Below are 981,774 nucleotides of genomic sequence, written 5' to 3'. Positions count from 1 at the left end.
TAAAATTAACGAAAAGTAAATGTTCTGGTTATACTTCAAGATTATTAAGTTAAAAGTACTCATCAATGAGAACGAAATTTCACCTTAAACAGTATACTGAAACAAAGATAATAGTTAGGAATACTATTTTGCAGAAAACACTTATTTTCAGTATAACTACGCTTAATACCGTTAAATCTACCATGATTTCAGTATAGTTGACTATAAATATAATCAAATTTACTACCATTCTGTCAAAACTACTATGCTGACTCAAACGGTATAGTAGTTTTGAAAGAAAAAATAGTCAAATTAAACGAATTTCGTTTCTGCACAAATCTATTGGTGGGAGTATTTAATTTAAACCATCAATATAGTATTTTTGCCAATGGATTTTGTTTCTGTGTACACTCAAAAATATTACAAAACGAATATAGATTAAATTTTATGCATTTTATGGTTTTTCAAAATTTATACATTGGTTCGATTAAAATTTTCGTCAAAATTATACTAAGTCCGAATAACGGAGTGGAATTCGATCAGTGTTTACCAAAATGACAGGAAAAATAACATTTGGATTCTCTTCGCAGCTTCACGCTTGTGAAGAGCTTTGTTCCGGCGGATTTCAACTGCGCCTGTGATCTGCTGGGCAGCTAGACTGCGTGAGCTCGTGAGCACGAGTTCATCTTAATGAACATCGAAATTGTAAGTATTTTTTAAATAATATTCATAAAAAAAATAAAATAATTAAAAAACCTTCCTGAGACACTTTTTATTTCTATTTGAAAACAATAATATTTACCATAAATAAAATAAAGAAGCGAAAAAGACATTCTCTCGATTAAACCGTATCTATACATTGTAAGTATATTTCGATTTTATACTATGGCACGCATAAACCATTTTTATACTAAGTTTGCATTCTCTCCATTTATACCGACCTTTGCGTCGGTACGGAGAGTTGCGATTTAGCGTAACTTTTATACTATTTAGATTTCAATATTTTTTTAGTGTAGTGTTGGCAGAGCACTTATTTTTAAATACTTTCTATCTCGATTTTGTGTTCTTTTGTCTTTCCGTGTACTACAAACCCTACCCGTTCGGTAATTTGTCTCCCTATTTCTCCACCCACATCTTAGAGAGTGCAATCCAACACTCTCCTGGTTCGGACTCTCGTGAGAGAACACCGGCATATGGAAAACACGTTTTTACTCCGTTTGTTTTGATTCGCTCATTCCTTTACACGGTCGTTCAGATCAAGTCAGAATTGAGTGGAGTCGTTTAAGTTTCGGAATATTTGAGAAGTTTTTCGTGGAAACGTACGGAAAATTCAACTCACTTTTGAGCAAATCCACTTTTGTTGAAATTTAGTCGACTCGAGTCAATTTTGAGTTTATCTGAGTGACAGTGTATTCGTCGTGGTAAGTTTAAACTCCCCAGCAACCAGATGGTGCTGCAGTATAACACGTGCACGGTCATTCAGGCCAGCTCAAAATAGTCTCAATTTCGGCAAAAGTTGATTTATTCAAAAGTGAGTTAAACTTTTCGGGCTTGTCGAATATGAGAAAACTCAATGGAGGTTTCACTTAGTCTATTCGTAAACTCCTAGACTGAGTAAAATTTTTCCTGGTTTTCCACGGTTTTTACCTGGAAAATTCAACTTACTTTTGAGTAAATCCACTTTTGCCAACATTGAAGAGGCTCGAGTCAATTGTTAGTTGATCTGAATGACCGTGTTTTGTTTGTTGCTACCCACCGATAGGGGGGAAGATTTTGTGCACGGTCGTTCAGATCAACTCTTGAGTCGACTCAATTTTGGCAAAAGTGGATTTAATCAAAGTTGCAAAAGCCGTGGGAAATCAGGATATATTCCTCGAATATGAGGCAAATCCATGAACATTTGACTCAGTCAAGGAGTATACTAACTGAGTGAAAAGTCTGTCGAATTTCTTCATACTCGAGAAGTTTTTCCTGGAAAAGCCCTGAAAATTCAACTCACGCTTGAGCATATCCTATTTTGCCGAAATAAAGTCGATCCGTAGTGTTTGTGATCAACAAGCCTTGTCCATCCCAGATTACCACGGCCGAAGATGAATATGATTATATAATCAAATATTACAACCTGCATCAAATCAGCCCGATCAACGGAAGTGATAATGGCGATAAGAGAGTGCATGCCTCGTAGAAGTTTTTCTATGTTCCGCAATCAATGTGTTTCATTGTAATTAGTTCCTAGTCCACGAGTGTTAAATTATTCGGAGTATCTAAGAAGAATTCCGAGGGACTTTTATGTCCCAGAGCCCACGAGCTTCCCCTATGGAGATTCCTAGACCGGTAATTGGTGGCCTGTTGGAACCTCGTTTTCCTTTAACCCATTGGTCGATGTCGGACCTGATTGCCTCCACTACATCTACTGTCGAAGCTTACAGAAGGTGAGACGGCCAGGTTCATACACGTAGCGAATACTAAATAAAAAAATGCTTTGCATTTTGAAAATTCTCTCCCATACCTGCCATATGATTTTTTAAAACCATCATCCCCAACCAACCAGAAGTTGCATGATAATGCACACGAAGAATCGCAAAGCACTACAGATTAAGTCAACATCGTATATAATGATGAAATTTATCGGATTATGATCAAATTTCATCGTATATAATACAAATTTTAAGACTTATTTTTATCTCAGAGAACAGACGTTCAACTTTCGTCAGAAACTTGAGTGAAAATAAGTGGGAACATCGTCGTTACGTGGCTCTAGCATTTCTTTTATGAATTTTCCACTTTCGACCAATTTGGCGCTAGTGACGTTAAATTTTATGTTGAAAATTGCCACTCGGCGATACCGGTGTAAGCTGTGCTATGCTAGCGCCATCATGTTGCTATAGAGGGTTTTTAAGAGGGGAAGTCGGCGTTGGTGGCGCTAAAGTCGAGCCTTAACGTCTGTTCTCTATGTTTATATACTTACAATGATTAATTTTTGTATCGCACAACATTACAAATTAAATCGGATTAAACCGTGAGGTTTGTCTTGATGTCGCTGTATGAAGGGCCAAATACGGGTTGCTTGGATCTGCGGGATAGTAATCCATGGGCTTCCAGCAATATGATCGCACAATTGGTCACAAAGACGAGCCCCCAAACAGGAAGATGCCCCCATGAGTGGGGAGAAGAGCCCGTCATTCATCCACGAAATGTTATACACAGGGAGTTGACATTCCCACTCTCCCCGTCCAAATCGCTTCAATCAGGTGCCCTGATGGCCCCTCTCAATCCCAGCATTGTTTGTTATTTGGTTCATACTGATATGAATGTTGTATGATAAATGAACAATACAATAAAGGAGTTATGCCTCATTCAAAAATTGAGAATATGATGTTGGGTCGCCATATCATGCTACAAAAAAAATTAAAAAAATGATCTTTTCCCATATATCCGGAGATCTTTGAGATTTGGGCGAAATTGCTTTTGTAAACAAACACGTCAATCGCTGATTTCTAACGGCGCCGGTGGTGTAGTGGTAAGCGTGATTACCTCTCACCCCAGTAGGCCTGGGTTCAATCCCAGTCGGCGCCGCCGGGATGTTCTGAGGCATAACATCTCTGATCACGCCTTCCTTCGGATGGGAAGTAAAGCCGTTGGTCCCCGGTTCATGAGTTGATGGGTCAATAGGTAGGGTCCAGGTGTGGTAGCTGCCTTCCTGGCACGTCGGTAGCATTGGTGCTCAGCACGGAAAACAAGATCGACGGAAAAAACAAACCAAAGGAAAAAAAAAAATCGCTGATTTCTCGCGATTAAAAGCACAATCTCGCAAACAAACTATACCAAATGATAGAGTAATCATTTCTCTACCTGTTTGTGTTGTTAGTTTTTTTGATTGAGCTTTAACTCGCGAGAAATCGGCCAATGACGTGTTTGTTTACAAAAGCAATTACGCCCTAATCTTGAAGTTCTCCGGATATGAATAGTTTAATCTTTGAATACTGCTGCCAAAGGCTAACATACGTCAATTACTTAAGGGAGATTCAGAAGACACTACGACCTGACCTCCTATTAGTGTTAGAACAATTTGTGGTAGTAAGGTTTTTAGGGTAATGGATACACACTCACGGTGTTGTATGTATGTATGTATGTAAGGTAGCCACCATCCCTTCAAGACTTGTCTTGTATGCAGCTCCACTCAATAGCAAGATCAATTTGAGCTACCGATCTGAATTCACTATATCGCTGTATGAAGGGCCAAAAACGGAAGGGCGGACCCGTAAGCAGAGACACTTACGCGAAATCCGCGGGAATTTAAGAATCTCCTTCCAACGATACGCTCCAACAAATCGAATAACACAATTCGCAATACTTATTAAGCTTCCTACTGGATGGTTTGTTAAGAAGGGCGCGTCAATCGCCCTGAAAATGTTGAAGTAGAATTCACACCACCACAATCGAATCGGTAGGATAAAGAAAATGATAGTGTTTATTCCCTCCTAGACTCCGGCTGTCAATCATACCATCGTCCAGTTTCAGTTTGAATGATACCCTGATGCTCCCTCCCAACCCAGTATTTATTTATATAATGAAAATATATGCAATGGATAAATTAAATATATCAGAACATTAAAATATGCCATAATGAAATACATTTATATGGATAATATAGTTGCTACTGCAATCAAGAAGTATTTTACACATAATAAGATGCAGCTCTATACCACTTCAGCTCACAATGGCAGGTGGATGCAACACTGAAATGTATAGGATATATTAAGCAATTAAATATATTTTGCTCGAATGATACTAACAATAATGCTAAAAATTGTGATGAATAGCTAACATGACGACTAACATAACCTGATTAATAATTATAAACATATAATATTATTTAATGCTGTTATTTCCTTTGCTTCATCAGCTTCATATTAATTTCGATGACTTGCTTGGGTAAACTGAAATATTAATCTAATAGTAATAGTATATCATGCAATGTACAATTTATATAATATATGTAGTGAAATGCAAAATACAAAAAAAATAAACAAGTTTTGTTATTTATAAATAATTGGTCGTTGGTAGCATCTAGTCTTAAAAGGGTACCTGTATAATAATTATATGCATATAATGTTTAATATTGTTATTGCTTCTTCTGCTTCATCTGCTTAATTTTAATTTCTATGAGTAATACAATACAATAAAAATACAATAAAGTGAACAATAAAATGGTGCCTTCCTTCTCTCATCCTGTAAATGCATTGTTATCAAGCAACATTTAGATAAATCAACGCCTAGCGCGCTCCAATAACATTACCGGTTGTAAAACAATATAACGAACTATGTAGTAATATTCAGAATCCACATATAAGGCGACTCATAAATCTGTATGTTCATATACAATTTTATTATCAACGGAATGGGATACGATATGGAAACATTCAATATGATTTTATATTATTCAGGAACATTTGTAACATCAATTTAAAGAATAATATTAACTAGTTTTGGATCCCTAATTGTAGATAAAACACACTGTAAAAGTGTTGCTAAAATAGGACCTATACTGCAGAAGCATTAAGTGAAATGCTTGGCCCCATGAAGCATAGTGTCGTCAATAAAATAATTTAATATTTATGCATGAAAATTTACTGCTGTTGTTTGCTTATCTGTTCTAGCTGGTTTTCAATTACCTGTAAACCATAAAACTTAAAACAAAGCGACCAACAAGCGATAATAAGATGCAGCTCTATGTTTCTTCTGCTCACAATATCAAGTGGTTGTAACACTGAAATTTCAAGGTTATATTAATCAAATATATATTTTTATCTCTAATTATACTCCTTACAATAATGGTAGGATATAAATTTCAAGTGTGATGTATAACTACCAAGACTAATAATAAAATGGGAATCTCATCTAAATGATGCCATGCACAACAAGAAATAACCTGTATAAAAATAAATGCATATAATGTTATGTATTGTTGTTGCTTCCACTGCTTCATCCGCTTAATTTTAATTTTTTAATTGTTCCAGCAAATATTGGACATTAGGTAGATCTTGTAGTTGTCTGCAGAAGGTTAATTACTTTAATGTTTGTCTTTTTATGATTTATCAACGAAGAGCTGAAATAAACATGAATAATTTATATCGATGAGTCCCGTATTTCAGATATGTTTTGAATTTCTTTTGAATGGATAAATTATGCTTGTATTATTTGAAATTCAACATTGTTTGGTCCATGAAGAAGTATGCTGTTGAAATGAACAATGAAATGAAAATAATTAAATTCAATACACGCCTCCCTTACATCAACAGGTAAAGGCATAGTTATCAAGCAATGACAAGCAATGACTAGCAAAAACGCAAATGTCACGAAAAGTGAAGGAGGATAAATTTACCTCATTTAAATTAAAATACTGTATAGTTTGAAATGCATGAATATAATTTAATGATATAACATGATAAACAATGATAACAATCTAAAAAGATGCAGGAATTCAATTTAATAAATGAAATATATAATAATGAATATTAAACACAGTCAACTCTCCCAAGCTCGATATTGAAGCGATCATCGCGTTAGGGAGATATATATTAAAGGAGGGTTGATTGTAACCGAAGAAAGTTTAATATAATAATATGGAGTCAAGATCCTACTTCATGCATTAATTTTGTCCCATTAACAGGAATTCCTGAAACCAAAAATGAACAATTTTGCGTACTATAATTAATAAAATAATATTATAATATATAATATTATAATATTATATCGGACGTAGGCTGAAAAAAAGTTAATTATTTTAACATCCACTGGTTTACGTATCATCAACGAAGAGCTTGAAAACAAATCAATGATTGATGAAAATATTCTGAGAATTCCTTTGCTGATGATGATATGGAACTATCACTCATTGTAACAGGACACCAGAGTTGATCAATCTTAATAACCTCTAATTGTACTCAACCTGCTATTCATGCCTCTTGTAGTTCCTCAATGACAAATCTTACCTTACCAACTACGGATGTTACCTGTAAGGTACATGAAACACTACACACACACGCACGCGGCCGTGCGCAACTGACAGTGCAACATTACTGACAGCCTTCCGCAAACCGTCCCATCATTGTTGCATCATCACCGCCGCACTAATGACACATTCTGCTAACCACTTTGTCATTGCATGGTGAACTCCTCCAACGAGTCAGCATTGCATAGCAACCATAGCAACAACTGTATCCACCAATATAAAAACCCGAACATGCATGCATTTCTATATGTTTTTGTACTACTACGCACGTGTGTACAACAAACACCTATCATCCGCACATTTTCTACCACAGATTTTTCGTTTTCTTGTGATAGTGATACCACGATTTAGAATTTTATCACCACAACCTTAGCATGCACAATCTAACACATTTGGAGTTCGCTCGCTCTGCCATAGTGACTTTTGCTTTTCAGCTTTTCACATTTCTCACTTTTGTGCGACGCGGACGAGGTATAAAAAGAGGGGGAAATCATCGCATTCTTCGGGACCCTTCTCTTCTTCACTTTTATGTATGCGTGAGCGTATGGGAAGACGAAAGCCACCTGCCCACCATTTTCGTCGCACATTTTTTCGATTGCACTTTTCATCAATTTTTAACTTTAAATGAACGCTCATCTCCTCTAGCTGAGGAACCACCAGTGACAGCAAACATTCAAAACGTTACACTTTCATTTACGATACTTTTTTCGAAAAATATATCAAGAACACTTAACTAAACAGAAAAAGAAAATGGACCGATACCGAAACACATGTGCACCCGACGAAGGCAACCGCGGAACTGATGGATACACACTCACGGTGTTGCCGATAAAAATAAAGTTTTGGCACCGACAAACCAACATGAGTGATCATACAAATTACAAAGAAATTTCTGATCAAAGCGAAAAACTGACATCTGCGCCGTGTTCGCGGAAAATATTTATCCTAGCCACGAACACGCGTACAAAACTTATGAGTTGGTTCATGTCTAATCTATGCAAGCTGTGAATCGGCCGTTATGGATTCTCGATCAAAAGAGTTAAGTTTTAGTTTCATGTCAGTTTGTCGGTGGTTTTGGTGCTCTGCTGGTTGTTTTGTTTGCTGAAATAAAACAATGTATGATGGTCGTGACTAGAAATACTGGAAGGAGGGATGAGCGGAGAGAATGTTTTGAGCCAAATGAACTGTCAAAATCTGAGCCAAACGAACATTCCCATTAGCTTTTTCCGAGGATTTCTCATTCTTACTAGATTAAATTTGAGAGTATTGCAATCGAACAGAAATTCAATCACCTTTATGTTTCGTGTGCTTCTCAAATTCAACTAGTTTTTGGAATCAAAAGCAATATTCTAGGTCTATTGATTAATTGATCTTAGTTGGTTAATTAATGGCACCAAAAAATGAGCAAAATATTGCGATGCAAACAATTATTAATTTACACGTAAATCGAATCAAAAGTAAAAGTCATATGAAATGCTAAGTTTTAGTAAGGGTTGCAGAATAATTTAGATACAAATCCATGCTGCCGAATTATATTTTGTTTTCTCCGCCCATCTCTCCCTCTGAGTATTTCTAGTCGTGACCTCTGAGAAATCTTTTAACACTAAGTTGTCATCATGTACAGTTATATGAAGGGTCGATTGGATGCAAAAGTGGAACGCCTCAATAAATGAAAATAAGATACCACCCTTTATGATTAGTAAAGACATGTATATATATATATGTATAGTAAAATATAAAATAATTATTTAAGACGTTCATCCTCAGGATGTTATGCTTCTGAAACGTAAAATTGGTTATATTTAGATCAAATTATCATTTGATTTAAGGTTATATTTGAATAGTAAAGATATAGGCAGGAAATCTGAATAAATTATTGCATTCTGCATCAGTCTTTTTACTATCAACCAAGTTTACATAACAGTAAGTAGCTAAGTTTAACGGTTTTAAAAACCAGTTTGGTTAGGTTCGATAAACTTTGTTATGATACTTTAAGTCATGGTAAACCAATTGTTGATTATGTATTTGATATTTCATAAACATCTTCTTTCCTTTATTTAACGTCGGTCTCTGTTCCGCAATCTAGTGCCAATCACCGACGGACATCGATTATCATCCATTGACGGCAATCGAATGTGCAGGAAGGCAGCTTCCACACCTGCATAGGATATCGCACCCATTCATCAAACACACATGGGCCGGGACCAACGGCTTTACTTCCCTTCCGAAGGAAGACGTGACCACAGATTTTTATGCCTCAGAAAAATCCCACCGACCTCGACTGGGATTGAACCCAGACCCATCGGGGTGTTAGAAAGCAGTCATGCTTACCACTACACCACCGGCGCCGGCGTTTCATAAACATGTTGCTACTCTTCTTCTTTGTGACATTTTAATATCAAAATACGATACTTTAAAATTACTTGTAAATATATATAATTTAAAACGTAAGAAAACTCTTTCCCAAGATAAATTGGATCCTGAAATAACTATTTGGTTTAATCCACATTATCTTGATTATAACCGTTCGGAGAGACTGGTTGGAATTCGATTTTGAAATCTGTCTTAGGGAAAGCGCTTTTTGCAGGCAATCGGTTATAATTTTGATCACCACTACTACAGTTGGAATTTGGTGTAATTTTCATTAGTGACCTATTTAAAATTGATAAAGCGTTAGTTTGAGCAGAATTGTAGAAAAATTTCCAATCGATTGGTTTGCTTAGAATTAAAATCCATCTGCTATTTACTGAGTTATAAGTGGTCAAAACCAGACCACTTTTCGTAACGCGGTCTATTTTGTATTTTTTAAATTGCACCAATATGTTGCCGAAAGATGTATCCCTCCATGAAGAATGGTGGCCCTTCATTAGCATCATATATACAATTCGTCTATTGTAATCCCATCTCCAACATGATGTTGATTAGAGTCCTAGTGGGTATGAGATAGTTGGTTTTACAGCCATCGACCGAGTGGCTGTAAAACCAACTATCTCATACCCACTAGAACTCTAATCAACATCAATCGCAAACATACTTGTGCCTAATCGAATTGCTATACGTCCGTGAATAAAAAGAAAAGTTGCGCTTGCAGATAATTTCACTGTTTATAATGTGCTGTGATTCAAAGAGTTTTATGGAGATTTTATGCTGGTTGGTTTTGTATTAGGAAAAGTGCGATGTTCACTGATTTGATTTTATGTGGTTGTCAAGGGGTGGTCACTAGAGTGATGCAAAATTTGAAATTTTCGCTCCACAATACTTAAACTATTCCAAATCGGATCCTGACTAACCTCTCAAAATTTGAACCCATTTGGTGCGAAACTGAGATGGCACAAACCATTTGAAGTTTGTATGGGAATTACTATGGTAAAACCAAGATTTTTGTTCATGTCTATCTAATAATTCACCATATCGGTCTGCTTCAAAAACTTTTAACTGTACTTGTAGGAATTTTTCCCAGCTACAACTTTACTCAAGACCACTTTTTGATTAAATGCAAGGATCGAAAGTTATCAATGGTTCAATGCGCTGATGTCTTATGATCATGCTCAATCAACTGCTCAGCAGGCAACATTGGTGTTTCTGGGGCGTTGAATTGGACTCAACAATCATGGCTACTATGTCACACTGCAAAATACAGTGTTGCCTACAGAGCAGCTGCTTGATCATGTCATAAGTTTACCAATCTCTTAAATAATTAATAACTTTTTCCTGTCTTGTTTTACATAGAAACGATATTCAGCAAAGTTGTAGCATAGTAATTTTCTATAAGAATGGCTGTTGAGCTATTTCGCAGTTCAATATGGAAAAACACTAGAAGGCAATGAACAAAAAGTTGAGATTTCCCATAGTAATTTACATGTAAACTCCAAATGGCTTGTGCGAAGTCTGTTTCAAACCAAATGAGTTGTAACTTTGGGAGGCTAATCAGGACACGATTTGAAACCATTTAAGCACTGTAGAGCGAAAAAGTCAAATTTTGCATCAGTCTAGTGGTCACTCTACACACTTATTTTGCGTTAACATTTTTCTCAGTGTGCCATAGTGTGCCGCAGCTACCGGCAGTGCCAAGAAATAATTGAACTGACTTTGTTTGCTCGTGAATAATGCCTTGTTTGGCAACCCGGTATTTTAACAGCTCTTGTTTTTGTTTTGTTTTTCAATGTTTTCAAAAATGACTCGGGCTCCAGTTGGAACTATACACATTGGATGCATCCGTCTCCAAGGATGCCTAAAACGGACGAGCTCCGTTGCTACACGATCCTTCCATCTTCGGCGGAAAGCCGACCCCGCACAACGAACGTCAATCATTAGTCAACCAGCCCTTCTGGGAGCCAGCAGAGGAAACGGATTTGTACCGAATTTTTCACCGTCCGAGTATCATCCGTCGGAAAACTGGAAACCAACACCGGCCGGAACACACGTTGGACTGATGAAGGACGCACCGCTGGCTCGAAACGGACCAGCCAACTTCATTCAACCGGCACAGCAACAGGGCGCAGTGATGATGGTCTACGGACTCGATAACAACACAGTCAACACTGTTCTGCCTGTATGGAAATGTTGTCGGGATAAAGTTCCTGAAGACCAAAGAGGGTACCGCCATGGTCCAGATGGGAGACGCCATCGCAGTCGAACCAGTTTAACTCAGCATCCAGCACTTGAACAACATTGCATTTTCCAAGCAGAACTACTTGTCAGAGTCCAGCAATCCCTATATCCTGCCGGACAATTCGATCAGCTTTAAGGTCTATAGCGCCTCCAAGAACAATCACTTCGTTTCGTTGATCTAGGCCAGCAAAAATTGCATTCTCCACTTCTTCAATACCTCACCCGTATGCCGTCCGAGGATTTGCTGCTGACTGCATTCACCACCAAGGACTGCCACCCGACGCAAGTGCGAATGTTCCTGCTGAAATCGGAAAGTTCCTCCGCCGGATTGGTCGAGTTCCCGAGCGTAGCCCTGGCGGTGAACGCCATCATGAAGTGCAACCACAGCGCGATCGATCACAAATGCACAAAACTCCCGTTCATTATGAAGCTGTGCTTCTCCTCCTCCAAGAAGATGAACGGTACGTGGAGCAACGAGAACATCGAAAACACGTTAGCTTTGAAAGACCGGAAGCTTCTTTTTCTGAGAAAAGAAAGGATTTTCCATTTTCTGTGTAGTTAATGTTATGATTCGTTATTATAATTGCTTATTGTGTTAGTTGGAAGTGCAAAAAGGCAGGAGAGTAAAAATAATTTGTTGAACTATTTGAGATTTTACCAAGACAGTTCTGCAACATTATATGTTGGACGATGGAATGGTTGGTGTAGCAGCCACCGCCATGGATATATTCGAGCAGTTCGAATGGTCGGATGGTATAGTTTTTGTTTGGTTGTTGACTTTCCGATTAAAACTAAAGCATCGCTTGTCGTGACCGGACCGAGATTTCCAGCGTCGGCCACGGCTACACGAATTAGCGTTGCAGTTCCCACGGCTGCGGCTGCTTCCAATGCTGCTGCTGCTTTAGTTCCTTCTGCTGGTCCGTCTCCTCTAAAATTCGTAAAAAAGACGGACCAGCATCAGCATTGGAAAATCGGTCAGGTCAAGATACCACTGTCAGCTGTTTTTAGTCTTGGAGGAAATGTGGATGCGACTGCCGTCATGGGTGTAACGATTTTGAGAATCCATGGCGAGCCTTAGAGGAGATTCACGATTGTTTTGAAAATAATTTGATAATAATTGTGGCAACATCAAAACAAATTTTGACACATGCACACTGCGCATGCACAGAAAAAAATCTGTGTTGCCGGTAACTTTAAAGATCAGAAAAACTGTAACCATGGGTGCCAAGACTGTGCCCAGGTGTGCTCAAGCTTGTTTTTGGCACACTGCGGAGTGGCCATCCCCTTGGTGGTTGCGTAGATTTTTTACTTTTCTTTCTATTCGAAATTTTGCTAAAATTTTCGAAATTTGTTTAAGGTTGTGTTGGTGCGGCCATGGTGATTGAATTTGGTGCGCTTGTTACAGTTAAAAACAATCGTTTGTTTCCTGCCGGGATAACTTTGATCGCGCGTGATCTATTTTGCGGTTTAAATTAGAACATAAGAAAAGCGTTACTGTCGGTAAGGTGTGCACCCGAATGCAAGAAATAGTTGAGTATTGAGGGAGAAAAGACATTACGATTTATCACAGACTACTAGGGTAAACGATCCTATAGTTGTGGTACGTTAGAAGCGTTAGGCTCCTATAGTTGTTTATTGAATCTTCATGCACAACTATAGGAACCTAACGCTTCTAACGTACCGCAACTATAGGAGCGTTTCCCCTATTTCAGAAACTCGTAACTGATAGATCTTGGGTAGAATGCTTCGGAATGTTTAGAAAAATAAGGCGCATGCTTGATCCAGTTTGGGATACATTATTGACTGCTTTCGAGAACGTAATTTCATTTGAATAGCTTGTTTAACCAGGGCTTCAACAAGCGTCGCGTCTGTAAAAGCTTGATACGATAGTCTGAATAATGCGTAAAGAGCAAATCGAAACATTGAAACTCGCGTGAAAGTGGAACTAAATGAAGGTCTAAGCACTTTTCCGAAGCTTTTAGTTTTCGGATTTGAAAGATCGTCGCTTGAATTGGCTTGCGTACTGAGCAGAATAACTTGGTCCCAGGAATATTAATATTAAAGAGGTTTATGTTTTTATCCTTGATTTGTTTTCCATCGATCTTACATAGTTGAAGATGCTAATTTCAAATAACAGACTAGAGTAGTAATTTTTATACCATAGATGAGGAGATGAAAGTATAGAATTGATAGTTCCGTTAGAGTACGGCAGTGTGAAAATTGCATATAGAGAGTAGAAACCGAGCAAGGACAACCTTAGGAAGGTACAAATCGGTTTGAGAGACCTCTTTACCAAATGTCCCCCGATCTTGTTTTCCGTGCTGAGCACCAATGCTACGGACGCCAGGAAGGCTGTTCCCACACCTGGACCCTACATACCGACCCATCAACTCATTAACCGGGGACCAACGGATTTACTTCCCTTCCGAAGGAAGGCGAGATCAGAGAGGTTATGCCTGCTGGTGTGAGAGACAATCACGCAGGTTTATGATCCAATCGTTTGTTTATCGTGTATTTTGCGAAACTTGTCGTCGTCATCAGTGCCGGGTTTGAATAGTTACAACAACTCGAATAGCAGTATGATGTGATATGAAGGGCTCGGCGGCCTTAGAGCGACCGTTTTTGCTTACTGAGCAGAACATCGTGCTACTAATCTCAGACCCATCTACATTAAATATTTGTTAATCATTTTATTTGTTAATATGACTACATGGTAATAACAGATGATTAAAAGAACGATGATTAAAACGGAGCTCGTTTGCCTAGTGGCAAACGTTTTTGCTTACTGAGTTCGCGTTATATGATCGTAAGGACATCAATTCAGCTTATCGTTTACCAAAACGAATGCTGCTGCAAGCCCAACCCTCTTACCCAACATCCCAGATTCCTCGTGGAAGTGCAGAGGACTATTGGTTCTCTATGTCATTACAGCTGATCTGGCAATAACAGACCGTGGGCGGTCAACCATGCTCAGTCTCATGCTCAAATCAGAGATGTCCCATTTTTAAATTAGTTGATTAATAATGAATATATTATTTTGTGTTCTCTGTGCTGTGATTTTTCGGTTCGTTAATCGATTAATCGAATATTCTACTAAAAATCAGATACCACTAGATGAATGTGATACGTCATTGTGACATCCACGGCCAATATCAAATATAAGGGCCGATCATAAATAATGAGACAATTTTCAAGGGATCTGAGCTAATCCCTCCCCTTGGCTAGTTTTTTAATCTGGACGTTGGTGGGTGGGCCTAATCTTATGCTTCATAGTGGAGCGTTGGAGACGGTTGGTTTAGGTCCGGCATCGTTGGCTCATGCCGTGACAGAATAGCGTCGAGAGCATGCGATGAGGATTACTAAGCTTCCCCTCTCTGATGAACCATTGAATAAGAGAACCAAAGTTCTAGCCTGAAGTGATAGCAACCGGTGAACACTCGTGTTTATTTCAGTTACCGTGTGGACGTAATTTGTGATGAGCCCCGGTCCCTTTCAAATTGTATCATTATTTATGTACGGTCCATATATTTGAAATGACGTTTCACATTCATCATTCACATGATGGTCGATTTTCATTCGAATTATCGATTAATCGATTAACGAACCGAAAAGTAAAATATTTGCAATCGGTTATATCATGCCGATATAAGCATTAACTTCTCCAGAGGATCATCAACGATCGTTTCAAACATGTGCTGCACTCTCATTGGTGGAAAAATGGCAGCACAGCGAACAAAAAAAAAATCGATTAGTTGTTAATCGAGTAATTAAAAAATGGGACACCTCTGATTTTGGTGTGTTTGTTTTGATAAAAATGAGCGCAAAATTTCATCTCTACCGAGGGGGCAGCAAAACCACAAAATTACCTTGAATACGAGGGGTATTCAATGGATGAAAGGGACCGTGAAAGAGGACACTAAAATAGAAAGTTTTTCTTCCGACAGTTTCATCTTAGTATTCATCTTTGGTGATAGTATCACACTTGTTACTCCTTTATTTGAAAGCCGCGTTGTAGTACGCTTACGTATAGGCACTAGGGTGTCCCAAAATTGCAGGGTGTCTGGAAATCTGGGGGCTCAACCTCCAAATGATAGCTAAGGGTGTTACAAACAAACTTTTGTATGGCGGCAACTCTGGGAAATGTTGTTTAAAGGTCGCCCCGGCGAGATTTTTGAAAAAAGTCCATTTTTCATAGCTATTATCCAATAAATATTTTTAGTTCTTTAAATTTCAGTTAAATCTCACCCTTTTATTTTTTCGCAGATTCTCAAGAGCCAAAACTATAAGAGAAAAAACTACAAGGGACAGCCTTATGGGGTTGTACGCAATGGTGACGTAGAACTACGTGGTCTTAAATAATAAATCTTTTTTGTAAACTGCAGCAGAAGCTTGTGTTTTGTGTAGAAATAGGAATTTGAGCGGGGCTCTCTCTGTTTATACTCTTTAATATGACTCGCTTGACATAGATGCCCCACAGCGGCTCACGAAGAGCTACTGATTCCGATCAATAGCGGTACGGCTTTGTACTGGAGAACACCACCACTCACCACGCGGTGATTGAATATAAACCGTTTGGTAAGACCGGATGGAATTCAGCTTTGACATCTGTGTTAAGGAAATCGCTTTTCGCAGGCAATTGGCGATAGTTTTAATTATCATAGCAACAGTTGCACATTCGTGCAATTTTCAATTGTGATTTTTTTGAAAAATGATAAAGACTTAATTTTAACAGATTCGTATAAAAAAATCCTATTGATTGGCGAATTAAGAATTAAAATCCATCATCTCTGGATCCAAATCAGACCACTTTCATGCCGCGAACGACTTTGGTTTTTGAAATTGCACCCCCAATGTTGCCTTAATGGACATGGTATGTTAGATTTAAACATATCTAGATAGAGCTGGAATTGGGCGTAGCAGATTTTGTAAACAATGCCTTGACTTTCAAGACATCATCGAAAGAAGTCATTGTTTACAAAAGCTGTTACGCTATAATTCCAGCTCTATCTTGATATGGGAACTGACATCTGATTGATGACCTTGACAAATGTTTATGGTGGCGGTCCTGAAAAGGACCGTTTTGTCGTGATGGTTGAGTAATGCTGAGCTATTAGGGTGTTAATCACAGATGAGGCTGGTGAGTTGTATGTTGTTTGGAATGAGGGTGACGTGCTTGGTATAGATGGCCCACAGCGACTCACGAAGAGCTATTGATTCCGGTCAATAGCGGTGCGGTTTCTTCCTCGTTCTATGGATGCTCATGTGGGCTGCAGCTCACTGCTTGTAGGAAGCCTTGCGTTGTGTACTGGAGAACACCACCACTCACCACATGGTGATTGAATAAACACCGTTTGGTGAGACCGGATGGAATTCAACTTTGAAATCTGTGTTAGGGAAATCGCTTTTCACAGGTAATTGGTGATATTTTTAACTATCAAAGCAACAGTGGCATATTCGTGCAATTTTCAATAGTGGCATTTTGAAAAATTAAAAAACCTTAAATTTAACAGATACGTAGAAATATATCTTATCGATTGGTGATAAAATTATTGAAATTGATCCAGGGGTAGCTGGGTTATTAACGTTCAAAATCTTTCATAATTTTGTTACATGTTCCATTTTTGGTTTTCACAATGTGTACCCCCATATAGAAATCACAGACGTAGTTCTACGTCAAAATTGCTACGGCATGTTCTGTGTCCAATTTGTTAGTTACATTTTTTCAAACTCGCTAAAATGATGTTTTTGTTGTACATCATTGCATTCAATCATCAAAAGTGGGTATCAAACATAGCGCTATTATCAATTAAATGCAACAGAAAAATTTTTATAAGCAAAAACTTTGCCGAAGACACTTTAACCTCATTTTTAACCGTTAAAAAGTTATTTGTGATTTACTGTGGGAAGAAAAGTTCAGAATTTCAATACTTGCAGTATGTCCCCACCAGCAAATCAAACTATCATTGAAATCGATAAATACAAATCACCTACTTTGTTGCAAATCACTTGATAATATTTGTTTCGAAGTTTCTAGAATTCTATAGAAGAATATATGAGCGGAGAGGGATCACACAATTTATTAGTTTCCATTTGATTCCCGTAGCAAGCAGAACCAAAAAAGAAAATCATGTCACACTGCTTGAGAAGCTTTTCGGAATCTCAACGGAACTTTGTTTGTCACCTGCTGGCTCCAGAATTCTGCACGGACAGTATCGTTTCGTAGCTCTTCATCGATGTGGTTCACGCTTATGTTGAAGAAGTGACTCAACCGCATCCTACACATCTTCAAAGCTGGCAATAGCTCTGATTTTTCTTCTTGAAGGCCTGGCTTGGCTTGGCAACCCTCCTAAAAACGTTTCGCTTGAGCTGGTGCGAAAGTCCGGCTTGATTCCAAATCTCCACAGCTTCGGTAGCCACAACTTGATTGCTTTTTCCGATTGAAAGTTGTTGGCTTTCATGCTTGAATCGAAAGTACCTGATGACGGCCAACTGCGACGGCAAACGGTTTCTGGGCAAATGCTTCCTCGCAATACCGGTGATGAGATCCGACTTGAGCTTGGTTTTTGGTGACATGATTTTCTTTTTTGGTTCTGCTTGCTACGGAAATTAAATGGAAACTAATAAATTGTGTGATCCCTCTCCGCTCATATATTCTTCTATTGAATTCTAGAAACTTCGAAACAAATATTATCAAGTGATTTGCAACAAAGTAGGTGATTTGTATTTATCGATTTCAATGATAGTTTGATTTGCTGGTGGGGACATACTGCAAGTATTGAAATTCTGAACTTTTCTTTCCACAGTAAATCACGAATAACTTTTTAACGGTTAAAAATGAGGTTTAAATGTCTTCGGCAAAGTTTTTGCTTATAAAATTTCCCATATTTCTGCTGCGCTATGTTTGATACCCACTTTTGATGATTGAATGCAATGATGTACAACAAAAAACATCATTTTAGAGAATTTGAAAAATTGTAACTAACAAATTGGACACAGAACATGCCGTAGCAATTTTTTCTCTTATAGTTTTGACCCTTGGGAATCTGCGAAAAATATAAAAGGGTGAGATTTAACTGAAATTTAAAGAACTAAAAATATTTATTGGATAATAGCTATGAAAAATTGACTTTTTCAAAAATCTCGTCGGGGCGACCTCTAAACAACATTTCCCAGAGTTGCCGCCATACAAAAGTTTGTTTGTAACACCCTTAGCTATCATTTGGAGGTTGAGCTCCCAGATTTCCAGACATAGTATAATTTTGGGACACCCTAATAAGCACTGACGTTGGGTGCGATACTGGCGGATTTTGCCGCAAATCACTCTTATTTTATTTATTTTTACGCATATCGATTTATTTGGGATTGCAAGGGAATTATACTATTGAAATATTTCAGAAAGTGCCCAACAGTGCTCCTTCTAGTTGCGTGACAAGCTTTCGTTGTTGTTTTCATTGAGGTATTACTCAGGGAACAATGTTAAACACCATTTTTGTACATGGTATTGCAACTAATCTTATATGTGCTTCATTTTGATTTGGGATAAGTGTTTGAACTATGGCTCGGGATTTCCACTGTGGCGTGCTTCTATTGTGACATAACCATACGTATTTTTGTGGTGCGACATAGTGGAAACGTGTGAGCGTAGTTGAAGCATATACCCTATGCAATTTAAAAATCAGCTAGGAAACTAACTTCAAAGTGAAGCATTTAGTCACTTGAATGTGTCACCTGGGACGAACTAATATATATTAAATATAGTTCAAAGTCAAAAACAACTTGAAACACGTTAAATTTTAGATTACATACACAAGTGCAGGTACTTAATAAAGCATGGTAGGTAGATTAGAGATTTAAATTATTTATTAAATTAGATATCTCTATCAAAATCATCAAACTAACTTAAATAAGAAAATTTAGACAGCCTAGTAGCATTAAGTGGATTAACAGAAGAGTTAGGATGCGGAGGGTCCGCTTAGGGAGGCAACTAGCCTTTAAAGTAACTGGCAACTAGCCTTTTCATGTATTGTCTGTTTATTTTGATTATTGCTTTAAAATATCAATTTGGTATAGGGGAATTTACGTATTCTCGGCAACCTAAGCAGCGACCTTCTTTCTATAGCCTTTTTCTCTAAGGAACGCACACATATGCAGTATTGGTTTGTTTACAATCTTTTGCTACCAGCTGCTCTAACAATTTAAGTCGAAAGAATTGTCAAAAACTGTTTTGAAACGCTTTTACAAAGCTCCAATCTTCTCTAGTGAGAGCGAGTATTGTCGGCAACCAGTTTTTCTTCGGCAACCGTTCCATTTGAGCTGCATGCAAATCTGCTGTTCTATTATCGGCAACTCGAAATCAGCTACAATTTGTAGTGCGTGTGTTTCATTTCAAGAAAACCTTGCTAGATTGCTTTTTCTCAGTGGTAAAAATATAGTCATATTGAAGCTGAAAGCATAAAGAATCGTTTGCATGCATTCAGCGAAGTGTTTTCGTAAGAAAATCCAGTGAAAATAGTGTTTCAATTTGGGTTGCCGAAAATAGTCTGGCATGCCGAAGCCGTCATTTCCCCTATATGTGAAAGAATGAATCAGTGGAAGATGGATTTTCGGTTTCTTTACATTTAGCATCACTATGTGTCATTTCCTCAAAACCCCCCAATAACCAGCCTCTTCAATCCCTTCCTTTTCCCATGACGTTCAAGTGGTCCGCATAGACTATTCAGCCATTACCCGTCCTTTATCCTCGGCTTTGGATTGACTTGCGCTTCCATTGCCCCACCAAACGCTGCAAAATGAAATTTTAAAGGGATCTGAGCTAATCACAAATGACGTCCCCTCGGTAACTGAAAAAATATTAGCACTCGTTTTGGGGCCGAGAAAGGTTCTTATGTTTGTTCGAAACCCCTCCCATACAAATGAAACTGAAATTTCTGCATACCTAACTATTCTATTAAATTTTCGTTCATTTAGTTGCAAGCCTAGCAACGCTCGCACGGATTTCAGCTAGGCACGTTCTCTGTGAGTTCAAAAGGAGCTCCAGGGGGTGCAGAGCACATTATGTACCCCCATTTCCTACGCCAATTTCCTTCCTATTTTCCAAATAAATAAAACAATTATTGACAACATGTACAGTTTGTTTCATTATATTCAAGATCGTATGTTTTTTTTTTTAATAATTTCAGCGACGGAGGCAACTGACCTACCAAAGCAGTCCGTGGCGGCAACCTCAGCCACCTTGGGGCCGCAACGAAACCTCAATCCAAGTCAGACGAATAAATGACGCATGATGGGGCATCATGAACGAAGCGAGACAAAAAGTCTAGCAGGGAAAATATGAACCAACGGATTTCTATGCTGTGCATTCTACTTCTAAATCCGATTTGAGAAGCAGGAAGCCACGGTAGACCAGACACAACACATCTTACATAACTTTTTCGATGAGCTGCAACGTCGTTGGTCGGGTTGACGGACAAGCATTGCAAGACGGCCCGCAGATGACAAATACAAATGGTACAAACAGGCGAATGGCAAATCTTGATCTTGATCGGGACGCAACCGAGGGGTTTCCCGAGCTGAGTGCTATATCAAACTCTGTCTTGTATTTGAAGCAAACTGTCTGTTGATTTAGAACCCGGGATAACCGACAGCTCGGGGCAAGAGAAAATGCTGCACTGCTGTAAAGACGGCACTTCTGGTTGGTGGTGAGGTATAAATTCTGAACAGATGTTCCCGCCTGCATTCCCATTTGCTGCTCTATATTTCTCTATCGAAGCATCAATCGGCAGCGAGAGACGAGGACGACGATGATGACAACGAACGGTTGAGTAAATTTTCTTCTTCATCCTATTATCTACATGATAATTAAGTCATTATGAAACAAGTTACTTGTTCTGTCGGGCGAAGAACGGAAGAGATTGCATTTAGTTGATAGTTTGCTAATTGCGGTTACTCTAATCGGTTTGGCTATAAATGATTGAAGGCGAGCAATTTAATTAATTGTCTTGTTTTGTCGCTTCGCATTATGTTATCTTGCAAATTTTAGGAATCCTCAGTCCGTTTAGCTGATTCAGTGACTCGAACAAATCTTAGCAAAATGTTGCTTCCTCGGACAGGTGATCTATTCTTAGCGATCATCGCTTCAATCTTGCTGACTGCCACATTTTCAACGGTAAATACTTTCGGTTTGTTTTTGTTTTCATCGTCACGCTGCACAAATTATCACTCACAGAAGCGATTTGCGGTGTTGGAATTCGGCAAACGAATTTTTGAAATCCCCAGCTATAACGAAGTGCGAACATGCACGAATCGACTTAATCTGCTTTTCTTGGAAATTTGTGCACAACTTTGTGTTCCGCACGCGTTCACTTGTGAAAATCAAATGTAGGGGAATTGGATGTAATGTCGGCATATATGCCCCTAATTTGGGCCCATAAATAAATTCAACAATCGACTTGAAAATTTAGTCGACCAAAAATATCCATTAGTACCGTCCCAATGATGCGTTCATCTAGTTAAAATTGATAAATAGCAGATTTTTAGCGATGGGCCCAATCTTAGATCCATAGGCCAATATTAGAGCCATTTCCCCTATATGACCCACTTGAGTACTGGCGCCATTTTTTTAGGATTTTGTGGGAATTTACGTATTCTCGTTAATCTAATGTCGTTTTCGTTTTTGCGGTGTAGCACTGGTGTAGTGTAAGCAGGAATAAGCGCGAGTCTTTGACAGCTCAACATCATTTGTTTGTAAACAAAGGTGCATCCTATATCTACACCCTAAAATATTTCGGTGTACGGCAGTGTAGCACCGGTGTAGCTACACCGCAAAAACGAAAATGACATAAGCCACCTCTGCGCTTCTATTAGCATTTTCTCAGTGACGTATTTGTTTGTTTACATGCTGCTTGCTTCTCTACACCGCACCATTCGAAACATTCATGTTAATTTCTGCGAGATATAGCGCTCATAAAATTAACGCTAGATTTGGCATAAATTTACACGCTTTAAAAGCTGTCAAAACGCTTTCAAACAGTTTTGGACAATTATGCCAATTGGAATGGATACATAGAAAAAAATTCTGAATTTAACTACCACGTAACATCTCCCTTCGTTTAATTTTGAGCTATACTTGGCTTAAACAGCGAAATCGTTTACAAGCTTGATTACAATATTGCTAATTTATGCGATATTGCGCTTAAATTTACACGAAATATTGCATACATTTATGCCAAATCAAGCGTTAATTTTATGTGCGCTATATCTCGCAGAAATTTACATGAATTTTTCGAACGGTGTGAGTGCTCCGTTTGTATAGCTCTAGTAAAAGACAGTGTCAAATGTCTTTTGTTGCATGCACACGAATGACACATAAAAGGCAGGTAGTTAATGCTAGTATTTTGAAGGTTGGCCAAATACACTAACTGTCTACGAAACACTATTTATAGAAAATACAAGTAGATTGCAGATTTCTGCTGCAGCTGTTCATTTTAAATTAGATGCTACTAAAATTGAATTGCTGAATACGTAGTTGAAATTTTCAGTCGATTACAATCTATAGTACTATCATAGAGGTAACTCTACGACTAGTAGGTCCCGAAGAAACGTTCTCAACTTTTTGGCTCAGCTCTGGTACTATCTTCGGTCCCAAGCTAATCGATTCACCCCTCGCAACATAGGAAAAACCAATAAACCCTCATTTTATCTGTCAAACTTTCATAGCGAATCAAAACAAACATTGCGTAGTAGTAGAATTTTGACTAGAATGGGATACGTTAATCGTTTGCTTGGGACCAATAGGCTAGTCAAGTAGTGAGCCAATTTAAAATCGTTAGTTTCGTATTGATTGTTGATATTATTGCTCATCCAATTTTGAGCTATTTCTAAAGTTTGTGGATTGAAAATCTTTCTTTTTTATAGCTTTCAACCTTTGGTGTTAAATCACGCCATCTGACGTACAACTGAAAAAAAAAATAAAAATACAGGGGTTGTACTCAATGGTGACGTAGGACTACGTGGACTGCAGAAGAAGCTTACCCAAGTAACATTTTAAGTTTTATGAAATACTACAAAGCAACTATAAAACAACATTCATAAAACTCTGGTCAAGGCTATTTTGTCGTTAATGCATTCACCAAAAACTCATTAAGACTAGTATATGTCTAGTTGGCCCACCCTGGAGAAGGTTCTGAAGGGTGTATTCTCGAAGCTCTTCAAGATTAATTTACTGCAAAAGGTTGTATGACGAACGCATTGAGAACCATTTGAAAGCTACAATAAAAGCTATTTAGCAACAATAAAAACCCTTTCCGAATTATTTCCCCTAGCTGCATGCTAAATCCACTAGGAAATCATCAATCAAGATAGAAAAGGATTTTTGAATCCAATCTTATCAAAATATTTAAAATAGAAACTGATGGTATAAGAATCTTGTTGAATATCCAAATTTATTACAATAGTTCTCATTAAGTGGCCTAGTTTTAAGTGCCTTATTAAATTTTATGTGAAATGTACGTGAAAACATCGAAAAAAATAAGTCCACCCTCGTAAAACGTCGATTTGACTTATTATTTAAAATTGAAAAAAAAAATTATTCTTCAGGTCGAGCTTGGCCGCTAAATTAACTAAAACATAGTTATATCTAAGGAAAAATAGATTGAAAATCGCGAGGGGGGCGACACATCTAAATCTTAATTCTAGGTGCTCAAAAAATCGCACACTAGCGAATATACAGTATGCAAAAAAAGTTTATCCACCCCCCTATCAATTTACAATTTTTTTTGTTTTTCTGGTGAAAACCAGTTTAATTTTATGAGTGTTCCTCCATGATTTATCAATTTATGTTTATTTATCACATTGCCATTGAAAATACGGCGTTTATATCTTTTCTTGAGATTTCATGTGATAAATGATGAAAAATGGTAAAAAATTACGCAAAAAAAGTTTATCCACCCCCAAACGGATACTATGATTTATGTGTGTTTTACAGAGTTTTAGTGTGTATTCTGCAACTTTATCGAATTTAAACATTGTGTCTATCTGTTTTTTAGTGCTCTTGAAGTTTTCGTGCTCAAAATTTCAGTTTTGTGTTCAAAATTGGAAGTTATTTGTTTCAAAATGCCCAAAAAAGACCAAATTTCGATCAGTATCCAAAATTTGATTATTGAACATCACAAAGCTGGCAAAAGCTACCGTGATATTGCCGATATTGTCCAGCTTCACAAAGATACGGTCGCTAGAATTGTGCAAATGTACAAAAAGCGTGGTCCTATCTCACCTGCTAAGCGATTGGGGCGTCCTTCAAAGACAACTGACCTAATTGACAGAGCTATCGTGAAGAAGGCGGAGCTGGACCGGGGACTATCAGCTCCAAAAATTGCGAAACAGATTGAAAGCGAGTTTTCCATTCTAATGACATCACAATCCGTACGAAATCGTCTTCATAATAAATGAAATTTTGAGCACGAAAACTTCAAGAGCACTAAATGACAGATAGACACAATGTTTACATTCGATAAAGTTGCAGAATACACACTAAAACTCTGTAAAACACACATAAATCATAGTATCCGTTTGGGTGTGGATAAACTTTTTTTGCGTAATTTTTTACCATTTTTCATCATTTATCACATGAAATCTCAAGAAAAGATATAAACGCCGTATTTTCAATGGCAATGTGATAAATAAACATAAATTGATAAATCATGGAGGAACACTCATCAAATTAAACTGATTTTCACCAGAAAAACAAAAAAAAAAATGTTAATTGGTAGGGGGGTGGATAAACTTTTTTTGCATACTGTATCTTCGAAAAATCTTCTTTCATTTCTCGCATCTACTGCATCTTTTTGCAGGAAATTTTCAGAATCTTCATCAATCTTCTTTCTATCTACTCAACATGCGCACAGCTTACTTGATACTTGATGGGCTACGAATCGCCAGGTTGATTCAACGCCGAACGAAGTACTCTTCTCCATTGGACTCGGTCCTGAGCCAATCGCTTCCAGTCGCCATGAACGTTTAGCGACCTGATGTCCTCCTCAACTGCAAATAGCCAACGTGTCCGAGGTCTACCCCGGAGTCGACGACCTCTACCGGGTTCTCTGCTGAATATAATATTTGCTTGTCGTTCTTCCGGCATCCGCACTACATGCCCAGCCCACCGTAGTCTGCCGTGTTTTATAAGCTTCACTATATCCGTACCGTTATACACTTGGTACAACTCGTGATTCATGCGACGCCGCCAGATGCCATTCTCCTGTTTACCGCCGAGTATTGTTCGCAGCACCTTACGCTCGAAGACACCAAATGCTCTCCGGTCAGACTCTTTTAACGTCCACGATTCGTGGCCGTAGAGGGCTACCGGAAGTATCAGCGTCTTATACAGAGCGAATTTCGGTTTTCGTTTGCAGGCTACGGGACTTCAGCTGGCTACGTAATCCGTAAAAGGCCCTGTTTGCAGCTGCAATACGTCTCTTCACCTCGCGGGTAACATCATTATCGCATGTCACTAGTGTTCCAAGATACACAAATTCTTCCACTACCTCAAATTGTTCACCATCTAACAACACTACACTACCAACACCACTATTGCTCCCACGCTGTCTACCGGCTACCATGTACTTCGTTTTGGTAGAACTTATCGTGAGCCCAATCCTCGCCGTCTCCCTCTTAAAAGGCACAAACGCCTCTTCCACTGCTCTACGGTCAATTCCGATGATATCGATGTCGTCCGCAAAGGCAAGGAGCATGTACGATCGTGTGATGATGGTACTGTTCCTCTGCACACCAGCTCTCCTAATCGCTCCTTCAAGAGCAATGTTGAACAGTAAGTTTGAAAGTGCATCACCCTGCTTCAATCCATCTAAGGTCACGAACGAGGTCGAAATCTCATCTGCAACCCTTACACTTGATTTCGATCCATCTAGCGTTGCGCGAATCAGTCTAATTAGTTTCGTCGGAAAACCATGTTCTAGCATAATCTGCCAAAGCTCATTTCTCTTCACTGAATCGTATGCTGCTTTGAAATCAATAAACAGATGGTGAGTCTGCAAGTTGTACTCCCGGAATTTATCAAGGATTTGACGCAGGGTAAACATTTGATCCGTCGTTGATCGGCCCTCACGAAAACCAGCCTGGTATTCACCGACGAAGGACTCCTCAAGCGGTCTCAATCTGTTAAACAGAACGCGTGACAGTATTTTGTACGCCGAATTCAGAAGAGTTATTCCTCGATAATTGGCGCACTCGAGTCTGTGCCCTTTTTTGAATAATGGGCAAATGAGGCCATCCAACCAGCTAGCAGGCAGTTCTTCGTCCTCCCATATCTTCGATAGAATACGGTGGATTGCTTGATGCAGCTGCTCACTTCCATGTTTGAAAAGTTCGGCCGGGAGCTCGTCCTTCCCAGCAGCCTTATTGTTTTTCAGCTCACGTATTGCCTTTTTAACCTCGTCTAGCGTTGGAGGCTCCACAGCTTGATCGTCGTCTGCGATGTTTACTCTGTTCCTCGATACTCCCTCACTCTCTCCATTCAACAATGTCTCAAAATTTTCTTTCCACCTGGCAGCCACCATTGTTTTATCTGTCAGCAAATTCCCCTCAAGGTCATTGCACATGGCGGGAGATGGCGCTGTTTTACTCCGCACACCATTGACAGTCGCGTAGAACCTTCGCATATCGTTCTGTTCCATACTTTCTTGCGCCTCAGCAATCACGCGTTCTTCGTATTGCCTTTTCTTTCTGCGGTGGGTTCGTTTCTCAGCTGCCCTTGCTACCTTGTACCGCTCTCTGTTCAGCCGGGTACCAGACACTAACATCCGGCTTCTGGCAACGTTCTTCTCATCCGTCAACCTCTGGCACTCCTCATCAAACCAGCCATTACGTGGTCGTCTTTGAGCTGTACCTATCACTTCTTGTGCTGTTGTGTTCACCGCTCCGTGGATTGTGTTCCACAGATTGTTGAGGTCCTCGTTCACGTTGATTTCGCTAATCCGCTCATCAAGCTTCTGGCGGTACTCTGCAGCAACACCTTCTACTGACAAGCGATGGATATTGAAACGCATCGATCTCCGGTTCGTTGAATTCGTAACGGTCGATAGACGCGCCCGAATTTTGCAGACAACAAGATAATGATCTGAGTCAATGTTAGGCCCCCTAAAAGTCCTTACATCAATGACATCTGAGAAGTGCCGGCCATCCACCAACATGTGATCGATCTGGGTGCAAGTTTCGCCATTTGGGTGTCTCCAGGTGTGCTTTCGGATATTCTTGCGTGCAAAGTAGGTGCTACTGATGGCCATACCTCTAGCAGCGGCGAAGTTTATCAGTTTCAGGCCGTTATCATTGGTTACTGTATGTAGGCTCTCTGTACCAATGATTGGACGAAAGAAATCTTCCCTCCCGACCTGCGCATTTGCATCTCCGATTACAATCTTCACGTCGTGTTTTGGGCACTCATCATAAGTTTTATCGAGACTGTCATAAAACGCGTCCTTCACGTCATCGGATTTATCGTTGGTTGGCGCATAGATGTTGATCAGGCTGTAGTTGAAGAATTTGCCCCGAATCCTTAATACACAGATGCGGTCGCTTACCGGTCTCCACCGCATAACACGCTTCATCTGCTTCCCGATCACTATGAACCCTACTCCATGTTCTGCCCAATCGCCACCGCTGTGATAGATATGGTACTTGAAGGAAGTGTTGGCGATGGGATCCACCGCCCGGAATTCACGTTCTCCGGATCTAGGCCACCGTACTTCCTGAATAGCAGCTACGCTCACATTCACTTTTTGCAGTTCACGAGCCAAAAGGCCCGCTCGTCCAGGTTCATTTAAGGTTCTGACATTCCAAGTACCGAGTTTCCATTCATTGTCCATTGTCGGGTCGGTTGCCGAAAATTCCGTTCGTTGTTTTCTCTTTCTTCGTTTTTCTGAGTAATGTTGGGGGTTTCAGTATGCTACCTTACCGGGGTCGCGATACCTACATCATGTTGGTGGGGCTGCCACCTTAGGTGTAGCTGACGTGATGCAGCATTTCTTATTCAGCCGCTCGCTCCGAGACAGACGCTGTTTGAGCCGCACCTCCATGGTGAACAGACGCTCGAGGGTCGCACCTCCTCACTTTGCTATCACCACGATCCGGATCCATGTTTTTATCGTGGTGACATTGCCCAGGCTACGCTACCAGCATCTTTTGCTGGCGGTCTTTGTCATCGGCTGACCCGTGGAAGCGTGAGGTAGGAACTTGTGAGGACCAGAGCTGCTGGGACAACACTCCTTCCAGTTTGTCGACTCACCATTTGCGCACAGCTAGCCACAGCAAAACACAATTTTTCCTGCATCATAGATAGAGTCGTCCCCCTCGGAAAATCGAAGATTGTAAAAAACAAGCAAACTAATTGTAACATGGCGGTGGCATACAAGTTGATTTTCATGGGTCATATGTGAAAAAGTTGTTTTGCTTTCAAGAATTCCTTAACAAATTCATAAGGTTTAAAAATGGCTTTTATGAAGAAAACTTGCAGGCTGAATTGTTTTTATCTAAAGCCATTTTGCTTGATCCGAACCCGTTCAGATTTATGGCAGCATTTATGGAGGCAAAGTTGCCTGCAAAAAGTTAAACGTCAAAGTTTGTTTATCTTTCGATAGTTGCGCTGTGGGATCCAGGGTACTTCCAGGTGGTTTTCTCCCGATAGATTGGGAGCAGTTACTCAGATAGTTTGCGATACTGTTGCACAACATTTCGCATTTCGAACAGCTGGAAGCGCAATTCTTCCGGATGGTTACAGAAGTGCACCATCCAACGATGCAGGGATGTAAGCTTGAATGAATTTTTCGAAGAGTTGATTCTTTCGCCGAATAAAATCGCTGCTTTGGATCGGAAACCAGTTAATCTCTGCTAACTAAAGGGCCATCCACATTAGATCCGTTTGCGTTGCGTTTGCGTTGCGTTGACGTAAATTTGACAGTTAGACAATAGATTTAGCTGTCACTTTGCCGCAACGCGTCCGATCCGGATCTAATTTGCGTGAGCCTTAACAGTTCCAGTGGTTTGCTGTCGGTTGTCATCAAGATCTGGAGAAGATTGGTATGTTTTTTTAAACTTTCGACAATTTTTTTATGAATACGAGGGGCCCGCTCAGTTTGCTCTTCTCCGCCAGATGGTCAATCGTTGATGGTGTGCTGGTTCTTCTAAAGAAGTGAATTTTGTTGAAATCGACATGAATTTTTCATCCTACTTCGTCTATCCTTCGAGATTTCCTTGTCATAAATTTGGCTTTTATTAACTATGAGGAACCATCTTTTAAGCTCAATTTGTAAACAGAGTAATTGGGGAGTTTATGATGCACTTTAAAAAGCCTAAAAAGCAACAATAAATTCTTTTTACTCTAATGCAAAACCTAATGGTTTTAGGGTTGCTTTTTTAATGATAGAACACGTTTATAAAGTATTTTATCATGACATTAATAAACAATTGCTAATGACATATATGCTTGAATAACAGAACAGTTTAAGGAGGGATTGAGAATTTATTTAAATTTATTTTTAAAACAAGACAGTTTTTGACCCTCTTGCCAGCCTATAAAAGGTTTTTAAAACAGCAAAAAGCTGAATTACTAAGTAGGAGTGGTTTACACTTTGAAATGTTGTATTTAAACTAAATGGATTGTTCGTTGCCGTTATAAAACCATCATAAATCAGAGTGGATGCCAAATGGTTACTGAATTGTTACTTGGGTGTGTTTTGTGTAGGAATAAGAATTTGAGAGGGGTTCTCTCTGTTTAAACTCTTTAGTATGACTATGATTGACCTGAAAAGAACCTTTTGATATGAATTTTAGTTGGGAAATGTTCAGAAATTTAACTGTTTTGGAAAATCCTGGTGGCCCTGGTAGTACAGGCTTAAAGCCTTTGGAAGATGATGATGACGTGTAGGCAGCTGGATCAGCAAATCGGACCGGACAATACCATATTTTTCGGTTCAATGATTGGGCACTCGCAAGAGTCTTGGCCGGTTGGCTGCTGGATAGGGGTTGAACTGGTCTGCGACAGGTTGAAAGGCTGAAGAATATCAGTGTCTATCGAGCCAAAGCTCCTCCTAGTTTTTCTCGTTAAACTCCTTCTCTCAACAAGTTGGTAAATCTTAGGCTTTAGCAGAAAGACGTTTAACACTTTTTTCGGCGAATTTAGGATCCTGTTTCACATCATGGTTCTTCTCTATGCCTGTTCAGATAAATTAGTACTTTTATTTATTTTCTCTACTGCCCTATATCGAACGAGTACAAATAAGGAGGGATGTCGTTTACGCACTCGAATAATTGAAAATTCAATAAATATTTAATCGAATAGCAGGAAAAATCTTTACGATTAATCGTTAATCGAATAATTGGACTTTTAGGCATCCCTAGAAAATAGTATAGTTTCATGTTTTTTGGGGGTCCTTCGAAAACTTCGAACAACCGAATTGCAACCAGCAAGTGTAGCCCAAGAACCAAAAGCGTTGCGATGCTAGTTTTCATTGCTATGACGACGACTGAATTAAGGGGCTTAGAAGCAGAGGGGTGAAAGTCAATTCTCTTCGTTGATTTCCTCTTTTGATGACCATGGCTTCACTAACCACCGCACTATTTCTGCTATGCTCTTCTATCATCCTGAACAACAAACGTATCAATGAATGTGTGTGCGTCGAGTTATTAACGAAACTGAAAGTCGATGAAGAAAATCGATCAAAATCACTTGCACCCCTGCTTCCAAGTTTGGTTACAATAGTACAACTCTGGAGAGCATTTTGTGTGGTCGTTGGGGGCGTGTGATTCTGAATATGGTGATGAGTGTGCAAAATGTTACGCAATTGCATCCTCCCTATTGGCACATGCCCGCAAATCGGAGGAGAATGCTTCTTTGACTTGTTTCGTCTACTAACGACTCTCTGATGACAGTGTTGGGGAAGCAGCATATGCATGTACGTAATTGGTGGATTTGCTAGTTATTTCGACGCTTTTGGACAATGCTAGATATTTACCACTTTTTCATTAGTTTGAAAATCAACAGTCGGAAGCATTGCTATCGAAGCGTGGAAATATTTATGATCGATTGGTGATAACATTATTGAAATTGGTCCAGGTGCAGCTGAGCAATTAACGTTCAAAATCTTTCATAATTTCGTTACATGTCCCTTTTTTGGTTTTCACAAAGTGTATCCCCATATAGAAATAAAAGACGTAGTCTTACGTCACAAAAAAAATCAAACTTTTCTTAAAACAAATGCATATTTTATACCCTGAAGCTAATTGTACATTCATTGCAGTTCAGCATTTACTACTGGGAGTCCCATTTATTCCGGCGTTCGTGTTAATCCAAAACAAAAAACAACCTTCTAAGAAATGGCAAAACTCTTGGCTTGGATGTTCTGCATACAATGTAGAATCTAATTGCTCTTCATCGTTTCCATCCACCAGACTCGATATTGACACAATTGATCGCAACCGGCGATGCATAGAAATGCACTATTTTGCATTATTAGTAGGGGGAAAAACGCAACTCAGCATACCAACATCGGCCGCAGTCAGTTAGTTTCTAGCCCATCCTATCAAACACGGACCACCATCATCTAGATCATTACAACTTCAACGCGGAGGCATTTCGGTTAAGTTCCAAGTCACGTCACAGAGAGTGCTGTTAAGAGTGCAATTTGAATATGCACGAAATCCGATTTCAACACACGCGCATCAATTTATCTACCCTTTTGGATCGGAATTGACGGCTGCGGTGCCGGCGGGGGATGGGTGGATGATGATTGTTCAATTGTCTCCTCGAAGATAATTAGCTTTTTATGTTGACAAAGTGCGGCTTCACGAGCGGCACATGCTCGATTGTGTCGCTCATCGCTAATTTAGCTCACACTCATGCAATATATGTGAGTTGTCGGGGCTAAGCGCTGATGCACATGATTAAAGAATTTGCATTTTTCGTTGGTTCGATCCCTTTAATCGATGTTCACTGCATCAGGCGCTCACGTTCTTGAGGCAATTGAATTGGCACATTCCGAGCAGATTGCGTGCATTTTTTTTTGTATTCCGATTCAATGGGTTGCTCTCTTCTAGCCTCGGGTGAGACGTACTATTATTCACTAGGCAATATCAAATTCCTTAGATAGACATCACACTTCGTAGACATGACACGACACGGTTTCGCAGTCACTCTCTATGCCACCACGTGCCGACCAACCGTCTAGGGTGCATAAGAAATCTAAGACAATGACATGTTTCGAATAATTTTATTGCTGTTAATGCGATGAACTGTGAATCATGGCAAACGATGATGGAGGTGCAAATCTCAGGAAGACTAAACATTATGATTCAAATGGCTTTTAGTGCAATTAAAGTCACATATTATGGTTAGCATGACCTTGCATTGTATTGAAATTTGGAATAATTATGCAACCTGTTCACTCGCTCTCAGCAGCCAGAATAACTTTTTTTTCTTGAATCTAAAAAATAACTAATTAAACAATGGCGCAACTCGGTAAGTGCGAACCATCCTCTTTCTTGAAAGGATGCTACTGGTGCTCCCTGAGAGGGCAGTTGAAATTCCCCTGAGAGGGTAGACGAAAATCCTCCAAGAAGGTAGATGAAATTTCTCCGAGAAGGTAGAAGAAATTCCTCCGAGAGGGTAGAAGAAATTCTTCCGAGAAGGTAGAAGAAATTCCTCCGAGAGGGTTGATAAATTGGCCTCGATCGTCTTTTACTTCTTTTAGCGTTAGCGTTGTTATGATATACTTCGTAGATTGGATACTAGCGACACTAACGTCTCTTCTGAAATTCTCAGTTAGACTACTTTCAGGAATAATGCTGGGGAGTAGACATTGGTTCCAATCTTAACAAGAGTAACAGAAGCATGACTGTCGCTATTCCCAGCCACGCCCATCTTTACCATAACTAGGGATAGAGAAGGAAATGTTGATGTAGTACTTACTTAACGAGAGGCCACCGACTTAGCGACACCCTCATAAGTGCTACGGAGTTGGAGGGTTGGGTAGGGTATTCGGTTAGGATTCACCTCAAGTTGGCGAAGCAACCAAAAGTATGTATTGTTTATTTGTTGTTTATTTATTTAATCTCTCGATAGCCGGCTATCGAAAGAACACATTCATTTTGATTAGTGATCATGAATTTTAAGAGTAATGACGGAGAGCTTGGGATTAAACCCATGATTTTCTGCTCAGTAAGCAAAAAAGATCCCTCCAGGGTCATCGAGCATCTCAGAACCATAACGCTTCGCGACAATACAGGACTACGTTTTCGCTTGATATGCAAATAGTTTCCGAGGTTAATGTTCAATATCAAATATACAAATGATGGTGGCGATTTATTGTGCTGTGGAAGAGCTTGGGGCTAAATCCATGATTTTCTGCTCAGTAAGCAAAATCGATCCCTCCAGGGTCATCGAGCATCTCATAATCCACAGCACTTCGCGTCAAAGTACGAATATATGGATGAAGTATCTTTTATTGAATAACTATTATTTACGATAATTACATGAAAGAAATAAAATATAAACTACAAATAAAACGTGACAACTAAAATCTCAAAAAGATATTCTCACTAATATATTTCACGCAACTAGGAATCTCAAAACAATTAGACGCTATAATGATACTCTGCACATGTTAGACACAAGAAGATCCAGATCCACTTGCAGTCACAATCACCGATTCTACTAATCGCGAGCGCTCACGAATCATAAAACCGCTGAATGCGACACTCTGAAAGCGAAATTGACAGACTCTATGCGTCAAACACCCACCACCCAATCTCCTCCCGCATCCAACAACACTAATCTCCATTACGACATCTAACGAATTCAAAAATCCGAAAATCATTCATCTATAGCAAGTGAGTGGAAGCAACCTTGCATGCAACCATTCTTCATGATACACTTTTTCTGCCTATCTTTCTATAAGGCCTGTGGACATGCGTTAGCTTCGAAACTTGTAACCAAACTGGAAAAATTTTCAGATCACAAAAAAAAAACTTGCAAAGGTAATTACAAGTAAAATAAATATTGATTATTTTACGCAAAAACGAGCAAGTAATATTAAATCTCTTGTATCGTATGCTAATGCTAATTGACTGTAACAAAAATAATATGCTTAGATAAAATAAAATATTGATAAAATTATATGCAAAATTTACTAGAAGATCATTACTTTATTGGTGAGAAGTTTCTAATAAGCCCTCCCAGTTCCTCTGTATACAGAACAAATCTGATACTATAATCAGAATTGCTCAGTCTGCATGAAGCAGCCGATTTCATCAAGGAAGTTCTATTAACAACCAAGAATTAATCGTTTAAGGCAAGCGTCACTATATGAAATAATCATCTTTGCAAATATAAAGAAATTAAACATAACCCTTTGCTTCAGTACCGTAAACCTCCATGTCCATGGGGAGGGCTCGATCGCCTTTTATGCAAATAATAGCTCTCAAATTTAGAGCGTTTTCCCTTAACACCTATGAGTTTAAATGGCTAAAATCTTCAGTTTTGATTTTTGTCCTGCATTCCCATACATTCAACGCACTGTGAGACGTGTTGATCGGAAATCTATAACAAATCTGTCAAATCAAGAGTAGTTGTTATTGTAATAACAGCAAGTTGATCAGGAGCTTGGTCGTAATTGTGTGGTGAAAAAAGGAGCTCGGTGGCCTTGTGGCGACCGATTTTGCTTACTGAGCAGAAAATCATAGGTTTAATCCCATGCTCCTTCACATTATAGAGTTATACTATAAACCGGCTTTCTTCCATAATATGATGCAAAGTGAAGTAACGAAATTGGCTTGTTAGCGGAATGCTTAAATAAACAGCAAAAAAGGTTATCTTCCATTTAATTCCAGTTAATTAATTTTGGTATCTATGACAGATCTGTATTTTGTCTACAATGTGAGGTCTTTATCAGTGTCATTCCCACTAAAGACTTCAAAAAACTAAACCCCTTAAGTACTCATCTCTTAGGTAAAAATGTCAAGAGCAGAGGGGTAATGACATTCGGTTGGAGGATCGGGTACGTAAAAAAAGTAATATTGAGTTTTAGGAAAGACGTGTTGATCGAAATCCATATCAAATCCTTCTCAAGAGCTGTTGCTGGGGTCGTCGCGTCGGTGAGGTTGCCACCGTGATCGAAGCCTAGTATCAACAAGTTGAACGGAAACTTGACCGTAATTTTTTTGTGATATAAGGAGCTCGGTGACCTAGTGGAGATCGATTTTACTCACAGAGCCGAATACCGTGGGTTCAATATCACGCTCCTTCGCGCTATTTATTGTTAGGACATCAATTTAGCATGTCGTCGAATCCAGCTGCAATCCCAAACCTTTTATCCAACATCCCAGTTATTTCTCGTGGAAGTGCAGAGGTGTTCTCGGCTTTCATTAAAGCGAGTATAAAGTCAACATATTCCTACCCATTCCTTTCTTGACCAGCATTCGGACGTAGCCGGCGCTGGTATTGCCTAGTATTAGATCACCAGTATTTACCAAGCAAAATCTATTGGTTCTCTGTCTAATTACAGCTGATCTGGCAATAACGGAGTTGCATCCACGGTCGGTCAGTCATGCTCATGCTATATGTTCAATGAAGTTTGGATAATCTGTTGAAAATAAAGACTGGAACGCGCAAAAATTGGTCAACAAAAAAATCGTTTCTCACAGTCAAAATTCATATCATAAAAATCATCTTATTTTTCTTTTGGTAGTTCAATTCAGATATTTAAAGGAAAACGAATTTCGTTTATTCTTTTGGTTTGCCAGATCCGAACTGCTGTGCCTCCCACCTAGCCCGTTCCATTAAATTTTGCACAGTGGTCTCATCGACCTTATTTGCCGCCGAACGCCAGTTAGATTTAAACTGCTGCTCGTTATCCATGGATTTATTCGTTTTTTTTAGATTCCGTTTGACCAAGGCCCAAAACCGTTCGATAGGGCGAAGTTTTGGTCTGTTGGGAGGGTTGTGGTCGCTTTTCCAGGCACTCCTGGACGTAGATCTCTTGATTGATGGTTCCAGCAGTAATGCAAATGCCGCTTTTTAGACCACATATCCATATGGCATGCCAGACGAGATTTTTTTTCAGGAACTTCGATGGTTTTTGAAAATTTCAGCCACCTTAACTTTTTCTGATGCGGTATAAAACTCCTGTCCCGGAAGCTACTTGAAATCCACCTTCACATAAGTTTCGTCGTGAGAAAGTAGGATTCTCTAGCTGCGCGATCAAACTTTTAACACGCTGTTTCTCTTGCTTGGACGTCATTTTGAAAACTGGAGAGCAAACTTCACTTCCAAATGCAGCATTTCAGGTTTTTTTTTATGCATTTTTAACAGAAATACACCAATTTGAAGTTGACCAATTTTTGCGCGTTCCAGACTTTAGTTAGATATTGTATGCGCTTGTAACTTCAAACCGGTTCGTTGAATCTTCAAGGTGAACAACGACAAATCGATGGAAATTCAATGCACTTGCTCAAAAACCAAAAGCATTGTTGGTTCAAAACGACAAACATATCAAACAGGCTTGTAGGCAGGAAAAAAACATATTTTTCGAATTGATTTTCCAAATATCTCGAAAATGGCTGCGTTTAGAGAGATGATCACTATGAGCATTTTTGTTCAAAATAACTTCAGAAAAAGTTATAGGTGGTTGACATTTACACTTTAGATATGAAAACATAGACTTTCAAAAATCCTTGAAATGTTGGTCTTCTACGAAATCTATCTTCTATCTTCTATATATATAAAAATGAATTTCCGTCTGTCTGTCTGTCGTCTAACCCTTATAGACTCGGAAACTACTGAACCGATTGGCGTGAAAATTTGTATGCAGGGGTTTTCGGGGCCGTGGAAGGTTCTTATGATGGTTCGAGACCCCTCCCCTTTCTGTATCCCATACAAATGAAACAGAAATTTCTGCATAACTCGAGAACTAATCAAGCAAATGGAACCAAATTAGGCATGTGGGGGCGAGTGTGGGGGTATAAGGAGATAATCATAGGGGGTAGCCCCTTATATAATAGGGGGGGGGGGGAGGCTACGTACAATATAGCATGCTTTTTTTTAAATCGACGCATAAACTCAAGCTAATATCATAGAGGTAACTCTAAGACAAGTAGGTCCCGAAGAAACGTGCTCAACTTTTTGGCTCAGCTCTGGTGCTATCTTCGGTCCCAAGCTAGTCGAATCACCCCTCGAAACATAGGAAAATCCAATAACCCCTCATTTTATCTGTCAAACTTTCATAGCGAATCAAAACAAACATTGTGTAGTACTAGAATTTTGACTAGAATGGGGTACGTTAATCGATTTGCTTGGGACCAATAGGCTAGTCAAGTAGTGAGCCAATTTAAAATCGTTAGTTTCGTATTGATTGTTGCTAATATTGAATCCCGAGCAAGACCGGGAACACTCAGCTAGTATTTTAATAAATTTCCCACCAACTTATTATGAAATTGACTTGTATGCTAGAAAAAAAAGCATTTTCTTTTTCAGCAATTTGGACTGAAGTTTTTTTTAATCAAATAAAAAAATGGTTCATTAGTGTATATTTTTGGACGTAGGACCAGGCATGGAAAATCATTTGCATTCATTTCGTGCATTCATTTGCATTCATTTCGTGCGTTCATTTACATTCATTTGCCTCTATTTTTTTTCTTCAACAGCATTCCGCAAAATTATGTGCTGAGCTTTTGTAGGTTTTGTTATTCGCTACAACTTTTGTTCACAAGTCAAATCTGTTTCTCTTATGCATGACGAACCAGAGCGAACAGAGGCCACCACTGTTTTTCAGTGAATGTAAAAGACATTCACTGAAAAACAGTAACAAGTTCTGCTCGCTCTAGTTCGTGATGCATAAGAGATATAGATTTGAGTTTTGAGCAAAAATTGTAGCGAATAACAAAACCTACAAAAGCTGTATATATCATTTTGCGGAATGCTGTTGAAGAAAAAAGTTAGAGACAAATGAATGTAAATGAATGTATGAAATGAATGCAAATGATTTTCGATGCCTGCGTAGGACTACGTCTTTGATTTCTATATGGGGGTACATTTTGTGAAAACTGAAAATAGAACATGTAACAAAATTATGAACGTCAATAGCTCAGCTGCCCCTGGACCAATTTCAATAATTTTATCACCAATCGATCAGATATGTTGTTATGATAGTTAAAATTATCACCGATTGCCTGCGAAAAGCGATTTCCCTAACGCAGATTTCAAAGTTGAATTCCATCCGATCTCACCAAATGGTGTTTATTCAATCACCGTGTGGTGAGTGGTGGTGTTGTCCAGTACACCATGAAAGGCTCCCCGCAAGCAGCTAGCTACCAAGGCTGGCATCAACCGCTGATCGGATTCAGTTTCAATCACCGTGTGTGGTGGTGTCCGGTTATTGGCATCAGCAGCAGCAGCAGCAGCAATACTTGCGGCGCGTGGCTTTGAACATTTTTCTCCAGTACACAACGAAAGGCTGCCTGCAAGCAGAGAGCTACAGCCCACATGATCATCCATAGAAGGAGGAAGAAGTCGCACCGCTATTGATCGGGATCAGTGAGTCGCTCTGGGCCATCTATGTCAAGCGCATCGTACTTAAAAGTATAAACAGAGAGAGCCCCACTCAAATTCCTATGTTTACACAAAACACAAGCTCCTGTTGCTGTTAACACATAAGATTTATTATATAAGACCACGTAGACCTACGTCACCATTGCGTACAACCTAATAGGGCTGTCCCTTCAGTCCGCATCGTGCTCTCTTGCTGTGCGGATCTATTTGCTTTTTGCTTAAGGAAGTGTCACTGCTACCTAAAGCTACAACAAATTTAAACAGCACTTTTCAGTGCTCAACCTGTAAAATTTTTCTACCTTGTTCAGTTCTTATTCCTCTTCGATCCTTGTTTGGACCCTACCCGAGGTAATCCTTCTTGGATATCGATTTGGAAAATTCCTCTTCGATCCTTCAGATTCTTATAGTAATCTGCTTGGAAGTCGATTTGGATAAAAATTTGCTGCCGCCATGGCGCCTAAACGCAAAAGAATGGGGCAAACTCTTGACCCCCCTTCTGATGAAATTAATTTGAGCAATCAATTTGATTTTCTCACGGATGATGAGAATGATCCATTCTAGTAAACTTTCCCGACTTAATGCCAAGAAGGAAAAGATTCCCCATATTGTGATAACCACTTCCGATTTCCATGCTCTTCGCGCGGAACTTTTGCACTTCGTGAAATTTAAGTTTTCACTACAAATTGGTCGTCGGGGTGAATGCCGTGTATTGGCTGAAACCTTGGACGGATTTAAATGTCTTCTCAAGTATCTTACTGAGAAGCATCACAATTTTTTTACTTACGACACCAAAACTGAACGTGTGTTCAAGGTTGTCATGAGAGGACTGCCCATTGCTGAATCCCTGGATCAAATCAAAGATGAACTGGCAAAATTACTTGGAGTTGTGCCACTCCAAGTAATCAAAATGAAAATGAAATCCCGTCCTGGCGATTCGCGCAACGGGATTTCTAATGATTTTTATTTAGTTCACTTCAAGTCTAGTGAACTGAACAACCTTAAGGCCTTAGAAAAAGCTAGCCTTATGCTCCATGTCCGAGTGAAGTGGGAACACTTAAGGAAGACTGGAGGAAATTTCCAAAACCTCACCCAGTGCCGTAAGTGCCAGGGATGGGGTCACGGAACTAAAAATTGCTACATGCCAGCTAAATGCATGAATTGTGGTGATTCCTCTCACGCAAAGGACGACTGTCCTGTGAAGGAAGATCCTTAGAAATTTAAATGTTCAAATTGTGGTGAAAACCACAAATCCAATTTTTGGGAATGTAAGATTCGCAAAGCGATCCTACAATCTCGTTCTAACCGTCAGGTAGGAAACGCTCCACGTTTCCGACCAGGTACAAATTACTCTGCTGTTAACAACGGTCAGCGAGGAACAAATTCTACATTCGTACCCGTAGGTACAAATATCTCCCCTGCTTCAAATGTTTCATCTGTACCTACTCCCCTCGCTGCTAACAATGTTCAGCGAGTTAATGGAGCTACCTATGCTGCTATTGCAGCGGGTAGAAATCAAAATACTAACCAACGTTCTAACGGAAATTTTGACAATTTTGACTAAGAAAGCATTACTGCCCCTAAAATGGAATTTTTACAGAATTCATTAATTGACATGATTTCTGATATGCTTGAATCTAACTCCATGTTGTCATGACTTTAAAATTCTGTAATGGATTTTAAAGCATTAAATATTGTAAATTGGAATGCTCGATCTCTTAAAGATAATGAAGACGAGCTATTTAACTTTTTGAGAGTTCATAACGTGCATATTGCCGTTATAACTGAAACGTTCCTTATACCTGACCATAAGGTTAAGAAGGACGCAAATTACTTGATTTATAGAAATGATCGTCTTGATGGACCCTGTGGTGGCGTTGCCATCATTATTCATAGACGAATCAAACATAAAATTCTTTCTTCATTTGAAACCAAAGTTTTTGAAACTTTGGGAGTTTCTGTTGAAACAAAATTTGGACAACTTACGTTTATAGCTGCCTATTTGCCATTCCAATGCGTAGGCCAGCAAAAGAATTTTCTCAAGGGAGACCTTCAGAAACTTACCCGTCATAGGTCTAAATTCTTCATTATTGGTGATTTTAATGCAAAACACCGCTCATGGAATAATGCTCAAAGCAATTCCAATGGTAATATTCTGTTTGATGATTGTTCTGCAGGTTATTACACTATTCAATATCCAAACAGCCCAACATGCTTTTCTTCTGCAAGAAATCCCTCCACTATTGATTTGGTCTTAACTGATTCATGTCAACTTTGTAGCCAACTGGTTACCCATGCTGACTTCGGTTCTGATCACCTTCCAATAACTTTTGAAATATCCCAAGAAATAATTTGTAATCCCAACAGCTCTACTTTCAATTACCATAGAGCTGATTGGGAGCAGTATCGAACATTTATGGAATATAACTTCGATCCAAACATTCCTTTGCAAACCAAAGATGAAATTAATTATGCTCTTGAATCTCTGACTACTTCTATAGTTGAAGCAAGAGCTGCCTCAGTACCAAAATGCGAGGTTAAATTCGATTCAATTATAATAGACGATGATCTTCAGCTCTTGATCCGTCTTAAAAATGTCCGTAGGAGACAATATCAAAGAACACGCGATCCTGCCATGAAAGTTATCTGGCGGGATTTGCAAAAACAAATTAAAAAGCGATTCTCTGCCCTGAGGAACAAAACTTTTGAAAATAATATTTCTAAATTAGACCCGAGTTCCAAACCCTTTAGGAAACTCACAAAAATTTTGAGAAAACCTCAAAAGCCTATTCCAGCGCTTAAAGAAGGTGGTAAAATTTTGATCACAAATTTGGAAAAAGCTCAGAAACTTGCTAAGCAATTCGAGAGTTCCCATAATTTCAGTTTGGGTCTTACTAGTCCTATTGAGAGTTGCTCGGGATTATCTGAATATTTTCTCTCGGGAAAATATTTTTGATGATTCCTGGGGGACTGATTTGGACGAAGTAAGGTCTATAACTAAAAAGTTTCAAAATATGAAAGCTCCAGGTGATGATGGAATTTTCTATATCCTCATCAAAAAACTCCCAGAGAGTACCTTGTCTTTCTTGGTAAAATTATTTAACAGATGTTTCCATTTGGCATACTTTCCTGATAAATGGAAAAATGCAAAAGTTGTTCCAATTTTGAAGCCGGATAAAAATCCAGCTGAAGCTTCTAGCTACCGCCGATAAGTTTGCTTTCTTCAATAAGTAAACTTTTTGAAAAGATAATTTTGAATAGAATGATGCTTCACATCAATACGAACTCAATTTTTGCAGATGAGCAGTTTGGATTTCGCCATGGGCATTCAACTACACATCAACTCTTAAGAGTTAACAATTTAATTCGTTTAAACAAATCTGAAGGCCACTCAACTGGAGTTGCTCTTCTAGACATAGAAAAAGCATTCGACAGTGTTTGGCATGAAGGTTTGATTGCTAAATTGAAAAAGTTTAATTTTCCACTTTACATTATGAAATTAGTTCAGAATTATTTAACTGACAGAACTCTGCAGGTAAATTACCAAAATTCCAAATCCAATCGACTACCTGTTAGTGCAGGAGTTCCTCAGGGTAGCATTCTTGGGCCTATATTATATAACATTTTCACTACGGACCTCCCTGATTTGCCTCAGGATTGCCACAAAGATTCGCTGATGACACAGGCATTTCCGCTAAAGGAAGAAGTCTTCGTGTTATTTGCAGCAGACTGCAGAAAAGTTTAGATATTCTTATTCTTATATTCTTATTTACAAAAATGGAAGATTTCTCCCAACGCTTCCAAAACTCAACTTATAATATTTCCACATAAGCCTAGAGCTTCGTTTTTGAAACCTAGTAGTAGTCACATAGTCACTATGAACGGAGTTCCAATTTCCTGGTCAAACCAAGTGAAATATCTTGGATTAATACTTGACCAAAAATTAACTTTTAAAGATCACATTGAGGGCATTCAAGCCAAATGTAACAAATATATAAAATGTTTGTATCCTCTTATAAACAGGAAATCCAAACTTTGCCTGACGAATAAACTTCTAATATTTAAACAAGTTTTTAGACCAGCCATGCTTTACGCTGTGCCAATATGGTCTTGTTGTTGCACTACCAGGAAAAAAGCACTTCAAAGGATTCAGAACAAAGTTCTTAAAATGATTTTGAAGTTGCCTCCCTGGTACAGTACTACCGAAGTACATAGAATTTCGAATGTTGAGACTTTAGAACAAATGTCCAACAAAATAATTAATAATTTCAGGCAAAAATCGTTGCAATCCTCAATTGCAACTTTATGGTATTCGACTAATAAAGTCTAGCCTATCAAATCCCCCGAGCGCACCAAATCTAATTTGCAAGCGATCTGCGCCTGTGTACAGAATGGGATTTTTTTTTATCTTGTTTAACAATGTATCATCATCATTCAAGGAATCCATTTGTTTAGACTCAACCCCTGTCAATTCTACTAAAAAAAAATAAAATTCCAAAATTAATTTCAGCATTAGAACATTTGCAGCCCATAAATTAGCTTTTATAATTTACTTAGAAGCGGATCATCAAATCTGAATCATATTACCTTGGAGCAAACGCATTTCATGAATGTTTATTTCCACAATCAACAAGCGAAAGATGCGGTACAGACGTTCAACCACACTGCCACTCTGCTGTTTGAGGAATCTTCCGAATTTGCTTGTTTGAATTCACCGTCGTCGTCCAAATGGTTCCATCGTCCAAAACCGCGCACACCGATGATATAATTATCCTTCACGTCTGTCTAAAACCGGGTGGATTGGGACCTTTTTCCGAAAATTTTGCAATGATCGTGCAAATTTATTCGAACGCATCTGCCCTCGGTTACAACAACGTCACCCAGGCCAGCCTCTGAATGCGGAACGGAACGACGAAGACCTAGTCTTTAGTTTGATTTTAGACCGGAAAATTCACCACCCACGGGACCCGGGAATCCGGGCCAAACGCATGTGTAAATGTTTGGATTTCTGATGGACATTATCAATTACACGTTTTTATTTTAATTTTCGGTATCCTGACGGTGTGCTGCAATTTGGACATACATTGTCTTTCTCGATCTTTGCCATCTTCCTGGGCGATCCAGTCTAAGAATATGACTTAAGTGAGTTTCTAACACCACGCTTCCACAGTTGAACATTCGTAGCTCAAGCTAGAATCGAACCCAGCACTCTGATGGTGGTGTAACCTACGCACACCAACCGAACATTCGGGCATTGAAATGCGAAAAATATGTGTGAAATTGAAATTCGTACCGCGCTCACAGCGCGAATGATTCGGTAAACACTGTTGTATCTCGACGATTAAAGACAACCTGAAATTTAGCACGGCTGTCAGATTAGTTTGGGTGGCATAAACAACGCAAAATTCGCACGCATTCCAAATGCTGTGCACCGTCCTGCTCTTGGAAGGTAAATGAAGTTGAGATTTCTATCGGATCCTAATCCGAATAATTGCTGGAGCAAACTTGGAACCGGCAGCCACTTTCGATACATGCCATATTCAGAACTTTGATTCAAATGGATTTAGTCGGAGATTGTATCTAATTGAAATTGTATGTAACGGAATAGCATGCCCCATTGCGAGTGGGTGCAGTCGATATAGGTACACCAACAGCCGGACCGCAGGGCATGGGCAATTGCAATTTACTAATTGGGCTTTGTTTTCCACCTGCTTAGCGCCAGTCGTTCCATGGTGAAACAGCCGCCAGAGCAGTGAGTTATGCAAATTTTAATTATAATTCCTTTTAGGGATGACTTGCTTTGAGTTCGATTCGAGGCGGTTCGGATCATGTGTCAGATTCCTGGCTTATCTGTCACAACATGCGACCTGACACGACAGAACGAAGAATTCGAGGCTATCTGTCACGTAAATGCTTCGATCGTTGCTTTATGTCGGGTTGGATCGTTATTGTAAGTAAATTATAGATATCCGCTTGATATTTACAGATGAACATGTCAATTAAGATGATTTCAATCTGCGGTAGACAAGCGGTTTTCAGGTAGTTAAAGTTTTATCGTTCCTACGCGTGGAGTTTCGTTACTCAGAAGACAACATACATGCCGCGGATACACTTGTATGACAAAATATGAACATGAGCATTCTTTGAATAATAATCATGAGCACTATACAAAAACTAAACAGCAACTATTCAAGTGTGACCTTGGATGAGCATGAGTTTTAGAATTCAAATAAGGCTCTTGCTCATAGTTGGTCATACAAGTGTATCCGCGGCAATACGATGATAATATTTAGTGACATGGTTTTGCTTGACTTCAATACTAAACATTTTAATTGTCCCACAATTATGTAAGAAAACACTGAGTCCACAAATGGGAAAATAATGACTGAATTGTACTACCACTGTTTTTCTAACGAATATGTCTCGAAGACTTAAGATCTCGATTTAGATTCACAGGGCTTAAGATTTTCTTCAAAAAGTTTCACCAGTCTAATGGTAACCAATTACCAATATTTAAAAAAAAAAACTTCTGACTTTATACCCCCGAAGATCGTGTGGTAGGCAACAACCAGTGCTGAGATTTGTCATTGTCATTGACAGACATTTGCGCGATATTGACAAAATTGTTTTTCACATAGTCAATGATAGACTTGATCCTCAACAAAATCTTTGTCAAAATCTCATTCATTTTTTCGTCAATGACAAAGATTCACCTGGTAACAGAAAGGGTAATTTCTTACATTCTGAGTCATATTATTGTTATCCAAGCTGTTCAGGCCGTAGATGCTTGTTCACTTTAATGGCTCCATGTAATTGTTTTCCTCAAGCCATTTAATTTCATTTTAAATTTAGCTAACAAACAAATCATCACATGTTCGTCACTGACAAAAATGCCACTGACAATTGACATGGTTTGCCTTGACGATGAATGTTAGCTCAAACGAGTGACCAAAGCAGAATTTTGAGTATCACCGTGTATTGTCGAAATTATGCAGCACTGGCAACAACCCGCAATAAACGCGAACTATAACTTGAGCATACCAGAAACGGTTACAAACTGTTTATAATTCATGCTAATCTATATTTGAAATGGTTATAGAACTTTACATCAACGTTTGTATGATAAAGTTTTAACCTTGTATATTACAAATATTGGGTTATTATGAACCATCAAAAATTCTTGTTTTCTTCTTACATTTTCGGAAACTGAACTATATAAGAACCATTTTATATATGGTTTGAAAATTTTAGTGGCAATGGTTAATGATGCTAGTAAAGTCAATATGTGGGTTTTCAACATCGGTTAACTTTATGTCGAATATATTGCGAATTGGTAGCCTTTAAGTTGATATACCTTGCCTTACCAATCACAGGGCAAGCAAGTCACTAAAAGGTCTCCTTTTTAAGGCCATGTTACTGAAGTAACTTTTATTTGTCTGCCACTATTTTAAACTTTTTTTAACGTGAATTTATTTCAAAATTGATCATTCTTCTTGCAGTGTGTAGGATAGAGCTACATTTTGTTCTAATTTTTGAACAATTCGAAGTTGACGACCTTGAATAGTTCCTACTTCACGCCTCCTCGAGTCATATGATAACAAAAGACTACCAGCTGAAACATGGACACAGCTGGGTGGCGTAGCCTGGGTAATGTTGCCAGTCCGGCAATAGCAAAGTGAAGAGGTGCGACGCGAACACTGGCGCGGTAACCATAGTACGGTGATAGAGGAAATCTCGATGAACATTTCAAATCGTCCTCATCCCACTGCGACCTAGCAAGAAGTACAGTCGACTTGTTTCGCGCTCCGGTATTTCGGAAGTTTTCTCGGTATTCGGTTGGTTTAAATTATCAGTTTTTTCTCGCTTAGTGATTACTGGCATAGTTACCGGCTAAACAATTATCTGAAAGTGAGTTTTTCTGAGAAGAAAGTGGTTTTCGGCGTCATCGGAAAGAAAATTGTTCCCTTGCAATCGGATATTGGCAAACCAATTTGCGCTTCATCGGTGCGTGATCACGCATACCTGCACACAGATCATCGTCATCGAGTGTCAGCATCTGCCTCCGCATTTATACCGGTCATCCATCATCGTGTGTCCAGCTGAGTGCCGAGCCTCATACAAGCACACCACTACAAAGATCGCCCGCACACGCGCATCGAAGGTCACCCACGCTGCGCGTCGCTCCGCTGCTGCTGTGTAATCACTCGGTGGTAGTAGTATCACAGATAAGTTTTTTTTTCCTGTTTCTTTCTCTCGCCCATCAGTTAAATTTAATTTTGTGTTTCTGTGTTTGTAGTTTTTTTCTGTTTATTGTGTCTGTGTGGTTTTAAGCATCGTTTCGGTGGTAGAGCGTTTACCGCTCCCACTAGTACGGCAAAATGGACGTCTCGTCAGAAGACGATATGGACATTTTGTCGGAAGATGACACCAGTTTGCCACTCGATGGCAAGAAAAGACGAAAACGTCCTGTCATTCATGGTTCGTCTCAGAAAAGCCCCCGATCGCGAGCCTATCCAGATGACTCGACTGGGCCATGGGTTGTCTACTTTCAGCCCAAAAACAAACCTTTGAACTTGATGCAAATTTCCACTGATCTGACGAAGCGATACTCGGCCGTGACCGAGATCACGAAGGTTAGGCATAATAAACTTCGTGTTGTCGTTTCTAACCTGAAGCAGGCTAACGAGATTGCTGCCTCCCAGCTCTTTACGATTGAGTACAGGGTTTACATACCAGCTCGTGATGTGGAGATCGAAGGTGTGGTCACCGAAGCGAGTCTGACCCCCGAGATCTTGGAGAAGCAGGCGGTTGGCCGTTTCAAGAACCCCTTGCTCCCCCCGGTGAAGATACTGGATGTCCAAAAACTGGGCTCAGTATCTGTCAGCGAGGGTAAAAAGAGTTTTACCCCCACAGACTCGTTTCGCGTGACCTTTTCTGGTTCAGCCCTTCCTCAGTACATCGAGTTGGGAAAACTTCGGCTACCTGTGCGCTTGTTTGTTCCTCGGGTCATGATCTGCCAAAACTGCAAACAGTTGGGACATACGGCCTCTCACTGTGGCAGCAAGGCACGCTGTTCCAAATGCGGGGAGAAGCACGAGGATGGCGCCTGCACAGTCACGGCACCAAAATGCGTGTACTGCAAAGAATCTCCTCCTCATGGTCTCTCGTCGTGTCCGGTGTATAAACAACGCGGGGAAAAACTAGAGCGCTCTCTTAAAGAACGTTCCAGGCGGTCTTTTGCAGAAATGCTTAAGACAGCCAAGCCATCGACCAACGAAACAAATCCCTTTGCTCTTTTGTCAGATGACGAGTCTGGCTCTGACTTGGCTGAGGAGGGAGTTTCTTTCAGTTTTCCGGAAGGTTCGGCCCGGAAACGAAAACGCATCCGTTCGCGGAAAGTTGCAGATCAAGAACCCCAAATCAGCTTGCCCAAATCAAGGAGTGGTGGAAAAAAGGAGACTTCTACTCCTCCTGGATTCCGCAGAACTGATTATACCCAGGATTTTCCACCTCTCCCGGGGACATCCAAAACCCCCGATGCCCCAATTTTCAGAACACAAGCCCCTTCTTCATCTGGGTTGTTCTCATTTGATAACATTGTGGACAGTATCCTCAATTACCTCGATATTTCTGATCCTCTGAAAAGCATTGTTCTGGCAATGCTTCCTACTGTGAAAACCCTCTTGAAGCAGTTGACATTAAAGTGGCCCCTCCTTGCAGCAATCATCTCCTTCGATGGATAATTTTCCAAACGAGGTCGGGGATTTGATCACTGTTCTACAGTGGAATTGTCGAAGTCTTATTCCTAAGATAGAATCGTTTAAGTTTTTGGTTCACAATAACGATTGTGATGCATTTGCTCTGTGTGAAACTTGGCTCTCTTCAGATATCGATCTTCCTTTTCATGATTTTAACATTATTCGACTGGATCGTGAGGATTCGCGTGGAGGAGGAGTACTTTTGGGGATCAAAAAGTGCCATTCCTTCTATAGAGTGAATCTTCCACAATTTCCAGGTATTGAAGTTGTCGCATGTCAGGCTTTTGTTAAAGGCAAGAGCCTTTGTATTGCTTCTGTGTATATACCTCCCCGAGTTTCGATTAGTCAAAAACAACTTTCAGATATCTGTTCAGTTCTTCCTACTCCACGGTTGATTATGGGAGATTTTAATTCCCACGGTACAGGCTGGGGGGAACTGTATGATGACAACCGTTCTACTTTGATATATGACCTCTGTGATAACTTCAATATGACAATTCTTAACAATGGAGAAGTAACACGTTTGGCTGGTCCATCCTCAAATGGAAGTAGATTAGACCTCACACTTTGCTCTAATTCATTATCGTTGGATTGCACGTGGAATGTGATCCAGGATCCCCACGGTAGTGATCACTTGCCGATCGGCATTTCGATTGCCAGTGGGTTCAATTCGTCGGAATCCGTTAACGTCGCGTACGACCTCACCCGTAATATCGATTGGACAACGTTCAAGACCGCGATAGATGAAGCCGTGTCGTCGGCAGAAGAGCTTCCACCGTTGGAGGAATATAACTTCCTCTCCAATCTGATCTTGGACAGCGCGCTTCGAGCTCAAACTCGGCCGGTTCCAGGAACGTCTTTTCGTAGGAAACCTCCTACCCCTTGGTGGGACCAGCAATGCACTGAGGTTTATCGTAAAAAATCCGACGCGTTTAAGCTTTTCCGGAAACGCGGAACACCCGAGTATTTCGAAGCGTACTCAACTCTTGAACGCGAACTCAAGAGCCTCATCAAAGCCAAGAAACGCGGATACTGGCGGCAATTCGTGGACGGTTTATCGCGCGAAACGTCGATGAATACGCTTTGGAACACGGCGCGAAGGATGCGTAACCGGTCTTCAAACAACGAGAGCGAGGAGTACTCGGATCGGTGGATTCTCAAGTTCGCGCGAAAAGTATGTCCTGATTCCGTGCCGGCACAGATGATTCCTCGCGAAACGACGAATTCGGTAGACGAGATCAGCCAGCCTTTTTCAATGCTGGAGCTCTCACTCGCGCTCCTTTCGTGTCGCAATTCGGCTCCGGGGGCTGATAGGATCAAGTTCGACTTGTTGAAGAACCTCCCAGACGTCGCTAAGAGGCGCATGTTGAACTTGTTTTGTCAGTTCCTGGAGTTCAATATTGTTCCAGATGATTGGAGGCGAGTGAGAGTTATAGCCATTAAAAAGCCTGGAAAACCCGCGTCAGATCATAACTCGTATCGTCCCATCGCGATGTTATCGTGCATTCGAAAATTGTTGGAGAAAATGATCCTTTTTCGCCTCGACAAATGGGTTGAGACGAACCACCTACTCTCAGATACTCAATTTGGTTTCCGTAGGGGTAAGGGAACGACTGTCTCGCGTTGCTTTCCACAGAAATCCAGTTGGCTTTTGCTAAAAAAGAGCAAATGGCTTCTGTGTTCTTGGATATTAAGGGGGCTTTTGATTCAGTATCGGTTGAAGTCCTTTCAGACAAACTCCACGCTTGTGGCCTTTCCCCATTAATTAATAACTTTTTGTACAATTTGCTGTCAGAGAAACATATGAGCTTTTCTCATGGAAACTCTACAGCTTCTCGATTTAGTTACATGGGTCTCCCCCAGGGCTCATGTTTAAGCCCCCTTTTGTACAATTTCTATGTCAGAGAAATTGACAATTGTCTAAGTGACAACTGCACGTTGAGACAACTTGCAGATGATGGCGTAGTGTCTATGACAGGGCCCAAAGGGGTCAACCTGCAAGGACCCTTACAGGATACCTTAGACAATTTGTCTACTTGGGCTATCCAGCTAGGTATCGAATTCTCCACGGAGAAAACTGAGTTGGTCGTTTTTTCTAGGAAGCATAGCCCAGCACAACCGAAGCTTCAACTTTTGGGTAAGCCGATCACTCATTCCATGTCTTTCAAATATCTTGGGGTCTGGTTCGATTCCAAATGCACCTGGAGATCTCACATTGAGTATCTGAGACGAAAATGCCAACAAAGGATCAATTTTCTCCGAACAATTACCGGAACGTGGTGGGGAGCTCATCCGGAAGATCTTCTAACGTTGTACCGGACAACGATTTTATCGGTTTTAGAGTACGGTAGTTTTTGCTTCCAGTCGGCGGCTAAAACTCACATCATCAAACTGGAACGTATCCAGTATCGTTGTCTTCGTATCGCGTTAGGATGCATGCACTCGACTCATACGATGAGTCTCGAAGTGTTGGCGGGCATGTTGCCACTATCGGATCGGTTTTCGGAATTGTCCCTCAGGCTCCTCACCCGTTGTGAAGTTATGAACCCACTGGTAATCGAAAACTTTGAGAAGCTTCTTGAGCTAAACCCTCAAACTCGTTGTATGTCATTGTACTACGTGTACATAACTCAGGATGTCAGCCCTTCACAGCATAATCCCCATCGTGTATGCTTCTCCGACTTCGGCAATTCAGTTAGTTTTGATTTATCTATGACGCGGGAGATTCGTGGAATCCCAGAACATTATCGTTCCATGATTGTTCCGTCAATTTACGCTGCAAAGTTTGGCCAAGTTGATTCCGCAAGATCGTTCTTCACAGATGGATCATTAATAGAGGCGTCCGCTGGTTTTGGTATTTATAACGAATTTCATAGCGCCTCTCGAATGCTTCAAGCTCCTTGTTCCGTATATGTTGCTGAGCTGGCGGCAATACATTATACGCTAGAAACGATCGCCTCACTTGCACCAGATCATTATTTTATTTTTACGGATAGTCTCAGTTCTGTCGAGGCTTTTCGATCCATGAGGCCGGTAAAGCACTCCTCGTATTTTCTCATGAAAATACGAGAGCTTCTAAGTGCTTTATCTTTAAGATCTTTTGTCATCACCTTTGCATGGGTCCCATCTCATTGCTCGATTCCGGGCAATGAGAAGGCGGACTCACTTGCTAAGGTGGGCGCTATGCAAGGCGATATTTACGATCGACAAATCGCCTACAATGAATTTTTCTTCATTTATCGTCAACAGTCGCTCACCAGCTGGCAAAATAAATGGAGTGAAGGAAGTTTGGGACGATGGCTATTCTCGATCATCCCTAAGGTGTCGAAGAGTCCTTGGTTCAAGGGGTTGGATGTGGGTCGAGACTTCATTCGTCTGATGTCTCGCCTCATGTCCAATCACTATTCGTTAAACGCTCACTTGTTTCGTGTTGGGCTGGGAGACAGCAATCTCTGTGAATGTGGACAAGGTTACCAAGACGCCGATCACATCCTTTGGTCTTGTGCTGAGCATCGTGGAGTCAGATCTGAGCTGTGCGATTCCCTTCGGGCTCGAGGTAGACAACCTAATGTTCCAGTTCGGGATATTTTGGCTAGACGTGATCTGGAGTTTATGAAACTCATATATGTTTACTTTAAGAATACTAACCTTAGATTGTAAGTTTGATTAACCTTGTGTTTAGTTTGTGTATTGTGCGTGTAGGTTTTTTTTTTATTGTTTGTCCTCAAGATGAATAGAAATAAGTTCATGTTTTAGGATTAATTAAATATTTGTATAATAAATCATATTTCAAACCTCCTTCTCCCTTTCCCCGTCCAAAAAATTGTAAATCTCCACTAACCTCGAGACGACCGCGAGTAATCGGTTCAATTCCTTTAACTCTAGATTTAAGACATTAATTATGTATAATGAAAATGATAACTCGGCTCTGTAAAGTTTATTCGATTGAGCCTGTACAAATAAATTAATATAAAAAAAAAAAAAAAAATTTCAAATCGTCCTATCTGCTTTGATCGATTCTCTTCATCGACTTTCTCTTTTGATAACCACGCCTACGCAAATGAATTTCGTGCTATTTTTGCCACACAGTTTGATAGCAGAAATTACTATCTTGTGCTTAGAACGTTGAACACAGCAGGGAATGTTGTTGAAGTTGAGTTATTAACGGAAGAGAAAGTCGATGAAGAGAATCGATCAATGCAGATAGGACCTTTTGAAATGTTTATCTAGAAATGCTTCACCAAACCTGACCGTCTGTTCATCATGGAGGTGCGGCTCAAAACGGCGTCTGTTCTCCATGTTAGGAGCGGCTGATCACCGTCCTAGTGCCAGCGTGGGACTCTAAACAGAGCTGTGCACGATGGTCCCCCGGCGAGACAGGGGGTTGGGGCAGGCCCAACAAGCCGCCCAGGAAAAAAAAATAAAGTTGCAAATACCGAAGAAAGAAATACGGATCGGAACAATCGGCACAGACCTACGCGACAAAATAAGGACTACGATTGGAAACTCGGAACATAGAACTGCAAATCGCTCGGCTTCCCGGGTTGCGATAGGCAAATCTATGACGAACTTCAACCACGCAACTTCGAAGTCGTAACACTGCAGGAACTCTGCTGGACGGGACAAAAGGTATGGAAAAGCGGGCATCGAGCGGCTACTTTCTACCAGAGCTGTGGCACCACCAACGAGCTGGGAACCGGCTTTGTAGTGCTGGGTAAGATGCGCCAACGCGTGATTGGTTGGCAGCCGATCAACGCGAGGATGTGCAAGTTGAGGATTAAGGGCCGTTTCTTTAACTACAGTATCATCAACGTGCACTGCCCACACGAAGGGAGACCCGACGACGAGAAAGAAGCGTTCTATGCGCAGCTGGATCAGGTGTACGACGGCTGTTCGCAACGGGACGTCAAAATCGTCATCGGCGACATGAACGCTCAGGTAAGACGGGAGGCAATATATAGACCGGCAATCGGGCCAAACAGCTTGCATGCCGTATCGAACGACAACGGCCAACGATGCGTGAACTTTGCAGCCTCCCGGGGTATGGTAGTTCGAAGTACCTTTTTCCCCGCAAGGATATCCACAAAGCCACCTGGAGATCACCTGACCAACACACAGAAAACCAAATCGATCACGTTCTAATCGACGGGAAATTCTTCTCCGACATTATCAACGTCCGCACGTACCGCAGTGCGAACATAGATTCGGACCACTACCTAGTTGCAGTATGCATGCGCTCAAAACTCACAACGGTGCATAACACACGTCGAAGTCAAACGCCACGACCCAACATTGAGCAACTACGGGACGCCGGAGTTGCCCAGAAAATACGCGCAGCAGCTGAAAGTTGCACTACCCACGGAAGAGCAGCTTGGCGCAGCTTGGTGCAGCTTCTCTTGAAGATGGCTGGAGGGACATCCGTTCAGCCATAGGTAGTACTGCTGCAGCGGCACTAGGTACTGCAATCCCGGACCGAAGAAATGACTGGTTTGATGGCGAATGCAAACTGTTAGTAGAGGAGAAGAATGCAGCACGGGCGAGAATGCTGCAACACCGCACGAGATTGAATGTGGAGCGATATAGACAAGCGTGGAACAGACAAAACTCGGTTTTCCGAAGGAAGAAGCGTCAGCTAGAAGACCGAGATCGTGAGACGATGGAAAATCTGTACCGCGTAAACGACACACGGAAGTTCTATGAGAAGCTAAATAGTTCGCGCAAAGGCTACGTGCCGCAAGCCGATATGTGCAAGGACTTGGACGGTAACCTTCTCACGAACGAGTGTGAGGTGATTGAGAGGTGGAAGCAGTACTATGATGAGCACCTCAACGGTGAAGCAGCAGAAAACGAAGGTGGCACGGCAACAGACCTTGGAGCACGCGCAGAAGACGACAGGCTACCGGCCCCTGATCTTCAAGAAGTTGAGAAGGAGATCGGTCGGCTGAAGAACAACAAAGCAACTGGTGTAGATCAACTACCAAGTGAGCTATTAAAATAAAGGGTGTCCACGATGAAATTGCCACACTATGAAATTGCTCTAACTTTTTAACCGTTGGGTAGAATTTAATGAAAATTTGGGTGGATTTAGTTCATAGTGCATTATTTACATCCTGCAAGTTTTAAAGTCCTGTGATCAAAACTCGCGGAAATGGAGTCGAAATAACAGCTCGTGCGTGATAAAATCTTGCGCATTCATCACGAGAACAAGGATCTCTCGCATCGTTCCATCGCTAAAACGTTTTGAATCGCGAATTCCACGGTGTCGCGAGTGATTAAGCGGTTCGAGGAACGGTTGACCACCGATCGGAAGCCCAGAAGTGAAGGAAAAAGTATTCCGTACAACACCAAAAATCACAACCGCGTAGTTGGGGCCTTCAACCGAAATCCGAACGCCTCCGTTAGGGATGTGGCTAAGATGCTGCATCTAAGCCGAAGTTTTGTCCAGAAGGCCAAAACTAAGGCTGGGCTTCGAACGTTCAAGGTACAAAAGGCCCCTAATCGCGACGAGAAGCAGAACAAGTCCGCCAAAACCCGTGCCAGGAAGTTGTACCTCAACGTGCTGACGAAAGTTGAATGCTGCATCATGGACGACGAAACATATGTGAAGGCCGACTTCAAACAGATCCCCGACAACCTGTTTTTCACGGCCAAGGATAAGTTCAGCGTTCCGGAGCATGTCCGCACTCAGAAGATGTCCAAATTTGCGAAGAAATTCCTGGTTTGGCAAGCCATCTGCACGTGCGGGAAGCGGAGTGCACCTTTCGTGACCCAGGACACGATGAACGGACAGGTGTACATAAAAGAGTGCCTCCAGAAGCGGCTGCTTCCTCTCCTGAAGGCCCACAACGTCCCAACAATCTTCTGGCCGGATTTGGCCTCATGCCACTACTCCAAGGACGTGCTGAAGTGGTATGCGGACAATAAGGTCAATTTCGTGCCGAAAATGTTCAACCCTCCCAACACTCCGGAGCTCCGCCCCATCGAGAAGTACTGGGCGATTATGAAGCAGCACCTTCTTAAACGACCTAAGGTAGTGAGACAGTCGAGGAACTGAAGAAAGTATGGGTTTACATGCACAAAACGGTTGATTCACAGGTTGTGCAGAATCTTATGGCCGGGGTTAAGGCCAAGGTGCGGGCATTTGCGTATGGACTGTAAATAAAATACGAGTAAAATGGTAAAATGAAGTTTAATAGTTATTTCTCAATCCCTGAAAATTTGATGGCAATCGGATGAAAACTCGAATTTTGCGAATCAATTTTGTGTGTGGCAATTTCATCGTGGACACCCTTTAGGGTGTGGAAGCACTGGCTAGAGCGCTGCACTGGGTAATTGCCAAGATTTGGGAGGAGGAGATATTACCGGAGGAGTGGATGGAAGGCGTCGTATGCCCAATCTACAAAAAGGGCGACAAGTTGGATTGCTGCAACTACCGCGCGATCACACTGCTGAGCACCGCCTACAAGGTACTCTCCCAAATTCTATGCCGCCGTCTGTCACCATTTGCAAGAGAGTTCGTGGGGCAATACCAGGCGGGATTCATGGGTGCCCGCGCTATCACGGACCAAATTTTCGCGATTTGGCAGGTTCTGCAGAAATGCCGCGAATACAACGTGCCCACACATCATTTGTTCATCGATTTCAAATCTGCATACGACACAATCGATCGAGATCAGCTATGGCAGATTATGCACGAGTACGGACTTCCGGATAAACTGACGCGATTGGTCAAGGCGACGATGGATCGAGTAATGTGCGTTGTTCGAGTATCGGGGACACTCTCGAGTCCCTTTGAATCTCGAAGGGGGCTACGGCAAGCTGATGGACTTTCGTGTCTGCTATTCAACATCGCGTTGGAAGGTGGGATCAGAAGAGCTGGGATAGACACGAGTGGCACGATATTCAGGAAGTCCATCCAGCTCCTTGGCTTCGCCGATGACATTGACATTATGGCACGGAACTTTGACATGATGGCGGAAACGTACATCAGACTGAAGGCTGAAGCTAGACGGATTGGACTTGCCATCAACGCATCAAAGACAAAATACATGAAAAAAACGTTCTAGGGAAGACAATGTTAGCCTCGAACCCCGAGTTCAGATTGACGGTGACGAAATCGAGGTGGTCGAAGAGTTCGTTTATTTGGGCTCACTGGTGACCGCCGAAAATGATGCCAGCAGAGAAATTCAAAGACGCAAGGTGGATCGACCAAGTAGAAGGTGACCTGCGGACCGTTCGCAGACTACGAGGCTGGCGAACTGTGGCCATGGATCGAGTAGAGTGGAGACGACTTCTTCGGACAGCAGAGGACAACAAGGCCTTAACCTGATTGGTAAGGTAAGGTAAGACCTTGAATAGAGTTTTTTTTACGTTTAATCGTCTTTTTCTATCTACAGGGTGTCACTCATTTGGCTCAATTAAGCTACCTTAGTTTTCCAGGTTTTTCCATAACTTTGGCGAATAATTTCCAGGTTTATAATAAGAAAGCTATTTATGAAATGCGTTAAAAATATGATTTTTTTTGTCAGTTTTAAAGAAACAGCTTTACTTCATTTTAGTAAGTCTAAGATCACAACATTTTTAATGACTTGACGTTTCGTATTAGCAAAATTGTGGAAACTTTAAAAAAGTTCTATTTATCTCTGAAAAAACTAGATCTAGGGATCTTTGTGGAATTCCAGAGATCTTAAGTGGCAGTCCCCGAAATTTTAGCCCAGACTATTGGATTGGTTTAAAAATCTATAAGTGTGAGCTTTGACAAATTCAGGATAATTCCATGATGTGCTGAAATAAAATTGAGAACCCTTAAGATGTTTTGAGAGATTCAGTACAGAAACCTTCAAAATATTTAGGAAAACTTCAGAAATATTTCAGGAACATCACAGAAATCCATACAATTCCAGGGAAGTTTAAAGGTGTTCACGAGAATTTCATTTATTTTAAAGCAGAACCGAGATCGTCATTAGAATTGAGAGCCTAAGGGAAGCTCCGAGAACATCAAGACATATCATAGAATTAAAGGGCAGTTAAAAAAAAATCAAGGAAATTGCAGAGTCCTTAAAAAAGTTTCAAGAAAATTTCCCGAAACTTCAGTTTGCTCAGAGAAAATTTCTGGAACGCAATAAAAGTTATATGAACATCCGTAAAATGTGAGAGTACTTCAAGGGTGCTATATCATGGTAATTTCAAGATGAAATTTTTTCGAAAATTTAACAATGTTGATTAGAGAACATCAAGTTCCATTAATTAAAAAAAAATGTTAGAACTTTTAGCAAGCACCGATATTTTCAAAAAAATTAGATATTTTTAGGTTGTTTCGTTATATTCAGAGAAGTTCCGAGTACTTCGAGGATGGTCAGATAACATCACAAAAAATCCATGAACTTACTAGGAGTTCCTTGGAATTATGGGATATTCCGAGAATTCTATGATAGATCTGAAAACTTAGGAAGATTCAGGGAATTATAAATATATATCAGAAAATTCACCGGAACATTTGATCAATTTTGAGAAATTAAAGTAAGAATAGAAAACTTCAGGGCTGGACTTTCCAGGGAAAATTTGTGATTAAAGGTAAAGTTATGTGAGCGTTTATAAACTTTATAAAACTTAAGGAAAATTGTATAACTTAAATTCCAGTAAAATTCTGGGTTCTTAAAAAAATACTAGAGAATTTGGAAAGGAAATTGAGAAATATTTTGGGCAATTTTAAAAACATCAGGAAACTCTAGACTTTTGAAGAAGCTATGAATTAGTTTCGAAAATCGACAAAGCTTGAGAACTTCAGTGAAAATCATAGAACTATATTAATTATTTCGTTGCGGGAGCTAAAGAAGTTCCTGAAATTTCAGAACAACTTCGAAAACTTCACAGAAATACAGAGATCTTCAGAAACATTTCAAGAACTTCATAAAAGTCTATGGAACTTAAGGGAAGATCCGAGAACTTCAGGAACTTATATGGACATTTCGGGAGCATTTCAAATAAGTTCAGTAAAGCTAAAAAAAACAAGGGGAATTTCAGGGGAGGTCAGTTCCATTGTTTTCACTGAATAAGTGAAAAATTTCAAAAAGGTCCCAGAGAACCTTAGATATGTTAAGAAAATTATTGAGGTTTTAACATAAGTCCAGAACTTCACGGAAGCTTAAACATTTTTAGAACAGTTCAATTAAATTCAGGGTAGTACAACAAGCTTCAAGAGAACTGCAAACACTTTAGAGAAGTTACGAGAACTTCAAGAAAGATATTGAGCTCAACAAAAAAACTTCAAGAAAGAACAGATATCCTCAGAGCAGAAATATTCCAAACCACCGAAATTACATAAATTTAATAAAAGTTTCAGTTATTTCTTAAAACTTTAGAGAAGATTCATGATCGTTAGGAAAATTGTGGAAACTTTAAGAAGTCCGAAAAAGTTTAGAGAAGTTAAAAACAATGATGAGAAATATTGCGAGCATCAGGCTAGTTTCTCAAGCTACAAAATAACTGCAAGACAGTTTCATTGACTTCTGGAATATTTTGGGAACTTTCAAGTTGTTCTGAAGACCTCAGAATAGTCCATTACATTCTTTTAAATTTGTCGAACCTCTTAGCGGCATCCCTTTATGAAGAGCTTTGAGTGTGTTGGTTTATTTCCTTTAAATTCCGTTATAATTGTTTTCCTTTTGACAGATACGCGTATTTCGTCTACTACTTGCAGACTTTATCAGTGCCAAGTACTCAACACCACTACATATTCAACGGAGATGTCTCGTGGAAATTCTCTTGAAGTTCTCCTCATCATTCGCTCGTATTCTACCAAAACTCTCATGGAATTATTTCAGAAATTCACTTGGAACGCTTCTCTGAATTCTCTAAAACATATCACAAGAATCCAATTTTCTTTTAATTTTCCTATGAATTGCCTTGAAATTCTTCACAGTAGGAAATCCTATGGAATGATTTTAAGAATTTTCATGGAATTCATTTCAGATTTCTTTTTGAATCTCACTCTTTCCCTTGGAATCGATATAATATATGGATCTTAGGTTCAACATAGAATATTTCGTGATCCTGGCGATATAGAAAGTTACTGTCTTGAGCAAAGTTGTTCAAGTGACCAAGTCCTTTTGGATGGTGGCCATATTAGTTCAGAACTCTCTCACTACGCAGCGCTAGTGTGCATGTGAACTACCTATATAAACTGTATCTCGAGAACCTGGCCATATAGAACGTTGCTGTCTTCAGCTAAGTTGTTCAGGTGACCTAGTCCTTTCGGATGGTGGTCATATTATTTAAGAACTCTCTCACTACGCGGCGCTAGTGTGCATGTTATTTCTGGAAAGCTTGTCCATATAAGATGTTGCTGTGCAATGTGAGAGCACGAAACGGAATAGGGATGACGTGTAAAGAGGCTGTAAATCGATTCAAGAAAAACTGTCAAATACCCAACAATATGGGTATTTTCGGAAAGGGAACGACGTGCAGAGTCCGGAAATCGATGCCAGACGTCATTTTGGAATCCAAGATGGCGGCCATCGGTTCAAGAAAAACTGTCAAATACCCTACAATATGGGTATTTCCGAAAAGGGTATGATGTGTAGAGTCCGGAAATCGATGCCAGCCGTCATTTTGGAATCCAAGATGGCAGCAAACAGACATAACACATTGTATATTTTTCGTTATAAAACATCGTCGCTAAAACACTACCGCCATCTGTTGAGTATACTGTGATGGGTAGTACGCTTAACAGATGGTGGTAGTGTGTAAACGACAAACGCAAGGGTTATTGACTATGCGCGCCACAGATGGCGGTACTACCAACTACAAAAATTTAAATTGACCGTTAAATTCGTGTTCGATGAACAAATTTCCAGTGTTATGTCTGTTTCTCTGTGATATGGATATTTCCGGAGAGGGGACGACGTGTAAAAGCTGGAAATCGATGCCAGATGTCATTTTGGAATCCAAGATGGCAGCCATCGGTTCAAGAAAAACTGTCAAATACCCTACAATATAGGTATTTTCGGAAAGGGCATGACGTGTAGGGGCTGGAAATTGATGCCAGACGTAATTTTGGAATCCAAGATGGTGGCCAACGGATCAAGAAAAACTGTCAAATTCCACAATATGAGTATTTTGATCAGATATCGATGCCACTCGCAATTTAAAATTGAAGATGGCGGATTTTGCTTTAACGTAAACTATTAATGGGGATGACGTGTATAGGCCCAAAATCGATGTCTGCCACCATTTTAGGATCCAAAATGGTGGCAATTGGCTTTCAAAGGGACATTTAATGGCTATGAACAGCCTCGTATCAGTTCAGCACAATTTACGTGGACCGTTTACGGGGTAGGTTTGGCGATAATCCATTAAGAAGATGAATTTGATCTAATTAATGTATTTTGGAGCTCAAAATCTTGCCTCGCATTAATTTTTCTGAATAATGCTTACCAAGAATATTGCGAATAATTAGTATAATGTGTATAACGTATCATTGAGCAAGATGGCAACGTTTCGACATCCTTTAGCAAATCTTGCATTTTTGCACTCTGTTCGATATTACTGTCCAATGTGCAGAAGTTTTCGAGCTCGGAGAGTTGATTTATTTTAAACTCGATTTCTGCCGTCGTGGGATGAAAATATAATCCATATTCATTGTAAATGGGTCCAGTTCGCTAACAATTTCATCTGCTGTAGCCGGTGCATCTCTTATGATTTCGTTGATTTCACTGTGTTTCTTATCCCCGACGCACCAAAGTTTTCGTGAATTTGTTGAATTTCGGACATGATCTGCAAATCCTCGTTGTCGTCTTCATTGCATTGTGAATTCGCGAAGAATTTTCTTCAGTTTACCAACGTGCTTTGTTTTATGTCCTTTAGAACCAAATCCAAGCAGTTGAAACAATTCTTGATGCTGAACTACTTTCGTGTATGCGCTAGTGAAAACCCTTCATTCACGGCTGTTTCCAGAATAAAACTGTAGCTTCTCTTGACATACTTCTGCTTGAAATTTGTGATGATCAAGGGGTTAAATCAAATAATTGATCTTTGGAAGCATTCTGGTGGGATTGCTTATGGTGGGCGGATGCAACGGAGCGTTATCAAGGAGCAGCAAAGCCTTGAAGCTAATGTTCTTGGCTGCGCAAAACTCCTCCGTCGTCCCCTACACGTCATTTCCTTTCCGAAAATACCCATATTTTAGAGTATTTGACAGTTTTTCTCGAACCGATTGTTGCCATCTTGGATTACAAAATGGCATCTGGCATTGATTTACAGTCTCTACACGTCATCCCGTATCCAGAAATACCCATATTGTAGAGTATTTGACAGTTTTTTTTTTGAACTGGTAGTTGACATCTTGGATTCCAAAATGCCGTCTGGCATTGATTTCTGGTCTCTACACGTCATCCCGTTTCCGAAAATACCCATATTGTAAGGTATTTGACAGTTTTTCTTGAACTGATGGCTGCCATCTTGGATTCCAAAATGACATCTAGCAACGATTTCCAGCCGCTAAGCGTCATCCCCTTTCCGAAAATACCGATATTGTAGCGTATTTGACAGTTCTTCTTGAACCGGTGGCCGCCATCTTGGATTCCAAAATGACGTCTGGCATCGATTTTCGGCTTCTAAAAGTCGTATTCATTCCGGAAATATCCATATTGTAGAGTATTTGACAGTTTTTCTTGAACTGATGGCCGCCATCTTGGATTTCATAATAACGACTTCCAGCCTCTACACGTCGTTCCCTTTCCGAAAATACCCATATTGTAGGGTATTTGACAGTTTTTCTTGAATCGATGACCGCCATCTTGGATTTTAAAATGGTGTCCGAAATCGATTTACAGTCTCTCTACACGTCATCCCTATTCCGTTTCGTGTCCTCGCATTGCACAGCAACATCTTATATGGTCAAGCTTTCCAGAAATAACATATTAAGGAAGTCGATGTGCATACTAGCGCCGCGTAGTGAGAGAGTTCTTAGATAATTTGACCACCTTCCGAAAGGACTTGGTCACCTGAACAACTTGGCTGAAGACAGCAACGGACAGCAACGTTCTATATGGCCAGGTTCTCGAGATACAGTTTATATAGGAAGTTCACAATCACACTAGCGCTGCGTAGTGAGAGAGTTCTGAACTATTAGGCACATCATTCGAAAGCACTTGGTCACCTGAACAACTTTACTCAAGACAGTAACTTTCTATATGGCCAGGATCACGAAATATTCTATGTTGGACCTAAGATCCATATTTTATAACGCCCGTCATAACTTGACTCATAAGTAACATAAAAGTGAAGCGCCTCTAGCGGCGTAGTTCCCAGTTAAACCTGAATACAATGACACAGGCTTGTTGGTCTATCTCATTACAACAACTTTGTCCAAGACAGTATAGCTCTATATATTGTAACAAATGAGATAATCCACCACAGTCCCCATTAGTGAAAATCCGATAAGCTGTGGGTATCCTTATTCGCGGTTCCTCATTCACGCCCCCGTTACCCCGGCAATAAGGATTCCTGACTGTATTACAAAAACTACAGCTGGGTTCGTCTTGCTCATCTAAATTTTTCAATTATCGGGGACGATTTTGATGGGGAGAGTGGGATTGTCAATTGTTGCTAGCATTTCTCTTCTCCCCGCCTGTTGGGATATTCTTCTACAAGGTGGCTTGATTTTGGTCCTGGATGTATGAACTTACTTCTCGAAGGAGATTCTCTATCCCTCCTATGGATTTCGCGTAAATGTCTCTACTTACGGGTCCACCCACCGTTTTGGGCCCATCACACTGGAGTATGATGAATCCGACCAGAAGAGAAATATTGATCAAGGCATGAGACAAGAATAGTCCACTACTATGCGAAGGCGCCTTGCTATAATAGGTAGTATTTCATCATCAATATTAGGGACAGTTAGGCCGGCGCCGGTGGTGTAGTGGGAAGCGTGACTGCTTTCTCACCCCAATAGGTCTGGGTTCAATCCCAGCCGAGTTCGGTGGGATTTTTCTGAGGCATAAAAATCTCTGGTCACGTCTTCCTTCGGAAGGGAAGTAAAGCCGTTGGTCCCGGCCCATGTGTGTTTGATGAATGGGTGCGATATCCTATGCAGGTGTAGAAGCTGCCTTCCTGCACATTCGATTGCCGTCAATGGATGATAATCGATGTCCGTCGGTGATTGGCACTAGATTGCGGAACAGAGACATTAACCCTACTATAGACTTCTCATTGCTATTCTTGTATTATTATTATTATTATTATTATTATTATTATTATTATTATTACTTTGATATCTTCATCCGACAATTTGTTGTCTTAATGAATAATTCTTAGCATCAACATCAATTCATTCTTCTTAGCCTTGAGCGAAATTGAACAGAGTTTTCATTGAAGTCGAACAAATTATAAACATCGTTGAAATTGCGCATGACTGCACGTACTGGCTCGTTACCGTCGTAGTCCTGTCGCCAGCGTGGTAAGCGGAGAAATTCGGTATTCCTGAGTGCATAGCCGGGAATGTTAATGTCGATGAGAGCAAGAAGATTCGGTGCATCAAGTTCGGCGTTCAGTAGTTTCGCTACAAATACAGCTTTCGCGTTCTTCCTCCTTTGTTCCAGCGTTTCCAATCCCAGTAGTTGGCATCTATTCTCGTAGGGTGGCAGATTAACCGGGTCATCACGGTAAGTTGCGAAGAGTGTATCGCACAAATTTTACGCTGAACGGCCTCTATGCGATCGATCACGGTGATATGAAACGGATCCCATATAATTCAGCCTGTCTCGAGATTTGGACGAACAAGACTAACATACAGCGATTTCAATGTGTAAGGATCTTGAAACTCCTTTGTCACCTTTCCAATGAAACCAAGTTGCCGTCGTGCCTTCGCAATAACATCTTCGTGGTGGTTCCTGAACGTGAGACTTGAGTCCAATGTAATTCCAAGATCACGCACTGTCTGCACGCGTGATAGGGTGGTTCCGTCGATGACATATTCATATTGAAGGAAATTTTTCTTGCGGTGGAAGCTAATGACGTGGCATTTAGGTACGCTGAGGGTCATATTGTTGGCACGACACCACAATGCAAACTTGTCCAGTGCCTCCTGCAGTCGCAGACAGTCGTCTTCGTTTTCAACGATCACGTAGATTTTTGTGTCATCAGCATAAATAAAGTAGCATTAATTTTCCAGAAGCACAGTTGCGTCATTGATGTACAGCGAAAATAGCAACGGTCCCAAGTTACTTCCTTGAGGTACACCGGAGGTATTGCAGAACCAGTCAGAAGTTGAAGATCCAATCTTTACTGCAAGAGTCCTGTTGCAGAGATATGATTCGAGCCATTGAACGAAATTGGCAGATGAGCCCATCTTGCGTAGTTTAGCCAGAAGAATGGAGTGGTTGACCCGGTCAAATGCAGCTTTCAAGTCAGTGTATATTGTATCTACTTGCTTTCCCTGCCCAATATTTCGAAGACAGATCGAAGTGAACTCAGTGACGTTTGTGGTTACACTTCTTCCGAGGAAAAACCCATGCTGATTCGTAGATATGTGACTTTTTGTTCTGTTGAACATATAGTTGGAGACGATAATTTCGAGCAATTTTGAGCAAGCACAGAGGGACGTTATTGCACGGTAACAGCTGACATCAGTTTTGCTACCCTTCTTATGAACAGGAAACATAAAGGACGACTTCCAGTCTGTTGGAAACTTGGCCACGCTCATGGACAGGTTGAAGATGCACAGCAGTGGTTCCAGTAGTTGAACGGAGCATTTTTTTTATGACACATGCAGGAATTCCATCAGGGCCAGGATTGTTCGACGACTTCAGTTTTTTGACAGCCTTGATGAAATCTTCTGCTGAAATCTCAAAGGTATCCAGCTCAATCACGTCAGTTGGAGTGAAGTCAAGGGGATCAGCAGCATCCTCATTCACAGGCGAGCCTTCAAAAACGGAACGGAAAAACTCAGCAAATGTGCCCATATATCTTTAAATGCAATATTTTCTTTAAACAATGCTTATCGTTGTATTATCAAAAGTTGAAGGGTCTTCATTAGGGAGGGTCAAATTTACAAACCCCTGTTTCCCTGTTTATCATTTGTTCATTTTTAAAGTGTTTTTTTTTGTAGAAAATAGGATAAACATTCATTTCAGCAGATTTGTAATGTAATATCCTATCGATTGAAGTACTTGGATTTTAATTTCATCTATAAATGACAAAGTTACAAGCGTCCAAAACCTAACACTATTTCACCATACATTTTTTTTTATTTGCACCCCAGTAAAGTCGACAAAGACGTAGCTCTACGCCAAAATAGGCATAGCACCACTGGTGGAAGATATAGAATCGTCGAGGAAAATATGCAATAATTTTTCTATTAAACCTTCCTTTCAGTGAATCAAACGTCATAACTTATTTACTTTATGACCATTTGAAACTAATTTTAAAATTTACGATTCTTCCAAGCGTTAGAATGTCTGAACTCGCCATTGCAATCCACACCATAACCTTTTATTTAACCGTATCAATATTTCACGGTAACATTCCACCCATCCAAGCCGCTTCGATCCACCGGGAGATAAAGCTTTTCCAGAGCAATTATCATTTTTATTTATCGCTTCTTGGTTACGGGCATGAGATAAGGCTACAGAGAGCTACTTACTGCACTGAGCTGGGCCGACTGCATCAGCTGCACAAAAAGTTGACGAGCCTGATGCGATCTTAAGTACGGTATTGTTCTAAACAATGGACCAGCTCAGCTGGCCCATTTGCTCCAGGTGAACCGATCGTCAGCTGCTGCGCAACAACGGAAAGGTTGATTTATGAGGCCGGGATGACCGTGAAATGAGCCGTACTAAAAACATTGCAACTCTTTTGGAAAGTCGGCATTCCCGCCCCGAAGGGATCTTCATTGCCACCGTTTGGGTGCTGGAGCGCTTGTTCCGTGGATTCGTTCCATATCGTTGTTGGGTGGAGAATTCGAGGTCGCGTATCGTATCTGACCGATCGCGTTCAGATTCTGGAATTGTTTGGCGGCAACAATTGATTTATGATCGGTAATATTCGTTGCGGATTTATATCTTAACGGTACCCTGGCAAGGATTACTGCCCAGCTGAACATCAATTTCCACCTCTGGATGTCAGGTTCAGAGAGTAGTTAACCGGCTAAAGTTGTCAAATATTGCCACCACCGTGTGTCAAACATATTTAAAGCAAACTGCAACAAGTGTCTGTTTAGACTCAAAGTGTGAGAGCAGAAATGAATACACTGCGGAGATGTGTCAACCAAAGTAGAGCAATAAGAACTGGGTAGGTATTTTCAGAGTTGTAGAAAACATTAAAATTGTCATCGTAAATGAAAACCACCAGCGCCTAGCGAAGCGCAGCGGTTTTGTGTTTACGGTCGACGAAATGAGATCGGGACGAACTGGGTGGGTGATTTAATTGCCACTCACCAATACCGACAGGTTTACAGATTTGACGATTTGCAGATTCTATCGCGTGGCAAACGAATACACCATAACATAATTGTTAATGGGGCCATGATGAAAATGTAGTGCCTAATATAAATTATCAAAACATGGACAGTAAAAATGCAGAATAAACAGTACCAAGCGTCTCCTTCAGTGTAATAACAAAATACTTGCTTATCGGAAATGGTGAACTTTGTTGCATACCGTTGTGGAAATGCACGAAAACAAGCACATAAACCAACGACGCTGGGAAGTGACTCAAATAAATAGCAACACATGTCCCTGAATTTTCCGAATTTTCCCTAAACTCTTCACCATCGAACGTTTTTCGATGAGGTAATCGAATCGTGCAAAGCAAACACAGTCATACACCATGGGCAATCCCGTCTCGTGTCGTTTGACTGAGTCGATCACCCGCGCATGTTCGTTCCACACTGGCTGGCTGGCTGGCTGGCTGGCAGGAATGGTTGATTTATTTAAACAATGTTTATTTTCATTGACTCGATTTTACAGTGTTCGGATGTTGGTTCACGTACAGCGTGTATAGTTTGTGCGAAAACCCGAATTTTCAGAAAACATGATCCACTGTTGTTGGAAGCTGGGACCGGGTTGCAAGGCAAATGACCTTTAGGCGGAAAGGAAATGTATCAGTTGCCGGCATGGCGCTTAGTTATAATCTCACGTTGTAATAATTGCAATTATAGTATCCGTTCGATTTTGGAAACACGACTTAATTCAGGTTTCCCCAGTGAGTCATTCCTTAAGATGCCCATTTCTATGTTAGGGTCGTAACTTTTGAACCACTGGGCCGATTTCAAAGATCAAAATATCAAATAAAAGGTAATTAAAAATACTTTTTTTTTTGAAAAATATAATGGTACAAAAAATTTGAATTTTAGCGGCGCCGGTGGTGTAGTGGTAAGCGTGATTGCCTCTCACCTTAGCAGGCCTGGGTTCAATCCCCTCCCTAGCGTCGGTAGCATTGGTGCTCAGCACGGAAAACAAGATCGACGGAAAACAAATCAAGGAAACAAAAATGGAATTTTGTTTAAAAAATCATTGATTGTATTTATTTTTTATGGTTTTCATGGTTTGTAAACAGAGGTCGCTATATGTTTTTATATTTTTCCTTGAAAATTTAGGCTTGTCTACACAACATATTAAAAAATCACAAATGTTTTTTTTTGTCGTTTTTGAGTTATATTTGTATGAAGTTATCAAGTTTTGGGTTTTCGCTCAATACTCCATGCAACAAAGTTCGCCATTTCCGATTAGCAAGTATTTTGTTATTAAACTGAAGGAGACGCATGGTACTGTTTATTCTGCATTTTTACTGTCCATCCCAAGTAACAAATCTAGAGCTGCTTGGTTATATTCAAAATTTATAAAGGTTTTATTGCAGCTGCAACCATTACCTTCAGCTTTATGATGGTCATATACAATGCAAGTCATGAAACATTCTTATAGCTATCTAAAAAACCCCTATAAAGCTAATGAAAAAACCAACTGATGCTTATGCTATTTTCACTTATGAAAGGTTTTATGATTGCTTTGAAGTATAAAAAAAGTAATATGAATTACCCTTATAAAACCCAAAAATAAATCCTTTTGTTGCTTTATAAGTAAGCGCAATAAAACTAGTTGGCATGAAACAGTTATTTTAAAACAATTATAAGCATTCAGTTGCAACTTGTCAGAAATGTAAAAAGGCGGTTTATTTTTACAACATAGAAAAGAATCAAAACTTTCCGGTACTTCCAAGCAGAGCGCAAAGAAAATCACCAAAATACACCTCTCTCAAATTTTGATATTTTGTTTATCGAGTATTGCTTAATTTTTGCTGAAAATGTCAGGTTGCGATGTTTTGTGCTTTGAAAGATATTAAAGTTCAGAAATTGTGTTTTTTTTCGTTTTTTCAACAATATCTTTGAAATTTGAAGCTTAATCCAGTATGTTTCTTCACAAAAGCTATTTATTTAATGTATTTGCATAAGTGAAAAATATAACATTATATAGTTGTAAGCAAAAACACCGAAACAGAAAGAAAAAACCATATTTTCGACATTTTTTTTCTTTAACTCCATATAACTTGGAATCAGTAGACTGTGAAAATTTAACGTCTTTGAAAGAGCTGTTCATTTTATCAAGATAAACAACTTTGCCCAAGACATCAAGTTTCCAAAACGTCAGAGAAAGAAGTTAGATTGTAGCACCATCTTTGCGGAAGAGTTTTGAACTATTTGTTTATGTCAATAGATGGTCCTTATTATGATGAGAAATTTTGCCGAAAACACCAAGTCGCGGAAATGCTTCGTTTCGGAGTTATTAATTCTGCTCCGCTAGGTTGCATTCCTGACCCAGTGTGCAATGTAAGCATTAGACATTTTAAGAAATTGCGCTTGGTGTTTTTCTTGCCTGCTGTCCTCTGGTCATTATGAAAATGCCATTAGCATTGGAATAAAATCCAAGAAATTTCAATAAAATAATGGCTAAATTAGATATTCGAAATGATTTCCAGTGTGCATTGGTATGAATTTATTTATTGAGATCTATTTTCTGTAAAATTAAGATGATTCCATCAAATTAATTTGATTTCTGAAACAATATATTTTGTTAACTTGAATTATTTTGGAGGCGCATTTATTTAACGCTCATATTATCCCAATATACACGATAAAATTTCAAGCGCATATGATTTGGAACTTTTAAAAAGTCACATATTTTCATTGAGATTTTCACTAATGTCGCCATAAAACAAAATTGATTGCATGGTGATCTTGACACCAACACTCAAACCTATGTTTACCGCTAAAGATTTCCATATGGAGAAAAAAAGTTTCAGTAGAACAGAACAACAACAAGCTAATTTATGGCGGTTGCTTTGAAGCCAATAAAAATTAAATTGGCTTTATAACTGATTTTCACCAAAGCATAATAAAACTGCTTGGATACAATATTACTCTTATAGAGGCAATGAGAACCTTTTGTAGAGTATGGGGCTTTCTGATAAAAGGTTTTAAGACAGCTTTATTGTGATTCTCGAACATGCTTTATAAACCTTATCATGAGTGGTCCACTAAGCTGTAAGATGATCTTATAGCGGTTATCAAAAGGTTGTGCTGGAGCTATTAACTTTATTGACACTTTTATAAAATTGATCTCAAAAACCACTAATAGAGTGCAATAAAACAAGAAATGCTACTGGGGATGCGACTACCATGCGTCGTGATCATGTTACAGTCGCATCAAATGCGGTTTGGGGCCTCAGATAGCCTAGTCGGTAAAGGCACGGTATTACCAAGCCGGAGGCGGCGGGTTCGATTCCCGGTCCGGTCGAGGGAATCTTTCGGGTTGGAAATTTTCTCGACTTCCCTGGGCATAGTGTATCATTGTACTTGTCACACAATATACAAATTCATGCATTGGTACTGACATCGGAAGCTCTCAATTAATAACTGTGGAAGTGCATCTAGAACACTAAGTTGAGAGCACGCAATAAGCTAATATGCGAAAAGCAATAAGCTTGAAATGCGAAGAAGAAGAAGAAGAAGAAATGCGGTTTTTTGGACCACCCTTACATGGAAATGTTCACCCTTATGACAAAATAATAAATACGGGTCTAATATTTTGCGATAAGGAACACATTAATTTTTACGAAATTCTTAGAATTATTATATCATTTTGCTATGGAATGGATGTATGCTTATTTCAAAACAACGCTTGGGGGGGGGGGGGGGGTCATAAAAGCATACTGATTTTGAACAAGCAATGATCGTTTGTTCAAGCTTTTTGTAATGAAATTACATATTGTTCGGATCTCATAAGGATTTAAGGATGTCAAGCTTTTGGAAAATCTCATGTTAGGTGTTTCTCAGAGCTAGATAATTTCATGAACTTTGTAATTAGATTTTAATTTAGATCTTCTATATTTAGTCATCAATTGAATCTCAGACATAGGGATCAAAATTAAATTCTAGTAAAAGTTATAATTTTCAAAATTTGCATCTTAGAAATATTTGAGAGGAGGAGATATTACCGGAGGAAGTTGTCGTATGGCCAATCTACAAAAAGGGCGACAAGTTGGATAGCTGCAACTACCGCGCGATCACACTACTGAGCGCCGCCTACATGGTACTCTCCCAAATTCTATGCCGCCGTCTGTTACCATTTGCAAGAGAGTTCGTGGGGCAATACCATCCATGAAAATATAAATTTAATGCTTCATTGTCTTAGAAAATATTCATTCGAAAAAGATTTCAACTATTATTTTGAAGAAATATTATGCAGCTCATCATCCAGAACTAAACATTGTTATCTCCGCGAATGCGAACGTTGTCCAGGTCTCTCAGATTTTGAAAGAAGTTTTTCAGAAAAAATCGAGGAACAGGGTATGTCTGAAATATGTTTTGAACAATGGGTTTCAACTGATCGATGTAGTTTAGAGAAACTTGTAAAACCAGTAGATGGATTTGTTCCTTATTTTTGCGAAAAGTTGGAAAAACTGGTATCCCATGATTATATTAAAACTCAGCAGTCTAGTTTCTTGATAAATACAAAAAATACTCTTGAAAATGGAGATGTTGTCATAATTTTTGATTTTTCCGAAAATTATTCATTTGTTCTTCAAGATGCTGCCCAAAGTACTTACTGGAATAATCAACAAGCTACTATTCATCCTTTTTGCATTTATTATTCAGAATCAGTTATAATTAAAAATTTAAGTTTGATCGTAATCTCTGAAGTTTTAAAACACGATACAATTGCGGTGCAAGTATTTATTTCAAAATTACTGACCTTTTTGCAAACAAAAATACAAGTAAAAAAAGCGATGTTTATGTCTGATGGAGCTGCATCCCAATATAAAAATTGCAAAAATTTTGCAAGTCTTTGTAAATTTAAAACGAAGTACATTATTGATATTGAATGGCACTTTTTTGAAACTTCGCATGGCAAGGGACCATGTGTCACGATTGGTGGCACATTAAAATGAATGGCAAGGAACGCAATTGTGGCTGTAGAACACGAACATTCAATCACAAGTGCAGCAGATTTATATGCATGGGCTAACCAGAAGAGTAATGATTTTAACAAAAATGTCATTTTGTTTTGTGTCACAAAAGGAATACGAACAGGGGGCTGCAGAATGGAAAAGCATTTTTAAAAAGGCCAAAACGATCCCCGGTACAAGAAAATATCACTGTATTGTTCCGATATCCAAAAATAAAATATCAGTGAAACTATGTTCGAATGACGAAGAACGCACCATTCATAACATATAAAACCCGAATTTATCCACCTATGGTGTGATCAGACCCTTCTTACTTATTCAAGTTTATTTATTTTATTGTCATTATCAGTAACCAAGCCCCCCACCCCCGTGTCATCCAGTGACGCTACGCCACTGCCTGTGGGTATCCGGAATATATCCGGGTGTAGTCTATTTGGTGAGGCTACCAATCACCTTATCATCGTATTTTAATGTGATTTAATGGGTTTTAATTCAATTCATATTCAAGCAACTTCCCCGGGGTACCCGGAACATGTCCAAGTGTGTCCAATGTGGTCTGGAACACTTAACACGACTTGCATTGATCTTATTTTTGAATTCTGTAGTAATTTGATGTGTCGTATGATGGTTTTGATACGTTTTCCATTAAATCCAGCGTGAAGGCCCATATTCACCGGATCTTATTCCGGCCATATCTCCGGAACCGGTTCACCAATTCCAAAACCGTTCGATAGCGTTCAATGGGACCCCAAGACCTATCATTTGGCGCCGAGTTTGTCCAAATCGGTTGAGCGGTTGCTGAGAAACGTGAGCGCATTCATTTCGTTACATACACACACACATACACACATACACACATACACACATACACACGTACACACATACACACATACACACATACACACGTACACACATACACACGTACACACACACACAGACATGTTCCGATCTCGTCGAGCTGAGTCGAATGGTATATGATGGTTTTGATACGTTTTCCGTTAAATCCAGCGTGAAGGCCCATATTCACCGGATCTTATTTCGGCCATATCTCCGGAACCGGTTCACCGATTCCAAAACCGTTCAATAGCGTTCAATGGGACCCCAAGACCTATCATTTGGCGCCAAGTTTGTCCAAATCGGTTGAGCGGTTGCTGAGAAACGTGAGCGCATTCATTTCGTTACATACACACACACATACACACATACACACACACACACACACACACACACACACACAGACATGTTCCGATCTCGTCAAGCTGAGTCGAATGGTATATGACACTCGGCCCTCCGGGCCTCGGATCGATAGTCGGTTTTTCAAGTGACATCTATACCCTTCTTTGTAAGAAGGGTAAAACATGCCAATCAAAAGTTCATCAAGTAAAAATATATCCAACGAAAAGGTTTATGTACAAATTATTATTATTAAAGACGATCGAAAGTAATAAATGTAAGATGCAAATAAAAACGCATGGGTATTTCATTTATTTATCTTATTTATCTTATAAGTTTAAAACCAATCTTCCAATAGTCTATTGGTGCAAGGGTAAGTTGAAGGTAAGTACATGCATATCTTGCAAAACTTATCATATTTGATGGACAATCACGTATAACTTACGAAAAGGGCATATTTTCTACAAAAAATTGATTATGATGAAAGTAAATTTGAAATATCTTGAAAACGGTTACATTTAGGAAGTTTATCGATATGGGCACTATCGTTTGAAATGATTTTTATAATCATGTACCAACATCAAACTGAACATTTTGCCGTAAATAATGAAATTTTCAAAAATGCCTCAAAAGTTGTTCTTAGAAAAACTTTTTTATTGAAAGTTTGTCCATCCTAGAGTTGTTTTCAAAACTTCTGCTTTCTATTCAAATTTTTATTAAAGAAATATAAAAAAAAAATCAAATTTACGTTTTTTTTTTTGTTATTTGAATTTGAGGTTTATTTTTAATTTTTTTTTTGTAAAAAAACGAAAAAAAAATCCGTGTATATTTTTTTTATAAAGCCTTATTAGTTTCCTACAACTCCTTTTTTGTAAATTTTTTTCTACAACCAACTGTTTTCGAACTACATTTTTTTTAAGTATGTGTGCAAAAACACATAGGCCCTTTTCAAAAATTACCCTTGAGTCAAAAGGGTCTCCTCTCCTGCGGAAAATACTTGGTCTATCATACTGAAAATATGGGCAAAGTATCATCCAAATCGAAGATGGTCGAGCACGATATCAGGTTTTTCAGCTCATTCTGGATGGAACCCCTTGTAAGTGCTAGTGTCTTTTTTTTTTTTTTTTTTTTTTTCCTTTATTTACAAGGCTTTCAGCCATTGGCTGGTTCGCCTTGGGAACTCCAGAAGGGAGTTCCAAAAGGTTTGTAAGAGCTGCTACAGTGTTTGTATAACCATTAACACCATTAACATAAAACACAAATCAGTATAAACATAAAGGACATATTAAAATAAGAACTGGCGTGGTACATCTGCGTTAATTCAGTTGGACTTCCAATTGGATTGCGGTAAGTTGTCATCAGGGTTCAGGGTTGAAACGTATCGTGTATGCCGGTAGTTGGAGCTAGTCATTGAGGGTTGCGTGGGTCGAGTAGTTTAGATCATATTGAAGAGTCCGGTTTCCTTCAGGAAGATAAACAGCGTAGCAGTCCGAACGGGATCATCGGAGAGGACATCCCGGATGCTGCCGGAAATGTCGTAGCTTCTCCTGGTTCCATCGTATTTCGGGCATATGCAGATGAAGTGCTCGACGGTCTGTGGGATGCGGCAGTGGTCGCATATCCTCCGGAAGGGTCCGTCCCCCTTATAGTTGTGGGAGACGTTTGTGTGGCCGGACCGGAGTCGCGATAAAACAACCTGCTCACGGTGGAGGGGTGGATCCTCCCATCTGCTGGTGTCCCCTTTTATCTTCCGTATAAACAGTATACTTCCGGCGAGCCAGTCCCGGCTCCAGGATTGGTCTACGGTCTTGGTGACCCACTTCTTCAGATCCTGCCCGGGGACCTTCCGGGTATATTTGGTCATACGACGGCCTGTTCCGGCGAGATGATCAGCTTCCTCATTCCCTTTTACACCGCAATGTCCAGGCAACCAAATGAATACCGTGTTGGGTGGTGCGTACTCTTGGATGGCCTGTATCCAGGGGTGCCTGCTGGTTGCGGATTCAAGTGCAGTGACTACACTAGCAGAGTCTGTGAAAAGTGCGATTGGCCGTGTATCCGGGGTAGTAACTGCGATAAAGGCTGCGGCTGCCTCGGCGGAATGCTAGTGTCTTTGTTTCAAGTATTTTTTAGATTATCGTGGTTTTTTGTTTAGTTCCGTTAAAGTGTAAAAAAAATAATGGCAGGTAATGTTCGTGAGTGTTGTGCAGTTTTCTCCGTTGTCAAACTCCCTAGTAGGCAGAGGTAGGACAACTTACTGTAGAACGCAACAATCCACCCCATCGAGAATTGCAAAAACCCGCCACCAGATGGACAAACAACTGCCGGTTGGGAGGCCATGGGGGGTGGCGATAGAGATGGCCATTTTGAATGGAGGATAACGGGCACGACAAACTGGCGATGAACGACGAATGGCCGACAGCCTGGAGCAGTGACCCAATGACTCACTCAACTCTGAAATTAATAAGCACTGATCGTAAGACCACCAGCGAAAACGGTTTATCAAGAAAGCAAGCCAGCTAAATTGACGCAAGTAAGAGTGGAAAGAGTGAAAAAGTGTGAGGAGAGAGTCAAGGACAGCAGGACCCCGCTGTATTTAGTACAAATCACCTGTACGCAATGAAGTTCCGGTAGACGTACCGGAAGGTTACACTGTCATTGCCTGCCGGCCGAGTTCGTCACCAACTCATAGGCCCAGGAAGAGTAACCTGGTACTCGTCATCGCCACCCCGTACAGCAAGCGCGCGAACGAGATACACGACGAGAAAGTGGAGAGGAAGCGGACGTCGACCGAGGACAAGCGGTCGACAATCGAAGACACATAGTGGAGGTGTTGCGAGGGGCCCCGACGAAGAAACCAGGTCAGATAGATTGTAAGAAAGTGGGAGAATAAGGTAGTAAAGAGGAAGAATAAAAGTTCAGGAAAGTGAAATAAATGTCTATTCTTGAGTAGTGAAGTGCTTGTGGAGTTTTTTCTGTGTGTCACGTGCGATCATTCCCTGCCCGCGTAATTGCAATCGGTAAGCGTGCCGACCCTGCGGCCATTGGAGTCAGGGAGTCTCGAAAGTGCTCCTGACTGAGGTGGCTGACACTTACACCCTCATAAATGTTCTCGACGCGCCAGCCCCGCGAAGGTTGGCCACGCATCTAAACGCATTTGTCGCTCGTGAGTTTTAAGGGTGCTCCGTGAAAATACAAATCCGAGACCTTATCAGTTTTTTTCTAGCCAGTAATTCCAACTTCTTGGGAATACTTGACGATGGAAAAGCTTCTAGGTCTGAACTTATATTTTTTCTTGCGTTAATCCGAAGTCTTTGGAAGAATGTCCAAGGCCTAGTACCCGATTAATTGGGGGCACTACAATCCGTTGGAGTGAACCTTCTTATAACTTTGAGGAAAAACGCTCAAAACCAAGAGCTACTAACTACTAACTACGAAATCAGTCTATATAATTATATAGCAACAGTGGACAATGAAAATGATCAAATAATGTTACGACATTGATCAACATATCCTAACTCACATGGAAAATGTCTTGACTCTGGCTACTTCACATGGGACATAAGTTTTAATCAACGATGTGAAGACACTGAATTCGAAGTAATCTTCGAAGGAAAGGCGAATAAGAAAGTAAATTTGGATTTAGACAATAATAAGCAGCTAGCGGTATACACTTCAATATCAGACTCACATCTGTTTTCAATACGGACTAAGGGTCCTACCAAGATATGTGGATACACCCGATACCATACGGACCATCCTAGGATATTCATTCTAGAATCGGCAGAAATTAGATCACCCTTTACAAGAAGGCCATGAAATGTTAAGAATCATGCTATATTTACGTACTTCAACTGAAAGATAACACTCGTCGAAAACTGTGTTGGACAGAAACTGGATGAAGTGTACAACACGGTGATGACTGAAATGTGTCAACTTGATTATGCTCTACTGGAAACTAAGCTTACACTAGCAAGAATTAATCCAACGGAATTCGTGAGGAAAAAATTTACAAACCATTTCAAAATTTGGCCAAACCAATTCTGAGAAAATCAGTCATGGATATTCAGTGTAAATTTTGGAAAATTGTTGTGAATTTTGAAGAAGTTTTAGTATACAAAATTGTAAAATATATTAAACCACTTACCTAAGAACTAAATTTAAGTCAACACCAAATGACCAGTAGAGATATAAAATTAGTCGTAAAATGGCAGAGATATGAGCAAAAAAAACATTTACATGTTTTTTTTTAAAGTGGCGCTGGTGGTGTAGTGGTAAGCGTGATTGCCTCTCACCCCAAAGGGCCTGGGTTCAATCCTAAAGCCGTTAGTCCCCGGTCTATGAGTTGATGGGTCGATAGGTAGGGTCCAGGTGTGGAAGTTGCCTCCCTGGCGTCGGTAGCGTTGGTACTGAGTACGGAAAACAAGATCGACGGAAAATAAATCAAAAACGTTTATTAAAGGGTGTGCATAATAAGATCTGCTAATTACCAACTGTGTATGTTTTGAGAGAAACCCAAGTTGATAGCGAAAAGAAGAATACATTTTATTGTTATTCGTCGTTCAGGCGTTAGCTCCCAGCATTTATAGTATCAATCTATCAATTCTGCCAACACGGAGAGGGGTGACCCATTCTGGAGCAATTTTTATCCGATGACTTCACTGACCAAGGTTAGTTACAGTTGAAGCAGCAGCAGTGGGGGTGCTGGCAGTGTCAGTGTCACTGGTTATAGCAATATAGCACACGCGTGTGGTGCGATGTTGTTTTATTTGATGATGAATTCAGAACATGGTACATTCATGATGGCGCAAAGCAGGACCCTTCCTCAACGCACAGCATCATTACGGCATCGCTGTATCTCCCTAGCAACGTAGGTACGTTTTGCAGTTGTTACACGAACATGGCCAGTGAATGATAAACATAAACTATGCCTACACTGCTGCTGCTATTGCTGCTGACGTAATGAACTTTGCCTATACAAACTGCTACTTTTCGGAACTTGAATGATATGCGTCGCGTCAGAGCCAGGGTAAGCTCGATATTTGTTGGGTAAATATTCAAATTTTTCAGAATTATTCAGCAGTGAATGGACGAATGTACGTGAACAGGGCACATGCATGGGTGCAGCAGACTTATGAATGTAAATTGTGAGTTTCGGAGTGGTGATCCACTGAGATGAATCAGCCCGGGGATCAGTTACGTGTAAAATTGGTGATTAATGTACACACTCGGTTGATTATTCATTAAGTTATAATTTTTATAAATTTCAGGTTAAGTGATTTCAATAAAGTATGAACCATTGTGATGCTGATGGCAGAGGGAGCTTTGCGGTGGAGCATGACCCCATTCGCTAGTTACATAGATTGTAAAAACAAATGGTTATGTGATCCACCTTTCAGGACAAGGCTCGGGGATAATTGCAACATTTGAATACACGTGTAAATGCCAAACAACTGGCTACTGAGTGGATACTTGAAAGCTGAAGGCAACTCAATTCGAAAACGATGACGAGATACCCTCTGGCCAATGAAATCACCCTTTAAATTGATCGATTACGCTACAGCACAACTCCGCCAGATCATTGATTCTACATGCTATCCAGATGCCAAAGGTGTAGGCGTGGCGCCTCGTGTTCAGCATTTCGGTATGCTTGCCTTCAGGGTGGCAATTTGATGCTTAATATTTCAACAACAAACTATGAACGAGATCTGCACTCTATCAAACGGCTGTACATATCTCAGTCCTAATCTTCCTGTATGGGTGGCTAGGCACAATTTCCACTTTCCGTACGCGTGCCTAATTCAATAACAGCAAAATTACACTCTTTATTAGCATTTCCCGAACGCAATTACAACCGATTAAATCATTAGCAGAGCTCAAAACAGAATTAAATGTAAATAATCATGAGTCCTTAATTCACCAGACAGACTGCCCCAGCTAATTGCATACTGCATCACAACGCCGCCGCCCTAACCGAGGGTCCAAAAGAGGAAAAACCAATAACTGTTGCATATAATTTTGCACCACTTTGCGCTCGGAATGGTGAGAAACGCGTTACACTCACTCCGGCGTGAGGTGTTCTGGTCGAGAGCTGATATTATAGCGGCACGTTCCTGTAATAAAACCAAATTTAACTTACTATGTAGTGTTGCGCTGTGCTGATTAAGGGCGGAAATGTGAATGAGTGTTTTTTACTATCGTTCATGTTTTAAAAGTTTAAGACTTGAATGTTTACAATCAATGCCATCGGTCAACCGTTCAGTCCCAATGCAGTCATGGTTAGTCTGTGGTATTGCATTGTCTCGATTATAGAAACTTTAAAACTCTTGGGTCATTCGTGACATGTCCGGGGATGAGATTTGAACTTCTGACTTTGGCGTGAGAGGTATGGATGCTAACCACTACGCCAGAGCAGTCCCCTGTAGCGATTAATTGCATCATACGGGGTTATCAAATTGTTTTCATTATTTGATCGAAAGTATAGTATAATAACGGAAACACATCTTGTTATTGATACTATTCAGAATTTGAAACATGTTGAAAATGTATACCATTTTATATGATTTAATTCTGTTTCCGGTATTTTAGAATGATGAATCTCTGAATTCATCGTTCAAGCACGACTGTTAATAAATGTATTGTTTGCATTTTGCAATTTCAAATGGGACGACCAAGGTTTCAGTGATGACGAATCGTGTACCATTGCCAATCTACCCGCCATTCGTCCATCGTCAGTCTCCTCTGCCGCGTGAATCTAAATCTGATCTACCCGGTGCCCTTTCTGTTACTAAAATTACTTATTGATTGGTTCGCGCCACGTCCTATCTCTGATGTAATTGAATATTGTTTGTTTATTTTCAGCATCGGTCCCGCCGTACACATGTACGAACGACAAACATCGGATTCATTCAAGCCGGCAAATATAAACTCCATTTCCATCGCACGCCACCAGACCTCGGACAGTCCGGAGAGTGCCATAAAAAGTGTAGAACAAATATTTTCTTCATCGGCAACGGCACAGAGACGTATATTTTTACATCGGACTAACCGGAACTGACCACAGCGTGAAAACAATTTCTTATGAAATGCTTAGAAACGAAGACTGCTGGATTTCAATATTGATGATGCGTCATAATTTTACCACAAATGACAATTAATTCGCACAGCTTGATTATGATTTATAGCGAACACATACGCACTACTCAAGATCTATGCAAATTTATATTTGCCAAAATTTCACATTTCCAAACAATTGATCATAAAAGTAGAACGTCAAAATTTATTGATCATAAATCGAAATCGCTGTTGGTAGGAGCGGGCATGCAATTCGTCACTCAGTAGCACCACCAACGGTGCCAAAATAGACACACAACCTCTATGCAATCACGAAACGAATACCATAATTGATCAATGAGCAAAATTGACGATTCGCAGAGTGACTGAATCTGCTTCCATCAGACGTTGCTAAATATGTATCTCTATCTCTCTCTCTCTTTCTGGAGGAGCAAAAACTATGGCAAAGACCGTTATGGATGTGACCTGCTGTGAATTTAATCAAGAGTTTGGTATGAAATTTAGCCTAGAGTTCGATCGTTCCAATTGACTCCCTTTGGTTCGATTTGTCACAGAGCTTGTTGAGGCATTGTTGGTGGTCAAATTTTGAGATCTTTGTTCATCAGAATGGGACTCAATTGAAGAACTGTTGCAATGCCTGATAATGACCGGTATATAAGTTCTCCGAGTAGAAGAGAATATCAAACCAATAGCAAGTTTTACTATTAATAATAGAATAACAGAACATCTCAATTTGTAATTTGTTTGATCGAAATAAGAGTTAAATTATCAAAAATAATAATGGAAAGCTATGGGACTATAACTGAATAATAGCAAAATAAGGTGTTGTAATATAAAATCAACAACAAAGATCTTTGAGCTGCTGAAGATCATTCCAATAGCAAAATAAGCTATTATAGAAAAATTAAGATTAAAAAAGCATCAAACGTGGTTTGAACCTGAACCTGCGCACTCACTCAAGGTGCTTGTCATTCATTCAGAAGCAGCAAATGCAGTTACTGTTCTTATCTACCGTCAACCATTGTAATCTCATAAAAATTATCTATACTTTTTCATAACACATTCTTAATTTTAAGCTCAAAGATAAAAGATAAAAACCAACAATACCAAAACAATACCACACAGGTATTCTTTTGGTATTCAAACATCAAGTTTTGGTATTTACAAAGTATTTTGCATGTAATTTTTTGGTATTATTCTTTGGTATTTTACCTCTTATGTCATGCTGGTCAATACCAAATTTAGGTATCAGATCAGAATTAGGTATTCATTAATTATTTTCTCCTGCTCGGGGAGGGTTCAATAATAACTAGTTTTGCAATGGATAAGATATATATGATTAAATATGGGATTTTAATTATTCGTGTATGTTCAGGCTGGTGTACTTTACTAATTGTACAGGGTGTTAAATAAGTTCGAATACACTTTGAAAATGTGTTAAAAAAATTAAAATACAAGATATTCTTTTCTGAGTCAATTTTTATTGAAGCAATGTTTATTAAGAAGTTCTTAATAAGAACCTTTACGACATATTCGCTAGAAGCACCCCCCTCCCCCCCTTTGTGCTGTATGACAAGTTTGAGACGTTTCGCAAAAGAATTGCACGCGGCACGCACCTAGTCCATCGGCATCTCGTCCCAGATCTTGGAAATGAGCTTCTTAAATTGGTCCATAGTGCTCACTCGATGTTCGCTCTGCTTGACCAGCATATATGACCATACATAAAAGTCCAGGTGATTAAGGCCCTGGGAGCTGAAAGGCCACACGGTCTTATCGAGAAAATCAGTCAAATTGTCCCGACACCACGCTTGGACGATATTTGCCGTGCGCCGTCCTGTTGAAAGACGTAATGATCCTTCCCGTAGAGGTCCCGAAGTACCGGGGACACAACCTTCTCCAGAACCTCGGTCTTATAGTACGCGGCGTTGGTTTTCACGTTTTTTCGATAAACACCAGTGGGAGCCTCCCACGCCTGGATACCCCCCCCCCCTCTCTAAATCATCACCGACGCGGTGCTCTCAAATCGCGGTTTGTTTATTTGCAACGGAGGGATGCTGGCCAAAGTCGGCGCCCACAGCCGATCATTTTGGACATTGTGCGGCTGTTGCAAGACAAAGAGTTTCTCATCAGAAAACACGAACTCATTCCACTGCGTCCTAGCAAGAAGTACGGTCGACTTAGTTCGCGCTCCGCTATTTTGGAAGTTTTCTCGCTATTCGCTTGATTTAAATTGTCAGTTTTTTTCTCGCTTAGAGTTCCCAGCTAAATAATTAACTAAAAGTGAGTTTTTTTTTCTGAGAAGAAAGTGTGTTTTCGGCATCATCGGAAGGAAAATTGTTTTTACGATTGCCAATTCGCCAACCATTTTGCGCACCATCGGTGCGTGGTAACGCATACCTGCACACGGATCATCGTCATCGAGTGTCAGCATCTGCCTTCGCATTTACACCGCTCATCTATCATCGTGTGTTCAGCTGAGTGCCGACCCTCACATAAGCACACACCAACGAAGACCGCCCGCACACGCTGATCGAAGATCATCCACGCTGCGCGTCGCTCCGCTGCTGCCGTTTAAACGCTCGGTGGTAGTAGTATAGGATTATCAGATAAGTTTTGTTCTTGTTTCTCTCTTTCGCCCACAGTTAAATTTTAAGTTTGTGTTCTGTGTTTGTAGTTTTTTTTTTGTGTATTGTGTCCGAGTGATTATCGTTTCAGTGGTAGAGCGTTTTTCGCTCCCACTAGTACGGCAAAATGGACATTTTGTCGCAAGACGAAATGGACGTTTTGTCGGAAGATGACACCACTTTGCCACGCGATGGCAAGAAGGGTCGAAAACGTACGTCATCTCTCCCTGGTTCATCGTCTCAGTCTGGCAAAGGACAGGCTCAGATAAACCCCCGATCACGAGCCTATCCAGATGACTCAACTGGCCCATGGGTTGTCTACTTTCAGCCCAGAAACAAACCTTTGAATGTAATGCAAATTACTAATGATCTGACGAAGCGATACTCGGCCGTGACTGAAATCACGAAGGTTAGGCACAATAAACTTCGTGTCTCCGTCTCTAACCTGAAGCAGGCTAACGAGATTGCTGCCTCCCAGCTCTTCACGCTCGAGTACAGAGTTTACATCCCAGCTCGTGATGTGGAGATCGAAGGTGTGGTCACCGAAGCGAGTCTGACCCCCGAGATCTTGGAGAAGCAGGCGGTTGGCCGTTTCAAGAACCGTTTGCTTCCTCCGGTGAAGATACTGGATGTCCAAAAACTGGGCTCAGTATCTGTCAGCGAGGGTAAAAAGAGTTTTACCCCCACAGACTCGTTCCGTGTGACCTTTTCTGGTTCAGCCCTTCCTCACTACATCGAGCTGGGAAAACTTCGACTACCTGTGCGTTTGTTCGTTCACCGGGTCATGAACTGCCAAAACTTTAAGCAGTTGGGACATACGGCCTCCCACTGTGGCAGCAAGGCACGCTGTTCCAAATGCGGAGAGAAGCATGGGGATGACACCTGTGCAGCTACCGCACCAAAATGCGTGTACTGTAAGGGAACTCCTCATGGTATCTCGTCATGCCCGGTGTACAAACAACGCGGGGAGAAATTACAACGCTCACTTAAGGAACGTTCCCGGCAGTCTTTTGCAGAAATGCTTAAGACGGCCACGCCATCGACCAACGACAAAAATCCCTTTTCTCTTTTGTCAGATGACGAGACTGACTCTGACTTGGCTGAGGAGGGAACTTCTTTCTGTTTTTCAGCACGGAAACGAAAACGCATCCGTTCGCGGAAAGTTGAGAATGAAGAACCCCAAATCAGCTTGCCCAAATCAAGGAGTTGTGGAAAAAAAGAGACTTCTACTCCTCCTGGATTCGGGAAGAACTGACTATACCCAGGATTTTCCACCTCTCCCGGGGACATCCAAAACCCCTGATGTCCCATTTTTAAGAACAGAAGCCCCTTCTTCATCTGGGTTGTTCTCATTTGATAAAATTGTGGACGATATTCTCAAGTACCTGAATATTTCTGATCCTCTCAAAAGCATTGTTCTGGCAATGCTTCCTTCTGTGAAGACCCTCTTGAAGCAATTGACATTGAAGTGGCCCCTCATTGCAGCAATCATTTCCTTCGATGGATAATTTTGCAAACGAGGTCGGGGATTTGATCACTATTCTACAGTGGAATTGTCGAAGTCTTATTCCTAAATTAGACTCTTTTAAGTTTTTAGTTCACAATAATGATTGTGATGCATTTGCTCTTTGTGAAACTTGGCTCTCTTCAGATATAGATCTTCCTTTTTATGATTTTAACATTATTCGACTGGATCGTGATGATTCGCGTGGAGGAGGGGTACTTTTGGGGATCAAAAAGTGTCATTCTTTCTATAGAGTGAATCTTCCACAATTTACAGGTATTGAAGTTGTCGCATGTCAGACTATTATTAAAGGTAAGAGCCTTTGTATTGCTTCTGTTTATATTCCTCCTAGAGCCGTTGTTAGTCGAAAACATTTTTCAGATATATGTTCAGTACTTCCTGCTCCACGGTTGATTATGGGAGATTTGAATTCCCACGGTACAGGCTGTGGGGAACTGTATGATGACAACCGTTCTACTTTTATATATGACCTCTGTGATAACTTCAATATGACAATTCTTAACAATGGAGAAGTAACACGTTTGGCTGGACCATCTTCGAATGGAAGTAAATTAGACCTCACACTTTGCTCTAACTCATTATCGTTGGATTGCACGTGGAATGTGATCCAGGATCCCCACGGTAGTGATCACTTGCCGATCAAAATTTCGATTGCCAGTGGGCTCAATCCGTCGGAATCCGTTAACGTCGCGTACGACCTCACCCGTAATATCGACTGGACAACGTTCAAGACCGCGATAGAGGAAGCCGTGTCGTCGGTAGAAGGGCTTCCACCGTTGGAGGAATATAACTTCCTCTCCAATCTGATCTTGGACAGTGCGCTTCGAGCTCAAACTCGGCCGGTTCCTGGAACGTCTTTGCGTAGAAAACCTCCTTCCCCTTGGTGGGACCACCAATGCACTGAGGGTTATCGTAAAAAGTCCGACGCGTTTAAGCTTTTCCGGAAACGTGGAACACCCGTGAATTTCGAAGCGTACTCGGCTCTTGAACGCGAACTCAAGAGCCTCATCAAAGCCAAGAAACGCGGATACTGGCGGCAATTCGTGGACGGATTATCGCGCGAAACGTCGATGAATACGCTTTGGAACGCGGCGCGAAGGATGCGTAACCGGTCTTCGAACAACGAGAGCGAGGAGTACTCCGATAGTTGGATTCTCAAGTTCGCGCGAAAAGTATGTCCTGATTCCGTGCCGGCACAGATGATTCCTCGCGAAACGACGAATTCTGTAGACGAGATCAGCCAGCCTTTTTCAATGCTGGAACTCTCACTCGCGCTCCTTTCGTGTGGCAATTCGGCTCCGGGAGCTGATAGAATCAAGTTCAACTTGTTGAAGAACCTCCCAGACGTCGCTAAGAGGCGCATGTTGAACTTGTTTTGTCAGTTCCTGGAGCTCAATATTGTTCCGGATGATTGGAGGCAAGTGAGAGTTATAGCCATTAAAAAGCCTGGAAAACCCGCTTCAGATCATAACTCGTATCGTCCCATCGCGATGTTATCGTGCATTCGAAAATTGTTGGAGAAAATGATCCTTTTTCGCTTGGACAAATGGGTTGAGACGAACCACCTACTCTCAGATACTCAATTTGGATTCCGTAGGGGCAAGGGAACGAACGACTGTCTCGCGTTGCTTTCCACAGAAATTCAGTTGGCTTTTGCCAAAAAAGAGCAAATGGCTTCTGTATTCTTGGATATCAAGGGGGCTTTTGATTCAGTATCCGTTGATGTCCTTTCAGACAAACTCCACGCTTGTGGCCTTTCTCCATTAATAAATAACTTTTTGTACAATTTGCTGTCAGAGAAACATATGAGCTTTTCTCATGGAAACTCTACAGCTTCTCGATTTAGTTACATGGGTCTCCCCCAGGGCTCATGTTTAAGCCCCCTTTTGTATAATTTCTACGTCAGAGAAATTGACAATTGTCTAAGTGACAACTGCACGTTGAGACAACTTGCAGATGACGGCGTAGTGTCTATGACAGGGCCCAAAGGGGTCGACCTGCAAGGACCCTTACAGGATACCTTAGACAATTTGTCTACTTGGGCTATTCAGCTAGGTATCGAATTCTCCACGGAGAAAACTGAGTTGGTCGTTTTTTCTAGGAAGCATAGCCCAGCACAACCAAAGCTTCAACTTTTGGGTAAACCGATCACTCATTCTATGTCCTTCAAATATCTTGGGGTCTGGTTCGATTCAAAATGCACCTGGAGATCCCACATTGAGTATCTGAGACGAAAATGCCAACAAAGGATCAATTTTCTCCGAACAATTACCGGAACGTGGTGGGGAGCCCATCCGCAAGATCTTCTAACGTTGTACCGGACAACGATTTTATCGGTTTTAGAATACGGTAGTTTTTGTTTCCAGTCGGCGGCTAGAACTCACATCATCAAACTGGAACGTATCCAGTATCGTTGTCTTCGTATCGCGTTAGGATGCATGCACTCGACTCATACGATGAGTCTAGAAGTGTTGGCGGGCATGTTGCCACTATCGGATCGGTTCTCGGAATTGTCCCTCAGGCTCCTCACCCGTTGCGAAGTTATGAACCCACTGGTAATCGAAAACTTTGAAAAGCTTCTTGAGCGGAACCCTCAAACTCGTTTTATGTCATTGTACTACGTGTACATAACACAGGATGTCAGCCCTTCACAGCATAATCCTCATCGTGTATGCTTCTCCGACTTCGGCAGTTCAGTTAGTTTTGATTTATCTATGACGCGGGAGATTCGTGGGATCCCAGAACATCATCGTTCCATGATTGTTCCGTCAATTTACGCTGCAAAGTTTGGCCAAGTTGATTCCGCAAGATCGTTCTTCACAGATGGATCACTAATAGAGTCGTCCGCTGGTTTTGGTATTTTTAACGAATTTCATAGCGCCTCTCGAATGCTTCAAGCTCCTTGTTCCGTATATGTTGCTGAGCTGGCGGCAATACATTATACGCTAGAAACGATCGCCTCACTTGCACCAGATCATTATTTTATTTTTACGGATAGTCTCAGTTCTGTCGAGGCTATTCGCTCTATGAGGCCGGTAAAGCACTCCTCGTATTTTCTCATGAAAATACGAGAGCTTTTAAGTGCTTTATCTTTAAGATCTTTTGTCATCACCTTTGCATGGGTCCCATCTCATTGCTCGATTCCGGGCAATGAGATGGCTGACTCACTTGCTAAGGTGGGCGCTATGGAAGGCGATATTTACGATCGACAAATCGCCTACGATGAATTTTTCTTCATTTATCGTCAACAGTCACTCGTCAGCTGGCAGAATAAATGGAGTGAAGGAAGTTTGGGACGATGGCTATATTCGATCATCCCTAAGGTGTCGAAGAGTCCTTGGTTCAAGGGGTTGGATGTGGGTCGAGACTTCATTCGTATGATGTCTCGCCTCATGTCCAATCACTACTCGTTAAACGCTCACTTGTTCCGTGTTGGGCTGGGGGACAGCAATCTCTGTGAATGTGGACAAGGTTACCAGGACGCAGATCACATTATTTGGTCATGTGCTGAGCATCGCGGAGTCAGATCTGAACTGTACAATTCCCTTCGGGCTCGAGGTAGACAACCTAATGTTCCAGTTCGGGATATTTTGGCTAGACGCGATCTGGAGTTTATGAAACTCATATATGTTTACTTTAAGAATATTAACATTAGATTGTAAGTTTTATTAACCTTGTGTTTAGTTTGTATTTTGTACGTGTGGGTTTTTTTATGTTTGTTTTCAAGATGAATAGAAATTAGTTCATGTTTTAGGATAAATTAAATATTTGTATCGTAAACCACTTTTCAAACCTCCCTCTCCCTTTTCCCATCCAAAAAAATTGTAAATCCCCACTAACCTCGAGACAACCGCGAGTATCCGGTCCAGCTCCTTTAACTTTAAATATAAGAAATCAATAATGTATAACAAAAATGATAACTCGGCTCTGTAAAGTTTATTCGATTGAGCCTGTACAAATAAAGTAATAAATAAAAAAAAAAAAAAAAAAAAAAAAAACACGAACTCCTGACCTCTGTCTAGCCTCTTCTTCGTTGTAGCCTCCCGTTACCCGGGAACCTTTCGTTTATTGTACGGCCATTATCCCAGGTCCTTCGTCATGATGGTGTGGGCAGTCCCGATCGACACATCCAGGTCAGCAGCGATTTTCCGGATCGAGCGGTTCATTTTTCGACGAACCCGCTCCCTCACCACCCTGACGGCTGCTAGCGTCCTCGCCGAACGCGGCCGCCCGGATCTCGCACGGTCCTTGGACGAGCCTTCACCCCGTGGGATTTCAACCGTCGGAATATATCGCCGGGTCGCTCACCTCTCGCAAACAACTTTACTACGACGTCGCGGTACTCCTTCATCGTGCACGGTAAACAAACAACAAATGACAGCAAGTCAACACCGTGCGCGTCAGTTAGCCTATATATGAGGCTAAAGCTGACACTAATACCAATACACAAACTGCACATGGTGCGCATCTAAACAACGATGAAAAGTTGTATTCGAACTTATTGAACACCCTGTATTGGGTAATGGGCAGTGTGCAGAACAGTTAGGTTCAATGAGTGGAATAGGAACTGCCATCCGTCTCATCATTCACTGCATCGTGAGATTCTGAATGATTGGGAAGTAAACGAGTCACTGACAGCCGAGCACTCAGTCAGCCCAGTCAGCACGTTTATTATTCCGTGATGGTACCCAATCCTTGTGTTGAATAGCCGAGCCTACATTTTCTATGGAAAAATGCCTCAACTACATGCTTTTCGTGAGTTACTGAATGTTTTTGTTGGCTCTTGCATTGCCTCGTCCTTCACCGTTTAGTACAAACGGTCTGGACAGAGCAATGAATTGAACAGTGCAGTGCTTTCACACTCAACCTAAGCAGTCAATAATTTTACGCTCTGGTAGTGGGATGTAGTTTCAGTCTACACCTCGGGGAAAAGACGACATCGGCACTTCTTTACCTAATATCCGCGGTAGGTAAAAAAGCCCTCTTTTTGTTACATGTACATGCATCGTGTTCCAAAACATCGTCTTGAATAAAACTTTCTAAGATTTAATTTTTCTTCCTGACGAAGCCATAGTTCTTTAGCGGCGCCGGTGGTGTAGTGGTAAGCGTGATTACCTCTCACCCCAGCAGACCTGGGTTTAATCCCAGTTGGCGCCGCCGGGATGTTCTGAGGCATAAAATCTCTGATCACACCTTCCTTCGGAAGTGAAGTAAAGCCGTCGGTCCCCGGTTCATGAGTTGTGGATCGATAGGTAGGGTTCAGGTGTGGGAGCTGCCTCCCTGGCGTCGGTAGCATTGGTGCTCAGCACGGAAAACAAGATCGACGGAAAACAAATTAAGGAAAAAAAAAGGTTGTTAGATCGAACTCAACAGATATCCCAGCTACGGTTCATGTTGTTAGTTTTCAATGTTAGGCACTCAAATCCAATCGAATTGATTATGAGCCACACAAGATGCACGTGGACCAAACTTTGGGACGCACAGTTTAAAGTTGTTCATAGCAGTTGGAGTCGGTATTTTTCTTCGACTCCGACTCCGAAATTTGCGTCCGACTCCAACTCAGACTCCACGACTATAGCAGCAAATTTGTTTATAACAATTACTTGCTAAAAAACATTGCCCCTACTTTCTACAGGCACTACTGTGCTGTGGTACTGCCAACTGAAGTGACAAAATCAATCATTCCAACTCTGTAATTAAAGTGCATAAACACGTTTTTCTTTTTGTGAGTTTGTAAAACGTTTTCTTGTGATTTCTCTTCTGCGGTCTTTCCATAACTCTGTTAGAACTTTGGCTCAAGTCAGAAACTTACCACTTCTTCGGGAATACCTGGATCATGTCCGGATGTGTCCAATGTGGTTCTGGGCAGTGGTGGCACAAGTAAATACTGGCGTTTGAAAAATTTCCCTTAACATTTGATACATTTCACTCCGGTACGAATGAAAAACGATTTCCAAAAGTATGTCATTTAGCGGACAAACTCAACTAGAAATATATTCAAAATTAACAAACTAATCACATTAAACAAACTTACAATCTAGTTTTTCGACACCTACTGCACAACATTTTCAAAATACGCCCACCTCTTCCGTATTACGCTCGCCGACAGCAACTTATGTACCTGTGGAAACGGTTATCACGACATCGAGCATGTTGTTTGGTCCTGCTCCTTGCATCATGAGGCGAGATCCGTTATGTGTGATTCCCTTAGGGTCCGAGGAAAACAACCCTTTAAGCCAATTAGAGACGTCTTGGCTTGCCGTGATATCGACTTTATGAAGCTTATTTACGACTTTCTTAAAGCTGTTGATGTATGTGTTTAATGTTTTGTGTTTTAGTCATCCTTTACGTTTAAGTTTTAAATTAGTTCAAAATGCTTTCCCTTGTCCTCCCTCCAAATGATCAATAAATGTAATCCCTAATCTCGAGTAAACCGCGAGTAATCGGCCCCCGTTCTACTAGCATTAGTTGTAAGAAAATGATATTCACACACAATCATGTAAAACATATTCGGCTCCACAAAGCTAACGCATTTGAGCCTTGACAAATAAATGGATTATAAAACTCTGCTCGACTTGTGTCGGTGATGATAGATCGACCCAGATCAAACTCGGATTCACCCGATGGTGATCAATCATGCAGGAAGTTGAGGACGGAAAGTAGCGAGTAAGGACATATCTTCGACTAAAGGTTGCATTAGTAGGGCAGTAGCAAAGGATGAAGATGATGGCAATGAAAATAACCTATCAGATCAGGAGCAGAAAAGTTCAGACTGAGAGAACTTCGAGACTTGGAAGAAAGAAACCGATTGGATGAACTTGAGGAGGAAAACCCAGCCAAAAATCCTCGAACTTCAACGAAAGCGGATTGCTAGACGGAAGAAGGCGCTAACACAAATTATCAACGGCTCTGACGGCGATTCAGATTCAGTGGCCAAAGTCGAATCGATGAACAAAATTCTGGGAACCGCAGGAATAGAATACGAACCGTTAGAGAAAAAGTCTAAGGGATTCCAAAAGAATTAATCAACGACGGCGGAAAAGCAGAATTAAATATCAAAATTAAACTAAATACATGCCAGGTTTGAAAAAAATATTTTCGAACCTGGAAGTGTGAATATATAACCAATATCCATGTGATAACGGTTATGCATACATGCGGGGCTTATTGTGAGAGAAAGTAACCTCGGAATGGGCGTGACTCTCCAGACATTCTGAAATGGGTTGCTGGATCTGCAATAGAGCTATCACCTTCTAACTCCCGGACTAAAGCTGTCTACAATGACCATAAATGCGACATTGTAGAGAGAGTTCTTCCATAATAACACTGCCGGCCAGTGGGGGTTAGATTGAACACACACACACACACTTCTCTAAGATGGGAATGTCCACAAGAAAGAGGTCAATGTTTTCATTCTGCGCACCCGGGACTGCCTCACCCGTCTTTCGAGAAGGATGATGAAGCACTAGAGTTGATCCTCGACGGTGGGGACTGCGAAGGTGATAAAGTTGTTGTGTAGGGACCAACACTGCTCCAGATAGCGTCTCGACAGGTGTTTTCCGAGGAGTCTGCCGAAGTTTTATGGAGCAGCAGAAGAGTGGCCGATCTTTATCAGTGCCTACGAGCCGGCAAAACACCCAAGTAACCAACAAGTCCGCTAATTCGCCTGTTTGAAATATAAGGCTGATACACGGCTAACATAGGGCATGCTAAGCTTTATATTAGCCGCATATTAGCCTTGTATTGCAAAAAGGCGAATTAGCGGGCTTGTTGGTTACTTGGGTAGTCCTGTGGATTCACCAGCGCAGAGAATTTGGTCCGCCTACATGATGCTCTGAAGGGGAACGCATTGGAAACGGTTCGAAATCGCTTGCTTTTGCCGGAGAACGTGCTGATAATCATCGAGAAGCTGAGGAAGAGGTTCGGGAACCCGGAGATCCTGTCAACCAGATAGGCTACAAAGACACGACAGCTAGAGGGGCCAAGCTCGGATAGTTTGGAGTCGGTGGTGAAGTTCGGAAGTGCCGTCCAAGAGTTCACCCAGCATCTCAAAGCGGCCGGGTTAGTGGACCACTTGAAAAACCCAATTTTGATACAGAGCCTAGTTCAAAAGCTGCCGTTGTATGGAGTGAGTGGTGACGTGTGGTGACAAATCCAAAAATTCGGTGAATTCATGGAAGGTCTCGTATAGAAGGTGTTGGAAGCAACCTTCGAGAAGGCAGATGCTAAGGAGAAGGGTAGGAATCGAGATGAATCACAAACGAAGGCTTTCTATCACGCCACGGACGGAGATAGCAGCCGGTCTGACCTCAGTGCCGAGAGTTCACGTGTTCCGTGTGCCAGCAGTGTGGGCATTACGGAAGAAACTGTCAGGAATTGCTCAAGCAGAGTGTTGCAGAGCGGTGGAAAACGGTGACTCGGTTGAACACTCAGCCTGTACTACCATGGACAACGATCATGTCATGTAAGAACTCGTTGCTAGGTAGATGACTGTCCGGAGAACCAAGAGATGAACTAGCCCCAGGCTAAAAATCTCTATAATAAAGACTAAAAAAAAAAAAAAAAATGTCCGGAGAACCACAATGCCCTTCTTCATGATGGACCAGCCGGATACTCGCGAATTCAGATGCAGTGCAATGGTCATCGCCAGTCGAAATATGCAGTTCTGTTTAGGATGGTTCCAGTGACGCTGTATAACGGCAAGAGAAGGGTCGACACTCTACACACTTATAAATTCTTAATATTACACGTGACGGAATCTATCTTTGACATAAAGGATGAGACGTAAACAAACATGTCATGTAAAATTGAGTGCTCTCAGACTGAAACGTTCGAAATTACGTTTGATTGAGCTGAATTTCGCGTCTATTATGACTCAATTTTATGTCAAAATTTACGAGCGTCTTCGGTTACCATGGTGGGCAGTGAATTGGTGGGAACGTTGGGTGCCAATGGACCAGTGGAACCAATGAGGTACAGAGAGAGGTGGCGCAGATCGTGAAATAGGGTTGTATTAGTAAACCTTAAAATCAACGTAAACGCAAGTAGTGACGTCACTACTTGCGTGTACTTGCGTGTATCGTACAGTGGTTGTGTGAGTGATTGCTTCACCTCGGTAATCCAGCTCATTGCAGTGGAACCACTGCAGATGAATTGGACAAACGGCGTAAAGCGCACGGAGTATCAGTCGAAGAAAGTGGTATCAGCCAGAGACTCGTCGAGTAGATGCGATCTGCTTGAAGCTCATACGGTGCGTATCATTCAGCGAAGTTGATCCAGACATCGACATTCTCAGTTAGGAGAAAGTTGCACCGAAGGTGTTGCTGGGGATCGATAATCTTCACTTGACTCCCAAATCGGAGAATTCGGTGAGCCAGTTGCCAAGCTGTGCAAGCTCGGTTGGATTATTATTATGAGAATTCATATCTGCATGAACACGTACTACCTGCAGTCACGAATGCTTATTCATGGATAGAGATTTTACAGCTATTCATTTGTTCGGATACCGTGACGCTTGAGCTCCAAGAATAAGGATGCTGACCGCATATCGTATCCACATTACCAAAGCCCAAGTATCAAGGGATCCGTAAAAAGCAAAACCAATGAAAAATCCTTGCGTAAATAGGAATTCCCCTCTAAATATTGGAATTAAGGCTAGCGATCAAAGCAACCATTGGTATCCATCAACAAAGAAAACTACAAATCGTTACTTTGAAATCCGTAAGGAAACGCAATGTATTTCAATATATCTTCGCTAAAATTAATAGCAAATTGGTTTATTATTCAGTTTCAACCTGGATCGGGTATCAAGATTGGATCTGCTTATTTTTTGACAAACGTCAGTTTGCTTTTAAAACTCAGCTCAGATTGATGTTTACACTGACAAAAAGTTCGGTTTCGCACTGATTTGTCGAAGTTCCACCTGTTGGTTGCATGATGGTCCTTGCAATTTTTCGGAGCAATTAAAAAATTTAAGATTTTTCGCTTCACTTTTCGCACGAAATGTAATACCGTTGAAAAGATATTTGTTTTGACAGTAAAATTTTCGTGAGCTTGTGAATTGTGAGTTGTGCCAGTTTTGAGATTTATAAAGCATCGTAAACAATGACGCGTACGTAAATGAGAATTGATATTACCGATGGATCATAAAAAATAGTGAAAGTGGTTTTAATTTGCATTTTAAGAAATAGAATTTTTGAAGATAAACTGATATTTTTTGACATTGGAACGTAGTAGCACCCACAAATTTATTTGTTACAAGGAAAATGAAAATCCAACGTTTTCTTCAAAATGTTTCGTATGTTCTGAACTCAACAACTTTTAGCAAGAACAGGAAAATGGGTTAGCATTATTCTCACTTCCCACTTCATTGAATTGAAAAAAGCCACTTATGCATATTGGTGCATAAACACGTTCCGAAGTAATCAACATTTAATAAATCGATTACATAATTCTTCTTAATTTTCCATTCTCAAACCTTCAGACGACAGAAAAACCAGGAAGTAACCAATGCCACAAAGTGTATCAAAAATGTCCATCGATTCCATGATAAGGTGCTAAGCTAGACACACTGATTCAGTTTAATACATACATTTCCAAATCGCCAACTTGCTTAGCAGACGGAAACGTAAACCAGAATCGCGGCAAACATTTCACTATCAACTTCTTTAACACTAAGCAAACATGTTGTCTTAGCATCAGTGTTGAATACTTTTGATTGTTTGTCCGATTTGTTTGCGCAACGCTCAACTGGCCTCTACTTTGTCGCTGAAATGTATCCCGAACCACTCCAGTGCCAGTGATGGCCAATTGATTAGCTAGCAGACTGTTTTGATGCTAAACATTGACTAGTCCGAGACCGGCACTGTCAAGTGGACAAGTCAGCCATTTGGCCATATTCCATCCACTTCTGAGTCTGAGGGTGGACAGACTCTCACATAAAGGCCAATGACAGAAGAATACCACGAGCAGGAGCGCCAAATGGGTTTCACTGAAATGAGATCACCCTTCCAAATCCCTAAAAAAAGCAAATCGGTTTTCTATTGCTGGCAGTCGGCTCATGTGACAGTTTCGTTCCGACCAACTAGCACTAGTGTGTCAATGCTTGCATCGCACATTTTATGACTCTGCCCGTCGTCGTCGTCCGGAGCTATCAAGCGCGCCAAATCTAAACAAATGTACCTACTGATGGTGGCAAGATACTCCCCGGGTTAGAGAGACAGTGGGATTCGGTAAACAACATTCACAGAAGTGGCGATAGTGTGTAGATTAGTTCGAACAACAAACGAGCTGAGGCAACTGAGTAGTTAGGTGCAACAATGAATGCTCCATCAACTATAAAAAAAAAGATCTATATAGGGTGCGGAACCATTTCGGCATACGTCACTTCACTTCGGCACCCCCCTCTTAAATCAGTCTTCATAGCTGTAATATTTTTTCTACAGTACGTATTAGTAATTTGACTAATTTGAAATGGGTCCCATATGCCGAAGTAGTGCTTCACCCTAAAAAGTTGCAGAATTTTCGGCATAGCTGAATATCTTTGAAATTGGATAGTTGAGAGGTCGCAAATAAAAAAAAAAAGTAGTCACTCTGCCCAAGTGTTAGCATTTGGCACTGCAGAAATATGATGTCATTTTGTAGGTTTCATGTAAACAAACTAATTTTGAGGATATTGGTTTTGAGCAGAAAAATGACATATGTAAGCAAACTTGCAGCTGTTTCGACAGTGGAGCGCACTTAGTTAAGTTTTCCCGGACATTTTTAGCCTCGTGCAAGATACTTGGCTTCTACGGACGGTGCCGGTGATTGAGTGGTAAGCACGACTGTCTCTCACCACAGCGTGTCTGGGCTCAATCTTAGCCCTGCTTGAGGCGAGAAATCTGCGGTTAAACTTTTTGTGTTGCTGGATCTGATGTGCAGAGTCCATGTAAGTAGGTGCATCCCGGGCGTCGGTGATTGAAATATAATGAAATACATATATTAAAGCGTCCACGGTAAATATTTGTCGCATTATTTTCTGTAACCCAAATGAGCGGAAATTCTAATTCAATTTATCGAGCTTACATCATCAGCTAAATCTGATGTGATAACTCTGAAGGTTAAGTCTTGTGTGGAGTAAATCCTTTAAAACTTGTGGACTTTGCCCCGAAATTTTGCTTTACACAATGTTCCTCGAAAACAAAGTATCTCGCAAACTGGCCTCATACGTGTCTTTCTCCTTAATTGCCTACGGGGGCCCATGCGTTTTCGTGCTGCATTCCACAATGTAGAGCAAGACAAGCGAACTTTGACAATGATCGCTATCAAATTACCGCCTCCTATGCATATTTCCCTCCGAGACTCGGTCAAACGTGAAAGCCGTATACGATTGCACAGTGGCCCAGAATGGCAATTTAGCCAGACAAAAGTCATAGAGCGTTTGTTCTAACTTTTAGAGGTTTATTTTTGTCAGAGATTTTTTTTTTGCTTAAACAGTTCCTTCTTTTGACCGTTTTTAAAATTGGAGTGGCCCTCAATTTAATTGATATTGAAAAACTAACTTTATAGACATCCCAAATAACATTTTAAGTTTTATGAAATACTACAAGGCTACTATAAAACAACATTCATAAAATCCTGGTCAAGACAGCTTTGCCTTTATTACATCCACCAAAACCTCATTAAGACTAGAATCTGTCTAGTTGACCCACCCCGAAGAAGGTTTTGAACGGCGTATTTTCGAGGCATTTCAAGATTGATTTGCTGCAAAAAGGTTATACGACGAAAGCATTGAAAACCATTTGAAATCTTTAATAAAACTACAATAAAAGTCATCTGACATCAAAACTTGTGCCATGTGCCTTTGACACTTGCTAACCGCACTGAAAATAAAGCATCAATAAAGATAAAAAGGGATACATAAATATCACCAGATCTCAAAAATGAATCTTTCAAAAATCTAATATGAAATGTGCATCATCAAGTTGCGTGGCATCCTCGATATCATCATCCATTGGAAGCAGTTAATCATGCATAACTTGGAACAGATGGAACCTTAATCGTTCCCAAAAAGTTTCCCTTCTCCCGGATGTGCTCTTGCTTGGATTTTTTGGAACAGTTGACCCTTTCGCCGAATGATTGATGATTGATTTCTTTATTATAGAGACTTTCAGCCCTTTCGCCGAATGAAACCAATGCTATGGTTCAGAAAGCAGTCAGTTTCCAGCTGACTGACAGTTTCTGAAGTTACCTGTCGGCAGTTTTCCGTAGTCCCAGTTTGGCACTGATGCATGTTATTCGAATCATCATCGAAACGCGATTCAGATCGTGACACAAACGCCATTGACAATATTTTGGGTAATCCCATCAATTTTAAGCGTCTAATTTGACGGCTTGCAGTGCATTCACTCACTCTTCTCAGTCGGCTGTTCTGTCATTTTTGACCTGTTCAGTCAGAGCTGCTTCCAGGAAGTTCTGGAATTGGATTCCTTTTCCTTTCTGTCGACAGCATCGCTAGAATTATTCCTAGTTTTATTATTCGACTATCCTTTGGCATTTCCTTGTGATTCTTCGTTTAACAGTTCCAATCGATTTATTTGTTCTCTGTCTCTAGACGGATCCATATTCTTAGTTTAATTTGTAAACAGTAGGGAGTTTTGTGATACACTTTATTGCGTTGTTATGATATATTTCGTAGATTGGATACTAGCAACACTCAAGTCTCTTCTGAAATTCTCAGTTAGTCTACTTTCAGGAATAATGCTGAGGAGTAAACATTGGTTCCAATTTAAACAAGAGTAACAGAAGCATGACTGTCGCTACCCGTGGCCACGCCCATCTTTACCATAACTAGGGATAAGAAAGGAAATGTTGATGTAATACTTACTTAACGAGAGGCCACCGACTTAGCGACACCCTCATAAGTGCTACGGAGTTGGAGGGTTGGGTTGGGTATTTGGTTAGGATTCACCTCAAGTTGGCGATGCAACCAAAAGTATGTATTGTTTATTTGTTGTTTATTTAATCTCTCGATAGCCGGCTATCGAAAGAACATATTCATTTTGTTTAGTGATGATGAATTTTAAGGGTCATGACGAAGAGCTTGGGATTAAACCCATGATTTTCTGCTCAGTAAGCAAAAACGATCCCTCCAGGGTCATCGAGCATCTCAGAACCATATCGCTTCGCGACAATACAGGACTACGTTTTCGCTTGTTATGCAAACAGTTTCCGAGGTTAATGTTCAATATCAAATATACAAATGATGGTGGCGATTTATTGTGCTGTGGAAGGGCTTGGGGTTAAATCCATGATTTTCTGCTCAGTAAGCAAAATCGATCCCTCCAGGGTCATCGAGCATCTCATAATCCACAGCGCTTCGCGTCAAAGTACGAATATAAGGATGCACTATCTATTATTGTATAACTATTATTTACGATAATTACATGAAAGAAATAAAATATAAACTACAAACAAAACGTGACAACTAAAATCTCAAAAAGATATTCTCACAAATATATTTCGCGCAACCAGGAATCTCAAAACCATTAGACGCTATAATGATACTCTGCACATTAGGCTGATGCAAAATTTGAAATTTTCGCTGCACAGTGCTCAAAACGTTCCAAATTGGGCATCCTCCCTGATAATCCTACCAAAATTTGAACTCATTTCGTTAGAAATTGACTTGGCACAAACCATTTGAAGTTTATATGGAAATTACTATGGGAAAATAAAACTTTTTGTTCATTATCTTCTAGCCTTTTTACATGTTGTACTGTTAACAAATTCTATTGCTATTCTTAATGGAATTGTTATCAGCTAACACTTAGCAGTAATTCATGTTTCAGTCAAACGTCAAATTAAATAGTTATTAATTGTTGAATAGATTGATAATCTTATGGCAAGATTAAGCAACTGTATTGTGGGCAACACTGTATTCTGCAGTGCGACATAGTAGCCATGATATTTGTGCTCTATTCTTCTCACCAGAAACACCAATGTTGCCTGCTGAACAGTTGACAGTTGAAAGTTTCAAATTTTGCATCAGTCTACTGCACATGTTAGACACAAGAAGAGGCCAAAAAGTAAGCGTCCGACACACAAAACCCGCCAAATCCACTTGCAGTCACAATCAACGATTCTACGAATCGCGAGCGCTCACGAATCATGATCTGACTGCGACACTCTGAAAGCGAAATTGACAGGCTCTATGCGTCAAACACCCGCCCTCCAATCTCCTCCCGCATCCAACAACACAAATCTCCACTACAAGATCTAACGAATTCAAAACTCCGAAAATCACTCATCTATAGCAAGTGAGTGGAAGCAACCCTGCATGCAACCATTCTTCATGATACACTTTTTCTGCCTATCTATCATGTGGACATGCGTTAGCTTCGAAACTTCTAACCAAACTAGGAAAATTTTCAGATCACAAAAAAAACTTTCAAAGGTAATTACAGGTAAAATAAATATTGATTATTTTACGCAAAAACGAGCAAGTAATATTATATCTCTTGTATCTCATGCTAATGTTAATTGACTGTTACAAAAATTATATGCTTGAATAAAATAACATATTAATAAAATTATATGCAAAATTTACTAGAAGATCATAACTTTATTGGTGAGAAGTTTTTAATAAGCCCTCCCAGTTCCTCTGTATACAGAACAAATCTGATACTATAATCAGAATTGCTCAGTCTGCATGAAGCAGCCGATTTCATCAAGGAAGTTCTAATAACAACCAAGAATTAATCGTTTGAGGCATACTGAAGCATTAAGAAGGTGATATGTGTCACTATATGAAATCATCATCTTTGCAAATATAAAGAAATTAAACATAACCCTTTGCTTCAGTACCGTCAACCTCCATGTCCATGGGGAGGGAGCAGTGCTGAGATTTGTCATTGTCACTGACAGACTTTCGCGCGATATTGACTAAATTGTTCGTCACATAGTCACTGACAGACTTGATCCTCAAAAAAACCTTCGTCAAAATCTCATTCATTTTTTCGTCAATGACAAAGATTCACCTGGTAACAAAAAGTGTAATTTAGTACATTCTGTGTCACATTATTGTTATCCAAGTAGCTCAGGACGTAGATACTTATTCACTAAAATGGATCCATGTAATTGTTTTGCTCAAGTCATTTAATTTCGTTGCATATTTAGCTAATAAATAAATCTGCACATGTTCGTCACTGACAGCATTGTTTGCCTTGACTATGACTGCTGGCTCCAATGAGTGACCAAAGCAGAATTGTCAATATCACCGTGTACTGTCGAGATTTTGCAGCACTGGGAGGGAGTTTTGTGATACACTTTATTGACACCAAAAAGCAGCAATATATGCTATTCGTTCCCGTTTGAAACCGAACGGTTATAAAGTTGCTTTTATAATGATAAAACACCTTTATGGAGCATTTTGTAGTGGCATCAATAAAACATACCGAGCAGATTTATGATTGACTTACTGAACAGTTTTATACATGGATAAAGTGCTGCAGCGAATTTAGTTTTAAAACCTGAGCTATCCTAGAATACATCATATGGGCAGCTAAATAAGCAGTAAAAGCTTGAATAATAAATACCTATCAGCACTCCCAACCTTAGCTCTAGCTAATTCCAGGAAATCAACTGCAGCTCGCTGCTTGCAGACAGCCTTTCGTTGTGTACTGGAGAACAATGATCAATGCCACGCACCGAAAGCACTGCTGCTGCTGATGCTGACGACCGGACATCACCACACACGATAATTGGAACTGAATCCGACCAGCGGTTGTGGGCAGCCTTTATAGCTAACTGCTTGTGGGGAGCCTTTTGTTGTGTTCTGGAGAACACCATCACTCACCACACGCTGTGATTGAATAAACACCGTTTGGTGAAACCGGATGGAATTTGACTTTGAAATCTTTGTTAGAAAAGTCGCTTTTCGCTGGCAATCGGTGATAATTTTAATTATGATAGCAACAGTTGCACATTCGTGCAATTTTCAGCAGCATTTCTAATATAAAGGTGATAAAATTATTGAAATTGGTCCAGGGGCAGCTGAGTTATTAACGATATAAATCTTTCATAATGTTGTTACATGTTCCATTTTCAGTTTTCACAAAGTGTATCCCCATATAGAAATCAAAGACGTAGTCCTACGTCAAAAATATTCATTGCAAAAATGCTCTAGACTTCAAAATGAAAACTTCTTCGTAATAACCTTTTACCTGAACAGATTTTTCTGAAATTTTGACCAGAATTTACTCGTAAGTTTCAGCTGTTAATGTTGGGATACAATTGTTAATTGAAAAAAATAAATAAATAAAGGATTTTGTTCTAGATACGAACGCAGTATGACGTAGAACCACACAACATTGATGTTTTTCATGCATTTTAGACTATTATACTTTATCTTAAAATGTTCAAGTATTTCAATGTTTCGGTTATAGTTTACTCAAAACAATTTACACATTTTTCTTGATATCCATGTGAAATTGCACACGATTTTCATTTGACCACACATAAACAGAATCCACTCAGAAGTACACATGAAATTTACACGCAAATGAATAGTATGTGTGGTCACGCATGGTTTTTATATGTACACATATTAAGTATGTGACCGACACATAGATATCATTTGTTGATCACGTTGCAACAATTCATATGAGGGACACATAAAAACCATATTGTATCGCGAATTGATTTTGCGCAAGCACCTGCACAATTCGAAAACGTAGTGTAAATGTCTGTTCAGTATTATGCACATAAATGGAGCGTCACAGATCATATACGTTTACATTATATATCATGTAAAGTGCTACATCTCTTGCAATGTAGCAAATATTGTATGCAAAAGCCTATCTTTGTAAACAACATTGTTTTCAAGTTGTTCGGTTGCGTGAAATGAAGGTTTACGTCACAATTAAAATTCAGAATTTTCTTCTGTGTGGAATATCCTCAACTCTCTCATCAGGACATCGGAAAACAACTCGGAATCGTGCAGTCAACGGTGAGTCGTGTGATTAAACATTACTACGAAACTCTGAGCATCGAACGGAAGGAGAAATACGGGCAGAATGGATGTTCTATTAGTGATCAGGATCACAAGCGTGTCGTGAAAGCGTTTAAGTGGAATCCCAATGCTTCGGTCAGGGATGTGGCCAAAAAGTTAAATCTTTCCAAGTCTTTCGTTCAGAGAGCCAAGGACCGGGAGGACTGCATACGTATAAAGTTCAAAAGACTCCAATACGTGACCAACGGCAAAATACGGTGGGAAAGTCACGGGCCCAGAAACTGTACACCCAAATGCTGACGAAGCCTCATTGTCTCATCATGGATGATGAGACTTACGTCAAGGGGGACTTCCGGCAGCTTCCGGAGCTACTGTTCTTCACCGCGCGGAACAAGTTTTATGTTCCGGAGGAAGTAAGGAAGCAGAAACTTTCAAAGTTTGCCAAGAAATACATGATTTGGCAAGCGATCTGCTCATGTGGCAAACGTAGTGTGCCGTTCGTGACTACCGGGACTGTAAACGGGGAGATCTACCTCAAGGAGTGTCTACTGAAGCGTCTGCAACACGAAGGCCCTACGATCTTCTGGTCGGATCTAGCTTCGTGCCACTATTCAAATGTTGTCCTGGAGTGGTACGAAGCTAACGGAGTCAATTTCGTACCCAAATACATAAACTCCCCCCACCAACGCTCCGGAACTACCCATAATACTGGGCTATTATGAAGCAGGCACTACGGAAACATCTCAAGGAGGTCAAATCTGAGGTAGACGTGATGAAAAAGTGAGTGGAGTTAAGCGTAAGGTGCAAGCGTACGGTTATGGTATTGAATTTGTATGAAATAAACATGCCAAAAGCTTATTAATGGATTATATTTTATTGCCTGAAAGTTTGAAAAAGATCGGTCAACTAGGTAATTTTCTACAGCGTTTTTTTCCGTGATGCAATTTGATGTGGGACACCCTTTAGACATAGGGCAATTATGCGTATAACGGCAGTATATGTGAACCATAGCTACTAGCTCAGTGCCACCAAAGAAAAATAAAATAAAAACAGTTTTACATGGTTGTAAGCCCTACTGAATTGTTTATATAGTCGAGCAGTTTTGTGCGTTCGTCTATTTACCACTGATTTTAAGAAAATGAGGCAATCCTGTTTTAGGCTATCATAAATAAATCCTAAGTCTAAGTTAATAAATACTGGAGGAATTCCGTCAGGTCCAGGACCTTTTGAGGCGTCTAAATTTTTTAAAGCCTGCAAAATATCCTGCACTTGAAGTTGATTGAGGCCAATGTCCCTTGAAATTTCTGGAAAAAATGCAAAATAATCGCGGTCGCGATCTTCTTCAGAAAATGTCGGAATCATCAACTACAGGTATGCGTATGTGATTATTTCAAGAATTGTAGGATGTATAGAAAATCAGTTATACTAAAAAACATGATTTAAAGGGGCCATAAGTAAGTTAGTTGATTTTTTCTGTCGATTTTGTTTTCCGTGCTAGGCACCAATGCTACCGACGCCAGAGAGGCAGCTCCCTCACCTGAACACTACATATCGACCCATCAATTCATGAACTGGGGACCAACGGCTTTACTTCCCTTCCGAAGGTATGCGTGATCAGTGATGTTATGCCTCAGGACATCCCGGCGGCGCCGACTGGGATTGAACCCAGGCCTGCTGGGGTGAGAGGTAATCACGCTTACCACTACACCACCGGCGCCGCTTAAAAGTAAGTTAGTTGTACCCAATAGTTTACACTTATGCTACACCAGCCAGCTCAACCATCTAGCAAGAATTTGAGTTGCTCCTGAAAGCTCATGCTGGTAGATGCTGGTTTACATTATGCTGGCTACTTTTTAGTACAGTTCTAGTACACTAACGTTAGCAAACCAGCACAGATGTAAAAAGCTATAAACTGCTTGAAAAATTTATCCAGCATAAAATTGTTTTGCACTTCCTCAGTTGATTCTCGCTGAAAGCTCTAAGCCAGGAGTACTCAAGCTCCCACAACTCTAATAAAGTGTGTTTACACACTGGTACTGCCAAAGTATTTTAAATTTGCAATTTAAAATGCTGATGAGTCATCAAAACTGTGTTAGCATTTACGCTTTCACCACTAGACCAGTTGGTTTCTGGCTTTGGAGCTTACAATTAATAATGTGTAACATTTTTATTGTTCGTTTCTATAAATGCCAATACTTAACGATAGATAAGAAGAGTAACTGCATATGTGTCTTCTGCATGATTGGCTCCCATTTGTCAGGTCACACTGACTTCTAAATGAAAAGCATATTGAGTGAGTCCGCAATACGCAGGAAAACACCACATAAACCGCTAAAACTTAACACAAACGCACTAGGACTTTTGTCTTGCTAAATTCTCATCCTGGACCACTGTGGATTGGTACCTATAGCTGCCACCTATCGGACCGCCAAGTACCAATCCAATGCACGTTTCATTCATGGGTTGAAGGCGTCGCTGGTCGTCGGAATCGGACAAATTTTTGCTCCACTCATCAAATAACTCGACTGCCAGCGCGCCGCCTGGCCTGAGTGTACACTTATCAAGAGCGGCAGCCAGCCAGTAGGTAGGGTAGGATGGTGCAAAACGCACCGTTTAAGCACAATAGTTAATTGGTTGCGTATGGCAGCTAAAATCAAGGAGAAAATAATTGAGTATGATTCAGGGTGCAATATGCACCACAATATTGGGGTAAAATGCACCACTTGATAGAAAAAAACCATAACCTCTGCAAGTAGAGCATACAAAGTCATGGGGTATTTCAAATGGTTATTCCTTTATTTTACATCAGAAATTAGGTCTCAATAGAGTGTTCAACTGTTATTCATAAAGTAAAACAATTCGTTCCATTCTTTTGCGATATACCTATGCTGCTAAAATCTTAAATCTTTTAACGACTGTGTCATGTTTTGCACAAAATTCAATTGTTTTCAAGAATCAGTATGTATGATTTCATGATCATGAATTATTTGTGAAACCCTCGGATGAAAACAAGCACAATCCGCTACCCGGCAAAAGCATCTGAGGAAAGTTACCAATGTTTTTCTACAAATGGGCATTTTACCCCAGGGGTGCATTATGGGCTGTTCTCCCCTAGTAGTAACCTTCGTTCGCCCGGGAGGGGTATGGGCGGCTCTCCATTCAACAACGGGAACAACGTGAATGTGAAATGATGTACTGTTTTATGACATCGTGTATTTTTATGCATCATTTTTCATCTTTTCCCGACCAACAACCGGCCGATGGGCTGACTGCTGAAAATACATTCACTTTTGTTGTTGGGGTTCCAACAATGTTGAACGAATGGATCTGAATGGACTTCTGAGATGACGGGTGGTTGCCATTTTTGAATTCGCCTCAAGTGCCTAGACCTGGCTCCATTTGCAGTGCGCATACTGCACTGACTTGTGGCGATTTCGTTATGAATGAATAATAAACGTATATCTTGTTTTAATTAATCAATTGATCACAATGAGATCAGCATATCAAGTCGGTGCAGTTACGGAGTGCGCGTGTTATCGTGAACAGGGAGGAGTACGTTTGATGATCTCAGAGAATGCTTTTGCTATTAGGTTTTGAATAGAGATCGGAATGTTGGATAGTCATCCTATCGATAGAATATCCCATAGGGTTAATGTTCCTAATGTTAGCTCAAGTCCCTAATATTAGGTTCATACATACATTTCGAAGGAAAGCAATTTTTACCATTTTTTCACTAGCAACCAAAAATATCCATTTGAATTGTCCAGATGACGCATTTTACTAAGAATATTTGAAGAGCAGGAGATTTATATCGATGGGCCCCATCTTCCCCAATATTTAATTTAAATTAATTTAGGCTTAATTTAAAATAGCGATCACTGGCTTGCTATTCCTGGTGCTGATGAGTAACATTTTTCTACATTTTTTTTAAAATTGTTTCAAACTACTCGACAGTTCTAAAATTTAAAAATAGTGTATCTCGGCAATTTTTTCAATAATATCTACCGATATAAATGCCGAGCTGTTCGGTAGTGCCCATCTCAGCAGAAAAAAAATCTAAGTGTGTAGAATCAAATCCTTCCTGTTCCGTGGTATGAAGTGCCGTTAAATAATTAACGCATTGTATCAGCTGAGTTTATTTGCCATCCGTGTGATTATTTCTGTTTATGCTTCATAAATTGCCACCATAATTTTATTACTAAAAACGTGCCAGTATCCAAGGATTATTTTCAGTGAATACACTTCAGATATCTATTGGATATGTGACTATGTTCATGCGGAATTTATTTTATAAGAAGATGACCTCATAATGTACGTATAAAGGGTGTCCACGATGAAATTGCCACACTATGAAATTGCTCTAACTTTTTAACCGTTGGGTAGAATTTAATGAAAATTTGGGTGGATTTAGTTCATAGTGCATTATTTACATCCTGCAAGTTTTAAAGTCCTGTGATCAAAACTCGCGGAAATGGAGTCGAAAGAACAGCTCGTGCGTGATAAAATCTTGCGCATTCATCACGAGAACAAGGATCTCTCGCATCGTTCCATCGCTAAAACGTTGGGAATCGCGAATTCCACGGTGTCGCGAGTGATTAAGCGGTTCGAGGAACGGTTGACCACCGATCGGAAGCCCAGAAGTGAAGGAAAAAGTATTCCGTACAACACCAAAAATCACAACCGCGTAGTTGGGGCCTTCAACCGAAATCCGAACGCCTCCGTTAGGGATGTGGCTAAGAAGCTGCACCTAAGCCGAAGTTTTGTCCAGAAGGCCAAAACTAAGGCTGGGCTTCGAACGTTCAAGGTACAAAAGGCCTCTAATCGCGACGAGAAGCAGAACAAGTCCGCCAAAACCCGTGCCAGGAAGTTGTACCTCAACATGCTGACGAAAGTTGAATGCTGCATCATGGACGACGAAACATATGTGAAGGCCGACTTCAAACACATCCCCGGCAACCTGTTTTTCACGGCCAAGGATAAGTTCAGCGTTCCGGAGCATGTCCGCACTCAGAAGATGTCCAAATTTGCGAAGAAATTCCTGGTTTGGCAAGCCATCTGCACGTGCGGGAAGCGGAGTGCACCTTTCGTGACCCAGGACACGATGAACGGACAGGTGTACATAAAAGAGTGCCTCCAGAAGCGGCTGCTTCCTCTTCTGAAGGCCCACAACGTTCCAACAATCTTCTGGCCGGATTTGGCCTCATGCCACTACTCCAAGGACGTGCTGAAGTGGTATGCGGACAATAAGGTCAATTTCGTGCCGAAAATGTTCAACCCTCCCAACACTCCGGAGCTCCGCCCCATCGAGAAGTACTGGGCGATTATGAAGCAGCACCTTCTTAAACGACCTAAGGTAGTGAAGACAGTCGAGGAACTGAAGAAAGTATGGGTTTACATGCAAAAAACGGTTGATTCACAGGTTGTGCAGAATCTTATGGCCGGGGTTAAGGCCAAGGTGCGGGCATTTGCGTATGGACTGTAAATAAAATACGAGTAAAATGGTAAAATGAAGTTTAATAGTTATTTCTCAATCCCTGAAAATTTGATGGCAATCGGATGAAAACTCGAATTTTGCGAATCAATTTTGTGTGTGGCAATTTCATCGTGGACACCCTTTATGAACAGCCATTCTTTAAATGGGTCATTGGATTTACAGAAGAGCTATCACCTTTCATATCCAGGGTTATCTCCATCTCTATAGGTAAAAAAACAGTTTTATCAACAAATAGGTACAGGCTTCTTCCTTAAAAGCACTGCTGGTCAGTGGAAGATGAATTGTAGGGTAATTGATTCTTGTTGGACCTATCCAAAAACTGATGATGGTTGGACCTATTTTTTCAATCGCTAGTTTAGTCAATCTTCGCTAATTTTTTATTTTCAAAGATCACTTTACTATCATAAAAAACTCTTTTTATTCAATTTGCATTTGCATTTGCAAAACAATTGAGTTTCAATGTGTTTTCAAAACAGTTTCCACGCATTAACTCGTCATCATGCCTTAGGGCCTGTTCATAAACTACGTAGACAGTGTTTTGGGATTATTGACCCCCCCCTCCCTCTGCCGTAGACAATTGTCCATACAAAAAAATTAAAATTTGTATGGGTCGTGGATAATTGTCACCCCCCCCCCCCCCCCCTGTCTACGTAGTTTATGCAAAGACGAATACTAAGATGAAACAGTCGGAAGAAAAACTTTCTATTTTAGTGTCCTCTTTCACGGTCCCTTTCATCCAATGAATACCCCCCGTATGCAAGGTAATTTTGTGGTTTTGCTGCCCCCTCGGTAGAGATAAAATTTTGCGCTCTTTTTTATCAAAACAATCACACCAAAATCAGAGATCTCCCATTTTTTAAATTATTCGATTAACATCTAATCGATTATTTTTTGTTCGCTGTGCTGTCATTTTTCCATTTTTCCACCAATGAGAGTTCAGCATATGTTTGAAACGATGGGTGATTATCCTCTGGAGAAGTTAATGCTTATATCAGCATGATTATAACCGATTACAAAATATTTTACTTTTCGGCTCGTTAATCGATTAATCGATTATTCGAATGAAAATCGGCCATCACTAGATGAATGTGAAACGTCATTTGAAATTTAAGGCCGTACATAAATAATGATACAATTTGAAAGGGACCGGGGCAAATCACAAATTACGTCCCCATGGTAACTGAAATAAACACGAGTGCTCACCGGTTGGTTTATGGACAGCCCCTTACTTTCAAACATACAAAAAAGGAATATTTTTTACATTTATTTTTATTTTCATGCAGTAAAATACTGCTTTAAGGTGTAAACAACACGTTAGTAAGCCATTTATCCATTGGTTTCACTAAAATGTTTGAATAATTGACGAAATTCGAATAGATAATTATGATCATGGTTGGACCTACGCATGATGATGGTTGGACCTATGTGTTTCCTAAGACGGCCGCTAGGTGCGCTTCGGTTTGTTTACATCCTTCATGCGCAGCTGATTTGAAATTCGATTTCGTTTTGGCCGAGTGATTCAACTGAAAAAATGGCTAAAGAAAAGAGTTATACGGTCGAAAATCTTCAAGAGGCTGAGAAATAAATCACTTACCGCGTATCAGACACAGAAAAGTTACAATATTCCGAAAACGACACTTCATGCAAAAATTAAGGAAAGCCACGGCAAGAAATATGGAAGGGAAATAGTGTTGAGTGTTGATTTGGACAACCAGCTAGTGGATTGGGTTTGTATGTGCGCTGCTTCTGGCAGTACCAAGACGAACAAAACGATCTTGGAAGCTGCTAAAGACCTTGCGTCACTAGTTGGGCGTAAATTTAAAGGAGGAATTCCATCGTCAGGTTGACTGAAAGGGTAACCACCGATTTCCAAACTACCACGAAAGCGCCGCAAGAATCTGTTATATGAATTTACACTAAGCACTTCTCATACACCTTCTGTGTGTGAATTAACTTGAAATAAAATGTTAAAAAACTAAAAATTGCTAACTGAAACTGAATGTGAAGTGTCGCATGATAGGTTTTATTCCTTCCATGTCAAAATTAGGTCCATGTTCCATATACCCTGGAACTTGTTCCGGCCATATCTCCAGAACCAGTTGACCGATTCCAAAAATATTCGATAGCTTTCAATTAGACCACAATACCTATAGTTTGACGTTAAAAATTATCCAAATCGGGTCTATGATTTCCGAGAAAATGAGCCATGATGAATAGCTAATGCGTGGAAAGTGAACTTTTCCAAAAACGAAGTTAAACTCAAATTTATTGATTTTTTTAAAAAGCAAATTCATAAAAACTGTATGAAAAGGGTTTTTTTCATGATACCAATTAGCTCTAAACAAAGTTTTTGAACAAATATGGGCTAAACTAGCATTTGCAAAAATAGGTCCAACCATCATCATTTTTTAGGTCCAACCAAGATCAGTATAGGTCCAACCAATATTATAATTCTTTGCTGAATAAAAACGTTTTATAAAATCATTTGTTCATAATATTTAACTTTTTATGTTATTATTAGAAACAAGAAAGGTAGATCTTTCCCCTAATTACGCATTTTTTATAATTATATGTTGAGTTCATAAAAAAATACGACATGAATGTTAACGTCGTGAGAAACCAGCCTAAATAGGTCCAACCATCATCAGTTACCCTAGCTAAAGGGTGATACGGTCAAAATTTGGTCAAGGGAAAACGCGTGTAAATCGGTGAAATCGTTTATTTAAAAAATCAAATTAAATTTCTTTTTCAAGTTCAATTAGTATAAAATTCAGGAAAAATATTCAGTTAGGCTTCCGCTTTTCCAAATCCGAATTTCCGGGCCTTACGCTTGACCCCTGCCATCAGATTTTGTACAGCCACCTTGTCCACCTTCTTTGCCGCTTGACATCACCACGTCGAGCCAGACGACGGATGGTAGCCTTGGTAATACCCTGGATGTTCACACGCAGAACCTTCCGATGACGCTTGGCGCCTTCTTTTCCAAGAGCTTTGTCTCCCTTGCCACGACCAGTCATTGTTGCTTGATGTTAGTCGTTGAACGGGTGAATCGAAACTAAGCCAACAGCGTGTGTGTGTGTGTGTGTGTGTGTGTGTGTGTGTGTGTGTGTGTGTGTGTGTGTGTGTGTGTGTGTGTGTGTGTGTGTGTGTGTGTGTGTGTGTGTGTGTGTGTGTGTGTGTGTGTGTGTGTGTGTGTGTGTGTGTGTGTGTGTGTGTGTGTGTGTGTGTGTGTGTGTGTGTGTGTGTGTGTGTGTGTGTGTGTGTGTGTGTGTGTCCTTGTTTTAACGGGACTTTAACCGTAAACGGTCATTCGTCCCTGTTTGCTTCAATTAAATTTGGTCATACAATCCGGTTGCTTTCAAGAACTCCAGCAGCTTCTGTTCAGTGGGTGGTGATAAAACTTCCTCTATGGTTGTATCTAGATTATAAGTCAAATGTTCGGTACTGTAGGCTCTACAATCTAACAAAAGGTGGGGGATGGACAGTGGGACACCGCATGTGATGCAGTTTAGAGGTTCCTCTTTGGTAATTCGGTAGCTATGGGTAAGACGGGTAGCACCAATTCTAAGTCTGGAAAGAATACGGCGGTCTTTGGGGTTTTTATTATCTGGCCAACAAGATGTAGACTGTTTGATTCTTCTTAGGGCGGAACCTCGGCTATTGAACCATTCAAGATCCCAGCTTTCCCTGATTTGGTCCTTTACCCATCTGACAACGTCCATAGAAGGAACATCAACTGTTTCGGGATTCATTTCTCGACCAGCACCAGCCAATCGGTCCGCCTCCTCATTGCCTCGGATACCAGAGTGACCTGGGACCCAACAGAAGGAGACGTGATTAGCTATGGAGAATGTTTCTGCTGACATGAGCCAAGGATGTTTCATGGAACTGGAGTCCATTTCGCGGAGACAGCTTGCTGAATCGCTAAAGATGACAGTTGGATTCTCAGACTGTGGAGGGTTCAAGTTGTAAGCTTTCATGAGGGCATAAGCTTCGGCACTGAAGATGGAACAAGATGTAGGGAGGGAGGAACTAATACTGGTTAATGCGCTAGTGATACCATAGCCAACCTTTCCATTAGAAACGGAACCGTCGGTGTAGATGTGGAAGTAATTATTGTATTTTTCTGAACGGAGATTGTTAACGGGGGATCACCTGCTTTTACTTTTCGGAGAAGAGAGAGATCTATCTTAGGAGGTGGTTGGTTCCAAGGTCTGTTTTTGGTTTTGGGTAGCACTGCAACTGGAGGGAGATTTAGTTTGGTAAGGGAGTTGAACAGATCGTTTGCTCTTGTTACTAAGGGGGCTTCTTGACTACCTTTCAGACTTAACCATCGAATAGCCTTAGTCACCACGCAGACTGTTATATAATGTTCGAAGGGGAGCTGACCACACTCGGCCATTATAGCGGATATGAGACTAGTGATGAAAACTCCGGAAGCTGATCGGAAAGCCTTGTTGTACAACGGTAAGCCAACAGCGTAGTTAGCAACCTGTTATATAGACAACCAGCTCTGCCGGTACCATATTTTCTCGCTTTCTCGCATACAGTCATGATGATGCAGCTTTGGAATCGTCCATTAATTATGTCACACTTTCAGGGGGAAAGGGGGGGGGGGGGGGGATTTGGAAACTGTGACGAGCCATACAAAAAAAATTAAGATCCATACAAAAAATGTGACAAAGGGGGTCGATATTGGGAAATTCTGCGTGATAACATCCAGGGCCTGCCATCCGTCGTCTGGCTCGACGTTGTGGTGACAAGCGTATCTCCAGTCTGATCTACGTTGAAACCCGAGGTGTGCTGAAGGTGTTCCTAGAAATTATGATCCGTGATGCCGTCACCTGTACTGAATACGCCAAGCGCAAAACCTTCAACGCCATGGATGTCGTCTACGCTCTGAAGCGACAGGGACGCACTCTGTATGGTTTCGGAGGTTAAAACTTATCACCAACGGAACATTGGTGGCCCTGAAAAGTTAGAAGTCATTTCAGACAAGAGTTAGAATAGAATTTATATAGAGTATCCCCTGCTCCCAAGTTTACTTAAAGGATTACAACTATGGAGAGCAGCGGTACCGGTGGTGTAGTGGTAAGCGTAATTACCTCTCACTCAGGTAAGCGTAATTACCTGGGTTCAATCCCAGTCGGCGCCACTGGGATGTTCTGAGGCATAACATCTCTGATCACGCCTTACTTCGGAAGGGAAGTAAAGCCGTTGGTCCTCGGTTCATGAGTTGATGGCTCGATAGGTAGGGTCCAGGTGTGGGTAGCATTGGTGCTCAGCACGGAAATCAAATCCAAGGAAAAAAAGTAGAAGGGTCTGTGCCTAGGGGCACGAACGGAAGCTTGACGTAGGACCGCTAGTGGACGGAACAAATGTGAACATTTAGTTCTTTTAATTGATTGTCAATTTGAGTATTTTCGATTCATCTACCCGGCTTTAAAAGGTGTATTTGAATTTTTTTGTTATTTATGAATTTTTAAGTTTTGTGCATTTTGGTATTAAAGTGTATTCAATTCACCCCTCACAGGATTTCCTTCCGAATTATATGAATGGGGCGGGGCGGAAAGTGTCGTTTGTGCCGAATATGTAAAAAAGGAGGGACTTCGAGAGATTGAACTCGTGAGTGCTAATTTTCTAACAAATTTGATTTTATTAGCTTTCTGGGGACTGAATGTACACCCAAAGCGAATTATTCCCACTTCTCTCAAATTCTATATGGATTTTTAACACTTCCTACCAGCGTGTTCTGGAAAATGGTCGGACGATGATTAATCTCACCAATACAGTCGGGTCTACAATTCCACACCTTCTATAGAGACCAGGTTGAGCCTTGATAGCTAGCTGCTTCCGGGAACTGATGACCTTGACAAATGTCCAAATAATACTCTTAACAGATTTATAGTGGTCCTGAAAAGGACCGTTTTGTAGTGATGGTTGAGTAATGCTGAGCTGAGCACGACGAGCTACTAATTCCGATCCTAGCCTAGCGGTGGGACTTCTTCCTCCTTCTCTATGGTTGCTCATATGAGCTCTGCAGCTCACTGCTTGCAGGGAGCCTTTCGTTCTTGTTGTTGTTGTTGAAAGTACTCCTGCTGCTGCTACTACTGCTGCTGCTGGACTGGACACCACCACTTACGATGAATGAATGAGCACCATTCAGTGGGACCGCATCGAATTCGATTTTTAAGTCTGTGTTAGGGAATGCGCTGTTTTCAGACATTCGGTGATAATTTTGATCACCATTGCAACAGTTGGAAATTTGGTATTTTTCAATAGTGACCTATTGCAAATTAACTAAGTGTTCATTTTAGCAGATTGGCAGATAAATTTCCAATCATTTGGCTTGTTTAGAATTAAAATCTATCTGCTATTGGTTGAAACCTGACCTCTTTTTGTAATGCTGTGCATTTTGGTTTTTTGAAATTGTGTGGATTCTATAGATCCTGTGGAGATCTATCTAGCCCTGATGTATGTGTTGGTAGAGGGGAAAATGTAAACTTTGCGGGAGACGATGTGTTAACACTCGAAAGCAATTTTGTGAAATATGAAGTAAGACAAATCCTAGCTTGTTCTGCATGATGATTTTGTTTGATTTTATTTATTTGTTAAGTCGCCGGGAAATACCAGCTGGAGATTTGTTTTTTTATGATAACTCCTTACTTGAAAACAGACAAAAACTCACAAACAGGTTGGTTTTCATGGTATACAGTGTGATAATTCAATAATGAATAAATTATCTCAACATTTAGTGGCAAACCATTCATAAATTTGGTAACATACAAAAAATTCTATAATCCATATTAAATTTCATATGTAAGCGCCGATTGAAACAATCTTTTCGACGTCACTACAAGGTTGATTGATCAAACGAAAGAAACGAATCGTGCGGAATGAAAGCCGAGGAAAAACTAATTGCACGAATATATTCAGGGCTACAATTCCACACCTTCTATAGACAGGTTGCGCCTTGATAGCTAGCTGCTTGCGGGAACTGATGACCTTGACCAATGTCCAAATAATACTCTTTGACAAATTTTTGGTGGCCCTGAAAAGGACCGTTTTGTAGTGATGGTTGAGTAATTCTGAGCTGGGTGTTGTTGGAGGCGAACCAGCCTAAGGCTGAAAGCCTCCTTAATAAAGCTAAATAATAATAATAATGAGCTGGGTGTTCAACACGGATGAGGCTGTCGAGCTGTATGTCGTTTGGAGCGAGAGTGACACACTTGGCATAGATGACCGACCCGCAGCGACTCACGAAGAGCTACTGATTCCGATCCATAGCATAGCGGTGCAGCTTCTTCCTCCTTTGATGGTTGCTTATGTGAGCTCTGCAGCTCGCTGCTTGCAGGCAGCCTTTCGTTGGTACTGGAGAACAATTTTCAACGGCAAACGCCGAAAGCACAGCTACTGCTGCTACTGCTGCTACTAATTTCGACGACCGAACACCACCACACAGTTGTGTGGTCGTTGGGAGCGTGTGGTTCTGAGTATGGCGATGAGTGTACAAAATATTACGCAATTCCATCCTCCCTATTCGCACGCACCCGAGGATCGGAGGCGAATGCCACTTTTGACAGTTAAATGATCTTTATTTCTTGTGTTTGTGTGGTTTACATGTATGAATTTTTCAAGTGACACAGATGCGTCTTTTCAACTTTAGTACAGTGAGATTTTAATTATTAATTACAGTTCCTAGTCCTATCAGGCCTGTTTTAGAGAATGACCACCTTGGTGGGATTGGTATGATTTGAATTGGAAAAAGGAGTCTACTTATAACTACTATTTACAACTACAACTAACCTACAACTACTATATACACCTAACCTACTATATACAAATTGCTTATCAAAGCATGTTCTGATAAATTACATTTTTGTGCAAATTTAGTCTTAATTTCGTTAATTTTGGAATCTATTTTGGCAATGCCTGCCTCTTCATGTAAATTTGTTATTCTAGTGTCGAAAGGACGATCAAGAACCATCCTCAGCACTCTATTCTGAGCGACCTGAATTTTGTTCCTGTGAGTCTGTGCACATGATTCCCACACCGGAGCTGCGTAGAGGATCGCAGGTGCTACGATTTGTTTGTAGACGGCCAGTTTGTTCACCCTTGAGAGGCGGGATCTGCGGCAAATCAGCGGATACAGACACCTAACCAAGGTAGAACACTTGACTACAGTTTTCTCTACATGCGAACGGAAGAGGAGCTTTTCATCGATCAACATCCCGAGATAGGTTACTTCGGCGGACCACTCAACCCTTGTGCCATCCATGATTACAGTACAAGATGGAGCCGGTTTCAGTTTGGGCGATTGCCGATGTAGGAACATGATCGCTTGTGTTTTGGAGGGATTGATTTTAATTTTCCACGTGGTGGCATAATCAGCAAAGGCGTTAAGGCATCGTTGAAGTTTGTTCGTTATTTCGCGAGGCATCCTTCCTTTGACGGCTATTGCGGTATCATCTGCGAACAGGAAGAACACGCAACCGTCTCCAAGGGGAGGAATGTCGGAAGTATAAATGCTGTAAAGCAACGGGCCCAGTAGACTGCCTTGCGGCACTCCTGCTGGGATGGAAAACGTGTCGGAAAGACAACCATTCAACGATACCTTAAACGACCTTTGCTGAAGGTAGTTACGGGTGATTTTAACCAGATGTAATGGGAAGTTGAAGTTACAAAGCTTGTACACAAGTCCGTCATGCCAAACATTGTCAAACGCCTTTTCAACGTCTAACAAGGCCATGGCTGTGGACTTGGATACAGCTTTGTTACTTCGGATGTTATTCATCACCCGTACTAGCTGATGATTGGTGGAGTGCCCCTTTCTGAACCCAAACTGTTCCGGAAGGAGAATGTTATTTTCCTCGACAAACTTGAGCAAACGATTGAGAATGAGTTTCTCGAACAATTTGCTCAGCGCTGAAAGGAGGCTGATTGGTCTGTAGCTTGAAGGCAATGTTGGATCCTTACCGGGTTTGCGGATTGGTATGATTTTTGCTACTTTCCAGATACTTGGAAAGTAGTGCAGTTCCAAACATCTGTTGAAGATAGCGGTTAGAAGAGACTGCACTTTCATGCTGAGTCTCTTCAAGATCAAGTTGAATATACCGTCAAACCCGGGAGCCTTCATGTTCTTGGTGCATTTCAGCGCTGAGCAAATTTGTTGTACTGTAATCATATCCGCCGGAGGCACGACACAAGGGGAGGCATCTAGGTTTTGAACGCATTGCGCAACCTGATCTTCGAGCGGACTTTGGATATTCGAGCCAAGCAAATGCGATGAAGCGACATGCTCGCCGATCGCATTTGCTTTCTCCTGTGGGGTGATTAAAAGCCGATCGTCATCATTTTCTACTCTGAGAGGTGGAATGGGTTTGGGATGAGTTTTCAGGACCTTGGCTACCTTCCAGAATGGTCTGGAGCGGTCGTCCAGATTCTGGACAACACGCCCGAAACTTTCATTTCGGAGTGAGTCCATTCTGGAAGCAATCTGTCTGTTCAGATCAGCCGTTTCACGTTTTTTGCCCAGATCTCCAGTCCTCTGAAACTGGCGTCTACGAACATTTCTCAGGCGAATCAAAAGTTGGGTGTGGGAATCAATGGCAATAAACTTACCCCTCACAGGAACTCGTCGGACGCACGCCTCGTCAGCCACGGTTATGGCTTGATGGAGTCCCTCCAACACTCGATCGATGTCCTCCACGGTGTCAAGCGGCGGGTTGTCGATGATGTGCCTGTCTACCACGCGTCCAAACTGGGCCCAGTTAACGCGATGGTAGTCCTTGCGCAGACTTGAAGCAGGAGCCACGTTGCAGTCCAGTTCAGCCACCACCGGTTGGTGGTCGGAGCTGAGTTCGTTCAAGGCTACCGGCTTGGACAAGCCGATATTTGTCATGAACAGGTCTAGCGTCGATGGGTTGCCCGCCGGTGAGATGAATGTTGGTTCATCCGAAAACCAAACGGAGTACAGCCCATGCTGTGAGTGGTCGAACAGGAGACGACCGTTCTGGTTCTGCTGGTAGTTCCGCCAGGCCTCATGGCGAGCATTCAGATCTCCTCCAACGACGAAGCGGGAACCGTTACGGGTGATGGTGGACAGGTCCTTCTTGAATTTAGCCGCTAGTCCACTGCTGGCGGCACACTGTCGAGGGCAGTAGACGGCGATGAACTGGACGTATCCAGTCGACGACTCCACCTCCACACCAAGGGCCTCGATGATAGAGGTGCGGATATGGGACAGAGTGTGGTATTTTATTCCTTTCTTGACGACGACCGCAACACCACCCCCCCTGGAGCTGGTGCGATCAAGCCGGATAATGTTGTGGTCAGGCAACCAGAAGCTGTCGCCGGACTTTAGATGGGTCTCGGTTAAAAGGCCCACGTCGATGCTGTGCTTGCGGAGGAAGTCGGCAAGCTCAATCTTTTTTGCTCTTACAGAGCAAGCATTCCAGGTGACGATAGTTAGCGGTTTAGACGCCATACTGGATGATGAACTTACCGAGCACTTGGATCTGTTCGGGCTTATTGCGGCACTTACGAAGAGCACCGGACATGTTGACGAAAATTTTCATCAGTTCATCCGCTGAGAACAGATCGGGGTTGTTGTTTTGTCCTGTTGGTTGTCTCCAGAATCCAGGGGGGGTGGAGAGCTTTGGCCAGCAGAATCACCGGAAGCTTCTTGAGGAGGGGCGGGTTGCACCCGCGAATTCGCTTGCCTTTGCTGGGGAGCACGAAGAGGCGGAAAATCCTCCGTCCTGAATGATGGGGTTTTGTCCTTCTTGCGTCCTGGTTGATTGTTGCTTGACGCCAGCTTTCGGATGCGTTTGAAGTCCTCGCGTTTGGAGCACTGTCTGTCAGAGCCTTGATGTGCACCACCACAGTTAGCGCATTTTATCGCCACGGCTCCATCCGCAGGGCAGTTGGGAGTGGCGTGTTCTTGAGCGCAGTTGCTGCAGCGTGGCTTGATGTTGCAGTTGCGGGTACCGTGTCCAAAATTGAGGCACCTCTGACACTGCGTTACGTCACGATGACCGCCACGGTACGGCTCCCACCGTACGATGATGGAGTAGATCGATCGGATGGCTTGTAGCGCATTGAGCGTCACCGTCCCTTTCTGGAAGTGCACCAGGAAAAGACAATCCGGGTACGTCTTCACGTTTTCATCTCTCCTTGTCATTCGAAAGACAGCGATTGGGGCTAGCTTGTACCGGTTGATTTCGGCTTCGACCATCTTGGGGTCGAAGTTTGGTAGACCCCTGATGACTACCTTGAAGGGCTTCTCACCGGGGATGTCGTGCGTGAAGAATTCCGCCTTGGTATCCTTCAGATATTTCACGGCCACTTCGTACTCCGCTTTGGTTCGGAGCATCACCTTGGTGCCGATCCTGCCGAGCTTAAACTCAGCTGCAACGCCCAGCGATGAAAGATCGCCAATCAGCGTGTTGAGTGGGACTTGCTTCACCACCAGTGGAGGAAGCTTCATTTTTGCTGCACTCGGGCTGGCAGCAGTTTCGTTGTCGACGGCGTCGCCGAAATCACCAATGACGCTGACGTTCGTCGCGGTGGCATCGTCCCGTCCACTCGCACCATCGGACTGGCCTTGATTTTTCTTCCTCTTCTTAGACCGCTTCACCGTGGCTGAGGTGGGATTCCCTACATCGGTGGGAAGAGTAGCGTACCTATTCGAAATAGGTACACTCAAGCTACCCTCACCGCTGTTCTTCTTCTCCGTTTTCTCTCGGAGCCTGCTCCGGGAGCGCTGTCTCCCCATCACACGAAGCGACCGACACTACTGACGACGCGATTAAACTGCGAATGTTTGGAACAAACTAGAAACTTTTGAACAACTCGACAGAGCGAGCAAATACCGGACTGTACTGCTTGACGAACAAGCAGAGAATGTGATGGCGAATGCCACTTCGACTTGTTTCGTCTACTTACTACTCTCTGACGACTGTGCTGGGGAAGCAGCATATGCATGTAGGTAATTGGTGGATTTGTTAGTTAATTCGACGCTTTTGGAAATTGGACCAGGAGCAGCTGAGTTATTATCGTTCAAAATCTTTCTTAATTTGTTACATGTTCCATTTTCGGTTTTCACAAAGTGTACCTCCATATAGAAATCAAAGACGTAGTCCTACGTCAAAAACTGATAATTTATATCAAGCGAATACCGAGAAAACTTCCAAAACAACGGAGCGCGAAACAAGTCGACCGTACTTCTTGCTAGGACGCAGTGAGAGCTGATTTCAATGACATAATTAACGACATTTTATCAGAGGATGTACTGTCACTATCATCAGATATTCGGGTTTGTGCAAAGTTTATCAATTAAAAAAAAAAAAACAATTACAACCCATTATTAAATCTATTGCTCAGCCTTGTGGTGCAAACCCTAATCTTTTCAGCCTTTCCTCATTCCCACCGCAATTTCCGATACCAATTTTTTCTATCCTGCTCAAAATGCAATTTCATCAAACATGGTTGTTTCGAGACAGAGACCAGTAGTATCAAAACGTACCTTCTAAATGAAAAGAATGCAAAGTGATTTACGAAACACACTAATACCCTCCCGCAGTCTCACCATCTCAATCATCTCTCTTCGTAACTCCATGACTGGAACTAACATGATCCAAATTGGAGCTCCGAGCAATCCATTCAGAGTGATATGCACTCCAAGTCGACCCAAGTAAAATGCTTCTACATCGTCCTCTCGTGTTCCTTCCGTCCATAGTGTTTCATTCAGCAAATTGCAACCCTACCCCAAACCGGCTTCCTAACCGCCCGAATGTGCAATACACTTATGACCCAAAAGAGTGTAAAGTGAAATGAATGAATAAAAACGAATGTCTTTTTCTCACATGTAGGTATAGCTGTCGTTGTGTTTGTATGTGCGTACGTGCTCTCGTATGCTTGGGTGGTTTAATGTGGCCCCATTCTTGGGTCTCCATGGCCTGTATATCTTCTGAGTATAGTTGCAATTTACAAAATCAGCACAAAAAATCCAGCCTAGTCCAGAGTGTATTTACTGTGTAGTTTATTGCTGTTTGGAGTGGGCTGTGATCTTCAGAGGTGATTGAAATAGATTTTCGGATACGAGAGATTTCCTTTGGGGAAAATGCAAATTTTAATCGGTTTGAAGTACAATGTTGGAGTCTTGTGTGGAGATGATTAATCTTGATGGATTTCAACATGATTAAAACAAAGCTCATGTTTGCACAAACCGCCTGATTGTGATCAAATTATTTATAAATCTACGTACGCTCCACTCCTGGCTTAAGTGCTTTCTATTTAAACAACCGCAACACTAAACAAACTTCTGCGATACCTTCAAGTAGCAAACATAAACAAATGGCGTCACATGCCTTCCATTATCACCCAACAAACTCCCACCCGAAGACAACTCTATTTGACAAGTTCAAGTTCCAGCTTGTGACATCCTCCCAGAGGCTATAAATTTTCCGACCCGGCGACATGATCTTACCACCCTTTACCACATGTTTTCCTCCCATTACCATCGCATTGAGCAATACGTATGCGTTACGCGCAAACTAAACAAGCAACACGTGCTCGGAATGGCATCATCATCGTCGTCATCCCGCCACCAGCCGCTACAAAAGTATGACGGCATAGACGATTTAAGCGCAGAACTTGTACCAGTACCTACGTTTTAGATCTTGCTCTCGCTCAATTGAAGCCAACCTCGCGAGGTGCCCAACTGAATCCCAATCGTAATGACTAATAACGACACTTGCTCACACCCCACTCCCCACCCAGCTCATCGCAGTCGATGCTGGTGGTGCGGATGCATCCTAATCTAAAAATAGTACATAGGTAGGTAAATCGAATGCACTGCGAATTCAGAGCACACGGATGGACCGAGAACACACTCGCTGTGAACCTTTGGAAAACCAATAGGTAGGTTTGGGCAGAACGCACTTTTCATTATTCTTGGCATTTTACAACCAATTCTAGGATTTCTCATGAAGGATTTCCAGTTCAGATGCTGGACTAGAAGTGCTGCTTGATAGGACTCCAACATAGACAGGAAAACGCAATGAAAACGTAAATGAAGTAGGCTGCTGCGGTCGACTCTGCTGGTGCGTTCTCCCCTATTCTTCCTATTAGTGCGAAAAACGCATTTCGCACTGCTCGCTCAGCATATTCTCTTTTCTCGGTCGGTCGGTGGATGATTTGGGAGATACCGAAAGAGATATCCACTGAGAGATATTCGATTTTCAATGTCAAGTGAGCATGAAAGAGAGTGCATTATCACTGGTCGGTCCACGTGCGAGAGAACGGTTAGGCTCTCTTCTCTTGCCGTTATTTGTGCCCAGAATGAACACAGTGCAGGGCTGCCGATTGCAAGGATTACGGACGATGATTAAATATTATGCCAACAAAGTTGAGCAGCAAAATATTTAATTCCAAAAGGGCTTATCTGCAATGATCGATTCTATTAACTGACATAATGCCAAGTCATCGAAACTTCCTAAAGTACCAAGGCTGCAAAATACGTGAGATTCATAGTTGACATAGCTGGTTCTCAGCAATGCGATGACCCATGGTTATGATTCAGCCACCAATCGAAAGATATGGCTATCTAATTTTATTTTGAATAGATAGAAACCCAATTGGACCTGTAGTTGACCAGCCGGAACGGAAAAATGTTGACATTGACATGACTGGCTCTCGGCAATTTGGCTACCACATCTTAAGATTGAGCCACTACTTGAAAGGTATGACTATCTACTTTCAAACGAAATAGACAAGGAACCGATTGGAGCTGTGGGTGGCCAATCGAAACGATAAAACCTGTGTAAGGTGGCTCTGTGGAAATTCGGATTCACCGAGAAAATGGTCGATTTTTGAAAGTAGACCTAGAGATGCGCGATTTTTTCCTAAATTGCATACAATCATGAGCAAAGAGGAAATATACCAAAACCATATCGATTTTGCAACCAAGTGGCAAGAAAACAGTCTTCTGGGTATCCAAAATCACCGGGTAATTAGTCAATTCCAGAAAGTAGACCTAGAGATCTGCGATTTTTTCTAACTTGCGTATAATCATTAGCATAGACGAAATACGACATCAACATATCAATTCTGCTTCCGACTGGCCAGTATACGGTCCACTGAATATCCGGAATCACCGGAAAAATAGTTAATTCTTAAAAGTAGACCTGGAGATCCGTGCTGTTTTTAGAAAATGTGATATCTCAGAGACATATTGATTTGGTCCCCCAGTGGCCATTAAATGCCTTTCTGGATATCCAGATTCACCGAGAAAATGATCAATTTTTAAAAGTAGTCCTAGAGCTACGCGATTTTTTCTAATTTGCATCATGAGCATACAGGAAATACACTATCACCATATCGATTTTATAACCAAGGGGCCAGAAAACGGTCCTCTGGATATGTGGAATCACCGGCAAATTAGTCAAATCCTGAAAGCAGACCTAGAGATCCGAGATTTTTTCTAACTTACATAGGGGAAAAGTTGGCTTCGGCAATACCTTAACCTATTATCGTCAGGGGGTAAACAAAGTCCTAGAGCACTCAAATTTGGCCAATAGTTGCTCTGAAACACAATGTATCCACATGCCAAAATTGAGCTCTCAAGGACGTTGTTTACCCCCTGACGATAATAGGTTAAGGTATTGCCGAAGCCAACTTTTCCCCTATAATCATTAGCAAAGAGGAAATATGACATCCACAGGAATCTTGTTAAGGAGGGGCAATTTTTTTACTATGATGCATTTAATCTGGAGATAGGGAGTACTCCAAAGTGCGTGGGAGATGGTGTTGTCCACCCACCACTGTTTCCCTACTGTTTAATTTAGCTCATTTATTTTTTGCTCCGGTGGTGATTCATCTTCTTTAATGCAAACTGCGGAAATTGGCAATTTAATCGCATCGAAGATGATGAATCATCCCAAAGTACCGTCAGTCGGGGTGACAGAAAATGATGCCGAACATTCAACATGTTTTAAAGATGATATAAAAGACAAACCCGAATTTATTGCAACGCACAAAAACAGCTGTAACTTTTTAACCACGGTAACAAATTACGTAAAATTTTCAGAGAAGATTCTTAGGCAAATTTTTAGTAAGTCAACAATAGACCAAGCCCAAGTAACCAAAAGTTCTAATAAAAGGCTATTTATGGCTTAACCACCTTGGTTGAAGGTGGTCTATAGAATTCTAAGCAGCCTCATTTTTAAGTCGTTATAAGAACTTGAAAGTTCCGGTTGAAGAGCATTCTAAGCAGCCTCTGGCGGAACTTGAACGGAACTTTAAGAAAATAAATTAAAAAAGGTTTTTGTGCTTTACACCAATTCTATATTTAGTTCACACTTTTATGAAAGTTATTTCTAAAGGCAAATATTAATGTGCATTGATTTATCAGCATTAGCATTAGTAATGGAGCTGTTTTAAGAATTAAACCCAATCCTTCTGCGTGAGAGTCTCAGCACGAACCACTACGTCATCTGAAATATATTAAAGTGAGCTGTTGTCCGGCCTTTTGTTAGAGTTTTCTGAGCCAGCTGACTGACTTGAGTACGAAACACAACACCTTGATGAATTTAAATTGGTGTTTGCCCACATGGTATTCCATCACACTTGTGGCCTAGTGGTTAGCAATCGTAGATTACATGCTGAATACACGGGTTCGAATCCAGGAAATTACTTTTAATTCATTTTTTTATTTTTGGATACAATGTTGCATAAATATAAGAATTATGATTTATTTGGGCCACTGATTATTTCATATTTACGTACATTAAATTTTGTTACAAAAAAAGATTTGTGCAGATTGCTTCATGTGGCTTGAAAGTTCTGTCGGAACTTTATTTAAACTTTATGGAACTTGAAAGTTCTGTCGGAACTTTATTTGAACTTTATGGAACTTGAAAGTTCTGTCGGAACTTTATTTGAACTTTATGGAACTTGAAAGTTCTGTCGGAACTTTATTTGAACTTTATGGAACTTGAAAGTTCTGTCGGAACTTTATTTGAACTTTATGGAACTTGAAAGTTCTGTCGGAACTTCATTTGAACTTTATGGAACTTGAAAGTTCTGTCGGAACTTTATTTGAACTTTATGGAACTTGAAAGTTCTGTCGGAACTTTATTTGAACTTTGTGGAACTTGAAAGTTCTGTCGGAACTTCATTTGAACTTTATGGAACTTGGAAGTGTTGAATGCGGAACTTTTGGTTTCTTGGGAGGTTCAATGGCAAACAAATACCCACTTTTCAATTAGGGAATCCAAAAGCTGTCTTTAAACTTAGTACAGTTGCGAAAAAGTCCATCCTCAGAATTCCTTGAGGTTTTTTTTTTCAAAATTTTTAGAACTCTATGAGCTCTTTTGAAATTGTTCTCAGAAGTCCTCTGGAATTATTTTTAAAACTCTTCTTGACTTTTACTCAGAACACCTTGGAACTGAAATTCCCTTAGAATTTCAGAAGAATTTCCTCAAAAAAAAAATGTTCCAGGAATGAGCTAGAAATTATTGGTACTCCCTTGAAATTTTCCTCAAAATCCCTTTGGAATTTCACTCAAAATGAAATTTTCTCGGTATTCTTTTCGGAATTATCTAGGAACTATCTGCAGGATTTACTAGAAATTACACGCAGAATTTTCTTGAGAAATCCGTTGAAACTGTCCTCAGAATTAAATATCCTTGCGGTTCTTCTCGGATTTTTTTTTTTGAACTCTCCTAAGAGCTCTTTTGAAATTCTTCTCAGAAGTCCACTGGAATTATATTTAGAACTCCTCATGATTTTTTCTCAGAACAAATTGGAATTGAATGAGCTAGAAATTATCCTCGGAATGGGCTTGAAATTTTGCTTAAAATCCCTTAGAAATTACACTCAAAATTGGATTTTCTCGGTATTCTTTTTTTAAATTGTATTGGAACTATCTGCAAAATGCACTAAAATTTATCTGCAGAATTTTCTTTGAATTCTCCCCAGAAATATTTTGGAACTGTCATATGAATTCAATATCCTTGAGATTTTTCTCGGAATATTTTAGAACTTTTTTCTCAGAATACCTTGGAACTGAAATTCCCCTAAAGGTTGAGAAGAATTTCTTCTGCATTCTACAGAAAATCTTCCCAGAATGAGCTTGAAATTATCCTCGGAACTCCATTGAAATTTTTCACAACATCCCTTTGGAATTTTTTTCAAAATTTGATTCTCTCGGTATTCTTTTCGAAATTATCTTGGAACTGTCTGCAGGATTCATTAGAAATTATTCGCAGGATTTTTAATGAAATCATCTCCAGAAATCTTTTCTTTTAGAACTGACCTCAGAATTCAATACCCTTGAGGTTCTTCTCGGAAATTAAGTTTAAGTTGTTCGCCCATTCACCAAATCGTTGTAGTTTTTCTACCATAAATGTTCAACAAAGCTTGCCCCTCCATTCACCAGAACTGTGAAATTTTTATACAGGCCTCTCCATGCAGCAGATTGTTGCAAATTTTACACCAGAAATTTTCAATACAAACTTGCCACCAGTAAATTTCAATTGATCAGAACGATGCAAATTTACCACCGTTAATGTTCGATAAAAATTGCTTCTCCAATCTTCTGATTGCCCCTTTATTTGTTTTCCGTCGATCTTGTTTTCCGTGCTGAGCACCAATGCTACCGACGCCAGGGAGGCAGCTCCCACACCTGGGCCCTACCTATCGACTCATCAACTCATGAACCGGGGACCAACGGAAGGAAGGCGTGATCAGAGATTTTATGCCTCAAAACATCCCGGCGGCGCCAACTGGGATTGAACCCAGGTCTGCTGGGGTGAGAGGTAATCACGCTTACCACTACACCACCGGTGCCGCTGGTCTTCTGATTGGTGCAGATTTCCTTTTTCCATTTCCACCAGACATTTTCAATATAGCTTGCTTCTCCTATCATCAGAATGTAGCAGGTTTTCCACCAAATAAAGCTTACCTCTATTTTTAGATTTTTCATCGAAAATTTTCAGTAAAGCAGCTTCCCTCCAATCATCAGAATGGTGCAAATTTTACACCAGAAATTATTATTGAAGTTTGTTTCTCTATTCAGCACAAGGATGCAAAATTAAGACCAAAATTGACCAAAAAGACCAATTTACCAGAACGGTGCAGATTTTCTACCAGAATTTTTCAAAATAGCTTAATTTTAAATAAAGCTTGTGCCTTCATTTACCAAACCAGTGCAAGTTTTTCACCAGAAATTTTCCGTTCATTTCATTTATCAGAGCGATGCAAATTTTGCAGCAGAAATTTTCAATAAAGCATGCTCCAAAAATTGTCAGTAAAGTTTGTTTCACAATGCACCTTTGTGGTGCAATTTTCAGGCTTTGCCTTTTCATGCTCTGGTGCATGCTGGTGGTATGCTGCAAATTTTCCATCATAAATTTTCAGTGAAGCTTACATTCATCAGGACGATGCAAATTATGCACCAGAAAAATGAATAAACCTTGCTTCTAAATTCACCACAGTGTAGCGAATTTTCCACCAGACATTTTCAATTTTTCCAATTTTCATTTTGATTAGTCCCTCCATGCAACACCTTGATGACGTTTTTACACCAGAAATATTCAATATAAAGCTTTTTCTTCGATCTACCATCTCGAAGGTGAATTTTTTCATCCTTAAATTTACCCTCTTCTTTAAACCCTACATGAACCACCTTGAGAAAAGAAATTTCACGAGAAATTTTTTGTATGCACCACTGTGGTGCAAAAATGCACTGTGTTGCAACTAAAAAACTTCATTGAAGTTTTTCCCTTCATGCACGTTTGTGGTGCAAATTTCAGGGACCATCTCAAAAGAATTGACGCATTGAAAGGTTTTCAGTGCTCTTATTTTATGAAATGAAGTTATTTTACCTTCAAATCAAGTTATCAAAAAATTAAGTTATTTTATATCATAATTTTGTAAATGTGGAAATAAAAATCTTATTAATAAAAGGAGGGGCAATTGCCCCCCCCCCCCCCACCATGCCCCACCCTGTGCACGCCAGTGATGACATCAACATATCGATTCTGCTACCGGGTGGCCATCATACGGTCCTCACCTTGAAATTAGTCAATTCTTAAAAGTATACCTAGAGATCCGTGATATTTTCTTAGAAAAGGTGAAGAACCCTTAGTTCAGAAGATATGTGTCAGTATCGCATTGATTTGGTCCCGCAGGGGTTATTGAATGCCCTTCTGGATATTCGGATTCACCAGGAAAATGGTCAATTCCGGAAAGTAGACCTAGAGACCGCGATTTTTTTTTTATAAATTTCATACAATTATGAGCATAAAGGACATAAACCTTCACCATATCGATTATGCAACCAAGTGGCCAGAAAACGGTCCTGTGGATATCTGGAGTCACCGGGAAAATCGTTAATTCTTCAAAGTAGGCGTAGAGATCCGTGTTTCAGTAGGGATGACCATTCCCGGTGAATCCGAATTTCCACAGAGCCACCATTCACGGGTTTTATCGTTCCGATTGACCACCCACAACTCCAATCGGTTCCTTGTCTGTTGCGTTTGAAAGTAGATAGTCATACCTAACAAGTAGTGGCTCAATTTTAAGATGTGGTAGCCAAATTGCCGAGAACCAGTCATGTCAACATGAATCGACACGCATTTTGCTCGTGACTTTTCAGGGTTTTTCCGTTCCGGCTGGCCAACTTCAGGTCCAATTGGGTTTCTATCTATTGAAAATAAAATTAGATAGCCATATCTTTCGATTGGTGGCTGAATCATAACGATTGGTCATCGCATTGCTGAGAAGCAGTCATGCATCGACACGCATTTTGCAGCCTTGGGGTTATGTCAGTTAATAGCGAGAAATGGTTCTAAAACAGCTTTGTTAATTTACTAGTCCAATCACGTCTATCCCACATTTCACAGCACAATTAATCCATTAATCCTTTTCTGACACCACTGTCTCACCCGTTAGTAGCTACCGCAACAGATTTCCCCTTGTTGCTGGTCGCCACCAAATGAACACCCCATCGCATCACACCGTTACGCGACATCGCACCCACCGCATCGACCGGCTGCAACACAACACGGCCCACCGTATCACAACATGTGATCGACCGCCGGCCGACGGCATATGCAGCATCACTAACTTGAAGACTGAAACTGAAACTCTCAAGCCCAAGCTGATCAGCACCGGCCGTTTTCAGTTTTTTTCCCTTGCCGCTTGAGAATGAACCTTTGTACTAAGCAGTGAGAGGCGTTTGGATGGGAGTTCATTCATGTTCCCGGTCTGCTTTTTTCCACTGCCATCGTCGTCAAACTCTTCGAAAAGGTTTTGCCAAACCGCACGGCGCTCGAGAATCAGTTGCTTTTCGGCGTTCGGCACTTGAACAGCTCTTTGGCTTTACTAAACCAGCTTTCGGGGTAACTTGGAAGTGATCGTTGAACACTTTGGCTTTCAATTTGTTAGGGCAGCTGGTCGGTTCGCAATTTTCGTGTATTTTTCCGAGTGTTTGGAGTTTTTGTGATACGACCAATTCTACAAAACACCAAGCGACTCCAGTGGCAGTAGTGCTACAATTTCTGTGTTTTGTCGCAAAGAATCCTTCCGACTCAGTCGGTTGGAAGGAGAAGAGAGTGTTGAGGAAGGCCTCCGGAAGCCTCGGCGATTGTTGTTTTGTGTGGAGGAGAAGTGGAAATTTTTGTATCTTGAAATCCGGGGAAGTCGGTGATACAAGAAACGAAGTTTTTGAATTTGTGTAGATTGATTTATTGGAAAAATTTTAAGTGCTTGTGAAGAAAACTGCAAAGTGGTGAGGTGAAACAGCTTGGGAATTTAAAGGTGTGTGAAAAATTGGCAGCTCTTCGTGGAAGAGAATTCAGAAAAGGTGAATATTGCGTGTGATCAAAATTTGTGTATCACTCGTTGCCCAGTGTATCATGGTGTCAATAATTGTTTAGGCAAATCCACGATTTAGCTAGTTGCATTTGGCACGAAATGGCTGGTGATAATTAATGGAAATCAATTCTACGGTTGGTGAATCAGAGCTTCGTATGTGAGCAAACAATTTTAAAATTGGAAGATGAACGATTGAATAATGGAGAAAGATCTAATCATACACAATACGAAATGTTAATGCGTATGACGTTACTCTGAGAGTGACACTGAACAGTGACATATTTGATGCATTTCTGGCCCTTACTGTTTTTCAGGGACCGAATTTATGAAACTTGATACTGGACAGAAAATACGGTGAAAAGTTGGTTTCATTTTACTGTTAACAATATTCATTTAGAGGACCCACCCACAACTTCAGGGATGTTTAACGAGTTCAAAGCAGCGTTTCTGAATCTATAGGTCGCAACCCATTCGTGAGTCACGGACAACTCTTTAGTGGCTCGTGGAAATACAGACAACTTTGGCAGAAGCAAGTTAATTTTCTTAGACTAATTTAAATATCTTAACGGAATTGTAATCCTTCAAATATTCAGGCGTTTTCAAATCATTTAAGGGGAAATTCACTTTGGTACACTTTCAAAAACTTCAATCCCAGTTTTTCTCGACGTATCATTTCAAATCGAAAAAAGTTATCGTCATCTTAAAATGATAAGAGGAATCTAATGACGACTGCTTTTGCAATCTGAAATGATACGATGCTGAAATTTTGGAGAGCACCAAAGTGAATTCCACCTTGAGTAAAGCAAAGCCATTTCGACGATTAATGGGTTTATTGTTTTTTTATTTTTTTTTTTTTTGTTGGAAAATTCTGGACTATTTTTTCATTTAATTCCATGGATATTTTGGCATTTTCAGGCCATTTTGAACCATTAGAAAATTGCGAAAACGTTAGAGGAGGTCTGACAACTTACTGAAAACTTCGAGACCTTCAGGAAAACCTTAAGAACGTAAGGAATATCTCGTAATATTCTCCAAAATCTTAAATCCGTTGTATTTAAAAGTACAAATCAGATAGCCTAGTCTGTTGAGGTACGGCATGACCAAGGCACAGGTGGCGGATTCGATTCCCAATTCAGTCTTGGAAATCTGGGTTGAATATTTTCTCGACATCTCTGGGCATAGAACATCATTTTACTTGTCACACAATAAACATATTCATGTATTGGTTGGCATATAAAGCTCTCAATTAATAACTGTGGAAGTGCTTCAAGAACACTAAGTCAGGCCTGTCATGGTGGTTACTCATGATTACTCCATGAGTCTATTATCAAAACTGGGCACAGAAATATCGATCTACATGCACTACTTCTTTTAAAAGCTGTGTATCAAACAGCATAAGCAAATTTCCATTGCTGCATACTCATATGAGCCAAATTGAACTGCAACCATGCAAAATGAGATACATTCATCAGATTCAGATCAGCGCCCTTAAATGGGCAATTAAATTATAGCAACAAAGGTTTGAAAATTATACTAGACCTACAAATATTTTATTAAAAATGTTCTTCACTCATCAGATATAAAATGTGTTGCCCCCATGCTTGGCATATACAGTTTTGGTCACGAATTATTCATTTACAAATAACTGTGCACACAGTTGACGAAACATTGTTCTTTTTGAAGCAGTAGATAGTATAGAATTTAAGCTTGTTATAGATAAGTAAAAAAAAATAGATTTTAATTGTATTTGTTTTTGCGTTGTAAAAATGAAGTGAGAAATGCTCACTGCACATCTCGGACTTTAAGTGTAAAAAATCATTGGTGTTGATTCAAATGTTAAGATTTACCTACTCTTTGCATATCCATAGTAAACTATGATCCTAATCTATCAATTACTTTAAAGAAAAACGAATTTCAACAACTGAGTGAAAAGTTATTAACAAGTGAGCAGTTGGTGTGTACTAATGTGCATACCAAGCATGCCCATCAGATAAAAACAGATTAACTTTATTTGGGTTGCCTTTCAAATGCGCATTTGCTCCCACATATCTAAATAAATTAAGGCATAATAAGATGTCAATTGTAACTAGACGCTCGCGAAGTGAAAAAAAAAATTGCTCCACCCCTAGTGATAATCCGGCGAATCTAAAAAAATGCGTAGGGGAAATGGCTCTAATGTTGGCCTATGGATCTAAGATTGGACCCATCGCTAAAAATATGCTATTTATCAATTTTATCTAGATGAACGCGTCATTGGGACGGTACTAATGGATATTTTTGGTTGCTATTGAAAATTTAGCCGATTGCTGAATTTATGTATGGGCTCAAATTACGGACACTTAGGCCGACATTACATACATTTCCCCTATATTGACTCAAACTCTTTTAGAAATTTGAGAAGTTCACGGAAGCACAGACACAAATTTGGGAAGCTCAAAGTTCATTGGAGCAATTTTGAAAACTTTGGGATTCACAAGGCAGTTCAATTAATGTTACAAAAGTTATCCAAACTTCAGTTGAGTTTAAGATCTTAAGTGAAGTTATAGTTTAGTAATAGCACAGTTCCATGAGTATCGAAAAAATTGCGGGAACTTCAAGTAAGTTTCGAGAAGTTTTGGGCAATTTCATAAAATTAAGTTACATAACTGATCCTTCAAGAAGATCCAAAACATCAAAGATAGTCCAGAGAACATCCGTTTAGAGAACTTAAGAAAAAAATCGGAAACTTCATAGCAGTTGTCGTGAAATTTAGATGGACAGTTACAATCTTTTTAGGGCGATTCCAGTTCAGGGATGTTTCAAGAACTCCTGGAAAGATGAGCAAACTTAAAAGATTACGGAAACTCCAACAAAAATTATGGTAGTAGTTTCGAGGATTATAGGAAATACCCAGGATTTTGTGGAAGTTTTATGAACAGGCAAATTACGAAGATTTCGAACACTTCAGGGATGCTTCGAAAACTTCAAGGTGGTTCCATCAGTTTCAGTGAAAGTGCAGAAACTTTTAAAAAGCTCTATGTACTTCAGGGATATTCCGAGAGCTTCATGGAAACCTTCAGAGAGTTTAGAGACACTTAATGAAATTTCAAGACCTTCAGAGATGTTTGGTCTTAAGATCTCCAGAGAAGCTCAGAAATCGAAAGGGCAATTATAATAACTTAAAGAAAGTCCAGACTTTTAGGGAGGTTGAAATATCTGTAAAGATTACTTTCGATCAATTCAAAAACCTGATGAAAAGTTAAGGAAACTTTAATAAGTTCCAGAAATTTAAGGGAAGTCCAGATAATTCATGACTTCTTCTTCACATTTCAAGCTTGTTGCTTATCGCATTTAAGCTTATTGCGTGCTATCAACTTAGTGCTCTAGATGCACTTCCACAGTTATTATTTGCGAGCTTTCGATGCCTGTACCATTTTTGCATTAGAATAATTGTGCGGCAAGTACAACAATACTCTATGCCCAGGGAATTCGAGACATTTTCCAACCGAAAAAATCATAGACCTGACCTTTAATCGAACCCAGCCACCTCCAGCATGGTCTGAGCTAAGGAAGACCCCAAGAATTCATTAGCTGTTTAGAAAACTTTAGACACATATCGAAAACTTTACACAGGTTCAAAGATTTTCAGGGAAGGGAAGTACCATGAACTTGAGGAGACTTCAGGGTAGGTTTAGAAAAATCACGGACGATCAGTTCAATTAACTTCAGGGAAGTTGCAGGAACTTTAAAAAAAATCCCTAAAACTCAGGGATTTCTGAAATTTTTAGCAAAGTTCCGAGTTCCTTAGGGATGACCAGAGAACGCTGGAGAAGTTTAGAGATTTTTGGGCAGTTTAATAATTTCCAGAAAGTACATAAAAAAAGATCTGAGAACTTCATAGCAGTTCCATTTATTAACTGCAGGAACTATCAAGAAATTGGTGGTTACTCAAAAGAATGTTTCAAAAATTTCAGAAAAATAACGGGGTCTTCAGGGAAGCATTGATGGAATGTTAGAGAAGTTCCGAGATTTTCTTGGAACATTGGGGAGCTTCGTGAAGGAAAGGAAAGTCCAGAGAAGTTCATAGAAGTTTTAACATTTTAAGGGAACTTCCATGAGCTTCAAGGAAGTTTCAAAAACTTCAGAAAACTTACAGAAACTTTCAAAAAGTTCTGAGAAAATCATCGAAATCTAGAGAACTTTGTTGTAGTTCTGAGGTCATAAGGTAATTCAAATAACTTCAGGGAAGTCTTCCATTTAATCCCACTTCAATAATTTTGGTATTCATGACAGATACGTATTTCGACTACAATGTGCAGTCTTCATCAGTGTCATTCCCACTAAAGACTTATCACTTCTTTAGTGATAATCCACTTAAGTGGAATTAAATGGAAGATAACGCCTTTTTTGCTGTTTTATTTAAGCATTCCGCTTACAACCCAATTTCATTACTCAGGGAAGTAGCGAGTACTTTATAAAAGTCTGGACTATCCGGGGAAGCTTAAAGATCTTGAAGAATTAGCTATTTTGTGGCGGCTTTTCAATCTTCAAGGAAAAATGCTGATCATCTTTATCCCTTGAAGAAGGCCAAGTCCAAAGGCCGATACGTCGAACATAAAACTGTTAGTAGTAGTAGGCGTTCAGACCGAACTAACAATCAAAGCAAACGTGTAACCAACTATTATTTAAAATTTTCACTTCTATATCAACCACAGTAAAGAGCAGTTTCTTTTTCTGCCTTTTCTATGCCCAATTTTAAAGAATTTAAAATATCTACCGGAGCTGGTGATAATCAAGCGATCTCGCAGCAGCAGAATTTGTCCAGTCTACCATCGAAACAAACTACGATATCCCTAAAGACTCCGTTAATTTCCTGAATTTTTTGGAACATTATTTAAGTACTTAGATCTCCCATTAAGAACTTTCTCAAAATAATGAAATTGGCAAAAAATCTCTAAACATCTTCGGCGTTCTTTGGCCATGGATCTTGGAACTTTGCTGAAAATTTCAGAAATCTCTGAGTTTTACGGACCTTGTTGAAGGTTCCTGCAATTTCCCTGAAGTTAATTGAACTGCGCTGAGATTCTACGATCATCCGTGATTCTTCTGAACCAACCCTGAAGATCTCACAATTCTCCTCGAGTTCATGCTACTAAATGGTTACCCAATAAACATGATTATTTAAGTCTGATCGGAGGTCGTAGCACTACACACAAGGCCAGACATCGCGGTGAGTGCCTCGATTTTGGCACAGAAGTCCAGTTGCCCAAATACTCTAGATTGGACTGACCACAGGATTGGGAATGTTTGTTGATGCGGACTGGACCGGAGGAAGTCGAACTCTGGCATCATAGTTATGTTCTTGCGTTACATTGAGTTCCACTGAAGCGGAGTTTGTAGCGCTCGCTGTAGGGTACCAGGAGCTTGTATAGACCAAACGATTAATGGAGGAAATCGGCAAAGATACGTTCAGACCAAATTAATAATCAAAGCAAACGAGTAACCAACTAGCAAATACAATTTTCACTTCTATTTTAACCACAGTAAAGCTAATATCAAACTGTTTGCCCACACGTCAAATATTTGACTCGATAAGTTTTTTTCAAATAATGCTATTTGTAATATTTGTTTGCATAAGCCAATACACTTGTCTGATATTTGGGAAATATTTGACCAACAAATATTTGACCAAATACTACGTTTGTCAAGATATTTAATAATTGAAACTACAATTTAAAAAAATTACGTGTTGAGATAACTGATATTTCACCTCGAATGTAAATGAAGTTGGTTCATAGGAATTACGGATCGACATTAGAATGGAAAAAGGATCCATGCTGCATGGTTCTGTTTTGGTGAAGGCCTGTTCTCCAGATAAATAATGAAAACTACAATTTAAACAAAAAAACTCGGGATGAGATCATAGATATTTCACCTTAAATATGTCTGAACATTAGGAAAATTATTTTCGGATCTCAGGAATAGGTACCATTCTACATGATTCAGGGCTGGTGAAAGTCAGTTCTTTATATAGTAAAGTGAATTTTAAAATTTCCTTGGCTTGAAATAATAAATATCCGGAGAACTTCGAGATTTGGGCGTAATTGCTATTGTAAACAAATATGTCAATCGCTAATTTCTTGCGAATAAAAGCTCAATCTCTCAAACAAACTATTCCAAATGCCAGAGGAATCATTCCTCTACATGAGTGTGTTGATAGTTTTCTAGGCTGAGTTTTTATTGGCGAGAAATCGGTGATTGAAGTGTTTGTTTACAAAAGTAATTACGCCCAAACCTCAAATCACTCCGAATATCTCACCTCAAATATAGGTCCATTTCCGGAAACTCGTTAAAATATTTCCGGATCTCAGGAATGTTCATAGGAAACACATGCATGGTTCTGTGTTGGGGTGTTGGGAAAGGTCAATTCTCCAAATAAATTGTAAAAAAAAAACAAATTTATAAATTCCACGGGCTGACATCACAGATATTTCATCTCACATATCATTGAAGTAGGTCCATTGGTAATTTTGGAAACTCGCATAAATATTTCCGGATCTGAGAAAAGGTCAAAGTAACCATTTAACAAGGCTCAACGTAGGAAAAGTTACCCAAAATTAAAGTTGAAAAAGCCGAAAACGTACAACTTTATCTAAGGTTCATAAATTGAGAAAAACATGAAGAGGAGGGTACCCGGAGTCCTCTAACCTCCTTGGCACCTAGGGACGCATGTATAAGGATATTTTATGAGTTCATTGAACGGGGATTCTCTTGACACAAAGTACATTTATAGCGAGGATGTGGGAGTTCTGATGGCTTGCCACCGAGGCATACATGAGCCATGCATAGAGAGCAGCGAGCTTTACCTATCATGCGCATGCTGCTTTCATAGGGAGGTATATGTCGAGCATTCTGAAAATGCTTAACTAGAAGGTCCTGCAGTTCAAAGTGGGGGAGGTTATTATTGAGGAAATCTCTCCGTTAATCAAGGGTAGCTTCGGGTCCTATGGACTCTTTTGAGAGGCCCAACAAATATCCCAGTAAAAACAAAGAAACTATCCGAGAAGGACAGTGTGTCCATCAAATAAATCCTTAATAAAGAAACATATTTCAGGGGAACTTGTCCAGCATTCAAGAGGGACCTCAAATGTTACAGTTCGATTTCTCATATAAAATTAGTGTGAAATAATATGCCGCATCGCATCAATTTTTTCCTCTATTAGACTTGATCCAGAATCGATTCTGAAGGAACTTGTCCGGGAGAAAACAAAAGTCCATATGTACTCTCAAAGGATCTACGATGGACATCGTTCGTTTTTCAGTCAAAAATGCATTTGAATGTCACATCACATAAATCGTCTATTCTAGTGGTCAAGTACGATCACAGCAAGCGACGATTATTTGATGTTGTTTGCTACTCAGGAATTTCTACACTCATAAAATAAATCACATAACCAGTGGAAAATATCCATGTGAATTTCACATAACTTTTATGTGATCCCATAATTGGAAATTGCACCACTGAATCACATGCACATTATGTGTTCAATGAAATCTATATGATTTCTCATATAAAATTTCTTATGCTATGTGATATTCAGATAACAATCATTATTTTTTTATTGGAAAAATATTATGTGCGTTCCTAATAGAAACTAAGTGAAAACTTTTTTCAGTGTAGAGTGTCAAATAAATTATTTGGCTGATTAAAAAAAACATGTTTGGCAATAAATAAAAAGGCCATCACACAATTTGACAAATACAAACCAAATATTTACCATTGCAATATTTCGTTAAATACATTTGTCAAAATTAGCTAAATATTTGACGTTTGGTCAAACAGTGTGATAACAGCTTAAATAGTAGTTCATTTTACTGCCTATTCTAATAACAAAATTTTAATGTTTTGATCTACCGTTAACCTGATAAATCAATATACGACAAAAGTAGTAGGTATTTTGAAGATTTGGGCCGAGCTTATTCATTCTTGCCTTCATTGCAAGGATTCGATTCTACTTGAAAGGTCCCGCTATTTATACCCTTCGATGAGTGAGAGTACTCTCCAAAGGCGCACTCCTTTGTCGGTCAAAATTGGTTTTCTTAGCAATAAAATAAAGCAATGACACCGATAATGACCATGCATGAGAGGCCTAGTCTCAACCACTTTAAACTAGAGAACAACGAATAGAAGATAAGGAGTCACATAGATGAAGACTAACAATTTTTTCCTTGTTTCAAAATCATCCTCGGTCCAGGCAACCCTAGGACTCATCACTGTTAACAAGGCATACAAAGTAACAAGGACTAAGATTTGTTCCTTTGATTACTGATTACTGTCCCCCTTGTTTGAAGTAGTCAGGACTAGGAATCGGTGGTAGATCTTACATCCCGCAACGTACCACAAAAAGGTGATCTACCCACTTTAGGGGGCTACTCCCCATAATTTTCTATGCAATGTGCTTAGAATATTCCCCGGTAATCTTTTGCTATGCCCTATTTAGATTTACTTGGATGTCGCCTCAGAATTCCATGAGAATTATCCTCAGAATTTCCCTGAAATTCTTCCAAAATGCTCTCGAGAAATCTCTCGGAATTTTCAAGGAATTCTTAGAAACTCTGCTTAGAATTTCCTTGGAAAATTTATCAGAATTTCTTGAGACATTCCCGAATACTCCTTGAAATCCCTTCAAAACTCTTAAGAATTCACTTGCGATTATCTTTAAACTACCTTAAAATTCTGCTAATAATTGTTTGAGCTATAAGAGCACCCGCACCAATGCGTTGCTGAAGCTATTTTAGCAACCTCCACCATAACGCAGTAACCGCATTGGAGGTTGCTATTCAAGTGCGGGAAATAACAATCTGCCTCTCGGTGAATAGCGGGTTGACAAATATAGCAGCGCGATAGCAACCGGCCCAAGCTATGATTTTGTTTTTGTTTTTCGTTTGAACATTGTGATGTATGAATAAATTTGGATCTGGGACAAAAATGTGGACCCATGGGACAGCAAAGTATTCCTCTGGAAACCCGGAAAAACAGTAAAAAAGTATCTAGATTTTTTTAATCAACTTGTTGTTATGCTGCATGAATGAATTTGGATTTGAAACCAGTATGTGCACTCTGGTGGCCATGAAACGGTCTTTGGAAAGATCCGGTACTTCCGTAAAGGGCAAGTGAGATGACTCTATCTACGATGCAGAACAGATTGTGTTTTGCTGTGGCTAGCTGCACGCACGCTGAGCAGATAGGAGGAAGATTTATGTCGATTTTGAAGATTTCCTGCAAAAAAATGAAGCACGATGCAAGTAGATGCGAGAAATGAAAGATGATTTTTCGAAGATTGATTCGCTAGTGTGAGATTTTTTGAGTATCTAGAATTGAGATTTAGATGTGTAGCCCCCTCGGTAAAGGGGACCAATTCATAGAAAGATCCTAGGCTCCGTATTTGTTTAAAATCACTTATTTTGATGCTACATTAATAAATTTGGATCTGGGACCAGCATGCGACATCAGCTGACCACAACCCGGTCTTTTGAGAGGTCAGGACCATGCGTAAAAGTGATCAATTCATAAAAAAAAGATTCAAGAGCTTCATGATTAACTTATTCTGAAGCTACGTGTATAAATTAGGATCTAGGACTAGCATATGCAATCAGGTAGCGGTGTGGTTCTCTGGAAGATTTTGAACATCCACGAAAGTAGACAAATCGCGTAAAATCTTAGTTTTATTTGGACTTCCGTGACGTTTTGAATATTTCCTGAAGTTTATTAATTTTTCTATTGTTCCGGAAATTTTAATCATATTTATAAAATTTCCTGAAGATCTCGCATTGTTTCTGAAGCATCGCAAAATTCATGAAATTCTTGATATATCCCATAATTCTTTTCAATTCCTTGTAATATCCTGCAATTTTCCATAACTAAATTAAACTAATACGAAGTTCCGAGAACTTTCCAAAATATAATGAAACTACCAAAAAATCTATATACTTCTCTGAAAGTCTCCAGACGTTCTTCAAGATTTCTGAAAATTTTAAAAGATCTCGCGATTTTCTTGAACTTAATCTGATCGTTGATGAAGTTCCTGCATTTTTTTGCAGTTTTTTAAACTGCATTGAAAACCATGGAACTCCCTTAAAATGATTTCACATTTTCCTGATGCTCATGTAACTTCTCTTATGTTTCTGAAATTTAAAAAAAGGTCTTGGTACTCTGATGAAGTTTCGGAAATTCCCTGAGTTTCTTGGAACTTCTAAAACATTTTTCAATTTCCTTGAAATTAGTTGAACTGTTCTTAGTTTCTCTGATTAGTCCTTCTGCTCTCGAAGCATTCCTGAAGTGCTCTCAATTCTATTGAAGTTCTTGATATTACCCTGAAATAAATAGAACTGTCAAAAAATTCTCGAAGCTTTTCTGAAGCTTATGAAATTGACCGGAATTTATCGGACTTTACTTATAAAAGTCTTCGAACTTCCCTGAAAGTCTGGAATTTATTGAATTTCACGAAGTTATGAAGTTATTGGAAGTGCCGTTAACAGATCTGAAATTCCCTAAAACTCTCTAGTCTAACTTCTTTGAGGTACTTGGAAGTCCTTTAAAATGTCAATTTTTCTCAAGTTATCATCTCTGAAATTATTTTGACTTCTCTACAGTTCTCTGCATATTCCTGAATTTTTTAAATTTTCTTAAAAGTTCCTGCAGTTTCCTGAAGTTTTTGGAACCACTTTGAAGTTTGCCTGAAGTACACCAAAATTTCCAGAAGTTTTCGGAACTTATCTTTTGTTCCTACAGTTTTCGTATAAAACTTTCTGAAATTCTCAGTACCTCTTTTCATTTCTCAGACTCTCCTGAAGATCTATATTGTTTCCTGAAGGTTATGAAACTTCCCTTATGTTCTCCTGATGGTGTTCCTGGAATTGTTAAGAAATTAATGCTACAGCCCAGTAGAGGTTTTAAACTTCCTTTTTAACGTGGATCTTCTATGTAGCTTTCTTAATGTTTTAAGTTCATTCTCTGAAGTTTTTTAACTATCTATAAATTTTCGGAACTTCTTGATGGTTTCTTCTATTTTACTGAAATAAATGGAACTGCCATAAAGTTCTTGAAACGAACCTAAAGTTTTAGGAACGTCCCTCAAGTTCTTACAGTTGTCCTGATATTCATGAAACTGCCCTAACATTTTTAGAACTTACCCGAAGTTCACGTAACTTACTCATAGGTCATTAAGCTTAAATTTTCCCGAATTTAATGGAACTGCCCTAAAGCTCTTGATCTTCGCTAAAGTAAATTTTCCTGAAATCTATTAGATTGCCCTGGAGCTGTCGAAACTTACTCTTAAAGATCAATCAGAACTTCTTAAAAGTTTCAACATTTTTTGATACATTCACAAGCTAAAATATGTAATCCAGATGGGCATCCGAAAATGCCTTTATGCCTTTTGGTGCGAAACTTTGATTAGATGAGCATATGCAGATAAATATATTGATCATTTTTACGAATTGACCACTTTTATAGATATTCCGCATCTCCCAGAGGGCAGCTTCGTGACCACCAGTGTGCGCATGCTGGTCCCAGATTCAAATTCATTCATGTAGCATCACAACAAGTGATTTAAAAAAATCGCTGGGCTATTCGGATCTTCCGGAGGACCGTTTCTTAAGTACTTGGGTCTGTAGATGGATCAATCTTCAGTTTTCGTGGTTAGATATATCAATATTGTCGAAAAAACAATCACGAAACTCTGTGATCACTTTCAGTTCGAAGTTCGACGATAAGTTTAGCAAAACGTAAATTCACAATCGTGATAGCAACGACCGGTGCGTTAACAAGTTGCTAACTAAAATAGCAATGGCTAAAGTTGTCAAACTAGCAGCCCGAATAACAACGCATTGGTGCGGGTGCTCTAATCAGCATAAGATTTCCTTGAAACAATTATCCATTAATTGGTTGATCAACATGTAAGAGATTTTCATCTGAAGGTGACCATTAGGCATATTTTCAGGCTTATAGTCTGTTATAGCACATCACGAATTATTTATCAGTGTCAACATAAGTAATGTTTGTAATGCACAACGTTTTGAATTCGCACTGAATAATCTCGGTGTTAGATCTTACATCTCATAACGTACAACGAAAAGGTGATCTACCCAAGCTACGTTACCCTAGTTATAATTACACACAACTATAGGTGCTCCTTAAAGGGAGCGTGAGGATTTGAGGTGGCTGAGGGTGGTCATATTTAAAATCAGTGAGTAACTAGTATAATTTTTACATAAGATCTTTATAGTCTTTTGACGCTGCTCACCTCTGTCACTTATCATGGATTTCAACAAATTCTACACCAACTACATAGCTGAAACCTTATTTTTTGTCAGTCACACATACACAGATATTGCCTTAGCCTTAATAGCCTTAATTTTCCTCCCTAGATTCATAGGGAACGACGGGGTAAGACGGTCATTCTAAGCTTGACGAAATTTTTTACCAAAGGCGTATAAAATTTCCGCGTTAAATTTAGTGAATATTGATCTTTATAGATTTTTAGCAAATTTTCATTTCATTTGATGATGTTTTATCGCGATGCAAAAAAGGTTAAATAAATAAAGAAAAAAATCATGCGGGGTAAGGTTGACCACGCGCGTGATTACCTCTCACCCCAGCAGGCCTGGGTTCAATCCCAGTCGGTGCCACCGGGATGTTCTGAGGCATAACGTCTCTGATCACTTCTTCCTTCGGAAGGGAAGTAAAGCTGTTGGTCCCCGGTTCATGAGTTGATGGGTCGATAGGTAGGGTCCAGGTGTGGGAGCTGCCTCCCTGGAGTCGGTAGCATTGGTGCTCAGCACGGAAAACAAGATCGACGGAAAACAAATCAAAGAAAAAAAGATTGTCCACCCCTATTGGTAAGACGACCACAGTAATATGACAGGATCCTGTCCTATATAAAAGGTTACTGTCTTTGTTAAAATTTCGCGTATTGGTTAGAGAACAGTAGTACAAAATCGTCTAACTATCCAGCGCTAATGTGCAAGTCAATATCCTGTATAAAATATATCTTGAGATCTTTACTATACATAATTATTCCGTCTTCGGGAAAGTTGTTCAAATGTCCAATGTCTTCTAATTCGAGAGCTGGTTAATTCAGAATTCTCTCATTACGCGACACTTGTATGCTTGTGCTTCCAAAAAAACAGCTAACTAAAGATAGATAAAGAAGATCTATCTAAGACTAAAATTATACTTAAATCTCGATTCACTTAAAATTTGGACGCACCGCTTATTTTTTTACAGGGGTCCTAGTGGTCGATTCTCGAATGTTTTGACAGCAGATTATTTGGAAAGCTCTTCTTTTTCAGTGGTAAAAGTTTTGTTACGATTCATTCAGATTTTAAAAAGGTTGTGACAGATGGAAGCCGATAGAAGGAAATTAATTTTGGACACCCACGTTGTGAAAACTTTTCGTAGTTGGACTACATCAGCCACTCGACTCTAATTTATTTTTATTAGGTTTGAACAACAATCGTAAAAAGAAACATCAAATTAACTTACAAATTGGTTTTCAACCAGCTACCGGGATCGCACTAACGGATCGTGTTTTTAGCTTCTACTTATGGATATTTTTGGTCGCAATTGAAAATTTAGTCGATTGCTGAATTTATGTATGGGCCCAAATTAGGGGCATTTAGGCCGACATTACATCCATTTCCCCTATATAGATAGGTATGATATATTGCTCTAAAACAATAAATGCCGTAATTTCATTACTAGGGAAGCTTTCAGTCTAGGGCTGTTTCGCCACCGAGTATTTTACAAAATCAACTATACTATAGCAAAGAACTCTGCATCATTAATCTTTTTCAAGACTTAATTATGAAGAGCTTTGAGTGTGTTGGATTATTTCCTTTTAAATCCATAATAATTTGCTTATCTTTTGACAGATACGCGTATTTCGTCTACTACTTGCAGACTTCATCAGTGCCAAGTAGTCAACACCTCAACACTGGTGTTGAGTACTTGGCACTGATGAAGTCCAACACACTCAAAGCTCTTCATAAAGGGATTCCGGTAAGAGGTTCGACAAATTTAAAAGATTGAAGACTTAATTGTTTCAATACTCTAAAGGCTGGTCGTCTTACCCCGTCGTTCCCTACTGTACCCGAAGAAAGCCAAAAAGCCCGAAAGGAAGCAATAATCATAGGTATCACTGTGCAGCAGCCACTTGCCACATAGACTCCACCGATAATGTACTGCTACACTGGATCCTTTATCCTCCGAGGCTCTGGGCATCCCGTTTCTACGAAGGCTCACGCTCCGCTCTGCCTGTGTGCAATGAACGCCGTTATACATCCCTCCCTATCTACCAGAATTGGCCGGAGAGTTGAAAAGTGAGGAACGAAATTGAAAATGACGTAAAAGTCAAGTACCACTGCTGCGGCTGCTCCTCCGATAGATAAAAGTAGCATGAAACTGAGCTCATGATGATGCTGCCGGTCGGTGGAGGAAGTACTGGAATAGAGCTATGTGCAGGGAGGGAATGTGAATCTAATGAATAATTTAAGATAAAGTTCAAATAGCGGAGAAGTGGATCACTTGAGAAAAGGTGAAGGGATACAGGATGGGAGTGTTGCGGCAATTAAGCAAGGTCGCACATTTTTCAATGTTGGAGAAGGTTTAGTAAATCTTGGGCTCAATTTACAGTTCCTAGTTGGATGGAAGTTATTAAATTTACAGACTAGGCATTGTCAACTTGAGCTATAATTAAATTTAATTATTTTCAGCATCTATGAATTGATATTGAATTTCCATTACGCTCTAGAAGAGCGTAATTCCGCCGCTCCATAAGACAGAATTTCGTGAATCAGTCTTAAGACAAATCACAATGGGGCTTCCGTCAATGAACCCTACGACATTTACCGTACACTGATACCCTCGAAGAGTATAATTAATTTCCATCAATTCCAAGACATTCTCCAAAATTAGCACTCCACTATGCGGTCTATATTTAAACTCATCCAATGATGTCTTTCCCTATTCCTTTCTTCGTGCGTATTTTCGCTTGCAGATTCCAACCGGGTTCTCGCCGCAGACGTAGACGAAGGTAGCAGACGGAGAATTCCACAAATCGAATCGGTAGATTGTGCGATTCCCAAAGCTCAGCGACGACGGTGAACATTTCACTTCCCGCGTCGAAGAAAGCAAAACAAAAAGTGTACCCAACCTACAGAAAATTTCGCACAGCGTGAAACCGCAGTCTCTCTAGTAAAACAAAACGAAGAATACGTCAATTCTTCGGAATACCCAATTGCTCTCGACGACCGCGTGCTCGTAGGCCCACCACTCAGCTGGTGTTGTTATCTTTGGAAATTCATCTCAACCCAACGCGCACCCTATCGCCATATCTAGTACATATATGCATTAGATAGGCGAGCAAATACCGCGAAAGGTAGCGCCACTGCCAGCCGGCCGTCTCCGGTTGTATTCTTTTCCCTTTCCTTTTTTCCATTTCGGGAGTGTTGCTTGAACAGCCCGCGCACGGGACCGCTCGGTTTCAGAACTTTAGCGAAGTGTACTGTAGCTGAGTGTTGGTTGGGTTAAGTTAAAAAAAATAGTCCAGTAGCGGTGAATCAACGGCATCTACCTTAACTGGTGACCGTGTACAGACGAACGGAGAACACCGAAGTGATAACCGACGTGGATGTCGAGCAAGGTTAGTTTCATTAGATCATTTAGGTTTATGGGGTGATATTATTCGAACACGTACATATGTAATTCATGGCATGGGACTGAAACTTTGAAGCGAAAGTAATGCATCATGCACAAACGAATATATAAAACAATTTTTTTTCTGTGCACGGCAAAAACTAAAAACCATTATTTTCACGCCGAGGGCAATGTACATCGAGCACGTTGAAAATATGGTGCGAAATAAATAACATGTAAACAGCAGCTTACAAGAGATTAACCATGCTCAATGGTTGTAGGTAGAGCTTTCATCTCGGGATTGTAACATTTCCCGGGATTCTCGAATGCAGTGATGCAAACCGTGGACATCCCGATAAAATTCAATTATCCGTATATTTTCTGGTACATAAATGAAAATCTGACAGTAACGAGATGGTCTTATACATCGAAAAACCATTTTAATACATTGTTAACTATCTGAATTCTCATTAGAATTATCTTTACATCTTCTTTAAAATTCACCTGCTATCCATTCTTCTTACGATTCGAGGGGCCATTAATGCGACAGTATTAAGTCAAACGCACATCTTTTGCCTAACCCGTATGATGTACGTGAAGTATGTCTTCAAGTCTACAGGCAAAAGATGTGCGTCCTCCTTCTGCTCATTACTGACTGCGGCTGTGGAATAGTTCTAGCGACGTTTCATCACTACCTAAAACCCCACGTTGCGAAAGCATTTCCAGTCGATGGTGTGTTATAATGCAATTCTTCTTTACCCAATTATTGTGTTGCTCATCAATAATGTCAATAAATGTGAATCACCTAGGTATTCAATTCAGATCTTTTGCTGGACTGATTTCTTAAAAAGTCCCGTTAGAACTCGTAGGTTGTTGGGAACAGCTTGAGCAGATACTAGTTTTTGAACTTGATTTGAACCTAAAATACATGTTTTACATGTGCTTAGGTATTTGTAATTTAAAAAATGTACATGCTCATGTAAAAAATATTTTAAAATCAAATTTAAATTTTGAATTCTTTAAGAATATTCTTAATCCGTTATTTCGAATATTCACTTTTCCTTAGTTCGTGATATGTACCAAGTTAGATCTAAAAAATAGCAATATCCTAGAGTTTTGATAAGTTTTCAAACCCAAGGTGGTGATAATGATTTCAAATGATTATAGTGAGAATCTTAAGTAGTTTTTTGCCTTGAACACAATTCTTTACCAACTTTTGCAAGCTCCAAATGTTGTTCTATGTCAGAATCTTCTGTAACGGTTCTCAGAGTTTTCAGGAAATAATAATCTAAATTCATTGTGAAATCTCCTCTTTGAAACTCTTATGGAAATCTCTTTAAATGTTTACAAAATCCTAATGAATTCTCGTAGATATTTCCTTAAAACTATATTCAATTTTCAAATCCGCAACATATTTTTCTCCAGTTATTTTTATTCAGCATTAGATTCTCTAGGAATTACTTTCCATATCCCCTCGGAATTCTCCTTAGAATTTGATTTAAATCATTGAATGATTGATTAACATTTAAGAGGTTTTCTAAAGGGTGTCCCACATCAAATTGCATCACGGAAAAACGCTGTAGAAAATTACCTAGTTGACCGATCCTTTTCAAACTATCAGACAATAAAATATAACCCATTAGTAAGCTTTTGGCATATTTATTTTATTCAACTTCAATACCATAACCGTAAGCTCGCACCTTACGCTTAACTCCACTCATTACGTTCTTTACAACATCTGGCTGCAGCTTCTTCTGTAAGGAAACCCACTTTTTCTTCATGTCTTCCCCAGATTTAACCTTCTTGGGATGTTTCCGAAGTGCCTGCTTCATAATAGCCCAGTATTTTTCGATGGGCCTTAGTTCCGGTGCGTTGGTGGGGGGGGGAGGTCATGTCCTTGTGTACAAAAGTGACCTCGTTAGCTTCGTACCACTCCAGGACAACATTTAAGTAGTGGCACAAAGCTAGATTCGGCTAGAAGATCGTAGGGCCCTCGTGTTGCTTCAACAGAGGAAGCAAACGCTTCTGTAGACACTCCTTGAGGTAGATCTCCTCGTTTACAGTCCCGGTAGTCACAAACGGCACACTACGTTTGCCACATGAGCAGATCGCTTGCCAAATCATGTATTTCTTGGCAAACTTTGAAAGTTTCTGCTTCCTTACTTCCTCCGGAACATGCTGGGCGGTGAAGAACAGTAGCCCCGGAAGTCCGCCTTGACGCCTACCGTATTTTGCCGTTCGTCACGATTTGGAGCCTTCTGCACTTTGTACGTATGCAGCCCTTCTCGATCCTTGGATCTCTGAACGAAAGACTTGGACAGATTCAACTTTGTGGCCACATCCCTGACCGAAGCATTGGGATTCCGCATAAACGCTTTCACGACACGCTTGTGATCCTGATCACTGATAGAACATCCATTTTGACCGCATTTCTCCTTCCGTTCGATGCTTAGAATTTTGTAGTAACGTTTAATCACACCGACTCACCGATGACTGCACGATTCCGAGTTGTTTTCCGATGTCCCGATGAGAGAGTTGAGGATTTTCCAGGTGCTTGCGCAAAATCAATTCGCGGCGTTGCTTTTCGGAAGACGCCACATTCGAAAAACTGACAGCGATAAAAATACAGTGTAAACAATACACACTAAACTACTTCTACCCAAATTTTCAAGAGAAAATACCCAATTGGTAGTTTTCTACAGCGTTTTTTCCATGATGCAATTTGATGTGGGACACCCTGTGGGCCCCAAGCTATCATAAGAAGTAGTGTTAAAATTGTTTTCATTTCATAATTAAGTTTGTAGAAGGATTAATTCACGTTGCATTCTCTTCCCGAATTCCTTTATACTGCTACCTGAAAATCTTTCAAAGTTGCTTCAGAATTCTCTGGACTTCATAATCTTTTAAAAAAATCTCTTCTGAACTACCTTGGGATTTGCCCATAGGTTTTTCCTAAAGTCTTCTTGAAATGCTTCTCAGAATTACCTGTAATTTATTTTCACATTTCTTAGGGATTGTCCTCTGAATTTCCTTTAGAATTATTCCTAAAGACTCTCTGGTAGAGAGAGAGAATTGTAGAGGAATAACATCCTCCCCAAAATTCATTTGGCATTCTGATCAAAATTCTCTAGACAATTCTTCAAATGTTGAGTGTCAAGTGTGTTAATTTGAATCGAAGAGTCAGTTTTTTTTTTTTATTTGAGAATTTTTGAAGCCTAAAATTTTGAAAATTTTAGAAATGTGAAAAACTGGCCTAGCCTTATCATCTTGAACATTGTCTCTTGAGATTTTCAAAAAAAAATATTTATCCGGGATCTCAAAAGTGTTAGGGGAAAAGTTGGCTTCGGCAATACCTTAACCTATTATCGTCAGGGGGTAAACAACGTCCTTGGGAGCTCAATTTTGGCATGTGGATACAATGTGTTTCAGAGCAACTATTGGCCAAATTGGAGTGCTCTAGGACTTTGTTTACCCCCGAAGCCAACATTTCCCCTATATGGAATAGGATTTCAGAAGAGTTCTTTTTTTTTTTTCAAATTATAAGAATTTCTGAGTTTTTTCTATCACTGTATAAAATTTGGTCCAAATACCCACTCCCCTGGTAGTGTTCAACATTCGAAATTCTGTAACGATATAAACATTTAAAATTTCGGACTTCAAAAATGTATCTAAATTATGTTATATAATTTGATAATCTAATGCAATCTTGGAGAAACCATTTTCCGCATTCTATTTTTTCTTCAATCCAGTTGTTTTCCGGTTTGCTGCCTTTAAAAATTTAACATTACATTGCTGCCTTTAAAAATTTAACAGAAATCTAAAGCTGAACTCAACCATGCTTTATCAAATTTTGCTGTGTCCCGGGAAAAATCGATTCCATTTCAATAGCTTCATGTTGCCAGGCTTTAGTGATCGTTAGTCGTAATGGTTTGTAGCTCGGTGGCTTAGCAGTGACCGATTTTGCTTACTGAGCATAATATTGTGGATTCAATCCATTTTTTGGATCATTCCTATATTTTTTAGAGCACAAACTTGATTTTCTACGGATTAATTTCAATAATTTATGGTTCATTGATGAATGGATGGATTATTTGCAATATGTGTATGGGTAATTCGTACAATTCCAATGCTCTTTCTTTAGAAACCCAGCGGTACATTTTTACAATTTTGTTGCAAAATTTAACATAAAATATGGATAATAGTTAAATTTTTTTATGGATCATCCAAAATTGTTGAGGAATTTTCACCGGAGTTTGATGGATAAGTTTAGTGTTTTTTAAGGAGCGTTTTCAATTGTTTATGGATCATTTGTAAGTTTATATATGCAAAAGTATGTTTGCCATTGAAAGCATTAAGCGGTGGATCACAAAAAAGCAATAGCACAAAACTCAGCCAATATGGATTCACCGACAGGAATTGGAATAAGCTAATTGAATATCGTTCAATTCTCAGTACGAATGGACCGCTTGGATTGTTACGAAAGGTTCTGCTTCTTCTTCGCATTCCAAGCCTATTGTTTATCGCAGATTATTGCGTGCTCTCAACTTAGTGTTCAAGATACACTTCCACAGTTGTATAATTGTGTGGCAAGTACGATCATACTCTCTATGCCCAGGGATGTCGAGAAATTTTCCAACCCGAAAAATTCCTAGACCGGACCGTGAGTCGAACCCATGGTCTTGCTTTATAGCTGCGCCTTTACCGACTGAGCTGAGGGCAAAGGCAAAAGGTACCAATACTGTATTATATAACATAGAGATGAACAAATTAACGTTTATGTTTTTCAGACCCTTGAACGGGTTCAAAAGGTATATGAGTCGTGCTTCAATGATATGCTAGATTCAGAATACGAGCAGCACATCGTACGTTTGGCTGAAACATGGAGATAAGTATAACTTCCTAATGCATTCTACTTTGCAAAAATTCAGTGAACAAGATACCGAGGCTGTTAATTTTGACTTTTCTACGGTAAGGTGCCGGAATCATCTGACAATTATGATAAAGCATATTAATAAACTCTGCTTCTAATAGTACCCACATTTGAATAGGGAACTTTCAACTAGTAATAAGAAAACATTTGTAAATTAAATCGTCAAATTATGCTTCCTTTACCGAATATCTCTTGAATTATAAGTCTTCAATTCATAAAAGAGGCTTAAGTCGGTAAATTGGTCCCTCTGGCTGTTTTTTTTTTTCAAGCAAAACTCTCATTTGCACGGTCTTGAGAAAGTGGTAAAGTTTGTGGTTTATCAATATTTATCCTAACGTTATGGTTTTCTATGCAAAAGAAAAAGTTGTTCGGGATCCCTCGGTGGATGATTGCAAAACAGGGGTCAAATGAGAGGTTTTTTTGACTTAAGATGACGTTTTTTGGCAAAATATTGGGAGTGCAATTTCAAAAAAACCAAAATCGACCGCATCACGGAAAGGGGTCAGCTTTTGACTACTTATAACTCTGTCAATAGTGGATGGATTTTAATTCTAAACAAGTCAATCTATTGAAAAAATTTCTACGAATCTGCTAAAATGAAAACTGTTTCAATTTTAAATAGGTCACTATTGAAAATTACACAAATTCCAACTGTTGCAATAGTGATCAAAATTATCACCGATTGTCTGCAAAAAGCGCTTTATCTATTTAATAAATCAAAAATTCCAAGTGTTTTGTGCACGAAAATGCGTAATTTTGTTATCAGAAAACGAAGCGTTTCCGTGGTGGGAAAAAGTGGTTTCCCTAACATATTCGTCAAATATTGATACCGAGCACGTAATCCTACGTCAAACCTACGGTCGTGCCTTGGATACAACCTCTTACTTTTTTGTTATTATATTGTTCTACCAAACACACCGAGTTCGATTCGAATCCAAAAAACCATTGACATCACAAAGATTTTTAAATAGGGTTAACTACCCTATTTCCGGCCTATTAAGCACAACCCGCACTTAGTCTTTCTTAATCTAGCGCAGTATAGCACCAAACGGAATGTTATTATGACTGATGGCTTCCAAATTTATTTACCTTTCCGTACATACCGTAAGATTTGATAAAGAAAAACCAATCGTTGAGATATTGTCAAAAGTCTAACACTGCTTCTTGACGCCAAACTCGGCCTAACGCATTGAAACGCCACTTCGGCCTTTCGGATGAAGATTCTTTTGTTTTTGGGAATAATGGGTGCAAACCTTCATATCACGCGTTCTTATTGACTTCGTTCCGTAGCTTATCAACTAAAGTATCGTACCAAACGCATAATTGACTTGTTAACTCTGAAATCATGGATTTATTTGAAGTTTTCTGCTCGATAGGCCCGAAATGGGCGATTAGGCTGAAGTAGTCCTCTACCCTATAGAAATTTTCTTTCGAACTGTTACTTTTTGCAACGAGTTGAATTTAGCCCTGCAATTGGGACACTGCTAACATCTTATTCAACTGCACCAATTTGTACAATTAGATACCAAGAAGAGCGCCATACGACTAAAACGGACAAAATCTTTCTTTTAAGAGGACATTAAAGGACAGCTACACACATTAATTCATTGATTATGAATTTTAGTCGATAATTTCTTGCGTTAGAACCAGATCGCACTCTCTGTGATGCAGGAAAATCACAAATCTGCCAAGGATCAATTGTATTCTTTACTGATGGACCAACACAAATTTATTAACACATTTGACACATAAAACCTGTCAGTTTCACTTTCAATGATTGTGAATCAGCGTTTTTATGATTGTCGAATTCTCGTTTCAAGTAATCACTAATGATCGTTTATATAGGGCTTCAAAAATTGCATCAGCCGTATATTAGCATTTTATTTCAAAAGGAGCGATTAGTGGGCTTGATTGATTGGGCGTAATATATTTTGATTGTGATTGTGATTGTTTATTATAGAAGGGGGTCAAGGGCCAGGTCTCCGATGCTTTTAGGAACCATACATGCTATACCAGTAGACACGGGGTGGCATCACAGCATCTGTACCAGCAGGTTAAATAAGTTCTGTGTTATACACGAATATGAAGCAGGGCGAGCCACAATGACATCACCGGTAGGGTAACGTATCGGTAAGACCCCATCTCAACATTAGTGAATTAGCTGCAATAACGGAAGAGACAAGGGAGGCTTTGTGTCGATTCATAGATAGCTGGAACTTTACCGTGATGTTGTTGTTGGCGTCCTTGAGGACACCGCCCCCTATAGGTCTGACGATGAGTCCAAAGAAAATCCCATCATGGCGTTTATCTCCTCATCAGGGAATGTCGATGGATGCAACGCGAATCTTAACATAGCGTTCTCACCTCCGCATCCGTGAATCCTTAGAACTCTCAACACAATATTGATGAAATACTTTACGTTTAGGGTTCCTGATGAAATGTTGAAATTTTCAGACGTCTTGTTTTTATCTTCATTTCCGGTCATGTTTTCTTCTTTCCTTTATTTAACGTCGGTCTCTGTTCCGCAATCAAGTGCCAATCACCGACGGACATATGCAGGAAGGCAGCTTCCACACCTGCGTAGGATAGCACACCCATTCACAACACACATGGGCCGGGACCAACGGCTTTACTCCCCTTTTATGCCTCAGAAAAATCTCACCGACCTCGGCTGGGATTGAACCCAGACACATTGGGGTGAAAAAGGAGTCACGCTTAACACTACACCAGCGGCGTCGGCTATTGCCGGTCATTAAATAATTATTCATCGTTAAACACGCGCAGCCCAAGCAACACAAATTCAATTATGTTGAGTAAACTCCTATACATCCAAATTCAGCAATATAAAGGTTATGATGATGATGATGGTCCCACCTCTTACCCCTACAAAGGTTTGAGCTGGACGATTTATCTTTAACATAATTAAATATGACATTTTAACCAGGTTAGCAAACAAAATCGAACTGGTTTCAGTTACAGATATAAATTCCCTCTAGAGTTTACAGTTGCTTCACAGCGATATAAATGTGGAAAAGCTCAGGCGTCCACCTCTTAGTTCACCTTTTTGTCCACCTAAAATATTCATAAGTATTACAAGCAATCAAGAGTTGATGAACAATCAACAAAGCATCCTATTACACTAGTAACCCCGCAATCTGATGCTATCATAATTTTCAGCAATGTCAGGAATGCTCACGAACCCCTAACATTTGCCAGAAAACTTACTACTAACTCAAGGTACCTTCCAAATAAGCTTCAAAATTGCATTTTATTTTATCAAATGTTAAATTCAGTCCTCTATATCCGTAATACGCGCGCGAGGCTCAAACCTTTGTAGACTATTTAGTTTTTGCAGTGCTACAATAATTATTGAAAAAAGTCGTTATGACAGTTATCCATATAAAATAATCCGTTAGAGATAACTTCGTCAAAATACATAATTTGTCAATTCATAAAAAAAATCACTGGATAACCGTTCAAAAGACAGTTTTAACGTGTGAAATGCAATGTCTCTTAAATTCTGCTAATGTTGTCGCACGTTTAATGTGTCTAGGCATCGAATTGAAAACATTTATTCCTTTAAAATATAATGAATCCTGTGAAGCACAAGTCAAGAAATGTGGTGTTCTTATTTCAGCCGCGTTTCTAGTATTATATCTATGATAATAACTTCCTCTTTCAATTCGATCACACAAATATCGAGGCAGCAAGCCGTTAACTGCTTTAAAAATGAACACCATAGTCAAATATACAATTCTTTGCTTCACCGACAACCATTGTAAGGCGTCTAGCATCAAAGTTGAGGAAGTGAATCTATTACATCTCAAAATCATTATTCTGCAAGCGCTGTAATCTCGATATTTGTGTTGCATTGGCCAGAAATAAAATGGAAGGGCAAAAGTCAAGATGAGGAGAGATGATTGATTTGTATAGCTGTATTTTACTGGCAATAGTTAAATCGTTTTTCAGTCGACATAAAGTTCCATACTTCTTGGCAATTTTCTTGATGACATTGTCAATGTGAGAGTTGAACTTAAGTGTGTCATCAATAATCACGCCAAGATATTTAATCTCCCGAACGCGATCAATAGTCTCATTATCAATTACAACAGAGACGTTCTCATTTACTCGATTCCACGAAATTACCATAAATTTAGTTTTACTTGTATTCAATTTCAACTGCTTATACTTCAACCATCTACTTAGAGAACGCAAATGTTCTTTCAAGTGTAAAACGGCATCATCTAAATCCTTAGCTGCAATGAATAACACAGTATCATCTGCAAAAAGATTAATGTCACATAATCGTAAAACACGTCGCAAGTCATTAATATACATAATAAATAACAGGGGCCCTAATACACTTCCCTGGGGCACTCCATGGTTATTCCACACGGGACTGGAAACAGAATCATTAAAAACAGTCCGTTGAGTTCTGTCAGACAAATAGCTTTCAAACCATTTATATGCAGTACTCGTAATTCTAAAGCGCTTGATTGATCTCAACAATAAGGACCTAGAAATTGTTTCAAAAGCGCGTTTAAGATCCAAAAAAAAACAGCAACAATCGTATCTTTACACTCCAAGTTATTTTTCCACTTCGCTAATACCAAATTCAACACGGTTTCACAAGAATGACCTTCCCGATATCCCGATTGTTCTGGTATCAACATACTATACTATTTAAATACTCCAACAGCTGGCCTTTAACAACAAGATCTAAAATTTTCTCTCTTCGGCTTTAATCGTTCCAGCAACTTTTTGAATAGGAACCACTCAGAATTTCTTCCAAATTTGTGGCACATGTCCAGTTTGTAATGATTCATTAATAAGGTCCAGCAAGATGTGGCCAATGACATGAAAGCAATCTTGAATAACTCTAGCATTAACATTATCTACTCCAGCCGATTTCCCTAATAATAAATAACTCTAAGTTCATCTAATGTAATTTGATGAAAAACTTCAAATCTACAACCACTAATAACTGGCTGTTTTATTTCGTCAGGTTCATCGACCAATTCAATGGATTGATTAATCAATGAAACACTTTCTACAAAATAATCATTAAACTTAGCTGCAATTACTTGTTCTGACTGTTCTAATGTGCCATTAAAAGTTATGGACCGCGGTTTGCAATTACTAGGTTTTAATAAAGATTTCAAAATTTTCCATAACTCTTTGCTGTTGTTTTGATGCTGATCAATCTTCCTTTGAACATATTCACAACGAGTTTTCTTTATCGATTGTGAATACTTATTACGCGCGATTGTGTACCTAGTCCAATGATTGTCATTATTAGATCTACAAAACTTTTTGTACAATTTGTCCCTTTTCCGTTTAAGACGCAAAAGATCAAAATTGTACCAGCTGTTCGGGTTTTTCAAAAAAACAAACTGTTGCTCAACTATTTGAGTGGTACACGTTTTCAAAGCGTTATTAAGAACAGCTGTAGATTCATCTAAGTTACCGGCCGCGAATGGAAAATCAAAGCTTCTCTCAACAAGATTCGAAACAGCTTGCTTCGAATATTTCCTCCAGCACTTCAATTTTACAAAATTATCGTTATCGTTAACATGGTCTAAGACATTAATCACTAAAGTCTCATGATCGGTTATTTCCAAATCAGTATCCGTAACTGAACAAATGAAATCAAAATTGGAATAAACGTGGTCAATTAAAGTTGTACTGTGCCTGGAAATACGCGTATATTCAATTACCGTTTGCTTTATATTAAAAAAAAACTCAGCTTAACGCTTCAAATGATTCGAATTATGGTTATCACGCCAATTAATATTAAAATCACCAGCCAATATATTTAATTTACTAGAATCAAGGAATGTCTCAAGCCAGTTCTCTAAAACTTCAACAAAACGCTGGTCACTAGAACTGGGAGAATGATACAAAACACCAGAATTACCCATCTTCATGCCACGTACAACTGTAATGCCCAAGAACCAGTTGCCATCAATAACTTCGTTGGTACGAAGGTTGAATTGAACTGATTCATTGACATAATTAGCAACACCGCCAGTGTGTCTGGCGGTATGTATGTGTGTATGTATGTATGTATGTATGTATGTATGTATGTATGTATGTATGTATGTATGTATGTATGTATGTATGTATGTATGTATGTATGTATGTATGTATGTATGGTTATATAAACTGTTATGGAACATGTGTGTTGCTTGGTATGGGTTAATGTGTTTCATGTTTCTTCAAAACTAACTCTAAAATTAAATAATCAAATATCGCTTGTCGTCCAAAAACTTCAAAACAAATGCAGAATCTCTGTGATTATATTTTCTAGACATGTGTGGACCCAGAACAATATATGAAATTAAAATAAGTGAAAATGGTCTTACAAGGTTTGTTTACAAAATGGAGTTGAGGACTTTTCAATTGTTGGTCTTGATTTATTATCAATTCACATAAAAAAAAACAAATATGTATGGTAGTGAATTACTTGTTAATATTCTGTTACAAGCGGGTTCAAATGCACTTTTGATATACATCATCACTGATCTGGGAACATTATTGTTCATCTTTCCTATGAGGTAACGATCCAGATCAGCCCTGGGACCTGGTAGCCTAATCAAAATACCACAAAGTTTTGACAATGCCCAAAAGGGTGATTGAGTGGGCGTTAATTTTAGAAACAAATTTAAAGAAACGGAGCACACAAAATCGGGTCATTACTGTAATTCGATAACCTTATCATAACGACCTGATGGGTGGGAATTTGGTCAAGAGTTTCAAGCGTAGATTTTCAGAAGAATCCCAGATGAAAGAACGGTTCACTCTCGGGGCCAACATTAATCGAAACACGACAAATGACGTAATGACGATCGATCATCGCCTGCGAACGGATGATGTCTTCAGCTGCAAGTGCTTGTTGCTCACTCATGAACGATAAACATCATCACAGACGTAATAAAACAGCCTCTCTCGAAAGCAATAACAATAACATTTTCGCACTTGCATTAGCATGAGGTTCCGAAGTTCGGAGTTTGTATTGCTGAGCTACTGAGAATAGTTCCATTATTTGCACTACAAGTTTATAATTTGTGTTCCCCCGCAATAAACACGTGCCATAAAGTTCACACAAACGCTCGTTCGCTATGCTTCAAGCCTTGATGGCAAGCAGTCGACATCGGAATCCGTCTCGATCGTGTCGTTTCACATCAAACTCATCAATCATCGATTTGCCGCTCGGTGGTTTCGAAAATTCTTTGGTTGTTTCAAAATTTGCATAATAGCATGCTCGAGGACATTTTTTATTCCTTCCAGCAACCAGCCAGCGAATATGAACGTTTGCCGAATGCTGTAACTGTTGCAATTGTTATCTCCACCTCACGCCAGCCAGTGTGGATGACGCGGTGACATTCTGAGCGGTTTGCGGCAATAAAAGATGCTATTTGCATTTCGATGCAGCAGTGTGATCTCATCCAAAGTGTCGACTGTCTCCCACATATTTGTTTCTAGGAATTTTTGTTTTGTATTTAGATTAGGGTGTGTCAAGTTTGTATGGTGGATCACAATTCCCTGTTCTCCACTGCTCTTTCGATGCGCATTGCGGTTCCCAACAACGGTGTCAAATTTGAACGAAGTTGATTATGATCTGAATTTGCAAGATAATTTTATATTGTGTATGGGATACAAAACGAACGTATTCATTTTCTTGCCAAAAATTCGAATATTGCTCTGATTTCCCCTAATAACCAAATTGGAAATACTATGCAGAACAACTTTGTTGAAGACTGTAAACCGATTAGACTTATAGGGAAAAAGTTATTATTAAATTAATTTAGACCTATTGCTCCACGCACACCTACAGGCGTATATATGATCAGGTAGATACGTGTGGATCACTTGGTCTAAAGTGAAAGATTAGTAACTGTTGGCCATACTCGCCTTGCCGTACTCGACGGTCTTTCTTCACTAGCCTAGTGAACTAGCACCGAAAAATGCACCTTTTAGAAGTTATCCAAATGTTGACCATCGGCTATCGTCGTTATAATACAGATTCTCTCCCTCTCTGTGCTCACAAATTCAATTAAAACTACAATCCATGTCATTTGAAACTGTTGCTATATACAAATTCAAAATTCTAATGTATTAACTTTAACAGTAACTTTTTGTACAAAGATGAAATCGTCGACAAAGTTGTTTTGTAAAGTGTTGTCATTCTAAATCCGAGATTTGGTGAAATTTGAGCAATATTTGGATTTATGGTAAGCAAATGAATAGCGAGATTATAACCAAATTCGTTCAAATTATGCACAGTTTTTGGAGACCTCAATACGCATTGAAAGAGCAGTTTAAAACAGGGGGTTGTAAAGTTGACCCACCCTAATGCAGATACCTAATGGGTTGCAACACGCCTTAGCGTGTGAGTACTTGGCGCCCCAAAATTTGATGATGGGTGATAAATTTACTGTCGGTTATAGTGTGGTAGATTTTTCGTGGTGACAAAGTTTGTATTATTTTGACATTTGTAGAAATACCAGCACGTCATTTTATATGGTTTTTGAATACATAATCGATAATGAATTTGGAATACCTGTATTCGAAATAGGCAGTGTGCTCAGCAATTACAATCACATTTGAAGTCATAACAATTATCGTTGTTGGATGGTTTGTGCATTTTTCACGTGTCACAATTTTCGAAGATGGGACCCAATACAGGAATCCAACTTTTGCCTACCAAATCTTCCTCAATCCCAGCTTTGCCACACTACTTCAATCTCCGTACTCATTGCATCGACAATGACCCAGAGTCCATTGAAACAGCCTCCGTCACCGAACGTCGCTCGGTGTCGGAATCCGAAAAGTGCATGATGCATGTGACAATGACATGTTCATACAGATGACAAACACGTTTTCAATCCGTTCGTTTGTCCGTCCATCCATCCATCCATCTGATTGTCCGAGTATAGCTGCGTACACAGGAGCCGTAAGGGTACGAGAGAATCTACACTGAATGCCAAGAATCCGAGCGATGACAAACTAGACCTAGAAGAGACTGCATTCCAATGGACTGTCATAGAGTCCCTCCCAATCCGACGGCGAAGTGATAGGGAAAGTAAAAAAGGTATCCCTCTTCCGATTCAATCTATATTTATGAATGGAGATTTCAGCTTGTGCTCCTTCGGTAAACCGGACGGAGGTGTGGTGACATGGCTGCCTATATGCTGATTTCGATATGCTAAGAGCTTTTGCACGAAGGCATCGTTCTCAAAGTCTTCATCATCATTGACGAGAATATTTTCGGAGATGGATGTTTTCAGAGATGAAGGTGGGTTTTTCTAATCCCGATATGCATTTGGTAATGGGGCTATGTAATATGTATTCGTATAAATATACAACACTGGAAGAAGTTCAAGCGAAGATTTACATTTTAAAGCAAGTGTTGCCAAAAAGCAGGGTCAAAACCACTTTATCTGATTTATCTGGGGTTACGGGATGCACAGGGTGATTCAGAATGACTGTCACCGATTTCACAAATATGCAATTTGCATTGGGTAAAATCGGTATATGTTCAAGTATTTTTGTTTTAAAGTCTGTACAAATATCAGCTTGCGGGATTTGAAATTTCATTCGTTTTAGATTTCAAGCAGCCATGGACGTGAAAATGGAGCATGTGATAAATATGTATAAATTCGTGGGTTATCTTTTAGAAACTGAAATCTCTTCGAAAGCATGAAACAAATTTTGGCGGAGGCGAACCAGCCTCAGGCTAAAAGACTCCCTAATAAAAAAAACTTAACTAAAACATTTATTTTTCGCATCAGTATGGAGGTAAAAAGAAACCGTCCTTCTGTTCTGGAAATCAATTCAGTTCAGAGACTCCAAAAGTTCTAGAACTAACATGTGCGTACCAGCTTTGGTTCATTTTTGTGACAAATGTGGCTGGTAATTTAAGGTGAATGGAGGGAGATTTGAATTGAAGTATGCTAAGTTGAAGGTTATATATATGATTTTTCTGGATTATACTGATATCAAAAAATCATACAAGCATTTAATCGTTATGACTATTTTAATAAGTGACAGTTATTTCGAATTACCCTATAATGTCAGTCTAGCGCCTCACTTCGGCCTATCAAGAAAATCACTCATTTATTCAGCAATAATACACTATTGTAATGACAAACTAATACCACATCTGCCTATTTTTGGGAGGAATTTCGAACATTTACTGCTCTTTTTTAAAGAAAAAGTTTATTTAAATTTTCATATTTTTCGTTTTCTAGGCGCCATTATTTCACTAACGAAAACACTGCGGTGTTCATCAAAACACCTGATAATTTCATGAATTGAAAGGACTTCCATAATAAAAAAATACCATAAAAGAACGATGACCCAAATGATTGAACTATTCCACAAATGGTTGGGACGATACCCCGAACACGTCGTTAAGCAAAATAACCATACATTTTTATTTGGGTTACCTCTTTGAAACATGCTGGCCTAATTCAAAATATCACGCTCTTCACTCTTATTATAAATTTAGAAGATTTAACGCTATTTGTAATTATTAACTAAGGGCCGAACATTACGGACGTAATTTTGAGACGTGTTCTTAATAATGGCCTATGAACTTTATTTGATAACTTTAATTTGACATTGGTGAAACCATCCGCGTTGACGACGACTCTGGAACTGTTCACTCCTATAGGAAAACTCCGTAAGCAAATGTCGAATTTCGTGAAACATAGCGGATCGTTTCTTATCCTTTCACTCCATTGAAAAATCCCGTAGGCAAAATGTCAATCTTTTCGTGAAAGGACGGGCCGAAACGGTACACACGTTATATCTGAACAACCCAAATTTGTGTGGGATCTACTCATCTCCGTCAAAAGTAGGGTACCCCAAAATTGAGTAAACAAAATAGGGACTGACAAGATGACGAATGAAAAACATTGACCTGAATCCGAACGATGTTGTTCATTTGTCATCTTGCCAGATCCAACTTTATTTACTCAATTTTGGGTAGCCCTACTTTTGACGGATATGAGTCGATCCTACTCAGATTTGGGTTGTTTTGAAATAGTGTGCTGTCAATCCTGTTGTCAAAACAAGCTGTAACTGTCTATACATGGCCTTTGGGATACAAAGAGAAACCATACGAAGAGAATCTGTCAATGTTACAATGCATTATTCGACTTGCTATCACTTGACTTGACAGTTCGTTGTATGTGTGGTCGTGAGATCATCTATATGGCTTTGCTTTTGATTCTAGAAGCATCGCGATTTATGTTATCTAGATCAACCAGAAAGAAAACACTGTATCTTTTTTTTCTCGTCAGTTCTTATGTGAAAGTGATGTCAACCATGTAGTTACGTATCAATTATAAGGAGTGATAAAGAAGCACGATTTCACTTGCCATACATTTGTAGATCGAGGTTCATCTTCGATAGGCCGACGTTGCAACCATTTATAAACCTTATTTGAGTACAGTAGACCAACATTATATCCACGTACCTGGAAAGTTTTGTAGGCTATACTGAGGCGCAATTAAAAAAAAAAAGTGTGACGAAATAGTGTTGGGTCTTGTACGCTTTTAACTTTGTTATTTATAGATAAAAATAAAATCCAAATACACCAATCGATAGGAAATAGTTCTATAAGTCATCAGAAATAAATACTTTTCTAATTTTCCATAAGAAAACTTTTGAAAAATTTACAAATGATAATTTTATCACTGTTTTCATGAAATAAACGATTTTTCCAAACCCAGTCGTAGTAATCTAGTTGGTTGCACATCGTTCTGCTTGAACTTGAAAAGCTATAAAATAGCGCTGCTGTCGTGCCTCTGCTCATTTTCGCATCGGACGGCGTGGTATCAGCAGTAAGGCAGCGGTAAAAGGTGGTTCCTTCTACCGTCGTGCATTTGGCATTTATGGAGAGTCGACCGGATGATATCGGGTAGGTGTGGGCAGTGATGCCACATACAAAGATTTATCTGTAATGATACAGATTTTTTGACGTAGGACTACGTCTGTGATTTCTATATGGGGGAACACTTTGTGAAAACCGAAAAAGGAACATGTAACAAAATTATGAAAGATTTTAAACGTTAATAACTTTGCTGCCCCAGGACAAATTTCAATAATTTTATCACCAATCGATCAGAAATATTTCTACGCATCAATTTAAGACCTTATCACAGACAAACAGACATAACACTCACAAGTTGTTCATCGATCAAGCATTTAACAGTAAATTTAAAAGTATCTCAGTTGGTAGTACTGCCACCTGTGGCGCGCATAGTCAATTTCCTTGCGTTTGACGTTTACACATTACCGCCATCTGTTCAGCGTACTACCCACCACAGTGTACTCAACAGATGGCGGTAATGTTTTAGCGACGATGTTTTACAATGAGAAATATTCAATGTGTTATGTCTGTTTGTCTGTGACCTTATCATTCTTCAAAATGTCACTATTGAAAATTGCACGAATGTGCAACTGTTGCTATGATAACTAAGCCACTGTTACTGCGAAAAGCGATTTTTCTAACACATATTTCAAAGTTGAATTCCGTCCGGTCTCACCAAACGATGTTTATTAAATCACCGCGTAGTGAGTGGTGGTGTTCTCCAGTACACAACGAGAGGCTCCCTGCAAGCAGCTAGCTATCAAGGCTGCCCTCAACCGCTGATCGGATTCAGTTCCAATCACCGTGTGTGGTAGTGTCCGGTCGTCGGCATCAGCAGCAGCAGAGCTTTTGGCGCTTTAATTTTGAACATTGTTCTCCAGTACACAACGCAAGGCTGCCTGCAAGCAGTGAGCTGGAGCGCACATGTGCATACATAGAAGGAGGAAGAAGCCACACCGCTATTCATCGGAATCAGTAGCTTTTCGTGAGTCGCTGTGGGTCATCTATGCCAACCGCGTGACCCTCATTCCAAACAACATACAGCTCACCAGCCTCATCTGTGTTTAATACCCTAATAGCTCAGCATTACTCAACCATCAAGCTGTGACGCCTAATAATTGTTTAAATATAACATACCATGTCCTTGAAGGCATCATTGGGGGTGCAATTTCGAAAATCAAAGTCGGTCGTGGAATGAAAGTGGTCTGATTCTGATCCAGAGATGATGAATTTTAATTTTTAATACTCCAATCGATAGGATTTGCTCTATGAATCCGTAAAAATTAAGACTTTATCATTTTTCAAAATGTCACCATTGAAAGTTGCACGATTATGCAACTGTTGCTATGATACTTAAAATTATCACCGACTGCCTGCGAAAAGCGATTTCCCTAACACAGATTTCAAAGTTGAATTCCATTCGGTCTCACTAAACGGTGTTTATAAAATCACCGCGTAGTGAGTTGTGGTGTTCTCCAGTTCACAACGAAAGGTTCCCTGCAAGCAGCGAGCTGGAGCTCACATGAGCATCCATAGAAGGAGGAAGAAGTCGCACTGCTATTGATCGGAATCAGTAGCTCTTCGTGAGTCACTGTGGACCATCTATGTCAAGCGCGTCATACTAAAGAGAATAAACAGAGAGAGCCCCGCTCAAATTCATATTCCTACACAAAACATAAGTTCCTGCTGCAGTTAACAAATAAGATTTATTATATAAGAGAACGTAGTCCTACGTCACCATTCCGTACAACCCCATAAGGCTGTCCCTTGTAGTTTATTATTATTAATTTGATACAATTAATGAACTGTTCATTTTGGAGTTAAATTTCTAAACCATTTTGATATAAAGTAAAAATATATTAATATTTTTGAATGGAGTAGCAAAAATACTCCCGTAGTCTTACGTCAACAGTGCGGTCGTGCTTAGGACGCAACCCTTAACTTTTTTCTGGAGGTTCTCTGGAAGTTCTTTTGAATTTCTCAGGAAAGATTCAATTTTAGCATGCACTGGGAATTTTTCTTGAATATTGATGGATCTACACAGATAGAATATCCCGACAACGGTTTCCTGGTGCGTGTACTCTATTTTCAGTGATAGTGTGTATTTCACATGTCTTTTTAGCTGTTTCACAGGAAATTAAACTAGCTCCCCTAGAAATTCACGGGAATTGTTTGTCTGGATGTCACTGATAATGAACACCAAACATAGCAGTACAATCTAAACTTTTCAGTACAGGGTATATCAGCAATTACAAACAAAACTTTGTAACCCCTTTCTTCGTAAATCGTAGACCACCTACACACACTAACAGCATCGTCGGGTAGGGGAAACACAGTCTGCCATTGTTTTGCGTGGATGGCCTTCGGTTTGCGAGGAAAGGGCTTTGAAAGTTTTGGCTCTTTTCAATTGTCGCTCATAATTTTGACAAAACGCCCTAGGATCGGAATATCAACGGTAGAAATATGACCACAATACCTCCAGATCAAATCCAGTTAACTTCCAGAACTTTAAGAGTGAGTCTATCATCCCTTCAAAGTCAGTGTACCTACCAAAGCTCATGTTGAAAGCGTAGAACTCGTTGGATATTTTGTAGAAACCCCCTGATTTTGTTGTCTTCAAGAATCACCTCCGATGTTCTTCCAACCTACCCAAGTAACATTGCAAGTTTGATTAAGGTTTTAACCCTTTGAACCCAAACTTTTCCGCTGTTTTACAGCCATTTCTATATTGGGGTCATATATGACCCCACCAGGCTCAAAGGGTTGAAGAAGTCTAAATCGGAGCCTTAATCGTGACCATCATAAAACTGGTAAAGCAAAAAAGGTTATTTGGGTTCTCTTAGAAACATTGTCAGTCTTATAAACGCTCACTAAAAGAAGAGTAAACTCCCATAGTAACCTACCAGTAAAAATTAAGATGTGAATATTTGTATTGATACAAAAATATTACATTCAAAGTGTTTTTTATGTTACTTCATACGTGAAGTTAACGATTTTCAGAGTTGGTTGAAAATGCTAACATGAAGCTTTAGTGTGATGATTTATTAGCTAGAGAATGATCTTTAGAAGAGGGTAGGTGGATAGTTCCGTTAGAGTACGGCAGTATGAAAATTGAATAGAAGTTGAAAATGAGCGAAGGGCCATTAATGCGTCAGTTTTTCAAGATAGACGCACATTTTTGCCTAACCCGTACGATGTACGCGGGGGCTTGAAGTATGTCTCCAAGTCCACAGGCAAAAATGTGCGTCCCTCTTTTTGCTCATAAACTGACTGCGGCTGTGGAATAGTTCTAGCGACGTTTTCATCACTACCTAAAGCCCCACGTTGCGAGAGCATTTCCAGTCGATGGTGTGTTATAATGCAGTTCTTCTTTACCCAACTATTGTGTTGTTCCTCTCGTCATGACCAACGTGATCATCTCAGAGAGAAAGCAGTAGGGTGATTGTTGCGTGCTGTACCATCATCAGCATTGTTAACGGCTACTCCCGCCTTGAGTTAATAAAAAATATTAGTCCCTCGGCTCCGTTTAGCTCCAAGAGACAATGAGCCTTTCAAATAAATAAGATGACAAAAAAGCAACACTGCAAAATTTCATATAAAAGGGAGGGGGGGCGGCAATCCTGAAATATATATAACTTCTATTTGTCCTGGAACTGCTCTAGGTTTGCAGGATTCAGCTCATCATAACGCTTTAAGGCCATATTGATGGAACGTCAGTTCAAGATATTTCTCACAGTGGTTCGAAACCAACGAAGGATTGAGAACCTCTTGTCTCCTGTGTATTGCTTAGCTTGGTTTTGCCTCACTTAAACGATTAACGGTAGACTGCTTTTTCTTGAAAAGGGCCAAATATCAACCAACCGAAACAGTCCGTTTAAATTCTCAACAAGACTGTCGGTAAGCGTGTCTTCCGTTGTCCCTGTAGAAACCAAAAGGATCAAAAAGTGTCATCCTCCTCTGAACTTAACAAGAATTGACTGTAATCGGCAATCTTCCTGCCTGCAGAACATCCCAATCGTATCACATCTCATTGGTTTGTAATGCCACTCACCGTTGTTTCGATTGATGTCCCACTTCCCTGCCGGCATCAATTTAGAAAACAAACATTCACCCATCCATTCATATTAATCTATTCAAACAAACAAATCCACACCGGCGACGATTGCTACCGGTGTTGGACGATTCTGATGGAGTGTGTTTATTGATTTGGTTGTAAATACCCTTGGTTCCCTTCCCGGTGGTGGTTGCCAACTGATGATGCGTACGGTGTTTGTATGTCCCCGGACGGAAGGCGGAAGAACACTCAAGCAATCCACTTATGATCGATTACAACCAATTACCGTATCGATTGCCGCCCGCGACGATGCGTATCCCGTAGTATGAAGTGCTAAAAGCTTCTTGTCGTGTCAGTTTGCGAGGACGCTGATTTGGCTAAACTTTTCGCCAATTAACTGATTTACGTTGGAGTAAAATTATTCGGTCGCCGCATCGCCATCGTCCGAAGAGGATCGCTGCACTAATTGTCAGGTCCTAAACGGTGATGTGCAGTAGTGTGCTAATTAAGAAGTGAAAACTACAGCGAGAGAGCGATGCGGGGAATTTGATTATAAATCAAGAAGGAAAATCGCATCGGTGTTAATTAAAGGTGGAAATTCTCGGGAAATTGATTAACGATCGGAGGGAAGTGCGAAAGGGTGAAGGTTTAAAGCGGTCGAGGAGTGGTTACAGCAGTAGTACATTTCGAGAAGTGCACTTTGCATCTGGTATGCATTGATGTGAATCGTATGGGTGTTATTTTTAGACGAATGAATAACATCGCCACTAGAGTGGTTCAAAATATCGATTTAGTTCCACCAAGCTTAATCGATTTCAAATCAGGTCCTGGTAATTCTCCCAAAATTTGAGCTCATTTGGATGCGAACTCATACTGAAGTTAATATGGGAATTACTATGGGAAAAGTGAACTTTATGTTATCATCGTCCTTGGACTTTGGCATAATAATTTATGGAAAAGGCTTGCTATCTACTCATATGTGAAATTTTATCAGTTGCAACTTTGCTCAAGACAACGTTTGAATTAGATTTCAAGGTAGTTAGTTATTAATTGATTTCGAAAACTAGACCATGCCGAAGAAACTGGAACCAAATATCAGAAGGCGTCCAGCTTACTGGTGGAACGAGGCAATTAGCACCCTCCGCGCTAGTTGTCTCAGAGCCAAAAGACGTGTTCAGAGAGCAAGAACGGAAGTAGACAGAGAGGAACGTAGAGGAATGTTCCGAGCGATCAGAGATAAAGCAGAGCAAGTCAAACTGTTTCAATGAGCTGTGCCGAGAGGCTGCTGCCAACTTCTTGGACGACTCATATTGTGTGGTGATGGCGTCGAAACAGAAGCCGAGAGGAGATCGATATTACCCCGTGATAACGATCGACGTCAAGAATGCGTTCAACAACACCAGCTGGGAGGTCATCAACGAAACGCTGCATAGAATGAAGGTCCCTGACTACCTGTGCAGCATTCTATGGAGCTACTTCCAGAACCGTGTTCTGATTTACGAGACAGACATGGGACGAGATCGATAAGTATCACGGTAGAAATTCCACAAGCATCCATACTTGGTCCAACGCTCTGGAACGGAATGTACAAAGGCGTGCTAACGCTGAAGCTGCCCAAACGAGTTGAGATCGTTGACTTTGCGGACGACAAGACGCTGGAAGAGACGGAAATGTTGGGGACCGACCGAAATGATTGGAAATAAAGCGGTGCAGCTGACAGAAATCACCGTTGGTGAGCACGCCATAGCATCGAAGCGCGTGTTGAAATACCTGGGAGTGATGACCAACGACCGCATTCCACGTCGAATACTCCTGTGAGAAGGCGGTGACGGCCATCAACGCGGTAGTGGCTAGTGTATCTACGTTGATACTGAGATAGAAAGGTCCAGTTTGGGTTGCAGCGCTGGAAGCCATGCAGAATTTAAGGAAACTGAACAGTACGTTCCGGCTCATCAAACCATACGAGAAAAGTTTTGCCTTTTCAAGACGTTTGGAGTACCCTTTGTTGTAAGATTTGTACACATTTACCAGTTAGTCCATTGATAGTGGATTAATAATGGTTAATCTTGATTTTGAAATAATCATTGAAATCCTGTTTTTCTCAGCCTAAAATTTCAGATGGGGCTGACCAAATCGGGAAAGTACTGTGCCGTATGCGAGCTAATGTTTGAACCATTGAGCAATAGTTGCAGATGCTAATTTCAAATAACAGACTGTAGTGGTAATTTTTATACGATAGATAGAGTAGATGAAAGCATAGAGTTGATAGTTCCGTTAGAGTACGGCAGTGTGAAGATTGTATTGCATTGAGCAATGCCAAATTAAAAAAATATCAAAAATTTCCTTTTCGAGTTTTTTTATTTATTCAAATGGGGATGTTTCTCAGAGTCCTAAACTATGTTAATCATCGATCGAGTTTACACTTGCTGCAATTACGGCCTCCACACGCTTCCGGAATGCACGGCAGGTTCAAATAATGTAGTCTGGATCCATTTCTCTACAGGTGAAGCGCCCATACTCCGTTGCGCATCCATGTTTCACTCCCGTGTTGAAGTGCCCAACGTAAAGCAACAACTCGCGTGGTCTTTCTTTCTCCGTAAAATGAAAGACAGTGCAATTCCATTTCTACTGTATGGAAAAAGCTCTTTGATGAATCAGTTATCCTGAGGTTGGAACTGTGCTCGTCCGCACCTAGCAAACCTCGGATAATAAACTCATCAGAACAACTGCCCCGATTCTTTATTATTCGAAACCTTTTATACATGAATTTGTTACTTAAACTCTACACAATAGTTTTTCTCCAGTATGTACATATAAAGCGAGACAGATAGTTTTTCTCTTGGAAAGTCAGTGTCTGTTTTTTTTAACAAGAATTAATGCTCCTCGCGGTAGGAACGGCTATGTAGGATGCTTACTCACCAATGTTTACTTTGACCTTTCTCGAAGCACCTAGTTAAGCCAGCGCGCATCGCTGACGACGCGGTAGCAACTGTTTATAAACAACTGACCCTGGAAGTGTGCGACATTGTCACTGCTGCTGTTAAGTTGTGTATTTGCTCCAACCGTATGGGGGTCTATTACTGGTTAATTTCTTACTCAGATTGATATTGGAATTTGAGGCCTTTGCATCCCCTCTTACTTAACCAGCTTGAGGATAATATCGAAGAGATTCTTCTCAAGGATATGCGCTGGTATCTATTCTATATTTGCTAATTTTTTTACTGGATCTTCTTACTATGGTTCTTACTCCTACTGTGCCTTTTTGACCCTACTTTGTACTATTGATAAACATATTCAGTCGTTCATACTTTAACTTAATTTTGTCATTTGGCTAAATCATATGTGTTAACAAGTTTTATCACGCGTTTTGCTGATATGAAAATTTGCCTAACTGACTTACGTTAATTATGCGTTTAGTTGAGTTATACCATTCTTGTTGCAATTGATATTTAATGTTAACATTCTATAGAATCATTACGAATAATTCACTATAAGGATTGATGTTTGAATTTGGGGTTGTTGCATCCCCCTTACTTACTGAGCTTGAGAATCTTTTTGCAAAAAATAATATCAATAAGCTTGAGTTGGTAATCTTCGATTTTAAAAATTTCGTGCTTTTTTGTTGCCATTTTTCTCCTGGAAAGTCAGTGTCTGTTTTTTTTTTAACAAGAATTAATGCTCCTCGCGGTAGGAACGGCTATGTAGGATGCTTACTCACCAATGTTTACTTTGACCTTTCTCGAAGCACCTAGTTAAGCCAGCGCGCATCGCTGACGACGCGGTAGCAACTGTTTATAAACAACTGACCCTGGAAGTGTGCGACATTGTCACTGCTGCTGTTAAGTTGTGTATTTGCTCCAACCGTATGGGGGTCTATTACTGGTTAATTTCTTACTCAGATTGATATTGGAATTTGAGGCCTTTGCACAGGTACGGGTCAATGTTTGTTTGAGGCTTGCTGTACTCGGGTGGCGTTTAAACAGGCCTTCCCAAGCAACAATTTTTGTTTTATTTAAGTTTTATAGCAGTTGATATAACCAAATTATAAAACCTTCACTGACGACCACATTGCTTTAACAATCTCCTGAGAACCGCAATACAGCCATGTCATGGCCAATTGGCCCAGTTTTAATGCAGTCATTAAAACTTGATATGCGAACTACTTTAGGAGCATAGGATTTATGTCAGTTTTATCACACTCTAGACGTGATTGTTAAAAATGAAAACATAAAACCTCCTCCAGGTCAGAAAGTTGTAACAGCCTTCTAATGACTACCATAAAACTATATTACAACCGCATAAATCGCTCCTGAAGAAGTTGATAAAACATGATACGCAAAACATTTTGACAACTTTGAAGGTTTTAAGTTGGGGTTTTTGGATGATAGTTAATATTGAGAAATATTTTATTGTGGTTTTATTCTTTCGATGTTTGATGTGAAATCATGATCCTTGTCAGTTGGTAATAATGGCTGATATTATTGTACATTGAAAATAAGACGACTTTATTATAATTTTAAACCAATCTGTATATGCTTCACAGCATGCCGTGCAATATTTATGGTGATTATTATACCAAATAGGAGCATACATTTAGTGCGCCATATGAATACTAAAATATACGGATATTTTTAATTTGTCTGCATTAGCACCATGCATTAAAGAGTCATTCAAAGATTATCTATTTAGTACAAAACTGTTACTACTGTTGAGCAATAACCAGTCACATATTATTTAATTATACATAGATGTATGAAAGTGTTTTATTGCCTATCAATTAAAGCGTAATTATTCATACTGTGTGAAATTTTTTCATACGGCGACATTTTTTTCTCGTTATAACTTGCTACTCCTTAAAAATACCTCAATATAACATATTCTCCTAGATTGGAATTCTATAGCATAACATAAACCTAATGGTTGTATCTTAGCATTTCGTAGTCCAAATTGAGAGCGTTAAGTTATATTTAAGCTATATAACTAGCTTGCTGGTTTTATTCGGTACAGCGAATCAAAACAAAACAAAAACCATGACCACCTGTCAAAAAGTCAACATTCCAAGCGATCCTCCTATTTTCGCTTGTAATCAAGATGTAAGAAATGATTAAAGCTTTTTCAATACAAGGTTTAAAGCCATGATGCCAATACTGGCCATCTCCAAACGGATTTAGTGAAACTGTCGGCGTTGCATTATGAAGGGTTCGTGGATCTTTCGGAAGTGTATCGGAAAGCCGCTTGTTCAATATTTTTAAGAGCTCCTTCACCGCACTGTGCCTTATGTAGGGATCGTATAACTGTAGTTCCTCCAGGAGTTTCATATTGTCGATCGTCTCATCTTCATCGTGTTCAGAAGCACTGAAGGGGTTTTCATTTCATATATCTGAATAGATTTGTTTTTTATAATGACAAAAAATTTCAGAGTATTTTTTGTTGTAGCAGTATATTTCTTATCTGTGAATCTTAGGCCTCTGATAAAGATGATAGTTGTAATGAAGCTTTAATGAAGGTCTAAGACTGCTTCAAGTTTTATATCGGTCATAAAAAGTGTACCATAAAATATAATTGTATGTTTTGTTTTGGTTTTATTCTTCAGTTATAAGTAGTGATGCAGAACCACCTTACAGCTACCGTTAAAACTATGAAGTCTGAGTTTTAATTTAGTAGTCATAAAACAGTTTTATAGACGACTTGACGGCCTGATTTTATGACAAGCACACAAAACCGTAATACAACCACAGGCTGGAAGGGATGCTATGATAAAACAATGATAAAATAAGAATAAATCTTCCAAGCATTTAGATTGTTACTTGGGTTGGCCTTCATACGCCATATTGAGTAATCCAGCGGATTGAGATCGGGGCTGGATGGCGGCCACATATCCTTCGCCCAGAACGGAAGATGTTCCTGCAACCACTTCTGAGTGCGGTTCGAGGTGTGGCACGGAGCCCCATTTTGTTGAAATACAATATTTGGCTTCGGACCGTACTGTTCTTTGATCCACGGAAGAACATACTTACTTAAAATCCCGATGTAGACCTCCGTGTTGACCTTGTCGCCTTCTGGAATGAACACCGGGTCCATTTTTTGCCATCGGAAGCCACCAATCCAAACACCATAACGCTAGCAGGATGCTTGGTCAGATACACGTTCTTGTGCTCGTCGGCCACGTCTTTCACCGGAAGAGAACTAATATACCGATCGGTTCTGGAATTTGATACGGGATCGACGGTAAACATGCTCTCGTCGGTGAACAGGATTACCGGATTTTTTCGCTTAAGGAAGTTCAAGATTTTCTTGCATCGTTCGACTCGTAGCTCCCGGATGCGGTTGGTAATCATGTGAGTTTTTTTTTTCGTGCCCTCATCTTCGCCCCGCAATCTTCCTTTACGATCTTCCGTGCCGTAAAGTCACTGATCCCGTGTTCCTTTGCCATTCCTTATTGAACGCACTGGATTCACCCGAATCTTCCTTTTGATAGCAGCGATAACCCTCGGAACCCGATATGACCTCGGACGACCTGTGGCCACCTTCGCGGATAGTTGTCCTTTCTTTTCTCGGTCTAAAACCCTTTTGACGGTCCACCGGGACACTCCCACGGCGATTGAAATGTCTTTTTGCGACATTTGCGCGTGGAACAAATCACGAATACGATGTCACTTCGTCATGGTGCAACTGTCAAGCTAAGTAAATCATTTCCTTTTATACACAGCCTACTACGGTATGAGCTATAGATTACGTACATGCAAAGAAAACCAAGGCATTTTAAGTACAGGTGAAACGGGAACCTTAAAATTTTGTACGATGGTGCAAACATTATCAAGCATACAGTATACATAATTGAACCGTGCACCAATGGCGGTGGCTGAGGTCGAAGTAGAGTTTTGGGTTGTGTATACATGAATTGAAAACAATAGCATAATAAACTGAACAAGTGACAATGACACAGATACAAATGACATGACATCTATTGATGAATGTAGAAACTAGTTGAGTACTGAGGTAAAGACGGTAAATGTCGCTTGCACGAACAGCATATGTTTCCTGCATTGATCCTTATTCTTTGAACACCGCCCACGTTGGTATTCGAAATCATGAATGACGCATTCCTCGACAATCTCCTGTCACCATCTTTGGTTGGCCTGATGATGGTGCGAGAAAAAAATTGCCCAAATGTTGACGAGAATGATGCAAAACCACGGGTAAAAAATAAATTCAACCTCAATCTGATGGGCTTACGCTCGTTTGACAAGGATGATTCGTCGTCGCTGTTTGCGACCGTCAGTTGAAGTGCTCACGTTCCCGCGATTTGATTGATAACCGGATTCGTTTGAAACGAGTTTCCCTAACCTCTACAAAAGAAGCTGTCAAAAGAGGGAGGATGTCAGAAGCGCTGCGGTGGTGGCGTTATCGTCGTAGAGATTTATCCATGTTACATCTTGATAACGAGAGCCAGAAGGCATAAATTCTTAATATTCTAACGATGTTTTCCGGCTGTTAATACTTTCGGCACTTAGTCTCACGCTGAGGGCTGTCGGTTTAAACTTACTAACGACGAGTTGCTAATCAGATTCCTGTGGATAAGTTTTCGTCGTTATACTAGTAGACATGGCAAATGGGTACATTTTGTGGAAAGAGGATGGAAGCAATCCATTTGCATATTGCAGCAGTAAAAGCGAAACATTGAGAAAGTTTTCAGCACAATTAGGTTATGTCGAGAATTAAATTCATGATGCACTTATGAAAAACAACGGCTTTTTTGCATTGGGCACTACAATCCGTAGTATTGAAATATGCACGCAAAATCATGCCTTCCTTGTTAAGTAATGGTTTTGAACAGCTAGAATTAGTCAATTTATTGAAAGGAGCTAAAAAAATTGTAAAAATCAACAATTTTCGATTGAGGATTCATTTCATTATAAGAAATAAAATATATTAATATTGATTATTTCATTACGTGTGCGGGTTACTTTCGGTTTAATTCAGCTGTTCAAGCGAATATAGCAAAAAAAATCATTTATGTATTCAATCTTCAGAATATTCTATTACACAGATTATTTAATTTCAAAACATGCGAAGCAAATTCAACGCATCAATTCTCACACGAGAATTAATACTAGTCACGAAATTTCCAAATACAGATACGTACAATGTGCTGTCATGGTAAATTTAGAGTTGATTATTCATTGATTTTGCATATTTGTACCCCGCTCCCCTCAAATCCATGCATCCATAATCGTAAATAATGGAAGTACACGCAAAATTAGATTACGGGTAAAATGTATCAATTTATGCTGAGCAACGGATTAGGTTCACTAGCGTGCACAGGAATCTTGTTAAGGAGGGTCAATTTTTTTCTATGGTGCATTTAATCTGGGGATGGGGACCACTCCAAAGTGCGTGGGAGATGTTGCTGTCCACCCACCACTGTTTCCCTACTGTTTAATTTAGCTAATTTTATTTATTTTTAGCTCCGGTGGTGGTTCATCATCTTCAATGCAAACTGCTTTCAGACAGCCAATGGAATTCGGCAATTTAATCCCATCCGTCGTGAACCGTCCCAAAGTACCACCAGTCGGGGTGACAGAAAATGATTCCGAGCATGCAACATGTTTTAAAGATGATATAAAGGACAAACCCGAAGCTGTTACTTTTTAACTACGGTAAAAAATGACTTGAAATTTTCAGAGAAGATTCTTGACGATTTTTTTTTTTGTAAGGCCAAGTTTCAAAGGCAAACTAATACCCACTTTTCAAGGGTATTTCAAGGGAATACAAAAGCTGTCTTTAAACTTTGTACAGTTGCGAAAAAGTCCATCCTCAGAATTCCTTGAGGTTCTTTTCGAAATTTTTAGAACTCTGTGAGCTCTTTTGAAATTCTTCGCAGAAGTCCTCTGGAATTATTTTTAGATCTCTTCTTGACTTTTACTCTGAACACCTTGCAACTGAAATTCCCTTGGAGTTTCAGAAGAATTTCCTAAAAAAAAAAACTATTCCCGATTAGAGCTAGAAATTATCAGTACTCCCTTGAAATTTTACTAAAAATCCCTTTGGAATTTCACTCAAAATTTTATTTTCTATGTATTCTGCAGGATTCACTAGAAATTATACGCAGAATTTTCTTGGAATACACCCCAGGAATCCTTTGGAACTGTCCTGAGGTTCTGAGGTCTTGAGGTTCTTCTCGGATTTTTTCAAAAATCTCATAAGATCTCTTTTGAAATTCTTCTCAGAAGTTCACTGGAATTATATTTAGAAATCTTCATGATTTTTTCTCAGAACACAATGGAACTGAATGAGCTAAAAATTATTCTCGGCATTTGCTTGAAATTTTGCTTAAAATCCCTTTGGAATTTCACTCAAAATATGATTTTCACGGTATTCTTTTTGAAATAATCTTGGAACTATCTGCAAGATGCACTAAAAATTATCCGCAGAGTTTTCTTTGAATTCTCCCAAGAAATATTTTGGAACTGTCATAAGAATTCAATATCGTTGAGGTTCTTCTCGGAATATTTTTGAACTTTTTTTTCAGAACAGCAGGGTGGCCAGTGAATTTTTATTTTGAAATTCCCGGTTTTTCCCGGGCTTAAATAAAATAATTCCCGGTTGTTAATATTAAACAAAAAAAACCAAATTAAACACATTTTTAAAAACGTTCTGAAAGGACAAAAACTGTGATTTAAGAAGATTCCCAAGATTCTGGGGCTTTAAAATTTGAGTAGTGTCTGAAACTGGAACTTTTTTTTTTTTAAATTGTGATTGATAACAATCTTTGTGATGCAAGATTTGGAGTAAAAATAATTAAAATGTGAGATTTTGAAAAATTTTCAATATTTTAGATATGAAAAATTAAATAAATATCATACTTATGAGTCGTGGAGTCATAATTGTCACGCTCTGAGACTTGGAAGCATTTTAAGGGTTATAACAAATTACATAACAATCTATAGCATCTAGCGGACAAACCCTGGAATTTTTAGTAAATTTTAAAAGAATTCACAGTGTTGATTTCAAACAAATATTGAGAAAGATTCTCACACAGTTTTCGAAAGAAAAGTTTTGAGCAGATTTCCAGAATTATTCTGACATGAAAACCCTAGTAATTGTTGGATGAATTTGGAAGGATTTCTGTGGAGAAGAATGCAAATTCTAAATTAAATTGTTAGGTAATTTTAGAAGATTTAAAAAGGAGTTGTCAAAAACAACACATTGCGGAAAGTTCCTGATGAGATTTGTATGGATATCGTGAAGAAAATTAGAGATGAATTTTAAGAAGAATTCCAAGAGAATTATGATCAGAGTTCAACAAGAAACAGAGTTCTTAGATTGTGCTGGTAATAATTTAAACCCTAGTGCGAAAGATTCATCAAAGAACTCCAACAAAATTTATTGCAAAAAAATTGCTGAGAATTAGAAAGAAATTCTTCAAAATACTTAAAGGGGTTTCTAAATAAAATTTCGAAATATTTCAGCTGTTTTGAATAGAGTTAAAAGAAATTATTGAAAATATTTTCAAAGGAATCAAAGTCTCCGGATAGGCTTAAGGGAATTCTAAGAAGCATTTCAATTAAATTCTTAGAAGAGGTTGCAAGGAAATTCCAAAAAGAATTCAACGGCAACTATTACGCGGAGTGTTTTATGGTTTATTTAAGGAACAATTTCAAGATAATTCAGAGCAAAATTCCAAGGTAATTCTGGAACTCATGTCATGAGAATTTTGAACAACGAAAAATTAACCCGCGGAAAAGAATAATTCAGTTTCGGTTTTTACAAATATGTGTTTCCAAAGTCCAGCATCTTCAATATTTTCTTTTGAGGACCATGCACTTTACATCTGAAATTGAGACGACAAAAATAAATTTACAATATTGCTGAGTGATTAAATTCTAAAAACAATAACACGGGAACCTGAAGAAAATTATACAGCAAATAGAGCAAGACATTCATTTGGTAAAGGATCACTCTGTTTTAATGATTTATTCTGAAATTCTGATGTAAAAATTTGTTCCTATGGTATGGTTAATTAATTTTCCCGGTTCTCTCACCGGATTCCCGGGTTTTTCCCGGTTTTCCCGGTTACTTTTCAAACTCCCGGATATTTCCCGGTTTTCCCGGTTTGCTGGCCACCTAGAAAACACCTTGGAACTGAAATTCCCCTAAAGTTTCAGAAAAATTTCCTCTGTATTCTCCAGAAGTTCTTCTCAAAATGCGCTTGAAGTTATCCTCGGAACTCCCTTGAAATTTTTCTCAACATCCCTTTGGAATTTCATTCGAAATTTGACTCTCTCGGTATTCTTATCTTGGAACTATCTGCAGGATTCACTAGAAATTATTCGCAGATTTCTTATGGACTCATCCCCAGATATCTTTTCTTTTAGAACTGTCGTCATAATTCAATACCCTTGAGGATCTTCTCGGAAGTCAAACTTAAGTTGTCCGTCCATTCACCAAAACTGTGCAGGAATTTATAATTCAGCTGGCCTCCCATGCAGCAGATTGTTGCAAATCTTACACCTGAAATTTTCAAAAACAAACTTGCCCCCATAAAATTGTACACCAGAAAATTTCAATTGATCAGAACGATGCAAATGTTTCACCGTTAATGTTAGCTTCTCCAATCTTCTGATTGGTGCAGATTTCCTTATAGCTTGCTTCTCCTATCATTAGAATGTTGCAGGTTTTCCTCCAAATAAAGTTTGTCCCTATTTTAGAATTTTCATCATAAATTGCCAGTAGAACAGCTTCCCTCCAATCATCAGAATTGTGCAAATTTTACACCAGCAATTATTATTAAAGTTTGTTTCTATATTCAGCGGTGCAGATTTTCCACCCGAAATTTTCAATATTGCTTAATTTTAAATAAAGCTTGTGCCATCATTTATCAGACCAGTGCAAGTTTCCACCAGAAATATTCCGTTCATTTCATTTATCAGAGCAATGCAAATTTTGCACCAAAATTTTTTAATAAAGCATGCTCGTCCATTCATCAGAACGGTGCACCAAAAATTGTCAGTAAAGTTTGTTTCACCATGCACCTTTGTGGTTCAATTTTCAAGCTTTGTCTCGTCATGAACCAGAATGGTGCAAATTTTCCACCATAAATTTTCAATGAAGATTGCATTCATCAGAACGATGCAAATTATGCACCAGAAAAATTAATAAACCTTGCTTCTACATTCACCACAATGTTGCGAACTTTCCACCAGAAATTTTCAGTAAAATGTGCTCCTCCAAATTTATAGCGTGATTCTATTTTTACACCAAAGTTATTCATTTTGATTAGTCCCTCCATGCCACTCCTCGATGATATTTTTGCACCGAAAATATTCAATAAAAAGCTTTTTCTTCGATTTACCATCACGAAGGCGAATTTTTTCAACCTTAAATTTAACCTCTTTTTTTAACCCTCCATGAACCACCCTGAAACAAAAAAATCACAACAGATTTTTTTTTGTATGCACCTCTGGGGTGCAAGATTTTGACCTAATTAAAGTTTGTTATGTCATGCACCTTTTGGTGCAAATTTCAGGCACCATCTCAAAGAAATTGACGCAATAAAAGGATTTCAGTGGTCTTATTTTATAAAATGTATACATTTTACCTTCAATCCAAGATATCAAGAAATCAAGTTATTTTATATTATAATTTTGTAAATGTGAAAATTAAAATCTTATTTATAAAAGGAGGGGCAATTGCCCCACCTTGCCCCACCCTGTGCACGCCAGTGATTAGGTTCTAATCATACGCGGATCCAGGTGTCATAGAAAGGAGGACGACTATTCCAATGGAAGCGATCCATTTGATTATAATATATGTTTTGAATCTTAGTTCTCAAAAAATTTAATTTTTCGACATATTTTTCGACAAGCATAACATATTTTTATGTGTCTGATATTTGATTTTTATTATATTAGCAATGTCAAATCGTACAGAATTTAAAATATGTCAGTAAGTTTTAAATTTAGAAACTAGATTTTTTTCGCAAATTTTCTCACACACACGTCTCTTATCGATGATATGTGCTTACCTCTATGTATGTTCAAACTTTCTTATAAACAATTGAATTGACTGCAAAGTGCTAAGCCGTAAATCAAATTTACAGGTAACTTTTGAAATGCACTCTACAATTATTTTCAAATTTCTAACCAATATTGTAATTAACATAGAAATTCTCGCCAAAATTCTCCACTGAATTCTCATATAATTCTCGTTTGACATTCTGCTAGGAATTGCATAGGAATACTGGACGAAATTTGTTTTGAACTATCCTACGAACTATCATCAGAATTACTACTATCAATACTCCTCAGAATCGCGCTGAAATTTTACTTTGAACTTTCTTAAAATTCACATTAGACTTCACTGAAGCTCGTCCTTCAATTACAATGAATAAATAATTAAAACTACAGTACGGGTAAAATTTGCCTGTAATCAGTGCACTGCTTAAAAAATACTATTTTTTGGATTTTCAGTTTAATGGTGGATGAAAACGCTCTTCTTCATGGAATATAAAGTTGTACCATCTTCCGTTCAGTGCAAAAAGTTTTACGATCTACTAAAACTAGTCCTGATGAAGATCCCAACCCCTGGATTGAAACCCAAACATAATAAATAATTCTTCAAGATCGGTCGAAGTTCGATTGGTACTATCGTAAAGAGCTTTAAATTCCAACATATTTCTCAAGACTTCTCCAAATTTCTCATAATATTTTAAACGTTCCTGAAATTTTCCTAAAGTTTATTGATGTATCCAGAAGTTCCTAAATTTTCCTAAACTTTTCGAAACTTGAAGTCATGGAACATCCCTTAAACTCTCTAAACTTCCCTGAATTTCTCTGGACTTACCTTAAATTTGCGTTCTACCATGACTGTGTTCCCTAAATCATCAGAAAACTCTCCGAAGTTTCTTAACGTTCCAACGATTTTCCTGATATTGATGGAATTTTATGAAACATTCATGATAGATTTGGAATTATCTACACACAAAAAAAAATCTGGATTTTACTGGTGATGTAAATATCCATGCATGCAAACATTAACGCATGTAAACTTCCTTTTCACGTTAACTAGCAGCTTGCAAGAAATGTTGCTTACAAATATGAACAGTTGCATACAATATTGGAATATTTCATGACATGTCTCATAAATTTACACGATCTATAATGTAAACTTGAATGATATATGACGCTCGATTTATGTGCATCATAGTAACGGAAATTTACACTACTTTTTTAACTGTGTATAATGACCAGAAATTTTTTGAAAAATCCAACAATTAATTAAAGAAACTGCTTTGCTCTGATCATTAAAAATCATTCCAAAAACTAATAAAAGTACCTAAAAATCTAAAAACTCATCTAAAGTTCTCAGGACCTCTCTGAAGATCTGAGAACATTGCTGAAGTTTTAGGAAATACTCTGAGTTTCTAGTTACGTTACTTGAACTGCACTGAGGTTCTCTGACCTTCTCCGATGTTTTTTAAGCCTCTACCAAGAAACACACTTCCATCATAATAAGTTGTTGCAACTTGATTGTTACTAAAATAAGTTACGTACAATTAACCACAACTACACAGTTCGAAAAAGTAGCGTAAATTGCTCTTCAGTATGATGCACCACATAAATGGAGCGTCACATATCATATAAGTTTACATTATATATCATGTAAAGTTCTGAAATATTTCATGCAATGTAGTAAATATTGTATACAAAAGCCCATTTTTGAAAATAACATTGTTTACAAGTTGCTCGGTTGCGTGAAATGAAATACAAGTTTACGTTAATGAATGTTTACATCACTATTAAAATTCAGAATTTTTATCTGTGTACTTAGTGACAAGTGTGCTGCTAGGGCTTCGAAATTCGTGCAGTTCTTATAAAGTTCTAAACCTGAAGATTTTCCCTGGACTCCTCTTATGTTTCCAAAATATGTACGAAGCTTTCTAAATTTCTCAGAAGTTGTCTGGACTTGAGTTTCTTGAAAATTTCTTGGGGCTATCATGAGTTTATAGAAATTATCATTTACACATCTTTTATTACTCAAAAAATCTGGACTTTCTTTATTTGTTGAGTCTGCCCTTAAGATCTATGAGCTTGTCTGAAGATTGAAGGTTCTTGGAATTTCTATAAAGTATCCACATGCTCTTTGGACTTCTGTGAAGCTTTCTAGACTTCCCTGACAATCTTAGAACTTCTTAAAGGACCCTGTAGTTTCCATGAAGCTGATGGAACCACCTTGATGTTCTCAAAGCTTCTCTGAAGTGCCCAAAATGTTAAAGAATTTCTCCGATTTTACCTTATTATCCCACAGTCTATTTCAAGAAATTTTCCCGTGGTCCCAAGTATTTTCTTTCATTTCTCGGATCTTCTTTCAAGTTTTTAAAACATATGTGGACCACTCTGAAGTTCTCTAATCTATCCTTTTTTATCCTTGATTTGTTTTCCGTCGATCTTGTTTTCCGTACTGATGACCAATGCTGAGTACGCCAGGGATGCAGCTCCCACAACTGGACCCTACTTATCCACCCATCAACTCATAGACAGGGGACGGAAGGAAGACGTGATCAGAGATTGTATGCCTCAGAAAATCACAACGGCACCGACTGGGTTTGAACCCAATGCCCCTGATGTTTTCTGAATATTTTAATTTTTTGAACTTCTTGAAATTTATCGCTATTTTTAGAATACTGACTGCCTTAAAATACTCAAAATACATTTGATGCTCTCAGAACTTTCCTGTTATTCAAGCAACTATTTTGAAGTTCTCAGAACAACCACAGAGTTCATGTAACTTTCCTTAAAATCTTTATACTCCACTGAAGCCATTAAAAATCTTTAAACATTTGATAAGTTCCTGCAACTTTCCTGAATTTAATGGAACAGTTCTTGAAATTTTCCTGAAATTTATGGAAAACGTCTGAGACCATTGGAGCCAAATATTGAAGATCTTAAAACTTTCCTGTAGTTCTGGACGTTTTTGAAGTGCTCAGAATTATCATGAAATTCTCAAAACTATAATTCCTGAATGTATGATGTTGAGCAGATGCATAAAAGCCCGATAAAAAAAACTGCGTTCTGATTTTTCTAAAAATATTGGAAATAGGGGAAATGGTTCTCATGTTGGCCTATGGATCTAAGATTGGGCACATCGCTAAAAATCTGCTATTTATCAATTTTATCTAGATGAATGCGTCATTGGGACGGTACTAATGGATATTTTTAGTCGTTATTGAAAATTTATTCGATTGCTTAATTTATGTATGGGCCAAATTAAGGGCATTTAGGCCGAAATTACATCCATTTCCCCAATATAAAAAAAACTTAAACAAACCAGTATTTTTTTACTTTTCTAAAGAAAATGTACTTATAAAATTTTTATTTCTAAGTCATCATGGCACCCAGTTGTACACAAAAACGGCAAAAATCAACCGATCTATTTTGTTTGTAGTCCAGCATTTTTCATGATAAGATAGAAAAAATATATTTAGGGGAATTTACGTACTCTCGGCAACCTAAGCAGCGACCATCTTTCTGTAGCTTTTTTCTCTACGGAACGCACAGATATACAGTATTGGTTTGTTTTCAATCTTTTGCTGCCAGCTGCTTTAACAATTTCAGTCGAAATAATTGTCAAAAACTGTTTTGAAACGCTTTTACAAAGCTCCAATATTCTCTAGTGCGAGCGACTATTTTGGGCAACCACTTTTTATTCGGCAGCCTTTCTACTTTAGCTGCATGTTAAATAGCTGTGCTTTCATCGGCAACGCAAAATCAGCAGCGTTTTGTAGTGCGTGTGTTTCATTTCAAGAAAGCCCTGCTAGATTGCTTTTTCTCAGTGGTAAAAATATAATCAAATTGAAGCTGATAGCCTTAAGAATAGTTTGAATGCATTCAGCGAAGTGTTTTCTTAAGAAAATCCAGTGAAATTAGCGTTTCAGTTTGGGTTGCCGACAATAGTATGTCATGCCGAAGCCGTCATTTCCCCTACATGATTTTTTTTTATGAATCCAATACAGAAAATTCAGAAAAATAAGTTTTTCCTGAGATTCCTGAGAAAAGTTACATGAACAACAATGTTTCAATCTAATCATGAAAAAAAGATGGACGATATTTTTGCGCCCAGCTAGTTTTGATTCAACCGAAAACAAATATCTCAAAAAGTATATCTTAATTTTTTTTTATTTAAAAAAAATCTCTTAAAAATTCAAACTTTTAGAATGTAAGGTGTCCCACATAAAATTGCATCACGGAAAAAACGCTGTAGAAAACTACCCATTGGGTATTATCTCTTGAAAGGTTGGGTAGAAGAAGTTAAGAGTGTATTATTTTCACTGTATTTTTATCGCTGTCAGTTTTTCGAAAGTTGGAAAAAATTGCGTCTCCCGAAAAGCAACGTCGTGTATTGATTTTGCGCAAGCACCTGGAAAATCCTCAACTCTCTCATCGGGACATCGGTAAACAACTCGGAATCGTGAAGTCAACAGTGAGTCGTGTGATTAAACGTTAATACGAAACTCTGAGCATCGAACAGAAGGAGAAATGCGATCAAAATGTGTGATCCTATTAGTGAATAGGATTACAAGCGTGTCGTGAAAACGTTTAAGCGGAATCCCAATGTGGCCAAAATGTTTAATCTGTCCAAGTCTTTCGTTCAGAGAGCTTAGGACCGGGAGGGACGTACAAAGTGCAGAAGGCTCCAAATCGAGACGAACGGCAAAATACGGTGGGAAAGTAACAGGCCCGGAAACTGTACACCCAGATGCTGACGAAGCCTCATTGTATCATCATGGATTATGCGACTTACGTTAAGACGGACTTCCGGCAGCTTCCGGGGCTACTTTTCTTCACCGCCCAGCACAAATTTGATGTTTCGAAGGAAGTAAGGAAGCAGAAACTTTCAAAGTTTACCAAGAAATACATGATTTGGCAAGCGATCTGCTCATGTGGCAAACGGAGTGCGCCGTTCGTGACCACCGGGACTGTAAACGGGGAGATCTACCTCGAAAAGTGTCTACAGAAGTGTCTGCTTCCTCTGTTGAAGCAACACGAGGGCCCTACGATCTTCTGGCCGGATCTAGCTTCGTGCCACTATTCAAATGTTGTCCTGGAGAGGTACGAAGCCAACGGGGTCACTTTCGTACCCAAGGACATAGACCCCCCAACTCACCGGAACTACCCAACAAACAATTTACAGTCACAAATAAGCATACACATTGAATAAATGCTGTATAACAGTGTACAATGCTGAATAAAACAAGATGTCGAATTATGTGCTGAAAAAAGCTCATTGAGATCGATAGATTCGCCTTTATTACGCCGTTTGCTCTGATATGATTAATTTACTTATTAAAAGCTTTATAAACGTTGACTGTCTTCCTGATTCAGAACCAGAAGTTTGATCTAATAACAAACTGAATAAGTGTAATTTGCACATGCATTGTCGCTTTAATTCGACTGTTTTCAATTGCTTTAATAAAATGCTTTATTAGACGTCTTATAAATATTTTCTAGCTCCATTATTAGATTTCATCGCATTGCTTTACAATATTGCTGTATAAAGGTGAATACAGTCAGCATAATAGCTATCATACTGAATAAGTGTAATTTGCACATACATTGACGCTTTAATCCGACTGTTTCAATTGATTTAATAACATACTTTATTGTACGTCTAATAATTGTTTTCTAGCTCCATTGCTAGATTCCATTGCATTGCTTAACAATATTGCTGAATAAAGGTGAATACAGTCAGCATAATAGCTCTTATACCACTATGCGTTCATGTTTTAATTGCATGCTTTATAAATGCTTTACAAACGGCGTATTCATTCATTATTCCACAACAGTGCTTCAGGCTAACAACAAAAAGAAATTGGTAACATAGTGGTTACCGTTTCCGCTTTCCAAGTAGAAGGTCGCGAGTTCAATCCCAGCCTCAACCCTTTTTTTATTTATTTTCTACGCCTAATTAAATTAAATCCTAATCATAGATCGTATCACTCACAACAACCAATTCATAGATCTATCGAAAAGAATAGCATACTTTCCATCGAAATTAGAGAGATGGAGAGGTAACGTTGGTCTAATGTTAAAAATTCATAATCATTCTCACATCTCATTGAATTAGCTAGAGTTACGGCTGGAATTGCTGATAGGTTTTCAGATTCAAGCTTTTATTGCTTATTTAGCTGCTCATATGATGTATCTAGGATAACTCAGATGACAAGGCAAGCGGCTGGTGATCGGAAGGCTATGGTTCGAATCCCATATAAATGACATGTGTGTGTATGTATATAATGTAATAAATTCGACAGAAATAATGACACAACAATCACTAACAAGAACAACACCCTGCTCTGTGCCGTTCTTATTTTCGGATTAATTATCCCGTAGTTGAATAATCGTTTAATAAATGTATAATAGTGTCTAATTAAACATTATTTCACATTGGATTCAAGCGTCTATATACACCTTTATACCATCGCTGTTTAAGGAAGTAAAGATGTCTAATAAACGCTGAATAATCCTAAATTTGATCGAATAAAGCTCTGTTACAACTGTTGAAAGTCGAATAAAAGCTTCTCGACATACCTTATTCAACACCAAATATTTCGATACTGTGGTTGAATAAATTCTCCAGATTTGTGTGAACAAAGCCTGAACAGAAGTTATTTTTAAAAATAGTACAAGCACAGACAAACAGACGTAACTCTTTGAAAAACTTGTTCTTGAAAATATAGTATCTCAAAACATATAACCTCAGTAACGACATCTACCTGACTTCTCGCGGAAAACAAGCTTGCTCGCTAACTCGTAAACAATATTGCATAAAATTTCTATAGAATATATAGAAACGTCAAAGTGATCCGATGCCAGCGCTGCGGCGAGTAGTTCGCGGAACTGATAATATTCAAATCAACCGTTAAATACATGAACGAAGATACACAATGAAGAGTTACGTCTGTTTGTCTGTGGTACAAGTATTATTAAGCATGAAGTGGAATAAAATCGTCAAGAAGTCGTTTCTTCAATAGGCAATTGTTTGTTGGGTAAGTCCCATCGAAAAATACTGGGGTATTATGAAGCAGGCACTACGGAAACATCCCAAGAAGGTTAAATCTGAGGAAGACATGAAGAAAAAGTGGGTATCCGTACAGAAGAAGCTGCAGCCAAATGTTGTTCAGAACCTAATGAGTGAAGTTAAGCGTAAGGTGCGCGTGTACGGTTATGGTATTGAGCTTAATACTGAAGACATACTTTTTGAGATATTTCAGTTTTGAAGCCTTTTTTGAGTTTTTACTCAAAAGTCAAGATCCAAAATGACCGAGTTTTTGTAAAAATATGCATGATTGCCCATAACAGACAATTGTGCAAAGTTTTTGTTTTTGTACGGAATATTCCCAATCGGACATTATTTATTATTCTGCAACTGGAAATGGGTACCCCATTCCTTACTCGATTAATCACATTTTTTTTCAGTACTATCCATTAACAAATTCTTTTGCTATATTTGACATTGGCACACGTCAGAAAAGAACGCCATCATGAGTGCCTTCATCACTTGTGTTCGATGTCTCTATTCATTCGAGTATCTTCCAATCTTTCGTTGCTCTCGTTCACACAATTCCAGTATCACCCAATCGGTCTCGCTTTTAATTCAAGGAAAACAAAAAGAGACGTAAAAGGAAAAGAAGGTCTGCTCTCAGAACACCGCTCCAGCTTTAGCTAACACCTATACATCGTCCCATATCTATAATCCACATACCCTCATACCTAGCTAGGTATCTTTCATACCTCCATGAACAGCGAAAAGAGCGCTCGTTGCTCGGCTTTTTTATGCGGGTGGGTTCAAAAATTTGATTACGCCAAAAAGATAAATATTGATCTTGCGGGAAGATATGGTCGTTAGCGACCGACGGCGGACGGACGAAGAAGCAAGGCTCGACGACTATGGGCTTCTGAATGGGAATGAATGACGACAGTTTTGGTAGGTAGGTACTTATTGGTACCTCGTGGTAGGGAAGTTGAAGCATGACTGGCTGGCTACCGTCTGGAATTGAACGTCACTCTCACCTCTGCCTGTTTCAATGAAATGTACCGTGAAGCACATGAATATAATACGAGCGAGCGAGCGATGACGACGACGACGACGACGACGAGAGGACTCCTACATCTAGTGGAAGCTTAGAGAGCGTTATTAAAACATCCATCTATACACATACATGGTGCCGTAGATGGCATAACAGAGGGTTGAGACGGTAGCTGAATGTTAGCGAGCCAGCATATGTCAACGCGACGCGGTGAATATGAAATAATAATAAAGTTCGGAATGAGTAGAGCATAAGGTGCTCGACCTACTTCTGATAGGGGGGCAAACAGAAGGTAACTGCATGAAAGAGTGCTCGGTTTGTTTAGCAAAGCTGATTTTTCAAGGAGGTAATCTGCACTAGACCAGTGATCCATTGGGGAGAAATTATTTGTAAGGCATTTGAATATTCAGCCTGCACGCTAGGTACTGCATCGATGCTAATATTCACCATTGATAATGTATTGACGCAAATTTAGTGAGTTTCAAAATGATCATCTGAATTTAGATGGATATAGGGGTTTCGATCTACACTGCAAATAAAATTTCGTTTAAGCAACGAAATCGTTCGTTTGATCTACGAATGCATTCGATGTTTTCTGCAACGAAATAGATTTGTTATAAATGCCACACTCGCTAATGATTTTATTTCGTATTGGGATGACAAATTAAAAAGGATTTTGCCGTGATTATAGGAAAATTACGAAATGTTTGTAAACTCAAAAGGTAAAATGCGTGCCTCATAGCCTAGTCAATAAAGACATGGTATTAACAAGCCCGAGGCAGCGGGTTCGATTCCCGGTCTGGTCGAGGGAATCTATCGGGTTAGAAATTTTCTCGAATTCCCTGCGCATAGAGTATCATTGTGATTGCCACACTATATACAAATTCATGCATTGGTATTGGCATCGAATTAATAACTGTGGAAGTGCATTTAGAACACTAAGTTGAGAGCACCTAATAAGCTAATATGCGCTAAGCAATAAGCTTGAAATGCGAATAAGAAGAAGAAGAAGAAGAAGTACATTGTACGAACATAATACAAAAGGCAACGATCTTCTTTAAAAAGATTGTATTTCCGGTAATCGCTGCATGTATGAAGGCATTGCGTACGAATATGATTTTACTTTTGTTGTGCCACAAATGAACTAAATTCATTAACGACGATGATACAATCATACTAATACCAATGTGTCCGAGTAATTACTTTACCTAAAATGCAGTCAGCCTGCAATCCCTTCCAAGAAGAATTATTTCACTCCAATAGCTCCAGATATACTATCCGTCCTCTGTAATCCCATCTCCAACATCAACTCAGCGATTCCACCTTCCCAGATGACAGAAAAAAAACAACTATCTCATACCTTCTAGCAGTCTCATCAGCATCACTCGCAGTAGCAAAAAATATAAGCAGACTCTTGGGAGAACAACAGCAGCAACAGAAACCATTCCAACACGCAAAACTCAACACCTCGCAACCATCAGCAACAGGAGCCCCAAAAATGTGAATGAGCACCATTGGCGTAGCTAACGGGGGTGCCAAGTGGACCAGGTCCCTCCAGAATCATATAGACCCTCCCAGGAATTTTGGGTGTTTTTTATACACCGGTAGGTTAGGGGCATCTTTTTATTTTTATTAATTTTTATGAATGTCTACTTTTCTACTTTCTTAGACTAGAAGACACAATGTAAAGAATTTATAGTATATCGACCTTTAATCGATAGCATAATAATACGTCTTCAGACTCTAAAAATTGGCCAAGAGTTCAGGGATTTTTCTGTTACCGTAACACTTTAAGGACTTCTAAGAAGTTCAGAGAAAATCGTAGAAATTAACAAAATTTAGCATAAATTCTGAGAAATCCATAGAGCTTCAGAAAAATTCTTAGAAACTCAAGAAGTTTTGGAAAAGTTCATAAAACGTCGAAGACTCTATTTGTGTTTTGGGATCTTCGTAAAAGTTAAATATTATTCTATTTCAGAGAACCTCATTACTGTTCGGGGATCATCATATGATTTCAGGATACTTTTTTGAAGCCTTATGAGCTTGGAATAATTCAGGGAATTACGTACAAGTTCAACAAATTCCAAACGTGGAACTTTGCGGAAAATCAACGAGAAACGTAGAAGTGCAGCAAACTTGCGCAAAGTGCAGAGAATTTTGTAGAAGATCTAAAAATAGTTCAGCAAAATTCTAAAATCTTCAGGGATCAACGCTTTAGTTTAGGGAACTTCGTTGCAGTTTGTCAGAGATTTTACTTAAAAAAAAGGTCTATGAACGTCTTGGGAGTTTTGAGAACTTCGTCAAATTTTAAGGGACTTTCCAGATGTTTAAGAATATTTGTAGATGATGGGGTCTTTGCAGAAGTAATCGTAGAATTAAGAGAGATGGGAAAAATATAGAAATGGAATAAATTTCGGGAACTTCGAAGAAGTTGAGGACATTTTGCAAAACTTAAGGGAGATTTTTAGATGTTGAGGGAACGTTGCATAGGCTATGTTACAGGATATTCTTTCAAACATCCTTCCGAAACAGCACTGCCCTCATGGCAAGTCCGTCCCATAGCACAAATCAGCAAGCCGAGAAAAACGCGTTTAAAGTTTCCTTCTCACCATTGCTTCTTATGTAACGGGGCAACCCGTTTGGCTATTTTTCCAAACTTTTCAGATCAAAGTTGTTGAGCACATCTAGTATCATGAAAATATGGGTGATTAGCTTCCATATCCATTGAAAAAAAAAATAGTGACAAAAACGCAAATGGGACCGACTTGCGATGAGCGGCAGAGCAGGTAATACAGTGCTTTCCCGATTTTGTCAGCCCCTTCTCATATTTTAGGCGGACGAAAACGGGGAACTGACAAAATCAGGAAAAAAAATTCCCATTATTTTTTTGATCAAAATTATTACAGAATAATGAAATTCTTAAAGGGTATGGGGTGCTATGGGATAATATGACCATCAGCGCTTATTTATTGTTGGAGTTTCACCCATAATCACTAGAAGAGCTGCAGAACAGTCATCTGGGAAATTATTTATATCAATTAGTCTTTTAATAGTACGAGAAAAAACGCTGTTGGTCATATAACACCGGAGTTTTAGCCCACCTTGTCTATTTGTAAAAACTCTCCTAAACCATCAACTAATTAGAATTATTGAATCAATTTCCCTTTGACGATAGTGAAATATGTATCAATTTTCAAAGCAGAGAAAATGGGGGGGCGGGCGAGTAGCACACTTCCACTACAATAAGTTGCAGCAACTTGTTTATGACTGAAATAAGTCGTATAGAAGTTTCCACAACTGATTAGAGACAAGCGTGCCAAACCTGTATTGAAGTTGGCACGGAGTGGTATCCACTAGTTGCCTAGTGCAGCTCCACTAAAACCCATTCCTCACTCTTTCCTCTGCCTGAATCCCCCTGGGACCACGCTGAAGCGACTACTTCAAGGGGGCTGTGCTCATGCACTTCTCATACTCTCAGTCAGTACTAGCTGACGTTGCTAGATCGCTGCTCCTCTCTCCATTCCAAGTGCCTTCCTCTGGACACATTTCGTCGACGACATTCTCCACGTTAACGGCGCCGGTGGTGTAGTGGTAAGCGTGATTACCTCTCACCCCAGCAGGCCTGGGTTCAATCCCAGTCGGCGCCGCCGGGATGTTCTGAGGCATAACATCTCTGATCACGCCTTCCTTCGGATGGGAAGTAAAGCCGTTGGTACCCGGTTCATGAGTTGATGGGTCGATAGGTAGGGTCCAGGTGTGGGAGCTGCCTTCCTGGCACGTCGGTAGCATTGGTGCTCAGCACGGAAAACAAGATCGACGGAAAAAAACAAATCAAAGGAAAAAAAAAATTCTCCACGTTAAGGACAGACATCTTCCTTCGAACTGTCTCCGGACAGAGGGGTGACGTTGCGTGTCCGAACCGATGCAGTATTTCCTGAGGCAGCCGTGGCCAAACAGGAACTGCGTCAGGGGGTGGTTGACTTCTCCGTGCTATCTGTTCACCTTGGTCGAAATAATCGGTAATAACCTATGAGTGCATCTACCGTTATCCATCGTGTTTCACTCTCTTATTGCCACTTTGCCAAAGATTTCGCTTTCTCCACAAACTTAGAAATGACTAATTTTACCTGGGACGGAATTCATCTATGACATAAAGGATGAGACGTTAACAAACGTGTCATGTAAAATTAAGTGCATCGAGACTGAAAATATTGTTACTTGACGAAAATATCGATCTCCTTTGGACGCCTTCTCGACTCTCTCGACCATTGTCGGAATTGCATCCACCGTTGATCTCCCTTTCCGGAATCCCAACTGCCTCTCCGGCAATCCAAAACAAAAGCTTATAGGGCTGATTAGGTTGTCCTTTTCATTTGACGATGCTATTTATTTCCGTTGAATTCGAAAATTTCAATCAAAACTTTTATGAACAATTCAATGACATATGTAATGCTCTTTTTTTTTTCTAAGAATAAATGCTGCTGACAATGAAGCAACTTTTTGGTGTTGAGTACTTGGCACTGATGAAGTCTGCAAGTAGAAGACGAAATTCACGTATCTGTCAAAAGATAAGCAATTATAACGGAATTTAAAGGAAATAAACCAACATACTCAAAGCTCTTCATAAAGGGATTCCGTTAAGAGGTTTGACAAAATCGCAAAAAAAAAAGAAACAGGTATTCCGTGGTAGAAATGATTTTTCCAGCAAACAGCAATTCAAAACTAATAACTTCTAGTAGGAGTATATTATATTAATGTAAATGAATTAAAATGTAAAAGGACCTGTGCGTTGAGTTGATTGATATTTGAATGAAAAAGCATTTAAAATCGTCAGTTGTTAATTTTACCCCGTATGCACGTTTTATCCCCTCTTCCCATAACATTCGCATTACAGCGAAGTGTAAAGGCCGGCGCACAATTGATACGTTTTCGGGTTTTTTGACAGATAATGCATGGGCTAACTGTCAAAAAACCTGAAAACGTATCTATTGTGCGCCGGCCTTAAGAATAACAATTATTCATAGCGTAGAGTTTGAGAATTCATATTTAAAAACTCAAAAATTTAGTGAAATCTGCAGGCTTACAAAATCGGGCACAAAAGCTGACAAAATCGGGGGTAGAGAAAATCGGGAGCTGACAAAATCAATAAAGCATTATATTCGAAAGATCTCCAGACGATGATATTAGTAAATTTTTTTGGAAATTGGTTAAAGGCTTCTGGTTTATCTGAAGATCTCCAACTGTTAGAAAACACAAATGAAGTCTCTCATATATTCTTTCAAGGCTGCAGGTTGATCAGAAAGTATTCTAAAGTACTCCAGCTAATAGAAACTGATGGAATCTTGGATGATGAATCTAGATTTATGTACATTTGTGGATTTATGGACATGTTTGTACATTTTCTATAGGGAAGATTGTTGATTTAGCTATTTTGTTAAGAATCAACACTCCAGGATGGTGTGGATGGTTTAGAACATTAAATAAAATTTCGTGCTATTATGTGAGTTTTTTGATAAAATTAAAAAATACCGAAAAATCTCTTTATTACCGCACTCTTCTTTGCAACGCATACCCTTTTTTGCATGCCTACTTCGATTTAACACCAAGAGTATGTGACGTATGAAGGAGTTGCTTTATGGATAAATGCAAGAAAACGATTATCAGTACACGGTTTACTATAGTTTGGTAATAAGCAGATCGACAGAGAATACTATAGAAGACTAATGATTTGGATGCATTGGGCAGCATTTTAAGTATATTTTCAAATGTATTTAGCCTGGTTTGTCCAATTTTGCCCAAGTTCGAACTGTTGGCGTTGGAAATAGTGCTAATTTTGGGTAAAAACTTTGATTATCTTAAGAAATACTTGCTTCCCAACAAACATTTGTGTAGAAAATATTAACGTAAAAAATTGCTTCCTGAAAAGTTATTTGCAAAACATTTATTTACTGAAGGCTCATACCAAAAAAATTGCATATCTCTGTAATCGTAAGACATAGCGGGTTAACGCCTTCAGCAAAAATTTTTGATTGTTGCTAAAGACACAATTTTGCTATCTCGACTAACAAATAAGTGAATTTTTCATCTCCCTGCTAGGTGGATTAATCATGAAATGGCTAAACCCAAAAGAAGGGGCTTTTTAAATACACAACTTTCTCTGAAGACACTATATGGCATAAATGGACCGTTTTTGTATAAACTAAAAAAATGCACGTTTTGGCACTTTTAGACCACTTTGCATTGCAGAAGTATTCTTCTATTGCGCTATCTGAAATGGTATTTCAAAGTAAATATCAAAACTTTTTCAAAAAGGGATCGCAGGAGGCCTTGCTTGAAAGCTGACGTGTTTTTTTGCTGCGTATTTTTCGTCAGCGAATTAAACATTTTTTGCTTTAAGGTGGTACTCTAAGGAAGCCTTAGAGTGAAACTTGAAAGGCACAAATGTCAGCTTCCACAAAACATACAAATTTGAAATTGCTACTCTCTGTTTGTAGTTGCACAGCAAACAAAGAGTAGCAATTTCAAATTTGTATGTTTTGTGGAAGCTGACATTTGTGCCTTTTAAGTTTCACGCTAAAGCTTCCTTAGAATATCACCTTAAATTTGCTAATTTGTGTGATGAAATTTAGCTTCAACTGTTCATAAAGTTATCATTTAGTGGTATATCGTTTTTTGCCTGTATTTGCCTTGAGTGACTCGGTTGACCTCATATCTAACCTCCAAAATATACGACGCACCTTCAGTTCATTTGTCCGGTATCGGTTTTCATTGCCTCCTGGGAGCCTGGTTCTCCGAGTTCGGATGCTACACTTTCGGCGTGTAGTTCTATTGAGAGATTGGTTGGTGAAATAGCCTGGGAACGTGTTGATAATGTGTCCGTCGCGAGTTTTCGTGGTGATTCGGTGGCCGACGTTGCCATGAATCAGCAAGTTTTCCGCTTGCAAAAGTGCTCGGCTGCTGGTCTCTCGCCGGTCTTTGAAAATAATATTTTCTAACCTGGAAACGTGTATGTAATACCGATATCCATTTGACAACGGTGATGCATACATGTGGGGCTTATTGTAAGTGAAAGTAATCTCGGAATGGGAGTGACTCTCCAGGCATTCTGAAATGGGTTGCTAGATCTGCAATAGAGCTATAACTTTCGAACTCCCGGACTAAAGCTGTCTACAATGACCATTAATGCGACATTGTAGAGAGAGTTCTTCCACAATAACACTACCCGCCAGTGGGGGTTAGAGGGAACACTGTTCGATAAAAAAAAAAGCATTATTTAACTAGGTTCACATTTCGGACACTTGTCTTTGAGGAGATTAAAATTTAGGACAGAAATGATTAAAATTTCGGACACCCAATTTTGTATATGTTTTTTTATAGCTACGTACGATAGCAAACACTGTATAATCTTATGTTATTCGTTTATTACAACTACGTTGTATTTGATTTGAATGCATGTTTAATGTCGTTTAATCTTATGAAATTAATAAAGAAATTAATAAAACTATCTTGTCCGAGATATGAATCACATTTTTACAGTATAAAAATGTGATTCATATTTCGAACGCATCATTTTTGATGGATGTTGTAAACGCGTTAGTATTTTTATCAGCCATGTTGTCATTCAGGGGTGATACCAATACAAAATGGATTTACAATCGAGGGCTGACTAAGGAACAAGCGTGATGTATGTATGATATGTGTATAGGTATTTCAAGATATGATTAGAATGTGTCCGAAATATGAATCAGAATAGTATGTTTTTTTTTCCTCAATTTGTTTTCCGTCGATCTTGTTTTCCCTACTTAGTATTAATGCTACTTGCGCCAGGATGGCAGCTCTCACACCTGGACCCTAACTATCGACCCATACAACTCATAGAGCGGGGGACCATCGGCTTTACTTCCCCTTCCCCCCGAAGGAAGGCGTGATCAGAGATGTTATGCCTTAGAAAATCTCGGCGGTGCCGGCTGGGATTGAACATAGGTCCTTTTGGGTGAGAGGCAATCACACTTACCACTACACAACCGTCACCGCTGTGCTATATGTATTTAAATTAAGCATGAAAACGAATACGATTGAGCCGAAAAAATCAATAGGTTAAATGGGACATTACTAAAGCTTTAGAAGCATTTTTCTTGGATCTTGAATTTGGTTTTGCGTTCATCAAATTTCTCTAACTGCAATGAAAATTCTCTCAAAACTCTGTACAGGATTTTATTGGATTGTTCTCAAACATTTCCTTTACCATCAGTCCCCTTCAGAAAGTTCTTTTCAGGATTCTTTTCAAATAAGTGTGAGATTCCCTCTGGAAACTCCATGAAAATTCCTCATGCTAATCCAGAAATACAAATTCTCTCTAATAATTTACTTAAACAACTTTTATTTATTTTTATTCGTCTGAATTCTCCGTTAAATTTCAATTAACCTCAGAATTACATTAAAAGTTTTTCTCAGAATAACATGGTAGGTCTCTTTTAAATTCTTCTGAAAATTAACTTGGAATTTTCCTTAAAATTCTCAAAATACTCTTTTCGTTACGTGCTTGGAATTATTTTCGTAATTCCTTTTAAAACATTTTACAGATTTCTTTTGGAATTAACCCTCAAAATTCTATTCGGTAGTATTTTTCACAAATCCTGGAATCCTCTTCACAATTATCATGAAATTATCCTGTTTGGGTAAAGATCCAGATAAGCCATGAGACCTGGTAATTTTCAAACTACCTCAAGGTTTTGCCAATGCCCATGGGAAAAGGCAAGAATGAATCATATTGTTGATATGATATAATATAGCGAAATCATCAATACAAGATGAAGGTCAATTATCAGGTAATACATTAAAAATTTAAAATAGCAGCACAGTTTATTCTGGAGAATTTGGAATTTGGAGTTTATTCTGGAGAATTTTTATAATACTATTGATGTTTTCTGCTCGATAGAACGGAAATGGGCGATTATAATGAAGTAGCGCTCTACCCTACCTATAGACAATAAAGTAAAGAAAACTTAGCTTTGCAACCTTGACCTAAAAAAATGGCACCACATGCAGCCAAAAGGGAGGGGTTTGATAGCTGTCAATTATTGCTCACAACTTTAGTACTTCCAATTCACACTTTTTAAAGACCAAATTTTAGATTTTTTTTTTAAAGTTTTTAACAAGAAAACGTCCCAGCAAAACAAAAACACGTCATTTTTGCAGCGCGGCCTACTTCGATCACCATATTCAGCTTGCACGATAGAGCTCCTGAAAATGAAATGATCTGTTCTGACCAAAATCTTCCAATTGCCCATTCAAGGAGCCCTTTACCTGAGATCAACCCACATGCTAACGCTTCTTTCGCGGTGAATTATTCAGCCCTCTAGGCGCATTCCAGTATTCCACATACCAATTTGTTCGTAAATCATATAAAATTCATAAATGATAACCATATCCCCCGTAAAATTATAGTACGGAGAACAAGATCGTCCATTTCCTCTGCTACCCCTGACGCACCACCACAATACCCAAGCGACCCCGTCTCATCGTAAGCATTCCCTTCCATAGAACACTGAACATGCCACGCAGGCTCGCAGCAATAAATACACTAAAATAATATCACCGGATAGAACAATATCCTAATGGCGTCGTGGCATGCCATAAACCGAACGACCGACACATCTATTTATAGCTGCTCTCCGAACATCAGTTTTCTCCGGCCAAGTCTCGGCACAGCAATTTGTACCTCTGACAGCAAGCCAGCGCACGGCACACGGTCACAGATGACGATGACGAGTTTCTCCCGCCCGTCCGTCCGTCCTGGCGAGCAAAAGGACAATGTGTCGGAATTACGGCATCTAACCAAAGCCGGTGTGCCGTTGCTCTGTCGTTGTCCGTTTTTAATGGACGATAATCCTGAAACGGTCCCATCTCACCAACGCAGGCTGGCCACCCGAGGGGATATGTAAAGAAGCGGGACAAGGCGTCGCAAAATCGGATTAACCAATATGAACTGAACCCTCTGTGTCTGCCGGGGGTCTGTTGCGGTTGGCGCTCTTGCGGTCGTCCCGGATTGGCATGCCGGTGCGGTTTGGGATGAGGTGTTTTGTCATTTTTCTGCTTGCCCGTCGCCGGTGCGGAGGTATTTGCGGGTGTTTTGTCTGCAATTAAGGCCAAAAGTGGCGTGCTTGAAGCTTTTCAAATTAATTGTTTGTGAGACTGGGATAAAAGTTTCCAATTTGAACTGATAAGACCTGGCAATCATTGCTGTTTTACTGGTTCGTTGATACCGACGCGATATGAGTACAAACCTGTCCGCTTGCGTGTGAACACATGTGTATTATAAAACTTTTAATTAGACATCATATAAATCATATCGCTTCATATTATAAGCAGAACCTTAGGGTAGCCACCCCAAACCAGTCAGTGTAGAAAATAGCGCACACCCATGTAAGAAGCTTGGGTGATGCCGCCGGTAATCGATATGAGATGTGACACATAAACTCACTTCCTCACCTCCCCTTGGGTTAGGTGGTGGGCTTTGAAGTTGTGGTTCGAAGCCATGGGTGGTGAAATGGCGATACAAAGTGCTCATATTGCCGTACACATTGTGGTAACAGGTGGCGAGACTGATTTTCTCCATTAAGCGGTATGACTACTGCGTACGTGGTGCAGCCAGGTGTAAAATGAGGGTCTAATAAACTGAAAGCGAACAGAGATGTTGGCCGCAGCTGAGTGGTCGTATAAGTGAATGATTATCTTCCATTAGAACGGGCACTTATGCGATGAGCTTTCGTTTGTAAAACTAATCAGGCATGGAGGATGATTTAAAAAAAATGTCAGATGATATGCATATTCAGCTAACTATTCATGCCATGATATAGTGAGAATTTTATGTTCGGTAAAACGTTCTCTAGCAAGAAGGTGGTCAAAAAGGGCCGAAGGTGGTGGGTTTGATTCACAGTCCAGGTACGAAAACCGTTCAGATTGGTCATTATATCGTCTTTCCTGGGCCATAGAGGATCGTTCTTGCATTTCCATGTATGGCTTGAGAGTGGTTAGTTTTGTGGTAGCTTTATCACCTGCTTGCTGGTTTTATTAGGTTTTACTTAATCAAAACAAAACAAAAACAAAAACTGTGGGACAACAGAGAGTGAATCAACGAGAAACCGAACAAACCACCGTACAGCACAGAATCATCAGAGAACCACACGGGAATACGGATTGCGTTTAAGGATCGAAGGGTATTAAACACGACATGGGAGGGACCGTAGATTTTTTCACGTCTTTATTTCACACTTTTTTTACATGGACTGAAAGTTCGTATCACTTTTTTTCTTCACCCTTGTCGGTATTGCGGTACAGTGACAGCGTTGCTAGGAACATCGTCCATACCTTATCATAGCTTACACTCCTCCTCGATGTTCTCTCATTATGCAACCAATGTAGAAGGATCATCGCTAACAACCAAACCCATCACCCATCATATAGCACCCAACAGTTTCGTTAAGATATCTGTAGGTATTTCCTTCGTAGCACAATATTGAAGAGAAACCACACCTTTATCGACAAGATCCTTGGTGTTGCCGACGTTCCGACAGGACCATATACTCAGCCTCAATGCTGGACAGAGAACACAAAGCAGTTCAGTTCGGTGTTAGCTCGCTCTCTTGAAAAGTTCGTGGTGAAAAGTTCGTGGCGATAGTGTTCACGCTCTCTCTTTCGCGGTTTGTCGTGCGTGTGTGTGTGCCCCGTAATGGGGAAGCATCGGTCGCGAAGCCCGGCGAAGGTTCAGAATCCCGGTGAAGGAAGCTCCGGTGTGCCTATCTCGAACAGGTTTGCTGTTCTCCCCATGGATGGGAATATTCAGCCAGCTGTGTTGGAAAAACGCAGCAAGAAGAGGAAGAAGAATCGAGGCCAGTCCGATGGCACGATTGGACGATGCCTCTGCGACGAACGGAGATTTCGGTGACGCTGCCGATAAAGAAAATTCTGCCGACATGAGCGCGGCAAGAGGATTCCGTATCGAGCGCTGAGCCAGTTAACAGCGTCCTGGTCTCTTCATACGACACTCGTTTTTTTACCGCGTTTCCATCGCTCTCGTGTTAAAAAAAGTGTTCAGGTGAATCGCGCACGGTTTTCGGAAGCAGCTATCGTAAGCTGAGTCTTACGTATAGACTGTCCATCTTTAACCCAGTGATTGATCATCATAAAATCATCACCATCATCATCGCACCATCTCCGTCAATAGCAGCAATAGTAGCAGCAGCAAACGGAATACCTAGCTGCACCGGCTGATAGGTTGTTTACACAACCGGCACAAGTATAGTACAATACATTTTGCAAGTCCATTGCCTCCCTATTGTAGTTTTGTTTTGCCTCGTGGCGCGTGGCTCTGTCTCTCACCCCTGGTAAGGGAGTATGGTTCATAGTGAGACAACTTGTTGCAACTAGATATAAGTTTTTTTTTTTTTCTCTCGATTTTTTTTTCTCTTAAATTTGCTTGTACGCCGTGCAAAACATTTAATTAATAGTAATTGAAATTAATCAATTGGAGAAGGTTTTTATTTTTTTTTCCTTCTTAAGCGGTTGCGCACCGCTTTTGCGCAACACTTATGGCATCTTCCGATGCCAACGTTGCGCGAACCAGGTATTACCAACCACTTTCGAAAGGACCATGGGTTGTCTTTTTTCGGCCTAAAAATAAACCCTTGAAAACTCTCGATATTTCGAGAGACTTGCTGCGTAAGTATCCGGGAATCTTGGTACATAAGGAGAGATTCAACAAACTGCGTGTAGAAGCACCGAATTATGATGTAGCAAATAAAATTGCTGATCACGAGTTGTTTAGTGTTGAGTACAACATCTACATCCCTTCTCGAGATGTGGAGATAGAAGGCGTGGTATCCGACGCGAGTCTGTCTGTCGAGGACTTGAAACGTGCCTCGGGTTGTTTTAAAAACAGAAAAGTCACAAGCGAGCTTGTAAAGATACTGGATGTTAGGCAACTGCATTCAGTGTCTTTACAAGATGGCAAGAAAGTTTATCAGCATTCAGACTCGTTTCGGGTGACTTTCGCTGGTTCAGTTCTCCCAAACTTTGTCAAAGTTGATGGTGCTTTTTTTCCGGTGCGGTTGTTTGTACAGAGGGTTTATAATTGTACCAACTGCAAAAGGCTGGGACACTCGGCCAGCCATTGCGGCAACAAAACTCGTTGTGGCAAATGTGGTGAAAACCACAAAGAGGATTCTTGCCACAAAGAATCAGTAAAATGCGCTTACTGTGGCGAGAATCCTCACCCCTTGCAGGAGTGCCCCATGTACAAGCAGCCGATAAAGTGCAGCGTTCAATCTCTGGACGCTCCAAGCAGACTTATGCGCAAATGGTGAAGGCTGCATCAGCCGTCCAAGATGCAAACCAATTTTCGATTTTGTCAGCTGAAGAATCGGACTCTGACTCATCGGATGAAGGTGATTCTACGGTGGTACACGCACCTTCAAAAATGGACGGATCCTCAAAAAGAAAATGCCCCTCCCCGAAAGTGCGCCGTAAGAAAACTAAAATCACCTCCAGAAGATTGCCAAATTCCCAGGGTAATGGAGATGAAAAAACAAAACCGAAGGCTCCTGCTGATCCAATCCCTGGATGCAGCAAGAATTTTCCGCCATTGCCCAACAAAGATAAAAGAAATAAAAAAGCTGCTCCTCAAACTTCTCAAAAGAAATCCAAGTCCGAACGAGGTTTGCTAGCTTTTTCGGACATTGTGGAATTCATATTAAACATGTTCAACATACAAGACCCTCTAAGAAGCTTAGTTTCTGCCTTGCTTCCAACGTTAGAATCATATCTTAAGCAATTGACTGTTTCATGGCCCCTCCTTGCATCAATCATATCTTTCGATGGATAATTCGTCGAACGAGGTTGAAGATATGATCACTGTGCTACAGTGGAACTGCCGTAGTCTAGTGCCTAAACTAGACTCGTTCAAATTTTTACTTCACAATTCTGATTGTGATATATTTGCTCTCTGTGAAACATGGCTTTCTTCCGATAAAGAACTCAACTTCCACGATTTTAACATTATTCGCCTGGATAGAGACGATTCTTATGGAGGAGTACTTTTAGGGATCAAAAAGTGCTACCCTTTCTACAAAATTTCCCTTCCTGCTCTATCAGGCGTCGAAATCGTCGCTTGCCAAATAAATGTGAATAACAAAGACCTTTGCATAGCTTCAGTTTATGTTCCACCAAGAACCTCCATTAGCCGTAGTCAACTCTGGAATCTAGTTTCGATTCTTCCATCCCCAGTATTAATTCTAGGTGATATGAATTCCCATGGTACTGGGTGGGGCGATCTATATGACGACAATAGAGCGGCTATTTTTTACGATTTATGTGACGATTTCAATTTGACTATTTTGAACACTGGTGAAGCGACACGTATAGCAAAACCTCCGGCTCGAGAAAGCCGACTCGACCTATCTTTGTGTTCAAGATCGCTATCATTGGATTGTATGTGGAAGGTTATCAATGATCCCCATGGTAGCGATCATTTGCCAATCATCATTTCAATTAAGTGTGCCCCTCACTCTGCAGAACCATCTCGTGTTCCATTTGATCTTACAAGGAACATAGATTGGCAGAAATATGCAACGGCGGTGACAATCGGTGCCGAATCAATAGATACACTTCCACCATTGGAAGAATATCGATTCCTCGCCGATTTGATATACAAAAGCTCACTGGAAGCACAAAAAAGAAAAGTTCCAAGTGCGCCCTTCAAAAGGAGACCAGCCACACCTGGATGGGACGAAGAATGCACAAAATTGTATTTAGAAAAATCTGATGCTTTCAAAGCTTTTCGTAGACACAAAACCTCCACATACTTCGAGGAATATTCAAAGCTTGAAACAAAGCTGAAACAAATAATCAAAGCAAAAAAACGCGGTTATTGGCGCAATTTCGTCGAGGGACTCTCACGAGAAACCTCAATGAACACCTTGTGGAGGGTGGCTCGCAACATGCGTAACCGCTCATCTTCTAATGAGAGTGAAGAATACTCCAACCGATGGATATTCGATTTCGCTAAAAAGGTCTGTCCGGACTCAGTTCCAGCACAACACATTCTTCGAGAAGCGTCTCCGAGCGGCAGCTCTCTGGATAGACCATTCACAATGCTGGAATTCTCTATGGCTCTTCTTTCATCAAACAACTCCTCATCGGGAAGCGATATGATTAAATTCAATCTTCTGAAAAATCTCCCAGACATCGCTAAAAGACGCTTGCTAGACTTATTCAATTCCTTACTAGAAAATAACATTGTACCGCCTGAATGGAGACAGGTCAAAGTAATAGCCATTCGAAAACCTGGCAAACCAGCGTCTGACCATAACTCATACCGTCCGATTGCAATGCTTTCGTGCATTAGGAAATTGTTGGAGAAAATGATCCTTCGGAGACTCGATCAGTGGGTCGAAGCAAATAACTTGCTATCAAATACACAGTTTGGGTTCCGCAAGAGCAAAGGAACAAACGATTGTCTAGCGCTGCTTTCCACAGATATTCAACTGGCCTTTGCGCACAAGGAGCAATTGGCTTCAGTATTCTTGGACATTAAGGGGGCTTTTGATTCAGTTTCCATTGAAATTCTGTCAGACAATCTGCACAGATGTGGATTTTCTGGAATTTTAAATAATTTCTTGTACAATTTGTTGTCAGAAAAGCAAATGAACTTTTCCCTTGGACAACTGACAACTTCCAGAATTAGCTACATGGGCCTGCCCCAAGGCTCATGTCTCAGCCCTCTTCTTTATAACTTTTATGTCAAAGATATCGACAACTGTTTGGCAGAACAATGCACGCTTAGACAACTTGCAGATGACGGTGTGGTTTCCGTAAGAGGTCCACATGCCGTGGACTTGCAAGGACCATTGCAAAGTTCCTTAGATAACTTGTCGTCTTGGGCTAGGAATCTAGGGATCGATTTCTCGCCGCAGAAAACTGAACTGGTAGTGTTTACTCGAAAGCGGTACCCAGCCCAAATGCAGCTTAATCTTTTGGGCAGAAACATTACCCAATCATTGTCTTTCAAGTACCTTGGGGTCTGGTTTGATTCAAAGTGCACTTGGAATGCCCATATTACGTATTTGAAGCAAAAATGTCAGCAGAGGATCAACTTTCTCCGTTCAATTTGCGGCACATGGTGGGGTTCTCATCCGGGAGACCTCATAACGCTTTATAAAACAACTATTCTCTCTGTTCTAGAGTACGGCTCTTTCTGCTTTCTCTCGGCAAGAAAATGTCACCTAATAAAATTGGAACGAATTCAATATCGTTGTCTGCGTATTGCTCTAGGCTGTATGCACTCAACGCATAACATGAGTCTCGAGGTTCTGGCAGGAGTAACACCCCTCCAGAACCGTTTCTGGGAGCTCTCTCTCAGAATACTAATCAAATGCGGAGTGACGAACACACTTATAATTGCTAATTTTGAAGAAATTCTTGGGCTGAACACACAATCTCGATTTATGAGAATCTACCACCACTACATATCATCAGATATGTGTCTTCCTTGTTATACTCCAGACCGTGTTCACTTCACCAATCGCAGTTCCTCAATTGAATATGATCTGACCATGAAACAAGCAACTCATGGGATTCCCGATCAACTTCGACCTATTATTATTCCGCGTATTTTTACTGAAAAGTACCAACAAGTCAATTGCATGAAAAGATATTTTACAGACGGGTCCCGTCTCAATGGATCCACTGGCTTCGGTGTCTTCAATGAAAACTCTAGCGCCTTCCGCAAACTTCAGGAACCTTGTTCCGTTTTTGTTGCTGAGCTGGCAGCAATCAACTTCGCATTGGGGATGATTTCCAACATGCCCGCAGACCATTACTTCATCTTCACGGATAGTCTCAGTTCGATTGAGGCTATTCGGTCGATGAAACAAGGTAGGCACTCATCTTATTTCCTTTCAAAGGTAAGGGAGCAGATGTGTGTGCTGGTCGAAAGATCATATATGATTACCTTTGTATGGGTCCCCTCACATTGCTCAATCCCAGGCAATGAGAAGGCGGACTCTCTCGCAAAGGTGGGCGCGCAGGAAGGCGAATTTTATGACAGGCAAATTTCACACGATGAATTTTACTATTTAGTGCGTCAGAGTACCCTTTCGAGTTGGCAAACCGATTGGGACAATGGAAATCTTGGACGGTGGTTACATTCAATTATTCCTAATGTTTCTTCGAGAGCGTGGTTTAAAGGCTTGGACTTAAGTCGTGACTTCATTCGCGTGATGAGTAGACTTATGTCCAACCACTACTCGCTAGATGCTCATCTCAATAGAATAAACCTCGTGGACAGCAACATCTGTCGGTGTGGAAACGGTTACGATGACATCGATCATGCAGTTTGGCAATGTACGGATAATTACGCCGCCAGAGAGCGACTTTTGAATACCCTTGAGGCCCAAGGAAGACAACCCTATGTTCCTATCAGAGACGTGTTGGGAACTCGCGATATCTGCTATATGCAGTCGGTTTATGTATTTCTTCAAATGTCTAGTATAAGAATTTAATTCCTTTGTCTTTTGTCTCTCTTTATTAGTTTTTGTTTGTCTTGTCCCCCCGTCTCGATGAGTCTCATCGTCGCCCACTGGTCACCCACCATAGCCGGTCGAACTCCAGACGAAACTAGAACCGCACTACCATTCATACTGGCGACAACGCTCTGATGAGACAACGAAACCTTACCCCCAAGCTCCTCCCCTGATCCTATCCTTCGACAATGTACCTCTCTAACCTCGAGTAAGCCGCGAGTATTCGGCCCAACTCCTACTAGACATAGAATTAAGTGAATTTTGTTACAAACAAAGAACAATGAACTATCGGCTCCGTAAAGCTAACGCGATTGAGCCTTCCAAATAAACATACTGGTTAAAAAAAAAAAGCGCGGCAAGAGTGAAGCTACCTCCGCTGGTAGTGAAAAATGCCTATCTCAACGAGCTCATCGCGGATCTGGCGTCGCTGGGCGTCAAAGCCGAATTCAAATTGGGCAGAGTCGGCACCAAGGTGGTGCTCCGTACCAAAGCGGAGTATGACTTGGTCATCACCCACCTGAGGACTTCCAAGGTGGAATTCTTCACCCACGATATCCCCGGTGAAAAACCGTTCAAGGTCGTCATCAGGGGCCTACCAAATTTCGATCCGAAGTTTATCGAACATGAAATCAGGGACCGGTACAAGCTGGCCCCAAGTGCCGTGTATTGAATGACAAGAAGAGACGAGAATGTGAAGGCGTATCTGGATGGCTTTTTCCTGGTACACTTCCAGAAGGGAACGGTGACGGTCAACGCACTGAAAGCCATCCAGTCCATCAATTCCATCATCGTTCGCTGGGAGCCATACCGTGGCGGCCATCGCGATGTGACTCAGTGCCAGCGGTGTCTGAACTTCGGACACGGTACCCGCAACTGCAACATTAAGCCACGCTGCGGAAATTGCGCTCAAGACCATGCCACCTCCGAATGTGCTGCGGATGAAGCTGTGGCGTCCAAATGCGCCAACTGTGGTGGTGCTCACCAAGGATCCAACAAGCAGTGCCCTAAACGCGAGGATTTCAAACGCATCCGTCCACCAACAATCAACCAGCACGAAGGAAGGATAAGGCCCCGGCTTTCAGGACGGAGGACTTTCCGCCTCTTCATGGACAAGCGAATCCCAGGGTGCGATCCGCGCCCCTCAAGAAACGTCTGGATCTTCTGCTGGACAAAGCTCTCCATCCCCCCTGGATTCTGGAGGCAACCAACAGCTCAAACAAACAATCCCGATCTGTTCTCAGCAGATGAACTGATGGAGATTTGTATCAACATGACCGGTGCTCTACGTAAGTGCCGCAATAAGCCCGAACAGATCCAAGTGCTCGGTAAGTTCATCATCCAATATGGTGTCTAAACCGCTAACCATCGCTACCTGGAACGCTTGCTCTGTAAAAGCAAAACAGATTGAGCTTGCCGACTTCCTCCGCAAGCATAGCATCGACGTGGGTCTTCTAACCGAAACCCACCATAAGTCCGGTGACAGCTTCTGGTTGCCTGACCACAACATTATCCGGCTTGATCGCACCAGCTCCAGGGGGGGGGGGGGGTGGTGTAGCGGTCATCGTCAGAAAGGGAATCAAGTTTTGCACTCTGCCCCACATCCGCACTTCTATCATCGAGGCCATTAGTGTGGAGGTGGAATCACCAACTGGAAACGTCCGGTTTATCGCAGTCACGTCAGTGTACCACAAGCAACGGCCTAAGCATCCAATTCAAGAACGACCTGACCGCCATCACTCGTACTAGCTCCCGATTCATCGTTGGGGGCGACCTGAACGCCCGCCATGAAGCTTGGCGGAACTACCAGCGGAACCGGAACGGATGTCTATTGTTCGACCACGCACAACATGGACTGTACACTGTGCAATTTCCTCAGCTCCGACCACCAACCGGTGGTGACTGAAGTCGGTGTCAACGTTGTTCCTGCTAGAAGCTGCCTGCGTAAAGACTACCACCATGTCAACTGGGTGCAGTACGGTGGAATGGTGGACAGCAACATCGATGAAAATCCACTGCTCGACACCGTAGATGACATCGACCGGGCGTTGGAAGGACTCCAACAGGCCATATCCGAGGCTGACGAGGCGTGTGTTCGACAAGTTCCTGTGAGGGGTAAGTTTGTTGCTATTGATTCCCACACCCAATTATTGATTCGATTGAGAAATGTGCGTAGACGCCAGTTTCAGAGGACTGGAGACCTGGGCATAAAACGTGAATTGGCCGATCTGAACAGGCAGATTGCTTCCAGAATGGACTCACTCCGATATGAAGGTTTCGGGCGTGTTGTCCAGAATCTGGACGACCGCTCCAGACCATTCTGGAAGGTAGCCAAGGTCCTGAAAACTCATCCCAAACCCGTTCCACCTCTCAGAGTCGAAAATGATGACGATCGGCTTTTAATCACCCCACAGGAAAAAGCAAATGCGATCGGCGAGCATGTCGCTTCATCGCATTTGCTTGGCTCGACTATCAAAAGTCCGCTCGAAGATCAGGTTGCGCAATGCGTTCAAAACCTAGATGCCTCCCCTTGTGTCGTGCCTCCGGCGGATATGATTACAGTACAACAAATTTGCTCAGCGCTGAAATGCACCAAGAACATGAAGGCTCCCGGGTTTGACGGTATATTCAACTTGATCTTGAAGAGACTCAGCATGAAAGTGCAGTCTTTTCTAACCGCTATCTTCAACAGATGTTTGGAACTGCACTACTTTCCAAGCATCTGGAAAGTAGCAAAAATCATACCAATCCGCAAACCCGGTAAGGATCCAACATTACCTTCAAGCAACAGACCAATCAGCCTCCTTTCAGCGCTGAGCAAATTGTTCGAGAAACTCATTCTCAATCGTTTGCTCAAGTTTGTCGAGGAAAATAATATTCTCCTTCCGGAACAGTTTGGTTTCAGAAAGGGGCACTCCACCAATCACCAGCTAGTGCGGGTGATGAATAACATCCGAAGTAACAAATCTGTATCCAAGTCCACAGCCATGGCCTTGTTAGACGTTGAGAAAGTGTTTGATAATGTCTGGCACAATGGGCTTGTATTCAAGCTTTGTAACTTAAACTTTCCATTACATCTGGTTGAAATCACCCGTAACTACCTCTAGCAAAGGTCGTTTAAGGTATCGTTGAATGGTTGTCTTTCCGACACGTTTTCCATCCCAGCAGGAGTCCCTCAAGGCAGTCTGCTGGGCCCCTTGCTTTACAGCATTTACACTTCCGACATTCCTCCCCTCGGAGACGGTTGCGTGTTTTTCCTGTTCGCAGATGATACCGCAATAGCCGTCAAAGGACGGATGCCTCGCGAAATAACGAATAAACTTCAACGATGCCTTAACGCCTTTGCTGATTATGCCACCACGTGGAAAATCAAAATCAATGCCTCCAAAACACAAGCGATCATGTTCCTCCATCGGCAATCGCCGAAACTGAAACCGGCTCCATCTTGTACTGTAATCATGGATGGCACAAGGGTTGAGTGGTCTGCCGTAGTAACCTATCTCTGGATGTTGGTCGATGAAAAGCTTCTCTTCCGTTCGCATGTAGAGAAAACAGTAGTCAAGTGTTCTGTCTTGGTTAGGTGTCTGTATCCGCTGATTTGCCGCAGATCCCGCCTCTCAAGGGCAGTGCTGATAAAAATCCTTTCTTCTACACTCAATTTAGCTGAAAATGAAGAAAACCTTAACAGATAGACCAACTACCTGCATGAATTTGAATTTTGATATAAACAAATTCCCTTGATCTAGGCAACCTCTGAGTATCAAAAATAACATTTGTTTTGCTTCATTCGTGGCTGGATTCTCATTATCGCCTCTGTTGTTGTATATATTGATATTCGTCTTCATCTTGGTCGGGATGATATTGAGGATCAAATGCAAAATGATTATTTTCATTTTAAACAAATATAGCGCTGAAGAACGTGGTTTTTAGACATAAGTCGACGGCAAATTATTGCCTCAAGCTGAACTGATGATAATATCGATGATTTCAAGAGCAAATTTTCATTACGTCGAATGTAACAAAGGTAAACAAAGTCGAGCTATCAGTGTCAATCGATTCTCCTGCTATTACACTATATACTGTCCGAATATAGGATCAAATCCTATTTTTAAATTTATTTGCCAGTCAAATTGCTTTTTGACGTAATCACCTTCCGATCAAAATAGTTTTCGATGTTACTTAAGTCACCCAATTTCTATGGAGATGCCGTTTGACTTAAGTAACAGCGCTGAGAAACCCGTGAAAAGTGTACGTTCGTCGTTTCGCTTTCTCATTATTAAAGTGAATAAATCGAACTGTTTGTTGCTAAGATGATTTCGGTAGTCCTAAAATGATAAATGGGCTGCACGTAAGGAGATGTAATTGATAATTCTCCCGAATATCCTGGTAAATACACTTTGACTTAAGTAACAATAGGGGCCACCAAACGACGTATAATAACTTTTGACTCAAAAACCAGTATTTTTGAGCATGAAAGCTAGCGATTTGCATTTGTATGATTAAAACCCTGCTAAATATGTTAAACATTGCTATCACTATGAGATTATATGTGTTTACTTGGAAATAGGAATAACTTTTCGGTCATCAAAACAAAACTTTATTTTTCTCGGATTGGTGCGAATGTTACTTACGACATAATGAAAATTTGCTCTTGATTTAGGCAGTGTGGTCGACAATATTCAAAATAATCATTTTGCCCAAAATGTCGTTGATTATTTTGCTTTTGAGGATCACTTCTGATTTTGACAATTTTGGGTTTGATAATCGAGCACTGGTGAATATCAACAAACGCGTATTCGTTGATGTATAATAAACTCATTTGTTCATTTCGCTCGTTTCGTAACTACGAAGATGTTCAAAACAAACGCAATTCATCGACACTGGGTTGAAGCGATACTCCTTGCATGTGATGGTAAATGATAAAAACAGACACTGCTCAAGGGTGAACAAACTGGCTGTCTAAATACAAACAAATCATAGCACCTGCGATCCTCTACGCAGCTCCGGTGTGGGAATCATGTGCACAAACCCACAGGAACAAAATTCAGGTCGCTCAGAATAGAGTGCTGAGGATGGTTCTGGATCGTCCTTTCGACACTAGAATAACAAATTTACACGAAGAGGCAGGCATTGCCAAAATAGATTCCAAAATTAACGAAATTGGCACTAAATTTACACAAAAATGTATTTTATCAGAACATGCTTTGATAAGCAATTTGTATATAGTAGATTAGGTGTATATAGTAGTTGTAGGTTAGTTGTAGTTGTAAATAGTAGTTATAAGTAGTCTCATTTTTCAAATTTAAAACAAACCAATCCCACCAAGGTGGTCATTTTTAAAACAGGCCTGATAGGACTAGGAACTGTAATTAATAATAATTGAAATTTCAAATGAACTAAAGTTCGATCTAAAGAAGATCATATAAAGTGCAAAGTACGAAGTAGAGACACTCTCGACGTCATCGACGTATTTTCATGGAAAGCCTTCGGCTTATCCCATGCCTCTGTTGCTGAAGCAGAATCACGTACTCTTCGATAAAAACATCACCTGCATCTGCCTGGTTGCAGGGCTGCCAACAGCGGAACAATATATATTTTGGGCTGAAAATTTTCGAAATTAAAGCTGAAATGTTGCTTAATAATATACTGAAAACCAGAAGTGATTGCGTTTATTCAAATGTTCTTAAATCAATTAACAAAAAATACCCTTTTTAGAAATTTCAACAACCCTTAATCAATATTTACCATTGTATGCATAGACTCATATTTTGGAGTTATAAATCAAACTGAAGCGTGGCCTCAAAATAAAGCACCCTAAACACTAGAGCAATACTATGAAAACACTTTAGAAACAAACTTTTCTTATGATAGTTTTTGCTCAGAAAAATATCTGCCAATTTAGCAATCTAGCAATTCCTCTCCCGAACGAAGACGTGCTATTTTTTATTCAAATCCCGAACGAAACGAGAGATATTTAATTCAGCCTGCAGAAAACTTGGCATGTTCAACTGTGACTAGAAAGTGCAACTTTTAAATCAATAATAAATGCCCCTTTTCCCATCTCGTTTGCCTCGAGTGCCAATGATATGGATACACAGAAATAAATTCTCATCACATTTCCAGCGTATTTCCCGGAAATTACCCTGGGGAGAGAAACAAAAACAGATCCATTATAGACTCCACAGTACTATTATGTATTGCTCCATCTGACACACACACACACTCACACGTGGAAACGTGATGATAAACTGAATTTTCACAATGAATAATTTAGCTCAGCTCCCGTATGTGAATGTCCTACCTGTTCGTTATGTCCAACTCCGTTTGACTTTTACTCATTTGTGATTTTCCTTCTATCATTTCATTCCGCAGGTAAGTGAAACCAACAGCGGAACAAACAAGTTCGTTCTCCCGGTTCGAAACAGCAGGACTAATACATTGGTATGCCGCACGGAGCAAAGATCACCGGAAAAGTAACAACCTCGGATGCGCTACTTCACGTGTCGAGCAGATCATAAAATTTGCCAACCTACTCCAGAAGATCCGGTCCTGCACCTTGGGTGGATGGTAAATTCAGAACAGAACGTGACTAACGTGAGGCCCTTCGGTGGGAAATGCGACAGGGTGAGTACGTGAGAGTTTTTGCTGCTTGGGATACATCTCTCAACTGAACGTCATTATCCACTCGGTTTAATTGGAATGAGAAATGTAACTCCGGTCTACCTCGAGATCGTGCAGATGTCAATGTGATGTTCTTGCCATTTGCCGAAATCGATTCGCCAAACTAACGAATCCAATTTTCTGTAAAAGCATTTGAATTCGCACAATGAGACTGGCTTATGCTCCAGAATGTGATTCATTCTGCATCCTAGATAAGAACCGCTAAACTGTGCATCAAAATGTATCAAATTGTACTCCCCTGGCAGCCACACAAATTTGCTTACTATCTGCCATGGAAAAGCAAATATGTCTTCTTGGCTCCCCGTCCTTTAAAATTCAAATTGTGTAAAACTACGTTACGACCAGAGAATAAATATTTAACCTATTTACATACGACGATAAAGTTTACACCATGTTCGCCATCTGAGAAGGAAAAGCAAATCGCTGCCCTCGCCCTTCCGTACACGTTTCGGGCCAGCTTTAAAAAGCTATTACACACCCAGACCTTGAGACAAAAACGAGCTTTTACTAAGCCGCTCGTCTGTTAGCTGGGTGGCAGTCAGTGATGCCACATATACAGATTTATCTGTAATCATACAGATTTGTTTTCAATATTTTGATACAGATATCTGTAAATACGAATTACAGATTTTTGAAAAATATACAGATTTTTGAGAATATACAGATTTTTGAAAAATATACAGATTTTTCAGATTTTTCAAATAAAGGCAATGTATTTTATATAACGTTTAAAATCACTGTGCAACAAGACTTTCTAGGACTAAGAAAATTCACTTTATTTGACTTTTTCGTGGTCCCCTGAGTAAAAGTCTCGAACAAACTTATGCCCTAACACGTTCTAATTTTTTGGTATCGCCCTCTTTATGAATTTTGGTATGTTGTCCCGATGTCGGTCGTATACTGCCTAACTAAAGCATGTTACGACATTGCCGTCCAAGAATTTTTTGTAGAAAATGACTTGAGGAATATTTTTTTAGAACATTTAAAAACGATATCTCGTTGTCTTACCCCTCGTTTGGGTGATTTTTGAAATTGGGTACCCCCCTAAAAATCTATAATTCATATAAATTCGCTGTAAAAAAAAACCATAATATATGCTGGTAAGTTGAGATTTCTATAAAGTAATTATTTCAATGACCCAAAAGAATGAAAACACTAAATACGATGATTTGAATCATATTTTATTGTTATTTTATTCAATTTAAAAATATTATTGGTCTTGCCTGATTATAAGAATAACACAACTTTCTAGGACTGAGAAAATTGACCATATTTAACTTTCTTGTAGTCCCCTGAATAAAAGTCCTGAGCATACTTATATCCTAACACGTCCTAATTTTTTGGTATCGCCCTCTTAATGAATTTTGGTATGTTGTTCCGATGATAGTCGTATACTGCCTAACTAGAGTATGTTATGACATTGTCGTCTGAAAGTGTTTTGTAGGAAGTGACTAGAGAAACACTTTCCTAGAATATTTGAAAACGATATCTCGCCGTCTTACCCCTCGTTCGGGTGATTTTTCAAATTGGATACCCCCGTAAAAAAGAAAAATATGTGTTTCTTGTGCTTGTGGGACACACGCTATAAGCAGAACCAGTCATTGAAAACTCATTGGAAAATGCGTGGACAACACCAGCTTAGGAAATCTAATGTAATCTATCTACCACTCTTTCCCAGAGACTCAATCTTGCTTCCTCCCCTTCATATCAAGCTAGGTATAGCTACAAACTTTATTAAGTCATTGAACAAGGAAATGCCAGCGTTTCTATGTTTGCGTGACGTGTTCCCGAAATTAAGTCCAGCTAAACTTAAAGAAGGTAACAAGTAAACTTAAAGAAGGTAAACAAGTAAATAACTATATGATAGAATAATCTTAGTTTTATTCGTTCGGCAGGAATACTTAATGGCCCGGATATCAGGAAACTAGAGAAGAGTACAGTCTTCGAAAACAATATTTTGTCAAAGGAACAAGTTGCCTAGAGATGCGTTAAAGATGTGATTCATAATTGTCTTGGAACAAATCGGTCTCCAAGATTCCAATCAATTATTGAGAGTATGATAATCGCGTTCAACGATATAAATGTGCACATGTCCCTAAAAATTCATTTCCTGCATTGTCATATCGATCAACTTGAAAAACAATTGAGCACCGAAACCGATGAACATGGCGAAATATTCCATCAGATTGCTGCACCATTTGAAGCTTGGTTGTCGGTTCAATTTACTTTGATACATTTTCGAAAAATTCAAATGCAGTTTTTTTCCGACGCATCATTTTAGATTTCAAAAATCTCGCGTCATTTTGTGTAGAATAGCCAAAAGAATAGAATGAAGTGAGCGTCGAAAAAAAACTGCATGTGAATTTTTCGAAAATGCATCAATGTTAATTGATGATGATGATGATGGTCCCACCTCTTACCCCTACAAAGGTTTGAGCTGGACGATTTATCTTTAAGATAATTGAATATGACATTTTAACCAGGTTGGCAACAAAATCGAAATGGTTTCAGTTACAGATATAAATCCTCTCTAGAGTTTACAGTTGCTTCACAGCGATATAAATGTGGAAAAGCTCAGGCGTCCACCTCTTAGTTCGCCTTTTTGTCCTCCTAAAATATTCATAAGTATTACAAGCAATCAAGAGTTAATGAACAATCAACAAAGCATCCTATTACACTAGTAACCCCGCAATCTGATGCTATCATAATTTTCAGCAATGTCAGGAATGCTCACGAACCCCCAACATTTGCCAGAAAACTTACTACTAACTCAAGGTATCTTCCAAATAAGCTTCAAAATTGCATTTTTTTTTTTATCAAATGTTAAATTCAGTCCTCTGTATCCGTAATACGCGCGCGAGGCTCAAACCTTTGTAGACTACTATTTTTTTTTACTACTGCTACTATTAAATCAAATATCAAAAATCCATCATCACCATCGTGGCGAACAAAATAGTTTTTGCAGTGCTACAATAATCATTAAAAAGTCGTTATAACAGCTATAAAAATAACTTCGTCAAGATACATAATTTGTCAATTCATAAAAAAAATCACTGGATAACTGTTCAAAAGACAGTTTTAACGTGTGAAATGCAGTGTCTTTTAAATTCTGTAAGTGTTGCTAAACGTTTGATATGTCTAGGCATCGAATTGAAAACATTTATTCCTTTATAATATAATTAATTTTGTGAAGCACAAGTCAAGAAATGTGGTGTTCTTATTTCAACCGCGTTTCTAGTATCATATCTATGAAAGTCACTTCCTTTTTCAATTCGATCACACAAATATCTAGGCAGCAAACCGTTAACTACTTTAAAAATGAACACCATAGTCAAATATACAATTCTTTGCTTCACCGACAACCATTGTAAGGCGTCTAACATCAAAGTTGAGGAAGTGAATCTATTACATCTCAAAATCAAACGCATTATTTTATTCTGCAAGCGCTGTAATCTCGATATTTGTGTTGCATTGGCCAGAAATAAAATGGAAGGGCAAAAATCAAGATGAGGAGAGATCACTGATTTGTATAGCTGTATTTTACTGGCAATAGTTAAATCGTTTTTCAGTCGACATAGAATTCCATACTTCTTGGCAATTTTCGTGATGACATTGTCAATGTGAGAGTTGAACTTAAGTGTTTCATCAATAATCACGCCAAGATATTTAATCTCCCGAACGCGATCAATAGTCTCATCATCAATTACAACAGAGACGTTCTCATTTACTCGATTCCGCGAAATTACCATAAATTTTTGTTTTACTTGTATTCAATTTTAACTGCTTATACTTCAACCATCTACTTAGAGAACGCAAATCTTCATTCAAGTGTAAAACGGCATCATCTAAATCCTTAGCTGCAATGAATAACACAGTATCATCTGCAAAAAGATTAATGTCGCAAAATCGTTAAACACGTCGCAAGTCATTAATATACATAATAAATAACAGGGGCCCTAATACACTTCCCTGGGACACTCCAAGGGTATTCCCCACGGGACTGGAAACAGAATCATTAAAAACAGTCCGTTGAGTTCTGTCAGACAAATAGCTTTCAAACCATTTATATGCAGTACTCGTAATTCCAAAGCGCTTGATTGATGTTAACAATAAGGGTCTAGAAATTGTTTCAAAAGCGCGTTTAAGATCCAAAAAAACAGCAACAATCGTATCTTTACACTCCAAGTTATTTTTCCACTTCGCTAATACCAAATTCAACGCGGTTTCACAAGAATGACCTTCCCGATATCCCGATTGTTCTGGTATCAACAAACTATTTCTATTTAAATACTCCAACAGCTGGCCTTTAACAACAAGTTCTAAAATTTTCTCTAATGTGTGAAACATGTTGATGGGACGAAACTCTTCGGCTTTAATCGTTCCAGCAACTTTTTGAATAGGGACCACTAAGGATTCCTTCCAAATTTGTGGCACATGCCCAGTTTGTAATGATTCATTAATAAGGTCCAGCAAGATGTGGCCAATGACATGAAAGCAATCTTGAATAACTCTAGCATTAACATTATCTACTCCAGCCGATTTCCCTAATAATAAATAACTCTAAGTTCATCTAATGTAATTTGGTGAAAAACTTCAAATCTACAACCACTAATAACTGGCGGTTTTATTTCGTCAGGTTCATCGACCAATTCAATGGATTGATTAATCAATGAAACACTTTCTACAAAATAATCATTAAACTTAGCTGCAATTACTTGTTCTGACTGTTCTAATGTGCCATTAAAAGTTATGGACCGCGGTTTGCAATTACTAGGTTTTAATAGAGATTTCAAAATTTTCCATAACTCTTTGCTGTTGTTTTGATGCTGATCAATCTTCCTTTGAACATATTCACAACGAGTTTTCTTTATCGATTGTGAATACTTATTACGCGCGATTGTGTACCTAGTCCAATGATTGTCATTATTTGATCTACAAAACTTTTTGTACCATTTGTCCCTTTTCCGTTTAAGACGCAAAAGATCCAAATTGTACCAGCTGTTCGAGTTCTTCAAAGAAACAAACTTTTGCTAAACTAGTTGATTAGTACACGTTTTCAAAGCGTTATTAAGAACAGCTGTAGATTCATCTAAGTTACCGGCCGCGAATGGAAAATCCAGGCTTCTCTCAACAAGATTCGAAACAACTTGCTTCGAATATTTCCTCCAGCACTTCCATTTTACAAAATTATCGTTATCGTTAACATGGTCTAAGACATTAATCACTAAAGTCTCATGATCGGTTATTTTCAAATCAGTATCCGTAACTGAACAAATGGAATCAAAATTGGAATAAACGTGGTCAATTAAAGTTCTACTGTGCCTGGAAATACGCGTATACTCATTTACCGTTTGCTTTAAATTAAAAAAACTCAGCTAAACGCTTCAAATGATTCGAATTATGGTTATCACGCCAATTAATGTTAAAATCATCAGCCAATATATTTAATTTACTAGAATCAAGGAATGTCTCAAACCAGTTCTCTAAAACTTCAACAAAACGCTGGTCACTAGAACTGGGAGAATGATACAAAACACCATAATTACCCATCTTCATGCCACGTACAACTGTAATGCCCAAGAACCAGTTGCCATCAATAACTTCGTTGGTACGAAGGTTTAATTGAACTGATTCTTTGACATAAATAGCAACACCGCCAGTGTGTCTAGAATGTGATAAACAAGCAGCAACAATATATCCCGGAATACTATACTGATCAAAAGCTTCAGTTTCTACAATATGAGTTTCAGATAATAAAACTAAAAGAGGACGTTTTTCCTCAACAATCTGACGTAATGCTACGAAGTTTGTTGACAACCCCGCAATATTCAAGTATAAAAAATCGAATTGATTCACATTCCTGGAACTTGGCTGCTATTTATTGAAACGCAAGCTGCTTTTCTTCTGATCAAAAAGTCTTTTATAGAGCAAACATTCCGAGCTAAATGCGGCATGGTTGACGTCCAAGTTCATTTTTCGTTCTTTATTCGTTTTCAAACAATTAATACATTTCAATACAGTTGACGTACACTCTGACGTTTTGTGTTGTTGGCTGCACCTAGAGCATCTATCACAATTTTTGCAATCCATGCTCTTATGTCCAAATTCTCCACATCTCAACACATTAATCGCGGGAACTATCGAGCACCGATCAAACCCTACATTTACTTTTTTCGCACATAACAAACATTTATAAGTATCGACATCATTCCTCGTCGAACGTTCGACAGAGCAAGTTTGCTTACGCTACTCTCCCGCCGCCGCAAAAGTGTTTTTCGGAAAAAAGTGGATTTTTTTTTTCTCTCCCCGATCGGAGTTTTTTTTTACACCTTCAGGTGTGCAGTGCCACAGGCGGACATAAACGTTCCCCGGAGGAAGCAACCATCTCAGCCGAGTCTGAAGATTGGATTGTCCAACGGTAAAACTATCAACCACCACCTAGACATCGCATCATACGGCATCAAAAGGTCATCACCCGTATACACCGTACAACGAAGCAGCAGAACTGCAGATACGGTCTATACAGACCAGACGGTGCCCTTTGTGCTAAGCCACGTGCTGCAACAATAGAGCGATCATCTCTGCTTCATCGCACAGTGGAGTTTGTAAACGCGCCATCCCGGCATATAGAGATAAGTTAATTTTTTTTTTCTCAGCCTAATTCTTTTTTTTTTTTTTGTAAATAATTTTTTTTTGTTTGGTTTTTGATTTGCTAATATTAAGTAATCCCCCTGCAGCGTTGAATTTCCTTTCTTACAAATTATTATTTTTATTATTATTCATTATCTTATTTAGTTTTTTTTTTGCACATATTTTATTTTATTTTTATTTTTTTTAACACTGAGCAATTCACTCACAGTGTTGACTTTCTTTTCTTGTTGTTTCCTTTCCAATTTCAATCCATATATTTGAAATTTGTGGAAAATATAAACATTTAATAACTAAGATTGCAACCAATTCCGTTGCGGTGGTATCTTAAGTCACCGCAATGGATGATACAAATAAAGGCGGGGGTCTGTCGCTTGACATCTCTGATGATGAGTCAATAAAGTCTCCCTCATTTGAAAAGCTTGATAGCTCTGAGGAAATGGATACCCTCGAAGAGCACCTTGACCAAACCACCAGCAAGAACACTGGAGCCTATCCAAAAGTGAAATCTCTACCACAGCCCCCTTCTCCTCCATCGCCGCCTTGTCCACCATCGCCGCCTTGTCCTTATGTGCCCCCTACTCCACTCCTTCCCCCGAAAATATCAGCGACCCCCCGCCACAAGGCTTACCCTGATGACTCGAAAGGTCCGTGGGTTGTTTTCTTCCGGCCCAAACAAAAACCTTTGAATATTTCTCGGATTTCGAAGGATCTGACAAAACATTTTTCGGCCGTAACCGATATCTTTAAGGTGACGCCAAACAAACTGCGCGTTACCGTTGATAACCTGAAACAGGCAAACCGAATTGTTGCCTGTGAGCTTTTTTCGATCGAATATCGAGTCTACGTCCCCAGTTGTGACGTAGAAATTGAAGGAGTGGTCACCGATTCGAGTCTGACTTGTGAGGATTTCCTGCAAGTCGAATCTTTCGGCATTTTCAAAAACCGTGCCCTTCCGAAAGTCAAGATACTGGACTGCATTCAACTGCAGTCAGTGTCGCACATAGGCACAAACAAAAAGTATACCCTCTCAGATTCGTTTCGTGTGACCTTTTCAGGATCGGCATTACCTGACTACGTCACAATTGGGAAGGTTCGACTACCTGTACGCTTGTTTGTACCGAGGGTAATGAATTGCTTGAAATGCAAACAACTAGGTCACACCGCGGACTTTTGTTCCAACAAACCGCGGTGCGATCAATGTGGGGAGGAGCATACGGAGGGTCCTTGTCATGCTACACCAATATGCGTTTACTGTAAGGATGCTCCGCATGCTCTGAGTGATTGCCCGAAGTACAAACAGCAGGGAGAAAAACTAAAGCGGTCCTTGCAAGCTCGCTCTAAGCGCTCGTTAGCAGAAATTTTGAAAACGACCGCTTCATCTTCCCAAACCACCCCAAAAAGCAACAACACATTCCACCTCCTGCCAGATGATGATCAGGGCTCTGACTCAGAGGTTGGTGAGAGTAGTCCTTTTGTCTTTAACGGCAACACGAGGAAGCGGTCCAAAACAAACGTCACCCAAAAACCTCGTAAGGCCTCTCGTACGGACTCTCAACCTACCTTGACAAATTTAAGAGGTAGCGGAAATGTAGCAAAACCCCCACCACCGGGATTTCAAGTTTGTAATTTTAACAAAGACTTTCCGCCACTTCCGGGATCATCTAAAACCCCAGATATCCCAGTTTTTCAGCCAGAAAAACAGCTGAATAATCAGCAAGAGCATGATGCCATGTTCACGTTTTCTGGAATTGTGGAGAGCATCTTCAATATATTCAACGTCTCTGACTCAACTAGGAACATTATTAATTTAGTGCTTCCACTTGTGAAAACTCTTTTGAAGCAACTAGCTTCTAGGTGGTCCTTCCTTGCATCGATCATATCTTTTGATGGATAATTTTCCGAATGAGGTCGGAGATATGATCTCTCTTCTTCAGTGGAACTGCAGAAGTCTTATACCGAAACTTGACGCATTCAAATTTTTAGTTCACAACTCACTTTGTGACGCATTTGCTCTTTGTGAAACATGGCTTTCTTCAGACACCGATCTCCCTTTCCACGATTTTAACATTATTCGCCTTGATCGAGCAGATTCGTATGGAGGGGTGCTTCTAGGGATTAATAAGCTCCATTCCTTTTATAGAATCGATCTGCCTTCCGTGACAGGCATTGAAGTTGTCGCGTGTCAGGTTAATATTCGAGGTAAAAGCCTCAGTATTGCCTCAGTATATTTTCCTCCGAGAACTGCGATTTCTCGCCAAGGTCTCTCAGATATCTGCTCAGTTTTATCTGAGCCTCGGTTGATCTTAGGAGATTTTAACTCTCACGGTACAGGCTGGGGGGAACTGTACGACGACAACCGCTCAACCTTGATATACGACATGTGCGACATCTTCAAAATGACAATTCTGAACACCGGGGAAGCAACACGAGTAGCCAAACCTCCAGCAAGAGTAAGCAGATTAGACCTCTCACTTTGTTCGAGTTCACTAGCGTTGGATTGCTCGTGGAAAGTAATCCAAGATCCCTACGGTAGTGATCATTTGCCAATCAAAATTTCTATTACCAATGGTTCATCTTCCACTCGCTCGGTTGACATCGCGTACGACCTCACGAAAAACATCGACTGGAAAAAATTTGCGGCCACGGTTCTCGGTGGTATTGAATCGGTTGAGATACTCCCTCCGCTGGATGAGTACTCCTTTTTATCGCGACTTATCGTTGACTGCGCTCTTCAAGCACAGACGAAACGCGTTCCGGGTGTTTCCATTCGCAGACGACCTCTCACTCCGTGGTGGGATAAGGATTGCACCAACGCGAACAGCGAGAAGTCCGCCGCGTTTAAACGCTTCCGCAAACACGGTAAGGTCGGGGATTTCGAGCGGTACACCGACCTCGAGAAAACTTTCAAGGGCTTGATTAAAGCCAAGAAACGCGGTTACTGGCGTCGGTTCGTCGATGGTTTGTCGCGAGAGACTTCCATGAGAACACTCTGGAATGTCGGCAGGAGAATGCGAAACGCGTCATCACCGGTCAACGAAGACAAGGAGTACTCAGACAGTTGGATATTCAGCTTCGCGCGGAAAGTTTGCCCGGATTCGGTGCCGGTTCAAACCAACGTTCGTGATCGTCCGTCGGGTAATAACGAAATAGATTCTCCGTTTTCGATGGTGGAATTCTCACTTGCTCTCCTCTCATGTAACAACTCAGCTCCAGGAATGGATAGAATCAAGTTTAACTTGCTCAAAAATCTCCCAGACGTCGCGAAGAGACGCTTGTTGAACTTATTCAATCAATTTCTGGAGCACAACATTGTTCCGGATGATTGGAGGCAAGTAAGAGTTATCGCCATTCGAAAACCCGGTAAACCCGCGTCGGATTATAACTCGTACCGTCCCATCGCGATGCTGTCCTGTATACGGAAATTGTTGGAGAAAATGATTCTTTTTCGTCTAGACAAATGGGTCGAGTCGAATGGTTTACTTTCAGATACGCAATTTGGATTTCGGAGAGGCAAAGGAACGAGCGACTGTCTTGCGTTGCTTTCAACTGAAATTCAACTGGCCTATGCGCAAAAACAGCAAATGGGTTCAGTTTTCTTGGACATTAAGGGGGCTTTTGATTCTGTTTGTATCGATGTCCTTTCGGATAAACTCCACGATAGTGGGCTTTCACCAATTATGAACAACTATTTGAGCCACTTGTTGTCTGAGAAATATATGAGCTTTTCTCATGGAAACTCGACAACTTCACGAATTAGTTACATGGGTCTCCCCCAGGGCTCATGTTTAAGCCCCCTTCTTTATAATTTTTATGTCAAAGACATTGATGGTTGTCTTGATGAAAATTGCTCGCTAAGGCAGCTTGCAGATGACGGCGTTGTGTCTGTTATAGGGCCAAGTGCACCGGACCTGCAAGGACCATTGCAAGATACCTTAGACAACTTGTCTACTTGGGCTTTGAAGCTGGGTATCGAATTCTCTCCGGAGAAAACTGAGTTGGTTGTTTTTTCTAGGAAGCACCATCCTGCACAGTTACAGCTTCAGCTAATGGGTAAAACAATCACTCAAAGTATTTCTTTTAAGTATTTAGGTGTCTGGTTCGATTCCAAATGCACATGGGGAAAACATATTGCGTATCTGAAACTAAAATGCCAGCAAAGAATTAATTTTCTTCGTACAATTACTGGAACTTGGTGGGGAGCACACCCGGAAGATCTGATCAGGTTGTATCGAACAACCATCTTGTCGGTTCTAGAGTACGGTAGCTTCTGCTTTCAATCCGCGGCAAAAACACATATCTTGAAGCTGCAACGGGTTCAATACCGTTGCCTCCGAATCGCGCTTGGCTGTATGCACTCGACGCATACGATGAGCCTCGAAGTACTCGCGGGTGTTCTCCCACTGACAGATCGTTTCGCGGAACTGTCCTTCCGGTTTCTTATCCGTTGTGAAGTAATGAACCCATTGGTAATAGAAAATTTTGAGAAGCTACTCGACAGAAATCCTCAAACAAGATTCATGAGTTTGTACTATGAGTACATGACGCTGGAGGTTGGTCCTTCTTCATTAATCTCCAATCGTGATTGCTTTCAAGCCTTCTATAGTTCCTCTGTAAATTTTGATCTGACCATGATGCAAGAAATCCATGGAATACCAGATCACCATCGGTCGATGGTTGTTCCCTCAATTTTCGCAATCAAGTACCACCATGTAAGTAACGATAAAAGATTTTTCACAGATGGGTCAACCATAAATGCTTCCACTGGATTTGGTGTATTTAATCAATTTCATAGCGCCTCTTATAAACTGCAGAAACCATGCTCAGTATACGTTGCGGAACTCGCAGCTATATTTTACGCAGTAGAGCGAATCGCCTCACTACCGTCTGACCATTATTTTATTTTTACGGATAGTCTTAGCTCATTGGAGGCTATTCGTTCAATGAGGCCGATGAAGCACTCCTCGTATTTCCTGCCTGAAATACGATCTAAACTGAGTGCTTTATCTAACTGCTCCTATACTATCACCTTAGCTTGGGTCCCATCTCATTGCTCAATTCCGGGCAATGAGAAAGCGGACTCATTGGCTAAGGTGGGCGCTATGGAAGGCGATATTTTTGAGCGACAAATCGCCTTCAACGAATTTTTCTCCATTGCTCGTCAGCAAGTCCTCATCAGTTGGCAACAAAAATGGAATGATGGTGAATTGGGAAGATGGTTACATTCTATTCTCCCTCAGGTGTCGAACAAGCCATGGTTCAAAGGGTTGGACATGAGCCGCGACTTTATACGCGTTATATCAAGGCTTATGTCCAATCACTGCTCGTTAGACTCGCATTTCTATCGAATTGGGCTCTCAGGCAGCAATTTATGTGCGTGTGGCAGTGGTTATCACGATACCGAGCACGTTGTTTGGTCATGTACCTTACACCGTGTTGCCAGATCTGAGTTATCCATATCCCTCAGGGCCCGAGGAAAACAACCCGCGATACCCGTTAGAGATGTCTTGGCGAGCCGAGACCTCGACTATTTGAATTTAATTTATGTGTTTTTAAAACGGATAGATTTGAGGATTTAGTAGTTAGTGTCATCTTGTGTTCTCCCAAGTTGTTAGTTGCCCATCGGTGTACCCCCATGTTTGTCTTTTTCATCAGAGTGTCGCCTAGTTCGAGATCAAGAGCACATTGCTCTCCAAACCTTGTGTTCACAATCCCTACCCTGCCATCCATTTGTTACAATTTGTTACCCCTAACCTCGAGATAGCCGCGAGTAATCGGCCTCCGCTTTACTAACGTTAGTTTTAAGTAATTTTGTTATTTAAACAATGAATATCGGCTCCGCAAAGCTACAGCAAATGAGCCTGGAAAAATAAACGAATTATAAAAAAAAAAAAAAGTATCGACATCGACTTCAATTACAACACTAAACTTGTTATAAGTGAAGCGTGGATTTTCAAACATGTTCACTACTTTAACATCATTTATAGCGATGTCTTCATTTTGACTTTTTAAGTAGTCAATGAAGACATCGGAGGAAAACTGATCGCTCATGCCCACTATTTTCAATCTTGGCACCGAAGTGGGAACAACAGCACTATATTTTTCACCCAGATTGCTTTCAATACCAGTTTTTACATCATTTATTAGCTCCTGTTGCACACTCAACAATAATAGAGCCATCTTTACCATTCCTAAAATTACTGATTTTGTGTGTTTTTGGATCCAACTGAGTTTTCAAAAACTTACGAGTATCTTCGCAAGCTTGTTTGGACTCTTTTGGTTTGATCACAATGACCGGACGAGTCTTACGATTACTCTGTTTGTTACTGTTACTGTTAATGTTACTGTTACTGTTACTAAAATGTTTACTTTTACTTGCATCACTAGATCTTTTTACAACATGAAAAACATCATCAGTCGAATCGTTTTCACTATTTTGAAATTTACGTTTTTTGCGTCTGGGATTTCGGTCCGATTCAGAATGAACCGTCCTAGATGCGCCATTCGTTGCAGTTAAATGTTTTTCTGTACTAATTTCAAAACATGAACTAGTCATCGTATTCCATTTCTCACTAATTAATTTTTCAAAGCAACTTAATGAATCGTTCAAATTTTGTTGCATTTTTTCCATGCCAATTCTCAACGCGTTGTCTATCTGAGCAGCAACGTTGTTTCGTATACCAGTGATAGAGTCAGCAACAGAAGACAATTGCTTCATTGCTTCCCCCAGCATTTTGGTATCCGAAACCGATACATTCTGCTCGTCACAACTCTGATCTGACAGACAATTACTACACTTGAATAGAACATACACGAACACACTTACCCACACAGATAACCGGCAAATCACTTACCAAAATCCCCAAATTACATATTGCACACTCAGCCATATATATCCCCTATACACATAAACTTTACATGCAACACTACAGAGTCACAAGTAAAAACGAACGAAAGCAAAAATTTACAATGCCGTAGCTTACTAAAAGGGTACCAAATAGCTTGCCGGGCGAAGGGAAAACACAAAAATTGAACGAGAACCAGCGGCAACAGTAACCGTTCTCCTACTTATCCAATAAATTATCACTACGGGGCACGCGTAGGATCAATTCTACCGCGGCACAAGCACAATTTTACACTTAATTAATTGAATATTTATCACAGCACTGCGAAATAAACTCTAACGTTCGCCATTACCAATACTATGAACCTTAAAATCATTGCATTTAGAGTGTTTTCATTCTTTTTAGTTTTTAAAATAATTCCTTTATGGGAATCTCAACATACCAACACATAGGGGAAATGACGGCTTCGGCATGACAGACTATTTTCGGCAACCCAAATTGAAACACTATTTTCACTGGATTTTCTTACGAAAACACTTCGCTGAATGCATGCAAACGATTCTTTATGCTTTCAGCTTCAATTTGACTATATTTTTACCACTTAGAAAAAGCAATCTAGCAAGGTTTTCTTGAAATGCAACACACGCACTACAAAGTGTAGCTGATTTCGAGTTGCCGATAATAGAACAGCAGATTTACATGCAGTTCAAATGGAACGGTTGCCGAAGAAAAATTGGTTGCCGACAATACTCGCTCTCACTAGAGAAGATTGGAGCTTTGTAAAAGCGTTTCAAAACAGTTTTTGACAATTCTTTCGACTGAAATTGCTAGATCAGCTGGCAGCAAAAGATTGTAAACAATCCAATACTGCATATGTGTGCGTTCCTTAGAGAAAAAGGCTATAGAAAGAAGGTCGCTGCTTAGGTTGCCGAGAATACGTAAATTCCCCTATTATGGTTTTTTACAGTGAATTTGCATGAATTATAGATTTTTAAGGGGGTACCCAATTTCAAAAATCACCCAAACAAGGGGTAAGACAACAAGATATTGTTTTCAAATGTTCTAAAAAAGTGTTCCTCAAGTCATTTTCTACAAAAAAAAAACTCTTGGACGGCAATGTCGTAACATCCCAAGTAGCAATTTGGGTTTTATTAGGGTTCAGAAGACCATGATTTAGACTTGTAGAACACTTTAAAACGACGATAAAACTTGTAATGTTACTTGGGATGCCTAAGTTAGGCAGTATACGACCGACATCGGGACAACATACCAAAATTCATAAAGAGGGCGGTACCAAAAAATTAGGACTTGTTAGGATATAAGTATGTTCAGGACTTTTATTCAGGGGACCACAAGAAAGTCAAATATGATCAATTTTCTCAGGCCTAGAGAAAAAAGTTCCGATTTGTTGCACAGTGTATTTATTAATAACGATAAATAATCCTTATTTTTTCGTAAGGTGATACTCTAAGGAAGCCTTAGCGTGAAACTTCAAAGGCATAAATGTCAGCTTCCACAAAAAATACAAATTTGAAAATGTTACTCTCTGTTTGTAGTAGCACAGCAAACAAGGAGTAGCAATTTCAAATTTGTATGTTTTGTGGAAGCTGACATTTGTGCCTTTAAAGTTTCACGCTAAGGCTTCCTAAGAGTATCACCTTAAGCAACTTGAATTCAATCTGTGCATCAAACCAAAATCGTATTTTTCACTAAAAAAATATTATTAATTTAGCTTCCAATTTACTTGGCATCTTTCGAATGGACTTCTGAAGTTCAGATGTTCTGATTTATATTTGTTCAATTAACCATGTCACATGGTTGCAGATACGAAGGTTAATTAGATATATTTTTTGTCAAATCGATAAATAAATCCAAAACCAACAAGGTGGTTGATTACAGTTTGTGAGTCAACTGGATATTTTTATATTTGAAAAGTGTAATTACAGAAATAAAGATCATTGCATGCCATTCCACTAAACTTCCAGCTAAAGTTCTGTGTTATGTCCAATGTCCAGGTATAGGTTTTCGTAATCTCAGACATAAAAAATCTAGAAAATTGTAATAGTGGAATTTACGTATTCTCGGCAACCTAAGCAGCGACCTTCTTTCTATAGCCTTTTTCTCTATGGAACGCACACATATGCAGTATTGGGTTGTTTACAATCTTTTGCTGCCAGCTGCTCTAACAATTTCAGTCGAAATAATAGTCAAAAACTGTTTTGAAACGCTTTTACAAAGCTCCAATCTTCTCTAGTGAGAGCGAGTATTGTCGGCAACCAGTTTTTCTTCGGCAACCGTTCCATTTGAATTGCATGTAAATCTGCTGTTCTATTATCGGCAACTCGAAATCAGCTACAATTTGTAGTGCGTGTGTTTCATTTCAAGAAAACCCTGCTATATTGCTTTTTCTCAGTGGTAAAAATATAGCCAAATTGAAGCTGAAAGCATAAAGAATAGTTTGCATGCATTCAGCGAAGTGTTTTCGTAAGAAAATCCAGTGAAAATAGTGTTTCAATTTGGGTTGCCGAAAATAGTCTGTCATGCCGAAGCCGACATTTCCCCTAGTTACTTCATTAAAAAAATTTCAGCCGCAAACAGATTTGTCTCTCACAACTGATACTTAATGTTTTGTATTTTCAGACTGTAGAAGAGATACAAAACACATGAAGATTGTAGGATTTCAAGATTTTTAAAATAAACAAATTCTTTAGAAAGCAAACTTTAGTCATTTTTCATGATTCTAAACATAGAACAAACTCCTTCTGAACTATGAATTTGCTCAATGGAGATTTTTTGTAAATCACTGGGATCATAATACAAAAATTATACAGATATTTTTACAGACTCCTGTCAGCCAGAAACAGATTAAAAAGATTTTTTTTGCGATGGAAATACAGATCTAAATTCGAAAATAAAATGTGGCATCACTGGTTCCGGTGCGGTTGCCGAGGAAAACTTTTCTGACTTTGCTTCAACCCGGCAACCAACCAACAACTTATGGATGAAGACAGTGGTGATAACGACGACGACGACGTCGGAAAAGATACAAGAATCCCCTAAGACATTTCCAAAAATCCCTAAACGACAATGTCGTCGTCGGTGAAGAGGGAAATGTTAGCATGCCTGTACATACACCTAGGTACAACATACATTGTAACCTGTACAACTGGGGGCACCAAAATGTAGAGGAATGAGTAAATATGTTCATCTACATATGGGGCATCGACAACGGTGGCCACAACGACCACAAGCTTTGCCTTAGCGAAGTCTTTTGGCGATAAATAGGTCGGCATACTGTCTTATAGAAGTGAGCGCCAGGAGATTGCGAACAATATGAAAGATGCCGCTCTGGATACGCCCAAAACTGTACGGGTGGCAGTTGGTGGCCGCGAACTGTTCCTGGGGAAAGCACTAGACGCAAACCTCCTCCCAGATGACCATGGCAATGCAAGAAAAGTTGTGTTCGTTAAAGGAAATATTACGACAAAGATGCATCACGAAATGAAATGCAATGCTTAGAGAAAATCAAAAATTACGGAACCCATGGATTGGAGGATCAAATTAACATGGTGAGACCACTCCAAATACATTTTACAATTTAAAAACATAAACTAAATACGTGCCAGGTTTGAAAAGAATATTTTCGAACCTGGAAGCGTGTATGTAATACCAATATCCATTTGATAACGGTGATGCATACATGCGGGGCTTATTGTAAGTGAAAGTAACCTCGGAATGGGCGTGACTCTCCAGACATTCTGAAATGGGTTGCGGGATCTGCAATAGAGCTATCACTTTCTAACTCCCGGACTAAAGCTGTCTGCAATGACCATAAATGCGACATTGTAGAGAGAGTTCTTCCATAATAACACTGCCGGCCAGAGGGGGTTAGAGGGAATACACACACACACACATACATAAATTCAGCAATCGACTAAATTTTCAATGGCGACCAAAAATATCCATTAGTACCGTCCCAATGACGCGTTCATGTATATACAATTGATAAATAGCTGATTTTTAGCGATGGGCCCAATCTTAGATCCATAGGCCAACATTAGAGCCATCTCCTCTACATATACACCTCTATTCCCGTTTTCGTACGAACAGGATTCGTTCGAAACGAAAGCAATTTCCCATTCCCGTTTTCGTTCGAAGCAATTCTAACTTTCGAACATCGTTCGTTCGAACGATGTTGCTATTCCCATTTTCGTACGAATGCGTTTTTTTGTCCGCTTTCCAAACGTCACTCCAAACTCGCGAATCGCGAGAGAGCCAGGGGATAAAAACTTTGAAATTTTTTGTAATCCCTAATAAAAATGTTAATTTGCTTAACGACGTGTTCGGGGTTGATTGATTGATTTATCTTTAATAAGGAGGCTTTCAGCCTGAGGCTGGTTCGCCTCCGACGTGTTCGGGGTATCATCCAAACTATTTTTAGAATATTTCAATCATTTGGGTTATCGTTCGTGTATGGTATTTTTTTATAAGGGATGGCCTGAGTGTACAAAAAAATCTACAACCAAATTTTTGGCGTTTGATTGTAATAATTTTACTTAAACTTACGTGAAGTTAAAGATCTCATATGGAAATTGATTGAAAAATAATGCAATTAGATTAAAAAAGGATCGAAATAACTAAAAAAAATTTGGACAAAAGCATTTATGTAACAGCTTACATAACAAATATTTATGCATTTAATTATGACTCAAAAACATTGCCATAGCCATATAAAGTCAAGATTCCTATAGTGTGGATTCGTTCTTGCCGGATTCCTATAGTACGGTCGATCCGGCATTAACGAATACACGTAGCATATGGGATTAGAGCTAATTGGGACCAAACACTGATTGTACGGCAATTTGAAGAGATAATTTTCTGATGTCTTTTGAGAAGTTATTAAGCAGAATGTTGGCTACCTTTTGGCACGATTCAGTTTCCGGTAGGACACAAGTCTGATCCTGTGGAAGATCCGGAATATCCGTAAAAGTGGCCGATTCATGAAACTGATCATAGAGCTCCGCGGCTTTTTCGAAACCACTCATAAACGTCTTATCAGAATGAATTTGGAGTTGTGACCAGAATATTGGTCCTGGTGACCACGGGATAGTTCACCGGAAGATCCGGAACATCCGTAAATGTGGTCAATTCACGAAACTGATCCTAGAGCTCCGCGGATTTTTCGAAACCACTCATACACGTCTTATCAGAATGAGTTCGGAGTTATGACCGAAAAATTGACCCTGGGGACTACGGATCCATTATGATATCCGGAACATCCGTAAAAGTGGTCAATTCATGAAACTGATCCTAGAGCTCCACGGATTTTTTGAAACCACTCATAGACGTCTTATCACAATAAATTCGGAGTTGTGTTTGGAAAATGTACTCTGGGGACCATGGAATGGTTCACCGGTAGATCCGGAACATCCTGAAAAGTGGTTAATTCATGAAACTGATCCTAGAGCTCCGTGTTTTTTTTTCGAAACCGCTCATAGACGTCTTATCACAATTAATTCGGAGTTTTGACTGGAATATGGACTCTGGGGACTACAAGATGGTCCACGGGAAGATCCGGAACATCCATAAAAGTGGTAAAGTCATGAAACTGATCCTAGAACTCCGTGAACTTTCCGAAAACAGTCATACACGTCTTATCAAAATGAATTCAGAGTTGTGACCTGAATATTGATTGTTGGTACCACAGGATGGTTCAAAAGAAGATCCGGAACATCCGTAAAAGTGGTCAATTCATGAAACTGATCCTAGAGCTCCATGTTTTTGTTTAAACCTTTCATAAACGTGTTATTACAATTAATTCGAAGTTTTGACTAGAATTTGGACTGAACATCCGCAAAAGTTGTCAATTCATGAGACTGATCCTAGAGCTCCATGAGTTTGCGAAACCACTCATAAACGTTTTATCAGAATGAATTTGGAGTTGTGACCGGAATACGAACGCTTAGACGGAAAATGGACCTTTGGGACCACGAGATGGTTCACCAGGAAGATCCTGAACATCCATAAAAGCCGTATTTATGAAGACAAAAATATTAGCACCAAAACCATCACTTTTAGGTACATGGTGTCTTGGGGAAAACTTATTCGTATTTTTTAGCCGATTTGAAATTAGGGTGGTCCTTAAAATTGGTGAATTGAAAATTCAACCTTTTTTATTACTTGAGATAGACTAATGCAGTTTTTTTTTAAAGTTGTAGAACAATCAATTTGAACCAACTTTGCTCATGGCATCAAACTTTTATCTCTTATGATTCATGACTTATGGTTATTTTAAACAAGTAGGTTGGAGTGGCCATTAGAAAATCTTTCTTTAAATATTTTTATTGGTGATCAACGTATAGACAATATTTAAAGAAAACCGATTTTCTAGGGGCCACCCTAACCTCTCGTAAAAAAATTATTCTAAATACTTTTAGAATTTTTTATGAAGCATATTTTTGTAGAAGTCACTAATTTGAATCTCCTTTATTTAAAAGTTATGGCTAGTTTTTGTTAAAAAAAAAGATTTTTTTTTATTAAATTAAATACTTTAAACAAGAAACGCTCGCACAGTTTTTCCACAAATACTGAAAAAAAACACGATCTTTTAAATGAAATCGAAAGTTTGAAAATCGGTTTGCTCCATTTAGAGACATTGTCATTTTAATAGAACCATTTTTTTCGAAGAAAATCTCCATTAATTTTCTAATAATAAAAAAAGATAGCAGCCTGGTTGCTTCAGCAAAAATATGCGTCATCATAAGTTCTAAATGTAACCAAAACAAGGTTTTTACGAGAAATGAACTTATGAAAAGATATTCGAAGAAATCTGTTTTTTATGGGCCATTCTAACCTGCTTGTTTAAAAAATCATAACTCATGAACCTTAAGAGATAAAAATTTGGTGTCTTGAGCAAAATTGCTTCGAATTGATTGTTCTACATAATCTAAATACCATTGTGCAGTGGATGGTCCTCCGAAAGATCCGAAACATCCGTAAAAAGGCTCAATCCATGGAATTGATCCAAGAACTCCGTTTTTTTTTTCGTAAACTCTTATAGACGTCTTATAATTATGAATTCGGAGTTATGATCGGAAAACAGACCCTGAAGACCATGAACGCTCCTCGGGAAAATAATAGACAACTCATCAGAATGAACTCGGAGTTGTGACTGGAAAATGGACCCCAGGGTCCATTGGATGGTCCTTCGGAATATCCGGAACATCCATTAAAGTGGATAGGTCAAGAAAACTGATCTTAGCACTCTATGGTTTTTTAGAACTGCTCATAGACACATTTTTTTTTTATTTATTATCATGGATGATTTTTAGGTGGTATTTAAGTAATTAATAACTTCTAGACACTTTTAACGGAATTTTTGAATATTATTCCTTGGATTTCATGGACTTATTTCCTTTGACTTCTTGGAGATGTTTCATTGGAGTTACAAGTTAACGAGGGACTAGCTTCAATGTTTATATTTTTAATTCGTCACATCAAAATTTAATCAATAAGCAATTTGAAAACATCGTCTTATTGAGTTATTATTAATATTAATTTATGAGTGGTTTTGAAAAAAAAAAACCGTGGAGCTCTAGGATCAGTTTCATGAATTAAACACTTGCAATGATCTTCCGGATCTTTTAATGGACCATCCCGTGGTCCCCAGTATAAACTGTCTGGTCAAAACTCCAATTTTATTGTGATAAGATGTCTATGAGTGCTTTCTAAAAAGTCGTGGAGCTCAAGGATCAATTTCATGAATTGAGCACTTTTAGGGATGTTCCGGATCTTCCGGTGGACCATCCTGTAGTCTCCATATTCTTTATTCTGAACACAACTCCGAATACATTCCGACAAGACGTTTATGAGTGAATCCGAAAAATCCGTAGAGCTCTAGGATCAGTTTAATGAATTGACCACTTTTATGGATGTTCCGGATCTTCCGGTGGACCATCATGTAGTCCCCAGAGTCTAAATTAAGGTCACAACTCCAAATACATTCTGATAAGACGTCTATAAGTGGTTTGAAAAATCCGCGGAGCTCTAGGATCAGTTTCATGAATTGACAACTTTTCTGATGTTCCAGATCTTCCGGTGAACCATCTTGTGGTCCACAGGGTCCATATTCCAGTCACAACTCCGAATTCATTCTAATAAGACGTTTATGAGTGGTTTTGAAAAAAACCGCGGAGCTCTAGGATCATTTTCATGAATTGACCACTTTTACGGATGTTTGGTTCTTTTAGTGGGACATCCTGTAGTCCCCAGTGTCCATATTTTGGTCACAACTCCGAATTCATTCTGATAAGACATTTATGAGTGGTTTCCAAAAAACGCGGAGTTCTAGGATTAGTTTCATGAATTGACGGATATTCCGGATCATCCCCAGGATCAGACTTGTGTCCTACCGGAAACGTCCCAAAAGGTGGCCAACTTTCTGCTTAACAACTTCTCAGAAGACGTCAGGCAGTTATCTCTTCAAATTGCCCGACAATCAGCCACCAAGAGCATTTTTAATGTAAAATTTTCTGATCTTTCCGGAAAAAAATATTGTCAGAACTATAGCACCGTGAAATACATTTAAAAATGGCCAAAAACTACCAACATATAATATCTACTTTTAAACCGCTGCATCTCGAAAACGGTGTGACTTAGATTTTTTTGGTGCTTTTTTATTGTAAATTTGGTGTACTTTCATTATATAAAGTCAAAACAGTAATTGGACCAAGTTTTGGATATTTTTCCAAAAACTTGAGTTTTTTTTAAATCAGAACTTTTTTGCCCATTATTTCTCCACCTTGACCTATTGTGCAGAAGATGACATTTTTTGTCCCCTAAAACATATCAACAAAAATGTGAAAAAATGAGAAAAAATGTGTTTAAGATTTTATTTGAAATTTAAATAATAAAGTTGGGTATTTTTTAGAGTGCATTTTTTTTCAAATAGCCTCATCCATTATCTGCAATATTGCCCAGTAATTCGAGTAATTTTTTTTCTGAATATAAGCTTGATATGTTCCTATAGCCCCTTTTCAAAAATAAGGCTGGATTAAAATTGGTGATCTGAAGATGCAAAATGGCATAATCGGTCATAAGGAACGTTTCCGCAAATTTTCAACCAAAAAATTTCAACAATGTTATTGTTTTGTTAACATTGTTTGACAGTCCACTTGACCGAAAAATGTCAATTTCGTGCGCGATCTATGCTTTGAATTGTTAAGAAATGTCAAAGATCATCTGGTACCACTAACACTGTTTATTTTCGAAAAAGCTTGCGTTCGAACGGGTTCGTACGAAAACCAGAATGCCGTTTTCGAACTCGTTCGATTCGAGTCATTCGTACGAACGAACGACTCGCACGAAAACGGGAATTGAGGTGAATATCTCCATAATACTAACTTGAATCGTGATGCTGTCTTCAACAAAGTTGTTTCCTATAGCTGCGTGTGCTGAAATTCTGAGCTTGATCAAGTTTGGTGTACCAGTTCTATGCACGAAAGAGTGAAGGAATATTATTTCTTCATAACATATCCCATATAAATTTTATATCAAAAGCGCCAGCTCGTGTTACATCGGAATGATCTGAAATGGTTTTTCACCTAATGACACAAATCTAGGGGTTGGCCCGTTGAAAAAAATAATAAAAATTGTGCCCCATATAAATGTGGACCAGTCTAACTCGCAGCCATCGTTGATAAGTTTCCCAGACAATTTAGGGCGGGTTTTTCAGCTCACAGTTGATATTTTATAATACCAATTTAATGTTTTTTGTACATGCAACTGGAATGCCTTACATGTTTTATGAGTCCTAAAATTAATAAAATACAAGACTTTTGATTTGCTCGGATAATGTGTTCTTAAAATTCGTCTATCCGTAGATTAGCACCCTGTAGCAAAACGTCATTTCATGTCAATATTTCATTGGGTCGTCACCGTGTGCATATCTAATGAGTTGAAAAAAAATGTAGGTGGTAAATAGCAAGTATCGCACATTCTATTTACCTGAAATAAAAAAAAAACCCCCCAACGACCACACCTAGCATACATATGCGTCGCACTAAAACAATGTGCTTTTTGCTTCGGACGACGACAACGCCGCAGCAACGATATGCTAGCGAAGGCACGTTACACATTAATCTAGCTCTGGCATGTGCTTGGTCCCTACCACAGACAGAGTAGCAGTCTCAACGATGAATATTGAACTTTTTGTAGGCTTTCCGAAGCGAGGCGACAGGTTCAAGTTTCCAAAAGGCAATTTTTCACACGATTAAATAATTAATTTTATCGGTTGTGATAAAAATTAAAAATTTACCCGCTTTTAGCTCGTTGATTGCCGTCGTTCGATATCCTTGTGCCAAACCGGATTAAGTGAGTGTATGCATTTCGGAGTAAGTGTGGTTTTCATTGCTCGGTGAATTAATAACATTCATGCGCTGAAATAGGTATATGGACCACTTTAAAGCCGTCATTGATGAATTTTTGAAAGCTTTTCGGTTGAATGATGTGAGAAGGAATTTTTACCGTTCACGCTCGCTTTTGGAGCTCGATTTCCTGAAAATGAAACGGTGCAGAATCAATGAAGAGATTTTCCGAAAATAGCAATTAAAGGCAGGCGGATACATAAAGCATAAACGTTTCTAGTCGATCCGTCTCGTTTGTGTCGATATTGTAAGAGTAGAATCGTAATTCTCCGAATTATCAAAACCATTTTCATTGGAGACATCGACGGATGAATGTTCTGGGTAATTTGAATTTCCTGACCTGTCCAATTCTTGCACAGTGTCAGATTCTCCTTGGAAATACAGAAACGGGAAACTTCTGTGAACGGGTTGACAATTCTGCTGAATGGAACCTACTACGAAAGTGCAAAGGTAAAGGATTCTCAGTCAAACTTAATAAGCTGATGAATGTCTTCAGCAATAGGGAGAACCTATTCCAGACTGGGACTGCGCATCTTCTGCAACAGAATAGGTACATTACGTCTCAAGTTCATTTTTCAGCTGACTTCCCGGTTACCACCACTACCATACTTTTCTTAATGCTTATGCACTCATATATGGGCGGTCGAATCTAGATTTAAACAGGATATTTGCAAACCCTCAGACGACCGAGAAGTAGTGTTCATAGTGATAACATTTCAAAAATACCGATGGACCACATTCAAAAATGAATGAGTGTACAGAGTTAGGAACCGCGCAAAGTATGGTGCTGAAACGGTAATTATCTTAAATTGATTTAGTTGCCTTCAACACCCATCTTGTAGCAAGCAAGCAAGGCGTAAATAATTTTCTACTGCAATTCAAACAAATCAAGTGATGCTGACTCGATCTCAAACGCAAACATAATCAATGCTAAAATCATTAAGGCCGATCACCGACATCGTCATCGATATCGTCAAACAGACGCTCAGTTATCACCGCCTTCGTCGTCAATTGAATTTCAAGCACCGTTAGAGCGCCGTTAAACTGCAGACGTTGCACCACACCCACATTTCGATCTGCAACAACAACACAACGACGCCCATGAACGAATATTGCTGTCGTTACGACAGTTGGAACACTAAAGAACTTCTTGTTCTTCTTCTTGGCTATTACGCCCCAACTGGAACTTTACACTGGTCCTCAACTTTTTAGCACATCCACAGTAGTTTGTTGAGAGTCGTCAAAGCCTGAACCATTTTGCATTCGGCATGATTGTCCACGGCTACTGAGAGGACCCATAAAATGTCTATTAAGCGAAAACTGCGGCACAAGTCGTCAACGACGACACACATCTGTCTCTAGTGCTGGTGCATAACCAAACCAACTATAGATGATGCACTGAATGTCAAGAACGTAGACTAATTATTGTTGCACAATTGGAGATAAAATGTACATTCTTAAAAACGTTGCACAATGCATCCGGACTAGATACGATGCGGCAAATCTGATAGATAAAAAAATAGTAGCTTTAGCTTCCACTTTGCCACTACGTATCAAATCCAGATGCGTTGAGCGGTGCATTTTACTCTGCAAACACTGTTTATGATATGGGCAACAGAAGGAAATATACCCTTTTTTTTTTTGTTTATTAATTTATTTGATAAGGCCCAACCGAATTTACTTAACAGAGCCGAGGATTCTTGGTCACTATACAATACATCTTAAAGCTATAGTCAAAAGGTATAACACAATAAACACTTTATCTTCCGCTATCCAAAAAGCCTCCTCCATCAGAACTGGAGCCGCTTTCAGTAGTTTCATTGTATGGCAAATTGTTGTACACCAACGAGGGTCAGAGCGCGTCCATTGCAGCAATGGACGCAAAACGTGGTCAGCACTCACATACTCATCACGAAACGGTTGCTTTCCAAAGTCGACGACGCATCGACCGAAAGAACTGCTGATGAAGAACAATGAGGAGGACCACACAATGGTTGCTGCCGAGTAAACAGACGATCGCGTAGCACACATCGAGAGTGGCCTGCTTTTGTCGACAGCCGAGTGAACACTAGAAATATACCCTTGGAAGCGCGATATTAGTGTCCGTTGCCAGCATTGTTTTCTAACGTAGGACTACGTCTTTGTGGACTATACTGGGGAGCAAATCAAAAAATTGTGTAAGGTTTTAAACGCTTATAACTTGGCCATTTATTGATGGATTTAAATTCTTTTCACATCCTTTGATTCAAAATTGATGTAATATTTGTTTGGTATAAAGAACATTGTATTTCATTATTAGTAAACTATTGAAAATTGATCAAAATTTTAGACCATAATCAACCAATTACGTGCTCGCTTGCTATGACTATCAAGAGAACAGAGAGACGACTGGGTGCGAGCTTACCAGTACGTTTTTCTTCAGGTCGGATGTCACATCGATGAGACTAACTCTAATTGAGTAAGAATTCTCTCAAAATAGTAGAAAGCGAGTAAAGTTTTCTTTAAAAATATGCTTGAAAAAGTGTGGCCAACGAGATTCACCCAAAATTGAGTCGAATTTATTTCAAAATTTGCAAAAAAATTTCTCGATTTTCTAGGAATACCGTAGAACCCCGTTCAATATCTATTCGATATTCGTCTGGAGTTCAACCGGTTATGGTGATCAGTGGGCGACGATGAGACTCATCGAGACGGGGGACAAGACAAACAAAATCTATTAAAGAATTCCTTTTTATACTTTTCAGCTTTTTGAACTAAAATATGTCCCGTTTCCTGGGAATTCCCGGGAGGAGCCATCAGCTGTCCCTGGAAACGGAAACACTAGACTTGACCGAATCAAGTGCAACTGGATCCACTTATTTGCATATAACTATCATAGAGCTCTATTTAATGTTATCCCGTCCAGACATTTGGTTCCGGAGATATGAGAAAATAAGTTAAATTTCGCAATCAAACTGGAATACTCACATACTTTTCCCGGAGATGGCTGAACCAATATGAGTGAAACTGTTTGAATCTGGCTTCCATTGTAACCCTATTGACCAATCGCGTAGCTGATCTCGATCGATTGAGTCGTATGTTGATTTGAAATCGATAAAAAAATGTTCTTTGACTATATGTTTTGTATTACTTCTGCGTGAAGTCAATGATTTACATAGTTGAAGATGCTAATTTCAAATAACTGACTAAAGTGGTAATTTTTATACGATAGATGAGGAGATGAAAGTATAGAGTTGATAGTTTCGGTTTGATCATCTCTCTTTACCAAACTCCCCGTTGGAGAGGGATGGTGAGGGGTATTAATCCCCCCATATGGGTCGATAGGTAGGATCCAGGTGTAGGAGCTGCCTCCCTGGTGTCGGTAGCATTGGTGCTCAGCACGGAAAACAAGATCAACGAAAAACAAATCAAGGAAAAAAAACAACTTTGCTCAAAGATGTATGGTGCTAGAATGTCTCTTAATAAAGTTATAACTGTTCAAATATTTATGGTTTTAATTAAATGCCAAAACTGATTTTTTTTTTAGTATACTTTCAAAATGAATACGTTAAATCGAGCCAGTTGATTTTTGGTTGTTTCAGGTAACGCAAATTTGTGTCTGTAGATTAACATTTTCAACGAATACATTATTTAAGCCATTCATCTTGCCTTGTTTTCCATCTTTTCACCCAAAAATATAATCGCTAGCTATAAAACTTCTCGGTAATCGTCACGGTGGTGTCGCTCAATGATTCTCAAAAAAATCTAATAATATCAACCTTTCCGTTTCTGTAATCGCTGTTTTAAAAAAAAATCAGTATCCATACCTGAGTGGTAAAAACTCCTTGCCAAAATGTGCTTAAAACCTCGACGTTAGGAGACTGTTACCTTACCTTCCCAATCAGGCTAAGGCCTTGTGGTCCTCTGCTGTCCGAATAAGTCGTCTCCACTCTACTCGATCCATGGCCACAGTTCGCCAGCCTCGTAGTCTGCGAAGGGTCCGCAGGTCACCTTATACTTGGTCGATCCACCTTGCCCGCTGCGCGCCTCTTCTTCTTGTTCCTGTTGGGTCGCTTTCTAGAACCATTTTCACTGGGTCGTCGTGCGGCATTCTTACGACGTGCCCAGCCCACCGTAGTCGCCCAATTTTTGCAATGTGGACGATGGATGGTTCTCCCAGCAGCTGGTGCAATTCGTGGTTCATTCGCCTCCTCCACGTTCCGTCATCCATCTGCACTCCACCGTAGATGGTACGTAACACCTTCCGTTCGAAGACACCAAGGGCGCGTTGGTCCTCCACGAACAGGTCTCGTAGTCGTAGAGGACCACCGTGTCGTGACTGGACCGAGGTTTCCAGCCTCGGTCACGGCTACACCAATCTCGGCTGATCTGCTTCCTTCCACTGCTGCTGCTGCTGCTGTTTCTGATGCTGCTGCTGTATATCCGTTGCTTTCAACAATCGTCACAAAAATGCTTCAACGAGCTCAGCTAGCCATATTTATACCCTACTTAATTTCCCCTTCTTTACCCAGTGCTACTAGCTGTGTCGGGATTTCTCCTCATGAAGTAATGGGATTTTGTTCTCATGCTCTCTTTTCTACTATCACCTCTGCCATGTTCCACGCTAAATAGATTCTGCTCATATTGAATGTTTAATTACTTGATTTAATTCTCAAATTGTTGTGCCTTCAAATAAAGTTATCATTTATCATTATTATTCCACATCAACTCTATCTACCACACACCGCTCTAATCAGCGTCTTTTAGACAGTCAACTTCGTGCGGCGGCGAATTTTATTCGACCGGAGCGTCCTCCGGAGTCGAAAGTAGGCACGGTTCCCTGCCATAATGCGTCTTTGAATTTTTCTGCTGGTATCATTTTCGGCGGTCACCAGTGAACCCAAATATACGAACTCATTGACCACCTCGATTTCGTCACCATCAATCTGAACTCGGGGTAGGAGGCTAGCATTGTCTTCCCTAGAACCTCTTCCTTTCATGTATTTTGTCTTTGTTGCGTTGATGGCAAGTCCAATCCGCCTAGCTTCAGCTTTCAGCCTAATGTACGTTTCCGCCATAGTCTCAAAGTTCCGTGCCACGATGTCGATATCATCGGCGAAGCCAAGCAGCTGGATGCAATTCCTGAAGATCGTGCCACTCGTGTCTATCCCTGCTTTTCTGATCATACCTACTAACGCGATAAGTTCGTCATAGATTAACCTATCGCAGCCCGAGAAGCCGAGAGATTTGCAGTTCCATGTTCCGAGTTTTCAATCGTAGTCCTTATTTCTTTCTTCAGTATTTGCAGCTTTATGTTTTTCCAGGGTGGCTTGTTGGGCCTGCCCCAACCCCCTGTCTTGCCGGGGGACCATGGTACACAGTTCTGTTTAGAGTCTCACGCTGGCCACAGAACAGACGCTCGGGTTTGGTGAAGCATTTCCTCTATCACCGTACTATGGTTACCGCGCCAGTGTTCGCGTCGCACCTCTCCACTTTGCTATTGCCGGACTGGCAACATTGCCCAGGCTACGCCACCAAGCTGTGTTTATGTTTCAGCTGGTAGTCTTTTGTTATCAATATGACTCGGGGAGGTGTGAAGTAGGAATTTGTGAGTACCAGAGCTAGGTATTCCGCTCCTTCCAGGTTGTCAACTCACTCATTTTGTAGGATACTGTGACGTTTCAGTTTTTTTTTTAATTTTGAATTGTCAGCCCCACAAAAAAATGACCCATAAAACATAAAATGACCCATAAAAAAATTGAAACATATTCTCTAAAAACACCGAAATGATCTTTTAAAACCCCGGTGAAAATCCCTAAAAGAGTGAAAATGATCCATAAAAAATGTCACTATGATCCATATTTAATGTAAAATTTAGCAACACGGTTGAAAAAATGTACCGCTCAATTTCTAAAGAAAGAGCTTTGAAATTGTACGAATTACCCATAATCATATTGCAAATGATCTATACAAGGTTCAGTTATAAACCAGAAACTAACGAATTTGATCCATAGAAATCCCTGCCCGTGTTATTGTTTATTCAGAGGAACGGAGAGATTGGCAAGAGTCTAGAACAAGCTTCTGAAACTTCTAGAATAAGCTTTTAAGAGAAGCTTCTAATGATTCTAAAAAAAGCATCCAGAAGAAGTTTCTGGAGAAGTTTATTATAGAAGTTTCTATATGAAAAATAATGTTTGCCGTAATTCCTTTGCAACTTTTTGACAATAAGATTCTTTTGAAATTCTGTTCAAAATTTTCTTTAACTCAGCACCCTCCTTAGAAATCCTCAAAATTCTCTTTTGATTTGTGTTTTCTTTTCTTTTCCTCAAGTTTGCTTTTACTATAACCAGAATACGATTTTTTCCTTGATTTGTTTTCCGTCGATCATGTTTTCCATGCTCCCACACCTGGACCCTACCTATCGACCCATCAACTCATGAACCGGGGACCAACGACTTTACTTCCCTTCCGAAGGAAGATGTAATCAGAGATATTATGCCTTAGAACATTCCGGTGGCGCCGACTGGGATTGAATCCAGGTCTGCTGGGGTGAAAGGCAATCACGCTTACCACTACACCACCGGCGCCGCTTTGGCCAGAATACGATTACTTTGATATTTTTTATCGGAACACCCTTTGAAGTTGTTTTTTAACCTTTCTCAGTATTCATTTCAAATTAACCGCAGAAAACATCCTTTAAATTCTGCTGATAGGGGAATTTACGCATTCTCATGCATTTCTCAGCATTTTCCCAGCCTCACGCATACATATGACATATTTGTTTGTTTACATTTCGACAGTGAGCATGCATAACGCGATGGTCGATTCTCTTCATCGATTTTCTCTTTGCATTGCTGCAGCTAAGTGAAACAATTTTCTTAAATTTGTTCAATGCAGAGTTGTAACAGGTTGTATTGGCTATCAAAGGCAACAGCAAACGCACCGAGAAACGTTAAATCTAAAGAGTTATTAACGAAAGAGAAAATCGACGAAGAGAATCGATCATGCCAACATGCTCACTGTCGATTTATCTGCTGCTTACTTCTCTATCTATTCAAATCGACAAAATTTATCAAAAACTGTTTGAAAAAGAAGTTCCAACACTTCAAACTTTTCAGGTGAGTATGACTATTGAAGCATTTACTTCATGATAAGAAAATTCTGGCATAACAAGATTGCTCAGTCGTAAACAATTAATCAGATTGAAGCTCAAAGGCTAAGGAATCGGTAGATTGCATTCTGCGAAGTGTTATGATAAAAAAAATTCAGTGATAATAACGTTTAAATTTTGGTTGCCTAAAACAGTAAATGCGTGCCACCCAAGCCGTTAGTTACCCTAATTCTATTTGGATTCTATTTGAATTCTATTTGAATCCTCCTCAGCATTCATCTGCTATTCATTCTTCTTCCGATTGCCATAAAATCTCTATTCAATCACCTAGGAATTCAATTCAAATCTTGTGGTGAACTGATTTATTGTAACGTCCCACTAGAACTCGAAGGTTGTTGGGAACAGCTTTAGATGCAACTAGTTTTTTTTTTTATTTTAAAAAATACATAGTGGCCACTGAACCGGGAAAACCGGGAACCGTATACAATCAACAAAAATCGGAGACTAACCGAGAATTCAGTTTGAACCTAAAATACATTTTAACATGTATTAAGGCCATTTAAATTTAAATATGTACATGTAAAAAATATATTCTAAAATAGGATTTGAATGTTGAATTCTTTAAGAATATTCCAAGTCCGTTTTCTTGATTATTAGAATATAGAATAATTCTTCAAGTTCGAAATTCTTAACTTTTCCTTAGTTCGGGATACCAAAACTTAAGAGGTAGATCCTTTCCTAAAAATTATCTTCAGTTTGAAATTCGGGATCGTTTTTTTTTCAGTTATATTTAGCATTAGACTCTATTGGAATTATCATCAAGATCTTCTGAGTATTCTCCTTAGAATTTTTTTTTTATAAATTTGATGGTTGATTAACATTTAAGAGGTTTTCTAGCCTCTAAGTTATCATGAGAAGTAGTGTTAAAATTGTTTCCATATCATAATTAAGTTTGTAGAAGGTTAAAATTCAACTTTGAATTCTCATACCGATTTCTTTTAAAATGCTACCTGAAAATCCTTAACAGTTGCTTCAGAATTTCTGCTCATAATCTTTAAAAAAGTCTCTCTGAACTACCTTGGGATATACCCATAGATTTCATGGAATGCTTCTCAAAATTAGCTGCAACCTATTTTCACATTTCTTTGGGGTTTTCCTCCGAATTCCTTTAGAATTATTCCTAGAGACTCCCTAGTAGAGAGAGAGGGAATTGTAAAGAACTGAATTCATGTGGCATTCTGATCAAAATTCACTAGACATTTCTTCAAAAGTTAAGTGTTAAGTGTTAACATCCTTAAGTTTAATTTTAGTCCAAGAGTCAGCTTTTTGACGAAGGACTACATCTGTAATTTGTGAAAACCAAAAATTGAACAAGTAACAAAATTATGAAATATTTTGAACATTAATAACTCAGCTGCCCTTGGACCAATTTCAATAATTTAATCACCAATCGATCAGAAATATTTCTACGCATCGCAAAGCATCCGACTAATAATTTTCGACAAGAAACTATTGAAAAGTGGTAATGTCAAGCATTGTCCAATATGCAAATAAAAAGTGATAATTTTATCACTGTTTTCATGAAATAAACGTTCCCATACTCAGTCGTCATAATCAAGTACCATTTGGTTGCACATCATTCTGCTTTAACCTGAAAAGATATAAAAGAGCACTGCTGTCTAACCTCAACTCATTTTCGCTTCGGACGGCGTGGTGAGCAGGCAGCAGAAGCAGCAAAAGCAGCAGTAGGAAGGTGTTGGCAAGTTAGGTATTCTACTCTTCTACCCAACAAGTAACAATGACTGGTCGTGGCAAAGGAGGAAAAGGTCTTGGTAAAGGAGGCGCCAAGCGTCATCGCAAGGTTCTTCGTGATAACCGCCATCCGTCGTTTGGCTCGCCGTGGCGGTGTCAAGCGTATCTCCGGTCTGATCTACGAGAAAACCCGAGGTGTGCTGAAGGTGTTCCTGAAAAATGTGATCCGTGATGCTGTCACTTACACTGAACACGCCAAGTGTAAGCGGCCATGGATATTGTCTACGCTTTGAAGTGACAGACGTACTCTGTACGGTTTCTGAAGTTAAATCATCACCAACTTTGACATCAAAATGGCCCTTCTCAGGTCCAACAAGCTTATAACAGTAAAGAGTTGGAATAGAATGTATCTGTGCCTGTTTGTACATATTCAGAACCACACGCCCCAACGACCATACTAAATGCTCACCAGAGTTGTAATCTTGTAACCAAACTTGGAAGCAGGAGTGCAAGTGATTTTGATCGATTCTCTTCATCAACTTTCTCTTTTAAAAAAAATACTATAAATTGGTACGCCTACAATTCAAAACGGAAAGAGTTAAGATAATAGATGATCGATCAATTAAAAGAACTAAATGCTCTTCACATTTGTTCCGTAAACTAGCGGTTCTAAGTCAAGGTTCCTTTAGAGCCCCTAGGTACAGACACCTTTTAACTTTTTTTTTTATTATCTAAAGTCTTTTTTTTTTTATTTTGAGAATTTGCAAAGTCGGAAATTTCGAAAAGTTTAATAACGTGAAAAACTGGCCTAGCCTCACCATCTTGAAAATTGTCTCTTGTTATTTAAAAAAAATCTTTGTCCGGGATCTCAAAAGTCTTATACGGAATAGGATTTCAGAAAAGTTCTATTTTTTGTAACGGTAAGAATTTCTGAGTTCATTCTATCACTGTTTAACATTTGGTTCAATTACCACTAACCCTGTAATGTTCAAAATTCGAAATTGATTTAAAATTTCGGCTTCAAATATGTATCTAAATTATGGAATATAATTTGACAATCTAATGCGATCTTGGCAACCATATTCCATATACTACTTTTTTTTTCAATTGAGGTGTTTTCCGATTTTCTGCCATTAAAAAAAATGACGTTAATTTTTCCCAGAGACATCTAGTGCTGCTTTATCAAATTTTGTTGTTTATATAAAACCGGAAAAAAAAATATGATGGGCACCCGGGAAAATTGATTCCATTTAAAAAGCTTTATGTTGCCAGACTCTAGCAATCGTTAGTCGTAATGATTTGTTGTGACAAAAGGAGATCGGGGGCTTAGCAGCGACCAATTTTGCTAACTGAACATAATATTGTGGATTCAATCCCATTTTTTGTATCATTTCTATATTTTTTAGTGAGCAATCTTGATTTTTAGGGACCAATTTCATTAGTTTATCGTTTATTGTTGAAGGTTCTATGGATCACTCGCAGAATGTTTATGGGTAATTCATGCAATTCCAATGCTCTTTCGTTAAAAATTTATAGATACATTTTACAATTATGTTACTAAATTTTCGAGATAACAAAAGAAAAAACAAATCCGAGATAACAAAATATGTCGACGTTTCATGCGTTTTTAAGCCAATCGACTTAAAAAAAACAATTTTGAATTCCACAATTGGGAAATTTTCGAGAGTGAAAGAGGTCAAACTTTGATCGCTTTGCCACCCCTAAAAGGCCACCCACATTAGATCCGTTTGCGATTCTTTGAAGCAAATTTGACAATTAGAAAATAGATTTAGCTGTCACTTTGCCGCAACGCGTCAGATCCGGATCAAATGTGGGTATTATATCTAATCCGAGTGAGCTCAAATTTTACATAGGGTCACTTTTCGAGACAATAATTATTTTGAAGCGATTGTCATTTTTTCTCCATACGTTCATTGGCAACTCAGTCTATGAATGACCAGCATTTTTGCTAGGTAAGGAACCTCAAATTTGCGTCGGATTTAACTGTCGAGCACCGCTGCCTTTCCAGCCAATATTAAAATATTGCAGTGTTGTTTGGTCACCTTATATGAGGCATGCGAATAGAGTCAATCCAAAGGCAATTTTTATTATATGCACTACGTAAATTGGGATGGACAAAATTTCCTCTCTCATCTTATGAAGCTCATTGCTTGTTAGTCAACATTCAGTCATTGAATGAGCGTCGAGATTATGCTATGGTCTCTTCCGTGAACAATATTGCTCCGCAACGCATTGACTCAGCTTATTTATTATCAAGACTTAATTTTTATGTACCTTCTCGTCAATTGCGTAATTTACATTTGTTCGCGGTAGATCGTCACCGCACTAACTACGCAAAATATGAACCGATAAATCGGATGAAGTCTGTTTATAATCTACACTGTGAAATGATAGACCTAAATATGTCGCCCCTAAAAGTGAAAAAATATTTCCAAACACTGCGAAATCATAGATCATAAGTTATAATGTTATAATGTAGTCTACGTTTTTGATTGACGAATAAATAAATAAATAAATAAATAAATAAAATAACATCAGCACAACGGAAAGATAAAATTTCTCCGCATGCTCCAGATAGATGTAGCACAATATTCACGCAACAACGTTCGCTTCAAATTTCTCTCGGGCTCGTATATTATGAAAGCACAAAAAGTGTCACACATCCACCGGAGGCACTTCCCGATAATGAAGCACCATCATTTTCTCTCCGTTGACGGGCAAATATCGTCCTCTCCTCACCCCCTTCACTCATTTATCTTTACCCGAAACATAAAGCATATGGTTGGAACACGAAGTCCTCCCCAATACTTCCACCCCCAATGTCAAACAAAGTCAACGCAATTCGGCAGTATTCTTCTTTGCCCTCCTTCAGGTGGCTCCACTTTCGACACTTCTGTTGTCTGGAGGAGCAATAAAAAGGCACTCTTTGTGTGTTGCCAAATATTGAGCTACGTACCTGCCTATCTATTTATAACCGCCAGCAACGGACGGCAGAAAGAAACATCCAGCCTAATATTATTTTTTTCTCAGGAAGCTCGCCATTTCCAGCAGCGGCAGCAGACTCATCGTTCGCAACGATGACAAATCTCGAGTGTCGTTTGCCACTCTTTCATGGCTTCAAATTTCGATTTTTCCGTACGGATACACACGTGTGCCTGAATGATGATATACCTACGCTTCGATATCACCCGTAGGCGAGATATTTAATCAAATGCTCTTCTGCTTCCTCTTACCCGTTTGTATCAGAGACGCCAGCAGCAAAAGCATCAGCATGTTGACATAACGAGATTTAAAAGGATTTCGATCAAGTGTTGAACGATTTTTCCTTACGATGAGCATCCATCGAAAATGGAATTATATGGCCTATTTGGAACCGATAAAAGGGATCAAAGGCATTCGAGTGCACTGAAGATGAAATTTCCAGCGGTGGGGCTTCCCGGAAGGTTCAGAACTGATTCGATGGGAAGCTTTTAATCCGTTGTTGTGAGTTGAGTAGTTTCCCATAATTGAAAATTGGTAGACTGCGATTCAATCTCATTAGCACTCAATTCGTAATGGTGGTATGTTCCATCAACGAGCTTCATTTAAAATTCATTAAACGCAGCTTATCTACTCGAAGTGGTCGTGTGTGTAAGAGTGTGTGCAATATGGATGATTATTGGTAATAACCGACCCGAGAGATATAATTGCAACCCCACAAACACTTCCATTTCACACTCACCATGTGCGCCAATGATCGGATCTGGTTCTCCACAGCAGCCCATCACCCCCGAGGAGGAGATAAACCGGCTCCATCATAACGGCAAACTCTTCATCGCAAAAAGCGCGAAAATCGATACTGAAGTGGTCTTCCCTCGTCTCATCCGCGGGCTCTGACTGATTGCCTGCAATCTATGTATAAATGAAGAGTGACGAGGAGGAATGGTTCGGTACTTGAAATGAATCGACCCAACTGCGCTGATGGAAACCAATTGATCGATCCACATCAGCTGTGTCTATCGCATTGAATGTGCTCTGCTCGGATAAATTTGCAGCTCGATTTAATTGAAGTGGGTACCTATGGTGGCAGCTTGTACGCCTCTCTTAGCGAGTGCACTCGTGGACTCAACAAGTGCAACTAAGCCAACAGCTTCGTCCGGGAAAAGAACACACTTTAATGAAATGTGTGAATTGTTGGTGGCTAGTTTATGGTTTCGCTCTCTGGTTTCGAGTTGATGAGATTTACTGTTAGCAAGAGGATTTATGGTTGGTTGTGATAGGAGTTTCCTGTTCGTTGCATGGAATTGACCTAAGGAGTACGGACACACTTTGCAAATGGCAAACATGTAAACGACACCGAAAGAATTCACACCTTGCACTTAAAATGATCATAGCTGCCAATAAACCTGCTTGCTCAGGAGGAATATGCCACTGAAATGGGCAAAAGATTAGTGGCAAGAAGCAATTGAAAAATTAAAAGTTTCAACAGAAAATAATTTTCTCACCGGTATAACCGCAAAAAAAGCAACACTTAATAGAAAACTTGCAACAGAAAATTCAAAAGCAGAAATTGAAAACATATGTTTGAGCAATAAAAAATCTTGAATTCCCAATTAAAAATCCTAAAGCTCCAATACAAAAATCAAAATAAGATCTAAAGCAATTCAAAATTTAAAAACCCATATTGATCCACCGAGCAGGTGAATAAAACCTTTGTTACACAGTAATATCTTTATTAATATTATTCCTAGATAGAAGACTCAGTGCTTGCGATGTTTTTGTTTTGATTCGATGGATCTAGTTCATGAACATTACGAGCTCCAAGTCAATTAAACATGACTAATCCCAGGGAATACATATTTGATTTCCTGCTTCTTCAAGATTTACATACCTGGCAGGATCGCCAATGTGATATCCTGCTTACTTTAAAGAAGAGCGATCTCCATAACGTTCTTCATCTCTTCTTAATACACATACAACTGAACACCAAATCCGCATACGACACAATCGATCGAGATCAGCTATGGCAGATTATGCACGAGTACGGATTTCCGGATAAGCTGACGTGATAGGTCAAGGCGACAATGGCTCGAGTGATGTGCATTGTTCGAGTATCAGGGTCCCTTTGAATCTCGAAGGGGATAACGGCAAGGTGATGAACTTTCGTGTCTGCTTTAAAATCGCGTTAGAAGGTGTGATAAGAAGAGCTGGGATAGACACGAGTGGTACGATCTTCAGGAAGTCCATCCAGCTTCATGGCTTCGCCGATGACATCGACATCATGGCAAGGAACTTTGAGACTATGGCGGAAACGTACATCAGACTGAAGACTGAAGCTAGGCGAATTGGACTTGCCATCAATGCATCGAAGAAGAAATACATGAGAGGAAGAGGTTCTAGGGAAGACCATGTTAGCCTCCCACCTCTAGTTCAGGTTGACGGTGTCGAAATTGAGGTGGTCAAGTTCGTGTGAGTTCGTGTACGTGGGCTCACTGGTGATGGTCAAAAATGATACCAGTAGAGAAATTTAAAGACCCACTATGGCAGGGAATCGTGCCTACATTGCACTTCAGAGGACGCTCTGGTTGAATAAAATTCGCCGCCGCATGAAGTGCACTATCTACAAGACGCTGTTTAGACCAGTGGTCGTCTACGGCCGCGTTTTCGAACGGAAGGTGTTGCGTACCATCTGAGTACGGTGAAGTGTAGATGGATGACGGAACGTGGGAAGGCGAATGAAACAAGAATTGCATCAGCTTCTAGGAGAGCCATCCATCGTCCACACTGCAAAAATTGGGCGACTACGGTGGGCGGCACGTCGTAAGTAAAAATGGTTCCCGAAAGCAACATGAACAAAAAGAAGAGGTGTGCAGCGGGCAAGGTGGATCGACCAAGTTGAAGGCGACCTGTGGACCCTTCGAAGACTACAAGGCTGGCGACATGTGGCCATGGATCGAGTAAAGCGGAGACATCAAGACCTTAGTCTGGTTGGTAAGGCAAGTGTACCTGCAGCCGTGTATAGACGTTCCAGCTATTCGAATCGAACATATTATGCCTCAGACTGAACAAGCTAATGTCCAATTAGTTTTGTTCGTTAATTATCAGTTCTGATAGCTATTGTAAGAATGAGGATGATGTATAGACAAAGATATAAAGCGATAGTTACACTTATCATAATATTCATACAAAAATTAGGGAAATATTGTCAAAAATATGGATGGCATAAAGTTAAACTGTAAATCTTCAAATATTGAAGAAATTTAAATTGAATACGATTATTGTGAATATACTGACATGTGTAAGGTCCGCTTTACATGCTTAGCGATGTTATGTTAATTGATCAGTTTATGTACGAGTGCAAGCTATTTCGAAACAACCCAAATTTGAGTAGGATCTACTCATATCCACCAAAATTGAGTAAACAAAGTTGGGACTGACAAGATGACGAATGAACAACATCGACCTGAATCCGAATGATAATTTGTTATCTTGTTGATATCTTGCTTATTTATAATGAAACTTCTAGATTTTTTTTGAAGAGCTTTTCGTCACTGTTATTTTATGTTATTCAAAACAGTGTCTAAAAGTGACACTTTTCAGTATATGAGTGCTAATTTTTATTTCTTAGGCATAAACAGTTCGATGGCATGTGGTTAATTTTAGAAATATGGTTGCTAGCTAGGAATTGGTGACATGTGGAATGCATATGCTACAATCTGCTGACACCTCGGTGATACCGCTGAAGCAGCCAGCTTTAGCAATAGGAACACTTTCGTCACATTGGTACAGGATTTTGGCCTTCCGCGGTGTCCCGGTCCGTTGTCAAGTAGCAATGGTTTCACAGGGTCGGAGGCGAACCAGCCTAAGGCTGAAAGCCTCCTAAATAAAGCTAAATTAATTAATGGTTTCACAGCCAAATTAAAAGGCTTCTCCCGTGCCTGCTCGATGACCAGCTTCACGCTGTCATCATCTTCATTGCCACCAATCTTGATTTCCAAAATGCAAGTGTGAGCCCGTTCCAGCGATTGAAACATCAGCAGAAGCTTACTGTAGCGGCTAAAAAATAGGAATGTCATCACATGCGTTTCGATGTTGTCTTTGTTGAGCGATCGGAGGAACTTGATCTTCCGGTCGGACCAGTTGGTCCGGCATCAGCATGTCCTACTGGAGTGCCTCTCGATCATTGTCTCTTGGTTTGGATTCCAATGCTTATAGAGGTTTTTGACGTTTAATCGACACACACTACTGCACCATCTAAATCGAAGAAGTACAAGCAAGAAGGAAACAGATAAATGAGAAAACAATGCATCCATTCATCCCCGTGTGCTAGATAGACAAAGACGATTAAACGTCAAAACATTAAACATTTTAAACTTTTTTTAAACACTACCAAGCAAATAATGTCAGTCCAATGACTGGCACAGCTGCGACACATTTGAGGCACACTGAGTTAAAAGTTGGCGCAATATGACTGTTTAGATTGATCACATTATTAATAAATTCAACAAATACACAAATCTCGCGTAACTTTTGAAAAGGGCCTATTCTCGTTGATCGATTCTCTTCATCGACTTTCTCTTTGGTTTACCACGGCAACATAAACGAATTTCTCGCTAAGCTCGCAGCACAGTTCGACAGAAGATGATGTTAGCTTGCGCTTGAAACGGCACACTCAATGGGAAATTCATTTGCAGTCGGGTTATTCGCGAAAGAGAAGATCGATGAAGAAAATCGATCAACAATGATACGCCCGTTTCTCGTATTGCACGAGAAATGCATCAATTAAGCAGCGCAGCCTACTTCGATCTCCCAATAATTGTATCCACATTATAACCTAAAAACTCAACGTACATATAACATTAATTTATGTCCATAATTCACAGAAAAAAAAAGTTGTTGAATATAACATCTAAACTGCTGCAGCCAGGTCAATCCATCGGTTGTGTAATATAAAGTTGTACGATGGGCATCGATTTTGCGAACACAATTACATCTATTGATGTAATATTGTATCTGCTTTTTGCTATTACATCATTATTTCATACATCAGCTTGAATTACATTGATCGATATTACAATTTATTTTGCTGTGTAGCACCTTGTAACAAGGTTAAACTTATTAAAAAAATAAGTTAAAATACATTCCTGCACATCCTCATTAAATTACTATTTTCACATGAGCGAATCGCGTTCCACGTCTCTGGATTCAAACCAACAAAGAACGTCAAACGAGGAATTCATATGACGATTGGTAGGTAGAGTTTATGCCACTTGATAGACTCGTCCGAACGTGTGCAATAATGAGAACCGAACTTCAACAAGGTAGACTAGCTAGATCGGGTTAGAGCAGAGATTAGTAGGAAACGGTGGTAGAAAAAGTTAACGAGTTTTGTAATTCGTCTGGAAATTTTACGGTACTTAGTAAGTCTAAAAAAATTATAATGTAAAAGTGCGATTTACAATTTAAAACTATTTTAGATAGAAACTAAAAAAAGTGCATTCGAGGTTTACGTGGAATATGCGTGGGTGATAAGGCTTTCGCACAGGTAATTGAACATACATCCCTGCAATTAGCCATATCAAACTGTGAGACATTACAATAAAACACAATTTGATTGAAGATTTAAACCCTTTAAACAAGGGTGCACCCAGACCCCCTTCACTCTTTGGATTTTTTAGAGACAGATAACAGCGCCAAACGGTTTATGACGAGACAACGTTGAACTGCAGCGTTGGAAGAAAACACGCACACCAACATCTATACATGTACGAACCCACACAAATGAGCGGACGGTACAGCGCAAATCAAAACACGAAGCGGTGTCATCACTCATCGTCTTCATTCAGCTTCGGTTACTTCCGTTTGCGTTTGCTTTCACCGGCGTTGACAAATACTTCCTACGTTATAAAATAGGAAAGCAATGATTATTCCAATGTAATTTTTGAATAGAATGCGTGCTGCGTTGGCCAAAGAAGACGGCATATTTAATTACGTTTAGCAATGATTTCGATACGTTGTATTTCCAATGACTGCTTTTCCCTTGTTTACTTCTATGCTTATTAAGATTCTTTTGAGCACCAGCTCCGCAAATCATCAATTACTATTAGAGATTTGCATCTTACTGATACCGGTGGTATATTGGAAACTCTTTCGCTCGAAAGCAAAACATATTACAAGCACATCATGATGCGCGCTTGGATGTGTGATTGTTTTCTCAAGTGTTTCGGTTGCGTATAAAGTGGTAATGCTTGAAAATTGGAACAATCACAAACAAGTAAGAATCTTGCTATCGCAATATAATGATGATGACTTCGAGGATGATATCGTCCTCATTCCTCGGCTGATCATCAACGTCCGCATTGACATCTATCATGCTGACACCTGTCAGTTATTGAGCCCAGGTGGTGAAGTTGGCGGGTGCGATCACATACGGGTGGTAATTATATGCCTTGTATGAGGAATTGATTAGTGGGATATCTTGTTAATTAGATATCTTTGGTGCACCTTGTCGGGATGGGTGCCGGCCGATCCCGTTCCCTAGACCGACTCAACCGAGCGTCGGAGTCCACGTGTCGGCCGTATTATCGGACAGGACCCAAACGATTCGACGCCGCCCAACGATACCGGCGCTACCCGACCGCCACCTATCCGTCGATAGCCACCTGTTGAGGTGAAAATCGTGGGGAAGCTTCGTTCCCACCGATCGGAAACTCACCTTCGTAGCGTGGGGTAATCTGCTACCTCGTGCCCTCGTTCTCGAAGGTCGACGACGCGATACCCAAGACGCACGCCGCGTGGTATATCGCATCGAAACCACGATTTGTCGTACCACCACGACGCCCGCCGTTGGTGGAAAACTACCCCCCACCGGCACCCTGCAGAGTATCGCAAAAATCACCGAAACCACACGTGCAAAAACAGGTCAGATAACTTTAAGTACCCAAGTAACAATCTAAATGCTTGGAAGATTTATTCTTATTTTATCATTGTTTTATCATAGCATCCCTTCCAGCCTGTGGTTGTATTACGGTTTTGTGTGCTTGTCATAAAATCAGGCCGTCAAGTCGTCTATAAAACTGTTTTATGACTACTAAATTAAAACTCAGACTTCATAGTTTTAACGGTAGCTGTAAGGTGGTTCTGCATCACTACTTATAACTGAAGAATAAAACCAAAACAAAACATACAATTATGTTTTATGGTACACTTTTTATGACCGATATAAAACTTGAAGCAGTCTTAGACCTTCATTAAAGTTTCATTACAACTATCATCTTTATCAGAGGCCTAAGATTCACAGATAAGAAATATACTGAAATTTTTTGTCATTATAAAAAACAAATCTATTCAGATATATGAAATGAAAACCCCTTCAGTGCTTCTGAACACGATGAAGATGAGACGATCGACAATATGAAACTCCTGGAGGAACTACAGTTATACGATCCCTACATAAGGCACAGTGCGGTGAAGGAGCTCTGAAAAATATTGAACAAGCGGCTTTCCGATACACTTCCGAAAGATCCACGAACCCTTCTTAAAGCAACGCCGACAGTTTCACTAAATCCGTTTGGAGATGGCCAGTATTGGCATCACGGCTTTAAACCTTGTATTGAAAAAGCTTTTAGTGGATCCATTAAGCATTTCTTACATCTTGATTACAAGCGAAAATAGGAGGATCGCTTGGAATGTTGACTTTTTGACAGGTGGTCATGGTTTTTGTTTTGTTTTGATTCGCTGTACCGAATAAAACCAGCAAGCTAGTTATATAGCTTAAATATAACTTAACGCTCTCAATTTGGACTACGAAATGCTAAGATACAACCATTAGGTTTATGTTATGCTATAGAATTCCAATCTGGGAGAATATGTTATATTGAGGTATTTTTAAGGAGTAGCAAGTTATAACGAAAAAATATGTCGCCGTATGAACAAATTTCACACAGTATGAATAATTACGCTTTAATTGATAGGCAATAAAACATTTTCATACATCTATGTATAATTAAATAATATGTGACTGGTTATTGCTCAACAGTAGTAACAGTTTTGTACTAAATAGATAATCTTTGAATGACTCTTTAATGCATGGTGCTAATGCAGAAAAATTAAAAATATCCCTATATTTTAGTATTCATATGGCGCACTAAATTTATGCTCCTATTTGGTATAATAATCACCATAAATATTGCACGGCATGCTGTGAAGCATATACAGATTGATTTAAAATTATAATAAAGTCGTCTTATTTTCAATGTACAATAATATCAGCCATTATAACCAACTGACAAGGATCATGATTTCACATCAAACATCGAAAGAATAAAACCACAATAAAATATTTCTCAATATTAACTATCATCCAAAAACCCCAACTTAAAACCTTCAAAGTTGTCAAAATGTTTTGCGTATCATGTTTTATCAACTTCTTCAAGAGCGATTTATGCGGTTGTAATATAGTTTTATGGTAGTCATTAGAAGGCTGTTAAAACTTTCTGACCTGGAGGAGGTTTTATGTTTTCATTTTTAACAATCACGTCTAGAGTGTGATAAAACTGACATAAATCCTATGCTCCTAAAGTAGTTCGCATATCAAGTTTTGATGACTGCATTAAAACTGGGCCAATTGGCCATGACATGGCTGTATTGCGGTTCTCAGGAGATTGTTAAAGCAATGTGGTCGTCAGTGAAGGTTTTATAATTTGGTTATATCAACTGCTATAAAACTTAAATAAAACAAAAAATGTTGCTTGGGTACACTCCAGCCCATTGTACACACTCTACTAACACCATCACCTGAATAAAACCTTTTCTTCTTGGCACACCATAAACTCTAGAATCTAGTTGAGAAGAATGAAAAAGCAGTTTTGTTCTTTTAAGGATCTAATTGGATACACTATTTTTCCGCGTATCGATAAGTTTCCCCTGTAGGCAAGTAGAGGAAAACCACCATAGGAAACCTCTTTTGCCGATGTATTAAGGCTTTTCCCTGTTGGTAAGTCCCCCTTTTCGGAGTTCGCAACCGCTTTGCCGCCATTAAGAGTTTGATTGAACTCGCCCTGATGTCTCCAATCCGGGACGGGTCCATTTGAGCCCATCGCTCCTTCACGGTAGATTCATCTACCTGGCGCTTAAGTGAAGGTAGTAATTAGTTCCTCTTCCCAAAACACCCGAGATGTTTCTGAGATGTGTTCTCTTATTATTGAAAATCTGAACGGGCACAACTAAGCATTAATAAATCCATTGATAAGAAGCGCTTTATCTTGCAGGTGGAGAACATCAACCATCAACCGAATTAAGCCATTTAATTAAGAAGTTCAATGGTTAGGGTGTTTTTATTTAAAACATTTGTAGCTAATTAAAATCATGTCCTTATTGCACTCGCAAGAAGAAGAAAAAAATCTCAAAAGTAAATTATGACAGTTCAGATTTTTTTTTTCTCAAGATTTGCCAATATTAATTCAGTCATCGAAAGCAACTTCAACCCATTTACCTTTTCCTAGTCCTACATAACGTTTTCGTACCATTCTCCGGCAGACCAACTCACATTTCAAGATTGAAAATCGTCCGAATGCTCTCGTCTCCACGGCAAATGAGATCAAACCCAAATTTGAGTTCAGTTTACTCATAATCGCCAAAAGTTCAGGAACTCAGCGATGAGTAGTTTTACCTCGTGTTTGCCTTTCTCAGAAATCTGCCAGTCAATGAGAAAAATTGAGGAAAATTTTACTTAGTCTAGAAGCAGCACCAATAAACTGAGTGAATACAATCTTTACTTTTTTCATATTCGGGAATTGTTTTTCTGAATAAACTTGGAAAACCTGGATAAACATGAGGCAAATTTACTCATTGCTGAGTTTCGCACTTTTTGTGATTTATGAGTAAACTAAACTCAAATTTGGGTTGTTCTCATTGACCATGTTGAAATTCCTCCAACCACCTCCACATCGTTGTTTTAACTTTAAAATAGCTATCAAAAATGGAAATGACTCGAAAGATCTAAGAGCCTTTTCCAATTTCCTGAGGGGATTCCTTTTTCGCCTCTGCTTGGCAGGAGAACAAATGATCCAAAAGAAAATGTCCCTGCGGTTGGTGAAAAAATGATGAATAAGTAAAGCAAAGCTATGTTCCCACACTCGCAAGTTACAACCGTAGTACCTCGGTGTCACAGAGAAAATGGCTAATTCCGTCATTTTCAAGACAGTTTCTTCTCGAGAGCCAACAAGCAGAGCAAACCTCGACGAGAAATGACGGGGGAAAAACTGAAGGAATTGCCACGAAAGGAATGTGGCGTTTGCATTCCGCCGCGAGCATCGTCGCTGATCATTTTATTCTACGTTGGTAGGGTTAGGATCTAATTTCCGTCATACTAAGCACAACCCGAACTTTAACTCTTTTTTTTAACGGGTTGGAATGTTACTATCAAAAATTAATCCTAAATGTATTTACCTTTTCATATGTAGTAGCGTGATTCAAAAAACCGATTTTACTCCCAAACTCAATCGATTTCAGATCGGGTCTCTCAAAATTTGAGCTTATTTGACTCATACTGCATTGGCCCTATAAAGTTTATATGGAAATTATTATGGGAGAAGAGATGTTTTTGTTCGCATCGTTCTACGGGTAATGCTTGCTATCTTTTCTGATGTGAAATTTTATCAGCTAGGGGCAGGAGTGTGGACTCTACACGACTGCTTTTATTGACAATAATCGTATTGTCAATACATTCTATATTGACGTCAATACATCGGTATTGACAATATATCTGTATCCACATCATCAATATTATTGTCAATGGGTCCTTCAATTCAATTCCCTTTCGCGTCAATATTTTGAACCGTGTGGGGTTCGCTTAAAACCACACCCAGATCATCAATTCTCTCAATTTTATTTCTCTCTGCACTGTTCATCTTGTTCCTGAGAACGTTCGTGTGTTCAACCAACTTGACGCACTCTTCAGAGGCAGACCATGACGAACCGGATGTGGTTGGTAATGAATCCATAGTTTTAAATAATATTGTCGAATCTGATGATCTTCCAAAAATTTCCTCAGAAAGACTACTGAAATTCTGGTTTAAATTTCAGACTAGCTAGACCTCCAACGTTAAGGTACTAGCAGAACCGGGACTTCACGGCTGTGAAGCTGTCTCCCTTGGAGGACTGGACAGCACAACTGCTACGCACTGCAGGCTGTTTCCACTCTAGCTAAATGGATCGGAATGCCTTTCCTCGTGCCCCAGCGACTCCGATCACTGAACTGATGGCTAGCTTGTAGCTCACAAAGCAGCAACGGGACCGTTGGCTCGGATGCTGTATGGTCCTGAGTGGTCAACAGCGGAATTTCGACCTTTCCTCACGCTCTCCAGCGACTTCGATCACTGAACTGTTGGTTAGTTGGGTAGCTCGTAAGGCACCAGGAAATCGTAGGAAATCAGGCGGACAAAAATAGGAAAATTGACTTTTTCTAACTCAGTTTCTGGAATACTCTATCAATAGTAAACACTTTGACTAAGAAGTTCCCAAAATTTTAAGTATCTACGATTTGTAGTTTAAGAGATATTCAACTAGAAAGTTGAAAAAGCGCTGAAATCATACACTTTTTGCTTAAAAACAAGCGCACATTAAAATAATATTTTATTATTTATTGAACAGTTATTCCTATGTTTTTAAATACCATTAGAAAGCTTATGAAAAGAGCTTTTAATGAAAATGCAATAAAATACGAAGAAATTATTTTAAAAAAATTATAAAAATAAAAATAATTGTGGATAGAACAAGAAAAACATCAAATTTATTTTTTTGTTGGTCAGCCATTTTTTCGCCCAAACATTCTAAGGTCATTTTATGCTCCATGATCGAGTTTTATGTGTATTTTATCGAGTTCAGAAAAAAAATCTTGCGCAAACTTGCGCCATTTGGAAATAGAGCGTTTTCAAAAATTTGATTAGATTAGCTGATTTTCATTTTTTTTTCCTTGGTTTGTTTTCCGTCGATCTTGTTTTCTATGCTGAGCACCAATGCTACCGACATGCCAGGAAGGCAGCTCCCACACCTGGAGCAAACCGAAGGAAAAAAAAAAATGTTCAGGCATCAAAATGTAATCAGTTTGTAGTTGATTAACCAAGGAATCGTTTGAATACATCTAACAAGATGTTCTGATGGGATAATTCAGTGTCATTAACGTTTGAAAATGGGTTGCCGAAAATAGTCTTAGGTGCCGAAGCCAACATTTACCCTATTCTTAATTTTCACAATGAAATGATTTGTTATAATGAAATATGTTGTTGAACAACGGACCTAATTTAGTTGTTGATATAAAAAGCAAAACAGCACGATGTATTAAGAATGTATTGTGATGGTGCGTATATGATCATATATATTTATACCTGTTATTTGTGAGCTTAATTATGTATCAATGGTAGAATAATGCATCTGCTACCCAGTATTTCTACCTATCATTCAAGACTTGTTGAAGCTACTTAAATTTCAATGTCAGAATTTTCCTTTTTTTTTTGTTGGGGGGAGTTGAACCACTACGTCCATTATTTGAACTTTTCAGAATCTTATATAAATTGTTATGGGCTATTTCTAGTTTCATCGCACATCGATATTAGAACTATTATTTCACTTTTTAACGTAAAACTAACGCATAGCGAAAACGTTCAAAAAGTTTTCAAGTATATTTGTGAAAATATCATATCCACGTGGAAAACCAAACACGACTGCATGATAAAATTTACAAACTTGTCAGTAAATACAAGGAGAAGTGGAATTAATCTCAACGATAAAACGAGAGATTTGATTCAGATCATCGGAGCTGGCTCAAATCTAATTTGCCATCAAGGAATTCATCGAAGAGGAGCAGAACGTTCTTTCAACATCAAAACGAGGGAGACCTTCAAAGCAGTTTAATGAGCTGAGCGAAAGAAGCAAGCGTCATCTCGTCGACAACGAGGAAGTAAATCCAAAGGTGGACAGCATCGAGAAGGCTTTATTTATTACGCGACGGACTGCCTATAATCGACGGGACTTTAATCTGGTTAAGGTCATTGTACACCTTATTAAAACCCAAGAACATTAAAAGAAAATATACGCGCCGTTAACAGATGAACGTGGAATGATGTCACCTGAAGAAGCATTTAGTATCTTCATTGAAGCTGGCTTAAGCAAAAGTAAATAGAGGCACCATGAAGATTTCCACCATACAACGTTAGCGGCGCCGGTGGTGTAGTGGTAAGCGTGATTGCCTCTCACCCCAGCAGGCCTGGGTTCAATCCCAGTCGGCGCCGCCGGGATGTTCTGAGGCATAACATCTCTGATCACGCGGGGGAAGTAAAGCCGTTAGTCCCAGGTTCATGAGTTGATGGGTCGATAGGTAGGGTCCAGGTGTGGGAGCTGCCTCCCTGGCGTCGGTAGCATTGGTGCACAGCACGGAAAACAAGATCGACGGAAAACAAATCAAAGGAAAAAAAAAACCATACAACGTTATCGGGACATTTAAAAAAAGTATGTGCCCTCTCCAATTCAATCCATTGAGGAAACTGCGTCCAAAATAAGGGTGAAACTACAGGCTCTGTTGGAACATACAGTCCAACGAATCATCAAAGTTATTGAGATGGAACTCGGCGAGTTTATGACATCAAATAACCTGGAATATGCAGAATTGATTCTATTGAGTAGTTGGAGCATGGATGGTTCAACCGGTTATTCCCAGTATCATCAAAAACTGCCAGACGAATGTCAAGATGATTCTGATGTATTCTCATCAACACTCTCTCCAATACGGTTACATATGGTGAATAATCCGAACAAAATTATGTGGTTTAACCTTCGGTTTTGTGGGCCATTCATCCTGCAATTCGTGAAAGAGAGTAAAGAGATAATTCTTGCTACAAAATAAGACGTGGAGAAAGAAATGCAAGAACAAATACCAGTGAAATTTGATCTATTAAACGGAAACACAATCTTAGTTGATTTTAAATTTGCACTAAGTATGATTGACGGTAAGGTGTTAACATATATTTGTGGTAGTTCATCAATGCAGAACTGTCCAATTTGTGGGGCAACTCCAAACGTAATGAACAACAAAGACAAATAAGAAGAAGGATTTCTATACAAAGTAGATACCCTAGTCTATGGTATATCTCCACTTCATGCATGGATTCGCTTCTTTGAATGTATGCTGCATATTTCGTATCGTATGGATATAAAGCAATGATTGGAGGCGAACCAGCCTAAGGCTGAAAGCCTCCTAAATAAAGCTAAATAATAATAATAATATAAAGCAATGGAAAGTTTTACAGCCATATAAAGAACAGTATTTGCAAAGAATTAAACTACACAGCAAAAAAATAATTTTGATATCACGTCAAAGTGGATGCAATACAATCATGTCGAAAATATGGTGTAATATTACTTGCTAAAAAGGACAAAATTATCAATAATACAATGCATGAACTGACATTACGCTGCTTTTACTGCATTTGTTTATTTATGTGGTCATAAAAATTACATGAAATTTTCGACATGATTGTAGTGCATCCACTTTGATGTGATATCAAAATTATTTTTTTGCTGTGTAGTAACGGCGCAGCTTTATGAAAAATTTGGAGTTAGAGTTCATCAACCAAGATCGGGAGGAGCAGGTCAACAACAGGTAACGTTTGTCGACAAGGATTCGCAAATCCTCATCTTTTAAGCAGCGTTTAGAATATCGGGAATATTCCAGGAATATTCCGGGAAAAATTGATGCCTATTGCGAAGACACATATCGACTTTATCTTTTTATACATGATTGGTATAAAATTCCTGCAACCGTACATAAAGTACTTGCTCATGCTGGAGAAATAACAATTCATTCGCCAGCTCCTCTTAGAGTATTAGCAGAAGAAGCAGTAGAAAGTCAGCATAAACATCTGAAAAATATCGAACTCACCATGCTAGAAACCGATCCAGAGTCGAAAATTTACATGATGTCTTCATTTGGGCAATGAATGAATCAGATCCATTCATTAGTACCATTTGGATGGAGACAAGAAGACAAACAAAAAAGCATTGAGCTATCCCGATATTTTCAAAAGTTTTATATTATTCGAAAATTCTGAAAACTGCTCAATAGTCTGTGATGTTAACTGCAATGCATTGGAAGAATTTTGGAAGCTGTTGACGAAGTTGAAGAAGATTTAGCTAATGATAACATCAGTACCGACAAATAAAAAAATGTATAATATCGAGAAAACAATAAAAATAAATTAAAATAAAATGTATACATTTTCTCCCAGTTATTATTTTTATTATATTCACTTTAACACTCTTGGGTTATTCGTGACTTGTCCAGGTGAGATTTTAACTCGTAACTTTGGCCTAAGAGTAACGGATGTCAACCACTACGCTAGAGTCGTCCTCGCAAAATTTAATTTAAATCCCCCCATTTTTCACTCATTCTGTTACCTATCTTATAACTGAAATAAACTAGGAAGAATGAATATAACCATTCATTTAAATGGAAGCTATGTTGTAAAATTCACAAAATATTGTGCGTAAGTAAATGTTACAGAATTTTTTTTTAAATATTATCATTAAAGATCAACTAATCTCTTATCAAAAGTTGTTCGTGAATCATCAAAATTTGTTCTTCGTCGCTCAGTTAGTAATTAAAACCATTCAACATCTTACATTGAAGCAAAAATGAAGAAAATAATTTTGTCCACCTGCTTGCATGGAAATTTCCCATAGTGCAACGGACTTTATACCGATGGTTCGGTATCGGTATCGGAAATATTATCAGACGATTTTGGCAACTAGTATATAGGATTACTAGTTTAAACAAAACCGGATTTATAGTATACTTACTTTTTATACTAAGCTACGTGTAAACCTCGCGTATGACTCTCGATGACTACTAATATATCAGAGTGTGCACTACGTAAATTGGGAAGGACAGCATTGCCACTCCTATCTTAAGAAGCTCGTTGCTTGTTAATTATCATTCAGGCATTGAAAGAACGGCGGAATTATGCTATGGTTTCTTCCGTGAACAATATCACTTCGCAGCGCATTGACTCTTATTCATTATCAAGACTTAATTTTTATGTACCTTCTCGTCAATTGCCTAAACGACATTTGTTCGCGGTAGATCGTCGCCGCACTAACTACACGAAATATGGACCGTCAGATGATGGCTGTTTACAGTCTACACTGTGAAATTATAGACCTACACACTTAGAAATAACTACTTTTACACGAGACATAATCCATATTGGACGTAAATCGTGGAACGTAAGCAAACATTGCATGTGAAATTAAATGTTGTCAAACCGAAATATAAGCAACTCGACGAAGAGGATGTTTTATTGAGTTGATTTTCTCGTTTCTTTCAACTGATTCTTATGTCGCGTATGTCTTATGGCCGCTTATATGTATCGGTCTCAGGGAACCGAATTTTACATGACTTTCTCGTAGTGTGTACATATGCCTCCACTAAAGTTAAAAAAAATATTTCCAAGAGCAGCGAAATCATCGATTATAACCCAAGTAACAATTTTGGTTTTATGAGGATTCTGTAGACCATGATTTAGACTTGTATAATGCTATAAAACCTCGATAAAACTTGCAATGTTACTTGGGAAGTTAAAATGTTATTATCTAGTGTACGTTTTTGATTGACGAATAAATAAATAAATTAAATTAATTAAAAATTGATTTCGAAGCCAATAGCTTCCTGATATGATTAACCAACTGCTTTCTGGACAACACTGCATCGTGTGCTTATGACCAGTCTTGTAAGCGGTCACGGTAGTCGACACATTTTATGTGATAATCGACTGCTTTTGTCTCCGACACTTGGAAAACAAGCTATCATAGTACAGTACCAAACTCAAATGTCATACGACAGGCTCTGTCATATGACACTGTCGCCGAAGACCGTCACGAATGTATGTATTTTAGTTTTTCTCATAATAAGAGCTGCTGATGTTGTGCTTGTGTGAGTTCTGAAAATAGCAAGCAATGATATCCTAGGAATAACATTTCTGATCAGAAATGGTTTAATTTACACCAAATTGAGGAATTAGAACGAAATTACTCATGTCATATGATAGTTATTTGATAATTTTCTTTTCCCCCGAATGTTATTCTACCGGTTGTGTTGTGTGAGAGAGACGACGGTAGAACATGAGTGTAGGAATAAAACCAGACTGTCGCGCACGACAACGAAGCGAGTGTAGTAAAAAACGTCAACTGTTTCAACCCCTGCTTATGACAACTAGCCTGGAATTTTTGCCCTATTCTTCGCGCCAAGGACACCAATGTTGCCTGCTGAGCACTTGATGGAACATCATCTTCGTAATCAATTAATAACTAATTATCCTGACGTTCAATTAAAATGTGTTCCTAAGCAAAGTTGTTGCTGGGAAAAATTCACATTCGTGGTACTCAACTTTTATGTAATCATTACGGTGTAGGGCACATAGCGTACAAAATGATCAATTTTCACATATTCCTTCCCATATAAACTTCAAAGGGCATTATGAGTTCACATCCAAATGAGCTCAAATTTTTGGAGAATTATCTGAACCTGTTTGAAACCGATTGATCTCCCTAATAAGTACCGTTATTTTTCATAAAGGGCCTCCCTCAGCTCAGTCGGTAAAGGCACAGCTACAAAGCAAGACCATGCTGGAGGTGTTTGGGTTCAATTCCCGGTCCAGTCTAGGAATTTTTCGGGTTGGAAAATTTCTCGACTTCCTTGGGCATAGAAGTATGATTGGACTTGTCACACAATTATACCAATGCAAAAATGGTACAGGCATCGAAAGCTCTCAATTAATAACTGTGGAAGTGCATCTAGAACACTAAGTTGAGAGCACGCAATAAGCTAATATGCGATATGCAATAAGCTTGAAATGCGAAGAAGAAGAAGAAGATATTTCATAAAGAGTCACAAATTGTTGAGACATTTTTTTAAATCCAACACTGCTTCTTGATTCCAGTTCCGTCACACGAGTTTCAATTCCGTCCAAACACATTGAAATGTCATTGGATTCACTTCGGCATACGGATCGCTAGGGGCGCTTCCGTTTGTTTTTGATAAGAATAGATGTAAATATTCATAATATGCGTCTGTCGACTACGGTGTCCTTCTGGAGACGCCCGAAAACGTTGACCGGTGTCTGCATTCCATCGAGGAGGCGATATCCCGGGCCAGGGAACAACACGTGCCAGTATCCAGACAGGTGAGCATGACCTGAACCTTGACAGATCTACCAAAGACCTTATAAGACTCCGTGACACCAACCGATGGCAGTACCAACGCTCTGGTCTGCCTGTCTGTAATCGCCTAATAAAAACTATCCAAGTCAGGATAGTGGACCTCAAAAATCAGGACTTTGCTAACAGGATCCGCTCTCTCCCAGATTATGCAAAGCCCTTTTGGAAACTAACCAAAATTCTTAAAAATAAGCCATCAGATAACTTCTGAAGAGAAGGCTGCCGCGATAGGTCAACACTTCGTCAGCTCTCATAATCTCGGACAAAACATCGTCAGCCCTCACGAAGCTGAGGTTGCTGAAAACGCAACCAACCTCCATCAGATTCCCAATATTTTTTCCGAGGTATCCGAGATTAAGGCTGACGAACTGTTGGCCTATATCAAATAATCTAAAAACATGAAGGCCCCATGTTTCGACAACATCCTGAATCTGGATCTCAATTACTTGAGTTCCAGATTCTACAACCATCTGGCACTGATTTTTAATCTGTGCCTCCGACTTGGCTACTTCCCCTCTTGCTGGAAGTCAGCAAAAGTCATACCCATCCGGAATCCTGGGAAAGATCCGTCCTCTCCTTCAAGTTATCGAATTATCAAAACTGTTCGAAAGAGCAGTTGTTCACCGGCTCCTAACATCTGCCGAAGAAAACAACTTGTTACTCGAGGAACAGTTTGGTTTTCGGAAAGGTCGTTCGACCGTCCACCAGCTGACTCGAGTATCAAACATTCTCATACGGAACAAGTCTGTTTCGAAAACATCTGCCATGGCGTTGTTGGACGTTGAAAAAGCGTTCGACAATGTCTGGCATGATGGCCTGGTTTTCAAATTGCAGCACTACGGTCTTCCAATCTTCCTATTGAAGATAATTAACAACTATCTATCGAACAGGACGTTCCGAGTCTCTCTGAATGGCATCACCTCGGATGCTTTCAACAACGGTGCTGGGGTTCCACAAGGAAGCATCCTTGGCTCCATTCTATTCAACCTCTTCACCTCCGATATGCCGGTTCTCCCTGATGGTGGATCGTTGTCTCTGTTCGCAGAGTCTACAAGGGTAGGGTCATCGGAGCTCTGACTACCAAACTTCAGAGAGGCCTGGACGTCCTGTCTGGATATTTCAACAGCTGGAAGATCCGTATCAACGCGGCAAAGACCCAGGTCATCATATTTCCACACTCTAAATCTTGTTCCGTCGGTGAATAATAAGATCTGCCTGAACGGCACAGTGGTGGAATGGTCAAAGGAGGTAGTCTACCTCGCGTTAACACTAGGCAGCAAGCTGATTTTCAGGGAGCACGTTGACAAAAAACCAAGTGTAACATCTTGATAAGATCACTGTATCCACTCATCAACAGGAGGTCTACTCTATCCCTGAAAAAGCCCCGTAACGTGGGTAGATCACCTTTTCGTGGTACGTTACGGGATGTAAGATCTACCACCGATTCCTAGTTCTGACTACTTCAAACTAGGGGAACAGGATTTTTCAGTAATCCAAGGAACACATCTTAGTCATTGTTACTTTGTATGCCTTGTTGATAGTGACAAGACTCGACTTTGTCTACCGAGGATGATCTTGAAACAAGGAAAAAAATGAGTTAGTTGTCTTCATCTATGTGATTCCTAATTTTCTATTCGTTGTTCCCTAGTTTGAAGTGGTTAAGACTAGGGTTCTGATGCATGGTCATTATCGGTGTCATACCTTAATTTTGTTGCTAAGGAATCCAATTTGACTGCCAAAGGGGCACGCATTTGGAGGATGTTTCAACACTCCGAAGGGTATAAATAGCGGGACGTTTCAATTAGAGTCGGATCCTTGCGATAAATGCAAGAGTGGCAACTTAAGAAAATCGAATACTTCATCATTTCTCAATAGTGATGAAGTAATACGACATGCACTAAACTAAGGACACGGGATATACTACAATAGATCAATTTACTGGTCGCAGTAGTGTTAGGTCCCGAACAGAGGAAAAAAAATCTCTGAAAAAATAAGCTTGCTGTCTACAAACAAATCATCCTTCTCGTAATAGAATACGGGATGCCAATCTAGGAGAGTTGCGCCAAATGCCATCACCTTAAAGTCCAAAGGATCCAAAACAAGATCCTTAGGATGGTCCTAAACAGTCCCCCACGGACTAGAAATTCTGAGATCTACCGCCTGGCTGGAATTCAGACATTAGAAGAACGGTGAGTATTCAGAGACACCTGTCTGAGATCAAATCATCAGATCATACGTGATCCAGCACGTTAGGTTAAGTTATACTCGTAGCTAGATAGGTTATCACCTTTTTCAATTCAAATAAAACACAACCCCAAATGGGTATTCTGTAAACTAGTTGAAAAACGCAAATATTAAATTAGAATATCAAATTAAACGAAGATGAAGAGCCAGGCAGGATAATAATTAAAATGATAAATCAATATACGAGCATAATCAACAGAAATAAACATAATTATACGAGGGGAAATGACGGCTTCGGCATGACAGACTATTTTCGGCAACCCAAATTGAAACAGTATTTTCACTGGATTTTCTTACGAAAACACTTCGCTGAATGCATGCAAACGATTCTTTATGCTTTCAGCTTCAATTTGACTATATTTTTACCACTGAGAAAAAGCAATCTAGCAGGGTTTTCTTGAAATGAAACACACGCACTGCAAATTGTAGCTGATTTCGAGCTGCCGATAATAGAACAGCAGATTTACATGCAGTTCAAATGGAACGGTTGCCGAAGAAAAACGGATTGCCGACAATACTCGTTCTCACTAGAGAAGATTGGGGCTTTGTAAAAGCGTTTCAAAACAGTTTTTGACAATTCTTTCGACTGAAATTGTTAGAGCAGCTGGCAGCAAAAGATTGTAAACAAACCAATACTGCATATGTGTGCGTTCCATAGAGAAAAAGGCTATAGAAAGAATGTCGCTGCTTAGGTTGCCGAGAATACGTAAATTCCCCTACTACTCATATTATGCGTTCTTACATACCTTTTTGTGTAGCTTTTTATTTTCATACCAAACGTATGATTGATTCGTTCACGTCAAATATACCTTTGAAATTTCTGCTCGATATGACGAAAATTGGAGCTTATTCCAAAGCAGTTCTCTACCCTACCTACCTAACTGTAGATTCGTAGTAGAAAGTAAAGTGAGACGCGGTGTTGTAGCTTGTTTTGCAAAACTCGCTGTTCCCCTTTCCTTAGTTAGGCCCGTCCCGCAGCTCGCATTCGTCGTTGTCCAACAAGGTATTGCTCATCCGGATTTTATGATCTTGACTGCCTTTTGGCGACGGAAAGTGTGTTCTTGACTTTGGCACCGGTATGCAAGCAAAACTACGGCACGACGATGTTATCTACAGCAGATCTTTGTCGGCAGGGAATGTCACGAAACTATCTTTAGTTTGAACCGTACCTCACCAGACGCGTCCACCTTGGAAACACTTTTACACAGATGTTGTCATCGTTGATTGAGATTAATTGAATTGCAAAGCTTTTTTGAGAATGTTCAAACGTCTTGTTCAGTTAAACTGCGATGTCAGTTTCGATTTAGTTTCATATGTCTACTTGAATTATTTAAGGTGTTCATCTCTGTTTGCCTAGTGGATCTCAAAGGGGAAATTCTAGAACCGCAAGCCCAGTTCTCTGCAAATCCGTAGGAAGCGGAGAACTTTCACCGGATGTATGTAGGTACGATGTAAAACGATGATGGGGCCGGAGTAAGGTCACAAAACAAGAATGTAAACGGGTTGTTCACTTCTTTACGCTGATGATGATGATGTTACACTTTGTGAAGGTGCGGGCGAGAAAATTTCCGCCAAAAGGAAAAGTTCGTTTTGCCACAGTTCCGCCTTTTTTCGGGGTGAGTAGCTAGGTGGTATGTTCTTTGAGACGCGCAGTTGACAGAACCGGTAGAAAGTTTCTTCCGCTCGAAAAGACGCTAGACGGCTAGAATATAGAATGTACATTGCCGAAACGGAACAGTAAAAATACTTTTAAATCTTTCTTCATCCGCTGGCATTGGGTAGGAAGCCCGTTAAAGAACCAAACCGAAAGCGCAAAATGCTTGTAAAATTTTCAACAAGTCAGCATGCAATTATGTGGGGAACCCAATCCGACGAGGACATTGCTCCATATTGCAGTCGGTCGGGAGATAAATTGAATTCAATTAAAATTTGGGATCCGAAACCATATTATCTTGTTGGAAGGCGTTTGTGCGTGAGTGTGGACTTTAAGTGGAACCAAAAGATTCTCTCACGCACCAAGGGAGAAAGACGAGGACGACTTTTCACACGAACATCCCATAAAGTTCGTATTTATTGCCGGCGAGATAAATACGATTTAATTAAATTCACGCATGCTTGGCCGTAAAAGATCTTCCTTCACTGTCACTATCGGCTGCTGGGAATTCCGTTACAGCAAAACGTTGTTTGCACTTTGGGAGATAGTGACAGTCAGTAAAGGACGCATCCTCGTTGCGTGTGCCCAATGTTTACTTGTTGTTCAGGTCCAAAAGTAGAAGATTAACCACCGAGAGCAAACGACGACGGGACGGTTTAGGGAAGCGGTTCCACACATTCTTGAATGGGTGCCAAATTTGCGTAAGATTTGGCAGCGCGCACGTTGACGCATTAACGCCATCTAGTGGCTGGGCGATGTTGAAGGCGGTCAGTGGCGGGAGGGTGCTGTGATTAAAATACTGTCTGACAAAGCAGCACTAATTAAAACAGTTCGTTAATTGCTTGCTCTTGTGAGGCTGCTTTGCAAAATACTGCTATCGAAATTGCTTTTTTTTTTTCTATACTGTGTCAGACTTAGAGACTTCGTCCGGATAATATGAAGCCGTCTTTGTTAAAGTCGTCCTTGGTAGACCTTGTCCTTCTATACAACCTAGCTGAAGATGACAGTAATGTCTTCAGGATCCAATCGATTTGTGCCTGAAATTATTAATGATTTTTTTGGAAATTTGTTTTACAGTCTAAAGAAATTCGACGTACCTCGGTAGTACTATTACGGTACCAGGGGAGCAACATCAAAATCATCTTCAGAATTTTGTTCTGGATCATTTGAAGTGCTTTTTTCATGGTAGTGCAACAACTAGACCATATTGGCACAGTGCAAAGCATGGCCGTTCTAAAAAACTTGTTTAAATATTAGAAGTTTATTCTTCAGGCATAGTTTGGATTTTCTGTATATATGTAAGAGGATACAAACAGCGACGCCGGTGCTGTAGTGGTAAGCGTGATTACCATCAATCCCAGTCGGCGCTACCGGGATGTTCTGAGGCATAACTCTGATCACGCCTTCCTTCGGAAGGGAAGTAAAGCCGTTGGTCCCCGGTTCATGAGTTAATGGGTCGATAGGAAGGGTCCAGGTGTTGGAGCTGCCTCCCTGGCGTCGGTAGCATTGGTGCTTAGCACGGAAAACATGATCGACGGAAAACAAATCGAGGAAAAAAAGAAAAGAAAAGAGGATCAAACAATTTATAAGCTGATTATTTCGCAATATTAATTTTTAATATTATTATACTATTCATTTTATATTATTATATTCTTTTATATCCACCGGGATCTTGGAAGTAAATTATACAGTCTTCGTGTAATGCATTGTTTAAGAATGATCAATTTATTTATTTTATTTATTAATTTATTTGACGCTCAACCGAATTAACTTTGCAGAGTCGAGGATTCTTGTTAACTATACAATACATCTTGAAACTATAGTCAAAAGGTACAACACAATAAAAAATTATCTTCCGCTATCCAATAAGCCTCCTCCATCAGAACGAGAGCCGCTTTCAGTGGTTTCATTGAATAGACAAACCCGGGACGGGATTTGTCAATCCAGCTTCTCACTCTTCTTAATGTTGTTGATGTATGCCCAACGAAAATTAGTGCATGGTGTTTGACGGAGTTGACCAATTATGCCAGAATTGTAGAATGATTTTTCTATTAGAATTTGAATTTGATTCGGAGTTTCTACCGCCCTTTAGCACCTTGTACATCATTTTTGCTTAACACAATAAAAACAACCATAAACAAACAAGAATATCCATCGTTTAAAGCACGCCGTGAACCCTATTTTCCAACTTTACTTTCACAAATATAAACAATTAACAACGTCATTGACGTCAACATTGATTCCGGCATCACTGCCAGTCAGATTGATGTGATCCCTCTGTCCTTTTTATTCCACGATTGCTACTGTCAAATTGATCAATCAGCATCTGGCTCGGATTTGACAGCAAATTGGCTCGAAATTGCTACCCGATTAAACATCTCTATAACAAAGACAAAAAAAAAAAGTGGTTTCATTGTATAGCAGTATGTACATGTAAAGTCTAGAGTAGTGTGTTTTCTGGAATTAGATATAATATTGCATTTTTTAACATTAATATCCAGCAGACTTTTAGCGCACCAATTGTAGACCACATCAATTTCATTAAGAAAATGTAGCAAATCAGAATTATTAAAGATTTCCACGTACAGTTTCATCTCGTCAGCATACATGAGCACATTTATGCGATTTAACACAAAGTTCACGTTATCCACAAATAAAATAAATAATAAAAGACCTACATCAGATCCCTGTGGAACTCCCGGGGTAACATTACTGGCGAGGACATTTTTCCTTTTTAAGCAGACCATCTGTATTCTTTTTTGTCAAGTACGATCCAATCCATTTTAAAAGTATACTGGTCGTATCTAAACGTTTTAATTCAAAAAGAAGTAAGGGACTGTCTACTCTGTCGAAGGCCTTACTAAAGTCAGTGTATAAGGTTTCAACGGTATCCATTGCTTCAATGGAAAAGTTGACAAATTCCAAAAGATTAGTAGACGTTGACCGACCTTTAAAAAAACCATGTTGATTATTTGAAATGCGGTGCTTAACCTGGTTAAATATTTTCTGGTTAACAATTGCTTCAAACATTTTAGGAATTCATGACATAATTGCAATACTTCTATAGTTTTTAATGCCTGACCGTTTGCCAGATTTAAATATTGGGACTAAAAATGATTTCGAAGAAAACAACTTGTTACTCGAGGAACAGTTTGGTTTTCGGAAAGGTCGTTCGACCGTCCACCAGCTGACTCGAGTACCAAACATTCTCAGACGGAACAACCCAAGTAACAATTTCCAGTTGAAGAAACGGTTTCGTTTTGATTTTGTTCAGCTGCATGTTGAATAATAATTGCACAATGTGGTCACCACAACTTTTATAAAACCCTTGCTTACACTGGTTTGGAGAACCTATACAACTGCAACACAAAGGTGTTGTCTAACGTATTCAGTAAAACGTTTACCCAAAATCAATTTCTTGTTGAAGAAACGCTTCCATTGTGATTTTATTCAACTGCATGCTGAATCATAACTGTACAATTTGTTTATTACAACTTCTGTAAAACGCTTGTTTACACTGGTTTGGAGAACCTGTTCAACTACAGCATTATATGTATACGCGGTATAGGAGTAGAAGCAACTTTTATACAACTTTTATTGGAAAATCACCTGTTTTGAGAGATAAATTGTAAAGCCAAAACAATGGTTTAACAAAACTAGTTGCTATATATGTCTGTAAAAATAGAGGTATTTCATCAAGACCAGGTCCTTTGCTGGTATCGAGACTTTCAAGAGTTATAAAAAAATATTTAACAGTGATATTATTAACTGATACGTCATTTTTCCCTCCATGTAGGTAAGAAAAATAGTTCAAATAGAGAGCATTACTGGATTTCTTATGTATGTTTTGGAAAAAGCGAGCAAATTGGTTGCAAATATCCTCACTATTGCGCGTAGATATTGAGCGACAATGTTTTACAGTGACAAATATTCAATGTGTTATTTCTGTTTGTCTGTGCGTTCCCTATTCACTTCAATTATAGGTTTTTAAAAGCGATAAAGACTGTGAATTGTGAAAGTAGTACAATAGTAGTAGAATTAATAGAAAAAAAAAACAACGTAATAAGGTATACAATTATCAGCGTCAACGTTGTTATGATAAACTTCGTAGATTGGATACTACACCCAACCGGGGGATGTAAGATTCGCTTACGCTTACGGATGCGATATACCTAGCTGCGGTCCAATGCAAGAAAATTGGAGACCGAAAAATGTAGAGTGTATTAGTGAGTGAAGTTAGTTATGTCGACAAAAAAAATAGGAAACAGACTGCCGACTGGACTCGAACCACAAACGTTGCGATTATCAGACCTATGGTTTCTCCACTGCTCTCTCCATGCTAAAAATGGATAGCCTAAAAGCAAACATGAAGCGCTCATTTTCTCGCATACTCGACTTCGTATGCTTTTTCTGCTGGAGAGATTCGAGGCAAGTGTGTGCGCCGTTCTAAAATGTTCTACAATGATGTTCATGAACAGAGGATGATAGGAAACGGAACTAACATTCATTGTAATAGATTTTTGGTTTGCGTATATCGACACTCACGTCGCTTCTGAAATTCTCAGTTAGCATACTTTCAGGAATAATGCTGTGGTTGCATTGGTTCTAATCTAAACAAGAGTAACAGAAGCATGACTTTCGCTATTCCCGGCCACGCCCATCTTTACCATAACTAGGGATAGGAGAGGAAATATTGATGTAGTACTTACTTAACGAGAGGCCACCGACTTAGCGACACCCTAATAAGTGCTACGGAGTTGGAGGGTTGGGTAGGATATTCGGTTGGGATTCACCTCAAGTTGGCGATGCAACCAAAAGTATGTATTGTTTATTTGTTGTTTATTTAATCTCTCGATAGCCGGCTATCGAAAGAACACATTCATTTTGTTTAGTGATCATGAATTTTAAGAGTCATGACGGAGAGCTTGGGATTAAACCCATAATTTTCTGCTCAGTAAGCAAAAACGATCCCTCCAGGGTCATCGAGCATCTCAGAACCATAACGCTTCGCGACAATACAAATAGTTTCCGAGGTTAATGTTCAATATCAAATATACAAATGATGGTGGCGATTTATTGTGCTGTGGAAGAGCTTGGGGCTAAATCCATGATTTTCTGCTCAGTAAGCAAAATCGATCCCTCCAGGGTCATCGAGCATCTCATAATCCACAGCACTTCGCGTCAAAGTACGAATATATGGATGAACTATCTTTTATTGAATAACTATTATTTCCGGTAATTACATGAAAGAAATAAAATATAAACTACAAACAAAACGTGACTACTAAAATCTCAAAAAGCTATCTCACAAATATATTTCACGCTATAATGATACTCTGCACATGTTAGACACAATAAGAGTCCAAAAAGCAAGCGTCCGACACACAAAACCCACCAGATCCACTTGCAGTCACAATCAACGATCACGAATCATAAAGCCGCTGACTGCGACACTCTGGAAGCGAAATTGACATGCTCTATGCGTCAAACACCCACCCTCCAATCTCCTCCCGCATCCAACAACACTAATCTCCATTACAACATCTAACGAATTCAAAACTCCGAAAATCACCCATCTATAGCAAGTGAGTGGAAGCAACCCTGCATGCAATCATTCTTCATGATACACTTTTTCTGCCTATCTTTCTATAAGGCCATGCGTTAACTTCAAAACTTGTAACCAAACTGGAAAAATTTTCAGATCACAAAAAAAAAACTTGCAAAGGTAATTACAAGTAAAATAAATATTGATTATTTTACGCAAAAACGAGCAAGTTATATTAAATCTCTTGTATCGTATGCTAATGCTAATTGACTGTAACAAAAATAATATGCTTAGATAAAATAAAATATTAATAAAATTATATGCAAAATTTACTAAAAGATCATTACTTTATTGGTGCGAAGTTTCTAATAAGCCCTCCCAGTTCCTCTGTATACAGAACAAATCTGATACTATAATCAGAATTGCTCAGTCTGCATGAAGCAGCCGACTTCATCAAGGAAGTTCTATTAACAACCAAGAATCAGTCGTTTGAGGCATACTGAAGCATTAAAAAGGTGATATGTGTCACTATAGGAAATCATCATCGTTGCAAATATAAAGAAATTAAACATAACCCTTTGCTTCAGTACCGTCAACCTCCATGTCCATGGGGAGGGAACGTAAAGGTATACAATTATTCTACTAAAACACTCATCAATCAGTTTAGAAGAATTGATAACAACAGGGGGTGACCCTGGCGTAGTGGCTATCATCCATACCTCTCATGCCAAGGTTACGAGTTCAAATCTCATCCCGGACAAGTCACGAATGACCCCAGAGCGTTAAAATGACTAAAATAAAAAAAAATAAAAAAAGGTGGGGTTGTGTACAAGACACGACCGAATGGTTGACGTAGACTAAGATGTTTAGTGAACTTCTAGTGCATTTTTCTTGATATTGATTTAAAATACAGTAGAAGTAACTTATTTCCTCATTTTACTGCATTTTCTCTCCTTGACATGTCAATTTCCTCACCCTTATTAGTTATTTTTCTGACTGTTTCTGGTCTTTCCGTTAGGGATATTTCCGCATATGAAACACTTGTCTTTAATCCTCCGTTATAAAATATATTCCCCGTGCACACTTCAATGCAAATCCCATCTTCGTTGAACATTTGTTATGGATAATACAGGGCTTTGGCGCATTATTAGTCGGATTATTACTAAGCAAGCTTGTTGGTTACTTGGGATTGCCCCTCCACTTTCTTTCCATCAGCACTCGCTAATCCACTTTTTGCATGAATTTTGTAACAAACAACAATGTAAAGCTCTACTCAAAGATTTAAATGAATTGTTACCGTCCATCTGGATCCCATTTCACCACAGGGACGGCCCAAAATCATCAAAATTCAGTTCGCCAAGCAGAATCTCACAAACACTAGCGTGTAAATTCATAGGATTTTAACAGTTCTTACAGTAATGCATCTGTAATTTGTATACAACATACGAAGTCCCTCCTTTTTTACACATCCAGCATTTATTTGACGTTTGGGTTGTGTCGTTTGACGTGTAAATGTTCAAATTTGATCGTTTACACGTCAAACGACGCAACCCAAACTTCAAATCTTATGTTCCCGACCAGAAACTCAGCCAGATTGTGGCGGCCATAAGCGCTTGTAAAATGCTGGATTCTGCATAAAAATACACCCGAAGTCTCTCCTTTTTTACATATTTTGCACAAAAACTACTTTCTAAGCCCCACCCCTGGCAGGATTTCTCGCCGTTTTTTTCATGAATGAGGCGTGACAGAAGGTATGTTTTGTGCAGAATATGTAAAAAAGAATGGACTTCAGATGCTATTCTAATTACATTTAAAGAGGTACCGGACATGTTTTTCACCATTTTGTAGCTGTGAGAGAACAACATTCATAAAACCCTAGTCAAGGCTATTTTGTCATTAATACATCCACCAAAAACTCATTAAGACTATAATATGTCTAGTTGGCCCACCCTGGAGAAGGTTTTGAAGGGTGTATTCTCGAAGCTCTTCAAGATTGATTTACTGCAAAAGGTTGTATGACGAACGCATTGAGAACCATTTGAAAGCTACAATAAAAGCCCTTTCCGAATTATTTCCCCTAGCTGCATGTTAAATCCACTAGGAAAGCATCAATCAAGATAGAAAAGGATTTATGAATCCAATCTTATCAAAATATTTAAAATAAAGACTGATGGTATAAAAATCTTGTTGAATATCCAAATTTATTGCAATAGTTCTCATTAAGTGGCCTAGTTTTAAGTGCCATATTAAATTTGATGTGAAATGTACGTGAAAACATCGAAAAAATAAGTCCACCCTCGTAAAACGTCGATTTGACTAATTATTTAACATTGAAAAAAAAAAAATCTTCAGTTCGAGCTTGGCCGAGATTTTATTTTATTATTTTCGCATTTAAATGTTTGCTTATTGCTAAATTTACTAAAACACAGTTATATCTAGGGAAAAATATAGATTGAAAATCGAAGACTGTTAAAAACAAGCAAACTAATTGTAACATGGCGGTGGCATAAAAGTTGATTTTCATGGGTCATATGTGAAAAAGTTGTTTTTCTTTCAAGAATTCCTTAACAAATTCAAAAGGGCCATTTTGCTTGATCCTAACCCGTTCAGATTTATGGCAGCATTTATGGAGGCAAAGTTGCCTGCAAAAAGTTAAACGTCAAAGTTTGTTTATCTGTCGATAGTTGCGCTGTGGAATCCAGGGTTCTTCTAGGTGGTTTTCTCCCGATAGATTGCACAACATTTCGCATTTCGAACAACAATCGTTCCCGAAAAAGATCCCCTTCTTCCGGATGGTTACAGAAGTGCACCATCCAACGATGCAGGGATGTAAGCTTGAATGAATTTTTCGAAGAGTTGATTCTTTCGCCGAATAAAATCGCTGCTATGGATCGGAAACCAGCTAATCTCCGCTAACTAATAGTTACAGTGGTTTGCTGTCGGTTGTCATCTATTCGCAAGATCTGGAGAAGACTGGTATGTTTTTTTTAAACTTTCGACAATGTCTTATGAATACGAGGGGCCCACTCAGTTTGCTCTTCTCCGCCAGATGGTCAATCGTTGATGGTGTGCTGGTTCTTCTAAAGAAGTAAATTTTACTGAAATCGACTTGAATTTTTCATCCTACTTCGTCTATCCTTCGAGATTTCCTTTTCATAAATTTGGCTTTTATTAACCATCTTTTAAGCTCAATTTGTAAACAGAGTAATTGGGGAGTTTATGATGCACTTTTCAAAACCTAAAAAGCAACAATAAACGCTTTTTGCTCTAATGCAAAACCTAATGGTCTCATGGTTGCTTTTTTAATGATAGAACACGTTTATAAAGTATTTTATCAAGACATTAATAAACAATTGCTAATGACATTTATGCTTGAATTACAGAACAGTTTTAAGGAGGGATTGAGAACTGATTTGACAGTTTTTGACCCTCTTGCCAGTCTATGCAAGGTTTTTAAAACAGCAAAAAGTTGAATTACTAAACAGGAATGTTTTACACTTTGAAATGCTGTATTTAAACTAAATGGATTGTTCATTGCCGTTCTAAAACCATCATAAATCAGAGTGGATGCCAAATGGTTTCTGAGTTGTTACTTGGGATGAAATGCAAATTTTCTCTCATCTTGAATTTTTGACTCTTTTGGCGGGTGAAAAAATTACCGTCAATTCTTTTTAGGTTGTCGTTATATGAGGATGGGGGGTTTGTTATATAAAAATAACATTTGTCGCGTTTCATATTATTTGAGCGTCTATATAACACTTTCTGTAAAATATGTGTGGTCCTGAAAAGGACCAATTGTTCGATCTCCACAAATTCCACACCCTCTCCACCCCATCGTTGGTTGTCATAAAGCTCACTGCTGCTATTTTACCACACCGTCCGTCCGATGTGAAAATGAGCGGATTCACAACAGTTGCGCTCTAGCCTGACTGTGGTAATGTTCAGCAGAGGCAGAGGGAAAATTCCACCTTTTCCTGATTTCCTCCTGCTTCTGCTTGCCACGCCGTCCGAAGCTTTATATATTTTTTCAGGTTCAAGCAAAACGATGCGCAACCAAATGGTACTCGATTATGACGACTTAGTTTGGGGAGAACGTTTATTTCATTGAAACAGTTATAAAATTATCACTTTTTATTTGTACATTTTTCAACTTTTTTTTGAGAAAATTAGAAAAACAGATTGTGAGCGTTATTTCCTATCGATTGGTGTATTTGGATTTTAATTTCTTCTATAAATGACAAAGTTATAAGCGTTCAAAGCCTTACACCTTTTCGTAACGGTCGCAATTTTAAATTTTCGATTTACCCCCAGTACCTTCTCGTAAGAAGTAGTCTACGTAAAAAAAACAATAAGAACGTATTTCAGTTGTTCCTGGTCGGAGATGAACTAGCCAAAGGATAAAAATCTCCTTAATAAAGATTAAAAAAAAAATTGTTCCTGGTTCATGCTAGTATACATTGTGCGGGCTACTTTTTAATACAGTGCTAGTACACTAGCGCTAGCAAATTAGCACAGAACACCAAATTCAGTGTTCACACGGCTGTCGACAAAAGCAGGCCACTCTCGATGTGTGCCACGCGATAGTCTGTTTTATCGGCAGCAACCATTGTGTGGTCCTCCTCATTGTTCTTCATCAGCAGTTCTTTCAGTCGATGCGTCGTCGACTTAGCAAAGTAACCGTTTCGTGATGAATGTGTGAGTGCTGACCACGTTTTGCGTCCATTGCTACAATGGAAGCGCTCTGACCCTCGTTGGCGAATCTGCCACACAAGTAAACCACTGGAAGCGGCTCCCGTTCTGGTGGAGGAGGCTTATTGGATAGCGGAAGATAAAATCACAGACGAACAGACGTAACTCTTTGAAAAAGTTTTTCTTGAAAACATAGTATCTCAAAAAATAGGACCTCAGTAACGACATCTCTCAGGCTTCTCGCGGAAAACAAGCTTGCTCCCTAACTCGCAAACAATATTGCATTAAAGTTCTATAGAATGTATAGAAACGTCAAAGTGATCCGATGCCAGCGCTGCGGCGAGTAGTTCGCGAAACTGATAATATTCAAATCAACCGTTAAATGCGTGAACGAAGATTAACAAAGAAGAGTTACGTCTGTTTGTCTGTGATAAAATGTTTATTGTGTTGTACCTTTTTAATATAGTTTTAAGATGTATTGTATAGTGAACAAGAATCCTCGGCTCTGTAAAGTTAATTCGGTTGAGCCTTATCAAATAAATTATAATTATAAAAAAAAATAAACACCACATTAACCCGCTATCACTAGCTCCTCTTCCTGCCACACAGCAAAGACTTACCTATTAGAACGTTGTAACATCCAGCCAACAGACCGACCGGAAGTTTGCCTGTACGCCTCCTCCCCAACGATTACGACCGCACATACCTCGGGCAGCAATTTTCCGCATTGTTTCGGATCGAAAACGCACATCGATATTTCTGCTCTTCGATGAGGCGACGATGATGATTACGGGATTTGTTGTGCTAAGGCTTTTGTGGGTGCGGGAAGGGGTAGGAGAATCGTGATTTCGGGATTATCAACCGATGCACAGTGGGGATTATTGGGACAAAAAAGATTAAAATTGCCTGCCGCTAAAATCCTAGTATAACCTTTTTTTCATGTAGGTAAATCAATAAGAGGCTGTCCATAAGCCACGTAGCTACTTTAAAGTGAGGGGAACGACTCTATCTACGATGCAGGAAAGATTGTGGTTTGCTGTGGCTAGCTGCGCGTACGCTGAGTAGATAGAAAGAAGCCTGATGACGATTCTGAAGCTTTCCTACAAAAAGATGATGTGCGATGTAAGTAGATGCGAGAAATGAAAGAAGATTTTTAGATGTGTCGCCCCCCTCGCTTTAAAGAGGGTTTGCGAGTGTCTACGGTCCATACATCTATCGAAAAAAAATTGTATGGACGATTGTCTACGGGGGAGGGGAATCGGTCTACGTAGTTTATGACGAAACATGATTTGGTAGTACTTCTTTTGAGCCTATTCTACCTCAAAATTCCTCAAATGATCTTAAAATTCTTGAAATAAGCAATTTGTTCATACGTGGGATACCAGTGCAAAATGAGCTCAAAGCATGCGTCTGGTTTATTTCGGTCTTTAAACTAGTGTTAACAATTTTCTGAATCGTAAACATTGTTTTTCAAAATTGAGTTAAAAACCCACTTTTGCACATATTTGACATATGGGGATTATTTGACCATATATACTCCTATAAATTTCCCAAAATTTGATGTTTAACGTCAAATAGCATACTTAAAGTGGCTGTATAGTACGGCAGTGTGAAAATTGTAGAAAGCGAGCAAAGGTCAACACAGCAAAAAATAAATTTTAATTTTACATCCAAGAGGATGCACTTCAATCATGTCGAAAATCTCTTGTAATTTTTATGGCCACAAAAATAAACAAATGCAGCAAAATCAGCGTAATGTTAGTTAATGCACTGTATTAATGATAATTTTGTCCTTTTTGGCAAGTAATATTACACCATATTTTTGACACGATTGATGTGCATCCACTTTGATGTGATATCAAAATTAATTTTTGCTGTGAATTTTGAGGAAGGCACGAATCGGGTTGATCATCTCCTTTACCAAACTCCCCTGTTGGGGAGGGATGGTGAGGGGTATCTCCTCCCGCCATCACTGGCAAAAGAGATGATCGCCGATTTGCTCAGAGATACACCTCACCATCCCTTCCCAACAGAAGAGTTTGGTAAAGGAGACGATCAACCCGATTCGTGCCTTCTTCAAAATTGACCGTTACCCGCTTTCTATTCTCTATACACAAATTTCACACTGCCGTACTACTACTACGGAACTGTCAACTCTATACTTTCATCTCCTCATCTATAGTATAAAATGTCCACTCTAACTCTAATATTTGTCGTTAAGCATCTCCAACTATGTAAATCGTTAACTTCACGCATGAAGTAATACAAAAATAATTAGTTAAACTAATATAAGCTGTTTAGGGGTCATTCATTGCTTTCGTAAGCACTTAGGGGGATGTTTGAAAATTTCTTACGTTTTCTTACATGGGAGGAAGGGTTTCTGAGAGACATCTCACGCTAGAATTAACAAGTCATATACAGACCTTTGAAGTATTCGCTGAAGGATCGTACAAAAGGGGAAGGGGGTTTTGTTAAATACTACAGGGTGATTCAGAATAACTGTCACCGATTTCACAAATATACAATTCTCAATGGGTAAAATGGGTATATGTTCAAGTATTTTTGTTTTAAGTCTGTACAAATATCAGCTTGTATTGATAGTAGGATTTGAAATTTCATTCGTTTGTGATTTCAAGCAGCCATTGACGTCAAAATAGAGAATGGCATAAATCTTTTAAAAAAATCGTGTGTTATCTTTTAGAAACTAAAATCTCTTCGAAAGAATGTAACATTTATTTTTGCATCATTATAGAGGTACAAAGAAACCATGCTTGGAAAATCCGTTCAATATCAGAGCTTAAACGCATCACCAGGACTTTGTCATGGTTAATTTTCATGACAAATGTGGCTGATAATTAAGGTAAAGGGAGAGAGATTTGAAATAAACTATGCTTAGTTGAAGATTATATATGTAGAATATCTGGAATATAATGATATCAAAAATTCATGCAAGCGTTCAATCGTTATGACCATTTTAAAAAGGGACAGTTATTCCGAATCACCCTGTACTTAGTCTTACAATGGGGGAGGGGGTTTGAAAAAAAAAAAAAGTGCATGCATAATTATGTTATGACTCTTTAACGTGTTTCCAGGCTTCCCCCCACTTCCTTTTGCGTTACGTAATATTTGAAGAGGTCCTAAGTTAATCACTTATCCACTGAATGTTCAGGTTTTTGGCATAAATATGGTTATATCAAATTATTGTCATCTAACTATAAATACTCATGTTAGAAAATGTCTACCACCCTCTCCCATCATTTTAAAGAACTGTGAACAAATTTTGAAACACCCTCCCATATTCCCCTACATCATTCGTGGTTGATTTAAGGTGACGTCACCGGTGGTGCTCCGTGGTACTCTGCAACACAATTGCGCTGTAATTCTACTCACCCAAGAAAGAGAAATTACACGTTAATAGCAAATTTTGAAATCTCACGCACTCCCTTTCCGTATCTGTTTTCTCTTCAGTGGTGCCCGTAGGGAATCTCCCCAAAGATGATCAGTGATTCACCCCAGCGAGTTTGAATCTCCCACCCGGGTGCAGTATTCCAGAGAATTTAGCATCCCTGTATTTTATAAATAACGCATTTGGGTTTACAGCGGCAGCCAATTGGGTTCTTTAGGGGTAATGAGGTTATTGCATTTTCGTAATCTGCATTACAAATGCAAACGAAATCCAAAATTTCATCACTTTTGAAGCACTGGAACTATTTTAAATAAGTGTGATTACATTAGGAAAAATCACCACCTTAGCGCCCTTTGAAAGTACTTTGTATGGGAGTGAGCTGTCATTTTGTTAGGCTTGTGTCAAACAGTGAAATGATTATTTTGCTTAAAATCTTAATTTAAAAATCGACATGGATGTAAATGGGGTCGGAAAAAATATCGTTGTGCTCAGAAAACGAAGCTTTTTCAGATAATCTATAAATACCGATAATTTTTTTCAAATTAAAGAACCCAATTGTAATCCTGTTTGTTCCTAAAATCCCCACTGTGCGATGGGTGCTGGGCGTGGCAGCTAAAGTGTGCTCGTAGAGAATTCAATTCACCGGAGTGGAGTGGGAAATTTGCTGAACAATGACGTCGGTTGATGTCCTTCGGTTCTGCCCCTTCGAGGGACTTGGCTCTCATGTAATTTAATCCCACGGCCACTCGGGCAGTTGAAAGCTTTCAGCTTCAATTTCCTTCAAGTGGGAATTCCACCTCTCAGGTGTTGGAAAATTCCGATCGAATACCATCTGCGGCAAAATCTGACTCTGACCGGGCGGTCGGTGATAAACAACAATGGCGATATGCATTCTAATTGTTGGGATCCTCCAAGCGTCCGGTCCGTGTCCGGTCCTGTGTCATCGTGTCCTGGTTGTGCACGGTGTGATGGGTTGTCATAATTTTCTACTGTGTTGTTCTTTTTTCACCGCTAAGGGCAAAGTGACAGACTAAAAGCATTATAATATCATTACACTAAAAGCTATTCATTACGCGGAAAGTTTCGGTTGAGTGCATCGTGTTGGTTGTTGGATGAGCTAAGTGAGGATGCAGAATGAAAAACCGGGATTCCGGGTAAATGGTAAATACGGTGATGGATTTATGTTTATCCTGCGAAGGGCTGCAGAGTGCAAAATAATCAGTTGTAGGACGAAGTAAATTACGATGACAGTCCGGTCTGACTTACAGAAGGGACGAAAAACTTTATTTAAAATTGTGAAGGTTTGCGCAAAATTTCGCGGAGCTTGAGGAAACGGACAAATCGTACACAGCAAAAACTTTACATGGGGCAAATTGGTGTATTTTCTGGTTGAAACATACAACCATAAAACATTAATTTTACTTGAAAGAATTTAATAATGCATTGAATTTTACATGCAAAAAAATATCGATCTAGGATGTACTAAGAAAAAAACAATATCCAAAAAAATCAGATAAGCTTCGATAACTTCAAGGAAGTTCCGAGGAATATATAAAAGTCCTGTAACTAGGGAAGTTTAAAGATCTTTGAGGGTAAGTTCTAAGAAGTTAAGGGCAGTTCCATTACCTCAATAAAAATATCGTGAACTTGATGGAAATCAAAGAACTTCATGACAGTTGCATCAACTTCAAGAACTCTACAAGAACTTCGATAAATCTTCTGGTAAGTTCTATCAAAAAATGGTCAGAGAGCTTCGAGAATGTTTTGAGAAATTTAGGGCAGTTCCATGAACATCCGAAAATTTTTGGGAACATTTGAGAAATTCCTAAAACTTCTGAAATTATTTGAGAAGTTCAGGGCCATTCGATTAGTTAAAAAATGCCGGATCTTTGCAGATACTCCACGAACAATGTCCAGAAAACTTCTCAGAATTTGTGAGTACCATGAACATGTGACATACTTCATCATGAACAAAAGTTGAACTTTGACCGACCGTTAATTTTTGCGGTTTTCTGAGCCCAACGTTGTGCCATAATGACTGTTCGGGAGCAGCATCCCGAACTCATCATCCCAATCTTGTCATGGTACCGTGGGTAATAACCCAAACTAGGTACTATCAACGATATGATCGAGATCGTGTGGCTTATCTCCCGTCCTTCGATCAGCTAAGATTCTCTTTCACACGGTCACGGTCAGCGAGATTGAAGATCACCGATCGAATAGTTCTCTCCCACTTTCAAATATATACTCCCGATCATAAGTTTGGGGTCACCCTTTAAAAAAACATGTAAATATTTTTTGCTTTTATCTCTGCTGTTTAACGATAGATTGTCAATCTTTATAGGTCATTTGAAAGGTATTGACTGACATTTAGTTAGTATGTAACTGGTTTAATACATTTTCTAATTTGTGTATACTAAAACTTCTCCTAAAGTTATAACATTTTCAAAAACTCACAGTGAATATTCATGTTTGATTTTCTCAGAACAGGATCGGCCGAATGTTGAAATGAAAGTGGTAGTAGAATCCTTATTCCATACCCATCAAGATACGTTTGTGAAAGTTTGGTTGAAAATTTAGAATATGCTTTAAATCAAAAAAATAGCTATTCAATTTTAACTAATTATGTTTGTATTTCTTCATGCGTGAAATTAATGCTTTACACACCTGACCGAGGTTTCCAGCCTCGGTCGTATGTCTCAACAAATAGCTAGCCGTTAATCGGCTGCTTCGGCCACTCCGCTTCCATAACTGCTGCTGCTGTTGTTGTTACTGCTGATGCTGCTGCTACTGATATCCGTCGCTTCCAAAGTTCGTTACAAAAATGTCTTCAACGAGTAGTAGTAAAATTTACGTTTATTTTCTACAGTTGGTTTAACATTTCAATTGATTAGCCGTTGGCTCTTCATCTTTGATCTAGTTAATTGGTTATTCTAATGTGATGATTGCGGTTAGCGCTAATTTACAGAATACCCTTTATGGGATTGTTTTGGTTTGAATTAAAAAAAATTGATAACCTACCTACTTGAGCACAGGAACCTGCCTAACTACTTAAACTAGGTTGCCAAATCACAAGTGATCTGGTGGTTTGATCGCAGACAGGCGACTCTGAACCTTTCCAGCGTGGAAGACCGGCAAGGTGGTGAATCTCAGAATTACGAGTTCGCGGTGGACTGTTAAGGATCATTCTGAGGATCTTGTTTTGGATCCTCTGAAGCTTTAAGTGGTGGCACTTAGCACAACTCTCCCAGATTGGCATACCATACTCAATAGCCGGCGAGTGATTTGCTTGTGGACAGCAAGCTTGTTTTTGAGGGACAGGGTGGACTTCCTGTTTATCAGAGGGTAGAGCGACCTGATCAAGATGTTACACTTGGTGGATGTCTCGTCCACATGGGATCGGAATAGCAATTTGCTATCGAGGGTGAGAGCAAGGTAGACTACTTCACTCGACCATTCAATGGGAGTGCTATCAAGATGGATCTTGACGTTAGCAGGCGGAACAAGCCGAGGTGAATTCGACAAGTAATTTTTGATGATCTTCACGAGGTAGATCGGAAAGTTGTATCGATGCAGGTTGTACACTAGGCCATCATGCCAGACATTGTCGAACGCCTTCTCGACATCCAACAATGCCATGGTAGATGTATTTGAAACGGACTTGTTCCGCTTGATGATGTTAGTAACCCGTGCGAGTTGGTGGATGGTAGAGTGGCCTTTCCTAAACCCGAATTGCTCTTTGAGAAAGATGTTATTATCATTTGAAAACACCAGCAGACGGCTTAGTATCAATTTTTCGAATAGCTTCGAGATGCAGGACAAGAGGCTGATGGGACGATAGCTTTTGGCACTGGTAGGATCTTTGCCAGGCTTGTGCATTGGAATCACTTTGGCTAACTTCCAGCATGCAGGGAAGTAGCCAAGCTCCAAACATTTGTTGAAGATAACGGTAAGATGGTTGAAGAAGTCAATACTCAAGTTTTTCAACTCGAGGTTGACTATACCATCCATACCCGCAGCCTTCATGTTTTTAGTACTTTTAATAGCTGCTATCACCTCATCAGCCGATATTCTACTATGATTATGTACTACTACGGGGGTGTCAGCGACTCTAATCATTGCCTCCTGAACGGCAGGCCCATGGGGGCTCAGCATGGTTTGACCAAGATTATGTGAAATTACAAAATGTTGGCCAAGAGCATTGGCCTTTTCAACTGGGGCTATGAGTGGGATGGGTCTAAGTTCTGGTCAACAGGGGGAAGCGGAGGGATCGGCCTCGACTTATTTTTCAAAATTTTGGTCATCTTCCAAAATGGTTTTGCACAATCTGGGAGAGAGCGAATCTTTTTGGTAAAGTCGTTATTTCTATGTTCCACCATTCGGGCCTGGATAATTTTGGTTAGCCTATTGACATTGGTCTTCAAGTGGGGCAGCCCAGAAAGCTGGAACTACCTACGAATGGTATTACGGAGCCTGATAAGATCTTTGGTTGGGCTGTCAAGGTTCAGATTATGACTCACCTGTCTGGATGCTGGTACGTGTTGCTCCCTGGCACGGGATATCGCCTCTTAGATGGCTTGCAGACACTGATCGACTTCTTCGTACGACTCCGGTAGGACGTCGTAATCGATTGCTGTGTCCACACAGCGCTGATACTGCTGCCAGTTGACACGATGGTAATTTCGCCGGGAAACTTGAAACCTATTGGCCGAGGAACCTACTTCGGCCACCACCGGATAGTGATCCGAGCTCAGTTCCTGATAGGCGATAGGTTGGGAGATGTTATTGCCAATGTTGCTGATGAAGATGTCGGGAAGGAAGACGTTCAGCTAGGGCTTCAAGTGAGTCTCGGTGATGACGGCTATGTCGATGTGCCGTTCGTTGAGAAAGTCAACAAACTCGATGTTTTTGCTCTTTAAGGAGCAAGCATTCCAATTTACGATCTTGATGGCTTCACGGTCCATACTTAGTGACAAGGGACAGGGCAGCATGTAGCTGTTCAGATCGAGTCTTGCAAGTGCGCATGATGATGATGACCTCGGCCACGAGCGTCACAAGTTTCTCCGAGGTGAACGGAGAATCGTCGACCGGCTCACCTGAGACAGCACCTGCGTATGATAAACCAGGAGCCGTGGAAGAACCTGGAATTGACTGGGCCGCAGCAGCAGCGAGACGATGCTGAACTGTCCAACTGTTGGGAACCATTTGGATACTCGCATGGTTGGCTTGTTGGTTGTTGAGCGGAAGCGGGGCTAGGTTCGGAACATGTCGACGGGGCTGGAGAGCTGGGTACTGGACTTCCGTGAGTACAGGAGGCGAACGATGATTACGGAGGCGACCGACCTGGTTGTTGATTGTAGCGTTCCGACGGATATTAATGAACTCCACTTGCTTGGGACATCCGCGATTAGAGGCTTGGTGGTTTCCACCGCAGTTGACACACGTTGGCTCGATGTCATCGACTTGCTCACAGGACGCAGTTGCCGCAGTTTGTCTTCATATGGCAGTTTTTGGTGCCATGGCCATAGGAGAGGCAGTTTATACACTGCGTAACATCACGATGTTGGGGTTTGTAATACTCCCAACTGATGATGACCTGAAACAGGTCCCGGATTTTGGATCTCAGAGCCGCAAGACTGGTCGATCCCTTCGTGAAGTCCACCAGGAACAACTGGTCACGGAAGCTGGTATTGTTGATGGAACGGCGGTTCATCTGGAACACGGCCTCAGGTTGGAGCCCAAGCCGCTCCAGCTCGGACTTCACCGCAGCCGCCTCGAACGACGGTAATCCACGAAGAAGTCCACGTTGTTTTCCTTCAGGAAACATCCTATTTGTTTGTACTCCTCCAGGCTGGAGCACATGATTTTGGTACCGATGCTGCAAAGCTTGAAGCGTGGCAGCAGCTTGTGTTTTGCCAATTCGCACCTAGCTAGGCAACATCCTTCACCGGCGTGAAAAGCGGGGGAATTGGCTCTTTTCTTGCAATGGGAGCGGCGTCACCATCGCCATTTTCTTCCGGGAGTACTGCATACTGGTTGGCTTGCAGTACTCGTTTTCCGGCGTCATCATGCGACGCGCTGGGCTTGATTAGCACCTTCTTTGAAGGGCCCGCTGCTGCCTCATTGGCACGTTTACGCACCATTTGTTTCGTGTTTGCAAGTTCAAGTAAACTTGCCAGAACGCGAGAAGGTGGCGACACTTCCAAGGCGCAACGCGAATAGCCATAATAAGCCATTCCATTATGGATACAAAAAAATTTCGTGGTGGAGAAAACCTCCTTCACCACGAATTAGCTAAACATTGGTTTTCATATTTTACCTATGTTCGTAACAGCTCTGATAGCGATGCATATGCTTCCACCTCGTTTGTCAGCTCAGATCAGCAAATGACGTTCGAAAGAATTATTTACATCATCGTTTTGAATGATTTGCGTTATGGGGCTGAACCAATACCATATGCATTTCCATTTAGTATGACAGTCATTCTGCAGAGAGCATTACGCATTTCAACTGAAGGCCCTATCCCTTCTCATAACAAGTGTCATCCTGTATTCGAGAGGAAAATCATCTGATTTCAAAACAACCGTCATCCGGTTGCAGCTATCATTCGAAAAAGCGATTTCGGTGTTTTGTTTTGAATGGTCTGAGGTTTCATTCGATCAGAGGATGATGTTTGTGTACAGTGTATCAGAATTTCCCCTCACATCTGTCATGCTTCACACTAATTTAGCTCAACTCAAATGGAGTGTTTAATTACTTGACACAACTCTCAAGTTTTTTTTTAATTATTTATTTTATTATTACTATTCCGCACCAACCTTATCTACCACACCTGTTTGCTTGTTGATTTTAGTCTACGAAAATCTAGCGTGATCTTGGGCATTGATGAGATTTGATTTTTTGATATTTTCCCAACACTGCCCAAGTAATCAACAAGCCCGCTAATTCGCCTTTTTGCAATATGTTTTTTTTTGTATATTAATTTATTTGATAAGGCTCAACCGAATTAACTTAACAGAGCCGAGGATTCATGGTCACTATACAATACATCTTAAAGCTATAGTCAAAAGGTACAACACAATAAACACTTTATCTTCCGCTATCCAAAAAGCTTCCTCCATCAGAACTGGAGCCGCTTCCAGTAGTTTCATTGTATGGCAAATTGTTGTACGCCAACGAGGGTCAGAGCGCGTCCATTGCAGCAATGGACGCAAAACGTGGTCAGCACTCACACAATCATCACGAAACGGTTGCTTTCCAAAGTCGACGACGCATCGACCGAAAGAACTGCTGATGAAGAACAATGAGGAGGACCACACAATGGTTGCTGCCGAGTAAACAGACGATCGCGTAGCACACATCGAGAGTGGCCTGCTTTTGTCGACAGCCGAGTGAACACTGATATTTTTTTGCAATATGTGGCTAATATAAAGCTTTGCATGTCTTCTGTTAGCCGTGTATCAGCCTTATATTACAAAAAAGCGAATTAGCGGGCTTGTTGGTTACTTGGTTGGTCAAGATATATTTCGGCTCTGTCCTTTGAAACTTAGACTTAGATTTTATAGAATGGACCTTGCTGAATCCATACGATAATGGTAGAAATCCAAATTGGCAGAACAGGCAAGACAACATTCCATCAATACCCGATTTTCTTAACAATTCTCGATGAACATTTCAAATGGTCCTATCTGCTTTGATCGATTCTCTTAATCGACTTTCTCTTCTCATAACCACTGCTATGCAAACGAATTTCGCGCTAATTCTACCACATAGTTTGATAAAGGAGGTTCTTATCTAGCGTCCAAAACGTCAAATACAACAGGGAAAGGTTTTGCAGCTGAGTTATTGACGAAAGAGAAAGTCGTTGAAGAGAATCGATCAATGCAGAAAAGGACCTTCTGAAATATTTATCTAGAATTGTGCGTGTTTCAAAAATCTACTATCACATTCAGCAAAATCCATTCTATAAAATCCAAGCCCAATTGTTGAAGGGTGGAGCCGAAATCCAACTTGAAAGAACAAGAAAACCAAATCTCCATGAAAATTTAAAGCCGTACGTGTACGTGTTACGAAAAATCTGAGTACATGCAGTACTGGACCAAATAAATCATACGCTAACACCAAAAATGCATTTTGGATGCTATTTGTTTTTTTGTTTTTAAAATAATTGCAACAGTATGTTAGGAAAATTTCAAGTGTTTTCCTTAATGTATCCAGTTATTAAAAATAAAATGGTGAAAATTGTGTAATATTTCTGCTAGAAAATAAAATCTACATCAGTTGATTTTGATGCTAGGACAAAATAAATCATACACGTCAAATAACACATTTTATGACCATGCCACCTAAGTAACAATTTAGGTTTTATGAGGGTTCTGTAGACCATGATTAGGACTTGTAGAATGCTATAAAACCGCGATAAAACTTGCAATGTTGCTTGGGCAATGAGACCTCTGAAAATCTGGCATCACTGCATAACCCGTATTTTTAGTATCATTAGGGTGACCATTTCCATGTTAGGGTGCTCCAAAAAATCATTTTTTTTTCAAATATGACTTTTTTCAAAAATTCATTACTTTTGAACCACTGGGCAGATTTTGACGATCAAAATATTAAATGAAAAATAATTAAGAATATTTATTAGAAAAAATATAATGATATAAAAAAATAAGTTCGTATTAGAAAACATTCATTGTATTTATTTTTTTTATGGTTTTCATGGTTCGTAAATAGAGGCGGCAATAAGTTTTATATTTTTCCTTGAAAATTTAGGCTTTTTTACACATTATATCACAAAATCAGCGATGTTTTTTATTCGTTTTTGAGTTACATTTTTTATTTGAGTTATCAAGTTGGGTTTCCACTCAATACTCCTATGCGACTAGACTACCATGCGTCGTGACCATGTTACAGTCGCTATAAATCAATGGAGACGCATGGTAGTCTAGTCATTATATTATTTCCGGCAGCAAAATTACATTTCACTTTCGTTATGCATGTCTTCGGAAATTTCGCTTCGTGCATTTCGCTGAATATAATTGATGAAAAAAACAATCCGTTTCGTTTCGTATCGACCATAAAAAAACCTCATATCGCGTACCCTTATCGATATTTACATAAGTGTATCCTGTTTCCCTGCACTTAAAATCAAACAATTCAGAAAAGTGTCCAATAATGCTAAATACTTTGAATCAGTAAGTAACAGATAAATTTAACCACTTTCCCAGTGGGTTCACTAAACACAGTACAAGACAATTGGAGACTGATGATGCCTGTCACCACCAGCAAATGTCAACATTGCGAATCTATTGGATCATCACCACAATTTCACCAAACGGCTTATCCTAACGTTTGAACTGACATTATCTTTAACGGTCTGCCATCAATTAATTAATTATCGACAGATAAACGACGGCGCGACGCGGTCCGAACCATGTCAGGCGTTAGATGGCGCTCGATAGCAGCAAATATAAATGAGAATATAGAGACACCTTCTAACTGTCTGTTTATTGTGTACCCAACAAGCAGCTTGTTTCCTTTTTCTGTGCAATACAACATAGGCGTCATTGGCTGCCTGGTATCTTGAACATGTCATCTCGACTCCCGTCCCGTCCCTCCATAACACCGACTCGTGAACACGGAAAATAAGCCGATATGCTACTTGCTTCTGATTTTATGTTTAGTCATTGGATCGGAAAGAAAAGACGAATCGATGAAGATGTTCTCTGAACGCAGTCTGCCTGCCTGACAAGCTCTGTAGAGGAGGAAATTTTTCACTCTCTTTTTGGATTTGATGTTGCCATTGGCCTCGTAGTCACCATCCGTCGGTATGTGTGGGGATTGGCATGCGAATGGCAACGACGTTCTGGTGAGTGATTATTCGACTCGATTTAGTGTCTTAGAGCGATCAGGGAACGATGATTGAGATGTAGGTATCGATTGCTGGGTTGCTCAATTTGAACGTAATCTTAAAGTTTGCTCGGTAGTTTATGTAGCTTCAGCGTCGTTTCGCAGAGCACATTTTATTCGAACTATCACGACTTTATTGGGAAACAGCAAAAACAGAAAAATGATTCTACGCTCCCCATTGCCATTTCAATATATGAAATATCACATCGAACGACTCTCCCAGGACTGAACTCAAAGTAAATAGCAATAACACCAAAAATTGCACAAATATCAACATCCTGCTTATTTCCGAAGCGGATCATAAAAAGCTGCCCTCAGCATAAACCTGAGCCCCCGCTCTGGATCCGGAATAAAAAAAAACTTATGCTTCCTGTTGGCGGATCCCACTTCATGCATTTTCTACGATGCCAGAGCTCTTCATTTCCCGAAAAGCGCTGGGAAACCAACGGAAAACGGAAATGCAAAATGTACTGCACATTTATCACGTTCCTGGCTCCCCGACATTACACGAGTGCGCCTGAATCTGACTGCTGAAGACGGAAAGCTACGTTCAACAACAATGCCCCATCTCCGTAATCTGTTTGCCAAAGTAAGTACACACTCCTGCGGGAATAATAAGAAAGAATTGCCCGGAGTGTTGTGGATGGAAAGAATTTTCCACCTTTGGTTTTCGAGGGTCATAAGAAAGCTTCATTGAGAAAAGTTACGCCGGAGATGTGGGAAAACGAAATTTTATGTGCTAGCTCTCGCTCTAGCTCTAGCTGTGCACAGGTGGAAAAGTGAACAAAAGTTTCGGAAACGAGTCCTTGGTGGGATATTCAGGACGTCGCTGTTAGTGAAGGATTTTTCTGAACAATTTGATGATGCAAGTCCTCGACAACTCGACAACGCATGCACATCATGCCTTAAGCTGTACCACAGCATACTGCCACAAAATTCAAAATCGTTGGAACAACAATCTTCCGTCTATTTTCGGTAGCTAAAAGATGCCACAGACAGTTGCTCCTGTGGAGAGTGGAGAGCAACTTCGTGAAAAGTTTATTCTTCAATCATACCGAAGTTTACTCGTTTGCTCTTTTAGTCCCGAACCACGTTTCGACCATGGAATGTGGTTTCTGTCTGGACAAAAGCTTTTCCTACAAAAGGCATAGCAGTGAGGGATGCAGTTCATCATTCACTTCCTTTTGGCATACCTGTATGCAGCGAGAGTCCGATTTGAAGCGATTTGGATGGGGAGAGTGGAATTGCCAACTCCCTGTCATTAACATTTCGTGAATTGACGGCGGGCTCTTCTCCCCACTCATTGGGACGTTCCCTCGTATGATGGCTTGTTCTACATCGGGTTGTAGGATTTTATCATTGGAAGGCGATTCTCCTGATCCCGCGGATTGCGCGTAAGTGTATCTGCTTACGGGTCCGCCCCTCCGTTTTTGGCCCTTCTTACAATGGTAAATTGAATACAACCAGGTATCGTACTTGATCAAGTCATACTTGGAGGATGATCCACTGTCTAATGGCTGTGCCTTGCAACAATGAGTGGTATCCTTTACATACATACATACATACATACCTGTATGCAGCGAGAGTCCGGGAGAGGGAGGAATATCCTTTATTTATGGGTGTGCTTTCTGCTCTTCGGTTGTTTAGGTTTGCCATCGTTCGGGGTAGGGTAGCAGAATGCAGCGTTTTTCCAACTGTAGAACTGCCTATGGTTTAGCTGTTTAACTTTTTTTTCTGATTTGGTTAATCGTGTTCTTCTCAATTGCATGAGAGGAAAACGGATCCTAGGTAGGAATGCAATTTAAGCACTAGTTCAGATGGTTGAATGTCAAAGGAATGCTTCAACTATGCAGGCATCGATGATAACAATAATTGTAATGAATAAATACTATAAATTAATACCAATATTTGAATCTGTTTGTGAAATTTTGGTGATATTCAGCTAAGCAGTCTTCATAATTTAGAACAAACGGTTAAATTTTGTCCAACTTTTCGATGCCGTTTGATCTAAATTTAGAAAGTCTGCTTAGCCGAATATCACCGGTTCACAGGTTCTAACCCAATTTCAGAATACTTCGTTTCGTGCCATTGGCCTCCTGGCAGGATCGCCCAAATGCTTTCCACTATCGGTAATGGTGACCTTTAAGTATGAATAAATGTATCCTTCACTGTGGTTTTTGATAATAAGGCTGTGTTCCATTTGGTGAATTTTCACTTAAATTTGACAGGTCTAAAATTTTCAAATAAACTTGTTGTTGTATTGCCTAAGGCTGTGTTCCATTTGGTGAATTCTCGAGTAACATTTGAAATAGGCCTATATCCAAAACGTAAACAAATCTGGTTTTGATATCATTCTTTAGCACCGCATGATAGCTACTAAAAGTTCCGCATAATCGAGAAAAATCATTAAAAATAACTCGATTTTCTAAACGGCCGATCAACGGAATTTTTCGATTCATTAAACGCTAAAACGGCCAACCATTCATTTATTTCATTTCATTGATACGCCTAGTGACGAAGAAGGGCCGTTGATTGACAATTTTCAAACCAAAGCTAGTTTTGAATGTATTTGACGTTGCGAAAAGGCTTAGCAAAGGGCGTACCATTTCTGATGACAAGCACAACGGCTTAACAAAAAAGGCTTATCCATTGAAAGATTCACAAATTCGATTTTCATATATTTTTAAAAACTTTTCGCATATTTTGGATGTTGTATACTGAGATACAGTAACTATTGTTATTGTGAACAATATAAATGCCTAAAATACTTCAGTTTTCTTAAATATGAATTGAATAGTGGCGGAAAACATTAAAATTCATTTTCGGGTTTGTTTAAGTTTTGGACATAAGCCCATTTCAAATGTTACTCTAGAATTTTCACTTAAATTTGACAGTTCGAAAATAAATTAGCATGTTCGAAAATCCCTCTGTTGTTGATCGTCGAATTTTCGAGGTGTTCATAATTGATTCCTGGTCTGTCAGAAATATGTTTGGTACAATAGCAGGTTTATATGAAAATTTTCCATCTGTCAAATTTAAGTGAAAGTTTACCAAATGGAACACAGCCTAACTGAAGGGCGTACGAGGATCCATTTTCCTCTGTTCCTGCGAGAGAAAAAGGGAGGGGTGACAATCCGAACATCACACGGTAAGAAAAAAGTACCCAACGGTCGGTCAGTTCACTTTTACCTACTATTGACTAATTTGTCTCCTTTTCTCTAATGTTATCAAAAACAAAGGAGCAAAACCACCCAAAAGGGGTAGTAAAGCGAGGGGGGCGACACATCTAAATCTCAAGTTTAGATGCTCAACAAATCTCACACTTGCAAATCAATCTTCGAAAAATCTTCTTTCATTTGTCGCATCTACTCAAGCCAGTGACAAGGCCTATACCATGAGCAGCGTTTGACAGTAGGCAGCATGTCCCGGGCTCAAATCGTTTATTTTGCTGTTTTGGGCCCGCTGTCACGGTATAACATGTTGCCTACGCACCTGCCACTGGGCTGCATCTACTGCATCGCTCATCATCTTTTTGCAGGAAATCTTCAGAATCGTCATCAATCTTCTTTCTATCTACTCAGCGTGCGCGCAGCTAGCCACAGCAAAACACAATCTTTTTTGCATCGTAGATAGAGTCGTCCCCCTCGTAGTAAAGTGTGGAAACCCAACGTTGAGTATAATCATATTTACCTACTTTTGGGTACAACTAACTTACTTTTGGGTAGAGAGCGAGTTGAAAATTCCATACGAATTGTACACAAGTAACTTTGACCCGCTTTACCTACTTTTGGGTTCCTGCACTATAGTTCTGAGATGAGTGAAAATAACTTACCGTATGCGTAATAATGTTTGCACCATTAAGCAATGTCAAAATTAAAAAAATTCTCAAAAATTTCGTTTTCGAGTTTTTTTTTATTTATTCAACGAGGGGATGTTTCTCAGAGTCTTAAACTATGTTAATCATCGATAGAGCTTCCACTTGCTGCAATTACGGCCTCCACACGCTTCCGGAATGCACAGCAGGTTCTAATAATGTAGTCTGGATCCATTTCTCTCCAGATACGGGTCAATGTTTGTCTGAGGCTTGCTGTACTCGGGTGGCGTTTAGAACAGGCCTTGACCTTCATGACGCGCCATATTGAGTAATCCAACGGATTAAGATCGGGGCTGGATGGCGGCCACATATCTTTCGCCCAGAATGGAAGATGTTCCTGCAACCACTTCCGAGTGCGGTTCGAGGTGTGGCACGGTGCCTCATCTTGTGGAAATACAACATTTGGCTTCGGACCGTACTGTTCTTTGATACATGGAAGAACATACTTACTTAAAATCCCGATGTAGACCTCCGTGTTGACCTTGTCGCATTCTGGGATGAACACCGGGTCCATTTTTTGCCATCGGAAGCCACCAATCCAAACACCATAACGCTAGCAGGATGCTTGGTCAGATACACGTTCTTGTGCTCGTCGGCCACGTCTTTTACCGGAAGAGAACTAATATACCGGTCGGTTCTGGAATTTGATACGGGATCGACGGTAAACATGCTCTCGTCGGTGAACAGGATTACCGGATTTTTTCGCTTAAGGAAGTTCAAGATTTTCTTGCATCGTTCGATTCGTAGTTCCCGGATGCGGTTGGTAATCATGTGAGTTTTTTTTTTCGAGCCCTCGACTTCGGCCCGCAATCTTCCTATACGATATTCCGTGCCGTAAAGTCACTGATCCCGTGTTCCTTTGCCATTTTCTTTATTGAACGCACTGGATTCACCCAAATCTTCCTTTTGATAGCAGCTATAACCCTCGGAACCCGAGCTGACCTCGGACGACCTGGCCACCTTCGCGAATAGTTGTCCTTTCTTTTCTCGGTCTAAAACCCTTTTGACGGTCCACCGGGACACTCCCACGGCGATTGGAATGTTTTTTGCGACATTTGAACGTGGGACAAATCACGAATATCTCATAGCAACTCGGAAATTGCACGAATCAGCTACATGGGTCTTCCACAAGGCTCATGTTTAAGTCCCCTCCTGTACAATTTCTATGTCAAAGACATTGATGAATGTCTGGCCGAAAATTGCACGCTAAGGCAGCTTGCAGATGACGGCGTGGTTTCCATGGTTGGACCAACAGCACCGGACCTGCAAGGACCATTGCAAGATACCTTGGATAATTTGTCTCCTTGGGCAACGAATCTGGGTATCGAATTCTCTCCGGAGAAAACAGAGATGGTTGTTTTTTCTAGGAAGCTTTATCCAGCACAGTTTCAGCTTCAACTTATGGGTAGAACAATCACTCACAGCATGTCGTTTAAGTATTTAGGTGTCTGGTTCGATTCCAAGTGCACTTGGGGAAAACACATAGCGTATCTGAGGCAGAGATGCCAACAGCGAATCAATTTCCTTCGTTCCATTACCGGCACTTCATGGGGAGCCCATCCGGAAGGTCTGATAAGACTCTACAAGACCACCATTCTCTCAATTTTGGAGTACGGTAGCTTTTGCTTTCAATCGGCGGCGGGGACGCACATATTGAAGCTCCAAAGGATTCAATATCGTTGCATTCGAATCGCGCTAGGTTGTATGCAATCGACGCATACCATGAGTCTTGAAGTTCTTGCGGGCGTCCTCCCCTTAACAAATCGTTTTGCGGATTTATCGTTCCGGTTCCTCATCCGCTGTGAAGTCATGAACCCGCTGGTGATCGAAAACTTTGAGAAGCTGCTAGAGCGGAATCCTCAAACACGATTCATGAGCTTGTACTACGAGTACATGACTCTGGACATCAGCCCCTCCTCGTTCAACCCCAATCGCGCTGTCTCCCATCATTTCAGTTGTTCTTCCGTGAGATTCGATCTCACAATGAGGCAGGAGATTCAAGGAATTCCAATTGTCCCAACTATTTTTGCGAACAAATACCGCCACGTCCCCACCGAGAAGAAATTTTTCACAGATGGGTCGGTGATAAATGCGTCCACACTGGTTTTGGAGTATTCCACGATCTTCATAGCGCCTCATACAAGCTTCAAAAGCCGTGTTCGGTATACGTTGCTGAATTAGCAGCTATATCGTATACGTTAGAGCGTATTGCCTCACTTCCACCTGACCATTATTTCATTTTTACGGATAGCCTAAGCACCCTGGAGGCTATGCGTTCAATGAGGCCGATAAAGCACTCGGTCGTCGTCATCGTCATTGAGTGCTTTATCAAACAGCTCGCATGTTATCACCTTGGTATGGGTCCCTTCTCATTGCTCTATCCCGGGCAATGAGAAAGCGGACTCGCTGGCCAAGGTGGGCGCTATGGAAGGCGATATTTACGAGCGACAAATCGCCTACCACGAATTTTTCACGATTTCTCGTCAGCAAGTCCTCGCCAACTGGCAACAAAAGTGGAATGATGGTGATCTGGGAAGATGGCTACATTCTATTGTCCCACAGGTGTCGATCAAACCCTGGTTCAAAGGGTTGGATATGAGTAGTGATTTTATTCGTGTAATGTCCAGGCTCATGTCCAATCACTGTTCGTTAAACGCCCACCTCTTCCGTATTACGCTTGCCGACAGCAACTTGTGCACCTGTGGAAACGATTATCACGACATGTTGTTTGGTCCTGCTCCTTGCATCATGAGGCGAGATCCGTTCTGTGTGATTCCCTTAGGGACCGAGGAAAACAACCCTTTAAGCCAATTAGAGACGTCTTGGCTTGCCGTGACATCGACTTTATGAAGCTTATTTACGACTTTCTTAAAGCTTTTGATTTATGTGTTTAGTGTTTTGTGTTTTAGTCATCCTTTACGTTTAAGTTTTAAATTAGTTCAAAATGCTTTCCCTTGTCCTCCCTCCAAATGATAAATAAATGTAATCCCTAATCTCGAGTAAACCGCGAGTAATCGGCCCCCGTTCTACTAACATTAGTTGTAAGAAAATGATATTCACACACAATTATGTAAAAATATTCGGCTCCGCAAAGCTAACGCATTTGAGCCTTGACAAATAAATGGATTATAAAAAAAAAAATCACGAATACGCTGCCACTTCGTCATGGTGCAACTGTCAAACAAAGTAAATCATTTTCTTTTATACACAGCCTACTAAGGTATGAGCTATAGGTTACGTGCATGCAAAGAAAACCAAGGCATTGTATGCACAGGTGAAACGGGAACCTTATTTGTACGATGGTGCAAACATTATCACGCATACGGTACTTTTTTCTTACCGTGCAGTTAGTGTCGAAAAACACATTGAAGGATACATTTATTCATAAAATACAGGCCACCATTAATGAGCGTGGAAAGCTAGATACAAGAAAATCACCCACCATGCAGTCGATTATTTGCCTTTCCGTTCTGCAGATGAATCCAACTAAGCTAATCTAAGCAAATTTATGAAATCATAACGTACCTAGTTATTATACCCCGTCCATATTACAGCGTATATCACGTGATATACGCTGTCTTGCAATGAGCACTCATACATCTAGTTTTCACTGGAAATCCTATGTATAAGTGTTCAGACTTACGTGATATAGGTTGTAATGTGAACGGGGTATAACATTCAGTGGATTGGATATACCGTGGTGCCTTCCGTTTTTTTTTCTTCAAAAGATCTTTGTATAAAGACTCACGATGCTTTTCGAAATGAACGACCACTCCTAATGAAAGGGCGCAATGATATTTCCTACAAACATGTGGCGATCTAGTCGAGATGAGTCAATCCCTTCGAGCCTCATATATTTTGATGTGTCGCATGCAGGGTTTTGTGCAAGAGGTAGGTCTGTAGGTCCCATTTTATTAATAACAATCCAATGCCTACGAGATTGTGCCGAAGGTATGCCAAAGGTGTGCCGATGGATGTGCCCAAGCTGTGCCGAATCTAATTTCGACCCAATGTGCTGAGTGACTTACCCCTTGGTTTTGTGCCATATCGGATACTTCGGCCACTTACCCGCGAGTACACGAAACATGTCGGGGGTGGTCAAAGTGGTCCTGAATACTCAACCTAACCGCCAATTATCTTGTTTTGAACCTTCATGTGATTTGATGTTTGAAGGGTTTTGAATTATGCTGAATACTAACCACATTTGTAATGAACATGTCCGGGTGCACAGTGGTTCCCCTTAGAACAAAAGTTGGCCAAAACCTCAAAATTGTTGCAAATAGGCAAGAAACAGTTGAAATAGATGTTTATTAGCTGTACGAAGAAAACTTGACAATCAAGACGTCACAAAAAGGAGTATAGAAGAACCAAAACCAATGCACAATGGTCCCGAAGCCGTATATAGGAAGACAAAAATGTTTGCGCCCAAACCGTCAGTTTTAGGTGTATGGTTTCTTAGGGAAAGTTGCTTCATATTTTTTGTTCAATCTTTTTATGTTCGTAAAATTAGGGTGGTCCATAAAATTGGTAAATTTAAAATACAAACTTTTTTTATTATTTGAGATGGACCAAAGCAGTGTTGAAAACAGTTGTTGAACATTCAATTCAAAGCAACTTTGTTCGAGACACAACATTTTTATCTCTTATGGTTAATAAGTTATGATTTTTTGAAACAAACAGGTTAGGGTGGCCACTAAAATCGGTTTTCTTTGAATATCTTTTCATGCGTTAATTTCTCGTGAAAAATTGTTCTTATTAATTTAGAACTTTTGATGACGCATATTTTTGCTCAAGCAACTAGGTTACTATCTTTTTTGATTAGAAAGTTGAAGGCTATTTTCTTCGAAGAAATGGCTCTTTTCAATTGTCAATATCTCAATATTGGGCAAACCGATTTTCAAACATTAAAGTTCATTGAAAACATCGTTTTTTCTTCATTTTTTGGTAAAAAAAACTGCAAGAGCTTTTTGTGTTTAAAGCATTTAATTTAATTTAAAAAAAAAGTAATATTTTCAACAAAAACTAGCCATAACTTTTCAAATAAAAGAGATAACACCTTAACAAAAAAATGCGTCATAAAAGGTTCTTATGTCTAGTATAAAATTTCACAAGAAATGAACGTATAAAAAGATTTTTAAAGAATGCCGATTGTCTAGGGGTCACCCTAACCTGCTTGTTTAAAAAAAATCATAACTCATGAAACATAAGAGTTATATATATGGTGCGTGTGTGTATGTGTGTGCTTGTTGATGTGCCTTGAAAAAGGCATTGTGAAGCTTGCTACCGTATACACCGCAGGTTATATAACTTAGAAACGGATATTTTCTAAAGAACACTTTACTTGTTATTCCTAATTTCATCATCTTTCGCAAAAAATCGCAAAACACATTAGAGCCTATCTGAAAGCTAACTTTTCTAGCTATCTTTTGGTTACTATAGGATAGTGGGCGGATGTGTCCGTCATATGTTTCGCTTAGTCTAAATGTGAAAAAAGTACATTTTTGCTACATTTTTATTTGAAACTGTCACTAAAAACAGTGCAGACACTCTTTTTTACCATCCATTTGACGTTAAATAAGCCGAGGAACATTTCTTCTGAAGCAACCAAGTCGATAAACACATAATTTTTTGCTATATTTGAGCAAAACAGTATCAAGAAACATTACGATTTTTTTCAAAAATTTGTGATATCGCTACACTATAACAACCATAAAAAAATATGTAATCAACAGAACTTCACAAATTATTCAATTTAAGATACTCTAAACATCTAAAAATGATAAAAAAATATTGAAATAAAAAAATACCAACTTTGATTTTTGAGGTTTTGGCCGGCCAGGAACCACTGTGGGGTGTGGCCAATGAGGTTTTGGGTACTCAATCTGACCAGCAATGTTCTTGTTTTAAAATCCTCATCTGATTTGATGTGTCACATGATGGGTTGTGACCCATTTCATATTCTTTCCATTTCCCCGGGGGCACCCAGAACAAGTCCAGGTGTGGGAAATGTAGTCCTATTTAGGCACTTTACCTAAACACCAATAATCTTATTTTTGCGAGCTCATGCGATTTGATGTGCTGCATGATACGTTTTAAATGATGTCAGAAATTTGCCACTTGCTTGAGGGTACCTGGAACTTGTCCGGATGTGTCAAACGGCTTCCTGTACACTTTATTTATCCGTTGAAAGTCTTGGTTTGAGCAGAAAAATGCGATCCTTGCATATTAAAGAGATTTATGGTAAAATCGCTTGTTTATCGTGTATTTTTCGAAACTTGTCGCCGTCGTTGAGTGATGATGTGATGTCAATTGAGGGGCTCGGTGGCCATAGAGTGACCGTTTTTGCTTTCTGAGCAAAACATCATGAGACTAATCTCAGGCCCATCCACATTCAATATTCGTCAATCGTTTTATTTGTTAATATGACTACATGGTAATAACAGGAACCCGATGATTAAAAACGAGCTACTTTACATAGTGGCAAACGTTTTTGCTTACCGAGAAGAAGACCGTGGGATCAATCCCAAGCTCCTTCGCGTTATATGATCATTAGGACATCAATTCAGCTTATCGTTTACCAAAACGAACCCTGCTGCAAACCTAACCCTCTTACCCAAAGTATTTACACATTGAGGATGAATTCTAGTCCCAAGCATCGTCTATTGGTTCTCTGTGTATTTACAGCTGATCTGGCAATAACTGAGTAGCAACCGTGGGCGGTCAATCATGCTCATGCCCTTCTCCGGAACGAAATGTCCGATCGGGATAAAATTCAATAGGGCATTATGGGAGTCATAAAGACACAAATTGGATTTTGTTGTACTCAAATCGGTTCAACCATCGCCAAGAAAATTTAGTGAGTTACACACACATGCACACACATACACACATTTTCAAATCTCATGGCCCTGAGTCGAATGGTAGGGGAAATGGATGTAATGTCGGCCTAAATTTCCCTAATTTGGGCCTATACATAAATTCAGCAATCGACTAAACTTTCAATTGCGACCAAAAATATCCATTAATACCGTCCCAATGACGCGCTCATCTAGATAAAATTGATAAATAGCAGGTTTTTAGCGATGGGCCCAATCTTAGATCCATAAGCTAATATTAGAGCCATTTCCCCTATATGATATTTAACCCTCAGAGCCTTAGATCGAAAATATGTTTTGCATGCATGCATTCATTGGCATAGAAAGGTCTCAACTAATGACTAGGCATTTCATTCAAGAACACTAAGCTGAGTGCAGGCGAAAGCTCGTGTAAGAGCGTCAAAGTCAGGAAAAAGAGGAAACCCTACCTTATTTCAAAACAATAAGGTTTTTACCCATTGACAAATAGCTAAACATAGGAGTCTTTCAACTGTAAAATAAAAAGAGCTACGATCTTTTCCAGTCAGTGATACACCTTGCAGCCTATTTTCCGCATCATTTAGCAATGGACTTTACTGAACACATCCTGTTGTCCTGGACAAGAAACCGACAAATTTCAGCCGAACCAACCTTTACCTTTCCTTCCCCTCTACTGCCAACCCGAAACAACACGAAAAGGTAAACTTGTACCATTTATCCAACCCAGAGAAAGCGCAACTCTTACGAGATAACAGTATTTATATACATCCTCTGAACAAGAACGCAATTTTCCTCCAGCCCCATTGTTATCCAAAAGTACCACACGGTATAGAACGCGTTTGTAAGGGAAAAAAAAACCTAAGAATAATAGCTTCCATCCGAGAAGAGTGGAATGGCACGAGTACCTGTTCTTATCGTTTGAAGAATATCCCTCTTCGCACTCGCGCACATACCGAGAGGCCGAAAGTTGCGGATTTTCCTTCGCATTTCCATTTTCACCACGCGCGGGTATGAGTGAGTCCGCTTGAAAAGTTTATATTTGTATGGATCTCCCTCCAAAAGCGCACCTCCTCCTCCCTCGCCGGTCCTTTATATGCCACAACAAGGTGAACGCTCGTTCGACCTAGGCCAATGGCTATTCGGTTTTCCTTTTTCGAAACCGGAAAAGTGGAGCAACAAAATTGTTGAATTTGAATTGAGCATATCCGGAGCACATTCTAGCTCCAAGGAATAACATTCCCCAAATGAATATTTTAACTTTGAATGTTGCGGAGTTGAAAATTTCAAGTTCTCCTTCTGTTTTCTCTATTTTCAGATTCAACAGCGATAATCGAATATAAGCTAAAGGTAAGCCAAATGATAACATAAAAAATAAAAACTACCTTCCGCGCGGAAAGGTATATGTACTGATTAAATTTTTAATTATTCTGCCCCGGCACTGGGGATCTGTCGAAGAAGCCCTCTTACTTTTCCTTTCCCGCCAAATTGTTTCGTGATTTGCATACAAAGAGAAAGGTTCGCCTCTGCAGAGTAGAATTTTAATTACCGGGCCCTGCTACCAAAATGCCATTTTTCATTTGTCGACGATTCCGGTTCAGAGTTGCACGATTAAAGAGAATTGCACTTAACCTTTTCCGTAGCATAAATACGAACACGCGCACCAAAACAGCAAACGGGCGGCTTCGTTTACGATCAACCCCAATCAACGGACAACGGCGACGATAATGCTGCCCCCCTGCAGTGGCTGAATCACAACTTACTATAGTGCGATCAAGGTCTTGTCATTGGTTGGAGCATATTGACAAATTTATTGCATGTGACATTTTTGTTGGGCAGCAGCCAAGCATGGTTGAGCAAGCGGTGCCGCATAAAGTACCAAAAATGGGACACCAAGCGAACATGAGTTGCAACTTTTGACAGCTTCTTTTCAGAGTTTTTTTTTATGGTGATCTCCGTTTTGAAGACAGATCGTGACAACTGACTTAAATTTTTTTCCAATCGATACAAATATGTTCGGAAATACAACATACTCTAAAAGGGCTGAATTTTACACACTAAAACTGAATACTTAGTGCGTGTGGCTCATTTGATCTCCGCAAATTCTTCAAATAAAATAAATCAAATAACTTATTAAAAACATATAAAGAAACATCGAAGTAACCAACTTGACGTGCTCGATAGCAAAATAAGAATCCAAATCATGAATTGTGATCCTTTCCATGAAACAGACTTTTCAAGGAGTTCCAGATCAACTTCGACCTATCTCAATTCCCCGTATTTTTGCTAAAAAGTACCAACAAGTCATTTGCAATAGAAGATTTTTCACTGATGGATCCACTGGCTTCGGCGTCTTCAATGAATACTCAACCGCCTTTCGGAAACTTCAGGAATCTTGTTCGGTTTATGTTGCTGAGCTAGCAGCAATAAACTTCGCATTGGGGATGATTTCCGACATGCCCATAGACCATTACTTCATCTTCTCGGATAGTCTCAGTTCGATTGAGACTATTCGGTCGATGAACCAAGGTAGGCACTCATCTTATTTCCTTTCAAAGGTAAGGGAGCAGATGAGTTTGCTGGTCGAATGATCATATATCCCCTCACATTACTCAATCCCAGGCAATGAGAAGGCAGACTCTCTTGCAAAGGTGGGCGCACAACAAGGCGAGATTTTTGATAGAAGAATTTCACATGATGAATTTTTCCCATTAGTACGTCACACAGCAAAAATTAAATTTTTTATATTACATCCACGAGGATGCACTTAAATCATGTCGAAAATCTCAAGTAATTTTTATGGCCACAACATTAAACAAATGCAGTATAAGCAGCGTAATGTCAGTTCATACACTATGTTGATGATAATTTTGTTCATTTTGACTAGTAATATTACACCATATTTTCGACACGATTGAAGTGCATCCACTTTGATGTGATATTAAAATTAATTTTTTGCTGTGCAGAGTTTCTTTTAAGTTGGCAAAACGATTGGACAAGTAATTCTTTTGGGCGGTGGTTACATTCCATTATTCCAAATGTTTCTTCGAGAGCGTGGTTCAAAGGATGTGAGTCGGGGCTTCATTTGCGTGATGTCAAGACTTATGACCAACCACTACACAGTTCAAACAAAACGTTTAATTTTACGTTGAACTAAATTTAACATAAGAACTGCATGATATATAACGTAAAATTACGTAATTTTACATACCTTATGGCGTTTCTAGGTTACGGGTGAAATTTTAATTTTTAATTTCATAGAAGTACTCATTCTTAATAGTAATAAACTTTCATATTTGTATTCTCTGATATCACAATTAAACCGCGTTTATTTATTATGGATCAGGTGACAACACACATCATATTTACTTTCATGCGTAGAATGCATTGCTCCGTTTCTGTGATGTGAAAAAAATCGTTCCACATATGCAGAATCATTCGTAAATTTGTTCTCTTCCTAATAATTTTTGACAGGTTTTAGCTAGCATTTCCGTACTGTAATTGTGTTACTCGGATCGAAGATCTAAAAAAGCAGAAGCAGCAACAAACCAACACGGAAGGAGATCAGCAGCAACGGACTGTCAATTTAGCAACTAACCATTTACAGCGGCGGCCACCGAAGAGGATCAATATACCAATGATGAGCAGAAGCAAGCGGGCAGATTCGTATCGTCGTTGGCTCCGATTAACAACACCACCGTAATGTGTTCCCTGAGAACATTCAAATTCAAAATAGAGAGCTTAAAGTACTGTACATTAATAATTATTGACGAGCTTTATAACAACACGCGCACGCACAATCATGGCCCTCGCCAAACTGTTTTGACATGCATCAAAAGTTGTGCTGTTTATCAAATTATCGTTACGTTCATGTAACATTAAATCGTTAATGATGGAAAAAACATCGTGCCACGTAATATTCTATTTAGTTTATCTGAAATTTCAAACAGATCAGTAAATTTAAGCGTTACAGGATAAAATCTCAATTTTACGCGCCGAATGTATTTTAAACGTTATCATCAACGTAAAAATTAATTATAGAAAGCATTACGTGAGCATCATTTTAATAACATTTCAAATTACATCATCTTTAACAGGCTTGCAATTGCTCATTTCAGCTAAAATGCTATTTTTCGTAATTCTGAAACAATGAGATACTGTAATGATAATTTTTATTTGTAAGATGCAAGAAGAGGTGGTAAAGTTTGTGTATGACACATAAAAATTGGCAATTTTGCTTTCAGAAGGTCACAACTAGCGATTTTATGATCGCTGATTGCTCGCTCATCGCGTTGCTCATCGTTACAGCTAATCGCTAATTGTGACCTTCTGAAAACAAAATTGTAAAATTTTATATGTCATACACAAATTTTACCACCTCTTCTTGCATCTTACAAATAAAAATTATCATTATAGTATCTCATTGTTTCATAATTACGAAAAATAGCATTTTAGCTGTAATGAGCAATTGCAAGCCTGATCTTTAATATTCACAAATTTTTACAGTGTACTCGCTAGACGCACATCTCTACAGAATAAACCTCGTTGACAGCAATATAAGTATGTAGGTGTAGAACCGGTTATGATGATATCTGTCACGCAGTTTGGTATTGCCCGAGTAATGACGCCTCCAGAGCACGACTTGTGACCCGAGGTAGACAACCCTTCCGTGAAGTAAGAGATGTATTGGGAACCCGTGATCTTCCCTACATGCAGGCGATCTACGAATTCCTTTGTTTGTCTAATGTTAGAGTTTTATGTGACCATCTCCTCCTTTCCACACAATTTCCAGCCATTGCACACTGGGGATAAAATCGAAACAATGTGTTAAAATTCAATAACTTCGGTGCTCGCTGGAACAAGAGACTAAAATATAGTCATTCTTATAGAAAAAGTCTCAGGAATCGATTGGAGTGGGTTTCATCTTGGGCATGATAGCGTAAGTTGGGGTTTTTCACAGTTTTGCCCTAAAATCTCCTATTTTGCATGATTTGAATGCTGTATCTCAAGATACCGATTATATAGACGGATGATTTCTTCGACAGAGTTGATCAGGGGGTCAAGGATTGTTGGATGATGGACAGAACAATTCGGAATTCCTCCACTAGGTGGCGCTAGTGATTATTGAAAGTGAATATATTTGTGCTGCTGTATCTCAAGATCCTGACTATTTAGACCGATGATTTCTTCGGCAAAGTTGATCAAGAGGTCAAGGACTGTTGGATGATGGACAGAACAATTCGGAATTCCTCTGCTAGTTAGTGCTATCTATGATCTTCTCTGGCTATTACGTCCCAACTGTAACTTATCGCCTGCTCTCAACTTAGTGCTCTAGATGCACTTCCACAGTTGTTAATTGAAAGCTTTCCAAGCCTGTTCGATTTTTACATGTGTATATTGTGTGGCAAGTACAATAATAAACTATGCCCAGGGAAGTCGAGAAATTTTCCAATCTGAAATCCTAGACCAACCGGGATTCGAACCCAGCCACCTCCAGCATGGTTTGCTTTATAGTCGCAGGCTCTACCGACCGAGCTTACGAAGGCCCCCTGATCTATGAATGTAATCAAACTAAAATGCGAGATGGTAGCCTAATTAAAAAGTTTTGAGGACAATTTGGTGAACCTAGAACGTCTTAAACATATCGAATTCAAACGTAAATAATGTGCATGATATGTTTAACCCTGTTTGGAGATGTTTTAATACAAAGGGCTTTGAATCAGTGAACCTGGATGAGAATTTGATCTGAACTCAAGGATAATTTGGAGAACCGTGAGTATCTTATACACCTCAAAATCAACTATAAACGAACAGCAGAAACTGTATAAACGTGTTTCGGAAAGTTTTGTCGGTGAGATCATCGTGCAGTTCATGGTTGAGCCAGTAGATCAAATAATCTGAACTTCAAAGCAACTTGGCGAACCTAGAAAATCTCATACACCATCAATTACAACGAAAATTATGACCTGGGTGCATAAACTTGCAATAATTATAAAAATTTGCCAACAAAATTTTCATTCTGTTAAAAAATGTCAAAATTAAGCGGAAAATATGAACCTCACTGTTTAAAACTTCTTTTGAACGTCACTTATCCGTGGACGTCACTTATCCGTAGAAACAGTGAAAACATATTACTCTTTCTCCGAAAATGTATGGTTACGTCACTTTGTCTCCAGGCTTCCAAAACACATTTTTATCACGAAGAGAGTGTTTTCTGGTTATCTTAGGGTATAGATTATGAATATGAAGAAAAGTGCAAGTTGACTATAGTGGCGTTTACGTCACTTTGTCATCTCACGGCAGTAAGGGCCTTGTACCAGTTATGACTGACCTGGTACATTATTTGATCTGAGATCAAGGACAATTTTGTGAACCTTGAGCATCATATATACATCAAACTGATCATGAGCGATGTACAGAACCTCTTTAAACATGTTTGAGCAAGTTTCGACGCTGAGGACATTGTGCAGGCCTTGGTTGTCAAATGTTCTAAACTACAGAATGCTTTGGATGACCTAGAACGTCACTTGAGCTTCTTATATACATCCAAATAGATCAAGAACGATGCGCAGTAACTCCTTGAACATGTTTGGGCAGGTTTCGCCGCAGAGGTATTTTGCAGGACATGATCAAAAAGTGATGACCGGGTCATAGAACTTGTTATCAATTTGATATTATACTTTCGATTGGTTTCAAAATTGGTCATACAATTCCGGAGATACGGCCGGAACAAGTTCTTAGTGTCTCAGGGAAAATAACCAGCTTATGAGTAAGTTCAAAACCCATCATGCGACACAATAAATTACATCAGAATTCGAAAACAAGTTCAATAATAATGATATCTAGTACCCTGAACCAGATTTGCTGAATTCGGATATGTTCCGGGTTGCACCGGGGAAGTGGCCAGATTTGACTTTTTTTAAATCATTCATGTGCCACATCAAATGACGTGAGAATTTTTTAATAAGATCATTGGTAGTCATATTGAGTGTAAATAGGTCAGACCATAGGTGAATAAATTGGGATTTTTCCTATACATATAAGCAAGTTTGGTCTCTTAATATCCATTAAAATATAAACTACAGTAATGACCTGATTTTATCAGTCCCTTCACGCATTTTTCTTTAAATGTTCAGTAATTTCCTATATCCATAATTCGAAATCTTTTCCATTAATCTTCTAGATCAATGTTTAGGGTGAACTTTGGTGCAATAAAATCATTGAAATAGCGCATGGGTTTCGTAGAATATTAGAAACTATTTTCAAAAAGGGGGCTGATAAAATCGGGTCATTATTGTATATATTATATCTTTAAAAAAAATCTACCGGCTGGAGCGGGAATCGAACCCTCACTCCATGGCACACGCAAAATAGCTGATAGACGGGTGACGCCGCTAACCAATCGACCACGAAGACCACTTTGTCGCGTAAATGTGAAATGTCGTCATCGAAACCCAATCCAAAAGAATTATTTGTTTACTCTTGTTTCTTGCGTGACAGTAGCTCAGTGTAGTGCAGTTACCACGTAAGTGTGTTCCACTGAATTTCATTAAGCAAAATGCTGTCAAATAAAAAAACCATTTACTTGACTTTGTGTCTAGGGCACTGTCGAAAGCACCTGCGGCTGTTTCACAATGTGTTAAAAACTGGATTGGTCATTTTAATCGGCGATGGTCAAAAACCCACAGTAAGGATCGGTTCTTTAAGAAGAATGCAAAGTGGCTTGAAAGCATATTCTAGGTAAGAATTCCTGGGCGTGCTTAATTTTAGAAAGCAGCATAAATTAACGAAGAAACGTTTTTAATACGATACCGTCGAAAATTAAAAAAATTAACAGTTCGGAAAAATTGTACCTGCTGAGCGAAGTGCTAAATTTTCAAAAAAAAAAGGATTCCAAAACCAATTTAAATTGAACTTGAATGAAAATTAGTAAAGCGTGGAAATGCGTTAATGTAAAGCAAGACATACTACTGATGAAATCTGCTTTTGTTCATGTTACTACATAATCAATAGCATCAACCGCGATTAGAAGAAGATTTGTCTTTGATATTTGTATGAATATTTTATAAAAATCCTAAACAAAAACTACCGACTCCAAATTTTACGAAAAAATGCTTGAATATAATTCATCATCAATTACACTAGTTTACAAAACAACATAAAAAGTGTGAACTTTAGTGATTGACCAACGTTTCTAATCCAAAATCCTACGCTGAATTCAATGCCGTGGTCAGAAAAAAATAAAGTAGAGCCATTTTTGAGATATAGAAAAATTTAGATTTTTTGAATTTTGGACAAAAGTACGATTACTAAAATGTCAATATCTTTGGAACTAGTGCACCAATTTTAAATCTTTTTTTATGAAAATGAAGCTAAATAAATTTGCTATCGTTCACTTGAATATTATGTCTTGATTAAAAATTTAAATTTGAAGTCATTTAAAAATTTACAGCATTTTTTTTATTTTTCCTGCGAATTTTCCATAAAAATCTTGTTTTAATCAACATTTTTAATGGGATAAAAAGATTCAAAAAATCATTCCATAATTTATTCTTAAAGTCCATTAAAAACTGAAGAAAATGAGCTTTTAATGGATGAAATCTGTTGGAAATTGTCGAAGTTATGAAATTTTTTGTAAAATCATGGAAATTGAATGTTCCAAGATTGGCCGTTGTCCCGCTCCTAGGTTCATGCACCACTTCCAGTAAGCCTTTCTGCGGACGTGTACGCATACGGTGCATTTCACTAACACTACCAGCTGTCACGCAAAATTAAATGGGATATTTTCAACAATATAATTTACGCTAGTGTTTGTGAGACCGCTCGGCGAGAACCTAACGCAACCAACTCAATTTGACAGCTTTCTTTCTTTAACATTGCTTAACGATGTATACGACAAAACGTGAATTCAAGTGTAAAAATGATCCTCAAAAGCTTTGTTACGCGTGTGGCAACTATATATTTACAAAATCGGTCAATTTCACTGCTTCGTTGCAAACTGCATACAGGCTTTATTTTAAAATTGATCCTGGAGACATTGACGAACCGTGGATTCCAAAAGTATTATGTGTTCGTGCAAAACGTGCTTGGCTAGGTGGATGTCAGGCGCAAGGTAAATTGATTTTTTGAATAACTTTCATATAAACAATTTATGTACAGCATGGTAGTGCTTTGTTCTTTCCTGATCGACATTATCTTACTTCATCTATTTTTGAAAGTGTTAATGTCTTACTTACTAACTCACTTATTTGTTATCTGTCAGTCGCTATTTGTCCTTTGACATGCCCACCATATGGCGTCGACCGTTTTGTCATGCAACGGATTGTTATTTCTGCTTGACAAAAGTTAAGCAACAAGGACGTCACAAAACAGTTGAGTATCCACAAGTGGCTTCTATGACAAAACCTGTTCCACATTCAAGTTCTGTCTCGTATCCTGTTTATCCAAAGCGGAAACGAGCGCCCTCTGTTGAATCGACCGTTACAAAAAGTGAGGAGGAATTCAAGGAGGAATGCGAGGAAGACTTCGAGGTGGAATTGGAAAGAAACCCAAAACTGTTTACACAATCCGAATTTAATGATTTGGTGCGAGATCTCGACTCATCGAAGGAGAAATCCGAATTGCTGGCATCACGCTTGAAAGAACACAACATGCTGAGCAAGGAGGTTAAAATTTCTTGTCACAGGAATCGTCACAAGAAATTTGACAAATATTATTCTACAAAGGACAAGGCATGTTTTTGCCATGACGTAAACGGCTTGTTTGAAGAGTTTGGTGAGCCATATGATCCAGCTGAATGACGTTTATTCATCGATAGCAGCAAGTTGAGCTTGAAAGCCGTTTTACTGCATCAAGGGAATGAGAAACCTTCTATTCCACTAGCTCATGCCGTTAATATGAAGGAAACGTATGAATCAATGGCTCTATTGCTCAATTTGATAAATTACAATCAACACAATTGGAAAATTTGTTCCGATCTTAAAGTGGTTGCCATGTTGACTGGATTGCAACAGGGATACACAAAATATATGTGTTTTTTGTGTAAATGGGACAGTCGAGCTCGTAAGGAACACTACGTCCGAAAAGATTGGCCAAAACGGGATAATTTCACAATTGGTAAACACAACGTTAAAAATGATCCTCTTGTGGTAAAAGAACGCATAATACTTCCACCACTACATATAAAACTTGGGCTAAATTTCGTCAAAGCGTTGCAAAAAGAAGGGCCGGCATTCCAGTACTTGAAATCAGTATTTCCAAATTTATCTGACGCAAAGTTAAGGAAGGTGTATTTGTTGGCCCACAGATCAAAAAACTGCTCAATGATTCCGCATTCAATACAGTTTTGACACCAGATGAGGAAGAAGCGTGGAAATCGTTCCAGCGTGTTGTCACAACTTTTTTAGGAAATTTCAGAAGCCCAGATTATGAGGAAGCCGTCGATGAATTGCTCAAAAATTATTAAGAAATAGGTATAAATCAAAAATATTGTGTTTGTTACATATAATTAATTTCAAATCCTTTTATTTCACTGAACACAGGTGTGAATATGTCTTTGAAGATACATTTCCTACATTCTCACATGGATTTTTTCCCGGAAAATCTTGGTGACAAGAGTGATGAGCACGGCGAACGTTTTCACAAACAAATGAAGATGATGGAACGTCGTTACCAAGGGTTTTGGGATGAAGCAATGATGGGTGACTATTGTTGGGTTCTGATTCGAGAAACAAGTTCAAAACATCGAAGACAAAGTCATTCGATTCTCAATCATTTTTAATAAAACCTAAATAATTTTTTTTTGTATCAACTCGGTTTTAAATCCTGATATGCCTTAATCAAATTGATATGTAGAGAAAAGAATCTCCCATGAAAACTTTACATGCGATTTGGATGCTTACAACGACACCTAGAAAAGGAACTCTAAAGCTGTTGTATTTCAGCAACATTTTTAAATGTTTTACAAAAATGCTCATAACTTCGACAATTTCCAACCGATTTCATCCATTAAAGGCTCATTTTCTCCGGTTTTGAATGGACTTTAAGAATAAATTATGGAATGATTTTTTGAATCTTTTTATCCTATTAAAAATGTTGATTAAAACAAGATTTTTATGGAAAATTCGCAGGAAAAATAAAAAAAATGCTGTAAATTTATAAATGACTTCAAAAATTTTTTTTTTTATTTTTTTTTTTATTTATTTATTTAGCTTCATTTTCATAAAAAAAGATTTAAAATTGGTGCGCTAGTTCCAAAGATATTGACATTTTAGTAATCGTACTTTTGTCCAAAATTCAAAAAATCAAAATTTTTGTATATCTCAAAAATGGCTCTACTTTAATTTTTTCTGACCACGGCATTGAATTCAGCGTAGAATTTTTCATTGGAAATGATCATCACCTTACCGAGTTCAAAAATGCTGTAAACTAGTGTAATAACAAGTTTTATGACATTGCTAACATCAATTATAAATCCCATTATGGTTAAGTTGTAATGCTTAACTATGTTTTACCAAAACCTTAATAGCTGCTGAATGTGCAATATTCTGCCAAGATAAAAGTGATTGGTTGATGAGACAAAAGATTCAAAACGTGTTTGAAATGCATGGTTCCAAGAATGTTTTTTTTTAATCCAAATTGTTATACAGGTAGCGCATTAATCGATCTGAAAAATAGGGGAAATGCAGGTAATGTCGGCCTAAGTGTCCCTAATTTGGGCCCATATATAAATTCAGCAATCGAAATTTTCAATAGCAACCAAAAATATCCATTAATAACGTCCCAATAACGCGTTCATCTAGATAAAATTGATAAATAACAGATTTTTAGCGATGGGCCCAATCTTAGATCCATAGGTCAATATTTGAGACATTTCCCTAAATCTCCAAAAATTTACACGACGAAAAGTGGGACTCGAAAAAAAAATGCTTTTGGGATCTTATCTCGGCTTTTGATTGAAATCCTGGATAAACGGTCAGGGTGGCCAGCAAACTGGGAAATCCGGAAAATATACGGGAATTTTAAAAGTAACCGGGAAAAACCTGGGAATTCGACGAGAGAACCGGGAACAACTTTTTACATCAGAATTTCATAATAAACCATTAAAACAAAGTGATGCTTTACCAAATGAATGTCTTGCTCTATTTGCTGCAAAATTTTCTTATGTTTCCCGTCTTATTGTTTTTAGAATTTAATCACTCAGCAATATTGCAAATTTATTTTTGTCGTTTCAACTTCAGATGTAAAGTGCATGAAAATATTGAAGATGCTGGACTTTGGAAACAAATATTTGTAAAAACCGAATCTGAATTATTCTCTTCCGGGGTTTTAATTTTTCGTTGTTCAAAATTCTCATGATATGAATTCCAGAATTAACTTGTAATTCCGCTCTGAATTATCTTGAAAATATTCTAAAAAAAAAACCCAGAAAACACTCCGCGTAATAATTACCGTTGAATTCTTTTTGGAATTTCCTTGCAACCCCTTCTAAGAATTTAATTGGAATCCTTCTTAGAATTCCCTTGAGCCTATCGGGAGACTTTGATTCCTTTGAAAATCTTTTTTCAAAAATTTCTTTTAACTCTATTCAAAACAGCAGACACCTTGGTGTTGAGTACTTGGTACTGATGAAGTCTGCAAGTAGTAGACGAAATACGCGTATCTGTCAAAAGATAAGCAATTATAACGGAATTTAAAGGAAATAAACCAACACACTCAAAGCTCTTCATAAAGGGATTCCGTTAAGAGGTTCGACAAATTTTAAAGATTGAGAAATCTTTCGAAATTTTATTTAAAAAACCCTTGGAGTATTTTAAAGAATTTCTTTCTAATTATCAGCAAATTTTTTGCAATCAATTTTGTTGGAGTTCTGTGATGAATCTTTCGCACTAGGGTTGAAATTATTGCCAGAACACTCTTAGAACTCTGTTTCTTGTTGAATTCTGATCGTAATTCTCTTGAATTCTTCTAAAAATTCATCTGTCATTTTCATCACGATCCTCATACAAATCTCCTCAGAATCACGTAGGAATTTTCCGCAAAGTTTTGTTTATGACAACTCATTTTTAAATCTTTTAAAATTCCCTAACAATTTAGTTTAGAACTTGCATTCTTCTCCACAGAAATCCTTCCAAATTCATCTAACAATTTCTAAGGATTTCATGTGATCATGATGATGATGGTCCGACCTCTTACCCCTACAAAGGTTTGAGCTGGACGATTTATCTTTAAGATAATTATATATGACAATTTAACCAGGTTTGCAAACAAAATCGAACTGGTTCCCTCTAGAGTTTACAGTTGCTTCACAGCGATATGAACGTGGAAAAGCTCAGGCGCCCACCTCTTAGCTCGCCTTTTTGTCCACCTAAAATATTCATAAGTATTACAAGCAATCAAGAGTTAATGAACAATCAACAAAGCATCCTATTACACTAGTAACCTCCCCCCTATGTGTCAGAATAATTCTTGAATTCTGCTCAGAACTCCTCCTTCGAAAACTGTGTGGGAATCCTTCTCAATATTTGTATGAAATCAACACTTTGAATTCTTTTAAATTTTACTAAAAATTCCAGGGTTTGTCCGCAAGATTCTATAGATAGTTCTGTAATTTGTTACAACCCTTAAAATGCTTCCAAGTCTTAGGGCGTGACAATTATGACTCCTCAACTCATAAGTATGATATTATTATTTTTTAAATCTGTGATCTAGACAATTTTTTGAAATCTCACATTTGAATTATTTTTCTCCAAATCTTGCATCACGATGATTGTGACTGTAAACGCAATTTACCTAATGTTTATACATATGCTCCGGAAATTATACAAAGCATTCAACCAAATTACAGTGAAAACATACGATGTTTGAGAGACTGGTGATAAAGGAAACTACTTCATCAGCGAGAAAAAATAATCCTTGACCTTGGCTGAAATTCATACATGTAACGAAACATCCCAAACACGGACGCAATGATAGAGCGCAAATCGAACACACGACACATTGCGCATGCTCACATGAGCGACCGCTCATCTTTGTTATTGAAACCAACATCTGAAACGTCACAATTCAAGCACAGACAAACAGACATAACTCTCGCAAGTTGTTCATCGAACAAGCATTTAACGGTAAATTCAAAAGTATCGCAGTTGGTAGTACCGCCACCTGTGGCGCGCATGGTTAATTCCCTTACGTTTGACGTTTAAACACTACCGCCATCTGTTCTGCGTACTACCCATCATAGTGTACTCAACAGATGGCGGTAATGTTTTAGCGGCGATGTTTTACAATGAGAAATATTCAATGTGTTATGTCTGTTTGACTGTGATTCAAGTATGAACTGCAAAAATGGCGTGACTAGATTGTCTTATTTTTATCAAATGACATTATTTTCTCTTTTATGCCATATAAATGGTTGACTTCTACGGACATGAATGCATCGCGGAGATGTAAAATGTCCTTAATAAACAAACAAACAAACAACATTGAAATTCTGGCTTGAATCTTCCATTTGTTTACAAATTATGTATTGTTATGCACAGTATTGCAGTCCTCCTCATCAGTAGTATTTTCGGTTGTCTTTCGCTAGTGAGCAGAAATTTAAAAAATACCAAACCAGGACGCTCGCACCTTACGCTTAACTCTACTCATGTCCTCGTGTTGCTTCAACAGAGGAAGCAAACGCTTCTGTAGACACTCCTTGAGGTTATTCTCCCCGTTTACAGTACCGGTAGACACGAACGGCGCACTCCGTTTGCCACATGAGCAGATCGCTTGCCAAATCATGGCAAACTTTGAAAGTTCCTGCTTCCTTACTTCCTCCGGAACATCAAACTTATGCGGGCGGTGAAGAACAGTAGCCCCGGAAGCTGCCGGAAGTCCGCCTTGACGTAAGTCTCATCGTCCATGATGAGACAATGAGGCTTCGTCAGCATCTGGGTGTACAGTTTCCGGGCCCGTGACTTTCCCAACGTATTTTGCAGTTCGTCACGATTTGGAGCCTTCTGCACTTTGTACGTATGCAGTCCCTCCCGGTCCTTGGCTCTCTGAACGAAATACTTCGACAGATTCAACTTTTTGGCCACATCTCTGGCCGAAGCATTGGGATGACGCATAAACGCTTTCACGACACGCTTGTGATCCTGATCACAAATAGAACATCCATTCTGACCGCATTTCTCCTTCCGTTCGATGCTCATAGTTTTGTAGTAACGTTTAATCACACGACTCACTGTTGACTGCACGATTCCGAGTTGTTTCCGATGTCTCGATGAGAGAGTTGAGGATTTTCCAGGTGCTTGCGCAAAATCAATTCGTCACGTTGCTTTTCGGGTGACGCCATTTTTTCCAACTTTCGTAAAACTGACAGCGATAAAAATTCACAATACACTCTAAAATACTTCTGCCCAAATTTTCAAGAGAACTTTCAACCAAATTTGGCTAACTGAAACTACCATTCAACAGCATACTTTGGTCAAAATTTCTTTTACCGACATGCTTTGAACGCAATGTTTTTGCAAACTTCCTAGAATATCACCGCCCCCCCCCCCCCCTCTAGCACAATATATCTTCCGTGACATCATGGGATCATAACATAGATTTATAGTCCTCTTGTTCTGAAACATGTCCCCGCCACTCAACTCTTCGATTTAGCAGCTCCAACTGTATTTTTATTACATGTGACTAATCAGCGTGAGTTATTCATGTCACACACTTGTTGATGGTGTTTCCCCCATTCAGATTTACGGCATGTGCTTGTTGTTTTCGATTCACTTGTCTCTACCACCACTTCAAAACCAAAACATTTGATGTAACAAGCTTTGGATTGTCAAGGTTCATCTGAATTGGATTTTGAAATGTTTAATGGTTTTAGTTACACGGAATTACACAATATATTTCCCAGAATTACAATTACTTTCATTATCATTCATTTGCGATCGATTGAACACACCAAGAGAGCAATCGTGTGAAATCGTGCCCCGAAGCAAAACCAACGACTATGTATGTCTTCTTCTAGGCTCATAGGATTCCACCTGGAACATAGGCCTTCTCTCGACATACCGGTGTTTTAAAGCATTTTAACAGTAATGGGAATCGAACGACTTACAGTGGCTTAACGCATTTGACTAATCGGAGGATCCGATTATTTATGTAGAATGACTTTCGCCTTCAGAAGAAGTGATCGCTACTGAAGGGTAGCCCGACCAGGTCAGGCAAGTTTCCAGTTCACCGAAGACTCAGCTCGGAATTAAGGTCATCATTTATAAAATGAAACCCAAGAAGCTCGATACTTGGTTTATTTCACAATGATATTAATCGGTCCTTTTTGCCGCATCGTACTTAATCCGACAACGCACTTGCCATAGGCACATTGCACACCTGCGTGAAAAGTGCATTGAGATTTAAATTGCGAAAAATGGTCTCTGATCGCAGTGATGGATAAGGTTGACGTTCGCGATTTATAGGGCTTTTAGCTATGTGACTAAAATTTCCACTTCAAGGCAAATGGTTCGATGATTCATTTAAACTTAATTGCGTGCAGCGCAAACTATTTTTATATTCCGCTACAAGCCCGTATCGGAACCCGCATAGATATGTAGATGTGTTTCACATCATTCATTCCAAAGTGTAAACACACATCGAGGGACCAATTTGTCCAAATGCTTCAAAGATAAACCGAAGAGAGCGAAAACTCGACGGTCAATTGCAAGCATTCCCACGAAATTCGACACTCTTTCAGAATGTCGTCGGCAGATGCCCAAAGCCAACAGCACTGCAAACAATCATCCGCAGGAGAAAGATCAATAAAAATAAAACAATCGTCGTCGGACTGAAACACGGGGAGCGTGTAAAAAGACCAGCAGAATGAGATTATAACATGGAACTGCCAAAAAATAAAATGCAACATTTAAAACGCGCTCTCGCTTAATTACTTTGCTCGTTTTGCTCGTCCGGCGTCCATGGTGATGGTACTGAGCATTGAATGGAGCTTATTTATATAAACTTCACGATTAATTTCGGCTCAATTTTCCATGGAGTGCGCAATGTTCACTGTATTTTTTTTTATTATTATTATTTGCGCGTTTTTGGGCTCATTTCTGCCTTCGACAGAACATGCCTGGTTTCCTGCGAACGTAACCGCGCGGAAACATGATGGCGGGCTTGTCTGGTTTGTAATTTGCGAGTTTTCACTTCATACTTTTGAGTTGCAATTTGTGGATTTTTAATTTGTTCGGGTAACGTAGCTACGGAAATGATGAGTTGACACCATGGGAGGAGTCGCCACAGAGACTGTTCTATTCTGTACATATTTCTATTCTATTTTATGGAGAAGGTTCTTATTTTGATTTTGATTTTGATTTTGCGAGACAGAAGGGGGTCTTATGAAGGCCAGATCTCAAGTCTCAAGGCCAAATTCCAGAACTTGAGTGGAACATGGTTCTCACGTCAGACTATAATGTCTAAAATGAACCACATGCCCCAACCAACCCCTAGAACGGCTCCCATACACTCTCCATGCTGAATCGTGAGTCCCCCCTTTTCCCATATCATTACATGCAAAATAATAACCCGATGCAGGTCAATTGAATATGCCTAATTGAATTAGTTGCAATGATAGTGTTAACAGTAATGACAGTATAATATAGTAATTTAATAAAATGAATATTTACCTGTTAATAATGATCGAGGTTGGTGAAAAGTATGGGAAGTTGTTAGTAGATTTTACCATCACATAGTTAGTCGAATCCTTGGAAACCATCATCCTCGTCTTCAGAGAAACCTCTGAAATCCAGGATGTTCAGTTGCTCATCGCTACTTGAATCGCTGAGAGTGAGAGTGCGTATTTCAGGATCCATAAGATAGGATATCAGGTTGTCTGAATATGTATGAATGTGACTCCGGATGTGAGTCACAACTTCCCGTCTGAGCTGCCAAACCATCTCATAATGTTGCTCCGAATGCACCTCTGTATGATGAAGTTGGTTCACTATCGATGAAAATAAACAGTGTCCATCTCTTGCTATCAATCTCACTAGTACAGCTCCTCGATTATACCGCATCACTTCCATTTTGAATCTGATCGTGGATCCTTCGTGTTTTTATCTAACTATCTCCATTATATTCGTAAGCGTCGGATCAATTCTGCAAGATTATGTGATACTTACATTTAAGTATTATTTTATCTTCACCTTGTTCAGTGTATCTCATCATGCACCGATATAAAGAGAGAAAGACAATAGAACAAAAAAAATTAATTAATTAAGTATTATTAGTAACATTTATTATATTTGCTATCAGGGTGCCTTCCATTTAACTAAGGACATAACTGTGGAATAACAAGATGCGCCAAACACAGACCCCACACTTCCCTCCGCCACTTACGCACAACATACATCATCATAATATCCCACCACTCCACCATCACACAAAAAAATTCCCTCAGCCAAAATGAATGGAAGGCACCCTGTTTACTGTTTACAATTAGGCTTATAGACATGCGTAAACTTTGAAACCTCTACCCAATCTGGCAAATCTAATCATCAAAAACTTAAAAGGCACCAAAGGTGGTACAAATAAAAGCAAAAACTCCACTGAATGCTAATAAATGAAACCGATGAATGACTGACTATTTTACGAGAAATCGAGGAAGTAATATTGAATAGTAGTAGTAAAGAGTGATTTGCGGTAGAACAGTCGTTTTGTTTGCGCTCTCTTCGTCTTCAAATTCGCTCATAAGGAAATCATCTTCGCTGTCTTCATCCGAGAAGGAATATAGTTGATATCGTTGTTTTCTTCAAAACTGCATCGTATTGATCTAAATAAAAGAAAAGAGAAAACAAAATCGCCACTCGATCAAGCCAAATTCAAAGGTAGTATCTGTGTGATGTAGCATTCCAAAAGTTTTGAGCCAAATAATGAAAATTAATTTTTTACATTTTTGTAACTATTAGACTCAATTATTTAAAAGAAACAATTCATATTTTATACTATAATTCTAAACTACATAATTATTTAATTTTGACTAGTAGTTAAATCAAAACAAACTTTGGTCCGCTACATCACAACTGGCATCACTAGTGTGCATCTTTCAAAATGTAAAGATACAGACAAGCCCTGGGACCTGGTTGCAGTTAAGCAATCCTCAAGGTTATGCCAATGCTCAGGGTATTTTATGGAGAAGGTTCTTATATTACAATAAGCGACTGTTCACAAACAACGTGGGTAGATTAGGAACGATTTCATGGAATTCAGTCTATAATTCTCTACGAATTATTAATAATTAACACAAGAAACAGTATAAATTTGGCTAATATTTCCTTTAAAATTTCACCTCCGAATTTTTCTAATTTTTCTAAATCTGGGATGTTAAAAATTAAAAAAAAATTTTATTCACTCTACTTATCATTTATCATACGTCAAACCAATTCCAGAGTGTGGCAGGGCATGGGGCATTAACAAATATAAGCAAGTTAGAATTAAAGAATGGTACATTTATAAGCTAGACGCATGAAATCAGCTCCATCTATACTTTAATTCTTTGGCTTAAAACTTCAAGTTCACACAGTGACAGTAGTAGAATACACTTTGCTGACCATTTTACACACCTTTTTTTCCTCTGTTCGGGACCTAACACCAAGGTTGCAAAGACTCATTTCAGCTAAAATAATGTTTTTCGGAATAATAAAACCAAAAGATGGTATGATGGCATGTTTTACTTGTAACTTACAAGAAGAGGTTACAAAGTATGCGTTGGAAACATAAAACCTGTAAATGTTGCTGTCTATGAGTCACAATCAGCGATTTGCTGATCGCTGAGTGAGTGAGTGAGTGAGTGAGTGAGTTTGTGAAAAATCGCTGATTGTGACTCTCATGAAGTGAAATAAACAGGTTTAATATGTCAAACACATTCTTTGCAACCTCTTCTTGTATCCTACCAATTCAAAATTTGATCATGGCATCTAATTATTTCATAATTTAGAAAAACATTGTTTTAGCTGAAATGAGTCTTTGCAACCTTGCCTAACACTACTACGACCAGTAAATTGATATATTGTAGTATATCCCGTGTCCTTAGTTTAGTGCATGTCGTATTACTCCATCACTATTGAGAAATGATGAAGTATTCGATTTTTTTTACAGTTGCCACTCTTGCATTTATCGCAAGGATCCGACTCTAATTGAAAGGTCCCGCTATTTATACCCTTCGGAGTGTTGAAACACCTTCCAAAGGCGCGCCCCTTTGTCAGTCAAAATTGGATTCCTTAGCAACAAAATTAAGGCATGACACCGATAATGACCATGCATCAGAACCCTAGTCGTAACCACATCAAACTAGGGAACAACGAATAGAAGATTAGGAATCACATAGATGAAGACAACTAACTCATTTTTTTTCCTTGTTTCAAGATCATCCTCGGTAGACAAAGCCGAGTCTTGTCACTATCAAAAAGGCATAAAAAGTAACAAGGACTAAGATGTGTTCCTTGGATTTCGGAAAAATCCTGTTCCCCTAGTTTGAAGTAGTCAGGACTAGGAATCGATCGTAACGTACCACGAAAAGGTGATCTACCCACGTTACGGGGCTTAAGCACCTTAACTAGTTATAAAAAGCTGTTACAGCATTGAACAACCACACAAACTGATCATTCTCTGCTTGAACGTCAAGCTCTGTCGAGTTGTTCTAAAGTTTCTAGTTTGATCCAAACATTCGCAGTTTAATCGCGTCGTCAGTAGTGTCGGTCGCTTCGTGTGATGGGAAGACAGCGCTCCCGGGGCAGGCTCCGAGAGAAAACAGAGAAGTAGAACAGCGGTGAGAGTAGCTTGAGTGTACCTATTTTGAATAGGTACGCTACTCTTCCCACCGATGTTGGGAATACCACCTCTCAGCCACGGTGAAGCGGTCTAAGAAGAGGAAGAAAAATCAGGGCCAGTCCGATGGTGCGAGTGGACGGGACGATGTCACCGCAACGAACGTCAGCGCCAATGGTGATTTCGGCGACGCCGTCGACAACGACACTGCTGCCAGCCCGAGTGCAGCAAAAATGAAGCTTCCTCCACTGGTGGTGAAGCAAGTGCCACTCAACACGCTGATTGGCGATCTCTCATCGCTGGACGTTGCAGCTGAGTTTAAGCTCGGCAGGATCGGCACCAAGGTGATGCTCCGAACGAAAGCGGAGTACGAGGTGGCCGTGATATATCTGAAGGATTCCATGGCGGAATTCTTTACGCATGACATTCCCGGTGAGAAGCCCTTCAAGGTAGTCATCAGGGGTCTACCAAACTTCGACCCCAAGATGGTCGAAGCTAAAATCACGAACCGGTACAAGCTAGCCCCAATCGCTGTCCTCCGAATGACAAGGAGAGACGAAAACGTGAAGACGTACCCGGATAGTCTTTTCCTGGTGCACTTCCAGTATGGGACGGTGACGCTCAATGCGCTGCAAGCCATCCGATCGATCTACTCCATCATCTTACGGTGGGAGCCATACCGTGGAGGCCATCGTGACGTAACTCAGTGCCAGAGCTCCCAGCAAAGGCAATCAAATTCGCGGGTGCAGTCCGCCGCCCCTCAAAAAGCTTCCGGTGATTGTGCTGGACATAGATCTCTACCCCCACCCTGGATTCTGGAGACAACCACCAACGCTATGCAACAACCCCGATCTGTTCTCAGCGGATGAACTGATGGAAATTTTCGTCAACATGTCCGGTGCTCTTCGTTAGTGCCACAATAAGCCCGAACAGATCCAAGTGCTCGGTAAGTTCATCATCCAGTATGGCGTCTAAACCGCTAACTATCATTACCTGGAATGCTTGCTCTGTAAGAGCTTAACAGATTGAGCTTGCTGACTTCCTCCGCAAGCACAGCATCGACGTGGGCCTTCTAACCGAGGCCCATCTAAAGTCCGGCGACAGCTTCTGGTTGCCTGACCACAATATTATTCGGCTTGATCGCACCAGCTCCAGGGGGGGGTGGTGTTGCGGTCGTCGTCAAGAAAGAGATAAAATACCATATTCTTTCCCATATCCGCACCTCTATCATCGAGGCCTTTGGTGTGGAGGAGAAGTCGTCGACTGGATACGTCCAGTTCATCGCCGTCTACTGCCCTCGACAGTGTGCCGCCAGCAGTGGACTAGCGGCTAAATTCAAGAAGGACCTGTCCACCATCACCCGTACCGGTTCCCGCTTAGTAACAACTTACAAACATAATTTTTACTGAATCGCGGCAAGTTTTTAACTAAGCTCCAGCAAAATAAAATGCCGAGCTGCTAAGTGGTGCCCTTCTCGGCAAAATAATCTAACGGGCCCATGCACTAGTCCATGCATTAATTATGTCACGCTAAATCGAGCAAAACATTACCCCCTCCCCCCTATCGTGACGTTTTTCCTATACCTAATGCATTGCTTGTCACAAAATCTTAGACCCCCGTTCCCCCTTAGAGCGTGACATAATATATGCATCAACCCTAAGTGTGTAGTTGGAGGAGATCTAAATGCTCACCATGAGGCCTGGCGGAACTACCAGCAGAACCAGAACGGTCGTCTGCTGTTCGACCACTCACAGCATGGGCTGTACTCCGTTTGGTTTTCGGATGAGCTAACATTTATCTCACCGGCGGGCAACCCATCGACGCTAAACCTGTTCCTGACAAATATCGGCTTGTCCAAGCTGGTAGCCTTCAACGAACTCAGCTCTGACTACCAACCGGTGGTGGCTGAACTGGGCTGCAACGTGGCTCCTGCTTCAAGCCTGCGCAAGGACTACCATCGCGTAAACTTGGCCCAGTTTGGACGCGTGGTAGACAGGCACATCATCGAAAACCCGCCGCTTGACACCGTGGAGGGCATCGACCGAGCGTTGGAGAGACTCCACCAAGCCATAACCGTGGCTGACGAGGTGTGCGTCCGACAAGTTCCTGTGAGGGGTAAGTTTATTGCCATTAATTCCCACACCCAACTCTTGATTCGCCTGAGAAATGTTTGTAGATGCCAGTTCCAAAGAACCGGAGATCTAGCGAGGAAACGTTAAATGGCCGATCTGAACAAGGAGATTGCTTCCAGAATGGTCTCACTCCGGAACGAAAGTTTCGGGCGGCTCGTCCAGAATCTGGACGACCGCTCCTTACCATTCTGGAAAGTTGCCAAGGTCCTAAAGACGCGCCCCAAACCCATTCCACCACTTAAAGATGAATATGATGACGATCGGTTCATAATCACCCCTCAAGAGAAAGCAAATGCGATTGGTGAGCATATTGCCAATTCGCACTCGCTTGGCTTCAACATCCGAAGTCAGCTCGAAGTGCACCACAAACATGATTGCCCCCGGGTTTGACGGAATATTCAACCTAGTGTTGTAAAATCTCAGCATGAAGGTTCACTTTCTGCTGGTTGCTGTCTTCAACGGATGTTTGGAACTGCACTACGTTCCATGTATCTGGAAGACAAAGAAAAGCATACCTATCCGCAAACCCGGAAAGGATCCAACGCTAGCTTCAAGCTACAGACCGATCAGCCTTCTTTCAGCGCTGAGCAAATTGTTAGAGAAACTTATTCTCAATCGTTTGCTTAAGTTTGTCGAGGAACACAACATTCTCCTACCGGAACAGTTCGGGTTCAGGAAGGGGCACTCTACAAATCATCAGCTAGTACGGGTGATGAATAACATCCGAAGTAACAAGGCTGTATCCAAGTCCACAGCCATGGCATTGTTAGACGTTGAGAAAGCGTTTGACAATGTCTGGCACAATGGGCTTGTATACAAGCTTTGTAACTTCAACTTTCCTTTGCATCTTGTTAAAATCACCCGTAACTACCTTAAACAAAGGTCGATCAGGGTATCGTTGAATGGCTGCCTTTCAAACACGTTCTCCATCCCAGCAGATGTTCCGCAAGGAAGTCTGTTGGGCCCTTTGCTTTACAGCATCTACACTTCTGACATTCCTCCCCTCGGAGACGGTTGCGTGTTCTTCTTGTTCGCAGATGATACCGCTATAACCGTCAAGGGTAGGATGCCTCGCGAAATAACAAACAAGCTCCAACGACGCCTTGACGCCTTTGCTGATTATGCCACCACGTGTTCCTCCATCGGCAATCACCCAAACTGAAACCGGCTCCCTCTTGTACTGTAATCATGTATGGCACAAGGGTTGAGTGGTCCACCGAAGTAACCTATCTCAGGATGTTGTTTGACGAAAATCTCCTATTCAGCTCGCATGTGGAGAAAACCGTAGTCAAGAATGCCGTCTTGGTAAGGTGCCTGTATCCGCTGATTTGCCGCAGATCCCGCCTCTCAAGGGTGAACAAGCTGGCTTTCTATAAACAAATTATAGCACCTGCGATCTTATACGCAGCTCCGGTGTGTGAATCATGTGCACAAACTCACAGGAACAAAATACAGGTCGCTCAGAACAGAGTGCTTAGGATGATCCTTGATCGACACAAGAATTTCCGACCTCCACCAAGAGGCGAACGTTCCAAGATTAGATTTCAAAATTGATGACATTAAGACTAGGTTTGTGCAGAAATTCAATACAAAAGAACATGCTTTGATAAGCAATTTGTATATAGTAGATTAGGTGTATATAGTAGTTATAGGTTAGTTGTAGTTGTAAATAGAAGTTATAAGTAGTCTCCTTTTTTTGAATTCAAAACAAACCAATCCCACCAAGGTGGTCATACTCTAAAACAGCCTGATAGGACTAGGAACTGTAAATAATAATTAAAACTTCAAATGTACTAAAGTTGAAAAGACGCATCTGTGTCACTTGATAATTAATACATGTAAACCAAACAAATACAAGAAATAAAGATCATTTAAAGTAAAAAAAAAAATTAACAACCACTGTACCATGCTTGTCACCTAGCTTCGACGCCCGGGACGCACTATGGACTGCATTTTGGAAGCTCCTGGTTCCTCTAGTCAAAACTGTCTACGTAGTTTATGGACAGCCCCCTATCAGCGCTCATCATAGTCGTCCCGGACCTGTGACTAAATGTGGATGAGGGGTTTTCCAGCTTGTTTCAACAGGCAAGTAAAAATGTGATCAAGACAATGTTTCAAATTACAGCACGTCTTGCATTTCCAATGTTGTTTATTCCAATCCTTAACAACACGGTCTGCAGTCCACCGATGACGGCATACTTTACAACACCGATTCTGAATACACTGCACCGAATCGTACCTGCCACGTTTCTGAAACTGTCAGCCCACAACGCATTGCCTGCCGCCCCAGGGAAGCCCATAAGCCAGCACATTAACGAGAGTTTACTAAACAAACCCATCGAAAGATGTAGAAAATAATTTACTCTGTTAATATCAGGCAAAATTGTAGTGACATTATTTATATTATAACTTTTTTGATTAATAATTTTACTCCAGCGTCTGCTGAAGCATGATCCATTAATTTTGAAACATTTAAAGTATTTCTTACCGTACAGAATATGGAACTGTTCACAATATGGTGTTTGCACGGTAGTTACTTCCTGGACAATTCCGTGACTTTCTACTTATTTAAAAAGGGAATTCCCTACATCTTAATTAGTCGAGTTTAGAAACCTGACTAGACAAAACACTATTTCCCATTTGGCAAAACTAACCTACTATACTGACTGTCATAAAACTTCCTCCAAGCACGCGATATCCCATCCATCCAAGTTCAAGTGGATAATTTCCCCGCTGCTGTCTGGTTCGTGACAGACAAATCTTCTCAAAGCTGACAATCGTATCATATACATACAATATTTCACGATACCGCAGTCAGCCAGACAACAACATCATCATCATCATCATCAGTTGGTGTGACTAAGCGTACACAAATCGTTGACTTGAGCGGGCTTCAGATCGTGCATATGTGAAATCCACTGAAATCCGCACGAAATGTCAAAACCACCTACCACCAGATGTAAATCGGGTCATCATCGTCGCCGGTGGTGTGTATGTGTGTGTGTGCAGCATCTTTCAACGCCGTCGTTGGTGGCATAAATCTCTTCAGCTCATCGTCAGCCAAGCAACCTGCGACCAGACGGCCCGCCACCAGCCTAGAGAACGAGCTGATGCTTTTGTCGTAGAATAAGATTAAAAGAGGAGAATGCATAAAAACGGAAGCTGGAATAGGAATAAATTGAGATAATAAAGTGGTTAGCGTCAGGATTAACATTTTGCTACCGTCGCTCTCGGCTTGACTTTATTTTTTAGGATGAACATGTCCATCTGGTTGATGTGCGTTGTCTCGGTGATTTGAATTTTTTACCTATTCCCTCATCAACATGTCTTCCTCGTCGTGCATTGATTTAGAAGCGGCGCTTTCGGCTGTGACCGAGACAAAGTTTTGACTCGGAATAAATTACGGTCGTTAAATGCGTTTTTTTGATGGGAATTCTTTCGCTCTATTTTGGTCGACTTGTACAAGTTCGATTCGGCGGGAGTACCGTTTTATTTTAGAATGAACCTTTAAATTTTTGCAATTCTCTGTAAATCAAACATGATTTCAGTTGATTTCCACTGTTGGTGATTCGTCGTCGGCGTCGTCGTCGGTATCTGCCGATGACGGTTGCGGTTTCGGTGGTTGTTGTTGTTGTTCAACTTCGCCGGACGGTTTGCTTTCCTCCGTCTCCACCGCCGCCGCCGCCGCGACAGTAATTTGCTGTTCGCTTTTGTTGTCATCCTTTTCCTTGGAACATTCCACCTCCTGAGGTGTTTCTGCGGGTGGCTGTTTGTTTTCGGTGGGTTGCTCTGCATCCACCGCTGCTTCCTCCTTCTCCAGATACTTTTCCCAATTGCCCAGACGCTTATTGACGTCCGCCTCGGTTTCGGCAATTCTGGAAGAAAATGAAAAATCGGTTTTTGTAAATGAAGATATCGGGAGGATTTGAAATCTGAAAGCATTACCTATACTTGGTTCTACCGTCCCAAATGGCCGCCGTGAGCTTGCGCTTACCAAAGAACCGACCGTTCAAAAGCTTCACCACCAGATCGGCCTCCTCCGAGTCGCTCATCGTGATCTGGGCCACACCCTCCGGGTGCCGATCGAACAGTACCACCCGGCGGCAGGTTCCACACTTGTTGCACTCCTCCCGGAGGTCGTTCTGGTACTCGAGCAACAGATGGACCTCCCGCTCGAACAGCTCCGGCTCGAACAGATTCTTAATTATGACGATCCGCTCATGCTTGGAGCGTTCACCTCGCATCTTCTCCGGGCGCCAGTCGAACAATCTGCAAATATGAGTACACGTAGTATGAGACAATGTAGGAGTTGAGGTTAGGTCGAGATCGATGGGCGCAGACAACGCGAAAGAAGGGAAGAGCTTATTGAAGAGTCGTTAAAAAAGTGGATAATCAACGTGGTGCTCAAAATATGTTAAGTGGGTAGTTAATAGCAATAATATTTTCTTTTTATTTGTTTGCCTCCACACCCAGGCGAGACATAAGAGGGTAGTTATCGGTGAAGATCTGCTACTCTCTGCGGGGTACTTGGAGGAGAGACAGTAAGCCGGTTATGATGTGTGGATTAAAAGTACCCACATCCGAAAGTGGTTGAAGTCACGCTGTTTGAAGTCAAACTCCTTCTTTGACAAGGTGTCAGTTACAAAGTTTTACTAAGCGCTGCCTGACAGCTAAGCGCATCTAATGAAGACAACAACTTACTTTGGCACACACGGTTTAAAGTATTTTCAAAACGCATAAAACTTACGCCTCTTGCATCTTGCGGATTTTCTCCTTCTCCCTCTTTCTGACCTTCGGCTTCAGTGCCGGGTTGTATTCGCCCTTGAGTTGGAACTCGGCCTGCTGGACGTGGATCTTGTGCCCACGGATGTCATAATTGTCCAAAATGTTGAGCGCCAAATCGACCGACTCAATCTGGAAAGAGAAAATAGAAGCGATAATTAGTACAGCAAATACCTAGCTAAACACTGACTGGGAGGTATTGCAGCAGAAGGTAAGGGATTTCATCATCATCATTATCATCAATGGTGAATAGTGTGGCCCCACACGATGGTAATATAATGCTAGACCAGTTCCTGTCCCGGTTGGTTGGTCGGTGTGAATGGAGACGAACGAAGGAGTTAATTGTTGTAAGTATTTTGACAAGACTCGACTCACAGTCAATTTGGGAGAAGGTCCGGCAGTCAGTAGTACGACAGTCTAAAGCGTTGTTTACTAATCAATTTGCCACGCTTCGAGCTTCCCCCGAAAGTCGGAAGGTCGGATGCAGATAGGGTGAATCTTTACATAGCTATGCGGGCATTTCAATTCCAACAGTGTAGAGAGGTGCTGCTGCTGCTGCTGCTGCTACTGGTACAGTGTCATGTGACATAAGTGTGGTTGAAGGGTCGTTGCAGTGGAACGATGGATGAGGGGAATGAAGAGGGTAGAGACACTTAAGTGCAACTTAAATATTAGTTAAGCTCTTTTCTCCATTGCCATTGAATGAGTCGGTTTGGCTCATGCCGTGCACGTGTCATTTTGTCTCTGTGTGGCGAGTGAGGTTCGGTGGTTCGGTTGAAATAGGAAGTGGATTCGGTCGTAATTTTCACTTGGAGATAACAGGAACTCTTCTTGAGAATCATAATGCGAAAAAAAAAACCAAAACAGGAGCGTTGAATCGTAGACCCGAAGGTTAGGGAAATCTAAACATGGAACCAAGAAGTCTCTAATGGAAATTGCGTATTCCAAGACTTCTGAGCAATCTTTGTAGGGTTCAGAAGCATACAAGAAAGACCCTTCGGGATTCTGACTCTTTGTCTTTGCTGAAATTCTCAACAGGAAATCTTTCGGAATCTGTGAGACAAAATTGTGATCGAATATTGAAGAAGAGTTTTTTTTTTTTGGAATTCCATGGAAGAAATCGGCCAGAGGAAGAGAAATTCCACTAGTATCCTTACAAGGAATTTGAACGAGATTCCACGCAGGGTTTTGTCAGTTTGCCAAACCTAAACATATATATATATATTTTGACAGAGTTTCATGAAAAATTTCACGGAATCCGCAGCGAAACCGTTCTCAACTTGACTTAAAAGGTTAAACCATATAATTCAGCGGGTCAGTTTATCCTGAGACTAGTCCAGCTTAAGGTGATTCCTTGTACAGTCCACAAATGGCCGTCACATGCACTTCCACTTCGAATTTTCAATTACACAAATCTCGAAAATTGATGCCCCATATCACCTGACATTGCTACTTCATGTATGCTGCAGTACAGCAAACGTGAAGTTACAGTTTCAATGTGGTACGTTTCGCAAGCAAGCTGATATTTGTGCACTTAAAGTTTCGAAGTGGTTACGAGAATAAGGATCTCACAGTGAAACTCCGTAAGTCTGTCAGCTAGAAATTGGTTGCCTTCCGAACCATTGCAGCAGTTTCATTCGGCGAAAGAGTCAACTGTTCCAAAAATTCCAAGCAAGCAACTACCTGGCATCTGAATTGAGTTAAAAGTAAATTTTAATGAAAAATCTTAGGAATTTCTGAGGAGCACAACTCTTGTGAACTTCACTGGAAAATGCCAAGCGCATTTTGAGGATAATTTCATAAAGTTTGTGGGAATAAATGAATACGGAGCACAAGTCCTTGGAAATTGTATGAAAATACTAAAAGGAGGCTTACAATTAAATGTGACAATAACTCCAGAACATCTTCAAAGGAATTCGGAAAATAAATTTAGGAGGGTTTGCCAAACAAATTATGAGAAGAAATGCCAATTAATTGTAAGGAGACTTTCAATGCGAGTAGAATTCCAAGGCAAGGAGTGAGATTGAAAAGGAAATCTGAAATGTATTCAATGAATACTCGGGGAATCTTTCTCAAGGATTTCTAATTGGGGAGAATTTTAAAGGTAATTCCGAGAAAAACTAAAAGAAAAATTAATTCTGAAGATAGCTTCATCGAGATTTTGGGGAAATCTCCGTTGAATATGGAATGGACTATTTTGAGTTCTTAAGATCCAATTGAAAATTCTCAAATTTTTGCTGAAGGTAATGAAACTGCCTTGAAGTTCTTTTGTAGTTTGATAAACTAGCCTGATGCTCACAATACTTCTCCTCAAATTATGAACTTTATAAGACTTCCTCGAGTTTCCTCAATTTTTCCAACGGTCATAGATCTTCTTTAAAGGTTTAAGAATTCGCTGAAGTTATCTAAACTTCTTTAAAATTTATGTGACTTCTCTGATGTTGACGGAACTGCTCTGAGGTTCTCTGTTCTTTTCTGAAATTCTCAAAACTTCTCTAAAGTTTTTGCAGTTCTCATGATGCTTGTTTTTTTTTTAACTTTATTTAAGAGATTTTTAGCCTTAGGCTAGTTCATCTCTAATGATGCTTGTTGTACTGCACTGAATTTAATTAAATCATCCTAAAAATGCTTCAGTGACCTTCTGAACTTATGCGAAGACCTCAAATAATTTTTTAACAACTCAGAAGTTATCTGAAAATCTGGGAACTGCTTTAAATTCCCCACTATTCGAACTGACTTCCCCCTGCAATTCCTCAAATTTTTGGACCTTACTAAACTTTTTTCAAATGATTTGCTAATGTTCATAAAATTTCCTGAAGTTCGCGGATCTCATCTTAAGCTCCATAGATTTCTATGAAGTAATGTTTCTGAAGCCCACTGAAAAGTTTCCGAAGTTTTTCTAAATTTCCAAATTTCTGGAATTTAATGGGATTATTCTGCAGCTATTTGATCGTCCTCGAAGTACTCGGAACTCGCTGAATATCATTAAACTATCTAAAAATATCTAAATTTAGTTCTCTGGAATTTCTTGAAGATATCGCTGCTTGCTAATGTTCTCACTTTTTTTTTTATTAATGAAACTTCGTTGATGTTCTCTAATTTTTGTTTTTTTAAGTCATTTTAACGCTCTTGGGTCATTCGTGACTTGTCTGGGGGGGTGAGAGTTGAACTCGTGAATTTGGCGTGAGATGTATGGATTCTATCCACTATTCTAATAAACTTAGCTAAATTTTCGCATTTTTTTAAGTTTTTGATATCTCCATGATATAACAATCTTAAAATACTCTCACGTTTTCCGGATGTTCATAAAATGTGTATCACGTTCCAGGAATTCTCTCGGAGCTTTGCTAAAGTTTTCGGAAATTCACTGAGTTTCTCGAAACTTCTTTAAGGTTTCCAATATTTCCTTGAAATTAGTTGAACTGCCCTTTAATTCTCTGACCTGTCTTGATATTCAAGAGGCTTCCATAAAGCTCTTAGTTCTATTGAAGATCTCGGTTCTGCTCGGAAATAAATAGAATTCCCGTAAACACCTTTAAATTTCCCTGAAATTCTCTGGACTTCTGTGAAGTTTCTGAAATATTTCTGAAGTTTTCATAAATTCTCTGAAGGTCTCTGTATTTCCCTGAAATTCGCGGAACATATTAAGGGTTCTCGATTTGTTTTTCAGTACATCATGGAACTATCGTGAATTTATCTAAATTAACGATTATAGATTTTAAACTGCTCCAAAATTCTGGACTATAGTAACGGAAACTGCTATTAAGATCTGAAATTCCCCAAAAATTTCTAGATCCAGCATTTCTGAGGTGCTTAGAACTTCTTAAAAGTTTGCATAATACCCCTCAAGTTTTCTTAAATTTCTCAAGTTCGTTTAACACCTGTTGAGTTCTGTGAAATTCTAGGAACTTCATAAAAGTACTCGGATGCTAAAAGAACCGCTTTTAAGGTTCTAACAGCTTCCAGTAAGTTTCCCATATATTCAGTGTGGTAGCTTCCCTTATGTTCCTGCAGCTTGTTTATAGAGCTGCACTGAAATTCTCAGCATTTTCTTCTCCAAAGTTCCTAAAATTGTTGTAAAGTTAATGGGACTACAATGAAGATCTCTATTCTTTCATAAAGTTAATTACGAAATTGAAATAAATCATTTATTTTTTTACTTAATTCTGGCACTTTCAATATTTTCAATATCTTGAACTTGTACATGGAATACGAAACTTCAAGACATTGCATATTTTTAGATCTTGGACTTACTTACTTGGAAAACTCAGGTAATTTTTTCCAGAAAAATGAGTAGACATCCTGTATATAGAGAAATACGATTAAACGTAACAACGAAAACAATAATCTATCTTGAAATAAATTCACGCTAAAAAAGTAAGACACCAAGACACGACCGTAGATTTGACGTAGGGTAATGTGTCCGGTATCAATATTTGGCGACTGTGTTGGGGAAACCACTTTTTGCAGACAATCGGTGATAATTTTGATCACCATTGCAACAGTTGGAAATTTGTCTAATTTTCAATAGTGACCAATTGAAAATTGATAAAGTATTCATTTTAGCAGCTTTTCCAATCGATTTGCTTTTTTATAATTAAAATCCATCCGCTATTGCCAGAGTTATAAGTGGTCAAAATCTGACCACTTTTCGTAACGCAGTCGATTTTGTGTTTTAGAAATTGCACCCCCGATATGTTGCCGAAAGACGTAATCCTTCGTAAAAAATACTCTTTACCAAATTTATGGTGGTCCTGAAAACAGGGCTGGTAGTAATCACTGCGGTCAAAAATAGTGATTTTAGTGACCATGTTGCAGAAATAAGTGACCAAATAGTGACTTACAGTTGTAAAAATAGTGACTAAAAGTGACCTAAGAGTAGTCCTTATGATAGGCACACCAAAAAAATGTTTGATGTTTTAGGCTTATTCAATTAGTATCTCGTAAAACTCATATACGATATGAACCTTTAAAGCGAAAGATTCAACAGCAAGTTTATGGCCTAATCTATGGTATTAGTCTGGGTGTCTACTAACTGCAAAAAAATTAGGGGCTTTAAATGTTCTTTTTTTTTTTTTTTGAACATGCATATTTCTACAAATTGTAAATTTGAGCTAGCACTGGACTTAAAAGCTTTAAATTTTCAAGAATCTGGAGTCAGAATCCATGGATAGTTTTAACGGCTTGTGGAATTTTACTATAATTTCTAAGGACCTCAATCCAAGGGAGTTCTGGGAAAAAATCTTTCAGAAAAAACACGAAATGAGTAGAATTTCAAGAAACTCTGAATTGAATTAAAAGAAAATTTTAATGAAAACTTTTAAGAATTTATGAGGAGCAGAACTTTTGTGAACTTTAGAAGAAAATTCCAAGGGCATTCTGAGGTTAATTTCATAAAGTAAGCGGGAGTTTTTTTTTTTTAATACTAAATCGAGGATTACAATTAAATCTAAGAATAACTTCAGGACATCTTCGAAGCAATTCGGAAAATAAATTCAGGAGAGTTTGCAAACAAATTATAAGTAGAAATCTAAGGAATTTGTGAGGAGAAATGCCAATGAATTCTTAGGAGACTTTCAATGTGAGTAGAATTCCAAGGGAAGGAGTGAGATTCAAAAAGAAATCTGAAATGAATTCATTGAATATTCGGAGAATCTTATCAAAGGGTTTCTTATTGTGGAAAACTTCAAGGTAGTTCCGAGGAAAACTGAAAGAAAATTAAATTCGGAAGATATTTTGATCGAAACTTTGAGGAATATTTCAATGAGAATCTCCGTTTAATATGGAATGGACTATTCTGAGGTCTTCTGAACTACTTGATAGTTACCTAATTTTTCCTGAACTTAATGAAACTGCCTTGAAATTCTTTGGTAGTTTGAGGAACTAGCTTGATGCTCACAATACTTCTCATCAAATTCTAAGACTTCCCTGAACTTTATAGGGCTTCCTAAAGTTTCCTCAATTTTTCTAATGATCATGATATTGATGATAATGACATGATAATCGCTGAAGTTCTTGAAACTTCTTTAAAATTTATGTGACTTCTCTAATGTTAACGGAACTGCTATGAGGTTCTCTGTTCTTTTCTGAAATTCTTAAAACTTCTCTAAGGTTTTTGCAGTTCTCATGAAGCTTGTTGTTGTTGAACTGTCCTAAAAATGTTTAAGCTTCCGTGAACTTCTGAACTTATGCGAAGACCTCAATTTCGACAATTTTCCTGAACTATGATAACCATTATAAACGATCACTTATCACTTTCCTGAGCTTATCTACGCTTACCTGAAGTTCTCTATTTTTTTTAAGAATCCGGCAAATTTTCTAATATATATTCATAATTCCCTGACGCTTCCGACGTTTTTGGATCAACCATAGAAATCTTGAACTACCCCATAATTCCACGGAACTCCTTGTAAGTCGCTGCAAATTTGCTTAAGCGAATGGAATTATTCTGAAGCTATCTGATCGTCGTCAAACTACTCGGAACGTCGTTGAATATCATGACACTATCTAAAAGTATCTAAATTTATTGAAAGTTCTCTGGAATTTCTTGAAGGTATCACTGTTTGCTAAAAGTTCTCGCATTTTTTTAATTAATGGAACTTCGTTGATGTTCTCTAATCAACTAAGCTAAATTTTCATATTTTTTTAAGTTCATGAAATCTCCATGATGTAACACCCTTAAAATACTCTCACGTTTCCCGGATTTTTATCACGTTCCAAAAATTCTCTCGGAGTTTTGCTGAAGTTTCCGGAAATTCCCTGAGTTTCTCGAAACTTATTTACGGTTTCTACAATTTCCCTAAGGCTTTCAATTCTATCAATCTCGGTTCTACTCGGAAATAAATGGAATTTCCGTTAACACATTTAAATTTCCCTGAAATTCTCTGGACTTCTGTGAAGATCCCTGAAATGTTTCTGAAGTTTCCATACATTCTCTGTACTTCCCTGAAATTTTCGGAACATCTTAAGGGTTCTTGATTTTTTTTTCAGCACATGGAACTATACTGAGTTTTTCTAAATTTAAGATTATAGATCTTTAAACTGCTCCAAAAGTCTGGACTAAAATTGCGGGAACTGCTCTGAAGATCTGAAATTCCCCAAACATCTTTAGATATAGCTTTTCTGAGGTGCGTAGAACTTCTTAAAAATTTGCACAATACCCCTCAAGTTTTCTATACTTCTCAAGTTCGCTTGACACCTGCGAAGTTCTCTGAAATTCTAGGAACTTCATAAAAGTTCCTGAACATTTTTGAATGCCAAAAGAACCACTTTGAGGTTTTTAAAGCTTCCAGTAAGTTCCCCAAACGTTTGACGTAATAACTTCCCTTATGTTCCCGCAGTTTGTTTATGGAGCTTCACTGAAATTCTCAGCATTCCCTTTCATTCCTCAGAACTTGTCCAAAGTTTCTACAATTGTTGTGAAGTTAATGGGACGGCAATGAAGATCATTAATTTTTCATAAAGTTACTCATGAACTTGAAATAAATCATTTATGTTTTTCCCTTAATTCTGGCACTTTGGAAATGTTTAATATCTTGAACTTGTACATGGAATACGAAACTTCAAAACATTGAATATTTTCAGATCTTGGACCTACTTAAATTAAGTAAGTTTTTTTTAACTTTATTAAAAAGGGAAATTATGTAAGTTTTAAACTTCAACATTCATTGGATTTTATTGTAAAGCTGATTCTTTAAAACCGATTTCCATGTCTTAAAAACGTTTGGGTTGATTGATGTTGTTTTTATCTACAAAAAAAGCATATTTTTAACGCATTTAAAAAATAGCTTTCTTATTATAAGACTGGAATTTATCCGTAAGAGTTCTGGAAAAGCCTGGAAAATTCAGGTAATTTTATTTGAAAAAATGAGTAGACACCCTGTAGATAGAGAAAGACGATGTAAGCTTCTTCGAATTGTTCCAAAATTAGAACAAAATGTAGGCATCGATTGAACTATCAGATCCTAAACAATGCAGTGCATGAAAAATGATCAATCTTGAAATAAATTAACGCTAAAAAAAAAGTTAAAAAATAGCGACTGATTACAATGAAAAGTGACTTTAGTGACTTGGCCTTAAAAAAGGAGACTTTTTAGTGACTGGCTTGAAAAAAGTGACCAAGTCACTAAAAAGTGACTCGCCCTGTGAAAAGGACCGTTTTGTCGGGATGGTAGAGTAATGCTGATCTATTAGGGTGTTCAACACGGATAAGGCTGGCGAGCTGTATGTTATTTGGAACTCACAAACAGGCTGCTTTTTCATGGTATACTCAGTGTGATATCAATGTAATAATCAATTAATTATCACAATATTTAGTGGCAGACCATTCATAAATTTTGGTAACATACAAAAATTCTATAATTCATATTAAATTTCCTATGCCGATCGAAACAAACGTTATGACGTCACTCCAAAAAACGAATCGTGTGAAGCGGAATGAAAGCCGAGTGAAAAACGAATTGCACCAATACATTCAGACCTAAAATTCCACACCTTCTATAGACCAGGTTGAGCCTTGATAGTTGGCTGCTTGCGGGGACATCCGATTGATGACCTTGGGAAATATCCAAAACATAATCTTTAACAAATTTATGGTGGTCCTTAAAAGGACCGTTTTGTCGTGATGGTTGAGTAATGCTGAGCTATTAGGGTGTTCAACGGGGATGAGGCTGGCGAGCTGTATGTTGTTTGGATTTGGAGCAATGGTGACGAGCTTGGCATAGATGACCCACAGCGACTCACGAAGAAACTGATTTCGATCCATAGCGGTGCGGCTTTTTCCTCGTTGTGTTGCTCATGTGCTCCTGTGTACTAGAGAACAATGTTAACGCCACACGCTGAAAGCACTGCTGCTGCTGATGCTGTTGCTGCTGACACCGACGACCGGACACCACCACACACGGTGATTGAATGAGCACCGTTTAGTGAGACAGGATCGAATTCGATTTTTAAATCTGTGTTAGGGAATGCGTTGTTTTCAGGTAATCGGTGATAATTTTGATCACCAGTTGACAACAGTTGGACATTTGTGTATTTTTTTGACCTATTGAAAATTAATAAAGTGTTCATCATTTTAGCAGCCTGTTAGATACATTTCCAATCGATTGGCTTGTTTAGAATTAAAATCCATCTGTTATTGCCAGAGTTATATGTGGTCAAAACCTGACCTCTTTTCGTAATGCGGTCGATTTTGGTTTTTTGAAATCGCACCCTCAATATGTTGCCGAAAGACGTAATTCTACGTCAAAAGTTGAAATTAGTGACTTATTACAAGAAAAAAAGTGACTTTAGTGACTTGGTTTTAAGAGACTTTTTGGTGACTGACTTGAAAAAAGTAACCAAGTCACTAAAAAGTGACTCGCTGCCAGCCCTGCGTTTGTAATGAAAATTTTCAATTCAGAATGTCTATATTTAAAATAATACATTTCAGTTTCAAGCAAATTACAACAAAATAAAAAAAACTCCATTGCTACGATTCTTCAAATCATAAAATTCATCATTCAAAAATATATGATATTGACTATCATTTGGATGAAGTCAAATTATCTTTTTACAATTAAAAAAAAATTAGACCGCCATTGAACAATTCCGGAAGAAATGCTATCAAGATTTCCCTATGATCTACAGTATACCTATCATGTGATGACAGTTATGCAATTCATCAAGTCCCTCTTTAAAATCCTTGGACATGATTGACCCGACAGCAGAATACCCTAAAAGTAGTCCATCCTTCCACATCAATCAAACTAATTTGTAGCTGAAAATAAACAAACCATCCAAGATCCACAAATAGGACCTAGGCGTTAGATCTCTGCATGGCAAGCGAGCTGTAATGTAAACTTTGCACTGTCCACAATTATACACCGGCTAGCTAAATAGCAGGCGATTCCCTCGTCTTGGCACCACAAAACCATCTCACGTCCAACGACGTCGCCGACGACATCGTTTCTAGCATAAACCGTGCGATACTAAATTGCATTGGCTCCATATCAAATTGTGTGCAGTTCGCATCCGACCCCTGCATGCTGAAACTGCACGCCTTCAACCAACGACGACGACGTTACAGCGAATGCACTTCCGCTCCCACCATCGAACCGACCGGCACGATGCCACTATATGAGCGCCACGCATTGAACTGCAAGTCAATGATTTGCAAATAATTTATAGACTAAACAAAGCATTCCGCGACTTGGCTCAGAGTTAGTTGGCAGCAGAGAGCAGTTGCCAATAATTTATGACCTATTGAAATCGAAATGTACGAATCAATCCGATCGGAAGAACAACATTGGCTGGCGCCCCGGGACACGTCGTCCGATTGAAAGTTAATTGAGCAAACTGATACAATAATGGAGGGCTCTAATCTCTTCGAGCTTTCTTCATCCAGAAGATACCGATTCCAATGAAACAAAACCGAATTGAGAGGGGGTGTAGGCCAGCGGGAAAATTGTTCACGCGTCGCTGCGTCGTTTGTAATCGCTATAAATCAACAAATCTTCAAATTAGCTCGACAACGATGATGATGATGATGATGATTTATTGGCAGCTGAATTGATTTCGAGATGCTCTTGTGCTACCGAGAAGGGGAAAATTACTGCCACCCTTACAAGTATCGATTGGACGACACGGAACCAGCATTTATCACATTATTGTCATCAGCCTGGTTCGAGATTATATCGATTATCTGATGTGCTGCGAGTTGGTAGGCACCATAATACCGATAACGAAAGAAAATGATTAACGCTTCCGTTCGGAACGAGGACCGCCTCTAGAGCTGGGCGGTGTCGTTTCTACTTAATTGAGCGGAAAGTGCTTCCGCAACGCAAGGTTTGCTCTCATGGTAGTTAATCAAATATGCCATTTTCATCCGATAAAATCGAGTGATAATGCAAATCGATTTCGGGACGAACAAGTCAAAAGTGAATCAACAACAGAGTTTCCTCTGCTGGAAACTTTCCACTATTTACTGATTCATGCACTTGAACGACAGTTGCCCACTCAAGTAGCTGTCGATAGATTAGCAAACTTACTCAAAAACTGTCTCTCTCTGCAAGCCAGTTCGGAACATTTCACGCCACTCTTGACTTCTTCGGATCGACACCTTTCCACCAGCGATTCTTCAACGACCCACTGACACAGATAATTCTTGACATTTCGCCACTATTTACCACATGCATTAGAGATTGCTACCCTGCCCTCCGGTTCTTCCGCTGCCGAGGTCCTTCATGAAGTCACTGTTCAAACAGTTCGGAACAAATTGATATTTGTTCAGAGTAAAGATTTTTCCCTTCACGGTCGTGTGTTTGCTGATGCTCGAAGCGAATGAGTGTGGGAAGTTCTGCATCTGCTAGGAAGAAGTGTTTGCTTGATATCTAAGTTGCACTGGCGCAGGGCCTTTTACTAAATCCTAGATCAAACAGCTCCAGTACCTAACTATAAGCGTGGTAATCCGGAGTACCTACATAGTAGTTGTTTGCCCGACGATAACAAGTGCGCTTTTAGTGTGACGGCAGCGGCCGCGATCTGCGGTGGTTTCCGTCTTCCGTACATGTTCTACAAAGTTTTGTTGGATGTTTTTCGAATAAAGCAGATGGCTTTAGGATGCAACGGTTATAATCTATTGCTCAAAAATGTGTTGGAACATGACCCGGATTTTCAAATTTGTCGGATTAGCAGGGGGATACTTTAATAAGTACGTTCTTACTCGCTACAAAACTATTAGTTTTTTGTTCGTCATCGACGATAACAGTAATAGCAACCGGTGGCAACTAACGATTTTAAATTGGCTCACTACTTGACTAGCCTATTGGTCCCAAGTAAATCTATAAGCGTACCCCATTCTAGTCGAAAATCTAGTACTACACTATGTTTGTTTTGATTCGCCATAAAAGTTTGACAGATAAAATGAGGGTTTCGTGGATTATACTATGTTTCGAGGGGTGCATCGATTAGCTTGGGACCGAAGATGGTACCAGAGCTGAGCCAAAAAGTTGAGCACGTTTCTCAGGGACCTTACCTCTATGGTAATAGCACAAACCGAAGTAACAGACGACTAATTGGCGAAGAAATCAATTTAAATAATATGGTTCGCTGTAATAGAATTTTCTTAGAAGCTTGTGCCATCAGCCAACAGATGGGCTAGTATTTTTGTTTTGATTTGAACAAAGTTGATTTTGTGTGCAATGATCTTTGACAGTGTGCAAAGATTGTATCATTTTGTCATTTTTTTATGCATTTCAGTATTGAGTAGAGTGAAAGAGATAGAACCAAAACATTCTAGTAGTAGTGTTGCCATGTGGTACACTGAAAAATTGCAATAGCAGGTTCGTCACCAAAGTTTTCGAGCCTCTCCGTCTGTCATTTCGTTTGTGGTAATAGCGTCGAAATCACCGATAGTATCCTTGCTCAATGCTCATTTGTTTCGGTTAATTCGATGACAATCACATATTTTCATTTTACAAATCATATATTTAAACTTTTGGTCCTGTTCTGCTCAAAGACACACGAGACTGCAAAAAAAAAGTTTCATAAACTGATTATGAATTGTGCATACTACTGAAAATTTCAAAATTTCTGGCTAACATCACTGGACTTCCTACGTCACTAATGTCAATTTTGACATCAGACGCACGTTCCGGTTTGGTGAGCGCGCGACAATGAAATGAATTTCAAGCTTGGATTTTATTTATTGTACGCATCATTTCCGCATTGGCCCTATTCAGATAACCCTTCTGAAACTTGTGAGTTTGAAAGAACCACCAGCACCAAATTGTCTGGGTTTACACTGTGGATACCAAATTGAATAGAAATAAGTTCATGTTTTAGGAATAATGAAATATTTGTATCGTAAATCATAACTCAAACCTCCTCCTCCCTCTCCCCATCCATAAAACTGTAAATCTCTACTAACCTCGAGATGACCGCGAGTAATCGGTTCGGTTCCTTCAAATCTAGACTTAAGACATCAATTATGTATAACGCAAATGATAACTTGGCTCTGTAAAGTTTATTCGATTGAGCCTGTACAAATAAATTAATTAATAAAAAAAAATATCTGGGTACACTGGCAATATACTGGAGTTGTCAAGTTGCCCCCGGGTTGCATTCGATTGAAAACTATAAGACCGAATGTGACATTACTAATGAAGAGATACTCGAATTCAATTTCCACATGTGAAAAAGGCATACAAGATTTTTGTAAACAAACCAAAGCCCTTTTCTCGCCACCCATACGTCACCAACGCAAACCAAAGTTTATCTTCGAGTTGTTGTTATTCACATCGTCGTGATTGTGCGCTGCTAAAATTGTCAATTTTTTTATCACACGGGCTATCGTTATTCGTTTTTTTCCGTTCGGTATACCTGTAATATTGTACTGGTTGTTAGTGGAAAGTGCAGTTCGTTGCGATAATCATCTAATTAAAGCATATTTTGTGTTGTGAAAACAGTGAAAAAGTTATCCAATCAGACATATTGTCTAGCATTGGGCGATCTTGAGAATCCAATTCCTCTTTGCGTATTAGAGCATCTCCACCGCTGTTTCTAAATCACTTTTGGAAACTGAGTCAGCATGACTTTCGCCTGTGACCAATGCGCTAAACCAGTTAAAGGCGATGAAGAATCCGTCTCCTGCATGGCTTTTTTGCGACAGGATGATTCACCTAAAGTGCGGGTGCAGTTTCGAACGCCTTTGGATACGGTTGTGTTTTAAGTTTGTTCTCTGTTTTGTGCGTGCGTTCGCTCTCATAGTTTTCGGCTGCAATTGCCGGATTATCGCTGGCGCTCTACCTCCCGGACGTTTATACGTGTGTGATTGGTAGTTTTCTCGCTTTCCGGGAAGTTGTAGAACAGAGAAAGAAAACGTGATTCAACATGTTTGCAAGGATCAGAAGAGATGTCGCGATCTGCGTTGTTTGATTTTCTCCCGGACCAGAAATTAGTGGCATCGCGAGTGATAATTTTTAATTTCAGTTTATTTACGCGCTGCAAGGTGCGTGAAAGAGCTCGGCACAACCGGTGTTGATGTTGGCTCGCTTGTAACTTTTTTTGTTGTGTTTTCGAAAGAAATTGATCGAAATTGTACCAAAAGTGCTTCTGAACGTGTTTCGCAGTTGGGTGTGGTGAAATTCGTGAATTCGCGGTTTATGTTCAGTGAAAATTCCGTGTCACAAAATTGCTCACCGAATTTCCTTGTTTTGCCGTTCGACGACGACGGGTTTGCGAGAGAAAAAAACATCGGGAATTTGCTCCCGGATGTATTAATTTGGTGACTACGTTCCAGTTGAAGATTGTTCTTATACATATCTTGATTGCATTTTCGAGGGGACGTTCGGAGAGCTTTGAGATTTAGGCGTTGTTGCATTTGCGGGCATTGGTCGCCGGTAAGGGCCAGAGGCTATTCGAAACAAAATTGATAAGAAATGTCCTAGGAAATGTCCATCCAAATCGATTTAATACAGCTGAACAAATTTCAAAACTATATACGTGCCAGATTTGGAAATAATATTTTTTGAATCTGGAAGTGTGTTTATGATACCATTATCCATTTGATAAAGGTAGAGTGAACATGCGGGGCTTATTGTAAGTAAAAGTGACCTAGGAGTGGTCGTGAATTACCAGGCATTCTGAAATGGGTCACTGGAGCTGCAATAGAGCTAACACCTTCTAACTCCCGGACTAAACCTGCTTTAATTTAAGGGTAATAAAAAGCAGTTTTCTTCCATAATAACACTGCCGGACAGTGGGGGTTAGATTGTACACACACACACACCCATACATCACCAACGCAAACCATCAACATCACCGGTAAGAGGAAGCTTTCTTTTTCCCGATGATGTTGTTGGTTTGCGTGAGTGACCCTCGGTTGGTGAGAAAAGGGCCTACAAATGTTTGTTTAGAAAATGCTTGTATGCCCTTTTCACATGTGGCTCTTGAATTTACGCTTTCACTTTCGCACATTCGATCTAATTAGTTCGATTGTGGAAGAGTGAAAGAGTGAATTTATAAATTGAATTTGGAATCCCGAACTTCATTGTTTTAAGATTCTAGCATACCATTAGACTATTGCAAATCAGGCCTCAATCCAATAAGTAATTACATTCAAAATGGGAAAGTAAAAGAATAACTTGAAACTGATAGAGCAAGACAGTCTCGTTGCCGAAAAGCGACAATATCGACACACAATTTTTAAGAGATCTTAAACTTAAATAAATCAATACCATAGGGCAGTGGTTCTTAACCATTTCTTAATTCTTACCTCCCAAGTAATATAAATTGCAAGTTTTATCGAGAGTTTAAAGCATTCTACAAGTCTAAATCACGTTCTACATACCCAGGTAACAATTTGATGCTTTTTAAGTTTTAGTGTTGATTAATCGATTTCAATTCAGCCTTAAATTGAATAATTGCTGTACATATACCACGTTAACCTTTATCCAGCTTTAAAACATCTAAATCTGGTGATTTTAATCAGCCAAAAGCTTAACAGCAATATACATAATAAGCTTTTAAAGGCATTAAATAACAGTTTTTTCCAACCCTTGTTCAGCCTTCTAGTTTTATTTCAAAAATAATAATGGAAGACCACTTCATATCTTATGCATTTCAAGCAGTTCCATGCTTTAACTTGTTGCTGACTAATTGGATTAACATATTTATATTGTTAATAAAAGTATAAAAATTACCTACGCATTTCGGGATTCGAACCGGCACTCGCTGATTCATAGGCGTTAACCATATGTACTGGACCATTTAGGCATATGTGTGGTCAGGCATGGAAAATCATTTGCATTCATTTGATGCATTCAATTACATTTATTTGTCCCTAACTTTTTTCATCAACAGAATTCCGCAAAAAAGATGTACAGAGTTTTTGTAGGCTTTGTTATTAGCTACATCTTTTGTTAGTAATTCAAATCCGTATCTCTTACGCATGACGAACCAGAGCGAACAGAAGCCACTACTGTTTTTCAGTGAATGTATTTTACATTCACTGAAAAACAGTATCAAGTTCTGCTCGCTCTAGTTCGTGATGCAACGCCGCCGGTGGTGTAGTGTTAAGCGTGATTACCTCTCACCCCAGCAGGCCTGGGTTCAATCCCAGTCGGCGCCGCCGGGATGTTCTGAGGCATAACATCTCTGATCACGCCTTCCTTCGGATGGGAAGTAAAGCCGTTGGTCCCCGGTTCATGAGTTGATGGGTCGATAGGTAGGGTCCAGGTGTGGGAGCTGCCTTCCTGGCACGTCAGTAGCATTGGTGCTCAGCACGGAAAACAAGATCGACGGAAAAAAACAAACCAAAGGAAAAAGTTCGTGATGCATAAGAGATGCAGATTTGAGTTATGAGCAAAAGTTGTAGCTGATAACAAAACCTACAAAAGCTCTATACATTATTTTGCGGAATGCTGTTGATGAAAAAAGTTAGAGGCAAATGAATGTAAATGAATGCATGAAATGAATGTAAATGATTTTCCATGCCTGTGTGTGGCACGTCAAATTTAAGTTGAATAACAGCAACTGGAAGAGTATTATACAGCAATGCAGAATTGTAAACAACAACTGGTGACAGTTAAACATTCCTCTCATTTTCAAGTGCACGTAACACAATGTGAACACAAGCACGCGATTTATTTTGATAGTGATTTGGATGCTATTTTAGTGCCATAATTGAGTAATATTTTTGGAATGCGGTCTGAAAATTCAGTGCAATATAAAGTGGTGAACAGTCAAAACACAGAAGTACCTGGAACTATTCCTAAAAATCTCCTTATCCTTGTCTCTACTGCTGCCACAGCTTGTGATTAGAAAGGTAGGCAGTGAATTTAGTAGAACTAAAATGCCAGACATGCCCCGAGTGACACAGACACTGACGACATTTAACAAATCAAGCTATCAAAATATGTGCAACGCATTGCTGATTTGTGGAGTTGTGTTAAGCGTAAATAAGGCTTGTTCAATCTTTGGATCAGCTAACCTATTGAGGTTGGATTATGGGGATACAATTCGCTTCATGCATTACTAATCAACTATATATTCAGCCTGATGTTAATCAACTTTGTACACCTTAAATCAACCAATAATCAGCTTCTGTTACTAATGTGGGCAACTTTGAAAAATGCTATAAACTCTGGATTCATAAAAACCGAAGACAAACTACACTATTGTTGGGTTGGCAGCCCTGCTGTCATTTTTCTAGAAATTTCATAAAACGGTGCTTCGAGTTAGTTGTATTTGCTAGTGCGCAAAAACTTCACCTGTGAAAGTCACTTTTTGTTTAATTCGAACTTGTTCACGTACTGTAGCAGTTATATTATTCAATTGTGTAAACTTCTACAGTGAAACATTCGAACATCAACAGGTATTTATCATATTATCACTTATATTTAAATTCGGGGTCCCGATTCACACTTTGACGGGGCGAATAGAAACAATGGCGCCGATAATTGAAGTCATTCGTTTTATGCAATCGACACCAACATAGTGCTCCCTTATTTCTAGGAAAACAATGGTTAGAAACTACAAACCAAAAGGTTCAAAACGTACAAAAAAGAAGACCCACAAACTTTGAACCAGGCCATTGAGGATGTTGCTAACAAAAAAATGTCGTTGCGCCAAGCGGCAGTGCAGTACGGCATTAGCTATTCTGTGATTTATCGTCATTCAAAAAAAGGAAATGCTATCAAACCCCAAGGCGGATAAACATGCCTTACTGAATCTGACGAAGGTTTGTTAGTCCAAAGACTTAAACTTTGCTCTGAATAGGGTTATCCTGTTGATAGTTGGATGTTACACCGCATTGTTAAAGAGTATTTGGATAGAACGGGAAAGAAAATTTCAACCTTCAAGAGAAATCTGCCTGGACCAGATTTTTTTTTATTCTTTTTTGAAAAGGCATAAGAAGGAGTTGTCATACAGAATGTGCCAGAATATTAAGAGGAACCGGTCTGCTGTGTCTCACAAAATCATCAACGACTACTTCAACAGGCTATGTAAGGAACTCCTAGATGTACCACCTTCTAATATTGTAAATTATGATGAAACAAACTTGTGTGATGACCCGGGAAAAAGGAAGGTTATAACTAGACGTGGCTGCAAATATCCGGAACGGGTAATGAACATTACAAAAGCGTCTGTATCGGTGATGTTTAGTGCTGCAGGAAATGGTACCATATTACCACCGTATGTTGTTTATAAAGCTGTTCATTTGTATAACTCATGGACTGAAGGTGGACCAGAGCACGTTAGATACAACCGATCGAAATTGGGTTGGTTCGAAAGTTCTTCTTTCGAAGACTGGTTGTCTACAATTGCAATTCCCTATTTGAAAAAAAAAACAAACTGGAAAAAGAGTTTTAATATTGGAGATAATCTTGCTTCGCATTTGACGTTACAGGTTATTTAGTTGTGCTCCAATAACGACATCAGTTTGATTTTTCTCCCAGCCAACTCAACTCACTTAACACAACCGTTAGATGTGGCATTTTTTCGTCCTCTTTAAGACTGCTTGGCGTAATATCCTCGAAAAATGGAAACTAACCAAAAGACAAATTTCCAAGGCTTCTCAAAGAGCTGATGGATTACAACAAGGTTCAAGGACCAAACAATGTTCGAGCTGGATTTAAAAAATGTGGCATTATACCGTTAGATAGAACACCCGTGTTATGGATGCTACCCACAGTGCCAACTCCAGAAGACGGTCAAAAGCTGGACGAAAGTTTGATTTCCTTGCTACGCGATGCTCGATATGGACCAACACAGGTGTCTACCACCAGACAAAAACGGACAAAGATCCCAGTACTACCTGGGCAAAGCATTACTGGGAGCTCAAATATCGTCCCTGAAGATTCTGAACCGGCAGAGATGATCAACGAAACGCCGACTCCAGATAATGATAGAACATATCCTTTTGTAAAGGTTACATACAAGAAAAATTGATTCCAAATCCTACTTTTTATTATTAACTTGTTATTATTTCCTCATGTTATCAATAAATCTTTTTCGTCTTTTTCGTTTTCTTTTAAATAATATTGAATTTCATTATTAAAAGTAGAATAATAAAATTTATAGGGAAGGGTGTTTCTATTCACCCCAGAAACATCCAACATTTTATCCAATAAAATATGGATTAAGTCGTTGTATTTTAACAGAAGCAACAGGAACAATAGAGGAGGACGGTACCCATACTTCAGAGCAATTGAATTGGTTTTAAAACCTAACGTATTTTTTATACACCTTAAAATTTGTTGAAAAGTGTTTCTATTCGCCCCATTTTACGGTATGATGCCGCATTGATTGCGCTGTGTGGAGCCAAAGCGATAATCTATGTTCTATTTTGCTGTGAATTTATTATGTTTTAATTGGATCATCTAAATACAATTAAAACACTGTTGCATTAACTCTATACAGGCAGAGACCCCTAGTGCAGTTTCACTCGGACCACCCAACGAATTTCCTGTCCCGATCCCAATACCCGTTCAACCGCGCCCGCAGATCAATCAATCGGCTATCAAACAACATAATTTGCTGTTGAACACAAATCGTTCCTTAACCCGGATTACGCGTGCACTGGTCGGCAGCAGACCTGAATGTTGCACATTGAAAATCGATCCGGCTTCCGCCGTTCCGCCTTGATTCGACCCGTCCCGTACACATGTTTGTAGTATTATTATAATTAGTCTTATTAAACTTTATAACGACAAGCCGCGACAAGCCCCTGTCTGCTTCAAGCAAAAACGTCCAACCGTTCACCGTCAGACCCTAAACCTGATCCTATGTTGAACCCATGTCCGACATGGCAAAATTGAATAGCCAATAAATTTCTAATTTGTCCTAATTTGATTGCGATTAACTTCGTTTCTTTTTGCATCCCTGAGTGTTCCACCGTCTCGTGCTGAGCTGATCTTATATTTCGCCATCTTAAAATTTACGTTCGTCGACACCATAGCCGATCCAGCTCCAGCAGGAGTTCAGTTATTCAGAAAGACTTCATTTGTCTGCATCTTGTTTGTAGCGTACACGGGGCTCTGGTCAAGCCGGTCGGACGCTTCGCTTTGGTCAATTCAATTGCATTAAATAGCTATAAATCCATCAATTTATCAATGGTTTATAAATTTTAACCATGCCATAGCGGTGGTGGTGGTGGTGGTGGTGGTGGGTGATGCACTTGTGATGTAGTCCACACTAACCAACCGTCATGGTTGACCCCCGCAGGCCATAGTTTGTATTTGCATCCTGTCCGGCGAACTTAAAATATCATAAATTGTTGGTGACAAATTTAAACACAAACTCGATGAGCGATGCAACAGTAGTGGGTACTAAATTTTACCGTAGTTTTCGGTAGCCGTGGTGTGTCAGTTTGACCAGTCGTTGTTGCCGTTGTCATCATCGTGGTAGCTAACTAGACTGAAGCTACTGGTCAAGCACGCAACGGGTAGTCACAGCAGCAGTGAGGTTCATAAATATCAACGGGGTACCCCCTGTTGAAGCTACATACATATAGGAACTCGATGGAGAGCGTATTGATTTACATGTTTTATGTTAACTTTAGTTACAGACTGGTCCCGACCACCCCACCGCCCGCTCCTGGTCTTCTCCATCCGAATCGAAAGTTCATGGGGAGTATTTTATTACCCTCCGTTCATTGTTGGCAAAACGCATGACTAGGTCATATATTTAGCCCCATAGCGAGTGAGTTCTCTAGTCAGTGCGTTTGTTGTATCACGGCTGTCATGCGCTCTCGAGAGTGAGCTGTTGTTTTAACAAATTAATATCACAAGTTTTGATTGATCGCGTCAAATTCAATGGTGCCGGGCATAGTGGGCTTGCCGTAGGTCTTCATGCAGTTGGATAACGCGGTCAATGAGGGAAGGGGGAGGGGGATGTGGAGGGTAACAGGTAGTGACCAGAGAAAGAGTGGAAATGGGTCGATCTATTTTTGTATGCGTTTATGGTTGCTTTTTGGCCGGTCCATTTTTAGCATGAATGTGAAACTGGGCGGATGGGATTGTGAACGTCGCACCATAATCGGCAGCTGGTGGTTTTTCTGCGTCAGTACACTGATCACTGATGATTGGTACTATCAGATGAAGTTTGTTTGCCTATGTTTTTTTAATTAATATGTTTCCACAAACAGGATTAGACCACCCAGTTTGTACAGGACGATTTCCTGTTGAAGATTTTTGTTTAACTCTTCGATCCACAAAACGTATAAGCCACTTCTCTTATCCATGTACGAAAGTTACATGGCTGAGATTCAATCAGATGTCAAGCAAAATCCTTCGTGTTTCTGGAATTTTGTAAGAAACCAAAAATCGGCAACTCGCAATCCAAAAAAAGTAATAGACGACGATACTACCGCTAGCTCTAATTCGTAAGCGGCAAGCCATTTCGCCAAGTTCTTCGAGAGCGTATTTAGCAAATCATCGTCTGTTCCTCGCTTCGTTTTGCCCATGTTGTTTCACACGACATAACTCTAGCCTACATTCAGTTTTCCGTCATAGAAGTAGGGTAGATGTTCTATATTTCACCATACTAAACGTATTTTTGCAATGAAAACACGTAATAAGAGATAATTTGGCAACACAATAATGAATGAATTAACATAATATCGAGAGCTGGACTTCTTTTTCAAATTGAAATGCCTTTTCATTAACAAATTGTTACTATCTGGCTGTTTGAATACTTTTTTTGAAACAAATATTTGTTTCAATTTTCGCGATAGGTTTTTAATTTTCGCCACCCTTGAGATCTTATTTTCGCCACAATCAGAAAATGCATGATCCTAGTCTAATGTTTCATCGTTTAACTACTCAGCCACGAAAATAATGAAAAAAAAATAGCGAATAAAGCAAAGTTTTTTTTTTTTTTTTTCTTTATTATAGAGATTTTTAGCCATAGGCTAGTTCATCTCTTAATAAAGCAAAGTAACGTCTATTTAAACTTAAATGACAACAAAAATGAGAAACATATTGCTAGTTGCATTAGTTGAAGTATAGATCATCAATACAGCTATTGAGTGAGTAGATCTAGTTACAATGAAGCTTTCTTTCTGCGTGCTTTATCCTTCAGATTTTGCTTCAAGACTTTTTCTTCTTGCTTCTTTTTCTTTTCCGCTTCTGCTTCATTTTTTTCGGCATTTGAATGAGTTTCCTGTTCTCCTTATCTTCCTCAGTTCGCCTTTTCTCCTCTTCTTTTTGCGTGAATTCTTGAACAAATTCATCGGAAGTCAACACGTGGTAGCGTTTTGATTTATATTCTCGCTTAGAAGACCATGTTTTGGAGATGGCGGTGTATTGAGAAAATTTTTCATTGGTGTTCTGGAAGGTCCTGGAACTGCAGCATCAGGATTCAACATTGGTGTTTGGTCAAGACTAGTTTTGGTGTTCCTGACTCTTCAGGTGTGTCTTTCTAACCTGGAGGAGTTTCAACTACCAATACGAAGAAGACATGTAAAGTTCAGTGCCCTGAGACCGACACATGCAAGCGGCCCTTTTGACATAAGAATCAGTTGAAAAGGACGAGAAAATCAATGCAATCAAACGCACTTTTCGTCGAGTTGCATATGTTTCAGTTTAAGAACACTTAATTTTACATGCCTTGTTTGTTTACGTTCCATGATTTACGTCAAAGCTGAATTACGTCTGGTGTAAAAATAATAATTTCTAAGTGTGTACCTCAACATAATCAAAGTCACATAGTTGTCTATTGCCTTCGACGCTCTCTATATCTGTTTTTATTATGTCCGGGTAGTTTTGCTCTATGACTGAAAATATTCTATACAATGCCGTATCTTCGAGTGTTCTTTTCGCTTGTTGTAACTGACGAGAGATCTCTGTAGGTTCAGGAGTCGACTCACGTTGCCTAGGATCAGACGGCGGTTCTGAAGACTCACCATGAACGGCAGCCTTTTTAAAGTACTTGGATGAATCAATTGCATTCCGATTCCACGGATAAAGTCCAAATACTTTGAATCCGTTCTGAATGGATTTCACAGTAAGCGAATTCCGTAGACAATCTTGCAATACTGTGGCAAAATTGTGCGCATTCACAGAACTTTCAGGATTTCCATCGCGAAACCGTTGTACAGCATTTGGCCAACCATTTTTCAATGGTTTAAATGCAGCGACATCTGCCGGCTGCATTATCTTGGTAACATTAGGATACAACGCAATCGAAATGATATTCTGCTCACGACACATTTGTGAAGTCTCTACATTTATATGGCTACTGTGGCCGTCAATGATGAAAATTGCAGGTTTTTTCACCTGTTTAGCCACCAGATGGGGATCCATACTTACCTTACCTTACCAATCAGGCTAAGGCCTTGTTGTCCTCTGCTGTCCGAAGAAGTCGTCTCCACTCTACTCGATCCATGGCCACAGTTCGCCAGCCTCGTAGTCTGCGAAGGGTCCGCAGGTCACCTTCTACTTTAACCTATCGCAACCCGGGAAGCCGAGCGATTTGCAGTTCCATGTTCCGAGTTTCCAATCGTAGTCCTTATTTCGTCGCGTAGGTCTGTGCCGATTGTTCCGATCCGTATTTCTTTCTTCGGTATTTGCAACTTTGTTTTTTTTTCCAGGGCGGCTTGTTGGGCCTGCCCCAACCCCCTGTCTCGCCGGGGGACCATCGTGCACAGCTCTGTTTAGAGTCCCACGCTGGCACTAGGACGGTGATCAGCCGCTCCTAACATGGAGAACAGACGCCGTTTTGAGCCGCACCTCCATGGTGAGCAGACGCTCAGGTTTGGTGAAGCATTTCCTCTATCACCGTACTATGGTTACCGCGCCAGTGTTCGCGTCGCACCTCTTCACTTTGCTATTGCCGGACTGGCAACATTGCCCAGGCTACGCCAACCAGCTGTGTCCATGTTTCAGCTGGTAGTCTTTTGTTATCATATGACTCGAGGAGGCGTGAAGTAGGAACTTGTGAGGACCAGGGCTAGGTATTCCGCTCCTTCCAGGTTGTCAACTCACCATTTTGTAGCCCAGATGGGGATCCAAGACATTTCGAATGTAGTCACGAAAGACATTAGCAGTCATCCACCCGCTATCAGACTCGGCGATGCCCCATTTCGGGGGAACTGAATCCTCTGTGGTGGATTTTGGATGTCTTAGGATTTGGTATTGTTTTATAGGGGTCAATGATAGTGGGAGGAATAGTTTCCCCAGAAGCGAAGAACGAAAACATTGTCGTTATGTTGAGTTTTTCTGAAACATCGCTCAACATCGTAAACATTGCGACTTCCACGTAAAGCGAGAACGGTTTTTGTTTTGGGTTTTCATCTCCATTTATGATGCGCTGCGGATCTTGAAGTATTTCCGTAAGTCCTTTCGCAGTCAAGAAAGCTTCAATCTTATCGAACCATGAATGTATATCAGATGGAGATACAGCGGCACTAGCTCTTGTTACGAATTCCGGAATCCACAAAAAAAAAATTTGGATGCCGTTTCAAGAACAGCTGCATCCATGTTCAACCTTAAATAACAAATAATAAATAAGTGATAATCTCATGAAGAAGCCAAAAATAATTCAGATTTGAGAGATTTTTGGAAATTTCTTTGCTCTGGGGTTGGCAATCAAGTATTTTTCACGCTGTCCAGCAGCATCTGTTTCCTTACGGGAAAGCCCCGGTTCTGCATATCAAAGATACATTCTTCAAGCTCGAGTTCTTCCTCTTGGGTCAAAATTGTAGCTGGACCTGGACGAAACACTGTTTGAGTTTTCTTCGCAAGCCACGATCGAATTGTCGATCGTGGGATTCCGTAATGTTTAGGTGTCTCAAGCAAGCTCATCTCCTTGCACCGAATTTTATCAACCGAAGCCGCAATGTCAGCCTCGGAATATGTGTTCGGGTTTCGGCCTCTGAGTCTGATGTATAGTGAATAACTGGCTAACAAATTTAGAGTTTATAAACAGAATTTGATAATAATTACCATTTTACTCAGCAGCGGAAAGGTGCAGCTCAACACTTGACTCAAACTTTTTGTTTACAAATATTGTTTGATAGTTCATACAAAGGAGGCGAAAATTAGCACTGGGCAGGTTTTCAATTCGAACAAAGAGATTTTGCCAGGGTCGATCATTAGAATCGTGTGAATTTTTGTGTGCTATATTTCGACACCTTTTATTTTCTAATTTATCTTTAAAATAAATAGTCTTTGCACTAACCATAACTGAATTTGTACAGTAAATGATGTAAAAAAGATAATATATGTGCACTTTACATCCAATATGATTGGTTTTTAGAACTTTCCCATACACTAAGATTTTGTTTTCGTGTTCGGTAAATTTTACCGAAATCAGAACAGCTGAACGTTCAGTAAAACTTCGAGCTTCATTTTAAAGGCTATTTAATTTGAAAATAATTTCAATACATGTTCAACTTTGTTTTAATGATCAAATCATTTTTGTGGAGATTTAGTTTCAAAGTAGCTAAAAAGCAATTGAAATTAATTGCATAAATTGTATCGAACAGTTGAGCTGTTCAGATTTCGGTAAAAATTACCGAAATCGGCGATAATTTCTAAGTGTGCATTGATTTCTGAATTGCCATTCTTTCAATGGATCGAAAACTAATGCAATATTGAGTCACTATTTTTTAGACACAGAGTTATTCGACAATAATATCAACTTCCGTATAATTTGAATATATTGAGGTATCAATAACAATTTTGTGCATCTATTTGCAATGTGGTTAGAGTTATAAAATTATTGTTAATTAAAAAAATCGGGCATTGTATTACCTAAAGGCGAAAACTAACACAGTGGCGAAATATAATACTTCTACCCTACTGAACACCATCGAAGAATTCTACGTTGATAAAGGACCTGAAATGAACGGACGGTATATACGGTATACCACCCTTGCTGCTGAAGAATTGCTCCACCACACTTGCATCTCCCAAAACAACTTTATTCAACCGTTCGCTGCATGCAGGATGTTCCCAGTGGCTTGCAAATCAGTTTCTATCAACCCGATCTACTAATCCGGCAACTGTAATCGAGTCACGAACTATCTATAGTTTTTATGTCTTGTGTTACTTGAACAAAATTTTCTAAAAATTGGTGCATATCGTTCTGTATAACGCAGTATCTTCATTAATCTCCGTCAGCCATTGTTTCATGATACAACGCTCCACGACTATAAATCTGAAATGTTACGTCAACACTCTGTCTCGCGAAGTCGAACATGGACGGCAAGTTGATTCGATTTATATCGATTTCGCTAACGCCTTCGACACTGTACCACATCTTGGTCATTGACAAAATGATACAAATGGGGTATCCGGAATGGATCGCGCAGTGGCTGTTTTCGTTCCTGTCGGACAGAACTGGTTCTTTTGTAGTGTAGTGAATACGGCGCAATCCCAACCGTTCAACATCACGTCTCGTGTACCCCGAGGAAGCGTTCTCGGGCCGACAACAAATATCTTTGTGAACAACTTGTGTATGATGCTCTCTTCTTTTAAACTCTCGTTTGCCGACAAGATAAAGATTTATCTTGTCATCACTTCTTCAGAAGACTGTATGACATTGCAAGAGGACATAAACGTTATGCTCGGTTGCTATAGCGATAATGGAATGCGCGTTAACAGAGACAAATGCAAAGTTATTTCTTTTCGCGTTGCACCAGGCCCATTATCCATCAATTTAAGATGGAATGTGCGTAACTATTGACTCAAAATTTAAGTTTAACGAACATGTAGCTATTACAACCGCCAAAGCATTTTCTGCACTCGGATTTATTCATCGACATGCCTCGAGATTTGACTGATGTGTACGCCATCAAAACAGTATATTGTTCGTTAGTGCGAAGTATCCTGGAGTATGCTCCTCCTGTATGAACACCATTATACGCGACGCAGATCTTAGTAGTTGAGCGTGTGCAAAGGAAATTCATACGATTCGCTCTACGTCAGCTTCCCTGGAATGACCCAGTAAATCTTCCATCTTACCCCGACCGATGTCGACTGATCAACTTGGAAAGTCTGGGCACCACAATCCGCTTGATTCTTGTCTTCGGGCTTTTAATGAATTTGACGACAAATTCGATTTTAACATGTCCAAAACTATATTTTCACATAGTATTAGGAATCTAGTCTATACAATAGTATTAAGAAGTTCAGTCTGTGTGACTTAGTAGCAGAAACCTCTTAATTAACAACTGTGGAAACAAAATAAGGAGCATTAATACGAATACTTCACAATGAAGAGCCCAGTATCCGATCTTGAAATCCACTTAAATTCTTCCAACCAGTTTTGGAACCTAAACCTCCGCGGAAGTTCTTTCGAAAATCAATGACACGCCCCTGGAAACGCTCCTAAAACTTGTTCTCGAGGTACCCTCAGATGTTTACTGGATCTGTCTGCAGAATCCTATGAAATATTATAATTCCCATACCAATTTATATTGAGGCCAGTAGCACCTTATTGATCTCTCTGAAGATGATTTTTAACAGAAGGCATTCTTCCGAATACTTTTCACTACCGTGGACCAAAGGTGAAAGAACGAATTGAGTAGAAATGATACGATTTTAGCAGAAGCTGCAAGTCTAAATGGAAAACGAATTTATTTACCACGCTCCAACGTGTCGATTCGAATCCTTCATCAGAGATTTTTTAGATTATTTTCGGATTAAATTCCCTAATTATAATCAAAATAGGAATCGAAACAAAATTTAGAGCAAAACATTCTTCAGTAAGTATCAAATGGAGTACAAGTTCTGCTTTCAATGAAAGCAAAATAAATACTATTTTAAACAAGAGTGAGAGAAAAAATCGTTAAATTTTTCTAATCATGTTCGAAAAGTACAGCAAAACGAAAATGGTGGCCACTGGATTGAATAGTAAAAATCCTGTTTTTTCCCGGTTGGCTATCATAATTTTCCCGGTTTGATTGAAACAGATAAATATGATAAAATACACCAAGTAACATAACAAGTTTAATCGAGGTTCTACAAGAGGGAGACCCACAAGATCATGATAAAACCTGGATAAAACCAAACCGTAGTTAAAAAGTAATGTAGTTGATAAGTTGTGCACCCACCGGTGCCCTTAGATTTTTTCGCAAATTTTCTCACACACACCTCTCAGTATCTTCTAACTTTCTTATAAACAATTTATATTGACTGAAAAGTCATTGAACGTAATTAATTAAACCCTGTAAAACTGTTTCTTGAGACATAGATTATTAATTCGGATAACTTTTGACCCTTAGGAATGCGGTCAATAGTTGTGAGATCAAAATATGTAGTTTACAAGAAAATTAATAAAAGAATTCCTGAAAAAAAAATTTGACAAATTTTGAAAAGAATCTGAAGTGAATTTTTAGAAGAAATTCACAATCAATTTTGAGAAGACTTTAAAATTAATTCCGGGAGGATGCTTTGGGAATGGAAAGTTGAATTTCAAAAAAATACCTGAAAAAAAGCCTGACGAAAATTGTATGATAATTTTGCATAAATATCAAAAATGAACTCCACGATAGTTCTGGAAGGGATGCAGGGTTTGTTAATCCATAAACACATAACATATGTGGAACTGCATGCAAATTAACTTTCTAAAAGTTGGCCGCTTTTTTGTGTTGCCTCAGTGGTATAACTGGTATAGTTGGCCATCGATCTGTCAAAACAAAATTGTCGAATACGTAAATAATGGCTTATTTACGGCTTCTTTCGTATATTTCTTGTAGTTCAAAGTCAATCCATGTAAGCCACCAATTCCATTGGATAGGGGGACTCTTCCTCTGCACAGCTTACGTGTAGTTGACTTGAGTGGTTTTTCATTCTCGAGAAATTCGCAGAAAAAGTTTTCGTTTGCGACATTAGCTCTTATGAAAGAAAAGCAGATATATCAAGACCAACAATTGAAATGGACCCAACTCCATTTTGTAAACAAACCTTGTAAGGCCATTTACTCACAAACCGAAACCTACATTCGCAAACCTAAACCACAATTTTCAATTGTTGGTCTTGATATGGTTGCTTGCTCAGTAAGCATTAGAGTGATGCAAAACTTGAAATTTTCGCTCCACAATACTTAAACGATTCCAAATCGGATTCTGACTAACCTCTCAAAATTTGAACCCATTTGGTGAGAAACTTAGATGGCACCAACCATTTGAAGTTTGTATGGGAATTACTAAGGTAAAACCAAGATTTTTGTTCATGTCTATCTAATAATTCACCATATCGGTCTGCTTCAAAAGCTTTCAACTGTACTTGTAGGAAATTTTCCCAGCTACAACTTTGCTTTTTGATTAAATTACAAGGATTGAAAGTTACCAATGATTCAATGCGCTGATGTCTTATGATCATGCTCAATCAACTGCTCAGCAGGCAACATTGGTGTTTCTGGGGCGTTGAATAGGACACAAAAATCATGGCTACTATGTCACACTGCAAAATACAGTGTTGCCTACAGAGCAGCTGCTTGATCATGTCATAAGCTTAAATAATTAATAACTTTTTCCTGTCTCGTTTTCCATAGAAACGATCTTGAGCAAAGTTGTAGCTGAGAAAAATTTCTATAAGAATGGCTATCGAACTGTTTCGCAGCTCAATATGGAAAAAGACTAGAAGGCAATGAACAAAAAGTTGAGATTTCCCATAGTAATTTACATGTAAACTTCAAATGGCTTGTGCGAAGTCTGTTTCTAACCAAATGAGTTGTAACTTTGGAAGGCTAATCAAGACCCGATTTGAAACCATTTAAGCACTGTGGAGCGAAAAAGTCAAATTTTGCATCAGTCTAGTAAACATTAACCTTGACGACAACCATGCAACTCTGTATCCCTATGGTAAAATCCCATAAGCATCTGAAAATATGTGCATGAAATCTAGCGGACTTTGTCTTATCTCTTCACTCCACCATAGTACCAGCGAGCCGCCATCTCTTCACACAATGCTTGATAGTATCTTATGCGATTTTCATAGGAGTGAAAAGGTAAGGAAATGTCCACAAGGTTTCACGCACAGACTGACGATTGCTGATGGGATTTTACCATAAGAGTAAAGAGATATAGAGTGAAGGCGAATTGTAAATTGTAAGGGTAAAGCGCGATGTCAATCATACAAGGTCTGACCCAACTGACTAATTACATAGTTGAATGTGGAATGTGGTGTTCGTATTTCACCGCAGTGTTTATCTTTTTACACGAAACAGCTGTTGTTTGTGATGTCACGTCTGCTGTTCGCAGTATGGAATCTTGTGCAGACGTGACGTCGTCATTCGCTAGCACAGCAATGATTACAACATTTCTGCTTCTAACACCAGCAAGCTGCCTGCTGTTGCAGACCTTGTATGATTGACATCGGGTAATGCGGCTTTTTTTTCGACTAACTTACAGGGGGCTTATCACAGGGTTTTTTTTAACTACACACTTAGAAAAAAAATCATGTAAATTTAGGTGCTCTGAGACTGACATATACGAGCGTCAATTTTGACATAAAATTGAGGCATAACAGGCACGAAATTCATCTCAATCAAACGTACTTTTCGTCGAGTAACAAACTTTTCAGTTTCGCAGTACTTAATTTGACATGAAATGTTTGTTTATGTCCGATCCTTTATGTCAATGATGGATTCCGTCACATGTAAAATTACTTATTTCTAAGTGTGTAGTATTTTCAAACTGGTCAGAAGCCAATCAAGAGCGTTATTAACCATTAATATTGCATATTTACAGATGTAATATTTCTTAATCTCTTTGACCTGGTTGAATTCCATTTGATTCATTATAGAGATGAACTAGCCTAAGGCTAAAAATCTCTTTAATAAAGAATTAAAAAAAAAAAAATTTGATTCATTACGTAAATTGCGATAATTGAATGTAATTGAATGCAAACTATTCAAAGATTTTATGTTTGCGTTGAATAGGTGTAATAAAACTAACATTTTGTATGCATAATATTGTTCACTGTGCTATTAGTATGTCAACTTATGAGTGTCATAATACATTGAAATTCATACATCATGAAATATTCTGATGACATTTATAAAAAGTCGAAATTTTTCATAGAAATCTACAAACATAACTAGGGTAGGTGTACCAGTTTTAGACCCTAGTAGTCGTCGAATTGACCTTATCTTAAATTTCACATTTTAACATTCTTTCTAAATTTGTTTCGATATAAGGTTAGAACATATGTTTTGGCAAAAATCTACGCAAATAAAGCCATTCAAATTTATTTCAAATTTGACCAAGGCCCTAGGGCCAAAAACTGGACCACTAGTGCCAAAACTGGTACATTTATCCTATGTAAAATGGATTCAAACGATTACTTTCATTTGTAAATAGTGCTTATTGTTGCTAGCAAAAATAACTGTTCCAGGTAACTTTGAGACAACTAGCTGGGAGCCCCAGGCGGGGACCTTAGTCATAGTAATCGAAAAAAGTTGGTTAAGAACGCCCTTCCTTTGCTTTTTCGATCAATCTTTCCTCGTTTTTGATGCAAAGTAATTGGACTAGATCTTTGTGTTGTGTTTGCTCAAAACGTACACCTATAAGAATCTACATTAAAAAAAACCTTCAAATTGACGTTCTAAGATCACCAATAGCTTATTTGGTTGTGGAGTAACTCTTCTGAAAGATGGAATTTTTAAAAATTTTGAAAATCCAGGGTTGTAGCCGAGAAGGATCTAGGCACTTTAGAGTAAAATCAAAAAAGGCGTTTGTTCAGAATGCCAAAATAAGTGTTTTGGCTAAGTTGGGAATTTCTTTTATTTTTCATGAAAGATGTTGCAAGTGCTAGTTGGGCAGGACTGAACTAAAATTATCATCCTTATCATAAGTTCGTTCTTACTCTATCTTGATGAATGTTTGCGTACTTATTCCTTATCAAGTTGAAAGTTTATCTTGCGATCGAAACGTCCAATGAATTACATTTTTATTCTATTTGAGATCCCTTGGCCTGTTGAAACGGCCTCCGAAGTATATTGACAACATGGATTTTACGTCGTGCGGGTTGACAATTTTAAGAGTTTTCGACTTTATCGTAGTACGAAAGAATTCAATTCTTGGCACGTTGCTAGACTTCAAGAGGTCGCTCTGAAGACTATACCGACGAGTTCACAGAACACATCAGGGGTAATGTATATATTATGTCACGATTTAAGACGGAGGGAGGGGGTTACAAGGTTGACAAGTAATGCACTCGGTATAGGGGGGGTTTCTTCCTCAATTTAGCGCGACATAAACATGGCTCCTCAAAAGCAGATGATGGATTTCTGGAGCAGACCTGAAGGTATCTGGTGACAGATTTAGTGTACATCTGTAACAAGTGAACTTGGAGGTTCAGAGTACTTTGAAAACAAATCCATATGTTTTGGTTGTTTGGTTGTGGTAATGTTTTGACTGAGAAAATATTTTTATTTTTTTATATTAATTAATGTATTTGTACAGGCTCAATCGAATAAACTTTACAGAGCCAAGTTATCATTTGCGTTATACATAATTGATGACTTAAATCTAGATTTAAAGGAACTGAACCGATTACTCGCGGTCATCTCGAGGTTAGTAGAGATTTACAATTTTATGGATGGGGAGAGGGAGGAGGAGGATTGAGTTATGATTTACGATACAAATATTTCATTATTCCTAAAACATGAACTTATTCCTATTCAATTTGGTATCCACAGTGTGACTATACAATTATTACAGAAACAAACATTAAAAAAAAACTCACACGAACAAAAGAAAAACTAAATACAAGGTTAGTCAAACTTACAATCTAAGGTTAATATTCTTAAAGAAAACATATATAAGTTTCATAAACTCCAGATCGCATCTACCCAAAATATCTCGAACTGGAACATTAGGTTGTCTACCTCGAGCCAGAAGGGAATCGTACAGTTCAGATCTGACTCCGCGATGCTCAGCACAAGACCAAATAATGTGATCTGCGTCCTGGTAACCTTGTCCACATTCACAGAGGTTGCTGTCCCCCAGCCCAACACGGAACAAGTGAGCGTTTAACGAGTAGTGATTGGACATGAGGCGAGACATCATACGAATGAAGTCTCGACCCACATCCAACCCCTTGAAACAAGGACTCTTCGACACCTTAGGGATGATCGAATATAGCCATCGTCCCAAACTTCTGAAAAAATATTCAAAATGTTAAATTTTTGAAAATTTCCAAAACCCAAATTTTGTCCGGAAAAGAATTCAAAGCTTTGGGAATTGGAAGATTGTTCAGGGTTCTAGCACTTTTTAGATTTTTTAAAATATAATTCTGCCCAGAAATCCTATTTAATTTTAAGGAGAATTTAAAAAGAATAATGGTGTTAGGGAGGAGGATTTCTAAAATATAAGGCAAAATTCTGAACGAGTTATGTCCAACAATCCAAATTGTGGTGATTACATCAAAAAGCAATTTGACTGGTAAATAAATTCAAAAATGGGATGTGATCCTATATTCGGACAGTATATAGTGTAATAGCGGGAACATCGATTGACACTGAGAGCTCGACTTTGTTTACCTTTGTTACTTTCGACGTAATGAAAATTTGCCCTTGACTTGTCCCCAAACTTCCCTTACATATGATTTTATTTCACACACTGATAAAATATTTTTGTTTTCCCTTCTACAGGTAAATACCGCAATCGCTTACTCGGAGTGTGACCTTAGTGTGTAACAGTAAGTGCGCAACTTAACGAAAATCGTTCAATAAACAAAAACTCTAAAAAATCTTAAAAACATCCTCTCACAACAAAATCCCACTTGCAAGGTCAACATCTCACCTAATCTGCCCAACTTAGAATTCCAGCCTTGGGGAAACAACAACTTAGTCAGAAAATAAACATCCATGTAATCCACACACTATCTTCTTTGGTAGCAACAACAAATACGCCACCCAACGTGCGCTTAATCATTTCTCCGCATCCAGCCGCGAACGCGAGAACACCAGATCCCCGACTCGATCAAACCAACCAACCGGCGCGCGGCTAGCTCCGGAAAGGAATGCAAGCAATCGAAATCATTTTTCACACCAAGTTAATAGCAACGTTTGTGAGATCGTAAAATCGACAGCCGGAACAAGGGAGTTGAAGATTTGCTGTTAATTTTGATCTTTAAAAGAAACCCATTTCCAGCCGGATAATTGCTAGTGAAGCAATAAAACAGCAACGTTTTCTTCAAAGGAATAGAAGGACCATATCTTGCCCAACCGATGTTGCACAAAAGCAAGCTAACAACATTGGATATGGTCATGGTACACTTATATGTAGGTAGCCTCTTTTATGTTGCTTTCCTGCCTGCTGCACACCAAGTTCAGTCTTATTGTTCAACATCTCAGTGCGGTTGAGACTGTGGGTGGTTCTGGGAAAAGCAAAGAACAATCATTTCAAAAGATGGGCGGAATTGAGTGCAACTACATGACAGAAATGGTCGAGGAAGCTGGATGAAACATAAATGGTTCATCAAAGTGGGATCATTTCACATTTTTGAAAAAAAATCTATGGGCGTAAACTTTGATTGCTGAGAAAATCTGAAAACACCGGTTATCCAGATGTTTGTCAGAAAGCAACGACGACAACGTCTGAACCATGACCTCGTCCTTTCCACAACTACCCATCCACCCACTGGACACACATGTGGTTCCGATTGCAGACGACGACGACGACGACGACGACATGAAACGAAACCTCGCGTACGACGATGTGGAAAATTGAAATAAATCTAAAAACAATATTTTCCTAACACACATTTTTATCGAATTTTCATTTACTGTCGTTTGTGACGCCTTGGGTCGAATGTTCACTGGCGAGCGCACGCTATTTTCACGCCTTCCGCCGAGGAGAACCGACCGGGGGACCCCAGCGACTGCCGCCGCCGGATGAGATGAAGCGTATTTCCACATGGCATCGCATTCATAGCTTGTGCCACACAGTCCAACCCGACCGTGACTAATATTGACTCTACTAATCCGCGGTTTTGTTTTCTCGATGAGTAGGACTCTTCCAGTAGTGTGAATTTGGACAAGGCCACACGACGGGAGGAACGCAGAAAAAAAACAGCGATTGTATTTTTATTGGGTTCGGTGTTATTTTTTCCCTCCCGAGTTCGTTTCGGGGAGCTAAATATTTACTGATGATGATTTCTCTTCCACCGTCGTGCGCATCGGGTTGATTTGCTGTTAATGAAAAGTGCAAATCCAGCGATCCAAGCGGATGGTAGTTAGTTGTTTAATTTTCTTCTTTTTTTACCGTCGTCAAATAATGTCGATACCGATACTGTTGGGTTATTCAATTTGTTTAGTTGAATTAGTTTAACATAAATGAGGGAACTGTATTCAAGTGCACCCGAATCAAGCTATAAATATATAATTTGCAAAAACGGAATTCGTTCATTTTCTAGTACACATAAGTTCACATGTTTTTTGGGAGATATGGCAGTTCTTACAAAACATGTAGGAAATAAGAAGTTATTACGAACTGCCTTCTGTGAAAATTTCAGCATGATGAGATGTGCCGTTGATTTTTAAAAAATCATTAAAAAAATCCACACAAAGGGTAAAATTATTGCAAAACTAAATTAAAACGGAGAAATCGCTCTATCTCGAACAAAAAACGTCAGATAGACATGAAATTTTTTCTACAAGTAGAAGTCATTACGAACTACATTCTGTGTAAATTTTAGCTTGATGAGATGTGCCGTTGATTTTTAAAAAATCATAAAAATTGTATTTCATTACAGGAAAATCACTCTATCTCTATCTCTAACACCAACCGTCAGATTAGCATGATTTTTTTTTCTACAACGTGCACGGACAAAAACAATGTTGAAATTCCCTAACACAGACATCAGATTTCAGGGATTAAAACTTATTGGCGTATCTCATAAGGGAGCCTTAGGATCCAGGCTTCCCCGTAGAATTACCTAGGTTCCACACCGAATGTTTTTTTCGATTCTAAACCCGATCACCCCGTTTTCAAGCAGGTTGAACGTTACTCTTTACCCCCAACAAGCAGAGATGTTTTGTAATGTCCTATACGTTGACTGCTTTTCTTATCCTTTAATTTAAATTTTTTAATCTTGAATTAAAGGTTAGGTTAGGTTATCTTTATTAGCGAGACTTTCAGCCAGAGGCTGGTTCATCTCTTCTCTTGAATTAAAATTAAAAAATTTCCACAAAAAAAGTAAACTGGGGAAATTGCTCTATTCTTAACAACAAACGTCATATTGGCATGAAATGTTGTCTACAAGTAGAAGTTATTACGAACTGTCTTCTGTGAAAATTTCAGCTTGATGAGATGTGCCGTTGATTTAAAAAAAAGATCAATCAAGATCAAGATCAATGTTTAGATACAAAAGTTTCGCACTTTGCTTCTCAAAAATCAATGTGTAAGTGAACACCGAAGGCTATTGTTGAATATTTATATGTTGCGATATTTATAATAAAACTGCAAGACAATTTTACATTTTTCGGTTGTGTGTATCTGCATAATAAACTATCATCGAAATAATGTAGAGACAATAAATACAATACAATTCGCTAGAATTTTGAAAACATCAAACATCACATATTGACGAAATACTCTCGGATAAAGTAAACAGAGTTCGTAGATTAGTTGTGAGAGTTCGTGTACAGTTTAACAAATACAAATCAAATCAAATTCATTCCTTCAAACTAGCGTAAAATAGTTACAACTACTGCGAACATTTCCCATTATTAACATAGTGATTCACGATTTGTAATTGCGAAAAAGCGCATATTGCCCAGTTTAATTACAAAAATTATTGATCACCACCAATGACTTCTTAATTGGGCTGAAAGATGTATCGAAGAACTATCAGAATATGTGCAATGATACTGTTCATCTACAGCATAGATGCTCAACGTTGCTCCAACTTGAAATCAAGCTAATTCTACATCGCTTCTTTCTGTATGAAACCAAAAAGGAGAAGAACGATTGTCTTCCAGCAAACAAAAAACAAGACCATACAGGGTGATGACCTATCGCACTGTTGAAAGGCTTTTGAATTGTAGTCAAGCCTAGTTCAGATCTTATCGAATGCTGAGGTGTTTCGTGACAAAAGTTCTACCTATTCTACAAGCTCTATGTTTTAAAAATGCGCTAAATAAAGCCAATTAACTACCTTACCTTACCAATCAGGCTAAGGCCTTGTTGTACTCTGTTGTCCGAAGAAGTCGTCTCCACTATACTCGATCTATGGCCACACTTCGTCCAGCCTCGTAGTCTGCGAAGGGTTCGCAGGTCGCCTTCTACTTGGTCGATTCACCTTGCCCGCTGCGCGCCTCTTCTTCTTGTTCCTGTTGAGTCGCTTTCGAGAACCATTTTCACTGGATGATGGATGGTTCTCCCAGCAGCTGATGCAATTCGTGGTTCATTCGCCTCCTCCACGTTCCGTCATCTATCTGCACTCCACCGTAGATGGTACGCAACACCTTCCGTTCGAAAACACCAAGGGTGCGTTGGTCCTCCACGAGCATAGTCCAGGTCTCGTGGCCGTAGAGGACCACCGATCTAATCAGCGTCTTGTAGACAGTCAACTTCGTACGACGGCGAATTTTATTCGACCGGAGCGTCCTCCGGAGTCCAAAGTAATGCGTCTTTGAATTTTTCTGCTGGTATCATTTTCGGCGGTCACCAGTGAGCCCAAATACACGAGCTTATCGACCACCTCAATTTCTTCACCGTCAATCTGAACTCGGGGTGGGAGGCTAACATTGTCTTCCCTAGAACCTCTTCCTTTCATGTATTTTGTGTTTGATGCGTTGATGGCAAGTCCAATCCGCCTAGCTTCAGCCTTCCGTTTACTGATGTACGTTTTTTTTTTTTTTTTTTTTTTTTTTTATTATAGTCAATTTAACACTCTTGGGTTATTCGTGACTTGTCCGGGGGTGAGATTTGAACTCGTGACTTTGGCGTGAGAGGCATGGATGTTAACCACTACGCCGGGGTTGCCCCCACTGATGTACGTTTCCGCCATCGTCTCAAAGTTCCGTGCCATGATGTCGATGTCATCGGTGAAGCCAAGAAGCTGGATGGACTTACTGAAGATCGTGCCACTCGTGTCTATCCCAGCTCTTCTGATCACACCTTCTAATGCGATGTTAAATAGGAGACAACCCCCTTCGATATTCAAAGGGACTCGACAGTGTCCACGATACTCGAACAACGCACATCATATCGTCTTGAACAATCGCGTCAGTTTATCCGGAAATTCGTACTCGTGCATATCTGCCATAGTGTCGTATGCGAATTTGAAATCGATGGACAAATGATGTGTGGGCACGTTGTATTCGAGGCATTTCTGCAGAACCTGCCGAATCGCGAAAATTTGGTCCGTGGTAGTGCGGGCACCCAAGAATCCCGCCTGGTATTGCCACACGAACTCTCCTGCAAATGGTGACAGCTGGCGACATAGAATTTGGAAGAGTACCTTGTAGGCGGCGCTCAACAATGTGATCACGCGGTAGTTGCAGCAATCCAACTTGGCGTCCTTTTGGTAGATTGGGCAAATATTGCCAATTACCCAGTGCAGCGCTCTAGCCAGTGCTTCACTACCATATTTTAATAGCTCACTTGGTAGTTGATCTACACCAGTTGCTTTGTTGTTTTTCAGCCGACCGATCTCCTCCTCAACTTCTTGGAGCTCAGGGGGCGGTAGTCTGTAGTCTTTTGCGTGTGCTCCAAGATCTGTTGCCGTGCCACCTTCGTTTTCTGATGCATCGCCGTTGAGGTGCTCGTCACAGTACTGCTGCATGTTGTATGCTCTGTTGATGATTGTATTATAATGATCACTGAATGTTAGTTTGGAACCTATGCTAACTCCTAAATCCCTATCTCTTGCACACTTTTCTACCGACTGATTTCCTAAAAAGATTGTAATAAATATCTGGTGTGCTTCGTTTTCTACTAATAGCTATTGAATTACATTTTTTACGTTAAGTTGTAAACGGCTTTTGTTGCGCCGAATGTCCTGATGTCTTCCTTATTCCTTATTTATAGAAAGAGCTTCATTCATTTCCTCCAGTCTTCCTGAAGTGTTCTCACTTCACTCATAAGGCAGCATAAGGCCAGCTTTTTCTAAGGCCTTAAAGTTGTTTAGTTTACTAGACTTGAAGTGAACTAAATGAAAATCATTAAAAAATCTCGTTGCACGAATCGCCAGGACGGGATTTCATTTTCATTTTGTGTATTTGGAGTGGCTCAACTCCAAGTAATTTTGTCAATTCATCTTTGATCTGATCCAGGGATTCACCCCTTGGCAGACTTTTGAAGCCAACCTTGAACAGACGTTCAGTTTTTGTGTCGTTAGTGAAAAATTTGTGTTGCTTCTCATTAATATACTTGAGAAGACCTTTGAATCCGTCCAAGGTTTCAGTCAATATACGGAATTCACCCTGAAGGCCAATTTAAAGTGAAAACTTAAATTGAACGAACTTCAAAGGTTCCCTGCGAAGAGCATGGAAATCGGAAGTGGTTATCACAATAGGGAAAACCTTTTCCTTCTTGGCATAAAGCCGGGAACGTTTAAGAACGTTTTTTGCCAGGATGGTACATCATTCTCGTCATCCGTGAGCATATCAAATTGATTGCACAAATAAATTTCATCAGAAGGGGGATCAAGAGATTACCCTTTTCTTTTGCGTTTAGGTGCCATGGCGGTAGTAAAAAGTTTCTCCAAATCGACTTCCAACCAGATTACTATAAGAATCCGAAGGATCGAAGAGGAATTTTCCAAGTCGATATCCAAGCAGGATTACCTTGGGTAGGGTCCAAAGAAGGATCGAAGAGGAATGAGAGTCGAACAAGTTAGAAAATTTGCAGCACTGAGACGTGCTGTTTGAATTTGTTGTAGCTTTAGGTAGCAGTAACATTTCCTTCAGCAAAAAGCAAATAGATCCGCACGGCAAGAGAGCGCGATGCGGATTGCTAAAAAACTACAAAATTTCATGAAAATCGGAGATGGTCGGGTCAGATGTTTTTTTGCTATTATGCCTGGAAATTCTCAGCAGCAAAATGCACAACATTCCTTAAACACAATTCAAATCTAAACTTTAAAAACTTTGCATTCTAGTTTTCAACACATCATCAGGAGCTGAAAAATAGACAGAGGGTACAACTTGGCACATTAGCAGTTCCACGCCAAATGACGTATCGAAAAAACTAGACTTTCTCTGATTTGCATAAAACTTTGCATAATTCTAGATAGAGCTGGAATTAGGGCGTAACAGCTTTTGTAAACAATGATTTCTAGGAATTCAAGGCACGCTCACGCAAACCAACATTACCGTCGGGTAGGGGAAGTATTACCCTACCTGATGGTGATGTTGATTTGCACGGGTAAGCTTTGACTTTCAAGACATCATCGAAAGAACTCCATGCTTACATAAGCTGTTACGCCCTAATTCCAGCTCTATCTAGAATTGTGTGTTATGGGCAATCATTGAACATTTTTCCAAAAAGTTGGCCATTTTAGATGATGTAATCTTTTTCTATATCGTCTATGTCACTTTTCAATTTGTGAATGTCACTACTGATCGGACTGACTACAAAGATAAAGTTGTAGAAAAAAAAATAAAGTCTTTTTGGGAAAAATAGACATGGTATTTTTTAACAGTAATTTTCAGTACTTTGTGTTTTTAAACAAATTTGTCTCAGACGTCTTTTCGATTGGAAATTACGTTTTCGTGCTAGAATTAATTTAAACATGTTTATGACACCATTTTGAAAAAAAAATACATGGGACAGCCCTATGGGGTTGTACATTGCGGTGACGTAGGACTACGTGGTCTTATGTATGTAATAAATCTTGATTATTAACAGCAGCAGTTCTCTCTGTTTATACTCTTTAGTATGACGCGCTTGACACAGATGGCCCACAGCGACTCACTAAGAGCTACTGATTCCAATCAATAGCAGTGTGGCTTCTTCCTCCTTATATGGATGCTCTTGTGGGCTGCAGCTCGCTGCTTGCAGGCAGCCTTTTGTTGTGTACTGGAGAACAATATTGAACGCTACGTGCTGAAAACACTACTGATGCCGACGACCAGACACCACCACATACGGTGGTTGGACTGAATCCGATCAGCAGTTGAGGGCAGCCTTGATAGCTAGCTGCTTGCGGGGAGCCTTTCGTTGTGTACTGGAGTACACCACCACTCACCACGCGGTGATTGAATAAACACTGGATGGCGAGACCGGATGGAATTCAACTTTGAAATCTGTGTTAGGGAAATCGCTTTTCGCAGACAATCGGTGATAATTTTAATTATCATAGCAACAGTTGCACATTCGTGCAATTTTCAATAGAGACATTTTGAAAATTGATATAGTCTTAAATTAAACAGATGCGTAGAAATATTTCTGATCGATTGGTGATAAAATTATTGAAATTGGTCCAAGGGAAGCTAAGTTATTAACGTTCAAAATCTTTCATAATTTTGTTACCTGCCCATTTTCTGTTTTCACAAAGTGTACCCTCATATGGAAATCAAAACGTATTCCTACGTAAAAAAAAAAACAAATATTAGATCGAAAATGTCCGAACCTTTGCAATGATTGTTGATGATTGCCCGTAAGGGGTCGTCCATTAATTATGTCACACATTTAGGAGGGAGGGGGTTTTGAATAATGTGACAAGCCATACAAAAAATTTGCGTGACATAATTAATGGACCATCCCTAACACACAATTGTGCAAAGTTTTATGCAAACCGGAGAAGGCAGAGTCGAAATGTTTATGTTTTATCCTATTTGACCTGGTCACATGTAAGAATCCAAACGACTCTCTTCTGCGGATTTATGAAAATAATAAAATTTCGTTATAAACAACAATCAATTTTAATCATTGTTCGCTTTTGAATCCCGATTTCATCTAGCCAAACGGATGTGGATTCGTTAGCGAGGAAATGCATGAAACAATTTTAACAAAAACTGCTCTAGGTAATCTAAATTGATCTGACAATGCATACAAAACCATCGCTTATGGTAAAGTTCATTCAATTATTAGGGAAGGTAAGTTTACAAATTAAATTTTCCTTGCTTCATCTGCATACAACACAGAACAAAAAAAAAAGCCTTCAAAATTAAATACGCCTATAAAAGTAATTTGTCTACTTTTTCAACTGGCTTCATGTTTTCTGACCAAAAATTAAACAGTTGCCTACAGTTTAACTCATGTTCAGCCCATATCAATAATTTTTAATTAGACTATTGTTCCATTGTTTCACCGTTACCAGCCCTGTTTAGCGTTCAGTATTTGAATTATTCCGCCCAGTCACTTCCAATTTCGACACCTACTTCGGTGACCGTGGCTTCGATCAAACAAAATTCCTCAAATTATACCTACTTAAACTCACCATTCTGCGTTGGTTCGACAATGTTTGACGTCTCGGTACCACGTCCACTATTGCCGGTTAAACCATAAGCGCCTTTTTTTCGCATACAAATTGCACTATTTGCCGCAGCCGGAACGAGCTCTTTATGAATGACTCCCATTCTCATGAGGGAAACTCCGAACCGCGGCGTGCAACGGACGGTCAACAACAACAAGTGCGCTGACTCGTTAGCCATTTCGCGGGTAACCGTCCACTCGAATCATATGGCCTGTCACGCCCGTCGTCGTTGTCGTCGTCGCAGCCGCCGCGCCGCCGCCACCACCGCCGCACTTCAATCGATTCCTCATTACAATGCACCGTTCGCTGTAGGATCGTAAGAAATTGACATTTGAATGGTGTGTAACTCGACGGTGTCTAATGGCCATACGGACGATCGTCGAAAAGGTGTTTGGCTAATGCACGTTTTCTCACCCTTCGTCCTGGCTCAGCGCCGCTGCGCCTGCGATGCTATCCCAAAAAGCGCGATGACAAAACGCACTTTTCCAACCATGGGACCGTGTTAATGCTTTGGCCGGTCCGTTAGTGTAATCTGCTCCGTACAATAGCAGTTGATGTCCCGAAATAAAGCAGCTTCCCACGTTCCGAAAAGCAAAGAAATGGGTAGGAGAAATCTGCGAATGCGCTGCGCACAGTGGGATTGTTGCTTAAGATTATCGTTTGTGGTATTGGCAAAACATTGATTCATACTTCATTGAAATCTAAAGACTCTCGGAAATGAATTAGTCAGTTTGTTGAGGTATTTATTTAAGTAGTAAAGCTCTTCATGCTTAAAAAATGAGAAGAACATCCCACTGTGTGTCAATTTTGGACACTCTGCACAGTGGTCAAGGACGAGAATTTAGCAGGAAAGTTATCCTAGAACTTTTGTTTGTCTCTGATAATCTATATTTTTTCGAATAATGTGCTTCTAGTTGTGCCCTTTAAATGCTGACTCGAAAATGTGTGTGTATTTGGCCAATGCTGAGTAATTAATATTTTAAAAGGGCGTATTTTATGAAGAAAATCGATTATGTCACGTGATATTTAAGAGATATCGGTCAAAATGATACTTTAAGATGATTTTCACGAGAAATTTGAAACAAAATATTAACAGCTGGAAGATTGTTTTTTTTTTAAGTTACACCCTAATTCGATTCTGAAAAAAATGTCTAAATTGAGAACGATAAGAGATAGAAAAAATGTCTCTTTAACAAAGCTGCCCTAATAAAAAATTACCATACCCGAACGATAGCCCAAATGATTGAACTATTCTACAAATGGTTTGGATGATACCCCGAACACGTCGTTAAGCAAATTAACCTTAACATTTTTATTAGGGTGGTTGGCTACAACAACTTTGCGGATGTTTTTGATTTTCAAAAATAAGAAATATTGTTTTTGAATATCAATTAATTTGAGGACCACCCTAATATTTACAGCCACGTAAAGACACACTTTCTTTTAAGCACAAAAAACCGAAGACTTCAAACGTCTAAATATTAAAGCATAAGATGTGGGGTCTACTTTCCGCTAAATTCCCACTCTGGACCACTGTGCGCTGTGGGCAGCGGGCCGACTCGGTGCGAACGCGGTTGCAGCGTGCTAATTCATTCTGGCATGATGTGGGAATTTGGCACAGATTCTCGCGTTCGTATATTTCATACCATTTAGCCTCTCCTGGTGGGTGCCGGAACCTGTTTGATCTCGTTGCTATTTTGTTGGTTTTTGCTCGCAGTGAGCCGAACCATATGTTGCGGGCTGGCTACGACCAGCTCCCGCACTTGCATCGAAGCGCTGCATCCTTGGGAATAGGTCACCTGCCTAGCAAACTGTGTCACACTTGCAAACCGAAGAGATTTTTGCATTCAACCGAAAACACAAGTGAATTCCATCAATCAATCACCGGATACACTGTGGTGGACCTCTACCAAACCACCACCAGGTGAAGGCGACACGAATCGACCCCCGGAGTCAATTACTTTATTTGATTTTACGACCCAAACCGAAGACCGACGGAGTCGATGTGAGATTATTTTCAGCACGTTTCTAAATTGCACCGTACTACATCTTATTTTATGACTGCGCGCCTTCTGCAGTCACCACCACGCACTGATTTGCATACATTTGTACAGGCCGCCCAAACCAGCAACGGATTCAGTAGTGCTATTCGACCTACTGGGACGACCGGGTGTTGACAGTAGTGGCTTCGATTGTGATTCTGACCGTTTCTGGATCGCGCTCATCACTGGTGACATCACACTGACGGCAGTCCCACGGCAAGCGATAGTTCTACTGTATAGATGTGACATCACCGTAGACGGCCAGAGGTCAAAGTTAATTAGTTGTTGGTCTAGCTGACGGCCGGTACTGCCTGTTGGCAAGCAGGGTATAGCATATTGGAAATTCGAAATTGAATATGAGGCTGGTAGGATGTGCTCAGTGAAAGTCACGTAGCCTCATTGGATTAGCGTGGCATTTGGGAACTAATTAATTCTCCCCTACATTGAACTTTTCGACTAAAAGTTGGAAGATTTGAGCGTGTGATGAGTTGGCAAACGGTACAGTCATCAATCTACGATTTACGGTCGTAAATTTGAACTCGAATCGAATGCTGATGATGTGATTTAATGTGAAGCGAAACAGAGTGGGAAGTCGTCAATTTCGCCGACCAAATGATCCACCTAGAATGCCTAAGCTAAGTCTAATCTTGAAAAATAACTGTTTTGCAGTCATCAAGGACGGTGCTTAGGTAAATTTGATTATCCATATTTTATTATTTTACTGATAACGGTCATTAGCATATCTATATTGTTGGCCAATCTTCGCATCAATCTATTGTGTTCGTTTTGGATAATTTGAGGGTGTGCCCAATGATATTCGAGGACAGGTGCAACAAACTTCAAAAGCATGTGCGGATTCAGTTCAATGAAAGGTCTTGTGAAGTTCCCAGGTAACGGGTGTCCACTAAAAAATGAGAATGAAAAGAACGGATTGGAAAAAACACCAGTCAAGTTTAGTTGAAACTGATTTATTTCATACAAAGGGTTAAAATGATCTTAGTGAATATTGGCACACGGCCCGTGGTCCGCAATGCAGTGCAGCTTATAGCGAATTTGATTTTGATTCAGTTCCAACCTGGATCAGGTATCAAGATTGGGTATGTTGGGTATTGACTGTCAAACATCAGTGTGAACGTTGGTTTTTGTAACCTGGCTCGGGTTGAGGTTTGCACTGATAATAAGCGTGGGTTCGCACGGGTTGGAACTGGTTCCAACCTGGATAATAAACAAATTCGCTATTAGTGATGATATTGGAACATGACCGCTGGACGGCTGCCACATCAATTTTTCGGATGCAGCTTTTGGTCCTGTTTGTATTGGTGTTGGCGGCATAGGGATCTCACGGTTTGGAATTGCTCGTCAGTGTTCTCTGGGGATCTGGATTTCTTTCTATACACTATTCCTTCCTTAGATGTGTGACTTCGAACGACGGAACTTGTTGTTGAATATGTTGTGCAGCAAGCGGAGCGTCTTCTTATTCATTATCTTCGTTGGACGGCCGCTACCTTTCTTCCGGGTTACTGTCATGGATGCCAGGATACGATATACTGTGGATATCGGAAAATTTTCCGTCCTAAAATGGTTCACCGTTTTCCACGATCTTCGTTTGCTTGAAAGAACTGTTTTTCCTGAGCGCAGTTCTTTCTGTTTTGACGGCATACTAAACACGACTGAACAAGTAAGAGTGAAATAAAGAGATAATTTTCTGGAGGGTGTAAGGATTCATTCACTTAAGGTGATATTTCTTTGCGAACGTTTTTGATCTGTTAGAAAAGTATTGGAATAATTCTCATTTTTCAGTGGACACCCGTTAATGTATGAGTTTACTTTGATCTGAATCTTCGTGGGATGAAATCTATCAAGAAAGCTGCGTTCACCCTTTGTCTGTACTTCTAAAATAAAGCCAAGTTCATTGGAAAAATCATTCAAAGTGGTTATTCAATAAAATTCGAAATTTGTCGCTTCATTTTGCATTTAATACTCACTCACACGCATACAACATCAGAAACGAACAGCAGCTTGTGCGAGCCGCCCAGATTTCTTTCGTATTCGCTTTGCTTCTATTTTCTTCGATGAACTCAGAATTGAGCAAAACAGACAGCTGAGCATAACATGAATGATTCTGAGTGTGATAGTGTGGATGATTCCTAACTTATTATTTTTTTCCATGCTGAGCCTTTTAGGATTGCATTCTGCTGAGTGAGCTGAATGAGAATTTTGCAGAATGAATCACTTTTTATTTTCCTACTTTAAACAAACATTGACACATTTAAATTGCTATTAATGTGGATAAAACTGTTATACTGTAAAACATAAACATAAGCGTCACGCAAACACCGTAAAATTGCTATGGCCAATTCAACTGATTTAAATCAGTGAGTCAAAAACTATCTGATTCGGCTATTTAAATCGTTAGCATTCGGATTGTACGCATTCAATCTGGTTCTCGCTCGGTAGAGAAAATTGTTCGGCTGCCTTTCAGTTTATGATTTTTTCCTTCTACTGCTGTCAGTTGTGAATCGACCTGCAGAGTCACTTGGTTGGAAGAATTTACACTCGCTCGGCAATCTGTTTTTAGGTGAGGATGGCTACTCTGATTCTGTGGTGCTCGCGCGAATGAGTGAAATTTCCCATGCTTGACTAAGAGCACACGAGTGGAACTTCGGATCAGAAAGTGGCTCCACTTGTCATTTGCGAACACTAGCGCACCTAGCGGTAGAAGGCATCTTCTGCCTGCAGTTAAAATAGACAGCATCCTATGATAGTGTGAGTGCAAATAGAAAGCCCGTGTGGAACGCTACCACAACACATTGCTTGTTGAGCAGAAAAACGAACCACTTTTTGATTCATCGATTTGTTTGCACTTCCCCTTCTGTTTTGTGCTAAGAGGCAGGCATATCAAGAAGACTTTAGCTTGCAAACATGTCAGAGAAAACATATTTTTGATGATTAATCAAGATTGCAAAAATAGCCTGGGGTCATATTGACCCCCAAGAGACAGACAAAGGGTTAAGATGGTAAACGAAATTTCGCTCTAGATCACTTCGGGTGTTTTACGAGAGGTTGAACCTAGCGTACCAAATGGATATACAGGAAAGCTTTTTCCACTGCTATTCGAACCTACAGTGCAAACTGAACTCCAATCCTTAAAGTTAATCGAAGTACGTAAACGAATAGCGCTTAGAATTTGGTCTTCCTTCTACGGTGAAGTTTGAAGTTAACGTTGCATCTTGCCCTTAGGAAATTAGTTAGTCAACGAATGTTTCATTTTGACATTTTTCTCAAACAAAGTAGCTTTAAGGTATCTCTGCTACAACTTTGGCGAAAAACATTTTAATCTATTTTCGAAAATAAAAACGTTGTTTTCGAATATCTATTTGAAGATCACTCTAATAAAAAAAAAGTAAAAAAAGTTAACTTTTAAAGCAAACAAAAAAAAAGTTTACGAAAAAAAAACACTACAAGTTTTGTCTTGCTGAAGTCACATCCATGATGTCGCTGTATGAAGGGTCAACAATGGATTGGGTGGATTCATAGGCAAAGTCGCCAATACACATCTATTAGTCAGTAAAGAATCTCCTTCCAGCAACATGATCGCACAATTGGTCAAAAAGACGAGCCCCCAAACAGGAAGATGCCCTAATAAGTGGGGAGAAGAGCCCACCCTTTATCCTCGAAAAGTTGTCAACAGGAAGTGTGAATTCACACTCTCCCTGTCCAAATCGGTTCAACCGGGTGCCCTGATGGTCCCTCCCAATCCCAGCATAGTTTGTATATCCATATGAGCAATAAAAAATAAATAAAGTTTTAAAACAATCTCACCTTTTTTCGCTGTTAACCTTCTCTGCACCACTGCTAGTCACTACTAGTCTCCCGAAAGCATTCCATGTTATTTCTGATGTGTTCGACGTCCATTATCTTTGTATGATGATCTTGAGTTTCTACTATCTTATATCTTTGATTAATTTCCTTTTAATTCCGATAAAATTGCCTCTCTTTTAACATATACGCGTAATTCATCCACTACATGTAGACTCCCTCAGTACCAAGTACTCAAGCACCATTACTTAGATTCTAAGCCGTAGGAGGTTTTTTAGGTCTGTATAAAAAACGTTGAGCGCATATATCTATATCTTTTCCGGCACCATGGAGTTAACAAACTAAAGGCGAAGGAAGAGCTGCAAAATGGAGCACATGCGATACGACAATGGAGTGATACTCGTTAGGAAAATACCCGGAGTCATTGCCTGTTTTCCGCACTGGTGTTACGTCAAATTAATGCGTCTTGTAAAACCGTAACACCAGTGCGGAAAATAGACAGTGTCTCCGGGTATTTTCTTAACGAGTATCACTCAATTGTCTCTCTGTATACAATTTTCAAACTGTCGTACTCTAACGGAACCATCAACTCTATACTTTATCTCCTCATCCATCGTAAAAAAATTACCACTTTAGTTCTGTTATTTGAAATTAGCATCTTCAACTAAGATTAATTGATGGTCAAATGAGAATATGAAGAATTTTTTGAGCTGATAGTTTCAATTAAAAGGATCGAAGGGTTGAGATGTCAGACAACCTATTTTTAACGAAAATCGTCCCGTAAACACTTCTGTGGATGTAGCATTAAAACTTAAAGTCCACTTTACATTGATTCCTACAAAAGCTGAATCGACAACATCGCTCTGAAGAGCCTCTTTTTGCTGTCGTTTGTCAACGCACAAAAGGCCACTCATGACACGGCAAACAAACACACGCACAACACTCTACTAGAACGAATCCGCCAATCCGGTAAGCTCATCCATTTGTCAACTTAAGCTTTCCCTCGAAGAACGCGTTACCCACTGAGTTTACCCACCGCTTTTTTCTCGGCGGGTTTTCAACCAATCGCTCTGATTTTCTCTGACTAGGAGTACTCATATGCAAAAAATCAGACCGACTGGTTGACAACCCGCCGAGAAAAACCGATGGGAAGAACTCAATAGGTAACGCGTTCCACGTTGGATAGCTGTATTCTCTATTCTTGTCACCATGTCGCCGTTCGTTGCTCTGACTAGCAGTTTGTTGATTTTTTGCCAACATCAAACAGGACACACACACGTGTTCTGCAATCTACAAAAAGCCGCATAATTGATGCAACACAGCACGACACACGACAGAATCACAGGACTCCCCCAGCTTGTCTGGCGTGGGTGGATCCGCAGGTATGCGGGCCCGGATAAACAACAGAATGGGGACTTTGCATTTCAATGGTTCTCCAGAAACTGGGTCGCCCGCCGTGTTCAACGGAAAAATGATTTGGTTATCGCTCGAACCGAAAACCCATTTGTTTGGTTGTTTGGATGAAAGGGCTTCGATTCCGGAGGAAGCCCACCTTTGTTTGCACCCACATAGAATGAAGATTTATGAGCTCTGCAACTGGTTCAAATATTTCAATCACTCCCTGAGCCTCGTTTTGACTTCACGATCACCGCACCGGTTGTAGGTGGTAATCCTTTCACAATGAAGGACCACGACAGTCCTTCCGGTCTGTTAACTTTAACCCAGGGTGGAAAAGTCTCGCACCGCATAAACTTTGCCATTTTCGTGCCCGTCAGGTATTTGTGTTTGCCTGACATTCCACTCGAGTGGATGGGCTTCTGTCCATACACGTTTATCTAAATCGCTCGGAGGCGGTTAGACACCTGTCCGTTTTAGGTTATTTTTTTTTGCGTCGCGATGTCACTTTGAAAAGGTGCTGCGGTTGACATTTGCGGGTTGTTCGGATTCAATCCAGCACCTTCTTCCGAAAAGTGTTGATGGATGAGCAGATCTCGCCGGTTGAAGGCTTTGTTCGTCAAGCTGAGATGTCCAAATTTTACCGGAAGTGTGGAGGCATAAGTAGACAGAAGGTTGTGTTGTGCTCAAATGTTTGTCCTTTTTTACTATATTACTTTGTTTATTTGTGCCATTCTCTAATACTTGACTAAGGTTGTTCAACACATCACTTCTCAATCGTTTGTATTTGAAAAATAAGATGTATTCATGAAAACTGAACTGTTCCTCCCAATCGAGATGATTTTTTCACGTCAAGCCTATTTAGACGTATTAGAAAATAATTCAAATCGGAAATTAAAGCAGCGTTTAAATTAACTGGCCCGGCCATATGTCAGTCTGCAACATTTTTCACCATTCCAACAATAATGCCGTTTTGGCTGAAGGTATCGGCTTTTATCTCCCAGCCGAATGAACCTAAATCATAATAATCATAATTTCTACCCACCGTTGGACACCGGCGACGTCAATTTGCATGTTAATGGAACTGCAGTAGCGTGCAATCATTTTCCGACTGAATTGTCGTTCGCAATATACCAACACATATGTTTCGAAATCGTTTCCGCGCTCGCCCGTCAAATATGTACAAATTTAACACCTACGTCGCTGCTCATATCACAACACCGACTGTTCAGAGGTATCCATGGACCAATCTTACGTCACTTTAGTCGTCTTGGATACGTTTTTTTAATAACCACACCCATTCTTGATGCCGGATAATTGATAACATACTTTGGCGAGGTTGTTTTTCGTTCGTTAATAAAGCCATTAAATTATGAATAGCTTTCGAATTTCGTAGCCAACGGATATCGAAAACGCAACCTGTGCAGATGATCGTTCGGGGACGTCCAACGGATTGGAAAGGCCTGAACGTTTCGTATTTCTGATTTCCAGTATTTTTTGGGTTCAAATGTCGCTCATTTGAACATGATCATTTTTCCGCTTGATTTGTTGACTCCACAATTTTTATTTGATAAATTTCCCCGAAAGCGAAACATTTCACCTACGTATCATCCTATGCAGACGCGCCACCCGTAAACTGCATTCTGCAAGGTGCACACGATGCAAAAACGGGCAGCATATTAAATTTCATCATCATTATGGATTAGTCACAGCACGTGTAGGGCGATGGATGGACCACAGCTCTCTTCAATAATGCAAACCCATGTATTCGTGATTCTTCGGCAGGATAGGAGCATGTACTTCATACTGGCTGCGGTTGGCGCATATGTGCTTGCACGAGTGTAAATTAATCATGATTACGGTCATTAAAAATTTGCGCTAATTTATAAAGCAAACATGGTTCGAATCGTACGCTGGATTTATGTCGTCACTGAGTTCGATGTTTGGTAGCCTGTAGCTGTAGCAGTTGCCAGTATACAAACACACGGAAGATACTGTCACACCGACTGGAACTAAATAGCATAACTATGAACCAGATGACCGGGTATTGAACGAGAGATGCGTTGCCGCATGCTTGTTGCAAAATTGCCGTGGAGGGGAATATCGGTTAAATAAACATTTGTATTCATTCAATTTATATCGCTTTGACGGTAGACTCTAATTAATAACAATAATATGACTAATGATGATCGCCGCAGACCGAACCGCTGGGGATCAACGAAAAGGAAAACGTAGCAAATAATTGGTAGCCGATGGCAGCGCTGAGGTAGGTCGAAAATGAATTTCAACTTGACGGAAAGCAACTGCAATAAATTCCGCTTTACAACTAACGGAGAAGGTTTCTTCCGGTCATCCTGGCTATTAACGTGTGGGACCGAAATCGATACACCTTAAAATGATTCAAAATCGTATTTAGAAGCATGTTCAGGAGTAAGGATTTCGTTCCCACACGGTACAGACTACAAAATGGCTTGAAACCCATCACTGTTACTCTGTTATTGCAATACCACATCAATTCTAGGAGTGGGTAGGAATGTTATCACGCGATAATCGTTTTGTAGCAAGCCAAAAAATCCTTTGCACTTCCACGAGAAACCACCTGGATGCTGGATACAGCAGGGTTCATGCTGGTGAACCATACACTGAGTGAGACGTGTTCATGCTAAGAAGGAAAGCGATTCGACATTAACGATGAAAAGGAGCATGAAATTGAACCTACGATCTTCAACTCAGCAAGCAAAAACGGTCACAATTAGGTCATCAAGCACCACTCACATTACCACACCCCACTAATGATCGAATTGTTGTTATTGGTCGAACTCGATTATCCGGAGCCATAATGTGTTTTCTGTAGTATTGGACTTGAGTAAGTAAAAATAAGAAGAATAGGGTAAATGCAACAACCATTGATAAATTTTAACCATTTTGAGCCGATTTGTGCTTGGTGGAGATAAACAAAATTATATGGAAAGCTAAGATAACGAAGGCATCCTGAGGGGACCGTACCATCGTCCTGAGGTATGAGGGACTACACCAGGTGATACATTGCATTGGTGAAAATTTGAATTGAATTGCTGCATAGTTGAAGATTTTCAGAACAAAACTTGATCAACCAGAAGCCTATAAATCAAAGATCTCTGATCACTTTCTTGGCTGCCGTGTTGCATATGACAGTAAATCTGAGAGATGCGATATAGATTAAGGAATGCTAGGATATCTTTAAAATGTTACCTGATCAATCTGAGATCTTGTAACGAGAAGTTTAGAACCCTATAGATTAACTTTGTAGTTTGAATTAGTTTGCGCCTTTGATTAGCCTACAGACGGGATAAGCCACAGTCTGCTTGACCCGTTTTTCTCATTTCCATTACTGCTCGATTTGTTTCAATCTGATTATCACGGGAGTTGATATACTTCTTTATTAATAATCCACAATATTACGACGCCAGATATTTCAAAAGGCCAGCTCAAGGGCATAACCAAATTTGTTCGCCTAATAAAAATCAGGGTTCTTTGTGAACAAAGCACTATGGCTTGCCTAACTTTTAGTGGAATGTTCAGTTCATAAAGACGTGTTTTTCGAATTTAAAATATTAGAAGAAGTGAGTTCTAGTGAAAAAATTTATAAAAGATTTGTGCCAAAGCAGTGTGGAATAAGTAAAATCTATTGAAGTTGTGAAAGTGCAAATGTGCATTAGTTTAAATCTTATTTTGTAGATAGTTTATCGATAACTTTTGGAACTCGAATTATGAGATCGCCATAACTACACAATAACTATGTAGTGCCATGAAATCAGCACTTTTAATGTTAATTGTAACCTGTTGAATTCTAATTTGAATTTAATTAATTTATAGTACGCTAAAGTTAGTTTAGTAAGACTCGCCGAAAAAGGCAAACCGTAAACTAAACCTTGTGAAAAGCACAGGTAAGAATTCACATTGTAAAAAAAAAAAGCGTCAGTACCTTAAGGCAACATATTTTCACGTTAATAGGAAACTCATTAACGTGGGTGTCGGTGTCCGTGTCGGTTTCGGCGTCTGGTTCGACAAACTCTTGCTGGACGAGTCGACACGAGAAGATCTTTCCGTGTACGGTGGGCAGCATACGTATCGAGAAGCCAGCATGGTAGTGGCTGAAACACGAACATTCCACGCTCGACCGGAGACAACTCTACTCCTGGAATTCGCTTAGCATCCACTTCCCCCCAGGAAAATTCATAGCTCGAATTAGTCAGTTAAGCAGAGTAAATTCGAAGCTAGTCGAGACACTCACCATCCATCCTCGCTAAAGCGTTACGCTGTCGAACTTCGAACACGTTTAAGGTTCAAGCCTCGGAAAGCGGTACAACGGGAACATCGTTACATGCAGGTACTCGACTGTCGCAATAAGAAAGGTAACGTTACCACTCAGGTTAGTGCACACCTAGTGTTAGGGTTAGAATTGTTCACCCTGAAAAGATAATGAGCTCGATGATAAATAGATCTAACCCTTTTAAGCTGAAATTCGCTAGGACTTAATTCTTTATCGGTCGTATTAAGGGCAAGTTCATCGCTCCGAAAATAATAATTACGTTTTGATTTTTCTAAAAATACTGGAAAAAGATATCAAAAATCTAAAAAAATCTCATTTTTCTAATTTTTTAAAGAAAATTCTTGTAAAAAAAATATTTTTTTACGTCATCATGGCATAAAGTTGAACTCAAAAAACAACAAAACATCGACTTTTCGGTATTGCTGAGAGTCCAATTTTTTTTCATGATGGGATAGAAAAAATATGACTTCATTTAATTTTTGTCAAAAATCTTAGGAAGAAACTGATTTTTTTGGAAAAATAAAACGGTACCAAAACTAAATTTTTATTTCTGGGCCGGTACTTTCCACTAAGGATAACTCAATTAAGTCGGTTAACTTTTTAATTTACGTCTTGTTTGACTAGGTCCACGAATTGAATTTGACCTGGACTCAAGATTTCGGTACGTCGTAGAATTTGGTTTGGTAACAACAATAACTCACCTTGAGAGTCAGAGTTTCAGGTCGGGCATCCCTGAACCAAACATTCCTTAAACGACCTCCAAATCGGAGTGGCCCTTCAGTCGTTTGTAGGCTAACATAGGTTAAACCAAATTTCAACGTCAGGGACTAAGACAATGTAACGCTCAAATCGGAGTTCTAGAGTAAAAGCTAAGCGTTACAATCTAGAGAGAAAAAAAACATCCTGAAGTTTCCAAAATGATCTCTTATCACTTGGTATTTATTATTTCGAATAATTTGTGAGCAACTTGGCATCTTCGAGAATACCCTGAAGATGTAATTTGAATTGTTGGGCAGTATAGGATCTTCAGAATGATATCCAGCTGAAGTGTTCTTTTTCCTTTATTTAACGTCGGTCTCTGTTCCGCAATCTAGTGCCAATCACCGACGGACATCGATTGCCATCCATTGACGGCAACCGAATGTGCAGGAAGGCAGCTTCCACACCTGCGTAGGATATCGCACCCATTCACAACACACATGGGCCGGGACCAACGGCTTTACTTCCCTTCCGTAGGAAGACGTGACAAGAGATTTTTATGCCTCAGAAAAACCCCACCAACCTCGGCTGGGATTGAACCCAGACCCACTGGGGTGTTAGAAAGTAGTCACGCTTACCACTACACCACCGGCGCCGGCCAGCTGAAGTGTAAATCAAATATCTTGAGGATATTTTGAAGATCTGTGATCACTTGGAGGTATTTTGAATAATTTCTGAGCAACCTGGTGCCTTGAGAATTTGAATTGATGTGCAGTTTAAGATCTTCATAACGATACCTGATCAAGCTAATGTATTGAACACATTTTCTGAAAACTTTTTGTAGATCTATGATCACCTGGAGGTCTTTGGATTAATTTCTGAGCAATTTTGTATTTGAGAGAATAACTGAACCATGTGTTTTGAATTTTAGGGCAGTTGAGATCTGCAGAATGATACCTGATCAAGCTGAAGTCTAAAACAAATATCTTGAGGATATTGTGGAGACCAATGATCACCTGGAGGTGTTTGCAATCATTTCTGAGCAACCAAGTTATGATGATAGAATATCTGGGAGATGTGATTTGAATTGTTGGGCAGGTAAAGATCTTCAGAATGATACCTGATCAAGCTAAAGTCTAAAATAAAAATTTTGAAGATTTTTTGAATGTCAATGATCACATGAAGTCCGTTTGAAAAACTTCTGAGCAACCTGGTATCTTGAAAAATATCTGAAATATATGATTTTAATGTCTGTGCAGTTGAAGATCTTGATGAGAATTGCTGTACAGTTCAAGTTCTTCAGATGATTGCCAGATTATGCTGAAGTCTTGAAAAAATATCCTGAGAACTTATGGGAGATCTATGATCACCTGGCTTTGGAATAATTTCGCTGCCTTCTAGTATTTCAGAGAATATCTGAGAGATGTGATTTGTGATTTGTTGGGCAATTGAAGACCTTCATAATGATTCTTGATCAAACTGATAAATATCATAAGGACTTTTCGGAGATCTGTGATCACCAGGAGGTCATTTGAATAATTTTTGAGCGACTCGGTATGTTGAGAGAATATCTGAGAGTTGTGATTTGAATTGTTGAATATGATTTTAATTTTTGTGCAGTTGAAGATCTTCATGTGAATCGTTGTACAGTTGAAGATCTTTAGAATGAAATCTGATCAAGATGAAGTATTGAACAAATATCCTGAGGAGTTTTTAAAGATGCATGATCACATGGCCTTGGAATAATTTCTAAGCAACCTAGTGTTGAAGGAATAACTGGAAAATGTGATTTGAATTTTTGGTTACTTGTAGATCTTTAGAATAGCTTTGGGGAGCAAGGGGTTGTTAAGTTTACCCACCCTAGTGCATATGGGTCCACTTAAAATTATGGGTGGCTTCAAAGCATCAGATGAGCGCGTAGAGTTATCATAGATCCACTTAAAATTGCGGGTAGCTTCAGCCATTGTTGAAGAAAGTGAAATGAAAATTGATCGCTAAAAATCAGGTCGAAAGATGTTTTCCAGTTATTAGTATATGGGAACATCATCAGGACAAAGGAATAAAATAAATTTAAAACGTGTAATTCGTGCAAATAAATCTAGTGCAATAAATTCATCTATTAAACTGTCCTTGATAAGCGTAAAATAAATTGGTTCGATTATCCGGAGTGAAACTTATTTCAAGCCTCCGGATCATTGAGTCCAACCTGTATTACCATTCAAACCTGACGATGATGTCAGTATGCTGGATTGAAATTATATGTTCATATTAATAAAGAGAACGATACAACATATAACCCATAAAACAATCTTAGATTTATCACGGTACACAAAAACGGTCACCACTAGGCCACCAAAACCCTCATACTTCAACACACCTCTTATGAGTTGAATCACGTGAACAAAAACAAGGCCAAACCACGAACTGAATTATGTTTTCTTCAACCACCAAACAAATAGATTCCCTGCACCAACAAATAGATCGTGAAAACAAAACGTATGAACAAAACTAATTGTAACGTTACATTGAACCATAAAACTGTCACATCAGTTATAAACTGAAAATTACATTTGAAAAACATATCACTTAAAAATTCTCACTGGTGAAAAGCTCCTAAGCTGTATTTTATTAAAAAAAAAACAAAATTCTGCAAAAAAAAACCATGATGGCATTTGAAAACGCCAGATAAATCTAGGTTGGCTGCAAAAGCACCAAAACGACCCTTAAAACGAACACAAATAGGTGTATCATCCCAACATTATTTTTTTCTTATTACACTTCGCAATATCACAGCTCAAAATTTTAAGGTTTTTGAGGAAGTAAAATCACGGTTACTTGCTGCAGAGAAACAAATCTATCGTGAGTAGTGCTCTTGGAATTGCGAAGTATGATAGGAACACAGCCAAAGAAGTGCTTTAATTCACCTTCAAATGATAAATGGCCATAACATGCCGAAAAGGACTTCAAACTAGTGAATCTCATTTGAAACATAAAAAGGTGAGAGGAAATCCCTAAATAGCCCAATTCACATTACACACACATTTTGGCGTATTTGCATAGCTCACAAAAAGCCAAAATAATCTTTAAAAAAAATCAAAAATCATACCGTGAAAACCGCAAGAAGGTCCTAATAGTTTACAAATATTTAAAAAAAAACGGTCTTAAGAGTATGTTCACCACTCTGAAAACAATAATTACGTTTTGATTTACCTAAAAATTTTTGGATAAATTTATAAAGAAACTTCACGTACAAAAACATTTTTTGATGCCATTATGAAAAAAAAATCAAAAACACCATATTGAAAATTTTAAAAGATCCAAAATGACCGAATGTTAGGTCAAGTTTTTCCAATTCGTTATACAGTGCTTTCTAGATTTTGTCAGCCTGAAGATTTTGCTGAACTTTTTGGTTTTAAGCATGAATTCTCAAGCATTTCGATCCAAATGACACTTAATTGTTTTGTCACAACAATAACAGAGGTAGCTCAAATAAACCTCAATTATTGCGACACTGCACAGCTACATCGAGTCCCTCCCGATAAAGGTAACTAGATGGCGGATAGAGCTGGGATGGCTGCAAGACAAGTTATGGGCAGATACCCCATTCAAGAAGAAGGTTTCGTGATCGCCAAAATTAACGGAATATTCATATGCAGTTGATAGGCACCCGATGGACTTTGGAGCAGTTCCACGAGACGCTGGTTGGACTTACCAAAGAGCTGATTGGACGAAGACCGGTAGTCATCGGAGGAGACTACAATGCGTAGGCAGTGGAGAGGGGAAAGAGATGTACCAATGCAAGAGGGCACATTCTGCCGGAAGCTCTGGCGAAGCTGGAAATTAGGCTGTTCAATAAAGGCACCACCAGCACTTTTTGCAGAGATGTCCGGGAATCCATTATCGACGTCACTTTATGCGGACTGCAGTCCGTCGCTAGTGGAAAACATGAATTGGAGAGTGAGTGAATACCCATTAGACTGATGCAAAATTTGACTTTTTCGCTCCATAGTGCTTAAATGGTTTCAAATCGGGTCCTGATTAGCCTTCCAAAGTTACAACTCATTTGGTTAGAAACAGACTTCGCACAAGCCATTTGAAGTTTACATGTAAATTACTATGGGAAATCTCAACTTTTTGTTCATTGCCTTCTAGTCTTTTTCCATATTAAGCTGCGAAACAGTTCGATAGCCATTATTAAAGAAAATTTTCTCAGCTACAAATTTGCTGATGATCGTTTTTATGTAAAACGAGACGGGAAAAAGTTATTAATTATTTAAGAGATTGATAAACTTATGACATGATCAAGCAGTTGCTCTGTAGGCAACACTGAATTTTGCAGTGTGACATAGTAGCCATGATTTTTGTGTCCTATTCAACGCCCCAGAAACACCAATGTTGCCTGCTGAGCAATTGATTGAGCATGATCATTAGACATCAGCGCATTGAACCATTGATAATTTTCGATCCTTGCATTAAATCAAAAAGTGGTCTTCGGCAAAGTTGTAGCTGGGAAAATTTCCTACAAGTACAGTTGAAAGTTTTTGAAGCAGACTAATATGGTGAATTATAAGATAGACATGAACAAAAATCTTGGTTTTACCATAGTAATTCCCATACAAACTTCAAATGGTTTGTGCCATCTCAGTTTCTCACCAAAGGGGTTCAAGTTTTGAGAGGTTAGTCAGGATCCGATTTGGAATCGTTTAAGTATTGTGGAGCGAAAAAGTCAAATTTTGCATCAGTCTAATACCCATAGTGACCATCAAGCAATCCGATATGGCATCGGCCAACGGAATCTTGTGGCAGTACAGAGGACGAGAACTTGCGACCTGAAGTGGAAGACGAGTTGACAGAATCGTTAGGGAGAGCATGTGACACGACCATGCCGAGGAAACTGGAGCTAAATAACAGACGGCCTCCAGCTTACTGCTGCAACGAGGCAATTAGCACCCTCCGCGCTAGTTGTCTCAGAGGCAGAAGACGAGTTCCGAGAGCAAGAACAGAAGCAGACAGAGAGGAACGTAGAGGAATGTTCCGAGCACAAAAACGAGAGATAAAGCAGAGCAAGTCAAACTGTCAACTGGAGCTGGGTCGAGACGCTGATGTCAACGACGCACACCGTGTCGTGATGACGAAGATCAGATGTCAAGTCATGCCCGCTGAAATGAGAACCTGAAAGTCATCGTGGAAGGACTTTTCTCGAAGCACGATCCAACGACCTGGCCACCTACATCGTACGGAGACGGAGAGGGAGATAGCGACGAAGTCACCAACGAGTGCCTGCTGGATACACTCGGAAAACTCTTGCAGAAGATCATCCTAAACAGGCTGACGAAATGCACGGAGAGTGAGCAAAGATTGTCGGAGAGGCAGTTCGGATTTCGAAAAGGAAGAGCAAAAGTGGATGCAATTCGGACAGTTGTCGAGAGAGCCGAGAGGGCGTCGAAACAGAAGTGGAGAGGAGATCGATATTACGCCGTATTAACGATCGACGTTAAGAATGCGTTCAACAGCTCCAGCTGGGAGATCGACGCTACTTCCAGAACCGAGTTCTGATCTACCAGCCAAATATGGGACAGAGATCGATTAGGATCACGGTGGGAATTCCACAAGGCTCCATCCTTCGTCCAACGCTCTGGAACGTGATATAAAACGGTCTAACGCTGAATCTATCCAAACGAGTTGAGATTGTTGGCTTTGCGGACGACGACTTCTTACCGTAACAGGCAAGACGTTGGAATAGATGAAAATGCGTGGAGCGAAGCTGCAGATAGCCCACAACAAAAGCGAGGTGGTATTGATCAGTAACTTTAAAGCGCTGCAGCGGTCAGTAATTACCGTTGGGGAGCACGCAATAAACTAGAAGTGCGTGTTGAAATGCCTGGGAGTGATGGTCGACGACCGTTTGGCTTCAATAGTCACGTAGAATACGCCTACGAGAAGGCAGCGAAGGTCATCAACGTGGTAGCCATAATCATACCGAACATCTCGGGACCAAGCAGTAGCAAGAGGCGGCTCCTGGCTAGTATATTTACGTTGACACTGAGATATGGAGTTTCAGCCTTGGTTTCAGTGCTGAAAACCAAGCGGAATTTAAGGAAACCGAACAGTACGTACCGGCTCAACAAACCGTACGCAAACTTTTCGAGACGTTTGATGTACCCTTTGTTTTGAGAATAGTAAACAGATATCAGTAATTCCATTAATAGTGGATAAATAATGGCTAAACATGATTTAAAAATCATGTAGATGGTTAAAATATTAAAAACGAAAGTTTCCCGATTTTGTAAGCCTAAAATTTCAGATGGGGCTGACAAAACGGGAAAGTACTGTATGACGTGGAACTGCTCAATGGACATGAGTGCTGGACGGAAGAGGTTAGGTTAGGTTACTTTATTAAAGAAACTTTAAGCCTTTTTAGATTCATCTCTGGACAGGACGAAAAAAAAGATCATCTCCAGACTAAAACATTTCAACTGCACAGCAACAACAAAACCCTCACTAGGCATTTTCATACATTTCTTTACAGGTTTATCGTGATTCAATTTTCCTACCAATTTACCTAATCTAGCGAATGAAAACAAAAAACGCAAACAAAAACGCATATTGAAAAACAATTTACCATACTCAAAAGCAACGATCCGGCATAACAGAAGGCAAATCTTCTCGGATGTGTCTCTAGGAAAATCTTTCCTGGAAAACCGAAAGCAATATCAATTTTCCAGTCGAACTGCCACCGACAATAGACCGGGCAGGCTCTTGAACATCATCACCCACCCAGCTTCGCTTGACGACATCGCTTCCCGTCGTCTTTGTTGCTTATTGTCTCATCTTTCGACAGGACACGATAGAAAACATAATCGAATTTACCTGATGATGATGATGATGATGACGATGATGATGCTGGTCGGTGAAGTGAGCAGGAAAATGATAAAATAAATCATTGAATGGAACGAAATAAAAGCAGCTTAAGGCCACCGGAAGGTAACCTATACATGGGGAAGGAATTGTGTGTTGGCCAATATTCATTCACTTCAAGGATGCTCGCCGCTCGTCAATGGTAAATGATTTATGACGATTTCATTCATCGTTGACCGAGTGTCTCTCTTTCGCACTCGCTCTCCGTTGCTGATAAAAAAAAGTGATGCACTTTTTCATCTAGGCAATAGCCAACATTCAAACCATATGACAACTTCATCATCTATCATTTTTGTCACCGCCTTCGTCGTCCTCGTCGTCCTCGTCGTCGTCGACGACGATGAGAAATGATTGAACTTTTTCCAATCTATTTCTTTTTTTACGTTCGTTCGTTTGTTCGTTCGTTGCCATATTTCCTAACGATATCACGTGTCCATTATAACTGTCACCCGTTGGCAAAACTTTCAGTCAGTGATAATCGGAACCCTATCGATCACATCGGTAGGAATTGGCAGTTTTTCCAACCTAATGTTTACCATTTTTCCAGTTCTACGACGACGAAATCAAATTTAGAATCTTTTTGATGCTTCCGACTCCTTCCGGTTCCCTACTTGTCGTCCAAAGTGGTCAACCTCCAAAACAAAACAGAAAGATAGACAAAACCACACGCAGGTTAGCCGGACGAACTGACCTGACCCGAGCACGGAGTCAGTGGGTGGAACATTTCCGAAAGCTTTTATGAGATGAAAAGCTTCTCTGTAAACGTTTTCGTGGGAGTCCAACAGCGGCCAGCAAACAAGTAACATCGTTGTTGGCTGGTGCGATTTGGCGATCGATCATTCATCTCGCTTCATTGAAAGAGAGAGAGAGAGAAGTGAGACGGACGGTGTGGGGACGAAAAATATTGACTGTTTTGAATGACAGGTCATTAAGGAACAAAAGATGAAGTTAATGACGGTAAGCGATACTTTCCTTCTACGGGGGTAGGGATTTATTCCGGATGGTCTTATGAATCTGTTCGGTGAAGCTGATGGCTCATTCGCAGAAATTGCTCAATTGGTTGCCGTTTGAGGAGTTGAATGTTACGTTGCGGGACATTTGGGTAAATGCGAAAATAACGTAGAAAACTTAACTAACCTGTTCATTTAAAAGAGAACGTTGTTGGCAAATCCAAAGTTAATACAAACCTGAAATGAGAAAAGGGGTGACAAATTAGTTTTTATATTAGGAGAAACGCACCTATCTTGGGCATATTTTGATGATATTTCACATTTTTTTTTTAATGATTGAGATCTTACGTAGTGTTTAGATTGATGATTCAAATCTTATTCATCGGCAAAACGATTCGAAGGCGCACCCCTTTGTCAGTCAAAATTGGATTCCTTAGCAACAAAATTAAGCAATTACACCCATAATGACCATGCATCAGAACCCTAGTCTTAACCACTTAAAACTAGGGAACAACGAATAGAAGATTAGGAATCACATAGATGAAGACTAACTAACTCATTTTTTCCTTGTTTCAAGATCATCCTCGGTCCAGGCAACCCAAAGACTTATCACTATCAACAAGGCATACAAAGTACAGGGCTGTTACAAGATTTTCTAAATTTGGTCCGCGAGATCCGCGATTTTTGAAAAGAAATCACTACCACATGGCATTTCAAGCTTATAGCATATTAGATTTTTGCCTGCTCTCAACTTAGTGTTCTTTGAAGTACTTTCACATTTTAATTGAGAGCTTTCTATGCCCGTACCCTCTTATGCCCAAGAAAATAGAGAAATTTTCCAAGCCGAAAAATTAAAAGACCGGACGTGAATCGAACTCAGTCGCCTCCAGCATGGACTTGCTTTGTAGCTGCGCCTTTAGCCTAAGGAGTATCGTTTGTAACCTTTAATTTTTTTTAAATTACATTGTATCATCTTCAGTTATTTATGTATAGTATAAATTCTGAGTAATTAGTGAACATAATAAAATACCCTTACAATATGAGATTCTATTGAATAATACCGGCCTAGTTTTGATGAAACATTATTTAAAAAAAATGCATTTTCATTGGAAATGCAAATTTTCTTGACGTATTTTGCTGTCCTAAATGTTGTAGTTAAGGGGGTATTCCCGATCTTTTTTTTCAAAAAATCAAATTTTTTTTTTCCACGTTTTTTTGTACTTTAGACTATATACTTTCATCCCCCCAAGCCGTTTTCCGATCAGCGAATTCGGTGTCCAGGCATAGCTGACTAATGGTAAAACCCCCAAATGGTTTTAACTAAAGTCAAAACTTTAAACGCGTTTTTCTCGAAACCACATTTTTTTTATCGGGCGAAGATTTTTCTCAGAAACTATAAGAGATATTGACTTGAATCTTTGCGCATTTTGTTCCTTATTAAATTCTTTGGAGCTTCTCCCACTTTCAGCCAAAAATATTAACATTTAACATTGTTTGAAGCACCTTAAAGCTGCAAAAAAGCGGGCTAAAAATCGCCTGTTTTTTCATATGGCCGCCATTTTGTTAATTTTCAAGATTTTTTGCTGCCAACGGGAGAAGCTCCAGAGAATCTTATCAGATTATTAATTTCATCACGAAATCTGTTTCAGATGAAGCCGTTCCAGAGAAAAGTCTTCGCCCGTCCAGGCGTTTGCGGCGAACAGGGGTCTGTTTGCCGCCATTTTGTGACGTCAATAATGTCTTTTTTTATGTCGAAAAAATTTTATTTGTAAACTTTAATGTTCAATAAACAAGAATCCCAAAGAGTTAGGCGCATTACTATTCATTTTCCTTGAAAAAAAATTAATTGAAAAACAGGCCGAAAAAAGGCAAAAGATTGGGAATACCCCCTTAATTTGGCTCTAGTTTTCTCAATGTTTTACCGATTCAAACCAAACACCCTGCACATAATCGAGAAATTACCAGAGCTTCATAAGTCACACTTGTTGGTCGCGTCGCGGTTGTGTATTTACACGAATATTCCTTGGGTTCTGTCCAATGGTGAGACATTTTTATTATTTTTTTTTTCTAATATGAACCTAGCACTTTTCGTTGTCAAATCATAATCGAATCATATATATGTGACTTTGTGGATCATGCATGAGTAGGTATACCAAAAATTATAGGTTTTTCAAATCGTCCAGGACATCAGTTGATTTGCTCTACTAGATCAAACAAGACTGCAATAATGTCTGTAGTATCGGAAAATGTCCAATAAGATTCAAAGTGTCTATGTGGATCATGTATGATCTATTTCCGAGTAATCCAGATGTTCAAGGTTCTTCAAATCATCCTGGAGTTCAGATAATTTGATCTACTACATCAACCGAGATTGGGACAATGTCTTTAGTATCGAAATATTTCCAGATAGATGCACAGAGTCTATGTGGATCATGCATGAACTATTGCAATGTATACCATATGTTTTAAGTTCTCCAAATCGTTCTGGAGTTCAGATGATTTATTCTATTAGATCAACCATAACTGGGATAAAGTCTGTAGTATCGAAATATGTCCAAACAGATTCATAGTGTCTATATGGATAATGTTTAATTATTTCCACGTATACCAGATGATCTAGGTTCTCCAAATCGTCCTGCAGTTCAGATGATTTGTTTTACTAGATCAACAAAGACTAGGATAATATCTGTAGAATCGAAATACCGATTTGGAAATCCTAGAACATTTGGCATACACGAAAATAGGTTGACATGATCCACATAGACACTGCAAATTTGTGTGGGCATATTTCGATACTACAGATATTGAATTAGTCTTGGTAGATCACCCAAATAGAAAAATAATCTGATCTCCAGAATGATTTCAGAACCTTTAACATCTTGTATACGTAGCAATAGGTCGGGTACAATCCACATTGACACTTTGAATCTGTTTGGACATATTTCGATACTACAGACATTATTGGAGTCTTGGTTTATATAGCAAAAAAAAAATCAACTGAACTCCAGGACGATTTGGAGAACCTAGAATATCCGGTATACATGGCATTTACTCGCATATATACGATTCGTTTATGATTTTACAACGAAAAATGCTATGTTCACATTGGAAAAAAGGCAAATGACTGGTACATTGGACAGACCGCAGGGAATTTCCGTGTAAATCCGGTGTGACCTATTGAATTGAGATCATTTCTCGATTATTTACACGGTTTATGGTTTGAACCGGTAAAAAATTGAGAGCCAAATGAAAAAAAATGATGACTATTGGCTACAATGAGTTCCACATTTTTTGTGACAGCACATCAGTCCTTTCGCGATTTTCGCGACTTTATTTAATGTTTCCGCGATTTTCGCGACTGAAAATTCAAATCCGCGAAAATCGCGAAATCCGCGCCTGTTGTAACAGCCCTGAAAGTAACAAGGACTAAGATGTGTTCCTTTGATTACTGAAAAATCCTGTTCCCCTAGTTTGAAGTAGTCAGGACTAGGAATCAGTGGTAGATCTTACACTCCGTGATTCCTAGTCCTGACTACTTCAAACTAGGGGAACACCCCGTAACGTACCACGATCGGAGACGAGCCAGCCAAGTCTCCTTAATAAAGATATAAAAAAAAAAATAAAAAAAAAAAAAAAAAACTTACCACGAAAAGGTCATCTACCCACGTTACAGGGCATTTTGCAGCTTAGGATATTACCTTTGATATCGTATAGAGTTTATATATAGTATGTTTACATATTTTCCAAATATGTCGTGCCTCTGTTTCTAATTATATACTTATTTAAAGTTACATATTTATTTGTTTAAGATTCACGCATGTTTTTCTACATTCATCGATAATTATCAAAGTAACCCCAAAACAAAAAACAACTGATGTTCGGTCTCAAGACAAACAAAATAGTGCTAATGCAATAATTTCCATTAAACATATTACTTGTGAATTGACTCTAGGATCCTCAGTACTTGTTTAAAAAAAATCGAAAAATATTAATTGCTGTCAAAAATATTTCGAATATACTTAAAAAAAACTATCAAAGCTACCCCGGTTTACGGTATTCCAAATGTAACAAACCACCTAATCAAACAAACAACAATGTGGTCAAAACTGGAACGAATCGTGTGACCTAGCTAGAAAATCCATTTATCACTAGAGGAGGGGTGCGCTTTCAACGCTCTGTTCTTCTCGCTCATAGCTGAGCAATTCTCGCTGAAACCAGCCCACTAGTTTTTCGAGGCTCTAAAATATTGGATGATTTAAATCAATGTATCTCTTAAAAAATTGACAAAAAACACTAAGGTTTGTAAACCATTCAAAAGGGAGCTTTGATTTAGCATATTTAGAATTTTTAGCGGCCATATTGGATTATTCCGCCATATTGGATTTTTTCTAAGAAATTATTTTTTTCATAAGCTTACCTACCACCAATTTAAAAGAAAGAACAAGTAGTCTTACTAACTGGCAACCAAAATTGAATGAGAGTGATCTGGGAAGATGGTTACATTCTATCTCCCACAGGTGTCGAACAAGCCGTGGTTCAAAGGGTTGGACATGAGCCGTGACTTTATACGTATCATTTCATAGCTCATGTCCAATTACTGCTCGTTAGACTCGCATTTCTTTCGAATCGGCCTCGCAGGCAGCAATTTGTGCGCTTGTAGTGGTTATCACGAAATCGACCACGTGCTGTGGCAAGGCACCCTCCATTGAGTTGCTAGATCCGAGTTACCCGCATCCCTCAGGGCCCGAAGACAACAACCTGTGAGATCCGTTAGAGACATCTTGACGAGCCGAGATCTCGACTTTGGAATTTAATTGATGTGTTTTTAAAACGAATAGACCTGAGGATTTAGTAGTTGGTGTGTTATCCCAAGTTGTTAACTGCCCATCGGTGTACCCGATGTCTGTCTTTTTCATCAGTATGTCGCATAGTTCAAGATTAAGAGCACATTGCTCTCCAAACCTTGTGTTCTCAATCCCTACCCTGCCATCCATTTGTTACAATTTGTTACCCCTAACCTCGAGATAGCCACGAGTAATCGGCCCCGCTTTACTAACGTTAGTTTTAAGGCCTGTACTCGAAAAAAAAATGCACCAGACAAAAGTGTTCGCCAAAAATTTATTTTGAGTCGGATTTTCTTGAAACTTTCAGGGAATGAACTAGGGGAATTTACGTATTCTCGGCAACCTAAGCAGCGACCTTCTTTCTATAGCCTTTTTCTTTATGGAACGCACACATATGCAGTATTGGTTTGCAGGGTGCCTTCCATTCATTTTGACTAAAAAAATGTTTTAGGAAATTATGTAATAATAAGATATTATGATGGTATTTTGTATATGTAAGGATCAAGAAAAGATTTTAAAGTTTGTGTTTGACACATAAAACCTGCAAATTTAGCTTTGACAGAGCCACAATGAGCGATTTTCTGATCGCCTCTTCGCGAAGAGTAAAGAGCGAAGAGTGGGTGAGATAAATGACAAAATCGCTTATTGCCACTCTCATGCAGCAACATTGGCTGGTATTATGTGTCAAACACAAACTCCACAATCTTTTCTTGTTGCTTACACAAACAAAATATTATAATAATATCTTATTATTCCATAATTTTATAAAACATTTTTATAGCCAAAATGAATGGAAGGAACCCTGTTGGTTTGTTTACAATCTTTTGCTGCCAGCTGCTCTAACAATTTCAGTCGAAATAATTGTCAAAAACTGTTTTGAAACGCTTTTACAAAGCTCCAATCTTCTCTAGTGAGAGCGAGTATTGTCGGCAACCAGTTTTTCTTCGGCAACCGTTCCATTTGAACTGCATGTAAATCTGCTGTTCTATTATCGGCAACTCGAAATCAGCTACAATTTGTAGTGCGTGTGTTTCATTTCAAGAAAACCCTGCTAGATTGCTTTTTCTCAGTGGTAACAATATAGTCAAATTGAAGCTGAAAGCATAAAGAATCGTTTGCATGCATTCAGAGAAGTGTTTTCGTAAGAAAATCCAGTGAAAATAGTGTTTCAATTTGGATTGCCGAAAATAGTCTGTCATGCCGAAGCCGTCATTTCCCCTAATACATATGGATTATGTTTCGGCATAATTACTTTATTCTATTTCCTTACCATCGCTGAAAGCCCGCACCTTTCATTACATTTTGTGCAATGGTGGAGCCTACCTTTTTGGTCACTTTCATCCATTCTTTCTTCAATTCCAGCTCGTTCTTAAACACCTTGGACGATTTTCGAACTTTGGCCTTCATTATGACCCAAAATCATTCCACCGGACCAACCTGTGGTGAATTTGGGGGGTTGGCGTTATTGTCTCTGTACCAATCCAACGTCGATCGCGCGTAATGGCATGATGCCAGGTCCGGCCAAAAGAATATCTCGCCTCCGTGGGAACGCAGGAAGGGTAAGAAACGCTTCTGGAGGCACTCGGTGCGGTAAATTTTGCTGTTGATGGTACCCATTGTGATGTACGGTTTACTCAGTTTATCGCATTGGCATATGGCCTGCCAGAGCAAGTATTTTTTGGCGAATTTGTCCACTTTCTTCTTCCTTATGTCTTCCGGAACATCAAACCGTGATTTGGCAACGTAGAACTCCAGCCCCGCTATCTGCTTTGTGTCTGCCTTGATGTAGGTTTCGTCATCCATAACCACACACATCGGTTTCGATAACCACTCTCGATACAGCTTCCTTGCGCGGGATTTGGCCGCCGTGTTTTGTTGATCACGCCGGTTCGGTGCCTTCCGGACCTTGAATACACGAAGCTCAGCTCGTTTCATGGTTTGCTGAACGAACCAGACGGAACACTTTACCTTCAGAGCCGCGTCGCGAATCGAAAGGTTCGGATTACGCTTGAAATAATCCAACACCTTCCGGGCCTTCACAGGGTGAGTTGTCTTCGATTTTCTTCCACTTCCAGCCCACCGCTCGGTCGTCTGGGACTCCTTAAACGATTTTACCACCCGAGACATAGTTGTATGGGTGATTCCCAGTTGTCTTCCGATCCATCTCATGGTCACAGTCGGATTTTCCATAACGGCGCGCAAAATTCTCCGGCGATTTTCTTCTTGTTTCAATGACATCTCAATAACCACTGATCCGATTGTTATGAAATTTTGCACATGTAAACAATTCACTCCAAACTAGTTATAGATATTCATCAATTTTTACCCACGGATAAAAAAGTTACACACGGATAAAAATGGTGCATTTTTTTCGAGCACAAGCCTTAAGTAATATTGTAATCTAAACAATGAAAATCGACTCCGCAAATCTACGGAAAATGAGCCTGAAAAAAAGCATTATTAAAATAATTACGCTGAAAGCTGAGACTTTTTTCTATAAGATAGAAATAAAATTATGATGGAAAAATGTGTTCATCATTAGGAACCAGAAGAAAAAGAAAGAAGAGTTAATGTGATCCTACACCATTTGTTATAATTTCCTTTCTTTTCTTCTATTTCCTTACGAAAAACGAAGTGCTCCGTCATAAATTGGTATGAATCTTATAGGAAAAAGTCTTAACTGAGAAATGGTGTGCTTAGTTTTTTTTGTTTTTTTTTCATTGATGGAAGGTAAGCTTATGAAAAACTTATTGCTTAAAAAAATCCAATATGGCGGCTAAATTCAATATGGCCGCCAAAAATTTTAAATTTGCCTAATGAACGTCTCCCTTTGGAATGGTATGCAAATATTAGTGTTTTTGCCAATATTTTTACAAATTTATTGAGTCAAGAATTTGCAAAAACAAAATATTCTTAAATTGTTCGATCCCCTGGTACTCGAGGGGTCCATCGATTTAACATACTGTAGAACAATTTTTCTATGTTCATATCTAGCACTACCGAATAAGTTTCGAAAGAAATGGTTTTTAAGACCCTCGAACAAAAAGTGGCCGGTTTCAGCGACAATTGCTCAGCTATTGGAATTGGAAGCTCGCCTGTCGTCCCCAGTGAACCACAATGGCAAATACAACTCGGCACCGAAATCCAACGCACACCACATCCAATTAAGGTATAATCTGGCTCCTTATCTTAATTAGTCTCTCAAGTCGGTAGCATGACAACACCATCACCACCATCAACCACCGACCGGCTCCGTATCAGCTTCGCAAATCTAGCAATGATTCAAAGCAGAGTAGAGGCGACAGCCACCACCGCCTATCCATGGTCGACAATCGTCGTCGGTTGTCGTGATTAGCAAAACAAACGTTCGTCGCCGACTTGACGTGTTGACTTAATTCCACCTTTCGAAGTCCTCGCACCTTGCTCCGCTGCTGCTGCTTTGCCGATTCTGAGAAACATGTCCGTTCCCTTCATTCGGTACGTGTTATCGTTCCACTTTTGCCATTCCAAAAATTCGTAAAAGCAAACGTGCCATTTGAACCAAATTTAAAATCGATCCCGTCCACCCCGACCGAACCGCACCGGAAGAGGCGAAAACTTTGTCCCTACGAAGTCTAATCCTATTTACACGGTTCCCTTCTTGTTTTCCAATTTATCCAATACGAGTCAAACTGTTTGTCGAAGAGATTCGTTTCGGTCACGAGGTCACACATTGCTTCGCCCGACTTTGGTTTGAACAGAGGCAAAAGTTTTTTTTTTTTTAATCTGCCGACTTACTCCAAAACGCCGAAGGTCATTAAGTCATAACCATTACTCAAACCTCTTCCAAATATGCCTTCGCTGATGATCCCGAGGAGGGATTATGGTTTTGAAGTTTTCCACTTTTTTCTGGTTTGCCTCTGCTTGAATGAACTTTCGTCTACGTACACTGGGGCAGCGAAGCTGGTAACGTGGTCAAAACTTCTAGTTGCTTAGTTTAGAATGGGCCAACTTTTTACGATTAGTGATGAGTTTATATTTACGCCGCATAGGTGGCGATTGATTATATCTTTTGAACGGGACGTCGTAGAACGACTGTCAAAAACTTGCCTGCTATTGTTCGATATATTTTAAGTAATTGACGTTCTTATAATAATGGATGAAAGTTTGTTCCGAATCGGTAATCTATATAGGGTAGGTGTTCCTAAAATAAAGCATATTTGCACATTTAAAACTTAAAATTAATTTTTCTTAAGATGTTCACTCCTTTGCACCTATAGTTGCTATAATAGTGGAATCCATAAGAAACCAACGCATTCCACTATTATAGGAACCAAAGTTAGCAACTACCACAACTACTGGAACAGTGTTCCTATTAATGGAGGACGATCTTTCTAAAATTTTATGCAATTTTATTACAATGTAATATTTTTCTATCAAAATAGAGGTTGAAAGCTATAGATTGACGTATAACAATTGTGTGTACATCGTATATTTATTTTTTAATTGATAAATTGGCTGAGTACCTCCACTACTGGCTCTCCCACCCTATATAAAAATAAATTTCTATCTGTCTGTCTGACCCTTATAGACTCGGAAACTACTGAACCGATCGGCGTGAAAATTTGAATGGAGAGGTTTTTGGGGCCGAGAAAAGTTCTTAACATGGTTTGAGACCCCTCCCCCCTCTGTAAGGGGGAGGCTCCCATACAAATGAAACAGAAATGCATTACTCCAGAAATAATCAAGTAAATGGAACCAAATTTGACATGTGGAGGTCATAGGGGGTATCCCCTTAGATAAGAGGGGGGAGGGGGCTACGCACAATAGCATGCTTTTTTTAATCGGCGCATAATCTCAAGCTAACATTGAATCCCGAGCAAGGTCAGGCACACTCAGCTAGTTTATAATATTTTAATGATGTACGATGAAGAAAGCTTATACTGTTGACCGAGATTTATTTCCGTTTTACGGATTAATTCCAACAAGAAGAAGTCCTACCGCAGCTGTCAAATCAAGAAGGCTTCGAAGAATCAACAGAAAAATACTTCAAATTTGTTTTTTTTTATATTTTGCTCATTTTCCTACTGACGGTAGAACTTCGACAGCTTCGGTAGAATTCTATGATAGCCACCAGACGGAAATTTTTATTAAGATTAAAATTAGCGCTCTTCTGCAACATTTCTCAACTTTATTAAATGTACAACTTTACCGAAAAACAATCCTTCTAAGACGCTCCGTTCAAACGATAGAATCGAGCGCCACCTATGCAACAAAGCAACTTCGTCCAAGACTGCAATGCTGTTGGAAGCATATCCACGACGCTAGGGGTTTTGGCCATGCTACCGATTTTGCTGCCTCAGTGTGTGACGGCGGGCGTCGGCGGCAGCGAGATGAGTTTCCAGAAGAACAAACTCCCACTTTTTTTTTTTTTTTTTTGCTTTGGCTCTGGATCAAGAAGGAGCTTTACCGGTAATAATGAAATGCGAAAATGAATGCAACAACAAAAAAAAAACGCGTTCTGCGTTAATTCCTTCATACTCGAGACTTGACAAGAGGTCTGTTTCCTGTGAACGATGCAATGTGAGAAGTGAGAAACTGCCAAGTGTCGGGGCTACGAGGATCGGAGCCAGCGACCGGATAAGTATCAGCGTAAATTAGAGTTAATACGTTTCCTTTGCGGAATGACGATGCTCACGGCAGATTTTTGTGAAAGGTTTTAGAAGAAGTTTTCGGAACGAGTTGTGATAAAAATGGTCGTTTCCAAAATTCATTAAATGTTTGGTCGTAAATCATATTAAGCTTCGTTCAAAACAAATTGCTAATGCCGTATAATGTTGGCGCTTAGACTTGTTACGATGGGTGTTAAAACTAATAGCTTTGAGTTTTCCTTGGTAATTTTGCGCGTCATAAAAATAGCGGATCTTAAGAAGATCTTTAAACTCTTGTAGTGATATATGCAGGGCTTAAAGCGACCAATTGCGTCAAAAAAGTGATTTCAGTGACCATGTTGAAGCAATAAGTGACTTATAGTTGTAAAAAAGTAACTTAAAGAAGAAACATTACCTAAGAGAACAAAGTAGTTGTTTAGATGGCACACAAAATTAATGTTTGATGACTTATTCAATTTGTATCTCATAAACACTTATGTACGATATGAACTTTTAAAGCGAAATATTCAGACCAACGGTATTAGCCTAGTCTTCTACCTTGAATACTGCGAATCCTTCAGAATTAAATTTTTCTAGAAAATACCAGCAAATCGCAGGGAATCTCATAATTGTTGATGGAATTTAACAATTTTCTTACTTAGGATATTTAAAAAAAAAAGCATTTTAAAATACAAACATTTACTCTCATCCGTTATTTGCTTTCAGCCTCATTGAACTGTATTGATCCAGAGTGGATCAATCTTCAGTAACAAGTAAATTATAAAAAAACCAGAGGCATGAAATGTTTTTTCTTTTGGTTTTGCAGTAGGGTTTTTGATTAAACTTCCGTCCTACTGAGTACAACCCGATTTTACCTCTCTTTTTTGAACGGGTTTGAACAAAAAATTAAATATTTCTGACTTTTAAATTTATTCACCTTTCCATACCTACCTTTAGATTTGATAAAGAGTCACAAATTATTGAGATATTGTTTAAAATCTAATACTGTTTTTTGATTCTAAATTCGTCCTACAAGTTTCAATTCCGTCCAAACGTGTTGAAACGCCATTAGATTTTCTTCGTCCTACGGATAAACGTAGAAAAAGGGGTTTCGCTAGAAACGCTTCTTTTGTTTTAAGAACTTCTTCTTCTTTTTCGCATTTCAAGCTTATTGCTTAGCGCATATTAGCTTATTGCGTGCTCTCAACTTAGTGTTCTAAATGCACTTCCACGGTTATTAATTGAGAGCTTTCGATGCCAATACCAATGCATGAATTTGTATTTTGTGTGGCAAGCACAATGATACTCCATGCCCAGGGAATTCGAGAAAATTTCCAACCCGAAAGATTCCCTCGACCGGACCGGGAATCGAACCCGCCGCCTCCGGCTTGGTAATACCGTGCCTTTACTCACTAGGCTATGAGGCCCCGCTATGTTTTGAGAACAATGAGCGTAAATATTCATACAATGCGCTCTAATAGGATTTATGTTGTAGCTAATGAACTAACGCAAAGAACTCCGGATTGATTTGTGCACGGTGAAAAAATTGATATTATTGATCTTTCCTGATCGATAGAACGGAAATGGACGATTACGACGAAGCAGCGCTCTACTCTATGCATATTTCCCGCAAATTTTAAATTTGAACATGTTTTTGAAATTTTGAACTTAACGAGTTACAGACATTTTCAAGAATCAGGGTCAAATTCTTTGCATAGCTTTTAAAGCTCATGGAATTTTACTATAATTTCTTAGGACCTCATTCCAGAAGAGTTCCGGGAAAAACATCTTTGAGAAACGTCAAGTGCAATCTGCTTTCAAGCTAATTTTGATGAATTTTCATGTGAAGTCTGAGATAGTTTTGAGTAGGATTTCAAGAAAACCCTGAATCGAATTCAAAGTATTTTAATGAAAACTGATAGGAATTTCTGATGAGAAGAACTCCTGTGAATTTTGGAGGAAAATTCCAATGATATTCTGAGGATAATTTCATGAAGATTGTGGGAGAAACGAATCTGGAGCATAAGTTCATGGAGCAATTTGGAGATTACTTAGGGACTGTGATGCTAAAAGGAGGATTACAATTAAATCCGAGAAGAACTCTAGGAGATCTTCAAAGAACTTCGGAAAATAATTCCACGAGAGCAGTGTTCGGAAAATCATTCTCAAATCATTGCGAGAATGGACTCGCGTGTGAATGCGACAAACAAAATTCCCGCTTGAGATTCTCATGCCTATTCACACACTCACACTTACAACGCCGAAAAATCATTTCATCATCAACTCATAAAACCCACTCAACAGTCAATTGATAGCATGCTTATGCATGGTGTGTTAGTTTTCCAACCCCTGATGTACAAACAATAGAAAGAACAATGAATAACGCCAAACTATAAAGAAGTTAATTTTTGAACCTGAAAACTCATCGGTGATTTTTGCGACGTTGAATTTTGCAAGACAAAACTCATAGGCGACTAAACTCATGCATGAGATTTGAGTTTTGAAGTATTTCCAAACACTGTAAGAGAGTATGCCAAACAAATTGTGGGGAGAAATGTAAATGAATTCCTAGGAGACTTTCAATTAGACTCGAATTCCAAGGGAAGGAGTGCGATTCAAAAGCAAATATCAAATGAATTCAATGAAAAATTCTTTCCAAAGGGATTCTTACCGAGGAGAATTTCATGGTAATTCCGAGGAAAATTCAAATAACATTGAATTCGTATGATAGTTCCACCGAAATTTTGAGAGATATTTCAATGGAATTGCGAGAAGTATACTAAGTATATTCTGGGGATATTTTTTAGATAATTCAGAGAAGCGTTTCAAGTGAATTTCTAGAAAAATTCCATAAGAAAACAAAGCAAATCCTGAGGAGAACTCCAAGTGATTTATCACGAGAAACCTCTGTTGAATATGGTATGGACTATTCTGAAGTCTATATAACTACATGAAAGTACTCAAAACGTTTCCTGAAGTTAGCGAAACTGCCTTGAAATTATATTGTGATGTGAATGTGATGTGATGTGAATGGAACCCACCATCAGTTCAAGGATTACTAATGTCTACAGATACTTTACCGGTTGTAGTTCTGCCTGATAGTTTGTTGCAGCAGGGTGAATCAGCTTCATTGAAAATCTTTGGAAGACAAAACAACCAGATGGCCATCCGTAATCACGTGACAAGGGACTGTTAAATCCACGAACCCTCGTCGAGTCAACAAATCCTTTGATTCTATTAGGCTGCCCCCCTCGAACCCAGTATATAATATAATATTTTAAAATATACGATGCCTTGATGTTCTTTTGTAGTTTGAGAAACTAGCCTGATACTCACAATGCTGCACACTTAGAAATACCTAATTTTACACGTGACGGAATCTATCTTTGACATAAATGATGAGACGTAAACAAACATGTCATGTAAAATATAGTGCTCCGAGACTGAAAAAATCGGTACTCGACGAAAAGTACGTGTGGTTTGGTTGAGCTGAATTTTGCGTCTATTATGACTCAATTTTATGTCAAAATTGACGCTCGTGTCAGTCTCAGAGCACCTAAATTTTACATTATTTTTTCTAAGTGTGTGCTCATTAAATTTTTAAACTTCCCTGAACTTGTTCGGTCTTCCTAAAGTTTCCTCAAATTTCCTAACGACCATGGATCTTCTCTAAAGTTATATCAATTCGCTGAAGTTCTCGAAACTTTTTTAAAATTTATGTAATTTATCTAATGTTAACGGAATTGCTCTGAAGGTCACTGTTCTTTCCTGTAGTTCTCGAAACTGCTCTTATTATTATTATTATTATTTTTATTTTGCAATTATCATAAAGCTTGTTGTATTGGCCTGAATTTAATTGAACGGTCCTAAAACTGTTTAATCTTCCTAATACATTAGGAAAAAGTTATACATTGTGCATTAGCGAGTCAAAAAAGGCCCATACTGCAACTGGCTCCTAAAAATCCACTTTTGAACCGATTCTTGATCTATTTGCCTCAAATGAAAGATGAAAGTTCTTAAAATGGCACTCTGCACAGAATTTCTCCGATTTGGCCATTAAGGATACCTGGCACCGGTTCCGATAGAACACAAAAGGACACTTCCAAAACCTCATGTACTAGTATCGTCCGACGGATCAAAGTTGATGATTTTTCATCCAGGAGTAAATAGACATCATGCCATGGAACAAAGAGTGGATCTAGCCTCATTTAGATACCCGGAACCGGTTTCGGAAGATCCCAAAAAGAAAACTTCCCAATCCTCAAGTACTGGTACCGTCCGACGGCTCAACATTTATTATGTTTCATCCGGAAGTAAACAGACACAATCTTCGAGTTTTACACTAGTCATCCGGAGAGACAGAACGGTTTCTGGTTTTTAGTTACCTGGACCGGCGTTGGAAATAGTAGAGCTCATACTTTTAAGTTGATTGCCCAACGCATGTACCTCAATCGATAGTTTTAAACATTTTTTAGAAACTGATTCTGGGTATCCGGATGTAGCCAGCTCCACGTCTTGGTCCATGGCATGATATATATTAACGTCTGGATGCAAAATTATAAAAATTGAGCCGTCGGACGGTACCAATACATGAGGTTTAGGAAGTGTCCTTTTTGAGGCCCCTGGGAAATGGTTCTGGGTATCCGGATGTAGCCAGATCCACCTGTTGGTCCATGGCATGATGTCCATTTACTTCTGCATGATAAATCATACATTTTGAGCCGTCGGACGGTGCCAGTACCTGAGGTTTTGGAAGTGTCCATTTGTACCCTATCGGAACCAGTGTAGGAACCTATATCTTTCTTTTGAGCCCAATAGATCAATAATCGGTTCTGCACAATGTGTCACTTTTTTTGTAGCGCCACTCCTAGAGGTCACTGAAAGCTTCTCAAAACAGCAAAATTTTCATTTTCAAAAGTTAGGAAAAGTGAGGAAATTTCAGGTCTCTAACATATTTTTTTTTTCAAAGTTAAAGCTTTTAAAAGTGACGCCGGGTAAAAAGACCCTAATGCACTAGGAAGGTTAAGCTTCCCTAAACTTATCTGAAGACCTCAATAATCTCTGAAGTTCTCAGAAAATTTTGGAACTTCTTAAAATTTCCCGCTAATTTTCAGAAACTAATAAAATTGAACTCCGCCTCCGCCTGAAATTCCTCTTATTTTTGGAGCTTTGAAATGCTCCCGCGTGAACATTAATTAAAGTTCCTGAAGTTCTCGGATCTTCCCTTAAGGTTCAATTTACTTTGATGCATTTTCGAAAAATTCAAATGCGGTTTTTTTTTTCGAGATTGCAAAAAGCTCGTGTCATTTTGTGTATAATAGCAAAAAGAATAGAATGACGCGAGCTTTTTGCAATTTGAAATGATGAGTTGAAAAAACTGCATTTGAATTTTTCGAAAATGCATCAAAGTAAATTGAACCTTAAGGTCCATATACTTCTATCAAGATCTCAAAATGTTTCTGAAAATCTCTGCACTTCTGTGAAGTTTTCGAAGTTTTTATGAAACTTCAGAAACTTCTTCAAGCTCCTGCAATTTTCTTAGAAGCAAAACAATAATATACAGTTAAGATTCCTATAGTGCGGATTCGTTCTTGCCGGATTTCTATTGTACTGATGCCACTGGATTCCTATAGTACGGACGATCCGGCATTAACGAATACACGTACCAGATGTAATTTGATCTAATTGGGATCAAACACTGATTGTACGGCAATTTGAAGAGAAAACTTAGTGATGTTTTTGGAGAAGTTGTTAAGCAGATAGTTGGGCACCTTTTGGGAAGAATCAGTTTCCGTTAGGACACAAATCTGGTCCTGTGGAAGATCCAGATCATCAGTAAAAGTGGTCAATTCATTAAATTGATCCTAGAGCACCGCGGTTTTTTAGAAACCACTCATAGACATCTTATCGAAATGAATTCAGAGTTTTGACCAGACAATGGATGCTGGGGACCACGGGATAGTCCACTCATAGATTTATAGGATCAGTTTCATGAATTGACCACTTTTACGGAAGTTCCAGATCTACCGGTAAACCATCCCGTGTTCCTTTGGTTTCATATTCCGGTCACAACTCTGAATTAATTCTGATAAGATGTCTAGCAGTAGTTTCAACAAATCCGTGGATAGGATAGGATCAGTTTCATGAATTGACCACTTTTACGAATGTTTCGGATCTTTCGGTCGATCAATAAGTGGTCCTCAGGGTCCATATTCCGATCACAACTCCGAATTGTTTCTGATAAAACGTTTATGAGTGGTTTTGAATAAAACCACGAAGCTCTATTTTTTTTTTTTCCTTGATTTGTTTTCCGTCGATCTTGTTTTCCGTGCTGAGCACCAATGCTACCGACGCCAGGAAGGCAGCTCCCACACCTGGACCCTACCTATCGACCCATCAACTCATGAACCGGGGACCAACGGCTTTACTTCCCTTCCGAAGGAAGGCGTGATCAGAGATGTTATGCCTCAGAACATCCCGGCGGCGCCGACTGGGATTGAACCCAGGCCTGCTGGGGTGAGAAGTAATCACGCTTACCACTACACCACCGGCGCCGCTATCACGAAGCTCTAGGATCAGTTTCATGAATTGACCACTTTTACGGATGTTCCGGATCTTCCGGTGAACCATCTCATGGTCCCCAGGGTTCATTTTCTGGTCACAACTCCGATTCATTCTGATTAAACGTCTATGAGTGGTTTCGAAAAAATCGCGAGCTCTAGGATCAGTTTCATGAATTGACCACTTTTATGGATGTTTCGGATCTTCCGGTGAACCATCCTGTTGTCCCCAGAGTCTAAGTTCCAAATTAAATCTCCGTATTAATTGTGATAAGACGTCAATGAGCGGTTTCGAAAAAAAAAACACAGAGCTCTAAGATCAGTTTCATGAATTGATCACTTATACGGATGTCCCAGATCTTCTGTAGCCCATATTCAAGTCACAACTCCGATTTCATTCTGATAAAACGTCTATGAGTGGTTTCAAAAATTCGTGAAGCTCTATGATCAGTTTCATGAATTGACCATTTTAACGGATGTTCCGGATCTTCCAGAGGACCAGAAATCTAACTTACCGGATGCAAAATTGTCCCAAAAGGAGGTCATCTATCTTGTTAATAACTTTTCAGAAGACACCAGGAAGTTATCTCTTCAAATTACCGTACAATAAGTGTTTGTCCCCAATTAGCTCTTATCCCATATGCTACGTGTATTCGATAATGCCGGCTCTTTATTGTGCGGCCCCTATTAACCGTACTATAGGAATATTGACTGTATTTCTACCATTTTCACTAATATTCTCAAGATTTTTCGGAAATTCATGGAGCTGCCCTTAAATTTTCGCACAAATTCATGATCTATTCAATAGACTAGACTTTTCTGATGATATTAAAACTGCCCGAAAGACTTCTTTAGAGTTTTCTAGACTGCCCTGGATATATCAGTATTATTAAGAAGAACCCGAAATATTGCACGAATTAACTGAATTGCCTTAAAGATTCTACAATTTTTCTTACCTTTTTATAAAGTTTTTAAACGTTCACGGAACTTTTCCTTAAATCTCAAATTTTCTTTGAACTTATCTCGACATCCCTGAAGTTTTCTATGCTTACCTGAAGTTCTCTAAAAGTGTTTAATGTTCCGGCAAATTTTCTGATATATATTCATAATTCACTGACCCTTCTGAAGTATCAATCATAATATTCTCGGAATATGCCATAATTCCTCGGAAATCCTCGTAAGACGCTGCAAGTTACCTTAAGTTCTCTGATCGTACTCGAAGTACTCGGAACCATCTGAAAATATCTAAATTTATTCGAAGTTCTCTTGAGGATATTAGTGCTTGCTAAAAGTTCTCACATAAGCAATAATTAATGGAACTTCGTTGATGTTCTCTAATCAACTTAGCTAAATTTTCGCAATTGAAATTTTCATGATATAACACCCTTGAAATATTCTCACATTTCCGGATGCGCATTTTTTTTTTGCGTTCCAGAAATTCTCTTGGAGCTTTGCTGAAGTTTCTGGTACTTCCCTGAGTGACTAGAAGCTTCTTAGAGGTAGCTGCAATTTTCTTTAAATTATTTGAACTGCCCTTTGATTCTCTGATCTTTTCTTTCATGTTCTATCTTGGTTTTGCCCTGAAATAAATGGAATTCTCGTGAACACCTTTAAACTTCCCTGAAATTCTCTAGGCTTCTGTGAAGTTCCTGATACATTTTTGTATTTTTTATAAATCCTCTGAAGGACTCTATACTCCCCTCAAATTGTCGGAATATCTTAAGGGTTCTCTATATTTTTCTGCTCATCATAGAACTATCATGATTTTTTTTTTCTGAACGTACCCTTATAGATCTTTAAACTGCTTCCAAAGTCTAGACAAAAATTACGGGAACTGCTTTTAAGATCTCCGAAATTTCTCGAAAATCTCTAGATCTAGCATTTCTGAAGTACTTTGAACTCCTTAAAAGTTTCCACAATTGTTCTTCAACAAAGTTCTCTGAAATTCTAGGAACATCTTTAAAGTTCCTGCAGTTTTTCGAAAGCTTATAGAACCGCTTTAAGGTTCTTAAAGTTTCCAGTAAAAACCCCATATTTTCAGGATCCCATGTCCCCGTAGTGTTTTTTTACGAAGCTTCACTGACATTCTCAGAATTTCCTTTCATTCCTGAGAACTTCAGTAAAGTTCCTTCAAGCGGCGCTGGTGGTGTAGTGGTAAGCGTTATTACCTCTCACCCCAGCAGGCCTGGGTTCATCCCAGTCAGCGCCGCCGGGATGTTCTGAGGCATCTCTGATCACACCTTCCTTTGGAAGGGAAGTAAAGCCGTTGGTCCCCGGTTCATGAATTGATGGGTCGATAGGTAGGGTCCAGGTGTGGGAGCTGCCTTCCTGGCGTCGGTAGCATTGGTGCTCAGCACGGAAAAAAAGATCGACGGAAAACAAATCAAGGAAAAAAAAAGTTACTTCAATTGTTGTGAAGTTAATGGGACTGTTAATGGGACTACACTGTTTTGATTTTTTTATGTGCTTAATTCTGGCACTTTGAAAATTTCCAATATCTTGAACTTGTACATGGAATACAAAACTTCAAGACATAAAATTAAGAAAGTTTTAAACTTCAACATTTAATGGATTTGATTGTAAAGCTGTTTTATTCTTTTACCGAACAGCAGAGGCCTGGATTGGTGTGTAAATTAAAATAGGGTTGCGAACAGCTTAGGCAGGGACACCCTATTCCACCCACGGGTTTTTTTTTCAATACAAATAATCGAGTGACATGAAATATTATTCTAACGGCCAATATCCACATTAAATCTGCATTGACGAGTACAGCTTTCTAGTAACAAAAAAAGTTATTTTTTTAATTGACCTTAAAACCACCAATCCTTTAACACAACACAGAAACTAACACGAGCAAATATTCGAAACAGCGGCAATCAACCCAACTTATCGTTCATTGAGGTGAATAGCTCGTTATTGTGACTAGCCTCGATTAAATTTCCACAATTTGCTGCATATTCTTCGAATTAATTCAATTATCAATTTGGAGAAGGAAAACAACCTTGAAAACCGTTGGTAGATTGGTGCCGAAACCAACCGACGAGCAAAAGAGGAAAAAGCTACGCTGCAACATTCGATAGAGAAAAAAAAACATGGGAACAAGCATCTGGGATGATGCTGTTTTCCATCATTATTCTACCCACCACCACATTGTGTACAACGTACGTGCTGGATCGCGAGACTACCTCAACATCACAATTCACGGCAATTCAACAGTTCATGTCGATTAGGTTTCCGTTGTTTTTTTAGCACTGAGAAAAAAAAAACATGGAATTGGCGTTTAAAGCGAAATTCGATCACTTCTTCAGGGTTTCCGTGCATCAAAAGGGCATCGAGGGCGCAACGATTGCGCATCCAATCGAATGAATCGATTCCCTAACGTCATCCCCCAGCACCGAAGCAAAAGAGAGTGGAATGATTATCTTTCATCGTTTGGTTGCAGAAGTAGCCGGTGTCGCTTCTTCACGTTTTCTCATTCATCTTGCAACCTACAATCTATGATGTATGAACAATGTTCACCGTAGCGCCAACGCGTGAAAAAGAAAACCCACAAGTCATCGATCGTTTCCACCAAGACGACCGACGTCCATTCATGTTTACTAATGTTGTAATTCAACGTTGTCAATATAATCATCAGTTTCGTTTGCACAAATAAGAAAAAGACGACGACGAACAACTTCGTCTATATAATAATCGTCATCATAATTCATATAACCTGCTCTGTAGCGACGGAAACACGCGGCCGGAGTAGGATACAGAATCGTGTCTGGGCTGCTTTCTAGAGAAGAAACACGACTCGTTTTGCCGCGGGCAGCGGTAGCACGTGGGCCAACCAAGCCGAAAGGGACAGAAAGGAGAAAAAATCCGAAGACTTTTTAACAAAGTCGTAAACACAACGAGGCCTACTCACGCGCAATAAAGCAGAGCCCCACAACAAGCGAGCGACCAAGGCAGTAACAATATCAGACGGGACCTTTGCAGCATCAGCAGGCTTCTGAACCAGCATAAAATTGATTTATGTTCAACCACCATCGTTTAGAGAGGCCGAATCCAAAGGCCGACTCGCTTCTTTCCATGGGAGAAATTGTTTCGCTCACTTTTCACCATTATTTATTGTCCGAAGAACAATCGAAACAATAACTTTGCGTGTGTTTAGGTGCCGTGATTAAAGTGGAAAGACAAGAACAAGACATTCGGTGCTGGGAAGAGGCAAGATGGTTCGTTCTGAGCAGTTCTACGTGATCACGGAGAAATGAGTCTGTCGAGGATGATGATGTCGTGCCGGTTTGGGAAATTATTTCGATAATTGAACCCTTCCGCTCAGCTTTCGGCAGAAGAGAAACGAAAAGCACACACGTCATGCAATACGGGATTGATTTATGTGGCTAATTGAATGGTACAGGAAGAAAGTGATCACGAAAGTTAGTTTTGATTTTTTAAGGAGGAAAGTATCCGGTTCGACGGAGTAATTGGAAGCAGAGTTTCTAAGCATAAGGGGGTTTCAAAAACTGAAATATCGAATGGTCATCGGGCTTTACATTATTCCACAAAGTCATGTTCTACTATTTATACAATTTACCACGTATTTGTCACGATTCGATGTGATTTATTGACTCAGTTCACACACTGGTAGACCTCTGCCCGCCTATCGATACTTAAACTGGGTGAGAACCTACTTAAGCCTATCCGTTAACCGTTGCTAGTACTCATTGATTCACCATATTGGTGATGCCACTCCTAACACAAAACATCTGTGAAGAAATTGCACATGATGTGCGATGTTCCAGTATCGGGAGCATCTCGATTCGCTACGTATCTCAAGGGGAGTTGGGTGATGGGCTTTCGTATCTGCTGTTTCACATCGCTTTGGACGGTGTGACCTGAAGAGCGGAGATAGAGACGAGTGGTATGACATTCAGGAAGCCCGCCCAACTTCTGAGGTGTATAATCTTTGATCACGCCTTCCTTCGAAAGGGAAGTAAAGCCGTTGGTCCTCGGTCCATGAGTTGATGGATCAATAGGTAGGGTCCAGATGTGGCAGCTGCCTTCCTGGCGTCGGTAGCATTGGTACTCAGTACGGAAAACAAGATCAACGGAAAACAAATCAAGGAAAAAAAGCCCGTCTGGATACGGAACTTTGAGACGATATAGGAAACGCGTGTCAGACTGCAGACTGAACTCAAGCGGATTATAATTGTCATTAGCGCATCGAAGACAGAATACATAACAGGAAGAGAGTCAAGAGAAGAGAATATTAGTCGACATGTTTGTGTATTTTGGCTCATTGGTGACCGCCGATAATGACACCAGCAGAACAAATCAAAGACACCTTTTGACAGGGAAGCATTCTTACTATGGACTCCGAAGGATGCTCCAGTAGAATAGAGTTTGCCACCGGACGAAGTTGGCTATCTAACGCTGATAAGACTGGTAGTCCACTAGGACCACGAGACCGATCGATGATATTTTCGAACGAAAGGTGTTGTATACCATTTACGGTGAAGTACAGCTTAAATGACGGGACGTGAGGGAGGCGAACGAACTGTGAAATTCACCAGCTGCTGGGAGAACCACTCAACGCTCACAACGCAAAAATCGGACGATTAACGTATGCCTTAATGTTTGTCTCAAAATTCCTTTATAAATATTTTTAATGTTGTTGAATTCACCTTAAAACTACCATGACACTATCCTCGGATGTTGTGAGTTTAGACTTCGATGGAATTCAACTCAAAACTACTGCTAATTAACCTTTGCTACACGCTGTGTGATTCGCATCAACTTCAGATTCAGATTCCTTTCGATTTCTTATCGCGATTCTCTTGCAATTTATGTCAGTATTTCTCAAATGTTATTGTCAGCATTGCTTTAGTACTCTTGTCATAATTAACTTGGTTTTGATGAGTTTTGGTTATTTTTGGGGAATATCCTCTGAATTCTCTTTGAGTTCTTCTTAGAGATTCTTCTAAGTTTTCGATGTCATTTTCTCCTCTTGGAATTCTCTTCAGAATGACCATTAGCTTCAACTTACAAGTAGCTTTAAGTTATCCAAATAATTTACCTAAAGCTTTCCTTACAACCCAACTAACATTTTCAGCTTTACAAGCCAACTTTTCCAGCGTTGTGTTGTAACGTAGCTGAAAAAAAGATTCAGATACAGCTACAAGCAGAAGTTAGCAAAATAGTTTTGGAGAGCGTTTACTCAACCTTTTCTCAACCATTATTCAACTTATCAGTCGCACTGAATAACAGCAGTCAATAAACGCTAATGTTACTTCTATGCAAATATTAATCAACTTTCAACTTGTAGCTGCAAAGCTTAGCTATTAAAGTGAATATATTGCTCATTTGATGACTTCTACACAACCCACCAGTCTTGCTGAATAACATAAACATCAAAAGTGCTTTCCAAAAACTAAACAACCTGTTCTCAGTTAATGAATTGTGTAAGAGCTACTTTGGAAGCATTTTTACAGCCAACTAGGTTTATTTTTAGACGTGTGCAGTTTTACAGCTTTTACTCTACTCCTTTACAAAGCACAAGTAACTAGTTGAGAAAAGTGATTCATGTGCACTATTATAAAGCCTCTACTCAGCGATCTTATTGTAGAAGGTCATGTAGATTTGTTTACATCAGCTCAAAGTGTTGGCGTAGCGAAGTTGGTAGTGTCAAGCTTTGCCAATGCAGTCGTCTTGAGTTCGAGTCCAGGTTCCGGTGCAGGGTAATAATTTGGTGGTGGTTTGCTTATAATTAATTTCGATTAAAAAAAACAAAAAAAGCGTGAACAATATTTAATATTTGGTTGAATAAACGGTTTTCAAGTTCACACACAACCAAACAGTTGGATAAAAGCTGCGTAGAAGTGTAGCTGAATAAGTTCACCAGATTTGCTTGTATAGAGGTTGAGTAAAGGTTTCCTCACATCGTATAACATTTGAATACAGCTTGAGGCTGTATAAATTAAATGAGTAAAGCGTTCACATTGTGTAAATTGTTAGTTGGGAAAGCCTTTGAATTTTTATACAGGATTACTTTCTAGTATCTTTGGAATTTCCCAAGAATACTTTTCAAAATTCCTTAGGAGTTCTTTTCAGAATCAATTTTGAATTGTTTTTTTTTCTGGTAAGTTCATTCAAGTTCAAAACAGATCCCAAATTCTTTTTATTCATACTCAGGTCTTAAGATTTTTGAAAGCTCATAGCTTCTATTTTTTTACAACAAGCATTCACTCGACCTTGTTACCCATTCAGCTTAATGGTGTTCAGCATAGTAGCCTTTGGAGAATTTTCATGATTCGGAAACTCGGAAAACTTTTTAAGTCTTAATAAAACTTTGGAAATCCTTTGAGATCACAAACATCAAAATATTAACTTAATTTTAGAGTTTGGAAAAATTGTTGCAGTTTCATAGAAAAATATTTGGGATGATTACCTGGGTACTAAAAAATTTGATCAATATCTAAGAATTTGTTTTGACCGTAATTTGACCCTTCAGCTTATCATCCTTGACCGATATTGCCACCCTCACTAAGGCGCTGAAAGTGGCTAGCACTTTACGTGTAAACTAGCAATATTGCCCACCATATGCCTTCAGATGAACACTATGGTGCACTGAACAAGACCGAGAGATTCGGTATTTGCATTTGAGTCCATCTACAGTTCTCCCGTGTCCCATTTGTGCTACCATCGGATCATTGACTCAGTTCTCACCACCTTACGTATTCGTCTGGTGCTTTTCCGCTTGTAGCACTCATTGTCTTCCCCAAGGTGATACCGATGGGGAGTGAACAATCGAAAACAATAGGGAAAACCAGGGGAAAAAATCGAGAATTTAATAGGAACTAATCGATTTTAAGTCTAATATCTCGATTTTTGACGTAGGACTACGTCTTTAATCTCTATACTGGGGTCACATAAAAAAAATTCAGACATCCAACGAAAAATCCCAAACACGGACGCAACGATAGAGCGCAAATCGAACAAACGATACATTGCGCATGCTCACATGAGCGAGCTCAATGCTCTGTTGATCGCTCACCATTTCACCAATGAAAGGAAGGGAGGAGAAAAGCAGCGATAATAAAAACGCTTGCCAAATAGTTTTCTTCGTCATTTGCCTTCAATCAACGGACGGATAAGCGTCGGACACGACGTATGAGTGGAACAGCACGCATCGCACCAATACAAAGACGGACGACGACGAAAGCACCTACATCGACCGGAGGAAAGACTTCCCGCAACAGGAAGCATGACTAGAATAGCATCTCTCCCGTTGATGCTTCACTACGGACTTGTCATCAAAATTAAGTCCACACTCTCCCGTGTCTAGATTAGGAAAGATTCGTTTATTTTCTCTTCAGCTTACATTTATATTTCCTACGACTAGAGTTACCTAGATTCATGCTACCTCGCACAGACAGTTTATTGACAATATTTGGAATAACCCGACTGAGACAACATAAACATAGCTCGGGTGACGCCCTTGCAAAGGTTGCAATTCGGCATAACCATGAGACATGCTTAACGGTCTCGCTATGTGTAATAAACAATAATAATTCAGCGTCTGCAGGTAAAGGTCGCAAGCGCATCAAATTCAAAAATAACCAACGTTACTGTTTTATGACCGTGATAATGAGCGTACACATCTTGTAAGCAGATTGTGCGAAATTGCTAATTCAGGAGGCGGGGGTAATCACGCCTAATAATTGATTTGGAAAAATCCTATGACTGATGCGTAGCAGGAATGCTACACCTATCCCCTTTTGAAAGAATAGCGAAGCTATTCTCAAAGATTGCGTAAACTCTCTGTCTGTGGTAGCTTATTTTATTATATTATATTTTTATATGTTATATGTTATGAATTATTTTCCTTGTGATTGAATCAGTGATGTATTACTATATTATTTTCTAGTTTTACTATTATTATTATTTTTGAATAATTGATATAAGATTATTTATTAAATGTGATGTTTTGATTACATTTTGATTATTTATTAAATGTGATTTTTCATTGTCCCCTTCCCCCTGAAGAAGAGGAAAGAGTAAGAAGTGATTAAATTTTAATTATACGATTTTTATGTACAACTGTAGTATATCCGTTATTATCTGATAAAGTTACATTCGGATGTTCAATTTCTGTGATGTACTATGGTCCTTTATATACTTTATCTAATTTACGTCTATTTTCGTTTGTTAACATTACCTTATCTCCTATCATTACATTAATTGGGTTTGCTTTTACACTCTGATCAATAATTCGCTTATCTTTGATTTTGGTTATGATTTGTCTAGCTGTTATTGTTGCTTTTTGGAGACGATGCTTCAATTCTTGATAATATAAGTCTGTATTGTATACTGGATCAACTTTGGATGGATTTCGGATATCTTGAGGGAGGTTGGGAGGTTTTCCAAAAATTAATTCAAAAGGTGTGTACCGAACCTCTGTGTTTGGAGTGGTATTATAACAAAATGCATAATAAGGTAACCATTCATCCCAATCAGTTTGGGACTCGTTCACAAACTGTCTGACATACTCGTTCAAACAACGATGGTTACGTTCTAAGCCTCCAATTGTTTGTGGGTGATAAGGCGTACTGAATTGTTGATTTATGTGTAAATATTCTGAAATTTTTTCAAAAACTTCATTTTTGTATTCGGTGCCCTGATCCGTTCTGATGACAGATGGAGCTCCGTAAATTAAAATAAAACTCTCTACAAATGCTTTTGCTATTGAGTTTGCGGATTTATCAATAATTGGTTTAATGACAACATATTTCGACAGATCACATTGAATAGTCAATGCATATCTGTTGCCTGTATTTGATTTGTTAAACGGTCCAATTGTGTCCATAGCAATGGAATCAAAAGTTTTAAATGTTGTCGGGTACGATGTAAAATTTTCGTTCGTTTTTACACCGTGTTTGTTTTCTTTACACTTTACGCATTGTTTGACATAATCGGTAATAGTTTTTCTCATGTTGGGCCAGTTGTATAGGTTATTAAGCTTCTTATATAATCTGTTGACACCAACATGTCCTCCTAAAGGGGTGTCATGGTTGATTTTGATGATTTCCAATTGCTCATTTTTATTTTCAATAAGTCTTTTAGGCTGATAAATTATTATTTGCAGAGAATTCAGTTCTTGTGCACATTTCTCCTTAAAGATATGTGGATTAACAAGCTGAAAAATATCGCTGTTTAGCGCTAGAGCTAAAGCATTGATGTTCATTTTTGTGGCCATTCTTTCAATTTCATTCAGGATATCCATAATATTTGTGTTCTCAGGTATGAGCTTACCTTTTGATGTCGCTAGCTGACATTTTTTTGTTTTGTTGAATATTCGTATTTCTACATTTCTGACATTAAAGTCTCCTCGTGCTAATTCTATGACGAGTTTTGGTAAATCAAAAACTTCACTTAAGTTCAACGCCTCATACGCATTGAGTTGATCAGGCTCAGGCATATCGTTGCTATTCTGTGTTGGTTCTCGATCTTTTCCTTTAAGTTTCTTTGAACTAGCTCGCGTTTGGACAATGAGCGTTTGTATGTTTTTCAGAGTTTCGGAGTCGATGCTGATTCTAGACAAAGCGTCGGCTCCTACATTAAGTTTTCCTTGAACGTATTCAACGTCAAAAACAAATTCTTCAAGATCTACTCTCATCCTTGTTAGTCTAGATGAAGGATTTTTGATTGAGAATAGGTACACTAAAGGTCTGTGGTCCGTTTTGATTAAAAATTTTCGGCCATAGAGGTATGGTCTAAAGTGCATAACTGCCCAATGAATTGCAATTAGCTCTTGTTCGATAGTCGATTTATTGGATTCGCCTTTTGTGAATGCTTTGCTGGCGAATGCAATAGGAAGTTCAATATTGCCGTGTTGCTGAGCAAGCACTGCTCCGCAAGCTGTTTTAGACGCATCGGTTGTTAAAATAAACTGCTTTTTGAAATCAGGGAACTGTAGAATTGTTTCTGAAATTAGTGTGCTCTTAAGAGTATCGAATGCTGCCTGACATTCTGTTGTCCAGCTAAAAGTAACGTTTTTCCTCAATAATTTGTTGAGCGGGTAGGCAACATTAGCGAAATTTTGAATGAACCTTCTGTAGTAATTGCAAAAGGCTACGAAACGACGTACTTCGTCAGAATTCGTAGGTACAGGATATTTTTTTATAACTTCAAATTTGGACTTATCAGGCTGTATGCCTTTGTCAGAAATGTGGTGACCTAAATAGGTAACCTCGTTTTTGAAAAAGTTACACTTCGACGGATTCAATTTTAAGTTATAAAATCTCAATTTTTCAAAGACCTTTTCGAGATTCGCTAGGTGATGATTAACTGAACATCCGACGACAATAATGTCATCGATGTATAGAAATGCGCATTCTGGTGGTAACCCACTTAATGCAATCGTCATCATCCTCTGGAAGCTGTTTGGGGAAATGTTTAGACCAAAAGGCAATCGATTGAATTCATAATGCCCAGTAGTTGTTGAAAAAGCTGTTGCCTTTTTAGAGTCTTCATCAAGTTCAATTTGATGAAATCCGGACATTAAGTCCAAAGTTGTGAAATACTTTGCCCTGCCCAGATGATCTAAAATTTCATCTATTCGTGGCAGTGGGAATTTGTCTGGGATTATTCGTTTGTTCAATTGACGAAAATCCACCACTAAACGCCATTTTTTCTCATCCGTTACTGATTTCTTAGGGACTAGTAAAATTGGCGAATTGAAAGAGCTTATCGACGGTTGGATTATTTTGTCGTCTAACATTTTGTTAACCTGTTTATCGATCTCTTCAAGATGGGCTTCTGGGGTCCGATAATTTTTTATGTACACAGGATTTTCATCCTGAAGGGTGATTTTCTGTTTATAAAAATTGTTTGCTGTTAAAGTGTCGCCTTGTAAAGCGAAAATGTCGTTATATTTAAAACAAAGTTCCTTCAACTTTTCCTTTGCTTCTGGGTAAGTCTCTAAATTTATTTCATCGGATAATTTCTGTAACCTTTCCTTTTTACGATTAACCTTACGTGGTTGCGTTTTGAACTCGAATTTTCGTAGTGGTATCAATTTTGGTTTGAAGGTAGTAACGTGAACTGTAACAGGTTGTTCTTTCGAATTGACAATTTGAACATATTTCGATGTTGGACTTATGATAGTATTAGAATAGAAAACTCCAGTGTCCATTTGATCACCAATAATGACACAATCTTCTGTGACTCCTTCAATATCTACTTCCCTAATTATTTGACACCTTGGTGGGATAATGATTTTGCTATCGAATTTATCTTCGATAGGAATTTCAAAGGTTTGATTTTGGTAATCAAAAGACAAAAGCCATGTTTTTAAACAAATCTTGGTACCATAATGTGCAAGAAAGTCTCGACCAAGAATTCCATCTGTTGTAATAGGGAATTCTTTATCGACAACTTGAAAATTGAGTGGTATTTTAACGCCGTTCATTAGGATATTTGTGTGTGAAATACCGATGGTTTCAATTTGTCCACTAGTTACTCCGTTAATCATACATTTGTGATTTGTGTATATATTGGTTGTGGGTTGTAGGATGTTTTCCTTGATTAACGAAACATCCGCTCCCGTATCGACTATTAGAGTGCATGACTTGTCACACATCTCTAGTTTCAGAGTTACAAAATTCGTGTAATTTATGTCTAAATTGAAAACTTTTACGCTCTTGGTTGAGCAACCCCGGTGGGTGCGTTCGTCTCCGGCTGGGGACGGGCCGATGACGTTTGCTCGTTTTCCGCGTAATACACATTTCGACTTCTGTTTTGGCCTTCATTAGTTCGACTGCTATTATTGTCGTTACGGTTGTTATTATCGTAACGCCTATTGTCAGCATTATTATTGCGATTACGATAGCGATTATCACAGTTGCGGCTACGGTTCTCGTTCTGGGAATCGTAGTTACGGCTATGGTTGTCGTTATTGTAACCTCGATTAAAATACTGTCTTCCAGAATTTTGACCATATCCCCGGTTGTAGTTTGGCCTTTGATAATTATTCTGAAAGTTTCTTGCATTTCCGTGAAAGTCTCGTTGGTAGTTATTTCTACTGAAATTATTTCTACCTCTGCTGGCAAATGTGAATATTTCCGCATTTGGTAGGCTAGGAGAATTTGAGTTCTCCACCACTTTTGTAATGGCATCCCTAATATTGTTGAAAGTTCCGGCTTTTAAGATTAACTTTGTATCACTATTAGTGACACCGTTTATGAGGGCATCTACTTCGGCTTTATTGGCCATACTTGACGCCACATCATCCGGTATTTTATTACTTAAATACACGGATTTTAATTTTGCCGTAAGGTTTTCCAGTTCATCACATAGTGTTTGAACGGACTGTTTTTGTTTGACGTTCCTCATTTTCGCGATAATGCTGTCTGGAGTGATCTTTTCTTGGCAACGGTCTCGCACGTTGCTAATAATCAGTTCAATTATATTGGCCGTTTCGGGTAAGCCAAGCCTTGCCTTACCCGTTAGTCTTGTTCGTAAAAATTTTGCTGCCAAAGGTTTGTGATCAGCTTTGACTAGTTCGTTTAGAAGATTCGCTGAGTCGACGAATGCTTCTAGGCCATCTGCATCTCCATTGTATGGCTGGACTAATGCAGGAGCCGTTTTAATGTCAAAATCGGTCATTTTGGGGAATCGGTTTAACCAAATGATTAGTTTTACAAGTGTTTTGAATCTGATAATTGGGTTGTCTGCGAACACTGTTGGGAAGTTATATCGTCGTAATAATACGATAAGTTTTGCTAACGATTTGAATTTAATTTTTGTAGGACGTGGAATTTGAGAGGTTGAGGATGGAAAACGCTTCAGGAGTATACTTAGTCTCGCGACGCTTTTAAATTTAATTTTCGGTGGGCAGACCTTTGGAGGCGCTAAACGATTAACGAATATAATAGTTTTTGCAATAGTTTTCAATTTATATTTTGGCGTTCTAGAACTGATAATCGCTTTAGATAAAAGTTGTTTGCACCCTTCAAATTTCGTCTTCGTTATTTCGTAAGTTTCGTAATGCGCTTTCCAGGTGCCTTTTTGTTCAAATTCTTTCTTGCTTGACTTCAAAAGACTAACATACTAGCTGAATAAATTTCCTAAGGTTTCTTCCTTCAAAGTAATCGTCTCAAGAGTTTTAGCCTTGTTGACGCTTTTCCGGAGGTTCGTAAACTCTTTTGAGATATAATCCTCGATAAAACTTAATCTGCTCATTTAGAAGAAAAATCACACGTTTTGCCCAAGCATACAACACATTTCTTTCACTTGCTTTGACCGAGAATTGAATACATCGCCTGTTAAACGATCTACCTACTCAGAATGTTTCAATAATTTACAGAAAACACTTGACTATGGAAAAACTATAAATCTACATTTTCTAGTTATTTATTATCATCTTTGTTGATGGGTACTTATCTTGAGGCTTGAAATTTTCATCAGGGTGTCTGGTGACTGCTCGTCCTGGACTTGTGATGCGTTCACAGGGTGTCTGGTAACCGTTCGCCCCTGGTAATTGATGAGTCCTCAGGGTGTCTTGTGACTGTTCGCCCTGGAATTGTGATGCGTTCTCAGGGTGGTCATTGACCGCTGACCGTTCGCCCCTGACTGTTGATGTCTCTGTTAGAACGGACTGCTGTGCCATCAAAACGACTACTTTAATCAATTTAGTTTTTTCACTTCTTTTCTTCTTTTGTCTGCGTCTGTACCAAACAACGCTAATTATCACTGTTGACACAATTAGTAATGTTAATGTTGCTATCCCGTATATCAAATGTTTTTCGACAGTTCCACTATTTTCCACTACCTTATTTACATGATTAACGTCCGTGCTCAAAACGTTACTCCGTGTTTCTTCGATTGGAGTTGTCGGAATCGTGGTAGTTGATGTGCTTACGATTATGGGTAAACAGCCCCATACATCACACGCTGAGTAAAACATGTGTACGGTTTTCGCGATTCATTATGTTATCTCCTCATATAGTAACACACGCGATAGTTATATTGTTCTTAGTAATCACGAACTTCTTACATTGTTCAGTTGAATCTCGTGTTGAACCACGTTTTTGATCCCCTTTTTCATGTACTTGCTGTGAAGTCTCAGCAGGAGATACGCGATGATCACAACCACCATTGTCACGCACGCGCCTGCTAGGATTTTCATTTCCGTGGTGTTCATTTCCACTTGGTTCGTGATGTAGTTGTCGGATGTGAACCAACCCATTTTAGCACTTATCACTGCACAACTTTGTACGAACACTTTAGCAACACTTGGTTTCGCGGCGTGATGAACTTATTTTTCGGAGAAGGCAGGTCATTGGCCACTTAGTCGCGGTTCGCCAAATAGCATCTCTCCCGTTGATGCTTCACTACGGACTTGTCATCAAAATTAAGTCCACACTCTCCCGTGTCTAGATTAGGAAAGATTCGTTTATTTTCTCTTCAGCTTACATTTATATTTCCTACGACTAGAGTTACCTAGATTCATGCTACCTCGCACAGACAGTTTATTGACAATATTTGGAATAACCCGACTGAGACAACATAAACATAGCTCGGGTGACGCCCTTGCAAAGGTTGCAATTCGGCATAACCATGAGACATGCTTAACGGTCTCGCTATGTGTAATAAACAATAATAATTCAGCGTCTGCAGGTAAAGGTCGCAAGCGCATCAAATTCAAAAATAACCAACGTTACTGTTTTATGACCGTGATAATGAGCGTACACATCTTGTAAGCAGATTGTGCGAAATTGCTAATTCAGGAGGCGGGGGTAATCACGCCTAATAATTGATTTGGAAAAATCCTATGACTGATGCGTAGCAGGAATGCTACACTAGGCCGTCGTCATCCGGTCGGCATCGACTTGCACTAAGGTGTGGCCACCATTTGAAAAATAACCGCCACCAATTCAAAAACGGAAAGAGTTAAGAACTAAATGATCAACATATTTGTTCCGTGCACTAGCGGTCCTACGTCAAGCTTCCGTTCGTGCCCCTAGGCACAGACCCTTCTACTTTTTTTTTCTTAGAATCATGTTCGGTTTTATTATTCTATAGTACAGGATGCCAAAAATGAGATCTAAAAAAAAACTTTGCATATTATTCTTAATTTTAAGCGTCACAGATTCTAGAAAATTCCTTCATTTCTGATATAATGAATTTACTTCTACAGAAGATTTGACAAACCAGACTCCGACTGAAATTCTCCCAAAAAAAAAGAAGATTTTCCATGTTTTAGATCTAACAATTTTCATGGAATTCCCAGAAAGTCTGCTTCAAATTTCCTTGGAAAATTTACCAGAATATCCTGGAACCCTCCCGGGTACAATTATCCATGTCTCAGCTCTCCTCAGAGTTTCTCTTTGATTTATTGATTGATCAACATGAAAAAGATTTTCAGCTGTAGGCTATCATTATGTATATTTTCAGGGTAAGAGATGAACTATCCGAGCAAAGTCGGTTAACAAAATGAAAGCAAATCGATATTAAAATTTGCAGTTCCTATCATAATGAAAACTCATTTTGATTTCAATTGTCGCGACAGAAGTCTGATATCATATTGTGCTATCATTATGCAGTCAAGACTTTTTAAATCAAAGCAACTTAACTTGAAGTTCTGCTGTTAATTTCTTATTTAAAATTTGATTTTAGTTCATCTGTCGTTGATTATTGTTTATTTGTTTCGTTTAACACATTTTAGGTCATTCGTGACTAGCCCGAGGTGACATTTGAGCTCAAATCTTTCAGCGTGAGAAGCATGGATGCTAACCATTTACGATAGGCCCGTATTCAGTCAAACATTATGAATGCAAAATCAGTAATCAAATTGATTTCATTGAAAGCAGAATTAGTTTTCCGTTTGATTCATCAGTGTAAAATTTTGCTCTCATTTTTGCTGTGTTAACCGTTAAGTCAACCAAAATGAGATCAAATGGAGTATCCAAATTAAGTTACATCATAACAGCAAATTCTGATTTCAATTTGATCTCTAACTTTGCTCGGGTAGCCTATGGCTAAAAATCTCTCTAATAAAGGGAAAAAAAAAATATTTTCAGGATCATAGTCATATCAGCATTCGCCAACGAGCTTGAGCCTACCGGCGATTTTCGAAGCAGCTCTCCGGTCCAACATGCCCACTCATCCGTGGATTCAGGGGATCATCAGACATACCCCCCCCCCCAACACAGTATTCGCTTGGGTTCCGGGGCATTGTGGCTGGCAACTCCAACGCTGACAGACTGGCCGGGGCGGGACCATATGGTGCCAGCAGGTACACCGATGAAGTTCCCCTTCCGGACATTAAGCGATGGGTCGAAACTTCCATGTAGGCTAGGTGGCAAGAAGAATAGTTGGCAAACCAAGGACCGCTTCTAAGGAAAATCAAGGAGAGCACGCGTCCATGGAAGGACCTTGGGAACCTGAAGGAGCAACGAGTCATTTCCAGGCTTCGCACAGATCACACCAAGCTCTCACACGATTTCGGCGGAGGAGTCTTCCGCAAGGCCTGTGTCGTCGGTAAGATTCCAGCCACCGTCGAGCACTTCCTCTGCGTGTGTCCAAAGTACGAGCTCTTGCGGAAACACTACGGCCTTTTGGGGAATATCAGCGACATACTGGGCGACGAACCTTCGATCCTGGCTTCCCTGATCTCCTTCCTGAAGGACGCTGGTTTGCTTTTCAATGTTTGATTCCTTCTTTTCGGCTGTCGGGGCATCTCCACGGTGGAGCTCTGCCTCGATCGGATTAGTCAATAAGTTAACTCAATGTCAATGGTCTAGTTTGTTCTTCTGTGTTTCCCAAATTTTAAATGTCGTCCGACCAAAACTCTGTAAACTCCAACTTTTTTTTTTTTTTTTTTTTCAAGGCAAGCCTTATACCTTTGATATTTTTCCTGCAAAGTGAAGAACTAGCCAATGGCTAAAATTCACTAAAATAAAGAAGACAAAAATCATTTCATTATGTTTCAGCCACATGGTTAATTCACTTTGAATCTCCTTCCATGATAATGATCCCTGAAATTCCATCGGATTTGCTTTAAAGTTACCTGGAATTCTACTAACAATCCCCATAATAGTCTCTTCCAAACTACCTTGAAATTCATCTTTAATTTTCCTTAAAATTTTCTTGAAATACTTCTCAAAAATACCTGCAATTAACAGTCAAATTCCATTGGTTATTCTACCCAGAATTACGTTAGAACTATCCAGAGAATTCCTCTACGATGTTTTTCAATTTATTTTGCATTCTCATCATAATTCTATGGGATCTGCCTTAGCTGAATCGGTAAAGGCGCAGCTATAAAGCAAGACCATGCTGAAGGCGGCTGAGTTCAATACCCGAACTAAACCGGTCTAGAAGTTTGTTGAGTCCCTAGGCATAGAGTATGATTGTATTTGCCACACAATAATACTAATGCAAAAATGGTATATACTAAGAAAGCTCTCAAATAACGAGGAAGTGCTCAAAGAACACTCGGTTGTGAGCCGACGAAAAGTCCCAGTGGGGATACATAACATATGAGAAACACGATCATCAAAAATCGACCCAATTTCAGTGATTTCATGTGGTATAGAAAGACATCGATCTGTCAAATTGATTATACCAGCTGTAAAATGAGAAAGGAAATCAAGGGGTAGTTAATTCTATTAAAATAATAAACTGGTTTATAATTCTATGAGTTCTTAGCACTTCTGAATTTATGTCTATTTACGTCGTTTATGTTAAGCTGTATAGCTGTATATAACAAATTCATCACCTTGCTTCACACAGCAAAACATATATTAATATTTTATGCAATGACCTGCCACCCAACTACTGATCCTGAAATGTCATTGCAAGCTACCATATTGGCCAATTTTTTTTTTTGTTTACAGGCCAATTTTGAAAGCGATACGTATTGTTTTTCTGTAGTTATGACAAAAATGTGGGGAAACTTCACGCGAAAATTTGTTTAATTCTTCTAATTCTAAATTTGCGCGGGTATATTTTTCTGAAACTTAGAAGAAACATGTACGTACCATTTTTTTCATCAAACTTGTTCTAATTGTTTAGCACCGATTGCATCAACCTTTGAATTCATTTGGAATATTACGACTGCATACATAACTGCATACATTTTGAAGTCCAGAGAGAAGCAGCTAAATTTTGCAACAAGTGACCCGGTTTATGCGGAAGAATTTCGCAAACAGGACGATAAATCAAATCGAGTGCTTCGATACCCAAGGATTCAACCCACCATATGTTTCTCAACTGCGGCCATTTGTTTTTTTTTTTGCTCAAATCCCAACACAAAGATCTACTTCAATTTCTTTGTACTAAAGAACGTGGAAAAGTTATCTTAAATAGCAAAGGAGGGGCTAAACAGGATCCTAACGAACTTTTTTCCCAGGCAGGGACTCATAGTTAGCTGTCTCAAAGCTACCAGGAACGATTATTCTTCCTACCAACATTAAGCACTATTTACAAACGAAAATAATCTATGAATCTATTTTATGTAGAGTTAGTGTACTATTTTTGACACTAGTGGTTCAGTTTTTAGCCCTAGGGCCTAAATCAAATTTGAAATCAATGTGAAATTCGTTCTGAAATCATAACATTCATAAGTTAACTCACTAAAAGCACAGTGAACTATACTTCTGGCATATAACGCTCTTGATTGGCTTCTGACCGACATGAAAATACTAGTTCATAAATCCTTTGATAAGCCTCCTGTAGAGCTAGCCGAAAAAAAAGAATGGCCGCATTACCTTGACAATTTACAAATCGCTTTTTCGGCCACTCTGTAACTCTTTACTCCTAGGGTAAATTCCCATCAGCAAACGTCAGTCTGTGAGTGAAACATGGTCGTTATTTCCTTACCCTTTCACTACTATGCAAATCCCATAAGATACTGCCAAGTTTTGCGTGAAGAGACGGCGCCTCACTGGTACCATGATGAGACAAAGTTCGCTAGACTTCATGCACAGATTGTCAGATGTTTATGGGATTTTACCATAGGAGTAAAGAGTTGTAGAGTCGTCGAAAAACGTCAATGCTTACTGAGCATGCAACCATATATCTGCTTCTCTTTCATAAGAGCCAATGACGCAAACGTAAACAATGACTATTTCCGCGAAATATCCCATTAGAGCCATTTTCCTTACCTAAGAAAATCAAAAGAGATTAAAAAGGGAAAATGGCTCTAATGTTGGCCTTTGGATATAAGATTGGGCCCATCACTTAAAATCTCCTATTTATTAATTTTATCTAGATGAACGCGTCATTGGGACGGTACTAATGGATATTGTTAGTCGCTGTTGAAAATTTAGTCGATTTCTAAATTTATGTATGGGCCCAATTTGGGGGCATTTACGCCGACATTACATGCATTTGCCCTATATTCAATTCAATAATTCATCCACAATCAGTTGCAAATTAGTTGTATTGTATACGAAAAATTACAGTAGGCTTTTACTAAAATTCATCCTCCTTACTACACAGAATAGTAAGTCATACATGTAATTTCATAGCATGATAGAGATTTAAATATTTTCCCCATAATCTTCATTTAATTTTACATGTAAATCCAAACTTTCAGCCCATTTGGATGAGAAATATATGTGTTTGGTACTTACAGGGCTGGTAGTGCTGATGCGATATAATAGTAGTGACTTTAGTGACTAAAATTACGGAAATAGTGACCAAATAGTGACTTGTAAATACTGAATAAGAAACCATTTGTCTGGTTACTTAGAAATTCAAACACAGTTTGATATGTCATAGAACTTAAAATCAAATTTCATAAATTCCTCTAATTTAATCGAATCTCACAACGGAATCTCCTGTGAAGAGCATTTGAAGTGATTTGAATAATTTACTTTTGCTTACGTAGTACATGATGACTAGCAAATAGTAATTCCCATTTTTTATGATCTTGAATTTTATTCTGCGGTCGAAATCTTTAAATATTTGATATATCTAGGTACATAACTTTGATAATTTGCTATGAACTTTCCACAGAATTTATTCAGAATGATCTCAAGAACTTTTTTTAGAATTCCCCTTCCTTCGAGCTTCCCTTAAACTTAGAGGCACATAAGCTTTTACAAACATAATATTGCATTCTTGAAATTCTTTGCAGAACAATCAACAAAATTCTTGGAAATAGATTATTTTCGTAGTTGGGAATGCTTAACATCAAATATCAGAATTAAAGTGGACATTTTATACGATAGATGAGGAGATGAAAGTAAAGAGCTTATAGTTCCGCTATAGTGTGGCAGTGTGAAATTTGTATATAGAAAGTAGAAAGCGAACAAGGGACAATTTTGAGGAAGGTACGAATAGGGTAGAGCATCTCCTTTACCAAGCTCATCCGTTATCCCCCTGCCACCACTGGTAAAAGGGATGATCGCCGATTTTCCCATGTACCTCTGATGTGCGAAAACAGTTCTATCGATTGTTTCACACTCAAGTCGCCATCTGACGTAAACAACTACCCGATTCGAACCTTCCTCAAAATTGTCCTTTGCTCGCATTCTTCTTTGTATATACAATTTTCACACTGCCGTACTATAACGGAACTATCAACTCTATAATTTAACCTTTTTAATCGATCGTATAAAATTTTCGCTTTAAGTCTGATATTTGACGTTAAGCATCTCCGACTATGTAACTCGTTAAATTCACGCATGAAGTAATAACACATGATTATGTAGTTAAAGCAGATTATTTTCGATTTTTAATTGATTCTTCTAGGAACTCCCTGAAGGCTTCTTCCATAAATCCATCCTTAGAATTTCCATGCATTAACCTCAGAAATTTCATAAATTTCTGCTTAGAATAATCTTGGACTTCTCCCTTGCATTCAATTGGAAATTCAATTCGTATTCTCCTCAGAATCCCCATAGTATTTCCTCAGAATTCTCAAAACAAAAATCCATCACAAACTTTGAAACTCTTCTCAGAATTCCTTTGGGATTGAATCCTCAAAATTCGATTCTATTGGAATTCTTTTCGGAATTTATTTCGAACTCTTTAGAATTCGCTTGCAAGTATCGTCACAAATCACCCCAGAATTCTTTTAGAACTATCCGCAGAGACCATCTTTGGAGTTCACGGGATTTTCATGGAATTTTTATCAGAGCCCCCTTAAGCAAAATTTCAGAGCTTATTTTGAATTCTTATTAGAATTGGACCTAGAATCCTCATCCAATCATCATAGAATTCTTCTCAGAACTCTCGTTAAAATGCACTCTATAATTGTGAATTATTTCCAAAATTGTTCCAGAGCTGACTTTTGCGTCTCTAATAATTTAAACAATAATCAAAAGCGACGCTCGTATGTGTTAAGCCAAGTTCAACTATATAGGTAAACCTGGCTTAATATTTAAGCGGAGAAGAAGAAATCGGTCATCAGAGCACTTAATTTTACATAAAACTTTCGTAGTCTGTACTTTGGTATTCTTCTCTGATATACCTTGGTGTCATCCCTAGAATCCTTTAAATTCATTAAAATTAACATTGGATTTTTTAAAGTTCTTAATCATCCTTGAAAGACTTTTGAAAGTCTATCACAGACAAATACCTTTGGAAAGTTTCCAAGTTTCCAAGGAAAGGAGGTACATTTTTCCCGATTTTTAATCGAAATTGTAGACATTTCCCAATAGTTTTCCTGGTGTTCTAAAGTTTTGCGGTTCACTGGTCACCCTGGTATGTATATTTTGTTTAAACTACTGTAGACTTTCTTAGTGTCAAATACTCAATTTAAACATTTTGTTGATATTTTTAAATTTCGCTTTATTTTAGTAATGAAAGAGTGACTATTTTTAGGGAAATAGTGACTTTAATGACTGTTTGGTGTAAGAAGTGACTTTTTAGTGACTGGCTTCAAAATAGTGACCAAGTCACTAAAAAGTGACCTGCTACCAGCCCTGTACTTATGTCGCAAGAGTCAGAAAATTAAAAAAAAATAATACTAATGTTTACCTTCTCTCCTTTGCTTACAGATTCCCCGCTAAATGTTGAACAACTTGAGTAAGTACCAGTCCATATGCAATGCTATAAAAATTGTTCACAACCCTGTCATGTGTTGATTTAAAATTCCCAAAATGAGAACTCCTGTCAACATCCACCCAATTTGAAGCGCATAAATCTTACTTGCTGCCAAATTACTCACTATGCACACTTGGTGAATCTGTTTGGTCTACAAGCAGTGACCCACTGTTCAAAGCGTGTTCCCGGGAACTATAAAGCCGAAACCGAGTGGGGGTGTTCAGAGCAGACCTTCAGACAACAGCGCTCCATAAATTAGGTCGATGTCAACTGCAGTACTTGAAACGAAGGCAATAAAGCAGGAAAGCAGCAGCAATAGCAACTACTTCGCCAGTTCGAATGCCAGTGCCAATGAGCGCTGACTCCTACTCTCAATAGCACCGTGAAAGGGCAAAAAGTCAAGAACTTATAAATTTTCCTTCACTCTCCAAGACACGGACCAAGGTTCTCCCCTTGTGAAGGTTATTAAAAGCTTGAACAGGAATATGCGCAAGTATCTACCTTTGACGACAAGACAAGTAGGTTTTCAGGAATTCTCGAACCGGAGAGTTTCAAAATGAAAGCTCTACTGGACGGAAGAGTGGAATGAGTATTAAGTTGACAAGCAGCAGCTAGAGCCAGGAGACAGCAATTACAGTTAATTATCCTGTCAATTCAGTTTGGCTCAGTTTGGTGGAACGTTGCATTTGGTTGTTTTAAATCTAAAAGAGAATGAATGGTGTGCGACGGTGGCTCTCTATTATGTTTCAACAGTCCGGTTGTTGAGTCACTCGGCATTGTTGGCATTGTGCATTTAGACTGGTCGGCATGAGTTTCTCAAACAAACCGGAACTATGAACAGAAGATTTACCCCTTAAACCGGGAATGTAAAATTCTGTTACAGTTTTGTATAAATCCGCAAATACAGATTAGCATTTCTTGTAAGAAACATGTACAACATATAGATGTCGTTTCACTCCCTGACTCTCATATTAAACAAAAAACACAATAGTACAAACACATGTCATCTTTGCGAACCGGTCTACGCCGCTCGAAGTGCAACCCACGCACCACGTCCACGTCGAGTAGAGCGAGCCCCGAATCCGAATCGTGCCACGACGAAGCCGATGCGATCGGGTCAAGCGGGCACGGAAAGCGGATTACGATTTAATTTATATTTATGATAGTTTTATTGCTATTGAAAACGGTTGCCGTTCTCCGGAGAATGCGTGCCCGCTTTTGGGCGCCCTTTAAGAATTGTAACCCTAACAACATGAGGATGGTCCACACATACAGTAGGACAAATGGGAAAAAGATTCCCGCTATGCTTCGCTGCTGCGTTTGAAGTGGACGAGTGCAGTAATGGTGGAGCGGAGACAGGAAATGGGTTTTCGTTCGGTTCTTTCGTTTTGTGGGCGAGTTGGATCCTGTTTGCTTACTAAGATTCCGAAAACGGTTAAATTATAATAAAATACGGGTAGCAAGCTGGTGAAAATAAATCGAATTTGGATGAATAAATAAGTGGAATCCAGCAAAATTCAAGGCACAAGCAAAAGGCTTCTTGAAAACATGATAAACCTGAATTTGGAAGGTAATTGAGTGTAACATGCTACCAGGCATAAGTCAATTATTTTAGAAACGAGGGTTTCGAAATGGAAATTTTGACAATCTTAAGAGCATGAACTATGTATTCATGAGAAATAACATATCTCCAAAGTCGGTAAAATTTAAGCGAGTTTTTGAACAGCTGAAAAAGTCGGAACAACTTCAAATTACCGTTACAACGTAAGAAATCAATAAATGGTGTTAACTGACAAAATCTGTACTACACGGATAGAAATCTCCTTATACCTGTTGGCAAATTTCTATTGCTGATTATTCATAAAATGTATAAGTCAACTAATGAGCAGACGCCTTGCAAAAAGTTTATGAAGATCATGTGTCAAATGAAATGTATAAGCGGTCACACATACATTTTATGCATTCTTATAGGACCTATGTGGTTTGTCTTATGGAATGTGTAAGGCTGATGTTTTGGCAAAAAAGTTGAAGTGAAACACATGGATAAAATAATTGATTTTCGTTTCGTGTAGTTCGGAATAAATTTTCTATTTTTATTTTCCATTGATTTTTAAACCTTTACCGAACAGTTCCATAGTTCAAAAATTACCGAACAGCGGAGGCCTGCATTAGTGTGTACACCAGTATTAATGAGGAGTAAATGATATTCAAATTAACTTTACAACAAAACGGTCTACAATACGGAAAAAATAGTCATAAATCCACCAAAATAGCTACAAAAAAGCCTTCGTTATCTTAAGATTCAGCATAGATAACCACACATATCGTTAGTAGCTACTCCGTCATGTCGTCGAAACAAGAAATTGTCGTGGCAGCCTATACATTACAGGTTCATTGTGAGCCTTAATATACGGAAGAATACGTTTTTTCAAGCATTCCTGCTTGTACATTATAGAATCCATATTCTTTCCAAGTAACAATTCTGCAATCATTTGGCATTCACTCTGATTTATTATGGTACCCTTTTACAGTCTGGCGAGAAGTCAAAAACTGTCTTGTTTGAAAATCAATTTTAAATTAGCTCTCAATCCCACCATAAAAATGTTCTATAAATCAATCATAAACTTCATTAGCGATTTTTTTTATTAATGTCTTGATAAAACACTCTACACACTAGGATTATTTTACAGATTTCTGTAAAATTTTACCGAAATCTCAACAGCTGAACGTTCGGTAAACAATTTTACAGTTTTCCTGTAATTATTTACAGATATCTGTGAAAAATTCACAGATATTTGTGAAAAATTACAGGAAATCTGCAAAACTGTTTACCGAACGTTCAGCTGTTGAGATTTCGGTAAAATTTTACAGATTTCTGTAAAAATTTCTAAGTGTGTATAAACGAGTTCTATCATTATAAAAGCAACCACAAAACCATTAGGTTTTAAATGAGAGCAAAATGCATATATTTTTGCTTTTTAGGCTTTTTATGGAGAAGTTCACCGCTTCGAAAAAAAATAATTACGTTTTGATTTTTCTAAAAATATTGAAAAAAGGTATCAAAAATCTAAAAAAAATCACATATTTTTCTAATTTTCCAAAGAAAATTCACGTGCAAAAATATTTTTTATCAGCCATTATGGTATAAAGTTGGACTCAAAAAACCACAAATCATCACAAAACATTTCATAATGAGATAGAAAAAATATTTTTACATGTAATTTTTGACAAAAATCTAAGGAAAAAACTGATTTTCTTGGATTGTTGATAATTTTTCCCAACATTTTTAGAAAAATAAAAACGTACAGAAAATATTTTTTTTTTATTTTCGGGCCGGTAAGCTTCCCCTTAAACTGTTTCATAAAATCTCCTCTGTTTACAAATTGAACTTTAAAGATGAATTCTCATAGTGAATAAAAGCCAAACATATGACAAGGATATCTTGAAGGATAAACGATGTAGGATGAAAAATTCAAGCGATGCTAACGACCGAAGGGAAGTCGATTTCAGTAAAATTTAGTTCTTTAGCACGTTCAGCACGTTCGACTGAACGGGTACCATCAACGACTGAGTATCCGGTGGAGGAAAGTGAACTGTGCGTGGTCCTCAAATTCATAAAACATTGTCAAAACAGTCTGAAAACAGACCAGCCTTCTCCAGACCTTGCGAATAGATGACGATCGGAATAACTTGCGTCAGTACCGACAGCAAACCACTGATCCATAGCAGCGATTTTATTCGGCGAAAGGACCATCTCTTCGAAAAATTTCATTCAACCGTACATTCCTGCATCGTTTGATGGTGTACTTCCAGAACCATCCGGAAGAAGGAGATCTTTTTCGGGAATGATTGAGGTTGCAGCTGTGCGAAATTCGAAATGTTGTAAAACAGTATCGCACACTTTCTGAGTAGCTGCTTCCACGCCATCGGGAGAGAATCGCCTAGAAGAACGCTGGATCGCACAGCGCAACTATCGAAAGATAAACTAACTTTGACGTTTAACATTTTGTAGGCAACATTGCCGCCATGAATCTGAACGGGTTAGAATCAAGCAAAATGGCCTTAGACAAATACAATTCAGTCTACAAAATTCCTTCATAAAAGCCATTTCAAAACCATATGAATTTGTTAGGGATTTCTTGTAGGCAAAAAGACTTTTTCACAAATGGCCCATGATAATCAACTTTTATGCCTCCGCCATATTACAATGATTTTGTTTGTTTTTTACAATGTTAAATAATTAGTAAAATCGATGTTTCCTAGGGCGGACTCAAGTTTTTCGATGTTTTCACGCATGTTTCACATAAAATTTTAGATGGCACCTAAAACTAGACTTCATGAGAATTATTTCATAATTTTGGAATTTCGACGGGATTTTTATACAATCAGTTTTTATTTTAATTATTTTGATAAGATCGAATGGTATTTATGAATCCTTTTTTATCTTCATTGTTGTTTTTCTAGTGGACTTAGCAAGCGGCTGGGGTAAATGGCTCGGATAATGGTTTTAATTGTTGCTAAATAACTTTCATTGTAGCTTAAATACGGTTTTGAAATGGTTCTCAATGCGTTTATCATACAACGATTTTGCAGTAAATTAATCTTGAAGAGCTTCGAAAATACACCTTTCAGAACTTTCTCCAACTAGACAGATTCTAGCATCAATGAGGTTTTGGTGGATGCATTAATGGAAAAGCAGTCTTGACCAGGGTTTTATGAATGTTTTTTTATAGTAGCTTTGTAGTATTTCATAAAACATAAAATTTTACTTGGGTTGTTTGTCACGTAAACCTGGGTTTTTGTCCGCAGCTTTGTAGTATTTCATAAAACATAAAATTTTACTTGGGTTGTTTGTCACGTAAACCTGGGTTTTTGTCCGCAGCTGCAAATACCTTGCCATATCATAAGCTTCTTGCAAATTTATCGGCAAAAACTAATTTGAACTTGCTACGGACATCACCTCGACCAATGGCTTTGAAGAACTTTTGTCCGGGAAGCCGCCCATAATCCATCTTCACGTACGTTTCGTCGTCCATGAGGATCCTTCGTGCTTTGTAAGAACCTCATTGTGCAACTTCTGGGCACGTCTTTTGGCCACTAGATTCTGCTTCAGTGTCCTATTGGGTTGTTTACTGGCCCGAAAAGTTCGAAATTCTTCTCACTGAAGAATCCTTCTGACGGTGCTTTTGCTTTCATTGAATTTATTGGCGATATCTTAATCCAACAGCCCTAGGTTTGCCCTAATCGTTCTCAACACCTTCAAATCCTGCTTCCAATCCTTAGTTCCACTACGACGCTTGTTATGATCCTGCCGATTCATACACGGGAACAAATCCAATCACCAAAACGAGAAAAAATTACTCAAGATTTCATGAACATAGCGTGTTTTCATGTTTTGAAAATACACCATGAATAATATCAGTCAAGATTCCAAAAATCATGAATCATCAGACCATGAGCTAAATTCATGAATTTAACTTTCAGCTTTTAAACCAAAACAAGTAAAACAAAATAAAATAAAGCGTCAGACTGGATTCGAACCAAGAACATTAGGATACTTTAACAACAAGACTATCAAAACTTGTATAAGGAGGAAGGCAAAAGGCTTATTAGAGCTAGCTATATTGTGTATTTTATGAACACGGTTTGCCAGGAACGTGTAACGCTTGTTTGTTTATTAATTTATTTGATAAGGCTCAACCGAATTAACTTTACAGAGCCGAGGATTCTTGGTCACTATACAATACATCTTAAAACTATAGTCAAAATGTACAACACAATAAACACTTTATCTTCCGCTATCCAAAAAGCCTCCTCCATCAGAACTGGAGCCGCTTCCAGTGGTTTCATTGTATGGCAAATTGTTGTACGCCAACGAGGGTCAGAGCGCGTCCATTGCAGCAATGGACGCAAAACGTGGTCAGCACTCACACACTCATCACGAAACGGTTGCTTTCCAAAGTCGACGACGCATCGACCGAAAGAACTGCTGATGAAGAACAATGAGGAGGACCACACAATGGTTGCTGCCGAGAAAACAGACGATCGCGCAGCACACATCGAGAGTGGCCTGCTTTTGTCGACAGCCGAGTGAACACTGTGTAACGCTTGTAGCGGTCATGATTTTGCTGCATTATGAAATCATGATTTTCCATCATAAAATTGTAGATCATTGTTATGATTTCATGGCATGGAACGTTTTTCCTTTTCATGATTTTTTATTCATGAAAATGGAATTGGATTTCTTCCCGTGTAGTATGTCACTCACGTGAGAACACTGTACACCAGTGGCGTCGCCCTAACCTCAATCTACCTGTTCAACAACTCTCAAAATTTAAAAAATTTAAAAGAAATGGCTTCCAATGGATACAAATCAGTGAAACTAGAAGATCCTGTGCCTTTTCAAACTGATTTGAATGTAAGCATGACCCTAAATAACGTTTTCAAAGTCGTTGAACAGGTAAAAAGTGAGGTTTCGCGACGGCACTGCTGTACGCGGTCGATTTAGCCAATTTCAACGACTTCGCGATTTTTGAACCTGACCACGTCGAATTTTCGACGTGGGTGTTCAAGGCTTCCATCAAGTATAACTTCTTTTAAACAAAATGAATCGTGACCAGCACTGAAAGAGAAAACATTTCAATACAAACTGCTGCAAACACATTCCAGATCCGACCGCTAGGAACACTGCAGTAAAATAAACACTGCGTCCAGATATTAAATTACTCAAACTTTAGATGCAGGAAAGATTGTATTTTGCTGTGGCTAACTGCGCCCACGCTGAGTAGATAAAAAGAAGATTGATGACGATTCTGAAGATTTCCTGCAAAAACATGATGCGCGTTGCAAGTAGATGCTAGAAATGAAAGAAGATTTTTCGAAGATTGATTCGCTAGCATGAGATTTTTCGAGCATCTAGAATTGAGATTTAGATGTATCGCCACCCTCGCTTGGAACCGACAACAGAAGAACGAAACAGGAAAGAAACTGAAAGCATGCTTGGCATGCACAGTTGTACACATCAACTGCTCATTTGGTAATAACACTCAGATGTTGAAATTTATTTTGCTTTAAAGTAATTGATAGATTAGGCTCATAGTTTACTATAGATATGTGAAGATTAGGTAAAGCTTAACATTTGAATCAATACTAATCAATTTAACACTAAAATTTTGAGATGTCTAGTTAGCATTTTTCACCTCATTTTTACAACGCAAAAACAAATACAGTTTACTACTAGCATTAAAATCTACTTTTTTTTGCATATATATAACAAGCTTACACTCTATTCTATCTACTGCTTCAAAAAGAACTATGTTCCGTCAACTGTGTGCAAAGTTATTAGCAAATGAGTAGTTCGTGACCAAAACTGTGTATGCCAAGCATGACTGAAAGAATATGAAAAACGTCCACACCGAGTGCAAACTAGAAAAAATATAGATTGAAAACTAAAATCATCGAGTGCCGTTTTTTTTTACTTTAGAACCTTATATAGGGTAGAGAACTACTTCAGCTTAATCGCCCATTTTGGGCCTATCGAGCAGAAAACTTCAAATAAATCCTTGATTTCAGAGTTAACAAGTCAATTTGCGTTTGGTACGATACTTTAGTTTATAAGCTACGGAACGAGGTCAATGAGAACGCGTGATATGAAGGTTTGCACGCATTATTCCCAAAAACAAAAGAAGCGCTCCGACCGTATCACGTTTTATCTTCATTCGATAGGCCGAAGTGAATTCATTGGCGTTTCAATGGCGTTTCAAAGCATTAGGCCGAGTTTGGCGTCAAGAAGCAGTGTTAGACTTTTGACAATATCTCAACGGCTGGAAAGGTAAATAAATTTGGAAGCCATCAGTAATAATAACATTTCGTTTGGTGCTAAACTGCGCTAGATTAAGGAAGACTAAGTACGGGTTGTGCTTAATAGGCCGGAAATGGGGTAGTTATCATAGGGTTAGCAGAGGTCAGAGATGCTTATTTGCAATAAATAACTTCCTATGGGGCGAAGTCCTCATTTGTAAACACACCTGTTATCTTTGAGCCATGAATGGTCCCACTGATTGTCACAACATTGATAACAGCTGTTTCGATAAGCTCAACCACGCCATATTAACAGCAAAAAAAGCGATCACGTTTTCGCAGCAAATAGGCTCAGCATAGCGAATTTTGAACACATGCCTAAATGAACCAGATCCAATGTTTCTATGGCTCCCAGTAGTGTCAAAATTGCGTGAAATAGGAAGGTAGATTATTTCGCGTTTATCAGTTCAAACGTCATGACGACTCGACAGTCATCTTCCTTGTGGGCAAATCCCAATCCCCATCGACACAAAAGTGATAAGATTAGTTAAAATCGACCCTATTAATTAACCCTTGCAGTGCGTGAGCCACTTCAGTCAGTAACGAGTGCTCACAATAACCAATCTCATCCGATACTATCCGCCAAGCAATGAAGTTCTCACTGATCGTCCTTCTGGCCATGGCCTCCTTCTTGCTTACTGTTGGAAACATCTCAGCAGAAACCTGCATCGAAAACTCTCGTTGCCCTAGCGGAGATTATGGCTACCTACTTCCTCACTACGAGTGCAGCAAATTCTTCAAGTGCGTGAATGGCCTAGCTTGCGAACAGTACTGCCCCGATGGATTGCACTACAACGCGTACCACAAGAAATGCGAAGATCCGACGACCGCTTGTTGTGACATTTATTTGCCGTGTAATCCCACCCAGCAACAATAAACTTCATCCCACCACCACGGTTCCACCCACAAGCAGTCTGTGATAAATGGTGAGCCATCATCCGAAAAAAAATAAAAAATAAAATAAAAAGGAAATCCATAGGATTTTGAGGGAAAAGACATTGTTAAGCCAAGTGATTTTTTTTTTGTGAAACCAGGTCCACCTAAAACTGATAGAAAAGGTTTGCCCCTGCGGCTAAGGATGTTTCCAAAGAAGGGATTTACGATGGGATTGTCCTTTTTTGCGGTCCATGCAGCTCGCAACAACTTAAGGATGAGATTTTTCGTGGAGTGTCGAAGATTTCCGGTGGAAACAGATATCAAGAGTGTGTGCTTCATTTTTTTGGTTTTAAGTACTGTTATATAGTGTCACTGGGGCTCTCGAAAGCCTAGTCAGTAAAGGCGTGGCATCATATTCCGGCGGAGATGAACAAGAAGATAGTTTGCCAGTAGAGTAGTACTTCGACAGAAGCATCAAATAAATCAATGATTTCGACGTGCACGAATCAATCATCTTCATACAGGGTTTAGTCCATCTTAATATTTGCATCGATTCTTCTCGAAAACAAAAGAAGCACTCCTAGCGAATCCATTTTGTCTCCCTTCATTCGTAGGGCTTAGATCTAAGTTAGGACCTACTAAGAACAACCCGACCGTTTGCGTCTATTTTTCAAGTAGACTATTTCACAAGAAGGAATGTTTTTAGTACTGATGACTTCTAAATTTATTTATCTTTCCGTAAGTACCGTAAGATTTGATAAAGGGTAACAAATTGTTGAGTTATTGTTAAAAATATAACACAGCTTCTTGACCCCAATCTAGGCCTATGGATTCTAAATTCGGCCTAACGCATTGAAACGCCATTGAATTCACTTCGGCCTATCGGATGATGATAAAAATTAATTCTGACCGAGCGCTTCTTTTGTTTTTGAGAACAATGGGTGCAAAAAAACATATCATGCGTTCTTATTTATCGATTTATTTGATGTTTTCTGCTCGATAGGCCCAAAAGGAACGATTAGGCATAAGTAGTTCGCTACACTATGCCGAAGTGAATCCAATGGCGGTTCAATGTGTTGCGACGGAATTTAAACGCGTATAACGGAATTGGACTCAAGAAGCGATGTTATATTTTTATCAATATCTCAACAATTTATTACTCTGTATCAAATCTACCGGTACGCGTGAAAAGGTAAATAAATGTTGAAGTAACCTTTGCTAGAAACATTCCATTATTTGTTCAAACCCGACCGTAAGAGAGAGAGGTAAAGTGCGGATTTTGCTTAGTATGACGCAAATTGGATCTGAACCCTACTTAACCGGAATGGTTCTCTCAAGTTTTATCTGGTGTTCTATTTCTCATTTACGATCTCGGTAATGAAATGTTGCGGTTCATCCTGTCAAATATTTCATCAACATTTCCAGAGGCGATAGATCCAAAAGGAGAGAACATGAAAAAATGCTCGTTCGTCAGCGTAATCAATTATTTAGAGGGCAGGCAGGCGGTTGTGTGATAAACAGTGTGAAACACGCCGAAATCGTAAACCGACAAAGTTTCCTGCGAGATGTGGTCATAAAATTGGCATTTCCCATTTCGTGGCGGTCGATCGATAGCTGTTTGGCTGGGACACGTGTGGTTTCATGTTAACGCGCAAGGGGAAAAGGTGTGCCGGGATTTTGTTACACCCGCTGAGGCAATTGCTTTTCAAACCCCGAAGCAACCAACAAGTTAGTGATAGCTCAGTTCTGTCCCTTGTATTTATTTATATTTGCTTAAATTAGAACGACGAAATCCTCCCGCCACCCTTCCACACACAGCCGTCGATTGAAATTTCATTCCGTCGGTGACTTTTAAAATTACCTGCTGAAACCATAATCCCGTATATCTATTACAAATTCAACGGTCTTCCTCGTACTAGGTTTGCGAATTCCGTTGTTGTTTCCACCACTTTGGTTCCTCTCTAATTTGCGAAAGCTCTGTTCTATGTTCGACTTAATTTAGCCGTAGCCTGGAGCAGGACGAACCGCACGATGACGACGACGATGGGTCCAAAGCTGAAGGGGACGGCATGGAAAAATACGATGCTGAAAAAAGACCCTCCGTGCGCAATATTTCATCGACGTGTGCCTTTTGCGGAAGGTTGCGGGAGAACCATGAAGCCTGGGGACCGGAAACGGACGAACCTCCGGTTCGCAGGATTAACATTTACATATTTTCTGACAGTGGTGTTTTATTTTCGTATGCCGCTGGTTTTTTATAGGTTCTGTTGCAGCATTCCCTGAAGGCAGCAGCAGCTTTCCGATGTTCGCTCGCCTCTTACCAAGCGGAAAACAGCCACAGCACAGCCAGACACATTTTTGATATGTTTGATACATACCAGGCAGGATGGACGAAGATCCCAAAGCCGCATGTTGTGTCACTGTTGTTCAACAAGCGGAAACATAAACTTTCAAGTTTGGCTAACTTTACAAATGTAATTTGGCGGAAAACAGCTTTGGCAATGGCAATTTGCTTTCGAGTGCGAAATGTGGCTTGAAGGGTGTATTTTTTTTAAATTTGAAATTATTTTGATCATCTGGGATGTGCTATCTCTGTATTATCTATGGATACTGAAGTTGATATGCTTAATTTAAGCAAAAAGGCAAATGTGAATCTATAGAGCGAACTGAGGACCTACAAAATTAATACCACAATGGGAGTATGTATGTATGTATGTAAAGGAAACCACTCATTGTTGAAGGCACTAATGGTTGAACTGTCCACCTCGTACGACTTTATCATGTACAACACCTGATTGTATTCAATTTACCATTGTATGAAGGGCCAAAAACGGAGGGCGAACCTGTAAGCAGAGACACTTACGCTTAGTTCGCGGGATCAAAGAGAATCTCCTTCCAACAATAAAATCCTACAACCCGGTAATGTATAAGCCATCGCACTAGGGGATGTCCAATGAGTGGGGAAGAAGAGTCCGCCTTCAATTCACGATCTGTTAACGACAGGAAGTTGGCATTTCCACGCTCCTTATCCAAGTCGCTTCAATCGGGTGCCCTGGTTGGACCGTCCCATACCCAGCATATAATGTGTCATATAATAATGGAATGAATGTTAAGAGAACAATAAAGGAAAGATCTCACCCGATATGTTGCAAAGGAATCCATGACTTCACGGCGATTTCGAAGAGCTCCCATAGATTAGACGACGATTTATATCCTTCTACAGTTAAACAAAAAACTATCGTCTCTGAAAGACTCTCGATAGAACTACACGATGAAGGCGTGACATCCGAACACGGTGAACCGGCCTCCCAGGAGGCAATGCAATTCGCAGGCACACTTACAACCGCTGGTTACAAAAAACACAGCCGTTCAAAGAAACGGATCCAATAAACGTCACTCTCGCGAAAGCACACTCAACTGCGAAACACTTTCAAAAGCACTTTTTTTTAAACACTTTCGATCGAAAACACTTTATTTATTTTTTTAAATAGTTGCGATCGAACCAACATCAACACTGAAATTAAAATTATCACTCGCGATGCCACAAATTTCTGGTTCGGGAGAAAAAATCAAACAACGCAGAAAGTGCCAAATCTTCTGATGCTTGCAAACATGATGAATCATGTTTTCAGTCTCGATTCTAAAACTCGAGAAAACCACCAATCACACACGTATAACCGTCCGGGAGGCAGCGTGCTAGCGCTGATCAGACAAATGCAGCCGAAAACGAACGCACGCACAAAACAGAGAGCAAACTGTAAACACCACCGTTTCCGACCGAAGGGGTTCGAAACTGCACTGATTAATACCACACTGGGAGTGGTCATAAACTACGTACAGGGCTGATAGTGCTGATGTGATATAATAGTAGTGACTTTAGTGACTGAAATTACGAAAATAGTGAACAAATAGTGACTTGTAAATAATAAATTCCATTTTTTGTCATGGAACCTAAAATTACATTTCATAAATTCCTCTAATTATATCGATTTGAATAGTTTGAATTACATCTTACATGATGACCAGAAAATATCAATTTTAAAAACTTCCGGGGTTTCCTGGAGTTTTGTAGGTTTTACTGGTTGTGCGACATACATTTAAACTAATGTATAAACCAATAAAGCCACTAGGTAGGGTTAACTACAACTGCGGTATTTTTCGTAGATTTTGAATTTGTTTCTGCGTTCGAAATCTCAAAAAATTGTATGTATCTAGGTAAGTTATCCTTGATTGTTCGCCAGAAATCCATCGCAATGTTCTCAAGAACTTTTTTAAAATCATTAATTTACTTGAAGTCTCCTTAGAATTCGCATACAATTAACCTAAAAAATGTCTTAAATGTCTGTTCTGAATGATCTTGGACCCTGAATTCGTATTTTCTTTATGGTATTTCTTCAAAATTCTCAACAAAAATCCATATCAGAATAGCCTTGAAACTCTTCTCGCAGTTCCATTTTGATTCTATTTTAATTCTTCTGGGAATTTCATTCGAATTCTTTAGGATTCAATTGGAATCAGTCTCAAAAATCGCCCCAGAATTCCTTTACTATTCGCTGAGTCTGAAGACCTTTGGAGTTCACAGGATTTGCTTAGATAATTTATCAGAACTTATTTTAAAACCTTATTAGAATTTGGACAATGAATTCATCCAATCGTCATAGAATTCTTTTCAGAACTCTCGTTACAATGCATCTGGAGCTCGTCTCTCAATTATCTTGGAATTCTAACCATAAATTGTTTTGGAGCTGAATTTTGCGTTTTGAATGATGTAATATCAAAAGTGAAGCACGTATGTGTCAGTCTCATTGCCGACTTTTTCACCTCCGCTTAAGCCTTAAAACAGTTTGAAGATTTAAGCGGAGGTGAACAAATCGACCCTCAGAGCACCTATATTTACAAGAGACTTTCGTAGTGTGTCTTCTCTGAAATATCTTGGTATCATCCGTAGAATTCCTCTGATATTCACTTCCAATTTCCTTTGGAATTGTCATTTATATTTCTAGATAACTCAATAAAGACTTCTGAAAATCTAGCATAGACCAATATCCTTGAAAAGTTTCCAAGGTGCAGAATTTAGTTTCGAGAAAAGGAAGTTTATTTTCCCCGATTTGTCCTCGAAATTCAAAACTATTCCAAGTTTGTTTCTCGGGATTTTAAAATTCCATGAATTTGTCCGGTTATAATAACAATAGTTGCAATTTCCAAACCTACGACTGGATGCCTTCCTTCAAATAACAACTGAAGTGCGGTAAAAAATCGGTAGAACTGTTTCAAACACACAGTTGGTACTTGAGCGGGTCGGTTTTCATCTCTTTTTGCCAGTGGTGGCGGGGGGGGGGGACACCCCTCACCATCCCTCTCCAAAGGGGGAGTTTGGTAAAGAGAGATGAAAAAAACCGATTTGTACCTTCCTTAAAAGTTGTCCTAGCTCGCTTGTCTAATATCTATATACAATCTTCACACTGCCGTACTCTAACGGAACTATCAACTCTATGCTTTCATCTACTCCATCTATCGTTTAAAAATTACCACTACAGTCTGTTATTTGAAATTAGCATCTTCAACTACGATTATAATTGTTTATTTTTTGACAAGTATACATATTTCGTCATAACTACTGTAGACTTCCTTAGTGCAAGTACTCAATTTAAACATTTTTAAGATATTTTTCAAACCCTATATTGGATGGAAAAAAGTGAGTTTAGTGACTATTTTTAGGAAAAACCTGACTTTAGTGACTTTTTGGTGTAAAAAGTGAATTTTTAGTTACAGACTAAAAAATAGTGACCAAGCTACTAAAAAGTGACCTGCTACCAGCCCTGTACGTAGGGGTCATCCACTAATTATAAAAGTTTTTTGAGCGTATATTAGACTCCACCCTCATCCTCCCGTTGTAAAACACAGTAAGATTTTGAGTCAAACACCCCCCCCCCCCCCTAAAATCTAAGTTTTGAATTGAGAACGTTCCTTGAAAAAAAAAACACTTTCGCATTGCAAGCTTTAATGAAGTTTTATAGCATTCTACAAGTCTAAATCATGGTCTACAGAACCCTAATAAAACCAATATTGTTACTTGGGATATGCTCATCTATTGTACGCTGACCCCACACACAGCCAAGCGGGCCTCCCTCAGTTCAGTCGGTAAAAATGCAGCTACAAAGCAAGACCATGCGGGAGGTGGCTGGGTTCGACACTCGGTACGTTCTAAGAATTTTTCGGGTTGGGCAATTTCTCGTCTTTCATGGGAATAGCCAATTATGCCAATTATACCAATGTAAAAATGGTACAGACATCGAAAGCTCTCAATTAATAACTGTGGAAGTGCATCTAGAACACTAAGTTGAGAGCACGCAATAAGCTAATATGCGATAAACAATAAGCTTGAAATGCGAAGAAGAAGGATAACAATAAAACGAAGATTTGCATATACAATTTGATCAATTAAGGGTGGGGCCAAGTCTTAAGAGAAAGAGGGTTGCCTTACGGAAGATTTCTTGATTGTTTTGAAAATATGTATCTCGTTAACAACGTTCTGTATTCAGTTTCCACTAAAGGTCAAAATATTACTGATTGAACTTCACTTCCAACTGTTGGCAGAAATACACTGAAAACAATTTATTTGTAAAAATAGTCAGTAAAAGAGGCAAAAGTAAAGTTTTTTTTAGGAAAAACATAAAATATTAGGGTATCATTAAAAATTATCTTAAGCTGAAATAAAAAAATGCAGGAGTAGACAGTGGACAGTGGCAATTTTGCATAACATTTAAATTTAAAACTTATTTTCAAATTGTCACGAGTGTATTTTTTTCAGTGCAGTTTTTTTTTTAATATAGTTTTAATTTATAGTAGAGTTGACTACCCCCATTTCCGGCCTATTAACACAACCCGCACTAAGTCTTTCTTAATCTAGCGTAGTTTAGCACCAACCGGAATGTTATAATTACTGATGGTTTTCAATTTAATTTTTATTTTTTAATCAATATTATTAAGGTTTGATAAAGGGTAACAAATTGTCGAGAATTTGCTAAAAATCTAACACAGCTTCTTGACCCCAATATATGCCTACGGATTCTAAATTCGGCATAACGAATTGAAACGCCGTTGAATTCACTTCGGTCTACACACTTCGAATTTATCGCCTATTTCGGTAATTTTTACCGAAATCTGAACAGCTGAACTGTTCGGTAAATTTTTTGCAATTTAATTCAATTGCTTTTCAGTTACTTTGAAACTAAATCTTCACTAATATGATATATCGAATGAAGATAAAAATAGATTCTGACCGAGCGCTTCTTTTGTTTTTGAGAACAATGGGTGCAAACATTCATATCATGCGTTCATATTGACTTCGTTCGGTAGCATTTGAACTATAGTATCGTACCAAAAGCATGATTTACCTGTTAACGCCGAAATCATGGATTTATTTGATGTTTTCTGCTTGATAGGCCTAAAATGGGCGCTAAGGGCCGAAGTAGTTCACTACCCTATGCACTACAGTAATGACCCGAATTTTTCAACTCCCTTTTTGAAAATATTTTCTAATGTTCTACGAATTCCATGTGCATTTTCAGTGGTCTTATTGCATTCAAGCATACCTTGAACATCCATCTTGAAGATGAATGGGAAAGATTTGGAATTCCGGTTATGTGAAATTATTTAACGAGAAAAGTCTGATGCGCCTGCTGTCTGATGCGAATCCTGTCATGTAAACTGTCGAAATTGCCAGTTTAGTGAGGGCACTGGATGTGAACCCCGTTGAAATGGAAGAGATGTACCGCATTGAGGAGGAGAAGGCGCTCTAAATTAAGTTCAAAACGTAAAAATCAAAACAATATGCATTGCCGCCAGTGTTGCAAAATCTCGGCAATAGACGGTGATGTTGAAAATTTTGCTAAGGTCACTCGTTTGAGCTAACAGTCATCGTCAAGGCAAACCATGTCAATTGTCAATGACAATGCTGTCAGTGACGAACATGTGTAGATTTTTTACTAACTAAATTTGTAACGAAATTAGAAGACTTGAGCAACGAAATAACATGAAGCCGTTAAAGTGAACGAGCATCTATGTACGTCCTGATGCTTGGATAGTAATAATGTGACACAGAATGCACGAAATTACACTTTTTGTTACCAGATGAATCTGTGTCATTGACTAAAACATTAATGATTTTTTGACGAAGTTTTTCTTGAAAATCAAGTCTCTTCATTCCTTTATTTAACGTCGGTCTCTGTTCCGCAATCTACTGCCAATCACCGACGGACATCGATTGCCATCCATTGACGGTAATCGAATGTGCAGGAAGGCAGCTTCCACGCCTGCGTAGGATAACGAACCCATTCAACACACATGGACCGAGACCAACGGCTTTACTTCCCTTCCGAAGGAAGACGTGACCAGAGATTTTTATACCTCAGAAAAATCCCACCGACTTCGTCTGGGATTAAATCCAGACCCACTGGGGAGAGAAAGTAGTCACGCATACCACTACACCACCGGCGCCGGCTAGAATGAAGTCTGTCAGTGACTATATGAAAAACAATGTTGTCATTATCACGCGAAAGTCTGCCAATGACAATGACAAATCTCAGCACTGATTGCCGCATAACCCGGAGTAATTATTTTCCCATTATTCTGCTGAAAAACAATGTTCAATGCATACGCTCTACCACCAAAGGTCCCGGATTGCAATCTTGAGTTGGTACTAGGGAGATACGGAAAGGTCATCCTTGTCATCTGGGAAAAATTTCCTGCCGATCTGAGCATCGACATGCACACACAGGTGTACGAGGAGGTGTATACATGGATGTGGAGATGTCCACGCATCATTTCCTCAATCGGAAGGGACACATTTTCTACGACGGGATCAAGAACAACTGTTTTTTGGGCAAGATGGAAGGGCACGGAATGAATTACTGCCCAAAGCTTATAGCTATGCTCTAGTTATGATTAGTCCCATCAATTGACGTCTTTTACAATTTTTCCCCAGGGTTCAGGTTGTGACTATAACATGACCAAACACTCCCGGGAAACTAGCTCAGTAGCATGAGACCCCTGAATAGTGTCGCAGGGCCGACATGTTACTGGGTATTCGGAGGGGCTACACGGGCAAAGTATGAAAACACAAGAATATTCACATTTTCTAAAACCATTTATTTGCCCTTTTCTGTGGCGTGTGGGTGTGGGTTTTCACATATTTGTGTGGCGTGTAAGCGAGAGTTTATGAAGCTATTACGGTACTCACTGTTGCAACAGAATCTCCTTCGGCGTCGCGACGCTGGCGTTGGCCCACACGGCTGTTGCTGCTTTGGGAGAATGGCGGATCTGGTGGCAAAACATCAGCCACATACGGCTCAGCAGGCGTTGCTGGCTCGTTTGGCTGGCAGGCGTCTTCCATCGTTGACAACATCGGTTGACCGTGGCATGGCAACCTTGGTCGAGCCGAGACGGGACTCTCCTTGCCTATTGAGGCCAACGACCTGAGGGAATCGTCCCTGACGGACGATCGAGGATCATTTACGATTAGGCTCGGAAGCCATCTTGACTTCCGAGCCGAGCCGTTTATTTACGAGGTCCTGAACGGAGGCAGGCTTTCCAGCCCAAACCCCACAAGGGGGGAGGATGTTGTATTATATTTGCACTGCACTTCACACTCAACTGGTCTACACGGACGCCTGATTAGATTTTTTTTTAGAAGATGGCCACTCGCATGTCTTTTGCCGATCATTCTCCATTATTAGCTTAAGGCTACGATTTTCCTCCCTTTAGTATCGTTCGAGTGTTTTTGCAGTGGTACTAACCCTCTCGCAACTGTGTGTGCCTTCTGGGTTTGTTCTTAAAATACGTGAATTTTCCAAACAACAACAACTCATACAGACGAAAAACCACGGATTGTAACCAACTGGTTACAAGGTTTAGACCACAACGGCAAATTAATTTTTGTGCAACAACGGCAAGTATTTTCGAAAAATAGCAGTGATCTAGGATCAGTTTCATGCAATACCTCAGCGAAGGGGGGAACTCGTTATATTGAGCGCAATAGGCATGATTGCTAATCCCAACTTCATTCCCAGGCCCGAGGTTTGGACATGCCCGACGCTAAAACAGCAACCTTTATGCAAGTCGGAGAAGTTGAAAATTCTAACTTAAACACCTTTAAATATATCCTAAGTTCAAACCTCACCACTCCATTCCCCATTCCCGGACCTGGTGACGCAATTTTCCAAACACTTCACCTTGACTGCATTACCCGTCGAAGAGATTAATCTCGCCACACCATGTCTGGCTTGTTGTTGTTGTAAATCATGATGGTGATCAAACCAGCTGAGCAAAGCCACACCATTAGTTTGCGTGACACGAAGCGATGATGACAACGACGTCAAAGTTTTCGCACATTTCAGCAAATCCATCTTTACGGTGCTTTTTAAACGGTGCCAATGCTGGTTGCTGTCAGCAGTTCTAGGTTAAGCGCATACGAGAGCAAAAAAGTCACGACTGCTGCTGCTGCCCCATTCATCTCGATGGCTGGCGGGAGGATTTCCACGCCGTTTATCCTCCCGCGGAGTTGTGGAATAAAATTGATGATCGTTCCCCCGGGGGTGGTGCGTAGCAAAATGATTACGTTGTAAAAAAAAGGAAAAGCGGTAACAGCCAGGCAGAGCACAGTTGTCGTCGGTTGTCAGACTAGACACACACCGTATGCCTTCGTTTGGTTCCGCCAACAGGTGAGCAAAATGTTAAATAATTGTCTCGTTAAGGCGAATAATTAAAATTAGATTAGCACATTTTTTATCAAAACGACGATTTGATTGCAAACGCATTTCAGCGGTCGGGAAAAGGCGTGAAAAACTCGTTCCATGTTGCCGCTTGCCTGGGGGTAGCTACAAATTGAAGCTAATGATAACTAGACAGCATTTATCTGTGGCTAGTTTATCTATTTGCTTGAGGATCAAAGACGATCATCACTGTTAAATAGCAGCAAATGAATTTGAAAAAAAAATTACAAATCGCTGCTAGCTCGAATCATTGCATACAGACAAGAATGCAAATCACAGCGATAAAGTGTCACCAAGCGCTCAAATTATCATGACAAGTCACGAACGCAATGTAGGTTCAACCAAGAGCGAAATCGCAATAGCTTTAAAAGCACTTCAGAAACCGCAAACCAGAAAGATCAAGTAACGATGGCTAACCAACGACAAAACAGATAACGATGCAAAACTGGAAAACTACTGCTTCCATGGGCTCATCTTCACTTCAAAGAACTGTACGAAGTACACACCTGAATGACATACTTATATCCAACATGTTGATGGAGAGCTGTTGCCCCCAAAAATTGAGGGGTCAGACACGAGAGTACAAGAAGCTGAAAAATTGAAGAGACATACACTTGTGCGCAAAAATAACCCAGTAAGGGTTAAGTGGCTCTCAAGCTACCGAGATTCCGATAGAGCTCCGTGGATGGGGAGGGATGGAATTACTTCCGGAACGGGAAATTTCCTAGTGCTCTCGTCCCCCTTGGAAGTGGAGGAATTAATTTGATGCGACTACTAATGGGCCGGATGAAGTGAACCGAATGATGATGATGGTGATATTCCTAAAGTTGGTCTTTCAGTTGACAGAACGGAGAATATAATGTTGGCTAGGAAAGTTGTAATGGTATATACACATATGTGGCGCTAACGGACGACAACGACGACGACGACGATGAAGACGGCGAACGGTGCGGTTCAGATTGAAATTAAAGCAAAGCACAGTTGCGACAACCATCGATGATTCATGATTTGGTAAATCAAAATCAAGTAGTGTAAGATGGGGTAAGATGCAACCCCGAGGTACAATATCTTGTTTAGCTCTTTTTCAAGGATCTATTAAGAAAAAAATTCTAGTTCAATGTCTGAACTAGCATTGCTGCATGATAAATTCACGAAAATATGTTGAAAATGTATTCAAAATTTGTAGAAAGTCATCTTGTCCAGAGGGTGCATCTTACCCCAGATTACCCTATACTATATTTCTGGAAGTGGAACAACGAGAAAAGCGACTTACAAGGTGTTTTCCCGTTAAAATTAAAAGCATCATCTATTGCATAAATTCTCTTACGCATTATTTAGATGATTATATTCGCAACAATGAAAATTTTGAAAAATACCCTAAAAGTAATTTTAAAAATTGATCAAATAACCTGGAAATGGCACAAATCGAGGCAAAATCCACCAATGCTGGGATAAAATGCACTACAACAGAGGAGCAAGACACTACAATAATGGGGCAATATGGCTCTAATTGCCGTCTACAGCTCCAATCGTAGTTGTTCAAAGGCCCATGACCGCTTAGTAGCCTTCGGAACGTTGCGGACTTGTTTACTAAAGGATCATTTTGCCCGGGAGGAGTGCATTTTGCCCCGAAAATGTTGTTGATCATAAAACAGAAATACATACTCAAACATACCGGTATTTTATCAGAAAGATGTAGCTCTAACCTCAGTCAAATGGGTAATAGGGTAGAGAACTACTTCGACCTAATCGCCCATTTTGGGCCTATCGAGCAGAAAACATCAAATAAATCCATGATTTCAGAGGTAACATGTCGATTATGCGTTTGGTACGATACTTTAGTTAATAAGCTACCAAACGAAGTCAATACGCGTGAGATGAAGGTTTGCACCCATTATTCCCAAAAATAAAATAAGCGCTCTGACCGAATCAATTTTTATCTTCATTTGACAGGCCGAAGTGAATTCATTGACGTTACAATGGCGTTTCAATGCGTTAGGCTGAGTTTAGAATCCGTAGGCCGAGTTTGGCGTCAAGAAGAAGTGTTAGATTTTTGACAATATCTCAACGATTGGCTTCTCTTTATCAAATGTTACGGTACGTACGGAAAGGTTAATAAATTTGGAAGCCATCAGTAATAATAACTTTCCGTTTGGTGCTAAACTGCGCTAGATTAAGAAAGACTTAGTGTGGGTTGTGCTTAGTAGGCCGGAAATGGGGTAGTTAACCCTATCTTTCATTGACGCATAATAATGTTTGAAAGCTAAAAAATCTTAACAATGCGGAGAACAAAATTACACTATATTCAATGCAAACTGGTTTCTGTTTTTATTTACATTATCTGATAACATAGAGCTGCCAAATTGATACGGTGTCCAAGGCAAAAATATATTTGACTTGTAGGGTAACTATTTTGTTGTAAAAATGTATTTTAGGCTTAAAACGAAGGAAGTGCATCTTGCCCCAACGGTGCATGTTACGCCACCCAAGTAACAACCCAAGTAACAATTTAACAATCTTTTAGTTTTTACTCTGATTTATTGTGGTTTTATAATGGCAATAAACAATCATTTTAGTTTAAATACAGCATTTAAAAGTGCAAAACATTCTTGATTAGTAATTCTGCTTTATGCTGTTTCAAAAATCTTTTAAAGCCTGACGAGAAAGACAGAAAGTTTCTGGTTCTAAAAATTAATTTAATCCAGCACTCTATCCCTTTACAAAACTGTTCAGTAAATCAATTTGGATTTGTTTTATTAATGTCACGACAAAATTTTCCATAAAGGTTTTTTTTATTTTTTTTTTATTTTTTTTTCTTTATTAAAGAGATTTTTAGCCTTAAGCTAGTTCATCTCTAAAGGTGTTTCATAAAGGTGTTTTATCATTATAAAAGCAATTATGAAACCGTGCGGTTTCAAACGGAATCCCGTTTAACTTTTTCTAGGCAACTTTGCCACCATTAACGCTGTCATAAAACTAAATGGAATAGGATCAAGCAAAATAGCTTCAGATAAAAACAATTCAGTCTTCAAATTATCTTCATAAAAGCCGCATTAAAATGTTTTGCATTTGTTAGCGATTTCATGAAAGGAAAACACCTTTTTTACAAATGGCTAATGGAAAATTAATGTTTATGCTATCGCCATATTGTTATTATTCCATTTGCATTATTACAATATTCGTTTTTCAAGATGTTTTTCCTTTAAAATAACTTTATTCTCATCAATTCATCAATGAAGAATATTAGAGACTACGAAAATCATCAAATTGTCTCGGCTGGGAGCAATGATTATCGTAACATATAACTTTATTTTGTTTCATAAATTAAATACAATTAAATCATTTTTTTCCTCAGGTGGACTTATTTTTTTCGATCTTCCGAAGCACATTTCACGTTAGATTTAATCTGCCACCTAATAATAGACCACAATATGAGTTTCAATAATTTGATGAGGATGAAAAGGAAATTTATGAGGATTTATGACAGATTTATTTTTGAACAATGAATTTGGCAAGATTGGACGATACTGATGTATCCCTTTTTATCTTGATTGATGCTTTATTATTAGTGTGCTTAGCAAGCGTCAAAGACAAATGTCACAAGAATTGATGCCAAATGGATTTTATTGTATTTTTACAATGGATTTCAAATGGTTCTCCATGTATTCGTCATATAACCTTTTTGCAGCAAATCATTCTTGAAATGTCTCGATAATGCACTTAAGAATCTTCTTCAGCGTGGGCCAGCTAGTCTTAATGAGGTTTTGGTGGATGTAATAAAGGCAAAGCTTTCTTGATCAGGGTTTCATGAATGTTGTTTTATAGAAGCCTTGCAGTACTTCATAAATCGTTAAATGTTACTTGGGAATTCAGTAACCATTTGGTATCCACTCTGATTTATGATGGTTTTATAACGGCAATGAACAATCAATTTAGTTTAAATACAGCATTTTAAAGTGTAAAACATTCCTGCTTAGTAATTCAACTTTTTGATGTGTAAAAAACCTTGTATAGACTGGCAAGAAAGTCAAAAACTGCCTTGTTTTAAAAATAAATTTAAAACAGTTCTCAATCCTTCTTTAAAACTATTCTGTAATTCAAGCATAAACGTCATTAGCAATTGTTTATTAATGTCTAGATAAAATACTTAATAAACGTGTTCTATCATTATAAAAGCAACCATAAAACCATTAGGTTTTGCATTAGAGCAAAAAGCATTTATTGTTGCTTTTTAGGCTGTTTAAAGTGGATCATAAACTCCCCAATAACTCTGTTTACAAATTGGTCTTAAAAGATGGTTCCTCATAATTAATAAAAGCCAAATTTATGACAAGGAAATCTCGAAGGATAAAAGAAGTAGGATGGAAAGTTCAAGTCGATTTCAGCAAAATTTACTTCTTTAGAAGAACCAGCACACCATCAACGACTGACCATCTGGCGGAGAAGAGTAAAGTGAGCGTGGCCTTCGAATTCATAAAACATTGTCGAAAGTTTAAAAACATACCAGCCTTCTCCAGATCTTGCAAACGGATGACAATCGGAATAACAACCGACAGCAAACCACTGAAACTGTTAGTTAGCGGAGATTAGCTGATTTCCGATCCATGCTTGTTTTCATATTGTGTACGGACAAATATATACATGTTTAGCGCCTGATTTACCCCAAAATCCTCTATCAATTGAAATCATTTAAACTGGTTTATTGGTTTATATTGAAAATAACTTTCTTTGGAAATTTCCAAATATGGGTCATTCCAGCTCAAGTGGGTACACCACCTGTGGTCGATGTCACCGATTTGAGTCAAAATGCTTATTTTGGAATTCTGAACAAACGCCTATTTTGATTTTGCTCTAATGTGCCTAGATCCTTCTGGGCTACAACCCTGGATTTTCGAGATTTTTTAAATTTTAACTTTCAGAAGAGATTACTCCACAACCAAATAAGTTATTCGTGATCTTAGAACGTCAACTTGAAGGTTTTTGAATGTAGATTCTTATATGTGTTAAAACGTTTTGTTTTTGTTATAGTAACTACAGCCAAAACTTGTCAGGTTACCTGACTCAGGTATATAAAATTACAGTTGTGGATGACAGCTGCTACTTGGATAATACCCTTATTTGAGTAATTAATCTCACGAGCAAGAATACTTTTTTTTTATTATAGTTATAAAGAAAAGTCATTTTTTTTCCATTTTTTGAAAACACACTTTCATTCATGAACGTAACTGTGATGTTCTTCTTCTACGCATTTGAAGCTACGCATAGGAAACAGTTGCAGACTTATAATTAGTCTAAGTATTAGTATATATTTTAGACTTGCAAAAACAAAACAAGTAATAAGTTGTGTTTGTGCTCAGAAGACAAAATTTGCCTAGGCACATTAGAGCAAAATCAAAAAAGGCGTTTGTTCAGAATTCCAAAATAAGTGTTTTGGCCAAGTTTGGCTCAAATCGGTGACATCGACCACAACTTTTTTAAATTCTGTACCCACTTGAGCTGGAATGACCCATATACCATTTGGAAGCCAGTAAGTGAGCTTTGATTAACTATTGAAAACATTTATAGGAGAATGTGGGGTCAAATAAGCCATGTGTCAAATATACAAGTTTGCTCATGTTGAATGGCATATAAAAAATAAATGTGATCGCTGTACAAAATGCTCAGTAAATTGGTTGCAATAGTCTATCAAATTAGCAATATGTTTAGACTATGCTGTCACTGAGCAGTGATAACCATCTTTGATTGGCAGAGCATGTAAATCACTTCATGATTATTCGAGATGAACCAGCCAAAGTCTAGAAATCTCGCTAATAAATCATTAACATGGAGAAGTTTGTAGTTTTCAGCGGCATCGTGAAATTCGTCAAAAAATGGCTAAGCTATGATTTTTAAAACATTTCAAGTTTGCCGTTCCACTTTTTTAGAGGCTTGGTTGGAGGGGTGTTAAAAAAACCTTCATGCTTAATATTGATGGAAACATAAATTTTTGGGAATTATTGGGAAAATCTTCTGGTAAGTTGAAAGTTCATTTAAAACCATCTAATGCGATTGTTTTTCATCTACTTCAAACCATTCTCGACATCGACTGTTTTCTATGTGCGGATTAAAACTGAAGCAGACTTTATTTGGCGAACATGGTGCATTTGCAAACAATTTCTCTTGACCTTCTACAAGCTAAATATCAATAAAATAATTATTCAGGACTTTGCGGTTCTCTGTTACTCTGGATCATCGTCATCATCGCTGTCACTGATCCAATCGGAGTGATCATCATCATCACCATAGTTTTCTGCGTAGGCCACTCCAACATCAGAATCTGCAGTTGCAGTTTTGCCTCAAATGCTACATCAGACTTTTTTGTCCTCCGATGAACCGTATGCTGTACCACCTCACACGCGATCTTCGGATCTGATCGGGCTAGGGCCGTCTTCATCATATCTGTCAGGTTTGCCTCAGGAGAAACTTGACGTGCCAGATTTGGTCTGATATGTTTATAAATTTTATGGCAGCGTGGAGAAGACTGCTCATCCACAAAATTCATAGGAAAAGGTTGTTGAAAAAAATCCTAAACAGTTATAGACTAAGATATACTACTAAGCTTACCAGTTGTTTTATGAACTCCGCCAAATGTTGGTACTTGTGGATGCATGGCGGCAGGTTACGCACAAACGGAAACTAATGTAATACTTGCTGTTTGAATTCTGCGTACAGGTGGGCCACTTTATCCGGATCAAGTTTTCTGTCTGATAAAGCGAGACAGTTTATCAATTTGAGATTTTCAATTAAATTTAGGTCGATATTCAGTACTTCAGCAAATTTGACTGGGTCTGATAATAGTTTTCTCGCAGTATTACCATTGTTACTACTTCCACTGCCCCGATTTTTGGGCGGTTTATATTCATTCAAGGTACTTAAACATGCCTAATTTTGGTCTTTTAGACTATTGCAACCAATTTACTGAGCATTTTGTATAGCGATCACGTTTATTTTTTAAAATGACATTCAACATGAGCAAACTTTTTTTTAAATGACATTCAACACATGGCTTATTTGACCCCACTTTCTCCTATAAATGTTTTCAATAGTTAATCAAAGCCCACTTACTGGCTTCTAAATGGTATATTTGGAAATTTCCAAAGAAAGTTATTTTCTATTTAAGCCAATAAACCAGTTTAATAATTGATAGAAGATTTTGGGGTAAATCAGGCGCTAAACATGTATATATTTATCCGTACACAGTATGCACAGCGGTAGAAACTGTTCAGTCATCAGAAATCTTTCAAAAAAAGTTAATTGTTTTTATATGAGATACCGGGGCAAAATACGCTTAAAACATGCATTTGAATCAGTTTTGTCCTTTAGACTATTGTAATCCACTTTCTGAGCATCTCTTTTTTTATTTTTTAATATTGAGTTTAAATTCGGAAAACTTTTATATTTTATTACAAAATCTGGCTTATTTGACCCCATTCGCTCCTATAAATGTTATCAATAGTTTTTAAAAGGCACAAGTTGACTACTAGAAGACAAATTGGCTACTTCTGATTATTTTGATAAGCTCGGATTCATAAATCCTTTTCTATCATGATACGGCTAGGGGAAATGGCTCGGAAAGGTTTTTTATTGTTGCTAAATAGTTTTTATTGTAGCTTTCAAATGGTTCTAAATGCGTTCATCATACATTTTTTGCAGCAAATCAATCTTGAAGAGCTTCAAGAATACACCCTTCAGAACCTTCTCCAGGGTGGGCCAACTAGACATATTCTAGTCTTAATAAGGTTTTGATGGTTGCATTAATGACAAAATAGCATTGACCGGGGTTTTATGAAAGTTATTTTATAGTTGCTTTGTAGTATTTCATAAAACTTAAAATGTTACTTGGGCAGGTACCCCCAAGGATGGAAATGGTCATTCACTCACATTACTCTTGGTAACTCAGCTCATTGTTTTGGCAGCTACTTTCCGTTCGCTCACAAATTAATGAAATCTCTCCAAATGAACTAACCTGATCGTTGATACAGATGAACCCCAAAGGAATGAGTTGAGAAAATGAATGACATCAAAGCAGATGAATGCGCATGATTGTCATTCTTTTGCCAGAATGGGATTCACAAGATTGTTTCGTGAACGTTCACACGTGAATCAATTTTTTTGTTATGTATGAATGCACGATTGCATTCTTGAGTCTATGCATACATAACTACTGATCTAGTTTACCATACAAGTAGGCGGTTTTAATGTCGAAGTGTTTCAACGTCATTTTAACGCTACGCATCAAAGAAAGAAGCGCCTTGGGAAGAGTCGGAAAAGTATTTTACTTGGTTTCTGGAGTCAATCAAAATCTTCGTCGTACTTCAGGGAATACCATTGCGCCTTTGTATTTTTATCAGTGACATTCCTCATCTTTCTGAAGACCCAACCGAATCCAATGTCGTTTAACCAAACGTTATCAAGATCTCAGGTATCATATATGTATCCTGGTGTTGCTACTGCCATCAGACCTCCCTGGACCAGGTCAAACGTTATGAGTCAGCTCTCCAACAGCGATCGTTATTGTCGTAGACGTTTTCGGGAAAGTATCATCTTCATGGACATCTTCCGTTAAAACAGTAACAAGCACAAATCTGCTGAACTTCACTAGGACCTATTTTCAACCCGTGTCTCAAATCCTCACGCACTACCTTCAACAGCGCTTGCAGATCTCTGTGTCCGTATCTACGCCACCAAAAATACTGGAAAAGTTCGCAGTGCACGTGTTTTGGGTCTACTACGAACTCCCGATCCGATAATTGTTTCAGAAGAAATAGACCATCGTTCCGTTTACCCAATAACACAGCTTCTTCTCCTTTTAGCACAGAAAACATGAAGCTTGTCAAATAACCCTTGAAACACCAAATCAATTATTCGGCTCACGACAGCAAGTTCTGTGCAAGCGATTCACAGAGACAGTCTACCCGGAACCAGTACCAGCGATTTACCATCAGCCAGACAAAAAATGGCAATTTAGACTGATTATTATGTTCTTTTAGAATGTTGGTGTCTTTCTTGATGTGAAAAGTTGCACTGCATCTTCTCCAGCTACCCCAGCATCAAGGCACAACTATCCCCCCGACTCCGATTTTGCAACATTTTTTGCTTGCTGTGGATTTGCATTTCGCAAAATGTTATTTTTTGCAGTAATACAAAGTTTATTTTTGCCATAGTGTTCTTCAAGGAACCGGTCGTTAGAACTTCATCACAGAGCAATGCGTTCACGGTATTCCTTAGTCCAACAAGTTTCCCTTGGTAAAATTGACCGCCAAATTCACATATGATCGACTTTTGAGTGCCATTGTCAATCAGCCGTTGGATTCCTAGAGGCTAGACAACATAAAAGCCATGCAATCGTGGTCTCTCAGAGTACATTCAAATGAAGATGTAACGTCGCCGTTTTACCGTTATACGACGTCCTTTAAAAAACAAGTTTTGCGTTATGCTCACGAATCATATACACACCTATGAACAATATGCAAAATTTTGGCTACACAAGTTCAAGGATGAATAAGGTTGGTACCAGTTTCTGGAATGTTTCGTCTGTCTGTTTGTGACCGGTAAAAATAAAAAAGATCGAGATATTATTTTGTGCAAAATATGATTATTTAATTTGATTTTATTTCTTCAAAAACAGATCATCTACTAGATATGATCTCCATCAATCGAAGCCACGATTCGAGGAAGAATGTCTGGATTAAGTTTGAGTAGCAAAGCATTTTCGATAGCACCAGCCGTCAGATTCATTCTTTGATCACTCAACATTAACTTCAACGCACTAAAACCACGCTCGACTGAAACCTGCGTAGCTGAAGCCGATAAAACAATCATAGCCACTCTGCAAAGTTCAGGGCTTGTGAACTTCTGACCTTCCCAGTATGCTAGCAGATCAAAATGCACTGGTTTCTCATAGATGGTAGATGGACCTGGGCGCGACGTTTCAATGATGGATACCTTCTCCCTCGTCTCAAGCTGCTTCAGTTTTTGAGCAAAAGAAGTGTTACTTGTCAACGATGAGCTGCCTTGTGAATCCTCGTCAAAAAATCCTGCCAAAATAGTCTCCAGATCATCTTCATCCGTGTGGATACTTGGAGCATCAACAGTTTGATCGATTTTTCTGTTAACGCAACCATGCAGTTTAATAAGAAACTCCTACAAAATTATGGAAAAAATATCATATAAGAACATAGTAGAGACATGATGAGCTGCAGAAAAAAACCTACTTGTACAAGCTCTTTATTTTTCGATGAAATTCTTTTCGATCCCAGGAAATTGAATCGAGGGTCAAGATATGCGCAGGCCTTGAACTGATTTGATTCAGTGAGCTTCTGTAAACGCCGTTGACATGCTTCAAGTAGTCGTTGAGCTAAACAATTTTCTTTCAACCTAATCAATTTCGCCTGACATACTAGCCAGTATGCATAGAAATCGCTCAATACGACGTGTCGCTTTTGAAGTTGCATGGTGAGAACAAATGGTGCTTCAAATGCCTCGCAAAATCTTTCAATGAATTTCCAATGTGGTGAGAAATCTGTAATCATTAAAAAGAAAACTAATTGAGTGATTGTCAATTGCAGCGTTAAAAACAACGTTTAAAGAGCAAAGGGAAGTTCTTTGTTTTATGACGAGCCATGTATAAGATATAGGAAAATACGCAACGATGGGGAAGAGGTGTAATAAAGTTCAAAGCACTATTTTAAATCTTTATGAGCAATCATGAAAAACATTATAAAAAATCGCATACTTACCAATTTCCGGATAAGCCTTTTTAAGCATGCTGAAGAATTGTTTTTGCTTCAATAGAGACTTCAACATCAGATAGGTGCTGTTCCATCGGGTCTTATTACTGATCGGTGGAAGGTGGGCATCATGTTGCTTGACGAATTTGTGGTATTCAGTTTGTCGTAATTTAATAACCAGTTTTTGAATTTTTCGGATTCGTTTTTCATACGGCTTGATAACGTCCCATACTGCCAGCTGTGCAGTATGTGCTGCACATCGAACGCTACCCAAAATGTCCTGCATCGAGGCATCAAAGGGATCTGTGGAGACCGGTGGAGTCTCCGTTGTTTCATTTCTTCCATCTTTGCCATTATTAAAATCATCATCTTCATCATCTGCCTCGGAGTCAGCATCGTCAGCCTCGATTTGCTCATCCGCACCATCTACCGTATCAGGCCGATCAATATCCTCATCGCAGGTGTCTTCGAAACTTTGATCCGTAAGAAATTTTAGATCGATGTTAGGTTTCTCGAGTGACTTCTTCATCTCGGAAACAGAGGCAACCATATTTGCTCCGTTGTCGTGAGTGACGGCATACACCTGATGCAGTTTAACTTCGAAATCACCCAATACATTTTCTATCAGCGTCTTCAAGTTTTCCTTCGTTTGCCTTTCTTGAGTCTCTTTGATGGCTAGAATTATAATTAAAGCAAAACAAATTTAATAAATTTAAAAGGAAAAAAAATCCTCAGATATTTTGCAGATCACTTCATAGCATCCCACCATTCGCCGAAGTCTGGAGCAAATTTCAAAGACTATCAAATTTTACCTTACAAAGGTTGCTTACGTCGATTCATGCTTCGAAAAATCAACACTGCACAGTGCTCTAGGATTGAAAATTAGGAAGACAGAACTTTTAGTAAGTTTTATAGATTTGGAGTCTTGAGTGAAGTTTTTATGCTTGAAATCTTTTGGTCGTTTCAAAAATTAGGATTGACCTAACTTTTGTCTTGATAATTTTGTATCCTGGACCACTGCACTGGCGAACAAGGGAAAAAATATTCTTGTTAGCCCTAAGGGTTCAGTTGTAAGGTATTTTTCTTGGGCCTTTCTAACCTGTCTCACTCCCGTTGTAATGTTTTGTTAACACAAAAGTTTCTCTAGCGTGTACGATAAACTTACACGTTAGTTGGTTAGTGAATTGATCAGAAACATATTTACCGAGATTACGAACTACAACTTTATAATCAATAATGATTCGCGCACTGATTCCAACGAAGTGGCGGCTTCCTCTGGATGCTCCATCAACTTCGATTGTTATCAGCGGTTGTTGTTTGAATTCTGCTGATATGAGCTGCCGAGCTATACATGCTGAGTTGTCCACCAAACCGGCCACAGTTTTACGATTGGCAGTGATTCCGGTGGCATCATAGAGAGGACCTACCAATGTTTTGAATCCTTTCATTTCCGGGAACGAATGTGGGAGGTGATTGACAGTAGCTAACTGCAAAGTGCCAAGAAGGACGGTTTCTCTGTTCGTTTCCACAGGTAGCTTTCTAGATTTTTTCTTAGCCGGTTCAGCTGCTTTCTCAGTTGGCGGAGCAGGTAAATCCATTGCCGCGTAAACATCCTGGTGCATTTTAAAAATATGCCTTTTAAAATTCCCCGGCATAAGCGTATCTTGCTTATAATTACAGTTTTCACTGGCTTTGCAAAGGAACTTCCCGTTTTCCACCTGGATAACCTGCAGTAGGGTGTTTTTCTGCGTACAACGTCGTTTCATTCTGGAAATTTTAATAGTATATATGTGTATATGAATTGCAGAGATCTATTATATTGTCAATTACTTACTTTGATTTTTGCGATCACGGGTTGATGATTTAGTAAAATTGAAACAGCACACAGAAGTACACTTCTGGCTAAATAAAACACGGCAACGTTATGCGATTAGAATCTTTCGCGAAGAATCTTTGCGAACGAAAGAATGCATTCATTTGCGATCCTTTTGACAATCATTCAGTGGGAATGAATCAATGGATGAACATAAACATCAATGAACGCTGTCAACCTTTTCATGTTTTCGTTCCATCTTATCCTGTTGCGTGAACGCGTAACTCTCCACAGGCAGGGCTGCGGAGATTGTTTATCACAGCGAAAAAATGTTCATTGGTGATTTCAAATTGAACGTTACGTGAATGATTTTTTCCATGCTTGGGTACCCCTATAGCTTTTACTATAGGCGTTTTGAGAAAAAGTTATCGTTCGCAAGCTTTATCAAATTTTCAAATGCAAACTATAATCCTTATTTTCCAGAAATTATTCAACTTTCTGGAATCAATGGCCGGATTAACTAATCAAATCAAAATCTTAAACAAGCTATAATGTGAAGATCATTTAGACAAACTTTAAAGCAGATACTTAAGATTCTTAAATGGATGAATCTGCTTCCCGGGAAATCATTCATCATTCCATCTCAAAACTCATAATATTCGGTCAAACGTCAATTGTTGCTATGCACAAGAATGTTTCGTTAGTTATTTTTGCACAGCTGAATTTCACAAGGCAAAACGAACGGCAAAGCGAATAATGAGATATGAGTTTTTTTTTAAGCATTTTCAGTTTACCTCGTACTGCTTCTTAAGCAAGGCTACAACGATGTTGGCTGCTTTTCTAAACTTTTTTCTGAACTTATACTTGTTATGTAGTAGTGAAAGACTTATCGCCGATCAAATCGCCGCTTTATTTCAAAATATGGTTATACGCTCTTGAATTTAAGGTGAATCGCTGTGGTAGCCTTATTTCTGATTGATCGTACTAACACCTCAAAAATTCAAGAGCACACATCAGCGCCCACAAAACATACAACAATGAAACTGGAACTTTACGTTTACTGCAGTGTAGCAAACAGGAAGTTCCAATTTCAGAAGCGATGTCGCAACACTGTCCGTATAGGGCACATCATCCATCATGACGGCCATTTTTGGACTCTTCAAGGAATCATCTTAAAATAAAATAATAGTATTCCTTGGTGCTGATTTTTTCCTGCATCAGAGAACTATACCTTTTGGCAGAATTTCTGGAACATTTCTTAAAGCCTGGAATAGGCTCTTGAAGTGACGAAAACAAACAAAAAACACAAATGCCAACTGATCCGATACGGATCAGATACTAACTTCATGTCTGCAGTCGAACAAACATATCTTATCAACCCGAACATCGTACCCAAATGCCGCGATAACAAGAATCCAAAAATTCCATTAGCCCAATTCTCTCAGCTTCCATCTACCCCTCGTATTAAAATCGTAAATTACTACTTCAATGAAAACCACCGTCACACTTCCGATGGCTGCTAAAGAAGCGAGCTCCACAGCAGCCGAGGTGGAGTGAAAAGGAAGAGCCCCATTTATTGTAATAATTTATTTACATAAATTTTGTTTGCCGGGATGTAATTGAATTTCGCTTACATCCTCCGTGCCGTTCATCATTATTCGCTCTTTTTTTGCCAACGACCACCGCCGATATGCTTTTAGCATCCAATAATATCCCTTTGTCACGAACCGCGCCGTCGTCGTCCGCATCCGTCCGTCGATCATATCCACTTTCTTCCTGTTTGTGGCAAATTTGCCGGTCCTTGCTTCGCCGCCTTATCACAACAACCAGCATCGTCTCCACGCGCACAAGCTCTGTCCTGATTGAGTCGTTCAACGTGACAGGAATAAGTCATTCAAGTCCTCCGCGCGAACAGCAATTAGGGCCGGCTGTCTTCCTTTCGGCGCAGTGCTCACGATCTTCCGCTTCGATCAGCTGACGGTTCTGAGTTCGATATTGAAAAGCAGCAAACTTTCCGAACGCGTAGAAATTCCAATTCCATTTGCACCGAGATGATGATGAGGCATGAAAGAAATCAATTATTGACAGCGGCGCGGTACCGTGAGAGAGTACCAAGGCACGAGCGCTAATCAGCCAAAGGACAGAAGTAAAGAAAGGGCTTGGAAATCGCGAAAACCGGTCACGAATCACGCGCGTCTCTGTCACAGAGTCTGTGTCCGTCCACGGCGGAATGCGTACCTATACCGACGACCGCCCATAGCCCAATGTAGTCTCGCGCAATTGGAGGAGAGTAAGTCTATTGACATTGAAAGCCCTCGTTGGACGACGTTGCGGTTCCGAAAAGCGCACACGGCAGACCTGGCGGCCGCCACCGACCGCCGTGGAACCACCGCTAACGGGAAAAGAGTATGGGACGCACACGATTAAAGTCCCAGCAAGTTTTTGCAGCATTATCTTCTGGTTGCTCGAGAGGCGGAACCGGTTTTTGGAGTTTTGTTTACATTCATCGGGTGCGGATGCCCACCAATTGCCGGCGACGACCAACGATGTGCGTGCGCCTGTGCGACTTTACCTAAAATGGCAAAAAGCATGCTGCTCCATCATGTCACGCAGGTTCCAGCAGACTCAGCCCGGGGAATTATGTATCAACAAGAGGTTGACATGAGCTTCGATTGCTACAGCACCTAGAGCTGGGTTTGAACGAGCAAGCCTCTCCGAGGGGTAGGTGAATTGAAATGCATTTGTACGAACGATTTTATCTGAAGAAAATGGTTATTTATAGATCGAAGATAATACAACTGTAATTTAGGTTAGTCATTCAGTGTATGTATGCTTGTCACGACACTTCGCAGCTTATATACATCGGATTTTATTGAATCCATCTGATTACAATATAACTTTAAATATCATGAGTCAACAAATTGGAACCACAATATCATCACAGACATGGACATAGCCATGAAGGGGAAGTGCAAGAAAGTTAATAACCCTCAGTAGAAAATTGTAATTTTTTTTTTGAAGCTCGCGATCTGAAAATTATTCCCAAGTTCCAGAAATCATCGAACATCGATTATCGTTCTCTACGCGTCGTCCCAGTTCCAAAAAGATCCATATTTTAGGGTATTTGATACTTTTTCGCGTCGCGTGCCTCATTTGTTTACCTGTGCACCAAACTTTGTTCGTTATAGTTTACCACCACACTATTAGTTTTTTTTTTTTAATTTTTCAATGCTCCATGAATTCGGGACATATTCTCAATTACTTTATTAATCACTACCTAACGTAACATTTGAAGGGTCTATCATCTTGTGTGAACAAAACGTGCTAACCCGAAGGAGGAGGAATTGCAATACTCAACTAATTCTCGTTTTTATCACAAGACAAACTCTTTCGACTGAAGTGTAATGAAGAATATCCGTCAAACACTACCGAAAACATTTTTTGATACAAAAAAGTGTCAAAATCTAGAGAAAATTCATGAAGTCCCATGGGTAGCAAACTTGAATTAATCAACTCTTTATTCATCAGAGCAACACTATCAGAATGAACCAGGGGTATCTCATAAGTTTTGACAGGCGGACCGGGCGCAACCATCGGTAATTGAGAGATTTAAAAACTGACAAGAGAGTGAGAGCGCGCTTTTGCGCTCTCTTTCTCCATTACTCTCTTTGCCTGCAATCAGATATCCAAGTGCACAGCGAGAAATGCACGCTTTAGGCACTCATACATCACAAATGTTCTTCTAATTTAAACTCACACACTCAAACCGGTCTGTAAGTATGATACACGTCCAAAGCGTACCAGATTGCTGTTTCCGTGTTGCTCCCGTTTGACGCGTGACTGCTGAAAGTTTCAATTAATCAAATCGTCCGGTCATTTTTCACAGAGATGGCGCTGTTCCGCTGGTAGGAAGTGATAAAAATCCCCATATAGAAAAGCCAAAAAATTCAAATTTGAGAGAGAAAATTCTCTCTCACGAGCTCAATCTCTCAACATGCCATGTATTTTTATGACACTCGATTTGTGATTTCTTTTTCACAGATTACAAAATAGAGTACCTGACACTAAAAAACATGTCTGGTACCTCTATATATGCATTTTGATTAACATTCAAAGTTCCTCCTTTTTTACACATTCTGCACAAAAGATACTTTCCACGCCGCCCCATTCATAAAAATCGGTGGGAAATCCTGTGAGGGGTGAGCTATTTTGTGTGCAGAATGTGTAAAAAAGGAGGCACTTCGGATGTTACTCTAAATGCATATATAGAGGTACCAGACATGTTTTGCACTGCACTGTCCTCTGAGAACAATTAATGGAAAACAGATTATGTGTAGTTTCCGATAGATGTCACCGCCAACAACAGCAGTGACATCTGATAGAAAATGAATGCAGAAGCTTGACAAAATGATTAATTACAACTAATGGTGCAAACCCGCCATGTATTGTGGAAAATTTGTGGTATGTTTCAAGAGGAGATAGAAGGTCTGTTTGGCATTTTACCATTCACAAATTTGCCAACCGCCACCCAAAAAAGCTCGCTTTTAGGTGCACTGTTTAACGAGTTTTGTCATGGTAGTGATATCGACATGCTTAGAAATCAATGCATTAGGGATTAAGCAGACCACCGGAACTGAATTTAATCCTTTTTGAAGCAAATCAAAGTCTATGATTCATGATCACATGTGGTCTGGAGTAAAGAAGTACAGCTATAATGTGACCATAAAATCTATAAAAATCTAACCGCATTTTTTTAAGTAGTCACATAGTCACTATGAACGGAGTTCCAATTTCCTGGCCAAACTGAATGAAATCACTTGATCTAGTACTTAACCAAAAATTAACTTTTAAAGATAACATCCAAGCCAATGTAACAAATATATAAAAAAAATGTATCCTCTTGTAAAAAAGAAATCTAAATGTTGCCTAAAGAATAAGCTTCTTACATTTAAACACGTTTTTAGACCACCATAATTTATTTCACAGTGAACCAGGAATGCAGGAAAACCGGGAAAAAAGGCGCAAATTCGAAATCGCCGGGAAAAAATCGAGAAAAGCCCGTGAATTTCGATGACAAACCGGGAAAAATAAGATTCTGGACCTTCAAACAATTGCAAGACCCCTGGACTGGAAAATGTTATCAGGATACAATCACTTTAAAGAACTTAATATTATGAGAATTTTGAACAGATTTTAGGATTAATTCTGCGAGGAATTCTGCAGATAACAACAATGTTTTTTTAGAGAAAAATACCAATAGATCTTTTTTAAGAACTCTAAGATAGATTTCACTAGAACTACCAGTCATTTGTTGGATCTCAGACGTTCAGAGTAGAATCTTCAGGTAGTTCTGTTGGAAAATTCATGACGATTGTGCCCCAGGTCCATTTCAAATGAATATTCAAAAAAAGTTCTTAGAAGAATTGTGATGACAATTCGAAGGAAAATCTTAGAAAATTTAAAATAATATCAAGTTAACTCCATTGGCGTAGCTAGACAATTTATCTGGAGGGGGCCTAGATAATTCTGGAGGGGGCCTAGATAATTCTGGAGGGGGCTTATATAATTCTGGAGGGGGCCTAAATAATTCTAGAGCGGGGCCTAGATAATTCTGCAAGGGGCCTGGCACCCCCATTAGCTACGCCAATGGTGAACTCAATGATCTCACGATAAATAGCAAGGGAATCGAATTTTGAGGGAACAATTCCAAAGGAATTCTGGGATGAGTTTAATGAGAACTCCGAGTTTAATTCCAAGAGCATCTCGAGAAGAATTTCAAAGGTATTCTGAGGAAAATATGAACCAAATTTTCAGAAGAATTAGTGATGAGCTCCAAGATAATTATGAGCAGAATTGTATGACAATTCTGAGGAGAATTGCATGAAAATCATAAGGAATATTCAGACTAATTCTGAATAGAATGCAAGGAGTATGTAAGGAAGTTTCAGTAAGTTTTTTTTTCGAAACGAAGGATAAATTCTTCGATCTCAAAACAATCGGGAAAATCACCAAAATTAGGGGAAAACCCCGGGAAATTACAAATTGGGATTTGCTGGTCACCATGATTATGACTAATGCGATTTTTGTTTTATGCCACCCAAAATTTGAAAATTTAGCTCTTTTTAAAATCGTTTTCCACTCTACGCTTTATCCTAAAAGTACACAAAATATTATTTTTATTATTATTTTTTTATCGACCTATTTGAGTGATGTCGGACATAAAATGAATATATTATTTGCGTCATCCTTATGAACCACAAAACACACCCCTTAAGGGGTATGCTGTAAACTAGTTGCAAAACAAAAATATTAAATTAGGATCACAAATTAAACAAAGATGAAGAGCCGGGTACGCTAATCAATTAAAATGTAAAATCCATGTCCAATCATAAACAAACAGAAATAAACATAATTTTAGTAGTAGTTGCCGTATAATTGCCGATTACCTAATAAAATCTAATAATAATAATAAGACAAATGTAGACTATTTTTAGACCATCAATTTTAAAGACCACGGATATAGAAACTTTTGAAACACTTCAAATTTTCATAGCTCCAGGACCTACACAATTTATCTAGATAGCGGTCCAAGAAGAAATCTCATTATTCTGGAACGAGGAAAATTTTCGACGATGGAAAGATCGTGAATGCACACGGCAAGTTAATCTTACTCATATTTGAGTCAAGTTCACTTAAATTTGCATAAACGTATGTCACAAGAATGAGTAAATTTTTACTCAAAGATGCGTAAATGTCACTCATATATGAATAAATGTCATTCAAATATGAGTGATATTTGCTCACATTTGAGTAAACATTTACTCAAAGGCGACTTTTAGTAAACGGGACTCACATATGAGCAAAATTTATTTGCCGTGTAGAATATTTTCCAGCGTCTCGGACTTAAACTCTGGAAATCGAAAAAAATTGAAAGATTCCGGGATAAATTTTAGAGATTTTGGACAAATTGCAATTGCTGAGGTTTAAGCATTCGAAATCTCTAAGACAAACAAGTTAAGAAACGGTCTGGAATAGATATCATATTCTGAATACATGGAATGTAAGTTCACTGTCCTTGAAGAATTTAAATACTTTTGAAACGTAAATAACATTTTATGATCTTGGACATAGATTTTTTTTCTAAAATCTAGTCTTGGAAATGTTTGGACGAATATTAAAGATACCGAGCTTCAAAGATTTTTCAAAATTATAGACTTTGAAAAAATGTCTAGCGCAAGTCAATTTTCCTAGAACATTATTCGAAATATCTAAGACTTGGAAAACACGAGCCAGGATGTTGGAATCAGATTTTTTTATCGAAACCTCTGAAATTTGCAAATGAAAAACTTAGAAATGTTATAATCTGGTCTGGAAAAAAAAATCGAAGATAACGGATCTGATCACGAAGATGAAAAAAATAAAAATATTAGTGATTCCATCAGCACCAATTGAACAGTTCGAAACTCTTCGTTGTCGGACTTTACACGCTGATTTTTAATAAATCTTTTTAACAGAATATTGTTACTAAATCAAGCTGTTACTTACTTGATGGGATTTTTTTAAGGCATACTATTTACTCTTAACATTATTAGTCGTAAAAAAAGTAAGAGGTTGTATCCAAGACACGACCGCAGGATTACGAAAGGTAGTTATGATGGCATATCAAAAGTATAGTAAATATTAAAAATATCTTAACTCGTTATCAGTAAAAAAATTCGATAGGTTGAAAATCGAGTTCTGTTTGTGAAGTGCTCTGTCGATGGTCATGTTGTACAAGCCAATCCTGGACGATATGTCTTGGATTCAAGCTCTTACTCTTTAGTTTACTCTTTTATTAGGCATTGTGGTTCTGAAAAGGACCGATGGGTTGGAAGCTTGGAAGCTAGTTAAGAACAATACTGTGGACATTTTTCCTCGATGTTTTTGGAAATGATAGCGGTACGGAAGTTAAATATGTAGGGGAAATGGATGTAATGTCGGCCTAAATGCCCCTAATTTGGGCCCATACAGCAATCGACTAAATTTTCAATGGCGACCAAAAAGATCCATTAGTACCGTCCCAATGACGCGATAAACATCAGATTTTTGGCGATGGGCCCAATCTTAGATCTATAGGCCAACATTAGAGCCATTTCCCCTATTAGGGAAAACACATCAATCACAGAATATGAGTCTACCGGACGGTATCTACGTTTATACTTTTGATGCAAATTTTAAGCCCCTTCTATTAAGAGGGCAAGGTTATTTTTTGGCATAATGCTCTTAATAGGAGGGGCTCAAAATTTGCACCAAAAGGCATAAAGATTGGTACCGTTTGGCATGCTCAGTGCTTGGTATCAATATTCGGCGACTGTGTTAGGGAAACCACTTTTCCCATCACGGAAACGCTTCGTTTTCTGATGACAAAATTACGCATTTACGTGCACAAAACGCACGGTATTTTTGTTTTATTCAATATATAATAAAAAAAAAAGTAAGAGGTTGTATCCAAGACACAACCGTAGATTTGACGTAGGATTACGAAAGGTAATTTTGATGTCACATTTTGATTTATTAATTCGTTTTTAGAGAAAAAGTTCGATAGGTTGAAATTCGGAAGCAATTTCGCAGGCAATTGGTTGACAATTTTATGATCATAGCAACACTGAAATTTTCAATAGGGACATTTTGAAAATTGATAAATCCTTAATTTTAACAGATTCGTAGAAAAATTTCCTATCGATTTGCGAATTCAGAATTAAAATCAATCATTTCTGGATCAAAATCAGACCACTTTCATGCCGCGACCGACTTTGGATTCTGAAATTGTACCCCCATTGTTGCCTTAAAAATATATGGTATGTTAGATTTTAACATATGGGAACTGACATTCGATTGATGGCCTTGACAAATCAAGCTGAACTTTGCATTAGGTCCTAAGTAACATTGACAGATAATCTTCGTCAACTTTCTCTTTGTACCGTCACGACCATGTAATGACATTCCCAGGTATTTTCAGCACACTGATCGATTAAAGAAGCTTTTATCGAGCATCTATTACAACAAACACAAAAAGAAACGGCTATGTGCTCAAGTTATTAACGAAAGAGAAAGTCAACAAAGAGAATCGATCAATGTTACTTAGGACCTAATGCAATGTTCAGCTTGAAAATGTGCAAAAAAAGACTCTTTATCATTTATATGATGGTCCTGAAAATGACCGTTTTGTCGTGATGGTTGAGTAATGCTGAGCTATTAGGGGGCTGTTCATAAACTATGTAGACAGTTTTTTTTTGGATTCTTGACCCCCCTCCCTCTCCTCCCACAGCGTAGACAATTGTCCATACAAAAATTTTAAATTTGTATGGGCCGTGGATAATCATCAACACGGATGAGGCTGGCGAGCTGTATGTTGTTTGGAACGAGGGTGACGCACTTGGCATAGATGGCCCACAGCGACTCACGAAGATGGATCCCGATCAGTAGCGGTAAGGCTTCTTCCTCCTCCTTCGGTGAATGGACGCTCATGTGGGCTGCAGCACGCTGCTTGCGGGCAGCCTTTCGTTGTGTACAATGTTCAACGCCACACACCGAAAGAACTGCTGCTGCTGCTGACACCGACGACCGGACACCAGGGTTGCCAAAACGGTTTGGCAAAAAAGAATACCTTTGACAGTTATCATTCTCTTTTTTCATTCCGCAAAAAAAGCATGCATAGGTATAAAAGTTGGTGATGATAAAATTACACTGAAGTGCAAACTATGTTTTTTCATTAAACATCTCAAGTTTTAAATGTTTGATCATATTTTTAAAATCTGTGTAATTTGTTAAAATCCTAGAAATCTGTAATCTGTGAATACAGAATCTTGGTTTTAAAAAACCCTGAAAAATCTGTAGAAAAATAGATTTATCTGTAATTTTGGTAACCCTGCCGGACACCACCACACACCGCATGGAATTCTATTTTTAAATCTGTGTTAGGGAATGCGCTGTTCGCAGGCAATCGGTGATAATTTTGATCACTATTGCAATAGTTGGACATTTGTGTGATTTTCGGGAGTGACCTATTGAAATAATTATAGTGTTCAATTTAGCAGATTAGTAGATAAATTTCCAATCGTTTTGCTTGTTTAGAATTAAAATCCATCTGCTATTGACAGAGTTATATGTGGCCAAAACCTGACCTCTTTTCGTAATGCGGTCAATTTTGGTTTTTTAAATTGCACCCCCAAAAACAAAAAACTAAAAAGTGACCTGCTACCAGCCCTGTTAATTGCAACAATTAATTCCATTTATAGTTAGATAAGATTTAGTTTTGTTTTAACGAGAAAATTGTTGTACTGACATGCAAGTAAAGGGCTCCGCAAAGCTACAGCAAATGAGCCTGGAAAAATAAACGCACTCTAAAAAAAAACATGCAGGTATAGAAAACCTGTTTAAAATACTGAATTGCAAAGCAAAAACAACGTAGACACACTTACATATATTACAAAATTATAGTTGGTAAGTTACAGTAATAGCTGGAGCACTTAGGTTAAAATGAAATGCAATTTATTTTGAATTTAAAACAAATAAAGAGTACGATTGGTGAAAATTAAATGAAATGCTAAAAGCATCCACAGACCCCCCAAAACAATCTTTAAGTGCAACTGCTAAAGATTACGCGAACGAACGGCGCAATGAAGAGATCAAAACTTCAAGCAATCAACCTTCACTAATTCGATATTCACACACTTTCTATCAAGGGGGCTAAAAGCACACTCCACAACAACAAAAAACCGTACCTTGATCGAGGATTGATTTGATTAGAAATCAATCGAATTTCATCGCCTGTATTGCCCACCTAGCAATATTCCGCACAGTTCGATAAAAGAGAATGGTAGAAGTCTTTCCGCACCCAAGGTCCCGCATAGTAATAAAAGTTCCGCCTTCCTTCGTAATTAATTTTGCATTTCACCTTCACCATCATCCCGGACCAGGGCTTTAATTTCAATTCAAAACGGTTGGGAGGACCTATTCCGATAATGTATGCGTGTGTGTCTCCATATGTTTGTGCACTCTAAACCAGTAGAAAGGAAATGACCCTCCCACCCAGATACCAACATCAGAGCCCCGCACACAGATCTCGTCGAATTATTCTGCACTGGCATATTCAGCATATCAAAGGAATGAGGCCGCTTTGCTCAAACGAAACCGCCTTCGGCAAGGCTTTCTCACTAACTAACGGAATCGAATGAAACGACACACTGGCACTGATGTTGTTTGGACGGGAATTTCAATGTTATGAAACAAAAAAATTAATATCGATCCAGCGCCATTCATGATTGATTGCCCTTTTCGTTTCAATCCCGAACGAGACAAATTTTTTAAACAATCTCGATTAGAATGCACCCGAAAACAGTTTAGGATGAGCGCGATTCAATTAATCAAGTTGATGAGTTATGATTTTATTGAGCGCATACTATAAACGTAGATTTCACGCTCTTCATCCGTCTTTGGATTGTGGATGATGGCCGGAATATGGGTGAAAGGCGAATCACGTGTTCCATCCATCCTACGACCGGGAACGGCTACCGGATAATGAGTTTTATAAATCAGCCGAAGGTGGGCTAATTGGATTTTGAAATGAGTTCGTCAAGTTGACTGGAGAACGACGGGGATGTCGAAATTGTTTACCCCGTGTGAGAGGGGGGCGTGTGCACCGGGTGGCTGCTGTGTTCTCCCATTATGGAATCAGCCATAAAAGCGTGCCGATGGATGCTGCGCGAATGGCCTCTCTGGTAGCTAGGAGCATAATATTTAGCCTCCATAGATCGTGGTTTAACCGTTACTAATCGATTACGGAGAGCGAAAACAAAAGGTTGGATTTTCTTATAGTAGTTTTTGGGTTGTATTTTTTCTACGGGAAAGGTTACAACTTAGGTGGGATGTAAATAAAGTTATAAATCATGCTATTTTGCTCTGGATTGCTCCCAGGGCTATTCCACAAGGGAAGTGAGAGAAAAGAGCAATAAAATGCATGAAAGCGAGCGAATAAATCTCTCGGAAACAAAGTGCACATCTCCGGGTCATTTATTTTAATGAGCAACCCATAAGAGCACGCATTAACGAACGAAAACGATTCCCGAAGAGCAATTACAATTACAATCGTCTGGATTGTCTCTCCCGCTGAGTCATATCCACCTATCTTTTGCCATTTGTATCTACTCGCAGAGAGAGAGACACGATATTACCAATGCGAAAGAACGTCCTCATCGCGGGCTTATGGGTTTCGTAATGATTGCTTGAAAAGAACTTGATAACCGCTGAATAATAACGATGACGACGACGACGACGACGACGACGATGATGATGAAAGCAAAGGAAAATGTATACAAGATTATCGCCATTCATGGTTATTCACTGGAATGGAAATGCGGCGATGGGGAGCCTCACCGATCCTAGACCTACCCCAACGACACGATGATGGGATGTTTGTTTTGCCAATCCCGGCTGCTGTCGCTGCCGGGAGGGAATCTACGATGACGACACACGACGACGTTGACGCTGTCGAACACGGGTGTGTGTGTGTGCATTAATGATCGCGCTCTCTGAAACGATGAAGACCCCTTTTTCCTACAGACATGGGAATCAAGGTGTGGGTGGTTTTCTCATTATTTTATTGTGATTTTTATGGCGCTTCAGGACGATAACTAGACTTGAGATGCTGTCTGAAAGACGCATTCGTAGAAATGATTCCAATATTCATCGCAACAGCCACTAAGTGTGATTCAGAGGAAACGGTGAATCGATCGGATTAGCTAATGAAATTGCCATAATCAGATTGGCAATGAGATGGTTGCAACTAGCAGTGGACAATTGTTCTGCAGTCACAGGAACTTGATAATTTTATATGCATCGTATTGCATTCTGATATAGGATGCCGGCTATTCAAATCGGATTATCGCAGCTTTGCCTGCCCATTGGCTGATGGCTGAGGTAAGCACTTTGCGGCAGTAGCCGTTGAAAGCTAGCAGATTATTTATCGCCTTGAGGGTCAGAAGCTGGCGTGGACGTTCGCTGAAAAGTTTATAATAAAGTGAACAAATTTTATCATTATTCGCATAAAAGCTATCCCATGAGAATTGGTGTCTACCTGCCGGTGTCAGAGGTTTTTCAACTAATTTAAACGCTTTTTAATCAGATTTTTGTTACTTCACGCGTAAAGTTGACGATTATAAAGTTGAAGGAAATAATTTCGTAATATCAACATCGAACAAAGGGTCAAATTTATTAGCTAGAGAAAGTTATTAAAAGGAAAGAATGTATAGCTCCATTAGAGTATGCATGGTAACCAGCAATAAATAAATTGAAAACTGAACTGCCTCTCACGCTAAAGGTCATTATTTCAAATCTTATCGTGGATAAACCACAAATTAACAAAAATGTGATAAAGCGACTATAAAAAAGCAGCTTTCTGGATTATGATTTTTTTCTGGTTCAGAAATTTTCAACATTTGTCTTTGTTTAACTATCTTGATAATTCACTCCGAATTCTTTTCAGGATTGTTGTAGAGTTCTCAAGATTGTCTTTAGAACCATTCCTCTTCATAGATTTTTTTTTTCAGAATTCTCCTAATCTAAACATGAGATTTATTTTAAGTTTTGATTTATTATGAAAACTTGAAGCCTGAGGCTGGTTCGTCTCCCTGTACATGACATTCGTCTGATATTTCTTATAATTTTCCCAAAATTATCTGTAGAACACTCCAAAAACCTAATTAAATTCGCCCTAAGATTCTCTTAAATTTTTAATGATTCTCCCAAGAATTTGCTGAAGCCTTGGCAGAATCTTCTTGTCATAATTCTCCATAAAACCCCCCTGAAATTCAACACTTAAATCGCTCGATATTCTACTCAGAATAATCTTGGAGTTCTCCTATGATTACCTTGAAAATCTCTAAATGCCCTGAAATCCTTGGGAATTAAAGGTTGAACGCGAAACAATCCGGACACGAAAATCTTGTTCCTTCTTACCAGCTCAAACTTTTCTTCGTACACCCCTAATAAAAAATACCATAAACGAACGATAACCCAAATGATAAAACTATTTCTCAAATGGTTTGGATGAAACACCGAACACGTCGTTAAGCTAAATAACCAGAACAAATTTATTAGGGACGGCCAAATTCTATTTCCACTTGAAATCCTTCAGGTCAATTGCAGTTCCACCCTGCAGTTGGCCGGGGTTCATCTCCTTGGGAACCACTGTGACGCCATTTTCGCTGTACCACTGTTTGGTGAAATTTGAGTAGTGGCAGCTTGCCAAGTCCGACCAGAATAAGCAATGCTTAAGAAAAGGCAGTAGTCTCTTGTAGGCATTCCTCCCGCAGGGTGGCCAGTGAATTTTCATTTTGAAATTCCCGGTTCAAATCATAAAAATTTCCCAGTTGTTAATATTCAACTAAAAAACGAAATTGTACGCATTTTTAAAAACGTGTCCAACTGTAAGATTTCGGAGGTTACTTGTGGGAAAAGTAAAAGCAAAATTACAGAAAGTATTTTTTAAAGCTGAAAGTATAACTTCAACTGTATGAGTCACTTAATGTATTCAAAACAAATCATTGATTATGCTCGACACATCTTATGTGCCTTAGCATTTATTGAGAAACAGAGATTAAGGTCACTAGGCCAAATGCTATCTGGATGAATAGGTTATAAGACAGAATTGTGAAAAATAAAAGATTTAATTTTAAAAATATGTTTCAGAAAAAAATGAACTTGATACAAATGAAAGTTATAGGAAATTGTTATGGTTATCAGATAAAGAAAATGTGTCTTCACTCCGTTGTCTATACTAACATAAATATTAACCTTTCAGTACTCGCGCTGATGTACAAAGTTGAACACAAACAAATATGTTAAACCTTTTGACGTTGGAACTCACTCAACGTGAAACTAGACATGGTTCATGAAATTTAATACCCACGTCCACCCTAGTAGCACGCTTGTCACATATCGGTTGTAAAAACTTCTTTACGACTTATTTCAGTCATAAACAAGTAGCTGCAACTTTTCTTAACGGAAGTGTGCTACTCGGGCAATAGACCAATTGTGGCGACCCCTCGGTCGGCCTCACCACCTGGGTTAGATCAACCGTGCATTCACATCGAAATGATTTTTATCACCAGCTCGCGGTTGATGACAACTGTCAAGTTACTGACAACGAACGGGAGCAGTGCGGCGTGCGTTTTGAGGTCATTGCAAATATATTACCCTACAATCTCTTACAAACTACAATTATTAAAATCTAAAACAATGTACTCTGAATTACATTTACTCATACTCTAATATCGACAGTTAAGTGTAACGCTACGGTAAACAGTAAATTATAACATAACATTGAGCTGAAAACTTACAGTTAAAATCTCTTAAAGCTAACCTTAAAACTAGAGTAAAAATCTCTTTGTGGAACTTTACATCGTGGAAATTGAACTGAGCTGCCGTATACGGTAATAGAAATTTGAAACCAGAAAAGATAGATGATTAATATAATGAATTACAGCAAAAAAAAAACACGTGTACGAGGACAGGAAAATAGGAACAAAGGTCGTTTTACCAACAAATAAAAATACTAAACGTAAGTAGCCACTGTGCATAATGTTTGAAATTACCTAATTAGCTACACTATTGTAGGATTTTTTTTAATACACGCTAGTTATTAAAAAACCGGAATATTACTTCAATTCCCGTTGGCCGAGCGCCAACACCAATGCTTGAAAAATATTACTGAAAGGTTATTTACTGAAAGGAATTTACTGAAAGGATAAAAAAAAAATGATTTAAGAAGATTCAGAAGATTCTGGGACTTTGAAATTTGTGTACAGTCTGAAACTTGAACTTTTCTTCAAAATTTGTGATTAATAACAATATTCGTAATACAAGATTTGGAGAAAAAAAAATTAAAATGTGAGATTTTTTTTTAGGATCACAGATTTGAAAAAAAAAATCATGCTTATGAGTCGAGGAGTCATAATTGTCAAAGCTCTGAGACTTGCAAGCATTTTAAGGGTTATAACACATTACAGAACAATCGATAGAATCTTGCGGACAAACCCTGGAATATTTAGTAAAATTTAAAAATATCCCAAGTGTTGATTTCAAACAAATATTGAGGAGGATTCCCACATAATTTTCGAAGGAGCGCAGAATTGCAGAATTATACATATTCAATTTCTGAATTAGAAATTGTAAGATGAATTTGGAGAGATTTCTGTGGAGAAGAATGCAAGTTCTAAATTAAATTCTTAGGAGTTGAAGATTTCAAAAGTAGTTGTGAAAATTCCTACGTGATTCTGAGGAGATTTGTATGACGATCGTGAGGAAAATGACAGATGAATTTTAAAAAGAACTCCAAGATAATTATGATGAAAATTCAACAAGACACAGAGTTCTAACAGTGTTCTGGCACTAATTTCAACCCTAGCGCGAAAGATTCATCACAGAATGTATTGCAAAAAAATGCTAATAACATTAGTTTACATCATATTTGAACTTTGTACTCTGATGGTCATTTCTCATGTAAAATCGTGTGCTGATTCCCAAAAAGGTTGTCAGAAAATATTAAGCTAAGCAATAAAGCTAAATCAACTATTTTAATGCCAAATTAAAAGTGTGAAATTTTACTTTCGATCAACTCTATACTATTTTTCAGTGAAATTAGTGGTATTGGCACAACCACAACACACATTTGTTTTTTTTTTTTTTTTTTTTTTTTTTTTTTTTTTTTTTTTTTTTAATTATAGTCACTTTAACGCTCTTGGGTCATTCGTGACTTGTCCGGGGTGAGATTTGAACTCGTGACTTTGGCGTGAGAGGTATGAATGCTAACCACTACGCCGGGGTCGCCCCCAGACACACATTTGTATTTACCTTGCTTAAAAACTATGCTGAAACCCAATTTTCTTGGAAATATGCAAAACATAAAAAAAACAATGCCACTAATCTCTCTGACAAATGATGTTCAGCTTATCGGAAAAAAAAATCCCATCTTTAATTTGGCGTCCAAATAATTGATATAGCTTCATTACAGCCGGAGATATTTGTGTTTGAATAAGTGAAATTTCATTTTTAAGGAAATTCCAAAGAGAATTCAACAGTAATTATTTTCGAAGAATTCCATGATAATTCAGAGAAGAATTTCAAGTTAATTCTGGAATTCATGTCATGAGAATTTTGAATAACGAAAAATTAAAACCTAGGAAAGGAATAGTTAAGTTTCGGATTTCACAAATATTTCTTTCAAAAGTCCAGTATCTTCAATATTTTTTAAGGCCCATGCACTTTTCATCTGAAATTGAAACGACAAAAATCAAATTGTAATTTTGCTAAGTGATTTAATTATAAAAACAATAAGACGGGAAACTGAAGTAAATTATGCAGCAAAAGGAGTAATACATTTTTTTTCCTTGATTTCTTTCCCCGTCGATCTTGTTTTCCGTACTGAGCACCAATGCTACCGACGCCAGGGAGGCAGCTCTTACACCTGGACCCTACCTATCGACCCATCAACTCATGAACCAACGGCTTTACTTCCCTTCGTGATCAGAGATATTATGCCTCAGAACATGAGAGATAATCACGCTTACCACTACACCACCGGCGCCGCTAAGCAAGACATTCATTTGGTAAAGAATCACTCTGTTTTAATGGTTAATTCTAACATTCTGTTGTAAAAATTTGTTCCTATGGTATGATTAATTTATTTTTCCCGGTCCTTGCATCGAATGGCCGGGTTTTTCCCGGTTTTCCCGGTTACTTTTCAAATTTCCGGATATTTCCCGGTATTCCCGGTTTTCCCGATATTCCCGGTTTTCCCGGTTCGCTGGCCACCCTGGACTCCTAGTTTATTTGCTAGTTCATGGTCCCAGAAGTAACGAAAGTTTCGCTTTTCAGCCCACAAGTGATGATTGCTTGCCAGAGCACTCTTCCGGTCAACCGGCTGTGAAATTCCTGCCCAGGAATCTGATCGAAAACATCCAGGAGCGGATAGACCGGGATTTTCGTTTCGAACGTGCAGGATCGATGCACGACGTGCTTGCTCCGGTGAAGCCATCATGTAAACAAATGAAACTATCCTGACAACCAATGCCTACTGTGATTCTATACACTCAATTTAACTCAAAAAAAGCCTTAATGGTAGCGTTTTTAATGTTTCCGGATTTTTTCGTGTTCAACCTTTTTAACCTCAAAATTTTTCTCGCAAGTCAACTTCTAATCAAATTTTCATTTTGTACGGCAGCAATAGCTATAAATTATTTCTTTTTCATAACATTCTTTAGCTAATAAATTTCAGCATAAGCCTCATGTTGATATTAATAAAGTAGTTCCTTCAACGTAGTTTAAATAGTTAATTGTAAAATTGTTTTTTTGCTAAGAAATTTTCTCGATTTCTTCAAGTGATGCTGGATAAGTGGTCGTAACGTTGAACGAAAAAAAGTCAAGGGTACACAAATTCTAGTGAAAAAAACGTTAAATGATTTAAAAGGGGACAAATCGCCAAATGATTAGAAGAGGAATAAAAGGTCGAATGATACAAAGAGACGACTGATAAATTATCAAGTGGTGAAACTGGGTTACAGAATAAATAATATGCCAAATTGAAACAAGGTAGACAAAATGGCGAATGGTTATTACAGTCAACTCTCCCTAACCAGTGCTGAGATTTGTCATTGTCATTGACAGACTTTCGCGCGATATTGATAAAATTGTTCGTCACATAGTCACTGACAATTGACATGGTTTGCCTTGACTATGACTGTTAGCTCAAATGAGTGACCAAAGCAGAATTGTCAATATCACCGTGTACTGTCGAGATTTTGCAGCACTGTCCCTAACTCGATATTAAAGAGACCAACGACTTGGATAGGTATTGGGTTACAGAACATCAATTTTTATTAATTCACAATATAGCATTGACCACCCGTGGATGCTACTCCGTTTTTGCCAGATAAGCTTTAATTACACAGAGAACCAACAGATGATACTCGGGACAAGCAATCATCCTCATCCTCGAAGGTATGGTGCAACGTGGTATTTGTGTGAAAAAAAAATATAAACTTTCCTGGGCAACCATGTGGTGTCGTCACGTCAGCAAAATATTAGAAAGCTTGAATGAAGCCTGAGATATTTGTGTGGAAAAAAGGTCTTTAAATTAAGCAATCAGTTAAAGTCAATTTATGTTACGTTATTTTGGTTCTCTTATAATTTTTGACGTAGGAATACGTCTGTGATTTCTATATGGAGGTACACTTTGTGAAAACCTAAAATGGAACATGTAACAGAATAATGAAAGATTTTGAACGTTTATAACTCAGCTGCCCCTGAACCAATTTTAACAATTTTATCACCAATCGATCAGAAATATTTCTACACATCTGCATTATATTTCAAAATGTCACTATTGAAAAATTGCACGAATGTGCAACTGTTGCTATTATAATTAAAATTATCACCGATTGCCAGCGAAAATCGATTTCCCTAACACATATTTCAAAGTTGAATTGCATCCGGTCTCACCAAACGGTGTTTATTCAATCACCGCGTGGTGAGTGGTGGTATTCTCCAGTACACAACAAAAGGCTTTCCGCTAGCAGCTAGCTATCAAGACTGCCCTCAACCGCTGATCGGATTCAGTTCCAATCACCATGTGTGGTGGTGTCCGATCATTGGCATCAGCTGCAGCAGCAGTGCTTTCGGTGCGTGGCGTTGAACATTGTTCTCCAGTACACAACGAAAGGCTGCCTGCAAGCAGCGAGCTGCAGTCCACACTACTATCTATAGAAGAATAAGAAGCCGCACAGCTATTGATCGAAATCAGTAGTTCTTCGTGAGTCGCTGTGGGCCACGTCAAGCGCGTCATACTAAAGAGTATAAACAGAGAGAACCCTGCTCAAATTCATAACCAAAACACAAGCTCCTGCTGCAATTAAAAAATAAAATTTATTATATAAGATCATGTAGGCCTACGTCACCATTGCGTACAACCCCATAGGGCTCTCCCTTGTAGCTTTTTGTATTAAACCTGTTATTAAATAATTATTTGCGTGCAGCCTCTTCTTTGATTTAAATAACGGTTTCGATTTGGTTTTGCAACTGAACTTCGGTGTACCCATCAGTATTGATCGTTGGGGAGCATTCTTCTGCTAGATCGAAAATCTCCCACGACATGTTATTCCTACTATAGTTTTCTCGTATCGGCTGGAGAATTTCAGCATTTTGTTTGTGTTGTAGCTTGAATGGACTGATATAGCTTTTAAACTGAAAAGTGTGTTCAAAATTATAACTTATTGCATAAAGTTGAAATTTAAATATGTTGAACATACCTACGGCTAAATGAAAAAATCGAATGAATACTCTTAATATACTTAATATACTACCCATAATCGCATATCAGTCCCATCTTTGCTTGATTTCCTATCCGTATGGGACTGATATGCGATTATGGGCAGTATACTCTTTATTTGTTGAGTTTTCTTTTCGGCTTGGGTTCTTCTTTGGCTCAAATTTATACTTGTGGATTTTAGCCAGCAGCGTACTCCAATCCGTCCATTTCTTCTAAAGTACGTTCTCTGGGGACAAATTGCCACGGTTCATCATCGTCGTCTTCGTAAATACAATCGGTCGTTCCAGCATTTCCACTGGAATCTTTCTGTTTTCTTGAATAATTTTGCCAGAAAAAATTCTTCATCAAGAATCATAGAACAATCTGTGCATTCTGATGTCGCTTTAATTGTGGAACATTTAACTCGAAAATTATTAACATTGAAAACGGCTTTATATCCCGCACAGCAAGTTATCGACAATAACAGACGTGGCGTCACCACTTTTAACATCGTTCGTAGTAAGTAAAAGCAACACGATGCCACACGTCTACTGTTTTGAATGTTGTCATTGCACGAATACCAATGCATCATCTCCTCCTCACCTTTAATACCGCACATCGATCTGAAATTAGGCAATATCAGCATCGGCCGCGTCCAGAAAGGATTTGGTAGGAATGTGTCAACGTGATACTCACTTTATATACTTTGTCACATTGCTGAGAAATCCTTGCACTTCCACGAGAAATCACTGGGATGTTGGATAAAAGGGTTGGGTTCGTTTTGGCAAACGGTACGCTAAATTACAGTGATGAGTTCCAGTGAAGGAACAAAGTAAGAGGTTGTATACAAGACACGACCGTAGAGTTGACGTAGCATTACGTGCTCGGTATCAATATTCGGCGACACCTTATTTTTGCATTATCGTGAGACCAATCCTCGCTGTCTCCCTCTCAAAAGGCGCGAACGCCTCTTCCACTGCTCTACAGTCGATTCCGATGATGTCGATGTCGTCCGCAAAACCAAGGAACATGTGCGACTTTGTGATGATGGTACCGTTCCTCTGCACGCCAGCTCTCCTAATCGCTCCTTCGAGGGCGATGTTGAATAGAAAGTTCGAAAGAGCATCTCCCTGCTTCAACCCATCTAAGGTCACGAACGAGGCCGAAATTTCGTCTGCAACCCGTACACATGATTTAGAACCATCCAGCGTTGCACGAATCAGCCTAATTAGTTTCGTCGGAAAACCGTTTTCTTGCATTATCTGCCATAGCTCGTTTCTCTTTACTGAATCGTACGCTGCCTTGAAATCTATGAACAGATGATGAGTCTGCAAGTTGTATTCCCGGAACTTCTCAAGGGTTTGACGCAGGGTAAACATTTGATCCGTCGTTGATCGGCCCTCACGAAAACCAGCCTGGTATTCGCCGACGAAGGATTCCTCAAGCGGTCTCAATCTCAATCTGTTGAACAGAACACGTGATAATATTTTGTACGCCGAATTCAGAAGCGTGATTCCTCTGTAATTGGCACACTCCAGTCTGTGTCCCTTTTGTAGAGGGGACAAACGAGACCATTCAACCAACTAGCGGGCAATTCTTCCTCCTCCCATATCTTGAGCAGTATACGGTGGATCGTCTGGTGCAGCTGCTCACTTCCGTGTTTGAGAAGTTCGGCCGGGAGCTCGTCCTTCCCCGCAGCCTTACTGTTTTTCAGCTCTCGTATCGCCTTTTTCACCTCTTCTAGCGTTGGTGGTTCCACAGCTTGACCACCGTCGTCGATGTGTGTTCTGTTTGTAGATGCTCTCTCGTTCTCTCCGTTCAGCAACGTCTCGAAGTACTCCTTCCACCTGGCAGCCACCATCGTTTTATCTGTCAGCAGATTACCTTCACGGTCATAGCACATGGCGGGAGACGACGCTGTCTTACTCCTCACGCCATTGACAGTTGCGTAAAACCTTCGCATATCATTCTGCTCCATACTTTCTTGCGCCTCAGCAATAACGCGTTCCTCGTACTGCCTTTTTTCCTGCGATGGGTTCGTTTCTCGGCTGACCTTGCTACCCTGTACCGCTCTCTGTTCTGACGGGTACCAGACACCAACATCCGGCTTCTGGCGACGTTCTTCTCCTCTGTCACTCGCTGGCACTCCTCGTCAAACCACCCGTTCCAGGGGCGCCTCTGAGCTGTACCTATCACCTCTCGTGCTGTTGTGCTCACCGCTCCGTGGACAGCTTACCACAGATTGTTGAGATTCTCGTTCACGTTGATTTCCGCTATCCGCTCATTCAGCTTCTGGTGGTACTCTGCAGCAACACCATCTACTGCCAAACGCTGGATATTGAAACGCATCGATCTCCGGTTTCTCGAACTCGTAACGGTCGATAGACGCGCTCGAATTTTCGCGACAACGAGGTAGTGATCCGAGTCGATATTAGGACCCCTGAAGGTCCTGACATCTACGACATCCGAGAAATGCCGACCATCCACCAACACGTGGTCGATCTGGGAGCAAGTTTCGCCATTAGGGTGTCTCCAGGTGTGCTTTCGGATATCCTTGCGTGCAAAGTGGGTGCTACTGATGGCCATATCACGAGCAGCAGCGAAGTTTATCAGCTTCAGGCCATTATCATTCGTTGCAGAGCGAAGGCTCTCTGTTCTAATGATTGGGCGAGAGAATTCCTCTCTTCCGACCTGCGCGTTTGCATCTCCGATGACAATCTTCACGTCGTTTTTAGGGCACTCATCATAGGTTTTATCCAGGCTTTCATAAAACGCGTCTTTCACGTCATCGGATTTATCGTTAGTCGGTGCGTAGATGTTGATCAGGTTGTAATTGAAGAATTTGCCACGAATCCTCAAAACGCAGATGCGCACGCTAACCGGTTTCCACCGCATAACCCGCTTCATCTGTTTCCCAATCACTACGAAACCAACTCCGTGTTCTGCTCTATCGCCACCGCGATAGATGTGTTGGCGATAGGATCTACGATGTGTTGGCGATAGGATCTACCGCCCTGAATTCACGTTCTCCAGATCTAAGCCACCCCGTACTTCTTGAATAGCAGCCACACTCACATTCACCTTTTGCAGTTCACGGGCCAGAAGGCCCACTCGTCCAGGTTCATTTAACGTTCTGACATTCCAAGAACCGAGTTTCCATTCATTGTCCTTATTTCGTTGCCGTTGGGTCAGTTGCCGAAAATTCCGTTCGTTTTTTCTTCTTCTTACTTCATTTTTCTGAGTACTTTTATAATTCAGTATGCTACCGTACCAGGATCGCGATACCTGCATCGTGTTGATGGGGCTGCCATCTTAGGTTTAGTTGACACGATTCAACATTTCTTGTTTCAGCCGCTGGATGCCAGACAGACGCTGTTTGAGCCGCACCTGGTGGACAGACGCTCGGGTTATTGTGTAGATTGGGCTGCCATCTTGGATTTAGCTGACACAATACAGCATTTCTTTTTCAGACGCTGGATCCCAGACAGACGCTGTTCGAGCCGCACCTCCTGGTGGACAGACGCTCGACGATTCGCACCTCCTCAGCCTTGCTATCATCACGATATGGGTTAATCGTGATGGCATTGCCCACACCCCGCTACCAGCACATATATGGGCATACCCAAGTAACATTGCAAGTTTTATCGAGGTTTTTAAGCACTCTACAAGTCTAAATCATGGTCTACAGAACCCGGATAAAACCCAAGTTGTTACTTGGGATATACTGGCTGTCATCATCCGACACGTGGAAGCGTGAGGTAGGAGCTTGTGAAGACCAGAGCTATATTGGACGCTCTTTCCCCTGTGGTCCTCACCATTTTGGGGTGGGAAGATAACAGATTACAAATGGCAAAAGACAGACACATTCTTACCATATTACGCTCAAAAATTAAAGCTCCCAACTAAATTGAAAGCAACACAACCGCAGAATTCAAGTCAAAAAGAAAATTTTACTACAATGATAAAAAATCAAACATTTTTTTATGTATCCACTTATGGATATTTGCAATAGAACCAAACAAATGATTTCACTGTATCTCACACATATATTCTATGTCTGAGCATCAATAAGGTGTGAGATCACATATACATTTCATGGTGCTCATGAATGTCATGGGATTTCACTGTGCCTTTTGTTTAGGTGGTCAACCCATGCTCAAAAGATCGAATCAAAATAAAACCGATCAACTGTGTACCACTCAAGTCATCCGAAACACCGCTAGTAATACCTCCATAAACGTCAAAAAATGATTAACAATATAAACTCACGGATCAAATTGCCTAATTTTTTGTCACCTTCACGCACAACACAACGTTTTGTCTGTGTTTCCTCTTCTGTTTTCCATATATCTTAGCTCTCAGCCTGTCAGCTCCCATTAGTCGCTATATATGACTCCATCAAATCGCTGCACTATGGGCAAAAATGGGTCCAAAATTACCCAAAATTCAATATCTCAACAGCACGCAGAATTCCTGCCATGAAAAACAACTTTTCCGAAGGGAAATTGTCCGGGGAATCGATTGCACGTGGTCCCATAGACCGGAGAGCCTTGTAGGTATAAGTTTTGGACCATTTTACCCCATTTTCCCCTACTTTTTGGAGGAAATGTTTTTTCACAGCTCTATTTTTCGTAAAACATAAGCACTTTATGCATGGTTTTAGAATACTACGTCTTTAAACAACAGTTAATGAGATATTAGGGGAATACGGGGTACACTGTATAGGGGAGTAAGGGGTCAATGTGAAAATCCAATCAATGTTTTTTTTTTAATACAAAATCAATTCTTTTAAGTATCATAATATTTTTTCTGAATTTTTTTTTTAATTAACTTTCATTTGGTACTTTGAGTTCCGTCATCAGCCAAACAGTTCAAAAGTTATAAATTTTTGAAAAAAATCGTTTTTTTTTTTTTTGACAGCTTGAATATATAAATAGTTACCCTAATGACAAAATACAAAATATGGGTCTAATATGTTGCGATAAGGAACAAAACTATCAATTTTTACAAAATTCTGAGAACCACTATATCGTTTTGCTGTATACAGACAAAAAAAGTGAAAACTCTTTTAAAACAGATAGCAGTAAATTAAAACTTATTTAACCCCAATTAACCTTAAAATTTCGAAAACAAAATCTTATTATTGCAGGCAACCTTTGGGGTCATTCAAACAATCGCATCATTCAACATTTATATGAATTAAAATAAATTTAACGAGGGTTCACTTTTACCCCTTACTCCCTTATAAAGTGTACCTCGTATTCCCATAATATCTCATGAACTGTTGTTTAAAGACATTGTTTTAAAAAACCATGCATAAAGTGCTTATGTTTTACGAAAAATAGAGCTGTGAAAAAATATTTCCTCCAAAAAGTAGGTGAAAATGGGGTAAAATGATCCAAAACACATACCTACAAGGCTCTCCGGTGTATACGACCACGTGCAATCGATTCCCCGGACGATTTCCCTTCAAAAAAGTCGTTTTTCAAGGCCGGAATTTAGCGTGCTGTTGAGATATTGAATTTTGGGTAATTTTGGACCCATTTTTGCCCATAGTGCGCTGGAGCGACCCCCAGACAAGCGCAAACAATCGAGATTCACCGGCTGAAAACCGACCACGCAGCAACAACAGAAACTGCATTCATCCTCACTGCCGGTCATGGTTCTGAAAATATAAACCCGCGAGACCTGATTTGTCCCCCCGCATTTGTAGCTCCCCGCGTGCGCGTGGGTCTTGGTTATTTCATTAGACCAGCAACGAAATGACTACCATAAGAGCTCAAAATCTCATTTCGTTGGTAATAGGCACCGATTAATCGCGTCCATCGCACATTTTTGGACACATTTTCAATTCACCCAGTGGAGTCGAAATTGGCAAATCCGGTGATTCGAAACGACCCACAGTGAAGCAGAATCGGGTCGCGCCCGAGGAGGGACAGGAGAAGCTGCTCCATCTTATTAATTTCTTATTAACCGTTAAAATGTACACCTTCGTCACGCGCACGTTGTTGGGCCCTGTCATTCCACGAGAAGAGGTCCAATTCGAAGAAACCGAAACGATGCCGGTCAAGCAACATCGGCTATCACATGGTAATCATTGCGGTGCGGGAGTTGTTCAGCGAGCACCCACTTGGACCGCATCCACGCAGATAAACTTTAATTTTATCGCCCTTGGATGGCGCGTGGTGTGGTCACGGTTACAATGTTTGCGGTTGACATTTTCGAATGATGGATGTGTCGCAAAAAGGTGGTTAGATTTCGGGTCCTGGTAATTTTTTTTTATGGTTTTGTTTTCGATGGTCGATGGATGTAATTTAATATAGACCTTTTAAGCTTACCCATTTACTTAGCGGCAAAGAAACTTTTCAATCAAAGGCAAAGGAATTAAGAGAAGAAAACAGAAGAAAGAAGAAGAATGCAAACTCCTTTGTAATCCTCTTTTTAATTATTGAATAAAAAAAATATGGATCGGCTCCGTTAAGCTAACGCGATTTAGTCTTGCAAATAAATGAATGGGGAAAAATCTAAACAATTTCATAAAACTGTAAACATTAAAACTCTACGACTGTATTAGATATTGTAAAACTCTACGACTGTATTTGATATTGTAAAACTCTACGACTGTATTTGATATTGTAAAACTTGAGTACAGTTCCCATTTCCGCAAAACTTAACTTATTCAGTTAAAAAGAGGCTTATAGAACTTTTAATCAGTTATGGTACCATTTAACACACACTGTAGCAAACAGCTAAAGTTAATTATAAATAACGTTACTAAAAAATACTCTGGATGATCACATTTCATAATCCGTATGGCGGTGATTTGTGACATATACCGCATACCTTCCACGCAAAGTTGTATGAGAATCTTTTATTTTCTAGCTGGATGATAACTTTCAATAATCTTTTCAATATCGTTTTAGAGAGTTGATTGTAGAACAAATTATAATTAGTCGGAGACGAGCCAGCCAACGGCTGAAAGTCTCCTTAATAAAGATTAAAAAAAATAGAACAAATTATGAAATGTTTACAGCTAAATTTTAAATATGACGTGCACTGTTCAGCAACAATTATTCAGAAATAATTATATCTACACGCAATGAATAGTCATACATTTATTAAAATCTGTATTCAAATTTATACCGAACCAAAAAAAAAACTAAAATACATGTATCTTGAACATCCCAAAAAATATTAATTCCCCAACCAACCACCAGATGTCAGAACTTGCTCCCACATTACCCAAGACCATAACCTTCTCAACAAAAGAAAAGAAACCCCGCAAAACTTATCGTTTCTTTCTCTCCCCTTCTCGGTTTCTTTACAGCGAATCTACAAGAAAACGCCAGCATTAGCACGGCAAACGCTTCGCCTCGCAACTACACCAAAACCTGAAACCACTCTTTATAAGCAAACGATCCGTACTCTCAACGCGACGACGAAGCACCGAACACTGAGAGGAAACGGATCCAATCAGCAGGCATAAACGACAAAACCGTAGGACCAATTAGGTTGCTCCTCGAGCAGAGAGAGTATTTTAATTAAGACAAACATTTCATCAACCCCGATAGGGATCAGGTGGTTGACGGAGGGGACAACATTAGTGCTTGCACATTGCTACCCACAAAAAGAAACCAAAACTCGGATTGATTGGATGTGGTAGTTCCGGTTTTGCGTTGGTTTAAATGTAATCCGTTACATTTATTGGAGCTAAGCAGAACGGTCCTTTCAGACATCAGTTAGTAGGTGAAGAGAAACATAAGAGTACGAATAGAAGAATGCGAACAAACGCAATGATGGGCACTCGAACAATTGTAATAGCGGGTGAGTAATGGATTTTATGAAAAATATATGTAAGTTCTAAACTTAAGCGACAAAATTTAAAAAAAAAACACTGAGTGAACAAACCTAGAATAGCTCATACGGTTGTATTGTGAATTATTACCACCAGAAATATATTCATTGGGATATCAACGGTTAATAAAAATAAATTTCAATGATTCTTAGTGAAAAGATAGGGGAAATGAGTCTAATGTTGGCCTATGGATCAAAGATTGGGTCCGTCGTTAAAATCTGCTATCTATCAATTTTATCTAGATGAACGCGTCATTGGAACGGTACTAATGGATATTTTTGGTCGCTATTTAGTCGATTGCTGAATTTATGTATGGGCCCAAATTAGGGGCATTTAGGCCGACATTACATCCATTTCCCCTACCTCATTTATTACAAACAAAAAATCGAAGCAGAATTTAAATCACGCAGTTTTTGAATATCAGGCGTCCCAAGTAACCAAAAGTTCGGCAATCAACAATAAAACTCACTTCTAAGTTCCATAAAGTTCATATAAAGTTCCGACAGAACTTTCATGTTTCATAAAGTTCATATAAAGTTTCGACAGAACTTTCTTCCCAAGCAGCCAAAAGTTCCGCATTCAACGATAAAACACACTTTCGAGTTCTATAAAGTTCCGATGCGTACTCATAGCAACTTGAAGTTCAAAAAAGTTCCGAAAAGCATAACTAAGCACTTCTTAGGAACTCCAGGCAAGGCTGAAAACAAGGCCACAACAAAGTTCCGAACAAGTTCCCAGCGGAACTTCTTAGCAACTTTGAAGTAGCTTAAAAGTTCCCTGCGGAACTTCTTGTCAACTTGAAAGTTTCTAAAAAGGTTCGTCATAGCCCACATGAAGCATGGAATACCATGCGGGCAAACACCAATTTAAAATTCACCAAGGTGTTGTGTTTCGTATTCAAGTCAGCTGGCACTGAAAACTCCAACAGTAGGCGGGACAACAGCTCACTTTAATATATCTCAGATGACGTAGCGGTTCATGCTGGGGCTCTCACGCAGAAGGACTGTGTCTAATTCTTCAAACAGCTCCAATACTAATACTAATGCTGATAAATCAATACACGTTCATACCTGCGTTTAGAAATAACATTCATAAAGACCTGACTTTAGAATTATCTTTCATAAAAGTGCGAACTAAATATACAATTGGTGCAGAGGACAAAGACCTTTTTTTTAACTTAATTTCTAAAAGTTTCGTTTAAGTTCCACAAGAAGCTGCTTGGAATGCTCTTCAATTATGGTACCGGAACTTTCAAAATGAGGCTGCTTAGAATTCTATAGACCACCTTCAACCAAGCTGCTTAAGCCACAAATAGCCTTTTATCAGAACTTTCAGTTACTTGGGGTACTCTTAGCTGCACGTCGGATGTGATAGACTCAACTCAAGTGATTTTTAACTCAAAATCACAAAAACGTTGATTACTCATAGACTGAGTAAAATGTTCCACGCTTTTTCTCAAAAATCTGCTCGAATATGAGCTAAAACGACGAATATTTTGCTCAGTCTAGGAGTATACTAAAAGACAGAGTGAAAATTATTTCGATTTTCCTCCAATACTAAATGTTTTTTCCTGGAAAATCGAGGAAAATTTTACGCATATTGACCCTTCGTATGTTCCAAAAAAACTAACGTTGTCTGTACCTTGGGATCAATTTGAACCCAAATTCAAATCGCTCAGCAAAGGTTCAACGTATTTTTCAAATTTGTAATACTTTGTAAAGTAAATTTAATGTGCTTTCAGTTTGAATTATTGAAAATTGATTTAGAAGACGGATCCCACATAGTTTTACAATGTGGGGTCCCCTCGAGAGATCCGACCCTCCAAAAAAACCTGATAATTTGAACAAAAATTCACAGGGTGTCCTTTCAAATCAAATTTTTCAATTCCCGGTTTTTTCTCGGTTATTTAAAAAAAAATCCAAACGTCATCCCTGCTTAAAACAAAAAAGACATTAAAAAGAACCGTTTATAGATAATCATATAGGGGAAATGGCTCTAATGTTGGCCTATGGATCTAAGATTGGACCCATGGCTAAAAATCTGCTATTTATTAATTTTATCTAAATGGACGCGTCATTGGGACGGTACTTATGGATATTTTTGGTCGCTATTGAAAATTTAGTCGATTGCTGAATTCTTGTATTGTCCCAAATTAGGGGCATTTGCCGACATTTCATCCTTTTCCCTAATTATTTTTTTTAATTTATCTCTGGATCAATCATCTCATGATTTGTTTTCGGCATGCACAGAGTTTGAGATCGGACACTGTTTTTATAGGCATAAATGTGCTTCTCTATCTTAAAATCGAGCTTCAAGTAGTTTCGTAACAGGATATATCTCGCTCAGGCTTTATGCTAGAACTACTACACTCGGAAAACTGTACCAAAATAATTCAAACACGTTTCTTCCAAAAGTAATTCTAAAAATTTACTGTGTAGGAACAACGACAAAATCGCCATTTTCCCCGTGTCCCAACAGATTGTGATTGAATGTAATTAATAGAGTTTTTGTAATTTTGAGGATTTTTTATACATAATATGAAAGTTGTAAACAGATGTGTAAACAAGAGAATATTTTTATGTATATGATATAAAATTGATTGGTTCCAATTATCATTGCAAGCGTTATAAAGGTTTAAAGGATATTCTTCAAGACCAAATTATGGCCTACAAGACTATTATAAAACCAAAATTGTTACTTGCGATGAGTCTATATGATCTTTCTCAATGCGATTTGGGTTTTCCCGCATTTTTATCCGGGCAAATCCGTATTCTCGGGTTTTTTTTTCGGATTTTCCGGTTTTCCCGGAATTCAACAAAATTTTCTTTGCAAATCATTTGAAATTTCAGAAATGCATTGAAATTTCGTTAAGACACGGCAATTTGAACTTGGGGTCAAATTGAGTAAGTTTTTTGTAGCAGATTTCTGCTACTATTACAGGGCTCCGCACCTAGTCACGCAACAATTAGTAAAATCCAACGACAAATGAAAAAAGTTGTTGCCTTTCAAAGTGGCCAAAGTACACAGAACAAGGGTTAAACAAATTGAAAGAGCGGTGATAGAGTGTCGGTGAAAGGGATTGAAAGCCATAATGAGGTTTCGTTTAACTCGAAAATCGATGTTACTATCATTGAAAGCGATGAGCAAAGCAACGACGAGAAAATCCATAGCCAGCCTTTCGTTGAAAGCGTGCTTCTTTTTCATTCATCAATTATTTTTACCGAAATCTGAACAGCTAAACTGTTCGGTAAAATTTATGCAATTTAATTCAATTGCTTTTCAGTTACCTTGAAACTAAATCTACACTAAAATGACAAGATTTGATCATTTAAACAAGGTTGAACATGTTTTAAAATTATTTTTCAATTCAATGGACTTTAAAATGAAGGTCAAAGTTTTACTGAACGTTCAGCTGTTCTGATTTCGGTAAAATTTACCGAACACGAAAACAAAACGTTAGTGTGTGGTGCTTGCTTAAGAAACACTTTAATGACCTTAGTAGTTGAAGAACATGGGAATTTAAATCGTTTTCATGAAATTTGGAAAAACGGATCAAGTATCCGCACCATGGGGAGACTAGATCCCTTATAGCATTAAATGATTGGATATCTAGTATTGCGTGAAAAAAATAAACAAACTTCACCAAACTTCAAACCATCTAGGGTAGATATTGACCCTTCTTACCATCCAAAAACTAATAATTTTACATGAAATCGCACAGAAGGAAAGTACTACTGCTTTGTCCATATTTTTTTTGAACTTCTTCTCTGTGATTGTTTCTTTCTTGGGGTAGGAATCTATCATGTGTCCCTCCTGTTTATTGATGAAGCATTTGTTTTTAATTCCGTCATACAGTATTTAGTGTATCCTTTGCAAGAATAATACACACAGCAAAAAATCGGGCGATTTTGCGCTTGGCTTGGCAAAAGCAACGAACTTGTTCATAAGCTTATAAAGACTGGAACGCGCAAAAAATGGTCGACAAAAAAATCGTTTCTTTCAGTCAAAACTCATATCACATATTTTTCTTTTCGTAGTTAAATTCATATATTTAAAATAAAAAAATGTTCGTTGGTTTGGTTAACCCCTTCCATTAAATTTTGCAAATTGGTCTCATCGACCTTATTCGCCGCCGAACGCCAGTTAGATTTAAACTGCTGCTCGTTTTCCATTGATTTTTTTTTTTTTTTTTTTTTTTTTTTTATTCCACCAAGGTCCAATACCGTTCGATAGGGCGGAGTTCTGGGCTGTTGGGAGGGTTGTGGTCTTTGGGTACCACAACCACGTTGTTCGCATCGTACCACTCGATTGCCTTTTCCCATAGTGGCAGCTCGCCAAGTCCGGCCAGAACAGCACAGGTCTATTATGTTGCTTTAGGAATGGTAGCAGCCGCTTTTCCAGGCACTCCTGGACGTAGATCTCTTGATTGATGGTTCCCGTAGTAATGAAAATGCCGCCTTTAGACCACACGTGCATATGGCCTGCCAGACGAGATATTTTTTCGGGAACTTCGATGGTTTTGAAAATTTCAGCCACCTTGCCTCCTGGAAATCCGCCTTCACATAAGTTTAGTCGTCCATGACGACACAGCCGAACTTTGTGAGCAGATTCGTATACAGTTTTCGGGACCGCTGCTTTGCCAACTAGTTTTGTTTGTAATCTCGGTTCGTCACCCTACCTTAAACGTCGACAACCAGGCTCGTTTCTTGGCCCGCTGCACAGTAGTATGGGAGCTTGCCAGCGACGTCCCGGATGGAGAGCTTATATATCACCGCCACCTTCTTCGTCGTCGCTGCCACGTCCGGATTACGATTGCCGCCGCTTCCAGGCTTCCTGGCTGTCGACATACGCTCCCCAAACACTTTTAAAACGTTTGTCACGGTCGATTTGGCCACATCCAGCAGGGTGTTCATTCAAATTCCATTGGTCAATTCCCGGTTTGAAAAAAAAACTCTACCTTTAACAAAAAAGGCGTTCAAAAATAACCCTATAGAGATAATGATAAAATTCTGTCAGCAGAATTCCTCTACAATATGCAGGGCTGGTAGTGGGTTTTTATACAATAGTATTGACTGCAATAACGAAAAAAACGTGACCAAATAGTGACTTTAAAACAATAAAAAAGTGACCAATAGTGACATTTATTGATCGGAAAGATATTAAAGATATGGATCTAATCTGTCGTTGAATGAGATCCGTTTTGACAAATATTATAAATTCTCAACCCACCATGAGCATTTTAAAAGCTTTTTTTTTAATAAAACAAATGGTTGAAGCATCTTAAAAATTTGTTTTCGTAAAATCAGTATTCATTGGATAATCAATTGGTTAATTTGTAACCTCCATTTCCACACACAGTACTCTTTTTTCAGTAACGATTTTTTGGAAAACAACCGTTGAAAATTTAGAGCCAGATCGCGAATTGGTTGAATATCGGGATGTGAAAGATTGAACAAAGAAATTTATTAGGAAATCTTGAAATTGAAAAAAAATTAGGCGCAGAGAAAAATGTTTAACGCCTTGGACAAATTTATCCATTTTAAGACAAGCAATTTTTTGTTCTTCATCAGCAGTTCTTTCGATCGATGAGTCGTCGACTTTGGAAAGCAACCGTTTCGTGATGAGTGTGTGAGTGCTGACCACGTTTTGCGCCCATTGCTGCAATGGACGCGCTCTGACCCTCGTTGGCGTAACTGCCATACAATGAAACTACTGGAAGCAGCTCCAGTTCTGATGGATGAGGCTTTTTGGATAGCGGAAGATAAAGTGTTTATTGTGTTGTACCTTTTGACTATAGTTTTAAGATGTATTGTATAGTGACCAAGAATCCTCGGCTCTGTAAAGTTCATTCGTTTAAGCCTTATCAAATAAATTAATAAACAAACAAAAAAGACAAGCAATTTTAAAGATCTCGAATATAGAAACTTCTGTAAAACTTCAAACATAGACACATTTTCATATCTCTGGAACCTAGAAAAGTGTTCTGGATCGTATCAATAAATATCATTATTCTGGAACGACGAAAATTTTCGCGAAAAATCTCGATCTTCAATAAAGTTGTAAGATTCTGGTATACATTTTAGAGACAATTACATTTTTTGTTTAATGCTGGTACTTAGTAATTCGCGACCTTTAATTCAAACAAATTAAGAAAGCGTAGAATAATTTACGATATTTTAGAATTTAAGTTCACAATCCGAAAAAAAATTTAATGTTTCTAAAATATAGAAGAGATTTCATGATTTTAAACATAGAATTTATCTGAAATCTGGGATTGGAAATTTGTTGGTTCCGGACTTGTAGAAAATACAATTTGATGGGATTGGAAAAGAACTACATGATTTTTCGATGTTTTCCGATACTAATGCTTCCGGCCTTCAAAGATTTATCGAAATTCAGGTCTTTGAAAAATCTCTAGCGCTTGCAAAGTTTCCCAGACCGTTTTCAACATATTAGGCTTGGAAAACTTTCAAGATGACTAAGAGATATCGCATATCGGAACCAGAGTTTATTTTTTCGAAACTTCAGAAAATTTGTGATATCTCGAGATCATAGACAATGGAAAAAATTTCAAAACTTGTTTTTTCGTTTTTTTTTTGCAGTTGTCTAACCTAGTTTTCCAGTTTAATTGAAACAGTTAAATATGGTAAAATACCCCAAGTATCATCACAAGTTTTATCGCATGATAAAACCCAAATCCTTGCTTGAAGCATATTTTATTATTTCGCTCAACTGTTGACCCTAAAGAATACAGTATGTAATATGTAGTAAGAGCAAAATAAGTTATTCTCAATTGTGGATTGGAATTGCAAGGAAATTCCAATGATGATGATTTTTGAAATAATCTTAAAAGAATCTTTACAGGATTCCAAGAGGATGATTTGAGAATTCTTAGCAAAATTTCAAGGAAAGTATTTTTTATTTATAGTAATTTTCACACTCTCGGATCATTCGTGCATTATCCGGGTGAGATTTAAATTCATGATTTTGAAGTGAGAGATATGGATTCAGATCTTTATGTTTTACAGACTAACCTCGGTATTCAAAGATGTCCTAATATTGGTATCTGGTTAGCACAAAGTGCAGAAATTAATGTTTAATTTATCTCTATGTCCGGCATCGAACATTTGCATGCCAAGCATGATCGGAGTTTGCAAGGAGTTTGAGACGGCTTGAATCTGCTTCTCTATCTTGAAGTAGCTTCGTAACATGATATGTCTCGCTCAGCCGTTATACTGAAACTACTTCACTCGGAACACTAAGCAAAAGAATTCAAGCAATGACACCATATGCATTCCAATGACACCACATGAAATTCTATAAACTTAGCTATCTTAGTAGGAACAACGACAAAATCACCACTTGATCCGGGCGCGAATATAATTATGTATGTGATATAAAGTTGATCGATTCCGAGTAACATTACAAGTTTAAAGGTTTAAAAGATTCTTCAAGACCAAATTATGGCCTAAAATGAAAATTGTTTCTTGAGATGAGTATACCTATCGGTATATGATCATTTTGAAAACTGAAGAGCAAACGGTGAAAACTCATCATAGCAACCATTGTATAAACACTCAACTTCCAAATGCAGCATTTCAGGTTTTTTTTATGTATTTTTAACAGAAACACACCAATTTGAAGTTGACCAATTTTTGCGCGTTCCAGACTTTATACAAACATAAATGTATGCCGAATATCGTGTAAATTTAAGTCATCTCAAAAGAGCGAAAATTGCTCAAATTATGCGATAAGTGAATTTTAACCTACGAGTATCTCGAAAATAACAACTTTGGGCAATTTAAGCATTATGAGCTTTTTTGTTGTAAATTTGATGTGTTTTAATATTAACACTATTTTAAAGATATTCGATAACTGTAGGTGGTATTTTGAAAAATACTTTACAATTATTTTTTTCATAACTTTTTTGTTTATGATTTGCCCAGCAAATGCACAGTGTCAGTAGGTATAACTTTATATAAACTACAAAATAAATATAAAAAAATAATTTAAAAAAAATGCAATTTGAGTAATTTTAATTTTTTTTTTTTTGATAATTTTGCTTTTTTTTGTAAAAAAAAAAATTCTAATTTTTTACAGTGTATATTTTTTTCTTGGAAGGCACAATACTTGTCCGCAACTTTTTCGAAGACACCATCTCGATCAAACAAATCGTTCACGAGATATATATTTTTCTATTGATGCGTATCATTTTTGCATAAGCCCTTTTCAAGTGTTAGTCGTGTGCCAAACTAGGGAACCATATATGTAAAATGGCATGTTGGGCAATAAGAAACAACTGTGCAAAGTTTCATCATAATCGTAAAAGGTCGATCGGAAACGATTTGCGAATCTGTGTTGGAACTGCTCAGTAGGGTATAAATGTATCACTTATACTGGCAATCGACCATTTAATTATAAATCGACCATCGAGTTAGGAAGGATATGTGTCTGGAAAAAAGTTTCCTCCCTCGATGGCAAATTCTCATCACAAACATATATTATCATTGTAGCGACCCTAAATCCTGGTCGATTTGGTTAATTTTCCAAGACATAATCCAGCAAAATTTGATAAGTGTAGTGGCATTCAGCAAACAACGCAATTCAGTAGTCTCTTTCGTTGTACTCTATCGTCCGTAACAGGAACTGAAATGTTATCCATTGTAACAATATCTATTTTCTTCTACTCCACAGTGTTCTGTCTGCTGACGGTGTTCCTAACCGTCTCCACAGCACAGTCACAATATTACTCTGAGCAGCAGCAGCAGCAGCAGCATCAGCAACAGATACAGCAATATGATCCAAACACACCTCCACAGCACCCTGGCGAGCACATTTCGGGCCGCCGGTTCAAACGGATGTACGCCATGTGCCCGCCGCACTTCTTCCGCATCGGCAACGAGTGCTACTTCATTTCGCAGAGCAGACTAAACTGGCTGGATGCGCACTTTGAGTGTAAAGATCGCAACAGCAAGCTGGCCGAACCGATGAAGTACGACGACAAGAATTTGAGAAAGTTCCTGCAGACAACGAAGGGTGGGTAGAGTTGTGTGGTTTGGGGGATGAGGAATTATATTCTGGGAAAACTAACTTGCGAAAGTTTATCATTTCAGAGAAGAACTTTATCTGGATCGGTGGCAACTACAACTGGAGGGCCAACAAGTGGCAGTGGGGCTACAATGGAAAGGACATCGGATATCAGTCCTTCAGTCAGATGGTTCCTGGGTAATTATATTGCATCCGAGTGGTGCCTAACTAGAATGACGTGTCAAAAGCGTCGTCAGCCGAAGATATGCGTTGTTAGTTCCATTGTTTATGAGCATTTTTTGCAGGAGCAGCCAGGATTTGAAGTTCCACTGTGCAGTGCTTAGCCCTGAAGTCAAATTCAGGTAATTATATGGATATATGTGTGTGTATTTTTTCGTGACAGTTTAAATGCCTACGTCGTTCGTTCCTCCTCGACTGAGACTGAGTGATGAATGCATCCATTTTTTTTATCTCTCTGTTAACTGCATACGACAAGCGGAAACAACATTAAGAACTCTAAATAAATAGAAGCTTTGAGCTATGCTATTTGGCTTTCATTTGGAAACTTTTACGATTTGGAAGAAGAGCCAAATCAAGGACCTGCATCCGTTGACGCTCACTTTTATGTTTTAATGCATTCAAACAATTTCAAATAGGGTGTCCAGAACGAAACTCGTTACAACATGGCTACCTCTCGATGTGACTCTGGGCACCCGACTCGCTTTTCAACCATGTATTAATTCATTCATTGCAACAACAAAAAAGGAAAAACTTCTGCCTGTCAGTTTCTAATGAAGCAAAGTCGTTTTTCTCCATCCGAACATAATACACCCAACCCTTTTTGTACGCGGGTACACTTTTCCAATTTTTTATTTCTGAGGTGAACTTAGAAAATGTCTTTACTTTTCATTGATTTTTTGACACCAATTTGGGGTTTTAGTTGAACATCGGAAAAATATACCGCGTTAATAGGTTGGGTGTATTCAAACAAAAACGGCCAAACTTTCGGGCAACACAGCTGAAAGGTAACGCGACATTTTCAAGCATGTTTCTGTTGGTGAAATTTTTTTCCGGGAAAAAAAAGTATCCTCTGACTAACCTCAGGTCTCAGTTGCGATTCTGTATTTATCTTGCTTGGTGGCAGTAATTGAAACCTGGTCTGTGGTGGTAGCTTGAATGGAATTGGTAGTATGGGAGCAACTAAATGCGCGCATTTAACAAAGGCACTCCAATTGCACTAGGCACTTTCCACTAACACTTTTTTTTTCGTACAACAACGTAGAAAAATCAATCAACATCCCAGCTGAGAGCAATAAATCTAATGTCGGTTTTCCGTCCGGTTATCGGAACCGGTTCCCTCTCCTTTTCATTGCAGATGGTCAGCCAAGATATGCACAGAAAAGTTAAATTTCATCTGCCAGCACAAGATGCCGTTCGTGAACAGCCACAGCCGCAGCAAGGTCTACACCCGGTGGAATGAAACCTTCCCGAACGAGCTGGCCAACGAAGTCGAGGTGGTCGTGGCCAATCAACCACGCAGCAACAAGCAGAGGTAAGTGTCCTGGTTGCGATGGAGCAGTTTGTTGGAGCAGTTTGACCTAACGCTGTTGATTTTGTTTTTTACAGGGACTTCTACCGTACGAGCAGCAATAGCACTGTAAATTCAACGGTATTGTACAACCGATTCAAGAACAAGAAACAATCCAACCGAGCCCACCGCATCAAGGCATCTCGCGTTAAAAACTTTATCGGTAACGACGTTATCCGTCAACCGGTGGTAGGGTACGTCCAATCTCACAACTCCATTAACGGGAACGGAAACGGTTACCATAACGGTAATGGAGCCTTCATGCGCGATTTCAACGTAGATATTCATCCCCAGAAGAAGATAAACCGCAAGTACGAAGCCGACAACGGCGAGTCCCGTCCACACCAGCATCGTCATCACTTAACAGAGCCCAACGCTCGTCCAGCAACCGCAGCACCTGCATCAGCGACGACTACAGTGACTACGACGACGACGACTACACCGACAACCGCCGCACCGGAGACCTTGCCAACGGAAGCCTTACACGTGGTTACCGAAAACTACCAACCAAACCAGCCGCAAGAGAACAAGATGTCTCGTCGCGATAAGCTCCGGGAACGGCTGGCTCGACTCACACCCGAAGAACGGAAACAGTTCTTCGCCAAGCGTGGCACGACTACCGAAAAGTACCAACCGAATCAACCGCAACTGTCGCACGGAGAGAGGAAGGATCGCCGCAACAAGCTCCGCGAACGACTCGCGCAGCTCACGCCCGAAGAACGGGACATGTTCTTCGCCGAGCGTGCCAAGCGAAAACGGGTCAAGAAACAACGAGCCAAAAACGAAACCATTCCGTAAGTGCGCTGCCAAGCAGCGATCCGACTCCGTGGGAGGCAAGCATGTTTGTGTAGAAAGAAAGAAAAAAAAACGTTGAATACATTGCCTCAAGAGTCCTTCCCAGTGATGAGAGAGATAGAGAGAATGAGAAACGGGGAATAGGTCGTAAACCCAAGGTTTTCGCTTACACCTTTTCCCACTCTCATCTCGTAGACTCTCAAGATTGACCAATCTACAGAGAAGCAACAGATTTAATAATATATTGAAAAGCGGTTCCTAAAGTCTGTCTTATTATCAGATAATCTATCATTCTTCCGCTCAAACAGAAATGATTACAAAATACACACACACATACACACACATATCCTTCCTTCAACTACTACTAGAGGAAATCAGAGTTTTAAAAATAAGAAGCAATCTTCTGAATACTAGTACTCGTTCAAATGGACGATTCTGTCATGCCATTAATTTAACTCAGTTCATCTACGAATATGTAATACCATTTAAGGATACAGTTAACTACGTAACAATTACCTTCGAATCCAAATGAACGAACCTTTTTTGTTGTTTATTTTCCAGTTTAGATTAAATGTTACTAAAAGAGAACTATTTTCAATAAATAAAACAAAATCAAGCGAAAAAAAAATGTCAACCAACAGTCATTATTTGTTAAGTTGAAGTGAATTGAACGTTTTCGATATATTCCGTATGCAATTACGCGTCAACATCCAGCAACAAGTAGACTAAAAGCACTTAAGTAGAAAGAGGAACAATCTCGTTACGGTTAGCGAAACCAATTTAGAGGACAGAGTTTGATATCCATTTCTTTAGACCAGTCAGTACGCACCGCATCCAGTGAATTAGTGCAACGCAATGCTAATGAAGAAGAAAGAGAAAAAAGCTTAATCGAAAAAGAAAAAAAAACGAGAACATTAACAATTTGCCATATTAACATTAAGTTTTAAACTAAATATGAGCAAACAGGAAGTCAATATGAAAAAAAAGCTAAATTTTAATATGTTAAATAATTCTCTCGCCCCCTAAGATCATAGTGAGTAAGTGAATCAGCCAACAAGTGAGCAAAAATGCGAACGGCTTTGAAATTCGGAAAAAGAAGTTGGATCGTTGCGAAAAGAAAAAGAAAAAAAAAACAAGGAACAAGAAATTATGAAAATATACAACGACATCTGTTGACAGTATTTTTTTTTGTTCGATTCGGAGAATGGAAGCAAGTTTACAGAAGAGAAGAAAAAATGTAATGTAAACCTATGAATAAAGCTAACGATGATAACGTGGGAGATGTCGAGTACGCAAAAACGGTATTTGAATGAGATTGCAAATAAATAAATCTTGAGATATAGGTGGGACGCTTTTCTTTTCGACAGGGGTGGAAAGGTTCATGAGCAGTAAGCTCCGCATTTTCTAATTACTATAATTCATAAAACTTTTATTTTTTTTTAGTCATTGGGTCTTCAGTAAGACAACCTTAGACCACATTGTTTCATCTGATCAACCATATTTAACCAATTTATCATTGTATGGACAGTCCCATGTGTCCCATTTTTTTTAAATCATAAATTTAGAACCGCTGGACCGATTTTTTGGAAAAATATGATTATGAGCTATACGTGGTTTGCATTAAAAAACATTGATTTAAAATCGATTTTCATGATTTTCGTGACCTTAGGACCAAAGGCACTATTGCATTTTTTTCCGATTCTGAGCTACAATTTTTCTAAAATATTAAGTATTGAATAATAATTATGAGCAAAAACTAAACACTAACAACGTAAAAAAAAGTGGGTCAAATAGTTTTCGATAAGAAATAAAATTACCAATTATTACGAAATTCTATAATGCACCCTATTTTTTCTATGGAATTACTGATTATGACGGTGAATACGGGCCTTAATACCAGATATGAAAAAAACGGTACCAAACCCATCATGCGACACATCAAATCACATGAGAATCAAAAAAACAAGATCAAGGGCAGTCAAACTGTGTGCACCGGACCACATTAGTCACATCCGGACAGGATCCAGGTACCCCCGAGGAAGTGATCAACTGAATCAAATCCCATCATGCGACACTTCAAATCACATGAGGCCAATTCCAGGCCAAATAGGACAAAAACATAAAAATGTTGACTCAAAATTCTCCGATCTGCATGAAACTTTGCATAATTCTCGCGTAACATGAGAAAAGGGCCTATTGAACGATTATTTTCATCGATTTTCTATTTCGCGAATAACACGACTGCAAATGCATTCTCGATCAAGTTTTGTTTTTTTTTATTGCTTTATTAGTGAGATTTTTAGCACAATGGCTGCTTCATCTTATGAAAAAAGTGTGTTGTTTTAGGCACAAGTTAACATCTTCTTCTGTCGAACTGTCTTGCGAGCATAGCGAGAAATTCGTGTATGTTGCCGTGGTAAACCAAAGAGAAAGTCGATGAAGACAATCGATCAACGAGGATAGGCCCTTTTTAAATGATACGCGAGAATTGTGTGTTATGGGCAATCATTCATATTTTTGGAAAATTTCGGCCGTTTTGGACCTTGCATTTTATTAAAAATGGCGTCATTAAATTTTTCCAATAGATTGTAGCACTAAAACGTGATTTCTGATCGAATTGACGTCTGAGACAAATTTGTATAGTGAAATGTCTTTCTTGAAAAAAACATACGAGAAATGGATGTAATGTCAGCCTAAATGCCCCTAAATTCAGCAATCGACTAAATTTTCAATAGCGACACAAAATATCCATTAGTACTGACCCAATGACGCATTCATCTAGATAATATTGATAAAGAGCAGATTTTTAGCGATGCGCTCAATTTTAGATCCATAGGCCAACATTAGAGCCATTTCTCCTATATTACAAAATTAACGTTTTAGTAATTTTGAAAAAAAAATTAAAAAATGTAACACTTTAACTGCAATATCTCGAAAAGTATAAATTCAATATTTATAATTTATTTATTTTTAAAAAAGCTCATAACAAATTCTAAATTTTGAGTATTTAAAACCATGGACACTTGAAAATTAACAATAATCGCAGAACATCACTTCTTGTTAACAAGCTTTCTTATGTAATGTTTAAATGACTAAAATATAGTTTCCTGTGCAGAAATTATATAAAACAGCGTACTAGCAAAAAATTTAAAAAAAAATGATCTTGCTCATCGACTTTTGTCAATTTCAATTGTCCATAGTTTCAAATATTCCAAAAATTCGCATTTTTATGAGCTTTTAAAAAAAATTAAAAAATGAAGGTATATTTTTTGAGATGTTTGAGTTTTTAACACTTCATTTGAAATTTTACTCAAAATTTAAAAAAAAATATTTCTATTTTTGCGCTCTACAACTTTATCTTAGAAGTCACTTCGATCAAAAGTAACTAGCGTGCACAGGGTGGGACAAGGTGGGGCAATTGCAATAAGATTTTTATTTCCACATTTACCAAATTATATTATATAAATTACTTGATTTCTTGATACCTTGATTTGAAGGTTAGGTTAGGTTATCTTTATTAGCGAGACTTTCAGCCAGAGGCTGGTTCATTTCTTCTTGATTGGAGAGTAAAATAACTTCATTTCATAATATAAGGGCACTGAAAACCTTTTATTGCGTCAATTCCTTTGAAATGTTTTGGTCAAAAAATTGCACGACAATGATGCATATAATAAATTTCTGGAGTATTTTTTTCAAGGTGGTTCATGGAGGGTTAAAAGAAGAGCGTAAAATTAAGGTTGATAAAATCCACCTTCGTGGTGGTAAATCGAAGAAAAAGCTTTTATTGAATATTGGACTAATCAAAATGAATCACTCTGGTGGAAAAATTGAATCATGCTACAAATTTGGAGGTGCACATTCAACTGAAAATTTTTGGTGGAAGGTTCGCAACACTGCTTCATTGCTTCATTGAAAGTTTTTTGAAGAGGCGAAGCCTGAAAATTGCACCATAAAGGTGCATGGTGAAACAAACTTCTCTTACAATTTTTGGTGCACCGTTCTGGTGAATAGAGGAGCTAAAATTGAATTGAATTGAATTGAAAATTTCTGGTGCAATATTTGCATCACTCTGATAAATGAAATGAACCGAAAATTTCTGGTGGAAAACTTGCACTGGTCTGGTAAATGAAGGCACAAGCTTTATTTAAAATAAAGCTATATTGAAAACTTCTGGTGGAAAATCTGCACCGTTCTGGTGAACGGATGGGCAAGCTTTTCGGAAAACTTTTGGTCTTAAATGTGCATCCTCCTGCTGAATAGAGAAACAAACTTTAATAATAATTTCTGGTGCAAATTTGCACCATTCTGATGATTGGATGGGAAGCTGCTTTACTGAAAATTTATGATGAAAAATCTGAAAATAAGGGCAAGCTTGATTTGATGGAAAACCTGCAACCTTCTGATGATAGGAGAAGCAAGCTATATTGAAAATGTCGGGTGGAAAATGGAAAAAGGAAATCTGCACCAATCAGAAGATTGGAGAAGCAATTTTTATTGAACATTAACGGTGGAAAATTGGCATCGTTCTGGTCAATTGATATTTTCTGATGTAAAATTTTCTGGGGGCATGTTTATCTTGAAAATTTCTGGTGTAAGATTTGCAACAATCTGCTGCATGGAGGGGCAAGCTGAATTGAAAATTCCTGGAGTAATAATTGCACAGTTCTGGTAAATGGAGGGGGGAGCTTTATTGAACATTTCTTGTAGAAAAACTGCACCGTTTTGGTGAATAGACGGACAACTTAAACTTGACTTCCGAGAAGAACCTCAAGGGTATTGAATTCTGAGGACAGTTCCAAAAGAAAAGATTTCTGGGGATGATTCCATAAAAAATCTGCGAATAATTTCTAGTGAATCCTGCAGATAGCTCCAAGATAATTTCGAAAAGAATACCTAGAGAATCAATTTTGAATGAAATTCCAAAGGGATGTTGAGGAAAATTTCAAGGGAATCTCGAGAATAATTTCAAGCTCATTCTTGAAAAGAATTTCTGGTGAATACGGAGGAAATTCTTCTGAAACTTTAGGGGAATTTCAATTCCAATGTGTTCTGAGAAAAAAAAAAAGTTCTAATATATTCCGAGAAGAACCTTAAGGATATTGAATTCTTAGGACAGTTCCAAAATATTTCTGGGGAGAGTTCGAAGAAAATTCTGTGGATAATTTCTAATGCATCCTGCAGATAGTTCCAAGATACTTTCGAAAAAAATACCGAGAAAATCAAATTTTGAGAGAAATTCTAAAGGGATTTTAAGCAAAATTTCAAGTGAATTCAGAGGATAATTTCTAGCTCATTCCAGGAAAAATTTCTGAAACTCTAAAGGAATGTCAGTTCCAATAAGAATTTCAAAAGAGCTCTTAGGAAACTTCTAACAAAATCCGACAAGAACCTCAAGGATATTGAATTCTGAAAGGATTTCTGTGGAGTATTCCAAGAAAATTCTGCGAATGATTTCTAGTGAATCCTGCAGATTGTTCCAAGATAATTCTGAATAGAATACCTAGAAAATTAAATTTTAAGTGAAATTCCAAAGGGATTTTGAGGAAAACTTCAAGGGAGTACCGATAATTTCTAGCTCATTCCGGGAATAACTTCTGGATAATACTCAGGAAATTCTTCTGAAACTCTTAGGGAATTTCAGTTCCAAGATGTTGTGAGTAAAAGTTATGAAAAGTTCAAAAAATAATTCCAGATGATTTCTGAGAAGAATTTCAAAATAGAAAGGTAACTGAATGTAATGTGGCGGAACATTGCGAAAACCTTGCGAGCAGTTGGCGATTGTCATCAGGTATATTGATAATGATCGGCCGACGGAAACATTCGTGGGTGTGAGACGGGTGTTGAAAACAGACGCAACGACCATCTTCAATACTATTGCTGAGGTCCTGACAGCGATGCAGATTTCTTGGGAGCAGGTAATAGCAGTATGTTTTGACGGTGCCAGAACAATGGCTGGCAGCACTGCTGAAGTACAAGCCAAGTGCAAGAACAAAAACAGCAATATACTTTTATGAAGAGCTTTGAGTGTGTTGGTTTATTTCATTTTAATTCCGTTATGATTGCAGATACGCGTATTTTATCTACTATTATACTTGCAGACTTCATCAGTGCCAAGTACTCAACACCACAGACTGATCAAGATTGGATTGATCAATAGCAATATACTGTTTATTCACTGCTATGCGCACTGTTTGAACAACAACATTGCTGCAAATGTATCATTTCGGTTAAAACCCTACTATCGCAACCATTTGACAAACCGATCATCATCGACATCGCCGATGGGATTAAATTGCCAATTTCCATTGGCTGTCTGAAAGGCATTGAAGAAGATGAACCACCACCGGAGGAAAAAATAAATAAAATTAGCTAAATTGAACAGTAGGGAAACAGTGGTGGGTGGACAGCAGCATCCCCCACGCACTTTGGAGTACTCCCCATCCCAAGATTAAAGCACCATGGAAATTATATCGGATTCTAGTCTTCGAAACATTTTAAAGATTCGAAAACTTGGAAAAATGGTCAAAATTCCATACATAGAATCATTTTCAATATTGTGGGACTTGGAAGAATTTTTTCCGAGATATCAGAAATTAAAAATAAAACCAATTATGAATATGGCATTAAATCTGGTTTTGAAAGTTGGTGCACAGGTAAAAAGTGAGGTTACGGGACGCCACTGGGTTCCATATAGATTTGAATTGCCCCAAAATATAAAACACATTTTTTTTTCAGATTCAGAATCCCAGCATAGAAAAGTTTAAAAATTCCCAAACTTTGACATGACGATCAATTTGTACTTGGAATTTGATTCTAGGACTTCAAACGATTCAAATTTTTCTGTTCCTGTAACTAGAGAATTTTTCCGAGATCTTAGACTTGGACAACATTTCAGGATCCTGGTCAAAACATTTCGAAATTCTCGGACAAACAAGTCTCATGGAAAAATATATAAAATCCTAGACTTAGACAAGGTTGCAAAGACTCATTTCAGCTAAAATAATGTTTTTCGGAATAATAAAACCAAAAGATGGTATGATGGCATGTTTTACTTGTAACATACAAGAAGAGGTTACAAAGTATGCGTTGGAAACATAAAACCTGTAAATTTTGCTTTCTATGAGTCACAATCAGCGATTTGCTGATCGCTGAGTGAGTGAGTGAGTGAGTGAGTGAGTGAGTGAGTGAGTGAGTGAGTTTGTGAAAAATCGCTGATTGTGACTCTCATGAAGTGAAATAAACAGGTTTAATATGTCAAACACATTCTTTGCAACCTCTTCTTGTATCCTACCAATTCAAAATTTGATCATGGCATCTAATTATTTCATAATTTAGAAAAACATTGTTTTAGCTGAAATGAGTCTTTGCAACCTTGGACTTAGAGTAGTTTAAAGACTTTGACAAAAATTTCAAGATCCTAGACCAATTCCAGGACACGGAACACTTTTAAAGATTTTGGGACTTGAACAACTAAAAATAAACAGAATTAATCCACCTAAGGTGAAACCTGGCCCTCCTAACGTATTGATTTCATGTGTACCCGGAACAAGTTCAGATGTATCTACTGTGATGCTGGGCACTTGATCTAAACACCATTGCACTTGTTTTTGGATTCTCATGTGATTTGAGGTATCGCATAAAGGGTTTTGGTTTCAAGTCAGAAACTGGCCACTTCCCTTGGGGTACACGGAACATGTCCGGATGTGTCCAATGTGGTCAAGGGCACTTAATATAATCGTCACTGCACTTGGTTTTGGATTCTCATGTGATTTGAGGTGGCGCATGGCGCAATGATTTTAATTTCAAGTCATAAATTGGCCACTTCTTCTGGGGTACACGGAACATGCCCGGATGTGTCCAATTTGGTCCTACATGCTCAATATGACCACCATTAGTCTTTTTTTTTATTATTAATTCTAATGTGATCTGAGGTGTCACATGATAGGTTTAACACGATTCAGACCGATTATAGACTCAGGACCCGTATTCACCGGAACATGTTCCGGCCATGTCTTCGGAACCAGTGTACCGTTTTCAAAAATATTACATACCGTTCTATGGGACCATGATACCTTTCATTTGGCGGTTGTTGTCTCCAATTTTGTAACACACAAACATAGACACACACACTCTTACATAGAGACATTTTTCGATCTCCTCGAGCTGAGTCGAACGGTATATGACACTTGGCCCTCTGGGCGTCGGATCGAAAATCGGTTTTGTAAGAAGGGTAAAAAGACTAACTTACATATTGTGAGGCCAGCATTAAATTGAACTTCGGAAGTCTGACTTTTTACTGAAATAATGACTTTAAGATTGTTATTTTTGGTATTTTCGCCAGCCCTTTTGTAATACTACCAGCAGAGTTGCGACCTATCACAATCACGATCATCAAACAGCTGATGGTAGTAACGCTTGATACATTCCTATCAATGTGCTCGTCGAAGTTCTCTCCATGACCAGCCATCAAGTTGACGGAAGAAGTAAAACGCAACTGGTGAACGTCGTCTTCGGTCATTCCCGACAATCACGACACTCATCTGTGCTCGTTTTGAAGCAGTTGCTGCTTTGCTTGCTTATGTGAGTGTGTTGGTGAGTGAGCCCAACAGCTTCCGTTTAATTTTGCCAGCATTGTTTGTAACTCACACAGTTGCGTGTGCCGTGACGAACATGGAATGCGTAGGCATTGTTTTCATTTTCTTCTGTCGTTTAGTTTTTTCTCATCATCGTACTGCAGAAGTCTTCACTGTTTTCATTGTCCTTTACATCATCAGCAGCGAGAGTTACGTCTTGCCTGTGAGCAGCAACCATTGCTGGTGATTGTTGTTTGCCATGGCTCTACCTCTCACTGCGTGACAAAACGTTCTGTCAGTGATAGTCGGTTGATGCGTTGACGAGTGTCGAGTGAGTGTCATGATATTTTGAATCACTGACTACCAGTCACATCGGAACCCAAGCAACATTTCAAATTTTATCCTGAAAGGTTTGAAAGCCTTTTTAAAGTCTAAATCGGGGACTACAAGACCATGATAAAACCAAAAATGTTGCTTGGCGACACATAGATATTTTTATCGAAATTCATAATATTTCTCAATGTTTAGTACTCAGGATACCTAGGCTAAATGAAATCAAGGTTTAAGAACAATTTAAATTTATGGGAATCCAAATTTGGATTCCTGTGGAATTCAGGCAAACTTTCAATATTCATAGTTAGGTTAGGTTATCCTTACTAATGAGACCTTCAGCGCTGGTTCATCACTTAGATTCATAGTTAGAAGCGATTCGAAAATGACGTCCACAACTTGTTCGATTCGTCCGCTTCCGTGCTTGTGACACGTATTTTCATATATCTATTAGACGCACTGTCACAAGTTCTAGTAGGGTTTTTGATCTAATTTCCGTCCTACTAAGCACAACCCACGCTTTATCTCTCTTTCTTGAACGGGTTTTAACAATAAATGAAACGTTTCTATCAAAGATGACTTCTAAATTTATTCCCCTTCCATAAATACCGTTGAATTTGATAAAAAAAAATCCTCACATTGTTGAGATATTGTTAAAAATCTAACACTGCTTCTTGATCCCAAGTTCGTCCTACGAGTTTCAATTCCTTCCAAACGCATTGAAACGCCATTGGATTTTCTTCGTCCTATGGATGAAGGTAGAAAAAGCGAGTTTTCTAGGAGCGCTTCTTTTGTTTTGAGAACAATGAGTGTAAATTTTCACACAATACGCTTTAATAGGCTTTGTGTTGTAGCTTGCGAACTAACGCATCAGTACAATCGTATTACTGATTTGTGCACGGTGAAATCATTGATTATACTGATGTTTTCTGCTCGATAGAACGAAAATGGACGATTACGACGAAGTAGCGCTCTACCCTACTCATCTCATATTTAAACAAAAGTTCAACAGTCATGGAGAAAATTTTAGGTTTCAGACGGTTTGAAGAATTATCTAGAGATTTTGAATGGGAATGCCATATACATTTCGAGGAGGATTGTAGATAAATTGGGGCCTCCCTTAGATCAGTAGGTAAAGGCGCAGCTACAAAGCAAGACCATGCTGGAGGTGGTTAGGTTCGATTTTCGATCCGGTCGGGTCCGGATTTTCGGGTTGGAAAATTTCTCGACTTCCCTGATTGTACTTGCCACACAATTATACTAATGTAAAAATGGTACAGGCATCGAAAGCTCTCAATTAATAACTGTGGAAGTGTATCTAGATCACTAATTTGAGGTTTAGATCGATAATTTATTAGCTAGAGAAAGTTCTGAAGAGGATAGATTGATAGTTCCGCTAGAGTACGGCAGTGTGGAAATTGAACAGAAGTTGAAATTGAGCGAAGGCTGATTAATGCGACAATACTAATCAAACGCGCACTCCCTTTACCTAACTCATACATTGATGGATGATGGGTATTTCCTCAAATCCACAAACCAAACAAAAAACTTTGATTGAATGAACTAAATGTTTTATATCAAGATTGTGAGTTTTGGACTGGGAACAAATTTCAAGATCCTAATCTAAAACTGTTCCAGATTATGGGACTTGAAATTTTAGAAAAGTGTAAACAGTGAGATAGAGCGCTGGTCTGAAAAATGTAAAAGTGAGATGCGTGAGATCTCAAACTTGTAGAAATCAATACCCAGGACATGAGACAGAAGCTAGATGATGTATTATGTGCTGAAGATGATGATATTCAAGTGTTGAAGAATCCAAAATTAACATAAATATTTAAAATGCGACGAGATTTTGGAGATCGTGAAGCTAACAACAAATCACGTGTCTGTGGCTTAGAATTTGTTTAGGACTGGAATCATTTAGAAAAATTATTATTACCTTCGACAATTGACAGGACTTTTTAAGCTGGGACATTGCTAATTTTTTGAGATCTCAGACTTAATTTTTGGAATCGGTATTTTTTCTTTTGGTCAGTAATTGAGAGTCCCGAGCTTTAAGAAATATTCAAGATTCTAAAAGAAATACAGATATGACCCGTATTCCAATAATTTCACATAACCGTAATTCCAAATGTTTCTTATTAGTCTTCAAACTTGATGTTTAAGGAATACTTTGGTGCAATAAGACCACTGAAAAAGCACATGGGTTTAGTAGGAACCAGGCATGGAAAATTATTTGCATTCATTTTGGGCATTCATTTACATTCATTTGCCCTCAACTTTTGTCATCAACAGAATTCCGCAAAATGATGTATGGAGTTTTTGTAGGTTTTGATATTAACTACAACTTTTGCTAACAACATAAATCAGTATCTCTTATGCATGACGAACCAGAGCGAACAGAATCTACTACTGTTTTTCAGTGAATTTATTTTACATTCACTGAAAAACAGTAACAAGTTCTGCCCGTTCTAATTCGTGATGCATAAGAGATACAGATTTGGGCAAAAGTTGTAGCTAATAACAAAATCTACTAAAGTTCTATACATCATTTTGCGGAATGCTGTTGATGAAAAAAGTTAGAGGCAAATGAATGTAAATGAATGCATGAAATGATGTAAATGATTTTCCATGCCTGGCTGGAACATTAGAAAAGATTTTCAAAAAGGAAGCTTACAAAATCGGGTCATTACTGTATTGTATTTTTTTAAAGATTTCTTGCTAAAAATATTCTCAAGGTGTTGGACAATTTTATGAGATTTAATATATATATAGGATGATTACAAAGAAATTCAGGGGAGAATTTCTAGGGTATTCAGGGAAAAATCTTAAGATTTTCTGCGAAGAATGGAGTATTGCATAGAATGTCAAGGGAATATTAAAGAGAATTCAAAGGGTATTCTGGATATAATTTCTATAACATTCTGAAGAGACTTCATAGAAAAATTCGAGGAGAATTCAAAGGGAGTTCCATCCAGGAAGAATTTTTCAACACCATGGGAGATTTTGCTAGAATTCTAGGGAAATTCTGAGAAGAAATCAAAGGAATTTCTAAGGAGAACTCCTCCATAGATCAGAATAGAATGGTTCTAAGTCAATTTTAAGGAAAAATGCACGAAGATTATAAAGAAAATACCAAAGTGAATTCTGTGGAGAATTCAGAAGGAATTCGGTCGCGAATTCAGTGGAAATCAGTTAAGAATTCGGAGGGAATTCTGAAAATAGTTTCGAAAGAGTATTAAGGAAAATTCACGAATCCACGAAGGATTCCTAGGATCGCATTTATGAGGATAGATCAAATAGAAAAAAAAACAAATTCCAAGCGAATTCCGAAAATTTTGGCAGTGGAATTTTAAGGAAAATTTTAAATAATGTCTATGGATAATTCCAAGGGAAATTACTACGAGATTTCTGCTGGGAATTTCTAAGGAACCCTAGGAAGAATCTCAAGGAAGCTCTGACTAGAATTCCAAGGGAATTTAGAGGAGAGCTGAGAGAGAATTCCAAGGAATGTTCTGAGGAGAAACCAAAGAGAATTCTGAGGTTTGATCAAAAAGAATTCGCAGGAGAATTTGTAGTAAATTTAGATGAGAATTCCTTTGGAATTTTGAGGAACATAACATGGGGTTTGATAGGAGAATTCCTGAAATCGTGATAATGAAAGCGGTACGTTTTCAACGATTTCTTGAAACCGATACAATTTATCCAACTAATTTCAATAACATATTTTCGGTCATAGGTAATCAAATGGCATACATTTTTAACACGGTAGGGAAAACAGTTTCAAAAAGCACTACAGAGCAAAACACCAGATGCATTTTTTCATAGCATGCTCGTTTTTAATTCATAAATTTGACAAGCCTCAGTGCTAGTTTAGTACGATACTAAAAAATCCCAGAATTAAGAGTGGAGTAGTTTTGAAAATCCAAATCGGGCGTTTTTCCCCGGGTGCATTTGTCCCCTGTCTTACGCTAAATATCCGCCGTGTAAAAAAGTCATGTACGGGAAATGGCTCTAATGTTGGCCTATGGATCTAAGATTAGGCCCATCGCTAAAAATCTGCTATTTTTCAATTTTATCTAGATGAACGCGTCATTGGGACGGTACTAATGGATATTTTTGGTCGCTATTGAAAATTTAGTTGATTGCTGATTTTATGTATGGGCCCAAATTAGGGGCATTTAGACCGACATTACATCCATTTCCCCTATATCCTATATCATTTTTATCGATTATATTTTGAAAAGAATAAAAAGGGAATTTAGAGAAGAATTCTAAGAGAATCGAATTCTGATATTTTAACCAAAATAATTCGGACAAGAATTCCTAGGGCATTCTAGGGAGGATTTAAAGCGAGTTATGGGTAGAGATCCATGGTAATTTACTGAATAATTATGAAGAGAACTCCATCGTAATTCTTACTATAATTCATGGTAATTCTGATGATGATTCCATTGGGCTTGTGAGGTACTTCTATGAAAAATTCAAAGGGATTTGTGAAGATAATTTCAAACCAATTATAAAGAGGATTTCCGAACAATTCTGAAGATAATTTCAGAGGTTATATCTAAAGTAATGATGAGGAGATGGAGGATACTATAACAATACTTAGGATAAGTTTTAGGATTTTTATGAGCATTCTAAAAGGATTCTGATGCAGATAATTTAAGGAGAATCCTGAGGAGAATTCCAAGGGAATTTCAAGATGAATGCCATGGAAATCCTTAGGGAACTCTAAGCAAAATGTCAAGTAATTTCAGGGAGCGGTCTAAGGGAGAAATAATTTGGCAGAGCTTTAAAGAATTCTAAGGGAATTTTCACTTAACTAAATTCTCGAAAGAGCGTAGTTTGAATTAATTCATGCTGCAAATAATCGGTAAGTACATCCTACAAATAAATAGCTAAAAAATCCACTCACCTTGATATAATGACACAATCCGTCGCCCTTCACCATCCCGTTCGAATCGCGGTACAGCTTCAGTTTCAGCTTGTTCGTTCTGGGGTCCTTTAGCACCATCCCACACTTGGACATTACCTCGCCGAATTCCTCTTCCGTTATGTCCAACGGAAGATTCGTCACGTAAACCTTCGTATTGTGCTCCGGTTTCTGTTCAAACCATTTGGGTGGTTCCGGCGGTGCTTTCCGCTTCTTACCCTGAGCTTTCATATGAGCTTCGTCCAGGGATTCCGTATCAGTCGGTTCTTCCACCTCAGCCGGTTCTTCCGTTTCGGACGGTTTTCCGGATTCTACTTTTGTAAAATTCTCACTATCGTCGCCCCCATCACCGGAAGAAGTGTTATCCGTAAAACCATAATTCAACTGGTACCTTGCCATGAAATCATCGTCCACCTTCGGGAACCAAGCCTTCTTCTCTACATCCCAAAAATGCACCATCCCTTCCTTATCCCTATAGTGGTAAACTCCATCTTCATCGCTGTAGATTTGCTGCTCCTCCTGGGATTGCTCCATCTTCGGAATCCACTGGTTCGTCTCCTCGCACCACCGGTAATGTTCCGTCTCTTTGGGATTGTCCTTCGGAATCCACTTTTCACTGTCCAGACACCACCGATAATGTTCACTATCAAATGGAACCCACTCATTCTTCTCCTTCGACCACTTGTACCGGTACTTGGTTTCCGGATCAGTATAGATTGCTTCACCCTGTTCGTCGTAGCTAACATGCTCAGCGTACTTGTCATCGGATTTTTCCGCACTTTTTTCACTAGATTCAGAGGCTTCCACTTTTTCGACGATATCTTCGATTACTTCACTAGTGGCAGGCTCTTCCACCGGAGGCGGATTAGCTGCACTCTCCATTTCAATCACTCGATTTTCGTTGTTGGTATTCTCCGAATCCGTAAGAAGGGAATCGGTCTGCTGTCGGCTTCCCGGCATTGGACTCACACTTTCGACTGCGGGGGAGGCAGAAGCAGCGATACTGGCAGCTTCTGGTTTGACACTGCTGGATGACGACGACGATGGTGATGATGGTATCAAGTTGTCATTGTCAGCTGATACGGGAGTAGCATCATCATCATCGGCAGCAGCAGCCGGGTTTTCGACGCTGTCAGACATAGCGTGAGGAGCTGCGTGAGGAAAATAAATAAAAACGCATGAATAAAAAAAATAGTGAATGTGTGAAACCAATGTGGGACGTATGCATGAACGAGGTTGACGGATGAATCTGTTAATGTCAATCATGAAAGGAGAAGTTTAAAAGTCCGGCGAAAATGTCTTGACATGTCTTAGACGGTGATTAGCTGTCCATCTCTTACATTTGAAGAAGGTTTTTTTTCCCTTGATTTGTTTTCCGTACTGTGTCCAATGCTACCGACGCATGGGCCGTTGAATAGTTGAATTTGCATTACGGTTAGCGTTATCTTGTAGAGAAATAATTACTTGATTACTTCCATAGTATTCTATATTGATGAAATAGATTTTCGATATTCCGATGTATTTGTCCTGTACCTGTAATGCTGTACCAATGCTCAATTTTCAAAAAAAAAAAGAATTTAATTCAATCTCTTAAAATGCCGCTGGATATGATGAAATATTTATACATCAAAAGATAGCTTTTTTGATGACAAATCGAATGCCAAGGTGGTTGCTCATGGACAAAAACATTAAAAAAATCCAAGAAAATTTGATTTTTCATATAGGGGAAATGTATGTAATGTCGGCCCAAGTGTCCCTAATTTGGGCCCATACATAAATTCAACAATGGACTAAATGTTCAGTAGCAACCAAAAATATCCATTAGTACCGTCCCAATGACGCGTTCATCTAGATACAATTGATAAATAGCAGATTTTTAGCGATGGGCTCAATCTTGGTCCATTTTTGAAAAAAAATATCTATAATAAAATTCTATCTCATATTGAGAAAAAAGCATGGACAAAATTGAATGGTAAATTTTGGTAGTTTGTTTTTATTAGATGAGTCGTTTTCGTGCTATGATTCATTGAAAAATACCCGAATTCCAACACAAACTTGGTTAATTGCCTCTAGCAAACAAGTCATGAAAGAGGTAAAATTTAAAATTTGTATATTTTTTCACCACTCTCCAGAAAAGCTAAATTTTTCTAGGGAAAGCGTACCAGTTAGTTATGGCACTAGTGGTTCTCTAACTGGCCATACAGCCTAAAACTTTGAATTCTCCATAAAAATAAAAATTTCTTCCACAGGAAGTTGGTCTTAAAATATGGAAAAACTTATTATGAACATGAGCTAGGCCGTATGGCTAATAAGGAAAGCATACTTCCCCTGGATCATAATCATTTCTACCATTTTTTAAAATTGGATTGAAGGCCTTTCGAAAGAAATTATCCTAAGGATCAACACCATAATTCGGGCAGTATAGAGTTAAAAAAGTTGCGTTTATGCACAGGACTGCAACGCCTGTCATCTGTGAACAACTCGAGTGAAGCCAAATGTCTCTGATGTTCTGGTGCTAATTTGACAGCTCCTCCTTTTCCTCTATGATTAAGCTCGGTACATGTCGCGCTGCGTCGCTGAAAATAGATAGAGTTTTCTAGATAACGTTATAGGAAAGCATGATTCACGCAAATTGTGCTCGTCAATTCGAAAACAACTAAATCATTGTTGGAACGAATGGTTTTGAAGGCATTACATTTGTTGCCACCTTGCCGCATTCGGTGTTACATGATTGGAGCTTAAATATGTTATGGATCACCAGCGCTGCTGATGTTTTCGGCAGTTCCAAGAACTGGATCGCATTGCAGGGGGTTGCGTTTATGCGATTCGTAGATCAATGTCCCAGAGTTACAATATATTTTCAAGAAGAAGTTCAAGATCTTTTTTTTTCCTACAATTTCTTGAAAAGTAACCAAATGTACACAATTTTATAGACCAAGAGGATTCCGAGGCATCACATACTTAATTAATTAAATTGCCAATCTAAAAAGCTTTTCGAAATCCATCATCTCAAAATTGACTTGTTTTCACATCAGAATGTGTGAATTTTCATCCAGTTTTGATCTAAATGAAAGTTGCTTCGTTCAGGATCTTAAAAAAGTTCTAAAAGTTTCGATTTTTTTTTTTTTTCAAAGTTCCCCAGCCTTGAAAATGATTTGTCAAATCTGGAATCATGGTAATTTTCATTAATGTGTAATATTGGTCATAGACTTCTAAGTTAAACCTGTCTTGAAATTTCTGTATTTTTTTACATTTCTGCTATGATCTCAAAACAAGTTTATAATTTTCAAAAGATATCCTAAGCCTTTTGTATCGATGTCCTTTTGGATAAACTCCACGATAGTGGGCTTTCACCAATTATAAATAACTATTTGAGCAACGTGTTGTCTGAGAAATATATGAGCCTTTCTCATGGATACTCGACAACTTCACGAATTAGTTACATGGGTCTCCCCCAGGGCTCATGTTTAAGTCCCTTTCTTTATAATTTTTATGTAAAAGACATTGATGGTTGTCTTGATGAAAATTGCTCGCTAAGGCAGCTTACAGATGACGGCGTTGTGTCCGTTATAGGGCCAAGTGCACCGAACCTGCAAGGACCATTCCAAGATATCTTAAACAATTTTTCTACGTGGGCTATGAAGCTGGATTCTCTCCGGAGAAAACTGAGTTGGTTGTTTTTTTCTAGGAAGCATCATCCTGCATAGTTACAGCTTCAGCTAATGGGTAAAACAATCACTCAAAGTATTTCTTTTAAGTATTTAGGTGTCTGATTCGATTCCAAATGCACATGGGGAAAACATATTGTGTATCTGAAACAATTACCGGAACTTGGTGGGGAGCCCACCCGGAATATCTGATCAGGTTGTACCGAACAATCATCCTTTCGGTTTTAGAGTACTTCAGCAAAAACACACATCCTTAAGCTGCAGCGGATCTAATACCGTTGCCTTCGTATTGCGCTGGGCTGTATGCACTCGACTCATACGATGAACCTCGAAGTAGGTACTCGCGAGTGTTCTCCCACTGACAGATTGTTTCGCTGAACTGTCTTTCCGGTTTCTCATCCGTTGTGAAGTAAAGAATCCTTTGGTAATAGAACACATTGAGAAGCTGCTCGACCGAAATTCTCAAACAAGATTCATGAGTTTGTACCATGAGTACATGACGCTGGAGGTTGGTTCTTCTTCATTAATCTCCAATCGTGATTGCTTTCAAGCCTTCTATAGTTCCTCTGTAAATTTTGATCTGACCATGATTCAAGAAATCCATGGAATACCAGATCACCATCGGTCGATGGTTGTTCCCTCAATTTTTCCAATCAAGTACCACCATGTAAGAAACGATAAAAGTTTTTTCCACAAATAGGTCAACCATAAATGCTTTCACTGGATTTGATGTATTTAATCAATTTCATAGCGCCTCCTATAAGCTGCAAAAACTATGCTCCGTATACGTTGCGGAACTCGCAGCCATATTTTACGCAGTAGAGTGAATTGCCTCACTACCTTCTGACCATTATTTCATTTTTACGGATAGTCTTAGCTCATTGGAGGCTATTCGTTCAATGAGGCCGATGAAGCACTCCTCGTATTGCCTGCCTGAAATACGATCTAAACTGAGTGCTTTATCCAACTGCTCCTATACTATCACCTTAGCTTGGGTCCCATCTCATTGCTCAATTCCGGGTAATGAGAAAGCGGACTCGTTGGCTAAGGTGGGCGCTATGGAAGGCGATATTTTTGAACGACAAACCGCCTTTGCGGAATTTTTCTTAAATACCCGTCAGCACGTCCTCACCAACTGGCAACAAAAATGGAATGAGAGTGATCTGGGAAGATGGTTACATTCTATTCTCCCACAGGTATCGAACAAGCCATGGTTCAAAGGATTGGACATGAGCCGTGACTTTATACGGTCATATCAAGGCTCATGTCCAATCACTACTCGTTAGACTCGCATTTCTTCCGAATCGGGCTCGCAGGCAGTAATTTGTGCGCTTGTGGTAGTGGCTATCACGATATCGACCACGTGTTTCGGTCATGCACCCTCCATTGTGTTGCTAGATCCGAGTTATCCGCATCCCTCAGGGTCCGAGGAAAACAACCTATGCGGCACGTTAAGCGAACCCCACACGTATCAATATATTGAAGCGAAGGGGAATTATTGACAATAATATTGATGATGTGAATACAGAAATATAGTCAATATCGATGTATTGACGTCAATATAGAATGTATTGACAATATGATTATTGACAATAAAAGCAATCGTGTAGGGTCCACTTTAGAGACATCTTGGCAAGCCGAGATCTCAACTATTGGAATTTAATTTATGTGTTTTTAAAACAGATAGATCTGAGGATTTAGTAGTTAGTGTGTTCTCCCGAATTATTAACTGCCCATCGGTGTACCCCATGTCTGTCTTTTTCATCAGTATGCCGCTTAGTTCGAGATCAAGAGCACATTGCTCTCCAAACCTTGTGTTCTCAATCCCTTCCCTGTCATCCATTTGTTACAATTTGTCACCCCAAACCTCGAGATACCCGCGAGTAATCGACCCCCGCTTTACTAACGTTAGTTTTAAGTAATATTGTAATCTAAACAATGAATATCGGCTCCACAAAGCTACAGCAAATGAGCCTGGAAAAATAGACGCATTATTTTAAAAACCAAAGCCTCATAATCTTGAACATTTTCAACGTAATCCAGATAAATAATCGTAGCCCGAGATCTCAAAAAACTTTTCCCGGATCCCAGTTCTTTTTATATTCAATGTGTGTGTCAACCGCCGATTAAAACTCGGATTGAAGTTCGGCAGGGCTTATGGCAACGGAGCCTGAACTAGGAATTCAAGTCAGCCAGCAAAAAATCATGCGGGGTAAGGTTGCCCACCCCTAGGGGTAAGACAGCCACATGGAATATATCATGATCCTGGCCATATAAAAGGCTACTGTCTTCGGCAAAGTTGCACAGTAGATTAAGGCGGATAGAGAACAATAGTACAGAATTTTCTCACTATGCGGCGCAAGTCAATTTCTTTTATCTTGAAATCTTTACTATTAAGAATGTTTCCGTCTTGGATAAAGTTGTTCTGGTGATCAATGTCTTCTAATTTGTAGGATAGTTAGTTCAGAATTCTCTCACTACACGACAATAGTCTACGTGTGGACTTCACGTAGATGTCCTGAGTTCGTAGATGGTGAGTTTTTCAAGATATAGCTTATAGATACAAAAAGTTCACATGTACACTAGCGCCGCTAGTGAGGGAATTCCTAATTTACTTGTGTAGTATCACCATTTGGAATGCCTTGATCATCTTACTTATAATGCCGGTAACAGAAGCTTCCTAGTTATATTACTTTACTACTTTTGCGGTTATTCCGGATTTTCTGGCGGATCCCCGAGGCCTCCATATTACGAATTCATACTGATGACAGATCTGCTCTATTGCACAAAATTTACTTTCCAGACCTCGTGAAATTCCTAAGTTCAAGTTAACACTAGATCTCGACGATTCTTGCATTTCTATGTCATTCGGCATCAAAAGAAATTTTCATTCATTCTCAAATTTTTCGAGTTAACACTAAATCTCCACGATTCATGCATTTTTTAAACATTTGGCATAAAAAAAAACGAGTCCCGAAATGTCAGTAGGGTAGGTGTTCCAGTAATAGTGGTGTGCCTATAGTTGTGGTATGGAGGTTGTGCCGGAATAGTAAGGAGGATTCGGATAAGATTATTTTTCACCGGTAGCTCTCCTAAAATAAAGCATATTTGCATATTTCAAACTTAAAATATGCCCAAAAGTGACGGAAAATAATTAATTTTCCTTAAGATTTTCACTCCTCTGCACCTATAGTTGCGGTAGTGTTCCTATAATAGTGGAACCCATAAGAAACCAATGCATTCCACTATTATAGGCAAGGTTGCAAATACTCATTTCAGCTAAAACAATGGTTTTTTTAATTATGAAATAATTAGATGCTATATTCATATTTTGAATTGGTAAGATACAAGAAGAGGTTGCAAAGAATGTGTTTAACATATTAAAACTGTTTATTTCACTTCATGAGAGTCACAATCAGCGATTTTTCACACACTCACTCACTCACTCACTCACTCACTCAGCGATCAGCAAATCGCTGATTGTGACTCATAGAAAGCAAAATTTACAGGTTTTATGTTTAAAACGCATACTTGGTAACCTCTTCTTGTAAGTTACGAGTAAAACATGTCATCATACCATCTTTTGGTTTTATTATTCCGAAAAACATTATTTTAGCTGAAATGAGTATTTGCAACCTTGATTATAGGAACCAAAGTTAGCAACCACCACAACTACTGGAACAGTGTTCCTATTGATGGAGGATGAGTTTTCTAAAATTTGATGCAATTGTATTACAATATAATATTTTTCTATCAAAATAGAGGTTGAAAGCTATAGATTGACGTATAACAATTTTGTGTACATCGTATATTTATTTTTTAATTGATAAATTGGCTTAGTACCTCCTCTACTGGCTCACCCACCCTATACCTTGCGATATTTTTCAGATGAAAAAAGTTCAAACTTTGATCGCTGACAACACTAAATCATGTCCGATTGAGCCCAAATTTTGCAAACTGGTTTTTTTAAGGCAATGAACATTTTACATATGGTCCGTTTAAAAAAGGATTGGCACACTAGTAAACATGTTTCGAACGTCGAGTGTATTTAAAAAAAAAGCTCAAAACCGTTTTTCAAAGACTGGTAATACGTAAATAGAAGAGTTCACTACTCAATTTCCAGTTTAACCAAAAGAAGACTTCCCTTCTTTGCCGTTATAGTGAATTTTCATATTACGAATATGTCTAGACCAACAATTGAAATAGGTGGGACAACCAAACGTAAACAATGGCTTTAAACACAAAATTCCCGAGAATCAAAACACTCCCAGGTAAACTAACAAAGCCATTCGACAAAGCAAATTTGCTCTATCAGATGATGGTGTTAGATTTCTTGGATGTGTTTTGAGTCTCGAGGAATTTGCGTTTAAAGCCATTGTTTACGTTCGGTTGTTCCGCCTATTTCAATTGTTGGTATAGATGTCCTTTTCTGTGACACAGTGCTTTTTCGATTTTTTTTCGTATTACTCTTTAAGATGGATCTTTAAATCTTACTTTGGTGCAATAGACCCAGGCTTGCCTAAACTCCTCGAACTCAGATTATGCCGTATAGCTCATTTATCGTGAGCTATTTCATCCCTCACCTATAAAGAGCAATGATGTCAAATCCAAAGAGCGCAAAAGAGCTCGAGCTCAGATTGATGCTCAAGCTGGACTTCCACAAGCACGCATCACGATGAGTGATGCGGGGTCGTTCTTGGGTGAGGAATGATTTACATCAGCTCTGCTCACCAAACAACATTTTGAACTTCGGGATGGACTCGGTGAAACGGTGAGCTTCGTTATGCTTTTGGAGAGAGCACGCAAGGCCTTTGATTGATGCACGGTTCATTCAATATGATGATACACAACAACACAACAATACATTCAATAGACTATAGGACCATTCCGAGAGAACGTAACATTTTGAGAGATTGTTGTTTTTTTTTTAACTTGGGGACCACTTTTTGGGTTACTCAAACTCAGTCACAAAAATCTTTGATCGTTTTTTCCGCTAAGTGCTTTATGAGTGGATAAACGAAATTGTATTTCTGACTTAGAATGTACGAGGGAAAAACTGGTAAAAGTACTAATTACTACGTTTATGGATTATCCCTTGGTGGTGTTTTCGTATTCTCCTGTTGCCTTTTAACATGTTCATTCATTCAATTCGCTACTCTCGCTGCACACACGGTAGCTCGGAAATCTTTCTGGACCAACAATTGAAATAGGCTGAACAACCCGAGGGGGGCGACACATCTAAAATGGCATATAGATAACAGACAAGATGCATCTCGCTTTTTATATCAGTGTACTTTTGACAGATTTCACTTCCTACCTTTTGCTGCGTTCGCTGCATCTACTTTTTCGATGCTGCAAAAGATTTAGAAGATTAAAGCCGATTTCAAGGTAGATAACAGAACAGTGGTTGGGATTTCTCCACGAAAATATATTTGAGTCTGGAATTTGGAATGGTAATCGTTCTTAACAACCCATTATTTGTAAGGTTCACTTCCAAAAAACGACAATACATAAGGTTGAAACTTTATCACACCAACGTTCATGTAAAGTTCCATAACCATTTCAGTTAATGTTCAGCAAGGATTATAAACAATTTTTTAACTGGTAAGGTCAAACGATGGTTGGCATTTATGCGGGTTGGCGGCCAATTCTGCTCTTTTCGAAAAATATAAGATAATTCTCTCGGTGCTAACATTTCATTAACTTTTATTCGCCGTAAAAGGACGGTTAATGACAATATTTATAGAACCAATTTTGCCCTTATCAAATGTTGTTATAGAATGGACGATTTGGTTGAAGTATTGTACTGCACTTTGATATGAAACAAAAACGAGAATATTGAATCTCGAATATCACCTCACAAACAGTATTATTAAAAATGAACGATAATATATTTCTTACTTTGCTGTACTATACTTTCATATAATGGTTACCTATTTATAATAAAAAAATAATAATTTGTAATTAGCAAAATCGATGGCTTTTCATTTTGTTTGTCTGAGGCTACAGAGATGAGGCTCTGACTTTAACCGTTTCCTGGCCAGACGGTTTTTGAAAAAGTGCTACTGTGTTACCTGATTTAACGAATATTCATACGTTGTATCCGAGGGAACATGAACTCGTCTAATTTAACTTGCATTATGCTATGTTAAACTAGACGAGGGTCACGGATACAACGTATATTCATTATGAGTCAGGTAACACAATAGAACAAAACATGTTTCATATAGTCTAAAATTGTATTTATTTTTAAAGTGTTACAATGTATACAAGGCTTAGTTGAATACACTAAAACTAAAATCAATGCTGACTATTTTATGGTGTATTGACAAACTTAGCCAAGCAAAAGATGATCATATCGATGAAAACACTTAGATTTTTTTTGTCGAGATGGGCACCGCCGAGCAGCTCGGCATTTTATTTTGCTGGTTCTCAGTGAAAAACTTGCCGAAATTCAGCAAAATTTATGTTTGTTAGCCAAAATCTCGCCAAAACTCCCATTTGTTAGCTGTATCTCGGCAAGTTTTTCATTAAGATCCAGCAAAATAAAATGCAGAGCTGCTCGGTGGTGCCCATCTCGGCAAAAAAAACTAAGTGTGTTGATGCAATTTGTCCCATAGTGGGTGTGATCACGTCTTACATAATAGGGCCCTATGATTCCCCCAGCACGTTCTCCGTCGGAAGCATATCAGCCTTCGTCGGTTGCTCACTACTCTCTTGCCGAACCCGTAAACTGTCAGCGCTGTCTCCCGGCACGTAGGCACTACTTCAGATTTTGGATTGTTTATCAGACTACACGACACAAATGTCGAACAGTCCTGATGCAACCAATAACTTGGAATCCGGTAGCGGGATATGACCGTTGAACACCAAACGAATGAGCTTTTTGGCAGTTTGTTCAATTGTAACACTTTTTCTGGAAAGATATTGAAAGGTTATGGGGTTTAAGAACATAAACTCATAAACTTCTCTTTTAAAATTATTTAATTCTTGTATTAAGGTTACGCTCCTTCAGGACCGAGATCTACTGCTTCAATCTTCCAATGCAGTATGTAAATATTGGGATAGGTTTCGGAATCGATGCTGCCAGTTTCCAGATCCAATTCTGTTTTCACCACGACCATCAAAGTGAAAATTAAAAATCAAATTAATAACAATACAATAACTGCTTAAATATATACAAAACTACAAGTTACTTACGAATGCTGAAATAAAGTGGCTCGATCCAACCGTGTCATGTTATTTTAGATTATGTACGAAATCGGTGTACAAATGTATACATTATGTACTAATCTTTCTCCATCTCATCTCGCAAGGGGGCTTTTTCAGCTTTTTCTGAGCTATGCAGTATAACCGCAATATCTTCTAAAATTATCCACACATGAAATTATCACTTGAACACTAGCTTGAGCAGCAAAAAGTTCGATGAAAACTTATGGAAAAAACTGCGAAGCAAAACGTAAACAAACAACATGGCTTGCTGTTTTTTTTTTCGTTCGGTGATTGATTCGTTCACGAGAAGATGCAAGCGATGTGAAGAAAGATGAAAGTTGCGATAGTCGATGGAAGTAGATTTCACAGATGAAAACAGATGGCGCACAGTGATTAGATAAATAAAAGCTGAACGTGATTTATGGTAAAAAGGCGATAATCTGGATGTGTCACCCCCCTCGGAACAACCCAACGTAAGCAATGGCTTTAAACAAATAATTCTCGAGAATCAAAACACTACCACGTAAACTAAAATTGACATTCGATAAAGGAAGTTTGCTCTATCAGATGATGGTATTAGATTGTTTGGATGTGCTTTGATTTTCGAGGAATTTGTGTTAAAAACAATTGTTTACGTTTGGTTGTTCCGCCTATTTCAATTGTTGGTGTAGCGTTGTTGATGTCGCAGAAACGCAAATCAAATTTTGGTACGGCTCTGTTATCCAACAAGTTAGGAGATTCAGTAGATGGTAAATATAGTGTAAATCTTGTGAGAAAAAAATTAAAACAAAACACAACTTCAATTTGAAAAGAAATTTAAATCAATGTTAATTGAAACGTTATTTAATGAACGCGTGATAATTAGGGCACATGCATTAATTATGTCACGCTAAATCGAGCAAAAAATTACCCCTCCTCTCTATCGTGACGATTTCTTGTACCTAATGCATTGCTTGTCATAAAATCTTAGAACCCCCCTCCCTAATTATCACGCGTTCATCGATTAACATTTTAAATAATCAGCTGGGTAAAAAATGCATTTACTCTACTTAAAAATTGTGCATAGCATTAAATTTGCAATATGCAACTTATACATGATAGAAACGCGTAGAAGTTTCTATCTCCGACTCTATGTTTGTATTCCCGGTGTCGAGGAGTGTGACCCATCCGACTACAACCATGGCATCCCCACGCGACTAGCACCAAAGCAGCACAAGAACCACACACCGATATGTCGATCTAGCCCTGCACGATCGAATCAGTTTTCTCAGCACACGCAGGAACACTCACTCTGGAGAGAGCGAAGCCATCATCATCGTCATCATCACCATCATCGTCATCGATTGCTGTAGGAGTGATAAGGATGACTAGTGATAAGAGCGGTGAGAATATCACCCACTCTCAGATATCGACGGAGGAAATCATCGCATCAACGAAGCACCGGACTACCTACGGCGATCTTCGGAAGCTGCGACCAGTCCACCTCAACCAAGTCACCGAATCGCACGCGCGGAGACCCACGGAGGAATTTTAATTCGTGTTAATTTAAGTTTATATGTAGTGCTGAATATATGTAGTGTTTTAAATTAAATTGTTTGCATGTTCACTAAAATAAAGTGTAGTTAATTAATTAACCGGTCGCGAGTTACGTAATTGGTGTTTGAAAGACAGAACAACCCTGGATTCTTCAGCACAACACCGTGTTCCACCTCACAGCAACTTTATCACCATCGATGTCCGGGGCTGGAATCGCAGCTGAGCTTGTCCATCGAAGGTAACTGGCCCACCCCGTTCATTTTGGTCCTTCGAACCGGATACGGGTCAGGACAGACTGTGGACTGTACGGAAACTTCGCGACACTACACTCGGTCATAGCTGGAATAGCAATTGGATCGCCATCGCCTTTTGGTTGGCAAGCGCCATTCTGCTGAAGGTTTGCTCTATTGACGACACTTGCACGCTTTGGATTTGGCGTCACACCGCCATCGCTACTGGTTTTCGGTTGGCTTCGAATTCAACCCAACGAAGTTTGGTCAGGTTAGTGAACCCGTGCGTGCACGATATATGTCCAGCCGAGCTGGGAAATACAACCTTCTAACACCTGGTTTTCCGTTGAATGGATTGTTCGAAACGAGGTTCGGATTCTTAATTGGCTGATCTATTGTGGACTATTCGTCGCCATCGCGCGCCCTTCCATTATTGCCTTCTTCGACAACAATCAAGCGGCAACCATAGCATTTACGGACAATCGAAGCATTCTTCCATTGGACTCATCTCATTGGATTGAGGATTGATCGTGGACATCGATCGATCACGGCTGCATGCTGGAAACGCTCAACGGCTGAGTTGGACTCACTTAGGAAATTGCTTGGACGCTCTGGTTCGACACGCTCATCACCATCCCGGCGGAAGACTAGGACTACTGAATCAGCTCTTGCTCTGGATATCCAGGTAAATTATTTAAATTCAGTATATGTCCAGTCGTTGTTAGATTGCCTGAAACTAACGCCAACCATTCGACGTTTCTTCTATCTAATCCTTCGCCAACCACGCTGAGGACACGGGCGGAAGTTATCAAGTTTGGATTCGAAAGCCAGTGGTTTGGCATACAATCCTAACAGAGGTCATCAGAGGTCATCAACTTCGTCGATTGAGGTCATCGACCGCCACTACGACCAGTGAACAACCGTCTTCAGAGTCAACGACCGGTGCAAGGGCCGATGAACTTCGCTTTCGACGCAGACTGGGAGCAGCGCAAATATTTGCCAGGTAAACACACATTAGTGTACTGCCGAAGCTAGGCGCATGTAAATACACTGTTTTAAATTGGAATCAACCCTCTTCGTTCTACATTTCTAATCGCTGAGCCCTGATTGCCCTTTTGGCACCCCGTTCTCGAGATTTGGTTTCGTCGGAATTGGATTGATCGTTTGCTGGTATCGCTAGGAATTTTATTGAACGTTTGGTTCATGTGGTGAGTTGCCGCAGTATATGCCTGGCCGAAGCCATTTTGTTGGATATTACACCCAGTCTCTCCTCTTCATCCACATTCCGTTCGAGTACTTGCTGGTTTCTGACGATTGGGTTCAAGGCTGCTTGCATAGTTGATTGATTTAATTGGAGCATCACCATCTGCTTTGTCGGGTAAAACTTTAGCAGTATATGCCTAGCGAAGCTAGGTCTTCACTCTGTTTGCTACACCACCTCTTTTCCTCTTGATTCACACCATTGTTGCTGAGTTGTCGTCGAACGGAAGCCGGACGTGTGACGTCACGTGGCTGCAGGATTTCATTGGAACTTGAAGCACAATCAGTTGTTTCTCCGGGTAAATTAAGATAGTATATGCCTAGCGGAGCTAGGCTTTTGCAGTATACTACACCGCACCTTTCTCTTTTTGCTGATCGCATTACCGAAACGACGACAACATGGCACCCGGTGGCGCATCCACACCATCGATGCGAGCATTGACGGCAAGGTTGAAGCAGATACAGCTGTCGCTCAATGACATCCACCGATTCATTCAAGCCTTTACGGAATCCAATAACATTACCGAGGTGGAGGTACGTGTTGAGAAACTGGACGAGCTTTGGGAGAGCTTTAGTGCAACCATGGTGGAGATCTACGCTCATGACGAATTCAAGGCTGAGAAGATTTCACTGGAGAAGGAACGCAGCGAGTTCAGCGATCGCTATTACGAGATCAAGTCCTTCCTAATGGACAAGATCAAGGAGCTCCAGAAACCCCAAGTACTAGAGCAGTCCTTCCGAGCTGGTGAGGGAACAACGGCAGTTACCATGGAGCACGTACGTCTACCGCAGATCAAGCTGCACACATTCAGTGGAGACATCGACGAGTGGCTGAGCTTCCGCGACTTATTCACGTCGCTAATCCATTGGAAGGCAGATCTACCGGATGTGGAAAAATTCCATTATCTGAAGGGCTGCCTTCAAGGGGAACCCAAGGGCTTGATCGACCCACTCCCGATCACGGCAGCCAATTACCAGGTGGCATGGGATACGCTGTTGAAACGCTACAACAACAGCAAACAGCTGAGGAAGCGGCAGGTACAAGCTCTCTTCAAGCTACCCATGCTTTCAAAGGAATCCGGAGCTGACTTGCACATACTGTTTGAAGGCTTCGAACGTATTGTGCAGACTCTCGACCAAGTCATCCAACCGGCTGAATATAAGGATCTTCTGCTGGTGAACATCCTTACAGCTCGATTGGACCCGGTCACGCGTAGAGGGTGGGAAGAGGTCTCATCTACAAAGAAGGAGGATACTTTGGAGGATTTATGCGAATTCATTCAGCGTAGAATCCAGGTTTTGGACAGCTTGCCACCGAAGCCCGTCGATACTAGGGGTCTCGGCCAATTGCAACAACAACCGAAACCGAAGGCTCAATCAATGAAGGTCAACTACGGTGCACAAACATCTACGGGACGTTGCATTGCCTGTTCATCGGATCACCTTCTTCATCAGTGCAACAAATTTCAAGGGATGGCAGTCTCGGACAGGGATGGTCTTGTTAAATTAAATGGACTCTGTCGAAACTGCTTAAGGTCAGGACATCACGCTAAGGATTGCCAGTCAAAATTCTCTTGCAGGAACTGCAAGGGACGTCACCACACTCTTGTATGTTTCAAACCGGCGAAGGAAAAGGGATCCAAGGTTGCGACAGTTGCTGGGGGTAACAAGTCGTCCAATTCTGAGGATCAGCAAGGGTCATCTGGTTTATCAACCACACAAGTTGCTACCTTAGCAGCTACGGAAACTGCAGCACCCGCTGCAGCTCAACAACAATCAACCCAAGTGCTTTTGGCAACGGCAGTTGTGGTTATCGAGGATGATGTTGGCAATCGTCATCCAGCTCGTGCTCTACTGGACTCCGGGTCCGAAAGTAACTTCATTACGGAGCGATTGAGTCAGCGGTTACAAGTTACGCGAAATCGGGTGGACATTTCGGTAGCCGGGATAGGTCAAGCAGCTACAAAGGTTCGGCAAGGGATTCAAGCGGTATTGCGGTCACGTGTATCTGACTTCTCTCGTGAATTAGGCTACCTAGTCCTGCCAAGGGTCACGGTGAACCTTCCAACTGCCACCGTCAACACGGATACATGGACTATTCCGAGTGGGATTCAACTGGCGGATCCTATGTTCTTCGAATCGAACGCAGTGGATATCGTGCTCGGTATCGAATGCTTCTTCGACTTCTTTGAAACCGGACGGAGAATCTCTCTAGGAGCAAACCTTCCATCCTTAAATGAGTCCGTGTTTGGATGGGTCATCAGTGGTGGGATTTTGGAACCAAATCGCTCTCGGCATATCAACTGCAACGTCTCATCAGTGGTTGGCCTGGATGAGTTAATCTCCCGCTTCTGGTCCTGTGAGGAGGTTGATTCAGGCAAGGTTCACTCACTGGAAGAAAAACAGTGTGAAGATAACTATGTCAACACGGTTCAACGAGGTTCGGACGGTCGGTATACCGTCTCACTGCCGAAGGATGAAGATGCCATCTCACGGTTGGGCGAGTCTAAGGACATCGCATATCGGCGTCTCCAAGGAACGGAACGCAGACTTGCCAGGGATCCATCACTCCGTGAGCAATACAACGCTTTCATGGAGGAATACGTCAAGCTCGGCCACATGCGGGAGGTGGATGAAACTGAACTGGAGGTAAAACGGTGCTATCTTCCGCACCACCCAGTGCTCAAGGAGGCAAGCACCACTACCAAGGTACGGGTGGTCTTTGATGCGTCATGCAAGACATCAAGCGGAGTCTCTCTCAACGACGTTCTGAAGACAGGGACAGTTCTTCAGGAGGAACTTCGATCCATTATTCTTCGCAGTCGGACATGGCAGATCATGATTGTCTCGGACGTAGAGAAAATGTTCCGCCAAATCCTCATCTTCCTTCTGGAACGTGCCTTACAATGCATTCTCTGGCGTTTTTCACCTGCGGAGGTTATTAAGATCTACGAGCTCAACACGGTTACGTATGGCACAAAATCGGCACCATTTTTGGCCACAAGGACACTCAAGCAGTTAGCGATGGACGAGGAGAAGACATTTCCTCTTGCGGCAAGAGCGGTCCTTGAAGATACTTATATGGACGACGTAATCACGGGTGCGAATGATGTGGAAACAGCAAGAGAACTGCAGATCCAATTGAATAAGATGATGTCAGCTGGTGGCTTTCAGCTACGCAAATGGGCTTCAAACTGCCCGGCTGCTCTAACGGGGGTTCCAGAAGAGAACTTAGCTATTCGGCCTTCAGATGGAATTGATTTGGATCCAGATCCAGCCGTAAAGACCTTGGGGTTGACCTGGATTCCATCTACGGACATGCTGCGGTTTCAGTTTACCATTCCCACTTTGGCCAACGGTGAATTACTTACGAAACGGAACGTATTATCGATGATTGCGACCTTGTTCGATCCTCTCGGACTTTTGGGACCAGTTATCACCATGGCAAAGATATTCATGCAGCGGTTGTGGATAATACTGGATGGGAATGGCCATACACTGGATTGGGACCACCCCCTACCTCCAACGGTGGGTGAGGCGTGGCGTAAATTCCACGAACAACTACCTCTTCTCAATCAACTCCACATCGAACGCTGTGTTCTCATCCCAGAAACAGTAGCAGTCGAAATTCACTGTTTCTCCGACGCCTCGGAGAAGGCATATGGCGCCTGTCTGTATCTTCGGAGCACTAATGCGGGCGGAGAGGTGAAGGTTCGACTTCTTTCGTCTAAATCAAAGGTTGCTCCGTTGAAATGTCAGAGTATTCCTAGACTGGAGCTCTGTGGAGCACTTCTGGGAGCTCAACTATTCGCCAAGGTTCGAGAATCGATTAGGATTGATGCTGATTGCTATTTCTGGACGGATTCTACGTGCGTTTTACGTTGGATTGAGGCTCCCCCAATGACCTGGACCACTTTCGTCGCCAACAGGGCGGCCAAAATCCAAAATATCACTGAGGGTGGTCGATGGTTTCATGTTCCTGGGACCCAAAATCCAGCAGACTTGATTTCCCGGGGAATTCCTCCACAAGACATTCTGGAAAACCAATTCTGGTGGCGAGGACCTACCTGGCTGGAGGAGAACTCAGACCAATGGCCTAGATCACCGGAGATACAATCAACAGGAGAGGTTGAAGAAGAAAAACGTCGAACGGTTATCGCAGGATGCGTTTCCACACTCGCAGAGTTCAACCATGAGTACATTCGTAAATTTTCGTCATACTCCGATCTCGTTCGTCGCACCGCATACTGGCTTCGTTTGATGAAGCTACTTCGAATACCGTCTTCCCAACGGAATAACACAGCCTTCCTTTCCACCGCCGAGCTGACGGAGTCAGAAAATACATTGGTTGGTCTAGTGCAGAAGGAAGTCTTCGGCAAGGAATTGGAGGCTCTCACAAAGGAAAACATGGTCCCAAGGGATTCACCATTACGTTGGTTTAACCCGTTTCTTTCCGAGGATCAACTGCTCAAGCTACACTGATAGGCAAAATAAAGTGCCCACCCCATCATTTTTGAAATTTCTCTCATTTATTTGGTTCAAATTCAAATAAACACACCGTAGTCTGTTTCGATGTCTTACCTTTATTATTCTTTTAAAGTTACACCTATGGAATACTGAAAATATAAAGTTTTACTTGAAGTAAAAGAAAATCAATTTGGATTGAAAAAGAAAACAGTGACAAAAAAAAGTGCCCACTTCAAAAATCGGTATGTTTTCGATAAGTTTCCATCGGAAAACCCCTCGATTGTTTTTGTTTTGAAAGTTTGACATGTATTGAAGCAAACGGGTGGAACTGGTGCATTTGTACACGTGATCGCATTTGAATCAGTTGAAAAAAATGGAGGACGTAGTGATTTCGAAAGCAATTCCCGTGTGTATCCGAAAATTGGTTGTTCGTGATGTGCAAAACGGTGAATCGCACCGGTCTGTCGCTAGGAAGTACAATATCAGCAAAACAGCGGTCGGGAAAATTCTGCAGAAAATGAAATCGTTCGGATCAGTGGTGGATCGCCCTGGCAGAGGCAGGATGCGCAAAACGGATGCGAGAACGGACACCAAGATCATGCGTGAAGTGAAGAAGAACCCGAAGGTAACTGTCCGCGAGATCCAGGAGGCTCTTCAGCTAACAGTTTCCAGTCGAACTGTTCGTCGCCGTCTCGTAGCACAGGGGTTGAACAGCAAAGTTGCTCGGAAGCGCCCATTTATCAGCAAGGCAAACAAAGTCAAACGGCTTAAGTTTGCTAAGGAGCATGCTGATAAGCCCCTAGAGTTCTGGAAAACGGTTCTCTGGACGGACGAATCAAAATTCGAACTGTTCAACCGGAAGCGACGGGTTCGTGTGTGGTGTAGATCGGGTGAGGAGCTTCAGGAGCGCCACTTACAAGGCACGGTGAAGCATGGAGGAGGAAATGTGATGGTCTGGGGGTGCTTTTCGTGGGGTGGAGTGGGAAGCCTGGTGAAAATCGACGGGATAATGACGGCAGATTCCTACATCGACATCCTGCGGGAAAATCTGGAAGTTTCGCTGATCCAGACGGGCCTTGAGGAGAAATTCGTATTCCAGCAGGACAACGATCCGAAGCATACTGCCAAGAAGACTAAGTCTTTCTTCCGGTCATGTCGAATTAAACCACTGGAATGGCCTCCACAAAGCCCGGACCTCAACCCCATCGAGAGTTTGTGGGCGATTCTCGATGCCAGGGTTGACAAAACTGGTGTTACCAATAAAAATAACTATTTTGAAGCCCTGGAGCGCGCCTGGGAAGAACTAGATCCACAGCACCTGAAGAATCTAGTGGAGAGCATGCCGAAGCGCCTGCAGCTGGTCCTGAAGGCCAAAGGAGGACACATTAACTATTAGGCTGGTATTCTTTTACTTTATTTTATGTTTTCTGGAGTTAAAATGCAGTGGGCACTTTTTTTTGTCACTGTTCTTTTTTACACCCATTTTGATTTTTTTTTCTTCGAGTCAGTCTCTTCTTTTTATCTGGTATTCTATAAGTGAAACTTAAAAAGAATATAAAGAATAAGATATAAAAAATACTACAGTGTATTTACTTTAATTTGAACCAAATAAATGAGAGAAATTCAAAAAATGATGGGGTGGGCACTTTATTTTGCCTATCAGTGTAGGAGGACGACTGAAGCATTCTATGGAATCGGAACAAACTAAACATCCCGTCGTTCTTCCAGCACGACATCCTTTCACCCGGTTATTGCTGCAACACTACCACGAGCGTCTACTTCATGCGGGACCTCAGCTGATGTTAAGCGTAATTCGACTTCGATTTTGGCCGTTGGGTGGAAGAAGCGTCGTCAGGAACATCGTTCATAAGTGCCTGAAATGCGTTCGCTCAAAACCATTGACCGTTCAACAATTAATGGGTGATTTACCAACTGCACGAGTCACCGTATCCCGTCCTTTTTCTTCCACTGGCGTTGATTACTTTGGTCCAGTTTATCTACGGCCTGGTCCTCGACGCACTGCAGTTAAAGCATATGTTGCTATATTCATATGCCTCTGCACAAAGGCCATACATTTGGAACTCGTGTCAGATTTATCAACTGACCGGTTCCTACAGGCTTTACGACGGTTCGTGTCCCGGAGAGGTGTTTGTACAGATATTTACTCAGACAACGGCACTAATTTCGTCGGCGCGCGAAACGAATTGCAAGAATTGCTAAAACTGTTGAAGAGCCACGACCATAATGACACTGTATCCAAGGAATGCGCCAAGGATGGTATTCAGTGGCATTTTATTCCGCCGAGCGCTCCTCATTTCGGAGGTTTGTGGGAGGCAGCCGTCCGCTCAACTAAATACCACTTGCTGAGGGTGATTGGCGATACACCAGTAACCCCGGAAGACTTCAATACGCTGCTAACTCAAGTCGAAGCTTGCCTCAACTCCCGCCCTCTCACGCCTCTTTCCGATGACCCCAATGACCTCGAGCCGTTAACACCCGCACATTTTCTGATCGGCTCATCCCTTCAGTCGATCCCTGAACCCAGCTTAGCAGAGCTGCCAGTTAACCGTCTGAATTCCCTACAACTAACGCAAAGGAGACTGCAAGACTTTTGGAAGAGATGGCGCAGGGAATACCTCTGCCAGCTTCAAGCTCGGACTAAACGATGGCAGCCAGCAGTTCCAGTCGATGTAGGCAAGTTGGTAGTCATAAAGGACGATAACCAACCCCCCACGAAATGGAAAATGGGAAGAATTTGTGAAGTCCACCCTGGTAAGGACGGTGTGGTCAGAGTTGTGACCCTAAAAACTGCCACAGGTTTTTTAAAAAGACCGGTCGAAAAGCTTTGTATCCTGCCGCTTCCTGATGAAGATGACAGAGCGAAGCCGAACGAAACAGCCTCAGCGACATAGAACCACATTCCCTTCCCCATCCCATCCAGTCGAAGAGGATCTGCTTTTTACTTTCAGAAATTCAGCGAATTTCAGGGTGGGTGAGAATGTCGAGGAGTGTGACCCATCCGACTACAACCATGGCATCCCCACGCGACTAGCACCAAAGCAGCACAAGAACCACACACCGATATGTCGATCTAGCCCTGCACGATCGAATCAGTTTTCTCAGCACACGCAGGAACACTCACTCTGGAGAGAGCGAAGCCATCATCATCGTCATCATCACCATCATCGTCATCGATTGCTGTAGGAGTGATAAGGATGACTAGTGATAAGAGCGGTGAGAATATCACCCACTCTCAGATATCGACGGAGGAAATCATCGCATCAACGAAGCACCGGACTACCTACGGCGATCTTCGGAAGCTGCGACCAGTCCACCTCAACCAAGTCACCGAATCGCACGCGCGGAGACCCACGGAGGAATTTTAATTCGTGTTAATTTAAGTTTATATGTAGTGCTGAATATATGTAGTGTTTTAAATTAAATTGTTTGCATGTTCACTAAAATAAAGTGTAGTTAATTAATTAACCGGTCGCGAGTTACGTAATTGGTGTTTGAAAGACAGAACAACCCTGGATTCTTCAGCACAACACCGTGTTCCACCTCACAGCAACTTTATCACCATCGATGTCCGGGGCTGGAATCGCAGCTGAGCTTGTCCATCGAAGGTAACTGGCCCACCCCGTTCACCCGGTATAGCCCAATACCTCTTGAATCTCAATTGCGATTTTAGTTTTCAACACAAGAGATGATCCGCTATACGATGACGAGACAGTTGAAATGCCGAAATCGTGATTCAGTTTACAAACACGAGACTTATTATGATTTGCCTAAAATAGGGACGTTTACCGAGAATATACACAGTTACCCTACGAATACAATTGCCACTTTGGAGTTACGGAATATATGCAAACGTTCCATTTTTTTATTAATTTCTTGGTTGTGCACTTCTTTCTCGAATACAACACAAAATCACTCATTCTTGCGTACTGGGAAAAGCCATCAAGAGCCAAGCTCTCTGCGAATAGGGTTAACTACCCCATTTCCAGCCTATTAAGCACAACCCGCACTTAGTCTTTCTTAATCTAGCGCAGTTTGGTGGCAAACGGAATGCTATTATTACTGATGGCTTCCAAATTTATTTACTTTTCCGTACGTACCGTAAGATTTGATAAAGACAAAACCAATCGTTGAGATATTGTCAAAAATCTAACACTGCTTCTTGACGCCAAACTCGGCCTACGGATTCTAAACTCGGCCTAACGCATTGCAACGCCATTGAAACGCCAATTAATTCACTTTGGCCTATCGGATGAAGATAAAAATTGATTCGGTCGGAGCGCTTCTTTTGTTTTTGGGAATAATGGGTGCAAACCTTCATATCACGCGTTCTCATTGACTTCGTTCGGTAGCTTATTAACTAAAGTATCGTACCAAACGCATAATAGACTTGTTAACTCTGAAATCATGGATTTATTTGAAGTTCTCTGCTCAATAGGCCCAAAATGGGCGATTAGGCCGAAGCAGTTCTCTACCCTGCATCACGAAGCTCCAAGTTTTCTGCTTTGCGCGAGCGCATCACGAAGTTAAAATTTCTGCTCGGTAGGCAGAGTCGATGTACACCCGAGAACGAGCTCCGCATCCCTCTCAGCGATGCGGGTTGGCAAGAGCCCAGTTTGAGCATCAAGTATACTACCCATAATCGCATATCAGTCCCATCTTTGCTTGATTTCCTATCCATATGGGACTGATATGCGATTATGGGCAGTATAGCTCCGTGAGAGCAAAATATATCATCATCAAAATATGCTGGAGCTCAGCTTATTGATGACTCTTGATGGAGCTTTTGGTAAGCCTGAATTTATAAAGAGACGATATGTTAAAATTGGAACAATCGACTATCTGTCAAAGTCATACGAAAAGTCATTCCAATCGAGCAGAAGACCTGTCAAATGGATAAGATGTCGTCTCTTTATAAATTCAGGCCATTTTTTTTTTTTTATCTAGTTCGTTTATTTGGAAGGCTCAATCGCGTTAGCTTTACGGAGCCGATAATTCATTGTTCACTGTGTGTAACAAAATTCACTTAATTCTATGTCTAGTAGGAGTTGGGCCGATTACTCGCGGCTTACTCGAGGTTAGAAGGGTACATTTTCGAAGGATAGGATCAGGGGAGGAGCTTGGGGTAGGGTTTTGTTGTCTCATCAGAGCGTTGTCGCCAGTATGAACGGTAGTGCTGTTCTAGCTTCGTCCGGAGTTCGACCGGCTATGGTGACCAGTGGGCGACGATGAGACTCATCGAGACGGGGGGACAAGACAAACAAAAACTAATAAAGAGAGACAAAATACAAAAGGAATTAAATTCTTATACTAGACATTTGAAGAAAACCATAAACGGACTGCATATAGCAGAGATCACGGGTTGCCAACACGTCTCTGATAGGAACATAGGGTTGTCTTCCTTGGGCCTCGAGGGTATTCAAAAGTTGCTCTCTGGCGGCGTCATTATCCGTACATTGCCAAACTGCGTGTTCGATGTCATCGTAACCGTTTCCACACCGACAGATGTTGCTGTCCACGAGGTTTATTCTATTGAGATGAGCATCTAGCGAGTAGTGGTTGGACATAAGTCTACTCATCACGCGAATGAAGTCACGACTTAAGCCCAAGCCTTTAAACCACGCTCTCGAAGAAACATTAGGAATAATTGAATGTAACCACCGTCCAAGATTTCCAGTGTCCCAATCGGTTTGCCAACTCGAAAAGGTACTCTGACGCACTAAATGGTAAAATTCATCGTGTGAAATTTGCCTGTCATACAATTCGCCTTCCTGCGCGCCCACCTTTGCGAGAGAGTCCGCCTTCTCATTGCCTGGGATTGAGCAATGTGAGGGGACCCATACAAAGGTAATCATATATGATCTTTCGACCAGTACACTCATCTGCTCCCTTACCTTTGAAAGGAAATAAGATGAGTGCCTACTTGGTTTCATCGACTGAATAGCCTCAATCGAACTGAGACTATCCGTGAAGATGAAGTAATGGTCTGCGGGCATGTTGGAAATCATCCCCAATGCGAAGTTGATTGCTGCCAGCTCAGCAACAAAAACGGAACAAGGTTCCTGAAGTTTGCGGAAGGCGCTAGAGTTTTCATTGAAGACACCGAAGCCAGTGGATCCATTGAGACGGGACCCGTCTGTAAAATATCTTTTCATGCAATTGACTTGTTGGTACTTTTCAGTAAAAATACGCGGAATAATAATAGGTCGAAGTTGATCGGGAATCCCATGAGTTGCTTGTTTCATGGTCAGATCATATTCAATTGAGGAACTGCGATTGGTGAAGTGAACACGGTCTGGAGTATAACAAGGAAGACACATATCTGATGATATGTAGTGGTGGTAGATTCTCATAAATCGAGATTGTGTGTTCAGCCCAAGAATTTCTTCAAAATTAGCAATTATAAGTGTGTTCGTCACTCCGCATTTGATTAGTATTCTGAGAGAGAGCTCCCAGAAACGGTTCTGGAGGGGTGTTACTCCTGCCAGAACCTCGAGACTCATGTTATGCGTTGAGTGCATACAGCCTAGAGCAATACGCAGACAACGATATTGAATTCGTTCCAATTTTATTAGGTGACTTTTTCTTGCCGAGAGAAAAATTCAGGCTCTTTAGCCTGAATAAAACTACTGAACTGACACTAGATCAAGACTTGAAATTATTACTAAATGGTGGGTGACTGATTTTTCAGGTTTTCCAGGTAGTCGACACCCTGTGAGAGTTCGCCACATAAGCAAAATCCTCAGTACGGCTATGCAAAGCAGTTTCTGATAGCTTCGAAATCTCAATTTTTTACGTTTATTACATACAACCTATTTATAGAGCACTCCAGATTTCATTACGTGAAAAGGATGGCAAAGAATTAAAGACAAACGGTACATCTAAAGAAGACGGTTAAGCTGGGTTTAGATTAGGCAAGTCAAATGATCAACTCAGTTGAATTCAATTGGCTTGAAAAGTTGAGCCTGGTTCAACTTTTTCCAATTCAAGTGAGTTGATCAAGTCAGTTGAATGGCATGGTTTACACGTTGACTTGCCCTGTCTAAACCCAGCTTTAAGGTTAAATGGCTAACATACACGTGACCCGAGTTATGTAGCGTTTACACGCAATACCACGTTGGACCAGTCTGCCTTTTCTCACGAGCTTATAAAAAAGTTTATTGCTAATGGCAGCTCTTTAGAATTGATAAAACGATGTGATCGACAGCGTTGTCTACATTGATCATAAATAAATATCGTTCATGAAAAGATAATCTAATTAACTGCCTAACTAGACCATGGTTTTTACCCATCGCAAAATTAGTTCATCACTTGCCAAATACATCAATATCAAAACCGTGTTATTCGTCATTCTATTTGCGCATCACCAGTGTGCCGTGGTATCAAATAAGAGATAATTAAGTGAAACGAAAACCCCGCCACCGCTACTTCCGGCTTCCGGTGGCTCTAATGACGAGAATAGTGATCCTGACATGCAACAATCCCTCCACAGCCTATTCGTAGTGAGTTTCAATTTCAATCAGTCGCAACACCATAGCACACAACCACCACCACCACCACCACCAAATAAACGGTGTCACATTGGCTGGTGGTGCAGTAGCTGAATATGAACCATATTTTTCAGCCGCCGGAGCCAGTGCCGACTTTAATTCGTTTAGTATCGATTTTTCCATTCAATTCCTGATTCATTATTTAAAGCATCCTCGTCTAACTCGGACACAGCTGCAACTCACTCCAGGGGAAAGAAGTTAAAAGTATAGAAAAAGCCAATCAATTCACCACTGGCAACGTTCGGTAACTGAAAAATGATGACTGAATGACGGTTCATATGTCAATGTTTTCCAAGCTCCGCAATATGTACAATAATGGCAAAAAAGAGGCTTTTAACTGAAACTTAGTGAATTCGACGATAATTAATAGCAACCCGATGTGATTTAAATAATGAACAGCATATCATATTATCACGATTATTACACAATTTGGAGACTGTTCTCTCATACAAGCAAGGTAAAAACTCAATTTTCCTGTCGCACGGACGACAGGCAGACGGAACTCATTTGTGGGTGGCGTGCGTGTTATAGTACCGCGCACTAAATGAGTTATAGCGAGGGAATACGGAGCATTCACAGAGCTATCAAGAAAAAATCTCCCAACAACCTTGTGCTTGTTTGTTTCGAGTTTTGTGCTTTATACACTCAACGTTCGCTAACTGAAATGCATTTCATATGTCAAACTGTCATCTGTCTAATGCATTTATCGATGTGCTTCTAACTTGTATTGACGTTTTGATATTGATAAATTGGAGCCAAAATTTCATTAGGGCGAAACTGCACATTAACATTAAGAAACATTCCTCTACCGGAATGTGTTTCAGTTACCGGACTTCAGTTAAAGATCACAACCATGTTTGTGGTTGGGGGTGTCCAACGGAAAATTCGCCCTTCTTAACAGGGGCGAATAATTGAATGCTAATTCCTACGTCACGCTCACACGAGAACCACGTCTCCTCCGAAGGTTAAGGTTCGGGGTTGGTTGCGTCGTTGTGGTCAACCAAAATAATAAAACAAAACAAAAATGTTACTAATCTGGGTTATACGGTACTGCCGAAGAAATTAACCTTGTCCTACATTTTATCTCGAACGTTAAAAACAGCCAGCAGGAGGTTTCCACGTTCCAGTAACGGATAAAGTCCGAATGACAAACGGTTTCATTGAGAATTCTAGCTGATGACGGAGAACATTGACTAGAAGGTCGAATGTTATGAACGATTTAATCACCGTTGTTTGGATGTCGCAGCTGATATGACTATTGTGACGGCCTGAGATTAAAAGTAAAGGGTGTCCACGATGAAATTGCCACACACAAAATTGATTCGCAAAATTCGAGTTTTCATCCGATTGCCATCAAATTTTCAGGGATTGAGGAATAACTATTAAACTTCATTTTACCATTTAACTCGTATTTTATTTACAGTCCATACGCAAATGCCCGCACCTTGGCCTTAACCCCGGCCATAAGATTCTGCACAACCTGTGAATCAACCGTTTTTTGTATGTAAACCCATACTTTCTTCAGTTCCTCGACTGTCTTCACTACCTTAGGTCGTTTAAGAAGGTGCTGCTTCATAATCGCCCAGTACTTCTCGATGGGGCGGAGCTCCGGAGTGTTGGGAGGGTTGAACATTTTCGGCACGAAATTGACCTTATTGTCCGCATACCACTTCAGCACGTCCTTGGAGTAGTGGCATGAGGCCAAATCCGGCCAGAAGATTGTTGGGACGTTGTGGGCCTTCAGGAGAGGAAGCAGCCGCTTCTGGAGGCACTCTTTTATGTACACCTGTCCGTTCATCGTGTCCTGGGACACGAAAGGTGCACTCCGCTTCCCACACGTGCAGATGGCTTGCCAAACCAGGAATTTCTTCGCAAATTTGGACATCTTCTGAGTGCGAACATGCTCCGGAACGCTGAACTTATCCTTGGCCGTGAAAAACAGGTTGCCGGGGATCTGTTTGAAGTCGGCCTTCACATATGTTTCGTCGTCCATGATGCAGCATTCAACTTTCGTCAGCATGTTGAGGTACAACTTCCTGGCACGGGTTTTGGCGGACTTGTTCTGCTTCTCGTCGCGATTAGGGGCCTTTTGTACCTTGAACGTTCGAAGCCCAGCCTTAGTTTTGGCCTTCTGGACAAAACTTCGGCTTAGGTGCAGCTTCTTAGCCACATCCCTAACGGAGGCGTTCGGATTTCGGTTGAAGGGGGCCTTCAACGCGGTTGTGATTTTTGGTGTTGTACGGAATACTTTTTCCTTCCCTTCTGGGCTTCCGATCGGTGGTCAACCGTTCCTCGAACCGCTTAATCACTCGCGACACCGTGGAATTCACGATTCCCAACGTTTTAGCGATGGAACGATGCGAGAGATCCTTGTTCTCGTGATGAATGCGCAAGATTTTATCACGCACGAGCTGTTCTTTCGACTCCATTTCCGCGAGTTTTGATCACAGGACTTTAAAACTTGCAGGATGTAAATAATGCACTATGAACTAAATCCACCCAAATTTTCATTAAATTCTACCCAACGGTTAAAAAGTTAGAGCAATTTCATAGTGTGGCAATTTCATCGTGGACACCCTTTAGGGGTAGTTATTTAAGTATTATTCACACGACATAAGGCCATGTAAAATTCATTCCAACAACAACATTATGTTCGTTTCATTGGCCTGAAATATGGATTGGCTTTTATTGGACAGTGCTGATACATTTTGTAGATTAATCTGTTTAGTTCAGTGTCTATCAGGGAGACCAGATTTGAAGATATGAAATTCTGTGTAGATATTTTTTCCTGCATATATTTTGAAGACAGTTCATGTTTCAAAAATAGTGGAAAACCAGAAATTTATAGTTCCTGAAAATACCTGAAAGTCTCAGGGAATCTTATCATTACTCAGCGAATTAAACAATTTTCTTAGTAAGGATATTTCAAAGAAGCATTCTTTTCTTGCTTACAAACTTACAAACATTTAAGTTTCCTCGTTATTATTATTACATTCACACACTGAACTTTACGCATCCAGAATGGATTAATCTTCAGTAAAAAATAAGTTTTTAAAAAGTCGGAAGCTTTCAATGATTTTTGATGTTGTTCTGGGATATGCATATTTCTACAAATTATAAATGTTACCTAGGGGAAATGTAAGTAATGTCGGCCCAAATGCCCCTAATTTGGGCCCATACATAAATTCAGCAAACGACTAAATTTTCAATAGTCACCAAATATATCCATTAGTACCGTCCCTATGACGCGTTCATCTGGATAAAAAAAAATTCTTGGATTTGTTTTCCGTCGATCTTGTTTTCCGTGCTGAGCTCCAATGCTACCGGCGCCAAGAAGGCAGGTCCCACACCTGGACCCTACCTATCGACCCATCAACTCATGAACCGGGGACCAACGGCTTGACTTCCCTTCCCGTGATCAGAGATGTTATGCCTCAGAACATCCCGGCGGCGCCGACTGGGATTGAACCCAGGCCTGCTGGGGTGAGAGGTAATCACGCTTACCACTACACCACCGGCGCCGCTCTGGATAAAATTGATAAATAGCAGATTGTTAGCGATGGTCCCAATATTAGATCCATAGGCCAACATTAGAGCCATTTCCCTTACTTTTGAAATTCTGGACTGAAAAAGTTATAATACTTCAAGAAATTTTCTAGAATCTGGAGTCAAATTCCTTGCACAGTTTTACGGGGTCATGGCATTTTATTATAATTTCTAAGGACCTTATTCCAAAGGAGTTCTAGGAGAAAAACATCAAGTGCAGGACTGGTAGTGGGTATGTGATGTAATATTAGTGACTTTAGTGACTAAAATTTCGAAAATAGTGACCAAATAGTGACCTTTAAACAAATAAAAAGTGACCACGGTCCAATTCTAACCTCCACTTCTCACTCTGCAGATCACGAACTTGTTATTAGATCACGAAATTGAGGCACAATTTACAATTTTAGGACAGCAGTTTTTGAAGATCTAGGATATACATGAAGCGATGCATTTAACAACATGAAGAACTGCAGTCTAGAATTAAATGTATATAGATCTAAGTTAGCCATGAGTATATTAATAAAATATCCTTCTCCCAAGAATAGAATCTTCTGTAACACCTCAAACATAGAAAAATAATCATAACTCTGGGATGTAGACAACTTTTCTAGATCACAGTTTAAGAAAAATCTCATTATTATGGCCCAAATGGAGTGATCACGGACATAAAACAAAATGAATGCGCCTGGGACTTAAAATCTCAATCGTAAAAAATTAGAGATTTAGGAACACATTTTTTTTTTAATTTTTTTTTTCTAAGACCTGTATCTGGAATTTTTGTTTTTGTATTACTGGAATATTAGTATGGACAAAATACAATACAATTTAATGGATTTAAAAAGGAACTCAAGAACCTGTTACTTGATTTATTTTCTCGATGTTTTGACAAATACTAAAGATTATATAAATTTCGGGCTTTTGAACAAATGTCGAGAGCTTGAAAATCTTCCTAGACCATTTTTTTACATTGAACCAACCAGAAAATTCAGGTAGCCTCTTCAAAATAGGAATTCAATAAGGTTCACGTGCCGCACATAAAATGCAATTACATGGTAATGAATTCCACTGGATTCACTGGACCAGTCCACATGTCATGCTGGTGAAGGTTAAGTGAAATTCAAGTAAGCTTTTTGTGATTTCATGTTATGAACAATTCTAGATAGAGCTGCAGTAAGGGCGTAACAGCTTTTGTAAACAATGACTTTTCTCGATGATTTCTAGGAATTCAAGGCACACCCACGCAAACCAACATTACCGTCGGGTAGGGGAAGTCTTGATTAATTTGCGCGAGTGTTGACTTTCAAGACATCATCGAAAGAAGTCATTGTTTACAAAAGCTGTTACTCGCTAATTCCAGCTCTATCTTGAATTTCTTGTCGTATTCGTAATTCAAAAATGACGATAGAAGAAAGTGCGCTTTCGTCGTTGTTGGATGAGTTGGAATTACCAGAATTCTTCATGTTTTCAAGCGTAAGCTTCATAATTTTTATAAATTAACACTCATTTAAAAATTAAAAATGAAATTGCAGAATACGGGAATGGATTGTTCGAGGTGCTAATAATCTACAATTGACGAACTATAAGGGTGCTACTAAACGGTTAATGTACTTCAACTTCGAAATCATGTAAATTAGTATTTTTTCCTAGAATGCAATCATTTAATGACTCAAATAAATCGAAATATATATCTTTAGTCCAATTCACTTGATCATTATTACTAAATCCAGTAACATTTACTTGCTAATTCTCGCAACTTTTAAGTGATGCCAATTTGAAGATCAGCGAAAAGTTCGATAAAATTAACGTGAAAATCAATTGATGCCTATGTGAATCACTCAAATGCAATCTCTAATAAAATACGTACTATTCACCTGAAAAGTGTGATGGAAAATATCTACGTGCCTTTTCAGGTGAATTTTACCTAACTTTTTTTTGCAGTGTAGGCTTGGACAAACTTTCAAGATCTGTATAATAAAGCAAAAAAATCTCAATGTAATATTGGGTGTAGAACTTTTTTTTCAAAATCTCTGAAGATTTATGATAGGTCTATGCCAATTTCAAGATAAAAAAAAACCCGAATTTATCCACCTATGGTGTGATCAGACCCTTCTTACTTATTCAAGTTTATTTATTTTATTGTCATTATCAGTGACCAAGCCCCCCACCCCCGTGTCATCCAGTGACGCTACGCCACTGCCTAGGGGTACCCGGAATATATCCAGGTGTAGTCTATTTGGTGAGGCTACCAATCACCTTATCATCGTATTTTAATGTGATTTAATGGGTTTTAATTCAACTCATATTCAAGCAACTTCCCCGGGGTACCCGGAACATGTCCAAGTGTGTCCAATGTGGTCTGGAACACTTAACACGACTTGCATTGATCTTATTTTTGAATTCTGTAGTAATTTGATGTGTCGCATGATGGTTTTGATACGTTTTCCGTTAAATCCAGCGTGAAGGCCCATATTCACCGGATCTTATTCCGGCCATATCTCCGGAACCGGTTCACCGATTCCAAAACCGTTCAATAGCGTACAATGGGACCCCAAGACCTATCATTTGGCGCCGAGTTTGTCCAAATCGGTTGAGCGGTTGCTGAGAAACGCGAGCGCATTCATTTCGTTACATACACACACACATACACACATACACACATACACACACACACACACAGACATGTTCCGATCTCGTCGAGCTGAGTCGAATGGTATATGACACTCGGCCCTCCGGGCCTCGGATCGATAGTCGGTTTTTCAAGTGATATCTATACCCTTCTTTGTAAGAAAAGTAAAAAAATCAAAATATTAGATTCCGTAAACAGTTAACGTTTCCATATGTTCACAACTCTTTTTGTCAGACTTTACTCTGAGTTTTTAAAGTCATATTATTTACTCTCAACATTGGTCGTAAAAAAGTGACTTTAGTGACTAAATTTTAAGGAATAGTGACTTTAGTGACTTTTTGATGAAAAAAGTGACTTTTTAGTGACTGACTTGAAATTAGTGACCAATTCACTAAAAAGTGACCTGCTACCAGCCCTGCAAGTGCAATCTTACATGAAAGAATTTTAGTTTTCATGAGCAGCTTGAGATACATTCAAAGTGTTTTTATGTTACTTCATACGCGAAGTTAACGATTTTCAGAGTTGGTTGGAAATGCTAACATGAAGCTTTAGTGTGATGATTTATTAGCTAGAGAATGATCTTTTTTTAGAACAGGGTAGGTGGATAGTTCCGTTAGAGTACGGCAGTATGAAAATTGAATAGAAGTTGAAAATGAGCGAAAGGCCATTAATGCGACAGTTTTTAGAGATAGACGCACATTTTTGCCTAACCCGTACGATGTACACGGGGACTTCAAGTATGTCTCCAAGTCCACGAAGACATCAATATATTCCGGAATGAAATACACATATTCTACATATGGTGCAAAAAAAGTCTACTAGAATTGAATGTTAAAAAATGTAACTTAATATCATTTAGCAGGAAAAGAACAACTTCAAATATTTCAATTGCACTAGGAAATCAAAATGTAGAAAAATGTGAAAGAGTTAGGGATTTAGGAATTATCTTAGACTCTAAACTAACTTTCATAGACCATTACAACACAATTATTCACAGGGCAAATAACATGCTAGGCTTTATCAAGCGCTTTTGCTATAACTTTCAGGACCCATACACAATTAAAACACTATATATCGCCTATGTGAGGTCAATACTGGAATATTGCAGCATTGTATGGTCTCCTTTTTCAATCACGCACGAAGAAAGATTAGAATCCGTACAAAAACAATTTCTATTATACGCTCTTCGTAAATTAGGTTGGACATCATTTCCTCTTCCATCATATGAAGCACGCTGCATGCTTATAAACATACAAACATTAAAAGAGCGTCTTAAATATGCAATGGTTTCATTTGTAAACGATATCGTTTCGCAGCGCATTGAATCCACAGAACTTTTATCAAAATTAAATTTCCATGCACCTACTCGGCAACTCCGAAATCGAAATTTATTTGCCATAAAACATCATCGTACAAATTATGCAAAATATGGGCCATTAAACCGCATGATGGCCTCTTACAATCAATACTGCGAAACCATTGACTTTACAATGTCTCGGCATAAACTAAAACAATATTTTTACTCCATAAGGCATTATAACTCATAAAAAATAGGAAAGCTGACACTGCTTAATTTTTATTAAAGAAAAAATTATACTTTTAACCTTTTGTCCAAAGACGAAATAAATAAATAAATTTAAGAAAACAAAACTGTATTCTAATATGTACTAGTCTACGTTGGTTGACGAAATAAATAAATAAAGTCAACGGCCGCCATCTTGGATTCAAACATGGAATCAGACATTGATTTTCGGCATCCAAACGTCGGCTCCATTCCAAAAATACACATATTTTACAGTATTTTGCACTTTTTCAGAATTTGAGAGCCGCTATATTGTATTACAAAATGGCGTCGGACATTGAAATTCTGCATCTAAATGTCGTCTCATATTATAGGGTATTTGACAGTTTATCTGAGATCAATACCTGCCATCTTGGTCTGCGGTCCAGAAATTTGTGGCATCGCAAGTGATAATTTTAATTTTAGTTTATTTACGCGGTGATGATGTTGGTTCACTCGCAATTATTTTTGAAAAAAAAATAAGTGTTTTCGAACGAAAATGTACGAAAAGTGCTTCTGAACGTGTTTCGCAGTTCGATTTATTTCATCTCATCATGGAACTATCCTGAATTTGTCTAAACTCACGCTTATAGATTTTTAAGCCACTCCAAAAGTCTTGACTTTTCTTGTTTCGGGGTGTTCGCCTTAAGATGTCTGGAATTCTCCAAAGGTCTCTAGATCTAGATTTTCTGAGATACTTAGAACTTCTTAAAAGTTTCCACAATTTTGCTAGTACATGGACTACGAAACTTCAAGACATTACAAATTATGAGATCTTACACGGATAGAAATTTCCTTATACCTTTTGGCAAATTTCCATTGCTGATTATACATAAAATGTATAAGTCAACTAATAAGCAGACGCCTTGCAAAAAGCTAATAAAGATCATGTGTCAAATGAAATGTATAAGCGGTCACACATACCTTTTATGCATTTTAATAGGACCTATGTGGTTTGTCTTATGGATTGTATAAGGCTGATACTTTGGCAAAAATGTATAAGTGAAACACATGAATTAAATAATTGATTTTCGTTTCGTGTAGACTTACTAAAATGAAGGAAGTGTTCAATTTCAACATTTAATGGATTTTATAGTAAAGCTGTTTCTTTAAAACTGATTGTCATGTCTTAAAAACATTGGCGTTAATTGCTGCTGTTTTTTTTTAACAACATAGTTGAAGATGCTAAGCGTCATATAACAGACTTAAAGGGGCCATTTTATACGATAGATGAGGAGATGAGAGTTACAATAGATACGATTTCAGGTTTTTTGACCGTTAGCCCATGCATTATCTGTCAAAAAACCCGAAAACGTATGCATTGTGTGCCGGCCTTTAGAGTTGATAGTTCCGTTAGAGTATGGCACACAGTGGGACGAAATCAAAAAAAGAGGGACATGGCCATTTGCGACGAAACTATTGTGTGTATCATTTTGATGTATTCTAGAATGTGCCTTTAATTTTTAAATACTTTATTGCAGTGGTAAATATTTTTGCTTAAGGGTGGTATACACTAAGATTAAAATAATAACTTTTTTATATCTTGTTGAAATTGACGATCATCTATGAAAGCATTGTAGATGAAGTCATTTTAAGAAATTTTGTTGAAGACGTCAATTTTTCATCTCTCAAGTGGACGAATTTATAGGGTGAAAATGGAGTACAAACGGTAGTACCCCCCTTAAAAAACCGTTTTTAACCATAACTTTTTAGTTTGAATTTAACATTTTTTTCAATGTTCTAAAAAGCTGTAATTGCTCTAAAACTGCACATTTTTGCTGCAGAAAACAAATCGCTATCTATTTGTTTAAAGGATTTAAGTCCCTTTTTATTTATTTTTTTAATGCTATCTGTAAGGGGGTTATCTTGCAGGTTAGCAGGTCTATAAGTCTTCTGTTACATATACAATTCATAGAGGGATCCAAGGGGATGCATAATGAATTTTCTAAAAAGTACCTCAACGTTTTGTTACGTTTTGCTGTTTTCATTACCATTTTTCGAAGTGTTTACATTAGAGTGGGTTTCCCACTGCTCTTTCAATGCTTATGCTGGTCCCCAACAACTGGGCAAAATTTGAATGAATTTGGTTATAATCTCGATTTACGATTAAATTTTGTATGGGAAACGGAACGATCCTATTCATTTGCTTACCAAATCCAAATATTGCTCAAATTTCACCAAAACTCGGACTTCGATTGAGAGAACTATACCAAACAACTTTGTCGAAGCTACAACCCTCTCTAATGTACATACTTGGAAAAATGGTCATGAAAACAGCAAAACGTAACAAAACATTGAGGTACTTTATTAAAAAAATCATTAGGCAATACCTTGGATCCCTCTATGAATTGTATATGTTACAGTAGGATATAAGTTGCTGAACGAAATTACGTCGAGTTTAGCTGCTAATATCTGCTAACCTGCAAGATACACCCCTTTTAACTTAGTGTTGAAAAATTATAAATACGTATGTAGATCCTTCACATGAAGAGATGGCAATTCGCTTCATTTTTGGAGCACTTACAACTTTATGGAACATTTAAAAAATCTAAAAATTCAAACTAAAAGTTATGGTAAAAAAGGTTTTTAAGGGGGTACTAGCGTTAGTTCTTCGTTTTCACCCTATAACTTCGTCCACTTGAGAGATAGAAAATTGACGTCTTGGACAAAGTTTCTTAAAATAACTTCATCTACAATGTTTCCATAAATGTTCATCAATTTCAACAAGATATAAAAAAGTTATTTTTTTTATCTTAGTGTATACCCCCCTTAATCAAAAACGTTCTCTTCTCAATTAAAATACTTAAAAAATAAAGAAACATTCTAGAATGCATCAAAATGCTACACTCAATAGTTTCGTTGCAAATAGCCATGTCCCACTATTTTTGATTTCGTCCCACTGTGCGGCAGTGTGAAAATTGTATATAGGGAGTAGAAAGCGAGCAAGGACAGCTTTGAGGAAGGTACGAATCGGGTTGATCATCTCTCTTTAACAAACTCCCCAATTGGAGAGGGATGGTAAGGGGTATGACCATAGAGGTAACTCTAAGACCAGAAGGTCCCGAAGAAACGAGCTCAACTTTTTGGCTCAGCTCTGGTACTATCTTCGGTCCCAAGCTAATCGATTCACCCCTCGAAACATAAGAAAATCCGCGAACCCCTCAACTTACCTGTCAAACTTTCATAGCGAATCAAAACAAACATAGTGTAGTACTAGACTTTCGACTAGAATGGGGTATGTTAATCGATTTGCTTGGGACCAATAGGCTAGTCAAGTAGTGAGCCAATTTAAAATCGTTAGTTTCGTATTGATTGTTGGTATGACTCGCTACCAGCCCTGTGTTTTGTGAAGATATGAATTGTGCTACATTACGCTGAATGCCACTACCCCGAATGTCACTACCCCGAACGCCATCACCCCGAATGTGAAAAGAACGAGCATCAATTCAAAGAAGGAAAAGTATCATTCGGGGACCTGGCCATTTTGGGTAATGGCGTTCGGAGAAGTGACATTATAAGAAACGACTTTCGTAGTAATGTTGGACAACCGTTTGAAGATAAGCTGAAGTCTTAGAAGGCTTCTTGAATTTTAAGCAGACATGTGAAAAATTTTGCCACAGAAATGAAGATTTTGACTTCATATTTTAATCATCTTCTGTTGATTATGAATAATATTAACCAAAATCCGTTTTATTTCAGAATACCACTTGGTCAACCTGAATATCTGAAGTATATGCTGGAGATCTTTTGAATACTTCCTGATCAACGTGTCATTTTGGGGAGAATATCTTAGGGCCAACACTAGAAGTTGTGAACAGTTAAAGATATTCACAATAATACGTGATCAAGCAGAAGCCTTGGAAAATATCCAAAGGATTTAACTGACATTTTAGATAAGTTGGAAGCCTTTTTAACGTGTCATCTTGGGAGAACATCTACCTGTCGTAATTTGAATGTTCAAACAATTAATCACCAATTCGATCAGCTGGAGATCTTTTAAATACTTCCTGATCAATCTGCCTACCGGAAGAATATTTGATTTATTTAACAGATCTTAAAAATAATAGTTGGTCCACCAAAAGTCTTGAAAAATAAAATAATCAAAACAATCATCCCGCCCTGTTGAATCTTTGATTTATAGGCAAAATTTCGCAAAATTTAGTAATTCGCATACCCCTGAATCTTATTTAGTAATCCAGCATATCCTTTATGAAATAAAGGGTGTCCACGACAAAATTATTTACCAAATTCATTATCTAGAAATTTACAGGAAATTTATTAAACATGAAAGCCAAGATTCACTTTCGAATTCAAATGCCCCCACTTTCCTTATTACACCTTCCATGTACAACTACAGAACCGACTTTTATGTGTGTGTATTTTTCATGTTATGTTCAATGTCTAGTTCACTTTTGACTATTTTGAGACTTCACATTCAATCGTATTCGTATTGCTTTATGCGTGAAGTTAATAGTTATAATATAAATGTTTGTGTGACCTAAACACTGGTTATTCAGAGTGGTAGGCATTTTATACTTTATCACAAGGCAACTCCATTAGCGCCGATGTTTCAATATTCCATCAACATGAATATATAATCGCCTTCCTCCAGAAGGATAAAAAATAATTCGGTTCCATTGTTTGAATCCTGATGCCTCCACGCTGCTACGCTCGGTGGTAGTTTAAATTGTATTCCATCCGGGTGTAGCATACGTTCGTGCAACAGGGAGAAAATGGCCGGTACGACGGCACATGTGCTCCACTTTCAGCCTTGTTAGCGTGCATTCATTCAGTTTATGTGGCTGACGGTCGAGGATTGGGTCAGACTGACCAATACGGACATGGACATGTATACTTCCACCAGTAGGCCACCGGAGCAAACAGGTACAAACATAACCTAAAAGGTGACTGACCACTGAATGAACGGTTGGTGGTCTGTTCTCGCTGCTGTTTGAAATTGCTGGCACACAACAATGTTCGGTTTTCGTTGCATATTTCATCAACATGCGGCTTTGTGGACAGCTCCCACATGTAAATCGAATTTTGTCAAAATATGGGTGTAGTCATCAGGCTCAAAATTACCATTAACAACTCAAATAAAGGTCTCGATTAAAGAGACTGAATTCGGTAATGAGGCGACATCTTATACATTTGACAGGTCTTCTGCTCGATTGGAACAACTGTTCCTATGACTTTGACAGATAATCGATTGTTCCCATTTTGACGTGTCGTCTCTTTATAAATTCAGACTTTTTAGTCTCGATATATAATGCATGCTTGATCCTATCCTTTAGTTAATGCGCATTTCACACTTTCAATTATTAAATAGTGTGATAAAAGTGCACGTTTCCGTCTAATCGTTTTGGTGTCTTCGGTGCACTTATTCCTTATAATGCAAGCAATAAATACTCCGAAAACACCAAAATGATTTGACGGAAACGTGCACTTCTATCACAATTTTGCCTTTTTTGGGTGGTCCAGTATCAGATGCAATCAGCAATATATATTCTCAGTAAGCCGAATTATTCGTTATCCTGCCCTAGATTGCGTCATATCACAAACATCTATTCATCCCTCGGGGCTGATATATTTATTATGACAGGGGGTTTTACGATTATGTGACAAGAAAAAGAGAGACGGGGTTAAATTGTTCAGCGATGTCGCGTGACATAATTAATGCAAGGCCCTCAATTATGACGAATTCTGTTTTTGAAATCATCCACGGCTGTGGAGCATAATGCAAGAAGGGCAACAATCATGAATTTCGTCGTAGCTGATGTCAATGTGATGACAGGGATGACTGTAACAGACTACTCTTCTTCTTCTTCTTAAATCCATTATTTAACGTCGGTCTCTGCTCTGCAATCTAGTGCCGGACATCGATTGTCATCCATTGATGACAATCGCATGTGCATGAAGGCAGCTTCCAAGCCTGCGTTGGACTAAACCAAAGAAGAATACAAATGAAGTTACTGTTCTTATCTATCACGAAGCATTGCAATCTCATAATAATTATCTATATTTTTTCATAACGCATTCTTAATGTTAAGCTCAGAGATAAAAACCAACAGGGTCAGTGAAGTATAAGAACCAGCATAGTTTTTATGATTCAGCTGAGTTTTCAATTACAGTATAACATACCTTGGCGAAATATGTGTGTAAACAAACATTGATAGCGTCATGGGGGCTCGAGCGCTCCTAGCTCAGAGCTTTTGACGGGAATCAATTGAGAAAGAGCAAACCAATTTTAAATTTGAGAAAATTTGCAAGCAGTTTTCCATTGGCTTGCAAAATAAAATCGATGTTGACAAGGATAGAGTCTCCCTCGCATAATGCTGATAGAAGCGCAATGACGTTTATATACTATAAGATCCGGGTCACCAGGCAGCTTGCTGGTGAAGCAAAAATATTGTAAACATTGCTGAGCACTCAAGTGACGATGTTACTCTACCATAACATTCCAGTGAGATTTACATCACTGCCAACAGTTGTTTCGTGTAAATATATAAACATTGTAATGACATACGAACACCACTAAACATTTTCACATTTCACTAACACCAATAAACCTGTTGGCCCGGACCCTATATAAGCACATTGATAGAAACGCGCATAGAGATTTTCACGTCCGGTAGTATTAGCAACAATCAATACGAAACTAACGATTTTAAATTGGCTCACCACTTTAGTAGCCTATTGGTCCCAAGCAAACGATTAACGTACCCTATTCTAGTTGAAATTCTATTACTACACTATGTTTGTTTTGATTCGCTATGAAAGTTTGACAGATAACATCAGGGGTGTGTGGATTCATGCAGAACATGCAGGGGTGAGTGAAATAGCTTGGGACTGCTTGGGACCGTTGTTCTGGTACTGAGTGAGCCAAAAATAATAATGATTTTCTTCGGGACCCAGTGGTCTTAGAGTTACCTCTATGGTATTAGTGCAATATGCGAGAGCGTGTTAGTGAAAATCAGAGGAAAATACATAACAAATCGCTGTCAAACTCATTTTGACAGATCTAATTTCATTCATTTTTTAGGTTAGTCAGAGGAAAATAATAAACAACTTTGCATGGCGATAAAGAATGCATGTGCGTGCGTTAAATGTCACTAATCTCTATATAGAAGCACGGACGCTGCTACGAGCGCTGCTTAGATTGACGAGAATACGTAAAATCCCCTAGCATTCGGTCTAAGGGATGTAAAAGTACAGTGAAGGATACATTTCAGGCATAACATTTGATAACGGCACAAAAGCATTTGTAAACAAACTTTCTAAGACCATTTGCACGCGAACCAAAGTACGCCCACGCAAACTAATACCACTTTCGGAAAGGTGATAGTTGCCCCTATCCGATGATGTTGTTGGTTTGTGTGGGCGTACTTTGGTTAGCGTGTAAAGGGCCTTAGAAAGTTTGTTTACAAATGCTTTTGTGCCGTTATCAAATGTTATGCCTGATTTATTCATCAAATAGGCCGCCATTACCGAGCATGGAATGCTGGAAAGTCGGATAGAATTGCGGGAACCTATTGAGCTGTCAAATAGCGGAACGAATCGAGCAAATCACAACCAACAACAGAAAAGAGCACATAAGCTATTGCGAACAAAACTTCGGAAACCTCAACTCAAGGCTCGCCCACGCAAACTAACACCATCTTTGGGTTGGGGAAAGTTTCCCCTATCCGATGATGCTGGTGATTTGCGTCCGATTGACGAGGAAAGAATAATTAACGTTTTCTTTATAAAAAAAAAAAAAATATATAGCAGCTTTTCAATTGTTGGTCTACAATATATTGAATTGGTTCCGCTTTTTTCTATAGATCGAAATTCTATCCGCCATACTATAAACACATGAATGGCCGACAATCCGACATGAATGACCATAGAAAAGCAATTACATTTATGACCAAAGCACACTACTGACATCTCGCTCCGTGTTCGCGGAAAATATTTAGCTAAGCCATGAACCCGCATGCAACATTTATGAATAGGTTCGTGTCTGATCTATTCTGGACAAATTATTTTTATCTAGATCATAAAATCCTATGGTTTTGACAGTTCGGATCACTGCACATTTAAATCGGCCGTTTACGATTTTCGGGCATAAGTCAGAATTAAGTGTCATATCGGTTTGTCGGTGCTATAAATATAGCGACTATAGCACAAACGAAGTGACAGACGGAGCGGCTCGAAAACTTTGGTGACTAACCTGCTATTTCAATTTTTCAGTGTACCACATGGCAACACCACTACTACTGGATTGTACCACATGGCAACACTACTACTGGATTGAACTAGCATTTTCACCAAATGTATCAGAATGTTTTGATTCTATCTCTTTCACTCTACTCAAAACTGAAATGCATAAAAAAATGACAAAATGATACGCACTCTTTGCACACTGTCAAAGAATCATTGTACACAAAATCAACTTTGTTCAAATCAAAACAAAAAAACTAACCCATCTGGTGGATGATGGCACAAGCTTCCAAGAAAATTCTATTACAGTGAACCACATTATTTTAATGGATTTCTTCGCCAGTTAGTCGTCTGTCACTTCGTTTGTGGACTATAGTTTCACTCACATACACTGAAACAAGGACCATAGTTATGAATACTATTTTGCAGAAAACACTTGTTTTCAATATAACGACGCTTATTACCGTTAAATCTACTAGGAATTTATTATAGTTGACTATGAATGTTAACAAAATTACTATGATTCTGACAAAACTACTATGCTTGCTCAAAATGCATAGTAATTTTGATAGAATTAATAGTAAATTTAAATGAATTTGTTTTCTGCAAAAATCTAGTTAGATCGATCTTATATTTGGCTCTAGAATCGATCCACTGATTAAATCGGTACCAAAGAATCGATCTTTGTTTTTATTTTTATTTTAATTGACCTCTCTGACGTTTATAACTCGCACACTTGTTCAATCCCATTTTCAAGTGCCTAGTTTGCTATCTTTACTTTCACTCTAGCCAAAAATGTTGGTTTATTATTATTATCCTCACTTTCGGACCATCGAGACTTTTGCATATACACCCCTATTCTGTATTTCGTTTCGAACGAAATTCTCATACAAAAAAATATTTTTTTGTATGAGAATTTCGTTTTATACGAAATACAGAATAGGGGTGATAGAATGAACTATACGCTTGTTTACGTTGGTACCTCAAGAAATTCTTTCCTTTATAATATTCAATTGAATGTTGTCGTGACGGTAAGGAGAACAGGAGGGAGGTAGAAAAAACCTTCAAATGCTGTAGTTTTCGTTAATATCGGAAACGTAAATAGTGCCGTAATTGTAGGGAACGATGCTGATGTTGACGTTATGTTCGTTAAATTTACCACGCAGTCTGGGGTGAGAGTAAATCGTTTTTTTAATGTAAGTACAATTACAACATTTAACACCTATTTTGTTTCGAAAATCGAAAAGATCGAAAGAAGAGATTGATTTTTTCGAAGTTTTCGTGGACAAAGATTCGATCCGAAAAATCGGAAATCGGGATGAAAAAGATCGATTAAAGATCGCCCAATTCTAAACCGATTACCGAAAAGTTAATCTGGCACCCCTGTTTGTCGGATTGCGTCCCTAAAACGTCATTAGCAGTACAGAGCAATGAGCACAGAAAGAGGTGAAGCAGATCGTGAAATATGTAATCCAAAAAATCAACACAGCAAAAAATATGTAATATCGATCAATATAATTCAAGCTGATGTATGAAATCGACAGTGAGCATTCATAAGGGCGTATACGCGATGATCGATTCTCTTCATCGATTTTCTCTTTTCTTAATAACTCGCTAGATTTAACGTTTGTCGGTGCGTTTGTTGTTGCTTTTGAAAGCCAATACAACCTATTACAACTCTACATTGAACAAATTCTACAAAATTGTTTCGCTTAGCTGTAGCAATGCAAAGAGAAAAACGATGAAGAGAATCGATCTTCGCGTATACGCCCTTATGCATGCTCACTGTCGAAATAATGATGTAATAGCAAAAAGCAGATACAATATTACATCAATGGATGTAATTTTGTTCACAAAATCGATGTACATCGTACAACGTTATATTACACAACCTATGGATTGACCTGGTTGCAGCAGTTTGGATTGAATATTCAACAACTTTTTTTTTGTGAACGTGAACGCAATTGACAAATCCAACTTAAACTCATGCGCTCCTGGTGGTAAGAATCGGAAACGACCGACGGTGATCAGTCGGTGACAGCTCTTGGAAAATACGTTAAATGTTGCGGAAATTGTGAAGTTTTAGTGCAAAGCCATACAAATTAGTGTAAAAAATGGATGAAACAGGTACAAAACATAGCAATATATTTGATTTAATATTTTTCTCTATGGAAAAACAGATGGTTTTCGAATAAAACTGAAAAAATAGGTTTACGTTATGGACACACTTTTGTTTATCATCTTCACATAGAATATGAACCAGATGTGGATGTAGATATAAGCTTGTCGGACATTCTGGATTACGTAGGCGATTCAGTTCGTCCTATCCGAGAGGGTTTAGCCGTGATGGAAGCAAACCACATTGTTTGTATGGGATATACGAAAAAAGATGGACCTTTTACGCATGTGAAAGGATTCGTGCTGCAGAGCTCCCACCCAGCAGACCGTCCTCATGAAGTGCAGCTGAAGCTTTCTGGAGATAATCAAATGTGGGATCTTACCTGCTCGTGCAAAGCAGGTACAAGGAGATGTAAGCACATCATTGCTTGTTTATTGCAGATCAGCCAGTAAGTTTGTATATAGTTTATATAGTTGTATATACATATGAATTTTATATTATTTTAGGTTCAAGGGCTTGGAGTATATGTCGTGCACTGATTCTACTCAAGTGTGGGGACACGCAAAGGCCGAAAAAACTAGTCTTTGGGGAGCAAGACTTGTAACCAGCATGTGTTGTGTAAGACAACCAAAGAAAATCATCTGTTCGGATAGTTCCCTCAAAGAAACCCTTCTATCTGATGCTTTCGAAAAACTTGTAACAGGTAATTGAGTCCAGGATTGGAAAAACAGGGAAATTTAAAATGAATTAATGGCTATTCATAGTCTTGATTTGTAATTATCGTTTTTGTTATTTCAAATTAATGATCACATATATTGTGTTACTTAATACATTTTCAGCTTCACCCGGGTCCGCAATCAGCAAGCACATTGATGGGCGCCACTCAAATCCTGTTGAATTTCGATCGGGCATTAGTTCATGTGGACATGTGGTGCCAGCTCAGGTGTTCTGCACCAACGATGAACTTAAAGCTATGCTATTTGACGATTCGAATGCCGTAGTAGTAAATGCTAAGCAGCAGTTGTCGCCACAAAACGAAAAATTTTATGCAGAGATTGTCCAAGTCTCTCAGGAATCTATACTGAAAATTGCTCAGGAGACTTGTGCCCAAGACAATAAAGAATGGAAATTCCAGCGCTCCATCCGGATTACGGCAAGCTCATGTTATGCTCTATATACGTACGCAAGTAACAAAAAGGCCGATTGGGAAAAAAAAATCACTCAGTTTTTAAATCCCAAATGTTTCGAAACCAAAAGTATGCGTTATGGGAAGGTAACAGAAGACAAAGCTTTTTCGTGTTATACAAGATACAGGAACCCGAACGTAAAAAGAACTGGCTTGCTGGTCAGTCACTGTGAACCATGGATTGGTGGAAGTCCCGATGGAGTGGATCCACTGTCTCACATTTTACTAGAAATAAAATGCCCTGCTTCCGGAGAGGAACACGATATACTATGGATTTTAAAGAACTGTTCTGTCACGAAACGGTATTTGAAGGTAGATGAAGGAGCAGGGTATAAAAAGTATTATTTAAATAAGAAACATGCATACTATGCTCAAATCCAAGTAAATATGATGATACTAAACATTATAAAAACAGATTTCATCATTTATTCTGCTAAAAGTGATGATTTTATAGTCGCTGAGGTTGACTTCGATCGAGAATATGTAGAAAAACTAGTGAAGGTTCTAAAACCGATATATTTTCAGCACATTTTACCGAAACTTAATCGCAAATCCTAACTAATATTATTAATAATCATAACTTAAATAAAAGTAATAACCAATATATGTAAGTAAACGAAAAACAAATTTTTAAATTAATTTTCTTCTTATCTATCAGGTTCTTTTCAGGTTTCATGAAATCTAGACCAACAATTGAAATAGGCGGAACAACCAAACGCAAACAATCGCTTTAAACGTAAATTTCTCGATAATCAACGTACATCTACGCAATCTAACACCAGCATCTGAAAGAGCAAACTTTCTTCATCGAATGAAATTGTTAGTTTGCGTGGGTGTATTATGATCCTCGAGAAATTTGCATTTAAAGCCATTGTTTACGTTTGGTTGTTCCGCCTATTTCAATTGTTGGTCTAGAAATGTACTCAGTTTTTGTTGATTGAATGGTATTTTTATGTATTTCTTTTAAGTTTAAAGTTGACTCATGGGGTGTGTATGGGTGTGTGTTCCACTCTGCTTCTTTATTGAGGTAGCAAAATCATTTAAAATTTGTCGTCGCGAAGAATGGGTGCTGAGAGATTGGTCATTCCACACACAATCTTCATAATTTCGTTAATATGTTTCAGCATACTTGCATCCAAGCTCCCTTGTAGCACTCCGAAGGTTTTAATTCTTGATATAGCACGCTCTACATGTACCCTAGCCTTTGCAATAGATTCATTCATGATTGCTTCTCCTTCCGACAGTCTTCCATTTCTTAGGAAAGGTGGTATATGTAGATGAATTCCACTCTGGAGACACTCTGCCTCAATGGAGAATCCTTTGTCAACCATAATTTCATCCTGGAACTCAACTAGTTTCTCCATGAAGTTCTCCTGGTTGAATATGTACTTATCTGAGGCTTTTCCCGAATATGCTCGACTACAAAAACTGATTAGTCCGGCAGGGGTTACGCCGATCAACAATTTAACAGTTCTTCTGTGTTTGTAGTTGGAATAACTGGAAATGCGGCAATTTAGACAGTTCGGTGTAGCTATACCAATTTCTGTACAATCAAGAATACATCGAACTTTAGAAAAATTTTCTTTGAAACAGTGTGGGATGTTTTTTCTAATTTCTGCTCTTGTTGGCCAAACAATCATCTGCCCTAAGACCTCAGCCAGCACCTGCACAGTGTAAGAAAAATATTCTGCAACGGTGGTTGACGAAATTCTAAACAAAGTAGAAAGAGCAGCAAATGATATATTCTGTTTAAGCTTAACCATCGTTAATATAACTCGATCTCCAGTGTCCATCTTGTATCGCTTTGGATAGATGTTGTCTTCGAGATTTTTTAGCATCAAAGAAATCGTTTCAAATAACTTCAAAGAAGATATGCCTGTCCACACCGCAAGATCTTTGTCTGTGAGTAGGAAGTCACTTAGAATTATATCTTTCTGGTTCTGAATACTCCTGAAAACTTTTTCTAATTCTTCGGCATCCGTTCTACACTCAACTGTTTTGAAATCTAGTGTTGGTCTCGATGAAGAGGTGCAGTGACATTGTGAATCGTCCATTTCATTATGAAAAGGAAGCTCAGCGAAAAACTGTACGTTATCAACGTGTGCTTCAACTGGTGTGTTGTCCTTATCAACATTTGCTTTATCGTTATGTTCACATGTTTCGTTGGATATTGTACAAGTAGAGCAATCTCCATAGTTTATTGAGCATTCTTTATCGGAATTTATCATACTATCCTCGGTCGAACTATTCTCAGGTATTAGATCAGCTTCAGGCTTACGGAACGAAACTAATTCACGCTTGTATGGGTTGCGTGCATCCAGCGTTTGATATAAATGTTTGGATGTTCGTGGTAACATTAGGGAAGGAACAGCTGAATTCTTCAGCACATTCAGACCTAAAATAAATATATAATAAGGTATATTAAACGTCATACTTTTTATGAGGATATTTTGATTGGTATTATAAATTTCATAACTAGTCCGGGATGAGATTTGAACTGAGTGGGCTTGGCCTTTAGTGTTGCTTTCAAAGTTGCTTATATAAAAAAAAACATAAAGACGATTAACTGACATTTTATTTTATTTGCTTTTAAATCTGAAAACCATTATAAGTTTCAAAGACCTAATTTCTTGAAATGTCAAGGCTCCCTATATTTAATCTGCATAAAGTGTATCCAAAATTTACTAGATCTCGGACTTCGCATATTTTTCATACACAATAATGTTTAGTATTTTCATCATAATCCAACGTGATTTTTTTTTAAATACGGGTTGAGGTATTTTTCTGATTTTTTATCTTTAGTAACCCAAATTGATTGCAAACTTTCACTTTTTTGTTTATGACTCCGGAACCAAATGTCCAATCGGAATAAAATTCAATTTGGCTCTATGAGAGTAATGCCTTGTTCAGACTACAGAGTTATAACATGTTATAGGACTATCTTGATGGTGTTTTCTGTGTTGCAATTATTTGACAACCGTTATAACATGTTATAAGTCTGAAGTCTGAACGTGATATAAGAATATAGAAAATTAAATCAATTGAAGTCAAATCGGTCGTGCTTTCTCCGAGTGTCGCTCGATAGAATTCTGTTGCAGCGATCAGAAAAGATTAAATGGACGCTTCTAAAATGTCCATAACATTCAGCCATGTTTCAGCCACCGGAAAAAGAGGTTGTGCTTGCCTCCCAATATACAAATTCATGCATTGGTAAGCATAGAAAGCTCTCAATTAATAACTGAGAGAGTGCTTCATGAACACTACGCTCGTAAAAAAAATTAAACGCCTATGAAAAACAGCAAAAGGTTAAAGCATATATAGCGTTTTTAAATGAGACCGTTTACTTCAATGAAGGACATATTTCCAAATTATTCAAAAGAATGAGGGAATTACTGGTAGGTTGAAAAGTATTGACACGGTGTGCCCAAAAATTTTAAATATCCAATTCGCAGCATTTGAAAAATTTAGTCAAATGTGGGTAAAATACTGCAGAAAATATGTTTAGAATTTAGAATTGTTTTTTAAACTGTATCTTTAAAAAAAAAAGAAAAGAATCAAGAAAATTTTATGGGATGGATTTGTTTTAACTAATCATAATCGATGTAGTCTTTCCTATTTGATGCAATACCAGAAGTTAAAGATTTTATTAGTTTTAAATAATTCTAATATTACCCTAAGGTTGATCAGATTTACAATTTAATTCTTGACATCATACACGGTAAGAAAAAAGTACCCAACGGCCAGTTCACTTTTACCTACTTTTGACTAGTTTGTCTCCTTTTCTCTTTCTAATGTTGTCAAAAACGGAGGAGCAAAGCCACCCAACAGGGGTAGTAATGTGTGGGAACCCAACGTTGAGTATAATCATATTTACTTACTGTTGGGTACAAATAACGTACTTTTGGTTAAAAAGCCAGTGGAAAATTCCATACGAACTGCACACAAGTAAATGAAAATTACTTTGGCTCGCTTTACCTACTTTTGGGTTCCTGCACTATAGTGCCGAGATGAGTGAAAAGAACTTAATTTTGGGTACTTTTTTCGAACCGTGTACAACACGCAAAACCCAGTAGGCAATTTTATTTTGAAGCAAAATTCACCTGGCTGAAATGGGAATCAGAGTCTAACTTCGTGGTACTCACACACAGTTTACCTAAACTACGGATAATTCCACTATTCGCATGACCATTACGAATAATTTTATGACAAAGAATAATTTTATTATATTACTAAAATGAAAGTCTGATAGCTTAATTTTGGAAGTCTCAGGATCTTGACATGATTCTAAATTCCGAAATTTAAATTTTTTCTGGGTCCCAGATCATTAAATTTTTTGTTAGTCTGATTTTACTTGGAATTCTTCTCAGGATATTTTCGCCCTTTTGTTTATTTCCATTTTAATCATCCTAGAATTCCATCATACTTCATTTCTCTATTCCCCTAAACAAATTTTGATAATATCCAAACTTTTACAGTAACATTCTAAGAGATCTTAGCATTACCTATTTTAATCTCTTATAATTCACTCTCCAATTCAACAATTCCCTCAAACTGGTAATAATTCCCAAGAATTGGCACAATTTTGTGTCCATTTTTCTCTATGAAATTCTGAAAAAAAAATCATAATAATTTCCTTGGTACACTCTTCAGAATGACCGTCACGCTCTTCTCAGACTCCGATAATTCCCTTTGAACTGCGTGAAATCCTCTTCAGAATTTCCTAACTATACTACTATATACTAGCTACTCAGAAGTAGCTTGAAATTCTCGTTTTATTTCACAAGGAATTCACCTTACACTTCACGGTGAACAATTTGCAGAATTGCCTTAATTATGTAATGTCCAACGTTGATAGACGTTGAGTAGCAAGTTTTGCTTTTTACTTTTTTGATTAGATGGTAAATCAATTGCAGTGATATTTTTAAACAACATGTTTCAAAAATCTGGGAAAATCTGAAACATATTTAAAAAAATATTGAAATATACGTGGTATGTCTGTGTATCTGGCAAGACGACTAAACATCTGGAAAATCCAGATAAATCTGGAATACTGGCAACGCTGCTCTTGATTATTTTATATTTATTTAGATTTTGTTTAATCTTAGACTTAATTTACTTATGATATTGATGCAACTATAATAAATATTAGAATATTTCTAATCCCAGATAAGTTAATATAAATACCAGGCTATGATTTCATTTTGAAACCTTCAGTTTATGCTGTGCTTACCTGTTTTATAATCGCTGCTGTGAAAATGCTGGCTACACACGAAGGAGTTTTTTGATGGTTTCGTTGAGCTTTTGATAGCATGGAGCCAAGAATTCACCATTTCACGGTTTTTCGGAAACTTATGTAGAAATACGCCCATGCTGCTCCTAGCTACGCAACCATATACTGAACAGTTTTTATTGCTCTTGGGTCTCAGGTCTTCCATGTAGTAGGTATGATCTAGCAGACACTGTGGTACAGCATTCAATTGGGTCGTCTTACGATTTATAGATGGAATTTTAACCAGTCTTACAAGATGCTTGCTGGGCACTGCATTCGCCTTTAGATAGCACGACGTAACTGAAAGAAAAAATGGGATGGACTTTAATTTAAATTGAAATAATAAGAATCAAGAAAGAATAATAAGGATCAAGAAAGAAGAATTTGATTTATTTTCAATGTAGGGCTAGTGAGCAGTGACATCTTAAAATAGTAGGAATACTCTATTCTACACACTATTTTTTTTTTCAAATACAGTGCACAATGGTCCCAAAGCCGTATATAGGAAGATAAAAATGTTTGCGCCCAAACCATCAGAGATATTGACAATTGAAAAGAGCTATTTTTCGAAGAAAATCACCATTAACTTTCAAATCAAAAAAGATAGCAACCTGAAGCAAAAACAACGTTTTCCCGATTTTTTAGGGGCCACCCTAACCTACTTGTTTAAAAAAATCTTAACTCATGAACCATTAAAGATAGAAATTTGGTGTTTTCAGCAAAGTTTGCTTCGAATTGATTATTCTCCAACTTTCTTCAACACTGCATTGGTCTATCTCAATTTCAATTAAAAAAAATTGTATTTTTAATCCACCAATTGTATGGACCACCTTAATTACACTAAAATGAAAATATTGGCCAAAAAATATGAAGAAACTTTATCCAAGACACCATATAACTAACATGTTGGAAAAGTAATGCCTTGGGGTGCTTTATAATTATGGAGCCTTATCGGTAAGAAGCACAGGGGCATATTGCCGTTAAGAAAAAAAAATGTTTTTACCTGTTATAAAGTCTTTGTCCTTGAAATGGTTTCGGCAGATCTTCCAGGAAGCAAACACTTTTGGATCTATTTCCTGTAATCCAAACAAATTCCTCCATTTGGGGAACGCTGATGTTTTGGAAGATGGAAACTTTTCCATATCAGGGATGTATTTTGAACGGCATCCAAGAACAGAACATCCTTTCTTTTCCACTGCTTTCTGTTTAACTTCCGGAAGCTTCACGGACGGGAGTGCTGAAGTTTTCAGTCTGCTGCGAACATCTGAAATTAAATTGATGCAACGAAAATTCAGCGATTGGTACGGTACGATGAAGGGTGCATTAGAAGGAATTTTTGGGTTTGCTTCTGTTGTCTACGGTCCATTTACAATTTTTCACAAATAAATTGGAAAACTACTAACTTTTCGTAAAATCATCACTTGAAAAATGACGTGAACAGATCCTCTCGTTGCCCGTTCCAGAAATCTTCACAACTTTTCGCCATCTGGTGAAAAACCTGCTCCCGGTTTTTGGCACTCGAAATAAATTCCTTCCAGAAGGATTACAGCCGGTAGCGAGGCATCTTATGTTTGAATCCTGCAAAAAAAAAAATATCATAAAAATGTTTGTTTACGTACTGAGAGGAACATCCTTTTTTTTATTTTACTGATATTTCGAAATGTTTGAACTAAAATATTAATCCTTACTTACCATTTTGATCTGCGCAGCTTTTTTGTTCGTAATTGATGTGGATTCCCGCATAAGCGCGAACCATAAATTGACCTTACCGATAATGGTTATAAATTGTTTATAATCCCTGCTAAACTTCAACTGAAATGGTTATGGAACTTTACATGAACGTTTAATGATAAAGTTTTAACCTTAAGTATTATAGTTTTTTGGAAGTGGACCTTACCAATAATGGGTTGTTAAGAACCATTACCATTCAAAATTCTTGTTTTCTCCATACATTTTCAGAAAGAAAACTATATTAGAACGTTTTTACTTATGGTTTGAGAACATTAATGGTAATGGTTATGGTAACCAGTAAAGTTCATGAATGGTTTTGTAACATCGATCAACTTTATGTGGAATATATCGCGAATTGGTTGCCTGTAAATTACTGATTACCAATTCACGATATATTTCACGTAAAGTTGAGCGATAATACAAAACCATTAATGAACCTTACTGACTACCATAACCATAACCATTAATGTTCTCAAACCATAAGTAAAAACGTTCTAATATAGTTCTCTTTCCGAAAATGTATGGAGAAAACAAGAATTTGGAATGGTAATGGTTCTTAACAACCCATTATTTGTAAGGTCCGCTTCCAAAAAACCATAATACATAAGGTTAAAACTTTATCACACAAACGTTCATGTAAAGTTCCATAACCATTTCAGTTGAAGTTTAGCAGGGATTATAAACAATTTATAACCATTATCGGTAAGGTCATGTGATGGTTCGCGTTTATGCGGGTTATCAAGCTAATCACTAACATAACTCGAAAAAACTACTTTTTTCTACCACAAAATGAAAAACGTACTCCGTTTGACAGATGATTTGATTACGATCACCGCTGCGATAGCAGCGCCACGGTGGCCGGTTCAAACTTGGATTTGACAATTAGTGACGTCACTAATTGCATGTACGCACCTGTACGCACAGGGGTTTTACTAACACAACTTAACCGACTGCTTCACCTCCGTAATCTAGCTCATTGAGTACAGAGGGCTTTATAGACCAATGAGGTACAGAGAGAGGTGAAGCAGATCGTGAAATATGGTTGTATTAGTAATCCAAAAAATCAACCTAAACGCAAGTAGTGACGTCACTAATTGCATGTATCATACAGGGGTTTTACTCACACAACTTAACCGACTGCTCCACCTCGGTAATCCAACTCATTGTTTATAGACAGCAAGCGGGCTGAGAAATTTTCAAAACAATCGTCATCTCAGCATAAAAGGATTGCGAAATCTTTGGAAAATTGTGGGCATTCTTCTGTGACGACCAAATCCAATGCTCAACGTGCATTGAAAACATTATTGAAGATCTGGATTATTGGAGTTCGATATTTCCGGCGATTTGGATGAATGCAGTCAACACAGAAGGTAAACAAATAATACGACAGTGAGCATTCATAAGGGCGTATACGCGATGATCGATTCTCTTCATCGAATTTCTCTTTGCATTGCTACAGCTAAGCGAAACAATTTTCTAGAATTTGTTCAATGCAGAGTTGTAACAGGTTGTATTAGCTATCAAAAGCAATAGCAAACGTACCGAGAAACGTTAAATCTAGCGAGTTATTAACAAAAGAGAAAATCGATGAAGAGAATCGATCATCGCGTATAGGCCCTTATGCATGCTCACTGTCGAATAATTGCTGATGATCCTCCCTTTCCTATAGTTCCTGATTAAAACGGTTCATCCCATTTTTTTTTCATAACACCAAAGTCATCAGAGAACTGGAAGTTGAGATTGTCGGGAAAGAATCGGAAAAGCAGTTGCTAGCGAGCAAAAGTTAAATTTTGCATGGCTGAGCTGAAACGGAAGGATTCACTCATAGGTTAATGCGCCGCTCTGGATGGATAGTCGGACAATGAAGCATGATAAAGGCACACAGACGACGATCATCCGGATGTTGAACCGGGAAGTGCAGACGGATAGTTTGGGAACGGAGACAGAGTCGAGCTGGTCTCGTGATATACAAACGGAGCGAAGTCGTTCCATGGATCGTTGGAGGGAGCGGGAAAGAAAGAGATCATGGAGACCCACCTATCGACGGGATTGGACACGGGAGAAATTCGCCGTGCCACGGTGGGATAGAAGATGGGACCAGAATCGGGATAGGGAGCGTGAAAGAGAACGAAGAGCACGGCATCGAGAGGCAGGGTTGTCACCGGAGGCCTCGTCGGTGCATTTCCCCAAGCCGGTGCGGGCGTCAAGGCAAGGACGGGACATAACAGATTCGAATTCGGTTACCAAGCTGTCGCAAATATTCATCCCGATGAACCGGCAGGAGTTGGATCAGTATGTCAAGGGAACTGCACGGAGCGTAAATCGATCAAGAGATGAGTGCAGTTCTAGGGGTTGTAAGCAATGGAAGGACACGCTTGACATATCCAATTCGGATTTGTGGGATGCTGACTGGTCGGAAAAGAAGGATAAAAATCTTATTCAGTCGGATGAGATTGGATCGACTCTGTTCCTGCAGCCAACGACGCGGGTGATTCCTCCGCTGGCATCGCCCCTCATGGAGCAGGTGCCGGAAATGCCCCTCGAAGAAGACCCAAGACAGAATGATAATCGAGAGTTGAGAATCTGGGAATCGGAAAATGAGAGTATTCCTTCCTCGGAGACTGTGATTGCTAAACGGCAGAAGGTGGAGGAGGCCGTGGAACTGGAAGAAGGCGAAATTGCTTCTTTGGACGGTGATCCAATGAATAATGATGTGGATCACGGCAGGTAGGTTGCTTGCATATTGACGGGGAGCGCGATATAGTAAGACATGATCGATTTCTGTTTGGTACTTAGGTCTTCCTTGATCGTCTCAGATAGTGCGGAGAGTGAACGTAAAAGAGCAAAAAAGAAGGACAAGACGTTGCAAGACTCGGAACGAAGGAAGAAACGTTCCAATAAGGGGAAACCGAAACCGAAGTTCCATGGAAAATCGATAAAGGGAAAGCTGAAGGAGCTTTTCGGCACGGATGACGATGTTGATGATTCACTTTTCGTGCGACCGGAAACAGCCAAAGAAAAGCTCTCGGTGGATGAGAGAGAATCTTTGCATAGCAGAAGGGAGAATGTCCGCTCGGAAGATAAGAACGCTGAACATACAACTAGTGCTAGAATGCAATGTTTGGAATCGACTTATGAAATGGTTTTCCCGAACCATTCAACACCACCACCATCCCAAGAATGTACACTGCAAAGGGAGGCCATTTCGGAGGAAGCTCCAGGAGAGGATCAGACTCCAATAATGGTTGATGTAGTGGTGGAGCCCAATATGGAGGTTTTTCCAGACCAAGTATCTACTGAAGAATTTCAACACGACCAACTGCTAATGGATGCTTCTGCAGCGAAAACTTCTTCCTCGAATGAGATTCTTCCGCTAGATGATCTCGTAGATCTCGTAGATGCTTCTCCAGCGAAAACGTTTGCAGATACGTCGCAACAGGTCTACCAATACAAAAGCCCGGAAGTCGTCGTCTTCTCCAACAAGTACAGTGAATATCATGTGGAGGACAACAACGAAACCGAAACCACCATCTACATGACGCGAAAGAAAAAGAAAAAGAACAAATCCGGTTGTTGTTGAGTTTCTTAAGTTTCTTCAGTTAATGTTTTGATCGTTTTATATACATACTTGACATAACTCATAAGTACCTACATATAAACAATATATACATTGCTTGACATCAATCGCAGATTTTCGTTCGCCCGGCTTTATCAGCCAACTGGGAGGCCTCCAGCAGCTCTTTTTCGTTGATCAAATTTAATAATGATTCAGAAATGAAAGAGGGGCTGGCTAGAAAAATGTTCTAGCTACGACCGATGTAAAATACCTTACAATCAAGCATACCATCACACACAAATTCCCCTTAGTAACCAAGTAGGAGTCAAACCCTTCTACCGGCACTATAAGTATGCAAAGCTCCCAATATTTGACATTCTTCAACACAACCATCCGCACATTCCGACAGGAAGACAACAACGGAATCCACATACCAACCACCGGTAAATGCAAACATCCGCTGCTATGGGAATAGAACAACATTGCATAAAATCGTCCGGAACCGGTGGGAACGCTTTGCCGCTCGATACCATTATCGCCGCTGCGTGCACATTGTTTTAGTAACCCGCGGTGCAACGATCCCGTCGTTCGTCGTCGGTGGTGGCAACAGCAAGTTCAAGGCTTACGGTGAAAAGAGTCCCATTTGAATTTCACTCTTTTCAAACTAAGTGAACCGAAGGGTAAACCCCAAACGTGCCCGCCACAGAAGAATAGGTTTCCTAATTAATCACATGCAATTAGTCCTGTATGTAGAGTAGGAACCAGAAGTGTCTCATTTTTTTTTACTGAAATAGTGCGCTGACGGGTGGTTAAGAGATCTGGAGCAGACGATTTTCTCTCATTAGTATTAATTAATTCAAACCGGCGAGGGCCGCAGCGCAGTCGAAGCGACCTGGGGAAAAGTGCACCCAACGAAAACACATATCAATGACGATTGAAACAGTGGTTTGCTTCAGAGTTTAGCTCAGAGACGGAAACAGATGAAAAGAACGAAGTGCTGCTCGTAATTCGGAAACTAATTGCGGAATACATATTCTACGAAAGGAGGCACACAATGTGGAAGGAATAAATTGCTGGAGTTGATTACCCTGGGACTTCATTGGATACCTACGTCTCGATCGAATCGACGATGCATACTTATTAGAAGTTTTTTCTGATGCTATAATAGGAAATAGAGGTCGCTGGCTTTGTTGTGACTGACGAAGCGGTTTTTCCCAGCGAAGAAAATAGCTTTCCCGCCTCAGTAGCAGGAGTTGACCTAATTATTCGTTTTCTACCTTCCGTTAGCAGCGTTCAGAATTCTCAGCAGTGTCTGACAGGAATTCTATTCATAAATAATTACCTTCCGACCTACGAATGTGGGCAGTGTAGGAACTTTTATATAGGCACACGAAAGTGAGCAATTTCATTTAGTGTCCCACAATTCGTGCTGAGGAAATTCTGATAATTCTAATGAAGTTGGCCTACGTGTATATAGAGTCTATTAACCGTTATGTGCTTGACGAGGTACCCGGGTACCCAGCTTTCATTTGAATAACAAAACATTAGAATTAGAAAAAAGCAGAAAAATATCGAGCACTAAGGGTTTTAGAAGGGAATAAAATAACCTGAAGGAAGCAGAAATTGGTTTTTTTTTGGAGGCGTTCGATTGCATTCTTTGCTTTTTGCTAAGTTGCCAGGGAATTTGAACTTGGTGAAATCCTTACAGTGACCTATAACTGGTCTGAGGGTCTGAGGAACTTCGATAACGGGTATAGTGGATTTCCGATGGCTACATTAGGAGGTTCAGTGAACTATTGGGGATTAAATCGATGATGCAAGAGTGCCACCCCCAATAATTTTGAAAATAAACACATTTTCAATGCTAGCTCATCAGTGTGCTCCATTTTATATGTATATATATATATATATATATATATTTTGTAAACATTATTTTTCATAAGGCAAATCAATTAAATGCATACCGATTTATTGTGGTTAAAATTCATAAGTGGTGCTTATGAAATTCTTACGTTCTTTTGCCTCAGTGTATAGTATAAGAGAGGAGCAGACTGCACGGCGAATGAGAACGACTCAAATTTGAGTTTAGTTCACTCATAATCACCAAAAGTGCAGGAACTCAGCGATGAGTAAAATTTGTCCCATGGTTTTCTGTGGAAAACCTAAAAATTTGCCGGAAAATGGGGAAATTGACGAAAATTTTATTCAGTCTCGGAGTAGTACCAATAGACTGAGTGAATCCAATCTTTACTTTTCTCAAATTCGGGAATTTTTCCCTGGAAAATCCTGGAAAAACATGAGGCAAATTAACTCATCGCTGAGTTCCTGCACTTTTGGCGATTATGAGTGAACTAAACTCAAATTTGAGTCGTTCTCATTCGCCGTGTGGCTCAAGGTGGATAATTAATCATTTTGTTCGACCATTTTCCACAGAGATGGCGCTGTTCCGCTGGTAGGAAGTGATAAAAATCCCCATATGAAAATTGAGAGAAGTGGGAATAATTTGCTTTCGGTGCATTTTCAGGTCAAAAAAAGTGAATGACAACCTAAAGAAATTTATTAGGGACTTTGTCGTTCAGTTTTTTCCCGGGAATTAAAGCTAAACAAGCTACAATTAAATAAAAATGATTTTTCCCCATACAATTTTACCTGCTTTACTACCAGTCTTCAGAGAGCCAAAAAATTTCAAATTTGAGAGAGAAATTCTCTCTCACAAGCTCAATCTCTCAACATGCCATGTATTTTGTTGATACTCGATTTGTGATTTTCCTTTAACAGATTACAAAATAGAGTACCTGACACTACAAAACATGTCTGGTACCTCTATATATGCATTTGCTTTAACATTTGAAGTCCCTCCTTTTTTACATATTCTGCGCAAACGATACTTTATGCCCCGCCCCATACATAAAATTCGGCGGGAAATTCTGTGAGGGGTGAGCTATTTTGTGTGCAGAATGTGTAAAAAAGGAGGGACATCGAATAATAATCTAAATGCATATATAGAGGTACCATACATGTTTTGCACTGCAGTGTCTTCTGTGAACAATTATAGGAAAACAGATTGTGTCTAGTTTCCGATAGATGTCACCGCAAACAACAGCTGTGTCATCTGATGGAACATAAATGCAGAAGCTTGACAAAATGATTAATTACATGAGGGTTGGAACTAGCAATGGGCGATCTTGGATCGAAACACAAAATATCGATTATTTTGGTTAGATTAATCGATTTTTTTTAATCGATCTCAAACACGAAAAAAATCAACTGAATCGATCCTTTTCATTCGATTTTTGTTTCAATCCAAAAAAAATTGACGTTTAATTGTCTTTCTCTATCTAGCACACATGGATGAACGGACGCTTTGTTTTCCCACTAATCTGTTTCCCTCTTACTCGCGCTCATTCGATTTAAATGGTGCAGTCTAGGGGCAGCTGTTCTCGGGATCAGGGTTACTTCCATTCACTTGCTATAAAAAGACGTTTTTCGGAATTATGAAATCATGAAATAGTATAATGCTAATTAGTACTTGTTAGTTACAAGAAGAGGTCATGAATTATATGTTTGACACATAAAATCTGTCAATATTGCTTTCAGTGCGTCACAATCAGCGATTTTACGACTCGTGAGCGCTCACTCAGAGTGCACGCTCACGAATCATAAGATGGCTGATTGTGACGCTCTGAAAGCGAAATTGAAAGGTTTTATGAGTCAAACACATACTTTACACCCTCTTCCTGTTACTTAAAAGTAGAACATACCATTATAACATCTAATGATTGCATAATTCCGAAAAATATTTTTTTTATAGCAAGTGAGTAGAAGCAACCCTGCTCAGGATAAATATATTTGCACGGAGTAAAATATAGTTACTCAATATTACTCAAAGTTGATCTAAATAGTCTAAAAATAATCGCCAGGATCTTAAAAAAATTTAGTGGAAAGTAGCAACAAGTTGTGATCTGTCAGCGATACATTATCGGGTTCTTAACTACTATACAAATTATAAATTTTATTAATAGACAACGAAACATTTTAACTTCAAAACAGCTTATAAAGGCAATAATTAACTGCACAAACCCATTTTTCTCCGCCCAAGCCGGTCTGCAACTAAAATTATTAATTGGGTTACTTACCTTACCAATCAGGCTAAGGCCTTGTTGTCCTCTACTGTCCGAAGAAGTCTCGATCGATTGTGTCGTATGCGGATTTGAAATCGATGAACAAATGATGTGTGGGCACGTTGTATTCGCGGCATTTCTGCAGAACCTGCCGAATCGCGAAAATTTGGTCCGTGGTAGCGCGGGCACCCATGAATCCCGCCTAGTATTGCCCCACGAACTCTCTTGCATATGGTGACAGACGGCGGCATAGAATTTGGGAGAGTACCTTGTAGGCGGTGCTCAGCAGTGTGATCGCGCGGTAGTTGCAGCAATCCAACTTGTCGCCCTTTTTGTAGATTGGGCATACGACACCTTCCATCCACTCCTCCGGTAATATCTCCTCCTCCCAAATCTTGGCAATTTCCCAGTGCAGCGCTCTAGCCAGTGCTTCCACACCCTATTTTAATAGCTCACTTGGTAGTTGATCTACACCAGTTGCTTTGTTGTTCTTCAGCCGACCGATCTCCTCCTCAACTTCTTGAAGATCAGGGGCCGGTAGCCTGTCGTCTTCTGCGCGTGCTCCAAGGTCTGTTGCCGTGCCACCTTCGTTTTCTGCTGCTTCACCGTTGAGGTGCTCGTCATAGTACTGCTTCCACCTTTCAATCACCTCACACTCGTTCGTGAGAAGGTTACCGTCCAAGTCCTTGCACATATCGGCTTGCAGCACGTAGCCTTTGCGCGAACTATTTAGCTTCTCGTAGAACTTCCGTGTGTCGTTTACGCGATACAGATTTTCCATCGCCTCGCGATCTCGGTCTTCCTGCTGACGCTTCTTCCTTCGGAAAACCGAGTTTTGTCTGTTCTGCGCTTGTCTGTAGCTCCACATTCAATCTCGTGCGGTGTTGCAGCATTCTCGCCCGTGCTGCATTCTTGTCCTCTACTAACAGTTTGCATTCGCCGTCAAACCAGTCATTTCTTCGGTCCGGGATTGCAGTACCTAGTGCCGCTGCAGCAGTACTACCTATGGCTGAACGGATGTCCCTCCAGTCATCTTCAAGAGAAGCTGTGCCAAGCTGCTCTTCCGTGGGTAGCGCAACTTCCAGCTGCTGCGCGTAGTCCTGGGCAACTCCGGTGTCCCGTAGTTGCTCAATGTTGGGTCGTGGCGTTCGACTTCGACGTGTGTTATGCACCGTCGAGAGTTTTGAGCGCATGCATACTGCAACTAGGTAGTGGTCCGAATCTATGTTCGCACTGCGGTACGTGCGGACGTTGATAATGTCGGAGAAGAGTTTCCCGTCGATTAGAACGTGATCGATTTGGTTTTCTGTGTGTTGGTCAGGTGATCTCCAGGTGGCTTTGTGGATATCCTTGCGGGGGAAAAAGGTACTTCGAACTACCATACCCCGGGAGGCTGCAAAGTTTACGCATCGTTGGCCGTTGTCGTTCGATACGGCATGCAGGCTGTTTGGCCCGATTGCCGGTCTATACATTGCCTCCCGTCCTACCTGAGCGTTCATGTCGCCGATGACGATTTTGACGTCCCGTTGCGAACAGCCGTCGTACACCTGCTCCAGCTGCGCATAGAACGCTTCTTTCTCGTCGTCGGGTCTACCTTCGTGTGGGCAGTGCACGTTGATGATGCTGTAGATGAAGAAACGGCCCTTAATCCTCAGCTTGCACATCCTCGCGTTGATCGGCTGCCAACCAATCATGCGTTGGCGCATCTTACCCAGCACTACAAAGCCGGTTCCCAGCTCGTTGGTGGTGCCACAGCTCTGGTAGAAAGTAGCCGCTCGATGCCCGCTTTTCCATACCTTTTGTTCCGTCCACCAAAGTTCCTGCAGTGCTACGACTTCGAAGTTGCGTGGTTGAAGTTCGTCATAGATTAACCTATCGCAACCCGGGAAGCCGAGCGATTTGCAGTTCCATGTTCCGAGTAATTGGGTTAACAATGTCTTAATACCTACACGATATGCAACAACCCGCCTTTTGCCTCTATTTTTCGAGTGGATTTTTTTTTTCACAAAATGGAATGTTTTCACTGTAGATGACTTCTAAATTTATTAACTTTTCGTACGTACCGTAAGATTTGATAAAGGGAATCAAATTGTAATTGATTCGGTCGGAGCGCTTCTTTTGTTATGAGAATAATGGGTGCAAACATTCACGTGTTCTTATTGACATCGTTCGGTAACTTTTTAACTAAAGTTTCGTACCAAATGCATAATTGACTTGTTAACTCTGAAATCATGGATTTATTTAAAGTTCTCTGCTCGATAGGCCCAAAATGATCGATTAGGCCGAAGTAGTTCTCTACCCTACAAATTGTAACCTCAACTCGTTATAACTTCCGCTGTGTAATTAGTGATTGTAGATGATACGATATTCCAAATCAAACTAATGAGGTGAAGCAAATGTTTTAATCTTAGCGGACATCGGTTCTATTATATAAGCCGAGTCGTGGCGATCATTGTGGTTACTAGTCTAATTTGGTATTAATTCTGTGAAGCTCGTCTCGACTTACATAATAGAATTCTATTTTAATATATGGCGTTATTATTGTTTTCCTACCGGAAAATCCGATTCGATCAAATTTGGGAATTGGGATGATGGAATGAATCACATAAATCCAAATTAAAAATGGAAAGACTTTCAGACTCAATTTGAGTATGTATTCAGTATTTACAAGACGTTCTATTAGCACCTAATAGATTTTTGATGTAATAAATAAGCCGCACAAGGCAATCTACTAATGCCTTTATTTTAATAATAACATTAAAGTTAACACAAGTAAGATTTATTAGACTAAAGTCCTGAACTGGATGGTCATTCCATTAAATAGATGAATTGCTTGTTAAGCTTTAGTGTCTGGTAGGGAAGAGCACTACTTCGTCGTAATCACCCATTTCCGTTCTATCGAGCAGAAATCATCAAGAATATCAATGATTTCACCGTGCACAAATCAATAATAAGTTTGTTCCGATCCGTTAGTTCATAAGCCACAACATGAAGCTTATTACAGCGCATTGTATGAATATTTACACTCATTGTCCTCAAAACAAAAGAAGCGCTCCTGGCGAATCCACTTTTTCTACCATCATCCGTAGGACGAAGAAAATCTAATGACGTTTCAATGCGTTAGGACGGAATTGAAACTCGTAGGACGAATTTAGAATCAAGAAACAGTGTTAGCTTTTAAAATTATCTCAACATTGTTTGACTCTTTATCAAATCCAACGGTACGTATGGAAAGGTGAATAAATTTAGAAGTCATTTTTGACAGAAGTATTCCATTTTTTGTTTAAACTCGTTCAGAAGAGTGAAGCGCGGGGTGTGCTTAGTAGGACGGAAATTAGATCAAAAACCCTACCGTTCGATGGTTTATTTTTCTTGACAGAGCGAGACGTGGGACTTTTTCGTGTGAAAGAGAATGTGAAGTACATACTATTGGCGAATTAAAGCAAAGCCAAAACTTGTCATGCGATACCTAGTTGCGTTAATCTGCACCAACTTTCCTATGATCCGTTATATTTGAAACATGTTTGTGCTATTTTGAAAAATGAATCGATTCAAAATGATTGATTAAATCGGTGAATCGATTATTTTCAAAAAAAAATAATCGATTCACTAAGATCGATTCTTGCCTCAAGATCGCCCAATGCTAGCTGGAATGCTACACGCTATTTCAAAACTCCCCAAATTTGGGTAGAATCTACCCAGATCGGTCAAAACTGAACCTACCCAAAAATGGGTAAACTGTGTTGGGAGTGACAAGTTCAGTGCTAACATTTGAAAACGGCACAAAAGCCATTTGTAAACAAATGGTTTGTGGGCCCTTTACTCACTACTTGAAGTACATCCACGCGACACAACAGCAACATCGGGTAGGGGAAATTTTTCCCTTCCTGACGATGCTGTTGGTTTGCGTGGGCGTTCTTCGGGTAGCGAGTAAAGGGCCCCCGCATAAACGCGAACCATAAATTGACCTTACCTAAAATGGTTAAAAATTGTTTATAATCCCTGCTAAACTTTAACTGAAATGGTTATAGAACTTTACATGAACGTTTAATGATAAAGTTTCAACCTTATGTATTATGGTTTTTTGGAACTGGACCTTACAAATAATGGGTTGTTATGAACCATTACCATTCCAAATTCTTGTTTTCTCCATACATTTTCAGAAAGAGAACTATATAAGAACGTTTTTACTTATGATTTGAGAACATTAATGGTAATGGTTATGGTAGTCAGTAAGGTCCATTAATGGTTTTGTATTATCGCTCAACTTTACGTGGAATATATCGTGAATTGGTAATCAGTAAATTACAGGCAACCAATTCGCGATATATTCCACATAAAGTTGATCGATGTTACAAAACCATTCGTGGACCTTACTGACTACCATAACCATTACCATAAAAGTTCTCAAACCATAAGTTAAAAGGTTCTAATATAGTTCTCTTTCCGAAAATGTATGGAGAAAACAAGAATTTGGAACGGTAATGGTTCTTAACAACCCATTATTTGTAAGGTCCAGTTCCAAAAAACCATAATACATAAGGTTGAAACTTTATCATTAAACGTTCATGTAAAGTTCCATAACCATTTCAGTTAAAGTTTAGCAGGGATTATAAACAATTTTTAACCATTTTAGGTAAGGTCAATTTATGGTTCGCGTTTATGCGGGCCCACAAACCATTTGTTTACAAATGGCTTTTGCGCCGTTTTCAAATGTTAGCACTGAGTTGACAAATGAACAACGTCGATTGGATTCATTTCAATGTTGATCATTTGTTAACTTGTCACTCCCAACACAGTTTACCCATTTTTGGGTAGGTTCAGTTTTGACCGATCTGGGTGGATTCTACCCAAATTTGGGTAGTTTTGAAATAGCATGAAGTGTTATTGAGTTATTTGCCGTACATGTTCACGAAAAGTTCACTATTTTGCAATAAACAGTGTCAAAACAAAAAAGTTGACGCGCGGATTTAGACAGTTTTGGACCTGTTTCATACGATCAGAATGTGTATGCTGGTCACAAATGCCTTGCCAAATTGATTTCTTACACTCAAAGATAAATTTAATCAAAAAAACTTGAAAATTATGCAGATTCCCGCTTCACCTTATTGAGTCCGAGCCATAATTACTTCGGCAGTAGTCATGCATGATTAAAATCGAAATAATCTTTCCAGTATTAAATTTTATTCTTTTTCAATACTGATATATAATCAAAAAAGATTAAAATTCAATCAAAAATTATTAAAATAGAATCAAAAATGATTAGAATTAATTCGAAAAAAGATAATCTACAATCTAATCAACCATGATTAAACTGGAATTAATATCAGATGCTTATTTTTTAGAAAGAAAGGATTAATTTTTAATCATTCGATATGATTAAACTGAGTTTAATGTCAATTTGATTAAATTTCAAGCAAAATGGGAATAGTTCAATTTATCAGTGTACGCAAGTGATGTGAATTTCGCGAATAAACACGAGGAGGATTGATTATACCTTTTTTCATTCGGCACCCAGGATTGATAGCGAGTTCGAAATGAGCCGAGCGTAGCATTTTTATGAGGAGTAGAATGCCTGCTGCCCAATCATTTCACTTAGCTTCAGAGCTTGTGAGCGATGGGGGATAAAATGAGAGTGAGGTTTGCTCGATGTCAAGGTCTGGCCCAACCGGCTTATTGGTATTAGTGAAATGTGGAAATGTTTAGTGGTGTTCGTATTTCATCGCAATGTTTATGTTTTTACACGAAACAGCTGTTTTCTGTGACGACACGTCTGCCATTCGCAGTATGGAATGTTGTGCTGCCGTGATATCGTCATTCGCTTGTTCAGCAATGTTTACAACATGTTTGCTTCTAACACCAGCAAGCTGTCTGTTATTCCAGACCTTGTATGATTGGCATAGAGGTTTGCTGCCATGTTCATGTTTTCACACGCTCTTAAGCTGGGTTTAGACAGGGCAAGTCAATTGATCAAGTCAGTTGAATTCAACTGACTTGAACGCGAAATGAACGTGTAAACCATGCCATTCAACTGACTTGATCAACTCACTTGAATTGAAAAAAGATGAAACAGGCTCAACTTTTCAAGCCATTTGAATTCAACCTTAGATAATTAAAACATAGATTTGCCACTGCGGAAAATAAACTGACAACAAAAATGTGGCGCCTTACTGAGAAAGGCGGTCAACGGGTGAACTATTTTTTCTCCCTGCGCATTCATAACTTTGCACGCTAAGATTAATTTACTTAGATTGCACAAAGAAATTATCTTGATTGGGTGCATAGCAAACAAACCCAAATGGTGTTCATATAGAGATTTTCACGTACGGTGCGATATGTGAGAGCGTGTTAGTGAATATCCGAGGAAAATACATAACAAATCGATGTCAAACTCATTTTGACAGATCTACTTTCATACATTTTTTAGGTTAGCCAGAGGAAAATAATAAACAACTTTACACGGCGTTTCTCCCTCTAGTGTGCGTGCGTTAAACGTCACTAATCTCTATATGATTTATTTTTATGCAAGATAGTCATAAATTTTCCCATGTTTTAATTCGTCCAATTTACGCCCAATTTGAGTAAACACACGCTGTATACGGCTTATTTAATCATAGGCAGAGTAATTTGTGATTAACGTGTATATCTGCATTTGCGTGAAGAAACACTTTGATTACCGATTTCTGTCTAAAACAACAGTGATTCATACCAGAAACCAAAATAGGGTTTCGACGGTGGCTCGGGTGGGAGTTTCAAAATTGTACGATAGCTGCTTCCAGTCCAAGTTCAAAAACGTTTCACAAGGTTCCAGTGAAAACCAGCTGTTGTTTTTTGATGAACATTTGAATGATATTTTCTTGGGTTCCAGCTCAAGAGACTTGGAGAATTGGATTAACGTCTGCGGTGCCATGAAATTATCGAAAGAGTCGGTTATTTGCAGCAATCACTTCCAGGATGACGACTTCATTATTCCGCTTTGCAAAACTCAGGAATTAGCGTTAATTGATGTCTATTAATTTTCAATAATATTTTATAAACTTTTCTTATCTGCAGACTGCTACCAACAGCTGTTCCGTCCTTAAATCGGAACCTTGCGAGCCAAATTTCACGTTGGCATTAGTTCGATGGATGTTGACTTTCAATTTAGCGAGTCGGAATCGGAATGTATAGAGATTGACGATATTCATGACAATATAGTTGCACATTGTCAATAATATTGACAATATTTCTCCACCACTTAAGATTGAACACAGCTAATAAAAAGCAAAACAAAACCGATGTGAAAAAATGTCAATTTTCAACGTCAGACGTGGAATGCGCCATCCAAAACATTAATGTACGCAGGGCAGGTTTGATTCGAAATGCGCACCCATTTCGGCTGCTAAACTTTTAGCTCACCCGTTGGCCGACAGATAGCGCGCTATCAATGTTACTTTTCGAGTAAAAGCAGGGATGTCCGACTGAGCAATCTATGTTTTAATTATCTAAGATTCAACTCAAATCATTTGACTTGCCTAGTCTAAACCCAGCTTTACTCTCACTCTGGGTGAACTCTGACCTTCTTGCGTCGAACAAAAAAGTCATCCGGAGTCTCTAAAAGCGCACGTCACGTCAAATCATACTCTCGCTGAAGTTCACTCTCCCTATCTCTCGAGGAGGTTTTGTTTACTTCTTCCATATTCCTGCCGCCACTCACTCGAGGTGAGGGCTGGCTAAACTCGCAAGATAAGAGTGTTTTAAAACCTCCAGTGAGTTTGAAGAGTTTCAGCAAGCCTGGTGGCACCTTTGATTATCCGCCTTGGGACTGGCTGGTTTTGAGCCAAACGAACTGTCAAAACCAGAGCCAATCTAACAGCGCCTATCTTGATTGCATTGGCAGCGTTGCTAGAAATAACCTAGGCATAGGTGCCAATGCAGTTTGTTTTGAATCCGCTCCTCTCTTATACTAGACGCTCTCTAACCGTCACATATCCAGCAGACTACGTTGAATCCGGTGACGAAAGGTTGAAGTCGAAAAAAGCATAGAAACGTGCAGAAATGAACCGTATTGGATCATGTAATCCGTAATTAGCTGCTCGGGGTCCGAGATGCAGGAAACTCCTCGATCGTAGGTACATAGATTTCGAATTCGTCCAAAATCCCAGGAGAGTCGATTTTGCTTATCAGCACTTTTGCTGCAGAAACCACCTGGTTAATAGGTTCCATAGGCGAAGCGAGAGGGGAGGGGGCAATTGCCTCCCCTAAACTCAGCAACACAAAGGCTTTCAGTGAAATGGCGTTCGGTGAAATAGCATTCGGCCAAATAGTAATTTTTTTTCGACCCTCCCTAGCTCGAAACTTGGCTACGCCCTTGTAATCTTCCACCTACGTTCAAGAGTGTCAATATCCAGAAGTTGGCAGCGATCTTCGTAGGGTGGAAGGTTCGTTGGATCATTCCAAGAAAGGTGGCGAAGAGCGTAACTAACGAATTTACTCCGGACAGACTTGATCCTCGCTATGCAAACTGTTTCATACGGACATCATACTACCAACAATCAATTCGAAACTAACGATTTTAAATCGGCTCACTACTTGACTAGCCTATTGGTTCCAAGCAAATCGACTAACGTACACCATTCTAGTATAAATTCCAGTACTACACTATGTTTGTTTTGATTCGCTATGAAAGTTTGACAGATAAAATTAGGGGTTCGTAGATTTTCCTATGTTTCGAGGGGTGCATCGATTAACTTGGGACCGAAGATAGTACCAGAGCTAAGCCAAAAAGTTTAGCTCGTTTCTTCGGGACCTTCTGGTCTTAGAGTTACCTCTATGATACTTCTATCATAGAGGTAACTCTAAGACTAGAAGGTGCTGAAGAAACGTGCTCAACTTTTTGGCTTAGCTCTGGTACTATCTTCGGTCCCAAGTTAATCGATGCACCCCTCGAAACATAGGAAAATCCACAAACCCTTCATTTTATCTGTCTAACTTCCATAGTGTAGTACTAGAATTTCGACTAGAATGGGATACGTTAATCGATTTGCTTGGAACCAATAGGCTAGTCAAGTAGTGAGCCAATTTAAAATCGTTAGTTTCCACCGCTTACCCCATTACAGTCGAAATTCTAGTACTACACTATGTTTGTCGTAAAGTAACAAACACTTTGATTTAATGTTTAAAAATCTAGAAAATCCATACTATGTATGGTCTGTTCGTAGATCGATCCCTAATAAATTTAAAAATCCGTAGACAAGACCAAACTGGACATTGGAAAAAGAAACAGTCATCCGATTTGCTCATATATCGCCAATATGCCTGACCAGTTCTAGCGATGTTTCTAGATAGAGCTGGAATTAGGACATAACAGCTTTTGTTAACAATGCAGCTCTGTGATCTATGCACAACGCGACAAAATTGCTTAACCGAAAGATTTTATAAACCAAACTGGGAATTGAATCCATCGCCTCCGGCTTGGTAATACCGGGCCTTAACTGAATAGGCTATCTGAGGCCCAAAACTAAATTCAGAGGCCTTGAGGGTTAGATGTTTATTACTTTGAAGATCTTAAATATGAGTCAACTTCATAAATCTTATCGGTATATTTTGGGCCTATTTGATTAACTTCATTAAACATATTTAAAAACCTGTTGCACCATTCTAAAAAGCGTTCCCCTATTTATAGACCGCTTCTAATCTCGGTATTTAAATTTACAACGTCGAGACGATCTGACCCTACTAATTTTCTCTGACACATACATTCCATCCACCATTTCTTACCATCGCCTTCTTGCAAGGACAACGTCGTTAGAATTCACCTCTACTGCACGCACAAACACACAGTCACATTTCCGACCACTCGAATCAGTGCCATTCAAAGTTTCCACCCGCCACTACGACTATGATGGTTGCTTTCCCCTCCTTGCTTAGACCCAAATGACCTGAGCCTCGCGTGCAACAGGAACAGTAAAAGGACGAACAAACACACAAACCACAAAGTGCCACCTCCCGTGTTACCGTGTGCGAAGAACTTCGTATACTAAGCTCGGAACCACACCACAGTCTGCTGGCACTCGACAGGACTTCTGTTTTTTTTTTGCTGGAGCTTATCGTCCTTTCTTGCCAGTAGTAAACTGACCTCAAGAGGATTAACAACAACTCATGGACTAGAAACAAAGAACCAACGGTAATGGCAAGTGCCAGTGTAACGAGTGTGTTTAAAACTTCTCAAAAGTTCCTACATGAATCTACATTATTCTAAACTGAAAGCATTAAAAAGTTAACATTTTTCGACACATTCATGTGAAAGGAGCTGCTATGTTTGTCTGCCTAGGAAAATTAAAACTTATTACTTTGCATGGTGAATTACGTTCATACTCATACACAGCTCACACCGGTCTCGTAGTGAAACAGTGAAGTGGAAAACATTGTGCATTGGTTTATGCTGGAGCTGGAGCGAAAATGGAAATTCCAGGTGCGATACACACGGCCTACGAGATCAACCCAAATTTGAGTTCAGTTCAACAAAATCTGCCGGAAGATAAGGAAACTGACGAAAATTTTACTCAGTCTAGGGCACTACAGAGAATTCAATCGTTACTTTTTTTATATTAGGAATGTTGTTGGCATGAGGCAAATTTACTCATCGCTGAGTTCCTGTGCTTTTTGCGATTATGAGTAAACTGAACTCAGATTTGGGTTGACCTCATTGGCCGTGCACTGCATATGGAAAAACTGGCACAAGTGGATCCTAACGCCAATTCTACGAACACATTGTATTGGATTGCGAATATTACGGAAAAGCACGTCGGTTGATGCATTTTTTTTTTCGGGGAGTTCAAATAACGGGTTTCAACGGAGATGCTTTCAAACGCAAATGTGAATTGAAAATGTTGGATGAAGTGAAACTAATGAAAATTAAAATTCATGGAAGGGGGATAGAGCTGCTTAGTATGGATACAGTGTTTGGCTGTAAATTGCTGTTTGAAGTGAAACTACAATAACAAAACTAGAAAGTAGCGTCCGCTTGTAGGAAGCCATGGTTTTAGGATAAAACTGTGAAAAGTTATAATCGTAGATTAGAAGTGAGCTTATAGATCAGGTTGAAAGAAGGCTTATACATCAGATGAAGAATTAAACTGAAAGAAAAATGTATATTTTAACATGCTACTGCAGTTACTGTTTGAATGGCTCAGTCAGTAAAGTCGCAGAAATGTCTGGTAGTGAATAGAAGCTTGATGTCACATAAGCAGAATGTCACATAAATCAAGGAATGTGTTTGCAGCTGAATTATTAACGAAAGAGAAAGTCGATGAAGAGAATCGATCAAAGTAACTTACACCCCTTTCCTTCTAACCCCCTCAATTAAGGTTTCAGAGATAATGTTATGACTGAAATAAGATAAGTTAAAATACTAGATCTCGGAAGTGATTCCATGTTCAGGATACTGAATTTTTTTTAAAAGGATTATCATCTTTAATATTTTTTTTTCAAATTACATATCAGGCGTAACATTTTATAACGGCACAAAAGCATTTGTAAACAAACTTTCTTAGGCCTTTTACACGCGAACCAAAGTACACCCACGCAAACCAATACCACTTTCGGAAAGGTGAGAGTTTCCCCTATTCGATGATGTTGATGGTTTGCATGAGCGTACTTCGGTTCGCGTGTAAAGGACCTTAAAAAGTTTGTTTACAAAAGTTTTTGTGCTGTTATCAAATGTTACGCCTGATTTTTTTTTTACAAATTCTGAAATTTGGACGGACAAGTGAACCGCCATTTGAAAGCTCTTTTAATGTAGTTTTAGATGCATTTGACCTCGTCTGCACCTACCTGCATCAATGAAAGATACACAAGTCCAAAGTATGTTGAAAATTGAAGAAATTATTATCAATACCTTATCGTATTCAAATCATGCAGGTATAGTATGTTCTAGAAAGTTGTGTATTTTAGTTTGACAAACAACTTTATAGAACATAGTGAAGAGCTAAAATAAAAGAAAATAAGGGAAATGTCTCTAATGCTGGCCTATGGATCTAAGATTGGGCCCATCGCTAAAAATCTGCTATTTATCAATTGTATCTAAATGAACGCGTTATTGGGACGTTACTAATGGATATTTTTGGTCTGTATTGAAAATTTAGTCGATTGCTGAATTTATATATGGACCCAAATAAGGGACACTTAGGCCGACATTACCTGCATTTCCCCTATGTGTTTTTTTGTAGAGAAAGTGTTTTTGGGGGTCCGTACTCAAACAACCCTCTCTATTATTTCGATTTAGGTGAAATATACGACTTTCATGTCTTTAGCAAAGTTATGTGTAACAATTTTTGCTATAACTTTGTTGAAGACGTTAACGCTCTATCTCGACATTGGGGAAAAATAAATTTTTCATCTCACTTTTAGGGGGATTAGTCACAAAATTCTTCCAAAGATGCAATATGTCAATACCCATCAATTTTGCTCAAGGCGTCATTACTCTAAATCCACTCTACACGGTGCTATTAATTGAGAGCGTCAAAATGAACTTTTAAACCACTGTGCGACGAACATCTCCTCCGCAAATTCGAAAACCGTTTATGAACTCCTCAAATATTTACCTAACACACCCAACCGGTAAAACTTTTCCGCTCGCAATCCCAGCGAAAACGAATCAACATTATTAATCGCAAACTTTTCGCATTTTTTCTCATCCCGAACCACAAATAATAAATCCACCCCCCCACACGCACACATACACACCCGTTCCTGACCTCACAACCTGCAAACTACAAACCACCGGAACCGTTCGACAATAGAAACGGGAGCCGTGTTCACCCTCGGGAAATCATATTTATCCGACACGATTGGAACCGTCCGGCACCGGCACATCCAACCGCTTCGGCAAGGGCGGCAGCAGCAACCAACGACGGATGATGACCACGGTGGAGGAGAACCAACGCCTACGCCGAAACGGCAAACCAGCTCATCAACTGCTTCATCCGGTATGGCCATGGTGACCAGCGCTGCAGATCTACAGCAGCAGCAGCAATGCAACGGTCTCAGCCCCCCGAGACCACCACAACAGCAGAGTTATTTTTTCATAAAAAATGATCCAGTGGTAAAAATTGTTTGCGGAAACAAGCAAAGTGGCGTTATTTGCGGTGAGTACCTAGAATATGAGCTTATGGGGTTTTTGTTACCAAAGGATTTTATTTCCGTTTGGCAAGATAAGCCGAAGTGGTGGGAAGTGGTCAATTGTCGGTGGATGTTCAGAAGCGGATACTGACCTGGAAAGGAACAAGAGAAGATAGAAACAGAGTTAGTCGAGAGTGCGAGATTGTACTCTACAGAACCGGGTTTATCATTATTTCTCGTTTCAGTGGAACGACTCCGTTTGGTATTGTCGGAATCCGGTTGATTCGGAAGGCGATTAACAGTTTTATTGTTATTGCATTTCTGGTGATGCTGTCTATGATATAGCTTCGTTCTGAAGTTAGTTATCCGGCAAAAATATCGCTGTATTATTACAGTTTATTATGATTGAATTTTTTATATATAGTGTATTTGGGACTCCCTAAATATAATTAATTACGAAACGGTTATCAAACAGAACCAGTATTGGGTAGGTTTTTTGAACGATTCTCGATCCAGTATTGGGTAGGTTTAAAATGCAGAATTAGATGCCATCGCGATTGAATGCGCATGTTTAAATAACGTTGATCCAGGTATCTATCATATAAATTTGCATATCATCTAGTTATGATTATTAGCAATAATACTTACATTTCGATAAAGATGATGCTACCTATTTTACCTTTTATGTGATACTTATCATCACAGAATCCAACCTTGATACGCAGACCTGGTCCACTAACAAAACACTCGTTCCGAGAAGGGGCCCATAGTCATCTTCTTCTTCTTCAGCTTCGCTCACCACCCGGAATAAAGGCTCGGTGCGGTTAGTAATATCAAACAGTGTTACATGCAAACGAAAACGAGATTATTTAACGGAAATTGGTTTCAATCGATCACAAATAGCCTGAAGTTTTCAAATCTATGCAGGTTGACCGGGATTCTGCACTTATTCGAAGGTTATTGAAAATCCCAGTCAGCGCCACCGGGATGTTCTGAGGCATAACATCTCTGAACACGCCTTCCTTCGGAAGAGAAGTAAAGCCGTTGGTCCACGGTTCATGAGTTGATGGGTCAATAGGTAGGGTCCAGGTGTGGGAGTTGCCTCCCTGGCGTCGGTAGCATTGGTGCTCAGCACGGAAAACAAGATCGACGGAAAACAAATCAGCCGGCGCCGGTGGTGTAGAGGTAAGCGTGACTGCTTTCTAACACCCCGATGGGTCTGGGTTCAATCCCAGCCGAGGTCGGTGGGATTTTTCTGAGGCATAAAAATCTCTGGTCACGTCTTCCTTCGGAAGGGAAGTAAAGCCGTTGGTCCCGGCCCATGTGTGTTGAATGGGTGCGATATCCTACGCAGGTGTGGAAGCTGCCTTCCTGCACATTCGATTGCCGTCAATGGATGGCAATCGATGTCCGTCGGTTATTGGCACTAGATTGCGGAACAGAGACCGACGTTAAATAAAGGAAAAAAGGAAAACAAATCAAGGAAAAAAAAGAAAGTTATTGAAAAATAAGTGGGGTAGAGAAAAGTGGGGCAAGATGGCCATCCTAACGAAACTCGAATAAAATTTCACTTCTATCCAGAAAATAATTCTTTCTATAAGCTTATGCTTCAAGGATTAGCCTATAATCCTATGCTTGAAGAACAATTATATAAAATTGATAAACTTCGAAAAAGTCCGAAAGGCAACTTTGAATTTTCTGGCAATTATTTCTACTCAAACGCCAGACTGGTCAACTTAGACTTGGAAACTACTGAACCGATCGGCGTGAAAATTTGTATGCAGAGGTTTTTGGGGCCGGGAAAGGTTCTTATGATGGTTCGAGACCCCTTCCCCTCTGTAAGGGGGGGGGGCTCCAATACAAATGAAACAGAAAATATAGCATGCTTTTGTTGAATCGGCGCATAAACTCAAGCCAATATTGAATCCCGAGCAAGGCCGGGCACACTCAGTTAGTAGAAAATAAAACATGGCCATCCTGCCATGGCGGAGGCATACGAACCCGGGACGGGACTTGACAATCGAGCTTCTAACTCTTCTTAATGTTTTTGAAGAATACCCTTTGGAAAGTTGTGCGTGGTGTTTGACGGAGTTGACCAATAATGCCAAGAATGTAAAATATTTTGGAGCAGTTTAGCAGCTTGTACATCATTTTTGCTCAACACAATAAAAACAACCATAAACAAACAACAATACCCATCGCTTAAAATTTGCAGTGCTTTCAATTTTTCAACTTTCCTTTCGCAAATATAAAAAAATTAACAACGCCACTGACGTCAACATTGATTCCGGCATCACTGCCCCAGATTGATGCGATCCCTCTGTCCTTTTTATTCCTCGATTGCTACTGTCAAATCGACCGATCAGAAACTGGCTCGGATTTGACCGCAAATTGGCTCGAAATCGCTATCCGATTGTCAATTTCCGTCCCAGATACGAACTACTGTATTCTCGCGTCACTTCTCAAAAGGTCCTAAGTAACAAATGTAAACAAATCGAGTTAAGCGATACAAACTATTGCTCTTATATCATTGTATGTGATACAAAAACATCCATGCAAATTTACTTTCATTTATTTAAGATAATCATATATCAAAAATTGTCCAATGTACAGTTTTAAATGATGGGTACATGATTGTTACTTCGGTCATTCGGACTGCCTAACATAATTGGTGCTCATTTTCCAGAGGTGGGCCAATCTAAAGTAAGGTACTCTACTCTGAAATCTGTGAAAGGGAATCTAGTATCATGTAGACAAAAAGTCCAATGTAACACTCATTGATTATGTCATTGAGAAAAATCGTCCTACACATCTTTTGCTAATATAAGTAATATCGATCAATGTATTTCAAGCTGATGTATGAAATAACGATGTAATAGCAAAAAGCAGATACAATATTACATCAATGGATGTAATTTTGTTCGCAAAATCGATGTACATCGTACAACGTTATATTACACAACCGATGGATTGACCTGGTTGCAGCAGTTTGGATTTAATATTCAACAACTTTTTTTTCTGTGTATGTAACATGTCCGATGTACAACTCGATTTGTCCTATGTAATTTTTTTTCTATATAGTAGCATGAAATTCAAAGTAAATTGTGATTTTACCGTTTCTACTGAATTTTCAACGTTATTATTCACTGACTGAATTAAAAACAGTATTGCAAAATGTATTATTTCTAAACAGTTAAAATCATAATCTGTCGAACTTCAACTTCGATATTCTCAAAGTGGTGGATATGTTACATTGGTCTATTTGAAAAGTGACGCGAGTATTGTTTATTTGTATTGCTTTGAAGAGATGAACCAGCCTCTGGCTGAATAAAGATAACCTAACCTTGTATTGCTTTGTATAGTAGCTAATAAGTGTTAAGCGTAGTTGTACATGTACAAAGTTAAAAATGAATCTCAGGCTCTTCAATACATATAGCCGAGCTAGCACGGCATAATTATAATTTACTGAGAATTCAGCAAACAAAATATTTAAACAATGATTGTCACCAAATAGAACACTGCCTTAATGCAGGTTTGTTTTCCGGTTCTTTTGGATTGAACTTCGGGAAAACAGGTTTTAGTGATTGCTGCTCGATTCGAAGCCAATCTTCTTCTTCTTCTTCTTCTTCTTCTGTCCTTTATTTAACGTTCCGCTCTGTTCCGCAATCTAGTGCCAATCACCGACGGACATCGATTGCCATCCATTGAGGGCAATCGAATGTGGCCGGGACCAACGGCTTTACTTCCCTTCCGAAGGAAGACGTGACCAGAGATTTTTATGCCTCAGAAAAATCCCACCGACCTCGGCTGGGATTGAACCCAGACCCATTGGGGTGTTAGAAAGCAGTCACGCTTACCACTACACCACCGGCGCCGGCTCGAAGCCAATCAAATCCCGTTCGAACCCAATCGAATAATGTCGTGAGCGTAATAGCAACAATCAATACGAAACTAACGATTTTAAATTGACTCACTGCTTGACTAGCCTATTGGTCCCAAGCAAATCGATTAACGTATCCCATTCGAGTCAAAATTCTAGTACTACACAATGTTTGTTTTGATTCGCTATGAAAGTTTGACAGATAAAATGAGGGGTTATTGGATTTTCCTATGTTTCGAGGGGTGATTCGACTAGCTTGGGACCGAAGATAGTACCAGAGGTGAGCCAAAAAGTTGAGCACGTTTCTTCGGGACCTACTTGTCTTAGAGTTACCTCTATGGTAATAGCATAGAGGTAACTCTAAAGGCCCACGCACATTAGATCCGGATCGGACGCGTTGCGGCAAAGTGACAGCTGAATCTATTGTCTATCTGTCAAATTTACGTCAACGCAACGCAAACGGATCTAATGTGGGTGGCCCTTAAGACTAGAAGGTCTCGAAATAACGTGCTCAACTTTTTGGCTCAGCTCTGGTACTCTCTTCGGTCCCAAGCTAATCGATTCACCCCTCGAAACATGGGAAAATCTAGAGTCGGTGTATAATGAGTCACGCCAAGAGAAAAACAGTTGAACTCGCATCACGGTTTTCGAAAGATTCCCATTCTTTTCACTTGGCCACATAGGACTTCTACAACAACTTCAAATGACTTCTAGCGAGAGAAAAAAATGCGGCTGTAGTAAATTATTATATCAGTGTTTTTGTCAAATTATCTTAACAAAAAATAGTAGAAATTCTCATTACTGATCGTTACCGAACGTATCCCATGACAATTTAATGCTCACCGTGTTTATGATCATTTCTTCAATTATATTTTATATTTTATTGCAATACCTTTCGTGGACCTTTCATAGCATCGTAATGTTTGTTTATTTTGCCCGATAGGTAGCCGGTTTGACGGTTCAATAGGTAGACTTGGCTTCACTCTTGGCGTGACTCATTATACACCGACTCTAGGAAAATCCACTAACCCCTCATTTTATCTGTCAAACTTTCATAGCGAATCAAAACAAACATTGTGTAGTAGTAGAATTTTGGCTAGAATGGGGTACGTTAATCGTTTGCTTGGGACCAATAGGCTAGTCAAGTAATGAGCCAATTTAAAATCGTTAGTTTCGTATTGATTGTTGGTATTACTTCTGTGTGAAGTCAGCGATTTACATAGTTGGATGCTAATTTTAAATAAAAAGTATACAAATTTCCGCTTCACCTTATTTAGGAGGAGCCATGATTACTTCGGAAATTGTCATGCATGATTAAATTCGAAATAATCACTTGTGATAAAAAAATTATCTTTCAGTATTAAATTTTATTATTTTAAAATATTAATATATAATTAAAAAAGATTAAAAATAAATCATAAATAATTAAAAAAGAATCAAAAATATTTAAAAAAAAATTCAAGCAAGATAACTTTCAATTTAATCAAAAACCATGATTAAACTGGGTTTAATATCAGATGATTACTTTTAGAAGAGATAATTCATTTTTAATCATTCGATATGATAAAACTGAGTTTAATGTCTAATTGATTAAATTTTAAGCAAAATAAGAATAGTTTAATTTATCAATGTGCTGAGTTGCTTAGACTATATTGATATCAAAAATCATACCTACGATTTCCGATCAAAATTTGACGCATGAGTGCTTATTGCAAGACAGCCTATATTACATGATATCAGCCATAGTCTGAACGTACTATAAGCACAAACGAAGTGATTGGCAAATCAAAGTTGGCACTCGTGGAGAATAGATGAACTATGAAAGTGATGATGGTTTCAAAATTTTACACGGTGGGGTATACGAGTTCAATCTTAAAATGCCTTTATTTTGCAAATGGAGTATTTTATTTAAATCTGGTTAATGCTACGTTAGTAAAAAATTTAAGGACTACTCAATAGATATATAATATAGAAAAAATAATTTCTTTTCAGATTTTTAGGTGTATGCATAGATTTTTGCTTTTCTACAACTGTAGCAACAATCATTTTCAAAATAAAAGCATTTAAGATTGCACTCGTATACCTCTCCGTGGAAAATTTTGAAACTATCATCACTTTCATAGTTCGTCTAATATACGACTAACTGGCGAAGAAATCAATTAAAATAATGTGGTTCGCTGTAATAGAATTTTCTTAGAAGCTTGTGCCATCAGCCACCAGATTTTTGTTTTGATTTGAACAAAGTTGATTTTGTGTGCAATGATCTTTGACAGTGTCCAAAGAGTGTATCATTTTGTCATTTTTTTATGCATTTGATTTTTGAGTAGAGTGAAAGAGATAGAACCAAAACATTCTAGTACATTTGGTGAAAATGCTAGTACAATCCAGAAGTAGTGTTGCCATGTGGATACACTGAAAAATTGCAATAGCAGGTTCGTCACCAAAGTTTTCGAGCCGCTCCGCTTCTTTTGTGCTATTAGGTTTTGTGTAGTGTAGAAATATTGGTCTGTTTTACCGACTGTCAGTTATTTTCTCGGTGGAATTTTTCAATCGAATAATACGACTTCAGTGGACCCATGAACGAAACGTCCAAGGGATGTAGGCGATGGGTGCAATGAAGAGGTAGCGATACGACAGTACCATGGTTTTCTCTAGCCAAATCGATGAATTAAAATTCTTGGTTTGGCTCACGTGACCGTCTAGAATGATAAGTAAAGGAATCCTCATTCGTGGGTATTGTGTGCCGCAGGAAATGCCTGAACCAGTCAACGAATAAATCCGTCTGCATCCTTCGCAGGGATGTGATTTGAACAGCGTTCCTGCTAGTGCCCCAATTGTTAGCTCATCTTGGGAGAGACATAGACTCCTGTAGCAGACATGCAGATTACACCAGTGCTTTAAATTCCTCTCTCTGCAGAGGAAAGGGTTCCAACCTGCCTTTTCCCTTTACTGGAAAAACGTAAATCTGCTCCATCATATTAAAGAACTTTCCCACAGTTGGCTTTTTGAAACATCAAACTCGGGCTAAAAACATCGCATTTTACCGAATATATATTAACACAGATACATGTTCACTTAAAAGCTAGGTAAACTTAAATTTAATTTCCTGTAACAGCAGGTACTCCGCTGCTTACTCGTTGATGTGTCTTAGATAGTAACTTGAAAAGCCATGTGTGTCCGTTTCCTTGATCCCTGTTGAGTAAAGTTGAATTACGTTGTTTGTTGATCTCGAGGCTTTCTGCAACATCCAATTTCCATGGTGTAGATACGGTTCGTAAAATCGTGATGTCCTCCGTCGATAGTTGGTGGTCCTCTGTGAAGATGTGTTCTGCAACCTTTGATTTGAAACCATATGTTAGGCCTTCTTCCTCTTGCTTTTTGGCCTTATTAACCTCCGCTATATGTTCTTTAAATCTAGTTGCTAAAGTTCTCTTGGTTTGTCCTACGTATACTTTGTTACAATGATTACAGCTTATTTTATATACACCTGCTTTACCTAAAACATTAACTGGGTCTTTAGTGGATCCTAACAATGATTTCAACTGTTTATGTGTACTGGTGAAAACTAAATATAATCCGAATTATTTTAACTGTGGTCTTAGCTTACAATTGGCTCACTACTTGACTAGCCTATTGGTCCCAAGCAAATCGACTACCGTACCCCATTCTAGTATAAATTCCAGTACTAAACTATGTTTGTTTTGATTCGCTATGAAAGTTTGACAGATAAAATGAGGGGTTAGTGGATTTGTCTAAGTTTCGAGGGGTGAACCGATTAGCTTGGGACCGAAGATAGTACCAGAGCTGAGCCAAAAAGTTGAGCTCATTTCTTCGGGACCTTCTGGTCTTAGAGTTACCTCTATGCTATTATTGATTTGTGAACGGTGAAATCATTGATATTATTGATCTTTTCAGATCGCTAGAACGGAGATGGGCGATTACGACGAAGTAGTGCTCTACCCTATAACCGATTACGCATAGTTTACTTTTTGGTTCGTTGATCCATTAATCGATTATTCGAATAAAAATCGGCCATCACTAGATGAATGTGAAATGTCATTTCTAATTTAAGGCCGTACATAAATATTGATACAATTTGAAAGGGACCGGGGCTAATCACAAATTACGTCCCCATGGTAACTGAAATAAACACGAGTGCGGACCAGTTGTTTCAGGTGCTGCGGTGAGGGTTGCAAATAATCTCCTTTGTAGAATTCTCGCTTTTTTATCAATGATTGCCTGGATTGTGGTCTACTTGTATCCGTTGAGTCTCGCTGTTTCGAAGATGTACTGTAATTCCTTGACCTTTCCTGTATCGCTGAGTGGAAGAGTCTGCACCCGATGAATCATGTGGTGGAAGGCGGCCATTTTCTGCTCGAACGAATGGTTGGAAGTACAGGGGATAACTCTTTTAGTGCTTGTTGGTTTCCTGTAAATTTCGGTTTCAAGCGAAGATGATGATGACGATTCCCTGATGACTAGAATATCGAGAAATGCGAGTTTTTCGTCTTTTTCTACCTCGTGAGTGCATTTGATATCCTTGTGAATTCTGTTGATCTCATCTAAAAATTGTGAAAGAGCTTCCCTTTTAGCTACGCTGTAGATATCGTCAAAAAACCTCCACCAACGGTTTGGTAATAGTCCTTTCTCCTTAAGAATTGTCTCCAAGTTGGCCATGAAAAGTTCACACAGGAAGGGGGATATGGGATTTCCCATTGGGCCTCCATGGTTTCTCCATGTTGCATCCTCTCGTTGTGTTAATAGCCAGTCCTCCAAATGCCCTAATAAACAAATACCATACATGAACTGCATCCCGGATGGGTAAACTATCCCACAAATGGTTTGGACGATACCCCGAACACGTCGTTAAGCTCTCTTTTATGGTTATTTTTATTAGGGTGGTTGATCGCTTCCTTGACCGGTACGCTGGGAAAAAGAGCTGTGACGTCGAAAGATACCATAATCTCGTCCTCGTTGATGTCTCCTGAAGATTGTAGTTGCTGGGCGAAACTAACTCGGGATACTGACGTTTTTTCAGGGGTTCGAAGTGTTATTCCTGGGTGTCTTTTGCAGAAGTCTCTTAGAAAATCACTTTCGGCGAGTTTGGTCTCCTTACAGAAACTGTTTGGTAGATTGATCACAAGCAAGTTGTCTTACATCTGTAGTGTTCCAGCCAAATAAACGATCTTGCTTGGATATTATGTGGTTAGCCAACTCCTGTTCCATTTCCTTCGGAAAAACTGTTTTCCGTACTGAGTACCAATGCTACCGACACCTGGACCCTATCTATCGAACCATTAGCTCATAAACCGGGGACCAACGGCTTTACTTCCCTTTCGAAGGCGTGATCAGAGAGTTTATGCCTCAGAAAATCCCGGTAGCGCCGACTGGGATTGAACTCACGCCTTTTGGTTGAGAAGCAATCACGCTTACCACTACACCACCGGCGCTGATCCAGTTTTTCTCCATCCAAATTCCTTTTTTCGATGCTGCGCGGAATGCCAAAATCATTAGCGGCCTCACGGATATATAATCTTCTACTATTTACACAATTCAACAGCTTTCCATGTCCACGACGATTGAAAAATCAACATCGATTTTTTCTACCTCTAATCATTTTATGTTTAGCGTGTTCGTTTATGCCAGTCTAATCTGGAATAAAATGGTATAATGTCTGATTACGTTTTGAAATGACCGTTAGCTTTACAGTTCATCTCGCTTAATTCGAACTGTTGTTTTAATGCTCACCACAATTTTGTTTGTGTTTATGTATTTAGTGGACATATCTAGATTAACAATTTAAATGGTCCTGTGTGCATTTATCTATTAATTTCACGATTCATTCGATACTCTAATTGAGTACCCACAGTTTTGCGAGGGGCACGCAATACAAAGAACTGGTGCGTTGAAGTTAAAATGCAATCAAAAATACTTAAAGTAATTAATGCGTTTTGAAATAGTACTGACGGTAATTAAAATTATCTATCCGTAATTAATGTAATTAAAAGTACTGAAAATGCAATTAATGTACTTTAATTACGAAATTTCAACTGTAATTAATAAAGTTAACATGAAGTTATTGCTCTATATTGTGTAATTAATGTTATTAAAGCAGTAGTTAATGGAATCAATTTAATTACAGCCGTTGCCTGCGTTGGAGTTTAAGGTTATTGCGTGCCCCTAGCAGTTTTGCAAACATGCTTCATTCCTAATAAAATGTTTTTGGCTATTTTGGTTAAAGACGTGTTCAGGGTATCATCCAGGGGCATGAAGTAGTTCGCCTCCTCGTGGTGTGCCCTGGAAACGTTAATTATCGAACCCAAGGGAGAGATATTGCGGCTAAACGAACTACCGCAGAGTAAGGACGCTGGAACCCCATCCAGCTCGTCCCAGAAGTTTGATAGGCCCTGCACAAACCCTCGTTGTGCAAAGGCAGGAGTGACACCGGGTTCTTAGAGTGCTTAGCACATGCAGCTGGTAAGCGGTCACATCTGTCCTGTTTGGCCCTGGACAGTTGGCTGGCTATCACGTCTGCTCTAGAACTCAGGCGAACAACAAGAGGAGGGCCCTGCACAGCTGCTCACTGTGCAGTAGCGAGTGTCACATCTGACACAACACTTAGTGATACGCCATAGCGCAACCGGTCCCCTCCCATGGCGTAATGCCTTCGGGTGATTCCGGGGAGGGCAAGGGCCTAGAGCACAGGGTAAGGTTTAGTGGGTCGGGAGCGCTACATCTCCCATCCCCACACCCTGAGTTATCTTCTCAGGTGTCTGGGAGCAGATTCCTTCATGTATAAAAAAAGGGTATCATCCAAACCATTTGTGGAATATTTCTATCATTTGGGTTAGTGTTCAAGTATGGTATTTTTTATATTAGGGATGCTATTTGTGCCAAATGGTTTAAAGAAAAAACAAATTAATCTTCTCACGAATCTTCTTCTTTTTCTTTGGCTATTATGCCCCAACTAGAACTTTACGCTTGCTCTCAACTGAGGGGATTAGTTAATAACTCAACGCAAAAATATTCCTTGATGCGGTTGCTATACTCAGGGCTGGTAGCGATCACTGCTGTCAGAAATAGTGATTTTAGTGACCATGTTGAATAAATAAGTGACCGAATAGTGACTTATAGTTGTAAAAATAGTGACTAAAAAGTGACCTAAGGGAAAGCGCATCAAATAAATGTTTGATGTTTTAGACTTATTCAATTATTATCTTATAAACACTTATGTACGATATGAACCTTTAAAGCAAAAGATTCAACAGAAAGTATATAACCAAACCCATGGTATTAGTCACGGTGTCTACTAACTTAAAAAAATCTAGAAAACCGGGCATCCTCAGGAATTTATTTGTCTCCTTATAAAACCTGGAAGTCTCAAAGAATTAAAAAAAAAATTCTTACTAAGGATATTTTCAAGAAAATAATGAATTTTAAAACACAACCATTTAATTTTTCTCGATATTTTCATTCACACTATGAACTTTAAAGATTCACAGTGGATTAATCTTCAGTAACAAATAACATGCATATTTCCTAAACATGCATATTTCCTAAAAAAAATAAATAATTTGAACTAGTTCTGGACTTAACAGCTATAATACTGCAAGAAATTTTCAAGAATCTGGTGTCAAATTCCATGCACAGTTTTAAAGACTCGAGGAATTTTATTATAATTTCTAAAGACCTCATTCCAAGGGAGCTCTGGGAAAAAAAATCATTCAGAAAAACATCAAATGCAATCGGCTTTCGAGGTAGTTCTGAGGAATTTTAGATTTCATGAGAAGCCTTAGTTTTGAGTAGAGTTAAAAGAAACCCTGAATTGAGCTAAAAGTAAATTTTAATGAAAAATGGGAGCACACTTCTTGTGAACTTCACCGGAAAATTCCAAGGGCGTTCCGAGGATAATTTCATAAAGTTTGTGGGAAAAAATTATTACGGAGCACAAGTCCTTGGATTTTTTTTTCAAAATACTAAAAGGAGGATTACAATTAAATGTGAGAATAACTCCAGAACATCTTCAAAAGAATTCGGAAAATTAATGCAGGAGAGTTTGCCAAACAAATTATGAGAAGAAATCTAAGGAATTTCTGAGGAGAAATGCCAATGAATTGTTAGGAGATTTTCAATGTGAGTAGAATTTCAAGGGAAGGAGTGAGATTGAAAAGGAAATCTGAAATTAATTCAATGAATATTCGAAGAATCTTTCCAAAGGATTTGTAATTGTGTAGAATTTCATGGTAATTCCGAGGAAAACTAAAAGAAAATTCAATTCTGAAGATGGCTTCATCGAGATTTTGAGGAAATCTCCGTTGAATATGGAATGGACTATTTTGAGGTCTTCAGAACCACTTGATAGTTTTCAATTTTTTCCTGAATTAAATGAAACTGCCTTGAAGTTCTTTTGTAGTTTGAAAAACTAGCCTGATGCTCACAATACGTCTCCTCAAATTCTAAACTTTACAGGACTTCCTAAAGTTTCCTCAATTTTTCTAACGATCATGGATCTCCTTTAAAGGTTTATCAATTCACTGAAGTTCTCTAAAATTCTTTAAAATCTATGTGACTTCTCTAATGTTGATGGGACTGCTCTGAGGTTCTCTGTTCTTTTCTGAAATTCTCAATACTTTTCTAATGTTTTTGTAGTTTTCATGAAGCTTGTTGTACTGCGCTGAATTTAATTAAATCTTCCTAAAAATGTTTAAGCTTCAGTGAACTTCTGAACTTATGCGAAGACATCAAATAATCTTAAAGTTATCTGGAAATCTGGGAACTGCTATAAAAATCACACTAATTTTCTTAAACTAATGGAACTGACCTCCCCCTAAAATCCCTCCAATTTTCGGAGCTCACTAAACTTCTTTCAAATGCTCCCGCATTTTGCTAATTGTAATTGTAATTGTAATTGTTCAGTGCATAGGCTGTGCCTTCCGCTAAGAAGGCTTATCTAGGGACCAACCCCCTAGTCTATACACCTACTGTCCTTCCCGTTGCACTCGTCAGCTCGTGCGATACTCTAGACACACATGGGTGGTCGTATCCGGGTCCTCCCCTGGGTAGGCTCGTGTCCGTCCAGGTTCTGGTACATTAACTTATCTATATGCATGGTAATTATACTTTTAAAACTCACCTTTTGATTATAATGTCGAAAATGCTGAAACTAAATAAAGGTTAGCGATCCATATAAGGTGTGTGCTGCGACGGAGTAGTAATTGAAGGAAATGAGGTTCTGATGTATAGTAGTATAGGTAATTCTAAAATAGGTAAATCAATTAATCATTAGCTGCTAACAGTTACTAATAAATGGGTACGATAAATCACTCATCAATGAGTATTGCCACTCCCACTGAAAAATGGGCAAAACCTTAATCATAAATGGATATTCGATTCCTACCGTGTATTTAAAGTAAAGCTAGGATCTTATCAAGCAAGCACACACCTTTTACGATTCTTATCCTACTTACGGTTTCCTGCACATACGACTTTTCCTAGATACAAGCTTCGTCCAGTATACATTGGCTGTCTCCAACCAGCATGATCCTTCCTGTCTGCTTCCTCTTGCCGGTGCAAGTTTAATTCTTCTTTTCTTGTTCGAATTTTCTCGCTACTTTTCTCCTATTGAACTTCTGGTCGTGTTCCCATTTGTCCTCAGGCAGTTAATATTAGTACATGATAGGAAGAAAGAAAGAAATAGAACAAGTTAAGTGTGAGCCGCATGCATTGGTTACTTATTTGGGTCATGGTGTTGTCTTCCCTATTTATTTGCCTCTATTCGCTCTCATATCGCAACGTTTAACTCTGGATCAACAATAGAAAAGGGCCCATCAGCACTCGCAAACAAACCGCTCCAAAGCCCCCCACTCACAAAGCGAAGGCCACCCACGCAAACCAACACCATCATCGGATAGGGGAAACTTCCACCTACACGAAGATGGTGTTGGCCTGCGTGAGCAGCCTCCGATCCGTGAGGAATGGGCTCTGGACGGTCTGCCCACAAATGCCGATGGGCCCCCCTCCATTGTTGATCCAGAACTCACCCCCTTCCCTCACACTATTATGGTCGGAAAAGAGAACCCATATTTAGTAATCTATCGCGAACTGCGATGCAGAAGATATTAATAGCAAACTAATCTGGAACTGGTCTAAGACATATGACTCAGTGTATTAAATGCAAAATGCAAATTCAAAATAAACTTGACAAGACATCGTCAATCCCCTTATTCTTGGGCAGGGTCTGACGATGTGAATCTGATTTTTGATCAGTGAACGGGCCCCATATGGTACATTTTCTCACTATGAACCTGTCATTTCCAGCCTATCTGAACTTTAATTAATAAATGGAAACCATAACATGGGTTACGCTTCCCCTAAGCGGGCCCTCCGCATCCTATCTCTGTCTTATCTCAAATGCCAATGGTTTGAATGTATCAATATATACATTGGAAATGACGTTCACTCAAATAAACCCATACCCCACTCACTTGGCCAGGCTTCAGAATCGTCCAGTGGGCAGTGCGTTCTACACTCCAAGTTCCCTTTCTTTCAAATTCACCCCAAATTTGATATTTTACCCCTTTGAGTGTTGATTAATCACAATGAAACATTGTGACAGAGCACGGACTTGAGGTTACTAGAGTATTAAATAATCTAGGTCCTATTTAGGATTATATCTGAAAAATCCAAATTTGGCCAACGCCCACCGCTCCCGCATTTTGCTAATGTTCATAAAATTTCGCGGATCTCATCTTAAGCTCCATAGATTTCTATGAATTAATGTTTCTAAAACCACTGTCCTTCTGTGAAATTCCCGAATTTTTTCTAAATTTCTGGAACTTTTTTGATCCCGCAATTTATGTGGAATTAGAACGAAATATTTAATATAGTTCTATGATTTTCACTTAGGTTCTCAAGATATTTCTAAAGTTCATAAAACTTCCCTTAAATTATCGACACTAATTTAAAACTTCTTCAATATTCAAGACTTTTCTGGTGTCTAAACGATTGCTGAATTTCTTTTAAGTTCTCTAGACTGCCCTGAAATTATCAGTAGTTTTTAAGAACCCTCAACTTTACTGAAATTAATTGATTTGCCTTGAAGTTTCCCTGAACTTATCTATGCTTACCTGAAGTTCTCTAAATTTGTTTAATAATCCAGCAAATTGTCTGATAGGGTAGAGAACTAGTTCGGCCTAATCGCCCATTTTGGGCCTATCGAGCAGAAAACTTCGAATAAATCCATAATCTCAAAGTAAACAATCAATTATGCGTTTGGTACGATACTTTAGATAATAAGCTACGTAACGAAGTCAATGAGAACGCGTGATATGAACGTTTGCACCCATTATTCCCAAAAAACAAAAGAAGCGCTCCGACCGAATCAATTTCTATCTTCATCCGATAGGCCGAAGTGAATTCATTGGCGTTTCAATGCGTTAGGCCTAGTTTAGAATCTGTAGGCCGAGTTTGGCGTCAAGAAGCAGTTTGGCTTTTGACAATATCTCAACGATTGATTTCTCTTTATCAAATCTTACGGTACATACGGTTAAGATTAAGCAAAACTAAGTGCTGGTTGTGCTGAATAGGCCGGAAATGGGGTAGTTAACCCTATATATCCATAATTCCCTGACGTTTTTGGATCAATCATAGAATTCTTGGAATACCCTATAATTCCACGGAACTCCTTGTAAGTCGCTGCAAATTTGCTTAAGTTAATGGGATTATTCTGAAGCTATCTGATCGTCCTCGAAGTACTCGGAACTTCGCTGAATATCATTAAACTATCTAAAAATATATAAATTTAGTTCTCTGGATTTTTTAAAAAATTTCAATATCTTGAACTTGTACATGGAATACGAAACTTCACGACATTGAATATTTTTAAATCTTGGACTTACTTACTTGGAAAACTTAGGTAATTTTATCCAGAAAAATGTGTAGACATCCTATATATAGAGAAAGGCGATTAAATGTCACAATGCAAAGAATAATCAATCTTGAAGTGACTTATTACAAGAAATAGTTTTTTGACTTTAGTGACTTGGCCTTAAAAAAAGAGACTTTTTAGTGACTGACTTGAAAAAAGTGACCAAGTCACTAAAAAGTGACTAGCTACCAGCGCTGTATACTGCATGACAGATGATAACCTCCTTTATCAAACTATGTAGCGAAAATAGTGTGAAGTTGGTTGGTAAAGCCGTGATTATCAAAAGAGAAAGTCGATGAAATCTGACTGGATTACTGGGTTAAACATGAATCAAAAACTAATTCACTGTATGTAGTGAGCTACGTATCTATTACAAAAACATCAATTCGAAAAAAAAGTAAGGTTTCAACTCATAAACATTAGCAAGTTATCTATCCCTTAGCACAGAACACTTAATAGCAAATGACTTTGTTGTCGCGATCGACATCAGATAATAACAACAAAGTACGACTTCGTATATCATTTGCTTACACATTTTCGTCCTGACGTCAACGTTTGAAATTCTCTAATCGCGTGCGATTCGACCATAATGCGAACCAAAATTAAACTGTCACCTGCTGGTCTAGGAAAAAAGGTAGGGTATTCCTTCTGGACCCGTCATTACATGAATCATAGTAGTTTCCACCCGGTCACCACCATCAGTACCTTAGTGGTCGAGACTGATAGATGACGAAAATGTATGGTTTTTAGTATAATTCCATGCCACATGAAAGGCACAAAACGTTCAGATCTATAATTTGTTGTTTGTTTCAACTTCCACCCATGGTCACATTATACCAGATTCTGGCGATAAAGCACAAAAAATATTGCCACCATAAAGTGTTACTGTGGTCACGTTTGCAACCACCCACGCAGATAAATGCCGCAGCGACTACCACCACCTTGCGCCAAATAAGAAGACTTCAAGGTGAACAAACAAATGCAAATTACATCGCACTAAGAAGTCGATGATTCGGGGGGTCATGGCCACACACGGCAAAAGCTAATTTGAACTACTTATTGAAGGTCACATTTCTTTTTGTTTTTTGTTTCATCGACAGAATCTGGACGTCTTTTCGTGTGGGGCCAAAATCAGTTTGGCCAGCTGGGTCTAGCTTCGACGGAGGTTTGCGAGAAACCTTCATGTGTTCGTATCCTGAAGCGACTCAAACAACGAGTCATGGATGCCCGATTCGGTGCCTATGGGTACGGGCTGATCCTAACCGGTGCGATCCTAAAAGATAATAAACTATGAATCATGTCATTCAATACCTTATCGATCTACTTTCAGAAAAAGGGAAAATCTTCTACACCGGGAAAAATGTGTTCCCCTTCAATGCGAAAATTGCCTCCCTATTCGAAGCGGATAGTCTCCAAAAGTGTACCACGGACAACACCGAATACACTCACACCCCCGTAGAGCTCGTTGAATTTTCCGAATGCCTAGAGAAGGAAGACGAGCGCATCGTGGACATCGCCACCGGTTTTTGTCACTTTGTAGTCCGAACCAGTGCTGGCAATTGTTTCGGTTGGGGTCACAACAGCCACCAGCAGTTGGGTGGAGTCGATTCGTTGAAAATTCTAACCAAACCGGATCGCATAGGCGTTGAAGAACGGATCGAGCTGGTCGAATGTGGCAACTATTGTACTCTGATGGTTTCCGAATCAAACAAGCTTTATTTGGCTGGAAAGTTTCAGAAGATTACGATCCCTGTCGTTAAGGAGCTGGTCATCATCGTCCTACCGGCTAAGGTCATGTCCGTCCAAATTACGAGAAACGATCTGATCTATCTTCTACTGGAAGATAATCAAGTGTATCGTTGCAATCGTGTTCAGAAACTCGAAGACCTCAAGTTCCAACGATTGGAGCAGTTTGACCAGCTCCTGCGCCAAGATGAATACATTACTCAAATTGCCCCGGCAGACAACTTTACATCTTTTGCTACGAGCAAAGGTCGGCTTCTGACCACCTACGATGACGACAGTCCCTTCACACCCTCGAATCACTTTCGAGAGTTGATCAAATTCAGAGATTTTCGTGTGGCCAACGTATCCAGTGGGCTGGAGCACTCGTTGGTTCAAGCTTTCCCGAAGGAACATCAAACTCCAGCGATTGAGATCGATTTTTGCGAGGCAGTGGAAAGCATCGAAGCGGCTATCTGTAACGAGGAACAGAAAATTCGCAATGGAACACCGATGCCACTGCCGCGGGTCGAACTAAGTGATGAGTTTATTCGGCAGGAAAAGAGACGACTTCGACACGAGAGAATTGCAAAGGAACTTTCCAAGGATGAGTGCATTCAGATTGAGACCGACGAAACAGAGGTACGATTCATTGACAATGGTATAGACATGACATCGATGGTGACTACAGCCGAGGACAACACAGCGCTAGGGGAACAAATGATGAACGAGAAAAACCGCCTCGATCCGAAGTATGCATCACACAGTGAGATCATGAGGGACAATGTGCTGCATGCAAAAACTCCAACCCCGAACATAAGCCAGCTAATCGACTACAGTGACGACGAGAATGGAAGCATCTCGTCACAATCGACCTTCAACGATGAAGATGACATAACTGAACCGTACGCTCTGGCCAAAAACGGGAAGAATAAGCCGCCCAACGATTCCAACAATAACCAGGATGAAGATCGCAAACTCAGCGTGGAGAGCAAAAGCAGTCAGGGAAGTACCACTTCGCGCGGTAAGATGAAACAGTTCCTGCGAGGCCTAAAGGCAAAAAGCATGGATGTTAGCTGCCGGAATGCCGGAACGGTCCTGAATGATGGTAATTTGTCATTTAAACAAACACTTAATCGCTAGAACTAATGCACTTCGTTTCAGACAAAAAGTACTCTAAAGATGACCAGGAAATTCGTCCGGAGGACCGTGCTTCAAAAGTGTGCAACTTAATGTAACGAATCTATACCTTCATCGACCACAAGAACCAAACTTTTATAATAAACGCACTTGTAGAAATCAACAACCGTTTTAGCACTCGTTTTGTTTACATATCACCGAAACCGTAAACATAACCTTTGCGGAGAACAACTTTCTCCTTTTATAATATATTCCACTGATAAAGAACCTACCTTTCACGAAAACTGCAGATTAAATGCAACGGAAATGCACTTACAATTACCGAGGGCACTTAAATGTTGTCACTATTCACGCAATTTCACGATTAGAAGCGATTTACCGGTATCGCTGCACGGAACTGCATCGCGTAAACAAAACAAACTGAACGGGCGTTCAGTTTACAATGCCCGAGTCAGCTGAAAATGACAGCGCATTGTTGCCAGCAATGCATCAGAGTTGGAAAGTGCGACAAAAAGCTCAGGTCTGTGCCATAACAAGGGAGGAAAAAAAAGCTCATATCACGGACGGTGAGATCAACTCAAAATTGAGTTGAATTCGGCTGAATTTTGTAAAAACTGGAGTAAAATTTCCACGATTTTTCTGGAAAAACTTCACGAATATGAGGAAAATCAACGAAAATTTCACTCAGTCTAGAAGAACACCACTCCTTCGATGTATGCAGTAGCGGGACCATCCACCCACCGCTATTTCTCGTTGATTTTTCTACCAAGAACGTAGATTTTTTGTGTGATTAGTGTCAACCATAAATTACACTGAACTTATTGCGGATTTCACACCTGATTAGACTCCTGCGCTAAAAATAAGTGCACAGTAATATTTTCGCACTGGTCATAAAAGTTAAATATGGAGCTTCTTAATGCTTTCTAGAGCTTTAATTCAACAGTGTAGCTTGCTATAGTAATGTTCTAAAGCTGTTACTGCTTTCAAACAAGTCGATTTTTAAATTTTCTGGCATGTGCGAAAATATTATTGTGCAATTATTTTTAGCGCAGGAGCAGGCATGGAAAATCATTTACACACTTAGATTTTTTTGCCGAGATGGGCACCACCGAGCAGCTCGGCATTTTATTTTGCTGTAAATTCAGCATAAAATATGTTTGTTAGCTGAGATCTCGGCAAAATTCCCGTTTGTTAGCTGAATCTCGGCAAGTTTGTCACTGAGATCCAGCAAAATAAAATGCCGAGCTGCTCGGTGGTGCCCATCTCGGCGAAAAAATCTAAGTGTATACATTCATTTCGTGCATTCATTTACATTCATTTGCCCCTAACTTTTTTTATTAACAGAGTTTCGCAAAATGATGTAAGTAGCTTTGGTAGGTTTTGTTATTAGCTACAACTTTTGTTAACAACTCAAATCCGTATCTCTTATGCATGACGAACCAGAGTGAACAGAAGCCACTACTGTTTTTCCGTGAATGTATTTTACATTCACTGAAAAACGGTAACGAGTTCTTCCCGCTCTAATTCATAATGCATAAGAGATACAGATTTGAGTTACTCACAAAAGTTGTAGCTTATAACAAAACCTACAAAAGCTCTATATACCATTTTGCGGAATTCTGTTGATGAATAAAGTTAGGGGCAAATGAATGTAAATGAATGCATGAAATGAATGTAAATGATTTTCCATGCCTGCGCAGGAGTCTAATTTGGTGCAAAATGCGCAATATTAATCATGTAAAATTTATCTGAAATCACACATAGCTATTTTCCATGTAGCTTTTCTCATAAGCAAATCACATGAATTCTCAATAATTAATTCTGGTAACATTCATTGTAACAATTACATAAATTGTATGTGAAATACCAATAATAGTTATTGGTTAGATTTTAATGAATTTTATGTGATTTTTTTTTAATGAATTCTGCATGATTTTGTTTTTGGTTTTTAAAAATATGTTTCTTTTTTTTCCTTTGGTTTGTTTTTTCCGTCGATCTTGTTTTCCGTGCTGAGCACCAATGCTACCGACGGGCCAGGAAGGCAGCTCCCACACCTGGCCCCTACCTATCGACCCATCAACTCATGAACCGGGGACCAACGGCTTTACTTCCCATCCGAAGGAAGGCGTGATCAGAGATGTTATGCCTCAGAACATCCCGGCGGTGCCGACTGGGATTGAACCCAGGCCTGCTGGGGTGAGAGGTAATCACGCTTACCACTACACCTCTATGAAAGTTTGACAGATAAAATAAGGGGTTCGTGGATTTTCCCATGTTTCGAGGGGTGCATCGATTAGCTTGGGACCGAAGAGAGTACCAGAGCTGAGCACGTTTCTTCGGAACCTACTAGTCTTAGAGCTACCTCTATGCTGGTACTCTCTTTGGTAATCGATACACCCCTCGAAACATAGGAGAATCCACGAATTCCTAATTTTATCTATCAATCATTCATAGCGAATCAAAACAAACATAGGGTAGTACTAGAATTTCGACTAGAATGGGGTACGCTTATAGATGTACTTGGGACCAATAGGCTAGTCAAGTAGTGAGCCAATTTAAAGTCATTAGTTTCCACGGGTTGTAGAAACTAAGTATAAATCACGCACTCCTGTTCTATCCCCTACCTAATTGGCAAAATAACGAAATCCATGAATATGCTATTACTTCATCATTACTTCATGAATATGCTGTTATGCCTTTGATTAGGGGTGATGCCTCGGGTGATGCATATATTATGTCACGCTCTAAAGGGGGAGGGGGGTCTAAGATTTTGTGACAAGCAATGGATTAGATATAGGAAAAACGTGACGATATGGGGAAGTGGGGGGGGGGGGGGGTTTGGGTTAATTTTTTCCTCGATTTAGCGTGACATAATTAATGCATGGGCCCTTACAGTTTAAGTCGTCGGTGTTCTGATGTCCAACTTTGAGCTGCTAAAAAGTATCTCAACTAGCTTTAAAATCGTTGAATAACTGAGTTCCACGCCCTAAAATAATAAGGCATTGCTATAATTTATCATAGATATAACTTTAATAAACGCTGTAAAACATCCGGTAAAATATTAAAAACCACCAACAGATTGATTCTCACTTCTTGAAAGCACTACCAAGCAGATTATCATTTTTTTCACATGTGCAAATCACATAATATTCAGCGGAAAACATACATAATCTGCGTTTATATGCAAAGTCATAATGAATTTTATATGTTTTTAACATGACATTTAATGAATTGCCATCATTATGAAACTATGTGATGTTTGTAATAAATATTATGTGAATATTGGTTCAGTGCAGTTACCTTAATAAAATTGTTATGGTTATTTTGCTTAACGACGTGTTCCGGGTATCAGCCAAACCTTCTGTGGAATGGTTATATGATTTGGGTTATGATAAGTTTATGGTATTTTTTTTATTAGGGTATCTTCAGAAAATGAGTTCAATTTGTTCAGGACAGCCGAAAATAGCGGTGAGTAGACGGTATTTATCGACCACTTGGTTTTTCTCATATTTGAAAAGTTTTTTCCTGGAAACGCTCGAAACATTTTACTCACTGTGTGAGCAAATCCGCTTTTGACAAAATTAAGTCGAATTCAACTTACTTTTGAGTCGGTTTCATCGTCCGTGCAAAGCTTTTGTAGCCATCAGCCAGCAATAAGCTGGATTACCGAGGTGAGCAATCGGTTGAGTTGTGTGAGTAATGCCCCTGTACGATACAAGCAATTAGTGACGTCACTACTTGCGTTTACTTGATTTTTTGGTTTACTAAACAACAATATTTCATGATCTGATTTACCTCTCTCTGTATACATTGACCTAAGAGGACCATCACTGAAAAGGAAACTAATACCTTGTACAGACGTACAAAGTTCACTGTTGTACTACCATTGTACTGCTTTAAGCTAGTACCACAAATTGTACGTTTTGAGGTACTGGATTAAAGAAGTACAACGGTACTAATTTGTATGTCTGTCTGTGGCGAGGTCTGTGGTAAATATAACTCAGTGAGAGAGTCACTTCTCATTCGTTGGAGAAATTTCTAAAAGCACGCGAAAAATTACCTACGTTTATGGAAATTTCTCCATACGAATGAGTAAAAGTGACTCACTCTCTGAGTAAGGTTCGTCATCAAAAGTGGATTTATTCAAAAGTGAGTGGAATTTTCCGGGTTTTTCTAGGAAAAAATCTCAAACATAAGATAGAGGATTCACTTAGTCGATTGGTATACAGTAACCCCACCGACGAACCGACGTGACAGCTCATCTAAGCTACTTTCAAATTCGTGCCCAAGACGCAATATTTAAAATACGTTAAACACAACCTTTTTTTTTTTTTTTTTTTCTTTTTTTTTTGTGATTTTTAGCCGTAGGCTAGTTCATCACATAATAATAGTTAAACACTACCGACATCTACTCATCCGATCACGTCATAACATGAGCAAGGACACGAACCCACGTATAATTTATATTGCCTTGGTTTGCGTCTCACCTCGTTTGACATATCTGATCGCCCGTTTGAAAGTTCGAATTGTGGACACACGAAATGCTCCTGTGGCATGTCAGTTCGTCGGTGGTAACCCCTCCATATGGTGGGTGGTTCCAGCCTACTAAATTTTGAGTGGTTCTGATCGTCCGTGTGTAAGAAAGTATCACGAAAGCTTTGGACGGACGACAAATCGAGCACTGTATTGGTACCGTAAGACGGGGTGACATTGTATGTATGTAAGGTAGCCACCATCCCTTCAAAGATCCGGTAAGACGGAGTGACATTGGGCCAAAATTGAACAAATCAAGCTGAACATTGCATTAGGGATGGTCCATTAATTATGTCACGCAAATATGGCCCATTTTCAACCCCCCTCCCCCCTTTGTCACATTTTTTGTATGAACCTTAAATTTTTTTTTTTTGTATGGCTCGTCACAGTCTTCAAACCCCCCCTCCCCCTTAAATGTGTGACATAATTAATGGACGACCCCTTAGGTCCTAAGTAACATTGACAGATTCTCTTCGTCGACTTTCTCTTTGTATCCCCACGGCCATGTAAAGACATTCCCAGGTATTTTCAACCCAATGAGTCTGAGTTCAATCCCAGCCGAGGTCGGTGGGATTTTTCTGAGGTATAAAAATCTCTGGTCACGTCTTCCTTCGGAAGGGAAGTAAAGCCGTTGGTCCCGGCTCATGTGTGTGTGTTGAATGGGTGCGATATCCTACGCAGGTGTGGAAGCTGCCTTCCTGCACATTCGATTGTCGTCAATGGATGGCAATCGATGTCCGTCGGTGATTGGCACTAGATTGCGGAACAGAGACCGACGTTAAATAAAGGAAAGAAGAAGAAGGTATTTTCAGCACACAGATCGATAAAAGAAGTTTTTATCTAGCATCTAATACGGCAAACACATCAAGAAACGGTTATATCAGGCATAACATTTGATAACGGCACAAAAGCATTTGTAAACAAACTTTCTAAGGCCATTTACACGCGAACGAAAGTACGCCCACGCAAACCAATACCACTTTCGGAAAGGTTATAGTTGCCCCTATCCGATGATGTTGTTGGTTTGCGTGGGCGTACTTTGTTTCGCGTGCAAAGGGCCTTACAAAGTTTGTTTACAAATGCTTTTGTGCCGTTATCAAATGTTATGCTCAAGTTATTAACGAAAGAGAAAGTCGACGGAGAGAATCGATCAACGTTACTTAGGACCGAATGCAATGTTCAGCTTGAAATGTTTATTGGTTGAATGGTTGAATTCAACATAATTGTGTCAAAAGTGCACTGAAAAAAGTTTTCACTTAGTTTCTATTAGGAACACACATAGTATTTTTCCAATAACAAAAATAATGATTTTTATCTGAATATCACATAGCATAAGAAATTCTATATGAAAAATCATATAGATTTCAGTGGACACACAACGTTCATGTGATTTAGTGGTGCAATTTCCAATTATGGTATCACATGAAAGTTATGTGAGATTCACATGGATATTTTCCACACACATGTGATTTATTTTATGAGTGTGGATTTGCTCACAAAGTCAGTAAACTTTTTCGAGTTTTTCCAGGAAAAACTTCTCGAATATGACGAAAATCGAGAGAGGTTTCACTCAATCTATTAGTATACTCCTAGACAGAGCAAAATATTCATCGATTGTGTTCATATTCGAGAAGCTTTTCCAGGAAAAACTCGGAAATTTTTTCTCACTTTGTGACCAAATCCACTTTTGACAAAATTATGTTGAATTCAACTCACTTTAGAGCTGATTTAATCGATCTTGTCCGGTCGATCAGACCTACTCAAAATTGAATCGAGTCGCATCTATAAACATTCTTCAATGTTGGCCCAATGTCACCCCGTCTTACGGTACCAATACAGTGAGTGAAACCTCCATAAATTTTCATAATATTCAAGAAGTTTCTGCTGGAAAAGCCCGGAAAATTCAACTCACTGTTGAGTAAATCCACTATTGACGAAATTGAGTTGGTTGATCGACCGTGCACGCAGAAAAAGCTTCGCTCCTAGCGGTGGGTACCGAAAACCAGCGGCTGCACTGGCAATAATAAGTATTAGTAATTTGAATCGTTATTAGTATGTTATTAACCCTTATGTGTGTGAGGAATTTATTGCTTTTTTCCACACCGTGTTATTCAAACGGGAACTGGGCACTCGGGTACTCCGTCACGCACAGAACGGTTGAACATCCGCTGCATTAAAGATTAGCAACATATTCCGCTTTAAGTTTGTAGAATTTATGGAGATGTCTTAGGCAACAACAAACATTACATGGCACATCATAAATTTGCCAAAACATGTAAAATATCAAGTTTTATTTAAACTATACTTTTTTTTCAAAGGACAATACATTTGACAACAGAAGTATCGAATAATTTCCAGAACATTAGAATTTTGTTTGAACTTAGAAAACATTTTCGCTAATTTTGACCTTTTAACTACAACTAATTGATACCTTGTAAGTACGTACACGTAAATAAAATAGAAAACAATCTTACAGTTTAATATAAACCATCGCCCTTATAACTTAAAGTGACTCGAATCTCCTTACGACTATTTTTGGCATACCATCACAAACCCATATTACCCCCATATGACACGGTTTTAAATTTTGCTTCCATTTTACACCGAGTGACCAAAACATCTAATTTTTGTTTTTACATTAACCGATAGTTTGTTTGTTTTCCTCTTTGTTCATCTATATTACAATTATGTACCTGCCCGGATAGCAATTTTCATTTTTGCTAAAATAGTTCAATAATATGTCCAATAGTTGTTCGTTTTTAGACTACTTAATTCCTAAATCACAATTTGGTTTACCGTTTTGTCGCATTCTCGAATCTATAGATTGGGTTAAAACCGTTCCTCATCAATATTAAAAACCTTGCCTGGCGTGGCACGGTGCGTTCGGCATTAGATCTTCTCCGCCAAGCAGTCCGGTTTGAAAACATGCACCAACGAGTCCCAGCCACAGTCGGCAAGCTGATTTGGTCGTCTCCGGTTCCAGTCCAATCCGTAGGTGAACTCCGAATGATGCTTGATTGTTTCCATGGCTTCGTTGGTCTTCTTAAAGTCCCAGATTCTGGAAAGGTGAAAGACGAACAGAGATTTAGAAATTGCTTGTATTTGGATTGTGTCTTAACATACCGCGTAGTGAAATCATAACCCACGCTGGCCAATACCGACAGATTGTGTGGTGAGAATTGTACTTTTCTTACGGCAAACTCGTTGCCCTTGAGTTCGGCTATCGGAATACCAAAGTTGCGTAGATCCCATATTCGGATGAGACCATCCGAAGCACCCGTTGCCAAGACGTTGGAATCGTGCTTGCACCAGTCCACTGTTAGGACCTAGAAATGAAAATTTTATTTATATATTTGGACAGAAAATGGCCTTCCGCTAACAAACCTCTCCCTCATGAGCCTTGATGCTTGCTATCGGTAGATCATAGCATAAGATATCCCAAATCTTCAGCATACCATCGCCGCTCACACTGGCAAATGTGTTGGGAATATGCGACGCAAATACGGCATTGTAGACTAGCTGCGTATGCCCAATGTAGGTACTGAGCGAATGATTCCGTATTGGATCCCAGATCTTTACGGTGCTGTCCCAGCTGGCACTGATGAACAGCTGTTCGTAGGGCACCTTGCTCCAGTCGACGCTGTAGATTTCCTTCTTGTGTTCCCGGTAGACCATGTGCGGAGCTCCGTTGTTGGCACTCACACTGGTATTCCACAGTTGAACACTTCCATCCCCGGAACCGGACACCACAATCTCCTGGTTCGATTCGGACCATGTCTAAAATAATAATTGAAAATTCGATTAATTTTCTTTGACTTGAAATGTCCACGGATGACGCAAAATTACCACATCAAACAGTCCGTCAGTCCAGTGATGGGTTCGCTTTTCAACGATTGAATTATCGTCCGGGGACAGTTCCAGGAAGTAGAGGGTTCCTCCACCGGCCAGCCCATAGAACTGACTGGATGCCACCACGAACTGGTCCGGGTTGAAGGGGGAGAAACGGACGCTGTAACCGTGCCGGTTGGTGGTGAAGAACGTTGACATCGTAACTGGAAGGAAGAAGTGAGAAAGGAAGCATGAGAAATTTGATGATGGTCATTGGCTGTAAGTTCAGGTTCCATGGTTTTCGGTGGCATTCATATTTAATTAATATGCATGGTATTTAAATTGAGTTATCGTCAAATTGATGTGATAATACCCCTACTTGGATATACATACATATAGGGCAGCTAACCAAATAATTCATACTAAAAGTGAGGGTCAGATGGACACCACATAAAACAGAATAACAAACTGGTCTGGCCGAATTCGGCAATACCTTAATTTCATCAGGGGGTTAAACATAAAGACCTTGGACCTTAAAATTTTGCAAATCGATCCTCTGAAACATCATTAGGGAGGGTCAACATTACAACCCCATGCACCCTATTGCTCTTTTCATGCGTAGTGAGGTCCCCAAAAACTGTATAAAATTTGAGTGAATTTGCTTATGATTATGATTTGCGGAAGGATGTTTAATTTTGTATGGAAAAATGTATGGGAAATGAAACGAAACTAATCATTTACTGATCAAAAAAATAGCTCAATTTTGACCTAACCACAGATTTAGATTGGGAATACATGTGCGTAGACAAACACTGTGATTATTTTTTATTTCAATAAAGACTGGAACGCGCAAAAATTGGTCGACAAAAAATCGTTTCTTTCAGTCAAAATTCATATCACAAAAATCATCTTATTTTTCTTTTGGTAGTTCAATTCATATATTTAAAGGAAAACATGTTCGTTTATTCTTTTGGTTTACCAAATCCGAACTGCCGTACTTTCCGCTTAGTCCCTTCCATTAAATTTTGCACAGTGGTCTCATCGACCTTATTCGCCGCCGAACGCCAGTTAGATTTAAACTGGTGCTCGTTTTCCATGAATTTATTAGTTTTTTTTTTTTTTTTTTTTGAGGTTCCGTTTGACCAAGGCCCAATATCTTTCGATAGGGCGGAGATCTGGGCTGTTGGAATGGTTGTGGTCTTTGGGTACCACAACCATGTTGTTCGCATCGTACCACTCGATTGCCTTTTTCCCATAGTGGTAGCTCACCAAGTCCGGCCAAAACAGCACAGGTCTATTATGTTGCTTTAGGAATGGTAGCAGCCACTTTTCCAGGCACTCCTGGGCGTAGATCTCTTGATTGATGGTTCCCGTAGTAATGAAAATGCCGGTTTTTAGACCACACGTGCATATGGCCTGCCAGACGAGATATTTTTTCGGGAACTTGGTTTGATGGTGTTGAAAATTTCAGCCACCTTCCCTTTTTCTGATGCGGTATAAAACTCCTGTCCCGGAAGCTGCTTGAAATCCGTCAAGTTTCGTCATCCATGACGACACAGTCGAACTTTGTGAGCAGATTCGTATACAGATTTCGGGACCGCTGCTTTGCCGACGTGTTTTGTTTGTAATCTCGGTTCGCCACCTTCACCATCTTAAACGTCGACAACCCGGCTCGTTTCTTGGCTGCACAGTAGTATGGGAGCCATTGAGCTTGCCAGCGACGTCCCGGATGGAGAGCTTATATATCACCGCCACCATCTTCGTCGTCACTGCCACGTCCGGATTACGATTATCGCCCCTTCCAGGCTTCCTGGCGGTCGACAGACGTTCCCCGAACACTTTTAAAACGTTTGTCACGGTTGATTTGGCCATATCTAGCAATTTTGCCAACGTTGGATTATCTTGCTGCGCGAGCAAAATTTTGACACTTCCAAATGCAGCATTTCAGGTTTTTTTAATGTATTTTTAACAGAAATACACCAATTTGAAGTTGACCAATTTTTGCGCATTCCAGACTTTACAACGTTCATAAAACATTATTGCCATCTGTTGAACAGACTGTGGAAGGCAATGCGCTCAACAGATGGCAATAGTCAAGGGCGTAGCTAGGGTTCGAGCTAAGGAGAGGCGAAAAAAAATTACTATGGAAAATTTGGTTGAATGCCATTTCACCAGTAGTGTTCAAACATCAAACTCCATGGCTGTTGACTGTGCGCACACATTACCAACAAACAATAATTGAAACCAACCTGTTAAATGAGTGAACGATGAAGGTCTATGTGGAATAACTTTGATGAAGACTGCAAATTGATTTGACTACTGTGCAAAAATTTTTTTTACTTCGATCAAGTGCTTCACATCTACCTAAAAACTCATATGAAGAACAACATGTGAAAAGGGCATACAAGCTTTTTGTAAACAAACCTTCTTATGCCCTTTTCTCGCCACCCATATGACACCAACGCAAACCATCAACATCGCCGGATAGGGGAAGGTTTCCCCTTCCCGATGATGTTGTTAGTTTGCGTGGGCGACCCTCGGATGGCGAGAAGAGGGCCTACAAAGGTTTGTTTACAAAAAGCTTGTATGCCCTTTTCACATGTGGCTCTTGATATACCGTATGCGTGATAATGTTTGCACCATCTTTCAAATAAGGTTCCCGTTTCACCTGTGCATTCAATGCCTTGGTTTTCTTTGCATGCACGTAACCTATAACTCATACCGTAGTAGACTGTGTACAAAAGAAAATGATATACTTAGTTTGACAGTTGCACCATGACGAAGTGGCAGCCTATTCGTGATTTGTCCCACGCGCAAATGTCGCAAAACTACATTTCAATCGCCGTGGGAGTGTCCCGGTGGACCTTCAAAAGGGTTTTAGACCGAGAAAAGAAAGGACAACTATCCGCGAAGGTGGCCACAGGTCGTCCGAGGTCAGCTCGGGTTCCGAGGGTTATCGCAGCTATCAAAAGGAAGATTCGAGTAAATCCAGTGAACGCATAAGGAAAAAGGCTAAGGAACATGGGATCAGTGACTTTACGGCACGGAAGATCGTAAAGGAAGATTGCGGGGCGAAGTTTAGGGCACGGAAAAAAACTCACATGATTACCAACCGCATCCGGGAGCTACGAGTCGAACGATGCCAGAAAATCTTGAACTTCCTTTAGCGAAAAAATCCGGTAATCCTGTTCACCGACGAGAACATGTTTACCGTCGATCCCGTATCAAATTCCAGAAACGACCGGTATATTAGTTCTCTTCCGTTAAAAGACGTGGCTGACGAGCACAAGAACGTGTATCTGACTAAGCATCCTGCAAGCGTTAGGGTGTTTGGATTGGTGGCTTCCGATGGCAAAAAATGGACCCGGTGTTCATTCCAGAAGGCGACAAGGTCAACACGGAGGTCTACATCGGGATTTTAAGTAAGTATGTTCTTCGGTGGATCAAAGAACAGTACGGTCCGAAGACAAATGTTGTATTTCAACAAGATGGGTTTTCTTGCCGCACCTCGAACCGCACTCAGTAGTTTTTGCAGGAACATCTTCCGTTCTGGGCGAAGGAAACGTGGCCGCCATCCAGCCCCGATCTTAATCCGCTGGAATACTCAATATGGCACGTCATGAAGGCCATGGCCTGTTCTAAACGCCACCTGAGTACAGCAAGGCTCAGACAAACATTGACCCGTACCAAGTTATGTCATAAACCGCAATTGTTGCAACAAAGATTGCAAGCAATTTAACCGTTTTATTTTCACCTTTATCAGAGACTTTAGCGTGGTAGTCATCGCAAGAGTTTTGTCTTTATTGTGTTGGTTGTTCTCTCTGTGTTGATTCCCTGCTTATAAGAGCCAACAACAACCATATATTAACCTAAAGATTGCAAATTTTACCATACAAAAACAATAAATTAAAAGGGGTTTAACCATTGCATTTTTCGCAAAAAAAAAATGATACATAGAATTTATTGTTAAATGTACATCTACTATAAGTTCTATGGAACATAACATTATATTTGATTGTATTTCAATTTTAATTAACCATAGCTTTTATGCTGTGAACAATTGGTTTTATTGCATTGTGACAATAAGTTGTATTGTATTACTATGATTTTTTTTTCATTAGTAACGTTTTTTAAATTCATAACTTGCATTTTTTTAAATTAATCCGGATTTCTAAGATGATCAATTCACCCCCACTGAACCCCACAATCCCGTAAACTTACACCGATTGCGCCGCACGTCGTCGCTCGTCGATCCACAACGTTCACTCGATATAGCAAAAGCACTACTAACAATCCAATTCAACGAAAACAAAACAATGTAATACCGAAAAAAAAAGACCTCTAGCAACCACTACTCCAACTGTCCGATTCCAATCTCATCGTTTCCATTCATTCACACACCGTTAAGGATTTGTTATTCCATCAAAAATAAATTCCAAATCATTTGGAAAGGCACTCTGACGATCCACGCACGGTTGAGAAAGTATCTGCCTATTGCACTTTTTTCCATGGACCTTGAGATGACCAAATAAACGTAGCAAAACAATATCAAGAGCCACTACACAGTCAACGATGGAATGCTCTAGCTCGAATGCACGTTTTCGGTATCAAAACACAACTCCACTCCAAAAGACGGCGACGACGATGACGAAGAAGATCCGATGGACCAACCGCGAGACTGCCCAAGGTCAATATCTGGCAGTTGCTGTGGACATTGCGATTTCACGTCCAGGTTCACCGTCGTAGAGCAGCAGCTTTTAGGCAGAACGAGCGGCAGCAATCGCGTATCTTGCTGAACGACACGGGAGATTAGATTCCGAAAGTAAGCAGAAGCTGTAGGGTAGTATGGCTTTCATTATTTATTAAACAACACCACATCGTCGTCACCGTCGTCGACGTCTTCCTGGTATGGAAGCAAAAAGGTATCAATGTGAAAGCCAAAAGTTGATAGCACAGTGCGAAGTTGACGGTCTACCGGCGCGCGGCAAGCGTGTGGTGGTTGATGATGATGGACCTGTGCGCACGGGGTTCGGATAAGTGGACATCATTTCCTTCCGCATTAGGGCTTATACAACTTCTTGTTGGACTGTTTTATTTTTGCACCCGAAAGTGAAGGAGCTGTGAAACGGAACTTAGTAATCGAACTGCGTACTAGACGGTTAGGTAGTTGGTGACTGTAGCGAATGGGCTAGCAGGGCACTCCACGTGCGTTTTGGAGCTCGTATGCGAACTTGTAGATATGATGGTGTGTTCTCTGTCGTAACTTGGCGCGCGTAAGATGAAGCACCGATTGACGGTGGTGATGGTGCGCCACGACACGACTAACTATATGGGTGTATCGCAGTCTCGCGTGGTGTTATTGTATGTTTTTCCATCCTGCTTGATTGGATTGGGCTTATTTGGATGTGTGAATTTAGTGAAATGTGGCGTATTTGCGGAATCATTGTGTGGGATAATTGGGCACTTTGGTGTTACAATCATTTTCTTCTATTATCTTGTAATTAGGACTACAGCAAAAAATATCGTTATAAAATTTATTGAAGATAATGTCAGATAAACACTTTTGACATGACATGTACATAGTGCAGCAAATACTACTTCATGACATCATGATGGTGAGATTATATAGCAATTACGATGAGATTATCAATCCATTTAATGAGCTAGTTTGTTGGTGATTCGGGGTGAAACGGACACTTTAAGGTGAAACGGTACGTCATGCAGCAATGACTGTCCTCACAATCAGTAACTAAACATGTTCTGGTATCTATAAAATAGTACATGACTGATTAAATACCTTAACATATGGATCAGAATTGTGTAAATAAGAACTGGATACATATTATAATACTTTTCCACCAAAATACCGTTCCGATTCAAATTTCGGACACTTTCATTTTTAATTAAATATTACATCCAGTTAGAAACAAAGTAATAATGTGAGATGATCGTGGAGGGCACTAGTCAAAAAAATTTAAAATTTACAAGACATGTGGATCATATTCGACCGAGATAATCAACTTTTAAAAGTGTCCGAAATTCGAGTTTAAGTGTCCGAAATTTGAATCGGCACGGTATGTTCAATTCATTCACGCGATCGAAATAAATATATGAAAAAAATTCGACCAGTCGCTTTTGCTCTGCTCAAGGCACGAACTATCAATATGTACCTGTTTTCACTAGCTTTCATTATTCGGAACCACACTAAAAACAATCACGGCACGTGTTACTAAAGATACACTTTCAAACTAATCTTCTTTCAAAGCAAATTGTCGGTTAATTAATATTTATATTCAATTTTATCGTTAAAAACGCAAGTCATGGATAAATTTCGAAGATAAAACTGTTTTGTTTACCATTTTCCTACACACCGCATAACGAAGGTGTGTGTAGGAATGATCAATCATCGTATCCAGTGTTGTCGATTTACGTGCAACCGATTGTGAAAAAAAAACTATGCTTTTATCAAGGTTTTTATTGCGTTTAGAGGTGCTGAAACTGTGTTCAACTACGAAGCTAGCCCTCAGAAATGTTTAAATCGACACATTCTGTTTGTGAAGAAAAATCTAAAAGTCAATGAACCTACAAATCTTCAATAGAAAACAAATCCAACGTTCAAAATCATAAGGGCCTAACTGCGATAATCGATTTTCTCTTTGAATTACTGCAGTTCAGTTAACCAATTTTACGAAATGTTTCGTATGATGTGCTATAAGAGGCTTATATTGATTTTATATTGGCTCGTAAAATCAAAAGCAAACGCACCGAGAACTTCTCGGCTTGCAGTTGCTCATTACAGCTAAAATTCTATTTTTCGTAATTATGCTCGGATAGCAGGGTTCATTGATAACTTTCCATCTGTCAAATTTTAACCAAAAGTTAAAAAAAATTCGCCAAATGGTTCAGAGCCTAAACAACTTGTTAATTTTACCATTGATTTAGCATAGGGCGCTAAGGCCGCTGCCATAGTGGGAGCGAAGAAGCGCGCTTAGCGTTCTATACAAAAGAATTCTTATTATTTATATTAATCCTAACTCTTTTGACGTAGAACTACGTCTTTGTCGACTATACTGGGGTGCAAATCAAAAAATATGTGTGGTGAAGGAGTGTTAGGTTTTGAACGCTTGTAACTTTGTCATTTATAGATGAAATTAAAAACCAAATACGCCAATCGATAGGATATTACATTACGAACCTGTTGAAATAAATATTTTTACAATTTTTTTTTTGCAATTAAACTTTTGAAAATGTACAAATGATAATTATATCACTGATTTCATGAAATAAGCCTTTTTCCCAAACCCAGTCATCATAAACGAATACCACTTGGTTGCACATCATTCTGCTTGAACCTGAAAAGCGCTGAATCAGCGCTGCTCTCATGCTATTGCTCATTACCGCTTCGGACGGCGTGGCACTAGGTCCTGCATCAAGCAGGACTAGGTTAGCGGCTAAAGGTGGATCACGGCGTATCCACCCCACAATGAGGAATGAGACTTGAAAAAACGTGCATGTAAAACCCTCTCCCGCTTAACAACCCCCTCCCCCTCCCCCTTAACAATAACCCGAAAAAGACATGGACATTGTATGAACAATTAATTTTTTACATGCATAGCTAACATTTTCAAAAAAAAATATTGCTTAATAGGAGACATACACTCGATGAATTACCAAGAACTGACAGTAAAACATATCTGGTACCTCTATATATGCAATTATATTAACATCCAAAGTCCATCCTCTTTTACATATTCTGCACAAAAGAAACATTTTGCTCCGCCCTAGGTTCTGAACCTGAAAAGATATAAAACAGCGCTGCTGTCATGCTTTTCCTCAACAACATTCTCTGCTTGAACGTCAAGCAGTACAGTTCGGTCTTTGCTCGCTCTGTCGAGTTGTTCTAAAGTTTCTAGTTTGTTCCAAACATTCGCAGTTTAATCGCGTCGTCAGTAGTGTCGGTCGCTTCGTGTGATGGGAAGACAGCGCTCCCGGAGCAGGCTCCGAGAGAAAACGGAGAAGAAGAACAGCGGTGAGGGTAGCTTGAGTGTACCTATTTCGAATAGGTACGCTACTCTTCCCACCGATGTAGGGAATCCCACCTCAGCCACGGTGAAGCGGTCTAAGAAGAGGAAGAAAAATCAAGGCCAGTCCGATGGTGCGAGTGGACGGGACGATGCCACCGCGACGAACGTCAGCGTCATTGGTGATTTCGGTGATGCCGTCGACAACGAAACTGCTGCCAGCCCGAGTGCAGCAAAAATGAAGCTTCCTCCACTGGTGGTGAAGCAAGTCCCACTCAACACGCTGATTGGCGATCTTTCATCGCTGGGCGTTGCAGCTGAGTATAAGCTCGGCAGGATCGGCACCAAGGTGATGCTCCGAACCAAAGCGGAGTACGAAGTGGCCGTGAAATATCTGAAGGATACCAAGGCGGAATTCTTCACGCACGACATCCCCGGTGAGAAGCCCTTCAAGGTAGTCATCAGGGGCCTACCAAACTTCGACCCCAAGATGGTCGAAGCCGAAATCAACCGGTACAAGCTAGCCCCAATCGCTGTCTTCCGAATGACAAGGAGAGATGAAAACGTGAAGACGTACCCGGATTGTCTTTTCCTGGTGCACTTCCAGAAAGGGACGGTGACGCTCAATGCGCTACAAGCCATCCGATCGATCTACTCCATCATCGTACGGTGGGAGCCATACCGTGGTGGTCATCGTGACGTAACGCAGTGTCAGAGGTGCCTCAATTTTGGACACGGTACCCGCAACTGCAACATCAAGCCACGCTGCAGCAACTGCGCTCAAGAACACGCCACTTCCAACTGCCCTGCGGATGGAGCCGTGGCGATAAAAATGCGCTAACTGTGGTGGTGCACATCAAGGCTCTGACAGACAGTGCTCCAAACGCGAGGACTTCAAACGCATCCGAAAGCTGGCGTCAAGCAACAATCAACCAGGACGCAAGAAGGACAAAACCCCATCATTCAGGACGGAGGATTTTCCGCCTCTTCGTGCTCCCCAGCAAAGGCAAGCGAATTCGCGGGTGCAACCCGCCCCCCCTCAAGAAGCTTCCGGTGATTCTGCTGGTCAAAGCTCTCCATCCCCCCCTGGATTCTGGAGACAACCAACAGCGCAAAACAACAACCCCGATCTGTTCACAGCGGATGAACTGATGGAAATTTTCGTCAACATGTCCGGTGCTCTTCGTAAGTGCCGCAATAAGCCCGAACAGATCCAAGTGCTCGGTAAGTTCATCATCCAGTATGGCGTCTAAACCGCTAACTATCGTCACCTGGAATGCTTGCTCTGTAAGAGCAAAAAAGATTGAGCTTGCCGACTTCCTCCGCAAGCACAGCATCGACGTGGGCCTTCTAACCGAGACCCATCTAAAGTCCGGCGACAGCTTCTGGTTGCCTGACCATAACACTATCCGGCTTGATCGCACCAGCTCCAGGGGTGGTGGTGTTGCGGTCGTCGTCAAGAAAGGAATAAAATACCACACTCTGTCCCATATCCGCACCACTATCATCGAGGCCCTTGGTGTGGAGGTGAAGTCGTCGACTGGATACGTCCAGTTCATCGCCGTCTACTGCCCTCGACAGTGTGCCGCCAGCAGTGGACTAGCGGCTAAATTCAAGAAGGACCTGTCCACCATCACCCGTACCGGTTCCCGCTTCGTAGTTGGAGGAGATCTGAATGCTCGCCATGAGGCCTGGCGGAACTACCAGCAGAACCAGAACGGTCGTCTCCTGTTCGACCACTCACAGCATGGGCTGTATTCCGTTTGGTTTTCGGATGAACCAACATTCATCTCACCGGCGGGCAACCCATCGACGCTAGACCTGTTCCTGACAAATATCGGCTTGTCCAAGCCGGTAGCCTTGAACGAACTCAGCTCCGACCACCAACCGGTGGTGGCTGAACTGGACTGCAACGTGGCTCCTGCTTCAAGCCTGCGCAAGGACTACCATCGCGTAAACTGGGCCCAGTTTGGACGCGTGGTAGACAGGCACATCATCGACAACCCGCCGCTTGACACCGTTGAGGACATCGACCGAGCGTTGGAGGGACTCCACCAAGCCATAACCGTGGCTGACGAGGCGTGCGTCCGACGAGTTCCTGTGAGGGGTAAGTTTATTGCCATTGATTCCCACACCCAACTTTTGATTCGCCTGAGAAATGTTCGTAGACGCCAGTTTCAGAGGACTGGAGATCTGGGCAAAAAACGTGAAATGGCTGATCTGAACAGACAGATTGCTTCCAGAATGGACTCACTCCGAAATGAAAGTTTCGGGCGTGTTGTCCAGAATCTGGACGACCGCTCCAGACCATTCTGGAAGGTAGCCAAGGTCCTGAAAACTCATCCCAAACCCATTCCACCTCTCAGAGTCGAAAATGATGACGATCGGCTTTTAATCACCCCACAGGAGAAAGCAAATGCGATCGGCAAGCATGTCGCTTCATCGCATTTGCTTGGCTCGAATATCCAAAGTCCGCTCGAAGATCAGGTTGCGCAATGCGTTCAAAACCTAGATGCCTCCCCTTGTGTCGTGCCTCCGGCGGATATGATTACAGTACAACAAATTTGCTCAGCGCTGAAATGCACCATGAACATGAAGGCTCCCGGGTTTGACGGTATATTCAACTTGATCTTGAAGAGACTCAGCATGAAAGTGCAGTCTCTTCTAACCGCTATCTTCAACAGATGTTTGGAACTGCACTACTTTCCAAGTATCTGGAAAGTAGCAAAAATCATACCAATCCGCAAACCCGGTAAGGATCCAACATTGCCTTCAAGCTACAGACCAATCAGCCTCCTTTCAGCGCTGAGCAAATTGTTCGAGAAACTCATTCTCAATCGTTTGCTCAAGTTTGTCGAGGAAAATAACATTCTCCTTCCGGAACAGTTTGGATTCAGAAAGGGGCACTCCACCAATCATCAGCTAGTACGGGTGATGAATAACATCCGAAGTAACAAAGCTGTATCCAAGTCCACAGCCATGGCCTTGTTAGACGTTGAAAAGGCGTTTGACAATGTTTGGCATGACGGACTTGTGTACAAGCTTTGTAACTTCAACTTCCCATTACATCTGGTTAAAATCACCCGTAACTACCTTCAGCAAAGGTCGTTTAAGGTATCGTTGAATGGTTGTCTTTCCGACACGTTTTCCATCCCAGCAGGAGTGCCGCAAGGCAGTCTGCTGGGCCCCTTGCTTTACAGCATTTATACTTCCGACATTCCTCCCCTTGGAGACGGTTGCGTGTTCTTCCTGTTCGCAGATGATACCGCAATAGCCGTCAAAGGAAGGATGCCTCGCGAAATAACGAACAAACTTCAACGATGCCTTAACGCCTTTGCTGATTATGCCACCACGTGGAAAATTAAAATCAATCCCTCCAAAACACAAGCGATCATGTTCCTACATCGGCAATCGCCCAAACTGAAACCGGCTCCATCTTGTACTGTAATCATGGATGGCACAAGGGTTGAGTGGTCCGCCGAAGTAACCTATCTCGGGATGTTGATCGATGAAAAGCTCCTCTTCCGTTCGCATGTAGAGAAAACTGTAGTCAAGTGTTCTACCTTGGTTAGGTGTCTGTATCCGCTGATTTGCCGCAGATCCCGCCTCTCAAGGGTGAACAAACTGGCCGTCTACAAACAAATCATAGCACCTGCGATCCTCTACGCAGCTCCGGTGTGGGAATCATGTGCACAGACTCACAGGAACAAAATTCAGGTCGCTCAGAATAGAGTGCTGAGGATGGTTCTTGATCGTCCTTTTGACACTAGAATAACAAATTTACATGAAGAGGCAGGCATTGCCAAAATAGATTCCAAAATTAACGAAATTAAGACTAAATTTGCACAAAAATGTAATTTATCAGAACATGCTTTGATAAGCAATTTGTATATAGTAGGTTAGGTGTATATAGTAGTTGTAGATTAGTTGTAGTTGTAAATAGTAGTTATAAGTAGACTCCTTTTTCCAATTCAAATCAAACCAATCCCACCAAGGTGGTCATACTTTAAAATAGGCCTGATAGGACTAGAAACTGTAAATAATAATTAAAATCTCACTGTACTAAAGTTGAAAAGACGCATCTGTGTCACTTGAAAAAATTCATACATGTAAACCACACAAACACAAGAAATAAAGATCATTTAACTGTTAAAAAAACTGCTTTTCCTCATTGTCGCTTCGGACGGCGTGGCACTTGGTCCTGCAGTAAGCAGGACCAAATCAGCGGCTAAAGGTGGATCACGGTGTGACCACAATGAGGAAAAGTAATAAGTAAACCCCCTCCGCCTTTCACATTAACCCTCTCCCTCCCCCCTTCACAACAATCTCCCCCCCCCCCATTCATCAATAACCTGTCCTAACACACCCCCCCCCCCACCCCTCAACAATAACCCGAAAAAGGCATAGACTTTCACGATCTTTTTTTTCCGGGAAATAAATTTGAAACAAATCACAATCATTAGTAAAATCAGAAGTTTTTCCCTTAATTTCTTCCCACACCAAAACTTTCAAACTAGTACATATACAAACCATATGTGACCACACATACTATTCATTTGCGTATAAATTTCATGTGTACTTCTGAGTGGATTCTGTTTATGTGTGGTCAAATGAAAATCATGTGGAATTTCACATGGATATTTGTCAAGAAAAATGTGTGAATTGTTTTGAATCAACCATAACCAAAACATTGAAATACTTGAAAATTTTAAGATAAAGTATAATAGTCAAAAATGCATGAAAAACGTCAATTTTGTGTGGTTCTACGTCATACTGCGGTCGTGTCTAGGACACAACCCTTTTTTTTTTTTAAACTTTATTAAAGAGATTTTTAGCCTTAGGCTAGTTCATGTCTAAATCCTAACACTCGATTTCACGCTTCGTGTGCCTCTTCAATCATTATGGCAGCGGCCTAAACAAATCAAGCGTAACCATTCAAATCGACGTATCTGCTTTTGTAAACAAACTCTTCAATCGACGATTTGTCGTAACTGCTAACTCACCCACGCAAACAAACACCATCAACAGGTACGGGAAAGTTTCGCCTACTAGCTGGTGTTGTTAGTTTATGTGAGTGAGCTTGCAGTTGCCACAAATCGTCGATTGAAGTGATTGTTTACAAAATCAGATACGTCGACTTGAATAGTTATGTTTGAAATACCTAAAATCCCATAGAACCAGAACGTCAAAATCGAACACATGTTGGATTCAATCTGTGTGGCTGTGTTCCATTTAGTGAATTTTAACTTAAATTTGACAGATAGAAAAATTTCAAATAAACTTGCTATTGTACCAGACTTATTTCTGGCAGACCAGGAATCAATTTTGACAAACACCTCGAAAATCACACGACCCTGCGCTTCGGTCAGAGAGCGTATAGGACATCGTTGTGCCAATTTGGTCGTGGCACATTTCGAGTATGAGAGAGTAATTGCAGTTAGATCAAAAGTGCCTGAGAAAAATGCAAGTAATTTCGCAGATTACCCGAAGTTGCTATAGTGAAGGTATGATCACAGACAAGCAGACATAACACTCTTTAAACGTTCATCGAAATCGTTTTTAACGGTCAATTTAAATGTTTCTTAGTTGGTAGTACCGCCAATTGTGGTGCACAAGATCAATTTGCTAGCGTTTGACGTTTACACACTACAACCATCTGTTGAGTCTATTGCCCATCAAAGTATATACGACAGATGGCGGTAGGGTTTACAATGATAAATGTTCAATGTGTTGTGTCTGCTTGTCTGTGATATAACATTGAGGTAACGTTAGGATAAAATCAAAACATTGAGAAATATAACGCATCACTTTCAGAAATACTTCACTTCGCAACCGATGAACCATTCAGACGGCCATATGAGTGAGTACCCAAGTAATCATATAGTCGCAATATAGCTTGTATATGCTTACTTTGCTTGAGTATGGTTAGTTGAGGAATCTGATGAAACTGATCCCTTTCGCATTTCTTTCATTCTCCTTTCACACAAGGAGCGCTCGGTGGACCAGCGACTTTGGACGTGAGCCTCGTCCCAGATTACCATGGCAATTCAATAACATATAATGGACATAAAACCGACCAAAAAAGGCGGAATCATATTAGAACCAACAAACCAAGGACGATCTGCGGACGATGACAGCTGTAGTATACTTCTAGTCCCACCATCTAATGGCATTTGCTAGATAAGATGGAGTTGCGCTCCAGTGGAGCTCTGCAAACAACGCTCTTCGAAAACAATTTTATGAATACCGTGCGGGACCGAAATCCGTACAGCACCGAAATCCGTACACCCTGTTGAATTTGTTTATTTATAAGCATCATAACAATGTAAATGTTATACATGAATACATATTCATGTTCATTCATGCATTAGCTTAATGTTTACGTCAACAATTAAGCAGAATGTCATGCAATTAAAATAAGAAAAATAAAAACCTTAACACGTGTCGGGCATTTCTGTCAATCGGTTGCGTTCTTAACGATTGTCTAAGAAAATCTCTCGGATTTACTTCAGTTTGTTAAGCGTATTTCAGTGATGTTTGCAAGTAGTTTCCTGAAGGTCGATCGAAAAGGTTAGTGTTTATCGTTTTATATCTCAATTCTAAGCAATGGATCATTCATATGGTATTTATTTATCAAAATTAGTACTGTACGGATTTCGATCCATATATAACAGCTGATTCTAAATCCGTACACTTGTGCATCACTAATGACGATTCTACTTTATCCAATGTTTTTCAGCAGATCATGGAAACTAAATACACGCCGGATGATTTGGAGAAGACTGTGGCAATGATGCGTGCGGAGAAATCTTACCAAGAAGCATCCAGGGATTTTGCCGTTCAATTCACCACCATAAGAGATGCCGTATTCAATCGCTACTCTCTTATTTTATTCGTATTGTAAACGTTATATTATTAATATCTTTTAATGAAGAGCGTCCGAAAAGTAAAACAACGCAGCTCCTCTACAGGATATCACCAACACGCATATACAAATTAGGGACCATGCATAAATGATGTAGCATTTGAGGGGGGAGGTGAAGGTTTCAGAATTTGTGACCGGCCATGTATTGAATATAGCCAAATACGCTACGAGGGGGGGGGGGAGGAGTATAAAATTGATCAAAAATATGCTACGTCATTTTTGGATGATCCCTTACAGAGAGCAGACAGAAATGGGCCAGAGAGCATTCCCAGCAGTAGCTACCAGCGAGGAATGACTGGAAATACACATGAAAGTAGTGCGGGCGAAAATTGATAAAGAGAACGCAAAGAAACAAAGGATTGAGGAACGACAAAAGAAAAAGGTTGAGCGAGAGAGGAAGAGGAGGAAGAAAAGGAAGAAGAGCAAAGAAAGTTCCCTAATAAACAAATACCATGAACGAACTTTATCCCGGATGGGTAAACTTTCCCACAAATGGTTTGGATGATACCCCGAACACGTCGTTAAGGGGAAGCAGACCGCTCCGAAAAAAATTACGTTTTGATTTTTCTAAAAATATTGAAAAAAAGTATCAAAAATCTAAAAAAATCACATTTTTTCTAATTTTTTAAAGAAAATTCACGTGCAAAAACATGTTTTATAAGTCATTATGGCATAAAGTTGGACTCAAAAAACCACAAAACATCAACTTTTCGGTTTTTCTGAGAGTCCAATTTTTTTTCATGATGGGATAGAAAAAATTTTTTTGCATGTAATTTTTGACAAAAATCTAAGGAAGAAACTGATTTTCTTGGATTTTTGATAATTTTTCCCAATGTTTTTAGAAAAATAAAAACGTACCGAAAATATTTTTTTATTTTTGGGCCGGTGAGCTTCCCCTTAAGCTCTCTATTATGGTTATTTTTATTAGGGTTGGAAGCAAGAAAGCATTATAACTTGAAAAGGCAATGGTAACAATGGAGAAGAAGCAGAAGAAAGCTGTGGAAAAGAAGCAATGAAAGATCTGTATTTTTATGATTATTACTCTCTTGACGTATTAAATTAAATTAAGTTATAGTCGTTATTTTACCAATTTAAATTTTCATGCACAAAACGAAAAACTAATCCTTGATGTCAGTTCATTGTCTTTTTTTTGTTGGTTTCTAAGATGGTTTTATTTATTTTATTTTTTTGTACTTATCCACCATTATAGGGCTACCATCTTAGGAACCGGTTAATTTATCGCTTGATGCCAGTGGGTTGGTGGAGTTCCAAAGTATGGCGCATCTTGCACGTTATCACATGTCAAATTTCAAAAACCTCGAAGTTGTGATCGGAGGAAAACTCCAGTAAGAATATTTAACCCAAAGTACTTAAGTATGGAATAAAATTTGGAAGAAATTAATCCTTAAACATGATATTAGTTAGCATAAAAATCTAGAACAGTTACCTTCTTAAATAAAAAGAATTCAGTTACCTCTCCTTTGAATCGATTAACATCAATTAATCTAACGCTGATATCATTAGTTAAAAAAGTAAAAGTAAAAAAAATGAACTTGAACCTTTGACGAATGATTCTTATGTAAAATCGTGCACTGAATTCAACAATGTAGTCGAAAAAAATGTCAGTAGGATAGTTTTTGGGATACAGCTAAAAATGAAAATTCACTTTAAACAAGTTTGATTACTGTAATACAAATATCTCCGGTTGTAATGAGATTATATCAATTATTTTAACGCTAAATTAGAGGTAAGAATTTTTTTCGTTCGATCAATTGAACATCAATTGTCAGTGAGATTGATGGTATTGTTGTTAGTTAATAGTTTGTTTTTTAAGTTTCCCTAAGAAAAATTGAATTTCTGCTAAGTTTTTAAGCAATGTAAATTAAAATGTTTATGGTGGTTCTACCATTACTCTCACGGAAAAATAGTTTCATAACGATCGAAATAAAATTTTATCACCTTTAATTTGGCGTTAAAATAATTAATATCACTTCATTGCAGCCAGAGATATTTGTGTTTTCGTTTTTTTAACGTGAGATTTCATTTTTTAGCTAGGGGAAGGAGGGGCATAGTGAGCATCCCGTACTTTGGCTCTGGATCTCCAACTGCATGAAACAAATCAACTGGTAGTAGGATCAATATCATTAAGATATTGATCCTACAGCCAACAAATTTGTTCTGAACGGCCGGAAGTCCAAGCTGGAGCACGCGCGATGCTCACTATGCCCCACCTGTTCACTATGCCTCTCTTACCCCTATATCTCCAAAACTGTCCTACCGAGATTTTTTTGGACTACATTTTTGGATTCAGCGCACGATTTTACATGGGAAATGACCAGCAGCGTACAAAGTTCAAATATGCTGTAAACTAGTGTATTTAAACGAATATAGCTGTTTTGGACTCTTAGCCAAGCAACTACAAAAAAATCTTTATTCAAGATAGCAACACGTTTTTTTTTCATTGATTTGGATCGATTTACATTCATGTACGGATTTTGATTCATGACTGTACGGATTTTGATTCATCCTCAAAACAGTGTACGGATTTCGATTCAAAACTGTACGGATTTTGATTCAAGATATGTGCAATTTAAATCCTTTTTTCTAATAATTAAAGGTAATTTTAAGACCTGGTGTTTGCAAATATTGGAAAAATAATGATAAATGTAAAGGAAAAAGATGTGATACAGAGCATAATGTGATAGCATTATTTAGTATTGACCGTTAATGATTCTCTCGTGCTTAGGTGTACGGATTTCGGTCCCGCACGGTATGTTACTGGAAAAAAGGATGGATTAAATTAAAAAGGAGGACATTTTCGGGTAAAAGGAGGATGTACATAAATTATTGAAAAAGGAGGACATGTCCTTCTTTAGGATACCGTATGGTAACCCTACTCATTCATGACTATCATACAATAAAGACTTTATTCGAAAAAAAAATGAGACACAAAAATGGTCGCCAAAAATTCTGTTTAAGGCCGATTCTCTTCAAACTTTCAGGAAATAAAGTATAACATTATGGTTATGTTTCAAGATTATTACTTTATTAAACCTCTTCTCCAAAGCCAAATACTCACACCTTTGCCTTGACACTGCTCATTTGATTTTGACACCATTTTTAATGGTGGAGCCAACCTGTTTCGACAGATTCAACCACTATTTCTTCAAACCCAGTTCATTTTCCAACATCTTAGGGGTTTTGCGAAGATTTGCCTTCATGATAGCCCAATATTTATCGATTGGGCGGTGTGTTCGGGGGGGGTTACATTGTTGTTTTTGTACCAGTCTAAGACTTGGCGGGCGTAATGACAACATGCGAAATCCGGCCAAAACAGCGTCTGGTCTCCGTGAGCCTTCAGGAAGGGCAGGAGGCGCTTCTGGAGGTATTCATCCTTGTAAATTTGCCCGTTCATGGTGCCAGATGTGATGAAGGGCTGACTCATTCTACCACATTCACAGATCGCCTGCCAAACAAGGAATTTTTAGACATATTCGATTTGTTTTTATTTGAATTAATTTCTTGATCACACGGGATACGGTTGAATGATGAATTCCGAGCTGCTTTCCGATCCATCTATGTGACGCGTTTGGATTTTCAAAGGGAGTGCGAAAAATTTATTTAGCGCTTCTGTTCTTGTTCCGATGCCATTATTGTAACCACTTGAACGATTGTGATGAAACCGCCGACAAACCGACATGAATGACCATATACAAAGTATCATCAAATTTCTGATCAAAGCACAAAACTGACATCTGCCGCCGTGTTCGCGAAAAACGTGTATCCTAGCCTGTCTTGTAAGCGGTCACCGTAGTCGATCCATTTTCTGTGATAATCGACTGCCTTTGCTTCCGACACTTGCAAAACAAGCTATCAAGTTATAGTACCAAATTAAATGTCATATTACAGACTCTGTCATACGAAACATTCGCCGAAGACCGTCACGAATGTATGCATTTTAGTTTTTCTCATAATTAGAGCTGCGGATTGTGCTTGTGTGAATTCTGAAAATAGCAAGCAACGATGTCCTAGTAATGACATTTCTGATCAGAAATGGTTTAATGTACACCAAATTGTCATATGATAGTTATTTGAAAATTTTCTTTTCGCCCGAATGTTGTTCTACCGTTTGTGTTGTGTAAAAGAGACGGCGATAGAGTATTAGAGTACGAAGACAAACAGACTGTCGCGCACGACAACGAAGCTAGTGTAGTAAAAAACGTCAACCGTTTACACCCCTGATCCTAGCCACGAAGACGCATACAAAATGTATGAGTTGGTTCGTGTCTAATCTATTCCGGACAAATTATTTTTATCTAGATAACAAATTTCTATGGTTTTGACAGATAAGATCGCTGCACATTTGAATCTGCCGTTATGGATTCTCGATCAAGAGTTAAGTTTAAGTTTCATGTCGGTTTGTCGGTGATGAAACTCTGCCGGCGTAAACAGTACACTGTTAGCTAGTTTCAGGCAAAATTCCAGCATTTTATAACACGCTAAAAAGTTATCCACAAATGTGAGTGTTTTTTTCTCGATTACAGTCTTTAGTGTAGTATTCCAAAATAATCATTTACAGATCATTTCATATCTCAAGTCATAAATTACAATAAGACACTTGTGAGTGGCCAACACTCGCAATCACTATTTTTTTGCCTACTATGTTTCAGCAAGCATATTAGTTTCGACAGAATGGTAGTAAATTTGTTTATATTTATAGTCAACTATACTGAAATCATGGTAGATTTAACGGTATTAAGCGCAGGGATGGAAAATCATTTACATTCATTTCGTGCATTCATTCACATTCATTTGTCTCTAACTTTTTTCATCAACAGAATTCCGTAAAATAGTGTTTCAAGCTTTTGTAGGTTTTTTATATCAGCTACATCTTTTGTGAACAACTCAAATCTGTATATCTTATGCATGATGAATCAGAGGGATAAGAACCCACCATTGTTTTTCAGTGAATGTAAATTGCATTCACTGAAAAACAATAACATGTTCTGCCAGCTCTATTTCATCATGCATAAGAGATTCAGATTATGGTTATTAGCAAAAGTTGTAGTTAATATCAAATGCTACAAAAGCTTCATACATCATTCAACGTTATTCTGTTGATGGAAAAAGTTAGAGGCAAATGAATGTAAATGAATGCACGAAATGAATATAAATGATTTTCCATCCCTGATTAAGCGTAGTTATACTGAATATGTAGAGAACACGCAAAATAGTATTCCTAACTATGGATAGGTCGTATTTAACAAAATGTAAATAAAGTGAGGTTTTGAATCAATCAGCTACTACGATTACTTGACTTAGTTTGACTTGTTGGTTAGGCAAATTATTATTTTCTTTGTGTGGAAGGGACGTCCTGGGGAATGGAAGGGAGTTCATATTGGGATATTGAATTAGTTGATTAGAAATCTAGTGATCGTTTCAATTTTGGGTGGTAAACAGATAATTATTAAAAAAAATATGAAGCTTGACATTTACTCTAAGGGATATAGAAAACTTTATTTTTTATTAATTTTTCTCTTTAGTTATATTAGTATTATATATTAACGGGTGTTCAATAAAAAATGAGAATGATTTCAGTGCCGTCCAGCGCTCTTGTGAGAGCATCGCAACTTAGTTGCGTCGTACGGCTGACCAGGGCCCCTTCTCCAATATTCATTGACGTTTTTTTGAAGAATAAACATTATGTTTTTAATAAAAAAAAAACTGGATTCTATGTCGGGAAGGGCGCTGTAACAAAGCAAGACTATGCTGGCTTCAATTCCCCGTTTGGTCTAGGAATTTTTCGGGATGCAAAATTTATCGACTTTCCTGGGCATATAAAGTATGGAGTCCGCTTTGAGAAGCGTCCGAGAACGGTTGTGTGTTTTTGCTCCGCTGCGTGCTTTTTTTTTAGAGCTCGGGCTATCTTTGTGCTGCCGTATAGTTTTTCGGTGCTCGCATTTGAATAGTTTTATGTCCCGGACGCGATAATTCTATTTAGAATGATTTGTGCTGATGTTTTTCCCCTGTTGCTTTGGTGCCTGGTGTGCTCTCGCTCCCTTTGTTGACGGTGTGACTCGACCGCGCTGATCTATTATTAGGTTTTTGCGGTGTGCATTGCTTTTGTGCACAGAGTGACATGAAGAAGAAAAGTGATATTTAGTTATTGTGTGTTTGGATTCGCTGGAGGAGGAATTGTTTAAAAATGACTAGAGAAAATTAAGCATCGAGAATGCGCTCCCGGATGTATTGATTTGGTGAGTACGTTCCAGTTGAAGATTGTTCTCTCTAAATATCCCTTTTTTGAATACGTTTCATCAATCAAACATTATTATATGTTGGGTTTGGGGGGGGGGGGGGGCAGCCTAAGGGTTTCAATGGATTTGTAGACTGGACAAGTGTTCGTGGATTTGCCAGTCCCTTGTCACGTGTTGATAGACGTACATCTTGTCGTTTGTCTTCCAAAGGTCTTCAATGAAGTTGATTCACCCAGCTGCAACAAACCATCAGGCAGAACTTTACAACCAGTGAAGTATCTGCAGTCATATGTAATCTTTGCACTGATGGTGGGTTCTATTCACATCACATGTTCCCCTATAAAAAAGTGAATTTGTGTCGCATATATTATAATCTCATCTGATTCTGGATTTTACAGTCAGCTTCACAGGTGTCAACCTCCTGCCCAGGAATAAGGAAAACTTCGTTAAAGTCTCTTATTGTGTTTCCCTTCCGACTGGGGGACTTGTAGACTTCGGGGCAAACTTTCTTTGACGGTGGTGGATTATTCCCTTCGTTCGCCTCCGTATCCGAAACTGGCTACATCTGTTCCAATTCTGCTTCAGCCTCCAAGCGAGTCTTGAACTCTCTTTTTTTTCACTCAATTGATACGTTCCCACATTGGGTTTGGCATGGAGAGCTCGTCTTGAGAGAGTTTCGCTACCGCGTTTTTTTTCCGGCCAGTGTAGGATTCCAGCTTCTTTCCAACCAGAAAGAATTACGGTTAGGCATGTTTCGCATCTTTCAATTGTTTGTACCACTTTAAATGGCATTTTTTCCGCACTTGAACTTGGACGACACTAGCTGACTCCCTTCCGAAACATTTTGAACTGTCACTTTTCTCCAGGCAACTTTGTCATCATAAAACTGAACGGTACCAAGTCAAGTCAAAATGGATAATAAATAAACAATAAGGTATTCAAATTTACTTTATAAATGCTATAATAAACCATTGTGCAGCGATGATCGAGACGTTTCCGTCGGATAAGATTATTTTGCGGCCGAGTGTCTAGGAAGCTATGGAAACCGAAATGGCTCTTGATTTTGTTTTATGCCCTTATAGTATAAACCACCATCGCACTTTGTGAGTTGCCCCAATAGAACCCTTGCTTTTGGTTTGAATAAATAAACCACCATCACACTTTGTGAGTGGCCCCAACAGTATCCTTGCCGTTGGTCTAAATCGGGTCAAATCGGTTCTAATAATTATTTTATATTCAATCAAGTAAACCACCATCACACTTTGTGAGTGGCCCCAACAGCATCCTTGCTGTTGGTTTAAATCGGTTCAAACCGCTTATAATTAATTATTTTGGTCATTGATAAAATAAAATAAACCATCATCACACTTTGTGAGGGGCCCCAACAGTATCCTTATTGTTGGTTTAAATCGGTATACACACATCTAATAATGATCTACATCTCTAGACAGCCGGCTGTTTAGAGCATAAATCGAAAACACTTATAAATAACTACACAAAACAAAAGATCGCATCACTTATCAAGGTGAATCCTGATCCAACGAACCTAACCCACTAACAAAACCTCCTTCCTGTGACTTTTGTGGGATGCAGAGGTAAACACGGTCCCAAAACAACAAAAGTCACACACTAACATTCCTTCCCTCTCCCACCTGATTGCAAGGACGTGGCCGGTGACGTTATTGATCTTTAAAGGTAGGAGTCACTGGAACATGTACACTGAGAATGGCAGGTTACTACCAAGCCCCATTCAGTTGATTCTTTGTACAATTTCACTGGTTCAGATCAATCACGGAGTGCAACTATCGATACGTGCAGTCAGACTAAGCTAAGCTAAGCTAAGCTTTCCTGGGCATATAAAGTATGATTGTACTTGCCACACAATTATACCAATGCAAAAATGGTACAGGCATCGAAAGCTCTCAATAAACAACTGTGGAAGTGCATCTAGAACACTAAGTCGAGAACACGCAATAAGCTAATATGCGATAAGCAATAAGCTTGAAATTCGAAGAAGAAGAAGATAACGTCAAAATAAGCTGAAATTTTGAGGTGTATTTTCTGACAAACTGCACATCATTTTGTAGTGTATTAGGGCAGCCCTACTTTTGCTCAATAAAACAGATGAAATTATCCTTGATAAGTAAAAAAAATCTCCTTAAAATAGATCGGGTTGCTTCTTAAATGATTGATTAAAATACGTTAAAAATCTCAAAAAGCTCAGTAAATATTTAAAGTACGCTCCCTAAAATAGAGAAAACTGTACATTAAGCATTTGAAAATGCTCCTTAGTATGCACCACTTTGCACCATTTTGAAGTGTAATTGTACCATATATCATCGGAAAAGCTACGTAGAAAGGTTAATAAGTACCATGAAATCAGTTGAAATGTTCAGTAAATCATTGTGTGCATTTGTGCATTTTTACTGAACATTTCAACTGATTTCATGGTACTTATTAACCTTTCTACAGCAGCTTTTCCGATGATACATGGTACAATTACACTTCAAAATGGTGCAAAGCGGTGCATACTAAGGAGCATTTTCAAATGCCTAATGTACAGTTTTCTCTATTTTAAGGAGCGTATTTTTTGTCAAAACATTGCGCAGTGGTTCAGGATGGGAATTTGGCAACTCTAGTGGTTTTGGTTTGAGTTTTAGATGTTTATCAAAATCTGCTTTCCATATGGAAGTGTAAAACCCACCATTGAGAGAATATTTAATTTTCCATTATGTGAGTGGAAAGGCAGTGTAGGTACGCTCCAATACGGAAGATTACGTTCAATGTGTGCATGTTTACGATTTACCATCGGAGGTTTCTGATCGCGATCTAGTGTTTGTGCATAAGAAATACGGGAAAGTGATGCATGTCATTCGAGAGAAATTTCCGGAGGAGCTGCGCTTCGACATGTACAAAGGTGTAGGGGGTGTTTTTAAGGATGTTAAAAAATTATATTAACTGCGTTTCCTCAATCGGAAAAAGAATATATTCTGTGATTGGAACAATGTATGTATTTTATGCAGGATGGAAGGGCACCGGATGAGTTTCTCCTCGCGGAAACATCCAGGAAAGCAGCAACAAGAAAAATAAAAGCAACAATTGAACGAAAAACAAAATGGTAGCAGTATATATGCTATACTAGCTGAAGGCAGGCTTGCTTCCACTCACTTGCTATAAAAAAAAATGATTTTCGGAATTTTGGAATCATTAGCTGTTATAATGATTGTTTGTACTTGTTAGATACAAGAAGAGGTTGAAAGGCAAGTGTTTGACTCATAAAATCTGTCAAATTCGCTTTCAGATAGTCACAATCATCGATTTAACGACTCGCGAGCGCTCACTCTGAGTGAACGCTCACGAATCATAAAATCGCTGATAGTAACAAGTATAGTAAGTTAAAATGCAATCAAAAGTACATAAAGTAATTAATACGTTTGAAGTAGAACTGACGGTAGTTAAAATTATCCATCCGTAATTAATGTAATTAAAAGTATTGAAAATGTAATTAATGTACTTTAATTAAGAAATTTCGACTGTCATTAATGGAGTTCAAAAGAAGTTAATGTTCTACATTGTGTAATTAATGTAATTAAAGCAGTAATCAATGGAATTAATTTAATTACAGTCGTTGCCTCCGTTGGAGTTAAAGGTTATTGCGTGCCCCTAGGGTATATCATCGGACAACCACGACAAGATGTAGTGGAAACGAATATAACGTACACAGATAAAAATTCTGAATTTTAATTGTGATGTAAACATTGAAACACGTAGACTTGTATTTCATTTCACGCAACCGAACAACTTGCAAACAATGTTGTTTACAAATATGGGCTTTTGTATACAATATTTGCAACATTGCATGAAAAGTGTCAGAGCTTTACATGATATATAATGTAACCGTATATGATATGCGACGCTCCATTTATGTGCATCATATTGAACATAAATTTACACTACTTTTTCGAACTGTGTACCCGGATATCGAGAAGCACAGTGAATAGGAAACAAGCGATTCCAAGAAACAGCCACCTGTTTCAAGGATCGGAATGACACGTATTGCATCTACAAATTTGGAGTAGTACACTACGGAGAAAGGGCTAATAAAGGACGCAGAGGAGCAGCTAGCGCTGACAATGCAAAAGTAAATAGACAAAAATACAAGGGATTTTAATATTTAGCATCCATATTTTATGCTGTTTCCCATGAAATTGAACTTCCATAGTACCCGAGCAAAGTTAGAGAACAAATTGAAATCAGAATTTGCTGTTATGATATGACTTATTTTGAATACTCCATTTGATTTCATTTTGGTTGACTTAACGGTTAACACAGCAAAAATGAGAGCAACATTTTGCACTGTTGAATCAAACGGAAAACTAATCCTGCTTTCAATGAAATCAATTTAATAGCTGATTTTGCATTCATAATGTTTAACTAAATCCGGGCCTGGCGTAAATGGTTAGCATCCATGCTTTTCACGCTGAAAGACTTAATCTCAAATCTCACCTCGGTTTAGTCACGAATGACCTAAAATGTGTTAAACAAAACAAATAAACAACAGATGAACTTAAATCAAATTTTAAACAAGACGTTAACAGCAGAAATTCAAGTTAAGTTGCTTTGATTTAAAATGTCTTGACTGCATAATGAAAGCACAATATGAAATCAGACTTCTGTCGCAGCAATTGAAATCAAAATGAGTTTTCATTATGATAGGAACTGCAAACTTTAATATCGATTTGCTTTCATTTTGTTAATCGACTTTGCTCGGGAAACGTATTTCATTTGGGTAACCAGCGGAAATTCATTCCCAAAATGCTACTGTCATTTCAATATTATCATTTATCAGTCGTAAATTTTACAGAACCAACCACTAGGATTGCTAAATAAATTTTCATTCCGGATTCTAGCTGAAGCACACTTTACACCACATAACATATGTGGAACTCGATCATCAAAATTCGACCCCATTTCAGTGATTTCAGGATCACATCAGTAGGACATCGATCTGTCAGACCACCACTAAAATTATAAAAGGGATCAGGTCAATTCTGTTGAAAAATTCTAACGTGGTTAATGATTCTATGTCTTCCCGAGCAAAGTTGGTTAACAAAATGAAGGCAAAGAGACAAACCAGCTAAAGGCTGAAAGTCTCTATATTAAAGCAAAAAAAAATTAGGCAAATCGATATTAAAGTTTGCAGTTCCTATCATAATGAAAACTCATTCTGATTTCAATTGTCACGATATAGGTAAGTCTGATATAATATTGTCCTTTAATTATGCAGTCAAGACTTTTTAAATGAAAGCAACTTAACTTGAAGTTGTGCTTTTAACGTTTTGTTTAAAATTTAATTTAAGTTCATCTGTCGTTGAACTAACGATTATTGTTTATTTGTTTTGTTTAACCCATTTTAGGTCATTCGTGACTTGCACGGGATGATATTTGAGCTCAAGTATTTCAGCGTGAGAGGCATGGATGCTAACCATTTACGTCAGGCCAGTATTGAGTTGAACATTATGAATGCAAAATCTGTAATAAAACTGATTTCATTGAAATCAGGATTAGTTTTTCCGACTGATTCAACAGTGTACAATTTTGCCCTCATTTGAAGACAAAATTACCAAAATGAGGTAAACTGGAGTATTCAAAATAAATTACATCATATCAGCAAATTTTGATTTCAATTTGATCTCCAGCTTTGCTCGGGTTCTTAGCACTCCTGAACTCATGTCTTTGTATTTCCTTAACCATTTACGTCCATTATTTATAATTATACAGCCACTCCATAGCAAAACGATATAGTGCTTCTCAGAATTTCGTAAAATTTGTAGTTTTGTTCCTTATAGCAAAATATTAGATCCGTATTTTTTATTATTTTGTCATTAGGGAGACCATTTCCATGTTAGGGTGGTCCAAAAAATCACATGAAGTTACAAATATATGTTATGTGTTTACACCCAAGTAATAATCAAGCCCATTAATTGCCCATTTATCAATATATGGCTGCTATATGCCAAAGTTAGGTGACATATGACAAAGTGATAAAGTTAGGACGCCCTTTTGCAAAAATGGCGATTAGAGGGCCTTTGGTGAGCCTGATGGTTACTTGGGCACTAGATTTAAAAAAGAATGCTCTAAAATGAGAACGTTAAGAAAAAAGGTTTATCCGAAAAAAATGCTTAAAATTTACTCAGCTTTAAATAACTGAAGTGTGTTTTTCTATACTTTAAAAAATCAGAAAGTTAGTTGTTTAATATAATTGCTTTGAAGACACCCCGTCTAAAAAAAAAACCAGCAGTAGATTTTTGTCGTGCTAAACTATCATCCTGGGCCACTGTGTATTTATCTTTTGAACACCTTAAACTTCAACGAAATATGTACACGACGAAAAAAGTTAAAACAGTTTGATATTTAATATCATTTTCTTTTTTGCAGCAAAATTGATAATAGACTGATGCAACATTTTAAATTTTCGCTCCTCAGTGTTTAAACGGTTTCAAATCGGGTCCTGATTAGCCTCCTAAAGTTTAAACTCATTTGATAAGAAACTGACATGGCACAAACCATTCGAAGTTTATATGGAAATTACTATGGGAAAACCAAACTTTTTGTTCATTGTCTTATAGCTTTTTTACATTTTGTACTGATAACAAATTCTATTGCTATTCGTATGGAATTTTTTTCATCAGCTACAACTTTGCAAGAAAATCGTTTTTCGGCCAAACGTCAAATTAAATAGTTATTAATTGTTTAAGATTGATAATCTTATGGCATGATTAAGCAACTGTATTGTGGGCAACACTGTATTCTGCAGTGTGACATAGTAGCCATGATTTTTGTCCTCTATTCTACGCACCATAAACACCAATGTTGCCTGCTGAACAGTTGATTGAGCATAATCATAAGACATCAGTGACTTGAATCATTAATAATTTTTGTTCCTTACATTTGATCGAAAAGTGGTCTTTAACAAAGTTGTAGCAGCTATCATTTTCTAAAGTAGAGTGAACTGGTGAATTTTGAGATAAATATTAACCGAAATTATGGTTTCTCCATAGTAATTCCCATATAAACTTCAAATGGTTTGTGCCAAGTCAGCTTCTCACTAAATGAGTTCAAATTTTGGGAGGCTAATCAGGGCCCAATTTGGAACCGTTTGAGCACTGTGGAGTGAAAATTTCAAACTTTGCATCAGTCTAATGGATAACCAAAGCGGCCATATTAACATATTTTTAATTTTTCCGCAAAAAGTATTGTCATTCCTGGCACGAATTTACTTCCAGCGTTCGTATTCATAAGGGGCTAACTGCAATGATTTATTCTCGCCATCGGTTTACATCGTTTGAATGATCAACAAATATATGAGCTATTTAGGATCATTGCACTTCGAGAAATAGCAGTTTTAAAAAGGGTCTTCCAATAATAATTATCTTACTGAAACTTCTCAAATGTCATACAGACTACGTCAATCAAGCCCAAAAACATACTGGTAAATTTTGAATTATTGATTACCCTACTGCCAAGAATTTTTTTATGAATATCCTGAAAAGTTAAAGCTTATTGAAATGATTAGGAGACAAAAGAATTTACAATCTTATATTTCATTTGTCCGGTGCTAGAATGTGATCGATCGTCGGGTTCGATTCCCGGCGCGGTCTAAAAAATGTTTATGGTTGTTAATTTCCTCGACTTCCCTGGTGCTTACCACACAATATACAAATTTATGTATTAATTGGCGTAGTAGTAGCTTCAAAGAACAATAAGTTGAGGGATCAGGCAAATCACACAAATAATTAACTAACAAAATCCTTTCCAAAAGAATTGACAACTAAGTACCAACCTTACGCTCAAAATGAACTGTAACGATCAAAAAGAAGATCACAGAAAAAAAAAAACAATTCACAAAACTTGCAACTTCCGCGATCGACCGACCAAACCCGATTATTGCACCACTTTTACTTCATCGCGCCGCCACGTGTCTAGAAAAACTGATTCGGGCGGAAAAATCATCCTCCAAGTTGTTGCAAGTTCTGCAATCGCCGCGCCACGGTGTGTGCGCTCGAAGCGCATCTCAGGGAAAAAGATTTTCCAACACGCGCGTTCTTTTTGGTTTTAGTTGCTCTATTCTTGTTGGTACCTACCACTATATGGGAGAGATTTGTTTTTTTTTTATTCTCTATACTTTCGACTGAGTTTTGTTGATCGTTGCTGCTGCAACTCACTTCACGCTTCCATTTTGATGGTTGTTTGTAGGAGCAGAAAAACTAGCATCGTTAATATTATATGAATAGATTCCGAAAAAGATCGACGGGTAAGCCGGGTGCGGGAAAAGGGTATGGAAAATAGAAAGGAGAAAAAAAATCGACAACCATAACATCTCGGTTTCTAGTTATAGGAAAAACGCAATGCCACGCGCACACCCGAGTGAATTAAAAATAATACAAAATTGTTGGGCGGTTGCTGGTGGCAGAAAAAATACATTGAACTAGTGAACTATAAACGTTGGTCTGGGACTGGGAATATGGCTTTTCCCAGAACTTGGAGCGCCTGCTACGAACGAGAGTTAAATTGAAAAATTTCCAGTCAACGCCGCCCATGACTGCAGTTAGAAATTCTTGACAAATTACCATGGCAACATTCGACGCCGACGAGGATTTCAAAACTTTCCAACTGACCTGGAAAAAATGGCGTTGCAGCAAAGCCGCATCATCGTATTTGCATGTGCACGGTCCGATGGGAAAACGAAAAAACAAAACCGCCGAAAAACAAATAAATGATATTCCGTCGAAACAAAGCTGCGTAAAAGAAATCTATTCGTCGGTCCAAAGCGCGATCTGCTTCTGGTGCTCATGCAGTTCTTTATTGCTGTTGTTGTTTCTGGACTGGTTGGGGTTGAAATGTATGCAAACGGAAAATAAAATTTACAATTTTATGGCCAAACGCAAACGGTTCGGAAATTCAGAGGCCACTACTGTTGCTGCTGGCGGGAAGAAAAAAGTGCATTCCAACATCAATACGTAATTCCTTCAACTATTAGACAAAACGACGTGCATTCATCCTCACAGCATCTGATATAATGGCGGATAGGTACAAATAATAGGCGGGCTTTCCGTTGAGCGACTTCATTTCTTCTTAATTGACGTATTTTCCAATTGTCCGAAAATTGCATCCACATGTGCATCGGCGCCGGCGCATGTCAGCGTGTCGTCAGAGTCAAGGATTCATTTCCTGAGTTATTACACATTTTTTTTTATTGGGTATCAAGCTGGAGCTGTGTGTCAGCTTAGTTTTCAAGACTTGACTCATTTGAATAAATTTTGCTTCTATATTTGACAATACAGTAGAAGGACTAGCCTATGTTGGCCGCTTGAACACTGGATTCCGTGTGTATTGTTTCAAGATAGTTATAGAAAAAATGCTGTGACGTGTGCGCGTAGATACATCCGCGTAGTAAACCGATTGAATAAGTAAATCCGTTCCGAACGAAGTATCTAAATTATGTAAGTTACGAAAACCGCGCGAATTCCAAAAGCCGTGCGAGACAACAAAAGCGAGAAAAAAGGCTTATTATCATTTAAAGAGTACCACCAAAATAAATGTGATAGCTTATGTTGGCAAGTTGATTAATTTTGGTTTTCTCCCTAGATATTCTACTTATTTACTACTAAGCTTTGTATCAAATTAGTTAATTTAAAGAACGTATTAATCATTTCAAGATTTCGCGACCGCACCGAACAAATTCTATACTACATGAGCTCAAAAGCGTTTGACAAGCTCTACCGAATTGCGTATCACTTCTGCGTAAGCTCCGTAGACGTAGGCGCGTTGAATCCGACAGCCGCGAAAAGTTAAACATGCATCAATACCACATAAGGAAAGATCGATTTTACGTAGGGTTTAGTTCATAGATTAACATTGACTGCTGTTTACAAATGTAAGTACTTGAACACTAAGAAATAAGTTAACTCAAATGCTTTAATCGCATATATAAGAGATTTAACGTATTGAGAGAATAATATAGTAATCGAGTACAACAAACTTAGGGGAATAAAATACCTCCAAAAGTTTAAAAATTATTAATTGTCACATACCTCTACTTTTACTTATTTCCTAAACTATTCCTCTCCCTGTTAATCTGCTTAATACTATTGGTCTGCTTGCGTTTTCTTATTAAGGTTCAAGACTAAATAAGAAGATTTATTCTACAACTTTAAAGGTTAGTTGCCTCCCTAAGCGGACCCCCCGCATCCTAATTCTTTTGTTAATCTACTTAATGTCATTAGACTTTCTGAAGTTTCTTATTTAAGTTCATTTGATGATTATGATATCTCATTAGTCTAATTTAATAAATTGTTAAAAGCTCTAATTCACCTAATCAATCATAACCCATGCTTTATTAAGTACCTGCACTTGTGCTTGTAATCTAAAATTAAACGTACGTTCAAGTACTTTTGATTTTGGCCTATACCTATTTATTATACACTGAAGTCTTTTTTTACACGGTTTTTTTTTACGCGGTTTTTTTTTACACGGTTTTTTTACACGGTTTTCCACGATTTACACGGTACGTTTTTAACGATTTCTCGACAACGATACAACCTATCGACTTGATTCCAATCACATTATCCGTTTCAAGCTATTTGTAATCGAATGGCATACTTAAAAAAAAAAATCACAATTTTTGGTGTAAATACAGAAATTTTTAAAATATGTCTATATGTCATGCTTTAATTACAAATGGCATCAAAATCCGATTTTTTAAAAACATTTAAGCATGCGAAAAATCAAAATCTCGTAGGTTTTTTTTTCACGGTTTTTTTTTACACGGACCGTATCCCCCGTGTAAAAAAAGACCTGAGTGTATCTTAGTTCGATCCAGGTAACACCTTTATGTGGCTAAAATGCTTCATTTTGAAGTTAGTTTCCTAGCTGATTTTTAAATTATATAGGGTATATGCTCCAACTATGCTCACACGTTTCCATTATGACGCACCACAAAAATACGTATGGATATGTCACAAAAGAAGCACGCCACAGTGGAAATCCCGAGCCATAGTTCACACACTTATTCCAAATCAAAATGAAGCACATATAAGATTAGTTACAATACCATGTACAAAAATGATGTTTAACATTGTTTCCTGAGTAATACTTCAATGAAAACAACAATGAAAGCTTATCACGCAAGTAGAAGGAGCACCGTTGGGCACTTTCTGAAATATTTCAGTAGTATAATTCCCTTGCAAACCCAAATAAATCTATCTGCGTAAAAATAAATAAAATAAGAGTGATTTGCGGCAAAACCCGCCAGTATCACACCCAACGTCAGTGCCTATACGTAAGCGTACTACGACGTGGCTCTCAATCAAAGGAGTAACAAGTGTGATACTATCACTGCTGGACTAGATCTTTGGTTATCTCATGCAGTTGTTGATCAGAGAGGGGAAGCTTAGTAATCCCCATTGCCTGCCCATGGCGCCATTCTATCGCGGCATGAACCAGCAACGCCGGCCATAAACCTACCGTCTCCAACACTCCACTATAAAGCATGAAATTAAGCCCGCCCACCAACAGCAAGGTGAAAAAACTAGCCAAGGGGAGGGTTTATTACACAGCCTGGGTTATTACACATTTCTTCAATCAATAATGAAATTAGAGATTTAAATTTCTTGTATCAGACGTGTTTAAACATCGCTTTTCTCTTTGATGTTGTTCGAATATGATAATTACTAATCAAATACATACAACAAATTTTGCATTTAATATTTCGTGAAGTAGTCATATCTGTATCAATTAGTTGCAATGAACTTATTTTGGTAATATGCCTCTCACCCCAAAAGGCCTGGGTTCAATCCCAGTCGGCGTCGCCGGGATTTTCTGAGGCATAAAATCTCTGATCACGCCTTCCTTCGGATGGTAAGAAAAGCCGTTGGTCCCGGATCATGAGTTGATGGGTCGATAGGTAGGGTTCAGGTGTGGAGCTGCCTTCCTGGTGTCGGTAGCATTGGTACTCAGTACGGAAAACAAATCAAGGAGAAAAAAAAATATTTTGGTAATAAAGCATATGAGAGTATTAATATTGCAGTAATTTACCCTTTTAGTATGTCTAATAGGTTGGGTAAACTTAAGGTACGTTTACATCCTTAAATTTTATTTTGCTGAGATTCGGTAAAACAATTTCCAAGACTCAGCTAACACATAAAATTTTGCTGAGATCTCAGCTAACAAATAGATATTTTGCAGAGATATCAGCAAAAATAAATGCCGAGTTAATCGGCTGTTGGAGATTTTATCGAGCAAGATTAAGTGTGTAGCCTATCTGATTTGTTGGTCTGATTCGAGCGGACTGCTCGATAATTTTATCTGATGCAATGTTCGAATGCGTTCACACTTTTTCGACATGATGATTAGATTTGACGTTAGATTTGTCGAACGTAATAGGTTTGTGGTTAATTTTCATTCGACTCATTCAGCAAAATAGTGAAATGAAAATATTGATTTTCTACTTCTAAAATTTAAAGGATTTGATTTGTGTTTTGATGACATTCAGCAGCAAGGTAAACCGATTTCACTATACAAAGTGTATAATTTGACTGATTTCTATTTTCCAGTGTGTTTGGGCGTCAACAAAACAGTGCTTATATAATACAAAGTATGCATAATATAATAATAAGCAGTGTTGGAAAAGTTCGCGAGTCATAGAGAGTTCATCAATCACTGAATAAGCATGCCAGACAGCAGGTTTGAGAGCCTTCTAAGATTTTTTTTAGAGCTTCAGAGAGATTTGGAGATCTACTGAGAAATTTGTTGAGCTTCCGGGTAGTACGTAGATCTTGAGAACAGAACTACAAAACTTCGGAAAATTTTACAGAAATTAAAAGAAGTTTGAAGAAATTCAGAAAAAAAATTCACAAGAGAGATCGTAGATCTTCAGAAAAATGTTCAAAGAAATTTTCAAAACATCAAGCAAGCTTAAATGTTTTCAGATCAATTTGTAAAACTATAAGGGAAATTTTGGTAAATATTCAGGGAACTTCTCAGACCATCAGAAAAGTCCGAGAATCTACAGTGAAATGTAAAGAATTTCACAGAAGTTTGGAGATCAAAGCTACAGAACTTTGGAAAAATCACAGATAAATTTTTTAGTTATTCAAGAAAAAGTGCAGCTTTTCTGATGCATTTTTAGAATGTCTGAAATTTTAATTCAGTGAAATTTGCAGAACTTCAGGGAAGTTCAGCGGTTTAAAAAAAATATGTATACGATTTCAGGGAAATTTGTAGACTTTGAGAGAAACATTTTAAACTTCAAGGAAACTCAACTATTTTCAGATAAATTTTGAGAATTTTAGGTAATTTAGAAAATCTGCAGGGAAATTTTCGGATGTTCAGGGTAGCCCGAGAGCCTACAGAGGAATTTACAAAACTTCAGACAAGTTTGTAGATCTACTGAGAAATGTATTAAACCTCAAGGTAATTCGTGGATCTTGAGAATAAAACTACAGAGCTTCAGACAACTTTACAGAACTTTAAAGTTATTTGCAGAACTTCAAGAGAGTAGATATTGAGAGAAATCTGTAGAACTGCAAGGAATTTTGCAGATCTTCAGAGACATTCAGTGATTCAGTGTTTCAGAAAAATACTTCAATTCCAAAAACAAATCTCATCGAAGTACGAAAGTCCAAGATTTTGCAGAACTCCATAAAAGTTGGAAATAGATAGATCTGAAGAACTTCAGAAAAGTCCGTAGGTCTTAAGAGAAGTCTGTAGAACTTCAGGAAGTTTGTACATTTTTAGAAAAAAACTGCAAAACTTCAGTAGAACTCACAAAACTTCTGGAAAGTTCACCGATCTTTAGAAGTACCTATTTACACAACCTCAGAGAAATTCAAATACTTTCAGATAATTTGTAGAGCTTTTAGGAATTTAAAAGAATTTCAGATAAATCTGCAGAACTGTACAAAGAAATGTACAGAACTTTAGAGAAATCTGTAGAATTTTAATGAGGTTCTTGGATTTTAAGTGAAATTTACAGAACTTCTGGGAAGTTCGCTGATCTAGCGGCGCCGGTGGTATAGTGTTAAGCATGATTACCTCTCACCCCAGCAGACCTGGGTTTAATCCCAGTCGGCACCACCGGGATGTTATGAGGCATAACATCTCTGATCACGCCGGCATAACATCTCTGATCACGACGGAAGTAAAGCCGTTGATCCCCGGTTCATGAATTTGATGGGTCGATAGGTAGGGTCCAGATGTTGGAGCTGCCTTGCTGGCGTCGGTAGCATTGGTGCTTAGCACGAAAAACAAATCCAAGGAAAAAAAAAGTTCGCTGATCTTCATAGATATTTGCACAACTTCAGAAAAATTAGTAGATCTTCAGAGAACTTCATTAAATTTCCGGGAAGCTCAAAAATTTCTAGATATTTTTTTGTATACTTAAGGGAATTGCGTAGATGCTCAGAGATATTTGCAGATATTAATTGAATCATGATAATCTACAGAGAAAATTATACAACTTTCGAGAAGTTCGTAGATTATTAGGCATTTAGTGAACATCAGAGATAATTGTTGATATTTAAGGATACTAAATCTGCATGGATTCAGGAACTTTGTAAATTTTTAGAGAAATTTGCAAATCTTCAAAGATATTTTACCAGAGAACAGAAATAAAACTTCAGGGACGGCCGAAGGTCTTCAGAGAAATATGCAGAATTGAGATCTTAACAGAAATTTCATGTAGATCTATAGAGAATTTTTCCCACTATTTAGCTTGTCGAAAGTTGGTGTCGACATCCTGGTGAAGTTTTGAAATCATTTTTCGTCTTAATATCGCAGTTCTTGAAGGACAAGATGAGCCAGATTACTGCTAGTGTTCCCTCTGAGCAACCATTTCCTACTCCACAAAGTTCACCTTTTCGTTCTCATTTTATTTAAAATAATAAAAGCAAATACGCCTGCCAAAGCTGGAGCAATTTTCCGGTAATTCATTTACTTTTGATTCCGGATACAATTTTGTTTTGAAATCTAAATTGACAATTCTTACGACATGTGCAAACACCAGCAAACAGAGGGGTTCGACAAAGTGTGTCAAAAGTAAAATCGAGCAGATTTTTCATAATTTTTTTTTCCTTTGGTTTGTTTTTTTCCGTCGATCTTGTTTTCCGTGCTGAGCACCAATGCTACCGACGTGCCAGAAAGGCAGCTCCCACACCTGGACCCTACCTATCGACCCATCAACTCATGAACCGGGGACCAACGGCTTTACTTCCCATCCGAAGGAAGGCGTGATCAGAGATGTTATGCCTCAGAACATCCCGGCGGCGCCGACTGGGATTGAACCCAGGCCTGCTGGGGTGAGAGGTAATCACGCTTACCACTACACCACCGGCGCCGTTATTTTTAATAATGGCGGTGGTCAAAATCAGACTAAGAAATCAGATAGTCTAAACGGACCAACCCCCTACTCCTCATAGCTCTTTCGATTCGTATTGCGATGTGCAACAACTATGCCAAATTTAAACAAATTTGATTACGATCTGGATTTGCGGGATAGCTTTATAATTTGTATGGGAAAATGTATGGGAAACGGCCCAAAACTATTCAATTGATTGTCAAAAATAAAAAAAAATAAAGGTTGAGAAAACTATAAAGGACAACTTAACGCACTAAACCTTCATGTTGATATAAGTATAACATTCCCCTTCAACTCTGTAATCGTGAACGTCACTTTGATTGAATTATTGTGAATTTTCGATATTTCAGACAAATTAAATTTAAAAAATAACCTTATTTTTAAGATCTCATATTAAACGAAAACGTAAATCTAGAACTAAGATACATTTTTAGGACTCTGACAGATTGAAGGATTGTTTGGAAATTTTTTATGAGAATGTCAAATGACTTTTGAGGAGATTTGTAATCCTCTACAATTCACTCTGATTAGGAATTATACGGACAATTGTAAAGAGATTTACCTAACAGTTTCAGGTTTTGAGCAGAATTTCAATAAAATTGTCAGGATAACTGAAGATTTTCTTATTGAGATTATGAGTCGAATTCCAGAGAATTCTGGAGGGATTTCGACAAACTGAATGATGATATGGGTACATTTCGGACACTATTCTTAATGATCACCTACGACTGAAAACACTTAATCAATCAATCAATCAATGAGATTATTTTTAGGACAGCTCCACTTGAATAACGGTACACCCAACCGGGGATATTCTATGTTATTTTGGTAGACAGCGGCGTCGGTGGTGTAGTGGTAAGCTTGATAACCTCTCACCCCAGCAGCCCTGGGTTCAATCCCCGTCGGCGCCGCCGGGGTGTTCTGAGGCATAACAACTTTGATCACGCCTTTCTTCGGAAGAGATGTAAAACCGTTGATCCCCGGTTCATTAGTTGATGGGTGGATAGGTAGGGTCCAGGTGTGGGAGCTGCCTCCCTGGCGTCGGTAGCATTTGTGATCAGCACGGAAAACAAGATTGACGGAACACAAATCAAGGAAAAAAAAACCTTTAAGTATATAACATCGGGATATTTTTTAGGCAACTAAAAAGTTCAAAAAACTGTAACTTTTTTGGATATCCGTGATATTTTATGAAATCTTGGCTGCTGATTGATCAATGTATTCGAGATTTATAGCAAAACGCTTCTTTTTGGAGCAGCCTTTTAAAAAATGGAATTTCCTGAAGTACCATGAACCAAATATGCTCAAATTTTGCTCATTGATAGTCAAGACATAGTTTTCAAATATTTCACTAAAATTTGATCAGTACGATAAAAGGTTTTATAAGTTTGATTCTTCTTCGGCATCTGAAAATTTGACAAGGTTATAAATTTTTGTCCGATCTCCTAAAAGACCATGTTTCGGAGTAGCCACGTAAGTTTGTACAAAATCCAAACAACGTCTATTGGCTGAATTTTTCAAAAGTTTGGTACAATGCAAGGTATGTTTTTATGATAAAAAATGTCCCAACAATGTCCTGCAGTAACCTGTTTTGGTATTCCGGTCTGATCAGCTCTAACAAATAAGACTCACATGCACACTTAGATTTGCACAGCCGAATGCTCGGCATTAAATTTTACTGAGGTCTCAGCCAAGCTGCTCATGGCAGCTAAAATGCTACTTTTCGAAATTAAGTATCTCTGATATATAATAATAATAGTAATCTATATATCTCAAGGGGTAATCAACTCTGCACACTGTGCCGAAACACAGTATGGTACACTGTTCGGCACGTTAAGGAACACGTTGACTAGTATGTCACGAATAATATTACAAAAAAAAACGGCAACACTGTTGAGAGATGAAGTTTTTCTAATTGATTTACCCGTTGCTAAGGTTAGTTTGCTACCAAGTGAAAAGAAAAATCCGTCAATACAGGTTAATACTAGCGATGGAGAGTGAATAATCTACAGCTAATTGTTTATAGGAATAGGATCATCGGCCTTTCGCACTGTTATCAGTATGGAAATAGTAAGGATTTAGAATGAATCATCAGTCAATTAATTCTACGCAGTCAGATCAGGAATACCGAATCTGTAAATAATATTTCCATTTGCATGAATATTTACATCCGCAACAACATTCGCATTGCAACATGCAAATGTTATGTGGATGTGATAAATATTGTAAAGAAAGATCCTTTGCAGAAATCAAAATTTAACAAAGATATCGTGTTCCGATGAACCATTGAAAAGATCCGGATCATCTATATGGATGAACCGGTTCTGAGACGTTTACCTAAGTGATCCATTTTGTCCATCTTTAGTCAATACTGGAGATACAGAGATTTTTATTAGAAACTAAAAAATTGGTACAGATGTACCAAGAAAGTTTCTAAAACAGTTGGAGTTAGAGTATGAAATGTATGCCTGCAGACCCTGAAACACCTAACGAGGAGCTTTGATAGGTAAAATTGCTGAGGCTATGTGACGTATGGCTGACCACTACATCGAGCAGCAGCAGAAGGTTGGAATCCTCTCCATGAACTGAATGGGACTTTGAATGCTAAGCAGCCTCGGGCTCGAGTTCCTGTAAGGGGAAGTGAAATGCCTGCTCGATTTCCACTGTACTATATAACGCATGCATCCCACACGAATTTTAATGTTGCTAATATTTACATTTTTTAGCATATTAATAGGTGTCCTCCCTGTCTTGACTTTTTTCTTCCATGACTTGATTAGGGTTCGCACTCTCTAGCCTGGTTTAGTTCAGTTCTTGAGGCCGTACTAATAGTCTAAAAATCTCTAAATAAGTGACATCTTCATTCGTGTTTTTTACTGGAAATGATAATTTTTCTACTTCTGCCTTTTACGAGATGAATCAAAAATCAGAATCTATGCTTGTGATGATGCTTGCATGGTTGTACTTGACCTCGTAATCCTTGCTGTATTTTCTCCTGTGATCGAATTTCTTGTTCCTTCATGAAACACTGGTTTTTCATCATTGAACCAAGAGAAAGGAATGACTCACGCGTGTTATTTTATGCTCATTTTACTTTCAACAGGCCAGGCATATTGTTTAATATTGGAATTTATGATCACAACTTTTTTATTCGTTTTTCAATGAACCGTCCATGAAGTTTGAAATTGTAAACAAACGATTTCAAAAGTCAAAACTGCAGGGTTACAAAACTCATGGGATACTGAGACTGAAACCTTGATTGCCACACTTCGGCACGTTCGGCACAAAGCTTGACACAGCTTTTGGCACAGATAAAGTATTCGGTACAGATTGAGATGTGCAGAGTTCAATACCCCTTGATATATCTACAAAATACAAGATGAGGAGGTAAAGTTTGTGTATGATACATAAAACTTGTCAATGTTACTTTCAGAGGGTCTCAATGAACGATTTTAGCTGTAAAGAGCAATCGCGATGAGTGAGCGCTCATCGTTATAGCTAATCGCTTATTGTGACACTCTGAAAGCGAAATTGACAGGTTTTATGTGTCATACCTATCTATATCTTTACCTCATCTTCCTGCATCTTACAAATAAAAAATATGTTTATAAGATCTTAGAGCAACCGTACCAATGAGTAAATAAGGCACACTTACCAACCTCTGCCAAAAAGCTACTTGCGTACCGGGGGTAGCAATCCGCACCTTGGGAATTAGTGAGTTCATAAATTTAGCAACCCGGTAGCAACGCATCAGACGGTTGCTATTTTGAATAAACGTCAAAAGTTTGTTTTGCCGGTGTGGAAAACGGTAACTTAAATTATGACTCTGCTAACAACGACCGGTGTGGAGAGGAGTGATTAAGCTAAAATGGAAACGCTGTGCGTAAGTAAAATAGTGCCGCAAATGGCAACGACTCGTACGGTTGCTCTTATAGCTTCATAGTTCCGAATAGTAAAATTTTAGCTGTAATGAGCAATTGCAAGCGTGATCTCAGCAAACATGGTGTTTATTTGCTGATATTCAGCAAAATATTTTCCGAGACTCAGTCACCAACGTCATTTTTGCTGAGATCTCGGCATAATATGTTTGTCGGAAACTCGGCTGTGCAAATCTCACTAAAAATTGCCAAGATTCAGCAAACAAAATTAAGTGTTAGCATTAGCATTAGCATCGAACAAGTTGCACAATATCGTAGGTGGTACGAATTCAAAACTATTAAGAGCAAGACGGATATCTATTACTGGACAGATAGTAACAGATAGTAACTCCAACTGTTAAGGATTGTTCTGGTGACGTCCTTGCAACTGTTAGGGATAGGAAAGGTATGTTAGTCCAACATTTACTGCAGAACTCCACGACCCCTCATGAATGTCTCGGTAATTTAGAAATTATGTTAGAAGGGAAGGTAAGCCATCGGATACACCAAGACAGTGTTCATTTAGCAAACAATATTAAGTGTGTAGTCATATTTGGTTGTTTTCAAATATCTTTCATGTAAATCCCGCTCACTTTATTATGGGTTATTGAAAAATATCAATTTCCCACATTTTATTTCAAAATAACGGCTAAACTACCTGATACGAACTTTTCATCAACCGTTTAGAGATTTGTTTCAAGAGATTTGGTTGTAAGGTGTTAAGGTGAATCGTTGTGACATCCATTATTCTCGGAACCACTTCGAAAGTTAAGTGCACAAATATCAACTTCTACGACACGTGCCACATACATTCAAATTGCACTGCAGCAAACATGAAGTAGCAATTTCAAATTAAATGGAGCACTGATTTCCGAGATTTGTGTAATTAAAAATTCGAAGTGAAAGTGCATGTATAGCCTTTGTGGTGGCCATTTGTGGACTCTACAAGGAATCACCTTAAAACGACAGTAATTTTTGTGTTTTGATCTCTAGGTCAGTGTACGCAAAGACTAAAAACGTGTTTTTGTTTTCATTTTATCACATTAGTTAACATATGTTTTAAAAACATTTAAACATGTTCACAATTAAGCCTATCCATGTGACCTTCAGCTTCTTTATTTATGGTTGGTATAAGCTAGAAAGTTAATTTTGATTCATATGCAATGTGATAAACACCAAATTATTCTTTCCACATTTTACTGAAACATAATTGACAGAACAGAATATGATGATTGACAAGACGTTTATAAGACGTTTGCAAGAGGCTTAAGAAAACAAGGAATATTCAAAAAGGGATGGAACAGGTCAGGTTCGATAACAATTCAACTAAAGAATTTTTGGTAACTGTTATAGCAATCTTCAATCAAACAATCATTAGACCATCATCAAAACAGAGGGAGAGAGAGAGCAGGTAACGCTCAATCCACGTGCAGAATCGAAACTGCGCATCTTCCGTTTTAATACAACTGCCAGAAGAGAAATCATACAAAGAGAAGGGTGTTCCAGATGCCCCAAACAACATTTTCCTCTGTATGAGATTCATACGAATGCTTCACACATGGAAAATCAACCCATACATCCAGGCGAGCACAAACGAATCAAAAACTGTATCATAGTGCACAACCCTTTTTTTCCCTCTTCAACCAGAATCGCCAACATACAGATGATGGGTGACCGTTGCGTTTTTCATCTGGCAGTGAATGGCCGGGATGACGCGATATGCATCGCTTTTTTTTGTACCTACATGGATAACGGTATAAATTCGCGACGACGGCGAATTGCAGCATAAATAATTCGCCTCTAGGAACTCATACGTGCGTGAGTGTGCGTGCAAAACGGTTGCGACGAAAGTAGGCAAGAATTTTCTAATTTTCTAATTAAAGTCAAAGATGTCGCATGGTTGGAAAATGGAAGAAAATAAAAGAGTGGCAGATTTCGACGTGAACGACGACGACGACGACGATGAAAACGTAGCACCACAAACTGAACCCGGTTGGGAAAGGTCGCGGGAAAATTGTCTTAACTGCGTGCTTTGGGATTGTGTGGCAAGATCTGTGATCCCCTTCCTGGCAACCGACGCGAGACGGCTGCATATTTTCGGAATGAAATTAGACGAAAAGTGAGTGCTCTATTTTTGGTGTGGTTTTTGCAACTCGGCTTAGATTGGCGAACGGAAAGAAAGCGATAATCACTTTGAAAGATGACAGACGGATGGATTTATGTGACAACGTTAAAAGGAAAACCTCGGGAAAACGAGGGAAAATCATCGAAGAGAAAAAGTTTCAAAATGGCGTCTGGAATTGGTGTATGTTTTTGGATGGTGAATAATTTGCAAAGAAGGATATTGTCGATACTAGTGCTTACCATAGTAAATATTGTAAAATAGTAGTTTTGTGTTTAGGAATTGTATAAAATATCACATTTAAAATTGAACTCGATCGTACAGACAGCAGCGGTGGAAAAGGTAGTGCACAGCTTTCAATCACACTTCCACTGGGGTTAAACACTTTGGCCTTTTGTTTGGGGAGAGGAAACTGCAAAAATAACCACCACGGACGCCTTCCAGACGCCCACTGTCCTTAGCGATGGTCGCTGGACATGTCTCAGCAGCCAAAAGTATGGTATATTATTGCATACAGTAGAGCAAACTTCTTAATGGCTGCTGCCACCACCGTCAGCCGGGATGCAGTTTTCTCCAACCACCCACCACCCACCAGGAGGGTGGAAAGCTAGGGTGGTTTCAAAATTATCTCCCCCGTAGCATACTCGGAATCAACAGGATCACCCCACGGCTATCTGCTGCTTAGTAAGGCAATCCACCCATCCCCCTAAAAGTAGGAAGCATCGCTTTACGCATAATCTAGAAATGGAATTTACCTCCATCAACAGCAGTGCCCAGTCTGAGCCTTGACCGATGCTACGGTAGCACTGGGATGGGTGATGCTGCACAGACTCCACCGGGACCCGTCACATCCCGAACTGCCGGAGCGCATTGTGAAGATGCATTATTGATTTTTTACCGTCGATGCGTGTTGAGCCAGTTTCAATAACGGAGTGTTCATCATGTAGTTTAGTTTGTTACGAAGAAGATGTGACGATGCAAGACAGGAAAAAAGCCGCATAATAATCAACTGGATTGAACCAACTTGGAGGATTACGGGAACGGGTTTTGTGCGGAAGCAGTTTCCGGGCTACAAGTGGTGATGTACGTTGTTTAAAAATTTCTCGCATAATTGCATTCATAATCGAAGGATTGGATTGTGGATCTCTGGTGGTATGTGGTGGACGGAAGCTGAACGATGTTTGATATCCAAATGGGATTAGAACACAGCGGGATGCATTATCAGACGTCAGATCTTGTCATAAATCATACCGTGACAGTGTGATGTCAACCACGAAACGTGAGAAAGGTAATTGAATGTTTCGATTGAATTATAGATTGCGGTTTTTATGATGTATTATTTATAAGTCTTTCTTAGCCAGAGTTTTGGAGGGTTTGGACTGATTTGTTTATTAAACCAACTGTATATTTCTGCGAAATAATTCTAGATTATTGGCCGATTCTAGAATTCGGGCCAATTTATTACCCAACAGAAAAATATAAGATTATATTACAGACTTTAAAGGTATGCAGAATTTTTAATGATTCACGACATGAACAGATTCTGTAATGTGGTCGCCGGAAGGTTTTAAAAATAATTTTGTAACTTTTATGATTTTTCGAACAAAGTTTTTTTTTTCCCAAATGCATTGCGTCTGAGCAAACATATGCAAAGAAATTAAAGCAAATTCTCGCGAGAAATTATAAAGAAGATAAATTAAGACTGAATTTACAAAATATTCTAGGGGGAATCTCCAACACACAGAATTCCGGATTTGTTATTAAATAACTTTATAGCACATACCTGAGAGAATCATAACATTAGTTAGGGGAATGGTCTAAAATGTATTAAAGTGACTATAGTACAAAAACATCTATGAAAACATTGTGAAATCATTTTAAGGAAATTTTATCAAACTTCCAAATCTATCGTGAAATAAGTTCCAAAGAAATTAAATAGTTCATTCATTAATTGAAATTTGTATAAGATCCCGTGCATAGAAATTTAAGCCAAAAAGTTATAATTTTTATCAAGATTCTGAGACTTTCATTGGTAACAGATTTGAAGATCCTGATCTAAGACAGGTGTTCAAGATTATGCGACCGGAGATTTTTAAAAAGTGTAACAGTAAGAGAGAACAGTGGTTGAAAAAATTCAAAATCTAAACTCTCATGTGTGAGTTTATTCACATATGAGTTTTGTCTTGCAAAATTCAACTGTGCAAAAATCACCGATGAATTTTCAGGTTCAAAAATTCATTGCTTTATATTTTGGAGTTATTTATTATTATGACTGTTGTCTTTGCATCAGTGTATAGAATACTAACCCAACAACACAACAAACTTTCAGCCCTGAGCTGGTTCGTATCATAATTCAATTCCAACTTCTTGCAGCAGTGTACAGTAGACTGATGCAAATTTTGACATTTTCGCTCCACAGTGCTCAAACGGTTCCAAATCGGGTCCAGATTAGTCTCCCAAAATTTGAACTCATTTGAAAAGAAACTGACTTGGCACAAACCATTTAAAGTTTATATGGAAATTACTATGGAAAATCCAAACTTTTTGTTTATTGTCTTCTACCCATTTTCCATATTGCTTTTTCGGAAATTTCTATAACTATTCTTACGGAAAATTTTCTATGCTACAACTTTGCGGAATAACGTTTTTCAGCCAAATGTCAAATTAAATTGTTATTAATTGTTTAAGAGATTGATAATCTTATGGCATGATCAAGCAGCTGTTTTGTGAGCAACACTGTATCTTGCAGTGTGACATAGTAGCCATGATTTTTGTGCTCTATTCCAAGCGCCAGAAACACCAATGTTGCCTGCTGAACAGTTGCTTGAGCATAATCGTAAGACATTAGTGGCTTGAATTATTGATAACTTTTGTTGCTTACAGTATATTGAAAAGTGGTTCAGGACAAAGTTGTAGCTGTTTTCTACGAGCTCAGCTATCATTTTTTAAAGCAGAGCGATATTGTAAATTGTCAAATGGATATGAACAAAACATTTGGTTTTTCTATAGTAATTTCCATATAAACTTTAAATGGTTTGTGCCAAGTCAGTTTCTTTTCAAATGAGTTCAAATTTTGGGAGACTAATCTGGACCCGATTTGGAACCGTTTGAGCACTGTGGAGCGAAAATGTCAAAATTTGCATCAGTCTACTGTACACTGCTGCAAGAAGTTGGAATTGAATTATGATACGAACCAGCTCAGGGCTGAAAGTTTGTTGTGTTGTTGGGTTAGTATTCTATACACTGATGCAAAGACAACAGTCATAATAATAAATAACTCCAAAATATAAAGCAATGAATTCAAATGGTTTGTGCCAAGTCAGTTTCTTTTTAAATGAGTTCAAATTTTGGGAGACTAATCAGGACCCGATTCGGAACCGTTTGAGCACTGTGGAGCGAAAATGTCAAAATTTGCATCAGTCTAGTGTACAGCTAAAGTCAGTTTTGTCGTTCACTTATCCAAAAGAATCCACCAAGAAAATGGAGCTTCTCAAGCCTCGGTAACTCTTTTCCTCCTTGCTATGAACTCTACGTGTATTGGAAATCATAACTAAAACGTTCAGGTTTTCTTATACGCTGTTGACATCATTATCGTCGCCACCGGTAAATGAATTGTCTCCGAAGACCGGTAAATGAATTGTCTCCGAAGACTACAAAAAACGGTTCCAGCTGTCGAAAAGTGGGCTTACACTAATTTTACACATGACGGTATCCATCTTTGACAAACAGGATGATACGTAAAATAAAATAGGTCATATAAAATGATGTGCTGAAATGTTCGTGACTCGAAGAAACGTACGTTTGACTGAGCTGAATTTCACGTCTGTCATGACACAATTTTATGCCAAAATTGACGCACGTATAACTGTTAGTCTCAGAGCACCTAAATTTACATCAATGATTCTAAGTGTGTAGTATTGGTTTCAAGATGTCTCCTACAAAGTTTTCAGCTATGTAGGTATTCTTATTAGATTAATAAACGTTACAAAAACTGGCATTTAGAAGACGCTAACATATAGTTGGGGGACTGCGAAACGCCCAATGCCAAGTATACTTCAATCTGGGGCGTTCTAATTGACACGAAATGTAAAGTCAATCGACTCACGAAGCAAGTGAAAGCGTATTGCAGAAGACATCTGAATTTATTAAAAGCTATCTTGAAAAAAAAAACACTGTGAGACGCTTCTTTATATGTGAAATGCAAAGGTAACATCAAAGTTTTTCTAGTAAGGAAATGTTCAGGATAGAGAACCTCGAAACCCTTGCTATTGTACTACTTTTCCACACAATTTTGAGGGCAAAGAAAGTTGTATCCAGCTCGTTGCAAAATTTGATTCTTTTCAGCACTCGTCATAACTAGTAATCCTATAAATAGACATTCGCGGAAGCGGCCACTCGAGCAGCGAGAACTGTCAAAATGTGAGCCAAACGAGCATTATTATTAGAAATATGCAGCGGACTTCTTATTGAATTGATAAGTATAGTAATCGGGGTGAAATAAATTCAAACAAAAAGTTTATAAATATTAAAAATTTAAAAAATTTAACATCAGTCAAATGCGTATGTTAACATAAGAGAGTTTTAAGCATAAAAAACAATTATGCAAGAAATTGTGAATGTATAATTTATACACGTTTTTCAGATCGCTAAATATTGCTGATTGCATATGCAACTGAAAAAAGCAAAAAGTGTTATAAAAGTGTACGATTCCGTCAAATCGTGTTGCTGTCGGACGGAGCACTTATTGTTTGTAGCATTACGAATGAGGGCAACAAAGACACCAAGACGATTAGAGGAAAACTCACACTTTTATCATCCTTTTTAAAAAGTGAAAACGCGCTTATTTGTTCAGTTTGGTGTGAGGTGCGCAATAAAACTGTACGCAAAATTTCTGTTTTTCCAGCAATATTTCTTGATTCTTTAGCAAAATATAATACCGTGTGTTCGAAGTGGAACTGAAAGAAGCATTAAATTTTAACTAATTACCACCAAATAATTATCATTGTAACATACACTGCACAAACGCATAGAATCCACTGGGGAAAAATCCGATGGTAGTCCGCAAAACTTCAGCCATTTTTTGCGAAGTTCAGTGTTATTCGAAAACGGAAAAAAAACTCACATTTTTACACTTCATTGCACTTCCACGACCACGGTTAGGGCAAAACTTGGAAAACATGTAGGAAAGTGTTGGGAGATTTTGTAAACGTTGCCAAATAGTCTGATAATATTTCCGCGATTTCACGTAAACCATCAACTTGCAAGAAATGCTGCTTACAAAGATGGACGGTAGCATACAATTTATGGAATATCGCATGACATGTCTCATAAATTTACGCGATCTATAATGAAAACTTTTATGATATGTGACGCTCATCATAGTAACATACATTTTTTTTTCCTTAATTTGTTTTCCGTCGATCTTGTTTTCCGTGCTGAGCACCACGCCAGGGAGCCAGCTCCTACATCTGGAACCTACCTATCGACCCTTCAACTCAAGAACCGGGGACCAACGGTTTTACTTCCCTTCCGAAGGAAGGCGTGATCAGAGATGTTAACCCTCAGAACATTCCGGCGGCGCCGGCTGGGATTGAACCCAGGCCTGCTTGGGTGACAGGTAATCACGCTTCAGGCTTCCTTAGAGTATCACCTAAAGATGCATGGACAAACACATGATGGAAATCCTGACACTGTGGGTAATACCGACACCCTTTGAATTGTAAGATTATTATCTGTTTTAACAATGTTTTTAGTAGCCCCTCTGCACTCTTGTTATTTCTTATATCCCGAATCACCCTAAAACTGCCATAATCCTGAACCTTGGTCTGAGTTGTAACTGTCAAAATAAATAACAAGACAAATTCAGTCATGGCGGCGTCGGTGGTGTAATGGTAAGCGTGATTACCTCTCATCCCAGCAGGCCTGGGTTCAATCCCAGTTGGCGCCGCCGGGATGATCTGAGCCATAACATCTGTGAACACGCCTTCCTTCGGAAGGCAAGTAAAGCCATTCGTCCCCGGTTCATGAGTTGAAGGGTCGACAGGTAGGATGCAGGTGTGGGAGCTGCTGCCTCCCTGGCGTCGGTAACATTGGTGCTCAGCACGGAAAACAAATCAGTTGCTGTTAGATTACGCTCTCGGGTTTTAACTATTTTAGACACAACATTTCAGAACATTCGGTATAATTGATGTGAGCCTAGTTCATCATAAAACATCATTTTGTGAATTCCGTACGAAGGTTGGCGATTATTGACTGTCAAAAACTTTGTTAGCAGATTTTTAGTTCATTCGGGGTAAACCCAACACTTCCAGTCGGGGTAAAATCGACATTTACAGTATGCTTCAGAAACAGAATATGTCTTAAGTTTAATGCAAAATAGATGTGTTTTCAACATTTTTTGTAGATGCCTCGTGCTTATGATCGAAACCGTTCATTTGATATTTATAAGGTGTTGATTTTACCCCGATAAGATGTGTCGGTTTTACCCCAACAGGGTGTCGATCGTACCCACACTACACATTGCTTCGCTTGAAAACACAAAATTGTATTTATTAAAAATCAAGCTTTAACCAAATATGTAAACGTAAGATCTCGTTAAATGGTGCATCTAGAGTCAAAGTAAGATTCTGTGACATTTGTAGGTCGATAAATTATGTAAAAGCAATGCATACCTGTGAAAAACGTTAGCGTGACCTGTATTTCCCCTACTGAAAACTGTCCAATAATTAGAAACAATGGTCGAAAAATCATGAATTTATTAACGTAGGACAACTATTACGAACTAGCAATAAGCAAGTATATCAGTATTGTCACAAACCGACAGCGATTATGAATTCACATCAAATATCGAGGTAGTCAAAACGGATTGCATATCAAGTTTTATCCACTTCTTGAAGAGTGATTTATGCAGTTGTAACATGGTTTTATACTAATCATTAAGTGATTGTTTAAACTTCCTGGTCAGTTTTATACTACCATCTTTAAGGGGAAGCTCACCGGCCCAAAAATAAAAAAATATTTTCGGAACGTTTTTATTTTTTCTAAAAATATTGGGAAAAATTATCAAAAATCCAAGAAAATCAGTTTCTTCCTTAGATTTTTGTCAAAAATTACATGCAAAAAATTTTTTTCTATCCCATCATGAAAAAAAATTGGACTCTCAGAAAAACCGAAAAGTTGATGTTTTGTGGTTTTTTAAGTCCAACTTTATGCCATAATGACTTATAAAACATGTTTTTGCACGTGAATTTTCTTTAAAAAATTAGAAAAAATGTGATTTTTTTAGATTTTTGATACTTTTTTTCAATATTTTTAGAAAAATCAAAACGTAATTTTTTTTTCGGAGCGGTCTGCTTCCCCTTAACAACCATGTGTAGTATGCGATAAAACTGCATTGAAACCTCTACTCTTAAGGTGATTCGCATATCTGGTTTTAATGATTGCATTAAAACTGGGTCAATTGGTTATGACATGGCTTTATAGCGGTCACCAGATTGTTGTTACAACAATGTGGTCGTCAGCAATTAGGTTTTATCAACTACTATAAAACTTCCATAAAACAAAGATTGATGCTTGGGCAGTCAAATTTTAAGCACCGCTTCAGGTGCCCTTCATATGAGCTCGATTCTGCCTCTGGCTGTGGAAATGTTATGTTTACCTTTTTATAGGGTCGACGTTTTATGAAAAAAGAAGTGCCGGCGCCGGCGGTTTGAAATTTGAGACCTCGAGGTTGATCAGAAAACTACAAAATAGCCCTATTAACTTCAGCAAAAAATTGCAGAACTTATAACGACTTCCGAGCATTTTTTGGGATATTCCGAAGTGCATTTCACGAAAGTTCGGAAAACTTCAGGGATGTATTTTGAATATCAAGAAAAAAAAATTGCATCATTATAACATGTAAGGAACTTCAAGGAAAGAAAGCTCTTTCTTCCGGATTATTTTCTCCAACTTCTCCTTGACTTACAAAGTTGGTTGGAAATGCTATCTAACATAAAGCTTTAGTGTGATAACTTATTAGCTAAAGAATGATCTTAGAAGAGGGTAGGCAGATAGTTCCGTTAGAGTACGGCAGTATGAAAATTGAATAGAAGTTGAAAATGAGCGAAGGGCCATTAATGCGACAGTACAAGTCACGCACACTTCTTTGCTTAACTCGTACGATGTACGCGGAGATTTGAAGTATGCCTTGATGTTTCCATCGGCTGTTCCGTAAGTCATTTAACAAAAATTATAACAAAATAATACTCTTTGGAAATCACAAAGTTATCATTGAAAACATCTTGATAACAAATCCTGTGATCCATTAAAAAAATTTCGACAAATTTCAAATTATTTTATCGATTTGGTAGAATACGCTGATAACTGAATTGTATCTTACCATGCGAAAATATTTGAAGCTTTGAACTAACCTTGCATCATTTCATATTCTTTCATGATAACAACTGATAACAAAATTAGTCGAGGTTGATAACTAAATTAGTTATGCGATACAACTGAACACAAAATGATATCTGGAATATCAAGATTTATTTTCAAAATGATATCAGGTTGTAATTTTATTTTGCTCGGGTACTCCTGGAACTTGTTTCTCATTTCGGAAAATTGTATGGCTTCCTCTAGATGTGACATCAATTTTTTTTTAAATTTTCGGCCAGAAGTTTCTTAATATTTGTCTTGGAAGCTCCCTGGATATGTTTTGCGTATTTCCTTAGAATTTTCTTCAAACTTGCTTTCTTCAGAAGATAATTAGAAAATTCCCCGGACATTTCTTCCGACTCCTCTCAAATGTTCCATTCTTAGTCCAAAAGTTTGAATATTTGTCTTCAAAAACGTCTTCATTTGCAGCTAAGTTGAGTGTAGAAGGAATAATTTTTATCAGCACTGCAACGTAGAATAGAAACATTAAATGATTTGTCGGTGTCATAACTTCACTATGTTCAATATCATATTCAATTCCGATAAAAATGTGGCACATTACGACTACTGTTAGGAAACGGTTATTTTAACGATAAATCCGAATTATCGAAGAAGCACACAGGGTAGATGTACCAAGTCCCGATCATATCAGTAGGACTTCTGGGGTAAGCAGGAAAGAGCTTCCCGGAAAAAAAAAAAATCATAAGAATATTCCGGTGTCAGCTCGGACCAAGTCTGAAAAAAAAACTGCCAGATGATGTTGGAAGAAGTTTCAGGAGAAAGCCAGAAGCACTTTTGGAGAAAGTCGGAATATATCAAAAATCTTTCGATGGAAGTCAGAAGAACCTTGCAGCCGTAATCAAACTGGCAAATGTGTGAGAACATTCCGTTAAAAATCAGGAATCTTTCCAAAGAAATCGGAAGAAAATAAACTAACGCACTTCCTGGAGTGTTGTTAACATTTCATGTTGCATAAGCGATGAATGTGTCAACCAGTTCTAAGTGAAGAATCACCCTAAAAATGTTTCAAATCTTAAACATTGATCACCAAATTTCTGAGTAGGGCCCATGCATTAATTATGTCACGCTAAATCAAGCAAAAAATTACCCCCTCCCCCCTATCGTGACGTTTTTCCTATATCTAATGCATTGCTTGTCACAAAATCATAGACCCACACCCGCCCCTCCCCCCTTAGAGCGTGACATAATATATGCATCAACCCGTACTAGCTACCTACATCTATCGACACGCATTTTGCAGGATTGATGGCATGACTGTTAGCAACATTTATTTCGGTGGAAGATTAAAATACATGCTATATCTTAAATCCAGAAAATAAAGTTAATATTGGGTCAATTATTGAAGCAAAAGTATCATAACTGATCCACTTACTATCTACTATGACTATCTGGTTATTAGAAATAAAAATAAGGCTTGAAAGTAGCGACATTTTTGAAAACATGATATGCTCAACTGAAGATGTAAATGGTTCAGTCTGTTACATTGACCCTATATCATAACACGAGTTACGATACGTAACAGCAGTGCAAAATTATAAACCCAGTTTCCTCAACACAACACAAATTGAGCATTGTAAACTGATACTCTTCCATGCACCAGACGCAACAGCAATCCTATACAGAGACAATCGGTTGGTTCAATCCTCGATTTTCCACTGACAAACACCCACATCAAGGCCGTCCTCTAGTTGTCCATGTCGGGTTGTCTTTTCCGGTGGAAATCAAATCTATGAGAATGAGGATTAAAACTTAGTGCTTCATTTCTTGGTGGTGTCCTTGACAATGAACAGCAGACAAAAGGTCAGCAGAATACCTTTGCTCATCAGCAGACATACATACTATGACTACCAAGTTGTTGGAAAGATGGGTAATGTACATACATCGTCCAGCGTTCTACGTCTGAATTTTGCAGCTCTGCTGCTACAAAATCAGACGAACCCATTCACATCCTTGTGTAGGCAGCAGAGCACCCAACGAATCGGCCCGAAGCTCTATATACAAGACAAGAGGATATACCGATTGGGTGATTCGATTCATGTTGGTTATCTGCTCCTATAATAAAGGTTCAATTAGCATCAACTAGCAGTACCAAGACACTATAGGAGCATGGTAAATATAAGAGCGTTTCCCTTAGCAATACTAAGACACAATTCAACAATGCATAAGGTCCTATGTAACATTGATCGATTCTCTTCATCGACTTTCTCTTTCGTTAACAACTTAGCTACAAAGCCGTCTCTTGTTGTATTAGTCGTATTAGAAGCTAGATAATAGATTCTTTCATCGAACCTGGAAATGTCTTTACAAGGCCGTGGGAATGCTAAGAAAGAATCGAACGAATTCTGAATGAAATATGCAATTCAGTTAGTCCTCCGGCAATAGGTTTCCAATGCTCCATCTAGGACCCAAGTTGCAGGTCACATGTTTCTACACTGGTTGACAAAGAATCCTTTCTAAAAGGTTGGTTATTTTGGTGAGTACTAAGGTGGAGTTGGAAGTTTTCGCCATTATTCTTATATGAAAAACTATGGTAGGGAATAATGGCCTTCTACACTCCTGTGGAATGCTGAATAGATGACGTCACAGACATCGGTCACTTGCGCTTCACCTTGTCGGGGTGGCATATTTACATAGTTCCCCGTAACATCGAAATAGGATTAGGGCTCGTGGGTAAGTGACGTGCGTGGGAGGAACGGAAGACGACCACCTGATGATGATGGCATTTTGCCGTCGCGGTAACAGCCTGGACACAGGACACGGAAAAAAGCAAAACAGTACCACCGAAAATAAACAAACAAGAAAGGGAAGGGAACACGGGTTAGGTAATTTAGTTAGAACGGCATGCAAATGGGAAAGCCTAGAAGGAAGCCCCGACGATGCATGCCACAGGGAAAAGGTATAAAACCTTTCGCGTTCCCGTTGACTAGCTGCACTTCTGGTTGTTGTTCCAAACAAATAACATAGTTTAGTTTGAGTTTGAGCGAAAGTAATATCTAGTAAATCTAGTGAACTTCACAAATCATCAAAGTTCTTGAAAAGCAACGATAAAATCGCAAGTTGTACTGTGGGATTCTTCAATTAATTAATTGAAAATCAAATTTTACGAAGTAGTCACAAGGAATAAATACAGCAAAAAAATCTAGTGATGGTTGTCGCTGTGAAAGTTTTCAAAAAATCCGCACCAAATGGCAAGCTAACCGTGTACTTGGGCAAGCGTGACTTCATCGATCATGTGGACTATTGCGAACCCGTCGACGGTGTGGTCGTAATCGACCAGGAATACCTGCGGGGACGCAAGGTTTACGGTCAGGTTTGTGTCGAAGTTTTTTTTTCTTTTTCGATCGTCAGTGTTTAGTATTAGTCTAATTGGATTAATTGAGTCCGACTGGTCTGAGGCTACCTGTTAATTTCATTAGCCTAATTGAATTGTGTCGCTAACCTTATCGTCGTTTTTTTCTGTTCTCCTTCACAGCTCATGACCATCTATCGCTATGGTCGCGAGGAGGATGAAGTCATGGGGGTCAAGTTCTCCAAGGAAATGGTCCTGGTCAAGGATCAGGTCTATCCCATGGTGAACTCCAAGATGGAGATGACCCCAATGCAGGAGCGTCTCATCAAGAAGCTGGGCGAAAATGCATATCCGTTCACATTCCACTTCCCGAACATGGCCCCAAGCTCGGTGACGCTGCAGGCTGGTGAGGATGACCAGGGTAAGCCACTCGGCGTTGAGTACTCGATCAAGATCTACGTCGGTGAAGAAGAAGAAGAGAAGGGTCATAAGCGTAGCACCGTCGGACTGATGGTCAAGAAGCTGCAACATGCTCCTACCACCCGCGGTCGTCGTCTACCTTCGTCGCTGGTCAGCAAGGGCTTCACCTTCTCGCAGGGTAAGATCAACCTGGAGGTCACTCTCGATCGGGAGATCTACTACCACGGCGAGAAGATCTCTGCCAATATTGTGGTGACGAACAACTCACGCAAGACCGTCAAGAGCATCAAGTGCTTCGTGGTGCAGCACTGCGAGGTTTGTTTTATTTGGAAAACTACATTTTTTTTGATTGACTCACAATCGATTTTCTCCCCCTATAGGTCACAATGGTCAACGCCCAGTTCAGCAAACACATTGCTTCGCTGGAGACTCGTGAAGGCTGCCCGATCACCCCGGGAGCAAGCTTCACCAAGTCCTTCTTCCTGGTACCGCTGGCTTCCAGCAACAAGGACCGCCGAGGAATTGCCCTCGATGGTCACCTGAGGGAGGAAGACGTCAACCTGGCCTCGTCGACGATGATCAGCGAAGGCAAGAGCCACTCCGATGCCATGGGTATCATCATTTCGTACTCGCTTCGGGTGAAACTGAACTGCGGAACCCTTGGCGGAGAGCTGCAGACTGACGTTCCCTTCAAGCTGCTGACCCCTGCTCCCGGTAAGATCGTCAACAATCGAGAGACATAGTCGAACTATTCTTACAATTCATTTTTCCTGCAGGAACCGCTGAGCGCGAACGCGTCAACGCTCTGAAGAAGATGAAGTCGATCGAGCGTCATCGCTACGAGAACTCCCATTACGCCGACGATGATGACAACATTGTCTTCGAGGACTTCGCTCGGCTGCGAATGAACGAACCAGAGTAAGCTAAACCTGTCTCTGCGACAAGTTAGCACCTTTTTTTTCTCCTATTAACTCTCAACCGTTAGATTTGATTTGAAAGCGTCCTGTTCTACCCTTATCCGCCAAATCTAACCTCCACATACTAAAATGGATACAACAAAGACTAGTTGTCAAAGACAACCTACCTAATCGAGAAACTATGTGATATTTCAAAAAATTGATTTGCCTCTCTGATTTGAAAGTCATTTTAGATTTCTGAATATTTAGTTTTAAAAAGTAAAAAAATAACATAAAAAACACAAAAAAATAATCCTTAAGTAACACGAAAAGTTTTGATTCATCGATTAATTTTCATTTCGAATAGACAACTGCGCAGTTGAACAGACTACCATCCTCGTATAAACCAGATAATGCAAAAGCAAAATTAATCGATCAATCGAACAATGAATCTACAAGCCAAGTAACTAGTAACCAGAAGTGAACGAATCGAAACAAGCTCTTCAAGCGTGGTCCTGGCGGATTGCAACGGAGCAGGCATTTCAGTGGGAATCCATCGCCGTCGCAATCCCAGAATCCAAGTATTAATTTTAAGCCAAAAGAAGTTATGCAAACGACATTGTGACACACGACAGCAAGCTTTAAGAAAATAGGATCTTATTTGATTACGTATTTCGCACTTGAAACTTTGATCATCCCCGCCTCCCAGCCGGGCACACAATCCGGTATCGGGAACAAGTGGTTCCGGTCGATTCTGGTGTGCGCGTTTCGAGCGGTTCAACTTGAATAGGGAGGCGTGGCATTCAAGTTTCGGTAGTTTCAGTTAAGTTTTTCGTTTTTGTGCCAAATGGAAAGGATCTCTTTTTGCGGGGCCTCCCAGAGAGTCGCTCCGGGAAGGAGACACTTTCCGGGCAGGTGAACAGAGCAATAGCAGCGCAATCCTCCTCCGGCTACGCGGACGACACCGAGCTTGGGATTGTGTGCGTGTTTCAGGCATGGAGTTCCGTGCAGCGGCCGGGGGATTCCATTTTGTTTAAACGTTGTATATCAAGCAAAAAATAAATAGAACAACAGGTACCTACAATTGTCAATTTCCTTGGTTTTGTTATTTAGCTTTCGATTTAGTTGTTTCGTTTGTTGTATAATAGTTAAAATGCAAATAATAAAAAAACACTAATCAGAAGTATGATATGATTATATATATATTTGAACAGTCAGCATTTCAAGAAAAATAATTATTTATTTATCAGTTATTGTATTCTTAGTTTAGTTGAAATTTTTATTGGCAATAATGAATTGGTGTTATTACAGCTTTATAAAGTTGGTTTTATTTCATTGCCTTGATTACAGTTTACAGATGAGGCTCGCTAGCTTAGTGGTTTCCGTTTCTGCTTATTGTGCAGAACGTCAGGTGCTCAATCCCAGGGATGTCTTTTTACTCACAAAAATCTGTTGCTTTTCCACAGTGAACCATGATTTAAAACACATAACTAGCTTTCCCGTTGATATTGTGATGATTCAGAGGTGAACAATCGGTCTCTAGTAACAACAGTTGCCGAGCTAATCGTCTTTCTCCTCTCCAAAAGACCATACGGATGTGATCAGTGTCGGTTCTGATCTATATTTAGATTGAATCAATGAACTTGTACATTAAAGATGGAAATACTATTTTTCCTTTGTTCGGTTCATAATCACTGCGACCAATACATTGATCTTAAGTCCGTGTCCTTTGTTTAGTACGTGTCGTTGTACCTCATTACTATGAAAAAGTAATGAGGTATTCGTTTTCGATACAGTTTAATGATACATACTTGCTCTTCTCATAAGAAGCCGCATTCAATTTTGATGTTCCACACCATTCGAAGCGTTCAATAGGTCTTACATGAATACTCAATCAATTGTGATGTTCCGTATCATTTGACAAATTCTTAGACCTCTTTAAATACGCGCCTTCTCACCAATAAAACTAGGTCTTCTTAGCGACAAAACAAACGATGATACTGATATCAAAACAGAGCCTAGGGCCAGAGTTCGATGTGGTACACGCAAACCAAAAATCTATTACAATGAATGTTAGTTCCGTTTCCTATCATCCTCTGTTCATGAACATCGCAACGAATGTTAGAAATTAACCATGCAGGCGATGTAATGGTTTTTTGTCTTTTTTTTTATTTCGTGTTCTATCTACGCTTTCGACTATACCAGTAAGCTTGTAGAACGACGCACATTGTAGAACATTGTAGAACGACGCCTCGAATCTCTCCAGCAGAAAAGGCATACGAAGTCATATTTGCTTCATATTTGCTTTTAGGCTATCCATATCCAGAAGCATGGAGAGAGCAGTGGAGAAAGCACAGGTCTGATAATCGCAACGTTCGTGATTCGAGTCCAGTCGGCAGTCTGTTTCCAATTTTTTTCGACATAACTAATTTACCTCACTACACTCTACATTTTTCGGTCTCCAATTTTCTTGCATTGGACCGCAGCTAGGTATATCGCATCCTCGGTTCATGCGGTCTCCACTAACATCCTCTGATGATGAATCTCACATAATTGTAGGCGAATCTTACATCCCCCGGTTGGGTGTAGATCTTAGACCAGTAACGCACCTCGAAAAGGAGATCTACCAGCGTTACTGGGTTGATTCCCTTTTTTTAAAACACCGCGCGACATTTCAGGAAACACCGTTTAACGCATTGGCCTTGAATTCCACGCTACAACCCAACAAACATTGCAAGCTAAATTAGAGCTTATTCAGGCAAAAATTTGCTCCTTCAGCTTAACCAGCTCGAATTGTTTGTTGGGAAAGTACGATGACCAGTGATGATTTTACTTCATTGAAATAAAATAATATAGGGTGCGTTGACTGCTGCGGCCTTTCATTGAGATAAATCGCGTGGATTTCTCAGAGAATGTGACAGTATAATCCAAAGTTCCATCTACGTGGTTCGCTGCGCAATTTCGTTTTTTATTATCAATAATCGAGTAGCAACTACAAATTGTACAGTACCAGATAACAGCCTGGATAAAAATCAATATGATTCTAAGGCAAATACGCAAACAATAAGGAATAAGTTTAAATTACTTAAACGTTCTCTGAGATTGAAGCGTAAGTGACATTAAGAACTGCATGGGTTTTATGGAATAAGGAGAGAAAAAAACATCAAAAAAGAGGCTAACAAAATCAGGACAGCACTACACTAAGAAATTAATACTGGAAAACGGAAGAGATAAAAAGATAAAAGGATGCATATCCACAGGTCAATATAAGAGCCCATAACGCCCGATGAGTTATGGCATCTTCAAATAAGGTTTCGGGAGTATAAATAGGCTGCAGCAGTTACTGTAAGTCTGATATGAATAAACTTACTGTACTACTGTAGTATTTATTTCGAAACTCTGTTAGAATCTTTGGCAGGGATATCTTACAACCAAGTGAGATATGGTTTGTAAATCCCCGGAAGATTGGGAGCTTCATTCCAAACTAAATCAAAAGGAACAGCCAAGACGACAGCCATCACTGAAATCAATGGTGGTGGTTCACACTAACTATGGTGCATAAAAGTAAGTGGAGTAGGTTAGGTTAGGTTACGTTATTAACTCTTTCGAGCCCACGTGGTCATATATGATCACGCTCTATAATTGGTTGCATAATATCAAAAATAATAGATAGCTACATGCTTTCTTCAGCATAGTTATAGTTGTGGGTGTCAACTATACAGGGAAAATATTAAAGCACCAGTTTATAGCCAAACTCAAAGGCCTAGGTCTCCAAAACCTCATGAAGTTAAAAAACAAAACAGCAAAAAAGGGTTATCTTCCATTTAATTCCACTTACATAATTTTGGTATCCATGACAGATACGTATTTCGACTACAATGTGCAGTCTTCATCAGTGTCATTCCCACTAAAGACTTATCAAAAACCTAACCACCTTAAGTACTCATCTGATTTTTTCATTTTTATATCTGTGATCTTGACATTTTTTTACTTAGGGGATAAGTACTTAAGAGGGTTAGGTTTTTGATAAGTCTTTAGTGGGAATGACACTGATGAAGACTGCACATTGTAGTCGAAATACGTATCTGTCATATATACCAAAATTATTAATGTGAAATTAAATGGAAGATAATCCTTTTTTGCTGTTTTATTTAAGCATTCCGCTAACAACCCAATTTCATTACTTCTTTTCTGATGATATCTTTTACAAAGGACTGCATTGTTAATTATTCCCAATTTGACAATTCAAGATAAGAGAGATTGCTTGGTTTCAACACGTTTTAAGTTCACCAAATTGTCCAGAAGTTAAGACTATTTGATCTACTGGATCAACCAAGGTCTGCGCAATGTTCTCAGTGACGACACCTACCTGAGCATGAATGATACAAGACCCTTAGTCACGAAACAACTCCTAACAAGTTCATTGAGATTAAGCACATTATTTTACTTTCATTTATATGTGCACACGATGATCTAGGTTCTCCAAATTGGAATTCAGACTACTTGATTTACTGGATCAACCATGACCTGATTGATGTCCCTAGTGGCGACAAAGTCCTAGGGCACTCAAATTTGGCCAATAGATGCTCTGAAACAAAATGTAACCACATGCCAAAATTGAGTTCTCAAGGTCGTTGTTTACCCCCTGACGATAATAGGTTAAGGTATTGCCGAAGCCAACATTTCCCCTATGTTAATTGTGTATGGTAAAGTGGATTGTTTTTTTTTAATAAGATTACCTATGACTACAGCAACAATTCAGCTTGGTGAAGAGTTCAGATTTCTGCTTGATGAATGGAGACCAGCAGATCCCAATTATAAATTTCAGGGTTTTTTCCCGGAATTTCGGAAATTTTCCCGGTGTGCGATATACATTTAAATCAAACATAACACAGAATGCGATTTAGCCGAATCAAAATTGGTTTTTGCGTTTGAAGTCTTCTAAATTTATCTATGTTTTATCTATGTACCTTGAAAATTCAATCACTCTGTACAGGATTTTATTGAATTGTTTTTTCCCTTGATTTGTTTTCCGTCGATCTTGTTTTCCGTACTAAGCACCAATGCTACCGACGCCAGGGAGGCAGCTCCCACACCTGGACCCTGCCTATCGACCCATCAGCTCATGGACCGGCGACTAACGACTTTACTTCCCCTTCGTGTGATCAAAGATTTTATGCCTCAGAAAATCCTGACGGCGCCGACTGGGATTGATGCCAGGCTATTTGGAATAAGAGGCAGCACTACACCACCGACGCCGCTTATTATTGGATTGTTATCAAGCATTTCTTTTACTATCATTTCCCTTCACAGAGTTCTTTTCAGAATTATTCTTAAATTAATTTTAAATCAATTTGTTCGAGAAAGTCTTGAATAACGTTTTTAATAACTGTTCAGAAATTCTCTGTAGAACGCTTCAAATAATTCATCCTAATTTTTCCTCTTAAAATTTAAAAGTTTTTTTCTAAGAATTCAATGAAGGTTCTTTAACACTTTGTTGGATTATCTTTAGAATTCCCATGCAATGCCCTTCAGAATTGTCTCGGAATTTCCTTAAAACTCTTCGAAGAATTCCTTTGGAATTTGACCCTTAATAATCGAATCCGATGGATTAGATAAGATTTTTTTTATTAAAGAGGCTCTCAGCCGTAGGCTGGTTCGTTTCAGAGAAGAAACCACCCACTGCCCAATTATTACTTTGAATTTTTGAAAGGTTTTTGTCATCTGATTTGGGAATGGTTAACTCACGAACCCACATCCATAATATTATAAACAGCAAGTCCATAGAAAAAAGTTAGAATGGATCTTAGAATGTCTTTACAATTGATAATTTTTTTTTCTTATCGATTAATATTTCACCCATATGTTTATATTTCGCCATTAGGGTGACCTTTTTCGTGTTAGAGTGGACCGAAAAATTATTTTTTTTTTTTAATTTTTATTATTTTTTAAATCATAACTGGACCGATTTTATCATTTTTTTTCCTTGATTTGTTTTCCATCGATCTTGTTTTCCGTTCTAAGCATCAATACTACCGACGCCAAGGAGGCAGCTCGCACACCTTGACTCTACCTATCGACCCATCAACTCATGAACCGGGGAACAACGGCTTTACTTTCCAGAGATGTTATACCTCAGAACATCCCGGCGGCGCCAACTGCGATTGAACCCAAACCTGCTGGGGTGAGAGGTTATCACGCTTATCACTATTTTTTTAAATTAATTTGAGTAAAAATTTAAAAAAAAAGTGCTAATACTCACATATCTTATAAAGAATATCTTTAGTATTAATAGATTTTGTTTAAAAAATGCAGATTAAGGGAAAATGCAAACTTTTGGAATATTTAATACCGTGCACACTTGGAAATTGAAAAAAAAAATCGTAGAGCTCTTTTGGTCACATTTGTAAATTTCTTGTTAACAGCTTTTTATGTAATCTTTGCACAGGAAACAGTTTAGAGTGTCTCAAATATTGTTTCCTGTGTACAAATTACTATAAAAAGTGTTTGTTAAGAATTTTTCATTCATGGAGAAAAATAGGATGAACTCGCGGAATTATGTGTTCGTTTCAGGTTCTACTGTAAATAGGGTAAATTGGCCTATTATGGACACCCTAGTATTAGCTATTTACGTTGATTTCATGAACATTTAATTATTGATTCAGCAATGTCTTTACTTAGTGTGACTGATATGTAAAATACATAAATAACTTTATTTCACAAGAATCTGCGTTACAAATTGAAGCAACCATTATTTTTTATAGACCACTAGCTGAGTGTGCCCGGCCTTGCTCGGGATTCAATATTAGTTTGAGTTTATGCGCCGATTCAAAAAAGCATGCTATATGTTTCTGTTTCATTTGTATGGGAGCCTCCCCCCTTACAGATGGGGGAGGGGTCTCGAACTATCATAAGAACCTTTCTCGGCCCCAAAAACTCCTGCATGAAAATTTTCACGTCGATCGGTTCAGTAGTTTCCGAGTCTATAAGGGTCAGACAGACAGACAGAAATTCATTTATATATATACAGTGTATCTCAAAATTAAGCATTCAGATGTCCTTATATTAAAAAAAAACAGCTTTAAAGGCACAATTTCAAGAGATACGTTTCTGAATTTATGGCTGCTGAATCATCATAAATTTACCTATTATTGGTACAGTGTTGGCCTTATTAGGTTGCGTTTATTAAAAGTAAGAGCTATTTTAGAAAAACACCTTCTCCTTGAAAAACCATTATATCTTAAAATGAAATGAACTAAACTATTTTTTAAATTTTGCTCATCTTTAGTCATAATAAAGATCATTAAAAATCCACAAATAGAAAGTTGAAAATCGAGCGTTTTACTCAAATAAATCTAATTTCATACAGGTTCTTCCAATGAAGTTCAAAACTAAAGCGATAAATCAATAAACATGTGTTTAACCACCAGCCAACGGTGGTGTAGTGGTAAGCGTGATTACCTCTCACCCCAGCAGGCCTGGGTTCAATCCCAGTCGGCACCGCCGTGATGTTGCATAACATCTCTGATCACGTCTTCCTTCGGAAGGGAAGTAAAGCCGTTGGCGCCCGGTTCATGAGTTGATGGGTCGTTAAGTAGGGTCCAGGTATGAGAGCTGTCTCCCTGGCGTCGGTAGCATTGGTGCTCAGCACGGAAAACAAGATCGACGGAAAACAAATCAAGCGAAAAAAACACCAGCCAAGATTTAAAAAAAAAAAACCTATTAACAATGTTTCAAAAATTTTTCCACTAGGATGTACGATTATAAGATTGTTTACACAGGCTCTAAGTTTTGTTTATATTGACATGATGTGGTGGTATATATGACAAGTGTGGTCGTGGGCACTTCAAATGACTACCATGGACATAGGACCTATTCTAAAATCAATTGAGATTTCTAGACAAACATTTCAATAGGTCCCATCTGCATTGATTGATTCTCTTCTTCGAGTTTCTCTTTCGTTAATCACTCAGCTGCAAAACCTTTCCCTGTTGAAAATATTTGACGTTTTGATTAGAACCTTCTTTATCAAACTATATGGTAGAGAATAGCGCGAAGTATGTTTCTATAGCAGTGGAAATTAACGACACTGGTGGTGTAGTGATAAGCGTGATTGCCACACACACTAAAGGGCCTGGGTTGAATCCCAGTCGGTCCTGCTAGGATTTTCTGAGACATGAAATCTCCTTCGGAAGGGAAGTAAAGCCGTTGGTCCCCGGTCCATGAGTTGATGGGTCGATAAGTAGGGTCCAGGTGTGGAGGTGTGGGAGCAGTAGCATTGGTATTCACTACGGAAAACAAGATCAACGGAAAACAAATCAAGAAAGTCTATAAAAATCTATCAATGAAGATCCGTTTTTTTGAAATGTTTATCGAGATTTTCAGTGTGGGAATCATCCATGCAACGTTTCTATATTTCTGGGTTTCCACGTTTTGTTCATTATTGTTCCAGTTCTTATAGCGATTGTAAGAATGAGGATGATGAGAAGCATGACATAACCTAGATTTAAAGCGCCAGTTACACTTATATGGATACTAACGGCGCCGGTGGTGTAGTGGTAAGCGTGATTACCTCTCACCCCAGCAGGCCTGGGTTCAATCCCAGTCGGCGCCGCCGGGATGTTCTGAGGCATAACATCTCTGATCATGCCTTCCTTCGGATGGGAAGTAAAGCCGTTGGTCTCCGGTTCATGAGTTGAGGGGTCGATAGGTAGGGTCCAGGTGTGGGAGCTGCCTTCCTGGCACGTCGGTAGCATTGGTGCTCAGCACGGAAAACAAGATCGACGGAAAAAACAAAGCAAAGAAAAAAAAAAACTTATATGGATAAAATAGTGGAAATATTGTCAATAATATTGATGACATAAAGTTGAATTGACATTATTATTGTCAATCTCCATACATTGAAAAAATTGTAGATAACATTGACAATACGATTATTGTGAATATATCGACATGTGCAACGTCCGCTTTGAATGTACAGACCAAGGTTATGTGAATTGTAATTGTGGGCAAAAGCAGCGCGGGGAGCACGCTCTTTCTAAACAACCCAAATTTGAGTAGTATCTATTCATGTCCGTCAAGAGTAGGGCTACCAAAAATTGATTGAACATAGTTGGGACTGACAAGATGACGAATGGACCACATCGTCCGGGTTGTTTAGAAATAATGTGTGCAGAAAGGTGGAAAAACTCGCTGAAGCAAATTCAAAGGAACAAAATCTAACTGGTCTTATTGGAATACGTTGGAAAGTTTGTAAAATCTTGGTCTAGACTACGATTTTTTTTTCCAAATGTTAACACCCAAACTGAAAATTATGCCCTCCTTGAAAAATAAAAGCCGGAGTTATATTCCATATGAGATATCAACCATATTGATCTGAAAAGCCATCTCGGAGAAAGCTTTCAACAGACGCACAGACAGACATCATCAAATTGCGTCTTGTTGAGCCAATTTTTCATATTCAATTTGATTCAACGATGTCGTAATCGAACTGTAGAGTTAGAGCGGATAAATATCTATCGAATGGGAATGTTTTATTCATCCGAAATAGTTTGTGTTGGTGACTATTGGTCGCAGAGGAAAAGACGTGTTGAATCCAATTTTAAAACCTTAGTTATACGAAGGATAACAAAGGTGGTAATGCCTTAACCGTGATTAGAGGGGTGTTTTTATATTATAAATCTAGAAACGCGTTTATCTCTGTAAATAATGCCGTTATGCCCTTACAATTGAATGGCATCAACCTACGGCTCACTCCAATCGAATGAAGAAAAATTTCCCCTATCACTTAATAAACATACTTCCGGGAGGCAAAGCACTACACATGCTTAAAAGGTGATTATGGTGAATACAATAGGCTAATTATTCAAAACAATTAAAATTATTACCCATATCCAGGTACGTCGTTTCTTGATTGCATTTCCAGGATTCCCCGGTTTGAGCCTCTCGATGGTAATTTTCATAAAGCGTTGTCTGTACGTAGACAGTTTTTTAGAGGTTATGCATAGACAAATAAGCCATTGTATACGTTTGCGACTTAGGCCCTTATAATTGCTCAGTGGAGAAATTTGAGCATTATGTGAAGTAAGTTCTCAGCCAGTCGACGTAGAGTTAGGTTAAGCATTTAGAATCAAACTAATTTCATACACAGGAAGCTTAGGTTTACAAAATTAACACGCTTGTTAGAACAATTTCGCCGATCAGGTAAAAGTTAGATTCAGCAGTCGAGTGAAAGTTCAAAAACTTTTTGACAGTTTTTGAGAAGTTTTACCTCTGGAATTCTTCAAATACCCCTAGATGATGTGAACGACATGAAGTAACCTCAAATTTATTGAGATTTGTAGTGTTGTTAGAACATGGCGAACAACTAAAGGCATTCTAAAATAGAGCTTTGCGACACACTTAAAATGTAATAGGATCGCATTTTTAACGAAGATTTTGTCACATTCTGTTTTTTATATGATTGTATAGAGTAAAAAAAAACGCTTTCCAGATATTTGTGAATGCTAGCGAGGATTTGGGACACGACCCAAACTTTTGCCCCACTATAGGCAGTTCAACCTTCCTGGTCAGGGTTGTTTGATGTCAACGTCTACAATGTATATATGCGCTTATTTACAATCATGTTACTGATGATATATCAAAAGTATGACGATCTTAAAAGCATCTAAAAAATGCCTTCACTATTGAATTTTCATTGTTCTGTGCCTGTAAAACTTGTACAAATGATATCATTTTTCATCTCGAAACAAACTTTTCCCTGTTACTTTTTAAGAACATCAGCAATTATTGTGACTTTTTTGGTGAAAGTCTGGCTCTTAAAGACCTTCAAAACAAGTGTAGATACGTTTGGGTTTTATTTTGCACTGGCTTGGAAAATCTTAAAACCAATTTAAAAATTAAAAAAATTTCTCTATCATATCTCATCGTGAAGAATTTCGAAATCAACGTCATTTCTATAGTTCATATATTCTCTACGAGAGGGCAAATTGCTTTGGCCTATGGTGAGCGTGCTTATAAGTTTTGAGTTACTTTTAAACAGTTGTAATGTTCCACGTATTTAATTTCGCCGTTCAAACGTAGATGTTCTTCATTCATAATTACATTTATCTATCGTAGAACTGAAAGTCACATATAAAAATAAAATAAGTCACATATATTTTAAACTTTTACTTTTTCATAAATTTAGTGTAAAACTAAAGAAAATTATGAATAAATGATGAATCACTTAGTTAGTATTTTGCCAATCAATTATACTGTCGAGCAGTTTTGAAATGACTTTCGCTGGGATTTTATGAAAATGAAGCAGTAAATAACATATTTTCTTAACTTAGTATAAACAAAACCCTATTTTAGGGTAAACAAAAATATATTGTGCCACGACAAAGTTCGAGTGGTAGGAAAGTTCATTTTAAATGACTCGAATGATGTGATCAATTGTCTCCACCTGATGGTGAAACACCATTTTTCGTTTGCAAACGATTGGTAGTATATGATTTCGGATTTTGGTGGATTCAATAGTCGAATGAACCAAATTTTAAAGTCTCTAAAAAAGTGTCTTAACGCTACCTACTCATATGAGCTGTGCGATGTACATAGTTTTTGTGCAAGATCAGGTATTATTTACTTATTTTTTGTCATTTTTCACAAAGAATTAAAACCAATAAATAAATGTACACTGCAACATTGTAAAACGGCAGTACTGTTTGCCCTGTAAACCACAAACAAAGCATGATTCCACAATCGCTCAATCGATAAATGATACACTCGAAAATCACAGAGGAATACAGAATGCTGATTTAATATCCTACAACTTTACTAATACAAAATGCCATGAGTTAAAATTCAATTGGTATTCATTGAAATGGTCACTTACCTTATATCCTAGATGAATAAGGCACTCTGGTTAACAGTTTAAAGGGACTAAAAACCTGCACACCTGACTATATCGCTCAAATACCGTTGCACTTGTCGACACTTGTTGACACGTTTGATCAGCTTTCGAAAAATCCACAATCTATGTCGGGATCTTGGAATCCAAAAACCACCACCCTCTTGCTGCTTGAAACAAACTCCTACAGGTTACTACGATGACGTCACTTTACTTTGGCAAGATAAACTCCACGATCTCCACTGAAGCTGATAAACGCCTTAGCCCAGATCCGGCACACAACAGACTGACACAAGTCGGACAGGAAAAACAAGTTTTCACACGCGACTGGTGGTTTAAATTTTTCCTTGTGGCTTTCGCACCATGATACCATGTCAACTCACGCATTCACGTACGCACACCAAATACACATGTACATGAACAGAGCGTCTGTACGGTGCTCTTCTTTCACGCAATCGCGTACAGCTCGCGATATCCTTTTAAAAAATTAAAAGGCTTCTTTTTCCGAAACTTGCCACCACTCTCCTGACGTGCGGCATCTTACCATCGCGGTGGTCTATGTACAACTAGTTTTCGTCGTCTTGAAGAAATCCACCCCGCCGAAAGTAGTTATTTTCCTGCATCTTCTCCTGAAAGAAGGATACAGCTCACCCATACACAGGGAACCCACAACCAAATGTTGTACATACGCACGAGAAAAAAAAAATCCCACAAAAAGGAAAAGGATAAGATGCAAAAATTCCGTTACTCGCGCTTTCTTACATCCTTCCGACGAAACGTTGCCTTCATGTATTGGTACGCCGTGATTTCTTTCATTCCTTCTTACCACCACCAAGGATGCCCCTCCAGGCAGCATCGAGCACCCCTCTGCCTTTCTTGTACTAAAAAAAAAGCAAACTCGCGCATATCCTTGTTGTGTTTCCGTTTTCTTGGGTTCCATTTGTTGGTATGCGTACGCGAGTGCTAAATCTTAGCTCCGCCCCTTTTACCTCAGGATTTTTCTTTCGCTTGTGCGCCTCCACCGTCACAGCCGTCGTCTTCGTTGCTCGCAAATGTTATTTTTTTCCGCGACGCACGCTCTTACCAAGATGCCGGGCTGTGCGGGGAACCTTTTCTCGTTCCAAGGATGTAGAAGATGGCAGTGCTGGCAGCATTGGGTTCTAGGTTATCTCAGTATGAGGATTTTCATATTTCAATCAATGCAATGGGTTAACGAAAGCGGTTAGTTTTAATTTTATAAGTACTGACAGCATGGCACCACATTGGCAAAACGTTATTTAAAAACATAGGGGAAATGGCTCTAATGTTGGCCTATGGATCTAAGATTGGGCCCATCGCTAAAAATCTGCTATTTATCAATTGAATCTAGATGAACGCGTCATTGGGACGGTACTTATGAATATTTTTGGTCACTATTGAAAATTTAGTCGATTGCTGAATTTATGTATGGGCCCAAATTAGGGAGACTTAGGCAGACATTACATACATTTCCCCTATGTATGGAGATTTGAACATTTATCCAAAAATTTGATTTTAGAAGTGAAAACAGAAAAACAAAATTTGGTAGGCCAGTTTGCTAAAAACAAATGCAAGCAGTTGTACAATCAATGTCCAGGGAAGTCGAGAGATTTTTCAACCCGATAAATTCCTAGACTGGACCGGGAATCGAACCCAGCCACCTCCAGAATGGTCTTGCTTTGTAGCTGCGCCTTTATCGACTGAGATAAGGGAGGCCCCAAATCTAAACCGTATTTAGTTCCGTCCTACTAACTAACAACCCTAACAGCCCGCACTTTACCTCTCTATTTTAGTGGGATTTGTTAAAAAGAAATGTTTTTAATAAACTTGAATTATTATTCATTCACCTTTCAATGTGCCGTTTGATTTTATCTTTTGATGATTTTTATTGTTTATATTTCATTAAAAATATACTGATTCCAAATTTGTCTTATGAGTTTCAATTTCGTACAAAGATATTGAAAAGTCATTGGATTTACTTCGTCATAAGGAAAAATTGATTTGTTAAGAGTTCTCCCTTTGTGATTCGAAAAAAAGTGTAAGTGTTCATACTATGCATTCTTATAGAATTTGTATTTGTCCTTTTCTTACTAGTGATTCATTTTATGTCATCGGCGTAAACGGATATGAATGAATGTATTGTGTTATTTTTTTATGATAAATAATAAATGATAAATAGTGATTAATAAAATGGCTTATATCTGCAAAACTGGAAGCTATATATGTGCAAATTTAAAATTACTTTGTAAACGATGTCGGAGCCGAGAAACGATACATTAATTTTATAATGTCCTAATAAAAAAACTATATTCCTAGGCAGTGTCGGAGGGGGAGATGAGCTCTTCATTTTCTTCCTAGGAGGCGACTTACCATAGGCTTCTGCTTTCTTCTGAGCCCGCAACTCTATCCTCTTGTGTTTTTGGCGTAGGATTACGTCTTTCGGCCACATATTGGGGGTGCAATTTAAAAAAAAAACCAAAATCGACCGCGTTACGAAAGGTGGTCAGGATTTGACCACCACTTATAACTCTGTCAATAGAGGATGGATTTCAATTCTAAACAAGCAAATCGATTGGAAACTTTTCAGCGAATCTGCTAAGATCAACACCTTATCAATTTTCAATAAGTCACTATTGAAAATTAAACAAATGCCCGAATGCTGCAATGGTGATCAAAATTATCACCGATTGCCTGCTAACGAGTGGTTTCCCTAACACAGTCGCCGAATATTGATACCGAGCACGTAATCCTACGTTAAATCTACGATCGTGTATTGGATACAGCCTTTTACTGTTTAAGCCAACAGCTTAGTTTCCTCTTCGTTCCGTTGTTGCTGTTGCTTCCATTCTTCTAAGGATTTTTTGTAACCCTCCTCATTCCGGACTTGATCGTCATCGCTGCTGTTTCCGGGCTTCAACGTAGACCTTTTTTTTTTCCTCACTGCATTCTTCAAATTCCGGGGGTAAAACATCTTCCATTTTCCACCACCTCTTCTGCTAGCAACATCAGAAACGAGCTTGTACCAGCCGCACTGATTTTGATCGTATTTATTGTCTTTGCTTCTATTTTCTTCGTGGAACGCAGAATTGAGCAAAACAGACTGCTGAGAGTACTATGATTGATTTTGAGTACAGTAGTGTGGATGATGACCCTCCGTTAGCTCAGTCAGTAATGGCGCAGCTCAAAACAAGACCATGCTGGAGGTGGCTGGGTTCGATTCCCGGTCCGGTCTAGGAATTTTTCGGGTTGGAAAATTTATCGACTCCCCTGCACACTAATCCAGGCCTCCGTCGTTCGGTAAATTTTGAACTACAGAACTGTTCGTAAAAGTTTAAAAATCAGTGAAAAATCCAATTATTAAAAATTTTATCCCGAACGTGTACAGAAGTTGTTCAGTTTACCCCATTTATTGATGAAAAATAAAATTTATAAATTTTCTTGATTTCTCACGTGTAACGGTCATTTGAAAATTTTACCGAGTTGTTCTGCTGTTCAAAACCCCGGTAAATTCCTACCGACTTCGGTGATCTGAATTAAGTATGTGGGTTTAGAGTATGATTGTAATTGCCACATAATTATACTAATGCAAAAACGGTGGTACAGGCATCGAAAGCTCTCAAATAATAACTGTGGAAATGCATCTAGAACACTAAAATGAGAGCACACAATAAGCTAATATGCGATAAGCAATAAAGCTTGAAATACGAAGAAGAAGAAGAACAAGTGTGGATGATTCCTCACTTATTATTTTTGCATGCTGATTCGTTTACGATTGCATTCCGCTGAGTAAGTTGAGTGAGAATTTTACAGAAAGAATCACTTTTTGTTTTCTAGTTCTAACATGGAGAAAAGTATTATATTGTAACGTAAACGTTATGCGTTAGCGTTAGCGTTGTTATGATATACTTCGTAGATTGGATACTAGCGACACTCACGTCTCTTCTGAAATTCTCAGTTAGACTACTTTCAGGAATAATGCTGGGGAGTAAACATTGGTTCGAATCTAAACAAGAGTAACAGAAGCATGACTGTCGCTATTCCCGGCCACGCCCATCTTTACCATAACTAGGGATAGGGAAGGAAATGTTGATGTAGTACTTACTTAACGAGAGGCCACCGACTTAGCGACACCCTCATAAGTGCTACGGAGTTGGAGGGTTGGGTAGGGTATTCGGTTAGGATTCACCTCAAGTTGGCGATGCAACCAAAAGTATGTATTGTTTATTTGTTGTTTATTTAATCTCTCGACAGCCGGCTATCGAAAGAACATATTCATTTTGTTTAGTGATCATGAATTTTAAGAGTCATGACGGAGAGCTTGGGATTAAACCCATGATTTTCTGCACAGTAAGCAAAAACGATCCCTCCAGGGTCATCGAGCATCTCAGAACCATAACGCTTCGTGACAATACAGGACTACGTTTTCGCTTGATATGCAAACCGTTTCCGAGGAAAATGTTCAATATCAAATATACAAATGATGGTGGCGATTTATTGTGCTGTGGAAGAGCTTGGGGTTAAATCCATGATTTTCTGCTCAGTAAGCAAAATCGATCCCTCCAGGGTCATCGAGCATCTCATAATCCACAGCGCTTCTCGTCAAAGTACGAATATATGGATGAACTATCTATTATTGAATAACTAAACGTAAACGTTATGCATTACGCAAATACTGTAAAACTGCTGTGGCCAATTCAACTGATTTAAATCACTAAGCCGGAAAATATCTAGCTCGGCTATATAAATCGTAAGCGATCGGATTTGACGCTTTCAGTCGGGTTTTCCCTCGGTAGAGAAAATTGTTCTTCTACCTTTCAGTTTATCCTTTGTTCCTTCCAATACTGTCAGTTCCAAGCAGTGTTGGAAAAATATCAAAAAATCAAAAATTGACTTAAGAACAAGATCACGCTTGATTTTCATAGATAAAAATCAACAAGCAAACAACTGCAGTTGATATTGCAAGCCGTGATATCGCAGCTCGGAATATCAAGCTAACCAAACTCACCAGCTGAAAATCTCACCAAACTGTGGTGAGATTGAGTTTCATGATTTTGGCTTTACACCCCAACGCAACCGAAACTTCCATAACGGTTGGCAGCAGTCGCTTCGTGTCGGTCATCGGTGCAGAGAAAAAAGAGATTGCATTAAAGGGTGTCCACGATGAAATTGCCACACACAAAATTGATTCGCAAAATTCGAGTTTTCATCCGATTGCCATCAAATTTTCAGGGATTGAGAAATAACTATTAAACTTCATTTTACCATTTTACTCGTATTTTATTTACAGTCCATACGCAAATGCCCGCACCTTGGCCTTAACCCCGGCCATAAGATTCTGCACAACCTGTGAATCAACCGTTTTTTGCATGTAAACCCATACTTTCTTCAGTTCCTCGACTGTCTTCACTACCTTAGGTCGTTTAAGAAGGTGCTGCTTCATAATCGCCCAGTACTTCTCGATGGGGCGGAGCTCCGGAGTGTTGGGAGGGTTGAACATTTTCGGCACGAAATTGACCTTATTGTCCGCATACCACTTCAGCACGTCCTTGGAGTAGTGGCATGAGGCCAAATCCGGCCAGAAGATTGTTGGGACGTTGTGGGCCTTCAGGAGAGGAAGCAGCACTCTTTTATGTACACCTGTCCGTTCATCGTGTCCTGGGTCACGAAAGGTGCACTCCGCTTCCCGCACGTGCAGATGGCTTGCCAAACCAGGAATTTCTTCGCAAATTTGGACATCTTCTGAGTGCGGACATGCTCCAGAACGCTGAACTTATCCTTGGCCGTGAAAAACAGGTTGCCGGGGATCTGTTTGAAGTCGGCCTTCACATATGTTTCGTCGTCCATGATGCAGCATTCAACTTTCGTCAGCATGTTGAGGTACAACTTCCTGGCACGGGTTTGGCGGACTTGTTCTGCTTCTCGTCGCGATTAGGGGCCTTTTGTACCTTGAACGTTCGAAGCCCAGCCTTAGTTTTGGCCTTCTGGACAAAACTTCGGCTTAGGTGCAGCTTCTTAGCCACATCCCTAACGGAGGCGTTCGGATTTCGGTTGAAGGCCCCAACTACGCGGTTGTGATTTTTGGTGTTGTACGGAATACTTTTTCCTTCACTTCTGGGCTTCCGATCGGTGGTCAACCGTTCCTCGAACCGCTTAATCACTCGCGACACCGTGGAATTCGCGATTCCCAACGTTTTAGCGATGGAACGATGCGAGAGATCCTTGTTCTCGTGATGAATGCGCAAGATTTTATCACGCACGAGCTGTTCTTTCGACTCCATTTCCGCGAGTTTTGATCACAGGACTTTAAAACTTGCAGGATGTAAATAATGCACTATGAACTAAATCCACCCAAATTTTCATTAAATTCTACCAAACGGTTAAAAAGTTAGAGCAATTTCATAGTGTGGCAATTTCATCGTGGACACCCTTTATTATACCTTCTCATTCTAAGAAAACGAGGTGCAACGGAATCAGCGTCGATTCAACTCTCAGCTTAAACTTTACACGTTGTGAATAGTCTCGCAATATCAAAGGAGCTTGTAGAATCAATATCAAGCATGATATTTTGCTCCAATATCACGCGTGATATTTAGAGCGTATAAGAGTGGAAAAATATCAATTTGCTAATGATTATGCCATAACTGGTTCCAAGTCTTCCTGCAGAGTCACTTGGTTGGAAGAATTTACAGTCGTTCAGCAATCTGTTTGTAGGTGAGGATGATTATTTTGTTTCTGTGGGTCCCGCGCGAGTGAATGAATTTTCCCATGCTTGACCACACCTGCTTATGTGGAACCGTTCTGTCCTTCGTCCTGTTGTTTCAAATCATCATGTATTTGCTTTTCTTCTGGTTGCTTTTGTGCCTGAAACTGAGTCTTCCTCTTGGGGCAAGAATTCATCCGGTGCCCCTCCATCTTGCACAAAAAACACCCTTCCGATTGAGGAGGAGGGAATTGCAACTTCACGTCCATATACACACCTCGTATACCAGTATGCATATTGAGACCCAGCTCCACAGGAAATGTCTCCCGCACGACACGCTTAATTATTCCGTACTTCCCCAGCACCAATCACGATCCGGGAGTTCAGGTCGCAAATCGTAAACTAGAACTTATTGAATGTTGCCGCCGGAGGCACCATACAAACTGCCTTTCCATCCGCATAATGGAAAATTAAGTCGTCACTGTTGTTCCTTCGGACATACAGCATAGACACTTAATGAAGATGGCTTTCTCGTCAGAAATTCGATATGCAGCTTCTATTTTAGAGGCAATAACAACCAACATCTTAACGATCTCCATTTTGTCCAAGGTTGGTCCATTTTTAAAATCGAAACAAATGGTATTTTTGATTTCTATTTCCTTCATTGCTTCAACGGAGGCGGAAAAAACAGCGTGGAAAACTTAATGAATGGTAGTGAACCTAAACTACTTAAGCTGTAATAACAAGTTCAGTTGGGCGAGTCTTACGAGTTTATCGTACTCTTGTATAATGTAAAAATTATACATCGTATAAATGTCAAAAATTTGCATTATATACGATGAAACATAAACATCATGCGATGAAATTCATTTCTATGTGTGATTTGGACTAAATCTGTAGTATTTTATTTATATGACTTCTGGATGACTGGTACGATCAAGGTGTTCGTAACTGCGGCGGTTTCTAGTGAGAAGTGGGGCTGAGTGGCCCGAAGGCAGCCGTTTTTACTTACTGAGCAGAAGATCCGTAGCTCCTTCACATTAAAAAGTTGTGAGGGTCGCATCGATTTCATAGTGTTTTTTGTTTTTTTCACAACAATATAAAACATGTGATCATAAAATCTTTTGATTTCACTATTCCGAAGATCATTTTTTTTTTAATCGAAACGAGCATTTGCAACCTTGCCTGCAGATGGACCGTTGCAATTGAAGCATAAATAAGAAGAATTTAAAAAGGTTGCTTCAGGTATCCTTAAAATCGTTTAATGTTTAAGATTGTATTACGTCTTCTTCAATGAGTCAGTGACATAAAAGTATTCCAGAACTATTTATAACATATTGAAATTCCACTTCGAAATAAATCATCTAAATAACAGTGATTTTGTATCCCAATTCCAGATAAAAATTCAAAAAAATTTTGACTCACCTCATTTAAACTGTATGAGTGTTCACTCGGCTGTCGACAGAAGCAGACCACTCTCAATGTGTGTCACGCGATCGTCTGTTTACTCGGCAGCAACCATTGTGTGGTCCTTCTCATTGTTCTTCATCAGCAGTTCTTTCGGTCGATGCGTCGTCGACTTTGGAAAGCAACCGTTTCGTGATGAATGTGTGAGTGCTGAACACGTTTTGCGTCCATTGCTGCAATGGAAGCGCTCTGACCCCCATTGGCGAATCTGCCATACAATGAAACCACTGGAAGCGACTCCCGTTCTGGTGGAGGAGGCTTTTTGGATAGCTGAAGATAAAATGTTTATTGTGTTGTACCTTTTGACTATAGTTTTAAGATGTATTTTATAGTGAATAAGAATCCTCGGCTCTGTAAAGTTAATTCGGTTGAGCCTTATCAAATAAATTAATAAACAAAAAACAGTTAAACTGTATCGAAACATATCAAACAATCTGGCACCACTGCTCCCAATAAGAAGCAGGGATTCTTTTCCGTAGGTACACCACCGGCATCTTCTTTTCCATTTTCGCGGCGCCACGGTCTTCGAAGAAAAAGGCGCAACTGCGAACGACGGCGACGACGATGGCAACGGGCAACGACACCGGGTGGGTTGAGAAAGGGAGGGGGTTTACATCTCTTTCATAATAAGGATCCTTCGAATGTACGCGCACACTCTTTTCAGTCAGGATGAATGCTTGTTGGTAGTAGAGGTGTAGAACAACCTCGCGAACCTCTGTATGAGTATGCGTGGCTTGTAATATGTAGAGCTGTGTGTTCTTCACCCAATCGCTGGATTTTGTTTGGCGCAAAAGAAAGCGGGCGCAAAAAAGGTTGTGCGTTTTTTTGATGCCAGGGAAAGATTCGAAGGATTCGCACATGCCATGAAAAAACGAACCTTTCCCGCACATGTCGTACGACGACGACGACGACAATGCTTGAGGTTTCTTATGTACTACGTTGGTAAGAAAGTTTGGAAGAAAGACGCGCCCCAACACTAAGAAGCAAGCACGGCAAGGTTGCTTTTTTCCAGCTACGAACATTTACGAATCTTCACGGTATTGGTTGAAAATTTTTCGGTTGATTTTTCCTTGCTACGGAGGAAAATCTTTTGCGCCTTCTTTCTAAGAAAAACGGAGTTCTTTCTTTGGGCATCGTAAGATTGGTATTAGTGTATATAGATGTGCGAAATTTGCAGCCGGACGAGCCGTAATTTTTGACTTGGCACAATGAAGGGTGTTATTAGGCAAACGAGTCCAACCGTAAACGGTCGCGTTCGTCAAGCAACAATTTTTTGCACAGCCGCCGAATTAAAAAAAAAAAGTGATTAGGAATAAGATTACTTCCAACGGCCAGATTTGTCCGTTAGGTCATGCGATGGATACCAACACCTTTTGTAAAACCGTTAGCTTCAAACTGACAGCGGTCTACGCGTATGCCAAGGAGTCCATGTAAGTGCCTTAGCCTTCTCGTGTTGTAAATATCTGTATATAAATCTAGAGAGTAGGTTTTTTTTCTGCAACAATAATCACTTAAGTCAATTATCATATCCTTGACCAAATCGGCACATATCACATTCCGAACAACCGGCAACAACTCGTCTGGGTGGGGTGCGCATCCACAGTTTGCTCCTGGAGAACAACTGCTGCTCGATGGGTGAGTTTTTCACCACTCAATTACAGCCAAGCTCGGGTGATGGTCAGTGTCCGAGTCTGACTGCTGGCAAGATGGGCAAGGACGATTGTTCCAATGATGATAATGATGGCTACAACGACGAGGACGACGAAGACGATGGTGATGATTATTGTCGTCCAGCTGGACATTATCGTCCGAGGAAAATTGGGTGAGCCATTGCTGAGGTGATTCAGTATTGACTGTGCGAGTGATGGGTTAGGATGTGTGGAAGATGCATGACCAATGTGGCAGGATGATGTTTAGAATCAGTGGAAGTGTACAATGGGAAATACCTATACGATAAATTATCGGTGTAATATTGACATATCCTACGATTAGACAGTGTTAAATCGCTAATGAAGATAATTATCAGACATCAGCAATGCAAGAAATGTCAAAGATTAATGACAAAAGTTCGAACGCAGTAGTTTAAACCCCAAACAAATGTTAAGAAGTGTAACAGATGTGCAGCAGTCGACATTTAAAACAGTATCATAACATAACAGCAACACGGATTGGAAACATTCGAAATAGAAAGTGATGAATAACGGCAGTCAATCATTTACATCAGATTTTGGTTGAAACGTGAAACAAGTATGAAAATGTGCAATCATTAAATTAATATATTTTTGCTCTTTGCATTGAAAATCACAAATTAATTTACCAAATATGTTAAGCTATTCTTTTTTTACCAACAACTAGGTCTATGTTTAAGATTAGTAATTTCAATAATGAAGAAAAAAACAAACGATAAATGTAACCCAACAGTGTCTAGACATTCTAATCAATTGATATAATTAATAATAATAAGTCGATTTTGCAAGATGAAAATTAACACGGAACGTTAGTAGCCACAGTTATTTAAATCAAAGTGTTCTGCAAATCGATTAATGACAGCCAAAGTAAATGCTGCCCCGTGACTACTTCCGGATTGTTTCGAATAGCGGGTAACGGACTCCAGTTTTGCGCCGGCAGAACTTTACGTCATAAATTGTTCAATCAAAAGTGCATTAAATTTAAAACAGCACGGGAATATATTTTTACTATAAATCCAGATTCTCACAAATTTCCCTTTCTGTGATCTAAATATTTTCTTCAAATCTGGATTCATGTGGTTGTTTTCTATCCAACCTGGTATCAGTACCATTTTACCTTTAGCGTTCCAATATTACTATCAATCGATAAACGTCATGCGACGAAGAAACTTTTCTGTTGAAGACGATAATTCTCATTTGGCTACAAAAAACAAAGTTTCAATAGTTTGGTTTGTTTGTCTTCCTTATGTCTCTTTAAATTTCGCACGGCCGACGGGAGTAACTCAGTAACTGAGTCGAATGCAATTCAAAATTACAAAAATTTGAATTATTAAGTAATCTACCGAAAAAAATAATTATAATAAAACAACGAAATTTCAATGATTTTTACTGTTGAGTTTAGAGTACATTCAAATTTATTGTTAAATGATTGTACGGGAGAGAAGAAAATTGATTTTAAACGATACAATACTCAAACAACGAAAATTAGTGTGATGAGATCAAATTTGTTCGATGATGCTTAACAACCCCCCTTTTTTGGTATCAATATCTCAAATACCATGATTTTTTTTTTCTAAATAAAGATTTAAAAAAAAAATGTTTTGAACCATGAATTTCGTTGTGATTTTGTGGTAATGAACAAGAATGTCCAATGTTTTGACAGCAAATATCATGGTTACAATGACAATGAAAATCATTGTATTTTTATTGGATTCTTTTTACGGGTAGTTAAATCTTCCTCACTTTTCCAGGAAAAATTGCTTGAATATGGGAAAATCGACCAACATTTTACTCAGTCTAGTAATACACAGAGTGAAATATCTATCGATTCTCCTCATATTCAAGAAGTTTGTTTTGGAAAATCGATGAAAATCTTATTCATTCTCTGACTAACCGCACTTTTTGCAATTTTGAGTCAAATTACACTCAATTTTGAGTTGCGCTCACTGCACACTGGGCCAGGAATGCAATCTAGCGGAGCAAAATAAATTACTCCGAAAGAAGCATTCCCGCGACTTGGTGTCTTCGGCAAAGTTTCTCATCATAATAAGGACCATCTATGGACATAAACAAATAGTTTAAAAATCTTCCGCAAAGATGGCGCCACAATCTAACTTCTTTCTCTGACGTTTTGGAGACTTGATGTCTTGGGCAAAGTTGTTTATCTTGACAAAATAAACAGTTCTTTCAAAGACGTAAAATGTCCACAGTCTTCAAAACGCAATTTCAATGCATTAAAAAAGTTATTAAAAAAAAACACCAAAATATACCTCTCTCAAATTTCAATATTTTGTTTATCGAGTATTGCTTAATTTTTGCTGAAAATGTCAGGTTGCAATGTTTTGCGCTTTTTGAGATATTTAAGTTCAAAATTGTTGTTTTTTTGTGTTTTCAACAATATCTTTAAAATTTGAAGCTTAAACCAGTATGTTTCATCACAAATGTTATTTATTTAATGCATTTGCATAAGAAAAAAAATATAACAATAAATGGTTGTAAGCAAAAAAATCGAGACTGAAAGCAAACCCCAATTACGTCTTTAAAGGAGTTGTTAATTTTGTCAAGATAAACAACTTTGCCGAAGACATCAAGTCTCCAAAACGTCAATAGATGGTCCTTATTATGATGAGAAACTTTGCCCAAGACACCAAGTCGCGGAAATGCTTCGTTTCGGAGTTATTAATTTTGCTCCGCTAGATTGCATTCCTGACCGTGCGTTGAACGAACAATAAACAGACGAGTGAAATAGCGCTCAATTTCGATCAGTTTTTCATCACTCGTTTGAAATTTTCATGACGGAAACTCCAAATATATATAGAAGCAGTTTTCAGGCCAAATAGCTAAAAAAAAAAAATATAGACTTATTTCGGCCATTTTGACGCACTCCTAATTTTCATTAAATTACAGTACGAAAACGGCTAATCTAATTGAAATGACGACAACATTGTAGGGAACTGGATTGCTTTTTTTTTCCAAAAAAAAAACACAAAAATTAGAGAATGAAAAAATTAAAAAAAAAACTGCTAAAAACAACAGTTACAAAAAAGTGCAGATTTTTAAACTTATGTTTATTTGAAAAGCTTCTCTTAAAGCTAACTTTCCTTAAATGGACATAATGTACATGATTTCAATATCTCAAAAAGACAAACTATGATTTTTTTAAGGTAAAAATACTGGCGAATCGATTGCGCGTAGTTTCATACCCCATAACGTTAGGCCATTTCACCCCATTTTCTCCTATATTTTGAAGAAAATATATGTTCACAGCTTTATTTTTCGTAAAACATTAGTATCAGGGCTGTGGAGTCGGAGTCGGAGTAGTAAAGTAGAAGCTGAACGCATTACTGAGCATAAAGAGTTGGAGTCGGAGTCGAAGCAGTAGTACAGACTCCGACTGTTATGAAAAAATTATTTGAAACTAGAACATAATTTGTATATTGTATAAAGTGTATATTTTCTTCGCAAAAGTTTGATAGAAGTGACGATAAATTATATTTAAGATTGAGAACAGTTTACTTCAAAATTATTCAACATCGTTTGGAGTTGTGTTCAATTTCATTAAACATCACTATTTTTGTTTTAACTTATGGCTTTTATCGATAGAAAATAATATTATTTCGTTAGAGGTTGTTATCAGCTATATCGATTTAAATGCGTTGAAGTGTTTTGAGGTGTAATTTAGTTTGTCACGTTTCTATACATTGTAGCCTAGTTTTTTAATGGCAAGTAGATTCAAATGACGACTAATTTTGCAATTTCAGATGCTGCATCTTAACAAATTGGGGTTAAATATTTGGAAAACGCACTAAAGTAAATTGCTCCATTGACATAATTTGTATATTAGTAAATCATAGGCATGTAAAAGCATTACCTAATTGGTAATATTACTCAAATGTCTTTCCACGATATTCCAGAATATGTTAAATGAATCACTGGAATTTTTTACTTTGAATTTCCATCGAACAAATACTTGTATCATCAGCTAACATCAGCTCTTTAAATATGTTTGCACTACCTTGGACCAATTTAATTAAAATATCTTCTCATGATATTTCTTAATTCGTCTACTATCTCCAAACAATCTCCAAAAAAAAAAAAATCAATAAATTTGCTGGACATTTTATTGGATTTTTTTTCTAGAATTTTTTTCAATAATTGTATTTTTTTTAATCGGAGTGGGAGTTGAAGAGTCGGAGTCGGTTTATTTTAAATCAGAGTCAACCGACTCCAAAACCCAGATTATATAACATACTTTCAAATAATACGCCATCACACAACAGTTCATGAGGAATTGATAGATTGCAGGGTACAATATACAGGGGATTAGAGGCTAAAGTGGTTGCTCGGTTAATATTTTTAAATTCTTAAAATGACGAGTGGACCAATAAATTTCCCGCAGAAAAGACATTTCTGTTTTTTTTATTTAAAGACATATTGACGTCTAATCATTTTAAATTTGCAACTAATTTTAAAGATTTGACAACGACTATTAAAATCAATCAATTTATATTAAGTGACCTTCAGGCCGGCGCCGGTGGTGTAGTGGTAAGTGTGACTGCTTTCTCACAACCCAATGGGTCTGGGTTCAATCCCAGCCGAGGTCGGTGGGATTTTTCTGAGGCATAAAAATCACTGGCCTCGTCTTCCTTCGGAAGGGAAGTAAAGCCGTTGGTCCCGGCCCATGTGTGTTGAATGGGTGCGATATCATATGCAGGTGTGGAAGCTGCCTTCCTGCACATTCGATTGCCGTCAATGGATGGCAATCGATGTCCGTCGGTGATTGGCACTAGATTGCGGACCGACGTTAAATAAAGGAATGAAGTAAGTGACCTTCAATTCACATTACAATTTCTGGACAACATTGTTCATTGAGCCCATTATTTTATATAGGGGATATGGATCTAATGTTGGCCTATGGATAATATAAAGATTGGACTCATCGATGAAAATCCCCTGTTCTTTAATTTTTTCGTAGAACAATGCAACATCTGGATAATACATAAAAATAATAATAATCCATTATGGACATTAACCCTACTAAGAAATTGTAGGGTTTATGTTTAACAAAAAATAAAACTACAAAATAACAAAATCTTAAAAAAAAAATAGGTGGAAATGGAGTTAAATGACCCAAAATACATAGCCAAGTACCACAAATTCATAGAAGTATGTCACTGAACCAGTCATGCAAGGGTTATATAGACTGTTATAGAACATGTGTGTTGCTTGGGTGGTTCAGCGGAGTATGAAACGGTTTCCTAGATTTTTTCCTTTTCAAAAATGATTGTTTATGGCCAGATTTTCAGCGGCCTTAAAACATTGAATTTTGGGTAATTTTGAACCCTTTTTTGCCCAATGTGTGGGACCTGTGTGTCCTTATACCTCATACAAAAGTTATACACCCAACCGGTAAGATGCTATTACAGATTTGCATGAAAAGTATGCAGAATTAGCAATGTTTCGCGACATGAACAGATTGTATAATATGGTCGCCGAAAGGTTTTTTGAATAATTTTGTAGGTGTTATCTTAAATACATTTTGTAATTGTTATCTAAAATACATTGTGTCTAGAAAACCCATTAGCGAAAGTTTCAAACAAAAATATGCATTCTGGAGAAACTTGCTTGTACGCTGCAGTCCATTGCAAGATCTGCCATTACAGTTGTTATATGAAACATATGCAGATGATTCGATAAATCCAACCTTACATTTGTTTTTTCGTGTACGTTTCGAATGAGATGTACGGACTTCGGTTAAATTGTTATGTGTACGGATTTTGGCCCCAACGATACTGTACACGCTTTGAAGTTATCGCCCACTTCGGTAATTTTTTACGAAATCTCAACTGCTGAACTGTTTGGTAAAATTTAGGCAGGTTAAGTATAGTAAGTATAGTTATATATTGTTACTATAACACTCTTGGTTCATTCATTACTTGTCGGTCCTCTGTTTTAAAACTATGTAAAACGAAATCTCCACTAGGGTTAAATGCTCCTATAGTTGCGGTACGTTAGAAGCGTTAGGTTCCTATAGTTGTGTATGGAGTCTCCATACACAACTATAGGAAGTTAACGCTTCTAACGTACCGTAACTGTAGGAGCGTTTACCCTACTACAAGATTATTTTTTTAATTAAAATCAATAATGTTGAATGTATTTTGAAATTATGGTTAGAGTAGTACTAATGTGAAGGTGGCACTTTTACCGAACACACAACTGGACTCTAAAGATTTATATAATTGTAAAATATCCTATTTTTGATTTTACGAAAACTACTTAGAAGCTAACATGTACTGCAACATTAAAAGCACTTTTTCTCTTCTTTCAGAGTACAGCAATAGAATGTTGTGCAAATGTGTGCTAGTTCATTATTTTTTGTAATTTCTGTTGGTCCTTACAATCACTTATATAAACAATTTATTATTAAGATAAGTCAAAAATTGACGCTTTATTTTTTATAATACCAAATCGCTAAACATTAAGAACTTTGAAGATATATTTTGGTTATCTTAACATACATTAACATAATTTTGTCATTTATCTTATTTCTCCACTGTAAGTTTTTCAACCAGTCTAAGCAATACTTTATGTTTTTAATTATTATCATAAAATCTTGACTAAATACTCATTATATGATAGTCCAAACACTTTAAAACACTAAAAATCTATAAAAATAATTATGACCGACTGTGCATTATACCCCGTTCACATTACATCGTATATCACGTGATATACGCTGTCTTGCAATGAGCACTCATACATCTAGTTTTCACTGGAAATCCTCTGTATGAGTGCTCATTGCAATATTACGTGATATAGGTTGTAATGTGAACGGGGTATTAGGGTGGTACTGATATTCAAAAACAAACTTTCGTATTTTTGAAAATAAAAACATATGACCTTGGGCAAAATTGTGTCAAAGTTCATTAAAGCAACATTGTTTAAGACGTGTTTTATTTTTATCTCTTAACGTTCCCATTTTAGATTTATTTTATTAAATTTACTTAGGGTGTTCCTGAAAATTTTAGTTTTTAGTAATATATTATTTAAAATTTCTGGTGAAAGTCGTCATTGAATAACTTTTAGAACTTGAACTTAATATATATCTTTTAGCCGAATGAAGTACATCGGTATCTACTTAAGACCACGAGATACTATCGATTTTCTTCAAAAAAAAACAAACTCAAATTTAACTGTTAATAACAGCATGCGGTGTATACATACAAATCTAGATAGAGCTGGAATTAGGGTGAAACAGCATTTGTAAACAATGACTTCTTTCGATGATTTTTACTAAATCAAGGCTCGCCAACGCAAATCAACATCACCATCGGGTAGGGGACGGCTTCCTCTACCCGAAGGTTGTGTTAGTTTGCGTGGGCGTGCCTTGAATTTCTAGAAATCATCGTTAGAAGTCATTGATTATAAAAGCTGTTACGCCCTAATTCCAGCTCTATCTAGAAATGTTCAAGTTAGCATGTGACACAATAATAAGGTGTGGTTTTCGATGAACTCAAATAAAAAAAATGCAAATAACTGCTCCAAAAAAGACGCGTCCTAAGAAGCTTTAAAAGTCTCTTGAATATGACTTTTCTGCTACATTTGAAATAAAGGATTAGAGCTAACTAAGAGGTTCACGCTAAGTCATACTATGTCGGCAAAGCAGCTTAAAATGAATTAAGCTACAAGGAACAGTTTCACCCTAAATGACGAATCGACCAGACTCGGTCTTCTCCGGCTTGCTTGAAACTTTGCATAATTATTTGATATGGACTGCTAAAATTCGGCCATTTTAAATCTTGTTTTTAATTTTTTTTTTTTTTAATGGCGAATGCGACATTTTTCAATAAATCGTAGCACAAAAACGCCACTTCTAATCGAAATAATGCTGAGACAAAGTTTTTTTTTTCTTGATTTGATTTCCGTCGATCTTGTTTTCCGTGCTCAGCACCAGTGGTCCAGAATGCAGATTTAGCTGGAAGGTACATGTTTTGAGCCTGAAATTGAAACTTTAGACTAAAAGTCTCTTCTACAAAGTTGTTCCTTATAGTTAGACCCTCATTTTTAAGACAATTAATTCTAGGGTGGTTCTTATTACCATTGAAATCAAAAATCTTACTTTTTGTTTGAGGAAATTAAGGTATTCTTCGGCAAATTTATAGCTGACCTAATTTCAAGCAACTTTGTTTAAAAAAAAACTTTTTCGTATCTCATGAATTGACCAATTTAGAACAACTTTCCTAAATTGAGTTAGGGTGTCTCTAAAAAAAAACAGTTTTTTTATATCAAGTTTTCTTATTTCAAATTTCTCAGCAAAGATGTCTTCAAATAACTTTTAGATCTTTTCAAGGCGCAAATTTTTGCTACACAGAGCTTGTCGATATCTTTCGCCGATCAAGAGTTATTGAAGTTTTTCTACTAAACATATATCCTTTTCAAATGTTAATATCTCTGGTTGGGGTAAACAAAAAAAAAGTTTTTTACGACATTTTTACGGGCGATGTTGTTCTCAATAATATGGCAAAAAATAGAGGTATGATATTTTTTAAACTCGTATAAAATCAATTTGAATTTATTCTTATTTTTTACTATAATTGGGGGTATCTTTTTTTAGAAGAGATACAGACAACTACTTTTGCTATAAAACATTCATCTTAAACAGGGTTGCTTCCACTCACTTGCTATAAAAAATTGTTTTTCGGAATTATGAAATCATTAGCTGTTATAATGATATGTTGTACTTGCAAGTAACAAGAAAGAGTTGTAAAGAGTGTGTTTGAGTCATAAAACCTGTCAATTTTTGCTTCAGAGCGTCACAATCAGCGATCTTATGATTCGTGAGCGTTCACTCAGCGTGAACGCTCACGAATCGTGAAATCGTTGATTGTGACGCACTGAAAGCCATATCGACAGATTTTATGTGTCAAACACATATGTCACGACCTCTTCTTGTAACTTACAAGTGCAAGTAACCATTATAACATCAAATGATTTCAGAATCCCGAAAAGCAATTTTTTATAGCAAGTGAGTGGAAGCAAGCCTGATCTTAAAGAGCTTTAAAAGTCTCTAGCAGATGACTTTCATGATAAATTTGAAATAAAAAAAAGTGTGCTGGTGCATTTGTTTCAATATTTGGACATTTAGTGTCTTCGGAGAAGTTTTTGTGCTTAAAAATTCCCTTCTTTTGGTGTTTTGACAAACGTCAAGGTTATCCTTGACACGGTATTTTTTTTTGTTAGGAAATTTTTGAGAAAAAAATTAAAACAAAGTGATAAAAATTGAATAACAAAAAATGGCCTTGTTCAACATTTTGGATTTTTTTTTAATAAAAAAAAACTTATGAAAAATGCAAAGTTTTGGAATATTGTACACCTTGGATTCTTATAAATTTACAAATATATTTTAGTAATTTTTGCTCAGCAAACAATTTAAAAGATCACATCTATTGTTTTCTAAAATATTTAAAAAAGTGTACAAACAAATGCTTAAACAAATTGACTTAATGTTTTTTTTAACGGTTTTTGACATTTTTAAATTGTCCGTAATTTTTAATATTCCAAAACTTGTAATTTTACATAAAATAAAAAAAAATCAAAAATATTGACTAATGTTATTTTATGTTATTTAATTTTTTACCACGTTTTATGTTTTAGTTTTTCTTAAGATTACTGCAAACATAACCATGTATATGTTTTCTAGAAAGTCTTTGTTTTTCCCTACAACTTTGTCGTAGACGTCATTTCGATTAGAAGTGACATTTTTGCTACGATTTATTTTAAAATGTCGTTTAGGCCATTTTGGAAACAATTGCAAAATTCAAATTGGCCGATTTTTAGCAAAAACGTGAATTATTGTCCATAACAAACAATTATGCAAATCGAAGAAGGTAAAAGAAATCTAAAATATTGGACAAGGTTATTTTATGTAAATTAATTTTTTATCACTTCTTTGATTTTTTTTTCTAAAAATTACAACAACAAAATACCGTGTATATTTTTCCTAGAAAGACTTCATTGTTTCTTATAACTTTGTCTCAAACGTTTTTTCGATTAAAAGAGACATTCTCATGCTACGATTTATTCCAAAATGTCGAATACGTCATTTAGAAAAAAAAATGCAAGTTTCAAAATGGCCGAATTGTAGCAGAAATGTGAATAATTGCCCATAACAAACAATTATGCAAATCGGAGAAGGTCAAGTCAAACAATCATTGTATTTGCTGTTTGGCCTGGAAATATTTTCAAAAATAAGATTGATAGGTTTTGCAGGAATACGGGAAAAGTTTCAAAGGATTCACAATGTGAAGATTTGGAAAAAATAGATCACTCCAGAAAGTAGGAAATCTGTTGCTGCATAGATTATGAGAGTCCACGATGGGTGGCGAGCTGTCTAAGTGCAGCACTATCAACGAAGGGACAACAAGCACTGATTTAAAGAATTTCAAGGAACTTCTAAATCAGTGACTTTTAACCTTTTCCGTTCCTCTCTTAAAAAATTGCTCACCACCCTCCAGAAAAAAAAACTTACATAGTTAGCGCCTTAATCCTTGAAGCGGTGTGTTGGCAAAATACACCATATGTTATGTTCAACGTCTAGTCTGGTAACAGTATAATCGATACAGTTGAAAACCGAAACACGCGATAATCGAGTTTACTCTTGTTCTGTATGTTAAACATAGTAGGGGTATTTACAAAGCGCATCGTAAACGTATACACCCTCCTAAATGCGTAAAGTTCCATTACGCTCCAATGGACCCTGATATTTTTTTAAAATTATTATTATTATTATAGTCACTTAAACGCTTTTGGGTCATTCGTGACCTGCCCGGGGTAAGATTTGAACTCGTGACTTTGGCGTGAGAGGATGGATGCTAATCACTACGCCGGGGTCGCCCCCCAATAGTGTATATTTTTACGATGCGTATAGTGAATACCCCTAGTATCGGACATATTGCGCTGTTTTCGCAAAATGATGCGCTAACGTACAAAGCGAGAGAAAAACCGAATGTCACATGTGGGGTTTTCCGGTCACCGACAATATTTCATTTTCATCTGCAACAAAGTGGAAAATCAAGATTCGCACAAATACGTTAACACCAACGGCAGTAGAAGTCGCATGGCTAATTCTACAATATAAGACAAAGAACCGAAACTAGAAATATATCTTTCGCGGAAAATAATTTTGTAAACCAAATAGTTAAAACTGAAATCTAGGGTAGTAAACAATCAGTTTTTTTCCTTGGTTTGTTTTCCGTCGATCTTGTTTTTCGTACTGAGTACCAATGATATCGACGCCAGGGACCCTACATATCGACCCATCAACTAACTCATGGACCGGTTCCCAATGGATTTACTTCCCAGCGTGATCAAAGATTTTATGCCGCAGAAAATCTCGGCGGCACCGACTGGGATTCAACCCAGACCTTTTGGGTGCGAGGAAATCACACTTACCACTACACCACCGACGCCGCTTAAACGATCAGTTTAAGGTGTTTCGCTGTGAGATCCGTATTCTCGCAACCACTTCGCTACTTCAAGTGCACAAATATCAGCTTTCACGACACGTCCCATAATGAAACTGTTACTCCACGTTTGCTGCACTGCAGCATACATGAAGTAGCAATTTCAGGTTAAATGGGGCACTAATTTCCGAGATTTGTGTAACTGAAGATTCGAAGTGGAAGGGCATGTATGGCCTACGTGGCGGCCATTAGTGGATTCTACAAGGAATCACCTTAAGTGACAACCATATTTTTGGCCTCCTGCTTGTATCGGACCTTCCCATAGTTTCTAGAAATTCCAGAAAACGCCAGAAATTTCAAAAAACGCATTCCAAAGCAAGCTGCAATATGATTCATGATCAATCACTTAAATTTGTGTTCGATGTTTGCGTTCTTCTGATGCATATGATATGTTAATGACATTCTCACTGAATGCAATCAATGCAAGGACTGCTGCACATTACACTTTCATGATATTCAAACGAAACTGACAAACATTTGTTTAAAAACCAATCCAGTTTTAAAAATAAGGTATAGCATAAATCTTTAAAAAATGAGTTTGTACCACACTGTTGCACAATACCAAATAACATTAACAATACCAAGTAACAACCCAAACATAACATTAAGTGTGTGTAAAGTAATAGTTATAGCGCTGCAATAGATACAACAATTATGATAACGGTACTCCTTCAGTTACATCGATTTTACTTCTCTTCCCATGTGGCACCAGGGATGAGACATCTCTGGTGTGCTTGGAAGTGAAAACATAGCATCGGCAGAATGTTCCTTGTAAAATTAAACGACGAATCGAATCACGCTAGATTAAGCGAGACAGCTATGGCGGACAGATAGCTAAGCTACACGGTACGAGAGACGGAAGATTCAATGATAAATATCAAATATAGCTGTACAATACTCATCATAATGCATCAGTGAAATTTCAAAGCTACGGATAACTGCATACTTGGAGAATCTGGTCAATATCTAGTCAGTAGGCAATAAGTGGAAGTATGTTTTATCGAATATAAAATCAACAATCAAGTAATGATGAAATACATTAAAAATAAAATTGTAACGTTTAAAACAAACATGTACAAACATATTCTCGAAAAGAAAAACTATATATGTACTTTGAACTAGTCGTCTAATTGTCAATAGATGCAACAATGTAGCAATATATGAAAATAAAGAATCAAGATCACACATCAAGTCCCAGATTGAAACAAATCGAAAATGTTTATTGTGAAAGAAATTCCTATGGAATCGAAACCCGTATGAATCAACCGACAACCGACCAGTATCAAGATCCTTCACAACAAATAGCATCACATCTTTCCTATGCAAATGACACCCCTGATGTTCACAATTCCAGCGCTCTCTGATCTGGCATAAATGCTGGCTCACTTGCATCTTCACCCCTTGCTTGAACTACAACAACCACAGTATCATCATAGACGCATCATCCTTTTCCTCTATTACCTGTCGAGGATGAAAGGAAGGAAGGAAGGATTTGGTCAATCACCGGAGAGGACCGGTCAAACCGGTTTCAATTAGAGAGATACAAGCGACACCCCGGTTTGGGCCGCCAAGCAAAATTTGTGTCCAGAAAAATTTCACACAGTCCACATGAGGAATGGCCCGTATCGGAATGAGGAAGCAGCAAGGAGTGCAGGGAAGGAAAGAAAAAGGGTTTCTGATGTGGGCCTTTGGCGAATTTGTATAAGGGTTTAATCTTAATGCGTTATCTTCGCGTCGTGGTTCGGAAGGATATGTGTAACTGTTTGGCTATTGTAGACAGTACCTTCATGTGGATGCAATGACCGACCCTATGGGAGAGGCGATGATGAGAACGTAAACCGGTTTGGACAGCGCCCAGTGCGGGAAATGAATTAATGCGTTCGTCCTGTCATGTCATGGGAACGTCGACCGGTGTGGATCACTGTTTAAGATTGTTTCGTGTTTAAAGAGCCTTATTCTCGGCACTAGATCACATATCTCACATGCTTGGATAATTTCTAGGCGTATGAAACAATTTACATCGCAGCATTACATTACTAAAACACATGACCCCAATCGTAACTAATTCAAGATAACGCAACAGTTGACTCATTGATTCATAAGATTTCCGACGCCAGACATCGTGCAAGATTCCAATAGTGCAACCGATACCCTCGTAAACTATTACATTGCGCGGTCATCAGAAAACTAGTTTTCCTCAATCAACCTTATCCAGCAAGATTGTAATAAGCAACAACAAAAAATGCTACCATACGACAGATAATAAAATCAAAACAAATGTTCCCTCTTCCAACCCTCTCGCGCACGAACATCACCGAGAATCATCGCGTCAACCCTTTTTCCCGGCTGACTCTTATCCATCCCATTCCTTACTTCCGATGTCCGACCGAAGACATCTCCGCGCGCGCTTGTAGGTAAATTCGTTGATGACCTTTTCACTCACCCTTCGCTTCCCAGGGAAACCCTTTTCTGTGTCTCGGTTTGAGAAAACTGTCCTTCAAGATCTTATTACAAGCACATATCCGACTGCAGGACGATGTCCAAACCGGTATTTTGGGTGGCAAACTGATGAAAAAAATACTGTAGGGTGGAAACTGGACTGGCTAGTTTTGGACCGAAGGTATTTTTTTTATAGCGAGAAGACGCTTTGCCCCGATTCGGGACCATTTTTCTATGAAAGGACACTGAGCACTGAGCAGGGCACCACCGATCGTGGGAAAAGAGTTGCCGAACGTGGAAATGGGCTTTATTGCCGGATGGTTTATTTGCATATCGAATTTTAAATCCTGAGCTGACTAATGACTGCCTCTTCTGACGTGACCGGGTGCGGCTAGTTTTGTCCTTGCGTAACGGAATTTTTGCTTACCGATGTGAGAATGCCTGTATCGAGTATTGTACGTTTTAATGAACTTGACCCCTTTGAACTCAGCGAGCGTTTTTTAATCTGAACTGCAAAGCAAACAAGCACGATCGTTTCAACCTTAAAACTGTCTTCAGCAGTTGCGAGCGAATGGACTGTTGACTATCGACAAAGGTATGAATATTCCCATAGTGAGATTAGCTTAGTGCACACTTCTCATGTATGTGCAAAAACCCATGCCCAAAATTATACAACATATTACGAATCATTAGGAAGCAACCGGTGCAATTCACAGAGCCATAAATCGATCAAACCAACTTTGAATCTTACCCGGCTCACTAGGAAGTGCATTGAGCTTTATTGTGGCCGTTATTATGTACATACTTAAAACCAGTCATTAATTATAATCGCTGTATAACAAACATGTACAAAGTCATTGGTGAAAAGAAACAACACAGAAAAATGAAGTCGATTCAGGCCATCTCCAGCGGCGATTGGCAGTTACCGCTGTCACCCTCCGTACCGCTTTCCAGCAAAGTGCCTGACGCCCCATTTGAAGTTGGCATTTTTGTCCGTTTTGATGTAGGTATGTACCGGCCCGGTGACACCGCCGCCACGACCACCACCACCACCACCACCACCAAGGGGCTTTCCTACTATTCGCTGAGCTCCTACCACAAAGCGATCGCTGTCATAATCGTGATCACGATATTGATTGTCATCATCACTGCTCGCGGCATAATGGAGATATTGCATCGATCCATCGGTGATCTTCGCCTGTCGGTTCGGCTGCGTTGATGCTGTGTCCAAAGTCGGTCGATTTTCATCACCATTCACCGTTCTGACACCGTTTCCATGATGATGGGAAATCAAATCTGAAATTGATGACGAACGATCAAAAGTGATTTCACTCTGCTCATCCAGGATGATCTTGCTACTTACTGGAAGCCTCTCCAATCGATCGACAGCTGTGATGATCGATGGTGGCATAAATCACCAATGCAGCAGCAATCAAACCTGTTGGTGGTAGCATTTTGTGTTTTTTTAATGTTACACTGTCACCTGCCTTAGCTCGCAAATCATTAATAATAACCTGACGATTTATGATTGTTCGGAACCTGTACTTATAGGTTTTGTTTGTCTTTTTTATTTCTGCGTGGTGGAAATTTTGCAGAGCTAGTGATCGGAGATTATTTAACACTTGAATGGTTTTCAAAACAGAGAGAGAGAGAGATTATGGCACACAGAGTTGCAAAAGTCGAAAAGGGAAAATAGAGAAGGTACGTAACAGTTTTAATGAAAATAAACCGTGCACAACCCAGCATAGGCCATGATTGCACTTGAGAGTGAGTGTTTCCGTTTCATGTTGTATTGCGTACTGATTTTCGGTTATCCGATATTAGTTGTCAATTATGTAATCAAGCACATAATCAAATTAGGGGTTGGGAAGTAGTTTTTTTTTAATATTATGGGCTTGGGCTGTTGACTAAAGATCAGCACCCCGAGAGGACTAAGTGGGGTGACCAGCCTCTTCCAGAATTTTACAAATTAGTCCAGGTCTAAACATACAATAATGTCAAGGGCTTGGACATAGAACAAATAAACAAATCTAGATAGAGCTGGAATTAGGGCCTAACAGCTTTTGTAAACAATGACTTCACTTGATGATTTCTTGAAATTCAAGGCTCGCCCACGCAAACCAACATCCTCATCGGGTAGGGAAAGACTTTCCCTATCCGATGGTTTTGTTGGTCTGCGTGGGAGTGCCTTGAATTCCTAGAAATCATTAATAGAAGTCATTGTTTACAAAAGCTGTTACGCCCTAATTCCAGCTCTATCTAGAAATGGACTTAGGCTAAAGTCTGGAATGCGCAAAAATTGGTCAACTTCAAATTGATGTATTTCTGTTAAAAATGCATAAACAACCTGAAATGCTGCATTTGGAAGTTGAGTGTATATACAATGGTTGCTATGATGAGTTTTCACCGTTTGCTCTCCAGTTTTCAAAATGACGTCCAAGCAAGAGGAGCAGCGTGTCCAAATTTTGCTCGCGCAGCAAGAGAATCCGACGTTCTCACACGCCAAGTTGGCAAAATTGCTGGATGTGGCCAAATCGACCATGACAAACGTTTTAAAAGTGTTCGGGGAGCGTCTGTCGACCGCCAGGAAGCCTGGAAGCGGCGGCAATCGTAATCCGGGTCGTGGCGGTGAAATATAAGCGGAATCCTAACCTCTCCATCCGGGACGTCGCACACTGGGGCAGATCAGTGATTTTCTCGGAAAAAATAATAACTTTTGAAAGAAGCATCCAATCAGATTACTGTCTTCTGTGAAGATGCTTGTATTAGTTAAGCGCTTCTTTTGAATAATTTAATTAGTTTGCAACATGGCCGTAGAGATGGCGCGCGAATCTAACTTTTAATAAAGCGTTCTAGACGTATGGTGTTCTCTGCAAAGTTTATCTGTTTATCTCTTAAAATGAAGGAAAGTTGCAGAAAACATGAAACTTCCATAACCTTTAGTTTCAGAGATATAGGGTGTATTAAAAATATATACAAAAATTCTTATTTGTTTTCTTTTTAAGACATTTTCATATGTTTGCTCTGGTTTTTACATTCATTACAATGAAATCCAGCTAGATGTGAATTTTCATTGAACTATTTGTGGAATTTATAGTGGTTTTAGTGAAATATTCTCGAAAAACATGATATTTTCCCTATATTTTAGATGGGTGGGATTTTCGTAAGGGCAGCTAAGGGCAGCTATGGGCAGCTGGACTTTATCTCTTTTGTTAGCTCATGTCATCGTCTAACATATACCAGAAAACTGAAGACATGATATTCGATGATTTTTTTAAAATTTCGCTTTATGTAAACCGATAAAAAACATCCTTTATATTTAAATTAACTGTTTCACAAAATGGATAACATTATATAAATTTTTGACATGTCACCATTTTTAAATGCTGTTCTGAATTTTGAGATTGTTTACTAATTATGAGCTGGCAGCGAACTCATTCGTGGATTTGCAGTGTTTTTAGCTTAGTTACGCCAAACCGACGATCAAATGCATTGTTTACAAAAGCTGATACGTCTTTTCGAAAAAGTAATCGAGAATTATTCATGTGCGCCAATGTTTCAGTAGTTGGTATCCGTAAGCGTGAAATATTTTTCTCGTCTTAGTTCAATGATCAATTTCCAGTGTTGCACAATAATCAGGTAAATATAAATGTAAATTTTCAACATGAGACCACAGAACTTCATCGATTCTCAAATTCAAGCTCTAAATCCGCTGACATTCACCGTCAACACTATTGAAATAAAGATTAACTACATCATGCTTTTCACAATGGTTAATGGTAAAATATGTAATTCTATTACGGAAATCAAATCAACCCAGAAGTGTTTTATGTGTAAGCTAAAATCCAAAGATTTTAATGATTTTGAGAAAGTGTTGGAGGCAAAGGCTGATTTGTCCAATTTGGAATTTGGCCTGTCGATATTGCACACGTGGATAAGATTTCTGGAATGTGTCCTTCACATTTCTTATAAGTTTCCTGTAAAACAGTAGCGGGTATCGGACACTGATAAAAAAAATTGTAACGATGCGGAAGAAAACGCTAATTGACCGGCCTAAACAAGGACTGGGCAACTCTAATGGCGGAAACACGGCCAGAAGATTTTTTTTGGCAATTTGGAAAAATCAGCAGAGATTAGGATTCGACCTATCAATTATGCACCGATTCAAAGTGATACTTCAAACCATTTCCAGCGGGTCGAGCATCAACGTCGGAGAATTCAGAAAGTATTATTAACTGCGAATTAATTGCGAAAATTTACATAAAAAAGTATTCATAGTACCCGATGAGCCCAACGGTTCATAAAATACTTATTCACGGTCCAGATGTCGTGGAAGAAACAAGAAATAAGGATTTCAGAAGGTATGACATACAAAAATTACTTTTACCTATTATGTCTCGTTTTTCTTATTTAAATACTGTTAAGTAAGTATTTTAAAAATTACCGACTGATTCAAGTATAACGAAATGTAACGAATTTCTACATAATCAAAAAAATAAATAAAGATTTCGAAGAAAGTTTATTTGCTTATCCTTTTTTCATCTAGATATCGCAAAAAAAATTCGCAGAAGACATCGAGGAAGGCAACGAACCAAGACATCCTAAACCTGTTATTGCTATCCTTAGATCCATTAATTACAAGTCTGCGAAAAAGACCGAAGAAAAATTCAGCCCAATTTGATAGCGAAGTATTGGCATTACTACAACCACTGGTTTTATTTAAAGATAGTGACAGTTGAGGAAATTATTAAACCGATTTCTGAATGCCTTGATAATTTAATCTTTAAACCATTACTGCTTCTCTAATTTAAATAGTTTAACGAATAAAAATTATACATAACAGACAGGTTTCCTCAGTGATCCCCAACAATAGAGATACTTATAACGGTTTACAAAAAGTGAAATTAAAAAAAATCATCGGATATCATTTCTTCAATTTTCTGGTATATGTTAGACGATGACATGAGCTAACAAAAGAGATAAAGTCCAACTGCCCTTACGAGAATTCCACCCATCTAAAATACAGGCAAAATATCATGTTTTTCGAGAATATTTCACTAAAACCACTATAAATTCCACAAATAGTTCAATGAAAATTCGCACCTAGTTGAATTTCATTGTAATGAATGCAAAAACCAGAGCAAACATATGAAAATGTCTTAAAAAGAAAACAAATAAGAATTTTTGTATATATTTTTTAATACACCCTATATCTCTGAAACTAAAGGTTATGGAAGTTTCATGTTTTCTGCAACTTTCCTTCATTTTAATAGATAAACAGATAAACTTTGTAGAGAACACCATACGTCTAGAACGCTTTATTAAAAGTTAGATTCGCGCGCCGTCTCTACGGCCATGTTGCAAACTAATTAAATTATTCAAAAGAAGCGCTTAACTAATACAAGCAACTTCACAGAAGACACTAATCTTATAGGATGCTTCTTTCAAAAGTTATTAATTTTTTTCCGAGAAAATCACTGATCTGCCCCAGTGTGCGTCGCTGGCAAGCTCAATGTCTCCCATACTACTGTGCAGCGGGCCAAGAAACGAGCCGGGTTGTCGACGTTTAAGAAGGTGGTGAAGGTGGCAAACCGAGATTACAAATAAAACACGTCGGCAAAGCAGCGTTCCCGCAAGCTGTATATGAATCTGCTCACAAAGTTCGACTGTGTCGTCATGGACGACGAAACTTTTGTGAAGGCGGATTTCAAGCAGCTTCCGGAACAGGAGTTTTATACCGCATCAAGATAAGGGAAGATGGCTGAAATTTTCAAAACCATCAAACTATCGAAGTTTCTAAAAAAATATCTCGTCTGGCAGGCCATATGCACGTGAGGTCTAAAAAGCGGCTTTTTCATTACTACGGAACCATCAATCAAGAGAGCTACGTCCAGGAGTGCCTGAAAAAGCGGTTGCTACCATTCCTAAAGCCACATAATAGACCTGTACTGTTCTGGCCGGACTTGGCGAGCTGCCACTATGGGAAAAAGGCAATCGAGTGGTACGCCGCGAGCAACGTGGTTGTGGTACCCAAAGACCACAACCCTCCCAAAAGCCCAGAACTCCGCCCTATCGAACGGTTTTGGGCCTTGGTCATACGGAATCTCAAAAAAACTAATAAATCAATGGAAAACGAGCAGCAGTTTAAATCTAACTGGTGTTCGGCGGCGAATAAGGTCGATGAGATCACTGTGCAAAATTTAATGCAAGGGGTTAAGCGGAAGGCACGGCAGTTCAGATTTGGCAAACCAAAAGAATAAACGAAATTTGTTTTCCTTTAAATATATGAATTGAACTACCAAAAGAAAAATAAGAAGATTTTTGTGATATGAGAAACGATTTTTTGTCGATCAATTTTTGCGCGTTCCAGTCTTTATTTAATTTAAATTATTTCCCCACGTTGAAAAATTCGGGGTATACAATAAATTGTAAACGTTTTGTTGTTGTATTCATTGTGCATTCGCCTCTTTTCAGAAGATAAAAGTTATAAAGAATGATATTTACATTGATGAATATTACAGCTACACAGCAAATAATAAATTTTAATATTACATCCAAGAGGATGCACTTCAAACCATGTCGAAAATCTCATGTAATTTTTATGGCTACAAATATAAACAAATGCAGTAAAAGTAGCGTAGTGTCAGTTTATGCACTGTATTAATGATAATTTTGTCCTTTTTGACAAGTAATATTACACCATATTTTTGACACGATTGAATTGCATCCACTTTGATGTGATATCAAAATTAATTTTTTGCTTTGTAGGATAGTCTACTCTTAAATCCAGTCTATAAACATTGATATAGACCATTTCCTAATTGCCTAAAACGCAAACCGGTTGGACATTAGTGTTTCAGATTTGAATGAAACATTTCTCATATGTTCATCAGGGTGTCGACTCAACGAAGAAAACCAAATTCCCTGATATTCCCTGATTTTGCAGTAATTTAAAAAAAAATCCAGGTACGGTGGCTACATGGCTTTGTCAACACGACCTCATTAGCTATTACATTCCTCAGATATGTATGACCCAACAAACAATTTTAGCTGCAGACCAGCCTATACAGGCACAAATTAGCAGCATAAGGAAGTTTTTGGCTGTATTAGCTAGTCTGCAGCCAAAATTGTTAGTTGGGTAGTACTTTCTGGACATTTTTTATGAAATACCACATGGACCTCTAAACCATGAAGAGTGGTCCAGTACAATCTCAAATTGAATAAAGCGTTCGATACATTATATAGTATGCAAAAAATCGCGTGTTGCCAAAAACGGGAAGGCACCGCATTTTTCTAAATAATAAAATTGTAAGCACCAGGGAATCAGTTCAATTCATGATTTATAGTAATGTGTGATGGAAACTGCAACCATATCGATATCAATTTACAAACAAGGCTTGCTAAATCGCTTAAAGTTTGCAGCAAATTGATCGATTAACTTGATGATATGAGAAGAGGTCCTTGGCATGTTGATTTTTTTCACCCTAGAAGCAGCGTTGAAAATATTCTCCAAAACTCCATATGACTCGCGAACTTTTCCATTGTTGAACTTCATAAAAAATCGTGAACTTTTTCAACCAACGCTAGGGCTATAAATTTACGCAGTTCTCCTACAGCTTGCATATGAATCACTTGTCTTTAATCCCTTTATAATTTTTTTTTCCCTTGAGTACAATTTGAGACCCAGCTCCACAAAAAAATTATTCCGGATAATACCCTTAACAAAACGCTAATTCACGGCCAGATTCCTTGGGTGGGAAATCGTAGAAATAACGCTTTCACCTTTAAAATTCAATAGCTTAATTTCAGCGCAATTGCAATACTAAAACTTCACTGAGTAGATAATTTTCCAAGCTAACCAGATTTACAAAGAAAGACCTAGAATACTGATTAAAACCACTCTAAGGCCATTATCGTAAATACTCATTTAGTGTATTCTCTGAGCTAGTCCGGCTGTAAAGAACACAATAAGGAACAAGAACTACAAGTGATCAGAAAAAAATCATCTTCTCTTAACTCTTTACCAGTCTTGAATTTATTAAAAAGCGCTGCAATGCGCTCAAAAGATCTATGTCAGACGCAACTTCTATTAAGAGACGCACAAACCCATTTGGAGGTTATCAACGGCGCCGGTGGTGTAGTGGTAAGCGTGATTACCTCTCACCCCAGCAGGCCTGGGTTCAATCCCAGTCGGCGCCGCCGGGATGTTCTGAGGCATAACATCTCTGATCACACCTTCCTTCGGATGGGAAGTAAAGCCGTTGGTCCCCGGTTCATGAGTTGACGGGTCGATTGGTAGGGTCCAGGTGTGGGAGCTGCTTTCCTGGCACGTCGGTAGCATTGGTGCTCAGCACGGAAAACAAGATCGACGGAAAAAACAAACCAAGGGAAAAAAAAAAAAACAACGTCTAGTGTCTACGGATTTTTTTTTATCAACCCTTAGGATCTCAGTTTAACTCATAAATGTGACCACATCCAATAGGATCTAAATTTATATTAAGCGCAGAATCATTAAAATACCCTTTTGTTTTAGTAATTTTTGCTCAACTTACAAAAATGCCACAGCAAGCATTGAGCAACCACAAATTCGCAACTCGATTTAAAATTTTAAAACATCCTCAAACTGCACCGAGTAATTAAGTTGTTTGAAACTAGCAAAGTTTATCATACTTCTGTGATCAAGAAGTTCAATCAAATTCCCTGAGTTTCCCTGATTTTCCAGGTCCAAAAATGAATTCCCTGATATTCCCTGATTTTCCCCAGATTTTACCAGGTAGTCGACACCCTGTTCATGTAAATAGGTTTGAAAAAGGCGTATTCAAAAAATGGATTAATTTTTTTTCAAAAAATCATAACTTGAAAAGGATTGATCTGATCAAAATGACATCTGAGAAGAATGCCTAGGTAATTAAATATTCATTGTGGAAAAATACACTGAAACAAATTGAAATGAAATTTGAAATTTAAAAAAATCATTATTTTTCTGTTTATGATTTTACCATCACCAAGTTTTGTCAGTTAGTAGAAATCATTGTGAACTACACTGCTACAAAAAAGCGCTTTTTGAGAATTAACATTTTTGACGTAGGACTACGTCTTTGATTTCTATATGGAGGTGCACTTTGTAAAACCTAAAATGGAACATGTAACAAATTACGAAAGATTTTGAGCGTTAATAACTCAGCTGCCCCTGGTCCAATTTCAATAATTTTATCACCAATCGATCATAAATATGGCTACGCATCGATAACAATGCTTCCGAATGTTGATTTTCAACAAGAAACTATTGAAAAACCGGTGAATGTCCAGCATTGTTCAAAAGCGTCGAATTAACTAACAAATCCACCAATTACCTACATGCATATGCTGCTTCCCCAGCACAGTCGTCAGAGAGTAGTAAGTAGACGAAAAAAGTCGAAGTGGCATTCACCTCCGATCCGCGGGCGCGTGCGAACCAAACGCAAATTCTTCGAGATAACTACCATGCGTCGTCTGGCTCGCCGTGGCGGTGTCTGACGTATCTCCAGTATGATTTACGAGGTGTGCTGAAGGTGTTCCTGAAAAATGAGATCCGTGATGCTGTCACCTACAATAAACACGCCAAGCGTAAGCGGCCAGACAGAGACGCACTCTGTTTGGTTGCGGAGGTTAAATCATCACCAACTTTGGCAACAAAACGGCTCTTTTCAGAGCCACCAAGCTTATTACAGTAAAGAGTAGGAATAGAATTCATCTGCCTGTTTGTCCATATTCAGAACCAACGATCACACAAAATGCTCATGTAATCAAACTGGAAGCAGGGGTACAAATAATTTTGATCAACCTTGATCAACTTTGAATCGCCATGGCCGGATATTTTCGATGGAAGAAGCAACAATCTAGCATCTAATTCGACGAAGACGGCAGGAAACATTTGTGACGCCGAGTTATTTACGAAAGAGAGTGTCGATGAAGAGAATCGATCAATGTAGATAGGACCTATTGAAAAGTGACGCGACATTTGTTTTCCGTACTGTGCTCCAATGCTACTGACGCCAGGGAGGCAGCTCCCACACCTGGACCTTACCAATCGACCCATCAACTCAACCGGGGACCAACGGCTTTACTTCCCGAAAGAAGGCGTGATCAGAGATGTTATGCCTTAGAACATGCCGGTGGCGCTGACTGAGATTGGACCCAAGCCTGCTGGGGCGAGAGGTATTAATCACGCTAACCACCGGCGCCAATATCTTTCAAGGTGATATGAGAACGACCCAAATTTGAGTTTAGTTATCTCAGAAATAAGAAATAAAGTGCAGGAACTCAGCGATCATGTTTTCCCCGGTTTTCCCAGGATTTTCCAGGGAAAAATTCCCGAATTTGAGAAAAGTAAAGATTGGATTCACTCAGTCAATTGGTACTACTCCGAGACTTAATAAAATATTCGTCAACTTCCTCATTTTCTGGCAGATTTGTTTAGGTTTTCCACAGGAAACCATGAGACAAATTTACTCATCGCTGAGTTCCTGCACTTTTGGCGATTATGAGTGAACTAAACTCAAGTTTGGGTCGTTCTCATTCGCCGTGTACGCAAAAGGAAAAGAGCCAGTGTTGCTACTTGATAGCAAACTACTCATAATGGGAGGAGTCTTTGTAACTTTTATACCACTTAGTTGCACATCATTCTGATTTCACCTGAAAAGATATAAAAGAGCGCTGCTGTATGGCATTAGCTCATATCCGCTTCGGACGGCGTGGTGAACAGCAAAAGCAGCAGTAGGAAAGTGGTGGCTAGTCCACTCCTTCACACCTAACAAGCAATAATTGACTGGTCGTGGCAAAGGAGGAAAAGGTCTGGTAAAGGAGGCGCCAAGGGTCATCGCAAAGTTCTTCGAGATAACCCCCATCTGTCGTCTGGCTCGCCGTGGTGGTGTCAAACGTATCTCCGGTCTGATCTACGAGATGTGCTGAAGGTGTTCCTGGAAAAAATGTTCGTGATGCTGTCACCTACATTAAACACATGGTTTCATACTGCCGTACTCTAACGGAACTATCCACCTACTCTCTTCTAAAAATAGCATTATCTAGCTAATAAATTATCACGCTAAAGCTTCATGTTAGCATTTCCAACCAACTCTGAAAATCGCTAACTTCGCGTATGAAGCAACATAAAAACACTTTGAATGTACATTAAACACGCCAAGCGTAAGTGGCCATGGATGTCCTCTTCAATAAAACGGCCCTTTTCAGGGCTATTAAGCTTACATCAGTAAAGAGTTGGAATAGAATTTATCTGTGCTTGTTTGTCCATATTCAGAACCACAAGCCCCCAACGACCACACAAAATGCTCTCCAGAGTTGTAATCTTGTAACCAAACTTGGAAGCAGGGATGCAAGTGATTTTGAATGATTCCCTTTATCAACTTTCTCTTTGAAAAAGATTACTACAAATTTGGTACGCCTACAATTCAAAAACGGAAAGAGTTGAGATAATAGATAATTGATCAATTAAAAGAACTAAATGCTCATCACATTTATTCCGTCCACTAGCGGTCCTACGTCAAGCTTCCGTTCGTGCCCCTAGGCACAGACCCTTCTACTTTTTTATCACTAATCTCACTTTTTATTGCTCATTATTACATTATATATATTTTTTTAAAGAATTGCGAAATTTATATCTACAACTTTGCTGCAGCCACCATCTTAATCGAACGAAACCGTTTCGACAATATTTATATTTTAACTCATTAGTATTGTTTTTACACAAGCCCTGTTGGAAAAGTAGTCGTAGCCCAATATGAAGAATTGATAAAATAAAATTACATTTTTACTAAAAAGGAACAACTGTGCAAAATTTCCGCTAAATTGGAAATGATGCGGAAGATGATAGGAAATGCAACTAACATTGAATGTAATTAATCTTTGGTTTGAGTGTAGTGGTCTTTAGTGGACTTTGCAAAAAAAAAATCAAGAAACGTTAAAGATCAGGGAATTTCGTAAAACTTCAGCGACTCGTAGCTGTTTAAGGAAACATAATAGATATTCAGAAAACTTGGTAGATATTCTGAAAACTTTGAAGATCTTAAAGAAATTCAGGAAAGTTAAATTAATGGCTGAAACTGCGAAGAAGTGGAATCTCTGTACAAGTTCAGGGAACATTATTTAGTTTCACGAAACCTTACAAATGATCAGAGATCTTTTTTAAGTTCAGAGAACTTCGTTACATTTAAATGTATCAATACTAAATTGTAGTTTCATTTTTATACCTGTGCTCTTGACATTCTCACCTAGGGGATGAATACTTCAGGGGGTTAGATTTAGATAAGTTCTTTAGTGGGAATGACACTGCTTGTTTAACCAGGACTTAAACAATCGTCACGTCGGTCATAGCTTGTTATGATAGCCTAAACAATGCGTAAAGAGTAAATCGAAACATTGAACGTCGCGTGAAAGTGGAACTTTATGAAGGCCTGAGTGCTTTTCGTGGCTTTTAGTTTTCGGATTTGAAAGATTCGTCAATCGTTTTATTTGTCAATATGAATACATGATTAAAAAGGAGCTCATTTGCCTAGTGGCAAACGTTTTTACCTAACTGAACGTTAGGACATCAATTCAGCTTATTATTTACCAAAACGAACCATCCTGCAAACCCAACCCTCTTACCCAAATTCCCAGTGGTTTCTCGTGGAAGTGCAGGGGACTCCTCGGCTTCCATCAAAGAATTCCTACCTATTCCTTTATTGACCTGCGTTCGTTAGTTTAGTTTTAGATCATCAGTTTTTACACATTGAGGATGATTGCTAATCCCAAGCAACGTCTAAAGGGTGATACGGTCAAAATTTGGTCAAGGGAAAACGCGTGTAAATCGGTGAAATCGTTTATTTAAAAAATCAAATTAAATTTCTTTTTCAAGTTCAATTAGTATAAAATTCAGGAAAAATATTCAGTTAGGCTTCCGCTTTTCCAAATCCGAATTGCCGGGCCTTACGCTTGACCCCTGCCATCAGATTTTGTACAACCACCTTGTCCACCTTCTTCGCCGCAGAAAGCCAGTTTGCCTTGAACTGCTGCTCGCCCTTAGCAGTTTTTTGGTCTTCTTTAGGTTCCGCTTGACAATAGCCCAGTATTTCTCAATTGGGCGGAGCTCTGGCGTGTTGGGAGGGTTCTTGTCCTTGGGAACCACCTGCACGTTGTTGGCGGCGTACCACTCCATGGCCTTTTTACCGTAATGGCAAGATGCCAAATCCGGCCAAAACAGTACGGAACAACCGTGTTTCTTCAGGAAAGGCAGCAGACGTTTATTCAAACACTCTTTCACGTAAATTTCTTGGTTGACAGTCCCGGAAGCTATGAAAATGCTGCTTTTCAAGCCACAGGTACAGATGGCTTGCCAAACCAGATTTTCTTTGCGAACTTTGACAGTTTCATGTGTTTGAAAACATCTGCTACCTTTCCCCTTCCTTTTGCCGTATAAAACTCTTGTCCCGGAAGCTGCTTGTAGTCGGCTTTGACGTAGGTTTCGTCGTCCATTACCACGCAGTCAAACTTCGTCAGCATCGTCGTGTACAACCTCCGGGATCGCGCTTTGGCCGTCGTATTTTGTTTATCATCGCGATTTGGAGTCACTACCTTCTTGTAAGTCGATAGTCCGGCTCGTTTTTTGGCTCGATGCACGGTTGTAGACGATACACCCAGCTTATTTGCGGCATCTCGGAGAGAGAGGTTAGGGTTTCGCTTGAAACTACCGGCAACTCTCTTTGTCGTCTCAGCGGCTTCCGGTTTTCGATTTCCCCCCGATCCAGACTTCCTGGCTGTCGACAAACGTTCCCCAAACATTTTAATTACATTTGTAACGGTTGATTTGGCAACTTTTAGCGATTTTGCCAACTTTGCGTGCGAGTAGCTCGGATTTTCGCGATGCGCGAGCAAAATTTTGATACGCTGCTCTTCTTGCTTGGACGGCATTTTGACAACTGAAGAGTGAATTCCAAAATCAAAATAGGAGCAACATTCTACACACACACACCTTCAAAATGAGGGGTGTTCAGGTTTTTTAAATGCAAAATTGAAAGAAATACGTCAAGTTGATATTGACCAAATTTTGACCGTATCACCCTTTATTAGTTCTCTGTGTAATTACAGCTGATCTGGCAATAACAGAGTAGCAACCGTGGAGGTCAATCATGATCATGCTCATGCGCATGAAGTCAGGAAACATAGAAGGAGTTGCAAGGAGCAGTATTTATCCAAATGCCATTGAAATGCACGGAGAAGGCAACACGGTGTCTCTAAAGAAAATGTTATAAAAAAAAACAGAATTCTGAATTAATATGTCTACTATCTGGGATGTCTCGGCAATCTGAAAAACTTTGCGGAAGACACCAACAAATATAAAACTAGATGAATGCCGTAAAGTTCGTTAAATTATTTTGCTGTTTTCGGCAGTTCAATTAGATCAGTGATACTATTAACGAAGCTTGGTAAGCGATTGTTTTTACCGAAATTTTGCAAAAACCAGGTCCGAACTGTTATATATTCAACGAAGCTTCGGCAAATTTTCAGTTTACTGAACTGTTACGGCAATATATCTCACTGAGGACAGATTTTGATTTTAAGTGTGCTATCCTGACAACTTCAAACTAGGGGAAATTGGTTTTTCAGTAGTCAAAGGAACATATTTTGGTCCTTGTTATTTTTAATGTCTTGTTAATAGTGACAAAATTTGGATAGTGACCACCACCGTTATGAATTTTTATGTTGCATATTTCAAATCTAAAATATTGTTTATGTTCATAGAGTATATATAAACCTTTTCCCTTTGTCCTTTTTTTTTCTTGATTTGTTTTCCGTCGATCTTGTTTTCCGTGCTGAGCACCAATGCTACCAACGCCAGGGAGGCAGCTCCCACACCTGGACCCTACCTATCGACCCACCTTCTCATGCAACGGGTACCAACGGGTACTTCCGATGGAAGGCGTGATCAGAGATGTTATGCCTCAGAACATCCCGGTGGCACCGATTAGGATTGAACCCAGGCCTGCTGGGGTGAGAGGTAATCACGCTTACCACTACACCACCGGCGCCGCTTCCCTTTGTACTTATTTTCCTTTCCTTTCCTTTACCTCTTCTCTTTTCAGAAAGCGAGTTATGGCGCTATAACCATAAACCATAAAAGGCTAGGACAAAGTTTAGTGCCCATGTCCTAACCGTCGAACAGAAATAGAGCATCACTTAACCTTTCTAGCCTAGATGCTTTCAACGACCAACTAATCATATAATTACCATAAACGAAATGAACGGTACGAGATGTCCACGTTTTGATCCATTTATTGGATTCTGAAGCATCGTTTCTAAATCTTCGATTTAAACAGGTCCGATATTTTCTGAATATCTTGCCCCTTAAATGCCGCACACTATTTAGGCCTGGCCGTTTTTATGTTTGTGACGCATTTTCGATGTGAAACATATATCAAATCAAATGGACAAGAAAAATGATGAAGATACATAAAGGATGCTTTCAAGAACTGACTGTCTTGGTATTAGATGTGATTAGATTCAATTAGTATCTCATAAACACTTATGTATGATATGAACCTTTAAAGCAAAAGATTCAGAGGAAAGTTTATGACCAAACCCACGGTATTAGCCAAGGTGTATACTACCTGGAAAAGCCTGGGAAACCGGGAGTCCACAGGAAATTTTATTTTTCCTGAAAATATCTGGAAGTCTCAGGGAATCACATCATTAGTAATGATTTTTTTTTGCTAGGGATATTGTAGAGGAAAGAATGCATTTTAAAATACGAACATAATTTTTAAAAATCAGAGTCTTGAAATATTCTTTTTGGTTAATGAATATTATAAATTTGAATAAGTTTTTGAAATTCTGGACATAGATGTTATAATACTTCAAGAAATTTTCAAGAATCTGAAGTAAAATACCTTGCACCGTTTTAAAGGCTCGTGAAATTTTATTATAATTTCTAAGGACCTCGGTCCAAGGGTGTTCTGAGAAAGTGCAACCTATTTTCAAAGTAGTTCTAATGAATTATAGATTTCATGCGAAGCTTGAGATAGTTTTGAGTATAATTTCAGGAAAACCTTGAATTAAATTCAAGGTAAATTTGAATGAAAGCAGAACTTCTGTGAACTTCAGAGAAAAATGCCAAGGGCATTCTGAGGATAATTTCATGAACTGTGTGGGAGAAAACCTATCCGGAGCATAGGTCCTTGGCAATTTTTGGAGAATACTCAGGAGGTGAGAGAGATGCTAAAAGGAAGATTACAATTAAATCTGATAATAGCTCCCGGAGGTCTTTAAAAGAATACGGAAAAGAATTCCAGGAGAGTTTGCCGAACAAATTATGAGGAGAAATCTAAGGAATTCGTGAGGGGAAATACAAATTAATTATTAGGAGACTTTCAATGTGAGTAGAATTCCAAGGGAAGCAGTGAGATTCAAAAGGAAATCTGAAAGAAATTCAATGAAAATGCTTAGCATATTTTCAAAGGGAGGAAAATTTCAACGTAATTTTGAGGAAGATTCAAACAAAATTGAATTCAGAGGATAGTTCCAACGAAATATTTAGGAACATTTCAATGAAATTGCGAGAAGTATTCTAAGTATATTCTGGGGACATTTTTTGGTGAATTCAAAGAAGCGGTTCAAGTGAATTTCTAGAATAATTTCATGGGAGGAGAATACAAAGCGAATGCTTTGGAGTTGTTTAAACTGTCCTACACTTGTTCGGATTTCCTTAAGTTTCCTCAATTTTCCTAACGATCATGGAGCTTCTCTAAAGATTTCAAAATTCGCTGAAGTTCTCGAAACTTCTTTAAAATTTATGAAATTTCATGAGAAGCTAAAAATGTTTAAGCTTCCGTGAACTTCTGAACTAATGTGAAGGCCTCAATAATTTTGTTAACGTCTTTGAAGTTCTCTCGAATCTGGCAACTTCTTAAAATCTCCCTCTATTTTTCTGAAACTGATAAAACAAATCTCCCCCTGAAATTCCCTCAATTGTTGGAGCTTTCAAAACTTCTTTCAAAAGCTTCCATATCTTGTGATGATGTTCATGAATGGTCCTGAAGTTTTGGATCTTCCCTTCTTTGAAGTTCTTGAAATGTTTCTAAAGATCTCTGCGCTTCTCTGAAGATTTTATTTTTTTTTTCTGAAATTTCTGGAGCTTCTTTCAGCTCCCGCAATTTTCTTGGGTTATCCCGAAATAATTTATACAGCTCTATGATTTTCACTAAAGTTATCAAGATCTTTCTGAAGTTCATGGTATTGCCCTTACAATATGGGAACTAATTCATAACTTCTCCTGATGTTATTAAAACTACCCAAAACATTTCTAAATGTCCATTAAGTTCTAAAGGCTCCCCTGAATTTCTCAGTATTTTTATAAGAACCCGCAGATTTACTGAAATTAATTGAATTGCCTTGAAGTTTTTTTTTTTCGAGAGTTGACCAACTACAGTCTTAATAGGCTAGCATCTCGGTTGGGCTCTCAATGCGATACCCAATACTAACAGACAACTCAAGCTATGGTGCTCACTAGGTCACTGCAGCTTTTAGGCTCGTATTGTGATAAAATATGTGTATTACTTCCTTTGGTTTGTTTTTTTCCGTCGATCTTGTTTTCCGTGCTGAGCACCAATGCTACCGACGTGCCAGGAAGACAGCTCCCACACCTGGACCCTACCTATCGACCCATCAACTCATGAACCGGGGACCAACGGCTTTACTTCCCATCCGAAGGAAGGCGTGATCAGAGATGTTATGCCTCAGAACATCCCGGCGGCGCCGACTGGGATTGTACCCAGGCCTGCTGGGGTGAGAGGTAATCACGCTTACCACTACACCACCGGCGCCGTTAAAATATGTGTATTAGATTACGACCATAAATCTGGAGAACCCTGAGATCTGGGCGCAATCGCCCCTGCAAACAAACACGTCAATCGCCGGTCTCCCGCGAACAAAAGAACAATCCTTGAGCAGCAAAAAACAAAAAAAAAAAAGAACAATCCTGCAAACAAACTATACCAAATAATAGAGGAACTATTCATCTACCTGTTTGTGTTATAAGTTTTCCAAACTGAGCCCCAATTAACCACTTCATTCGAGCAGTTAAAATGACGTTTAATACCACTCGAACTTTGAAATAAAACATTAGCCAACATTTGTGCGTTTGATAGAAAAATAGAAATTAGTTGGTCCAGTTTTGTGAAATCGCTGGTAGAAAGTCACGCTAAAACTGCTTGACAAAGTGGTCAATCCGCGAGAAACCGACAAATAACGTGCCTATCTACAAAAGCAACTACGCTTCAACCTCGAAGCTCTCCGGAAATATGTGATAAATCATGTAAATGCAAATGGAATACAGTAATGTCCCGATTTTGTCAGCCCCATTTTTTGAAAATGTTTTCCAATGTTCTACAAAACCCATGCCCTTTTTCAGTAATCTTCTTGAACCTATTACACCAAAGTATACTTTAAATATCCCTCTTAACGATGAATGAGAAAAATTAGATTTATGGGTATGTGAAATTATTGAAAGAAAAATGTCTGAAGCGCGGAGGGGCTGACAAAATCGGGTCATTACTGTATTTAAAATAAATAAATTCATTCTTACCTTTTTATGGTTGTTTGATTATTAATTGCTATTATTACCTGCTTAGAGTTGGCTCCTTTAAAATACTGTGGAGAGTTTACCTCATTATTCCTCAACTCCATCGATTTTCGTTCCTGCGTGGTTTTTGTGATATAACCACTCTCGGTATATTACTCTGTAGTACGACTTGGGCGTGCACCATGCAAGTAACTCATCTCTCGTCAAGATGATGGGATATGGGGTGATGGTGAAGGGATATAGAAAATGAATAAAAGAACAGAGATAAAGGTATTAGTGTTGGTTACATTAACCCCCCCCCCCCCCACACACACACACACACACACACACACACACACACACACACACACACACACACACACACACACACACACACACACACACACAACGAAAACGAAACATAGATGCACAGACAAACAGAAATAACACATTTAAAATATCTCTACACAAAGCATAGTCACTAAAACACTACCGTCCATCATGTGATGGATAGTACACTGAACAGATGGCACTAGTGTGCAGACGTCAAACGCAAGGGAACCGACCGTGCGCGCCACAGGTGGCGGCACCACCAACCAAAAACACTCAAATTGACCTTCAAATGCGTGTTCGATGAACAACCTGCGAGTGTTATGTCTGTTTGCCTATGATAGGTTGGTCATTAGAAAAGTACAACTACATTATAACTATTAGTGCAATGGATAAACGTTAGTTTCGGGGTCATGTTAGTATTATAGTTTTGTTAGTATTGACCCGTATTCAGCCCTGTCGGCCCCTCGAACACTAGTCGCAGGCAGTTGTTGTTAGGACATGCGACACTGCCACTGCTACTATGTTAGAGGTAGGTTAGAGGTAGGTCAAGTTTCGAAGTGCAAAAAAACTGTTAGAACTTACTTATAAATTAACTTTACACTCAAAGCAAACTTTTTACCTTAGCAGTACAAAATAGAATTTAAAATTACTATTTTATTAAAATTATGATAAAACTACAATTTACGGCTCCGTGAAATTAACTCGTTTGAACCGTTCAAATCAATGAACTGGAGACAAACTACAATTTTAACAAATTACAAAAAATACATAGCGACACTTGACAAATCATCATCAAGCCCCTCATCCTTGGACAGGGAATTGAATTACCTTGAAATTTCCACAATTTTCCTTAAGTTTTATAAATTCACAGAACTTTGCTTTAAATCAATAATTTTTCCTTTTAACTTTTCTAAGCTAACCTGAAGTTCTCTAGATTAGTTTAATGTTTCGGTGAATTTTCTGATATATAAATATTCATGATTCCCTGACGCTTCTGAAGTTTTCGGATCGATCATAGAATTCTCTGAATATCCTAATTCGCTGGAATTTCTTGAAAATATCGGTGGCTGCTTAAACTTCTCGCATTTTTTTTTAAATTAATGGAACATTGTTGGAGACTCAATGAAGGTCTTGAAATTTCCATGTTATAACACCCTTAAAATACTCTCACATATTCTGCATGTTCATATTATTTTATTGCGCCCCAGAAATTCTCTCGGAGCTTTGTTGAAGTTTCCGGAAATTCCCTGAGTTTCTCGAAACTTCTTTAAGGTCTCTGAAATTTCCTATGAATATTTGAAGTGCCCTTTGGTTCTCTGATCTGTCTTGATGTTCTTGTAGTTTTCATAAAGCTCTCAATTCTATTAAAGATCTCAGTTCTGCTCTGAAATTCTCTGAAGGTCTCTGCACATCCCTGAAATTCTCGGAACATCTTAAGGGTTCTCGTTTTTTTTTTCAGCACATCATGGAGCTATCCTGAATTATTCTAACGCACGCTTATAAATCATTAAACTGCTCCAAAAGTCTGGACTAAAGTTACGGGAACTGTCCTTAAGATCTCAGAAATTCCCCCAAAGATCCATGGATCTAACTTTTCTGAGGTACTTAGAACTACTTAGAAGATTGCACAATTTTCCTCAAGTTCTCTTGACACCGGTGAAGTTCTCTGAAATTCTATGAACTTCTAAAAAGTTCATGCAGTTTGGCGGAAGCTAATAGAACTGCTTTGAGGATCTTAAAGCTTCCAATAAGTTTCCAATGTTAACATCCCTTATGATCTCGCAGTTTGTTTATGAAGCTTCACTGAAATTCTCAGCATTTCCTTTCATCCCTCAGAGTGGAAGGAAGTTCTGACGAAATTTTCAGAAATTTGTTAAAACGAAGGGTTTAAATCTTAAATAAAATAATTTAGTTTATGAATAATCCCTGAAAGCCAATCTGAAATAATTGATGGATGTTTTTTGAGTGAGTATTTTAAAACATCTTCATAATTGGTCAACATACCCTATCCGTTTGGTTCTCCATTAGAAACCCTCCAGCAAGCAACATCCACTAATAACCGAAATCGGATTTGTCTGATTTCAATTATCATCGGATCGGAAGCATTGCGGTTATTTTTCTTTCCACTTTTCAGCGTAGTACCGCTTGAGTGATTTTCCCCGGATGACAACCCTTTCCAATCAACAGCCGTTGCTTACAATTTCTATTGCCTATAAATCCAATCTCAATGGGATCGAACTTTATCAATTGTAATTTTGTCGTCAATCCGAGATGAGAGTGCTTCCGTCGTCACCATCGGATAAGTATCGATTGAGCGCACCCAACCCACCCGCATGTTCCAAGGTTGTGTGCCGAAGTGCTAATTAGAGCACCAGAAGGCTCAATTATGGTCCTATTAGCGAGCCGCTTGGACGCCGGCGGTAGCATCCTGGTCGTTGTAGCGGCAGCTCTAGTGGTTGCATTTTGGCACACGTCCGCGGTGGTGAGTGGAGATTACCCGCGTGACGTCGAGTTGATTGAACCAGTTACAGAAGCAGCAGGAACAACAACAACAACAATGGCAACGACGACGACCATGACGAAGAAGCATCGGCGAGGCAGCTACAACAATGCATTCCGCCACTCGGTAAGCTACTATCCAAGCTACGTGAAAGGTGAAGACCCGGTCGAGGAGTATAATCGCCGGAGGTTGCATGTGGACACGTCCGACTATGTGAAGAGCGCTGAGCTAGCGTTTTCCGATGACGAAAGAAGGAAGTTGTTGGAGGAAAGTTTACACTCGATTCGCCTAAAGTATGCCAAACAAAGTGATGGAAACGAAAACAAGAAAAAAGATAAGATGGTTACGAGTGGGAAGAGTTCTAAAAAATCTAAGAAGCGACGAAAAGTTAGGGATCCTATTAAAAGAAGGTGGAGTGGTGAATCGGTTGGGGTTGCTAACGGAAGTGACTTGCATGCGCTGGCGGCAATGGCTTATCCGAAGCGATATGAAGAATCCGATCCTGATGTGTTTTCTTACGAACGGTCAACGGACGACAATCGAAGGGAGGGTGGTAGTTTGCCCAAGGACACGAAATATTTTCAGTGAGTATTTTCTTGTATTAAAATGACAGTTGATTTGATAGTTTTTCACGCAGGAAAAAGAAGTTTGTAGATCTTGAGCCATGGTTTGATTATACATCTTCTTTTTTATCGTGGCTGGAACTTTATACCTACTATCAACAATTTATGCATTTTTACATCCTAAATTGTCGATTGGTGGAACACTCCGCCCTATTATATTGACAAAAACGGACGTTACTTGCGAAACGAGAAGTAACGCTCTAGTATATGGAGGAAAACGCTCCATCACTCGTTGAGTTTTAAATCAACAAGAAAGAATGAAAAAATTTACTACTTTTCAGAATCAATTTAAAAAAATAAATAATGTATCCCTATAAATTTGAGATAGAGTAGACGTACTAGTGGCAATACGTTTATATTATGATGTGTTTTTATGGCATATGAGATTCCTATATGACATAAAAGGGAACACACCTGAATGGGAACGTATAGCCATGATTGGTACACAACCCTTATTAAAAAATTCTTTTGCTTTACGTACAGTGTAATAACAGCAGTTTTGTTCAAAAAGTCCAATTTCGACAAAAAAATTGCTAACTTTTGTAGGGACACCTACTGCGAACAAAAATCGCCCCTGGAATTGGAATTTGGCCACCTATACGAGACTCACGATGGCTGGGAGGAAAGATACGAAAGGCAGGACCACAAGAAACACAGACATCAGGGAAAAGTGAATCAGTTTTTCGTTTTACCCTTTCACAAAGCTCATATCACCTCCTATTCTCACATTCAAACTGTTAATTTCTGCAACATTAATTTGCATGTTCTGCACGCTTTTTTCTACTGCTACTAGGTATTTTAACTTCTTTGGTGATGGGTCTTACAATGCGGGACTGAAACGTGGCACCGATCGGCACTACATAGAACAGCACGAACGAGGCTCTAAAGGTGCAGGGATCTTCCAAAAGCGGGTACTAAACTACAAAAACCAATTACGCTTCCAAACCAGTTCAGTAATGTTTCAATCTGCTTTCAATTCAGGTAAAATGGGCCGATAAGAACGGAGGCTTCGGTGAGCACTACTGGGACTTCAACCACGTCTGATCCACCACGTCCGGAGCGCAACTAGGCAAATAATAAGTTTTTTTTTTTATGTTCAACAATCAATCGGCGAACGGCACTCCAGCATCAATAAAGCCAGCGTCTATAAGGCTAATCTTGATAGATGTTGAGTAAATGTCAAGAGCGCCTGATTTTGCTGTCTGACAACGGAGCCGAGTGCCGAGAGAAAGGAGAAGGGTACCGCTGTGTCTGTTTAGAATCGGTATCGCTGCGGGGGATTTTTGGACTCACCACAATGCAAATCGCAACGAATGGCATCTAACTAGGCGCGTGCCCACGGGTAGGTATTGCTACATACAATTATCTGCGGTCAACTGCAGTGTGAAGTTCGTGTTGCGTGATTGGTAGCACTCCCACTATCCGTCCGAAAGACCTTGGCGACCTTTCGCGTGAGCCGTTTCGGTGTGTCACTTTTTATTTTTGGAATTCATAATTCAGATTCGAACATTTGCGCAATAGATGGGAACGCCAATGTTTATAACAATAGATGTATATTTCACAGTAAGTTATATGGTGTGCAATAAATAAATTCAAGATTCTCAATAGAAAACGATGAATAATCAGCATTAGCATTTAAGCAGGCTTTTAGTTAGTTGAAGATGCTAAGTTCCGTTAGAGTACGGCAGTGTGAAAATTGCATATAGAGAGTAGAAAGCGAGCAAGGACAACTTTAGGAAGGTACAAATCGGTTTGATCATCTCTCTTTACCAAAACTCCTCCTCACCATCCCTCTCTAACGGGGAAATTTTGTAAAGAGAGATGATCAAACCGATTTGTACCTTCCTAAAGTTGTCCTTGCTCGCGTTCTACTCTCTATATGCAATTTTCACACTGCCGTACTCTAACGGAACTATCAATTCTATACTTTTATCTCCTCATCTATCGTATAAAAATTACCACTTTAGTCTGTCATTTGAAATTATCATCTTCAACTATGTAAAAATCGTTGACTTCACGCAGAAGTAATACCAAACGTAGGCTTTTAGTATATTTATATAGCTAATATTATGCTTCACGGGCCTGCATAAATCAATGGTCATACAAATCATGCAAAAATATATAAGACATACAATGATTTCAATGAATACTACCATTATTGATATATCAAAATAGCGTTTTACGAGGCGAAATGATAACTTTTCATTGATAATATCGAAATAACTTTAACTAATAAGAAATGTGACACACTACTGGGATTAATATCAATATATATTTAGCATAAGCGTGGCTAATGAGGATACTAGCCCACAGCAGAATATTTCAAGACCCCTTAGAATATTACGAGGCTCATAGCTTCTGGACTACACATTCTTCATGATATTAGACTTAATCAAAAAAGTGACTTTAAAACAATACATAAGTGACCAATAATTATTAATCGAATATGAATCCAATGTTTCGTTGATTGCGACCCACTTTGAGAAATATTATAAACTCACAAGGCTTCTATAAAACGACATTCATAAAACTTTGGTCAAGATAGCTTTGCCTTTATTACATCCACCAAAACCTCATTAAGACTAGAATCTGTCTAGTTGGCCCACCCTGAAGAAGGTTCTAAAGACTGCATTATCGAGACATTTCAAACATGACTTGCTGTAACAAGGTTATATGACGAATACATTGAGAACCATTTGAAATCCTTATTAAAAGTACAATAAATATATTTTGGTCTATTTTTAGGTGACAGATTAAATCTCATGTGAAATGTGCTTCGGAAAATCGGAAAAAATAAGTCCGCCTTCGGAAAACGTTGATTTGACCAATTATTTTTAATTTAGGAAACAAAATATAGTTACATGTTATGTTTATCATTGCTCACAGCCGAGACAATTTGATGATTTTCGTAATTTCTATTACTGCTCATTGATGAATTGATGAGAATAAAGTTATTTTAAAGGAAAAACATCTTGAAACACGAAGATTATAAAAAAGCAAATGGAATAATAACAATATGGCGAGAGCATAAACATTAATTTTCCATAAGCCATTTGTGAAAAAGCTGTTTTGCTTTCATGAAATCGCAAACAAATGCAAACCATTTTAATGCGGCTTTTATGAAGATAATTTGCAGACTGAATTGTTTTTATCTGAAGCCATTTTGCTTGATCCTATTTCGTTTAGTTTTATGACGGCATTAATGGTGGCAAAGTTGCTTGCAAAAAGTTAAACGTCTAAATTTATTTATCTTTCGATTCTTCTATTGGAAGCAGTTACTCAGGAAGTGAGTCTACGTAACTTAGAACAGGTGGAAGCTCAATCGTTCCCGAAAAGTTTTCCTTTTTCCGTATGAGTTAACTGCAGGGCTGGTAGCGATCACTGCTGTCAAAAATAGTGATTTTAGTGACCATGTTGTAGAAGTGACCAAATAGTTACTTATAGTTGTAAAAATAAAGACTAAAAAGTGACCTGAGAGAAAATAAATGTTTGATGTTTTAGACTTATTGAACAAATATCTCATATACACTTATGTACGATATGAACCTTTAAAACGAAAGATTCAATAGAATGTTTATGCCCAAACCCACGGTATTAGCAACAATCAATATGAAACTAACGATTTTAAATTGGTTCACTACTTGACTAGCCTATTGGTCCCAAGCAAACGATTAAGGTACCCCATTATAGACGAAATTCTAGTACTACGCAATGTTTGTTTTGATTCGCTATGAAAGTTTGACAGATAAAATGTGGGGTTAGTGGATTTTCCTATGTTTCGAGGGGTGAATCGATTAGCTTGGGACCGAAGAGAGTACCAGAGCTGAGCCAAAAAGTTGAACACGTTATTTCGGGACCTTCTAGTCTTAGAGTACCCTCTACGGTATTAGTCAGGGTGTCTACTAACTGTAAAAATCTGGAAAACCTGGAATCCTCAGAAGTTTTTTTTTCCTTAAAATACCTGGAAGGCTCAGAGAATTTAATAATTTTCTTACTAAGGATATTTAAAGAACAAAATGAATTTTAAAATATAAGCATTTAATGTTTCTCGTTATTTACATTCACACTTTGAACTTTATAGATCCACAGTGAACAGTAACAAATAAATTTAAAAAAAAAGAGGCTTGAAAAGTTCTCGACTTAAAAGCTATAATACTTCAAGAAATTTTCAAGAATCTGGAGTAAAAATCCATGCACAGTTTTAAAAGCTCGTGGAATTTTATTATAATTTCGAAGGACGTTCTGGGAAAAAATCTTTCAGAAAAACATCAAATGCAATCTGCTTTTAAGGTTTCTTGTGAAACCAGAAAGTTTTGAGTAAAATGAAAATTTTAATGAAAACTCTGAAAATTTCTGAGGAGCACGATCCTTCAGAGCAAAATTCCAAGGGCCTTCTGAGGATAATTTTTATAAAGTTGTGGAAGGAAACGAATCCGGAGCATAAGTCCTTGGAAGTTTTTTGAAAATACTAAAAAGAGGATTACAATTAAATTTGAGAATAACTCCAGAACATTTTCAAAGGAATTCGGAAAATAAATTCAGGAGGTTTTGCCAAACAAATTATGAGAAGAAATCTAAGGAATTTGAGAGGAGAAATGCCACTGAATCCCTAGGAGACTTTCAATGTGAGTAGAATTCCAAGGGAACGAGTGAGATTCAAAAAGGGATTCTGAAATGAATTCAATTAATATTCGGAGAATTTTTCCAAAGGTTTTCTTATTGTGGAAAATTTTAATGTAATTTCGAGGAAAACTAAAAAAAAAAATTGAACTAGCAGGATAGCTTTATTGAAATGTTGAGGAATATTTCAATGGAAATCAGAACTACTTTGAAGTTCCCAATTTTTTCCCGAAGTTAATGAAACTGCCTTGAAATTCTTTTGTAGTTTGAGAAACTAGCCGGATGCTCACAATACTTCTCATCAAATTCTTAAACTTCCCTGAACTTTATTGGACTTCCAAAAGTTTCCTCAATGTTTCTAACGTTGCCTTGAAGTTTCGACAATTTTCCTTAAGTATAATAACTATTATAAACGCTCACTTATTTTCTCTGAATTTATCTATGGTTACCTGAACTTCTCTAAATTTGTTTAATAATCCGGCAAATTTTCCCTGACGCTTCTGACGTTTTCGGATCAATCATAAAATTCATGGAATACCCCATAATTCCACGGAACTCCTTGTAAGTCTCTGCAAAATTGCTTAAGTTCATGGGATTATTCTGAAGCTATCTGATCACCCTTGAAATACTCGGAACTTCGCTGAATATCATGAAACTATCTAAAAGTATCTAAATTTACAATAAGTTCTCTGGAATTGCTTGAAAATATCACTGATTGTTAAAAGTTCTCGTTTTTTTTAAATTAATGGAACTTCTTTGATTTTCTCTAATCAATTCAGCTAAATTTTCGCATTTTTTAAGTTCTTGAAATCTCCCTAGTATAACACTTTAACACATAGTGACTTTAGTGACTTGGCCTTAAAAAAAGATACTTTTTAGTGACTGGCTTGAAAAAAGTGACCAAGTCACTAAAAAGTGACTCGCTACCAGCCCTGTAACTGTCAGCAGTTTTCCGTAGTCCCAGTTTGGCACTAATGCTATTCGGATCATCATTGCCACGTTATTTCTGTAGAAGGCTGCCATTGGCAATATGCTGTGTATTCCCATCAATTTTAAGCGTCTAATTTGACGGCTTCCAGTGCTTCGTAAACCGCATTCACTTCGCTCCTCTCAGTCGGCTGCTCTGTTGTTGTTGACCGATTTGGTCGGAGCTGCCCTCCCAGAAAGTTCTGGAATTGGATTCCTTTTCTCTTCCGCCGATAGCATTGCTAGAACTCTCGATGAACATTTCAAATGGTCCTATCTGATTTGATCGATTCTCTTCATTGACTTTCTCTTTTCATAACCACTGCTATGCAAACAGATTTCGCGCCAATTCTACCACATAGTTTGATAAAGGAGGTTCTTATCTAGCGTCCAAAACGTCAAATACAACAGGGAAAGATTTTACAGCTGATTTATGGACGAAAGAGAAAGTCGATGAAGAGAAGCGATCAATGCAGATAGGACCTTTTGAAATGTTTATCTAGAACTATTACTCGATTATCCTTTGGCGTTTTCTTGTGACTCTACGTATGAAAGCCCCAGTCGATTATGTTTTAATTGTATCTAGGCGGATCGATCTTTTTAGTTTTATTTGTAAACAGTGGGAGGTTTTGTGATACACTTCATTAACACCAAAACGCATCAATATATGCTTTTTGATTCCGTTTGAAACCGAACGGTTTCATAATTGCTTTTATAATGATGAACACCTTTACAGCTATTTGTCGTGACATCAATAAAACTAATACCAATGGATTTACTGAACAGTTTTATTAAGGGGTAGATTCAATTTATTCAATTAAATTCATTTTTAAAACCAGACACTTTCTGATTTTCTCGTCAGACTTTAAAAGGTTTTTAAACCAGCATAAATCCGAACTACTAATCATGAATGTTTTGCACTGTTAAATGCTGTATTTAAACTTAAAAGATTGCTTATTGCCGTTATAAAACCACAGTAAATCAGAGTGAAAGTCAAAAGGCTGTTAAATTGTTACTTGGGATGACCATTTTTCCAGCTTCTTAAAGATAAAACAAATTCGAAAAATTAGGTCGTTTTAGATCGTATTCTAAGAAAAATCTCACTACACTGAAGTCTTTTTTTACACGTTTTTTTTACGCGGTTTTTTTTACACGGTTTTTCGCGATTTACAAGACACGTTTTTAACGATTTCTCGACAACGATACAACATTATCCGTTTCAAGCTATAGGTAATCGAACTGCATACTTAAAAAAGAATCACAATTTATGGTGTAAATACAGATTTTTTTTTTAAATATGTCTATATGGACCATAGCATGCTTTAATTACAAATGGCATCAAAATCCGATTTTTTTTAAACATTTAAATATGTGAAAAATCAAAATCTCGTAGGTTTTTTTATACGGTTTTTTTTTACACGGTACGTATCCCCCGTGTAAAAAAAACACCTTAGTGTATTCTGGAACGGAAAAAATATTCCCACTTAAAAAGATCACGACATAGAACATTTTACATGCGTTTATGATTTATAATCTCGATCTTGAAACAAGTTTTAAGATTCTGGGATAAATTTTAGAGATATTGGATATTTTTTTAAATGCTGGAAACTAGAAATTCACGATCTCTAAAATAAACCTAAAAAGACTGGAATAATTTTCGAAATGTAAGAATGTAAGTTCCTATAAAAACTTAAATGCTTCTGAAACATAGAAAAGATCTCATGATCTTGAACATAGAAATTTTTGAAAAATCTTAGCGTGGAAATTTTATTCATTCCGGCCTTTAAAAAACAATTTGATGAACTTAGAGAAGAACCCAAGATTCTGCTACATGATTTTTAAATTTTTGAACAGCTACTAAAGCTATCGGGTCTCAAAGATTTTTTCAAAATTCAGATATTTGAAATCACTAGATTTTGAAAGGTAACTGTCCGTGAGATCCAGGAAACCCTTCAACGATCAGTTTCCGGTCGAACTGTTCGTCGCCGTCTCGTAGCACAGCGGTTGAATAGCAAAGTTGCCCGGAAGCGCCCATTTATCAGCCAAACGGCTTAACTTTGCTAAGAAGCATGCTGATAAGCCTCTAGAGTTCTGGAAAACGGTACTCTGGGCGAACGAATTAAAATTCGAGCTGTTTAACCGAAAGCGGCGGGTTCGTTTGTGGTGAAGATCGAGTGAGGAGCTTCAGGAGCGCCACATCTAAGGCGCGGTGAAGCATGGAGGAGAAAATTTGATGGTCTGGGGTGGACTGGGAAGCCTCGTGAAAATCGACGGGATAATGACGGCAGATTCCTACATCAACATCCTGCGGGAAAATCTGGAGGTTTTGCTGATCCAGACGGGCGTTGAAGAGAAGTTCGTATTTCAGCAGGACAACGACCGAAACATACTGCCAAGAAGACCAAGTCTTTCTTCCGGTCTTATCGGATCAAACCGCTAGAATGGCCTCCACAAAGCCCGGACCTCAACCCCATCGAGAATTTGTGGGTTATTCTCGATGCCAGGGTGACGAAACTGGGGTTACCAATAAAAATAACTTTTTTGAAGCCCTGGAGTGCCTGGGAAGAGGTAGATCCATAGCACTTTAAGAACCTGATGGAGAGCAATCCGAAGTGCCTGCATCAGGTCCTGCAGGCCAAAGGAGGACACATGGATTATTAAAATGCTTTTCTTTTACTTTAATTTATCTCTTCTGGAGATTCTTTTATTTTGTGACTGTTTTTTTTTTTCAATACAAATTGATTTTTTTTTTCTTTAAGTAAAAACCTCTTTTTTTAGTATTCCATTAGTCAAACTTTAAAATAATATAAGAAAATAAGATATAAAAAATACAATGTGTTTACTCTAACTTGAACCAAATAAATGAGAGAATCTCAAACATTTATGAGGTGGGCACTCTATTTTGCGTATCAGTGGATGGAAAGGAATTCCCTGAGATTTCCTGATTTTCCAGGGTTTTTTTTAGGTAGGTCGAAATACAAAATATCGAATGAAGCTGAAAATGAACCCATTCGACCATTTAATAAAGATTCCTCACCAACACTGTGTGAATTTTTATTTTAAAATTCCCGGTTTTTTTTCCCGGTTTTCCCGGTTCAAATCTTAAAAAATTTCCGGTTGTTAATATTCAACAAAAACCGAAATTTTACGCATAATACTTAACTGCAAATTTTCGGAGGTTATTTGTGGGAAAAATAAAAGCAAAATTACAGGAGTATTTGTTAAAGTTGTAAGTATAAATTCAGCTCTATGAGTCACTTAATGTATTCAAAACAAATCATTAATCTTTCGAGATACTTTAAAAAATCATTTTTTTATCACTTTTTATGCTCGTACGATGATTGCAAAACCCTAGAATTTATTGAGTAACAGTGATATAGGTCACTAGATCAAATGCTATCTGGATGAATAGGTTATAAGACAGAATTGTGAAAAAAAGAGATTTAATTTAAAAAATGTTTCAGGAAAAAAATTACTTGATACACATGAGAATTAGAGGAAAGTTTTAAGGATATCGGAAAGAGAAAATGTATCTTAACTCCGTTGTCTGTACTAACATAAATATTAACCTTTCAGTACTCGTGCTAATGTACAAAGTTAAACACGAAAAAAATATGTAAAACCTACTTACGTTGTAACTCGCTCAACGTGAAACTAAACATGGTTCATTAAAATTCATACCTGGACGTAGGTATTAGACCAAAAATAAAAGAATATTACTGAAAGGTTATTTACTGAAAAGAATTAAAAATAAGGAAGATTCCCAAGACTCTGGGGCTTTTAAATTTGTGTAGAGTCAGAGTCTGAAGCTAGAACTGGTCTTCAAAATATGTGATGAATAACAACCCTCGTAATGCAAGATTTGTAGAAAAATTCTCGGATTTGAAAAAAAATTATACTTATGAATTGTTGAACCATAATTGTCAAGGCTCTGAGACTTGGAAGCATTTTAACCCTCCGTTACTCGCACTGTTGTACTTTGTACAACACACAAAGGTTTTCCATTGCCCTTTTGTTGCTGAGTAACCAATCGATCTAAAACCAACGAGTATTCCTCAAAAAACTTGATTTGATCTAAACAAGCTAAACTTTGATTACAGTAAACATCTAAAAATGCGGATAATAGGGAAAATGTAAATGGAAACCGCGTAAACTGTGACCATACTACGTGGGATTTGACTTAATTGGTTACAACATGGAATATATCGAGATCCTGACCAAATAGAAAGTTACTGTCTCCGGCAAAGTTTTTCAGGAGATCATAGCCTTGTCACTGGCGGACAGTAGTTTAAAATTTTTCTCGCTACGTTGCGCTAGTATACATGTTAAGTTCTCGTATGTGATATATCTCGAGATCCTGACCAGATAGAAAGTTAATGTCTTTCACAAAGTTTTTCAGGAGGTCAAAGCCTATTGCTTGGTGCTCAATAGTTCAGAATTTGCTCACTACGCAACGCTAGTATATACGTGAAATTCTCATATAAAATATCTCTAGATCCTGACCAGATAGAAAGTAAATGTATTCTACAAAGTTTTTCAGGAAGTCAAGATCTTTTTGTTGGGTGACAATAGTTCAGAATTTTCTCACTATGCGGCGCTGAAATACGTGCCTTTCTCGCATATTCAATAGCTCGAGATCTTGATCAGCTAGAAAGTTACTGTCAACGACAAAGTTGTTCAGGAGGTCAAGGTCTTTTGGCTGGTGCACAGTAGTTCAGAATTTTCTCACTTCATGGTGCTAGTAAACATGTGAAATTCTCGCATATAAAATATCTCAAGTTCATGACCAAATAGAAAATTACTGTTGTCGGAAAAGGTGTTCAGGATATCACAAAATTTTTGCTCGTGGACAGTTAGTGAAATGTGAAATTCTCGCCTGTAATATATCTCGAGATCCTGACCAGATAGAAAGTTACAGTCTTGAACAAAGTTGTTCAGGAGGTTAAAGCCTAGAGTTTGTGAGAAAATCCAGAACTACTGTTCATTAGCCAAAATACCTTGACCTCCTGAACAACTTTGTTGTAGACAGTAGCTTTCTATCTGATCAGGATCTCGAGATATAGTATATGCGAGAAGTGTACATGTATACTAACGCCACGTGGTGAGAAAATTCTAACTACTGTTTACCAGCTGGTACGATGGTATTTTCCGTGCGTAGTACACTCCTAGACATACTCCCCACCCTGAAATTCCGGAATTTCTGAAAAGAAAGAAATGGACCTCTTCGAACACAGGATGGGTGGCTGCTGATCGTTTGACGTATTAAGAAATGTCTACAGGTGGTTGTCGCGAAGTTGGTAACATACAAATCTTCTCTACGGGTCTCTTCAGCAATCCAGTGGCGGTTTTTAATGTGACGACTCTAACTACATCGTCTGCTCCTGGGTGAGTATCCTGTATGCGACCCATTCTCCAACGAAGCGGCGGTGTATTTTCCTCCTTTATCACCACGAGCTTTCCTACAGATATTGGAATGGCAGGTTTCCATCTTTTGACCCTTCCTTGTAATTGCGATAAATATTCGCTTTTCCAACGTTTCCAAAATAACTGGAGTTTTTGCTGAATGAGTTGCCAACTATGCAGTCTGTTCATTGGTACATCGGTATAATCTGGATCTGGAAGCTGATGCAAAGGTCCGCCCACAAGGAAATGACCGGGTGTTAGAGGTTCTAGATCGGTTGGATCATCTGACATAGGTGTCAGAGGTCTAGAATTCAGACATGATTCCACCTGGGTTAAGAGCGTAGAAAGGTCTTCGAAAGAAACAACGGTCTCGCCTAGAACCTTCAGCAGATGAATTTTTGCGGATCGCACTGCCGCTTCCCAGAGCCCACCGAAATGTGGTGCACTAGGCGGATTGAAGTGCCAATTTATGCCTTCCTTTGCGCATTCGTCCACCATTTTCTTCTGATGATCCTTGCTGTTCAATAGCTCAAATAGTTGTTTGAGTTTGTTACGGGCCCCAACAAAGTTGGTTCCGTTATCGGAATATACATCCGTACAGCGCCCTCGCCTGGCAATAAACCTCCTAAATGCCTGCAGGAATCGGTCCGTCGATAGGTCAGTCACTAACTCCAAATGAACTGCCTTGGTGCACATACAAACAAATAGTGCCACGTATGCCTTCACCGCTGTCCTTCGAGGGCCCGGCCGGAAATAGACGGGTCCGAAGTAATCGACTCCTGTCCTTGAGAATGGTCGAGCTACGGTCACACGAGCGGCTGGCAGTTCCCCCATAAACTGCTCAATTGCGTTAGGTTTAGTACGGAAGCATCGTAAGCAATCATGTACAACTTCACGTGCTACGTTTCGACCTCCCAACGTCCAGTACCGTAGCCTTAAGTTTGCTATAAGCAGCTGTGGTCCAGCGTGCATGAGTTTGTGGTGGTAATGTTGGAAGAGCAATCTGGTCAGAGGATGCCTTGCTGGAAGTATGATTGGATGCTTGGTTTCATCAGATTCTTGGGAATGCTCTAGTCTTCCTCCAACTCGTATCACGTTGTCCCTTGACAATTGTGGATTGAACCAACGAAGTGATGAGCTCCTTGCTACCGGTTCCTTCTTGGTTAGCGCCTTCCATTCCTTCTCGAACTCCTCACGTTGTACACATCGTATGACAGCTATTTCCGCCTTACGACGTTCCTCTGCTGTTGGAAATTCGGGAAATGTCAAACTATTCCTTGGTTTCCTCAGTATTTCCATGAAACGTAATATATATGACGTACGACAGACCATATCGGCGAATGACGAGAACCTTCTAACATACGTGGTTCCAAATCCCTCTGGTTTCGATGTAGCAAAGTGCACAGTAGATTTACGGATCTCTTCTTCAACTTCATCGGAAACTATCTCTGCCGATTGGTTCGGCCAGCAGTCCTGCTTTTGTTTCAGCCAAGACGGGCCTTCCCACCATAACTGGTTGTCTCCAATTTCCTCTGGTAACAATCCTCTTGAAATCAGATCCGCTGGATTCTCCACTCCTTGGACGTGATTCCACATGCAGTTTTCTGTTGCGTGTTGAATTTTGGCTACTCGATTGGCGACGAAAGTAGTCCACGTTGAGGGAATCGCCTTCAACCATTGTAGCACACAAGTAGAATCTACCCAGAAGAATGTTTCTGTCTCGATCTTCAATGAACTCAGCACCTTCTCCTTCAGTTGTGCTGCTAGCAGAGCTCCACATAGCTCTAACCTAGGGATCGACTGCAATTTCAATGGAGCGACCTTAGATTTCGATGTGAGTAGTGCCACAAGGCAGTTTCCCAAGGCGTCAATGCTTCTCACGTACGCACACGCTCCATATGCTAATTTGGAAGCGTCGGAGAAGAAATGCAGTTGAACGGATGTTGCCTTCGGCAGTACAATGCAACGCTGAATCGCTATCTCGTTCAATAGCGGAATTTGTCGGTGAAACCTCAGCCATTCCTCACATTCCTTGGACGCCAACTGTTGATCCCAGCCCAGTTTCCTTCCTTCTTCATCCATCAAGCACCATAGACGCTGCATGAAGATTTTTGCTTTTACTATCACTGCTCCGATTAATCCCAGCGGATCGAATAGAGTTGCGATCATTGATAATAATTTTCGTTTCGACAACTGCTCATTAGGACCGACCTCAGGGATTTTGAATTCGAATTTGAAGACGTCACTTGTTGGTAGCCATAACAGTCCCAAACTCTTCACAGCTGGATCTGGATCAAGCTGTATCCCTTCCTTCGACAACGCCAGATTGTCCTCCGGTATGCCTTCCAGCACAGCAGCTGAGTTAGAGGCCCATTTCCTCAGACGAAATCCTCCGCTCTCCATCATCTGATCGAGCTGAATTCGTAGCTGCTTCGCGGTATCCTCATCATCCTCACCCGTCAAAACGTCATCCATGTAGACGTCTTGCATGGCTGCCCTTGCTGTCATGGGGAACCGCGTTTTTTCATCCATCGCCAGCTGTTTGAGAGTTCGTGTTGCTAAATACGGTGCTGGCTTCGTACCGTATGTAACCGTGCAGAGTTCGTAGGTTTCGGCTCTTTCGTTGAAATCATTGCGCCACAGTATGCATTGGAATACCATGTCGAACCAGTCTACCCAAATCTGACGGAACATCTTTTCCGCATCAGCTACCATCAGAATTTGCCTGATCCGAGATCGCAGAATTATAGAACGTAGATCGTCCTGGATTACTGGCCCTGCCAGCAACGCATCGTTGAGAGACACTCCTGAACTGGTCTTACAAGACGCATCAAATACTACTCTGACCTTGGTGGTGGTGCTGCTCTCCTTAACTACTGGATGATGTGGTAGATAACATCGGCTTGCATCTCCTTCTGCGGTCACGTCCACCTTGCGCATATGTCCTAACTCCAAGTATTCCTCCATGAATTTGTCGTACTGTTCTCGTAGCCTTGGTTCCCGAAGCAATCGTCGTTCTATCCCTTGAAGACGGCGGAATGCGATATCCCTTGATTCGCCCATCCTTGTTAGCACGGTTTCGTCCTTTGGGAGTGAGACTGTATACCGACCATCTGTACCACGTCGTACCGTACGACTATAGTGCTCCTCGCACCTTGCCTCCGTTGGTGAATAATTGTTCGGAGACTCGATTTCTTCGCAGGCCCAAAACCGAGTTAATATTTCCTCCAGACCCTCTGTAACTGCCATGTTACAGGAAAACCTTGGATTTGGATTATCAGTATTTACCAAACCAGATACCACCCAGCCAAATACTGATTCCGTTAGTGTGGGAAATCCATTTCCCAATTGGATTTCATTGCCTGTATTGAAGAAGGCGAAGAAGTACTGGATTCCGAGAATCATATCCACTGCCTTGGAGTTGAAGAATGCTGGATCTGCCAATTCCACACCTTCTGGAAATTCCCAACCTGTCGCCTGCACGTCTGTTGTTGGAAGGTTCACTGTTACCCTCGGTAGGATGAGGAATTCCATATCACGAGAGAATCCGGAAACTCGTGACTTAACTTTCGCCGTGATCTTGTGCCTTACCCGCGTATTGGATTGTCCTATCCCCAGAACGGATATATCCGAACGCCTTCGTTGGATATTCAAACGCTGACACAATCCTTCGGTCATGAAATTGCACTCTGACCCTGAATCCAACAAGGTCCGTGCAGGAAAACTGATCCCTTGATCATTTTCCACCAAGACGACAGCTGTAGCAAGCAGTACAGATGAAGATTGACGGCGTGCCATATTGGATGACACTGCTCCCATAGCCGAAGAAGTAGTTGGGTTTGGATTTTGCTCCGCCGTAACTGCATTGCTATTATCTGCTTGGGTAGATTTTTGTGCCGCATTCCCTTTTGTTCCATCGCTCCTTTCAGATCGGAAACAGACCATTGTATGATGCTTCGCCTTGCAGTTTCGACAAACAAAGCGAGATGAACATTCGGAAGCCTGATGCCCACGTCTGAAACAGTTGCGACAAAGCGAGTGATTTCGAAGTAGCTTATCTCGAGCGGACACCGTTAAACGTTGGAAGGACGGACATTGGTATAGGAGGTGAACTTCTGAACAAGCCACGCATCGACCACCAGATGCTTGTACTACGTTATGACTTGTTCGTGCGACGGGGAACTTCTTCTTGGAAAATGCTGCCGAATCTCCCTTAAGTTCGACAGGCTTGGATGGAAGCGAACTCAAAACCCGAACCCGTTTTTGGAGAAATTCCGTTAGATCCTTAACGGAATCTTGATCCTTGGAAGCTGAATACTCTTCCCATCCTCGGCGCGTCACAGGATCTAGTCGAGACCCAAGAATGTCCAATAACAGCAAATCCTTGTAGTCCTGCGGTTGAACAAGCTGATCCAGGTTCTGAATAATACGCTCGAATCCTTCCAACAAGGACTGAAGCTCGGACACTGACTCCTTAGCCAACGAAGGTAGCTTGAATAACGCTTGGACCTGGCGGCGCTTAAGTAACTTGCTGTCGTTGTAACGTTTTGTTAGTGTTTCCCAAGCCACTTGATAATTCGCCTTTGTAATGGACAGCGGATCTACCAAAGCTTTGGCTTCACCACTGAGGCATCCCTTCAGGTAGTGAAACTTCTCGACATCGGGTAAATCAGGTTTCCAGTGAATCAACGAGGTATACAAATCCCTGAAGCTCAACCACTCATCGATGTTGCCGTCAAAGGTTTGCAACTTGATTTGTGGGAGCCGAACGTGTTCTAACGTAGACTGCGTTACGTCCAAAACGCGAGATTGATTTAAGGCGGGGACCTCTTCTAATTCCTTTGCTTTCTCCAACAATGAAGATTTTACGTCAAAGTAGTGATGAATGAACTCTGACCTCTCCTTAGCGCATTTACCATCTTCACCGGAATAATCTTCATGCGATTCTATGTCAACTATAGCCTCATTAACATCCTCCCATAATTCTTCTAACTTTTCCAACCTAACTGACACCTGAAAAGCTGAAGTTTGCTCATCCATTGACTCAGCGAACTTATAGATTTGCTTGAACATCTCTAAGAAGGAGTTGAGCCGGGTTTCCAACGGCCTGAGGGATTGCTCCTTCTTCGCTGTAGTCGTCCTCGGCATCGTGCAGCAGAATTTGTTCCAAGATTCAATGAAAAACGAAAGCAGTTGTAGTATTCCGTATTGACTTCTAGCCTCGGCTAGACATACACTGTAGAGCTAATTACCTTCACAACAGAAGACTGTTTCCCCTCTACAAGTATGTACAACGGTCCAATGGAGTAAATCAACGCTTATACGTCACGCATACGATAGGTCGTCAGTCAATTGCCAGTATCAAGGTTCGCGAGGGAGAAATAACCATGTAGTAAGCAACCAAATCCCATGCCTCGGCTGGGCATATACTGCTACATTAATTTTACCTGGGAGAATAATTCACGATACTGGTATTGCAATAAAACAGAGTGCCGGCTATTCACGGGATCACAACTGTTGTTCCTTAATGCGTAGAACGTGCTGAGAATGCTTCGGTGCGCCCCTCGAAGACACGTCCCACAAAATCAAATGTTCGATATCGCCCACGCATACACAACCATACATCAGTGTTCAAAGAGGAATAGAAAGTGCCAAATGTAGTTTCGGTAATGGTCCAGCATCGGCTGGTCATATACTAATTAGTGCGATAAGTGTTATTTTTTAACTGACCTGTGCAACTAATTCCGTCGCGTGATGACCAGAGGTGCAATGCGATGCATTCGCAAGTGTTGTTGGTGGGGTTGAATCTCGTGATGATGGTGAAAGCGATTGAAGATTGAAATGCAATCGTTTACCCAAACGATGACGTCACGCGCTTGCGGATGGTGATCGATTCAACAGCAATAGTAGTGGTAAGTGACGATACTGCTGTTCGTGATGAATTGATGCAGCAGTTTGTTTTGGTTTGCTCCAGTGATGATTCAGGTGCATTCATGGAAATGAAAACGATGTTGTGTGTAGAATGTCCGCAAATCCAGGCAACGGCTGGACATATAACTGTGCTTTTATTTACCTGGGCGAACCAGGGCGGCCTGCCCGTTGGTTGAATAGACGATTTGGTTGACGGATGATCCGTAGTGCAGATTGTTGGTGAACAGAATTGATTCCCTTGGCTTGCCGTTGATGTTGGTCGATAGTGCAATATGTGTAGTGCTCGTACGGAGAAGAGTAGTGTTAGCAAATAATTTAATCCAAGCTCCGGCTGGACATATTACTAATGTGTACCCACCTGTGGGACCAATCAGTGAATCCTTATCCAGCTTTCTCCTTTGTCCTCAAAGTGCAGAATGGTTGGCTGATAGTGTCTTTGTGATCCTTTCACGATGGCGATCGGTCACCGAGAATAGCGAGCGAGATGGCGAATTGTGTCGATGGCGCAATTTAGCGATCCTAATTGCTTTCCAATGGCGGATGTCCACTGTGATCGTATCAGGTATTGGCGAATTGGGATGATCTTTCCTTGGTGATCCGGTTCGAAGGACCAAATGTTGTACCTGGGGTCTGGTTCTTCCTCCTTGGGTGGAATTGGAGGATCCTTCCTATACGGTCAGAGAACCATTTCCTTGGGCTTTCTTCCGGCGTGGTGAATTTTTCAATTCCGGTTCCCTTTCACGACACAAATCACTTTTATTAAGTACATTTATTAAACATCAAAACAGTTTATTTAAAACACTACACTATACATCTAACATTTATTTTAAAACTTATTAGCTACATCACAAATTCGGTCCCGTGACCATCTATCGACCTGACTATCTGAAGTCTTTTTGTCTTTTTTATCTAATTAATATTTTATTTACCCTTAGACTATTGACCTATATAAAGTGCATATTTTCTCCCTTTTTACATTCTCTTCGGCTCGGTGGCTGTAGTTGTGCTCTCTCGCTGGCATTTCTGGTGGTTGATAGATCTCGCATACAGTGGCAGCACAACATGTTCCACAATCCTTGCTGCATCGATCAAGGGGACAGCCGATGGTATTTTCCGTGCGTAGTACACTCCTAGACACCAGCCAAAAAGACTTTGACCTCCTGAACAACTTTGTCGAAGACAGTAACTTTCTATCTAGTCAGGATCTCGAAACAAACCATGTATTCTAGCGCTACGTAGTGAGAAAATTTGGCACTACTGTCCACTAGCGAAATCTATCTGATCAGATACTCGAGATATTTTACATGCGAGAATTTCGCGTGTATACTAACGCCACGTAGTATGAAAATTCTGAACTATTGTGCACCAGGCAATAGGCATTGACCTCATGAACATTTTTTTCGAAGACAGTAATTTTCTACCTGTTCAGAATCTAGAGCTTAGCATACTCGAGAATTGTACATGTTTACAAGCGCCATGTGGTGATAAAATTCTGGGCTACTATCCACCAGCCAAAAAGTCTTGACCCCCTGAACAAGGTTGCCTAAAACAGTAACTTTCTATCGGCCAGGATCTCGAGCTATTTTATATGCTAAAATTGCACGTATATACTAGCGCCACGTAGTGAGAATTTTCTGAACTAATTCACCAACAAAAAGATCTTGACTTCCTGAAAAACTTTTCTGAAGACAGTAACTTTTTATATGGTAAGAATTTCGAGATATTTTATATATGCGAGAATTTTACAGGTATACTAGCGCCACGAAGTAAGACAACTCTGAACTACTGTCCACCAACGACCATGATCATTCAGAGTAGAATTTTAAGTTAATTCTGGAATTCATAACGATTTTTTTTTTGTTTATTATAGAGGTTTAAACGGAATTCATATCATGAAAATTTTAAATAACGGAAAATTAAAACCCCGAAAAAGAATAGTTCAGTTTCAGTTTCCAAAGTCCAGTATCTTCAATATATTCTTTTAAGGTCTATGCACTTCACATCTAAAATTGAAACGACAAAAATAAATTTTAAATATTGCTACATTCAAAAAACAATAAGACGGGAAACTGAAGAAAATTATGCAGCAAAGGAACAAAAAAAAACTACAAAACGCAAAATTTCTTGAAACTCGCCGTAGCTCGTGGCCCAGAAGAGCAAATTTCCAGTTAAAATTTAAACATCCTCAACAATTATGATTAATCCTGATGCTGTCTTCAGAGCAGTTCATCTAGTGAAGGAGTCGTCCATAAGTTTAATTCCTTAGAATACTAGAATATCTTTTTTGCGTGACAGTTTACGACTGTCAAATGTTCTACAAAGTTGTAAAAGCCATCATTGTGTTTTTTTAGTTTAAGTTTTTCAGTTTTGTTTTTGATATTTGTTTTTTTTTTAAGAATACGTACATTGGTAAGTATTGTAGTTAATACTTCGTTATTGATCAGAACCAGTAAAATTGCACAAAGGACCATAAATGGACCTTTGGATAAGGTTTCTAACTTCAATGTACAAAATTCACTCTATTTATAGATCAGTACCGACACCGGCCACCTCTTCACGGTCTTTGAGCACGGGAAGGATGATTAGTTTGACAATCGTAGTTGACTAGCGATCGAGTACTTCTGCATCTTCACAATTGTCGGTTAGATCAGAATTCACTGTGATACTGATAAGTGATGCGATCAGTAAAACCCTGCAGACTGTTTTTATTTATATCTAGGGAGATCGAATAAGGCAAAGTGAAAAATTGCAAGAAAGAGGAAAGGGCTGGGAGTGAACTCCCAACCTTCTGCTCAGTATGCAGAAATGATAATCACTAAGCTACCGAGTCTCGTCTTGCCATAAACTTTGCTGAAGACATCAGTTTGCATGAAGCATTTTTTAAAGAAATCCCTTAAAATCTATTTTTTAACAACAACTATTTTTTAAACTTTGTTTTACGGCATCCTATGTCCGAACGAGTTTTTTCTTCCACGAAAACACACAAAATTATAGAAGACAGCAATAGGCTATCTAACAATCCTTGGAAAATTCATTATTTATTTTTACAAAACAATAGAAACGTCAAATGCACAGAATCAGCTTATTGGCCAGTATTAGCTACTAAAACCATCACAGATCGTTTCTATAGACATTTGCGAACAAATTGGTTGGAGAAATGGCTCTAATGTTGGCCTGTGGATCTAAAGATTAGGTCCATCGATAAGAATTTCCTGTTCGTTAATTTTTCGCAGAGCAATGCGTCATCTGGACAATGAACAGTTCCAGGTCGAATAGCAAAGAAATAAATAATTTTTGAATCAACCTTGTCCTATTTCCATGAAATTTTGCATAATTGTGTGTTATGGGACATCATTCACATTGTTGCAAAATTTCCGCCATTTTGGATCTTGTAATTTTATTTAAAAGGCTTCTTTTACATTATTCAATAAGTTGTAGCACGAATTGTTTTCGAAATGAATACAGAGTTGTTGAAAAAGGTAAAATTTTTCTGGAAAAATATACACCATAATTTTGAGAAAAATTCAAGAAATTTCAATTTTCCCACAAAGACTTTGTGTTACTCTACAACTTTGTCTCGGACGTTATTTCGATCAGAAGTAACGTTTTCGTGTAACAATTGATTGAAAAATGACAAATCAATACCGCATAAATCAGCAATGTTGTTTGCAAGCTTGTAAACAATTTCGTTGTTTATGTGAACTATAGCTCAAAATTAAACATGGAGAAAAAAAAACGGAAATCCGGTCCATCTTGAAACGCCAATTTTAAAATGCCAAAGTGACCTTAAAATGCCAAAAATAGGATTGTAGTCACCCAAATGGTTTAGAAACAAAAAATGATTTCGTATGATTGGAAACGCCTAAGTGGCTCCAAAATAACCTAAAAGCTTAAAACAGCCTGAAACACCCAAAAAACATTTAAAACACCAACCATCAAAACATCAAAGTTAAAACGACCAGAGAAAAAAAAACAAACATAATTAGAATTGCGCACCCAAAATTCGAAACATCTCAAAAGTGGTCTAGTCAAACATGATTCTTAAATTCCAAAATAGTCATAAAACTCATATTACAAAAATGGATCGATTCAAAGTGGTATCACTTACAGTTTTAGGGTTATGGCCGAAAAACTAACGGTCGATCACGCGTCATGCAAAGAGAATCTCATTTTTATTTGTGTACTTTGCGCGGGCGTGGCAAGCCGGCTAACTATCGAACAAAGCAAACAAGAACACGAACAAAGACATGTAGTCTTCAATCGCCATTTTGAAACAGAGCTCCACCAAGAATTAAGAATATCACACATGCCTCTGTTTGATATGCTTTATTCACGACATAGTTCTCATGATACGGAAATTACTTCTTCCTGCCAGCACTTTGCTTAACATTAACAACCACCTGCACCGGTTGCTTCGAATTCTGCGTCCGCTTGGCCCCCGCCGTCGATGTCGCAGCTTTGTTCCGTTGTTGAGTTGTAGAAGTAGTTTTCGTGGGCGTCGCCCGACTACCACCCGTAGCCTTCTGGTTGATGTGAATGTTCACCTGAAGTGCCTGCTGGATTTTGCTTTGGGTGGTCTTCCTAGATGCAACGGTTAGCTTCTTGGGAACAACCTTGTTGCTGATCCGGGCTGGGGCCGATGACTTCCGTTGTGCCGCTGCAGCTGGGCGATTTACCGCCGTTTTGGTTTTGCTAAACGATGCAACCATACAATCCGGGTATGATGGGTACCAAGACATGTTTTGCCCTTTTCTCTGCGTTACTGGATGTTTAGAGAATCACGGTCACACAACTACTGCGTTAATGGACGATACTGGATGGAAAGAAGTCGATGAGCATAGGAAAAAATAGCGGCGCCGGTGGTGTAGTGGTAAGCGTGACTGCCTCTCCCTTCAAAGGGCCTGGGTTCAATCCCAGTTGGCCCCAGGTTTGGGAGCTGCCTCCCTGGCGTCGGTAGCATTGGCACTCAGTACGGAAAACAAGATCGACGGAAAACAAATCAAGGAAAAAAAACAATAGGCAAAACAGATGCGTCATCATTTAATACCAGATAAGCGTATCTCTCTGTTCGAAGTACTGATTAACTCATACTGCAGCTGCAGCGCACTGCACAGCACTTCTGCAGGTTAGGATTTGGAAAGTTATCTCGACTTCCCTTGATATGTACTTTGTAACTGTAAGTGCTTGAATACCTTCAATAAAGTTTCAGTTGGGATGCAATAGCCACAAAGTTCAAAACTCCAACGCATTCCACACAATGTATGAAGTCAGCAATGGTGTGCAATGGTGAACGCCATCACTTCTCAGAAATAAATTTGAGAAAGCTAAAATGGATATGTAAATATGTCGAAACATAGAGATGAACTAGCCTAAGGCTAAAAATCTCTTTAATAAAGAATTAAAAAAAAAAAAAAAATATGTCGAAACAGAAAACTTTTAAGATGATCTCAGCTTTATTAGAATTTGAATCTTATTATAATCTTAGTTCATTAAATGTGGTCGTCAACTCCATAGACTACAACCAGATTGCTGCAAAAATCCCAGCCTCAGCAGTTTTCTCATTTTATCGCCAACAAACAGGCGGTAGCGTTACATAACATGTTGCAAACAGTGAACATCAAACCAACACACATTAGTCCTTTCACTCCCGGTCGACTAAACTTGAATTAATCATTCCGGCTGGCAGCTCTCCCCAGTTGCAACAGTTAGTGGAAACAACGACAACAACGACGCCGATGCCGGTGATCGCAAGCTATTCGCAAAAGAAGAACCTCAAGACTCGTGTGTGTGTGTGTGTGTGTGTGTGTGTGTGGAGGGCACACCGAACCAACCGACCAGCAGATAATGCGATCGATCTGGTTCCATTGATGCAGTCTCCAGTAAAAGACTGTCGGGCAACCTACAACCCTAGTTGGCCCGTCAACGCGCACGTTCGACGGTTGCCGTACACGGTCTATGAGAAAAGGCTTTCCCAGACGAATGTAGGTCTCGCACGCACTGAATGCAGGTCAGCCACTTTCGATCAGCTGACGGCGTGTGACGTTGTGGCTCCCTGTCTGCAAGGAAAATTGAAACTTGTTTCTCAGTCGGATTTCAGCATCAGCACCAACTCCTCCGGTTCTTGATCGATATTTCTCAATCCGATAGTGTCGCAGCCGCAGATCTAAAACCGAAACTTGAGAGGCGATCACACACAACGCCGCTCGCTCGCTGCTTCTGCGATGCAGCCTAATCTGCGGTGGTGTAGCAATGTCTGTTATTTTCTGTGAGCTTGAGCCTAATTCTTTTTTGTATTTCGTTGAATTTCGATACACAAGTAAAACATGCGTGTATCGATTTATATTATTGCTCATTTTGTTGAATATGTTTCGCATTGATTTCGCTGATGGCGATGAAAATGGCTCGCCGGTGATGTTTTTTTCACATGTGTGCACTTGTGTTGGTGCTACCAGCGTGTATTATTCCGATGTAAAGTGTGTTCTTTCATGTGGTTCGCGGTCTGGGTTGATCCGAATGTAGGTGAACCGAGATCACATAATGAACAACACAGGCAACCAGCGCATGTATGAAATAATGGGTAGCATGTTTCCAACACCGGCACGAAAAGACGATATGCAGTTGAAAAATGTGCGATGCATGGCATTATTGTTATTGATAAGGGCCACAGACGGCACTTCGTTGTACAGGAATCCTCCGAATAGCGCTGTTGGTAATGTAGTCCACCCACCGCTATTTCGTGGCAGTCCTCCAACTAATTGAGCTGATTTTTCTATGTCATTAGTGTCAACCATATACTAGTAACTACAGCAAATCAGCCCAATTTGTTGAGCCACTCACCGCTCACCCCGCTATTCGGGGGATTCCTGTACGTTAATCGACGATAATTACTTCCAATGAATTGATTGCTTGTGTGATGCAATGAATGCATTTTTTGTTCGATACGTTGTTATGGACACCGATCATTTCACCCTTACTACCCGACAAACAATTTTAGCTGCAGCTCAGAATCGATTTATCCGATTTTTAATAGTTTTATACCGCTTGATAAGTTACAACCTCTAGTTTTCAATGACATGATTTTAACACACACACAAAAACATCAATCTTCTGTTAAAAATTGCCAAACAATAGTGCAAAATGTGTTTCAGTTATGGGGACCAGAGAGTCAACTCCAAACTTAGTAAACTATCGGGTAGGCAAGCAGTTTACAGCCAAAGCGATTTGGTAGAAAAAGTGAATGATTCGAAAAAGAAAAATCGAATTAACTGGAAACTGAAACTGTTCATGGTGCTTCTGATTTTCATCTGCAGACAAAATTGTAACTATCTTCCATTTGTAATGCCCATTGATTCGAAATTGAATTGGTCCATCGATCCTGAGCATGACTTTGCCATTTTTGTGATTCGATCGATTCCAACTCAAGGGCATTGCCAAGCCCAAACCAATCTATCGTGATCACGGTTGCATCCCCTGTTAGATGCTGGAAACTATCGACTAATAGACAATTCATAATAATATAAGAGTCATCGTAGCCTAACTTTTTACATGATTCGTGTGTCTCTCATATTGAATATAATTCCACTAGAATTTGCCATGAAAACTAAACCCTAAATTTAAAAAAAGTCACATAGTCTATTTCAATGCTATTGGATCTAATAAAATTCAATCGTTCGTCATATTTCAACTTTTGGGTTTTCTTCGGGTACCAAATTCGCGAATGCCAGTTTTTGATTAGAGGTGGGTCTGTTATTTGTCTATAATGACAAAAGCGATTCATTATATACTTTGTTGTGATTTGTATCACTGGATGATTATTTCCGTTTATGTACTTTAATATGGCACCATTAGCACTTTATTGATAACATTGTTTTTTTGATTTTGAATCAGACTTCAAAACATTCAGATTACTAAATTTGATATAATGATAACAAAATAATAACTGATCCAGATTTTTTATTTTTTGTTTTCCTACCATAGTTATAATAACATGTTAATTACTTATTTGTTCATTATTAACGAAACTACTTATGTCAAAACACATACATGGATGTGTTATCAAGAAAACATGATTTGTTATCTATTTAATATCCTTCAGATACCATTTAAATCTCATTTTTGTTACGATTACTGTTAACTCGACCACACGGTAGGCAAAATATGTTATCACGAACGATTATATCAAAATATCAAATTTAGTTTTCATTTTCTTTTCATTCTCTGCTCGGGCTTCCATTGCAGCGATGGATGCAAAACGTGATCATCACTTACACACTCATCACGAAACGGTTGCTTTCCAAAGTCGAAGACGCATCTACCGAAAGAACTGCTGATGAAGAACAATGAGGAGGACCACACAATGGTTGTTTCTGAGTAACAGATGATCGTGTGACACACATCGAGAGTGGCCTGCTTCTGTCCACAGCCGAGTGAACACTGATTATGAGATTCTATTGAATAAAAGCGGCACAGCTTTTCTGAAAAAAAATATTTTTTATGTGTTTCGCTGTGAGATCCTTATTCTAGTAATCACTAAGAAAATTCAAGTGCACAAATATCACCTTCCAGGGTACGTAGGGGAAAGGGGGCAATATGGCCAATGGGGCCACTCGCTTGAAAATCAACTTACTGAACAAACTTTACAAAAAATCTGTTGCAGGCTTAATGCTTGAAGCTTACTTTAACTATCTAGGGGAAATGTTGGCTTCGGCAATACCTTAAGGGGGTATTCCCACTCTTTTGCCTTTTTTCGGCCTGTTTTTCAATTAATTTTTTTTAAAGGAAAATGAATAGTAATGCGCCTAACTCTTTGGGATTCTTGTTTATTGAACATTAAAGTTTACAAATAAATTTTTTTCGACATAAAAAAAGACATTATTGACGTCACAAAATGGCGGCAAACAGACCCCTGTTCGCCGCAAACGGCTGGACGGGCGAAGACTTTTCTCTGGAACGGCTTCATCTGAAACAGATTTCGTGATGAAATTAATAATCTGCATAAGATTCTCTGGAGCTTCTCCCGTTGGCAGCAAAAAATCTTGCAAATTAACAAAATGGCGGCCAAATGAAAAAACAGGCGATTTTTAGCCCGCTTTTTTGCAGCTTTAAGGTGCTTCAAACAATGTTAAAAGTTAATATTTTTTGCTGAAAGTGGGAGAAACTCCAAAGAATTTAATAAGGAACAAAATGCGCAAAGATTCAAGTCAATATCTCTTATAGTTTCAGAGAAAAATCTTCGCCCGATAAAAAAAATGTGGTTTCGAGAAAAACGCGTTTAAAGTTTTGACTTTAGTTAAAACCATTTGGGGGTTCTTACCATTAGTCAGCTATGCCTGGACACCGAATTCGCTGATCGGAAAACGGCTTGGGGGGATGAAAGTATTTAGTCTAAAGTACAAAAAAACGTGAAAAAAAAAATTTGATTTTTTGAAAAAAAAGATCGGGAATACCCCCTTAACCTATTATCGTCAGGGGGGTAAAAAAAATCCTAGAGCATTCAAATTTGGCTAATAGATGCTCTGAAACACAATGTATCCACATGCCAAAATTGAGCTCCAAAGGACGTTGTTACCCCCTGACGAATTATTAAGGTTAAGGTATTGCCGAAGCCGACTTTTCCCCTATTACATTTAAGTCTAAAAAAAAACTTTTCTCTAGAGCAAATATTCGAAAAGTTCTAAAATTGTTGTATGATTTCTGAATCAGAACATAAGGTCTATCAGTAGTTTCTTATAATTTATCGTTGATATTCCTTCAGCAGCTTTACAAATGGTCATTGGTTTCTTATATGACACGATGTTTTTTCTAGATTTTCTTAACAAAATATTACTTAAGTCCATTCGGGGAAATATGAGCACCACTTAAATTCTTCAATTTTGCATTATTCCTTTAATGAATATGACTGTATCATATGAAATCACGTTTTTAAACAGCTGCTTTGGTAAAAAATATGTCATTCACAAGACTGAAAATATATAGTCTCAAATAGGCAGTACTTCTGAAATTTAATTTATTCTACAGAAAATAATTATTTCTGTTAAATATTTTTTATGCTTAAACTGATCATTATTAACCCTTCATAAAATAACGGCGCCGGTGGTGTAGTGGTAAGCGTGATTACCTCTCACCCCAGCAGACCTGTGTTCGATCCCAGGCGACGCCGCCGGGATGTTCTGAGGCATAAAATCTCTGATCACGCCTTGCTTCGGGAAAGTAAAGCCGTTTGTCCCCGGTTCAAGAGTTGATGGGGCGATAGGTAGTGTCCAGGTGTGGGAGCTGCCTCCCTGGCGTCGGTAGCATTGGTGCTCAGCACGGAAAACAAGATCGACGGAAAACAAAATCAAGGAAAAAACCCTTCATAAAGCCTCAAGAGAACATAATATTCTTATATGTAGTCGAGTATTAGTACAAGACACTGAATAAGTCTGCACATTGTAGACGAAATACGCGAATCTGTCAAGGATAAGCAAATAAGGTAGTGGAATTAAATGGAAATTACTAAAAATTCTCTCTCTCTCTCTTTATACAGGTATTCCACTAAGACGCCCACATTCATCAGGACTCATAATATTCTTACCAGTTGTTGACAAGGTCGGTCATACCACCCCAACCCCAACGGTTAAATTTCGGTTACAAAGCGAAAATGTTTTAAATCTTAAATAAAAAAATTTCCACATGATTTCGTATGATTAGTGATGATATTCTTAAGGTGGCCAAACTGCTCCACTTTCACCTACCACAATGAAACTGTTACTCCACGTTTGATACACTGCAGCATACATAAAGTAGCAATTTCAGCTGAAATGAGGCACTAATTTCAGAAATTTGTGTAATTGAATAATCGAAGTGGTAGTGCATGCATAGCTTTCGTGGCGGCCACTCTACAAGGAATCACCTTAAAAAAATTATGCATTATCATTTGAAATGCAAATTAACTTGAAAATTTTGATTAACATCTAAATCCCGATTAAAAAACATCAAGTGAATAGAACGCATTACTATTTGAGGTTTTAATTTTTAAGAACAACAATACTGAAAATAATTCTTCTCAGGAATTTCCCAAAATAGTTTTAAGGAACATTTTTATGAAAATACCCATGGAATTTAATTCTGAATTCCGAGATTAGTTCCAAAAAAAATCTTGAAAAATATTTCTAATGATTTCGGATGAGTAATTCCAAGGAAATTCCGGTGATAAATTTGGGAAAATTCAAAACAGAGTTCGAAGAAAATTATAAGGAGTATTTCAAATAGGGGATCTAAGATTGGGCCCATCGCTTAAAATCTGCTACTTATCAACTTTATCTATTTTTGGTTGCTATTGAAAATTTAGTCGATTGCTGAATTTATGTATGGGCCCAAATTAGAGACATTTAGGCCAACATTACATCCATTTCCCCTAATTAATGGGAATTCTGAGCAGAACTATTTTTTTTTTTTGAATTCCTATGGTAATTCTATGGAAATTCCAGGAGAATACAAAGTACATGCTGAGGAAAACTCAGAATATTTTATTTGGGTAAATGCATAACAATCAGATAAAACCGTTACTTCAATTTAATTTAATAAATTCACAAGAGAAGATGACGAAGGCATAAGGAACGCCGATAATTTTAAATGATATTGGTATATAAACAACAGAGATAGGGGAAATGGCTCTAATGTTGGCCTTCTTCACAAAAAACGTCAATGAATATTGAAGAAGGGGCCCTGGTCAGCCGTACGACGCAACTTTAGTCGCGATGCTCTCACAAGAGCGCTGGACGGCACTGAAATCATTCTCATTTTTTATTGAACACCCGTTATAAGGGGTGATGCACATATTATGTCACGCTCTAATGGGGGAGGAGGGGTTTATGATTTTGTGACAAGCAATGCATTAGGTCTAGAAAAAACGTCACGAAAGGGGGGAGGGGGGTTAATTTTTCTTCAATTTAGCGTGACATAATAAATGGATCGCCCCTAAAGGTTTAAAATGTAAGAAACTTAATCATTCTGTACTGGTAAACATGCTTCAAAATGTTTTACTGTTACTAATCGAAAACTGTATGAAACTGGATGAATTCTCAAAAAAAACTGGAAGATTTCAAACTTTATCTGTGTCCAAAAAACCTGAAAGAATCCACTTAAAACTAGATCATTTTCATCACTGCTATGTACATCATAATACACGGAAAAACGAAAATCGCACCATTTAAATGAATTCCGCTATTTTTGTAATAGCACATCAGTCTCTTCACGATTTTCGCTACATCGTTTAATGTTTCCGTGATTTTCATGACTGAAAATTCAAATCCGGGACAAATCCGAGAAAATCGAGAAATCCGCGCCTATTCTAACAGCCCTGAAATTGATATACAGTAGTTGAAAATGGGCCAAAGGCATTTTCAGATGACGTAGGAGTGGGAAAAACAGTTCATTTGGATGAGCGTCCAGCTTACCAAGGGGAGCCGATTCTTTTGAACAGCTCTTTAGCCACATTTAAATTATAGAAATGTTGACACAAATTCAAAATCTTAAAAGAAATAAATGGTTTTGGTGACCCTAAGCCAATAGAGCTTAAAACTACATAAAATCGTAAAATGAATTAATGAATCCGTAGCTTACAACATGACCCTGATTTTCAATTGAAAACGCCGCTAACGCAACTGTTAAATAAGCATAGCGTTAACTAAAATGCGCCCAAAATGTGTCAACAACATATTAGTAAAAGCAAAAAATGTATACGCGAGAGCTACACCTATATCACACGCGATGATATGATTGACATCGTGTCACACCATGTTGCGCCTACATGCAGATTTTCTTATGTTCTTATGTTTCTGATGTTAATTCTCCTGTCATCCTAAACAGCTCACACCTTCAGTGGTGCAAAGGGCCAATGTGGAAGACTTCCATCCTGGACAGCTGCTTACTTTTGCTTTAATTCCTATCGACATGCTTGACTTCCTTGTTGAGGCTCCACCGTCATGAACCCCTGGGTCTGCCTCTGCTGCGATATCCTGCCGGGTTCCAATCCAGAGCTTGCTTGCAGATTTCATTTCCGCCCTTTCATTTTGTGTGGCCGTTCCAATTCCATTCACGTTTTCGAATTTCAGTTGACATCGGCTTGTGATGATATCAGCGCTGGAGCTCAGCATTCGAGATTCAGCTGTGAGACCACTATAGGCACAAATTATGTACCACAGCTTATCGGTGCTCTCCACTAATACGCACCATGTGATGCTGGCGTACAAGAGCACAGATTTAATATTCAAGTTGAAAATTCTGGTTTGATTTTCAAACATTTCACAAACTCACAAACGCAGCCCTTCTTGATTCGTGCCCCTATATCGCTTTTGGTCCCTCCATCTGTCGCCAGATGGCTGTCAAGATAGTGGAAACTTTCGAATGTCGTAACATGGTGCTTGATCAATGCAGTGCTGCGATTAAGGAGTTTGATGGGAAAATGGTTTTAAATATGGCATTGGTGGACTACAGTAGTTGAAATGCAAAATTGTCTAATATCTGCTTTTATTTTTTTCGAAATTTTAACTATTGTACTATTGTAACAGCATGACTTCCATTGATATTTCTATAGTTCGTAATAATTCATACAAGATATTTTCGAGGTTTAATTGATTTAACCGTAAATACATAAAACCCCGTTTTACAATCAATTGTGAGTTTTGCATGTATTTTTATTCATGGGCAGATATGAACGATATATCACTTCCGGGCAAGTCCCAAATGACCTAAAATGTGCTGAAATAACTCAACTTCGTGGAGTGGCGAACTGTATTCAACCGGAGCGTCCTTCGGAGTCCAAAGTAGGCACGATCCCCTGCCATATTGTGACATGACTCATTGTTACTATAGTATTATTTGCTGCTGACGAAATAGAAAGCTTTCAGCTGAGGCAAAATTACACAGTTGAATGAGAATTCTCTTAGATCTAGTTCAGAATAGTTTCTCTGGGTGGTGCTAGAGAACAAAAATGGTGTTGTATTGAACGTTTCTTGAGTCATTTAGAAAGTTCTAGTCTTTTCTCCAAGGATCGCTGGGGTAAAATCTTATTGATGATAGACATTGTAGTTTCATATTGGTTAACAAGTACCTGCATAGAAATAATGATTTGCATAATATCTCTTGATCCTTATTATGTAGATATCAAAATGCAAAGTACCAAAATCAATGTGAGGTAGATGCATTACTTTGGGTTACACAGACCTTAAGGTTTAAACAAAGGGTTAAGAAATCGGCAGCTGAATGACCCAATATTGATACAAAAGGAATTAAGTTAACCTCTATTCAGCTCAACGTAATGTCTTAATCAAACAACAACTGCCAACTGCGCCTATTTGAGTGATATAACATAACCAACGCCAAGAAAAGAAAAACGTAAAATCCAACCGTTGTTGAGAACGAGCCACTGGAACCATTCTCAGAGCTTTTCAGCACAACAATGAGCCACGACAGATAATTAGAATTCATAAACCTAGGACCAAATCGCGTGATGTTCTCGCGGCTGAGATTAGCTCCCTCTCAAGCCAAAAGTTGAGAAAGACATCTAGCTCGTAAAGTGCAAAGTGATCGTCGGCATATTTCAAGCTTATCGCGGTACTTTGAAGAGCTAGAGACAACTGCCGGGCGGTGTATTATCGAAGCGATATGAGCCAAAGACCAGCAACGATAGCACTTTTTGGAAATTTTGTTTCAACCATTTTTAAATACCAATTACAGCCGGGCATAATGATGTGAAGGAGTTTTTCTTTTTCAGAAGCCGGTCGAGGGGTAGGTGTGTTGCCGAATGCTGCTGTTATGCGAACAAATGAACGCCCCCAACTTCGAGTCATTCGGATGCAACCGTGTGTATGTAAATCGAATCCAATTAACAGACATGAGTCTACAAGCCGCGCTTGCCAGGTCTGTCGGCCACCCAATAATGGGCAAGACAATGTATAGACTGTGGGTATGGAAAGAGGTACAAGAAACCAAATCATTTCGTAGTATCTCGACTGAAGCCACGACATGGCGCACAGTTGATGGACTTGGTCGTTTATGATTATGATTATGCGAAAAAAAAAACAGAAGTTGGATGCAACGAAACACCATGAGGGTGAACAGTGGAGCAGTGGACCAGTAGAAGATTGGCTACTGGTTGGCTGGCGGGGATTAAAATGAGACCTACTCATTCATCGAGAAAGCCCCGAGTAAGAATCGATAACTCTTTTTTTAATGTAGGTTATGTAAGCAATGTATCGTCGAAGGTAAGACAGTCTGGGGGCAAAAGTGACCTCTTAATGTTCTCTTAAATGTTGAGGAGATTGAGCTGTCCTTTACACTCGGTTCAACCGTGCAGTGTGGGGAGCATGTGGAAGAAAATAAAATGCGCAACGGAAAATGACATTACATTTATTGACATAGGCCAGCGGCACTGAAGCGTTGAGTTATGTGATCAGAAAAGATGAAGGATTCTTTATTTTGGAATATAATGGGCATTTATAAAAGGTCGATCGAGCAAATTAAAAAAAAATCAGATGCTTTTGATTACAACATTACATTGCATTACACTAAGTATGAGCAAAAACTAAAAGTCAACTTTCAAAACAAAATCAATGGAACAGCTCCAGCAAGTCTCATACAAAAACAACTAACATACCACATTCAAGTACAAACGCATGATAACTATTTCCCATTTACTACCAGCCCTACAACACGTCTGCGAATTCCACCCGTTTACCGTCGTCTCCTATTTGCCTAATGGCTACAGGCCAACTCCCCGGCATTTATCACAGTTCAAAATCATTCAACCAAATGTCGCCACAGGCACCCCCAAGGTGCCGTTTAGAATGTCAAACTCGTCCAGATGAACACAACTCCTTGCATACGCCACACGATCAGTGAGCTCATAAAACACGTTGCTTGCCACTGAATGGGGACTGCGTTTACGAAAGTTCCATACCCCTTAAGCGTCGTCGTATCATATATCTCAACCACCGGACCATTGTAGAGCAATTGCTCTTCAAAAACCGCATATATGAACTCACATTTCCAGAGCTCCGCTTTTCTAGAATCTCTCAATCAACTCTTGCAACCTACCGGTGGCAATCTACAACGGATATAGCCTTAACGCAATTGGAGCACAAAATTCAAAGCACAATCCCACGGTTGGAGCTCGGGAAAAAACGGGCGACTAATTGATAAAGCAATTAGAATCTCAGCAAACATACTTCAGGCCACACCTTCACCTTCTGGCAATGGAGCAGGCAATTATGTTACATGAGATACGTCGATGGATCATAGAAGCAGTGTGAAAAAAAGCTGTAAGTTGTCATTCGAACATAGCGCAAGGTTCTGTAGTTTTGACTTCAGGAATCAATAATGCGTGGCTCTGTTTGTGGAAATTATTAACACTATAATTTGAGGATTTATCTGAATTGAAAATCATTGCAGTTTTACTGATCATGGATCGAATGACCAACTCAAAGGTTTCAAGAAGGATAAAACTCTAAATTAGACCGGAAAGGTCGTTAGACCGTTATTTGAATGGCTGAAAGTCTCTTTAATAAAGAAATAAAAAAAAATCAAATTTCATCATAAAGCATCCAATTTAAAACGAACATAGAAGAAGGCAAACAACATTGATGCATAATTAATTCATGATGACTTTGATTGGCGGAAGACGACTTCATAGAGAATTGAGTAGTAGGGTAAATGAGGGCTCCGGCCATAGCCTTACCCAGCGATCAAGAACTTTGTTTACTACCCTCTAGACAAAGGTACACTGCCTGGAATCGCAAATTAGTCCCATATGTATTTTCGTCAATTTTGAGATAACAACGCTATTCACTATCAATTGGCATCCACTTTTATATTATGTGACAAAATTAGGGACTTAGTGCAGGCGATTGGCTATAACCTGGCTCTTTTTTTCTCCTTGTTTTGTTTTCCGTCGATTTTGTTTTCCGTACTGAGCACCAATGCTACCGACGCCAGGGAGGCAGCTCCCACACCTGGACCCTACCTATCGACCCATCAACTCATGAACCGGGGACCAACGGCTTTACTTGCCTTCCTAAGAAAGGAGTGATCAGAGATGTTATGCCTCAGAACATCCCGGCGGCGCCGACTGGGATTGAACACAGGCCTGCTTTGGTGAGAGATATTCACGCTAGCCACTACACCACCGGCGCCGCAACCCGGATTTCCACATTGCGTTTGAAATTTATATGGAAATTACCATGGGAAAACCTACTTTTATGCATTTTCATCCCTAGAGACCACAATTGGCTTGGATCACTTTGAATATTTTTTAGGAATATGGGAAATGGATGTAATGTCGGCCTAAAACCTAAATTCCCCTAATTTGGGCCCATACATAAATTCAGCAATCGACTAAGTTTTCAATAGAGACCAAAAATATCCATTAGTACCGTCCCAATGACGCGTGCATCTGGATAAAATTGATAAATAGCAGATTTTTAGCCATGGGCCCAATCTTAGATCCGTAGGCCAACATTAGAGCCATTTGGTATTTTGCAAAGGTGAAAATGATTTCGATATCGACGAATCCGCTGAGCCGCTTTTACCTATTGATGCTCACCATCCTTCCTTAATTCTGTCGCTACCTGTTCCACTTGACAGGCCATCTCATCCAGCTTGCAACGTGGATGATAGAGCAGGGCTTCTAGACTTCATGAACATTGATTATGTCTCATTACTGCAGTATATTTTTGATCAAGACTGGGCCGATGTGTTTGAATGCATTGATGTTGATGAGATGACTGTGCGTTTCTGTAGCGTTATTCAACATTGGTTGGAATCAAGAGTTCCTCTCAAAAGACGACCAATTTCCCTAGCTCGGAGTACTCCTCAGCTTAGAGCGCTGAAGCGTAAGCGTAACGCAGTCCAGAGAATACTACGTCGTCACAGAACAGCTGACACGAAGCGTGACTTCAAGCGTGCCAGTATCGCTTACATTAAACTTGTAAGTGTAAAAATCACACGTCCTCAGAGTCCAGTGGAATTTGCGGCGTAACCCCCGAAATTTTTAAAGCTTTGTCAACAGCAAAAGGAAAGATGCGAGTATACCGTCCAACATGCTACTCGATGGGAAAGAGTCCACTTCTCTTAGCTAAGCGTGTGAGATGTTTGCTAAACACTTTGCATCTGTCTTCGATAAAAATATGACAAGCGACATTGAAACTGAATCTGCTGCCTCAGATACGCCTAGTGACTTAGTGGAACTGAGCACATTCGAAGTAACTCAGGATATGGTACTCAACGGCGCCGGTGGTGTAGTGGTAAGCGTGATTACCTCTCACCCCAGCAGGCCTGGGTTCAATCCCAGTCGGCGCCGCCGGGATGTTCTGAGGCATAACATCTCTGATCACGCCTTCCTTCGGATTAGAAGTAAAGCCGTTGGTCCCCGGTTCATGAGTTGATGGGTCGATAGGTAGGGTCCAGGTGTGGGAGCTGCCTTCCTGGCACGTCGGTAGCATTGGTGCTCAGCACGGAAAACAAAATCGACGGAAAAAACAAACCACAGGATATGGTACTTTCAGCAGCAAGGTTTTCACTCACTCTCTCCTGGTCCAGATGGAATTCCGGTAGTGGTGTTCTGCCGTTGCTCAGCTGCTTTAGCAGAACCTTTAGCCAAGGTTGCAAATACTCATTTCAGCTAAAATAATGTTTTTCGGAATAATAAAACCAAAAGATGGTATGATGGCATGTTTTACTTGTAACTTACAAGAAGAGGTTACAAAGTATGCGTTTGAAACATAAAACCTGTAAATTTTGCTTTCTTTAGTCACAATCAGCGATTTGCTGATCGCTGAGTGAGTGAGTGAGTGAGTGAGTGTCTGAAAAATCGCTGATTGTGACTCTCATGAAGCGAAATAAACAGGTTTAATAGGGTTTTTGATCTAATTTCCGTCCTACTAAGCACTTCTCGCACTTTACCTCTCTTTTTTTTTAAGGGTTTGAACAAAACATGGAATGTTTTCATCAAAGATAACTTCTAAATTTATTCACCTTTCCATACGTGCCGTTGGATTTGATAAAGAGTATTATTAAAAATCTAACACTGTTTTTTGATTCTAAATTCGTCCTACGAGTTTAAATTCCGTCCTAACGCATTGAAACGCCATTAGATTTTCTTCGTCCTACTGATAAACGTAGAAAAGGGGGATTCGCTAGGAACGCTTCTTTTGTTTTAAGAACAATGAGTGTAAATATTCATACAATGCGCTATAATTGGCTTATGAACTAACGGATCGGAACAAACGTTTTGTTGTTTTGTGCATGGTGAAATCATTGACATTATTGATGATTTCTGCTCGATAGAGCGGAAATGAGCGATCACGACGAAGTTGCGCTCTTCCTTATGTCAAACACATTCTTTGCAACCTCTTCTTTTATCCTACCAATTCAAAATATGATCATGGGATCTAATTATTTCATAATAAAAAAAAAACATTGTTTTAGCTGAAATGAGTATTTGCAACCTTGCCTTTAGCAGCCATATTTAATGCATCCTTTGAGCAAGGAAAATTATAGTCGTATATGTTTCCTCTTTTCAAAGCTGGCAATAAATGGGATATTAAGAACTATCGAGGTATCACCAGTCTTTCGGCAGCGTCCAAACTGTTTGAGATCATCTTGAGTGAATTTGTCCTGAATCGCTCGAAGAACTACATTTCAACCGACCAGCATGGATTTATTCCCGGTAGATCGGTAGCTACAAACCTTTTGGATTTCACCAGTACATGCACGATGGAGGATAAAGCACAAGTTGACGTCATATATACTGATCTGAAAGCCTTAACTGGACCAACTCTTCGAGTAAGACTAGGATCTTATGTCTCTTCTACGCACCTCTGGAGTACCTCAGGGAAGTAACCAGGGTCCACTTTTGTTTACGTTATTCTTCAATGATGTAGCAGCTTTGTTGGGAGTTAAATGCAAGCTCGTTTATGCAGATGATCTTAAGCTGTACGTCATAGTTCACTCGATTGAGGACTGTCAAAAATCGTCTTCAAGCTCTGCTAGTTTTGTTTGTGGATTGGTGCCGTCGCAATAAGCTTATTATGAGCGTTCCAAAATGTGCAGTGATGACGTTTCACCGCTCTAAGAGTTCAATCCTTTACAACTACTGCATTCTTCTAATGAGAGTGAAGAATACTCCAACCGATGGATATTCGATTTCGCAAAAAAGGTCTGTCCGGACTCAGTTCCAGCACAACACATTCTTCGAGAAGCGTCTCCGAGCGGCGGCTCTCTGGATAGACCATTCACAATGCTGGAATTTTCTATGACTCTTCTTTCATCGAACAACTCCTCACCGGGAAGCGATATGATTAAATTCAATCTTCTGAAAAATCTCCCAGATATTGCTAAAAGACGTTTGCTAGACTTATTCAATTCTTTACTAGAAAACAACATTGTACCGCCTGAATGGAGACAGGTCAAAGTAATATCCATTCGAAAACCTGGCAAACCAGCGTCTGACCATAACTCATACCGTCCGATTGCTATGCTTTCGTGCATTAGGAAATTGTTGGAGAAAATGATCCTTCGGAGACTCGATCAGTGGGTCGAAACAAATAACTTGCTATCAAATACACAGTTTGGGTTCCGCAAGAGCAAAGGAACAAACGATTGTCTAGCGCTGCTTTCCACAGATATTCAACTGGCCTTTGCGCACAAGGAGCAATTGGCTTCAGTATTCTTGGACATTAAGGGGGCCTTTGATTCAGTTTCCATTGAAATTCTGTCAGACAATCTGCACAGTGGACTTCCTGGAATTTTAAATAATTTCTTGTACAATTTGTTGTCAGAAAAGCAAATGAACTTTTCCCTTGGACAACTGACAACTTCCAGAATTAGCTACATGGGTCTGCCCCAAGGCTCATGTCTCAGCCCTCTTCTTTATAACTTTTATGTCAAAGATATCGACAACTGTTTGGCAGAACAACGCACGCTAAGACAACTTGCAGATGATGGTGTGATTTCCGTAAGAGGTCCACATGCCGTGGACTTGCAAGGACCATTGCAAAGTTCCTTAGATAACTTGTCCTATTGGGCTAGGAATCTAGGGATCGAATTCTCGCCGCAGAAAACTGAACTGGTAGTGTTTACTCGAAAGCGGTACCCAGCCCAAATGCAACTTAATCTTTTGGGCAGAAACATTACTCAATCATTGTCTTTCAAGTACCTTGTTGCAAAAATGTCAACAGAGGATCAACTTTCTCCGTTCAATTTGCGGCACATGGTGGGGTGCTCATCCGGGAGACCTCATAACGCTTTATAAAACAACAATTCTCTCTGTTCTAGAGTACGGCTCTTTCTGCTTTCTCTCGGCAAGAAAATGTCACCTAATAAAATTGGAACAAATTCAATATCGTTGTCTGCGTATTGCTCTCAGCTGTATGCACTCAACGCATAACATAAGTCTCGAGGTTCTGGCAGGAGTAACACCCCTCCAGAACCGTTTCTGGGAGCTCTCTCTCAGAATACTAATCAAATGCGGAGTGACGAACACACTTATAATTGCTAATTTTGAAGAAATTCTTGGGCGAACACACAATCTCGATTTATGAGAATCTACCACCACTACATATCATCAGATATGTGTCTTCCTTGTTATACTCCAGACCGTGTTCACTTCACCAATCGCAGTTCCTCAATTGAATATGATCTGACCATGAAACAAGCAACTCATGGGATTCCCGATCAACTTCGAACTATTATTATCCCACGTATTTTTACTGAAAAGTACCAACACGTCAATTGCGTGAACAGATATTTTACAGACGGGTATCGTCTCAGTGGATCCACTGGCTTCGGTGTCTTCAATGAAAACTCTAGCGCCTTCCGCAAACTTCCGGAACCTTGTTCCGTTTATGTTGCTGAGCTGGCAGCAATCAACTTCGCTTTGGGGATGATTTCCAACATGCCCGCAGACCATTACTTCATCTTCTCGGATAGTCTCAGTTCTATTGAGGCTATTCGGTCGATGAAACCAAGTAGGCACTCATATTATTTCCTTTCAAAGGTAAGGGAGCAGATGAGTGTGCTGGTCGAAAGATCATATATGATTACCTTTGTATGGGTCCCCTCACATTGCTCAATCCCAGGCAATGAGAAGGCGGACTCTCTCGCAAAGGTGGGTGCGCAGGAAGGCGAATTTTATGACAGGCAAATTTCACACGATGAATTTTACCATTTAGTGCGTCAGAGTACCCTTTCGAGTTGGCAAACCGATTGGGACAATGGAAATCTTGGACGGTGGTTACATTCAATTATTCCTAATGTTTCTTCGAGAGCGTGGTTTAAAGGCTTGGGCTTAAGTCGTGACTTCATTCGCGTGATGAGTAGACTTATGTCCAACCACTACTCGCTAGATGCGCATCTCAATAGAATAAACCTCGTGGACAGCAACATATGTCGGTGTGGAAACGGTTACGACGACATCGATCACGCAGTTTGGCAATGTACGGATAATGACGCCGCCAGAGAGCGACTTTTGAATAAAGGGTGTCCACGATGAAATTGCCACACACAAAATTGATTCGCAAAATTCGAGTTTTCATCCGATTGCCATCAAATTTTCAGGGATTGAGAAATAACTATTAAACTTCATTTTACCATTTTACTCGTATTTTATTTACAGTCCATACGCAAATGCCCGCACCTTGGCCTTAACCCCGGCCATAAGATTCTGCACAACCTGTGAATCAACCGTTTTTTGCATGTAAACCCATACTTTCTTCAGTTCCTCGACTGTCTTCACTACCTTAGGTCGTTTAAGAAGGTGCTGCTTCATAATCGCTCAGTACTTCTCGATGGGGCGGAGCTCCGGAGTGTTGGGAGGGTTGAACATTTTCGGCACGAAAATGACCTTATTGTCCGCATACCACTTCAGCACGTCCTTGGAGTAGTGGCATGAGGCCAAATCCGACCAGAAGATTGTTGGGACGTTGTAGGCCTTCAGGAGAGGAAGCAGCCGCTTCTGGAGGCACTCTTTTATGTACACCTGTCCGTTCATCGTGTCCTGGGTCACGAAAGGTGCACTCCGCTTCCCGCACGTGCAGATGGCTTGCCAAACCAGGAATTTCTTCGCAAATTTGGACATCTTCTGAGTGCGGACATGCTCCGGAACGCTGAACTTATCCTTGGCCGTGAAAAACAGGTTACCGGGGATCTGTTTGAAGTCGGCCTTCACATATGTTTCGTCGTCCATGATGCAGCATTCAACTTTCGTCAGCATGTTGAGGTACAACTTCCTGGCACGGGTTTTGGCGGACTTGTTCTGCTTCTCGTCGCGATTAGGGGCCTTTTGTACCTTGAACGTTCGAAGCCTAGCCTTAGTTTTGGCCTTCTGGACAAAACTTCGGCATAGGTGCAGCTTCTTAGCCACATCCAACGGAGGCGTTCGGATTTCGGTTGAAGGCCCCAACTACGCGGTTGTGATTTTTGGTGTTGTACGGAATACTTTTTCCTTCACTTCTGGGCTTCCGATCGGTGGTCAACCGTTCCTCGAACCGCTTAATCGCTCGCGACACCGTGGAATTCGCGATTCCCAACGTTTTAGCGATGGAACGATGCGAGAGATCGAGCTGTTCTTTCGACTCCATTTCCGCGAGTTTTGATCACAGGACTTTAAAACTTGCAGGATGTAAATAATGCACTATGAACTAAATCCACCCAAATTTTTCATTAAATTCTACCCAACGGTTAAAAAGTTAGAGCAATTTCATAGTGTGGCAATTTCATCGTGGACACCCTTTACCCTCGAGGCCCAAGGAAGACAACCCTATATTCCTATCAGAGACGTGTTGGGTACCCGCGATCTCTGCTATATGCAGTCGATTTATGTGTTTCTGCAAATGTCTAGTATAAAAATTTCTCATCGTCGCCCACTGGTCACCATAGCCGGTCGAACTCCAGACGAATTTAGAACCACACTACCGTTCACACTGGCGACATCACACAACGAAACCCTACCCCAAGCTCCTCCCCTTTTCCTATCCTTCGACAATGTACCCCTCTAACCTCGAGTAAGCCGCGAGTATTCGGCCCAACTCCTACTAGACATAGAATTAAGTGAATTTTGTTACAAACAAAGAACAATGAATTATCGGCTCCGTAAAGCTAACGCGATTGAGCTTTACAAATAAACGAACTAGATAAAAAAAACTAATGCATTGACAATGTAACGCTTCGCAGAGTAGAACGTATGACGTATGGCGAATCGTCAACTGGGATTTATTTCGAAGATTTCTCGAGATTTCAAAGACCCTCACTGCTTGAAGGCACTATATTACTCTTTAGTTCGGCACACATTTGAGAATGCATCTATGGTCTGGTCTCCATATGAGCTAGTGATCCATACCAGAAAATATTTTTGAGGTTGGCTTTGCGCAGCCTGCAGTGGCGCGATCCAATTAATTCACCACCTTATGCAGACCGATGCATGCTATTAGACCTGGACACATTGGAACACAGAAGAAAAATGCAACAAGCCTTATTTGTAGCGAAACTTTTAAATTACGATGTGGACTTCCCTCAACTGCTTTCACAATTAAACTTTCGTGTTCCTCAAAGGATGTTGCGGCAATCATCCTAACTACAACCAAGATTCCATCGGACTGCATATGGATACCATGAGCCAATGTCTGCGATGATTCGGGCATTCTCCGCTGTGGAAGAAGCATTTGAATTCGGAGAAACATCGAACCAATTTCGAAACCGATTGAGAATATTGTGATTATTTTTGTAATCTGTTTATCTGTTGCTTTTTTGTGTATTATCTAAGTTTTATTCAATAAGACAACTACTTTCAGATGAATTACAATAAATAAATTAAATTAAATAAAGTTTCCCCTATTAGAATATTAAGATTTTGTATTGAAAAACATTGATTGTATTTGATATTTTTGGTTTTCTTGGCCGCAATATGTTTTTATATTTTACCTTGAAAATGTAGGCTTTTTTGCACATTACATCACAAAATCAGTTTTAGGGTTCTCACTCAATACTCCTATGTTAACAGCAGAACTTTAAGTTAAGTTGCTTTCATTTAAAAAAAATTTGACTACATAATGAAATCACAATTTGATTTCTGACTAATGTCGCGACAATTGAAATCAAAATGAGATTACATTATGATAGGAACTGCAAACTTTAATATCGATTTGCTTTCATTTTGTCAACGGACTTTGCTCGGGTAGAGTATGTTATAGTCGCTATAAATCGAATGGAGATGCATGGTAGAGGGGAAGGGAATCAGCGCTATAACAATAAGTCATATAGGACTAGAACAAGAGTTCGTGCTCATGTCCCGACCAATAGAGGAAAATGGAGCATCACTTAACCTTTTTTAGACTAGATGCTTCCAACAACCAATCATTTATAAAAAAATAATACACCGGAACGGACGGTACGAGATATCCACGTTTCATCCATTTATTGGATTCTGAAGAATCAAAGATATATGTTTTGAATCATCTTGCCGCTTAAATACTGCACAGTAGGCCTGGCCATTTTGATATAATTTGCGCATGGCTGATGTGCAACATATACTAAATAGCAGAGGCGTTGCGTGCCTCATTTGTTTACCTGTGCATCAAACTTTGTTCGTTATAGTTTACAACCACATGTTAGTTTTTGTTTTATTTTTCAATGCTCCATGAATTCGAGGGACATATTCTCAATTACTATATTAATCACTACCAAGCGTAACATTTGAAGGGCCTATCATCTTGTGTGAACAAAACTTGTATGGCCCTTTTCGCGCTAACCGAAGTAGGAGGAATTGCAAAACTTAACTAATTCTCGTTTGTATCACAAGGTTAACTCTTTCGACTGAAGTGTAATGAAGAATATCCGTGAAGCACTTCCGAAAACATTTTTTTGATACAAAACAGTGTCAAAATCTAAAAAAAAAAATCATGAAGTCCCCTGGGTAGCTTGAATTAATCAACAGTTGTTGAGTTACTCTTTATTCATCAGAACAACACTTCATAATGAACCAGGGGAAGCTCATAAGTTTAGACAGTTGCACCGGCTCAACCATCGGTAATCGAGAGATTTACAACTGACGAGAGTGAGAGTGAGCTTTTGCGCTCTCTTTCTCCATTAACCTCATTGCCTGCAATCAGATATCCAAGTGCACAGCGAGAAATGCACGCTTTAGGCACCCATACATCACAAATGTTCTTCTAATTAAAACTCACACATTCAAAACGGTCTGCAAGTATCATAAAGACCAAAGCATACCAGACTGCTGTTTCCGTGTTGCTCCCGTTTGACGCGTGACTGCTGGAAATTTCAATTACAATCAGTGGTACAAACCGCCATGTATTGTGGACAATTTGTGGTATGTTTCAGGTGATAGAAGGTCTGCTTGGCTTACATCAGGCATTTGACCATTCACAAACTTGCCACCCGCCACCCAAAAAAGCTCGCTTTTAGCTACCCTATTTAACGAGTTTTGTCATGATAGTGATATCGACATGCTTAGAAATCAATGCATTAAAGATTAGACAGACCATCCGAACTGAATTTAATCCTTTTTGAAGCAAACAAAGGTCGAAGATTTAATTGAATCACAATATAAAATAGTGTATTCATGGTCACTTGTGGTCTGGAGTAAAGAAGTACAGCTATAATGTGACCATAAAATCTATAAAAATCTAAACGCATTTTTTAAATTATTTACACCTGTGTCGTGCACAGGTTGCACATGTGAACGCGACGCCACTGCTAAATAGACAAGAAAAATTATGGAGGTACTAGGGGAAATGGCTCTAATGTTGGCCTATGGATCTAAGATTGGGCCCATCGCTAAAATCTGCTATTTATCATTTAAGATGAACGCGTCATTGGTACGGTACTAATAGATATTTTTGGACTCTATTGAAAATTTAGACGATTGCTGAATTTTTGTATGGGCCCAAATTAGGAACATTTAGGCCGGCATAAAATCCATTTCCCCTATATCGATAATTTTCCAGAATGCTATCATGAACTGGTTGTGTTGGAGTTAGATTAGATTAGTTTAGAAAAGACAGTTTATTAAAATATTAACTTCCGTGGCAAATTAATAAACTACCAGGTGGAATGGAATTTATGTAAAAAAAATATAGATCTAATAAAATCTAGTTTAAACATACACAGTCAGTGCTAGAAAAATTTCTGGAAAATTATAAAAATGTAAAAGTCCATTAGATCTAGGGAAAAACTAAAGGTTGTAAGGACAATTAAAACATATGCTCAAAAGGATAAATTCAGAGTTGTTAAATATCTCAATGATAATCCTGTGTTACGGCTCAATGAAAAACCGAAAAATCGGGGGTACAAGTTCTAAGGATCCCCACGGAAAATAACAAGACTCCCATACATAGAAAAGTGAGTGCTGAAGACAATTCTCGGCAGCAAAGGTTATTCCAAATTGCGTCAATTCCAGAAGCCACTTTGTAAGAGTTGATGGAGAATTAGGATAGCTTCTATTTAAAATTTGAATGTCCTCCAGAATAGATCCAGATAACCTTTTAAAAACATACTGAGTAAGGATCAGGGACATACATCCAGTGAAACTCAAACAGAAGTTAAAATGACTAAAACAAGAACTTAAAAAGTTCAATGAAAAAGGTCAGAAGCTCGCGAACTAACATGCAGAATAAAAATTCTGTATTAGTGATGTAAACTTCCATGCATGCAAACATTCATGCATATAAACTTCCTTTCCACGTAAACCAGCAACTTGCGAGAAATATTACTTACAAAGATGGACGATACAATTTATGAGATATCTCATAAATTTACGCGATCTATAATGTAAACTTGTTTGATATATGACGCTCCATTAAATTTACACTACTTTCTTGAACTGTGTAGATCGACAACTTCGGAAGATTCAAGTCATCATTAGGTTTTTGGGTCTATTGAACTTACTCCCTCTTTGAAGTTTTCTGAACCTATTATTGAAATGTTCGAGGTCTACCATCGAAGAAAGCGTAGCCACAACCAAAGTTCATCGGAATCGCTTCATATCTAGTTTTAACTCTCACTTCCGTCTCCCGGACCCTCACCTAAATTACCCGAATTTGTTATCGAAGTCCAATTTAATAACCTTTCAAGTCCTCCTGATATGTCACGAAGTTCCCCGACGATTCTAATAGAGGTGCACTTTAACCTTTTTAAAATCTTCAGACTCGATCTTAACAGTTTTTTGGCCACCTTCGAAGCCATCGATGAAATCCACCGGGTTCGGCCTGAAGTCTCCTGAATCTAATTCTTCCTGAAAGTTTTCTTGGTGTACCATAGAATACCACCAGTCATACATTTTTCATACTTTTTTGGTATTGCCAAAACCGAAACACTGCTGCATATGTATTCGTATATCAAATAAACCATTCTGCTTGTCTAGAAATGAAGAAGAAGCAATGAAAGATTCAAGTTATTTTGATTGTCCGCATGCTGACTTTATTAAATAATTAAAATTTATGAAAAATAATAATGTTTTTATGATTTTAACAAAAGATCTCCAGAAACAGTATGTTTTTATAAGCACTTTAACACTTTTAAGAACTGACTTCCAATTTTTCGATACTTCAGTACTTTGAATTGCCAATGTCCCGTTTATAAAAAGGCCCGAACAAATCCAAATGTTTCTAACCAAAAATGCCATTCGATGCACTAAAATCTATAATTACTTCTTTGTTTATAAATGTCTCAAAAGTCATTTCTACACGCAAAACTAATCCAAACCTATCGTCCTCACCCATCTGGGCAAGGAACTGCTACTTCAGCTCTATGGGAATAAACTGAGAGACAGCCTGATCAGCCATTGAAAAGCAGAAAAGAAAAACTGCTCCAGCTCGACTGCCACACTGCAACCCCTTCGAATAACAAACAGATCTCAAAGTTCGCGAGAGCTCTCCGGCATCTCCGGCTCTGTCTGGGAAAGGGAAAAAAAACAGCAACGCGTGAGTTTTAACCAACCGAACTGAGCCAACTTCGGCGCTCGGGCATCAAGCAAAGCAGCATCAAATTGAGCGAAATTTTTCGAGCCACATTTCGAGCCCCACCTGCACAAGGCGAAATGCAGCAACTCCCCCGGTAGTATATAAATCGAATTGTCCGTTCCAGCTGTACCTCACTGTGGATCTCACTGTGTGTGCAAGAGCAGCAAAAGAATCGCGATCGTGTGAAACATTTAGTATCCTAACGGAACGAAAGGACTTTACGGGCAGTGATAGTGTGTAACTTGTGTTATAAAGCAAGAAAACGATATTAGTTTAGATCCCGCTTCATCACTTGGAAGGTTGTGAAAAATGCGTGCGATAGTGCTAATTTCGGTCCTGTGCGCAGGACTTGCGGTCGCTTTCCCGCAGCAAGCCATAGATCCTGCCTACCTGCGTCAGTATTATCAGCAGATTGCGCAACAGGCCGGTGCTCAGGGCGGTTCGGCTCAGGCCCGTGCCGATGCAACTCCGATCTACGAACAGGGAGCTCAAGAACAGCAACACGTGCCACAGTACGTCCACCAGCAGCAACATCAGCAGCAAGGACAACAGGTGAGGTTTCGTAGTGTTGGTGTGAAATTGGAAAAAGGACTCGGCTCAAATTGGCAGCATAGATAGTGAACTGAAGACTTAATGCGAGTCGTGTAGTGAAGTGAAGCAGATGAACCCTGTCTCTCTCTCTCGAAAAGGATGTATTTGTGATTTAGTTTTGTCGTTCTATAATTCCCAACAGATTCAAAAGCAGTACCAGCAGCCACAACAGGCTCGACAGTATCAGCCCCAATATCAACCGCAGCAAGTGAGTGTTAAAATGTATATAAAGGAGCTAAGTGCTTTGCTTGGGCGACACATCGGACACTTAGCTGGCATACTTGACAAACTGCACAGGACCGGTGAAAACACATTTACTTCCACAAAAGCATGAAAACTACACTTGACAAAACTTTAGTGGTGCATTCGTTCCCACAATCACACGACTTTTTTTCAATGAATTTCCACTCAAAAACGACACTTGAAGACAATCATTCGCAATCGCAGTAGTAGGGTAGACGTCCAATAATGGGTTGCTCCAGTCATGGCCGCCCTACTATGGAAAATATTGAATTTATTTACAATTGATCCGGTGTGAAGCTCAATCGCCTACGGTAACCATCGCATAAATTCTCTGTTCGCTAAATTTTAAGCTATAGTTGACAGAAATAACGAAATTTTTGGCAAGTTTGTCTACAACGATGCTGATTTATGCGACTAAATTACGTGTAAATTTACAATGTATCGCATCAAACAATGTACTGCAGAAAAAAACATTCATGAGAAGAACTGAAATTGTGATTAACTTTCAATGGAACATTTAAGAACATCATATTTGAGATGCAAAAATAACTCAAATAATATTTCTTGAAAAATTGAACCGCAAACGTAAACATTTCGAAACAATCATGACACTCACAAAGACAATACTCATCTTGAAAACAATGCACCACACGGAAGAACACAACTACCACTTCCAGTCATATTGCTAAACATTCTTCCATATCCTACACTACAAGAAGACAACATTCGCTTAGTAACTCGCTAAAATTTCTACTAAATTTCCAGCAGCAAAACTCGCCCCTCAACCGAAAAAAAAATAATGTCCATTTCTCCACCTACTCCATCCATCCCCTAGATCCAATACGTCCAGGAACAGCAGTATGCTCAGCCCAAGCAGTTGAAGGTTTCCAAGCCTCGTCCGGCCCAGGAGTACCAGAAGCACATCGATGGAGAAGATGCGGATTTTGATGTAAGTGTGCACTAGCAATCATGTTGCTAGTGAATTCAACGGTATTCACTTCCGTGCGCCAGAGTCTGCAGTCATGTGCTCGTCGAACCAGTTCCTCGACGAGATCAGGTTGACAATTACGTGTGGTCACCACCGTAGCAAGATGACCAGATGCTGCAGTCAGTGGTACACTTGTACGTTGACCGTCGCCGTGTCGTCATCGGACGAGTAGCAGCAGCCACCGCCATCCTATCATGTAAAATGCACAAGAGACTCACTTTCGCGGCAGCGACTGTGCAGCAACTGGGAAAAGTTGCCATATGGAAGTTTTCTAATTTAAGCGATAAATCTTACCCCGGTCCGACGAACGAACCGTCCCCGGAGTAGGTGATATTGTTATGTCTTAATTAAGGCTAGTTGGCGGAAAACATGCAGCCTGTATTTTTCAGGAATTCGAATGTTGCCACATTACCATTTTCGCCAGACAAGGAAAAAGATCAAGTTGGATTGGCCTAACGAGCAACGTGCTGTGCGCTTTTGTTACAGTGCACAACGGTGCAGTATATGGTTTTCCTTTCGTTTGAATTTTAAATAACTGACCGTAAATTAACCGTAAGAAACACGAAAGCCAAAATGGATAATAAGATACACCACAAGCTGCTTGCTTGATGGGCGAACTGACCACGGTCAAGCTGTGGATATGTTGAGGTACGCACGCATAATGGCGGCCAATTAATGGCGTGAAAAGAAATGAGGAAAATGCTCCGCGGGGCGCGTGTTGTGATGATGCGCTGAGCTCGCTGGCTTCGCATAAAGGTGTGGAGCATTTGCAGTAACCAATTGATTAATTGACGGTATCCATTTATGGTGTTGAAATTCGAAATGGTTTGAATTGGGGGTTAGTCAAATTTCTTCGTGCACGATTTGATCTCTGCGTGGCATGGAAAGATGACTTCGCGGGGAGATGGAACTGACGTAGGCATTATAGCATTCGTTCCTCTCACGCTGGAATCCATAAGTTCAAATTTAATCCCTGGACAAATCACGAATAATCTAGAAAGGGCTGAAGTGACTATATTAGAAGACAGCATTTCAGTAGGACTGTCAACTCTACCAAATCCAAGAGCTAACAAAAGGTTAGACACCACACTATGAATATTTTGGATTGTAAAACATTCTACATAAAACACTACCACCACGTGTCCGCCAAACAGTTATTGATAGTAAGTAGCGGATTACTTTCAATAACTGTTTGGCTTCAAAGTAAGATGGAATTTTCAATTGCAGTTTTACTCAGGTCACCCAACCAACTTGCTGGATTTTTAACTGCATACAAACAAAGCGAAATTAGATTTTTGATATCATGGCTAATCAGTTTAGTAAACATTTAACTAGAACTACATTTTAAAAGGGCATACCTATGTGCCAAATGAAAACGATGATTTTAAACGTCGATTTCTCACGGATTAAGACTCATTTGGGAAAACCGACAGGAGTATCTAGTTGAGGACGTTTGTGATTCATGCGCTATCAACGTTTAAAGTCATGTTTTACGCTTGGTACATAGGCCCTTTACGCATGTTGCTCTAGAAATATTTCCAATGCACTGTGTGTTTCGTCTTAACTTAATGCCATATATCCAAACCGATGCAAGTTCAGAATCGAACCCAAACTTTTTTTTAACTCTTATTAACAATATTAAGGTTGTTTGGATACGAAAAAGTAATGATAAAGAGAGAAAGAGAGTAATCATCTCATCACAAACATCACAAACAAAACACAAAATTCTTGCAGATATGCAACAATAGCTTAAATACTGTCACTTTTCCAACAATCTTTACAGATGTTTATACACAACTGAGGTTGAGCTAGAACGACTGCGCTATGCTTAATTTAAAAGAAAAACAGAAATTGCTTAAGAAGTTACTCAAGAAGCTTAAGGGCAGTAAAACAATCCCAACATACCTTGTAAATGTCGTGCAATCATAGAAATTTTCCAAGATTTCCCAGTCCCAGTAGCCAAGTTTAATTTAAAATAAGCTGACGATAGCATCCACCTAGTTTAAAAACTTGAGGGAAATATGGAATTCTTATGAATGTTTATACTTTTTGCAATTCTGCCATCCAAATCAAATCCTGTTGAAAATATTAGCAGCTCCACCCAATAATACAACTCGGCGGTTTTGAATCTTTCGCCAATTGCGACCCACTTTAAGAAATTTCTCAATCCTGCGACCCATATTGTATTTCAAAAGTTTCGTTTCATGGAAGACAGACCAAACATTTCATGAGTTATACAAATCAGCTTTGAAAAGATTCAAATTTATTATTATCAGCCTCATAGTAAGCAAATAGCAGCAACTAAACATTTGTTGAGTGTAGAATGTAGTTCCGGATGCTATTTGATGTTTTTTGTAAATTATACGAATCGATTATCGGCGCTGCTTGTTCGGTGCAATTGTTAAAAACATGGCAACGGTTTACGAACAATTTTCGACTCCTAAAACTAACTTGACGTGAGTTTGGGCTTCTGCAAATTCTGATGAATGTGGGCGTTTTAGTGGAATACCTGTATAAAAAGAGATAGAGAGAAGAATTAGTAATTCCCATTTAATTCCACTACCTTATTTGCTTATCCTTGACAGATACGTGTATTTCGTCTACAATGTGCAGTGTGCTTTTTCAGTGCCTTGTACTAATACTCGAACTCTTTTTCTGAAACTAATCAAAAATTATTCTCGGCTGCTGTACCTTATTTGGTACGTTTTTGGCTTCTGAAACTTACTTGAAACGAGTTTCGGCTTCGGCACCTTGTTATGAACGATTTTAGGCTTTTGAAACATACATTAAACGAGTTTCGGCTTCTGCAACTTACGAAACGGGTTTTTCAACTTGTTAGAAACGATTTTTAGTTTCGGTAACTCATAAGAAACGATTTTCGGTTTCAGTAACTTATAAGAAATGATGTTCAGCTTCTGCCAATTTTGGGGCACGTTTTCGGCTTCTACATCATATTAGGAACGGTTTTTGAGCTTTGCAACTTACAAAAAGAGAATAACATCTGCAATTTATGAGTAACTATTTGCTGCTTCTTCAATTAAAAAGAATTAACATTCGAATTTTGCAACATATTAGGAACGAGTTTCGGATTCTGCGACTTATGAAAAGACTTCTATAATCTATTCAAATTAGACTTCCGACATAGACTTATATTCGGTTTCTGTATCTTCTAAGAGGCGACATTCAGGTTCTGCTAATTTTAAGGCACGTGTTTCGGCGTCTACATCGTAGCAGGAACGATTTTCGAGTTCTGCAACTTAGTTGTCAAAATTGTCCACTTCTGCAACTTGTAAGTTGCGATTTTCGGCGCCTCTTACGTGTTAGGCACGACTTATTAAAACCGATTTTTCGACTAGTGCAACTTATGAGAAAATATGTTGGCCATTTGCGACTTATAAAAATTAATATTCGGTTTCTGACTAGATTGACTAGAAACGATTTACGATTTCTACAAAAAAATAGGATTTTTCTTTTATATTATTCATTATTAAGATGATTTTTAGCCATTTATGAATCATTTCATCATCAACAAATTAAGATCGATTTCCGGCATCTGAGCAATTCCACGCCAAATGACGCACATTTTTGCTAAAATTCGGCCATTTTAGGTTTTTTAAATAGCGGTCTTGAAATTTTGGCCAAATTTTAGCAAATATGTGAATCATTTTATGGAACGATTTTCGGCTTCTCCAACTTATGTGAAGCGATATTCGGCTATTGCATTCAGTTAGAAATGATTTTCAATCTCTGTAGCTTATGTGGAACGGTTTCAATGTATTACTACTTATAAGAATCGTTTTTCGACTTCTGCAACTTATTCAGAACGATTTTAATTAATAAGAAAGAATGTTCGCCTTCTGCAAGTTTTTAGGAACGCTTTTTGGTTTCTACAAATTGTAAAGAACTCCAACTGCAGCTTATAAGAAACTATATTTGTCTTCTTTAAACAACTTACAAATAGGGGAATTTACGTATTCCATCAACATTTCCTCTGCGTCACGCACACATATGACGCGTTTCCTTGTGTAAATTTATCTGCTGCTTGCTTCTCTATGCATTCCAATCGACAGAAGTGTCCTAAACTGTTTGAAAGTGTTTTTACAACGCCGCAAACTTCACTTGTGAGTGTGACTATTGTCGGCAGCCTCTTTTTCTTCGGAAACCTTTCCATTCGAAGTGCGTGTAAAGCAGCTGTTCTATTATTGGCATCTCAAAATCAGTCGTATATTGCAGTGCGTATATTTAGTTTAAAGATAAATCTGGCATAACATGATTGCTCAGTCGTAAAACTGAAATCAGATTGAAGCTGAAAGACTAAGTAGTTTTGATGGGAAAACTACAGTGAATTGACGTTTAGATTTTTGGTGCCGAAAACAGTCAATGGATGCCGAAGTCGACATTAACCCTAGTACCTTGTCGGCCATTGCAAATGATAATAAACGATTTTTTGCTATTGCAACGTATGCTTCTGAAACTTATCAGAAATGATGTTCGGCTTCTGCAACTTATAAGATTCCATTTTCGAATTTATGCAAATAACTAGGCATACTTTTCGGCTTTTGCATTCAATAAGATACAGTTTCCGGCTTTGCTAAATATTAGTAACGATTGTTGACCTCTGCAACTTACTTAAAATTATTTACACAGTCTCTGCAACTTGTTAAGAAAGATTTTAAGATCCTGCGACTTACAAGAATCAGTTATCGGTTTCTGCAACTTAAAAGAATCGATTTTTGACATCTGCAACATATTTAGAACAATTATTTAATTGTAATTCATATGAAAGATTTTTCACCATCTTCCAACGATGTTTGACTCTTGAAATTTATGAATAACGATTTTCGGTTTCTCCAACTTACAACCTTTTCCAACTTTTTATGAACGTTTTTTGGCCTCCGCAACTTATCACGAACGATTTCGGACCACTTAACCTATGACTTAGTATGAGCTGTTAAGAGTTGCTTTACTGTAAGCTTGCATAATATATTCCCTAGAATTATTTCACCATTTACTGGCAAATTCAGAGATTTAAAATGATCTTTAGAATGTAGTCGATAGCACCCATGCCTCTCACTTTGAATGTTACGAGTTCACATCTCATTCCCGTACAAATCACGAATGACTATATTTTTTTTAAAGTGACTATTGCGCAGTTCTACATGAAACCAGATTTTAACCAATTTAAATGAAACTTTGTCTATATTTCTAACCGGTTGGTGGAATCTTAAAGGTGCAAAAGGACTATAAACTTGCTACAACAATGCGTGCACACAAAAAACATGTTTTTCGAATTAATTTTCTAAATATTTCGAAAATGGCGGCATTACGAAAGATGTTCAACGTGACATCAGAAATCGTTAAAAGTGGTTAGAATTTCAACTTTACATTTGAAAATATAGGCTTTAATAAATCCATGAATTTTTTTTTTACGTTTTAAAATCAATTATCTACAACTCGTGTTTAGATACCATTTCGGTGCAATCAATAGTTTTTTTTTTATTTTTTTTAACATACATTCGCCCTTTTAAAATATGACGCTTCTTTTATAATGATCTAATTAGCTATGGAAGATTAATATTCCCCCTGTCGAAAACAAAGTTTCATTCAAATCAGAAAACTTCGCGTCAGGTTTCATTTTATTCAGAATAATTTCGGGTGGAACTGTTCTACTATTAAAAAAACATATTTTGTTGATTTTAGAGTTGATTTTACAGTTTCCGTTGAGTTTGGCAACATGACTAACGTCTTTAATTTGCTCTTACTCTTCAACTTAAAATAGTAAACTCTACCTCAATATTTTTCCTAATAGGTAGTTCAGGATGCGATCAGATAATCAGATTTGAAATTATTAAAAATCGAGGAAGTTAAGAAGCCAAAAATCGATTATTAAAAAATTAAAAATATATTTTTTTATATTAGCCGTATATCAGCTTTATATTGTAAAAAAGACCAATTAGTGGGCTATTTTGGTTACTAGTTGGTAGTATTGCTGATTCACTTTACACAAATCTGATTTTATTAAGTTTGAACTAGAATTGTGATTAGAAGTTCCTGATCCAAGTTTTTTAAGCTATTAGTCTTTGAAAATCATAGTTTGTTTATTGTTCATCTAAGAGTTTGAGAATAGTTTATTTAAACGTTGAAATCAGTTTCATTTTGAAAATTCGAATGGATTACACTTTTAGCAAATTTTCTAGCCCATAAAAATTTCAAACAAGGCAATCTCATACGAACATTTTAATTATTTTCAAAAACAAGTCAAAACATAATCTGAGGCGTCTTGTATATGGCTGAAAAATACGACCTAAAACTTTTGCAACCCACCTAAAGAAAGCCCACAATCATCAACATAGAAACGTTTTGAAAGGAATTTTAAAGTTTCTTAATTAGGTGTTTCACGCTGCTTCTGACAGCACTCACCATTAGAAGGGCAAGCACGCTTCAATCGTATGGGAATATCGACTTGAAAATGTATGGCGAAATTCACTTTTGATTGAAAATATCAATAATGGTGCAATTGACCCGACATATTATTCCTACATAATGTCAGTACCTATTACTAAAAATACCAAACATGTAGAAATTTCCTCACCGCTTGAAGCAAGGCTTGAAGAGAAATCGACGATTTTTCGAAAATCTCCATGCCGCATAACAAGTTTATCCAACACTGGGGCGACAACAGCCGGATTTGATGGTGGAAATTATTGCTCAATTTTTAGTTTGTTGGTCTAAGAGTTTGATAATGGTTTATCTTTGGCAATTTTAAATGGATTGAAAAGTTAACAGATTTTCTAACCCATAAAATTATAAAAGAGTACGAAGATTTATTTTTTATTTTCAACCCACCTTACCATTAAAGTGGTAAAAAAATTTGAACGGAATTTTTTAGTTTCTTAATTATCATACTCTATTCGTTATGTATTATTTGCACATTGCGGCATCCCAACTAAGTTATCGGCAAAGATGGATTTTGTTAAATTATGTACCAAACGCCACTCCTCCCCTCGTCAATACCCATCTATGCGATTCTTATATGAATAGAATACATACAGGAAGAATACTTGTACATGCAAGTGAAAATAAGCTTTCTCAAGTTTGATCAGCATCAAATCATGCTTCAGAATAATTTCAAATGGGAAAATTCTAAATTGGTACGCAATATCTTATTGGAACACACCTAGTTCAGTTCACATTGGATCGCAAGTTCTAACGACACGAAAAGGTGTGGAATACAATCATTTAACCATATGTTTAACATTATCAGCCTGCAAATCAATTACCGACAAAAATGGCTTCGTCTAACTACAACTAATGAACAGAATCTCCTACGGTGAATGTCTGCTTTGGAAGAGCTCGCAATGATCGGGCTGGCTCACTTTTAATTGACTCCATAAATTTGAACGCCACCCAGCGTCCATAAATTACCGCACTGGCAAATGCAACGCAACGAAAAGCGACATTCTTCGCGACTTGAATACACGTGTTTCGAACCGCAGGCCACAAAAAAGTGAGCTAAACCGGACACTAATGTATAGCTTATAAAATTTATGCGACACTTTTCCTTTCTTCTGTAGTATTAAACTCCAGCGACGACCGGCTGCAGTTGGTAGTTGAACCTGAAACTAAATACTTTCTGAAACACAACTGTCAAACGAAGTGTTACGCTGCATGGAGATATCGTATTTTATTGACTCATTTTACTCTATGATTACCACTTAAATAGCACCATTATAAGAGGAAATCAGCAATATAAATCACATGGTTGAACATCAACCATTATGCAACCAACTTCAGCGAATGCTAGCGACCAACGAACAAAGCGAAAACAGATGTGTTTTGCATGATTTGCGGTGTGATATAATGCACTCTGTACCCAATCAGGTGGACAATAAAACATAAAATGCACATAAATGCACAGACCGCAAAGTAGCCGGATCAAAGCGAAGCGACTCACGAAAGGTGAACCGATTAACCCCTTCAGGGTAACTGATTTATAACATTCGCCATGATCGCAAGTAGTGCGCTCTAAAATGGTGCCGAAAGGGCTCACTATCAACTGCACATACCATCTAGGACAACTCTCGTATGATATAACCCATTAAATGAACACTCCATGACATCGAAAGTGAAAGCACATTCAAATGATCTACTACCACGACGAGCAACATTGTCGGTCAATGAAAGCTCACTTACTTGTGCCCCATAATTTGCTTCATTACATAAGAAAACTGCAAACAAGCGACCTACATACAGTATGTACACCACCATTGCATATCAATGCATGCTCTAACCGCGCGACATGTCCCTGTTTCTCTTCCCCACCAGCACAATCCAAACTACCAGTTCGGCTTCGACGTCAAGGATGACGAGTTCACCAACTACCAGAACCGTCAGGAACAGCGTGAAGGAAACGTCATCAAGGGTAGCTACTCGGTCGTCGACTCCGATGGATTCATCCGTACCGTTACCTACACGGCCGATCCGAAGGAAGGCTTCAAGGCCGAAGTCAGTCGTCAGCCGACCGACATCGTCGTCAAGACCCCCAAACCAAATACGGATTGGCAGCAGTCTCAGATCCAGCACCAGCAGCAACATCAGCAGCAACAGCAGCAGCAGCAGCAACACCGTCCCCAGCAGCAACCGCAAAAAGCCCGACCGGACTATACCCAATACCAGTAGGGTAGGCTAGCGGGAAGAAAAGGCTGATGATATACAACAAGACTTATCCTATACATATTTCCTCTTCGTAGAAACAACAATCCTTCTTTAACCTGTCCTCCCTTAACCCACATCATTTAGTATCTCATCATCTTAGAAAAGAAAAGAAAACTATAATTTATGATATATTGTAATAATAATTTTAATTTTAATTATGTTACGTTAGATCAGAACACCGTTAATTTCACACTGAGACATTACTACCGTGGATATGAATCGTAACGGACAGAAGAAGGCGGAAAAAAAACAAAACATGAATCATGAACAATAAAAAAAACAAATCTGAAATCAACCCCTTCTGGCATTTTTTAAATATCCCACACTTTGTTGTCACACCACGAGAGATTCAATTAAACCGTTTGTACGTTTATTTTTGTTACAACTTGTTATGCGCAATTGAGAAGAGGTCATTTTGCATCTCCTCGTCGACATTAACTGCGGTAACCGTTACGCGAATTGTTTCAAATTGTTAGTCACTCACTTGAACCCACGCCACCTGCCGTGCACACTGCTGCGCGACTTGTAAGATTGAAATAAAAAGATGTGAAATAATCAAAAAAAAACTCTGTGTTTTACACCTGTTATTGAAAGAACGTATGCTGTTTGGGGTGGATCAAATTTCACACTAATTTCCCTGATACGTCTACATAAAAATAAAAATAATGATGCTCAACGGACTACGTAGACAGTTCTCGCAATAATCAAGCCATTTTTACTGTGCATGTAATAAAGGGTGTCCGATTAAATTGCATCCCGAGTAGAGGAGAATATCAAATTATTAGCAAGTTTAAGTATTCAAATTTGGGAACAGAACATCAAACATTGCTATTAGTTTGATTGATATAAGAGGTAAAATTTTAAAAATATGTATATCGACGAATCTATGCAACGGCAGTTGTTGCCCAGTGCTGTAAATTTTCATATCATTCGATTGAAGATGAACCACTACAACCATTCAATCAATTCTGTGTAAACGAATTCTCACATGACCATACTTTGAAGAGCCCCTTTCTCATTCGAAGCTCATTGTCACTGTCAATTGAGTCACTCAGTATCATTTGATATACGACAGTGGAGTATGGAAGAAATCCAGGAAAATGGTCCCGAACAGACAAGTCGACCCGATGTCGGATCAATGTAAGGCTAATTTAAGGTCGATGTCGACCCAATGTCGTGTTAATGTCAGGTCAATTTTGGGTTTATGTCGGGTCAATGTCGGGTCAACATCGGGTTGGGGTTTGATAGAAGTCAGGTTGGTGTCGGGTTGGCTTAGCTTTTTCGCCGGAATGTCGACCAGAGCTCCGTTTGTGTGTAGGTTACACTCAATCGAATGATATATAGCGTTTCTCAAATGAGAATGATCCATGCCTTCGTCAAATGACTAAGCAACTGATATCACCCATTCGGAGGAGGTCCCCTTTGATAGCGAATAGCTACTTTTCTCATTTTCATCAAAAATGTTCAAATGATTTTGAGAATTTACAGCACTGAGTTGCCATACCTAAAGAATAGCAAAATTCACATCAAATTATTTAAAGGGATGAATGACCATAATCCGGTTTAAACACAACACAAAAAAAAACAAATTAATATCACATTTTGCTATTATAAATAGTCTATTATGCGTATATATTGGCTTATATTGTGCTATAATATATCCTCAAGCTTTGGTATGTTGTTTGAATTAATCAATTTAATGATATATTAAAGGCTTATTCTGTTATTTTTTTTCGGGTATCAAGCTGCGTGACGGATTAATTTTCAAGACTTGACCCATTTGAATAAATTTTGCTTCTATCTTTGACAATATAGCAGAAGGACTAGCCTATGTTGGCCGCTTGAACACTGGATTCCGTATGTACTGTTTCAAGATAGTTATAGAAAAAATGCTGAGACGTGTGCGCGTAGATACATCCGCTTAGTAAACCGATTGAATAAGAAAATCCATTTCGAACGAAATATCTAAATTATGTGAGTTACGAAAACCGCGCGAATTCCGAAAGCCGTGCGAAACAACCGAAGCGAGAAAAAAGGCTTATTATCATTTAAAGAGTGTCACCAAAATAAATGTGATAGCCTATGTTGGCAAGTTGATTAATTTTGGTTTCCTCCCTAGATATTCTACTTATTTACTACTGAGCTTTGTATCAAATTAGTTAATTTAAAGAACGTATCAATCATTTCAAGATTTCGCGACCGCACCGAACAAATTCTATACTACATAAGCTCAAAAGCGTTTGACAAGCTCTACCGAATTGCGTATCACTTCTGCGTAAGCTCCGTAGACGTAGGCGCGTTGAATCCGAAAGTCGGTAACCTGTACCAACACCGCTTAAGGAACGACCTCGAGTCAGTAAAACCGTTTAGAGCTAAACATCTAAATTACGTAAGATACGAAAATCGCGCAAATTGTGAACGCCACGCGAAACAACCGTAGAGAAAAAAAAACAGTATATTATCACTTAAAGAGTGCCACCAAAATAAATGTGATAGTCTATGTTGGCAAGTTGATTAATTTTGGTTTCCTCCCTAAATATTCTACTTATTTTACTGTTGAGCTTTGTTTCAATTTAGTTATTTTACCGCACGTATGTATCAATCATGTCAAGATTTCGCGATCGTACCGAACAAATTCTATACTACAGAAGCTCATAAAAAAAACTTTTGGTGAGCTCTACTGCATTGCGAATCACTTCTGCGTAACCTCCGTAGACGTAGGCGCGTTGATTCCGACAGCCGCGAAAAGTTAAACATGCATCAATACCACATAAGCAGGGCTGGTAGCGCTGATGCGATACAATAGTAGTGACTTTAGTGACTAAAATTACGGAAATAGTGACCAAATAGTGACTTTTGAATAATAAATAAGTAACCAATAGTTACATTTATATGATGACTCAGAAACTCAAATAAGGTTTAATATTGAAATAAATTGTTTTTATCGTGGAACTTAAAATGACATTTCATGATTTCCTCTAATTATATAGAAACTCTCAACGGAATCTCCTATTAAGAGCATTTGAAGTGCAATTTCCGGATTTTCCCAAAGATTTTTTCAAATGTTACTGTTAAATTGGGTAAAATAGATCATTACAACGACAGCATTTTTTTTTTTATCGAAAATCTTGAATTTGATTCTGCCATTGAAATCTTTAAAATTTTGATATAACTTTGATAATTCGCTAAGAATATTTCATAAAAAAAATTTCAGAATGTTCTCAAGAACTTTTTTAGATTTATTCCACTCCTCTTAAACTTTGCAAGTTTAACAAAAATAATATTTCATTCTCGAAATTCTTTGCAAAACAATGGACAACATTTTTTGGAAATAGATTAATTTCGTAGTTGGAGATGCTGAACGTGGACATTTTAATAAAGTATAGAGTTGATAGTTCCGTTGTACTACGGCAGTGTGAAAATTGTATATAGAAAGTAAAAAAGCGAGCTTCAAATAATTTTGGGGAAGGTACGAATCGGGTAGAGCATCCCTTTTACCAAACTCATCCGTTGATGAGGGATAGTGAGGGGTGTTTAACTCCGCTATACTGACAAAAGGGATGATCGCCGATTTGCTCATGTACCTCCTATGTGCAGAAACATTTCAATCAATTGTTTCACATTCAAATCGCCATCTGACGTAAGCATCTACCTGATTGCAATACCTGATTCGCAACTTCTTAAAAAAAATGGCCTTTGCTCGCTTTCTACTTCTACTTTCTATATAGAATTTTCACACTACCTCAATACTACTCACCTCTATACTTTCATCTTCTCATCTATCGTAAGTCTGATATTTGACGTTAAGCATCTCCAATTATTTAAATCGATAACTTCATGCATACATTAATAAATCATAATTAGTTAAAGTAGATTATATTTGATTTTTTAATTATTCTTCCAGGATTTCCATGAAGGTTCTTCCAATAAATCCATTTAAAATTTACTTGAATTCTCCTTAGAATTTCAATGAAATCAACATCAAAATTCTGCTTAGAATAATCTTGAACTTCTCCTCTGAATTATATTGGAAATGAAATTCGTATTCTTCTCAGAATTCCCATAGTATTTTCTCAGAATTCTCAAAACAAAAATCCATCTCAGAATACCCTTGAAACTCTTCGAAGAGTTCCTTTGAGAATGAACCCTCAAAAGCCGATTCCATTGGAATTCTTCTCGGAACTTATTTCGAATTCTTTGGAGATTTCTTTTATAACTTCCTTAGTGCCAAGTACTCAATTTTAAAATGTTGTTGATATTTTTTCCGTTTCACTCTATTTTAGTTGTGAAAAAGTGACTTTAGTGACTATTTTTAGGGAAACAGTGACTTTAGTGACCTTTTGGTTTGAAAAGTGACTTTTTAGTGACTGACTTCAAAATAGTGACCAAGTCACTAAAAAGTGACCTGCTACCAGCCCTGCATAAGGAAAGACCGATTTTTCGTATGGTTTAGTTCATAGATTAACATTGACTGCTGTTTAAAAATGTAAGTACTTGAACACTAAGAAATAAGTTAACTCAGATGCTTTAACCACATATATAAGAGATTTCGCGTATTGAGAGAATAATATAGTAATCGAGTACAACAAACTCAGGGAAATACAATACCTCCAAAAGTTTAAAAGCTATTAATTGTCACATTCCTTTCCTTTACTTATTTCCTAAACTATTCCTCTCCTTGTAAATCTGCTTAATGCTATTGGTCTGCCTGCGTTTTCTTTTTAAAGTTCAAGACTAAATAAGAAGATTTATTCTACAACTTTAAAGGTTAATTGCCTCCCTAAGCGGACCCCCCGCATCCTAATTCTTTTGTTAATCTACTTAATGTCATTAGACTTTCTGAAGTTTCTTATTTAAGTTCATTTGATGATTATGATATCTCATTAGTCTAATTTAATAAATTATTAAAAGGTCTAATTCACCTAATCAATCATAACCCATGCTTTATTAAATACCTGCACTTGTGCTTGTAATCTAAAATTAAACGTGTTTCAAGTACTTTTGATTTAAGTGACTAAAATGCTTCATTTTGAAGTTAGTTTCCTAGCTGATTTTTAAATTATATAGGGTATATGTTCCAATTACGCTCTCACGTTTCCACTATGTCGCACCACAAAAATACATATGAGTATGTCACAATAGAAGCACACCACAGTGGAAATCCCGAGCCATAGTTCAAACACTTATCCCAAATCAAAATGAAGCACATATAAGGTTAGTTACAATACCATGTACCAAAATGGCGTTTAACATTGTTCCCTGAGTAATACCTCAATGAAAACAACAATGAAAGCTTGTCATGCAAATAGAAAGAGCACCGATGGGCACTTTCTGAAATATTTCAATAGTATAATTCCCTTGCAAACCCAAATAAATCTATCTGCGTAAAAAATAAATAAAATAAGAGTGATTTGCGGCAAAACCCGCCAGTATCACATCCAACGTCAGTGCCTATACGTAAGCGTACTACGACGCGGCTCTCAATAAAAGGAGTAACAAGTGTGATACTATCACTGCTAGACTAGATCTTTGGTTCTCTCATGCAGTGGTTTATCAGAGAGGGGAAGCCTAGTAATCCCCATTGCCTGCCCATGACGCCATTCTATCGCGGCATGAGCCAGCAACACCGACCATAAACCTACCGTCTCCAACACTCCACTATAAAGCATGAAATTAAGCCCGCCCACCAACAGCAAGGTGCAAAAACTAGCTAAGGGGAGGGATATATTAAAGGCTTATTCTGTTATCAGATCAAAATAAACTCTTGAATTCATGTTACCAAAATAGCGTAACAAAAATAAATTATGCTTTGATAGCAATATATTGACTTGTTACATTGCACAACTATTGCTTTGTTATAGCGCACAACTTACCAATACCATAAAGGAAGATGCATATATAATGTAGCATTTTAGGGTGATCAGCCATGTAGAAAAATACGTTAACAAAAAACAAAAAAAAAACATTGTTCTGAAAAAATCATCACGATGACCCACTCTACTATATATTCAGCCTGGTGTTAATCAGCTTCGTACACCTTAAATCAACCAATAATCAGTTTATTTTGATTTGATTAATAAAAGTATATTTTTTACCAACTTTTGAGCAAAAAGATGGAAAATTAGAGCTAGGCCGAAAATTAGTACACTTACACTACCTCCCACGGGTCAATTGCTAAACACCAGGTTTGAAGAAAATTCAGAAACATTGCTGCTACCAGCTTAATGAAAGGTAATAAGCTGATTAAAGAACCCAAAGTTAAAACAAATTCTCAAAATAATCTCATTGTCGCCAAATGGATTAGTGATGCATTTTTCTGGCGAAATGATTCGATTTTGTTTTAACATTACAATACAATACAATACATAACTCAAAGTGGCAGTTATTAAAATGGAGGTCACAACCAATAATCTCTTATACAAAAAACAAATCTGCTCAGCGTCGTAAACAGTACCAACCTCCGGGAGATCAAGACAACAGAACATAAATTGGTGAATCCGAAAGTAAACAAATCAATAAAAATCACAAAGACACAGTCAACAGTGTTCTGTGCCGCATCGTTCGTTAATTTGTAAACGCAAACATTGGTTACATTTACCAACACCGGCACAGAACGCTACTCCGACGCAAATGCGCGGAATCATTTCCTCCGTCATTAAGGAGCTTCAATGGGTGCGCGTCTCGAGAGTCGAGAGTTGCGCATATTTCCCTACAACTAAATTTTCATTGAGAACTTTTCCAAACCGCACTCGATGCAGGGGGCAAAGCGCGTGCGTCTGTTCAGCCGTAAATATTTGCGGAGGGTGTTGGTTCTATGGAAAACCACGGTTGTGGATGGATTATGATGAGTGAAAAGCGCCAGATCATCCGTCCGTCCTGTCGGACCCGCAAGCAAACCGACAAAAAGAATACGAGAGCGAGCAAGGGAGGCATATACTGTCCGTTGTTTTGTGTTACCCATCGTCGTCGCCATCGTTAAGCGGACTCTGATTTATTTTAAACGAAACATTTTTCCCTTCAAACTCAAGAAAAACGCGCGCGCGGGTTGAACTTGGACGCTCGCTAGGAGATCGTTAAATTCACGGATAGTGTCACTGTACGTCTCGAAAGTGCTAGACCACCAATCAGTCGGAGGCAGATTTCGTAACGAAGTTAGTTCATTTTCCCTCACCTTACTTCGGTATGCCTCTAAGTTCAAGTTCAATCTAGTTTTGATTTTAGGTGTGTCGTCGGTAATCCGTTACCTACCTGTTGAGGGAAAGTTATTTTATCATTCAGAACAGCACGTGTCGTTTGAGAAGTGAGAGACATGGAGTGCGAACAGAAATACTTCGAGCGACCGGCCTTTTGGAGAGTTCCCAGGGCGAAGACTTTCGATCTTCCGTATAGGAAAAAGCGAGTGTCATTCAGCGAACAGGTGAGTGTGCTTCATTGCAGCGATAAATTGCTGGGGATTTCCGACAAAAGTGAAAATTGGGTGAAAATCATTTGGGTGTGATTTAATCGAAACAGGTGGTTATAATGTGAGGACGACCCATTGAGTAGACAGATGAAAATGACATGCCAGACGACGCCATGACGAGACGAGTGTTCATCTTTCATACTGGCATATGCCAATCCTCTCGTGACTACTCTTGGAAATCGCAAGAGTGATTTGGACAAAAATACCCCATTTTTTCTATCGAAAAAAAGCGAAGCGTGTCAGTTCGCAACACCATTCAATTTGTTAGGCAATAAGCTGCATGTTTGTTTAAGCAAAAATAGAATGATTACAATTTTCGTGAGCATTAGTACCAATAGTGTGCGAAGCCGTTACATCCGTACTTGCGTCATATTGCAAACAAATGACCATACGAAGCTCAGGCTCCGTTCCGGATGGCTCACTCTTATGTGTGTGACGTTATAAATATTTTTCAGCAAATTTTCCCATCAAACGCTTTCCTCAAGCTCCAAACAGATGATCGATTGAAAGTTTATTTATAAAATATACAAACCTATGAACTGCCAAGGAGGAAGTAGAGTTCAATTCATGCTATCGGGGTGCCACGTGATACACGGCGGCAGCTTGTTATTTGATGAATTTTCGATCATCTGGCTGGTGAACGTTCCCGAGGATTACACTTGAACGGAAAAATACATTCCGATCGATAAACGGTCGGAACCGGTGCCAAATCGTTATGTGGTTTGGATAACGATTCGGCATTGGGAAATGGATGTGATGCATGTGGTGGCAAGCTGCACCAAGCTTTGTTAATTTAATGGCTCGAGAAATGCAGATGCATCTCTAGTGCATTTTAACGTCCAACGATAATCGATTATTTGTATAACCATGACTTTGTGATCGATCGTTGGTTGATGTGAGCAATTTGGATACAAATTTTCACATGCCTTTCGCATTGGTTATCATGTTTTTTACAATAGTAAAAAGACCATTTTGAGTATTTGATTAAAGAACGATAGTGCCAATTCACATTTACAGTTTCCAGAAAATTTTAGTAAACCGTTGATTGTATCCAAATAGGGGAAATGTCTCTAATTTTGACCTACATGTCCCGAATTTGGGTCCATCGCTAAAAGTCTGCTATTTATCAATTTTATCTAGATGAACGCGTTATTGAGACGTTACTAATGGATATTTTTGGTTGCTATTAAAAATTTAGTTGATTGCTGATTTTTTGTATGGGCCCAAATTAGGGACACTTAGGCCGACATAACCTACATTTCCTCTATATTATATTAATAATATAGACACTCTTCAGTTCTTCATAATGACGCATCGGGCAAGAATGTAGCACCATGCGTCAGGAAAGATGGTAGCAAGCGTTTAATAAGAGCCCAGGGGTGTAAGAATAGCAATTATTGCACAAGAAAAATAATAATGTTTAAAACAAGTTTTGTTCCAATTCTTTGATCAAGCTTTGAAGTTTTCCTCGTAATGTTTTTAAAATACATTAGCTACCATTATTGATTCATTTTTTTAATAGTCACTTTAACACTATTGGGTCAGTCTTTCTAGCGTCTCCGGCAGTTTTTATTGACGCAAGGGGTGCTCGTGCTATCTGAAAGTCTTGTCTCGGACAATACTACTGTCAATACTATTTAAGGAGTAGCTGTAGGGAATCAATGCAGCACTGTTTTGAGAAAAAAAAGTAGTATTCTTGTGTGGTTTGTTTGACGGTATTCTATTTTTCCGAATTCCTGGACGCCGTTGGATCGCTAATGAGGATATCATATGGGGTCAACATTCTTACTACCGATGCTCAAATAGTACGACAAAAAAATCCAGGAATAAGGATACCCGACCAGTGGCGCCGGTGCTATAGTGGTAAGCGTGATTGCCTCTCACCCTAGCAGGCCTGGGTTCAATCCCAGTCGGCGACGCCGGGATGTTCTGAGACATAACATATCTCTTCCTTTGGAAGGGAAGTAAAGCCCGTTTGTTTTCCGTCGATCTTGTTTTCCGTACTGAGCACCAATGCTACCGACGCCAGGAAGACAGCTCCCACACCTGGACCCTACCTATCGACCCATCAACTCATGAACCGGGGACCAACGGCTTTACTTCTCTTGCAAAGGAAGGCGTGATCAGAGATGTTATGTCTCAGAACATCCCGGCGGCGCCGACTGAGATTGAACCCAGGCCTGCTGGGGTGAGAGGTAATCATGCTTACCACTACACCACCGGCGCCGCTTATGGTCGATACATAAATTCATTATTTTTTCGCTTTTTTACTGCTCAAATTAGTACTACCACAGGAATTATCGAAACGTGTTTTGAACTAAACATTCAGCATGCGTCATTTTTATTGTTTTTATTTGTTGAAACAGTTAGATGACCATAACCTACTTTGCATAATATTTTTTTTTTGTTTATTAATTTATTTGATAAGGCTCAACCGAATAAACTTTACCGAACCGAGGATCCCTAATAAATAAATACCATAAATGAACTGTATCCCGGATGGCTAAACTATCCCACAAATGGTTTGGATGATACCCCAAACACGTCGTTAAGCTCTCTTTTATGGTTATTTTTATTAGGGATTCTTGTTCCCTATACAATACACTTTTTTTTTTTTTGGTATCAAGCTGGAGCTGCGTGACAGCTTAATTTTCAAGACTTGACCCATTTGAATAAATTTTGCTTCTATCTTTGACAATACAGAGAAGGACTAGCCTATGTTGGCCGCTTGAACACTGGATTCCGTATGTATTGTTTCAAGATAGGTATAGAAAAAGTTGTGTGAAAAACCCAAATAAATCTATCTACGTAAAAATAAATAAATTAAGAGTGATTTGCGGCAAAACCCGCCAGTATCACACCCAACGTCAGTGCCTATACGTAAGCGTACTACGACGCGACTCTCAATTAAAGGAGTAACAAGTGTGATACTATCACTGCTAGACTAGATCTTTGGTTCTCTCATGCAGTGGTTTATCAGAGAAGGGAAGCTTAGTAATTCCCATTGCCTGCCCATGACGCCATTCTATCGCGGCATGAGCCAGCAACGCCGGCCATAAACCTACCGTCTCCAACACTCCACTATAAAGCATGAAATTAAGCCCACCCACCAACAGCAAGGTGCAAAAACTAGCCAAGGGGAGTGGTTCCCTATACAATACATCTTAAAACTTTAGTCAAAAGGTACAACACAATAAACATTTTACCTTCCGCTATCCAATAAGCCTCCTCCACCAGAACGGGAGCCACTTCCAGTGGTTTCATTGTATGGCAGATTCGCCAACTAGGGTCAGAGCGCTTTCATTGCAGCAATGGACGCAAAACGTGGTCAGCGTTTTTGCAAAAATATACACGCAAAAAAATGCTGTTATCTTAAAAGAATCAAAACCAAAATAAAAAAATCCAAATTGTGGAACGCTTAAACGAACGATGTTTAAATTTTTATAATGATTTGAAATAACAAAAGCATTACAAATATGATTTGAGGATGCAGCATAGTTGAATAAAACAAACTTTCTGGCACTTATCGTGCATTTTCTAGCTTTCGTTTTTTATATAAATGAGCAGTGGCGTTTCCTTAACCTCAATCTACCTTTGCACCAACTCTCAAAACATAAACAATTATCAAAATATTGCTTGCAATGGATAGATATCGCGTAAACTAGAAGATTAAGTGTATTCTTCAACCGATTCGAGTATTAAATCTGGTTTTAAAAGTTGGTGCACAGGTAAAAAAAGAGGTTACGGGACGCCACTGTAAATGAGTAATATTAAAAATATAAACATGAATCTCGATGCCACTTATGACCATAATTATATTTTTTCACTGCAAGGGATAAAAATCCACTACGACCGGTAATAAACCCTGAATTTTAGTAAACCCGATTTTTTTTTTGCAGATTAATTTTTGTTCAATTTTCTTGTGCTGTGGTGAACTAAGAAAATGTTTGTGTATACCATATTTTTTCATAGATTTGTTTCTGGTCTTTTGAAATCAATTGCATTCAATTTTGGTGTCGTTTGAAGACAGAAAGAGGAAAAATACGATCACTTAAAAAAAGAATCGGGTGTATTGTTATGTAATAAGTAAATGTCGAATAAATGTCTTCCTTGTTCATCTTTATCTATAAACAGACAGACCCAAGAACGAAAAATGCGATCGTGCAAAAAGTTACAACCACCACCTTTACACAACAGTAATTTAAAGAGAAAATCGATGAAGAGAATTGATCATTTCAGATAGGCCCTTATAATTCTGAACGCTAAAATTATCTAACTTATAGACGAACATTTCAAAACGTCCTATCTGCTTTAATCGATTCTCTTCATCGACTTTCTGTTAATAACTCAGCTGCAAAAACATTCCCTGTTGTATTTTACATTCTGGATGCTAAATGAGAACCTCATTTATTAAACTTTGGGGCAAAAATAACACGAAATCCTTTTGAAGTCGATGAAGGGAAACGACCAAATAGATAGGACCATTCGAATTGTTCATCTAGATTTAATAACAAATCAATCAACGCACAACATTTTTTTTTTACCTAAAATGTAGCAGCATATTTGACACTTTTATTACTTTTACAAACCACACGGACGATCAGGCCGACTCAAAATTGAGTCGAGCCGACTTGATTTCGTCAAAAATGCGTTGAATTTTCCAGGTTTTCCAGGAAAAACTTCTCGAATAAGAGGAAAATCGATGGAGGTTCTATTAGTATACTCCTAGACTGAGTAAAATTTTCCTCTTATCCAAGAAGTGTTTCCTGGAAAACCCCGGAAAATTCGACTCACTTTTGAGTAAATCCACTGTTGTCGAAATTGAGTCTATCTGATCGTCCGTGCAAGTAGACCGCGCCTAAATGTGCGCAATCGTGAAAACATTACCTTACCCGTAAAGCTACCAATCAGTAAGTATCTCGCAATCAATGGCTGGAAAGCACATGCGTTGCGCCAGACACGCTACGCATGGGAAGGGCAGTGTATAAACTTCAAAACCGTGGATAAATTCGATTCACCCCTTTTTGTTCACAAGGGTGGAACAGCGTGTATTTTTGGATAGGGTAGTTAGACCAATTATGGAACTAATTCCGGAGTGTAATATATGTACCAACTATTCACGCAAAATAAACAGCAAACAGCATCCTCTTAATAAGTTTGAAACAGACTGTTGTAGCGAATAAGAAAGCTTCTCTTAAATCATTATTTTAGTGCAAAACCATCACAAGATGACTTTTTATATTCAATTTATTATCTGAATCGATGTAATTCTATTTCCATGACATTAATTTTATAAAAATTATTTAAGTCTTCCGAGGACAATAAGCGGTGGTATAAGCGGCCATTTATCTCAGATTCTGTATGTCTTTTATGCAGAACTGAAATCGAATTTTACAATTCCCGGTATAGTCTGACCACATTAACATTTAACGCCAATCAATCAACAACTGAAATAACATAAAAATATTTTTGATTTGATTTTTACAATCATTCAGCATTTTAATCAATTGTTACGCAAAACTCAAACTGTCCAGATTTCCAACTGCTGTTGCAAAATACAGTAATTTTACGGTCTCTTTTTCAACCCTTCATTATCGTACACACGCGACTGATTCGACCCCTTTCTCATATTAAAAGCAAGCACGAGTCTAAGATGTCCTTTCTTCCCTCCGAGAAAGGGGCATTTCTTTGGCTGAGCTTTGAAAACATCAACGAAACCCCTCAGAATACCATTAGGGGAAGCAGAAAATCGTCTCAAATAGCGACACATTCGAAAATCAACAACTCGACAAACCAGTTCGATTCACTTGATTTCTTTACGAGAACCCTTCTCCAATCGATGCAGCTTTTTTCCCATGGCCCATCGGAATCGAACTTGTTCTTTTTGTGTTTAAATTTTGGGACCAATTCGGCCCAAAAACGGATACGATATCCTTCCAAAAAACCGGACAGTGCGACGGAATTTGACCTTACAGGTTAATCTTCGCTTCCTATCCTATCTATCCATTCTGCTCGGAAAGAACAGGACTAACCTGATCCAGCACGATTTCGTTCTTTTGGAAAGGATCTGAGAATGGGACACTGCCGAAGTTCCCAGTGCCAGTTGTTTAAAACTTTCACGCGAATATTGCAACTTTTTAAATTGACACTTGAGAAAATGGTCTGTGTGCCTGCGAAGTCGGTCTCGAAATAATTAGCAAACGGTGCTCTTCCGAAATTGGTTCCCCATAGATTTCCTGTTATCGCTGAGAATCACCCCGGAATGAAATTTCCTCCAATTAAATTCCACTCAGCGCAGATTTAGCTGTATATACCACCACTCTCTCTAGACGAACCGTAGGAACGTCATAGTTTCAAGCACTTCAAGATATGCATGATGCATACATATGTACTCACATACCTAGCACTCCGGAGAATGCAAAGATGTCTTCTTAGACGACCTTCCACCAAAGCAGTGATATCCAGACAGATGTGTTCACACATTAGCCAGGCGCCATTATAGATCTACTCCTGCTATGATACATGAATTCTGCCACCATATGTGACGGACGAAGCGTTGGGATATTTCCTCTTAAAAAGCAAATCAACACAATTATCATCATCGGCATGGCATCATCATCATCATGACCGGTCGTCGTAGTCCGCCTCTTGGCATTTCAATGATGGTGGCGTTTTCCACTGCTGCTCCGTTCCGACCAGATCCGGCCGATCCAGATATTTGCCGTTAATGTATAGTTTTGACATTGAAAATTAACCCGGTTTCCTTGGGAAGCGTTTCACATCTTGCATCTAACTTCTTCCACCCTTAGGAGCATCGTAGAATGGTCGGCCAGTGGGAAACACATTCGAGTGTGATTCAATCAATAATTCTCTCAACGTTTCCTCAACAAGTAGCCAGGTAGTGCTAGGGAAATGGAGCAATCACTGAGGATTGACTACCAAGGGGGTTCTTCTGCGGTACGCTTGATTTGAAGTTGTTTGTGGAAAAAATCGAAAGTTAAAATCGACACCAATTTCGTTTCGAAATTAAAATATTATAAATTACACTAGCAGTGGGATTTAATTATACATTGTGAGGTACTGGATTAACTCTCTCCTTCCCATGGTAGCACAAGTGATACACAACTTTTCGGTCCGTCTCATGTTTGTCAATCTACCATTAAATAGTCAGTACTTATTTAAGCTTCTCAGTGTGTTCATTATTCTAGTTCATATGTATTGTTAAGGATTCAACTGAGTAACTATTGAAAAAATAGCACATTATTGATTTAAATCTAGAACTTTTTTATGGATTTGATAAATAATAGACATTATTTCATCTCAAAACAATTAAAAACCTTCTGGGAAGAAAGGGTTAAAGGAGTACAATGTTGTTACAACGGTGTACTTTGTAAATCTTTTTTTTAACTAGTTCGTTTATTTGTAAGGCTCAATCGCGTTAGCTTTACGGAGCCGATAGTTTGTAGCAAAATTCACTTAATTCAGAATACTCGCGGCTTACCTGAGGTTAGAGAGGTACATTGTCGAAGGATAGGATCAGGGGAGGAGCTTTGGGTAAGGTTTCGTTGTCTCATCAGAGAGTTGTCGCCAGTATGAACGGAAGTGCGGTTCTAGTTTCGTCTGGAGTTCGACCGGCTGTGGTGACCAGTGGGCGACGATGAGACTCATCGAGACTACTTTGTATATCTTTCGATGTTATGAAACTTTCGTTGATAGCGAGACTTTAAGAAATTCCATAAGCTCTGGATTATCTTGAAACGCCAAAATGACCTGAAACGTCCAACTGGCTTATGAATGTCAAAATGACCTTGATACTCCGAAATAGTTATAAAATGCAAAAGAAATGGCTCAAAACGCCAAAGCATCCGTAAACATGCAAAATAACCTTGAGAATGCAAAAACTCTGGAATTACATGATCCAACAAAATCAAATTGAATGAATAATTTAAAACTTATATTTATTACTGATTTATTGAACCACATAGGGGAAATGGATGCAATGTCGGCCTAAATGCCCCTAATTTGGACCCATACATAAATTCAGCAATCGACTAAATTTTCAAAAGCCACCAAAAATATCCATTATTACCGTCCAAATGACTCGTTCATCTAGATAAAATTGATAAAAAGCAGATTTTTAGCGATTGACCCAATCTTAGATCCATAGGCCAACATTAGAGCCATTTCCCCTATCTAAATAAAACACATTACCAATGTATTGTAAAATCGTTAATTGTTATTATGCACTAAATCGCTTTGACTACCTTAATGATAAAAATGGTACAGCTCTCAATTATTAGCTGTGAGAGTGCACTAAACTGAGAGTACGCTATAAGCTAATATGCGATAAGCTATAAGTTGCTCGAGTAGACGAAATATATTCATCCACAAAGTTTCATTGGAATCAGATGGGGTACTGCCAACCCTATACAAGCTTCGATATGAAATTCGACACAAGTAGGTACAACAGACATGAGACGCCTCTGAAATTAACGATTACCATTGTTCACAAAATGACTTATATCTTGAAGTCATTTTTTCATTTGAAGCTTGAAATGCGAAGAAAAATATGCATGCAAAGTTGCTCGAGTAAACGAAATATATTCATCCACTAAGTTTCATTGGATGATTTAGAAATTTGTTCTTGAAATTATCGGAATGGAGTCTACAAATAATTAACTTAGTAGTATTCAATTTTTTGTAGAACTCCCTCCACAAATTCTGAGGAAATATCTAAACTCACGATAAAAATAACTCTACGGAGTCGATAATAATTTTAAATGAAAGCTGTTTTAACTTACCAAAAATTTAACAATAAATATTCTCCTAATTCAGGTAAATTTTCATTATCCCAATACAACTTTAAACTCAGATATATTTCCATAGCATTTTAACGGCAAACGTATAATCAAGTTGTCTGAACTTCTGCGACCCATCTAAGGACAACCCATGACCCATTAACAAATCTAATCAATAATGGCCGTTCAACATTATTTTGAATCACTTAAGGGGGTATTCCCAATCTTTTGCCTTTTTTCGGTCTGTTTTTCAATTAATTTTTTTTTCAAGGAAAATGAATAGTAATGCGCCTAACTCTTTGGGATTCTTGTTTATTGAACATTAAAATTTACAAATAAATTTTTTTCGACATAAAAAAAGACATTATTGACGTCACAATATGGCGACAAACAGACCCCTGTTCGCCGCAAACGCCTGGACGGGCGAAGACTTTTCTCTGGAACGGCTTCATCTGAAATAGATTTCGTGATGAAATTAATAATCTGCATAAGATTCTCTGGAGCTTCTCCCGTTGGCAGCAAAAAATCTTGCAAATTAACAAAATGGCGGCCATATGAAAAAACAGGCGATTTTTAGCCCGCTTTTTTGCAACTTTAAGGTGCTTCAAACAATGTTAAATGTTAATATTTTTGGCTGAAAGTGGGAGAAGCTCCAAAGAATTTAATAAGAAACAAAATGCGCAAAGATTCAAGTCAATATCTCTTATAGTTTCTGAGAAAAATCTTCGCCCGATAAAAAAAAATGTGGTTTCGAGAAAAACGCGTTTAAAGTTTTGACTTTAGTTAAAACCATTTGGGGGTTCTTACCATTAGTCAGCTATGCCTGGACACCGAATTCGCTGATCGGAAAACGGCTTGGGGGGATGAAAGTATATAGTCTAAAGTACAAAAAAACGTGGAAAAAAAAAATTGATTTTTTGAAAAAAAAAAGATCGGGAATACCCCCTTAATATAAAGGGTGTCCCACATCAAATTGCAGCACGGAAAAAAACGCTGTAGAAAATTACCCATTGGGTATTTTCTCTTGAAAATTTGGGTAGAAGTAGTTTAGAGTGTATTGTTTACACTGTATGTTTATCGCTGTCAGTTTTTCGAAAGTTGGAATCGCGAATTGATTTTGTGCAAGCACCTGGAAAATCCTCATCGGGACATCGGAAACAACTCGGAATCGTGCAGTCAACGGTGAGTCGTGTGATTAACAGTTACTACGAAACTCTGAGCATCGAACGGAAGGAGAAATGCCGTCAGAATGGATGTTCTATTAGTGATCAGGATCACAAGCGTGTCGTGAAAGCGTTTAAGCGGAATCCCAATGCTTCGGTCAGTGATGTGGCCAAAAAGTTGAATCTGTGCAAGCATTTCGTTCAGAGAGCCAATGACCGGGAGGGACTGCATACGTACAAAGTGCAGAAGGCTCCAAATCGTGACGAACGGCAATATACGGTGGGAAAGTCACGGGCCCGGAAACTGTACACCCAGATGCTGATGAAGCCTCATTGCCTCATCATGGATGATGAGACTTACGTCAAGGCGGACTTTACCGCCCAGCACAAGTTTGATGTTCCGGAGGAAGTAAGGAAGCAGAAGCTTTCAAAGTTTGCCTGATTTGGCAAGCGATCTGCTCATGTGGCAAACGGAGTGCGCCGTTCGTAACTACCGGGACTGTAAACGGGGAGATCTACCTCAAGGAGTGTCTACGGAAGCGTCTGCTTCCTCTGTTGAAGCAACACGAGGGCTCTACGATCTTCTGGCCGGAACTAGCTTCGTGCCACTATTCAAATGTTGTCCTGGAGTGGTACGAAGCCAACGGGGTGTCACTTTCGTACCCAAGGACATGAGCTCCGCCAAAGCACTGGATCTAAAGCCCATCGAAAAATACTGGGCTATTATGAAGCAGGCACTACGGAAGCATCCCAAGAAGATCAAATCTGTGGAATCATGAAGAAAAAGTGGGTTTCCGTACAGAAGAAGCTGCAGCCAGATGTTGTACAGAACCTAATGAGTGGAGATAAGCGTAAGATGCGAGCGCACAGTTATGGTATTGAAGTTGAATGAAATAAATATGCCAAAAGCTTACTAATGGGCTATATTTTATTGTCTGAAAGTTTGAATAGGATCGGTCAAGTAGGAAATTTTCTACAGTGGTTTTTTCCGTGATGCAATTTGATGTGGGGCACCCTTTAGTTCAAAGGGGTCATCCGGGAGGAAGAAGAAGAATACAGGGTGTCCATTCAAATCCAATTTTTCAATTCCCGGTTTTTTTCCCGGTTATTTGAAAAATAAAACCCAAACATCCCTGCCTTAAACCAAAAAGGCATTCATAAATAATCGTTTATAGATAAACATATTTGTTCAGCAGAATTGCTCTACAATGCATCTACTTTGTAGATAAAATATGACATGAGAGTAACATTAACATGTTGATGATCTAGATCTCCAAAATCTCATGAAATCATGAATTCGTATAAAATCAAAGAGTCTCCTGCAAAAAGTGAGCCTAAATATTATTTTGGTATGTCGGAAAAAGAATATATCAATACAAGAGACCTAAGTAGGAGAATTGCAGTTTTTAAAGTTCTTCGTATCATCCTGGAGTTTAGATCTTGAAGTTCTATAAGACAAACAACATTTTGTGAGTTACTAAAAAGATTACTAAAATGGATATCATTCTCCAAATTGTCCTGGAGATCTTGACTACGAAGAATTACTTTAAATGTGAACAACAATTTTTCCTGGAGATTAAGATCACATTACCGATCCCGAGTAGCACACTTTCATCACAATAAGTTACAGCAACTTGTCTATGACTGAAATAAGTCGTATATAAGTTTCTACAATTGATTTGTAACAGGCGTGTTACTAGGGATTCCATATACCAAACTTCCTCTACAAAAAAAAAGCCGCGCACATTTGCCCCCAATCTTTGTAAATTGGGAGCAAATGTGCGCGGATTATTTTGTAGTGGAAGTTTGGTACATGGAATCGGTAATGGAAGAAGTGTATAGAATTCAGATATAGAAGTGGTGAAAGTTGGTGGTCAGCATCAAATTACATTATGTTTGGAGAAGAACAGGATCCGGCTAAAAATTTGGTGCGATCCAACATAAAATGCATTTATAAAGGCAACTATATTCAAAAACTAAATACGACAGGGCATCGTTTGCTATCTTTTTAAAAGCATCGCCAAGTTATCTTTTTTAAAGTACTGATCTTCAGAACATAAAGGGCACCATTACGGAGCAGTAGATTTGATCAAATTATTCGCAGTTCTATTTGTCCAACGCTCCCAGCTGGGTGAGGGGTAGAGGATGACACACACATATTATCCTGGAGATACTTTACATGTCAATCAAAATGTTATTCGCTTTCCACTCAGAAATGTTGAGCATTTTGTGCTTCACGGAGACTCATAACATAATTTAAAATGAATAATTGTGTTTATAAATAACGTTTTTGGATTATCAAAATCATCCCGGATATCTGGTTTTGAAGTTCTGTAGACTGAACAAGGTATACGATGATTCGACTTAATGATAGAATGGGTAAATCTTCGTGAACCCCCATAATATCATTATTAGGATTGGATTATTAGGTTTTCCAAAACACCTGGAGTTCAGACCTTTTTTTTGTATAATCAACACTTTTAGATCATTCGTGTCATATCCCGGTTAGATTTGAACTCATGATTTTGGCGTGAGAGGCATGAATTCCGATCTTAATGTTTTACAGATTAACCAAGGTATTCTACGATGTCTTGACTAATCTTGTGTAACATAATTGATTAATTAAATTTTAATTTATCTCTGGACCAAGCATCATGATTTATGTTTTTAGTTTGTTGTTTGTGTCCGGTGTCAAACATTTGAATGCGGGCATTCAAGGAGTTTGAGGTCGAACATTTTTTTATTGGCTTGAATCTGCTTCTCTATCTTCAAGAAGCTTCGTAACAGGATATGTATCGCTCAGGTTCTATAGTAGAACTACTTTACTTTAAACTGTAGCAAAAGAATTCAAACACTTTTGTTCTAATGACACCAAAAGAGTTTCTAAAAATTTACTCTTTAAGCTAGTAGAAACAACGGAAAAATTGCCGAGTACCATTGCAAGTTTTATAAAGCGTTAAAGGATTCTTCGAGACCAAATTATAGCCTACAAGACTATGATAAATCGAAAATTGTTACTCGTGATGAGTATATATGATTTTTCCTGGTGCGATTTGGGTTTTCCCGTAATTTTCCCGGTTTTTTCCCGGCAAATACGAATTCCCGGTTTTTTCCCGTATTTCCCGGTTTTCCCGGTTGGATGGACACCCTGAGAATAATAAGAAGAAGTTCTCAGTATATTGTTGGACAATTATAAAAAATTCTAATTAACAAAGAACCTGGACAATGACAAAATTATTTCGGATCTCTCGGCAAGTAAATAACATATTAAAAAACAAACCCCAAACATACGTACCGTCAACCCCTCTGTGACAGTGTTCACTCGGCAGTCGACAAAAGCAGGCCACTCTCGATGTGTGCTACGCGATCGTCTGTTTTCTCGGCAGCAACCATTGTGTGGTCCTCCTCATTGTTCTTCATTAGCAGTTCTTTCGGTCGATGCGTCGTCGACTTTGGAAAGCAACCGTTTTGTGATGAGTGTGTGAGTGCTGACCACGTTTTGCGTCCATTGCTGCAATGGACGCGCTCTGACCCTCGTTGGCGTACAGCAATTTGCCATACAATGAAACTACTGCAAGCGGCTCCAGTTCTGATGGAGGAGGCTTTTTGGATAGCGGAAGATAAAGTGTTTATTGTGTTGTACCTTTTGACTATAGTTTTAAGATGTATTGTATAGTAACCAAGAATCATCGGCTCTGTAAAGTTAATTCGGTTGAGCCTTATCAAATAAATTAATAAACAACAACCCCTCTGTGAGACAAACGACCACTACAACATGTTCCGTCAAGGGAAGGAACAGACCAAGGCGTGCCACTGCGGACACACTCTAGACACCGACCAACCGATCGGCTGATTGCTAAATATAGGTCAGCCTGGCATATTGTGGCCGCTCGAAAGCAGAATCATCATCAAACATGAATTCACCTAGCGCTACCAGTATACACCAGTACACAGGTTCGGCAGAAATGTGTTGAGTAAGGCGGGCGAGTCTGCCCCCATGTGCCATACCTTCAATGAAAATATCATTCCCGCATTACCTTCTTCAAGTAGAACACATCTTCATTAGCGCGTTCCTTTTACGCAAAGAAAATCACTATTCATTGTGGGATATTCATTACTACTTAGGGTAGATGTACCAGTCATGGCTATACGGTGTTATGGTGTGTTCCAATTATGGCCTATGGGAATCCCATAGGCCATAATTGGAACACACCATCATAAGAACGTATAGCCATAACTGGTACACCTACCCTATGTTGTACAAATTTTCACTCTCAAGTGGTTGTTGTGGTCATGCGACCCCGTGCGTATAATGTATCGTCAATGAAATGCGATTTGGCTTTAAAGCAAAACTGGGTAGGTAGGTAGGTACTATGTTTCCGATTGTTTGTCATCAAGTTTGATGACCAAACCTTCAAAGCAAAAATAGTCCACAGGTGAATCAGAAGAGTGAGACACCATCGGAACATGAATCACTGTCAACATCTGTCAATGTTTCACCGCCAAACTACATCATCTGAGTGAGTTCTGTAATGCAAGGTGTACTTAAAAATTTAATTGATTCACAGATAGATTTACGGATCTTTGTACATTGTCGGTATCTGATTGCCTGACGCGTCCGTCAGTAGAATTAAAAATATGGGACACAGTTTTTGTATTGAAAAATATTCTTCGTGTGAACTAGCATCGCTGAATCTGCCACAGCAATCTCCCATTGTCCCACTACGTGAGCAAAATCAGTTGATTATTTATTTTGTTGCATGTAGCTCAAGCGGTTTCGTGTGTTTGCCCTACTAAAAACGTGTGTGTTCGCGAGAGAAAATGGTGGGACCCATCTTGTCGTCGGCAGTCGGCAGCTGCGTATAGAGGATATACACGAAGTTTCATCAACGGCAAGGGAATTATTTCCACCCCCTGTGCCACGCGGGTTGGTTCGGTTTGCGGAATTATTAGGGTGCGGTGACACCCTTGTTCCAGATGCGTTGGTGATATGAACGCGCGATAACGTAGTAAAAGGTGGGCGACCATTTTGGAAAATGGAAACACTCACCAGTTCGGTGTTTTCAGGGAACGATGCGGACAGGACCGATTTCCAACTATCATTTCTTTGGAGTGAATACGTAATTGGTCAACCACTGATAAATGTACGTTGTGGAAAAAAAATACGTACAACTTATCAGCATATAATGCAATAAATTCTGTGGCAGTGCTGGGTACCACAATTTAAAAATAAAAATAAATGGATTATTGAAAATTACACAATCGCTAAAAGTTAAACTAACAAATTCTTAGACCCCCCCCCCTCCACTATTTTTGAAAATGAAACTGAAATTCTGAACCAACCCAACTCAACAGAAACCAGTATAACTCCAGAAGTTTATTTTTCATTCATTCATTTGTTTAGACACAACTGTCTAAAAAGAAACTCAACGGAGCCGAGTGACATTACCGAATTTTACCGCTAAAGCAGCTTGTTCTATTAAAGGGGCTGTTAATAAACCAAGTATACATTTTAGGGGGGTCAATACATACTAAACAAAAGTATTGACGATTATCTAGGAAGCGGTTTGGCATAACAACGCTTGGCCGAAAGGCCATAAGGAAGAAAACATTTGAATTACACTGGAGTCGCTTTTTACGTGGGTGATACGTCCCGGGTAAAAAAAAACCGCGTAAATTCCGGAATCCGCGTAAAAAAAAACCGCGTAAATTCCAAAATCTGCGTAAAAAAAACCGCGTAAAAAAAGACCGTGTAAAAAAAAAACCGCGTAAAAAGCGACTCTAGTGTATAACGATAAACCGCGTGAATTCTGACATCCGCGTAAAAAAAAAACAAAATCCGCGTAAAAAAAACCGCGTAAATTTCGAAATCCGCGTAAAAAAAAACCGTGTAAATTCCAAAATCTGCGTAAAAAAAAAAACCGTGTAAAAAAACCGCGTAAAAAGCGACTCCAGTGTACTTGCGTCAACGTAATGGAGACATTAATCAATTCTTAAAATTTAAAATACCATAAGACGACCAAAATTGAAAAATGTTTATTGATTCAAATGTCTTGAATATACATAAATGATGACTAGAATATGTTTCTTTAACTCCTGGAGTGAAGTGTAGATAACATGTACTAGTTGTTTTATTTGAATAGTGCTGTAAAGTTATGTTTCATAAATAGTAGCAGAAACACGTTTATAGAAATGTCCACAGGCAGACAAAAATTTGAACACACTTTTCTGTGGATAAACGAGGGCGACATGTGATCTTTAGTTATACATACAAAGTACAATGTGATCATAATCAAGAGCACTCCTAATAGCTACGCTACATTTAGATATTTTAAGATATTTTAATCATTTTTATGTTTTGGCTCAATTTACCCCACATAAAGTTTTACATTGGTCTACTTTTGTTTAATTTTAGTAAAATGAGATATCACTTTCAATCAACTATTTCTATGATAGTCGTAAAAATACTATAGATGAATATATGCACAAGCTTAAAATTGTTTTCCTTGCAAAAATGTGAATGATGTAAGCTAAGGAACCCGAAATTTTGTAATGAAAACCATTGATTGTATTTCATTTTTAAGGTTTTCATGGTTTTTAGACAGAGGGAGCAATATGTTTTTATATTTTTCTTTGAAAATTTAGGCTTTTTTTTAACAACATATCACTAATGCGTTTTTTGTTTTCGTTTTTGAGTTATATATTTTTTAAGTTATCAAGTTTTGGGTTTTCGCTCAATACTCCTATGTGACTAGACTACCATGCGTTTCCATGGATTTATAGCAACTGTAACATCGTCACAACGCATAGTTGTCAAGTAGCATAGGAGTATTGAGCGAAAACCCAAAACTTGATAACTTCAAAAAAAATATAACTCAAAAACAACACATCGCTAATTTGTTGATATGTTGTGTAAAAAAGCCTAAATTTTCAAGGAAAGATATAAAAACATATTGCTCCCTCTGTCTGCACACCATAACAAAAAACATTTAAAAAAAACCAAATACAATCAATGTTTTCCTAAACACAATCCCATTTTTTTTCAACTTCATTGAAGTATTTTTAATTAAATTTCATTTGATATTTTGATCTTTGAAATCCGCCAAATTGTTAAAAAGTTATGGATTTTTGAAAAAAAAAATCATTTTTGAAAAAAAAAGTCATTTTTGAAAAATAAAATTGATTTTTTGGACCATTCTAACGTGGAAATGGTCACCCTAATGACAAAATAAAAAATATAACGGGTCTAGTACTTTGACTGTATGTTTTGTATTACTTCTGCGTGAAGTCAACGAATAACATAGTTAAAGATGCTAATTTCAAGTAACAGACTAAAGTGGTAATTTTTATACGATAGATGAGGAGATGAAAGTATAGAGTTGATAGTTCCGTTAGAGTACGGCAGTGTGAAAATTGTATATAGAGAGTAGAAAGCGAGCAAAGACAACCTATTAGGAAGGTACAAATCGGTTTGATCATCTCTCTTTACCAAACTCCCCCGTTGCACTATGGGCAAAAATGGGTCCAAAATTACCCAAAATTCAATATCTCAACAGCACGCTGAATTCCGGCCATGAAAAACGACTTTTCCTAAGGGAAATAAATTGCACGTGTTCCCATAGACCGGAGAGCCTTGTAGGTATGTGTTTTGGACCATTTTACCCCATTTTCACCTACTTTTTGGAGGAAATGTTTTTTCACAGCTCTATTTTTCGTAAAACAACATTCACAGCTCTATTTTTCGTAAAACAAGCACTTTATGCATGGTTTTAGAATACTATGTCTTTAAACAACAGTTCATGAGATATAAGGGGAATACGGGGTACACTTTATAGGGGAGTAAGGGGTTAAAGTGGACCCTCGCTTAATTTATTTTATTTCATAAAAATGTTGAACGATGCGATTGTTTGAATGACCCCAAAGGTTGCCTGCAATAATAAGATTTTTTTTTCGAAATTTTAAGGTTAATTGGGGTTAAATAAGTTTTAATTTACTGCGTTCTGTTTTAAAAGAGTTTTCACTTTTTTTTGTATGCATACAGCAAAACGATATAGTGGTTTTCAGAATTTTGTAAAAATTGGTAGTTTTGTTCCTTATCGCAACATATTAGACCCATATTTTGTATTTTGTCATTAGGGTGACTATTTATATATTAAAGCGGTAAAAAACTATTTTTTTTTCAATTTTTTTCAAAAATTTTTAATTTTTGAACTGTTTGGCCGATGACGGAACTCAAAATACCAAATAAAAGTTACTTAAAGTATTTCTCAAAAAAAATATTATGATATTAAAAAAAAATGATTTTGTATTAAAAAACATTGATTGTATTTTAACTTTGACCTAAGACCCCTATAAAATGTACCCCGTATTACCCTAATATCTCATGAACTGTTGTTTAAAGACATAGTATTCTAAAACCATGCATAAAGTGCTTATGTTTTACGAAAAATAGAGCTGTAAAAAAACATTTCCTCCAAAAAGTAGAGGAAAATGGGGTAAAATGGTCCAAAACATATACCTACAAGACTCTCCGGTCTATGAGACCACGTGCAATCGATTTCCCGGACGATTTCCCTTCGGAAAAGTTGTTTTTCATGGCCGGAATTCAGCGTGCTGTTGAGATATTGAATTTTGGGTAATTTTGGACCCATTTTTGCCCATAGTGCGTTGGAGAGGGATGGTGAGGGGTATTCCAATCCTATATTTAGTTCACACTTTTATGAAAGTTATTTCTAAAGGCATGTATCAATGTGTATTGATTTATCAGCATTAGTCAGTAGAATGGAGCTGTTTGAAGAATTAAACCCAGTCCTTCTGCGTGAGAGCCCCAGCACAAACCGCTACGTCATCTGACATATATTAAAGTGAGCTGTTGTCCCGCCTACTGTTGGAGTTTTCAGTGCCAGCTGACTGACTTGAATACGAAACATAACACCTTGATGAATTTTAAATTGGTGTTTGCCCGCATGGTATTTCAACTCACTTGTGGCGCAGTGGTTAGCAATCGTAGATCGCATGCCGAATACAGGGGGTTCGAATCCAGGAAATTACTCTTCATTTTTTTTATGTTTGGATAGAATGTTGATGCACTGCATAAATATAAGAATTATGATTTATTCGGGCCACTGATCATTTCATATTTACGTACATTAAATTTTGTTACTAATAAAGAGTTGAGCGGATTGCTTCATGTAGCTTGAAAGTTCTGTCGGAACTTTATTTGAACTTTATGGAACTTGAAAGTTCTGTTGGAACTTTATTTGAACTTTATGGAACTTGAAGGTTCGGTCGGAACTTTATTTGAACTTTGAAGTGATTTTGATCGTTGAATGCGAAACTTTTGGTTACTTGGGATATGTACATTTAAAAAAACCCAAACAAGATTTTGATTTTTCACATACGAAAATATAAAAAAATGATTTTGATGCCATTTTCAAATTTCTGTATTTACACCAAAATTGTATTTTTTTAAGTATGCCATTCGATTATGGCTTGAGAGATTGGTTAGTAATTTGCATTTAATTCCACTACCTTATTTGCTTATCCTTGACAGAAACGCGTATTTCGTTTACAATGTGCAGACTTCTTCAGACTGCGTCGACTATTAGTACGTATCTGTCAAGGATAAGCAAATAAGGTAGTGGAATTAAATGGAAATTACTAATCCTTCTCTCTCTCTCTCTTTATACATTGTATATGTTAAATTGAGATCTTCTACACAGAGACGAAATTGAAAGTAGATAAAAACTAATTTATTGAATTTATAAACCCTGGTAACCAAAAATATATTTCGATTGGATTTATAAAAAATTGCCATATTTGGGCTTACTGTGCATGTGCGAATTCACTGACGAGATCCATCAAACTGATACATGTTAAATTTATGTGTAGCAAATTTAAACGCCTAGGCGTAATTTCAGAAGGCTAGTGGGCTGCTCTAGGATTAATGTAGCCCCATCTAGAATTGTTACTACATTACTTATTTTCCTTATAAATCAAAATTGTTCGCTAATTGCGTAATTGAGAAGTTAGAAAAATAAATGTAATCCCCCCCCCCCCCTTCCTTACTTACGTCTAATCGGTCATGCGTCTTTATACCAAACGTCCATTCGAGCAATCGTGTATATGCCAAAATGGAAGTACATAGTTTATGAACAGTCCCAAAGTTGTGTTTCAAATAACTTAATTTCAATGTAGCACATTAATCTTACAGCACATTAATAAATGAAATATTGTGCATTGGTACCACGTTTGACTCCTGTGCAAGAATAATTAACAATAAATAACACTCGCGAACCTCCACTGCATTTCCAGCAGCATAACGGAATAATAATGGCAAGGAATTATGCATCCTTGTCGAATGCCTACTTGTTTACGATTTGAACTTAATGGAAACTGCTTTCTCCTCCGAAATCCGGCAAGTTGCTTCCATCTCAACGTGATCCTCATTCAGTGGTTTCACAAAATTAGAAATAACGCCGAAATGAAAGTAATGCGTTTTCACTTCAACACTCATTGTCATAATATATTTTGTTTAGTTCGCACCGACCAAGCTGCAGACAACGAGCAAAGCACCGAGCAGAGCATAACGAACAACAACTTCTATTGTCTATACGTGAACGCATGATTAAAACTTAGAGGAACAACCCTTTATTAAAAAAATACCATAAACGAAAAATTTCCCTCATGATACAACTATTCCATATTATATTTATTTGGTTTAGATGAACACGTCGTTACACTGTTCGAAAAATTCATGTAAATTTCTACGAGATATAGCGCACATAAAACTAACGCTAGAGTTGGCATAAATTTACGCGATATTTCGTGTAAATTTCAGCGCAATATCACATAAATTAGCAATATTGTATACAAGCTTGTAAACTATTTCGCTGTTTATGCCAAGTATAGCTCAAAATTAAACGGAGGGAGATTTTACGCAATAGTTAAAATTCAGATTTTTTTTCTGTGTAAGCAAAATAACCATAATATTTTTATTAGGGACTTCTGCTGCTGGTTTCGACAACAGCTGAGAGCGAACTGCTCCGTCAGGTTGTAGTGAACAAAAATTTTCATAACGCATTCGAAAAATACTGACACAATTTCCGACAAAATGCAACCCGACAAATGAGTACCGAAGTTCGCAATGTTTCAAAATATGCCCATTGCAGCACAAATTGAGTAACATGAATGAAGTCTAAACGTTCACCGAAGAATCCATATGCTTCATGTCATATAAACATTCTATACGTTCCAAACAGTCGAAACAAACCAACACATCGCTGTAAAACATACAATTCCTGTAATGCTAGATCCAACGAGTCAATCTGGGAACAGAATGTAAACAAAAGTTCGACCGTGACTGGTGACTGACTGTACGTGTCTGTCACAGATTCGGATTGTTCGCCCCCGCACCGAAAATATCGTAGTAATAATTAAACGAAGAACACTCCACACACTAATAGTGCAAATGGTTACACCATTCGAGAAACAAAATTATATGATTCACCGCCACCGTGTGATGCACCAACCGAGAAGAGGACCCCTTTGGGACGGACACGGACACGTAGACAGTCTAGTCCAAGTTGGAAACAGGTGGTCCCGCCAAGAAAAACTATTCTCCACCGTCACCATCTTCCCACCACAGTCTCAGACCATCAACAGAAGACGAATCAGTGTCTCACCAATTCTTGCAGCTAATGTTGACGCTGGTCATTACCATTAGCTCGTGGAAAATGTTCAACCATTCGAAACGAAACATTTTATGCCGCACCACATTACGACCCAATGAAATTGGGGGGAAATTTAAGGGGAAAATCTCGTCTGATTTACTGTTATGGCCCGAGGCATTTCAAGAATCAGTTTCGACACTTCATTTCAAAAATGAATCATTCCTAAATACCGTTACATTGTTTCGTCAATTCTACCTGAATGCTTTTGTTTGTCGAACTAACGAAAATAAACCTGAATTGAATTAGACTTAGAGGTGAAAACGTGAATCAGATCGACATCAGTGATTTCTCCCGAAACGGTTAATCATCGATGGGCTAGTGTAAAACCAGCTACTTATTCGAACCGACCAGTCAGTGAAAATAAGCACGTTCGATTAGAACATTTTACGACCCGTAAATGATTTCTCAAAGTAAACACTGGTCTACCTCTGCTGCATACTCCATTCTCGGAAAACTGAAACGAGCGAGAGTATTAAAATATTTGATAGCAACGAATTTCCCTCGGAAAACGATCATCACACAGCTCAAGCGTACATGATGATCGTCAATTTCGATCATGAGTGGCGGTGAGTTCCATCATCGAATGCGAACACTGCAATCTCTCACGAGAGAGGGTGTTTTCTCGAACCGAGAATGAAACAAAAACAAGACCGTGAACGATGGACTAGAGGAATGTGGCAAGGATGGTGGTGTTCTGTGGGGTAAGAGTCCGGAATGCATGCGATATATTTTTTCTTTCGGCTGTATCATGCCACGAAAACACTCAGTTGCCGTCGAGCTGTTGGCATTTGGATTTATGGCTGAAATTTTCTCTTAATCCGTCCGTTCATAATACGGCGACTAAAATCTAATGATTTTGAGAAGAAAAATCAAGAAATAGAAATTAAAAATCTCTTGATCTCGGTATCTTGAATCATTACGGAATTATCAGGATTGTTCCATAGGATATCTAAGACGAAATTCAAGGAAATTCCAAAGAGAATTTCAAGAGAGTATTGAGCCGAATTTCTAGGAACTCTTGAGGAGAATACAGAATTTGGAGAGAATACTTTGCGAATAATACCAACTCGCATAAACAATAACCATAAGAAGCGCCTAACCACCAATTAGGGATATCATCCAAACTCTATGCAGTATGGTCGCACCATCTATGATATTGTTTGTGTATTGTACCCGTTTATAAGGGAAGGGAATTTTCAGAACACTCCAGAAGAAAATTACTAGAGAACTTTGACAATAAATCCAAGACGCTTTCGACTATTCAAAGGAATTCTGAAGAGAACTCAAAGATTTCGGAAAAAGCAAATCTCGATTACTTTTTCGAAGGGACGGATCAGCTTTTGTAAACAATGCATTTGATCCTCGATTTGGCGTAACTGGTAACTCGCCCATGCATGCTAACACTACCATCAGATATGAGAAATTTTCCCCCACCTGCAAGTGGTGTTAGTAAGCGTGCCGATTCGACGATCAAATGCATTGTTTACAAAAACTGATACGACTCTTCGAAAAAGTAATCGAGATATATCAAAACAAGTTACCTGAACAAGAGAATCGCAGTATTAAAACTTCTTAAAATCTTCTTGGAGTTTAAATTGAAATTCTATAAGCCAAATAACATTTTCTGGGATACAAAATTGTGTTACGAAAATATTTATATTTTTCCAAATTGTCTTTGAGATATTTTACAGGTTAACCATTTTGAGCACTTTTGAGCATTTTGAGTTCATAACATCATTTAAAATATAAATTTTGTTTAAAAAAAACGTTGTCCCAAAAATCATCCCGGACATCTGCTCTTGAAGCTCTGCAGACTCAACAAGGTATACGATGATTAGACTTAATGATAGAATGGGTAAACCTTCGTGAAGCCCCATAATATAATTAGTTTTTATTATTAGGTTTTCCAAAATGCCCGCAGTTCAGATCTTGTTTTTATTATTATTAAAGTCACTTTAACACTCTTTGATCATTCGTGACTTATGCCGGCGGTTAGATTTGAACTCAGGATAATGATGATTTCCCCTAGGTATGCACAGAGTTTTAGATCGGTCATTCTTTTAATGGTTTGAATCTGCCCAAGTAACTATTTTGGTTTTATGAGGGTTCTGTAGACCATGATTTAAACTTGTAGCATGCTTTAAAACCTCGATAAAACATTCAATGTTACTTGGGTGCTTTTCTATCTTCAAGTATCTTCGTAACACGTTATAGTATATCTGTCTCAGGCTTTAGAACTACTTTACTCAGAAAACTGTAGCAAAAGAATTCAAGCATCTTTCTTCCAATGAAACCAAAAACAACGGCAAAATCACCGTTTACCCCGTGAGCTAACAGATTGTGAAAGAAAAGAATAGAATATTTTTTGTAATTTTGAAGATTTTTGATACTTTATCACAATGAAAGACATAATATGAAAGTTGTAAACAGATGTGTAAACAAAATAATATAATTATGTAAAATTGATTGATTCCATGTACATTTCAAGTTTTATAAAGATGTTAATGATTCTTCAAAACCATATTATGGCGTAAAAGACTATTATATTTAAAAAAAATGCTACTTTGGATGAATATATATGATTTTCCCGGTACGATTTGGGTTTTCCCGGTTTTTTGCCGGCGAATCCGAATTCACGGTTTTTTCCCGGATTTCCCTGTTTTCCCGGTTGAATGGACACCCTGTTATTGTCTCCTAAAGTGTTGATTGTGTGTTGGAGATGGCATCCTTTTTTTTAAGTATTGTCGGTTTGACCAATACCTGCAAAGTACTATTATAAATCAAAATACTGGTCGCGGTGGTTTTATATCAGAGGAAAAAAATACATGCAAGCAGCAGAAAAAGCAAACGAAATCGAATTACCGCTCCATGAGTACTTCTTATTTGCCTTTCCCTTTCTCGTAGCACAGATAGAGCGATGGTTAAGGCACAGATCTGACTATCGCAAGGTTCATGATACGAGTCTGGTCTGAACCCTTTTTTATTTTGTTTTTGTCATGTTTATTTCTTCCAATTATGAAGTTATTTTTACCCATCTAGTGAGGGAGGTAAAAATAACTTATAACACATTCCACATTTTTCAATCTCCACAACCAACACTTGCCCGCTGGTTGGGTTTAGCGCAAGCCAGTGTGGCAGTTCTAACGAAACTAGCTTCATACAATGTACAAATCCATTTCGTTGCAGAAAACAACGAATAAATTCGTAGAACAAACGAGCGATTTCGATGTATAAACGAAATTTTATTTTCAGTGTGGAGAAAATTCAAAGGAATACCAGAGATATTCATAAGATCATTGATGGAAATCCTGACAGTAACTCAGAAGACATTTTGAGATGACTCCAAGGAAATTCTTTCGATAATTCAAATGAATCTTGTGAGGAGTTTCAGAAAAAATTATCTACACAGCTAAAAAAAGTAGTGTAAATTTCCGTTATTATGATGCACATAAATGGTGCGTCATAAATCATACAAATTTACATTATAAATCGTGTAAATTTATGAGACATGTCATGCAATATTCCATATATTGTATGCAACTTTCCACCTTTGTTTGCAACATTTCTTGCAAGCTGCTAGTTTACGTTAAAAGGAAGTTTACATGCATGAATGTTTGCAGGCATGGATGGTTACATCACCAGTAAAATTCAGATTTTTTTAGTGTGTAGGGAAAATGCAGACTTCGTCAATAACTTTACCTAAAATCGTCAGCTAAATAAAATCCTAGAATGGTAAATTTTCTGTGTCTACTCACTTCGCTAAATAAAATTGCCTAAATTTTTCCAGGCTTTTTCAGGACTTCAACGTAAATTTTCTAGGTTTTTAAAAGAAACTTTTTAACGTTAAAAACTATGCTATTTTGGGTGAAACAATAACTCAACTGCCACAAACGTTTTTACTTAATGGCAAACATTCTTTTTGAGGATGTTGAAGAAAACTTTCGAAATATGTCGGAACAAATTTATGGACGAAAAACTTATGGCGAAATCACATCTAGGGAAAGCCAGAAAGAATTATTTAAAAAAATTAAGACAGTTCCATGCGAAGTCCCAAAAATCTTGTGGATGTGGAAAGAAACTTCCGGAAGCAGTCAGTTACAACTTCTAGCGAAGTCGAAAGCCTCGAGAGAACCTTCAGTTTTAGTTTAAACAGATTTTCAAGAAAGTTTGGAGTTTGAATTCAAAGAAGAAATCTGTGAGAATTTGAAAAAAAAAGTGTTCCTGAAGTTGGAAAAGTTGACTGAAGACGAAGGAAGCTAGAAAAAAAATCTCCTATGATCAGAAGAATAAGCTTCTGGAAAGGTCGGAAAAACTTTCAACAAAATCGAGAAGAGTTTTAAGTGGCACAAAGATTTCTGGGAGATGTCGGGAGAAACTTCGGGAGAATCGGGTGAAAATTTCATAAGAAATTATCAAACAGAAAAACTAAACCTCATAGATTGAGTCACTTTTACTGATTCATATGGAGAAATTTCTAAAATTGTAGGTCACTCAGCGCATGAGTAACCTACGCTTTTGGAAATTTATCCATTCGAATGAGGAAAGGTGACTCACTCTTTGAATAAGATTCGTTTTCAGTGAGCACTGCATGGTGAGTGAATTCTGAACTGAGAGGTCAATCATGTGATAGGTTTTGTCCATCTGAATAATTTCACGTGCTGTCAAGTTAAAACGTAGAATGTTATGGAAATTGCACACTGAGCTTGATCATCCAATAGGCCCCTTATGCATTCTGAATCACTTTTTTCTAGGTTAGATGGAAAACTACAGTGAAAATGAATCTTACTCAGAGAGTGCATCACTTTTACTCATTCGCGTAGGTTACTCACTCTCTTAGTTAGTTTCGTTTTCAGTGTACAACGGCACTCGGCAGTCAAACGATGTTCTACGTTTCCCTTATTTAAGCATTTAGATTAGCATTCTAAATCCCAGCTTGTTTTCGGTAATTTGCTGTTGTACGTCAATGATAGAAAAAAAGCAAAACATAAATAACATTGAGTATTGAGTGGTACCAGCTCGTCTCTCTGTTCTCTCCATAGTCATAGCAAACGAGCATTGGATGATTACGGTTAAAAACTTTGATCAATTTTCAATATTTAACCATTGATAAACAACTATAAACAATTATTATTCCAAACAAATCTTATCATCAAAACAAATACATTCAATCTGAATAAAATTGTGTAATTAAAATTGAATTTCATTCATAAACCATGTAAAATATAAGCGACCAAAACCTGACACTATTTCGTCACACCATTTAATTGATTTGCATGTCTTTTTAGTTGCCGTTATAGGGGGGAGGGGACCCAAGAGGTAAATAATATTTTAGTCTCACTAAAAATCGGTCAATACCGCCGATTTATCCCAGAAATATAACTCTTTCTATAAAGGGGCTGTTCATAAACTACGTAGACAGTTTAGGGGGAGGGGGGGGGGTTGACAATCACCCACGACCCATACAAATTTTATATTTTTTGTAAGGACAATTGTCTACGCAGGGGGAGGGGGGGGGGGTCAATAATCCCAAAAAACTGTCTACGTAGTTTATGAACAGCGCCAAAAAGACGGATTGTTCGATGTCCACTACGTTGTCCGATGCAAAAATGAGCTTCGGTATGACATCGTTCTTTTTTTAACACTCCGAACACGATTCCTCCGATAAAATGTGTAACGGCGAATTGGCAATGTTTGAAAAATCATTGCTCAGCAATTTATCGATACATTTTAAACCTATTCATACTGAATAAATGTTTAAAGTCTGTAGTTTCGAGTGGCGCCAATATATTTAAAATTCGTCAATAAATGGTTGTACTATGAATTTTCAATTATTGCAAGTTTACCGTTACACATTTTACTGGAGGCATCTTGTTCGGAGTGTTAAAGCTCATCCCACACCTGCCCGATATCATCCGGCTGACTCTCCATAAATGAGAGATAAATAAGAGAGCGAGATCAATATGGAAAACCGCCAGATCGGATGATATAGGGTAGGAGCGGTTAGCTTGCAAAAACAGCTCGTTGAAGAGATGAGTCTCCTACCAACCCATCGCTAGTTGTCAAGGTGATCACGCCGTCCGCGGCGAAGAAAATGTTTCTTCACGAAATGAGCAGAGGCACGGCGGCAGCGCTGTTTTATAACTTTTCAGGTTCGAGCAGAACGATGTGCTGCCACAAGTGGGGCTCGATTATGACGACTGGGTTTGGGAAAAATGATTGTTTCATGAAAACAGTGATAAAATTAACATTTATACATTTTTCAACAGTTTTTTTAAGGAAAATTTGAAAAGTATTTACTTCAGCAGATTTATAGAGTTATTTTCTATCGATTGGCGTATTTGGATTTTAATTTCATTTATAAATGACAAAGTTACAAGCGTTCAAAACCTAACACTATTTCACCACATTTTTTTTGTTGCACCCCAGTACAGTCCACAAAGACGTAGTTCTACGTCAAAAAAGGAAAATATTCCGGGCAATGCCACAATACACTTCTTAGAAAGGAAGGGGAAAAACCTCTTGAGAAGTCGGAAGCCATTTTCCGGAAAATGCAGAAACCTTCATGTATCGTTAAACAAAAAATAAAACATGAAACATTCTGATTATTTGCCAATTCCCGGGAAGAACCACTTGCTGTTTCCCAATTACCAGGTAGTGAAAAAGGTCTGGAAATGGAAACACACAACATAATACAATACCCTCGAAATCGCCATGGAAATCTCATCAGAGCGCTTTAAAAATTCTTCTCAGAACCTAGTTAGAATATTCATTAAAAATGGACCTGCAATCGCCTTTACAATCACCATAGAATTTCCCCCAGAACTACCTAAACTCAAACAATTGACTTGGAAATCTAATCAAAGCTTTCTAAAAGTTCTTCCCAAAACTCCCTATATTTTTTCCCGGTGACTTCAGAATCCCGGCGTTTGCCCGATTTTCCCGGTTTACTGGTCACCATGAGAATAACAAATCTTTAAAGAGCCGCTCATGTTTGAAAGAAAGAAGTTTCCTTATTGATTAATATGCGTTAAATTTAAAGAAAGAACGAGTAGTATTCCTTCATTTAATAAGGAAAACAAATCTCATGAAACTTTCAAATCCTGGATCTCAAACATGTTTACGTGAATTGTTAATCTCGGAATAACTGTGAAGGACTATTGACGGCGAAATGTTCTTCGGCGGAATGACCATGGGCAAAACGTCTTTTGGCGGAATAAGCTCCCGTTTACAACACTGAAAACCACAACAACATAACTTTTAAGAATGAGGGCGAGAAATTATTCCGAAGGACGAAGGAAACGAGGCAATAACTTAACTTCAAATTTGAACCAGTTCAACAATTTGAGAAAGCTTGAGGAATCAAAGATTTTGTTTTTAAAAAAAAAATATGAACACTAGTTGACTAGGTTGACATAGAAAGCAATTAGAACATCTACATGACCAGCACATGTACAGAAACTCCAGTAATAATTCGCGGATTATTATTGCTATATATATTAATTTACCATTCTATTCAACAACTGGTAAAATATCCAATAAATTAAGCACATACCATATCGTTAAGGAATCTAAACCACGGAGCGCACATCTCAATCTTGGAGAAGCATTGCGAAACTTCTTCACCTTGATACACCTCCTAAATCATGGAAACCACTCTTCTTCTCATGCTATATGAAAAAGAAAACGGCTGTTCCCGAGGGTCATTTTTACGATTCTTAACGAGATCATCAACCGTGTTTACATCGCCACCATCACAGACGCTCGTACAAATCATCCTAATACTAATTCGTCGTATTTTTCATCCCATCACCACCCGCACTAACCCGCACTAGTTGGTCAGCAGACCTTTTGCAGATTCGGATTGCACTCAGCACCCGCGCAGCTCGAAACTCGGCAGACTAAATGTACAAAACTTGCTCTTACTGATGATGATGATGATGATGACGAGGAGTATTTGAATTTCCCACAAAACGAACACCAAACATCCACAACAACCCCTGCTGGCAGCCAGTACTTGAGATCGTGTGATGCGCGATCTCTCAAGCGCACTCTGTCGCGATTCAACCGAAATTTCACAGAGCCTAGTAGGTAGATGATACTTGAGTGACTTTCCTGGCGATTAAAATAAGAAAATGTATATTTATTTCCCCGCTCGGACTACACGGTCGGTGGGATCCGTGCGATCGAGTGCCTGCTAGCTTGAGTGGCGTCTTCGTCACCGTCGTCGTAGTTGTCGTGTGCCTCGGGTCGAAAAGATAAAAGAGAATTTCGGCCCGTACTCTCAAACGGTGCTTTTTTCTTCGGACGGTCAGATCACGGTCTTCCGCGAATGCACAGGGGTACAAACGGGAAAACGGTGGAAAATTATTACGTTACGATTTTTGATCCATTACGGAGCTTTGAAATTTGATTGATTCGAACGGAAACGATAGATTTAAGTAGTCAATTCTAGTTGTATATTGGTGGCGATTTGATTTTCACTTGGAATCACAACGAAAAACAGGAAGGTGACAGAAAGGTGAAAATTCGAAACAAGCAAGTGATATAAGAGTGAGAGAGAAGTGACAGGAAAAAAAAAATCAAGAAAAGCTGTGATATTTTAAGTTGTAGAAGAAATTTTGCTCAACTTTTGCAAAAGCGAAAAATTTGCGTGTCCGTGGTGAAGTGAATTTTGAAAATTATCTGCACCCAAGTCGTTGACCTTGCCGGATCCGGAAGGAAAGGAAAGTAGTGTTCAAAGAGCAGAGTAAAGCGAAGCAATGAGTCCGAAGCCGCACGAGTTCCTGGTCATACTGACGCGTAATTCTCCTCAGATTCCATGGGGAATCCGGCTGGTTGGTGGAACCGACCTCAACGCTCCGCTGATCATCACCCGGGTAGGTACTAGCCGAGAAGCTTCTAGAAGTAGTGCGTCAACCGTGTTCAAAGTGTCTGTCAGGAATGCATTTCAAATCGTGTAATAAAGCAATGTTGTTGTACATTGTAAGTGACAGAATATGGCGTAATACGTTCGTGACATTCGTCGAAAAATGCAGTAGTGTGATGCCTTATTCGTTTTTGAAGGTGATGGCAATGCAAGAAAACGCGCATTTTCAAAATGTCCCTCGGCTGTGTCGCGATGAGCAACAGGGACGGCGCGGCTACGAAGGGTGGGGGAAGTGGGGGATCAGCTGCGCTTGTTCAGCTAATACAATTGTGATTTTCACTCATCCGACGAACTTCGAATCCTTGTATTTTTATACAGCCATTCGCGTTCGTCATGGCAACAACAACGAGTTCAGGATGATTGACCAGGCTATAGGATGGTAGCCAATAAGATTTTATTACGTTTTTAGACGAATAACTAAAGGGGCTTACGGTTTCTTAAATGTACATCTTTTGCCAAAAAAAAAAGCATCAAGTATGGTTCGTTTACGGTTGAAGGAGATAAAACAAAATGATATGGTTCATAAATAAATTTGCAATGCACTTTTCTGGGCATTGGTAATCCGAGGAAGGTAACATTATCTGTTTACATTTGAATCTGATTACATCATAAATTGATGCCAAGAAACGTGCTGCAAATTTGTTTACAAGCAAACGAATACGGTACAGTCTGGGTCAATTTTCTCATTTCGACATTCCCTTACCAAGGGATATATTTTTGTAATTTGATTTGAAATTAAATCAATGTATTTCATAACCAACAAAAGGTGCTGCATTACAGGTGGAATACTTTCTGTTTATCGAATAGGAAGTTTGCTGTTTAGTTTTACGGAATTAATGTATTACTGATCATGGAACTCCAAAGTAGCTGACCCAATTCAGTGGTCATTAAAGAACCTTAACTATTTAAAGTGTCACAATTCCGTGTGTCTCGTATAAACATAAAACATATATTACTCCTGGAAAGCGTCAGTGAGCGGAAGGTTTCAAATCTGCAGCAAATGTTTGAAATTGCTTAAATTCCTGAGGAGTAGCCTCAGAAATTTCTTTAAGTTCTTATGGCATTCCTGACATTGCAGATAATTATCATCGAATCATAACATTGCGGGGTTGCTTGTGTAATAGAATGATTTGTTTGTTATTCAAGAATTCTTGATCACTTGTAATACTTATGAATATTTAAGGTGGACAAAAAGGAGAACTAAGAGGTGGACACCTAAGCTTTTTCACATTTATATTGCTGTGAAGCAACTGTAAACTCTAGAGGGAATTTATATCTGTTCGACTTTGTTTGCTAATCTGGTTAACATGTAATATTTAATTATCATAAAGATAAATCGTCCAGCTCAACCCTTTATAGGGGTAAGAAGTAAGACCATCATCATCATCATCATCGTCATATTTAGCAACAAATAACAAAAAATGTTGAACTCGGAAAATTTAGAGGACAAGTCCCAAATAAGTAATTTTTCATAATCAGAGCTGAAAGCTGCAAGGTGCCACAAACTGAATAAACAGGCTCGCCTGTACCTTGGGCAGACATGATTGTAGTAGCATTTGTTCTTTTTAGTAATATTGACAATATCTAGGAATCTCTTCATCTCTGTCGCATCCCGAGTCACCTTTCCACTCTTCTTCAACTTCTGTTTGACAATAGCCCAATATTTCTAGATAGAGCTGGAATTAGGGCGTAACAGCTTTTGTAAACAATGACTTCTATCGACGATTTCTAGGAACTCAAGGCACGCCCACGCAAACCAACATAACCGTCACGTAGGGGAAGTCTTCCCCTAACCGATGGTGTTGTTGATTTGCGTTGGCGAGCCTTAGCTTTCTAGAAATCATCGAAAGAAGTCATTGTTTACAAAAGCTGTTACGCCCTAATTCCAGCTCTATCTAGATTTCTCAATTGGGCGGAAGTGAGGGCAGTTGGGTGGATTGATGTCCTTTTCGAAGAAATCTATCCCGTTGTCTCAATACCACTGTAGAACTTCTCCGCTGTAGTGGCAGCTTGCCAATTCAGGCAAAAACTTTACAGGTCCATTGCATTGTGAGCCTTAATGTACGGAAGGATACGTTTTTTCAGGCACTCCTGCTTGTACATTTTTAAAAACCATAGTCCGGCCAAAAGTGTTTGTCACGAAAACCTGGGTTTTTTGTCCGCAGCTGCAAATACCTTGCCCGATCATAAGCTTTCTTGCAAATGTATCGGCAAAAACGAATTTGAACTTGTTAGGGACATCGCCTTCGACTAGTAGAACTTTTGTCCAGGAAGCTGTCCATAATCCATCTTCACGTACGTTTCGTCGTCCATGTGGATGCATCCTGTAAGAATCTCATTGTGCAACTTCCGGCACGTCTTTTGGCCACTAGATTTTTTCTCGCTGACGAATCCTTCTGACGGGGGGGCTTTGGCTGGCACTGAATTTCTTGGCGATATCATAATCCGACAGCCCTGGGTTTGCCCTAACCGTTCTCAACACCTTCAAATGCAACTTCCCATCCTTAGTTCCACTACGACGCATGCTATGATCCTGCCGATCGATTGTATGCAGCTCACGGAAACGTTTGAGCATACTGGACACGGTTGATTTAGCCAATTTCAACGACTTCGCGATTTTGAACAAAATTAATCGTAACTAGCACTGAAAGATGAAACATTTCAAAACAAACTGCTTTCAAAACATTCCAGATCCAACCGCTAGGAGCACTGCAGTAAAATAAACAGTGCTTCCAGATATTAAATGACTGAAGCTTCAAGGGCAATGTTGTAACCCTTTCCATCGAAGAAACTGACAGCTGTGATGTATTTCGGAAATCTAGCAGCAGTATGAATAGCTATTCTCAATTACCTTTGATGGCCTATTTACATATGTGCCGAATCATAATGCTAATTATCCTAAATTGTGTAATCCGATCAAGTTTGTTCCAGAAAATGATGCGCCAATGTTAATCAGCACCAAAAAACTGTTCACCATGCTAATAGCCATAGATTTGCGAACGACAGGCTCACTAGCATGTGAATCAGCGCATATGGCAACAGGCCATAAATAACAAGATTTGGGAAAAATGGGGCAAAATGAGCTTCTCATTAGTCTGAACAGTCTGAAATAAGTTGTAGTTGATTTTCTTGGATTTCTACCATAAAATTCGGTGCATTTTATGGCTTCTAGTGATCTACCGGTAGTCGCATATAGAGTCAAACAACTGCTAATTTCGCCTGAAAATAGGGAGAAACGGTAAAAATCGGTGATGGGTCATTAGGCCGAACGCCATTATGCCGAATGGCATTATGCCAAGTACCATTAGACCGAAACTTTTCGTCATACGACATGTGAGTTGTTCCAATTATAGGAAATACTAGATGGAGTCCAAATATGGACAACATGATGGCACCAAGGTTGCAAAGACTCATTTCAGCTAAAATAATGTTTTTCGGAATAATAAAACCAAAAAATGGTATGATGGCATGTTTTACTTGTAACTTACAAGAAGAGGTTACAAAGTATGCGTTGGAAACATAAAACTTGTAAATTTTGCTTTCTATGAGTCACAATCAGCGATTTGCTGATCGCTGAGTGAGTGAGTGAGTGAGTGAGTGAGTTTGTGAAAAATCGATGATTGTGACTCTCATGAAGTGAAATAAACAGGTTTAATATGTCAAACACATTCTTTGCAACCTCTTCTTGTATCCTACCAATTCAAAATTTGATCATGGTATCTAATTATTTCATAATTTAGAAAAACATTGTTTTAGCTGAAATGAGTCTTTGCAACCTTGGATGGCACTTCAAATTGTCTAACGTACAAATCTCGGAAACTGTTGATGTAGCTCCATGTTTGTAGCATACGTTGGGATCGATTTTCGTATTGTTATTACTGGAACTGATATTTGTGTTCAAAATGTTTAAGTTAAGATGGGATTCATCAGAAATAAGGCCTTAACAGACCTCAAAAAACGGATCAGCAGCAAAGAAAGAAAGCAAAGTTTTGTTGATGCATTGCCCGAGCAAAGTAAAATTATAACCTGATATCATCTTGAAAACAAGTCTTGTTATTCCAGATATCGTTTTGTTTTCAGTTGTTATCGCATAACTAATTTAGTTATCAACCTCGACTAATTTTGTTATCAGTTGTTATCCTGAAACAATATGATGCAAGGTTATTTCAAAACTTCAAATATTATCCGCATGGCAAGAAAAAAAACACTACTAATAATATTCCAGTTATCAACGTAAGGCTTCAATACCAAATCAATAAAATAATTGTAAATTGGCATGGATCACAGGACCTGTTATCAAGATGTTTTCAATGATAACTTAATCAGTTATTTTTGTGAAATCCAAGGAGTCTAATGCTAAGGCCTGTACTCGAAAACAATGCATCAGACAAAAGTGTTCGCCAAAAATTTATTTTAAGTCGGACTTTCTTGAAATTTTCAGGGAATGAACTAATACATATGGATTATGTTTCGGCATAATTACTTTATTCAATTTCCTTTCCATCGCTGAAAGCCCGCACCTTATGCATTTTGTGCAATGGTGGAGCCGACCTTTTTGATCACTTTCATCCATTCTTTCTTCAACTCCAGCTCGTTCTTAAACACCTTGGACGATTTTCGAACTTTGGCCTTCATTATGGCTAAAAATCTTTCCACCGGACGAATCTCTGGTGAATTTGGGGGGTTGGCGGTTTTTGGTACAAAAACAACGTTATTGTCTCTGTACCAATCCAACGTTGATCGCGCGTAATGGCATGATGCTAGGTCCGGCCAAAATAATGTCTCGCCTCCGTGGGACCGCAGGAAGGGTGACAGAAGCTTCTGGAGGCACTCGGTGCGGTAATTTTCGCTGTTGATGGTACCCATGGTGATGTACGGTTTATTCAGTTTACCGCATTGGCATATGGCCTGCCAGAGCAAGTATTTTTTGGCGAATTCGTCCACTTTCTTCTTCCTTATGTCTTCCGGAACATCAAACCGTGATTTGGCAACGTAGAACTCCAGCCCCGCTATCTGCTTTGTGTCTGCCTTGATGCAGGTTTCGTCATCCATAACCACACACATCGGTTTCGTTAACCACTCTCGATACAGCTTCCTTGCGCGGGATTTGGCCGCCGTGTTTTGTTGATCACGCCGGTTCGGTGCCTTCCGGACCTTGAATACACGAAGTCCAGCTCGTTTCATGGTTTGCTGAACGAACCAGGCGGAACACTTTGCCTTCAGAGCCGCGTCGCGAATCGAAAGGTTCGGATTACGCTTGAAATAATCCAACACCTTCCGGGCCTTCACAGGGTCAGCTGTCTTCGATTTTCTTCCACTTCCAGCCCGCCGCTCGGTCGTCTGGGACTTCTTAAACAATTTTACCACCCGAGACACAGTTGTATGGGTGATTCCCAGTTGTCTTCCGATCCATCTCATGGTAGCAGTCGGATTTTCTATGACGGCGCGCAAAATTCTCCGGCGATTTTCTTCTTGTTTCGATGACATCTCAACCGATTTTTATGAAATTTTGCACATGTAAACAATTCACTCAAAACTAGTTATACCCAGATTTTCTTCAATTTTGACCCACGGATAAAAAAGTTACACACGGATAAAAATGGTGCATTTTTTTCGAGTACAAGCCTTAGAAATGTCATCAGATGAAAAAATTTAAACTCGGAAGAACTGCTCATGTTTGAAAGAAGAAGAAATCTACAATGAATAATCAAAGGCTGAAAATTCCTCTCTGAACATGTTTTTATTTGAGAGATCTCTCAAATATATTCAAAGCCTTAATTCCTAAAAGATTTTCTGCGCCTATGAATTGCTCAAAGGTACACAATCTTGGATTCCAAATTTAAGAAAAAAAAATAGACGTGAAGATGAAAAAGCAATAACAGTGCTGGCGTGTTCAGTGATCAAAATGTTGCTTTTCAAAGTCGAAGGGAAAATAAGGTGGTCGATTTGTTTGTTTAATAGATTATGAAACGAAAAACTATGTTCAAAAGCAAGTATTTAAAAACATCATTGGAAATATGTATAAAGCCAATATAATAAATAAACATCTAGAATCTAGTATCTGCTGTCGAAAGAACGCAATTTTATAATTATACTAAAAACCATCTCGTCATTATTCAAAATCTGAAATCCTTCATCAAATTTCCACCCGACGCTATCTTATGCATCCACAGAAGTTTACACTGCTTCCTGGTACACAGAAGATCCCGGGAACTTTCAAAAAGTATCAACACTTATTTGCTCCTTGCTTTCTATGAACAAAGATAAGATCCAACTCTGCCGACTTTCCACTACCAACAAACCCAGCTAGACTTTGTCGAGAGCAAGAGTGCCGCTACACCATTCTATAATTTATTTTATGCCAAGCGTCTCTTCTGACTTTTTAGCAAACTAGATAAAAGAAATTTGCACGACAAGAACAAGGAACCGAAGGGAAGAGTAAAATACACTATCTTACCGAAGTAGATTTTCCTTTGCGGAAAAACTTTTCTTGCATATAAATTACCCTAAAAGATGTGTGCCCCACACCCAAACCATACCGCACCATTGAATAATACCCCCATCATCTCGGAAAAACATTTTTAATTAATGCGACAACCTTAATTAGATTTTCATTTATATTAAATTTTGGAGATAATTTATTATTGCATACAACGAAGACGACAACGACGACGAAGCGGAGACTATCCAGACACGTAAAGGGTGGGTCCCGGCGTCACCTTTTGCCCCCAAAAGTGTAGCTACCGCTCACGTTAGCAAATCTCGGGAACATATAGCTTATCAAAGAAAACAGCAACGAAACGAACGCACCCTCCTCGATGCCGTCGTCGTCGTTTCGGTAATTTTCTTTTCTTTGTCGAGCAAACATAGCTTCTTATCGTCGTCGTTGGTTAAGTTTACTCCCCCAGCTGGGTTTAAATATATATGCAAAGGGTATGTGTAAAATTGGCAAAATTTTGATAACTTTTCTCTGCGTACCGTGTTCTGCTGTGCTCCTCAAGGAAACATTATTTAAATATTTGGAAATCGCTTTTCCGAGAGATCCTTGTGTAAGCAATCCTCGTTCCAGCCATAAAAAGCTCTCCTATCTCCATTCGGTGCAAAGCAGAAGACGTTCACGTAATTATCATCATCATCAGAAGCCGGGTGTACCCTCGTAAAACCCGAAAGAAGCTGGCGGTTATAAAAACAGGGATGGTGGTTTACATTGGAAAAATTTCCAAGACGCCGAGATTTACCCCGTCTAGGATATGGCATTTTCAGACGAGAAACTTATTCCTCTGAAACGATTCCTCCGTGGGTCGTTCAGTGCTGAGTGTCGTCGCTGTATTCATGTTCCCTCGTTCCAGCCCTACTCGGTTGCGCCGTAACCACTCCCCTGTATTTTTTCGCCCATCGAATCCTTGGTTGGGGTGGGATTCATTCTGGTTGTATTAGCATATTTTTTAATACGCTTTGGAAGCGTCCTGTCATTATAGTCGTCGTGTGCGTATCTCACGAACCGTCCCATTGCAAGATATGCGTACGTGTATTTTCATTACGTAGGGGAAGGAGCAGGATTTTAGCTAAAAGCAATTTCGAAACGGGTATGGGGTGGTATTCACCAAACACTGGAAAAGTAATCCCTAATGAGTCATATTGCTTCACTTATATATCCAGAGCGTCTTATGGATTAGATTTTGTAAGAAAATTGACTTTGAATGGAACCTTTTGTTTGTTCGGTAACCCGCATCATGAGGCAAAGGATTGGTAAACTATGGAGCCAGGCTGATAGTGTTTTAATTGATTAATATTAAAACATATAGAAATTAACAGGTTATCCAATCTAGTTGGGAGTGGCATTTGATGATATATTGCAAGATTTAATGGGATTAAATAAATCTTTCTCAGCTAGTAATGTAAACTTTCGAAACAGAATTACTTTTTACTTTTCCTGATTTCTGAAGACTTACATTTCTACATTGAAATAATTTTATTTGGACGTTTCTGAAGAGGTACAAAAACAAATATTACAAATAAGGTGTTAACGAGTCATATTGACCCGGATTTCAAATTGAATATAGAACCAATTTTGACGCGATTGCCCACAAGAAATTGATGCCGAATGGAATCAGGTAAATATCGTAAAATCAATACCTTACTGAAGACAATTGATGGATTCTTGCTTCCTTTGACGTAACCCGGATGTTCCGGATACCGGTTCCGGTGACAACTTTTCAACTTTCTCATAAGAATGGTCATGTGACACATAAAATTGTTGCGAACGATTCATCGAATATTTTTCCAATATGCAGGCTACTAGTAGCCAGTGAACTAATCCGGAATTTCCGGATATCAAACATTTACTATATAAAAATATATAGGTTTAATTCCGACCCTCTTTGGATGATCTGCAAAATGTTTGCTTAGATTCGTGTTGATTAACTCTGATGTCGATATCAAAGCATCCTGACATTTATGATAGGGATTTGATCCGAGGATAATACCGGGTAGAGCTTACCACCATTAATGCCAAATATTGCTAAGTAGCTCAATTGCCAGCTAATTTATAAAAAAAAACCCGAATTTATCCACCACCTATGGTGTGATCAGACCCTTCTTACTTATTCAAGTTTATTTATTTTATTGTCATTATCAGTGACCAAGCCCCCCATTCCCGTGTTATCCAGTGACGCTACGCCACTGCCTGAGGGTACCCGGAATATATCCGGGTGTAGTCTATTTGGTGAGGCTACCAATCACCTTATCATCGTATTTTAATGTGATTTAATGGGTTTTAATTCAATTCATATTCAAGCAACTTCCCCGGGGTACCCGGAACATGTCCAAGTGTATCCAATGTGATCTGGAACACTTAACACGACTTGCATTGATCTTATTTTTAAATTCTGTAATAATTTGATGTGTCGCATGATGGTTTTGATACGTTTTCCGTTAAATCCAGCGTGAAGGTCCATATTCACCGGATCTTATTCCGGCCATATCTCCGGAACCGGTTCACCGATTCCAAAACCGTTCAATAGCGTTCAATGGGACCCCAAGACCTATCATTTGGCGCCGAGTTGGTCCAAATCGGTTGAGCGGTTGCTGAGAAACGTGAGCGCATTCATTTCGTTACATACATACACACATACACACATACACATACACACACACACACACACACACACACACACTCACACACACACTCACACTCACACACACACACACACACACACACACACACACACACACACACACACAGACATGTTCCGATCTCGTCGAGCTGAGTCGAATGGTATATGACACTCGGCCCTCCGGGCCTCGGATCGATAGTCGGTTTTTCAAGTGATATCTATACCCTTCTTTGTAAGAAGGGTAAAAACAAATTTTGACCGTAAGATAATATAATTACATACCATTTTCAATAAAAACAGTGGTGGTAAGCGTGATTACCTCTCACCCCAGCAGGCCTGGGTTCAATCCCAGTAGGCACCGCCGGGATGTTCTGAGGCATAACATAAGGGAATTAAAGCCGCTGGTCTCCGTTTCATGCGTTGATGGGTCGATATCTAGGGTCCAGCACGAAAAACAGGATCGACCGAAAACAAATCAAGGGAAAATAAACTCCAATCTGTAACACACTAAGAACTTCAAGATGCAAGCTGTTTTTAAATCAGCTCTAATTTGTATGAAGAAAAATAATTGAATAACCTTTGAAACATCTTAAAATGCTAGGTTTTTGGTTGATTTAACATGATACTTGTACATCCTCAATAAACATTTTTGCTTATACAGAAAAAAAAAAATAGCTGCATGAGGCATTTTTTGTTCTATTACTGATCTGCAGCTCTAATCGATAGTTGGCTTATAATAGTATATCAGAATTAACGTAACCCTCAACCCTGCTCAATTTGAACAATTAAACATCAAACAATGGATATTGTACAAATAACCGGTTAAACAACCCGACCTGGGATTGAACCCACGATATTAATCTCAGTAAGCAAAATCGGTCCCTACTAGGCCACCGAGCTCTATACATCACAGCAACAAGCCCTCGTGCATTTGCCATAAGTTTTCACAAGAAACCGTTGATATTTCGAGATTGTAAGGTGATATTGATTAACTTTAATCGACCAAAATGTGCATTGATAACAAGCTCTAAAAGTCATCTGAAGACGTTAATTTCAAGAAACTTAAATTATAAAAATAAATGATTATTTTTTTTATGAACTTTTTTTAGTAACACTTGAAGTCAATTATGTCCTAAGTGAATTGAATTAAATGCGAACGAACTAGTTCAAAAAAAAGACTCCCGATTTGCATGAAACTTTGCATAATTATATGTTATGGGTAATCATTCACATTTTTGCAAACATTCGGCCGTTTTGTGTCTTATATTTTTATCAAAATGACTTATTTGAAATTTTTCAATAAATTGTTGTACTAAAACGTCACTTTTGATTGAAATAATGTCAGAGACAAAGTTTTTTTTTTTTTAATTGGGTATCAAGCTGGAGCTGCGTGACAGCTTAATTTTCAAGACTTGACCCATTTGAATAAATTTTGCTTCTATCTTTGACAATACAGCAGAAGGACTAGCCTATGTTGGCCACTTGAACACTGGATTCCGTATGTATTGTTTCAAGATAGTTATAGAAAAAATGCTGTGACGTGTGCGCGTAGATACATCCGCGTAGTAAACCGATTGAATAAGTAAATCCGTTTCGAACGAAATATCTAAATTATGTAAGTTACGAAAACCGCGCGAATTCCGAAAGCCGTGCGAGACAACCGAAGCGAGAAAAAAGGCTTATTATCATTTAAAGAGTGCCACCAAAATAAATGTGATAACCTATGTTGGCAAGTTGATTAATTTTTGGTTTCCTCCCTAGATATTCTACTTATTTACTACTGAGCTTTGTATCAAATTAGTTAATTAAAAGAACGTATCAATCATTTCAAGATTTCGCGAACGCACCGAACAAATTCTATACTACATAAGCTCAAAAGCGTTTGACAAGCTCTACCGAATTGCGTATCACTTCTGCGTAAGCTCCGTAGACGTAGGCGCGTTGAATCCGAAAGTCGGTAACCTGTACGAACACCGCTTAAGGAACGACCTCGAGTTAGTAAAACCGTTTAGAGCTAAATATCTAAATAACGTAAGATATGAAAATCGCGCAAATTGTGAACGCCACGCGAAACAACCGTAGAGAAAAAAACAGCTTATTATCACTTGAAGAGTGCCACCAAAATAAATGTGATAGCCTATGTTGGCAAGTTGATTAGTTTTGGTTTCCTCCCTAAATATTCTACTTATTTTACTGTTGGGCTTTGTTTCAATTTAGTTATTTTACCGCACGTATCAATCATTTCAAGATTTCGCGACCGTACCGAACAAATTATTTACTTCAGAAGCTCAAAAAAAACTTTTGGTGAGCTCTACCACATTGCGAATCACTTCTGCGTAAGCTCCGTAGACGTAGGCGCGTTGATTCCGACAGCCGCGAAAAGTTAAACATGCATCAATACCACATAAGGAAAGATCGATTTTACGTATGGTTTAGTTCATAGATTAACATTGATTGCTGTTTACAAATGTAAGTAAGTAAGTAAGTAAGTAAGAAATAAGTTAACTTAAATGCTTTAACCGCATATATAAGAGATTTCGCGTATTGAGAGAATTATATAGTAATCGAGTACAACAAACTCAGGGGAATACAATACCTCCAAAAGTTTAAAAGCTATTAATTGTCACATAACTCTACTTTTACTTATTTCCTAAACTATTCCTTTCCTTGCTAAATGCTATTGGTCTGCCTGCGTTTTCTTTTTTTAAAGTTAAATTCTAAATAAGAAGATTTATTCTACAACTATAAAGGTTAGTTGCCTCCCTAAGCGGACCCCCCGCATCCCAATTCTTTTTTAATCTACTAAATGTCATTAGACTTTCTGAAGTTTCTTATTTAAGTTCATTTGATTATGATATCTCGTTAGTCTAATTTAAAAAATTATTAAAAGCTCTAATTCACCTAATCAATCATAACCCATGCTTTATTAAGTACCTGCACTTGTGCTTGTAATCTAAAATTAAACGTGTTTCAAGTACTTTTGATTTTGACCTATACCTATTTATTATATCTTAGTTCGACCCAGGTGATACCTTCAAGTGACTAAAATGCTTCATTTTGAAATTAGTTTCCTAGTTGATTTTAAATTATATAGGGTACTAGCTGAGTGTGCCCGGTCTTGCTCGGGATTCAGTATTAGCTTGAGTTTATGCGCCGATTTAAAAAAAAAAGCATGCTATATTGTACGTAGCCCCCCCCCCCCTATTATTTAAGGGGCTACCCCCTATGATTATCTCCTTATACCCCCACACTCGCCCCCACATGCCTAATTTGGTTCCATATGCTTGATTAGTTCTCGAGTTATGCAGAAATTTCTGTTTCATTTGTATGGGAGCCCCCACCCCTTACAGAAGGGGGAGGGGTCTCGAACCATCATAAGAACCTTCCACGGCCCCAAAAACCCCTGTATACAAATTTTCACGCCAATCGGTTCAGTAGTTTCCGAGTCTATAAGGGTCAGACAGACAGACAGAAATTCATTTTTATATATATATATAGATATGCTCCAACTACGCTCACACGTTTCCACTATGTCGTCCCACAAAATTACGTATGGATATATCACAATAGAAGCACGCCACAGTGGAAATCCCGAGCCATAGTTCAAACATTTATCCCAAATCAAAATGAAGCACATATAAGATCAGTTACAATACCATGTACAAAAATGATGTTTAAAATTGTTCCCTGAGCAATACTTCAATGAAAACAACAATGAAAGCTTGTCACCGTTGGGCACTTTCTGAAATATTTCAATAGTATAATTCCCTTGCAAACCCAAATAAATCTATCTGCGTAAAAATAAATACAATAAGAGTGGTTTGCGGCAAAACCCGCCAGTATCACACCCAACGTCAGTGCCTATACGTAAGCGTACTACGAGGCGGCTCTCAATAAAAGGAGTAACAAGTGTGATACTTTCACTGCTGGACTAGATCTTTTGTTCTCTCATGCAGTGGTTTATCAGAGAGGGGAAGCTTAGTAATCCCCATTGCTTGCCCATGACGCCATTCTATCGCGGCATGAGCCAGCAACGCCGGCCACAAACCCACCGTCTCCAACACTCCACTAGTATGAAATTAAGCCCGCCCACCAACAGCAAGGTGCAAAAACTAGCCAAGGGGAGGGAATGTCAGAGACAAAGTTAAAGTAATTCTGGCAAAAATATGCACGGTATATTTTTTAGTAAATTTTAGTAAAAATTTAAAAAAAAAAGTGTTAAAATTGAAATATCTCAAAAAGTATATCTTAAATATTTAAAATTTATTTATTTAAAAAAGCTCATGAAAAATGCAAACTTTAGGTGTATTTAAAACCATGGACACTTGAAAATTTACAAAAATCTGAGAGCATTAACTTTCGGTAATATTTGTAAACTTTTTGTTGACTTTTTGTTAATTTTTAAGTAATTTTTGTACAGATAACGATTTAGAATGTCTGACATATTGTACCCTGTGTAGAAATTACATAAATAAGCGTAAGCGTAGTTCAAATATTTGACCAAAAGTTCTTGTTCAACAAATGTTGTTGATATTCAAGTGTCCATGGTTTTAAATATTCCAAAAGTTTGCATTTTTATGAGTTTTTTTTTAATAAGAAGAATGAAGATATACTTTATAAGATATTTGATATTTCAACACTTTTTTTTTAATTTTTATTCTAAATTACTAAAAAAATACTACCATGTATATTTTTCCCAGAAAGACTTTATTTTTCTCTAAAACTTTTCCACAGACGTCATTTCGATCGGAAGTGACGATTTCGTACTACAATTTATTGAAAATTTACTAAAGACATCATTTTGAGAAAAAACATCCAAAATAGCCGAATCCACTCTTCTAGCATCAAACCTTAATCACACATTTTTGTTATAGGGTAGAACGCTACTTGGTCGTAATTGCCCATTTTCGTTCTATAGATCAGAAAAGATCAATAAGATCAATGCTTCCACCGTGCACAAATCCAAAATAGGTTTGTTCCGATGCGTTAGTTCATTAGCTACAACATAAATCCTGTTAGAGCGCATTGTATGAATATTTAAGCTCATTGTTCTCAAAACAAAAGAAGCGCTCCTAGCGAATCCGCTTTTTCTACGTTTATCCGTACGACGAAGAAAATCTAATGGCGTTTCAATGCATTAGGACGGAATTTAAACTCGTAGAACGAATTTAGAATCAAGAAGCAGTATTAGATTTTAAACAATATCTTAACAATTTGTGACTCTTTATCAAATCCAAAGGTGAATAAATTTAGAAACCATCTTTTACAGAAATATTCCATTTTTTGTTTAAACTCGTTCAGAAAAGAGAGGTAAAGCGCGGGTTGTGCTTAGTAGGACGGAAATTAGATCAAAACCCCTATCCTATCTTACTTTAAATGATTTTGTCTTGTTGGAAAGGGTATTGGATTCTAATATTTATGAATTGGTTGATACAATACAGGTGCAATGGTTAATAATTTTGTTAGTTTTAATTTTTTGTAGAAGCCAAGCCGTTTTATCAAGTTAAAGTTGATGGATTTCTCCTTACATATATATGAAATCTTATAAAATTATCTAATAGAATGCCATAACGACACATTTTAAATAGCCCTATTGAAATATAACTGACAAGTGTTGTCGATAACGTCAGCGGTGAATTCGAATTGCAAATGTTAACGCAGGCGTTATCAACGGTTTTCGTTTAACAACCCTGGTATTGAACTCCTGACATTTTTGTTAAAAATCAAAATCCGGGATTTACGGTACAACGACTAAACCAAATAGTATACCAGATAGACCAACAGGACATGTCTTCTTATAATTATTATTAGAGCTACTAAGAGATCATGGAGAAGTTTTCAATTAATTAGTGTTAAATTTGGAGATGTTATGGTTAACGATTAAATTTATACATGTATCATAAAGTACAAGCATTCCTGTACATATTCGTAACTAATTTGAAGCAATTCTTTAAATTAAATCTGAAACAAATGATAACATGATAAAATGCTTATAGAATATTGTACTTTTCTCAATTCACAAATTGCCCGGAATCAGAATTATTGGGAAAACATACAAATCACATATCTGATCCACTGGCTACACCAATTTTGGTTTTACTCCATGGGTACAAGGAATAAATCCCGTCGACCCTGACTTTCTACCACACACAACAATCCTCACAAAAAATTATAGAACGCGAACATCGACTCCTGTCAACAGCTTCCCAGAAACCGTTGACTGGTCGAAAACTGACGTGATGGCGTCCACGAAACATATGTTTGTTTTACACAGCGAAAGAACATATAGTCTAGAAATAACATTGACGAGACAAAAAAAAACTACGTCAAGGTCCATCAACGTAAAACAACCCTGCGTCCGTCCACAAAGTATTTTTCGCTTTTTTCAATAGCGTATTATTAAATGTGACGATTTTCACTTTTCTTTGCACCACAGAAAAACTCAATCGCAAAACATTCTTGGGATGAAAAAATCTCAAAACATATACGCTGATACTTTTGTTTCGCTTTTTTCACCAACCGTGGACACCCGTGTGAGCATGAAAACGAAACCGCGCTGTTTTATTTTGGTATATCGTCCCATATAAAAAAAACAGTTGATGAAAGAAAAAAAAAAGAATATTTGGCCGGCAACGAAAACTGCACTTGCAGCTAGCCCATCATCATTGCCACCATCATTACGGTATGGTGTCACACCATGGTAAAAGTTTGACGTGGGGCCAATCACTCACAACTTTGAGTTCTCTCTGTTTACCTATCGGGGAACCGGTAATGATTGTCCTAAAATTTCATCATTCAAAGCATCATTAATTCGTCGAGTCACTTCCAGCGCCTAACGAGACAGACACGTCACTGTCACTTTCATTACGGAGGAGTGATGTGCTACGTCATATTCCGATCGATTCATTAGTCGATTATGATAAATGACCCCCGCAAATACACAACTTATACGAATAACGTACGTACACATTCGTGGTATTGAGCAATTCACAAACAACCACGACATTTCTGAATTGAAACGAAAATTAACGACCTTGAGGAATCAACTAGATCACATCATCACACACTTTTGAATGTCTCCGGCAATCCGTGAAAATTTAGCGCCTAACCTTGTATTTAGGTGATGCGATTAAAATTTGTCACCGCCACACCATCAGATCCGGCGCAACCAAGTGCTATCGTTAATTAATTTTATAAATTGAATGTTTAAAATAAACAACCAACGGAGACGGTGGTAGTGGCATGCACTATGCAATGGATTTCTCATCCTCCATGGAGATAGGACAAGGGCGGTAGCACTCGCGGTCGAGATGATATGCTGATGCTTTAAAAAAAATGCTACTGAGATTGATCGTTGAATAAAAATTACATAGCAGTAATTTGTATAAGCAGCTAAAACGGCTGTTTGGATTAGGATGTATACCCGAGCAAAGTCGGTTAACAAAATGAAAGCAAATCGATAATAAAGTTTGCAGTTCCTATCATAATGAAAACTCATTTTGATTTCAATTGTCGCGACAGAAGTCTGATATCATATTGTGCTTTCATTATGCAGTCAAGACTTTTTAAATCAAAGCAACTTCACTTGAAGTTCTTCTGTTAATTTCTTGTTTAAAATTTAGGTCATTTTAGGTCATTCGTGATTAGCCCGAGGTGACATTTGAGCTCAAATCTTTCAGCGTGAGAAGCATGGATGCTAACCATTTACGACAGGCCCGTATTCAGTCAAACATTATGAATGCAAAATCAGTAATCAAATTGATTTAATTGAAAGCAGAATTAGTTTTCCGTTTGATTCAACAGTGTAAAATTTTGCTCTCATTTTTGCTGTGTTAACCGTTAAGTCAACCAAAATGAGGTCAAATGGAGTATTCAAAATAAGTTACATCATAACAGCAAATTTTGATTTCAATTTGATCTATAACTTTGCTCGGGTAGGCATTTATCAGATTAAGTTTATTTAAAAAATGGAAAACTTGGAAGGGTAAACTATTCAGTTCAGTGGTTAAAGAAAGAGTAGTTAATTTCGAAAGGATAAATTGCATCTGCTTCTTCAGTATTCAGTTGACTGATCTATACAGACATCAATAACATTGCCGTTTTGCAATGGATACATTATACAAAGTCTCAAAAACCATTACTTTGATTCCCAACGCCAGAAAAATAGAAAAATGGAAGCAACTTACTCTTACCACTAATCACTCTCAACTTTGCTTGATTTCCTACACGGTAAAAAAACATCATGTTCATGCAAAGTAATTTGCTGTTGAATTTGCACTACTTGCCAAACATTGCAAATCGACGTGCAAATCCCTTGGAAGAGATCATATCGAAGAACGATGAAATCAACAGCAAATCACTTCATTTTAGATTGTATTGCACATCGTTGTTGATGTGCTGTGATATGAACTCGAAATTTTAAGCATACTGATATTAAAAATCTATCACTTTAAATTTAACTAATTTAATCTTGGATTTCATGTTTGCTGAATATGAATTTAAATATTATATTGCCTTGTTCATACTGCAAGCCTTGCTATATGGTATTCAGAATATGACCAGATCACATGTGTCCAAATGATATTGAACAACTTTACAAGGCTTGTAGTAGAAGTAACATTGAGCAATCAATTTGATAAGTTTGATAATGTTTTGTAATAAAACTTATCTGAATAATACACTATTATTGAATACAGCAACAATTTCGTAATACTCGCGCTCTAGAATGCAAATTATTTCGGGTGGAAATGGAGAATTATCGCTTTCTTGCTCTTAAAGGGCGAACACGAAATTATTGCGACACATTCAACAGGGCATAACTTTTTTACCATTGGGTAAAAATCAACCAAATTTTGCACACTTTCTCATTGATGTGTATTGTGTACATGCTTTCAAACTCGAAGTCGTGTTTTTCGATTCAACGAAAATAGAGGTGAACCAACGCGAGTTGAGAGAACTAATTCTTTCCAAACACCTGGAATTTCCTGACCTGTCGCACCGGCAGTTGGGAAAAATGTTGAACATTCACCATTCAAGCGTCTCCAGAGTGTTGAAGCGGTTCCAGGAGCGGTTGACGTTGGACCACGGCAAAGGAGCTGGAAGAAAACCGGGACCGGAGAACAAAAAGACGGAGGGAAAGGTGAAGCAGATGATTAAAGCAAATCCCAACGTCTCAAGCCGTGATTTGGCTAAAAAGATCGGCATGTCGCAGAGCTACGTCCAGAATGCAAAGAAGAGAGCTGGACTACATACATACAAGGTACAGGACTTACCAAACCGCGATGAGCGGCAACAATCGACGGCTAAAACTCGGGCACGGAAGCTCTACGAGAAGATGCTAACAAAATATGGCTGCTTGTGATGGATGACGAAACGTATATAGAAGCCGATTTTAAGCAAATTCCGGGGTTGGAGTTTTTCACTGGCAAGAGCAAGTTCGATGTGGACGACAAATTTAAGAAGAAGAAAATGTCGAAGTTCGCCTCCAAATATCTCATTTGGTAGGCCATCTGCTCTTGCGGACTGAGGAGTGAGCCTTTCGTGACAAAGGGCACAGTAAATGGCGAAATCTACAAATCTGAGTGCCTCGAGAAGCGCCTTTTGCCGTTCTTGCAGCAGCACGACGAAGCTCCGCTATTTTGGCCAGATTTGGCATCATGCTACTATTCTAAAAGTGTCCTGGAGTGGTATGAGGCCAATTCTGTCCATTTTGTTCCAAAGGACATGAATCCGCCAAACTGTCCGGAGCTGCGCCCGGTGGAGCAGTACTGGGCAATAATGAGGCGGGAACTTCGGAAGAGCAAGAAGACAGTCAAAGACGAGAAGGACATGTTAAGAAAATGGAAAAAAAAACTGAGAAACTGGTACCGGATGACACTGTAAAGACTTTGATGGAGGGCATCAAGCGAAAATGCGTTCAATTTTACACTCAAGGCTCCATCGATTAACTTTTCTTTTGATTTTTGAAGTAAATATATGTATAAAACTACCCTAAAATTTTGGTTTGATTCTTAACATTATAAGAAAATTGGCATGACATTTTCGGTATCCCAATAATTTCGTGTTCGCCCTTTAATTATTTTGTTATTGACTTGCCATCTTCGCGAGTAATGTTTGGCATGTGCGTTTTTGACATTTGCTTCCAAAAGCAAAACTAATCAAATTCAATAAATGAAAACAGTGGTGCCAATTCAAATGATAATCATTTTGATTTAAAGGTGTTATACAGTACATATTTTTCAACGACAAATCACTTTGTTTCAAAACGCAAATCACTTGCAATTATATATCACTTAGATTCGTAGTGCCGCATGACAGACGGAGTCAAGTGCAAGAACATTTGGATTATATGTGACAACTGTTTACCGTGTTTCTATTTCAGACAATTAGAGGCCTCAGATAGCCTAGTCAGTTAAGACAAGGTATTATCAAGCCGGAGGCAGCGGGTTCGATTGCCAGTTCTGTCAAATCTTTTGGGTTGGACATTTTCTCGACTTCCCTGCACAATAAACAAATTCATGCATTATTGGTTGGCATAGAAAGGTATAAAGGAATAACTGTAGAAGTGCCTCAAGGAACACTAAGTTGAGAACAGGCTAAAGCTCGTGTAAGATCAAGATGGGACAGGTTTGCTATTATGGACAGTACACACTAAGATTATTTTACCGAAATCTCAACAGCTGAACGTTCGTTTAACAGTTCGGAGTAGTTTGAGATTCAGCAGACTGAAATCCCTTGAGGGATTGAGATTCTCACAGATAGAGGCTGCTTCAAACACTCTTAAGAGAAAGTTGGTGCTAGCTGCCGTTCTACCGAAACACAACAACCCCCACTCACATTTATCATCACTGCAGGAACTTCCCCTTTCAGATTTCCTCCACCGATCGTGACACGTGAGTGCGGAGACTGTTTTCCCAGGCAGCCTAACCTGGAGTAAATTCTTAAAGTAAAGCTTAAATTTTACGAAAACAATATTTATTTCAGGGGCAAATAACGGAAATCATTATATAATTTATTAGAGTTCCTAACCTAGGTTTGTACATAGTAGGTACTTGTTCCTTTCCCATATATGTTTGTTTGTTTGTTAGCTCTCCCTAATCGTGTGTGCGGTTTTCTGATCTGATTCTAGCGATTGCTAGCCGATCCTTTTGCTTGTCTTCGAGCTTATGTGTTTATGTGTGAGGAGATTTTCATGCATTTTGTTTACTCAAGGTACCAATTATTGTCGTCGCTGCTTCATCCGTATCGGCACAGAAGCATCCCTTTGTCGGAGTGAGGTCAATCTCCAATCTGCACAAAACGATCCTGCACAAAAAGCCGTCGAACGGCTGTTCGACACATTTAAGTAAAATCTCCACACAAAAGACATTATTCACATTACCTTTCTACACACTTTGCACACACAAAAAGTTGACCGCACGTAACTTCTAACCTAATGTTTGAACTCTACAGGCTAACGGAAAGGAATGAGAAATGTAATATTATATTCAGTCTTTTTAAGACTTCTCACATTTTAAACTTCACACACCACAAAGAACATACCGCGACACTAAGTACACTGAAGTATCAACTACTCGCACTACTCTCGCCTCTTCCAAGGTTCAAGTCAAAGTAAAAGAGTAGAAGTTCCAGAAACCCTCAGATAGGTGTGGATTCAACGGTCATCGTGGCCGGAAGTACGTCAAATTACCGAAGTAATTCAACGACCTTTCAAACGACAATTCTCATTATCTTTCTCTGAAAATCATTCAATGCTACATCTCTTTCCTTATCATGCAATTCCAATATACTGTCTTGCTCAAATCTATTTTCGGTTACTCTTTTATAAGAGAGCATGGTTCGGATTCGTACCCACGACTTTAACGAACAGGTAGCGTATTCGGGTCAAATGGAATAAATTGGCTGAACGTATTGGGAACTCATTGCTTGTTGTATGACAAGTGTAACTCTACATGAGAGGACATTCCTTGGCGGGGAACACATTTATGATTTAATAGTAAAAAACGTAACTTCATGCAATTTGATTAAATGAGTAAATTGCATAAATATGAATTCTGTACAAATAAATAACTAACAAAATAAATAATTAAATAAATGAAAAGCGTACTTGTTACAAGCAATCTGAAAAAACAAACTGGGATTGAATTTTTGGACATTGCACTAAAGGAAACTGAAACTTAAAAATCTTAGAAATGCACTAGTCTATATTTTTTTCTGAAAAGGTAATCCACACTATTTCAAAACTATCAAAATTTGGGAAGAATCCACCCATACCGCTCAAAACTGAACCTAAAACCTACGGATTCAGATCGATGTTGTCCATTTGTCAACATGTTACTCCCAACTTAGTTTACCCATTTTTAAGTAGGTGCAGTTTTTGCCAAACTGGGTGGATTCTACCCAAATTTGAGTAGTTTTAAAATAGCGAAAAATAGAGAAATTAAATATACAAAAAGAAAATACATTATCGTGAGTTTATGGTTGACACTAATCACCTACAAAAAATCAGCGTAATTGGTTGAAGGACTGTCGATAAACAGCGGTGGATTGACAGTACCACGCACCGCATATATGGAGGGGTTACTGTACATAGATAAATCAATTTGCACCTCTTTCTATGCTATAGAATTCTTATGTTTACAAGGCCACATAACTTACTGAGCAACTGAGTCATGGAATATTGTTTTTTTTTAACTAGTTCGTTTATTTACTAGGCTCAGTCATGTGTGACACTTTGCCGAGCCAAAAATCAGTAATGTTTGAATTTAAATTTTAAACAGCAGTAGTTCTAGGTAAGTATTGGGTACCAATTACTTGTGGCGAGCTCGAAGTTAATGGGTAACAATTTCGATTGGAAGGATCTAGGTAGGAAACTGGTTTCTGAAGCCTCCTTCAGATACTACTCTCGGACGGTTGACCAAATCCTGACTGGGCAGGGGCAAGTATCACAGAAACTGGAGTATAATAAGACTCGGACACAATGGCTGGAAATTGTTTGGAAAGGAGGGGATGGTCACATCAAACTCTAACATCAGACAAACAAAAGAATTCGTAGATCGCTTGCATGTAGGGAAGATCACGGGTTCCCAATACATCTCTTACTTCACGGAAGGGTTGTCTACCTCGGGCCACTAGGGCTTCCGATGGATGTTACCAGGCTACCAGCCCCAAGAGAGCTAAAAAAATCAAATCCAACACAGCTAAAAAAAGTAGTGTAAATTTCCGTTACTATGATGCACATAAATGGAGCGTCATATATCATTCAAGTTTAGATTATAGATCGTGTAAATTTATGTGACATGTCATGCAATATTCCATATATTGTATGCAACTGTCCACTTTTGTTTGCAACATTTCTTGCAAGCTGCTAGTTTACGTGAAAAGGAAGTTTACATGTATAAATGTTTGCATGCATGGATGTTTACATCGCCAGTAAAATTCAGAATTTTTTGGTGTGAAGAGCGAAAATTTTCTCTCACGAGCTCAATCCCTCAACATGTTACAATATGTGATTTCCCTTTCACAGACTACAAAATATAGTACCTAGCCCTGAAAAAATGTTGGAACTCTTATTTATGCAATTCAATTTCCCATCCATAGGTGGAAGTATTTTTTTTTTTATAATGCGTTTATTTTTTCAGGCTCATTTGCCGTCGCTTTGCGGAGCCGATATTTATTGTTTAGATTACAAAATTACTTAAAACTAACGTTAGTAAAGCGGGGTCCGATTATTCGCGGCTATCCCGAGGTTAGGGGTAACAAATTGTAACAAATGGATGGCAGGGTAGGGATTGAGAACATAAGGTTTGGAGAGCAATGTGCTCTTAATCTCGAACTAAGCGACAAACTGACGAAAAAAGACAAACATGGGGGTACACCGATGGGCAGCTAACAACTTGAGGGAACACAAGATGACACTAACTACTAAATCCTCAGACCTATGCGTTTTAAAAACACATAAATTAAATTGCAATAGTCGAGATCTCGGCTCGCCAAGATGTCTCTAACAGGTCGCATAGGTTGTTTTCCTCGACCCCAGAGGGATGCGGATAACTCGGATCTAGCAACACAATGGAGGGTGCATGACCGAAGCACGTGGTCGATCTCGTGATAACCACTACCACAAGCGCACAAATTGCTGCCTGCGAACCCGATTCGAAAGAAATGCGAATCTAACGAGCAGTGATTGGACATGAGCCTCGACATGACACGTATAAAGTCACGGCTCATATCCAACCCTTTGAACCACGGCTTGATCGACACCTGTGGGAGAATAGAATATAACCATCTTCCCAGATCACTCTCATCCAATTTTTGTTGCCAGTTGGTGAGGACTTGCGCACGGGTAATTGAGAAAAATTCTGCAAAGGCGATTTGTCGATCAAAAATATTGCCTTCCATAGCGCTCACTTTAGCCAACGAGTCCGCTTTCTCGTTACCCGGAATTGAGCAATGAGATGGGACCCAAACTAAGGTGATAGTATAGGAGCAGTTAGATAAAGTACTCAATTTGGCTCGGATTTCGGTCAGGAAATACGAGGAGTGCTTCATCGGCATTATTGAACGAATAGCCTTCAGTGAGCTAAGACTATCCGTAAAAATGAGCTAATGGTCAGAAGGTAGTGAGGCAATTTGCTCTACTGCGTAGAATATGGCTGCTAGTTCCGCAACATATACGGAACAGGGTTTTTGCAGTTGATAAGAGGCGCTATTCGTTGAATACTCCAAATCCAGTGGAAGCGTTTCAAGTTGACCCATCTGTGAAAAAACTCCAATTGTTACTGACATGGTGGTAGGGGCGGAGGTAGGCAAGTATTTTTGTCATAAAATATGTAAGAAAAGGGTGACTCTGGATGTTAATCTAACTGCTTATATAGAGGTACTATACATATTTTGACCGCTATACCCTCTGTTAACAATTAACGGAACTAATTGCATGCGTAATGTCCGATAGATGTTACCTTTAAGAACAGCAGTGACATCTGAAGGGGAAAATTAACGCAGAAGCATGGTAACGTTGTTAATTGTAAGAGATTTTTCAAGAGAATTCACAGAGAATTATAAACAGAATTTTAAAGGTGTTCTGAGGATTATTTAAAAATGAATAGTCTCATGAGGGTTCCTGATGAGAGTTTCGATTAAAATTTTTAGAAAGCTTTCTAAGAAATTGGATTCTCAGGAGGAATTCTAAGGAGGATTCCATGGAAATACATAGGAGAGTTTTAATGAAATTTCAAAAATAATTCAAAGGTGGTACGAGAAGAGCTCTAAAGGTATTTGTTTTGTAAGTTTAAGGAGAATCCCATGATAATTCTAAGCGGAATTCCAAGGAAATAATGTAAATTAAAAAAAAAACTTTTGACTCAGAGATTATGATGATTAAAGAAGTTTATTTTTTACAAGCTTCATAATAAGCTGATGCAGCTCATAATCAGTTATAATAAACTTGTACATTCATAAACAAAGTTTTAATTAGAGTGACAATATAGGGGAAATGCAGGTAATGTCGGCCTAAGTGTCCCTAATTTGGGCCCATACATAAATTCAGCAATCGACTAAATTTTCAATATATTTTTTTTCCTTGACTTGTTTTCCATCGATCTTGTTTTCCGTGCTGAGCACCAATGCTACCGACGCCAGGAAGGCAGCTCCTACACCTGAACCCTACCTATCGACCCATCAACTCATGAACCGGGACCAACGGCTTTACTTCCCTTCCGAAGGAAGACGTGATCAGAGATGTTATGCCTCAGAACATCCCGGCGGCGCCCACTGGGATTGAACCCAGGCCTGCTGGGGTGAGAGATAATCACGCTTACCACTACACCACCGGCGCCGCTTAAATTTTGAATAGCAACCAAAAATATCCATTAGTAACGGCCGGTAACTTAGATGAATCTACAGCTGTTCTTAATAACGCTTTGAAAACGTGTACCAATCAACTAGTTGAGCAAAAGTTTGTTTCTTTGAAAAACTCGAACAGCTGGTACAATTTGGATCTTTTGCGTCTTAAACGGAAAAGGGACAAATGGTACAAAAAGTTTTGTAGATCTAATAATGACAATCATTGGACTAGGTACACAATCGCGCGTAATAAGTATTCACAATCGATAAAGAAAACTCGTTGTGAATATGTTCAAAGGAAGATTGATCAGCATCAAAACAACAGCAAAGAGTTATGGAAAATTTTGAAATCTTTATTAAAACCTAGTAATTGCAAACCGCGGTCCATAACTTTTAATGGCACATTAGAACAGTCAGAACAAGTAATTGCAGCTAAGTTTAATGATTATTTCGTAGATAGCGTTTCATTGATTAATCAATCTATTGAATTGGTCGATGAACCTGACGAAATAAAACAGCCAGTTAATAGTAGTTGTAGATTTGAAGTTTTTCACCCAATCACATTAGATGAACTTAGAGTTATTTGTTTTTCATTAGGAAAATCGGCTGGAGTAGATAATGTTAATGCTAGAGTTATTCAAGATTGCTTTCATGTCATTGGCCACATCTTGCTGGACCTTATTAATGAATCATTACAAACTGGACATGTGCCACAAATTTGGAAGGAATCCTTAGTGGTCCCTATTCAAAAAGTTGCTGGAACGATTAAAGCCGAAGAGTTTCGTCCCATCAACATGTTGCACACATTAGAGAAAATTTTAGAACTTGTTGTTAAAGGTCAGCTGTTGGAGTATTTAAATAGTAATAGTTTGTTGATACCAGAACAATCGGGATATCGGGAAGGTCATTCTTGTGAAACCGCGTTGAATTTGGTATTAGCGAAGTGGAAAAATAACTTGGAGTGTAAAGATACGATTGTTGCTGTTTTTTTTGATCTTAAACGCGCTTTTGAAACAATTTCTAGGCCCTTATTGTTAAGATCAATCAAGCGCTTTGGAATTACGAGTACTGCATATAAATGGTTTGAAAGCTATTTGTCTGACAGAACTCAACGGACTGTTTTTAATGATTCTGTTTCCAGTCCCGTGGGGAATAACCTTGGAGTGCCCCAGGGAAGTGTATTAGGGCCCCTGTTATTTATTATGTATATTAATGACTTGCGACGTGTTTTACAATTTTGCGACATTAATCTTTTTGCAGATGATACTGTGTTATTCATTGCAGCTAAGGATTTAGATGATGCCGTTTTACACTTGAACGAAGATTTGCGTTCTCTAAGTAGATGGTTGAAGTATAAGCAGTTAAAATTGAATACAAGTAAAACTAAATTTATGGTAATTTCGCGGAATCGAGTAAATGAGAACGTCTCTGTTGTAATTGATGATGAGACTATTGATCGCGTTCGGGAGATTAAATATCTTGGCGTGATTATTGATGACACACTTAAGTTCAACTCTCACATTGACAATGTCATCAAGAAAATTGCCAAGAAGTATGGAATTCTATGTCGACTGAAAAACGATTTAACTATTGCCAGTAAAATACAGCTATACAAATCAATCATCTCTCCTCATCTTGACTTTTGCCCTTCCATTTTATTTCTGGCCAATGCAACACAAATATCGAGATTACAGCGCTTGCAGAATAAAATAATGCGTTTGATTTTGAGATGTAATAGATTCACTTCCTCAACTTTGATGTTAGACGCCTTACAATGGTTGTCGGTGAAGCAAAGAATTGTATATTTGACTATGATGTTCATTTTTAAAGTAGTTAACGGTTTGCTGCCTCGATATTTGTGTGAATTGAAAGAGGAAGTGACTTTCATAGATATAATACTAGAAACGCGGTTGAAATAAGAACACCACATTTCTTGACTTGTGCTTCACAAAATTCATTATATTATAAAGGAATAAATGTTTTCAATTCGATGCCTAGACATCCCAAGTAACAAATCTAGAGCTGCATGGCTATATTCAAAATTTATAAAGGTTTTATTGCAGCTGCAACCATTACCTACAGCTTTATCACGGTCATATACAATGCAAGTCATGAAACATTCTTATAGCTATCTACAAAACCCCTATAAAGCTAATAAAAAAACCAACTGATGCTTATGCTATTTTCACTTATGAAAGGTTTTATGATTGCTTTGAAGTATACAAAAAAGTAATATAAATTGCCCTTATAAATCCAAAAAATAAATCCTTTCGTTGCTTTATAAGTAACCGCAATAAAACTAGTTGGCCATGAAACAGTTATTTTAAAACAATTATAAGCATTCAGTTGCAACTTGTCAGAAATGTAAATAGGTGGTTTATTTTCACAACATAGAAAAGAATCAAAACTTTCCGGTACTTCCAAGCGGAGCGCAAAGAAAATCAACAAAATTGTTAGCATGAGCATGAAAACATTTCGTGTATACGTATACGCGACGTAGTGTGCGTAAGTAAAACGTCAGCAATCTCCATGATTCTTCCGTTCTCGCTCGCATATACATGGGGTGACACGGTCGAATCTTGGTCGAAATACATGGAATGGTGACAGTTCTAGGGCAAAAAGGTTGAAATCACGCATAACTTTTCATAAAGGTTAATGTACCATTCAAAACTTTTCTAAATGTTTGTAAAATTCATCGGTTGCACCCGTAGAATAGGAATATACATTTGCCCTCAAATAAAAAAAATGAATTCAAGCTGAACATTGCATTAGGTCCTAAGTAATATTGACAGATTCGCTTCGTCAACTTTCTCTTTGCATTCCCACGGTCATGTAAAGACATTCCCAGGTATTTTCAGCACATAAATCGACAAAAGAAGCTTTTATCTAGCATCCAATACGACAAACACATCAAGAAACGGTTCTGTGAATAAGTTATTAACGAAAGAGAAAGTCGACGAAGAGAATCGATCAATGTTACTTAGGACCTAATGCAATGTTCAGCTTGAATTGCTCTTGTAAAAAGAAAATAGTTCTCGTAATAAAATCATGAATTATGCTTTTCTGTTCTGCTTTCATCCCATGCACACTGGGCCAGGAATGCAACCTAGCGGAGCAAAATTAATAACTCCGAAACGAAGCATTTCCGCGACTTGGTGTCTCGGGCAAAGTTTCTCATCATAATAAAGACCATCTATTGACATAAACAAATAGTTCAAAACTATTCCACAAAGATGGCGCCACAATCTAACTTCTTTCTCTGACGTTTTGGAAACTTGATGTCTTCGGCAAAGTTGTTTATCTTGACAAAATGAACAGCTCTTTTAAAGACGTAAAATTTCCACAGTCTACTGGTTCCAAGTTATATGGAGTTAAAGAAAAAAAAAATTGAAAATATGGTTTTTTTTTCTGTTTCGGTTTTTTGCTTACAGCTTTATAATGTTATATTTTTCTCTTATGCAAATACATTAAATAAATAGGTTTTGTGAAGAAACATACTGGATTAAGCTTCAAATTTCAAAGATATTGTTGAAAAAACGAGAAAAAAAACACAATTTTTGAACATTAATATATCCTAAAGCGCAAAATATCGCAACCTGACATTTTCAGCAAAAATTAAGCAATACTCGATAAACAAAATATCAAAATTTGATAGAGGTATATTTTGGTGTTTTGTAGATTTCTTCATTTTAATGGAACATTATTTTTTTCTATAACTTTTTTAATGTATTGAAATGGCGTTTTGAAGACTTGACGACTTCGGCAAAATTGTTTATCTTGATAAAATAAACAACTCATCTTAAGACGTTAAAACTTCACAGCCTACTGTTTTCGAGGTATATTCATTTAAACAATATATTTAAAATTAAAACACTTATTTTCACATTTTTTCTGTTATTTCACATAACTCGAAAACAGTAGGCTGTGAAGTTTTAACGTATTAAGAAAAGTTGTTTATTTTATCAAGATAACCAACTTTGACAAAGTCGTGAAGTCTTCGAAACACAAATTCAATGCATTAAAAAAACTTATAGAAAAAAATCATGTTCCACTAAAATGAAGAAATCTAAAATAAACATCAAAACATACCTCTCTCAAATTTTGATATTTTGTTTATCGAGTATTGCTTAATTTTTGCTGAAAATGTCAAAATTGTGTTTTTTTTCTCGTTTTTTCAACAATGTCTTTGAAATTTGAAGCTTAATCCAGTATGTTTCTTCACAAAAGCTATTTATTTAATGTATTTGCATAAGAGAAAAATATAACATTATAAAGCTGTAAGCAAAAAAACCGAAACAGAAAAAAAACCATACTTCGACATTTTTTTCTTTAACTCCATATAACTTGGAACTAGTAGACAGTGGAAATTTAACGTCTTGGAAAGAGCTGTTCATTTTGTCAAGATAAACAACTTTGCCCAAGACATTAAGTCTCCAAAACGTCAGAGAAAGAAGTTAGATTGTGGCACCATCTTTGCGTAAGAGTTTTGAACTATTTGTTTATGTCAATAGATTGTCCTTATTATGACGAGAAATTTTGCCGAAGACACCAAGTCGTGGAAATGCTTCGTTTCGGAGTTATTAATTTTGCTCCGCTAGGTTGCATTCCTGACCCAGTGTGCAATGTAAGCATTAGACATTTTAAGAAATTGCGCTTGGTGTTTTTCTTGCCTGCTGTCCTCTGTCGCCATATTGTCATTATGAAAATGCCATTAGCCTTGGAATAAAATCCAAGAAATTTCAATAAAATAATGGCTAAATAAGAGATCCGAAATGATTTCCAGTGTGCATTGGTATACATTTATGTATTGAGATCTATTTTCTGTAAAATTAAGGTGATTCCATCAAATTCATTTGATTTCTGAAACAATCTTTTTTGTTAACTTGAATTATTTTGGAGGCGCATTTATTTAACGCTCATATTATCTCAATATACACGATAACATTTCAAGCGCATATGTTTTGGAACTTCTAAAAGTAATATATTTTCTTTAAGATTTTCACTAATGTCGCCATGAAACAAAATTTATGGCATGGTGATCTTGACACCAACACTCAAACCTATTTTTACCGCTAAAGATTTCCATTTGGAAAAAAAATTTCAGCAGAACAGAACAACAACAAGCTAATTTATGGCGGTTGCTTTGAAGCCAACACAAATTAAATTGGCTTTATAACTGATTTTTACCAAAGCGTAATAAAACTGCTTGGATACAATATTACTCTTATAGAGGCTATGAGAACCTTTTGTAGAGTATGAGGCTTCCTGACAAAAGGTTTTAAGACAGCTTTATTGTGATTCTCAAATATGCTTTATAAACCTTATCAAGAGTGGTCCACTAAGCTGTATGGCGATCTTATAGCGGTTATCAAAAGGTTGTGCTGGAGCTATTGATTTTATTTGCGGTTTTATGAAATTGATCTCAATAACCACTAATAGAGTGCAATAAAACAAGAAATGCTACTTGGGATATCAAACGTTTAGCAACACTTACAGAATTTAAAAGACACTGCATTTCACACGTTAAAACTGTCTTTTGAACAGTTATCCAGTGATTTTTTTATGAATTGACAAATTATGTATCTTGACGAAGTTATCTATAACGGATTATTTTATATGGATAGCTGTCATAACGACTTTTTAATAATTATTGTAGCACTGCAAAAACTATTTCTGTTCGCCACGAGGGTGATGATGGATTTTTAATATTTGATTTTATAGTAGATTAATTAAAAAAAAAAAAGTAGTCTACAAAGGTTTGAGCCTCGCGCGCGTATTACGGATATAGAGGACTGAATTTAACATTTGATAAAAAAAATGCAATTTTGAAGCTTATTTGAAAGATACCTTGAGTTAGTAGTAAGTTTTCTGGCAAATGTTAGGGGTTCGTGAGCATTCCTAACATTGCTGAAAATTATGATAGCATCAGATTGCGGGGTTGCTAGTGTAATAGGATGCTTTGTTGATTGTTCATTAACTCTTGATTGCTTGTAATACTTATGAATATTTTAGGTGGACAAAAAGGCGAACTAAGAGGTGGACGCCTGAGCTTTTCCACATTTATATCGCTGTGAAGCAACTGTAAACTTTAGAGGGAATCTATATCTGTAACTGAAACCAGTTCGATTTTGTTTGCCAACCTGGTTAAAATGTCATATTCAATTATCTTAAAGATAAATCGTCCAGCTCAAACCTTTGTAGGGGTAAGAGGTGGGACCATCATCATCATCATCATCATCATCAATAACGCGTTCATCTAGATAAAATTGATAAATAGCAGATTTTTAGCAATGGGCCCAATCTTAGATCCATAGGCCAACATTAGAGACATCCCAAGTAACAATTTTGTTTTTATGAGGGTTCTGAAGACCATGTATTGGACTTTTAGAACGCTTTAAAACCTTGATAAAACTAGCAATGTTACTTGGGATTTCCCCTATTAAGGTTTTCTAAGGGGATTTCAGATTGATTTCAATCGATGTTTTCCTTTTGTTATTTCACACAAAATAACGACAGCATGTTTTTCCAATCTGAAGTGATGTTTCACAGAAACCCATTTTTGAAATTTTTATTTACTCAATAGGTCACATTCACCTTAAGGTTCATTGATTTTTCCCGGGTTTGTCAAATTCCCGGTTTTCCCGGTTCGCTGGCCGCCCTGCCTAAATCAATTTTGAAATAAATTTTCACGGTTTTAATTGCAAAATATATTTTCTTACCTTGTATCGAAATAAATTTTGTAAAAAATGAAAAAAAAATGTGAAAATTAAGGTAAGGTCCATTAGAAGACCACTATTGCCAAAAACTGCTAGAGTTAACAATTCTCACACAAGTTTGATGTGTTGACCGACCATAGCGAACAATTATGCAAAGTTTCATGGAATTCTGAGAGACAAAATCTGAGGAGAGGACAATTTACGAAATCTCGTCAATCTAAGCATGCGTTTGTTTGTTTACATTTATCTGCTGGTTGCTATTCTATCCATTCCAATCGACAGAATTGTCTAAAACTCTTTGAAAACGATTTTGCAGCACTCCAAACTTCTCAGGTGAGTGTGACTATTGTCGGCAGCCTTTTTTTTTCGTCGGCATCCTTTCCATTTAAACTGCGTGTTAAACTATTATGCTATTATTGGCAACTCGAAAATCAGTCGTATATTTCATTTGAAGAAAAACCTGACCTAAAAGTTTTTCTTATTCGTAAAAATGTAATCATATTGAAGCTGAAAGACTAAAGAATCGTTTAAATTTTGGTTGCCGAAAACAGTCAACTTCAAATCTCCTCGTACGTTGTACGAGTTAGGTAAAAAAGTGTGCGTTTGACTATTATCACACTAATACCCTGGACAGACTATGGCTTATATCATGTAATATAAGCTGTCTTGCAATGAGCACTCATACATCTAGTTTTCACTGGAAATCCTATGTATGAGTGCTCATTGCAAGACAGCCTATATTACATGATATAAGCCATAGTCTGTCCAGGGTATAAAACTTCATGTTAGATAGCATTTCCAACCAATTCCGAAAATCGTAAACTTTACGTATGAAGTAACCTTATTTTAAAGTCACTTTAACACTCATTCGTGACATGTCCGGGATGAGAATTGAACTCGTGTGACTTCGGCGTGAGAGGTATGGTTCTTAACCAGTACGCCGGGGCCGATCCGAAGGAAGGCGTGATCAGAGATGTTATGCCTCAGAACATCTCGGCGGCGCCGACTGGGATTGAACCCAGGCCTGCTGGGGTGAGAGGCAATCACGCTTATCACTACACCACCCTTTTAGTTTCATTTATTCAGTTTTTGATAATTGTTCACTAGTAAATACATCCACTTATCTAAGTTATCTCGGCTGAAGGATCCCCCACTCATAAGCTTGGCCAAATGGCTAGTAAAGGAATTTCAAAATATGGCTAACCCCTTTGCAACTTGCTCAGTTAACTAGCACACAGGAATTCGAAAATCAACTTCAGGCATCAGGAGAAATTCGGGAAGATGAAGTCATGGTTTCATTTGATGTCACAGCATTTTTTCCGAGTGTACCAGTAAAGGAAGCCATCAGCCTTTTAGAGGACTGGCTTCTGAAGCAACGTGAGGATTGTACTTGGAAAAACAAAGTTCGGTCATATTTCAAGTTTACTCTTCTTTGTATGGAGGAAAATTATTTCATATTCAGAGGAAATTTTTATAAACAAACTAAAGGTGCTCCTATGGGCAATCCGCTTTCTCATTTTTATGTGAATTGTTCATGGCTAACCTAGAAAATACTCTGGAAGATAGGAATTTGTTGTCCAAGTGTTGGTATAGGTACATGGATGACATTTTTAGCATTGTCAAAAGGGAAGATTTATCAAAAATTTTGGAGGCCATAAGTAACGTTCACAAGGACATCAAATTTACTCACGAAGAAGAGAGAGGCGGTAAACTTCCCTTCTTAGATCTTCTCATCATCATAATTTCAGTTTACGATTTTAATTCGATTTCAGTTTACGAGATTGACAAATTTTGTATTCATTTTGCTGTACATTTGCTTTTCAAAAAAAAACGTTTCAGTTTTGTTTTCATTACCTTAGCAGAACATCAAAATTTATACTCGTTTTGTTATCAACTGGAAAAATATACATCAAATGGAGTTTTCAGTTTGCTCTCACTGATAGCAAAATTAGTTTTCAATGTGATGTCACAGAAAAATTTGTTTTGCCTCAATTTTGATATTTTAACCGTTAAAATATCAAAACGACAGCAACCTCAGTAATCATTATCAGCGCCATCACAACATCAAATTTAGTTTTCAACTTGATCTCAGACTTTGCTCGGGAAGACTCAACGTTAAAGCCTTATACTGCGCATTGATGAGGATAACGATTTTATCCGAGATTCCCTTGGGCCTCAGGGCGCCCCACAGATTCTCGTGATTGAGCCAATGGAAAGCTTTTTCGTAGTCAATGAAAACTAAATACAGGACCTCGTGGAATTCGTTCAACTGCTCCAGGGTGATACGGAGCGAGACAATATAGTTCACACAAGATCTTCCGGCACGGAATCCTGCCTGCTGCCGCCGGAGAGACGCATCGTTCCTGTATCCTATTTAGGATAACTTTGCACAGAACATTGAGAACACTACACAGCAACATGATGCCTCGTCAATTGTAACACACAGTCAGATCTCTCATTTATTGGCAAATCAAACTCCTTGTTCGAAATATTTTAATTTTCCTGTTCCAAGTAAAGTACTCCACACATATTACAAACCACCACAGTTTCATCCTTGCAAATTAGCTTGACAACTGACTTGTAAAACGGGTTAACAGAATGCCTCTCCAAAACTACTGAACGTTCCAATACTTCGTGGGAACCAAATCATGTTTAGCCGGATCTATCCCAAAACAGAATACTGGTTCAAAACACATTTTCTTTCGTAAAATATTGTATCCAAAGCTGTCGCACGTTCTTTTCCTCAACCGACCAGACAAAGAACTATCTAACCCATTTTTTCGGAGGTACCAAAAAGCGAAACAGGTTGTGTGAGAAATGTATCGCCTGAACTGTCCAGCACTTACCCTCTTCTTTCGAAATACAATTTTACTAACGTGCCCCTTTTCGTTCCGTTTTCCCTTTCTTCCAGGTTCAAGTAAACAGCCCGGCACAGAAGGAGCTTCTGCGTGGCGATATCATTACCAAAATTGACCAGTACGATGGGCGCGATCTGACCCACAACGATGCGCAGAACTTCTTCCGCAATGCCGGCAATCAGATTAAAATTACGATCCGACGCGATGACCAAGTCGCTCTGCATCAGAGCGCACACGAACCGAATGGCTACGGTGCTCCCGCATACAGCCCGGCAATGAGCCCCGCTCCACCGACATACGCCGCTCAGCCAAGCCCAGTGCCACAACAACAGCAGCAGAAGCCGCAGCAACACCATAACTTCCCGCCACCGGATCCATCCAGCATGTTGCCAAGGTGAGATTGACACACATTGGAACACATTTGACATTTGAAATGCTAATAATTCGGCCTCTTATACTTGTAGAGTTTCATCGCCACTGCCACATGGTCCACAGGCCTACGCTGCGGCTTTGGAGCATCCACTGGAGACCTTGCCACACACGATCTTCCCAAAACTGGACGCTAGTGGTGCCTATCAGCTACCAAAGACGCCATATCCACCAATGGCTACAAATTACGACGAAGCCAACGAGGCGCTAACCAATCAGGTAGGAGTTCTAAGTGTGCCATCTTGAGTCAACCTTTAGCGTGCTTTATTGATGGTGGTGGCGAAAAACCCCGTTCCATTTTCTTCAGATGACATTTTGGAAATTGAATCATTCTGGAAATTGGTACCATCATGAACGTAAAATTCGATCATCTGAGGACGATTCCATTGTTGTTGAGGCGTGAAATTGGATCCAGTTGATCGAAAATGGTGTTGAGTAATTTAAATGAATGCTTGTGTGTATGGTAGTAATAAGAGTGTATCCCATAAAACAACCGGATCTTAGAAGCGTGAGCGGAGTATCGGGAGCAGATCAAACAGAGCCGACAAGTGTGTTGTTCTAAAAAAATATTGTTGTGATACTCCACCCCTAAAATGTGAGAGCCCGCAGCCATAAACCTACGCTGCGGTAGTTCCGCATTCGCTGTTCATCAACGTACCTAACGGTAAACCATTTTTTGTTTTTGTCAGGATCCTGTTCCGCGTGAAAACACTTACACAACCGTACTCAATGAGGAAAACTCCACTCCTCCTTCGCACTCGCACTCACACTAAGCCACTCGATCCCCGACACGCTCATGTCTTTTGTTCTACGTATAAGTTTTCTCTCGCTTTTCACGCGAGAAAATCTTACCGGGAAAAGTTTGAAATTACTTTTTTGGCCCATCTACTCATCCTACTTGGAAAAGCAACTCCATAGCGTTGGTCGGGAAGGTGGACGAGTCAGGGCGCATATTCCTCACCAAGTATGGCGAAGGTGGTGGTTTGGTGTGGGTGGTGGTAGGTACTTAGGCAACTTCCTTCCTTTTATCGCTGCAAAGGGAATACACAGAACGGCGTTATTGCGGCGTCGTCGCCGTCGTGTGGCAGCATCTTTGGGTGACAGCAGCGGGTTGGGACGCCGTTTGAAGTGCGGTGAGAATAGGGTTTGTTGGATTGTTCCCCAGAATTATACGGGCGGGCAATTGGTGGAGACGTTTTTAGGCTTTCTAGATCCTATATTTGAGAGTTTCGTGAAATTCATTATGAACTTCTCTGATTACTCGCAACTGAATTGCCAAAATTTTCTGTCACCTTTGAATACATTTCCTACTCAGCCTTTTGCAGAAAAATATGCATAATATATAATAATGAATAATGTTTTTCAGACGTCAGGAAAAATACTGCAAAGAATCCACGAGAGTAACAAGTTCCAAGACAGCTCTATTCGCTTGCTTTTTCAAACAAGAATTCAAATTTCATCCCCGAGTAAAATGAAAACAAGTGTGAGGCTAGGAAATAGAGCTAGCTGAAGCGCCAGCGAAGATGCTTTCATGAATAAATTAAATTTCTTATCCCAGGTTCCTTCACCCTTCTAATCAAATTCCCCATCCCTGCCAAACAGTAAAACATAGTACAGGATGAGCACACGCCTAAGGACACACGTACCAAGGAAGTGGGTTGATACAATGGAAGAAGCTGCAAAATAACACGGAACTAAACGGATGAGGGGACGTTCAGAGATAAATCAACCTACTGACTATACAACAAACACGGTAGAGCGAGGGAAGCAGATCTTCTTTTTTATCTACCCGTACCTATAGGTACATGAAAACCATCTTCTTGAAGAAAATCATCTTTATCATTTGGGAAAGCGAAGCGATAGGGGACCGAAATGATGCGCGCGTGCTGATGATGAGTTGTCAACCTTCCTTGGTGAAGAGGCACTTTGAGAAGAAGCTTTGAGCGATATACCATTGAGAAGGTAGAAACCACAATGTACATAAAGCACACGAGTGATGAACATTGTTAGCATCAAGTATCTTCATTATCATAAAGATCACGCGAGCCAGGAAGTACCACCTTGACGAAATTTATTTTGCTTGGCTAAAAGGTCTCAGAAAATCACAAAATAAGATGCGCTGATGAACATAGATGTAATCAGTCTCCGATAATCAAGTATAAAGTTTTAGCGGATCGAAATTTTCTTGCAAAGCAAATCTCAACAGGATGTAAATTTATGCACGAATAAATTGTCGCCAAAGTTTCCTTCATTGCACTTCCATGCGACAAGTGCCAGGAAGAGTTTCCATCTATTTTCCACACCGTGGAAAGCAGCGCACACTATATTGTGTATGCGGAGCACTTCACGCCGAAAATGTAGGCTTTTGTACCATCAGCAGCAGCTGCCATTATTTGAAAATCTGCGAAAGCTGTGTATAGTGGGGAAAGCATCATCTTCAAAGTATTAACAACCATCACCGCCGCACGTACACCGGGAAGCCTTCGGCGTTGGCTTCGTCTTCTGGAAAATAGAGTCGCATACCAGAAATTCCTCTAAAAGTGCGCGGTGTGTGATGGTGAACGACGGAACAACTCTGTTGGTGAAAAGAATCCTTTCGAATCACGGAGCACGTTTCGCTGTGCAGGGATTAACGCTCGAAAATATAAGGAACAATATTTATTCGACGAAGAAGCTGAACTTTGAAAGCGGGAAACCCTTCCCCCAAGGTCCTTCCTATCGTCCCAGGGTAAAAACTAATTATATTCGAATATATTATTTCTACAAGAGAACGACTTTTCTCCCACCCGGAGCTCAATCTCACTGGAACGACGCCACCACCCAGCCGAGCGCCAGTTCGTTCGTTTTTCTCGCAACCACCAACCAACATCGCAACTATTTTCCAATATAAGCTTAAGCTCCCAGCTGAATGAAGAAGTCCTAGGAAATCCACTTGCGGCGCTGTTTCAAAGTTAAGATTTATTAAATTTGTCGAGTTTTGAGTTACGCGCGGTAACTGAAAGGGGGTTGGCGTGGCTTTTTTCCACCATCTTGCGCGTTCGCTGTTTCGGTTGGTTATAGGAGTAGTAGGATGAAGTATATAAGGATTTCTCGTTAGGAAAATTCTTACGAAATATTTCTGGCAGTCGCCTTGAAGTGAGCCATGAGAGCGAAAAATCATTTTGAAAGAACGGTGCTTCGAATTTCGTTACAAAGTTTGAAAGGTCTACCGACAACGACGGTAAAATCGAGATTTGAGCAAAGCACCTTGGTCAAACTGCTGTCTGTTACTAGCTTGTACGACCACCTGTTGGGTAACCGCGCTGAAAACGTAGTGTGGAAATTGTGATGAAAGCTTACGGCATGGTGTGGTACGGTGCTGCATAAATTTTGGCGAACTCATTGGATAGATGTGCTGAATTTTGATGGAAGCGCACTATGAGTTGTACGAGTATTGACATTTTATTGGGGTACGTACGTACATTGCTTCCATATAAAACTTGGTTGAATCGATCAAAGTACCTGAAAGTGGAAGGATAAAAAACATTTTTTAAATTGGGCGGTAAGTGTTAATAGGAGGATAAATTAATAAAAATTAAAATCACAAAATTTTAAAGCACTCAAATCCTTGAGACGAGATAAGGACAACTGATGAGTATATTTAAATGATCAGTCCTCTTCGTGATAACTAGTTGTAAATTTTTTTTTCCTAGATTTTATTTTTATTTTTCATTATTATTATAGTCACTTTAACGCTCTTGGGACATTCTTAACTTGTCCGGGGGTGAGATTTGAGCTCGTGACTTTGGCGTGAGAGATATGGATGTTAACCTCTACGCCGGGGTCACCCCCTTTGATTTGTTTTCCGTCGATCTTGTTTTCCGTACTGAGTACCAATGCTACCAACGTCAGGGAGGTAGATCCCACACCTGGACCCTACCTATCGACCCATCAACTCATGGACCGGAGACCAATTGATCGATGAAATTGATATTTGTAATTCCAAGGGCATTGTGAAAAGAACTTCTAGGAAATTCTGAAATGTATTATTGAGGGAGTTACGAAGTAAAATTATTATTGTATTACAATTGTGAGGCAAAGTCCTGGATCATTTCAAAAGAAATTCTGAGAATTTCAAAGAAACTCTGAAGAGAATTCTGAGTAGAATGCGAAGAGAATTCTGAGGATACCTCCAAAATGAATTTAAATTTTTCATTCCAAGACCACAATTCCAAGAAAACTCTAACAAGAACTCTAAAGAAAATCTGAAACAAATTCTATGAAAATTGTGATAATAACTGAACGGAAATCTGAAACTAAAGACAATTCTAAAGAACTTCTAAGCAGAACATCATTTTAAGCAACCTTTGAAGGAGAATTTACTTAAGGAATGCCGATGAGAATTTCTAGGGACTCCCTTAGCTCAGTCGGTAAAGGCGCAGCTACAAAGCAAGACCATGCTGGAGGTGGCTGGGTTCGATTCCCGGTCCGGTCTAGGAATTTTTCGGGTTGGAAAATTTCTCGACTTCCCTGGGTATAGAAGTATGATTGGACTTGCCACACAATTATACCAATGCAAAAATGGTACAGGCATCGAAAGCTCTCAATTAATAACTGTGGAAGTGCATCTAGAACACTAAGTTGAGAGCACGCAATAAGCTAATATGCGATATGCATTAAGCTTGAAATGCGAAGAAGAAGAAGAAGAAGAAGAAGAAGAAGTAATAAAGTATAAAGAGAGAGAAGGATTCGTAATTTCCATTTAATTCCACTACATTATTTGCTTATCCTTGACAGATATGCGTATTTCGTCTACAATGTGCAGACTTCTTCAGTGTCTTGTACTAATACTCGACTGAAGAAAAATTTTAAATATTAACTCAGGTACATTTTCACTAAGAAGCTAGGTAAACTTAACCCTCCGTTACTCGCGCCAACTTTTGTAACACGAGTACTCGCGCGTTGTACTTTGTACAACAGTGTAAGTTTTCCATTGCCATTTTGCAGCCGAGCTACCAATCGATATGAAACCAATGGGTATTCCTTAAAAAACTTGTTTTTAACTAAACAAGCTAAACTTTTATCACAGTTTACCCCCAAACAATGCAGATAATAGAGAAAATGTGAATGGAATCCGCGTAAACGGTGTCCGTACTACGTGGGATTTGACTTAATTGGTTACAACATGGAAAATCTCGAGATCCTCACCAGATAGAAAATTACTGTCTTGGGCAAAGTTGTTCTAGAGATCATAACCTTTTTGCTGGTGGAGAGTAGTTCAGAAAATTCTCACTACGTGGTGCTAGTATATACGTGCAATTTTCGCATATACTATAGCTCGAGTTTCCAACTAGATAGAAAGGTACTGTCTTCGACATAGTTGTTCAGGAGATCAGGCCTTTTCGCAGGTGGACAGTTGTTTAGAATTTTCTCGCTACGCGGCGCTAGTGTACACGTGAAATTCTCATATTTAATATTTCAAGATTCTGACCAGATAGAAAGTTACTGTCTTCGGAAAAGCTGTTCAGAAGATCATAAACTTTTTGATGATGACATTTTGAAAATTTAGAATGGAAATACGAAGAGGCAAATTGCTCAATATAATTTTCAAATTTTGTATATCAAAGGTTCACCCAAAGTTACACTATTTTTCAAAATTTACTCTGAAGAATCATGATTGATTTTCTCAGAACTGTGCTGAAAAAAAATATTTGATCTCCAGACAACTGAGTAAAACAATCTCACGACTGAGATAGTCCTATGACTCGACTGGCTAACTCGTGTGTATATATTTTATACATTTTATATTACATTACACATTTGAGACGAACTGAGTAGATAATTCTCGTTTAGATTTAGGATAAGGTGTATGTAACCATAAATTCGACGTCACACTCCTAGCAGCGTAGGAATTGCGGTATAATGAAAGAGATGATAATTTCATATTATCAGGCCTTTTCTTTATGACTTTGGATGTACATACACACTTAGATTTTTTTGCCGAGGTGGGCACCACGTGGTGAGAAAATTCTTAACTACTGTCTACCAGCCAAAAAATCTTGACCCCCTAAACAACTTTGCTGAAGACATCAACTTTCTAGCTGATCTAGATCTCAAGCTAAATATGCGAGAAAGGCATGTATATACGAGCGCCGCATAGTGAGAAAATTCTGAACTATTGTAACCCAACAAAAAGATCTTAACTGCCTTAAAAACTATGCCGAATACATTTACTTTCTATCTGGATCTAGATATATTTTATATGCGAGAATTTCACATGTATAGTAGCGCCGCGGAGTGAGAAAACTCTGAACTACTGTCCACCTGCGAAAAGACCTTGATCTCCTGACCAACTATGCCGAAGACAGTACCTTTCTATTTGGTTGGGAGCTCGAGATATTTTATATGAGAATTTCACGTGTATACTAGCGTCGCGTAGTTAGAAAATTCTGAACTATTGAGCACCAAGCAATACGCTTTGACCTCTTGAAAGACAGTAACTTTCTATCTGGTCAGGATCTCGACACATATCACATGCAAGAATTTCACATGAATACTAGCGCTACGTAGTGAGAACATTCTGAACTACTGTCCACCAACGACAAGGCTATGATCTCCTGAACAAATTTGTCGGAGACAGTAACTTTCTATCTGGTCAGGATCTCGATATATTCCATGTTTTAATCAAATAAGTCAAATCCCACGTAGTATGGTCACAGTTTACGCGGTTTCCATATACATTTTCCCTATTATCCGCATTTTTAGGTGTTTATTGTAATCAAAGTTTAGCTTGTTTAGATCAAAACAAGTTTTTTTAGGCCTCCCTTAGCTCAGTCGGTAAAGGCACAGCTACAAAGCAAGACCATGCTGGAGGTGGTTGGGTTCGATTCCCGGGCCGGTCTAGGAATTTTTCGGGTTGGAAAATTTCTCGACTTCCCTGGGTATAGAAGTATGATTGGACTTGCCACACAATTATACCAATGCAAAAATGGTACAGGCATCGAAAGCTCTCAATTAATAACTGTGGAAGTGCATATAGAACACTAAGTTGAGAGCACGCAATAAGCTAATATGCGATATGCAATAAGCTTGAAATGCGAAGAAAAAGAAGAAGAAGAAGAAGATGTTTTTTGAGGAATACTCGTTGGTTTCAGATAGATTGGTAACTCAGCAACAAAATGGCAATGGAAAACTCACGTGTGTTGTACAAAGTACAACAGCGCGAGTAACAGAGGGTTAAATCTAATTTCCTGTAGGAGCAGGTACTCTGCTGCTTACTCGTTGATGTGTCCTAGGTAGTAGCTTAAAAAGCCATGTGTGTTCGTTTCTTAGATCTCTGTAGAGTTTGTAGATCTCGAGGCTCTCTGCAACATCCAGTTTCCATGGTGTAGATACGGTTCGTAAAATCGTGATGTCCTCCGTCGATAGTTGGTGGTCCTCTGTGAAGATGTGTTCTGCAACCTTTGATTTGAAACCTTATGTTAGGCCTTCTTCCTCTTGCTTTTTGGCTTTATTAACCTCCGATATATGTTCTTTAAATCTAGTTGCTAAAGTTCTCTTGGTTTGTCCTACGTATACTTTGTTACAATGAGTACAGCTTATTTTATGTACCTGCTTTACCTAAAACATTAACTGGGTCTTTAGTGGATCCTAACAATGATTTCAACTGGTTATGTGTACTGGTGAAAACTAAATCTAATCCGAATTGTTTTAACTGTGGTCTTAGCTTACAAGTAATATCATGGTCAAATGGAACGGACACTCGTTTACAGGGTTCAGGTGCTGCGGTGAGGGTTGTAAATAATCTCCTTTGTAGAATTCTCGCTTTTTTATCAATGATTGCCTGGATTGTGGTCTAATTGTATCCGTTGAGTCTCGCTGTTTCAAAGATGTACTGTTATTCCTTAACCTTTCCTGTATCACTGAGTGGAAGAGTCTGCATCCGATGAATCATGTGGTGACAAGGCGGCCATTTTCTGCTGGAACGAATGGTTGGAAGTATAGATAACTCTTTTGGTGCTTGTTGGTTTCCTGTAAATTTCGTATCCAACGAAGAAGATGACGATTCTCTGATGACTAGAATATCGAGAAATGCGAGTTTCCCATCTTTTTCTACCTCGTGAGTGAATTTGATATCCTTGTGAATTCTGTTGATCTCATTTAAAGTTTGTGGAAGGGCTTCCCGTTTAACTACGCTGAAGACATCGTCAACAAACCTCCACCAAATGTTTGGTAATAGTCCTTTCTCCTTCAGAGTTGTCTCCAAGTTGGTCATGAAAAGTTCACACAGGAAGGGGAATAGGAGGTTTCCCATTGGGGCTCCTTTCGTCTGCTTGTAGAAGTTACTTCGGAAAGAGAAGAAGTTCTCTTCCATACAAAGGTGGGTCAGCTTAAGGTACGTCCGAACCTTGTTTCTCCATGCTGCATCATCTCGCTGTGTTAATAGCCAGTCCTGTGACGTCGAGAGATACCATAATCTCGTCCTCGTTGATGTCTCCTGTCTCCGTAGTAGTAGTTGAATGCTGTAAAGCTATTAGGCCGAATATGATTAGGCTGAATAGGTCAATCAGATGAAATTCATTAGGCCGAGTTTGAACTTAGAAAATTATTTGAAACAATTGTCAACACTTTGGGACTTTGAACAATTTTCAAGATCTCTATAAAAAAAAGCTTGAACTGAGAAACAAATTCATCATCTCATTAAAAAAAGATCAAGAACCAAGCCCTATTTCAAATCTTTCGGACTCGAAGACTTATCAGAATTTCTGGGACTTAAATTTTAAGGAAAACATTTTCAGGACTTCGACTTGAAATGTTTTTTTTGCGAGATCTCTTTCACGGGAACAAAAAATGACAGCCAAGGAATTTTCAGCCTATGATTTTTTTTATAGAGGACTAGCTGAGTCAGCCCGGCTTTGCTCGGGATTCAATATTAGCTTGAGTTTATGCGCCGATTTAAAAAAGCATGCTATATTGTACGTAGCCCCTCCTCTTATCTAAGGGGCTACCCCCTATGACCATCTTTGCCTGTAGATTTGAAGACATACTTCAAATCTCCGCGTACATCGTACGGGTTAGGCAAAGTGTGTGCGTTTGACTTGCACTGTCGCATTAATGGCCCTTCGCTCATTTTCAATTTTCATACTGCCGTACTCTAACGGAACTATCTACCTACCCTCTGCTAAGACCATTCTCTAGCTAATAAATTATCACACTAAAGCTTCATGTTAGATAGCACTTCCAACCAACTATTAAAAGCGATGTTTGAAACATCCCTACTCTAATAAACCAGACCAGTTCTTCCACAAGTCGAGAAAATGTACTCACATTGGCCTGACAAACGATCAGCCTAGTTCAACCTGCGCTTAAATTGATTGCATGCACAAATTTCTGCAATTCATTACTGAGGATTCTTTTGAAGTGTGTGCTCTTGAACGAAAACGGCAATCGACAAGCGGCAGAGCATTTTGTTAAATGCATTTTCATCGTGATATTTTCATCCCTTTTCGTACGTAGGATTGACCACCATCGCCATCACCGAGTTCAGCGAAACAAATCCTACTGGCTGCAAAAAAACCGCCTTTTACAGCACACATGACCGCCTACGCTACGTTTGTTGGCGAAAAATGGCCACTGCCGTTGACCACCACCACCACCATCGTTTGGCGCAACTGTTACGTTCGTCGTCGTCGTCGTCGTCGTCGTCGTCAGGCATTCAGCCAAGTCATATAGAACCAAATGGACAAATGGCAAAAATATATTATTATTCATGCATTTTTCTTTGTGCATATAGATTTTGTTTATACACAGAATGTTATGTCAATTGCTTTTCATGACCCCTTCAATTCATCACATTTGTTTTTGTGCTACGATTTGTTGTTTTTAAAACTTATGAAAATGACGCCTTAATACAGTGCGTGTCAGGACGATACCAATTATATTATATTAACAATATGATCCACCCTTTCGCTTGGCTGGCAAACCGAATTTTTAGCGATGAAAGCGCCAATGCGGCCAAAAAGGCTACAAATTTATTTATTTATCTTGACGAGGGGTAAACCAAATGAAAATTTATATAATATTTTAAATTAATGTTTTTGAGCATATTATTTTATTCGATGACAACAGTGACACGTCAGGCAAATTTTCATGTGATATACAAAATGTAATTAATGACAATAATTAGACTATTATTGTTGTAATTTGTAATTCGCACCCCTCGATTTGATGAATGTTATTATAATATATTTAACCAAGTAAATTTTTTAGTTTTATTAGGGTTCTATATGCCATGATTTAGACTTTTAGAATACTATAAAACCTATATAAAACCTTCCAATGTTACATGGGTAGTGCCACCTTATATATTAGTGTCATTTAAAACATTGTATCTCTGTTGTTTATTAACTTATCGTTATGAAATGTTTAGGACTTATGAAAAACTAAAATGTCATCGTTTCTCAGAATTACATCGTAATTTAAATATGAAACTTCTGAGATATTGGTGAATATGTAATATTGGATGTACCTCATTGAAAAAGTTGTTTGTCTTCATGATGATGATGATATACTTACGTAAAAATTTGCCTATAAATGGTCAAAACACTGATTTAATATAACCATACGAAATGGTGCTCAAAATTGTTGTATTTGGGTCACTGATTTTTTTATTAATAATATACCAATCAAAATAATTGCAAATTTTTGTCATACAGACTTTTATGGTCGACGAATATTATCTAATCTTTAAGCAAAAAATGCAAAATTTCAACCATTCTGGAAATAGAATCAAATACTAAATATAAAAATCTTTAGGACATTTTCGGTCTAAAGGGTGTCCACGATGAAATTGCCACACTATGAAATTTGCGCTAACTATTTAACCGTTGGGTAGAATTTAATGAAAATTTAGGTGGATTTAGTTCATAGTGCATTATTTACATCCTGCAAGTTTTAAAGTCCTGTGATCAAAACTCGCGGAAATGGAGTCGAAAGAACAGCTCGTGCGTGATAAAATCTTGCGCATTCATCACGAGAACAAGGATCTCTCGCATCGTTCCATCGCTAAAACGTTGGGAATCGCGAATTCCACGGTTTCGCGAGTGATTAAGCGGTTCGAGGAACGGTTGACCACCGATCGGAAGCCCAGAAGTGAAGGAAAAAGTATTCCGTACAACACCAAAAATCACAACCGCGTAGTTGGGGCCTTCAACCGAAATCCGAACGCCTCCGTTAGGGATGTGGCTAAGAAGCTGCACCTAAGCCGAAGTTTTGTCCAGAAGGCCAAAACTAAGGCTGGGCTTCGAACCTTCAAGGTACAAAAGGCCCCTAATCGCGACGAGAAGCAGAACAAGTCCGCAAAAACCCGTGCCAGGAAGTTGTACCTCAACATGCTGACGAAAGTTGAATGCTGCATCATGGACGACGAAACATATGTGAAGGCCGACTTCAAACAGATCCCCGGCAACCTGTTTTTCACGGCCAAGGATAAGTTCAGCGTTCCGGAGCATGTCCGCACTCAGAAGATGTCCAAATTTGCGAAGAAATTCCTGGTTGGGCAAGCCATCTGCACGTGCGGGAAGCGGAGTGCACCTTTCGTGACCCAGGACACGATGAACGGACAGGTATACATAAAAGAGTGCCTCCAGAAGCGGCTGCTTCCTCTCCTGAAGGCCCACAACGTCCCAACAATCTTCTGGCCAGAATTGGCCTCATGCCACTACTCCAAGGACGTGCTGAAGTGGTATGCGGACAATAAGGTCAATTTCGTGCCGAAAATGTTCAACCCTCCCAACACTCCGGAGCTCCGCCCCATTGAGAAGTACTGGGCGATTATGAAGCAGCACCTTCTTAAACGACCTAAGGTAGTGAAGACAGTCGAGGAACTGAAGAAAGTATGGGTTTACATGCAAAAAAACGGTTGATTCACAGATTGTGCAGAATCTTATGGCCGGGGTTAAGGCCAAGGTGCGGGCATTTGCGTATGGACTGTAAATAAAATACGAGTCAAATGGTAAAATGAAGTTTAATAGTTATTTCTCAATCCCTGAAAATTTGATGGCAATCGGATGAAAACTCGAATTTTGCGAATCAATTTTGTGTGTGGCAATTTCATCGTGGACACCCTTTATTAAAAAAAAATGTAAGTTTATAATCGTCGAATTTTGAGATGTTTATTTATTTGCAGATAATTTTTTTGGTATAAATATATTGATATCACGAAGAGAAACAGCTAGTTAAGTGAAAGAAGTCAAATAATCACCCGAATTCCCGAAGTTTGTCAAAACAAATTGTGTGATCTTTTGAAGAACTATGTGATACTAGTTTGTCCAACAGCCCTGAAAATTTCATAAAAAAAAACTTATTGAATACAACGATTTTAGTGACGGTATGATTTAAGGTAGTTCTAATATTCTGACACGCACTGTATTTCAAGTCTGGTCGTATCGCTTACATGCATTTTTTATCCAGTGCTAAGTAGAAGTTTAAAACTTTTAATGGTGTCACGCTGAATGGCACACCGTTGAACGAGAAAACTTCTCAACCTGCTCCGGAAAAGTGTGACCCCATTTATTATAATTCGGACATTCTGCTAAAATTAACCATACGAAAAGTGCGACAACTAGATATAAAACCGACGAGTGGTGCTAAAATTATACGTTCTACGTCTGAATAAATACAACAAACCTACAACGACGACGCCGCCGCCGCCGAGCGGTTGACCAGCAGTATCGCTGGTCCAACACGACAAGTTTGGGAAATGGGAGTCGTATTTTTGACTTTTTAAATTTGTAAACATTTCGAATGTCTTTGGTCATCTTTTCTCCTATACTGTTACGACATCTATCCGCTCCCGTCACCAGTTTCGAATCGGAAATCATAATTCGCCATCGATTCCGCTGAATTAGGGAAACGTTTGGCCATTCAGGGTGACACATATATGATAAATATATATGTATATATTATATACATACGGTACGATCGCATTCCAACTGTGAACTTGAAAATCTCACACTTAATAATTAATTCCTTATAATAAATTCAAATCTATTTCATTCAAAATAATCTTGGTCCGTGTGATGGTGGTCTATTTTCACCGTTATGGGAACCTATTTTCGTCTTGGGCCAGTAGGTGTTTGACATTGCAGAGTAGCGAGAACATCACAAAACAGAAAGTTAGCGTCAGATGCAGCAGGGTGGTGCCCTTGAGTACTGCAGCACGGTCACACGTTGACGGGCGTTTGGGAAAACGAGAATGAAAAGGTGTTGGCCCAAGTCCCGGATTGCATTCGTCGCATGGTCACCTCCTCTCTACATATTGTCAAAACGTGTAAGACCGTGACAAACGTTTCGTTCTTACACTTGACCGCACATGTGCCATTTACTTCACGCCGGATTGTAGAATGGTTAGAAGGTCGCCATCATCATAAATTTAAAACGTTTGTTTTGCTTCTGTTTTCACTATCACTATTTGGGATTTTTGCGGGAGGTGAAAAGCCGTTGAAATCGACAGTCAAGAGATATGTTTATTTGTTCGCTACGGATGGCCAGCTGTTGGCAGAGCCGTTTTATAAAAATCTGTCGTTTGACCTAAGCTGGAACTATTTGGAATGTATATAGAAGTTGGAATAGTTAGGGCGGGGTAAGAGCAAATCGGGAAGCTTTGGTTCCCTCACAATTGCACCCAACCGGAAAATGTAAAGCTTTCTTGCGGTTAGGAGCTGTCCAGAAACCACGTGAACAGTTTGTAATAGATTTCAAACCCCTCCGCCTCTCCCTTCGCATTAGACAATAATCCATACAAATTTTAAAAAAAGATGAGTAAACATTGGAAACTCGCCTTTTAAATTAGAATTTATTCAATAAATCGCATTTTGAAAATGTTTGAAAATTAAATCACGATTCTGCACTCGGGAAAAAATGAAGGCTGTGGAACTTGGCATTACATTGAGGATTCTGGCAATTTACCGAACTTGATACGAATTATAAGAAAAATTTAAAAAAGTCCTATCTGTTTTTTTTTTCAAATTTCATGTTCATATTTGTTTTTCAGTATTCTAAAAATAATAGTTTTGCTTTGGAAAAGATAGAATTAATCAGTACCGATTAATGAAAAATAATAAAATTATTGTTTTGAATAAATGTTCAAACGTAAATTTCAGACAATACTTCGTACATCTTAGTTATTTGAAGATGTACAGCTTTTAGGACTCTGGAATTTTGTCATAAAACTTTACGTTTTACAACTTTTACCAACTTTTACAGCAAACCTAAAAAAAAAAAATAAAAAAAAAGTTTGTATCGCTTTGCCATCTTTGTTGGCAAAACTGGAACTTTTTTATTCACCAAATTGTAGTCCTAAGTAAATAAAGATCAGTTTTTTTTCCCAGTTTTCCTGGTGGCTAGTTCGAAAACTTCCCGATTTGATTACCCATGTTTGAAGCAAGGTTGCAAATACTCATTTCAGCTAAAATAATGTTTTTCGGAATAATAAAACCAAAAGATGGTATGATGGCATGTTTTACTTGTAACTTACAAGAAGAGGTTACAAAGTATGCGTTTGAAACATAAAACCTGTAAATTTTGCATTCTATGAGTCACAATCAGCGATTTTCTTATCGCTGAGTGAGTGAGTGAGTGAGTGAGTGAGTGAGTGAGTGAGTTTGTGAAAAATCACTGATTGTGACTCTCATGAAGTGAAATAAACAGGTTTAATATGTCAAACACATTCTTTGCAACTCCTTCTTGTATCCTACCAATTCAAAATTTGATCATGGCATCTAATTATTTCATAATCTAGAAAAACATTGTTTAAGCTGAAATGAGTATTTGCAACCTTGGTTTGAAGCCAACAATTGAAAATTATTTATAAGAATATTTAATTTACTTCTATCAATTTGATTGGAAATTTTCCGATTTTTTTAGTAATTAGAAATTAATATTTTGAGAAATTATAAATTTAAACCGTTTAAACCGAAAATAAAATAATCCCAATTTGGATTCAAACAATTTGAAATCAGATATATTATTCATAAGATTTATAGAACAACGATCTGGAGAGCTTTTCAAACCACTGCAATGTATTCAGCTGTGCAATTCATACAGATTTTTGTATAAATTCTTAACTGTTCCCTAAAATCTAGTTCGTGCAAACCAATTTTGAAGTTTTAAAATCAATCATATAATCGAGCAGCTTTTGGACGACCTTCTACCAGAGATTATAATAAAATTAAGCAATAAGTTTAAGATGTTAAATAAAACACTATTTTCTCATGGTTCTAGAAGAAATCACATCGAGTGCAAATTCGAAATGATGGATTGAAAATTGTACAATATACATAGATGTACGTCTTTAGTTCAGATTTCAGTGATTGGATTAATTTTATCTCCTAAAATATAGTACTAATCTCCGTATCACAATTAAACATATTGTCGAGCAGTTTTGAGACGACCTTCTACCAGCGATTTTACGGAAATGAAACAATAAATTCCAGATTTTTCAAGCATATCACAAATAAGACCCTATTTTCTCGAGGTTGTAAAAGAAAAAAATGTTCCACGTTAAAGTTCGAGTGGTAGGAAACGTCATTTTAAATTGCTCGAATGATATGATTCATTGTGTTGAAAGCTAGTAAGAAAGCAAAATGATTGTTTAAGGCATGCTCAGCAGTCAATTTTCGATTCTGCAACCAACGAAGCATGTTTTTTGTCGCCGAATCGTACATCCAATTTATTTGAAAAAAAATTAAATAACGATAAATACCCAATAGATTTACTGAACCCTTACTTTAGGTTAATTTTGTCCATCTTGCTACAAATTTGTTGTTGCATAGAAGTTTTAGTTCGAACGAAATGATTAGCATTTTTTTTTCAATTAGTTTATTTGTTAGGCTCAAATGTCCAAAAGGACTCCACGTAGCCGAGAACCATTAAATAATTTTATAATTACAATACAATTTAATGAGGGACATTGATTATGAGTTCTTCTTACTCTTCCTTGAAGGCGACTTGAGTTCAGCTTCCGCTTTCATCCGTACCCTCAACTCCCGTGCTTCTTCCAATTGTTTCTACTTCGCACTGCCGTTTTGCCTTCCTTCGTCCTTTATCCGCTCCTTTTCGGTCCACTATCCCGAATTTATAGTAGTAGGTAATACGCATCTTTTTTGTACTTGAAAACAAGCGGCTGCTGTTTCTCAGCAGCGCTTGCTTCCTCTCCACTGTTCTTCTCGGTGTCCGGGGACCAGTCTTCCTGAAGTGTTCCCACTTCACTTGGCCATTGAGCATAAGGCTAGCTTTTACTAAGGCCTGAGGGTTGTTTAATTCACTAGACTTGAAGCGAAGACAACAAATCAAGAAGACTGGCAACTTTGTCAGAATCCAAGCGACAGATACAATAGCGCTGCGCTTGAGTGAAGGTGGAATCAACGCATAGAAAAATGAGCAAATACACAAATCCTTCTTCTGAGGATGTAATCTTTGCTATCAAATTCGTTCGAAGCGTTTACCTTTGTGCGGCAGATGACACGATTCTACCTGTCTCATAGCGTTCCTATGAGAAAATGGAAGAGTTGTCAGTCTTCTTGATTTGTTGTCTTCGGTTGAAGTGAACTAAATAAAAATCTTCAGAAATTCCGTTGCATGAATCGCCAAGGCGGGATTTACTTTTCATTTTGATAACTTGGACTCCAACTAATTTTGTCAATTCATCTTTAATCTAATCCAGGCCAGACCTTTCAAGCCAACCTTGAACAGACGGTCAGTTCTTGTGTGAAAAATGTGTGTTGCTCCTACAGTAAGATAATGTTGCTCCTCAGTAAGAAGACGTTTGAATCCGTCCAAGGTTTCAGCCAATACACGGCATTCACCCCGACGGCCAATTTTTAAGCGAAAACTTAAATTTAACGGAGTTCCGTGTAAAGAACAACCCAAGTAACATTTTATGGTTTATGAAGTACTACAAGGCTACTATAAAACAACTGGTAAAGACAGCTTTGCCTTTATTACATTATTACCAAAACCTCATTAAGACTAGAATCTGTCTAGTTGGCCCACCCCGAAGAAGGTTTTGAAGGGCATATTCTCGAGGCACTTGCTTTAAAAAGGTAATACGGCGAAACCATTGAGAACCATTTGGAATCCTTATTAAAACTACAAAAAAAAGCCATTTGAAATCAATACTTGTGCCATTTGCCTTTGACGCTTGCTAAGCGCACTAAAAATAAAGCATCAATCAAGATTAAAAGGGATACATAAATATCATCCAATCTTGCCAAATTCATTGCTCAAAAATTAATCTGTCAAAAATCCTCATAAGTTTCCTCATCATTAACGTTAAAGAATTACCAAAATTATCAAAACAGTACTCATTTTGTGGTGACATATTAAATCTAATGTGAAATGTGCTTCGGAAGATCGGAAAAAATTAAGTCCGCTTTCGGAAACCGTTGATTTTACTTATTATTTTTAATTTAGGAAACAAAATATAGTTATTTTTATATTAATAATTGCGTCCAGCCGAGATAAAATGATGATTTTTGTAATCTCTATTCCTACTCATTGATGAATTGATGAGATTAAAGTTATTTTCAAGGAAAACATCTTGCAACACGAAGATAGTAAAAAAACAAATGGAATAAATGCAATATGGCGGTGGCATTAAAAATAATTTTACATTGGACATTGGAAAGCTATTTTGCTTTCATGAAATCACTAACAAAACGTCAAAATTTGTTTATCTATCGATAATTTGTTGTGCAATAATTGCACTGAGTTTCTACTCCAGCGTTGGATCAACAAGTTGCGTGGCATCCTCGATAAGGGATCGCCCGGGCTCATCCATTGGAAGCAGTTAATCAGGAAGTGTATCTTCATAACTTGAAACAGGAGGAAGCTCAATCGTTCCCAAAAAGTTTCCCTTTTCCCGGATGATGCGAGGAAGTTAATGTGCGCTTGCTTGGATTTTTTGTAACAGTTGACTGTTTCGCCGAATGAAACCGCTGCGAAGGCAGCTGATTTCCAGCTAACTGACAGCTTCAAAAGTTTCCGGTCGGCAGTTTTTCGCAGTTCCAGTTTGACAATGATGCTTGTTATTCGGATCATCATCAAAACGCAATTTCTTTAGAAGTCTAGTCTGTTTTTATTCAGAACGTGACGCAAACGCCATTGAAAATATTTTGGGTATTCTCATCAATTTTAATCATCTTCCAGTGCTTCGTGAACCGCATTGACTTCACTCAGTCAGCTGTGCTGTCATCGTTGACCGGTTCAGTCGGAACTGCTTAGTCTCCCAAGAAGTTCTGGAATTGTATTCCTTTTCCCTTCCGTCGACTGTATCGCTGAAATTATTCCTCCTACTATCGCTAGTATTATTACTCAACTATCCTTCGGCATTTCCTTGTGATTTTGCGTTTAAAAACTATACTTGATTTATTTTATCTCTGGCGGATCCATATTTTTAGTGTAATTTGTAAACAGCAGGTTTGTGATACACTTTATTACACCAAAAAGCACCAATATATGCTTTTTGTTCCCATTTGAAACCGAAAGGTTTTATAATTGCTTTTATAATGGAAAATGGAGTATTTTGTCGTGACATCAATAAAAAATACCGAGCAGGTTGATGATTGACTAGCTGAACAGCTTTATACAGGGAAAGAGTGCTGCATTAAATTAATTTTTAAAACCAGCCCCGTTTTGAATTTATCGTCAGACTTTAGAAGGTTTTTAAAACAGCAAAATGCTGAACTACTTACCAAGAACGTGGTGCACTATTAAATGCTCATTGCTCATTGTCGTTATAAAACCACAATAAATCTGTGTGAAAACCACAAGGCTGCTAAATGGCTACTTGGGATGGATTCATAAGAAGCGGTTATCACAATAGGGGGAGCTTTTCCTTCTTGGTATTAAGCCGAGAATGTTTAATGGAATTTTTCCTGGATGATGGATCATTCTCATCATCCGTGAGCATATAAAATTGATTACTCAAATAAATTTCATCAGTAGGGTGGTCAAGAGATTGCCCCTTTCTTTTTCTTCTCCATATCGACTTCCAAGCAGATTACTATAAGAATCCGAAGGATCGAAGAGGAATTTTCCAAATCGATATGCAAGAAGGATTACCTCGGGTAGGGTAGGCTAGGGTAGGTTTTGGAGATCGGCGTCAATTATCTTAAAGCGGTGATTTTTGACAGATGGGTGTGAGGGGGTATATTTTCATTTATTTCTTCTACAATGATAAAATTGGTTCCCTTGTGGTGTTATATTTATTTCCACCAGTGTACCATTCTGATTCATATTTCGGACCCCTTAATATTTCGGACACTTTATAATTATATCTTTACATTCCTAAATACGATATAAACACTGAATATGTATCCACTTGTTTCTTTAGTAAGCCCGTGGTTTTACAGCCATTATTTATAGATATCACACCTGAATATCTAAAAAATATTAATGCGCTTCTAACATTCTTAAAAAATAAAGTGCCCGAAGCATGAATCACATTTTTTCACCGTGAAAAAAATATGATTCATATTTTGGACAAGACAATTCTATTCATATTTATTCAAAAATTTCATAAGATTACACGACATTAAAGATGAATTCAAATATAACGAAGGTAGAAATAAACGATTAAAATGAGATTATACAGTGATTGCTTTCGCTTAAAAATACATTTACTAAATTGGGTGTCCGAAATTTGAATCTCCTCAAAGGCAAGTGTCCGAAGTTTGAATTTTGACATTTTGTTTTTCGAAAAGCTTTGATAGTCATCTTAGATAGCTCAATTTAAGGGAACTTAAGCAATGCATCGAAGAAACGAAACTAAATAATGTGTTACCATACATTATGTTTGTGTGTCCGAAATATGAATCAGAACGGTATACCTAATTGGCACCAGCTTGCCTTTCGTTTAACAATAAATGGTTTCAAACAAGACACAATGCAATAAATTACCAGAATGTAAAGGGTGTCTCACATCAAATTGCATCACGGAAAACACTGTAGAAAATTACCTAGTTGACAGATCCTTTTCAAACTCCACTCCACCACTCCAGGACAACATTTGAATGCGGCCAGAAGATTGTTTGGCCCTCGTGTTGCTTCAACAGAGGAAGCAGACGCTTCTGTAGACAATCCTTGAGGTAGATCTCTCCGTTTACAGTCCCGGTAATCATGTATTTCTTGGCAAACTTTGAAAGTTTCTGCTTCCTTACTTCCTCCGGAACATCAAACTTGTGCTGGGCGGTCAAGAACAGTAGCCCCAGTTGCTTTTTCTACAGCGTTTTTTCCGTGATGCAATTTGATGTGGGACACCCTTTAGTTGAAAATTATTTAATATTCTTATCTATGAGGCCTACCAAATATGTTTTCTGTCTTCGTTTCTAAAATAATTTTCAAACTTTTTGTTATATCTTTTTCCCATAGGAAGCTGGCGCCATGCTGTCAGTAGTGGGGAGATTAAAACTGACATAATCCATTCTAAGCCACAATTAATTAAAAACTGTGTCCTTGAATGTGTCAGTTTTGATCTCACCACTACTGACAGCATGGTGCATCCTTTCTAAGGGAAAAAGTTATTCAACAAAAATTATGGAGATTTGAAAACAGAAAAAAAAATGGTGGCCAGTTCGATAAAAATAAGAGCTATCACTTGTACCAAAGATTTTTATCGAACAAGGTTATAATTCATTTTTCGGTTTACTGCATACAAAATAAATCACGTTTTTTACTAGCGACATCTTTTGCAAAAAAATCAACCATGCTGTTAATCTATTTGGATTCGAGGACATGCCACCAATGGAATATTGTCGCGCTTATGTTAAATTCTCATTTGGTGACGGTCGAAACGCGCCGCTCATAAGCGCGATGCAACTCCGCCCATAAGGATTATACACAGGTGTGTAACGTAGATAGTATTTTATGGCAGCGGCTTGAGGAGCGAATCCTGGATAAATAGCCGCCGTGTGTTAAATAAATGGGCGCAGTCGTACGGCCATAAACAGAAAGCAGATGGTATAATCCCATTTTGAGAAATTATCCTGCAACACACAAAACCTACTTTGGAGCCAGGGTTGCTTCCACTCACTTGCTATAAAAAATATTTTTCGGAATTATGCAATCATTAGATGTTATAATGATATGTTTTACTAGTAAGTAACAAGAAGAGGGTGTAAAGTATGTGTTTCACTCATAAAACCTGTCAATTTCGCTTTCAGAGCGTCACAATCAGCGATCTTATGATTCGTGAGCGTTCACGAGTCGTAAAATCGCTGATTGTGACGCACTGAAAGCAATATTGACAGATTTTATGTGTCAAACATATACTTCATGACCTCTTCTTGTAACTTACAAGTACTAATTAGCATTATACTATTTCATGATTTCATAATTCCGAAAAACATTTTTTTATAGCAAGTGAGTGAAAGTAACCCTGTTTGGAGCAGAAGGTGTTACACGGTAACTCGCAGCAAGTCAAAATTGAGTCGAACATGCTAATTATAGCGGGAAGTATATGGCTACTGAAAAGTGAGTAGGCGAATTTTTACTCCCTTTTGAGTAAATGACGTTCTCGCGCAGAGTGAGTCAAAACCAATCCGTGATATTTTCAGCCGGGAAGTTTATTTTTTATTTTTTAAATTTGTTTTGATAAAAAATTGAAATTACCTGATCCAGATTCATTTAACTGGAGCTGAAGACTACTGAAAACCGTCTCCGCAAGCAATTCCTACTTACCTTAACACATTTCGGCGAGTGTTTGGCAGACTGAGTGGCTTTTACTCAGTTTTACATTTCTCGTTTACTCAGATTTCGACAACCTAATGCATCAGACGAAATTGAGTACGATCGACTCACCCGGTGAGTAAGCTGAAGTAAGCGTGTAGTGTATAACATTTATGGGGATTTCTGTTGTCTGTACAAAACCGGAAAATGGTGATTTTTTTCGAAATAAGGACCTTTCCTGAATAAATATTAGGTAGATATGTTACCTAAAATTATTACAGAACATCCCTACCAAATATTTTTTCTATTTTCACTGCGATGTTGCCAGCTAACTTTTCGCTAACAAAGTTGCGCCATGCTGTCAGTAGTTGTGATACCAAAACTGACAGCATACAGTGATTCATTACAACTAGTGTCATACAAATTCAGAAAGATCTAGAGTTCAATCTGCCACGACAGAATCGAGAACGGTATTATATCTGTTGCCTCCCACAACTGCTGGTAACCCTGAAGTTCCCCACAAACAAACGATTACTGTTCATGTAACCTGTAACTTACTGTCCATTCCATGGACGAGAGGCGCAAACAGCATTAATATGGGTGTGTTTGTGATGATATGTTCTTGTGTGGTTGGTAGAGGGTGGCGGCAGTTAGGCGGGAAAACATTTTTATATTTTTCCGCTACTCTCGGTACCCACGCAATCCGAAACAAACAGGCAGATGTGTGTAAATAGTGCTTCCACCCGCACTTCCCCGTTAACTCGAGAACGATCCGCGGCTGGTCATTTTTCTTCCCATTTATATTTTTCCTTTTTTTTTGTGAGGATAAGGAGAAAAACCAAATTTTACCACCACCATCAACATCGGCGTTGGAGTAAATAGCAGCGGTTTGACCAACTGCGAAAAATATTTCCACCGGAATATGACCGGTCAGTTGCTTTCGGGATTCGTAACGAAACGGTTTAACCAGCGAAAAGATTCACATACAGAATCAGATATTGACGGGCGCGAGTGAAAGTATTTTTGTGAGAAACAAAAATTGTCGGTGCACATAGCTGGAAATATTTCTAGCCAAAAGTTCTGGAAACAGCAGCAAGTGCAAACATTGGATTTGGATAATTTATAAAGTGATACCATTTCAATAAGTAATGGCAACCATGCACCAGTACCAGAACAGATCACCTGCTTTCGTACACTTTGCGCAGAAAAATGAAAACTATGACGCAGCACAGATATCCTTCCAAGTAAGAACCCTTCTCCAAGTGGTTTGGAACTCTCTTAATGGGATGGTGTAAACGATTACTAGGCAGCACAGTTCAGAAAGTGACGACATAGTGTAAGAATTCAAAACTCAAGACTACATAATTGACGTAATTTCCTGTGGCCCCCACGAACCTAATTACGATAATGTGCCAGTGTCAATCATGAGCAAAACTGCCAAACCCGCGTGAAAAAGTTCTCAATTTAAGCAAAGACTAATGAGTAATGATGACTAACCATCACACTAGCGCTAGCCCTAATTGAGTGCACAACCGATGAGTGATGGTCAATTAAATTTTCTCCAACAGTCTCGTAAAGCTCGTCCTTCAATAAATAAAAAAAAACTGTTTTCCTACGTCAATCGCAGAAAAGCAATGCGCAGATTACTTGTCCCAGCACAAATGAGTAAGACGATGGCCGAACGATGGGCAACGTGGCGAAATCATAAATCATCATTTCCTCGAATATTAAACATAAAATATACCGAAGTGGAGGAAAAGTCAATTTGAATTATCTTTTCCATTCGTCGATTTTTTTTAATTGATGTCTTGTTAGATTGTGTATACCAATAACACACACACACGAAAAACGGACCAACAAGAGGATCCGACAAACCGAAATATGGCTTAAATAATCCATACCACAGCAGGCAGCGGTGATGATTTGGTGCTATGCGTTGCTAAAAATACGCTAATAGAAATTTGCAACAAAAACAGACTCTACAGAGTGGGGGGTGGTCAATAGAAGATATTGCCATCATGGAAAATTCGAGACGAATGTGGGTGCAGGGGAACTTGTAAACGGGGGAAAATTATGTCATCACATTTCGTCTTGTTTGAAACTCTACCTCGCTGGAGTGCTGGAAATACTCATAATTTTTACACGTTAAGCGCGATTTGTGACAGTAGCGATCAACAACAGTAACGGAGATTGTTGCAAAAAATAATTAAGTCACCGACAAACCGACATAAATGACCACCGCAAAAACAACAAAATTTCTGATCATAGCACACTACTGACATCTTGCTCCGTGTTCGTGGGAAATATTTTGCTAAGCCATGGCATGCTAAAGTTGTGAATTGGTCCGTGTCTGATCTATTCTGGACAAATTATTTTTATTTAGATCAAAAAATCTTATGGTTTTGACCGTGACCGGGCTTGACAATCGAGCTTCACACTCTTCTTTATGTTTTTTTTTTAAGAATGTCCTTCGGAAAGTTGTGCGTGGTGTTTGACGGAGTTGACGAATGATGCCAGGAATGTAAAATATTTTTTTCTATTTTAATTTGGATTTTATTTGGAGTTTAGCAACTTGTACATGATTTTTGCTCAACAAAATAAAAACAACCATAAACCAACGACAATATCGATCGCTTAAAACACGCAGTGCACTTAATTTTTCAACTTTCCTTTTTCAAATATAAACAATTAACAACGCCATTGACGTCAACATTGATTCCGACATCACTGCCAGCCAGATTGATGCGATCCTTCTGTCCTTTTTATTCCACGATTGCGACTGTCAAATCGACCAATCAGAAACTGGCTTGGATTTGACAGAAAATTGACTCGAAATCGCTACCCGATTTTCAAGTCCCGTCCCAGGGTTTTGACAGTTCGGATCACTGCACATTTAAATCGACCGTTTACGATTTTCGGGCATAAGTCAGAATTAAGTGCCATGTCGGTTGGTCGGTGATTAAGTTACAAGTTCTAGCGTTTTGCTAGTTGAGATTTTTTTTAGATCTCGAGTAGGCTAATTACACTATCTTTTAGCGTTATGGGTAAATAAAGTCCTTGAGCACATGTTCATGAGTATACATCATGTTTCGGAGACATCGTTTGTCCAAAATTAAAAGCTCAAGGGCTTTGTTTACGCTTTTGATGAAAATATGCGCAGGAAATGATAAAGTCGTAAAAGTGGTAGGGCAGTAGATAAGGAATTAAAGTCACCTTACCGCATCTAAGAACAAAACGATAAAATACATCGATGAAGTTCTGATTTCTAAACTAATATGGTAAACTTACTCACTCTGTCATTGCTTCAATGACTCTTAAATTTCTGTTGATATCGACTTTTGAAGACATCGACGATGGAAATCAGCATTCGAGATACAGATGTGAGGCCACCAATTACGACTACTTATATATCACTTATATATACGAACCCCGTATCACCGGCGTATAACAGATTTTAAGTTAGGATTAAAAAAAATGATTTTAGTGCGTTGAATAATCTGCCGATGCCACATGTACGGTTAAAAATAAATACACTGAAGTCTTTTTTTACACGGTTTTTTTTACGCGGTTTTTTTACACGGTTTTTTTACACGGTTTTCCACGATTTACACGGTACGTTTTTAACGATTTCTCGACAACGATACCACCTATCGACTCGATTCCAATCACATTATCCGTTTCAAGCTATTTGTAATCGAATGGCATACTTAAAAAAAAATCACAATTTTTGGTGTAAATACAGAAATTTTTAAAATATGTCTATATGGACCATATCATGCTTTAATTACAAATGGCATCTAAATCCGATTTTTTAAAAACATTTAAGCATGCGAAAAATCAAAATCTCGTAGGTTTTTTTTTACACGGTTTTTTTTACACGGTACGTATCCCCCGTGTAAAAAAAAACCTGAGTGTACTGAATTTTTAAATATAACATAATTTTGAAGATCTTAGATTTAAAAACAAAATCGTGACTTGACAATTTGAAATGACAATTTTGTTGTTCTTGTACTTGATTTGTTTTCCTTCGATCTTGCTTTTCGTACTGAGTACCAATGCTACCGACGCCATTCAGGCAGCTTCCACACCTGAACCCTACCTATCTACCCATCAACTCATGGACCGGGGACCAACGGCTTTACTTCCCGTGATCAGAGATTTTATGCCTCAGAACATTCCGGCGGCACCGACTGAGATTGAACCCAGGCCCTTTGGGGTGAGAGGCAATTATGCTTACCACTACCCCCACCGGCGCTGCTGGATTCTCTGATTATTTGAGAAAATATATGAAGAATTTTTATGAGCAGTTTTGAGTTTTTAAGAGAATTGTACACGAATAATTCTTTAAAAAAAATCTTATTCGAATTACAACTGAATTTTGGGAAATTTTTCAAGTAATTTGTAAAGAGAGCTATAGGTGAATTCCAAGATAGTTCTGAAGAGACTATTATCGAGAATATGAAGGGGAGATCCTAAAGAGATTCGGAGGAGATTTCAAAGAGGATTAACGCTACGACAAACTTAATGATTATAAGGTAAGTAGTGTCAGGATTGTAACACTACACCTAATAATCACCTACGTGTCAATCAATCAAGTAATCAAAGATAATTCTAAGGAGAACTCCAATGGATTATCGGTAATAATTAAAATTGGATCTAATTTTTAATACAGCTAAAACAATTAAGAGAATTAAAAGATTTTTTTAGGGATCTCCTACGAGGATTATTCACAGGAAAATGTTGAGCATATTTCCAAAGAAATTCTGAGCAGTGCTCCAGGGGATTCTGAAGAAACTTCCATGGAAATTCTAAGGAGAGTTTCGAGAAAATTCCAATAGATTCTGTTAAAGGCATATTCGGACGAATTTTAAGTGAATTCTGAGAAAAACTCTCACGGAATTCTGAGATGAAACAAAATTTAAAGAAAATAATGGAGATAAATTAATGCCACTTCACGCAAGAATTGTAAAGAATACAAAACAGTAAATTTCTATAATGCTTTGTAGGGAATTTACTGGACTGCTGAATGACACAGAACTTTAGAATTCTGCAGACATTTTGGAATGATCCTAATGAAAACCTTGAGCAATAATCAGAGATTAGTTCCGAAGAAATAATTTTGTTAGTTTGGACATTGCAAATTTTTCAAGACCCCATGACATTTTTTCATTGATTAGTTTTCCGTCGATCTTGTTTTCCGCACTATGAACCAATGCTACCGGCGCCAAGGGCAGCTCCCGCACCTGGATCCTACCTATCGACCCATTAACTCATGGACCCGGTGACCAACGAATGCTCACAATGCCAAAATGCCTCAGAAAATCCCGATGGCGCCGACTGGGATTGAACCCAGACCCTTTGGAGTGAGATGCAATCACGCTTACCACTACCCCACTTACACAGGCATTCAATATCCAGGATTGAGATTTATGTTTCAATTATGAAGCTACAAATTTCATTAAGGTGTAACATGTAACTTGAAAAAATATTCTATGCGCCAGACGTAAATTCAATATCCCAGACATGAAGAAATTGTCTAGGTTTTGAGACATAAAACGTCAAGGTTCTAAATGTAGTATAAATATTAAAAATACACCGGTTATTTTTGAAATTTCAAAGTATAGGAAAAAATTACGCGTCTGAGGCTTAAACATTGTTTAGGATTCACACTGAGATAATTAAGGAAACTTATCACGATCTTGGACTTGACACATTTTCGAATCTCTGGGACGTTGCCATTTTTTTTTAGATATTATACTTTATTCTTTTTATTTCATACTCAGGAAAGGTTAAGAATTTCAAGCTGCAATTTCAGGCGGGATGTCCGAAGCGAAAATGTTATACAATATAGGCCCAAGAATGCTACCCTGAGTAACTCTTGCTCTAACAGGTAGTTGATCAGATTTGGAGTTTTGATAATTTACCTGCAGAGTTCTGTCAGTTAAATAATTTTGAACTAATTTCATAATATAAAGTGCAAAATTAAACTTTTTCAATTTAGCAATCAAACCTTCATGCCAAACACTGTCGAATGCTTTTTCTATGTCTAGAAGAGCAACTCCAGTTGAGAAGCCTTCAGATTTGCTTGAACGAATTAAACTGGTAACTTTTAAGAGTTGATGAGTAGTTGAATGCCCATGGCGAAATCCAAACTGCTCATCTGCAAAAATTGAGTTCGTATTGATGTGAAGCATCATTCTATTTAAAATTATCTTTTCAAAAAGTTTACTTATTGAAGAAAGCAAACTTATTGGACGGTAGCTAGAAGCTTCAGCTGGATTTTTATCCGGCTTCAAAATTGAAACAACTTTTGCATTTTTCCATTTATCAGGAAAGCACAGACAAACAGACATAACACCTTGAATATTTCTCACTGAAAAACATCGTCGGTAATACATTACCGCCATCTGTTGAATACACTGTGGTGGGTAGTACACTGAACAGATGGCGGTAGTGTGTAAACGTCAAACACAAGGGAATTGATTATGCGCGCCACAAGTAGCGGTACTACCAACTACGATACTTTTAAATTGACCGTTAAATGCTAGTTCGATGAACAACAAAAAATCTAATCCCCCAGGAATCATCCGAGAAACCTGATTCTCAATAGGACTAGTAAGACCCAAACCGAAATTATGGGAACTCTCGAATTGCTTAGTAAGTTTCTGAGCTTTTTCCAAATTTGTGATCAAAATTTTACCACCTTCTTTAACCGCTGGAATAGGCTTTTGAGGTTTTTTTTTTTAATTTTGTGAGTTTCCAAAAGGATTTGGAACTCGAGTCTAATTTAGAAACATAATTTTCAAAAGTTTTGTTTCTCAGGGCAGAGAATCGCTTTTTAATTTGTTTTTGCAAATCCCGCCAGATAACTTTCATGGTAGGATCGCGTGTTCTTTGATATTGTCTCCAACGGACATTTATAAGATGGATCAAGAGCTGAAGATCGTCGTCTATTATAATTGAATCGAATTTAACCTCACATGTTGGTACTGAGGCAGCTCTTGCTGCAACTATAGAAGTAGTCAGAGATTCAAGAGCATAATTAATTTCATCTTTGGTTTGCAAAGGAATGTTTGGATCGAAGTTATATTCCATAAATGTTCGATATTACTCCCAACAACCTCTATGGTAATTGAAAGTAGAGCTGTTGGGATAAGAAATTATTTCTTGGGATATTTCAAAAGTGACTGGAAGGTGATCAGAACCGAAGTCAGCATGGGTAACCAATTGGCTACAAAGTTGACATGAATCAGTTAAGACCAAATCAATAGTTGAGGGATTTCGTGCTGAAGATAAGCATGTTGGGCTGTTTGGATATTGAATAGTGTAATAACCTGCAGAACAATCATCAAACAGAATATTACCATTGGAATTGCTTTGAGCATTATTCCTTGAGCAGTGTTTTGCATTAAAATCATCAATACAATAAAAAATTTAGACCTATGACGGGTAAGTTTTTGAAGGTCACCCTTGAGAAAATTCTTTTGCTGGTCACGCATTGGAATGGCAAATAAGCAGCAATAAACGTAAGTTGTCCAAATTTTTTTCTTAACAGAAACTTCCATAGTTTCACAAGCTTTGGTTTCAAATGAAGAAAGAATTTTATGATTGATTCGTCTATGAACAATGATGGCAACGGCACCACAGGGTCCATCAAAACGATCATTTCTATAAATGAAATAATTTGCGTCCCTTTTAACCTTATGGTCCCTTTTCACCTTATACCCCGTTCACATTACAGCCTATATCACGTAATATAGGCTGTCTTGCAATGAGCACTCATACATAGGATTTCCAGTGAAAACTAGATGTATGAGTGCTCATTGCAAGACAGCTACATCACGTGATATACGCTGTAATGTGAACGGGGTATTATGGAACGTTCCACTTATAACGGAAATATGCACGTTATGAACTCTCAAAAAGTTAAATAGCTCGTCCTCATTATCTTTAAGAGATCGAGCATTCCAATTTAAAATATTGAATGATTTAAACTCCATTGCTGAATTTCAAAGTTCAATGACAATATTGTTCGTAAATTTTACTCCGGTTTGAATAGCATCAAACATGGAGTTAGTTTTTAACATATCAGTAATCATGTCAATTAATGATTTCTGTAAAAAATCCATTTCAGAAGCAGTAATGCTTCCTGGTTAAAAATCTATATTTTTAGTGAATACATACATAGAAGAACTATTTCCAAAGCGAATGATACACCAAGGACTAACATCAGCCTATAATCAACTGAGATATGTCCATTTCCCTTTCAAAGGGGCCTCCCTTAGCTCAGTCGGTAAAGGCGCAGCTACAAAGCAAGACCATGCTGGAGGTGGCTGGGTTCAATTCCCGGTCCGGTCTAGGAATTTTTCGGGTTGGAAAATTTCTCGACTTCCCTGGGCATAGAAGTATGATTGGACTTGCCACACAATTATACCAATGCAAAATGGTACAGGCATCGAAAGCTCTCAATTAATAACTGTGGAAATGCATCTAGAACACTAAGCTGAGAGCACGCAATAAGCTAATATGCGATATGCAATAAGCTTGAAATGCGAAGAAGAAGAAGAAGAATGTCCATTTCCCTGGAATTGGTTCTGATGGAGGGCAAGCTTGGCATACACAGCCTATTCATGAAAAAGCATGAAGACAGAGCTGTCGCACGGCATGTTTTGAGCGATTAAAAGATCTGACCGCATTTAAAACCCTCCAACGGGAATAAAGCATGGTCCACTTAGTAATCGAAGAACATCATTTGGATCTATTTAGGATTTGAATTAAGGGATTTGAAAACGGTTTTCACTCAAGTGAATACTATTCCTTATATTTTAAGAAAAGAATACGAAACGAATTATTCATAGCGGTCTCGAAGGAATTCTCGAACTTTTGCCGTAATACGACCCATCGAGCGGCGCACAACGGTCTCGTCTACTGTTTTGGCGATTTTATTGCACCAATTTTCCATCTGAGTTGCCGTTTGGATGACTGTACCTTTTACCTTCAGTTTCCTCTTCATAATTGCCCAGTAGTTTTCAATGGGCCTCAATTGGGCGGATTCCGTTGTCACTGTACCATTGTTGTATTTCCCGACTGTAGTGACAACTCGCAATATCCGACCAAAATGTCACCGGACCATCATTTGACTGGATGAAGGGTAGAATTCGCTTCTGGGGACATTCGGTTTTGTAAGCCTCCGAGTTTGTTATTTTCTCAGTGACGAAAACCTTTGTCTTCTAACCGCAGCTGTAAATTCCCTGCTAGACCTTTACATAGGTTTCATCATCCATAAGTATGCACCCACCGGACTTGATCAGCAGGTTGTCATACAGCTTTCGAGCATGTGTTCTAGCTAGAATATCGTGCTTGAGTGATCGATTTGGTAGCGAATTCGCTGCACTGTACTACGGGCGGCATCATAATACTTTTTACTCAAATCGCGATCGGATTTACCTGGGTTGCTTCTGTTGGACCTCACAACCTCTCCATGGAGCTGACGGTTGACAGTTCCAATCCCGCGTTTCCTTTGAGACTTCCGATTCGCCGTCAAGGTTTCCTGTACGTTTTGAGCACGTGCCATTCGGTGTTTCTAGGGAAATTCAACACTTTAGGCATCTTGGACGCGGACCACGAGGGATTTTCCATGTGACTGTGCACGTTTTTTTTCTACGCTCCTCTCGCGTGGTGACTGTCTCCCAAACCTGAGCGTTTTATGAACTGAAAAATTACACTGTTATTGTTATTGTTGTTGTTGTCAACAAATAGACGTCAAAGGCTTCTGAAAAGGTCTATTCATGAAAAATATATGGAGAATAGGCTGTCGCACGGCATGCTGTGGTGTAACATGTTGAATGAAAGGCACAAAACTCGAGTTCATTTTAGAGCTTCGAAAATGTAGAACCCTGGACTTCCCACGTAATCACGAAGGGGGGTTTATATCAGCCGTACATCCGATTTATATTGCCGGGTGTGTTGGTTACTTGGGTTATCTGTTTCACATCCTGAGTCAACCGATAAAATTTTCCGACGGCAGTAACTTCCTATATGGATACTAGACTGATGCAAAATGTCTAAATTGTGTTCTGATTAGCCTACCAAAATTTTTACTCATTTATTAATAAACTGCCTTGGCACAAACCTTATGAAGTTTATATGGAAATTACTATTGCAAAACTAATTTTTTTGATCATATCTATATAAAAGTTCACCATTTCACTCTGCTTTTAAAAATGATAGCTATGCTTGTAGGAAACTTTCTCAGCTACAACGTTGCCAAAGACCACTTTTCGATCAAATGTAAGGAACATAAGTTATAAATGCTTCAAGTCACTGATGTCTTATGATTATGCTCAATCAACTCTTCAACAGGCAACATTGGTCTTTCTGGCGCGTAGAATAGGGCGCAAAAATCATGGCTACTATGTCACACTGCAGAATGCAGTGTTGCCCACAAAACAGTTGCTTGGTCATGCTATAAGATTATCAATCTCTTAAACAATTAATAACTATTTAATTTGACGTTTGGCTGAAAAACGAAATTGTAAAAAGTTGTAGCTGATAACATTCACCATAACAATAAATATAGAACTTTTTAACAGTGCAATATGGAAAAATCTTAGATGACAATCAGCAAAAAGTTTGGTTTTTCCATAGTAATTTCCATACAAACTTCAAATGGTTTGTTTATGCCAAATCAGCTTCTTACCAAATGAGTTTAAATTTTGGGTTGCTAATCAGGACCCAATTTGAAACCGTTCGAGTACTATGAAGCGAACATTTCAAATTTTGCATCAGTCTAATGGATACCTATTCATAATAATAAATAGCTGTGCCTATATGAGGTGATATATTTTTATGCACTGAGTTAAAACCCAGAACGGACAAAAGTATATTATCTCGCCGTTTTCCTCACATGGTGAAAAACAAAGAAGCTGTTGAAAGATTTTTCAAAATGAATGAATTTTTTCTAAACAAAAAGCATATAAAAGGTCCATGTTTTAACTACAAATGAAGAAAATTCTAACTTCTCAAGTTAATTGTATTTTTTTAAATTTCAGTTTCAAAAAAGATACTCCAAAAAGAGGTGTATTTATAAAACTGCTGAAACTTCCTACAGGTTCTGCCGATCTGCTCAAAATGATACCGATAAGTCTTGATCAACTAACAGTCAAGATTTCAGACAATTTAATAAACATCCTGAAAAGTTACAGTTTTTTACATTCTTTTTAAGTGAAAAAAAATCACTTTTGCCCGGTACTGGACGATTTATTTGTCGGTATCTATGTACGTATATCATCAAACCAGCGTTGATATACATACATTCCGGTGAATTAGGAGGTCAATCCGGTCGTGACATTTTCATGTGATATAGGCAATACACACGGAAAAAGAACTCCACAAATCGAAAATCCGGAATCAACATGTTTACATTACCTTCGATCGAAACCCTGGCAAAAACATCACGTTCACGAGATTCCTACCCCAGCACGGCCGACCGGCCGGCCAATCGATGCTGATGATACGCATTAATCCAAATAAACATCGGAGCCGCGGTGGTAAACAAATCCGCCTTCGTCGTTGATATGGTACGCTTTTAGAAGTCTATAAAAACACCTCACTTTCATTGGCGTTGCTGCGGGTCCTATTCTACACGCAAACACTAATCAGGTGATAGATTAATTTGGACTGCCTCTGAACATTCTGCTCTCAGAACCCCCCCTTAGCCACCGACTTTACTGATAGACGCACTATTGCTCTGTCGCGGCAATGACACAGATACTTCTCATAAGTCGCCGACTAAAATACCTCTAAATTACAGACTACAGACGGTTTGCCGGTTCTAAAATAAAAATATTTTCTCTACAAGAATAAACATACAACCATTCGCTGCTTTTGTTCTTCGGATTTTTGTTTTCTGTGAATGGTTGGTAGCAGGGTCCAAAAATAAATTTTGTGAAAGATGTCTTACTATGACGCGCATTCATACGGTTTTCCCATATCCCTTATCGGATTGAAACGCAATGGAATTCAATGATCTGCAAAATCTTCTCGACGAATTAATTTGTAAAATTTCGCATGTTTATATCCCGTCTCAACGAGCGCTGCCGCACCATTCGCTGAGTGTCCTATTTTTAGAAAGAAGAATAATTTACATAACGAAAGCGATATTTAAACAAATATCGGTGTCTGTCGGGAAAAAAAATAAAGAAAATCGCCACATCTCCGCTCATGGCTCATCCCGTTTGCTCTCAAGAGGTGATTCTTGAGTGGGGTCGATGTGGCTCTGACTCAATCGAAGAAAATTTCCCGAACAACCACCCTTGCCTGTTTTTTTTTGAGACATTATAAGAAGTAATCATCACACCATCTCGGAACGAAATTCTTGACCACCACCAGCTGTGACTTGCATCGAGATACCAAAAAAAATGAACATGTGTGATTTACAATTTTTTGTGTTTTGTGTTTTTTCTCTTTCTCTCTCTACTCAATCCCATTCCAGCCATACCGTACTACACCGCTAGTCCTTCCCGGTGCCAAGGTACCGAAAAAGGATGCTCTACCAACAGAATCCTACCTCAGACACCACCCCAATCCAGCAATGCGCGCACCTCCAGTACATGACTTCACAGATTCACTGTTGAGACAGAAGGTAATCTTCTATAGAGAAAAAAACGACCTTGATCCAATCACAATCCAGAACCGGAACAAATAATTTCAAATTGTTTTCTTCGAATCTTTTCTGAATTTTTACACACACACACATACACTCTCGTAATCCAAACCAACCATTGCTATTGTTCGACGACTCTGCAAACCGCAAACACTTCAAATCTAGGCCGCCGAGACTATTATTCATCGTGTCGTAGGAGAAGAAATACCCAGCGGTCCAAAGGTTTATTCCGATCGTTCCCGACTCGCAATGTCGATTGGTTGCGTGTTGTTTTGAATTTTGTTTACTTTTCTGCACAACAATTTCCTTCCTGTACTCTATAATCTCAATGCTTTCTTTACCTTGAAAAAAAAAATCAAAGACCCAACGACTATACAATACAGTCAATGCCGATCCACCGTACTACCGGCGTGGATGTCTCCCGTTCGATCGCTACAAACCCACAACATGTACTCTTCCACTTGCGTTCTTTTTTCATGCTTTCAGATTACACAAAATCCATACGCTATATAGTTCATGTTTGTTTCTAATGTTTTCCGAAAGAAAAGCCGTGTTTGTTTACTTTTTGTGTTGAACTTAATTTGTCTTTCGCTGTATATTCTACATTTGCCAAGTTTAACGTTTGTTTTCGTACTTTTGGCCTTTGGTACGTTTCAAATGGACGAATAAAAAAAAAGAACAACAATTCAACAAAGTTACATTTCAACTGACCTGATTTTCAATATTTTTTTCCGTTTTACCTCTTCCGATGAAATAAAAACCAAAACGCACCCACCGGATCCAGATTGTCCACAAGCAGTTCAACTCACCGATCGGATTGTACTCGGATAGCAACATTGAGCACACCGTCAGAGCAGCTGCCCCACAGCCCCAAGCCGTGCCGTAAGTTATCGTTTTATGAAAAAAATATCTTTAACCACACACCAAATACGATACTCAATCTGGAAAAAGTTGATCAAATTCAAGAAAAAGTGTACTGAAAACGAGAGCAACGAAATAGGAAAATACAAGAAGTGTTGTGATCGGCCATGTATAATGTGAAGGAGCAGTTCCACGCCAAATGACGAATCGGAAAAAACGCGACCTACTCCGAATTGCATAAAACTTTGCATAATTGTGTGTTATGAGCAGTGATGTGCACTGTCATAACGGTTATTGTACCTTGACGGTCATCCTCGCATAACCGTCACATATCAAAAATGGCGGTCAACTAGCATATCACTTGGAAACATCTCTACTTCACTAAACCGTCTGCATAAAAGCCATCCATGACAGTTAGATTAATTGACAAGGAGAGAGTAGCAAACTCATTCACTCACTGATCATCTCTGTTGGGCATTTATAAGAGGGAAGTGAGAATAATGCTCGCTTATTTTCCTGTTCTTGCTGAAAGTTGTTAAGTTCAGAACATACGAAACATTTTGAAGAAAACGTTCGATTTTCATTTTCCGTGTAACAAATAAATAAGTGGGAGTTGTTACGTTACAATGTAGAAAAATACCCGTTTATCTTAAAAAATGCCATTTCTTAACATGCAAATTAAAGCCACTTTCATTTTTATGTTCCATCAGCAATATCAATTCTCTTCTACGTACGCGTCATTGTGTACGATGCTTATTAAATCTCAAAACTGACACAACTCACAATTGACAAGCCTACGAGAATTTTACTGTCAAAACAAATATATTTTCAACGTGGTTACGTTTCGTGCAAAAAGTGAAGTGAAAAGTCTTAAATTTTTGAATTGCTCCGAAAAATGGCAAGGACCATCATGGAACCAACAGCTGGAGCCTTCAACAAAATCAATGCGAAACCGAACTTTTTGTCAGTACGAACCTCAACCTGAGCTGGGTTTTAAAAGCAAATGAACAAACTAATGTATGTCAAAAAACAAGCAGATCCAATCTTGATACCCGATCCAGGTTGGAACAGAATAATAAACGGATTCGCTATTAATTTTAGCGAATATTTATTGAAATACAATGCGTTTCCTTACGGACTTCAAAGTAACGATTTGAAGTTTTCTTTGTTGATGGATACCAACGGTTGCTTTGATTGTTGAAACCTCAAGTGAAGAAACTGTGTATTTATAATGCACCGTGCAATAATTCAAGACCAACAATTGCAAAGGCCTCAACTCCATTTTGTAAACAAACCTTGTAACGCTAATTTGTCGCGAACCGACGTCCACCAACGCAAACCAACAAAATTAACAGATAAGAGAAATTATCCTTTTCCCGATTGTGTTTTAGCGAAGACTACAAATCAAGAAGACTGGCAACTCTTCCAAAAATCAGGAGACAGTAACGGCAACGACTCTTTTGAGCAAAAGTGGAACCTGTGTATGATGGTGTGTGTGTTAATTCACGAGTGCATTCACACACATAGGTAGAAATAATTAGCTGTCAATTATTGGTTTTGTTACGATTATCGTAAAAAGTGAAACGTTTCTTTCTTTGCTTTATGCTGACAACGAGTTAAAAATCCAGCTGAAATTGAAATTAAATAAATTTGTTTTGAAAATTAAAACTATGGCAATGATGCCATTCACAATGATGGTGGGACCTTCCTCGATCATTAATTTGCTATCTCACAATTATCTTCCACTTTTCCTAAGCCCTTTAATGCATTTATGGGCATTCGTATGGTGCATTAGTAAAATGCATGCCCGTTCTGCATGGCTTTGGCACCTGGCCACAACGCACACTGGGCAAAAATTGACAAAACCGCGACTAAATTGAATATATCGGCTGCCAAACGGTTTCAGTCAACATGTTATACATATTCTCAAAGGAAAAATTCTGCTGAATCGATTGGCGGTGGTCTCGTTGGAGACTTTTGCGTACGGAGATAGAGGGCCGGGATCAACCCGGATTCCCGGTAAAGTAGGAAATGCCACTATCTATCGACATAATTTTACACTTTACTTAACGTATATTACTGAAATTTGATAGTACTAAGTATATATGGTGTAAAGACACCAAATACGCCCTCAGATAAACTCAACTGGCCTAAAGGAGGATCCGGAACGACCGATAAAGTGGCCACATTATAAAAATGACCCTAGAGCCAACGGGGGGAGTTAAGTTGTGACGCTCGGCAACTTGGCACAGTACTCGCTGACCATTTGAATGTCACTGACCAATCCGACACTGTTGTTATCATTCTCTGGAAGGGGTTGGTCGATTCCAAGAATTTTTAAAGCATACAGAGGATCACTATACGGTGGTTTCATGTTCTGACAACATCTAAAATGGAAATATGTTCCGTTTGAGATTGTAGTCCTTCAATCTTTCATTTTCATTTTCTCCCACATTAGATCCTGCTACGCCTTCCGTTGGATCGTGATGTAGGTCTAGATGTAGGTACCGGATCTTTATTAATTTTGAATCCTTGAATTTTCAGCAGCTTTCGAATGACGGTAGTTCACTCAACGGAGGTGGAAGCCGCCAATTCCTTATATTTGATTGCTTTCTACAGGCAAAGTAAACAATATTTCGGTTCATCGTACACAAGTAAAAGTTACTTTCACTAGGTATCGATCCGAGTTTCAATCCTCTATTTGATCCACCATGACAAATTTTTCGGTTTGGAGTTGGAAAACCACCGGCTTGTTGTGATTAGGATACAAATTGCCGTGAAATTTTGTAGGGCAAAACAAAAACAACAACGAGTACCGTGTTATGATTATTCGTTTCGGTGACATTAGGTCACACACACAGTCACTGTTAATGAGCAGTCTCACTAACACTTGTGCTTCAAAGTTCCACCTTTGATTGTCAGAGGTGCTGTTATCAGTGACGTTCGACATTTGTATGGGAGAAGGGAACAGTTGTCAGTCTTCTAGATTTGTAGTCTTCGGTTTTAGGTTTGTGAATGTAAGTTTCGTTTCGCGAGAAAATGGCAATGTTTGTTTACAAAATGGAATTGAAGCTTTTTCAATTGTTGGTCTTAAATTGTGGAAGCATTAAAGAGGGATGGGGTGCTTGCTATTTTCTAACGATATCTTTACTAAAGAGGGACATATCAGGCGTAACATTTAATAACGGCACAAAAACTTTTGTAAACAAAAGTTATAAGGCCCTTTACACGCGAACCGAAAGATGTTAGTGGTATTGCGAATGAGTGAGAAAAGCAAAACAACGATATCTCACGGTTTTGGGGGCGACCCCGGCGTAGGGGTTAACATCCATACCTCTCACGCCAAAGTCACGAGTTCAAATCTCACCCCCGGACAAGTCACGAATGACCCAAGAGTGTTAAAGTGACTATAACAATAATAAAAAAAAAATATCTCACGGTTGTTGCGTCATCCTGGTGAGAAGTTTTACGGAGAGAGGGTTCTCAGTTGTTTTGATTGTTACCCGTAGGAATCTCTTTTGTCAATCTAAAGCGGCCAGTACCGCGATGCACTGGTTATGAGCAATCATTCCCATTTTGGATCTTCTTTTTTTCCAAAATGGCGTCTTTGAACATTTTCAATAAATTGTAGCACGGAAACGACACGCAATGACGTCTGAGAAAAAGTTATAGGGAAAAATGAAATCTTGCTGAAAAAAATTATACACGATATTAATTTGGAAATTTGAGTAAAAATTCAAAACAGTACATTTTAAAAAAGTAGGGGAAATGGCTCTAATGTTGGCCTATGGGTCTAATATTGGGCCCATCGCTAAAAAGCTTCTATTTATCAATTTTATCTAGATGAACGCGTCATTGGGACGGTACTAATGGATATTTTTGGTCGCTATTGAAAATTTAGTCGTTTGCTGAATTTATGTATGGGCCCAAATTAGGGGCACTTAGACCGACATTACATCCATTTCCCCTATATCTTCATTTTTTTTTAATTTATTAAAAAATAAAAGCTCACAAAAAATGCAAACTTTTGTAATATGTAAACCATGGACACTTGCAAATTTACAAAAATCGTAGAACAAGAATTTTTGGTAAATTAATTGAACTTTTTGCTAGTTGGTTTTATTATGTATATAAAAATAGTATATAATATAAAAATTTAAAATTTACTTTCTAAGATATTTCAGTATTCATAACTTTTTTTGAAATTTTTACTAAAAATTACAAAAAAAAAATTACCGTGTATATTTTTCCCAGATAGACTTTTCTCAACAACTTTGTCTCAGACTAAATTTCGATCAATTTTCGTGCTACAATTAATTGAAAAATCAGTGTCAACATTTCAAGAGGCGTGATTGCTTTTGTAAACAATGGCTTCAGACTTCGATTTATCGCAAATAAACGCTCACCCCTCCAAGTTAACAATGCTAGCTAGTAGAGGAAACATTCCTCTACCTGTTGATGTCATTAATTTTTATGAGTGAGCTTTTATTCGCAAGGAATCGATAGCTTAAGCCATTGTTTACAAATGCAATTACGCCCCTTTAGAATGTTGGCTTTGAAATGTCAAAGACGCCAATTTGAAGGAAAAAAAATGCAAGATCCAAAATGGCAGACTTTTAGTAAAAATGTGGATGATGATTGTTGTTGTTTCTTTATTAAGAAGACTTTCAGCTCAAGACTGGTTCGTCTCCGACTGTGAATGATGGCCCCTAACAAACAATTATGCATAGTGCAAATCGGAGAAGTTCGAGTCAAAAATTATGTTTTTTTTATTGTATTTGGCTTGGAATTGCTCGAATGTGAAGAGAAATGCGCAATGAAGAGGGAGGGTGATTTGAGCTGGCTAAGAAAGGCCGAGATCTCAATTGTTTTCTTTGCTAAATAGGTACGAGAATATTGATATTATTGAAGCCTACGGATTTTTTTTTCAAAGGCCATCTAGAATGTTTCTCAGAGTTCCAGAGCTGGAGACCTTTCTAAAGTCAGAATAATTTTATTTCTTCAACTTAGGAGTTGCTTTCTACTCAAAAAATGTTTCATAAGCCCCGCCCCAATAAGAGAAAAGCCTGGAAATCCTGTTAGGGACCGGGCATATGAAGTATTTTTGGTGTAGGGTATGCATAAAAGGAGGGACTTTCAGTTGGAATCTAAAAGCATAATAACGGTAACGTCCGGTTTTTCAGCGCTAGACTGAAATTTAATTCTGAAATCTGTGAAAGGGAAAACAACAGAAACGCCTCGTTTTCTCATGTAAATATGGATGCGCGTTAGACTGATGTAAAATTTTAAATTTTAGCTCCATGGTGCTCAAACGGTGCCAAATTGAGTCCTGATTAGCCTCCCTAAAATTGAACTAATTAATAAAAAAAACTGACTTGGCACAAACCTGAAGACCCCCTTTCGAGTAAATGTAGGAAACAAAAGTTATTAAGTATTCAAGTCACTAATGTCTTATGATTATGCTCAATCAACTGTTCAGCAGGTAACATCGATATTTTTGGCGCGTAGAATATAACACAACAATCATGGCACAATACAGTGTTGCCCACAAAACAGCTGCTTGATCATGCCATAAGATTGGTAAATCTCTTAAACAATCAATAACTATTTAATTTTACGTAGGGTAGAGCGCTACTTCGTCGTAATCGCCCATTTCCGTTCTATTGATCAGAAAAGATCAATAATATCAATGATTTCACCGTGCTTTAATCAATAATAGGTTTGTTCCGATGCGTTAATTCATTAGCTACAACATAAATCCTGTTAGAGTGCATTGTATGAATATTTACGCTCATTGTTCTCAAAACAAAAGAAGGGCTCCTAGCGAATTCTCTTTTTCTACGTTTATCCGTAGGACGAAGAAAATCTAATGGCGTTTCAATGCGTTAGGACGGAATTGAAACTCGTAGAACGAATTTAGAATCAAGAAGCAGTGTTAGATTTTAGACAATATCTCAACAATTTGTGACTCTTTATCAAATCCAACGGTACGTATGGAAAGGTGAATACATTTGCAAGTCATCTTTGACAGAAATATTTCATTTTTTGTTTAAACTCGTTCAGAAAAGAGAGGTAAAGCGCGGGTTGTGCTTAGTAGGACGGAAATTAGATCAAAAACCCTATGGCTATAAAAACGTTCTGGTCGTTAGTTTTCCGATCATATCACAAAAACGGTAAAAGATACCACACTGAAATTTCACCAGTGAAAGATAAGAGGTTTTCAAAAAATCAATACACTGAACACGAATTTTACTCAGAGAGTAAGTCACTTTTAATCATTCGTATGGATAAATTTCTAAAAGCGTAGTCTTCTCATACACTGAGTGACCTACGCTTTTATAAAATTCTCCAAACGAATGAGTAAAAGTGACTCACAACTGAGTGAAAGTGACTCACTCTCTGAGTTATTTTCTATTTCGTGTGGAAAGTTTTTTTTTCCTGCAAAACTGCCCATCTTGGGATGTATGAACGGCTTGTGTATAATTAGTATGTCTAGTTGGAAAAGTGATCCAAAAGCGGCACGCTTAGATTATTTTACAGGAGTCAGTATTTTTATACTGGGTTTTTATTTTTAATTGATGAAAATTTCAGTTACAATTCTAATGACCGTTATCCGTAAAGAATCAATTAAATAGACAAATTTTATTTTTTATCATTAAATGGGGTAAACAGAACTAACTCTGTACAAGTTCGGCTTAGATTTTCTATTTTTTTTAATTTTCCACAGATTTTTAATCTTTTACCGAACAGTTTCGCAATTAAAAAATCCAGTAAAACCTTACTGACTGGATTACTGTGTGTATGTTATGCATAATGGATGCACTGAACTACGCTAGTATTACAAATATGAATACAACTGATAAAAGCTGATTGACTGCCGTTATTTAATTTTAGTGCTATGACTTATACATTCTAGGAATTACTTGAGAAGAACAATGTAGTTTATTTTCGGAACATATTTACTATCTAGATAAAACAAAGAACTGAAAACAACCTTATCCTAGCTTTAAAACCTATGTGTTTCATCACTATGAACTTATGATTGACGGGTCTAAATTTGTCCAACGGTGAAAAAAAAAGGTATTTTTAAGTGGGCTAAAATAGATATACCAAACGGAACGCGGAAGAAATGTAAGAACAGAGATATTTCAAGGTTCAGAATCTATTAATAAAATACGAATTCCTGTTTGAAGGGTTGTGAAACTTCGTTGCGAAATTAATGTTGAGGTAACAACAGGGGCGATGACTTCCAAGATTGAGTGTAATCTTCAACAAACGACATAATTGAGTATAGGAATGATTGATATCAACATTTTCTTCACCGAAATGTGCAAAATTGTTTGTATTAAGATGTAAAAATATCACACCAATTTGATCAACTTTTCCAGACTTGAACGGGCGAAAAACCTTATTTTGTTAGAAAATATACTCGCAGACAAAATACCGTTTTCCGCGCAAAACACAACCAAGAAACCCCCGATAAACCTTTCCATAGAACTCATATCTAAAATTTATAAATTTTTGTATACAACACAATCAGATCAAACGGATTCACAAGCCGCCATCGGCCCACCAAAATCGAAGGGTAAATCAGAAAGCAAAATATAAAAAAAAAACATCACGTAGTAGAATTTAGCGAGACGCTAGCACTGCCTTTTTAAACGCTGACGATTTACTTAACTTCTAATTCATGAGTTTTCATTTCCTTTGAACTGGCAATTATTACTTTAATTTAGTGGAAGTTTATGTGGCTGGCAACTATAGACAAACGCTTTCCTCGTTTACAAACTTCAAAAACAAATCGACATCTAACAATGCAAACATTCTACCCAGAACAGACCAGAAACTGATTGACTTGAGATTTATTCTGAAATGAATCGTTTAGAATTCTTTTCGCATCCCAAATCAGTACACCGAAAGAGACACATGTACATGTACACATCCAGGCAAAATCACATCACCACTTTTCCAAATTACAACAGGAAAAAGGCTTTCAATGTCGTAACATATCAATGTCAAAAGCTACAGTAAAACAAAATGATATTGCAAAAATTTATAAACCTACCCTACTCATAAAAACAGACAAACAAAAAAGCCAAAACCATCCCACCGCAAAGCGATCATTGCTGCACTGTTAATATTAGAATTTTCATTGATCTTTCTTTCCTGAAACAAAAACAAAAAATTCTGGAGGACCAACGGCGCCAAGATCAGGAAACGCAACTCAAGAACAAATATCCCTTCCAATCGTACGCGTCATCGTCATCGCTTCACTCATCCGGTCACTCATCGCAATCGCCATACTCTGCTCACCAGCAGCAACCACAAGCGAGACAGCAAACGCTAAGTCCGCCACCGATTCCGCCACTACCGGGCGATTACTACTGCCAATCGCAGCCGGATGATCCGCGCCACCAGCACTACTAATCCGATTCCGGGAGTCATATTTGCGAGTTTCGCTACTCTCATTCACCTTTCATTTCTCACACCTAGCTGCTCTCTGCTGCTTCCACTAATCTACCGCTTATGTCTATTTCTATCCTTCCGATTGATTCAAATCACCAGTGCTGTTGATTCACAATGAACATCACCTTCGCTCAACGCCGAAACACCACGACCACCACCAAACTACCTACACTACTACTTGAACCCCTCCTGTCACACGCCTGCGAAAAGAACCAATGGAGAGAGACTGCACTGGCAACACTGAATACGTAACGCACAGACACGCTTGAATGCTTCCCTGTGTGGAGAAACGGACCAGAACTCCGATGAGATGACCCAAATGCTGAGACGAGAATATACATATCAACTTTTTTTTAGTGCTATGACAGTTTTGTGAATTAGTTGAAAAATATTACCACGGACTGATTTACATCGCATAAATTAGTTTTTAATAGATAAATGTGTGTGAGCTTAAATGATATTTTTTTTTGTTTTGATTTTTATTGATGTATTGTGTTTGTTGTTGAATGTTTAATGTTGAACCCACGTACCTTATACGATATTTCTTGAAGCTATGGAGAGATTTCTAGGACTGCGCTGGTTTATCCTAAGTTAATCTTGGAGATGACGAATCTGAAAACGGTAACTTAATATAACATTGATCGAATAGACAATTAGCCGAAGGCAAAATATTGTAGAGAATTTTTAAGAATATGTTCAGTGAATTAGTATTCTTCAGCTAGATTTATTAGAAGAAACTTATATGAATCGGACTCATATTTGATTCCCGTTCCCTCAAATTTGCCAACGCGTAGGTAGTAAATGTTGTGTCAATTACTCATATATGAGTGACATTTGATATTTGAGAAAAAAATTACTCATTCTATGAGTGACCTACGTTTTTAGAAATTTGAGTGACTTAATTTGCCGTGTAGGGCCAATTTGAAAGACTTCCAAGGCTGCTTGCTTCAACGTTAACATGATTTCAGTCGGCTTTCTTGATTTCCTCATTGAGGCTCCGTTCCCAAGGGCCCCTAGGTCTGCCTCTGTTGCGAAGTCCTACTGGGTTCCAATCCATGACTTGCTTGCTGATTACAATTCCACCCCTTGGCAGTGTGTGGACGAACCACTTCCGTTCGCGGGTTTCTGTTGATATCGACTTCTGATAACAGTTGGAGGCGAACCAGCCCAAGGCTGAAAGCCTCCCTAATAAAGATAAATAATAATAATTCTGATAACATCGACGATGGAGATCAATTTCTGGTTCAACAATAGAAAAGGGCCTATCAGCATTTGTAAACAAACCGTTCTAATGCCCTTTCCTCCCAAAGCGATGGCGGCCCACGCAAACCAGCACCATCATCAGATAGGGGAAAGTTTCCCCTACACGATGATGGTGTTAGTTTGCGTGGGAGGCCTTCGCTTTATGAGGAAAGGGCTTTAGAGCGGTTTGTTTACAAATGCTGATGGATCGTTTTCTATTGTTGATCCAAATTTGTGAGGCCACCAAGCGCGAATTAGATATCACAGGCATAGGTTTAATCAAGACCTGAGTGAGTTCTACTGATATGCATCATGTTTCGTTGACGTATAACAGAACAGATTTTACGTTGGAATCAAAAATCAGGATTTTGACTAATCTGATATGATCTTTCAGATATTTCGTAAGCTCGTAAAGGAAGTCATATCCTTCTTGATTCGTGCACCCGTGTTGATCCCTCCGTCTGGCGCTTTCTGGCTGCCAAGCTATTGGAAACGGTTGATTTTATCTACTGCTTGCCCTGATACTGTAAAGTTGAAAGGGTTGTCCATTAGAGTGATGCAAAATTTGAAATTTTCGCTCCATAGTACTTAAACGATTCCAAATCGGATCCTGACTAACCTCTCAAAATTTGAACCCATTTGGTGAGAAACTGAGATGGCACAAACCATTTGAAGTTTGTATGGGAATTATTATGGTAAAACCAAGATTTTTGTTCATGTCTATCTAATAATTCACCATATCGGTCTGCTTCAAAAGCTTTTAACTTTACTTGTAGGAAATTTTCCCTGCTACAACTTTGCTCAAGACCACTTTTTGATTAAATGCAAGTTATTAATGGTTCAATGCACTTATGTCTTATGATCATGCTCAATCAACTGCTCAGCAGGCAACATTGGTGTTTCTGGATCGTTCAATAGGACACAAAAATTATGGCTACTATGTCACACTGCAAAATACAGTGTTGCCTAGAGAGCAGCTGCTTGATCATGTCATAAGTTTACCAATCTCTTAAATAATTAATAACTATTTCCTGTCTCGTTTTACATAGCACTATTTCCTGTCTCGTTTTACATCTTCAGCAAAGTTGTAGCTGAGAAAATTTTCTATAAGAATGGCTATCGAGCTGTTTCGCAGCTCAATATGGAAAATAACTAGAAGGCAATGAACAAAAAGTTGAGATTTCCCATAGTAATTAACATGTAAACTTCAAATGGTTTGTGCGAAGTCTGTTTCTAACCAAATGAGTTGTAAATTTTGGAGGTGAATCACGACCCGATTTGAAACCATTTAAGCACTGTGGAGCGAAAAAGTCAAATTTTGCATCAGTCTATTGTCCATGTTGACATCTAACGATTGCATCCAATCAGCTGGAAACGGTCACGGTGTGCCAAATATGACATATTAATTTATGCAACATTTGTGCGGATAGCATGGGGTTAGCTTTGAGCATATGTGCTGATATGCGATCGACCCCGGGAACCTTGTAGGATTCCAGACTTCTATCTTCTACAATGATGGAGCCTCAGAGTAGACGCGAGTGATGCGCGTCTTCTCCGAGCCTGATGCCTGATGCCCTTGGCGGATGATGCCGACATGTACCGTCGAAATTTGAAGAGGTTGTTTGAAGTGTTCCAACCAACGTTTTAGCTGGTCAGTGGGGCAGTTAGCAACTGTTCAGTCGCGTCAGTCACAGGCATCCTTGGATTCATGCGTCGTTAGATATCCTAGAAGAGTCGAATATCGCTAGTGGTTGATAGTGGGAGTCCACGCACGCTCGTCCATCTCGTCTACACACATCCAGGTTGTTCGCATTCTTGATGGGCTACCATTACTCTTCTACGCTACCACCTTCCAGAACATCCACTGCTCGGGTCTCAAGTTTTTCACTGCTGGATGTGCAAGTCGGCGTATGTTGAATCAACGCGCGAGGGATCTGCCTAATGCTTAGGCGGACCTCGCCGTTTAGAAGGCGATGATAAGACGCCACGTCAGTGCTGCGCTTATTTCGGAAATCACGAAGGCTCCTCAATTTTCGCCTGCGCCGCACCATTTAAGGTTCAATTTACTTTGATGCTTTTTCGAAAAATTCAAGAGCAGTTTTTTTCGACGCGTTAGTTCAGATTGCAAAATGCTCGCACTATTCGATTCCTTTTGCTATTCTACACAAAATGACGCAAGCTTTTAGCAATCTGAAATAAGGCGTCGAAAAAAACTGCTTTTGATTTTTTCGAAAATGCATCAAAGTAAATTGAACCTTAATTAATTTTCATATCCTCGTTACGTTTATAGCTCACGGAAAATGAAATGGCAAAGAAAGAGCAAACAAAACCAATCGTTCGCTTTCGGAGAGGAGACCTACACCGCTTGCTTTCACTCACTCTGCCGAATAATTGAAAAGAGTTATACCTATTGTTGTTTATTAATTTATTTGATAAGGCTCAAAAGAAGTAACTTTACAGAGCCGAGGATTGTTGGTCACTATACAACACATCTTAAAACTATAGTCAAAAGGTACACCACAATAAACACTTTATCGTCCGCTATCCAAAAAGCCTCCTCCTCCATCAGACCTGGAGCCAATTCTAGTGGTTTCATTGTATGGTAGTTACGCCAACGGGGGTCAGAGCGCTTCCATTGCAGCAATGGACGCAAAATGTGGTCAGCACTCACACACTCATCACTAAACGGTTGCTTTTCAAAGTCGAAGACGCATCGACCGAAAGAACTGCTGATGAACAATGGTTGCTGCCGAGAAAACAGACGATCGCGTGGCACACATCGAAAGTGGCCTGCTTTTGTCGACAGCCGAGTGAACACTGAAGAGTTATATAGTTAAATTAATTTACCATCTTATGCACGAAAAATGTATAATTCACAGCGTTAAATTTGTTTTAATAATAAGTGTAACAAATGCCACTTAATATTTAAAAAAAATATTATTGTGTTGTGCATTTGTCCATTCGATCAATGCTCCTTAAAGTAAAACAAAACTAATTATTTATTATCAACTTGTACGTGGGTTCGATTGCGGATGTTATAAAAAATATTACACCAGATTGATTGGTGTCGATAAAACCAACAAGATAATTGTGCTGAATAAATGTTATTTTAATTGTTAATCGAATAACTAATAATTGTGAATTGTTTTAGTATGAGTCGTAAACAATAGTAGAACACTACTTTTTTAAATCAAGATTATCCCAAATGCAATGATCATAGTTTTATAAAGACTGTTATCTATTAATCATACAGTTAGTAGACCTATAAGTCAACTAATCAGCTCGTCAATACGTTCCACTATTATTTACTAACATCTAACCGAAACAACCAGTTGCCACCAAAAATTGTGTTCTGATAAACCAACATGATCACTAAACAAAATTGTTCTTATACGTTTTTCTCTTTGTTTGTATGTTTATTTTTTTCTTTATTTACTCACTGCGTAACCTGCGCGTTTTGTCACCACTTCTTGACCATCTCTGTAAAATTTCCCAAACAAACAAAAAACTCATCACCGCGAAACAAAATTTTCAAAATTTCACCACCTCCTGCCGCTGCCTAAATCCGAACAACAACCGTAGCTACAAGAAAACCGTCGTCTTTGACCCGAGCAAGAGCGAAACCTACCGTGCCCTGCAGGAGGGAGCTGGCGAGGGACTCCAGGAAGTGACCACGCCCGTCCAGACCCGTGCCTTCCACGGAAATCGTATGGTACCAGGCAAGGTGAGCGATCATCGGTCGGTACATTCTAAAGAATGACAATGATGACTTTAATCTATCGTTTCAGAAACCAACCGTGGCCCATCCAGCTCCCCAGCCAGAATACGCTCAGCACGTCAACTCGATGGGTGAATCGAACGAGAAGATCCACCAGAGTGGATCTTTCAAACGTTTAATGCATCACGTACTGTCGGAAACCGACTACTAGAGCACCCTCTGAGGAAGAAGTCGGATTCCGGTTTTAACCATATTATTTCTTCCTAGGTTAAGCATAAGAACAGATGAAGGAAACCTTGTTTCCTACAATTTTTTGGTTTTCTTGAGAAGAAGAATAAACGCTTTTAACTACTCTACTACTACTACTATTACTCATTTGAAACTGTCTGTTACGTTGATGAACCATAGGGCTTTAACAATTGAGCAATATCTTATGATCGAGGAAAGCATAGCAAACTATATAGTTATCCATTATTTATCAATTCTGTTGTTTGGATTACGAAATGCAGCACACTTTTAGTCTGTCACAAACGAGAGCTTCTGTAAGAAATCCTCACCGGTTGAGAAACAACCAAATGTTAGTAACGAACTCAGTGTAAATAAATCGTTTTAGGGCAACGTTGTTGAAAGGAGAAATTTTGTTGCCACTAAACTTTAACCAAAATGAATAAAAACAGAATATTTATTAGTGTTACCTACGTGCTTTATTAGTTTCAATTTTTGTTATGTTTCGAATGTTATAGCACATGTTTTCCGGTGTGCAGCCGATTTAATCGCAAGTTGTTCGGACCAACATCGGAAAAATGGGATCGAGTGCAAGTTCTAGTCAATTTTTCGATATGCTTTTCCTATCCGAAGGGAATAAAATAACACAAGAGGAGAAAGCTATCGAAATTTTAGTTTTTACTAAATCACTTCAATCGTAAGATCATCTATCACAACTTTTTTTTTAACTAGCGATCGAATTCATAACACAATTTAAATGAAAAACGTTGTGAAAACTCACGAATGAAAGAGTCAACAGGCAAATAGGCATGGTCATAGATCAGACAATGAAAGAAACGAGAATATGTGGCTCATACACACGTTTAGAGTATAAGTTAGCTTCTAGCTATGAAGGCTTTTGTGACGAGAAAGGTACCGAAATTAATTCAATAAAGGTAGAAAAACAATCGATGATTCAGGGTTTTTTTTTCCTTATTCCGAATATCGATTTCACATTCCCTAAAACCCTAACAGAAACTTCCACATTAGGATCCGATTCATTATGCAAATGATTGTAACGAAGTCCGATGTATTTTATATGATTTAAAAAGGTAACTTAGGGTGACCCCTAAAAAACAGTTTTTTTTGACATTAACTGTTCATGCATTGATTTCTTGCAAATTACTTGTTCTACACACTTGAATAACTTTTGATGGCGCATGATTTTTTGATGTATAACTACGTCTGTGATTTCTATATGGAGGTACACTTTGTAAAAACCGAAAATGGAACATGTAACAAAATTATGAAAGATTTTGAACGTTAATAACTCGGCTGCCTCTGGAAAAATTTCAATAATTTTATCACCAATCGATCAGATATATTTCTACGCATCTGTTAAATTTAAGACGCTATCATTTTTCAAAATGTCATTAGTGAAAATTGTACGAATGTGCAACTGTTGCTTATATATTTGAAATTATCACCGATTGCCTACGAAAAGCGATTTCCCTAACACAGATTTCAAAGTTGAATTCCATCCGGTCTCACCAAACGATGTTTGTTCAATCACCGCGTGATGAGTGGTGGTGTTCTCCAGTACACAACGAAAGGCTGTCCGCAAACAGCTAGCTACCAAGGATTCAGGTCCAATCACCGTGGGTGGTGGTGTCCGGTCGTCGGCATCAGCTGCAGCAGCAGCAGTACTTTCAGCGCGTTGCGTTGAACATTGTTCTCCAGTACACAACGAAAGGCTGCCTGCAAGCAGCGAGCTGCAGCCCACATGAGCATCCATAGAAGGAGGAAGAAGCCGCACCGTTATTGATCGGAATCAGTAGCTCTTCGTGAGTCGCTGTGGGCCATCTATGTCAAGCGCGTCATACTAAAGAGTATATAAACAGAGAGAACCCCGCTCAAATTCCTATTCCTATACAAAACACAAGCTCCTGCTGCAGTTAACAAATAAGATTTATTATATAAGACCACGTAGTCCTACGTCACCATTGCGTTCAACCCCATAGGGCTGTCCCTTGTAGTTTTTTTTTAAATAACTAAGTTGCTGTAACTATGTTGGAAAGTTAGCAATATTTTTTGTTGATAAACTTGCTATTTTCAAATGTTAATATCTTAAAAAGGAGCAAATGGATTTTAATGCTTTTAGTTGCATTTGAAAGCTCGTGATTTCGATCATATATAGTGTAAAAACTACGGGAGCCGTTTTTGTTTAGCTTAATTCATTAACTTTAAAAAAGAACGTATATTATCACGAAAATTTATAATAACTTTTCACATAAAAGAGGTAGCAACAAACATGAATACTAAGATGAAACTGTCGGAAGAAAAACTTTTTATTTTAGTGTCCTCTTTCACGGTCCCTTTCATCCAATGAATACCCCCCGTATTCAAGGTAATTTTGTGGTTTTGCTGCCCCCTCGGTAAAGATGAAATTCTGTGCTCTTTTTTTTTCAAAACAATCACACCAAAATCAGAGATGTCCAATTTTTTAATTACTCGATTAACAACTAATCGATTATTGTTTTGTTCGCTGTGCTGCCATTTTTCCACCAATGAGAGTGCAGCACGTTTGAAACGATCGGTGATGATCCTCTGGAGATATTAATGCTTATATCGGCATGATATAACCGATTACAAATATTTTACTTTTCGGTTCGTTAATCGATTAATCGATTATTCGAATGAAAATCGGCCATCACTAGATGAATGTGAAACGTCATTTAAATATAAGGACCGTACATAAATTATGATACAATTTGAAAGGGACCGGGGCTAATCACAAATCACGTCCCACGGTAACTGAAATAAACACGAGTGTTCACCGGTTGGTAACAACTTGGTTGGAACTACTACTCATTGTAGCAAGAAAACTGTCGGTACACGGGAAAAAATCCGATTCCATTTTCTTGAATAAAAAATCATGAAATCAAAAAACTTGCCATCCCATGAAATCATAACAATGATCAAGGAATCAAGTAATCGAAAGCAATAATGATATAATCTTCTTCTTTCTATTTCATGACAAACGGCCTTTGTAATATAGCTCACTCGGGTCGGTAGTACGAAACGACCAAATTGTTGGCAAGCTGCTTCACGAAGTAAATTCGAAGGTGATACATGTGTGCTGTTAATGGGAATTTTTGTGTCTTTTCTCGATTGTGGTCAAGCTATGTCCTCAACCATGTATATTGCAACAGAGCAGGCAAGCAATATATCATTATCGTTCTACCCAGTGCTGTTAATTTTCATATCATTCGATTGAAGAAGTACCAATACAATCATTCAATCAACTCTGGGAAAACGAATTCTCACAAGACCATAATTGAGTCACTCACTATCATTTGATATAGGACAGTGGAGTATGGAAGAAACCCAGCAAAATGGTCCCGAACAGACAAGTCGACCCGATGTCACATCAATGTAAGGCAAATTTAAGTTCGATGTCGACCCAATGTCGTGTTGTTGTCGGGTCAATTCTGGGTTTATGTCGGGTCAGCATCGGGTTGGGGTTTGGTAAAAGTCAGATTGGTGTCGGGTTGGCTTAGCTTTTTCGCTGGAATGTCGACCAGAGCTCCGTCTATGTTTAGGTTACACTCAATTGAATGATACACTAAAAAATTCCACACGTCATCATCATGTGTCTCACACTTAATTTTGCGTTTATTGTGAAACACATCCATTTCATGTGTGAATCTTATGCTATGAATCATGCCTGAACACTATGGATTTGAATTGTTTTTTTTTTTTTTTTGGTTTTTTTTTTCCGTCGATCTGGTTTTCCGTGCTGAGCACCAATGCTACCGACGTGCCAGGAAGGCAGCTCCCACACCTGGACCCTACCTATCGACCCATCAACTCATGAACCGGGGACCAACGGCTTTAATCCCCATCCGAAGGAAGGCGTGATCAGAGATGTTATGCCTCAGAACATCCCGGCGGCGCCGACTGGGATTGAACCCAGGCCTGCTGGGGTGAGAGGTAATCACGCTTACCACTACACCACCGGCGCCTTTTGGATTTGAATTGTGACACACTTGGATTCTATGTGCCTCATTTGGTGATATCAATAGCTTTGCACATCATAGTTCAATATTTTACAATATTCTACTTTATCGACTTCTACTTTACCGGCTCTAAAAATGAATCGACAAATATATAAACAAAACTGCCAGAGGCCAGAGCTTTCACATATCTTTTTAATGGGTCTGATTTGGGATTCGGTCATGGACTGTTGGGGTGTGCTGCTGCCGGAGTCTTCGTTTGATCTCACTGTTGTTCTCATATATGAGGCGAGTTGATAAGATAAAGTCACAAGTCTTGTTTTCGATGTTTACCTTTCTGAGCAAGCAACTCACATCGCATTGAAATGCAAAACACATTAAATCCATCTGTTTTGAACAGTAGTGTGATTCAATGTGCAATACACTTGAATAGATAGTGAAAGGTTTTCAACATTTGAAAATTTGAAACAATATAAATTAACGTGTATAACACATTGATCCAAGGTGAAATACACTTAAAGTAAATGTGATTGTGCATTTAAAAAATCAAGTGTTTAAACACTTCGATCAAACGTGTGGAATTTTTTGAGTGTAGGTATCTCTTGTAAGCTTTTTGCCTTCCATCTTATACAAGTACCGATAGTCTAGTGGTCAAAGTATGGATTTAATGATCGTAAGGTTCTTGGTTCGAATCCAGTATATTGCTTTATTTTATTTATTTTTTTATATGTTTTGGTTTAAAAACTAAAAGTTAAACACATGAATTTAATTCATGATTTTAACTCGGATGATTCATGATTTTGGGAATCTTGGGTGCGTTACGCAAACATAGCTCATGATGTCATGAATATTATTCATGGTTTATTTTCATAACATGAACATACGCTATGTTCATGAAATCATGAGTCATTTTTCTCATTTCGGATTTTTGATTTGTTCCAGTGTAGACGGTGAAATATCCTCGCTGTTTGATTTGCTCAAGTTTAGTAACCTCTAATTGTACTCAACCTGCCATTGTATTAAGGGCCAAAAAAGGTTTGGGTGAATCCGTGGGCAACATCGTCCACGTGCATTCCACTGGATAAATGAGAATCTCCTTCCAACAACAAGATCAGACAACCGGTCAAAAGACAGGCCATCCAACAGGAAGATGCCCCAATGAGTAGGGAGAAGAGCCCACCCTCTATTCATGCAATGTTAAAGACAGGGAGTTGGCATTTCCACTCTCGCCATTTCGCTTTAATCGGGTGCGCTGGTAGACCCTCCCTCCCTAACCCAGCATTTAGCAATTCATAAAATAATATGAATCTAAATCAATAAACAAATCAAGGGAAAAACATGAGTTCATTGTTGTCAGAAAAGTTAGCATTTTGATAAGCTTTCAAAAAACCATAAGTTTTAAAATCCTAAAAACGTTTTTTTGTTATTGAAAAATGCAACTGTACCAAACCTGTGGACTCTTGACAATCCCAAAAAAATAACTATACTTTAAATGCACCCAAAACTTCCATGGCTGCCTGACTTTTAGAACTCTTGACCAAGGAATCAAAAATATCTCCAAATGACAAAATGACAAACGATCAACGAACCGAATAATAACGCTATGTCAGAAGTGAAAAGCAATGAAAATCATCTTCATCAAATCAATCAAATCATCATCAAAACACATCTTTTTCGTTCTTTTTCATGACAAGCAGCCCGTGCGAAACAACTCATTCGGTGTGGTAGAAAGAAACGAGCAAATTGTTGGCAAGCTGCTTCACGAAGTAAAGCCGAAGATGATACACGTGTGTTAATGGGAATTTTTTTGTTATGTCTTTTCTCGATTCATATCAAGCTATGTCCTCATCCGTGTATATTGCAACAAAGCAGGCAAGCAATATATCATTATCCTTCTACCACTCGGATCGAGCTATGTTACAGAGCGAGTTTGTCATGGTAGTCGTAGCAACCGTTTTGTCTGTATCGTTGGTTGCTTTATGTGTTTGGATTCGCTGCTCTTGACTCGTTAGGAACAGCAAGAATTCTCAGAATTCAGATACTCTTCAGACTTATAGAGCTCGAGAGACATTTAAAACTACGAGAAATTCTGGTTCTCAGTAATTCCCTATTCGACAGGATCTTTGCGATTTCCAGCAACCTTTTAGAGTTTTAGAGCTATTCGAAAGTCTGAGAACTCTATGACTGCAATAGCTGAAGAACTTCACAGGCCTTATGAACGCTCAGCGTTGTCGAAGCCACTACAGACACGATTTCTAGAGCAGCATCTAAACTTAAGACTTCAGGTAAGGCTGGACCCGATGGAGTTCCGTCGATTATTTTTAAAAAGAACATCACTTGTCTTTTCATTAAAAGGGAAGCAAACGTGACGTAAACAACTACCGGGGAATCACGTCGCTGAGTGCTGTATCAAAACTTTTTGAATTGGTTGTCATAGAGTCCCTAAATGCGCATTTCAAGCCATATCTAAGTATAGATCAACAAGGATTCATAACTGGGCGTTCCACAACTACGAACCTGCTGTGCCTAACGTCTTACATCACAGACAGTTTGATTGCTCGGACCCAAACGGACATTATCTACACAGATTTTACGACAGCCTTCGATAAGCTGAACCACGAAATTGCGATCACTAAGCTTGATAGGCTAGGGATCGGTGGAAATCTTTTGACATGGTTTCGTTCATACCTCACGGAGTGCCAACTGACAGTAATTTTGGGTACTTGTCGCTCAGCAAGCTTCTGCTCTAAGTCCGGTATACCTCAGGGTACCCGAGCAAAGTCGGTTAACAAAATGAAAGCAAATCGATATTAAAGTGTGCAGTTCCTATCATAATGAAAACTCATTTTGATTTCAATTGTTGCGACATAAGTCTGATATCATATTATGCTTTCATTATGCAGTCAAGACTTTTTAAATGAAATCAACTTAACTTGAAGTTCTGCTGTTTACGTCTTGTTTAAAATTTAATTGAAATTTATCTGTCCTTGAACTAATGATTATTGTTTATTTGATTTGTTTAACACATTTTAGGTCATTCGTGACTTGTCCGGGGTGAGATTGGAGCCCAAGTCTTTCAGCTTGAGAAACATGAATGGTAACCATTTACTCCAGGCCCGTATTCAGTTAAACATTATGTATGCAAAATCAGTAATCAAATTGATTTCATTGAAAGCAGGATTAGTTTTCCGTTTGCTTCAACAGTGTAAAATTTTGCTCTCATTTTTGCTGTGTGAGATCAACTGGAGTATTCAAAATAAGTTACATCATAACAGTTAATTTTGATTTCAATTTGATCTTTAGCTTTGCTCGGGTAGCCATCAGGGACCATTGGTATTTCTCCTTTACTTCGACGACGTTCACCATGTTATCACAGGGCCACGATTATCGTTTGCAGACGATCTGGGTGTTTTTCTGCGCATCCGCTCACTCGCCGACTGCCGTTCTCTCCAAAATCAGATTGACATCTTTGCTGACTGGTGTAATCTAAACCGACTGGTGGTCATCCCAGCTAAGTGTACAATCATTACTTTCTCACGCAAGAAACAACCGATTATTTTCAACTACATATGGCACGACTATCGAACGGGTGCATTGCGTGAAAGACTTAGGCGTTGTTCTGGACTCAAAGCTGACATACTCACACCATATATCGTATGTCGTCGACAAAGCGTCCAGAACTCTTGGCTTTGTCTTCGAGATTACTAAGAACTTCACATACATTTACTGCTTAAAATCGCTCTATTGTTCTCTCGTACTATCTACGTTGGAATAATGCTCTGCAGTCTGGAGCCCGAACAACAACAATGGGGCCGAGCGAATTGAATCTGTGCAACGACGTTTTCTTCGCTTCGCGCTCCGTAAGCTGCCTTGGAGATACCCACTTCGTCTTCCAAGCTACGAGATTCGCTGCCAATTGATCGATGTCGAGCCCTTACGTATCCGAAGAGGTGTTTTCAGAGCCTTAACCGTCGCCGATTCTCTGCAAGGACGAATCGACTGCGCCGCAATTCTGCAACAATTGAACATTAATGTTCAACCTCGATCACTACGCAACTGTCTTATGCTGAGACTTCCACTTCTTCGAACTAATTATAGCTTAGGTAGCGCTATTTACGGCTTGCAGCGAGTGTTCAACCGAGTAGCGCCGATGTTCGATTTCCACTTGACACGGAATATGCTTCGCCGAAGATTCTCTGCCTTTTTTGCTGACCGAAGGCCCTTGACGCCCAACAGCTAAGTGTAAAATTTAAGAATTATGCATTTTTAGTAACTTGACAATGCCTTCCTAGTTATTTTCGTTTGTAACTGTAGTATATGTAGCCTGTATAATCTGTACTCTTTTTTACAACACATCATTGGGACTATTTTTAGTCTGTTGATGCAAACATAACAAATAAACAAACTGCAAGAACTCCTTTAGCTCGGACAAACAGTTCTTGAGAATTTTAAGAAATGCCGATTCTGTAGGTTTTATTCTACACAAAAAATGCATTTCAAGCAGGGAGGCCAGGCCAGTGAGTAATCATTTTGAAATTAAGTTAAAAACGAAAGTTGTCAAAGATTATATATTTTTTTTAAATCGTGACAAATCGCCTGCAAAGTTTCGTTATTTGTGGTACCAAAAACAGGAAGCATTTTTTTTAAGTTGAGAGTATATTCCACTAAATGGGTCACTTGATATATTCAGAAATGAACCTTTAATCATAACGATGATGTTTTGATCAATGTATATACGTTGTACAGTCATCCTACAATTAAGGGTCAACTAATAATTATTATGAATCAGTCAGTCCAGTGTGTTAGCAAACTGGAAGCTATCGATAGCTGGAATGTGATAAGGTTTAGAAAAGCCACGCTCCAGACCTCATGTTTTCAAACACCAGAATTTACATTTTTTATGGTCACAAGACCGAACACTAAGCTAAAATCTAAAGAAGAATTCTGACGTAATTTACTTAGAAACCTGTCTATTGGTAAACGATCGTTGTTGTCTGGGGAGTGGAAATTGGTGCAAAAGTAAAAGAAAACGTGCTTTTTTATGCTTTTCACCGTGTTACCGCCGAGTAAGTTTGTAAACAATAGTGGCTTAGATAGTATTTCTCTTATATGTTTTACAAACATCAAGCCAGTCAAAAGAACGACTGTGACGTCTGTGCTAATTCCGACAAGTTGGTTCAGTAAATATCAGAATATTATTACATAAGAAAACGGATTGCGTGAGAAAAGACACAATAATACACACCTTAAAATTTACATGAACATAAAAAAGAACACAACATTACAATAATAATCAAGTTTTTAATTCGCATAACATCACTGTTGGATAATACATGACATAATTCATATAATCTATCTGATTCCAGTATCCCTAACTCATTGTAAACAATCTGGACGGCCCTCTGTTCAATGGGAACTGTGGTACCGGTTGTAATGGCGGTGCTGAGTCTGCCAGAAATCCCATATACCTGTTCATAACACATTTCGATGGGTGCACGCACACATTAAAGGCATTCCGTACGTAGCCTAGTTTACAGGTGCAACCAATTCTGCATCCCGGGATGCACGGCATAACGTTCTGCCGGAAGAAACGTGGACAGCACTGTTGACAATTGGCCGTTGGACCACAGAAACGAAACACTTCGTTCTCACCGCATAGATCTGAAATGATGAAGTGTGATCAAATGGAACTTCGTTATGGGAATCACATTACCACTTAACCGTGAGCTTGTGAAGGCAAATGTTGCCGCAAAGGAAAACACCACCAGCAAATGTTTCATAGTTTACAAATTTTGAACACTGTTCCAAAAAATGTTAGGTAATTTCTTATACCGAAGAACAATTTACTTCTAGCCGCCAGCATTGGTTTAATGTTACTAACTCGGCTCTAATGCAAACGGTGTCGGCAGACGGCAACACTCACAAAGTTTCATCAAGCTTTATTGTTTATATTTGCTTTCTATGCGAAATCACGTAGTGATATTGTTCGCGCTTAGACGACAAAAACATCGGTAAGACTTCACCACTAGTACAACTAATAATTGTTTCCTTAAAGTTACATAAACTGAATCAGTATCAGTAAATGTCACTCGAATAAACTACCCCTTAACGCATAACAGTCCCATTAGAATATGAAATCAAGCAAAGGTGTGACTGTTATGCTATTATGGGCAGTAAACATATGCAAATCCAAATTTTCCTAAATAATTTATTAGTTTTCAGTAACACAATGATAAGGTAACTTTAACTATAAGGTAAAAAAAAAAATCAGTTCTAAAATACAAATATCGACTAGTAGCCATCAGATCTTACACAGTAAGTAACTAAATAAACGGACACCGCAGACTAGCTCACATGTTGAATGGTGTCGCCAGGCCACTGCCGATGGCCAAGGCTTTCTTGCTTATTTTCTGATTGATAAACCTTGAATACAGCGAACCGCCCGGGTTTCGCCTCGTCGGTCCCCGAGGAATATGATACGTATTCTAGAACCAACAACCAATTAACTGAGATTTCAGTATATACAACTAATGCGGTTTACCTTATTCTCGTGCGGAAACAGTGTCGTGATGCATCGGGAATAATTCTCCAACTGTAGTGCGGTAATCTTAGTATCGTACTCCATGTGATAATCGATCACAATCGCCGTCAGTTGACTTTGAAATGACTTTTCTAAACTGCCCAACTCCCCGGAGTGCAGAATCAACCTTCCTACGCTACAACTATTGAGTATATCCTTCAGAACCTCTACCGTCATTGGCCAAGTGAAGTTCTTATAGGAAATGTTAGGTACTGCTTTGTGAGACTTGTAAGTCTCAGCCATGATGGCACTATTCATCGTAGGTTCACTGCTACCGGTGTTTGGATACTTAATCAGTCGCGTTGCTGATATAGCATCCAGCTGGTCACCCGATCGCTTCCGGTAGGAAATCATCCGTAAGCTTCTCATCGGCAATCCTATGTCTATGCGCCACGATATGAGCGCCTCTCTGAAGTGAATCTTTGGCCCTAGTGGGCGTCCATCGAACAGAACATCAACGTCCTCGAAGCGCATCTTTTTCAAACATTCAACATCAATTTGCTGGGCTGCGAACAAATTTACACCATCAACATTTTTCATCAACAAATTACGAAAAACCATAGAAGGTAAATCACCTTCCAAAAGTGCCACAGTTTCCTCGCAAAGTCCTAATCGATTTAGACAAAGCGATCGTAGATCGCTATCACCCTGCGACAGATGACTGTTGGCGATTCCATTCAGGAGATCAGTTTCTTCGACGGCATAGAAAGGTTCACTTTTGATAATCAAATGGTCTAGCTTTTCTACCATTATCGAACTGGGATGAAAATTTTGCATTCGTTCTACTTGCCACCGATGCTGTTGCTGATGCTGATGCTGCTAACTAACAAACTAAAACCAACTAATACTAAAAAAAAGTGGAAACCGTCAAACTAATGCATCGGGATGGAAAATATAAACAAAGTACAACGTTATAGCATGAAAGGAAGGATATACAACATTAGGAAGAATGTGTTTGTGGTGTTTGTAGATTATTTAAGCAAGGAGCAATGACGTCAGAAGATGGGACTCTATACAATTATCTTTATAAGTGGCTTACAAGTGGATAGTTCGTTAAGCTACGTTGCATACTCTAATGGGGTGACATTCACTACATATCTTAGAGGAAAACGATCCACACTTCATAACTGATAGAATTTGAAACACTCCAACGAATGGGGGAAAACCTTCTGTTTTCCTCAAAGACTACGTTTGTCATTAACTCGGTAATTACAGAAATATTTTGAAACTTAACTGGGGATTTCCTTCCTAGATTCGCATAAAGGGATTCTTTTTTATTATCGGACAGATTTAGGCCGAAGGGTATCAGAATTTTATGCAGGGCTGGTGGTAGCGATCAATGCTGTCAAAAATAGTGATTTGGTCACTAAAATGTTGAAAAAATAATTGATCAAATAGTGACTTATAAAAATATGACGAAAAAGTGACCTAAGAGAAGAACGACTACTTTGATGGCATCTCAAAAACACTCATGTACGACATGAACTCTGAAAGCGAAAGATTCAATTGAAAGTTAATTTATCTAACCTGTAAAAATCTGGAAAACCATTTATTGGAATTTTATTTTTCCTGAAAATATCTGGAAGTCTCAGGGAATTTAATAATTTTATTACTAAAGATATTTTATAGAAAATAATGCATTATAATATACAAACATTTAATTTTCTTCGTTATTTTCATTCACACATTTAAGTTTAAACATCCAGAGTGGATTAATCTTGAGTAACAAATAAATATTAAAAAAAAATCAGAAGCTTAAAATATTTTTGTTTTGTTCTGGAATATGCACACTTATTATTTAGGCATGTTTTTGAAATTCTGTTATAAAAAAAGTTATAATACTTCTAGAAATTTTGAAATTTTCTTGCACCTTGGAATGGAATTTTATAATAATTTCTAAGGATCTCAATTCAAATCTTTAAGAAAAATGCCAACTGAAATCTGTTTTCCAGTTCTGAGTAATTTTAGATTTCATGTGAAGCCTGAGGTAGTTTTGAGTAGAGAGGGTCTAGTATAAGAGAGGAGCGGATTCAAAACAAACTGCATTGGCAACCTATGCGTAGGTGATTTCTAGCAACACTGCCAATGCAATCACGATAGGCGCTGCTCGATTGGCTCTGGCTTTGACAGTTCGTTTGAGTAGAGAGGGTCTAGTATAAAAGAGGAGCGGGTTGGCTCGTTTTGACCCAAACGAAGTGTCAAAGCCACAACCAATCGAGCAACTTCTATCTTGATTTCATTGGCAGTATTGCTAGAAACCGCCTAGGCATAAGTTGCCAAGGCAGTTTGTTTTGAATCCGCTGCTCGCTTCTACTTATACCCTCTCTAGTTTTGAGTAGAATTTCAAGAAACCCCTGAATCGGATTGAATTAAAATTAAATTTTAGTGAAAGCTCATAGGAATTTCTGAGAAGCAGACTCCTGTGAACTTCCAATGGCATTCTGAGTATAATTTCATGAAGTTTGTGGGAAAAAACGAATCCAGAGCATAAATCCTTGGAATTTGTTGGAGAATACTTAGGATGTGTGGGAGATGCTAAAAGGAGGCTTACAATTAAATGTGTGAATAACTCCAGGAAATCTTCAAAGAAATTCAAAAAAGAATTCCACGAGAGTTTGCCAAACAAATTATGAGGAGAAATCTAAGGAATTTGTGACGAGAAACGTAAAAGAATTGAGACTTTCAATGTGAATAGAATTCCTAGGGAATTAGTAAAATTCAAAAGGAAATCTGAAATGAAGTCAACGAAAATTCTGAGAATCGTTCCAAAGGGTTTCTTCCTGAAGGTAATTCCGAGGAAAATCCAAAGAAAATTGAATTCGGATGATAGTTCCTACGAAATTTTGAGGAATATGTCAATGGAATTGCGAGAAGTATACTAAGTAAATACCGGTGATATTTTTTAGAGAATTCATAGAAGCGTTCCAAGTGTATTTCTAGAATGTCTCAGCGAATGCTGAGGAGAACTCCAAGTGAATTTTCATGAGAAATCTCTGTTGAATATGGAACGGACTATTCTGAGGTCTTCAGAACTACTTGAAAGTTCCCAAAATTTTCCCGAAGTTAATGAAACTATCTTGAAGTCTTTTATAGTTTGAGAAACTAGCCTGATGCTCACAATAATTCTCATCAAATTTGTAAACTTTCCTGAACTTTTTCGGACTTCCTAAAGTTTTCATAATTTTTTAATTAATTTTTTTTCTAACGATCGTGGACCTTCTCTAAAGTTTTAAAAATTCGCTGAAGTTCTCGAAACTTCTCCAAAATAATTTCCCTAATGTTAACGGAACTGCTCTGAGGTTCTCTGTTCTTTCTTGAAGTTCTCGAAAATGTTTGCAGCCTGGATTTAATTTAACTGTCCTAAACATGTTTACGCTTCCGTGAACTTCTAAACTTATAGGAAGACCTCAATGATTTTCTTAAAATCACTAAACTGCCGGTAACCGAAAGTCAGTCCCATCTGTATTTTTTTTTGAGTTAGCATGATTATTCAGTAGGATCTTTATATGTTTTTTTACTGTGCTATTTAAATTTTTTTGTTAAAAAAGAAATAAAAACCATACCAAATCGAATTGTTCTAAAGCGAAAAATAACTACAAGTCAGTCCCATTAGGAAAAAATATATGATTTCATTAAATAAACTAGAAAACAACGTCCCAGCTATAAAAAGGTTATCTTTCATTCAATTTCACTTAATAAATTTTGGTATCCATGACTTATCAAAAACCTAAACCTAATCCTTGTCAACCCCCTTAAGCAACCCAATTTCGTTACTTCATTATGATGGCTACCAAGCCTTTGGGATTTTTTTCTAATTAGAGATTTGAATAGATTTTTCTCCTATACTTTACTTAAAAGCCTTGGTTATTATTAGTTATGTAGGTTCCGATTCTACACGTTGTAGTTTCATTTTTAGTGATCTTGACATTTTTACCTAGGGGATGAGTATTTGAGGTGAAAGTGGATCGGTTTAGAATGACTAACTTCATCGATTTTTTACAAAATAACGCAGCGCTCAATCGAAAAAAATCTTCCGTGCAAAGAACTAAACTCGCTATCTCTAGCAATGTTTACAAGATCGATTTATTTTGGAGGCGAACCAGCCCCAGGCTGAAAGCCTCCCTAATAAAGATAAATTAATTAATTAAGATCGATTTATTGTTTAAATTTTCTGTAAACCATTTTCTAAGTTCAATTTTAGGACCACAAGCATAGTGGTTGCTAACTTTGCTCATCAATTACACAAGTATTTCGTATGAAATGTCACATTTCACTCCCGTAGATCGTTTCAAAATATTGTTAGGAACAGTTCCTCCGAAGACAACATACCTGTAAAATGCATTATTTCAATGCAAACCATTTTTTGTAACGCAATTCCAAGCATTAGATTTCGTTTTCCCAAGCAATCAACTGGCTTTGCATTTATCTGTGCGTAAACATGCTCCAAATTGAAGAACAATAGGGGTATTCACAAAGCGCATCGTAAACGTATACACCTTCGTAAATGTGTAAACTTCCATTACACTCCAATTGACCCTGGTATTTTTACGATAGTGTATATGTTTACAATGCGCATAGTGAATACCCCTAATGTGATTTGGAACGCTTGCACAAAACAAAGAAACGAAAAAAAAAGCCACACGACTAGGCGATCCATGAATGAATTAGCAAGAAAAATCATAAGCACCGTCAGCAGGATCAAGCTCGCGCGTGACGTTTTCCATTCGCATTAATTGATGCATATTGTAAGATATCTTTTGGTATTTCAATTCGAAATATTTTGCGAAAATTATCGATAATTGAAAACGGATGCTATTCAGCAATGTCATCTATGCGTTATTGCAAGAACTCCATTAAAGGGTGATACGGTCAAAATTTGGTCAAGGGAAAACGCGTGTAAATCGGGGAAATCGTTTATTTAAAAAATCAAATTAAATTTCTTTTTCAAGTTCAATTAGTATAAAATTCAGGAAAAATATTCAGTTAGGCTTCCGCTTTTCCAAATCCGAATTGCCGGGCCTTACGCTTGACCCCTGCCATCAGATTTTGTACAGCCACCTTATCCACCTTCTTCGCCGCAGAAAGCCAGTTTGCCTTGAACTGCTGCTCGCCCTTAGCAGTTTTTTGGTCTTCTTTAGGTTCCGCTTGACAATAGCCCAGTATTTCTCAATTGGGCGGAGCTCTGGCGTGTTGGGAGGGTTCTTGTCCTTGGGAACCACCTGCACGTTGTTGGCGGCGTACCACTCCATGGCCTTTTTACCGTAATGGCAAGATGCCAAATCCGGCCAAAACAGTACGGAACAACCGTGTTTCTTCAGGAAAGGCAGCAGACGTTTATTCAAACACTCTTTCACGTAAATTTCTTGGTTGACAGTCCCGGAAGCTATGAAAATTCTGCTTTTCAAGCCACAGGTACAGATGGCTTGCCAACCAGATATTTCTTTGCGAACTTTGACAGTTTCATGTGCTTGAAAACATCTGCTACCTTTCCCCTTTCTTTTGCCGTATAAAACTCCTGTCCCGGAAGCTGCTTGTAGTCGGCTTTGACGTAGGTTTCGTCGTCCATTACCACGCAGTCAAACTTCGTCAGCATCGTCGTGTACAGCCTCCGGGATCGCGCTTTGGCCGTCGTATTTTGTTTATCATCGCGATTTGGAGTCACTACCTTCTTGTAAGTCGATAGTCCGGCTCGTTTTTTGGCTCGATGCACGGTTGTAGACGATACACCCAGCTTATTTGCGGCATCTCGGAGAGAGAGGTTAGGGTTTCGCTTGAAACTACCGGCAACTCTCTTTGTCGTCTCAGCGGCTTCCGGTTTTCGATTTCCCCCCGATCCAGACTTCCTGGCTGTCGACAAAAGTTTCCCAAACACTTTAATTACATTTGTTACGGTTGATTTGGCAACTTTTAGCGATTTTGGCAACTTTGCGTGCGAGTAGCTCGGATTTTCACGATGCGCGAGCAAAATTTTGATACGCTGCTCTTCTTGCTTGGACGGCATTTTGACAACTGAAGAGTGAATTCCAAAATCAAAATAGGAGCAACATTCTACACACACACACCTTCAAAATGAGGGGTGTTCAGGTTTTTTAAATGCAAAATTGAAAGAAATACGTCAAGTTGATATTGACCAAATTTTGACCGTATAACCCTTTATGAAATAAATAGTAAAAATATTTCTAAATTGAGAGTATTTCTAAGTCGTGTTGGAAACGATTGATATATCTGGATATTTTTAAAGATAAATTGAACTATTTTAGAAATCACCCACCTTTGCCATTGCTTAATGAAATATTTTTCAAAACAAAAGGTTCCTAGATTTTCACATGTTGTTTCACAAGTACTTGAGGATATTCTGCGAAAATTTCAGCCTATTTGATGAAGGTATGCAGATGTGTCCCTGAGGACTTCCCTATAGTTCGGAAAAACTTCCCCGAACATCGGCAGAACTTCCCTGAACTTCAACAGAACTTCTCTGAATTTCCGCAGAACTTCCCTGAACTTCGGAAGGACTTTCCTGAACTTCGGCAGGCCTTCCCTGAACTACGGTAAGACTTTCCTGAGCATTAGTAGGACTACCCTGAACTTGGAATCTTGGAATTGAAGTTGTCATTTTAGTAGTAGAATTATTATAATTATATTGTTTACGAATATGTTCAAAATTTTAATACTTCTCATTTTTCTAATTTGCAATGCTTGTTGGTATTGGTGCATTTCGAATTTGGGTGTGGTTTGAACGGATGTGGATTCAGTATCAACGGAAAATTATTAACTTTCACCTTAAGGGGGTTAGGTTTTTGATAAGTCTTTAGTGGGAATGACACTGATGAACGCTAATGTCACTTCTATGCAAATATTAATCAACTTTCAACTTTTAGATGCAAAACAAAGCTAATAAAAGTTTCTTCGAGAGCGTGGTTCAAAGGTCTGGATGTAAGTCGGGGATTCATTCGAGTGATGTCAAGACTTATGTCCAACCACTACTCGCTAGACGCACATCTTTATAGAATAAACCTCGTTGACAGCAATATATGTAGGTGCAGAACCGGTTATGATGACATCGATCTCGCAGTTTAGTATTGCCCGGGTAATGACGCCTCCAGAGCACGACTGTTGGATACCCTAGTGGCCCGAGGTAGACAACCCTTCCGTGAAATAAGAGATGTATTGGGAACACGTGATCTTCCCTACATGCAAGCGATCTACGAATTCCTTTGTTTGTCTGATGTTAGAGTTTGATGTGACCATCCCCTCCTTTCCAAACAATTTCCAGCCATTGTGTCCCAGTCTTATTATCCTCCTGTTCCTGTGCTACTTGCCCCTGCCCAGTCAGGATTTGGTCAACCGTCCGAGAGTAGTATCTGAAGGAGGCTTCAGAAACCAGTTTCCTACCTAGCTCCTTCCAATCGAAATTGTTACCCATTAACCTCGAGCTCGCCACGATTAATTGGTACCCAATACTAACCTAGAACTACTGCTATTTAAAATGTAAATCCAAACATTACTGATTTTGGCTCCGCAAAGTGTCACACACGACTGAGCCTAGTAAATAAACGAACTAGTTAAAAAAAAGCTAATAAAGCGAATATATTACTTATTTGATGGCTTCTACACAACCAACCACTCTTGTTGAATAACATAAACATCAAAAGTGCTTTCTCAACAACTAAACAACCTGTACTGTGTACTCAACTAATAAGCTGTGTTAGCGCTACTTTGGAAGCTATTTTACAGTCAACTAGGTTTATTTTTAGACGTGTGCAGTTTTACAGCTTTTACTCTGCTTCTTTACTACTAGTCGAGAAGAGTGATTCATGTGCACTATTATAAAGCCTCTACTCAGCGATCTTTTTGTAGAACGGCATGTACATTTGTTTACGTCAGATTAAAGTGATGGCGTAGCGAAGTTGGTAGTATCAAGGTTCGCCAATGCGGTCATCTTGAGTTAGATTCCAGGGTTCCGGTACAGTGTAAATGATTTGGTGGTGTGCTTATAACTAATTTCGATTAATTTAATTCGCAGTAAATTCCTCCACCAAAAAAAAAGCGTAAACAGAAAACTGTCTAGTGATTATTTGAAAATCGGGTAAAGGTTGAGTAAGCGCCTTTCAAGTTCACACACAACTAAACAGCATAATAACGGCTGTATAGAAGCGTAAATGGATATGCAATAAGAGCTTGCCACTACCGTCCCAACAGCCATAAGTAGCTGACAAGTTCGCCAGATTTGCTTGTATAGAGGTTGAGTAAATGTTTCCTCATATCGTATAACATTTGAATACAGCTTGAGCCTGTATAAATGAAATGAGTAAAGCGTTTACATTGCAAAAATTGTTAGTTGGGCACATTGTAGTCGAAATACGTATCTTTCATGGATACCAAAAATAATTAAATTTAAAAAATACATAGGGGAAATGGCTCTAATTTTGGCCTATCGATCTAAGATTGGGCCCATCGCTAAAAATCTGCTATTTATCAATTTTATCTAGATGAACACGGCATTGAGACGGTACTAATGAATATTTTTGGTTGCTATTGAAAATTTAGTCGATTGCTGAATTTATGTATGGGCCCAAACTAGGGGCATTTAGGCCGACATTACATCCCTTTCCCCTATTGTTTGCTGTTTTATTTAAGCATTCCGCTAACAACCCAATTTCATTACTTCAATATCTTAAGAAGTTCAAGGCAGGAACCAACTTTACGGCACTTGTAAGATCTGTCGCGGAAGAGAACCAGATACTGCAACCACACTGTCCGTTACTCCAACGGATCGACATCACGGACCCCCATATGTCCGTATTACACTGTATTCTCGGCAGAAGCGGTCGCCGCTTTTATTACTGCTACTACACCCTCACACCCTCAGTTACAACTACATTATAACCACAGACAAACAGACATAACACATTGTATATTTCTTACTGTAAAACATCGTCGCTAAAACATTACCGCCTTCTGTTGAGTACACTGTGGTGGGTAGTACGCTGAACAGATGGCGGTAGTGTGTAAACGTCAAACGCAAGGGAATTGACTATGCGCGCCACAGGTGGCGGTACTACCAACTACGATACTTTTAAATTGACCGTTAAATGCTTGTTCGATGAACAACTTGCGAGTGTTATGTTTATAACTATTAGTGCAATGGATGAACGTTAGTTTCGGGGTCATGTTAGTATTATAGTTTTGTTAGTATTGACCCGTATTCAGACCTGTCGGCCCCTCGAACACTAGTCGCAGGCAGTTGTTGTTAGGACATGCGACACTGTCACTGCTACTATGTTAGAGGTATGACCAGTCAAGTTTCGAAGTGCAAAAAAACTGTTAGAACTTACTTATAAATTAACTTTACACTCAAAGTAAACTATTAACCTTAGCATTACAAAAGCGAATTTAAAATTACTATTTTAATTTATGCTAATATTAAAATTTTGATAAAACTACAATTTACGGCTCCGTGAAATTAACTCGCTTGAACCTTTCAAATCAATGAACTGGAGAAAAACTAAAATTTTAACAAATTGCAAAAAAAATCATAGCGACACTTGACAAATCATCATCAAGCCCCTCATCCTTGGACAGGGGGTTACGCGGTATTCCAAGAAAATCATAACAGAAAAAAGAAAACGATAATTTTCATAGCGAAAATGGTAAGAGACACCATAAGAAGTTTTCAAGCATGCGAAAAATATTAGAAACATTTTCATTACCCTAACAATGATTTTTCCAGCGTTCCTCCACCGTAAAAATATTTGTAGAAAACATCTTTCAGATATATTTTTTATGGATTACTGTGATAATTTCCTGTTTGTGCAACGTCATCTTCATGTACAACTACCCTACCCGCTGTAACTACTATACAAAGAAATATAGAAAACAATATAGTATCTCGAACACCTCCGCCATGGCAGGACGGTCAAGCAAACTGTGTTTTATTTATTTCCATCTCCGTACCTATCACAACGATCATAAACACAACGTAGGGATCCCGCCCGTGCACGATCATTTCCTTATCATTTTACCACACAACGTTCTGTCTACGATACTTGGTACGTAATGTCCAGGTCAAGGAAAACATAACACATCAATTAAAATTTTCCGGAAAAATTAACCACACCAATTTTTTGAAATTTGTTTTCGTTCATCCTTATAACCACAAATTCTACCTGTGGAAAAAATTTCATAAAATTCTCGTCCGTCCGGCCCATTTTGTTCGAAAGTAAAAAAAAAAAATCTCCATTTTTTAACCTATCTGGTTATTACGATACTCTTCATGCAAATAATAAGTCGTTGTATCATTCTAATCCCATTTAATACATTCAATTCTGTTTTTATGCGATTTTTTTAGCCTCTATTTTCGATCGTGTGATCCCAACTTTCAGCCAAATTTGCGAATTGTTTCAAAAAATTAAAAAAAAATCGAAGGTGGTGAGGGGTGTACCCATCCTGCATGATGGGAAAATCGAAAAAAAAAACTAAAATCGCGTAAAAACAGAATTGAGTGTACCTATTACATAAAGCGATTAACAATCACCAAGTTAATATGCATATTTGAAGAAATTCTGATACCACTTCTCAAAAATGAACATTATTAAGACGAGTCGAGCCTCCAAATTCATCTCCAATCGCACCATCGTAGGCCGGTTATTTGTGCAAAACAACCTCTACAACCATAACATCCAATCCATTATACCCACTATGACAAAATTGCCACGGTCGTTCTCCTTCATACACTTAACCATATCGGTGTAGACGTGCCTGCGCTGCGCGACCTAAGGCGACTATCATGACCTGACGGCGACTTCGACTTCACACACTCAATCACTAGCTCCTGTTCCATATGGAACGAAAGTGAATGCAAAGCTTGTGTGTATGTTTCCAATCCTCCCGCTTTGCTTATCAAAATATCATCGCAACAGGCCCACTCCGAGTGTGTTTCATGAGTCGTGTGTTGTAGTCGTACGCAAGATAGAAGAAGGCAACCATGTCGATCCGCAACTTGACAACTGCTGCTAAATTTCTGACCAAAGGTCTAAGGCCTGGCAATGTGTTGGCCGGAACTGGATGTCGAGCCATATCCCACTATCCGATTGATGAATCGATTTTTGGACTAACCGAGGAACAGCAGCAGGTTTGGATAGATACTTTTTATCGCTTTTTACTTAGTGACGTACTTAATGGAATATTATTATTGGTCTGGTTTTGCAGTTACGTCAGACAGTGTTCAATTTTGCGCAAAAAGAATTGGCCCCCTTTGCACAGGAGATCGATAAGCAGAATGAGTTCAAGTAAGTATCCTTCAACAACAACACAACCGCCCACAAAGATTATGCAAATAAATGCCGGACTTTTACAGAGACCTCCGCAACTTTTGGAAGAAGATGGGCGATCTCGGTCTCCTTGGTCCCACCGTGCAGCCGGAATACGGTGGCCTTGGTGGAACCTATCTGGATCATTGCGTTATCAACGAGGAAATCTCCCGCGCTTCCGGAGCAATTTCTCTGTCCTACGGAGCTCATTCGAACCTGTGCGTCAACCAAATCCATCGCAACGGAACAGAGGAACAGAAGGTCACCTACCTGCCGAAGCTGATCTCCGGAGAACACATCGGTGCGTTGGCCATGTCTGAAGTAGGATCCGGAAGTGATGTCGTTTCCATGAAGACAAAGGCTGAAAAGAAGGGTGACTACTACGTGCTGAACGGAAATAAATTCTGGATCACCAACGGCCCCGACGCCGACACGTACATCATCTATGCGAGAACGGACTCCAGCGCGAAACCTCAGCACGGAATTACGGCGTTTATTGTCGAGCGAGATACCCCTGGCTTCTCGCGAGGACCCAAGTTGGATAAACTTGGCATCCGAGGCAGTGGAACATGTGAACTGATCTTCGAAGATGTGAAGATTCCTGCTAAGAACATTCTCGGAGCACTGAACAAGGGTGTCTATGTGCTCATGTCCGGCTTGGATTACGAGCGATTGGTGCTGGCTGCCGGACCGGTCGGACTGATGCAAGCGGCCTGTGATGTAGCCTTCGAGTACGCTCACAGCCGAAAGCAATTCAACACCCGTATCGGTGAATTCCAGCTGATCCAGGGTAAAATGGCTGACATGTATACGACCATGAACGCTTGCCGAGCTTACCTGTACTCGGTGGCCCGGTCTTGCGATATGGGCAAGGCGAACCCGAAGGATTGCGCCGGAGTCATACTGTACTGCGCGGAAAAGGCGACCCAGATTGGGCTGGATGCTATTCAGATTCTGGGTGGAAACGGATACATCAACGACTACCCTGCCGGACGTATTATGCGTGATGCCAAGCTGTACGAAATTGGGGCCGGTACGTCGGAAATCCGCCGGATGATTATCGGACGTGCTCTCAACAATGAGTACAAGTAGACTGCGGGTGGAAAAATGACGACCGAAGGGTTTGCGGGTAGTAGATAAACAACTCAGATATATTTCACGTAAAACGTGAATCGTAACGAATGTGCATTTAGACAAAGCAGTGCCTTATATTTTTACCATAGTAAGACTAATGAAGCAGCTTCTTCTTATTTCGATTGATTTTTTTTTTTTAAATAAACACATGAATCCTATGCATTTTAATAATCTCATTTACCTTGAACCATCAGCTCAACACGTTCCAGCATTTCCCATTTTGTATCTAGGCCTATCGAAAAGCTTGCTAATTTCACATGAACAGACATATTTTAACATTTTAAAGAAAGTTTAGATGTTGGCTCCATTTTCACTATATGAACATTATCCCATTTACGAATTTGAAAATTTTCACAACATTACACTTGCTATTACAACCTGATAATAATTAAAACAGCATTATGCATTGCTTTATAAATACTATATTTACACGATTCTTATTTTTTTAGGATTTAAACAACTAGAACTTCAACCGTTGGCGGTTGGATATTAATTTTTTACCAAACAACAAAGTGTTAATTTCATATTTCACACGACTGAAGACTAAGGCTGTGAACCATTTGCCGAGTTAAATTTAACTCGTGGTTAAAAGTGACATTTCGAAAGTTATTTCTTATGTTCGAAAATCCCCGTGCTGTCGATCGACCGGTTTTCGAGCCACGGTCGTCAAAATTTAACTTCTTGTCTGTCAGAAGTAACCACGCTCGGATAGCAGGGTTAATCGATAACTTTTCATCTGTCAAATTTTAACCAAAAGTTAAAATAATCCACCAAATGGTTCAGAGCCTAAACGGAGTCAACGGACACCGGACACCTGACACGAAAAGCTCTGGCCAAGGTGACTACAAATAGGTGTTCTAATGTGTCAAATTCATGATTCAGCCATGTTGGATTTTTGTATGGGACAGCGACCGAGTTTGTTTACAATTTGCTCTAAAACCGCACTTTTCCACCCCGCGACCTCCTCGCCTATATAGTGACAAAGCTGTATCACCATTTATATACCCACCATGGCTCTGGCATAAGATTGGGCGACCCCTGCTGAGGACTGAGCTTGATTTTGAAAAAGGTCAAGTATACGGGACTGTTCATTAGACTGGCCCACAAAAATAAAAGTTCTAATTTTCCCCGGGACAACCTCCATATTTGTGCCTTTAGGTGAGAAAACCATTCTCTGAAAGTTTTAGCTCATTTAATTGTAGGATGAGCTGGCGCTTTTAGTTTGAATGTTGTATGAAGATTTTGGATAACATCAGCCCAGTGACAGGCGCGTAGGCAACATGTTATACAGTGACAGCGGGCCCAGCACAGCAAAATAAGTGATTTGAGCCCGGGACATGCTGCCTACTGTCAAACGCAGCTGTTGGTATAGGTCTTGTCACTGGCCTGGATAAAATACATGAAAAAATGACACTCCTACACTCTATGATCGATAGAGTGTAGGAGTGTCATTTTTTCATGTATTTTATCCAAAATCTTCATACAAAATTCTTATTCTCGATTTGATTCAGATTTTCAAAACGAGTTTCAAAACTTGTAGTTTAAACAATGAGTTACAACGTTGCTAAGGACTGCATTATGAATCCGGTTAATTTTATTAAGATTTTCGCTTTTGAATGGATATGAGCATTTTGTATATGAAAATTTCAACCAAATCCCCTATATAAACATTAAACCAAAAGCAATGTGGTAGATAGAGTTGGTATAGAATAATAATTAGTTACCATTATTTACCATAATTATTATTCTATACCAACTCCATCTACGCACAGCACAGTCCGTTTTACGTCAAAAAAAGCTGAAACATTCAAAGAGTGGTTATCTTATCTATACTGACACGAGTCTGGATGTTGGCTTATGGAAAATATGAATTTTTATTTTTTTAGGGGTAACCCTAATAAACAAATAGCATAAACGAACTGTATCCCGAATGGGTAAACTATCCCACCAATGGTTTGGATGATAACACGTCGTTAAGCTCTCTTTTATGGTTTTTTTTTTTATTAGGGAATCTAGTTGATACGTTGCATAAACTGCCTGAATTTTGGTGCAAAATACGACAAAAAAGCCCAAGAATGAATATCTCCACAATACTTAGTTGAATCGTGATGCTGTCTTCAGCAAAGTTGTTCCTTATAGTTTAAGCTACATGTGCTGAAATTCTGAGCTTAATCAAGTTTGCTGAACCATTTATGTGCACGATAGAGTGAAAGAATGTTATTTCTCCATATATTTCATCCAAAATCCCCTACTCAAATTTGAGTAAACGCATGTTTACTCATTTTTGAGTAACATCCCTTTTGGCTGGACTGAGGCGTTTTGACTCAAAAATGAGTACCCGGAAAAAATAACCATAAAATAATATAAAATCACAACACAATCTATTGCCAACAATCGATCCTATTGTACACACTTAAATTTTTTCGCCAGATTCCAACAGCCGAGTAATTCTGCAATTTATTTTGCTGAGATTCAGTCAAACAATTGCCGAGACTCAGCTAACAAATAAAACTTTGCAGAGATATCAGCTAACAAACAGATATTTTGCAGTGATATCAGCAAAAGTGAATGCCGAAGTAATCGGCTGTTGGAGATTTTACCGAGCTAGATTAAGTGTGTATGTATATAATACAAGTAAACTTAAAATATTGTTGTTACAATAGATCTACAATACGTTCCATAGAGCATGAATTTTCAACAATAGAAAAACAATAAAATTAATGGTAAATTACTCAAGTTTATTCGGGAAAAAGTGATTTTCTGTACGGTTAAGATACATAACAACCCCCTTGTTCTATTGTAGATTTCCACATTTACCATAGATTCTATTGTTGAAACTATACATTCAATTGTTATTTTATCGTTGCTGACAATACAATTTATTTAAGTACAATAAATTCTATTGTATGGTTACAATACATTTCATTGTACCTGTATCGTTCTTTTTTTTTACGGGTAGCCTCTAAAGGCCCAAGCGCAATGACAGCGGAAACGGAACGGCAGCGGCAGCGGAAAAGCCCGATCTGAGTAAGCCTACTTGTCGGATTGAAAACAAGTTAGAACCAAATCGACATCGGTTAGGCTTCTTGATGTCATTTGTGACAACTGTCAAACTTTCCGTTTCCGTTCCGCTTCCGTCCACATTGCGTTTGGGCCTTAAGGCTCTGAACCATTTGGCGAATTATTTTAACTTTTGGTTAAAATTTGACAGATGGAAAGTTATCGATTAACCCTGCTATCCGAGCGTGGTTACTTCTGACAGACAAGAAGTTAAATTTTGACAACTGTGGCTCGAAAACCGGTCGATCGACAGCACGGGGATTTTCGAACATAGAAAATACCGGCAGCTCAAAATGTTAGAGTCATACTGTATTGGACATATTTCAGCATGTAAGATGAATAACAAAAATGAGCTGTGTTTGTTCACATCGACTGATACTGAGTGGTTGCGGTACAAGCACATATCGTCGATAATAGACGATTGTTGTGTATCAGAGAACGCTTGCGCAAAAAGGCTAGGGTGGGGAACGGATTCGAAACTCAAATTTTTTTTTTTTTTTTCTTTATTTTAGAGATTTTTAGCCTGAGGCTAGTTCATCTCTTCGAAACTCAAATGTCATTAGCCAAATACATCCGTAGACCATAGGTCCACCGTTGTATAATTGGCAATGCACCCGTGTACTGAATGGGAATTGTGGGTTCGAATCCCACCGGTGCCCTTAGATTTTTTCGCAAATTTTCTCACACACATGTCTCTTACCGACGATATGTGCTTACCTCTCAGTATGTTCAAACTTTCCTATAAACAATTAAATTGACTGCAAAGTCGCTAAACCGTAAAATCAAAATAGAAAATAACTTTCGAAATGTCACTTTTAACCACGAGTTAAATTTAACTCGGCAAATGGTTCACAGCCTAAATAGCGTGTGAGTGAGCGTGTGAGTGAGCGTGTGAGTAAACCTATTTCTCGCGTAACATTTGAAAAGGGCTTATCCTCGTTGATCAAATCTCTTCATCGACTTTCTCTTTAGTTTACCACGGGAACATAAACGAATTCGACAGTGAGCATGCATAAGGGCGAATACGCGATGATCAATTCTCTTCATCGATTTTCTCTTTGCATTGCTACAGCTAAGCGAAACAATTTTCTAGAATTTGTTCAATGCAGAGTAGTAACAGGTTGTATTGGCTATTAAAAGCAACACCAAACGCACCGAGAAACGTTAAATCTAGCCAGTTATTAACAAAAGAGAAAATCGACGAAGAGAATCGATCATCGCGTATAGGCCCTTATGCATGCTCACTGTCGAATTTCTCTCTAAGCGAGCAGCACAGTTTGACAGAAGATGATGTTAGCTTGCGCCTGAAACAACACACTCAATGGGAAATTTCATTTGCAGTCGGGTTATTCGCGAAAGAGAAAATTGATCAACAATGATAGGCCCTTTTCTCGTGTTGCGCGAGACTTGTCAGATTGAAAACTATAAAGGCCGGCGCACAATGCATACGTTTTCGGGGTTTTTTACAAATAATGCATGGGCTAACTGTCAAAAAACCTGAAAACGTATCCATTGTGCGCCGGCCTTAATAATTCAGGCTCTTTACACGGTAAGAAAAAAGTACCCAAAAGTAAGTTCTATTTCACTCATCTCGGCACTATAGTGCAGGAACCCAAAAGTATATACTATAGGTAAAGTTTTAAATAGAATGCTCCATTTGCAAAATAAAAGCATTTTAAGATTGCACTCGTATACCCCCGTGGAAAATTTTGAAACCATCATCATTTTCATAGTTCTTCTATTCTCCACGAGTGCCAACTTTGATTTGCCAATTCCGATCTATTCTTTCCATCCAGCTAACATGCCATAGCAGCGCTTCCAAGTATTTTTTTTAGTAAAATGCATCTGAATGAGTGACATTCCCCCTGGATTTGATAGTTGGCTCAACTGACAGAAAGATAATAATGTGTTGGGGGTAACCCAAGGGATGGATATGGCTGTCATATCGCTTAAGTTTGCTGCGTACCGAACATCTGCAACGTTGTCAGCGGTAGCCTGATATGTTTTGTTGTTTTGATGTTGAGTACGTGTATGCAGCTATATGTCAAACCCCTGCACGGTAAGAAAAAAGTACCCAACGGCCAGTTCACTTTTACCTACTTTTGACCGAGCTTTTGACTAGTTTGTCTCCTTTTCTCCTAACTAATGTTGTCAAAAACGAAGGAGCAAAACCACCCAACAGGGGTAGTAAAGTGTGGGAACTCAACGTTGAGTATAATCATTTTTACCTACTGTTGGGTACAACTAACTTACTTTTGGTTATATAGCCAGCGGAAAATTCCATACGAACTGCACACAAGTAAATGAAAATTACTTTGACCCGCTTTACCTACTTTTGGGTTCCTGCACTATAGTGCCGAGATGAGTGAAAAGAACTTAATTTTGGCTACTTTTTTATAACCGTGTGGGGTAACCCTAGTTGCTATATTCATAATCAATAATCAACGTTTTGTGTATAAAAGTTGAGAGTACCTTTTCAATTGTTGGTCAACAATATATTGAATTGGTTCCGCTTTTTTATAGAGCGGAATTCTATCCGCCAGACTATTAATATAGCGACTATAGGTAACCCCACCGACAGACCGACATGACACTTAATTCTGACTTATGCCCGAAAACCGTAAGCGGCCGATTTGGGCTGTGAACCATTTGCCGAGTTAAATTTAACTCGTGGTTAAAAGTGACACTTCGAAAGTTATTCTGTACACAGAAAAACAAAACTACCCACCGCTTGGGTTTTTTAAACTCAAATTTGAGTTATTTGACCTCTGCCCGTTTCATTTCCTCTCGCTATTGTTGTCAAAAATAGAACGAAAGATTCGACTCAACCGTCTAGTTCCGTACGAGAAGCCAAAATTGAGTAATATGCGATATACCCAAATTTGAGTTAATTGAACTTAATTTTGGGTAGAAAAAATTGAAAATAACTTAGCGATGGGTAATTTTTTTTGCCGTCCTTAAATGCAAACTACTTTGAGCCGGTTTACCCAAATTTGGCTTATCGTACGGAACATGGGAGATGAGTGAAAAGAACTTAATTTTGGGTTGTTTTGAATTTCTGTGTATGTTCGAAAATCCCTGTGCTGTCGATCGACCGGTTTTCGAGAAGAATTCAGCCATGCACTCAAAAAATTTTACACGTTTGATCGAAGTGTTTAAACACTTGATTTTCTAAATGCACAATCACATTTACTTTAAGTGTGTTTCACCTTGGTTCAATGTGTTATACACGTTAATTTATAGTGTTTCAAACTTTGAAATGTTGAAAATCTTTCACTATCTATTCACGTGTATTGCACATTGAATCACGCTACTGTTCAAAACAGATGGATTTAAAGTGTTTTGCATTTCAATACGATGTGAATTGCTTGCTCAGAAAGGTAAACATCTATAACAAGAGTTGTGACTTTATCCTATCAACCTGCCTCATATATGAGAACAACCGTGGCCGTGACCATGGTTGTCAAAATTTAACTTCTTGTCTGTCAGAAATAACCACGCTCGGATAGCAGGGTTAATCGATAACTTTCCATCTGTCAAATTTTAACCAAAAGTTAAAAAAAATCCACCAAATGGTTTAGAGCCTTAAACAGCCCAGTGGCAGGCGCGTAGGCAACATGCTATACAGTGACAGCGGGCCCAGCACAGCAAAATAAATGATTTGAGCCCGGGACATGCTGCCTACTGTCAAACGCTGCTGTTGGTCACTGGCCTGGATTTAAGGCTGTGAACCATTTGCCGAGTTAAATTTAACTCGTAGTTAAAAGTGACATTTCGAAAGTTATTTCTTATGTTCGAAAATCCCCGTGCTGTCGATCGACCGGTTTTCGAGCCACGGTCGTCAAAATTTAACTTCTTGTCTGTCAGAAATAACCACGCTCGGATAGCAGGGTTAATCGATAACTTTCCATCTGTCAAATTTTAACCAAAAGTTAAAATAATCCACCAAATGGTTCAGAGCCTAAATGTGCAGTGATCCGAATTGTCAAAAACATAGAATTTTTTATCTAGATAAAAATAATTTGTCCAGAATAGATCAGACACGAACCAATTCATAACTTTTGCATGCAGGTTCATGGCTTAGCTAGATATTTCCCGCGAACACGGAGCCAGATGTCAGTAGTGCGCTTTGGTCAGAAATTTTATTGTTTTTGCTATGGTCATTCGTGTCGGTTTGTCGGTGGTGCAGCTACCGTTCATGGAAACTCAGGCCAGTGACAAGGCCAATACCATCAGCAGCGTTTGACAGTAGGCAGCATGTCCCGGGTTCAAATAGTTTATTTTGCTGTTTTGGGCCCGCTATCACGGTATAACATGTTGCCTACGCGTCTGCCACTAGGCTGGGGTCTCGGCTGGGGTAACTTGTCCGAAGATTAGTCTTTGATACGGACATTGGCCCTCTCGCTGCAGGATGAAGACGAATGGGCACGTGCCACCCGGGAAGGACCATTGGACTGCTGCTGGTGAGAACATAGGATTTACAATCAGAAAAATAATCCTTGGGAATCTTCTTTAGAAAAACCCCGTGCTTGGAATTATTGAGACTTGAACAATGTTGTTTAATTTCTGAACCACTATTATATTTCTTTGCCCTTAAGACTTACATGCTTCTACATGTATGCAATTATAAATCTGTATTTTAAATATTCATAATTTAACCATTACTTCAACTACCTTAAATAGTATCATCAAAGAAGCTATTCAGCATCGCGGTCACATCCGTCGGTCGATATTTGACATACTTTTCCGGATTCTTACTGAACTGTACTTCGGAGTAGCTGAAAGTAAACGAATGGTTTGAATAATTGAATTTTCCAACTTTACCAGTAAGGCGGAGTATTCTTACATCTCAAAAAACGCATTGTACTGCGGAATAATGTGCTCGGTGTTGTCCCGCTTGATGCCCTCCCGCAGCAGCCCATCCGGCACGGAGATGGCACGCTGCGTCCGTACCACCTCGTCAAGTTCCTTGTTGAACGAGGAAAACCGCTCCTTGATAATAGCTCGTTCCTTGTCTTTCACCCGGCCGCCGGTCGGTTTCGGAACGTCTTCCAGTGGGGCAATGCATGCCAGCAGCTTGGACCACGAGCTGAGATAGGCTTTCTTCAGGTCTTGCGTCATTTTCTGGTAGCGTTTCTCGCAATCGTGCTCCGTAAGGGCAACAACGTCAATTAGGTTCGAGCGTTGAAGCGACTTCAAGATGTAGTGGGTGTTGTTCAGCTTGAACAGTTGTTTCATCGCTACATCTCCGTACTGCTCGGATTTGGCGGCGATGGTGTAGTTTAGTTCGGCGAGCACTTTCCGCACGTAAATACCGAGAAGGGCTTTATTCTTCTGTTCTAGCGAGACGGTTTTGTGGGAAGCGATTCGATCCAGGTCGTTGGTGTAGATTGGATCCATCTGAAGAATGCTTCCGATGGTTTCGCAGTGTTCCTGGAGCTGCTCCAGGAACCAGATGGTATTGGAGGTCAGTTCGTGGACGGTGGCATCTTTCGGTACATTCGAGCCCCCTCCGTAGCTGATGGTGCTGGAGCTCATGCTGACCATTCCACCGCTTCCCGTATCATTCTTGACGGCGTCGATGAATTGCTCCAGGGCTTTGGAACCGGTTTGCTGGAGTTTGTTCAGCACCCCACCGAGTTGCTGCCGTTGAGCAGTATCGCAAATTTTATCAATGTCGGGTTGAAGGATTTGCACGTGCTTCAGTGCGGAGAAGGTTCCCAAAGCAGCGGACCATTCCTTGCGACTGATGCTCCTCAGCACTCGCCCAGTGATGGCTTCGGCATCTTTGACGACCATTTCGATCGATGGTTGAGAGAGCCGAGAAAAGACCTCATTGTGGCGGGATGTCGGAATGATATCATTCAGAAGCTGGCGTTCCCAAACTAGAAGCTTCTGAAGCCCGAGCAGTAGTACCAGATACTTTTCCAGCTCTTGATCGTTGTCGTTGCCATACTCTTCGGCCGCCAAGATGTCACCGAAGGAGGAATTCTTACGCATGGCCAGTGCGGCCGACTGGCCAAGGGTTTGAGCTTTTATCAGCATCTTGTTGGCTTTACGTTCGAAGCTGTAAAGTAAAAAAAAAAGTGGATAAAAAAAATATGCCCCGAGTGAGGATCGAACTCACGACCTTAAGATTATGAGACTTACGCGCTGCCTACTGCGCCATCGAGGCTTGTGTTTTCAAGGCCTACTTACATTTGTTGCAACCTGGCGGACGTTGACTTTTTTACACCGGCATCCGAGGGTCGTCCGTAGTATCTCGACTTCAACGGTTCATTCCCCCAGCTTCCACTCTTCTGGTGGTCCTTCAGATTCTGCAGCGAACGCACAATCACCTCTGATCGTTCGTCGCCGTATATTTGCACGTACTCCCGCCGCAGATTGTTGTCCAACCACTGGGCGATGGTGTTCAGCTCCTCCCGGGTGCTTGTCGGCAGTTGCTTGATCGAAGGGCAATCCTCATTGGACGAGTCCTCCTCGATGTAGATCAAATCCAGCAGATCGACCGGTCTCATCGGAGTGCTGTGCTTCTTGAGAAGCGATTTCAAGTGGTTATTTAGCGTTTCACAGCCATTATTGAACAGACTCGTCACGTTCTCCAGCTCCACGCTCTGCGGATTGTTATTCAGGAAGTAATCCTTAGCCTTTTTGAGTTTGTTCAAACCGTCCAGGAAACCGGTTATGTTGCCCTCCGACGGTCCCTGATGAATCAGATTACACACATCCTGCGAGGCGTCGTAGTGGGACAGTACCTGTTCCAGACAGTTTAGAGTTGAATCTAGATCTGCGAAGATAAAAGTGGGCGTTACCAGACGCAGATATAACTGGTGGACGTGAAATTACTTTGCTGCTGCTTCTGCAAATTTTTAGTGACGTTGTAAACCGGGAGAATGGTTTGTTCCAACTTTCCCAAGCGCTGCTCGAAGGAGTTTAAAATTTTTGACATCGACTTGGTCAGTTCCGAATACTTTTCCACCCGATCTTTCAGTAGGGCTTGGTTCGTTCGTTCCTGTGAATTCAGGTTGGTTGATTAAATTTGTTCTAGCTTTGCGGAACTCTTACCTTTTCTAGCTTCGTTTCTATTTGCAGGGTATTTTCTAAATTCGTCATTTTCACTTTTTTTTTCTGGAAAAACACTTTTTTATTCGAATCTTCGTTTTCCAATAATAAACAGTTAGGTGACGAATCCACTGTGTCCTAAATATGCGAATCACAACAGAAGACGATGATGAAGCTTCCAGCTGCAGCTACGATTGAAATGAACTTTCCTATTGGAATGCCTTCTCACATCTTCAGCTTCATTTCATGCCTGTTACAGGTAAATGTCAAAAAATCCCACTTGTGCGTTTTCCGAACTAGTGTTTTCAACACAATCTTTTGCGTAACTACTGAACTATAAGAACAAATCGCACTTTTATCACACAAGTTCCCCCGAAAAAGCCATGAGTTTTCTGATATCGAGATCGTTTCTGCACACCGCACGTGCTATTCTGATAAGACAAGTTTCAACCAAAACTGCAACCACAACCCCCGCCGCCAAGGAAAAATGGGATCTGTATGCTGGGGTGCTGGTGGAACGACTGCCGGTGATTACCAAAACAATGGCCCCGATTGAAGCCAATTTTAAGGTATGGTTTGTCCCCCCTTGTATTTCTTTGCAACATAAGCATAGTTACGAAACCAACTATTACAGGCAATGCTCGATCAAATCGAGTTCGAAAACAGTCTCAAATCGAACCACGAACTGCGCAAGGAGATGGAAAAGCGCCAAGCCGAACTTCTTAAAGCGGGCAAGATCGATCTGGATTCGGAAGCGCTCAAACAGACGGCACAGGATTTGGAGGATGCCTACAACGATGAGTTCAGCAAGTTCAAACCTGCCCCGCGGCTTACGGAGGCAGACCAAAAGAACGACGTGAAATCGTTGAATCGAAAACTAGAGGAAACGCTGGTCCTACTGACGGAACAGAAGCTTGGCGAGAAGAGCTACTATCTCCTTCCACAAGGAAAACACACCGCAGGTGAATCGCTGCGGCAAACCGCCGAACGTGCATTGCAGGAAAACGTAGGCGACGCGCTGAAGGTTACTTTCTACGGAAATGCTCCTGTCGGGTTCTACAAGTACAAATACCCGAATACATCACGCCAGGAAGCGATCGGAGCGAAGGTATTCTTCTTCCGGTGCGCGCTCAAGCCAGACAGTGCAAACATAGTCGATAAGAAGGCCAAATTCCAGTGGTTAGACCAATCAGGACTGCAGAAAACCTTGAAAGAGTCCTACTACCATAGCGTTTCGCAATTTTTGTTATAATTGTCTTTGCTGAATAAACAAAATCTTAGACTTTAAGAAGAAGCATGCATTTATCTACAAGAGAGATTGCACACGTTAGGCTAGGATTGCTCTTGCATCGGCATCGCCGGCTGCTCCGTTCTGGTTCGGCGTGTTACGTCTCTTGACCACGTAGATCTTTTTGTTGGAAAGACAAATGGTGTAGCTGTGCTCTTCGTATACTATCGATATTTTCTTGCACGAACGCTTCTTGAACACGGCCGGATCAACGCTGGAAACCAAAATCACGCTTTTACTTTTTAATTGCCTTCGAAAATATAATTCATCCCATACCTTTCCGTCAGCGTCAACAATCCGCTGATGATGTTCGCACTCCGCTCGTCATTTTCCATCTCTCCACCGGAGGCCAGCACTGCTCCGTCCTCAGACATGATCAGATATCCGATCTGATCCGGAATGGGGCGATTATCCAAGTCCAACATTTTACTTTTGCTACGAACTGCAACTACCGGACTCCTGCTGCTTCCGTTACAGCAGTAGACTTGTGCTAAGGCCTGATGGGAATCGCTACTGCTGCCACTGCCACTGGAACCACTACTCGAATTTCGATTGCTACTACTGCTAACCGATGAGGCACTTTGCAAACTTAGCTGACCGATGCGATTAAATTGTCAAATGAAGAAGTGCGTAAATAATCGAACCGCTAGCAGGATCCAATATTTTAGTGAACTCATCAAACGAAGAACAATAAGCGATGGAGCCTAAGAGCACTGTGATACTCGTCTTGGCTGATGGTGATAACAGTATTATTATTGACCTTTTGCTTATCAATTTACGAACAGCGGTACTTAAACGAGTGCTAAGGTCTAAAAGGACTGGTGTTTTGGGCTTTTGCGTCTAGACCGATCGATTTTTCCAATATCCTGCGGTCTCCACTATGTATTTTTCTTGGCAAAACTATTTCCACTGACACTTTTATACTGATGATTGTTTTGTTTTGAAAGAATTGCGGAGTATATGGATAGGGCTTACGGTACCGGATTTTGGTTTAATATCAACTGAGATTGAAAAAAAAAATTGTGTTTAGCTGAAATGGTTGCCAAACCAAAATCCAACGGCACCTGTCAAAAAGAACCCATCGATGGGGACCAGGGACCAGCAAGATACGTTTTCAGGTTTTTTGACAGTTAAGCGCCCATATATCAATATATTGACAATAAATTGACATACTGACAATATTATTGAAAAGGTGATATTCAAGACAATGATTGATGACAAGTATTGACGAAAAGCTGATTTTAATTTCACTTTGTCAATACTCAGAATGTATTGACAAAAAAAAAACGGTCAATTTCGCCATCAATATCATCGATGTATACATATTGACAACATTAATGGCAATACGTTAGAAGTCTTTTTACCTCAATGTATTGAAGTCAATATTACTTGTCTCAATTTCCCCACACAAGAAACATGGATCAGAGAAAAAAAGTGTGTTTAGAGTTCATGTTTGTATTCGGGTCCAAACAGAAACGATTGCTGGACCTGTATGTATTGTAAATACTAGCTACACACTGAATTCGGTAAATTTTGCCGGGTTTTGAACAGCTGAAAAAAATGGAAAAATTTCAAATGGCCGTTACTCGAAGGAAATCAATAAAATCTCAAATTGGTTTTGTATCGTTCAAAAGGGGTTAACCAACAATCAATACGAAACTAACGATTTTAAATTGGCTCACTACTTGACTAGCCTATTGGTAACGATTAACTTACCCCATTCTAGTCGAAATTATAGTACTACGTAATGTTTGTTTTGATTCGCTATGAAAGTTTGACAGATAAAATGAGGGGTTAGTGGATTTTCCTATGTTTCGAGGGCTGAATCGATTAGCTTGGGACCGAAGAGAGTACCAGAGCTGAGCCAAAAAGTTGAGCACGTTATTTCGGGACCTTCTAGTCTTAGAGTTACTAGAGTCGATGTATAATGAGTCACGCCAAGAGAAAAACAGTTGAACTCGCATCACGGTTTTCGAAAGATTCCCTTTCTTTTAACTTGGCAACAGAGGACTTCTGCATCAACTTCAAATGACTTCTAGCGAGGAAAAAAATTAACGGCTGTAGTAAATCATTATATCAGTATTTTGTCGAATTATCTTAAAGAAAAATAGTAGAAATTGTCATTACTGATCATTACAAAACGTATCGCATGACAAATGTAATGCTCACTGCGTGTATATGATCATTTCTTCGATTATATTTCATATTTAATTGCAATACCTTTCGTGGACCTTTCATAGCATCGTAATGCTTGTTTACTTTGCACGATAGGTAGCCGGTTTGACAGTTCAATAGGTAGACTTGGCTTCACTCTTGGCGTGACTCATTATACACCGACTCTAAGAGTTACCTCTATGGGTTAACTAAGTCCGATCATTTTCGGTATAAATTTTAGTTTTTTTTTTATTTTTCATTTTTCCGTAGTTCAAAAATTACCAAATTGCGGAGTCCGGGTTTAGTGGATATACATATAAATTAACTTTCACCCAACATTTCTCATACTTGCTCATTTCAAATTAATTTTCAGGATTTTTAGAATAAATAGTGTTAAATTATGATCTATTCCAGGCCTACTCTTAAGTTCTCAGAATGATGTAAGAACTAGGTGATTAATTATAGCTTCCAATATTATTTTTGATATCACTGAACTCTCCTGTTTCGTTAGAACAATAATGTTTACCTAATGTTACCCATACATATAGGGGGTTATTCCGAGAGTCGAAGTGATTTTTATCACTATCGAAGTTAGAAAAGTCACGTCGTGGTGTCGTGACTCTCTATGCAAATCAAATGGAGAGTCACGTTACCACGTGGGTTATTCTGCGTGAGCTGTAAATTTGTCATTCAAACACCAAATGTTGTAACTTTTTGACAGGACACAGAAAATACACAGGACATGTACTTCCAAATTGATCGAATTTAATCAAATCGATTGTCGAGTGCGCGGAATTACTACACGTGTGGAATACCCCACGTTAACGGTACGCAGTTTCCCAAATAGAAACTACCATGCTGATGTTTTGGTAAACATTCATAAATGCAAATCATGCATATAATAATTAATTTACGTTACATGTAGGTATGTGAAACGCTGATAGTATTTATTTTATTTTAAAGTTACAAAAAATAACATGGTTATGCTTGTGATTTTGTAGAAAATGTACATCCATGTAAACGAAGCCTGGGTGATTGGTGACTGTAAAAATATACATGTTTTATTTAGTTTGAAATCGATTGCATATCACACACGAAAATTTAAACAAATGGCAACACTGCATGCCTCGCTGCATGGGCGAAGGTGCTTTGTGAGTTAGTCGATCTAAATGACGTACGTTGTCCCTCCTCTTGAGTAGGGGAAGAATAGGCTCTTTTCATGCACAATCAATGTAGAGTGCGCTAGCCGATTTTGAGAGGAAATGTCATCCAATCCATTTGTTTACATCATAATGACGATTTTCAAAACTCAAAATAATGTACATTTTATTGCACAACTTGCAAATTTCCATCGGGAGTGGTCTTATTTTACGATTATCTACAGATCTGAACTGATTTACTGCTGAAATAACCACAAATTAAAAATCCGGAAGATCATAACCGCTGAGACAATTTCATAAATCTTATTTTTTCTCATCAAAAAATATATGGAAGCACCAGCCGGATCACTGCAAACCCGATACAGAAAACAAAATATTCCACGATGATGATGATTTCAAGCACCTGCGGTGGATAAATTAATCAGGAAAGGTGAAAATATTTTCCTCTTCCTATGCTTCACGGTGAAAATTTCCACCCTCATCACTATTTTTATGGTTCCCCTATTCACCGCCAGAAGACGAAACAATCGCTTAGTTTCTATTGAATTCGCCTATATTGACAAAGTGAAATGAAAATCAGTTGTTCAACAATACTCGTCATCAATCCATCGTCATCAATATTACCTTTTCAATCATATTGTCAGTATTTCAATTTACTGTCAATATATTGACCCGTGTAACGAGCGCTTTAGCGTATTGTCATTAATGTTGTCAATGTTTATGTATTGATAATATTGTAAGGAAATTGACAATACGATGTTTGTCAATATATTGACATGTGTAATGGGCGCTTTAGACCATGCATTATCTGTCAAAAAACCCGAAAACGTATGCATTGTGCGCCGGCCTTTTCGTTTCTTATACCTCGTTCGCATTACAGCGTATATCACGTGATATACGCTGTCTTGCAATGAGCACTCATACATCTAATTATCACTGGAAATCCATCGTTCACATTACAGCCTATATCACGTTATATAGGCTGTCTTGCAATGAGCACTCATACATAGGATTTCCAGTTTAAACTAGATGTATGAGTGCTCATTGCAAGACAGCGTATATCACGTGATATCTAGGAAAAAGGCAAATTTTCAATTTCAAAAGTGATATAACATGATGCGAGTCGCGTTTGACGGCTGTTTACGTTTGTTATCACCACTACGACAACAGCACCACGGGTGGCCGGTGGCTGGTTGGATTTCACTATTGTTATCCTCACTTTCGGACCATCAATACTCGCGCATATAGAAAAAAAAACTATAGCTGATAGGTCCTTTTCAATTGTTGGTCGACCCAAGGCGAACCAGCCAATAGACGAGTACACGGATGGATTTGAGTTCACTCACTCGACAAAAAGTGACACAACAGCGGGGCCCTGTTTACTAAAAATGAACACATGAATAATACTCACGTAACATTTGAAACCGGCCTATCAACTTTCGTACACAAAACTTGTTAAACCTTTTTCGCGCGAACCGAATACGACCACGCAAACTAACATCACCATCGGGTAGGGGAAATTCCCCTCTTTCCGACAGTGCTCTTGGTTTGCGTGGACGTACTTCGGTTCTCGTGGAAAGGACCTAGCAAATTATTTACAAAAATTGATATGCCCTTTTCAAATGTTACGTGAACATTATTCATGTGTTCATTTTTAGTAAACAGGGCCCCGCTGTTGTGTCATTTTTTGTTCAGTAGATGAACAAAAGTTCACCCGTGCACTCGTCAATGGCTGAAAGCCTTGTAAATAAAGGAAAAAAAAAAAAAAAAAAAAAAAATTGCTGGTCGAGATTTGCTTTAAGCGTGTAATAAAGATGTGAATCGTGCGCGTTCATTTTCAACTTTGCCACAAAAACAAAACTAGTGCAACGCCCGGGTCACGCTCGGATGACACTTTTGTTGTGAAACACGAAACACGAGAAAAACAACAACACCGCCAAGAAGAAACCACCGTCATCACAATCATCATCGACGACGTACGATTTCGATTCATCTGCGCTGGCAGCCATTACAGTTTGTCGTTAGCCATTGGTGTGAAAAGTTCGTGTGTCGTCCCGAAAAACTCGAAGTGAAAAAGTGAAAATTTGCTGGAAAAACCACCCGAAATCTGGTGAAAACTGTGCAATTCCGTTCCCGGAGCTGTAAGTAAGCTTCTTAGTGTATTTTTCGCTGAATACTCGCTTGATTTGGTGTTATTCCGGTGGATTTTTGGTCATGAAAATTTTCACCCGTGACACACCCAACTTGAACCGAGGAGTGAAAAGAAGAAGTTTGGACCACTTTCCGATGGGCTCAAATTTTCACCCAAGAAATTCAAAAAAGCAAATTGCATTTCGAGTCAAAATCTGCTTCCTTTTTTGTTTTACAATGCCGATGATACCGTCGCGCCGCCGTTCATTGCCGCTGGCTGCTGCTCATTACCATTGCTGTGCTACATTGCCGAGAATTTTTTTTTATCCTACTTAGCCATTTTGCGAAAAATCGATAATATCACCGCTACGGAAGGGCCGTCCTTTCCAATCTGCTGCAAATCAACGAAACAGTCCCCTGACGTGAAGATGCAAAATTTAAAATACCAAAAAAAAAAACAACTAAATTCAGAACTTGTAATGCTGATCTTCGAATCGAATTCTAACACCGTACAAACGAGTGCGATTACGTCATCGATTTCCCGTGGCTATTTTTAGTTCATTACGGTGTGTTATGCTCTCTGCCCTATCTCCATCGGGCGGCGGTCTGCCTCTCGCTTGCTCTGCACTGCTGCTCTGTTGATGCGACGGATGCGACATGGCAGTGCCCTAGCGGATCAGTATAGGACCGCGATGCGTTGCTGGAGGAAGATGATGGTGCTGATGATGATGGTAGGGTATTGCATGGAAGAATGCGAAAGATGAAGAGAGAGAGAGGGATAGAGAGAGCTCGAAGGAAAAGTAACAGAAGCAAAACAGTAATCACTAAGAAGAAGAACTCGTAAAAAATGGAAACAAGATTCGATATGACGTGGTGTGTGTGTTGCATTTGAAAAGAAATTGAGTAAAAGTGTTTTCCTATTGGAATTCGGGTAAAAAGTGAATGTTGCGCTGCGGGAAGTATTGGGATTGGTGTGGTATTTAAAAAAAATATTTTATTTATTTTGGAAATTTGTTTTAATTTCAAATGAACTAACGAAACTTAACCCTTTATAAGGCCGAGCAAACCAAGCATTGTATCAACTCGTACTTCAATTTATTTATTATAAAGTAATTCAAAACAATTATAAGATAATGTTTCGGCTATTTTTGGGCTTGATCGATTTTGTCTATCGGCAGCTTGAGCAATTTTATAAAATCTCTTGTAACATTTGAAAAGGGCCTATACATGTCTAAAATGTATTGAATGCCCGTTCATAGGATTGATTTGATAGGATGAAATGTTAGCTCCATAATCTTTAACAGTTTTCTAAGACCATGATCTTAAAATATGTTCTCTATCGAAGCCTCAAAATCTTAAGATTTTTGTTAATCCTGGATCTTAAATTTCTGTGCACGGAACCTTGACATTTAAACAATGACAAATTTCATTGTTTAAATTTTTTTTTGATACTCATCTCCGGATATCTTAACAAATTAGAATTTGCTTAGGATCAATAATCTTAAGATTCATATTTCGTGCAGATCATTTTGAGAATTATTTCCAGAAAACTATTGAAATTCACTCTTCATTTATCTTCGCATTCGTAATAATTCTCGCGAGAATTTGTTTAATTTCTCTCCATAATTTTCTTTAGAATTCACTCGCAATATTCCTCGGAAATCTCATGATATGCCATTTAGAATTACGAAATGTAATCTCCCAAAACTTCCTGGGATTTCACATCAGAATTCTTCTTTAAATGCCTCAGAATTTTTATTTAAATCGAGATATTTAGCTATTTATATTAAACCGGGAAAAATATGATGGGCACCCGGGTTTTCCGGGAAAAAAACGGGAATTTAATTTCTTAAATTCAGTGGCCACCCTGAGTTTATTTTTTTTATCTATTTTGTTTATTTGGTTCTACATCAACAGACGGGGTTTAGTCCTAATGATGGATTAAGCAATACTAGGAAATACAATATAGTCAAGAAGTAACTAGCTGCAAAGGCCGTGAAGTCCAACTTATTTCTTAATTCTTAACATCTATATCACGGAATCTCTGACGTAGCGTCTCGCGTGCCAAGTGAAAATCAAATAAGGAAGCAACACGATTGAAAACGCTTTGTAGCCCATTGATAGCACCATACGAACTATAGTTTGTACGACGAAAAGGTATCCTCAGCATTGCGTTGTTACGGAGTGCTCGTGGTTGAACGTTAACGTCGATTTGTTGTAGCGTAGAAGGACAATCGATTCTGCCCTGTAGAATGTCTGCCACAAACAGGGCCCTTGTCGTATCTCTTCGACGCCACAAAGGATCCAGCTGAATTAACTGGCACCGACTTTCGTAGCTTGGAAGGCGATGAGGATCCCTCCAAGGCAAATGTCGACGGGCAAACCAGATGAATCGTCGTTGAATAGAATCTACTCTTTGTACATCGACCGGACGAGGGAGCAGAGTAAAGCGACTTGAAACAGTAGATGTCCGTGAAACTTTTAGCTATCCTGAAAATGAAGCCGAGCGTTTTGGATGCCTTGTCGATCACGTACGAGATATGCTGGCTGTATGTGAGTTGACAATCTAAGATGACTCCCAGACCCTTAATGTGATTCACACGATGTACGTCAACGCCTTTTAGGATATAACTGAATGTAATTGGATGTTTCCTCCGTGAGAACGTGATTACTGAACATTTTGTTGGATTTACAACCAAGCGGTTCAGTTGGCACCAATTAGCAAAAGCGTTGAGTGGGAGTTGGAGAAGGTGGCAGTCAGCGATGGCTCGGATTCGGAGATAGATTTTCATGTCGTCTGCGAACGACAGTCGTGGACCGTCGAGGCCGAAATTGTCGTTGAAATACACAAGAAATATCAACGGGCCGAGGTGGCTACCTTGCGGAATACCCGATGTGGCAGGGAACTAAGGAGATCGGCAGTCGTCCTCAGGATGACCTCTGGAATTTGGTTGCCCTCAAGTGCAATAACTAAAGGAGGATGGTGTGGAACAGTCTTTATCAATGGAGAAACAGCCATAGACAAATGCGGAGCAGTGACGAAGCAAAGGTCTAAGCTACGATTGTTCTCATTAGCCACGTGGTTGATTTGCTTCAGAGCGGCGATACTGTAATGACCCAATAGGCTTACAGCTCCAGAGTGAAATGTAGAACGGTCGTGGTCCGGATACAGGAATCCACCGTAAGATGATCGCCAAGAAATTTCCGGTAGCTTGAAGTCGCCAATGATTATCATCTCGTCAGCAGCTGTAGCGATCTCCATTATAATTCGAATAAACTGACTGTGGGATTCAATTAGCGTAGAGTCGCAAGTTCGATCCGGAGGAAAGTAAACTACACACAAAAAACAAAGTTCGGTCAGCGAGCTTAATGGCAATCCAAACTTGTTCCACACAATTCCATAAATCGTTTTCGATAACTTTTGCCTTCAATCCAGAGCCGATTGCTATGATAACGCCTCCACCAGTAGATTTGCGGTTGTTGTGCAGATTTCGATGGCATCGAAAAACCTCGTATTCGGAACCAAACACTTGATTTGACAATGTGCGAGTATCGAGCCAAGTCTCAGTGAGAGCGATGACGTCGAAGCAACGATCCGAAACCGCTAAGCGATAATCATCGGTGTTGGAATTCATCCCACCGGCGTTTTAGTAATACATACTGTGACGATAAGTAGCCTGGCGGGGGCTGCATTGCGATCTTGAATTATACTCGCCTGATTGGGAGATTCGGAAGACCCCCTCTCCGTTTCCGATCGCAGGGCCGGGCCGACTCCGATGAGCGATGTCAGCTGGGACTGGGGGCTTCCAAAATACTGTCCACGGTGCGTCCCAGGGTCGAAGATGAAGAAGATGGAACCGGTTGATGCGGAGTTGATTCCAAGTTCCCATGACGTGCGTTTCCTTCGTTAGAAGATTCCTGTGCGCTGAAAATCAAACCGACTTCAGGCAGCGAATGATCAATGTTGAATTTATACTTGCCTGGTATACGAGCTGGTATAGCAAGTTGGAAGACCCCCGACCCACATCTAAACTCAGGGCCGGGACGGCTGTGGTGAACGTTGGCAGTAAATGGCGTGACTGAGATAGAGGAACCGGGGGGGCTTCCACTGTGCTATCTACGGTGCGTCCCGGTTGGAAAGTAGAACCATTCGTCAGGAGAGGGGAAGACAACGACGCCACCTCCTTTTGCGTCGGGGTATTGGTGAGAATCTGGATGTAGGGGAATTCATTCCGCAACGAAAAATTCGAATCGTAAAAATACTTGCCGGTGCAAGCATGGTGGAAGAACCCCTTTCTACCATCAACCTCAGAACCGAGACGACTGTGGTGAACGCTGGCTACAGTTGGCGGGACTGGGATGGGGCGATTGAGGGCTTCCATCAGGCTTTCTTCGGTGCGTCTCGGGTTGTATATCGTCAGATGGCGTGATTAGGCGTTGTCGGTTGTGCTGGGCGTTCCTAAAGGGACTGGTGCACCAAGGGGTGCTGGTTTGACAAGTTTTGAATACTTGTCACCGAATACCGGACGGTTCGTTAATCCGGACGTATAATTTTCTATTAAATGTTACTGTGTGTTGGCAGACAGTTTATGATAAAACTTTTACTTGCTCAGATCTTCCTAAATTGCATCCGATCGGAGATGAGTTCCATGTTAAAATTTACAAATTGTAGGAAGGCTGTTGACACAAGAAGTGGACCACATGTCGCAAGACGGCAACTTGCTTTACATATAGAATAATCAACGTTTTGTTTATACAAGTTGATAGGACCTTTTCAATTGTTGGTCTACAATATATTGAATTGGTTTCGCTTTTTGATAGATCGAAAATTCTATCCGCCAGACTATGAACATAGCGACTATAACCGAGAGGCGCTAAGATCGTGATTTTAGTTAATGTAATCGCACTTATTTAAAATAGTTCCAGTGTAGCAAAATTGATTAAATTTTGGAGTTCAGTTCCATTTCTAATACAGATTACGAATATGGGTTTACCTCAATACCCATAAACAATCCAATTATTAATAACGTCTATGTCATAAAGATGACCCAAGGGGGGGGTTCAAAATCAACGAAATTACAAATTAAATTTCAAAATAAAACCGTTCGATTTTGGCATCATCAAAGCAAAAAGCTTTAATTGAGAAATAGAAGCATTTTAAAAATTCAACCCCATTCCTCACCGTGCAATAGCTGCATCATCAAGCCTTTTTTTCAAGATGGCCACAAAAGGCTCAACTTAAATGGCCTATGGCATACATCCTCAGATGATGAATACAACTTTTTCTTCTTCCTCTCATTTCAAGCTTATTGCGTATGGCATATTAGCTTATTGCGTGCTCTCAACTTAGTGTTCTAGATGCACTTCCACAGTTATTAATTGAGAGCTTTCGATGCCTGTACCATTTTTGCATAGGTATAATTGTGTGGCAAGTCCAATCATACTTCTATGCCAAGGGAAGTCGAGAAATTTTCCAACCCGAAAAATTCCTAGACCGGACCGGGAATCGAACCCAGCCACCCACCTCCAGTATGGTCTTGATTTGTAGCTGTGTCTTTACCGACTGAGCTAAGGGAGGTGATGAATACAAATCAATATCTCTTATCCTTAAGGGTATTGAGGTAAATGCAGGGTGGCAAGTGAACCAGGAAAACCGGGAAAAAGTAGGGAAATTTCTTTTCACCAGGAAAAACCGGGAAAAAATCAGGAATTTCATAAGTCCACCAGGAAAATAATCTTGTTTGTATAATTTAAATAGGTTTTAAATTTTATGTATGTCCAAGTTTCTTTTTATAATCTGGTCAAAACTAACCATTTTTTTCAAGCTAAATCTTTCACACAACTAAACATTGATGAACAAAATTTACCCTGAGAATTTAGTAAATATATTTTGTATTTATTTTTGATTAATTTTTTCTCAAATCAATGATTTGTGCTTAATTGATAGCAGACTTAAGCAGTGCCGACGCGTAACTACTTTGAAGTACCTGTTCAACATGTTCAATAAAAAAGTTCTATTTCTAAAAACTTCAGATAAGGCCTTCGAACTTCATGCAAGTTCTATAAAATTCGGGAAAGTCTTACAAGTTTCAGAGAAGTTCTACAAATTTCAGAGAAGTCTTACGAACTTCAGGGAAGTCCTTTAATCTTTGGGGAATAGCTACGAATTTTATAGAACTTTCTACAGATTTAATGTAACTTCTACGACATTTATGCATTGCTTAAAACTTAAGGATAATCCTATGACACTTATCGATTTTTTCCGAGCTTCAGAGAAGTCTTCAATACTCTTGGGAAGTCCTCTGAACTTAACATAGTTCTCCAAGCTCAAAAAAGCTCCTAAAACTTCCGAGAAGTCGATTGAACTACAGGTAGTTCTACGAAATTCATGGGAGCTCTCCAAACTTCAGGGAATTTCCAAGAAATTAAGGAAAGACTCACACTTTTGGAAAACCCTTCGATATTTAAAGCCTTATGCACTTCAGGAAAACTCTTCTAAATTTAGGGTCCTAAAAATATTCAGTTAAGTCCTTCAAACTTCAGGGAAGTCCTCAGATCTTCGAGAAAGTTCTTGGAACTTGAAGGAAATCTTACGAACTTCTGAGAATTTCTACGAACTTCGTGGTACTTCTACGATGTTCCGAACTTCAGGGAAGTCCTAAGATCTTAAAAAAGTCCTTCGAACTTCGGGGAAGTCCCATAAAATTCAGGCAATACAAACTTCAATGAACCCTTCAGGAAAGATCTTAACGCTTCAGGGAAGTTCTACGAACTTTAGGGAGTTTCTATGAACTTCAGCAGTCAGTCTTTTTAATAATAAGAGTTATTAAACCAGCGTTGTTTATGAAATCTTTTAATCATATAATTTTGAAATCATGTTGTAATCAAAATTCCGCTAAATAAGATCCTTAATCGTTGACAATTTGCGGAAAATTAAAAAACTGGAAATCCGTAAAATTGTTAGAAGCAAAGGTTTGTTTAAAGAGTCCTTATTCATATCACACTTCACAATTTCACCTTGAGATAAACAAGCCCGTTGGCTAAAAATCTCAATAATAAAGTTAAAAAATCGCAGTTTCAAAAACAGAATTCTCAAGATTTACGGGCTTATAGATCTCTAAATTTCAGACATTAGATAGGGCTCCGCGCTAGTCCGTCGTATCTCAGCTTTTCTTCGTCATACACTCCTAAAATCCCTCATTTTACGGGTTATCGCAAATGTTTCAGTGTCAATCCTAATTAATCTGGTAAGCAAAGATGTTTTTGCAAAAACATGATTGAAAACGCTTTGCTATTATAGTTTTAGCACATAGAACGGAAATAGGCGCCATGATACGACGAAGTAGCGCGGCTCCCTACTAGCTTCTTTACAGAAAACAATCAGATAAAGATTTCACGGGCATTCATAAGAACGTTAATACCTATTTTGGTTTGTGAAATTCCGCATTGCGCGAAGAAAGATGGTACAAGGATTCACTTTATTTTTTTTACTAAAAATTGTTTTTATTAAATAGGGGAAATGTAGGTAGTTTCGGCCTACATGTCCCTAATTTGCAAGCGACTAAATTTTCAATAGCGACAAAAATATCCATTAGTACCGTCATAATGACGCGTTCATCTAGATAAAATTGATAAATAGCAGACTTTTAGCGATGGGCCCAATCTTAGATCCATAGGCCAACATTAGAGCCATTTCCCCTACATGGTTTTTAAAACCAGGGAATTTTTAAATCATTGACCAGGAAAACCAGGAATTTCAAAATCGAAATTCACTTGCCACCCTGTGAATGGATATTCGTAATTTCCGTAATTGTAATGGAACCGAAATCCAATATTTGATTAATTCTGATGCACTGGACCTACTTTAAATAACAGCAAATTATAATAACCGATATTTAAATTAAAGGACTCAATTGAGCAAGTCACGTGCATGCTCGCACACGATTTCTATCTCTCAACCCGAGCATCCAAAGTAAACATGTTATGAACAATTCAAGCTCTGATCAGTTCAAATCCAATTTTGGGGGTCATAAAACGTGACTCATAACAATACAAAACATATTCCACTCGGGTTTTTTTTTTATATTCCACAGGAACATAATGGCTAGCTTGGAATTACCGATACCAATTATACAGACACTTTCATTAGCATAGAAAAAAGTTTGAACTTCACTGCATCAATACCGATAATGTTGGATGTAAGTTAATTTTTGGCACTTCTTTTTTGAAATTACCAGTATCTAAGAAGTTGAAATATTATTCTAGTTACAAGTCGGGTTCCCATTTTTTGTCGTATAAAAAATGTCTGGCATCGCTGCTCGGGATGGACTTCAAGCAATGACGAACTTTCAGTTTACGTTTTCGCTACTCCAAGTTCCGTTCCGCAGTCCAACCTATAGTCACTCGTATATGTTTCATTCAGTGTACTACTATTAGTACATTGTCGGTATTGGTTGCAGAGTTCATGAAGTTGATTGAGAAGTCTGCAGCGGACACGCCGACAGAAACAAGACTGTGACGGACGTCGGCAGAATGGTAATCAGTTTCAATTTGTATTTCCAACCCGTCCGCGGTTCTCGTAACACACTTTACTTTATAGCGCGATTATGGGTATGTAGGTAGGTAGGTAGGTAGTAACATTCATTTTCCGTTCGTCGCATTCCAGTTGAGTCAATCGAACATGGCAAAATCGATAAGGTAAAAAGAGCGATAGCACAGAAACAGAAAGGAAGGGTATATTTAGCACTCGGGCCCAACCAGGGCGGGTATTAACCTGTATTAACTATAGCGAAAGATACGATTAGGTGGAAGGCCTTGCGTAATCGAAAATATTTTGGAAGCATAACCCCAGCACCCTCCGAGAATCCGAGTGACCTTCAATTGATCTTGCCCACTTTGGATAGGATTTTATTTAGTCTCCGGAAAGGCTTGGTTGAACTTTAATTGAAAATCAACGGTGTCTTTTGGCAACCGTTTACAATCAAAATCTCGTCAGACGAAGCTCATAGCAAGAATGAGTCACAAGTGCGGGACGTTTGGATTGTGCTGCGAGTTGCTTGCAGTGTCACACCGGGTCGAGATCAAGTTCATCGCTTGTTGACAGACGCAGTCAGAAAGACTACATGCTAGCAAAGCAAGTGCGTTTGTTCATTCAAATCGATTATGTCATCTCTCCCCGAGTGCAGTTGCCATCATTTGAATTACAGACACCGAGAGTTTTGCCCGGTTGTATGAATCAGATGAATGCGATTGTCTACGTTGTTAATGTTTATGATCATTGGCTTAATTTAGAATAGTGAGACAATTTGGGATTGCTTTCAAACGTTCACGTTAGTCCTAGTGTCAGATTGCAGAGAGAGAGGAAGGAGAAGGAAATCTGCTAACAAGCATCGGAACATAATCCAGGAAACTTTCACTGGCACAAACCCATCGAAACTGGGAACATCATGTGATGGCGATGAAGATTATCATAATAATGCCTACTGACGGCGGTCGAGGGAAAAAGAGCATTCCTACTAAACACGATATGACTTCGATTTCTTCATGCAGAAAAATAGCCTTATGTGCTAACATTCCGTCTGCGGCACAGGAGAGCGAAGCTCTAGAGGAATGCAAACGCCCGGAAATAAGTGGAAAAGTTTCATTTTACCATTTTGAGTAGCACTGCTCTAATAGGAGTGTGTTAGGTAGCGTCGTAATAGTATCGATTTTCAAACCGCCACGGGAACGGGAACTGCACACCCAGTTGGTTTAGTTGTGTTGTGAACAAGGAAAGATAAGACGCGCGTCGGTATCATCGGCTCCCGGTGTTAATTCGATGTGTTGTTTTCTGGCCCTAAAGAATCTACCCGTCTAGATGTAATTTGCAGTTTAGTCGAAAAGAGACAACCGTGGTGTGAATCGAATATCGAATCAAACAATCATCATCGCCTTCACATTGTTCCTTCCCTGCAACTACTGCTCTCACATGAAACCCAAACACACACATTCGTATTTGTGCTAACGTGTTGTTGAATTTGAATTTAACTTGCGTGGAGATAGTAACATTAGACGCGCTTGTCGTGTTTAGGTATTTGATATGGTTGTTGGATTTATCTTCTGTTTCACTGTAGTTTAATCCACTAGTATATACCACTATAATACCACATACCTCAAGTCACGTACACCCAAAACCCCCCCCCCCCATTCCTCTTGGTTAAACAAAACACACTCGCAAATAGAGACCGAAGTGCTCTGCAAGAGATTAGCTGCAAATCTGACTGGCTCCTTTCTCTCTCTCTCTTTCTCTCTTCCTCTTATTGCACTGGCCACTCCGAATCGAAAGCACCGTAAAGAACTAAAGAAAGCCACTGTAGCTCGGCGTCCAACTGCTAAGGCAGCGTAAATTTTCCAAAATGGCTCAACCAGCTGCTGCTACCGGTGGTGATGGCGAACTAGATGAAAACCTTTTCATAAATCCGACCGATGGCCTCTCGAACGAGCACCCGGCTCTACCCAGTGCCTACGACTCGGATAACGAATCCAACCCGGTGGACGACGATCTGCTGGAAGATCTGCCGACGTCAATTATCGTCACCAACATCCACTCGGAGGTGTTCAGCAGCGACGAGTTGAAGGCTCACATGGAGGATCTGTTTAAGATCTTCTCGGAGAATACCACCTTTCAATGGTTGAAAAGCTTCCGTCGGCTACGGGTGAACTACGATACCGCCATCGCCGCGGCAAACGCTCGCATTCAGCTGCATCAGTATCCCTTCGGGAAGTCCATCATCACCTGTTATCTAGCTCAACCGGTGACGCCGGTGTCGAACACGAATCTCAAACCACCGGCACTAACCAAACAGTTCCTGATTTCCCCACCGGCATCGCCACCGGCCGGGTGGGAACCGGCCGAAGAAAACGAACCCCTCGTCAATCACGACCTGCTGGCGGCTCTGGCCAGTCTAACTCCCGGGGAAATTCACGAAATCCACGCCCAATCCGAAAGCCATCCGGGTATTGTGCTGCACACGGCCCACGGCGGCGCAGCGGACGATGACCTGAACAATCGATCGTCCGGAGGAAGCAGCTTCGACGAAGACGACGACGGTAGTGGCGTTCCGCGGAAGGGACGAATCGCCCACACCCGCTGCCCGGAGCGGCAGAATTCGACCTAAACGTTCAGTGCCGGGATGGGTGCGCGGTCGAAAGTTTTAGATAATAATTGTGATTTTAATGATGTTGCAACTCCTTTATGTTTGCTGTTTGTTTGTATGTTTTGTATCGAATGAAGCGAGCGCGAGGGCTTTTATATTATTTTATATTGGTGCAGCAGTTTTGAAAGTAGTCCTATCGTTCAGCAGAGGCAGTCGCCGTACGTTGTGTACATAAGTAGTGGAAAAGTTAAATTTTGTAAATATGTATAATTTATAGAATTGGCATTCTTCGTTTCCTAAATTTCAAACCCGGGCTGTTTGGGGGGAATATTCACGTTAGGCTTAACATTGGGTATATCTTATTTGGTTCAAACATTGTAGTGAAAGTCATGTTTTCAATGCTAATTTTAAAATGTTCGACCTAATAACAGAATAAATCAATATCACCCCTTGTTAGTGCTGAACTTTGAACCATAATACGCAAAGTGAGAGTTTCGTTTGCTTTTGCGACAGCGAACCAGAGTCAGTCTTGAAAGATGGATGGATGACATATGACGGTACAGTGCCATGTAATCAGTGAGTGTTTGTTGCTTTATTGGTGGGAATAGTCGTCTTTGTGAGCTGCATTTAGAGTTCTAATGGATCGGATTTCTACGAATTCACTAGTCCCAGTGGAGGGACATCTACTTCTTCTTTGGCTTTATTACGTCCCTATTGGGACTTTTTCGCCGGTCATCAACTTAGTGTTCTAGATGCACTTCTAGAGTAACATTTGAAATGGGCCTATGTTTAAAACGTAAACAAATCGGGTTTTGATACTATTCTTTAGCACCGCTTGATAGCCACTAATCGTGTGGGAAAATTCCGCATAATCGAGAAAAATCATTAAAAATAACTCGATTTTCGAAACGGCCGATCAACGAAATTTTTCGATTCATTATTAGGTCCGAACGCTAAAACGGCCAACCATTCATTTATTTCATTTCATTGATAAGCCTAGTGACGTAGAAGAGCCGATGATTGAACATTTTCAAACCAAAGCTAGGCCCTACTGTTTGAGGCAGGGCCGATGATTTGTTTTGAATTTATTCGACGTTGCGAAAAGGCTTATCAAAGGGCGTACCATTCGTGATGACAAGCACAACGGCTTAACAAAAAGGGCCTATCCAAAAAGGCTTATTAATTTATGAAATTAAATTGTTATCGATTTTCATATATTTTTGAAAGCTTTTTGCATATTTTGGAGGTTGTATACTGAGATCAGGGCCCAGCAAAGTCACTTTCAATCGAAAATCGTCAAGCGACAACGAAGTTGTCAACCATCACTTTCAATTGAAAGTCATTCGGTCTTCTCTTCGAGCAGATCCCCTTCAACCTCAACAGAACCACTTTGGATCAGTGTTCATGCTGTTTGTTTTGGCTTGACTCGTGTTCATTTCATCTTTCATTGTCAAATGAACATGCTTTCGCATTGATGCAAAGCTGTTCGATAACAATTCGCTCAGTTTTTCTGACTTGATTTTCCACTCGGTCCATCAAAGATCTGCGCATGTGGGCGTCAAATTTATTATTGTCGGGTGGTTTGTTTGCCCATCAATATGGGTACTTTTGGAATCAGGGTGACGTATACAGGCCAGAAATCGATAACCGACGCCATTTTGGAATCCAGGATGGCGGCTTCCGATATCAGGAAAAGTGCGAAATTCTATCAAATACCTATAAATATGTTTTTTTTTAAAGAATCATGGTAACGTCTAAAAGCCGGAAATCGATGTCCGACGCCATTTTGAAATCCAAGACAGTGGCTTTCGATTTAAGAAAAAGTGTCAAATACCCTAAAATACGTTTTTTGGAATCCAAGATGGTGGCTTCCGGTTCTAGAAAATGTGGTAAATATTGTCAAATACCCATCAATATGGATATTTTTGGAATCGGTATGACGCCTAGAGAAATCCAGGATATCCGACCGCAGTTTTAAATCCATGATGGCGGCTTCCGGATTTAAAAAAAAAGATGGAAATTCTATCAAATATCCATGCATATGTTAACGTCTAGAAGCCTCAAGTCGATATCCGACGCCATTTTTAAATTTAAGACGGCAGCCTCCGATTTGAGGTAAAGTTTCAAATACCCTAAAATTTGAGTATTTTCAGAACGGAATGACACGTATATTGTGAAAATCGTTGTCAGACGCCATCTTGAAATCCAATATGGCGACTTCTGATTTCAGAAAAAGTGGAAAATACTGTCAAATACCCATCAATGTGGGTATTTTCTAAATCCCAGTAACGTTTAGAGGTCTGAAACTGATGTTTGACTGGTGGCTTTGGATCAGAAAAATAATAAAATACTGTCAAATGCCGAGGTGACATCTAGAGGCCAGAAATCGATCACCGATGCCATCTTGAAATTAAAGATGGTGACTTCCGATTTCAGAAGAAGTGTCAAATAGCGTACAAATGGCGTTGGATATCGATTTTCTAAATTTACGTGTCGTCCCCGTTCCGAAAATACCCATATTGTAGGGTATTTGACACATTTTCTAAAACCAGTTGGGCACCATATTGGATCCCAAAATGGTACCTGATATCGATTTTCGACATCTACGCGTTGTCCCCGTTCCAAAAATACTCATATTGTAGGGTATTTGATACTTTTTTGAAACCCAATGGCCGCCATCTTGGATTCCAACATAGCGGCGGATATCGATTTTTAGCATCTAAACGTTGTCCCCGTTCCGATAATACCCATATCTTACGGTATTTGACACTTTAGAAAACCAATAGTCACTATCTTGGATTCCAAAATGGCGTCGAGTATCGATTTTACCCATATGTTAGGGTATTTAAAACTTAATCTGAAACCCGATGGCCGCCATTTTGGACTCCAGAATGACTTCGTTAATTTAATTTTCGTTTAATTTAAAATAATATTTTATTACTGTATATAATCTGGATGCCATCGAATGAACCCCGAATAGAAGTGAAAGTGAAAAAAAAAACGAAGGAAGCAATTTTCGAGTCATTCATTGCGTCAATTGAAACAAGTCTTAGCTTCAAATGAAGTGAACTGATGCACTTGACGAACGAAACCAGCGATAGTCAAGTTATGTTTAACAGGAAGAATGTTCATCGTGACTCGATAACAAGAAACTCGATGACTTACATGAAAATGATATTGCTCGAAATGAAGCGATTCTGCGGAGAGTTCATTTTCTTTTCTTTGTTTCGAAAATGCAGAACCCTGACTGAGATACAGTTACTATTGTTATTGTGAACAATATAAATGCCTAAAATACTTCAATTTTCTTAAATATGAATTGAATAGTGGTGGAAAAATTTAAAATTCATTTTCTGGTTTGTTTACGTTTTGGACATAGGCCCATTTCAAATAGACTTCCACAATTGTTAATTGAGAGCTTTCTTAGCCTGTTCAATTTTTGCATCAGTAGATTGTGTGGCAATTACAATCATACTCTATGCCCAGATAAGTCGAATAATTTTTCATGTACATAAATTCTCTATAAAATCTAAGTCAGTGCTAATGCCGTGTTCTGCAAAAGTACGGTGATTTATTAACAAATTTAGACCAGCGAAATGCCTAATAGCTTATGGAGTTAAAAACATGCTCAAACAGCTATACGTAAAGATTAAAATCAACCGCATATGTATGTCGTAGATTGGTTGCTTGACCCTGGCAAAAAAAAGTTATGAATTCCAGAGGCGTCGCGTACCTCATTTGTTTACATGTGCACCAAACTTTGTTCGTTATAGTTTACCACCACATATTGGTTTTTGTTTTGCACCAGAAATACGATTTCTATTGTTTTAATATGCCAAACGTACTGATTCTGTAGTTATTGATATTGATATTTCACGTGTAAACAACGAACAAAAATAAGACCAAACAAAAAAAAATCTCCGGGCGTAATTCCACTCTCACAAAATTTGCGAACGAAGAACCAAGGCGGAACAACAAACAAAAAATCCCGAGAGTGGGTGTATAGGTTCAAAGGATGGAAGATCCGGCGGGTAACAACATGTAAGAAATTATCAGGGCGTATGATGTTTTATTCTCAATTTCACGACAAAGAAAACATCCATGAGCATGATGATAGATTACACTTTTAACTATATCTATACAGAGCTGGAAAAAGGGTCTATTTGCTTTGATCGATTCTCTTCATCGACTTTCTCTTCCGTTAATAACTCAGCTGCAAACACATTCCCTGTTGTATTTGACGATTTGGACGATAGATAAAAACCTCATGCCTCATGCTATGTGGCAAAAATAGCACGAAACCTGTTTGCATAGCCGTATTTATCAAAAGAGAAAATCGATGAAGAGAATCGATCAAAGCAGATAGGCCCTTTTTCCAGCTCTGTATAGATATGTCAAGCTTATAAAATCATCCAGAAAATGGAAAGTCGTGAAATAGGATTAATTGTTAAGGTCATCACAATTCAGAAGCGATTTTCTCGATATGGTCATTTTGGAGTTAGGCCCTTTTCAAATGTTAGTCTAGAACAGATTATTGTCAGAGGAACACGCTCTAAAAAACTAAAACTGCTAAAAATATTCCATCCGATTCTGCCACTGAGCTAAAAACTAAAGAGCCTGAATTTATAAAGAGACGACATGTCAAAATTGGAACAATCGATTGTCTGTCAAAGTCATAGGAAAAGTCATTCCAATCGAGCAGAAGACCTGTCAAATGAATATGATGTCTCCTCTTTATAAATTCAGGCTCTTTACTAAAAACGACTCACTAGCTGATTCTAAACCTTTGCCGTTCGCATTCAACCTATAGTCGCTATATTCATAGTCTGGCGGATAGAATCTCGGGAACCAATTGAGCTGTCAAATAGCGGAATCAATCGAGCAAATCACGACCAACAACAGAAAAGAGCTATTGCGAACAAAATTTCGGAAATCGTTTTCTCGTGACTAAAGGCTCACCTACACAAACTAACGCCATCTTTAGGTTGTGGAAAATTTTCCCTATCCGATGATGCTGGTAATTTAGCTTCGATTTTAGAGGAAAGAATAATCAACGTTTTGTTTATAAAAGCAGGGTGTCCATCCAACCGGGAAAAAACCGGAGATTTGGAGCAGCCGGGAAAAACCGGGAAAACCCAAATCGCACCGGGAAAGATCATATAAGTATTAAGTTTGGTTTTATCATAGTCTTGTAGGCCATAATTTGATCTTGAAGAATCATTCAAACTTGGAATCAATCAAAAAAATTAAAGTATCAAAAATCTCAAAAATTACAAAAACTCTATTCTTTTCTTTCACTCGCAATCTGTTCGCGCACGGAGCAAACGGTGATTTTGCCGTTGTTACTACTACCATAGCTTACAGAGTTATTTTTTAGAATTTCTGGTGGTGTCATTTGAAGAAAAATGTTTAAAGTCTTTTGTTGCAATTTTCCGAGTGAAGAAGTTCTAGTATAAAGCCTGAGCGAGACATATTTTGTTACGAAGCTACTTGAATATAAGAAGCAGATTCATGCCAATAAATTAATGTCCGATCTCAAACTTCTTACATGCTCCATCATGCTTGGCATGCAAATGTTTGACACCGGACACAATCAACGAACTAAGATGATTCGTCCAGAGATAAATTAGAAATAATTTCTGCTCTTTGTGCTATCCAGATTAGTTAGGACATCGTAGAAAACCTCGGTTAGTCTGTAAAACATAAAGATCTGATTCCATATCTCTCACGCCAAAGACAAAGTACTTAATTATCTTAGAGATAATTCATCCAGCTCAAACATTTCTTGGGGAAATCATCATTGTCATGAGTTCAAATTTAAGTCGCAAATGTTCTAAGATTTTTTTTTTTTTTTAATTCTTTATTAAATAGATTTTTAGCCTTAGGCTAGTTCATCTATAGAAATGTTCTAAGAGTGTTAAAGTGACTTTATTAAAAAAGAATAACGATCTGAACTCCAGGCATTTTGGAAAACCAAATAATCCAAATCAATGATATCATGGGGCTTCCTGATAATATTCCTGGTAAATTAAGCATTAAGTCGAATAATCGTATGCCCTGTTGAGTCTGCAGAACTTCAAGAACAGATATCCAGGATGATTTTGATAATCGAACAATATTATTTTTAAACATAATTGATAATTTTAAATTATGTTATGAACGGAGACTCAAAATGCTCAAAAGAGAAAATCGGACAAGATTTCGATTAACCTGTAAAATATCTTCAAGACAATAATGAAAATGAGAATGATAAATATGTTGGTAACACATCTTTGTATCCCACAAAATGTCGTTTGAGATCTAAACTCCAGGAAGTTTAAAAGAAAATAATACTACGTTTCTCCTGTTCATGTACCTTTAATACAGGATTTTTCCGACTTAACAAAACAACATTTAGGCTCATTTTTGCGAGACTCTTTGATTGTATACGAATTCATGATTCCATGAAATTTTGGAGATCTAGATCATCACGTATTGTAGAGCAATTCTGCTGGCAAAAATATATGATTATCTATAAACGGTTAATTTTGAACGTCTTTTTTGTATAAAGCAGAGGTGATTGGGATTGGTTGGGATTTTTTTTTAAATAACCGGGAAAAAGAAAAAAAAAAAACGGGATTTGAATGGACACCCTGTAAAAGTTTATAGTACCTTTTCAATTGTTGGCCAAAAATATATTGAAATGGTTCTGCTTTTTGATAGATCGAAATTCTATCCGCCAGACTATGAATACAGCGACTATAATTCTACCTGGTTTTGCACTCGACAGAGAACATTTTTCACATTATTTCAGTTTCTCTCCTATTGCTGTCAGTTCTGAGTGCCTCACTTCAACAATCTTTAAGAACTCTGACGGTGGCTATTTTGTTTTTGAAGTTCTCGTTAAAGTTAATTTAAAACAGTCTCCAGACCATTTTGCACAGGTTATGAATTTTGCGAATCTGTAGGGTAAGGTGGGGCAAAATGGGTCAGCCTAGCTACTTTATTAATTTGTTTGTTTGTCTAAATTAAGAGGTTTAATGCAACCCCAATGATGGTTTGCTTTTTGAAACCAGCATTGGGGCTACGTTGAGCCTGTCGATATTGACAATCGAAATAAAGAGTAAATCAAGTGACCCATCTTGCCCCACCTTATTCTACATTGAGTACCGCTTGCAGCCCGGGACCCACAATTTCCAACCAAGAATGTTCCTAAACTCTCACTGAACAGGCAAGTTGAATTAGCGAAGCTAAGAGCAGCTTGGAAGAACCCTATATCGTAACATTTTAAGCTGTAATTCAATCTGACTTCTACGTAATGTATGTCGTCTTTATTATCCAAAATAGATAAAAACAAAGTGAGACTCGGTAGTTGTGAAAGGAATCTCGTACGCGTTTAGAGTATTGTGTAAGCTTTAGCGAACAGAGAGAAAGGAAACCTTAGACGATAAAATTAAATCGGAAGATACTGAAATAAGTAAGTTATATTTATTTATGTAGAAAGAGTCGTAGACAGTCGAAAGCTGATACCTGCAAACAAGTGCAGACGGTAAGAAAAGTGAAACTAGATGTTGAATCCTAATAGAGTTGTAACAGACCGATAAAAAATGCAAAAGAAGACTATTTTTTAGGAAAACTGACAAGAGTTGATGAGAATTAATTTATTGAACGATATATACCGTATTTGTCAATAAAGTTTGAAATAGATTTAATACTTTCCCTGTACTTACTACGCTCCGAAACTGCAAAGCAAAATGAAATGGATGCCTCTCTGCGATATTATCGATTTTTCGCCATGTCTCAAGGAGGGTGTGACTTTTCTCGAGTTAGGTAACAGTGCATGGCAGTGGTATTACAGCAAAAATGCAAACCAGCACCCGTATGCGGTTGACGTAGTGTTTGTGTACCTACTTTATCTACCATGTGATTTTCTTACGTTTGACTGCGTTTTATTCCAGGAAGCATACAAACGCGCACGGAAAGTGGACGAGGCAACTCGCTGATAATTCAACACATTTAAACGAAAATAAAAAGAGGTGAGTTTGCTGATAACCGCCACCGTCCATCGAGGTGCTAATATTCGGGCGGTGAAGTCATCATTTTGTAGAATTCTTGCTCACAACTGCCATCCTCATCATTTCAGGCTAACTGTTAGAGCAAACGCAAGTCGACTGTCGAAAACAAATCATGGAGCAATTTACCCCCAAGGAGGTAAAAATCCTCGAGAGTGCCGAGGACATCCAGGAGCGCCGTGAGCAGGTGCTCAACCGGTACAATGAGTTCAAGGTGGAAACGCGCCACAAGCGCGAGAAGCTGGAGGACTCCCGTCGCTTCCAGTACTTCAAGCGCGATTCGGACGAGCTGGAGAGCTGGATCCACGAGAAGCTGCAGGCCGCCTCGGAGGAGAGCTATCGCGATCCGACCAATCTGCAGGCCAAAATCCAGAAACATCAGGCTTTCGAGGCTGAAGTTTCGGCCCACAGCAATGCCATCGTGGTGCTGGACAACACCGGTCAGGAGATGATCAACCAGCAGCACTTTGCATCCGACACCATTCAGCGTCGGTTGGATGAACTGCACCGTCTGTGGGAGCTGTTGCTGTCCCGTCTGGCCGAGAAGGGAATGAAGCTGCAGCAGGCTTTGGTGTTGGTGCAATTCTTGCGCCACTGTGAGGAGGTCATGTTCTGGATCAAGGACAAGGAAGCCTTCGTAACGGCCGACGAGTTCGGCCAGGATCTGGAGCATGTCGAAGTGCTGCAGCGTAAGTTTGACGAGTTCCAGAAGGATATGGCTTCGCAGGAATATCGTGTCACCGAAGTCAACGAGCTGGCTGATAAGCTGCTCTCCAATGGACATCCGGAACGGGACACAATCACCCGTAGGAAGGAAGAACTGAACGAAGCATGGCAGCGCCTGAAGCAGTTGGCTATTTTGCGCCAGGAGAAACTCTTCGGTGCTCACGAAATCCAACGCTTCAACCGCGATGCTGATGAAACTGTTGCTTGGATTGCCGAGAAGGATGTTGTTCTGTCCTCGGATGATTACGGACGTGATTTGGCCAGCGTTCAGGCACTGCAACGCAAGCACGAAGGCGTCGAACGTGACCTGGCTGCCTTGGAAGACAAGGTGGCTACGCTGGGAGCCGAGGCTGGTCGTTTGTGCAGCATCCATGCGGATCATAGCGATCAGATCCGTGAGAAACAAGCGGAAATCGCTGCCTACTGGCAATCGCTGACTGCCAAGGCTAAGGAACGCAAGCAGAAGCTGGATGAATCTTACTTCTTGCATCGCTTCCTTGCTGACTTCCGTGATTTGGTGTCGTGGATCAACGGCATGAAGGCCATCATCTCGGCCGATGAGCTGGCCAAGGACGTCGCCGGAGCTGAAGCTCTGCTCGAGCGTCATCAGGAACATAAGGGAGAGATTGATGCTCGTGGTGATAGCTTCAAGGTAACCACCGAGGCCGGACGCTTGCTGTTGGAACGCGAACACTACGCCGCAGCGGAAGTGCAGGAAAAGCTGGCCGCTTTGGAGAGTGACAAGAGCTCTCTGCTTGCTCTTTGGGAAGATCGTCGTATTCTGTACGAGCAGTGCATGGATCTGCAGTTGTTCTATCGCGACACCGAGCAGGCCGATACCTGGATGGCCAAGCAGGAGGCTTTCCTGGCCAACGAAGATCTGGGAGACTCTTTGGACTCGGTTGAAGCTCTGATCAAGAAGCACGAAGACTTCGAAAAGAGTCTGGCTGCTCAGGAGGAGAAAATCAAGGCCTTGGATGTCTTCGCTACTAAGCTGATCGATGGCCAGCATTACGCAGCTGATGACGTCGCTCAACGTCGCTCGATGTTATTGGCACGCCGTTCGGCTCTGCTGGAGAAGTCGTCCGTTCGCCGTCAATTGCTGGAGGATTCTAGCGCCCTGCAGCAGTTTGAACGTGACTGCGATGAAACCAAGGGATGGATCAGTGAAAAACTCAAGTTTGCCACCGACGATAGCTACCTGGATCCAACCAATCTGAACGGCAAAGTTCAGAAGCATACCAACTTTGAGCATGAACTGACCGCTAACAAGAGTCGCATCGAAGACATTACCACCAATGGGCAGAACCTGATCGAAAAGGGCCACTACGCTGCTGATCAGATTAACTCCCGCATGCAGGAGATTGTCACTCTGTGGGAATCGCTGGTTCAAGCATCAGACAAGAAGGGCTGCAAGCTGCAGGAAGCATCCCAGCAACAGCAGTTCAATCGTACCGTTGAAGATATCGAGCTGTGGCTAAGCGAAGTCGAAGGCCAACTGATGTCCGAGGATTACGGCAAGGATCTGACTAGCGTACAGAATCTGCAAAAGAAGCACGCCCTGCTGGAAGCTGACGTTATGGCCCATCAGGATCGTATCGAAGGCATCAAGGTCGCGGCGAACAAGTTCGTCGAGGGTGGTCATTTCGATGCGGATAACATCCGGAACAAGGAATCTTGCCTGTCCAAGCGATATGGAGCCTTGGCTAGTCCAATGACCGATCGTAAGCAGCGTTTGTTGGACTCGCTACAGGTGCAGCAGTTGTTCCGTGATCTGGAAGATGAAGCTGCCTGGATCCGCGAAAAGGAACCGGTCGCCGCCTCCACCAATCGTGGCCGTGATCTGATCGGTGTCCAGAATTTGATCAAAAAGCACCAAGCTGTGCTGGCTGAGATTAACAACCATGAGAATCGCGTCGCTGGTGTCATTGCCAATGGTGAACAGATGTTGACCGAACAGTCATTCGCTACCGAGGATATCAAGTTGCGCTTGGATGCCGTGAAGGACCAGTGGAACTCGCTGAAGGAAAAGGCCAACCAGCGAAAGCAGGATTTGGAGGATTCGTTGCAGGCTCATCAATATTTTGCCGATGCGAACGAAGCTGAGTCGTGGATGCGCGAGAAGGAACCGATCGTGTCGAACCCGGACTACGGAAAGGACGAGGATTCGTCCGAAGCTTTGTTGAAGAAGCATGAGGCGTTGGTTTCCGATTTGGAAGCCTTCGGAAACACTATTCAAGCTTTGCAAGAACAGGCCAAAAACTGCCGCCAGCAGGAGACTCCTGTGGTTGACATCACTGGCAAGGAATGTGTCATGGCGTTGTATGACTACACCGAGAAATCTCCTCGCGAGGTTTCTATGAAGAAAGGGGACGTTCTGACTCTGTTGAACTCCAACAACAAGGACTGGTGGAAGGTTGAGGTCAACGATCGTCAGGGATTCGTGCCAGCTGCATACATCAAGAAGATTGATCCTGGTCTAAGCGCCAGTCAGCAGAATCTGGTCGATGGCCATTCGATTGGTAAGCGCCAGTCTCAAATCAACAGCCAATACGATAACCTATTGGCTATGGCCCATGAGCGTCAGAATAAGTTGAACGAAACCGTTAAGGCATACGTGTTAGTGCGTGAAGCTGCTGATTTGTCCGCTTGGATCAGGGACAAGGAAAGCCATGCTCAGGTTAAGGATGTTGGTGAAGATCTGGAAGAAGTTGAAGTTATGCAGAAGAAGTTTGATGACTTCAATGATGATCTAAAGGCTAACGAGGTCCGTCTGGCCAAGTTGAATGAGATTGCCGTTCAGCTGACTTCGCTCGGACAAACCGAGGCTGCTCTGAAGATCAAGACCCAAATCCAGACCTTGAACGAAGAATGGGCAACGCTGCAGACTATCACTCAGGAGCGTGCCAGCCAGCTCGGATCGGCTCATGAAGTTCAGCGTTTCCATCGCGACGTCGATGAAACCAAGGACTGGATCGGTGAGAAGGATACTGCGTTGACCAACGACGATTTTGGCAAGGATCTGCGTGGTGTTCAGACGCTGCAACGCAAGCATGAAGGTTTGGAGCGTGATCTGGCAGCTCTGCGCGATAAGATTCGTCAGCTGGATGAAACTGCAAACCGGTTAATGCAATCGCATCCGGATACGGCCGAACAGACCTACGCCAAGCAGAAGGAGATCAACGAAGAGTGGCAACAGGTCGTCGCCAAGACTCAGCAACGCAAGGAGAAACTGCTAGATTCGTACGATCTGCAACGTTTCTTGAGCGACTACCGCGATTTGATGGCTTGGATCAGCTCGATGATGGGTTTGGTCTCCTCGGAGGAGTTGGCTAATGATGTCACCGGAGCGGAGGCGTTGATCGAGAGACATCAGGTGAGTCTACATGTTGGGTCATTGTTTTTTTTTCAAGTCCAAACGTGAGTTTCAATTCTATAGAAGACTTTTTTCAATTTTGATAAATGTTCCATTTGTGATGTCTTTAGACAACTTTCTTTGTCAGTGTTCCCATTCGGGTGTGTGTGTTCTACAAAGTTTACGTTCGTTCAAGATTCACACACACACATTTACAACCGTTTTTATTGTTTCTAGCAAAAGTTCCATCCAGTAGATAATTTTTGTTTCCCCGTTACATTGTTTGATTTCTAACGATAAGCATTGTTTTCGAATCCGATACAGCAAATCACATCATTCTAAATTCTAAATTTCAATTTTCCGTAGAACCATCGTGCTGAAATTGATTTTCGTTACGGTATCCCGCAGGTATACGTTCGAGTAAAGATTAAGCTCAAAATTTTCCTAATACCCACCTTTAGTACTTAGTTGTTTATTAACCCAAGACGAACAGAGCGAATGCTTGTGTTTCGATCCGTTGTTTTCTAATCCCTCGTTTGACTGTTGTCATTGTTTCTAATTGGCCGCCAAAAATTGCAGTTTTTCTAAGTTGCAAAATTAGTTCCTATATATGATTCGATTTTTTTTTCCGTTAGAACAATAATTGGCTAGATCAAATTTTCTTTAACTTCTTGTTACATGTCGAACATTTGTATATTTAACAACCGAAAGCAAAACCTTTACTCGTTCACTTACAGAAAGCTTTTACCCACATTTGGTATTTACACACTTACACAACCATTACATCTTTGTGCGTTTTATGTTTTCAATAACTCATCGTGCAATAGCATTCAATATAGGATTAAATGGGGCAGTGTTATAACAAATGTAACAGATTCAGTTCGCACCCATTGCGCGGAGGATTGCGCTCCTTCAGCATCGATCCTCAGCTAATCGTTTAATCGCTTCTCTCTAATATATCATTTCGGTTTGTCGCTTACACGCTTCGTTATTTTCTTCTTATCGTGTGGTTTTTGTCCCATTTGAAGCATAAAAACAAACACATTTACTACCTAGCTTCTCACAAACATCCGGTATGTGTTCCGTTTTCATCCCACATGCAAGTCGTGTCCAACCCGTAGTAAGTCAGTTTCGCAACTGTTTCACTAATATATTGCTTTTTTTGTGTGACGTACCGTCTCTTCTCCCTTGTCCAACATTTGTAAACAATCCGAACGAAACGAAAATCTAGGAACACCGTACCGAAGTGGATGCCCGTGCCGGAACGTTCGCTGCGTTCGGTCAGTTTGGAGAAGAACTGCTGCAGGCTAATCATTATGCCTCACCGGAAATTCAGGAAAAGATCGAAAACTTGGGCAACGCGCGCGAGGAGCTGGAACGTGCCTGGACTGCTCGCCGGCTGCAGCTGGACCAGAATCTTGACTTACAGCTGTACCTGCGTGATTGTGAGCAGGCTGAGAATTGGATGAGCGCTCGGGAAGCGTTCCTGAATGCCGAAGAGGTCGACTCCAAGGGTGACAATGTGGAGGCCTTGATCAAGAAACACGAGGACTTTGATAAGGCCATCAATGGCCACGAGGAGAAGATTGCTGCTCTGCAAGTGTTGGCTGACCAGTTGATTGCTCAGGAGCACTATGCTGGAAGGTTGATCGATGACAAGCGATCGGAAGTGTTGGACCGCTGGCGTCACCTGAAGGATCATTTGATCGAGAAGCGCTCTCGTTTGGGTGATGAGCAGACGCTGCAGCAGTTCTCGCGTGATGCCGATGAAATTGAGAACTGGATTGCCGAAAAACTGCAACTTGCCACTGAGGAAAGCTACAAGGATCCGGCCAACATCCAATCTAAGCACCAGAAACATCAAGCCTTCGAAGCTGAGCTGGCAGCCAATGCCGATCGTATCCAGAGTGTGTTGGCAATGGGAAGCAATTTGATCGATAAGAATCAGTGCAGCGGATCGGAGGATGCCGTCCAGAAGCGCTTGACTCAGATCGCCGATCAATGGGAATACCTGACCCAGAAGACTACGGAGAAGTCTTTGAAGTTGAAGGAAGCCAATAAGCAGCGTACGTACATTGCTGCGGTGAAGGATTTGGACTTCTGGTTGGGTGAAGTGGAGAGTCTGTTGACATCGGAAGACGCAGGAAAGGATTTGGCCTCGGTGCAGAACTTGATGAAGAAGCACCAGCTTGTGGAAGCTGACATCCATGCCCACGAAGATCGTATCAGGGACATGAATGCTCAGGCCGATTCATTGGTTGAGAGCGGCCAGTTCGATAGCGCCGGAATTCAAGAAAAGCGCCAATCGATCAACGAGCGTTATGAACGTATCTGTAACTTGGCTGCCCATCGCCAGGCTCGCTTGAACGAAGCTAACACGTTGCATCAATTTTTCCGCGACATTGCCGATGAGGAATCCTGGATTAAGGAGAAAAAACTACTGGTCGGTTCCGATGACTATGGTCGCGATTTGACCGGAGTGCAGAACTTGAAGAAGAAGCACAAGCGTCTGGAAGCTGAGTTGGGTTCGCATGAGCCAGCAATCCAGGCCGTCCAAGAAGCTGGCGAGAAGCTGATGGATGTTTCGAATCTGGGTGTACCGGAGATTGAGCAACGTCTGAAGGCGCTGAACCAGGCATGGTCTGAATTGAAGAGCTTGGCTGCTACCCGTGGTCAAAAGTTGGACGAATCGCTCATCTATCAACAATTCTTGGCAAAGGTTGAAGAAGAAGAAGCTTGGATCACCGAAAAGCAGCAGCTGCTGTCGGTTGAGGACTATGGAGATTCAATGGCCGCTGTTCAGGGTCTGTTGAAGAAGCACGATGCTTTCGAGACTGACTTTGCCGCACACCGTGATCGTTGCTCGGACATTCATGACAATGGTCAGACTTTGGTGACCAATAACAATCACCATGCCGAGAGTATTTCCCAGCGCTGCACTCAACTGGACAAGAAGTTGGAGAACTTGCAAGCGCTGGCCACCCGTCGCAAGAACGCCCTGTTGGACAACTTTGCCTATCTGCAGTTTATGTGGAAGGCCGATGTGGTTGAGAGCTGGATTGCCGATAAGGAGAATCACGTCAAGTCGGAGGAGTTTGGACGTGATTTATCCACTGTTCAGACACTGCTGACCAAGCAGGAGACATTCGATGCTGGTAAGTAATATTTGAACAAACTGTCAGTTAGAACCTTACGTTAATCATTTCTCCCGACCACAGGTCTCTCCGCATTCGAACAGGAAGGAATCCACAACATCACTGCCCTCAAGGATCAACTGATCAACGCAAACCACGCTCAATCGGCTGCCATTCTCAAGCGCCACGAGGATGTGTTGACCCGCTGGCAGAAGCTGCGTGCCGATTCGGAAGCTCGCAAGCAGCGCCTGCTGGAAATGCAGGAGCAATTCCGTCAGATCGAAGACCTCTATCTGACCTTTGCCAAGAAAGCTTCCGCTTTCAACTCGTGGTTCGAAAACGCCGAAGAGGATCTCACCGATCCGGTGCGGTGCAATTCGATCGAGGAAATTACGGCTCTACGAGCGGCCCATGCCCAGTTCCAGGCATCGCTGTCGTCGGCTCAGTATGACTTCCAAGCGTTGGCTGATTTGGATCGCAAGATCAAGAACTTCAATGTGGGTCCCAATCCGTACACGTGGTTCACGATGGAAGCGCTCGAGGACACCTGGCGCAATCTGCAGAAGATTATCGAAGAGCGTGACGCTGAGCTGGCCAAGGAAGTCCACCGCCAGGAAGAGAATGACAAGCTCCGTAAGGAGTTTGCCAAGCATGCCAATCTGTTCCACCAGTGGCTGACCGAGACCAGGTGAGTTTATGGACAATCTACTTGTTCTGAGAATTTGTGGAACATTTTTTGATCATATTTTTTTGTATTTGTTTTGTTTTTCGGTAACATGTTCTTTCATAAACAATTCACGGTGCAATAGATACAGCATTCTAGGCTGGGATAAGAATGGGTAACGTTGGGTTGTGATTTTGAATAATGAGGTGTTTGCTGCAGCCGTCTCTAACATAAGAAAGCTAAATGCGTTGCATATATCTTAAATTTAAAACTCGATGCATAACGGCTGCTTATTTGCGATATAACACTATTTCAAGCATGTCATCGTAATACTAGCTTTTCGGCAAATCTTATTTTTCTGGAAGGAAAAGTGGTATTTCGGTTACAATGCACTTACTGATTACTGGTCGCCCGCTAACTTCTATGCACCGTTTTGAATGTTCTGCATTGGTCCCGTACGATAGCTAAACAATCATCATCTCTTTTGTAGAACTTCCCTCATGGATGGTTCCGGCTCGTTGGAAGAGCAATTCGAAGCGCTCTGCCACAAGGCTAATGAAATTCGCGCTCGTCGTGGCGACCTGAAGAAGATTGAGGAGCTAGGAGCTACGCTGGAGGAACACCTCATCCTGGACAATCGTTACACGGAACATTCAACCGTAGGCCTCGCCCAGCAATGGGATCAGCTCGACCAGCTTGCCATGCGTATGCAGCACAATCTAAAGCAACAGATCCAAGCCCGCAATCAATCTGGAGTCTCGGAAGATTCACTCAAGGAATTCTCGATGATGTTCAAGCACTTCGACAAGGACAAGAGTGGAAAACTGAACCACCAAGAATTCAAGTCCTGCCTCCGCGCCCTGGGTTACGATCTACCGATGGTGGAAGAGGGACAACCCGACCCGGAGTTCGAGGAGATTGTGAACGTGGTCGATCCGAACCGCGATGGACACGTTTCCCTGCAGGAGTACATTGCCTTCATGATCTCCAAGGAAACGGAGAACGTCCAGAGCTACGAGGAGATCGAGAATGCCTTCCGCGCCATTACCGCCTCCGACCGTCCATACGTCACCAAGGATGAACTCTACTCAGTAAGTTCTAGCGATCCATCACAAGGAATCTCCATACTAAGACAAAATTTCCCCATCCACAGAACCTCACCAAGGACATGGCGGACTACTGCGTCCAGAGGATGAAACCGTTCAACGACACGAAGACGGGCCACCCCATCACCGGCGCCCTGGACTATGTGGAATTTACGCGAACTTTGTTCCAGAACTAATCCTATTTCTAACGAAAACATATTAACTTTTCAGCTAATAAAGAAAGTATGTTCGTATTCGTATTAAGCGCAAAAGAAAACAAATCCAGTTGGCTTATTCTATTGATTTTATTTTATCCTACGAATCACTGCGGTTTAGAAAATAAACTATTTATGAGAGCACGTTTTCACATACCTCCGCTAATCAATTTATAAATGCTTTTGATGTTGAAAAAAAAAATACAATGAACGTTAAATTTCTAGTTGATAAGAAGCACAAACGTTTAAGGATATAAATTTCTTCCGCTTTGCGATCCGGGATAATGTTCTGATCAATTTCTAAATCGAAGGAAATTGGCTTTGAATATCGACATTTGATGAAGGAAAGAAATCTGCAATGAGAACGATCGACATAAAAATATCGAACCAGTTAGAAGCGACCATGATATTTAGAGAAAAAAAAACAATGTTATAATCACTACACATAGTTTGAATGTCACAGAACAGAAAAAGCATTTAGATTGATGGGCAACATTTTAGATGTGGCTATCCATATGGCGGCTTACTTGTTTCAGAAAACAACAAATATTTATGAACTATAATAATATATAATATGAATTTCCTTCTATTTATTCGGAAATAAAAATATACATTTGCATGAATCGAATTATTTCTTTTTACTGTTGGAAACTAGTGACAGTGAGTCACCTCACTATCTTTTTTATATAAGGCCCCCTTGCCTATTAGGTATTGCTTGGGCCGTGACCATTATTTACAATTAGATCCCTTCCCGCTTTTATTTTTCAAATAAAACGTATTATCCCTTATTTGATAAGTTGCATTATTTTCATCTAAACGATCTGTTTGCTGACCAGCCTTCTGGGTGCACTGATCAGCACGATTTTTCTTTTTTTCGTTCTCCTTGTGCTTCGACAGCCGACGTTCGTTGGTATTTCCAATGAAAACCTTTGTTGCGTTTGATGAGCTGGTGCTAGAGTTTGCGTCGTTGCTTTCAACGTTTGAAGTGTGATGATCCTCGGTTTGATTGTCGGTGTTTCGCTGTTGTTCTTCTGTTGAGAACCCGGTGAAAGCAGGAGATGATTGGGTCGATGTTGTTGGCTGGTTTTTTTTTCGATATCAGCGAGACTGAAAACCCCCTCGGTTGATGGTGCTGCTGGAGCGGTGCTATTGTTCGATGTGGATACATCCAAACATTTCTGTTTGGGATGTGCTGCTCGGCCACAATGGCGGCACGTTTTTGGTTGCCTGTCGTACGTTACCAACGTTGTTTCGTTCGGCGCTTTTGAGTCGCATTCGCAAAACTCGAACATCGCTCAGGAATCCTGGGAAGTAGTGCTTCCATTTCTCATGTCGCCTGGAAATCACTGTCCCGTACTTTGCCATGTGGTTCATAACAGTGACTTGTGGCCATGCCAGAGGAAGGTCATGCACTCGAACGGTCACTGCTTCACAATCCACATATACCGAGATTTCGAACTCACTCTTCGCACAGAGAAACGCGTGTTTATAGTTGTGCGCCTTTTCATAGCGCAAGGCAACTTCATTGTCTATCATCTCAATAAAAACACAATTTCGGACGTTATGAAACTGAATGCATCTAACGTCCG

The 981,774-nt window shown here is 39.1% G+C and overlaps 20 protein-coding genes and 1 non-coding gene across 36 annotated transcripts; 12 read left to right on the top strand and 9 right to left on the bottom strand.

Annotated features, from left to right (window-relative positions):
• Positions 1-129,642: 129,642 nt before the first annotated feature.
• On the top strand, positions 129,643-509,145 carry rgn (regeneration). 5 transcript variants are annotated; one of them, XM_065224680.1, is made up of 11 exons: positions 129,644-130,177; positions 145,227-145,871; positions 305,591-305,622; positions 434,520-434,547; positions 494,324-494,493; positions 494,568-494,820; positions 503,546-503,887; positions 503,965-504,076; positions 504,184-504,240; positions 505,254-505,430; positions 505,505-509,144. In XM_065224680.1, the coding sequence occupies exons 6-11, from the start codon at positions 494,775-494,777 to the stop codon at positions 506,262-506,264; spliced, it is 1,494 nt and encodes a 497-aa protein (XP_065080752.1). In that variant the 5' UTR covers positions 129,644-130,177; positions 145,227-145,871; positions 305,591-305,622; positions 434,520-434,547; positions 494,324-494,493; positions 494,568-494,774; the 3' UTR covers positions 506,265-509,144. The 5 variants fall into 5 exon arrangements, with proteins under 5 accessions (XP_065080755.1, XP_065080752.1, XP_065080751.1 ...); XM_065224683.1 differs by having other exon boundaries at positions 129,643-130,177; positions 494,324-494,820; positions 504,190-504,240; positions 505,505-509,145; XM_065224679.1 differs by having other exon boundaries at positions 129,644-130,131; positions 494,324-494,820.
• Positions 330,681-612,138, bottom strand: barc (RRM1_TatSF1_like and RRM2_TatSF1_like domain-containing protein barc). Its single transcript, XM_065224665.1, has 5 exons — positions 612,000-612,138; positions 520,083-521,251; positions 331,957-332,123; positions 331,155-331,478; positions 330,681-331,084 (listed from the first exon to the last, which is right to left on the bottom strand). Exons 2-5 carry the CDS (start codon positions 521,238-521,240, stop codon positions 330,754-330,756), a joined length of 1,980 nt encoding a protein of 659 aa, XP_065080737.1. The 5' UTR covers positions 521,241-521,251; positions 612,000-612,138; the 3' UTR covers positions 330,681-330,753.
• On the bottom strand, positions 463,721-466,807 carry LOC135703371 (uncharacterized). Its single transcript, XM_065224565.1, has 5 exons — positions 466,677-466,807; positions 466,047-466,609; positions 464,852-465,517; positions 464,327-464,634; positions 463,721-464,255 (listed from the first exon to the last, which is right to left on the bottom strand). Exons 2-5 carry the CDS (start codon positions 466,606-466,608, stop codon positions 463,749-463,751), a joined length of 2,043 nt encoding a protein of 680 aa, XP_065080637.1. The 5' UTR covers position 466,609; positions 466,677-466,807; the 3' UTR covers positions 463,721-463,748.
• On the top strand, positions 534,406-538,488 carry LOC135703481 (uncharacterized). Its single transcript, XM_065224727.1, has 2 exons — positions 534,406-536,316; positions 536,374-538,488. Exons 1-2 carry the CDS (start codon positions 534,406-534,408, stop codon positions 538,486-538,488), a joined length of 4,026 nt encoding a protein of 1,341 aa, XP_065080799.1.
• On the top strand, positions 573,494-575,888 carry LOC135703438 (uncharacterized). Its single transcript, XM_065224675.1, has 3 exons — positions 573,494-573,651; positions 573,998-575,008; positions 575,078-575,888. Exons 2-3 carry the CDS (start codon positions 574,128-574,130, stop codon positions 575,859-575,861), a joined length of 1,665 nt encoding a protein of 554 aa, XP_065080747.1. The 5' UTR covers positions 573,494-573,651; positions 573,998-574,127; the 3' UTR covers positions 575,862-575,888.
• LOC135703428 (uncharacterized) lies at positions 589,959-611,881 on the top strand. The gene is made up of 5 exons (XM_065224660.1): positions 589,959-590,411; positions 592,741-593,085; positions 609,966-610,130; positions 610,196-611,695; positions 611,752-611,881. Exons 1-5 carry the CDS (start codon positions 590,399-590,401, stop codon positions 611,823-611,825), a joined length of 2,097 nt encoding a protein of 698 aa, XP_065080732.1. The 5' UTR covers positions 589,959-590,398; the 3' UTR covers positions 611,826-611,881.
• A 6,380-nt stretch (positions 612,139-618,518) lies between the features above and the next one.
• On the bottom strand, positions 618,519-663,317 carry Pex7 (Peroxin 7). Of its 4 annotated transcripts, none has more exons than XM_065224695.1 (5): positions 663,068-663,317; positions 620,107-620,312; positions 619,645-620,037; positions 619,384-619,586; positions 618,519-619,318 (listed from the first exon to the last, which is right to left on the bottom strand). In XM_065224695.1, the coding sequence occupies exons 2-5, from the start codon at positions 620,305-620,307 to the stop codon at positions 619,150-619,152; spliced, it is 966 nt and encodes a 321-aa protein (XP_065080767.1). In that variant the 5' UTR covers positions 620,308-620,312; positions 663,068-663,317; the 3' UTR covers positions 618,519-619,149. The 4 variants fall into 4 exon arrangements, with proteins under 4 accessions (XP_065080767.1, XP_065080770.1, XP_065080768.1 ...); XM_065224698.1 differs by lacking the exon at positions 663,068-663,317 and adding an exon at positions 662,988-663,006; XM_065224696.1 differs by lacking the exon at positions 663,068-663,317 and adding an exon at positions 649,135-649,266.
• Positions 663,318-674,119: 10,802 nt separating this feature from the next.
• Positions 674,120-676,978, top strand: Arr2 (arrestin 2). Its single transcript, XM_065224599.1, has 4 exons — positions 674,120-674,494; positions 674,657-675,208; positions 675,274-675,607; positions 675,670-676,978. The coding sequence occupies exons 1-4, from the start codon at positions 674,330-674,332 to the stop codon at positions 675,813-675,815; spliced, it is 1,197 nt and encodes a 398-aa protein (XP_065080671.1). The 5' UTR covers positions 674,120-674,329; the 3' UTR covers positions 675,816-676,978.
• A 55,843-nt stretch (positions 676,979-732,821) lies between these two features.
• LOC135703370 (uncharacterized) lies at positions 732,822-734,602 on the top strand. The gene is made up of 3 exons (XM_065224564.1): positions 732,822-733,519; positions 734,105-734,228; positions 734,540-734,602. The coding sequence occupies exons 1-3, from the start codon at positions 732,822-732,824 to the stop codon at positions 734,600-734,602; spliced, it is 885 nt and encodes a 294-aa protein (XP_065080636.1).
• A 9,725-nt stretch (positions 734,603-744,327) lies between these two features.
• On the bottom strand, positions 744,328-745,404 carry LOC135703369 (uncharacterized). The gene has a single exon (XM_065224563.1). It carries the CDS (start codon positions 745,379-745,381, stop codon positions 744,407-744,409), a length of 975 nt encoding a protein of 324 aa, XP_065080635.1. The 5' UTR covers positions 745,382-745,404; the 3' UTR covers positions 744,328-744,406.
• Positions 745,405-745,554: 150 nt separating this feature from the next.
• Positions 745,555-749,695, bottom strand: LOC135703480 (uncharacterized). The gene is made up of 3 exons (XM_065224726.1): positions 745,870-749,695; positions 745,634-745,791; positions 745,555-745,569 (listed from the first exon to the last, which is right to left on the bottom strand). The coding sequence occupies exons 1-3, from the start codon at positions 749,693-749,695 to the stop codon at positions 745,555-745,557; spliced, it is 3,999 nt and encodes a 1,332-aa protein (XP_065080798.1).
• Positions 749,696-779,608: 29,913 nt separating this feature from the next.
• On the top strand, positions 779,609-790,069 carry Cpr66D (Cuticular protein 66D). Its single transcript, XM_065224562.1, has 4 exons — positions 779,609-780,058; positions 780,195-780,286; positions 781,157-781,270; positions 789,635-790,069. Exons 1-4 carry the CDS (start codon positions 779,797-779,799, stop codon positions 789,986-789,988), a joined length of 822 nt encoding a protein of 273 aa, XP_065080634.1. The 5' UTR covers positions 779,609-779,796; the 3' UTR covers positions 789,989-790,069.
• A 7,005-nt stretch (positions 790,070-797,074) lies between these two features.
• On the top strand, positions 797,075-912,417 carry Zasp66 (PDZ_signaling and DUF4749 domain-containing protein Zasp66). Of its 5 annotated transcripts, none has more exons than XM_065224688.1 (10): positions 797,075-797,175; positions 797,246-797,441; positions 862,692-863,032; positions 863,103-863,286; positions 897,266-897,415; positions 897,602-897,658; positions 898,221-898,318; positions 905,838-905,882; positions 911,588-911,729; positions 911,794-912,417. In XM_065224688.1, the coding sequence occupies exons 2-10, from the start codon at positions 797,334-797,336 to the stop codon at positions 911,932-911,934; spliced, it is 1,266 nt and encodes a 421-aa protein (XP_065080760.1). In that variant the 5' UTR covers positions 797,075-797,175; positions 797,246-797,333; the 3' UTR covers positions 911,935-912,417. The 5 variants fall into 5 exon arrangements, with proteins under 5 accessions (XP_065080760.1, XP_065080759.1, XP_065080761.1 ...); XM_065224687.1 differs by having other exon boundaries at positions 797,082-797,175; positions 797,234-797,441; XM_065224686.1 differs by lacking the exons at positions 797,075-797,175; positions 797,246-797,441 and adding an exon at positions 827,428-828,055.
• A 9,806-nt stretch (positions 912,418-922,223) lies between these two features.
• LOC135703367 (uncharacterized) lies at positions 922,224-935,351 on the bottom strand. The gene is made up of 4 exons (XM_065224561.1): positions 935,148-935,351; positions 923,099-923,370; positions 922,485-923,029; positions 922,224-922,428 (listed from the first exon to the last, which is right to left on the bottom strand). Exons 2-4 carry the CDS (start codon positions 923,298-923,300, stop codon positions 922,294-922,296), a joined length of 882 nt encoding a protein of 293 aa, XP_065080633.1. The 5' UTR covers positions 923,301-923,370; positions 935,148-935,351; the 3' UTR covers positions 922,224-922,293.
• Positions 933,482-935,100, top strand: LOC135703366 (isovaleryl-CoA dehydrogenase, mitochondrial). The gene is made up of 3 exons (XM_065224560.1): positions 933,482-933,654; positions 933,732-933,811; positions 933,880-935,100. Exons 1-3 carry the CDS (start codon positions 933,508-933,510, stop codon positions 934,922-934,924), a joined length of 1,272 nt encoding a protein of 423 aa, XP_065080632.1. The 5' UTR covers positions 933,482-933,507; the 3' UTR covers positions 934,925-935,100.
• A 7,272-nt stretch (positions 935,352-942,623) lies between the features above and the next one.
• Exo70 (exocyst complex component 7) lies at positions 942,624-945,213 on the bottom strand. The gene is made up of 5 exons (XM_065224558.1): positions 945,092-945,213; positions 944,873-945,038; positions 944,225-944,813; positions 942,873-944,093; positions 942,624-942,804 (listed from the first exon to the last, which is right to left on the bottom strand). The coding sequence occupies exons 1-5, from the start codon at positions 945,137-945,139 to the stop codon at positions 942,702-942,704; spliced, it is 2,127 nt and encodes a 708-aa protein (XP_065080630.1). The 5' UTR covers positions 945,140-945,213; the 3' UTR covers positions 942,624-942,701.
• TRNAM-CAU (transfer RNA methionine (anticodon CAU)) lies at positions 944,129-944,201 on the bottom strand. The gene has a single exon. It is a non-coding gene; the product is annotated as a tRNA-Met (tRNA).
• Positions 945,214-945,419: 206 nt separating the features above from the next.
• mRpL46 (mitochondrial ribosomal protein L46) lies at positions 945,420-946,360 on the top strand. Its single transcript, XM_065224700.1, has 2 exons — positions 945,420-945,657; positions 945,723-946,360. The coding sequence occupies exons 1-2, from the start codon at positions 945,472-945,474 to the stop codon at positions 946,338-946,340; spliced, it is 804 nt and encodes a 267-aa protein (XP_065080772.1). The 5' UTR covers positions 945,420-945,471; the 3' UTR covers positions 946,341-946,360.
• An 11-nt stretch (positions 946,361-946,371) lies between these two features.
• On the bottom strand, positions 946,372-947,258 carry Lamtor4 (Late endosomal/lysosomal adaptor, MAPK and MTOR activator 4). Its single transcript, XM_065224714.1, has 2 exons — positions 946,653-947,258; positions 946,372-946,590 (listed from the first exon to the last, which is right to left on the bottom strand). Exons 1-2 carry the CDS (start codon positions 946,799-946,801, stop codon positions 946,416-946,418), a joined length of 324 nt encoding a protein of 107 aa, XP_065080786.1. The 5' UTR covers positions 946,802-947,258; the 3' UTR covers positions 946,372-946,415.
• A 4,418-nt stretch (positions 947,259-951,676) lies between these two features.
• sra (RRM_RCAN_like domain containing protein Sra) lies at positions 951,677-965,912 on the top strand. Of its 2 annotated transcripts, none has more exons than XM_065224702.1 (2): positions 951,677-951,831; positions 962,155-965,912. In XM_065224702.1, exon 2 carries the CDS (start codon positions 962,215-962,217, stop codon positions 962,974-962,976), a length of 762 nt encoding a protein of 253 aa, XP_065080774.1. In that variant the 5' UTR covers positions 951,677-951,831; positions 962,155-962,214; the 3' UTR covers positions 962,977-965,912. The 2 variants fall into 2 exon arrangements, with proteins under 2 accessions (XP_065080774.1, XP_065080773.1); XM_065224701.1 differs by having other exon boundaries at positions 962,145-965,912.
• A 4,980-nt stretch (positions 965,913-970,892) lies between these two features.
• On the top strand, positions 970,893-980,813 carry alpha-Spec (alpha spectrin). 4 transcript variants are annotated; one of them, XM_065224606.1, is made up of 8 exons: positions 970,893-970,970; positions 971,078-975,108; positions 975,454-975,495; positions 976,319-978,242; positions 978,306-978,909; positions 979,031-979,060; positions 979,376-979,976; positions 980,039-980,813. In XM_065224606.1, exons 2-8 carry the CDS (start codon positions 971,122-971,124, stop codon positions 980,165-980,167), a joined length of 7,317 nt encoding a protein of 2,438 aa, XP_065080678.1. In that variant the 5' UTR covers positions 970,893-970,970; positions 971,078-971,121; the 3' UTR covers positions 980,168-980,813. The 4 variants fall into 4 exon arrangements, with proteins under 4 accessions (XP_065080678.1, XP_065080680.1, XP_065080679.1 ...); XM_065224608.1 differs by lacking the exon at positions 975,454-975,495; XM_065224607.1 differs by lacking the exon at positions 979,031-979,060.
• Positions 980,814-981,774: the final 961 nt, after the last annotated feature.

This window comes from Ochlerotatus camptorhynchus, unplaced genomic scaffold, assembly GCF_037179485.1.
Source record: "Ochlerotatus camptorhynchus isolate MF236.1 unplaced genomic scaffold, CSIRO-AGI_Acam_v1.1 ptg000213l, whole genome shotgun sequence".
Lineage (NCBI taxonomy): Eukaryota > Metazoa > Arthropoda > Insecta > Diptera > Culicidae > Ochlerotatus > Ochlerotatus camptorhynchus.
The sequence above is the reverse complement of the archived record's forward strand: the minus strand, read 5'-3'. Positions and strand labels throughout refer to the sequence as shown.

Coding starts and splice junctions, on each gene's coding strand:
- LOC135703371 (XM_065224565.1), bottom strand. CDS start 466,608: ATGAAACGACGTTGTACGCAGAAAAACACCCTACTGCAGGTTATCCAG. Junction 465,518..466,046: donor AGTTGTAGTTCGTAATCTCG/GTAAATATGTTT, acceptor TTATAATTCTAG/CCATCAAAGAGACTCAAGAA. Junction 464,256..464,326: donor AAAATAAAGAGCTTGTACAA/GTAGGTTTTTTT, acceptor ATAATTTTGTAG/GAGTTTCTTATTAAACTGCA.
- rgn (XM_065224682.1), top strand. CDS start 494,775: ATGCGAACAAACGCAATGATGGGCACTCGAACAATTGTAATAGCGG. Junction 494,821..503,545: donor TCGAACAATTGTAATAGCGG/GTGAGTAATGGA, acceptor TCTACTCCACAG/TGTTCTGTCTGCTGACGGTG. Junction 503,888..503,964: donor GTTCCTGCAGACAACGAAGG/GTGGGTAGAGTT, acceptor TTATCATTTCAG/AGAAGAACTTTATCTGGATC.
- barc (XM_065224665.1), bottom strand. CDS start 521,240: ATGTCTGACAGCGTCGAAAACCCGGCTGCTGCTGCCGATGATGATGAT. Junction 331,479..331,956: donor ATCCGCAAGATGCAAGAGGC/GTAAGTTTTATG, acceptor TCATATTTGCAG/ATTGTTCGACTGGCGCCCGG. Junction 331,085..331,154: donor GACGGTAGAACCAAGTATAG/GTAATGCTTTCA, acceptor ATTTTCTTCCAG/AATTGCCGAAACCGAGGCGG.
- LOC135703481 (XM_065224727.1), top strand. CDS start 534,406: ATGGCACCCGGTGGCGCATCCACACCATCGATGCGAGCATTGACGGCA. Junction 536,317..536,373: donor CTCGGCATATCAACTGCAAC/GTCTCATCAGTG, acceptor TCCTGTGAGGAG/GTTGATTCAGGCAAGGTTCA.
- LOC135703438 (XM_065224675.1), top strand. CDS start 574,128: ATGGATAGTCGGACAATGAAGCATGATAAAGGCACACAGACGACGATC. Junction 575,009..575,077: donor AATGATGTGGATCACGGCAG/GTAGGTTGCTTG, acceptor TTTGGTACTTAG/GTCTTCCTTGATCGTCTCAG.
- LOC135703428 (XM_065224660.1), top strand. Junction 593,086..609,965: donor GCAAAGTGGCGTTATTTGCG/GTGAGTACCTAG, acceptor TTTCATCGACAG/AATCTGGACGTCTTTTCGTG. Junction 611,696..611,751: donor CGGAACGGTCCTGAATGATG/GTAATTTGTCAT, acceptor ACTTCGTTTCAG/ACAAAAAGTACTCTAAAGAT.
- Pex7 (XM_065224695.1), bottom strand. CDS start 620,307: ATGTCAACGTTCTTCACCACCAACCGGCACGGTTACAGCGTCCGTTTC. Junction 619,587..619,644: donor TCAAGGCTCATGAGGGAGAG/GTTTGTTAGCGG, acceptor TTTCATTTCTAG/GTCCTAACAGTGGACTGGTG. Junction 619,319..619,383: donor GGTTATGATTTCACTACGCG/GTATGTTAAGAC, acceptor TCACCTTTCCAG/AATCTGGGACTTTAAGAAGA.
- Arr2 (XM_065224599.1), top strand. CDS start 674,330: ATGGTTGTCGCTGTGAAAGTTTTCAAAAAATCCGCACCAAATGGCAAG. Junction 674,495..674,656: donor GACGCAAGGTTTACGGTCAG/GTTTGTGTCGAA, acceptor TCTCCTTCACAG/CTCATGACCATCTATCGCTA. Junction 675,209..675,273: donor TCGTGGTGCAGCACTGCGAG/GTTTGTTTTATT, acceptor CTCCCCCTATAG/GTCACAATGGTCAACGCCCA.
- LOC135703370 (XM_065224564.1), top strand. CDS start 732,822: ATGGTCCTATTAGCGAGCCGCTTGGACGCCGGCGGTAGCATCCTGGTC. Junction 733,520..734,104: donor AAGGACACGAAATATTTTCA/GTGAGTATTTTC, acceptor TAACTTTTGTAG/GGACACCTACTGCGAACAAA. Junction 734,229..734,539: donor AACACAGACATCAGGGAAAA/GTGAATCAGTTT, acceptor CTTTCAATTCAG/GTAAAATGGGCCGATAAGAA.
- LOC135703369 (XM_065224563.1), bottom strand. CDS start 745,381: ATGGGGGAACTGCCAGCCGCTCGTGTGACCGTAGCTCGACCATTCTCA.
- LOC135703480 (XM_065224726.1), bottom strand. CDS start 749,695: ATGCCGAGGACGACTACAGCGAAGAAGGAGCAATCCCTCAGGCCGTTG. Junction 745,792..745,869: donor ATTCGCCGATATGGTCTGTC/GTACGTCATATA, acceptor AATTTCCAACAG/CAGAGGAACGTCGTAAGGCG.
- Cpr66D (XM_065224562.1), top strand. CDS start 779,797: ATGCGTGCGATAGTGCTAATTTCGGTCCTGTGCGCAGGACTTGCGGTC. Junction 780,059..780,194: donor GGTGAGGTTTCGTAGTGTTG/GTGTGAAATTGG, acceptor TTTGTGATTTAG/TTTTGTCGTTCTATAATTCC. Junction 781,271..789,634: donor GAGAAGATGCGGATTTTGAT/GTAAGTGTGCAC, acceptor CTTCCCCACCAG/CACAATCCAAACTACCAGTT.
- Zasp66 (XM_065224686.1), top strand. CDS start 827,939: ATGAGTCCGAAGCCGCACGAGTTCCTGGTCATACTGACGCGTAATTCT. Junction 898,319..905,837: donor CCACAGCCCCAAGCCGTGCC/GTAAGTTATCGT, acceptor CAACACAATCAG/ATCAAACGGATTCACAAGCC. Junction 911,730..911,793: donor ATCGTATGGTACCAGGCAAG/GTGAGCGATCAT, acceptor CTATCGTTTCAG/AAACCAACCGTGGCCCATCC.
- LOC135703367 (XM_065224561.1), bottom strand. CDS start 923,300: ATGCAAAATTTTCATCCCAGTTCGATAATGGTAGAAAAGCTAGACCAT. Junction 923,030..923,098: donor AACTGTGGCACTTTTGGAAG/GTGATTTACCTT, acceptor ATTTGTTCGCAG/CCCAGCAAATTGATGTTGAA. Junction 922,429..922,484: donor TGTTTCCGCACGAGAATAAG/GTAAACCGCATT, acceptor TGTTGGTTCTAG/AATACGTATCATATTCCTCG.
- LOC135703366 (XM_065224560.1), top strand. CDS start 933,508: ATGTCGATCCGCAACTTGACAACTGCTGCTAAATTTCTGACCAAAGGT. Junction 933,655..933,731: donor TAACCGAGGAACAGCAGCAG/GTTTGGATAGAT, acceptor CTGGTTTTGCAG/TTACGTCAGACAGTGTTCAA. Junction 933,812..933,879: donor GATAAGCAGAATGAGTTCAA/GTAAGTATCCTT, acceptor GGACTTTTACAG/AGACCTCCGCAACTTTTGGA.
- Exo70 (XM_065224558.1), bottom strand. CDS start 945,139: ATGACGAATTTAGAAAATACCCTGCAAATAGAAACGAAGCTAGAAAAG. Junction 945,039..945,091: donor TAGAAACGAAGCTAGAAAAG/GTAAGAGTTCCG, acceptor CTGAATTCACAG/GAACGAACGAACCAAGCCCT. Junction 944,094..944,224: donor TCCGCCAGGTTGCAACAAAT/GTAAGTAGGCCT, acceptor TTTACTTTACAG/CTTCGAACGTAAAGCCAACA.
- mRpL46 (XM_065224700.1), top strand. CDS start 945,472: ATGAGTTTTCTGATATCGAGATCGTTTCTGCACACCGCACGTGCTATT. Junction 945,658..945,722: donor CGATTGAAGCCAATTTTAAG/GTATGGTTTGTC, acceptor CAACTATTACAG/GCAATGCTCGATCAAATCGA.
- Lamtor4 (XM_065224714.1), bottom strand. CDS start 946,801: ATGTTGGACTTGGATAATCGCCCCATTCCGGATCAGATCGGATATCTG. Junction 946,591..946,652: donor TTGTTGACGCTGACGGAAAG/GTATGGGATGAA, acceptor TTTGGTTTCCAG/CGTTGATCCGGCCGTGTTCA.
- sra (XM_065224702.1), top strand. CDS start 962,215: ATGGCTCAACCAGCTGCTGCTACCGGTGGTGATGGCGAACTAGATGAA.
- alpha-Spec (XM_065224606.1), top strand. CDS start 971,122: ATGGAGCAATTTACCCCCAAGGAGGTAAAAATCCTCGAGAGTGCCGAG. Junction 975,496..976,318: donor TTCGTTACGGTATCCCGCAG/GTATACGTTCGA, acceptor ACGAAAATCTAG/GAACACCGTACCGAAGTGGA. Junction 978,243..978,305: donor GCAGGAGACATTCGATGCTG/GTAAGTAATATT, acceptor TCCCGACCACAG/GTCTCTCCGCATTCGAACAG.